This window comes from Apus apus, chromosome 7 (assembly GCF_020740795.1).
Source record: "Apus apus isolate bApuApu2 chromosome 7, bApuApu2.pri.cur, whole genome shotgun sequence".
Taxonomy (NCBI): domain Eukaryota; kingdom Metazoa; phylum Chordata; class Aves; order Apodiformes; family Apodidae; genus Apus; species Apus apus.
The window spans coordinates 28,201,167-29,212,500 of NC_067288.1; the positions used below are offsets into that span (position 1 = coordinate 28,201,167).

Below are 1,011,334 nucleotides of genomic sequence, written 5' to 3' on the forward strand. Positions count from 1 at the left end.
ACTTAAGCAAGGTGGTGAGAAAAAAAAAAATGAATTAATTATCTTTGCTGTGACTATATTCCTAACAAAAGCACACAGGAGTGTGCCTTTCTAAGCACTAATGCTTGATCACATAAACAGAAAAAAAATATCCTGGAAGTCATACAATTAATGGAATTTTTTTTCCAAAGAGACCCCGGTCTGGGCAGAGGCAGCATCTCCACAGAGGGTGCCATGTCCTGACCCACTTCCTCAGCCCCACACTATGGACACGCCTGCCAGGCACGGACACAAATATTTACCAGAAGTGGAAGGGAAGCAGGGGAGCTCGTGACTTCCCACCACAAAGCGTCCACGAGGCCGCCTCCTTCCTGAGGGCCAGTGACAGCTGCCTCAGGCATGACCCCTCCAACAAACTTGGCTGCTTCTCCGTTTTCTTTGGGCTTCAGCTAAACTGCTCCTGAGCAACCCCATGCAATTATTTTTTGCAACTTTTCTTTCCCATTGTGTGTTTTACTGCCACAAACCTCTTTTGGATAAACCTTTCCCACTGATACAATTGCAATATTGAATTTTACAGCCATTTGTGACCTTGAGGCATGGTTTCTCATGACAACCCACTTCAGTCAGCCTATGGTAGAAGCTGCTTCTACCACCCTGTAGCCTCCTAATTAAAACTGCCATATACACGAGATTTAAAACTCCCATATACATATGAGATTTAAAACTGCATGCTCTGCTGCAGGGATCTCTATTTCCATTGCAAAGCAGTAACATGGTAGTGTGAGGAATGCACATCAAGCCGAGGCTGAGGTCACCTGCACCTCAGGATTGGCCATGGCCACCTGGAAGTCCAAATGGCACTGTGGCATGAACCCAGAACTTTTATGTCCAATGCCAGCTGCCCCCACTCACCCGGGAGACCTCAGAAAACACAGTCCATGGCCATCTGAGTTGCTGCAGCACTGGAATTTACGGGTTGTTAACTGGTCTCTGGGTGGTGGACATATTCTCTCTGGAAGAGCCACTGTGGACCCAACTGCACCCACGGTTTTGCAGTTGGCAGGCATCTTCCTGAGAGGGGCTAATGGTGGAAATTCCATAATAAAGCTTTTAAAGTAATATATTTTGCCAGCTGATAGAGGGGAGCAGGACAGAGGTGAAGGGTAGAGCCCCAAGGCTTGTCTTTGTTGCAGTGTGCAGGATGGGGCCCTCATGTCTTCCCCACTGCCACCTGCATGTTTGTGGGTGGTAGATGTCTGTGGCCCAACTTTCCAGTCAAAAACTTGTGGTGTGGATGGGAGCAGGGACACTTTGTGGCTTGTGGAGAGCTGAGGGGGCACGGCCCCAGGCCAGCCTCAATCACGGGGCAGCGCCTGGATCTGGAAGGGCTTGGGGCAGCGAGTGAGGCTGAGTGTGAAGGCGAAGGTCAGCGTGGCAGCTGATGGTGCCTGGAAGGTGAACTTCTGCAGGAGGGCTGTGAAGAAGATGAAGAGCTCTGTCCTGGCGAGCTGCTCCCCGGGACAAGCCCGTTTGCCTGGAGAAGGAGGAAAAATAACCCCAGCGAGTCCCAAGCGAGCTTCAGCCACTGCTCAGGCTCCGCTCGCCCGCACCGCGCTGCACAGGCTGCGGGAGCTTTTCTTCCTTGAAAGGTTAGGTGGCAATGTTCACCCACACATTCTGCAGAAACCTTCCCCAGAAGTTGACTGCTGAGCAAACTGCCATGGCTGTTCGGATACAGATGTAAGAGGGGGAAAACTCAGCAAACACGGCCCCCCCCACCCCCCACCCCCGCTCCCCCATTTACTCAGCTTGTGCAAGAGGAAGAAGCCTTATTTTTTTCATCCTGCCATAACAAACTGATTTCCCTCCTGCCCTGAGCAGCCAGTATTAACTGTTACTGAGATTTTCACTGTGGGAATGGGCTGAAAAGCAGGACAAGGAGCAGTACCCTCTGGACAGGGTGTCTTGGGGAAATAAAAAAGCACTGCAAAAAGGAAAACCATCTCCTCATCCATCATCCCACCTGCAGAGAAGGGCAGGAAAGCCTCCCGCCTCCTGTACTGGCCGTTTTCCAGGAAATGTTCAGGATTAAAGGTGTCTGGAGTCTCCCACACGTTTTTGTCGAACATTATCGAAGTCAGGCTGGTCATCAGGGTGGTGCCCTGCAAGAGGGGGAGAAAACGGGTTGATTACGTGATGGAGAAGAGCTGAAGTGTTGTCAGACTAGTTTATTATTAGCTCTGCTCCACACATAATGTGAACTACTTTTTTTTTTTAAGGGCAAAGTGTTTTTTTCCTAAGCTATATAATTACGTGAGGGTGAAAGCCTACAGGATTGTTCACTTCTGTGCTCCTCTATGTATCACCATAGTGTTGATCCCTACCTTGTGCTGCTGTCACTGGGGATAATATAAACCATGTTTACATTGATAACACGGTGTTCCCATAGGAATTCGAGGCAATTTAACCAAATTATAGTCAATTGATCCGCTTTACTGTCATTTTTTTAAAAAAAACAACTCCCTGATCTGGTTTATCTCCACATCCTCCATCAGAAAAAGGAAAATATTTTCATCCATGTGGAGCAAAATGCCCAATTTTTTTTGTAATTTTCCTTGATGCAACCAATCATTTACATGGAAGAGACTAAAGCTCATACTTGTTTTCATAATGCAGTGCATATGCATCAACACCTATTGCCTGGCTTTTATCAAGTGTCACTTTTAATAGTTTATTTTTAATACTCTGTGGAATTAACAAAGCCAAACTGCTCTTCTATGTTTCTTGGCCCTCTACTCCCATAATGCCTGGCAGGTGTCTTGTATAAAACTTAAGGGATAAAACCTGTAAAACTGAAAATTATGACCAACACTGTAGGATCTCACAATTCTCCTCCGTAAGTAGGTGAGACCCATTAGAGCCCTACAGTGTTCATCAAGAGGGCTTTAATTCGCTTTATAAGTGTGTTATCTCCATAAGGTTCTGCAGATTGGTTCCTGTCCAGATGAGATTTGGGACTTGGGCCATGAAGGCTTGGCTGTGCTGGGGCAATGGGAGGGCTGATGGTGATGGTCTCCACGTACTTTGGGCAGGTGGAAGCCAGCCAGGGTGGTGTCACTGGTGGCCATCCTGGGCACCCCCAGGGGCACGACGTTGCCCACCCGCAGGACCTCGCTCAGCACGGCGCTGGTGTAGGGCATGTTCTCCTTGTCAGCCATGGTGGGCTGGCGGGACGGCCCCACCACCGTGTCGATTTCCAGCTGCACTTTCTCTACAGGAAGAGAGGAAAAAAGAAGACCTGTGCCCATACGGTTCCTGGTAAGAAACGTGGTGAACAGGCATGTCTGACATGGTAGAGTTGGAAATTACTTTGTTTTCTGAGTGTCACTGGTTTGGGGTTAAACAAAGGACCCATCAGTGACCCTACCCTGAATGTGGGGGTATGCGGCCATGTAGAGCAGAGCCCAGCGGATGGCGGTCGCTGTTGTCTCAGTCCCAGTTAAGAAGAGGTCCAGGGTGGAGCACAGCAGGTTTTCCTCATGGAAATATGAGCTGGTGTCACTTTTAAACTTGAGAAAAGAACAGAAATGAAAACTCTTATGAGGTAAGAGATGCTTTGAAGAACTCAACCCAAAACCATCCATCCATAAGTCAACTCCTGCTGCTATTTTATTGTCCACCACCCCTGGACTTGGAAATTTCTATCCTGTACTTTCAATGAATTACAAGTCCTGTGGAATGCTTTGAAAGGCACCCTGTTTGCTGTAGAGAGACTTTTGAAAGCAGGTACTGTGTTTAAATGTGAAGTTTCACAACAGCAAACACAGGCCTGCAAGCTCTCACAGAAACGTGAACACATGCCCTGAGAGTCCTCCTACGCTGCATGACAGAATGAAAAGTGCAAGAAGACAAAGTGTAAATACTTTCAAATGAAAGAAAAATAAAAATCTGTGTGTTTTCAAAGTGATCAGGCTCCTGCTGTTGTGAAAGTTTGTTGTGGAAGAGGTAGGGAGAAGAAAGCAATGCAGGAGGCTCAGACTCCTGTGGCAGAACAGGCTTGAGTCTCATCTGCTCATTTCTTAGGTTAAGCTGTAGGTATTTCCCTCTTACCTTTTCTATTTCCCTCAGGTAACAGTCAATATAATCTCCTGCCTCAGACTGGTCCAAATCCTCCTTGTGCTTTGCAATCACTCCCTTGACAAATGATTGAAGCTTCTCCCAGTGCCTGAAGATTTTCCTAAAGGGTCCTGGTAACCACCTCATGACCAAAGGAAAAGCATTATACAGCTGGTGAGACATCAAACAGAGAAAAAGAGCATTTCTTGAGTTAAAAAAAATAAAAATAAAAATAAAATAAAGAAGCAGGCATCACCGTTGAGATGACAGTAGAAGTTATTAGCTCCCTTTGCTACCAGGAGAAAAATGAGTTTTGCTATAAAGGTGAATTTAGATACACAGACATAAACAAGTAGAAATGAGGCAAGAACTGGCCAGATGTTTTCTGCTGGCAAAATTCACTACTATTGGGTGGCCAAAGCTGTCACCTACTGTGAAGGACAAGTCTGAGGTGGCCACAGGAGTCATAAATCCGTGTGGATGCAGAAGAGCCCCTCTGCATCCCTTAATGGGGGGGTCTGTGGAGGGCAGAGAGATCAGACCTGGACCATGGTGTGCAACTGTGCAGAAGATAAGTGCAGCCTGTCCCCAAATCCACCTACCTGGGTTATAAACCTGAACTCTCAAATTGCTTTGTCATAAGTAAAAGTTAGTTGAGAAGCTGCTTGGGAAAGGGGTGAGGGAAAAGGAGGGAATTTTCACTGAAAGTGCTACTAACTGACTATTCTTTTTGTGGAAACAGATATTTTTAAGGTTTGTCCAGTGCTCTCCAGTTATGTCAGACATCAGGTTGGTTTTACAATCCTGCAGCACTTTTTCTCCATGTGCCTCCATAATTTAACTTGCTTCCTTGATGGACACTGTGTACAAGCCCAGACTAATGCAAAGCAATACTGTGGTCATTTCCATTGTAAAATACTCTTTTTCTACAGGAAAAAGGAGGTACATCAGAGCCGCAGAAACTCCAGTTTGTGAGCTCTTATATGCAGCTGAAGCTAGAAAAGCATCCGACCGGCTTTACCTGGCCCCAGAAGCTTCCGATGAGCAGCAGCGTCTCAGCCAGTGAGTGCAGCAGTTCCTGGAAACCGTTGTCATGGTAGTCGAAGCGGCTCCCAAAAGTTATGGAACAGATGATGTTTGAAACAGCACTATTGATTTTGTAATGAGGGTCAAATGGTTGTCCTGGAGGACATGAAATGAAAAGACAGCTTTCCTTTTTTTTTTAATTTAAAGCCTCAGTCAAAACCACAATCTCTACCAGATCAGGGGTTGGGAGGTTGGGGTGAGACCTCATCTACTTTTCACCTATGGTGATGCTAAGGCTTCACTCTGTGTCCCGGGGTCCCTGCCACCCTCATCACCTCCAGCATCCCACTGGAGGTTGGACATGTGTGCCATGACATCCTTTCTCCAAGGACATCCCTCCCTGTTTCCAGCCCAGGCTGCTGGCACACACCGAGGTTAGCACAGAGCTGCCCAGAAGGTTTTGAACTGCTTTCCAGGGAAAACAGCTGGGAGCATGCCACACTATGGCTCTTGGGTTTGCTTGCACCAACATGGATTTGGTGCCAATTTTAAATACCAGGAGAGGGTCCCTCAAAGGCAGGGAGCTCAGGATTAACCACACTGCAAAAATGCCATTGCACTGGCCTTTGACTGTCCACCACAGAGAAACCAAGTGAGATGAAGGAGAGTGAGAGGGGCGGGGGGGGGGGAGAGGATTGCAAGTCTCTGCAGCCACCTGTAAGATCCAGAATTAGCTCATACAGCCCACAGATGTGCTGCACACCTGCATTCCTTGGGAGAGCTATCAAGCAGAGACCATCATCTCCTAGGGCACATTCAGGCAGGCTGGAGAGCCACTAGCCATGGTAGGAGAGACTGATCTCAGCAACGACTCCAGCCCAGCCCTGAGCTGCTGCCGCTCTGCTGGGGAGCATCATTTGAAATGCAAGGCACACTCTGCAGGACTGCTGCTCCCTCCACTCTTCAAGAAAGTAATTAAACTGAGCTGGTGCTCAGATATTAGAGTGATGGACATGATCACTATTTGTCATTACTAATGGGAAGAAAGGCTCAAACCAGCAGCTTAATTAGTTTATTGATTAAGACTATAAAGGACTATAATCAATTGGCAACATGAAGTATTTGGCCTGTTCAGTGCAACAGCAATTAAAATGGAGCAAGATCAGTATATAATTTCACAATTCCTATTTAGATCTTTCTTGTTTACTATATATAGCTCCATAGAACTAGCTAAACCCATCTGCTTCTATTTAAAGCTGAAGTGCAACATCACCCATGTACCAACATATAAATTATTCTTACTAAGACCCCTCTGGCAGTTCTTAAAAGCTGGACCATAAAAGAGCAAGGCACATGCTTCATCTGTGCATGATACAAAAGGAAAGCCTGACTAAACAAGTTTTAAAATACTTTGCAAAGCCAAGGACAAGCAGAGGTTAACTAAGCCTCTGGGTGTATGGGCTTCTAGCAGGAGAGCTGCATTTGTTCCTTCACAGATGATGGGACTTTCTTACCATACAAATATGCATGTTTTTATAAACACCTACTCTATATTTGCTTAATATTAATAAGGAAGAACTAAAATAGTAGGCCTGAGGTCTAACAGAAGTGCCGAAAGGTGCAGTCTGTAAGTAGAGATTTGAGCTACTGAAGAAATGTTTTGCAAGTCAGGAGCTGTGTTGGAGCAAGAATTTTACTTCTCCTTATTCATTTAGCTGGCAGCTTTGGGCACGGTGCTGTACCTCAACCACCCACCTTTCTCCTCCTCGATCACCTCCACGAGGTACCGGCTCTCCTCCTGCACCTTCTCCTCAAAGCTCACAGCAATGCTTTTCAGTGTGGCTGCAGCAAACTTCCTCTGTTGCCTCCATATGTGCCCATTCGATGAGATGAGCCCTGTGGGTGGGAAAAAACCAAGAGAACAAACCTCATTCCAGGTCACACATGAGTGACAGGCTTCAGAAACTCAGAATCAAACAGAACCCATAGACATCAAAAACTATAGTTTTGCCTGGGAATTAAAATTCAAGAGTGATTGGCTTATGCTAAAGATCTAGCTTTATGGATTGGCTTTAATCTGCTACTTTGTCACTTTGCGTGGGAAAAAAAGGTGTAAGCCAAAATACTCTAAGTACTATCAGGCTGTTGGCAGAGCTGGAGGCAGGAGCACCATTCCCCATCTCTGGAGCTATATGCAATGGGGGGGGGGGGAAAGAAGGAGGAATTAAAACCAGGGGGGAAAACTCTTCAAGTACATCGACTGCTGAGCAGCTTGCATTTATTTCTCCTCTTTCATCAAGACCTGACTTTGATCCCATCATCCCTAAATCCCAGAGAGATTAAAATGCACACTTCTGAGATTATCAGACTGAATTCTGTTCTTGTGTGGAAGCTTTTACAGGTATAGTTACCAAGGGCTGAATTCAGTCTCTTTCTTTCACTCAGATTTTTATCATTGTAAATAGATGAAAAAAAATGTACCGAAGCCCTAGCAGTTGTGCTTACCAAAGCCTCTAAATATTTCTTGGAGAAGTGGAATATTTGGCCGATCTGCAAATATTTCAGCCTGCTGGACAAGAGCTTCTCTCACCATCTGGTACCCACTGACTACCACAAAAGTCAGACTTCCAAACTGCACGCTGAAGATGTTTCCGTACCGACCTGTGAGCTGAAAGAGAGATCATCACCCTCTGAGAGCAAGAAGATGGAGATTTTAAAAACTCACCTGGACAAGACCTTGAGAAATGGCATCTAACCTTGAACTTAGTCCTGTTTGAAGCAAGGGATCCTAAGAAAAACCCAAACCCAAGTCCGCAGATCCCATCCAACCTAAACTATTCCGTGAATGCTGGAGACTGCATAAAAATGCTAGAGAGCAGTAGTGTGGGAGAGATGGTTTGCTTATATTTGGTAGCAAGTATGACCTGGGTTTCACCAGGTGGTTGCACCAATTTAACTTGTAACAAGAACATAACTTGTTTTTTAACTGGTAGGCATCTACTCCATCCTTCTTCTTCACAGAGGAGGTGAAGGCACCACCTGGATCACCAGGTCTACGTGAAAGGACACACAAAGTTACCCTGAACTGCTGGTGGTGAATCGTGAACCCAGCCTAGGGCCAAAAGGGTTGGCTGAAACCCATGGTAGCAAGGCTGGCATTGGCCTGCTACTTAAAATGAAGAGATGAATAGTCACCAGAAAGGCTATCTGTAACCAGCAAGTCAGAACTTTTCCTTCCACTTTTTCAGAGAAGTATACTCTGCATGTATAAGGTACCTCTCATTGCCTTTGGTGGAAGACAAAGCCCTGGAAGGAAACCTTTCCAAAGCAATCACTGCCTCTTTCTGCAACACAGAAGCCACCACAGAGATGGTTAACTCAGGATCTTAAATGTGTCTTTCACATTTAATGGTGCAAATCATTGGCCTCTGAGCAAAGACAGCAACAAGACAATTTCCAGAGCTGATCTTCAAGGTCTGAACAGTTCAATACTCACACAGGACTTGACATCTGTACCAACCCCACGCGCCCCGAACCCTTCCTGGGCTCCAGCAGAAAATGGTCAGGGTCAGATGGGAATAAATAAGAGGCACCTATAGGTCTTCATCCATTACATGTTTCTTTCCCCTTGGACCTTCCTACTCCCATGGAAGAAGGTGACAGTGAGGGATAAAACCAAGGAAGTTTGTCTATCATACATAGTTGTTATATAGCTAGTTCTTCAGAGGCTGTCCTTGCTTTGCAGGTTTGGGGATTAAAGTCACTGGATGAGGCAAAATATTGTTAGTAGGAGGAACGTCCACAGACCTCTTACCTTCTGCAGTGCAAGATGGAGGGGCTGCCTGAAGTCCACAAAGGTTCCCATGAGAGGAAAGAGCTGTGGCCCTGGAGGGAAATTCCTGGGTCGTCTCTTTTTCACAAGGTCAATAATCAAAACAAACACGACCAAAACCACAAAGAACATCCAACAGTTCAGCCTTTCCAAGAGCGAAACCAAATCAGGCCAAAACTGAAGCTCCATCTTGGCTGATGAACTCACGGATTTTCATCCCAGGAAGGGACTTAATGCTGGTGCTACTTTTGCTAAAACAGGTGTAAGAAAGGACTGGAAAGTAAACAAAGCAAGCTAAGATGCAGATAGCTTGCTGCGGACAGGCCTGCCATAGGTCAGCTGCTTTCTCGGGTCCAGCTACTGCCAGACCACCTGGTGAATAAGTTTAAACACTAGGATCTCCAAAATCAACCCCAAAGACTCAACACATTGGGCCAAACCAAAGCACTCTTGCAAACCTTTAGCTTACATCTCTCTCAACTCCCTAACTTTCTTATGGAAGACTATTCCTCCCTTCTGCCCATAACAAGGAGCTCCTTTATACAGACACTTCACTGGGATTACAAGCATTAGAAATGGTTGAGGTTAGGTAAAAGCAGCTTACTTGGCTGATTATATAGAGTGGGTGTTGCATAATTTAAATAACAGCAAGGCATCTGAGGTGATGGACACCATAACATGGACTGAGGGGCTGATCCTGTTAAGTCCTAAGCCTTGTCTATAAAGGGTTGGATGCCTTCAGTGCCCACCAAAGCCTGCCTGGCTCTGCTGGAGGCATCAGGTGAAGTTCAGACAAGGGAATCACTGCAGGAGCCCAGGGGTCTGCCCAGCAACTTAAAGGAGAGTTAAAGGAGCTTAATTTCAAGAGTGAGAACATAGGCTCTTATGCTTGCCAGCTGAAGGAGAGATTGGAACTTATGCATTTAAATCTCCTGGGTTTTCTGAAAATCTCCTTTGAAAGCATCAGGCAGTCCCAGGAGAAGGCTGCAATGGACTGACAGTGACTCCTGTGACCATGAATCAACCTCCCCATGCCTGCCAGTATCTTAGCTACAACTTGTTCCCAACTTGTTCTCTTTCTTCCTCTGCCTTTTAAAAGCTTTGCTTTGCAAACAATCTAAATTTATACCAAAGCAAAACTGTCAATCATGATTTTTTAAATTATTTGCTTAGAAGTCATGGTGAGAAAGAAGTTCAGAAGAATGGCAAATTTTTATCGTCTTCAATATTTTCTAGAAAGATTTAATTTTTCAGGAAAAAAAAATGCAAATTTTCATGAGAAATTATTTTTGGGAGAAAAATAATTTACATTTCCCTAGTCTTTCAGCTTTGCTGTCCATGTCTTTCATTACCTTGGTGGCTGCAGTGCCAGCAGAGCACATGCAGGCTGTGACAGATCTGCACCTTCGTTATTGCAGGAGTCCCTTTTAAGGGCAATACCCAAGACTTCTTGGTTTGAAATATTATTTGCATGTTTCTGGACGACATTAGGCCCCAAATGGGAAGCAGTAATGGGAGAAACATCTCACATCACTAGTCTATAACCTGTATTTTACATGTCCCCACAGCACAGCTGTGAGCAGCAGCGGCTGGACATGCTTTGCTTGTCCCCATGCCACTGCACCCATGATGCTCCCATACCCACATCACACACCTATTCCACCCTTCCTGGTATGGCAAGCCTTGCTTCCCAGAGGCTAAATCAGGATAGTGGGCTCATGTGCTTCATCCTAGCATCAGGGAGATGACTCGGTTGGTGGAGGTGTCAGCCTACGGCACGCTCAAAGGGACTGTGATGATAAGGCGTCAACTTCTGCTAGCCCAGTTTCACTCCTCTGTTCTTCGCTGTGCCATATGAGTTGTCAGCAAGCACAGAGTGCAGATCCCTCTACCACTTGTGGCTGCTGTGAATCGGGCTACGTGCAAAGCCAAGGTGCTAATGTGTTCTTCTGGGTGGTGGTGTGGGGGTGGATGCATCGTGGTTGACAGGAGAAATGTTATTTTTAGCAGGAGGAGCACATTTTGCATGTACTCACATGTGTCTTGTCAGTCAGAAACCTCCAGCCTATTACTTTGCCTCGAAGCTTCACATGGCCAAATGCATCTCTTCACAAAGTCCTCAACACACCAGATCTGCTAAAAATCAGGGAAGGGCCTTCCAGTATGACCAGGGCTCTCCTAACCTTGGTAGACAGTAACACCAGCATGTTACCAAACTCCATTGTGACGATGCTGGTTTGGATCCCAGGATTTAATCAAATCAGTTCCCAGCACGTGCTGCTGTGCAGATTCCCAAAGCACCCAGGAAGTCACGTCGCTGTGGCACATGGGCAGTACAGAAGTGTTGGAGAATTCCTACTTTTGCAATCTCAATGAGACCCTTAGCTGTAAGATCCTGGTCACCTGGAAGACGAACCCCTGCCTCTGGCCAACACCACAAACACAGGAACATTTGCCTTCTATGCTCCCAATAGCAAAAATGTGAATTAATAGGAGCTCAGGATGCACATCCACACATCTAATAAGGATCTAAACCCACTTTTTCTGATTCCTCCTCAAATACCTCTCTTGACCCCAGCACACAGCTTTTTGACCACCTTACCTGAGCTCACAGACACCGAGCAGATAAATTGTGCCATATTGCATGGACAGGCACACATCACCACTTGAATATTAAGGCATCTTGAACAGCCAACAGCCAGAAATTGGCCCATATGCTTTGTACCTTCTTCCCTGGCTAGATGTCTAACTGTGTGCAGAAGGTTTTGAAACACAAAGAGAAACATTCTGTTAAAAACGCAATTACCATTTGTTTTTCAAGATATAGTATCCCATTATTTTTTCCAGAGAAGTGAAATTCAATAAGGTTACAACAGAATGTAGTCCAACAGTTATCGTACTTTCAGAGTATTATTTAAGCTACAGAATTTCTTAATGATTAGAAACATATGTAGGAAAAATCACACGCAAAATTAGAGTGACTGGAGACAATTCCCCCCCCACCACCACTTTTTTTTTCAGGCAAGTAACAGCTCATCCACCACCGTGGTTCCATCTACCACGTTGGAGGTATGAGATCCCCACCCACTGGGAAGCCACGTGCTCAGGTCACCTCCAGCCAAGTCCAGGGACCCATCCTTATTTACACCAAGGAGTATTTTGCTGCTTCTTTCCTCCTTATGTCAGACCTAAAGGAGTGATGCCATTTTCACCACAGACAAGCCGATGAATGGCAGAGACCACCCTGATGTGTGTTAAAGCCATGTCCCAGGGGGCTTTCACACAGGTGTAGCTGCCATTTCACAAGCCAGCCCAGATGGTATCAAATGGCCTCAGAGGCAATGGCAGCTCTGGACACTAACTTCCTTTCATGATTTGCTAGATGAAATCTACAGATTGCAGAAGGAGAAGAAGAGAGTGCTGGGACACCCAAACCTCTGCTGCAAGCTCAGGAAAAACATGTCTGAACCCAGTCCTTAAGCTGGAGTTCCTGCTTGGAGTAATTTCACAGGGACATAAGTGATCCTGCGAGAGCCCAGGGCTCAAATATCTCTGAGACTCTGACTCCCAAGCCCCAAAATCTGGAGCCAAGTCTGTATTTACTACTGTGCATGAGCAGCAAGTATTAAACTGCCTCCAATTTTGTAGCTTCTCTGTTTCCTACTTAAGACTAGATGCAAATATTCTCAAGATTCTCCTGGGACTCAAACAGGTCTCACCTACAGCCTCGTGGTCGCAACATTCCCAGCACTAATTAAAGCTATAGGGCAGGCAACTGTCACCATGAACGGGTAAACTGAGGCATTATGAGCCTAAGCGGAGTGGTGTGATTAGACCTACACTGTGTCCCACCATGCAATCCAGGAGGGATCCCAGATGAGATGCTCTGTGACCTTCTGCAACAGGCCAAAACACCCCTCTTCTGCTGTAGCAGACCACTGTGTTGAAGGGCTTGCATTCAGATTCATCAGCCAGACAAGCAAACTAGGACACAGCAAGCCCTGCAGGGAGCACACCCTGTGCCTCCTGACTCTGGATCACCCCTTGACTTTTTTGGTCTTTGCCCAAGATTTTATTCCCTTCACAGCCAAGGCCTGCAGCACCTTTGTCACCTGCCTGACAGATCCCAGAGGGACGCATTGCCTCAACCTGGGGGGTGCCGGGTGCTTCCCCCCGCGGGGCCGGGCCGGCAGCAGCAGCTCCCCCTGCCCCTGTTCCCAGCTCATCCCCCGCCTCTCCATCAACCTCTAACACACTCTCCTTCCTCAGACGCACCTTTTCAGTATTCACAGAGAAGAGCAGAGTCACATATTCCTCTCAAAGCCACAAGGACTCGACTAGAGCGAAAATGTCATTTATGTACGTATCACAAGCGTTTTTCTAGGCACAGATGTCTTTCTGGTGCCAATATGCTGTTTATGTACTTATCTGTCACAAGCACATGTCTCCATACATATGCCCTGCTGGCAGAGGCACAGAGCATTTTGAAACTCTTATTAGGCTGCTAATGAATAATACGCATACAAAGGAGAAAACAGAAGGTGGATCTATCAGGAACAGCCTCTTTCTTAACTACCTTTTAATTGTAGGAGAGGAAAAAAAAAAAAAAAGAGATTAATTTTGATATGTCGGCATCTGTGAAGGCCTCACTTAGCAGCAGCAAACGCCACCAGTTTAAAAGCGGATTTTTCACAGGTTTGGGTATTTTGATGGGGGGGGGGGGGATTTTTTTTTTCCCCCTTAAAAAAAAAAACAAAACACCCACAAAATTTTTGACACCGAGAGTATTGCAAATCCTGGTGCCAATGATGTACGATGGTGTGATTGTCACCACGGAATGCTGAAAAGCCCGAGCAGCTGTTTGGCATATTGACAGTGCGAATTCGGAGCGTTTTAAATGCAAATGACAGTATTCAATTGATCGCAGGAAAACAATGGGTCATAGCCTTACCTTTCCTTGGCTAGGCTCTGAATAATCAGCCTGCAAATCCATGCACAATAGGGATATTGTACACGTTCCTGGGGATTTTGTTCCCTGTGTACATGGGGGTCCATCCGATGCTTCTTCTGAGTAGAGCTGAAAAAGAGGAGCCACCACATCATCCTGGGCACTGGGCTGGGGTGAGGTGGAGAAAGGGGCATAATTTGCTCCAAATCCACCACGTCCTAAGTGTCAGCCTGTTTTTCCTCACTCCTCTCAATTTCTGCTTGCTCTTTAATCATTCCCAAGGGTGGCTGGCTTTCTGCCTGACTTGTCTCCATTATACCCTGCTGCAATCAATATGGCAAGCAGAAACCAGCAGGAGAAGGCATGTTCTGCTCTCGCTGAGAGCTGGTGGGAGGGAAGGAGATCAGGCCAGCCAGCTGCAACCCCAGCCCAGCAGGAAAACCCAAATCCAGCTGAAAAAGCCACCATCAGACACCTGGGTCCTGTTTCCTTCATGGTGTCCCCCGCCTGGCAGCAAGCAGCAGGTAAAAATCTTCCTCCCTCTTCCAGTCCAGGGATAGCAGGCAGGAAAACATGGCCACAGTAGAATTTCCACTGGAAGCAGCTTTATTTTTTTTGCAGTGGTGAAAAGAAAAAGAAGAGTTCTTCCAAAGCAGAAAACTCCAGGATCAGAGGACCCAAACTTTCACCCTGTGCAGGACTGTTACAGATGGGACCTGCTGAGTGCTTGGTGGTACTCACACTGCTTCTGGTCTCCATAGCTGGCCTTGCTAAGTTAAAGCTGAGTATCTCTAGTCATAGCTTTTTGTTTTCAATACCCAGATTTATTTTAAAATAAGTTTAAAAAACATGTAGGAGTGCTGTGGGTGAGGACATCACCCAGACAGTGCTGTCCGCCCCTGGCTTTACCTTACAGCATTACCCTGTGACATCTCCCTCCAAGAATTCTAACTTGGTGAATTTCTTGCCTTATTTTGTAAGCCTAGAAGACCTTTTCAGGGCTCCCATTCCTGCAGTGCCCCGATTGCAGCTAAATTGTGCCAGTGAGCAGGACTTTTCTGTCTTCTGCTATTCCATCCACCATTCTGGTATTTCAGTCGTAAGCATTTTGAGTCAAGCATTGGTTTTTGCATCTCCTTGATCCATTGGTCTGGTCTGAGACAATTCTCAGTGCTTCTGCAGTGCAACCAATGTACAAACAGCATCACACGTGCCAGAGCAGCTGCCGAGATGTCTGTGAGATGCCCATACTCAGATTCACACCTGGGATCACAAGGTTAAATTGACCATCACAAATGGCTGATGTTCTTGAGCTGTTTCAACATGGGGTCTATGTGGTGGGCTACCTGCACCAGAAGTGGGACTTGGCCAATTAGAAAATATTTTATTTTAAATGGGGAGGTTCATGAGCAGTTGGAGGCTGGAGATCACGTGGCCAATGTCATCCATTTATGGAGTCCTGTTAGGAGGTTCCACAATTTTCTCAGGCTTTCCAAGCTTTTCCAGCAATTCTGTGTGGGTATGAAAATCAAGTGACTACTCTGTACAGCTAAATTACACCTGTTCCAGCATTCAGCTTCTCAGTCTCTGAAGGAAGGCAATGAAAAACCACCAGCATAATTATTACCTTTGTCTTCCTAAGATAAATCTGTTTACCTGTAAAACAAACGCATTAAAAACCAATCAGCCAACAGAAATAATTAGTTACAACATAGGCGTGTGATTTGCTCAGCCTCTGGAACAGGGCAGTGTCTTGCTTAGCTTGAACTCATTGCTGATGGATGCTTGGTGAAAGGTTTTGGAGACTCTGTACTCAGCTAAATGCTGGGAAGACAGAAAATTATTACTTCAGTGAGACACTGCTCAAGTCAGCTCTGCAAGAAATTCATCACCAGCAGAACTGGCACCAGATGAGCAGCAGCATGTGGAAACTGAACTGTAAAAAGTAACTAAATTAGTGATCTAAGGGAATATTGTAAATCATGAGGGAAAATGCGTCGTTACCCAAAGGGAGAAATGTTCTTATTTAGTGAGTTTTTGTTTAGCTAAAGGAAATGCTCGGGTAGGGGATTCAGCTGTGAACACAGAGCCTTTGTTTGTGGGGAACAAAGGGACCTAAACCAACATACGTTGGTGATGGAGAAAAACTTTCAGTCAAACTACAGTGAGCTGGAAGATAAAGCCTTGAGCTTGCTATCAAACAGGCAGGACTGGCTTCCTGTGCCTCAAGTCACAGGACCCAAAGAGTTGCCCTGGGGAGTAAATTTATAGCTCATTTCTGCTTAGCTCCAAGGGGCCAGAAGGCCACCCTGGAATTGAGCCACCATCAAGGCCTAGAGGAGAGGCTGCTGCAAAAGGCTGATCCTCTGCATCATGCACATGTCTTAGCAAGGTGCTCCTGTTAAGTATAAACCTGTAAAAGAAGTACATGTTGCATTTAAGACTGGAAGGTCAGTGCTTGGTCTTAGTCCTTCTGGGGAAGCCCTCCTGCACAGAAACCAGAAATTAGGGTATCCTTTGCCCCCAAAACTTCCTATGACCCCTTTTACCTGAAAGTTGGAGCAGAGCAGTCATGAAAGGCTCATGCACATGCAATGAAGTGTTTGAGTTCACGTTGAATATAAAAAAAAGCTTATATTTTTTACATCTGGAATGAAAGAAGATGCCTTGTCTTCAGCTTAAGAGAGGATCTGATCTCATTCTACCAGGAGGAGAAGGGTAACAATAAACCACACAACAACTGTCCCTTGTGATGACAGGACCAGTAGATCCAATCTTACTCCAGATTCCAATCTTACTCCTGCTGGCAAACAGTATAAGGCAAAAGTCTTATGGAGACAGAAGGAATAAACACAAAATCTCTTGCAGAAGGCTACAGAACCTTCCCAAAGCATTTTTCTTTAAATGTAACCACATGATTTACAAGCTTATTATTAGGTTTTCCCCCCCTTGCATGAAAAGATAAATTTAAAAAGTGTAGATTAACGCATTCTTGGGTATCTTCCAAGTTCTCAATTCCTCTCCATAAAGGATTATTTTGAAAAATCCAAGATCACTTTTTGGGTGGCCTGGAAAACAAATTTGTGCTTTCTTTGCAGCAGAAATGATAGCTTCTCCAAGGGCCCTTACTTATATCTCTCAGACAATTACAGAGATTAATCCAGTCCAGCTTCTGATCTAACTAATAAAATATTGGCTGGTGATTTCTTAGAATTTTTTCCAGATTGGTCAAACAGGGGCTGGGGATTGCCTTGGGTACCATGATCTCTATCTAGTATCTCCTCAGAAACTACCAGCGGTTCTTCCGTGAAGGGAACCCTTGGAAAGTGCTGCAAGTCCATCTTCAGTGGTGGCCTCTACTGAGAAGAAATTACTTGGTGGTAATTTATTCTGTATTTTAAATTTATCTGCTTGTGTTTCTGGATTGCATGACAACTCTTTTTTAAACATCTGGGACACACTAGATGAGTGCAGACAATGCCCCTGAGCAGGTGACTGATGGCATTGTGGTGGAGACCACATATTGAGGCAGAGAGCAAGAGCTGGGTTGTCTACTAGACTGCTTTTTCTGATAGCAGCAAGCCCTGTTTTGGTGTAACAAAAAAACCCCAAACATGTCCAGATTGACTCAACCCATTGCCCAAGAGCAGCAGTACTGGCAACGCCCTGGTGTCACCTACCTTTGTGGTACCCAGGTAGACACATCCACAGAATACGATGGGCTCCTCAGTGGGAACTGGCTGCAGGTCATGGTCTAGCCCTGCCACGGGGATCACCATTTGTTGGGCAAGAACTCCTCATGGCCTTAAAGAGTATGGTCACATCAATGGATTAAAGCATGTCTTGGAAAGGTAAAGCAGGTCAGCAGAAAAAGTACCTGGAGAAATTCAGAGAGACAGTTTAGAGCAAATCAAACCACTATGAAAGCAGCAATCATCCTGGAACAGGAAAAAATATTAATATATATATATATCCACTTAAAGGCAATCTTCATAAACAGGTTGAACAAGACTGAGGATAGAGGAACAGATGGGAAAGTGGAACAAACAGATGGAAAAACTCTATTTCTGAAAAAAATAAAAATCTATTTGTAAAGCTATAGCTACTTTGAATGAAAGCTTCAATGTAGGGAGCTGAGGCATCAGAAAATCCGTACAAGGCCATAAATACATGCATCTGAGATCAGTAGAATGGCAGGTCTTTTGGGCAGGTGAATAAGGTGCTTCTCAAACAGCCATGTGCATTGTTTATCTACATATAATGCCTCCATCCGCACGGATACTTTGGTGCCCACATAGGCAATATCCTTCTCACTACACAGTTGAAAAATATCCTTCAGCTGTTCATTAGCCATCACTGGCTAATATATTAAAATAAAAGGAACACCCATCTTGTTTTCTGTCATCTAATCACTGGAAAGAAATGGGCCTGATTTCCCCAACACCATTAAAAAAGTCCTACAGACAAGAAGCGGAGGAGTGAGCCCTGAAGCTCCATCCACCAACCTGATGGGGAAGCAAAGGCACCTCCATTAAATGCCTCCTATCCATCCAGCTGTTCTTGGTCATCTCTCTGTGTGGGGAAGATCAAGAGAAAAAGAGGGAGACAAGGTCTAGTACTACACCAGCTTCAGGAGGACACCTCACTTGCAGCAACCAAGCTGCAATGCATGAGATGAGACGCAGGCTCGCAGGAGAAGGTGGGTCTTGTGCTTTAGTCAAAGAACCACTACCCTGCAGAAACAAACCCAGCTCATGCTTTGCACAGTGCTCTCCAGTGAAGGTGGGTGAGATACTTCCAGCAAAAATTTCCAGCCCTGGACCAGGTATTCAGAAACTCTCCCTGGAGTACATAACTTCAGTGACCTCTGAGCAGTGACTCACATTAGCAACAACAAAACCACATCACACAAAGTGTAACTTACTCCAAGGGCTCTGGAGATTGGTGGTTTGAGCTGGGCAGGCATCTTAATAGGTGCTGGTTCATGGTCTTGACTTTAATCCCTCTGAATCACAGCTGTGAGAAGGGACAGTAGAAGTGCTCCAGCTCCCTGGGGAGACCCCCAGACAGAATTTTTAACAGTGCCTTCAGCAGGATGAGAGTGAAAAAGGACATTTACTTTCAGCGCAGGGACTGGGCTGGGGACACAGCAGCAGGGACCCACCTGCCAGCTGTGTTTTGCCCTCTTCCTTATTTCAGGTCATTTCCTTTAAGTCAGTGCTGGGCTTTTTAAGGACCGTGTCCCATATCTGGGTCTTAGGAGATTTGCCCACATATTTTCCTGTGCTTGTTCCTGGGACTCAAAAGCATCTTTAGCGCTCAAGTGAGTTCTCCTTTAAGGAGGGACTGTCAAAGACAGGCACTAATGTCATTAGCAGGTTACAAGGGGGAAACAAGAGAGAACTTGCTACAGATCCTCATTTCCATAATCTTGCCTCGACATCCTCGTTTGTCAGTTCTTAACCTCAATTCCTTAACCTCCAAATCTGTGGAGTCGTTGACCTTGGGGATTTGTCTTCAAACTGATTTTGAGTTTTAGGCAATCTAAATTAGGCTCCCTGTGACAGAAGACGAAACTTGGTCTTTGCACCCAAATGTGAAAGACAGGCCCAGAGTGCAAGCAAAAATCTTGCAATCATTTTTTCAAACCATCTGCCCATCTGCAGTCCCAGAACAATATCAGATCGGTGCTGCCTTCCCCCTCTCTCTCTTTCTCTCTCCCAGGAATAAAGAAATTACCATAAACAAAGCAGATCAAGGGTCTATTTAAGCCAAATGCAGGCAAGACACATTGCTTCAGAAAGGAGCAGGAGGAAAGAACAAAAGAAGATCTACAGGGGAAGTTTCTTCTTACTTCCCATTAACTCCGGTTTGGCCAGTGATGCTGGACACAACAGAGTAATTTGGAGTGGATGGTGCTGTGTCCCTCTCCATGGACACCCCGTTTCCAGGGTATTTCTGCAGCAAACAAAAGTGATCACCACAAAGCCTCCTGGCCAAAAAAAGAAAAAAAAAGGAGAGAAAAAAAGACTGCAGAACTGCTCCCTAACTGTGCAGAGGAGGGAGAATACAACAAAATAGGAAAATTAGGCTGGACACAAAGAGCCTTTTGGTCTCTCAGAGCATTTCTGTGCTGCACATGGCAGTCAAACCCATGCCTGAATCACACTCTTTATTTCAGGGTGTGAAACCATTGTGAAAAGATGCATTATTTCCAAGAGTGTGCTCTGAGTTTGAGAGTCTGTAGCAAGCTGGCAGGGGCAGCTTGGCACGAGGATTTTCTGGAGCAGCAGGTAGAGATGAACAACGGGAGCTGGACCAGTCCCCATATGAGAAGGAGACAGAGGAGGCAGAGAGACTAAATAATTCAGTGTCTCTGTTGATGTGATGCATGGAAAAATACCACCAGAAGTCATGAAGCTGAATGCTTGGGTATCTCTTCAAGGAGTGGGAGAGCAGGTTTTGGGGGTAAAGAGAGGGAAATGGGTACACTGGTGCTGGGGAGCAGCTTGTGCAGCCGTGGTGTGAGCAGCACAGTGAGGCTGCCCCCGAGGTGCCAAGAGGGGGAAGGAGATGTGAGGGAGCCTCAGCCTCATTATTTTTATGTTCAGCTGCCTAATTACTACGTGTCAGCTGTCTGTTGGAAGGAACGAGGTACTGCAGCCTCTTGCTTGGGAATTTATGGTGATTAATGGGCCTGGAGGGAATGACTAATGAGGAAATGTTTGAATTAGTAAATATGCATCACCGTGCAATGAGTAAAGCAGGGGATGTGACAAATGAGCCCAAGTATGTGAAGGATGTAAAGGCCACAGAGGGACAGCCTGAGGGAGGCCTTGGGGACCCACAGACACAGAGAGAACATGAGGATGGAGCAACAGAGGTGTGATTCCATGAGTTTACAACAAAGCAAGTGAGAAGGATCCTCCAAAGCCTTTCAGACAGTCCTAGGGGAACGAACTCACCCCAACACGGTGTTGCAGTGGGACTGCAATCCCATTTCCCAGTCACACTGTTGTCTCCTACGGAGCCCAGCAACATGTGACAGCCTCATGTTGGGTGACCACAGCGATCAGTTCTACATCAGGACCTGGGTTTTCAAAGATACTTAGTTACTGTAAGACATAAACCACTTACTTTACCTATTTAATGTGAAAAAAAGTGCTCTCAATTTGTCTTTCAAATAACAGCTTTGCCACATGCCCCCTTCCAGTACTTGAAGGTGCTACAAGAAAGCTGGGAAGGGACTTTTTACAAGGGCTTGTAGTGACAGGACCCAAACCATTCTGTGATCCTATGCCAGAGACCTGTAGCTGGTCCAACAGCCATGGTAAGTAGAACCTGCAGGTCCAGTCTTACCGCAAGGACAACAGGAGACAGCATCATGAAGGATCCTGAATTTTGGGGCTACTTTCCTGTACATTACCATGTAAGAGAGAATTACAGCCTGCAGGTGTTCTTGAATGTCTGGTGCTTTAAAGCTTTACCTCTTGGAAAAACCCTACCCATTCCAGTAAATTCTATTAGAAGTTGTAAAATCACTCAAATGAACAGAGTTAAGAGAGAAAAGCAGCTCTCTTCCTCTCTTAATCTAAAATCTCATTGATATAATCTGGCAGTCACTGGTCTGCTACATTCATCCATCACCAGCATCTTCTGGTGACACCATTCCCTGAACAGTCTGCTATAAACTTGTGTGTCAAAGCTGCTGTCTTCATAAGATGTCACAGTTTTAGCCAATAACCAGGTGACAGATACTCTCTGTTATCTCCCCATCACCCTCCAGGGGAAGATAAAAAGGAGAATAAGGGAGAGAGACTTCAAGGTTGGAAAAAAACCACCAAAACTAGAATAGGTTTAATGAAATAATAAATAATGATGATGATGAATCACAGATAAATGTATAAAAATGTGTAAATACAGCACCTACAGTTCTCAGTTGGTAATTACTTCCCAACCAGACTGAAAGATTCTTGAGTTTTGGGTCATGGAAAATCTAGCTGAAGTGCGGCCTCCTTGCAGCTCCCAGATGAAGCCCCTCGCTCCCCGCGGCGTTCCCAGTTTATTTCAAGCACAGCAACGTTATTCTAATTTCACCCCATTGAAAGATGCAGCTGTTTCTATTTCTGGTGCAGCCCTGTCAGTGAATAGGAAACAAGCAACAATCCTGCCCTGTGCTTGGTGATCAGCGATATTCTGCCTGAAAGGTATTTTTTCACCCAGTGGAAACAGGAATCAGGGAAGCAAGAGCTGAGGTGCTTCTGCCCTTTAAATACTGCAGAACAGCTGTTTTGGTATGTTTTCTTTACAACACACATTTCTGAAAGTTGAGGCAATTTTCAGAGGACATAACTATAGTTATAGATAATTTTCCTTCTCCAGCATGCCTAGATGCAAAAAAAAAAGTTATTTCTAGGAAAAAGACCCATCGAAACAAATATCCCCCTCCCTCCGACAAATCAACTAATCTCCTTTGTGACAATTAAATTTCTAACTCATTCTTGCCCTGGCTAGTGTACAGTGGCTGAATCCCAGCAAATGGAAGGTAAGAAAGGAGAAAAACAATCTCTGATAATATATTGTCATTCAGCCTGTGTATTAGCACATACTCAGCACACACTCTGATTTGCCAAAAAACCAAGATTAGACCATCAAGGAAGAAGAGAGCTCTGATCCTGTGGTTTTAGGAACCATGTATACACCCAGCTACATAAACCTGGTCTAACCAGCTCCAAACCAATCCATTCTCAGGACATGAGCTTCAATGCCCACACCTTGGCTGCACAGGTTAGCTGCTCACTAGCTGGTCTGGAGGACTATGAAGCCAAATGAAAGACTTAGATGGGTTAAAGGAGGAAACTGAATGTACAAACACAATAAATGGAGACGGAGTTAATTTGACCATGGTCATGCAGAAAAATCACCACAGAGTTGGGAGGACAAACCATATTTCTTGTCTTTCAGGATCATGCTTTACCCACAGCACTATGACTTAACTTTCAAAGAACCTCTCCAGTGAAGTTCATAGGGTGTCTTGTCTGGGAAAGTGCAACTGAGGTAAAAAATGGTAGATCTAATTCCCAGCCCTTACACCAAGTCAGCAGACCCCCAGTATAGCCTGTTAGTTTTACTTTACTTCTATGGGTTTTTTTAAGTGTTGCATAAATCAAGCGTTCTCTCCAGCTTTCTGTGTCAGGGTCTCCTGGTGCCCCACTCATCAGTCTGACTAAAGTACAGCTAGAGTTACTTCACTTTCTCTCCCTCCTGGCCACATCATTTTGCACTTGAAGCTTCATGAGCAGGAATCTTCTGCTCTCTCGCCACAAAGGAAATGACTGAGATGTGCAACAGGAATGACAACACACTAATCATTTTTAGGAAAATCAGGAGAGGAGAACTGACCAGAGGATGACTGTGAAATCCTACGGCCAATAACAAGATCACTCTTGTTCAAAAGCACTTTAGAGCTTTGAAAGCCAAACCCACCAGTGCTGTCCACCTCTACATGCAGACTGCAGAGCAAGAAATTCTAGATCTATTTTTTTAAAAGAACAAGTACATGCCTCTCTTGTTTGTAAAAATTAATACAAATTGAGACCAGCCACAAACCAATGACCTTCTTCATTGGCTGCTTAACTCCATCCCCTCCATTGACACCCCCCCCCCCCCCCCCCGCCCCAGTTGTCACCAAAGTCACTGCAGAGCCCTTACTTGGTCTTTCCTAAAGCAGAAAGAGCCATAGGAAGGCCCCTGCAACCACTTCCCTCCAAAAAAAAAGTCACAAAGGCAAAATTTGGCAAACTCAAGATCTTTCCCAGTGCTCCCTGCAGGTGATGGGAAGTACCTAATGGACCCAAACATACTTCAGTAGCAGCCCAGGACTGCCCTTTTCTCTTGGAGCAACAATGTAAACCATTAAATTTCAGTCTCAAAATCAAGACATTCCCCTTTTCCATAGGTCTATGGCCTCAGCCAAATCCCATCTCCCATCACTCACACCGGTGTGACGACCACCAGGGACCGTGTGAAGGGAAAGGTCACCTCCCATGAGAAAGCATAGGGTTGAACCATGACTCTTACGCTCCCTGGTTTCACCACCAGGCAGAAACAGTTCAGCACTTGGTTGAAACAATGAAAAATAAAACATTTATATGAAACATTAGATATATACCCCAATTACAATCAATACATCCCCAAATGAAATACTTCTTTTCCATTTTCCCAACAAAGGCTTTATCTGGGGGCTGTGCATACAGGGGGAGAGGACTTCTAGTTTTCAACAGCACAACTTGATGTTTTTGAACCTACTTCTTTTTTTTTTTTTCTGTTGGAAAATGACAGGATGGAAAATCCACAGCTATCTCTCCCTATAACACATCACGGTTAGGTGTGTGTGCACAGCACTTCACACAGCATAAACCAGAACATAGCACATAACACATCCAGGTGGGTGTGCAGATGGCACGGGCGCAAAAAGTAAGTTCTAGAGACAAAGTTTGAGGACACAGAAACTATTGGAAAAGGAGGGTTAAAGAGCCCTTGGATCAGACAGCACAAAGAAAGCTGGATTCCTGTAATCTCAGGGAAGGTTTGCATAAAAAAGCCACTTTGTGGGTAACACTGAAAACACTCGGATGTCCCTTTGTTTATTATTGGGTACAGAGAGACCCGGTGCAAGAAAGGAAATAAAATACAAAGTAATTTGTGCTGGGGAAACAACACCCATCCCTCAGTAGAGGTAAAGTAAAACCCAGTTGATGTTTCCAAGGTGGAAGCAAATGCAACTGGTCAAACATGCCACACGCCTTCCCCTCCACCATCTGAAAATGACACTTCTTCAAAACTTTCTGGGAGCACAAAGATCTTAACAACAACAGCAACAACAGAGTTTCCCATATGCCGTGTTGTTTATTTTTTGAGGGGAATTGTGGACTGATTTTCATCTTGCCACATGTGAGATAAAACACTCTACTATCCTTTTATCTGAGAAAATCTTTTAATATTCCAAGTTTCTCGCTTGATTCAGAAGGGAACTGTTTCTAAATGCCAATCCTGCCTGCTGGGGGGTGGAAAATGCTGGTCTCTGGCTTGGTTTAGCAGCCGGCTGTTGGCAGATTGGCCTTTCCAAAGCAAGGTGCCTCAGGCAGAGACAGCAAGAGGTGCCCAACCCTGGGCCAAAATAGACCTAAATATCACCCAACAAAACCAGGGGAGGAAATTTTTTTAACAGCTCACCTAAAAAAGGCAAAATTATTTGCCCAATGTTCCAGCAATATCCCAGTTAATGCAGACACGCGGGAATGGCCTGGAGTGGGTCAGTCCTTGTCCTGGGTACCTCTGGCCAAGTCTGACCTCTCCACCTAACACCTGGGTGCCATTTACTGCAGCCCAGGGAAATCAAAGCTGAGGCAGCCGCTGCCTCCGAAGATCTCCAATGGGGAGATCTCAGCTGTGGTTACCAGCTGGGCTCCGCAAGTGTCATTTTCCAAAAAACCCATCTGCCACACTGAGGTTCCAGTAGCCAAGAATCTGCTACTTACCACCACAAAACTGCTCCAGATTTTCACAGAGGTAACTACTAGCATTTACATTTTGGGAGGGACAGAGAAGGTGGATTTTAAAAACTGTTACTTTCAGTGTTGAAAGGAAATTTTCATTTTCCTCCACTGGTCCAACCCAGTCTTTTTCTCTGCTGCTCTCTTGTTTTGCTGCTTCTTTTTTAGAAGCCTCCCAGGACTATGGGCCATCTCTAAGCTTTTATTTTTCTCAACATTTTGCATCTGCTTTATGTCTCTTACTGCTGCCTTTGCCTTCAGCCTGGCTTCCCTTTTCTCACATTCAAGCTCAGAGGCAGCGACAACCCAGCTGAGATTCATGTCTCTGTGGATGTTAGATGTCTCTGGGGCTGATGTGCACATTGGAGCTAGTGGTCTAGATTCCCTGTGGCATCAGTGGAGAGAAATGAATGACTTAAGCACGATTCATCTGACCTACTTGAGGCATCTGAACTTAGCAGGAGGTAATTCCTGCATCGCCAGCATCTCTTTCGCTCAATTAGCAGCCGATGGAGAAGTCAATGTCAGGAGAGATGACTCCTCTCTTCTATCACACAAATCAGTTTTAAAAATACTCTGTATTTGCCTTCCCTTTGGGAGTATCCAGTCCCTTCACAGGTGCCTCTCTACACCCCTCAGCTCAAATCATGCACAGGCACCTGCCTTCCCAGGTAACTCCACTGTGGTGCATGTACCTGGTGGTGGGTTTCTGCAAGGTCTGGCAGCTCTACCCACCATTATTGCCATGGAGTCTGGTGTGACTTTCCTCCAAGAGGCCATGTGAAACCTAAACAACCATCAACAACCCTATTTGAAGAGTACTGTCATTTACAGCCAGGGAGGTAAGCTGCAGAATGAAGGTTTGTTGGTAGAAAAGGGGATTTATCATGATGGATGAAGGACGTTTTTAGTTCAGGAGGCAGCTGGTTTCCATGCGGCCAGATGGCCACAGGGTCCAGGCCAAACTTCACATCTTGACCATGTTCCAGTGTCATGATCACGACTGAGTGAACTCAGAGTTTGGCCACCATGCCAGTATTAAACACCCCAGACTGATTCCTAGAGATTATTAGATCAGTGTAGTGCCCAGCTCGACATCTCACCATTCAGCTTGGAAATATGGGAAGCAGAAATCAGTAGCTTTAAAACAAAGGCGATGGTAAGAAGCGCTCTCTGAGAACGAAACACTAAGCCATTCCAACTGGACCAGGATGGAGATGCTGGAGTCCACCTAAAATACAAGAAGCTTTTAAAATGTACCAAGTCTGAGCTCAGATCTGGGTTCTGATTTTACAGAAGTGCATTTTATCAATAAAAGTATTTTATCAAAAGAATCTCTAGACCTCTTGGTTCTCCAAATTTAGCATGGTACTGAAATTCTGATGTTTGAGCCACCTCTATTAATAACTTAAAGAGGTGGTATATGGTTGTCCAGAATTACATCCAAAACCATGGCCATAAAATTCAACTTCAGTTCCCCTTATGCTAAACATCTCCAAAACAGATGTTTGAACACCTGTCAGCTGCAGCCATCTTTAGGTTACTTTAGTAAGACTGCTGAGTGTGGTGGCATCTTGGGAACTTGCTGTCAAGTAAATCCCTGCTCTGGGGAAAGGCAGGAGGAAAGGGGTAACCAGGTCTACCCAGAGGGCCAGGACGAAGGTCTGGTACTTATTTGCTCTGGTTGTCTGCAGCCAGGTGTTTGTCTGTCAAAGCTCCTAAAATCTCTGGGTATCCTAGAGGCAGCTGAGAGAGATAGTGCAGGAAAAGGAAGCTGGCTCTGAAAATCTGATCCCATACAGATGATACAGCCCAAGCACCCAGAAACCATAGCAAACTGCTCACCTTCCTGCAAAAAGCAAGACCTTACACCCATGATAATAGCTATTTTAAAAAGGACCTGATGGTCCCTTAAGCAACCTGATCTAGTGGGAGGTGTCCCTGCCCATGGTAGGGGGTTAGAACAAGATGATCTTTAAGGTCCCTTACAACCCAAACGATCCTATGCACCATGCTGGCACAGAAAAGAAGGAGAAAATAGGAAGATAAATAAAGATAAAACTCAGCTGAATGAATTGTGCTGAGGTGGTAAGCTACAAGGGTGACTGAGGTATATAAAACCTCTCAGGAACTGAGAAGTCCCTGTTTAACTACTCAGGCCCACAACTCCTGAAACTGCCTGCCTCACATTGCACAACACAGTTCCTCAATGCATCCCAGCCCGGGGTTCATCCATGAAGGGAAGATCCTCCTCAGAGCATCTGCACTTGGTTAGTAGTTTGTAGACTGGTAAATGAGCAACAGACCCCAGCATGAATACGCATTGTCTAAGCCCGGCTGATCACACTGTGTGATAAAAGGGAGTGTTAAAAAAAACTGCTGTTCTTTAGTAAACATTGGAAAAGAAGACTGAAGATTAATTCAAACAGCTTGGAAAACTGAAACAAGCAAAACGAGCTGCATATTTCCAAATATGGGCCACCTTATTCCAGCATCAAGCCAGGAGAACCTTGGGGCATGCGAGCCAACTCAGCTGCAACTCCCTGGATAATGAGGCCTTAATTAAAAGCTAAATTGCATGTACATAAAAAAAAACACAGGGCTCACTTCAGCCACAGAGGTCATGAAATCACAGGCAATCATATGACAAACATTAATCCAAAAGGGCCCAGGGAACAACCGCTCTGCACACACTCACTCAACACAAGCCACAAAAACACTTTGCAAGAATGCTGTAATGAGCTTAAGGCTTTTAGAACAAATAAATAAAGCCACAAATAGCAACACCAGAGGAAGAGAGAAAAGGAATCACTAAGGGCTCTGGTGTTCTGTAGTGACAATTTGTTCAATGACAATGGCAAATTAATTCCTAAGAGAGAGATTACATCCAGTGCCCCCCACCCGCACCCCAACTTCTCGCTTCCCCGCTTCACTCCCCCAACAGCTCCTGCTAATCTGATCTGGAGGAAAACATCTTCCCCTCTCTAAATCTGGCACTCATTTTACTCTCACATGCAATCAAAACATGCCAGCCAGCACTTGAGATGTTTTTCTTTAATACCATTAGGAGCAATAACACACCATGTTCAACATCCTGTCTCCAGCTGCTTTGGAGAAAAGCAAAAAACCCCAACTCAGACACTAAACTATGCACGAGGGGTACAGGGAGAGGAATAATTAGCTGATTTATGTAATTCACACGTTCTGCTCTGGGTTTTGTTTCCACAGCACTGACCAGCACCCTGTGTTGGATGGTCCTGCTCCAGGCACCATGGGAGGCAGATCTCCCCACACGTGCCATAGTACTGAGGATGAGTGCAGATGGTCCCGCCTGGCCGTTGGCTCCAGGAGGTCAGAGCAGGGTGATTTATCTCCTGGAGCATAGCAGACCCTGGAGCTCAGATGGTGTAATTTGGGGGCAACCCAGCTACTGCCATGGACATCTGCTGAGGATCATCTCCTCTGTTTCTGTACTATTTTTCCCATTAAAGACCAGCAGCTTGTAAGAGTAGCAATACTAAAACCTGCAAGAGAGAGGACATTTATAAAGGGCTCACCAGGTGTGTTGTCCCCATTGGTGCCCACTGTCTTTTAATGAGAAGTAATATTCCCATGTTGGCAGTGCTGACCCACCAATAGCATGCTGAGATGCACAACCTGCCCTCGCTGACTCTGGTCTGCTAATTTGGACCCAAGAAGACTATTTAATGAATTTTCTTTTTTCATTACAGCTGGAGTCTTGCAAAGCCCTTTTGTTTGGAAGAAACACCAACCCAAAGCTCAGCGTGGTGCTTGGGGATGGTGGTTGCCTGTAGTAGGGCTCCTTTTGGCAGAAGGCTCCTTCTGCCTCCAGGTTCTTTGCCCTGGAGCAAAGCCTTCCCTGATGGCTCACTACATCTCCCAGGTGTGATATGGGTGACAAGCTCTTATCCAAGGGCAAACAAAGAGTCTCATGGGAACGTGTGGTCTGGAGCAACTCCATGTACAACTGCTATCTGCAGGAGGGAACATCTCAGGGTTGTACAAAAAAGGGGGGAAAAAATGAATTAGATCTTGCTCAAACATCCTGAGCTTCGCTGGGTGAAAGGCCAGAGCCTTCCCAGGAGCAGGAAACAAACATTTGGATGTACTCTTGAAATAAACAATGTCCTCTTGAATAGGCCACAAAACAATACAATTCAACAGTCTGCCAGCAGGAATGAACTTAGGACAATTCTTCCCAAGCTTCCCTTTTTTGCCCACCACTGTGTGAATGTTGTGGATGTGGGTATTTTGTTCAGGTTACTTTCTCAGGAAGCAGCCCCAGCAGCAGCCCTGGTAGGGCTGGATGTGGAGGCAGCACCAAGCAATACAGCTGGGTTTTCCTCCAAGGGTCCAGCCAGTGGGGATGTGGTCCCACAGCTGCAAGTGAAGAAGCTGCAGCTATAAATGAGTGTTGTTCTCTATCTCCTGACGTCAAGGGAAGCTGTGCTGTAGAGCCCTGCCAAGCACCGAGCTCTGGAGAAGCTCTGCCACCCCCTGCCAGCCCCCACGCACCCAACGTGAGATCGCAGCCGTCTCCCTCCCAGTGGGTGCTGGCACAACTCCCCCCAGGCCCCGAGCTGCTGGGGAGGGGGGGATGCTGCCAAAAGCCACTTGCCCAAAAAGCCACTTTCCATCAGCAGCACCTCGTGCCAGACCTCAAAGAGATGCAGCAGGGGGTGGTGGGTGTCCAGGGGACCCTGGAGTGTTGTGAGTCACCCTGACCCATGGCCAAGTGATGGAGAGAAACCATCTCACCACCAGCTTTACCATTTAAGCTTTTCAGTCAATACTTGGTTTTGAGTTGCTGCTGTTGCTGCCTATTTCTCTCACTGATAGAGGATATGACACTGCATCTCTCCCATTCACAGGGGAGAAGCAATCTCTGTGTCTTTTCCCTTAAAAAAGAAGAAAAAAAAAATCTTAGAGGTATTTCCTTCTGCAAATAGTCAGGACTGAGCTGGAGAGAAGGTGACACCAAGAGAAGCAGGTAACCCTCCTGCAGCTGAGATGCAGGGTTAAAAAAATGCCATTCCTACATATCCTTAAATAAACCCATGAGAGAAGCCAACGCCACCCCAAAGTTTCCCCTTCAGCCTGTAATTTTCAGACAACAAACCAATCCTTTCACTTTTCCAAAGGAGCAAAGAGAAAGGCAGAGAACTAGAAAAACCCTTTATAGAAATATCAGCTGTTCCTCCTCATTCCCACCCCCAGTTCTGTTTTTTGACAAGTTAAAGTGAGGCCATAACTTATTCTGCTTTGTTCGACAGGGCTAATCACACGTGACTCTAATCACTCATGATGTTTTATTGATTTTAAGCACATTTAATCAGAAATTGGCTCTGAGTTAGATTCCTGCTAATTACTGAGAAGCAGCATTTTGAATGACTTCACAATTGGACTGCAGATTAGAATGGACAATATGTACTAAAATAATGATTCATGCATTCAGCTCCCTGGATTTATTTTGTTTATATTGGATTTTTTAATCTTTAAAGACATAATTTTGCATATGGGCAGGCAACATTTAAACCCCTTAACAAAATGGGTTTAATTTAACAGGCCAGGCTTTAGCCAGAGATGGGAGATGTGGGGAACAGTTTATCCCCTGCAAATGTAGTTCTTTATCTGAGGTCACCAGAGGTGCCTTGCCCATGGTGACACCATGCATGGGTGGTCATGGCACCATCAGGAACCACACACCTTCCCAGAAAGGCAAATGGCTTGTTAAGACAAGGGGACCCCAGCTTCAAGAGGTGGCCAGGGTGAGGAGAACCATGCCAGCTGAATTCAGCCCCCAACCACATCGTCCTTGCTGAACAAATTTTTCAACAACAGGGTTCATCTTTCCATATTTCTCAACCTAAAAAACACCTTCTCATTGAACATCAGATAATTACCTATCAAAGCCTGGTAACTGATTTATGTTTTTCAGTAGCCCTGGGTGTCTGGTCTCCATCAGTGCCTGGGCTGGAGATCTGGAGAGGCTGTACTGAGGTGAGGGTTGGCCTGTTCTCCCAAGTAACAAATGATACAACAAGAGGAAAAGGCCTCAAGTTGTGCCAGGGGAGGTTTAGATAGGATAGGATATTAGGAACAATTTTTTCATTGAAAGGGTTGTCAGGCCCTGACACAGGCTGCCCAAGGCAGTGGTGGAGTCCCCATCCCTGGAGGGATTTAAAAGCTGTATAGATGTGGTGCTGAGGGACATGGGTCAGTGGTGGTCCTGGCAGCCCTGGGTGAATGGTTGGACTTGCTTATTATAAGAGTCTTTTCCAACCAAAACGATTCTATGATTCTTTAAAGTGAATTCAAATACTCCAGTGACTTGGTCCATCCTCAGAACCAGCTGTGACCCAGCACAGACTGCTTCTCACCTCTGCAAAGCTCCCACTGCCTCCTGGGAAACACTGATCCTGAGCAACAGGAAGCCAAAGGCCAGCAGACAGGCCAGGCTAGAGACTACCAGCTATCTATACTGCTAGGAGACTTTCCTTCTAAATGAAAACAGAAGCTTTCCATTTCCATCATTGCTATTTTATTTTGGTTGGAAAACTAGAGGCCACATCAGGGAAGTCTCCTGCAGTTTACAGCCAAAATTTTCAAGTTTTGAGTTATAAAGTAAAAATTTTCCATGAAAAAAGGCACTTCCCCCCCCCTCCTCCCCCAGCACAGCTCTACTAGGAACACTTACAGCCAATTGCTTTCATACAAAAACAAGCCCAAAACGCATAATGATGCACAGAATACTTTGCTATAACCAGAGCCTAAAAAGCAACAGCTCTGAAGTCTCCTGTGCCACTCCCACTCCTCTCTACAGGTCCCCAACACTACAATTCCGTGGGTGGAATGTGCTCAAAAATGATGTGAAACCTCAGTTTCACAGAAAGCTGGGAAATTCACCCCAAAACCACCACTGGCCTCCCAATTCTGTGTTAATTAATCAATCAGTGAGAAGTGGTGGAGGTTTTTAGTCTTTAAGCATTGTTGCACTCCTTGGATATAATACAGCAAGACTCTCCCCTTCATTGTAGGACTCAGATAATGGCAAATCCAGCATGTAATCCTGGCTCCTTCATGGTTCCCTACATCCCCACAATCCTCCCCATTCCCTACTGTGCCATATTATTATCACCACAGAACAGGATTTAGAGGCAAAGAGAACTCTCACCTTGGTGTAACTTCACAGTCTATGAAATGGAAGCATCTCTTCAAGTTGGGCCCCTTTATTTTTTTTCCTTTTTTGTTCTTTTTCATTTGTTCATTCATTCTTTGATTTCTTCTTTTGTTCTTTCAGTTGTCTTTGATTTTTTCTTTCCTTTCCTTTCCATTAAAATGCAGATGTTCTGCAAAAGCAAGAGTGTCTGCCTTATCCACATTGCTTGGCATGTCCTTCTCTGTAGCAGCACTGAGGGTTGCAGAGGTGCTATGTGTGATGATGTGGTCAGGCCCTGTCCTGGCCGTGTCACTTTGTACCTCTCAAAACTGAGTGAATCCCTGAGGAATCCTCTGCTTCTTTCTGAGAAGTCAAGGTCAGCTTTTCTATTTTCAGTTCCTCCCTATATCCTTTCAAAATTGGCTTCAAGATCTTCACTTTCAGCAGACAAAGACCTTGAAAGGTGCAGCACAGGTAACACCAGTTCACCTTACCTTGAGAAGAGCTGCAGAGAGGCAGCCACTGGTCCCAGGCTGGACAATCTCAACATACCAGTTCCAGAGACCCTGAGATCCCTGTCCTAAGCCCTGGCTTTCACTTACTGTCATTGCTCCCAGGCACCATGCCATGCTGCCCGGGCAGCAGGACATGGCTAACAAGAGGAAAGACCCCTTTGGTCTGATGTTCAGTTGGTCTTGCCTCACCTACAAGGATGATGGTGTTATGGTGCACTGTGGTGAACATGCATCAGGACTGGGAAGATCCAAACATGCAATGAGGGCACGCACCTCCCTCTACCAACTACAGAGACAGTGCTTGGAAAAGCTTCTCTGAGCTGCAGTCAGTCCTTAGGAGAGCTCCAACAGAGATGTGACCTCTCTGCCCCTCCCTGTTGTATTTCTGCAGCAGAAATCCCTGGAGTAGAAGCCAGCTCTGGTGTTACTGTGTGGAAGTAACTCTGCCCTCAATATGCCAGGACAAACCTACTCCTGATGTGAGCTCCGGAATGCAGAGGAAGGTCACCAAGTAATACAGCAAGAAGACAAATAAGGAACAGAAGATTGGTCCTCTGAAACATTTTTCCTTCTGAAAAAGCTGCAAAGGGGATTCTGCATCAGCTGTAAAACTCACCCCATCGAGCATTACCAGTGTAGGTGTTCACAGCCTGGAGACGTGTTGCTTTAGTCGTTTTCTGAATGGGTATGAGTGACACAAAATCAAATCTGTGTTCTTCTACTTACTGGTTGACTCCACCTTCAGAGTCTGCAGTGAAAAGTACAGACTTGAAATTACTCTGAAGTTATGGCACCTAGAAGACTTTTACCAGATGGAAACCTGAAAAAAGATTACTTCTCAGATGCGCTGCTCTTTTGTTCAGAGTAATTAGTGGATGTAAATCCAAAAATAGACCCTTTTCCTTTGCTCCTCTGCAGTTGGATGCCGTGCTTGATGACCCAGAGCACATGTCTCCATATTCTGCATGGAAACTACTGCAGTTCTCATTCAAAACCCAAACAGCATTTCACCTCACCTACCAAAATGCAAATGAAGATAAGCCCCATCAAAAGACACCGGTGAGCATCAACCTGTCCCAACCCCTCACATTTTGCATTCTCCTGGGGGAAAGAAAGCACAGCTAGGCTCACTTTAAAAATGTAAAGTGTCTCAGTGATGAGCCTGCACTGTTATTCTCTGGGTATTTCATAATCTATTAAAAATCCACCCTGAAGTGAGCAGCAAAGGTCCTTGAAGGCTCCTGAAGTCAATGGCAGTTCTTCTTTTGACATCACTAGCTTTGGGATTAGCCCTTTATATCTAGCCCAGGGTAAGGGGTGATGAAGAAGAGTGGTTTCCAGTAGATGTGGATGAAGAGTGGAACAGACAGGGCCAGGGAAGAGTTTGGCAGCAGGAGCTCGGGGGCTACCAAGGATGGGTATGACAGGAGTGCTACCAAAATGACCTGATAGATGTGGGCACCTGTGTCTTAACTGGTAGCCCTAAAAAAACAGATGATGCTCTTCAGAGCAAAGCTGGCTGAGCACATTCATGCTGGCCATCCTGCATGAACACTTCTGAGCCAGAGCTGCCTCATTCCTCTCAAAGCAGCTCAGGCAGCTTGACGTGGGCACCTACTTCCCACGGAAGTGCTGGGAGGTGGGAGACAGCGCCTGAAGTCTTCTCTGCAGGTTTTCTGGCAAGGTTAAATTAAAGGAAGACTGTGTGAAGCCATTTCCCACCAATGCCTGGAAAGCCTGGTCCTCCTTGGATGGCTTTGCTCTCCTTCAATGGGTACTGCAGTATCCAGGGCTGGACAGGCTTCAAGGCCAGGACCACAACAGAGGATAGGAAAGCTGGGACTCACTCTGCTGTACAACTCTCTTGGCTTGTAGCAAAGCTTCATCACAAAAATACAGTCCCAAACACAACCAGCAGCAAATATTTCACCTACCCGAGCATGGCGAGAATGGTCAGCAGATGGCAGAGCTGCTCACGCCAGGCTGGTGGGGTCATGGTCCTGTTTCCAGCTGTATGTTTAACAAGGCTCGTTCTTTATGCTGAGCATTAGCAATTATATCTTGCATTAGAGATTAGGGTAATACTGTACATTATTTCCAGCAAGGGATTAATTAATTCTCAACATTTCTGAGAGGCAACTTGTATAAAGGAAGCCATTCATTTCAATGAGATCCAAATTAACAAGTTCCTCATTTGCTTCTAAACTTCCTCCATGGTGGAGTGAAATGTATGCTGGGAACTGCCTCTTGTAAATGCTCTAAAATTCCTAAACATCACACAGATGAGCTACCTCCAAAGATGTTACGTGCAAAACTAGGACTTGGTCATATGCCTATGACTATGGAGAAACCTGGGGATCTCTGTCCCGTTCACCACGATGTGGCATTTTCCATGGTTTCTTGGCTTTTTCCAGGACAGCTCGAACAGCCAGGGCTGCCCACAGCTGTGCACTCTGCTTTCTCAAAATCTGCTGCTTCTTGTTTGGGCTTGTTTAAACTCCCTGTCTTCCTGTTTGCCTTTATTCTGCTTTTCGTCATCAAAGCCCTGATTGGGCCATGAGGGCTTTTGAGACCTGGAGGGTTTCCACAGGTCTGGCTTGTATTAAAAGGGGGCAATTTCCCAACCACCAGCTGGGTTTCAACATTCCCACTTTCCTTGCCTTGCTGAGAAAAACCAGGGGCACACAGGCAGCCTCCTGCAAGGACTTACCCCATTTTCAGCAGGATGAAACCACGGTGGGGAAATTCTGACCAGAGCAACAAAGCAGCCTGGACTGCCGAGCGGTTGCTGGCATGCATGGAGTTGAGATTTTCAGCCTGATGATCAATGCTACAACTGATCCCCCAGCACACTGCTTCCCCAGCCAGAGAAGGTGCTGCAACTGGAAGAGAGGTGCTGTTGGGGTCCCTCTGGTTTGAGGCAGCTTACCCAGCCCCCAGGGAGCCACTGGGTGGGATACAAAGAGCACCCTGGGCAGATGTGGCAGTGCTCACAGCCTTGCAACCATCCCTCCTTGCAATCACAACACCATGTTTGCAACCTTGTCAACATCCCTCTTCGCAAATACAGTCCTGTGTTCACAATCTTACAGCCACCCCTGTGTTTGCAACCTTGCAACCATCCTTCCTTGAAATCACAGCCCCATGCTCACCATTCTCACAAGGACCCCTATGCCATCACTGCCCTGTGCTCCTAACCTCTGGACAATTTCTCCTTGGAGTCCTAGCCCTGGGCTTTGCAACATCACACCCCTCCCTCCTTGCAACCACGAGGAACATCCATAGGAGTAAGTATCACTGTAGCCTGCACAAAAGCTGCACCTTTGCGTAAACAGAAGCAGCAGTGGAGGTCGAAGCAAGTGACCGTTCCCAAACCAGTACCAGGGCCACAACAACAAAGTAATAAACATCATAAATCTGGGTTCTGCCCTTCACAGTTTCAGTGCACCTCAAACTAATCCAAGTAGTAAAACGACGTGAAAAGCAATCAAATGTACAAAAAAAGACTTGCCTAGGCATAAGCATGCTGTATATCCTTCAATGTATGACAGCCCTGGTGTCTTTCATCATTTGGAGGAGTTTGCTCCTGGTCCTCCCCACAGATCAGGACCTGGCCCACCCTCGCCTTTGCATTTGCAAAAGTAAAACCCACTGAGCAACGATCTCCAGGGCTCCCAAGCCTGTGCAGTGCAGGAGAGAGTGGAAGGTGGCCCTGGGCAAGGGCACCCAGACAGGGACAGCAATGCCAACCCCGTGCCCGCACAAATCCCAGCTGAGCTGCCCCCGCCCCCTCCCCAGCTCCACTGCCACGGGCCCGGCTCTGCCCCAGGCGTTGCAGTTACCCAGGTACCTCTCGCCCTGTGGGTGTTACCTTTTAATCGGTGCCCCGGGGCAATGAAGCATTTGCAGGACCAGGCGGGCATTCTGCAGCACCCGCAATTTCTGCAGAAAACCACGAGATGGCGATGCAATAGAAAGTTCCACCGAGAGGAAAAGCACTTTTGGGGTTATAGAGGAAGGCCTGAACCCCCCCGGGCTGCTGAGCCCACCACCAGAGAGCACAAAGCATGTACAGAGGGGTGGAAGTTTTGCATTATTTTCTTTCTTTTTGGAGGGGTGTGCATATGCTTGTTCTGCATGTACCGTGTATTTGTAAGGATCTGAAGCACAGCACAGTCTGCATTTCTTGCTTAGAGTTGCTGCCTTGAAATCTCAAGCAGCAGCTTGATCCTGGCCATGACCAAGCAACTCTGCACAACAGGGTAAAAAACCGTGGCCCTTCAGAGTTTGCTGCATAGCAGTAATTTATAAAAAAATTACCTTTCCTTTCTCCAGCAAACTGCCCCATTTCCCAATAGATACGTCCATCATTGACAGTTGTGCAGAAAAACTTTGACACAACGTGAAAAATTAATTAAGATTTTTAATTAAAATACAGGGAGGCATGGCAAATGGAAAGCTGGCTGATGCTGTAGTTGCAATCCCTTTCCCCTCTAAGCTCACCCCTTCCCCCGGGATGGTCTGACTGGGATGTGTAAGATGGGATGAATAAGTGTGACTTGAATGTACAAGTTGGATGTCAAGACATTGAATATTGCTACCTTAAAATAATCCTGCTTCATCACCTTATTTTTCTTATAGTCTTTCCCCATTACTGGGAACACCTATCCATAGGCAGAGGTGCAGTCCTCTTTTATTTAACAAATGAATATTCAATGTTGCTGTGGTCAGGTTTCACGGTGTTGTGTGGTGCTCCCCTGCCCTTAAGGTCCCCTGCTCCCCTGCAACTGAGCAGCTGATGGTCCTCCTGGCTGTCCTGTTGGGGACCGGGGCTCAAATAGGAACCATGGAGCTTGGAAACCTTCTTCCCACCTGTCCTGCCATACAACAAGCTCCCGTGGTAATTCTTGTGATTACTCTTAGCATCCATAAGTAATATCAACAGTTTTGCACATGGGGAATGAAAACAACAAATATTGAGCTCTTTTCAACTGTTTACATGACAAAAGACAAACGCTCAAGATCTCCATCCTCCTTCTAAAAGCCTTCAGCAAATGAATACACAAACCCCAAAGCCACCAACCAACAGTGGATTTGTTTTTTTTTCCTGGGATTTTTAAGCACAATCTCATACAAAACACTGCCCAATTCTTCTCTGCTCCCTGCAGCTCCCACAGAGCAGGACACGGCTCTGGGTGACACTATTATGAAGGCGGTGGGCACACGCTACCAGCCAGCCCTTCCAATTTCCCTTCTTTGCCCTCAAAAGCAATCTTGACCTGCTCAAAGACCAACACCCATTTCCCACCAAGCCCTTTGGCACTACACAGGGACAGGGCAGCAGCTTTCACCTTCCTTCTCCAGGGGAGCAATATTTCTACCACCAACCTCAAATCTGGGGATGGGTGGCTACGCAGGGCTGCTTCCTCTCTGGTTTATGGCCCCCGTTGAGCTGGATGAGGATAAAGCACCAAATTTTGAGCCCACAATTCAATTAGGATTTGCACAAATGCAGCTTCAAAGTGCCTTCATGAAAATTTGCCATGAAAATTAAAACTCCCCTTCGCAAATCTGCCCTTTAAGTTCCTGCTTGAAAAGGGGATGGGAGACAATTTGCGGAGATTCATTTTTCCTCTAGTTTATATATAACTTGCTAAGCTTTTTATTTTTTTAAATGAGCTTACTATGTCCAATTTAAGTCAAAATTTAATGATCCCTGCAGTAATTCATTTAAGGATACAGCTTCAATAAATGCCGTGGCATAAGTCAGGGAATAACTGTCCTTGTCTGCAGCACAATGATTAATCAACTTTATGAAAATTAGGATTGGCTGAGGAGATTTGCATAATATAAGAAGACTCAGAGCCTTCTCCAGGACTAAAATGGACCTGAGACCAAAATCAGGACGAAAAATGTTCCTGAGACCCCAGACTTTGGGGATTTCCTCCCTACTTTACCAGTGGGAGCATCCAAGCCCAGTGCATGGTTCAGCTCACATGTGGAGGTGGATGGGATGATATTGTCCTAAAAAGTGTTCAAAACCAGCAATAATCCTTAGCACAGACAAGCAGGTAGCAACGCACCCTGGGCAGGAAAGAATGGGAAACATCTTTTAGTTTTGGTAATTTAAGAGGTGTTTGCCAGCGCTTTGGTGCAGGGATGCTTTCTGGATGAGGCATTAATAAGAGCAACCACCTGGAGTTATCTAATGTTATTTTATATTATGGTATATTATTTTATATTATTTTATGTTGGTTTATATTATGTAGCATTGTATTATTTTTTAATATTATGTTATTTTATATTATTTCTTGTTATTTTATGTCCTCTTCTCCCCCCTTAGCTGGGTAGGGCCCTGGATGCCCCACTCTCTGGTGCCAGCCCACATGGATGCTCAGAGGAGCATTTCCCCTCAGCAGCCAAGGAAGGCACACGCAGCCTGGGCTGCTTGGGGCAGCTCTGCACCCCTGGCTCTGGAGAGCAGCACCCCAGCATGGCCCTGGGCCACCACGCCAGCAGGGCCCCTTGCCACCAGGCTGCCAAGTCGGGCAGACCAAGCCCCCACAGACCCCATTGTTACCGCTGCTATGACCCTACATGTAACACCAGCCAACCATGAGGGACCAATTAGATTTCTGGATCCAATTAGCAGCAGATGTGATTTGTGTGCATCCCCTCCCTGCATATGGCTACGCTGAACTTTCCCTCCGTTTCAAATGTCGCCGCAAAGCGCAGGCGAAACGGGAGGAAGGACCATTTGTCTGGGGATTTTTTGAGAGCCTTTATGATGATGGACGAGGAACCTTCTACATCATTCACCAAGTTGCAAACAAATTAGCTACCTTCATCACCTTCCCCTGATAGCAGAGCTGGCAAGCGACGGCCCGAAGAGCTTTCGGGGAGCAGGTAATGGGTGTGGGGGGTGTACAAGTGTTTCAGTGGACATGACCAACTAACTTTGCTGGAAATAAAATATAAGTGAAGTCAGATGCTGAGGGCTTAAGTGTCTATGCATTAACCAAGATGGTTTCCATCTCATGAAGCAATTTGGGCTCCGGCCATTTGGGGCGGGACAGGAATTGTTACTCATTTTAATGGATGCTGGGCATGCAAATCCTTTTGGTAGGACTGAAAAATCTCATCCCTAATTTCTATGTGCATCAGTCCCTCACATGCAGCCAACTCTCAAAGGGTGCTCTGGGAAGGCTGATAGAAGCGTTACTGGTATTATCTGTAACGATCTTCCATTTCCTTAAAGAGAGCAGAGTAGGAAGAAGAGAAAGAAAGGTCCAAGGCCTGTTGACAAAATGACAGGCAGATGAATAGAGCTGGCTCCTTCTTTTGGGTTTCAGCCCAGAAACAGCAGATCCCACCAACTGCAGCCCACCAGAAGCCACGTGCTCAGGACCGTGCACGCAATGAGGTCACAGCACTGATGGCAGCAGAAGGGGACAATGCAACTTAGTACAGGTCCCACCACTAATGATCCTGGGGATGCTGCAAGCAGGTGGAAGCAAGGCAAAAAAACGGCCAAGAGTTAATGGCAAGGTGTCCTGCAGCACTGCCTGAGGGGTCAGCTCCTTTCTTCTCCATCCCTGGGGCTTTTACCAACAGATTCTTGGCAGGAGGTGGTGATGGTGGAGTGGATCACCAGCTCCAGCACAAGGGAGAAGATAAAACAACTTTACAGGGTGCTTTAAAAACCAATTTAGCTGGAAAGTATCTGTTAAAAATAAAGAAGTATGGGAGGAGAGACCCTGTACACATGCAGAGCCTTGACAAATTTCTCTCAGGGTAGGAGGCACTAGAAATGGGGCCCTGGATCATTTCATTGCTCCACTGCCTGCAATGTTTGGAAATGAGCCCTTGTGCACAGCAGCTTTCCAGCAGCCGGCTCCTGGGATAAGCACTGGGCAGGATTGTGTGTAAATTAGGAGAGGAGGAAAGGGGCTGAATGTTGCATGACATTGCTCCAGATTATGGATGGTTTCTTCCTTTTGGGAGAGAAAAAAAAGAAAAAGGTTTCTCCTTTTTTGGCTGAAAAGTGAAGGGGTCAGACCTGGCGGTGACAACTCCCAACCCTACTCCTACGGCTGGTAGAACCTGTGTTTCTTTGGTGGGGAGCAGGTAAAGTCAGGCAATGTTATCTGTAGATCTGGGTGATATTTTACATGGAAATGGAAAATTCATCGGAAGTAAATGTGATCCTTGGGTGAAGACAAACATGTCTGAAAACCCATCCCAAATGCTGGAGTTACAGTAGCTGATCCACAGAGAGGAAGAATGGTTTTGTGGTTAAGGCATTTCACTGTGATCTGAAAAATCTGGGTTCAATTCCATTACCCACAACCTCCCTGCACGCTCTTGGACAAATCACTTCCGATCTTTCTGCCCAGCACACTATATAAACTCTTCCTTATCAGACAGATGAAGAGTTTGCCATCACAGCACACTGTGGATTGAAGCAACAAGTTTCGGGAGCACGTCACCTTGATAACAGTGGCAACATTTGGATCTCCTTCATGGAGGGAGCTGAAGTCCCTGCTTGAAAGCAGAACATTATATCCACAATCCACTCTGTGGGTGAGGATTTGAAACTGATTTCTGTATTTTAAAAAATGAGTTGCAGCACAAAACCAGCTTAATTAGCTGTGTAGCCAGGCAGTGTGAGTACAGAATACCCCGAGTGAGGGTCCTCTCCAGCCAAATGTCATCCTTTAGGGAACTTGGCATTCCTTCCAGGCTGTGTGTCAAGGAGACTGAGCAACTTTACATCAACACAACATGGATTTTCCTTCTACCAAACCACTCTGCAATCTGTAATTTTTAACCTCACAAGTTTGAGACTGTACCTTAACATTTGCAGGAAGCAGATGGCTTCTGCATATTGCCAACCTGTTGTTACAAAAGCATCTTCCAAGAATTGTTTTCTACCCACAGTCGCTAACCATAATTAACCTTTCATATGATTTAATAAACAGGAAAAAATATTTGCCATCTCATATTAATAAAGAGAGCTCTTCAGGACATTTTTCCCCCCCTTCTAGAACACAGAAGCTGCATTAATTTTTTTTTGTGCGCTTATTTTATTGCCTTTCAGACTATTTTAGGATGCTGCTTACCCATGCAGATTAAAGCTGTGAAGGACAGCATCATCATGGATGCAGAGAGCACCTTCTGGCATGGCACAAAATGACCTCTTATTGGAGGGGGAAAAAAAAAAAAGCAAGACCAAGAGAAGAATCACTGCAAAACCTGGGGCAGAGATGGACAGCAGAGCTCACCAACAGCCCCAGCGATACCAAGGGAGCCAGCTACATTTTACACCTTTCCCACACTCATGATTTTAATGCTTCACAGAGTTTTAAGTGATACTAATAGATTCCTGCAGTGCCTTGACCTTCTTAGTATTTGGATGCTTTACTGACTGGTCATTTTTGGAATGGAGGGCTCTAGATGTTCACACAGCCCATAGTGACAGACACCTCCAAAGTGCCTTGGAGAGAGCTAAGTGCAAAGTGCTCTTATTACCATGATGTCACTAATGAAGGAGAATGAAGATGTTGGCAGACTTTCCCCTTTATTAGGGGGGAAATTAAATGACAGACGTAAGTAAAATGCTGGTATGGGAGACCAAAGTACATCTCTCAGTTCCTGATGGGTAGTTGCTTTGGCTTAGGACATCAAAGGCTTTCTGAGGAGCTCAAACAATAAAGGAAATATTCTCCTGGCTTAACCAATTTCCATAATGGGGATTAGGGAACACTCTCTCTGCTAGGACAGGAAAACTTCTGTTTTAATTAATGTTCCTTGTAACTGTTGAGTGGTCCATTGAGTGCACCCTTGAAATCACAAATACAAATTAAGGTGGTAACTGCTGCACAATTAAAAAATAAATAAATAAAACCATATAAATACAAAGACTGACCTGCAGCCCAGGAGCTGATTCCAGAAGATGATCCCAGGTTTCCTCCTGTGTCCATGGCTTTGCTGGAGTTTGTCAAATGGCGCTTCATTCCCATTTGCCATCGATACGCTGCCAAAATTGAAATGGATCATCTTCAATTAAGATGGATGCACATCAAATTAATGGAAGCCTAAGGAGACTGGCTTTGTAGCTGAAATCCAAAAAAATCACAAATCACTAAAAAAAACCCCAAAACAATTTTCTTTTCTGAGAGTGGGAATTAAACAAGCAAAACCAAATGTCTTGAAGACACAAGTCTTCGTTTTTGCTTAGGATAAAAACTGTCTTCATGTATATAATATTCACCTGGAAACTGCCAAGGAGTTGCAGTGTTTTCTCTGCATTCTATCCACATCTTATCATTGACTGATTTGCCTGCCTAAAACACAGGAGAAAATAATAATTCTGTTAAAGCTGCCATTTCTTTAATTATTTTCAATAATTAATTCTTCACTTATAGCAGACTGTGCATGCAATCTTTACTCTGGTTTCTTTTGTGATAATTTTGTTCTCGTCCTGGTTTAGACAAATTTTCATTTAGTATTGTCAGATTTTCTCTAGATTAGGACAGCATTTAAAAAAATATTCTCATTTTAAAAAAATATATAATTATGTTCCTCCAGCAATTGTGATCACAAAATTTGCATTATGATATCAATCAAAGTTTTAAAAAAGGAAATATGGCTTTAACTATTGTGGATTTCAGTGAGTTACAGTGTAGAAAAGATACAAAATCAGTAATATTTGTACAACACCTTATCTTCTCGAGGTGCCCCCACCAGCTCTGAAGATTCAGTTTAATGAGGGCACTTTCCTTTTTTAAGCCTCAAGCCCAGTTTAAAAAGGTCTGACCAATTGATTTTCATTTCCTTTCCAATTCACTTTAAGATGCAGGCTGAGGTTCAGCCTTTAACCTTCTGAATTTCCTTTTTCCTGACCAGTGTTTCAATATCACTATTATTTTCATATAAAAGGGTTGGTTTTTTTTTCTGTTGCTTCTTGATTTGTTTAGTTCCTTTTTTTTCCCCTACAGGACAGGTTTAAAACAGTTGTTCCAAGCACTTTTTGGCTTCGTTGGATCTAGTCCAAATCCATGGGACAAACATTTTGCTGCCCCAAGAGCCCCAGGATCTGTAATCTGCGGCTCCTTTCACTACCCCGGCAGCCGTTTAAAGTCAGGGCATGTTTGATGGGGTTTTTTGGAGGAGAACACATTTTCATTCAAGAGATCTTACAGTAAAATTTGAGCGAGGTCTGTGACGGTTTGTGTCTAAAGGCAACAAAGCTGCTTTCTCCTCGATTTGGGTTTCTTTTCAACACTTACCAACTTTGTCTCACAACACCCTTGAGGAGGCAAATCTGCTTTTTGTTCCTTTATTAACAGGCCAGGGAACTGGGACATTCAAATCCCAGTTTTGCAGCAGGAGATGCCCCATGGGGCAAAGCAGGGATTTGGGTGGGACACCCCAGGTACCCCTCAACCCACCTTATCCACCCTAACCTCTCTCATTAATTTATTACCCCAAAAATGGAGAGCCGCAAAGCTGTGGGAGCGCTGTCTCAGTGGGAAGGATTTATCTGTCATTAACATCGTTGGGGAATTGTTTTTTGTTCCTCTCCAGCCTGCACATGGCCCTGCCATCACCACTGCCCCTCACCAGTTTTAAGGCATTTACTTCTACAGATCCCTGTGGAGGAAATGGGCTCTTTTCATCCCATCCTGCTGACGGCAGCTACAAGAGAAGATTTATGTGTCTTGCCCAAGTTCATCCTGGAAGTCTTTGGCAGAGATTTGCACCCCGGTCTCCAACCTCGTGCTACAATTGGTGACCACTACTCCTGTCTGCCCCTGGCTGTGCTTCAGCCCCTGTTCTCTCCAAGCAGCAATAAGGACCATCTTTACTATTTTATCACCATTTATCACAGTATCTAATGATATTGTACTGTTTTTTAAAAAAAAAAATTCCTTGTCTCTGAAGTGGTTTGAGGCTGTGCAAAACTCCGCTTCCATTAACAGGAAAATTAAGTTACGGACAAAAGGGTCTAGGAGAAAGACTAGAAACTGAAATGCTAACAGAAACAACCTGACATTCTCTAAAAAATGTGCTGCTTGGAGGGTCATCCCGTGATTTACATGGAGTGACTCATGATTTTCCAGCACAGTTGCTGGGCAGACCTTAAAGATCGCTGCCTATGTGGGCATACTGATTTTAAAAAGCCTTCAGCTCCTCATCAGATGTTGAGAAGCACGGCGCGTTTTCATTTTTCCTGCACATTAGCCAAATTAAATCAAAATAAATATCAATGAAAATATTGCACAGGACATAAAGCCACATCCATTTGTGCTCTATCCATATGCTGCTTTATGAGACGCTGGGTTTCACTCACCCTGCTCTGGCTCTCCGCTGGCAGCCTCGAGAGCACAGCACGGCGCCGAGTCCCCAATGTGCTTTAGGCATTCATCCCTCCAACAGCACACCCCGGGGCCTGCCTGCATTTTTGTTCTCACCATACATCTTTGCCAGGCTTATTCCTGCTTGCAGGCAGCAGCCGTGGCCGGGATAACGCCTGCCAGCCCAGCTCCAGCCCCTGCCACCAGCTCCGCTGCCGGATCAGCCGTACGGTGCATTTCTGCCAGCAAAAAGCACAGTTGCTAAAAGGTGCTTTGTTATTAATTATCTGAGGGGGGTTTGGACAAAGCAAACAGTGATGTGCCAGGGAAGCTGCTTCCTAGGGATGCGGGGGGATTCATACCAGGGTCCCTCACTGTACAGCTGCATCGTGGACACTGCTGCTCCCAGCGTGGTGCAAACTGCCTGCAAAGCAAAGCACCAAACACCCACTGAGGAAACAGTAACGCAGAGCTCAGGAGTGAAAAAATGCAACAAATTTTCATCATCTCAGGGGCAAGAATAGCAATTTCTGCTTTTAAAACCAGTGCAGTGTAGGGTAATGTGATTAGAGATTCAACACTTTCCCCTCTCATTATTATTTAGCTGCCTCATTTGAATGCTCAGGTTTGAGGGAAGGGGGATTGCTTGGAAATTACACAGGCAGCCAAATTTCTTCCTTCCCCTTTGACAGGGCAGCACTGATGGTTATTGTTCTTTTCTAGCTGCATTACGCTGTCCTTGATTTTTGTTTCAAGCAGTCTAATGGCATGATGTCAAATCTTGCTAATTGGTTTAGGATTAAAATGCAGGGCCACATCACTCTCTTGATTAACCAGCAGCAAAACTGCTTTTGTCTAACGATCGTTTCAGAGGAGAAAGAAAATAAAGCATATAAAGGAAGCTTCAGGCTTTTGTCAGTAAAAATACATAGGAAACTGCTTTTTTTTTTTTACTTTTTTAGGAAAAAAAAAATTGTCACCACTAGGCCTGCTAAGTTTTGACTTGTATCAGTTAAAAAACAGCCCCGCGGGGAAAGATTGCTTCCTAAGGAGCAGAGACTGTGCTTTTATCCAGCATCCAGCCCCTCACTGCACTGCTCTGGAGCATCCATGGCTGAACCTTCTCATATTTAATAAACCAGCAGAAAAAAAATCAATGGGATTGTCTCAGCCCCATTTCTGGCCTCCCTGACATCCAAACAGCTCCATGAGTTTGCACCAGGAGAAATAACCTGGGACTGAGGAAAGGCTGGTGCAGCACCAGGGAGGTGCTGGGAGCTGTGGGCACTGGCAGGGATCTGAGTGGGCTGTGGGATGCCCATGGCTGTGGGCAGGGGGTTTGCATCCCCAGCACCCCCCTTTGCTGACCCCACAGCCACAGAAATCAATTCTGCAGCCCAAGACAGGGCTGTGCTTGCTGGGACCAAGCAACCTGTCGGGTGATTAGCACAGAGCTGGAACAAGTAGTTTTTCCCCCATGGCAGCAATGATTTGGGATTACTGGGGGGGGGATGCATGGTTCAAATTAAAATGGGGACGGAAGCAACACGAAACCACTACTTTGTTACCCCTCTGCTAAAAAAAACCTCAACAAACCCACAAGAAACACTCCCCCCATCAACCCACAAAGATTCTCCCTGCTGCACTGTTTAATCCGTTTGGCTCCTGTTTTCCCTGACCAGCTGAGGGATTTAATTTCCAGGGAATTAGACATCCAATTCAGGGTATTGTTTTGGGAGCTGTGCACACGATTTGCCACACACAGGCCTGAAAGTCACCGGCGGACCAAGCGCTCCCAGCACGCTCCCAGTCCGGGCCTGCTCTGCCGACAGGAGAAAGGGACTTTATTGGGAAGGTTTTGATGCATTTGACATGTCTTTGAACCTGGCTCCCCCGAAGGGAGAGAATGAACTCAGGCGGAGAAAGAAAAAGGAAATAAAAGGGCCCTTCCCATCTGCCCGGTTGCATTCAAGGGGGAGCTTTTTAAAAGGTATAATAGAGGTTTGTGTGTTCCTGCTGAGATTTGTTCCGGTCAACTTCTCCGGGGCGCTCAGACGGGGCGGCATGGTCTGCCTGCCCTCCCCTTCCCTCAGAAGGAAATTATGGTGGGGCTTTTGGAGCTTTTTTTTTTTTTTTTGGTAATTATTTTTTTCTGCTGCAAAAAGTGTGCGCCCTGCACACACGTTCTTCTCACACAAAAGCAACTCGAGCCAGCCCCGCCGAAAAGAAAAGTGGGTTTTTCTCTGGGTTTTCACCACCAGCATGGTTAAGCCCAGTCTTCCCAAGTGTGACATCGAGGCAGCCAACCCCAGACATCTCCCCCCAGGATCTAGCCCAGGTCTTCCTAGGGAAGATCTCTGGGACAATGGGGATGGGGAGCTCAGCCCAGTTTTACAGCATCCTGCCCTGGAGATAAATCACCAGCAACAGTGGCTGTACTCCAGAAGTTGTCCTGCTCTGCAACTCATTGGTGCAATTCTAAAAAGCCAGGTCAAATGCAAAGCTGATTTTTAAAAATGTGATCCTGGCACAGTCAAGATGACATTTAACAACAATAAACACTCCGAAAGGGGCCCTGTGTCAGCACCCAACAGGTACAAAAAAGCCTGAGAAGTTCTTGGCTGTCAGGAACAGCTTTCTGCTCTGCAAACTATGATAGGAAGAGCGGAAATATGTTTTGTCTGCTTTTCTCTGACTCTGGGACTCCAAAGCAGGAAGATGAGAACATCCTGCACACATGTTAATTAGTCATTCCTTAAAACCAAATGTCACAGCACTCATATTTAATTCTAAGAACAGACTGATGAATATGTACATATAGTTGTATTTCATTTACATACTCTGGGATTTGTTAAGAGACGCCTAATAAAACCATCTAAAATGAATTAGGTCTTCTCCTACCAACATTTATTTTGAATACACATATATCAGAGGAACATTCCCAATACTGTAATAGGAGATTTTCACAGAAACAAACTACATAATTCATAAATGGAGATAGTGAGCTAAAGCAGCCACCCTCTAAACGGGATTTGATGCAGCAAACACACAAAAAAAGGGGCTTGAGATTTGGGAGGGAGGCAGCAGTTTGGTTTATAGGAGCCCAAAGAGGCTGAAGCTCAGCACCCAGAAGGGTGAAGGAAAGTGTCTACGTAAAGGAGATGTTAAAGAAACTGAATTATCTTCTCAAAGCCAGCAGGAAAAGAAAATCCCTTTGAGACTTTTGCATCCTCTTATTATCAGTTTCCCAGTTCTGCATCTAGTGCCACTTTTTAAAATATATTTTTGCCTTGGCTTGGAGCCCCCACCCTTGCAGTGGAGTGGCATCCAGGTAGCTGCACTCAAAAAAGCCCTTCCAGCCTGAGAGGTTTGGTTTTTTTTTTTCTTTTCCAAACAATCCAGTTTATAGGAACAACACTATGGTTTTGGTTTGCTGTTGTTTTTTTTCAACCCTTCCTCTAAGTGCCCTGCACCCTGTAACCCCTCATGGGGCATGAAAGCATGGCTGGAGGTGGCTGCTGGTCCTGGTGAGGACATCATCCCTCCGACAGGTCCTGCCGCAGGAATTCAGCTCACACTCCTGCTGATGTGTGAGTCTGGAACCAATCTGACTCACTCGCCCCACGTTGGCTGGCCTCTGTGGGGCTAAGAGGAGTGGAAAGCAGTAAAATCTCCTTTCAGTCTATAAAAATCTGCAGAGATATTTGGAATGTGCAGAGGGAGCAGATCTCCTGAGTAAACCAGAGCAATGATTAAAATAGTCACTTTTCTAACCGTAACCACAATTTAAATACTGCGGCTTTTGTTTGCAGAATAGCTATGGTTTATATTCTAGTGACAGTCACACAACTCCAGAGGTTGTTTTCAGAGTTAGTGGCAAAAACATGTGGTTTGAATTTAAAGTCTAAAAGTTAGAGGATCAACGTTACTCCAGCAAAGATATTGCCAGTGTCTCTGCGAGTCGTAATTTTAAATCATCAGGAACCTGAACACTCCTCATTAAATGATTAAAGGGAACAATAATGAAAAAGCTAAAAGAAAGGATAAATATGCAGCCATATAAGCTGGAACATCTATTTTCAAAGCAGAAAAAAATACTGCCATCCTGACAAAGGGCAATAAACATATCAAACTAACTCACTTTTTTTTTTTTTTTTTTTCCAGCCAAGAACGTAATCTTAATAAAGCATCATTTTAGATGGGAGGGTAAGATTACAGCTCTTCTAGGCTAGGACTAGAGTTTTCCCATTAACAGGTTATTGCTACAGGTTCCGGTCACAATTACCTCTGTATTTATGTCCCAGTTGTTCCCTGAGATGAAGCGCTTTAAAGGTGAAGTTTTCCCCGTTTCGCTACTGTGAGCTCTGTGTTCACATTATCTCAGTAACAACATTCTCAACTCAGCCCTCCCAGACCTGAGCCTTTTCCCTTCTCCTCTCCCAAAACCAGACAGTGGGACATGCAGACTGGAGCTGGGCTGGGTTTTGCAGGACATCATCAGTATACAGGGAAGAGGAGTAAAGATTCCTTCCTTCCCAGCCCTGATTGCACTGCTCTTGTCACCCATTTGCCCTCTCTCAGTGTTAGAACATACCTCAGCTAAGCTGCTTTTCCTTCCTCAAAGATCAAGGGCTGCCCAGCACTCCAGAGCCATTCTGACCAGTGTCAGTAAGTCCTGAAATGGATGGATCACAGTTACCAAAGGCATCACTAGTCCTTGGTACGTTGTGTTTACAGCAATCACATTGTGTGACTTGCAGTTTTGGTCTTTCAGTGCCTGTTTATGAGGAAAAAAAAGTGAAAAAAATTTAAAATAAATAAAATATGGGTAAATATACTGACTGAGGCATTATGTTGTATATATAAATATAATCATAAACCCATGAGGCTTGCTGCAGGAGGGAGAGCCTGACTGTATCAATGCATTGGCAAGAATGCCAGGGTTATACTTGAAATGTAGAAAATAATCTGGTGAGTCAGATTCCACACACTTTGGCTTGGAATCCTCTCTCATTTTTGTTGTGACCCAGGAGGGCACAGCAATCAGGCTGCAAATAGGCAGCAGGATGACGTGGCGTGGCTGCAGAGCGCAGGGAAGTGCACCCATCCCATCCACAGGCATTCCTAGGGGATGCTCAGAAAGAAAAGGTCTGGAAAACGCTGCAGTCATAGGCTTGTCATGCTGTTTTTTAAACTGTATTCCACCACAGAGAAATAAGGAGATTAGAAGAATACCCCCCCAAGCAATAGTAACTACAACAATAATAATACTGATGGCACATAAAAATGCAACATCCAGAGTCACAGTGTTTCTAGTCCAAGGGTAAAGCAGCTGTGTGTTACCTTGGATTACAAACTGAATCAAGAATAAAATCAGCACAAGAAATTGGAGGCCCATGCATTAAAAACAGAAATGAAATTTGAGATTCTAACATTTGCAAATGTAAAAGAAGATGGTCAGCCTCAGGCTCAGTAACAGATGACCTGTCCATGGCATCTTGTCCAAAATGAATCAGTTACTAGAATCCCAGACTGGCTTGGGTTGTAAGGGACCTTAAAGATCATCTCATTCCAAGCCTCTTGCAGGGGGGACACCTCCCACTAGATGAGATTGCTCCAAGCCTCATCCAGCCTGGCCTTGGATACTTCCAGGGATGGGGCAGCCACTACTTCCCTGGGCTACCTGTTCCAGTGTCTCACTGCTCTCACAGGAAAGAATTTCTTCCTAATGTCTAACCTAAATTCACCCTCTTTCAGTTTAAAACCTTTACCTTTCGTCACTACACACATATATATGTACATACAGACAGACAAGATTGTAAGCAAAAGTTGCCTAAACACCCATTACACTAAAAAGCATTCCTCATCATCCTGAGGAATTCCTCATCAGCATTTCACATCTATGCACCCAAGGCATGACCTGGACAGAGGATTTTAATGAGCACTAAACACGTGGTCTATATAATGGTAATTTTCCCTTCATCCCACCAGTCTCCAGTCCTTACCCAAGCTTGATGACCTCATATAAGCCATAGGCCTCTTTGTGAACTACCAACACACTACGTTCGTATTTAGGGTATCATTTATACTTTTTATCCAGTTTATGGTCCCCTGTGTGTTATTAGACCTAAAGCATCCATACGTTGGGCCTTAATGACACAGCTGGCTGGCTGGGGCATGGTTGGCAAAGCAAGCTTTCTCCCCCAGCCTGCCCTCTCTCATCTCACCAGCTTTCATTTTGCTTCGTGGGTTTTTCTATCAAAAGGAGCAGGCATTTAAAAAAAAAATCAAAAAAAAATCTTAACACCTATATATTAAGATACATTTTTTTGCACACTGGAATGAGTTATCTCAGAGATGCATCAAATCTGGCTGTTTCTTAATTTATCTTCTCAGTCCAACCATGGGTCAGAACCACACGAGGGCCACCATGACCTGAGGGTTCGGTCTCAGACTCAAGCTTTACGTAAAATGTTTCCTTTTCACTCTGCATCCACATGCACATGAATTGTACATATAATATAGATGCACATTAAATAGTAGCAAGGGCTTCAGCACAACATTCACTGAAGGGGTTGTTTATTAATAATTCTTCCCCTTCAGTGTGCTACCACACTCCTTCCCTTGCACAATTTGTATTTCAGAGATGCTAAAAGAAGGCAATACATTTCAAGCGGTTGATTAGAGGAATATTGTTCAGATAGGCAAAATGTAACATCTTTTATCCCATCCTTGTTTCATTTTTAAGAAAAATAAATGATCTCTGTATCTTGGCACATGCCTCATGTTGAAATGGAGCCATTACTCTGGACAGCTTTTTCACAATGGCTCGGATAATACGGTATGAAAATCATGTACAGCTCCTGCGTTTGTATCTCGGAAGGAAAATAAAAGGCAGTTAAATTATAATGCAAGAACGAAGCTATGAATGGATGTTACACTCAAGGAGACTAATGCTTAAGAGGGGGAAATGGCAAGATTTATTTTTTTTCCATTCTAGATATTTTATCCTTGCAACAAGCTCAACTGTCAAATGTTTTGAGAGAGGTCAAAACTAGTCTATCTGTCTTTTTTATGCGAGTTTGTGAAAGGAATCTCTCCTCATGGAGTTGTACAGGAATTGACACGATAAACCTAAATGGCTCCTCTACAACTGTTAGGGTTTTCTGTAAACACATGCTGTCCTGCCAGCCAACCAGCTTCAAACCCGGGTGCTGAGCACAGCAGATGGTCTATCCTGCCGATACACATGCTACTAATTCATATTTCAATACACAGCTTTGCTGCCTAAAAGCCACTGCATCTTACAAAGTTTTAAAACTTCCAATAACTGGTATTTTTTTGGGGAGGGTAAATGTGATGGGAGGGGAAGGCTGCAATGAGAAGGTGACCAGCTCTAATAGGAAGGGACATTTTGGAGGCAGTTGTTGCTCTGTGATGTGTTGTAAACACAAGTCCTGCCATGCAGTGCCTCTTGCCAAAGGGAAACCATAGCACGGCTGTGCTGTATTAACAGAAGGATAAATAAAAACAAAGAACCCAGCCTTGTACCACCCACAAGCAAGGTGGGCAGAACAGAAAAAGTGGTAACAAAAAATAAAGCTACCTGCAGCAATTGTGGTCATAACATCTTGCCATCAGTGGGGCCACGTCAGATGATCAGGGTTTTCATGGGGAGGCAGGTTTTTGGGAGGGATGCAGGACAGTGCAGTAACTCAAACAGCTGCCTCAACCCATCCCTGCACCAGCTCTGCTACTGCTGCTGTGTGCAAGAATACATTTGGCATCAACAATTCCTTATAAAAAACAACCTTCCTCAGCTAAATCAGATCCTAACCTTCTCATCTTCAGCAGTGTCCAGTTATTGCCTAACATGTTTGGGTAAGATAGTGCAGGACAAGATCATTGTCTTTCCACTGGACTGCCAAGCAGGACGTTAGGGGAAAATTGTTATGACTCCTTGAAAAAGAAAACAACAGGAAAAAAGATTAGACTCTTGGTTTTGTTCAGACTTTGTGAGCCAGGGAACGCAGGGTAGCAGGGTAACAATGCTGAAGGTACCACAAACATCAAAGTGTGCAGACCCTGGGCATGTCAGCGTGGGGCTCACCACTGCTTTGCCAAACCTGCCTGGAGCCAGCTGTGCCATCCCCATGTCCTGCAGCCAGGGTGCTCTGGTGTCACCAACTGGTCAGTGCTGGGGTCCTGCCAGGCAAGAACATGGAGACATGTGGCTGCATCCTAAACAACTTCACAAATGCCTCAAGACCAAGATACCTCATGCATTTGGCCCAAAGTCCCCACACTGCTGTAGTAACTTCTCCTCCACCACTGACAACTGCTTACACCAGAAAGACAAAATAAAAACAGCTAACAAACAGAAGGAGCAGAGATCCTCTGCATGAATAACCCCCTCCTTCTGAGGGGACTGCTTCTTCAATTCCTCTTGTTACAGTCTTATCGAATGTTGAGCCTCCTCCTCTGAGCTATGGTAAGTTGGGCAACTTCATCAAATTCAACACTAAGCAGGAGCAAAACCTCCTTCTTAAATTCATTAAATCCTTCTCCCAAAGGAGAAACTCAAATTAATATTCACTTTCTCTTTTTATTTCAATTTACTTACTTTCTCTTCCACAGACTAAGCTACAGAGATATTTCCAAATCCACAGTTTATTTCTCGAGCCATAATAGAGACTGAACAGTTCTGATAAATTTGTCAGAGGGAAAAATATACCAAAGTGGCCCTAAGAGAGGGAGAGTAGGCCTTGTTTTTATACACTATTTTGGCTTTCCTTGGTTAGAATCTCAGATGTGTAGTTGGGTTTATTCTTTAGAAAAAAAACCCCACAAACCAAAAAACCCCCAAAATGTACTGTGTATTATTAAAGGACAGAAAACTAAAATCAGGAATTGCTGTAGAAGTGACTGGCACTGTAGCTAAAAAGAACATAAATCAGCAGAGAGACTTGTAACAGAGCCTTACAGCTTAATCACTAAATAAAAAATACTAGCATTCAATTAAGGAGTGTCCTTTGATAAGCAAGCTGTAGTACAGGAATTGGCTCTAGGCAAACACATACACAGCATTGCAGTAATACAGTATTTTTATATCCTGGGCATAAATGCACAGCATGTGTGTATTATATGGATGCAGGGTAATGCACAGGACTCTGTGTGTTGCCATTTCAAAGGAAAAATCTACTTACTGTAAATCAGATAACTCCGTTCCATTTAGATGTAAAGCTTCTCCCTAGCACACCTGCTGCCAAGCAGGGGGGGAAAGGCACAAGGGAGCATTCCCAGAGGGAAAAGGGGAAGCTAATGAGAAACAGCCATGTATCCATGCCTTTTCCCTGGCCTGGCTGCTGTGGGGCAGGGATCTGCATCACGTGTGGTCCACGGGATAGGACATGTTGCAAAGAGCAGGGGCACCATTTCATATGGATCAGGGTGTCTTGCCATTCAGACCTTCTTTTGGTCACCTAATCCACTTTGCAAGGGTGTTAAATGAGACTTACTCTCATGTCACACAGGCAATTGCAAACCAAATTCTGCCATTTGCAGCTCGACAAGCATTTCCCCCCATCCAACTGCTCCTCTCCATGCCCACAACTGGAAGCAGTCACTGGCAAACGCAGCTTTACTCACAGTTTGGGTTACTGTGGCCACGCTACTCAACACCAGAGATGCCAGGAACCACATTGCTGAAGAACACCTAGAGCACAGCAGGTGAATGGTAATAAGATGCATTGACCAGACAGAAGCTGAATGGCAAAGCAATACAAGCTCATCACACAACTCCTCACAGCTTGTCTCGCTTGTCCTGTAGCCAGGGTGTTTAGCACAGGAATACATTTTCTGAAATTCTCCTCCTTTCTTACCTTCTAAAAAAAATCCTCCCAGAAAGTCTTGGCTCCCTGCAAGCCCCTGGGGGGGTCCTGGGGTGCTGCTCGGGTGGACAAGTGGCTGAGCTCCCGCCTGGAGGCAGGAACCACAGCAGCAAGAAAACAGATTTCACGGGAAGATCAGAGGAGGGGGATGAACAAAAAAACTGGAAACGTGTTAGTTAACTTTGTGTGGTTGTTCGAGCCACTTCCTGACACCCGAGCGAGTCATCTGAATTTAACACATTCTCTTTTGCATTTTGCAGCTCACCTTTAAGAGAGCACAAGGCGGAGGAGGTGGGAATATATGGACTTCAGCCCTTCCCATCAGCTTCCCCCTGTTACTTTCAAAGATTTTCTATTTAGAAAGGAAGGCTTTTTTTTTTTTTTCCTGCTGTTCATACATTACACATACTTCCCAGCCAAAATATCTTGCTTGTATATTTTTTTAATTTAGCCTACATTACTCAAAATTGCTCTAAGAATAATTAAACAGAATCACTTTCCCTGTCTCTTTCATTTACCTGACTTTTTATTTCTGAAGAGTGTTTTAAGAAATAACCATTGAAAAAAAGAGATCAACAATTAAAGAAAAAAAAAAAAAAAGCCTGAAATCCTCCTCCTTGTCTGAATCTTATGAAAATGTTTAAACTGCATGGATATTTATCTTTATGAAAAACATATGAACAAAACAAAACTCCCCCATATTCTGGTGAGATTCTGTAAACAGGACAAATCGTTAACTGCGGAAATTTATCATTTAAGACCTTTATTTCCTTCTAGCTCTTTCCAGGCACCAAACGAGCTTTGCATGCAGATTTCATTTCAGCTGGGTGGAATCATTCTCATAACTATGCTCCAAAGCCCGAGCTCTGAGGTCAGCCCTATTCCTTCTGCAATGGGATAAATATTAACAAGTGTGACTAACCCATTCCTTGCACCCTTCTTAAATTTTCCAGAGTGTGTCAGAAAGCATGAAAGGCAGAGATCAAAAACCACGAGGGTTTTACTGTTGGAACCGGGTGAGAAGAAGGATGCAATACAGGCAAAGTCCCAGCACCTTGGAGAAGCTGGTCTATAACACCACCAAAAAAAAATGAGGGAATTACTGGACTGCAAGAAAATTATCTTGCCCTCCTGCTCAAAAATGAGTAAATTTTCACTTGCTCCCTATGATAACATTTTACAAGTGCTGGACCAGTGTCCCAGGAGCAAGCTTGGACTTTCACTGTAGGTCCTTTGGGACCCAGGAGGGGACACAGGTGGTGAGGAAAGTGTGATAGAGCTTGGTGCCTCCTGGGCAGAGGCTATGGGGCTGCCATGGCCTTGAGGGCCCATTCTTGCTCCTTTTTTCTCTTCACAGCTGCAGCTTATGAGGTTTCTTGGTGTCCTGGATAACCCTCCCATGCAATGCATCCTTCTGTGAACCAAGCTGGAGCTTGCAAGAAGACCAACACAGGTTTGGTTGCATCACCCAGGTATTTCTAGGGAGAAAAGTCTCAGTCCAACAAATCTGGTATTAACTAAAGCACCTGAAGATTCTCATCACAATTGCAGCTTGATAACTGTGCAGCAGCAGCAATGCAGAGCCCAGTTTGGAGAGGCATTAGGATACATCTATCCAAATTCAGCATCTATCACATAGCTTTCCAAAACTGGACCAGTTCCGTGGACAACAGGAGAGAAAGGGGCCTCCATACACCCTGCTTCTACCAAAAAGTTTGTCAAAACCAGGTTATAGCCTTGAGAATATTTCTAACCAAGGTCAGGTGTAGTTCTGCTGAAGCCAAGGAAAATTCAAAGCAAACTGAAAAAAACCTAGAAATTGCAAACAGAAGTATTTAAGCTTGAAAGACGCTTTATTCTTGTGATCAACCAAAACTTGGGTGCTTGTGATTCAAAGCTGTTCACTCATAATGCACAGGCCTCCTACTTTCCAGAATGTGTTTAATTCTCCTACACATTCTCTCAAATGAAAGGTATGGCCCAGATTTCAGCACCTCCGTTGTGTCTACTCCACTGACCCCAAAAGAAATCATCTCACTCAGTTTGTTTCCACACCTGGCTTTCTTTTCCTGCAGGGTGTCAAACAGCAGAGCAGCATATACCCAAGAACACGTACTTTTCTCCCTTCATCTTATAAAGCACTTTAGCTCTGAACCTAAGAAACAAGTGTGCATTTCTTTGGTCCCTGGGTTTACAGATTGTAAGAGATGAAACAGAAGATACATGAATTGTGGTCCTAACCTACACAGTTCCTGTTCCACAGCCTTGTTCTACCCTGGCACAGTGATCACCAGAGCTTCTGAAAGCATGAAGGGAACTTGGGAAGAAAAGAAAGAAGGAGGAAGAAGCAGCATTTACTGAGCCCTTCCTTTGTGGCTTATAGCCTGTGACATCTGCCATGACTCACTAAATGATGTGCAAAACACCCTGTCAGCTTCTGCACAGCAGAGATGGACTTGTTCAGAGATGGTATTTATGAAAACTAGTCTCATGCCCCAAATCCAAACCTAAAGCCCTTACGTTTTTCCAGCCTAGGAAACATTCAGATTTGGATTCACTCAGTAGCTCCCAATCTCCTAAGAATTCCTATGTGTAGATGCCAGATACCCACCTGAGCCCATGGAGAGTCAAGGAGACACAAGCAAACCCATGTTAAGTGCTCTCCAGAGCTCATCATCTCCATTGCACAGTAGTGAGAGTCCCAGCAGCAATCCAAAAGGAACTGTGCGGGAGAGGCTGCAAGGAAAAGTCCCAGGAAACCTCTTGTAACTTGCATAATTTTTAAACTTTGCTCAGTTAAACTGTGGTTCCATTAAACTTTCCTTTGGCTGGCAAAGGACTGACTGAGTTATTATGGAGAACAGCTCCGAGCAATTAAAAGCAAGAGCAACATTACAAATCTAAAATTCAGTAGACAAAAATCTCTTGCACAAGACACAGCCCTTTGGAGTTATAGCCTACCCAAATGGGGAGAACAAAATTAAATGAAAAAAACATATTGTATATTATCTTAATTTATATATGAGATTTTAGACAGTTCCAGATTTCTGGATTAAATACAATACCATGTGGCTCCATTAAGCCTCACTGGCCTTTTAGAATATTACTGAAAGAAATAATATATAACAGTTTGAAAGGTTTTTGGATGCTTGGTGGCATCATTATGCAATTTATTAATATGTGGGCAGAGTGACTAATGCCTCTGAGGATATATTTTTAGTTTCAAAAAAATAAATACAAAAAAGAAAAGTGTGCTGAAGGGGCCAAGAAGGAAAACCAGCTACAAATGGGTTGTGCTAGCAATGGCATGGATCATTCTGTCTGCCCCTTTGAGAGCCCAGGGCCCAGAATAGAGCACTTCTCCTTTCACTTACAGCATTTCCCAAGGGGTCCAGAGGCCCCAGCAATTGCAGTTTGGTAGAACTGAGGTATCTCACTCCTCTTCTGGCATCTTTCCTCCAATTTTAAGGCTGAAAGGGACAATTCAGATCATCCAGTTTAACACTCAATATGAATCCCCAACAAAATACTGTCACACTTTCACTCGTTAATGGAACCTACTACTACATGTTTCACCAAAGTCATCTGGGCTGGCCTCCAGTTCTGATTTCAAGATCCAAAAGGATGACAAATCCCCTGCCCCCTTCAACAGCCTGTCCCAGCAGTCAGCCCCCTCTCCCTTCCCAGTCTATTTTGCCTGTCTTAGATTTCCAGCCATTGCATCTCGTTATGTTTTCCTCCATTAGACTATAAAGCCCTTTTGTATGTGGTATTTTTGACTCCAAAGGCATTTACTGCAGAGTAGGGTTTGCTGCATGATCTGCTTTTTTGCTACGTTCACCGAACTGAGCTCCTTAAGCCTCTCTCCACAAGATTTCCTTTTCCAACCCTCAAATCGTCCTTGTAAAACCAAACCATAGGCTGAGAGTTTACAGCCTCTATCATGAATTCAAGTCCCTGGATCTCAGATTAATAAAGTCTCCATTTTTTAATAAGGCTTCTGTGAAATGACTAGGAATAGTCCCGCAGGATGTGTTATTTGGAAGTAACTATTTCCACATGGGCTGGAGGTGCAGCTCTGTGAGCAGAGCACCAGGAGAGCAGTGGGAGGGCTCCTCCCTCCTCTCCTTTTCTGCAGCCTTTTTTAGCGCTCTCCCAAGTAGCATTTCAAAAAATGGTATTTTTCTTGGAGGGTCCATCCCAGTGGACACTTCCTACACTTCCAGGAAGCAGCAACATGATTTCAGCTCCCTGTGCACATGAAGAAACCAGCTCCCAAGGAAATCGCTTCCCCCAGCACAAAACCTGCCCTGCACACGCCAGGGCCAGGAGCCCCAGCTCCAGTGGAAGCAGAGGCACTGACAGGGTCTGGGCACGTCTTGCTCAGCAAACCACTCCTTCCCCCCATCCCAAAGAGATATCTATAAAATCTTTCAAAGCTCACTAGAGCCTCTCTCCGTCCTCCCAGATTAATAGGATTTAAAAAAAAACCTGGGGTTTTTCTACCCCATCCTTTTCCAGCAGCAGTGTCCACACTTTGGAGCTGTTTCTTGTACATAATTGGTTTATTTACTGTTTGTTAAATGACAGTGGAAGTTCACAGGAGGCTTGGCTCTAGATCTTTGAGGAAAACACCCTGATATTGCCAAGAATTCAGAAAAATGACAAGACATGGTGAGTTCTAGACAGTCTCCTCAGGCACTGGAGCTATGGTTCACTGCTCCACAGCTTGTGGATGGGATATCCTGCCTTTTCATCAATTGTGTTTGATTGGTATGTGAGACTACACACCAAATGAGGAGTTTAAAAGATATACCAGCTCAGTATCCATTCAGTCTGGCCTTTACATATCCCAGAGGGACAAACTAGCTGTCCCAAACTAAAACCAAACATTTCAGAGGCAATCGTGACTGATAAATTAGTTGAGAGAATGACATCATCACCATCCCCAGCCACTTTTAAACTTTCCTCATTTAATTTGTTTGAGTTTCTGCTGTTCAGCTTTGCTCTCAACACTTGTGATTCAAAGCTCAATATGCATCATTCACTTCCCTTCAGGCCACTTTCCATCACCCAAAGAAGCCTACACATGTTGGGAAGCCCTCCTATGACATAAGAGCTCCCTTAACCTAACTTCACAAGTTAGCTTCAAAAAACTCTTTCCCTCCCTGATGAAAGATCATAATGAAAGCATGAATAGGTGATACAATTAAGGTAACTACCTAATGAAGTGACCCTCTTTTCTATCTCTAAGTGGTCCACAAAGAACATACAGAATGTATGGATTATGAAAACTTGCCATTGGTTAATGACTTGGCATCCCAGTACTGGCTTTACACCCAAAAGATAGATTAGCGTAAGTAGCCTGCAAAGTCTATCAGATAAATAGGGAATTTTGAAGTCAGGTGTAAAATTTAAAATTTCCACATGGCAAGCACAATTACTCTAGAATTCTTAAAAATACCCCTGCTAGGCAAAGCCTAAGAGATTAGTTCTTTGGTGGAAACAGGCACGAAAGGGTAAAACACGCAAATACATTTGTATGGAAAGCAAATAAAAATAATAATTGAAGGGAAAGAATATTAGTGAATGTTTCCTAATGGTCACCATTCACCCTGTTCATTCTTTGCACACCACTTGCCAAAGGCATAAGGTTTTAATTTTGTTCATGATCAATGTAATGTTTAGAGTTTCATCTACTTCTACGATTCTTTGGGGATCAGTTGCAATAGCTACATTTTGGGTTGAAATTGCTTTTATTTTTTTTTAAACTACAACTGAATCTTACCAAGGAGTGAAACTGGGAAGGATAAAATTAGATTCCTGAACCTTCATCCCTTTTTAGAACCAGACACGAAAAAACAGCATCCAGTTTTGTTAAATATTTTTTCCACATCTGGTGTTTAGTCAAAACCATAAGAAAAGTGCTGGAAATCTCACAAGAAGTCTCATACTCTTCTGATTTCCAGTCCAATTTTTGCAGCCACAGGAGATCTGTATAGTTCAGATAAGAATCTGAAGCAGAAGCCAAACCCAAACTGTGAACCTCCTGAGGCTCACCCCACCCACAACAGCTTATGTCTTTACCCATCATTTGCAGCAGATGTTCTCCCAAATTCTCCAGTGAGATAAATTCCACTAAAAGTTTCAGGAGAAAGATTATAAGATACATACAATACAAAATAAAAGCATCCAGAGCAACTCATTGTGGCCCATTAAGCTATTGTTAAAGATCTTCATACAGCAGCATCTATTGATTAGAGAGGTTTGCTTCTCCTTACTACTCATTTTTCCATGCTGGGCTTTGGGGGCTTTTTGATCTAAAGGCCACTGACGTCAATGAGAGTGTTTCCATTGTCTTCAGTGGGCTTCAGATCAAGCCCTTGACAACTGGTTGTCCCATAGGTCAGTCTGCAGAGTGTGGATTTCTGCCAGCAGATTGTCCCTAGAACATTTCACTCTAGATTTACAGTCTTTATAAAATCTTTAAATGAAGTTCTATAGTTAGATTCATATGGTATATCATAAATTACAGCAGATTCTGCAAGCTTGGGTTTGAGGGTTGGTTGGTTGTTGGTTTTTTTCATTTGGCTCTCAGGGAATGTATAGTTTTTTTCCATAGGAACTTTTCTCCAAATGCTAATTTTACCTGCTTTCTGCTATTTTGCAACAGCACATGTGCACTTCTCATGGCCAAAGTTCTCCACAGAAGGATGTGTCTGTGACAGCGGTGGCGGGAACTTGTCATCCGTCGTCTTGATGCCAGTTGGTGGGACAGGCTGTGATTTTGGGCTCTCTTTGGTACCAGTCAGACTAGTCAAAAAGAAAAGCAAACCAGAAGTTTCAGATTACTTTTCTCCCTTAATGTGCATTTAAAGCTGGAAGTTGATTTTTGCCTATCAGAGGAGTATCTTATGTCCAAGTCTGCCATCAAGCCCTTGAAGGATGAAAACCTGGGGCTGGGGCAGATGATCCTTGTGAAGAGCCTTGCATACACCAAGACCAGTCTTAACTGGCACCAATATGGTCTCAACACCTCCTACGGTAGCCAGGCAGTGTGACAGCAGGAGACAAGGGACAGCCCCCAGACACCCAAGTCCCAATTCAGATCCCCTGTTGCCAGAGCCTAAATTTAAGAATTCAAGCAGCATTACCCTGCCCATCTGCAAAGTGGGAGCAATAATCCCACAATACCTTCTCAGAAATGTTGCAAGGCCATGAACTCTGTCTGCACAGAGTAGTACTGTTCAGTAGTAAATGAAATCTGTTTTCACTTCTAAGGCTATGGCATAAATTACTATAGGCAGAAATCCAGCTTAGCAGGCAGTGAACTGGATGGGGCCCACTCAGTTCTTTCCATCTTCAGCTTTGATTTTCATTGTTCTGTTTCATTAACAGAATTTCCATGTCTTCCTTTCCCAGCCCCCCACACCCCATTGTAATTTTTCTAAGCTGTTAATTTGCCAGCAGAGAGAAAGGCTTCATAATTGTGTACCAGCTCCTCCAAAGCACCCACAAGAATCTGAATGGTTTTTAGCAGACTCAGCATTTCCTTCTTTAGTTCTCAGCCCTTGTATATGCAGAAAAAGAGGCTGAAGAAAGTCTGTTGCTGCGTTCCCACTGGAGGACCATAATCTGGCCACTTGCTCTCTGCTCAAAATGAGCGGATACTGTCCTTAAAATCAGCACAAGTTCCCCCAAGTCAATGGGGCTGTGGCAATTGGTTTTGTAGGGCATAAACACCCCAAACCAGGCATCAGCTGAGAACGCCCCGGTTCACTCTCTTCTCTCTCTTGTTACTTTTTTATTTTTAAGGAAGGACATTGATTCTGCTCAGGTCACCTCTGCATGAAGGAGAATGGAGGAGATGCTCAGGAAAACCCTAAAGGATAGGAAAATGGTTCGGGTGACTTTTCCAGCTTCCCCTTTGCTTCCTTCTGTTCCCAGATCCTATAATCCCTACCCCTGAACACCGGTGTCAGAAGCTGCTGTTAAACTGCAAACGAAAAGACCTTTTGCCACCACTAGCTGCCCCCTCTGATTCATGATACACTTGAAAGAAATTAACAGCAATGAACTTGATTCAAACTCTTTTTTTCCCCCTGTAGCACAGTTTGTGACTGTGTATGAGTGCTCCCACCGGAAAGAGAACTGGAAAGATAAAAAGAGATGAGATCAGTAAGAGAAATACAGGACAAAGTGATGGCCACTTACCAGATTCACTGGCAAAAGCTGATGAAGTCTCTGCCGATTTTGCGGTTTAGCAGAATCTGCTCCATAATTTGTGTTCAGCCAATGTCTCTTGGAAGTAACACCTGACCACCTAGTATTTCCCTGGGGCCCTGGAAGAGAGGACATTCAACGTGAACCTCTGCGGGAATGGCACCATACAAGTTTGACCAGGGCACTACGGTCTGTAGGGGAGGAGGACCCAGGTTTTTGGGAATAAGGTGAGAAGAGTGGCATGAAAACCAGCACCTAATGCATCCCCTGCCTTACCTGCCTCCTCCTAGATGTCATTAAATTCTAACCCAGGATGTTCGTCTGGAGAATTAGGGAAGGGCACACAGCAGGACACAATTTGTCCATATCTAAACTCAGGATTTCCACTGCGGTTTGGCTTTGTCCATCATGAAGACCCTATTTAATCTCCCCTTTTGAGATACAATCAGGCACAGAAAGGTTAAGAAACCGGCCTGAGACCCAGAGCCAGAAATAAAGCTCATTAGTCCTTGATCCACAGGGAGCCCTTTGCTTCCGTCTCATCCGAACTGTCATACGACAAGTGCTGTCAAAGGCATCTCAGAAGAGAAGATCAATTTTATAGTGGTTTTACCCTTTGAAAGCACAAACAGGTTCTCCATTAGGAGCTATAATTTACCTGACTGTGACCACTGACTACAGGTCTATGAAATATATCTAAATGGATTGCACAGAGCCAGAAAATTCAACCCAAGTATAAATGGCATGCACATAACAAAGCTCTGCACATCTGAAAAATGCAGAGTAGCAGCAAGTGCTCTGGTTTTCCGGACTGATTTGGGAGGTAGGCAGGCTTAGCTGAAGGCTGTGGTTTCTAAATTGGACATGGTTACCTAAAACTATTGGAAATTTGAATTGCATGTCAGTTGTCTGGAATAAATGGACTCAAGAGACATAAGAAAAAACATGTGGCCCAGTATTTTTCTCTTTTTTAATGTCTTTTAGAAACTGTTTAGATCTCATCTGGGGCTTGTATAGTTTCTTTGTTTAGTAATTCTGAATTGAAATTCTTTTTAAAGCTTTGTTAATTAAAAGGTAAAAACTTGATTGTTGCACAAGGAGCCCTTCATCCTGAAAGATGCCTGTGCACTTTCCAAAAGCATATTCAACTTTCCAAAAGCATATTCTACTTTCCAAAAAGGCAAACGATCCTATGAAAACTAGGCAGCACAGTTATTTTATTTACCTCCAATCGACTAAATTTAAATTCCAAAATCAACCATTACGGCCTGACCCTGTTTCTAACCCTGCCAATAGTTTTTGTAGCTGAGATGTTGCACAGCAAGTGGCAAAGCTCCCCCTGAGCCCTTGGTGCCAGGCTGACTTGGGGCTGCACATCTTCAGCAAGACCATCCAGCACAGTGATGAAGATTACAAGCAATAAATCTCCTGTGAACTGCAGGCATCTCTGGGGTGAAATACATAACCTGCTCCACGGCACAGAGCTGTATCATCCCACTGTGCAGTAGGACCAAAAGTGACACTCAAAGGCACCTTTCTGTGGGCAGAGGAGCCTAATCTGAACTGAGGAGGCAGGAATTGAGATTAAATGTTTCCCTTGTAAAAGAGAAGAGGGCATTTTCCAACTCTGCCACATCTTGAAGTTGGCACACAGCTACCTGTGTTTACACTGGGGTCTCTAACCCCTCTCTTCCACAGCACAGTAGCATTGCCACAACCTTTGTGTGCTTGCTGAAGTCAACTCAATCAACAACCAACCTACTCTTCAGCCACCAGCGCCTTCTTGCCCCACACTCTCTACCTGGTGGTCTTCCAACTTCTGCTATTCACTGGGAAGTTCCCAGAATAATATGTATTTTTTGAAGTTTTTTGGTAGGTCATGAATATGATTGGAAAAATACTGTCCCTCTCCACAATTTTTTTGTTCTGCACAATCCCAGAGACTGGATAGAGAAACCTGATCTCTTTCGTTTCATCTGACAAGGATGCTCAGGCCTAGATTGTTGGAAATGGCATAAGGGTATAGACACCTCTTCCAGATTTTTCATGCAGTGGAAAAGGCAGAGAATCTTGGTGGGCTGTTCAGGCAAACCCTGCAGCTCCTCTCAGCAAAAACATATGGTAGTTGGTGCAGCTGAAGTTTTCTGAAAGCCTTAAACTATACTAGTTAAAGCAGAGTTAATGGTGGCATATAAATGTCATTGGAAAAAAATACTGCCTTTATGTTTGTTTCTTTTGTGGGTATTAAGGAATCTCCATCCAGTCTCTTTGAATATATGTGTATGTATATATATATGTGTGTGTGTGTGTATATATATATAGGTCTGTGCAGGCTTGGCAGGGTTAAACTGCTGGGGCTAAGAAAGGACATAAACTCTTGGAAGGATTTTGATACCCCCTCTTCTTTCCCACTCCCAGCACTCAGGCTTGCCAAAACGTTATGGTTTCTTTCAGACCCGCATAATTAAATGAGTGATGAGGAATTTCTCACCAATATAAAACTGAATTATTTGTTGTTTAAAATAGAGCTGTACCCTCTGCAGGATGTCAGCTGGTGTCAATCAGCCTGTTCTGGGACACCAGATTTTGCTCCTTGGGAATAACACCAAGAGCATGAGGACAGCACAGCGCAACCCCAACAGGTCCGAGATGGGGAAGGGACCATCAATGACCAGAAGAGAAGCAGTCGTTACGGGTTTTTTTAAAAGGATTTTCCTGTTCATGCAGAAAAAGCCACCCCGAGGGGCGGCTTGGGGAGCTGCAGAGAACTAGGGAGGGCGTGGGGGTGGCTGCGGGGAAGCCCCCGCAGTTTCTCTCCCGGTTTAACAGACAGTCTGGGCTCGTACTTGCCAAATTTTGCGAGCAGGCGGTAGATTTACGAGCCCCGGGAGCGCACCCGGCTCCAGCTGATGAGCTGCGCGGCGGAGGAGCCGGGCTGAGCCGAGCCGGGCAGGACGGCGGACGGAGCTGAGCTGCCCGGATGAAACCAAGCATAAAAAAAGGGGGGGGGGAGTTTGGGGCACCTCTCCTCAGCCCCTCACTTTTAAGGGATGAGAAACGCTGGTCCCTGTGCACCGCGGGGCACCCTCTGCGCCAGGCGGGGGCTGGAGGAGGCTGTGGAAGGAAAAAGGGGAGGGGGGGGGTGGGGAGAGAGGGATAAAACCAGAGGCGGAAAAAAAAAAATCAACAGCAGCAGAGAAATCCTGGAGGAGTTAGGAAAAGAGTAACTTGTCCACAGGGTGTCACTCTTGACCCATGTTTGGGCCAGCACCCAGCCTGGTCTGTGGCAGCAGGAAATTGGGAGATTTTTAGTTTCCTTACAAGCCTCGAAAAAAGCAGAAGCCCCATCCAAAAGGCAGACTGGCACCCCTGCGTGTGCCGGCCTGGGCATCCAACCGCCTGGCTGCTCCTGGCCCCACTTGCCCACCCAGCTGTCTTCATTGTCCTATGTTGCACCTTGCCAGACCCTGTCTGGAGGATGGGGTTTGCCCCGGGGGTCCTCCTCAGGCCCAGCTTACAGCACAGCACGGAAAAAGGGATGGAGACTGGAAGAAAACGCTCTTCCTCCACAGTCAGTCTCTTTCTCATCATTCTGCCCCAAGCTTCTGCCATCCCCCCTCAATATTTCAAAAGTATTTTCGTTTGCTGTGAAATTCCCCTATCATCTCATACCATAAGCATTTCCCTTCCCTCTGGGAAACCTCCTGCATCCCAGGCACTGCCTCATGGAAGGTGCTAAATTACATCTTGGTTTCAAGTCCTGAAACAGGTTAAATTAAGTGCTGATAATCCTTTGCTTTTGATAGCTGTTGCTCTGCAGAGATTGGAGGGTTCTTCTGCTGAGGAGCAGCTTTATGAATGACCACCTTGTTTTCTGCATCAAGCTGTAGGCTTCTGCAGTCGGGAGGGAAAAGCTGGGTTCAAGCCAGTCTGGGTGTAACCTGAAAACAGGAAGAGCCCTGACCTTTTATCTGATACTGTGCTGAGCCCAGGCAAGGCAGCACTGCCTGCCTGCACTGCCTGTGCCAGCCACAGGGCTAGCTGACACATTAGCCTTCCCAGGATAGGTAGAGGGGGATGCAGGCAGCCACCAGGCTTGGAGGGGCTCGTGGGTGACATGGATGCTGGGGTCAGCAGCACAGCAGCCAAGGTACAGGCTGCAACTTTTATAAAGCATCAGCAGAGCATGAATTATGGTGTGTCCTCCTGGCAAGGTTCCTGGAGCAGAGGACACACCGTCAAGAATGCTATCTCCTCTTCCAGGGCTGGTTGGGACAGGATTTGTGTGTAGTGTGTACAGGACATAACTCATCAGGCTATCATTCACATAGCATGAGCTCAGCACTGCAGCACTCTCTGGCATTTTGAAATACTCTGCTAGGGGCATGGTGGCTTACTGGGAGCACTGCACAAGACGCAACCTGAAAGAGATGCTGTGCCCTCGCATGACTAGACCCTCCGCTTGGAGGAGATGCTCCCAAAGAGCCTGCATCCATCAGTCTTACCTGTCTGTGACTTGATTCTGCAGCAACTTCACTCCTTTGCCCCAGGACAGTGTTTTTAGGTGTGCTCAGTATAATTATGAACACTTGGTTGTTTTTTTTCAGGCCATCCTCCTTAGTGGCTATCCCAAGCTTTTATGGAAACACCTGCAATATGTAAATGCAAATGTATAAATCTCCGTAATGTGAAAAACCAGCTTCATGAAGCCATACAAGAATGCAGCCATATGACTGCAAAACTTCATTTACAAGTATCTAAATATAGACCAGAGCAAGCAGCAAACCCAGACTTCAATTTTAAAAGCGAGGGCATAGGGGAGAGTGCAGAGTCAGCACTTCTTAAATAAGAAGTTCTTGTACTAATTCATTTACGGCAGCATCTTCCTTTGACACAGCAAATTTGCATCCCCAAATCCTGATGGCAGAGACATAAAGATTTTTATGGGAGTTGGAAATAGCCTCCATGCAGGCGCTGCCGTGGAAGCGCTGCACCACCGCCGACCTCTGCACCCAGACAAGGGCACGCTGCAGTTTGCACCACATCAGCTGCACAGGCTCTGCTCCTCCGTGTGCTTTTATCACATCCCACTGTAATTCTCCAGCTCCAGTTTGCCCAAGTTGCTTCCCAGTACCATGGTCTCAGGGAGCACGACAGGCTGCTAAACACCGCGCGAAGGGTGAATACTGGATGTATCCTTCATTCCACCTGCAGCTCAACTGTTTAGGATGCTGGAGATATCCCATGCCCCACTGAATGTCTGTCTATTGCCATTATCCTGGCTGCCATTAAGTAGTACATTAAACTTTCTTAAATAATTCTTCTAGCCTCACAGTTTCCATAGAAATACATTTTAAATTTAGGAAAAGTCAACTTTGAAAAATCACTGCAACACTGCAGAGAGACAGGTGCAAGTGTCTGGCCCAATGTACCCTGCTCAAATGGTAGGGCAGTTCTATGGGAACCAGCAATACTCCAGATTTGCACAAGGAGTAAACTCACATTAGGCAGCTACAAACCCACCAGCCTGGATTTGAGTAGAGAGCAGAAGAGAGGAACCCAGACTTTAAAAGGCAAAACTCTAATAGCCTGAAATCAGCCTTCTTCTGGGTTAATGGGAACCACCACCTAAGCTATGAGGGCTGGGCCCAACTGAAAGCCAAGACTGGATCCAGCTGCAGGGAACAGGAGATAACTGGGAAAAGTACTCCCTCCTCCTGGCCATCCATCCCACTGCAGGACAAGTGGTGAGACAGGCTGGATAAGAACTTAACAGAGAGGCACTCACCCAACCTCAATCCTCACCTGGGAAAGCACTGCTACTTAGGAAGGGGATTTAGATCTTACAGCAAAAATTGGACCTAAGCAGATGTTCAAGTGAATTCCTAAATCAAAAGCCACCATGGATACTGCTCTGCAAACACCCTAACATCTTCCACTGAAATATTCAGAAGTTCACACTTGTTTTAAATAATTGGCTAGTTGCTTGAATTTCAAAACTTGGGGCAAAGATCTATGTTATTACTAACAAAATCCCAAATTTATAGAGAGTATTTCTCACACTTTCATTCTTATTCACTCATTTCCTATTTAATAGCCATAAAGAACATTAACTAGTGTGTATTTTCAGACAAATACTGAAATACTGCTTTTCAAATTATTTTTTTTACAGAAGAAAAATCAAGTCACAACTGCTTATGTTTGATGGGAGATGTGACATGTAACAGAGCACCATGCTGCTCTCAGATCAGGGCATTCAGCTGAGGCTGTTGGACTTCGGCACATCAGTGTGACTCCAGACCAACCCAGAACACAGCATTTTGATTGCCCCCATTAGATCTTCCAGTAGCAAACCTGAGATTTTAATGTGGAAAAGGTAAATTTGCACAGAAATTACCTTTTCCTTCAATAACTCCTCCTCCCCAATCTGCTCTACTCTCATGCAAAATGCAGAAGAGTCTGCACAAGACCAAAGACAACCTACTGCATCCAGTCTGCAGTTCCTCTTTAAAAAACACTGCTGTATTAACAACAGTTTTCTGTGCTTAGACCATCTTCCCCAATGCTGCCTGATGTGTGAGGAGCACTTTCTGCCACAGTGTTTGGCTAAAATCCCTGCAGGACAACCAGAGATACTTCAGCCACACATACAACAGGCTGCTCAGAGAGATTGTGGAGTCTCCTTCTCTGGAAACTTTCAAGACATGTCTGGATGCATTTCTGTGTGACCTGCTCTAGGTGGTCCTGCTTTGGCAGGTGGGTTGGACTCGATCTCCAGAGATCCCTTCCAACCCCTAATATTCTATGATATATGGGGCAGGAAATAAGCAAAATTGACATCAGATGGCAGGAGGTGACCAAGACATGCCAAGAACTGGGCAGAGCACCATGGCCAAAAGGCAGGTGACAAAGCAATGCTTCCTCCCAACTGAGAAGGATGAGCAGAGGCTTTTGCCCTTCCTAAAACATCAGAAACATAAGAAACTGCAGCTACTTCATGCTCCAAAGCCTGGCTTCTCCCAGCCACCCAACAGCAACATGTTAATTATACATATATATAGATACAAGAATGACCTGGTAACTGTAAAAAAAAGTAACTACATAATTATACTTTACTACTGCTTTTGTTGGACTTGCTCTGTAATTTCAAGTAGTTGCTAAGGAAAACCAACCTGTTGTTTTTTCTATGAGCAATTAATGCAGGTTACCAACATGATGGTTATGCAGGGCCAATGCTAACATTGGCACCCAACTGTGTTATTCATCTATTGGTTGTGGCTCCCCAGTAATGAGTGCTCTGCCTCATGTTACACATCCACAAGCACAAGAAACAAATTGCACCAAAACCCCAACTGTGCTACTGAAAGGAAAGCCCGAGGAGCATCATGTGTTCTGGTTCCTTTCCCTTGATCTCTGTTTTTGCCAGGGGGCAGAGCTGGCTCTCCTCTTGCTCTGCAGGGCAAGTTTCTGGATGGGTACCTCTGTTATCCATTGGTCTCATGTACATCCTACTTTCCCCATCCCATGGATAGGGTTTTCTTATCACTGTTTCTGTCTGGCCACCACTTGACCACAGCACTGCAATGATCCCAGGTACCACAAGAGCTGGAGCAAGAGTCCACTGACAACAGTAAGATCTTTGGTATTATTTTCTAAGCAGCAGTATTTCATCCATAGCACATTTTCCTTTAGACCACAGAGCCCAGCTTTCATTTCTGCAGGAGGTTTCTCTTCTACCATGGCTCAAGGGCTTAGGAATAGGAGCAATATTTGCATTGTATCTCTTACTCTGGGTTTTAAAAGCTCAACTAATTACTCTAAAATCGCTTCTTAAAATTACTGCCTTCATGGTGCTAATGTTAGGGGTGGTTGTCCACCATCATTGCCTGGAAAAGGGACTGATCTCCCCTGCCTCCTCCTGCTTTCTCCATGCTGAGAGATGCACCTGTCTGGATAGGGATATCTAGGTCCCCAGGGATCTGCAGCCTTGGAAATGTTCATGGAGAAGAGCCTTCCACTGGCCCAACTCACATACAGGGGCACAGGATATACAGATCTTGCCTCTGAACTGTATTCAGGATGTCTTTTTAAAATGATGGCTGCAAGAACCACCATGAAATTGAGTAAAATAATTGTAATACCAGGATCAACCTGCACTAAACTAGCCCTGTAGGTGAACCACAGCCAGCTCTAGCTGAAACTTCTTGGCCCTTAAAAACAAAGCAAGAATATCAGTCTAAATTACATGCATCAACCAGACATTTAGGCTTCATATAATTAAGATCTGCTAATGGCAGCCTGCAGGCATCCACCACCCAAACCTCTTCATACCTTACCTTGATGCTGCTGTGACTGATGGCTCCACACTCTTGCCCATCCTTGCCATCTGTGCCAACATCTACATGAGCATGATAGAAGTTCTGTGCTATTCAGTTCTCAACTGTTTTATTTCAAGTCTGAAAGAAAAAAAACAACAACAAAGGGATCTTCATATATTAAAAGAACATGTTTTTGCTTTGTTGAGGCCATCACAGCCTTCTGCCATCCCATCCTCTCAGCCACCATGCAAGAAGGCACCTACCCCACAGCTGCAGGAGTGCACCAAAGCCATGAGCCTCTATTTCAGGGTAGAATTATGGATTTAACTGTATCTCATCATTTACTATACTTGATTCTTCAACATCCAATCTTTTCCTTATTTTCAGCACCCCCACATTTCTCATTTTCTTTCCCCATTGCACATTCACTGGATGCTGTACAAACAAGTTTAGATTTAAAGTGGCCCCATAACCTTTTATTTATTCTGTGACTTAATAATAAAAAGAGCACTGAATAGAAAGGCTAGAGTTCAATTTCTGGGCTCTACTGCCATTTGCAAGCTGCACTCTCCCACAGCTCCTCTCTTGAAATACAGCCACCCATTCAGCTTTACACTAGCTCTGGAGCAATAAAACTGCACTTTGCTTGAGGAATTTTAAATTGTCCTACACCAGTGCACAGATCTTTAAAAAACAAATTTAAGAAAAGTCAAAAGTGAGGGTCAAAGTGAAACTTTTGGATTTTACCAAGTGGGTCTGCAAATTCTTCATCCTTACAAAGAAAATTTTCATTTGCCCTCAGAAGTGAAAGGGGTCATTTTTTTGGATGAAGACTTCTATGTAATTTGCCTAGAGGCCCCAGAAATATAAAACTTGGTAAAGGAGATTTTTTTTTTTTAAATAAGCTTTTAGTGGAAAGCTCCATCATATTGGTGCATTTTAGGATTTAGACTATGGGAATCTATAACCAGCTGCTGTTCCTGGGGCTGGGTCCATGCAGGATGGCTGGGCAGCTCTCGAGAGCACTCACGGTGGCTGATGGGCAGCAGGATGGGACCCTCTACTCCACACCAAGGGGAGCAACATCAGGTCTGTGCACCACATGGTGAAGAAGGCTTGTTATTTGAAAGGTGTCACAGTGCAGCGAGCAGGGCTCAGAGGGGGAATCTCCCACGTCCTGTTGCGTGTGGCTTGTCACTTCTCCACCAAGTACCTGTTTTCCTCTGTGTTTTCTTTGTCTACCTTGGATTGAGACTCCCTGGAGAAGAGCCCACTTCTGCACAGTGCAAAGCTCCCGAGGCCTGGCTGCACCTGGGTTTCTAGGAGCAAATTAAGCAATTACAAATTGTTGCTCTCATTTTTTGGCAATTTTATGCCAAAGTTCTGTTTTTCTTCAAAGCTAAAGGTCAACAATTCATTCAAAACTTAGATTTCCCAAAAAATTACAGGCTGGGGAAATAATGCAGAGGCAGTGAGCCCAATTCCACCCTCTGCTATACCTTTGTAAACCTGAAATAGCTCACTCTGGTTACACCAGGTCTCTGCCTTCTGATTTCTTCTGGCCTTTTCCAAGATGGTTACCATACAGATTTTAGTAGAGTACAGATTTTACAATCTGTTACAGTCATCGCTGTGTTTTTATTATCAATGTGTCTTGAAAAATAAGATGTTTAGCTAAGCTTACTAATTCCTTGAAACTCAAATCACTTAAGCTGTTTAACCTTGTTCAGGATAATTATTTCTATCCATTATCCATCATGCTAAAAAATGACAGCTCTGGGACAAGGAGGCTTTTCAAGCAAATGTTTTAAGACAGTGTTTTAGGTTGCAGGCACTGGCAAATGTTAATTAAATTAGATAAACAATGACTCAGAGTAGCTGTGCTATACTGGAGAGAAAGATGGGAGGTAATGGGGGAAGGAATTTGGCAGCTCAAAGGTCAAAGCAGCTTTTTTGAAACCAGGAATCTGTCCCTTCAACAAGTACTTTGCCTGAATCCAACAGGATTAAAAGAACTGGTGTCCTTTTGCTTTTACACCTCCAGACAGCATTTGTGTGGGTTGGCCAAGTGCATTTCTGCCAGGACACATGGTGTGCACTACCTGTCCAAGGCATCCTCCAAGCCCCATCCACCACCCTTGGCCACACAATTGCAGGAAGACCCTTGCTCTCCATCAGCATCCCCTTCCTTGGGTAAAGCCAGTCCTGAAACTGCTGATCCAGGCTGAACATTCAGTCGTCACTGAACTGACTTTTTCCATCTACTCCAGGAGAAAAGGCTGAGGATGAGATTCTTAATTTTGCTGTGAAAGCACAAGACTTGCCAGTGTGAAGGGGTTCCTGGTGTCCCACGTAGTCCCTCTCTCAGGTCCTGCAGGTTGGTGGGAGGAGGAGTTTTGGAGAGGATTTGTTTTGCTGCTGCACCTATGGAGTTTATAAAGGGAGACAAACCTCCATGAGTGCAGCAGGGGTGAACCTGTGAATGGGTAGGGTGAAGGGAAGAGAGAAAAAAGTCATGCAGCACTCTTAAAACAATTTACAGTGTGTTAAAGAAGCATCTGGGCCACCTATAGAAGGCTGTTAGTGTTAGTCTTTTACATCTTTTAATTCAGAACTGAGGCTCTTATGTTTGTTCCAGAGATCTGAGGGCCCCTTACTGCTGCCTTCTGTCCTCAGCTGCAGCAGGAGCTAATGGACCATCAGCTCTACTGGCTCAGTGACCAATCTATGATGGTAGGCTTGTCTGCTGTCTACAGGGAATAACCAACACCGACTCTTGCAGTGGCTTTGGGAGTGAGTACCAAGCCATCAGTAAGCAAGCCAGGCAGCTACAGCTCTCCAAGTGAAACCTAGGAACTGCTCAACTATTCTAATTCCTGCACATCTCAGGTTGTGCTCCTTCAAGCATTCAGCTGACTCACCTTTCCTTCTGGAGACAGCAGCACTGCAACCCCTTGCCACGAACGGTCCCTGGCAGAGGACGGACCTGTGCTGCCCTGACCCTCGGCATCCCTGTGATTCAGCCAAGTTTTGGATTTTATCTACAGAGGTCTGTCCAAACTTTCTTCACCTGCTCTGATCATTTCAGCTCCTTGGGGACACACACCTCCATGCCACTGTCCAATTAATTAGTTGCTTCACTGGCTGCATTCTGCAGCTCTTCAGTGACAGGTCCCCATCTGACATCTTATGACAACTGATTAGTAAAGTAGGCCACAAGTTTAAGAAATGTATCATTTGGGCACCACTAAATATTAACTGTTTGCATGCTCTTACTATGTGGTGGGTTTTAAAAAAAAAATAAATTCTTACCCTTCAATGTAAATATCAAAGGATGAGAAAAAGTTTATGAACTGGCAATTTTACAAAGCAAGATGCAGTAAATCTCAAGATCCCTTCAATAACAAGCCCTGAAGAGGCAATAAGGGGACATGTGTCCTTACTACAACAGCATATATTACAGAATATATTATGTATTACAGAATTCTAGATACTGAGGCAACATCCAAAATTGCTAGTCTTGGGTCAGAACCATATGTAAGCTGATTAATTAATTAGAATTAAGTCAAAACAACCTCTTTTCACCCCAAGTTCCCCCTGCCAACAGAGCAGAAAAGAAACAATAAATAAAACTTGAAGGTTTAAATGTAATGAACACTCCACTCCAGTTAAAAGGATGTCAGCAAGCTACAGCACCACAGTGGTTAAATGTTGCTGAGGATTTCACTGCCTTTGGTCTGGGATTTGCTCTCGCTTGAGAGCTGGTCAAACCAATCTTTCCAAAACACTGACTTCTGAACTTTTGCCAGAGGTGCCTCTCTCCAGTGACCAGGCAGGCGACATGTTAAACCTGTCAGTTCAGAATAAGCAGAAAAGTGTGCACCCACCATGGGGAGGGTGTTTAAAGGTGCAGGGTTTCCTTTAGCGGGTGAAAGAGAGGGTTTGAATACATACCAGGAGGGTTAAGAACATCTGGGGAGAGTGGTGGGACTCCATTGCCAGCAGGCTGGTAGGCATTCCACTGGGGTGGAAAGACCTACCCTGCTTTTAAAATCCATCCTTTCTAAAAGAGGGAGATCTGCTCTTGCAGGATGATGCACCATCTGGTTTCAGGGAAATCTGAAAGATAAAGTAGGAGACTAACTAAGCTGCTACTGAAAGGAAACGAGAGACAAAACCTTTCAGGTTCTGTGTTCATACACAAGCTATGGCTGCATATGAGATCCTGGTGAAGGAACCCAGGTAATTTCTGATCTAAGCCACTCTTGACCATATGTTCAGCCTTCCTGCTAATTTTGAGGACACTGCAACCACTGGTAACACAGGCTGTGATCAGGTTATTGCAGTGGCCTCTTCAGAGTTTGATGAGAGATCAGCAGTTAACAGTAGCCACCAACAATCTTGATTTTAACACCATGGTTTGGAGGGAGAGTCACAAACAACTGATGCTTCTCTTGACACAAACAGCTATGGTGTAATACAGCAAAGGGGTGCTACTTTGTTCCTTCACACAGACAACAGTACAACCACCTCTAAGGAAGTCCCCTCTATATATATATCAGTAAAATTATGTTCACCATGAACCTCTGAGGTCTGATCAGGATAATTAGACTACCCTAACTGTGAAGCTGAATGGTCGCTTCACTGTGACCCATGGTCTAGCCTAGTGCAAACTGGACTCATAGCAGAATCAGAGCTGATTATCAGAGGAAGATGACCTACTCTCATCCTTCTGGGTCACTCAGAATTTATACACCACCACTTACAATGGACACTGTCATCTCACCTGAAAGAAGCTACATGAGTCCAGAGCAAAGTCTGAGCCTGTATCTTTACCCTGGGGTATCAAATCAGCCAAGACATATCTCCAGCTCTTTCAATATTTATATACAACCGAGGCTAAGTGGTCTCAGTGCTGGGAAGGCACAGAAAACAAACATCTTTATTTTTCACCATACACGGTCATGCCAATACCAGGATGATGTCCCAATGCTGAGTCAAAATAACCTGAGAGATACACCACAGGTAGGGGAAGTTGAACCGAAGTGAGACAGGAGATGTCAGTATGCAGAGGAGAGAATTTGGAAGAGCTTGTGGTTGAAGAACACATAATTCACCATTGAGCTCCTATTTAAAAAATAGAAGAATCCACAAATACATTCAGCTCAGTCATAGCAGCAATTATCACTTCCAACCGTCCCCAGCTGGCTGGGAGACTGCATCCCATCCTGGCAGATACTGACCTGGCCTTAATTTTTCACACCTTGGTCACTTGGCTGTGTTACAGCATACCGATATACCTGGGCATGAAGCCTGCAACACTTGGGAAACTCCAAATAGTACAAAATGTTACAGAAAACCTCTTCAGTGACATGCACTGCCACAGATACATCACATCAATCCTCAACTGTCTACAATAACTTCACAATTTTTATTTGGAGACATGTTCAAGTTTTGGACCCTTTTTTCTTTCTGATGCTCCTTGGCCTGCAGCGCAGATAACTGAAAAACTGTGTGAAACTATTGGATAAAAACCATGGTATAGAAACATGCTTCTCTGGTGCAGAAGAAGTCTTTGCAACAGGACTAAAGCTTGTATTTGTGGGAGACAGAACTTTTGCATGTGCATGGTAGGAACCTGCTTAATCACAGATGATTGTGTGTGCTGTAAACAGGAGTCATCCCCCTCCCTCCACCAAGAGCACTGGTAATTGCTTGATGAATATGTAGTATAAAAATGAATACATCAGAAAAGCTTTGGAGGAAGCCACTGAGCTCTCCTCCAGTGAAAATGTTGGTTGCATCCTCATGTTGGCATTCATGGCTCATGCAGACCCCTCTTCACTCAAAACAGATGCAAGGAAGCAAGAGTTGCAAGCTGAGAAAGACAGTCAGCAAGATGCAGTCAAAGTGTCTTCCCAAATGATCTGTTTTCTGCATCTCCCATTTGTAACCAGTCAAATTTTTTTTTGTAACAAGTCAATTTTTAGTTTCTTCAGATGAACAACGAGACCACTGCAATTGTTCAAACCCACTCATCTCACCAAAGGCAGATCTCTTTCCTCTCAGATTGGAGGATTTTGAGCAAAGATCAGACAATCCTGTGTGTAATGCCAGGAAAACTACAGATACTAGAGCTGTAGGTGAATCATAAAAAACCTTTGTGTTTACACTTGAAGTCTTGATTTGTCTGAATAATGCCAGGAAAAAAAAGTGAAGCCTTTATCTTAGATTTCCAACACCTGGCTGACAAAAAGAGCTGGTGAATACTTTTTCTGATAAGTTTGGCAGACTCATAAAAGACAGCTCCCTTGGAGATACCATGAAGTGCAATTTTTCAAATAAATTTATTTTTGTGATCTATAAATGTGTGTTTGGTCAGAGTTTTGGCAAACAATACAAGCTAGTTTTTGTCTGATGTAAGCCTTTTACGTCATGACCTAGAAACAACAACAGCTGTTAATTATTTATCAACTGATGAACATTGGCCTGTTAATTGCAAAACATTATAAAATAGATTAGGCAGCACAACTCAATATGTATGCAAGCAGGGTTTTATGCTCTGTTTTGTGTGTGACTTGATTAAACAAGCAATTTTTGGTCTATGCTTCGCTTACAGGGACTGTCTTCACCAGTGATTTGATCTCAGAAACGCTAAAAGACTCACAATCTTTAGATAAGTTTGCTAAAAATTGGAAGAGTTTTCAGACTCCAAGCTTTTTGAGCCCCTATCATAACTGTTATCTCTCATGAAGATGAGCTCCCTAGTATCACCAGTGTATCATGTTTTGAACCAGAATGACTAGAGCTTCTTTGGAGGGGGAAGTCCCAATGAGCAAGGACAAGACTGTAAGATTCAAGAGATTGCTTTCTCCAACCTTTTTCCTGCTAAGTCTTAGCTTTTACATAAAACATTATATTCTTAGCATTCAACACTCTTTGGTGGTACATCAGAAGACCCCTGTAGAGAGTTACTGACTCCTCTGCATTTCAGGTCCTACTGGTTCCTTTCTTGGTCTGTTGACAAGAAAATCATCCTTGATTGACTCTGTATCAATGAAATCAAATTCTATGATTCTATGAAATAAAAGTTTCCAAATTTTCTAGCATCATCCTTGTGTACTCCCTTGGAGTATTTTCATCCCATTAAACTGATCCCATGTACAGCAGTCTCTTTCACACAAATCATGGCAAGGAAAAAATACACACATAATGCTTTCCAAAAGGCTGTGCAGGGCTACCTCATGAAAGACCCATGTCGTGCTCCACCATGCAGGCATTTTGAGATATATGAGCATGGGTGGTCTGTTATCAGCATTGGAATAACCTGCTTCATTTGCCCATGTATATCTGCTAGCCTATTACCCACCATGTTGGTCCCGGTCCCAGTCTCTTGTTGGCCTTCTACCATCATTGATTTGAGAGCTGTTCAGGAGAATCTTGCTCTCACACTCTGACATGTGATGCATGGCCTCGTTTGTTTTTTAAGAAAGCAGATAATTTTTCATGTCAAATTCAGACATCCCAAGAGGCCAGTGCTCATCGACCAACACACAGTGAGGGGGATCTTCAACTGGTGCACATTTGAGTAGGTTGATTGAATTAAATGGCGCCTCGCTGATTCACACCAGCTGAGAACAGCACTAGAAGAAGAGATTTCAGAGGATTTAGGAGCTGTCCCAACCACAAATCCCTTTAAAGTTTGATTCACAAACCTGCACAGCAGAGAACAGACCTGGCAGTATGTGCATGCAGATCAAAAACAGTCCTAAAGGTGATGAGACACTTCCATCAGGACCTTGTCTTATATGCTGAACTCGCTGGGCCAGTTAAAAAATCACTGCATATTCCAGCACTCAAACAGCTGGAAAGGGCACAAGTCCACAGAGCCTGACCAGCCTCCTGCAGCACTCACTGTAGCACCTTCTCTCAATTCCATTGCATTTTGGTACTGCAATGCTTTGAGCCAGCAACCTCCAAAGAAAAACCTTTAAGCACTTCAGAAAGTCATACAAAGTCATACCCATCCCCAAAGGAAACAAGAAAAACCCAAAACAGATGCATGCAAGCATGGTTTTAAGAAACAGGGAAGGGTGGGACCAGTGTGCTTGTCGCTGTTCACTCTACATAGCACTAGGAAGCCCTATAGTTCCTGAATTAAAAAGGAAATAAACTTTCAGTGCAGTCTGTAGGCCCAACAGTTTATACACTAACACAACATGCACATTTAACAATTCGAAAATGAGACAGCTCTGCACTGCACAGCCAGCCACACAGAAAATAAAACCCTTGGAGCAAGCCTCCTGGAAGGTTTAGGCTCCAATTCAGAGCAACAGTTGAGTGTAGGATGAAGGTGGGACTGCAGGGAGGCTGGTGGTCTTCCAGCTGGGACCCAGGGGCCGGGTAAGAGGGGCCAGGCCCAGACCTCTCCCCATCAAGCCAAGGTCAGCCTTGCCTGAGTGAAGGTTGCTGGACGGTGGCCATTATTCCCAACATAATTTAAATGGTTAAATGGGCTACACATGTGGCATGGTGCTCCTAGAGTGATGAATTTAGAGTGCTGTATTGTGTTTAAATACTAAATGCTGGGGTTTAATTTTTTTTTTTTTTTTTTTTTTTTTTTTTTTTTACAGGGCTTATACAGCCCTGTAAAGTGTCTTCAACTATAGAAAATCCCCAATTGCTCTAAATCTACAATCATCCTGACCACTGGGCTTTGGCCATCTAAACCAGAGCAGAACTGGGGTAAAAATGAAAGCATATTTCTAAAAATATGCACCATGTGAGAGACCTCTAAACTGTTTCCTAACAGCATCTGATCTAAGAGGGGCTTGAACTCCAGTTTTCATAGGTACTGCTTAGGTACTCTGAATGCTCCTCATGTTCTTAATCACGTCTGCTCCAGAGATGAGGCTATGAATAATTAACTATGCCTCCAACATTACAGTCATAGATTATGGTGGTGGTGACTTGTGGACTGCCATGCGCAGCATAAACCATTTAGGAAACTCTGTTATCCACTTTCCCTTTATATTTGTCTTGCAATCACTTACCGCTTAAAAGGGTAAATCTTTCATAGCTTTAATTAAAGCATTTAAAATAATTTACACTGAAATTGTATGTGCTTGGGTCTGTCAAAATTGATGCTTTAATAACATGTCATCCCTTTTTTCGATTGCCCTGAAATCTGTTAAAATTACCACTAATCTAATTGGGAACAAAGTTGTCAAATGCATGCAGCTCTGACAGTTTGTCTTTCTGCAAACTGCCGACAGATTGCAAGTTACGCATGTGTTGAGCAGATGGGTAAGTTAAAAGGAACACAAAAAAAAGCAATTTATTAAATCACCTGGAACCAGCAGCTCCATTCCAAAAATAGTGAGAATGAAATATAGCAAGAGCTAGGAGAGTTGGCACTGGAATATGCCAGAAGGTACCAGTTACAAAACAAGATAAACATTTTGAGAAGCCTCAGCTGTGTTGCAGAATAATGAGGCGTTATTTAACCCGATATAGATTACCAGCAGAAATTAATTTAGGGTGCAGGGTTTTGTGAGAGAGTGTGTGTGTGAGTGTGTTGGGGTTGTTTTTTTTTAAGGATTTTTTTTTTTTTTTAATTCCTGTGTTTTAACTCCTTCATGTCTGAAAGACAAGTCATGCATTTCTCTCCCTCAACCCCAGCCCTTCCCACAGAGCTGCTGGACCCACTTGGCTCCCCCGTGGCAGAGGCAGCCAGCGGGTGCACCCTCTCCTTCAGCTTCCTCCTACATAATCCTTCTACAGGCATCTCCTTCGTACTTGATAGTGGCCAAGGTTGTATGTTCCTCTGAGACAATTTGATCACTGACATCCTTGGGCCAGGCAGTCCCATACTTTTTTTTGGATCCCTTTGCAATCCCTTTCTTGGACCTCCAGCCCACTCCCCATGGGCTCTGCTGCTGCTTCTCTGCTCCCTGTCCATCCTCCACGTCCCCCATCTCTCATTTTCCACAAGCAGCAGGAACCAGAGATGAGTTCTGGGGCCATCGCATGCGTCTATCCTCCCCGCACATGTCCATCTGCCCCGGGGACACCTACTCGGCTGTGCTTATACAGTGCTCAGGAAAAAACAGGCTTCACTCTTGGTTGCTCTGTAAGCACTACTCTGCTCAGCAGCATTTATTATTAAAGAGCAAGACCAAGATTAAAAAACAGTGCAGAAGCACTAGATAAGCACCATTCACCCGCTGAGGCCACCACAAAGGACACTGGGCTGAAGATGCTCCTGTATTTAGCCTCGTTCAATGCCACATTGGAGGGACGGATGAAGGCATGAGGCTTCACCAGTTCATTTCTGGAGGAGCCCCTGATGTCCTAGATCTCCCCAACGCTTAGGGGTGTTGTGGGCAGGGAGCAAGTGCTGTGCCTTGTGGCCCTTTGACCTCACACATAGCTTTGCCAAAAGATCTGCACCAAATTCTACTCAAAGCAGCCAGATGGGCAAAGAAGAGGGAGGACAAACAGGTTCTGAAACACCACAGCACCTTGAATCAGTGGGATACATCCTGGTGCCACAAAGAAAAACACCAAACAAACAAAAAAAACACCAAAAAAACAAGAGATGAGCTCCCATGGCCACAAAGTAGTTAGAAAGAGGCCCTCTCAGCAACTTTATGAACTAACTTTATAAGCCACAGAGCCAGTTTAAATGGCTACAGCATTGCCTCAGCAAATGCAGATACACTGATTTAAACCAGCTGACAATCCCTGGCCCATAACACAAGGTAATAGGTACCCCTGCCCAGCTCCCAGGGAGCCTGTGCCATTTCATACATGTGTGCAGGGAAGGGGAAAGATCATAAAAAGAATTGCAAATGGGAGGTTACAAGCAGATTTGCTTCTCTCTTAATTTTTTTTTCTTTTACCTAAGGAATAAGCATTTTGACCCCTTCTTTTCCATAGAAAACTTGAGGAGGAAAGTCTGCCTAATTTGCTGCAGTTGAGAGATGCCTTTATATACTGGTGCAAACATGGATGAGCCACTCTCCTGCAAAAGAGATGGCATTCCTTGTGTAAAATATAGATTTATAAGCCTCAGGGAACAAGAAAGATGAAAATCTAGCCCTGAGTAGCATTACTGCACTCAGCATGCCATCAGACAAAGTATGATCCTTTTAATGCAAGATTAAAAGGATATAACATAAACCAGCTAAGAAGCATGGTGGGCCTGATTCTGAAATTGTCTCCAAGCAGTTAAAATTGTGACTAACCCCATGAAAGCTAACGAAAAAAAATAAAAAAATCAAAGCACAGTGAAAACATTTCAGATATTTCGAGCAAGGTCAGGTCAGCCCTTGCATTCCTGAGCGTGGAGGATGGAGGCAGAAGGTGCTATTAAACAACATTTATGCCTCCACATCAAGAAGCCAGTGCTTTTCTGATCTCTGCTTGGCTGCCTCCCCACTGCTGGGCTGTAGCAACCACCGCAGGGAAGCCACACCTCTCCTCTTGGCCTTGTCTTGCGGACCTTTCCCAAAGCTCCTTCCCTCTCCCACATCCCTCTCCTTTTGTGGCTTCAGGGGGCCTCAGAGGGTGGCCCACACTTTACTTTTTTCTTTCACCACAATTTAAATCGAAGTTTTTTTCACCCCCCACCACATCCAAGCAGGTCATCATTTAGAGTCTGTGATTTATTCAATGGTGGTTTTAACCCCACTTAGAAATAGGCTGCTTTCATGATTTATTGGTTCTTTCTTCCCCTTGTTAATTTGACTCAGTTCTTAGGAAATTATTCATAGTTAATCATGGTAAGAATAAAATTAGTTATAGTGCCCACTTTGCTGCAAAGGGAGCGTAAATAACTTTTAAAGCAAATGGGAAAGAAAAACATGTTAAAGCAAAAAAAAATAAATCCGGAAGAATATATATGAAAGGATGATAATCCAAAGGGGCAGTAAATTAAGCCTCTCCACTGTTACTGGTTAGAGGAAGGCACAAATTTACATTCCACAGGAGTGTGGCTTTTACAGCAGGCTCTCGTCAATCGAATTTGCAGTATCTTCTGGGAAACACACCATTTGGAAGATAAAATCTCCCACCACTCCACCACCACTGCCACCATTCAGAAGATTAAAAAATCCCGCCAACTCTGTTGTGTGCCTTTTGTGCCCACTAGAGGAATGTAAAACCATTATATTTAAGTATCATAATGGCCAACATATGCTTTTTCTTAGAAATGACACCACCATCTGGATTAAGTTCTCCTGATCATTTCAGACAATGTTACCATTTTTTTTTTTTTTTTCCCCCTTCAGGAGAATGAACTGCCCAGAAAGCAACAACAACCACAGATGTGGAATTTTTGCTTTTCTTTTTCCACCGCTGGCAACCGTGAAAAACACGGTAAACTCTTTGTATGTACCTAAATCATTTGATTTCACTTGCTAATTGATCATGCAAGCCTACGTGGGTACACCTCAATATTAAGCCTGCAAGAATCCTCTTGCCTTTGGCCATACAACTTCACTACTACAGTTAATAAAGTAAGTAATTGCTGTAATGATATAATTACATCATGGTACCATTTGCAGCAGTCTCATCCCCACAACAGTGTCAGTTGTCAAATGTTGCACCGACTGGCGCAAGGGGAGAAGGAGATGCAAGCTTAACTCCTTCACTGGCTGGGGGCTTTTCAGCATGTCAGTGCACAAAGGGGAGGTCTTCTCACCTGAGTGACTCCTTGTCGGCCCCATGGCTGTTGTCATGGACGTAGGAGACCTTCTGGGCCACCACATCCAACTGGCGGTAACTGGAAATGGGTACGCCGGGATAATTGATGTGCTCAATCTGACCATGCACAGGTGGCAGGGAGACGGCGTACAGCAGCTTCTCGGGTTTGCTAGTGCCATCTGTTGCCGCAGGAACATCTGTCGTCAAGGTCACCCTGTCACCCTCTGTTAAAGTTACAGGTTTGGCGAGTAGAACAATGTCACCTAAAAAACAAAATATGAAATGAGTCAAGGGGAAAATCAATGGGAATGAAATTAAAATGGGGAATATTCCTTATTAGATCCCAGATCAGAAGGAAAGAAAAGGATAAAAGCCAGCCCTTCAGGGGAAGGAGAAGAATTTTATCAAAATAGCTTGGGAAAATATTCTTGTTTTACTTTTTGGAGATGAACAGAACATTTACAACAGAAGAAGCTGCAGAGCTATCTTGTCTGCTTTCAAATATGCCCCATGGTGAGTCTCACTTCAAGGCCAATGCTAGGTGGGATCACAACATTTTTATCTAATCCCAGCCTGGGTGAGTTTATAAAGGAGCACTTGCATTTGTCTGGCTGCATGATTTGTCCAAAATACTGAAGCCAGCTTTGATTTTCTGTTCAGGGAGTGAGAATGACCCAGTTGTTTAGAAAGAACAATTATGTTAATAGATCCAAACCAGCCAATGGACAGAATGTGTTAATGAACTCAGCATTAAGCACCAACACTGTGTTTTAAGCCGATAGTGATGCTGTAGCCTCAGCAACAGAGGTTCTGGCTCCATTACATTTATTTTTGAAGCTCCACAGTACTGCTCAAGGGCCAGTGGAATTTTCACATTATGAAAGGAGTAGCCCCAGAAAATTAAGGCTGCTGGAAAATTGAACAACTGGTCGAGAGGAGTAGCCAGGATTTACTCTGTCATAACCACTTCATCCTTTCTATAATAACCCTCCTTGTTTCTAAAGACACACCTGAATCAGAGTGGCAGCACAAGGTTTGACCTGCCAAAGGCAGAAGCAAAGACAACTTTAATCCAAGGATGTTGCAAAAGCAAGAGAAAAATATTCATCAGCTTCCATTGCTACCCATCAACCTGCTGATGACAATATTCAATAATGGCATATCTAGTCTGGACTCTGCAGGAGTTGTTTTTTTTCTGTTTCTTGCCTTCTTGTTATGTTGCCAACTGACTTTCAGAAACAACAGGTTTTGATTAAATGGAGAAGGCTGCCAGCAACATCTGAGAATAGTGGTTGTCAGGGCTTGGGGGTTTAAAAAATTTATTTCCACAACAAAATCTGCACCCATTTCCATGCTTTCCACTCCATTTGATGGCTCACCTGTGCTATTAACCCTTTAAACACCACCCTTCCACTGCAGCTACCATGGCAAATGAAAACACTGAATGAGAACATTCAAGAACTGACTACTATCTGAGGAAATTAGTCCAAGGACATCATAGTAACTAAAAACAGAAATACAATTAGTTAACTTGCTTTCACATAGCAAAAAATTTTAATTGTGGTTGGAAGAAAAAAAAAAAAAAAAAAGGAAAACTACCATCCCCTTCCCCAGTGCAATGAGCAATAACGAAACTCACCAGTCTTACAGTATCTGGCATCAGACAAATAATTTGTGCAGGGTTGAAGAAGCTGTTAAGTGCTCTCACTTTTTGGTTGCATCTCTGAAGGAGACTAAGTAAGATCTCACTGAGAGGAGCTCCTTTTCAGACTTTTACCAAAAGTGGTCTGAGATCAAGCAGGAGAGCAGAAGACAGAGGACCTAGAAAGGTAAAAGATGGGACAACATTGCAAGAAGCAGCCAGGGATGCAGGACTTCAGCCTGCTGCACACTTTGCTGAGGGGTTACAAAAGTCCACAGTCAAGTTCAAGCTGATTAAGTAGATGCAGTAGGTTCCTTTCTCTACATGAAGTCCAAACAAATAAGATTAAATAAGGAGGCAGCAGTGAAACAGGCAAGTGCAGTTAACCCAACTTTATTATTGCCCATGTGTAACAAAGGGCCAGGTTTCCCATGGCAGCTTGGAATTCTTTTGGTACCCCCCTTTTTAGAAACTCAGCAGGGGACAGTGATGGTTACCCAGGTTATCCTTTCAGAAAAGCTTTCTGTTACTGTCTGCCACCCTGCTGCGTAGGAGTCTGTCAAAGTTAAAACCACTGAGTCTTTCAAGAACTAGTGCCTGACCTTTGCTAACCCCATCAGATCTGCTGCAGAGAGATGCAATGATGGGAGATTGCCCCAAAACCCATGACATGTAGACAACCCTCCTAATTACTCCCTTGAGCAGCAGGTTGCCCACTCCCATTGCTTAACGCCGAGGGAAAAACCAGGAAACCAGGCTCCTTATGTCCCTAATTATGAGCACAACGATGAAGCTTTCAAGCCCATACTTACCCTGCTGAACTGGGATGTCAACCATCAACTGGTTTGGTTACCAAGAAGCAGGTATTGGTTAAAATAACCTGCCTAAAAAAGTCTCTGGGTTTATATTGATAATCAAAAGAATAAATACATCTGATTCACTACATTCTATTTCCTTTTTCTCAGCCTGATACCCACTGTGGTCAGGGTACACAGTGCTACACAGATGCAACATACGACAAGACAACATGTACATCTGAAGTTGTTCATCTAGCTGCAACATTTGGCCTTAATATATTCATATTTTTTTAGATTCTAGGGGGAAAAAAAACAAAACAAACACAACAAACAAAACCAACAACTAACAAACTAACCACTTTCAGATTTAAAGGAAAAAACAAGACTCCGACTGCTAGGATGAGTGAAGCCACAGGACCAGCTGCACCCCCGCGCACTCCTCGGGGCCGTGCTGGTTCCCTGCCTGGTGAGGCCGCTCGGATTTTTGAATTCACTTGCTTAAATGTCGTGGGCTTGGAAGTTTGACTTGAAATATAACATTAGTGGGTTTGTGGTAAAAGCAGCAGAGAGGATGGGATGACAGGGGGGGCAGAGGGGACTGATTGAAAGCAGGTGTGGAGGAGGAGGATGGGAGGAGGAGAAAGAGGAAAACATGACTAAGTAAACTCAACGTTATTATACATATTGAAAAAGAGCACCCATATATAGAGCACCCACCTGTACTTGCTTCTTTTTAACATTGTTTTTTAATATATAACAAGAGATAGGCTTTAAATTGGACCTATCAAAACAAGGCAAAGTAGGCTACATGCTGCTCCCCCAGAGGTGGCCATGGAAGCACAGTAGAGGACAGATGTTCTCCAGTGTTTAACTCACCACTGGGGTCCTATGGGAAGGGATGGAGGGATGGTCCTCTCCTACAGGAGAGGATGGAGGTGTGAGAGCCCTTCTAGACTTCAAGGTGGGAAAATTTTGTATCTATATCTGTATGCACACATGCCGAAAGAATAAAATACAGTGGAGACCAGTGTTTCACTTAGTTTGGTCTGTTGGGGATCCTCACCAAGTTCACTTGACTCCTGCACAGAGTACAGCCTTCTTCACTTAACTGGTAAAATACATCCTCAAGCAAAAAAGCATTCCCCCTTCTAAGGGAAGGAAATGCCCAGGGAGGTAAGTGAAAAAATCATGGAACTTTATTGACTGTATAAGGCTGTGTTAGGAAGGCTGGTGATAGGAAGGCTGATGAACTGCTGCCTCCCTCCACACATCCACACACCTTCACACCATCCCCATTCCATACAGCTTCGCCTGTTTTTTTTACTACATTTTTACTTGATTGTACATATTATTGTCTCATTAACTGCTAAGCTTTCCAGGGCACTGAAAGGGAGGGAGCATTAAAATACACTGAAAAGTCCTGGAGCTCAATTAACACACACCAGGGGGTTCAAGAGGAGGGAAAGGGGGGGAAATTCAGCTCCAATTATAAAAGGCAAACTTATCTTCTTTTTCTTTTTTTTTTTGTAATATCAGCTAATTAAGACTTTGACAACCAATTAGCAGATTTTTAGCTTTGCTGAGAATCAAGTTAACGCAGAGAAAGGAGGAGGCAAGTAAACCAAACACACAAAATGCTCCTCTTATACCACAGACAGGTTGTCCCTAAAAAAAAATATCCACGGGGCCAGATCCTGCTCCAGGATTTATAGCCCTTTCAGCAGCCTGCCACGCCACTTACTCACAGGTGTAAATTGAGCGTAGGACTTGGCCTGCAAACTTAAGCTCACCCTAACTCATGCAAACCTTCTGTGGAGAAGCCTCTGCAGCCTCCTCACAAGGTTACATTTTAACTTTTAATAACCTTTTTTGCTATTTTTTTTTTCCCTATCAACCATGAAGTACCCAGATGATTATTTAGGATTAATGGATTATCAAAAGTGCCAGTTGGCACACTCCTAGTAAAGCAGGGGGGGGGGAAAGGGAAAAAAAGTGTAACAAATGCAGCTGTTTACTAATAAATAAAGCCTCAGCTGTAACAGAAATAAATTAGATGCATTTAATTGGTCGACTGCAAACCTCCTCTCTTTATTACAATGCTGCTTCTTGTTATTTTATGATGTCAGGGTAGATGGCAGACTGACAGAGTGTTTATGAATCACAGTTTGCAGATGGCACTCCTGGTTTTTCGGCAGTTATGAGCACAAGTAGCATGAGGACTCAATAGAGGGTTTTTGCCAGGGAGGACCCCCTGAGAATTAGCCGCCTTCATTTCTCTGGTGCCAATCTCCCCCTGACAGGAGCACTATTTCACAAAACCTACATTCAATAAATTACACCCGCCTGGCAAGAACTTGGAAATTTTTAACACTCGGAGGACACCAGTGTCTCAATTTGATTTCTATTCATTTCCAGGCACTACTTGGAACAGCCCTTGCTTGTGTGCATGCACTTGTGTTTTCAACTCTGCTAAAAAAAATAAAATATAATAATGGTCTCTGCAGCCAGGAATATCTCGCCCTGCCTTGAAAATGACTTCAGGTCTCCTGAGGACAGTTTACGGTCTCGTGCCCTGGTCCTCCCGAGTTGCCCTGCCTAATGACAGCTTTGTAATCCAGTTGGGAAATAATCTCACATGGCTGCACTCGGAGCTTGTGAGCTGTAAAACTTGGGGATTGAACTCCTTCGCCTGGTCACTTCAGTGAGCTACAAGCACGTGCAATGAGGGATGTGGTCATAATTGTCAACAGATTTGTAAATTTGTGTCATTAGTTATGCGCATAATGGATTTTATTCTAATGAGCTTGTTCATAAGAATGCCAGGAGGACTTGGCCCCTTTGGAGGAAATAAACTACAAACTTTGCCCATGCATTTTAAAACACATCAGTGCCACATAAAAGGGGAAAAAAAAAAAAGTTTCCTTTCAGTGCACTGCAGTTTTCACTTAGGTGAACCTGATGCCATAACCTACGGCTCCTTTTACTGCTGTAAACTCATTCCCTACCTTTGCTGGGATTTTTCCCAAATATATATAGACATTTTCAGATGGAGACATGTTTTTTCATCCATCAGGTAAAACTGGAAACTATCATGGCTCGTTGGGCTCAAGATACCGGTGTGGAAATACCAATGGCAGCTCTTCTCCTAACCTCCCAACCAGAATTTATTTCAGGACACAACACTGTCAAAGCTGCCACAGCCTGAAAACCAGAGAACTCCCTGCTCCAAATCCAGGTAGGAACCCTGTGGTGCTCAGGGGGTCAGTCAGCAGGACCTGGCTCACGTGGAAGAACAATAAAACTAGTTTTATTAAATCAGGGTTTTATTGTATCTATTACTATTAAATGTATTCTTATTAAATCTAGTTATAGCATTAGGTTTGTTCTCCAGAGACAAAGAATGAGGCTTCTCAGCCTGCTCTTTGGGGAAATCTACTCCTGTTTTTCTTAGAAACAACCTGGATATTTTTATTGAATGCATGAGCTGAGCAAAGAAGCAGACAAGCCCGTGGAAACCTACTGGCACCTTTGCCAAAATGATGTTCTCCGCATGCCCAGCGGAGCCCCCTTCCCCTGCTCTCCCTCCTCTCTCTCTCTCTCTCTCTCTGATCCTGCTTTTCAGCCAACCACATATAAAAATCTTTGGCATGTGCCAAGTACTACAGATGGGTCCATTGTAGCACACCCTAATGTTCATAGCTGACACCCAGGTGTTACAGTTTGTACTTGCTCCCTAGCCAGACGGTGGCTTTATGCCAAGGGGAAGGCACAAAGCACTCAGATACCGTGCACAAAAGCTATATAAGAGAGACTTTAAGAGACAGAAGAGCAGGTAAGAAGCTATGCAAACACAAGAGGAGACTGGTCCACCAGTAACCACCTCCCTCTGTCACCCATCCTCACAAAGCTTTGATTTATTATCAGATTACATCCAAGCATCTTCATTCCCCTGACCATATCCCCAATTATACTGGCTTGTTTCAAACCTATTGCTGATCTGAAAGTTATTTCAGGTCTGGCTACCAATAAGGTGACTTAGAAAGCAGGGGGAGAGGGAGGACAGGCTGCCTGTTTCTGATGTGCCATCATGCCTGGGCTACAAGCATTGCCTGTGCAGGGTCTGAGCATGCGAGGAGCAGAGCTCCTGACATCACACCAACTCACTATATACGTGTACTTAAGTGGCACTGAGAGCATTTAAGAGCCCTTCCTCTTTAAGCAGTTGGAAAGGGTTAACACCAGTATCCTATTTTCTCTTCCATTTTCCCCTCCCAGGAGCCTACTCCCCTTCCAGCCTAATTTCCTTCAGTTTAATTAATTTTCAGTAATCACAAGTCTAGACACCACAAGCAGCAGCTTCACAGCCCAGGTGACACGGTAACATTCAGAGCGGCTGGGCAAAGGGACACAAGCGTGGCTTCACGCACCAGCCCCACCGCGCTGAGCCGCCCACGTCTCAGCTAAACCCTTTTTGGAGAACAAACCAGTTTTTGGAGAACAAATGCTTTTAAGGATTCAGGTGCAGGGGAGCTTTTCGACCATCTGGCTGGCGGGGGCTTCCCAGCTGTCTGCAGCGGGTGCGTTCGGAGCAGCACGTACGAGCAGGGTCCAGTGCTTCGGAGATGTGCCAAACCTACAGCACATGTGGGGAGCAACTGTGCAGCACCAGCTCCCTCCAGAAAGCCTGGATTGGCAGCACGTGAGCTATAAGCCATGCACCATATATATGCTATGGCCCATGCAAGATTTCTAGAGTTTTGGCAGCACTTGCTGACATTATCCAAGGTGCTGGCCCCACATGAGCCTGCTACGTGGTTTCATACCTTGCCAGTCTGGATAAATCCAGAAGCTCCCACTTCCTGGACAAAATTTCAGAAAAGAAAAGGGCAAGAGCAGCTCTCGTGGCCCTCAGCAAGTCACCCTTCATTGAACATTTTTATTTGCCACCCACAGCAAGGTAAGAAAATTGAGATATCAGGAAGGCAAGTTAGAAAGTAGTAGTGATCTCTTGGAAATACATAAAGAGGGAACACGTGAGCCATGTGCTGGGAAAGTAAGACTGCAGTACCCCAAGGAGAACATGAGCTTGGTGTTGTCAACAGAGCATAGAGAAACTGAAGTTGGCAGGATCCTGCTTAGCGCATGAAAAACTGCAGCTTTTCCAACCCAGAATTACTTATAACCCAGGAGGCTGAAGCACCTTTTAGGGCTCCCACTGTATCTATGGTTTTTTGGATACGTACTTCCATGCATTAATATTGATTATTTCCCATCCTGACACTAGCTGTCGCTGATGGCTCTTGCACTCTTCCCTGATTGTCACCACTGACGAGCTCCGGAAAAGCTCAGCAGTGTTTGAGGGACTTGCACGTATTTGGGATGAATACCCCACAGCACAGGAGATTCAACTGGGGATCCAAAGAGAGACCTAACAGCCACCACCCCGAGTAACTGCTGCTTATACAGAGGCTCTAGACCAATTTCTAGCCCTATAAAAAGCACACATTTTTAAACACATAAAATTGGACCAACTGATAGCCAGCCAACTTTCAGTATAATCTCTCTTTCAGTCTAACTCCAGTACAGAAAGAAAAAGAATACTAATGAAGGCACTTGACAGAAAGGACAGTTAGTTCATGCATGCATTAGGGAACAGTTATGGTGTGTGAAAAAAAAAAAAAAAAGGCAAAAAAAAAGCCTTCCTCTCCTTTGGTTGCAGAATATCACTGCTAAAATATTTCCCCCCACCTCACCCCAGTCTCAGGTTTAGTACTGGTATTTACTGAGCGCAGTCTGCAGGGCCCCCTCTCCCCACCCCATTTTGAAGTTCTCCCACCTTCATTAGCACAATAGCAGGTGGAAAAGCCAATCAGCCATTGCCTACAGGGCTTGGCTTTCTGTGTTAAGCCTGGTCCTTATACAGATTATTGCTCAGGGACATGTTTGCTTACAGCAGGGAGGCAGTCTGCTGTGTCCCCAGCCCTCACAGCTCGTATTTAACTCGTACACAACCTGTGTATTCAGGTCAGTTGCAAAAAGCCTCCCTTACAGAATTGTTTCCTTCCTCTTCCAAAATGAATGACTCCACAGATATATTGGTTGGGCACTCACTTTCCTACAGTGAGAAAGTTAATATTTAGTGTCAGAAATATGTCACCCTGTTTTTGAAGACTGAGAATAATACTGTGGGCTTCACCAAGCTGGGATCAGCAGCATCTGAGACACTTGCAGCACTGTATCACAACCCAGGATGAATAATGCCATCTTCACCCACCCCATAATATTTTCCAGTTTCTGATCATTATGTTGTATTTACTGAAACAAGACCATCTGACTCCTGAAAGGTTTTGTGTGTGTGTTCCCAGCAAGTGAAGTAAAACAAAATAAATTAAATCTACAGGACAGAGCACACTGAAGTCTATTTGGAAGTTACGAGCTAGATTTCCTAATGCACTCAGGATGCCCCAAAAAAATGGAAGCTCAGTTTTACAGTGGCCTTTCTCCTCCTCTCCCCCCTCCCCTTTGCTTCAGTAGATTATGTGAGACTCGTTACTTTTTATAGCTCTGAACAAAAAACATAATCTTACTGTTTCTTACTAATATTAGGCAATGACATAATGCCATTTGCAGAGGTGTTGCGCAAAGAGCCTGACTTTTACTGGCTTCTGATGGCAGGGCTCTCCACTTTATATTCTGTTTTATGTGAGCCTCCTCAGAATTTATTGACCTCAAAGGATTTCTCAAGTTGCTTAATTATAAAAGGAAGAAGACAGCACAGTGGCATAGCAAACCAATATAAAAGTCAGCTAAAGTGTGTCATTACAGAGCGGGATGTTGGAGGGAGATGTATAGCAAGAAGTAGTTTCTAGAGCTCAAGAGGCAAAGCTTTTCCCCTGAGTTATTCCCTGGCTGGGCTGGGATGCTGCAGGGTGAGGCCAGAGGATGACTCCTAGTTTGTCCTGGTGTTACATATGTGTGGTGTGTTAGCTCCGGACAGGACAGGGGCAGACACTATGGGCATCTCAAGAAATGGTAAGGAAAAATTGAGAAAGAAATCTTGCAGATCTACCAGAGCCATCTGAACACAGGTGAAAGTTTCAAATAAAAACCTGTGTTTGGTTTTTCTGCATACCCTATCACCCAAGCCAAGTCATGAACTAAACCATTTCCAGAGCAAGCCTGCTGCTGCAGGAGCTGGCTGGGGACTTCACCTATCCCCAGGAAAACAAATAAATAGAAGCTGTAAAGCCACCACTACCTTCAGCTGCAGATCTGGGCACATGGGAACAGTTTGGCCAGGCTCATCCCCTGGAGCATCTTTGGTGTCTGCTTCTGACCCAGCTCTGGAAATGGCTTTTCTCAGCTGCTTCATCTTCCAAACCTATGTTCCTGGGGAGGAAAAAGAAGCAAAAATAGAAATGGGAATGGAGACACTGGTGAAAAAACAGACCAGCAGCAGTTGCTACCTATTTATGCACGGGCAAGTTAATGACTTGAGCCAGACTTCCTCAAGCTCAGCATGTCTCCACGTTGCACAGAGATTACTCACTTCACACACATTCTTGTCCAAACCTAAAGCATAAGTTATGTCCCAACACCTCCAGCATCACCTTTGCTCCTCAGGATGGAAGCTGAAGTGGCTGAGAACCAAGAGACTTCTCCAGGCCAGTGCTGGAAAAGCAACAAGAGGCTGGGCAAAAAATAGCTAAGAATAGCACTAAAAAAGCTGGGTAAGAATAATTAAAAGACATGCATGTGTGCAAGAAAGAACACTGGCTTTTCTGCATGACCTGCAGCAGGAACAGCACTGATGTGTTGGTACAGCACGTGGCGATGGGGAGTACCTTTCTCCTGAGGCTCCTTTTTTCCTAGTTACTTCTAATTTTGAAGTGGTGGAAGAGGGAGCTCAGATTGTTTAAAGATGTTATTTTGGTCTCTCTTACACCACTTGGTAAGTGGCCCGTGATCATGTCCAAAAGAGGCAGATCTGGCTGGAAAGACTGAATGCTGCTTAGTATTTTCCCTATTATATTCTCACATCTTGGGGAAAGCTGTGGTAGCAAGGGATCCATACCTAAGCTTTTCTAATTCATGTGACCATCACTTACTCGGCATGACACCACAGGTCTCACTTCTCTTGGCAGCAGTACAGGGCTCATGCTTTCATGTGGATGAAGTAGTTTTGAGCAATTTCTCCAACTTATTAAGCATGAACAGGCTCCTCTTAGCATTGAGTAGATACAATTCTTTAAAAACATTTCAACAAATCTGTTCCTGTGGGACTGAGACAGAAAGTTTTGCCACGTACGTGCACACAATTTTTCTTACATTGGCCTCAGCCTCATGGCTTCTGACGAACCTATAAGCTGGATTCATGGCTCTGTGCAGAAGACAAGCACATTCCCAGCTCCATGGCTTGGTGGAAAATGGATTAAATAAGGGGAGTCTCCATGGGGTTGCTCACACTAGGAAGGGGTGAACATACGGATCCAGCAAAGCCAATTCACATGCATAGAAACAGAAAAAGCAGCAAGGATAGATTGACAACAAGAGGGAAACAGCAAGAAATGGTGGAAAGTAAGGAAAGGTGTGCAGCATAAGAAAACAGACCAAGGGAACAGGCAGAGCAGAGTAGGACAAAGGAGAAGACAAGGCAGCAGACCCAAGCCTTGCAAGGGCCTGGCTGGAGAGGGAAGGGAGAGGCAGGCAGTGTTCCCCTCAAGCTAAGGGGCTCAATGGCTTATTACCCACAGGCTCTTAAGGAAAAGCTGGTAGGCAGCAGAGACACGTGTCCATTTTGTAACTTGTCATTGTTTACTACTTCTATGAAATGTTTCAAAACACACAGGCAATGCTCTGGGAACTGAGCCAAAACTGTTTGGAGCAGTGATGCCCCCCTGTGCACACCACAGACTGTTGGTCCCCTCCAGAGAGGGGCAACTGCACTGGATTATTCTGCTTTCCCCAGCAAAGGGGCCCCAGCCACCCAGGCAGAGCAATGGGTGATTTCATATGTGCACTTATTTATGCCTCCAAAAGAAAGTCTGTACCTATCTTTGCAACTAAGAGTTCAGCAGGTGATCAAACAGGTTTCTTGTGCCCTGAAAATGGGGACTAAAACCCTGCTAGTAGGAAGAGCTGGATCTAGATATAAGTTTGTCCTTGATTTTTTACTTTTTGAGACAAAAGTTTTATTTTTTAAGCACCAAAAGTTCTTGTGGGATGAGAAATTATTTTTAGCTCAACAAACTATCTTTCTGTTTCAAGGAAATGTTATTACCATCACCAGGCAGAGAGGGCACTGAAGTATTAGCCTTGCTGATGCTTTTTCCCTTGTGGGCCATGGAGATCTTTTAAAGGGTCTACATAAGGAAAGAAGCAAAAATCAGTGTTTTAAACTTATTTTTTTAGACTGGATCTGGCATTTCTGGAAGGATGCAGCAGATCCACAGGATTTTTTTTTTTTTTTCAACTTCAACTTTTTCAATTTCTCAAGAGTAGAAATCCTAATTAAGCCCAAAACACATTACAGTCATTAAGTGAGTGAAATCACATCTCCTACATCCCTGTCTCACAACATGCCACCAGGACAGGTTTCTTCCGGTATGTTCCCCAAACCAATACACTAAAGCTTATACCTGTATGCTCATGACAGGGTTTAGACTTGCCATGCCATTAAAAAAAATTATGGTGTACTATTTTATGGTGAAAGGATGTCAGAAGGACTTCACTGCTCATGAAGAGAGACAATTAATTAATATTACTCTCCATGAAGCTCCTTCCTCTTTGTTTGAAGCCTTATTCCCAGAGATGGCACTCTCTCTCTCTTGAAAGGAACACTACCTTCATCTGGCTTTGGACCTTAAATATTAAAAAAACCCCACACCATGTTCTTCCCAAAACGATTCACTTTTAAAAATAGATTAAAAGGAATGGAGAAAACATACAGAAGGGAATAAAGAAAGCGGGATAGAGTCCTAGAGTGTGAAAAAGGAGAATCTCTGGCCTAATTGAAGGCAACCAGAATTCTGCCACTAACTTAAATGTGAACAAGCCTCTACCCAGAGACCACAAACCAACTATTTCTGTGTGACTGGTTTTTGCTGGATGGTATTGTGTGGCTTGTCAGACTCCTGCACCAGGTAGCAGCATGCACAGCCTTGCTACAAAACAGCTTTCAGGGATAACACAGGCAATGAAAGGTAGATCTCTGTGCTATGGGTGGGCTTGGGGAGATGGGCTGCTTCTATTTTAATTTTTTTTTTTCTAAGTCTTTATGCACTGAACGTCACTTAGATAGCTAACCTGGAAAGACGAGGGATTTCATTGTTGACTGACATGATGTAGATGTAAAGTGTCCCTTGGACTGTGCGCTTGCCATCTGTCAACTGCACAGTAAAACTATCCTCTAGGCTTTCTGTGTCATCATGCATGTACAGCAGCATCAGTCCTATAGGAAAGAGGGGAAAATAAAATGAAAACCATGGATTCTCTAAGAACTTAGAACACATCAATTGTATACTTTTTTTTCCCCAAAAAACATCAACCCACCCCCCTGTAATCTGAGACATTAGCTATCACCTTTAAACACAACAGCTTTGGTGTCTCAGAGAGCCCCACCCTGTTCCCACTGAAAGAGATCCCAGCTGCTGCTGTGATGCCAATGCCCAGTCCTGCAGTGGGACCTGCCTGGCAAGGTCCCACATGCAAACCCATACAACTTGCAGCCCAACACCAGCAGAGAAACTGGGTGCTGCCCCTCAGACAGCATCCCCCCCTGATGCTCTCTCCCACAGCTGAACATTCCTGGGGAGAGGGTTTAGATATTTCTCTTCTGTGGTCTCCCACCTTGCAGTCACTTGCAGCCCGGATCCCTCCCAAGGGGTTAAGTCTGCATTTAGCAGCCCTTGGTGGATCCTTTATTCTTGCTGCGATTCCTGCAAATGCAAGAGCAGAAGCAGCACAGCAGGGCTCTGGAAGTCATTCCCTGGCTAACTTATGGAGCAGAGAGCAAGCCAAGCTCGGGATGCTTTGGAGCAGTCCCCATGGGAGGCCTGGATCTCTAGTGAGATACTGGCAATTTCTTCAGTAAATTTTGGAGGCGCTTAAAAGAGACTTGTACACAATGTATTCTTCAACACGTCTGCTTTGCAGGGCTAGAGCTCTCCCTAAATGTCATGCACCCTGGGCACAAACACAGACCTTGTCACCACGGCATCCAAGCGCTTCACACTCGGTCGGTGGCCCTGCCTTGCCAAACTCTCGATGCGGTAGGAAAACACAGGCGGGCACAAGCCAAATTTAACAAGTAACCTAGAAAGTCAGTGACCGCAGGAAGATCTGAAACAATGCTCCTGGAGACTGGTGCAGCTTCCTACCCACACACAGATCTTCAGTCCATTTTGGGGCCAGGTAATGGGGAAGTAGGAGATCAAGCTGCTCATGGAAGGGGCTTAACTGGCACGGAGGTAGTCACCAGTTTGAGTGCATGCAGGTAAATGCATCCAGAATTTGCTAAACTTCAGGTACTTTGAAGGCACTGAGCAAAAAAAAATTATTTGGATGGCTTTTGAATTGCAAAGATTGCATTAAAAGAAAAAAACATTCCTTGAAATGATTAGCTAAATCCACTATAAGTCACCCCGGGCAACTAACAAGACAGATTAACAAAATCTTTACCACTTTCTTGTTCTTCAAAGATTTTTAAGTTGCGATGTAAAAGCAGTCTGCTCCACAGTTTAGATTTCTTTCCGCAAAAGCAAACTGCCAGTGGCAGGCACCTTCATCTACTGAAGCCACCAGTCATCCACCAGTTTGGGAAGAGCTTAAGCCAAGTCAAGTCCCCCAAGTCTCACTCATTGCTTCGCTATTCCCCAGCACACAGACTTCACAGTGAACAGAAAACAAACAACAAACACATCCAGCCATGCCTGCAAAGGAGCTCCAAGTCACAGTCCAGAAGCTGAATAAACTCTGGCCCTTCAGACAAGGAACAACGCATTTGTCTTCATGGCCTTGGTGCAAAAAATTCCTCTCAGATTTGAGGGCACAGGGAAGTTTTTCTCTTAATAAGTCAATAGCAGAGAGACAATTCCTATTTCATTCAAATTTTGAAAAATTGAAAAACACATCCTGTCCCAATCCTGCTGCCCTCTAGAGAGCAGAGAGTGCATGTGGGATACAGAAATGCCCTGCAAAACCATCTTGGGAGCACCCACAGAGGCATGGCAGACTTGGACACCCACATTCAGATTTGACCCAGGCCGCTGCCAGCCCAAACACCTCCATGACCTGACCAAGAGGAGGTCCCTACACACCAGTCCCCACAAGTGTTTTTAGGGGGCTTCTGCTGCAAAATAAGTATTTAAGGCAAAGTACATTTCTATCACTGAAAAAATACATTCAGTTTTTAAGTCTTTGTCGGGAAGAGGTGATCAAGGTAACTGACAGTAAACTTTGCAGAGGCTTCTAACACCTGCTTTACATCTTGCTTCAAGCAGCTTGTACAAGCTTGAACACTGTATGCTCAAGTAGGTTGCCACCTCTACAAGCTGGCCATAGCTGCTGATCAGTCCTAGGACAGCGTCAACGCCTCCCAAAACAGATGAGAGGCAGGGGCTTCTCCACAACAGCAGCCCACAAAACCTGTTTGTGGAAAGGCCTCCTCCAGCAGGAGAACTTTGACTCTACTGAAGTCATCCTGCAGAACTGGCCGGCTGGCCATTTTAAAAATCTCAACACAGGCATTTTCAAATTTCAGAAAAGCAGATATTTACATTGGCAAGCGTTGCTTGCTTCTCAGCTCAAACCCAAGCCCTTCGTGGGCTGTCAGGGTGCCCAGCCGCCCCCAGCCTGCCGCCGCTCCCTCTTCCCCTGCCCCTGCCCTGCTTGGCACGGGTGCCACGCAGATGCCGAACTGCAGATGGGATATTTTTTTCTTTTTCTTTTCTTTTTTTTTTTTTTTCCAATTTTGTTTTTTTCCCCCTTCCCTGCTGCATCTGGTTCCTTAGCGCAGTCTTCAGGCAGCTGCGCTGGCAGATGCCTTCGGGCTGCCGCCTCCCTCCGACTAGGCCGCGGTGGCGAAGGCCCGTGGAGACGAGAACCTCTGCGTGAGGGGAAATAAGGTGAAAGCGGCGGGGTGTGAGGAAAATGAGGCTCTGCACAACCCACCTCGCAAGCCCCGGCCGCCCCTCTCCCTCCTGGAGGCAGCCCCGGCCGGGGGCTGCAGTGACGGCGGCTCCCGGCAGAGGCCATCCGCGGCCCGCCCAACCGCCCGGCCCGGCCGCGGCCGTGCCCGGCCCGAGCCGCCGGCAGCCCGCTGCCCTCCTCCGCCTGCCCCCCAGCCCTGAGGCAGCAAAAAGCCGCTGAAGAAGAAAAGGCGGCGGAGGAAAGCCAAAGGGCCATTCCTCTGACCGTGCTCGAGCTCAAGCCTGGGGAAGAAGCCGTGAACCCGAGGGCACGACGGGGTCTTCGGGGTTGGGCCCCTCACGAGAAGGACATGGAGGGGCTGCAGGGTGTCCGGAGAAGGGCAAGGGAGGTGGGGATGGTTCTGGAACACAGGTCTCACCAGCTGAGGAAAGGAGGCTGAGGGGAGAGCTCCTTGCTCTCCACAACCACCTGAGAGGAGGTTGCAGGGAGAGGGGGGTCCCTCTCCTCCCAAGTAGCAAGCAACAGGAGGAAGTGGCCTCGAGTTGTGCCAGGGGAGATTTATATTGGGTATTGGGAAAAATTTCTTGACCACAAGGGTTTTCAGGCACTGGAACAGGCTACCCAGGAAGCAGTGGAGTCACATCCACGGAGGTGTTCTAAAGATGTGCAGATAATGGCACTTAAGGACATGGTTTAGTGGTGGACCTGCCAGTGCTGGGTTAATGGTTGGACTTGATGATCTTAAAGATCTTTTCTGACCAAAATGATTCTGAGATGCTCAGCACACCTGCAAGGATGGCAGTCTTCAGATTTAACATGGTCAGCCCCATTAAACCTTCCCCTAGCTGTTCCAAGGAACAAGTCAGGGGCGAGGAAACACAGCCAGGCCAACTGTCAACATTTCTGGAAAAGTTCAAGAACAACTTTTAAAACCAGAAAGATGTGTACATGGGAGGCATCTGGCCAAAAATATTTTCCAGCAGGCCCTGTGCCTCCCTGACAGAAATACCAAAACTTCCAGTGGAAGTGAGTACTCGCCTGTTCTTTGCAAAAACTGGTTTCTGGAGGCCAGATGCACTGGGCTCTTTCTGCCTCCAAACTGCCTGAGCCTGGCAAACACACTATGTTTACAGAGTCCTGGGGGGAGGCTAAGGGGGAAGAGCAGATCCTATTGTTGCCTACATCCCTGCACAAGGCTCTTCCTCACAGGTACAAGCCTGCAAAGTCTACAGGTGCTCCCAGATTTGCCTCCTTTTCCTTCACCCGGGTACTGCCGTGTATCATCACTAATGAAACCTCCGTTTACATTATATGGTCTTTTCCCACTCGCAACATATGCTCAGTGGAAAAAAAAATTACTGCTTGTAGCCCCATTGCAGGATCTTTTTTTTGCACTTCAGACTAGTTTATAATATATGATAGAGCGCCAACGCTTTCATTGACATATAGCTTGTTCACTTGGATGTCATGAGATAGCAAACAAATTAATCTCAACAACACAGCGAGCTAGTTATATGGCTAATCTTGTGGGTTGCTTTGATTTCATAAATAAATTAGTTTAGTCTCTTGAACATGGAGAGAAACATGAACCAGTGATCTCAACAGCACTGCTGCCCTTCATTACTAAGAGGGCCTTGCTCAATTAGAAATGCCATTTGTTTTGATTACAGGGTTTTATGTGAGTAGAACCAAATTCTACCCAAATACGTTGAGTGACTAAGGACGCATTTAAAGAACCACAGCCAGAGATGTTTTCCAGTTGAAATACTGAACTCAGGCTACATGTTAGGGGGTGTAGGTAAGACCAGCGACCCCCAAGGGTGTCCTGCGTGCAGGCTGTGTTACTATTAATTACTAATACCTACTGGCCAGTGATGGCCAGGATGTTTTTCCCTGCTTTCTGGGTAGAAACAGCTCATTAAATATTTGAATTTCCAATTAAAGTGTAACTTTAGAAAAAACCCCAAAAGTTAATAGTCATCCTTTTAACATGTAGCAGCTTCAGAGCAGCCATGCTCTTCACACACATCAGAACCAGAGCTTGGACATCAACAGAAACTGTTTAAACTGCATCTGATCTGCAGGGAAGGAGGAAAGAGAGGGAAAAAGAGAGGGAAAAAGGGAGGGAAAATTGCTTTAATCAGATTAAATACAAATCCCCCCCAAAATTATAAAAGTAGCATGTGATATAGCAGTATTATTATTTTTAAGTGTGTTTAAAATAAATTATTTTAACTATTTCAGGTATTATTTGGAATCATATTAAACTAAAAGCTTCATAAAATAATGAGGCAAGATAGCTAATTAAATATTTAGATTTCACAGATTTTTGCCTTTGACTTCAGTTAGCCGGAGTGTGACGAAAGATCTGCAGTCTGTCTTTACAAAAGCCCCCTCAAATGTTCCACTGTTGTCACACAGCCCATTTGCTCTTTTGCAGAAGGATTAGCTAGTGATAAGCCCAGTGCTTTGAAATTTTTATTTCAGTGTACTTCTCCTGAGCAAGCTCACACAAGACATAAACCTCTTAGCATCCCAGTTCTTTCTCTGAATAGAGGTGGCAGTGCTTCTCTTCTTACCACCTACTGGGAGGACAAGTGAAGACTCTAGTGCAAAGATAGCAGGATCACACAGGCTTTTTAGACAGACCAACGCAGCCCCATGAGCTGGTTTTATGGTCCCACTCTCTGTGGAACAGAAACTGCAACATGAACCACTCTGTGCATGGGCAGATTAAAACTGGAGGAGTTTTGCTGCACATTTTTTGTGGAGCTGGGCTGACAGATGCACTAGTGGCAGACCCTTCCTCTTTGGGTAAGTCATTTGCTTGGGTCATAATGTTCCTATTTATGGAACCTATTTTAGCACTTCTTAAAACATTGCCTACAATTAATGCGGCTAAAACTGCATGTTCAGCAGGAGGAAAAGCCATGCCTCGACACAGCTTGGGAGAACTAGCCTCAGCTGAAGGAAGTATCATCTCACCTTGAACTTTAGGCAAAACAAAGACATTTCTTCTAGTAACAGAAAATTTCATTGGAAAAATCTGATAAAAGTAGCAGAGAGATGGGTGGACTTGTTAGCAGGGACAAGTGTACTTTGAAGCATGGAAGATTTTTAAGATCTGTCAGCAAAGATAGTCAGACCCCAGCATAGACATGAAATACAGAATTTCTCCTGATCATTGCTCTGTTGAACCTCTTACCCTGTATTTCACCAAAGCATTTCTTCAAGTAAAACATCCAATCCTGACATGGAACATTGCAAATAAAATATAATTCAACACACACTGCTTCTATGGCATTCCATACTGGCAATTTTGGTGGATAAAACTGTACCTTATTTGGCCCAATTCATGTATGGTGTGTTTAAAGGAACATGACATCCCTGCTCATATTTTTTAATGATCCCTCAAGCACAACTGAAGAGCAACTTAGTCTAAAATAGCCAGATTCTGCACTCTGCATTCAGGATATTGAGAGCATGATCTCACAGCACCAAAGTCATCTTATTTTATGGCACTGGCATCAGTGTAAGCAGAAGCAGGCATTAATCTGTGTCACTCAAGTACTAATCAGGGAAGAGCTGTTTCAGTCTGTAAAAAATAATAATGGATTTTTGTAGGCATTTGGAATACAATGCAATGGAAAAAGAGGTACCTAGGCTATATACACTTGCTGCAAAGGAAAGGTGATTGAGGATCTGGACACAAGAAGGTGAGCAGGTATCTCTCAGTAAGATTCACTGAGTATTTGGTTGAATTTTTTAAAAAAACTTAGCAGAGTTTTATTATATGGACAACTGCATGGAGGGACCAATTTCAGGCATCCTTTTTCTAGTGTCATCCCTATCAAAGTCAGGGTGCCCTGCCCACATATCTGCTTTAGTTATGTTATAGCATGTCTGACATGCCAGTGGGAACATTCACCCAAAGTTTTGGCCAAGATGACTAAAAGAGTTGGACAATGGACAGAGCGTGCTCTTTATAGTAATGAACCACTTGTCCCCAGAAGCAGCCTATAAACAAAACTGGTGTGGGTACAGAGGAGAGAGAAACAGTCACATTTATCTGTGTTCTTATGCAAATGGCAGTAGCAGCCAGGTGGCTGGGACAGGGGGGCATGCCAGAGTGGAGCTACAGTCACAGAGTAGATACTCTGGCCTGAAGCTTGCAAGTTTTACTTACCTTCTGCTCTTGCTGCTTTGTCTGAGTCCCAGGGGCTCCCTCCAGCCCTGCTGTGGAGTATGAGGCAGGAGCTATCCATTGAGGGAAAGGAAACAACCATTTAGTGTGTGCAACAAATCAACATGGAAAACAGTTTAAATTTTGATCATAATGCAATGAACATTTGCTATAGCCCATGACTAAACTATAGATTTTATACATTAAAAAAAAAAACAACAAACAGCAAACCTTGCCAAATCAGTTCAAAGAAGAGTTGAGAGTTTCTGGCTCCTGGCTCCATTCTTGGTCCACTACCCCAGTCCCAGTCATCCCTGCGATAAATACAAGTAAACTGTTACAGAAATAACATCAGGCTTAAAAAAATCTCAGTCAAGTTCCCTCACTATGTTGCAGCAAGGTCGAATCTGTGGGTGTAACATATTTTCATTACCTCTTTTGCTGGTACCCTCTGTTGTGGCAAAGCATTCCAACATTCTTCCAAATGCCGAGTGCTGGCGCTTCAAAGGACACAGCTTGTTCGGGATCAAAATACATAGCAGTTGTTGCCCTTTCTATTTAGGCCTTAAGCCTTGAATCAACAGTAAGAATCCTGGACATGGGAAAATACAGTGCTGACAAATAGGAAATTCAATTAAATAGGCTGACATTGTTTAAGCAGTAGCCCTTTCCTCTGATCCATCTCTTTCAGAACTCTTTGTCTTAATTTTATGGCATACTTGAAACACTTGAGCTCATGAATGGATTAAAGAGGGTTTCATGTGTTTTATTTATTATTTTTACTGCTTTGCTTGGCTTTTTGCAAACAGGGGAGGCACAGCCCTCATTTAGAATTCACTGTGACATGCACATTCTTCCCTCCTTCTCCATCAAAAGGAGAAGGAGGAAAAAACCAACAACAAGAAGATTACAACTGTTTCAAAAGTATCAAAACTCTTGGGTAATTCACCATCAATGTTGACTGATTAACAGAAGTGGCTTTAGAGCACAATCATTTCAAAACCTGAATAGGATATACATTTACTGCAACAGTAAGTTGCCTGATTTTTAAATAAGAGGGAAGTATTTATCCAATTTTTGTTCAAATCTATGCGAGAGAGCCAACATTGCATACTTGCCTGTTTAGCTTGCTTTCTACTTAAATTCAGTCTTTGATTTTAACGAGCAAGTCCTTGCACTCTCCCAAATGTGATCTCAGTCTTGTACTACCTCACTGTGATAGTTGTGTATCCCTTGAAATGCATCAGTGATGCATTATATCAACAAGGACTCAAGCTTCCATTTATCTTCAAATACTTCACAACCCACTGCAGTATATTCTCAGTTGCAATTTTTGCTTTCAAGTTTGGCCACCATGTGTGTAGCATTAATTTCTCTGTTCCCATGTAATTCATTCAGGGACTTACACCAGCTGAGAACCACATATGGAGGCCCAGATTTGCAGAGCTTTTATTTTGTGCCATGGAAGCCTACAAGAAACAATTCTCTATTTGAATATTGAGTGTTTATAGAGGTCTTGTTGTTCACTAGAGACAGCGGATTATGAAATCATATTCTGCAAGAATCCTATCCAAAAAAACCTGACTGTAACATGTATTAACTCCTTTTTGTTCAAGTGCCTGCTGGGTTCTTCCAGGGCAACTGAACATTGCCTCTCCTCTCTCAGGGTTTGTTGCTCATTATATTTATTTACTGCTCTTTAAAATGGGAACTTCAGCCCAGTTTCTGTTGTGTCTGCCATTACAGCTTAGAGTGACCAAGGCATGGCAGCAGAGATCTGAGTGGGACATGGGCAAGAAATTTCATGAGGGGGATTCATACCTTACTACTCACTAAGGTCCCCAGTGCGTCTACCTGTACCAGGCAACTGATATTTGAGGCTGAGAACATGCCTCCCTTTTATCACATTTGAGCCAGCTCCAAATGCGGATCTCTGAGACCTAACGTGGTGCTCATTTAGGCTTGTTTTGAGAAAATAATGGCACATATTGAGAGACTAATTTCCCACATAATTAATCCTGTAGCTCCTTATTTATCAAGATTTCAAGGGGAATGGAGCATTTTGATAGAAAGCAAGAAATGTGAAGTTAAACCTGACACTGACAAGAATCCTTGAAGAGATGCTTCAGGGTTAAGTCTACCTGTGCTGGAGACCTGGAGGAGACACTGCATGCTCTGGCCATTTGGGAGGAGAGCTGGAGTGGAGGCCAAGCATCCCCAGACTCCCACAGGCTTCTCCCACCATGCCCTGAGGTCACTGCACCATTACCAGAGGTAGCAGAGGCTGCATGGACATGGGGTCTGGTCGTGGGCAGCCCTGACAGCCTCCCTGTTGAAGGACAGAAAGTGTGAATTGCCTTTAATTAGGGATCACTCACATGGCCTCTGATGTATCAGTTTAAATCAAACATTAGCAACTGTCAATTTCTTCTTTCACCCAAGACCCAAATCCTGTAAACACCAGGACCGTAACAAATCCCTGAAGCAGGCTTTAGTGCACATATATGGGAAACATGCTAAACTATAAATACTGTATACCATATGGCATTGCAATTATCTAATTTCACTTCGTAACTGGTGATAAAATGACCAATCAACTGACGTTCAAAATGAAATACCAAGCCAAGAACTCAGCTAGCCTTAAGATGTTTCATTGTATCCCATTGCATCCCTGAAAAAAGCACATGCCTATTTCACTGACATGAGAGTTTGGACACAATGGGACCCCCTGTGCAAGACTAGGTTAGCCAGCAAAGCCAAAATTTGTCCTCATTTCTCTGCAAGCACATTAAAGAGGAGGAAGCTAAATTAGGAGCACACCAAGAGGAGAAACTTTGAACTTTCCAACTATTTATTTATAAGAAAAAGGTATTTTGGGCAGGTATCCCTTGTTCCTCAGCTTTTGCTGAGAGCAGAGGTTCACCACAAAGGTTCCTAAGCTCTGGTGTGATACCAACAACAGAAAGTCTTCATTGTGTACTCATTGCTACCACACCTTCATCCAGTTTTTGAGTTACTAATAAAATCACTGCATCGTTGCACAGACCACAGCCCTGCTGTTCTGCTGTCTATAATTGTAGAGGCTCCCTAACCCCAAAAGTGAGGTATCAACCCTCAGAAACAAAATATCAGTATTTTGAAGACCAAGATGGAAGTTACTGTTACAGAGCTGATTTGAAGAAGAAGGATTTCATAATTAGCTGAATTCATGGTGACAAGGAGAGGAACCACCTTTGGAGGAGCTGTTGAAGGTTGTCTCTAATAGAAATGACAAAGCAACCTGCCATGGTACCTGAACATGCATCCTTGGAAAGAATATGGTAGATATAACCTACATGGAGGCACTGGAAGTAGAATGTTGCGGCAATGAAAAGCACACAGAGCTTTAAAAATCAATTTAAATCCAAAATCAGGTTAATTCAAAGTTAAACAACAACGTCATCAGCTCTGATTTTGTGAGGGGTTTAGTCCCAGAAGCAGAGAGATCGATCCGTTCACCGATCCATTTCCCAGGACAGTGCTGGGAAACAGCTTTGCTGGCTCATTTAAAATTAGCCTGGGTACTGCAGTTATGAATATACTGCACAGAAAATTGTGCACTGAATGATAAACAAATAGGTTGCTATGATTAGATGCTATTTTAATAGCTGGTGATTAACCAAATGAATGCCATTTGGTCTGGCCTGATTTGCCAAATGGTTCCCTTCTCCCACCATCCAGGCAGTTGGAAATAGCACCTCATGCACAGGTACCATGTTAGACTCCAATAAAATAATTTTTAGAGGAATAGTAGCATATAATAGGATGTATACTCACCTGTATCAATCCCAGCATTGATCTTCTCATAGACAGCTGATGGAAGAGCATTTTCTAGCAAGCTGTACTGAAGGTTTGTCTTTGACATGAAGTTAAGGTCCTTGGGGTCTTCTTCATCAGCACTGAGATGGCTCTGTGCTTGAGATCCACCACAAACACATCTACTGAGAAAAATACAGATTTACATGACTCTTGCTAGTCTGGAAAAAACGCCTCCTTGCCTCACTTACCAAGACCAGGTCAGCTGGTGAAGCCAAGACCTTGTCATAGTCCCATAACAGCTTGATTTTCTATGCAGTGGTTTTCAGGACTGCTGAGTGTTTGATGATTTTTATCACTGAATTAACTGAGACTAAAAGGCTGCAAAGGCCAATGCACTACTAATATTAAACAAGAAGCAGAACAGGAATCAAATAAATTCCTGGTTTCTTTTCCAGTCTGAAGAAGGTTTATTTTGTGTCCATCAACAATGCAGACAGAGATCCTTTCCCAGATACCTCTATGCTAGCCACAGGGAGGATGGCCCTGAGATGTTCATCCTTGCTCTCTACTGGAGATTGCCCCAAGATAATGGTATGAGTTCTGTCAGCTCTCAGCCCAGGCAGGGTGATGGAGGTTAGCAGAGATGCTCCTGCCCAGGTCAGGAACAAAGCTTCTGCATTTAAATACCAGCAGCTGCAGCAGAGATTGTCCTGCCCTGTATTCATGGACTAGAGAGATGCATTACTGACTCCACTTTATTATTTTAAGTCTAAATCTTATTTTATCTATATTACTTGGAATTTTGCCTCTGTTTTTTTAACATGGGTTATTTTTATGAGAGAATGCTCTAATTGGCACCTTGGCACTAACAAAAGTATGTCTCAGGTGTCCAGGACCAGTGCCTTGTTGTGTCCCCTCAGGGTGCATTAATTAGCACTGCTGCTCTGGCTCAAATCACTGCTTGGTTTTAGCTAATGCCAGAGGTTAAACTGTCCCCTGACTGTGTCACCAATTTAAACTCTGACTAGCTCTTCATATACATAATGCACCTTAGTATTGCTCTTACCAGGTGCTGAAACTGAACAAATTAACTTAAGAGACATCTCAAAGGTTTGCTTATTATAGAATATTAACACAATGTAAAAATTCTCACTTCCTTGAAAAATGGATTGAAAAAAAAAAGGAAAAAAAGGATGGTAAAAAGAGTTTCTTACTCAGCAAATTTAACGATCTTCACTTAAACTTCTCCAGGTCCTTTAAAAAATACTCAGACCCAATGTTATAAAATGCTTTAGCATATATATTGCTCTGTGCAGACAGTTAGGATCTTGTATACTTATAGAAAAAAAGTGCAGGTTAAAATACTTTGCTGAATTGCACAAAACAGAAGAGTAATTTTTGTCCCTCTACTATGAAAGATGAAATGGGGACATTGGAGGTTTTAATGTCAATGTTATCAGAAGACTCCACAAACTGTGGTTTCTTCCACCTTTTGGGAATGACTGTCAGAAGCATCAGGCAACACCACCTTCTTCTGCTCCTGTGGCCAGACAATGCTTCCTTCTTCCCCAGACAAGCACCATTCCTGTCTTATCGAAGAGATTTGCATGTTACATGAGATAGTCAGTTGTGTGGCTGCACAAAGAGGGGCTTTGTCTCCTAACCAAAGGCAGGCAAATAACTAGCTATTGAAATTTAAAAGGAAAGGAATAATGTGACAAAATGCCACGTTGCTGGAATGCTGCTACTCACGAGTGTGCCTGCACAGATGGAGCAGAGCCTTGTCACCAGTGACCTTGTTCGCTCTTCCGCACCAGTTGCATTTTTTAAGTTCCTTACTCCTACTGCAGCTCTGGACCTTCCCTTCTTTGTGGTATTGCAACTTGCCAGCACACATCTCCAAAAGGGAAGTCTAGAGCAAATCCTTTACATGGAAAAAAGAAAAATCACTCAGGAATATTGTATCACATTGATGTGCCAAATCAGGCTATCGCTGTGTTGTTGGAGGGTGATTGTATCACCTGCCCTTCAATGACTGGCAGTTTCAGGCTGCCTTATCACCACAGACAGATGCTCCAGCTACCAAGCCACAATACTGAATCACCTGGTCCTATCCAGCAGTTCCAAGTCAGCCATTTGCAACAGGATTTTTGAAAATGCAATTTCTGCAAGAAATTGGGATAACTATTTGCAATTTCTGAATCATTAAATACAGTCAATGTGAATCCTAAGGACAAGCCAGATCAAAAGACACCCATAATGTTGGGAGTTTATTGGCAACTCCCAGAAGTTCAGGAGCAGCAGCTAAAGGAGCACTGGCAGCAGAAACAAAGCAGCATGAGCTAGCAAAGGTGTAAGACCACTGAGGAGCTCCTGATATATTTTCTACTTGTTCACAGAACTGGTGCCCATGCTGCCTCAGAGTTATCAGTGGTGGCATCTGCAACTATGCTCACCTCACACTAGTATGACACGTTTGCAGTGACAAATCCATTTTGTCCATTTCTATTCTCATTTATGCTTTCTCCCTTCTCTTCCATCCTGCTCAGTGTCTGGGATCTGTGTTTGGCAATGACAGTAAGCCAAGATTGCATTTCTTCTCGTAGGATTGCAGCAGGGAAGGGTGAGATGCCATCAGAGGGGTTTGTGACAAATCCTCTGTTCTGAGCGTATTGTGCAGTGGACAGGGGTGCAGTCAGATTAAAAAGCATTGAACCAGGAGAATGGTTCTCAGACATTGAGCCCAGTCTTAACCAGGTAAACACCTTCAGCCTGCAGCGTAAGCAAAGACCACGGGATCACACAAATTGTAATTAACTTCCTAAAGTAGGTCAGCACTGTGTGTATTGCAATGCAGGGGCAGAGCAGCTTAATGATTTCAAATATTTTGAGAAGTAAACTGAAAACACTTAGTCAAATTAAGTGTTTTCTTTAAGCTGTCAGCATTGCAAGCATTGCCAAGATGAACAGGATAAATTGGATTAGATGCAGTCTATACACTTCAAATCCTAATAGCAAAGGATCCAAAATGTAAAGCAGTGAGCAAAGGCAAAGCAAATAATATACATTGTCTGTAAAGCAGCAGATCTCAGTTTACTGATTGTTTGAAATAGCATGACTCATCTCTGGAGCAGCAGGGTGCTGCTGCTGGCTCCTGTGCAACCCAGCTTGTGACAGTGCAACAGCCTCTGTCTGCTAGATGATGGGTTTCACAACTGGGGAAACTGCCTGGTTCTGATTCCAGCCAGGGTACGTTCTGCCACTGCAGCCTGGCCCAAAACAATGTGGGCCTGAATACAGACTGTAGGTTGAATATGGAAGTGAAATCATGTTATACAAGGTATCCACATGAATTTTGGGCCACTGGTTATCAATAGGCAGGGATGTAGCATTTCAGATTATAAATTAGAAGAGCAACATGAGTTGATAGAGATGATTGAAGAGCTTCAAACTGTCATCTAGTCACTGCACTTGTCCCTCCTTCAGAGACAGAGTGAAGGTGCCTGCAGGAGGATGATGTCCTAGAGAGGAACAGAGAGCACCGGTCCAGAAATCACACTCAGAAGGAAAACACAAACCAAATCACAAGGTGAGAACAGAGTTAGAAACCTAGGAAGTGGGGGGTTCACTGTGGTGGGAAGGATAATCACAGCTAAAGCTTTGAAGGGAGCATCCAGAGATCTGACTGTCACTTTCTGCCCCCTTCAGTCATCAATAACTTTCATAGATGGACTATGTATGTTCCAGTTTTGAAATTTCTTGCCTCCATTTGAGAGCTGCTTGTATAGAAACCAGCCTTTAACCACTAGCCGGAATTTTATCATGGCATAGTAAGTCTACCTGGTTTTGTGCCAATATTGCCTATGAGCCCAAACAGTTCAGGGTTTCCACCCACCCCCCCCCCCCCCCTCAAGATACTTGGAGATAACTCCATCTGCCTCTCAGGCTTTGTGTTTTGCTGAGTTCAATAAGCCAAAATCTTAATTCTCCCTTATGATAGACCCTCCATCCTTCTGATCAAGCTGTTAGTTTTTCTCTATGCTTGTTTTGGTTTGACTTTGTCTTTCTGGATCTTGCACTGGATGATGCCTGCCCAGTGTTGTGCAACAGCTAATCCTTAATTCATGCTGGACATGCATGACTGAATTGAGATATGAGTCTTAAGCAGCTCAGGGTTAAGGCTAAGGGGTCTCCCAGTTGCCTTGCTCACTCCCCCCCTTTACCCTCATCCCCAGCTCCCAAAACAAAGCATGGAAAATTGACCGATTAAAGTTAATGGCAAAACCAGGAATAAACTCCAAATAAGCCATTTACTTCAGCCACACGAATACAAATACCAAACAAGAGTCTCTAAAACATCAACAAATGATGATAAGTAGCTAAAACACAGAAGTTGTCATCACCATGTCTGGACAGGATTTTGACAAGTCCTCAGATAAATCTTCTCCATCTCCTTTCTCCACAGAAAGTTGATACTTTGAACAGAAATTCTCAAGTCAAAAGATACACATCAATTTTTAGTTCTAGTAAAAAAAAAAGGCAACAAAAAAACTCCACATACAAAGCAGATGCTTTTTGCTGAAGCTTTTTTACATAAGAAGCTATTCTTCCAACATGAAGTTGGTTCAAAAATGTTCTGAACAGTTCTCAACAGTGGTGGTAGATACGGTTCCCAGTGGAGACAGACTACAGGTGCATGTTAGCATCTGTTCATCTGACAGAGCACAAATCCTTTAAAAATAATAAAAAGCTTCTGTTTAGTTAGGAAGTGCCACCAAGCACTAGAGAGGGATCAGCTTCAAAGTTCAGCTTTAAAAATGTACTGTAGTAAAATAAGAAATACCAGTTATGTAAGGAAAGAAGTTTGCATGTAGCATTTTCAAAGAATCATAGACCAGGTTTCTCAGAGACCCATCCAACCTGCCCTTGAACACTTCCAGGCACTGGGTATCCACAACTTCCCTGGGCAACCTGTTCCAGTGTCTCACCACCCTCACACTAATGAATTTCCTCCAAACATCTAACCTAAATCTCTCCTCTGCCAGTTTTGATGCTTTACCCCTTGTCCTCTCACTGCAAGTCCCTGTAAAAAGTCCATCCCCAGCTTTCCTGAAGGCAGCTATGAGGTCTCCCCAGACCCATCTCTTCTCCAGGCTGAACAGCCCCAACCTCTCTCAGCCTGTCCTCATAGGAGAGGTGCTCCAGCCCTTGGATCAACTTTGTGGCCCTTCTCTGGACTTTTAATCCTATCAATTCAGCAGGTGTCAATGCTGTACCAAAGTGACTTTTTGTCATGCCCAAAATCAACTGCATCTTTAATAAAAAGTAAACTCCAACTCTAAGGAAACCAAAGGGATTCTCATGGAATATATTTTAGGGGATCCAAGAGGCAAAGACCCAACTTCCACAACTGCTCGATGCTGCTGATCTCAAGGCAGATATGTATTATTTAACAGTAACTAGGGGGCATCTACTCACCAAAGTGTTCAGATGGACAACAGGACACTGGCAGTGATTAGGAAGTTCACTCTGCCTATGGGAGGAGTCATTGTGCTGCTGGGAGAAAGAACAGAGCAACAGGGAAAGCTCTTTCCTGTATCAGAAGGTGCTGCCATGGTAGCTGGGGAAAAAAACCTAAAAAAAGGCAGAGAACATGAGAAGCAGGTTTTGAACTTGAAAGAAAGATTCATGTGTTGAAGTAGAGCTCTTCTCCATGCCAATGGCTTGAAAAATAATTGTAGTTTGATAATAAGCTTGATATCTGTACTACAGTTGAGTGGTTGCTGTGGTAGAGAACTGAATGTCCAGGTCTGGACAAGACATCTCCAAAATACCAAGAAACAAGTTGTTTCTTTTTTTCTGCCCTGTATAACAAATGCATTTTGCAAGATGATTGTCTTTTAATGCTCTTTCATGTCTCCAAGCATCCATGAGAAGAGGAGAAGGGAGAAGTTGTGTAATGTTCCCAGGTTGTTTAAGCACAGTTTCAAAGTAAAGTCAGGAAAGCTGCCCAGCAAAGAAATCACCCAGAAAAACACAACATCCAAATAACAGCTCCATTTAAGATAACAAGGATAAAAGGGCAACAGGAGTTGAAGGAATTTATTCCAGGTAATTTGGTGCAGCAGCCAGAGGGGTGTAGGGTGCAGTCCTGGAATCCTTCCTGAACTGACTATTTAGTATTTGTCTAGGATGTCTGTGCATTAATTTACATTGGGATGTTGTTGCACAGCTGTGCATGCAAAGCCAGCAAGGCCAAGGAGAATAAATGGAACCCTCTGAGCCACAGACAGGAGCATTTCTGCAATGCAAACTGCTGAGCTTCAAGACTTAAAAAATACTTATCATATTTTTAAATTGCTACTAAATGCTGTGTTTGTGATCATGAAAAAGGAAGAAATAGGAGAATAATTTCTTTGAAGTAGCTTGACCTCAGATTTTCCTTTCTAAACGTCTGCCAAAAGTCACAACTGAAGTTAAGAAAATCTTTCATTAAACTTACTTCAATAAATCTAAAAACATAATATTAAAGGAATACCTTTAGGCCAAACTTTTCAAGAAAAGTCCAGCTATTTAATAGAATTATATGACCCAAAATTCTTGTCTCTGAAGGGATAAAAATCAGCTTTTTACAACTATAGCTGCTTCTGCAGCTGCAGGAAGAACATTTCCTTCATGTCAATTTATATTTCATTTCCTTCAGTTTAATAGCTGATTCATTCAAGTTCAGACACTGATGAGGAGCTGAGACACAGGAATGTTTGTTTTCTCTCTCCCAAAGGATGAGAGCAGACCAGCATTAAAGCATGATCCACTACTTCCAAATTCTCAAGGGACAAATGGTGACAAAACCATCCGACTGATTAACTCTAGGTATTTTTCCCTTGTCAATAATTTATCAAGTTTTAAAATACAAGATATTTACCTTTGTTTTGTGATACATCTAGCAAATATCACACAGCTTGAGCTCTCAAATAAAATGCCTTCATAAAGCTAATGGTTTGTGATTTTACTTGAATTACAATTTCCATCCAAAAGCACTTTGTCACCAATCACAAAGGAAAAAAATCATCCCAGTAATTGGAAAGATCAAGCAGCATATCTCAAGATCATGCAGGGCAAAGGGGGACAGGTAGAAGTCCTGATGTCAGTGCTGAGACCACAGAGGCTCTGCAGCTTTCACAGGTCCCAGTGATTGAAGTTACACTCCCTTATTCAATCTCCTTTGGTTGAGCTGGAGTTTAAGCCTTTTAGAGCAAAGTAAGAGATTATTTATTAGAGGGGATCTATCTTCTGAATGTGCATTAAGTTACATTATGATGTGTATATGCAACTTGTTACCTACCTATTCTGCACAAACAATACCAAACATCCTGTCCTGCTGGTGAACAGTGAGACTGAGCCTCTCCCAGGCAACATAACTCCATGCTGCCAATACAGAGTAAGTTTTAAAACATACAATTTAAAGAAAAACTAAAAGGCTTGACAATTTGAATCACTTTTGTTTCAATTAATTCTCATAAATAAGGGAAAAAAAAAAAAAAAGAGAAGGTTCAAATGTTGCCAGAAAGATGAAAAGTCTGTCCTACTAGTATGCACATAGGAGCTGGATCTCCAGATTGCATCCAGCTGGGAAAATTGATCCACCATGACCCCTCATCCTTGTATCAGTCCATGTGCTGGAGCCTGGGAAGCCCCATACACCAGCTGTGTGCCAAAACCCTCAGATTCCATTGCTTGGAGCTGCTCAAAGGTGGTCCTGGCTGACCCTCCCTCCAGACACCCATCCCTGCCTGCAGTCCCTGCTGCAGCTCTGGGGATTGCTGCTCACTCCCATCATCTGGACAGAATAGAAGGGAGATAAAAGAGAGATTATTTCCAAGCAAAAGTGAAAAATAAGCAAGAATATTTGTCTTCACATTCCAGCAACACACTGGCCCCTCCCCATAACAGCAATGTGGGAACCTGTGTTACAGACAAGTCCTCTTGACTGGTACCATTAAAGAAATACCAGATTTGGAGTAATTTATACTGACAGGCTTTTATTTGCTTACCATGGTCAATCAATCAGTACCTGTTTGTGTGTGTCTGGCTTACAAATGCCTGTCAAAGTCAACAACACACTGATTTGCCTCTTTGGGCATGTTAACCCATGGTTTCTAGTCAGGCTTAATTTTATTTCCAGTCTTGCCAAATTTTACTGCCTGATATTTTTTTTCAGCAGCCAAGATAAAGATATTGTACCACCAAGTGAGAGTCAACTTTCCAGGCAGAATTCTGACTTTTTCATTATTTTCAGGGTCCATAATAGCTAGAAAGCTAAATACTTCAGCAAAAGACCAAAGCATTTAGTGAAACTATTTAATGGGACTTATAATTTATGTATTGATATGTTATGATGTTGTTTACAAGCCTGAACATTCCATAGTCATCATGGCATGTCATGACTATGGGCTCCCACCAGGGAAAAGAAAGCTCCTAAGGAATCAATGGAGATGCAGCTTTACCAGATGACTACCCAGAGAAGAATATGAACACAAACCATCCACAGTAAGATATTCAAAGCACTAATGTTTCTGTTTTCATCCAAAATCACATTTTATGTTCCTGCTGTAAAAGAGATGAAGATGTTCCCTGTGTGAGTTGGAATTGTGCCCTGCAGCACTCCCCACGTCTCCAGGTGGCAAACCAGAGCATGGACCACTTTCTGATCCTACAAATGAAATCCTAGTTATAAATAGCATTAAAGAATCCTAGTCATGCTATGCAACCAGGCATCACTGATTACCCTGGTCCTGCACAGCCTGCTCAGAGCAAAAAGCCCCCATAATTACCCAGCCTTTGGATACAACCTCTAGGACAAGGCACATTTAAAAGAACAAGAAGATGCCAGGGTTTATGATAGTAGCAGCAGACATTGCTCTGCATGCAGGTAATTTTGACAGGTCTGTACTACAATAAAATAATAAAGAATGGCAAAAAAACCCCAGCCTGTCCCAGTTTTGTCTACATGCTAACTCCCAGTCCTGCAAAGGCTCATGGTTCTCTGCTAGAAATGGGGCTTTTCAAATTGCCTGCATTCTGCCCCAAATCCTGCAGCCAGTTGCTCCTGTTGGCAGGTTTCCAGCAGCCCCCAAGTTCAGAGGGGTGTCTCAGTTTTCCTACTGACAAGTCACCAGCTGAAACTTAGGCCATACGAATGGGGCCCCATCTGACAGCCTTATTAACACAAATGATTTTTATTCTGCATGCCTGGGCAAGCCATGGGCACATGCCTGCAAGATCAAGGCCTTAGTCATTAATAACTCTGGGAATTGTTTCACCTAGAAGCCACACTCTGTCTACACAGAAATCTTTCCGGGAATCTGGTAAAAGATTGATGAAAATTAAACATCTACTTAGTGAAGCTGAAGTAACCAATATATGATTAATACTTTCCAATTATATTTCAGTACAGTACATTGCTGAGTTTGTTATTACCTGCACTCTTAACACTCCATCTGCAGTGTTAAATCCATCTGTTGCTGAAAATATGACTATATCTTCAAGGGTTTCTGAATCATCATGCTGGTACCTTTTAACATAATTATAATGAAGAGCGATATTCATTATCCAGCGGAAATTAGAAACCTATAAATATGAGGGGAGGGGAGTGAGGGAAGAACTGAGGTCCAGTATTGCCTGCTGTCTCAATTGATCACGTTGGCTGCTCCCTCTTAAACATTACTCTAGACTCTGGATTTAGCATCAGTTGCACTGGTTTTACTGGTTTTTTGCTAATGTCCATCACCAGGATGTGATCCCTCCACTTTATTCTGCCAGAGAGAGGTGGGCAAGAGAAGTGGCTTCATGAGCAGCATCCACAGGAGGGTATGGAGACAGCAAAAACCTCAGGAGTGTACACCAGAGTTTTTGGTGGGGCAGGACATCAAATCTTGGGAAGTCCTCACCCGTAGGAGGAGGAGTGGCTGTGCTGATCCAGGTGTCCTTACCACGTGGGTTGTCACCCAGCTAAGATGGCAAGAGAAAAGCTCCAGCCATTTCTACAGTTGAGAAGTATTTAAGTAGAGGGTGCTGTTTCTAAATGCTTGATTAAATTGCAGAATAAATGTCTCATATTTTTGTGCATATGTATGTTAAAAAACCCAAATCTCTTTAATACAGCAACAGCTGGCTCATATGTGCCTGCAGGTAGCAGAAGGGAAAGCTTATGCCACAGTCCTCCCTGGTCTCTCCTCCCCTCCACCTCCTTCCCTCTGCCCTGTTAGGATTCCTCCTCACAGAATCAGAAGGCTCCTTTTTGAAACAGTTCTTTTAAAAAAATATGAATTATAAGACACCATCACACAGTTATGGATAAGATATTGGCTTCACTTTCCTCCCAAATCCCACAGAGTGTCTGTTTTGAAACTTGGGGTTGTAATCAGTGATCAGGAGATTTTTTTAAAAGGATGAACCCAAATTCAGCATCTGGTTTAAAAGCCTGCAAACAAAGCTCCTTCTTGTCATGACAAGTCCAAGCAGATATTTAGAGAGAGGAGATTTCTTAATTACAAAAAACTTCCAGATCCTCAGAGGGGCATGAAGCAAGGTCTTACTTTGATGTAGACCCAACCAGGATCTGACTGCTCCACCACTGAACCAGCCTGCTGCCTGGGGCTGGAAGAGGTCCTCTGATGCTAAGCAAGTGTGCTGAGCTTTTGGAATACAAGGAAACTCCCCCGGGTTCCATTCTACAGATTTAAAAGCTTGAAACATGTCACCAGATCCAAAGGCTCTGCAAATCCCAATTTTAGAGCTTAATAGGATTCCCTGGAGTCTAACTGGCACAGGTAACCATTTCCAGTCCTCTGATGAGAAGCTTGTACTTAGAAGGATGCAGAGTCCAACTTGCAAGACTAAAATTTGGTGAAAGATCATTCAAACTACCAGGTGAGCCATAACATTTTTGACCTGCCACCATGAATCAAAGCAGGGAGCAGAAAACCACTTAATCTATTTCTTCCCCACCCTACTGCTGATAAAACACAGCCCACTCCATTGAGTATAAATGTAAGTGGATAACATGCTGTTCAGTTCATCTCTCGGCCTCTAACTTCAGTGGGAATGAAAAGCTTCCTTAATCTGCCTAGCCCAGAAAGGTTTTATGTCTCCACATCCCTGCACTGCCCTCCTCCATCAGATAACAAGGGTAGTGTTGGGTCCATAGGAAACCACATACTAGGCATAAGCTTATGGAGAATGTTATGTCTTTGAAGATCCCTTAGTTCTGTCACTTGGCTCGAAAAAGGGACCATGAAAAACCAAGGAGGAAAAGGCTACCTGCCTCTGTCCAAGGCTGCTGAGTCAGAAGTGAAGCTGCTGTGACTTCTTAACAGTACAAGAGCACAAAGATGCTTTTCTCTTTGATGTTAGAAGCAGGGGGTGAGAGGGATGTTACCCCACTGTGGTGATTTTTTGAGGCTTACAGATTACTGGAAACAAGCTTTCTCATATAAAAAAAGAAATCCACATGGTTAATAGCCAGAGATGCACAGCTAAAGTGTGACTTTGCGAAGGACAAGAACAAGACCAAACAAAAAAAATACAACACTGTAGATGAATTGCAAGATGAATTGCAATACTTCTGCAGAAGAGAAAATGGGCTCAGAGTTTAAAAAAAAACATCCAAAAAAAGCATAGCAATTAAAGTTACTGAGCTCACTAAAGAAGCTTCAGTATTGCTTTCTTCCAACCAAGCTTTTATTGTTATTCTTTGGAATATAATTGGTGATCATTTTCTCCTTGAAGTCTGACTTACAAGTTACTAGAGCTACTTGAAAAAAACAACAAATAGGTTTAGCTTAATTTCTCCCCATAAACAATTTGCTATTGGAAGCAATGAAGTCTCTTGGATGCCTCCAAGGCTTAAATTGCCTATTGTAATTTCCCAAATAATCTTTTCATTTATTTGTATGCTCTGTACTCTCACTTTTTTCCTACTGCCCTGGACAAATTGTTCTCAGGGCACAGTTTAACCACTTAGCTGAAGAATATAGCCTGAAGCATTATAGTCTTTACACAGCATACTTGAAATTCACTCTCCACCAATATTCTTTTAATACTGGCATGGATTTTTCTGATCCCCTTCACATACCTGGGATTTTAGTACCTGCAAAAACACTTAGCAAAGAACACATGCACACATACAAACCCCAGACAGAATAAATTTGATATATATATTTTATATAATTTGTATACAAAATGCTTGCCTGGATACTTTGAAAGAATACAAGCACCCTAAACAAGCTTTATGCTCCAACTGTGGCAGGGACTTGCTTACCAAATAGTATAATGCAAGAACATTTCAAAACTATAGGAAAAAGTCAAGCAATAAATGTGTGGAACAAGCTGCATAGCTTATTAAACAGCAAAGGAATTGGCAAACCTGGATGTTTCAAGCAACATCATGAAAAGATCTCACTAAGGTAGAAAACACTTCATACAGTCAACTTTCCTGCCAGCTGTGTCAAGGTGCTGGCAGGGAACAGAAACAACAGCATCATGTACAGCTCACCCTTTTCACTTTCTAGTGAATGATGGGAGATGTGGGGCTTGACTGGCTTGGCACAGAAACTGCAAATTTTTTGCTCTGCAGAGAGTCAGGAGTGAGAACAACTGTCACTGTCTGCAGTGGTGAACGTGCCCCCAGAAGCTTGTCTTTGAAATCTATTTAGCTTGTACATTATCATGCAGAAGCTTTCATTGATGGAAAGCACTGGCATCCACACAGAACAAATTTCAGTAAAACACCAAGAAAATCAGTGATTTTGGCCTCCTCTTGCAAGGATAACAGAGAAGGTCTCAGGTATATGCAGCCTGCAGTGAAGCTGCACAATATTCCACTCCCCCTTAAAACAGTCTGAGGTAGGATTGAGAAGGTGATGCCAGACTTCTGCCCAGGCCTAAATTTCTATTTTTGTGCTCATTTGGTGCACTTTAGTGTAAAAATTTAGATTCCAATAAGCATAATTTGTTCTTATGCCACTCCCAACATTGGTTTATGAAAGCAGAGATTTATAACAAGTAGTAATAACAACTGCAAATTATGGCAGATGCTGGTCTTGTTTACCTGCAAGATGTCAGTTCAGAAGTAGTAGGACTTGGTTTGGTTGGTTGGTTTTAAAAATGGAAAAATTCGCTTCTCCACACTGTAAAAATCTGTAAAAGGGAGAAATAGGTGTTAGATTATTTTTTTTCCCCTATCATCCTATGAAGCTCAATAGTTTCATACATAGCCAGAAGAGTGAGAGAAACTAAGTATTGACAGCACACGGAAGTTAATTGTCTGGAGGGTGTCTGGAAAGTAGAGGTGATGCCTTGTGATGGTGCAAGTTTCTGTGACAAAAAGTGGTGCATTTCCAGGCTCACCCAACATGAGGCATCAGTCTCAGAGCTGGCTGAAAAATGTGGAGATCCAGCACGTGGTGTCTGACCACTGACTGATCCCATTCTACTGCTACCAGCTCAGCTCCTAGCTCATCAATTCATAAAAATTATCTTTCAGTGTTGTTTGTTTGTTCTGTTTTGTTTTCCCCAGGGTCTTGACATGTCTATTCATTTTCTATATTTAAGTGTTCCAAAGAAACAAATCAAATCAGCATACTTGAGAAAAGAAGATTTTAGAAGTCAATTTGTTTTCTTCCTTTTACTCTTACCTGTTTCAATACTGCTGAAAATCCAGAGCAACTCTGTTGATTTTAATCAACTAATTAATGTAAAACAGCAACTGGATATACAAAGAAGTATCATGTTATTTTTATTACTGATGAGTAGCTTCAGCCACCTTATTCCTGCACAATTTCCTGCTATGCAACATCCATCTGCATGGCCTTCAAATCTTTCTGAATATTTATCTTAAAAAAAAAAAGCACAAAAAACCCCCTTATTCACTTGAGCAAAGATGAGGATGTTCTTGACTATCAGATAAAATGAACTCAATTGAGTCCTGAAAATTCCCCTCTCCAAAATGATTATGGTAAACAAGGCTGTAGAAGAGATCCCTTTGCCAGCACAGTGACAGCACATTGAGGGATAACTCAAAAAAACATCACAGATAATTTTAGGTAATAATTTTCTGTTTTTCTCTTAGTCCTCCCTTCATTCCTGCCCCAGGAATTAACATCATCACACCATGGGGGCAGTAGCTGTGATGCACTGTTAGCTGGTGTAGACAGCTCCAGCACTCCCAGATGTTACAGTCACTCCATTGTTGAGCAGCACCAAGAGATTGTCAACTCCACAGACTGCAACATCCTGCCTGGCCCATCTGCAAGGGATTCCTTGATAACCAAGCCAACAAGTGCCAAAGAGGTTACTTTAGAGAGAGTGTAATCATCATTGAATCAAAACCAGAAAACTTCAACATAGGTGTTTTCAGTAAGGTCTTCAGTAAGAACCGTCTTCCATTCTGCAAGCTTGAAAATGACACTGCTCACCAGGCATGGTAAGCTGTCAGCTTTGGGTGGGATGCTAACAGGAAACCAGTGCCTAAAGCTTTGACTTCCATCAAATATTCTCAGAACATCCCTGGTTGTGGCACTGTCATCATGCTGGAAACAGGCAATTGCATCCTTGATGGTTTTGAACCGTGCATTTGAAGCTTTTGCCTCCTGCTACAGAAATGCAAGAAGAAAGTTACCATGTGCTCCTTCTATCAACCCAAATTACCAATAACATTTTCACATTTAAGCAGATGAGACACACGTCTTCTGTTCACTGTGTAAACGCAGGATCCACATAAAACCAACAAGAGCATTTGCATTCACTTAGTGAACTTTAGATCACATTCCAAAGAAGTGACACAGCTATGTTTTCACCCTCAGATATACATGGGGCTGTTCTTAGCAACCAGCCTGAAGTCAGCACACTCTTGCTGTAGAAATTACAAAACACATACATCTTTTGCTTTTCTAAGGAGCTGGAATTTCTTCTAAAACATTTCCTTTTCTAGAATATATGCAAAAGAATCAAATGTTACTTAGGAAAATCATGAGGACAAGTTTTACAAGATAAATTTTGTATATATCTTGTAGGCATTGCACTGCATCCCATAGCTCAACTCATATCTCATACAACGTACTCCACACTGTGACCCATCCATCCTGGGGCTCTTCTATTACCAAGAGCTGAACAGCAGCTGGGTTATCATTATCAGCAGTCTGTAGTGTAGCCTACAAAATAGGACACTGCCACCCTTCCACAAAGCCTAGCCCTATGAGATACAGATTACAATTTAAAAGGATTATAATTATAAGGATTTACATCTTTACAGAGGTACTGAGCAAAATACAAGGCACTAAACCCTCCCTTACATCCAATTTAAGCAGCTGGTTTGGGGATGAGAGGTTTTATAAAGTTTATTTGAGCCTTGAGGAACTATCCTGTTGCCCCACTAATCAATGTTGAGTCTAATACCACAACACTTGCCTGTACCAAGGGAATTCTCACAGTACCTGTGTCTGCAGCAGGTGAGGAAAAGTCTGAGCTTTCCCTGCTCACTGCATGCCAGGTCTGCACCAGCCTTGGGTCCTTCCAGGCCACTGTGTTAACCAGGGGATTGATCTTTAGAGTTGAAACATAACTCAAAACCAGAAAGAAACAAAACTATGTACAACCAGCCCCAAACCTGGAGAATTTAAAAACCATGTATATTTTTTCATTCCTACCTTTTTAATCATCTTCTTTGTGACTAGAAAAAGGTGAAAGATTAAGACAACAGTATAGAAGGAAACAGTTTTTAAAATTACAAGGCGGAAAACACACAAGTACAGAACTATTCCCCTTCCCTCCCCACTCCAAACCTTATGCAAGTAAACTTCCACCTCAAGTTTCAGAAGAAGGAATATATTTTCATCAAACAACACAATTAAAAATATATATATACTGCAGTGTGTACTGCACATGAAACATCCACTAGATTTGTATTATCCCAACACCCTAAAAGATCATATTATTGTAGCAGACTGACTGATTTTAGACTACACAGGCAGAACCTGAGATCTCAGTGCATCCTTCTGTTTTCACCCCAGATCTGACAGTCTCTTGACTTGGGGAAATTTTGCTACATTTTCTTTTGCAAGCCAACAAATAGCAGTGGGTGTCTTCAAAACCACCAAAATCCAGAAAAGTACCTATTTAGAAGTCCCACACACCTGGGAGGCTCCAGAATTATACTTGAATTTTTCACATCCTACAAGGTACATGGGTATCTAAATTCCTTTTTGCCTGGAAGAACTGAATATATAAATCCTTTGAAGGATGCAGCTTTTAAGTGCCTGTGAGAGCTAACTACATTGATGCAGCTGGACAGAGCAGCAACACCGCAGGTACAAGTAGGAATGGACTGGATGCACTATCATCTACCTCCTGAAATTCCAGGCACTTCAAGACTTAAAAGACTGTGAGCATGAAGTATTTATATAATCTTCAGAAGCCTTCAGAGTTTATCCTTCAGCAGTTTGAAGGTTTGACTATTATGAAGTGAAGAAATGTACATCTCATTTGCAGTGAGGTAGCCCCACTAGCAGAATCAGTGCCAACATGGAATGACCACGTCCAAAGTGTATTTTTAAAAACACTCATCAGACTTCAAAGAGTCATAACTCCAGTGTCCCAAATGTACCTGCACAGACATATTAACATGCACTCAAAAGCACGTAAGCTTACATATTGAAGCAAGATCATATATAACCCTTCAAATCCATGTTCCACCCAACCTTAGGAGCGCTGGTCTTCATGATTCTTTTCGAAAAATAGACTGCAACAGAACTGCACCTGAACACATTATCAGCTGCTTGAAACTCAGCCCAGCCAACAAAGCAAAACAAGCACTCCACAAAAAAGTAATGCAGCAGTTGCTGACTGGCAAGCTTGCTTTGGATGTTGTACAGCAGTCCTGCCTGCAGACAGCCAGGCTCCATTACTTCATAGACCTGTCTCCCAGCATGAGGCATGTCAGGTGGCAGGTAGCAACTGTCATATCATGCAAACCCTGCTGAGTGAAGGAAGTAATGGTCTACATATGTTTCTTCAAACAAGTGAACCATCCCTGTAGCGGGGAGTTAGCAACATGGAACATTACTTTGTCCTTCAGCATGTCTGCAACATCAGCGTCTTGAAGCACAGCTGTCAGTGCTCAAGGATGAACTGATCAGCTTCCAAGAGGAACACAGACATAAATGCAGCTTCATGTTGCATTTGTAATAGCTCCCTTTATCAGGACAGAAGTCCAGACACTGAATCTTTTGCATATGTATTAGCAGGAGCATGTGAATTCCCAAAGGCAAGCGTATGCATGTATGGGTGTGTATAGATAACCAAGGAACTCTGAGCAACAAGTTACTGGGGTAATGCTATAGAATTAACAGTTAAACCCCACACTTCTCTTCTAAGCTTTGCCTCAGTTAATAATCTTGTCCCTGTTGATGCTGCTGGCAAAATTCCCATTCAAAAGGGCAGGATTCTCTGTTAACCTCTTGAGCAACTGCACAAAGAAGGGTGATACACATGTTAACACTGATGCACAGAGCAGTCCCATCACTAACTTTCCACATTTTGGCACTTGTTGCTTATTAATTATGTCAGTTAAGTGTAGGAAGGCATGGCATAAATGATAAGCCCTTGAAAATTTCAATAGCCTGGTTTGCGCTGTTCATCCAGACAACCTGAATTCTGAAGGGGAAAGATGCATCCACCAACCCCAGGGCTGACAACCCAGGGGCTTTTCACATTCACAAAAGTGATCTTGTTTATGTGCACAAGTGGCCATAGCTACCTCTGATAAAGATGCAACTAGCAGGCAAAAAAACCCAACATGCTAACAAGCTACACCCCCCTACTTTCTGTAAGTAACAAGTTCAGTTTAGATAGATAATGTCAGGTACTTTGTATGGCTGAAAATGGACAGGGATTGTGAGAGATGATTTCCTTTTTGTGTCATTCAGGCCTGGCAAGGCACCTTCAACTGCTGATCATACAAAGATGTGACAAGTTCAGGTATCACAAAGCCACAACATCCCAGTTCACACCCAGCAGCACAACACTGGGCAATAAATCAGTACAGCTTAGGTGCAGCTGGGAAAACCTTACTGCTTTTGTAGAGAATCACTAAATAGATGTAAAAAAGACAGTATCTGCTCTCACCAACTTTAACTGACTGGTTTTGATCTCTGATTTCTAACTGAATGGGGTTGTCATCCATCTCTGGTGAGGGGGGCTTTGGTACTGGTATCACAGACTCATCACCAGGAAATCTTGACTGTTAGTTCTTTATACTGCATAATTCTTTTGCTTCTGGATGGCAGGCCCTGTTCCTAGGACAATGTAGTTTGGCTAACTACATGAAACAATTCACATATAAAGAAATTGTATCTCAGCTAGTGCTAAGGCAACTTGTGATGGACAGTTCCGATTTGAACCTCTGGTCCAGAAATTTAGCAGCTCTGGATAACCCTCCCCAACAAAAGGAGAGGTAATATATCTGTAAATACGAACTGAAGTATGGAATTAAGTTTAGGTATCCATGTCCTACAGAGAGTCTTTGGGAGTGTGGGTGTGTACCTTCAGGCACATGTTCAGGGTTCCTGGCAAATCTTCCCAGTATCAGCATAAAGTGAGTGATTCTACAGGGAAAATAAAAAATTAAAATAAAAAAATAAAAAAAATTGAAGTTAAAATCTTTTTTACTGAAAGAAAAGTATGTCTCTTTGGAAATATTGCCTCACAAGACTGTATTTTCCTCCTGTCACTGCTTCTCTACCCTTTGCAAAGAAGATATGCATCATGGGAGTCCTTGCTGAAGATGGTTTTGATCTGAAAAATTTCAGCCCATACACCATGGGGACCATCCACAGTGATGTACATGAAATAAGCAAATCCCACTCCTACAGTATTTTGAAGTATTCACTTTGAGATCAGATTTGAGCACTTCCAGTCCCATGAATCAGTGCTGAACATTACTGAAGATAAGATTAACATCCTCTTAAGAAACCTAGAAACGGTGAAAAAGTTCTGATCTTGACTTTCACTGTTATTCTTCCTGGTACAGTTTTCTCTAATATCTTCAGGTTGTAAGCAACCTTAGAAAATGTTGCTTTAAAACTATTCTTACATAACTACTTGAATAGCTGGCAAAAAGGCTCTTCTAAGGAGAATTCTGTACTACTTACACAATCCAAAGACCCTTTCATATCAGTTTTTTTCTAAGGATTTACCACTGTTCTGTAAAGAAATCTGCAAGATGAAAAATAAAACTAGGTGAAATGCAAACTAAGACAATCCCTTATTAAAAATTTAGGCAATGTTTCTGTAACAAATGGTTTGAAATAAAAAAAATATCCCAACACATACTGGTTGTTTTCAAGTCACTTTTCCTTCTGCTTGCCTTTTTCAGATAGTCAGGTAAATGCCACCTCTCCTCTGCCATTATTTGACCTACAGCAGTAAGCAATGTCTCCAAAGACATGATCCATGCAGGCAGTCCATACCCAGCTCAACTCCACAGTAAAGGAAGGCAGGGATGCTTTTGTCCACTGTCAGACATGCCAAGCAGTTCATAGACTTTCAGAGTTTATCTGATGTAATACTTGACTCCAGCTTCCTGATCTGTACGTGAGGAACAAGTACTTCTATGATAGTCTCCAGTTCAGTAAACCTGAAAGCAGAGGATTTATTACATGCAAGATCAAGAAGCCTCTGCTTTGATCATTTATACAGTGGCCTATGAATGAATGCATTCAGAGCCCAGCTTCAGCACACTCCCAAATATTCATGGATGCAGCCAAGAACAATACACTGAATGCTCATTAGATCCTCTGCTGAGGTACCTCACAAGGCGACTTTGTTGATTTCAGTGGGAAAACAACAGTTTACACAAACTAAGAATTTAACCTTTTTGCACACTGCACTCTTCTTTGTAAACACTATTTTAATACACATCTGTGAGCCAGATAATAAACACTTCAGATAAACCATAGGAAGGTTTAGAGAGCTCTACACACTCTCACCAGCTTTCAGTTGTAGAGCAGAGGCCAGAAGTCAGTGCTGATTACATCTCAGTAGCAACTAACCATTATAAAAATCCAAGTCACACACATTTGGACAATTTCATTAAGCTCTCTGCTGTATTTCTGAAGAGCTCTCTTAAGACGTCTGCATATTTTATCCTGTGGTACTGGGATGAATGCTCACACCACATGTTTGAGTAGGGCTGGATATACCCACTGAGGCTTGAAACGTCAAGCAGGACTGCCAGAACATTTCCTCCTCCTGTAAATCAAACAGACAGCTACACGATGCTGCTTCCCCACAGGAAGGTTTCCCCTCTCATCCTACCCCTCATTCAGACATGCCTTGCTCCAGAACTATGACAGTACCTGCAAGTAATTGACACTTTGAAAGGAACCATTCATAAAGCCAAAGCGCTTCTGGTTTGAAGCTGTATGAAAGTCCCAGTGAACTGGAGCTACCCAAGCACATCAATGTTTATCAGGGAGTTTTCTTTGACTGTTGGCTAAGGTGTAGTTCTGGAGTGCTCTTCTCATAATAGCTACCACAGTTAACAGCTGAGATTTTCCATAAGGACATAAACAATGAGGCAGTGAACAACTTCCAAGAGAGGCAAGTCTTTGAAAACCTTAGGTGACAACAAAGGCAAGGACAATAATCACCTCCAACTCAGTATTAAAACACTAAAAGAGGCACTTCCTTAAAAAATGATTTTTCATTGATCCAACATAACTTACTGGGCTTAAATTATAAGTCACATTATCACAACTGAGATCCCACCTGTAGGTTCTCAGCCTCACACTGTCTTCTTCCAAAAACAGCCATTGTCAGTATAGTTAACTTTGCCAAACAAGAAGTGGCAATCAAACTTTTGTTAAGATAAATGGTACTAACAAGTTACTAAAGAAAAAACCATCATTATTTTACCAGCCAAATCCTACAGTGTTGACTCAAAGGGCACCTGAAATTTTGGTTACATAAGTACTGTAGGCTTGAGCTCATGCTGAGACCACCTCAACAACATTTCAAGTTTTAATATAATAACTTTCCTGTTGTCAATTTATTCAGTCATTTACACAGTAAAAATTTAAGACAGGGAATAAAGAGGAAAAAAACTGCTTTTGTACAAGTTATTCTATTAAGGTCTGGAATATTAATGTTATTTGGTACATGAAACCCTGTGCAACCATGGAAACCATTGCATAGAATCCATTCAGTCTCCAAATCTGAGAGGTGGCCTATGGTTGCTATGAGAGGATATAGCACACACCCCTCAGCAGTTCTATTAGAAAGTGGTATTTAGGTTCTATTGTGTGTTTGTCTACACTTCAGTTCAGAATAAAGCTATTTGTGGAATGGAGGTTAAGGAGAGGTTTTTGAAATCTTCAAGCTTACCTTTCAGATTAATCAAGATAATCAGATGCTGCTTCTCAACAGTTTAGGGTTGATCTGTGACACTTCAAATGATGTCTTCCCTTGTTCTGAAATGATTAAAAAAAGGTATCGTGAATCCAACTTGGAGAAGTTAGGGATTAATTTAAATTCCAGGAGCATGTAAGTATCCTTTCCGAGCTCTTCCTCAGCTCAGACTGGCTGCAGGCACCCTACAAAAATCTATGATAAAGAAACACTTTGCTTAGATTCTGAGTTAAAAAAAAATAATCTTTAAAATTGCAAGTTTTGAAGGAAAAATATTAATGTAAATCTTCTGCAACCCAGTAAACTCAAAAGTGTAACTACCATTTAATCTAGCTTCCCTTCTAATTGCAAAAATAATTACACTAGGAAAAATTACATGGCAAATAAAAACATCTCAATATACCATAATAAAGCCTGAAAATTAAAAAAAAGTCTTCTGGTTTATGAACTCTCACCATTCAGAAAATGTCATCCACTAGCAAGGTTGGTTGGGAAAAACCTTCCCTGTGAAAAAAAACATGGAACTTACCTAGACCAACACTTGCACTTTTGTCTAAAATGGCTTATTAAGTCTTCAAAACAGGCGATGATCTCCAATAGCTCCCCATTAATCTGCTGGAGTTGAGCCCTCCAGACAAGAGTTCTCCCTACACTGAGTTCCCATGGACAAGGTACTGCTCTCAGGAGCCTGGCAGGACAGACAACCAATTCGTTCCTCTCCACATCAGAATGAACTTGTACCCAAAGCATTAGTTTTCCATCTTTCTGTGCTTATTTAAAACTGCACCTGCCTTGCAGGAACCACTCTCTTTGGGAACACCAAACTGTGGTTTGGTTTCAGTAATGTACACCATCTGTCCCCTCTTCCTGCTGATGCCTCTATTCCCTAGGACAAGTTTTTCTGCTTCTACATATTCAAGTTGCACCAGAAATACCAGAACATCCAACTTGAGAAACCTGAGGAGAGCTTCAGTCTGTTGAGCGCAGGTGCCTCCTTTAATGTGGTTAAAGTGTTCAGTGGATGACAGGGTAATGTATCCATGTTCATTTCTGGGAATTAACAGTCAAAAGCAGCCTTTCTGCTTAAGAAAGGCTTGAAATTACTTCCAGGTTCACTGCTATCAGAAAGAGTTTTGGTTCATATCTTATTTTAAAGTCTATAAAAAAGCGACCCAGTTTCGTCCCAGCTGTCGTGGGTGCATCTTGCTCCGTGTCACTGAGCGGCCCGGTGGCCACGCTTGAGCAGCTCGCAGGTGTTGCAGGGTGTTAGATCAGTGTAGGTCAGTAGTTCATCTGACAAGTGTTCAACAGATGGAGATCACTCCCCTGCAGACAGACTAAGGTTGCTCTGCGTGGAGGGGAACATTCTACACAGAAACAATACAACAAAATCAGAGGATTAATAAGTTGTTTACCTGAAGATTTGCAAAACCATTCATGCAACACCAAAAATGCTTGTTCAGGTGTGGCAGTAACCAAAAACCACAGAACCTCATAAATTACTAACTCACATAGTAGATGGCAGAGCATCCTTTTTCCTCACGTTTACTGAACAGACCATTATTTTGTAAGATCCAAGCTCCATGCTCCAAGGACAGTGTCCTGCTCTGTGCAGCATTCATATGTCCTGCACAAGAGGCTAAAGTGGTTCAAATCTCCTCTGCACCACAGAGGACTTTACATCAAGCCTGATTCACTACAAGGAAAATGTTTTCTAAAATTCCTCAGTGCCTCCTTTTCCACGTCTGATTTTTCCAGTTGTGATTGTGATGCCCACAACCTACTCCTGCATCATGCTTTGCTCTTACCAAGTGAAGCTAACAGTGCCTAAATGTTTTCATAGAAATACATTTGGAAAAGCCTGCGTGAGAAGTACCAGGTAAATGCTCAGCTCCTGATTTACAAATGGTAGCAAGCCCCTCAGCCTGGGCACTTGCCTTTAATTAACAAAATAAACCACCTTAGGAAGAGCAGAAGTTGTGAATGTGCAGAAGGCAGGACATGGTCAAGGTTGGTACCCTGGTTCAAACATCAATACAATCATGAAGCACTGGAGAAACCACAAGCCCTATTTTGGGTGCATCTCTCTGCTGTCATCTTGAAGGACCCAGATCAAAGGGCTGCCAGGAATGATGAGTCCAGCTGGTTCATCAGATCTTTCAGCTTTGGCATAATACACACCACAAACATCGCTTGAAGCCAAACACAGGAACAGGCAGAAATCTCGTGGACAATAAGAACCACCAAGGATGACTCTGCTTATGCAGGACTGATGCTATTTAAGAGACAGCTGAGCTGAAGCTGCTGTGCAGCACGTGACCAGATAGAGCCTTAAGGTTTCAGAGGGTGAATGACTATGGTGACACGCTGAAGCAGAGAGGAATGGCTGTGACCTGCAAGCTACTCTTTCTAAGTATGTTAACCCATTCACACTCACAGCCATGCACATTTCTCATAGCTGCCATCACACCACACAGGTGACTAGGTGCCCTGCTCTAAGTCTTTGAAATTTTAGCCCATTGAGACAAAGAAAAAAACTTTCAAGCTGTAAAATTGAAAATTAAACTAAAGCTATTTTAAATAGTCAAGTATTTTTTTCTAATATCTTCTTTCTTATCTTCTAACCCAAATCAGACAAAACTGAGCAGCTTTCAGAAACTGCATTTATCTACATTGCACTACACATATTTCCACCAATATGACACCAGCAAACAAAAAAATAAAAATTGACAAAGAAACCCCCATGCTTAGAGGCATTACAAGCCTTAACACTTCAATCTTAGTGCTTAAGCAATATGGGGACCTTTCTTGGCTTTCTGATTTTACCACTAAAAATCAGCAGAGTTGCTCACAGCATTACGTAAATCTCCATTCTGGATGGCAAGATCTCTGACCTACTGAAGTCAAAGTAACTTTCCCCACTAGATACAAATGGAATGAGGATTTCACTTTCTTCCAGCATTTAGCTCTTGGGTCTAGCTGGGATTTTATATTACTTTTATATTTTTATGTCTAAATCCTACATGTTCCAAACTTCAAACCAATCTGTAGGTATTGCAAATGCTCTATCAGACTCAGGTTCAGGGAGCCCAAACTCTTATGCCTATTATATCCTATGCATACCCATAGGCCCTCAGAGCAATGTAGGTAATATGAGATGTTAGTCACAGTAACTTAGAATTTAGGCCAACACAACCTTGGCCTATAGAGCATCTTATAAATGTGATATATTTACATGTGATAGATTGTTGTAATATATAAAAGGCATTAGCTCTTACTGTATTTAACAAATGCTGAAAGCTACCATTATCAAGATGGATTTATCATGTTCTCCATCCTTTGTTTTACCGGTGATAATCAAAAAAGACTGCTTGATTTAGATCACTTAAATGACTTTTTTGTTCATTTTGCAGTTAATGTATCTTTTAGTATATTTTTTTCTACTTTTCACACAATTGTAAAGGTGCAGACACACACAAATCACAAAGTTGCCTCGCTGCTTATTGCATCTTTTTAGTAACGTGTTGGTGTATCTCTATTCTGGAGAACATTTCACAGTTCAGTGATGGAAAAGAGTTTGCACTTCATTTCTGCATGTACTAATTTTAGATTAAACAGGACCACATAAATCCTGCTGAAAAATGATGCAATTAAGCCAGACCTATTTGTAAAAAGGACAACATGTGGCTGTAATTATAATGGCTAAGCATTTGGTAACACATTGACTTATTAGTGCGCTAAGAGGAGTTTGTGCATCATGCTGAGTAAGTCTTTACAGGAATAAATCTTCATATTCCCCCAAAAGCCATTAAAAACAAACCTCCGTTGCATTTCTATCAACTTCCACAGTGATCTGCTTTTTCAAAAGGGTCACTTTTTTTGTAAATGTAGCACTAAGTGTGCTCTGTACCTACTGCTATGGTGTGTAGTAGCTGTGGTTACTCAACTGGCTTTCTTTCCGAGAAAAACTACTGTCCAAGAATGACTGAATAACTGGCATATGCACCAAAGCCCTCAAGTATACATGGTTCAAGTGACCAATAATCTGTAAAGATTTACAGTGCTCATGCTTCACCATGCCATTAGAGTTTATTTGAGGATTTAGATTCCTCAGCACATTTCTAAACCCTTGGCAGCCCCACAAGAACTACCATGGCCTTCACCAAAACAACCTGTGCTAACAGTTGCCACCACACATGCATTCCTGTCTACCTATCCATGACCACAAAGACGAAGTCCACATGGTATGGACCAGCAGTGACGCAAGCTCTAACTTTCACATTCAGCACAAGCCACTGCAAACTCAGCTCCACAAAGTGTGGGCAGAAGGTGATTTGGGGCTCAAATACAAGATCAGGTCCATATTGAAATTTCAATACATACACACAGAATTCCCTGTACAGGGAAGACAGTAGGCCTTCAATCATCTCCTTCATATTCAGATGTTCATGAGTGGTGTGTATAAAAGGAGATGAGAGAACCTCAGGACCTGATACCATCAGGTAGACCAGTGACATTAAGGCTCTTTACAGCACCCACCACAGAAGTCTGGCTGCCACATAAAAGAAGGATTTGATTTATCATTATTCTTTCACTCTCAAATTTTTCTTAAGGATGCTGTGGATGGTAATCTGGGACAGTGACACAGAACTGCCAATCACCTATGGAGCATTGAAAGGTAAAAATAAAGCCCTAAATGTCAATTAGTAATTTTTTTTTGGCTTTCAACCCCAAAAATCTGATTTGCTGCTTTGTTCTCCAACACAACAGGAAAAAACTCATTTTCATAGTTGCATACCTTCCGCTGAACTAGATCAGAAAATCCCTCTCATCTCCAAAGGGCTCATTTCCTTCAGAATTAAGACACTGAGTCAGTTGTTTCTCCGGTCCCAGTGACCCTTCTTCCCCTACTAGCTAAGGGGCTTGTTTTTTTCACAGGAGAACATGTAATATAAACACAATCAGCCATTTCACATCATGGAGCTCTTCGATTCAACAGGAGCTTCCTTAACTTTGAGATTATTTTTTTTTATACACTCCCAGTAAACTAAGATCAATCCATGGGAAGGAAAAAAAAAAGAAATTAAATGCTAACAGACATTCAAACACCACTAGAAGTGCACCTGTGTCTTGTCATTTCAAAATTAATATCAGGTGAGGTATGTGATCCCTTTTGCTAATTAACACAGCCCTTTCCCATTCCCCTTTCCCCTCATGCTAATTAGCACAGGAAAAACCTCACGCAGACAAACAGACAAAATAGCCACAGGACTCCCTTGTTGAGCAAAGCACTTGTAGGGGGTGAAGGGGCAAAGCTCTGCCTCAGTAATTTTAAACACCTGAATGCCTGAAGCATGCAGGTGTGGGAGAAATGTTGCCGAAGTGATGCAAACCTTTAAAAATGCCACCACAGTTTGTCTGCAAATTCAAAATCCTCATTAGTCCAATGAATAATTTATCAGCCAGCCCAGAAGGAGGGGAAAGGACACTTTTGTTGTCTACTTGACTAGTAATGAGGTCGGTTACCAGCAAAAAGGGGAGGGAGGAGCATGAAGTTTCTGAAAAATGGAAATGTAGTCTCAAAGTCTGGTCATTTCTTGCCAGAACTTTTACAGAGATATCATAAAGGGACCAGTCATGGAGGCACAGGATACTCCTTCCAAGGGAGGGAAAGAACTGCTCAAAGCTGTCAATGCACTTTCAAGAATCACACTGACTTTAATCCACCTCTTACTTGGTTTAAATAACAGGTACCATGTGTGCAAAATTAAAGAAAAAAAATAATCCAGTATTAGTAGTTAAAACATTCTCTAAAATGGATTTTAAATTAACTTGAGGAAGTTTGAAAGTACTGTAAGGAATAAACGTTGCTTTTAATCTTTCAAAGCACAAACTGTAGCATTAGTGTTATCTTCTCCTGCCAAGTGCAAGAAGCGTCCTGGTCTTCAGGCACCCAGTGGTGTTTCTTGGAAGGGCAATGAAAGAGTGGATGGCAAGAGCCTGCCAAAAGGAAAATTGAAGCCATACCTGCAAGGTGCAGTTCTAGGAATCCCTTCAGACTTTTCCTTTTCATGTGTGTGAAACTGAAACTTTTCAAAATGCTCTTCTGGTTCCTTAAAAATTTTTACTTCTTAAACCCAAACAACATGGAGGGAAGGGATACAGGAAGAAAGGGGAAGAAAAGATGGGGTTAAAAACTAAAAAAAAAAAAAAGCATAGAATAAAAAGGAAAGAAGCAGCATTAAATGCAACTGGATTGTCCAAAGCAGTCTCTTCAGTGGAAAAGAGCCTTAAAATGCAGGAAATCTGTCTAAACCTCTAACTATTCCCACTCAAGCTGCCCTGCAGTCACAGATGTTACTGATTCAGTTAGATAGCAATTCCAAGCTCCCAAAACAGATTCCAAGTGAGAAAATAGGAAAAGCCCTTGGTTGCTATTAGATACTCACTCTGAAATAAAAAGAAGTATGGGCAGGGAAGAATTTGTGGCCTGGATTAGAGGTTCCACAGTAATTAAAGAGCAATGACAAACGGCGTCTCAGCTGACCTATTGAACATGAAGCCACAAGGTTGGGAGCTCAGGCTGCAGTGAAGATTTCCAGGGAAATGTGTCAGGTCTTTTTTCCTGCTGTGATTTACTGATGCATTTAAGAGGAATGAAACCCATGCAGATCTCTGCAAATGTAACGATGGCCTACAGAGATTAGATGGAAAACTGGGGAATTTAGCAGGGCATGCTAAAAGCCTTGTAAATGATGTATTTAACTGTGCAATTAAATTCTAAGGTGAGGTAATAATTTATTCCATCATTGCTAAAAAGCTGGAGGGAAGTTATCACTTCCTAAGAGACCAAGTAGGACAAATCCCTCAGACATGCCCAGCAACTTTCAAATGTCTAACAATTGTACTAGCAGTGTGGGAAGAAAAAAAGGCACCACCTAGAACCTGCAAGTCCCTCAAGAAAGTTAATTATTAGGTCCCTGGGTTGATGATGCACCAGTTGATGCAAAACTTTCTTGTGCTGGCCACAAGAAATGGTCCCCCCCAGCTCATCCGCCAGAGAGCAGGTGGACAAGGAGGAGATGCAGAACAACCAGACCAGGCAGACTGGGTGTTGGAAGAGCTGATGACAAAATCTGGGACCCCAGCATCCAGTCCTGGGCCTTACCCTGCTGGGTTGCATTGTGGGGAAAAGCTCTGCTTCAGGACGTGCTGCACAGAATCCTTCTGGTTGGAAAAGACCTCTAAGATCATCAAGTCCAACCATGACCTAACTCTACCAACCATTAGCCTAACCCTACCAAGTTCAGTGCTTGACATGAGGGACATGGTTTCATGTCCCTCAGCACCAGATCTATACATCTTTTAAACACCTTCAGGGATGGGGATTCAACCACCTCCCTGGATTCCAGGGACTGTACAAACAACCCCAGTCTGTGCTAAATTCCTGTTCCACTTTGTGGTTTCCAATCAATAGCTAAACGGGGTTGTTTTGCAAGATGCTTCATGTTGTTTTGTACATTTAGGTTAAGTTTCTGTTTTGTTTTCATCAAAGGTTATTCACAAGCTCTGGGTGCCCTGGCAATTAGCTAGATTCGCAGTCCAATTGGAACAAACACCTGGCAACATAATGATCTTCCTGCACCACAAAGCAAATTAATCTGGCCAGCCAATAAATCAAGTGGAAGAATATACCCCCTTCCACCCAGCTCCAAATCCCATGCCATCAGGCCTCCTCCAAAGCTGTTGCATACAGATGGGTTTTTACATCATGCCCAGAAGGGCCAGTAATATTTGGGCTGTTTCACACCACTGGGGCTGGGGACAGGCTCCAGAGCCAGTAGGCATCCACAAAACGTGCTGTTGGCAGCTCCTGCCCTTCTCCCTCACCCTTCAGTGAGGAGCTTTTAACTGGAGTCAACCCAGTCCTGCAGCACCACACTTGCAGCTCATTCAAAGCAATGGAGAGTGGCTCCATAAAAGTTGGAGACATATGAGTATGCATCCACAAGCCCACAGAGTCTTCCAACTTCAGTACCTCTTGAGCCATTTTTAAGATGGTTTTAACTTTATTTAATTATTTCTCAGGTGTATCTGAAACAGAAAATCAAAATCTTTGGTACAAATAGTTCCCTGAGTGCCAAAACCAGTTACATTTCACTCTCTGTCAAGCATGGAGCTTGAAACTGGCCATGATTTTTGGCCTTTTTTTCAAAAATAAATAGGCTGGTTCAATTCACAAGTCAGACATTGTTAATTCAAGGAACATCACTGGATTAATATTATATCCATTTAATAACTTATTAATAACTACTGGGTGACCTGTCAGAAATTAGTTAGCACTGCCCAGAAGATGGTTTGGGATGTACAGGGTGATTTACATAACAGATCATGTCATGTCATGTCTCTGTCTTCTCTGCTTCTTTTCATTTATTCATGTGTAGATCCAGGCAGATAACAGAAAAAAATAATTAACAGATTTGGCTTGAAAAATGTTTTTATATTAGTGTATATTTTACTAATACAAACTATTTGTCCAACTCCAGGAGCTGGATGAATAATGGGCAGAAAATACTTCACTTACTGGAGATATAACATGAAATTTATTGCATCCATCTTCTGACTGATACCTTTTAGCCAATTTGAGCAAGGTGGGTAAACCAAACAAAATACAGAAGTAAGAGAAGTAAGGCAGTCATGCCTGGCTACTTGCTCTCATAAAAAGACCAGACTGTTACTGGAAAGCCAAATTCTCAGCTGGAGAATGATCCCTGGCCGGGAACCAGGTCAGCCACACAGATATGCATAAAACAAGAGACATAGCAAAGTTGGCTGAAGTTCCCTTATGGCAGCAGTGATTTACCTGTGGTCCTGCAGGTATCAGGGACAGCCCGAGGCACCAATTCCATGCACACTTGTCCAGGCATCAGCAGGGAGAGCTGGCAGGGCTTGTGCCTTTCCAACCAGGTAATTTTTTCCTGTGTCACAAATAGATTCAGAATACAGTATGAGAGAAAGAATAAGAAACTGCCACCAGTAGTGGTTATTTAGTATCTATTTACTAGCAGGTAATGGCTGACCTGCAGGCTATACTGAAGAAATACTCAGCAAACTCCTAAATTACCAAGTTTCGACTCGTGCTACTGAGCTTCAGAAGTCTCCACCTTGCTTCAGTCAGTCTGGCAGCCAGATGAGCTGCTTTGCTGCTGCTGGGGAAATCACAGCATTGGATGGGAAGGAGGAGAAACACAGATGATCTGAGGGCTGGAGCACCTCTCCTATGAGGATAGGCTGAGAAATTTGGGGATGTTCAGCCTGAAGAAGAGAAGGCTCCGTGGAGACCTCATAGCAGACTTCCAGTGCCTGAAGGGGCTACACGAAAGCTGTTGAGGGGCTTTTTACAAGAGCTTGTAGTGAGAGAACAAGGGGAAATGGACTAAAACTGGAGGAGATTTAGGTTAGACATTAGGAGGAAATTCTTCAGTGTGAGGGTGGTGAGACACTGGAACAGGTTGCTCAGGGAAACTGCAGAAGCAACCCCATCCCTGAAAGTGTTGAAGGCCAGGTTGGATGGGGCTTGGAGCAACCTGATCTAGTGAGAGGTGTCCCTGCCCATGCAGGAGGGTTGGAACTAGATGATGTTTAAGGTCCCTTCCAACCCAAACCAGTCTATGATTCTATGAGTTATGAAATCAGAAAGTGTATCAATAGTGTATGACAATGAAGACTGCCTGAGCACCTCGAGTGCCTAACATCATGTAGCTGGAGTTCAGGTACTCAAGTACAAAAAAGACACACTCTTATTCCAGAATAATACTTGGAAAGAAGCAAATAAACTATCATCTGACAACTTCATAAGAATGCAAAAAATCCAGTAGTCTTCAAATAGCCCCAGGTGGGCTTGCAGCTGATGGCAAATGTTCCTGCTCAGAAACATTTTGGTTTTTAATTGCAACCTGATGAAAGGGCTGCTGAGGTGCACCAAGTCCTGGTTACATCCCCTTCACTCTAGCCTCCTCTTGACTGCTAACCCTCTTCTTCCCCCTGCCATACCAAAACTGGCTTTCTCCAAGAAAATCTGTGGGATTTGAGGCCACAGACTTTTTCAGACTTTTTCCTGGCCTGCCACTGCATCCTAAGCTGAACAGAAAGCACAGGAGAGCTCAGTTTATGTATACCAGAGTAGAGGGGGATGTGACAAAACAAGCAGGACAAGAGGCAGACTGAAACCAAAGCAAATAAAATAACATACATAGCTGCATAATTGAGCTGGTCCCTGTTTCCAAATCTTATCAAGGGTCTTACTTTCAAATGCAATTACAGCAAATTATAGCTCATGATGCCAGCCTACACAGCACTGCCTATAGGCACAGTAGAAACTTGGTCTTGGAGAGCCTCCTGGAAAAGAAGTGGCTAGAGGATTTCTGGAAATACAGAGAACCCAGGCTTCAAAGTGCCCCATGAATCCTGTATCTGGCTTAATAACTAACACAGAGGTGGATTAGGTCTGCAGGGGAATCCACAGGATTCCAGCTGTCAGGAAGAAAGACCTTTTGATAAAGTCCAGAACTCAGCCATCCCACAAACTCTTCAGTTCCTAGCTTTTTGGCAGTTTTGCTTCCCAGCTTGTGCATATTCTAATACAGATGCTATTCAGGGAGGAAGAAGGGAGGAAGTGGTCTGCAGGTATCTTCTCCACTCAAAAGCCCAGTAGATGAACCCTGGAAAGAATATCTACACAGACAGGACGAGACAAATATGGCTGATAAACGATTCACAAAAAATAATAGGGCTGTTTTTCATTATAACACAGGCTGTATGTGAGGGAAAGTGTCTTTTGAGATCTGTTGCAGAAGTTCACAGAGCAACTTATCTGTTCTTATTGGAGTGATTCTATTTTGTTGCAGTGTGTCGCTGCTTCAAGGCCAGAACTTTGCTAACCCCAAGTGTTGTATGATTAATCACCTCTTACTCCAACAAATTGCTTGTTGTACTCTTCAACAAACCCCTCCTCTTAGCAAAACTTGCTCTAATGTTTACTGCAGAGCTTCACATTGTATGTAGGATTCTGCTTCAGGGAAACCAGGTTTCCAGTTTCTGTATCATTTCAATGCAGCCGTAAGAGAAAATCTGATTTTCTTTTAATTCAAGGGAATCACATTTCAAGTATCACCGAGAAAGAAATGTCCTGTAACTCACTTTGTGATTTATGACTACCCCTTTCAGAACAATTCCTATTTATACATTCATTCATCGTGTCTCTTGGTGTCATATTTTTGGCGAAGTCCCTGGACAATGCAGTGTGTCCCAGTTCTCCCTCCATCAGAAAACATTGAGCAGAACTGCCTTTTAATAACGATACTGCCTTTTAATTTTCCAAAATGAGAATGGGGACTGTACCATTTTATTCAGCTTTTCCTTTGATTAATGGGAACGCATTTCTGCATACAACAAATGAGGCTGCCTGAAACAATTCCAATATAAAGTTTCAAGTATAACAAAAAAAACACCAACAAAAAACAGAGGGAACTTGGAATGTATTGTTTTAAGGTAAATTCAGGGTGAATTGAAAGATAAGACAGTGGAAAGGTGGAGGAAGAAATTCTGGTGGAAACAAGGCTGTTTACAAGAACCAAGTCAGGACGTATGTATTGCTTGGATAAGAAGAGAAGAAGAAAAGAAACACTCTGCTGATAATGATAACAGATGATTCTGCTTCGCTGCTGTTTTCCATCATAAACAAGTGGCAGAGGCCAACACTTAAACATCATCTATTTTAATTAGTATTTAAAGCATTTAGTTATCTATGTACTGAGTAACTGCAACAAAACTTTGTCAGGCTGGAATGCAAAAGGGGGAGTTTTGCAAGGAAAAGCAACCTGATCTCTGCTCAGTGTTGTTGTGGCCTCCCTTTAGATACCTGAACACTTATGTGCTAAATTCCAGTGGACATTTCAAAAGAAAAAAATGGAGAACAAAACCAATGAATACAAAGAAACTAACTCTTTGGTCCTCAGCTTTTCAGTGACACATAAATGGGCCAAACAGACCTGCACACATTGGCACAAAGGCCATCACTACACAACTGCTCTGGTCAAGCAATGCATGAATTGATTGCTAAATGTTTATCAACTTCTCCAGCATGCCCATTATTCAAAGTATGAGCTATTAGGCACTTCTATTTCTTAAACTGTTCTCTACTTGTAAACTATTTGCTGAAGTCCTCAGTATCCAGTACTCCAGTTAGAATTTCTTTTTGAAGTGGTATAGGATTATGCTGACCTCTTGCTGGATAAGCTTAACTTTGCCACAAATGTTTCTAATGCCATATCTGATGCTGATGAATCACACTGCTGTGACGTAAGCCCTGCTTGACAGGGATATAACTGTCAATCCACTATAGTTTAAGATTAATAGGGAGGTGGCTTTTAGCCCAAAAAGTGCCCTTTATGATTTAGAAAGTGAACCCAACATACTGCATGGTGGTGGGAGCTCTTTTCCACATGTTGATGGTAAAGACCGTAAGATCACTGCTTCCTGGAAACTGCACCAATAACCTTCAGAACTGAGACTTTCGATTAGCAACTGAACTGGAAGGTCAGCCTGACTCTGTGGAGATAAAATGAAGTTTTAGTAGAACTGAAGCCAAGAGGGAGCTCACCAGTTGCGACCGCTGGTGTCGGGGTCATCTCCACAGGCTGGCTAAGGAAAGTGATCCAATGGCATTTATAGTCCCCTTATCCTCAGTCCCCCTGGGATCCAGGCAAACAACTGTGTTCACAGCTCAGAGGAGTAAATAGGAACAGGGTCCTGTGGCATTTCCTATGGAAATAAATAAATAAATAAATAAATAAATAAGATTGGAGGGATTTTTGCTTTCCAAAAGCCAAAACATGGCAATTAATGATATAATTAATGTGATTTCCTCCATTTTAGATTAGGACAAGAAAACATACCTGGGGGTTAAGGATACCCATTTTGCTGTCTGTTCTGGGGGAGCACATATGGTCCTCTTTCTAGGGGCAAGACATGCTAAGGAGGAAGGTGGTTCAGGGACACTCAGCTGTGCCATTGCCCTGTTATAATTCAAGCACTGGTTCCATTGTACCTTCTGGGGAATGCACGGGAACAACAGCCAAGCACCAACCCCATCTTTCCCCTCATCCAAGCTCCCCCAGAGCAGGCACGCCCTTGTTCTTGAAGAGAACACTTCCCAAATGCTCACACTAGCTACAAGAAGGGAGGTGGTCAATGTGCTTTCAGGAACCAGTGTCCTCTTCCTCACATGCACTGCTGTGGGTCAGGATGTGCTTCCTTGTGCCTGGGACTCCAATGGGATGGTAAAGGTGCTCCCAGCACTATCCCCTGGCTCTGGCAGTCCCAGCAGGACAGCTGTGGGGAATCTCCTTTATGGATCGATGACTCAATTTTGACCAGATTGCTGAACTCTGCTTTTCATGGTGAGCTTCCCTAACTAATGGCCATGTTTTCAACGAGCCTGGAAAAAGCCTGAACTACACTTCTGAGTGTAAACCTGCTCTGAACAGCTTGCCCAGTAGTAGAGTTACTGAAAATGTTTACACATGTAATTTTATTGCAAGAATAGACACAACTGTGTCTTTATTGATTGCTTTCTTGGTTACGGAAGTGTTTCACTGAGTTAAACCCCACAGCTCACCCTGCAGCCTCCCCAGCTCCATCAGGCACCATTTAATGCTGTTCTAATATTAACAAACCTTTGTTTCCACAACCTGGATTTTCCATATTTTCGTCCACGTGACCAGCAGCAAAACTCATCGCCAAATAACAATGAGCTCATCTCAAATGCTTATGCAGCCAGTGCCAGGTGAACAAATTATCTATTATTAGACTTTTTCATGCACCAAGAGCTTTTGTTCCCTCCTTGCCTGTCTTAGCACCTGCTGCTGCAATGTACATCAACTTTCAAAACATCATGCACAGTAACAACAGAATATAAAATGTATTAGGGGTTTGCTCCTACAGAAAGTGATTAAGTTTTGCAAAGGGAGCTTTGTCAAGGAAAAAGGAAAAAATAAGGCATGTGGTGATGGGACCAGAGTAATTATGAATATAAATAAAAAATCTTCACTGAATCAACACAACAAAAAGTTAGACATTCAACTGCAGTAAATTCATTCAGCAGCATTCAGGAAAATACTAATAGTTGTGAGAAATGAATTTGTATTAGTAGTAGTAGTAATAGGGATTTTTTTCCTTCAGTGAGTTTCACACAAATATAGAGTGTTTGACTGGTGTGTGAAAGCGTTGATGGGATTGTGTGGGTTGGGCATATGGAAAAGGTGTAACCCAAACCCAGCAGCTTAAAAAACACATATATAGATATTTAAAAATATTTAGTAGTGTGATACAAGTGTTAGAGAAGGAAATTATAATTAACAGGTTATAAGGTATGTTATGAGGAGGTCTGGCTTTTATTGGAACACGAACAGTCATGGCTTGTGGCATAGAAGTGGACTACTGTTCTTATGTGAGATGGCTTTTTTTTTTGCTTTTTACATTTTCTTCTGTTCAGAAAACCATACATAAGCAGGTAAGTTACTTTTACAGCCATGAAACAGAGAGCTGGGGAGAGCAGTGTGACTTGTGAGCAGAGGCTCGGCAACAACTTAGAGTGGGCAAAATTCCCACCTACAGCTGAATCACTTCCCCCTCTCACCAATTCACATGTCCATCTATGATACAAGAAAATTCCCTGCTATCCACTTCTAACCTTCCAAATCTATTTGGATTACAAACATTTCAGGCCAGGAACTGTCTCTCACCGTGTCTTCATACAATACATGGCATGTAGGGACTCCATGCTCAATCCAGCTGTCACAGGAGTGTACAGCACACAGTCAACAACAGAGACACCCATGAGCAGTGAAACCCAAAAGTGTTTGTTCCCTCTCTACTGTGCAATAGATTCTAGTCTTCGTTTAGTATCATTATCAGGAAGCTCTAGAAGATCAGTTCCTAGAAAGCCAGAGTCCAGGTGTTGGATTAGTTATGAAATATTCAAATAGCCTGTAAACTTTCCTTACAAATAACCCAAAAACAACTCTTATAAATAAATCAGTTTTTCTAACAAACCTTAATCTATTCTTCTTTCCCAAATAACAATATGAGGAAATACAGGTGTGGCACCTCCTTCTGCACAGGACAAAATTACAGAAAGTTGTACAGGAAGTCTTCTGTAGTTCTGGCTGCATTTGGATTTTATCATTCTTAAATCAGAATTGAGGGAAGAATGGATTAATTATTGACCTTCCTTGATGCTTATTTTAAAACATGACCTGGCCCCAGCAGTCAAAAATTATGAAAAAAAATATGACAAGAAGGAAGAAGACACAGAACAGTCTCTGCTTAACAAGGGATTACTCTGCAGAAGTAGTTAGTCCAAATGCATCTGCTAAAACAGGAAAAAAACAGCAACAAAGTTACTTAAACATGAACAGCACATTTAAATTAAAGGGAAAAAAAGTTATTTTTTGACTGTAACTCTGGAAAGAGTAGATTAGAGACTCTGCTACACTTCTAACAATAAATAAGAAATATGAAGATAGAAAGTCAAGTGTTCATCAGAAGTGTTTAAACTTACACTCTTGTTACCTCCAGCCATCGCTGGGCATGGGGCTTGGCTGCCCCTCCTGTCCCTAGCCAGAGCTCTGGTACCACAGCAGGAGAGGCAGGTCCACTCTGTTTCAAGTTTTTAAGGTGCCTTTACAACAACTTTGTCCTGTCAAGAAATAACAATCATGAGTTTGAGGGGGTGATAGGCCCAAACCAACCTCTTCAGAAATGAGCAAAGATTAAATCCACAAACAAATCATCAGCTCAGACACTGCTCTGCTCAACATTCACAAAAGTCCACACAAAATTGCTCTATGTTAACTAGGATAAAGAGGCCCCTCTTTTCACCAGGAGTGGCCACAGATCTTAAAGGCACACCTTAAAACACAAAAAAGACCTCAATTAATGGAAAAGCAAAATACTAACAAGCCAAATAAAAAGTAGAGCTCAAACAGGGGAAAAGCAAAAGGAAAAGGCTTCACATAGGTGGCCCAAGGTCTTCCTGAGCTACAATGCTTGAGTGTTCACAAAATATGAAAAAGGTTGGAAAAAAACAAGCACCCATACAAAAATCTGGTAAGTGACACGAAATCTTGCTGTTAGACAGAATAATCCCTAGTTCACGTGTGAGATTTATTCCAAGAATTTGCTATTACACCTCTGAACATAAACATAAAACACATATGAAAGCTAACAGGCAGGACAATTCACTCATATAGATCATCCCAAACAGATCTGACATGGTCCCGTGTATCAGATGGCCAAGCACATCTTTCTTGTAAGATCTTTTAACACCCCGTATATCCCTCAGCAGAAAGGAGACGTTTCTGCCCCTGGTGTTGCACGCTGGTATCACATGGCCGCTGTAAAATAGGTTCAAGGGGCTCATGAATCTGCCTTAGCCACCAAAGATAAACAAATCTGGAACTCATTAGTCTTCACACGGCAGTGTTTTGGCACACAGAGGAAAAGGAGTTATCAAGACTAAATTCAGAAAGGTTGATATATGTATCTACATCTCAAAATGTCTGTTAAACTGCCAACATGCTTCACATAGTCCCTGTGAGGTTTGTATTTTTTCCTGCATTGTTTAAGCTGTCAAATGTTAATGTGTTTCTGGCTTAATTTATTACACTGATATGACAAGTTATGAGCAAATGTATTCTTGTTTACTACTGTTAATATTTTGGTTATACTCATTAAGAGCAGTTTTAAGATTAGTCTTTTTTGTTATTTTGCATAGTGGAAAAGAAGCAAAAGTCTTCAGCAAGGACTGCATCCACTTCACTTGCAGCACAGGCTTTCAAAATGGACTTGTCCAATTAACTATTAAAGCATCACCACAGATCAGGACAAAACCAGTGAAGGGGTGTCCTGAAGTCTGCCTGGTAGATGAACTGTCCTGCTGCTTGTGGGACCTCACCTGGATGTGAGAGGTGGATGCTTCCACTAAGTGAAAACTCAGACTCTGCTCCTAAACAAGTAGAGTGGCTTTCTTCACTAGCAGGAAGCTGACATGCATATAATTTACTTTAATGCTACCAAAGCCACCCTCTCCAACCTCAGGGATGGCACAAAGTATTTCCCAGCAATCCCTCTGCAGGGTCCAGTAGCTTTGTCATATTTAGACATCTTTAGTCCCTTGGGCCTCCTAACAGAGAGCCCATTTCTTTGGAAAGGCAACGGAGGAGTCACCCTGCAAATGCCACACTCTGGCCCAAGAGTACATGTACATGGCACTGTAGCATGGTCAATTTATTCCCCAGGAACACCTGTAGATGTTCATGCAGCTCACCACAGTGTCTTGTAACCCCTGCCTTAATTTCAAATGAGCCTCTTTGTCATTTTCTATAAACCCATAGTCAAAGGTAATCAGCAGCTCTTTAACAGCCCATTTCAACCGCCATTATGTCAGAGATGCCCAGGGTGGAGCTGACAGCACCTACCAGCACAGATGTCTTCAGGAAGATGTTTGTGTGGATGAGGCATACCAGCCCTCAAAGTAAAAACACACCATGATCACCATCAGATTTTAGCCCTTACAAGCTCCACAACAATACAGTAGGCTGATGAAGAATAAATTCACTGCCTTGCCCCTACTACTGCTTCTGCAGTTTAGCAAATACACATTTTCCCAAATAACCGTGCCTGTTGGCAGAACTTTGAACATCTTTACAGACATGGCACTGTGATGAGCACTTCTAATGTCAGGCTGTCATTCACACAGCATGATGCAGCATGACACAGCTCAGTCACACAACTCTATTGTGACACAATTTAAAAGTAGAGTTGGATGAAGATCCGCAACTCTGGCACAGGAATTATTTTAATAGTCTGAAGTTTGTTTTCATTGTGATTTGGAAGAAAAATAAGGTAATCTAGAAGATTTGAAAAATTATCAAACAATTTGGATAAGAGTCTAATAAAAATTCATCTTGGTTGCACAATATGAAGACAGGAACTTGGAAGACCCAGATGAAGGGGAGTCTTGGGCTCAGGAGCCAATGCCCCTTAGGCTCCTGGCTTCCCACACGTACATAAAGCCCAGAGCTTCAGCGACCTGCCTGACAGGCTGTCAAGCTGCCTGTCAGCTTCGACTCTTACAACTCTTCCACTCTACTTTCAATCAGCTGCTGAGCCTGCTCAGATCCTTGAAAGCAAGGCATTTAAGTAACTTTGGGAAATCAACATCTATCTGGGCAGGAGCAAGTCTTTTGACACATATGACCTCCTTAACTTGTGGGCATCCCTGTGTACGTCCAGAAACAGTTACACAGTTCTGTGATATTCATGGGAGTGATCCAAGTATGCCCAAGACAATGGGAGAATTCCTGTTACCTTCTGTTGCCTTCAGACCAGCAGTCTACAGCTACAACACCTTGCAGTATTTACTACATATTGCAAAGTTAATTGTAATAGCCATAAATTGCCTACAAAGCCTTAGCTCAGAAGTATTTACTTATCTGGCAGGGTTTCTTAGTAGTCAAGTTGAGGGTTTTTTCCTCTTCCAGTAGCTGAATGAGGCATTTCTTTTGATTCAGTGTGGCTACAGAAAGAGCCAAGGCAATTCTGGGGCCATGTGTGCAAAACCTTCCCACCAGGGCTCAAGACCAGAGTCCCTCTCCCCCTGCTCTAACACTCAACAGCTGTGTCTGCTTGAAGAGCATTGACAAAATGATGGAGAATGTAGCAAAAAACAAACACCAACCAATTATTGGAATGACTTCTGCAGAAGCAGGTCACCTGAATGTAAGGGCCTGGTAGGCTCTTTGCAGTTCATTAGGGCACAAGGGAGTGTTTTTGATAACTTGGCCTCTTATCTGTTCCTTTGCATTATCAGGAATGTGGTTTTTGTGTGAAATGCATTATGGTCATGGCCCTCCAACCACCTCCTGAGTGTACTTATTCCAAGGACACCAAGAAAGGCAGGTAATGGTAAAGACACAGAAAGCCTTTTTTACAGTGCTTCCTCATGTAAAGAACAGCAGGTGAACTTCAGGTCTTGCTTCTGTCTATATGTGACACAGGAATAACGAGGATCTAGTTTTGATTGAAGGTGCTTATTTTTCCACAGGCTATGGTTCCCTTTTGGAAATACACGAGCAAGAACTCCACTCTTACCTATCACTAGGCTACTGCATTTTCCAGTGAGTATGTCAGCACTGCCTATATATTTCACATAGATCAGCAAGCCTAGATGTACACTTCCAACCACCTCTCAGATCCATATATCTATATATACAAATATATAGATAGATATAATTCTCTAGCATGCAATCTGAAACAGGACCAAATCCCTTGTGCTACAAGCCAGTTCAGCCACCCTGAGACAAAGAGCCAATTCACTGAAGTCAGTTATGTGTAGTTTGTCACAGATATACAAATTTGATCTGGTTTGGTTATTTTTGCCTGTAAGCACAGAATCATAGACTGGTTTGGGTTGGAAGGGACCATAAAGATCATCTAGATCCAACCCCCTGCATGGGCAAGGACACCTCCCACTAGATCAGGTTGCTCAGAGCTCCACCTAACCTGCCCTGGAACACTTCTAGGGATGGGCAAGCCGAGATATCCCAACATCCAGGTAACCAAGATTTCCAGATTATGATGAGGATGCCACTAGGCTACAGACCTTTGCTTGTTTAACTATGAGAGGCACCACTCTCTTCTCAACTGCTTAATTATGGGTGCAGCTTTGTCATGGTTTTTCACTTCACCTCCATTGTATGAACTGACCTACAAAGCTGACATTCCTTCTGCCTGAACATGCTTTGGCCTTTTATTTTTGTTGTTAAGCTTCCTGCCATTTTTATATTCTGGGTCACACCCCACTCCACTGCATATTTTGAGCAAGGTGATAAAAACCCTTACATAAAACCCCTGCAAGAAATGGACCCGTTGATTTAATCTATGAGCTCTACCCACTTTTGATTGTTCTGTTCTGAATAGCTGGAATATGTTTTAAGGCATTAAAAGCACATTGTTTCATATGCTGAGGAAAGTTGGTGATGATGGGTAGATCTCAGCCTGCGTTGGAAACACAGCACCTCTCTAACAAGTTGTCAATCTCAATTAAGACATCAACATGTCAAATTAAGAAGGTAAGGCTGCACAGCCTATTGTTGAACCGCATGTCAGGTGAAATAAGCACTAATTATACACTTACCAAATATGTCTATTCAATATTACTTCAAAACTAAGGTCACTGAGTTATTGTGAAGTGGTAGTTTACACTATTTTGGATCCCACCAAATGGCAGGTGGCCATACAAATATGCAACTCAGCATGTTCTGCTTGGTCCCCACAGCTGTGCTGCCAATCAGTTAAGGATGGCTGCAAGTAAATGCTAATTAGCTTCTGTTGATCTGCATATTCCAGCAGCCTCCCAGGATTCCCATTTTGATATGCAAGATTGCCAGTTGGGTATGTGATTGAATTAAGAACCAGAAAAGATTTTATCTTCCATGCAGGAAAATGTGGGTCTGAATCCCCAGCAGAGGCTGTTATTGCTCTGATTTATGTCTGGCAGTGCCTGCCATTGGAGTGGTAGCAAAGGCTCAGTGCTAGAGGGTGCTACCTCCCTTCTTTTGAAGGAGAAAGAGCCTCCTTGTTCACAGCACACACTCACCATCTGGGGTCCAACCCACTCCTGGCTTTTATCTTTGCAAGGCTTCCACGTCCGCTTCCCCACTCAGGGTCCAGCAGATGTTCTTCTGTAGGTTGACTGGTCCTCAAGAAACAAAACATGAGCAAAGAAATAAAACAGAGAGAAAGAAAATTAAATAGCAGAAACATTTGGAGTTGTCAGGGCTTGTGTGGGGTTTTTTTTTTGCATTGGTAGGGTTGCAGGAAGCAAGAAAAGAAATAGACTTATCAAGGTTGTCCATAGGCCATTAATAGTTGGCTGGTTAAGTTTGCAAGGACTGCCTAAGAAAGAAATGGCTGGAAAGTTGCACTTCTGGGAGCAGAATGTTTAGGTTTTGCACCTGTACTTCATAAGGGGGGGGGAAAAATGATCTCATTATGTAAACATTCCAATAACAATTTTCAGAAATTTTGCTTGGCTCTGCTATTAGTGAGCACTGGTTCCCTGCAGTGAGGAAATTATATTTCTCAGAAACTGTTCACTATGTATAACTGCAAAATAAAATTTGTCTCATCTTTGGGATTTTACTCTTCCCAGCCAGCTCGATCAGACATCGGAAGAAAAACGATTATTTAATTATCATGCCAAGTTTCTGTAGGTTCTGATCATATTGTTTCTTGAAAAGAAGTCAAAAAAAGGCTGGCTTCAGACTGATGGAACATTGTGTGCTGCCTTAAAAATGCTGGGAAACTGTTCTTCCTTTGGGAATTCAAGTTATTTTCTTTTTCAAATGATGCCAGTCTCCCATTCATAAAGCTTGTCAGCACTCTGAGACACCCAAGTACATGAGCAACAGTGCAGTTCAGTAGAGTTTATAACAGAAGTTAATAGGTAAGATCTCACTACAAAATTCAGGAGCATATTCAAGGCACAAAAGCCTGAGAACAGGATTACAATCAGTATTTTAAAGGGTACTTGTGTACTTAAACACAGTTGAAGCTGAAAACATCATCATTTTCTAAAGGACATCAGAAATAAATAGATGGATTAAGAGCCAACATGATGTTTCTGAAATATTTTCAGATTTGCTCTATTTATGCAGATGTAATGAATAAAATGAAAAAATGGAGGGAATGTATTCAAAAGAAATGACTGCTCAAAATTCTAAGTCAAACAAGATTTGCTATCCTTTCTATTCCACATACAATTATGAATTCAAAAGGTGTCTGGAGTGTAATTGTGGCAGTAAACCACAAATATATTTGTATATTTATAAATATACATATATATATTCTCTCCATATATATGTACTTGTGGGATGAAAATCAAGCTTCTGTAAGGGAAGAAATAATCTTATGTATGATTCCACCAGCTGAGAATTTATCCTAAGGACAAAAAAAATTATGCTTTTGTGTGTTAAAGGGACACTTTTAAGAAAGAGGAATTGTTTATAAATGAAACTGAGCACTGCTAAAGCCTTGTCAGCCCATGCTGGGAGGTGTCTCATTTTAACTTTTTGCTATGACATTGTCTCAGAAGTCAAGAGGAGGATTAAATTTTGCCCTGCAGATGCTGAAGGCCAGAGATGCTCTGTGCTGTCCTGGGAGCATCAGACTTTCTGGAAAGGGGGTTACTTCAGCACCAATACTGGAGTGTGGTAGCACACTGGAGCAGCATGCTTGAAACCAAACCCATGAAAGCACATACTCAGCTCACAGAGTACTCAAAATGTGTATCTCTGTCCCCAAATACATTTGGGCAAGACTACCTTCATGCCCTAACATATTGCACAAGCTAACACAGAACGTATAAGCCAGAAAATGTCACTAAAAATGCAACTTAATCTAGTTTTATAGTTGTATTATCATTTTACCATTGACATGCTTCATAAAGTTTTGAAGTGCTCTGTTTGTCAGATCTCATAGAGCTAGTCTACTTGTCTAAGCTTGGCCAAAACAGACAAGGACTTTCCAGTCTGGAATGGAGACTGGGCTAGAGGAATAAGTATTGCTCTGTATAAAATCTAAATCAATGAAAAATAAGGAAAAAAGTGCCAAACACTGTTTGTATTTCTCACAAGACTGCAGCTAAAGACACCTAAAGAAGTTATCAGGCAGGTAGTTTAAAATAAATGAAAATGCCCCTTTTTTGTAATATACATGTGATAGATGAGGTAGAGGTGATTGAAGATAATAGAAAGTATTTGGGGTGGACATGCTGTGAAACTCATGATAGTTCTTTGTTATTAACACTGCATCTATGTACAAAAAGAACTGACAAACTTAGGCTATTATATTTTGGAATAAATTATCTATTAATCCATTCTTTTATATCAAGTGAGCTCCTAAAATAGTGGTGAATACTGTGTTGCAGAATGACTACACAGAGAAAAGATCCATTTGAAGAATATAGCAATGTATCATTCCTTACATCAAAATAATAAAAGTTGTTTGCCCACATACCTCTAACACTCACACTTCAGTTTTGTCTATAATGGGTGGATTAACCTAACAAATTAGATTCTGATTTTCTCTCTTGTTAACTAACTCTACAAAAACAAAACCCAGAAAGTGCCAGTTAGGGTAAATATCAAGAAAAAAATTCCCTATAGTAAGAATTATTTACCCTTGGAGCTGTCTTCCGTAGGAAATAACAGCTTCTTTTTCTGAGCTTTCACAGTGCTGTTAGTTGTAGGTCAAAGTCTTGCCTCAGAAGTTAGGATTGAACTGAGGACACAGACTCCTGTGTATGAAAAGTCTTTGTGAAACACTGACAATTGAAAACAGAACAACAACTCGAATGGAAAAGTCTTAAAATGGCAGCATAAATCTGAATCACCTCAACCAAACCATATCCAAGCTCAGAATATATTCAAATTAATTTCTCAGAAGGTTGGAACAGACAACCTTCAAGCAGGAACCTGCTTTGTTTGATGAATATGAAGTAATGATTCATTTTCTCAATTCCAGGGTGACTGAACTAAAAGATCCTGCTCCAAAGCCATTGGGACACCCTTTCTGAGGTAACATTAGTATCTCAAGAGCTCCACACAGGCAACATGACATTTGCTCTTGTCAAAGTGACCAGAAATGGGCATTTGATAGCAAGTCAAACAACTATGCCCTGCTTTGCACCCAAATATATGTTGCATTCTAACTTTTTTTATTTTGTTTTACTGTTTTCATGGGCACTGGCCCTTAAAACTGACCAGTTGAGACCTGAACTTCTTTGAACCTTGAAACCTTGAGTTTGGGTTGGCTCCATCTGCGAGGAATCTTAGCCATGCAGAGATCCTCAGTGAGATTCTTTGTGTCCCACCTGGTCTCACTAGTCCACCTTTTTTTCTCATGGGGAAATGTCTTCTAGGGGCTAAAAGGCAAACCCAGAGAAAGTCTGATTGTGCCTTTCAGGACTCTCTGTACTGAGTTAGTTTGGTTTTGAAACTGGATGTGCACATAAACAGCGTCTGTATGGAAACCTGTGGAAAGAGAATTACCATGGAGTCTCTTAGAGAAAACAGCTCTTCTCTGGGTGAGTTTTCCTTCAAAGGAGTTATGTCCGTGAAAGAGGGAGGATGCAAATATGCAAGTCTAGGCCATCCACATTAAACACCCAAGAGGGGGAAACAAACCCCCTCATTTTCTTGCAGGAGTAGACATGAGTAAGAGATGTCAGTGCAGTTATGACATCTGTTTACATGGGGATTTTATGCACCTGTTCACTAGGCAATAACAAATGCTTACCATGGTGGTAGCTGTATCACACGGTACATATGCTGCTTCTGACATACATAACACCTCTTTAAGGAAACACATGGCCCCATATGTCATGAGAACTTGTTTACATTCTACAATACAGTAATGGAAAATATGTTTCATAATAAATGTTTTCATCATTTTTGTGTTTAAGGAAAGAATGGGAGTTTTACGCCCTAGCTGTCAAGCTGAGTGTCCTCCCTCATTGTTCTCATCAAGTGATGTGTGGCTGTGGCTAAACTTAGAATCATAGAAATATTCAGGTTGAAAAAGACCTTTGCGATCACTGAGTCCAACCATCATCCCTACTCTGCAAAGTCCTCCCCTAAACCATATCCACCAACACCACATCCAAATGACCCTTAAACACATCCAGGGATGGTGACTCAACCACCTCCCTGGGCAGCCTATTCCAGTGTCTGACCACTCTTGCTGTGAAAAAATTTCTCCTAATGTCCAGTCTGACTGTCCCCTGTTGCAGCTTGAAGCCACTCCCTCGTGTTCTGTCACTAATTACCTGTGAAAACAAATATCATGGGCAATTCAAGTGTAGCCCATTAGAAAAATTCAAAAGATATGGAAAGTGGGAAGATGTCTGACCACCACTCTTCAATGTATCCATGTGCAAGGTGATGCTCACAGGTGGACTAGTGAGACCAGGTGGGACACAAAGAATCTCACTGAGAATCTCTGCATGGTCATGATTCCCTGCAGATGAAGCCAACCCAAACTCACTCTGCTCACTTGAGAAAATTGTCTTTCCCCACTAAAGATCTTGTAGTTCCTGCTAGTCCCAGTGCTGCTAGATTTACATCACTTTCAGAGTCCAACTCTTAGTTATCAGGTTGCCTTGGCAAGAATGACACACAACTTGTGTAACTGTTTCTACTAATTCCCTGAACTCTTTAAAAGACCCCTGAGCCCCATAAGGAGTAAATATAAATATGGCATTTCCTGTTCTCACACCTATGCATTCAAATCAAGCAAAAAGTCTCCAAAGCTGGTACAGCCTCATGCAAACATGTAGGAGCTTGTGTGGCAGATCTGGCTCCTTCCTTCTCTCACTCCTTCTTTTAAACAGAGATATTTGCCAGGACTTCTCAATGTAAGCCAAGGCTGTGGCTCTCTGTGCTCAGACGTGGTCAGATTTGTGCTTGTCCTTGCCTGGTGTATATTAAAATAATAATTTTTCCTCCCTTTCACCCTTCAAGAGCAAAGTAGGCTGTTTTTGCTCACATACTAAATTTTTAATGCATTTTTCATTTTAAATTCCTTTAGCACAGTTTCTGCGGTTCTTCTTGCCTTCCTTTTTTCCCCACTCCCCTTAGCTATGGTTTGTTGCACAAAAGAAAAAGCCATTCTCAAAATTATGAAAAAAAAACCCCAGTATATTATGATCATTAATCTGGGCCTGATCCAAAGCCACTGGAGACAAGGCTGTTCTTTGCCTTTATTTCAACAGGCTTTGGATCAGTCACTCCCTCAACAGAAGTCTCTCAGCATATATAGAGTCACAGAATAATTTTGGTTGGAAAAGACCTTTAAGATTGAGTCCAACTGTTAACCCAGCACTGCCAAGGCCACCACTAACCCATGGCCCTATGTGCCATATCTACACATTTTTTAAATACTTCCAGGGATGGTGACTCGACCACTTCTCTGGGCAACTTGTCCCAATGCTTGAAATATTTATCCTAATTTCCAATCTAAACCTCCCCTGGCACAACTTGAGGATGTTCTCATTCTATTCTATGAGGAATCTCATTCTATCGCTGTAACTTGGGAGAACAGACCAACCCCCACCTTGCTACAACCTCCTTTCAGGTAGTTACAGAGAGTGAAAAGGTCATGGCAGGCTTCTTTCCACTGAAATCCAGTATGGGTAACACCAGCTAACCCTCAGCAAAAACACCACAAGAAATGTTTATGGGAAATCTGAGCATGCTCAGTCCTGATTTACGGCAATTTCTGATAATGCAGCCAGGATAAATGATGTCCAGAAATTCTGGACAGAGGATGTGGACCTGGCCTGCAAGAGCTGGTGGGTGCATCAGAAACAGAACAGGTGTATGACATGTCCCCATTCAGATGTGCTGGCTGGCTGAGAACATACAACTTTTTAGCTTCCTTAGGATTTCTATGGATTAGTAATAACCATCCTCAGTGGAGCAGGAGCTTGACCTTTTTAAGAACATGTCCTGTGAGCCCCATCCTGCCAGCAGGGATGAGGTGATGTAGTGAAGACAGCGGAGCACAAGTCAGGTAAATATGCAGAGAACCACCTGGAAAAAGTGGGCTGAGAGGGGGAACCTGTCCTTCCATGAAGAGACACACAAATAGAAAGGAAGGAAAAAAAAGAGGGAGTCTGGATGTAACTGGAGGGGGGGGGACTGAAAGAGCTCCCTTTATCCAGAAAGAAGGATGTATCTTGCCTCACTTTTTGAGCAAAACCACCCGAGGCTACTACAAATTCCAGCCAAAATGCTCATGTCTGAAACAAGGAACATCTGAGACTCAAGGTAGGTCAGAGCACCAAAGAGCAAACTTCCCTGATGCTTTCCACAGCACCTGTAGAAGGCATCAAAATTTAATCAACTCAGCCACATGCTGAGAGATGCCAGGAATTAACAAGTTGCTTCATGCCAGTGCAGAGGCATTAACTGACGGCACAAGCATGAGCATCCCACACCCCATCATCTGCAGATATCTTGGTGGGGTTCTGTAATGCACCTGTAAGGGCAAGAGGCTGCTCTCAGCTCGGTGCTTAAACTGTGCTAAGGTGGGGCAGGGGATGATGGCACTTCAGCCAGGCACAGACTTAAGGCTTTTCAGAAGTCCTCTCACCTCTACCCAGTCCTACATCTCCTACATTAACACTGCTCAGGCAACCACATCAGCCAGCTCAGAGCACTCCCAGCTCTCCAGGCAAGTGGGAGAAAATCCTCCCTTTTTCATTTTATGCTTGTATACAGTCACAGTGGGGGAAAAAAAAAAAAAAAAAAAAATTAATTCATGAAAGCTGAATAGAAGGGAATCAACACATAGACCAGAAGACTGCCCTTTTCAGAGCAGTACCTCAGGACATGGAAGATACTTTCATCTCCTTGCACTACTAGAAATCTTCTTACCTCGTCCTGCTCAAGGCATTTCATCACACCAGTCCCAACCTGTAAGTGCTTTGATTGCAGGTGTGGAGCTAAAGGTGGCAGAAACTCTTCCCTGGCCAGGGGCCTTGATCCAGCCTCAGCCAACTAGGAACATCTCTCTGCCAAGGGCTGACCTAATCTGACACTGCTGAGCTGGAGATGAGGAGATCACAGCCTAGGGCCAGTGGTACTGCTGCAGGCTGTAGCAGGATCCACAGTACACCCTGGAACTGGGGAAACCTCCTCCTTTCTCCCCTGTTTCCTTGTGTTGCCTTTCCAACACACTAAGCACTGCTGTGGCAGAAAAAACACAGTCTGCTGGGTTACAATCATATTTACATTTCAATTATTTAAGTCCTACTAAGAGATGCTCTACAGCCATTTCCCAAGGAAGTCTTTCATGGTCTTTATTTCCAAGCAAAGAAGCAAATTACTTTTCAAGTCTGACCCCAAATGAGAAAAATAACCATCATATCCATATAGTCCCATTTTTCTCCCCATTCCATGATCACTTCATTAAGTCTGAACAAAACCACCTTTAACTGATACCATGCCAAGTTTATACCAGAGTCTTTTAAGAGAGTACTTTCAAGATTCATATCAAACCTGAATGCAATATCTGAAATTAATATTAAGATTTCCCATCTGTGCTACCTCTTTGAATTTGCATATCCTTCCTGAGCTGTCTTAGTCTCTCTGGGAAAATTTTCATTGTGAAAAAGATTCCTCCATTTTCCTTTGTGGCAGGAAAAGTTTGGAAAAATCAGTGGCTGGAACAAATGAAAGGATTAGTCTCAAGATCAGTTCTGCTTTTCATCCCTCCTCTCAGCCAGTTAAGAGCAGCAGGGTCAGGACAGGTGGATACAGAGAATGAGGGGACTAAGCTACTAAGGCAGCACAGAGGAGAGAAGACTTTATTTTGGCGAGGAGTGAAATAACTTCATGTCACAGGAGTGACTCAGTTTTTCCACTTTAAGACAAGGATAATGTAATTGCAAACTTCTGTTAAGAGTTATTAAAGAAAAATGGCTACATGGATGATAGGCATCTTGAAATTTGGATCCTAAAATAGGAAGGTTTAGGACAGGGATTTTGTCTGAATTACTTACATGTATTTCTGATCATTCCTTATGATCTTTAGGCAAGGTACAATAAAACTAATAGCAAAAAAAAAAGCTTAACCAGAAAGCAGACAATTTGCAAACTATTTTGCCATCATAAAGCAAAAATTAAGTGGGGTAAATACTAGAATGCTTTCATTCTGTAAAGTTCATAATCTGCAGATTATCGTGGAAGATGGAAGGATGGAAAAATCAAATACTCCCGTTATTTGAGAGTTGGCTTTATAGGGGGTTGAAAGTCTTATGCTAAGATATGTTGTATCACCCAAGGTATATTAAAATGTAGTTCTGGGGACCGGATTTTATCTTCCATCATTGCTGGTGTTTGTTTTCATAGAGCCTTGGCTTGCTACATAATGCCACTACTGATCAGGGTCCCTGAAGAAACTTGATTCCTCCTTTATTTTTATCATTTTCTCTGGTGATTAATTTCAGAAAACATATTTCAACCTTTCAGTTTGTAGCACATATTACATTTCACATGGCATGGGAAGCAAAAAAGTATTCCTGTGGGGGTAAGGGGGCTTACTTCCCCTCCCCCTCACCTCCCATATCTGACTAAATCACATCTTTTCCAGCCAAGCAGTGTTACAGTGAGGTTTGCTGTGTCGCCACAGCTTCTGGCCTGGTGAGGCTGAGACCACAGGCCAGACTGCTAACAGCTTCACCCACCGCAACAGGACCTCACCAGGCTGCTCCCAAACAAGGAATGATCCAGTCTCCTGATATTTCACAGCACCTGTGTTACTCACTTAGCCTCAACAGGGGTACCTCGACGGAAAACCGAGAAAGCAAGTTCTGCCTTGAATTCGGAGGTGGTTGATTCGCACCCCCTGCTGCGCTGAAGTGCTGGGTGCTGAGATGCATCAAACCAAACAGCACAGAGGTACAGCTACATGACAGCTTCCAAAAAAAAAAAAAAGGAGGAGAAATAAAAGAGAAACAAGTAATCCTTCATTTCCAAGGACTTCAGTGTCTTATCTCTCCGGAAGATTGCTACAGCAAGCTCAATTATTACTTCCCTGGGATGTCTTGTTTGTTTCCACCAGACGGAAGTAATATAAAATTATGTAAATCAGCTTTCTTGAAGTAAAGAATCATGGACCAGTCAATAATGTTTATGCATTAAGAAAGGGCAGCTCCTCCTGGAAGAAATAACACAGGGAGCCGATCATAAGTAAACATTTCTAAACAGACAAAGGGCTGGTCCCTGCAGCACAATATATTATCATATTTCCACATAATTAGTTTGTTTTCCACTTGAAATCAGAAAACGACTCGACATTGCATTCTGTGCCTCAGGATGGTGCATACAGTACAATTCTCATGTGCAGGTTCATATGTTGAATAATTAGTAAGAATTAATCTGTTGAAATTAAAGTTTGGAATATTATAGAACTCATGAATAGTGCATGTAACAATCAAGTAAATTAAACCAGAAACAGAATTTAAGAAGCCAGACAATAGCAGATGACTGCTGGCAATCTGTTTTTTAATCAGTGAGTTACAAGCCAGAGGGATGAATATTGTTACTGGCTTTGGAAAATAGTGTAAAATGTTAGCAGGCACAATAAAGAAGACCTACTAAGTAAGCACATTATGTTATATTTGTTAAAAGAGGATACTTCAAATGGACCTGCTAACTTAGAAGTATACCTGCTCTCCAGGATGCTCAGATGGGAAAAGACTGGCCTGAGGAAAGGTCCTGTACTTCTCAGCTGCACTGCAGGTGCAATAAGGACTCCCGAGAGCTCCATCACAGTCCATTTTAAAGTTGTATTTGCCTACCTGGAGCCAAAAATGTGTAAGCTTCTTTTTAAGTTTATTTAAAAGTAATGATTGAGTTCCTATACATCTCAGCATATGTCCAGTATAGTGATTCCTCATTTTAAGAGTCCAAACAGTTATCCCTTAGTTCAATTTTCTTTTAAATCCACCTTATAATTATAAAGATTTTATTTTTTTGCTTGCTTTACTGTGAAGAAAACACTGGACATGCCTTTTAAAAAATTAAGAGCAGTGAGAAATCCTGTGAAGACTAGGTTGATTCATGCTGAAATCTATATATATTCTTTCCCTTGAAGAGCTTGAAATCTACATGCACACTTGACTTTTTCTGTTGTGTGTGATCCTGTTAAATTGGAAGAAGTTTCCAAATCTATTTGAAAAATGGCCACTACAGTTAGCTGAAACTTCAATCTTGAAAATGAATGAATGGAGCTGGTCCAGTACATTGGCTCTGGACCAGTCTTTAAAATACAGCAGAACAATGAATAACTGAATTCACAGCCAGCTGGTATCATAGTTGGGCAGTGAAAGTGTCAAAATATTAGTGACTTTTTACATTTGTCAAAATCATTGCCAATATGGGAAGCATGGGCAGCTTGCAAATGTGAATCTTACACCAAAATAGTTTTTAAATCTTGCCTTAAGAATGTGAGTGCAGCTCCTGGTTTTACATCACCCATCAGGGAAAGGCGGAAGAGAATAAAATATCTTTTACTTAGAAGATAAAAGCTATTATTGATTTATCATCAAACATCAACTACTAATGTGGTTGAGGGGTGCTATATGCCCTGCAGTAATAATGGATTAACCAGCACTTCTATGCCTTATTTTCTGGAGTCTAAGAAGTCCATTCAGTCATTTCTAGAATGTGGGATGTAAGGTCTCCATATAGTAAGAACAGTATAAGTATAAAACTTTTCTCTGTGTGTACCTACACACACACAATATAAAGGAGAAGCAACCAGAGTTTGGCCATGTTTCAGCTACAGGAGAAAAGAAAAAATAAACATATGCTTGTGGTGTCTGACACATCTTTCTGCTCCAATAATTCAAAAAAATGTTTATTTTTAAAACAAATTTTTGCTGGCATTCACTGGATGCTGCAGTTGAGATACTTGCATTATTTTTGAAAGAAAAAACCCTACATGACTAAGTCCCTCCACCCCAGCAGAAGAGAAAGTCACTGCGCTTGTGCATGGAGTTTATTCTCCAGCAAAATGCTCTCTGTGAGTTGTGTACTTCCTTACTCTCACTGACACTGATCTACTTGGGTATCAGGACTTCATCATCCTTCACCTGAAGATGTACATGGCAGCCTAGGACGACACAAACCAAGACACCCACCTGTCATTAAACACAACAGATTTTCATAGAGACCTGAATCCACTGACAATTTATTGATGATCTGTCTTCAAAGGCCTGTTGTGTAAAATGTGTGAATAATTAACTCTTGTGATCAGTTATATTAGCATCAGTGGAAGCAATCACTGAGCTAACGAATTTATGAACGGCACTGCTCCAGCACAGGCAGATAAATTTGTAGCAGGACAGTGCAAAACTCCCTCTGACACACCCTAATTACAAAACAAACCCCAACTTTGAAAAGAACAGGACAGACCTCTGGTTTTCTTGTCATTAAAAAAGAGAAAGACTCATTTCGCTGGAGACATTCAAAACCCGCCTGGACGCCTTCCTGTGTGATGTACTCTAGGTGACCCTGCTCTGGCAGGGGGGTTGGACTAGATGATCTTTCGAGGTCCCTTCCAACCCCTAGGATTCTATGATTCTATGATTCTATGATTCTATTTCAAAACCAAGCACATCTGTATGTGGGTGTATACTTTTTATAGGCAAATTCATTGCAGAGATCAAGAGGAGCTCTTTGCTCTCTGCACCCAAATACCTAACCAAGTCCTGTCTTACTTTTTCCTTTGGAATTCATTAGTTAATACTCTATGTTCCTTTATTATTTTTGTACTGGAAAAACAGGAACCTCTGCTATTTTCCCCTGCTCCTCTGCAATCTTCTTGTTTCAGCAAAGTAAGGTTTGAGCTGGAAAGTTTCCCTGAGAAGATTTTCATTTCTCATCTTGTCTGATGCAAAGTAAAGAGTATGCCAAGTGCCACTGACCTTAACTCTCCTGAATCAAAAATATCTGATGTGATATATAGAAAACTTTGATGTGTAGATATGCTAATCAGCAGAGAAATGTCAAATTTGCATACATTTCAAGTGACCCAACAATATTTACCTTAGAGCTAAGTTTCATATTTTTCTGACAATTGCAGCATTGAACAAGTGACTCATTTAGCATATCTGAGCAGCATTATGTCACAGGGATTTACCTCAGAGTTGTTTGAAAGCATCAAAAAGATGAACATCACTGTCTGAAATTAACAACAAGCCTAATTTGATTTGACAAATGATGTTGATTTAGATAGGGTCACTAGCTATTGAAGATGCGGAGGACAAATAGTGCCTTGAAGCCTTGATAAAACTGAATATTTAAGCAGTTCATTATGCAAATTTGCCCTCTACCTGTCAGTAGTGACTAAAGTATAGGGTTAGAGTGCTGGAGAGGCTCCGTGCTAAGGAGACAACTAGTATACATGTACCTGGCTCTTCTTAAAAAAACAACCCCTTAGACATTTACAATGCTTATCAGCATTGTCCTCCCCAGGTCTGACAGTGACAAAATAGACAAGGGCTTGATTCTGAAAGCAAGTGATACAGAGTACTTAAAAGCATATTCTTTCTTGTTTTGCTATATATACACACACTATGGTTTTAGGCATTTAGTGGACTAGTATACTTCAGTTTACCAGCACACTGAAAGACCAAGGGTCAGCAGCTTTTAAGATAGCACCTAGTACAGTACATCTGCTTATGTTATAATTTACAAGGTAACTTTTTGTAAGATACTTTCCACCATGTTCTTCTCAGAGCTCAGAAAAGCCCATGGGTGTAAGCCAGGCTGAATTTTGATGCAGTGTATTTAGAGAAGTGTATGGAAATGACAGTTCAAGTATTGGCAAGTAGACAATATTGCAACAGCAGAGAGAAGCTATTTCATTAAAGTTTGGGAGAACAACAACAATGCAGAGAGCAGATATATGCATATCTAGTCAAACTAGATCCCAGGAAAGCCTTGCACGTAGTGAGCTCTGCCACCCACAGGACAGGGTGCCTGTGCAGCACATCAGCTAGGCCATCACCACAGAGGGGGCTGCACCCACAAGCCCTGGTGACATGAGGGCAGAGGCCAACCAAGGCTGACCTAACTCAGGAGCTGCACTGCTCTTGCTCACAGCCCTGTGCCTGATCAGAGGCCCCACTGAGAAACAGGATTTAGGGCTGTGGAACCAGGGTGATGTTTATACCACATGTGGTAGACTCAGGCTAAGGTATATCACAGCACACTGTGTAGACTTCCCAGCTCAGAAGCTCAATAGCACCCATGAATCTAAGCCAAAAGCATCCTAAACCTTGTCCATTTTCTGCCTTTATCACACAATCTTATGGACTCATTTACATGTGTTTTGTAGTATCTGTGTTTTCTTTATCCAGGTTATCCCATCTCCCCCTCCCTGGTCAGACTAATTGAAAGATGACTGTATTTACCATTTCACCGGATCTGAGAAAACAAGCCTTGTGAGCAACCTTGATTTGTTTATAAACTACTTCCCTAACTCTGCTGAGCTTGTAAGTTCTTGGCTAATTGCTCTCATGTCTGTGAAACAGGAGAAACCCAAGTCCGAAATACATGGAAACAATTAGGGCAATGAAGAAAAAAAAAAAAAAAGGCTTCCCCTGTAAACAGATGTCCATGCCAAGATATCCTACCTAGAGCAACTGGCACGTGGTATGTTTGCAGATGGTTCCACAGTAGGATCTAGCCACTTATATTTAGCATGCAGTGTTATTTGTTTTAGCTAGCCAGCTAGCAATAGGCAGGAGCTGGAAAGGGAACCCATCATTTTTGCACAGAAGTATCAACACCCCTCTTGTACCAATCACAGACCTTAACTCTTAATTGTTACTACAATTCAGCAGCTGTTACAAGAATATGCCCCTTTTTCCTTCAATTAGAGACACAGGGAAAACTTTCTTCAAAGAGCACAGGTAATATAATTTGTAACAGGCCATCACGTTACATAGGTCACCTGATGTTTTCTTCAGAAGTGGAAAAATAAAAAGAACTACAGCAAAGTTGCAGCCTGTTCATTATGTTGGTAATTATCACTGCACACATTTACTGTAAACCATGGTTAACATGCATGAAGTCATTCAGCAGCCTGAAGGCCAGGAGGGATCATTTGTGCATCTAGTGAGATCCTCCTCCATGACCGATGTCATAGAAGTGCCCTGTTAGTCCACTATCTGCACTCATGCCTTCTTACTGAGCTGAAATGATCCCAAATCTTGACTTGAGTCCTAGCAGTGATGAGAAAAATCTCTTTCCAGACCTAGATAAGCTGTTCAGAGATCAAAATTAGTCAATGTACTTCCTATTTTTTCCCCATTCAACTGCATCAATTACAAAATCAGTATTGCCTTTGGACTGGACATAATTGTAAAATGAAGTCTTTTTTTTTTGAGAAGAAAAAGCACCTGAAGGGAGTAGGAGCACTGAAACAGACTAGATCTTCAGGCTTACATCCAAAATAATGGCTAAATTTCTGTGACTCAGAAAGCAGTGCTAGATGACTATATTGACCCTTTCTGCCCTAAAATAGCCCGCAAGTTTACAAGATAACACCTTGAAATTGTTCCTTGAACAAGGTGTTATTCAATGTCACAGAGGTACAAGTATTTGATCCCTGCCAGTTTGTATATGAGAGCCTTAATATTAAGTTTTCTTTCTTACACAAAGACATTCCAAACACCAATGATCTCCAATGTATTTTTGTCTCTATAAAACCAAAAGTCAAAAAACCTTTTTCCATAGCAGGGTGGCAATTGAAGCGACTATTGTGATGGAAAAGCTAAAAGTCTAGTCAGTTATTTATATATTTGGATGCAGAATTCATCTTCGTGTCCTGCTGAACAAGCACCTCTGCAATCTTTGTATGAAAATGCTACTTTAAAACATTGCAAGATTCTAAGTCATTGCAAATGCCATAATCCAGCAATCAATAACTGAAACAACTTCAAGAAGTGCACATTTTGTGAAGGCCAAACTCTCTTTTTCCAAGCATTGTTATTCAAATGTCATTAATTTTATGACTGAAAGTTATTGTATGGGTTTATTTTTGTAAAGCCTAATATCTTCAAATGAGATGGATCCTTTTGGACTCCTCTTTTGCCATAGGCCAGATTCTCCACATTCTGAATACTGGGTAAGTCTGGGATGAGTGCACATACTACCTTTAACTTATTTCTGATCTTTCAGGGTACCTTACATTGCTCTAATAACTTGGTGTTACATTTCCTACAATCATCGAATGGTTTGGGTTGGAAGGAACCTTAAAGATCATCTAGTTCCAACCACCCTGCCTGGGCAGGGACACCTCCCACTAGACCAGGTTTCTCAGACTCCCACCTAACCTGCCCTTGAACACTTCCAGGCACTGGGTATCCACAACTTCCCTGGGCAACCTGTTCCAGTATCTCACCACTCTGACACTAATGAATTTCCTCCAAACATCTAACCTAAATCTCCTCTCTGCCAGTTTTGATCCATTACCCCTTGTTCTCTCATCACAAGCCCCTGTAAAAAGCCCCTCCCCAGCTTTCCTGAAGGCAGGTATAAGGTCTCCCCAGAGCCTTCTCTTCTTCAGGCTGAACAGCCCCAACTCTCAGCCTGTCCTCACAAGAGAGGTGCTCCAGCCCTTGGATCATCTTTGTGGCCTCCTCTGGACTTTCTTCAGGAGCTCCATGTCCTTCTTATGTTGGGGGCTCTAGAAATGGACACAGTACTCCAGGTGGGGTCTCAAGAGAGCTGAGTAAAGGGGGACAATCATCTCTCTTGACCTGCTGGCCACTCTTCTTTTGATGCAGCCTAGTTCATCAGGCTTCAGTAACATAAAAAAAATATGATCCTTTGTCATTCCTAGAGCTCTCCACATTTCTGTATAGAAATTCAAGTAGCAGTAACTCATCTGAGTATTTCATAAGGTGTGAAGATTGAAATACAATCACACTCTGATGTTACAGCCTACTTGGACCTTGTTTTGTGAATTTTAAAGAACTGCAATGACTTGTGAATAAATACAGGTAAATAGCTTTTATCATGAGAATTTAGGTCTTGTTACTAGAACAAGCTGAAAGCACATACAATTTTTAAATAAATAAAAAAGAAAATGTCTCAATTGTAAAGAGAAGAACAAGAAAGTGAAGAATACCAGGAGGATGAACAGCAAGAAGTGGCCTTAAAAAATATTCCTGGAATGAATATCATTCTAGTGACTGGATTGCTGCCAAGACTTTTTATTCTGTTTTTAAAAAATGCATAGACTAGGAGAGTCATAAAAGAATGTTTTGTCTATGGAATATGCTGGAACAAAAGCCAGATATGATTAGACTTTGACATGGACATTCATCATGTCCCAGACTGAACCAGTTATTAATTCTGAAAGCATTAAATATAGAATGGGTTGAGTGTCTAACAAGTCAGCAATATTATTCAATTATAACTAAAATGTTAGACTGACTGAATTTTCAGAAACATCCTCCTGTATATTAAGTTGTGTGAACTCAACCAAGCAGCAACTTCAGTCCAAGTCTTACAGAAAAACTCCATGGGAACCTCCAGCACTTCTGTCCAACAAGATGTAGCAGAAGTGCCAGGATGATTTTCATGGGCATGGAAAGGACTTCCACACACAGAAAATAAGATCTACATAAAATTCATAGACACTTCTCTTTTCAGAAGCTTGATATGCACAGGCTCCTGCTTCCTTGGAAAATTGATACCATCCTTTGAAGACTGGTGTAGTCAGATGGCTGGAACGTTGTCACAAGGGTTCAACACATCCTCCATCTTTTTCTCTCTGATCTAGAGGCAGGAGGATAAAGTTTTTCCTCTCTGGTCCTTCAGACCACCTTTGGGGCTCACGCATGCAATTATTTCTGCCATTTAGTTATATTATTCAGCATCTCCCTGCAGGAAGTTTCTAGCTCCCATGTGCTGACTCACATAGACACTAGCATTATTACATTTTACACTTAAAAACCTGCCAATATTTGTTGCAATGACAGTGCAAGCATCCATGTTATGAAATTTAGAAGTTCTAGCACCAAGACACTCCCAAAAATTATGTCTCCAAGTGCCATGTCAATTTTCATTGCAACGTTTCCACATAATTAAAGAGAAAAGTGGGAAAAGTTTCCTTCAGTTGCTCATTAACACCATTGCTTATCACCTAGAGGAGCTTCTGGGGAGAAAGGCTACAGCTATAGCTCATGAAGTACAAGAATTCTTAAGGATATTCACCTCAGGATATCCTAGCACAAGACTAAGGTTTTTTACTCTTAAACTAAGATAAAGCCTCACATTCTGGAGGAAAACACACTTTTATAGGTTAAAAAATTGTTAAATCTGGATTCCTGCACACCAATTTTCAACATGAATGTATATCCCACAAAAAAGGTTCCTAGGCATACAGCTGTCTGTTCTGTTTTCTTAAATGTCTACCTTAGATCATCTTCAGAAATGGAAAACAGAAAAAACCACAAATCAGGTTGGGTCTTATTTAAAAGTTGATTTAGAGGCTCTCAGAACCTTCTTCTCCATTTTCTAACCAACTTAAGAGATTACAGTAACTGTAGTAATAAGTACTAATACAACTGGTGAGAAAAGTCACTAGAGGAACCCATTGCACCTGCACTACAGGAGTGGAGAAAAGACAGCTCTTGTGCAGAACTTCCACTCCAAAGCCTCAACTAAGCAAAGGGATTGCAAAGCATGTAAAGCAAAAAGAAATCTGGTGAAGTGCCCAGTCCACCATCCTGTGGACATCCCAGGATCTGACTTGATTTTTAAAGGAGTCTTGCTTTGATGACATTACACAGCCTCTTGTACTGCTTCATATTCCTTACTTGTAGGGAAAATCTCCACACTAGAGAAATGTTCTCCTCCTTCCTGACATGTTTTCTCAGAACGGTAAAATCCATAAATATTAACACCACCTCAGACTCCACTACCAGAGGAAAGTGCCTTTTGAACCATGAATTCCTGATACTGAAGATAATCCATTGGAAAAAGCCTTCAGCGTTACCTCTGACATTCAAAGCTTTTGTTTATTTCAGTAAGCATGCACGTAATTTTTAACTCACAGAGAAGACAAATGCAATGAAGAAGATGGGAGAGGATAAAAGGTTATTTGTGCTGTTCTGTGTCACACTGAGCTGCAAGGTTCTACTATTTTCTCTCAGTTTTAACACCATGATCGTAATAACATAACTGGAGTCTCAGCATTTCTCCTGTCTTCAATATGAGACTGTGGCTGTGCAAAACCCACAGCCTTTTAGCTACAGTTTCTGTGCACAATCCACAGCCTTTTAGCTGCAGTCATGTTCAAAACCACTTTGACCAAATACTCACTGGTTGTCTGCACTGCCCCTCCTTTGTATGATGAAAAGCCTGTTTCATTTAACTCAGTAGATACCAGATCTGGCCAGCACAGGGGATGCTATGCACCAAGAGCAAATCCTTACAGAGTTTCTGCATAGCCTCTAGTTTTTTTTCAAAGTCAAAATAGGCTGAAACAAGTCACCCTCAAGTCAGATATGAGTATGTATATACAAATAAGCAATACTCTAACCAAACTAGGTTACAACCACATTATCAAATCAGCACAAGTTTGCTTCTAGGCAATGGCTACTAAAATTTGTTTTAAACAGCCTTTTAATACTTTTGGGCTAGCAGCTCACACACCCACTGTGTGGCTAATATTAATGACAGAGCTGCAAATCCCTCACAAGGGACTTTGTGGAAATGCTGATATACCCAATACCACCACAGGAAAGTGCTGCTGGGCTCTTCTGTAATTACAGCTTCTTCAAAGGAAAAGCACATAATTTGTTCTGCACAGAGCACCAGTGAAAGCCAACATGAGAGCAGACTGGCTGATTTGTCAGTCCTGGTGCCAAGGGCATGAGTATGTTGGCACCCAGACATCCTCACCCAGGTCCCACAGCAGCAGAGTAATTACACCTTCTACTTTCTCCACCACTTTCCTGCTTCTCTTCCTTATTTGTTCCACTCACTTGTTTTGTAACCCATGTTTCCCCAACACCCATCAACACAACAGTAATGCCTTCCCTCTATATAGCATTTCCATCTGTAACTCTCAAAGCATTTTGCAACAAGCAATAAACAAGCTGCTTCCTCTGTCCAAGGTGATCTATAAGATCAGTGTTGAGTCCAGAAATTGAACTCAGCCTCTGAAGACCTCACCAAGTATGGGACATGCTGTACCACTCACAGCCACCTGTTAGAAAATGCTACAGCCCAAGTATTATCCAAGCTCTTACAGGGTTCTTGACACTACTCTAAATCAAGTAAAAATAATGAAAACTATTTTCTGTCCACTTGAGGCACTTGCAAATTACCATTCACTGTCATATCTAAGTGCCAAATGCTATCAGACATACTGACAGGCTTTGAAGGCTTCCAAGATGAGGTGGTATTAATACAAGCCTGCCTCAGTACAGTACTGCAAGAATTATACAGTGGATACTCGAACCTTGGAGCCTGTAAGTACAATCTGATTCCTTGCAATCAGCAATAACAAAGCCTTGGTATGAAGTAAGACAGCTGGGAAAGGGTCATTCAGCTCAGCACCATCATCCTTGTATGACCATCAAACAAGAGCAGAACATAAGGATCCTGTGCTCACATCCCACAACTCAAGGGCTGTGAGTGGCACAAAATTCCCAGGAGCAGGTAACTAATCCTGAATAAGCATCCAGCTTTCTGCTGACATTATGTTCAGCTGGATCTTGGCTACAGTGAAGGCTTTGTTATAGAGATGCTAAAAAAAGTGTTCTTGGCCTATCTACTTCTGCTCTTGTCTCTGCATTCCAAATAACCAGGGAAGAAAAGCTACCCGATTCACATGCATGGAGAAATGGTCTCCTACAGCCCTGTTCAGTGCCCCAGAGTACCAGGATTCACCAAAATACATGAAGTCTCTAACTCTGCAGGCAGATGTCAAGGGGCACTCAATACCAGAAGATGAGACCTCGGGACCTGCAATGGCTGTACTTATCACTCCTGCATGATGGCATTTGAAAGATACTCACACTTGTGCACAGCCAAGGAGAATCCTTTATTTTGAGAGAGGCTTTAGTATGAAAGAAAAAGCTACTTTTTGCCATCTTGACTCTTACTCAGGTCCTTAACCCATGTTCATGTAGTACTTAGCCTGAAGAGGATTCAAGGAGACTGGACTCCTTGTGAACAATGAACACTTATTTTCATGCAAGACTTTGAACATTTTCCCCTCCATCTCAGACATCACCAGCTACTGTTGGAAGAGAACTGCCTTGGACCAGAATACAGGAGTAAGAAATGCTTTTTCAGTTTCTGATCACAATAAAGTGAGCAAAATTCAGGTTAAAAGTAGGGTGATGCCTTTGCATTTTTTACTGACTCGTTAGCTGGATAAATTCAATGATTCCCTGCTCAAAGGGTGTATGATTCTTTGTCTAGTTTGTTAGCAAGGAAGCAGAGGCAAAAATCTTCTAGACAATGCCAGTTATGACATACAGCCCTGTGACTGGTGGAGAGATGACATACCACACATCAGAAAGGCCTCTTAATGAAAGCTGAACTTTTGTGTGATACAATTTAAACGTAAGCAAATACTTCTCAAAGAATAAAGTGAATTTTTTTTTTTTTTTTACCACCAGACTGAAATCATTACAAGACTTGTTCTATGTCAAGGAGAAATCTGACCAACACTTTATTACCAACAGAGCCACAAGGGGAGATACCATGCTTTGTGAAGGATTTAATTATTTGTTTCATTTCTTCAGAATAAAAGCTAAGCCCCAAAATTTGGGTTCTCCAAGAAAAACACTTTCAAAATTTGATCAAAATATTGTGAGGTTGTTCCATTTGCATTTTGACTTAAGGTTCATTGTATAAGCAACTCAAAATTGAAACCCTGAGTTTCCAGATGTTCAAATGAACCATTTAGACATTGCTAGAATATATTCCTTCTTCCTTCACAAAAGAGAATACACAAATGAGTGAAACTCCACTAGTCAGCTTGCTTTCAGGAATTTTTCAGTTTGACAGAACTGTATTTTCTAAGGAAAAATAATTTTAAAAAAAAATCAGTTACACAGTGGTTTTTTTCCCCTCCAACATCTGATCAGACATCCTACTCAACTGCATCTGTAACATTTCTAATTCTCTTTCCATTTTCAAAGACATGGATCAGAAACCCTTCTTGAAGCAGCATAGGTCTAAAAAGCATAAATCTCTGCCTAAAAAACATACAGAGTAGGTGAGAAACAGCATTAACACAGTATTTTGGATAAGTTCCTATGCACAGGATCAGCACACTCCCTCCTACCTGACTCAGATCTTAATTAAAATGAGAAAGTGTTATTTGGGGGTTTGACTTTGGGTTTTTTGTGGTTTTCTTTTTTCCTTTCATTTAATCCAGAGAGCCATCTTCCCATACAGACATGGTCATATTAATATTTTAGGATACATAATATCTAATGAATTCAAACAGGAGAATTAACAATGAATTTCCACTCAGTCCTTAGTGGACACCTCTGTCCAAGACCAGCATCACTATTTGCACCACTTAACAATTCAGGCAAGTTATGTAAGGATAGGACAGAATGGCACACCTCCACACTACAAGAAACACTCCTGGGACTGGGCTTAAGTCTCTAGTACTGGTTGTGGCCCCTTTCATCTTCTGCCTACAAGCCTGGGCCAGGGGATTGTAGCCTTCTGGGTTTTAGAGACTAATAGCAAAGCATGCCCAGATTGGGCAGTTGCAACTGACTGTGTGGCTGTTCCTGAAGATTCCTCACAAGCTTCAGTTTGCCAATGCTTTGACAGAGTGGAGCAGCATGAGTAAGTTACTTCTAATGGTCAGCAAGGTGACCTGCTGTTTGCTGCTGGGCATCAGTCTATCAATAAAGCCAGAGTAGAGCTCTGTTATGGGTCACTTCTATCCCCACACACCACCACAAAACTCAGGCTCTGAATTAAACACATCTGCTGGCAATCCACCAGCTGCACGTTCATGGAATGAAGGCTGATGCTTTAAGCAGAGGGTCACCAGATGGTTAGTCCTTGCTGGCAGACTAGCTTAGCTCAACCTTCAGAGAGCACTGTGGTATCCTAGGCAGCACAGCACTTCTGAGCTCCAAGGCAGAGTGTAAGATGCATTATTAGGTCAAACCCTCACTTGGCTGAAGACCATTGTGCAACTATTTGTTATGGTCAATTGGTGCAGATTGTGGTGGGCAGGAACATACTATAATAAGCACATTAACGCTAAGTGTCACATGCCAAAATCTGACAATGAGGGGTGAAGAACATCAGTTAATACTTCACTCATCTGTTTTTCCTGTGTAACTGCACAAGAGGCTTAGAGAGCTTCTGCCCATACAACATCCAACATCTGCTGGAAATCAGAAACTTCAATTCCCAGGCCAAAACACTAGCCAAATCCACCCAATCTGATTCAGCGGCAGTCAGAAGAAAATCCTGACTGAACTATATAGGGTTAAGCACTGGCCAAAATACCCGCAGAAGCAGGAGGCTTGGGTGCTTTGAAACTCTGTTCAACATATGTCTGAAGGATTTTTGGGACTGCACAAAACTGTAGTAGGAGAAAAGATTGGCAAGGCAGATGTTCGTTGTTTACTGACCCCTGATGAAACCTGCCCTTTCCTTTACCCGTTTGAGATGTTCAATAGATACGTTGGTGCTGATTTCTAAACCATGTGCTGCCAAAAATCTGGTGTATTTTTACGTCCCTGAGAGTTTGAAAACAAGAAGTACACTAGACTAGTGTGAAAACACACTTCCTTATGGCAGGTTTATAAGCTGATCACTGGAAAAGAATTTCTTGCAAAGTAACATGTTGAAAACCATGACAGGCTCATTGACAACAAGCAAAGCCCTCACATTTCTATCTCAGGAAGAGGGTCAGTTTGCAGAGCAGGCACCAAGCGATTGTTTATTGGAGCTTCTGCAGGAAAAAAAATGAAATTTTGCCTTCCGGGTATTTATGTGGAAAAAGCCGATACTGTCACAAACACAAATAACACAAGAACAGGACTGTGAGAACTCCCAACTACACTCAAGCTTTCCTTTCCACGTCATTTTTCTATATGGCTAACATGGCAACATTAGAGCCCCAGCCAACTTGGTAACATTTCCGTCTTTGGAAGAAGCCAACATTTTACTTGTTGTTTTTTTTTCTTTTTTCCCCACCTGTCAGCATGTCTTGTCCAAGAATATTTCCCAAGCAGCTAAAGAGATGGAGGTGCAGACATGACAAACACAAAACATGAAGACACTTTCTAGAGCAGCTTCTTAGAATTGCTGGGGCAGCAGCTAGCAATAACCCTCAGGACTCTCATACATGGGAAGCCACCACCATGGCAGTTCCAGATGGAGTAACTCAGCTTTCACCAAGTCACAGGCACTATTTCTATTACATATTCAGTCCCTGCTTCTAGACTTACACTTAGCTTCCACTTCATAAATTCCCAGGATTTGTCACTGCAAGAAAATAAACCCCCACACAGGTAGTGTTTTAGAGCTATAGTAAAGGGGGCACAACCTAAGAGCTAAAACCTTAAAGAGCCAAATGGTATTAAGTAGCATCCTGGCATCCCAATAGGGAAACCACCAACATCCCATGCAACCTGTGACCAATCTCTGAATACACACAAGTATCTCTGGGCTTGCATTACAGGATGCACAAGATCTTTGATTTCAGTTTACAGATAAGTCTCCAAGTAGCATATCAAGCTCCACAGAGGACAACCAGTATTGCTAAACATGACACACAGTGCTCAATTTTAAGCTCTGCGAGGTGCAGACAGATTAGCTTTCTTTAATAATACTAACTAGATTAAATGAACCATCATTCCATACATTAAGGAACAACAGAAATTGATGAAGAGTGGCTTTGGAAATTCAGGCTGGCTTATTTTACTTCCAATAAACTCTTCAGGGGAAGATGACTCTTCTCCAGACACCCGAATGGCCAGCACAGGGAGAGGCTGAACATACGGACAGCAACCACTGGGCACTGTCCTGGCTTGCAAGGACCAGGATAAAGATTGCCCACGGCCATACTGACCTGAGGTGTTCCAGGCCCCCTCAACAGCTCCAGGTTCAACTCCAGTCTGTGGCAGATGCAGTGAGGAGGAGCAGCTGGACCTACGAGGAGGAGGAGGACTGGACCAATCACAGTGCTCCTGCCCATGGGGCTCAGTATAAAATGGCTCCTCAGAGGACCCTGCTCCAGCTGCTCTCCTGGAGTTTGTTTGGCTGTCTTCTCTCTGCTGTATCTACATTGTGATTTCTTGCTAGAAAAGAACATTGCTCATCAAGGCAGGTTGCCTTCTCCTGCCTCCCTGAATAGGCCCAACTAAACAACTCCAAGGCTGTCACTGGGACCCTTGACTCAGGTACACCCTTCTGCTACTGAGTCCAGCTTGGGACTCTTCTGGTTGGGAAGTAATTACTCAAGGTGGCCCATTTCTTTCTGGATCACAACCTCCAGCAAGTTTTTCTTTCCCAAGAGTCACACAAACACAGGCAGGTTGCAGACACTCCAAGATCCTGAACATAGACTTTGGAGACCACCAAATGCATCAGGCAAGCCTGTCACTGGGATGGTTGTCACAGGCAAGGACCCCACACAAGGCAGCAGACTCATCTCACAATACCAGAGACACCAAAATAACACAGGAGTGAAGAAAATAAAAAATCTACACAAACATTAACACTTCTAGTAGTCCCATCTTAAATACAGCAAGCACAACTCCAAGTTTTGAACAACAGTGGGGAGCACTAGGGAGTCCATTCCCTATTCCAATCTCAAGAGGTTTACCCTTCACACAAGCAGGGGAGCTACCTGGTTTTCCATGGCTTAGCAGACAGCTACAATATCCATCCCACTGCTGTCACATACAGGAAGCTTAATTACACACATGAAACATCTAGGGATCTGCCATTTGGCTCATGCTCTTTCTTGCACTTTCTATTCTACAGGTAAAGCTAATGAGTATGCCATTAAGCAACTGAGAAACAGATCACTGACACAGTCCACAGCAGACCTGTTGGAGAATGACACAGGCAAATCTGGGGAATATTCCCTATTCTCTTACATCATCTTTCCATCTCTTCAACAGATACGAAGGAAACAAGCTACCAAACAATTTAAGCTGCTGTTCTCAAGCTTTATTAATGTATTCCTGCTGCCATTTTCAGCTCCTAGTCAACATCTTTGATAGCTGACACATCGTTTCTATTACATCTTATTTTGCTGAAGGCATTTTCTATCTCCCTTAAGCCTTTCCACTCCCAGCTCCAGTGCACATTTTTGTGCTAATATTAATTTAAATGACCTTTTTTTTCCCTAGACCTGCTTTTTAAATTTAATGAGATCCCAGGATTATACCTGTACTTACCAAAACCCACAGAGATAAACAGTTCCCCCTGGAGAAACTGTAAAGGCTGAAGTAAATAAGGAAAGATGTCTTACAAGCACAAGACTGTATGGATGCCAAACTTCTGCCTCCTCTCCAGCAGCTTCCTGCAAGTTCTAGCTCCTTGTTTATATTTTGTCTCTCTGGCACAGCTGGGGGTGGAGATAAAAAGGAATTTACTGAGGTTAAATCCTTAACTATGCTATCTTTTTTTTTTTTCTAAATAATACATCTGCAGCACATTCACAGCAAACAATAGCATAAATGTACACAAAAGAGAGTAGAAAGAATGGGATTATTGAAAAGCAAGAGTCCCATGATAAGAGTGATACTTGTGTCACATTTGAGTTCCTTCTTTTAATGAAACTTATCTTTTGGTGTTGGAGAGGTGATACTCAGCAGCTTTCATTCTGTTTTCACTCAGGGCAGGAAGATAGTTATGAAGTCCCTCTCAAGCCTATTCACCTTTCTTCAGTCCCTATGGTAGCACTTAACATCACACTCACTCCAGAAACCTGAAAGATCATACATCCAACAGCAACACCAAATACACAGAGCTTCCAAACCTTCTCATCAAGCTTCCAAGCCAGCATGGAACAAGCAAGGGACAGAGTCTTCCTACCCCTCCCAGCACCATCAGCCCTCCTTGGCAGGCAAGCCTCCTACAGCTTGCTTCTCCAACACCTCACCACCTACTACTCCTATTCCTGCTGGGCTGCAGCCTTTTATAGCAGCTGGTTTTTGATTGGCACTTTTTCACAGATGGGGGAGGCAAACAGGTCCTTCATTAACCCTTTTCAGGTTGCTGCCAATTGTGTGGGGAGGTTATATGTCATTTTTGTTAATGAAGTGCCTTCTGGAATTGAACCTTGAGCTTCTTTTCCATAGCTGAACCGTGTAGTTCAGCACATCTAACTGGAAAGTAGAAACGATATATATTCTTAATCTTACTTAACATCAGTAAGTAGGCAGTGAAGTGGCTGGATGAAAAGGCAGTATTCTGAACAGTTTCCTTTATCCAAGGCAAAATTTAAAGATTAGATTACTTTGGAAAACAACGTAAGTATTTTGTCTTCATAGTTCTCTTTGTTTGATTATTTGTTTGGTAATTGAGGCCTAGAGATCAATTTGAGGTTTATTAAAATAAAAAGCTCTCAGCCCCACTGGGGGCTGTTTGGAATGTTGCTGTTTGTGAAAGATGAATCAGGTTATAGAGAGAAGTCTTCAAAAGTGAGATTTATGTTATTTAAACCAGAAGCCTCTAATTTATTTATTAATCAGTATTTACTCAGTCTTCCTATTTTCTGTGGTTGCAACTAACCAGGGATGAGTAATCTGCATACTCACCACTTCCCAGAACTCAGATCTTTTCTTCTACATTCCTCTTTCCAGTGTAGGGTTATGGACAAAGCCAGGTAAGAAAAGGGGTGGGAACAAAACAACATACTCTAACTGCTGCTTTTGACAGTGAAAGGTGGAGGAGAAATTGTTAACAGTGGCTACAAAAACCTTCTACCTCTTTTCAGGACCCACCTGAAAAGAGGCTCTGCAACCATGTGAAAGGGCAGATGACTTAATCTACACCTTGAACCAGCTCATCTTCTAAAGGGGTACTTGCTTAGCACTCCATGTTCAAAACTTTGCCTACCATCATAATATTTTCTGCTTTAAGTGCCACTGCTCAATGGAAGTGTAAGTTACAAACAGAAGTACCAAGCTGCTGTAGGTGCTCATGTAAGTCATTAACACAGTTAGTCCGTTCCACCCAGTTCTGAAGGGAAAACATAGCTAATAGTTTAACAATTTGGCAAAAGCATCTGATAAAATGTATTTGATGTCTTCTGCATGATGACATAATACATCAAAAATCTGATTTTAAACTTTCTGACAAATTGCCCCAGGCTTTATATCAAAATTAGTCTTGTGCTGCTGAAAGGAAGGAGGAGGGGAGACACTGGAATACCATGCATTAAGGAAATAAGCAACTGTATAAAAAAGCTGCTCAAAGTGGAAGTGGCCCCAGTGCTCCAGTGGTTCCAGGGACTTACATGTCATAGTGTGAACAGACAACAGCCCAATCTGTCTACTTTCCTAAGCGGTCAAAGCCTTGTGGTTACCATCATGCCAAACCTGAATGGAAAAGCCCTGCCAGTGACTGAAAAGATGAACTTGGGCTTGGTGCTGTGTTGATGCAGCCACATGGAATTTGGACAAACTGGAACACAGACAGTGTGAGGCTGTGTTTGATGATGATGATAGTGTACTGGCAGATGAACTCTGTGTTCATCCATAAGAACAAACAAAGGTTTTTTTTCTGAACCATGTTATGAAGGACAACATGCAAGACACAATTTCCAAATTTCACCATAAAACTGACTGGACAGGCTAGAGCTCCCTGCAAGAAAGGATACAAGGAATGCACATCTGCACAGGCTTCTAAAGGGCCAAACTTACACTTTTCCAGCCTGTATTTAGTGTATTTAGAGACATCTAGAGCTTTGCACCTTAAAGGTGAAATTACAGCAGCAGGCCCCAGTGCTGGCATTCTAGATGATCACTGAAAATGTAGCAGCTGCACAGAAGGCCAGGGCTTAGAAACCAGTACTGGTTCCCTCTTCATTTTGTTTACATTTGTGTTTGAAGTCCTGCTTGGGCTGCTGCCTTATGCAGAATAATGAAAGAGCCACTAACAAGAGGAATGAATATTCTTTCTCAGTTACATCGCTCACTTGCACTACCAAACCTGTGAACTGGTAGGGCTGAGTTTTTTCTTAAGCTCTGCATGCTGGGACTGGGAGAAGCACTCACTTCTTCAAGAACCTGAATCAGGACACTTGTGAAGTATCAAGTGGCTTGGTATCTTTCCCTTGGTTTCATTCATCTCCCCATTGTAATGTCAAATTTCTTGTTTTCAATCAAGAATAGAAGCATATAAGCTGAATCAGTATTTAGAAATTCTTATTTTTTGTAAAATCAGAAACAAGAGGTATCAAACATCTTGTGAGACGGCTTGTTCTCCTCAGGCTGCTCGACCTCAGCTTAGTTTATTCAAATGGTTTTGAATAAACATCTTGAATAGCTGAGTGCTTTGTCCCATCTTAGCATTTGACATCCATCTCTAATAGTAGAGTGGACCATAGTGGAATTAGATCCAGAAGGAATTTATCTGCATTCATGAGTGCTGTGTGCAGTGAAACTTCACATCCACAGACAAAATCCACAAATTGTCACAGTGCCCAGACAAGTTACTTGTCATGATGACGATCTGCACGGCATCCATAGGAAGAAATCATTTTGACTGAGCTTCCTTCCTCAAGGACAACGCCAAGGTTAATTTATTTGTGTTTCACTGTGAGTCGGGGGTGGACAGTCCCTAGAAGAGTAGTAGTGTTTGCCAAATGTGTTTCTGGGAGTATTTGCTCACCAGCTATGCTTATATTCCACACCTTCCCAAACATCTCCAGGAACGTAGGCTGTGTTCATAAGCTGTTGGTTCTCAAGGTTTCACTCCACTCAAGTGGCCCCTGGCTGAATTTTCCAGGATTTGTGATAGTGAAAATTGGAATAGCTAAATGTCAGGGACCTGTAATGCTAGAAAGACACTAGGAAATGGAAGATACCATGTTAGTGAGAAATGCTAACCACAGAGAAAAAGAAAAGTAAACACTAAAACCAAAACAGGCCCATTTTGTTCAGAATGTAGAACCCTTCAAGAACTGCTCTCAGTGATACAGGCAAAATATTTTGTCTTCCTCCATGGCATCTGCTGGATGTAGCTCACTGTTTGAGAGTCTGCATAGATACTGGTGAAATTCCCTGAGGTCCCCTCATCTTTCAGGGCCTTTCTAAACTTCCTATTTGATACAATCTCAAGGCCCCATATTGTAACTTGTAGACTCTTCTATGATCCAATTCTGTCTTACCTGACAAGAGGTTCCAAGACTCACTACTTTGTATTCTAAGTAACTCTCCATTATATATTTTCTTTAGCTTCCATGGGTCAAAGATGTGTTCATGACCATGGAACAGGCAGCTGCAACCATGCCTTTGGAAGCAAGCTTTTTAGAAATATTTGGCTCTCGGTAACACCATCGTGAATAACCTCAGCTCCAACAATTTCCAAAACAGAGAAGAAAAGTGCATATTATAAAGCCACACTTACTTAAGGAACTTACACTGTAGAAACACTGACTGCACTTTGAACACACTGTGTATTTCATGGCAAAATAAAAAGCAAAGGCCTCTATTGGTAAAATTCTCTGTTCTGGGGCTGCAGTTTGGAAATTAGAGACTATTTAGTGTCTGGGGTTTTTATGGCCTTCCAGTCCTCATAAAAGGAAAACATAGTTCAGATATTAGACCAGAGATAAACCTACAGTGGCAGAAGAAGAAAACCTCAAAATTAAGAGTATGCAACACAAGTTGAGCACAAATACAAATTATCTTGTAAAAAACCCAAGATATTTGATACAAGTTTGATCAAACGGAATTTGGTATTTTTACTGGGAAATTTAGCTTGTAGTCCAAACTAACAACATCAAAACTCAGCCCCACATGAGGTATCCATGCCCCATACATTTGAAGAAACGTGGACCTGGACCTAAACTCTCCTTAAAATTACAGATGTTTGTTTAGTAGTAAAATGACTTTTTATTGAGAATGTGTGTCATATCCATTTACATTCTGGCCAGCCCTCCAGTATTGAAAACCATATGGCAGTTGTTTTAAACAAGCTGAACTCTTTTCAAAATCCATTACAGAAAGTGTGCTAAACACACTGTTTCTGAAATGAATTGAGGGTTTGTTTTGCCCCATCTACCTCAGGAGTTACACATGTATCATGAACTAGTGGCTGCTGAGGAAAGCCAAACTTGCTCATCAATAACAGGATATTTTGTTGGACCACAACAGGCATATTTAATACCCTAAGAATGTGGAGAATTCAGACTGAAGTGGAAACTTTTCACTGTGTGTCCATTTATTAAACATGAGGAAGATGCAAAGGGAAACACAGTGTTAGGATGATGTTGTGATCCTAAGCTACAGAACTGGACTTGGAAGGAAAATGCATCCCTTTGCTTGGTAAAATATTTCCAGAGTTGTTAATTTCATCATGGCTTGTGCCTGCATTTTCCCATTGAGCAGCAATGATCATTATTATAGTTAGCTTTTATAATAAAACACAGACAGCTAACAGTCTCCCTACCCCATGCATGCTTTCTGTGCTGAGAGTCATACATCTTCCCAGGATACCTGAGTGGGAATACAGCATCTCACAGCCTTGCCTGACCATTCACTAGTACCCTTCTAGCTTCACACATTCCTGTTTAACTCCTGCAGAGTGACTCTCTCCAAGCCACTACTCCCAGTGTATTATCACTGGCTAGAATAATCTTGAAAATGTTCATGAAACACTGCATCTCTCAGAGAAATTACAGTACTCTGGGTATTCTGCTTGCTCCTGAGGAGATCCAAGATAGGACTGACAGAATTCCTGCAATTGTTTTGCTTAGGATAAGTGCAGAATCTGTCCAATATTAATTATTACACCATGTAAATGGCAAGGTGATTGTTTTTGAACTGTCAGCATCTGGCCAGGTCACTCAGCTATTTTATTTAGTAACATCCTTCTGCAGTTAATTACAAATTGTTGGCCCCAAATCACAACCACAGAAGGAAACAAGCAGCGCAGACACAAAGACGGAAAAACCCTTTTCACGAGGCTCCCAAAGATCTAGAAACTGAAGTTGGTTGTCTCCAAATATTCACAGGGATAAAGAAGAAAATAGACTTGTGCAAACAAGGGAACAATGCACCTTGGGGAAGCCCTGACTTCTTGCACTGTGTTACTTTGTGCAATACGTTAATGTTAACCTGACACAGCACATAACTGCAGAACTCAAGTTAAATAAATGAAATCAGCTGTCTGACTTCTTTAAGATAAATGATGTTATTACAGCATAATTGTATAACCCCATATAGCTTACAGCAGCAAAAGGATGTGTATTTCACATGCCCTACTATAATTACATTCCCATTATAATTTTGCAGTTAGTTGCTATGAGCTCTGGTCATGAAAACATGCCAATTTTGTATGGGATTGAAGTCTGCCTAATTTTAGCAAATTGAGAGCTGCACAAAAGAAAAGAGATAAATACTATGTTGTTATTTTTCATTAGAGAATTGCTATATTAAGAGGCTGTGATCCAGCTGTGTTTGTTTAAATAAAAGTGTGATTTGAATACCTCCTACAGCTATGTTCCTGCCAATGAATAAAAGATAAAATGCGGCTCTCGTTGGATGTTAGTCTCCGAGTTCTAGCTGACTCAGAGATTTATTGTTTAACATAAGGAAGTGAAAAGCATGTAGAGCAGACCACACACAGGGCTCTTTTGTGTATTGTTTCAAGCCATACCACTAATAGATTTGTTCCACCAAGGCTTGCAGCAATTCAGCTGTGCTAAAATGCTCCACTTAACTGTGAAAAAAATAATAATAAAATAGTAATTATGTCTAGATGGCAAATGCAGCTTAGACCAACACCATGAATAAACAGGAACTAATACCATTCAAAGCTGTATGTTATCATCATTATGATAATGAAATTAAGCTTTTATTTCCAAAAAACAACCCCTTTAACATACTACTCATTGTCTGTATAAACACTCTTGACTTCCTCTCATAGCCTGGTATGACTCTGAAGTTGCTGAGCTAATATCCTTCTAACAGTATATACATACATATCTAAATACATGTACAAAAGCTACAGTGCACTCCAGTAGCCAGCCTGAAACTTATCACAGACAACTTGGAACTCACTGTGTCTTGAAAAAGCCTTTTACAATGCAAATAAAATGATGCACATAAACAGCTCTCACTTTGTGTCTTCCTGTTTTGTAGGTTCCTTCATGGTAATCTTAGACCAAGGCACATCATTCTGAGGGAGCTGATATGTTTGAATGGATTTAATTATGGGCAAGTGCAGAAGTGAGTGGCTGAGTGCCAGTCAGAACCAACTACTGAAGGGCTTAGGTTGTCAAAAGACTGACTTGGGCTGTCTGGGTTCATTTAGATAACACAAGCATCTCCAGTTTGGGGAAAAGAAAGGGGGAAAAAAATTACATATATAAAAAATAGGGAAAGAAAGGAAAGGAAAGGAAGTCTTTTTCCACTATGACCTTCACATTGGATTTACAACTAGAATGGATTGAGAGTGTACATTATATATGTATGTCTTAGTTCAGTTCTGGGCAACTATATTCCAGACTTGGAATACCTAGCTGACACAGAGGTTGTAATTTCCTTAAATAAAAGTGGCCAGAAATTGGAGTATCCATAGCCAAAAGGACTAGGGATAGTCAGTTTGAGACTTGAGCTACACTTACGGTGAAAAATCTTGCAGCTCTAGCCAAGCAAGCCACATCTTGCATTTTATAACTGAAAATGGAGCTTTGTGCTCAATCTTTACCTATTCAGGGGTGAGGAGAAAGATGAGAAACCTGAGTGCCTCTGCTGCTCTCTAGGCAAACAGCAAAGTCAGCATGTGTACAGGAGAAGCAGCAGCTCTTCGTGCAGTGCAAGCAAATGATCCATTCTCACCTTCTCTCCTTGCAGCACTGAAGATGCAGATGATGAACTACAATCCAGTCCCAAGCTGGAGTCACTGAGTCCCTGGGGCAGAGCGACTGACACGCTGCTCTTTGCTCAAGCCAGTGCCAAAAGAACAGCCTGGAGCCTATGAGTACACTGAAGCTGTAGTATGTGTGTTTTGAAGATACAATCTCAGCTCATTCTACAGGACTTCATGCTTCAAACTCTCAAGAGTCTTAATAACAATATCCTGTCTGCTTTTTATGTAGCACCTGTCAACCCGGAGGGACCAAAAAACACTTCAAAAACTCTGTGGCTGTTGCTGTGAAAAAACTCAGGAATCACTGCTTGAGTTGCCTGCAGGAGGCTGAAATGTAGGATATTTAGCATTAAAGAAGAGCAAATAATTAGCTATGAATAATTTATCCCCTCAAATCAGCTTCTTTTTGACTTTATTGAACATCTGCGAATAGGTCTCAGCCTCACTCTTGGCTTTGATGGTTTCATTTCACTTTTTTTTTTTACATTACTGCATACTTTTATGAACCATCATCTACTTAAAAACACTGAAGAGAGTAGAGCAAAGATGAGCAAAGCTTAAATACCTGGCTATAAACATGACAAAAGCCGCTAATATGTAAGAAGGCAAGATAGAATTTTTTAAATAAAATGATGGACAAAAGAAACATTGAGTTAAGGGTTGGAAAAGAGATAAACAAGACATGGAGGAGGGTGAATTATCTAGGGAACAGCTGGACAGAGATGTTTTATGGAGGCATTTTAAAGCAGTAGCATTTTGGAGCTTTAGGCTGAAGGAGAGAGAGAGAGGATCTGTGAGAAACTGGAGTAATTGGGGTTGTTTGGATATGCATGTCTTGGAGTAGACATCCCAAGGGAAGCTCTAATCACCAGGATGAAAGGAAAGGAAGGTATGAGTAAAATTTGGGAGGGAGACATCAAACCTGTGGCATGACAGAAGCTGTTTCTGAAGCTATGATTAATTCACAGCTTAAAATGGATGAATTTAGACTTTCTCCCTCCTGCTCAGACCTTGTCTATCAACATACTTTGTTTATTTGAAATTGTTGAAAATTTTTCTGAAAATCCATTTCAGTTTGAGGCTGATGATCAGATATTTGGTTTCACATGTTTTCAATTAGACAGTGTCTATGGTATGTGATGGGATGCCCCGACCATGTGATACTGATGCTTTCCTAAGCAGGAGGAGGGAAATCACAGCTTGCTCTGCAAGCACTTTCTACAGCACATGAGCAGCACTGGAATGAAATTCTACCTATATATATGCAGGATAAGTGCAGTGAGGAATCTGCTGGATCTTTTTTAAATTAGTGCATCTAAGTCTTTCTCATAGGATTAAACTCAGGATAATTATTCAAGACAAGGAGAGGCTGATTTAGAATGATAACCTTAATAAATGATCTGAGGAGAGAAATGGAAGAAAGAATTGCTCTTGACTTCTCTGAATTTCTAGCAAAAGCCTTCCTGCACCTTCCTGGGAATTGCTTTCAATGAGTTCTGTCCCAGGGTCCAAATAGCTTTCTTAGATTTGCTATTCCTGGCTGTTTAACATGATCAATTTTGCTCTTTGCTGGTTTGCTAGGGATCTGCTACCAGCACAGCAATGCTGACATTTCATTATTTTCTAGGCTTTACTGTTTCAACCCTTCACCTTTTCCCCTCTTTCTTACTGCTGGCAAGGTTTATTTGCAGTTGCAAAAATACTGAGGAGCTGATTTTCTAACTGTGACTGAACTTAAATAAACTGAAAGAAGCAGAACTATTGTAGGATTAAAGCAGTTCAACAGTTTACAATATGAAATGATTTAAGTTTTGACACTTATTTCCTCAGCTATCTTTCCTTATCGAAATATACCACAAATAACAGCTCAGTGAGCTGGTGCTGACAGCAGTGCTACTGCCTGCTGGAGGTTACAGCACCCTGAGCAGGGATCCCATGAGCCAAGCACAGCCTGACTGCCTTTGCACACGGGCAGGAGGTGGCTGGCAAAAGGTGATGGGAGCTGCTGGGAAAAAAAGCTACAGTATAAGCAGAACATCGAGGTGCTGGAGAGGGTGCAGAGAAGGACAACTAAGCTAATTAGGGGTCTTGAGAACTGGCCTTATGAGGAGAGGTTGAGGGAGCTGGGGCTGTTCTGCCTGGTGAAAAGGAGGCTGAGGGAAGACCTCATTGCTCTCTACAACTACCTGAGAGGAGGTTATGGTGAGGTGGGTGTTGGCCTCATCTCCCTAGTGACTAGCAATAGGACAAGAGGAAATGGGGTCAAGTTATGACAGGGAAGGTTCAGATTGAATATCAGGAAAAATATCTTCACAGAAAGAGTGGTGAGGCCTTGGAACAGGCTGCCCAGGGAGATGCTAGAGGCATTGTCCCTGAAGGTGTTCAAAAAACAGGTAGACATAGTGTTTCGGGAGACATTCTAGTGGTTAGGGGGTGTAGGGCGGATGGCTGGACTTGATGATCTTGAAGATCTTTTCCAACCTTGATGATGATTCTATGATTCTATGAAATGCAGCCATGCCTCTGAGCCCCTGCAGCAGAGGATAACCCCAGCAAGTGGCTGAAGCCACAACAAACAACAGGTCACCCATCTCAAAGGCAGGTTGGATGGGACTCTGAGCAGCCTGTTCTAGTGGGAGGTGTCCCTGCCCACGAAGGGGAGTTGAAACTCAATCATCTTTCTAAGGCCCCTTCCAACTCAAAAAATTCTGTGATTCTGTGATTCTCACGTGACACAAAATGCCTCCTGAAGACCACAAGCAAGTTTTGTGCCTTTACTGCGAAAGAATGAAAAGCTGTCTACCACTGAATGGGAGCAGGAGGAAGCAGGACTGACTCCAGATCCTGTGTGAGGAGCATATGCAGCTAAATCACTCATGTCAACCTCAGCAATTAAGATGCACCACTACGAACAGGAAAACTTCTTTAGATTCTCTAGATACTAAATCTAGTCTACTGCATACTACATCTTCTCTCTAGCCAGTTTCTGGTGCTCCTGAGTGAAAGTAAAAGTCCTAAAGCATGGAATTAGTTAAATGCCACACAAATACACCACAACTCATGTTTACTGATGAAATGTCATCACCACCCTTTTGTGGATAACGAATCAACAAATCAAACACCCCTAGCTTTGTGATCAAACACAGTAAAACAAAAAGGTTTCAAGATTGCTGTTATCCTTGCTCACCATCTCTTTCATTAAGTCATAAAGTTGTTCTTGAAACACTATCTCTTTGGTGAGGCCATTCCAGAACTTCTGGCAACCACAAACTGTCTTCTAATTCCTAGCCTAAAAATATTGAGGACAGTATATATTCATTTGATATGGTACCAGCTTCATGTTACATCTCTTTAGGAGGCTAAATAAAACATTCTAATGCTTCAACATAGTGCTAGGGAACACTCATCTGTTACAGCTGCTCCTCAGCAGCATTTATGGTAATTTAGCAGAATGGGACTTCATTGTGTTTGGTGCTTTGGAAATACATAGAAAGAAACAGCTCTTGCCATTGAGAACAAAAATCATACACAAAACTTGGGAGGGGAGGCAATATAATGGTGTATGCATTTTTAATGTACTTCTAAAATACGGATCTTATTAATCTTCCCCGCCTCTCCAGGTCTATTGTACTGACTGATTTTATTTTGTTACTATCATTGTGGTGAAACTGGAGAACCAAAAGGAGACAGTGGCACTCAGTCCACCATGCATGGTGAGAAATAATATAAAGAGTAGAGCTGTTCAGGTGAGACACTGGTCCATCAGAAACTTTTCCAGGTACTGTGGTGGATCAGGGGTGATGTGTACTACAGTGAAAGACACACATGCATAGTAGGGCTTAAAGTAAGGAAGGATCCAAAAGATTAGAGGAAATAGTGTGGACAATGAGGTAAAATAGGATGAGTAATTAAAATAATTGGGAGAATAGGAATGGACAAGGAAAATAGTCTTTACTGGTGTCATTCCTTTGGACCAGATGGATGAGAAGTCCATGAGATGGAAAGGAATTAATTCCTTGTTTTCTGGGCCAAAGACTGGAATGAATCAAACCTGATCATCCCAGGCTGCAGATCTGAGCTGCAAGGGAGGAGTGATACAGCCAAGGATCATAAAGAACAAGCAGGATGAGAGAAATATTAAGGATATGTCAGGAGTTAACTTTTGCCTATAAAGCATTTCAGTTGTAAAAAAATAGCCAGGAAGACATGTCCATGCTCTGATATGGATGACTGGAAACAGTTCAGAAGGAGAAGGTCAGAGGATAGTGGGTGTAAAGATGGCCAGTGAATATGCTGAATGGCTGGATTAAAAAATGGCCAAAGGGTATGAAAAGCAAGAGGACAATTAGAAGAGCCCTGGAGCACCCTTACTTGGAGCAAGAAAGAAAGGAGAAGGCACAAGAAGGAGATGAAAAATAAACAAAACCAAGACTGAAAGAATAAAAGAAAGAAATCCAGAATGTTTCCTGTTAGAAAAGAAATGCTAACCCAAGTTTGCACTCCATTGTTCTAGCTTAATTTTTCACATGGATAAAAATGTTCCCTGCATTTATTTTTTTTTTTTTTTTTTCTAAATTTGGTTTTATAACGTTACCTGCTATACCCCAGGTAAGTGATGGATGTTTTTCAAAAAGGCCTACTGTACTATATACATCAGTTGATTAAATGCATGAATGTTAGGGATGAGAGATACCACTCAATAAATATCTATTATTAATGTTCTTGGATCATCAATGCAGAACACAAGAGTCATTTTAATTTTAAGGTTTTATCTCTCCTCACCTTCCACAGAAATGGTAAGGTTTCTCACAGGCAAGAGCCACAAAGCAGGTTCAAGACAGAGCGTGACTGGAGGTACCTATGGATTTTGGATACAGTTTTGTTATGCCTTACTTCAGCAGAATATCCAAGGCAACAAAGAGAAAGGAAATGTGAAACCATCCAAAGCACTGGCTGAGCTGAAGCGCCAGGGGGGGAAGAAAGCGCAGAGAGACAGAGAATGCCTGAAATGTCTGCAAAATGTAACTCAATTATCAGAGATCAGCCATAACAAGGAAAAAATCACATAAGGCTGTAAGAGCTATAAGTATCAAATAGTTACGTTTACTGCATTTATAAACAGATATCTTTTGGCAGGAGACTCAAAGAGGCCTCCACAAGGCACGAGAATCTGGGCTTGAATCCATTCACTCTGTGAATTAATTGACTTGGTTTGAACTCTACTGTTTTCAGTTGGAGAATTCACTGTGAACATGTTGTACATATCTCAGATATCAAATAGCAAATGTACTGAAGCCAGATACTGAACTGGAGCCAGAAATTTTTCATTAATCAGTATTGTATGCTTTCTGTGAATAGGAAATAGAACAACAACAAAAAGCAGACAAGAATGGGGAAAATATTTTTCTCTCTCTCCCTGTTTCTACACCCCCACATATGCTATTATTATTACTCAGTATTTACATTACAGTCACACCCAGTGGTTCCAACTGAGGCAGGAGCCCCACGGTGCTAGGTACTGTACAAAATAAATACACTTTAAGAGACAATGGCTGCTCTCAGAGCTTAAAGTCCAAACAGATGGGATGGATGAGATTGTGGCGTAGAAAGATGACCGAGTTGGCCAGAGGTCAGACAGTGGGTCTGTGGAAAAGCTGAGAATCCTTTTCTGGGGGGGAAATCCTGAAACCATTGTAAAGCCCCACACTTTTTAGGGGAGAAAACCGTTCAGTCCACAACACCAGCAACCCAGGCTTGTGCCGAATCCACCAGCCTCCAGCAGTTCCCTAGTGTTGCAGATAAAAAATCACTTCCAGGCAGAATGGGTAGCTGAAAATAACAGTAACAGATTATAATATCACACTCACATGCCTTTGTGAAAGGGCAGATTTAGCAGGGAACTGAGAGTATGGTAGCCCTCACCACCATCTGACACAGAAGAGGCTGCCCCCCTTTTTGTGCTCATTGTAACCCATTAATTTGTTCCTGATTTACACCACTAAGAGGTCAGATGAAATGACTTCACAACCCAGGAAAGAATGAGACGTTGGATTTCGGTTTCTTTGCAATTCCTCTTGGCAAAGCATAAATAGAGGAGAAGCACCTCACAACTGGGATTGGTCACAAAGAAATGCAACCACTCTATTTTAGCAACAAGGCAGAAGCCATATATATGTGGAGAGTCCTGTTTTTGCAAAGCACCTTTTTTTGCTTGACAAACCCAGTCATTCCCCATCCCTGCAGTTACTATGCATTGTGTTCCCTTGCTTTGGCCTCATGTCCTGACCTGTCCTGAATAAAGCTTCATTAGTGTGTGTTTAGATTGTGATATGCCATGGTCAAAAGCATTTCTGGAAAAGACGAAAAAGTCTGCAGAAATATAGCCTAAATACATGAAGAATCTGCTGGAATTTCATGATGGCTTCTTTGTCTTGTCTCAGCTTTTTAAGCTACCTATTTGCAAGCCAAATATATACATAAAAGAGAAAGCAAATTACGCAGTTGCCGGAGGGAAGGATATTTCTACTTATACAAATGAGCAAGGGGAAATGGAGACAGAGAGAAGAAGACCATAACCAGGAAAATAAATGAGCAGATGGAGAAAACAACAAATGAGGAAATAACACCAGGCAGAGTCATGGCTGTGATTCCAGACGGCCCACCTGCAAATGTTTTACGGTGAGCATGCATAAGAAGAATATTTCCATTGGCCATCTCAGTGTTTGCCTCCCATTACTGGCATATCCTACTTGCCCTAAATCCTGACAAACGCTGGAAAGAACACAGAAGCAAGCAAAAATAACAACACAAAGGATTTATTAATGTCTCTGTGACTTACGAGGCTGCTGCCAGCAAACTGGGGAAGTCTCTGAGGGAAGCTACTGACCTGAACCTCTCCTCACTTCCTTCCCCCCATATTCTCACCCTGAGCATCCCATTATTCTCATATTCAGCTCTTCTGGAAATCAGGGAAAACTCACAAAATAATTCTACTCCCTAAACCACCTATTCCATTCCTATCTTACAGGCTCAGTCCAGAGTAGACTGATTTGAACAGAAATATGCACACTGTATCTTTAGCCCAAGAATCAGTACCATAATGCAGTACATACAGATTCAATTCATGGTATCTAGATAAGGGCCTTCTAGGAATTAGCTCTTATTAACCTCAAATAGATAATGCAAGTTAAAATACAACTGCTAAAATACAACAACAGGATTTTAACATGGTTTATCTCGGGCTGGCTTCAAAACCACACCTTTTTCCTCATCTAGATACACGCAGCATTTGGGCAATTGTTAGGACAACTGTGCCCATCCTGTTGTGCAGAGCTCATTGCTTGAGATTAAAGGCTCGTGATTCTAATTCATCTGGTCAGGAAGCAAGGTTTGCTTTTGACTTCTGAATGTTCCTGGTTTATATAGAGTGCTCAGAACAGTTACAGCCATGTGCACTCCAACTTCCTGTGCAAGAAAATATGTCAGCTCCCAGTCCTCCTGCCCAGTAGCCTATTTTACAGATTTAGGAGAAAAGAACACCAAGAAAACAGAGAGAAAAATACCTTGAATATTATTCCTCCTACCCCAGCCCTGTATTTGCACATTTGACTGGACCAGGTAGGAAGGAAAACACCTTTTTTCCAAATGTTCAAAGCAGAATCCCTAATTCCCACAGTTGAAATTCACTCCTGCTCCAAGGTTAGGAAGCTCCTGTTTCTGATTAATAATGAAAATTATGTACAAACAAAAATGTGCCGCTAGTACGTAATAATAGAAGGTAAAGGTTTTGGTTACTTCGATGAGAAGGCTTTTATTTTAGTACTCTTTTTTTACTGTGTTGTTTTTTTTTTTCAAATGGCCCCCAAAATTACCAAGCTTCCTCAGGCAAAAGAAATACAACTCACTAAGAATTAAACTTCAAAAATGGTACGAGACTCTGACATAGCTATCTGTGCTCATAAAGTATGCAAACTGTATTCTTCCTTTCAGCACCCATTTAGTCTGTTCCAGAAATAAAGATACTTGCTTGTAGCAAAGTCTGAAGAAAGTACCGTCTAAATAGACAGATGTGTTATATGTTTGGGAAAGAGAGTCCATTTCCTTTCCTCCTCACCTCCCATTTCTGGTAGTTGTCTGCTTTAAATAAAGTATGACTAAAATCCCTTATTTGGCATGGGGAGATTGCCAGCTGTTGAATCCAAAGCAGTTTAATTTAATCTAGACGACCACTGTCTGGTTCAAATGAAATATGAATATTTATTGTTACTAAATACATGAATTATTTACATTATTTATATTAGCCAGAAAGAGTTGCAAGCATCTTTAGAAGAAGAGATTTGCTGCTAACTGTAAAGAGAAAGAAATATGAAACTTTTCTCAAAATATGTTATCGTGGATTGAACATGCATAATTTGCATAACAATCTAATATTGGAAATATATATGTATACTTATCTATAAATAAATAGGCCTAGAAGAACTGAGAGAAGGGCAATGTTTTTGATCCTGAGGGATCAGAATGCTGCAGGATACAAGCCAGGCAAAGTATGAAACAGGCAAATGATTGTAAGCAAGAAACTGGGACTAGAGAAGAGTCTGTGGTGTAACGTGTCCAAAAGACACTGAAAGGAGTGGGAGAAAAGGGAGAATTTAACAGAACTTTAAGGGAGAAGTAATAGACCATGGAAAGGAGCACAGGGTAATTCACTTGAGTACAGTTAAGGAAGAAACATGGAAGAAATCTGAAGCTGAGAAATTTGTTATAGGTGGTGATCCTGAGAAAGGTGAGCCTTTCCATTTGGTCTACATAGCAGGCAGACAACTGCTGATAACAGCCTGTCTAGAATTTGAAGGGAGCAGCAGGGTTTGCACGAGTGAAGGCACCCAAGGATTCAGCCTGAATGAGAATGGCTGGAGAGCCGACTGCAGTCACAGCACAGTGCTAACCAGCACTCCTAGTAACAAACACATTTACTTCTGGAAATGTGGAGCCTTCTTGTGCTATTATGCAGCTTGCTGCATGTAGGGAAGTGTCTGGGGTCAGCCTTGTGGCACTCATGGCACAGAGGGGAGTGATGCCACAGGAAAAAACAGCAGAGTAAATAGGCAGTGCTCTGATGACTTGGAAGAAGCAGAGGAAAAGGGTTTGTCTGCATCTTCACCCATTTACTTCGACATTTGGAGAGTATTTTGCTGCAGAGATACGTAGTACCAGAACTGCTTCAGCTAATACCTGGAAATGTCTAATGTGGATGACACATTTTTCCACACATCCTTCCGAGCTTGCTCACAGAGAGCACCTCTAAGAATTCACAGGCTTTAAGAGATGTGCAGACAGCACATGCCAGTTTGACTGTAAAGACCTGCACATGACTTAAACCAGAGAATGGGATTTTGCTTTGGATTCTTTTCTATTTCCTGAAAAAAAAAAAAAAAAGTATTTCTCACCTCTGCTGGGCATCAAAGTGCTAACATTAAACAAATGAACAAGGAGAAACTGAGGCACAAGTTGTGTTGTTATGCCAATATGAAGAACAGCTGCTGCTAAACAGTGCAGCAAAGATTCAGGATATTTTTTAAATCTTAGAAAAGGCCAATCACTTATAGTTGGGAAGAATGCCTATGAAGAGAACATTCCTTAAAAGCCCATTACAGAGTTCCTTGATTTTGTTTTAGGACTTGTCTGAACTTAAAGTTAATTTAACCCAGAATTGATGTGAATTTTGAAAGCAAAAGCTATTTTTGAGTAATTCCATGCTAGGCAAGCCATAGACACATACTTATATAGCCCCCACTATCTTATCACATGTCATGTTAGATGACGGACAAACAATGTGTCCTAATGGTGCCTGCTTAAGGGGAGTGACTAGCACAGGACTGGGACTGTCTTGCTGAAACCATCCAATATCCTGTTGTAACTCTTTTCTCCACTTTCTGATGCTGGTCAGTAGTCTGGTGTTCCTCACTGAAAACATGTAGCCCACAGAAGAGGCACTATGCACAGTCCTGACCTACCAGGGCGTGGGGGGGGGGGGGGCGGTTTGGCGAGGAAGATGGGGTTGTTCTTCCTCCCTGTCATGAATCTGTGAGATGCTGAGAACAGGCCCAGCTAATCCTTCTCTTAGGAATTGTGTGACCTGTTTGGTGAAAACACACAACACATTATGTCACTGCTATTAGTAACAAAACTACCTCAGAAACGAAAAAGGTCAGATTAATATTAATTATCTTATAGGTATTGAGTTATATGCCATATATATTTCTACTAAAGGTCAGTATAGCATTCCTTCATTTTATATCCATCTGCTTCATTAGGTAAGGAAAAGTAAGCTAGATATAATGGATTTTTTGGTAGTTTTAATCAACAATTTAATCAAAAGCACATTTTTCACCTGTGATAACAACATAATGAAAAACTAGATCAATACATTAATTATATCCACTGCTTTCTAAACTCTTTTTTAAAATGAATTATGGTAAGTGTTGTTGTGGAAATTGAAAAGGAAAAAAACTATACATCTAAAAGATATTACCTTTCAGCGTCAGGCAAATGGGCTCAAAAATATGTCTGCCTCTTTTTATTTTTCAAATACTTTTGTTCTTACGCAATTTAAAAGACCAGAAATTAGGATATCACCAAATGTAATGTCCATACAATAGCAAATAGGAGTGTTACTGGTTTTACTAGCATATTACATGGAGTAGGATGAAGTAACAGACTGCTACATGACAGAAATAGCAAGCATATTATTCATCTGAGGAAAAGCCAAAATCTTTATTTCATGGGATCTTCTCCTGAAGATGAATATCCTCATCCATCTTAGGTTCTATGACCATCACAAAGAGAGAGGTGAGGCAGCTGCCAGAGGGGAAGGGAAGCATCTCTACAGCTGGGATGTTTTATTGTTAGGAAGACAGTTTCCATACTGAAAGGCTAATTTTGTCTCCCAGGATGTTGAGTTCTATAAGCCTAGTAAGTGGAAAAGAGCTACAAATCAACTGAGATTTCTCTGCAGACCTTACAGGGTTTGAAAAACATTTGGTCTCCAGGGAAAGTGGAAGCTGCAGTTCTCCCCAGTTTGCTAGCCTTGCTATCTCCCCTAGTAACACACCATCTCCAGTCACAGCTTCTCAGATGTCTTGTATGTGCTTCATTGTACACTCGATCACAGTGCAAAGAGCCCCAAGCAAGCACCAGCTTGGGCCAGTAAGTCTCCACATAGTCCTTACACAAAACAGATCCAGAAGCAGCTCTGCCTTGGGGATAGAGCTGATTAATTTGGATGCAAAAGTGCACAACTATAGCTGTACAGATTCAGATCCAGCTCAGAGACAGAGGTAGCAGTGTCTTTACCTTCTGCCTCAGTGATTCTAGTTCTGGCGTTAGCTGGAACATCTCTAATCTGCAATCTAAGTAAATTTACACAGGTACTATGAACTACTCTCTGTTCTCTTTCAGTTTCCTTACCCAAAAAGACCCCTCTTTTGCCTGGTTGTTTTCCAGGTCTGGACAGTATTGGTAAGTCTGAAGACATACCAAGAGACAGATTCAGCTAAAAAGGAACAAGATAATCCAAGCTGGTAACCCTTCCATACCAAGGTCCATTCAGCATCATGCCTTGCAACTGCATCCATCTTTGATCGTTTCTCCCAGTAACAAAAATCACACCTTTAAGATTTATTTTTTAATATGTTCACACATTTTAATTGTGTGTTTTAAAAGGAAACCTGAGCCCTGCCTTCTTCTCTTCTCCTTGCAGGGCTCACTGGTTAAATCCCGAAGACATCTTGCTTCCAGGCATTCCCTGAAGCTTTCTGATGCAGAAGTCTACACCATTTGGGGAGCTTTAATTTCATAGACTAGTATCACACGATCCTGAGCCTCTGACCCAAATGACAGGTCAAATCTGAAAACACCTGGGACTAGATTCTCTTCTGGTTGTGGGGAAACAGGAGAATTCATTCTAATCTTTTGCCTGAGGAGCAAGGGGGGCCCTCTGCAAGTATGAATCAAACAGTTGTGTGAGCAGTGGAATGAACGAAACCTGGTTTCTTACAAATCTGAGGGGCATAAAAGTGTGACCTTGGACTGAAGCTTTTCTGTATAGCGGTGTTACTTCCTGCAGCTCTCACCTCCATGGATTCTCTGGAGCCTTGTAAGATTTAAGTTCATGCTGCAGCCTTCCCTCAGCTGGGTAACATCAAATATTTTAGTTCATATATCTGGGCTGATTATTTTCATGCAATGTATCAGAACCCAGTTACTTTGAAACGTCTGTCATTTTGTCACACTTGGTTGGAAAAGGCCACTAGATTAAAAAATTATTAGGGGGTACACAAGGACAGACAGATACATGCACAGAGACAGCCTGATCACAGATGCCTTGTTTCCATAGGAAACCAAACTAAAAATAGTCAGTTTCCTAAGTGTTAAAGATGGAATTTTTATTTGTTTTTTGCAGTTGGAAACCAAACAGACCCACTATTCACATGGCTCTAGCACATGAGAAATTGGAATGAAAAGTCATCTTCATTTTTCTGATAGATGCCACAATACATGTAATAGAGCGACCAGTGACACAACAGCCAAGTGTCAAAAAGCTGCAATCTGCTGAGCAGGTTGTCTGTATGGCAGTATCTAAGAGATTATAAATTTGCTTTTTAGCAATATCTCTAAAATAATTTGGTAAGCACAAGAGAACTCATTTGCTAGAAATGCAACACATGATGACATCAGTCTGTGTGAAGTTCATTGTTTTGAATGATCCAGGCACAAATAAGGTCTCTATTTGTTTTTTCACTCATCAAAAAATGGTAAAACAGATATTGGCAATTAATTTTCCCCCCACCCCCCTTCAGTTGCTCAGTATCAACCTGAACATGGTATGCAGCAGCAAATGATAGGTAGGCATGCCACAGCTTAGAAAGCACAGATTTCTTTTGTAATCAGAATAATATCATAGAATCATAGAATGGTTTGGGTTGGAAGGAACCTTAAAGATCACCTAGATCCAGCCCACCTGCACGGGCAGGGACACCTCCCACTAGATCAAGTTGCTCAGAGCCCCATCCAACCTGCCCCTGAACACTTCCAGGGATGGGGCAGCCACAGCTTCCCTGGGCAACCTGTTCCAGTGTTTCACCACCCTCACACTAAAGAATTTCCTCCTAATGTCTAACCTAAATTTCCCCTCTTCCATTCTTAATCCATTACCCCTTGTCCTCTCACTACAACTCCTTGGAAAAAGTCCCTCCCCAGCTTTCCTGTAGGCCCTTCAGATACTGGAAGGCCAGGCTGAACAACCCAAACTCTCTCAGCCTGTCTTCTTAAGAGAGGTGCTCCAGCCCTCTGATCATTTTCCTGGCCTCCTCTGGACTTGCTCCAAGAACTCCAAGAGCTCCATGTCCTTCTTTTGCTGGCCACTCTTCCAGAACTGGACCTATGGTCATTGCTGCACGCATATGAGGTGCGCGGTGCAACCTTTGGCTGCAACCTCATAGAAGCTGACATTTTACATGCAGATATCTTTAATATATTTGAAGTGTTTGATCTGAATCACTTTGGCATATTATATAAAGAATCATACAGAAGTGAGGTGAGCCTCTCAAGCGATGGATAGGAGAGATGGAGAGAGTGATTGACAACTCAGGCTATCTGTGTATCATCCAGCTAAACACATAGGGATCTTAGGACCACAAGAACTGTATAAATACAGATAATCTGAGAACAGTGAAGGGTCTCAAAACAGAATACTATTTTTAAGGTGTAGTAACAATTCAAAAATAATAACTTCCACAGCATCTTATATGGCAGTATGTGAGATCATTACAGGAAAAAAACCTTCTAAACCCACTTTTCTTGGGACTGAAGCTGCAGTTGGTAAAGGCTGGTTGTGCTTATTGCTACCACTGCACTTTAGATGAGATCTAATGGCCAATAATTTGTGACAAGGCAGAGCAAGACCTTACAGTTGTATGGAGACAGGGATGTCTTGCAGTGGACGCAGCTGGAAATTTTACAGGAAGCAGTGTCTTGTCACTCATTCATATACCTTCATGCAACAACAATGCAGCAACGTTAGATGGGAGTGTCCTGAGAATCACACTTGTGGCTTTTAATGACGGGAGCTGCTTTTGAGCTTACCCAGTGTGACAGCCCCATCCCTGCCCAGCAGCCACAGCACCCACAGCACCCACAGCACCCAGCCTCCTGAGGCGGCTTCCTCCTCCCGCAGGGAGCGGGCACCAGCAGCCCGACACTGCAGCTGCCAGACCCGCTGCGCGCTACCCTTACACAGCTGTGTAATCACCCTTCAGAAATAACTAACAGCCCTGTGGGAAAGGGGTGCTCAGGGCCCCCCCGGGGGGTGGACTTACCGCAGGGGAGGCCATGTTGTCACGATGCTCCTCATCTTCCTGCCCCAGGCCTAGGGGAAAGAAACACACCCTGAGGGGGGAAAAAAAGCGGGAACCTGAGGTGAGCGTGAGACCCCCGGCTTGGGTGTGTGAGGAGCTGGGAGGGCAGCGCTGCCGGCAGGTGAGGAGCTGGGAGGGCAGCGCTGCCGGCCGGCGGGGCGGGAGCGGGCAGCCAGGCCGCGCAGGGAGGCGGTCGCCATGGCGGCGGGCGGGCCCAGGCCGGGCCCAGGCCGCTGCTGGCGATAAGTTGGAAGTCCTGTTTGAAAACTTCCTTCTTTTTTTTTTTTTTTTTTTTTTGTGCCGCAGTTTGGAGGCTGGGTAGAGAAAAGGTTAGGAAGTGCTAGCTCAAACCCAGGATGGAGTTTTTCAAGGATAGGTTGTTACACACAGATTGATGCCACGCTGTTGTCAACATGCCAGGGGTAGTTTTAGCTGTCAGCTCTGTCAGAGTCTGCCAACCAACTTTAACTTGTTTTCTGACTTTTCCAAATGTTTTCCAAGTTTTTGCTTGCTGTGCTGAGGATAAATTGTCCCTCAGTTTCTGTAAAACCACATTTGTTTACTTGTTTCCTCTTGGTTTCAATCTCTTTCTGTGGTTTCCCCTTTTTTTGGGAAGGAAAAGCATAAACTCTGCACCTTGGCCCAGCCATAACATAAAGGCAGTTCCCTGAAGCTGTCTCATAAACCCTAAGGTTTTCCTTCTCTGCCCGTGGTCACTCTTGTGCAATGCACACTTGCCTCCCTCTTGAGCTGGAAGCCTCCACCATGGCCCTACCCAAGGTTATGGACTGAACAGCACATGCAGCTGCTTGGGAATAAACTTATTACAGCAGCTCTTCTGTGTGATTTCCTCCAAGTGAAAGCCTCTTTCTTCTAGAATGAACATTTTAGAGGAAAAATCTTCCAGTTTGGTTAGAATTATCTGCCACTCATGCAAGACATTTGAACAGGTGAGCTACAATCCCTCAGCTTTTCTCTCTTTCCCAAAGCCTCTCTCTCCTTCCCACAGCCTCTCTCTTCCTGCTCCTGTCTGATAGTGAATAACTCCATTTGAGCAAACAAATCTCTCCTTCCAAACACAGTAATTACAGTGAGATATCATTTGAGGAATGTTAAAAGGACAGGGGACTTCAAAGACTGAAACATTAGAAAGCTGAAATTAAGATTGCGAAACTTCTGTGTGTGCTTTATGCTACATTTACTTGACTGCATGGTTTTTTGTTCACATACAAGCTAGATGGTATAGGCATACTTCTGTTTTTCTTCACAGTTCAATGTGTGGTCCCAGGCCTTGTTTGCTGCCCAGAGTTATTAATTTCCTCTTCAGGTCTTTTACAGCACTTCTTACTGTAACATTTATATATATGACAAACAAGATTTATTTTGTTTTTGTTACACCACCAGAAGCGGAAGGGAAATGAGGTACAGAACAAAAACAAAAAAAAAAAAAAAAAAGCATCCCAATATGAATTTATAATTATTTTAGAATACTTACCATTGTGTCTTCATTTTAATACACTAATTTGGGGTTAGCTACTGAAAATGGTTCTTGTGACCATTACCTTCTTAAAATGCAGCAAGGTAAAAATGTGGAGCAATTGAATCACCTGAGTGTCATTAGTCAGTTACTGAAGTAAGTCATTTGCTCTTTGGAATCCATGGAGGTAACAGTAATAACATGTAAAAAGGGAATTTTAGATTCTGTCTGCTTTCTATTTTTAGTGTATCTGAAACAATATATCTTTTTTACATACTCACAGTTGATACTGTTTTTTTACTGATACTTGAGTGTATTATAAATATTTTATGGCAATACGCAAGTCAAACTTTAGGTGTTCTAGCATGGCCCTCTTTTGTCCTCAGCTTCAGCTAGTCCAGCACTTCAGCGTATCTAAACCTTGAGTATCATTTGGGCCTCCTGAAAATGAGGTACATGTAAGTGACCATATATCACTGACTGTGTAATTTGCCCATCACCACATGATTTAATTAATGGCACTTAGAGAATCCAGATCTCAATCTTAAATGGATTTAACTTTCCTGTCACTTCCAGGAAACTCCACCTCATTTATTACCTCGAGTTTCTCAGTATGTGGAGATCCAGAAGAGTCTACTTCATTATACAAGCTTGATTCTTCCCAAAGGAGGTCAGAACTACACCAAGAGGCTTGTAGAAAAAAAACAGCACGCGATTGCATTATTAAGGATATAAAGCATGTGAAAAGGGAGAGGTCAATTTCAACTGAAGGAGTAACATTGCTTCTGTAATCTCTTTTCCCATGAGTCATCAGCATTGAAATATGTGTAATTGTAGTATAGTTCCTGCCTGTCATCTTTCTAAAAGGCTCGTAATTAAAATGGATAACAGATCTTGCATCACACTGGCATCCCTGTGGGTCAGTCCTGCATCTGGGATCTTTTGTACCATAGCATGGACTTACCTATCTGAGCTAACAGAGCAGTTAGGAGCAGTGGCAGTTTTACACATGCTTTCCCCATTGGCTTCCAATTGTAGTTTGCTCCATTTACATCCTTTCCACAGGCAGCCTTTTCTTTCCACCTAGTGTTGTTTCCTTCTGTGTTAGGTCCCAGACCCTCCCTCAGTCTGCCTGCTCTCTCTACCAGAGCTCAGTCTTTTTTGGTCTTTGACTCCAGTTATCATCTCTGTATTCAGTGTCCCCACACTCAGTTTCATTCTTTCACCCACCAATCTGCAGCTCTAAGCTACGAGTCTCTCAGGCTCTTTGCCCATTACTTTACGTGAGACAGACTCACGTATTTGTCTGTACTTTGAGCTCAGACATGAGGCCTTTCTCAAAAGGGAAAGTTGTTAGGCAAGAGAGATGAATGAATGAATGAGCATTCTAAACTTTCTCTTCCATTTAATCCTTTTTATTAAAAGGCACAGAAAGATTTACCCTTGAAATGCCTTCTTCTAATTGTCTGCATCACCCTCAGTACAAACAGCTCCAGTAATTTTTCCCTTGCTAACTTGTCAGACCTGTTTTTATCTAACCTGAGTGCCTCTGAGTTGGGGTTTGTTCAGTGAGAGACTAGAAACAAGATCTACAAAAGGCTGCTGAACCCTTCCCTCTCCCCCAGTATGGAAAGCTAGGCTTGTCCTCTCAGGTATGTCTTGGAAAATTAATCAGGAGGAATTTTGAAAATGGATTAGTGTAAAGGTAGTGATGGAGGATAGAGGCATATAAACAAAACATTCCTGTATAGGCTTGAGCATGGAGTTGGTGGACATGAGCTGCTCTACAGTAGTTGCCTGTGTGCTTGTTCTTACTTCAATGTAATTGAAATATAACAGTCCTGTGTGAACAAAACTATTTCACATTTGCCTCTACAGACTTGCTTGCATACCAGTGTTAATTATAGTTAATATCCTGTAAAGTCACAATCAAGCTTAGGTCATTGTCATGTATTTTAGGCTTATATGAGAATGAAGTGGCCCTACTTTGTATGTGTTGCACTTTGCAGGTAAGGTCATTGGCATTCTTTGTCCTCAAGTGTTTTACCAAGGATAACAGATCCACTGTAAATTCACATTTCTAGTTAACTCAGACTTCTTTTCATAAACATTGCCAAGTAAACAAACTCTTTTCCACCTTTTTAGAGTCATCATCCTTGGAGGAAGTTGTCATGTTGAGATCCAGACCCACGAGTGGACCTGTCTTTGATGGCAGTGGTAAGACTAAGACAGAACTATCAGTGTTGTCTCACTCCAAGTCATATAAAACATAATAGTAAAACATGCAAGAGGAGGCTATACATGATATATCACAAAATGTGGTTTGGCACCAAGCACAGTAACAGTTTAGGGAACAGGCTGTTCTTTAAATAATATGCTTTTGTTTTCATGTTTTAATTCTTCATGCTGCTGATTTACAGCAAAGGCTTTTTTCTTCAAAAAATGCAGACCCACGTCTAATGCATCAGAACAATGCAATATGTGGTTTCTTTGTCAAACATTTCAGTAAATCATTCAGCTTTCTCAGGGGTATTTGTGGAATTCACATTGGAATAGGGTTGTGGTTCTTTTTTTTTTTTTTTTTCCTTTGAACCATGGGCTGCATTTTCAAGTGTGCAGATGTACATGCACAAATTCACGTGCCTGACTTTGAAAATCTGGTCTCACAGCAGGTGAGTGAATGATGTGGGAGACTGAAGGGAAACTTTAGCATGCACCTAAAAATACCAAAAGAACTGGGACCTCAGAGGTGCCCATCACCAAGATTTAGCAGAGGTCAAGGGGGTGGCTGGTAATTGGTACCTTTTGGATTTGATGTTATGTAGCTAAACACATGCCCAGTAGCTAATCCTAAAAAAAAATGTTTACAGGTTCCAAGCTTCACTTAATATTTTTGCCTGTTTTTCTGTCGCTCTTTCCTTTCATATGAAGTTTATTTTCTGTCTTAAAAGGTGTTTATGCTGAAGACACTGCAGTAACTACCAAGCAATGCTGATATTACATTTAAAGTCAGTAGTGGCATAATAGGTAATCAATCAGCTTAGTGTATGCTGAGAATACCTTGGGTGGGGATGTTTGATCTTGCCACTGTAGTCAGCTCTCAGGCTTTCTGTTTGCCATATGTTGCAAGAAAGAGCTGAGTGATCAATGGATTTTTCAATACCATCACAAACTAAAAATTAAAAAGTAAAATTAAAACTAATTTGCTCTGAATCATCCCTGAATTGATCAAATTTAAATGAATTTTTCTGTTTCCTTTTTATATCACTTTACATTTCTAGAGATTCTTGTCTTCTTGCAGGTCCAATTTTAAATGAAAAATCCTTGTTTCTGAGGGACAATTCTAAAATATTCTTAACCAAAAAGGTATCAGCATTGCTGAAATTAGATATTTTTATTTTTAAAAGGACCAGAAAAACTTTTTTTTTTTCATTTACAATATTTTTTGCATTTTTTTTACCAAATTATCAACTGGATCTCTTCTACTAACATGCAATTTTGGTTTCTTCAATGCTGTCAAAAAAAAAAAAAAAGGCCTGGTTCTGTTTTGCATATTTCATTTGTGAGGGGAAAAAAAACAGAACAAATTTATATTTTAAAACAAGCAAGTAGAAGAGAGAGAAGGCAAAAAGTAAAATGTATTTCCACAAGATGGACTATTTGAAACCAACTTCTCATCTGCCTTTGATGAATTAACTTCTTTTTCACTAAAATGTGGTGAAATGTGGTAGGGCCAAGCTATCTGGTCTTCAGCAATGCATGGGATATTACTAGGTAAATGTGCAAAAATGAGGCAATAAAAGCCACTTGGGCTACATTGTATTGGATTTAATGCAACTTGAGGCATCAACCCTCAGATGAGTTCCCTCTGAAGCCACTCACATTGGTAGTCACTGCTCATAAAATTCCATCATGATAATGCTAACCATTGTACATGTTGAGGGCAAGGGTGAAATCCTGGCTCTGTTGACATCACTAACAGCTCTGCCATTGATCTGAACCGGGTCAGGATCAGCCCAAATGAAAGCAGTAGCCTTGTTGACAAAAGACCACTAGTCAAAGGGAGGCCCAGTCATTGAGTTTGTCAATCCCATGTGTTCTATTCAACAAAGGTCAGTAAGATGGAAGGTCTCAGATTTAGATCTCCAGGAAGATAAGCATGCTAGGCTGCAACAAGACTCCAGAGAAATGAAGGAACAGCATTATTTGAATATTTGCTGTATGGCTTGTTTCAGAATTCTTAAAATGTTCTTTCTCCATTTTCAAACCCTGTATAAACTGAAGTAGAATATGAACTCTGTGGGAGGAGATCATGGAAACAATATCTGTGCACCTGCCTACAGCTCTATGCAAGCATTTTCAAAACAGGTATTTTGGAAACAGCTATTGCTTATCTATTATTGTTTCCATGCAGATTTTTATATAAATACTCTTCTTATAAAATGCAACATACCCTGCTTAGCTTTGAATATAGGCAGAAGCAGCACAACTTTCAGCCTGTGGAAATAAAATTTAAAACTTCAGTGCTTTAGGAATCTGGACTTAATAGTGGCAACTGTATTAGAAGTATTTATTAATTCTAGCATCATTAATTGAAAAGGATGTGTGTCCCTAACTTTTATCCTGACTCTTAAACATTTTCTGCTTGATTGCATTTCCTTTAAGAAAATCTAAAGCTGCAGTCTTAATAGTAGCCACAAACCTTTCCTATCAATCAACTATATCTGTTAATTTAAGATAGAATCACTTGAACACGGTTTGATAATGCATGCTGGAAAGCTGCGTGTATGCGAGTGCACACGCATGTGTTTATCCCTGCTTCTCTCTTTAATTTTCTTCCTGAGACAAGCACTCTTTAGAATGATATTTTAATTTATTATTGTGAAAGGAATGGCAACTGGTTTTTAATGGTTACAGAATGGTGACTCACAACACTGTCCCAGATGCTGTCACCGTCGCTATGAGAGCAGATTTGCAACATCTTGTCACAGGCACACATCAGTGCTCATGCCTGCTGCCTTCATCCCAGAGGACAGCCTAACACCTGCTGCTGGCAGCGTGCCGGCCCTTCGGGGAACAAATGTTCCATTGCTGCTGGGTGATAGGACAGGACAGACTTGAGATTTCAAGTGAACTGGCTAAAGGCACCCTAGGGCTCAGTGCACCCACCCCAGCACCCAGATGGCTGCCATATCTGTAGGAATATTAGAGATTGAGTGGTATGCCTATAGCTGTTTCCTATAAATAAAGAACAAGAGAAAAATTAGCAGTACCCTGGCTGGTGAAATTTCTGACATTAGCTGTAGTTCCTTATTAATAAAACTGCACATTTTTCTAGTCAATATTATACTGCTGGAGTAGTATGTGTCTACTCTGAATTTATTCACACTAGGAACTTAGAAGAGTTTGTTAAAGATTTTTGGACGTCAGAATGTAAATGCCAATACACTTCTGGAAAGATAATGTGCTTCTCTCCTGCAGAATATCTTTACAATTTACAAATCCTAGACAAAATATACATACTTTTGTTTTTCACATAGTGTTCAGCTGCCATACCTTAATGTTGCCAGATGTGCTATGTTAAGGAGAAAAACAACAACAAAAAAGTAGGTAAATAAGTTTTGCAAGTGTTTATTTTAAATGTATTTTTCAGTACACCTCTCCCAGAGTTTTAAAATAAGGAGTCCTGTGCAAAGCTCTGGAGAGCCCATGTTTCTCACTGAGGTCAAGGAGAGCTACAAGGACTCATGGCTTGGAATGAGCAGTTCAGAGCAGCTTAGGATCAGGTCTCTCAGATAGCATGCAGTGTTTCTTTCCATTTAGTAGCACTCCACATACAGTGGGGTGATAACAGAAGTGTTATGATGTCTTCACTTCATGTACATTGAATAGCAGGCTCATAAAGATGAGGGTGGTGATTTTTTCAGCTGTTATCCTCAAATTTCAAATAAGACAATTTTTTATTCTTTGCTTTTAAGAAGGCTTTTTATCCACATTATTCTCCAAAGCTTAGATCAAAAATGTTTCTGAGAGAGGCGCAATCCAGAATGCAGTGCATTTCAGCTGCTGCAATACCCTTTTGATCCACTTTTGCATTTCAGTCTTTACATAGGAATTTGCTCCTAGGAAAGTGGGATCCCTTAAAAATAAAAAGATTGATCATGTGTTTGTAGGAGGGTGGCTTGATCGAAAGCATCTAGATTGTTGCAGTTTAATTCAATGTGCTTTAAATCAACTGTGCAGTGGAGCAAAACCAAGGTGATATGTCACTTGCACTGCAGCAGGCTGCACTTCTCTGCGACAAATCGATCCAATCTATGTGACAATACACTGAGCGACACCCAGAATGCTGGCCGACTTTCACCAGCTAAAAAATCCCCTCTTTTTCTCATGTTGGAAAGGTTAATGGCTGGGGTATATCCCTGTAAATTCTTAGGAAAGAACAGAATCACGCAAACAGCATCAGCTCTCTTTGTGGTTCTTTGAACACGTTCCTGTGTTATTCTTTCTGATGGTCTCTAAACAAAGTTTCCAGGTAATGCCAATTTATAATAGTCTCTCTGCTAGTGATCCCACAGTTGGCCCTGGGCAAATCACTTTTTTTTCCTTTGTCCCCTAACTGTTTCTCCAAAATGACGCTACTATTACCCACAACAGAGAGATGCTGGGTGAACTCGTGTGCCTGCAGAGGACTTTGAAGATGAAAAGGCTTATTTAAATGTTACATATTGCCACTATTATTATTAAAGATTAAGAGTCCATTCTGCCCGCAGATGGACACATCCAGCTGCTGCTCTTCCTATTGTCTGTGTTTGCAGAAATAACTGGGCAGGGGTGCAGTGATGTACGAATCTAGAGACTGTGAGTTCAGTAACCCAGCTTTGCTGGAGCTCAGACAAGGTTTTTATGTGCAGATGGCAGGCATGCAAATTTGGTATGGTCACAATTTAAAGGTGTCTGTAAAGCATTTGCACTGAATGAACTCTTTTCAGCATCTATTTCTATGATGGTATTTACTACAAAAAGAAGAACTGGAATGAAAGAGCAGGAAAAATATTTCTCCCAAACCTTTGGATAAATCTCCTTATCGAAAGTGGTCAGAGCAAGGGCAGTCCTGGTGACAGAGACCAAGACACAATTCAGAGGTCAGGCTGAGCTCTCATGTGACATTTGGGTCACGCTGTATGAATCTTTGCTTTCGCAAGAGAAGATTCCTTGTAAACTGTGGAGTATCCTGGGTCCTGATGTAGGAAAAGAACCCCAAATGTTTGATGAACCTTAAAGGGCACTTCTAGTCTGGAATTTCTATTCAAGCTGGAAAAAATGATGGAACCCTGTTACTGCTCAAATGTTGCCTTCTATTTTGACACTGTTAAAAATAGTTTTTCACTGTCCTGCATCTAGTCTTTACAGAGAATTTACAAGCTCATCTTTCTGACTGTGCCATGTCACTCCTGTGAAATTCAATTGCAGTTCTGTAGTAACACTGCCTTTGATTAGCTTGCCAGGTGTAACAACAGTAAAATTTGGTCTAATGAGTAGAAGCTTAGCCTTGTAATCAAATAAAAATCAAAAGGAGGGCCACCCTAAATAGATTGACATCTTCCTCTTTTCAGTATTGACTGCTCTGTTTTAATTCCCTTTTTTTGATGGAATCAGTACATTGATCATCTGAATTTATGTTCCATGAAAAATGCCCCTTGGTTGTTGTTTTAAAGATAATGTTGGCAAATAGCAGAGATGCTTCTTTAACCAGTGAAAGCTGCATTTATTGCTTTATATTCAGAACATTCTGTGAAGCGAGCACAGATGAGGCTGATCCATGCAAGAACCTGAGTTTCAGAAGTCAGAGAAATAAACAAGTTACCGCAGTTAATGCTACCTTCCAATGTATTTTTTAAGGCCAAGACTAAGTAAATCAGCAGGAGGAGATACAGGCATCTTCAAAATCCAGCCACCCAGACCTGCTATTTTTTTTTAATAAAAGGATCAAAAGTGGCTTATGGTCTGAGAACTCAACATTACTACTGAAGTGCTTGGCATTAAGATAAGGGAAGCAAGAGAGTATGGGCCAAGTTGACGGACAGGGCAAACTAATGTCTGAGCAGCTGCATAAGTGTTCAAAGGGCTCTACCTGCCTTTTAAAGTTTAAGACAAAAACAAGGAAAAAAACAAATCTTTCATTAAGGCTCTGTTGCTCTGGATAACCAAGGACACCTTCTGGGTGGTCCCCGTAAAGTTTCTTTTTAACTTGATAGCCAGACTCATGGGTACTTTTCCAACAGTTGTAGGGGATGAAATGGCACTGAATTAATTCCTTTTTTTAAAAAAATAAAAGGCATGAAAAGGACAGCCAGATCTCTAGACAGCCGTCTTGAAATCATCACTGTTGGGCTTGTCTGATTGTTCTATGCAGTATTATGCTATTTGCATGGGCTGTCTTTGGCCCTCCTTGGGGCTAAACAGCTGATCATGGTAACTTCAGATGCCTCACTTGAGCACTGCAGATCATTTGAGCTTGCTAGTGTCCAGGAAGGTCACAGCTAAATGCAAAAATTATTTAACAGTGGTGAAATATGTGACCTGCTCTCCTGGCTTCCTGGAAAGTGTCACCTACAAGTCATGTTCTCCTGCACTGTAGGAACCACATACATAGGATATAAAACTGTAAGTGACAATTGCTAAAACCATTTGTTGAATTGGCTACTTTATGTAAAGGTCACCAAACAAGCTAAATACTAGACAAAGCTGTAGACAGGAAATCTTCAGAATCAAGATGGGATTTTTGCCTGCTGTTCCTTCAAAATATTACTTATGTATTTTATAGCCCTTGCTTTCTTCGAAAAGCTATTTCTTACCGAGGAAAACTTTGGTTTCATGACTGCTCAAGTTCTGAGCTTGTTCTTGTCTCCACTTCATTATATAGCTGTACCACCTGTTATGGTCAGCTGCCCTGCACTGCCCCCCACTACTCAATATTCATGCCTTCAGTTATCATTTCCTTCCCTTTTCAAGACCTGTTTTGGAATTCCTTTGTGGAATTGTCTACTTGAGACAAAATGAGCTGGATGGTTGATCTTCAGATGAACCCACCACCACCTTTGGACCACTGTAGCTAAGGCAGGTCTCCCAGGAGAAGCCAAAACTCCAGTCAGAAGCAAGAGAAAGATGGCAGAAGTGGGCTGCAGGAGTCAGGCTGTGGCTTCCTTTACCCCAGGGTCTACTGAAAGAGACTTTGTGAAGAGGGAACACTGTGGTGGTGTGTTCATGCTCTCGGTACCCACGATGAGAAGCAGGTGATGTAACAGCAGGGAAATAAAACCAACATTCTACTGCAGAGATTATATTAAAGTAAATAAACAGAAAGCACAATTACTAGCTTTTTATTTTTTTACAGTGGACAGTGAAACACGAGAAACATGCACTTACTTTAATGGCTTTCATCCATGCCTCTCTGTGATTGGGTCCAGACAAACAAACAGTCCTCTGGCATGTCTGCATTGTGCACAGCCTGCATGGTGCATATTCTTTTAACTGCTTGAAAAATTATGTCACTTCTATCAGTTTCTTTTCTTGAATGAAAACAAATTTAGTAACACTCAGGGCTGATACAATCCTCCGCCTCTTCAAAGCATCCTGCTGCACAATTGGCTTAGTTATCTGTTACTTCACAGTGTCCTTTCCATTGTGCAAAACAGGACACACACAAAAACCTCCATGAGGCTCTAGAGCAAATGGCTACAATGACAACAGTGAGCACTAATCTCCTGAAAGGCAGTTGAAGCTTATGTCCCAGTCACCTGTACACAACTAGAGTCAAGACACTTGTAAACAGGGAGAGCCAAATTCTGATGTTACCATCTTTATTTTGCCATTACACAAATACATATAAAAACATAGTCTTATCAGGAAACTCAATCTCAGATAAGTGGAAAGGTGAAAACTATTATTGACAGGGCAAATAAACATAGGCAAGAAAATATGTAAATGTGTTTCTTGGAACTTGTTCATTTGACGTTTCAGTTAAGAAATAGTTGTATTTATAAGTATTACAGTACTTTGGATAAGGGGCATTCTCAGAAAATAGTCTTAATTTGGAAACTGTATGTAAGGAAACAATTTATATTCTCTTGCAATCAAATTTCCAATTGCCCAGATTCTGGGTTGCATTTTCCAGATGCTCCTTCTTTAGTTGTCAAAGGAGTAAAGTAAATTTCTGTAGTTTGCAGGTGTTTATTTTGTGATAAGTTGCAGGCAGAGAACTTTCATTTTCAAAGAGAAAAATTCATTAAGAAGAAATAAGAGTTTTGGAAGTTAAATGTAGCCTTGTGTCTGTTTTTTGCATTCCTAGTACTTCTTTGTTACTTAATATATATTAATAGCATTAATAATCAAGGACTAGCTCTGAGGTAGCTTTGAGATTAAAAGGCTTTCAGTCCTCACTCGCTGAATCAAACCCTGCCAGTTTTAACCATCTCAAAGCTCTTAAATTATCTCCATGATAAACAAGAATTGTCTTAATTTAGTTCCTTAGGTGTTTCACTGCTGCTCTGTGTGGCTAGGAGGGTGTCACATCTGAAGATAAAAGTGAAAATTTCATAGGTTGTTATGGCTCTTCAGCTATTTAGCTGACTTCAGTTTTCCTCAGGTTGTGTCCATTCCTTTGTGTGCAATGGAGTTTTCTTAGAGTAATGGGTGCCCAAAATAAAATTTCTAACAAGAATTGCAGATGTAGCCAAGAAAAAAAATACTACTTGGACAGAACTTGGATTCTGCATTGACCTGCACTGACATGAAAAACCTCAGTGTGGCCAACAATGACTGTGCCACAACCTGAGATAGTTCAAGGACACTTTCATGGGCACTTGAATGTCTTGAGTAAACAGCTAGAAAAAATATTGCCATTGTAAAGACTTATTTCTTGTAATTTCTTTGCCTTTCTAGTAGCAAACAGTCCTTGGGAAATTCTGGTTATCTATGTTCGTAAGAACGTAAGATAAGCCTTTCTGAATGTCTGATCCATCTAACATAGCATCCTCCCTACTAAAGGGGTCAGAAAATGTATAAAAGCAGCACCAGAGTAACCTTTCCATTCTAGAATCATTCTGGTTTTAAGTACTCAAGGCTGCAGCTGGATCATCCTGTCTATCAGTAGTTATATTATCCACGAATGTGGATTTTTTTGTATCATCATATTTATTATTCTTCTGAACACTGATGGGGTATAGGACTGGATCATTGCAAAAGCCCACTATATGTTATTTATATTCAAAATATTTAATATCTCCCTCAACAAAATAGCTTTACTTGTTTTAAGATTATATATGATATTAATATTCCTGGTTGAGAAAATGTACACTTACTAGTTAACAAAAATAACATCTTAACTGCTTGAGTGCAATTTTCCAGTGATCCATAAGATACTGTTCTAGGCTCTCTGCAGTCTTCAGCTCAGCATGAATTTAACCTCCACCCATGGGTCCACAAATACAGCAGCCAGAGAACAACAGAAGAACTTACCTAAAAGCAGAGAGCATAAAACTCCAGCATAATTTTAAATGACTGCATGGTAAATGCAAAAATTTGCTGGACATTTTTAAAACACAGGTGGCTGAAACAAGAGCTGAGAATGACAGAGAGAGCAGGTAATGACACCCTTAGTAAAAGATGTACAACAAAGGCATTTGCTATATGTTCTCATGGAAAGCCTTCTAGACAAATTAATTAAGCAATAAGACATGACAGGGTGTGAATCACTTGGTAATGATTTACGCCTATTGTGTTGTTAGGCAGAAGGCCAAAGGCCGAGTGCTGTCAAATCACCTAGGTGTAAATTATCATTTGATAATTTGAGCCCTGGAGTGCGTTATTGTAATTAGAAGGTGTTCTATCTTAGAAGTTTGCTACTTGGTTCCATTTCTTTCCATTCTCTGCTACATTTTGATACCTAGAATTCTACCATTAAAACCTGAACTTTATTTTGTTTTTTATTTCATACAACTAGTATCCTGGGAGGCTTTGGATAACAAACCCAGTCATATACTACAATGCATAACAAAGAAGTCAGTGCAGGCATGTAATCACTGCGATTTAATCACTGCACCTTCATTCGTGAAGGCAGTTACAAAGGGAGGTATTAGGGTTATAGGGGAACGAGCAATTTAAAATGGGTTGGAAGTCAGATGCTGAGCTGATGAACAGGGATGAGGCAGCTGCAGATGACTGTCACTTTTCACATTAAATAGCACAAAAAAGGAAAGGATGTAGAAGCATGAACCATTCCAAGTTGCAGCATCCAGACAGCTGTGGAGACCACAAGGAAAAGGGAATTAAACAATGGATTCTTTAAATTGAGAAAAGCAAAGTCCAGTGAGGACAGTTCATCCAAAGGATGTGAACACCATCTCTGGCTTTGGAAATTCGTACAGTGCAGGTTGTCAGAACCTGGGAGAAAGTATCACTGTCTACCTGTCTGCTTGTTCTGTTCTTATATGCTTCTTTCAGCTGCTCATTGCTATTGGAGATTGGATGTTAAAACAGCAGGGTCTCCAGTTTGGTTCAGTTTGCCATTCTTAGGTACTTACAGTCATTAGTCACATTACATGCACCGAGCAGAAGAAAGGTCCTTTTCAAGTCTGGCATAGAAATGGATGTCATGACAACCTCTTTTTCCCCTCTTGTCTCATCTATGGCCCCAGCATAGTTAAGGAAAACTGTATTACCAAGTTCAGCTATCACTTCCTCAGCATGAACCAAGGTTACACTCATATGCAATAGAACATTCTTAATGTACTAGCATGACTAGATGACAACAGCCTTCACTGCAGAATTCCTAACATTAAAATGATTGCCAGCTGATAAAAAAGCAGTTTCAGGATGCAAGTATCCAGGGTAAAACATCGACATCAAGAGAACATCTTTCCAAACATTAGACATACTTTAGAAAAACAGAATTATACCAAGCTGCTACCTCATTGGTCAGCCATGATTTTAAAACAAGCAAGAAATCATGTGGTAAGTGATGTAACTGTAAAAACAGAATGTCTCAAATCTGTTCTGATAAACTACTGGTCCTAAAATTATTTTTTTGGAGTTTACTTTTAATGTTTGCTTATTGATAACATATGCTCCTTTTTTGTTGTGATTCTCTTTGCATCTATTTTTTTTCCCCTTCATTTCGTGTTGTCACAAAAGCTGCCACACATCCTATTGCACTTACTTAATCAGAAGCATCCAGATAGTGTGATAGTTGGTTTTACCATCCGTTTAGCATACTATTAGTAGGTTAGGGTTTGGAAAACTGACAGGGAAACAGATGTTGGGATTATTTTATGTAGCTTGAATACTGTAATGATATACAGTTGTCAGAAGCTTCTATTTTCTTATTTTAGGAAGATGATAATTTGATGGAGGAAATGGCTCAACTTTTTACAAGGCAGAGAGAAGAGAAAAATAAAATGAAAGACCTGAGGAAAAAATTTATGGAAGGAGGATTGAATGTTTAGTCTGTGCCTAGAAGTCTGTGCAGAACACATGCAATTTATGAAATTGTTCTATGGGAATAATCCCGGCTGTGTCTGTTTCCCTCACAAATACATATTTAATGAAATAAGGGGAAATAAATCTGTAGTCTCGTGATTTGCATATCCTCAGTCTGCTGTCAAGTGTGACAGGAAGAAGGCACCAGTTTTGTTAGTTGCAGCTTAATAATGTAATGTGTAGAGGTTTCTCCCTTTCTAGGAAGGAAGAGGTAAGCTTGCAGATAAAGAACCTGGATGTGCCTGGCATGTCTTCATACCCTTTTAGCTGTGCTTATCAGTCACAGTAGGAAAAAAAGATCTGGTTGATGTCCAAAGGACAAAGGTCAAAAAATCTTTATTTCCGTTTTTTCCCACATCTAGTGTCTTACTATTGGACTTTTAGAGGTGAAATAATGAGATCAAAGGGAGTTGTAATTGCTTGTGAGGTTGCTTGCTTTGTTTTCTTGCCACCCACTCAAATTACGTTTTAGGAAGAAACTGAGAGATGGGAAAATACTGTGAAAGGGACATACACTACTCAGTGTTTCGATGCATACCTCTATTCATTCCTATGTTTCTTTAATTCCTCTTTTTCCTGCATATTTCATGACTGCATGTTACTGCCAGATGTGAATAAGAATTCAATATCTGGTAAGGCAATTATTTCACTAAATTTCACTAAAATTTAAGCCTAAATAGCTCAGGCACTCAGTTCCTTCTACAGGTGAAATAGGTCTCAAAAATTAGTTCTTTGAGCAGTGGAGAAGTCATTATCTTGGTATCTTTTCATCCAACATTCATAATCAGATTATCTATGATGCACATGCAAGCATACACCCACAAAGAGACAGGTTATTGTCCAAATTCAGATCAATCCAGGACATTGAAGTATTTACAATCTGAGTCTTAACTTTTTAACTATGGTTCATGTTAGTAACTGTGACTTAATAACCTCCAATTGCTGCTGAAAATGACAGACATTGAAATGCTAGTAGAGTCCTTCAAAGTTTGTCAGGAAAGCTTCTAGGATTTACAAATCATTATAATAGACAAACTAGAAATAGTGAACATTTAAAATAATTGAAAAGTGTTAGTGTGGTTTTATGTGATTAAACTACACTCAAAGAAATGAGAAAGAATTAGCTGTCAAAGACAGCAGAGATGGAGCAAGGCTACAGAGGAGTGAGCTGGGATCACTTCAAACAGGTGATTTTATCCTTGAGATAGATGTGTAGGAGAACTGGATCCTGAGATTATTATTTTCCTTGGAGAATTTACCAGAATAACGTGGCAGTCTTACAACATTCAGTTTAACATCACCAGGAATGGTAGTTTAGCATTCTTAAATATTGAACAGATCTGTGCTGGGGAACACCAAAGACAGCAATCAGCAGGATACAAGTTGTTCTGTATCTTTGACCTACAAGTACATTTTATAGCTGAACTGGTGTCAGGATTTGTTTGGCTGCTGCACTGGCCTCAAAATACAGCCCAGCTCCCTTGCACTACTTGCAATTTTGGGGATTGTAAATGAGCAACATCTATTCCCAGGGTAAGACAAGACTATTTCACAAGTTACTTTATGGACCATATGGTTATACTTGGTTACATTCAGTCACATAATATCACATAAAGCAACTTATTCCAGTATATTCAGATACCATGCAATGCAAATGGAGCATCATTTCCAAGCTTCTTGTCTTTTCCCCTGGGGAATGTGGTGTAGACTGTAGTTTTAAGTCAAACTTCCCATAAACTTTTAACACTCCAGTCTTTCAAAAAAAGCATGTCAGGCTCCAACTTAGTGTGATGCAACTTATTATCTGTATGTCTGAATATAAAAACGACACTCTGGTGTTCTTCTACAAGTATGCTGAAAATAGAAAGCAAAATTGCAACTAGTAAAGAGGAGAAGTCAGAATTGCTTTCTGTTTTTATTATGGTCCTTGCCAAAACCAGCAAAGCATCCCTGAGGCCTCCTTATCTGGTGTGCAGAGCTGCAGCCTTCTGGAAACAGCAGGCTCTGCTAAGGCAGGCTCTCTTTTAGATAATTTCAAGGCTTATAACTAGGACATTTTAGTACTATACAGGGAAATAGTTCTCAGCCTCAAATATGGCAGATATTGGATATAATTACGGGGTGACCAAGACAAGAAAACATTGCTCAAGAGGCAAGGAAGGAGTTAAGTGTTATGCACTGAAAGGTAGGAGTCAATCCCAGGCTAACAGCCTCCAACACAACTTGCCATTGTTCACAGGACTGGTAAGCTGCTGGGGTAAAGTACTTTTCTGGCTGTTGATGTCAGGAATACTAGCACTTTTGTGATCTAATTTGGTTTTCTGTGTAATTACATCCTGGCAAAAGCATATTTCTAATAGCACAGCTAGAATTTTCTGTTTCAAATGCATTGTTGACTTTAGGCAGGAATGCTGTATTTGGTTACATTCCACCCCATTATAGAGCTCTCTGTACATCCCAGAGCACAATAGCGTTATTATGCACTACCTTGGCCTCCAGGTCATGAACTACAATTTTCTCTCTTCATGGCAACAATCTTTATAACCTGGAAACTACTCCCAGGGACAACATTATAAAGAAGGATTGGCATATGCATAAATAAAGATGAATAGATATTGGCACTCCTCAAGAGTTTTTGCCATTGATTATGGGATGTTGATTAATGCCATAATCACAACCTCCCCTCGTAAGCGATAGCGGCATTTTGTGCTGGCTTCACTTTTCTGTCTTCACATCTGCTGCTTTCCCTCCAGTCCCTGGCTCTTGTCACCCATCTGATTCATCCTCATAGCATGATGACAAAAGTCACAATGTTTGGTTGCCAGCGAGAAAATTTCAGAGGAACAATTTTGAATCTGATTGTTCTCGACTAACATGCTGCTCCAACGGATTATAGCACTTTTATATGCGGTTGCTTTTTGCTAGGTCCATCTGTCTGCTCTCCAAGCTGTGCTCCTAAGATTTGACATTTCAGGCAGTTCTGATTCTGTTTTCTCTCATTCGGTTTCAGTTTTTAAGAACAAAAATCTTGTCAGGAAGGTTATTTGGGAAGCAGTAAGCAAATAGTATGATTGTTATTAGCCCTCTTTCAAGCTAGTAACCACAATGCTTTGTATTTCTATGCAATTACCTAAAAAAAAATATTATCTACAACTCATCTACAAGGTGGGTGATTAAATAGCACCTGCACTGCATGTAAGTAACTTGAATCCACGAGTCAGACATTCAGTAATCCACATAAAGAGCTTATGAACCCTATCAGCTACTCCCGAAGCACTGATTGCTACAATATTTCCCATCCTCTTTCGATCAATTATTTGAAAGTTCATCTTTCCTTCACATAGGTTGCTTACCTGCATTTACAGGTAATTAATTAGTCCTGAAATGCAGCTGCACGTTAACAGACGTGGCCACACAGACTTCACAGAGCATGATCAGAATTGCTTTGCAGAAAGGGAGCTGTGCTAAAAATGTATGTCACAGTAAAATAATTAATTTACATGCATTGTCATTTTATGCAACATATGTTCAGTTTTTAAATACTTGCCTTGCCAGAAGCTAAGGAACCAGCCATAAAGATAAACTAAACCAGACAATGTCTGGTAAAGTTTAGAGTAAAAATTGCTCCAAGTCGTACTTCACTGTTCTAGTTGTTCTCCAGTACCATTTAAAATATATAGTCACATTAAGTTGATTAGGTTATTCCAGACATGCTAGATGAAAATTATTTGGTATTGGTATCAGGGAATTCTTCTGATTGCTTGAGAAATAAATGCTTGAGGGGCATTTGTTAGCCAACACCAGTGTAGTTTTTGTCTGTATGAATGTCCAGTGAAGCTTATGTATGTCGACATATTTTGTGTATCTGGGACAAACAGAAAAAATGGACTTTGTCCTTTTGATCCCTCTGCTGTGGGCAAGGTTTCCAAAAAACTGCGTTATCCAAAAATGCCACCAGTTGTCTTTTGCAATAGTGTAGCTAAGAGCAGGAGGAGAGTAAAATGAACATATGAGAGGTGTAAAAATATGTCAAAGCCAGAAGATGAACCTGAAAGTTTTGTCAATTGTAGAGAAAGCAGAGGAGAGAAAGCTGGACTCTAAAACTATAATTGCTCAAGTAATAAGAATATTTAAAGAACAGTATTTTATTTTCTACATCAAAAGATTAAACTTAAAAAAAAAAAAAAAGGCATGCATCAGATACATAATAGCAAGTTAATAAAAGATTTTATGAAACCTTGCAGCCACAGAAGTAGAGGTTGTACAGATATTGTTCTTTCCCTTTTATGCAGGAGCTGGCAGAAGGGAGAAAACAGTTAGCAAATCAGCAGTTTTGCTTCTCTGAAGATCTCTCAATGCAGGGTTGTTATTCTTGCAGTTTTTGTGTCCTAGCACAGCAATGCAGCCTGTGGATAATGAACCCAGCCATTGAATCTTCTTTTTCCAGAAGGCCTCTAGACCCACGTCAACGTGCTGGCTGTATGAAGTGGTCCATTACTGTGAGCCCCCACAGCATTCCAGCCAGTTTCTTTCTAAAGTGGGAATCGACCCTCCTTGAGACTTTCCCAAAGCTTTGGCTGTGTGCAGATATAGGGGAAAGAAGCAAGCAAAAATCCTCAGGGTGTGTTTAAGTATGTGTTAGCCCCGGAAACCAGTCACACTGAGAAAAACTCCCATAGGGTGGGTATAGAGCAAATCCCTTCACCAATTGCTGCCAGCAATCCAGAGGGGTCAGTGAACAAGTGTGTCCCCTCCATGGTAAATGAGATCAGCAGAATGGAATGGCAGCTAATATCCTCCTTTCTGTGCAAAGTGTGCATCGGAGCAGAGTAACTGCCTTGAAGGGTTCCTCAAAATTCTTAAAATAATGATCAGCTTAATTGGATAGATGAAACAGGTGAAATGTAGAAAAGGAATAGCACAGTAGGAAAAACAAGTGTGTCTTGTACGGTAGGGAGCATGATAGGCTCCCAGCAATTGACAAATGAGCCAGGAGCTGCTGTGTCCTCCTACCTTTCCATTTTTATAACTGCATGCCCTCAGTGGATACAGTTTTATGTAGAAGGAACTGCCTCTGAAAGACACAAAATTAACAGTAGCATATTACCTGCTCCTACGCTGATTTACACACAAGAGAAACTACAGTTCCCAGTAAGGTCTGCTGTCCCTTTAAATAATTCAGGTTTAATGCCTGAACTTTAGGGATTCTCTATCTGGTGAACGATCTTCACTGAAAAAACAACATCTGAACTAAGCTGACTTGAACACAGTTATGTCCGAAGAGAATCAGGAATTCCTCCCCTGTTCCCTCTATTCCTGGATAAAAGCAGAAAATAATTGCATCCCTGTTTTTACAGGATGCCTATTATGGACAAATACCACTTAAAAGGGAGTCCAGAATAATACCATTCAGCCTAGTGACAGGCTAGGTAGGTTAGTTAGATCTGAACTTATCCCTGCCTGTCTTTGAGGCAGCAGAGGTGACAAGAGAATCCCATTTGCAGTAAGGCAGCCAAAGAGCAGTGACAGCAGGGATGATGGTAGTTGCAAAGTGCCAGCAGACTCAGCTTTGGAACAGATTTGCCAAGGCTGCTGCACCATGTGATGACACAGATTCCATGCTGAATGCACAGTGACATGGAAAATGTCTCCTAGTGGTGTCCAGGCTTTACTCGTTAACTCCTCTAATAGCTACTCTGCCCTGACTTTGTGCTGTTTCACCAGCTGTTGTGCATCTCCTGTTCAGAAAGAGACACTAGCAAAGTGGAAGCATCATTAGGGAAAAGCAACAACATATGTTGTTGAAGGGGGTGTTGAAAATAATGAGCATGCGTGTGTCTGTATTCAGTACATACCCAGGAAGCATCATCCTAGTTACTTGAGCTTGATTTGCCATTTGTATTGTTCTGTACCAAGGAGCACTTGGAAGCACAGAGCATTCTAGAGGACACAAGAACAAATGCACCAAGCACAAGGTCAGTTCCACTTGTCAATACAAAGAAACTCTAGGGTGGAGAAAATTCCAGTTTAGTGAAGAGTCAGCTCAGTAATCCAGCCTTACACTTCACTCCTGGTTGTCTTCCGTGGCTGAAGACATTCATCTGATGCCATCAGGATCTATGACTGCTGAGGAATTGTTTATTGCATCTAGCTAGAACAGACTTTGGGTAGCCTCAAGACCAGACAGTTGAAGGAACACATTCTATGGGAATTAAAGCTCATGAAGACTGGACTTCTCTATGAATTTATGTCTTGGGGTAGCTGTCTTTGGCAATAAAGCTTAAACTGAGGGTTTTGGGATGCTAAGAGGGAGTGATCCTCTGAAGATTCTCTGACATGTAATACTGCCAGCTTGTGCAATAAATGCTTCCTTAGGGTATGTACAGGTTCACTCAGTGGGTCTTTCTTTTCTAAAGAAATACTGGTTCTTACCCAACCTGGAAAAGCTTAGCTGTCCTTAAGACTTGTTCAAAATTTGAAAAATGCTAAAGGACACAGAAAGATAGTACGCCCCACCTAAAACCTGTTCCTCAGGAGCCTGTTTCTGCAGGTCTTGCTTCTATATAAAGGGTAGTTAAAAGTCAGATAAGCATATTTTTGCCCTTTGCTGCCTGGTTTTGCCCAGTTGGTAGGTGGCGTTGCTGTAGCATATGAATCTGGTGGTCATGAAACCCTCAGGAAGATACTGTGGTAATGAAGACTGCCAAATTAATTGTACTGTCTTTTGCCTTTCCTAGAGCCTGTGGTATGTTCAGTGTCTCCAGGCTGTCATGGACACAAATTCATAAGAGTTTTTGAGGTTTTATGATCTCTTAAGTTCACATTCAAAGGGCACACAATTTCTTTGGACCACACTAAATTAAAACCTTTTAACAGTTTATTAGCATTTCTCCCAAGCCTTCAGTTTAGAACTGAGATAGGGATGTATTCCTACATTCTGCCTCACACCTGCCTATTATGTGTTTCATTATTAAAAGCTTTCATTCGTACAACCCCCTGAGATGCATACCTTAGAGAATAAGAGAAATCAGGCAGTCATAACCTATCCAATTTAATGTTTCTGAAGAAGGAAGCTTTAGGATTCCAGCTGGTATAGTAAAAAATCACCAGGTACATCATCCTAACAATGCATTGAAGAAAAGAATCATTAAACAATGTTAATAAGGCTAGCATCTTACACTAGGTTTCTCAGGAGTTCCTATACTATCCTTAGCAACATGACAGGATTGGGGAGCAATCACTGCAAGTTGGCAGAATGGTGGGGTTTCTCCTTTTAGTCTAAGTGCTTTCATCTAACATCCTCAATCAGGTTTAGAAGCAAACACACAAGTACACTCACCCGCCTTGTGTCAGTAGGTCTCTGTGAGTGCAAGTTCCAAGTCCAGCAGGTAGGGAGGACTTGCCACCTCTGTCTGATGGGTGCCACTCACTGGGGTGCATCTCACTACTGAGAAGTGCCAAAGTTTAGAGGTGAGACACACTGTGGCATGGAGCCCTGAGTAATAAGATTTCTTATCCTGATGGTTCTTCATTGTCGTGGCCAGAAGGGAGAATACAAGAGATGCAGCAAAGCTGATTTGGTCATCTGAAACAGGAGTTTAAGATATGGTGAGTGTAGTATAGATTCCTCTGCCTGCATATTTGTTGACGGTTTGTTTGTGTTGGACTTAATCTGTATTTAGGTCAGGACATGAATTCAAAGGGCAGCAGATCTGATTTTCTGTCACCTGGCACTTCATTTTACTTTTACCTCTTCTGTAAAGGAAAACTTAATGTAAAATACTGCTCAGAATATGGACTTGCTGTTGACCTCACACTAATTTGGTAGAAATACCTGTAATCTTACATTTTTCCTGAGTTACCCTTGCGTGGCAGCAGCTGAATTATGTGACCCCCTCTTTTGTTCTTGCTCTACTTATATGTAGCTTATGTTCTCATCAAAATGACCCCAAACCTCTTCCCTGCCTGTAACTGCAGGTCAAAACATCAATTTTGGCAGTTCAGCTGCCCACTCTGCCATTTGGAAGGAGCAAGGTGGAGACAGCTGGCAGTTAGGGGAGCACTAGGAAGCATATGGTAGCTCTGTGCAGTGTTGCCCAAGAGCTTGCAGGACAATCATTTGCTTGCTTCACTGATTTCTAAAATGCACATCTCTTTTTTGGTCTTTTCTCATAAGCCCCCAGGATAGACATTGCTTCAGCAAGTGTCATCTTAGAAGAAACTCCATATTTTGCGGTTCTTTCCATGAGAGAAAATCTACTTTGAAATTATCTGCTCCCATAAATGACTACAGAGAAAACAGGGTGACTGCTAAATATAGGTAACTGTTCAGGAACAATTTTTCAGAGATGAATTGTCACAATAAAATGCTAGAATAGAGCATCTTAAATTTCAAGAATCATGTAGCTAGGCATTAGCAACTTGTCTTTTTAACATGGCAGCTGGTTGGAGGGTTAAGAAAATATGTGGCCATGCAACTTTGGCTGAGATCCTGCCTGATCTTGAGAGTTAAACACAGCCAAGCCCTGTAGTGTTGGATGGGAAACTGCCAAGGAAAATCCAGTGATTCAGTAAGTGGCATTCTTCCTGCACGATCACAGCAGCCTGAGTGCCAGCATGGTGCTAGGGGATAGTTTTGTTGGTGGCAGTGATGTTTTAATGTGAGATGTAAACTTGTCTGAAGATCTCGTGATGATTTGCACGGAAGTAAGAAAGTTTCAGTAAATTAGGTATTGTAATTCCACCTTCTGCTTTCTGTTGTATGGGGCATGCTTCTTGATTTATTCCCTTGACTGATGGTCGTCATCACTACAATAAAACTAATGGATTCCCTCACATTCCTGCAGTAAATTCTGTTTATATACACTGCCCAGAAAATATCTACAGCATTTGATGAAGTGTATAATCAGCAGTTTGCACCTGCGTAAAGACATTTCAAATACTCTCTAGCCAGAGACAGCAATTTGAGAAGCTCATGTGAAGAACGGTACAGTTCTGTGATACAATTTCTCTCTTTTCTCTACTTCAGTCATTCATGCCAGCCCCTGAGCTGCAATACATGACTGTGATATTTTTGTTGATGCAGCTGTTTGGGCTGCTTTATCAATCTGCTTTTCTGGACTAGAAAATCCTCCAAAAGAGGATATTTTATAAGTCAGATAAGTTCTGATCGAGTTTGAGGTGCAACCGTGCAACCAGTTTCAGAAGCACAACTGTGGAAGCAGTAAACCCCAACATGGGCCTAGGTGTGGGGGAGCTAAGAGGCAGGAACCCCTTCAAGTAGTCTTTACATGAGAAGAAACAGTCTGCCACACATTTTTACCACTATCCAAAGAGTAATGGCTATTCTGAATTTTGAAGTTTAACTACTAAACATGAATCTCCTTTCTTTGTGTACCTAAATTTCCACTCTGTAATTAGGAGTTTTGAGTTAATAGGGGACATACAAAATGCTTTTGGATCCTTGAATTATAATTGTCTCCTCTGATATTCTACATAATGCACAAACAGAAATGCATACATGAACATTTTTACAGAGGTCAAACTGTAATTTTTGTTATTTCACTTCACGGTTTCCATTTGAAATAAGATTCCATGACACACCCAAATAATTATACACAAGAGTCTCTTCTATATAGTTGGCTCATAAAAAATAACAAAACCAAACGATAACTGTCTCCTGACCCATAGATGTATTTACAGTAGGAGTACTTTAATAAAGGTTGCTACATCCTCTAGATCCCCAGACCTTTATTTGAACTCTGCTGCAGCATAATTGACGGACAGAATTAGAGTGTATATTAAGACCTGGAACTGAACTTTTTCAGTAGGCTCAGCTTCACTAACATCACTCACAATATTAGAAGGAATCTGTGACAATCATATTAAAATGATGCCACCCTGACATAGATTAACAGAGTATGCAATTATATTTAAATGCTGTAATTGGAACTTGCTGTTAAGTGCCTACTGTCACTTCTCAATTCCCCTCAAGGCAAGTAAACCACTTCTTCTTTTGCTCTATAATTTTAATGCCATATTCTGCACACAGAAAGAGCTGGTATTTCATCAAGAGCATTTTGTTTGCCTCAAATGCTGTGAAAACACAGGCCTTGTAAACACTGCAGGATAAAAATCCATCCTGGAAAATGACTCTGTTAAAAAAAAAAAAGAAGGCATTTTGCCATTTCATGCTTATGGGAACAACCTGAGCCTCTGCATTTGATTAGTTTCTTAACCTGAAAGCTGTTTTGAGCTCAATCTTTTGTAGACAGCGTTATTAAGAATAAAGGTCCTGCAGGTGAAGGCAGGGCCTGGTGAACCTAATGAGGCCCAGGTGCACCTTTTTAAGGCCCCTGGATACACCTGGGTGTCCATAATGGCTTCACTTTGGTAGCAGAAGAGCTTTTGCTTCTGGTGGTGTGTGACAAAGGAGAGCTCTGTGTTGCTTTCTCAGCAGATGCAAGACTGCAGATGGAGTAGGTAGGAAAGAAGTATTGTTGTTTATGTTTCTAAAGGAAGGTTTGATGGGAAACTTGAAAGAAAATGGCAATGGAAGTTTCTTACTTGTTTTTCAGGAAGGACTTTTCCTCCGAGTGTCTCAGCAGCTTTCTGTGAAGCTGTTGGCTGTTAAGTTACTTACACATTGTATTAATCAGTCATATGTATCCCAAGTTGTGATATGATTGCTTGTCTTGCTGGGTTGTGTTAATATGAGTTAGCATCTAATATGCCTAACAGTGTGTAATGAATAGCAAAGTATTAATTAACATCTGGACAAGAGTCTTGCTCTTCCTGTGGATTGAGACTGACTGAAGCTAGGCTTCTTTTTTCCTTCTATTTTTCCAGCACAGCCATGATCAGCACTGCTTTTCCTTCATGCCCATTGCCAAAATGAGCTAGACTTGAACTCTGAAGAATGGGAAAGTGCTTTTGTGTTGTCTCTGTACTTGAGCAATCCCAGAGATCTTGGCTAGTGGGTGTGATAGCCACTGAGTTTTACCTGGTCATGCATAAATCTGCCATGTTGACTCTTGCTCACTGGAAACTTAAGTTACAGTAACTAAGTCCTTTCATGCTCAAAACCAGCAGTTAAATAGCATTAATTTGGAGGTGCTTTGTAAAAGGCTGACTACAAAGGGGATAGGAAGGAAAAGGTAGGATTTTCTAATAATTATGACTAACTATAACTTTATGGTGAAAATTGGTGTTATACAGGCTGGGATGCCATTAAATACACATTCTCAGTGGTGTTGCTTTTCTACATACTGTACTTGCATTAATTCTACATGTTGTCTACAGGCCTATGGATGTTTTGAAAACAGTGACTATGAGCTATACATTGATGACTTTGATAAATACATAGAACACCAAAAGCTGGGACTAGGCATTGCTCTGTATTGTACAAAAATCTTTCTATTAATCCCTTTCAATTTTCTGTCTTGAAACCATGTATTTTTCTCTGAGCGATGACATAGAAACTAGCACACCCAGATGCTATGAAGGACCCTTGGCTCCTCCATAAACTTGGTCTTAAATAATGTTTTTGCAGTGTGGCAAGTGCTGGAACCCCACATGGTGACCTACATGGCTTTGGCTAGAGCTTTGCTTGTGAATATAATCCAACAGAAGCAGCTGTCTCTACACTAGTAGAGCTGCAAAAGCACTAACATTTTAGCACTGTGGCTACTCTTCAGGGTGCATGATAGTAAATGTGAATGTTTCTAATGGAATACAATATTATCATCAAAATTCCAGCATGCAGGTTTTCCTGTAAAATTCTGTTTTCTCATTCTGTTTTGTTCTGACACAATATATACTACATATACACTCTGGCTGGCTATGATCACCCTCTTTGTTAATGGCTTCATTAGAGAACACTTAAGCAATACAATGCAAACAGTTATATGAATACATACAGCTCTTTTTGAGTCCAAATCATGTGTGCTCTCCCTTTGCCACTGTGTCAAAGCAAGAATTCAACTCCCAGGGATTCTCAAGAGTGTCACCCTTCAGGTTATCCTGTGTAAAAGCTTTGCTTTACTTTCTTGGAGTCCAGTAGTATTGTTAACTGCGGGCTTCTTCCACGGACTTTGAACATTGTCCTGCAACAAGGAATCACTGTTAGTTTATCAGAGTTCACAGCATTGGCTGCTGCTTTCTCAGCCACTATGAGAAGATTATGTAAATTTAAGTCCTGTCCTAAGTTATCTAAGTCACTACCTCCATTATTGAGACAATTGAGGGTATTTTAAGGCTGGTTTTGTTTCATTGCACTTGATAATCTAGTTTGTTAATTAAATTTGTTCTCTCAGGATTCCCTGTAGATTATGTAGAGTGAAATTCTGGCCCCAGTGAAATCAGTGGCAAAACTCCCATTGTTTTCAAGAGTCTGAGACTTCACCAGTAAAATCCAAAAGGAAGAGGTGCAGGCCAAAGGGCTACAAAAATACTAAGAGTAATTTTCAATCCATTGCCATGACTGAGGCTTGTACTTTGGAAGTGAGAAGCTAAATCCCAATAGGAGGCGACAATTTATCTCTCCAAGGAACTAGTGAAAGTGCGGGTGAGGCTTAGAGGTTGTGACAGGCCTGCTGTCCTAATTAATGACTTGTCAATCTCAGGATGGAGTTAGGCTATTTCATCCATGCAGGACTCCAAACCTGGGGATACACAAAGGCGGGGTTAATTGAAGCTGTGCGCTAGCTTAAAATATCACAAAGTTTGGGGGGGATTGAAGCATCTGACAGAAACTTCATTAACTTCAGGATGTATTTCTACCAAACATCATAGAAGTACAAATGAAACTGGAGTTTCAGAATTCCCTCACACCCCAAAGATGTGCTGAAAGGAACAGTTATATCTTAAAGTATTTTGTATCTAGGAGAAGGAAAAATCTTTTAGGGTTTTAGTGGTTAGGGGAATAAAGGGGTAGATTTCCTAAAAACTCTGTAGTGTTGGGAAAGGTATTGGTGATAATAAATGGAAGAAGCAAGACAATGTAAAGTATGTACTTGACTTCTGGGGAAAATGTGTATGAAAACCAAGTTTGAATACAGTGAGAATCAAGATACTACAGGAACTGGCTGAATTTTGCCTCAAAGTTTTGTTCAAACACTGTAGTGGTGAGACCCCAACTACCTCGCAGACAATTTTTTCATGCCTTTCTAAGGAGGCCTTGCTACACATTGATACACAACAGGGAATGGAAGCACAAAAAAGATGTGACAAAGACTGTAGCATGCACCATGACTTTGTGCATGTGACCTGCAATTCCTATGTCCTATGCCAGCCTTCTAAAAAGTAAATACAACTGTGTAAATGCTTCAGTAACTTTCGCTCTGGGCATCAGAGAAAGAAGTATTTTGTCATTAACTTACAAAAAGTCTTTTAAAACCCACTAGTTTGCAACATACATGCTGTTTCAGAGTGCTGAAACTCATGTTTCAGTACTATACCATTCTTTTGTCCCTAAAATACACTGAAAATGAAAACCAGCCTTGTCCTTCCATTCACAGTTTGAAAACCTCAGGAGCTGAAATCTGTGACTTAAATATCTGTTGCTGAGGTGCAGTTCAGACTTTTCCAGTTGTTGAGATAAGTAACTACCTGCTCCCAGAATTGTACTAGCAGTCCTAGGAAAGTTCAGATCTCAGAAAGCACCTTCTAACTCATGTTCATCCCTAGCGTATGCTCCAAGTAGTCATTTAGATAAATGTAGATTGTTACACACTCATCATCCTTCCTTGAAGATTTTGCTTATCTGGACAGAATCTGTCAGCCGTTTGGAAGAATGAGGAGAATGAAAGTAGAGTCTATGGAGTATCACCTGCAAGTGGTGCAGAAATCATCTCCTTGTTTTAGCCATCCTAAGTCCACCATCCCTGGTAGCTGCTGGGTCCGTTGGGGAAGCAAGCTTAGATTTAGTACATCATTCTAGCATCTAGCCAGAAGGGGGAGACGACAGCCAGGTTGTTTAAAACTTGAGGGCCAAATAACTCCACTTAATCACACCTAGCAAGGACAGATAGCTTTTGCTGCCTATTGCTTGGGAAAAAAACTAGATGTAACCAGCAGAAGTGAAGTATGGGTGGAAATAAGGAAAGAGGACACTTGAAAACATTGGGAGGCCACAAAGAAGTTGATTCTGGGCAAACCTAAGTTCTGCCTGCCCCCAAGGGAAGGTGGGAAAGGTGGCTAGATGGATGAGTTTGAATTAAAGCACTGTGTAAACAGATCATACTGGGTCCACTTAGTTATGGGTAATTGTCAAGTCTAATGGTTGTGATATGATCTGTACCCCTGTGAAAATAAATTATTTTTTCCATCCAGGATACTAGGTGCCATTTCTGTTTTCAGCAAGGTGTAATGTAATCCATTAAAGCTAGGTGTGAGAACCTGTGCAGTTCAGTGAAAATACTGTATACACATTAAGTGTCTTGTGCCTGGCAAGTGCTGTTTCCTCTTCCTGCTGACATTTTGCATTATTTGTTGACTATTTTAGAACTCGTTCTTTTTCAGCTGAGATTTTCTGTGTTACTCTGATAAAAACATTCTGTTCAGTAATGAAGTTGGGAAGGAACAGTAACGTAACATGGGACTTATCTAATGCTGAAAGCAGTTATTTGTAAACAGATGCTGCTACTAAGTGCTTAAATTAGATAATAAATGGTACCTATCTCGTGAATGCCTTTCACTCCATTTAGTGTGTTGTGCAGTCTGGGATTTTTTTCCCCTGCTTTTAGGATGTTTTAGGGATGCAATTTGCTTGTGAATCTTGCACAACTGTCACTGATTCAATACAGACTTAAAGGGATTTGTTCTTTTCTAGAAGGTCCCAGGTGGATTTTTTATTAACCTTTTGGGTAATAAACATTTATCTCATTTTTACAGCAGCGTTTAACACTATCTATTTATGGCCAAATATCTGTAAATCCATTACACAGGCTGAAAATGCACCTGCTTTGGAAAAAAAAGGCTCTCTGGAGAACCCACAGCAGGCACTGATAATTGTAAACAAAACAAAACAAGAGACCATAAAATAAAAATAAAAGTATTACCTTGAGTGTCATGACTTACAGAATGATTGCGCTGAACAAAAACCCAATTATTATCATAGCATGTCTACCTAAAAAAAAAAAAAATGGGAAAGAGAGAGGAGGATGATTGAGTTAGTGTGAAACTGAGGTGGATGCTCCTGTGCCTAAACCACAGTGACTGCATCTGGGACACTACATGTCTATCAATGGAGAGTGTGATGTTGTGCTATTACTATATACACTGTAATCTATCAGACCATAATCTGCTTTGTTGCTTAGGAATTTATAGCCCCCAAAACCACTTTGAATGCTCTGTATGAAGAAATAACACAGGCCAGTGGTGGAAGCAGCCCCAGTAAATCCCATACCTGCTGTAGTATTTGCTTCCTAAGAAATGAGAGAATCATTGGAGGTTTTCAAAGAGTAAGGGTGACAAATGACTGGAGGAAAATGGGCCAGAACACTACCTGCCATCTGAAGAACATCTCCTTGTGCTGTGTTGTGAGTACAGCTAACCCAGAACAGAGAGGGAGCCCACCAGAAATTGGCAATAGGTTTTTCAGGGGGAGCATATTTTAAGTATATATTTTCATTGTCATCTTAGTTTCTTAAAGGTTAGTATATACTGAAGGCCTTTGAGGACTCGAAGTCATAGTGCCAGAAGTAGCTGTTGCCATTAAAAAAAATGTGTGTGTTTTTTTTTAAGAGTGATTGAATCTCAGGGAACAACAGCATTCTTCTTGCAGGTCTGATGAACCTTTCTTGTTCTTTAAACTTTTAAGATGATGCTAGCTTCAAGTTTGGGCAAAAGTTTGGATTTAATCAGAGCAGAGTTAACTGCTGATATGTCATGTGTAAATCACCTTTCCCTGAAAGGTGATATTTTCATCTTATGGAGCACTACAGTTTATCATACTTTCTATGTTATCCAAAAGTTACATAAATTTGGTTGCCTGAAAAGATATTTAACTAGAGCAACATGACAGGAGGTGTACAATGCATTTCACATTGAGCCAACTTGAAATATTGCCTTTTTAGAAATAAATACACATTTTTCACCTGCTGAAGTAATAATCCTGGCAATATACCTGCTGACCATGCAACATTCCCTTTTCTAACTGTGTGAATCTCTTGCATCTAAAAGGTAGAAATAGGGGTCAAAGAAATTGCATTATTGCAGCATAATAGAAAAAAGCACTCCTTTTCACTGGGCTGATCAAATTAATTATGCTAAATAGCTGAAAACAGAGGGAAATGAAACAGAATTAGCCCTTCAAATGATGCTTAAGGCAAAGCCAGAAATGAACCCACTTCAGAGTGGTCCAGTGATATTTACAAATCAGGATCTCTTGCTGTTCCCTCTGGCTCTGCCTGACACTGGTTTCAGTTATTGGTTGGGGTTTCTGTTGCAGAACTGCACCATACGGGAGCAGAGGGGGAGAGCTGTGAAGTTCTGGGATGCCATGACCACTAAACATGCAGGTTGTTAGAGACTTTTCAGCAATTACTAATGCTGAATTTTGATTTGGCATTTACATAACGTGATTTTTCTCTTGCTGTAAGTGGAAGCTGAGAGCTTCCCCAGAAGTCTTGTATTTGGATGGATTAGATAAAAGTGCTCAAAATAAACTTCTGTAGCATGTACACCTGTGCAGCCCAGGGGAAGCAACTGAATCAAACAAATGCAATGGAGGAGCAGGGAGGGGACTGTTGTGAGTCTTCATTTATATAGAAATAATTAACTTTGCGTCATTTCAACACTGAATCCATTCACAAGGTGATTTTAACTTAATGAGGAGTCTTCCTGGTGCTGCAATGCTCTGAAAATTAACAATAGTGTTCGTTTTCCAATGTAAAAGGCATTCGATGCTACTCTTAATTTAATGTACATATATTTGGGATAAATTGCTTGTCCTGATAACATCAAAAGTTCTCTCTTTTCTTACCAGAGTAAACATACACAGTCAAGGAACTAGATGTGCCCGTGTTTAGCAGAAAGTCTTTTCTTAGTATTCACAACTTTTTACATAATCTCAAGCAAAAATAGAAGACAAGGTACTGCCAAGGAACAGATCAAGAGCATTTATTTGTTTGGGGTTTGGGGTAGTGTTTCGCTTTGCTCTTTTGATTAATACAAGGCACAACTTTCTTTAGCAGAAGTCAGTAGTCTATCTTCCCCATGACAGCAGTGGACTTAAGTCTTTCCCTCCTGTCTTTATCAGTCAGGAAACACATGAGTAAGAAGTAGAGACTTGAAGCATAAAGTGTTCCCAATAGCTCTCATAATTCAGTGAAGGTCACTGGTTTTGTACTCAACCAGAAAAGACTTAACATGAGAAATTAAACAATGACTGCACTGAAGGTTAAACTCTTTTGTACTAGAAATTAATCCAGTATATATGGAATAATGTGTATAAGGTTTGTAAGACCCTTTTAATCTAAAATCCCATCTATTTCTTAACATTTACATATGGATTATTATTTCCACTTTCAAAATGGAGCCTTAGGCTCAGACATACTGTTTCATTTGGTTAGATCGTGTAGTAGTGTCTCTGCAGAATGAAGAATACAAAACTTGTGCTTCCTGAATTAGACTGTACATTAGCCAATACACAAGACTGGGTAAATAAAAGGCTCATGAAAGAGTATGATGAGGCCTTAAAAGCTCTTTCTATGGTGGGAATTTACTCCTTTGATAGAAAAGAGTAGAAAACAACTCTTGAAGGGTTGCTGATAATGGAACTCTTGTTGAAGTAGACAGCAAGAAAGTCACTACAGTACCTTTATTAGGAAGTGTTATTTCATTTCATCTCAGTGTTCCTCTGGGTGGAACTGCTTAGTCAACAAGGTTGTTAGGATGGCATGATGGTAGAGGTTCTTCCCTCAATACTATATATATATATATATATATATATATATGAAGATTTGTGTATTACTTAGCAGACTATTCTGTATACTGGAAATGAGAACTGCAGGAAAGACTAAAACTGGGGAGGGCTGTCAGGATTAGTGGGACTTAAATTAAGCATCTTCCAGCCAAATAAAAAAACCTTTAGGAGAAGATGTTACTTGCTGATGGTCTGAAGCATCTAATTTAAATTGTAATGGCTTGGAATAGTCTAGAAACATGAGTGGCTTATCCAATCCAACATTGAAAAAAACAAAACATGAAGTAATGAGATTGAGGGGTAGGTAATCAAGAAAAAGGGTTTACTGATGGCTTTTTTTATGTTGTGGGGACATGAACTAAAGAAAGATGTGGTGGTGATTTGCAGTAAGCCCTCTGAATAATTTTAAAGAGCAGCAGCAAAACCTTAGGAACAAGTAAAATTCTCATGTTAGCGACCTCATTTATTAAACCAAGAAATGCTGTAGTAAACAAATGGATGGGGCAAAAGGTTATTCCTCTGGGGGCATTCTGTGATACATTAACACTATAGATCCAGGCCTCAGAGAAGAAAAGCTCCTGAGCTCTGTAACAGAGTACACAGTACATGTGACTTCAAAATTAAACTGTGTCCAAAATAGGAAAAATAAAACATGGAAACAGAGCTTGTTACCAGAGTTTCTCTTGTCTATAAATATTTTTGTTGTCTATAAATATTTTTCTTTGTTAAGAAATATTTCAGATAAGTTTGTATTTTGGGATTGTCGGTTGTATTCTCTGGTATTCTAGCAAAATGAATTAGAAAAGGACTCATCACAGAGAATGTGCATGAACAGAATCATTCAAGGATGGGACATCAGGCAAAGAACCACAGAATAAAATGATCATGCACTGCAGTTATTTGAAGTTTAGCAGATGAAGAATTGGAAATATTCAATAGCCTACTACTAATTTTCCTTCAAGAATACACCTTCAGAGCTTCTTCAGTATTATTTGGTCACTACAGTATAACTGGTAAAGGAACTTAACTTTCCAAAATGTGAAAGGGAAATATAAGGTCTTTTCTTGGGTTCATAACTAGTAAAGAAAGAGCAAGCAAACAAAAAATCACAAAACTGAGTGAATGGATGACTAAATAGCACCTGGAAATGTTGGTTCATAATTGCAAAGTAATGCACATTGAGGGGAAACTGGGCTGCTACACAGAATTATTTGATCTGTTTTCCCTATTATCACTCTGAAATGGGATTTCTTTGGAAGAGCTGTAGATACTTCTGTGTATCTGGTCACTTTGGTGGTGCAAATAGGCAAAAAGAAAACATTGCAAGAAACTGAGGACAAAGCAAGGAATGTGTTTTTCTTGTGCCTGGTGCAGGCCCTAGTCTGAATGCACAGAACTGTGCTCTGATCCAAACACTTTGGCATTTTTGAGGACAGGGCTCTTAAAAGCTTCAGTGCAGTTAATAAGAGCTGGTTTAACGTGGTGCCAGAGTGTAGCAGGCAGAGGTGTTCACTTACAGCCATTCCACTGCCATTGCAATCACTGCCAAATCCTTGCAAAAATGCAAATAACTAAGTACTTGTAAAATTGTTTTAATCGAACATGAGCAGAACCAGCAGCTTGACCTGGGAGTGAGAAGAAATAGCCTTTATCTCTTCCAAGAGTTAGAGATGCTGCTACAGTAGTTCTAATTTGCTACAGCATTTCCAGAACTAGTACTGTTCTGTGTGGCAGTGGCAAAAGTAAGTAAAATGGTTCTGGGGGAGGTTTTTTCTATTGCAGTTTTGGTCTACCTAGGAGCCACACAAAAAAAGCAGTTTCTCATTGTGTTTGTGTTATTTTATGTATTCCTTCTTGGATGTTTGGTCAAACTAACCTTCTGAACTGCTTCAGCTTTTGCCCACCTTTAGAGATGTCAAATCCCAATTGAAAGATGGAGGAGCACTCATTTTTCTTTTTCCTATTCATGGCTGCCAAGCTGCTGTGTTTTAGCACCTGCACAAATTAGCACACTGCTCCAGCTGAGTACTGACTCCTGGACATCTCTAAAGCTCCTATTATGGACTAAACCAGAAATTATTCTTGGCTTCAGAAATGCCAGCTCTTCATGTAGTATGTGGATTTGCTTTGTGTCTCATCCAACCAGAGCAAGGATGTATTCTTAGCTGGTGAAAACTCATTTGGATACACAAAAGCTACTGATGCTTTGCTGACTTACGCCTAATAAGGATTTAATCTGTCTTTGAGCCATTCACAGGCCTGTGTAGTTTGCTTTCTTCCAAATCATGTATCTGTTTTTACAGTAAGGTCAGGTGAGCTTTTTGCAAGCTATAACTTATGTAGTGTGTATGTGTTGAATGTATAGGAAGCACCTGGCATTTCCATCAGTACAGAGGATCATTTGCTTCTGCCAGTGGGCACAGTTCAGATCAAGTTCACCTTTGCAGAGCCAGTTTAAGCCTCCTTAGGCAAGCCAAATGTTATGCAGAACATCCTTCTTGGCCCAGCCCCTCTACAGTAAGCAGTCACTAGTTATCTCCTTGGTTTAAGTTTTGGCAAATACCAACCTGTGTGGCTGCTGTTGTGGTAAATTAGTGCACAGGAATAAATCCTAACTCTCAATTCTCCTAGCAAGTCTCTTGCTTCTATAGCCTTACACACAAGTAGTTGAAAGCCCAGTTAAATTAGTGAGAGCAGGCATAGACCAAACCTCTCACACTTTGGCTGTAAAAAAAGAAAGACCAGAAAATCATTTGCTTAATTTGAAGAGTGTTTACATAAGTATACTTTGCAAAGAAACCTTTCTCACAGTTTTGCATGGTGCTTTGAGTAATTTTGTAGCATACTTCAGGTGGCAAAGTAACAGCATTTAGCTGCCTACATTTCTATTGCAAGTACTGTGGTTTATATGGGCTCTTGTCTGATTTCAGTGCCAACAAACTGAGCCTCTGCCCCTGCTAATGTACCAATGCATCAGCAAGACCATTAACCTCTCCTTTTACATGTTCAGCCCTGAAGTGGTTATTATTTATCAAGCAAAGCACACTGCCAATATGCTCAATGGGTTCTCTAGTTCTCTTTTATTTTTTTTTGCTGAGGAGGTATGGTGTATTGTCTTGTAGAGAGAAGTAAATAACAATATTTTGCAAAAAAGTGAAATAGTTGTTTAAAGATGGGAAAATAGTAGTATAAGCTAATGTTAGAATCCTGAGTGATTTTTTTTTTTAAGTTGTAATATTATTTTCCTGAAGGTAGCTAGAAAAAATTGTGCACCTGATAGAGTAGAAAGTAATTTATTTCCCTGGTTTTTGAGAAAATTATGTTGTCTTTATTTCATAGGATTTTCATAAATTTTATTGTTGAGAAAAATCCTTTTTGCCCACAAAAATGCTGATTGAAATATTTTTCATTATAAAAAGTATCTTTGTATCATTTCTAACAGTTGCAAAGACCTAAGTACATTGTGAGTATGTTGTGAAATTGTGTGGTACTGTTCTGATTTCCCAGAATTTGCCATGAAGGGCATGCCATATTTTTTGTGTGCTTCTATATTCAGCCATATCATAGAATACCTTGAAAAATATATGCACAGAGGATGTCCCAGGCATTATTTGAAGCATTTCTAATTAGAGTGGAAGGAAGCAGCAGAAGCACAATGTGAAGAGGGGTGGGGATGAGGCTGCCCTGTTTTGCTTGATGAGACAAGGTGGCAAATTCAACACAGGAAAAACTGGGAGTCAAAGCCAACTTCTCCCTGCCATGGGGCACAAGGCTGCTCCCGTTGGAAGCAGTGCTGCTTTTTTCAAGGCTACCAGAGCCTGGGGGAATGGTTCTTGGTCTTCCACTAGACCACATCTCCCTTTTCTCTGCCAGCAGCCCTGGCCCTACTCCCATTTCAGTCATGGCACTGTGAGCGGGTCTGTAACCTTGGTGGAGAAGCAGGAAAGTGGTGTTAATAATAAAAGTGCTAATTGTCACGCTACACCCATCAGTCTTGGAAATGACAGAGTTCAGAGAGACTGTCCTTACATAAAGCAAGTAGTTCTCCAGGAAGCATGCAGCTGTATGTCCAGGAAATGGCAGGGTGTAGGAAAGGGCTTATGCAGGGGAGTATCTGTAGAGTCTATCAGTTTGCATGGTAAGAGATGCTCATACAGCTCTGGGTCTAAAAAATTCAGCAGGTACCTAACAAAGGCATCTTCTTTCCATTTATTTATTTTTCTTGGAGGCATTGATACAGCAGTCATAGGAGTTGATAGAGCTGAAGGGTTTCACAATGGAGAGGGAGAAATTGCTTCAAATGTTGTCCAAGTGCAGGTCCTCACAAGGCAGGAGATTCCCTTTGTCTAGAACTCCTTTCTGTGTAATAAAGTTTATATTAGGAGACACTTTCCACCTGCACCGTGTCTCTGTAATATCCATGATCTCAGGACTGTGAGAGGGGGACTGGGATGTAAATCTGCTAGAGTTATCTCCCTGTGCCCTCACACACACCCTCCATTTTTGATCTTCCAACATCAGACACAATGCATGTGATTCTGATGTCATCTATAGTTCTACAAAACAGATTAATTCCATCTAAATCACACAACCAAGTCAAGTTTTGGAACTTACCTTTAAGAAGCATATGGCAGAACACAAATATATTAAAGTAAACAATATTTATGGAGCAGGTAAAATGCATTTTAGACAGGCTAGATGCCATCTGTCCAAATAATCTGCATTCCAGCTTGCTATCCAAAATGATGAAGACTAATTCTGCAGCCAGCTCCTCAAGTTAGGTTAAAAGATAGTATATTCCTCTGCTAACAAAAGTGAGGTTATCACACAAATGAGTATGAAAGGATATTCTTATATATTGAGTCACTGTCAATTCCAGACTTGTATCAAAAATCTCAGACTCTGACAACATCATAGAGTAGCCCCTGAGCACAACTTTGTCAAAGTCAAAGTGATTTTGTCCTTCAGACCAGAGTGCTAATTGTTCAGAAGTAGTCTGGGCCCGAAGTAAATTAACTAGTGCCTCAGTATTCCATTTCCTAAATCACCCATGTAAGAGTGGACCATGTAAGCACTTTGGAAGAAGAGATTATCTTTAGGTAAGGAACAGTCTGAAGTTTTCCCCTTTCTAGATTAATTCCAGGAAGTAGTGGGATTTAAATATTTATGGTTTAATCCTGCATCAGCTTATGTTAATAAAACTGCCATTAAACCCAGAGGAAGAAATTTCAGAACCTCAAAGGTAAATTTGTTTTAATCCTGTTACACAGAGATGTTTAATGGTCTCCACAGAAATCCCTAAAATAAGGCAAAAATTACTTGGGTTTTTTGTGTGGTTTTTTTTGTTTGGTTGTTTGGTTTTGGTTTGATTTTTTTGGGGGGTTATTTCACATACACCAACCTGAAGCTCTGATCATGTTTGCCAGTTTGGCTAGAATTCTGACTAAGCTTAGGAAAAAACAAACTGAAGTTATATCAGGGGTTTCATGTGGTTTACAGTTTCAAACCAAATAACTTTAAGATTATTTGGCTTTATTCAGAGTAAAATAAAGCAAACAGTAACTTGATGGAATGGGGGACCTGAATGGTGGTGCAGCACAGAGTAGAGGGAGGCTCTTCCTCTAGTCATTATCAGGGGTACGTGCTAAAGTCCCCCTTTTCAATGCTAAAAAAGTCTTTATCTCAGCACACATAAGGAGTAGAAAAGCATTTTAAATTCTATTGGCTCAGACATTGTCAGCTGCTGGTTTTTTTCCCCCCTCATTCTTAAAGTGTAGACATTTTCCATATATTTAGAAAAGTTTTTATATGTCAGGAAACGAGTGACACATTCAGTAACCAAGGGACACTTCATTAGGAAAGCTGTTATTAAGCAACTCGCAGCCAAAGCCTCCTGAAATCAAAGGGAAAGTTTCCATTTGCACCTTGAACCAGGCTTTTAAATACAAGCCAGGTAGTAGAAAATCAGACATGATTATTACATTTATTTCTTATGAAATGTTTATGTCCTTTGCTATGTTATTAAATGCAGACTGCTTGATCAAGGGTATGTTTTTCCCTCAAATTGACTCCCTGAGTTTATTCTATGTCATGGCAAATATCTACAAAATGTTTCTTTTGCTGATTAATGCCTTCATTAAATGCTATTTAAATTTTAAAGATGGAAGCAACAAGTTAGTGTTAATTTTTCCTGCTTCTGGCTCCCTGCTTCTTCAACGATGTGAAAGAGTAGTTTGTTCTTGGCTACACAAAAGAACTTGCAACCTTTTAATTTTTACTCAAAGCCTCTGTCTCCTTCACAGGGTACTACATAGGGGTATGAAGTGTACTGAGGTTTCTTTGTTTTCTCACCTTCAAAAAGTGTTTATGGAATAGTAGAAGATGACACAACTTGATATTCCAGCTCATAGGTGGCAGGGGAAAATAAAGAGTAAGGTCACTGAAAGTGGAGACTATTTGTTCTGTAGAAGTAGAGGTTTGTTTTGCTTTTTGATTCTTCAAGTTAAGCCCTTCCTGTGAAGTGCTCTCAAGTATGCTGCTTCAGTAAGAATTGATATTGCTGAGCTCCCTCTATAACCCAGACCCAGTATAAAAATGTTCAAGGCAGAGTAAGTCTAATTTAATCTATTACATGATTGTGTAAAATTGCTTAACCGCATCAAAGCAGCAGGGGCATCTACTCTGGGAAAGACCTTTTCAAAGAGCTTTCAAATGCAAAATGCAATCTTACAGGTGATTTAGTCATGGGAATGCATTGCTGAATGTATACTTCACTTATGCCTCTAAAATCAAAACAATGGAACCATTATCAGAGAAAGAAATATTAGAACCATTTTCCTTATTAACTTTTCCTGTTAGATGATATTTAGCTGTCTATTCATCTTTCCTTTTTCTTCATTTAATCAAAGCATTTTTTAAAAGGATCCTTATTAAATATAAAGCATCTTCCAAGGGTCAGAAGATGGTTTAAGGGTTTTCTCAAAATAATTCAGGTATTGGTTGAACAGCTGGAGGTGTCTAAGGAAAGACTGGATGTGGCACTTAGTGCCATGGTCTAGCTGATGTGGTGGTGTTAGGTCATAGGCTGGACTTGATGATCTCAGAGGTCTTTTCCAGCCTCAATAATTCTGTGATTCTGTGCTTTAAGGGTTTTTTTGTGATTTGGAAATTCCTGCTTCAGGGAAACACAACCATGAAAATGACCATACTTCAATTAAACTCTACCCCATTTTTCATTATTTGTTTAGTCTGATATTGCTGCTTTAGCACAGGATTGGAATAGCTGACACAAACCTGAGGAGAAGGGCTCTAAGATACCTGAGCTTTGCTGCTAATTGCAGGCCTTTGAATTTTGGGGCCATTTACACTGACTGTCAGAGCACAAAGGGGACGTTATCAAAACAGAAGACCTGGTAGAACCCTGGCCATCAGAGTGACTGCACAGAGCTCTTCCTCTCCCCTGCCTCTGATCATCCTCTGGAACAGATTGATACAGTCATGATACCAGGCTCATTTCAGATACCAGAAATCTAGATGAGCAATCAATTACTGAGGATCCAGCTTGCTGACATCCGTCCCACACCATCCAAATTGCCTGGATCCTCCTCTGAATCTTCAGAGGAGAGCTGAAGCATAGCCAGCCCCCCCAGGTTGACAATGAGTGAGTGGGGAGAAGTGCCCAGGAGCAGGGAATTACCCTCTGCAGCATTGGGAGTGCCTCTGCACCAGCTGGTCCTCACCCTGCACCTCCCACCTTGCTCCCAACCACAGAGCATTAAAAAGATAAACTGAGACTGGTGAGGGAAGCAAAGATTGATGTTAGCTGCAGAGGGTGTTGCCCACAGTCCAGCTCCTGTACATGATAGTGGCAGGAAGGAGGCAGGCAGAGCCCAGATGTATTTTCCTGCAGCATTTAACTTTTGCTCAGGGCACGGAAAAGTCTATATGTGCCCCCCTCCCACTCTCTCTCCCCAGTAAAGGAGTAGCTGGATAAAACAAGAGTGTTTAAAACAGGATCTCTGTGACATTCATAGACTCTTGCTCTATGAGGGATGTTTGGAGGCAGAGACATGCTGATTCCAAGGTCTTGCAAATGTTGAAATAGACAGCCAGGATGCTAATGGATTGCACACAGGCTTGCAAGTATGAAGCAGTGGCAGAGCCTTAAAGCATTTTGACTGTGAGATGTTTGGGGCTTCTGTTAACAGCCTTCTCATTCCTTCATTAGATCCAGAACCTGACAAGCTACTTAATTTAGTTATTTTTAAATAATAATGTCAATAAAAGTCTAGAGTGACCTCTTACTTGTGATTAGCATGTGACACAGCTTGTATCTTCTGAGAACCACATAAAGTTTTGCAATAGTTAGATGCTTAAAAGTATAGTTATATGCTTGAATGTGAAGGTGTTCCTGGTTTTCATGCAGACAAACTGGATACCTCCAAAAGCCAGCATCACTGAGGAGTGAATTTCTTCATCCAAGTCAATGTGATGCCCTGGAAAAAAAAAAAGCTTATACAGAAGTGCTGCTGCAATGTTAGGTATGGCAGCAGAACACTTGCACTGCTGCAACAGATTCAGTTGTGCTTTTGCCAAAAATACCTTGACAATCTCCTTTGGCCAGTGCAATCAACTTTTAGCTCCAGTGTGCTGTAGCTCAGTTGAACAAATGACTTTAGCAAAGGTGTCATGGTTGCTCTGCACTGAGCAATACAGCAAACAAGTTGCCTGCATTTCTCAGTAGATGAAGCTGGTATAATGTTGTCCATATTGATTTGTACTTGAATGCACAGAAATCCTTTCTCATTCTGTGGTAATTGGAGGAAGCTGACTATGGATGCCAAAACCACAGTAGTCAAATGCCAATAATTTAAAGCTAAAAGTAACTGAAGAAACAGGCATACTAACCTGTTAGAAAAATTGGGTAGAAGGTTGTTAGTGCTTTCCAATTCTATTTTAAGCCATATAAAATTATTACTTCATTAAAATCCCTGAAGCATCAGCTTCAGGGGCTAAATTTTGCTTGTAGCAGTGTTAATCCAAACCACCTCTCATAAGGATAATTTTATATAGGTATACCCGAAGTCTAATTTGTCGTCTTTTAAAAATGCAACCCTGTATCCATAGAGATGGAAGTAGAATGGTGACTTCAGCCTTTTAGCAAAGTTGTTCCATTTGTGGTTGTGTGGAAGGCCACCTATCTACCTTAATGGAGAGAGGCAATGCACAGAAAAGAGGAAAAAGGAGTTTGTGGGGAGCCTGACTCTGAAGAGAAAGTGTTGACAAGTATTAGTAAATACTGTCCTCAGTAAGCTTCTGAACCAAAGCTGTGGCATCTGGAGTACTCTGCAGCATGGAGTCCCACCACTTGCATGCTCAAGCAGTTTTATTTGCTGCCCGGAATTCTCCTCTTTCTTTAAACTTCATGATCTAAGTGCTGGTGAAACACCCTGGCACAGCATACTCAAAGCTGAGATGTTTCCTCTTCCCAGACATTGGTTAGTCTGGACCTTCGGTCTTTGGCACATAAGAATTCCTGCTGGAAAATAAGTACAAATGCAGATTGTGAACAGTCTCTCTACTCTTGTAAGAGCAGACTGTGGTTCCCGCTATCACCCACAAAAGCACATAGAAGTATTGTATCTTCCTTATGTTCTTTCTGGTGATCCTCCAAGGATTTTGAGATTTTTTTACATAGACCCTTGTTCAGAGTTGGAATTTAAAAGCCTCAGTTTAGCTGGTATGTTTAATGGCAAGTAACCATTGTTCTGTGTATTTTGAACTGTCTTGTGGGATCTTAAGCATTAACTTGCTAGTAGATAATAGTTTGGAAAACCTGTGAGAGAATGTGGGTCTCCAGTTCTTTTCTGTCTTTAGATATTTCTGGTGTAATTCTGTTTTCAGAATTGTAATCTAGAGTTTTTTTCCGCAAAGAATTAAAGTTCCAGAAACAGCAATTGTGCTGGAAATATTCTCTGGCTGATTGGTACTGCCAAAAAGCTATTAGTAGAAAATTTGACAAGCATGCGCTTAAAGGATTTACACAGAATCTTCTGCTTTTTTAATAGATTACACATTATCACTGAGGAAAAAACTCCTGGGTACAAGGTATGCACGTGGAGTACCTTGCTTATGTGTGAAAGCTTTGAAAAATCAGTGCATGGGGTAGTCTGAGGAACAGGAGGACTGCAGGAGATGGTGCAGAATCCCCAGCACTTGCTTCCTAGAGCATATGGTGTTTCTGGTCTCCAGGACGCTATTTGTGTCCATAAGAATTGAGCTACAAAATGTAGTCAGTCATTCTGCATATGCTGGTGCTTATAAATCCTTCGAGTGGTTAGAGATGGTAGAATTAGCTACAGGGGAGCATAACTTTCTGCCTCATACAGAAAGAAAAAGATCCTTTGTGCTTAGCAGCTTTAAATCTTTTCTTTTGAGTTATAGCTGCTACGTTACCAGAGTGTATGGAGCCACTAAACCATAGAGAACACACCGAGTGAATTATTTGGTGTGGGGAAAACATGGGAAGATGTGGTCTTCAAGCTCCAAACTCACATATTTCTGTTGCCCAGAGCCTGTCAATTACAGTAAAATGTCTGACAAATGAGAAAGCTTTTATCAGTATTTGTGTAGCGTGGGAACCAAACAAACCAATTTTGCAATTTGTGACTGCTTAATTATGTGTTTGGAGGCCAGGCCTGTTGCAGATAGCAAAACAAGTTTAATTATGTCCCCCAGTAAAAGGTTTTAAAGTATTTTAAAAGGTTTTACAGCATTAAAAATGCACTTAATATTTTGTTTATTGCTGGACACAAGAAGTTACACCCAGTCTGCTTTGTGTATCTTCTCAACCAGCAAACTTTTGGATTGTTTGTGGGATACCTGGGGAGAGGAAAGGATCTGTCCCAGTTGCCTCCAGTTCATTTCATAGCTTCTTGTCCAAGAGCACAACCATGTCTTCTGTAGCTAGTGGAAGTAATTTTTTTCACCTTCTGGCTTCATTTGAAGCTGCTGGACTGTTGGTAATCTGTAGCAGTAAGGCTGCCAGGGGATTTTGGAGGGGGACAGGGGGAAGCAGGAGGCAGTGACTTTGCTTAGGCCACTGCACTGAGCAGAGAGGGGAATCAAAAAGTACCATCTCAGAGGGGATTCTCCATCTAATTTCCCTCCAGAGTCAGTTGACAGGCAGTCACTATTCCCTTCCCCTCCTCCTTTGTATTCCAGGGAGGAAAGAAAGGTGGAAAAGGAGCAGGAGGTGGCAAGCTGAGTAATTAAAGAAGGATGTCCCTGCAGAGGACACATCTTGTCATTGTGCATGGCCTCTGCCTTCAGCAGCCTCAGCTGGCTCCACTACACCCACATATCTGCTGATGCTGTGGCAGATGTGCAGAGCTCCAGCCCCATTAAAATCCAAGTCTCTCCCCACTCTAACTTCCCACAGACAGGTCCCATCTCGGGTAATCTCTGTCAGGAAATAACAAAGGAAAAAATACACAGAAGTGGCCATGGAACTAAGTATTTGGTGGTAAGCCTTCCTCCACTGAGCATGTCATATCTGGAAAGCCAGTCAGCTTGATTTACATCTGCTTTAGTCTGTTTCAGTCTTCTTTTTGGACTATTTCTTACCCTTTTTAAGTGAGGAAACACTTGACCTTGCTACCAAGACCATTTGTCCAGTGTTGGCATCTCCACTTGCTGCAACCAACTGAAAACAAGGCCAATCTGTGGAAGTGTAGTTCTGTCTCTTCCCCTATTTTGGTTGCTTCTATGCACAGGAATAGATGCCTGAGTTTCAGATCGGTGCAGTAGAGATTACAGATAGAAGTAGGCAGCAAAAAACAGATTAACTTGCTGTGAGCCATGACCCAGAGGTTGAAACATGCTGCTTTGTGGAACAGTTTTCTCTAGATGATGATCTTACTTTACATGAATAGCAGTTGTCTGTTCCTTTGGCAGAAGAATAACAAAAATTGCTGGTCAAGGTTTGTCTGTTACGATGGAGTTGTTAGCTATGCTGTGAATTAATCTCTGATTCTCCCATGAATTATTTTAAATATATCAGAGGTCAGGCTGGAGAAATCAGCCTAGGGGTTGATGTTGTTCAGTGTGTAGGAGAGGTGAGCTGCTTCCTTGTGGATCCCTACAGAAAAGGAGCAAAGTTTGGTGAAGTTTACAGGGAAGAATAGAAATGATGCAGGCAAAGTTGTTAGCATCTGCTGACCTAAATGGCCACTGTAACAAAAGGATGCAAACACTTATTAGAGAGCAATCACTACCTATGATGCAATCCAATTAACTCTCTAATCTCTTGTACCAACTAGAGGTTGGGTAGGATGCTAGGGGCATGAGATCTTTTTCCCTCGTGTTACTGTTTCTTTTACAGAGTTGCAATACTTGAGGAGAGAAAGTGATTACATCAAATATAGTCCCACAGCTAATGCAGATTGCAGGTTGTATACAGAAATGTAACACATTATGAATGCTGTGTTCAAGCAATATGCTGACTAAAGCATAAGGATCACTCCTAGATGTGACACACGGCACGTACCAAGGGTGAAATGTTCTAATAATGGTCTGCAGAAATATGATTTTAAGATACAAAAAAAGAAAAAAATCTTATCAGTCTTGAAACTGAAGGAACCTTTCTATCAATAACCACCAAGAGATAGTTCCTACACTGCAGTTAGGGAAAAAAAAATAACAGAGTCTGCCAATTTATAAATTCAGGGGCTCTGGATATTGTCTCCTTCACCAAGCTGGCTTCCAGCTCTGGACTGCCAAGCCAGAGTAAACACGGAGCCTCCAGTTCACCTTCCCCGGTGATGGCGTCTGCCCCGCACTGCTCCCAGCCCCGAGCCCTGAGCCAGTACAAACAGCCTTTGCCTTCTAGTCACTGTCCAAGTCAGGATCAGGCAGCTGCCAAGGGGAATTCTTAGAATAATCATCACTGAGTCGCTGCAGCGATATCGGTGGGATCAAGGGACCTCCCCCAGGCTACTGTTACCTTGTTTTCATCACGTTTCACAACTTATGCTTTTGGCATTTTGGAAGCATATTTTGAGAAAAGACCCTACTGTCCTCCCTAAGGAGCAAGTACCTCCAAGTACTTCCCTTGCTGGCAGCTATAGTTTACTAGAAAATGCTCGACTATTTTTACAGAGCCTGGGCACAGTGGAATTGAGGAATAATTAGGAGTAGGACAGATGACCTGCCTTTGAACTTATTGGTTCCTTTAAATTTTGATTAAAACTTATCTTCGACCTTTATCTCTAATTCCTCCCTTGTAGAGGGGCTCAAGTTTTGTGCTGCTTTTAAATTTTTTTTAAACCCAAGTCATTCCTTGCTGAGAGAGAAAGTACAAAATTGACAGAGAAAGGAATTCTATTCTGCAGCTTTTAAAGAGGGCAAGGGCATTGCAAGCAATGGGGATTTTAAAAAGAGAAACTATAAAGAAGTACTTGACAGTGTCTCATCTGCACTTATTGGAATGCGCTGCTCAAACTGAAAGAGAGGGCAAGAGGTAATATTTGCTCTGCTATTTGCTTTTAATGTGAGCATGTTTTTGACTCACATTACATCTAATGCTGCTTGTATCATTCAAAAACACACCTCATTATCTCATGTTAAATTTTGAGCTGCTGGAAAACCAATTGCAGTGTATGTCTCTGAGGTCATGATATGCAGGAGAGATGTGAGCTCAGAATGTACTTGCGGTCAGTGACAATACTGCCTGTTAATGTGTTATTACACTATTTGTCTTGTTCTTAGTCATAAATATTTTGTTTCTTAAGCTTAAAGGCAGCTCATCTTGGGAGGATTAGTTTTGCATAACTGGTTTAGCTGGTGTTGCTCTGACTTTATCTCAGATGCACTAACTTGTCTGTAGTGTGCAAAATCAATAAACAAAACATGTAAACTTAGCTGGAGATCAGTAGGTGTCTGAAGTTTTCTTCATGTGATAAGTATAGGGCTAATTTGAAAATCATGCCCCTAATTTGAACAAGGGTGAGGGAGAAACCAGGTTTCACTCCCTGAGCCTTGTTTTCAGGGACTGAAAAGCAAGGTCCAGGTTCAATGCAGCATTCTTGAAGCACTGAATAAAATCGGTCTTTGTTCTTCAGTGAAACTTATCTGCAGAGGAGCTGCATTACTTCCTGTGAAATACAGCCCCGCAGATGTGCTTTGCTAGTCATCACTCTGCTTTTGCTTCCTCTGGTCAAGCAATCAAGAATAGACACTTTGTGCTGGAGTGAAAATGATGCTGCCTCGTTTGCCCTCTGCTGAGCTGGAGCCCTGCTCAATGAAGGGGCATGACTTCCTGCCAGTTCCTCTGCTGTTTGTTTATTTGTAAAGTGTCATGAGATATCACTCCTTGAAACCAAAGTCCCCCTCCTTCAAGCCTCAGAAAAAAGACAGCAGGTTCTCAAGCAACTGCAAACAACCTGACCTGATCCTGTAAATGCATAAATGTAGGCAATAAGCAAGTGGAGACAGTGGATGTGGTAGACAATAATTAAGTAGTTTAGCCCTAAGAAGCACATGATCAGAGTTCAGGAGGTAGCTGGTCCCACTTTTAATGAGTCAGACTATGAGAAAGTGAATTGTAGCAAATTAAGACTTTAAGTGGTTGGGTTATAAACCAGAAGAGAAATTGATTTTTATAATAGTCTTCCATACTCCAAATATCCTTAAGTGCTTTATGTTTTAAATAGAGTAAATGCATAGCAAAATGAATTGCCTGCTATGCACCAAATAGTACATTTGTTATTAAATCTTAGAACAGGACAGATTTTACCAGTACCTTTTCTGTAGGTATTTACTTAGCATAACATTTATTTTATAGTACAAAATAGTGCAGCAAGCAAATCAGGTGTTAGGTGCAATATAAGTAGAGTTTATAAGATTCCTACCCCAAATAATGTGTTGGTAGCAGGCAAAAAGCACAGAGGATGATGAAAACATCCAGTTTTCTATATTTGTCTCTCTTTGTATTGTGTTCTCCCAATTAAGTGGGACAAATCGAGCACTTCCTGACTTGCAGATTGCCACAGAAAGGGGTTTGCAAGCTGAGGCTATAAGTGACTTTTCTGCTCTGGATGGAGCAGGAGGGAACCACAGTCTAAGGCCTGGGGTGAATTACTGAGTTCTCAAAGGCTCTTGTTTTATATAAACTCGGAGTGTCTCTTTCATGGAATTACATCCCTGGATTCAGCAGCAGTGGCTTTTTCCAAATATTTCCATTCTTCCCCTTTGGGAGCAGGCTTGGAAGTGACACATGGAGAAAGCCCACTGGTTTGAATTGGGGGTCACATGAGCTAAGACAGGGGAGGACTAGAGGGGAGGCAGGGCAAGGGAGTAACAGAATGAAATGCTGGGGAAAAGAAAACAGAAATATATTGAGAAGGCAAAGAGGCCAGAATTGTGGACTACAGGAGGTTTGAACAGAAGCTTGGATGTGTGGAGAGATGGGAATACCTATGGGATAAGTTTGCGTTGCTACTGAGTGCAGCTAAGACTGCTGAGCAAGGTGATTGGGAGTTAGGGAAACTGATTACTACAGGCCTGAGAAATAAAGAGGTGCAGAAAGTGTAGGACAAGGGGGTGCATGGAGGTGAGAGGCTGGGACTTGAAAAATGCCCCATCCCTTCATCCCAGGGAAGATGGCAGTCTGCTGCTGCTGTCAGGGAGATATTGGCAGAGATATGAGTGGAGAATATCAGAGTCTGAACTCACTGAGGTCGTGGGGAGCTGTCAATATAATGCAATCTGTTGAGACCCTGGAGGGAGGACAGGGTTTGGTTTTCTTAATTTTTTTTACTTGGTTTAATTTAATCCATAGACAGTTATAGCAGCATGTGTTCACAGACTGTCCAAGTGTTTTGCATTGTTCAATACCTAATGCTTTCCCATTTTCCCTAATTTTACATTGGTCCAGGCAGCTTTCCCAATAACATACTCTTGGCTCATATTTGCAGTGTGACATTTTTGATAAGTATTGTCTGGATTAATCCATTGTGGAAATCTTTTGGATTATCCACTGAGGCCCTGGTCTTCCAGTACAAACACAAACTCTAGTTAATGCTGTTTCCCTTTAGGAAGGTGATCACTATATTCTCAGGTTAAACCATTACAAGAAAGAACCTGATTGTTTGTTTATTTTAAAGACAAAAGTTGCTCTAGGCAAAATAATATATTTTCCTGACTGAGAGTGTCTGTGTGCATAAAGGTGCTGCTCTACTTTTCTACAAAGAATGAAGGGCAAAATAATTCATTCTGCCTTGTTTGGAACATGTTTAGGTCCTGTAGGTTTGGAAGGCTGACTCAGTGTAAGGTTTATGTAAAGTTCTGAATAAAGTCCATGGATGTGTGTCTGCATGTTTACATGTGAAAACAAACAACGTGTTCCATGTATCAGTGACATGCTTGTGACAGCGTGGCCTTAGAAGACATCAAGATCTTATCGCAATACTTGCAACAAGCTTCTCTTTATAAAACGTAATTTTTATTTTAGTTACATCAGAGAAACCCATGAACTTGCACTAGTTTGCTGAACCTTAAAAACAGTTTGTGAAGATGAAAAAATCTTATTTGCTTTTTCCCATCCTCTGATAAACTAATTCTCCTTCTGCTCCCTGTGGTGACTGTTTCAAGAATCAGGATATGGCCTGTTACAAGCTACTCTTGGTAAGCTTAGCCTGTATGCTAAGTGTAGGATGTGAAATATGCTCTTACCTACTACATGTTGCATTATCTCATGCAAAGAAGAACTTTTGTCTTCTGCTTCTTATTGATCCCTGTAGGTGACTTATACAGAAAGAAGAAACACCTGATTTATTAGTCATTAATCCCCTTTCCTGAGGACTCAGCATCTAAAATAAATTGAATGGGGTTAAGAAAGTACTTAGATCCAGACACAACTGTTTGTGTATCTTGTCTTTACAATAAGCAAAAAAAAAACTCTGAAGGAAATTCAAAGTGTCATTAGGGTCCTGCTATAAATAAACATAATGCTACACAGATAAGAGAGAAGCACATTTGAATTTGGGAAATAGTTTGCAAGCCATTAGGTGCAGGATAAGATACAGAGCCACAGATTTAGAAAGGGAAAGTAAAGATTAGTGCTGAGGAGCAGAAGGAAAAAGCAGTCTCTAACCATGATGTCCAGATTTTTCACCCCAAGATGAAGCTACTCTTTCTAGAAACATGAGGAGACATCAGTATTATTGGGCAAGATGTTGTGCCTTGTGTCCCTGCCTTTGAAAATCAGTCTCAAGGAATCAGAAGCTGACCTGCTGAAGCTTCTCCCATGATAGGAGAGCCCCAGTGGCAAATCTGGGTTCTCTCTTCACGAAGCCTCAAGCAGTAGTGAGGTGTCAGGAGGCAGGATGGGGAAGGAGTAGAGCATCCTGCATTCAGTACATCATGTGGACCAATGCATAATATCTATGGAGATAGCTAGTATAACTAAAGACATGCTCCTTCTTCATCTCAAGAGTTAGGGAGGTGTAATAGATTCTTTCTATGGTTTTTTGAGGGTTTTTTTGTTCTGTTTTGGGGTTTTTTTGTTGTGTTTTTTGGGCTGCACAAGTCAGTCAAACCAACTTGCTGTCTTTGGGATGTCTGCAGCCCAATAGGTGAGAGCAAACACCTCCCATAGTGAAGGGGACTCATTCCAGCCATTTGGTTTGAGTTGAATGGTAGATCTCAGAAAACATGTTTTCCATTCATAAAAAGAAAAAAAAAAGCTGCTTTCAGTACTTTCCAATGTCATTCTCTGGAGCCTTGAGGGCCATGTGTCACACCCCCTTACTTTCTAGGTCTTGCTTTTATAGTCTGTTTTTCACTCCCAGAGATTTATTGTCCCAGTGAAGAAACAGTCTGTGTATGCCTCTGCAGTGGAAATGTAGCCATGTCTTTGCTAAGAACAAGCTTGTGGTTTACCAGAATACTTCTGTTTCCTTCTGAGGTTTCCAGCTAATGAAGGGGAATTTATCCAGTACATTTATTGACATTAAAATAAGAGTTGCAGTCCATAAATAATCCCACTGTTGTTTTAGTTTGCAGTTTAAAACATTTTGTCAGCAGCATTGTCATCTACTGTGACTCAGCTTGTGTTTTTGCTCACAGTATCAGAGCAGCTTGCTGGTAACACAGACATACATTCCAGCTGTTCCTACCAAGTAGGCTTCAAAGTACATTTTGAAAGCATTCCTGAGCTTTTCAGCACTGAGCATGTCTGATCCTGACCATGAAGACATGTATTCCTTTCTTGACATCTATGAAGCTTAGCACCTGGAGTGATTTCTGGGTTCATACAAACTCCTACTAATGCAGAGCTGGAAGAAAGCCTCTGGGGGCCAGTGATGTGGCAGCACAAGGGCCACCACTTCTGTCTTACCCACAGGCATTCAAAATGTCAACGTGCAAGTCAATAGTGCTGTCTAGGGAGGAGTCATGATTAGGCTGAATATAGGCTGCAAGTTATTCCGTAGCAACTTCCAGAAATGTTCCTGGCTGTGGCCCCCTCCCAAGGAGCCTTCATAGGCAGAACTTGTCATCTTCTTCATAGTGGATCTCTGTGTCAGGAGAAGACTGCAATGCTTTTAGGCACTCTCTGTTAGCTCTTTGTAATCTGCATCCAGGCACACCAATTGGTGCTTTTTTTGTCTGTCAGGGTTATCCTTTGCAAAAAGGCCCATAGCACAAGGAAGAAGACAGGTCTCCAGAATTAAGGCAATAAAGAATTAAGTTTGTAATGGATATATTGTGTTGTTTTAATGGAAATGTCCAGTGAATTCAAGAAAAAATATAAAAGTTAGAATTTCTATATGACCTCCTCTTAGATTTTCAAAAGTCTAGCACTAGTGAAAATCTATTACTTCAAACTCATGAAAGATTTTTACACTTGATTAGTTGAAACTTTTTTCCTTTCTTGGTGAGTTGGATTCTTTGATCAGTTAAGATTCCTGTGGATTCTTAAAACCACTTTTGAAAAATAAGAGGAACCACACAAGGAGATGGTGCTACAGTTGTCATCTCCAAAGTTCCTCTGGCTGTATGAGCAGTTAACTGAAGAGAGGATGTTTATAGTGGTGTTTTGAATCAACTACATTCAGAGATTGCTCTTCCATGATGTGACATCCAGTGGCATGGATTACACAAGAGTATAAATATATCTTATGGTCACCAAACTGTTCTCCTAAAACGCTTAATAATCCACAGCCACTTCTAATGGATTATACCAGACTTGTTTGTAAAATTTGCTTGCATGCAGCTCAGCCCTTCCCAAAGCACTTCTCTAGGTATTTACATACAGTGTTCAGCCTGCTGACTGCCATTCAGCTGATATTATCAAGAGGACAAGTTTGACACTCAAGAGATGAAGCACAGAAATAGGCAGGTATTTAAACATGTATATGAGCCAGCAAACAGGAGTGGTTTTAATATTAGTAGCATTTTAATCTTGTTCTCTAAGCAAAAGAGGATTTACTTATTCATGGCTCAAGAATGACAAATTAATGTGTGGAACTGGACTTAGTACTGAGAGCACTGGTAGAAATTCATATGATTCAGTGTATTTATTGTTTTAGTTGTTCATATTTCCTTTGCTTTGAGGGATTTGGTCTTTGAGATTAATATGATGGTCACTGCCACATCTGTCTTGGATTCCTTATTCCTCAAGAACAGCCCTAAGCAGGAAGTGTTACAGAAGTCTCTCATTAGGAAGGAGTAGTCAGTCTTTTACGTAGCTGTAGATGATAAAAGGCATCAATTTAGCATTGCTGCCTGAGAGTTCACCAGCACTGTTGGGCTCTCTAGGTCCTATTCAAGAAAACCTTTGGGCACTTTACCTTGCTGATGAATAGAGTAAAATCTTTCTTTTTCTTATTATGAGCCACTTGCAGCAAATCCTTATCAGAAACTGAAGGAATAAGTAAAACATCAAAAGCCTAGATTTAGAGATTAGTTTCCTACACTGCAATCTTTGAATCCAAAATCGGGCCATGGTTCTGTGGCATTACCTGCAACCCCAAAAGGAGGAGAGATGTGAGCCTTGCCTGTATGAATAAATAGTCTTCCCTGGCTGTGTTTTATATAGTAAGCACCAGAATTCAGCCTCCAATGTCTGACCAAGCAACAACAGCCAGTGTCCTTTGCACCTCTGAAGACAATGAGAAAAGCTAAAGCCGCAAGAAAGGGGCTAATCTGGTAATTAGGTTTCAGGTGACTCAACAGTTATTGTTCATTTGTTGTATCGACCACTCACAGTATTTTCAGATCTGTAAAAATAGATTGAAAGGGACTAAGACAACTAATGAACACCCATTATGTGTTTTCTTTTATGCTAGCATTACTTTTGAAAGAAGAAATAATTTGGGGATAGGATGGTGAATGATTATGGCTGCATTCAGCAACTGTGCCCTCCTTGAGCAAAAGCTTAAATATTGACTCTCCTCTGCTATGTTAGGAATCAGTTTCATGATGATAATTTACTTCATTATTTGCAATTGATTTGCATAAGAGTCATATTGAGATTATTGTATGACATGAAAACTGTCAAACATTGTTAATTTAAACAAGTTTTTAAATCAGCCAATCTTAAATCAACTGTATATTATATAGAATTCAATATCAAAACAAAAATTTGGTCCTTCTGAAAAAGATTTTTTCAATTGGCTGGCACAGGGAACGAGTTTGTCTTATATATGCCAATTTACAAATATGTCCAATAATAGCAGAGGGAGCAACTGTTCCACAGCTCTGCCAGTGTTCATCAGACACAGTGACAGTAGCCACATCATTAATCTCATGGTATATTAGAAATAAAGTCACTGGAATGGAATGGTGTCAAAGGATAAATGTTTCCCCTTTTGAAAATAAACTTCTCAGTTTCACCTCATTGTGTTGCCTTCCCCCCCCCCTTTTCCACCCTCCCTTCTATAAATCCTTTGGTTTCACCTGGCATTTAGGTAACAGTAGGAGACCAATATCCTATGTCAGAGCTCATTCTACAGTTATCAGTTTATCATACCCTTAAATCCCCACAATTGCTGTGCCAAGACCAATCCTTTCTCTGAGAGGTTAAACATATGCATTACATATTGAAACAACGTAAGTAGCATGTAATTAGCGTTGCTTATGCATTCGCACTTTAAATTATACTTTCCAACCTATGATGTTTTCCAAGGCGCTTAATGTTAGAGAGACATAAATGAGCATTCATCTTGTCATTTTTAACTTTATTCATAAATAACACTCCAAATATATTTGAATGGTTTATTCCATTAGAACTGACATACACATTCTTCCCTTGGAGGATACAGTTCTTAATAAAACAACCTTTAAAATTATAAAACCAGTGAACATGACAATTAAATTTACAAGCACTGCCCTCCACAAGTTTAACAAAAGATGTTTGAATGGGGAGGGTGTTGGGGGACTTCCACCCTCCCCCCCCACCCCCGCTTCTTTTTTTCCTTTTTAAAGTCTTGTTCCATAAGGATTATAGCTCCCCCGCTGTTTGGAAAAGATAATTTCACTTGTAACACTAATAACTTGAGCAGGGAGAAGGCTGGCTGGGTGAATGGAATGCACTTCACTGCACATCTTGGCTTCGCTAGAAATCGGAAACAGATGGTCCTTGCGGCTGGCTTCCCACTCGGGCCCGCTCAGTGCCAGCCTGTGGTCGTTGGCTGGTTGCTGCTGGCACTGTGTGACTTGAACATAGTAGGACAGTGGCAAAAGAAATCAAATCTTTTTCATTGAGCAGCAAACTGTAATGAAATTTGACAGATCTGACATTCTATACCCAACATCTAGTTAGAATATATTAACCTTTTAGTTTTCTTGAGCTCCTCTCCTACTAGTTAGGAATCTCCTTATTAGAGTGTTGCAGAGGCTCTGGAGATGGCAGGAAAGCAGTATCTGCTGGGTGTCCTCTAATGTTAGAGCTAAAATAAGTATTTAAAGTAGTAAAGGAAATATGGGGCTTCTAACTCCTCCCAAATTCTTATACAAAAAAAGCTAGTAATAGAAATAATGGTTAGACACTTTTGTAAGTATTTCATTCCAGGAAGAAAAAAGAAAATAACATTCAGGTAATATTCCACCCCCATTTATTCAGTCGGAATATTATCTGTTTGTGCTGTATCCCCATCTCAGTGGGTTAATGCTGCCTTTGATCCAGCTGCATAAAAAACAAGTTTGCAGTTTTGATGAATACTTTTATTTTTTCATTCTGTGAAATGAATTTGCATTTACTCAAATGTTTGAGATTGGTCTAGGGCAGGAGTCCTTCTTCCCCTCTGAAGGCTTCTCCATAGTATTAGCATGACATTAGCCTTTTTTCCAACTTAGACCCTGTTTAGTCCCTCTCAAGAGGTTGAGCTGGCTGTCACATGAGCTTTGAGCCAGCAAAGCGCATGCTCCTAGGGGACAGGTAACCACTCCCAGATAAAAAATGTGTTGAAATGTTGTGCAGAGTTATGGTCACAGATTAGAAATAGTTTAAATTTAGACTTAAAAATAAATCTGGTTTATGTTCTGTTACATTTTGGGTTGATAGAGAAGAATTTTTACTTACTAAAAAATGTTTGTATGTGCCATTCCTTCCCATTCCCTCCTTTCATCTGTTCGTCCTGCTTCTTTCAGACATGAAGTCACAGCACTGTCTGTGATGTCAGTGTGTTTCCATATTGCCAGACTGTTCTGTCAGAAACAAGATCTTGATGCCTGTTTCAGATGAGGCAAAAGGGGAATGCAGATAGCAAGAAGAGAATCGGAAGACTGAGAGAGGAGCAGGGGGAAATACACCCAGCGGAGCTACAGGGGAAAGTGCAGGGTCCAAAGATTACTTCCCTGTGGAGGGGAGAGGATTTCTTGCCTTGGGTTCAGCAAGATCATTTGAAATGTGTGTCACCTTTAGTATGTTGTGGAAGTTTTACTGTTGCACTCATTTTGGCTCAGAAGTCCTTGAAGGTGCAGGAGCAGTGGTCACATGCTGCTTCTCTCCTTGTTTATGCCTTCAGCAACAGCAGATCCTCTTGATTGAAGCCAGGATTATAAGATTTCCAAAAACTAGAACACACATTCGTTGTCAGCAACTTTGCATAAGTTCAAAGGCTGTCCAAAAATCAACTGCCTGCTCTCACATGGCACTTGAACTAATTGTTGCTATTTGAGATAAGGAAATCCTCTTCGTAACTCATCTTAAGTTCAGGCTTCCTGAGGAAAACGCCTCCCAAATTAGGAACAGATCGGAAATCACACTGTTGCAATCAGCTGAAAAGATTCTGAGCAATTGCAACCGAAGAAATAGAGGGAAGAAAAGGGAGTAAAGAAAGGGTTAATGAGCAGTAGGAAATATGCAATTAATAGATAATCTAGTAAAGAGTACTGAGATCCTAAAGATGTGTCTAGCACTGGGAGCTTCGCACAGTTCTGCCGCGTTTCTTTTACCGACGTGAATAGTAGGAGCCAACATTTGGAACAACCACCCGCTATGCCAACATTTCTAATGCTCTCATGCATTCAGTTTCCAGTAGACTGTAAAATGCCAGCTTGATATAGTCATCTGAATTAATATACTTTATTAGCCTTTTTTAGCATTCATTCCTGGTTCTGTGCACTTGGTCGCAACGATGACCTCATCTGAATGTGCTGCTGAGGGAAGATAGAGAGGGACACCCTCGTGCCCGTTGTGCTGTGGCAGGTAACTCTGCTCAACAGTTCAGCACGTTACTTGTAGGTAATTGGCCACTTCTCCGGGAGGAAGTCAGAAAGCAATTGGCAAGTACTTCAGTCCATTGCTTGAGGCCTAAAGCTGTCGGAAAACAACTCTCTTCTCCTGAAGCCTACAAATACATGCACCTATTTCCTACTTGAAATATCACCAGTATCTTGCACACATCTTAATTTTGCAGCTGTGTCTGCACAAATGTCTATGCCTCATGAAGGCTGTTTCTTCAGAACAGTCTGATTTAGAAGCAAACATCTTTGTGGCATATTAGTGTTTGGAAAGCATCGTTTTGTCCCAGTACTATTCACAGGGAGTGTTGTGCAGAATGCTGATTGACAAGAGTTAAATTCAAAACATGTAGCCATTTTCTGGTGTGTGGGTTTTTTTTCCTGATTGAAGGAAAGCTACTTAGATGTTTGTTTCCAAAACGGCATCTGTCAGCAATCAAAGGGGAAAAATTGCATAAAACAAATGCAATTGTTTGGAGTAGCATTTCCTGGATCATGTTAAATGCTTGATTTGCTCCCCATTATGCTCACCAAATAATTTTATTTTCCACAATAATTGCAATATTTAACATGTTGTATTTAATCTTGTTTTAATGCTATTAACAACAGCCGCTCATGAAAGGAATAATTGCTCTACGGGTAAGAACCCACCATCCCCAGCATCAGAAAGAACAATGGCAAAGTTAACTGCATCTAATTGTTGTGAATTTAAAACGCTGTTAACCAGCAGCATTCCTCATTACTTTGCACATAACTACCATACTGTCAGGAAGGAAATGGTTTCATGCTTTTGTCATTCATAAGCTGAATAGTGTATACTCTTCCCAAAAAAACATTTAATTCGGTGTGTTTTAAGGTAATATTGGGAAGTAAAGTCCTATATTGGCATGGGAAGACCTAAGCCCTCTCAAAGCAGTGGTTAATACAGCAATCAAGAGAAAGTTTGTCAGCAGATCTATAACTATGTCAGGTGATGGAAAACCACATAGACCAAAGAGAGATTTATCAGTACTTGACTGGAAGGACATGCAGCACAACTGGGTATGAAGTACTAAATAAATAATAAGCAGGGTGGGGAAGTTGTTTAGTTTCAGAGGTAGGAGCAACGACAACAGCATAAAATTGAATCTGACACCAGTTCAAAGGCATTACTGAAGCATATTACTCTATTTTTGTGATTGTTTGGAGGGTGCATTTTTCAATAAGGTGCAAACCGCAGAAAGGACAGGTAGCACTAACGAACCTGCAGTAACAGAGGTGGATAAATGCTTTGGCCAGCCAGAGCAAGGACAGTTCCTGGCACAGTGTCCATCTTTTTTTTTTTTCTTTTTTTTTTCTGGACTCAAACTAAAACTTAACACTTCCCATGCTAGTCAGACCCTTTCCTGTAAAATCATGGTGGGATTGTACCTGCTATCTGGAGCAAAAAAGCAAACTAGGATGCTCAGTAGTTGCATAGATCATGCACTACTGTATTTTTGTGCAGTTCAGATTATTAAGGCAGGGGTAAAAACAAAGACTAACCCTTGCATGTTACATTAGCAGTTTGTGTTTACCCTTAATCATTTGCTTATCATCTTGCACATCACAGAAGTCTGAAGGTATTATTGAAGCTCAATGAAAGTTAGTTCTGTCCTCCACTGAATGACAGTTTTGTAATCTCTGCAGCCCGGAATTATAATTTTGCTGTAGCCAAATAATTAAACAATAGTTAATACACAAAACAATCAAATGAAGAATTGTGCACCCACGAGTTCCCTTTTTTGATACAAACAGAAATGGATATTGTTTAAAATAGAGTGGATATTTTAAATACATTTTCCTCTTGTGTCCAAACTGCAAAAAGATTTGCAGAGTGTAGCTGTTTCTGCGTGAGCAAGTTCTCTCAGCCATAGCTCTGCAGACCTAAGAAGTACTCCTGGCGAGAGTCCGTTTGCCAGTTCAGAAGTTTGTTTTCTCGAGTGCTGGAGGAAAGGCACGAGTGTGGAGTGAAGTGCCCTGTTAGTGGTGGTGGTCAGAGCCCAGCAACTGTCGCGCTCTCTGATCCAACGGGCTGGTTTAAATGGAAAGCATTCCCTGCCCGTTTCATGGTCAGCTGTCAGAAAAGTAATAATTTTGTTGGTTTTACGGTGCGCCAGAAGAAGTTGGCAAGAGATGGGAAAAAGATGTTATTATCTTTTACTTTGTTTTCCAGGAAAGGATTTTGGTATTGGACAATACCAGCATGTCATAACTTTTCAAAACTGTTTGTCTTGGAGTTGCCTTTTCCAAGTTACCTGTCAATTCCTCATGTAAATTTTGAATGTTGCAGAGAAGTTTTGAGCGAGGGAGAAACAAACCTCTGTGTGGCTTTGGTGGTTATCACCTGATAATATTAGGAAGTGTAACTTTAAAAACCAGTTTTTAAAAAAATGGTAGCAAAACTATATTAAAAAAAAATATAAAAAGGGAATTGTTCAGTTTTTAGAGAGCACTTTAGCCATTTGAACCTTCATATGAAAAGTCATTCATTTAAACAATAAGATCTGGTATCTAAAATCAAGAAGGAGCAAAGAGCCAAAACTTTAACATTTGAAAAAAAAAAAATAATAATGAAAGAGCATTTGATTCCTTCAGAGAGCTTCTGTCACTGAATTGAAAAATAAACTTCAGCAGCTTATACTTCTGCCTCTCACTGCTTAAATTATTATATGCACAATTATGAAAGAAAGAAAGAAAAAAGAATGACTCAATCTTTTTCTTTTTTTGCTCAGTCTTCGTTTTTTTTCCCCCCCCGGTCACGTACATGAGAAAAGTAGCTGCGATAAACAGATATTGAATCAGACTGAAAGTCTTTAAAAAAAAAAACTAAAAAAAACCCAAAAAACAACACCCAAAACATTGCATGATAGTCTCTAAGCAGTTCCATCTGTCAAGCAGAAATTTTAGGCTAATAGCCTGTGGCGATCTCCCTCCGCAGTCCACTACCTGCCTTTGTCCTATTAAATCTCTTTATTCTTCTTGAAAAAGAGGAAAGGAAAGAAAAATCTTGCAGACTAAAATCATCTGAGTGATGAAGCCCTAATTTTGACCGCCTCTCTTTGATGTTGAGCAGTGGGTTCTTATTTAAAAAAAAAAAAAGAGTGAGAGAGGGAGAGGGGGAGAGAGAGGGAGAGAGAGAGAGGAGAAGACAGTGCTAGGAGCAGATGACTTTTCATCTCCACTTCACCTTGCCACTGGGTCTGTGAGAGATTGGTTCATTGTCAAGGAGATTTTTTTTTTTTACCCATGATTCCATATGGTATGGACCGGGCTACATGTTGCCCAACATGCCAGTGCAAATGTTTTCTCAATTAGGTGTCTTATCTCCCGTGAGTTAGCATCAGATGAAGCTTGCTGACAGCATAATGGCAGGGAAAACCTCCGACGGCTCCATCAAATGGCAGCTCTGCTACGACATCTCGGCCAGAACTTGGTGGATGGTGAGTTGGCAGCAGGGCTGCTTTTTTTTTTCTCCCTTTTCTACTTTCCCTCCCTCTTTGACAAAATGTCCCAGACCTCACATTTATCAAATTAACATTTGATTTTTTTCACACTCTTCAGTAGAGCAGCCTCACACTTGTCCCACTTGTGTGCTTTCCCCTGTGTAACAGGAGACCGTTAATGTGCACTGCAGTTTCCAGAGGGGAGCTTTTTCAATTCTCCTTGAGGAAAAAAAAAAGGGGGGGAAAAAAAAAGTATGCAAAGAAGTAGTTTGAAAAAGCCTTGTGCAGAGTAACTTGTCTCAGTCGGCTGCCTAACGCTCAGTTTGTTTTACTTTATCTGCTGCTTTCAAGCGTTCGTGTGCATGTGCATTTTTTCCCAGGCGATATTTTGTAAAGAGGGGAGGTGGAAAGTTCAGCCCGTTACAAAGCAAGTCGATTACTGTAGGAGCCCGGAACGGTGCGGTTGTGTCGTGGTGCAAAATCATCACGTGTGAGGGGAGCGTGTTTTGCGAGGTGCTGCCTTTCATCGGAGCCCCCAATCTAACTTTTCCATCCGCTTGTTTACGTTAGAACAGGTTACGGGGCTGTGCTGACCTGGAGCCATGTGTTACAGATCCCACATAGTCTGGCTCTAGCTGCTTTTGGGTGCAATTAAAGTTTCAATAAAGTCCCAACGTGCTCCGTAGAACGAGTTAACTAGCATGTCATGGTCAGCCGGGCCAGACAACCTTTGACATCTTGAATCTATAAGAGGTATAGTGAGTTAGGAGGATGCACAATAGCCCATTGTGGCAGAAGATGCAAGTCCTGTTGTGAGGAAGAGAGTCCTCAAATCATTACTGCCCTCGTTAGCGTGTTGTCCGTTAGGGATTAATTCGTTAGCAGCGCATTTTTAGTTTTCTGTAATTATTATTCTTGTGGCAAGCGTGAATTCTTCCAGTGAGAGGAAAAGTTTGCTGCCAGGACAATGAATGTATTATCCGCTCCTAACTGGACCGTGAACCTCAGCTCATTTCACATAGATATCAGTTAAAAAAGGACTGGCGAGTGGAATTACAAAACAAGGCATGATCACTTTCATTGTATGATACGCTGAAACAAGTCGGGGGCTTTCCCTCCCCCTCGCTGCCCCGGACCAATTTTGGTATCATTTGGAAAGTTTAAGACCTCTGAGGACTTGAAAGACTTTTAAAAGTGAGATCCGGAAGGTTTTTATTCTGCAGCTTGGTGGTGGCCATTGTGTCTATCATGTGGCTTGTATTTAAAGGTGTTTGGGCTCGGGTTTTTCCGTTTTGTTTTGTCTAAACTCTTAATTTTTTAACCGGCTATTAGAGGTTTGCCAGCGGTTGCCAGTGAAATGCAACATGCAGCTTTTGGTTAATGGGAATAGGGAAGGCAAACCACTCTACTTATAGGACTGATTTTCCAATTAGAGTTTCTGCCAGGGGAAGTTGGAGGGGGAAGGGGTATTTGCATGCACATAAACTGTTGACTATTCATGTGACTTTCTTTTTTTCTTCTTTTTTTTTTTTTAGCCTGTTAAACCCCTCTAAATAAGTCTATTGATTCTTAGTTATCATTTTCAAAGCAAAGTTTTCAAGTGCCTGTTTTAACTACACGATTTGTGTCATGCTGTGATTTTGCCTTATTCTAAGCCATTTGTATATTTTATTACCACTCCTCTTTTATTGTCTGTCGGCTGCTTGTATGATGAGGTACATCAATGTTTATTATTTAATAAGTATCCTCAAATCTTATTAGGCAGCTATTATCACCCTATAGAAAGTGTCCGAGGAAGTTTCATTTCAGGCACATTTATTTCACAGATGTTTTAGTACTGTGAATATAATATGTAAAAATGCTGGAAACATTTAGTAATGCACTTGCCTAAAAATAAACAGTTTTATAACCACACATGCTGTTGTTTAGATTAAACATTGCAGAAAGTTCTCCTTAAACTTGAACATCACACCACTTATTTTCTAAGAGAACAAAAAAAATCACTGAAATAGCCTTTTTTTGTAGAAGTTGTGCTAGATGAAAGAGACGTTATTTTTATCTGAAATGAATAATTCAAGATCCTTACAATAGATGTGTTAATTGCAAATAATTTTCGTACAAAGTTTCAATTATTGATGGAGTAATAAGCAGTTTTTCATACAGTCTATGAATCTAAAACATACAACATAAAGTAGAGATCTACTATTATTATTTTTTTTTTACCCCCAAACCTCAGCGCATTTACCACATTCTTTTAATCAGAAGTAAGCTAGAGAGCAGATTTTAATGTTTTAAAGACAAATAAAGCTTTTAAAATTACCTCATGCATCATCTGGCTGCACAAAATCTCAGCTGCACAGTGCTAAACTTCGGTTTGGTACTGCCAGCATACAAAGAGATGAGTGAATACCCCTTGCACCCATATGGACTCAGCTGCCAGCACTGTGATATGCAATTTTGCTTTTTAATGAATCGTAAACAATTTGTGTGTCAAACAAGGGAGTTTGTTTTCTTTCTGGAGCAGGTTCTAAATCCGTTTGAAGCTATAGCTGTGTACTGTACTGGAGTATTATGCCCAAATTTAAAGGTTCTGTGTCATTTTGATGAAAAGACCTGTTATAATGAAAGAAACGGCTTTATAAAAAGCTGGGTGTAGTAATCTCCCTCTCTCCCTCTCTCTCTCCCTCTCTCTCTCTCTCTCTCTCTTTTTTTTTCCTTTCTGTCTCTCAACCTCACACTCTCCCTCTTTCACTCCAGTCTATAGCATGTTTATAGCTAGCTAGCTGGAGATAATGGAGATTGGTTGATTGCATGATTAGTAAAATGAATGGATTTTAGCATTGGGCAAAGCAGCTTGCATTTTTGAAAGGTGGCTTTAAAATGCAGAGTTCTAATTTTGACCTTATTTTCTTTCATAGATAATCTTTATTAATGCTCCTTTAATTCATTTTCCCTCCTCGCACCTAGTTTTTCTCTCCAGCCGTCTGATGGAATGGCTAATATATTTTATCTTACTTGCCAAAATAGCAAGAGGTCAAAGTAAAAGGAAAATATTATTTTTCCATCTTGTAGACAGTTATAAATGTTTCAAACTATTTTGATAGAACCCAGAGGATTTGTACAGGTTAGTGATAATTGCATTTATCACCACTGTTTTAAGGCAATCTTTAGACACCTAATCTTTTTTTTTTTGTATGCTTTAATCAAGTAAATGCAGAAACAGTTATTTTGGCTCTATTGTAATGTAACATTTTAGCAGAAAATTTTCTCCAAAACTCTGTGCATTCTTGTAAGGAGGAGTTATATATATTTTAATATATATGTAATAGCAAATACTGTAGCTGGTGAAGCAGCCTGAAGATAAGAGATTAATTAGTTTGTTGGAAAAATGATAATTACTTTGTAATAATCAGCAGGTTTTATTTAAATTTGATACTGTCACAAGGATACTAAAGGGTTAGTCATAGAAAAGTTTCAGTACTCTGTCTTGCATTTGTAACAAATATGTGCAGCTGTGCTACTTTTATAAACATTTATTTCAAGCTGATTATTTTTTTAAATCATTTGCTCTTAGCAAGCCAATACGATGTGACTATTCTATATGTTTAACAAGGGATTGTCTTCAAAATTGCTTTACACGGGGTTGTTGTGATACACATGCAGCAAAGATACCTGCCAGAGGAAGATTCTCAGTGATGATACAAAACTAAAGACCCTGGGCCACATTCTGCTCAGGGTTTGCATTGCCCTCAGCCTGGAGTTGCTGCATTAAGTGGAGTGGAGCCACTCCAGGTTTACTCACCTGAGTGACTGAGAGCCAATTTGGACCCATCCTTTGAGTTATCTTGGTCCAAACAGTTTCAAACCCCAAACTGTTCTCCTTTGTGAATTATCTGAGGGGGAAAAAAAAAGCCTCATTAATAAATAAAAAGCCATTTGAAATGACTCCATGTATGAGTTAGCGTGCAAACTGCTGTGACTGAATGTGACAGCTAAAGTACATCTTCCAGTCATTTTCCCAAGTAATTATTTTGCTGGACCTATTATCCAGCCATCGATTTGTAGTTTGGTGTATTTGCCTTTATTTACTTCAGATGCCATAAGTTAAAAAAATTTAATTTATTAAAGATAGTAGGACTGGACTTGAAATGGTCATTTTGTCACTTCAAATGTTCTTTTTAACTCAACATCATTATTTCACTGGAGCTCTTGGTAAATACTTTTCTTTCACACCTCTGTTTTGTTTGTTTGTTTTTTCTGGTTTCTTTTTTTGGGATTGTTTTTTTTGAGGAATAGCTGAAACTTGTTCAGGTAATTTATACAGTAAAAAAAATATAGATGAAAATTTTAAAACGTTCCTAGCATTTCCATCAATTAAGAATTAATAGAATCATCACTATAAACCTCGTTGCACATAAGATTTAAAATAATGGGTCGTTTTATCATATGGAAAGCTAACTGTTACTACCAAAGCTAAAAAAGTCCAGAAGCATGAAACACTCAAAAGTAGCATTTCTTGTTTAAATCACTGACTGTTTCTATACATACTCTCATCTAAGTTTGTCATGGTAATCCCCACATGCTGTTGAACCATACGTGGCTTTGCTGATTTGTGCTTCCTACTTAGATTTTACAATATATCAAAAAGCATACATGTATTGATAATTATCCTGATCTCATCTCTATAAAAATAGCATAGTGTGAACAAGGTGTAACATTGCAGCATGGATTTTCTTTGTTTTATACAGCAACTTTGGTATGTCCATACCCTGCTCAGCTGCTGTGTAAATGCTTTTAATAAAAGTATTCCTTCTGTTGGATTTGCTAAATTCCATATATAACTTAAACACATGTATTCCGTGCATAATTTTACAGACTTTATGGTATCTTCATTTTCTAGACTTGGCCTCCTTTTGCCTACAAGTACTTTCCCTAGTTGTTTTCTACTTTTTCCTTCACCTGTCCTGAATATTGCCATGAATGTTTCTAATTTAAAGCCAGAGGAGTCAGTGGCTGATTAGAAGACAGGAAATTGGAGGATTAAACTGTCTGGTTGAACTTCCTTTACTTATCAGTACTGTGTAACTTACACTGGATTATAAACTCATTGGGACTATTTCAACAGTGTATCAGTACTTCTGTTTTCTTAGTCTTTATTTTTCTGGAAAAAAACCAGCAAACAAGGAAAACGGGTAGTTTGTGGCTAAAACCCAATACATTTTTGTGACGCTGAAGCACTGTAGGTTTAAATTAAATTTGTGTAAATGTCTTCAGATATGAGAATTCATTCAGTTTTAAATCATGCAGGTCTATAATATATATTTTTAAATTAACTTTAGTATGTAAACAACCAAGCAACATACTTTCGGGGAGGGGGAGGGAAATGACATCATTTTAGTAACTGAAGAATGCACCATGTTAACCCTTGTTCAACCCTCTTCCCCTCAGAAACCTTCACATTTGTTTTAACACAGTGATGTAGCCATAGGGACAACCTGAGGAATGGTGAGAGAGAGAGAAGCCAGGTTATCCAAAAAACTTTATCTGCTCTCCCAGTGCTGTCCTCTGAGCCAGGAGCTGGAAGGCTGATGTCCTTGCCTGGTGTTCACCAGAGGAGGACAGTGTGTGTGTAGCTGTCTAACCAGGAAGAGAATGAAGAGCACACCTTGGTACCCTTACAGACCAGCTCATTCTTGCTGTTGATGCTCAGGTATTGTTTCCAAAGCTCTTCTTAGCCCCTGGTTATGAAAATCATTGTGATAGTTGGGAAAAGCAAGTAATAGTAGGATCAGGAGGGCCTATCTTGCGGAGGGATAAATAGGAGGACTTCTAACCTCAGTCTATGCTGTGCCAAAGGTGTCTCTGTGCTGCCACTCACCATTCACCATCATTTAATTGTACACCCTGAATTGAGATCTGAAGGTGTCAAAACTGTAGTGACCACCAGAGCATGAGAGAAAACAAAAAAAAGAGACATGGCCTGAAAGGTCTGAATCCTTTGATCTGAATCCAAAGGCTGCAAGACTGATTGTGTGATCCACTTTAAATTCTGGGATTGGGTTTTTTAATTGATTGGGATGCTTGTGATGGTTTCTAGCAGTCTGATCCTGCTACATTAGTCAAACCCTCCACTAATACTGGGATTAATTGAAAATGGAGTTGAAAATAAAAGAATATTCCAATTTTTTGTTGGTGAAATCCCATTAGTTTCCATACAAACAAAGATCCAATCTGAAACTTTTTGTAAGTAAGGCAGTAAATATTTGCTTTCCCTACCTTTATAGGAAAGGAAAAAGGTAAAGTTTTTGGTTTATAAAAATGTTCCCTGTGCTTTAATCCCAGTGTGAAAAGAGCCTCACTGTGCTGCTAGAAGTGTGCTTCACTCCTCTCCCTCAGATGTGGTTACAAAGACTCATTAATATTTAAATATTATTTTAGGATTAATCAAGTTGTTGCTCTGTTAATATTTGAAGACAAATATGCTTGTTCATAATAGCATGTTTTGGATTGATAACATCTTTGTTATACCCATTAGTGTCTCTTGGAACTTCTTTTTCACAAGCACTGCAGGTAATAACTACAGAAATCATTGCAAATGCTGGAGCTCTTTGTACATGCACACACTATCCTCCCACAGGAAAACAGAGGCCCTGCCACACTCCCAAGAACTCAAACTGATCTTGGATCAGCAGGAGCCAATCTGATGGAGATGCCTTTGGAGCAGGTGCTGTATGAGCCTGCAAGAGCTCCTTTGCACAAAGGTTTTAGAACTTACATTCACTGTGATGATCTGTTTTCCAGAGAGTAGCTTATTGAGGAGTAGTTCTCAATAAGATAAAAATCATTAGAACAGATGAAATAGATGTGTTGCCTAATGGAGTGAGATTCAAAATATTTTGCCTGTATAAGCATGTCTGTTGTTCTTGGTGGTTTGTTTTTCTTCTTTTTTTTTTTTTTTTCAGTGGCTGTGAAACACAAAGTTAGCAATACAACTAGATATGGGTGGAAGTGTTGGATAGTACAGATGGCACTATAAGCTTGTAGGCTTTTACTACCAGTAATTGCAATGCCCTTGCTTTCAGAGGAGTGCAGGTTGCCCTTGATGTACACAAACAGCCATATTAATTTCACAACCTGATCAGAGTCGCATGCACCAATTGAGGTTGTCAATAGGAACAGTGTGGAAATGAAGAAAGAACACAAATAGTGCTCTCAAATAGGCCCTTCTGCTTTAAAAGTGACAAACTTGAAAGACACAGGGTGTATGTGGTCACTAACAGAGTGCTTCCAGGACTTGAGGGAGTTTGAGTAAATGAGAGGGGAGCTTTTCCATATCTTTTTTTAAAATCCATAATTTAATTAGGATGGAGAAAACAGACCTGATTCTTCATGGAAATATGCTGATATTCATAACTAGTCATCTTTACTTTTAAAGAAAATGGAAATGGAAAGTAGAGCACAGCTTCTTGGTTTATATCAAGGAAATATAAGGAGTATTCCAAAGTGACACAAATTAACCCTTTATATTCAAGAAGAGAAGAGAAAAACTGTCCTATTTGCTTCTTCATTCAGTCAGCATTTCTGTTGGAAACAAACAGAAACAACATGCCTGTGCGCTTCTGTTTGCCAGTATGTTTTTTTACTATAAATTTTCTTTTGTGATGCTATTTGGATGAATAGGTGAAGAAGAGTAGGTTAAACATGGGTTATTTAGGGCTGTGACTGAAGGGGGAATGACCAAGGTTTTTGCCACAGTGCAAACAGAAGAAGTTTCTAAGGATTATAAACCAACACAAGTAAAACTCAAATTTACTCTTGATCTGCTGCTAATGAGGACTTGCAGTTTAGACAAAGTGCAGTGCATTGCATTAGGACTTGTTGCTTCCTCTCCTTTTATCTTGATTTCCTAGGGAAATGAGGCTTAAAAGATCAGCTGTCTGTCTGCCATGCACAATGGAGGAAACTGTAGCATAAGACATGATTTAACACACCCAAGGAACTCCCTAATGTTAAAAAATCGATTTAATAATTCTCGAACAATTTAAAGGAAAATAATGGCTTTCTTACACATTATAACTATCTTACCTGATTTTATAGGGTACAACTTTTTCACTATGGAGATAGGTAGAGTGGTTGAAATTTATTACATTTCTATGGACACCCATTCTTTTCATTCTTAATGAAGTTTTTTAAGTGTCTTCTGCAGAGAAAGGGAGGAAAATACTTTCCGCAGAAGTATGTGGGCATGTAGAAGGAGAGGACATAGGCCTAAAATGGTGGGAAATCCTTGGTGAAGGACTAACTCCCATCAAGTAATGACATTTGCTTAATTTGCTAAGTTTGTGTCAAGAAAACAACATCTAAAGAACAGACAGAACTGATGGAAGTGTGGCTATTCAGCACAAGCACTGGAAAGGAGAGAGAAGAGAATGTTTTCTGGCTTTATGAAGAGTAGTGGCCATTAGATCATACCTGAGTAGAGGCAGTGAATCACCAGATTTCTCTCTCTCCTCCAAATCTCTCTTTCAAGTAGTTTTTTTTCCTTACTTAAAATCCCATTCAGTAACATATGGGCTACCAACTGTTCTGATCTTCCAGTCACTGGACCACTGCACAGACAAACAACTTTGTGGCTTTATGTTCCTCTCTTCATGTGCAGAGGCATGGTTTGAATTGCAGATGAGTCGCTCATTCGCCCAAACTCTTCTGCACTGAGGCAGCTCCATAGCAGGAAGCCAAAGAGCCAGAGGACAACAGCAGTGGCTGAACAAAACAAGGCTCTGTGCCAGCTCCACGAGATGTCCCCCATGATCAGCAGTGTAGCCACTTTTGATGGCATCTGCTCAATTCTAGAATTTCAGGGATATTTTAGGGGACTTTGTTGTCAACTCTGGTGAAAAATGAGAAAAGGAAAATGAGAAAAAGGAAAAAAATAGTGAAGACCAGGCTGACAAAGTGCCCTTGTGGCACTGGATTCAGAAAAGTCTGATACTCCACTGTTCATCGTGAACCACAGCCCTGCATCCTGGTGTGTCCCACTTGCAGCTTGTCAAGGTTTGTGGTTTCACAGCACGTTAACCTTGGAAGCCACGTGCTCTTATGGAACCAGTTGTTCCCATCTTTGAGTGGTGCCATCCACCTTCCTGTTACTTGTCCTACCACATCTGTTTTCAGATCTGCTCCATGATCATGGAACTGATCCTGTATAAAGAACAAGATCTTCACAATACTGATATGCGGAAACATGGGGGAGGAGCACAAAACCTCAAGTAAAAAAAATGTTTTTGTGGTCAAAAAGTAAATGATTGACTGTCTAAGAACAGGAAGATTGATGGGCTGGGAATCATTCATTTCCTTTTCATCAGAATGAGGGGCTGGAGACAATGAGTGGAAGTTGTACCCTGAAACATAGTGTGAGAAGGCCTTCTGGAAAATGAGAAATAAACAGACCGATAAGGGTGGAGTGGCAAAGCTGTAGAGTTTTGAGGATGGTGACAATTTCAGTTTGATGCAAACATCTCTTCATGTGCTTTGGATTGAAATAATCGAACACCTGCACTTCCATGTCCCTGTTCATGCTTGCAGATTTCTTTGTTCTAACCAGATTTCCTGGGTGCACACTCCAGGACGGGTGTGCACAAGCATGGTGTGGAATTATCTGTATGCTGTAGGTGTCTGCACCTGCAGAATGCAGGTGTCTGCACAAATGTGTGTTCCTGCAAGCAGATATGCAAGGTGTTCCCCTTGCAGAGGTCTGCCAAATTATCGCTTTTATTTCTTTGTCTTTCCTTCCCCATCTAAAGAGTAAAATACTACAACTCGCCTTAAAAAGGGTGTTTGAAGTTAATTAATGGCTTTCCAGTATTATCTGGAGACAGGTGCGATGATGGAAGTACATAATTTTATTTAAAGTACATAATATTTTATTTAAAAGTGACTTATGAATATAAGCTTTTGCAGAATTAGGGAAGCTAAAGACAGGAAAGACCAACTAGGCTGTGAAGTCTCTCTATCTACCAGCAGTCTGTTTTTTACTGTTTATTTATTGCTGACTTTTATTTTGCCTTTAAGCCAAACACTATGGGTTACTCGTATAGCATATGCTTCCTCACTCTGCACACAAGTAAAAGCAGTGATCTCAAAATCAAGATAATATTCTAATAAAACTTGACTAAGGATGCCTGAAGTGGTACGTATGCTCACACTGTGGAAGACATAGAGATCTCTGTGCATGCCACTGTTTCATATTAAGTAGGAGCTTAGTAAATTGAGTGGATTACTGGGATTTCATTAAAAATTAAATGTACAATTATTTAGATGAATTTTTCACATATGCTTGTGGGCAAACAATTTTTGATTAGTTGTTGACATACAGTACACACAGTGTGTGTGTGTGTGCGTGTGCACATGTATATTTACATGCACGATATATAAATAAAATACAGACAGTAATGTAGTGTTAGTAAAGTCCACTGGTAGTCATTAATTTGACAAGTTTTACACTGGGTAGAAAGAAGGATCTTCCTCAGACTGAAAAATTGTTTTGGGTACATCACATTAAGACTTATTTATCCAATAAGCAGTGTTAAAACCATGCATGGTTCCTCCCACCTCTCTGCTTATTTTATCTAAGACTTGGAAGAAGTTTCTCTTCCAAGAGATGCCATGGAAGGGAAGCCAGGCAATGCCTCTTTCAGGAGCACCTGTCACTGGCCTGGGGTTGTGGGATTTACACCAGTGGAAGGAACTTTCTCAGTTTGATTTTAATTGGAAATCAGGTAGTAAAGCTGGGGAAAAGATTTGTAAAGATCTGAAGTGTCTGAAGAGGAGCGGCTTGAATAACACTGTATTAGTCATGAGGCAAGGAAGGAAGAATGTTGTCATGATTTGAAAGTAACATTGTTCAGTAAACGAAGATGTGTGAAGCACTTGCTAAACGAAATTAGTTCCGAGGTTTGGTGCACATTTGTGCAATTCTGTTCATTGAAGCTTTAAACAATTGTGAAGGGAAAAAACAAACACATCTATTAAGAAAAAAAAAATGCTTGAATTGCTTTCTGGTGGTGTTTATCTGCAGCAATTCAGCTGCCATTTTTCATATTTCAGGCAGAATAATTAATCAGCACAAATAAACAAATACAAATAACACTGTAATTCCAGTCTAAATTTTATTTTGCAGTGCTGATATAATGGAGACGTTGCTTTCCCTGACACAAACAAAAGTTGTAGAGAAGTTTTAGGACCTTGTGTCTCCTAAATTTTCTACCAAGGCTGTTCATCAATAGATGACCTTTCTCTAATGCATGGATTTGGTGTGCAGAAAGGGTAAATCTTGTGGTTTGAGTGTTCCCTGTAGAATATCATTGAATAAGTGTAGCAATATACTTTTTATTCTATTACCTTGTGATTAATTTTTCTAATTTCTCTTCATGGGGAGGGGGAATGCTCTGTGCACTCTTAGGTCATGTTCTCAACTTCTTTAATGCATCTCTGACATTTACCCATCTATTGGGGATCTTTACCTTTGTGCAATTATACTTGTTGCTGTCTTACTCAGTTAAGAAGTACAAATAGCCCCAGCATTGCCAGCTGCAGTCCCAGGCTGGATCATTACTCCAGATTTGAGGTTAATCAACTGCAAATTCCATTAGCTTCATACAGAGTGAAAATAAAGAACAGACGGTCTCGCATGTGAGCCAGAAGTCAGGTGCAGCACAATACGGCCAGCCTTCAGGTAGAGGGATTTTTTTCCCCTCAGCTAACATCTCTGAGGTGTAAGACCAAAGGACCAGATCAAAAAGGTTTTCATTAAAGTTTTATAGACTCCTATCCTTGTATTTTTTTCCACTTTTCTCTTTACTTCCAGTTGCAAAGGTTAGTTCTTTGTTTGATTCTGGTGAGAGTTTTGCCCCTTTTTCTCCTGAACTCTGTTCTCAGACATCTCATGCTCTTTACTTACTTGTTGACTGTGACAGAAACTTGCTTCACCACTCAAGGAAATGCTGTGTGAAGTTTGGGGGTGGATATGGGAGGCAGTTTGCTATTGAAGATAAGATCCCAAACTAGCTACTGCTGACATACAAATGCACCTCCTGAGCTCTGCCATGGATTTCAATAGGACTCACAATATCAAAGCTAGACACACAGGGGAGCAGTAGCAGGAACCAGGCCCAGACGCTTCCCTGCTGCTTTTATTCTGTGCACTGTCTCCCCCCCAAACCCCTCAGATCGTGGTTTTGGCTTGTCATGGGTGGTTTTCTCATGAGTCCATTTAACATCTGTTTAATGTTCCTCTTCTTTTTGCACGTGCTACAAGCAGTCAATATTTCTAGAATTATTTTTTTTTAAGTAATCTGAAGTTGTCTGAAAATAATGCCTCTGATATATATCAATTCTCTAAACCAGAAGCTTTCCTGACAACTGGGAGGAGCTGTAGGAAAGTCAGGTCTGTGGCCAGAAGCTGAGCTACTGCTGCACATGGAGTGCACTGAACTTCCCAGACTAGGATCTGGAAATTTACATTAGTACCGTGTTTGCCAAACGCCATGAGCTGTGTGTGCTGCAGCTCTTCCTTTTTCTTTGCATCTTTCTCTCTTCCCATACTTTTGGTGGGGAAGGGAGGTGTGTGTGTGTGTGTGTCTCCCTATATACATATGTTAGATTATCACTGGCATTCCATTACAAAAGGTTAGGGAAAATATTGCTGCCAACAGAAGTAAAGATTAAATAATCCAATCTCTGGGAACTGTAAACTAACAATCACTATCACAAATGGGCCCTTTCTAATCATAGTTTGTGGTGGAATGAAAGATGCAATTGTCTGGAATTGATGAATATGGGATCCATGCTGGCTTTGGGGTCAAAGGTGACTTCATGCAAAGGTCCCTTTCTCTCTGGCACTGCTGCCTTTGTATAGCATAGCTTGGCAGCTATCTCTTTGCACTTCGGCTACCTGCCAATGCAGCTGGTACTGTGCAACTGTCTGGTACAGACTACAAAGCATCACTCAGCAACCAGCAGCTCCGCATGGGGCCCCTTTTCTAGGATGACAAAGAAAGATGGGCTATACATTCTGCCATCTATGCCCATTAAAAAGACTCTTAAATTGCATTGCTACAAGTTATTGTTAATTATGTAGTAGTCACTGGATCTGTATGATCCTTCTAGGGGTAGATAATCTTCACTGTATGCTGGCAGTATGAGTAATCAAGAGGGAAAAATCAGTATTTTGATGAGTAAAGAGTAAGTACTAATGTGGTAACTTGCTCATGCAGAGCCATATGAATGAAACCTTCATTTGGATTATGTTTGCCACAGGTTTGAGGCATTTGCAGGGAAGAAACTGATCCAACAGACAAATTACTCATGAAGTTGTGTCCTTATAATTTCAATATAAGCTTGGGAAGTGTTTTTGTTGGTAAGCATTTATCCTGAAAGCTTGCTGCTTGTTAAAATGTGCCTAGAGCTGCAATTGAGAAGAAAGTAGTTCTGGGTGCATTCTAAACTGAAATTCTGAATTTTAAAGGATGAAACTAACTAGTGTTTAAATGATGGGATTCTGACTAGGATAGTGGCATCCCCACTGACAGGATGCTGATTATCTTGAGTACTTTTTTCCCTTAGTAGTGCATTTTCTTCCTGTTCTTAAGAAATTGTTTGTAGTGTGTCCAACAACAGGAAAATCTTTGTCCTTCCTAAAGCTGAGGTCCTAGTTGTCTCCTGAGGACTGTCCAAGCTACTTCTGTTCTTCAGTTTGGGTATGATTAATTGTATTGCAACTAAATCTGCAGGCCTGATTCCATTGGATATTTTCTAGCTCCTTTAAGTCCATCAGTGTTAACAGAAAACTGGAATAGCTAGTCTGGGGCAATGTAATGGTGTAATTACATTTGGTTTTACACTTTTGCTTTGAACTTGACATTTGGTTAAGATGTATAGATGGCTTCCTGCATAGACCCAAGTTACTTCAACTTAAATATATTGGGCCAAATGCTTTGCTCCTGTCAACTGGCATAACTCCACTGAAGTTAATGGAGATGGAGTAATTTACCCTTCCTGAATGTTCTGGGCCTTGTTTTTCCCAAGATTTCAAGTCTGTAAAGAAAATGGTGGGCCTTGTTTACTCATGGCTGGGTTTGTTTTCCCCCTTTTATTTTTTCCTGCTTTCTCTGCACTATTTATGATCTTGCACTTGCATTCTGTAGAGCTGGCAGGTGTCCTAAGATGTACACCAAGTTCTGGGAAGGAAACAACACCATTCCTGTATAGTAACACTGTGAGGACTAGTCTGCTGAACCACTTTTATTTCCTCTTTTGTTCAAATTACACAAAAATCTGAGAGACACAAGATACAACAGGAGGAGACGAGAACCTTCAGTCTTCGGTTTCTCTTTTTCCTCCTTGCATCTAATATTCCTCTCCTTGCCTTGTTCTGATATCAGCTATTTGAAATAGTTATATATAATTTAACATTATACAAAAGTATTGTCATATCAAACATAGTGAAATGGATTCCAAAAACACCATCTGGTATTTGGGAATGCACTGTGAGTTGGGAACGTGAGAAGAGATATTCTTTGCCACTTTGCTTGGGACCCAGCCATTAGCAGTGTAATTGCCAAGAAAAGGTGACAGGCTTCAGGCTTAGTGCAAGTGGTGTTTTTTTTTACCCTCTCTCTCTTCCCCAGCCTGTTAACTCTATGAGTCCTAAACTAAATGCAAAAGGTATTGTAAGGGCAAGGGAATAGCACAAAAAGCAATAGGCTCCCTTAAATTAAAAGGCAGGGCAGAAAATGAAAATAGTCGCTGGGCTCCTATAAGAGGACAAGAATAAGTGAAAGCAAAATGAGCTTGTTGAGAGCAGGAAAGAAAACAAGACATGTATGCTTTGAAGCTGCAGTGTGCTACATGGAATTGTTCTCTTAAGTAGAGATTTGTAATGATTAGAATTTCCCAAGCTTTATCCAAAAGCTCATTTCAAAGCCATCATTAGTTTCCTCTAATCCACCCAAAATTGCAAAATGCATCTTGTGAAGGTCATCCGTGACCATTCTAAACCTGGTTTATTTGATATTATCTCACTTCTTCCTCTGTATCTCCATCTATCCCTTTAAGGAGAGGGGATAAGGGAGAGGGTTTAATAAATTAAAATCTCAGATTGATTTCTATGGGAATATTATTCTGATGTGTAAGGACCCAAAGGGTATTCATAGTACAGTTTCCATCATTTCATGTTGCTTGCCTGTGTGCTACCATTGGCAGGTGTAATTCTAACAAGTTTTGCCAATATTTCTCACCTGAGAACCAGATCAAACATGAGGGAAGTAAAAAATCAGAGATATTTGAACAAGGATCAAAGCTTCTGTATTACATGCAGAAAGGCAAATAAACTTTGCAGCAGAGGATGAAAACGAATGAGTGACACGGAAAGGTTTTAATCTTCATTGATTTCTATCTAACATTTGAAATACAGCCTTATATTAATTCTGAACTTAAAAAAAGGCCACATTGATTTGCTTTGGTATGTCAGAAACTGCGATGCCACGATAGATCTGCTATTAAATTACACAAAATAAAATGATTTCTGGTGGGTGTATCTAATGCTTGCCAAATTAGATGAAATGAAAGCTAACCCTCTTAGTCTAGCTGTTGTTTTTAAATATTTATGTCTTTAACAGACATTTGTGTGTGCCATGAGGGGGACTAGAAACTCCTTTGCTATCAGTCAGTTTATGTAGACATGCAAAATTCTTACAATCTCAGTCCCAGACTCACACAAAATATTTGTCACCGCAAGTTCTTTCCATTTATTTGAAATGATCCTGCCGATTCACCGCGCTGCCATTTTGGCTCCCGTTGCTTATTTATTTACTGCGATTGCATTTCGCTGCAGATGAGTTCTGTCTGCACCACGTAGCCTACAAGGTGTAGCCCAGATTTCCAGTAAGGAGCCCAGCCCTTCGGTGCAGGAAAGGTGGTGGCAGTCCCATGGGTGCCAGATTGCTGGAGGGACTGAGGGAGAAGCTTCGAGCCCAGAGCTCACCCGCTCTGCCAGCAGCCAGCCAGCAGGAGACTTTGCCCTGGAACCAGCAGTGCAGAGCTGGGCCTCACCACACATCTGAGTGGGAAAGTAAGTTAAATGTTGCAAAAAGATCTTTTTGCTCTTTATGAGAGTTTGGGATTGGGGTGCAATTTTACCCCAGCTGACCTGACCTTCAGGGCTGTTTGCTTTCTACCCAGCAGCGATGGCTGCCGATTCGTCTCTCATTTAGCACCAGGTTTCTTGCTTTGAAGCGTGTTGATCCAGGCAGTCCCCAGTGTGCTCAGTATCCCAAACCCAGCCCAGAAGAAAGATAAAGTGCTGATTCTTATCTTATAGAAACAAACACTCATTTAAGACAATCACTCCCCGATAGAGTGTTGTGTTCTGAGTCTTGTTGGGCAGCTGCTGCTCCAGCAGCGCTGGCCTGGGCAGCACGGCTCTGCCAGGGATGGGATGGTGAGGGACACACCTGGAGTGCAGGAAGGAGCATAGAGGTTTGGTGTGTGCAGAAACCCAGGCCACTCCATCAGCTCAGCAACAGAGGGACAGACCACATGTGGGATTCCCAATTCCCAGTCAGAGATTCAAGAAACACAAACAAAATTGTTCTGCAATTTAATTCTGAAGGGTCGTATTCACCTATGAAAACTTTCATACAAGAGATAAAGACCTTCAATAAAAATGAAATGTGATAATACTTTCTGCATTACAATTCTTCCTGTAAGATAAATTGTGCAGATTATCTCCTTTTTGACTTCGCTTTTCTTTGACCTTTTCTCATTGAATAAGCAAATGTTCCCAGAATTTGTGTTTTATTTAATTATTTTAATCAACAACTACAGCTTCTTCATTCAGGAGGTTGATATTAAAAAAGCATTTTAAGTCTCTGTTGAGCAGCCACAGCCTCTATGAACCAAAACCTGCTGTTATGATTAATAGCAGCAATACTTTGATTCAGCACAATTAATTCCCCATTTATCCCCACTGCACAGCACAGGGCACCCTGGGGACACCCTGGGTGCAAGCTGGAGCATCCTGTGCCCAACTTCATCCCAGGGCCCTGCCACCATCAGCCAGGGATTTGGGTTGAGGCACATGGACACTTTCTTGGGTGGTAAACTGCCAGCTCCACCAGCTTATAGCTTTTTATCACCTCAACAGATATGTGCCACCCACAGCAGTGCGGAATTATTAGATCTTTCTCATCGCTTTTTTCCTTCTGCATAGAGGGCCTTGCCTGTTTTTCCCTTCCCAGCCTATGCCAAGCTGGGGTTTTGTTTTGCTCTCCGGTGACACGATGACAAACTGCAAATGAATAATCAGAAGTACTTAGAATTAAAATGGCAAAAATATTATTAGTCGCTGCCCCCCCGCCCCTGCTCCTGCACCCCTCTCCCGGTTTCCCCTCCCTCGCCTTTTGACGGCAGGCAGAGAATGCAGATGCCAAGGCAGCGGAAGATATTTTTAAGCAGGAGCATCTGGCTCCTTGGCAGACTCCACAGGCAGTTGGTTTGGTTGTTTTGGAGTTGCCTCTGGGTCTGTCACATGTTTTGGCATCTGACTGATTGTCTGGGCTGCCTCTTCTTACTGGACATATTTTTTCTTTGACTCACCTTTGATTCTGAATTATCTCTTTATTTTCATTTGCCAGTGAGCAGCAACTTTAGCTGATCCTTGGCTTGTTTATATAAAAATAGTCCCCATCACTCCCTGCCGGTGGCTCACAGGAGACTCCTCCCTGCCTGCTCCGTGCTGCTGAAGGTGCTGTGAATTCTGCTTCCTTGGGATTTGGGTCAGGCTCTGAGCACTCTGGAGCACACAAGGAAGGAAATTATTCTGAGAAGGAGAACTTTCCCGCATCCAAATATTTGACCAAAAGTACAGAGACATTACTCCCAATATGTGCTGTTTATGTGTATGTTTTCTTTTAAAATATATCTACTATTATATTGGGGGGAGGGTTTGTCTTTCAAAAGATTAGGCTTTTTTAATAGATTTTTAAATATGTCTTTTTAAAACTACTCGCAATGATTGGTCTGCTCCCTGCCTGGATGCCCGCTGTTTGGAAAAAAGTTAGACACTTGGCAGGATTTGTTTCTCTCATTTCTTAGCACAGTAAATCTTGGGAAAAGCTGTTTTTTCACTCCAAAAAACGTTTCCCCCAAACCTGGTGGCTCGGCAGGCTGGAAGCTTGTCCCTGTGACCTGCCCCAGCCTGCGGAGCCGACTCAGGGGTTTTCCGACTGCTGGCGCGGCGAGGCCAGCAGAAACAGGTGGGCTCACAGCAGGAAGCAGCAGCCAAAGCCCCACCACAAGTTCTGCTGGGATTTTTTTAGGTGGCTAAACTAAATCTAATTAAACCAGAGCATGTTTAAATGAGCTTTGTTTAACGTGTGCTTTGTATGGCTCTTCTATTAATAACGGCGGCTCTTGGGTTTAGTATTAGTGCTATCGTTTTTCTGTCTTTCCTGATATTCCCAGGGTTTGAATGGATTATTTCTCAGAAGGGCTGAGGTTGGTTTTATATTTCTAAAATGCTGTTTTGGAGCTGTCCTGTGAACTAGTCCTTGCTGTGCTCAGGAGGCACTGCGGAGACTCCGCGATGAGACGTAAATCTGTGCTTTCAAGCTAAAAGGACAGCATATTCCATAGAGAGAGCATTTTTCTTTTAAGGAGAAGACAAATAGAAGGCAGGGAAAAAAGCAAGTTTTTTGAAGGTAACCTGGTAAAAAAGCAGTTTTCCACTAATCTGACATAAAGAAGGCATCATGTAACAAATATGTGGTGTGGAATTTTTTCTTAATTACACCAAATAAAAGTAAACTCATCCAGGAAAAGGGCAGGGAAAAACATAACATGACATTTTAAACCAAAAGATGCCAGTATGTGTTTTTCATTGGAGTTACAGAATTGCTTAGAAAGGAGAGCTTGTCTCTGACCTATTGTTTTTGCGTTAGACAGGTATGTGTTTAGAAGCCTCCTGTATGTTATCCCTCTAAATAGTCAGGCTGTCAGAGGCTGTGGAATTGGCAGATGTGAAACAAAGCTATTTATTCCCAGGACAGGACATTTTGGGCAAACAGGCTACAAGCTTTTGTCTTCCTCCGACCTGTCTGTAAGCAGGGAAGTGCAGAGTAGCTCCAGTGAGTCTCCAGGTGCTTGCAGTTCACTACGGAAGATTTTTAAATAAACAGAGAAATCATACTTGCAGTTCTTTTTTTGTGTGTAGAAAAGAAAAAGTATTTTCATACTGATTTTAATGACTAAACTAGTGACTGAAGGAGCAGGCAGAAAAAAAGAACATGTATGTGAGCACACAGACTTGCAGCACACACACTACATAAAATTACTTTTACCATCTGATCCTGAGTCCTGGTATGACTGATTCCAGGAAAAGTCCTGGGCCTCAGATCAGTACAAGAATATTTGTAAACATTTGCGCTGAACACAGTGTTGCATACAAATTAAAGTGAGTTTCCAGCTTTTGTGTTTGCAAAAGGAAGTCTGTGAGTAAAGTAAATGCCTGAGTTCTGAAAAAGAAAATGACAAAACAAGCAAAACCTTCTATCTACAATGTGGTTTTAAAGTCATTTTGGTATTCTAGGGAATGTGCATCATAAATTTTGAATAGATGGGATTAGCAATATCATGAAGGAGAATCCCAAAGGACCTATCTCCAACTAGGAAGGAATCTTGTAAAAGACACAATAAATCCTTTCACAGGCCTTGGCACTTGGACATAACTCCATAGGTTCCCTGTTAGGTTTGCCTATGAGGGGAAAAAAGCAGGTCCTTTTGGGCTTTTGATTCTGTGAGTCTGTTTTGTGATTGGAAAGCACCATACGGGTGCTTTCACCTTTGTTTTTCAGCACCTGCAGCATTTGGCAGACCCAGGGCAAAGCAGGAGCAGCAGCACAAAACACGATATTGCTGAGAGAGGGAGACATGATTCTGAACTATATCTCCTCTTGGGGCAAGCAAATAGCAGCAAGCAGCTACAGTGCTGTGCCAGGCTAGTCCTGTGGGACTATGTGGTTACAATAACTAATTTTTAGAATAGCCTTGTTCATGCCACTCTCAGTCTTTGCAGCCTCGACCAAAAATAGACTCAGTTTTCAAGGGCACAGGTCTAAGAGTCTGAGATTTAAATCTTTGTACAAGGGTTACAGCCTGTGCACATGTTGCAGTTAAAGTGAGGGAGCTTTTCTGTCCTGCTGGTGAGCAGTTAATAGAATGATAGGTAAGTCTTTAGGAGCAGAGTGATACTCTTTTAAATCACTTGGATCTTTTAATACTGTGGAGGGCATGCAGTCACTGCAGCTGGAGAGACCTGCTTCTCAAGGAAGCAGAGACACCTTAAACACTTCTGACTTGCTCTCTTGCCTTCTGGTGAGTCAAGTCAACACATATTTCACACCAAGGTAACTGACTCTATTTCTCATTGTTAAAAAAAAATCCTCAGTCAAAAGCAAGGAGTTCCAACAAATTCTTACTTATCTAGTTGTCAGTGTTGCATTTTTTTTTAGACTTCAGGAGCCCTTCAGAACAGGTCTGTCTGTCTTGTTGTGTCCTTTTCTGTGGTCTGTTTTACAGCAACAGTGGACTTTGGGTCTCTGCAAGACTGAATGAGGGAAGATTTCCAAATATATTGGGAAAAATACTGAAGTGAGCCACTTCTGCCTGGCAGGGAACAGCAGTCTTCAGTTTAGCTATAGAGAAAAAAGGGTGAATTGTTTTGTTCAGTATCAAACACCAGCCTGTACAAGGCCAAGACTCACTCCATCACCACACCAACCCTTCTGTAGACCCTTAAGCGTTTGCAAATACATTGTAAAAGATGAATGATGACCTTTCTTCCTGCTTTGCCAAGATCCTCCATGTCATGAATGTCAGTGATTTACAAAAGGTGGTGCTTCTCTCTTTGTGCCTGAACTGGGAAACAGATTCACCTGGTTTCTCTCAACTCAAACTGTAGCAAGGAAAAATATAAAGCCATTTAGAAATAATTTCTCATCAGGTCACAACGAGCTGGCTAAGGTCAGAACTAGGACTGAACATTATCTCCTATTTTCCCTGGAAGCTGTGGCCAGTTATGTTGGTCTCACCAAGGCTCTGAGCAGCTTGGAGTCCTGAGAGAAACATGAAAATCAGCAAGTAGGGAGTCTGAGATGTGTAAACCTTTTTTCCACTTCAAATTGAAAGGTGCTGCTGTTCCCAAACAGACTTTCCAGAACAAGGACATGGCTTGGCCACAGTTGAGATGGATTTAGTCTCCCAGAAAAGTTGTTTTCTCCGCTGCCATCTGACACAGGTGGAGCCAGTGCCAACGTAGTGAGCACAAATTACAGCCAACGTGATGCGGAATATCTTGTGCACAGACCTGTGTAGCTGTGTAATTGCTTGGCATGTCTTTGGCCCTTCACTTGTCCCAAGTGATAGGTGTGTGAATGGGTTTATAGGAATAATAATTCTCAAACTTACAGCCAACTCTTTTCCTCCCTCCATTACCCTGCTGGAAAAGATTTCACAGCCGTTTGCGTTGGTTGCAGAAGCCCGCAAAGGAGGTGAAGTTAATCAGAACTTTGGCTGTCACTCCACTCCTAGCAGAGGTTTTCTGAAGCTGTGTTTCTGCATTCAGAGCAATAAAGCTCAGCTCAATTTTTAAAACAAAGTGGGAGAAGTGTTGACCTGTGACAAAGAGAAAATAATCACTTCAGATCTGGATCATCTGGAACCTAATCTGATTCACGGAAACAAATCCACATATCACCAAAAAAAAAAAAAAAAAAAAAAAAAAAAGAAAGAAAATTGAAATCACACACGAACTAGGAATCGTTCTCCCACCTCTTAAAGTTCACACAGAAATGTGAAAATGAAAGGGCAAACCCTGGTATAAATTTCACTTGCCTGTTGTGGCGCTGAGCTCAGTGATACGCTGAGGTTATGGAAATGAATCCTGGGGATTCACTGCAGAGGACAGCAAGAAATATCAGGTGCTTCGTGCAATAAGGTTATAAATATAACTCTGGAATACAAAAAGAAGTTTAAGTGTAAAATGTGAGAATGAGTGAGAGCACCACACACTTGCTTCCAGAGCATTTCTTCATTAAATAGATGGTATTTTGCTCTCCTGTTCAGTCTTTTGATAAAAGATTTGGGCCTTGGTATCCTCCCCCAAGTACCAGAGCCACTCGTAGCAAGAGGAGAGTACTGTGCTCCTTTTGCCTTTGCCCTGGGACAAGTCAAACAAGGTGGAGGGGGTCATGGGCTCTGCAAGCCTAAAGGCTGCTCCATGGGTTTGGTTTTGTGGGCTTGTGTCTAATCTATGAATTTTGCATCACTTAAGTGTACATTCTCCCTGTGGTTTAGTGTTAGCAGCCAAAGGTTGAATCTATACTGCGTTCTCACAGGTGAAACTTTGCTGACTTGTGCCAAGCAATATGTTCTGCATGTTCCCAGTTTACATATTAAAACTATGGGGTAGAAGTGGGCAAAAAGTAGGAAATCTCATATTACTTACACACAGTGAGAAATAACATTTGATGGGTGGATACAGTTTCTTACGGAAATGAGCTGTCTCTCCTTTGAAGAAACATTTTAATAGAAAGGAATAGTTCAAAACATAAACTGAAGCAGAAAAATTCATTTCCCACTTTATTCCAGAAAATATCACTGACATTCCCCAGATAGAACATGAATATGTTATCATTGAGTTAAAATCATTTGCACACATGGATTTTGACCTTGCTGGGGTGCAGACTCTACGGTGAACCATTTGTTCGCAGAGGCTGAAGAAAGTAATTGAGGCTTTTTTTAGGGTGGGGAAAATGCTTTGTAAGCAACCAAGAAGTGAGTTTTGAAAGATGAAGGTGAGAATGGGCAGGGAGTTGTCAGTATTGGGATACCATAGTGTAATATAAAAATAACATTTCTATTGCAGCTCGTTGCCATTTGATATGTGAAAAGATACTCAGTTTTGAATTTTGCAGTGTTTCAGTGCAGAGTTTTCTCCCTCCTCAGAATTATTAATGTCAGGGACTACTCTTTGTTTCAACAGCACCCCTTATCGCAGTAGGCTTCTGCTCCTTTCCTAAGGCTCCCAAATGCTGTTGCAGTAAATATATCACTAAATTTCAGCATCAGTTGTAGAAGTATTTCCTCTTGTTGAGAACTTGTATGGATTTAAAGAACCAAGATTTTATTTCCAGAAAGCAAACCAAGTGGAAATGACAGTCTGCTTCTGGAGAATCCTGTTGACATGTAAGACTGTAGTCAGATAATTTTTGGCATAAAGTGAAATACCTTTCATTGTTAGTGTGCTGGTGTTCCAAACAGCAGCCAAAAATGAATGCTTGGGGACTAGCTAGGAAGTTAGAAGTGTAAAACCTTCTCTTTAATGAACACCTTCCTTGGGAATTTTGAGTGAAAATGAAAGGAGGGCAAACTGAGGAGATGGATTTTTTTTACCACTGCTCTGGTTCATGTGAGTTCAGTTCTTGCCTTTCACAACAACCTGGGGGACTCATGTAGTCCGTCTGTTCCTCACTTTACCCACATTTAAAACATCAGAGACAGCACGTGGCTGCTCCACAAGGATGCTATGAAGGTAAAAGCAGTGGGAAGAGCAGCAGATAAATACAGTGGTGTGAGCAGTTTCACCCCTGGCTGGGGTGCCTTGGTTTGTGTTACAGCAGTGTGCAGATGTGGAGTGCTGTGAGGTTCTGGGGGTGATGACCCTTTTGGTGTATTTCCATAATTCAGTTAAATTGAGAGTGTCAATAAATGGTATAGCTGCTGTGTAGTGCATTAGTGAGATCAGCTAAAATGCAGCTCAGCAGCTGCAAGAGAACATTAAGATTTTCCCATTTTCTTTGCATGAGGGGAGTCACAAAGGACTTAAGAGACTTGAGTCAGACAAGGCTGAAAAGATTGTCCTTTGAAATGGGCTGTCCTAAAATCATGTTATCCCATAACAGGATTATCCATGGATAGACAGAGAATTGATACCTTCATCCTATAAAACAACGGCCTTAAAATACCTCCTCTTGTTTGGTTGCCAGCCACCTTTGGGGCAAAGAAGCCATGAGTCAGCTACTTCACCAATTTCTGTGGCTATGTAGGAAGCAGCACATGCAAGATCTGGTGTGATGAGTTAAAACACACCTTTGTCATGCTAGAATGGTTCTAATAGTTAGTTCAAAGGCACGAGAGCTCAAGCAGCCCAGCCCACCAGTGCTACAGCAAGGACTGTCACTCTAGCTATGCTGTGCCTGCAGCCTCTGCTCCTGTGATTGGTGGATCCTTGAGATGCACTGTGACCTTGCTCTTCATATCAATGGGCATCCTGTAGGAAAAGAAACCCCAGGGCTTCTGTCATGCTGACACCCTCACAAGCCCATCACAAGTTCCATGCTGCAAGTACTTCTCATTGGGGCTGCAATTCCTCTTTATCTAGCCTTCCCCAAGTACAGTTGTTTTGTCCACCTCCTACATTGCATCAGCAGATACATCCCTCTGCAACCTTTGTTGTTAGCACACCACCAGGCAGTGGAACAACAGGGCGTTGAAAATCAGCAACTGTGTTTCTGGTCTCTTTGCTCTGTTGTTCTCTTTCTGGTCTTGATTATTACAAATTTCTCTTCACTCCCAGCCTCCCTCCAGAATCATGGTAGTAATAATACCAGGTTTAGGGAAGCAGGCGATTCACTTCCAGCATTTCTAGCCTGAACTCTGGACACGGGACACTGTGTCTTGGTGCAGTAAACATGGAGCATAATAGAGAGTCCAGGAGAGAGCAGAAGGAAGGGGAGCTGGTGTCTTACACACAGACTGAGAATTAGAGCTGTAAAGTAGGTTGTGCCACCAGAAACTATGGAGAGAAAGCAAAGCTGGAGTAGAGTAAGTAGTGTCAGAAACAAGGAATTATTTCTGCTTGGGCCTGCTGGGGCTCCTGATGTACACAGACACACTGTGGGCACTGACCTAGGATTCCCAGGACACCTTGCCAGTGACTCCAGAGCTTTCCCTTTGCCCTTCCCAGTCTCTGTCCCGGCTTAATTTCTCCCCTCCGTTGGCAGAAATCCAGGTGAAATTGTGCATTCCTTCCTCTCACAACTGATAAATGCAGAGAAGCATTTTATTTCTTTTAATTTTTTAATGGTTTCAACACAAGGAATGGTACCAATAAAACAATGAAGGTCCTACCTACTATGACATAATGATTCTTTGAGGTCACATCATTTCCTTCCTAGATAGCAGAGCTGTGCTGGGGCTGCCAACACACTAGTCAGAGAGGTTTGTCATGATAACCAGAAAAAGTCAGTCCTAGCTCAGTGAGAAATCCTTTCCTCTTCAAAAAGCAAAGCTTTCTATCTCTTATGTGCCCTGAGCCTCAAGAGGAGGTGACTGAAGCCAGAGCAGTTCCTACAAATAGAAATCTTTATCACTGTAAATCAACTTTGTGAGTAGCAATTGACTTCTCTGTCTCTAGAGACATTTAATAAAGTACCCTGCAACCTCTTTGTCATCCGTTAGTCACCAGATATTGGACATCCCATTTTTAAAGCACCATTTCTTTTTTAAAATGTATAGCCTGTGGATGGTCTATATTTTACCCCTTTTTGGATGGACACATTAAAAGGATATTCTTACTTCCCACTCTGGACAGAAAGTGCTAAGAAATTCCTGTTGTATATGAAGAAAATATAAGAGCGGTTTCTTGGTTTTAGCTGATTCGCCACAAACTTCTGGTTCTGCCTGTGTAGCAGGCAAGTGCTCAGTGTCACAGACTTTGCTCCTCAAAAGCAAGAACTGCCTAAGGTTGAACATGCCACTAACCTGAGCTTTAGCACAAAGTAAAACACAATCCAGCTCTTCATGGAGACAGAGCAAAGCTTGAAAATCCAAACTCTAAAAAGCCCAAAAAAGTAATTTAACAAATACGAAGGACATGTGTTCAGTTGCTTCTGTTGATTCTCCTGATCCTCTAGTCAATGTCATGGTTTTTGTGGGGTCTGACTCATGGTTTTTGGCATTGGGAACACTGCAGTGCTCACAACAGGGCACTGTTCAAATGGGCACTTCATTGTAGGACATCTTGTATCGCGGTGTAACTGGACCCCAGCTCCCTGGGAAACTTTCCATTTTTAGCTGTTCCATCCGTAGGCTGATGACAGCAGCATTTTCCTTCTGGACCAACTTCTTTCCGATTCCTTACTCTGCATCCCCGAGTAAAACTTCAAAGATGTGCTTCCACGGCAGGGCAGGCAGAGACCTTGCTGACACTTTGCAATCCATGGTTTTAGCTGCAGTTACTAATTTTGTGAAACAGGGAGTGTAGACAGGACTGAACTGAGTGTCAGCGTGCTGAGGAATGCCTTAGTTGATATTTGCAATTTTCAGTAAATAGCTTGATATTTGCTGTGACAGAGGTTCATTCCTCTGGAGTGCTTTATTACATGTCTTTTATTGGCTTTTTGAGTTCAAATTCTGTGACTGGTATATTAATTTTATTTTTCTATTATATTTCCTCCTTTTACGTTCTGCAATTACATTAACTCAGCCTTTCCCGATCAATAATAGCTGCAAACAATTTGCCTTTCACTGCACATACAAAATCTGTAATACTGGTCTTCAAGTCTTTATAGTTTCTTTAGTGGTGTTAAATTTATTATACCTTATTAGCATAGAAAAAAGGATCAGCAAATGACCTGCAGAAGGCAAGCAGCAGACCTAGCATCCACTTCTTGAAAAAAGAACGTGGGGAAAAAAAAACTAAACTTTTTTTTTTTTTTTTTTTTCCCCAGAAATTTGTAGCAGGGCTACAATTATCAGCATAAATTCTCCATAGCAGCTTTTAAAATCTGAGCAAGCTCTTTTAAATTTCTTCAGCACGTTCTCGGTTTCTCAGTCCCTTTCAGTAATGGATGAGGTCAAACTGGATTATCATAATGATCCTTTCTGGCCTTCAAAATCAAAGCCAATGCTGGAAGGGCTTGACTGACCCCAGTCCTGACTTGACCATGCAGAAAGGTGAAGTGTGGTAAGCTGCTGACCTGCTGCTCCTCTGCCCTCTGGTCTTTGGCCCTGGTGCAGGAGTAGGTGGAGGATCCTGGTTCTGCCTCCTTCATCCAGTAAAGCAACTGGGAAAGGGCAGAGACCCTGGTGTGATGGGGCACAGAGACAGGTGGCTGGGAATGGCCACAAAGCCCTGCAGCACCAGCATGATGGTGCTGCATGGAGAGCTGGGATGAGGGCACCTGGTACCCCGGGTGAAGGCACCCAGTGCTTGGGATGGAAGCACCCAGTACTCAGGATGAGAACACCTGGGCACCCACTCAGGGCAGCAGGCATGGTGGATCCTGCCCCACAGGCTGTGTGGGGACAGGTCATGCCAAGGAATGCTTGGCTTCTCCTCCTCAGGGAGAAGAAAGATTGTTCGTATTATTTTCTGTAGACTTCAGGCTAAGTCTTGCTCATTTTATTTACAGAAACTGTTTCCAGCCATTGATTTGAGCAACACTACTCATATGGGGAAAGGAAAGAAGAATTTGGCCTCATGACAATTTTAAAGTCCTAGGATTTATGTTCCTTGCATCCCTCAGATATGTTTGCAAATGTTGACGCATACTCCTAGATTTTCACTCATAAAAATGCTGCTTGTGTTTTGGGGTTTCTTAGAAAAATATTTTTAAATCACTTTCCACCCTTAAGGGCCGTTTGAAATTCACACTCCCAAGGCAGTAAAACAACACTGCAGGCTTGGATTGAACCGGGAAAAGGCAGGAAGCTGTGCTTTAGTACCACTGCTCTCTGAACAGGAGGTGATTTTCAAGACAGTTTTGGTGTCAGCTCTGAATATCCCAACTTGTACTGGTCCAAGCAAGACTTAATGTTTTTTGCTTTCTTTTCACTTTGGCTTTCCAACATTTAATTTTATTAGCTAGGGGGAAAAAAAAAAAAAAAAGTGGACATAAACTTTTAATGGAAGTGTATGAGAATGGACGTGTCAGGAGCAATTACAAACACATGCCATAAAACATCCATCTGCAGGCACTCTTTACAAACTGGAGGCTTTGGCTCTGTGCAGTTTAATGGACTCAAACACTCTTTGTCTGCAAGTGAAAAAAAACAAACATTTTGTCTTCAGTGTGATGTGTACCTAGAAAATATGGATTTTTTTTTTAGTGTGACTCTTTTTGAATAGGGATTGCACCCAGCACCTTCCATGAAAAGCATGACCTTCCTCTTTGAACCTCATGGTTGCTGGCTGGTCCCCTGAAGGTCCCTGCTCCAGGGCTCTCATGAAGTGCTCCATCATGCCAGGCTCCAGCAGGAGCAAAGCTCCAGCATGGCTCTTCTGGGGAGGGAGGAGGTCGGTCCATGCTCCCAACCAGCTCAGTGTGGGCTCCTGAGGGAAGGGTCAAGCTGGAGCCCATGACAAGGCTAATGCTGCTTTGAGTCAGAAGTCAAGGAGATGGTTTGTTTGCTTCCACATACTTTTGCCAGTACTTGTGCTGACCACTGCTGTTATAAGTAGTACTAATTAAGATGACTGTGATTGCAATGAAGCCTGATTCGGAGAGCACACACTGCCATATGTTACCAGGGATTAGGTGCTGGGGCTGTCACAGCTTTGCTAACCCCAGCACCCTGAGTGGGGTCTCAGCCCTCTGATGCTGTGGAAGATGATGTGAATATGAGCCAGGCAGGTATCTTGGTCTTAACTTCCTTTGTAGAAGAGGAGGGAAGGGATTGGGCTGGGCTGGGTGGGGAAGGAAAGGGAAAGGGAAAGGAGTTTCCCAGCACCATGACCACCAGCCTGCACTGCTTCTTTCAGCACAGGGTGAAGGCTTAGCTTCCCACAGAGAGAAGGTCAGATGGGAAACAAGGAATTAACAAACCTCTGCTCCACATGCTCCCACCCCCACAGCTCCCTGGTACCACCCTTGGAGCCTCTGTGGTATCATGACACTTTCCACATGCTGCTATCATGAAGGATTCGATGGGTTGTTCCAGGCATGTTCTGTTATAACAGACATTGTTGTTACTTCCCAAGGTGAAGTGTCTCTGCCATTTTGCAGACACCTCTTGAGTGGCAATCACAGTCTTGTCAGCCAAGGAGAGTCTCTCAATTCCATGTTTTTTGTCCTGTAAAGCAGCTATTAAGCAAGACAAAATGGTGAACATCATATTGTGCAGCTTCTGTTTTAGCCACAGCTGACAACAGGACTGGGAGTTTGATCCTGATTTCCTATAGGATGGAGCAGCGTTGCTGTAGCCCTTCTGAGCTCAGGGATGTAATTACAAAATGGGTCTATAAACAAAAATTCACCATTATGGAGCAAATAAAACCAAAGGGTAGTTAATCCAGGGATATATCACACATCAAATTAAATCTCACTTTGCCTGCAGTAATAACAGAAATAATTCATTAAGATAAACCTCTAGATTATGCACAGCATCTGGAGATAGAATTAAGACCTTAGCAGTGAGTGCATGTGCATGCAAACTCCCTTCCTCCCCCCTCCAAAAAAATGATGCCAGCATAAAAGGCAGTTTAGAGTTGACTGCAGGAGCTTTTCACATCCGTTTCTTTCTGGCACTTACAGAGAAAACAAATGCAATTTCCAAAGAGAGCTGTCTCTGGAAGGGTAAAAAATTCCCACATCCTTTTTTCTGCAGAGGAATGTAACATGATGTAGGGGCCCCTCGCAGAACCAGGACCACTCAGAAAAATGTTGATGTGCAGCCTTGGAACTTGATCCAACTGCTTCTGAAGTCAGAGTGAGTTTTTCTGTGTATTTCAACAGAAGCTGAAAGAGGTCCTTCCATCCTCCCTGTCTCACCTGTACAGCGGAAATAATACTGGGAGTGAAGAGGTTGGTGGGCTGGTTTGAAATGTGTATTATCTTAATGCTAACCATGAGATGACAAGTTTCATCTATAGCTGGGCATGACATTAGAGTGAGAACTGAGTCTGAATCCACATTCAGTCTGAAGGTATCTGTGTTAGCCCAGAATCACACTAAGCTGGCAGACATGATCCCATCACAAGGTAGGGCAGGGCATTACTCTGCAGCCCACATTTAGCAATTTTCAATAAAATCTGCCATTGTGAAGCACTTCCTTCCTATAATCCTGAATAATATTTAAGATTAACAAACTAATTTGGGTTAAATAAAATCAAATCAGAAAGCCTAAAAAAACATCAAGCTGAAATAGAGACAAAACTTGCTTATCATTACCATTTCTGTAAGCACTTTAGGACAGAAATTCTCTCTTCCACATCTGTTTTCAGAAGTCTGGTGCAGATCCAATCTTACTATTCTGCACCAACTCTTACGACTATCAGGAATGTGCCACTGGAAACTCTCAGATACTTCCTTACTGCTGCTTCTTTTCTTGTTTCAGTCCTTGCTGTCATATCTTTCATTCAGAAAAAAAAAACAACCTGCTTAGGACATGCCCAGGATGCTGTTACAGAGCATGCTAAAGAACGCAGTAGACAAACCTCTGCCAGGAACAAGCCTGTTTTTGGACAGAGGATCTCACAGGGGATTCCTCAGGGTCCAGACCAGCCCTGTTTTCATTAACTCATCAGCAAACCGTATGTTAAAAATTCTTATTGGCAAGAATTATAATGGTATAATTGGTGCAGAGGAGATAAATCAGCCCTCATCCATTTCTGAAGGCACTCTATTACATTCAGACAGTTCAATCACACTCATTTTCTTCTGAACCTCTCCAGAACTGGCCTGCCACCTTGTTTCCCATCCCTGCCCTGCAACAGCTGTTAGAGCAAATGGATTTTTCTACCACTTGTCCTGAGTAATGGTGGGCTATAAATTAGTGCATGCTTGGGAGCTCCCAAGGAATAGTGGCCATCATCTAATTACATTTCTAATTAAGGTTACAGGGAGACTAAAAATGGGAAAGAAGAAATGTGTGGACTTCCAGCAAAATATGTATTTGGAGAAGACCATCAGGGCTGCCCCAAATATGTTAGGGAGCTCGAGACAAATTGAGATGGTAGGAAGCCCTCAATGAAAGGTGGCTGTGGATACAAAGGATCTGACAGTAACCCCATGGGAAAGGACAGTGATGAGTCTGAGATGCAGGCAGGAATCCAAACAAGAGAAAAGGCCTCACAATGGGTGCCTAGAAGTGCAGATCAAGAAGGCAGGATCAGAGGGAGTGGGAAAGCTGCAACAAAAACCAAGGCTGAGAAGTGCCAGATCATAGTAGCTGCTGCAACAGGGTTAAAACATCTCCAGGGACTGGGAATAGGGACCAGCTACTGTTATGCAAGGCACCCTTGAATAGGCTTACATAATTTTTTTGCCCTCAGAAAAGATTCCTGAAAGGGTCCTCTACTCAGCTTGGCAGGAAATGTCGCAGGATTCTAGCTTTGGGTGAAAAAAGTTCTTCTGGATTTGCCATTAATTTTGTTGGAAAGAAGCCCAAGAGGTCACCTAGTACATCCAGTATCCAAAAGCATGGTCAGCTTTCTGATGGTGTCGAGACCTCCAGTGATGAATAATCTTAGACCTCTCAAGACAACCAATTTCAGTGCTGTACAGAGGATGCTCAAGCCCCAGAGTCTCTCCTGCAGCTCCAATTGGTTCTCATTAGACACTAGGATCTAGAGGTGTTCTTCAGGAAACTGGGGAAAAGCCTGCAAGTATGAAACAAAGAAGCTACAGACAGGAAAGAAATAAATCCTTCTCCTGTCCATAACCATTTCACATTATCTACCACTCCAGTCATTCTTGGTTTTCCCTGACATATCTTGTATTAATCTATATCATCCCTCAAATTATGGTCCCCAGAACACATTCCTCAGAAGGTAATGCTGCAAAAATAGATTTTTACCACTTTAGTTGTCTTGGAAGAGGAATCTGAAAGGGATGCTCAAACATAAGAAGTTCAGGGATGACTTGTTGGCATGAAAGGATTAAAAGATGTGGTGTGTGGTGTATGGTGTATGGGTGCTGTGGACAGAGATTTGAAATGGAGCTGTTTGGCTGAAACAAACTGAAAAACAGGCTCAACTTGCACACAGCCAAATTCTTGCAAGCTTTGCTGTAGCTGACAACAACAGAAACCTGGTGAGAGCCACTGCTCTGAAAGGGTTCTGCTGGTCTAAACTGCTGCCAGGCTGGACCTTAACAATGCATCTCTAATTTCACTCAAACATAAAATCAAATCTTCATAAATAAGGCTGATTCTTGTAGTTTAAACAGAGAAACACTCACAGGAGGTGAATTCTAGATATGACTCTGTTGGCTTTCAGGTGTGGAATATGGAACAAGCTGCAGGATCTCATTCAAGCTGACACACATCAAGTCACTTAAGCCTGGAAACCATATAAAAAACTGTTCCAGAGGCTTTTCACTCAGGCCCCTGTTTGTTAGCTTTTTACTGCATCTAGGACAGAAAAGCCCATACATAACCAGCTTTTTCCAATAATATTTTTTGCCTCAGTTTTAGTTTGTATGCACAATAATCAAGTGCAAAAGCATGAGGAACTGCAATAAAAAAGCAAACAGGATTGGGTTGGTTCTAGCTTGACACGTGCTTGCCTCATTCCAAGTGTCAGCATGTGGCAGGAAGGAACAGAGCCAAATGAAATGTCCATCTAGGGCTGGGGAGGGATAAATCTTTGGAAAAGGAGGGAGTTAATGGGAGTGTTGTCACTTGGAAGGTAAAATGGGGAGAGATCACATGGACTTCTTGTGTTTCTGGTCAGGCTTTCAGGTTCGGCTTTGCCCTCCATGTTTTCCAGTATGTTTATTTAGTGGAGCCTTTTGTACCCTGCCCACAGAGCATGTCCCATGGACCATGAGTCGTTAGCAGGCCCACAGAGTGAAGAGTGACCTGTACACAAAGATTTCTCTTCTAAGGCCCTAATCAGAAATATTAGTGATTTGCCTCTTCCCTCAACGAGGCCTTATAATATTTGAGGTACCCCTGCATCCCAGCCCTGGATTGAATTCAAGAAGAGGCATTTGTTCATTGCCTTCTGCATATTCATACTCCTTCCTCTTTCTTTCATTATTTTTTTTCCAGTTTCCTGTCACTGCTGAAGCATTCAGATACCAGATTATTCCTCAGACATTCCTTGTTTGTTTATTTGTCCATTTCTATGACTGACGTGTCTCTCTCAGACTGTTCTGACAGTACCTTTCCGCGTGATTATTCCTTCTGCAACGATGCCAGCTCCAGGGTACTGGTCCTTAAGCCTCTTGTCCTCCACAAGGTAACTGAGCTTCCACACTGAGCACTGACACTTGGAGTTTTGAAACTATCACTTGCTTAATAAACTCTACATCCGTCATTCTTGGATGAAATCCATGGCAAACAGAATGTGAGAAAGTGAAAACTAATGAGCGTCTTCAAGAAAGGATAGGGAGCTTCTGTTATTTCATTTAGTCCTAGGAGTTTAACTTCTGGCACCTCCATCACATTTCCAAATGGTAACTAAAGGTTGTTACTTTTTCAAGTTGTGCTGTGTAGCACATTTCATCAATTAAAATGCACCCTCAATGTAAAATCACAACAGGGCCAGGCTGGCATGAAGGATGCTATCATGTCACTTTTTTTCTTTTTTTAAAGGATACTTTTGTTTCAAATTGCTGAGATCTTTATAGAGCAAATTTAAATTAAAGAAAACAGAGATTTAAATAGAACCATGAAAAGAATACAACATGCCTTCATCTTGGAGTACTATGCAATTTACACTCCAAGTGGAGCTGCTTTGTGTGCTCTCCTTTCATGATGTTTCTAATGGTGATTATTAACTTCCTTTGTACTGAAAGGACATAAATATCTCCTTTATTATGTGGTGATTTATGCTAGGACCCCATATGAGTCCAAAGTTTTCACAGCAGTGTTATCAGATTGCACTTTGGAGACAGCTGAGGAATTTTGAAGGTGAAAGACTCAGTGTTGCGCAGCAGTCAGAGGAGGAGGGTGAGAATTAGAGCAGCCAGGGTCTAGTCCCAGCTCTGTTCTGACTTCCTGCCTCTGGTCACTCGTGCAGTCCTCTGCTTTACTGCCCTTAGCTACTGCTACCAAGTTACTGGCTGTTTCCAACCCTCTTTCGTTTACCTGGGATTCATGTTTGTGGGTAAATGTCTTGTGGAAGTGCATCAGTGTTCTCACTCATTGTCTGTTTTTATGGCTGCAGCTGCCCAGCAGGCCAGCTGGGCAGCATTTGAAGCTGTTCAGCAAATCCAAACCCCTTTCTCTCATCTGTCTTCCTTGGTTGTGATTCTGCCCCCTGTACCTCTGTCAGTGATAGCTGGAGAAGGGCAGGACTGGGGAAGGATGAAAGCAGTGAAGCACAATCCAGCCTGTGAGTGACTAAACTCACCAAAACTTCAGTCAGGCAACAAAAAATTCAAAGTGTAAGAGTTCCAGTTCAGGCATTTTTACCAGTGGACTGAAAATAAAACTGAGCTATTTCTCTGCTACAAGACAGCACCTGGTCTCTTAGCAGTTCCCCGTTAATTGGACATTGCCTACCAAATCCTAACTTGAATGGAAATGAAGCCAGGCACCTTGCTCCACACACAACCAGCACTCCCTGTTTCCCCTCTCATTTGCTCAGGGTGAGCTTTGGACATTTTTGTTGCAGTTGGTATCAGGTAACAAACTCTCATAAAAGTCTGCACCTAATGCAAATGATCCAGCAAACATCCACCTGGCAGAGAAGGAAAGTGTATTACCCAAATTAGACTAGTTTGAGTCAGGCATCAAAAGAGGTAGAAGCTGAGGCAACCCCTGCCCCTTCACAAGGGTACATCTTCAATCAATCCTGCTCTTGTGCTGGCTCAGCTGTCTCACCCATAAGTGACATTAGAGCCAAGGGCACCAATAGAGAAGAATTCCCCACACTATCCAAAGGAAGCCTTCCCTGTGCTAGAGCAGGAATCCAAAGCTGAAATTGCTTTCAGATCCCCCAAAATTCACAGCTCAGAGATTTCCTAAAAGTGTGCTGAAACCAAACTGCAGCACGACCCCTGGTTTTGCTATATTTAAAGTTGTTGTCATTTAATTTGTTTTCTTTTTACATCAGACAAAACTATATTGTGAGGATTTCAGCTGCAGAAATGATCGATAGGAGAGGTGGGTCAGCCAGCTCAATAAGTGCAAGCCTTGCTGATCTACATGGTAATTGTCATATAGCTGATGTGCACCAGCTTGTGCTAGCTAAGAACATGGCCTTTCATTTCTATTTTAGTAAAATTTGGGGAAGTTTCAGTACTAGTTTTTGTGCCGAGTTTTACCATCTCTTTGAGTGCAGGGTAATCCTCCACAGTAATCTGAAGCTGTTCCAAAGCTGATTTACACAAAAAGTGCATTGATTTTGCTAAAGGAACAATTCTGCACGACCTCAAAGTCCCTGAAGTTCCCAAGTGCACTGGGCTCAAGTACATACGTAACTCGGACTCCTCCTGAGCCTATCAGCAACGCCTGGAATCATTTGTATTCACAGCAGTCTTCCAGACTGAATGCAGGACCAGGATTTAGGTCTGATGGAACGAGGTAGGGACAAAAGTAGGTCAGGCTTGGAATCCTGCTTTACCACCCCTCGGGACAAGCACAGATCCCAAACGTCTGCAGGACTAGTGATGATTTCTGTCTGAATCACTACTGAAGATTTCATCAGCAAAACGGTGCCCTGATTCTATTTTCACAAGTCTGCTCAAGTGCTTGTGAGATAGGTTTTTGCTTTTATCTACATGCCCTCCTTACTGCAAATACTGTGTGCTTGGAAAGAGAAAGAGCAATTTTTTTCTATTGATCAAGCGAGTGAACAGCCATTCATCTCGCAGAGTATCTGTGTGTTCTGTACAATTCAAATGCTGCCTATTCAGCTTGTCAAGTATCTTTGTTCTATGTCCAAGTAGGCATTTATTCATCACTACATAGCTCTGCAATTCAAAGGCTCAGATGTTTAAAGATATATATATAGGCAATATTCAACTTGCACTGGCAGGCCTAAATGACTTGGGCAGCTAAGTGCCATTGGACATCTAAGTCCTCTTGTGAAAGGGAAACAAACGTAGCTTCTGATAGGTACCTGTCAGGCACCCCATCACCTCAGCTGTGTCTTCTGGATGTTTAAAGGATCTCTTTTCTGTGACCATAATGAGCATATGTAGCATAGACAGATGTGTGCATATCAAGTTAAGGGATGGGCCTGTCCCGTGACCTGTTCTGCATTCTGAAATTTGCTGGTATAGAATCAGAGTGCTTACTTAATCTGTACACACAAGAATTTGACCAGGGAACTACAGTTGGCTGCTGCAGTTGATGCTTATTAAACACATCATCATTTCAATCTTACTCTGTGCTTCCCCATCTGTTTGTATCTGCTCAGTATCTCCTCATCCCGTCAGACAGGAGCTCTTTGGGGCAGGGACTGTTCTTTCACTGAGCTGATACAGTCCCAAGTACAACACAGCTCCAAACCTGCCCCTCAACAAATTGATGATGGCCCTCGCTGTGGAAACTTTCCACGTTGTAGAAGGGGATTATTTTAAATACTTCCACGTGATTGATTTACTTGGAGAGTTACTTGGAAAATGTTTTTGTTAGGTGTTTAAGGCCAGAGCTTTTGATCATCTAGTCTGACGTCCTGTATGCCACAAGCTGTAGACATTCATCCTTTTATTCCCAAGTGGAGGAGAGTGATGCATGTTTGACCAGAGGATAAATTCTGGAAAGGCATCCAGTCTTGCTGAGATGAGATCAAAGAATAAAAGGAAGAGATGTTCTTCTTGTCTCTGCAACAGTTTGTCCCAGTTGCCATCACAGCTGAATGTCTTGTGCCTTGTCCCTAATTCTGGTGAACTCCTATGGATGTGTGCCTCTTCCAGACACTTATATCTTCCAGAAATTGAATAACAGGAGTAAGAGTAATGAATAAGCACCTTGTAATCATGTACATGGTGTCTGCATCCAGTGAGGCAGCGTTCCAAGTGACACAGGTGCTGATGTCAAATTGAGAGGGGCTCAATCTCTCTTGGCAATAATAAAGAAGCTGCCAGTCTTCCTGCTTCACCAACAGCTACTGTAACCTCCAGAAAACTGTGTGTTTCCTTTGCTTTACTTTGGTTTCCAAACAAGCAAACAGAAAAGACATCAAGCTTTCCTAGTCCTGCCTCGTGTGACACCTCTAAAAGCAGGATGACTTGAGACACAACTTCCAGTTTTAACTGAGGATTTAGTTTTCTCTTATTATTTCCTGAGTTTGTTCAGAGCAGGGTTTTAAAGCATCTCAAGAGCAGCTCCCTTCTCATGGAGCACCTTGTAGACAACACAGAGTGCTGTGCTCACGGAGTCTGCCAGCAGAGCAGATCAGCACTGAGGACACTTGACCTTCTGGCCCTCCCTTCCCTCCTACAAGGTGGCAGCTTTGCCTGAAGAAGGTGCAAGAATCACAGACACATGTCATGGTACTACCTTCAACTTGCTTTTGTGCGTGTGTGGTTTTTTGGAACCAACTCAACATATGTGAAGGAGAGTTTAACCAGAAAAGGAAATATAAGCAAAGTGGTTGCATCCTTTTGCAATCAACTGTTTCCAAGGCTGGCCATCATGTGCTTAATGAGAAGACTTTTTCCAGTTACCAATGAATAGTTTTATTTTACATAATTGCAACCATTTCAGTATGGCAATTAAGATAGAATGTTACCTTTGGGATGGGATCAATTTAAGGTTTGAAAATTGAATTTGGGATCATGATTAGTCTCTTTTACATCGCTTTACTATTCTAAAATATATAATTATATGATTCAACCCTTTTTCATACATATAGTAAATACAACCTTTCAGGGTTTCTTTTTAAGCAGAAACAGATTTTTAGAGGCCTACTGGTAACTAAAACCACAGCATAATAGGGGGAAAAAGGGTTTCCCTATTTGATTAGAGAAGATTTTAAACTTATAGTACATGAAAATGTTGAATTTAGTCTAATTGGTTGGTGGATTTCTTCAGAATTGAAATCATTATGCCCTGGCCACGTTCCAAGACATCCTTTCTTTATTTCATTCTCTCTCTCTCTCTTTTTTTTTTTTTTTAAGTTACAATTCCAAACACTGTGGAACAGGCTATAATGTTGTAGTTGGTCATGTAGTGTCACCGAAGCTGACTTCTGAATATAGACAAAGGACTTCATGTACTGGAGTGCTCCACCAGTGGAAAATTGATAGCAGCATGAGATATGCTATTACAGGCTTTTTGTTCTACCTCCAAATTTCTGCTGACTAAAGTGCTTTTGTGCCTGCACAGGGGAAAAAAAAAATCTGTCTAGAGGAGGCTGGAAGCTTAAAACAAATGCAACACGGAGGGCATAGATTCTTAAGCAGGGCTGTGTGAATTTAGCTGGAGCTCAGTAAATAACAACCAAAGTGCTTTATTTTTATCAGCTACTATTTCCTGAAAGGACATGAATCACAGGGAAAATGATCAAGCAGCAAAGGATAAAATTCTCTCCAAGACAAAAAAGTAAAATGAAATAGAAGAATTAAGCAGTGTTTCCTAACTCTTGTCAGTCCAGCTTGGAGTTATTGCCAGGTTTGTACACACCACAATCTATTCAAGCATTACTGAGAGATAGGAACCAGAGATGCAGTTTGAATGCAAATTAAGCCTGCACTTTCTTCCAGAGCAGCTTGAAAAAGTCAGCGTGACCATGGATATACGCCCCCTTCCTCCACCCTCCTTCCTAACATAAATAACCAAACGGCACCATCGCCGCTGCCCCCACACCCAAACTGGAGAGAAAAGGCCAAAATAAACTTTGTTCATCATGAACAATTCATCTTACTTTATGTTAGTGACACTGGTGGAGTGTCACAGGGACAAGGCAATGTACAGCTAATGCCTTTTGCTAGTGCGTGTGTTTTGGGTGACTTTGCAGATCTCACTGGATGGTGAGATTGCCCTTGGAAAACCATGATGGTTGTGATCCTTCATTTACTCCAAATAATTTATTTTTGGAATTTGGGGAATGAAATCTGGGCCCTTTTCTGTTCCCAACTCAAGCCAGCACGGGCAGGCAGCCCCGAGGAACTGGCCTTTCCTTGCAAGACCAGGTGCAGGATTGTGATGCCTCTGCCTTCGGTGCTCTGCTCTGTGTGGCATTTTCTCCTCTTCCTGGCCCTTTCCAATGGTCATACACTCATTTTCCTTCCCACTTCAAATTAAATGTCTTCCCTCTCCATTCATTTTCCCGTTAGCCCAGGGCACCCTGCATTCTGTGTCCCTGAACAGTACTCAGCCCCAGCACTGCCTTAACAAGCAGATCTCCTTTTTCTTGAGCACAAGGCTGGGTTCTCCCTCTGACCTGGCAGAGTTTTGCTTTGCATTTTCCTGAGCATGGCAAGGTGCAAGGTTAGCTGGTCACAGACAAGGTCACTTCCATTCACAGCAGAGGCAGTGGGAGTGAGTAACCTCCTAACCATCCGCAGCGCTTGGGCAGATTCATCCATAGTTTTATTGGAGAATCCATTCACCTCCACCCAGATAAATTGAGCTGACATCCTGAGAGGTAACTAAATGGCAGTTACAAAACAAATGGACCAATAGTCTATTTAGCCTAGTCAGTGTGATCAGAATATATCCTTCAAAATAAAATACAACTTGATGGGGTATGGGAGTCCTCCAGATGGCCAAGTGGATAGCTTTCTAAGGTCAGCATGAATATTTAAACAGTGTTTTTTACAGTGCAGTCATTAAAGGCACAAAGTTGGAGTTGCTCATGGTATCCATGGAACCCAGAGCATGAGCAAGGATACCCCTTTACTAAAGAACAGCCAGCTCTATGTGATCATTGAAGTATATTTGAATTACATTTATTTATGTATGTATTTTAAGCATGCAGGTTTTTCAGCTGTGGGGTTTCTTGGTTCTGGCTTTGTGCTAATTAGCAACAGCACCAGAGGCTCACCACATTTGGAATAGGTGCTGGGGACACATCAATGGTAGCCAACTGTTAAAATCATGGATTACTGATGGTTACAGTGGCTCCAAGAAATGGCAGTACCTTTTGGAGTGGCTGCACTGGGCTGTGCAATAGCTTTTGCAGACTCCTCAGTCACCACCACATTTAGCTGACCCTGCTCAGCAGAGATACGCAGTACCCAGGGGCATCACCAGTAGGGATGTTGTGCCAAACAAGGCATTTCCCAGGGTGTTTCCTACCATGCAAAGGTTTACACTCATTTCTCCCCCAGAAAGAGGTATGTGCAGAGCTAGTCCTGAAGTTCGGGGCCATGTAATAGCAAATTTATTCCCTGTACTTTATACCCAGGTCATTATACTCTTCTTTCACAAACAAGCAATGGTTTTCACTTAGACGAGCTCCATGTCTTTCCTGTCAGGATGTTATTCCTGAATCCCCTGGGATCCTGACCATGTGTCCCCACTCCCAACAACCAGCAAGCAGGTACTTGCTATCACCCAAAGAACTCTTCTGCTAAGTTTTGTGCTTCCATTAGTTCCACCCTTGAAAGAAAAAGATAGTAAAAAATTAGTTAATGCTATTGTGAATCAAATAACCACACACCCATCCTAAAATTATACAGCCATGGTTTACAGTCTCTGGGATGAAAGCTCCCAAGGCTTCACAGACTGTTCTGAACAAGTCCATGAAAGACCATAATAAAGCACACCTGCTCTCATGGGCTTAAATTCCCTAGGCATGGATCTCCACCTCCAATGAAAATTCTGAAAGTAAGAAAAAAATGAAATCAATTTTCCAGCTCTCTCTGTGTTCTGAATCCAAGCTGGATTATTCAAACCAGAATGGATGGGGCTTGGAGCAACCTGGTCTAACAGGAAGTGTCCCTGCCCACGCAGGAGGGTTAGAACTAGATGATCTTTAAGGTCCCTTCCAACCTAAACCAGTCTGGGATTCTATGATTCTATGACATAAATACACAGCCTCATTCTAAAGGCCTGCAGTGCAGCTCTGGGTTTTGTGGTTGTTAATCTGCATTTTGTGGTGAAATCGTGGCCACATCCCAGCCCTGGCATCCCAAGGCTTTGAGATGTTCTGAGTCCAGGTCAAATGTTTTGCAGTGTAAGCTACAAATCAACAGGGTTCTGGTTCCTTTATGCACCTTGTTGGTAAGATGTTACCAAGTGATTTGAACAATTTGACTTCAACTTTCTTAAAAAGCAGGTGACTAGAATGAGATAAGGGGGAGCTGCCAGCCCAGGTTTCTTACAGCATGTTCAGCACTATTTACAAAACAAAAAAAACCTAGTTTGTTATCTAACAATGATCCCTACAATCTACATGTTGTTTCTTTGATCTTTCAAATATTGCTTTACTGAACAGACCTCTGGTGATTTTTTTTTTTTCCCCATCTGTCTTGCTCAGACTAAAACCCCTGAAGTGTGTGCATTTTTTCAGTAAACAAAGTGTTTTCTGTAGTGTGAGATTTATTCCAGATCTTAGTGCCCAGAGGTACTGCAAGATAACCAGGAAAGCAATCCCTCCTTGCTTCCTTGCTTGCTTTCCCACCTTCTCTCCTACCTCATAACTGTAGCAAAGACAGGACAAATACGGTGAATTTAGAGGAGAGGTTTTTTTAAGCCAATTTCAGAAGCTTCCCATAGGAATTCCTACATAAGATCCTTTCTGTTTCCTCTCACCTGCTGGCTTGCGCTCTCATTTGTCAGTTTTCCCATCAATGATCAGGAGAACCAGGAGAACTAAGCTTCAGTGAGTTTAATTTTTGTGGCCTAATTCCTGGATGTGTAGCTGCCTGCATGGCTGTCACCGCCAGCATTGGCGATACCCCCTCAGACACACCCCTGCCTCCTTGTTTTGGGATGGAGGAGATGACAAGGCAGGGGATTGCACTGAGTTATTCTGGGCTGTGTCAGCAGGGTGACACTGGGCCAGCTCAGCCCAGGGTACTGTGTCCATCCACTGCCTGTCCTGCGGAGGGAGGGCCACCACATACCCAACCCCGGGCACAGAGACCCCCATTAAGAGACTGTGCACTAAGTAAAAGATTTTCTTCCTCCCCGTGAGCCCCTGCTATTACTTCTATCAGCTCTGCTCCTTTGCCAACAAAACAAGAGGCCAGCAGGATTTGCTTTCAAAGCTCCATCCTTTCCCTGATCCCGCACTGCCCAGCTACAGTCCCAGGAGATTTCCTCTGGCTGGGGGCTAGGCTAACAGTATCTCTCCAGCCCACGGACATCCCTTTGCTTCCTGAGCCAGCCTTGGGTGCTACTCTGTGATTGGGACCATCTCTCCTGTTCCAGACACCAGTGAGCTACATCTGGGTTAGATTTAAACCTTCCGCTTGGCCAAAGTCTTTCCTGACTCAGTTATTTGAAACAACTGTTTCCATCCCAGACTCCTGCACATCTTCCCCTCCTGTCTGTGACAGAAAATAAAAATAGAAACAGCACTAAAAAACATTGCCTAAAAGTTTTCAGAGGGGGATAACATTACTTGTGGGAATTGCTCCTTCAAAGCCAAATCAGCAAGAGGAAGGGCCTGAAATCTTCTGCCTGGTGCTCAGCTGATGAGTACCTCAGTCAAGTCAGTGACCCCCTTTACAGTCCATGGCAAAAGACAAGCCCATAAAGTCAATTACATTCAAGATGGGCACATTTTTCTCCACTGGCTAGCAAGGGATATCACTATGAGTACAATCCTCATGCAGGTGCCTTGCTGAAGTAACTACTCCTAGGTAGGATGGCTGAGCCAAGCCAAAAGCCTGGCAGGTAGGGCCTAGCACATGGTACCAGGGTAAGCTCTGCTAGACCTACTGAAACATGATTGCTAAACCAGTTGCTATGGCGGGCTTTGTTTTTTCACCTGGGGTGGTATCACCAGTCAAAGACCAATGCTGACATTAAACCAAGTCGTGTTAAGTTTCTGAAGCAGAGGCATGTCTGGCCTGGCTGTGCTGCAGCTGGCAACATCGGAGCCAGAAGTGTGGTGGCAAGTCCTCTGTTCCAAGCAGGAAAAATGATTAAATGAGTGTTCACCTGAGGCTCTGAAAAAGTGGAGACAGATGATGTTGCATCATATTAGGCAGTCACTTGCTGATGAGCAGGAGCTTGCATGGAAGGATCCTAGCAGGAGGGACACTTGCTTCCCTTCATATTGCAGGAGTAGCCAGCTGGAATCACCATACACCAGAGTCTCTATAAAAGTAACATATGTTAAATGTTTTGGAGTGGCTACTTCTAACAATCAGGAGGGAGCAGTTGCCTTCCTGCATAAGGCACCTTCTGACCTACTTCTTAACAGGAGCTGAAACCAAAGACCCTTATGCTGCTGAAAGTCTTAAACTGAGAAGCCGTTCCAGCAAGTAAGAAGTCCTGAGGCTCTTCTTGTCCCTTACATGTTCTTTCTAGCCTTTGGCTACTCATGGAAAGAAATGCCTTTCTACTTAAACATAGTTTGACTAATTAATCTATTCCATCTGTTCCTTCCTCCCAAAATGTAACCATGACACAGAAGTTTCCGAAACAGATTTGGTTCTCATATTGATAAACAGGTCACAGAAAAACAGGAGTGCAGGGAAAGGGATGAAGGGAAATGCTGGGATTTTAGCTATAATTTCATCCCAACCAGCTTCTGACACTTTTACGCAGAGGGCTGATTTACCCAGTATGCTGCATACCTGAGGGCTGTCAGCAAACACATCTGAGATCATCCATGCAACTAGATCAGAAAAGCTACTCAGTGTTTGCAGAGAGGCCTCAGAAAGTGCGATGTGTTAAAATGGGGTTTTGTACGAATTTCAGTAGAATGAAGTAATCCTTTTGATACGTCAGGTAACCTGTGATTTTCCTCTTGAAACAACTAGCAAGAATCTGCTCATCGCCAATGCAGACTTGTAAATAGGAGTGTAGTTTGATGATTTTCTTAAAAAGTAATAAAGAGCCAAATGGGTTAATTTTTAAAAGTTCAAAGTGCACCTGAGGTTCTTTGCTCACACTCACCAGTTTGCAGGTGCTGCAGAGCTGAGTTTGCTCCTCACAAGTTAGCCCTGCTATGGTAGATCAAACGCCCTTTATCTGAACTGACAGCAGGTAACTGATCAAATATTACTGAGTTTGCCTTTAAATTTTAACCCGCAGAAGTTATACTGCATCCTGTTGGATTTTATGTTTCGTGACACAGAATGCCAGAACCAGGCACTGCAGCGCAGCGTAATGCGACGTGACAGCTAAATTCAAAGGAAAAGACAGTTCTCCTGCAACAATTAACCACTCTTCATACTCTGAGGGGCCACACAAATCCAGAGCTTTGTGCTTACAGCAGCCGCCAAGGTGCGCTTGCAGCAGCCACGTCAACCACAGAAATGCCCATTGTCTGAACACACAAAGCCAAACTGATGGTGCAGGTTTCCCAAACTTCACTGTGTTTCCACAGCGGGATATGACAACTTTGAAAGCAGGTTTTCTTCTTCTTTATTTTTTTTTTTCTTCCCTAAATTCTGTTTAGTTCTGGGGTTTTTTTTGCATTACAGTTTTGTCCTCCTTACTGCCTCATTGCAAAATTATATTGTTGATTATTTCCAAACTTTGAAGAGAACATAGGAAAAAAAAATATTCTCTAGCAGGATAACTGTGCTCAGTCCAGACTGCCTGTAATCTGGGTAACCTTGACAAATAACCCAATAAACAGTGCCATGATTTTAAGTGAGGATGAGCTAGCATGTTAAAATCTCCCTGCCAAATCTAATAGAAGTGCCAAGCCTTCCAGGTGTTTCATTGTGTTATCACACAGAACTAACATAATTTTTTCTTTCAGTTCTGAAGAGGTGGTCCAAAATGTTTAAACTACAGTAGTTGCAACATGTCAAAGAGGGAATTTATTATCTCAGCCCCAATAGGTCTTAATAAGCCTTACACAACTGTTTAGGCATTTATTCTATTAACGGCTGTTCATTCCAGTGGCTTCACCTGAATATTCATGATCTTACTATTCCCAGTGCTTCAGTGTAGCAGCTGTTTGAAATCCACAGCAAATGTTCAAGAGAGTTCCACAAATATAAACACCCTCACAGCTGAATGTTTGGGGCCTGTGCATCGCAGAGGAGAAACATGAAACATTTATGTGGAGTGATTTTTGGAGGACAGCATTTACAAAGCTTAAATAGTCCTCACACATTTGGGAGCACTTCAGCATGATTGGGACATTACCATGGAGGACAAAGAGTCTGGAAGAGCCTACGTCTCACAAAGATGTTACACTCGCCTCTGTGCGATAATTCAGCGTAACAGAGGATTCCTGCTAAAAATTCCAGATCCTGAATCAAGCCTAGGCAACTGTCATCAACACTGGGTTGGTTTGTTGTTTTTTTTCCTTGCCTTACTGGCAGGGATTTGAATGAGGATGGGAATGACACGCACAGAAAGGAGGTACCATGAAAGTAAAAAGCAGCAATGTGTCAAATTAAATTAGTCAAACTAAATGCAGAAGGAAACAGGTCATTATACAATAAGTCCTTAAAATGTTGAAATCACCCTGGCTTGTGTAGGAACCGGGTGTCTAACTCAGGACTCCACTTACATAAACCATTTGTCTCATATTAAGTAGAAAACAGGTTCTGATGGAGTCTAAACAGATAAGACACTTTAATTAGCAGGCACATGGAGGACATAAAGAATTCAAGCTCTCTCAGAGGAGCGGGGATGGGAAGCGAGTGCTCTACCTGCCGTTCCATCTGTTCTGCTGCTGTCCGTGCTGCTGGCATCTAGAAGTTGTCACTGGCTCAGGATTATTGGTGGTCCTTGCTAAAATTAATGGATGGATTTAGACCACTTTGCAGGGGACAGGTGCTCTCCTGCAGGAAAATGCTATGAGGGCACGAGAGGATGGTTTGCTCTGAGAAGATGGAGCCAGATGTGCAGGCAGTGGGATCAGAGTTTGCAACTTCTGCTGTCTGCATCACAGAGTCAGAGGCAGGAGGAGGAGGAATAGTCGTGCAGCTGGGGGCACTGTCCTGGGATCTGCAAGATCAAGATTTCTGCCCCATTTCACAGATTTTTGCAGTCATGAGATTTCTGGTGCTGGGGGTGGTTTTCACCATAAAAATCAGCAAATGGGGCAGAAAACATGAGAGCAGGGCTGTTTCCTAATACTGACTTGAAAACATTCCCTTTTCAGATCATGATCTGGGTCTGCATTTTCTTTCCAGACACTTTACTGGTTCTCACATTGAGATCCACATGTGGACAGATGCACTTCCAATGGAAGAGGAGGAACAGAAAAAATAGAAACTGGGAACACAACAGCCAAAATTGTTTCTCATTGTCTGAAGCATTCAAAAAGGAAATTTTAGAGTGACTCAGGCTGGTCATTTTTCACTGAACTTCTTTTAATATAGTTTTGACATACCAGCAGCATTAAATTACAGTTAATTAAATAGTTAGAATATAGTCAAAGGCCACTAAATGTTAGCCTAGACACTGGAAATAGACATATACACATAGATATCTATGTTGTATACACAAACATGCTAATAATAGGATTAACACCTGTTAAGATCTTCCATAAACTATTGAAAAATGACCATATCTAGGTTTTGTGTAATTCAGAGAAAAAGAATGTCCTTTCAGAGACTATGCGACCACACTGATCTCACCAAAAAATAGAGTTCTAGTGTTTAAAGGAAACCTTACAACAGCCACGGGATTTTCAGTCATATACTGGGGAAGGCATTGTTCATATACAGACTGGATCTCTGTGAACAGCAACGGTTCCAGGCTAATAATGAAATAATCCATTTTTACTAGATGAAAGAAGGGAGATCAGAAAAGTAACCCAATCCGTGGGTAATAATGGTGCCAAAAGCTTATAATGGAAAATATCTGAAGAATCCGAGACTCTCTTTGAGAGATATGAATGATTTCTTTTTTCTTGCGAAAAGTGTATGAAGAACTTGAGAAGAAGTGCCTGAGTGAATTTTATGAGAACAAGCTCTGTTTGGGGGAGAAAGGGGCAGTGTCAGGTTGCAGCCCAAACATGGCCCAGCCTTACGTAAGAGGAGGCACAGCTGAAAGATGCTCCGACGCCCACACTTGATGCACTTGCACTTGGACTTTCTTTTTTTCTTTCTCCATCTCCTCTCCTTTTTTCTTCTCCCAGAGTTTATAAATTAGCAGGAAAAAGTCCCTGTGTCCAGTTTTCCATCTATTAACACGCTTCATAATTCATACTGTAATGATCTTTCAGCAGTAAGAAAACAGAGGGTAAAAATCACTCAAGTCAACTGGAGACTTTCTGTTTATTTCAACATAGTCAGGGTTTTGCCATTCCTGTCCAAATACTTTGATTGGGCAGTCAAACTAAATTTCATACCAAAATATCACCAGAGTGCAATGCTTGGCTTAGCTCACTTGTGCAAACAATCCTTACCCAGACAACCATCCCCAATAACATCTCAGGAGCTTCTCAGCTGAGAAAGGCTTTCATGAGCAACCTCTCCCATCTGTCGAAGTTTTTAAACTGCATTTCTGATTGTTGCTGTCTTGCAGCTCTTTTCCTTGACTTCTCCACACACAAAGCAGGTTCAGGATGAATCAAAGTAAAATCAAGAGAGATTAAAGTATTTTTATATTTAGGCTCTCCAAGTAGAGGCACGTAAGGGAGGCTGCGAACACGGTTCCCTCAGCTCTGGATGTGCAATTATCCAGAGCACAGAAGTAATGCTCTTAGTTAACAATTTTCTCAGAAGATTTTATGAAGGAAAACAGCCTAACAATCTCCATTTTAACAGCTGGGGAAGATGAGGCACTGAGAGGCAAAAGTTGCCCAGTATTAGGTAGCAGAGCTGTACTCACCCAGCTCACAGCACAGTGTGCTCTCAGCAGTGCCGTGCTGTCTGCCTGGATGAGGCAGAAATGGGAAAGAGAAGGAAAAATCAGGAAGAAGGGGTTAGGACAGGTATAATGCACCTCTTGGCCATTCCCTCCAGTAAAATCCCTTTCTTTTCTGCAGTTCCATCCTTTGCGTTCCAGGCACCAGTATATCATCTAATTCCCCCTCAGCCATCTCAGGCATGGTTGTACTGGTTACTAGGAAGCAAATAATAATAAAATTGGGGGTATGGCTCTGGCACAATAATTTAAACTGTATTGTGAAATTTAGCCTTTCTCTCTCTCTCTCTTTTGTACACACATAAAACCTCCCCGCTCCGTAAGTGTGTGTGTGAGTGCATGTGTAATGCAGATAAATCATTGGATTTCAATGACTACTGGGCTGAGATTGAAATAAGAAATAGCTTGTTGATTACTAAGGCGATTAAAAGGATCATCTTATTGATTCCCACCCAGCCAGGCACAGACCTCAGTAATGAACATCGACTGGTTTAATAAGGGAAAAGGCAAGATTTACTGGACGCATGTGCTTTTCATTAGAGTGAGCTGAAAGGAAATAAAAAATGCTGACCTACCCAGTCATGGGCCACTGTGCCTCTTACACTTACAAGCACAGCTAGTACAGGAAAGTGGGTAATAGAAAGCAGTGTGTGACTGCACAGGGGCAATGACTAATAAAATTACTGAAACTAAACTAACAGAAATTAAATTCTCTTCTTCCGTCTTTCCCTCTTTTTGTACTGACACTCGTTCCCCTTGCTTAGAGTACAAGCATTTGGATGTCCATTAAAAATAAAGCTGGCTGTGTATTTAAAAATCAGAGGCAAGGACTCCTTCCCTCATAGATCTGTTGGGAGATATGAGATGCCTACAAGTAGCTCATCTATCTAGGTTGATACTAGGAGCAAATGATTCTCTAAAATACATGCTTGAGGTTAAAAAGGCAGGCATGTGGACATGTGTGTTGTAAAGGAGTTCAGACATTGGTCCTATTTGTTCTTGTAACAATCAATAGCTCTGCAGTTGTCTCCTTCAGACTTTCTCAGTCTGAATCAGGTACACGTGATGGCCAAGATGTACTTCTTAACCATCAGCAGCACTAGCTGATTTTACAACACAAATAACTGTATCTTTATATGTGTAAGTCATACCTCAGATAATTTACACCCCTGTCAGAGGACTTGTACTTGAACCTAACTCTTTAGGTAACATACATCTCACCTACACCCGTGGGTAACCTCTAAATCCAAGGCAGGGAGGCTGGCACACTACAGGAACCAGGCTATGCAGGAAAGACCTTGTCTTTCCTGGGAGAGAGGAAGCAGGTTGCTGAGGATTAGGGATGATGTGGGCTGCTAAGGGAGACAAGGCTTTCAAATACACATCCCTTCTCATAGCCCACAGTGCTCTGAATCACAGGGATTTTTACAAACAATCAAATACCTTGCATATCATACATGTGAAACACAATGTTCTTACTTGGTAGCCCCGAAGAGAGTATTCCTTTCTAAAGAGGCACAATGTGTGTTTTCTTTGCCTGCTTACACAGTGAATGATGAGGAAATGATGAAATTTAGTATTGTGCCTACTTTTTTTTTCTGCGTGAGGAGTGTGAGTTTCCTGAAGCATTTAAAACCAGAGGGGCCAAAGTCTGCTTAGATTTGCAAAGTCTGCAAATCCAAAGTACCTCCATTAACCCTAATGGGGTTACATTTTTTTAGTAAGCAAATTCTACTTTAACCTGAGGAATTGGTACAGTATTCATAGAGACATCTATCTGTGCCTTCTGCGAGGGGCTCCCTGTCACTGCATCCTTTTGACATCATAGGAACTTGGTTGATCTTCTTTCAGTGCCCATGGTCCTGGTAATGACTCTGAGAGGGTACCAAGGCCGCTTCATTAACATAAAGTCCCTTCCTGCCTGTACTTCTACTAGAGTAGTTTGCTCTGCTCTGTTGTCTTGTCTATGCATCTTGTGAGCTCCATTATTACCTCCAGAGAGCACAAGCAGAGTCCCGGGCTGGTTTATGTTACTGGACTTGGTGGCTCAGGAATCAGTAGTCCTTTAGGAATGTAGTGCAAAGAATTTCATTCTTCCTCAGATGAGAGTCTTTGGGTAAGAGCTCAGCAGGAATTTGGAGAATCAGCCTCCTAAAGAACCAAGATGCCAATAAGCAATATCCTGCCTCCAGGCAGATGCTCCCAGGAGCTGCTGAGCTCCAAATTCAGCAAGAACCAGTGACACTGACATGGCATTCAGGTGAAAGGCCACCACTGAGGGCATGAAATATGCCTCATAAGTGGTATCTCATAGGGAGGTGAGAGCCCTTGCCCTAGTAGGGACACGTGTCTCTGGCCATCCTGGTGCCTGGCCTGGAGCCAGCCCTGCCACGTGCCATTCAAGTTGGGGAACATCCAGCCCCACTGCCATGTCCTGCAGCTCTGAAGGCAGCACCTCCAAATGCTGCTTCCCTCCCAGTTCCACTGTGTCCCCACTTCTGCCCAAGACAGATTGATGGCTGGTTTGGATAAATGGCTATAGCACAGCATCAGCCAGTGACAGGGGTTGTTTCAGGAGCTATGAAACACAGCACAGATAGCCTCTGAGGTGCTCATATAAAACCAAGTGCTACAAAGCCCTTCATGAGCACCTTTCTTTCCACTCCGGAGCGCCCTATTTAAATCAAGCTCAAAATGGGCAAGTCAGAAAGGAAACGCAGCTGAAGAGCTCCAGAAGCACTGGAAAGGATTTCAGCCCAGAAGAAATGGCTGGGCTTCCAATCACACCAACCATCTGTCTGGTACCACTGGCCAAAACCTACCAGAGCCCTGCCAAAAGGGACAGAGGTCTCTCACTTTGATTGCTACCACCTTCATCCCTTTCCCAGAAACCAAAGATGGCATTTCCAGTCTTGGACACAAACTAGTGATTTAAGAAATGTTGGATATTATGCTGTAGGCTGGAAAAAGCCCCACATTGTCCAGGCAATTTTTTCCCAGAGCTAATCTCCCTCCTCTGACTGCTTGCACCCAAGAGGTACCAGCAGTCGGAGCTTCCCCTTCCAAAGCTGGCATTGCCAGCTTCCAGCTGAGGTCAGAGTTAAGGTTTGTTCCTCTTGCCAGAGGAATTTGGGCATGTGTTACATTTCTTGGATGCTGGAAATGCAAAGGAGTTTCTTGTGGAGGCTGTTTCTCAGTGTGATTGCTTGCTATAATGTGTGGGCACAAAGGGGTGTCCAAAAGCTCTCCTTAGCCAAATATTTCCCTGCATTTTAAGATCTGCATGGGTGGGTTTTGTACTTAAGCAACCTTTAATGTATACAAAAAAAGGTTTGGTTGGTGGCTTACATAATAGTGTTGAATCTGACCCAGACGTGTTGTCACAGCACTGCTGTCAGAAAGAGAGTGAGCTGTCAGGTTGAAATATTCACTAGTAATCTAGGTTATTGGGCCCCTTCCTTCCAAAGTGCACCCAGCAGAAAAGGAGTAGTGATAGGAGCTGGAATTACAAAATTCTGCAATGAGATTAAATCTTCTCCAATCACTGCCTGAGAAAGGGGAAATTTCCAGGTGAAAACTATGTTCTGTTTCAGGACCAGCTTCCAGCTGATTTCTTTTTTCACTGTTCTCCCTGGGCTGGGTCATGGTTAGAGGTCATAACTTCAGCTAGAGGTCAAAGATTTCTGAGTATTTACTAGAAATATGCCCAAGCAGGAGGTAAAAGGATTTAAGGACGTAGGTTGTCTGCAGCCTTAACAACACTTGGAGCATTGCACCATCAGGCACCCTTGTTACATAGTTGATCTCTAATTAAAACCTTAAATTTTTGAGCTGGCTTTTTCCACTGAGAAAAGACTAATTGTTCTTTTTTGCTAAAGAGATGTGAGGTATCTTTAAAGATGTAATCTTGCCCATTCCAGGACACTTTTTTAGAAAGGTTCTGCTATAGCCACTGATAGGAGAAGCAATTAGCTGTAATAAACATTTTATAATATATAATGGCACTTGTGTACATTTGAAAACATTTTACTGCAGCTTTATTAGTTTTTGAAGCTTGACTTTTCATTATGCACTATCTCCCTTTTTAAATCAGTTTGGGTATTAGAGACCAAAAATGCCAAGATTGTCTTGGAGAGTGTTACTTCTCAAAGGATGTGATGACTTTTCATGGATGAATCTTGCCACTTGCCATGTGCAGCCTTTATTCCATAGCACGGTGACCCGAGAGTGTTGTGACTGCTTGACACAATATATCACATAATTTAACTGCTATCCGTCCTCATTACAGGGGGAGAGACAAGGGAGATTGGAAAGTGAGAGCAGAACTGGTCAGATCAAAGGGAAAATGGTGAGAAGTAAAAAAAGACTATGTGGAAAACCCATCTTATCAGGACCTTGAATCCTCCCCAGATTCAAGTGACACAGGGAGAGAGACAACAGTCTTTTGATCAGAGCAGAGGTTAGAAAGGGAAGTTAGGGAGACAAGGCATCTGTAGAAGATATCAGTCTGAACCAAAACATGTTTGTATCCTAGTCTGGAGCACTCTCTCCAGTCCCCATTCCCAGGCCAGGGCTGAGGTCAGTGCTCCCCAGCTGTTCCTGCTCCACTGCCTGTTCTTTGCACCAACTTCCAGGCAGCTCCTGTCTTGTGTGGAGAGGCTCGGGGCTCCCTCCCCTTGCACACATCACAAACACTGGCTGTTTTCAACCGTTTAGCTAAGCCAAAACTCTTCATCTGAAGCTTTATCTTCAGGGAGGGCTTAGACAGTTCCACCAAAGGCAGAGAAAGGGTTTGAAGCCTCCCAGCACCAGTGTGTTGTAAGGACTTTGGAAGGTTCCTGGTAGCCATCACTTCTGTTTTGTGTTTGTATGTACACATCTGCCTGAGCTTTGTTTTGGTTTGGTACTACTTCTATTTATGATATATGGGGAATCTAACTCCACCTAACTCCACCTTTGTGTTGGTTTTGCTTGCGCACAACTGAATTCATAGGAATTAGGCACATGCTCTAATACCTCCTTCTTCAGAAGGAATAAAAGAAATTTTGCCTGAGCCATTCAACAACTTCTCTCTTCGCTGTGTTTTCTTGGTTGCCTTCAGCCTGGGTCCCACCAAGGCTCATTTTGCTGACCCAGCTGTACAATTTGACTTACAGGATGGAGATGAGGCACCAGCTTCAGACCAGTTCTGTTCTCTGAAGTTGCCCCAGCTCACACCAGTCAGTTCATTTTTACTCAACACCTCACTCTTAGGAAATCTGCCTTGAATTAGTCCAGGCCATATGAGCTGATACTGGTCCTCGCTTAGTAAATTCAAACTCAATCTTTAAATTAAATACTGCAGGGCTGAACTGATTATAAATGCTTGAGGCAACTTTCATCCCATAATTGGATGGGAACTAGAACAGTCTCTCCTAGGACTCATCTCCCTGAGCAGTGGCATGTTCTGTCATGAAAAGAAACCTTTCCTAAAGCCCAATTTCAGAGCCGTTTGCACAGCCAGGAGGTGGAATTGTCCATACCCCAGTGTGGACCAGGTATCCTGCCCTGGGATGGGAAATGGGCAGTGTCTGAGCATGGAAGATTCTTGTTGAAGATGCAGCAGGCTGGAGTATCTGCCACCAGCTGCAATGCTAGTAACAGTGCAGGGAAGATGGCTGTGAATAACAGAAGTGTATTCACTATTTCACAACATTACTAAATGACCAAAAAACATTTCCAAGAGAAAAAAAAAAGAAAAAAGAGAGGCTATAAATCCCCTAAACTGGGAAAGATAAATGTGCATGAAAAGTCATGAGGAACCTGACAGGAAAGAGTTACTTTATGCCATTTTTGCAGCAAGGAAAAATAGCCTTAGGTTTTCTATTGTCTGCAGGTTTTTCTCCGTGAGAACAGAAGGTTGGGCACAAGGTGAACTGTCAGGAGGAAAAATCGAGGGAATCATAGAGAAGATGGGCCTTGTACATAATTGATCTGACAGAGTGCTGCCCACTCCATCATTGTGGCTGAAATATGCTTGGCCTCCTGTGCAATAATGCATGCAAGTTTAGCAGCGCAAGACTTGGTCTATTAGGGAGTTTGTTTAATCAGGAATGCTCCTGTCCCTGCCAAACGCTGCTTGCAAAACACAAAATCTGCTCTCTGACTGGAAGAGAAAATTCTGCCGTGCTAAACACTTTCAACTGCAGACATAAATGCAGAAAGTGACTTTGAGTAGAACTGGGGGCTATTGAAAGTAAGAGCAACATCTCCAGGGCCTTCAAAAAGGCCAGCGCTGTGCTTGGTTCCCTGAATAATTCCCGTGCTCTTTCTTCCCATCAGGTTTCTTTATCCTTTTTCGATCCTTTCAGGGGAAGATGTTACCATCTCATTGAATTGTGTCACAACTGAGCCAGCAAGATGGAAACCAAGCAGCTCTGTGGTCTTTATAAGTAGTTGTAGGTGCCTTCTGTAGGAGGGGCAAAAGATCTCTGAGGATTGGGGATTTCAAACGTGGGGTGTTATTACAGTCACTAAGTATCATGGCTTTTGCTACTCTAAGGTAAAGAGGTAAAGCTTAAAGATGAAGGTACACCACAGCTTGTGTAAGTTCTCATAGAAGCTGGTGATTGTGTTTTGAAGACTCCAGGGTGGTCCAAGCCTGCAGACTTTTTTGAGAAGCCTCTGTCCTGCCTTGCTTTGGGCAGAACTTCAACAAGTAGGAAAACGCTGCAAATTGCCAGCAGTTCTCAGTGAGGTGCTGAGAGCTCCTGGACCCCGAGGAGGTCAGTAGGACTGAGCTGCCCACTGGCTCAGGCCACACAGGAGACACAGATCCCACCTGCTGTTCTCAAAAAGAAAGAGCTGTGGAGGGAGGGACCGCACTATCTTCCCCTGCATCACAACCTGTGCCACCTTCTGCTGAGGTGACAGAGCAAGTGTTACACGTTATCACTGACGGTCCCTCTCATAGTGGACAAATCAAGCCAGCAACATTGCAGCAGGATCACCACAAGCAATTTTCTAAAAACCATGCTGACATCACCAGAAATTTTACTTAAATCCTTGCTATTTCCAGCTAAAAAATCCATCATCATTATGAAAATGACTTGTATCAGACCCCAGAATAATCTTTTCAGAAATGATCGCGCCTGATGTTTAAACCGCTTGCGATTTATCTCTTAAACTTTCCCTCTGGCTAATGTTGGAGAGAGCTGTGATCACCAGCTCCAAACTCTGTCATTTTGCCTAGAAACATTTGACAAAAAAAGGGTTAACGATTTCCATGCAGGGTAAAGCTATAAGGAATTAGTGCTCCGGAGTGTAGAACATTCACTTTTACAGTAGGTGGTGTTCTTGTTACACTTTCATACATGCCAGGCTAATTAACTGTCTTAAAGACCACATCATTAAATTATTTCCCCTGCTTAAAACACTGCAATGTTTAATGTACCCCAGCAATTCAATTACGTTTAAAACAATATCCTAAGGATGAACTACTGTGGAGTAGCATTTAGAGGAAGTTTCATGCTTTACCTCAAACGCAGGTAAAACAGAAGAGCAAAAATAGAACAAAAAAATCTTCCACAAAAACTTGTAAAATAAGCTAGTTATTGTAGTTTGAATGACTGATTTTGCCTTTCCTCTCTTTTGTAAAAATTCATTCAAAGACTTTAAAGAGTTTTATTTTTCCCTCAATACTTGTTAAAACCTGCCCATTACATCTTATGAAATATTTCTTTATTTTTTTCCTGCTTTACCTTCTGCAACTTTTCTGTTGCAGTTTCCCTGTTTTAAGGAGAAAAAAAAAAGAAAAAAGAAAAAAAAAAAAAGGTGAGGTTTAATTAACATCTTGGAAGGGAGGGGGTGAAGTCATCCTGATGGTATATTTCAGTCATTGTGTTAGGGAGTAAATACACAGAGGTCTCTGCTACACACCCAATCAAAACCTCTCATGTTAATTTATTTGAGGAGAAGTGGGCTGTGTTCTGACTCCATCACTTTCCACACCAACATCATTTCCAGGCACCAGCTGTGGATCTCTGTGTGGCAGGATGAGTGCAAGGCTGGCAGAGCTCTGCACAAAGGACCAGCAGTTGCTCAAGTCTTGCTCCTTGTCAGCAGGAGCTGCAGAGGATCTTCTCTGTGTGCTGCGGACATGGAAGCACACTGCCCTGCTACCAAGGGTAGGAGCAGCTTCAGCCACAGAAGCTTGTGTCATTTTGGACCTTTACAGGGCTAAAAGGGACCAGAGCCTCTCCTCTACCATCTTTGTGTGATGTTTAAGAAATACTGATCCCTGATGCTTCTCCTTGATATTTGGTGCAGAAAGCTATGTTCTACAACAGGTTCTTTTACACAAACTAGTCAAATTATTGCTTAAAAACTTACTAGGCACCCTTCAGGTCAGGGTACAGAGTTTACTGTTAGAGATGGGATAGGACCCAGCTAAAATGCAAATCATCAGCCCAACAATTTGGGTGAAGCTCATCTTCAGCTCCTTTCATTTCAAAAGAAATGCCAGTCATCTGTATGGCTTTGGTACCACTCCATACATGGGAGCTGCTGCTTCCTCCTCAAAACCCCAACAATCTCATTTCCTAAGGCATTGTGCCAAGTTACCTGAGAGTAAACATGATCTCAGAGACAAAACCTGCTGAAGCCTAATTCACGTAGCAAACCACAAGAACGTGTTGCAACGATACCCACACAGAGAAGCCACAAGTCAGAGTAAAAACAGGATTGTGTGCAGCATCACAAAGGCATCACCTATTGCTAAATATGGTAGCACACAGAAGAGGATCATTATTACTCAACCATCTTTTAGAGAAGAACAAGACAAGATAGCTCTTCTTTTGGCTGGGGCAGGCAGAGGGGTTGCTCATGATGGCACTAGAGGGCCATACAGCTCCTGCCTCTTAAAGTTGACCAAAGCTGGAGCTGTCATTTGACTAAAATGCTTATACTCAGCATAACGTGGCAGTTGTCCTTTGGAATGAGTGAGTAGACTTAGGTGAAGTGACCATATATAATTTCTACTTGCTGCCATGTCATCAGTGACATAGCAGAAAATGCAGTTGGCGTCTGCATGTACAATCCCACTTTCCTGTGATACCATTTTATGGGTAGAGGCATTATTGTCATGGAATGGAGAGAGACTCCACTGTGGTCTGTGGTGGACACTTCGGGTGATGTAAGGTGGGAAGATCACTTGCACTCAGGAAAAATGGCATGTGTAAACAAGCTGGTGCCACCAAAAATGACCTGATTCTTCTCAAACTTTATGACCCTTCCTGGTGGGCTGAATCCAGCCTTTAGGGGATAACCTGACTATTCCTGACCTAAGGGAAATGAACTGCGGTGTCTATAGGAGACTTTGGGGTTAGGATTTTAGGGTGGAAGTATGCTGTTCCTAATGCAACTGACAATCTCCTATTGCAGTGTATAATCTCACCAGTGAGAAAACCTATTCTGATTTTGTATGTCTAGAATTAGAAGGTATTTAGCATCAGGATTTTAGTTTATTTCAATTATAAAGAATTCTCTTATCATGAGGGAAGAGCATGAGCACAGGCAATTTCTACCAAGCAGTGGCTGCAGATCCCACAGGGACTTCCTCATAGGGCTTATACTCTCAGAGAGAGCTGCTGCTTCAGCAGCTTGGTGGTGGGTGAAGTGTTCTCCTTATGCAGGTCTGTGAGGAGGTCCATAACCCAACCAAATATTGGAATCTGGATGCTGCTTAAATATTTTCAGACTGCAGTTCCTTGTAATTCCGGAGAAGTTGACCAGAGGAGGAGCCCTGTCCTCTTTCCCCCAGTCCCTCTACCCACTCAGGTCCTGTGTTGCTGTCACTCCCCCTCACAGACATCCAGGGAACCCAGCCAAGAAAATGGCCTGTCAGAAGACCAGGCATTTCTTTTTTAAACCAGGTCACTTTTCACTGAGCTCTGTTTTCTGATCTCTCATTGCATGGTCAGAGAAACACCTGTGCTGGCACAGGGGGATGGAGCACGAACAACCATCTGGAGAGCACGGGGGGACAAGAAACCCATTTTGGTTGCAGAACAGGCTTCTGCCAGCTTAACTAGGCATGGAGCGGTGGCGTTAATCAAGACCTTGAAACCAGCCTCAAGGCAAATGTAGCATGGCTTCCAAGGGGTTGACCACAGGATGAAATACACTGCTGACCATACGATGACCCAGAAATCCTGAAAACATATACTTCTAAATGGAGACACCTACAATGCCAGGCTGATGATGACATCAGTTAGATAGGGAGCTGAAGGAGAAATTCTGATTATGCAACAGTTGGAAATAAGGAGGTCTTAGACATGTTCATTCACAATAATGAAGACAGAGCATAAATACACACTCAGAACATCAATAAGTACCTGTGCGGCTTCTATAACACATAGAGTGTAATCCTTCTGTTCCCTGCTTAAAACTGTGCAAAAGGTTTGAGATTAGGTCCTTGCCCTGGTGAGTTCTGCAGTGAAGTACAGATACATGTAACCATCTTCACTGAGCTTACAGCCCAGGCGTGTGCTCGCTCTGTATTGTGTTGCCTGCTCCTGCATTTGCTTTCTCCTTTGGAATTATTCTTCACAGTCTTACATTGGTTTTAATGTATTTATTTTCCATATACATCCCTATTTTTTATTTAGTATTTTATTCCCATTTTATGCCATCACATACTTAGACAATTTCTTATTATTTTTACCTTCAGTTTCTGTATCTGTTTTACAAATAAATTGTTGTCACCGTTTGACTCAGGTCCGACAACAATGAAGGCAAAAAAAATCAGTGAAAAGAAAAATTGGCTTAATCCTGGCTCAAACCAGGACAGTTGCGAATGTCAAGATAATTCCCCTTCTCTAGTGTTTCCTACACCCTAACCAGATCAACAAGTTGCATGTAACATAAAGCATACAGCATGAACTTAAAACATAGGTATGTCTATAATAATCTCTCTTTTTTCCTAATGCAGTTATGCTTATTTAACGCATTGATTCCCTTGAAGCAGTCAATAAAATACTTCAGGTAGTAAAATATACCCTGACAGTAATATTTTCCATTCAATACTCCTCCCTTTCCTTCCTGAAGGCTCCAGTCATTAGAAAAGTGGAGATTGTGATTGTAATATATGTTTAAATGGTATTTCAAGAGCTCAGTTAGGCTCTGGTCTGCTCTTGACCCAGGTATTAAAGATCTGGGCCCTGAGTGTGTGCCCGTAATATAGATATTACTTGGAATGACTCATACACAGTTTTAGGAAAGAGATTTTGTTGCACTCATTTTAAACCCTTGTTTTTACAACTTGGCTGAACATCCAAAAGGAGATTTTAGAACTTCAAGAAGCAGTCTCTTAAAAAGGCTGCAGTGAAATACCTTTAAACAAGAACAAAGCTCACTGAGTTCTGGAAAATATCTCCAGAAAGAAATTACTACCTGTATGGGAAGGCTGGCTCAGTAGATCTCACCATATATCCACCAAAAAACCTGCTGTTACCAGAGGTCTTCATAGCAGCAAAATTATTAATAAAATAGAAAGCCTGCAAGCCTGCAACAGAAAGCCACTAGCAAGCATAACCATGACTCACCCAGTTCAGTGAAGTTTGGCTTGCATGCTTCTGCTGTTGTCCCCTTAAAACTGGCACACCAGTCCCTGGGAAACACTTGTCTGAACCAAACATCCATAGAGGGCAATGGAAAAATGTCCATCAATTTGAGTGGGCATCACCCTGAATGTCCTCCTCTCTCAGGACTAGTGTCACCATCAGGAGGAGCTGAGGACATGGCACTCCACAGGACAAAATGCTGGGTAACAAAACCTTGGTGAGAATAAGATCAGCCATGCTTTATTTAAGTTGTACATTTATTTAAAGTTGCTACAAATACTCTGGACTGTTTAGTGCAGAAAACAGGCTTGCTGGTGTTAGAAAATGGGCAGTGAAGCCAACATACAGTGTTTGCACTGAACGGAATGAGCGTCTTCGTTTTAATTCTGACCTATAACAGAAGGTTACAACAGTGTTGCAATGCTGATTTTATTTTAGATGTACATGAGAGAGATGTAAGGAGGTGCTAGAACACCCCCGTTCCTAATTTGCAGTTATAATTAATTTGTAATAAACATAGTTCTGCAAAGAAGCCTTTGAGTGATGGAGCTAGAGACCAGAATTTCTCTTCTTTATATATATTAAAGGTGTTTGTAGAGACAGCAGGGATCCCACACTGACCCTGTCAGTCTTCACCTCATACCTGCCAGAAAGACACCCATGCTGCAAGGGGCTCATCCTCTGCAGGATCCATTTAGTCTTTGCCTTCCTCTCTGTCACTTCCAGATAGGACCAGAATTACAGCTTTGAAACAGAGGCAAGAATGTCCTTAGAGCCCCGAGTCTTTCCTTGCTCTTCTTTAAAGTGCCATCAGCTGGGAAAAATTCATCCCTAATAACCTATGCCAACTTTCCTCTGGAATCAGTGAGGTAAAAGGTCACACACCCCATCAGAAGTACACTGGCTTTTGCAATAGTCCTTTGCATTTCTAGCAGTAGATCTCTATAGCTAAATTCAAATTAAGAACTGTCAATGCTCTAGGTGGGTATTTTACTAGTTTTACTGATTGGTAAACTCATATGTGGAATAAATAACAGACTCAATCAGAAAACAAACCCTGAAATCTTATTTCCTCCCTCCTCCTCTTCTGTTAGCCATCACTTTCCTGCCATGTGCTGCCCCCTCTTTTCCAAAGGGAAGATCATAATCATAGTCTCAACCTTTCTAAGAACAGGGAAGATTTTCTTTGCTATCAAAGTGATGCCCACTGCATGAACGTGCCACACAAGTTACACAGCCCTGTCACTTACAGAGCTCAGTAAACTCATGTTCTCTTAATGATCCTGTCTTAGCCAATTCATGCAGCATCATCCAGAGGGTTCAGCTGCCACTTTTCATTGCTTCCCTGAGAGGAAGGAACTGAGACAACTGCTATTGAGGATCTGAGTCCAATTTGACACTGTGTTACTCCAGTTTTAAATGTCTGTTGACTTCTTCAGAAGATTCTTCTTCAGAGAATTAAAATATCTCTATAACCTTACATGACTGAAAAGCTGAAGTAAGAGTCCTGCTGTACCATGGGGCACAGTGTTACACTGGAGTTTAGACTCTTTGTCCAGGGAAACTTCACATGGGCAAACTGCTCAGCAACTCCACATCTGAACATGCTGAGCACTATGAGAATCTTCATGCTGTACAATTGACTGGGCATGCAGGTTTCATCTTAATTTACTTCCCATCACTTATACCACTTTCTGGAAACTCTAGCTAGGACAGAAGGTCTGTTTGGGTAATAACACTTGTCCCTTGCATCTTACTGAGAGCAAATTTATGCACGAGTCATTATGAGGAATAAAATAAGCAGGTATATGTATCCACACGCATATTTTGCTCCAAAGCCTCAACTACCATAAACTTCTACAAATCCCAACTACTGCAAAATATGGTCAGAATACTGTGTGTTAAACTATCCTGACATTTATTTCAAGGACTGGTCACTTGTCACTGGGTGTATTGAGCACATCCAAGGGAGTCAGGGCACTGCTTGAAAATGTTTGGGAGACAAACTCCTACGAGCTCTTGAACCCTTTGCAGCTCCTTTGCAAGCCAATTCAATGCACTCTGTGCCACAGAACCCTGAAGCTGTGCTCTGGCAGTGCCAGCAGACTGTTTTACCCTGCCTGACTGTACAGAAATCACACACTTCTCTCTGCCTGCAGTCCCAGAGGTCACAGCTAAGGTCCAGAGAGAACAAAAACAATGCTCTGTGATCCAGCAGTCAGACACGTATCAACTCATAAATCTTGGTCAGACTGAAATGACAAAGCATGGGACTTTGCTGTCCCATACACACAGAGATGGCTTCAGGAAAATAAGGCAAAGCTCTGCGTAAGGCAAAGACAACTGTATTTAGCCCATGGAAAACCAGACATGCCTGTTTCAACTATTTGTATTTTTCTGGTTTCCACTCCTCATTTTCCACATTTCTAGGTAGGAAAAGGAGACTGTGTCACCACTTTGAAATATTGATAGCAGTTAGCTGAGGAGTAATGATCATAAGCAGAATCGCTTAAAGAACAACACTGAAATGTTTTTTCATACTGAAAATAAATTACTCCTTTCTTTGTCTTTGGCAGCTTGAAATGGGACCTCTTTCCTTAATGACATTCCTGCTTTGCAGTGTGCTTATATTCATTTATTGTTGTTCATTTGTTCATAGTACCAGTAATACTTGGCATTTACAGTATGTGATGTCTTTGAATTCAAAGACTTTATGAACAGATTAATTAAACTGGATGGTATCCTTAGGAGGTTAGTGTTTATACCTGTTTTTCAAACCTCATTTCAGCAAACTGAGAGGGGTTAAGTTTCTTGCAAAACTAAACTAAACTAAACTAAACTAAACTAAACTAAACTAAACTAAACTAAACTAACAAAAAAGCCCAGCTGCAAGTCACAGGTGAATTCCAAAATTCAGAAGGGTTTTGTTCCCCCTGCTCAGTCATCAGGACTGAGATCAGCATCTCGTGTACTCTGCAAGATTTCTGCCACATGATACCAACCTGGTTAACAAAGAAACATTGGGAATTCTGGCCCTGGTCTGAGTTTGCACCTGCATCCTAAAATTAATCTGGCTCCAGGTCCTTGCCTGCTTCTTCATCTCATGTGAGCATGATGTTTAAGCATCTGAGGTTGTAGCTGCTCTGCTGGACAATCCTTCTTCATATGTAACATCTGGATCCATATGTGCTTCTCTCAAGCTCTTCCCCAACTAGCTACTGCAGCCACTGGGAACTTTCTGGCCTTGCATTCATTTAACTGCCTAGTTAGGCAATTTGATTTCTTCTCTTCTAATCAGTTCTCTTACACTGATGAAAGGTAATAGCAAGGTGAGGACATCACTGAATCAAACCCACTGTACTGAGAAACTCCTATTAAACTTGCAAAGTAGCTTCTGTCTCTCTGGAAGAATCTGGAGCAGAAATGTTTCCCTGAGAGTTTTCTCTTGCCTCCTTTTGCAGAGTCCTTCACACTCATTCTTAGAGGGATGTATCAGTTTGGGGGTAATTCAGTCAACAACTGTCAGATCTTTCCAACTGCTTTATAGCTTGTCCTCCCCAAGCATTCTTTCAGTAATCCCTATACCAAAGCTGAACCAAATGTGTGTTTATGTAAAACAGCCCATGCTATATGCAGCCTGTGCTTTTTGCATGACCTTTAGTGTAAAATGCAATATGTCTGGTCTCAGTTATGTTATTCTGTCAACATGTTCCAGTTTGGGCTAAGCTGGAAGCAGCGCTCCGCACATCTGGCTCAGGAAGAGAGGACATCTGTGCAACTAGTCTAATAAACCAGAGCGATTCAATGAAATATTGTTCTAGTGTTAGGGAATGAAAAGAATTTTTGCATTGCAAAACACAACAAATGCTGACTTCTACCAATAAGAGTGACCTCCAGAAGTCTGGGAGATAAATCAGCACAGGAGAAAGGCGAAGAGATGTTAAACGATGCTCTTATTTCAAATATAAACATCATTCAAACACATAAATTGTCCCATTTGATTTAAAGTTATTTAGTTCACACGGAGTTAGGTAATGTCCTCCTTTTAAAGATATCACTTTGGAAATTTATGGATGGAAAGTGCTAATTATGTATTTTTAAATGCATTTTATAATTTCATTGTATGAATCCCTTTAGGACATAATGCTATCTATAAATCCTTCCCCTCTTCTACGCAGGATTTTGTGAAGAACACAATTGCTAATGCAGTCTAAATTAGACAAAGGCATTTGGTGAGGTCAGAATACTATTGCCTGGAGGTTCCCATTTTATTTTCTTTGGCCATTTTTAAAAGGGTAGCACCTTGCACTTACTCTAATAACAGCATGCAACTCTGAAGTAATTCATTCTGCAATTGCTTTTAGCTGCTTTAGAGCCTTTATCAGCCATATTTGTCCTTTTTTTTTCCAAGTACTCTCAAATAGTGAAAAAGTCCAAAGTAAAGCAAGCTCTTGCCATTTTTTTTTTAAGTAATAACTCCACTTCTAAAAGATACTGGAGGTCACTGACAACTGATAAAAATCCCATTTTGCTCTAACTGAGTTTCATATTTTGCCTGACTTAGGGTGAAAAGAGCACGAGAGTGTCAGATTTCTCATGCTGTATTTCACATTCATCTCCACTTAATATAATTATTGATCTTCCTCCTGGAGTTCCTCTACAAATCTCACTGTCCATTCTGCCTGCGCATACCTTGTTGTCTGCCTAGTGACAAAATCCCAAGGGGATAATATTGTTCATTTACTTCAGAATTTGATACAAGAGTCCATCAGGCTGTTTTCCAGCTCTCCTACAGTTTGCTGTCAGTAAACTTTCCTGCTCCACAGCCACCTCGCTTGGTCTCCACCTCATATATCACCAGAAAAGCCCACATAGAGCTGAGTTCACCCTATTCATTACCTTTTGTAAAACTTCCATCTGTCCCACTCCCACTGATAACCTTTTTTCAAGGTGGGTGAAGAGGAAAGCCCAGCTTGGTGAGCATGATCTCCAGAGATCAGCAACAGGCTCTGCAGGGGTTGCTTACAGTGTGCACTGAGTAGAAAATATCAAGTGAGAATTCAAGAAAAACAAACACAGTCAGTGGCAAGAAAACTGCAAACACACTAATATTTTCAGAATCTCTTTTAACAGAGACTAAAAGGCTCTTAAAGTTTCCTTCAGGCAACTTGATTTTTGTCCAAGGGCTTTGAAGAAGACAAACCTGTTCATATATCTTGATGCATTCTTGAATGTCCCAGGATATACTTCTGACCCCAGGAAGCGTATCAGTCAGGGACAAGGCAACATCAGCTCTGGATCTCTGACAACATGTATTATGTTTGTGTGCAGGAATTTAGGAAAGGGGGGTGGTGGTGTTATATCATACAGCCCTAGTGGATAATTGATTACTGTATTAAGCAGAAGCAATAATGGTCCAGCACACTAGGCATTTGATGGGGTATCCAGTGCTCCTCCTTTGAGCCCCTCCACATACCAGAGATGGGATCCTGAGAAATCATTTTGTACATCTGTACATCCTTTTCCCAAAATATGCTTTGTTCTAAATTGTCTGCCAGGACAGGGACCCTGTGCATGTTTCCTAATGTACAACAGTCCAGGACTTAATGGTTTGGATGCTGAAGACCAAAGGGTTTCTTTACAGAAGATCCCGTAAGTCTCATAAGGAGACAAATAACTTGTCTTCTTTCCTTCAAAGGGAAAAAAAAAAAAAAATCAGCTATAGAAGTACAAAAAGTATCCAACTGAAAAAAATGTAGGCAGTTTTTCCACACTGAAAAGTACTGGGTTTAAGTTTATATTTGTATTGGTTTTATTAATAACATCCAGATGAGTCTTTGAACTTTAAAATTAATTTTAGAGTGAATTATATTGCCTGCCCTGGAAGTCCCTCAGAAAAGCTCTAATGGAAGTAAAGACAAGGCCAAGCTCCCTCCAATTTTCTTAAATTCCAGGGAAATGTATATCTGAGCCTACACTTCCCACTCCAGAACCACTTCCTCTCCTGGCTCCAGAGAAAGGCCAGGGCTTAAACATATCTGAACTTTGGCAGCATCTACAGGCAAAATGCTGCTTTGTTACTAGTAGTGAATGTCACTGCATGTTTCAAAAGCAGCCAGAAAGCCACAACTACTGCTGAGCATTTCATTCCAAATTATTTACCATGAATGGGTCTGACTGCACTGTACCCAAGTTAGTACCATGGCAATAAAGTCCAGAAATGACATGATAAGACAGTATGATGCTGGTATTGTACTTTAGCTGTAAGAACTCCAGAAACACTCTCACATGGAAATGGAGGCACATCATGGTCTACTTAAAAATCCTGAAAGCCTGCGTAAACTCTGATCCTGTTACTTTTCAAGCCGTTGCTAAATGCAAGGCAATGCAAACCGGTCTCCAGGTTCTTCAGGATTTTTACATGGATGTCTCTCCTGCAGCACTGAGGCCCAGAAGCCTTCTTACCTCAGATTTCCCCTGATAAAATCTTCCACTTCCTTAAAATTGCTCAAAACAATCGCGCTTTAGCATCATCTACTGGGAGAGATGGGCAACTGACTGGGAGGCTCGAGCGGCGCGGAAACGCTCCGCATGGCATCTGCGAGCCTGCTCCTGTTGCAGTGCCCCAGCAGCAGAGGGAAAACAGGCTGTTTTCCTCTGCAGAAGCTGCTTTTTAAGGAACACAGCAATTTTTTCAGTGCTTGTGGAATAGAGACCAGAATATCTACCCTCCACCTTGATGCTGTGCCCTTACCAAGGCCTGAGTGGCAGCACCAGAAGTCGGTATGAAGCCAGGGGGGAGGGAGCAGCTGATCCCACAGAGCAGTTTGTGCTGTGAATTTGGTGTCAGAAATCTGAGGTTGGCTGCAGCGGTGGGGCCCGGGGGCTGTGCTGGCTGCAGCACCATGTGCAAGACAATCTGAAATTCATGACGAGTTTGCATTTTTCACCGGCAGCGTCAGCCACCCAAAGAGCTCAACGTGCTGCAGACAGTAATCCTGCCTGGCAGGTAGGTATGAGCCCTGTGTAGCAAGCAAGGACACGGAGACAGGGATATAAGTGCAAGAATCCCCCAGATGCCTGACTATTACTGACTACAAACTGGGCAAACAAGTTGAAACCAACAGGATTTTGTACCTTAACATCTCTAAAAATCCTGCCTGGGTCATTTTTCCAAAGTTCATAGGATGAGGGTGTGACAGAGGCAGCATCCAGATCCTAAGAGTTGCCATCCCTTTGATTATTGGTCTGTGCTTCAACTTAATTTCTAAATCTCCATAAAGGTCTTGAAATGAAACATACCACAGCTACCAAAAGTAGCAGGTCTCATATCTGGGCATGAAAGGTGGATTCACTTCAGTTACATTTGCTGCCTAAATCCTAGATGTCTACTCTCTAAAAAAGTATTTAAGCTGCCTTGGCAGTCAGGGAAGAGAGGGGCACTTCCAGAACTCAATTAATCTTGCCCATTGGAGGATCACTCCCTTGGCATTATCTTGTCTTCTTCCAAGGATTGAAGTAATCTGTTTAGAACAGGTGCAGCATTTATCATCATCATCATTATAATGTATTTATTATTAGTAGTAGTATTATTATTACTACTACTACTACTACTACTACTACACCACCTACATTTTGTCTGCAGACATCCATTGCTATCTTTCACACCCAATTGCACCATCCCTGGTGGCTCAGACCCAGCACTGCTGGGCCCTCAGAGAGATCTTCCTCCACAAACAGCAGAGCCTAGACTTGGCTCTGCTGCAGGCCTGCAGCTCCAAGCAGCTCCAACCAGGCAGCCAGCTGCAAAACCCCAGCCCCCGCAGATTGTTACAGCATTACAATTGATGCTATTCAGGAGAGCAGAGTAATAGTTATGGCAATACTCTGTGTGTATCTGAAAAAAAGAAAATAGCATGTGATTTTTGGAATTCAGTTGAGTGACCTTTTGACAAGATCTATGTGGACTCATCCATAACGAAGGCCAGGTCTTTTAGATGTGAGGTTTAAAAGCTCCTGTAGGTACTAAAATACCTGGCTGTACTTTTCAAATTCCTTATGATAATTTTTAAAATTCGAATTAAAATACCTTTAAAAACTGGTTTTGCTCAAATTTAAAAGCAGCTTCTTTGCAGAGTTCCTGGGTACCTTGTTTTCCTCTGTCCTGCCATCTGCCCTTTTGGTGTCTGTATATGCACCTTCCCCTAGAAGAATCAGAAGCCAGATAGCAAAACCATCATAAATTATTTACTGATGTTTTAAAAAGTGGATTAAAAAATAAATGCTTAATATTTGAGAAAACACAACTCGTTTACTTTGGAAAGCCTGTAATCCTGCTTCTTAAAATCAGCTGTAGCGACGGGATATTAGGTACACATCTCACTTTGAATACAGAAAAGGTTGCTTTTACCCTCAGCCACAAATTTCCCCTGAACTGTGTTACTAGCACAGTATAAAATCCTAGAGCCTGCAGCTGCAAAACTCTGAGTCAGGATTTTCTTCACTACTAATGCTCCCAACCTACAACTGCCTTCAGCTCTTGACTCTGTAGGAAGTGGGTTCAGTTATCACGCCTGGAAATGCCACACCTTGAAAAATAAAGAAGTCTATGGTTGAGATCACCCATAGATTGGCTTTTCCAAGGCAAGAGAGAAGTTTCTTTGTCCAGCTTCACACTTTGCCAGGAGTAAAGACAGTCCCAATGCCACCAACCCTGCAAGCCACAGAGCAGCCCCAGTCCTGCTGGGACAGGATGGCTGTGCATGGAGAGGTGGCTCTGGGTGTGATGGCTGCTCTGAGGGTGCACGGGCAGAGCAGAGCCTGCCCCTCTGCCCACACAGCTATGCACACAGACTCCTCTCCCAAGATACTTCGGATTTTTTTGAGGAAGATGTAAGGAATACTGCCCAGGTGCACACTGGTTTGCATTGAAGGATACAGCCAACATTTCTCAGCTGTCAGTGGCTTGTGTGAACTGTGGTGGTGGGATTCCCACCTCACAAAGCCCCACCACAGCTCTCCAAGGGACCCAAAAATGAAGAGGCACTAGGACTGACCCATCCTCCTCCATGCAGAAGGCATCTCTAGAGACCTACTCCCTGTATAGATTGAATGGATTTGTCCTCCCACTGACTCTGCTGTCTATATATTTGCCAATAGGATTTAAGCACCTTTCATTAGTTGGTGGGTGCTTCAGCTATCCCTCTGCAAAGGAACTTCAGCATCCCCAATAGGTCAGAAACACTAAGTAAACAGACATGAACCTCATTCAAATTGCCACTTAGTACCTAAAATTATGTGTATAATTCAGCATGGAAATTGAGAATGGCAATGAACAGCTCACCCCACTTGCTGTCCCTGCACCCTCAAGACTTTGGCTCCTGAGGCAGCACATGGAAAGGGGGGTTGTCTCAGGGGAAGACAAGATAAGGAATAGGCCCACTTAGGCAAATCTAAAATCTCTCCATTAACAGATGTCATGCATCAGCTTGGCTCCGTAAGTCTTCTCTGTTCTTCATTAATCTGCCTCTGGCCTTGGGGGTTAGTGAGGACAAGTGTGGTCTAACTGTTCTGCGCCTGTTCTTGGAGGGCAGAAAACTGAAGCCTTCCCAGTGATGAGCTGCTACCTTGATCGCATTAAAGGCCTCAGTTGTATTTTGGTTATATCCAGTATTTAAGCACCTCAGCCAGCCTTATCCCTGGAATGCCTCAAACCCTTGGAGGTTTATCTTCTAGCCTCTCCACCAGTTTCCTTTTTTGCAGTGTCTAATCAATGCTCTGGCAACTTTAGGGGAACCAAAGGCCAACACTGGAAAAAACGAACAAGGAAGCAAGACTGAGTGCATGAGCAGACTCTCAAACTACTTCTTCTCTCATGTTTTTTACTAACTTTAACTCTGTGTGTAAGTTTTTCCATCTGTAGAAAAGTTTCCTGTTGCAAAGCTCTGCAGAGATCTCTATTCTTAGTGCTGTTATGCTAATAAGTAATTGATTTGCCTAATTCTGCTGTACTGTTCTGGAATACTTGGAGCTTAAAATGTATACTTTTTTGTGACTTGGTTAAAGAGAAAAACAAGATAAAAATAAGGGATCTTTGGATGCTAACTTATTCCCCAAGTTATCAATATGTTAGATTTCATATGCACTACTGAAGATAAAATACATACCTGAGTGCAAAGATGCCAGAACGTGGCTTACCCAACAGCTGATAAAAGAAAGGGTGACATGGCCAATGACAATTTAAATAGTTCTGACAAAGGTGTGAGACCTGATTTGTTGCTTCCTGAACATGGATAGTAATTTTTGCTATGTGCATTGGCTGGGTTTGTACATTCTCCTTTACTTGACACCCCATGCTAGCACAGCAAAGATGGTGAGTCATGTCACTTGCAAGTCATTGTAGATGTCGCCACTACGAAGGGGCCAAACCATGCTCATGAGGCTCACAGCATCCTCCTCAGCGTGCAAGAGCTGCAGTGCTCATCAGGAGGGCCCAGCCTGCTGCTCTCTGTGGGCACAGCCAGCTCCTCAAAACCCCAGCCAACCTCTACTTAAGTCAACAGAGACACTCCCATGGACTTGGAGCTGGATTAGGCCATCCATTAGGAACACGGCCAGACCCGCTGGCTCAGACACGCAGGCAGCAACGATGGCAGCACGTGAGGTAGATGGAAAGAGCAGAATACAGCTTCTTAACAAACATTTCAAATAATGAACCCATGGTTCAGAGGCACCGTGTCTACTCAGGGATAATGCTGGGCTAATGCTGGTTAGGAGATGTGAACCCTGGAATGCAAAGAACTCTGGCCTCTTTCCCAGCACTGAGGAGCCACAAATCCTCATCTTGTTGTCGATCGGCTCCCAGTTCCTGCTCAGCAGTGAACCCCACCTGCTGGGGTCCTCATCAGAGCTCTTTAAAGCTCAACCCATAAAAAGTCACATAACACCCTATTTTTTTAATCATGTTGTGAAAAAAAGTCAGTTTGGCCCTGACCAGTCCAGTCTTCAAAGCAAGTCCCTTCCCAGGTCTTGCTACCATGCTAGTTGCCATGTGCTGCTGTGACTTAACTACAAGGACTGAGCCAGTGGTTGCTCTTGACACTTAAGGTTCCAGGCCTTCAATGAGCTGGCACACAAGTTAACTGGAAGTTTTAAGCCCTCCAGCCTTCATCTCTCCCTGTCATTGTTCTGTATCAATCTTTAAGAAGAAGTGGCAGCACCTCATCTGGGGCACCTGCCCCTGCAAGTCTTACCTGGAGGAAACAAATTCCTCTCCCCCAGCCACCACAGGAGGTACCTTCTCTTCTAGCCTCTCCCACCAGCCTGTGCCACCAAGTTCAAAGTGTTAATGGTTTTACTGTTCCCCTGAGAGGCAAGGAAGAGGACACCTCTTCTCCTACAACCCACAAGAACTGGAAATAACACCTGTACCTGAAATAGTTGTGGGTAGAAAAATAGTGCATGGTTTTACAGAGTGTGTTCAGTGCCCAGTATTAGCCAAGAGTGCTGAGGAGGGGCAGATGCTGCCCCATGCCCTGGCACAACGCCTGGAACATTCCACCTGTGGTGGAACAACAGGTTTATGTGTTCTCCAAGGTTACTAGGTCACAGGAAACTATTGCCTAAGCTGATGTTTCAGGCATTGCATGTACTGTAACCGTTTGCCAGTGGTAAAAAAAATAGATAGGAAGCTCAGGCTTGGCTTCAGTACTTTGGTCACATTCCCAAATACAAGCCTAACTAAATCTACTAATTCATTTTCAGCCAGTCATGAAAACAGCTCTCAGAAGTGCACCCACTTTCTGTCACTTCAGCTTGGGAGAGAGGCTGTACCCCTCTACCAGCTCCAGGACCCACTTCTTATCATCCAAAGAAATTTTATTCTGTATAACTACATTTTATGGTAAATAAACCAAATAATCACTACTACAAAACCAAATGAAATTGTTTCAGCAGCTACTCTCTACTTCATGCCTATGGCAAATTAGAAAAATGTACATGGGTGCGCACATACATACATGTGAGGTTTCATGGGAAGTCTGGCCTTTGGAAGTTGGAGTTTACTTTATGTAAGTGCCATATACACAAACCCCATTTCAGAAGATGCCAGTACTCTTGCTATCTTGATCCACATCTTGTTTGCCTAAAATCTGCACAGCATTTTTATGTAGGTTATACATAGAAGGAGTTGTACCAAAATGGATAAAATGAAAACAGCATCCAATTCAAAGTGATTGTAGCACACTTGAGCTTCAGGAAGAAATGGGACATTTTTCTCCCCCTTTACTTTAGAAGTCTGCCCTTCTTAACCCAAAGAAGGTCTGGAGATGTGGAAGGCATTTTAAAATAAGCTTTTGAATTTATTCTTTATATAGACTTGATGAAGTACTCCTGAAGAACAGGTCTTATTTCTTGTCATTACTATTTTTGTTGTATCTCCAGCATGACAAGAAAACACTTGCCCAAAATACCAAAAAAGAAAAACCTCTTGAGACAGCTTGTTATTGCAAGATTTCCATCCCCATATTTACAGGCCCAGGAGGTCCAGATAAGCTTTGAATATGCATCAAAGCTCCTGGTCAGTTATCCAAACCAAGCACAAGCCTTGAACCTTTTGAAGTTTGTCCATCACTAGTTATCACATCCAATTCCCCTTTCATGACAAGAATTATAGGCTGTTTTGAGGAAGTTCTTACGCTCAGTGACTTGATTTTCCACAGAGGGACATGTAGAATTTCACTAATATCTACACCAGGCTCCCCAAAGAAGTCATACACCTATTATTTTCCAAGCATTTAAGTGTGTTTTTCTTATTTAAAACTTGAAACACAAAGTGAATTTGTAATTCCACCTTAACAAAGAATCTGCAGCTCCCCTCAACACAGAGTCAAGAGTCTGTAGGCTCAGCAGGGTACAGAGGTGGCCTTTCACCACTGGGACCAAGTTCATCCTGCACTCTCAAGTGAAATACAGTCAGCAGTTTGTGTTCAGTCCCTGGTGAACAGTAGCTCACACAATAAACCCATCATACCTAATTCAGCACAACTGTGAAGCTTTTGAGAGAAAACCCTTGCGTGCAGGCTGATTTATGGGTTAACCCAGCAGAAGATACTCCCTATAGGTCAGGTGTGATGAGGTCATCGGCAGGGCAATAGTGATGAAGTTTTTGACTGTAAATTCCCTATATTTCTAAAGCAAAAACAGACATAGTATAAGCACTTCTGATAAGGTTTTTCCATAGCACAAGAAAAATACTCTTGCTGTATGTACCGCATAAGGGATTGCCAGTATCTTTTATTTTCTTTTCCCTACTTTATGTATAAATTAAAGCTACCAGGAGAAATTTATTCTCCATGTTGACAGAAGTTAGAGACTATCTTCTTAGTACTTTCAAGTTAATTTACAAAATTCAGTGGAGATTGCTTCAATTAGGGTCATCTGATCATGTATCCCTTGATCCTTTGATCACCAAAGCAGAAATACCATGTTGGTAATCTCTGGGCTACCATTTGGGTTAATGAATCGGCTTGACTTTAATTCTAGCCCAGATGTAATCTTTTATAGCTTAATGATTTGTTCTAACATGAACTCCAATTGAATGCAAACAGTTTCTTTATTTAGAGCAAAATTTCTTTTTTATAACTTGTTTCTCTTCCTAATTAATTCTAGAGCAATTAAATCAAACGTTGATCTTGTGGCAATCAAGATTAAATCATAGTATAGGTTAGGCTGCTAATATCGTCTTTGAGTTCATTATTATCAAGGCTAACAGTAATCAGCAAAGGAGGGAGAAACTGATGTAGTGAGGGTTACAGATCTGAGGAGTTGTTCTTGTTTTTAATAGCTGATCTGATTTAATGTATGATAATACTTGCACTTATTTAGGAACTGTTTTCCAAGGAGCTCAACATACTCTCCCAAAGTTAATTTATTCTCACTACACTGATGCGCAGGAGGTAAATATTATCTCTCAGGAACACAGAGAAGTTTTGGGGCATCAAAAAGTGGAAGCTGTGTGAAAAGTCACAGTTTGGGGCCCAGATCTTAATTCCATTAACAAAGCAGTGGCTGGGGAGTCTTACCCTGAAGTCTAGTCAAGATAAGGGAGGAACAGAACCTCACCCATAAGCACTCACGAAGCATCCTGCTTAAAATGGATTTGTTGGCTGTTGCATCCAAGCAACCCTGAGAGCTAAAAGCTGCCTGTGCTGTTAGCTGACTGCCTCAGTAGATCTCCCTCCATCACACCTCCTTGAGAGCACTTGCCACAGAGCTCTACCCTGTAGTTGCCAAGGGGGATTTGCATTCCCAGAGGTAAAGAAAATTCAGTTGTAAGCTGTTAACAAGATGGAGGCTGATGAATTTGACAGATATTGTAGTCCTTAGCCATGCCTAAATAGTCTGACCTGTCCACATTACCACATACCTTCTTTTCAAATCAAATCTAGCTTTAAAGCAGAATGAAAGGGACACTTCACAGCCCTGACTGTCTTCAAAGCAAGGCACTGATGTTCCAGACAAGCCTCAGCTGAACCAGTTCTCTGCCTGGATCTCTGTACGTAATTATATTATCCCATGCTGTGGCAGATTAATTCTGACTGTGCAGGAAACTCCTGCCCATTTGGGTCATCTCTGTGTGGTGCAGCAATTGTGTGGAAAGGACCAGATCACCCCAGTTCAACTCCAAACAAGGAAAACACAAGAAAGCATCACAATGTTGTTTGTGCTCCTAGTTTTATATTAGCTTGAAAAAAATTAGAGCAGTGCCATTTTCAATTCAGTGTTATGCTGGAAAGGTTGCAAATTAATTAGAATTATGCCTTCTTTGTGCCAAGTGATAATTTACTGCAATTAATTATCAAAAGATCTACTGCTGTCAATTACGGTACTTGCTCTTTGGGGGGGGAGAAGCTATTTATGTATAGCTAAATTCTGTAACAAAGTTCCATTTTACTTTTATTGTTTTCAATTAAACCATCATCATTTGCTTTCCCTCTGCCAAACACAATAAAGACTTGTTAAGGACTAATCATGCTACTGTGACCTTTTTTTTAATCCAAACACTAGCTAGACCTGCGTTGAGTCAACACTCCTATTGTTACACCTGCAAATTGTAGGTAGAGAGGAGCATACTTCAGAATTAATGAGCACAGCTGTGGTCTCTCTTACATTCAACACTTGTAAAATAGACCTCTTTAAAGTGCCATTATCACAATATTGATAGAGTTATTTATAGTACTGCAAACGTTTCCAGTCATAACAGAGTCCTTGTTATCCCCCACAGCAGCTCATGTTGTTGCCATCTCCTGGACTCATTCCACAGTTTGTGATAAGGCACCAGGTGGACAATCCTTCACAGATTAACTATAAAAGGCATTAGGAAAACTTCTACATAAGCAAGTTTTATAGCTGGGAATAGGTAAAGCTGTCAAGACCCAGCCTGCATAAGACTCATCATGTTCTTCTGCCATGCACCCATTTCCTGGGTAGGATGTGAAAGGAAATCACAGGCAGTACAAGCTGAAAATGATCTTGGATGGTACTGTCCAAATTGGAGCTGCTTTTTGCAGTTACTAATACTGTTTTACCATCATTCAGTGAAACAGATGTAAGTTCAAACTCTCGGTGTCAGTTTCTGAAAACAAATATCACAGGTGCCAACTTTGGTTGCTAAGGGAATACAAGCTTCTTGGGCATCACAGTAATTACGCAAACAGCTAGAGATTGTCCAAGGCAGAGGTTCTGCTGTCAGCAGGAAGGTATTTGCCTTTTTCAGGTGTCTTGCTACTCAGCTTGGTCTCCCCATCACAGCCAATGTGGCCAAAATGAAGTCAGTAGAAGTCTTAATCAAGGCAGGTTTCCCCAATCTCATAACTGCAACGCCGAGCATGTATTTGTGATATTATTGTAACATTTCATATTACTTTACAGTTAAGTTTTGTCACATTTGAGTCTGTATCCCACTAGAGATCTGAATACACCTTTTGTGGGGGAACGTTTGTGGGATGCCACCAGCACTTTTACTCCTTCTTTCTGGTAGCAATGCTTTACTTCTCTTGTTATAGGGCAGGAAATAACTTTGCTTCTGATCTACTGTCCCTTATCTTAGGCAAATCATTTTACTGAAATTCAGCCTTGATTTTGGAAAGAACTACAAAAAAACCCTCAGGTCCTCAAAGAGTAAAAATTGAACAAACACTTGGCTACTTACAATTTTTTTTCCCAGATCCATATTTCATATCTTAAGTGCTTTATGGCTGAAAGGTCAGATCTAAAATAACCTAGTATTCTATTTTCACCCTGCATTCAAGAGAATACTTTCATTGTGCAGGACGGCTGGGAGAACCAGCTGAGCAATGTTTATCTCACAGGTGTTGCTGGTTCAAATCTCCTGCAGGCAAGTAGACTTGTGTAGTGATTCCCAGCTGATGGCTGTTTGGCTTATGTGAAGTTCTTTGTCAGCTGCTCCTGCATCCCTGGGGAAGGGAAGAGGTGAACTTCTGCTCCCTCTGAGGTAGTGGGGGGTTGGGGTAGGTGCTTCAGCACAGATTTTTAAATCCATAAATTTGAACTAGTTGGCATGTGTCAAGCTGGGCTTCCTTGTGAGGATTTGAATATAGACATACTTAGTTGTAAGAGTTCTTGCAATATCTGACTGTTACAAAGAAAAAAACAACAAAACTACTCTCTACAAGCGTCTGACTTCTTAATTGTTGGGTTTTTTTTACTTCTGAAAGATTTCTATTTTCAAGTTTCTTTATGTCTGTGGCTTGTACTGTGCATTCTCACAGTACTCTGGAGCACCTCTGATTTTGTTAGTGTATTTATTGCCAGTTATATCAGTACAGTAGGAAAAAAAGCTCAAGGGGGGGTGGGGGGAACTGAAAACCTTTTAGTTACTTTGAGAGTTGGAAGAGCTTTTACATTGTGAGTAGATTTCCAGGATTCTGGCAATATTTTTATTCCTCACCAAGAAGAAAGGAAAAGCCTGTGTAGTTATAGGGATGAGGATTTTTGTGGAAGTGAAGGAGAAAGACAGAAGCCTGGTAACTAGGGTCATGCAGACTGTGCTCTGCCATGCTCTTCTGAATGAGTGACCTTGTTAATAAGAAAATGGCTCTTCTAGAGCAGTGCTTTTCTCTAAAGAAAAGCCAAAGCTGGGCTGAAGTGAAAGGCAGGGAGGAGTATGTTGGTTTTTGTTTCCATAAACTTACCAAGGAATGGCACGCAACTTTGGAGCACATGTGATTAAACTAATCTAGTTAAAATCAGAAAAGGATTTCTCATAATTCAATTGGAGTTGTTTTTAATGTTTGGACTTTGGTCAAGGACAGCTTTATTGATTGAATTTAATTGCATATATTTTCCTGTCCATTTATTGAAGCCCATTTTTCAAGTCACTTGAGAGGCTGCTAACATTTCAGAAAGGGGATATGCCAAAGCATTGCTTTAATTCATTATCTTTTGGACATACAGTAGTTGCTACTTGGCCTGAATTAAATCCGTTAGAGAATGTGATAGCATAATTACTTACAGGTATCCAAAACTGCTTTTAACTGAATTCTCTAGGAGGTTATGCATAAGACTTGTCCTGCCCTTATGTTGGATGCAAATGTCTGGGATTTCAATGATAAATATTTCATCAACTGAGGACAGATTTTTCTTGTTTCCATATGTTGCTGGGGGACTAAAATTCTTGTGAGGTCTTTATTTTTCCTTAATGTATAAAATTCTTTTACAAATTAGTTCAGTAACTCTTTCAAAATGTGTAAACACAGTGACCCTGGAGGTAAGGAGGAAACTGTGACTCTGACTTGCTTTTTTTTTTTTTCTTTCAAAATCTGCTCAACCCTCAAAGATTCTAGACATAGCTGCACATTAGCTAGATTGCCTCGCACTGTGTTCCAATGATAAAGTCTGTGATTCTCCAAAAGTTACGTCAGCCTGGTCTCAAATGTAGCAAAGGGCTAGATGTTCCCAGCCTGGAAAGACCTATGGGCTGGAAAATGCTGTAGGAAAAGCAGCAGCCACGTTCTGCTGCAGCCCCCTGTGCCACAGCCCTACCACTTGGCTGAGCCAGAGCTGGGGGGGGGGGGGGAATGCTGCTGCTGTAAGCTCCCTCCCTGCTTTCCTTGGCTATTTTTTGTGATCTGTTGCTGCCAATCACCGCTTCATGCCTTCAGTAAGTTCTCGGTCTAGCAAAGACACTTTGTATGTGCGTGTCTTTCAGGATGTAGGAGCTTCTGCTGACAGTTGTGGACCAGTCTGCATGTTGGGCTGAGCTCTCTGGCTCTGTACTGAAAGTAACTGGCATAATTTTGTTTATGAAAACTACAAGGAGCAATAGTTGCAGCTGTTAAGATTGTATTTATTAATAATAGGCCTAAGCACAAAATGTTAATCTACCTGTAAAAGCTCTGGCATGCAGTGCTTTTCAGGTACCTGACTATTTTGTAGGGAGGTGCATAGGGCAAAGACTAGCTTAAAAAAACTGCAAATCAACACAATCCAGACTTTGATTCTTTCTTATGTAAGAAACCCCTCCTCTGAATGAGGGAAGGTTCTCACAAAGGTTCAGTCCTCTCCTTACACCAGCTCTGGGGTTAACAAATGCAAGCTGAAATACCTGATGTCTGTAATACCTTCCTTCAAAACTTCTGACACATAAATGTTGTGTGATTCACAAAAGTTTTGCTCAGGAATCCAGTGATTGTACCTGATAAAAGGCATGAGGAATCCCTTTCCCAAGGAACTGAACCACAGCTGGTTACATGATTTGAGGGCCACTGAACATCCACAGTTTTACCAACTGAATCAGAATTACAGAAACACCTGCATGACTGCATCTGCAGACTCAGCTAAATTATGCTCCCGTCCAGCCACATGGTAGCTAATGTGTAATTCTTCTGCATTTTAATCAAATGCATTGTAGTGTCAGTGCAAAATTTCAATATGAATGCACCTTAATGTGGGAGTAACTAATAGCTGCCATCCATTAGTACCAGTTAAGAGACATATTTCCTACTAGGCAACAGGGGCATGATTATTTTAACTCATTACCTGCTTTGTAAATTACATTTAATTGTACATCAAGAGGGGATGTTAACAGGACACTGCTGGGAATGCAAGAGCAAGCACCCAAAAGTTAGCAAATGTTTGAAATAAGATTGTAGAGTAGCATTCATGAACCCCCTGCATGGTGTGACAGGCTTTGTGCTCTCTGCCCCAATGGTGCCTGTTCTTTATAAAACCTGTGCTGACTTCAGCAGCTAAATGCTAGAAAACTTTTACTCAGTGTGTGCAAACTCTGACTTTGTGAAGGCTTTTCAGATTTGACAAATCTTTGAGGCTACTGTAAAGCATTTCTTAAGAAACAGATGGTGTAGGCCAATCTCCTAGCAGTTACCTTTGAATCACGACGTTATCAGGGTTTTTGAAGGACAAACTACCAGAATGGTAACACTGAAACATTTTGCTTCTACCACCCTTCTTAATCATAGATTAATTAGCCTGGATAAAAATTTTCCTGAAAGAAATCAGTCTGACAAAAGCATGAAGTTTGGAAGATGCCCTCTAATGGCTAATACCTGGCAAAGTTGTGGTCACTGAAAATCAACTTGTAAAACAGGAAGTGCTGGTCAACCTCAGGTGATGGATAACACTGTGAGTTGATGCTTGCTGAAATAATTGGATTTGGCTTTGTCCTGAGATGTGCCTCTGGTTTAGTCTTCAGAAGTGAGCCTCAGTGTCCACAGGACTGAATTCAAGACTTCTGCCCTGATATGAGGTTCTGCCCATAATGCAGGTGGTGGCATTGTGGCCAGATTTTCCTGAAAACAGACGGTGTTGTATCATGGTGCTCTGCTATCATCTTGTTCATGCTTCTAGTACCATAGAGAAAGCCTAAAAGCATGGGGTGAGCTAGAAAGTGAAGATTTAAACTAAGTAAACTCATTCCTGAGCGGCTGGGCATTGAAACACGGTGCTTCCTGCCCATGTTTGACTTTACTTTAGTTCATTGGTCCCTCGTGAACCAGAATTATAGCTCAGCAAACTTCTCCAAGGATTGCACATTTTTTAAAAAAACAACCTCTAAAATCTCCAAGTGCAGCTTAAAGGCAGAAAGCCTCCTAGCAGGAAAGAGATTGAGAGAACACATCTTGGCTTGGGCATTTCCCCTTTCAGATGTGCACACGTGTTCATTACAAATTACACTGAAATCAGTAATTATTTTCATATGGTTAGTAAATAATAATGATTCAACATTTGCTTGTCCCTGAACTGCAGTGGAGTAAGATTACAGATGGTACAAGATGCATCACTTTCACAAAACATATTGAAGACTTCAACTTCATGACTGAAAGTGTTCTGTCATCACTTAACTTATATGCACATGAATACCAGCATAGTGGGGAGTCCACAGTTATGAGAACCACTAATGATGCTAAAACCAGGTAAAACAGACACAAAATGTAAACATTCAAAGCTCCTTTAGCTTTCTGTTTTGTTTTGAATGTTAAAGCTCTAATTGTTCTGCCCAGGTGGAGTCACGGATAGAACCCAAACATCTATGGCCCAATTTATGCCTTAAAAAACCTGCCCTTTCTTCAGTGGAGAGGCTTTCCTGTATGTTGTTGCATGGCAAACAGAAGGGAATACATCAGATAATGCTACTTCATGCAATAACCTTGGAATCCAGCGTGTCTATGAAGTATTTACCCTGACCCTGCAAAACCCACTGAGCAGCTCCCATATGGAAGAATGAGAAGGAAAGGGAGGTTGAATTCAGTGGTCTCAGTAAGTGCAGTGATTTCTACAAACAGCAATGTTTGCTCTGAGTGATATGGATCAACATTAAAAAAAGCCACAACATCTAGTCAAGCATCCAGGCAGAGGCCTATTCTCATGTCCCTGCTCATATGTTAAGACCCGTGGAGCAGCATTAGTGGGAGCTGCACGCACATGGATCTGTGAACAGCCCCAGTGGGAGCTGCATCAAGTAGTGTTCAACTATACAGAGATCACCTCAGTCACCAAGATAAAATAATCTAGGGGGAGAAGCCTTCCAGAATGCTGTGAATAAATGAAATAATTTAGAGAAATTGACAAGTAGTGGAGGTTTAAAATGAAACAACAAAATAAAAACAGCATGAGGATCTATTCTTTGAACTAAATAGCAAATGTGAATTAGCTTTTAGAAATAAGTCCTGGCCATAATTTACAAAAATGGCTCATAACTCTGAGTTCTCTAATTTTTAGAGTTTCTTTGTCCAACTACATTCTAACTAGACATGGGGGACACAACAAAATAATCTTACTGACAAGACATGAGTTCAGGAAAGCACTGAGAAGTATTGCCCTGCTGGAGAACATGCTACATGGAACAGCAGCAGCTCTGCAATAGGTCAGTGATAGTGATGATGCTCCTGAGGTTATGCAGCACTGACAGCCACCCTATAAAGGTCAAAGCCTTGCAGAAACCCTCTGAGAGAGGTTTCCTGCTACCTGCGAAGCCTCCAGCAGCCAGTCTGCTGGACCACAAAGATTTCTACAGTTTGTTCTCTTTCTGCAGGCAATCTTCAGGGTTTTTTTTCCCTGAAGCCACTGCCTAGTTCAGTTGGAGATTTGGAGAACTGTTCTCCCATACACTTGCATAGCTGAAACAACAAAACTTCTCCTGACAGCTACATAGAAACAGGTGCAATGAACAATGAAATCATCAATTAACAGAGCAGATAACAATCACTGCTGACGAGATTTAAGACAGTGATAGGTGCCCATATTAAGAACCTAAATTAGTGGGATATGGAGTGGATAAGTAAATAACATGTATAAACTGAGTCTAATTGTGATCAAGATCGCAGGTTTCCTTTCCTTGTTCTGGTGCCTGTAGTGGAATTGAACCACCTGAATTGCAAGTTCTTGCAGAGTTCTGTATGTCTACGTGTGTCTCACTGTCTTCAGACCTGGGTCCTAACTGTTCCAGAATCACTGCTTTGGAACATCCAAGGTGAAGCAATCCATATCACTGACAATGGAAGCTCTTATCTTACAAGATATCCTTTTCCAGTGGTCATTTAGACCAACAGCCAAGCTATTAATCACTGTAAACCAAAGCTTGTTGGGTCTCTGCTGGCCAAAGCACTTGAGAAGACAAAAGACACCATGTTCCAGCTGACACCTGCAAGTAATTACATATGGGGATAGGGGGGTGTGAAAGAACAATTTGAGAACTGATGCTAAGAAGAGATGTATTTGTGGTTTTTTATAGAACAAACTGCTTTCTGATCTCTAAGTGCCTTAGGGTCTTAGAAATCAAAGGTGAATTAGGCAAGATAAAGAAAACCAGTTGCCAGGTGTTCATCTGGAAAAGTGATAAATCTCCAGTGATTTTCACCAGTTCTGGGAGATGATTCCCCTTTCCAGGTGATATTGTATTTTATAAGGCTAATTATAGATATAGTGGCAGAGGCCAGCTGTTCCACAGGGAACAGAATCTGGAGGCCTGTTCTTCCCCCACTGTCCTCTCTACCTACCAACAGATCTTTCAGTCTGTCTCTGATGGTTTTGGATACCAGAACAATTAACGATGCATAGCAAAGACAGGCACACAGTTTTAGGAGAAGAGAATGTGGCAGCTGACCTTTTCCTGAAAACCCCCTGGAGAAAAGGGAAGATGAGAAGATGGCTCCTCCTCTGAAGAGTACCAGATGACCACAGTCAGGTAGGAGAACTCTGATTTATGTTCATGTTTAGGGAATATGCATTAAATTTGCACTATTTTGATGTTCCTAAATGCTGGTTAGAAAGGGACTGATGAAGACCAACTCCATTTAAGCAGTATTTATTATTTAAACTCAAAATTAATGCCACATTTTCAGTACTGAATTCTGTTTTGATAAAATGATCAGAATTTTTTTTACTCTACATGTGCATTGATACAGTAAGCATCTAGAAATCCTAAGCAGAACATAATGTTGCAAACAGCAGATATGACAATATATTTTTGTCTTGTTTTCTAGATTTCCACTTCTGGAAGATAACCCACCCCCATCAGACTTCTTCCTATTGAAAGAAAAGAGGAAGACCAGTTTATGTTCACAGATTGAGAAATAAGACACCTTCACATCATAGCGCCACATCCTGGATCTCTCAGTTATTTTGAAGAGAAAGAAGTTCCTCAGATTACATCCTTCCCAGAAAATAATTTCAGCTTGTGTTCATTTTAAGCTGCTGAGTCAATAAGTGGAACAATTTCCTACTTAGAGGTGATTACCAGCATCCCTGCAAGCCCAAAAGGCAGGTCATCAGCTACTGGATCAATCTCTGCCTAAGTCCCTGAGACTTTCTGGCTGTCCAGGCTTTGCCATCACTGACAATTTCAGTGTCCTCCAAAATTTTTGGCATTTGAGCTATCAGTTAATAATGCTGCTCAGTGTTGTTTTTTGCTTTGGCTGGTTTTTGAATTATCAGTGTCCCTTGTATGGACAAGTTGTAGTAGTTTTGGTGCAGATACATAGACAGAGATACCATCAGTGATATTTTTCACATATATATAGCAAATAAATAAAATGCATACATTTCACAGAGGTTTGTGCTGAAATTGATCTAAAGAACAGTGCTCTTGGGGAAACCACGAGGATCACCTTAGAGGCACATTTACCTTGCAGCTGGTGGAGTGTGTGAGGGAGGACCAGACCCTACATGCCAGTGCTGCTCCCACAGAGGAAGAGGGCTGCCCATCCACAGCAGGGATGGCTGGAAAGGCTGCTGGAAATGCTAGAGGAGACCTGAGCTTAAAAATATTTTGTATCAGATCTGGATACATCCATCTGTAAAATTAGTAACAACACAGATTTCTGGCAGTTAGGTCTCATGGGCTAATAAAAACGTTTAAGGGCAGAAGGGATTGTGCTGAGCCTTTATTCTGACCTCCTGCACAGAATCAATCTATGCTATTTGATTTTATGAGAGTTTAGCTCCCAGCTTTGATTGGGGCCTAACAGGTCATTAGAGTAGGCTGAACTGTGCTTTGTCCAAACTTAGGTGGGAGAGCCCTGAGACCTGAGCTAGAGCTGGAGGAACTGGGATGAGGCCCCTGTTTTCTCTTCCTCTGCATTACACTGAGCTGTAACTAGAGGTACAGCATGGTGGTATTGTGGAGTCTTGGAAGGGTTTGTGTCTGTTTGTTCATGGTTTTGACAGGTGTTGAACATTTTGGAGGTGTAGGGGAGGAACAGGTTTGTAGGATGTAAACAACATGTAGGATACATGTCTGAGCACTGCTGTGGTGGGGCTCTGTGGCCACACAAGCAGGAAGCTGTGTGAGCAGCAGGACAAGTGACTGTCAGCATTTCCTATGGGAATCAACTGCTGAGGCTGGACTGCTTCAGGCTTGGGCTGAAGTTTCAGCCTAATATTCTGCCTACGACCCATTCTGATCCAGAACTGTCTTATTCACACTGTGACTAAAACAGACTTCCAGGCAGAAGATGCCTGGAAACAGGGTCACTGCTTCTCTACTGACAGGTCCACTGGTCAGTGTCTGCCTTTGATGGCTTTCGTGTAGCTCCATCAACACATAAACTCAGTCTCTATCTTTTAAAATAATGTTATTAGAGATACGTGAATGTGTGATACTTAGACACCTGGCCTGGGCAGCCCATGAAATATGTGAGGCTTGTTATTACTTGATTATTCCTTTGCACAGGTGTACACAGCTTCTCCTAAATGCTTAAGAAATGTCTCTGCTGATGTGTAAAGACTCACAGGGTTGAAGGCTAGAGAAAGCCCCTTGATATACTGCAACTCATCATGTGCCATTATTAAACTACATTAAATGCACTGACTTCTTTTTTGGTTGCAGCAGGTCTTATGGTCTTGCTTTGGAAATACCAAAAAAAGACAGTATCCACTTTGTGCCTTGAAAGTTAGCCTTCAGCCACTCTTGCTATTAGAAACAACCACCTAAATTCTCACTTGAATTTGTTTGACATCAGTTTGTAGATACCCATTTTTCTCTGAAAGATTAAAGATGTCATCAATATCCAGCACATAATTCCAGACAGATCTCATAGATACTTAAATATTCATTCATTATACTCATGTCACGTCTCAGTCTTCTTTCCAGTAAGCTAGGCAGATTGAGTGCTTTAAGTCTTTCACCATTAAGCACTTTCTTCAGCCCTGAAATCCTCTCTCTGGCTGTTTTCTGCACCGTCTCCAGTTTCCCAATGATCTTTTAAAAGTGCGAGCACCAGAAACTGCATAATCTTATATTGTCTGTATTAAAACCAATTGTGTTTGGATGGGCTCAGCTCATCAAGCAACTGAGATCACTTGGAGTGTCACTCTCATCATTGTCTGTCACTCCACCAATGTTCTTGTCATCCTCAAATTTATCAGCTGTGAATTTTACAGTGTTTACATTCAAATCATTGAAAAAAACATTTGACTAGTGTCTGACCTGATGCTGATCCTGGTAAAACTCTCCTGTTTGATAACGCTTCCTGATTCATAGCTACTTTTTAACAGGCTGTTAGCCAATTCCTAATCTAATTAGTGCACGCTCTGTTGCTATTTCTAATGTTTTTGATCAGAATATCATACAGTGTTAATTCTAATCTCCATAAAAAATATCACATCTCTTCATTGACCTTTATCATTTAGGTTTTACCTTCATCATATTATTTGATGCGCCTCATCAAAGAAAGAAATTGGGTTTGTCTGATAAGGCTTATTTCTCCTAAAACTGTATTTACCATCATTAATTATATTTCCATTCTTCATCGTTGCAGTCCCACGGCAGCTTTTCCAATATACAGCAACAGCTGATGATGTGTTGGAGGCCTGTCTTTGAGGTCAGTCTGTGTGTAATCAGCCCAACTAAATCAATTCAATTCTTAAACCCACTCTTTGAAAGGTGATGCATTTCGTGGTAGTGGCTCCTTGTTGATTTACATCTATATACCATCAGGTGATTAAAAACTACTACTTGCCATGCTGCTTTAAGTGTAAGCTGAAAAAAACCTGCAGCAGTATGTATGTTCACTCCTAGTGCTGGCCACTGTTTTCCAAGTGTTTCCCAGTGACCACTGGTGTAGAAATCATTGCAACCTCAGACTTCCAGGGAGAGCTACGTGTTTCCTGAAGGATGCCTTAGAGGGAACACCATGAAAGGGATGATGATGAAATAACAGCTATCATGTAACCATCTATAAATGTTAGATTTCTACAAAGTGATTCCACTGAATTGTAATTAAGGGTTTGAAAGTGGAATGATTTTAAGTGCTAGTTTTAATTACCGCTTGGTGAACTTTAGTGTTGTAGAATTGTCACAACTTTCCTTTGGAATTAGTGTCAAGCCAGGCAATACAGTGGGAAATTATTAACTCATACTTTGGTTCAGCAATTATCTGCATTACAAGGTTTATGCAATTAGCTGTTTAAGATGTCATTATATTTTGCCATCTGGTACACAGGAGTTTATGCATATGAACAGGCACGTGTTGAAGTGATTTTCACTATATGACTCTTGATCTCAACCCAAATCATCACTATAATGAGTGGAAGACACAGTGTACAGTACATTAGTGGCAGGTGCATACTATAAACTTCATTTTAATAGAAGACTTTCATGTTTCCATTTTTAAAGTATTCTGCACAAGTGCTGAAAAATTAATTGCTCGTTTGCAATTTAGCAAAAACTGAGGACATGTTATTACTAAATGCTAAGGAACATCAGCTTTCAGAAAAGTGGCCACTAATTTACATTCTTTCCATCTGTGACTTCAGGCCAATTTCTGCTGCAGTCAATAAGAAAGTCCCACTGAAGTTCAGCTTAAAATGTTAACCTTTCATAGTCTCACAGCACTCAAAGCCTCTGGAAGCTACTGCAGAGCAAGCTACAAGGATGCCTTAAAACCCACCTGTGGTGTGGTCCATGTGCAACAACCTACAGTATCACAGGTCTCTGCCAGTGCTCGTGGTGCTGTGATCCACACCCTTGGTCTTACCTCAGTCTGTCTGATGTCAGTTTTGCTTGCTGTATCCCGTTTGACAAGCAGATTTTTAAATCTGGGAAGAAAAGAAATTGCTGTCAGCAGCCTACCACAAAGAAATCCTAGCTTCCAGGCAGTACCAAATGTAAATATCAATAATGACAGCACTGTGTACTTAGCTAATACCTGGTATTTCTGACGCATACTGTGTCTGGTGTTCTAAAAATACTCTCAATCTTTAATTAATTAAAGTGCATGTGGCTATTAACCTCATTTGACACAAGGAAGCCGGTCTCTGGAACTGTAAGAGACCTCCTCCTTGGTCACAGGAAGGCTGTGCAGACTGGGAGTCTCTCAGTGGGGACAGTCTTCACTGCAGTGCAGACTTCTGCAGCCCGGCTGCAACTGCAGCACTGCCCTGGCTGTAAAGGTGGGTGCAATGGTTTGGGGCAGGACAAGGCCTTGGCAGCAGGGAATGGGCAGGGTATCTCATACCACCTTCTCCTCCCAGCTGGACTGAGTGCTAAATGCGGGGCCACTGGCAACACAATGTGCCCATCAGCTAGCAAATCACATTTCTTGGGGATATTTGTTGGTTTGGGTTCTGGAATTGCACTCTGGATACTCTCCGTGTCTGTGGGAAGTGGTGGTTGTCTCAGAAGGTCGGAAGATGCCATTCTCAGGGCTGCTTCCAGTCACAGCCCTGGCTCGGAGCAGGGGACCCTGCTGCGCCTGCATGTGCAGCCGCTGCAAGTTCATTATTGAATTACATTAACAGGCCGCCCTCTAGTGTCATATTTTATTACATGGGTAAAAAAAAGTAAATGGGCTGGGCAGGTAAACATTTGTATTTTCACTTAGCAAACACTAGCAGGTGAGTCACCCACAGAAGCAGCCACAAAACGTTTATATGGCTCCTGTTGGGAAGTCCTCTGGCACGTTAGAATCCCTAAAATTGGGTGTAAAAGGAGATTTCTGCTGAGGTTCAGGAAACAGATTCCAGAAGGCCCAAGGAAAACAGCATTCAAATCTGTGCATGGACATGCTGAGGTGCAGTATGTCCCTGCTCTCTAACATCAGGATCAGCATTGATGTGGTTAGACCAATGTGCTGGCATGTCCATGTGTCTGTACCTCTAAGGTGAAGTGTTTCATCCTCTTGTACGTGCATCAGTGTCATTTGGGGAAATACCAGGACATGTCCTTCACAGCAGCAACACTCCTAGTGCACAGGGATCCTTTTCCTCAAGCTAAAACCAAGAAAGTGATAGACATAAGGTAACAGGCAGTGACTACTTAGGAGGTTGCAAGGTTTTATAGCTAAAACTAGGAAAGACTAATGCCAAACAGCCAGATAAAGACTTTTTTTTTTTTCTGCTGTGAAACCCTTGCCAGCGTTAGCAGTCATGCTCAATAAATTGATCAGGGCTGGAAGGGGGAAGCAGGACAAAACAAACCACGTCTGGGGCCATGGGCAGGCCAGGCCCAGCCAGCAGCTGCTGCAGATGAGCAGGTGAAGGCAGCGCAGACGCCTTCCCTCCCGTCAGCTGTGTGAGGGCCTGTCCTCAGCTGCGCTGATGCTCCCTAACGCCGAAGCCACCTGCCCATCTCCTGCTCTGCGGAGCACGTTCTGCCTCCGGTGGGAGATGCGCCGGGCGGCGGGAAAAGCCTCTTCCCGCCGGGTAGCGAGGGCAGGGCCGGCGCTGACCGCGCGCGGGGGGAACGCGCCCCGGGGCTGCCTCGGGGGGCCCCGCGCCGGCCTCCTCGCTCCTCTTCAGGAAACTCCCTGGGGTGCATGGAGGTGGCCGGGAGGCCGCAGCAAGGAGCGGGGAACACCCGGCGTTCTCCTTCCCACACACAGGGGGCAGGACAGGGAAGGCCGGGCGCTGCTAAGGTAGGACCCCGCACACCGTCGCTGACAGGAGCGGCGGCTGAAGCCGCCCAGAGTCCCGTTTGACGCTGCGATTTTAATCTGGACCGTCTTCCCCGGTTGGGCTGGCTCTGGAAGCACCGGGCGGCCTCATCTCCGCGGCCGCCACAGGCCCCAAGGCAAGGCGGGGGGGCCGGGCAGCCGCCTCGGGCCGCCCCACCCGCCGGGAGGGGGCGCTGCTGCGCCCGCGGGGACGGCGGGAGGGAGGGAGGGAGAGCGCCTGCAGGGGGCGCTGGCGGCGGCGCCCACGCACCCACCCGCGCCCGCGCCCCCGGAGACACACGAGCACGCGGGTGTCTGTCTGCGCGGGTGCGCACGCATCCAGTCCCATTCATCTCTCCGTGCACAGGCCCGGTGCGCGCAGAGCGTGCCCGCGCACAGCCCGCGGAGGTGCTGCGCCCCCCGCCAGCCTCTCCCGGTTTGCTCCGGGGACGGGTGGTAACCGGGGCAGGTTTTCCAGCTCTGCGGGGGGCTGAGGAGCCCGGAGGTCGCTGGTCTAAGAAACCTCTTCCGCAAAGTTGTTTGGTTCTGTCAGTCCCAACACCCTGGTCCGTATTTTTGCAACCCTGCAGTAACGCAACTGGAGTTATTTATTGTTGTTCCTTCTTATTAATTTAATTAAGGCTTGTTGGTGTAGCGTTTCCCCCCGACCCCCCATATTAAAGGAAATGAAGTCAACATCATTAAAAGGAGTGGAATAGGCGTGTGCCAAAGGTTTTGTAAGAGCACGTTAAAAATATTCTAATATGAATCCCAGCTGTCTCACGGGCCGCTGGTAACTTTTCCTGAGAAGCCAGTGCTGCTGCAGCCCCGCCGTCCGTGCGCCCAGTGCAAATGTGTCACAACGAGGGGAAGCCACCTTCATTGTTCCCTACCATCACACTTTTTAAACATCGTTAGCTCGTAATTTATAACGGCCTTTGGCGTTGCCTTTGGGGTAATTCTCGTGGCGTTTGTAATGAAAAGCAAATTGCACCGACCTTGTTTCCTGGGGAGAATGGCAGAACTGCTGGTGAACCCAGTGTGGTGCTTGGTGGGGCAGTGGCAAGGCTGGAGGGTCCTGCCCCTGGTGATGGGGTACCTGGGTGCTGGGGGTTGTATTTTGGGGTATCTGTGTGCAGGGGTACTGGTGTGCAAATGTAGTGGTGTACTTGGTGCCTGAGTCCTAGGCTACCTGTGTGGCAGAATACCTGTGTAATGGGGTACCTGTGTGCAGGTGTAGTGCTGAAGTGGGATACCTAAATATTGAGATACCTGTATGCCAGGGCACTTGTATAATGGGGTACCTGTGTAACAAGGTACCTGTGAGCAGGTGTAGCATTGTACTGGGTTACCTGTGTGCAAGTGTAGTGCTGTAATGGAGTACCTGTGTGCTGAAGTAACCTGGCCCCCCACTGCCCCAGCTTCTGCAGAAACTTCCAAGCTGCCTTAAAGCCATCTGTCGGGATGAGGGGAAAAGTGGGGGCCCAGGCAAGAACTGCCCTGTGAGGGGGAATGGTGTCTCAGTGTCTCTGCTGCTCCTTCACAGTCCCGTGGCCAGAGGGCACTGAGCACACCAGAGCTGGTGTGTTTGCCCATGGGAACAGGCTCCTTCCTGCCTAGTGTCCCATCCAGGTGTCTCAAACACTCTGGGAAGAGTAGCACTGCTGCAAAGAGGGAAAAGCAGCTTCATTGGAGTCTGCATCAGGAAGGGGAGGCAGTCAGCCATGACTGCTCTCCCCACCCACTCAGTTGTCCAGTGTCCTCCTCTGCTCTGTATGTTTCTCCTGCACTTACCCTTTTCCAAGCCGTGGGCAAGAGGCAGGTTTTTCTAGGGAGAGTCAGTGTTTTCTCCATGTTGCACATGACGGAAGCCTGCCTGCAGCGTCCCTTTGCCAAGCAGGGCAGAAGTCACTTGCACCAAAGTTTGGAGCTCAGCAATACTGGATATCTGGAAGTATTTCTTGAATTGAACAAGTGTGGACAAAAAAAATATTCAGTTTGTTGCTGTGGTTGGTGCAACTGCAGGAAACAGTTCCAGCCTCCTGCCCTGTGTGCTGCACGTTGCTGGGGGGCTTATCCTGGGTTCCTGGGTTTTACAAGCCGTGTAAGCATCTCAGAGTGTCCTGCACACAGTGTCAGGCTCTCAGAAGTGCCTCCTGCCTTGCCCAGAAGTCTCAATGACTTGCAGATGCATCTGAGGGGCTGAAGTGATACAGGCATCCCTGAAACTTCTCCCCCTGCAACCATATCCTGACCCTGGCTGCAGCCAAGGGGACCCAGCAGAACCCACAGTAAGAAAATCCTCAGGGATGGTGTCACCATCTGAATTACAGCAGTGCCACCAGCACTTCTGATGCCGATTTGCCTTTTCCCCCCCCCCCCTCTACCATTAAAGGATGCAATGGGAAGGAACAGGCAAACCGAATGGGGCTGGTGATGGGCTGAGCTGCAGCTCCTTGTCTGGGGTGCCCAAGTGCCCCGGCTCAGGGGACCGATGTGACTGGTGGGCAGAGGGAGCAGCCCGGGGACACAAGGGGTGCTGTGGTAACTGCACCTGATGGGCACAGCCCACGGGGCTGGGAGCGCTCCGGTCCCAGGGTCTGCATCCCGCTGCTGCCGGGGGGGATGCCAGCGGCTCCGGGGCCACGCTCCAGAGCACCTAACCCCCCGCTGTAGGCGCATATATAAAATACACGTGGGTATGCAATACATAGGTGGATATGACCGTATATATGCGTAGATGTGCACCTAGACATGCAGATACGCACCGGCGGTGCGTGCAGCTGCTGGCAGGCAGGGAGGGCTGTGCGGGAGGGCTCGGCGGGGCCCCCAGCCCCGGGAGGCACCGCGGGGAGCGGCGGGGGCGGGCGTGGGAGGGCGGCGGCTGCCAGGTTCCCCCGTCCCTCCCAACCTCCCTCCTCCCTTCTCTCTCTCCATCCCTCGCTCCCTCCATCCTTCCATCCCTCCTCCATCCCCCCATCCCTCCCTCCTTCCCTCCGCGCCGCCTCGCTCCGCGGTCCCGGCCGCCCCCGCCACTTTTGTTGAGACTTTATTTTGCGTCGGGGGGCGCCGGCTCTCCCCTGGATTGCTCCCCACACACACACCTTTTTTTTTTTTTTTAATTAATTTTTGTATTATTAATCTTTTTTTTTTTTTTTTTTTTTTTTTTTTTTTTGGGGGGGGGCTGGCTCAGAGCTGGCCAGAAACTCCCCGCTCTCCGCATGTGCGTGATTCAGAATGACATAATTGCGCGCCGGGGCTGGAGCGGCGATAAATCAGCCCCTCGCCGCCGCGGTGCTGCCGGGACTCGCCCCAGCGCCGGACGGAGACTGCGGCAAAAGGGGGTGGGGGGGGGGAGAAAGAAAGAATGAAAGATTTAAAAAAAAAAAAAAAAAAAAATGGGGTGGGGGGGAAAGGAAGGGAAAAAAACCGGCAGCCCGCGGGGCGGCGGAGCGAGCCGCGGGGGTTGCGCGGGTGCGGAGCAGCTGGAGCGGCGGCGGCCCCGACCCGCGCCGCTCCTGGGGTTTTGTGTGTGTGTGTGGGGGTGTTATTTTTTCCGTTCTTGGCTTTTTTCTTTCCTTTTTCTGTCCTTTTCCTGTACCTTAGATGAAAATGGCTACCACTGACTTGGGCGAGCGTTTGAGAAGGCAGAGATGGCAGGTTGCGAGATTTATTTATTTATTCCCCCTCCCCGAAAAGAGAACAACAAAGCAACAAAGCAAACAAAAACAACAAAACAAACCCCCAGACCCGAAAACCAGACCAAACTCCAACCGCAAACTTTAAAGGCTTTTCTTCTCATCCCCCCCCAAACCCCCCGCCTTATTTTCTATCCCCCCCCTCCCCGGGCGATGCGGTGCCGGAGGGAGGGCAGCCGCGACGCCCATCACCGCCGCCCAGACCGGGTAACCTCCGCTCGGAGAGCGGGCAGGAATCGGGCAAAACCGGGCAGAAACCGCCGGGCTGCGAACTCCCTTTGGCGAGTAAAAATGGTGCCGCGGAGCAGAGGGATGCTGCGGCGGACACTGCGCTCCCGCGTAGGGATTATTCACCTTTTTTTTTTTTTTTTACCTTTTTTTTTTTTTTTCTTTTTGAATTGTCATGCCGCAAAGCTACAACTGTACGTGCAAATAAAAGCGAGAAATCACGGATACCGCTTTCCTTACCAGCGAGGACTGAGTAGTTAATCCAATAAGTATCTGTATTGTTTGGGGCGGTGTATGGGGGGTGGGGGGGAGGCAGTTAATCATGTATCGCAATGTATGGCTAATATATGTGGATATTAAGGTGACGTGGGGAAACAGCCTCGCTGAGGGGGCTCCTTCTGGGGAGAGGACAAAGGAGAAAGTGGAAACAATCTTTTAAAATATTTTCCATTCATAAAAATGGCAGAGGGCTTATACACCAGTCTATTTCTGCGTCTGACTGAACAGTTAATATGTTATTGCCAGCTTCAAAAGATAATTGTAGTGTCGGTAGAGACCTAATAATACAGTAGCACATGTAATTTTAAACAACACCTCATTGTTTATTGGGATGTAACTTTCCCAAAGTTTATTTGTAGCATTAAGAGATTTTTAAGTGCAGAACAAATTGCAAATGAGCAGCTGCAGGGCGATGCGCGTTTTGTGTGGCTACAAGAGTTTCTATATTTAGTGGCAATCTGAATCTGAAGAGGATTTAAAAACTAAATAAATTGAATATCTGTAAGGAAATGCTTATTTCCTCCTGGAGGAAGGGGGAGCTGAGCTGAGAGATCTTGGATTTTCAGTTTTCTGAGAGAGAAATAATGCAGTCTGTGACTGACTCCGTGAGCTTAGTGACCATACGTACACCTGCTCCATAGGTTCAGGGATAACCTTCTCATCCAAGAAGTTAACGAAGGGGTCGGGCATACGTACGTGAGGTGGTGCTGTGATTTATGGTTTTTCCAGGAATCCAAAAAAAAATGTAGCTGAGCATATCTCTTTGTAAGGGCCACCTGTGCCTCGCGCCTGGCTGTTCCGGGGGCTACCCTGTGGAAATCATCCCAGCCCAATATAGAAGTTAACACACCAGTCGGGTGAGCAGGGGATGGTCTCACCTTCTCCCTGCTGCTAAGAGAGGAGAGCAGTGATTGTGACAGCCAGCCCACACGGATTACACTTCTGGTTTTGGTGTTGATTTTTTTTTTTTTTTTTAAGAAAAACTTATCTTCTGCAAAATAAAAACCACAACAAAGCAGCCTCTCCAGAGAGATCCAGTAGCAGCACAGGGTGCCCATCCCAGGGATCTATATTGCCAGGGCTTACAATGCGGCAGGTCAGTGAATTACAGTAATAAAGACTTAAAAAAAAATAAAAATAATTAAAAATCCAGGTGCTGAGGCCAACACATTTCCCAAGGAGCTGTAGGCACTGGGAAAGGCAGAGCAAGCAAAACGGAGCGGGTGCAATTCACTCGCTGATTTTTTACAACATCTTTTAGGCAGAAGTGTTGGCTCTCATGCAGATTCGGGTTCTTGCAACCAACCTTTGCACGTGATACAGATGGCTTTTACGACTCTCCTTGCTCGTTATGAAGTTGCCTGTAAAATTACAAAAGGGGGGGAAGTGAAAAGTTACTAATCATGGTGGAAGAGTATACTTTTTATTCCCCCAAGTTTCATTTAGTTCAAAGTTTATAGGAAAAAAAAAGGTTTTCTAAAGTAGCTGTGCCTGTCTTTCCTATCATGAATAGAAACCTCACCACGTTTTACAGAATACCTAAAGTTTTCAATAGCAGAAATGAGAGTTAGCAAAACTTGTGATAGAAACTTTACCGCTCCGTATCCATGAAGCAAGCAATCAGACCTCATGTGTGCTCTGGGTCAGCAGGGCTTCAGCAATTTTGAAAAAATACTTGGGGAGAAGATCTGCAGATGAATTATCTGCAACACACAGAGCCAGAAAAGCTGTACTAAACCTGCACCCCTTACCATGCTCTCCTTGCCACTCCCTGACCAAGGTACAAAGCTGTTCAAGTTTCTGTCTAAAAAGGCCACTCAGATTTTTTTTTTTTTTTTCTTCCCAGAACTTTAACATAGATGAGAAATGTAAAAAATTGCTTAGTATTTCAACAGATTGCTATTTGGATTTGTATTTCTTTAGGGAAACAATGTGCAGTTCATTTTAAAAGTTACAGAGCACAGAGACAAGCATGCAGCAAGGGGCAGGGGGGATTGCATGTTAATCAGGGCTAAAATACTGCAGCTACTTGTAAGCAGTGCAGGTGAAGTGGTTGGTATTTTTGCATTATATTCCAGTTTTCTCTTAGACATAACTTTTCTTTGTACCGTGCCTCAGTTTGCGTTTACCTGACTCTTACAAAGTCCATTTATCAATTTTTAAGCTTTATTTTTCACACTACATCTTGAATCTCAGCTTTCACATTATAAACAAACCCTGAATATGTAATGGTTTCATATGAAAACTAGCCTCAAAATACATTATTTCCTTTTGAAAAATGTATTGCATAAATATGACAATGTATAGATACATAATACACCCAAATAATTTTCATGTGTGTGTGGGCACACGGACATGATTTGCCACACCACGTTCATACCACCCTTGCGCAAACTTTATTCAAGCAAAACTTTCACTAAGGCGTGCAAGATTAGGTCCAAAGTGTTTATGCCAAGCTGCCTGATAAAACCTTGGATTTTGGGCGACAGCGGTATCAGGACCGTTGGCTGTAATCGCTCAGTATCGCTGCAGGATGGTTTCGTACCCTTGTGAGAAGCGTCCAGCAGCGATAACACCGCAGCACTGTGTACAAATAAAATATATTTGAGGGCAACTCAACGTATCCGCGTCCTTTCCCGATTGTGAGCAGGGGGTTTATCCAGCTGGATGGCGGCACGGATGTGGTGGGTAGGGACTCCGAGGTGCAGGCTGGCACACGGCGAAGCCTGGCTCTGCTGCAGGGCTGGGCCAGCGGGTGTTGCTCAAGCTGGTCAGTAAATCACAGCTGGCTTGTGAAACTGGGTTCACTTTCTCAGTGAACTTTCACTTTGCAGTATTTCAACTAAATTCTGCTTGTGAAGCAGCTTTTATGCTAAAATAGTGCTCCCATGTATTATGCTCCCCATTAGAAGATCTGCAGCAAAACAAAAGGGAAAACGCTGCTTATCCCGCCTCTCTTCGTTCTGTTTGCTTCCTTGTCGTAGTCTGTGCACTTTTGCTAGGAAGTTATTTCTCACAATAGACTCAAGACCCTGTGGAAAGGCATTACAAGTCCACAGGCATCTCTGCGGTACGCTGGGCTCTGGAGCCAGCACCCCACGAGCGGCTGTGCCAGGCAGCAGTGCCTCCGGGAGCTCACGGTTAGAGTAGGAGACCTCACAGAGAATTGGACTGTCCAATTTTTATTGCAGTTATTCCCACTTGCCCTTGGCATAGCTACTTCTAATTCCCATTCCCACATGTGCATGGCTTTGGGGGTGCACTTATGGTCCAGACCCCAAAATCTGGTGCAGCAGCCCGCATCTATCAGATGGGGACCTCAGAACAGCTTCATCCTCCCTGCTTTCCCGCTGGGAATCATGGTGACTGGCAGAAACTGCTGCATGCAAAACCATTGTTACTGACATGCACTTAGTGGTGTGAGGTGAGAACTTTCATCAGATGCGTTAGTCTGCTTATCAAAGCTACTCCCTGAAATTTGGAGCCTGGAGATTGAAGCTTCTGCTTACCTGCCCTCCCGTTGAAGGGTGACACATTGTTTGCACAACTGTGGTGTTTATTTATGTTGCATCAGGGTTTGGAGCTTTCAGAGTGAGCAGGAAAGCCCCGTTAATGCTCAGTTCCCTCTGTACTCATGGAATGATGGAGCAATCTCTGGAGAGAGTCTTGCAGACTACTCTCATTTTTAGTGTCTTCAGAATGTAAGTTTCTCGAACGATGGGGGGACTGTGGCTCCTCCATGACATTTCTGCTGGGGTTTAGAGCTAATTCCATCCTGTCATGGGATGAGATAGAAACATCTAAGCATTGATTTCCACCAACCATAAGGGGATTTAAGTCTCAAAATAGTTCTGGAGACGTGGGTCAGAGCAAAGTGTGGCTCTAAGGTCTTGATGGAAAGAGAGTCAGGACTGAGCCCTTGGTGATTTCAGGGGGCTTCTGGCCCTCGGTGGGGCACAGCTGCCCAAGGGCAGGCGAGCAGCCACGGTGGCTCACGCAGAAGCCACTAAGATGGCTCAGGGCCCTGAAGAGCCCCGTTGTCAGGATCAGGCCTTTAATGATTGCTGCTGGATGTTAACAGGCCATACCACATATAGACCGGCTATTGTCAGCGCTGATCCTTGTCCAACTGACGGGCTATTCAAAGCGCTTCTCAAGCCTCTCCAAAATCCCAGCTTGTTCTACCCCGATGACAGCCATCCCTCCCATTCGGAGTTTTCTTTGTACGCTTGATAACATGGTGGAAATCCCTTATTATGCTTCTTTTAATAATGCTTTCACATGGCAAGGGGACATGATGTTTTAATTTATGCAGCACACATCATCCTTCGACAGTTTGCTAAGAGGAACCCTCGCAAACCTCAGCCTGCACCGAAAAACAGAAGTTTATGCAAAACCAGTGGTTTCCAACCTGTGGTCTCCAGACCGCTGGGAATCAGCGGGCTCCTTCAGAGGGGTCACCAGGAGGTAACCGAGAAGGCAGAGCTGCTGCCGGGAGGTCACAGCGCGCCGGGTACGGAGCCGCGCCGTCACCGCCGCAGGTCACAAGCTCCCAAACTTGAACCTGAAAATCACCATCCCAGGGCGTTTTTCTTTTTAGCCCCCTTATTTTCCCACCTCTGCCCAGTACGGTTTGCTGGGGCTGCAGCCCTCTGTGTCTTTCACTACCTGCCTGAGTCAATTAAATGCAAGAAATTCAGAGGGATAACCATGCCACTCGTTAAGTGACGAGATAAGTTGGGTGACTGAAAGTCTGGCTTTGTTGTAAAAAAGAAAAAAAAAAAAAAAAAGTCATTAACCTTCAGATCCACTTGCTTCCCCCCCAAATTAATTTTGCAGTATTATCACGCATCTTGAGGTTTCCAGTTTTAAGAATATAATGCTTGTGCTGTTAATGAAGCGGCTGTCCATGATCAAGGGGAGCTGAGAGCTACAGACAATTGTTTGTTTGCCTTTATTTCTCACGCCCTTTGAAGGTTTTTCTGTTTTTCTTTATTTATTTTTTTTATTAAGTGACTTTAGCAGATTGTACCCTCGGAGCTGTGAATAATAGGGTTATTCTACAAAAAATGGCCAAGGCTAGTTAAGGCACACAAAGCCAGGAAATCCTTTCAGGGATGAAATCAGGACTATTTTAGGGGTGCCGTGTAAGTTCGAGACTTTGCAGCTCGGCTCCGAGCTGCTGCATTGCTGCCAGGCGCTGCTGGAAGGAAAGTTCCTCCCCCGCCGAGGGCTTGCCCGGAGCCCGGGGGGGAGAACCGCAGCCGCACCGCACCCCGGCGGGGTGTGCAAAGCTGGGGGGGTGGAGTGTGCAAAGCACTGAGCGGGTGCAAAGCCGGGCTGGTGGCCGTGCAAAGGGGGCGGGTGGGGGGGCTGTGCTAGTGCCAGGTGGATTTAGCCGTGCGGCAAGGGAGGTTTGCAGCGAGACGGGGGTTCCCCGCGCCAGGGAGGGTTGCCCATGCGGGGGGGGGGGGGCGTGCATGCGGGGTGCGTGTATCTGTGCAAGTGGGGGCGTGATCCGTGAAAAGTAACGGCGTTACCCCGTGCGAAGGGGGAGTTGTCCTTGCAGGGGAGGGGTTACCCGTGCAAAGGGCGGCGGGGGTTATCCTTGCAGGGCAGTTGTTCTCCGTGCAAAGGGGGGGTTACCCGTGCAGGGGAGGGGGCTACCGCAGCCCCCTCCCCGCAGAGCAGCCCTGCGGAGGAACCTCCGGGAGTGGCAGGGGGTGCGGGGGGCCCGCAGAGGGGGTCTCCCGGTGGTGAAGGGGGCGGTAGGGGATGTCCATGAGCACCGGCGCCCCCCTCCCCCCCGGTGCGGGGCTCCTATGCAAATCGCGGCGATTGCGGAAATAACCGGGGGAGCGGGGGGGGGGGAGGGGGCGCGGGGGGAGGAGGAGGAGGAGGAGGAGGGAAGGGGAGGAGGGAGGCGGGCGCCTGCCAAATCGTTCGCAACTTCTGCAAAGTCCCAGGCGCGGGGAGCGGCAGCCCCAGCCCCGCTGCGCAGCCTCCTCGGGGCGGGGGGCACCACAAAAAAAAAAAACAACAAACCCTCACCCCAAAACACCCCAAGACCAACCCGAAAAAACCCAAGGAAAAAGAACCAACAAAAAAACCCAACACCTCACGGCAGGCAGCAATTGGCTGCGGCGTTTATTCTCTTCCGGGTTCCCAACGGCTGCAAGTTTATTTTGGCTATTAAAAAAAATTGTATATATCTGTATTGCGGGGAGGGGGGGGGGGGCGGGGGAAAGTGTCACCAACCGGAGCCAATCGACTGAGCCCCGCCAAGTTTCTCACGTACTCTTATACCTGTCCATGGTACGTGGCGCCGCTTAAACTTCGCTTTTTTTGTTGGTTTTTAACCCGATTTCCATGCGTTACCAGCGGGCAGCAGCTATTGTCTGGGCGGGAGCTGCGCGGGCGCGGAGAGAGCGCGGGGGTCTGCACCGGAGTTGCCTTTTTATTTTTTCTTGCTTAAATTCGTTTTTTCCAGGGATTTGAGAAAACCGCTGAGCTTGACAGATTCCCCCCCCCCCCCCCCGCCTCTCCTCCCCTCCCCTCCCCCCTGCGGGACCGCCCGTACGTGCGCGCCGGCTCCGTGCGCGCCGTCTGGAGCGCCCGCGGCCGCGCACAAAGAGACGCGGCCGGGCGCGGGGGGTGACGGACCGCGGCGGGGGCCAATCGGCGGGGCGGGGCCGTGTGACGTTGCCGAGCGCCAGCCAATCAGCGGCGGGGGCGGGTGTTGCGACGTTTGAACTCCCCCGGGGGGAGGGGCGCGCCGCTTTTTTTCCCCCTTTTTTTTTTTTTTTTTCTTTTTTTCGGGATTTTTTTTTTTTTTTTGCCTTTTCCGCCGAAGTTGGCGGCGCCCCGCGGGGACGGGGCCGCTGGCGGGGACAGAGCCGTAGAAACCACCGGATTTAGCACCCAAAAAAATAAAGGGGGGGGGGGGGGGAGGTGGGTGTATGTGACTGAGTTAAAAAAAAAAAAAAAAGCTTTTTTTTTTTTTAAAAAAAAGCAAACCGACAAGCCTTTAAACATTATTTATTTCTTAAAGCGTGCTTAGCAAAACGCTGAGTTGGGAAAAAAATAACTTGTGCGCCCACCCCGTTTAGCGGTGAAGAACAGCGCGGGTGCGGTGAGGGGGGAAGGTGCCTTTTGCTTTTATTTTTCTAGGGGGGAAGGGGATGTCCGCGGCTGCGGAGGGGCTGCGCTTGACCGCGGCCCTTGCCTAGAGGGCGCAAACCAGCCGTCCCGCGGCCAAAAGTCTCCCGAAGGGCGCCAAAAGTTACTTAGAGATAATGCTGCAAACCGCAAAAGCCTGGGAGCGGTGCAGCGGGGAGGGCGGGGGAGGGGGTTGCTCCGCGCTCCCCTCCGCCCGCGCGCAGCCCACTCCCCCGCCACCTCTCCAACAAACTGCCTGGGAGGTTTTTTTTTCCCCGTGTCCCCCCCATGGATTTTTTTTGTCCCCCGGTGCCCCCCAGCGCGCAGGGACGCGGGGGTCACCCAAACCGCCTCCAGCATCATGGGAACCGCTCTTCCCGAGGAAGGGGGGGGGAGACACAGGGAATACACGGGACACCCTGCGAGTCCCCATGAGCGGGCTGGAGAGCATCCAAACCCCAAACCCAAACGTTTGCCGGTGCCAAAACAATGCGCTCCAGAAGTGCCAGGAGGCGCGGGTGTAATGTTTCTTTTTTTTTTTTCTTTAATTTTAAGCTTTTCACTTTTAAAGAGTGATTTTATTAGTAAGGAGGGGGTGGGGGTGTTGTGCGACATGTAGATGGATTGATGTGCGGCTATTTATTTAAAAAAAATAATATTATTTTGAGTGGAATAAGCACCCCTGACCATCGAGCCCTTGATTTAAAATGACAAGTGCCAAAGGGGATGGGGAAAGTTGTGAACGCAGCGTCGCTCCCCCCGCCTCCCCTTCCCCCCCCACCAGTTCCCGGCCAAAGGGCCGAGCGGAGCCGCAGCCGTGGGGAAAAGCAAAGCAAAAAAACCCCAACAAACCAAAACAAAACCAAACCAAAAACGCAAAAAAAAAAAAACCCAAACCACCCAACCCCAAAACCACAACAGAACACACAGAGAAACCCCAAAAAGAAGCAAACTTTGAGCCCACCACCGCTCGCCGCTCCGCGGCTGCCCGCGCTGCGGGGCGGCGGGGCGGAGGGAGGCGGCGGCGCCGCAGCCCCCTCCCCGCCCCTCCCCGCCCCCGCGGGCGGGCGGGCGGGCAGGCGCGGAGCGGAGCGCGGAGCGGGCGGGCGCGGCGCAGAGCGGGCGCGGCGCGGAGGGGCCGCGGAGCGGCGGCGGACGGGGGCGCGCAGCGGTGCGCTATGCCTTTAACGGCGCGCAGGGCAGGCATGCCGAGCGCGTAGTGCGGGAAAGTCGAGGCGGGGTTAAAGTTCAGCTCATGGAGCGGCTCCGCGCTGGCTGCAGTTTGGCAGAGTTGGAAATGTGAAAGCAAGAAGCAGGCTCGGGGCTCCCCCTCCTCTCCTCTCCTCTCTCTCTCTCTCTCTTTTTTTCCCCTCCTCTCTCTCCCTCTCTCCCCCTCTCTCTCTCTCTCTCTCTCCCTCTCTCCCCGCACACGCACACCTCCAAACCGCAGCCCCCCGCAGCAGTCATGTATTCTCCGCTCTGTCTCACCCAGGTAAGCGCAGCCGGGGCGCGATGGGGCCGGCGCTGCGGGGGGTGCCGGTGCCTGCGCGCCGGGGAAGGGGCACCCGCGCAGCTCGCCGAAACTAACTTTGTTGCCTTTTCGCTTTGCATCCCCCCCCACCCCCCTTCCCGCACGGCCATTTGTGTCGGCACATGGCTAATGGCGCCTACTTATTAATGGTTTAATTAATAAGGGGGGGGGAACGACACTGGCGCGGTGCTGCGGGACGCCCCGCACGGCCCCGCCGTGCTTGGTCATCCGCGATCGATGCCGCCGCCGCCCGCGCCCCGCTCCGCGGCTCCGCTCCGCGCCCCCGGACTCCGCTCCTCAGCCCCGGGCACGTCTCGGCCCGCACCCCCCGGGCTCCCAGCTTGGGGTTACGCGGTGTGTGGCGGGGGGGACGCAGGCGGGATCGTCTCCGCGCTCTCTTCCCCCTCCTTCCTCATCAAGCGCGGAGACGAAGCGTGCCCCGCACCTGGGTTACGCTCCCGCGGTGCAGCCGCCCCCTGTTCGGAGTACCCCCCGCACCCACGGAGGTCGCCCCAGCCGGGGAGCGGATTGGGGAGGAGCTGGGGGGGGACACCCGCGAACTTGTCCCGCGTGTGTCACCCCCTCCCTCCCGCCACCCCCCGCCCGCGGATCGGGCCCCCAGCGGCACTCGGCGCAACTTCGCGGTGGGACGGGGCTGCGCGGGGGCGGGAAGGGTGGAGGGGGGGGATCGCCCTGCGGTGCCCCCAAGTTGCGCGGCCGCGGAGCACCGCCCGCTCCCCCCTTCTTCCCCCCCCCCCCCGCCTTTTCCCCGCATGCTTCTGCAGGACGCTAAATTACACACCTTCAATTAGCAGGATATAATGGTTTAACGAGGAAATGCTTTGTGGTGGACTCAAACCCCAGATTATTTCCTCCTGCAGGAGATTTTGACTACATTATTCTTATTAATTTAATTTGAATATTTTTTTTCTCCCGGTGAGAAAGCCTCTCCAGGCTCTTTCCGTCGAGAAAAAAAAAAAGCGAGGAAATGCAGCGAGAGGGGCAGCAGCCTGGAAAGCTGCAAAAGTTTCGTCCCCTTCTCTCGCCGTGTTCCCCCCCCGCCCCTTTCCCCAGCCTCCCCCAAATTTCTGGGTGTCTGCTGAGGAGAAGCCAGGCCGGGCAAGGGCACGAAACTCCAGCGGGCTTAAAAAACCCATCCACTTGATTAAAGGCAGGAGGGAAACGCTAGTGGAGGGAGTTTGCAGAGGACAGGGGATGCCAACTCGGTTATTCTGCCCGGCTGAAGTTTGTGCCTCGAATTCAACTTGTGAAAAATACCTGTTTTTTGTCAGCTGTGCTCCTGCAGGAGGGACAGCAGTAACGCTCCTTGCAGGGCCAGCGACAAACCGCATCGCTTTGCATCTGCACGTGGAGCTCCTTGGGCTTGGTAGGCCCGGTTTCCACGTTAAAGAGAGAAAATAAATCCATGGGCCGGTTGCTCCCTGTCCTGGTGTCCATGACCCCCCCTGCTCCCCCCCACCTCCCCCCCTCCTTTTTTTTTTTTTAAATTAAAAAAAAAAAAGCCAGGCACTGTGCTTTTGCTCAGTTGTGAAAACCTCGTATTCTTGTTGCATGTTTGGAAAAGTAATACAAGGATTAGAGGCCTCCTGACAAACTCTTCCCTCCGAAGGATCAATTAGGTGATTCTGTCATTTTCCATAGAAAAAGGGAGCGAGCCCATAGCAATTACAAGCAATTTTCTATTTTTCACTTCAGGAGCTTTTTTTGATACGATCTTTGGGACAGAGATTTTTTTATTATTATTATTTTATTTTTATTTTTTTTTATCTCTGAGTTTTGGTTCAGATTTAAAGGGAAGCTTTCAAAAGTGGGTTAGAAAAGGAAAACAAACAAAAATCCTAGTTATGAGCATATTTATCCAAGCACTAGAACTGAAATGGCACGAGCATTTTGTATCATCTGTCAGGAAAAATCTAAACATCGTTCCATTTACATATGTGCTGAAGATCTAGGAAATAGTTGGGGAACATATGCACATCTCCTAATAGATTTACAAGCAAATGGATTGTAAAAATATTAACAAGGGTGGCTGTAGCTGGCTTAAATTCAACAGGATCAGCAGAAATATATTGTTTCAAAAGACTCCTTTGCAGTGTTACATGATTGCGGGCGCCTTTGGGCTGGGTTTTGGGGCTCTTTTGTCGTACGTTGGTGGTTTGTTTTGTTGTGTTGTGGGTTTGGTTTTTTTTTTTTCACCTTTCTCAAGACCAGAGAAGAATTTCAGTTTAAGCCATACAAAACTGTGTGGCCCAAATTTTAGGTGCTGCTTAGAAACAGGCTGTTCTCGGATGAGCTGTATCCTCAAACTTTGGAGAGTAGTGCAATGAAAAAAAAAAAAACAACAACCAACTTTTTATTCTCGTTCTCCCAGCTTTCTGGTGCCTTTTATTTTTAGGTGGCCCATCAAACACTGAGGGGGGCAAGCAAATGTCTTTATCAAATGTTTGGGAAGCTTCCCTTCAAGCTAACTTGGGGAAAGGCAAAGATCATCTCCTTTTCCATCAGCTACTACAAATCTTGATATTTTCAAGCGAGGCTGCAGACAGGTCTGCACATCTGGTAGCACACTTGCATTGACACCTTTCCAAAACTTTTTAATTTTTTTTGGTGGGGGACTATAATAACCCTGTAACAAATGATCGTGCCATGCAGAAACTGCTCCCTGCCCCCCCCATCGCCGCTTCCAGCCCAATTTTGTTTGATCAATCCCGAGTGCTTTTATTTCCACTTTGACTTTGCTAATACCTCTCTGCCGAGATTGAAGCAGTGTGATTTGACGGAGCAGCATGTTTACCAAGACAGTTTGAAAGTTGCTCTGTTTATGAGTCATTAACCTTTTCTCCTCATACACCAGTTTAAAAAGACACATTGGAGTCTAATGGGGACATGCACACCTCGCGCGCCGAGCAGCGGTGCTTTTTATTTACTTCAGCTGTGCACCCTGACTTTACGCCAAAAAGCACCTTTATTTTATTTTATTTTTTTTTCCTTCCCCTTGAAGTCTTCTAAAGTAGTTCTGGTTTCAGGGGGGGAGGTTTTGGGGGTGTTGTTTTTACCTCCCCTTTCAGGTTCACATCGTAGAAATCAGCTTTAGCGCAGGTTAAAGCCACTCTCTCTTGGACAGTATCCAGCGTCGAGCCAAAAAAGTCCCGAGCACATGAGATCAGGCAGGACAAAGCGCTGCTTAAAGCAGAAAAGTTGCAATATTTCAGGATGTACCAAGACGTGTAGAGAAGCGAGGAGCTGGGAGCACTGCCCTGGCTGGCCGTGGGGCTGGCGAGCCCTGGCTCTGTGCACCTTCGCAGAGAAACTTCCACTTGACAAAAGGGCCTTTTTGCCTTCGCTCTCCCTGTGTGGGGAAGGACAGGAGGGATCAGAAGGGAGGGTTTGTTATTTTTAATAACTTGCAGGGATCTGTAGGTTTTGGTTTTTTTTTAATTATTATTTTTTTTTCTCCCCCCCCCCCCCCAAGAGCTGCTTCTGGTGGGTGAGAGTAGCTCCATGTGCTGGGATTGTGCCTCCTTGCACTTTTTGAATCTGCCGACTGCAAACTCGCAGCAATCCTTTTTCTGAAAAAACTTTGTTGAAATTTGAAACTATGATTTTTTTTTTTTTTGGGGGGGAGCAAAAAAAAAAAAGAGGAATGTCCTAATCATTGGAGTGATTTATTTTATTTTACCTGCTTATATTTTAATAATTGTTGATAGTACTTGCGATTACTGCCGCGCTTCTGTGCTATAATGAAATATATTGTGCTGGTTTTGGTGCTTTTTAGTAATCTGTGTGTAAAATAAAAAACAAATGCTGTGGTATTACCTATAGATGTAAGTATTTACAATTCAGGGGCCACTCAGAGTAAGTGCAATGGAAGCTTTTGGGAAGTCAGCAGAAGGTCTTGAATTACGACAGGATTTTGCTGATAGATATTTCACCTATTGATTTCTCAGTTTTTCCACATTTTTGAAAAGAAAATACAACTTAAGGTGTTGAAAGGATGTAAGATGTCAGTTTTAATAACAATATTTGTATGACCTGAAATAATTTGGGTAGGAAACATACTCCATGGGATAATTTAAAAAAAAAAAAAAAAGTTAGTTAATCTGAAAAATCCCCAATGTTGCCTTGCAAGGGTAGGCAGCGGGTGGCTTTTACCATGCTGTGGGAAATGTTGCACAGATTACTTCATTATTTCCCCCCACCCCACCCCTGGAGGGCCCAATCCTGAGAGAAGGAGGAACTCGGTCCCTGGCAGCAAGGACGTCCCCAGCGCACTGGGCTGGATCAGGCCCCCACGGGCTATATAGGTTTTTATGTGCAGCTTGGAGTTTGGTCATTCATTTGTTGAGAGAAAAGCATGAAGCGTGGCCCAAATATATTATATTTTGATCTCTCTGACTTATTTATGTACTACTTTTTGAAAATATATATTTATTTTATTTAATTATTATTTTTTTAAAATTTTTTTTTACAAAATTGAGGGATGTTTCTTGTGGGTTTTTAATTGTCAGCATAATTTTAATCGTGATTATTTTTGTGGCAAGGCAGAGGGGTGATCTTTAACTCGTCATCCCACGAAGCGAGCAGTGTCTCCGGATGGCCAAACTAACTTTCCAAGTAGGGCATTTCTTTGAAAATAGCTGAAAATATGACACGATGGATAAATTTAAAAATAAATAATTTGCTGCTTATCTGCGCAAGTTATGCTGAGTTTTTTTCTTACCACATTTTTCAATTTTCCCTGTTTCTTTTTATTTTCTAGAAAGGTTCAGAGTTTGGTTTGTCCTGTTATGCCTCAATAGCAGATTTTTTTTTTTTTTATGAAATAAAAGCTAAACTTAATAAATAAATAAAATTTGAGCCTAGGTTTTTCTAGGATTTTAGTGTAGGTTATTGTTGTGCACTCAGGAAAAATCGGCCACTTTACTTTCTGCTCTCTTCACTGCTTCGGAACCTGCGAGAAAACCATCTTTCATTGTATTTGTATACGCAGGCTTTATTGGCATTTTACTATACTGCCTGCTACTATTTCCAAATATATCTTGGGGAAAGTTTTACTATACTTTAGGCTTCCCCATACAAACATAGATTGGCATCCAAATGTTTAGGATTTGCCAAATTGGCGGGCAAACGCTGGCGACGCCGCAAGCCGCGGGGTCAGGGAGAGAGCAAAGGGAGATACCCGGCTCTACGAGTGGACTTGCAGAGGGGTTTTTTGCTTTTAACTCCTTCTGCCTTTTTTTATGTGTTTTATTTTGAAAAGAGATTTAAGGATTGGGGAAAGGGCGCTGTCCTTGCACCGTATCCGACTGTGAAGTCGGACCCTGTTTTTGGAGGGAGTGGAGGTTTTGGGGTCGGTCTGAGGTGAAGCGGGGATGCAGCAGGGCTGGGGCCTGTCAGTGGGGGTTATGAGTCCTGCATCCTGTAAAACATAGAATCACCCTCCTAATCCTCAAGCCTTGGTACCTCACACAAAAGCCCGGTTTCTGAAGGGTTTTTGTTGATGGTTTTGGTGACATAGACCCTTCTCTGTAACTTTTTCAGGATGAATTTCATCCCTTCATCGAAGCACTTCTGCCTCACGTCCGAGCGTTTGCGTACACGTGGTTCAACCTGCAAGCCCGAAAAAGAAAATACTTCAAAAAACATGAAAAACGCATGTCAAAAGAGGAAGAGAGAGCCGTGAAGGACGAACTGCTAAGTGAAAAACCCGAGGTAAAGCAAAAATGGGCATCCAGACTTCTGGCAAAGCTCCGGAAAGATATCAGGCCTGAATTTCGGGAGGATTTTGTTCTCACAGTCACAGGAAAAAAGCCTCCGTGTTGCGTTCTTTCCAATCCAGACCAGAAGGGCAAGATGAGAAGAATTGACTGCCTTCGCCAGGCAGATAAGGTCTGGAGGTTGGACCTTGTTATGGTGATTTTATTTAAAGGTATTCCGCTCGAAAGTACTGATGGCGAGCGCCTTGTAAAGTCCCCACAGTGCTCTAACCCCGGGCTGTGCGTACAGCCCCACCATATAGGAGTTTCTGTTAAGGAACTCGATTTATATTTGGCATACTTTGTGCACGCAGCAGGTAAGTGCCTTTTTATATATCACATTCTACAACGTTTTTGGTTTATGTCTGTGCTGGGTGCGGTACCGCGGTGGCAGCGGCTGCATGAGCTGGGGAGGGAGTGGGGGATGCCTGTGATTGCCCTCTCAGGGTAGCAAGGGGAGTGCCAAAACAGCCCCCCTTTTTTCTTTCTCTTTTTTTTTTCTTTTTTTTTTTTTTATTTGGGTTTTTAAAGTGCACCCGTGTAAGAGCGGCTCTTGTTTTCCTGGGGTTAACAGCGTTTTTTGGGCATTCTTCACAGGTGTTATCCTAAATGTTGTCCTAGGAGGGATTGCAGCCAGACATGGCTTCCTTGATCCTGATTTTTGGGGGAAAGCAGATACATTTTAATTCAAAAAAATTAAAAATAATTTTAAAAGTTTGTATGTGTTGTGCACAAAGTAGTCTGAGAAGGCCAGAGATCCCCAAGGCCCATGGGTCTGGGTCCCACAGGGGTGGGAGTGTAAGTCCTGTAGGATTTGGCTCAGAGGGAAAGGAGAAGACAGTTTCTCGATAGCGAACCCAGCCATCAGGTCTGAGTGGCCACGAAACAAGCCTCTGAAAAATCCTGTGGGGAAAACAAGGCTTTAAAGCCCCCCAAATATCGTAGTTTATACACCCATGAGCTGAGCAAGTCTTGAAACAAATTCCTGGTTGGATAATACTGTGCTTATGGGGGGACCCTGAGATGCTTTTGCATGTAATGAAAATAAAAACCTGGGGATCTCTGACTCCAGCACAAAGTACATCCTGCCCACAGAGTGACTCGATGGGCTCAGAGGATGGGTAGTATGTTGACTGGATAAAATAATATGCTGTTGTAGTTCTCCTGAGTGGTTGTATTGCAGAAGAATGTGCGTGCATTAAGGGCTGGGCCCCTGTTTTTGCGTATGGGATGCATAGGTCCCCCTGGGTTCCAGCCTGACTTGCAAGCTGGGGGGCTGGACAGGCTGGGAAAAAAAAGAGGGGCAGAAGCAAGAGGAATCAGTTTAGTAGAAACCAATTCTATATAAATATATATTGGTAAAGAAAACTGAGCAACTTAGAGCCGCGGGAGCCTACATTCCCAATGCCACCTTCTGTTGAAGGAGCTCACAGAAAGTTTTGGCTACCCCAAAGTTTTTCTTCTCTGAGTGCCTGCAGAGGTTGTTGCAATAGGGTACAATTTACGGGTACAATCCCTGTTTGGAATTAACTTCTGAGTAGTCTCACAGCGTTTCCTGCAGTTAAACTGCAAAATTCACTTTGCGCTTCGGTGCGATGTGGTAAATCCCGTTGTGTGTTTCTGGCAAAGGGGAGGTAGGCAAATATTGTGGAAAATTATTTACTTACTCTGTGATTTATTATGGGACAGGGTGAAGGAAGGATTACCAATTAATGGTTAATCAAAGGGAGACTGGGGCTGGGGCAGCCCCGCTCCATCACTGGCCCTGAGGAGACCAGGGACTCGCATCCCTTTTGCCTGCCTCAGTTTCTGTCCCCGCACAACGAAGTGGGATGATGGTCTTAAAGTGCTTTGAGAGGTACGACTGAAAACCACTATGTCCTGCTGTACAGCACACAGGGTTTTATTATTTAGACTTTTATGTTGTGCTGTACTGGTAAATACTGGTCTGTGTTGTGTTTCCGAAGTGAAAAGCAGCCTTCTGCAGAGTGCTGAAGTTGTTAATAGAAACGAAGGATCTTGTTTTAGCCTGCATGTAGGGTCCTAAAAATGTAGGATGGGGAGAAAAGGACCAAACCCAGGGGTGTAAGTACTTCGGAGAGCTTGAAGGGCTCCTCTCCCTGTTACAACAGTCAGGCAATAGACATTATGAAAGTTCAGTATTGTGATTAAGGATATACCATCTTATCAGCAGGCTGTTGGCAAACAGTAGCCTTGATAGCGAGCTCTTATTTATTTCTGCCTTCATCCTCAATGGGCAGCAATAGCACTAATTGTCCTTCGGACTGGATGTTTGCTGTGGAACCTCGGCGTGCAGCTTAGGCTCGATTTTTTTTGGGGTGGGATTGGCGGTTTTTGTGTCAGCAGCAAGGCTCTGGTGGAGCCCGCACCGCTTCATGTTTGCGGCCGTTGTTTGCTGCTTGCGCGCATCGCATTGTGCTCGTAACGCAGGAGTCTTCCTGGCTCAACCTCACCAGGGAGGGGGGCAAAATGATTTTTAGGACACACCACACACAGCATGGTCGCCATCTATATCACTTCACAGCAGTGTAATGAAAGCCTTGCATATAGGCCACCTTTTTTTTTTTTCTTTTTTTTCCTCCCCTTTTTTCCCTGTTTTTTCCCCCCTCTGATGTATCCCAGCAGTCTTTGTTACACCTGAACATTGGCCAAGTTGACAGCCATTGGTTCCTGCAGACCCGCAGTAATGGCAGCTTGTACCGGGTGCGCAACAGGAAAATTACAAAAGAAAAAAAATAAATTATTAAGGGTCCTTTGTCTCAAACTCCATCAGACCTCACTCCCCAAATGTATGGCCCGCTTATTTAGAAGGAGGAAGTCACCAGCCCAAACGTTAGGTAGGCTGGTCAACTTATATATAGTGGATTTGACAAGCATCTGCTATAGTACAGAAGATTTGTAAACACTAAACAATGTTTTTACCTCCTTAAAAGTTTTGAGAAGTTGCCAGTATTGGCAGGAGGCACAGACTCTGAAACGTGCTTGATGATACGTGCCAAAACCATTGTGACCTTTTCACCCATAGTGCTCGCTTCTCTTTTTCTTGGTTTTTGTTTTCCACTCTTCTTCATCTTTTTTTTGGGGGGAGTATTCTCTTCTACGATGCTCTTATTTGAGATGACTTCAGCAGCGAGATGTCCCTTTCCTTCTAAACATGTCCAATAATTACTGCTTTGAATCCACTCTTTTTCTTCAGTAGGCACTATCATCTGTAAGGGAACACATGTGCGCAGATTTAAATAGTGCTTCTTACAAAGCTACTGAAATCAATTATTCTCTTTAAGAACTGGCTAGAAAGAGAAAGCAAAAATATGCAAATAGGCAAACTGCATGTCATTTTTTTGTTAAAAAAATAAAAATAAAAAAGGAAAGATCGGTGTTTTGTGAATTAGAGGTTGACCAGAAAGTGTATTGAAATCTAGAGTATTGCTCTCAGTTTGCAGTTTCTAATCTGCTTAACTAAAAGCAGGCAGCATTTTCATACCCTGAACTTGGGTTTGCTTTTTAGTTTTCACTTTTTTTCTGTGCTTGTATCGGATGACAAGTTGGAAACCATTGTGGCAAACCGTTTTCTTTGTGGGAGTCAAACAGTAAAGCTAATTTATGACCGGTCCTTTACCAGATGATCTGTATCAGAATCTACAATATACTAGGCACGTGGCAAGGTCACAATTTAAGTTGTTAAGGTCACAACCTTAGCCACCAGGCATTTGACCTTTTAGATAAAGTTAACCTTTGTTCATTAGTAGGCACTCAACCGAGAACTTTCTGGAGTTTTTTACTGCTTTGGAGTTCCTTCTACTAATGTGATCAGATTGGGGAGTAGATTCACGGTAGAAGTAGTTAGATTTTGTGAGAGGTCACAGTTTTTAGAGACTTTTCCAGTGGACAAAGCTGGATGGCAGGCCAGTAGGCGATGCTGCAATGCCCGGTTTATTTTTTTGGGCTGCCATCATTACGCGCTTCGGGCGAGAATTAAGCTAGCGAGGTATTTGTGGCAGAGAAAATCTTTTAATCTTTCTGAAGGACATTTTAAAAATCCCAATTTTCAGAAAAATCTGTGGATAGGTTTTTATGTACGTGAGCTCATTTTTCTGTTCACGTTTAGAGTAGAAGCCAGCGAAGATGCAGGAAGTCAGCCTGATTTGTGTGGCTGTGAAGATATACTTTAGCATCTAAATATGCTCTGTTGCTAATTGCCTGGACAACAGTAAATAGCTCATGACCTTGAACTTTAAGCAGACCCATTCTACGTTCCCATCAGCTGATTTAAAATATTTCTACTTGGATCGCTGCGAAGAGGCATTGATGGGAATAACCCAAAGACTTGTTAATGTTGAAAATTGACTTCCAGGTAGCCAGAGTACCCATGGAGGTATCGGGGAGCCTGAAAGGTACATGAGGCTCTGTGCCGTAATCCTTTAGTACAATTGATATTGATTTTTGCTGCATTAATCCTGTTAATAGCCACAGTCAGTTGGGTGTGTTGCAGGGATGTGAGAGGTGTCCTGACAATCCTGTACATCACCAACAGAGCTGTCGCAGCATCTCCAGCTCCTGAGGGCTGCTGTGCAAAAGTGGAGCTTTCAATGGTGGAAACTATTGCCGGCTCATATAGGAACCTGCACCATATTGTTTACTTAATTACGCCATAGAGAAGGCTCATTTTTAATTATTTAGCTGAGTTTCTCCCTTTGCTGTGATGCTGCATTTATTATTTAATTTAAAATGAAAAGGGCTGCGCTCCTGTTAGTTTCTGATGCATTTTACTTTTGTTTTGGCTACGTTATTGTCATTCCATCGTACAGTAATCCAGATAGCCATGATATGCAGATTGGCCAGATGGTCATGTTAACAGATTGAGAACCCACTTCCCACTGCTAAAGAGCAGGTGTAAGATCAGTGGGCTTTTTTTTTTTTTTTTTCTTCCCCCTCCTTTCCTCCCAAGTTTCAACCAAAATGCTCTTTAGACAGCTCATAATGGTAGTTAAGAAGGGGCACATTTCAAATGGTATTTGTTCTGTGGTGATAACATGTAATATATATGTCAGTTTTACACATATCTGAAGACTTTTAAAGCATCCATGACATTTCCTCCGTATATAAAGTTTTTGAAAACCTACTTCCAGCCCTTGGCTGTTCTGGAAAAACAGTCCTTCAAGTTTTGTTTGTGATGGTAATAGTCTCTATGCATGTCTACAGACAGATTACATTTACTCTTACCAAAAAATACTCATCCAGCTTTGCAGCACATATCTCCCACGCTTTCCTGATACAAGGTTCCCTGCACGTGCCCAGGAGAACCTGAACACTTCAGGGTTCAGCTGAGATTGTAACGTTCGGGGGCTCATAGGGTTGTTATTGTTTGGTTTGGTTTTTTTTCTCCTCCATTATTTTTTACCACTGTCAGACAGTTACAGTTTTAAAGAAAAACATCAGGGCATTTTGCAGTATTTCTGCCCTCAAGGAATACCAGAAGGCAGATTTTGCATTGCTTTAGCCTTACAGAAGATGCCTGTAAAAAGTCAGTGGTGGGAGTGTGGATCTGTATCTCAGTCAGGAGAAGTGGGGAGAGGACAGCTATGGGTCCTCAACACCCCGAATTTGATGCACCCACCTCTCATGGATGCACACAGAGCGCAGCGACGTGCGACCTGCGTGCCACGGGGAGAGATCTTCATCTCTTGCTGCTCTCTGCTTTGGGGCTGGGCAGTCACGAGCAGGGCAGTAGCTGACAGAAGCAGGATTTAGGTGGGACAACTGCTCTCCCCGTGCCGTGGTAACTGAGCCGGTGAGTATCCGTGATAATTCAGATACTAACTGGTGCGGCACTTGGGACGGTCTGCTCTATCACGAACCCCTGGCAGGGGTTCAGTCATGTGGTTTAGCTTTCCCCTTTCTCCAACAACAACAACAACAAATAAACATGGGATAAAGGCGTATTTTGTATGCCTGGGATGTTTTCCAGGTGATGGGTTCGGCCAGTATAAGGGCGCATTATTTCCATACCTCTTAGAGGTGCAGAAGCAGGAGAAGTCTTTGAATGGTAAGAAAGTTGCCCAATGCTGCTGGCTTGTCTACAAGCAACTGCACTTTTATATTTCCCTTCTTTTCCACCCAATGATGAATAGCATTAATTTAGATCTATTTAAGGCGAGTGTGGGAGAAACCACAATCTTTGTTGTGGTCACTGCTGTACACAGCGGGGCTGAATGTTTCTCTTGGTTGAGGCCTCAAAGCTGAATCTGGAGAACCCAAAACATCGTGTCAGCTTTTCAAACCCGTCAAAGAGACAGTAGAATCCTAATTGTTCATAAAACCCACTATTTATTATTACAATTATGTATTTTTTCCCTATTCAGATGTAAAGGAAAGGGCATCCCTGGCTTTCCGTGCCTGGAGCTTCTTCACAGCTCCTCCTCCCCTCGATGCTTCAGATCCAGGCACTGACCCAGGCTTTCACAACCAGCAAACAAACCCCAGCCTGCTGCTCCCTAAACCCTCAACCCTTCCCCAGAACCTTGCACTTCACCACACACCCCCTGAAGTTGGACCCTTTGAGGTTTGGGCACTGTCCCCAGCAGGGTCACTTTTGGGGCATCCTCATTGGGAGCCATGGATCCGGCTCTGCCCCTGCTCCCTTCCCTGCAGGCAAAGGCTGGAGCTGCTGATTAAATTACAGGCTGTAAATTCAGGGCAAATTATTTTAGCCTCCTAACAGCAGTCGACCCTGAAGGTTTCCTCATGACAGTGAGGGTTTTCGGTAGATAAGAGTTGTTGTTGGACTAAAATTCATTTTAGTCACTTTGTTTTTTCCATTCTTGTGATGCTCTTCATTCATTTCATCTGTGGTGTTTGTTAATTATCACCTGCATTATGGTGGCCACCAAAAGGCCCAGCTGGGACCAGCGGGGCAGGTTTACCCCAACAACTTTGGGGGAGTTGCAGCATTTTATGTTCAGTTGCAAGGGCAGCACCCTGGCTGATCCCCTTGTCACAGTGTAATTAATTTTGAAGAGCTAACAGTGTATTTATGTATTTTTCTAAAGTGTTTCTCGCTAGTGTGGCTCCATGTCCCCACCCAGGGGATGGATGTGGGCACACAAGCTCAGCCCCACACATGGCATCACCATGGCTCGGCGTGCCGCAGGAGGACGTGGCCCCATCATTTTGGGCAGATTTGGGCTGGATTTGCAGCCGCTGTCTGTGAAACACACGAGGGCCTCCATTTTGTGTGCCAGGCTCTTGCGTGCGAGCACAAAATGGAGAGCTGCGCTCTTGAGTTTTGCCGATCGCGCAGGCTGTGGGCACACGTTGCCTGTGGTCCCTGCACCATCATGGTGCATGCAGACCCACGGCGAGGCCCGGGAGGGGGTATCCTGAGCTTACACATCCATCATGTTCCTCCTAAGGGTGTCTCGATCTCTTCTTCAGGCCCTTAATATACACCCTTCTGGTCCAAGTGTTATCCCGGTGTCACAATGAGCTGGCACGTTGGCTCTCAGTCCAGTGTGAAGAGCCCTGGGGACTCATTCCTCCTTCCCCGTGGGTTTCGGCACACATCAGTGCCATTAAATAAAATGCAAGATAAAATAAAAATGGGTTTAATGATGCACAGTTCTGAAAGTTTCCTGGACTTTATTGTTCATAACTTGGACTTGAGTTGGGTTATTTACACATAAAGATTAAAAAGCTGCAAACAACTGTGTGATTTTTAGGGGCTGAAAGCAATTAGCCTATGTGGCTAGGAGGATACACTGCATGTCTGTGTCCCTTTAAAATATAAATCACAGTTATTTAATTATGTTTTGAGAGGGCAGATTTAAGGATATACTGCAAAATGCATTACCTATTATACCAACACGATAATCTTATTAACCTTGCTTTCTACTTTTTAATTTTATTGTGCACCCTGTACAACTCTTATGATATCAAAAATAATTACTCGGAGAATACATGATGTCAGAGGTCTGATATGACATTTATCTTCACAAGTGAGGAGATGGCTACCTTGTGCATTGCATAGCAGCACGGGAGGCATCAGGCAGGTCCACACTGGGGAAAGGAATACAAGATAGGTGCCATCAGATGCTTTTTAACATATAGAAGGTGGTGGTTGCAGATTTGTTTTGTAGCTGAGGGCTGGCTTGACCAAACTTGATGAAATTCAGCATCCCCAGGCCTCCCACAGTAAAACAGCTGAATGTTTTACTTGCACGTGCCATACAGCTCCCATAGGTGAGCCAGTATTTCAGGGTGCATCCAGCCGCAATCCCAGTTGGATCTCCCATTCTCCATCCCATCCCTCCTCAGGCCAACACCTCTCTCTTTTTTTTTTTTTTTTTTAATGCCATCTCTCCTAATGTTTGACGTGTTGATATTTCCCCTTTTATTTTGCAAGGGAATGGGTGAGGGGAATGGGTGAGGGTAATGGGTAAGGGGAAACAAATGCCATAATAATATCCCTTTTCAGAAGAATATAGTTTAATTTTGTGTGTGCGTGCAGCAGCTGCCATTGGCAAGCTGTCGTCTTTGTTGCCATGGGCTTTTTTTTTTTTTTGCATGTGTGCCAGAACATGATTGGATGTTTCAGCATGTTCATGTTTTGGGGTGAGATACATCTTTAGTGAAGCACAAAATTACCCTGGGGTTGGTGGGTGTCCAAGGCAGGGTAATGGGGCCAGGTGAGCTGGTTGTGCTGGAGAGGGTGGTGCCAGCATGGTGCTTGGTGGTTGGTTCGTTGATGAGATGAAAGTCACTGGTGCTCTGGATTTTTCAATGATGTAATATGGTCATTTAAAAACATCCCAGGAGGATGGACCACTGAGGTCTCCTCCAGCAGAGCACCCATGGGGCACAGCAGGAAGCCCCTGGTGCTATCTGGGGAGGACCAATCAGTGGGTTTCTCCTGCCCATCTCAACTCGCCTGGTGCACACACTCCATGGGAGGTCATGTCTATCCTCAGCTCTTGCTGATGCCCATAGGGAGCTGGATGATGGCACTGTTAGTTTGTGCTGCCTGAGACCCCAGCCAGTGATACCCGGGCAGGGCTTGTGATGCATGTGGGAATGGAGCACATCTTCCATGTAATGTAAAATTAACATGGCATTGCCCACAAGAACTGCAGGTGACGGCAGCTTCTCCCAACTGGCCACTGTGGCACCTAGCCCTGGCCACAGAGGTATAGCTAGTGTTTCTCCTGCTCCTGTTCCATCCATTTGTCATATTCACAATATTCTTATAGAATCAGTGACTAAAAAAGGTCTAAACCTGCTCTGCACTGTCCTGTGTGTCACACATTTATCTTCTTGTCCCAGTCACTGTTGCCCCACAATAAGTACCTTTTGGACTCAATGATCTTAAAAGTCTCTCTCAACCGAAGTAATTCAAAGTAACACACGACGGGAGAGAAGGAACGCTCTTCAGAAACTCAGTGTGATGCTGTGGGGGTCATCACTAGGTGCAGAATTTGCAGACTCAGACTAAATATTTCATAGGGAGGGATCTCCATACATGGCTCTTAGGCTTGGACTGGTCCTTAACCAGGCAAGGGGAAATTTGCAGGGCAAGCGCCGGCACCGTGCATACTCCGCTGAAGGCTTCAGGAAAAAGAAAGGACAAAGAACTAAATGCAAAGTGTTGACAGCCCCATTCATGTTGTATTTTTCAACGTTTACAGATTTAGTTCGGTGTATGAGGTGTAGATACTCACTACATTGTGAGCATTGTGTCTGGTTTAATTCCTATTTTTGTGTTTAAAGCTACTTGGAGCATTACAAAATACCTCATAGCACACTGAAAGAACAAGGATCGAGCCCTGGAAAGGTATCAAAGACAAGTTAGATAATTGCTACATTTCCTGTAAAGGTGAACACTTACTGGACATTTTAATGCAGAAATACATGGTAAATCAGATTTCATCCTACGGGTTTTCGCTGGAAATTTTGTCCTTTTTACCCAATATGGTTTTAATTTGATACGGAAAAAAATTGCTAAACCCCTGAATGATGCTGGAGACAGGGTAAACTTTAAATAAGTTTTGAGTTGGGTTTTTTTGGCTTTTCTTTTAAGGTAAAGTAGTTTCAAGTAACTCAGAAGAAAGAATTCTTTGTATCAGGATGTTTTTCTAAATCCCAACTATTGTTGGGATCTCTTTTCAGGAGGACAGCCGCTGCAATGCTTGCATTGTTTGATGGTGAGGACTTTTCCTGATGTGGTGAGGACTTCATTAAAAATAGCCAACAAACCTACGTACAGTTGTTTCTGTGTTAAAAAGTAAAAAGTAGGTGTTGCTCAGCCAGGAAGTAAATCCCAGATCATTTTGTTTGAAAGCTTCACAACCAGCTTGCCTGGCTGTGGGAGGATCAGCCTCAATAGTGGCTGAACCCTTGCAAGTGTAAGTTGGATATTGCTGGAAAAGCTGGAAAAAAAACAGGGCAGTCAGGTAAAAAGAGGGATTTTTGTGGTCATGATTTTTTCAATTATTTTTATTTTTTCCTGTAGAGAAGGACATCAGCTTAATCAGCTTTGCTTTGGGTTCTTCTGAAGCAGGTGCAGTAGCAAACACCCAGCCAGGGCACTCAGTGCTGCCTGGGGATGCATGCTTGTGTCTCAGAAGTGCATCCTCAGACACATGCATGTGTTATGTAGGCAAAACAATATGCCCAGAGCCCACTTTAATCATGGACATTGTTTCTTTTTCTGGAGTAAAAATTGTGATGGGAATTGACAGAGCAGACCAGGTTTTTTCCACGTGCACTGTCTTTAGTAATCAACTTTTCTATAAAAAATGTTGTGTCTCAGCAGTGAGCAATCCCAGGGCATGAAGTTATTTTTCTGTGGGACAAGGATGGTACAAACAGGGTCCCTGTCCCATCATGGAGCTTGGTTATCTGCTGTGGCCCTGTACAATGTGGAGCCAAGGACTGTTTGTGTGCCACAGGGTCGGTTGTGCACCTCTCCCTGCAGCATGTGGAAGGATGCTGTGGGAATGACCCTGGAAAAAACAAGTATATAGGCTTTCATTCCTGAAAGTCTTGTTGGTAGGGAAGGTTTTCCATGTGATGGATTACTGAGAAAATCCCACTTTTCTCCCTGTTCTCAGCTGGATCTCTCCCCATTGTTGCCCTTTGCAGGCAGCTCCGTTTGCCCAGGGCTTGAGGCTGAGTGATCCTCAGCTTCTTGGTGCCTTCACCCTCACTATGGGACAGAGCTCATGTGGTCCAGCCTGGCTTGGGGTCCCATCAATGCCAGGATGGGCATAGGGGTGGCACGATACAAAGTCAGGACACATGGGGCCTTTGGAAAAACTTTGCAAAGAAAACAGGATCTTTATGGCCAGGTGTTTCTGAAATACAGGGATGCAGCATTTTTGAGTTGATAAATGTGCTTTGAAAGCCTCAAAAAACTTTCTCTGATTGCAGAACCAGTATCTAATATTAATAATATTTCCTCAAGAAAAGGGATGAAGGATTTCTCAGTCAGTCTTGCTCATGTATGTTGTTTTTTGAACAAGCTTCATCTACTTCAGCAACTTCTCTGGGGAACTTCCCAGCTCTGCACCAGGCCTGCTGGTGCAGCTCAAGGACGGGTCAGTGGCTGGGAAGGCAGTGACCATTTTAATTGCCTTCCCACACCAATTGCTGAGATGACCTGTTTGTTTCGATTATATATATTTTTCATATTAAAAAAAAAAGGAAGAAAAAAAAGAAAACAAAGGAAGTACAGTGCTGTGCACAGAACAGTTATTAAAAACAGTTGGGAAGCATATAAAAGGTACTGTTTGTGTGAGAAACGGGACAGCTGTGATGGTCTATTGGGAAAGTGTGTACAGATGGTGGTAGGGAGGGGAATGATGACTACATGGCTGATAAATGAAATACAAAAAGCATTAAATTGGTGATCTTTTTAAAGAGTACAGTTTTGGTTAGCATTTTTAGGTGCATCATTAGGGCTCTTTGTCTGCCTCTTATTTAGCCAGGAAGTGTGACTGTCTTCACACATTCGTGGCTCTGATTTTGTTTACAAATACGGAGTCTGTTTAATAAATCACATACCATGCCATTATTAAAGAAGATAATTAAGTGCACGGTTTTCCCTACATTGGGAATGGCACGGGATCATCCTAAAGAACTGACAATACCACAAATGCAGTTGGTCTTGAATTAGTTACGGTAACATGTGAGATTTCCTGGAGCCTAAACACGTTTCTTTGTTTTGCAAGAAGTGGGACTGGCGACAGGAGCTGGGCTTGGGGACAGAGGCTTCATCATTTCAAAACCATGGAAGGCAAATCCTTGGAATTTTGCCTTTATTTTAAATGAGTTTATGGTCCCAAAGGTGATGGCATCTAGTGACTGGTGCCTGGCTGCAGTTTCTGGGTGTCTTGGGGCTTCTCTGACCCCACCAGAGCATTTTTCAGAGGAAGCAATGAAGGAAAGACTGAGGGAGAGCTGGAGATAATTTTTTTCCCTGTAGCCATAGGACAGGAATCTTCCCATTCTTAAGCTTCATCACATCCCTTATCTTGGAGCTCATTTATCGGGGGCTAATGGAAATTAAGGCAAAACCAGTGCATTTCTGCACACTGCCATAAAGTAGAGATGGTCACTCAAATGCTGCAAAACTCAGCACTCAGAGTTTTGAAACAAATAGGCAAATGACTCTCCATCCTCCCGGCTTTTCATCCAGTTTCCAGCTGAAATGATTCCTGGTTTCCCTTTGCTTTCCCTCTCACCCACCCATTGCTTCGTGTTCCTGCTCATTGTTTCTGATGTGCCATCAGTAAATGAAAGCATTTTCCTTAATAATAAATAGCCTTTGGTAATGCCACGCTTTTCCATGAACCAGCCTAGTGTCCGGCCACCCCACCAGCCCCAGCCATGTCATTGTCCCTCCTTTGGGGGGGACAGACCACCAGCAACCTCAGCACCCCCTTTCAGGGGTGGCTTCAGGTGCTACAAAAAGGGAGTTCAGCAAACTTCTGTAAGAAGAACCGGCCCAGAGGGGATTTTTCAGGAGCCCTGTTGGTTGCAGATTTATTGATGCTCAGAATTTTGTTGACTTAAAAACTTTCCAAAAGTTTAACATGCCACTTTGGGGATTATTTGCTCTCCTGATACAGTATCACAAACTCTTCTTGTCACCAGACTTGATGAACGGCATGTTTCACTGTGGCATTTTTGGGGCCCAAGTAAATTTTCTTCTGCGTTTTCTTGAAATGTAGAAAAAGGAGAAGGATTTTTGAAAAGGTGTAATTGAAGAAGTGTATGACAACTTTATAGATTGCTTGGGACTTCAGTGCAACAATTGTACAAAGTAAGTTTAGGTTGCAATTTTTTTTTTTTTTACGGATGTGATGTATTGAAAAGAGAGAAAGAGACAGCACGAGGATGGGGAGTCCACCTCAACAAATTTGTTCTGAATTTCAATTATTAAATACCATTAAAACATATTTAATGTAGTAACACTGTACGTTTTCTTGGCTGATCAGATGTTGAGTCATTTGTGGGTTTTTCTAAACCTTGTCTGTAAATGTGTGTCACCTCTTGCAGAGAAAATGGTTCATTTCATTTGCAGGTTGTGGTTAACAGGCAATTTAGCAATACCTGGGTATGTATGAAATGCCTCAATTTGAAGATAAATCCTTCTAAGAAATGTTTTGGGTTTTTTTTTATCAGTATAAATGTGTGCTCTCCTATAGTTCCGCTAAGTAGACAACCCCAAGAGATTTTCTAAGAGCTGCCCTGGAGGATAACCCAGGGGCAGCAGAAACAGGCAGCTCTTTGAGATGCTGCTGTGGTACCTCTGGGTGATACCGTCCAGCTTCAGTCCTGGCCTTGCAAACGGCCACCAACAACACATCAGCTGGAGACACAAACAAGGATACATTTTAGAAATGGGGAGATCTTCCTATTCCTTTTCCACAGTGCACAAGGCATCCTCTTACCAGCCCCAGTGACAGGAAGCCAGATTTCTCTGCTGGCTTGCACAAAAGTGGTTTTACCCACTGTCCCTGAGAGCAGAATTAGCCTCTGAGTTGCTGGGGCTGGGTCCATGGATCTCCTCCAGAGCCACAGCGGGTGCAGCGTCCACCCCCTGCTATTCAGCCTCTATTTCGGTCTCTCCTTTGGGATGTGGTGCCATCTGTGAGGGAGGGGTCAGCAACAAAATATAGGGGGTCTCTGGTTACTGCCCTGAGCTTTGAAAGAAAAGGTTAATTCTTTCTGAAGCAGTGGTTTGTGTCTTCGATTAGTTACTAATTTTATTTACATTTGCAAAAATAATCCTCTGATGGTTGCAGTTGACAGGAGAGCCCATCCGTGTTGTATGGCTGTGATTCACAATTTGTGTTTCCAAACTTCTATATTAAATGTTGGGGGATTTTTTGTTGTAGGGGACTTGGTTCTGTCCAGAACAGAGGACCCTCAGCTTCATTTGAGATTGGGTATTGCCCAGCCCCTCAGTCAAAGCCCCATCCCCAGCAGGGGCTGGGCAGAGCAGTGCTGCTCCCACCAGCAGACGACAGGAAGGCAACTATTAAAAGTGGAAAGCTATTAAGCAGTCAGATTTTTTATTATGCTTTAGTGTTTTGTTTAAGTCTGTTCTTAATTGGTTGATTAATGTAAGCAAAGTCCTTTTCTCCCCCCACCATCTCTACAGATGGCAAATGGTAGGTCCCAACTGTCATTGTGCGCAAAAAAGGTTATGGTTCAAAGTCAAAGATACAGAGATACCACTATAATCAATCATAGGAACTTGTCTCGCTGTGCCCGGCCAGGCAAAAGTTAGGCTTGGTAGTAATATTCCCTCCAAACCCATCCGGAAGAATTTCTCTGCACTTTATTTCAGGGGGGGATGAGCTGCTGCAAAGTTCTCTCTGCTGGATCTGGGGCGTTCCAATAAATCCAGACAGAGCCACGAGCGGCCGCGGCGCTGGTTAGTGTGGCCGGGGCTTTTCTTCTCCTCGGCATCGTTCTCCTGGCAGGGTCTGTATGAAAACAGGAGGTTCAGCCTGTGAACCTCGCTGCTAAAAAAAATTGCCCAGAAGAAACAGGAGCATTGTGTCTGCTTTAGAAAAATCTCTTCAAATACAGATCTTTTAAACTTTTTTTTTTTTTTTTTTTTTAATCTAGGAGGATGATTTATTAAGGCTAACTTCCTTCTCAGGATGAAGCATAGAATTATGTTTCTGGTATTGATCCATAAAGAGGATTTGCATTTTATTCATACTATAAAAGTGCTTTTAATGGAGACATCGCGGTAATTGAATTTATACTGTGTGTAACTATCGAAGTATCTTTTTAATTATTTTATGTTATGTAATACAATAACTAAATCTAAAGCCTGTGAAAGGGGATGGCTGTACTCTGTCCTTAGGAGTAACATATATAGCTTTTAATATTCTAACGGTGGAATGCAGTTAAGGACATTCTTTATTTGAGAGGAAAAAAAAAAAAGAGGGGAGGGAGAGAGAGGAGAAAGATTTCATTACATTCAGCACAGTATGAGACTAAGTCAAAGTAGTTTTGCTAATTAAATTCAATTGCTATCCATTAGACCAATGGAATGAGATGAATCTACCATATAGCTGACACAGCACAGGTATGCAATTTGGCTAAATGGCCATTTCTGAGCTGCAGCACGCCTTCCGCCGCCCGCTCCCTCTTCCAGGCTCACAATTCCTGAGTGGAGAGAACTTGAGCAGCCTCCTCTTGGGGAACCTGGACATGGATTTGGGTAGGCAGGATCACCAGGGCACAAGCTGCTTATCAACTCAAAATGCACTGGAGTGAGCTTGTAAAGTCCGAAGGCAATGGGGAGAATGGTGGAAGCTTTTTTTGAATTTTTTATTTATTTTTTTTTTTCTGGGTTTCTTCATGGCTATTTTTCTTTCTCTGCCCATCAGGCTGCCTGCAACGGTCTCCTCATGTCACAGACAGCATGAGAGTGAGTCTGAGTTACCAAAATGGCTTAAAATGCAGTGAGCAGGGTGCATTTGCTGGCTTTTTGGCATAACGTACTACTTGTGGGAAGATTTTAGATGTCAGACAGAGAAGTCTCCTAGCCTGGTGGAATGACAAGAATACCTCTCAAGCATTGGCGGAGGCAAAATTTTGACAGCCAGCAAGCCTGCGATGCTGCTGAGCGCACAGATTTACACTTCCTGCCAAGATTAAAATGGGCTAAACCCAAAAAGGGTATCGGGGATTGTCACTGTAAGAAGAAATAACACCTTAGTGTAATGCACGGAGGCAAGGGCTGCCATCGGCCTCCAAATGCTTTTATTTCCTGGGATCTCAGAAGCTCGTACTTAATGGTCAGTGTTGTCGAGTCAGGACAGGAAAATAAAAAATAAACTTACAAGGCAGCCAGGATGAAAAATTTTGCACCTCCCCTGCTTTGATGCTGGAGCTCAAGTTCCAGTTTTGCCTTTCAGAGCAAATCTCGTCAAAGTCTGGGGAGTTTGGTGTGAAGGAAGCCCCTGAACTTCACTGTCTGCTTCTGATTAAACGCTGCAGTGTGTTTTCCTTCAAGCTATACTTAGTGAAAGGAAAAAAAAAACCAACACCAAGTTGGGCTGAAAAAAGGCCCGGCAGAAACTGGTCATTTAAGCCTCGCTTTGCTATATGGTAGCCTTAAATTTCCTTCCGAGTGCAAATGGTGATGCTTTTTATGATCAATCTTTGGGGTCAGGGTATTTGCTCAATAGAATCCAGACAAATACATGTGAAGAAAAGCATCCTGCTTTAAAAGAAGGAAACAATTAAACCTCCTACTTTGTTATTTACAGTAACTACCTTTTTTAACAATTGTAGAAGTTCGAATGAAAGTAGCAGTGTAAAGAGGGAAATGTGGGAACTTTCATTTGTCGAGACTTTGCATTTCTTCTGCTTTATAGCCATCAGAAAAAGAGATTGTTGTGCATTCTATTAAATACTGCCAGTATGATTAATTTAAAGGGTTACATTTTATTGAACCCTGGTGTAGATGTTCTTTGTCAACTCACATTCACTGCTAGTTAGAGTGTGTGTCGCATTTATCAAAACTTTCTGGAGCCCCTCTCACCTCATTAGCATGTGAATCTCTATTGAGCAGTTAATGTCCGTTACAGCGAGAGTGCTCAATTCTTGTTTTCAATAAGCCAGTTGTAAAATGTCAGACTGTCACTTACAATATAAAAAAGCAAAAATGATGGTATTTGTAAAAATGTTATCACCTCATAAAAACAAATTGTAAAGACATGAAAGTGATCTTGGTATGCTTTGCTTTCAGAAGTGAGTTAGTACAGCTGCTTTAAATACCAGTTGTCTGGATTCCCACACTTTCCTACCAATGGAGAGGTTTACACAAGCATAATTTAAGTTACAATTACCCTAATTAACATCTCATTTGCATAAATTGTTGAAGTCAAAACAACAAAGAATTGCTTAAGAAGCTTAACCCTATTTGTCCAAAATAAAGAGATGAGTTTTCACTTTGCAATCAAAATTGGCAGGTTCATTATGTCGGAGCTAGAATACAAACTGAAGTTATACTATTAATTAATACTTTATATTTTTGTGGTCAGGCTGTGCTTCTCCTATTTACAAGGTGCTATATTTCAAAACATCCTGCTCTTGCCATCGGAGGTGCAGAGCTGTCAGGTGGGGAGTCCATGGAGTATTTCTGGGATTGGTAAAACCCACCTTTGTGCCTCTCATCCCTCTCCTTTGCACACACTGGCAAACCTTGGCTTATTCTGCTCCATCTGGGATGGGGCCTGGCGAGTGAGATTGCATCCAATATGGGCTGAAAGTTCTCATCCAGGGAGGAAGGGCTTGTAAAATGGTGTGAAGAGGCCAAATGACAGCAGTGACGATAGTGATGACGGGCAGAGAGACCCCTTGTCCTTCCATGGCAGAGCTGGCAGGTCCACCTGAGTTCTCCAAGAGTTTCCAAACTTTCTGAGGCCACTCCAAATTTTAACCCTTATCTCAGATTGCAGAAACAGAGAAAAAGAACTGTGAAATAAAGTATTGATATTATATTTTTTTTAGTAAAACATAGTTAGTCTTCCAGTTACAGCTTTGGGGTGTTGGTTTAGTGGAGCTTCAGTGCTTGTGGGAGTGCACGTGCAATTGTGCACCCTGATCCGTCACCTGTGAACATCTGACTCCTGGTCACTGCTGCAAAGAGGATTGTCAGGGCTTAGGTCAAAGCTGCTGAAGGCAAGGGGAGTTTTTCCCGTGGACACTTACTGCCCTGGGTAGATTAAAACTGTTCCACCGGTCAGTCCTGTGTTTCTGTACCTGTTAACTGTTTGCCACAAACTATGTCACTGATGTGCCTTTGCTGCTCTGTGTACCCAAAGCAATGCACAGCTAATTGATATGGGTGGTACAGGTAGCAATGCTGGGGGTTTTTAGCAGGGATGGAAGGAGGCACAGCGTCTTGATTGGCTCTCAGGTGCCAGGGCTAGTGAAAGTGTTCCCAGTCGCCAGGGCCATATTTTTCTTTCCTGGATTATCTTGTTGCAGCTGCATTAGTGAAGTCAGAGTAAATGTACGTTAGTGTAGTGAAACTCTTCCCTGATCCCTGTGATCTCACATCTCCTCCCACCAGTGCCCTCAGGTTGAGGATTATCCGCCAGCGCCTGCAAGTAGGTGCCGAGCGATTGAACCGCGCTGGACTGAATCGGGACGGGGGTTGAGCTTGGTTTTAACCTGGGGTTGAGCCTGCACTGAACAGCTTTGCAAAGTGAAGATCACAGTGAACTTTTAATCGTAAACCAGCTGAACCAAAGATGAATCTTGCCTCCCAGTTTTGCATCTTCTTTTTTTAAAGGTTGCATTATAATGGAGTGGTTGACTTTCGCGCTGTGCTCTGTTTCATGAGCGGGTGATTACAGCGTATATGGTGCTTACGCTCTGAACGTGAATGAATCTGCCAGTTCTACTACAGTTACTCTTTATAAAATAACAAGGCTTACCAGGTGGCAAGAATTGCATAATTGAATTGGACTGAATCCTGGTTTTCCCAACCCAGAGCAGTTACACTTGGAAGTAAATTACAATTAAAAGAGACAGAATGTTTCCATTGTATTAAGAATCCTTAATAGCAAACTTTTCATCCATAAGGCTCTGTTCTCTTCGTGAAGCGTGAGAGAAATTGCTCGATGTGTCTAACTACCATTAACACTAATGGGAGCAACGTACATAAATCCCCACACGGCGATGGCAGAGCAGACCCCAGATGCCTTTAAAGAGGAAAGTGCTTGTAGGGGATGAATAGAGGCACACGAGTCTGTTGGTCTCTGTAACATCTGCTCTGGAAACGTGTAAGGGCTCAATATGAGGTGTGGGTTTTTGGAAAGTCTTTGTGAGTTTTATGAAGAGTTGCGTTGTGAGACCAGCCCTCTGCTCCTTTGGCTGGGCTCTTCCTCCAGGGCACTGGAGATCCCTAAGGCAGATAGGAAGATGCCACGGACAGATTTGGATGCCACTAAAACCACTATTCATTTTAGTCCTTCAGACAGTTAAAAAAAAAACACAAAACCAAAACAACCCTGCTCCGTTTGCCGAGTACCCAGGCTCCTCAAGTTGAGCTCACCACTTCCTACCCTTCAGAGCTGGGGAATTTTGAGAACATCTGTGTCCCAATATGATGAGAAGATGGATAGTCCACTTCCTTCCCTCTTTTCCAGAAGACCTTTGGGTTTCCCTGCCTCTTCATTTTCTCATTCCCTTTCTCCCTGGATGCCTGTCAACAGCAATCCTCATCCAGCTGTGGAGGTCAGGCAGCACAAGGAGCAATTCCTTGAGCTATCCTTAAGGGCAGGGACTAGCCCTACCATCTCTGCCATGCCCCAGCCATTTGGCATGGAGTAATCACCTCGGGTTGCTCCAGGGGAGGTTTAGATTGAATGTAAGGAGAAACTTCTTCTGAAATTTCTGAAAACCCTTCTGGAAAGGTTATCAGGCATTGGAACAGGCTGTCGAGGGCAATGGTGGAGTCACCATCCCTGGAGGTATTTCAGAGTCGTACAGGTGTAGCTCTTAGGAATATGGTTTAGTTAAAGACTTCTCAGTGTTAGGTTAACAGTTGGACTTGGTTATCTTTAAGGTGTTTTCCATCCAAGGTGATTCTGTGATTCACTCAAAGAGGAGGTGATGCAGATAGAAAATCTCATTTTTATTCCAAACCCGGTTCTTCATGAACTTCCCAGTCTGCTCTTCTTGATGGTGATACGATGCACTGTCACCTTGCCATTAGGGCTGGGTAATTAATAGCAGCCTAATAGAAGGGAATGTAGTTGCTCAGCAAAATGAATGATGTGCTCTACAAGGGAAAGCACTAGAAAGTGAAGCAGAGCTGGAAAGTGTTTGGTGAAGGGAAATTTCTTCTTGCCCTTCATTAGGAGAAGCTCCAAAGAAACGTAAAGCGTGATCACATTAATCAGAAGAACTGACATCATACAACGTTCTTCTTTGTTACTTGGAATAAATTGCATGGCATTAAACAATTTAAATTATGCATATACCTGCCTTTTTTTTTTTTTTTTTTCTGATGCTTACTGAATACTGTGAGTTGTGTTTGAGGGTTTATCTTTGAGTGTCTGAACGTATGGGCCAGTGAAGGCTGAGAGCAGCCCCTTTTCTGGCTGATGCAATCAGTTCTCATGGATGGGGAGAAGAGAGCAAGTTTTGAGCAAGTTTGTTGCAATCAAGGCTTTTCAAAAGCAAAATGCATGATGGGTCTTTTTTTTCTTTCCCTATTTTTTCTTTGTTTTCTTTTGCTTGTAGCCTTTCATAGGCCCTGCATTTGTTTAATCCATCAACAGTGGTGTGATCACTACAATGCCAGTGCAGGTGCTTGCCTCCCACACCCATCCCTTCCTCATGCTTTTCTCCTAGCTGATTTTTTTTGAAGATGAGCCTGATCTGTGAGGAGCAAGTCAGCTCTTATGCACCTCTGCTGTGACAGATTTTAACCACTGTTGCAGTCATGAAATGGCCATAAAATATCTGTGACTAGTCAAAGACCAGCTGTGTTTGTGTAAGGTCTACTTTGAACAAGTTGCAGTCATTTTTTTCTGGCTCTTTAGAAGTCCTGACTGACATGAGCACATATAACATCAGGAATACCTTTATATGATTTTTTCCATCCTGGAACTGTGGTGTAATTAGCAGGTTCAGACTTGCTCGTGCTCTTTTCAAATGCAGTTCTTCTTGGGGAAAGAAATTAAACCAAGGGATGATGTAGCTTTTCCCAGCCACTCAGATGAAAGTAAGTGGTGGTTACAATTATTCAAAAGTACTTAGAAAAGTATTGAATATGGTAATCTGTGCTAGGAGAAAGCACTGGACGGGTTGAAGCACGTGCCTGGAAATGTGCAGAGGTTGGGTCCCTTTCCAGCTCTGCCACAGCCTTTCTTTGTGGCCTTGGGCAAACTTCTTTAGCTGGTTCTGTAATAGTACAGTTTGTCAGGAATGAAAGTGGAAGGCCTGCTGTCTCTTTTGTTCTTTCTATTTTGTCTACTTAAGATTTTAAAGTTTCCAGAGCATGACCTAGTGGATTTGTGCAGTAACCAGTGCAGCCGCAGCACAGATACTGGTGTTTTTGCCACTGACATCGTTCTGGGCTTGTGGAAGACACTTAGCAGTCGAGGTCAGACTATGTATCAGTGATGTAGGAACTTACTGTAACATAGCAAACTATAAAACTGTCTGGCGTATTAAAAAATGAAAGTAGATGACACCCACTCCCCCACTGCCCATCTGCTCAGACGGACGTTGTGCCCCGGATAATGCTGTCCTTGTTCTCCTGAACACGGCAGGGCTTTCTCTCATGGACAGGGCTGGGGCCATTCCTGCCCACGCCTCCACATGCACCTGCACAAAACCCAGAGATTTCCAGTGCCTTTTGTAACCAATACAACCCTTTAGAGAGGGAGCCTATTATCAAAAGTAACGCAAGAAGGATAATTTTTGAGAAGGGAGTGGTAGGACCCAACCCTGTTGAAGGGTCCTAGAAGCACTCTGAGATTTGCTCTCCCTTGGTACACACATAGAAACACCATGTGCCTTTTTAATGAGAAATGTTGGCTTTAGACAACCCAGTGCTCTTCTTGAGCTTTGAAAAGTTAAAAAATAAAAACAGAGATAAGGGCCAATATCTTTTGTTTAAGCCCATGTGCTTGCCGTGTCTTTTTTCAAAATCAGACACAGCACACAACCAGGGCTTGCTCTTGGGCCTGTACCCCATGACTGCTTAAGGGTCTTCTATAAGATTTGAATGGCAAAATGATAGAGGCAAATAAAACCTGTAACTAATTTATCATACATACTGGGAAGAGGGGACTCATACACAGCATTGGGCATCATCAAGATAACAGTGCTCAGGATTTGTTCTCCCCAAAATAGGGGCATGAGCTAGTCATGGGCATGATATGGTGCAAGAAAGAAACTCAACAAAGAAGGTCCCTGGTGGAACAGTCCTTGGGATCTCAGTGGGGTGGGATCAGCTGCTCTTTCTCGACTGCCATTCTGGTGTCTGAGTTTCAGTAGTGCTGCAGACACCCTCATTTTGCTGTGGGTACTGTCCCCACAGCATCATTGGAGAGGTTATAGCTTTAACAGAGAAGAAAAGCAAATTGCTATAGGATATCTGAAGGGACTAGCCTCTTAGGAACCTTGCAAAAAAGGCAAGGGGAGCAAGAGGGAAGTAGCCATCAAATAGATACCTAGCTTGAGATTTTGTTGAGTTTATTCAAAGTGAAAATTAAGAGAGGTCTTGTGTTTTAGAACCATATTCACGTCTTTATTAACACTTACCAACAGCGAGCACCACATGGTAGGAAGAACATACCCATCACCATAACATTGTTCTCACAAGCCAAAGAATCTGCATGTCCAAAAGGGGTGTGTATCATAAGTAGACTGTTTGCAGTAGACTTAAATTATATGATGAGCCATATAACATCAGTGAATATTTCATATCAGAAGCCCCTGCCAACCATGTGTGACTACTATTTGCTTCTCCTCAGGCGGTAAACAAAGTTTTCAGCTGACCTACTGTTTAGCAGAAGTGCACTGAAACACAGATAAGCAGTGCCACTTGTAACGCTGTAGTGGAATAGAATCTGGCATAAATTTGCCTAGAAAGCAGAAGGAATGCATGAAATATTATTTCTTAGTTCACATACAACTTTTCTGCCAGCACGCCATGTAATATTGCATTGCTAATAAAAGGGGGTTTATTCCTGCTTCTGGAAGAGTTCATATTTCAATCAGGCTGTCAAGGCAACATATATCATATGAACATCAAATTCTTTAAGCATGAATTAAATACTCGAAATTAATGACCTCTGGAACACAGAAAGTGCATGAAGTGCCCCGTATCATATTGAAATGCCCTTGAGGTTCCCACTGAATTCAGCAGGACTTGGAGCAAGCCCTTCTGACCTCAGGATGAATGCTTTAACGTGACGTGGGGAAGGCACATCTGGGTTCCCAGGACAGATCGAGACTTCACCTGTGCTTGAAAAAGGGTTGTTTGGAGCTCTGCAGATTTGTATAACACACTTTGGACTCATTTTCCAGTGCCTAATGGGAACGTTGTGCATCGCAGCCGGTTGTTTGTTTGTCTGCCTGCTCCTAGCCTCCCTCTTACCCTATTTATATACACACACATGCAAAAAATATGAGCCTTAAAAAAAATGTCAACCATATGTAACATACATGGAGATTAGTGACAGTAACAGTGAATTCATTGTGGTTTTGGCAGTCAGGACACCATCCAGGCCGTATTTTAGAGTTTTAGACAAATCCACATGTATTCCAGAGATTGCTGTGGATTTTCAATATGTGTGGCTCATTAGATACGCAATCTGCCTGCCATTCTCTCCTGTCACACAAAGCTGGTGGCAGCAAACTGGCATCTTGGAGACGTTGGTAGCACTACAGATTTCAGCATTAACACCAGCCTTGGGCATCCTGGAGCTCTGTGCCCTCCTGTGGTTTGTGCTCGGAGCGAGGGGTGCCCATGTCCCACAGTTGGGAGATTAGGGACAAGCAAGCAAGAGAGGGCTGGGGTTGGGCTGGTTACTATTCAGCTTTCAAGCAAAATACAATGGTTAAAATCCAGCTTGCATCCGATCACCGTCCTTAAAGAAGGAAAAGGTAAAAAATCTTTCCAGCTCTCAATTCAGGTTTTGCTTTTCTGAGTCAGTCACTCAAGCACAGTGACCAAGCTACAGCTTTTGTGCCTTGTTTTTCTTTTAAACGTTAAATTTATTTTAAGGATTAAATACTTTTTGTGAGAGCAATAAGTAAGCATAAGTATCCTCTCAGATTCCCAGTTTTTTCAGATTCATAAATTCTTCTCAGATTCATAATCTTTTCTTTACATCTTAGCAGCTCCATACTCCTGTCAATATGTCTGTGTAGAGCTGTTGCTACCAGTGCAAGCCTAGTGAACATGTCTACATGTGCAGAATACAAAAGCATGGGTTCAAATCATACAAAAGTGCTAAACTCTTGCCTAAACCCGCCTGAGTTCAGGCGAGGCTATGTCTGACATGGGGCTGAGTGCTTAAATATAGGTGAAGGCAACTCTGGTCTGCTAATTTCAGCAGAATGTTTCAAACAAAGTGTTACTGTTTAATCTGGGCACATGACGGGTGAATGAATGTTTGAATGAAATGACATAATTGTTGGTTAGCCTGTGTAATTTGGAGAGTGTTCGCACAAGTTTAACTCTCTCTGGAGGCAGGAGAGCCTGGATGCACAAAGGGAAGCACCTTTCCTAAAGGCAGGTCCCGGCTGGATCCCGTCTCCCTTTGCATGTCACAACCGTCCGAGTGATGGGCTGAGACTGGCTTAGGATGGCACTTTGGTTCCAGAGTCTTATCCTTAACCCTTCTTCTTGCATCGTGTATGATATTTAATGCGTCATCTTTGTTTTAAACAAACAATACACAAGCTGTTGCTGGCAGTGGTGGGAAGCTGGTGGTCCATCTGGAAAGCAGGGAGATAGATGAGGGGGAAAAAGAGAAATAAAACTGTTTAGGGGTGTATTTGCATGTGTAAAACCCTGGGATGGGAGCAGGGTATTTAATAGCTTTTTAAAAAGCAGTTTGCAGACCGGGGAGATTCTTTCTCTGTAAAGGAGTAAATCAATAATGGACACTATTTGTGTAATAAAATCATGAGGTTTCAGCAAAGCAAAGCAAACTTGTGAGCCCATACCTTTAAAAAAGTTGTTTATTTGTTCTTTCTGCTGCATCAAATCCATTCACTCTAAAATTAACCATTTTTCCTTGACAAAAGTACAGAACAGTATAAAATTAACCAATAATATAGCTTATTAATTAAACCAGTGGCAAAATAGCTATTTCAGCGTAACAGGCTCGGCGGGACGGTTCCAAGTCGGGTTTCTGGCTGATTGCTTCTGTCATTCCCAAAGACAGAGCACCCCACCTCAGCTTACCACTGCCCAGCGTGCATGCAATATGCCATTTAAAACCTTGATTATAACCAGAGGAAAGTTCATTGAAACCAGAATAAGTTACAAAAGAATTAATCTTTCCTGCCATCTTGGATTCTCTCTCTCTCCAGAATCCAGCCAGATGTTTTGCAGTCGCTGCGATCCTATTTACACATTTTTCCTCCATCCTTAGTTGCTCTTAGCTCCAAAATTACACATTTTGCCTTTTCTTTGGGGATTCTCCGTCACTGTTAAGGGCTTCCTGGAGAACAGGAATAAGCATATTTGCAAATTAAACTCTTTTATGCGTGCAGCAGTTTTGCTGCTGTCCTTGGGGACCTGGGGGTGGGGCTGAGGGTTTTGGGGAGAAGTTCCCCTCAGGAACGCTAAGCATCGCCGCCGTGTCAGTCTTGCCAGGATGATGTATGGAGCAGGTGTTTGCAATTTAGGGTTCGCTGCTGTTCCTGGGGAAATGGGTGGAAAAAGGAGGGTTGGGAAGAGAGTGAAAAGGCAGTGGGAACAAGGCTGGCATTATCCACGCTGCTCCCAGCCCGAGCCTGCGCCCTGCACGGCTTAGAATGCTGCATCTTCCACTGTTAAAAAGGACCTTGGTGAATGGACAGGGAAGAGACCTGAGCAAGGAAGGTTTGTTGGGTTTTTTAAAATAAAAATACAAAAAACCTAACTGGGGCTCACTGAGCAATTGACATGGCTGCAAATCCTGCTCAGAAATATATGTGTTCTGCTTTAATGACAGCACATAGAGTACTGCTGAGATAGTGGAAAATTTTACAGCAAGTTTTGCTTAAGGAATGGCTTTAACTCAAGTTACCTGTAGAGTACAGTGTCATATGGAAACACTTAGGGAGCTGTGGAAAACTTTCTGAAATACAGTGGAATTTATCTAGCGAAGCGTTTCGCGTAGGGAGGAGGAATATGGATTACAATGGAGTCAGGAAGGAGAGGGCTATTGAGTGCTTGGAAACGGCCACTTGCAGCCGTCCTACCACAGATGAAAAGTACATTTGTAACCGGGGGGGGAGCATTCCAAAACGGCCGCGTCTGGGATACATTTATACTATTTGCCATGCACGTAACCTTGTTATATAAAACAGAGTCCAATAACCTTAAAAAGATGAACGGTTAAGGAAAAAAAAGAAGAAAGGTGCAAGGAAGCAGATCTGCTTCCAGATTTGCACGCCCGGGGCCTGTGGTGGGGGTAGGAACAGCAAAATGTTTGTGGAGCTGAGGGGTGGAGGGGGCCCCTGCTGTCGGAAGCCTGTGTTCGCCACGGGGATGGCTCCAGTGGAGCTGGAGCTCTGAGGTGGGAGGACATGGGACAGCCCTGGACCTCTCCAGTGGGATCATGGGCTGCCCAGCACTGGTGTTTGCTGCTGTGGGGTGCTCCAGCAGGCAGGGAGGAGACGGACAGGGAGGGAGCCGAGATGTTTTCAAGTGCATTTCATTATATATTTGCTCCCTAAATGCTTATGGCACTGGTCGCCAGAGCATCTGGGCACTTCACAATAATTAAAACTGACAAATCCATAAACAGTAAACAACAGGCTACCCACTCGGGCAGCCAAAAACCCACTACTGCATAAGCTCAATAGCTGCACCCATCTGCCAAATAAAATCCTCTCCACTGCCTCTTCTTGTCTGCAAAGGCCAGGGCAGAGCCAGTCCCTTCCCTGCTATCACCCCACAGCCGGGCACAGCCCGACCTCCTCGCTCTCCCCTGGGTGTCCCCAGGGCTTCACCCTGGCTTTGGGAGCGGCAAGAGCTTATTTTTTTTATTTTCAATTTTTTCTCCCCCACCGCAAAGTGGCAACAAGTCTTGCCACCCTTCTGCTTCTGACTTCTTGGCCCGCTAACCCTTTCGCAACACAATGGGAAGGCAACCGCTCACACCCAGGGGAGGGGATTTAATGACTAGAAAATAAAGAGAGGGAATTTACTTGGAAAAACTGTGGAATTAAAAGTTCTGGACAAAACACGCATCACTGATGCGTAACATTTTTGTTAATTGGGTCTTAACAGGTCTGTGACTCAGGCTGTAATTATTTTAGAAATGGGTCACACTAGGCAGTGCCAGCCGCGCGTCCTGCCGCTGCAGGAACTTTCGCCTACTTGTAAAACTCCATCTAGACGCGTGTTTCCTCCACTCCAGCGCAGATCCTGGGCTTCGGAGGAGCGACGGCAGCCTGCCGAGCCCGGCAGCCTCTGGGCTGGCCGCCGGGATGCTCCCAGCAGAGCCCTCCTGGCGTGGGAGGGCCGGGGCAGCCGTGTCCCGCTCCCTTTGCCATCGAGACGCGTCTCATCACGTGCCAAACGCGCTCCCCCGTCTCTCGCTCTATTGTTTTTAGTTCTGATTTTTTCACGTGTTTTCCTGACCTGCCAGAGGCACTAAATCTTCCTAATGCCTCCCTGCCCTCTAATTGCAGAACGGGCTGCGGGAAGTTTTTTTCCTCCCTCTCTCTTTTTTTTTTTTTTTTTTGACTAAAGCAAGATTAATTAAAATATAAAAACTGCACCCAACTGTGGTAAATAATTTCTTCTCTTTGCAAAACCATTGCTCTCCACTCAATCCACCTCTGCTTTCCACTGCAGAAGTATCTCCATGCAAGCAAAAGTCTTCTAACGCTCGTAAAGCAACTGAGATATTATCTCTCTAATTAGCAGCTGGAAAAAAAAAAAAAAAAAAAAAGAGAGATCAATTAATACTATAATTAAAAACAGTGCCTTTAGATGTGTTGTTTGTGGTGAACGAATGCTTATGCTGACAAGAGCTATTTTGGGGGGGATTCTCCCAAAAAAAGTTGGTGCAGGAGTCCCCCCTCCACCCACGGCCAGGGGAGCCCCAAGATGTTGGTGGGGACAGAGCCCACCCCTGGGTGCTGAGGGCCTCAGAGGGGCTGCTACGGCCACCTACCACCTCCCCACATTGGAGGATGGTGTTTGCCCCCGGCTCTGGCCAGCTCTGGGGAGGTGATAGAGTCTCATGGTGGGGTTTAAGGGCGGGCGGGGGGGGGGGGGAGAGAGGGCTGCAGCTCTCGCTTGGCCCTTCCCTGCTTGGGGGTAAGCTGTTTTTCATATATTGTAGCCTGGGAAAGCTGTGTTACTGTTAAAAGAGTAACCATATCCCTTTCTGAGCTGTTGCCAAGCAGATGTAGGGTTTTGGAAAGTTCCCAACAAACTTCCACAGCTGATACTTTACCGACTTGTTCCTTCTCCCATCCCTCTGCTTGCACCTATTTAAATAACCAAAGGACCTAATTTGGGGGAGGGAGAGTTGATCTGCATCTTCTGCTTGTTAATTATAATTGATTGAGAGTGACCCGTTAGGCAATTACAATGTGTGGCTTCAAAAAGAAACACAGAAATACCAAATATTAATGTTTTCCCAAAAAAGCTCCCTGTTTTGCACTAAAGGCAAAACTGACTGGGTAATGAAGAAAATTGAGCCCTTTGGCCCTTTGTGCATGATGGGGCTGCTTCTGCCCCTCGTGAGGGCCAATTTTTCATTTACTTTCTTAACAGCAGTTTGTGGGGTGGCTGCTGGAGGAGGGAGAAGAAGAAATGAAGAGTTCTGAAGGCTGGCGTGGGTACAGAACTCAGTGTGGATGCAGATCCTGCTTGTGTGTGCTTCGGTGGGGGGAGACACAACATGACATGACACACAAGGCACTGGAAATGTGGAAAGCTCTCACAAATCATATCTCACAGGAAAGGTTTATGGGAGTTCGGAGTCTAGCAGAGGGGATGGATGTCAGGTTTTCCTACACAATAGAGGGTCTTTTGTTTCCGCGCTGCCTCTTGGCAGCAGCCCCTGTGCCACTGCTGGTAATTTCCTGTCCATCCTTCGCCGAGCGGCGGGGCTGGAGCAGGGGAGTAGTCCCACGTTTTCTGTTTAGACTGTGTTTTTTTCATGCTGAGCCTTGTCCTAAGCAGGATATCCCTGTGTATGTTTGGAGTTCCTGAACTTCTCTGGAGAAAATTATCCTTAAAAAGCCCCTTCCATAGCGCCGAGTTTCTAACTTTGCTCTTAAAAAACAAAAAGCCCTCGTTTAATTGCATTTGCTTGTGAGAGCTTGTACCTTGCGGCTTAATCCGCCCGCGTCTCAAACATCCGTTGGCGTTTTCCTTCCCCCCGGGGGCTGAGGAGCAAAACCAAAACACGGCGGCGATTTGGCTGGCAGTTTTACTTTTGGCAGCTGGAGAAAGTTTCGGCAGGATCTGGACCCCACAAAGTGGGACGACGTCCCTCAGGCTCCGCGTGTGCCAAGGGCTGGAGTTCATCCGTGTTTTCCAAAGCTCTTTACACAGGGGTGTTTTGCAGTCGATGCAGCTCGAGGGCCTGGCCCATGGTGTTTGGCTGCTCACTGGGGCTGTAGGTTTCTCAGAAACTCTCCAAACTTATGGACCAGCACCAATTTTTTAGAATTTTTATTTTATTTTTTTTTTCCTGGGCTCTCTCAAACAATCTCCTTGGATGGCCATGTCTGCATTTGTTGAAAAGAGTAAAATAGTAAATCAAAGTAAAGCTAAAAGCAGGGAGCACAGTGGTTTGCTTGCATGGAGTAAGGCGGATGAGCTTTCAGCTGCAGACTCTTCAGAGTAAAATAAGAAAAATATACCCAATAAAAAAATAAAAAAAATAAAAATAGGCACTGCTGTAATGAGCCTCAGTGATGGGACAGCCCTTTGGATTTGAAAAACACCACTGCATTTTCTGTAAAACTCCCATTGCCTGGATAATCAGCCCAGAGGAAGGTAGGGCAGGGTCACTGACCCTGCATGGCACCTGCTCCATCGGGAATGTGGCCCTCACAGCCATCAGCTGTAGTTTATGTTTAGAAACCCATCCAGATGAACATGGTGTGTGTTCCAGGGCTGTGGTGGCTGTCTCCACACTGCTGGCTGGGTAGACCCAGTCCTGCACCCAGCAGGCACTGGGACACTTTCTGAGGATCCAGAGTGGAGCGGCCAGCTTGCTCCCAGGAAGCCCCACACAGGTTAAGCTGCAGTGGGAATGGTGCTGTACCATGCTGTATGATGCTACTTGGTGCTGTATGGTGCTGTGTGATGCTATACTGTGCTGTACAGTGCTGCGTGGTGCTGTGCAGTGCTTTACTCTGCTGTATAGTGCTGTATGGTGCTATACCGTGCTGTACAGTGCTCTGTGTGCTCCCCCAGCTCTGGCATTCTTCTGGGTAACTTGATCTCACTTCTGTCTGCTTTTAACAGATAGGCGAGGTGAAGTTATGTTAAACATGTCGCAGTAAGTTTGATTCGCGCCGCTTCAGTCTGGTTTTCTTCCTTGATTAGCTTTAATCAAACCCTCCACGTTTACATGACCCTAATAAAGCTATATTTCCTGACAAGCAGAAGACTGTCTTAACAAGCAAAGCTCATCTGGCCTGAAACTAAAGCCAAGTCAAGATGGTGTTTTAGGTCCTCATTAAAGTCCACAGCATGAAGCAGGAGGGGAAACGATGAAATGGTGCTCCACCAAACCATCTCCCCTTTATATTTAATTAGAGGAATTATACGCAACCCAGTAGCTGCCTTGGGAAGGTGGTCACTTTTGGGTGGGTACAGAGCCTGTTGGTATAAAGGGGGCCAGCTGAGGCCTTAGGATAGGCTAAATTAACACCAGGAGCTGGGTGGACTTCGGGATCAACAGGGGAAAAAAAAAAAAAATCATATAGTGTTAATATGAACAGAGCTCTGGAGGCTCCCGGCCCTACTCCAGAGCTCACGTGGGCAGCGTACAGCGACCCTGGAAGGCTTCGGAGGGAAAGTTTCCAGGCGACTGGCGTGTTTGTGCTCCCTTCAGTCCATTCCTTCGGTTAGTGCTGACTCACGCAGGTTGGGTGAAATTCTGAGGGCGGCCGAGGCGAGGAGGTGAAGGAAAAGCCCCGGCACAGCAGGGAGCGATGCCACGGGGCTTGGCAGTGGGTGAGGAAATCAGCCACATGCAGACAAAATGCGGTCAAGCAGCTGCCCCACACAGAGGATGTCCCTCACACTCATTAGCATTGTGTTTGTAGCGGAGCTTATCAAAAAACAGCCAACAGACATAATCTGTGGTTTACGCTTTCTTTCGTTCCCTTTTTTTTTTCTCCCATGTTTTCCCTTTTTTTTTCTTTTTCTTTTTTTTTTTTTTTTTTTTTTTTTTTTCCTGAGAGTTTCCAAAGGGATGTAATCCACTCTGGTTTTATTGCTGTTGCCTCTGGACGTGCTGCAGTTCCATCCAGCAGTTTTTCCCAGCCTCCCTGCGAAAGTCTGTGCTGCTGAGGGCTTGACTGCTACTAAATTGTAAACCGCACGGCTGCCTTAACCCCTCGCCTTCTGCCCAGCTCCCCACCTCCCGGGTGTTCCAGGGAAAATCGCTGCCAAAGGGCAGTGGGAGCTCGGTGCTGAGGGCTTTCCTTGGAAAGGCAGCACAAAACCTCGGCTCCAGCAGCCTGCTGGGATGCAGGGACCCTTCCCAAACCTGAATCCCTCAGGTTTTTCTCCCACCAAAATAGATTTTAGTGCTTTGGTGGCCCTTCCCTGCACATCTGAGGGATTAGGGGTCTGCAGGTTGAGAGGAGAAGCCCTGCTGCGTTGTGCCATCCCAGTGATTCCCTTGCAGCTCTCCCAGTGGTCTCTGCAGATGCCCCAAGTCCATCAACTTTGCCTCTTTTTGCTGTGGAGGAGGCCTGTGGGTGCAGCCTCATGTGGCCAAGGGGTCTGGAGGCTGCACCGCCATCCCACCTGGCAGCTTTGGAGGGGTTAGAGAAGGTCTCTCCAGCCCTCAGGGCCAGTGTCACTATGACTTTTAAGGGGTCTGGTAGGCCTGAAGGGGCCTGCAGGAAAGCTGGGGAGGGACTTTTTAGAAGGCCATGTAGTAACAGGACAAGGCGGAATGGTTTCAAACTGAAAGAGGGGAGATTTAGATGAGATATTAGAAGGAAATTACTTCCTGTTAGCCTGGAGAGACAGTGGAACAGGTTGCCCAGGGAAGTTGTGGTTGCCCCATCCCAGGAAATGTTCAAGGCTGGGTTGGATGGGGCTTGGAGTAACCTGGTCTGGTGGAAGGTGTCCCCACCCATGGCAGGGGGATTGGAACTAGATGATCTTTAAGGTCCCTTCCCACCCAAATCAGGCAGTGATTCTGTGAGTGTGTGACTTTTGAACCTGTGATCTCCATGCTGCTACTACAGACGTCTCCCCCAGCACCCGCCATTTTCCTCATCTCCACTATTTCATCCTTAAACTCCACGTTTGCTTTCTGGGCACAGAAGCACCTTGTTACGATACGCTCAGAGGCACTTTGGGCACACAGTTGTGTTTGCGAAGTGCTTTCCTGGCCCTGCCTGTCCCTCCCTTTCTCTCCTCCACATCTCCCCAAATGCAGGGATAAGCCAGGGATGTTTGTCCTCCCACCTGCTGTGAGCTGATAGGAGAGTGCTGTCCTTCCCTGCCCCAGTCCCACCGAAAATCAATTCTTTGCTCTCTTGTCCAAGAGGATATTTGCAAATAATTTCCTAAAAAGGCAATCTAAAAATGTCCCTGTTGTTACCCATATTTGTACACAGGCTCATGAGGGACGGGATTCCTCGGGCTTGTCTACATGGGGACAATTGAAATGGATGTGAAATAACTTTAAAGTGGATTAGCTAAACTGCATTACATCCTTGTGTAGACACTGTCATTTAGAAATGAAACAGCCTTAATTTGGTTTAGTTGAATTTTGCTTTAGCAATTTAATAAAGACACTTGAAAGTCTGAGCGAGGAGTTTACACAGGGGTTTATTGCAGTTTAATTAATCCACTTTAAATTCACAATTTTAATTAATTAGGATGAACCTTCCTGAAGTGTTCCCCTGTTGAGATAGTGGTGCAGCATTTCCAGCCACCTGATACCATGACCTAATGATTTGTGACATGGAAGAGCCATTGCAATGATGCACAACCAGTCCAGTCCCCAGAGCTGGGTATGTAAAGTCATTTAAAAGTCCTTCTGATCTGGCCAAGCCTGGGAAGTCCTTCTCTGCAGTAAATTACCTCTAGAGAACCAAAGTTCCTGATGTAATGACCCACCATCCTCTCAAGTGCTTTAGGTTCTTGTGTTGCCCACAAAACCATAAGCAGAAGCATCTGACTGATGTGAAAGGGGTTTGGAAAAATGTGGCCTAAAATGGAGAAGGACACAAGAGCCTCCTTCAGCTCTGCCAGCACCGTGCTGACCACTGAAGGGGTTTCAGTTTCTCACCTGGCTTACTAGATAGTTTCGCAATGTTGGCAAACCCACAAAAAAAAATTCTGTGTACAAGTCCTGTGAAGCTGATTGCACCTGGGTTGGGGATGGCCAGGGCTGCAGAGCTTCTGGGGTCCATATTTTCATATTGCTTGTAGAAGTTCCCTCTGCTCATCATGCAGATGACCTCTCCTCGAGACGCCAGCCTTGTCATGGGCTCAAATCACTAGCCTTTTTACAAAGGGATTTGCACAGAAGTTTCTTTCCATGAACTGGAAGATCTCCTTGCTTGGGTCTTCAAGGCCCCTTCAATCTTCTCCCAGCCCTACATCTCTTTTGGGGTTTGCTTTCCATGGGACATTTGGGTGTCCAGTTCTGGACATCTACCTTATATTCTCTTGCCCAAGCCCCACAGCCATCTCCATCCTTGTTAAGTCCTCCAGCAGCATAAGGTCTAACCATGGCTGTGGCTTTTTGGGCTGTGATCTTCTATGTCCCTCTGTTACTGAGTAGAGGAATGTTTCTCTCAGACTTCAGCCCCCCACTTACAGCAGGTTGTAGGGAATACCTGGTGTGTGAGTGCTTGGAGCATCTTATGGCTTATTCAGAGCTTAAAAAAATACCAAAATGGTGAAATGTGATCCCTGTGTGCTGCTTCCTGGTGGCCAGTCAGTAAATGATAGTCAAAGACAGGTCTGTGCTTAGTTTCTGAGGTCCGGCTTAGAGGGGAGGGTTGCAGGGAGAAGTAAGGGACAATCGGTTGCAATTTGCCTTTATGAGGATAACAAGTCAACGTGGGAGGTCACTGAGGTCCCTGTTTGCTGCTGTAGTGGCACATTGCTGTCGTTCCCAAAGACCAGGGAGAGTAAATTTTAATTAAAAACTTCTCTTTTGCCATGGGTGGGGTTTACCCACAGCTAAAAGGAGGTGGGGAAGAGTGGTCCTTGGCTTTTGCACTTGGATGTCTCCAGGGTAAAGAAAGTAGGAGGAGTTTTCTGTTGTTAAATGCCTGATAATCATCTGTTTGTCCTAAATTTAGGGCTAGTCCATTTTCTTTGTCATGTGGGGGGACAAGGGAGTTAAAACCAAATCGATGTCAAGCATCTGGATAGAGAACGGTCTTCCCAACAGCCATAAAAAGATTGCCTTTGATAGGGATTTTGTTATTTCACTGTGGAAGTCATTATAAGGGAAGATCTCATATCACTATAAAGTTAGCCACTAGATTAGCTATTCATATATTTTATTGGTGAAAAATATGACAGGGGATTATTGTGTGAGAACTTTGTGGAAAATAAAAGAGATAAAAGCAGTTTAACTGTCAGTACATTAAGGCTGTGGTTAGCTCTGCATAGTGTTACTGGATGGAAGGAGACCAGCTCTCTGAGGACTATTGTTTTTCAGTTTTGATGGGCATGGACCACGCTAGGGGTTGGTGAGAGTAATGAGCCCAGGTAGCTGAAAGAGGAAAAGTTAAAAATAGAAAAGAGGTTGGTTTGGCCAATGTGATGGGGACACTGAGGGAAGTCAGCCTTGATGCAGGGGCTGAACATAGCTTGTTCCCATGTCCATGCAGAGGGCGAGTCGTCATCCAGCTATGCAAGCACTCTTAGCCACGAATGAGGAAGGTGATGGCAATCACAGCTTTCCTTGCACATGGATCCTGTTTTTTTTTCACCTCCCATTTTTTCCCCGTTTGTCCACGTTTTTGGCTGCAGACATTCAGAAGACCTGGACAAATGGCTGCGGTAAACATACAAATTGGTTGCACAGCGAGCGTGCAGGGAGCACGCACGGGGCTCGCCGCAGCACTCTGGTCCATCTGCACAGCACATGTGTGCTGGGGCTGAGGCACCAAGCTGGCTTCTCGGGTGGGAGAGGGAGCCCAGCCTCTCCTCTGGAGCAGGTTGAAATGTGACCAGTGATTGTCACATGAAGATCCTTTTCTGGAGGGGTCCTGGGTTAGAGGTGGGGAAGGCGCCAGGAAGATAGGCCACAGTGACAGGAAGGTTGGTGGGCTGCAGAAGTTTCCAGGATGTAGGCCATTCTTTATGTCTAGCTCGGTTGGAGTGCATGAGAATGGGTAACGTGATTTAGGAGAGCACTTGGATTGGAAAGTTTGAGAGGCATGCTTGGGTCTGTGCTCTTCAGCAAGGTGCTTAAGCCAGGATGTTACAGAAGATAGAGAAATGCTGTACTGAACAGATGCCTTCATCACTATCACTGGCTCTACCCAAATAGAAATCTACGTTGTCATTGTCACCAGTGGTGCAGGATTGTATTCTTAATATATAGCTTTACATGAAATCAAACTGTTCAGCACCTAAGGCTAATACTGTGTGTTGTTTAGAGTCCAGCCTTGCCATGTTGCCATCCTTTTGTGCTCCTCGTAAGTGCAACTACAAAGTCCTGCTGTGTTTCATGGGTTGAGCTGCTCACAGTTTGCAGGTTTGGACACTTCAGTGTCTTGATCGGTCCTGCTTTGCATGCCAAAGTGTTTTCATTAGCACAGCATTCATGCATGTGAGATTGTTGCTAACTGATATAATTAACCAGGATGTCAAAGGCTATTTGTTTATTGCACATGCAACGGCTTTTCTGGAGTAAGAAACACTTCCTGCTGACACTGTGCGAATGGGAACACGCTAAAGTGGAGGAGTAGCCCTGAGCTGGAGGTGGAAGTTAGGAACAATGATTGTCTGGTGATCTTTAAGGTCCCTTCCAACCTTAACCATTCTATGATTCTGTGATTCTACTTAAAAAAAGCAAAAATAATGACACAGATTTGAATGGGTTTGAGTAAAGATGATCAGTGTGTGAAGAAAGGAAGACAGGGATGATGAAAAAAGAGTTTTTCAGATAATTCCCCTCTATTGTTGTTGTTGTTGTTGTTGTTGTTGTTGTTGTTATTATTATTATTATTATTATTATTATTATTACATGAGAAGGTTATTCAGAAACATGAGTGTCTTCTATATCAGCTGCCTTGACTGTGAACTTTGGTCCTACTGTATATCATCTCACTTTGCCATCATATTGGACATCTGTGCAGCTTTTCAGAAATATTTTCAGGAAATCTTTATTTTTACTTATTTATAAATAAATACTGCTGGGGTGGTTCTCACAGCAGGACCCAGCAATTCCTACACTGCGAAAAGCAAACCATAGTGTCTATGTGTTAAGTATTAAAACATGTAGTTTGTAATTTAAAATGAGGAGTCACATTTGTGAAGGTCTGAAGAAGTTATAAGGGTTGACATTGCGGATTACTGCTTCAGAGAAGCCCAAATATTTTGCCATAGCTAACTCAGTAAATGTCAAAACTGCTCATCCCCTGGTGTTGGAGGCATCCCAAAATTCCCACTGGGGCTCCCTCCTCTACACCTTCTTTCAAATCAGTTGGTTCTGCCCCCATGGCATGAGCTCCTGTCATGCCCAGTCCATTGCTCCTGTCCCCCTCTGCCTCCCTCCATCAGCCCCTTTCCATAGCTACTTCTACAGAAGCAGTTAAACCATCAGCATTATTTATCACCATCAAAAGTGACTTTCCTGCTTCCTCCTCTTCCCATTGCCACCTCTTCTCCTTCCCCTGGTTGCTGGAACCACTGCCAATCGATGGCCAGAACCTGGGCTCCATCTTCAACTTCTTGTTCCACAAATGTGCAAACAATTTGTACCTCCCTGTCCCTCTCTTGCCTTGCCCATCCCTCAACATCCGATTGCTCTTTTTTGCTAGCCCCAGCTGCTGCAAAGCTGTAAATTCTGTGGCCTGGATTTTCTCAAGCTCTTCTGTCTACATCATCTCATGTTGATGTTTGGTTTTATCCCTGGCCTTTGACCCTGGCTGTGCCATCCTGTGAAGCATCTTCACTGACTCCCCACCATTCTCTCCCTTAGCACTTGCATGTCTATTTGCTGTTCTCCTTTTCTCTGCCCCTTCTTTCTTCCCTCTTCTTTGCCCTTCCTTGCCCCTTGATTAAGAAGCCACCTCTGTGTCTTCCTCACCCATCACCTCCCCTGACCTCACCTGGTCCTTTCCATCGTAGGTGCATCCCCATGTCCCTCATCTCCCATGTGTCTTGGGGCCACAAGGGTGGACAATAACACTGCACCTCATAAAGAAAAATCACATACGTTGCTTGTCTGTGCATCCCTCCCCTTGTTAACTTTTCACCTGCTCCCTCTTAGCACTTTGTTGTTGTCTTTGGCTTATCTTGCATGGTTATCTCTTCAGGGCGCAGTGGTCTGTGTGTCCCTGTAATTCATCTCATGCCTGGTGCAATGCAGCCTTTTAGCTGTCAGGTACATGGGAACATTTCTAAGGCAAACAAGTGATAGCTAGGAAGGGAGTTAAAAAATTAGAAAGGACTCCAAACCCATGTCACATATTCTCTTGCAAGGAATGGGGAAAAAAATTGTTTATTCTGGCCCCAAATTTTAATCACCCAAGGGCTGTTAAGATAAAAATAGTCAGTTCTGCCTTCTGTTTATGGTATACTTGGTTGAGTGCAAGCCAATTTTGAAGCTGAACATACTGTCTGCTATTTTTGCTTGATTTTAGATTCCACATTTTAAATAGTTTCTTTAACAAGAAGCATATTTTCACTGATACAAACTTAGCTTGAGGAGAAGCATCCTGAAGTTCCAGCCATATTGAAGATCAGTGAAATGTAGTAAACTCTGGTTTTAAGGGTTTTGTTTTCTCCAAGAGCTGAAATGAAGAGTGTGTTCTGGCAACAAGTGCTGGCACGTTGTTCATTAAAAGCTCTCTTCCGAGCCTTGGTTCCCACACACATGTGCCCTCATTCTTCAGCGGAGCTTCCAGGCAAGGGCATTGGCAGTGCTCTAGTCTGATCTTCAGCCATTCAATTTGTCTTAATTGTCTACTAGCATCTAGGCAAGACTTAGCTCACGGGTGGCCACAGCAAGGGGCCACATGCAAACCGATGAGCTTCTTAATGTGGCCTGCCCGGCAATCGGATGATTTAATTATCTGTGCCCGTCGTAGGCTGCCTGGCTGCTCCCCATCCTGCCTGCCCTCAGGCACGGCGGGCTTAACCACATGCAGCCATGGGGGCAGCTGCATTTGATCTTCCTCGCCAACGCGAGGGTCCAGCCCTGACAACAGCCTCTCTGTTCGGCGCTTTCTTTCCCCTTCTTTCTTTTTCCGCTTCGTTTGGCACCGTGCCCCCAGCGTCATTTGTGTGTAGGGGAGGATGGGAGAGCTGGATGGCAAAAAAACTTAGAACATGGAGTTGGGTGTTGACAATCCCAATGATTAATTGATCCTCCGAGGACCCAAGATGATTTGCTGAAGCATCAATAATAGAAATCCTGTCGTTATACACTATTTACTTGGTCTTTCTGTGGGAAGACATCCTGTCTCACTCGGTGTCTGCGTCGTGCATCTCACACAGGGCCAGCCTGCCCTTCCTGGGGCATGAAGGACCAGGCTGTCACCCACAAACTTTCTTCCATCCCATGGCACTCTCATGTGTGGTAGAAAAACAGAGTGTGTCCAAGGCATTGATTAATTAAAAAAGTTGGCTCAGCACAGCCCTTCACTCTTGATGCTTTTGGAAAGTAACTCAGTCCCCATTAACTAGCATGGAGCACTGGGGCTGGCTGGGGCTGGGTGGGATGTGGAAGGCAGAGGGACCACAGTCTGGTGCCAGGGGTGCTTCACTGCTCTTTGGACACTTGTGACACAGTTGCCTGTAGTGTCTCCTGCTCCTGCATGTCAAGTAAGGGCAGGAGACTGTATGAGAGAAGTAGTAGAATCAGGATGACCCTGTGCCCGGGGCAGAGATCAGGGATATCTCCAAGGATGACCTCTTATCATCCTGATCTCATCTTATCTGCCCAGGTTGAAAGGCAGCTACTCATCTGTCTCACTCCTACCTGTGAAGGTGGCTTTGTTGCCTGTTTGCAAGGAAAGGGCAGCAGGTGACAGCCTGGCAGGATGGTCCTGATCCGCACAGCATCAGGGGCTTCCCCCGCATCACTGCAGGTGCACTCTTTGGCCTGGGCGAGCTGAAGAAAGGAAAACTCCTTCTGACTGTCTCACTTTTGTGCAGGGAGGTGTCTGCCCGAGTGCATGTAGAGTAAGTGTGCTAATTACAGTGTCAGAAAGTGCTGTGGGTTGGTAACATTCTTCATGTGAGCATCTCAGAGGCTTTGGGGAACCTTGAATAATCCTTCCGACTTCTAGTCTCCAGCATGGCTAGGGTCTCGCCGCCCTCCTGGCTCTGAAACTTTCCAAACATATTTTTTATCTGTACTACAAGTGGGGGAGCCAGATGCTTTCAGGTGTTGTAAGTCTCCAATGCTGGGCCACAAAAGACTGTCCGTTGGGTAGTTCATACATCTCAGATATGCTGGTAGTATATGAAGTCATAAACATTATTAATGCTTTAGCAGACACCTCAGGAAGCTTTTATACTCCTCTCTGTGTTTTGCAATGATGCCTGGAATGAAAGTATTTCAGGGAGTTAAGAAAAAGACAGCAAAAGGTAGGTGGTTCTGCCAGGCACTGAGAATATTTTATTCTTTCACTGGTGTGAATCAAGCTCAGCTCCTGGATCCTGCTCGCTGGGTTGTGCGCATGGGTTTCTGAAAATACTGGTGGTTGGTTTTGAGTCATCACCAGATTGGGGGATGCCCCACCAGTGCCTCTGCACCTGTGACATGCCTCTGGAAATCCTCTTTGCAGAGATCCTCCCTGTGCCAGCCAGGCCTGTGCCCGAGGAGGAGGTGGCTCCATGTGCCCAGCCCACTGCTTTCTGCTTGGGTCTGGGAGAAGCTGGCTCCCAGGCTGCTGCTCTCTGCTCAGGTCCTGGCTGCAGCCACCTCTGCCACAGCTCCAAACTTACTCCTCTGCAGGGCGTGCGAGGCACAAGCAAACCTGCAATAGCAAGATAGGGTGGCAGGATGGGACAGCTGATTTCAATTATTTTATATATAAATAACTTTCAGATAGTTTGCAAGTTTGGCAATAGCTGCCAGCGTAGCAATGTGACCTTGTTACTCTTACCCCATTCCTCTGAGTGTTTGTCTCACTCACTTGTTTTTCCGTATCTTAAATTAGATTGCAAGCGGTCGGGGAAGGGGCTGGGGCTGCCTCTGCCCCTTCTCGGCCCTGCAGGGCCCTCCCACAGCAATAATAAATAGCGATAAAACATGGGTGTGGGATCCATCAAGTCCGTGAGGGTACGAAAGCCCCAAGTGTTGTTGTTTTTCCCTGGGGTGATGGGGTTGGTCCCTGTCCTCCAGCTCTCCGTGGTTTGCCTGGCCACAGGGCACAAAGCAGGGGCCACGGCATCGCCCAGCCCACCTTCAAGGGGGGACAGAGGGATGGAGAGGAGACACACACACACACACACACACACACACACACGGGTGTCCTGGATTTTAGCACTTTGGGGAGTTTATTAGTGTTGACAGTGTGTGAACTTGACATCCTTTGTAATAATGCGGTTTTAAAATCTGCATTATTCATGCGGGCTTTTTGAATACAGGCCCACTGTGGAAGCTGGGAAGGAAAATTAATTAAATAAATGTCAGTATCCTTGAAGAGCGCGTGAGATTTCACATTGCAGGGTAACAACTCCGGCTGCTTTAACCACCAAGGGGAGTAAAGGGTGGGAAGAGGAAGGACTGCACTTAGGTGTGTATCTTTCCCTCACCCTTCACTCAATTCCTGATGGGAACCAAAAAGATGAGTTAGAGAAAAATGAGTCCAGCCACAGAGATCAATAATCTTTCATATTTTTTGTTCATAATTGCAGTTTGTTCCCCTGTTCTTTATTTATGGCACAAATAAATATGTACTGGATGGTTCTGAATGAATTTATCATGGGAAACACCCTTTTACTCTTAGGTTAACGTTTAAAATTAAACCGTAGAGCAGATGGCTGAGGATGCACTGGCTGGATAAGCCAGACAACTGCACCAGTGGGTTGAAATGTAATTACACCCATGAATATTATTTGCAAGAGTAACCGATAGTGATAAAAGTTGTGTTTCTTCTGAAGCACAGAGCAAAGCCAAAGTGTGGTGGGACAAATAGTGCCAGGAGGGCTGAATACAAAGGGGAATTTATTTATTTTTTAAGTGAAACATGTAGTTCTTCCTCAGGAGGAGGATTGTCCTTAGTTCTCTAGCTGGAGGCTGCAGCCTGTCAGGCTGGAGTAATGGCAGGACTGGCCAGGGATGCTTCTTCTGTGGTGTCAATAGCTGGAAAGAGGGAGTAGGTATTGTGAGAGAAAATTCTTTGTAATTAAAAAGTATGCAACAAAATAAAAAACTCCTTGTTGGGTCAAATTAACACTTTATTACAGTTACTCTAGTTGTTTTTAAAAGTCCTTGCTGAAGGAAGGAAGGTGTCCATTCGGGTGACGGAGATCACTGAGCTTATGGTCCAAGCACTTGACAGTCTTGGTGCCTGGTGTTTATGTGATCCTCCAAGTTATTGAGGCGCCGTCTTTAATTTAATATGTCGGTGCAGGGCCTTCAAAGTGAGGTGTGTTTGTGTAGGATGGTAGAAGCCTTTCTTCCAAAGGAAAGCAGGGAAGGGCAGGACCCAAGTAACTCATATCTGTGTTGGTGTGAGGATGAGGAGCTGCTCGTCAGGTGGGTGCAGCGGGTGGCTGGGAAGGTCTGTACTGCCATTCACATGTAGAATAAAATGGAAAAAAGGGACTTGGGAGCACAGCAGTGATTTTGCACATGTCTACATTGCATGTGCTCACTCACAAAGTCAAGTGTACGTACAGTCCTTGCAGCACTCCAGTGATTTTGAATTGCTTGACGTTGTGGGAGCACTCCAGTCGCAGTCTCTTTGAAGTTCAAGAGCCTCCATCATATCTGAAGCATGGATTCGTTTGGAAACCCAAGCAAACAGCATCTTTGTCTCCTGGTTTCCAATGCAGGGATGTGTTGTTACACACCCTTGTGCACACAGTTAATGCACGGGGAGGAGGGAGAGGCAGGAATTGGTGCAGGCAGCAGAGCCCAGCAGCCCTGAGTGTGCTTTCCCACTAACGCTGAGAAGCAGCAAAATAAGATTGCAGCCCATGAATGTCCCCTCATTGAGAAAGGGGAGTTTAGAAATAGCCCCAAAGATAAAGGAGGGCATTTATCCCCACAATTGTTTGGCAGAAAAAGCGATTTACATAGTCTGCTGATGGTCAATCAGGAACATGCTGCAAGGGGCCTGCTGGTTGTCTCGGACGGAGCCGACGGTTTTACTGGTTGAGTTTTGTTTCAACTTAATGAAGTAAGTTCTGTGCCTGCGTCCAGACGCTGATGGGGAAGGTTTGTAAACTCCTTGCCTTTGTTGGGGTGACTGAAGTATTTTTTTCTTCCTTTTAACCAGCCATTTCTGTTTTTTCTCGAATTGGTTGCTATAGACAAAGGGAACGTTTACTGTAAAAAAAAAAAAGAAAAAAAGAAAAAAAAAGAAAAGAAAAAAAAAGGCTGTAAACTTGGTTTGAATCTTGAGTCCTGAAAAGACCATTTTTTATGCAGAGGAAGAGGAGAGCCTTAGAAAAGGCAGGAGGCAGGGAGGGAGGGCGAGGGGGTGGGGAGCTGGAGATTTATGGCCCTTTGAGGGCGAATGTTTCAGCCAAGCATCCTGCCCGGGTGTGGTGGCAGCAGCTGGACCGGGGCTGGGACCAGCACCTGGCAGAGAACCCGATCCAATGGGAGCAAGGTGGGATGTGCAGGTCCTGCCTGATTCCTCACAACGGTGTGGTTTCAGAGCCACAGACCCAGACCTCCTGGTGTCGTTGAGATTATAGCCACCTCAGCTGATGGGGATGTGTAGCTTGAAATCATCACATGCTCTGAGGTTTTTGGGGTTGAGGTTTTTTAAATTATTTTTTTTCTTGATGTGGAAACGGCTGCTGCTGTTTGATATCAGTCTACTTTGGATCACAACAGCCTGCCCATGCTCAGAGGGGCACATTAGCTGCCCAAATCCTGCCCAGCTATACAATAATAATTGAAGATATTTAAAAATGTATGTGTCTTCCATCTTTCCCATATGGGCTCCTTAGGCAACATGACCTTATGTGGCCATTATCTGACCTCTCTTCCGCTTGGATTACTCGGTACAAAGCAAATTTATGGTTGTTTATTCTCTCCTCCTATCAGCTATTAGTGCCTAATCATATGGTCTATCGATCAAGTGATTAATCGCCTGCCTAAAGAGGCAGCAGGTCCCGGGGAATGCTGCACTGCACCAGCCTGAACTTCAACCTCTTATACAAACCAGGAGAGTAAAGGCATTAGTCACTGCCTGGAGCTCGGGGTTGGTTTGCCGCGGGAACGCCGGGAGGTAAAACCCCGGCTTTCTTCAGCAGCCGACTTTGTATTTCCCTTTCTTAATGGATAAAACTCCACCTAGCTGAGCGGGCACACAGTTCTAAATGGGATGATTTCCAATGCATCCTACAAATAATGATCAAAGAGGAAAATATGTGGGCCTTATTACAACAGTGCCTGCTAGTGCTGCTATAATTAAGGGTCTGTCAGCATTTCTATTATAAACCCTTATTTTCAAGGGTTTATAACTCGGCCATAAAATTTTGCTCTGGCTGAGACTTGGCATAGAGCGTCCCAGCGTGTGACCAGTTTTTCTTGTTACCAAATTGTTAAAAAACTAGCGATCAGCCCCGTTTTAGTTATAACAACATCCATGCCCCTTTGTGTTTCAGAACCACTTTTACGTCTTAAACAAGCAGCTCACTATTAAAACAAAATTAGCATTCAAAAGTTGAAAGTGTGCACTGAGCCCCTCTGCTCTTTATTTTAGCCAGCTTTAAAAGCATTAAGGGAACATGTTATTCCCTTCATATGTTGTTGAGTTGATGGTACCCACTCTGTTGCCACAAGCATAAGGTGGCCAATATCTTGCAAGGGTCTTCCAGGGGTGCAGGGCTTGAGATTGGTCCTGGCCCTCCCTGGCTTTGCTAGTTCCCTGGCAGGTACACGCTCAAAGCAGCAATTATTAAAACCAGTGGGTTGATTTTGGCCATCAGTGATTCTGTAGAAATCCAGAACAACTGGACATGGATGCCTAGTATGCTTTGGTTTAGCCAGAGTGTCTTAAGTAGCTACATTCATCTCTCCATGATCCATGCATGTTAACTCCTGCTAATCAAAATTACAGCTTTGTCGAAGTGGGGAATCCAGAGTTCAGTTTAGAGTGAAACTGAGGGAATTTCACTCTAAAAACACATTAAATTTTAAAAACGTAAGGTTGCCATACCTGTACCTTTCTGGTTTCAACGGGAAAATGTTGTGTTTCCAGAATCATGTCCTTGATGTGTTAGCAAAGGACAGCGAGTTGGCTCAAAAAGATGCAGCCACTTAAAAACATTGATTCTCCTGGGACAACACGCCAAAATGCAAAAATAAATTAAACATAAGCAGATGCTGTGCCTCCTTTCCATTTTTGGCTAGCACATCCCATTATGGGACTACTATGGGACAACTGAGAATGACTGACATTTACTCAAACTTAAGGCCTTATTGGACTGCCCTGGCAGAAGTGATAAAGATTCAGGTTTATGCTAGTATTAAATCTGAGTGTTTCACTGCCTTGTTAAGGCATGCATTGCATCAATATAGTTTTTTCTTCTGTGCCAGTTTTATACCTTTTCTCTTTTTTAAAAGGACCTGATCCAGTTTGTTAACATTGTCTTGGATTTTCAAAGGAGCACGAGGAAAATAGGGACCCAGCTCCTATTGAAAATCCCAACCTCAGAAAAAAACCTACCCTGGCAGGGATCCCACAGCTAAGCTCTTTCCATTTCCAGAAAAATCATTGAGCTGAGGCTAAGAACGCTCATCTGGTGCCTGTCGAATGTATTGTCTGAATATAAACACAATGATTCTGGAGCAGGGAAAGAGCCCACGACTTAAATGGATTTGCACTGGCTAAGAACCTGGCCTTCTACACTCAACTTCTGACATTACTTGAAAGTAAACATTGAGCTGAACTTTGTGGTGATTTAAACGGTGGTTTAAGATGTGTGCGCTTACCAGGCAGTTGCTCTTACAGTGAATCTCACAAGGCTTGATGCTTTCCTTAAGGTTCCAGGTACTCAAAGATTTCCATGTGCATCTCAGCTGGCATTAAAAAAAGAAACCGAATAAAAAAGAGAAAAGCTGGAGTTTCTGACTCTTGAGAAGAGCATGAAAATGTTCCTTGTCTGCACTTTAATGGATCAGAAAGCAGAAGGCAAAGAGAAAAAAAAAAAAAAAAAAAAAATTTTTAAAATGCCATGATTTTTGAGATGTGACATATGCTTTTGCTGTGCTCTGGGTTGGCAGGAGGAGTTTCATGGTAGATGCAGCCCCGCCAGAAAGCAGGTGCAGGAGCCCAAACGGGCTCTGCTTCCTCCCTTTCAGTGGAATTGGATCCATCCAGTCGCTATTCCTTACTCCTGTGCCTCGTCGTGCAGCAGATTGCTGCCGGTTGTCTGCAGGAGATATAATAAACTGGTGTGTGTGTGTGCCCTAAAATTATCGTGTTGCTTGAACATTGGTTCAGATGCAGGCCCTGAGGCTACTGAAAGGCTAATGCTCTTATCCTGCGTTGACAAGTCGTACGTACGGTTGCATGTGGTAGAGCTGCAGGAGGGGCAAAAAATCCCGGGACAGAAATAAACACATCTGCTGGGAAACCCAGAATGCTCAGTTTTATGTATTGTGGGCCAGAAAGTATGGGTGAGCACTTTCCAGGATGATGGTGGTGGCCAAAGTGCTTCTCCAGCATGGCACAGCATGAATTTAGATGGGAATGTGGGTTTCCAGGGGACCCCAAATGGGCTTTGGTCCCATTCCTCCAGGTCTTCTGCAGGAATGCAAAATTTTGGGCGTCTGTTGCATCCATCTGGGGTCATCAAAAGCCATTCCTGCTGGAGGACCAAGCAGGATGTCCTCTTCGTCCCCCTCCTTGCCTCTGAGAGTGTTACTTATTTAACTTAAGATGAGGGAAGGCTCTTCTGCACTGCACATTTTTTGGCTGGATGGTGGAGAAGAGCTAACATCCTCATCCATGTGGGCTTGTGCAAACGGAGCGCCGAGGGCAGAGTCTCAGCGGGTGCAAATTGCTCTTGCAAAGTCATCAGGGGAGTTTTGTGGATTTATACCAGATTGGGAATTCCCCCACACCCCCCCCTGCCCCAAGTCCTGGAAATGCTCTTCTCACTGTGCAAAAAGTCTCCCCAGAGAGCTGCAGATTTTATGAATATTGCATCTGGCCCCTTAAATATGATAATTTTAAAAGTTCAGCAAAAATCCAGGGGGTGAGGGATGGGGGGGTTGGTGTTCCTTATCGGGTGGAAGAGTGGTGGGTTAGCAGCAATTTCTTGGTTGCAGTTAGTCTGGGTACCATTGGAAGCAGAATTTGTCAGTTCTGAAGTGCACAGATTAGAAAGGAATGTGGAATTTGGAAACGTGGCAGCTTGTAGCACTGTATGGTTTAAATTAAACCTTTTTTTGGAAAGCAGAATCGCTGTAGGCCACATTTAGGGGGAAAGCAACAGCAGAGAGGGCTGGCTGTGGTTTTTGCTTTGCTGTGTAACTGGTCCACTTTCTCTTGTTTTAACACAGATTTTTTTGTTGGTTTTTTTGTGTGTTTTGTTTTGTTTTTTGGGTGTTTTTTTTTTTCTAAAGAGGGGGAAAAAAAATATGCCTTTGGACTCCTTCCACCCAACCACACAGCTTCTCTGCTGACCACAAAGAGGAAGCTTGGGGTAGCAGTCAGAGGATTAATAGCCGCTGTCTTTTAACCCCAGAGAGTGTGAAAACATTTTATAAAAAAATTTATTTTTTCCCCCCCTTTTCAGATTGATGATGTGGCTGGGATTTAGACATCTTGAGGCAAGCACATGGTTGCTTTGCATTGTGTTCTTTGGGGGGGGGGGGGGGTGTTGTGTTTCTAAATCGCCCAGGCCAGATCTGTTGTTTAAAATCTGTTTACACCAATCTCCAGAGCTTTCGCCTTGCAAATCACCACCAACTTTGTTCATCTCACTGAAATGACAGGAAATATAAAAATGCTTCTACTGTGAGGGCTGCATGGTGTAGATCTTGATCAGCTGGAATATAATTGTTCTTAATGAAATGGAGACAACTAGCTCTTAACTGAACAGCCTTTTCTTCTTTAGAAATAATAAGATTAAGATTATGGATTCTATTAATCATTTGATCAGCTTTATTCATTCATCTTATTTCCTTTACATGCAAAAAAGCCCTGCTCTCTACATGCCTTTATCTTTTAAGATGATGACATTTACATATTTCCCGGCACTGGAATGTCCCAGTCCTAATATACAGATTGCTCTGCTCTGATATTGTAAACTGACTATTTCCATGTGCTAAGTGCTCTTGGTGATGAAGATCTCAGTAATGTAATTAACTAAAACTGTGTCTTTATGCTTTTCCTTGTGCCTCCCTTCCCTGCCACGGCCTCCAGGCTGGCTGGCTTTACCACAAATGGCATCAGCTGCCAGGACATGCCCATGTTTTGTGACCCCCATGACAAGGAGGTGTCACATAGCACAGAGCAGAGAGGTTGGTGCACGTCGGAGTCAAAGGGTGATTGAGATGACCTGTGCATTAAGGGAATCTGCTTTCCTGGCGTTATGTGGGAAAGATGCTGAAAGGAGGAGTTTTGAAATGTTGAAGGAATTATTAGAAAGGAATTTTGTTCCTCCGCAGCGTAGCGACAGCATTGTTATTTCGTGCTTGGATGTGCTGTTGGGAAGGTTTTATTTTGTTGTCATTAGAGAAATCTCTCTGTTGTTATAACGCTTTCTATGTGTGAAGAAATACAGACATAATGTGTATCTAGTCCATTAAAACACTCTTTTGGAGCCTCCACCTGTGGCACAGCCTCTCTGCACTGCCAATATTTTGCTGAGTACTGTTGGTAATTCCTCTCCTTCTGCATTACACGGATTAGTAGTTACAGAGAGGTTAAAAAAAAGCCCCAAACTAGTAACAGGTTCTCTGTAACTTCTGTTAGTTGAACAGGAGAAGTTGCATTGCGTCTTGATCTTTTTCATCTTGGTAGAATTATACTGTAACTAATTGAATCCATTGATCACTGTCTTGTTTTTTTCCATCTTCTTCTCAGAGGATTCATTTCATAGTGTTCCGTACATCAGTCAAGAAAATGGCTGCGGTGGAATTACCAGGGTTGATAATAAAGGTAATTTAGCCCAGTTGAAATTATTTTTTATGTATCTAAGTAGGGTAAAGCATTCACACATGCTGCCTTAAATCTAGTGATGAAATACCTGCATGATCTAGGCTGTAGGATCCTGAAATAGCTCTTCTCAGCTACCACTGAAAGTAAGAGTAGCCAACCAAAGGACCTTTTGCAGCCTGTTAGAGACTGGACAATAATCAGCAAGTTAATTTGATCCAGGAACTAGAGCAGAGCAGGATAAATAACCTCTGTTTTGTGCACTCCATGGGATAGGGAGTATTTTTGGATTAAATAGCAACTGCTTAACAAGCAGTAAGTGTTGGGAGGAGCCGTGTGTGTAGCTGGTGGTTAGAAGTCCCCGATGGTTCGGGTTAGAAACAGGAGCCAAATCTGGCCTCAGCCAGGAGGGTTTTACCATGGATGTCTGCTGGTGGCATTTAGCCCTTAGTAAGTAATGGTTTGGGAAAGGATTCTTCTACTAGATTAGGGTTGGTCTTGTCAGTAATACACAAGACAGGATGTCAGGAGATCTGAGCTGAGGTCTGCCACAGATTTCCAGTACGATTTAGGTCAAGTTACCTAATCTTGCCTGCTGATGACACGGTTTCACCCCCAGACAAGGTGACAGGGGAGTCTGTAAAACGTTTACTTAACAAAGAGGCATTTTTACTCTCTCGTTCTCACCCAGATCAGGGCCTGAGAGCAGGAGTACAGGCATCTTGTGCTTGCAAAGCCACAGGCGTGCTTCTTGCTCCTTCTCTCACCCCCATGAATTTGTCCCTCCCAGCACTGGTGGCCAGCGTGGCCACATCCAGCCCTCCGAGATGACCAAGTCTCTTGGCTAGAGGAGTTCAGTCCCAAGAGGAGGGAGCCCTGCTCATAGTCTCTCCCAGGCAGCAGAGCAGCAGCTCCTGGAGCTGCTGGGCTGCCTACAAGCATGTGCCCTTTGCCTAGGTCAGCACTTTTTTGGACAGTGTATAGTATTTGCAAATGGGAACTGACAATGGAAGAAATACAGCAGAGTGAAGGGTTTAATATAAAATATTTATACAGTAAAGATCTTTCATCTTTTGTCAGTCACAGGGTAGGGAAGTGAGGAATGTATTGGGAGTACATTACCAAGAGTATGTTATAAATTAAAATCTCAAATTGAATAACACTGGCTGCTAATGTGCGCAGCGTTGGAAATGAGTCACTTCTGAATCAATGTAATTTACTGTGCCAGCTGAAAGATATTTACAAAAGAAGGTATCTTCTTCTTGTTTTTTAACCTAGATTTTATTCAACACTTATAGATAGCCTCTGCTGTCAACACCAACTAATTTGTTGTGGAGAGAAAGTCACATTAATACAGAGCTGTTTCAAAAGCATTTTGGAAAGGAGAAAAGTGGGCTTTGGACCACATGACTGGTCAAACAGTTCATACTCATGGAAATGTCTGTCCTGGTCCGAGCTATTTCAGATTTTCATTCCACTTCAGTTTTGCCACAGGCTCTGTGATGCAGACAAATATTTTGTGCTTATGATCTCCTCACCTGAGTTGATCTGTCTAAAACTTGAGTGCTCAAACTAATGCGGTTGTCTAGGCTGGTTCTTTTGTTTGGTGAAATGGGAGGGGCACTCCCCGAGGGCATTTCAGCCCAGCAAAATCCTTGCGCAACCACCTGGCTCTCCCTGTTGACTCCAGAAGGAGCAGAGACACCTCACTTTGAGGTGTGCCCAACCATTAGACAGCCACATTTAGGTGAGACAAATCTTGGCTTCAGTCTCTCTGCCCTTTAGTGGTTTATCAGTGCAATGCAAATAGTTTCATATAGAGATGGTGAGAATAAGTTGGGAGAATATCCAAAAGGAGAGGGATGCTGGCAGTAGCTTTTATAAAACTGATGAAACTTTCCTCTCCCTCTGCTCACTGAAGATAATGTAAAGTGTAGACACTACCAAGTTAGTAGTAACTGTGGAGATGCAGATGATCTTCTGATGGATTCATAATAAAATATGTATTAAGGTCATATTCTATCAGTGCAGTAGGGAAACTGGAGTATTCTTATGCCATACTTTTTGGTAGGAATGCTTCTGCTGGGTTGCATCACTGTCTGTAAATTTTATTGATTATAATTAAGTCAGTCTGCATTGTCTCTAAGAACCTACATGGGTTTAAAAATCAATACTCCTTATATTCATCAAGGGAACCAGTTTGAAAGGGATTATAGTGGGAATAAGCAATGCCTTTATAGCTCTGAATTTGTGTTTACAAACCATTAAATGCTGGTCTTCTCGACAGTCCTCATTTAGGGGTCAGAAATTTTTTTTTCCCTTGTTTTTTATCCCATGAACAATTATGAAAATCCCCCCATCATGGGTACCTGCCCTGGGCTACACCCACTAGCTGAAGCTCTGCTGTCTCAGTGACCTCCAGGGGTATGGAGACAGTCTTGGTCAAGTAGGAACATGAGCAAATGTACTAAAACTGACAGTCTATCTGCTGCAATCTTCTCAAAGGGGTCACTTCTATGGCAGCATTCTGTTTTCTTAACGGGGTTCATCAGTTTTCTCACTTGGCTTGTTCCAGAAAAGACTGAATTTGCAGTTATTGGAAGCTTTAACGATCATACTCACGGGAAGTCAGATCAAAGAGAAATTGCAGAGGGTATCTGGTATTATTGATTTATGGATGAAGATTAAGGCCAGATTGCCCTGTCCTTACTTCTTTAACAACCTGGTCTGTAGATAGACTTGCTCTAAGTCAATGGGTTCCTTATGCATGTGCTATTTATTGTGGATAATGTTATCACAGTCTGGTGCACTAAATATGTATAGCTCACCTTAGGGAGAAGATGTGAAAGATCTTTGATGATATGAAGGGTGTGAACACTAAGGAGAATGAAGGATAATTTAGATTGGGACTTGGGAGTACAGCTAAAAAACATATCATCAAAGAAATGTAGAAGATGTGGTATACTTCCCAAGGGGTAAAATTAAATGCCCTTCAGTTTGAGTAGTTCGAAAGCAGGAGAAAGGACTAAAAAGGTCTTTGTGGGGATCATTCTGCAGCCACAGAGGTGGGCTGGGTGATCTTATTGAGCTTTTTTACCTTGTGTTTTGTGCAGTGCTTTGATTCATGCTCGATTCGGCTGATAAATGATCTACATAATGCATAAAATATTGCCTCTGTGATCCTGTTCTAAGATTTCCACATTGTGCATACTACTGTGGACTTCACTGGATTTGATTAAATTTATTGTATCAATGATTACAGTTTTAATGGCTCTCCAGCATGGTAATGAAATGGCACAAAACAAGGCATACTTTGAGCTCATGAAACCTTGCAGGATCCAAGGGGAACGAGATGTGTGCATGGCTCCTAACTGCTTTTGAGAAGCTGTTGGTTGGAACGTGTAGACATCTGTCCAGATCCCCAAAATAACCATAGCAAAACTGGCATTTAAGTGACAGTATGAAAAGACCACAAAGGAAAGACCAAGGGAAGCTGGGCTTAAGTGGGAGTCAGAGTGGTTTTGAGATTAAATGGCAAACCAGTTTTCTCATCCCAGACACTGCTTTTGTACATCATCAACATTTTGATTGTGTGTTAATGCAGGGAAGCTTGAAAAGTAACTGCCTGAGCTTTGGGTTTTGTGCAGAGCCATCTGATACTGCTCATTGCTAAATAGACACATATGCATCCATACATTAAATAAAAGGATCTCGGTGTTGCTGAAGAGACCAAAAGAATCCCATGCAAGGTAGTAGAGCTTTCTTTTTTTAATGCTGGTTTACACTCCAGGCAGCTGGAAAGGTCTGGTCAGAGCTGGCTTTGGGCAATGGCAAAACCTGCAGGCTCTAAAAAGCACACGAGGAGTTGTGAGAAATGTTCTTCAGCTGCAATTCTTTCAGGCTGTCACTGAGTTAGAAACCACTTCCCCAAGCTTGGATGCCCTGAAAATTTCTCGGGAAGATTCAAAGGGACCTGAATAACCAAGTTTACCTCAGGCTACTGACAATTGAAGGTCTGGTGGTGTCTGCTGTGACAATATTTTTCAGTGTGTGCATTTAGCTGTAATGATTCATTAGAAAAGAAGTTAATTTGTGGCTAGTAGTTGAGAATATTTCTTGGTACTCGCTTATCGGTGTTTTCTGTTTGCAGCAGGACTCGGCTTGTTTGTTAATATGAAGTTCTCCATTTATTTGGAAAACAAGGTTTGACTTATCATAGTGTTTGGCAGGAGAGAAGAAAGCCAAAATGCAACCCCCCCTAAAGCCGAAGTGCAAGTAAAAGGAAAAGTTAACTTTCAGGGAAAGTTGCTCAGTCAGTGGGAGCTGGCACAGCTGAAGTAGGCAAGTGAGTGTCCAGACCTCATCTGCATGTGCAAGATGATGGTGCAGATGCCAAAATCCAACCAGTAATTCAGGTAGATGCAACTGTTTTAGTCCTCAGAAGTGTTTTCAAAACCAAAACTAGTATGCTTGGATACTTGGATCACAGTCTTGCCCAATGTCAAAAATAAGATACAAGTAATTTTTCTCAAACTAGAGATCATAAAGTTCACAAGCTGCTGTGCAACTTTGGTTCAGTTGTACTGCCCGATGTAGTACCAAGTAATACCACTGAATTACTGAAATTGCTGAATTGTTCATGTGACTCGTAGTTTTAAAAGCATACAACACTTAGAATTTTCCAAAAACGATCCACTACCACGTGAGGTGGTGTTATTCACATTTTGCCTGTGAAGAAAAGGGCAAGGATAGTTGGAACCTGCATCGTGCACAAAGCTGATGCTAGAACCCGCATCACCTTAATCATAAACGATTCACTTTTAAAGTCTTCCTATTTACCTTAGTAGGGCCAAAATTTGATTCCAAGTGTTTGTTCTTCATTCCAAGCTCAAAGATGCGTATTTTTAATCTGAATTTGAATATATCTTTCATGGCTTTTTCATGCTCGGAAATACTTTTTGGCAGAGTCACCTAGACTGAGCAGAATGAGAAGCTTCTTTTAATGCAGAAATATTAAACAATGTGTGCTGGAGCACAGAAAGCTATTTGGACAGAGGAAAGCTTTATAAACATAGATTTGATTGTGATTGAACCAAAAATAGTGGTATTAAATTAAGGTCTGTTTAAGGCACTACAAAAAAATCTGCGTTTTCCAAACTGCTAAGGAGAAAATCAATCTGCAGGAGTATTTTAAGTTTGTAATAAAAATATCATTGAGAAAGTGAAGTGAAAATAATAAAGTGTGTTTAAAATTACTTGGAGGTCCTCTTGAAAATTTATGACCTCTTCCAATTTAAGCTCGTTTAGCAGAAAAAGCCATTTAAGAGTCTGGAAGTTGATAGACATTTTTGTGCCTTACAAGAAAGGAGCTACAGGGCAAATGTTCTCGTTTGTTCAGAAACACAGGTCCCTTTGATTAGACAGAACCTGTTGGGTTTCATTGTTACACATGAGCTGCAGTAATATAGTGTTTTTATTTTCTTAGTGCAAAAATGGCCATGATCAACCTCACTAGTGTCACAGGGCAATGAACAGTTTGAGATGCACAGGGTCTGCCCATACCAACATGTGGTCTGATCCACATCATTCCCCTCCTATGCCCCCTGCTGCCAGCAAGTCTTTCTTGAGGAACATCACGTCAAGAATACTTTTGCTTGTGTTCCTCTTCCCAACACCAAGTGAGAGGCAAGCTGCAGTGGTCAGGAACAACCACAGGCTAGTTCAGACCTCAGAATCGAGTTTTTTGGCCAACAGGAACTTAAACTGATACCAAGACCTTGGGCTGTCAGTATTTTCCATTACCATCACTGCTGCTTCACAATGTCTAGTTGATACAAGGAGAGTGTGTGATTGAGGCCATGTTCATCTCTTTGCAAGAGGAAGAATTATGGCATTCACAGATTGGAAGAGAGTGGGTGATAAATAAAACTGAGGCTATCCAGAAAGCCCCAGGGAGCTTCCTCTCTGCAGAAAGAATGAGAAATTTATAGATGTCTAGAAATTACTGTTGAGCTTTTTGCCTTTTCTTTTTTTTTTCTTGTTAGCCTCTTTCAGTCATATGACTGGAGTTCAATTATCAGCACAATAAATATTCCTGTGAATTGGAGCCGTGTGTTGGCAGCAAATTTGTGCTTCTTAGAAAGGAAGGAACATTTAGAACTTATTAAAAATAATAGTTTACCACCAAACTTGATTCCTAAAGTCAGAAAGCAGCAAAGCCCAAAGTATGTGTGTGAAAGGGGAGTGTGTTCTGGAGTGTGTTCTGGAGGAGTCGCATGCATTTTTGAAGTAAGATTTTTAATATATGAACTATTCACACTAAAACAATACCAGGCATCTGCATTGTTTTCAAAACAAAGCAAAATTGTTACTAAGAGGCTCTTTTTGCTGCTTTTAGCAAGAGGCTGCACAGTAGAAGTATTACCTGCAAATCAATTTAATAGATCAGTCATTATGCTAGGAAATACCACTGGTGATCAGAATGTCTATCACTGAAGTTGGTTGTGTTTGCCAGATGGGAAATGAGAAAGATTGTAGATTTTTTTTTCCCATCTTGACCCTTTTGGACTGGTTATTGAACTTGTTTGGAGTATTCCCTGGAAGCTCTCATTGCTCCTCCAGTAAAGCACCAACTGGCTGGGGCTGGGCTTCAGCTCTGCTCCATCCTGGGCAAGAGACGAAGTGTGGTGACAAAGTTCCAAGATAATTTGGAATCCTGGAATGTGTTTTATTATTTTCTCAACTGCTTAGGCTTGGCAAATACTAGAAGTTCAAGTCTTCCCCAGTGTAGTCCATTGACTGACCCATATTGACTTATTTTCAGCACTGCTCCTTTTTGGCATTAAATTTCTCGCTCTGTAAGCAGTTTCTCTTGATTTAAGAGAGACATGACCATTCTGGGCTCAAGAAGGTCTGACAAGAGGGGGCAGAAGTCATCCCGACTGTACACCTTTGGCCAAGGGGACTGTAATTCTTGGACCCAGCTAACACAAGCTATTTTAAGAGAACGACTTGGCCTCTTTACAGTAAACTTCTCAGGGGGAGAGTTCGTTGCACCTAGCAGGCCTCAGCCAGCCTGGATCAGCGTCTGACATTTGAACTCGATGCTGCTCTTAATGCGTTTGTCAGCTGCACAGGTTCACGGAGAGACACTGAATGCTTTGGTGGCCTCACATTTTCATGCAACTGATTCGTGGTTAGCTTTTGAATTAGGCCCCCAAATAGTTGTGTTTTATCAATATTTCAGTGGCGCTGCAAGCATTGGGTGTTGCAGGAACACAACTGCAGTAGCAGCACAGTCACGAGAGCAGCTACTGAAGTTACAGGCACCCGCTGCAACAGTCTGGGGAGTATCGGAGTGGAATTTTACAAATGACAGTTTAAAGAGTTATGGTTGCATAAAGAACAAGGCTGGAAATCTTGCAAAGATCTGTTTTCAATTATTGGGGGTTTTTTTTGTTGTGTTTTGGTTTTTTTTTTTTTGTTCAGCTTTTAATTCCTCCAGAGGAATTTCAGTGCGGTACCTTACTTGTTCCTTTGTAATCCTGCATTCCTGTTGCTTTATTAAATACCTGGAGTTATAATCTTGTTTATGAAATTGTTATTATCTCTCCAGTTGCAAATTGCAGCATTACGTAGAGGAGTGATTATGGCACGAGGCACGGAAAAATCGGATATGCAAATGGAGCAAGTTAAGCGTGATGATGGTTCAGTCCCATAACAGGTGAAAAAAACACCACTTTGCTTTTCAGTTTGAAGTATTGTGATTTATACCAACTTGCAAACTGACCCCATCTTTTTTATATAAATGCTTCGACTGGCTGAAACAAAACAAACAAAAGAAAAGAAAACAAACTGTCCCAGAAAATATATTATAAAAATAGATTTACTCCTATAAATAGAATACTTCTTCTGTGGTTTCAGAGCAGAGAACTGCATCTTTAGAAACCATAGATGCAGTGGTCTGAGCACTTTTGTTACACATTGTGGAAAGGAAGATTTATTTATTAGGTTTTTTTAAGCCATCCACTTCTGCTGTGAGTGTGCAGCATTAAATAATAAGAGAAACCTAACACACATACCAACTTGTTTTTGGTTGAGATTACTTTGGAGAAGTAAAAACTTAAAAAATTAAAGATTAGGCTGTCAAAACTCCTATCTAAAATGTTTGATCTGTTGGGGTACCTGCCTTGCTGCACTACAGATTGCTGCCCTCTCATGTTCACACTCGGCTGCCGTGCGGTCAAGCTGGCCTTCTCCCCAAATCTCTCTGCCAGCCCTGCACACATTCCCCTCTAATCCAAGTCATGGGCAACCTCATTTTCAGACAGTCTTTTTTCCCCTGCTGTGTTTTTAAGTGTAGTTTTAATGACACTTTGGACTCATTTATGTCTAAAGGGGGAATAGGGGAATATAAACACTAAATGAATCTTATTTTCTTACTAGCATCTTTCCCAGCCATGGTGTTAAGTCTGTGGCTTGTGTTCCCCAGCATTAAGAGGATTGTTGACCAGCTTTCAGAGTTGACAAGGTCACTTTAGGTACTGTGACAGGGCATTTAGGTACAGTAGCTGATCCTGTGTAAGTTAACCCAGAAAGCTGGGGAGAAATTGGGATGATCTTTCTCCTGATTTTTCTTGCCTAATTAAAGGTGTAGAAAAAGCAGACATTGCAACATCACAAAATGTAATTACAGAGATGTTGCCTGGCATGTGTCCACTAAGCGATTGCACATCCCCTCCTTTTTAAAATAAATATATTTTAGTGGCTTTTTGCGCAGTTTAAACCTTTGGACAACTCCACTGCTCATGCATGGATCAGGGAGGATCCAGCTGCATGTGCCAGGGAAGATGTGCAGAGTTTACATGCTGGCTTGCCCGGGATTTCGGCGCTGTGCGGAGTTCCCTCCGTCACTCTCTGGTGCCAGGATCCAGAAATATCAAGCAGGTTGGGCCAAGAGGAAGTCACAGCTGCCCTGCTGAGGGAAGGAGATGTCTGGAATTCCTATTCCACCATTCACAGCCCTAAAAAGGGAGATTTTTCTTTTTTCTTTTCTTTTTTTTTTCTCTTCTTTTCTTTCTAATGGTGTTCTGTCCTGTGTTTTTGTTCTGTCACCTGAGGGAGGGCCAAGGAAGTGTGTTTGGGGGAAGTCAGTGGGGCCAGCAGATCCAGATGATGTTGGATGCTGACACGGAAGCAGCTGTGGCACTTGGTGCACTCACAGAACAACCATAGCTGTTAATTCGATAAAATAGCTTTTCCAATTGAGATATCCATCCTGGGACAGCTGATCTTTTGTGCTGTGCAGCCCAATCATGTCTTTAAAGCAGCAGCAGCACCAGAACGTCCTGGAGGGTGCCTGCACTTCACTGAACAGTTTGGCAGCTACAGCACAGGCCTGAGGGATACTTTCAGATTTCCCTGTAATTAATGAGCACCTCTGCACTTATGGCAAATTACAGTGTCTGATGTAGAATGTTGACCTACAGCTGCCCCATGCCAACTAGCCTATTTAGACCTATTTATTTCTAAATAGAGCCTGTAAATGATAATAGGAAACTTAGCTATTGATTCATTTACTCCTAAATGCTCCCGCTTTCAGGTATTGAGGTTGAAATAATTTTCCATGATCCTTCAATTTATTATATATTTATTACGTGAAGATTCTCAAGCTATTTTACATTCCTGTAAAACCAAAGAAATTAGAGGTGGAGGGGGCTTGTTTGATCTTGTCTTGTCGGTACGTAGCCTTTCTTATAGAGCACTGATTATCTACTTTATTTCTGAATGTCCCAAGTAATGGAAAACCTTCCACTTCTCTAAAATGTGGAACTGCCAGAAGTTTCACTGGCTTTTGCTGCTGCCATGCAACATTACAAGCTCTTGTATAATCATCTCTTTGCTGTCACTGATACGCTTATTTTGACATTGCGTTTCCTCGTTTGTCTCAGTCCCCGTAATTATTTGGTTTTCTTATTGTGTTTGTCCATTTTTCTGAAACTAAATTCATTTTGTGCTCAGGCTGCTTCCAAATTTCTAGCACCTTTCTTTGTTTCTCTGTTCTTCTGGAAGTATATCAAACATCTGTTTCGTGGCTGTGCACGATTTTCGTTCCCTTCCTATTTTTCTTTTCACAAAGATTTTTACACGAGGTGGGGCTCTCCTGACTATCTTCTTTCCCTGGAGTACTTCACTAAATGAGCAGGTTCAGCTCAGGAGGTGATTTTTGTACAGTACTCTTAAGTTTTCAATCCATAAAATAACTTCAGGACCAAGTCAAAATAATGCTGCACATGCAGAATTTTATGAGAGTTTGCACTAAGTACTTTGCCAGAATCTAGAAATACATCTTCTGTTGTTCTATTAATACTCAATTCTACTTAATACACACCATAGATGTATCTAGTTCGTCAAAAAATATCCACACTAAAGCAGTAATACTAATAGGTTCAGGCAGCTCAGTTGTCTCCCTTATGCGCTTTCATTTTGTTCTGTTAATTTTTTTTACTCTGTAAACATTAGTTTGGACTGTTACTGCCAGGATTACCCTTCTTTCTGGAAGATTTCTATCACATTTCTATTTTTTCCAGTATTCTGATCTCTTGCCATTTCTCCATGAATTTTTAGAAATCATTATTCATGTTTTGGAAGGCTTGTTAGATAATTCAGTAAGAGTTTTTGTACAATTAAGGATGGTGGGTTGTGGATAATAATTTTAAGCTTGATCAAAAGCCCATGGAAGCCAAGTCTTCTAAGGCTTAAACTACTGTATTAATTTTACGGAGATCTGACTCTCTTCCTTGGCTGCTGTTTTTTTGTCTCACCTTTCACATAGGGCAGGTCACCTTTAACCTGGGATCACAGGTTAAAATAGTGTAAGGCAGCATAGGTCCGCTGAAGCCTCTTGTGCCTTTTGAGGAACTATCCCCTTAGGGTTAGGTGGCTTCCTTTCCCAAAAATGCTTTTGGGATAAGACCTACTTCCTCACAGGAGTGTTCAAAGCTTAATTTTTTATAGCATATAAAGTGCTCAGAGATGTTCAGATGAGGGGTGTTGTGAAAATGCAAAATAGTATTATTGTTGATAAATTATTTAAAATATTGTGGTCCATTGAGAAAATTCTAGTTTGTAGGCAGTGAAGTGGTTAATACGATTGCATCTCTTACAGGTTTCACCAGATACACTCACTCACTTACAATGGATAATTGTTAGCTCTTGTTGTGCAGATGCTGTTGCAGATGGAGCCCTGTACCTGCATGCATAGCAAATGAATTAGACTGGCAATCCCCTTTATAAAGCATAAATATGTAATTTGTTCAGCTGTTGTAATTAAATATGTATGTGTGAAACAGCCACCATTCAGGTCATTAATGATGCGCCATGCCAAATTAGAGCTTACAGACAGTAATGTACATTGTTGTGCAATGAGGGAATTGCAAATAACATAGCTAAGCCTTTCCTAGTAAAGTGATGGATTCAGTGGCTTTAAAAGGAATATTTGTATTTCCAGCATTTTGATTGCTTCAGTCTATATTTACATTGATGCTCAATGAAAAAGATACAATTGGATGAAATTTTTTTCTGTATTTGTTTTATACTCTTTGAACATGATGGAATACCCATTAGGTACGTGTCACACAGCATTTATTGGGTGTAACTTTTCATACCCATTGGTAATATGCTGAATATGTTGCTATGATTATTCTTAAATACATAGTCAATTAAGATCTGGTAAGTACCTTTTCTTCTGCATAATGTAGACAAACACCATATCAAAGCACTTGGACAATTTTATTGCTTTTAGTGTATCTGCTTTTTAATCTTTGGACTTCAAAGATAAGACTGGTAAAGGAATCTTCACTGTGGTAAACAATGTATATATTTCTGTAGAAATCCACCTGATAGAATAATTGTTTTAATGAATTAAACTTGCCATTTTATTGGCATGTTTTATTTTTAAATGCATGATGACTTAGACATCAGGCTTTCTTTATTCTGTCCACACTCTTTGTTTCTGTCTTTATACTCACCAGAAAAAAAGTAATTGCACTTCAAAAAACCTCCTTGAATCTTCTAGAAATAACAAAATGTTAACAGGCAGCTGTTGTTACAGAACGAAAAATCATAACTCACAACACCTTAAACGCATCTTAAACGATCCTTCCTAAATGTGTCTTCCTGTCTGTTTAAAATAGAAGAAGCTTTAGCATACGTTTTGTTTTGACGGTGGGTTTGGAGTACATGAGAGCTAATCATCTTGACCTCTCGGACAAACAGGGCAGCAGAAGGAAGCATCTCAGAGTTAATTCTGTCTGTTCGCAGTGGGAACAGAACATTCCTCTGTGATCCTCTTTCACATGATTCGCTCAGGCCTCCTGGAAGCCCGTCCTGATACTATTAGTGCTGGGCTGCTTAGGTCTAAAGGCGATCGACAGCGCTGACATCACCCACGGCTTGCAGGCTGCCAGTGGGTTGGACAGGGCCAGCAGACTTGTTAAGGTTCATATTAAGTAAGGAAATACCATAAGAAATTTTCAGTGTTACTTATTACAATTCAAATTTTCATCAAATTATCTTTATTAACTCACTCATGTTAAGTAAGGAAAGGGAGCAGAAAATGAGATTGGTTGCTAGAATATTTCTAGGGGTTTACAGTGAATGTTCAGTTTCTTAAGCCTAGACTAAGAGAGTAATTAGGAGTAAAGATTTTTTCCCACTTTAAAACTATAGCAAACTACATAACTTGCTGCATAGCACCTCTTGTAGTAGATATTCTCTGCAGTGGAAGTCAAATATTTGAGTGGCTTAAATGTGTATATTCAAGGCAACAGCAGAATAATTATTCATGTAATTGTCTTCACATTTTAGTTAAATTACAATATGAAGGTCTGCTCGCTTTTTTTTTTTTTTTTTTTTTTTTGTTCGTTTAAAGTCCTTTATTTCTTCCTTCCTTAGTAACTCCACATTCTTTCTTTTTTGGAGACCTTTTCCAAAAATACGGTTTTTCCTGTTTGTTCATAGTCAAGTCTGCTTCATTTATGACACGAACGAGTCAGATGTGCAGGGTCTTGGTGTGTTCCCTTACTGCATTTTAACACCATGATTACGGGTGAATTGGGACACTGTTTCAAGGATGACCACAATGATAACAGCCCTGATTACAGCCAGGCCTCCTGCAGGGCTCCCTTAGATATTATTTTTCCCCCTTTCCTTACCTTTATCTAGTGATTTTAGGAATATCTGAAGCTGTTGATTCATGAGTTGAATTACTTGTGTTTAGCTACCCTTATTTGGTGAAGACTCTGTGTAATGTTAGGCTTGGAGGGTGGGAGAGGGGTGAGAAAATTTATTTTTGTATCCCTTACACAGCATTTCATCACCAGCCAGCACCATATATTTCAAAATCTATTAATTTTTGCTGCCGAAAGACATCCCATATGCGACTGCTTTTGTGTTGTATCTCCCCAGCCTGCGCCAGCAGTTGGCTCTGCAGAGGAGTAGCTGTCTGCAGGCTCTGCTGTGTCTGCCCGTGCCCTTCACGTCCAAGATAATGGCTCAACTCTGGGAACAGGGCTGGGCAGGAAGCGCCTGGACTCGCTGGTGGCATTCGTGACGTTCACTTAACAAAGGGTTAACGCCTTGGGAGAGACATCTCCCGCCACCACAGACCCCACATGCCAGGCCTTGGGTGCAGTTGAGGGCAAAGGGGCGCGCTAAATTAATTAACCGTTTCCTGGGAAGGGCGGCAGGCGTGGGGTGGCGGCCGGCCAGGTACTGGGTGATAAGCGCCCGCGGGCCGGGCCGAGGCAGGCGGCTTGCTCTTGCTCGCTGGCAGTCACTGCTTTGGCCAGTGCTGCAGTAAACACTTTCCCTTGGATGTTGGTTTTCTGTTGTGTCTGGCAGCCACAGAGGGCTGCTTGAACTTTAGCCAGAGGCAAATATTTATACATCAGAGCAGGCAGTGTTCAACGGGTCCGGCCTGCGAGGCGCGCGGCAGCGTGCGTCGCCAGAGAGGAGGCGTCCCTCTTGATTGCGCCCGCGACGCGGCTGAGCGGGACCGTCTTTGGGGGTCGCGGCGGCTTTTGCGGTGGCCGGAGCTCTGGAAACCGGTGGGAACGTTGCCTTCCTCCCCACGCTTGGCGGAGGGGACATCCTGACGGGAGCCGTGTGTGCCTTCAATTCCTGTTGGAAAGTTTACAGTTAATATTTTCCCTGGAACGCTGTCAAGCTTTTGACAGTGCCTGAGTGTATGCTGAGCTGTGAAACCGAGACGCAGCGCAAGTTGTGAGAAATCTGTTTCTACTCAAATCTGCAAAGGTTTATAAAAACTTCAGCAGAGGGGAAAGGAGGGGGGAAATGAAAAAAAAAAAAAAAGAAGAAGAAGAAGAAGAAGAAAAAATAAATCGGGGGGGGGGAATGCAACAAAAAAAGAGCAAGCCCTGGGGCTGGGGCTGGGCTCGCCTCGCCGGGCGCGCGGCAGGTCCGCCATTTTAAGAATGCAGTGAGGGGCGAAGCTCTCCGCTCCTTACATGGCGGCTGCCTCGGCTGCGGGGCCGGCCAATGGGGCGGGCGGTGCCAAGTCACGTGACGTGCCACGACGGCACTGACAGCCATTTCCTCGTTGTCTGAAAAACTTTGGTACCTCCACGGGAGCGCTTTACCTCGGGGGTGTTCTTGTGTGTGTGTGTTGTGTTGTGTCGTCGTTGTTGGGTTGTTGTGTTTTTTGTTGTGTGGTGTTTTGTTTTGGTTTTTTTTTTTTTTGTTTTTTGGTGCCAAATGTTCTCTGCCGCGTGTGCCTCGCAGACTGGCATTTGTCCATAAAGTTATTTTAGTAGGTAAAAAAGTCTCCTGAGCGCGCGGGCTCTGTGCATTCTTTATGTAAAATGGATTTCCCTTGCTGGCCCGGGGCCAGGAGCACGGAGCGCGCGCTGGGCGAGGGGAGCACTTCTCTGCAGAGGAACTGGTGGACTGACACACTCTAATTTTTTGGCTCCTGACCAGACAAGCTAGATGGATGCCAAAATTCAACAAAATAACACATTATTGTGTAATAGGAACAGTGCTCAAAGTGAGCAAGAGCTCGCAGGAACTGAATACCACCACTTTTTTTCCTTTCTTTCTTTCTTTTTTTTTGTTCTTTCTTCCTTTCATTCCCCTTGCACAGCAGAAGCTCGGAACTGGCACTTTTAATATACAGCTTCAGTGGAATGAGGAATAAATATCACTGCAATGTAAAGAATGAGGAATAATGTACAACCGGGAAGACAACGGGGGGAAGAAGACAGGGAGGAGAAAGCAAGGGAGGGAGAGAGCGAGACGGAGAGAGTTAAAATTACTTTTGTGAGACTTCCTTCAAACATGCTCCATAGTGCTCAGGGCTGGTTTAACCCTGTCTTCCCTGCAGCAGATCTCCAACCTGCCTCGTGTGTCCTGGTTTCTCCTTTAATTCCTCTTCCCTCAGAAAACAAACGAACACGCGTTAAAGGCAGCGCCCAGAGCTGCACGCTGCTGAGCTGGGGCCATCTGAGGGGTTGGAGTCAGTGCAAAAAATGTCTTTCTAGAAAAAACCTTTTGTTTTTTTTCAAGGCATGTCTCTGAAAGAAGGAGAACCTACATGAAACACTGGTTTTCCTCGTCAAATAACCATCATTACTTGGGTTTGTCATTACTGATCTTACACCATACTAGCACCTTCTAGCACCAAACCAATTTTACGGTAGTATATTAATTAAGCTTCCCTGAGGAGGTAAGTGGCATTCCGTAGCTTCATCTGCAAAATGCAGGTGTCTCTCGGCTGCACATGGCAACTCTTGGGAAGTGTAAAGCAACACAATAGGGAGGGAAAGCTAACACAGCCTATGGAAACTGCTAGGGGTCGTTGGGTCAGCGGCATGTAATTACAAGAGTTGGAAGCCAGCCAGGACAAGTATGGCCATCGTGTTGGAGAAGCACCATGTGTCTACACATATTGAGAACTTGCTGGTTTCAAAACAGTCCTTTAACATCTCCTGGTCCTCCTGCCGGTGGGGTAACCAGGAGAGGAGAGTGTTGCTGGAGGAACCCTGCAGGGTGGGAGGGCAGAGTACACTCCCAGGGGTACTGTGCAAGCCAGGGCCCTGCTCCCTTTCCCTGCCAAGCAGCGCTGGACGTGCTTGCAAAGAGTGAGAAATGACCTTCCTCAGCACTGAGACTGCCTAAAGCACAGACTAGTGGGCATAAACCTTTTCTACCTATATTTTTTTTTCCTGCCTTCTACATCTTACAGGGACAGCTTGATTTCCCCCCCAAACGGATCAAAATCCACTGGAGCATAGGCCGATTACTATCCTCTTAGTACTCCCGTTGGATTTATCCCTCTTATCAACCCTGTATGTTCCTAAGACAGATACTGTTGCCGTAGATAAACACCAAGATCTAAACCAGAGACCTGTCTGGGATTGCGTCTTGAAATCTTTATAAAGAGGGCAAGTACAATAAGAGCATTCATGGTTCTCATGCTGTATCTCAGATTGGACCTGACAAAGAAAAATAAAGGGCCCGTGTCTTCTTGTTACTTTATTTAAAAAGCCTACCATTATTTTGTTTTGAGGAATAGATTTTTTGCATGAGGGATGCAAGTAGCCACAGTAAATGCCATTCTGGGTTGAATCCTGGTTGTGCTGCACTCCACTCCTTCATATTGTCCCTGCTCTGAATTGCTTACAGGCAAGAATAAACCAAGGGTAAACAAACTGGTTTGGTGTGTTTGTGCCCTTAGGGAAAATAAACCGTATTAGTGATATGTTGTATTATTTAATTTGGATTTTTAATGCCTTATCAAGTACAGAATAGAAAATGCAAAATAAATAGTAAATAAAAAATAATGATATGGGACTTAAAGTCATCCTGGTACAGTAACATTAAGTGTGGCAGAAATTATGGTTTGGACTTTTCCTGTAAAAAGCAGATTGTTTTCCTCATAATTGGTTTTATATCCTTCTGGAACAAAGTAAAAAAAAACTTATGGCAGTTTTTTAATTGAGGTTTTGTAGCTTTAATGGTCTAATGCTATAAAGAAGTCAACCCTTCTGCCAGTTTTTTAAGGCCAGATAAGGGTCTGACATCATGTTAAATGTGTGTATTTCTCTTTGTACTTGTATCCACACACTCCCTTTCTCTTTCTCTTTCCCTCTCTCTCTCTGGTAGAGGGAACTGGAGACCTTCAGAGCAAATATTATTACAGGATTCAGAAATGTAAAATAAGTTGTTCTTCCCTCGGTGTATTTGGATTGTTTCTCTCTGTGGAGCTGGCTGGGTATACCTGTGGTGCGAGAAAAGTGAACTAAAATGCTAAGAGAACATTTCTGAGAACCTGTTTATGCAGATCATAGTTACCCTGTATGTGACTGAACTTCTCCACTTCCACAGATAACTACAGAGGGTCCGTGGCCACCCCACGGTTGCCTTTTTAGAGCAAACTCTTTCCCCAGCAAGCAGGGAAATGCCCAGGACTCTGCATGTCTGCTCTGGAGCTGTGGCTTTACGGTCAGGAGAGCGTTAGAAATTAATACAAATTACAGGAGCTTTACACCCAGGGACCTCACTTGCCTTGGGTTACCATTTTGGCACATAGGGTTCAGGGAACTTCCAACTTTGCAATGTATCCTCTCTGTCCAGTGTCCAGCTTTGCAGTTCATCCCTCTGCCTGGTGTGCCTGGAAGGACTTGGCTTTCAGTACCTTAAAAAAGAAAGAAAGAAAAAAAAGCGATGAAAAAATGCAAAAAAACCAAAACTCCAATACAACAAAAAGCAGTAAATAAGCTGTGAGAAAAAATTACTTGTAGGGAAATACAGGACTATAGGTGTTGTGCCCTGCAATAACCTGGCACACTCAAAGCTGTTGCACAGTGTGGATGTCACAGGAGTATCATCAGACCAGTGTAACTCCATCATCTGCAGGGAATAGTTTGCATGGATGTGACAGGAGACTCTTGTGTTACTTCTTGCTGTTTTTTAGCTGTTAATGTATTCTTTTTCTACTTAAAAAAACCCCCACAACACTTTAAGAACTGGGAAAAAAAGCGCCCATGTGCAGTAACAATAGCTGATCCCAAACAAACAGTAATTTGCTCTTGCCACTCTGCAAAGATAAAGCATGTCATGTACATTAGCAAAAGATAACTGACATTAACACAGTAGGCAAGGTGATTACGTAGCACACTATTGACTCTGTGTGATCATTATTGCTATTTGGTGGGTTGCTTAAGTGGGTACCTGAAGGTTAAGTAATAACTGTAGTAAGAATGAGAGGGAAGCAAAGAGAATGAGAGAAAGGAAAGAGAAGATAGAAAACATTGACACAAGGTTAAAATGGAGGAAAGTGGATAAGTGGGGGTGTGGATGGCTGAGGAGAAAGGTGGGATACCTTGATATGTAAGGACTGGTGGCTGAGTAAATCACAAATCCAGTTCTGTTTTCCTTGAGATTTTTAGGTTTGTAAAGTAACAGAAGTAAAACCAACTTTGGAGTAAACCTGTGATTGTTAAAGCCAAAAGAGCATCATATCCACTTTCTCAGTTTTCCAAGAGATGCTCTCTCTTCCCAGCTCAAAACAAAATCTGAGAGAGTGCAAGGTGGGGATGGAGAGGTTTGCTTAAACCTTCTTTTAACTCACTGAAATTTTTGTGTGAGCCTTTGAAAATGCTTTGTTTGTTTTCATACTTTGAATGTGCACGACCAAAGAATTCACGAGTCTTACCCAGCTGGGATCCAGGGCACTGGTGGAAGTCCAGGGCACCGCTCTCACGGCCTGCAGTGAAGGTTCCTTGCAGAGCCATTGACAGCAGCTCTTTGGGGTGGTGAGCATCTTCCTCTGCATGTGGACTCTGTAACACTCTGGGGCATTAGTGCTTTATGGGGAAACACTACCTGTGCTCTGGAATTGATGATTAATGCCAGCTTTTCCTCTGGAATGCAGTTCTGACATTATAATATCATGCCACAGAATCAAGTTTAATTTCAAATTGTATTAACCTATTTACAATACATATCAAGGGGACATTTTTCAAGGGAATAGTTCCCTTCTTTATATAGATGGAGAAATAAAATACTTCTTTTAATATTGCGTTCTCCAGGCACTAGGGCTAACTATTTCACTGAATTTAATACCTAAAAGGCAGTCATTGCAAATTTTATATTGACATGCAGAACGTAACGTTATGGCTTTTTAGGGTGGATATGCACAAAATATGTATGTGAGTTCCAAACTAGCTAATAGTTTTGCAACTGGTGAACATAAATTTTAGTATCTATACTTCCCAGCTTGCAGCAGTGTTGTCTGAAGTCTGGGATGACTGATGTTAATCTCCAGCTTGTTTGTGGCTTTCCAAAAATGAACTTGAAGTAGAATAAAATGGGATGTATTTCTTATTCATGTTTAAATTTATAATAGAAAGTGCTGTGTGGGATCTGTCCTATATAATACTGCTTAACAAAACTTTAAAATACAGCTGTATTCTTGCATTGCAAAAGGAGGACTGTGCACATGCATTAGCTGTTACTTGCATTGCCGTTTTCAGGGCTTGCACTTAGATGCCTTCCATATCATAAACGTATCCTCTTGTGCTCTGAAGTTTGGAGTTGTCAAACGTTAAGCAAAAGAAGAGAAAGGTGGAGGTAATGGTGATGGTGCCATCTCAGTTTCTTCTTGGGGAGCAGCATTTGCTAAGACACATGTGAGAACTCTAGAATTTAATTTTTACTGTTTCTCTGGAGTTAGACTGAAATTGCACAAGCGTTGGAGTTGAGAATTTTATAGGTAATCCCTTTGAAGACAGAGGATGAAAGCCTGGCTTTACTGAAGGAAGGAGGAATTTCTGTTGTTGATCTCAAGTTGGCTCACGAGTCGCTTCCTTGATCTGTCCACAGAGCAAGACATTAGGCAGCGCAATGCTTCCCGGTAGATCCAAACCCATGGCTTTTGTTAGGCATGGGCATGCTTCATGGCAACATAATGAATTGGAGCCAAATTTCAGAGATGCTGAGTTCCCTTCCTCTCCCCCCCACAACTTGCATTCAGGTCAGTGAAGCCGAGAGTTGAACCCTTCCAAGCGAGTGGCGTATCAGATGTGAGTGAGGCAACGGCTCAGGGTGGGCAGGAGTTCATTGGGTGTCTCTCTTGCCATGTGGTTTTAGCCATGAGCCCTGGATTCGTTTGAGAGCAAAGAGAGGCACACTAATTGATGAGAGTGTTATGCAAATAAAAAAAGACGAATGGGATGGGTAAAATAAAGGAACTGTAGAACACTTTATTATGGCTGGAAAGCCAAGCTAATCCCAGAGGAATTCTGGTAGGATAAAATGTTAGCTGCTTTGACATTTTAAGCCTTTAAGAGTTGTCTTGGAATTTTCTTTTTCGTTTGCTTTTGTTACTTCGTTAGATCAGTCTGCAGAAACGTGGCTTACATTTTTGTCCCTCCCTCCTTTGCTTCCCCCCATGGCAGAAGATAACTCAGCACATGCTTGGCTTGCAGTGGAAATGAAGTGGTTAAGTGAGTTGAACCTCAGGTGCTTTGTTCTTGTGCTGGATGCCTGCTGCTCCGGTGGCAGGCAGAAACTCCTGCACTGAACTGCAGTGCCCCTGCCGAGCCAGCTGAAGACATTGCTTATCCTACAAGACCACAGAACTGAGTGGCTGCAGTCGAGTAACCTGAGTATGCTGCAGAGGCTGAAGCAGGGCAGAAAGTGGGTGCAAAGGCTCAACTCCCTTTTTGACCTTTTCTCTTGCTTTTTCTTCCACCTTCCATGGACTTGATCCCTCTTTCACCTCAGATGGGTAGGCAGGCAGGCTGCTTTAATGAAAGCAATACTGTGTCAAGAGGGATTGCTGGCAGAACCCTTCCCAGCCAGTCTGACCTAGCACCTCAGCAATGTTCTTGGCTTTGGCCAGCAACAGCTTGAAAACCCAGGTCTGTTTCTGAATCCAGATGGTGGTGCGTTGCCATATGTCAACAACACATGTCATCCTGATTAAAATTTTAACCACATCCATTCTGCTATCCCCATAAACCATCCTTGGCCCACTGCGTGGCAAAGGCTCCTTCCACAGCGATCCTGTTCCTCTAGCAGAACCATGCTCTTGGCACCAGTGCAGGCAAAGCCATTTCTTCTGTGGTGATATCTGCCTTCCCATCCAGTGCGTTGCCTGCGAGCTCCACCTGAGAGGGTGTGTTGTCCTTATCAGCACTGCCGGGGAAAGGTCTTTGCTTCAACTGACTCCAGAGTGCAGGCTTTAAATGTTGGAACAGAAGAGGAGAAAAAAAAAAAATACCCCCCAAACCTAACTTATTTAATCACTTGTTAGGGCCTGTTGAGTTGTCTGTTAGGAAATGTCCTGCCCAGCCTTGGAGAGAGAGATAGCATATTCCTGTTGAAACACAACCTTGTCAGGTTGCCACTGAAAGACATTTTGAAGTTGCCGATGTGTTGAAGACCAGCCCTCGCGGTTCTGTACTTGGGGTGAATGCAGTTCCTTCATTTCTAAGCTCTGAGGTGTAACCCTTTCCCTAATCTGTGAACATGAATTCCCACATCTCCTGGGGCAGGGAAACGTCCTTCAAAAGATTTGCATAGAAAAACTTGTGTGCTCTTCCCTTTGTTTGAAGAGTCTGGTACTGGTGGGCTGCAGGGACAGGGCATGCTACAGGCTGCTAAATTCAGCCCCAGGGTTTCACTCCAGTCAGTTGTTTGGGATTGGGATAATTTGTGAAGTGGAAGTGGTTTCCCCAGCTGTGCCTCTCGCTTCTTTCATATTTTAGCTTGGTTTCTGCAACAGCTTCCCCTCTGTCTGTAGGTAATGCTCACATAACTTTTATCCCCTTGGCTAATTTCATTCCAGTATGACAGACAGATAAAAGTTCTCAAAGGCACCGAGTTTCTACTTTTTTATATTTTTTTTTTTTCATTGAAAATGGTGCCTGAGCCGGGAAGAGACAACCCCATCCATATCCTCCCAGGAGGAACGTTGGCAGGGTGAGCTTCACCTTTGTCTGTCCGGCGCGTCCATCAGCAGGCGCAGAGCTTGGAAGCAGCCACACGCAAACTGCCTCTCGCTCCTCCAGATGTGAGGGCCAGAGGTCGGGAAGGGAGGAATTGCAGGGAAGGGGAAGATGAATCATAAAGGAGTTGGGGGAGAAGTGCAGGATGTTGTCCTGGGAGGATTGAAGACATGCAATGCAAATCCTCAGGAAACAAGGCTTTGTTTGCTCTGATGGTTGTGGAACAACTCATCTTTCTGAGAAGAAGGGTGACAGAAATGGGGAAAGAAGCTGAAATATGTTCTGATTGTTAAATATTTTCCTATTTTTTCCCACCTCTTGTAGCATGGTGGATCTGATAAGGCATGCAAATGTGGTATTAAAGTGTCTCATCTAGAGCTTGTAGAAACTGGGGATATGGGGGGTAGGCATCAGTTGTCCATATCTGAACTTGCTTGCAGACTTCGTGGCTTGGAACAGTGGTTTTAAAAAACACATTGCTCCTGTCCCCAAGGTGAACCTGGGGTGTCACCTTCTAAACAGAAGCATGGGTTCTGTGAGCAATCTCCTAAATCACTGCAAGGTAGTTAAAGGTTTTATTATGAATCTTGTAAGAATGAACCTTCTAATTCCCTAGGAGGGAAGAAGAAAAAGATGTTTTGGAAGCCAAGGCCTGCTCTGAGGCCTGGGAGCATGTGAAGCACTCGCTTCCAAGCTTGGGTCTCTCCATCAGAGAAACAAAAGCAGTACCTTTGCTCCAAAGAGGAGCCCAGAGGCAGTGCTTGGGCTGGAGGTGGGATTTGGGACAAGAATTTGTAGGGAATTAACTTGGTCCCCTACCTGCTCTTGCCAGTTGGGTTACATTTCTAGAACAGGTACATTATTCTAGAGGTACAGCATTCTCATTTTCACATGACAAGTCCTAGAGCTCTAAGATACACCCCACAGACTTGGTTGCACCTACTCACAGATCTGATGAGGTACCCAAGAGAAAAAACCCAAACAGACAGAACTTCTCTAGCACGTTGTGCATGACTGTCTGCACAAGGAAGGGGATGTATTTGGATCTCGTTTTTCTGGGCAGTCACATTTTTTCAAGACAAGGCCAAAGTGTGCTTTCAGTCCTCCTTCAGTGACTGGGTGCTGGTGGGTCGTGTGCCAAGTGTAGGGAGATGCTATTTATGCAGCAGAGCTTGCTCCTGTTTTTTTAGTATATATTTGTACCAGCCATTGAGTTTGATTCCTGGCTAGTGTAACACAACACAGCTCCGTTGGCTCCTGTGATTTCCATAGTTCAGTCTGGCATATGTTTTATTTTCAATGTATATTGACTGTCCAGCCTGTTAAAACTCCTGCCACTAAACCTACGCTGTTGTGTAATACCCTGCTGACTTTTTGCAGGGCTGCTATGAATAGCAATGGAGGAAATTAAGTAGCTGTTAGGATGACTTTTCTTACACTTTATAAATTCTGCTCTAATTTAATACAAATACAAAATGTAAATGCCTTTCATAAAGCTAGATGTGGAGTCTACAGCTAGTGGAGAAGTCCATTTTTAGGAAGTCCAGTCCCAGTTTTGCCTTTGACCTGCTTGGGGGTTTGGGGACTGGCCTGTGTTTCAGTTTCCTCTTCCGTGAAATGGCAATAATGTGTGAGGATTAATTAGTCAGTGGATGTCAAACCCTGGATTTTTTGTAAATGCTGGTGTTACTGTTTGAAAAACTTGCCTCTCTGGGTTAAAAGGAAACAAATCTAAGGATTATTGAAGTCTTAAGCAATGTTGTTGGATGTTTTTACAGTGACGCAAATGCAGATCTCGTTTTTAAAAGGATCAAAATGGACGTTGATGGTAAATAAAATTGCAGGCCAATAGCTTGCAGCAGTGAAAACAAATTTGATTAAGCATTAACTGCAGAAGAACCTTCTTACAGACAAGTACACTGTAACCCTTGACTTACGGCTTGTCTGTTCTTCCAATATATGCATATATTCACCAGCCTCTGAATAGCATGCTGCTGGGGTGGATCCCTTCAGAGTTTGATGCGCATCTGAGGTGAGCTCAGGGGGATCCTGTTCCTTGTGTTCCAGACCAGGACACCTGAGTATATGGAAGTCCTGGTCTAATTAAACAAGTGAGGAATGTTCCCATTTGCAGTGCAAGCACCAAGTGGCTCTGGAGATGTTGGTCACAGATGATTGTGCCCTGTGAGACTGCTGCTTGGCAGGGCACGTGTCCTCGGGTAGGTTATTGCTGGCTGGGGAGAAAGACTTCCAGGAGGAGTAAATGTGGCATGGATGTGGCTTTCAGCCACAAACTGGTTTGAAGGCTCACTTCCTCATGATAAACCTCCAGAAATGGTGTATAAATAATACCCATTGTCCTACTTAAACTCATAAAATGTTGTAAAGCTGAAGGAAAGGCCACCCCGCCCTCAAGCTAACCCTGGGGGACCTGTTTTTTGCATGTGTGCACCAATGGGTGAAAAATGTGCATAATTTGTACCACCTGCTTGTATTGGACTATTGCACTTGCAGTCCTGAGACCAGGTTTTGGAGCCTACGTCCAAAATTCCTGCCTTTCTGCAGCCTTTAGGCTCCTTTCTTGTTTTCTCAGTGATGGTATCTGTGGTTTCATTCTTACCAAATTGTTTTCTTTAACTTAATGAGATTTATCCTCCAGGTTTGAAAGGGAAATCCTCCTTTGGTTTTTGCCGAGTTAGGTGTTTAGTTGCAACAAGTCACATACATGTGTTTTTCACTAGTGGAGAGACACGGATGCAGCTGGAGAAGACAGCTCCAACCCGTGCTTGGGGCTGTGTTTGGGATGGGAAGGCTGTTGGTCTGCTCTCTGTCCACTGGTGTCCTGGGAAAGCTCAGGGATCTGGCTTGGACCGAGTGCCTTGCTTTCATGTAAGTAAAGCTGGGTTAGGGACATCAGTACAGGCCATACAGGAGGCAGAGCTGTTGTACCTATCATACGTGCAGGTTATGATATGAAGGAGTTAAGTTTCCCAATCTGACACCAAGGGTAGCACCCTGTTATTTGCTTAGCAAAGATTTTTGTGTCTGCGTCTTTCTAATCCAGTGTGTTTTAAATTCACTGCAAATAATTCTTTCAGCTGTTTCCTAGACATCCTGTCACGCAAATGGATAAAACAATATAGCCAGCTCAGTGGAAAAAACAATAAATTATACAATAAAAATGTATACAGTGTACTCTTTGTGTTAGGGCCTGATTCATCACAGTGTGACTCCAGTTTTACACCATCAAAACTTGGGAGTTTGCACAGTTGAAGAGTGGGGTGAGACACTGGTGCAGACCAGGAGGTTGCTGAAGTTTTAAAAACCCTTAAGAACAAAGTACTCATGAAATCATGTATACGAAGTTCATTACTTACTGGTAATAGTGACTTTAGTAATATTAACATTTATGAAAATATTTCTTCTTAGAAGATTTTCATATGCATATTTAAAAACTGGAAATCCACTGTTTGCACAGCAATGCCGTTAACCTCGTAAATCAAACTGCACCGTTACAGAACATACAAAAAACTGGAGGAAGTAAGAGAAACAGTCTGGTTTTTAACCAAGAAATCAGGCATATATTTTATTACTTCTGCAAGCCGTGAGCAGCACGTACCTCTGTACAGGCAACAAATTTGGGTGCTCTTATTTCTCTGTGGAGGTACTTTCCCCTCTCCCGTGGTTACATTTGGTATTGAGACTCCTAAAAGCAGGTGTGAGGCCAGGCACCCAGTGGAGCTCCAGGTAAAGGATAATTAAGTAAGTAAGATGAAATCCTGACAATTTTTATGGAGAGTGACATTCCAATGAATGCTGGAAGTGGATGTTCTCCTCATGGGATAAGGCTTTGACTCCTGCAGCAGAGAGGTACGTGTGAAGGACTGTATCAGGTTAACTTATGGCAGGTCATGATTTACAGACCCCAAGAACAGGGCATGCACCATGGTGCTTTAAAAGATCTTTGTCCCTGTTCCAGTTTAATTTCCTCCCAACCCTCCATCTACACACACAACCCCTCTCCCAGGTGATCCCTCTGTACAGAGAGGTGGATGATGTGTGTATGGATTGCTGAGGATGCTGCAGGGCCAGCCCAGTGGCATTAAGGAGGTGTTGCAACGTGCCCCCTGAGGCATTTCTCCAGGCTGTTGCAGGTAGCTGGTGGGAGAGGTGACTTTCCAGGCTGAGCCGGGGCTCGGATCTGTGCAGAAACAGCCCACGAGGTACTTGACTGTGATAATTCTGGAGGTGAATATGGGTTGTGCAACCTCCCCAACATGCTCAGGTCTTCAAGTACCCAACTTCTTTCATAGGAACGACGGAGCAGCCACCGAGCACTCATTTGGTGTCAATCTGCTTGTGTTTAAGCACTGATCTGCGCGGGGAGTGGGGGATCGGTGGCCCGGCGCCAGACCTGGGCTGCCAGAAGAGCTCAGAAGTTTCCTGATCCCGCTCCCCACCTCCCGTCTCTGAAGGGAGCTGCCGCCTCTTTCCCATGACAGCTTTGTCACCCGTCCAAAACACAGGCATTTGTCAGGATGTTCTCTCCTTTCCTGCCATGGAAGAGACTCGGTTTCTGACTTGTGGTGGGGAAGGAGTTGGGCTTTCATGGTCTTCCCATGCACGGACCAGTTATTTTAGGGAGCAGCCAGCAGCACAGCTGTGCTTGGGCTGATTTTTGGTGTTTTCTCAAACTCAGTGTTTAATCCCAAAACCCCAACTGCACTTTTACTCTGCTCCACACTTGCCATTTTAACAGAAGCCCACTCAGCTTCACACAGGATAAAGAGGAATGTCTGCTTGCACTGCATAAAAGTAGACATGTCAGTCTGTGTCAGTATAAACTGAAAACAGCAAAAAAAAAAAAAAAAAGTGTTTAATTTTCCAACCAGAGATCCTAGAAATCTGTTTAATGATAATCTCAGTGCCAGGGTGGGTATCCCTTGCTCACACCAGGAGCAAATAACAGCCCCAGTGCACAGTGCACAGTCAGGCCCTCATTTACTAAATTATGTAGTTCTCACTAATGTTACCCAGGTCAGTGGGTGAAGCAGCTGTGGGTTAGGACACTACAAATCTGACAAGAATTAATGCATTAGTAATTCTTTTTTAAGCCTGTAATGTATCCACAGCTTCCAGGGGAGTTATTTTCAGATAAGAAAGGTAGAAGTTGGTTGTTATATTAAGCTGGTTCTCGTTAATGGGAGCCTTTCTTACCGTTGTTTCCGATTGCATTAGTGGCATATTCTGCTCTTTTAAAGATTAATGGTCTGAGCATGATGAAGAGTGGAAACGTGGCCTGGTGGTAGAGGCAGTGACTGGGGACACCAGTAAGTTGGCTTTAGATCATGCCCTGGTTGCAGACATCCTGGGCACGTTGCTCAGGGAGGATCTCAGTGCTTGGACTGATGTTACATGGCATGGGTGGGTGTGGGCGGGCTCCAGGTGCTTGGAAAGCTCCTCTCACAGTGACCAGGGCTGGGCCTGATCCCAAGTGTGGATGCCTCAGTTTCCCTTCCTGTAATCTGGGACAGTAGTAGAAGACAGTAGAAGACAGTAGTCTTCTGCAGAATGGTCTTGAGCACTTAAATTAGTTTCTGATATGAGCTGTCCATGTTTGATACTGGTTATACTGGTAAGAGTGTGTATATGCATATGACATATCCTTCCCTTTGATTTCTGAGATCTGAAAATTCTTTTAGCAAGATCACTGTGGCCAAGTGGTGTCTCCAAGAGCCATATGGTAATGAGCAGCACGTTAACTGGTGTCCCAGGACTTACAGACTTGTACGTTTTGGGGAGGAATGAGCACATGGCTGGAGCAGGGAGACTCCTTCAAGATTTTAAGTGGTTCACTGGCTGCAGAGATATTAATGGTTCAAAATTATGTGCTGTCGTTGAACGATGAGTATTGTCTCCCAAAAAAGCCAGTGAATACCAAGTATACTTTTCAAACAGGCTATAGAAAACTGCAGGAGGTCCCACAATTCTGTTGTAAACAAATTTATTCTCCTCTAACACGCCTCTGTAAGCAAGGTGCTGTCAAGTGCAAGGTATCTAGGCAAAGCTGCATGTGCAAGCTCTTGCTCCAGCCTGCAGAAGGGCTCTCTAGGTGTTCCCAGATGGTGCTGTTACAAATCCCTCTTCAAGTAAGTGAAATTTTTGCACTACTAACTTTTAATGTCTCGCTTGCCTGTCCTTTGTATCAGAGTCCCTGTCTGGTTTTGGAGGTTCCCTTTTTACTCCATCGCCCATCACAGCATTGTTTTCCTATATATGTTGAGTAATAAAAAGCCTATTCACCCCCCCAAATCATTAAGCTAAGAACTCTCATTAGAAATGTATACCTAGAAGGGTCAGGGAAGTAGCAATGGGAAAATGTGTCAGTGCCACACATTTCTCATTGTGTTTTAAGTGCAGTCGTGCCCTGACTTCTTACAAATACAGTGTTTTTGTAGTACTGAATTTTCATTAATTTGCTGCCTTTGTTCAGACACAGGCAGATGCAGGAGATGGAGCTGCTGACTCTTGGGCTCCTCTGCCTGTTGTCTGCAGGAGCCTTCAAGTTTGGCCAACTTAATTTTGCCTGTTTTCTGTCCCCTTTCCCCCAGAGCACTGGTGTAAGAGGGCAGTAACCTGACTGAAATGGGTCTTAGGAACTTCAGTTGCATAATACCTAAGAGAAGGAAGCAGGGTTTGGTGGTAAAAGTGACTTAGATGCATTGCTCCGTGGTCAGCAGTTGTGTTTCACTCAATGTGTCAGAGCCCAAGCCAGGCATCCTTGGCTTCGCCCCGTTCCTCCTGGTCTCTTCTTCACCTTCCCTTTCCTCCTAATAAAATTAATTCAGTGTTCAGCTACTGTGTCCTCCACTGGGCTCTGCAAAGTGAAACTCCTCCAGATCTGACGTGGCCTGGCAAGTGCTGCCATCCTGGGGAACTTCTGACTTGTGAAATAGCCACACGTGGGACTGGTGAGGGCCGAGGGTGCCCGGAGGAGCTGTGTGGCTGGGCTGGCCTGGCCCTGGAGAATTTTGTGCAAGACGGGGATGAGTTTGTAACGAGACTGCTCTGCGGGCTGCCAGCCCTTCCCATGGGATGGTTTGGCAGCCCAGCCGTGCCAGGACCCTGGGACCTTCTCTCTGTGCCCACTGTCCCCTGGCCAGTGGAGGAGGTGGTGGCCGTATGCCACGCCGGGATTCCCTTTCCTCAGGGCTGTCAGGTTAAAGCAGCTTAGTTCCACTGAAGCAGAAAGTAGTGGTGAAGAACTGGGGCCTTTCGGTGCATAACTAACTAGCACTGCATGTGGGTTTGATTTTCTGCACTGAGGTTTTGTGTGAGGTTTTTTTAATTCACTACTCCAGACCCAAGCCTGGGTATGAGGCTGTCCCTCCACCGGCGAAACGAAATATTTTCACCCTTTTATCTGTGTGCAAATTAAATGAGTTAATATGGTATTTTAAAAAAAAGAAAAAAAAAGAAAAAAAAGCGCATTTGTTTACAGTGTTGTCCTCCTCTAGGGTAACGATCTACAAATTAATCTAAAAAGATTGTATTTGCTTCAGGGAAAAAAAGAAAATTGTATTAAGCCACAATCACACTAATTATTGACCAGGGGGAGCTGAGCTCTGGGTATCACTGAGATTATAATAATTACATGGAGCTCATTTTTAAAAGCAGTATCCTATGTGGCTCTGAGCACTGAATTAAGCTGGAAGTTTTGTAACAGACTTCATCTCAGTTGTGAGTTATAATGTCTGGGTGAAAAAGAAACAATGAAGTAATAAAAGATAAAAAAGATAAATCCCAAGGAGAAGTAAAGTAAGCATAGTCTTTGAAATTAGCATTTAATCTGAACCACGGCTCCAGCAGAAACTTTACTACAAGTAATAACATTATGTATTACTTCTAAATTTGTCATTTTGTGTACAGCATTTGTGTACTGGCAAAAGGCTTAGTGTTAAAGGCATTTCTGTCAAAACAACCCGTTGCTTTGGGGGACCTAGTATGAACTTTATTGGCAAAAGCATTTTTTATTTTTATAAGGTACAGTTACAGTAGTGCAGTTTGCCAGCAGAGCCGTACGAGGAATTTCTTTGCCAGGCTGCCCGAGCCCATAGACTTCTTCAAAGGGATTGGTTGTACGTCGGGTTTGCTTTGCTCCTGTTAACAGCAGAGTTCCTTGTGTTTGCAGAGAGCACAGGGTTATTCCCTCCTTATTGTACTTTATCCGTGGAGAGGCAACAATGCCAAAGCATTCGGTTGTGATCCTCTGCTCCTGCTTTGCCAGAGCCCTGCTGGTGAAGGCAGCCAAAGGCTCTTCCCTCCGGCCAGTGCACCATCAAAAACCTGGAAAGAGTAAAAAAAAAGAATAGTTCATAGTGTTGTTTAAGAACACAGACAGGACAAGGATCATACATGGAGGCATCATGTTTCCCTAAACTGACTGGTCTAATGGGGAAAATGAGACAATCTTCCAGGGACACAAACTCAATTAAGCAGATCTTTATATATCTCACTTCAGCCATTAAAACTTAGCCAACTATTGCACTTCTTAATGTGGAACAGTGTCACACATCCATCGCATTCAAACATGCAAGCAGTGTTTTCACTGATATGGGTAAGTAACCCAATACTTTCTATAGCTGAAAGATCAGTCGAACAAAGTATCCATCTAATTAAATCTAATCAGTCAGTGCACAAGCTTACATTGTGGTCATCGCCTTGGTATGTATGGGAGGTTTTGAAGCAGTGAAGCAAGGGCCATGAGATTGAATAAGTGTTAGATGATGAAAGGCAAGGGTTAAAAACTTTCAAACTACAGTGTTAACATTTCTTCCCTGTCATCAGCTATCTGATATTTTGGTATTTCGGGGGGGGGGGGGGGAAGGGAGGGGGGGGGGAGAGAGAAGAAAAGAAAGAACAAACGAACTATGCATGGCATCTAGATCCTGGGTACAATGCAGCCAGTGCTCGGGAAGCTGCAGAGTCTCTGAGTTGTGTCTGTATGCAGAGTTAGTTGCATCCTGGTGGTTACAGTAGAACCTTCCCTGCAGTATGATGATAAGACTGCTTTAATGATGGAAAGTAACACTTTTTAAACTTTTCAGACTTTTAGTGACAAACTCTGGATGTCTCAGGCAGAATGGTCGTTGTTCTCTTTCAAGACAGTTTTAGGAAAAAAAGGTTAAAATTTGGTGTTAGGAGCTACAGCACACATAGCTGCATCTGATGTGAATAATAAATACTGCTGATTTCATCCTTTATATCCAGATAAGCCCTCTTCGTGGCAGAATAGTGACAGGCCCTTGCTAATAATCTTCCTAAATGTCTTTTGGTTTTTGAGACTGCTACTAAAAACTCACCCTGAGCTTCAGCAGCACGAGGACAGGCCAAGCCAAGGGCAATTTTTTTGCTATTATGCAAGTGGGCAAAACGGTGCTTCAGGGCAGACTTTGGCCATAAACTTGTCGCTTCTATGAACTCTGACCATGTGGCCAAAACAAACCTAAATAAGGTTCGAGAGGTTGGGACAGGTTCTTGGTGCAAATCGATCCAGCTCTGGGGAGACAAACAGCCTTGTGCTGATGATTGATGCTGTGGGGAGGCTTATCCCCTGGTCACATCCCTGCTGAGATCCCAGGGAGGTTCACCCTGATCTCTTCCCTGCAGATCTCTTTCATTAACTTCTTCCTCCTCAGCTCCGCGTTAAACGAGCCGGGGCAGCCTGATCCCGTGGTGTGGCACAGGAGATGTCGCAAGGCTTCTTTTTGCTCCACGTCATAAGTGCTGTTTGCTGTTGTACCTCTCTGGGTCATCCTGCTCCAGACAGGTAAATAGAAACATGGGACTAATGCCATTCCACGGATCCAAAAGGAATGGTGTGTGTTTAGTCCTGTCTGTATCATTCTACCTGTGCTGGAGATATTTTTCTTACTGCTGGGTAAGCCCAGATGTACACCATCTGCTTGTCTTATGATCTTTGACATGATTGAGAGGCCACCAAAAATACCCAGTGATTGCATACTTTTCAACTGACTGGTATAAAAGGGGAAGATGTTAATAATCAAGCGAATAATACTTGCAATTTTGGGGGCCCCCTGAAGTTCTTGTGAGATATATTCTGAAAGTAGATGCTAAACATTGTGTGTGCATAAGCCTTTGCATATCTCTTCCCTTAGCCATATGTTTGAATACACACAGTTTTAGACAAAATATAGCAGAGTCTATTTTAGGGGTGTTTGAAAAATTCAATAGGCTCAGCTTGGCTGCCGTAGCCTCCTCTCATCAGCCATTTGATTTCTGACTTTCTATGGAGTCGCAAGGTCTCGAGTCCAAATATCTGAAATACGCCTTACACCTCTTGGGTAAAAATAAAATTATCCTTCCCTGTGAACTTGGAAGCAAAATACTTCATCCATTACTGTTCGGAAAGAGCTTGTCTCTGCGAGGCTGGAGTGCCTGCTGCCAGCACAGAGATCAATGGGAGCCCGAGTCCCGCAGCATCTTGCCAGAGCCCCACTCCAGATGTCCGATAAAACTCCACGGGGCTCGTGCTTTGAAAGGAGCGTGGGCTATGTGAATCGCTGTTGCAGTCATAAAATTGCACCTATTCCAGATCTTGTCTTCTCTGTCCAATTAGAAGAGCATGTTTTCTGCTCATGGTTTTTAAAAGTTGGCTGACCAGCTGGGTTTCATTCCTTTCTCCTTTTTTTTTTTTTTTCTTTTTATTCAGCATTTTTTCCTCCCTTTTTTTAATATATAACATTCGAATCGATGTTCTGTGCCGTTCTCTTTGATAGTTCATATTCTGGTTTATGAGCATGGCAAAAACAAAAAAGGTCAGTTAAAGGTTAAGAAAGACAGTTATTAGGCCTGTATAAGTGAGGTAGTTTTAAGGCTCTGCTAATTGGCAGCACAGTTAAGGCATCATTCATAAAATAGTGTGCATTAAAATGACCATAGCCATTTTTAAGAGTATGGAGATTATTCCTTTGCCAAAAGGATTAACTCCACCTTCTCATCACTGCCTTTATACCAGGGTGTTTTTCCATGGGAGAGAATAATTTTGGGCATTTTGCCTACAGTTTCCAGGCTTATGCCCCTTGCTATTTAGCTGTTACAGCTGGGAAAATCTGGGACTGAAAATGTAGCCATGTAATACGGCAACAGCCAGAACAATAAGACAGGCAAATCTTTTAAATCTGTACTTTATAAAACATCTGTTAAAGAATATTAAGTCAGAAGTTCTGTTCACATATTTTCTGTGTTTTGCTTATTAAACTCAAACATTACAGCTTGCCTTATTTTTCTTAATAGAATTACTGGTCAGGCTTAGTGGAAAGATTTGGAAAAAAAAAATAATCCTGGTTTTTTAGTCTTCTCTGAAGCCTCTGGAGTAATGAACACGCACATACTAGCCCAAAACCCCAGCAGATTTTACAAGGGCCGCTGGTTATATTCACCTGGTTTGGAGGGAAAAATAACAGATTTTTCCCCTGTTCTGTTTGCCCGCGCGCTGAAACTCTGCCATAAACCCTCCGCGGTTTGTGTACAGCCTGTGCTCCAGCCTGCGCTCATTTTTCTTTTGTCTCAACCATCTCTTGTTCTGGGTCAGCAAATTCTGTTTTTCTGGAGAACTTTAGTGTCCAAATCAACATCTCAAATCCAAACTAAAACATCTGCGGGGTCTTATGTGCCAACTCGACTCACAGAAACTATAAAACGGAGAGAGGACAGTCCCAATTTAACCCAAATTTTCCTAAATGTTTGCAGTGTGTTGTGTCAAACCATGAGAAAAGACTGCAGTCATTCCTCCAAGTAAGTTCTTTACCAACCACGGCCATAATGGGAAATGCCCTGGTTAGAGACCCAGAGAGCCACATCAGGTCTCCAACCACAAATCCCATGTGACAGTGGGTTGGAAGGGCCCCTGTGCCTTCATTTGGCATGTGGGAGATATGCCCTCCTGCCGTGCGCTGGGAAACAGGTTGGCAAGCCATGGGACTCAAGGCTCAGTCCTACTCCCTAACCCAGGTTGTTGGATGCTTTCCTGATGGATAGTGTACAAATTCTTACAGGAGATAGGAATAAAAATGGATAATCCAAAAAAGGCTGTTGTTAACTTTTCTAGCACTAATTTATAATAATTACTTGAGTGTCAATGCAAACAAATGCTTATAATGTTTAAGATACACACACCTCCTGTGTCTTGCCACCTTTTCATGTAAGCTGACAGCTTACAAATGTCTTATTGAACTCTCTTACTTAAAATTAGGCAGATACTCCTGGGAAACAAATTTCTACCTTTGATCAGTCTTGCAAAAAATACTGTAGGCATTTGTAGTGCTGGTATATTCATATTATAAATAGATAGTCTATGTAAGAATTTTACTATACTTTATTTTGTCTGAGGAATTTGTGTTTTTTTTTTCACCTGGGCACATTGAGGGATGACTAGCTGTTTTATTCTGAAGCATTTAAATAACACATATAGACTTTACTAGATGCTTTACTAATTTACTGTGGCAGTGTGGTATTTAGACCACTGTTTAAGTGAAGTTTGCCAGTACAGTTAAAAGAAATTAGAGACACCATCATTGCTAAATCACTTTACCATTCATAGAAGACATGTAAACATATGCATTCATTTAATTATAATAGTACCAATTATAAGAGAAATTGTAATGCGAGAGTAGTAGCTTTTATGTGATCATAATAATGGCATATATTTATCTTGGTTTGGCAAGTTAGGTCTTTCTTTAATAGTTGGCTTTGCTTAAATAGAATGTGGTTTGTTAAAACCCACACTAACCCCCACACCCTTCCATTTGTTATTGCCCAAATAATGAACAATAATCATGTGGTATAAATGATTAATGTATACATGGCTTAGCTGGTATCTTTGAGGTTTAGAAAGTGTTTTTATTTTCATTCCTGTGCTGGACCAAGCTATAGACCAACTGCATGTTACTCTTTCGTATGGGCTAGAAAACCTTTTTTGCTTTGGTAGAAGTGATAGGAACTTCAAGCCCGAGTCTACTCTCTTTGAAGTCGATCGGAATTTCAGTGCCAGCCTCCGGAGAAGCGAGCCCATTGTTTCTGGGGCAGTTTGCTTTGTGCCTGTTATCTGCTAAATCACAATTTAATGTCACATTTCAAAACAGCCGGCGTAGGAGAGCCAAAGCCCCGCATTCCGTGCCTGAGCAATTAATACAGTCCATGCGAGGAGCACTGTGTAGATGTAGATGGGAGAACTCTTCCAGTTATCCTCTCCAGCTAAAACCATCTCTCTCGGCAACGCGTTCGGCAGGATCTTTTAACGTGCGTCTGCAACTTCTAGCAAGTTTTGTATCTCGGTTTTATTTACATCTTGATTCCTTTGGAGCCTAATCGGTCCCAGTGATAAACCCAACAAACCAAACAAGCAAACTCTTCCCTTTCAAGATTAATTTTTAAAGTGTCAGCTGAACACGACCATTTTCAACAAGATTACCCCACGCAAATGAAGGGTGCTTTATCTTGTGCGCCACAGCGAGCGGCACAATGTTGTCACCGCGCCACAGACAATGCCACCCATTTATAAGAGGATTCAAAGAGTTAAAAAACCCGCATTACTTGAAACTTGATATAAAACCTGTGGCCAGAGCGGGCTATGGGCTGGAGCACTTGATTATTCTTTTATCAATAAATAAGAGTGGCATACAGTTAATTTCAGCACTGTAATTGAGCGGTGCATTCTGGGAAGCTGCAAAGCACTGTAAGATGAGGAAATGTTTTAGAGACTAATCATGAGAAGAAAGGAGCCTTTCATAGCCCTTATGATGCTGTTGTCAGAGCTAAAGGCAGATAATGATTCAGTAATAATGGCACATTGTGAATATTTAAGCTGAAAAGATTGGGACAAAATGAGCAGACATTGTTGGTTTGCTAAACCGAACAGTTGGTCTTTGGAGTCCAAAACTACAACTCAAATTTGGGGCTCAGAAGTTGGAAAAATTAAAAAAGAAGGATGTTTCCAGGATGCTGGGCTGGCACAGGGGCTGTGCGTCGAGCCTGCACAGGGCCTCTTCACTTACTTTTGAAATCTGAAATTGATAGTCAAGATTTTTTTCACGACTCTCTGAACTGACGGAGTACAATATGCTGCAGACTCTGTAAATCTCCCTCCATTTAGGTGCCAGAAGAAATCACTTCTGAAGAAAATCAGTTTTAGTAATGACCTAAAATATTAAATATAAAACGGAGAGTGTCATATTGCAAATAAGTAGACTCATTTGCATTTTGTCTCCGGGGCATTGGTAGCGCTATAAAGAGACACGCAGCTGAATTTATGTACATTGTCTTTTTTCCTCATTACTACATTCTGGATCTGTTAGTTGTCTTTCTTTAAACATCTGTTAAATGCAGTTTCATGAAGCCGTACGTTCCCATATGTTTGGGAACGGTATCAAAGCATAAAGCTTTTTGGCCTCCTTTACAACCTTTTGTCTCAGAGAAAAAGGTGGATGAGCTCTGGGGCCAGATTCTGCTGGAGCCGAGGGCCAGAAGCACTGTTGCTTTCAGTAAGAGCCAGAGGAGTTTTCTAAAAATGTGAAGACCAGCACCAGGGGGGACAAAAAAGTATTTCAGCCCTGGACATCAGTATGTTTATTTTAATTTTTTTTTTTTTTTTCCAAGAAAGAGTGCGAAATTAAAAACCCAGACCAACCAAACACTAAAGTTCTGCAGCAAGTTTTACTCTCCATAATTTTCTACATGATAAATCTCAGAGAATTCAGAAAGTTTGCCTGCGTGAGGACAGGCAGGAGAAACTGTCTCCTGCACTTTTACAGGCACAGTGAGCACTAATTTATTATTATCTTTACAATGACATAAACTATTCCAGCTCTTGTGTTTCTTTTATAGAAACACTTCTCATGCGTACTTTCACACAAAGGAGAAGAAGAAGCAAACTCCTGCATTTCTACATCTGTTTTTCCTTGAGGAAAAGCAATTACTTACAATAAACAGCTTCAAAACTTTAATCAAAATACAGTAAGAAAAAGTTTATCTTTTTGCAAAATTCTTTTAAAAAAAACATGCTTTGTGTTTATAGTAACACTCGTTTATATCCATATGCTTTAAATCTGTGTATTTACTTAGCTAGGCAATAGTTTTAACCTTTTGTTTTTTTCCAAGTCTTTATTTTTGAGGAAAAGTTTCTTACAAGTCATTTAGATATTAAGAAAATTTCAAATCCCAGGACCAGGTCTTCCTCTGGGGAAAAGAAGCGTTGCTGCAATAGTCCACAGGCTCTGCAGTTGTCTGCCATAAAAAAGAGAAACCCAGTTTCTCCATGGTTTCTAGGGCCCCAATCCTGCATACTTACGCACTTACTTCACTTAACTACTGGAAATGAGATCACCCGCAGCTCTTGTGTGTGCCTCTGCCGTGCCGGGAAGGGCGGCTGCACGGTGGGATGGCTTCTGCTACCAAAGCCAGCTCTGGCAGAGCCTGCCCTGAGCCTCTTGTGCCGTTTGCCAGGTAGACAAGCCCTTAGTGGCCTCATTTTGCAGCACCTCGCTGTGTGCTCCGTGTGTCGCAGCACTGGTGTCTCGGTGTTTCTGGAGCAGGGGGCTGAGGTGCAGGCAGTGCCTGTGCTTGGGCAACTCTTTCATTCTGATTTTTATGGTGTTGCCCCCTTCCCATTTCACTCTGACTTGTCAGTTTTGTTACAATTCCCCAGGTAAAAAGCCACTTTTAGTCTGAGGCACTGATTCGATTCAGGGTACTTGGGTTACAGCTAAGGACTGGGAACTCAGCTCTCTCCTTAAAGGCTTTCTTTCATTTGCCATGCAATCCTCAGCAGTCTCCCTCGTCTCGCACAACGTGCATCATCATCAGACCTCAGCCAGCTCAGGCGCCGGGGTAGTGGCATTCAGAGACCTGATTTGCCCCAGTAGCGAGGTCTGAATCATTAAGTGAAGTAGCACTGCTAAATTCAGTGAAGATCTGGCCCACAGATCCTTTGCCAAGTGTAGTCAGATCTGGATGCGGAATTTCAATGTCCCCAGTGTTTGGGTTGCTTTTGATCTTTCTTACCCAAGTGATAAAGAGACAAGAAGAGCATATTAGCGTTGGTCCATCTGAACAGTTAGGAGCCGCGTTGCAGCTCCAGTACAAATTGCAGCGGCACGTATAATCCCTGCTAATGGCACGCTGCAGCAGGGGATTCAAGGCACAAATTTCCTCTCTGCTGCCGTCATCAGAGCCTCTAGTTCACGCCGTCAAGAGAAAATCATAATTGTCAAGTGCTCAGGCGACAAAGTCCACGCAGGACAAACAACAATCCCTGATCTGTTTGTTCCGCCCTCTGTCTTCCTCCATCCAGGCCATCCGAGTTGTCTGAGAGCACTTCACATGTTGCCCTTGGCCGAGGACGGCTCTGCCTGGATCATGTCCAACTTGGCGTGGAGACGTTCTAATAAAGCTCAAAATGATGCTCGTTGCCAGTGAGGAGGGGGATGAGGAAGGTGAAGGAAAAGATGGCGCCAAGGTCATCATGTTTCGGCCTTAGAGCAACGTGCTTTTGCAGAAAGACACGTTTCCCACCCACTTTTACTCTGGAACACTGCTCTTAACAATGGTGATGATAATTTCATCAGTGGCACTGATACTTGATATTTCTCATTTACATTGCATGTTTCATCTTCAGGGCTCTTGAAGTAATGAGCTAATCCTCACAACATCCCTGTAAATATTATTCCCCCCTTAAAGAAACTCAAGCAAGGAAGTTAAGTAAATAATGTACGCTATTTATATTATGATGGCTTATAGGGGTTCTGGTGAAGGTCAGGTCCTCCTTGTACATAGACATTATATAAACAAGAATCTATATAAGTAAATTACTCCTTGACCTGATGATTTCATACTTCAAACATACAAAACAAGCAAAGAATAGAGGAAAGGGATCCCTATCAAAAACCAAAATGACAAGGATTAAATGGTTGAGTGGAGGTAAAGCCTGGAGACTTTGTCTGAAGTCAGCTCTGAATCCCTATCTGCTGTGTCTGTTTGTCCTTTCAGAGATGAAGATTGTAAAACCTGGTTTATTAGAACTTGCTTTTACTAGCAGGTGACACGCTTGCCTTTAAAATGTTAACAAGACCTCAATTTTAATTAAAACATACTAGTATCAAGGTTTATATTCATTGGGGATGCAGAATTACCTGTGGGCGACACAAGAATGGTAACTCACTCTCAGCTCTTAAACTGCCTTTGGGAAAGTTCTTGGCTTTCGCTTTTTGGGCATTTTTTAACTGCTGAGGAACTCTAGTTAAGAGTCCATTAAAATGAAACTTTGGTTATTGTCTTAATTTACCTCACAGCACTTGAAACTTCAGCGTCCTGTTTGTGAAACAGAAGGGGGTTTCAGTGGGATGGGGGTGAGCAGGCACATTTTTTTCTGGAGCTGTGGAGAATTATTTCTCGGTTCTCATTAACTGAGGCTTCAGTTCAACAGAACACTTAAGCATTTACTGAGCTTTCAACAGAAGTCCCGTTGCTTTTAATTTAGAAGATTGTACCTTTGTCACAACCTCTGTTTAGAGTCAGTGGCATGGAAGCACCAGCTTAGAGTTTGGCATGTGTTAATTGTTTAAATATGTTTAGCTCTTTCCCCAAAGCTGTTGTGAATGTTTAATGCAGTATTTACACTAGCCTTAGCACAAGGACTTGTGCTGTAGGATTGATGCTTAAACATATACTTGCTCTGGAGTATGTGTCAAGTGCTTCACTTGAATTATCTGAATTTTAAAATTTCTATTTGGGCTTGACTTAAGTTTTTCAGAGGAAGGACTTTGTGAAATTAAAATGTCAATTAACTTTTGATAAAGGCAACTATCTGCCTAAGCTGCAGATAGTTGGAACTGGGGGAAGCCCTGAACATCTGCCGGAGCTTCTCCAGCATTACGGGGCTTCTCCCTGCAGATACTAGTAGTGGCGAGGTAGGGGCTTAAACACTGTAATGAGTACTTACCCCTCAAAAGGAGTATGTGTGGAAAAAAATGGTGTATTTGGTACTTCAGGAGTTAACAAAAGTAAGGGCAGATCCACTTGGAGAAAGGCCGGGGGGGGAGGAGTGTCACTTTTATGTAAAAATTCATTTAAAAATGTAATTAGTTTATTTTCATGTAGTTATCTCTTTATTATTTAAAGGAAAAGGTTACATGCAGTATATTTGGGGGAAGATTTTATTTAACACTTGGATGCCTTTTGCTCTAAAATGAATGCTTGCTCAAGAGTCTAAGAAGGCTTCATGGGAAGAGCAAAGCAATCGAAGCCATATGTATTGGGCAGTTTGCCAGTTGTTTGCCAATATGCCCAGGCCACCTGGCTATATATGCAGCCAAGTATGCCATTCTGACTAGCCAGCTTTAACCTTCAGGCTGCTTCTTTTTCAGCTCTTCGGAAAAGTCAGAAGCCCTGGGAAGCACGTTGTGTCTGCCCCCCATGCCGGGGGTCTGTGCACGGGGACGCGGGCGCGCTGACCAGGCAGCTTGTGGCACCCATTCTCAATGAGTTTGTCTTTTGTCTAGAGTGTAGTTCAGGCGTGTTGAACCCGGGCCATAAGATGAGTCTGGAGATAGCAGACTGAAACCTTTACCCATATGCCATAGTTAGACACTTTGACTGACAAGACACAGTTTTTGTTCCCGATACTGTAGAGACACTGTTTTATGGGTGTGGTTGAGGCAGGATTGTGTTTAATGTAGTTCACCATTATAATTTATTTTCCCCAGTATTTGCATGAATTGTAAGACAAGTGAAGCATTTAGCATAACTCAGGCATTAATGGCATATTGTTTCATTATTGGAGTAATTTATTTAAATGTTTATTCATTAAATTTCACTTGCAGCCAAAAATATCTCAGCATTCTATTAATCTTTAGTTACGTTTTGGGTTGTGGGCAAAGCCTAAAACAAGTACAGTATCCATGGCAGCAATTTAACATTTAGTAGATACCAGATATTATTAAGCTATTCTAAATATTGAAATTAAGGTAGGAAGACAAAAAAAAAAGAGAAAAAGATTATATTCAATTCAGTAAACACAGCATGGGAAGTTTTGGTGTAGCAGCCAGCAAAATCTTTAACTGCATCCAAAGTACAGGGCGTGCAGTCTGCTGTAATTGTCTTGTGTTTTAATAGAAAGCAGTTTGGGGACAGTAGAACATGGGGACTTTCCCTCACTTTATAGCTCTTAATAAATAGCTGCATTTGCAGGCTGGGGAAGGCAGGGGTGCTTTTTGGAGACATGTGCCCTATGTCTGCTTGGCTTTGCAGAGGCACGGGTATTTTTCAGCAAGCACACTTGTGCTTACAAAAACTTTCTGTGCTCTGCTGTGGAAGTGGAGCCTGCGGTTCAGATCAGGAAAGCTCTGGGCAGAACTCACTCAAAATGGCCACGGCTTCCTCTGTTCGCACAGCGAAGCCATAAATCTGACACAGCTTCATTTCAAAAGACCCGTGAACCTGAGGGCCTGATATTTGAAACTCAACTTCTCCATTTGCAGGTGGGATTATTTGTGGAAGTGAGCGAGAGCGTGCAGGCATCTCGCTGCCTGGCCGATCCCCTGCTCAGGTGGCAGCAGGACTTTTTATGCAGCTTGCAAAGGCGGGTATGAAAAAACCGATCCCCCCCCCCACACACACACACCTTATTTTTTAGGTACAAAACTGAAGATTAAACAAAGGAAGGGAGGTTAAGGCTTTTGAAAGAATCAGCCCCCGAGGGAAACTTTTGCCAAGTTTCTCATGAAGCCTGAAACAAGCAACTTTACGAGGAAAGTTTTGCCGCGCTCGGCTCGCAGCACATTGTTCCTATCGCCCTGCAAGCCTGGCTGCTCCCACACCCCCACCTGTGCCCGCTCTGCTTCCCAACCCAGGGGTACTGGGATCAAATGTGGAGCCCACTGGTGCTGCAATTTAATCCAGCAGGGTTTGCTGTTGAGTTGCATTGAGGTATTCTTTGTCCCGGCGGGTGTGCTGCCTTTGGGGAGCCAGGCATATTGAATTGCTTTAAATCAGAACCCACGCTGACATGTTCCAGGTATACTTTTTTGGGGAGGCCCATCTTGGGTTTCCTTCGTTGAGGAACACGTTGCGGATCTGCGAGTTATTCGCGATGCGTCGTAGCCGCAGCCGGGCGGCATCGGTGACACGTTCGATAAAGGCCCAGGGAAAGGCGCTGTTGCAAATACACAAAGACAGACATAAAGGGAGTGGGAAAGTGTCCCGGTGGGTTTTGCAGTCTGGCAGGTGAGATGCAGCTGCAGCCGCCCCATCTGTGCTGCCTTGGCCTGCTATGGCTGTCAGTGTAGGTAACTCGGGCTATGATGGGAGAAGCAGAGCAGAAATTGAGACAGAGAATAAAAATTAAGGTTAAAAGGGAGAATAATGTTCTACGGGCATTTTGGGGATACTAACAGGTCACAAATTTTCACTGTAAATGTTCACTGGGTCCCATTTTGTGTATTGCACTAATACATGGCTGGACAAATATACCCACTACAGTTTGTATCGTTTGTTTACTCAGCCTTGTATCAATCTGTGGCAATTTCCATATAATATTTAATTTAAGTAATGGGCTCCGGGCACTGTATTAATGGTATCTTGCCTATCACACACTTCACTATTGTAAATCTGTTTATTGTTTTTCTGTGTGGGTGCGTGCCGCGCACACACGCATTCTTTCTACATTGTTACCCTGTTATTGTCCTTTTATTTATTTGGACTAATTTTTGCTTTCAGATAAAAAGATTAGCCATAAATAGCAGCTTTGTCATCCAAGAATTTCCAAGCACTTAAAATTTCGAAAGGTTGTTCATGAAAAGTTGTTTAAATGGGAGCATGATACCACCATGTAATACTTACAATATTAAGTATCTGCAGTTTAGTTGGATTGTTCCTCACCAAAGCTTTTCTGCAAAAAGGACTGAGAAAAATGAGGACTGTGTATGCTTCATAGCAGTACTAGTAGCCTCTAAGGACCAGATTTTTTCTTCCATCATTTCTCGCTGTCTTCTTCTTCCAACAAACCTTCCTCCCATCCCAACCACATACTGTATTGCAAATATGCAAAAACACTAAAGGCTTAGTTCCCCTCTGCTTGTAAACACAGCACTCCCATTAGTGGTGAGGCTGCCCGTGCCTTTCGGGGGAAAATGGACTCTGAAATGCTTGGGAGAAACAGCAAAGCTCACATTCATGTGGCTTGGGTTGAAAAATTGAACCCACTCTGCTTAGCACCTCCATGCCAAAAAAAAAAAAGTGCTGGTGTGCTGGTCACAACTGCAGATGAAGCAAACAAATACGGATTTCCGTGGTCTAATAACAAGCAGGGATGTTCGGACACTGTTGCCAATTCTGCGTGATTGACTGTTAAGTCCAGAGAGACAACCCTGTCCCATTGAAATCAATAGGATTTTTGCCATTGGCTTTCCTGGGACAGAGATTTCATTTCCAATAATCCACCACCTGATTTTAGGCATGTCGTTTAGTGGCTGTTTCGCTGCCAATTTACAGGAGAAACTTCCCATACTGAAGAATATGCTCTCCTTGTTTTTCTTTGCTCTTCACGCCCCCCCCCCCCCAATTTTTTTTTTTTTTCCACTGGCTTTACATTTAGTAATCATTCTTTCACAAGAGGTATCTACTTTCCTTTAGGTTTGTTTTGTTTTGTTTTGTTCCATTGGGCTTTTTTTGTTGTTGTTTTTGTATTTTGCTACATACCATAACATGGGAAATGGTCCCTCCAGGCATGACTGTTTCAGACAAGGATGTGGTAAGTTGAGGATATATGTTGTTGTGTTGAATTTCATCACGCCTCTGCACATCCTTAAAGCACTGTGACATGCACTGACTTGGAACAGCTAATCCACACCTGGTGACAGGCTACATCACCATGGCTCAAAATTTCAACCTCTTCCCTCGTGTATGGGGAGAGGTCATGTTCCCCTTGCCTGCTACAGGATGTGAACAGATATAATAGTCAGGACAGGGAAACAGAAGGATCTGTTAAAGGGAGTTGTCGTGATAAACAGGTGTGATATTCAGGTTGCTACTTCAGGGAATCTCAGGAAAGGAGGCTGGTTAGCTGAACCCCAAGCAGATGGTAGCATTTGTCATTGCAGAAGGCACAGCCTGAAACAAATTTTGACTTGGTTAAACTGAGGCAAAACCAGGGTTGACTTCATGGAGAAGAGCACAAGCTCCGTAATTTGTTAGAATTCTATGTTTAAATGTTATGTCAGTATAAAGCTGATCACCTTTGAATGCATGCAAATGACTGCAGCCTGTTAGACAGCCCTCTTTTGGGTGCTGAGGTTCTCCACCTACCACAGTCCCAGGCCTTGGCTTGCTGCCTGGGCTCCAGGTTAGCAGTATGGGACTGCTCACACAGATCTGTGCGTAGGCTGGTAGATACTTTGAGTTTGGGATTCAGATGTGAATATAAAACTGTGGAGGTTCTGGCCATGAAAAACTTTTCAGTCAGTAACTTAAACAATACTTAAAAAAAGAGCAATGAAAAAGTTTTTCAGGGTATAAATTAAGGCAAAACATTAAATTAAGAATAATTTAAGGCAGAATTATGTAGTGTGTTAAAAGAATAATTTTGTGCACTTACACAATGTGTATTAATTTCCAGTTGCATTTCTGGAGGCAGTATTTCTGTTCTCGCTCTTGGTTACTTCAGTATAGGAAAATGTCGATTTCCACTAAAATTCTGTCAGCATTGATATCACAGCTTTTATCACAGTTATTTATAACCCGTGCACCAACCTGAATGTAATTAACTGTATATAATTTGTAGGGCTTGCCAAATAGCGAACAGTTATTTGCGACCCAAAGTATTTGTGTAATTAAAAAAATGTCAGCTAGCGTATTAGAAACGTTTCATACAGCTGGCTAAATAGTTCAGAATGTATTGGTGAATAATATATTAATTCACTGATGTATTACATATTGAATAAACTATTTTAATAAGTTAAATTGCATTTGACCCATTAGAGCTGACTCCAGCTCTGCAAAGTATTGAGTACCACCTTGAGTCAAAGGGAGCCGAGGGTACTACAGAGGAGGCTTTATCAGGTTGGTAAATATTAGGGCTTGTGAGTATGGCGGTTAGATGTGTGCTTAGGAGCTACTGAATGAAGAATACAGTTCTCCAAGACACTGTTCTCCCAAGGTCTTTCAAATGTGGTAACTAGAACCTTTCTTAGGCATAAAAGTACTTTTGTACTTTCGCGTTTGCAAAATCAATATGGTGCCGTTAATGGGAAGTTCGCTTTTCCAGTCTGTAATTGCTAAGGTCAATATTGTACAGTCATTATTAAATAAAAAAAAAAAAAACTTCCCACCCTGTATCTAACCAAATTTCAGGTCCTGCATTCTGTAAGTCCATGTTACAGCTTTGCCATATTAATGAGGAGTTTGTGCAGCAGCCCTGGCGAAGCTGTGCAGCTATTTTATGTAAGTGCTTTCCCATATGGTGAGCCTTGTCTGCCGCAGCATATAGCACTTTTGTCTGGTGTAATGCTCTCCTTCCCCCAGGTTTTATGTGCCTAGTTCAATACCAAGAAAAGTCTGGTAAAGGGGAAATCTAGCCCCTGCCTGGTGGCTGCTGTCCTTTACCTGGGAATGTCTTATGGCAAGATGAGTTTTGGTGGATGTTTTAGGTCAGTATTAATTCCATGAGATGCGGAAGTGGTTTTGTGGCTTTCTGTTGTGCTTTTACACTGAATTCAGAGCAGGGAAGCAGTAAATTCAGAGCAATAATAAAATGGGTTTCTGTGTTCTCAGTGTTTTTAATAAAACTCGGTAATGGGCGTATTATAAAGTCATAAAAGGGTATAATTTTTACTGCAGGGAATGTCCATGTGAAGAAGGCTGCTGGATTGCAGCAGTGATAAGCAGGCAGTGCTGTCTGTTGGGTTCCTTATCCACAGCACCAGGATTGCCTGTCGTTCAGATGTGTGAGCTCCGGCCTCGGTTTCCGTTCACGGTTGCCGTGTATCATCGCAAGAGTGATGATAACGCCTCTTCAAGGTGGCATTATAGTGACAGTTTAACATGGCAAACTTCTGCTTGGCAAACAGACAGTGACTGTTAGCCAATATTGGCTGAGACTCGCTGATGATACCATGTAGTGTATCCTTAAAGAGGATAGTTCTTTGGACTTGATCCCGCTCCGTTTTCTGTCATGTGCCTCTCCATCCAAGGAGAAAAAAGAGCAAATAAATAGATCCACCCTGCGTTTTATAGGTGTGTTCACCCTCCTTTTTTAACAGGTATGCTGAGGAATGGTTTCCTGACAAAAGCTTTTTACTTTCTTTCCTTCTAGGAAATGGTCCGGGGTTTGCAGAGTTACAAAGCATGCTTCTTACGTGCTAAAAAAGAGGTTTAGCATAATGCTTATTGTGATCACAGGGAGCTGCTTCCTATTTGTGAGGGACTCAGAGAGTGTGTCCCAGCGAACCCTCTGAGGCAGGATAGAAATCTGCCTTCCATGGGTTTTTTTGGCTAACTGACTGAGGGTAATCTCTGGCCTGGGCTCAGTAACTCAACCCTGAAACTCCGCAGCTGGAGACATTGAACATTAAGATTCCTCTGTCCAAACATGCTGTTGTATCTTCCTTTGCCACTAGAGCACAAAATCAAACAATCCATGTGTGCTGACTGTTTCTTAGTCTATACTGTTAACTTCTATTAAATAATGCATTTAATGTAACTTAAAATAGTTGCTTTGATACCAATGTGGCTTCCTTACAGTGCTCTCAGAAAGCCTCTCTGTCAGTAAAATACCAGCAAATGTTAACAGGCACACTTTCAATATGCTGCTTTTATGTATAAATGTAAGCTAACATCTTACCAGGAATTTCATTTTAGTATCTATCGTAATATTTTGATGATCCCTTCTGATACCTTCTGTGTACTAAGAATCTCATACCTCAAATAACACTGTATTGTTACAAGCTTATTCTTATTTTACAACCTCATTTTGTGGTGATAGGGCTGGGTGTGTAGGGACCCTGTTTCAGACAGTAGCCACTATGATGGCACCTGTAACTTAGGTCCTCAAAGAAACAGGGCGATGCAAAACTGTAGACATAGTTTGCTAGTTGTACTGAGGCCACTTTGAAATTTCTGCACCATTTTTCTTTCTTGATCAAAGGTTTTGAGCTCCCTTTTGGCAGCCGGAGTACTCAGTACATGCATTTTCAAGTGCTTTGGTTGCAGGCCTCTGGGCATGTGCAGAGGTTACTACGTGGGTGGAAGTGGAGTTGCATCTTGCTCAGTTCACAAAAACATTGCTTCAGAGAAACTTTGTCTTGGTTTGTTTTGGAAGGAACCCTCACCCATCTTGGCTTGAGGCAAAGCTGTTAGGGGTGAGGGTCATGACAGGCTGTACGATAGGTGACGAGACGGCATGAAAGCCTGGGTCATGAGCCAGAAACAGTGCTGGGCTGAAGCTGAGTAGATTTGTTTTATCCCCACTGCAGCTCAAGTCAGATTGCCTTCTCCACAGCTTCCACAGGAATTTGCCATCCCTTCTTACATGTTAGCCCCTGACATCTCAGGAAGATGCATCTTGCCACGTGCCCTGTGCCAGCAGGAATGAGCAGGGACTTTTCTCTTTTCCAGAAATACATTGTAAATTGTTGGGCCAAAATAGAATGTGTAAGTAAAGCTTAGAGGTAATCTCTTCTTAAGTATTGACCACGGGCCTTAGATTTATAAGCTTATTCCTGCTGTTCCACCATATAGCTAAAATACCCACTCCAACATGCAGTATTTACATAATAGTTGGATGTAGCTTTCTAAATGTACACACTCGTATTTTCTCCTTGCTGGGGGGGGGAAAGAAAAAAAAAAAAAAAAGTCCTGAGGACTTGATCCAGCCTGGCTGTTCTAGTGCAGTGCAATTTGAGCCCTGTATCTCAGAAGGTGGATTCATCGCCTGGGGAGGGTCACATCACTTTCTTGGGAATGCCATGAAGAAAGCAGCTGTTAAGTGTCTGCAGGGCTGCCCAGTGAGCAGCTGCCTCCTGGGTGTCCTGGCTGTGGCCTCACTGCAGCCCCTGCAGCTCTACCTCCTCTTCCTCCAGGGAGGAAGCTGGGGGTGCCTCACACTTCGGGAGCATCCCCTCGGGGCAGGATGGCTGCTGCTGGGTGTCAGCACCCCAATTTCTGTCCTTCTAGAACCTGGAGATGAGAATAAGCCTCTAAAGTTAGGAGGGAATAAACAGCTGCAAAGTGAGTTTTGCAATAAAAAATGTAAAATATGTAGTATATAAAAAAGAAAGTTATTAAAAACTGAAGATAAGATCAAAACATTCCAGACGTTATGGTCTGTGTTCCTGCAGAGCTGTGTAAAAAATGCTGGAGCTTTACAAAGGGGAGCAGCAGAAGAGTTCATATATGTCAAATACTTTGGACCTTGCAGCCCATTAATGTAACAAATTAAAAATAACATATGATGGTCTTACTCTAATACTGTGAAGACAGTCATATTTTTAAAGGCATCAAAGGTTTCTGAACTTTTGCAACAAACTCAACAGGTTTTTGCAGGAGATGTTCAGAGGTTTCTTGAGTGCTTTGCGAGCATTGTGACTTTCAGTATAAAATATGCACTAGGATTTACACCCTAGCCATACACTTTATAATTGGAAAAGGGTGTTCCCGTGGCTGAGATTCAGCTGCAAAATCCATGGGATTCAGAACCAAGCTTTCATTTTTAACTGAGGCCATGCAATTTCCAAATTAAGCATGAAAATACTAGCTAAAATATGACTATAATGATTGAAACAGATGATCTGCAGCAAACATGGGATATTTCCTTTTAAATTATGAATGATCAAAATCACACCTATAGTTATTATTTTCCCAGTCTTCACATAAGGTCAAAAGTGCCTTCAGCTACACTGATGCAAATCTGAAATACCTTCGGCAGAGTTCCTGAAACACACAGCAGACTGATTTTGTTGATGAAGAGATGGAAAATATATGTTCTTTTTAACACCTTCTTTCCATACTGTGAATTATTTTAAGGTTTATTTAATCCTTACTATATTTCACATTGGCTGCAAGAGAGATTTTGAAAATAATCTCTTTTAAACCTGTTGCAGTATATGATCAAATGTTTTAAAGGTCAGTGTTGGGACTTGCCAGTTGCAAAAAGCGCCGCTCTTAATTGCCGGAGTATGAAAGTCAGATGTCCTCACATACCATCTGAAAAGATAACCATATTTATTTTTTTCAGCTGCGCTGTAGCCTCCATATCATACTGTCAAGAAGCTTCTTTTGGGACCGAGACAGGTCATGTTGGAAGTCAGTGGCTAATCAGCTCCCACTGCACATTGTCTGCTTTCAGCTTGAATTATCTTAGGCAGACATCCTGGCTAGCTGCAACACAAACCTCTGATGGCTTAAGCCTGAGAGGACCTGAGTTTGGCAGCCACTAAGTTAGCAATGAGGAGAGGAAAAGAAATCCTATCTCTTCTGGTGCTTTTCCCGTCTTGGTTTCCCCACTAGGAATCAATAGGATGGTCGATAGTTGGTTTTGGGTTGTTCACTACATGCTGGAGTTTTCTGATGTAAACCTTGGGTGTCTGGGTTTCAGACGCTCTAATGTGTCAGAGGAGGTTTGATAGCTGCCACAGCCATCCCAAGTTACACTTTATTTCCAGTGACAGCCTTTGTAACATGAGAAGGGAACGAATTCAACAGTTATAAGTACAGATCAATCTTATACACTTACTGCTTTGGGGGAGGGGACACGTTAAAATTTTTAGATAAATTGATTATGGTCTTTTTTAAAGTACAGACTGAAAAAATGCTGTATGAGATAGGGCTGCATTTTGGCAACATCTTTTCCCCCCCCCACAGATATTTCTGGCTTAATTCAAAACTCCAGGAGTATTGGGTTTTTTTGCTCACCTTTATGTAGAAATTGTTCAGTATGAAAGTACAATAGACTGGCTGAAAAAAGTTTTTTATTTATTAAAAAGCACCTGTTCCCACTTCTTTTGTTAGCACTTCCATAACCAGAACAGCTAAAATAGTAAGAATATTGCATCTATGGTGTTACACAATGGATTTTCTCTGTTCACATGAAGGACATGTATCCATGAGGGAAACCTGAGCTGAGAGAAATGTGCAGGTCTTCTCTGCATTTAATGAGACAGTCTTATCAGCGTTGGTACAAGAGTTGTCTCTTGTGCATCTCTGTAATGCGGCTTTTTCTTCTGTGACAGTAGTTGGACATCACTGCCTCACCTGCTCTCATCTTTTGTCACATCTCCTTGGCCAGAATACAGTTGCTGTCTTGCTTTTTGAGGTTACCTGGTTATTTATCCCTAAAGCACTCGGGTTAGAGTGAATTGCCTTCAGAGAAATGCTCTAAGAAGTTTTAAAGGAGGATTATTACTTGTATGATTGACTATCTAGAAGTACAATAAGTGATACTAACAGAATATTGGAAGAGGGTTTTGGGAAATCCATGCAGGTTGCTGCTGTCTTTCTTCTACTGCTGGCAGATATGGAGAAAGGTTAGATGGCTGTGCACCATGTAGCAGTTCCTCTGCAACAATAAGACATTACAGACTCTTCTTTTCCTGTCTTCTGCTTACTCTGTAGTCACACCTATGGCCTCACTAGATGTTTGTAGGACTGGACATAACCAGTCAGAAGGATGTTCTGTGCTTGTGTCTACACCTGGACCTCATCAGTTGACTTCAGTAAGAGTTGACTTCAGTGGAGAGCAGCTGGAAGCTGAACAGAGACCATATATATTTGAAAAGCATAATGCAGTCCTCCTGGCCTCTCTCCCAGTGTACGTGTTGGTAGCCTCACGAGGGACTTCAGTGAGGGTGCCTGATTGTTTAAGTGAAGTCCATAGATTTCAAGGAAAGTGTGTAAGTTGACCTGCCTTACATGACTATTAATTGCAAGTGTGATCTTTAGATCTAAGGAAATCAAAATGCTTAAAGCAGGCCTAGAAAAGTCTTTGAAAATTGTGACGATACATCTTTCATATTACCAAAATGACACTGTTATTTAAAGCACTGAAACTGCTCTTTGAATTCTATTTCAATATTTAACCAATAACATTTAAAGATGTGCACATGAAGCAAGTATCTTACCCCAGTACACTTTTAGATATCAATCATGCTGTATTAATTGAAAGGATTTGGTCTAATCTCATAAAGAAACAGGCAAACTCTTGGCTTTTCTCTAAAGTAAAAATATATCACTCATGTCATCCATTACTGTGCTATAATTATGGTAAGTGAAGCAGAACAGAATCGATGGAGCAATTTATCAATGCATTCCCAACTATTCCAGCACAGCTGACGTCATGTGGCTGCAGATACTGTCCTTCAGTATAAAAGATATCCAGCAGTGTCAAGACTTTATTCTGATCTACTCCAGCATAATATTTTCATATTTAATATTGTCATTTCAATTACAGTTTAATTAATTTATTTCATTCACTATGAAATTACACTTAATTAGTTGGCTTTTAATTTTTTCCCCCCAAAATTAAAATTTCAAAAGGGCAAAAAAAAAGAGGGAGAATAAAAATCCAAGACATTATTTAATTCAGACGTCAAGGTCAAAAAACCCTTATAGTTTTAACTTTATGCTAATAGAGCATAAACTTGATCTTTTCTGTTCCACTCTAAATTATTTCAAGATAAGAAGCAGAATATAATGTGTGTAGTAAGCATTTCCAATAGACATTTGTCTTCAGATATTAAATACTTCCCCAAAATGTCATTTTAATACTCGGATACTGTTTAGTGCTTTCAAATATTTGCCTTTTTACACACTCCGTTTTCCAAGTGTTGAATTTTACCCCTATATTATCTTTTAAGTTTTATTCAAATAGTCTGGCGGAGTTAGAGCTCATGTAGACTAAACTTTAGCGAAGCAATCCTGGAGATAGCACTGTTTGTTCTGTAAAAACGCTCACCCCGCATTCCTCCTGAAGTTATTGGATGTGTTTACACTACATTAAATATGAAAAATTAACTTCTTCGGCGGAGGGATTGTTTAAAATACTGGGAGAAATATGGCTGGGATACCTTGCCGCACCCGCCGGCCTGGAGCGTCTATCTGCCAGTGGCTTTTCCTACTCCTGGGCCAAAGTGGTTTCTAACAACCGTGCCTTTCTTCAACTGGCACAAAGTCCTCCTTGGGATTTTGGCACTGGCAGAGTGAAAATCGCTTGGTCCAAAAAACACGCCGGTCTTGTGGGGTGGGGAGAAGAAGGGAAGTGTTTGTTTACAACTCGCACCGGCATTGGGCTCTCTTCACAAGCCAGGCTTCCTTAAGATGTCTGGCTGCTGGGGTGGCTTCTTTTTCTCCTCAAACTTTTCTTCTCTCTTTTTGTCTCTGGGAGAGGAGCACATGGAAAAGTTCATCAGGAAACTGAAGCTGTGAAAGGAGTTTTTCCTCACACAACAGCTGTGGGTTTGCGTGTTGTTGTGTGTAGCCTCCCTGTCATCCCCAGACACGGCATTTCCTTCTCCAGAGGGGCCTTTGCTCCCCGGTGGGGCTTCTGGGGCCTCGTTGAACAGCTACAAAGGTGGCACGTCTTCTGCATCCCGCTGTCCACCGTCTCCCTGTTTCACTGCCGGCCCTGAGGGCAGCGTTCCCTCTGCCAGGGCTTTGCGGGGCTCTTGGTGCTGGGGGGCCCTGGCCTGCTTCACCAGCACCACCCCCGGGAAAGGGTTAAGGTGCCCGGGCGGCCTCAAAGGAAAGCACAATGTCCCTCGCTCTTTAAAGATGTACTCCTAAACCTTTGTGCCGGGTGGATTTATGAAGGGTGAGTTTACCTGATATTACATGGTATTGTTTAATTTGGACTATATTTAACCAGCGCTGTGTTGAAACAGTGTCGGCGAGCTCTGAGAGCTTGCCAGGCACATTCTCAAAATGGTTGCCAAGCTGTAAGATGGCTGCCAAGGTCTGACTGCTCTGAACAGGTCCAAAATGGTGACCAACTTCTCAGAATTTTCCTGCCGAATTTTTTTTTTTTTCTTTTTTTTTCCCTTCCCAAAAATAAGGAAGATGCCGGACTTGGCACCAGCCTCTTGGCACCACGATTTATAGTGTCATCCAGAGATTCAAGTAGTTACTGTGTTCTTGTTTCACAGCACTTGGCAGAAAGCTGTGGAGGGGAGGACGTGAGGTGAAATAGCCGGTGTAAAATAACATGAGCGTTTTCCTTCCTTGGCTTAAAAGTACCAAACATGTTGGGGGGGGAAGTTTTTTTTTAAAAAAATAAAAAAGTTGAAGGTAGGATATTTGAAAAGAAATCAGCAGAGAGCAGCTTCGACCAAAGCTTCAGACTTTCCTTTTGGGCTGCGTGTCTAAAGTGGTGCAAACTTTATCTCCAACAGGTTTAAGATAATTTTTTTTCTTTTAATTTTTTTTTTTTTTCCCCCTTGCATTTGTTTACTGGAGTTTATAGCAGTTTCTTTCTGGCAGTTGTGCTACTTAGCAGATTGAAATAAAATCATAAGGGTGAATTAAAACACACTGCTGTTAGTGCTGATTAGAATTTTAGCTTAGTGTAAATACCGGATGCAGTGTCCAACTTTTCAGGGACTTGGCACAGAGTCAACAGGGATCTCCAGGCTGCACAGGAGACAGTGTGTGCTTGCAAGCTTTTTAAGTACTTGGATAGGTGAAACTTGCTGCTTCTGCTGGCGTGCTAGTTAATTTGGTGTCTGTATAATGCATTATGCAGTCCAAGGTGGCTGGAAAAAAAAAAAAAAAAAAAGGAAAATAGCAAAGGATAAGATTAAAAGGCAAATGGTTTCATCTAAAAACTTTAAATGTATGGATTTTATTTACATTCTGGCCATCCTGTGCTAAATGCTTGCCCGTGGATGCAAGTAGTAAATACAGTCCTAGCTAATTCTTGGATTGCACTTGAAGATAAACAGATTGCCCAAGGACAAGTAATTTTCAAAAGATGAAATGGTCCTTCATGCAGCTGGAAAATATTTGTAGTTACAGTAAGAGAATGGTAGAGTCTTTCTTTTGATGCAAATACCTTTATTCAGGTGGATTGTATTAGTAAAAGCTCCCATTTCTCATAGCCTCACTCTCAGCTCACAACTTGTCAATTTTCATCTGTTCAGAGTTTTCAGTGTCTCGAATTACCTCTGTATATTTTCAGCCTTTAAAGAAACAACAGAAAATCAAGCATTATCACCCAGGGGGGATGAGACAGCTTCCCTCAGTCAGTCATTTGGAAGGTATTAAACCAGCAACACGATCGACACCTTAGTCCATATACTTCATCTCTCCCATTCGCAGATCCTCAGTAGGATACTCAATGGGCCACATCATTTCTTCTGCAGGAATGGCAAGGACCCTGAAATATACTTTGGCCTTATCCATTCGCTTGAGGAAATGAAAAAATATTTGCTGTTTATATCCAAGTTTCTCCCATAACCTACACCTTTATGTCTTTGTAGAGGTTACAAACATCCCTTTAGTTCAGGTTCACCCTCTTTCAGTGACATAGTACGTCTGTAGAATAGGGCATTATTTTTACTGATGTAATTTGAACTCTTCTGTGGTGCAAAGATGAGATTAAGAGACAGCCTCTTAAAAAAAGTATTTGGTACTGGTCTCTGGGCACGTGGTGTTTAATTGAGCCAGATGCATTTATTGAGTTATATACTAAATTCTCTGAAGCTTGTTTTCAGGACATTGTAATATTATGCATTACCAAAATCTAAAGCAGTTCAAAGTCAAGGAAAAAAAAAATTAAGAAAGTCTTCCTTATCAATGTCACAAATTAAAAAAATCACTGTGGAAACTGGAAGTGAACACTGCTGTCCTTAGTGAAGACTTTTAAAGAAAGATTAGAGCAGAATCTTGCTGTCATGTTCTCCATTTCATCTCTCTTTCTGGCACTTTAATCATAAACTATGGATTTAAAGGACAATGTTTCCTCTGCTTTAAATAAAAAAGTGCAGTGTGTAGGAAATTGTAAACCTAGCTACAGCGTACGCACAGGCAGAAAAATTGTGCATCACCACTTTTTTGATTGAATCCAGGAGTTTATTCTGCTGTATGATTCTTGCCTTTGTGTTTGAGGTCAAGGTAGACAAACCCTCATCATCTGCTGCACATCTAGTTATAAATTACTGAAGTTGGCCATTTGTTTATTTACATAAATATTGAAACATGCCTAGTTTATGAAAACTAAGCATAACCTTTGAATGTGAAAAATTTGGGAGTCATTAGGGCACTTCTGTGTTCTAGCTTGCACTAAATTATCTCTGGGCCATTTTATCCTCTCGTGAGCACGACCTGCATGTAAAGTTTTTCTTCTGATTTACACGCCAGTAAGTAGCTGCAGAATTAAGTCTCTGGTACTTTGCTTTAAGTAGCCATTATTAGTTCTAGATTCTGATGTTGATGTACTCTATAAATGGAAAGAAGTCTATTGAAACTAAGGAAAATGTGGAGTGAATATTGTGAAACCGGTAGGAATGAGAAGAGGAGCAGGTCTTTAGTTTACAACTTTTCAGACCTGTGAATTTATCTCCCACGAACAGAAATGAAAACCTTCAGAAGCTTTTGGCACTTATGCTTGTTTGTATATTCTTCCTGTACACATCATGTGCATCTGTGTGTGTCTGTGTGTATGTATATATGATATGTGTAAAAGTACTTTTTATATAGTAACTTTCTGCATAGGGCAACCCAAACAGCTGTTATTCCTTTTTATAGCTTCTTTAATCTATGTGCCAACAAGTCAGTTTACAAAATCTGTTTTGTTGATGACTGCTGCGATAATAATTGTGGTGTTTTGTGGCTTGGCAAAAGCCTGGGGTCTCCTCCGAGGACTCTTGCCAAAGCCTTTGAAGGGGTTGAGGTGGATTCACTGCCAAAATGAGTCACCACTCTCTATTTTATTTAGTGTCCTTCTGCCAAGGCCTTAGACACTTTCTGTTTTCATTCTTTTGTAGGCTTTCCTTCCCACATTGTGGTTTCCTTCACAGCCAGAGTAATGTGTTTGCCAGCATAGGTGAGAGAGTGTGGCTGACTCTCCAAATGCCACTGCTAGACTATGCTTAAGGGTTAGTGGTTTAGCTATTGTGCTTTCACAAAATGAATGTGCAAGATTTAATTATATGCCTATGAATTATAAATAAAAAAAAAGACTCCTGCATCTGATAGAGTACAGTGCAATAACCTAGAGTAAGGTCAAGGGATTTCAGAGGTCTGTCAGTGTTTATTTCTCCAAGGCTCAGCAGTTCTGCATCCTTTCGGTTATTTTACTTGTGATTGTGCTGGTCAAATCAGAGATTGGCTCCACTGGAGTAAATCTTTTCCTTTTTTTTTTTGTCTGAGGCTGGCCTCTCCACTAACTTTCCTCTCCATCCGGAAGCAGATAATCATTCTGTTCACAGCAGAATAACAGATGCATGGTAGTTATCATAACACTTTGCATGTCCCACCCAGATGTCTCAAAAAACTTGAGAAACCAAGATGAATGGATCTGACATTCTGACATCCTTCGTACAGATGTAAAAACTGAGGCACAGAGAAGTGAAGTGATTCAGTCGAAATCACATAGGAAGTCTGCGTGAGGCCTGGAAACAGAACCCACATCATCTGACTCATTGGCCTTTGCTTTAACCACAAAAACTTGCCTTTTCCCGCTATACTGAAAGTGATATGTTTTGGCCTTACTCTAGATAAAATGTTAGATGTCAAGATGGCCTAGATATCCTTACAGTAAAATGTGTAATTCCTACTCGGGTGATGCTGGATGATATGAGTCATGACTTATTACAGTATCTGTGGTTTTCTTGGTGCTGTGAGGTTTTGGTATGAATGAAGAAAGCAGAGTGGGGATTTCAGTTAACTGTTAAGTAAAATTAGAATGGAAAAAACACATGGTACTCTAAAGAGTAATGGCAGTATTGGCTTTTTAAACAGACTTTTGTGTTCCTCATCAATGAGGTGCTACGCTACAAGGTAGGCAGCTGGGTAGTTCAGTACTGATGCACGTACCTTGGTTTTCAAGGGCCTAAAGGAGTCACTGCAGTCCCCAAAATCATGCCCTCGGGTGACTTTATATACACAGAGGTGCATACAGAGGTGACCCTGCAGGAATTTGAATGTCACACCTATTTCTCCAGTGAGGATCTACATGGGAGCTTACAGTTGCTCCTCAGTATTGCCTCTCTTTTGCTACCAAGCAATATTATGCTACGTGTGTATTTTTGAACATGAAAAAACCACAAATGTTACCAGGCAGCAGAGTCCTTTGTATAGTCATGGAGAGGAGCTAAATGAGGAGAAGTGTTTTCATCCATCCTTTCAGTCTCTTTTGCTGTGTGTTTCACTCTTCTGTGATCGCCCTCTCCCTGGATTTGGAGATCAACATAAAGGTGGTGCAGCCCTCAGTCCTGTTGAAGCCTGAGAAGTATGTTCAGGAAATACGCACTGTTCTTGACTTAGGTAACAATTCAACTTTATAGGGAGTCTGGCTGATTGTGACTGAATTAAATTTTAAATAAAAGTTAAAAGGTGATTTGCATAGTGCAGCAGCAGCTTGCCCAGGTTATCTGTGTGCCGTGGGTTATGGAATTTGCTCCACCAGTGACAGCATTAACAATGCAGGCTTTATTTACCAGAGGTTTATAGTGATACCACAAATGATAAAAATCTCTGTAGTTTCACTGGTTTTAATGGAATTACTCCAGATCTATCTGTGGATCTGATCTGCTGCAACACAGCACTCCACATTTTAATTTACCACTGCCGTTTAGGAGAGTTTAGGTAAACTCTGGGATTCTGCATAGTTATCACTGGGAGTACCTATTATAATTAAGAGGGAAACCCCCACTTTAACATAGAATTAAATGAGGATTTTTCATTCACTGATCTGTATTTGTTAGCAGCAGCTAGACTGAGTCAGCCAGACCAGGGAGGATGCAGAGACACCATTTATATTTATTCCCTTTTCCCCTGGTATTGTTTTCAATCATTTGCTGAGTACTGTAGCTCTAATTCTAAAGTAAAGATGTTAGGAGACAGGAACATTTTAAGCCCATGTGGTGTATTCTCCATCCTGTAACCCCACCAGTTACAGAAATGATTGCTTTACCCCCAGATAAGGAGCAATATGAGTGCAACAGGAAGCAAACTTTAAATTCAGTAAGAACTTCCAAAAGACAATACAGAGCCTGCACTATATCATCTTAGAGAATATATTGCTTACCTCACGGAAGAAGATTGAGGATATTCATGACCACTGGTGAATTCCCTTGTGTGTAGTAATCTCTGATTATTTGCACCTGAAATTCTTCACCAGTGTAATGTTCTGTAGCCAAGGCTTATATAAAGTTCAGTTTTTATTAATTCAGCTGTATAAGTACAGTACTTGTTTCACATTCATGATTGCAATTATTTATTTAAGTAGAAAGAGATATCTAAAAAACATTTTGTGGATTATTCCAAATCTCAGAGGGCTCGTTTATATACAGTATTTAATGAGCAATCTACTTTGAGAAATAACTAGATTTATTGTGGGCAGCTCCTTTACCCAGTGATGTGGTATAAATAAAGTGGAAGCCACTTTTTAAACTATTATAATAATAGGACCACTGGAAGAAATAAAAAAAGAAAAGTTTTTTTTTTGGTATGGCAAGTCATAAAACGTACAATGGTGCAGCAGAATGAATGAGTGCCTGTTCAGAAGGGAAACTTTCTGTGCACCAGAAGGCTAACTACTGAAATAATGAAGCCATTCACAAATATATTTTTTTGAGTAGCAAGTAATAAAATAGTTGGACAATGAAGTCTCCTCAAGTGCACAATAGATACAGAAATTAACCGCAAAAAAAAAAAAAAGGGGGGGGGGGGGGAATTTCATCTTTGACATCATGGTTGGATCAATTAGAAAACATTTGTAAAGGCTGATCCTTTGTCAGTAAGTCTGTGTGTGCTAAAGCCTGCTGATGCTCACAGGACAGACAGTTTTCCAGGCTAAATCTTTCAGGAGGCTGAGCCCCAAGGACTGGTACACCCTCCGATCTGCATGGCCCATCGCAGCTCCAGGGTTGTCCTTTCTGTTCATGAGTGGAGCTCTGACCCCTCGGGAAACCCACTCATGGCAGGGAGGGATGATGACCTGCCCCAGGGGCTGCAGCCAGTGTGGGGAGGGCAGCTTTGGCCAGGAGTGCAAAAGTGAGATTTCTGGCTGAGGGTGACACAGCTTGTTAGCATCCCAGGCCTGACCCAAACTGCGTGAGCATCAGGGAGACTCTGTAAAGAGGGAAGGCTTAATCAAGGCATGAGTTTCGACCCAGTCAGTCCTGAGTACATAAATACCCAGCCAGCAATTATTCTTCTTGCTGTTCTTCACAGTCAGCATTAGTTTTAGGCACTTTGTAGATGGGTTCCATTATCTATGCTTAAAACAGGGGGCCAATAAACTACATGTCTTATCATACTGTGTTATTGACACTGTAGTTAGAGCTGAGACAATATTTTAAGTCTAACACGTATCTTTCTGTGGTTTATATATTTATTAAAGGACTTAGATGCATATAATATATTCTTTCCTTCATGGGTTTGAAATGAAACAAAGTGAACAGAATTACTTTATACTTTTCCCATTTTTATTTCTGATGGGCTGGAGCCAGAGCTGTGGAGATTTACACTTGGCAGCAGAGTAAGATGCTGTGCTTGTCCTGCTCTCCTGGTAGGCCCAGTAAATCGTAAGCTCTTGGAGGCAAGGGCCTCTTTGTTCTTCGCTTATACAGCACTTTGCAAAATGACGATCTTCAGGATGACGATCCTAGGTGCAGTCCTGATGATAATTAGTGATACTTGGACTTGGTAGTGAGGTCCCTGTACAGGGCTAAAGGGTAAAAGCCCTTTTCTAGATCATGTGGAGCAGGGGCAGTCTGTAGGTGTTTCGACAGCCTCAGATGCAGGAAGAATTTCTGCTCTGATTATGGTACCTGTGTAAGGTTGATAAACCTGCAAAGTCAGATATTTGGTGCATTCACCCCTCCAGTGACCTTGCTTCTTGATCTCAACAGCACACAGGAAATCATCCTGGAATACATACTGGGTATTGCTCTGGAATAAGGAGTACAGAAGAGTCAGGAAAGGATTTTGCCTAGTGGGGGAGGATAAGAGAGTCATAATTTATTGCAGACTTGCTTGTCATAATTAATGGATTCAGCCCCTATTAACTGAGCTGTGACACTGAAACTGACTATTTTTCTTCAGCTTCTTCCCTCAATTTGGACCAAACTGCATACCTAGCAAGAAAGACATTCTTCTTTTCTCCAGAGGCGATTTTTGGTGTGAAATGAAGGGGAACTTTGGGGACAAAGTTCACAGCCACACACGTGATGCCGTAGTTGGTTTTCATGGCACCATCACTTCTGCCCAGAACTTTGAGTTTCAGGGCTCATATATAAAAACACAACTGCATAAACCTCAGTAATATTTCTGGCTGCCTTCCCTCTGCCACCCTTCCCCATTCTCCCGTTTATTTAGCCTGCTGTAATAAAATTAGTGTCTCACAGAGATTAGACAAACAAGAGCTCTGCAATCATGTGCTGCCTTCGGACTGCAGACACCTTGGTTAGCGAGTAGGATGAGCACTCCCACCTTACTCGCTGGGATAGGCATTGTGCATCCATAATGCCTTAGTGATACCAAAATAAAGGCTGAGAGAAGTTAGGAGATATTTAGAAGAAGGATCTGTACTTGAGCATGGATTAATTGTATCACAGAGATTATGTTCATAGCTTCTTCAGGATGAGAAAATTGTAGAAGGATGGACCAGATTTCTGTGGTCACTGAGTGTTGAGGATGCAATGAGGAATTAGATTTTATAACTAACTTTTTTTTTCAGTTTTAGATGCTTATTTTTAGATGTTGGTTTGCTAAACAGAGAAAATCCTCTTTTGGAACTAGCATGAAATACCTGATTTCCGAGCATGTTCACAAAACTGTTTGCTTTTCGTAGGAAGTTTTAAGGGAACAAAAAAGCAGACTATTTTAAAGTCTTACATACACTTTTCTAAGTAGATCATGGGCTACATAGTAATTTTAAGAAGGGAATGCAGATCACATTTGAGGAGTAAGTAAAAAAAACCTGAGTTTGAAATTCATAGGAGGAAAGAGACTTTCCTGCTTTATTCTTATGGTTTGGCATCAAACCAGTCATATGCAAATTTTAAATTGTGCTGCTAAATAGTTAAATAAGCAGATATAAAGGGTGTAAGGTTCCCTGATCCTTTGTAATATCCACACATAGCTCATTTTATATCTTCTACCAATACATTTTGAATCAGTTTTCTGATTTTATTGAAGCAAATGTCTGGAATTTTGATAGGAAGGACTTGAAAAAGATAGTTGAATCTGGATAAAATATTCATAGATATAAGAACTTCTAGTACCCAGAAAAGGCTGCTGGGTGCCTTCATGACTGTTCTTCTAATTTTCTAATTTCTGTTTTCAATGTTTTCTGTGCTGTGTGTTTAAATAAACTCTTATGGTTCTGTCTTTCACACATCATTGCTTTTTGCTTCAAAGGCTTCTTTTAATAACTTATTCTTTGGCTTAATTTTCTTTTGAACATGAATTGGGCTTCACCAAACACTCTGTACACAGCTCACACCCACAAATTCTGAGAGAGGGGTTGATTCAGTCTACATGTAGTTTTGTGGATGGAGCTTACTCTTTTCTGCACTGGCTGATGGAGTTAAGTTTTTAAAATAGTTTCCACCGTTGCTCCTTCTCTTACCAATCCCATGGTGGGGGCTGCAACTTTTCCCCCTCATCTTTGTGGAAAACAGACCACATTCCAGGTTTGCACAGAATCTCTTCCACCATATTTTTTTAGTAATTGTATAGTAGGGAAAAAAATGCTTTTTCCTTGTCAGACATTTCTAGCAACACTTTTTTTTGTGAAGGGCTTCATCAGAAGTGGCTGAAATTGGACACTATTCATAGAAATAGTCCTTAGAGAAGGTGAATTTTGGGAAAGAAAATAGAAAATATGGTTAAAGTGTGACTGAAAAATCACTTCTGAGCTTTTTTGTAGAGGCCTTGTCTTATACCAGGAGCACTCTTTGTTTTTGTGGCACTGAGGAGCAGTCCGAGGGCTCGGCTGGACAAGGGGGATGCTGTGTGCTGGCTCTGTCAGGACAGCTTTCCAGAGGCTGCTGTTTATTAGACACCATGATAGAAACTTTGCTTTGCACCAGGTTATTATTCTGCTGTTGCACCTGTGCCCTTAGTGGGCCATGGCTCTGTTGTCTGCTGCAAGGAGGTGAATCATACGGCACTTTATGTGGCTCCCTCAGTATATTTCCCTACTTTTAATTTGCTTTTAAGCTTTAATTTTTTTAAACCTTGTATGCAAGTAAATGTATCTCTCTCCCTGCTATTCCTCATTTCTCACACTGGACAGACTTCTGCTGGTGGCAACTTCATGGTAGGGAAGAAAGAAGAAAAATACCTCATAAAAAAAATATGATAAGGCACTCAGTGGGCAGAGGCAAATAGGAGCATAAAGAGGAGGCAGGGGGAAATCAAATGCTTATTTACCTTTTGGGATGAGTTGCTCACATTGTAGATAATCTCATTAGAGTAAGAACACTCCTTGTGGATGGTGAGGTCTGTGCAGCACATACCGCCTTGGGACCAGGTTACTGATGCATCTGGGTGGTAATGGGAATTAGTAATAGTCTTAATATCATTAATAATTTCCATGTTCCAGAGGGTTTATAGATACGGGAAGAAGTGATTAAGTAAAAGGTAGTGTGGGTTCTTTGCAGTCTTCCCATGGTCTATAATGGGACCAGCATGAGGCCCTATAAATAGCTTTGAACATTTTCATCTGTAACATTTGGTGTAAATTGTAACTTTCAGAAACTTATCTTTTATGTGGTGCAGTTTGCTTTTATGTCCCTACTGTCTAATCTTATCTTCCCATGTGCTGAAATATAAAAATTCATTGCAATTATCTTTCCTGTAGTAAGATACCAAGGAGTTGGTACCTTGTAAGGGGACTGGGTTGGAGAACAATCAACATGCTTTTTTTGGATCTAAAAATATCAGTGCTTCAAAGGTCAGCTAAATGATAAATCCTGTTCTAAGTGTATATATAATGCATACGAATGCACACTATAAATTTGTTTTATAGATTTTCATTGAAGGGCTTCACAGTCTGATGATAATTTCAGAACGTTTCGAGTTTATCTGAGGTCGCCGATACAGCGAGAGAGGAGGGAGAGGCGGCGGGGAAAGGCGGCAGGAGGAGGTTGCCTCCCTTTTGGCCAAGGAGAAGGGAGCGGCTCGCCAGCCTTCGCCTGTTGAATATGGTGGAAACCCATCGGGTCTTTTCTCTCAGAAGTCATTTGGACAGCAGCAGCCTTCTCCTGTGGCCAAAGTCACTGCTGTTGATTTAGATAGGAATCGGCCCCATTGACTTCTCCTTTGTTTCTCCGAGAGCGCGCAGGGTGAATGTGTGCGGAGCGCAGCTGCTGGAGGTTGGGCTGCCACCGGGAAGCTGGAACACTGTCCTGTGTGGACAGTGTGACCCACAGTCATGAGCCCACCAGTTAACAGTGTTTCTAACAGAGACAATGTAGAAATTCTTCTAGAAGTACTCCCGCAGCGCACGTCCCCTCTCGTGCTCTTTTTCTTTCCATGGGAAAATATGGATTCAACCAAGGCATTGTAAATAATATAATTGACTGGAGGCATTTTTAGATGCACGAATGCTAAAATGGATTTTCTCTAACAAATAAGGAGAGGAGTCTTTTTTTCCTCTCCGGATGGTATAATTTATTTAAGTTTGGTGGTTTCAATATGTCTTTATTAGGAGCAAGAGTAACAGTTAAAAAAGAGGTAGTGGTCAGGGAAACTGAAGGACTCTCATCTCTTTCTCAAAATAATAAGTATTTTTAAGTAGACCCAATGTTTCTTGTACCAGCCTAAATAAAGCATTCCGGAATAAAACAAACACGTCTTCCCATTTAAGCTTTCATTGCACAAGTCCTGTTGAAAGCCATAGTAAGAGGGCTTGAGAATTTCCTTCCCATCGCCCATCCCAGCGTCCGGCTTTGTGTCCAGCCCGCTCCGCTCTCGGGGACAAACACAGCTGGGTGCTCAGGTTTGCGCTCACGGGAAGAGCTGCTGGTGGTAGGAGCTCATCAAATGGAAACGTCTCACGTGCGTCGTTGGCGTGACTGAGAGAAGCAAGTCTAGTTTCAACTGCGCTTTCTGAAGTGTTACAGGCAATACAGTTGCTCTTTTCACTGGGTAGTGCTTACTTTTCTTCGGGATCACAAATATTTGAATACAATTATTCAGTCAGCTGGACATCTTTTTCCTCCCATTTCTGCTCGAACAGTAGTAGAATTTAGTGTTGATTTAAAAGACTGTCTGCCTTAAAGCAGATTGCGGAGTTTGCACACTGTGAATTGTAATTAAAGTGTAAGGGGTGCTTATTATGTCAACAACTGGCATGAGAACCCCCGAGCAGCAGGTGACCCCAAACATGTGACGTTTGTGACAGCTAGGATCCTTCTTTCACTGGTTTAGCAATCTGAAAGACCAAATTGAAAGAAGCCCAGAGGCTGTATATTTCATTAAGTCCCAAGGGAAGTGTGGGATACAGCTTCCTTCTGCTTTGCTGGGACGTAGCCAAAAACTTTCTAGAGGCTCTGTTTTTGACAGAGGCTTGCTGAAGGGGGGGGGGGGAACCTTCCACCAATCACCCATAGGACCATAAATTTGACATTTCCCACAGTTTCTTTGAGGCACTGATGTTGCTGTGTCAGCAGTATGTCCCAAATCTTGTGTTGTATTGTTTGAAAAGGAACAGCCAAACTTTAAGGGGAGCTGAAATGTTTTTCTTCATTGTCCAAGGGTTCTTCTGCTGCAAAATCATGAAGGATTGTAAAACACACCTCTCAAAAAGAGGGGCTGCTTGTATCAAAAGTAGGTCCCATGCACATTCACAGAGCGTTCATCATGCTCTGAGGAGGCACAACACAGACGATAACATTTCATCCGTGTTACAAAGCAGGCAGGAAATATCATTTAGAGACACATACTGCCTGATTGCAGGAATGATAAGAAAAGGAGCCTTACGAAAATACTGCGCTAAATTTATCCCCAGTGTAATTCCAGTTGGCTGATGTCAAGAGTAAGCTTGGCCCAAATTCTGAATTATATGGTTTGTAACACAGCTGTAATTTATTTTTAAATAATCATTTAGTGTTAAATTCTTAGACCTCAGACCTTGTCCTGTACCCCACCGATCTTTTTGTGGGTGACCCGTGGAGCACCCAGAGTGAACTGTTGTGTTTTCTGAGCTCAGGGCATCAGCCCTGTGCAACTCCAGCAGGCAGCCCTACTCCCTGCCAGCCTTCCCCTTTCTCCCTGCGCCGTGCATTTTCCAGTGGGGAGACTTTTCATCTTCGTGAAGAAAGTTTGACTTAGTTTTTTCCAAAAGGTTTTGAAAATAGCTCATTCTCTTCACATATAATTTTTTGCCCTCACACACTCTGTCCATCTGTCCTACATCACGACACCATTTCCTTCCATAAAACAGTTGTTTTATGCCCTTACTAATCCCAGATACTTCCCTTATTTTGGTGGCACCTCAGTCCCATGACAGTAGAGGAGGTTTTTTTGTCCTCCTTAAATTGTTTTGCATATGTTTTTAATTAGCCCGGGAAGGAGAAAGGGTTTAGGATTCTTGACTCCTGAACATGATCCTTGTCAGTTCTGCCACTGATCTAGTAAGTATTTCTAGTCAAGTTACTTAACCTGTAGAGTCATGCTCCACCTAGAGATACTACAGTAACTAGCATTTTGTAAAGAAAATAGATCAAGTTAGATAAATATAAAATAAGTTTCATAGTACTTCTATTTCAAGGAGTATTTTGAGAATTAATGTTGATAAAGTTCTTTGATCTTGGATGAAAGATGCTTTAGAACTGTAAAACATCTTTGTTATTTGTCATCTCTGTGGCTGTGAAATTTTTCTCAGAAACTGAATTTTTGAAAACACATTCAAAAGGTTTTCGTGTAGGCCCTGATTGCTTAGGTTTCTTAGTACACTTTCAGAAAAAGTGACTGGGTTGTTTGTGATTACACATAGCACAATATGTCAGTGTAGGTGCAAGTAATCTGGAGTAGTTAATGCAACTTCCCATGTTGTTCCTTATTTTGATGTCATATTTTAGTGCTATGAAAAAAGTAATACAAATTCTAAAAGGATGAGATTTTGAAAGTAGTTTCTGAGCCCTTCCTGCCTATTTTACCTGATACAAAAATGTGTGTAGAGAGCATGCTGGCAGGATTGCATCTCCATTTCTAGCCCTGCATGCAGAGTGAGTAGGACTCTGCAAGCTAGACAAAATTAGGTCCTAAGAAGTGCTTGAACAGAATCTTTGCCGTCTCTCAGCTCTGGCCCACGGCAGTGGTGGACTTGATGTCTTTGCATTTTATTTCAGTGCAGTATGATAAAGACCTGCAAACATCCTCTGCCCTGCCAGCAAGTAAGTGGGTGAAAATACTGTTAAAAATGGCCAAAGAAGTAGTCTTAACTGAATGAAGTGGTTACATTTGGTCTATTTTTAATTTTTGGTCAACTGTTTTATTTCTTTTGGAAAGTCAGCTTCTAAGTGAACCATTTTCCAAATGTAATGCTTTACCTTCAGCTTTTTTGAAAGGGCTGTTTCTGGAAAAAAAAAATACATTAGTAATATTTTTATCTGGGAAATGTTAGGGGGTTTGCTTCAACTTAAGTTTTCAGCCTCTGTAACATGCTGCTTGCTAAAAGGCTCACTCTACAATGCATTAAGTACAACAGAATATTCCTTTGCGGGATTCCCTTTGTTGCAGACATTACTTATGACATTTTAGTCAATATTTGCATGGCAGACTGTCCAAAATTATTTTGTTTTAGGCACATCACTGATAACTGGACCCATACTCTATCATTCTTTTACATTCATTAGTCACTCTGTAGTGTTTTTAACATTTTAAAACACTCATGCAATTCAAAGGAAAATAGATTTCAGCCAAAACGCCTTCAAAATTATCTTTTTTCCTTTGAGTTATTCAGCGATTTTTAACACTTCGTATGTTTGATGTTTTTTTCTTTAGTCTCAGCAAGGCAAAGTTTTTGCAGGCTCTGACTACACTAAAGATAGGATTTGGGTAGAAAAAATGCGAGGTAAACTGAGCTTAATGTGAAAATGTTATCAGACGTGGTGTAAGGTGTAGCCAGCCAAAAAACCTGGCTATTTGCCTTCTGTGTAAAAGGTAATTTAAAAAAATAAAAATAAAAATATGACAAAACTAATTAGCAGATATTCTAATGCAAGAAAATGTTGCTGTTAGTAAAGTTTCTTCAATATGCCAGAAAGCAGATGGTGGCAATGGAATAGCGTTTTCTTTTGCCAGCTTTTCTATATGCTTTCTAAACCTGCAAGAGCTTTTGCTATTCAGTATTCAAATTTCTGACACTCTATGATCTTTTTCATCTTAAAACAGAAATAGAAACTGAAACTTAAAAATGTAATCAAGTCAAGCTGTCTGTTCATCAGATCATAACCATAGCTTTAAAAGTTTGATTAAAATTGAGTCTACACAGTGTGGTGATGGGTTTTGAGAACTCTGGATTTTTCTGATTTTAATTTTCTTCCTCAAAATTTAGTTTTGCAGCGCTGGACCAAGTGAAAATAGATTTTAGGTTGTATTTTCAGAGTCAACACATTAAGCTTAATATTTTTCAATGTGTGTGTGTGTCTGAGAAGGAATCCTACCTTGTATATATATGCCCAAGTCTTTAGTGTATTTGTAATGATCCACTGTAGATACAGTGCCATTTCTCCATTATTTGTGGCCATGGTACCTTCGATTTTGCTGTAACTCGGTGTGGTGGCTCTGTACCGAGCCTGCAGGATGTTCATCTCGTTGAGTTTTAACTTTATCTTCCACTTGCGTGGCTTACAAACACAGCAAAAACACAGAACAAGTAGGCTGCCTACCAAAAGGCTGCTTTTTTTCTGCCCGACTCTATGTTGTTGATGCCAACACGATACTGATGCAACAAAACACGTCCCGATTTTTATGGTAATTCTCTGTTCTTCTTCGCAGTCTGCAATATTGTGAGAGTAGAAACAGACCCAATCAGTGGCAATTCTTTGTGGGCAAATGCTCTTGACTTTTGCGTTTGAGAAAGGCTTTGGGTTGATGGCAGTATTTCTGCCATTGTTTTCAGAGAGAGAGGCAAGGAGAGTAAGGTAGGGGTGGAGGAATGGGAACCATTGAGCAGTTTTTTCTGCTGTAAAATTGTATACATCTAGGTATTGTCAGCAGTTTCATTTTGCAGAAAGGTTAAGAAAACCTGAAATGGAGAAAATTTTCACAAATCACATTGAGCTCCTCAGAGTGCACAGAACAGGGAAAAGATGTCTGCCAAAAAATACAATTTAAAAATTTTAAAAATGGCTACTAGAACCAAGCATGTACTTAACAGGGGCTGAAATGGAAAGGTGTCAGGCACATCAAAATGAAAAGTTATGAAAAAAGGGCTGCTACTTTAGATCCATAACAAAAAATTAGTACCTAAACTTGGGTCATATTGCCCCATCTGTAACTTGATATTAATGTATTATTGAAAAAAACACCATGGAATATTAGTTCTCCTTTTCTTTGTTCTTTAATAACACATGTTTTTATTATCAACATAATTTTTCCCTGCATGAAATAGAATAGTCCTTAATAGGGAAAATGGACCCATTCTTTAAGATACCAGTTCTTTTTAAGTATTCTGTATTCTCTTTGATGTGTGGATTCCTACTTGAATTTTTGGTTAACCACAGGAAAATTTTACACCTGTCCTTGAGGAGAAAGAGAAGTGGGAGAGGTTGAAAAAGGAGGAGGAGGTCAGGGATTTTTTCCCAGTTTGTTGATGTGGGGAGGGTTTTCCTTTGTTTTTGCTGGCTGACAAAGTCTTGAACAACTCTGGCTGCAGAGACAACTTAGCAAGAGGCACAGACTGAAATATATGAGCTCTCTGATGGTCTCCAGAAACAGCTCAGTTATTCACGTGATGTTAGAGGCGAGCTTTGGAAAGCAGCGTAAGAAGGCTGTGCTCATTGTCAAGGCGTGGGTTTTATTTGGCTTTTTGATGGAGGGCAGGTTTGAAAAATTCTTTATTCCTGTCTGCTGTGGAAAATGTAGAGAGCTCCTTGGTGGTGACCTTGTAGCACTGTGCACCTTGGCCGGAGGAGAGGTACCAGTCTGCCAGCTACTGCTCGGGCAGTGGGGATAAAGAATGAGGATGGGCACTGATGAGAATAGCCTGGGAATACGCAGCTCCCTGCCTTGGATCCCATAAGGATGAGTTTGTCACAATAAATAAATAACAAGGGGATGGTGGGGGATAGAGATTAATTGGGTGACTGTACTACCGCCAATGGAGTCTCACCATATGGTGGACATAATCCTGCTTTGCTGATGTTGGTTTACTCACCAGTGTAAAACTGCATAGAAGCAGACCTGGAGACTTTCACCAAAGCTACCAGAAAGTGCTCATCGCAGTTTTATCTTCACTTGCCTCTATACATGAAGTCAGGCATTGCAAAGCCAGCTACTTAGTCACCCTAAATACTGTTGTTGTTATTGTTAAATTGAGTTAGAAAATATTCCAGAGAGAAATGTAAAAATTATTTCTTATTTTTCAAAATACGTAGTAAGAAAAAAAAAAAATAAAAGCAAGTGAAACAGAAGCGGAGAGGACTGGAAATATCCCTTCTAGGTGACTTTGGATCCTCTCTAACTAGTAATTTTCTAGGTAATGTAGTTCAAGGCTTCCTAAGCGGTCAGTGCCGTTGCCTTTGTAATGGCTGCATTGGTGGGAATGATACTTTATTATCCAGAGCAGCAGCTTGAGAGCTCAGCCCCATGCTTTTTTACTCCTTTTAGTAACTGTGCCTCTGCAGGCAAATCACTTAACCTCTATGTGCCTCCTTCATCCCGCGTAAAGTGGGCGTAGTTATGCTCACCTTTCCCACAGAGGTATTGTAAAGCTAAGTTTAATGTTAATAAGATGTTTTAATTTCCAGGATAAAGGGATGTTCTATAAATATACATTAGGAGTAATAATAGTTTTAATGTACACCATTATTTTGTAACAGTGCTTTTCTAGCTTTAGAAATTTTTTAGTGGTTTGAAATTATTAGAGAATCTGGTTTTGTTAATTACAGATTGACATTCGGGCAGAATTTGTTGAATTGTTCTATAAATTCAGATCCGTGTGCACTGAGCATGCCCAGAGCCGTGCTCACCTCCACTTTGGGATCATCAGTGCGGCCCTTTGGCTTTTAAAACAACTCTTTGATGCATGTGCTCAGAAGTTTGATGGCTTCTAAATAGAATAGTTCAAATATTTCAAAGCACTTGAGATTCGTATAGTGTGAAGCAATTTAAAATTATTGTACTGCAATTAATTTTAAATAACTGAGCACTGCATATGTCTAGAAACCCATACAGATCCAAATGGAAGCTCTCTAAAAATTGAAATGATTCAATAAATTTAAATCACTCTGAAGAAATGGATGTAAGTACTGTAAATCATTTTGTGAGGGGGATAAGCAAATTTTCTAGAAGTGAATCTGAGGGTAGAGACTCTAATTAGATTTTTTATTTTGGGGTTTATGATGATGAAATGTAGGTTAATTTATATTTCCCAGGGATATGAGGGCAGCTCTTGTTGATCCATATGGTTTCTTGTAGCTCTTACATAGGCTGCTTTTTTTTTTATTTCCCAAGATTACAGAAACTTAGCAATCCAACTTTGCACATATTTTTTTTCCATTACAAATATCTTTCCCTCCAAATCTGTATAAAAAGACATGAGAAGAATATTGGTCCACAGCTAGAAATGCCAAGTGTATTTTTAAATGCAGCTAAAAAAAATATTGCAGAATTAAACATTGTGCAGCATTGGAGGCTAACGTTTTGTGGAGCTGGGCTGCTCCATGAGTATGAATTTTTATTTATGCCTAAATCACTGATTCAGGTACAACCTGTATCTGTAGGTACCAAAGTGGATCGCCGTCTGAGAGCAGTTGGTTGGCTTAAAGTATGTGCTCTGTCCTTTACTTACAGATGTATTAGAAAGACACTATCTGATGTAGGAAGGTTGGTAAAAATACTGATGTGAGACCTATCAGGAAGTATTGTTGTTGCCATTGGCTTCAGCTCAGCTCCAGGAAAACCCGCGTGTCGGTTCCTCCTCCTGCCGCAGCAACGCGCGGTTGCGTGTGGCTCCCTGCGCCGAGCTCCAGGATTGCAATTCCTCTCGAGTATCAGAGCCAGAATTTGTGCTACCACTGTCACTTGCCTGACCGTTCCGTTTCACCATTTCCCTAAGAGCCATGGAAAAAATAGGACAGCGGGGTCCCTCTTGGTGCGCGCTCGGCGCTCGCAGTTGGCACGGCTGCTTCCTCCGGAGACGTTGGCACCCCTCAGCAAACGGCTGGCGAGGGCCCGGCCACCCTCCCGCGCCAGCAACGAGGTGTCCAGCTCCTTGGGGTGGGACCGAGCCCTTGGCAGCCTGTGGTGCTGCTCCACCTGGAGCTTGTCCTTGTGGTTTGGGGAGAAAATGAATTTTTGAATTTGCTTCATGTCTGGTCTGGTGGGCTCTTCCCAGGTGGAGGAACCGTGGAAAGCAAGAGGGGCCCCGCTGCAGGGTCTTCCTTAAGGCCTTACCTTACTTTTAGACAGTTGTCATTATCTTTGTCTAAAGGTCATGGCTAAATTGAATAAAAGGAAAGCTGTGTGTTCCTGTCGATGCACAATGGCAGTATTGACTTTCCTAATCCAGTTTGCTGAGGGGTGAGAGAATTAAATTAGATATCTAAGCACAGAAATTGAGAGCCTTTGAAAACAAAGATAAGGAGACAGCCTGTATTTTCCTTTTCCTGGGAGCTCTGGGCTCAAGATTTTGCAGGTGTGTCATCTGATCCATGGCTTGCATCGATCAAAACTGTGCCAATGCATATTTAATTAGCAAGGGGACCCTGGATGCATTATGGCCATCATCCCTATATTGAATGGACTGTCAGACTTTCTGAATGCTTCCCCACCCCCCCGCTTCGTTGTTTGGGGAGCTTCTGCATTTTGTCTGAGCAGCTAAAAGTTTCTTTGTTTTTAGCTGGTGATGCATACAGCACCACTGAGGAGAATACAAACAAGTAAAGTCCTAAAGTGTTTATTTTGTCTACGAAAAAGGGCTGAACCAATTTGAATCCTTTGGGTAAAGGATTTTTGTATCTCTTGGAATTAAAAAAACACAGTCGCATGATGTTTACTTTAAGAATATTTCATTGTAACAAATAAAATCTGTGCTGTGGGATTTCTTAAGGAAGCCTTTGATGACAATTTGAATTAAGTCAAAATTAACGTTTGCTACTGCAAAGGAATAAATAGAAAACGTTCCAGAATCAGTAAGCAGGAATCAAAGGCTGTAAACTGTTTTAAAAACAAACATTTAGAAGTGAATCAAATACTTGTTTGTAATATAAATGAGCAAATATGGGAATACACAGATTCCCCACATTCTAGGCTATCACACGATAGCAGTAAATCATTTATGGGCTTGTGAGAACAAAGAAAGTTGATTTAAAATGAAACCATTTTGATACAGCTTTAGGGTCTCGCAGCCTCACGGTGAAGTTTCATGTCCCTATTTCCTACAAGGAGTAAAGTCGTCGGGGAATTTCAGCCTCCAAAAAAAAGTTCACCAGGGAGTTGTGGAGATCTTTGTTTGCATCTACCTTGGTACAAAGCCGCCCCAGCAGACAGAGTGTTGCCTGATAAACAGATGTAATACACAAAGTCTGCTTACAATACCGAGCAACAGACTGTGGGCACATGTTTTGGTCTCATTCAAACTCATCAGCATAGTCTAGCTAGCTGTTTTGTTGCTAGTCTACTTACAGGGTAGCTTAGGAGCGTCTTACTGGTGAAGTAACAAGGAGGGTTTTTGCCACAAAAGTTTTGTGGCAAGGGCTCATGGGAAAGTCATTTGCATACATCTTGTTACAAAGGCTGACTACTTCCTGGCTTAGACAAAGTGTTGCCTGATAAACAGACTTAACACACAAATGTCTGTCTGGAATAAACAACAGCAAGCTTTGATTTACATTTCCATTATCAAAGATAATCTCTTTCCCAGTGTACAGGAATTAAGAGTCCTCGCCTTATTAAAAAAAAAAAAAAACCAACACAAAAACACAACAAAAAAACCCAGGCTGGCACCACAGGGATTTTACCACTGCAGAACCTCATTTGAGAGCTGCAGGGATGAGGTGTACTGTGTAGGGGGGTAAGGAATAAAAGTGGAAATCTGGTATGGATACACACACGTGTGAGGGTGAGGTGTATGATAATGAAGCACTTTGAACTGCCTGTAAAAGTTGACTTGAAAGCGATGGCTGGAGTGAAACAGGGAGCCAGGCCTTCCTTAAAAGAAACAGTAGTAGCCACCAAAATAGCCGTAAATAATAATTGTTGCATATATGGAGCAATCCCTGTGTGTTTATATTATAATGTATAATGAAGGGAAAGTGAGTGTAAAAAAGCCTTAGTCCTGGTGCATTTTTCTGTTTGTAAATCCCTTAAGCTCACCATGTAAGATTGTATATAAAGGAGCATGATTTAGATTATTTTTTTTTTAAGTATATAAATCTTTGGTAGAATCCATGCCCAAAATTATAGATGAAAAATTTATTGCATGAACACAACCCAGCCATATAAATTTTTTATTACAAATAGGACTCTGAAACTTGAATAAAATATGTCAGTTTATTATACAATATTTCCACCCCCTAAACATGATATGAATGGAAAATTTAACTTCTGCACTTCGGCGGTGCCTCTGCGAGGGGCTGGGCTGGCAGCGGAGGAGAGGAGCCCACTCTATTTAGCTGCAGAGCAGCTCAGCATGGGCAGTGGCAGCACAGCCTGGATCATCTGGCATCACCCGTCATTTGTTTCCTCCACCATGTGGGGATCACCTTTACTGTTTAGAGGATAGATGCATCGACACCTGAGTTAGCAACACGGCTGCTCGCGAGGGCTCAGTTGTGGGTGGGGGCTGGCTCCGTGTTGGTAAAAAAGTAATCTTGACACCCGTGAGTTCCCTTTGTACACACCAGCAGACAATAAGGCTGGCCCCTGCAGGTCACTGCCACCCCAGGCTGGATTCAGCATGCCCTGGGGAAGTACGAGTGCCCCAGAAAGTGTCCCGTTTCTCCAAAGTCAGGTAGCCATGATGTGATTTCACACTGGGAATTGCCATGACACTCGAAGAGGGCTCTTTTTGGTGGAGGAGCATAACAACTTTTCACTGTCTGAGTCACGGTCTGCAAAAAAGAACAGCATTGTCAGTCTGTTGACATTGGTCCTGTCCACGGGCCAGACTTTCCTGGGAAGGTTTTATTCTTTCCAAACAATGGAGTGCGCCCTTCCAGTGCCGTGAGCCCTGCTTCCACGCAGCCATCGTGCAGCCCGGCTGGAGCTGTGCTCCTGCTGCAGCTGAAAAGGAGAATCACATATCCTGGAGCTGAAGGTTCCTGCCTGTTTTACAGCTTGAGATCAGGCAGACCTGGATCTCAGACGTAACCACCTCATTTGCACTGGGGTAGCATTTGCTTCAGGAACAGATTCGAAGGAGCAGAGACGTAGTAGGAAATGCTATTTGGAAAAAACTAGCCCGTTTTGTCATTGTTGTTTTATTCTTCATCCCTCAATCATAGTTGATACTTGGAAGTAGAGAGTAAAATACCTTTGACATGCTTTTTATCCTGTTTCCCTATGATTACAGCTCGTACCAGATCCCCTTGAGCATCTCTTCTCCAGTAACCTTGACTCCAGTGTACATACTCATGCTAACTCCAGCTAGTTAAGGGTTAAAAATTCCAACCACTAACTTTCCTTTAACTAAAAAAGCCCCCAAATAAAACTCATTGTGCTATTCAAGGTTGAGCTTCCTTAAATATTAAACTAGATCCCTTGGTGATTTTCTTTTTTTTTTTTTTTTTTAAATCAGCAATCTTAATAGTGGCTCCTCGCTATAATATTTCCAACTCCATCTGAAATCATTTAAATCCTCCCCTTAATAACATGCACTTTATTGTAATATACAGATTCTTTGGCTTTCTACCAGCCTTAGCTTAAGGCACCAATGAAACTCGTTGCTGCAGGGGGCCGTGGATTCAAGAGGGGCTCCCATCTACTGTATATTTTGTTTTGTATGTTTTCCAATGGCTCTAATTATTGCAGGTGGTAGAATTTAACTGGCAGTGTTGTTGCTAAAGAAAATAGGCATAAAGTGTATACTGTTTTGCAGAGTGGCTATCAAATATATAGAAAAGAGAAAATCAAATGAATTGTTAAACTGCTCTATAGTAAGTGATTTTATTGATTTAATGCAAATGCTTATGAAAACGATCTTCCATTTATATCAATTATGTATGGGCAAAAATTAATTTATTCCTCCGGTCACCTGTTTGGCTAACTGACTCAGCAGGACAGACATTCCCCCTCCCATTGTAGCCAAGCCTGCAAAACACTAAACATTCAGAAAACTGGAATTTTAAAGTTTCCATGTGCAAAACAACAAAAAAGCCCCGACAGGAGTTACTGCCAACTGCTGAAAAAGCAGAGAGCGAGCGGTGGAGGCTGAGCAAGACTCTCTCGTCCTAGGCAAGACTGTAAAATACAACGGCTCTGATTTTGCCAATCCCTTAGCCATGTGGCGGCACATTTATATGTACCGGATCATCTGCAGCATCTGAATAAAATCAGGGAAGCAAAATTCTGCATATAAACATTTTGGCTAAGTGCCTTAACTCAGTCTTCTTATCTGGGGTTTCCACAAGATGCCACCTTGCATAACAATGCTGAGCATATGCTTGCCCAGGACATGTTTTCGGTAGCCTCCCATGATCTCGACCGCAGTATAGATTGGTTTTAATTCTGCCTTCTGCTGCTTTTTATTGCCCCGTGCTTCTCCACAACGAATAGTGCTTAAAGCTCTTTTTGTCTTTTAAAACAAATTAGTATTTTATTTCAGCAGAAGGGGGTGGGTTAAAGGGGAGCAGAATTGGGAAAAACGTTATTGCGGTAGCCGGGGTAATAAAAGAAGAAAGTTAAGATTCAGTGTGCAAACAAATGTCCTACGGCCAGTAGAGTCTCTCTTGTGCCACTAGCTTTGGTGTTGGAAAAACAGCCCTCAACACAAACAAAAGTACTTTGTTTCTCAAAATCCAGGAGCAGCTCCTGCTCTGTGAGCTGCCCACCGGCCGCGGGGCTGTGCTGGGGGGCAAGGTGCCAGCCTGGGGGCTGCCAGTGAGCCCAGCTCCTGCAGCTGCCACTGAGCCCTTGTCCCTCTCTCCGCTTTGTCGGATTGTTGAAAATTCTGAAAGGAAAACGTGCTTCCAGTCCCATGTTTCTGCAGTAACTTTTTCCAATATAGAAATTTCTATGGAATTCTGACCCTACTTGAAACGTAAAGCCCAGATGCTGATTGAGCCATGGCTTGCTGGAGGAAAAGAAAAACCTAAAAAATAAGCAGAAGCCTAATGCCCGCCCTGCAAAATTAAATCCGTTGAATGTTGACTTTAAATGTTAACTAAATATTTTACATTCCTAATATTTTACTTTTGTTTCTACCTTTGTGGTGTTGGAAACATGAAACTTTTTGCCAAAATCTAGTGTCCAGAATATAGCAGTTCTGTGCATATTGCCCGGACATCTCTCTGCTGTCACTGATTTCAGCTTCAGTTAAAGATAACTCAAAAGATCAGTATTTAAAATAAAATTTTAGAACTCAGAATGATTTTTTTTCCCTGAGCTTCATTGGAAAAATTATTAAAAATAATAAATACAAAAGAGAGGAAATTGATTCTGGACACACTGGGAAACATTCTGCTTTTTAGGATAATTTAATTGATTTTAAATAGAAAAGTATCAGGACTGAAGCTTATTTTGCTAAATATTCTGAATATTTATATTCTGAAATTTATCCAAATTTGTTTTGTGAGCACTTTTTTTTACTTGTGGTTTTTAATTTATACCAGATTGTCCTCTAAGCTTCTGAATGATACCTAATGCATACAGTCAGCAGGTAAAAAAAAAATACATTTGAATATTTAAAATAGGCATTTTCTTTATAGTGCTCTGCAGTAATTAGAATCTTCATTTGCTTAAAAGCAAGGAACCTTTTTAAAGCAATAAATTAGCATTGCTTGACCCAAGGTCACTAGTAGTACTGCTTCTTCCAGCGCTATTAATACCTCAAAGAAAAAGAAGGGGTGGTGTTATCACTCGGTGGCAATAGAAGTAAGATTTTCAATTTAATCACAGTTAAGTGTCACGACCTTTTGATCTTGCATTGACTTCTCACTGAAATGTGGTCAGATTTCAGACAGCTAATTCTAAGCTCTGCAAAGTCAAGGTGGAGTCACAAAAGAGGTTTGCCACGATTGGGGGTGGTTTGGATGCAGTAGCAAGTGGTTTCATTTCCTAAGTTTTGTTTCACAGCAAAAAACTTTTGTCATGGGATCAACAAAGTACAGAACAATTTCAGGGGTGAGGAGGGGGAATCTTTTTTCTGTTTGTATCAATAGCAAAAATAGTAGTTTGAGGGACTTTCTAAAAAACATTTTTTTCACACAGGCGAAGGGACCTTTTTTCCCAATTCATAGTGATAGAAATAATTAAGAAGAAAAATGCAAGTTGACTAAAGCTTCTCCTAAGAACAATTTTTTAACCAAAGAGCAATCATCTTCACATAAAATAGAGCTAATAATGTTAAAAAAATGCAGAACACTCATATTTACACATATCCTTTTATAGGTCATTTTATTATTTTAGGCAAATCAATTGAGTTTGTTGGACAGTGTTAGCTGGGAGTTTGTGGGACCCATTATTTGCACAAGTTCTATAGCAGTTCATCCAGGATCTGGTCTCATTTATGCTCCTGCAAATCAGGGGCAACACTGTACATTTCAGTCATGCCGTAGTACTGTAACCCCTGCCAAAGGATGAGGAGAATCAGCTCTTCTATCAGCTTTGCAGATTTTGTTCCAGAAATGTGTAGACAACAATCTCCACAACTTCATAGTGTTGCTTAGTTACCTTTACATGCCCACTTGAAAATATGTTTTGAGACTTTACTATGTGTTGGATTAAGGCTCTGGGTTGTATACAACATCGAGGCTGCATTATAAAAAACATGTAGGAGAGCAGTTTAAATATGCCTTCTTTAAAAAGAAGGATTCTCAAAGCTTAATTTATGCTAATACACACTCCCCAAGCACTCTGTGTAGTGCTGTAAACAAGATTCCCCCCCCTTTTTTTTTTTCCTAGCAAAATTATTACCTAGGCACGGGACTTTTCCATTATCATGTCCTAGTGCAACACTCCTGTCCTTAGTTTGTACTCTCAGCCTTTTGAGGAAGTCTGGCGCCTCTGATCTATTTTCCACAGCAGACCCTGTAATTTTTGGCTGTATTTTATGTTTTTCAGATTCAAGTCAATCTGAAAGTCCCAGCCAGCCAAGTGAAGCTGATATTAAGGACCAGCCAGAAAATGGTAAGTTCTTACCTGCTGCTCCTGCTTTGGGATATTAAAACAGCCCATACTTATAAATATTTTTTTCCCTGTGTCTAAAAAGATTATTCAGAATAATTGACATGGGATAGCTACAAATAGCTTGTGTGCTCTCCTCATAGTTAAAATGCTACTGTTTCACTAATCGAAGGTAGCATTTGTTTCTCCAGTCCTGGAGTGAGACCTTTTTTTTTTTCTTTAAAAATAATTTTAATTAGGGAGATGCTATTAAAGAGCCTACTGTATGCAACCATCATCCTTATTCCTCCATAGCAAAGGCTTTCATTCCCTTGACCATGAGTCATGACCCCCTAGGGGTGTGTGCTTCATCACTTCCATTTATACCAGTGTGCTTGTAACACATTTTGTTTATGGATGCTCTTACACGACACACTGAAGTACCTGACTTTTGGGAGGTGGGCAGCCATCCTCTAGGATCTCAGCTAGTCCCGTGGAACAAAATGGTTGCTTTGAAATGCCCTCCTGCAGACCCGTTCCCTACTGCAAACATCTAAACAAAACGAAGCAGCAACACTCCTAAATACTGCAGGTTCAGGGCAGGACTGCACACCTATAAATTCCTATAAATAGCCCCCAGGCAGGTGCTGATCCAGGTGCTACCGGCGTTGTCTATATTCCTTTACCAGCGTGCTTTAAGGGTTGTGGATACATGGGTAAGCAGGGCAGGGAGGCTCAACTGGAGGTGGTTGCTCCTTCTTTTCCATATGTTTGGAGTACTGTTGTTTCAGGTGGCAGTGGCTTGGGCTTATTTGGAAGTAGCAGCTGGACTGTGACTTTTGGGAACACTATTGCGTATTGAACTGGGACAGTTTTAAAGTAGAAGCAATGGCTTCTACTGAATCAATGGCTTGAATTATAAAGCAGCCTGAAAAAAAACAATTCAATAATAGGGAATTTCTGTAGGGACTGAATGTGAAAGGATAAGTATGTGTGTAAGGAAACAGTTTCTCTTCCTTTTTATGTTTAAATAAGGTAGACCTCAGCAATTTTCGTTGGCCCGTCGGCAACTGAGTTTTGTTTTACTACTTATATTTAAAACTTAGTATCTCCCAAAGTGAAAGTGATTTTTATTAATAGTTTTTATTGACTTATCCATAACTGGACTTTTCAAAAAAGATCTAAATGTAGCTGGGGGATCCTCTGTACTGGGGTCTACTGTGCATACAGGGAATAGAATTTGTGTGAAGGGTCTGCGCCTCTAGAGCCTGTCACCATTGTTGGTAGATTTACATCCGTCTCATGTTGAAATACTGTATTTGTAATAATACAACTGTGATTGCCCTTTCACAGAGAAACTAGCTGGTTTTGTCTTTGCAGTGCATCCTTACAAGTCTGTGTTATGTTCAGTGTGTGATTTGGGAAACTATTAGCAACCAAACAAGCTGCAAGTGGGAGCGAGGTTGAACGGCTGCATCCACATGCGGACTCCATTTGGATCAGGGTTTAAAAGGCAGATAGAATTAAGGGAAGAGGAAGAGGTTTAGGTACATACAAAACTTTAAAATACCAGCGTATATCATAGAACGTAGAACATAGAGCTCAGGGGGTTGTTAACATTTTGGCTTTTGGAGCTCCTGTATTCTCCTCCCATTGAAATATGAAGGGTTTCATATTTGGATAGATTTTGTGCTGCTCATCTGTAAACATACCATCTTAAAACATTTCTGTTGTTTTTGGAAGATGGTGCCTAATTTCCCTTATCAATCCTGTTCACAGAAATTCTAATTTGTAGCCAAAGGACTGCAAGGTTAAGAGAAGAACTGACTAAACTGTGATTTTTGTTCTGCCAGTTCTGGTTTGGTTTAGTTTTTGTGGTTTTGTTTTGTTTTTTTTCTTTCTTTCTGTGTGGAATATGTTGCCTATGTTTATTAAAATGTATTTTAATTTAGAATATATTAGGCACCAAGCTTGTTATTATTTCATGTTTAGATAATATTGTTCTGGAGCTGTTAAACCCCCCCAGTTCTTCTTACCCTGCAGTCCTGAGAAAGCCTGTTACTCAAAACCATCCCGAAAAGCAGCAATATCAGTGTTAAATAATGTACAATGTGCAGGAGCCTAGTGAAATGAAATATCTCTGATTTGGAGCCTGAGTCTTCCTTGTAAAACAACCTTTTAGTGAATTCTTGGAACTTTACTGGTGACCTGCTAAAGGTACTTTTTAAAAATATATATAAACAGGAAAAGGATTTTGCTTTTTCTCAGTTTTACTAAAGGGTATTTTTCCCCACCACAGCAGAAGCCTCCTAACTGATTCTGCACCTTTTGCAGTGCCTGTGTGGGAGATTTTCTTTACAAAGGAGTCCAAGGCAGCCCGTGGGCCCTAGAGGGGTTTTCTTCCCTCTGGGCAGACGCTGGGCTTGTTCTCAGCACACACAGCCCCCAGCTTGGGGTGCACCCAGTCTGTAGATCAACACAGATCTGCAGTTCTTATCTGCTGAACGTGAGGATGAAAGCAAAACTGCAGCCTTTAGAAAATGAAAAACTGCACGCACAGAAACGGACACAATAAATCATATTAACTGCGTTGTTCCACACTTGCTGTAGACCCACTTCCACAGGGCCTGATCCAAATCCCTCCGGAGTCAATGGGAGTCTTGTAATTGATTTTACTGAGAGTGGGAATGAGCCCACACAGAGAGAAATATTTTTTTAAAATCTAAGGAAAATAGTATTTTGAATAATCTTATTCCCACTGACGTTAACAGCAGTATGACCAGATTGAGGGTGGCTTTGGAATCATTTTGCATGTGTTTCTGGAAAGCACAAAGAAGTGTATCGATTAAGTACTACCTTTTACATGCATGCATTCCTTCATTTAAAAAAAATAAATCTTTAAAGGCCTTGTGAGGGTTATACAGCCTCTCTACTTGCCTGTTAATATCCTTTCTGTTCCACTTCATAAATTCTAGAGCTATTTATTATACACATATATTTTGCATACCTTGAGTAATGTAGGTTCAAAAGGGTCAACTATACAGCCCTGAAAAAGAAGGCCTCCTACTACAGATTTTAATTCATCATTTTAAATTGTATGTGTTATTTTGAAAAGCCTGTATGTCTAACCTTCATTAAAGTGAAGTTCATGGGAAGAAAATATTTTCTTTTTTACAGCCACTGCTTTTTTTCTAGTGGGCTTTACAGTTCTATTTTCTGGAGCAGAGTCAGCACAAACAGAGAAGATGGTGACATCTTCTGCTCTCAGTGGTGGCTTTAACACTGGCTCAGTCTCCATTAAACCAAAATAGTTTTCAGGCAGTCACTTTCCCAATCCCTACTGCTAAAATCTATGGATATATTATGCATTTTACTTTTTCTAGAGAGAGAGAGATCCAGCATGATGGTCATGAAAAGCAAACACGCAGGAGAGACAGGCCTCATTTGTGCATGTATAGTCCAAATGTCTTGTCCTGGAACCAGGGCTAAAACCACCACGTAACTGAATTTTGTGCACAGTGCTGCTGTCTCTCGGGTCCTTTAGCATGGAAAAGAGCTGCTTGGGGAGAGGAAGAACCCCCAGAATTTGTCTGTTTGACATGTGGATGAGGACATTTGCAGGTGGGATCATGAAAGGGACCAGCAACTTCATTTGAAAGGCAGGAGCATGTTCTGATGTCCTGATATTTTGTTCAAATAAGGGTTTTTTTTTCTGACCAGTTGGGTGGAACACCCGTGTGGAAAATTCCCCACTTTTGTAGTTGCCTAATGGTATGTAAAAGCTTCATTTCAGTTGGCACCACAAAGGGATTTTGCAATTCACCCAATAAAAAAAAAAAAAAAAAAAGTTACTGATTTTAAAAGCTTGGTAAATGCACTGGTTTGGGGTTGTATTTTATAAACAAACTACTTTTCAGTGAACTGAGGATGACAAAATGGCTAGTCTGGTGTAGTGAAGTGACTGCATGCCTGGGGATCAGCAACAACTGAATTCCCAGCTCAGCACTGCCGTGGACTCTCTCTAGGGCTTTTATGCTCTCAGTCACTGAAAAAGCTATCGGATAGGTTTTCTTTTTGCAAGCAGGATTATTTTAAACTTTTGTAGGAGAACTTTTCAGTCTTTTTGTCTGCAAAGTGGGGGATATTTGTGAGTCAAGCTTTCAGAGACTCACAGAATATTAAAAGTCAAATCCTGCTCTTGCTCTAACAGGAGATGAGCTCTGGAGAGAGGCGAGGAGGGTGCAGCACAAGCTGGTTAATAATTGTGGTGCAGCTCTGTGTTGCTTCTGTCAGTAAATGGATGTCAGACATCCACCAGGCAGTATTTGAGTTTGATGTGGTAGCACTGGTGAATTAGTAACTGCAGCGTAAAGGTACACACACAGTGTGCTGTGTAAAGCAGAGGAATGCTGTGTCATTTTCTCCAGACAACTGGTGTCTCTGGAGCATGTGGTGGTGTGATTTGGTAACTCCAGGTCGGTAGCACACCACTTTACTCGTAGATTAGCAAATTCTTTTTAAAAGAAGTTGGTAAATTCTCCCGTTTCAAGTGAGCAAGAAGGCACTCATTATTACAGCTGATCACAAACGTGTGCCAAATTCATTGTTCAAGCAATTTCTGCAGGGGGAGAGGCATTTATCTCAAAAATAAAAATGTTTAAACCAAACGCTTTTTTAGTTTTAATGTGTTCTTGCTGCTTTGAGCTACAAGTACCTTAACAGCACTGCAGGAAATGAAAGGCACATTGTTCTTTGTAACATTAAAAAGAAAAAAAGAAAAACAATGATGTACCGTAACTCACAGAACTCGTTTTTCAGCCCTGCAGTAATTACACTGGACTTGTAAATATCATGTGTGAATTCTTTGCTTAAGTAGGGCTGGACTTGAGTATTAAACCTTAAAAACATGTGCAAGTATATGCTTACTTTTCCATGCCTAAAAAGAATAAAGAAGAAATTCTGGTCCTCAGGTTGGGGAAAGAGAAGGCCATAGTGGGAACACATCCGAGGAGAAGTTTCCTTTTCTTCTTCTCTAGGCAAGGCTGGTTGTGGCAGGCGTAGCACAGCTTTGGCTGCAGGAAAGGAGGGGATTATGTGCAACCTGGTAAAATGCAAAAGCAGCTTGTGGAACAACCTCTCTGCCTTAACTAACAGGCTGCAAAGCCCAGTTCCTTTCTGTATGCTTTCTTTCTGGTCCCAAAGCCTGGCAGTCTTGTTTTGTGGAGTGGGTTAGCTTCAGCCATGGAAGAGGTGTCTGCCTGGCCTGAGGGTTAGACACTGCTCTTGGATGCAGAGTTTGCTGTTCAAACCCTCCTCTCAGGCTGATACAGGCAGAAGGTATAACTGTTCTTTGTGGTTGTCCCCACCACTCAACTACACTGCAAGTTACGTGGTAGCTGAGAGACCTCCAGTTCCTTTGACAGCCAAATTTTTAACTAGTATAACAAGACTGTCTTCCAAGGCCATCCCTTCTTCTCAGGCCAGCACAGCCTCCCATCTACACTACTTTAGGTTGAGTTCTGCTCCCTCCTGAGCTCTTTTGGCAGTGACTGAGTTTAATGCCAACCAGCTTTACGCTTACTCACCAAGAAGATGCTGCAAGTGCAGCAGGACTTGGTGGTGTCTGGAGGGTCCACGCTGTCCGTGGATGGGCCCCTTAATTCCCACCCCAGGAGTGCACGGCTGCAAGCAGTTCTCTGAATACACAATGCAGAAACTGGTGCTGTTAGAAAGTCCGTCCTCTCAGATGACTAACATTCCTGAAACACCTCATTTGCAGCAGATAACCGAGCCTTGCAGAGAAAGTTTTCTATCAGCTACAGCTGCAAACAGGGTAACAGAGTAATGGCAGCTTTTATTAGTGCTCTTGTTCATGGGATCATTTGCATCAGAATTTATAAATGCAAGAAGACGCTCCTCTCTTGTTTACAGAGCAAGATTGAGGAGTTATCACAGCCTGAGGGACTAATCTAAAATTAACTTTGCTTCAGAAAAAAGCTTTAAAAAAAAAAAAAAAAAAGAAAAAAAAGAAAAAAAAGAGCCCTTAGCTTTTTCAATAAGGAATCTCATAGCTGGGACTGAAGTCAAAGCTCCTGACGATGTCAGCTTGTTTGCACCTTTGGAACTTGCCAGGACCAAATTCTGAACGGATTTGCACCCGTACGCATCACGTTGTCTGCCGGGAACAGCAATGGGGAACTTTGTCCAGGCTGAACAGGGGAGCCCTGGTCCCTTCTGCCTTCCTCTGGGTTGAGCAGAATCTGCTATTGACTCTAACCCTGATGAAGGTCTGATGAGGTCCAACCTGTGTTTCATCAACCTCTGAGAGGGAGTGCATGTAGGCAGTTCTGAGAGCCAGCATTTCCCAAGGAAACAAAAGCAGAAATGTCTGGTTATAAGTATAACTTAGATGTGATTTAGTCATGCTTTTTTTTTCTTATTTTGTTACAGATAGATTCCAACAAGAACTAGAAAGACAGTGTTTTAATCATAACAGTCCAGAACTGAAACTTTTCAGCATCCAGCTGTATTCCCCTGCCAGTTTCATGACTGTCATGAAGTGTCTGAATAATTAGGAAAGAAAACACCATTTTCCCCTATATTTTCATTGAGATTAGCACTCTAAGTCAAATGATTTTGTGGTCCAGATTGTGAGGCACAGTTACACCATTTCCATTTAGTAGGTCCTCTGCTAGGCTCAGGGTTTCACCTGCTTAGCAGTAGCTGGCACTCTCTTGAGGGGACCCTGTGATGGCAACAGTGAAGGGTGTTGACTGTCAGTCGGGTGAGATATGTGCTCGTCAGTCAGGGTCAGTTCTGCAGCCTCTGCCAGGGCTGAGTGGAGTGACCTGTGGGGCTTGAGACTTGAGGATTGACAGAGGACTTCAGTTTTCATTGCTGCTAACCATTAACCTTCACAAGCAAAGCATTCCCACAAAAAATTCATCCAAGGCAAGTATGACGGGAAATATTCAAAGCATGAAATGAATGCTTATAGCATGACAAAGCAATGCTTGAAAGACATGAAATGTTCATTACACTTGGAGTGGCTGAATGCTGCAAAGGAAAGGAGAAATAAAAGTGTGGCTAGAGTATATATTTTTATTTCTCCATGTGGGTGTACAGGAAAAAGGCAGTGAACCTTTCCAGTGGATAAGGTGCATAAATACAGCTGCGATTATTCTAAGTCATTTCAAAATACGTTTCTATTCTGTTGCTCTGTTCCATTCCCTTCTGTGTATATTTATCCACAAGATAACAGCAAGGGCCATCTAGAGGGCAGCTTGGAAACGGGCTGGCCAGGAGCCCCCTCCTAGGAAGCTCCCGTGCCCCGACCAGGCGAGTTTCCCTCCGGTCCTTCTGGAGTCCTGGGACAGGCAGCTGGAGCTCTGAGCAATCTCCACTTTTCTCTACAACAGTTTATTATTTTTTTTTTCACATGTTTTCTTGAGAGACTTGCTGTTTAATTAACAGCTGAGAGTTGGGTTGCATCAGAGTAATTGCTACTGCCTGAGCGGACCACAGGCTGAAGGATGCTTTGGAATACCATGCTTGCCCACCAAGAAGCTGGGCACTTTGGGAAAGAAAATTATTTGTGGTATGGGTATCGTTTTAATTTTCTGTCCAGCAGAGAGTTTATTAGTGGGAAGATAACGTGATGCCAAAGCCTAACTTGCAAACCAAACCCCCAAACCTATCTATTTGCCTTTCGGTGTAAGAATTTCCTAATGCCTGTAATGTAAGACAAAGGGAAAATTTTACTTGCAGGAAAATTGCCTTCCACAATAACCAAGAAAAACAACACAGAACGCCCACACCAGAGCAGCATGATCCAAAATGTGAACTTTTTACGCCTCCCCAACCTTCTAGGTTAGGCTTCCAACCAAGTGATCTTTTATTATCAACATGATATACCCTTGACATAATTGGGCGCAGTAAAGCTTCTTCTGCTGAACTCGTGATTTCATTTACTAGATCTGATGAAAGTTCTGTGAACCACAGTAAAATGTGATAATTAGTAGTTTAATTCTTTTAGGGTGTGCGTATTAATTGAAAAGGCTTGAACTATAAATACAGGGACTGTGGATAAAAGCACACTCTGAAATCAGTCTCTTATCCGAAGCATTCATTACTTCGCATCTGTCTAGGTAGTGTCTCCTGCTGAAGTGAGTGGGAGCCCTGCACTCCGAGGTCCCTGCACCAAAATCCAGCCTGACTCTCTGCAGGGATCAGGAGCACTCTCCTGCCAAAGTTTTGCCCTCTGTGGTCAAACCACTGGAAGTTCAAAATGTGTGCTGGGAGCTGAGCTCTGTGGATGAGCTGGAGGAGTGCTGGCTCTCACTGGGTGAGCTGCAGAGAGAGGAGGGGTGAAGGCAGCATTTGCTGGCTGGCAGCAGAATCCTCCTCTCCTGCTCGAGGTGGAGGTGGTGCTCAGGGACATGGTTTAGTGGTGAGCTTGCGGTGTTAGGTCTAAGGCTGGACTGGATGATCTTGGAGGTCTCTTCCAGCCAAAGACATTTCTGTGATTCTGTGATTCTGAGGTGGTGGGTGGCAGACTGCCTATCTCTGGCAAACCATCTTTCTGCTGCGCAGCAAGTCCACCCAGAGCATCAGAGGTCCCCCACGATTCAAGTCCCAGCCAACCTGGCACTTTATGACAAACCATATTTTTCCTCCTACTTATGCACTTGTCCTTCACCCTATTTGGGACCATCAGCACCCAAACCTCTGCTGCCTCAAGCAGAGCTTGGTCCATTTGGCCATGAATGTCAGAGCATAGCACGGGGCCACCACCAAGAGCTGTGATAAGGGATCGTGCTTTCTTGCTCGTTCTCCTCTGTTCTTTTGTTCCGACTTCCTGGCCAACACAGGAGGTATTCTGTTGACTCTAGGCCTTTCCAAATACACATACATGCTATGAAAATGTATGTTGTTATTTCACACCTTCCTCTGGTTTCAGTTTGTGGTGCAATGCCTGATGAATCATACCTGGTTTTACAGGTACAAGGTGATTTTCACTGGATTCCAACCTTCATACGTATTTTGGGTTTGTACACTCAGGAAAAAATCTAAATATCTGCGATTGCTGCAGATTCATGGGTTAATCAGGTGCTTTCCAAGTAGCCTTAATTTTGTAAATCTGAAGCTGTGTAGACAAACAAAGAGCTGCACACGAACAGCAATGCACAGCTCCTGAAAGCTGTGTGCTGGACTGCTGCTGTTGTCAAGGGAGGGCACTTTGGTGAGACCAGGCTTCCAGAAAAAGCCTCATCACTTCTATAGCTAATCAGATACCATTTTTTAATTGCAGATACTACTGTGTAATTGCAAAAGTTGAAAGGTAGGAAATGGAAAGAAAGTTTAGTGGGACTGTCACAGAGCTGAGAGAATAAAATCCCCTCCAAAGTCTGGCCATAGTGTGAATGAAATGGAAAAGTACCAGATCCGTTTCTTGGAAAGTGAGAAGGAGACTTTTATTTGCAATAGTTCACAAATATTTTCCCAGGAGCGACGTAGCGAGTGTGGCAAAAGGGGGGCAGGAGGCAGGTGAGGCGAGCAAGCCACCCTTGTAAACATACTCCTTTAACTCTGCTATTGTTATCTTGCACACAAAGGGCGCCGCAAGTTGTTTACAGCAGTTCATGTTGTTCATTTCTGCTCCTTTTTCTCCCGTCAGTGCCCTATCTTCAGTTAATACAACTTTTTTTTTTTTTTTCTTTTTTTTTTTTCTGGGTTGTAATAGTGTCCGGGTAGTTTCTGGTGCTGGGGTGGTAGAAAGGTGCCAGTTGATTAAATGTGCCTTTTACGGTGTGCATTTCATGTCTGCTGTCTTAACAATTTTTTGTTAACCACTGCTGCAGCTGAAGAAAATGCTGAAATTTGACAGTTGGGAGTTAGTGCTGAGTATGTGCTGTAAACTATATCATCCCTCTGCCTTCTCCCTTTCTCCCCCTCCTGCTGAAATAAAATGATTTATAAAATGCCTTCACATTCTTGAGTGAGTTCACACTATCACCTCCAGGCACTGCACTGAGGAGTCTTAGGAGTGGATGGGAAACACAGATCTGATAGCTGGTAGTTTTCTCTGAAAGGGAAAAAAAAAAAAAGAAAGAAAAAAAAAAAGGCTGATTAAAATTAAAGGAGAAAAGTTTCCTGCTGTGCCCCAGAGTAAATCTGTAGTCAGTGAAGGACTTTCTAGTAAACAAGAGATGTACGTGGTTATAGTGGGGTTTTATTATTACACACTGCCATTGTTTTCCATTTTCGTAAGATTCAATTAATGCAATCATTTAGAGTGTCTCTAATCATTACCTCCCACCCTTGCTCACTGGTACTTGAAGCAAGGGGATCTGCTGCAAGCCACACTGGGATGAGAAGCCAGCACCAGGCTCCTCTCCCTGACAAAAGGAGGCACAGGGAAAAGACAGGGCTGCTACAGGGGATCCAAATATCTTCCCTTTCTCTCTCTGGCCTTTGCGGAAGTCATGGCCAGGTCCCCAGCCCCTGGGTGTGCCAGCCCGTGGGCTCAGTGCCGTGTCCCCCCTGCCCAGCCTGCTGTGGCTGGGTGGCAGAGGGAGCTTTGGTGGTGCAGTGTCTCAGGAGGTGAGCCAGGGCACGCTCCAGCAGGTTCCTACCAGCTCTTAGCCAGGGACAAGGGTGTCTTTCATCTGTCAGACCACAGTGGGCCAAAGCCTTTGCTGGCATTTCTTCTCCCTGTATCATAAGGAAGGAATACTTCTTATATAGCTGATAGCACTCATTCACAGAGAATTTAGACCTCTGTCCCTGTTTTTTTTTCTCCTTCTGTTCTTTGCTCTTAAAATCGTATCTGTAACAGAAGGCTCTTTGACAGCTGCATCCCCATCTGAAAACCTGCTGATGTTTGGGGGGTGTCCCCACCTGACCAGCTTTGCAGTGCAGACCACCTGTGATTTTCCCACATGTTATACCTGAAAGTCCTTAAAAATCAGGGAATTCGCTTTCAGGAAATTTCCAAGAGCAGAATGCAGAGCTGGCCATGTCCCCCCTGCAGTACAGAGGGGAGCCAATTTTATTGTACAGCAGAGCATGCCACAGCCTGAGCTGCAGGAGGAAGGGAAGAGGTGAGAAGCAGGAGAGGTTGGACAGCAGCTTGGTGGACTGAGGGAGCTGTGGGTTTTGAGGCAGGAGGGGAACCCCATGGATTTTTGTGAGGGAAGGCTTAGGGCAGTGGTGTGGTAGTGGGCAACAGCTCAATTTAAAGCAATAATATAAGGGGCTGGAAAGAATATGACAACTTGAGCAAACAGCTGAGGAATGAGGCAGCCCAGAACTAGTGAATCCAGATTTCTGTCTGTCACAGCCATGAAGGATGTATTTGCAGTAGGACAGGGAGGTGTCCACTGTTAGAAGGAGGGAGAAGTAAAGATCATCCCGTGCACAATATAAATGTAAGTTGTTATTACTACTATTGCTATGTCAGCCATAAACTGTTCCCACGAGAACAGAGATGCAACATCATTGAAGAAGAATGTCTTACTGTGAAATGGGCAGCAGAAACACTGTGGCATTATCTGCCGGGTAATGAATTTACCTTGGTGACAGATCATTATTCCCTCCTGCAAATGAACCAGATGAAGGACAGGAACACAAGGATAACTCAGCAATACTTGTATTTTACAGTCTTCTGAATTTCAAAAAAACCCAAACAAATAAACAACTCAAACAAACCAATAACAAACAAAACAACAAGTAGCCAGATATAAGTGAAAGGTTAGAGGAGTATGTCAGTGATATTGCCTGTAGCAAGAGACAGGGAAGAAAGGAGATTTTCTGTCAGGTCTCTGCTGACATGACTTCTAAGGCTTGGATTTCATCCCACCCAACATTAGGCATTAAAATGAGGCACAAGCTATGAACCTAAAATCCTCACTCTCCTCTATAATCAGTGAAGATACTAGGCCTTCTGGGAGTTCATCTCTCTCTCTGTTGAACCCCAGGGAGGTTTAAAACTGAGATGTTTCAGCTTAATGCTTAATTGCTCTGGACCTGAGATTGTGCTGCTCAAGGAAGTCACCCACCCCTCTCCTGCTCATCCTGAAAAGCCAGAGTAGACAAAGAGAGAGTTTGCTGGAAAGGTAGATCGAGCAGGACACGTTGACTTGATTGAATTATTTCTTTGGGGTAGAAGAGCGGAAGCTGTATCAACTGCCCACGTGTACATTCTTCCCTTTCTGTTTTTGACTTGAATTCTGCAGAATGGGAGTTTCTTAGATAAATTATCATTTTAGAGAGGTGTTTATGTGCTCTGAGGAAGAATGTATCTAGGGATGGGCATACTGGCAGCAAGAACTTCCTCCTTAGCTCTTCCAGTGAAGTTTTATTCTGAGCTGCCCAAATGAAGCCATTATTCAAAAGTTAAAATGTTATGTTCTGTTTCTTGTTTTCATTCTTTTATGCATCTGGGGACTAAACTGCTATGAAAAAGAGCCCATTCTCACAGGATGTCTTGCCTAATTTTGCAGACAAGAGAGGTTCAGCTATTCCAATTATGATGAGATAAGAATCTGAAATGTTGGAATCACATCCATCCTGAGTTGAACTCTGAGTCTTCCAAAATCCATCCATCATTATTTTTTTCCTTAATTTCTGTATTTCAGTAATGCAGGCAGAGAAGGAACAGAGAAGAAATGGATGTTTATGCATTATAAACCATAATGGATGGGTTTCCTTTTTACCTGAGTTGCTTTAGTTTAATGTAAAATTCTCTGTGAGTGGAATTCCTTTTCCATTTTCATTCTTTCTGCCTGCTCCACCGCTGCTCATCAGCAAGATGTCTGCTTTTCATGTCATGTCAGTCACGGTGCAAAGTTTACATGCAGATTTGTGTTAGAACAAGCCTGGTGGCTGACACAGGGCAGATGAGCCAGGCTGCTGTGCATGGTCCAAATTTGAAGTCCTAGTCCCTGTGTTGTCTTCAGATTGTCCCAAATACATATGGATAGAGCATTGGACATAGGAACTCCACCCCGCTGCCACATTCCTGCATCCTGGTGTATCCCACCTTGCTACGTAAGACTGACTGATGGGGAGGAGAGTAGGAGGGTATAGAGAGACAAGCCTTCTGCTGTGGGAAGAGGACAGCACAAGCTCAGCTGACCAGCCTACCCTCTACAACAAATTCATCCCAGGTTCTCTATACTAGGAGTGTGTCTAAGTTGCTGGAGGCAGCCTTCTGGGGTGAGACGTCCTACCCCTGTCATCTCAATTCCTTGAGACAACTCCCCTTCAGCCACCATATCTGCCACACATGGGATGAGCACATGAGTTTAGATAAGCACTAAGAAGGTCCCTTTCTGCCCCTTCTGTTTACTTTGTTAATCTTGAATCCCTCCCAATTAGTGAACTTGGAGGCTCTCTTTGGGCTACAGTCTGAGCAGATTACACAGAGAAAATAAATCCAGTCTGTGTTCTGGCCTGACCTTGGCCTGAACCTGAGAAAGTGAATGCCCCTGTCACACCAACATGTGTCTGTAGAAGTACAATAAACACAAACGGGGGTCACTGGCCCTCTCTGTTGTACAGGCCCAGGCCAGGAGTCTAGAGTTTTGGGCTGTCCGCCCAAGTACTTGTTAATAAATGTCCATTCTCTGTCTGTAAAGGAATGTAGACAGGGCATCCTGCCCTACAAAACACAAACTTAGAATAAAACAGAGTCTCAGTCACAACGTAGAGCTCTGCTGCTGGTCTCCACATCCAGCAGTCTCTTCCCACTGGACTTAGGCTGCTGGTTTGGGACTTGGCTGGGGGAATTGTCCACGAATACACTGTGAGTTCTCCACCACCATCTCTAAACATAGTTGCCGGCCTAACCCCAAGTGCAACAGTCCTTGGAAGGTCACTCAATAAGTCTGTGGGGCTTCCTCATCAATACTTGGAGGAGGCAGAGACCCAGCACAGCCTGAGCAGAGCCTGGGTCATCCAGAAGAGGGGTTGTGTTGTTTCTAAGGGACATTATGAGGGGTGACATGTTCCTTGTGGACACGCATTGATTGGTGCCTTTGCTAGTCATTCCATGTTTTTGTTCTTCTCCGGAGATGTCCTGCATAACTCAGATGAAGTTGGTGCAGACCTTGGTGGCCACCCAGTGATTCCATGCTTGGTGAAAGCACTTTGCTGTTCACAAGCTGGCAATGAGGACAACTCCTCTAAGTTCCCAGCCCTCAGTCTGTAGGGCCTCTATGGAGAGGGTGACACTGCACTGGACGTCACTCTGCTCTCTGGACAGGAGTTGCAAGCCCATGCATGTTAGGCATGTTTCTCTGCAGTGCCCTAATCTGCAGCCATAATCACCAGGTTTTGTTCAAGCTTGTGTGCTTCCAGACCCATCCCTTTCTGTCTTTGCCACCAGTATATCAGAGCTTTATTCCAGAGACTTATGTTGGTACTCTGCTCTCTAAGGTGAGACAGCCCGGGTGCTGCTGGAGAAAAGCTTGTGAAGTTCCCCCGATCTTCCACGCAGGGATCTCTCAGGATGGCTCCAACTGACCTTCCTGAGCCTGGTAATATGGGCAGTCAAGAACAGACTGTATGTGTGTTGTCATGCCATGACTAGTGGCAAGTCTCTTTCCTCCCCAGCCACAAGGATAACTAACATGGAAACCTAGTGCAAGGACTTGGGTCTGGAAGTTATTGAAGTTAGGAGGTTATTGTTCTCTACAGAGACTAGAGGATTAATAACCTTCTGGAGAGAAAACTCCAACTGATGCAATGGAAAGGACACTAGGTAAATAGAGTAACATGATTTGCACAGGGTTTATTATAAATTAAAGTTTGCTCACTGGTGGTATCAGTGGAGGAGGTGTAAGAAGCAACAGAGAGTAAAGGCCATGGGGGAGAGTGGCTGATCCTTGTGACTTCGCTTCCATGCCCAGCATCCTGATTTTCACGTCACATTTTATACTATCTAATCCTGAGCATGTATTTCTACAGCTTCCACTATCATGGTGTCCAGCCACAGACTTTTTAAAGTGCTTTGGTGTGAAGAGAGAGGGGGTGCCAGGAAGGGAGGATGAGAGGAAACAGCTGCTGAAGCTGCTGGGTTTTGTGTCCATATCACCCAGCAAAGTGGGGCAGGAAAGCTGCCCAGCCTCACCTGTCCCTGGCCCCACCAGCTCCTCTGGATGCTGGGCTTTTCTAGAGAATTCTGCCATATGCTCTGAATACCTGGATTGTTCTAGGACTATAAACTAATGTGTAAATTAAGGAAAAAAACTTCTCTCTTTTTATAGCCCCCTAGTTCTCGGTCCACAGGGCTTCAGACTCCCTGGGTTCAGCTCCAAGCGTGTCTGCAGAATAACCCTGGAGGGTGCACTCAGCTGCTGCCAGCCAAGGGAGGCTTTTGCAGATCCTAAAATAACTACAGCATAGCTGAGTCTAGTTGTATCATTTCTTGGCAATATTCTAATTAAAACTAGATATTTACACACAACACTTACTTAAACTTAAAGACTTCTTAAAAAGAACCCGCACATTTATAATAACTGTATATCATGGCTTTATTGAGGACCATGTTTTTCATGCAGATTGAATTCTTGAGTGCTGTTACCAACATAAATGAGCACACAGCTTTATGTTCAGGACTGAATACTTCCAGAGCATCTGAATCATCCTGGTATTTCATTTCACCATTTAAAATTATTTTTTAAATACTGCTTTTATTTTTTTTTTAACTTGCTGTATTGTGGCAATTAGAAATCATTCTGTGTTTACTAGGAACAGAGAGTCCAGCAGAGCTGAGTGTTTAATGTGACGAATGGTTTTAGGAGCTCAAAGGAAAGTCAGATGCACGTCGACACTTATCAAAGCTGTTCTGCTGCTCAGAATGACTGTTCGTGATACTCGTTTCATGATAAACTTCCTCAGAACATGATGTTACTGGAAAAAAAGTGATCCGCTCTGAGAAATACGCAGGTGACACAGTTGAGTCAGCAGCTTGCAACAGTGACACAGGCTTACGTTTATGAAAATCCCCACTGAACTTTTGTCTTGGGTGTGCGTGTATCATAGCCTTAAAATCTGTCGCCGCAGAAGCTTCCCGCTTCTTGTGTTCACTTGGTAGCTGTTTAGACTAACAAAAATCTTCCCACCAGCCTGAGGAAGAGGTGGATTCCTGGGCTTAGAAGTCTAAATAGTCACAAAACTTTCCTCTTTCGTAAGTAATTCCCCGTATAAATGTTAGTATCTCCAGTGACCACTGATACCTCTGGGGAAACAATAAATGTGGAAAAATAACCAACCACTGTGGCAACCAGAAAATCCTCCCTCCCATATGAGAGGGTTTAATTACTGAAGTTGCAGGCATTTCCCCGTGCACAAGCATCTCAGCATTCATAGGTGGAAAGTACCTCATGCTGTGCTTGAAATATCAACTGGATTTAAAAGAAGGCTTTGTGCTTCACCACGGACCTTTCTTAGCCTCCTGCAGATGGTCCCTATTGCTGAAAAGAAACATGACTTGTGAGACGGGGAGACCTCCGCGCCGTTTTTCCATGCTGCTCTAATCCTGCTTTACACCCATCAAGGACTTCAGTCCTTAAGCCCTTACCCTCTTTCTCCCAAATATTAAAATTATTTTCCTGAGTGTCATACGGTATTAAAGCAGAATGAAAATGGGTTTAACAATTGCTGGCATGGGCCTCCTGTACAGCATGTGTGTCACAAATCATGTCACTTTTCAGCAATAGGGCTGCTGCCAGCGGGAGGCTCAGAAATGCTCATGTTAATCAAAAATTTTAATTTCAAATCAAATTGACAGTTTACACATGGTGAGAAATGCTTCTCACCATGTGATATTTCAGTATGCTACACTGGGCAAAATGGGTGCACTTTCCTGTTAAGAATTTTGACTGCAGTATCTGCAAATTTATGGGTTTCAGTGTATTGGGTATGGTGAGTAGTTGATCTAAGGGAGCCCCTTGGAGAATAGGAGACAGAAGGGTTTTCATGCAGCCTGGCACTGGTGAGCTGCTGTTGGCACATGCTGCTGGAGAGATGACAGGTATTCAATAAACATCACTATGGTTAAGAGGAAGATTTAAAGGAGGGAGGGGCTGCAGTGCTATAACCAGGATTTGAAACAAATGTGCTTATTTCAGTCCGTGATTAGTCTGAATACCTAAGTATTCCACACCGGTTTTTAAAAAAACCTTGCATTTATTTTCACACTGATGTTCTTCACACAGTATCAACAATAATATTTATGGCATTAATACTGTAGCTAAATTCTAATTTGAAGTAGTGTAAACCCAAGTAAACTCTGCGGGGACCGAGGCGCGCTCTGTCGGTGTGAAGGCCAGAATGTGGCTCCATGTGGTGCTTGCAGCATGCAGCCCCAGCATCGGCCCCTACAAGCCCTTACCTCTGCCAGCAGCTTCTTACAAGTCAGTGGACAAAATTCAGGAGGCAAAATTTTAGATAATGCTTGATGAGGAGTAAGAGGAGCTAGGACAGCTGATGGATCATGTGCGATTGGCCCCAGACAAACCAGTTCTGGAAACCAGTGTCTTGTAGCTGTACCAGAAATATGATGCTGACATCAAAAAATGACCAGCCGAGAAGAAATTATCCTTACACTGCGCTCCTTAGGAGGCTTTTCAGTTCTTGAGGGGTCCTGAGGTTCATGCAGTGCCTGGCTGATGACTTTGGAGCTTTCATTTTACAAGGGTCTTGCAGGGGGAAAGGAACAGTAACAGCAGTACCCACCTTCTCATATGTCCCCCTCCAGTGCCCATATTCATCATTCTTCTGCATGGGTGGGTGGGTGCCCGTCTGTCAGCCCGGGGAGCACCCTGCAGCAGCACATGCCAGCAGCATCCCTGGGGAGCTCAGGGAACCTGGGTGGTTTCTCTGGGCTCATTTGGACATTGAGTCATGCTTCAAACTGCGATGCAGAACTTGGAGATCACAGCTGTCGTTGCTCTTGTAACCAGGGTTGATAGGAAAATATTAAGATAAATAACTCCTTCAGATCATTATTTTCAGCGAGGCAGGCTTTTCTTTTTATTACTCTTTTTTATTGTTGAATACCATAAATATTCCAAAATTATTAGCCCAGGGTAGGTTTCATCTCGTTTACGTTGAAAGGCTTTTGAGGAGTGCATTATTTTATAAGTTTCCAAATTAGTATGACCGTTTAGAATTATTTTTCTTCTTCTCCTTTTTTTTTTAATATTTGCTTTTTGGATGGGGGACCTGAAACAGAAATATGCTAATCTAAGGCATCTGTTGTTTTTCAAGCTATAGGCCACTATTGGTATTAATGCAGTTAGTTTATTTATCTAATTTGGTGTAGGGTAGAGAGGGAGATTCTTACTTTTTATCATTATATCAGAAAACAGTGTTTAACTGATTTCTCACCCATCTGAGTGCCAAAAAGTACCCTACAACGTTAGGAGTGATCAGAAATGAAAAACCACACCAGATATCTTAGATCTTGGAAAGGTTTCCATTGCACAAGGTCCTTAATGTGAACTTGAAGGGCCTTCAGTGTTTCAAGAAGACTTTTGTCTTCAAGAGAAAGGAACTATCCTTGTGCCCTACACTTGGACAAAACCTGACATGATTGATTCCGATGTATTATTGGTTCATTAACGGTAATAAGTTGCCATTAATTCCACTATCTGCACTTAAATACAAAATGAGCTGAATTTTCTAAGAGATGAAGCTGCTGTGGATCGGTGGCAGGATCAGGCTGTTGGTGACACAGCCAGCCTGATGCCACATTTGCTCTGGTCCGCATTTACTAATTTGCAACCCAGGCTCTGGAGCCCAATATGACCCATATTGAAATCATAATTAGGCATTGTTAGTATTAGAGATTCTAAAATGCTGTGAGTATGAAAGGCGATGTGCCCTGAGATGTTAGATGCGCATTTCTGTTCTGATTCACATCTGGAGAATGCCCGTTCTGATGGGTTGGGTGGATTCCCTGGTGAAGGTGTGAGTCCATGGCCACCAAGAGTATACAAACTGTGTGGGCACAGAGCTAAACTTGAGTGCTGGTTTCAGAAGTGTCCACAGGAAAACTAGCAGTGCTTCACGGTTGTACTGTCTGCTGGCTACAGACTTTTCAGCTAAAACCCAAAAAGGCAAATCATTTACCAATGGTTTTTGCATATTGTGAAGGGTTAACAAAACTTCCATTATCACACTCTATTAAGCCAGGACCAGGAAACAATTTCTAATCAACACTCAGATCTGGGCAGGGATTGTGCAGTCTTTTGTAGGAGGCCTCAGATCTGTGTTCTCTATTCTCACATGCTCACTTCCAGCTGTTGTCATTGAAATCCCACATAATCTCCCCGGGTCAAAGGGCAGTCATCCATGACTGCCGCTGTTAGGAGGTTATGCTGATTTCTGTTGTCAAATATTGGCCCTTTTCTCTTTCAATCACTCCCATTCTACTTTTTTTAACAAGAAAGATCCAGCCTAGAATTGTATTACATGACTTTAAAGTCTTAAAAATGTTCCTCTATTGTACTAACACGACATGCCCTGGATGGTCTAATCCATCCTGCTATGGGCCACAAAGAAAGTTCTGGTGCTTCTGAAAACCTCAGCCAAAGGCAGGTAGACAAGCCAGAGAATATAATGGTGTCTGTGACATGTGGCCCAGCAGTTATTTCATAAGAAAATGTGTAGTTTGTCCAATATGAGCTATTGCTGCGGCATTAAAATTAAATTGGAAATAACAACTCAGAATAGAAATGGGAGCATTTGTCAGGGAACAAGAGAGGTTTCTGTATCACCTTTATTGTGTAATATCTTGCTTAACTCATCTATAAAAAGTCCATGAATTAAAAGTGCTGTATAATTTACCGTTAAAGGTTTATGACTTAAAAACTTGAGGAATGCATTTTGTACAAAGCCATTAAAATGAGGCTGTTGTGCAGCTCTGGAGATGGGTATTTGGGATCTGTTGGTAAATGCAGATTTTGTTACAGTTTGTGCAATATTCAGGCCTGTGTTCAGCTCCCTTGTGCTCTCTTCCATCTGAAGAGGAACAACGTTCACTTGGACAGAGCATTGCAGCAGGAATAGATGGTCTCTTCCATCTCCACATTTTTTTTTAGATGCCAAATTAGTGGATGCAGTTTGGCCCCATGGATCTAGCTTTCCATTTCCAGCAAATATCTCTTGGTAAAGTTCACTGCTGTTGCCCTGGGCAGGGTGAGCAGGTGGAAGTGCTCAGGCAGGTGCTGGTCTCACCCATGCTTGCCCGGATGTGCACGTCCTCCCTCTGCGAGGACATGGCACGAGACCACCAGGCTGGACTGCCTGCAGGAGCTTGGGCACAGGGGCTTCTGGAGGGGATGTGATGGGGTTGCCATGGCTGGGTCAGACCAGGCTTAATAAACTCAGGCAGAGTGTAAATATTATTAAGGTCTTGACTGAAGCAGACATATTCTGTCCTTTCCTTTCTCCTGGAGAGCACAGGTTAAGTGTAACTCCATCCCTCCCAGCCTCCTCAGCCAGTGCAGCCCTGGAAGAGCTAACCTTTTGGGAGTCCTCGGGGTGATCTGGGTTCCCTCTGATAACCCCTCCTCTCTCAAGGCCTGCATGTGCTGTGTGATACAGACATTAATTTTCTAATCAATATTATTGCTCCATATTGTTTGTGAAACGTGGGATTATCTAGATAGAGGATAAAACCAAAAGGAATTTAGTTGCACTTTGAGCAGAGAGGGCTTTTCTTTTAATCAGGCATTTGGTTAAGGTAATAGGCTTGAGACCCTAATTGATTATTACTACTTTAAGGTTTTAAGATGGCTATGTATAGTGAGATGCTGAACATGAAAGAAAAAAAAAAAAAAAAAAAGCTTTAGAAATGGTCTCAGTGCTAGTTTGGGGACTTGTATAATTTCAAAACACTGAAAAGGAGTCAAAGTCCCCCAAAAAGCTGTTCACTAAAGCTTAATACATTGTCACTCAGACTGCAGTGGAGGAGAAATCACTGGACTTAGACTTTTTCATCTTCAGAGGAGTAAGTTTTTTCACATTTTTATTTGAGCTTGGATTTCGGGATACCAGCTGTAGCTGTGTTTAGAAAATACCTTCTATATTTATGGTGCAATCTAACTATTTTATACTAAGAATAGTACTGTTGGATTACACAAGGAAGCCTGCTAATTAAATAACAATAACACCTTGAGCACCTTGAAAACATCTTCTGATATTCAATTAAGGAACAATAACCCAATGAACTTTAACCTGTAGACCATATTCAGACTTTCTACATAAAAGTAATTGCATCAGTCATGATTTTCTCAAGCTACAACACAAGCTTTTGATTGGTAGCTCAACGTCTGAGACTCCTTTTACAGCATTAATTGGGAAACCAGACAATACTGTCCCTGTAAACTAGATTTTGGGACGAAGGTTAGTTGCCTTTGTACACGTTTACTCATTGAAATAGGAATGTTTGCTTAATAATTCAAAACAAACAGCATTAGACAACAAGTCCTAATCCTGATTTCTCCTCTGCCAGTGTAAATTAGGAGAAAATTAGGTGAAACTCTATTTGATCAGTATAGAAAGACTTGTTTAAAACTTCTTTGAGATCAGAATTAGGCTCCAGCAATTTAAGCCTTTTCTTCTGGCTTCTTTACTGAGATCCAAAAGAAGAATATGTAAATTGCATTATGAATTTTTTCCCCAATTAAAGCAGTCCTCAATATGTGGAAAGATGTTTTTCATGCAGTACTTGTAATGACAGTGCTGCATCCCAGCACCAAAGTTGTGATTGGCTAATGACATAGTATTGATTAGTTAGTATCCTGATCTGCTTTATTCAATTTGGCCTTATTAGCCTGGGTTTTTTTCCCCCTTGGGGGAAAATTGATCATCCTCGTGAGCCAAAGTGAGGTCTTGTGTGACGAGCTAACTCCTAGCTAGACCTACACTTGGGTTGAAGGCAAAGATTCAACAGTACATTTAAATACCTGCTTAACTTTGTCAGCCCATCTTTATTTGGCAGAGCAAATAAGCATGTGCTTTAGTCAAGCATGTGATTAGAAGTAAGCACGTGCTCTAACTGCTATGCTGAGTCAGGGCCTGCCTTGGCTATGCAGGTGTCTTAATTTATATCCAGAGTGAATGAGCTCAGTTAGGTTTTTTAAAAGTGAGTAAAAATTCCATCATACTCATTTTGAACACCTGCTTTACTACCAAAACGTGACAATCACACAAAGCTGCAGAGACAACCTGATCTTACGCAGCCATTTCCAGGTCCTATCTTTGGGATATTTAGCAAAGGTCTCACAGTGTCACCTTTTCCACTGAAGTGCCATATGAAGAGTAAATCTTGCAAGCTTTTGAGATGTTTAATCATCTTTTCAGTGGAAGAGCTCATTAATGGTAACATCTGCAAAGGTAATTGCTTGAATTTACCTTTTTTTTTTAAATTATTCATAGGTAAATGCAACAGCCAAATTGATACATTTTTGCATTTTGACCCCTGTTAGGAGGTGCAAAATATTTACTTCACAGATTGGGTCAATGCTGCTATTTCCCAGTGATTTTTCTTTCACACATCTAGCTGTTTTGTCCTGTTTTTCTCATTTCCTTGTTGCACTGCTTTCTCAGCTCAGCAGAAGCTACAGTCTTAGGCCTGGATTTTGCAACCTGAGCTGTCCAGGCAAAGCTTTAAACCTTCATGGGGTTCTGCTGAACTGTGAATCCACAGAGCAACTGTGCGTCGAAACGAGTTCAAGATACAACTCGAAGCCAAGGGCACTGCTTTTATGGGCATCAAGATATTATTAATGATTGCCGAGACGAGCCCCCTGATTTCCTAATGTTTATAAGTAAATAACAAATTGGAGAATTGTGAAATTCACCTTTCATTTGTGAAATGTTTATTTTCAGTATTGAAGGATGAAAATCTAATCACTCTCATTGCGTCCTGTTGTTTAATCATTACTATTACATGCAGACACATAAGAAATGCTCCTACAGAAGTGGACATTTCGGGTACACCCAGCAAAATAACACTATAGCAATAATGAAGTTAGCAGGCCCAAGATTAGTTAACAACTTGTCTCGTGCCCTGTGGGACCCTGAGAACTAGAATGTATTTAAAACCACTTGATGGCATTTTAATTTCTGGTTTTGCCTGTGTTTGTTAGGTTAAGGTAATGTTAGCCGTGCTACAACTGTGGTTTTATTGCATGATTGCAAAGGGCTCTAGACTTTCCCTTAAAAAATCAGCCAAATATCCTACCATAGCTGTGATTTGGTTTTTACTTCCATATTTAAATTTCACCTTCACTCTTAGTGCCATAGGAACCTGGCTGAGAAAGGCAGGTGTAGGTGGACACCAGAGCAGGGCCAGTATGGTGCAGTGTGAAAAAAACCACACGTGACAGATGTTTGTAGCATTGCTGAATGCACTTCTGGAAGTTGGTCAGATAGTGCCATGATGAGCACAGTATGAGAAGTTACATAGCATGGACTGGCTTCCCTGCAAAGGGCTCTGCGGAGCAGTAAGGATCCTGGCCGCGATCCAGCAAGGCACTTAAGCATATGCTTAATTTTAGGCACATGAGTGGTTTCAGTGAAGACCTAGGAGAATTATTTTTAATTCACAGATCATTTAATTCAATAGGCAGGTCTGCTGCAGCATATGAAAAGTAGATCTTCATATTAAAAATACTTGGGAAATTGTCAACGAACAAACGTTGTGTATGGCCAGCAACCATCTCTAAAGAGCAAAATCATGTAGTCATCACCTTTGTTATGGTAAAATATAAAGGACATCAGGCAAAAGCATTTACAATTATCTGAGAGCCATTTCCAAGTTGAAAATAAGGAAAAATAAAAGCTTGTAAGAACATTTTTTTCATTTGAAGTAGATAAAATTTATTCTCTTGGTGTAAATAAAAACCTTGTTTGCAGATTGAGGAATTTGTTTCTGTTGAATTTCAGCATCCATTTCAATATTTTATAGTACATTTATCTACAGCTGGAGCATGACAGATTTGTGTATATTTATATGTTTGTGTACATAATACATATGTATACACACATACACAAGGATGCCCAAAGATATACATATACACAGTTTGAAAAATCATTATTGCTGAAGTATAAAAACATGCCTGATGCAGAAACTTGTCTCAAGTCTGGTAGCTTAGTGACTGCATTCATCTGGCACTGTAGGATCCTCGCAGAAACAGGGACATTCTCCCATGCAGAAGCAGAATTCCCTAAGATTTTGGCTGGGGATGAATGCTGACCTCCCTCCAGATCTCTCCAAAACCTTTTCCTGGCATGCCACCCTCTGTAGTCCTGCACATTTATTTTACTTCCCATTCTGCAGGTAGGAAGGGCAGTGGGGTGTGTTGGGATTTTTAAACAAGCCCAAAGGAAAGCCAGGAGAGCAAATCAGGACATGCTGTAGTGGGCATGGTGTTTTTTTCTGGGTTGGTAGTTGGACTGGGTGATCTTAGAGGTCCTTCCCAACTGTGACGATTCTGTGCTTCTGTGGAATGTGCAGTTTGCACTAGTCCTACTGCTCTGATCACTGGAAGTCAAGGCACGTGGGTATTGCTGGGATGAGCTCAGGGTACAGGAAAATATCCTGACCATGGGGACATCGTACCAAATCTGGCAAACAATTAACAACAGAGCAGATGGTGCCCCTGCAAAACATTCAATAATATATGTGTGCGTGCACTGGAATCAGTGACTCTAAGTAGGACAACCTAAAAAGGTATGCCACTTATCCTGTGGACAAGCAGGACTTTACAGTTCTTTTAATAATCTCTTTATCCTGAGATTTCTCCTTCGACCCTGATTTCAGAAGCAGGAGGTCAGTCTGGCTGACTAACTGCAGACCTTTAATTGCAGGCCAGATCTGGCCCTTGGTGGACTGCTGTGTCCCCCTCTGCACATTTCCACTGGGTTGGAGCCTGAAAGCTGCTCCTTTTGTAATTGATCATACCCGTGAAAATTAAATGAATGTTTGGTGGTAGGCATGTTTTCAGAGAAGAAGGAAAATACTGTTATGTAAAGTGTAATAACATTTTGATACCGAGCGTAGAGACATTCCTTGCATGAGGGAGGCAAGTGTGGAAGTGTACACTCTGGTTCCTAAAGACAGTCCAGAGTTCAAAGTTAATACTTTTCTTATGCAGAGATTTATTTTTCTTCTTAAAAACTAGTTTTAACTGTTGGATTTTTTTTTCTGTGGTGAAGGCATTAGTTTAATTTCTTTTAACTGGCCTCTATTTTAAGATTTCCCTAGTGTAACCTGAGAAAAATGAAGACTACATCTTTAAATCTTGTTTTGTTTGAATGAATGGATAGATAATCCTGATCAGATGTTTCTTTAGAGAATAATGTTTAAAACGATTATGGAACTTAGCTGTCCTGTCTGTTTCCTAGGTACAGTATTTTCATTTCAATTGTGAAGTCATTAGGGGTCATCCAAGGTAACCGTTTATTAAAATAGTCCTCTTTTGTTTCAGATTTCCTGTTGAGATGCTTTAACATGTAAAAATCTCCCTGCTGATGTGTCATGCTAGCTTTCCTAACCTCTAGATAGAAACCACAAAGCAGCCTACATAGCTGTATGACTAGTTACCCACCTACATAAACAATAATTACTGCTAAGTGGGAAATTAGATGTCACATTTTAAGTCTAAATGAAAGTAAAGTATTTGAGAATACTGTCATTAAATGCTTAAAGCTAATCGTGGTTCTCTGACTCTGTTTGTTTTGTAGGACATTTGGGCTTCCAGGACAGTTTTGTCACATCAGGTGTTTTCAGTGTGACTGAGCTAGTAAGAGTCTCACAAAGTAAGTATCATTTTGTGGCCGATTTATGTGGTTTCTGCAATCCCAGTTTTTTTTCTTTGATCCTTATCGTGCCCATTCCCAAATTCAGAAACAGTGTCTTAAAAAACTCAGAGTTTCTTCTCCCTGCTTCTCACTAGTGGACAGTGTCTATGTGGCACATCTTTTAATGTGGGAAAATAAAATAGCACATTTTTTAAAGTATATTTTTAAATCTACATTCTGCAAACTTGCATGTGCAAGTTGGTAAGTTCATCTGGTACCCAGCTGAAAATGGGCAGACTCTGTGTCAGAAGACAGATAAATGCCTACAGAGATCAGCTTACCTGGTGGATCCCTTGCAGGATCCAAGGACTATTTTTTATCCAGACTTCTAGAAATGTGCACATAAGCCTGGAAATTTCCTTCTGCTGCTTTTGCACGTTGTGTTCATCCATGCTGTGAGTGCTTATATTTGTACACCTCTAAATTGATAAACTTGTTAATAATGCCAACAACTGCACCAGCTTCAGCTCTGAGCTAAGCTGTGCAGAGGGGTACATCTTGACTTCACCAGACCTGCACTTTCCATTAACTATATGGAATTCTGTCTTCTAGAAGGATTTGCGTTTTGACCTTTAAAGAATGCTAATGCCCCCAGCATGAATGACACGTTGCAGCATGATCATTACTGGCTTGTCAATACCCACTAACAACAGTGAATTAAGAGTACCTGTCACCACCCTGTTCATTGATCAAAGTTGCATTGATTGTATTTTGTCATGACGTAAGCCAGATAGTCCAAGGAGAGCATATGGACAGTCTCTTCCACAGAGACTTCTGGTCAGCCAGGGCTGTAGGTACTAATCCTGTGGAGATCTCTGCCACGAGTGTAGAGCTGTGCAATAACATCACTTTGTCACCAGTGACCACTGTTCCAGGTGAACCACTCAACTACTTGCCTCTTTGAAACCTTTGTTGGTAACCAATCTCTTTAGCACAGCCAGTGATTACATTGGTTCTCCTAGACAGCAGGAACATTTGTTTATGTATTGGCTCTGAGCATGTAGTTTAAGTCCTTTTGGGGCTGGAATCTGACTGGCACAAACCTAGCAGAGAATCTGTGGTTTTGAGTAAGAACACAGATTTTCTGTAAGGATTTTTCTGGTTTATTTCCTCTTTTGGAAAGCCTTGCTCTAGCTAGTAAATTGGCTTCATACTGAAAAACAGGATGCTACAAGAAAAGCATGAAGAGTAGAAGATACATGATTATCAGAGAACAGAGAGAAAAAAAGTTTGAGGCAGACATTTCTCCTGAGTTTTCTTCCCTGAGAACTGGAGGGAATTTTGTGAGAAGGACAAAGTTAAGAGAACTCAGAAGTCAAGAGGAGCTGCCAAGTGCTCAGCACATTTGCATATCAGTTCCCCCACTGAAGGACTTAAATAGGGACTTTGACATCTAACTCCCTGCACTGTGTACATGAACTTGCTGGTACCTGCAGCCGTGGTGGTCAAAACCAAGTTATCACCAGTCTTTGAACATCTCCGTGTTATATCACTTTATTTCAGTGTGACAGTGTAAGGCTTTTGAAGGCCAGAGGATTCACCCTCCCCCTCAGCAAGGCATCCCACTTCACCACAATCTTATCTTCACTGTAGGAGCCCTACACAGCAGAACTGCCTCTGGACTCTGTCAGTCATGCTTCATGTGTGCGCAGGACAGGGCTGCTAAAAAAGTGCCCACGCTCAGGACCTGAGCCTTCACAGCCAGCCCGACTCCCAGCTTCCCTGGGAGTTTGGCACTGACCTCATGAGCATCATGTTTCATGCCTTTTAATCTTCCATTATATTTTATTGTAACTAAACTAAAACATCATTTTAGTTTGCATCCTATAAAAAATCTTAGCATTCAGCACGTTTTCCAAACTATGAACTGTGTCTGAGATGTTCCTTCTGCTGCTGTGTGAAGTACTTTAGGGCACCTCCGGGCAGGAAGAGCAGGACAGGCATGAACTTTATCAGAAATTCAGGAAGGAGGTGTTGGGAGGCAAAATAAAAAGACTCATCTTTTTTCTGTTCCAGACATGGGGGTTTGCACTCTTTTTCATGGGCTCTTTAATAATCCTGGGAGGTCAAGACCTCAGTTTTATATCCTGTCTACAAGCCAGCACCTCTACCAAAAATAGTGTCCCCAAAGCATATCGGGATATCACTTCAGAACTGACTCAGAGGGAAGAGTGCCAGCAACTGATTTAGCTACACTGCTTTTGATAGCACCCTGGATTTTCCTTGGAGATGCCCCAGACATGTACTGACCAGCCATAACCTTGTTTATTTTGTGAGGTCTGAGAAGCCCACAGCCTGACATACCGTGGCTACCCAGCAGGATATGTTTAGTGTAGAGTCTAGCAACAAATTCCCAGCTAAGCCAGTATGAATTGGCATGCTCATATTCAAGGAATTGTTTAACATAACAGAGCAACAAAGTAATTGCTGTGTATTTGCCTAAATTGGCAGGCAAGATCTTTTAAAGTGCTTTTCAGTATTGCCCTTGCTGGTTTTCTGTGTATTCCTATGTCTTGATTGGAGATCAGTCCATGGGTTGCCTTCATTCTGGGGAGCTCACCTTGTGAACACCCATCATCTAGGCTCACCAGCAGAGATTAACAGTCTGCAGCCTGAGTAATCAAAATGTCCTCAGTCCATTCTCTTGTCTTTACTTTCTAACAAGTAATTTCTCCTTCAGAAGCCACCATGGCTAAGGGAGGAACAAGCCTTCTTGTCCATAGTGGGCCCTCAAGTTTAGTCACTGCTGTCTTCCTGAGTGTGCTCTGTCTTTGCTTTACAAAGAGGTCATCTTTGTGTATGCCTATTGTAATTTGTCATTCCATGCTTGCTATTGATAATACGAGGATAGAATAAGTAATTTCCCACAGTTTTAACTGGCCTGTGGTTTGCTGCTTTTATCTAAAATTACTCATACGAAATATTGTTGGTAGCAATTATGTGCAAGGTTTATTTAGTAAAGTTCCCAGAGGTCCGCATGACAAGGAGCCTCAAGTAATAGGCAGTTGTCTCCATCATGCAAATTTGGGGAATGAATTAATCAAGCGAAAGGTCAGCTATTGCCATTATCTGTCTTGCCTATCCACGCTGATGATCGCAGTTTCTGTGAGCTATCAAACAAGTCTAGACAGTTTTGGTAACAGAAACTTGCTTTCTTCAGTCCCGTAGATGCAGATTTTCTTTCAAAACAGTACCCAGCTGCTGAATCTTGCAGAGCCTAGTAAAACAGAGAAATTAGATCATAAATGTTTATCTGAAAAACAAGTACTGCTCTCTCCACCCCATCTGATGTGGATGTGGCAGACCATGCTCTCAGTTCTACAATATTAGCTAGCAAGGGCTGTGAGCTGCTTTCTTAAGTGTTGTCTGCCACCCCAGATACTGGGGAGACCCGTTCAGATAACAAAGACTTCATTCTTCCATCTCAAGAGAGGTTTGGGCTGACAGCAGAAGGCTCAGAAGCAGAAGCATTGGAGATGTACACATCTTCTGGACTGACAGCCAGCTCTTGGCCAAGCAAAACCTTCTCCCTCTCTACCCTTGTTAGGAAAATATATCACTCACTGTAGGCAGCTATCTGCAGGGCACTGGAGGATACCTACTGCAGAAGGTGGTGGTGGAGAGGTGGCTGTGGTGCCAAGCCACTGCCAAGTGCACAGTCCTGCTGGCTTGGCAGAGGCTGGGAGGCCATGGCAGGCTGGAGCAGGGAGAGAGGCACCGGGAATGCTGTTCCCCTCTTGGCTTTGAATCCACACCATGTGCTCTTGTGCAGAGAGCTGCTGGGAAGATCTCCTCCCTTGGAGGTCCTTCAAGCAGCCAGATAAACTGCACTGCCCAGGATGTGAAGAAAGATTTAGGATTTATGAACATTCACTAGAGCCAAATCAAACATATTTGTTTTGTGCTGTGTTATTTGTCAAAATGACATCATTCTTCATGCTGATAAACAAGGGAATTCTGACTGCGCCCTGGACTGAAAATGCCACACTTTGAGTTCTAAGACATTAGCTGTGAGCAGGAAGGAGATGCATGGAGCAAGTGGGGTGACTTTTAATCCTTCTAATGAGCCAGGGAACCCACAAGCACGCATGTAGTTGCTTACCACTCCTGTACAAACACAGGCACAGTCCAGCTAATTATCCCCAAGGCAGCCGCACTAATTCCACAGGTAAGAGGTGCTTTTGTGGCCAAGGCATTTTGAAAAGCTCAGGATCTTGCAACATGGAGGCTGCTGGATGGGGCGGGTGCCAGGCTTAGTTAGCAGCGGCGGACGCAGGGGCTGAAGCTGTTGAGTGCTAGAAATGAAAGTAATTGTCACTGCTCCAGGCACGGAGCATGAGTGCCACGGAGGAAGCACAGCTTCCTCATGCCTTGACAGCCAGTGGCCAGGTACAGCCAAGAACAAACTGCAGGGAGAGTCCTGCCAGCCCCAGCACCCACTGGATGCCTGTGGGAAGGTGTGAGGTGCCCTGGCTCCTCTGGTGGGTCTGGGACAGGGCTGGGAGTATGGTGCTGCCTTCCTGTAGCCCAGCAAGGGAGAAGAAACTCTCCTCCACCCAGAGCATGTGTGTGAGAGCTGGGGTGTAATAAAGCAGCTCTCTGTAAACAGCAGCCTGTATGTTTTCTGCTATACTAAGCATTACAGTAGTGAAGGTAGTTAAAGTCAGCAGCATGAAAATTAACATTTAAAAAGATACTTGGTGTTCCTTAGCAAAGCACTGCTATCCAAAACACACTGTTTGGGCTTGGGTATGAGTGGAAGAAAAAAAAAAAGATTATAATAAAAAATAGACTGCAGGCATAGAGTGAACAGTTGCCGTGACCTTGCCTTTTGTATGCCATTACACAATTCAATGGCAGTCCACTCAAACCTTGCTCTCGATCAATATCCTATTAAAGCAGCACAAAAAGTCTCTATAAACTTAGTGGTTAGCTATGTTTATAAATGGAACTCAGCATAATTAGATGGTCAATAGCAGGCTGTACTTGTAATTTTAAAATGAACATCACACATTTCATATCTGTTGTATTTGGCAAATCCTCTTTGAATCCAATGATACAGTGTGTAGGAAACAAAGGCTGTGCAAAAAAAAAATAAAAAAACCCCACAGCCCAGCTCCCCTTTCCTCTCGGCAGCAGCAGCACAGTGTGTTTCCCTTTGTTTATGGAGTCACAACACAGGAAAAAGTTTATTAGTCAAATGTCATGTTTCACCCGTTTAACCTTAAACGCATTATCACTTCGCTGCAGTGTTACACATGTAATGATCTTAGTCACATCCCAGTCCCTTTGTACAAATAAATACATAAAGATGGAAAAAAGAGAAACTAAATATTAACATGAACAGAAGAGAGAGCTGTATTCCAAGGAAGACAAATGCCAGCCTGGCTGGTTTTATATGGTGGGTTTCCTCTGCTATAATTCAATAAATTTTTCAAAAGAAATATTCCAATTGGGTTAAGTCAGAGGGCTTTTTGTTAATTTCTCTGTGATTTTTCTGGACACTTGTGGCAAGGACCTGAGCTAACAAGCTGGCAGCAGCAGCGCCCTGGTGCTCAGGCAGAGGCGCCCGCCTCCCTCCTCCTCCTCCTGGGCAAACTAGCTCCTTCTGCCCCTTGGGGCGAGGGAAACGTGTCCCACGCGCACAGGGTTGTTTTTTTTAGTGTGATGCCAGCAGCTGAGAGCAGGGCAGAGCTGCCTGGGAAGCCCGGGCACGCTGTGCGGGTGAGGGAAAGGGGTCCCTTGTCCTCACGCCAGGCCGGAGCCCTGGCTCGGATGACACCTCGATGCCGGCACAGCACGTAGGTGGAGACTATTGTTTTGACTCGCAACTGCAATTTCTGACATCCTTTCCTGTTTGGGAGATGTTCCTGAGCTATCAGAAGGTCACTTTGCTGCAGAGCGTTTCTTCAGGGAGGGAAATGGCCTGTTTTCCACGTCGGGGGCCTGGAGTTTCTGCAGGCTGCCCAGAGCTGGCTGAGCTGGCGTGGAGCTTCCCGGGAACGCTGTGCCTTCGTGAGGGGCCAGGGCTGTTCCTGGGTTGTAGGGAGGTTTTATGGTGGAGCTGTCAGATGCTAGAGTGATAAAGTTTCGTTTAGACAGAGTTTTACCACAGCTTGCAGCACTTCGATCCCTTTGCTCCATCTGTGGAGCTGCAGCCTTTGCAGGCAATGCTGCAGATAATGCAAGCATTCCCCTCGGCTTTTTGAGGCCCGTGCAAGGTGGACAGGCCACAAAGGCAGTGTGGAAAGCCATATGGAGCAGGCTCGGATGCCTCCTGGCACGAGGGTGGCTAGAGGAGGCAGATGCCAGGCAGCAGCTCCCTGCAACCACATTCCAGCCGGGCAGAGGAAGCCACCTTCCCGCCAAGCAGCTGAGAAACATTAACCTCTTCCTGACAGGCCCTACAGCCGGCTTGTTGCTGTGTTTCGTGATGGTAAGTGGGGCAACTGCTAGCAAAGGTACAAACACCCTTTGTGGAAAGACAGGCAGGCAGGGAAGGGAGTTCAGGACAGCTCATCCCTGTGGAACGTCTCCCACAGCACTTGAGGGCCACAGCCTTGGGCTGGCTGTGGCAGGATGGTGGCTCCCGCGTGAGGGCTGCCAAGGGGTTTCAGGTGCTTGCACCACAGGAACCTCTGCTGCTTAGATCTGCTGGTGTGTATCTGAGGTGGGTTTTGGTTTTTAACCCTCAGGTTGCAAATGGGCTCCGAAGTGTGACAAGGTGGTTTGGCCTGTGACAAACAAATAATCCCTCACGTTTCCTACCCGGGTGAAAATTGCTGTGTGATTAGTCCTTTCTGCTTTGTGCTGAGTTTGCACAGCATTAGCAGTATGTTGTTCCTTCCCCACCCCTGCTCTGGAGATACATTTCATTTTCCTATAGGGCCAGTTCAAGGGTTGAAACAGAAATGTCCAGGATTTGGGGAGACAGCAATAAACAGGGGGAAGTGAGAGAAAGAAGAGAAAGGCTATCCACAGTTTTTATTCCATATCTTTTTGGAGTAAAAATGTTTAATAAATCTTGCAATGGCTAGGAAATCCATAATGCCTCAGAAAGAAAGGGCGCTTTAATTTTAGTGCTTGCCTTTTAATGTTCCTGTTTGGGAAATAGTGTGCTTAACCTGTGAGTTAGGCTTCGGCAGGTAGAGGGTGCGAAGGAACTGATCAACAAAGGGTTTACAGAGCACAAATCTGTTTGGCAAGAAAGTTGCTGAAAACTGTGGAGTAGATGCTGCAGAGAGTACCTTTATGATTGATTTCCATTCAAGTCAGACTGACTGCAGTGTGGTCATTTTTCTAACCCATAACTGCTCACACTGCAGCAGTCTGCTATCTGCAGGGTGTCTGAATTATAGCAGTCCATGTCCGTGTTACCTTTTACACAAATTACTTACACCGGTTTCTTTTTCCATGCAAATTCATCAGTTTTACAGCCTCTTGTAGCTGCTGTCAGGAAACTGTTGCAGAAAGCACAAATTGATAAAATGAGTTAATTTTACTGTGCTTAATTTTTCTTTCTTTCTGTTAACACATCCTCTCATATACCCAGTGTGCAGGAAGCGTATGATAGTTAAGAGAAGATAACAAAGGATTTGAGTGTTCTTGTCATAAATTACTTCCCAACTTAATTCCTTTTAATGATCATTCCAGATTTTCTCGAGTTTTAATGGTGTTGTGTATTTTCCGTCCCATGCTTTTAGAAGTCCGTCACTATCCAGGCTGTTCCCTTTCTGTGTCAATGACATTCTTAGAAGATCCTTGCCAAACAACAACTAATTGTCTTGTGGGGATGATGAGGCAGCTGCAATGCTACATTATTCCTCGGTCAAATCTGACAGTGTGAGCTCCTTAAGACTTGGGGTGAAAAACTGGCCCTGTTACAGTCAGTGGCAGCACTCCCAGAAGCCTGTGTTTCAGTCCAGACATGTTTGCTGGGTGATAGGAGCCATCCCATCTTCGTTTCCTCACTCCTGCTCTGTCGGAGTGGAAGATTTTTTCATGTTTGAAAATGGGCCAGATTCTCAGACCAAAGATTAAACTTGGCTCAGCATCCATGTGTGGCATTGAGACTGCTTTGCCTTTGTTGCTGTGAATCAGGGCTCTCAGACAATACATTTCAGGCCAAGCTTGTGTGTTTTGTTGTGCAGTACATCCTTTTTCAGATGTGTCTGGGATGTGAGAGAAAATCATGATCTGTAGTTGTCAGCTCCCAAAGTTGTGTTGTCCTTTAAATAGCACTGGAGCAGCAGCAGTGGACATGGGACCCAGTGCGGTGTAGTCACATTTCTTCATGAAATGCATAATCTGTTGACTTTTAACATTAAACTGCTCTCTTCCTTTTCTGTTCCCAGAAGGATATGGCACGTGGGGTTCATAAGCTTGTGCCTGCAAACTTCAGGGTGTGTAGGATTTCATTATGTCTTAGTGTAAAACCAAGGCTCTAGGACAGGGAAATGAAAGGTTTTCATATCCCTTAGAATAAAATTTGGGTGCTGGATAAGGTAATGAGAGGTGAACAGTGGAAAGCTAGCTGCTGGATGAAAGTTTCTGAGAGTAATGTCTCAAGCTCTGGTTCAGCTGGAGGAGAGGCCAGAGGAAAACTCAGATGTTCACAAGCAGGTTTTCTCATCTGCTTTTCTGCTTTCTCCAAGGAGCATTTATAACCTCTGTGCTTATGGATGTACCTCACATATATCTCAAAGGTCCTGAGGTGTATTTCCCTGCCTATGCTGCTTATAGTTTATGCCAAGCACACTAGAGGGATGATACAGCCTGTTTGTAACTATGCCAATAGATGCAATGTTGTCCTAAAAGCAAAAGCAGCAAGTTTCAGTAGCCATTAGAATTATATCAATATAAAAGCAATGCTTAAAGAGGAAGTCTTGCCACAATTGTTTACTTTTTTTAAAGAAACTAATACCTTTGGAGGAATGTAAGAAAAAGTCTGTCATGGAACATTGCATTCTTGATGAAATTGACATTTTCTTGATTGCCATGCCAGTTACCATTAGTACTTCCTTATTTCCACGTCCCACTTGTTCTCATCATGAGACTAAACACAGTCATGAGGAAGCACAAAGTAATTTTCAGGTGCAATACATACCTTATTCACATGACTTACTGCAATCTCTTTTGTTTCCCCAGCACCGATAGCTGCAGGAACAGGCCCTAATTTCTCCCTCTCAGATTTGGAAAGTTCTTCATACTACAGCATGAGCCCAGGAGCAATGAGGAGGTCTTTACCTAGCACATCCTCTACCAGGTAATTTAATCTCTGCCTACTACTGGGTTACTTGGAAACCCAGGCCAGCGTCATTACTCATCTGGGAAAGTAACCATTAAATTTTTTGACAAGCTGTTTGGGGGCCTCAAGATGTGGAGCTGTTTCAGATTCACAGAGCTGAAAGTTCGACTGAATTGCTGTTTATGTTCTTTTTATACATACAAGTTTCAAAGAAAAACTGCTGCATTAACCTGTATAACTTCTGGCTTGTGTCTCGGTGTATCAGGAGAAGTTCCACTGGAATTATTGGAGTTTCACTTATGGCAGAAGAGTTTGGAGCATATTGAGATGTGCCACTTTGTCCTAGCAGGAAAGTCTTAAGCTAGACTTATATGCATTCTTTTTTGTAAGAATTAGTATCTGTGAGACTAACAGCATTTTAGGACCTAGGCCCATCATGCACTCTAGTTTTCATACAGCATTTAGAAATTTGTGACACAGCCTTTGGAAAACTGAATTGTTAATGCAAGTGACTGCCCAGTCTGATTTAGATTTTGGCTTAAATGCCAACTATCAAACAAGGATATTTTTTATTTTTTGCCTTCCATCCATGAGACATCCAGTCACTCTAGTAGTCTTGAACACTATTAAGGAACCAGATTTATTATTTTTTTTCCCCCCACAACCAAAATAGATCAGTTATTTCAAAGACATGAGAAGAAAGTCTTACTTCAGCCCAGGGTTCTTTCACATTTTTGTTTTAGTCTGTAGTGCCACCAGCTTTGAAGTAAGCAAGTACACACATGAAAAGTTTCTGTGGCTTGCATATAGCTCCTGTTTTAATTTTAAAAACAAAAGAATATTTAAAGAGAGGCTCTTTACAATAGCTTATTACAGTTTGCAGTGATTGGAAGAATTTTCTACATCTTGCCCTTAGTGTGCATGTTATAAAGGTCAGTGACTACAACTCCCATTACACATAAATTAAAAACTTTGTGCTCCTTCTTTTTTGTCTGTAAACTGCCTACTCTACGGTGCTCATCATAAGCACCATTTTCAGGTAGAATTTACTTGTGACTCCAGAAGAAAAAAAAGTGAGGTTATTAATGTTACTTAAGAGCTCAGTTGTTGTTCTTCTATTCTTCTGCAAATAGCTACCACTGATAAGGAGCTAATTATAAACAGCATGGGTAGTTAATAACTTGGTAATATGTTTGTTTTCCTCTCATTAGGCTGTTCCCAGTCAGACAAAAAAATTTCCTTAAATACACAGACTCAGCAGAATTATTAGGTGGTAATTATATTGTATGCACACAGTTTCCCCTATTGACACATAACAACTCTCTAAATTAAGGAATGGCCAAACCTGCATTCCACACATTCCTCAAGACTTATTCTTCATGTTTCTCACCAACTGATTTTGCATACCCACCAGCTCCTACCTGTGCAGAGCTTCGGGTGGGGAGCGGCGGAGAGCCTGCAAGTTTTAAGCCAATAGAAATTGCAGTGGAATATTTTATGTCTGTGAAATATGTTCCCCCTACACAGAGGAGCCTGTTCTTGAATGCCTTGAGTCTTAATAGAATACAGATTTGGTGAAAAAAGTGAGCTGGCCCAGCCTTGGAAAGTACTTAGAAGAGAAATTCTCGGTAACGTCCCCACGCAGTCTGTACAACTCATTATAGAAAATGGAGCCAAGCTGAGAGTCTTTGGCTTTGGGATCCTCTCCCTGCAGAACTACTAGAGTCTGAGTCAGTGGCCACCAGAGACCACTGAAAGGGTCTTTTGTCTCCTGAGCCTTTTGTGAGGGAGATGTGATAGATCACAAGGGAAGCCTTTAGTACTGGCACTGGCCAGAGATACCTGCTGGGGGCTTTTTATGCTTGGTGGCATACAGTTGCAGAGTAAAGTGACTATACTTGTAGGATAATGTGAATATTTGAACCAAAAATTGATTCTTGTATCATTCACATGTCTCCTCTTCTTCTTATGGGACTGAAGTCTGGGTTAATTTAATGTCTACAGTTAAAAGATTGAAGATATAAGTTTGATCTGGTAAACAATTTGTCTTTCCGAATGAGCTGTGGAAAAATCTGACAGTTAAAATAAGTCTTGGGTGTCATTACCATATTCATTCAAAGTCAAAATTCACACAATAGAGATTAAATTCTTGCCTTTTTATTGACTGCTGTGCACTTTGAAAAATGTCCTAGAGGCTAAACCATCCTCTAGTTAAACTAACGCATGTGTAAGGGTTCAGTCTGGACTCTGTGAGAGGTTGTTTTGTATCTTGTGGAAGCTTAGAGACTGGCAATGAAGCAAATCAGAAACAAAACATGGTTGCTGAGAGGTTGGGCGGGCAGGATGGCTGTGCAGAACTGTCACCTTCCCCTTCTCAGGGCCGTAAAAACTGTTATAGCTCCCATGACCAAGTTGGTCTCAAGCAGGGCTAACAAGATAAATCCCAACAGAAGTGCCTTTGTTATTCTCCATACAGATATGGCATTTGTTGTATGTTTTTACTTTGTCAGCTCTACAAAACGTCTCAAGTCTGTGGAGGATGAGATGGACAGTCCTGGTGAGGAGCCATTTTATACAAGCCAAGGGCGCTCTCCAGGAAGTGGCAGCCAGTCAAGTGGATGGCATGAAGTGGAGCCAGGTAAGCCATGGCTTTCAGAGCCCAAAAACATCATCTCCAGATGCTCTGTTTTGTTATCAGAAAACACTGAATGCTGTGTAGAAAGGTGATCAATTCTGAACATCTTGTAACTTCTTCTGAGGTCAGTCTAATGACAATATGGTAGTGGTTTTATTGCTCCTGCAGCTGTGAATGTTTTTGTAGTGTGTCACTTCTGTATTTTGGCCAAATATCTGAAGTATTTAAATAACGCAGCAAAAGATAGGCGGTCTTTTTCTATTCAAAACGTCCAGATTCAGCTCTGGGGTAGCGGTGATAACTGCCTAGCAAAAAGCAGTACCTGTCTGGTCTGTGCCCTACAGTTATACTGTTTAAATAAATATCCCCAAGCTTATATAAGGTAGAAGGACTTTTCAAGCGTTATACAACACTTGAGCTCACTTAGTAATGACTTTTAAGAGTCTTACAGAAGGAGTTGTTATATTAATCTGCAACACTATGAAGTGTGATTGGAGGCTTCATATCAAATTAGATATCACTGGGCGTTATACTTCATAAGGTTTGGGAAGCAGCTCTTCTGCCTCTTCTCAGTTAATTTTTGTGTGTGATCCTCCTTGTTGATCATCTTTTGGGTTATGTTATGTTGCATACTTAACTGTCCATTGATCACTTATCCTGAGATCATCTGGGTGCTTAATACTATTGGAAATATTTTTCTGGGTCAGTGCATGCAGAGGTGAAGTTAATCCCGCAGTTTTGCTTACAGCGAAATAATCAGGTATTTGTTGCCAGTAAAAATACCAGAAGTCTTATTTGTTAGATGAAGGCAAGCAGTGCTTTCATCTTCAGACTCCCAGTGCTTGAGAAGGCCCTCTAAGCAGCCCGAAGGGTCTTTCGCAATATGTATTTTTTTTTCTTTCTTGTTTGTTTGGATTTAAAATAATACGGTTTGTGTTTGTTTTGAAACAACACATGCCTGTCCAGGGCGTAGTGTATGATGAACTATACAGCACAAAAAAGTAAATTCAACCTGAACAGCATTAAAATCAGTTGTGTGGGCATTTGGCCAGCCACCTATATCCTTCATCATGTAGGAAACATACTCACATCTTTCTCTGGAGACCCTGTCAAACAGCTGTCCTTTACAGCATGCCCAGAAAGTCACCAAATTTGGGCTATTCCAGACTGGGAGTGGACTGATTCCCGTGCCTCAGAGCCCTTGGAGGATCCCCTGCCAGCTGCCCTCTCTCCTCTAATGAGGAGGAGCCAGCTTGTGGGCCCTTATTGACTGCAGATGTGGCACTTTGGCAGGAGGAGAGGGTGGACCTGCAGGCAGACAAGTGCCAGGCTCCCCATGACTGCCTTGCTGCCGCCATCCCCAGGGCTCTGGTGTTTTCTACTGCTCAGGAGACACTAGGGGCTGTTTCCTCCATCAGCTCCAGGCTCCAGATGATGTGAGGCAGAGCTTCACCTTGTACTAAACTAGTCTGCTCATGGAGCGGCAAAAACACAAACAAAAGCTCGGTGCCCATTGAAAGGGAGAGATCACAACCTCCTCTGCAGGCACAGATGGCTAAAAGCTGACTGGGTCACTGCTTCTACATCATTGTCAGACTGGGGGCTAACTCCCCCCAAAGTTTGGGGTACTCTCTGTTAATGACAAATGTTCTCCATTTGTGCAACAGCCAGAGGTTGGCTATTAATTCTGTTGTCACCTCTGGTGGTTTTCTCCACATGTGGTCATCCCCTCTGTCTCATCCAAGTCCTGGCTAGGTGGTGGCACTGAGCTGCTGAGGTGGAACAAAGAAGTACCTAAACCCTTACCCCTCCAAAGCACCTCCACCACTCTTGGCACCACTGAGTGCCCATCATCAAGAAGCACAACTGCCGTATTAAACTTCCTGAGGTGCCTGGAGAGGTAAGAACAAATCAGAGAAGAGAAAGTCCTTCCTTCCTCATAACCTTCCTTACATGCTACAGAAGAATTCCAGGTTCTGCTTAGTCTTGCCTGTAAAATGGCAGAAAATCACCTTGCAACATCAGGGACTCAAGCCAGGTACCAACTAGATATAGCTCAGATTCACCAAGCCATCTATCACTGTCACAGCTGTGAAGGAAAAGAGCTTTCTCCTGCCTGCGTGGGATTCACTTTCAAACCATCTTTATGCTATATCCATGCAGCCCCACCCCAATAGTTCTGCTGTGGCTTTCCAGCAGCCTCTCCTCTGAATTCCTTGCCTCAGCTTCTCTGTAAAACAGGGTCACTATGAGAGCATGGCTGGCAGAGAGATCACCTAAAGAGCCACAGCTCATCAGTGATGAAGGACAAATCAGTACTGAAGTGTCCTTCCATGCCAGGGTGACATGGTACATGGTGCTTCCTGCTGAGGGACACATCCTGCTGTGGTGCTGGGCACAGTGCCCTGCATTACCCTGGAAATCAGACGTGGGTCTGATATTAAAGTCTGACCCTCTGAATTTGACATGGGTGCTTTATCTCCAGAAGTGTTAAATGTTTTACGAGTCTTCAATGGGGAGAAAATATATTGATCACCTGAAAGCCATACAAATTATGTTAACATCCTGTATTACCTGGTGATGTTCTGCAGTTCCTCTCTGAGAGGGGAGCTTTGGAGCCTGGACCTCTTTCCTATCTGTTCTTTCCAAAGTCTCTCTTGTCCAGAAAAAGGCCTTGCCATTTATTTAATTTGCAGTCAAAATGATGGCACAGTTTTAACACAGAATAATCTCCAAGCTTCAGTGTTTTGTGTTTTTTTTTTTCTCAGTGAAATTCACAGTAGAAGTTTAAAGACTAAAACCATCTTTTTGTTTGACTTGGCATTTCTTCCATGTGGTTCATTTTATGCTGCGTGGGATAATGCAGGTATCAGCAGTGCAGAATGGTGCTGGTTCAGAAGGCAGGCTGAAGTTTTATCCTGTGCTGGCAGAGCAGCATAAGCCAGGTTTCCAAACTCCATAATTAAAGCCTGTCCTTTGGGTTACTGGCCAAACAATGGGAGGAGGAAATCAAACCAAGGAAAGGAAGCTTAGACTTGTCTGTGGAATGGCTGCTCTGGCTGGGAAGGAAAGTTCAGAGAGGAGCCAGCAGCCAGCCTCCCAGCCCAGTAGGATCCGCACCAAAGATAACAATATATCCTTTGGCTTTATTGCCTTTGAGTAGATTGCTTCCTTGCAGGAGATTTAGATTTATGCAGAGATAGCTTCTTGGCCTATATGCCTTGACAGGTTTATGGGGGTGAGAGGATGAATATTCTGTCTGTGTGTGTTGCATTTGCTTAATTCTGAGGTGTGCACATGAGAAAAAAGGGGGGACTCTTAACGCAGGAGCAGGTGTGAAGCACCCGTATGCTTGTGCACATGTAGAGACAGAGGGAAGTGCTCATGGCACAGAGACTATGAGAGGGTTGAAGTGAAAGATGTTGCCTGGAACAGTGCAGGGAAATTAGGTCTGTGTGAGCGGGTGGTTGGAGAAATGTCACAATTGAAGAGAGAGCACAATGTAAAAGAGAAAAGGAAAATGAAAAGACAATTTTAGACCATGCAGAAGGGAAAAAGTGTACAAGGGGAAAAAAAAAAAAAAAGAACAAATGCCAGGAAAGCAAAGATTTTACTTCCTAGAAAGGAAGTATGAAATGGAATATGCAAACTCCTCTTAGAGAAAGAGAGCACTCCAGGCAGAGGGTTATTTACCGCCAGCCGTGACTAGTCGCTCTACATCTGTCTCCATTTTTTTCTCTTGAACAAATTCCCTTTTTGGATACTTTCTTCCTGCTTTGCTTCCCTGTGATTGCCCCTGTAAGTGGTCTTTGGAGGGCAGGCTGTATACTCAGAACATATGTGCAAACTGGCAGGAGAACAGAAGAGGACAAAACCACTCTGTGTGCTATTTAGATTAGGCAGTGGATGCTTCCCCTGTGCCTACTCTCAGGCTCTCCGCTGCGTGCAGAACACAGGCTGCACCTATTGTCCATCCACATCCTTCCTCTCTGCTTTTACATCCCAGGGCCCTGGGACTCAGAGCACCCTGACGTCTGTCTCACGTGGAGACTTCCCTGGGCATAGATCCTACATGCTTCTCCCACCAGCAACATGACCTTTCCATTGCTGGCATCTCTGACCCATCATAATGAGCAGAGGACTCAGCCTTGTGTTGCTTACATCTTGACACTTCTTGCAAGCAAGGATAGCACTCTCCTTATACGTCAGATGTGACAGCCAAAGCAAAACCCAACATTAATTCCATGTTCCTTGTACTGTACTCCTTGAGACTTGCATCCATTTACCTGCACTCGAAAGCTCCTGGGGAGCTCTCAGGCCTAAAAATGCTGGAGTCTGCCAGAAAAGATGAATTTCCTTTCACAACAGGAAGGCTTAGGAAGTAAAACACAGCAGACATATAGTAAATTACTTCTGCTTTTCAAATACCTTTTGCGGTATCCTCCTTACCATTACTTTATCTCAGCACTTTCAGCCCATAACTCTTGTTAACTGAGAAGAAGGGCAAGAGAGGATAAAGATGATGTTAGTAAGAAAATAAGGCAACACCACACTGGCTTTGAACTTATGTACAAAGCTGGCCTGTGTTCAGTTCTGTGGCAGCTCTGCTTGTCATAGAGGTAACCCTAATTACAGGTAGAAGTTTTTTAATTCCATAATAGGAGAATATTGACTTAATGCATATCAGTATTACACTTAAGCATTTTTTAATGCATTCTTTTGATTCATTTCAGGAGAAATATTCACATTGTGCTCTGTCAGTCATAGCATATGGATGGTATTTGCCAATTTCACTTCCATTGTATTTCTACAGTGTAGCATAGAAAGATATTTGAGATGCAAATTCAGATTATCCTATTAATTTCTTTACTTAGATCTTCCTAGTACTTGTGTTTCCACAAGTTAGTTTGGTCCCTAGAAGAGGGTAATCCCAGAAAAGGTACATGTTTGTACTCCTTGCACTTGTTGAGATATCTGAAAGGACAATTAGCTCTGCTGTATTTGTGGTCTTGGCCCCACACTGCACCTGTTTGCAACATGGGTAGAGCTCTGTGCTCCTTCTTCCACAGAAAGACTGATGGGGCTTTTCATAGCATGGCAACCACCTTCCCTTCCCCAACTCCACCCCAGCTGCTCTGCTGCCAGTCACGCTGTGCTAGGTTCTTACATGTCTTCCCCTTGAAAGCTCCAGGAACCAAATGAGACTTTCAGTGCAAAAACCTTAAGGAACTGGTAATAACACTTGCAGTACATGACTGAAAGACATATTGACAGTTCCAGGGGCTCATGAAGTTGATAGTATTATATGAACCTGCAGCAAAGCAGAGAGCTCCCTGTTAGACTGCTGGACATGTCTTTGGTAGTTAAGATGCTATTAAAGTCAGCCTCATGATTGCTCACTACACCACTCAGGCTAGTGCTTCTTATTCTCATGTCACCATCTATGGGACTGTCTGAAAATAATTTCTGAGCAGTTTCTATGCAGCTGAGGAGCTGCAGTCCTGTCTCAAGAGTATTTCCTGCAGTGACAGTGACCTCTAACTTACGGTACCTCGTCTCTCCCCATTGCTGGTTATGGAACAACCACATGCAGGCAACCAGTCCAAACTCTTGTTTCAATAACCCTTTTTTAAAATCTGGCATAGGCTTTCTTTTTAGCAGATTCTCTGCACTGAAGAAAACTCTAAGAAACTTTTATTTATTCCTTACACAACAGAAAGACTCATTCAGGCATAGAACAGATGACCACAAGAGTTTGTTTTCGAAGTCTGTTCAGAATTATATCTTGGAAATGCCAGAGAAAGTGGTGTAAGGGAGATCCTAGATTGTGTTCTTTATTCATTCTTTATGCCCTGAACATGGTTGTTGCCTGGCACTAACTAGAAGATAAAATATGTGTAGTATGTTCTGGCATCAGGGATGCAGAGTGCATCTGATCTGTCCTCAGGCAAAAGGTCTGTGGGCTCATCAAAAGACTTGAAGCCACACACTAACTCAGGATTCAGAGAAGTTTCCAATGACTGTGCTACATTACTGCCAATGATTCAAGGGACTGACTGTAGAAAATATGATTAAAAACATGAGAACCATGTATTATAGAAAATAGGGAATAGAAGAATAATCCCTTTTTACTGGGAAAACGTTCAACTTCAGACCTGGAGTATTCAATATCAAATAATTCTCTGGCACTAATTTTCAGTGACTTGCTGTAGTGGGCAGTTTTCACTGGATCATAACTAAACACAGGAATTTCATGATCTTTATTCATTTCCTTAAGCTGAACTGTTTGGATACTCACAGACCTATTTAAGAAAGTAAAAAACAAGGAGACGTTTCTTTTCCTTAGACCGGAGGAGGTCTTTGTCCAGGATCCCTGCCAATTATATTTACTCGGTATTTCCCAGATGTGACATTGTCCTGCCCTCCAGTTCTCAGTGTGCAAAGAAAGGTCAGACAGCACACTCACACATCCACTAGGATTGTCCCTGCCTGTACAGCAGCTTCTTTCCATACCTGGACACATCTCTCAGCAGGCACCAGTGCCATATTTTCCTCCATTGAACTTCATATCTGAAGACGATGGGAACATTTCGCAACCAGGCAAACCTCCAGCCCTCGGCATAGTTTGGCTCTTCGCATGGGAGGTCAGAAACAGATCATGTTTCTCTTGTGGCCAGAACATTTTGGTTTACAACAGAAAAAATTTCATCAGGCTAATTTGTGCCATTAAGCTGATGAAGAGATGCCGCGAGCAGTCCGGCAGACAGAACCTGTTGCCTCCCATGTTCATGCACTGTTCATTTTCTTTGAAAAAACTTATTCTCTTTGTTAAACTGTATGCTGTGACTAGATCTCCTGCCCATTTCTCCATTCCCAATCAGACCCATGCTTCTCCTCATCTACAAGGCTTTATACACAGTTTCCAACATTTCTCCCCACTTTACAGAGTCTTCCAACATCCTAGTTCTGCCACAACCAAGAGTGTGCTTGGGCCTGTGCTACCTTTCATGCTTCCATTACTGGTACATGGAATCAAACATGTCCTCATGTGCATGCTGCTGCCTAAAAAGTTAGGTTTAAGTGAACAAGATGCCACAAGCCAAGTGTAGGATGGGAGCACACCTCAAGGAACTGCAGCTACTGCAGAATACAGAGCTTTTCTTAAATGTCGTTTTGCTTTCACAGAGTCAGTGTGTTCCCTTATCCCCGCTCTCTGCTTTACAGTAACCCATCAAAACACAAGCTGCCCAGTGGTTTTCAAGAACATAAAATGTTTCTTTTCTTCTAACAGCAATAACACTTATCAACTTTTACTGAAATACCATATCAGCTCCTTGTCACTGGCAGTCTACAGTTCCTGCCACTAAAAGTTTAATGCATTTACAGGAGCACTTAGGCATCAAGACTTTGATATCACAATCTGTTAGTCACAGGTGCTACATGATAGGTTTGTGTTAGCACATTATAGATCTTTTATCAGATCCTGCACAAAATGTGTGTTTCTCTGCCAGGCAATCAGAATCAGGCTGCTGCATAGTTGATGAGTCACTCACCGATAGAAGTTGTTGTTTATTTTAAACAGATCTTTTCCAGAACTGCACCTTAATGGATAACTTCAACTCTAAAGGGAGTCAAGGCCAGCAAAAATTAAGAACTTCAAGTGAGCCAGGAAAAATGCAGCAGGTCAATAGTGATGCTTTGAGCGTTGTCCATCTTTTCAAAAGCATTCATCAAGTCGAATGATTAACACCACTCATTTGCTACAACAGACATAGTCATTTTGACAGCAGATTACCACTGGATCAATAGCTCAGCTTTTCTTTGGCGATTCTCCTCATAGCATGAGACCTGTGACAACATGCCATGCTGCTGGCATTCCTGTCTCAAAATCATGGAAGTTAGAGGTGTGGAAAGAGCTACTGATGGAAAAGTCAGATCAGATTGAAAACTCCTAGATGTTTTCACACCTCTCAAAGGCTCCTGTTTTTCCATAAACTGGAGAACGAAACAAACTTGAGCCTGACATTCAGCCTAAACTATACTTTCAATTTTTAATACCATTAATAATCCCATGCAAGTGTTAGAGCACATGTCTCAGCTGTGCTGTAATCTCTTGAGGAAAACTATCCCTCCAGGATTGTCCTGGAGAAGTCATTCAGTCAATGTTGTGGCTCTGCTTCTTGCATCTAATTCCACATGTCAGGAGATGCATCATTTTACAATGAGTATGGAGCTTTAGGAGTTCTGAGTTACAGAATGCAGAGAGTGTTTCACTTCAGATACCAGATTAAAATTGTGGTTTTGACTGGCCTGGTGCTACCATCATCTAGACATAGTGTTTTCACTGACTCTACTGTCCAAGTTTAAAGCAGATCATCTGTGTGCTGGGACAGCCGTAAGACCACCTTAACACTTACAAATAATGCAAAGACAGTGATATGGTTCATGTCTCACTTCTGACACCAAGTGAAAACTAGAAGCTTCCCTGGCACTAGGACAAGAGCAGACACCTTCTTACATCTTCTCCAAGGTGAGCTCTGAAGGACAGAAGCCCCCTCTGAATATGGCCCTGCATTTCTTGCTGAATTGGAGTCTGTCAAACGTGAATCTTTGTGAGCTCCAGACAGGTCTCCTCTGATGCAGTTATCCTTGAAAATCATCTGATAGTGCAGCATGGGACTGTGTAATTGCAAAATGGGATTAAAGACATTGGAAGTATTGTACCTGTCTTCCTAAAGTTGAACTAGTTTTCGTGTTTGCTTCTGGGACCAATTCAGGATGTTGACTTGGATCTATAAACTCTTCTATAGATTAGATCTTGGTTAGGAAATGGACTGCATTCCTTTCATGTGCTGTCTTAGCAGTTGAGATCAGCAGACTTGCTTTTTCTAATGTGTTTGGGAAGTAGAAGCAATATTTTATCTCCTGTGGTATGTGGCTGGTACAAAAATGTTCAGGCTTATTAATTCTTCAGGATACAGGAAAAGTCTTCATCACCTATGAAGGCAGTCATGGGAGAGGACCCACTGCAAAGACTGCATTGAACTCTTATTTCTTTTTTTTCTCTTTTTTTTGAGGCAGCTGGAAAATATTAGTAGTCTTCAGAGCCAATATACAGTACATATTGAGAGCCAGTAAATGATGCATATTATTGCAAATTCCTGTGCACTTCTGCATTTTATAAAGCAGATAACTAAAATACTCACCTAACCAGATCAGTTCCCCAAGGGATGCACTTTTCCAAGTAGAGGACAAACCAAAAATACAGAGCAGAACACAAATTAGCCAAATAGAATGGCTAAGTGGTGGAAACAAATGGCTTTAGGATCACTGAGTAAGGACCATGACCTCCTTTTGCATCAGTCAAGGCAACTGTGAAACTTTGTGAAAGAAGCTCACCACGAAACAGATGCTGGGCTATCTTAGGTAAATAAATTACCAAAAAATAATAATAAAAAGGTCCCCTCCACATTTTACAAAGCACAGCTGTGTAAATATTGCATGAGACAGGGGAGAGGGGGAGAGATGTAACATACACCCCTTTTTATGCAGAAGTTCTGCTCTCGGCACTGTTTATTAACATTCCCAGTACAACCATCACTCCGCTGCGGAGCACACAGTGCAGCTACTGTGCTCCCTGCACACGTTTTGATCTTTGCTTCAGAGGAGAAAACAGCCTTTCTTTTAAAGGCAACATTTTCACCCGAAATGTGCAATGTGTGGCATTAGGGGACAGAGAGAAGATGGTACAGGAACGGGAACAGGAAGCAAACTCAAACATCTCTCTTTTTCGTTTCCTTTCCCACACTGTGTCTGCTTCAACTGACTCTAGATGTTCCCCTGGCTGTGCACAAAGTGAGGAGCAGTCCTGAGATCTTGATTTCATTGAGCTGGATACCTACTGCAATCTTCCTGTTTCTCAGCTGCTAGGTACAGCATATTCCAGCCTTAAAAAAAATGTGGATCTGTCCACAGAGAGGGAAAAATGGCTTTCTCAACTAGCCTGAAGGCTCACCTAGCCCAGTATAACACCTCTGACATGAGCTGGTATTGGGCACTTAAGGAAAGAATACAACAGCAGGACAGGCATCAAGTGATGCTTTTAAGAGTAGTCTCACAGGTCTTGACAGCAAACACCTTGGTTTCATGGGCCCGAGGCTCTGTTCACATCCTTGTGTTTGACAGCCTTTAGTGGACTTTTCTTTTGGAGATGTATTTGGTTGGTTTTAACCCATTCTTTATTTCGGCACAACATCCCATGGCAATGAGTGCCAGTTTTGCTGGGAGCTGTGTAAGCAAGAACCACTTCTCTGCTGCCTGATCATTTTGCTTGATGCTCCATAGTGGGTTTTTTTTACTGCCAGAAGTAGTGAATAAATCATTCCCTGGTTACTTTCTCTCAAGTTAAGTGCTGCCCCAACACTTTGACCGCAGCCGTCAGAGAGCATAAGAAAGCAGAGAAATCTGTCTAGCAGCCTGTTAGCTCAGGTAACAATTTAGCTGAGTGGCTGCAGAGCCATCCTATACCTCCAGGAATGTATATGTTCTGTGGTAACAGCTGTGTTGTTCCCCCAAAGTGGCTAGTCTGTAACCTTGACTCATAACCATATGGCATGAATGCAGGGCTCCCCCAAACAGCCCTGCCCCACAGCAGTGACTGTAATGAGGACACTGCAGCTTCCGGGAGGGATGCTTCTTAAATACTTGATTTTCTTTGTTTTCCAGCTCCATAAAAATTTCAGATTCAACAATGTCTTCATCTAGTGTGCTGCAGTTTTACTCTGATTTTGTTGGTGTCTTGCTCAAGGGAGAGCAGGTAACCCACATCATCCTCCACCTCTGCTTGGCCAGTGCAGCCCTGGTGAGATCATCCTCTCTGCTGTTCTCTTACATCCATGGTTCCTGCTTTTTCTAGTGTGATATACACCAAAAAGCATAACATAAGAAATCCTGCTGCTAAAGTTAGCTAGAAAATTATAGGCTGTTTTACTGGTTTGTGCACAGTCTTCATTTGTCTTACTGGGATTTGCAGGCAGATCTTTGAACCCCCAAAAGCCAACAAAGTGAGATGGCACCTGCAGTCCTCATGTCCAAGAGCAGTACTCTTGAAAAGAACAGGACTATTTTATATCAGCAATGGCTGGAAACAAAGTCTTTGGTTCTACCTATAGAAGGGAAATACATCTGATTTTAAAAGTAAGGATTTACAGGCAGAGAGATTAGAAATATATAAATGTATAGATTATCTTTCTTTGTGCTTAGAGTAATGTCCCGTTTTATTACAGAAGCCCACGTTTGTCTCCATGAGTATTAGCTGTGATGCAGCACACTAATGCACTACCTTGCTCCAAACAGGAGAAAGCACTTTGGATCTAGTCCAGATTTAACCCTGTCACAGGGCTTGCCTTTACTGTTAACTGAAATAACAGCAAACAAAAGTAAAGCATCATCCTACACTCTTCCTCTGAACTCAGCCAGTCCTAGTTGGGAGGTGCATCTTTGAAGCAAAGGGTCATTCCCACTTTTCCATGACTCCTGTGCCTCACTCTGCCCTTTTCATCCTTACAGCCTACAACTCTTTTCCATTCCTTGAGTGAAAACTGCTTGGCCACACCTAATGTAAACGGGTTGTACAAGGAACTGCTTCCCAGTGTCACAGCAAAGGCTGAACATCTGACACCAAAATGATTCCTTCCAAGTCCAGTCATCCAAGTGAAATTGCTAGTTCTGGCCATTTTGAGATTTTAAAAATCAAAATATCCCCAAACCAGCTGTAATTCTTGCTCAAATCTGTAGCCAAATGCCATTAAATAAATAAATTTCCTGCCCTCTGTTAAAAAATTCTTTATCTATAAACCAAATAATTTGGGGAGGACAGGTTTTAATGCGGCAAAGCAGTCTTACAAACAGCGTTTTGCCCATGTCCTGAGCACTGTTGTACTGTTGTCATTTTACAGTGCTGTTTCTCTACTTCTGCAGGATTTTTCTCTTTAAGGTTATGTGGAAAACCCTGAACAAAAACTAGCACATAATTCAGAGTAAACAGTGGCAGTGACTGAATAGAAACCTGATGTCAAACATACAACCACCCTGGGAGGTGGAAATCCCTCGCTTTCCTCTTCCAGTTGTTGACTTTTTAAGTGTATGATTCATAAAATTACTGACTTAAAAATGCATAGAAATATTATTTTCTATATTCATAGTGTCACCTTAAAAAAAATGGTTAAAAATCGATTTGCTGGCCTCTTGGGGAAATGCTGTAATGTTTTTGGCTGTCTCCTACTTTCTGCTGCCAGCTAAAAGTACCATCTGGCTTGTTTAGGGCCCTTTTCCATATCAGGTGCTTCCAAAATTCTCCCCAACCAGAGGATTGTTTCATTGGGTTGCTTTGCCTGCTGAGGCATGTGTCCTGGGCTGGGAATCCTACTGCTTCTGTTCCCTGCCATCTTGCTGACGGTGGTGTGTGTATGTTTGGGCACAGATCTTGCTGCCTCTCTCCCGAGGACATTTGCATCATTGTCAGCTGCACATATTAAATTGATATGCAGGGCTCAGAAACACGTATCCCCTCTTTTGTCCCTTTGTTTGTGCAATTGTTGTGGTTTTAATTCTTCTTTGACACCTGGAATATCACAAAGCTGCTTGATAATCTGTTGGCTACTAAGGGAAATGACATTGATAGAAGGATAATGTGTGTCAGACTTATATCTAGATAATTGCAGGCACATCCCGAACCCTCGCAGCTCAGGGAATGAATATCCTAAATCCATTATTAATTTGGAGAGTCATGTGGCAGTTGGCTGCGGTGTCATCCTCTCGCTACAAGAGTCACTTGCAAGGGATTTTAAGGACCATTTTGGTTGATTCTGCGTTGCTCTGCCGAGTTATACCTAATACTCCTGGTTTCCTCAGCTTTGGTATGTTCTTGCTGCCATTTTGTGTCAGCGTGTGGAGCCATAACAAAATGGGGTTGATGTCCTGACTCCTCACTAAAAGGAGCTTCCCGTGTGCCCTCTCTGGCACAGGCAGGAGATACCAGGAAGACAAGCCCTGATGCACTCCACATGGTGCCAGTTGATAGTGACACCTCCGCCTCAGGAGTCTTTATTTTTCAAATTTGCTGTTTTACTTAGGAATAGAAGTCTACCCCTCAAAGGATTTATCAGTGGAGTTGAAGTATTGTAGCTGCTAAGTATAGACTTTTGATGTGATTATATGGAAAGATGGAGCATGTTTTGAAACAGGTACTGCCGGGAGCTGTCTCGTCCTATTTCTGAAATGATCTGTGCCATACGCTCCTGACTTTCCCTGTCCATCCATTAAAAAGTGAATTATGAAGAGTGCTGAGACAAACAGATAGTAGTTTAACCTTGTTAGTAAATATCAGGTAGCTGATACATACTGCTAGAATGTTACATCACAGCCTTCCTCTTCAATATAGGTTTATGAAATTATCTTGTTACTATATAAACTGCCTTGGCTGTGTACATTCTTCCAGAGGTTTATTGTTCTTTGTGTGTTGGCACAGTAGCATGACTCTGAAGAGTCACTTCACAATGTGGTGAATTTTAAAGACTTGGGAGATGGCCATGTCTATTTTTCAGCAAAGGAATGAAAGCTTTTCTTTTTCCTTTTCTTTTTTTTTCCTAATGTATTAAAAGTTTCAAAAGATGTGCCGAAATGAAAAGGAAATAATAGCTAAAGACTGGATGAGAAGTAGTGCCTCAGAGAACTGACTCTGTTTGTTTGCTTGTTTCCCCCACAATCTTAATATTTTAACTCCAAAAAAACCTGTTTTGGGAACTAGTAAGATACTTGAACTCTATCACACATTATTCATTTATTTTTGTGTGAGTGCAATAAAAATTTTATGAGCTGTAATCTTGTTCTTTTAATAGAGAGAAAACTATGCAGAATATGTTGCTTAGAGTATTAGATAAGCTGCAGTGTGTTAATCAAATATTTTCATGATATGAGGGCAGTTGAGAAAACAGTACAATTTTTGCTAATGGCACTGGTAAGTAAACGGATCTATCATTACATTGTCATGAAAAGTGACATTGAGCAGAAACACCCTGCCAATCCCTAGAAGATAAGTATTTAATGTAATTAGACAGACACTGTCTCCTTTGTTGAACGTAGCATTAATCACCCAGAGAAGTCCAACTTTATATGAAATGGCTTTTTTTTCCTGATACGTCTTTGTATTAGAAAGCTTCTTATGTGATTTTGTCATGATGATATATTTGAAGAAATCACTGCTCTGGCTAGTCGGGTTTCCTCATGACATATCTTGCTGTTCTGTGTTTCGTAATATTTGTTTATTTTTATTAGTATTTTTATTTAGCAATGTTACATTATATAGCCATGACTTGTTTCTAAGACTAGAAACCCACACGCATTCCGAGCTGAACCTCTTTGAGACAGTTAATGCATTCAACTTATGAAATATAAAAGAAATACAAATAGCTTCCTTTATGTCCTTCAGTTCTCCCTATGTGGTGTTAGCACAGGTTCATTGCTCAGGAATAAGCAAAATGTTTCTTGCCTGCAAATGCTAGTTCATAATATCACACACACAAAAAAAACTTCTTTCTATGAAAATCTCATTGTTAAATTGATGAAAAATGTTGCCCCCTTCCAGAATTCATTGGCACTACATTTTTATATATTTTTATTATTATTTTTTTTTCCCTCTGTTGCTTGTAATTTGTACTGTGAAATGCTGTCTGGTGATGACCGGGTATCAACTTGAATGAGTGCACAGCTGTGTCTTCCCACCTTCTCACTGGTGCCGAGGGCTTTGAAGGGGAAGAAAAGGTTTTAGTCAAAGATGACAGCAGACTTCACTGAGTAACAGGTTGAGGTCAAGTCGGTTTATTTGTTGGGATGAACAGAGAGCAGAGATGAAAAATCTTTCCCATAATAAGGTTTAGGAAGAAAATGCTGACTAGTCTAAGCTTTGATTCCAGCCGACAGATCCTTTTCTAGTGTTCATTACTTGATTTCACAGTTCAGGCAATTTGAAGAGGCTTAAAATTATATTTCTGCTCTCCTCTATAAAACTTCTTGATCACTTCCTAATTTTTTGCTTTTAGTAAAGTTATAGGAACTCCTTAATGTATCACTCCTGCCTTTAGACTCTTACAAAGTCAAGATGCCATCAAAACTGTAAGGATAAGCATATATTTTTTAGACCCCTACTTTTGCTGATTCTTTTTATAAATTAAGTATAGATTTCATACGTAGGCACCGACTTGATTTAAAAAAATTAAAACTTCAGAAAAAAAATTCTCCCCTGACCAGTGGATGGTAAACTAAGCCTGGTGGTTAAGTAGTTACTGTTCCTCTCTGGGCATACAAGATTTTTATGTTCCTGGTAGCAGCATTAATGAAGCTTCTGCAGCCCAGCGTGCTCAGAGGCAGTCCTCAAGTGCTGGTGAGCTGTGCTCCTGAAAGAGAGTCACAGCAAGGCCCCAGATAATCAGAGCAGAACGTCCTGACATGGTGTGGCAGCGCTGGGGCTGCGCTGACCTGTCAGCAGCGTCGGGTATTGGTGCAGCCTCACAAAGGGGCTGCAGAGGGCTGAGCTGCCAGCTTGTGGGGCTCTCCCAGCTGCACCTCCTGCCCTTCCCTGTGCCAGCTGCTGGGAGGGGAAGGTAGGCACTTCTCCTTTCCCACCCTTTTTCTTCCACCACCACCACCTGCTTCCTAACCTGCTGGAGTGGGCAGAGTAGGAGTATCTTTAGCCATTTGCTAAAATCTTCCCCCTCAGACTTTCTATTACTTCTGCATTCATTCTTTGCAGGAAGAGGAAACTCACTGGTCAAACCCTTGGACACCAGAATAGTTGCATGCAGTTTCCCAGGGAGCCAGATAGCTCTAAAGCTTCCCAGTGAGTGACAGTTTCTCTCTTCTATTCTTCTGAAACATGTGTTTTACACATATACTGAAAAATGTTAATATCAATTTACAGCCAGGTTCTTGCTTTTTAAAAAAAAAAAAAAAAAAGAAATATATCTATATAAAATCTCCCAAAGTATATACACTTAGAGCACCTCAGCACACATGTCACTTTTTTTACGTAGGAAAAATGTGTTGGATGCTCTTATACACATAACATTATTGGGCTTGAAAGCTGTTAGCTCATTCAGAGTTAGTGGCAAGAGCACTGGACTTGCCAGCACCAAACTGTGAAACCTTTTTTGTGTGACTAGTGGAAATCTCATGGGGGTGGCAATCCAAAAAAGGGGGAGGAGGGAGGAGGGGGTGTAAATCTGTGCATTTGGATTCGAGTACCTTGAATACCATGTTATCAACTTTGTCCTAGAAGTCCTTGAATCACAAATCATTGGAGGCTGGGAGAGTATTTTGGAGAATTATCACCGTATGCTTTCCCTGGTCTTTTACTCCTTTCTAGGCATCCATTAGTTACCACTGTCAGAGAGAGGATACTGGGCTAGGTGGATCCCTGTAATCTGATTTGGCATGGCTATTTTTCTGTGTTCCTAAGCTCATGAGATCAAGTTATGTAGGATTATTTCATAATGCCAGAGCAGCAGTTTCTGAGGTTCGACAAAGCTATCTAGCAAAGTGTCTTAATAAAAGAAAAATCCTGTCCCATACTGTAGCTTTCTTGGTCCAGTGAAGCAGCATCCTCCCGCATACAAATCTTGTAAAGTTGCTTCTGATAGCTCCCTCTGTCCCTGCATTTTTGTAAGCTAAAGTGCCATTTTCCTTTTTACAGCTTAATTGAACCTAAACGCACCCATTTTCTGCAATGTGGTATTCTCGTAATTTTACTATTTGCTCGTAAGGTTTCCCTTAAGCAAACTGAAAGCTTCCCCTTTATCACTTCACTGGGCCAAGATTTCACACAGTATCCTGCTTGCTACATAATATGATAGTGTTCTCTCTCACCTTGTTTCTTTTTTCTTCTTTTACTTTCTTTTATAAAATCAGGATATCTAAGAAACCCCGAACACCGCGGAGCACTACATGGTGGGTGTGCTTATTCAAACAAATGCTCTTGTTCTCGGTGCACAGACATTTTGTGTTGGTTGGGGGGATGTCGCAGGTGTCCCTCTCCTGTGGGTTCTCCAGTGCCTAGTAAAAGAGAGGGCTCATGCCAAGCACTTTGCCAGAGTGGAGGGAGCACTTACATGTTACCTCTGCCCTTCCCGTGTCTGTTTTCATGAAACTTGCTGGGAATTTTTCCCTGGGAGCTCTCTGCCTCTCCGTCAGATGTGTTTGAAACTCAGCAGATGAGAGAGACATTGGGCAGGTCACACAAACCAACCTGCAGGCAACATGGTCCTACCCAGCTCCTCTGGAAATGACCCCCAAAGCCAAACCGCTGTGCTCTGCCTTCCCTGCAGCAGGACACGTCATTTTTTCCAGAGGGATTTTTTGTTCCTCCCAGAATCCTAGAGCTATTGGGAATGCAGAAAAATGAGGCTGACTTCACCTATCTGATATCACCCACCTGAGAGCCGATCTGTCAGAAAGTGGTTTCAGTGCCTGGGAGCTGCCAAGCCTTCCCCAGGAGGGAAGTGCCATTCCAGCAGGGACTCACCAGCCTACAGCTGGCCACAGACACTGTCCCATAAAAGAGTACAGCACCTGTAGGTCAGCTACAAAGTATTTTCTGTGTTATGGAGAAATGAGATGACTGCTCAGTCCCGTGGCTGTCAGACCTGGGCAGGCACACAGTGCAAATCCCAAGGACCACTGGAGAGCAGTACATAACAGTTCCATGAGTACACTCTTGACCTGTCAAATAAATCCATTTCAGCTGGGTACGATGCACATGGATTCAGTTTGCAACTCTTTCTTTCTTTGGAATAACATCTAAGCACCTCAAATTGTGCAGAAATCAGGTGACTTTACCGTACATGGTAAATTACCTGAGCTGTTTTCAGTCCTAAGCACAGCTCTTTTATTTATTAAAACATATGTTCAATGGCAGTGTATACTGATTAAGTCTTCAAAACAGATATTAACGCCAAACTTAGTCTTGTCATCATAGAAGTCATTTAAAAACATTGCCATGCAGTAACTGAAGTCACAGGTCGAAAAAATCTGCATATTTACCCATCTCCATCTCATGCCTTTGGCATTTAGCAGCCATCGTTGTTGTGTATAGCCTGGGTAGCCAATGATCTTTTGATGACACGCAAATAATGAGGAAATGATTTTTGAGAAAATAAAAAAACTCCAGAAAATTTGACTCCATCCTCTTCAGTTACTAAAATTCCCTTTAGTATCACTTGCAATTTAGCATCCATATGCATCTCAGCAAGATATAGTTGAAACATAAATCTATTCTGGGTCTTTTACTTGCAAAAATATCATACCTCAGCTATAATCATATGCAAAGACTTTTTAGAGGGCTTTGTAAATGCCATCCAAATTTATGAAGGCATTTTTTGCCTTACAGCTATAGATGTTCCATCCCCAAATCACCCACATAAAGGTATATTCTCCTATGGATGGCTGCAGTTTGTCCCTGCTGCTATATCTAATCTGCCAAGTATGCTGAAAAACTCTCAAATAACATTTGAAATGAAACAAATGTAGTCATGAATTTTAAATGATGAGATGTTTAAAGATGTCATTAGAATTTTGTTTTAATTCTTATTACAATATATATTTATACAATGCAAAATAGGACTGAAACAAAAATTAAATCAAAGGAAAACTGAACTGTTATCTCGCTGCTTATTACATTTCTCATTAGAGTTTTTAAATAGAAAACTCGTGAAATTATATTTTGGAAAGATTGGTAATCTGTTGAGTGCCAGTTTATTAGTTACTGAAAGAACCACTTGGGTGACAAAGCAGGAATGAAGGCTAATGTAAGAGATCTAAAACAATCCAGATGACGCTGTAAACAGAGATAAAAACACATAAGGTAATACACCCTGTGGGAACATCGCAACAAACAATTTAAAGTGGATTTTAATGGGGTGGGGTTTTAAAATAATGGTGAAAATTGTAGCACTCAGTCTGAAAATCAAGATTTTCCATCAGTATAAACTGATATTTCTCCTTTGGAAATGGAGCAGCACTCATTTACAAAGGAGAAATTTCAACCATCTATTTCCTAAGTGACATCAGAATTTTTATTCTAACTTGAATTATAATTTTTGGCCAAAAATTGCTGAGGGGTCCAAAAGCATTTAAAACCTAAAGCCATTGAATCCATTTAATGCGCCTTTGGCACCTCTCTCTCTCTCTCTCTCTCAGTCCTTTTTGAACATTCTGGTCCTCATTTTAATCAATCTCTTTTTATTAAGTTCTTTGGCTCATTTACTTGTACGTGCATTTGCTTTATTTTATTTGGAACATTTCTTTTGTAGTGTCTTGGAAAAGAGTTGTGACATTTCTTTTGGATAGCTTCTTAAGTATCTGGCAGTCACCTATGATGCAATGTTGATGGGTACGGATAGATTAGCTCTGTTTTCCTGATGATCTGTCAGATGTCGAGTTCTGAGGAAACTGGTTGTGTGTGTTGGTGATGCATATGCAGCAGTTTGATAAGTGGATAGAGGGGGAGCTTTCATTTTTCTTCTGTAAAGTCACTGTTTATTAAGCTGGATTTGGTCTTGTGAAGCAGGGTGCTCACTGGCAGGTAGTTAATCAGTGATCATGGTAACTCAGGCTGCGAGCAGGGGAGCAAGTATCCATTCAGATGGTAGAAGCTAAAGAGCACTTCATTAGGATGAGTGAATTTCCATCTGCGTTGTATTTTGTGTACACTGGAGCAACTAATACAGTAAACTGATGGATGGCAGTTAGTGTGATCATATCTCAGCTGATGACAAATAAAGTTTGCTCAGCACTAAGTAGAACAGATTCACTGTGACTGACAGTAGTGTAGCCATCAAGATGTCAAGAAGCTTGAAATTACGAATTCCCCAGAAAAGAAAAGAAAAAAAAAAGAACAAAAAACAGCTGATCAGCGTTTCTGTTGGTACTGATCTCAGTGAAACTGCTGGAATAATTTGCACAGAAGGATGAAAATTACTTTAAAAACTCTTCCCATATATCAGTTTTTCCTTCAACAGCCAGCTTGTTTTTCTGCATCATCTGTTTGTTCTGCATGTTGTTCAGTTCATGGTCCACCTGGTAATACCTGAGCTTCCATGATTCCTTTTCATAGTGTCCCTTGAAAATGAAGATCTAGACCATATTCCATTCATAGATTTTGTTACCAAGTTTCCACCAAGAGTCTAGTGGCAGAGAGCTACTGGGAATATTGGGGTAATTATCCAAAAGTCATCTTTGGAGATGAACATTGGCTGGTCTACCAATGTGGCTAACTTGAGATGGAGTTCAGAAAAATGTTAGTAATTAATCAAGTGAAACTGGATAGAAATACAAATACAGACAACAGGTACAGCTGTAGGTTTGGAGAGAAGGGGGATTGTTCTCCTCATACACTCTGTGACTCCATTCACTCCATCAGTTATCCCTAATTTCAATACCTAGGTGCATAGGTATCTGGAAAGTAGGTTCAGAGATGTTTATTTGTTCTGGGAAGGATTTGTGCATTCAATTCTCACGCATCATTTTCTGGTCCATTTAAATATATATCAGCCTTATACATGAAAATTTGAAGATCTTTAGCTGTACTCAAGGAAGACTCTTATGTGGTGCATTTCTAGTACTGGCAAACATAAGGAGGTAGAGGAAATAAAACCATCACAATGCTCCAGTGCCCCTTAGAAGATGAGGAACATCAAGTATTCCTGTGCATTCACTGATTAAAACTTGGGCTGGAGGTTTGCGAAGTGCAGAGTTTTGGAAGGTCTTACTGCGGGACTTCAACATCCGTGCAATGGCTCCAGTAACCAGAGTCTCCCAAGGACAAGGATCCCATTTTACGCTTGCATTATGCATTGAGCAGAAGGGTGTGATGCATGATGTGGAATGAACAAAATAACTCGTGTGTTTAGGGAAATGCCAAATTAATGAAAATTCAGAAAGCTCTAATGTTGAAAAGGCACAGAGATTCCTTGATAGAAATGTAATGCTGCTAACAGTTTCAAGATTATTGTTGTCTGAATTTTCTGCTTATTGTGTACTGCAATTAAATGTCTTTTCAACTGAAAAAACAATGTCAAATTAAGATTTCCTTTTGGAAAAAAATACGAAAGTACACATCTTCTTCCATTTAGCACCATCATGGTCTTTGATCTGGTTCCCTCTGTCCAGTGAAAAAAATGGATTTGTGTTAAATGGAACAGGCTAAGACCATATATGTTTGGCACACATATACTTGCAGAATCACATGAACACAAGTACAGTAAGTTAAAGCAACACACCCACTCAGACTTCCATCTGTGTTTTATGCCACAAATTCCTTTCTTTTCTTTTTTATTTAGCAATTAACTTTTCCATTTATTCTGTAGTTAAAAGCTGCCATAAGATGAAAATAGACTAAGTCTGATTTTCTTCTCTTGCACTGTAAATAACACTCAGAGGAGACTCAGACCTGAATTATGAAATCCTCAAAGTGCCAGGTGTGACTGTGATTTGGACAACAGTCCTATACAAAGAATAGTAAGAAAGACTTCTAAGCCCCACCTGGGTTACCCAGCCATTGTGTTCTGGCTGTTCTTGTTTATTCCTTGCTTGGAGCAGATGGATGGAAAGAGGCAGGGAATGGGGAGGATCCTTGGCTCCATTCCCTATTCACCGGCCAGCACAGCTGAGAAGGGTTAGGGGGATATTGTAATTTGTTGCTGCCCTGCACCAGAGAGGAGACAGGAGAGCTGGGACTCAGAGGTGTCCTTAGGAGTTCGCACTACCCTGTCCTTGAGGAAATCTCCAGTGCTACAGCCCCCAGTATTCACTGGCTGTGGGGAGCAGTGCTTGAGGAAAACCAAGCAAGGCAGCAGCATCTCCCTGGGCTCTGCCCGGGGTAGCTTCACTTTTAACTTTTTAATTTCCTGCATCCCTGAGCAGCACAGGAGGGGAGGCTGTGGACCAGGGACCACTAAATGTGTTAAAACTCATTAGGTATGAAACAGAAGACCTTTAAAACTATCCAAGAGTCTCAAACATGGGTGCCAAAAATTAAACACCTAATTCCGTATTTAGTCATTTATCTTAGTTCCTGCCTCACAGTTGTTAATAGTCACCATGCTATCTCAGAGGTGGCCTGATTTTCATAGTCACCAGGCACCTACAACCCTAACTCAAGTGCTGAGACATCTTACCTAAAAGTGAGACCTGTAGTATCAGATTTCAGTTCTTCTGGGTGATTAAATCTGAGTCCCGCTCTTGCTCTCCGCTCCCAAAAGGAGCTTTGGTAGAATGACCAGCACTGTAACATATGGCTCCGCAAAGGGGGAAAAAAGAAAGTGAGTATTAGAAATGGATGGACTAAAGAATACGCAGGATATATCAGGCACATTAACCAAACATATGGTGCTAAATGAGATATTTTTTTAAAATTGCAAAAAAATTGACATTCCTGGCAGTCTCAAGGATAATGTGACATGGCTGTGATAAATTTAGAAGAATGGGACATATTTTGGCTTGTTCTTGGAAACCTTTTTCTTGCATGCCGACTGTGTTTCTTCTTTTATTAACCCATTCAAAGAATGTTTGAATTTTGCTGCTAGAACACCATGCTAGTGCAACATAAAATGTGAATGATGCTAATTGCTTTGCACTGCCTAACTTTCTGTCATACCCTCCCCTCTTAAAGGACAAAACATGCTTTGGAAATGAGCTGGCAAGCTCATCTCATTCTTTCTCTTGGTCAATATTAAGTGATGTAATTAAGCTCCTGTTTACATATTCTTCTGAACTAGGAAGCAGCCATTTTTTTTTCTTGAGTTCTGATGGATATGATCACTCAAAATAAAATGTGTCATTACAAACTTCAAACAAAATAAAAACATGGTAGAGTTGGACTGTTCCAAACCAATACATTTCAAAATACCCTGAAATAAATAAAAAAACACGAACAGAGTAGTGATAATGATGGCAGTCACAACGATGATAACAAACATAACCAAAACAGGAACCAATTATCAGTGCTTCCGTTTGCCTTTCTACTCAATTTTACAAGATAATGTTACATTAAAATCTGTATTCTCGCATGAAAACAGCTGCCCCGACCTTACAAAATCCATCTCTATATGAACTTGACACTGCTCAGCATTGCCACGGGGCAAGGTCATTCATCAGCTTTGTTGTAGCTCCTCAAGTCCCAGTGTTTGGACATAGTCACACAAACTTGCTACAGCTTTAAACCATATTCCACTGCTCTCTCTGCCCCTTCCCCCCCTACCACGGTTTAGATGAGTCAAGCAGGGGTTTTAGCACAGGGATAAAATAATAGCTTGTTCACTTGCTCTGAAGCTTTCTTCTCTGTCCCACAACCCTGAAGAGAATATGCATCTAGAGGATGTGGGGAGAGCAGGGAGTTCACGAGCCAGCTGAACCATTCTGTGCAAGAGACTTAGAGAACTTACTCCTCCCATGACCTCGGCTGCTTGCCCGGGGTGCAGGTAGTCCTGTCCCCTCCTGGGTGTCTGCTCACAAGCAGGTGTATTTTACTGTGATAATCCCTGTGCATAAATAGTTGCTTCTTCTGTCCATGAGACTTTGGGTTGGAGCCTGCTAGGTTAAACCTCTCCTGGGGCAATTCTGGCCCCTTCCACAGCCCAGCACAGAGGAGATGTACCCCTGGCCTTGCTCCCAGCAACGTTAGTTCCTCTACCCCTCCCCAAGCACAAATACTGCCCTTGACCTTTGACTTGGTGTTTAGGGCTGGAGTTGACACTCATTTGGTGCTTCCATCCCCAGTTGCTCTATCATAAAGAAATCTGTGTCAGCAGCACCTTTACTTAACTTTTGAGTATCCTTTGTCCCAAATATGGACACTCAGACGCAGAGCATCAACTAAGTTACATCCCAACATGCCGTTTAAGCAGAAATCCAGCAGGCTGCAGTGCAATATTCCAGTCTCCTCTTACCCCTGACCTGAACCAACTCCTTTTGCTTTTGTCCCTACTCCAATGTCTTAAGACCAATATGAAAAAAAAAAAAAAAAAAAAAAGAAAACCCAGTATCTTTCTTGCACAATCACCTGTCAATTCAGATCTTTTATTTTAAAAAAAGATTTACTATGTAACCTTTCTTGATATCAGAAAAAGCCACCATAACAGCAAATCCTTGTAGCAAACAGTTTTGAGACAGAAAGCTGCAAGTACAACCCTGGAATTCTAACCACTCCCTTACTTTATTTAACTTTCTGAAATACAAACTGCAAAACCTCACTGAAACCATTAAGACCCCAGCAGTGCAGCATATAAAGTACAATAAGGCTCCTGCATATTGCAATCAACATCCCAGGGACTATAAAACTAGTCTTATTAAACATAAAGTTAATAATATTGTCCAGAGATAATATTGTCCAGGCCTCTCTTTACTTTTTAACAATTAAATTCTATAAAATACAGAGCTGGAAAGAAGGTTGAATGACTTTGCGAGTGGAAGTTCCAACATTTTGCCTTTTTGCACCTGAAACCTCAACAATTTTGCACCTTTGTTTTGCTGTGTCCCTACGGAGATGCAAAATGTCTGATCTACTGGGTATGTGCAGATAACCAGAACACCCCTAAGCCTCCAGAACTACAAAAATACAGAGAATAATACAGCCACGCATACATATTCTTCACCTCTATGCTGTAATATTATTTTATCCAAGCATAAAGTATATGCAGAAAAGGCTTGGATTTTAAGAGCCTATTGTAATGGATTCATTCCACTGATTTCTGTGGTGCCACAGGCCTGATATGATATCACTGGAGTTATTCTTACAGAGTTCCACAAACTGGTCATGTTAGATTCCACCATTTCTGCCTGTCCACGGGAGAGGTTTCACCCGATGGCAACTGAATTCTGATTTTCATTGGAAGCCTTTGATATAGTTCAAGGGCATAATAACAACTCTGAAATAATTCCAGTGTGGCTTCTAATATCAAGACACAAATACCATTCACCCTTTAAAAAAAAATTTGAAAGCAAAAGGGAACCACATAAATATATTACTTCCAAATACCTTTGAAGTCAAGGGAGTAAGGAGAGGGAGAGTTTGAACTCAGAAAACTTCATTCTCTAGTTGTGCCTTGAGTCGTGCAGCACATTTAAAAGATCCATTTGCAATAATCTACTAAAACAGTGAGTGAAAGACAGAACTCATAAAAAGCCTGTAAAAATCCAAATGCTCCAGCTATTACAGATTTCTAAAAATAAAGCAGAGTAGGTTTCAGTAGCAATAATAAGCTGCATCTTCTTCATATTTCAGAATTTAAAGAAAAACATGGCTGCCTTTTAGTACTCATTGCTCAGAGCAAACCATGGCTGCTTCTGCCTCAAAACAAAAGACCACAAACAAAAGTGAGCTTTCCGCTCGCTGCTGTATTCCGTTTCATTTGTCCTTTAAGTTTATCTAGCTGCTTCTGCACCCACTTTCACAATGCATAGGCTGTCGTTCCATGACCTAGCATTATTAAATTGCACTTATCAATCATTCTTGCCAGGAATGCCATCGCCAACTACATTAAAGAAGTCAGAGAAGTCTGGTTTCAGCAGTCCCTCGCCTTCGCAGACCTCCTCCCTTGGAACGGCTTTCACACAGCACCATCGACCTGTCATTACAGGACCCAGAGGTGAGGCTTAACCCAAGAGCCCCCAGGCAGCTTAAAGGTTGACCACGGCACCCTTGCCACGGACAGTCATCACCACGTGTCAGCCACCCAGTGAGAGGCTGGTCGTGCTTCAGAAGCTTGATAACCTGGAGGTTTTAGGTGCCAAGACCTGCGTTAGGTTGGGCTGTTTGGTAAAGCTCCTGATGACCGTTCAACAGCGCCTAAGGTGGAAACGCTGGTTTCTGGGGGCTTGGGGTTTCGTTTGAAGAGGGTGGGGAAAGGGACAGAAAGCGTTAGAGAGGGTGTCTTCTGCTTGTGTCCATTCAGAACACAGGTTCAGTCTAACTGCTGGAGATAGGGACCCATCACTCACTTCAGATCCAGGCCTGTCTTCCAGTTTGTTTCTGCCAGTCACATAGTGCTGGTGCTCTTGGTATCAGTGTGCTGAAGAACCACCTCGTTAGGGGACTCCGTTGGAGTTGATTCCTGCAGTGCTTTGGCTGGTTTTCTTCACAGTACTCTTCTGGCTGACTTTCCAAGTAAAAGAGATGTCCTCTGGGTCTAGATGTGCTTAGACATTTTTGTTAGAAAGATGCATTTGCATTTAGCCTAGAAAACTACCTGCAATACTCTGTTCACATTGGAAAAGGAACTCACTTGGGCATCATAATATACACAAATGAATGAATCTTCTTACAAACCTCTTTGGAAGATAGAAAAATAGCAATGAATGGCTGTGACATGTCTCTTTCTGCTCTGAATTTTTGTCTCATTTAGGGAAGATTATAAAGGAATTGGTGGAATGGTGAAGCATAAAACGACATATTAGCAATTCATGCTAGAAATTATTTTGCAATGTCTTTTTGGCATTAGTGTGGTTTTACTGAGGGCAGCATAAACCAGGAGGAGCCTCTTTGTCTGCACACTCCAGGTGATGTGGTGTGAAGCAGTGGAATTGCACTAAGTTGAAATGAGGTCAGAATTGCACTTCATGGGTTTCTGTGCTTTGTTAAATCTACTTATTGTGGTTTGATTTGTTGTGGTTAATCCCATAACAATTATTTACTACCCTTAGATGCACACCTATATTCTCAGAAGGTATTTAGGCATCTAAGTTCTATACAGATTTCCCATTAAAATTGAATATGAGTTATCTGGCAAATATATCTTCTTTTAAAAGCCTTGATAATTGGTGGTATAAGTCTGAATAATACCAGTGTCCCATTAACATTGTATTCATTGCGTATCAGCTGACTCTGAATTCCTATCTTTTAGATGTTCAGGCTTTTAGATTTGAGTTGTTGATTTATTAGTTAATAGGCCTTTATTTTGCTATGTTTTACCCCACTTTTTTTTTTTAAGATCATTGAATGCCTTTGTCTGCCCCTGTTTAGACCCCCTGTATTTTGGATTTTTGTGTGGTTAAGAGAGGAAATGTAGCACTGGTGAGGTCTTGTTCAAATCTCATCTGCAGTCTGTTCTCACAAGACTTCTGTGCACTGGGCAATATCCATCAGCTATGTGAGGAGATCATTCAAGGACAGCCAGAATTTGAAAGAGAGAGCAAATACAATTATTACAGTTCCCAAATTTTGTTTGTTTGGAAGGAGATGTCTTGACTAACGCCATAAAGAAGTAACACAGTTTCTAATAATTGTGGCTCCTAACAGGTTAACCAAAACTGTTCTTCTGCAACATCATTTAGAAGCATCTTTTGTTTTATGCTTATTCACAAAGTCTTACAGATTTTCAGGGAAAAAATCCTTCTGAATCCATCCATGGATTCTTTTAAGTGTCATCATCCTGGAAAAATCTTGTTCCAGACTTAGTTCTTTGTTCTTTTTGGACATTGCTCTTCAGTATTCTTCTTCCACAGCACACTGGCTGTGTTTCTGTCTCTTCAGCAACAATCATTCTGTTACTGAAGGGTAATATATTGAGATGGATTATTTCCTGTAAATCCAGCTTTGTTCTATATCCCATTGCCTCCATTTTACTTTAGGACAGTAAGCAGAATAGAGAAGCTTTTCAGGTATCAAAAGTGGCAACATAAAGAGTATAATGCAAGCAAATCAGAGGCTATAATCTTCCAGCAATTCATACCGACCCTTAGTTACTGGTTGTACCTTCCTGCAGGAATGATGGGTGCCATACAGTACCCAGATGGTGCATTCTCTGTGGGTACATCTGCATTATGTAAAGGACCAATGGCAGGGCATTCTGAGGGGTCTTCAGAAAAGTAAGAGCAGGATTTCATCTTCAGTCTGCAGAGATACTTCAGAGCAAGAAAAGTCAGGAGTAAGTAGGTCACCATCAGAGTGAGCTCCTCAGCCAACTGAATGATTACAAGAAGGTTCGATCTCCTTCTGATGTTCATATGTGCAAGTTTATCACTTGGATGTGTGTATGAGATGCATTTGTAAAGCATGATCAAAATAGACAGCAGAGAAGAAGCTCCAGGCTATTCATGGCAGGTGTTGTCATTGACAACCAGTGATTTATAACTTCTCAGGAATATTCCCGAATCTTTCACGTGCTTCCAAACATTCCTTAGAACACAGTGCCCGTCTTATGCCAGGGTATCCCAGGATACCGAGTGCCCTTCCCAGTGATCCCTACAGTGAGTCATTTGGGAAAGAAAACTTGCTTGGAGGAGTAGATCCTTAAGAGGATTTCTCAGCTATAAGGTGCTCCATTCGATGAACCTGTTGGAACACCTGTGTTCTCATGGAATTGCCTGTACCACACCATGTTGTGGAAGGCTGTGCACTCCTTTCCTGTCTGCGTTGGTGCTGCTGCCAGTACTCAACCCTGCTGGGCAGTAGCCAGCGGAGAGGATCTGAGCTGGCTGACCAAAGGACCAGATGTGCAGTGAGTGCTGGCACATGGATGCCAGTGCTTCAGTGACTCCTCAGTAGTTCCAACAGATGGTGGTAAGATCCAAGTTTCTTTGGTGATAAGCTAGCAAAGTGATTCATGGAGCCTCACTTGATGATGGCAGTTTTTTGGGCATGACTCTATGAATGCACCATATGTCTTCTCTGGACCAGCGTGGTTAGGATTCAGTCTCTGGCAGATGGTAAATTGATCACCTATAGGGTGGCTTTATCATCACTATCAGTTTTAGAATTCATTTCAAAGCACGGAAAACACAAGCACTTGCATCTCCTACGCAGCACACTTTTGTTACCTGCAAGTTAGATCATTTGGTGGTCAGCAGAGCTCACCACAGTGCTCCAGTATTACAAAGCCATCACATCTTGCTGGCAACTGACAAAGTTTCCCAGACATTAGCCCACTTGAACTCTTTACCAGACAGTGAAGGATTTAAATACCATGGGCAACAGCAGTATTTACATAAGTGGCTCTAGGTTTCCATGTATTGCTACTAACACTCCAGTGACTTTGTATCTGGAGCTGGCTGAGGTGTTAAATTGACCACGATCTTGTGAACCTGGCTCATACAGCAGCCTGTGCCATAGAGCATTCAAGCATTTCCACAGAACATGACAGCACAGACCCTGCAAGCCAAAGAGCAAGGAAGAAAAGGCAAGGAAAGAAAAAAAAAAAAAACCCACAAGAATGTGGTAATATGTTAGGGAGATAAATTAAGGAGAAACAATTACAAGAAACAAGAAATACAGCACTAAGTACTGTATAAAGTACATGGCCAAGGAAGTGGGTGTGTGAGCAGAAAGAGAAGAAGGGATGAAAGTCAACTAGTGGAGTGATTCCCATTATATTAATTACCTCCATAATAAGCATTGCCATTGAGATTTTTATCAGGATAAGGCCTACCAGGGAAACTCTGCAGGATACTACTCTCTGTTCCTGCCAAAGTGGCAAAAACTTCCTGTCACATATCTGGGAAGATACTGTGCCGTCCTCTATCAAAATTCCCCACAGGGTCACCAAAATACCAGTGCCTGTTTGCTGTCCTGTCAGCCAGCCTCAAGCAAATCAAAGTGACAGTGCCTGCTAACGCACTGTGGAGCTCCACGGTGTAAAAGGACACTCTGAAATAGCCTGTTCCATGCAACCATCCTGGGCTGCTCCTTGGGGCTGGCAGCTGCCAGACTAGTGGGACCTTCTACTTCCCTTTGAATTTTGACAAAAACAATGCAGTGCCAGTTTATCCTGATACAGTCACCTCAGATCAGAGAGGATGGTACTGTGAGTCAGCCAAAATAGGGGAGAGCAACACCACAAGGGTAAGAAAGTCAAGTAAAAACAATAAATAACGCCACTGATCACCAGATCAGGAATGCTCCAGTTTGCAGTGTCAGGGTAGCTGCCTGCGTGGGTGAAGATTTTGATTTTCTCCACTCACTTTGAAATAATCTGATGCTGAAGGAAAAACAGTTTCCTAACAGATGGCCTCAAGGTCAGGGTTTAGTAATTACTAGATACCCTGCCCAAACTGCCATCTACTCCCACATCCCAGGCAGAGGAGGGCAGAGAGGAAGGCTTGCAAACGGTTAAGGCTTCAGCTAAACAAAAGTCAGGAACCGTGTAATTAAAACTCTACCTTTGTTGTATTGTAAAGAGTTAGCCTGTGACATAGGAAATATTTAAAGGAGCAGGCTGTTCAGCTAATTTGTGTGTGAGTGAACTGCTTAGACAGTCCTATCCTAAATTAACTGTAAGGCCACCCACTGAGATTGCCTCATAAAGGCCCATGATTGCTCAGCTTCGTTTTGTATAACCGTTCAATAATTACTAGATAAATGCATAACTAAAAGCTCTATTAGACTAATAATTTGTACTGAGATAGATGTGTGGGACACCATGCTGGGTTAATTTGTCATCCTTGCAGCAAACTTCTAAAGAGGGCTCTTCTGCAGAGGAATTGTGTTAATATGTTGCTCCAGTGAGGACATGTTAGAGCAACAAGATGACTTGGTCGCTTAATCTCGTAAAGAGGCAAAATGCCTGGAGGGTAAAGTGCCAGAAAGAAGAATGGGGGGTGATTAACACAGTGGACCCAGATTTAAACTCATCCTGACAAAAGGAGCTGATCTAACTGAGCAAAAGAATGAAAAAAGGGGTGTTAAAAATACTAAGAGGATTTCATGCATCCCTAAAAAATAATACAAAAATAAAGTGCTGCAGGAGCAAAGTATTTCACCCACCCATTACGCTGATTCTGTGTTCAGATTCTTTGCTCTCTTTGATGCAGCTGTGAAGTTAAACTGTAAGCTTTAAACAGTGCAGTGAACTATAATATTTTTATCTCTGCTTTATGCTAAATTCTTCTAGCTCCAGACACACACAAAAAGTACATTATTGCTTTAAATATGGAACCCATGTTTAAGCATCAGAGCTCTGGATTTTCAACCTCCTCTATTGACAGAACCATAAATCATGTTAAAGTTAAGTGAATTACTGTAGCGTGGAACTATAGCTTTAACAATGTTTATGTAGTATCAGCTTACCATCAACAGAATGAAAGGGGGAAAAAACACTGATATTAGAAATGGGAATGTGGAGTCCTATTAACTTAACAGCAATATATCACTCCAAAGTCACAGATTCCATTACCATGCCCTTTTTAGTATCAAAGCAGAATTATATCATCACACACATAAAGATTGTGGTTTTTAAGAGAATTTACATTTCTATTGTAAACTTATCAACTGCATTTCATTATAAGAAAGACATGATATATTCTCCTACCAGTAGTTTTTAATCTTATTTATGGGAATGCATCATGTGTATTACAAACAACAACAATATGCAAAAGTTGCCAGCATTTGATGTGAAGTGGGAATTGTACAAATAGGTTAAATTAGGGGGTTTTTTAACCTCTGGCTATGGTTTTGGAAGGGAGGAGTGCTTCCTATAGGTATGGGTTTTATTTCTATACCTATACCTATGTAATTGGTTATATAGTATTCTGATCTTCCAAAGGCAGAAGAATTTTGACATGTTTTAAAACAATCTGCTCAAAATAGCTAACTTAACTGGCCCCCTGCCTGTGCCAGAGTCTGGAAGCAGTGATCAGTTCAGCTCTGCAGGTTTTCAAAAGCAGCCTGCAATACTCACTATCCAGAGTACACCATCAAACCCTCTGTCCAAACACAGCTCTACATCTATTTCCTCTTTGCTGGGAGCGCCGTGGGCCTTGGCAAAAAGTCCTTCTGCCTCCCACTTGCTGCTGCTGCTGCAAAATCTCTTACAGAAGGAATATTTCTGAACAAAGGGTCCAGGTGCCTTATACCACTCTTCAGAATAGGAGAAGGGGCTGATAGTCAGCCCTGACTAGGAGATACCAAGGGTCTGTTTTTTCAGCAGTGCTTAGCCAACCACCTGCACTTGTCTTCTGGAGCTGAGAGGTGGACATTCTGCAGTTCAGTCCTTCTGGATGTTCATGAGCAGGAACAGATCCTCCATCTATCATATTTAGGGTATTTGTATATCTGTTGCATTGGTCAGCTATTTATATCATATTTTGAATTTTCATCTATCTTTGCCTATATCCTGTGGAAGTAGGTATCAGTGATACCTACATTTTACCTGTACCAAGAGGGCAAGGCCTGTTTTTTTTCTCCTGCCCCATGATTTGCCTTGTCAGTGCAGATGGTTGTGCAAGACAGGATCACTTTGAATTTGGTAACAGCCATGTTACCAAAAAGCCCCACTATGGGACTTCACCAATTTACTTAAGTTTTCCACTGACCTGAATTCTCTTCAAAGGGTTGGTCCTAGGACTGGTCAGTCCTACCCTCAGCAGCTCAGTATCTAAGAAGAGGCAAGTCTTTGCTAACCTGCATAAGAGATTGCTTTTCGTTTAGCACCCTGAAGTCCATTCCTGACAGGCAGTAAGAAAAATGAGGACTTTCAGAAACCTTTGTAAGAGTTACCAGGATGCAGCTCCCATTGAAATTCACAAGCAGTTAATGAATTCCCTCAGGACCTCTGCAAATCCCATCCCAAGTTTCTTAATTATTTTTTTTTTCCTTGTTTGGGTAACTGCTTTCATCACAAAAATCCATGGGCTTAAAGCTATTGTTTTAGGCTTCCATTCTTTACCTCTTGTATTGTATTATACACAGAAGTGTAAGTTCCTTTCAGCAAATCTGGATTATTGCCAGATCTCCTTATTAAAAAGTCACTCTTCATATTTCCGATAAACACAGCTGTTTCATGGTGTTTGAAAGCATTTCACATCAGCCAGCATGGTGGCTCAGCCAATTAGTACTCTAATATGGTCCATTTTCAGAATAAGTACCTTTGGGGTTCAAAGGGTGGGGTACATCTTGCAGAAGTTGAACTGGCACTGGCATCACTGAAATGCTAGGAGAAAGCTTACAGCACACAGGGAGTTAAAGCAACTTAGAAACCCAAAGTGGAAATATCTAGCAGAACAAACTGTTCTATAACATTTCCAGGGAAATTACTTTAAAAAAAATACTTTCTTAATTGTAATGAAGCCAATTATAATGGCCTCAAAAACAAGCTGATAAAAATGATCCTGTTTCATTATGATTACAATGTTACTATTTCTAGGAAGATTGATCAATGTTTAATGAGCTATTAGTAAACTTAATTATCACTTTATAGTGGAGGTTTCTGAGCACTGTGCCTCAGTGAAGCCAATCCACTGTTGGCCTGGTCTGATGGACCAGTCCTTGTGCCTGTGAAGGTAGAATGGGTTTGATTCTCCAGACTATGACTTCTTTGAACAGACGAGGAGGGCAGGGTGACAGCAGGCTTTTCCTGAGCAGGAGAAGAGCAACACTAAATGATCCTTTCAAAGACTGCAAACAGCTTTAGGAAGAAAGGAATTTCATCCAGTCATCTGGACTTGAAGGGGTTGGCAGGGCATTTTGGAAGAGGAGATGGAAGGTGGATGGATCAATATGTCTCCCCCATATGTTGGGTTCTGCTGTTGGAGAAATCTGTCCGAGCACTGCAGGTGTGACCATGCAGTCCCTCTACATCAGTGAGGGCTCCCAGAGAGAAGGGATCCCATGTGTCTTTGTTAGGACTGCTCCTTTCTTCCAGTAGAAGAGCCTCAGAAGGGTACGAAATATCTGAAGAAAACTACAACCTGTTTCAAATTAACTGATTCTTTAGTATCTGATCACTCAGTTGACTAGAATTCACAATTTTGACCCTTCCTCATTTGCCCAAGACATCTGAAGTGCTTTACCTAATCAACGAATGCAACTTACTTTGTTAGTCACATAGTTTGCTGTTGGCTACTACAAACTGAGAAGGCAAAAGGCAAGGCTGGCCTGCATGATCAGATGTTTGAATTCAGCATTCTGAAAAATCCTCTTAATCATGTGCTGCACAGCACCACAAACCCATAAAACACTAAAAAATCCAGTATAGAACACAACAGCTGTACTGCATAATTACTTGGCCCTATAGCAGGAGTTTGAAGATACTGGTATATCTGTTGCAGGCCACCATATATTATCATCTCATTTTCAATAAAAAGTCTGGGATGTTTTAGATGAGCTTCAATGGAATTAGAATCATGTGTGCTCTGAAACATTTATGCTTGCGTTGAGATGGAAGGGTAATTCCTGCCTCCAACCCCCCTCCCCCCCAAATAATAGATTTAATAACTCCAGATAGTCCAACTATCTATTTCTGCCTCCAGCAGGTAGAACTGAAGTTCTGATCTGGAATGCACACATTTTCATAGGTTGTAGAACTTATATTTTATGTCATTTAGTGAGGTCAATAATAAAATATAAATGTCACCGGCTGAAAGACGCCAAGAGAAATATGGTTTGGCAGCGTGGAGCTGCTTAGGGATACATAAATAATAAGTCAATAAGTAAATAAATAATAGACAAATGCCTGTTTTATCTTCCATTTGAAGACTCAAAGAATTTACAATCACTGATTCAGACTTGTAATATCCCATCAGAAGCACCTAAGTAGTAATAGCTCCTTCATAAACAGAGGAACACTTGCATAACTCTAGGCATGGGTTTCAGAAGCAAGGAATTAATAATTGTTATTAAGCATTGTTGAAAATCATTACTCGAGGGGCTTGTCCATGGTCACTTGCCCCTTTTAGAGGCAAGCAGCAACCTGCTCCACTACCTCACATCCTTTAACTGATGAAAAATGTTTGTGAGGATCCATGTATGTTCTGCACTCAGAAGTTGTTTGAAAGGCCATTTTTGCATACACCAGAGTTGGTGACCACAACACAGGTCTCAGAGAAATGGGTTTGCATCCAAAGTTTGCAGACTTTAGCTCTTCATTCTCCCTCTCTGGTAGAAGGCAGGCACACTTTTAGTGTTGATCAGTTTACTAGTAGTAGATTCTTCTGACGAAACAGCCTTTTCTTTTGCCACTTGAGAAATTTGGGATTTCCGAGTGAGAGAGTGTGGAAACAAACCTTTTGGAGATCCTTACTAAATTTGGTACTTCCTCTGCTAATCCATCTACTCTGAGAAAATGGACCCTACGTGTCAGTGTCTGGCACAGACTGAGGACTGATGCCTATTTGGTCTTGTTCCGTTCCCCCAGTCTTTCCCAGGATCCGCAGAAAGCCCTTAGAGGCTGTGCTGAGGAGTTGGCCAAGACTCTGAAGAGGAACCTCTTTCTCCTTCTTGAAGCACTTTATCTTCCTGAATTATTGTTGATCATATCTGCATTCATTTTTCTTCTCTCTCTCTTTGGGAAGATCACCAACAAATGCTTCCCACTTTGTTTTCTACCCTGACATGCTGAGGCAGTCGAGGCTACAGAGGAAGACCCAATCCTTACATGCCTATGAGTATTTCTGGTAACCATAACATGTCTTTCATAAAGCAAATCAAATGACTAAATGAAGAGCTATGTCTTGGAAAAGCTAAACACAGTCTGGTCTCAGGCCTAGCTTTTAATTTCCACATGTTCCCTCAGTACAATATTTTTTATTCCTTCTTGTTTGATTGAAATAGCATTTCTGTCTCCTTTTCACCCAGTAGAAGAAAGGGAATGAATTTGTTCCCAGATGTGTACAAAGGGACAGTGCAGTTGCATAACAATGTCAAATAGTATTAGCAGAGCTGATTTTTTTCTTAATAAATGTTTTCTAAAATCCCGACCTCTTTTTTAGTTAATTAGATGTTTACCACATAAAATTTCATTTCTCACTTTTATCTTCATCCTTCATCTTTGGTTTGGCATGCAAGGGAAGGGGGAACTATAAAAGGAGATATGAAGGAAGAGAGGAAGAACATGTTTTTTGTCAAAACAAGGACAGAACTGTTGTATGCTAAGGAAAATTTTGTTGTAGTTGGCAAAACGATCACCACCAACTTTTGTTGAACAAATATTCATGGCAAAATATTTTGACAAGCTCTGAAATGACTGTTGCTTCCAGAAGAAGGTGATGATACGTTCATACCTGTAAAGTGGCTATGACGTAAGTGTCATTAAAGCAGTTACACCTCAGGGGCTGGTGTCAGTGAGATCAGAGGCTGACACTTTGGGTGGAATTTGCATGGAGAGACTGGAAGTATCTGCCTCAGGGCTAGTACAGGTGGGGTCCCTTCACTTCCCCTGGTGGTCAGTGAAGTCAAAGGTAGTCTAGTTTTGGATGAGAGGAACGTCTCCTTAGACACAATTAGTACTGTTTGGTTCTCCATTGATTCTAAGATAATGATTTCCATGGTAGACACCCACATTTACTGAGGTGAATCCCACATTATCTCTGCCTTTGGTAGCACACTTCAAAGTTACAGGCTCTCCCAGGAGTCTGGGGACAGGAAAATAGCCTGCATTTCTTCCTTTGAAAATCTGGGTTCTTTATCTAAAGAGTTTTCAAATATCCTGTAATTTAAGATGCAAACTCAGAGCAAAACTATTTGTCTTAAAAGCAACTAAGAAATAATTAACTAGGTTTATAAAAAAATAAGAGATAAGGCCAGATGTGCAGACAGGTTGAGCAGGCTGGGCACACAGGTGTTTGCCTTGGCCATGGAATAACTGTCAGCATTTCCATAACATGGAGTGTGGGATTTGCTGCTGCTTGTCTCCTACTCCCAAGAGCAGCATTGCAGAGCAGGCAGAGCGGTGGGAAGATGCCCACGTGCCATGGAATCTGGCTGTTGTGAGAGAGGCATAGCCTGTGCTGTTAGAAGAGATTCCATGGATATACAGCTGCTTTGATCAGGGATAGGTGAAGGCTGCATGCTGCCTTCTGGTTCTTCACTTCCATGGTGCTTTTCAGTGGTTTTGTCCCATTCAGTACCAGAAGTTGAGCCTGTGTTTCTCTTTCTGTTGTGAATATTTTGAACAGCTTTAAGAGGAGCAGACTGGGAGGACTTGTGGGGTTCACAGAGTTAGTGGAGGGGCTTTTCATGGCAAGGATGAGGGCCTCACTGTTGCCCAGGGAAGTTGTGGATGCCCCCTCGCTGGAAGTGTTGAAGGGCAGGTTGGATGGGGCTTGGAGCAACTTGGGCTGGTGAGAGATGTCCCTGCCCATGCAGGGGAGTTGAAACTAAGGACCCTTCCACCCCAAACCATTGTGTGATTCTGTGATTCATATTCATCCCATATTAGCACCCCACACAAGTGCAGCTCTTCTTTGTGGAGGTGTCAAAGCAGTAATTCCTCTCCAGTTGTTGAGAAAGAAGTCGTGGAGAAGTGCTGCCCAGCCAACCCTTCAGCAGTGTTTGTAGGGTGATCCTGTTGGTTTCCTTGCTGCTATCTCTGAGTACTTGTTTTATCCATATCTTCAAGCTCTGAGTTTGCTAATGTTTTAATAATGCTTAACAAAAAAAAATATTAACAAAGTGTCATATTCTTAAACTGGTGATGATGAAGACTTAAGAAGCAGATTCTAGGGTTTTTTTAGTGAGGCTTTTTCATAACATTCATCATTAAATGAGTGCTCATTTGTACTTGATTTTAGTTAACTTTCCTGCATCTCTCCAATTTTTCCAAAAGTGCCAAAGGCTTTTTTTTTTCCCTCCTGTGTATTTCACTTACTTCAAAGCCAACACATGAGTTTCTATAGGGTGTTACCTCCCTTGCACAGCCTTCATCTAATCGCTTTTGTGTGGTGTACAAGGGCAGTATGTGCACATGGACACCCCTGAAAGATGAGTAGGGTGGCATAAGGGGAGCAACAGGGATGTAGTTATGACTATTTGGTGAGAAATAAGCAATGGTTTACCCATGAGCTTCTGCTCAACCAGATTCATCGGCCATTCTAAAGGAAAAGTGAATTTTTGTTTTAGAGGGGAAAGGGAGAATTCATAGCAGTATGACTGGCAGCAGCTACTACCTCATGGTGGCAACTAAAGTGGAGAGCACTGTTAAGCTAGCAAGGGTCCGTCCTGATGCATCTTGAAGGCCAAGGAACTGGACAGAGTTGTCACCTAACACAGGAGAGCCTAAGGCTCTTCAGCTGCACTTGTAGTTCTGCTGAAATCAGCTGAGGGTAAAATCCGTCATTGCCAATGGGCTTGTGTACATTACACCTTTACACCTTCACTGTAGTACATTTTCCAGCCGGCTTGTTGGCCCATAAATTCACCAAATTAAACTTCATCCCTGAATGCAAGCTGGGGGCTTGCTGAAGGTTTGAGCCTCACAGTATTCAGGAGAAATGGAAATGTAATTTTCAGAACGATCTTGCTACTTTGTGCATGTTCATTAGATGAAAACACGTTACTTAAAATAAATGTTCCTAAGCTGAGGTGAAAAAAAACCCCCAACAACAGGAAGTGTTAGACCATCTTTAAATTATCAGCCATTTATAGTGCAATATAAAATGGATTCATATGTGCAAATCCAAGTGATATGAAGTGTCAGTTAGATCAACCCTAATCTCCCAAATACATTTTTTATCGCCCAATTGATGTTCTTAAGGTGATGAACAGTTTTCATTTTGACAAAGGGACTGCTGATTCCTTTATACATGTCCACTAAAAACACAGAAATTCCTTTAAAATGTCTGGCTCCGCTTGTTTTCAGGATCTGGATGAAGTGAGTGTAGGACACAATGTGGTCTAGTATATCAATTGTGAAGATCAGATGTATAAACAACACTGTACATTTGGGAAAAAAAAAAAAGATGAAAAGTAAAACTACAGTAGATTTAAACTGTTTGATTTTGCAAAGGCAAAACTCTCTGTAACTTCTTTGTTTTCTTTCCTATAGCAAGTCCACATGCAACACCATCGACTCTTCATTTTCCAACATCACCCATTATTCAACAGCCTGGGCCATACTTCTCACACCCAGCAATCCGCTATCATCCTCAGGAGACTCTGAAAGAGTTTGTCCAACTTGTCTGCCCCGACGCTGGTCAGCAGGCTGGACAGGTGGGGTTCCTAAATGTAAGGAAGCCGTTTTTATTTCTTCAGAAGTGTTTGTCCTATGTCAAATTAACCATGGGATTCTGGGGTTACTTTAACAGCATGTTGGATACAGGAGCACACACCTTGAATAGTCGTTGGAAGAAAAAACAAACAAACAAACATACAAAACCAAAAACTGCTGCTACTGCAAAAGTATTTTCAAAAACCAACAAAAAACCTCCCCAAAAAACCACTCAACCACATTGTGGTGAAATTAACTTAAACTGTCAGGGAAGCTGATGATACAGTGACCTTTTGGGTCCCTCCACAAATGACTTTGCTATATGCATCAGAACCCTAGTGGAACCAGGGTTAACAAAATATGAAGGCAGAATAATTTTTATTAATTATTTTTGAAGTTCAGGGGAGAGTGGGGGGGAAGGAGCAGGAAAAGGGAGGGTGAGAAACAGATGTTTCAGATCAGCTAGGTTCATTAAAAAAAAAAAATACTGCCTTATAGCACTTTAGATCAAGTTGACCAGTACTTGAACTCAAGATGTTAAAAGTACAGTTTATTATGGTTTGTTATTTCTGTAAGCAGTTATCTTTTCCCCTTATCTCTATGAAAAATTAAGCAGAGTTCCAAAGCTTCAAATAACCATTTTACTTTTTTTTAATCAAATAAAGTGAATCATTTTGCTATTATTGAAATAGCATACCAGTCAAATACAGAATTTATAAATTTTAAGTAAATCAAATCTAAAATAATGCTCTGAATATTTCATGAAATGTAATACATGTAACTTTTTCTAGCCAATGAAGTAATAACTGGCAAAATTACTGTTTTACTCCTGACATACATGCAATTGAAAGTGTTAATGAGAATTAGTTTAATTATTAACATTTAATTTATTACACTTACTTAATAAGCTATATTGTTCTTGGTGCTTTCCTTTCCCTAGCAGAAAACCTGACTCTATTTATTCCAGCCTGTACTGGCTTTGAATAATGTCTGCAATATGTTAGCAGATAGATACATTTATGTCTAGACAACAAATCAATATAGTGCTTTTCTTTTTCCTTGAGTATTCATTTGCTTAATTTATCCCAAACCATTCAGCATTATGAACTGTTAGCACACTCACAATGAACGTACAGCAGGGGTCTTCTTGGCAGGAAAGGGACCTAATTGTGAGACAAGATAGTGTTTGAGAGATGTCACTAACATATTAGTTTATTACAAGTACTGGGTGTTGGAAAAATAAATATCCCTGAAGGGTTGCTTCTTACTGCAAACACTGGTAACTGCAGTCTTTGAAGTCAATGGGAGTGCTGTTAAGGTAAATGCAGATGAATTTGAGACTTATTTATGCCCTGAATCATTTTTGCTCTTAGCACACGTATGATTTGCACCTACACGACTTTCAGGCCTTTTTGTCAGTGCCAAAGCAAGTGAAATGAAAATAAGGTACCAAGCTCTTGCCAGTATGAGTATTTTGTCCCCAGTAATTCAGGCTAATGGAAACCCTAACAGGAATTAAAATATTATTTTCTTTAGCAGTACTCAGAGTATGGATCTGTGTTTAAAGCTGAGCTTTTATCATCAATGGAAAAGCCAATGCTCAGTGCCAGAAGAACTGCAGTGAGATCAATTTGTAGAGTGCTGTCGAAAGTGATCTCATCATTTTTGTCACTAAAATGGAACACCTGATTCACAGGCTGTCCTACTTTCTCTGGATAATGGCATTTGGCATCTGTCTGTATGGTTTTCAAGTGTCCAGGCCATCTTACATTTAAAACGTAAACTTAACAATCTGGGGGAAGGGGTGGCTTTATTTATTTATTTATTATTTTTTATGCCTGCTTCTTGTTTTTGTGATACTTGAAAACACTTTCATTTATGGATAGGTTCTTCTGGTGATGAATTGAAAGACCACACTTGTATAGCTGGGCCCACTCTGCCTGTGACTGACCACATCCCAGACTAAATGGAGGGTGTGTTTTTTTTCCTAATATGTAAATCAAAGCAGTTCTAAGTTCACTTGTTGGTCCATGTAACAGCTACTAAACTGTGAGCTACACTGCTGCTAACTCAAAAGGGATGTGGGAGAGCAGTTACTTTAATATATACTCATTCATTTTCCTGTAATAAGATATCAGCATGACTTTTAAGACCACCAAAAATGCTTGTTTTTCCTCTTAGTGAGCAATATCTTTAAGAAATTTACATGCAAGTCCAAGGCCTTGATATCCTAAGGGTATAAGAGAGGCACAGAACTGGGGGATTTAAGGGGTCAAAAATACTGCTTCAGCTCTCACTGAGTGTGACTTACTGGCTGCAGGAAATGTAAAGAGTAGTAGAACTTAATCCAGGGCAGCTCAGACCAGTTGCTAATAGGACAGATGTTTACAAGTGAGAATTTCCGTAGTTACACAAGGTTCACAGAGTTTGAGACAAAGTCTCTGAAGTCACTGGAGAATTTGACACAGAACGTTCTTTGCCACCTCTCAAGTAATTGTAAATGTATCACACGTAGCTTTCAACTAGATTGTTATTGCTGGAGGTTCCTAATAGCTGATTTTTAGTATAATTTTTGTCTGTTTCCTTGTTTTTTCGGCAGCCCAATGGTAGCAGCCAAGGCAAGGTGCACAATCCATTCCTTCCTACCCCAATGTTGCCACCACCACCTCCGCCACCAATGGCTAGGCCTGTGCCTCTGCCAGTGCCAGACACAAAACCTCCAACTACATCAACAGAAGGAGGGGCCACCTCTCCCACTTCTCCAAGTAAGTATAGACGCAGCGGGAGCCGAGAGCTCAGGGCAGCGCACTCCGTGCTGCCAGTGCCGGGTGTCGGCTGCTCAGTGAGGAGGGCTGGACCAGCTCTGGGGAAGGAGGGGAGCTCTCTGCTCTCTCTATGATGGACAAAGTTCTGAGCTGGCTTTAGATTAAAGAAGAGAGAGTTAGCTTAAGAGTTAGCTTCTGACTTGGTTGGCGTTTCACATAACCACGTGTGAGGCCAGTAGCTAGGCTCTGACACAGACCCGGGACCTTTGGGATCATGGCATGAGGAGGCAGTTTGGTAGCTCAGGTCGGGCTTCAGGGGATAGATGCTATGTGGAAGTCAGGCAGCCTCATTGAAAACACTGCTGCCTATACGTAGTGGGCTAAACTAACAGCTCTTTTGAGTTCACTTCATTTATAGTTCTTTTGGGAATAAGTCTTCCTAGATTAACCCAGACATCTTTTGCTTCTGACTTGGTTCCCGAGCCCTGCATCCTGGGCAAGAAGCTATGGTATTTCTTAGGTCCAGGGAGAAAGCTTTAATCCTTTCTCCACCACCCACACAGCTCCCATATGTATTTTGTGTAGCCACAAGTCAAATATACAAATTCCTGGTTACACACTTGGGGATACCACTTTGGACTCACTCTGCTGGGAAACAAATGTGATTCAGCTGGGTTTGATGCTTTAAAAAAGTCTGGATGTTCAGGGAGTTAATTGTTAAATGATTTAATGAAGCTATGCTCAAACTGACATTTAAAAACAAAAGGGAAGCTTTCAGTGCTTTAATGGCAACTGTAGGGGACTTGTTCCACGGTGAAGGGAGTCCAAATAACATCCACAAACAAAAATCAATCTAATCGAAAGAGCAAATCCCTTTGTGTGCTTTTCAAGCTTATTATTTAAATGCTATATGCAACCACTGCTTGATGTGCAGAGAGGTATTCGCTAGTCAGACCATGTGCAGCCTTAATTTTTAAAGCTTTATACCCTGTTCAGGAGATTTGCACAGATTCCAGGGGGCATTTTTAAGATCTGGCAGTTGTCAGAGTTTTGCATGCGGCCTTCTGCTGTGCGGTGGTGCACAACTGCAAACTCAGCAAGATGCTCTGACTCTCCTTGAAGTTAGAATGGTTTTAGTATGAGACAGTCTGGTAAGATTGTTAACATGATCTTCTAGAATCAGGACTTCTAGAATTGATCAGCAGAATGTTGTTGAGCTAAGAAGTTGATTCATTTCCCTCCCATCCACTCCTCTTTCTGCCCTGAGACCAACATTTGTGCTATCAGGAAGTTTTGATGCTCTCTGATGGGAGATACCATCTTTTAAGTCCCATCAAGAAGGTTCAGCGGTGGAATATAAAAGGTTACTGTTTAGTCATAGTTATCACTGAGTAGAGTCAGCAGTGCCTTACTATTTCCTTGTCTTCAGAACCAGGAAAAATGAAACTAGGTCAGTGTACATTTGTCATGACGGTCATGACTCAGTTTACTGGCAGCGTGTGGTGTCTAAAACAAAAACAAAAAAAACCCAACATCATTTTAGCAGCAATCTTAATACTTAATTTTCGTGATACTGTGATCCTGGTAAACAAGCTAAATGAGTGGCTGGCCTGATTCTCAGCTGGCAGAAAAACTGGCATTTGTCCGACGCAGTTCGGTGTCGGCTGGGGCTGGTCACTGTGGCTCAGTGTTGAGCAGGCAGCTGCCACCTTAATTGGGAGCTGAGGTTTTCTCCAGAGCAGCCAGCCAATGGTATTTAAACAAAAGATTAGGAACATAATTACTGTTTGTTAATTAGCTATGCTGATGTCTAAACATATAGTTCTGTACATAGTCAGGCATGCATCTTCCCTTTTGGTCAGGGTTTTGAATAATAGTGACTGGAGATGAAAAGAAGCATATAATTCAATTTAGGGACAAATTTTACAGAAAAGTAGATTATAGGGAATATTTGCTGAGAAAAACTATTACATATATAGCAAAGCCAGTGGAAGTGGCTGGCCACATAAAGAGTAAAACAAACCCAAGTTCCTAGCCTGGCAGTGAGACTTTACCAGAGGGCCCACTGGACTCCATTTAGCATGTCAATCAGTACCAACCCTCCATTTTCATTGGTGTTTATTTTTTCCTTAACTAAATATTAGCCCTCAAATAGCAAGTGCAGATTCACCAGAGTTGCACAAAAGCTGCACAAAAAGGTGTTTTCCATGGTTACAAACTGCTTGAGTGCACTGGTGCTGGGAGTGTCGCTGGGCTATGGCTCAGTGCCCTGCGGAGCTTTAGGATATTGGAAAGTCACTTATGCAACAAAGGCAGGAATGATGTTAGGTTTTGGCCAGACTCTCTCCTTAGCTGTGTGGAGGAGAATGAAGCCCCCCACCCCCCCTCAAGGAAATGGAGTGAAAGGGGTTGGCATTTGCTCCATTCTCCTTCCCTTTTTTGGTCTAGCAGAAAGCCTTCTGCAGAAACAAAATGCAGCTACGGCCCTACCAAAAATTGGAATATGGCCCTCCTGAGGGGTGCAGGAGCCAGGAGCAGCTGTTCAATACAGCCTGGCCTCCTGGGAATGAGAGCTAAAAATCACAACAAGGTGGTTAATGATTCTCAGAGCAATAGTGAAACTCTCCAGCTGTGACATTAACCAAAACATGAACATTAGTGCTGTCCAAGGAAGGAAGAGTGCCTGGAGATGCGCACTAGGGATTTGCTGCTACTAGGTGGCCAGGCATGCTCTGGGAGATGAAAATTTCAGCTGCCAATCCCATCCCTTTGGAAAGCCAGCATTTTCCTCAGTGAGATGATACAATGGAGATAGGATTCATGAAGTTTGGGAGGGTTCATTTTTCCTCATGAAAAGCCTTTTCAATAGAACACATCCGTGATATCAGCAGCAGTCCCAAAATTATCTTATCTCAGATCTCTTCTCAATTTTGTTTGGTTGGTAACCCATAACAAACACAACACAACATTTTCTTGAACTTGACAGTTTCTGGATTTGTTATCTCATGGCTCTAAGAAAACACCACCTCCACTAAATGCCAGTTGGACTTTATCACTATCATAACTGAATCTGAGTGTTAAGAGTCTGCAGCCCTCATTCCAGTGCAGTCTAAAATACTGCCATCCTCTACACCATGATTTTTAAAGAGCATTTTTAAACTAAATCTTATTTTCTGAGGTTCACAACTCTACATGGGGAGAGAGTTAGCTGTTTTCCCTTGTTGGGCAAGATTGTTATCACTTAATGTCCCTTTGCACAAAGGAGTTTCTGTGTTAAACAGCATTTGTGTCAGGATGAGAAGAATGATCTTGTAGCTATAGTACTGGATTCATAATCAGATTGGATTTCTCTCCCTTTCTCTGCTATGCATTGACTGAGCACCCTCTGGGCAAGCCATTTTAGCTTTCTGTTCACTCCTTTCCCCATCCATAAAAAAGAGGGTGATGACTGTATCGTTTAATTTGTTAGAATTTGCAGTTCCCTCTCAGACACTCAGCTGCAGCAGGCGTTGTGGTAGGAATTGCTGTATTGCACCACATTCCTCCAGTTAATTTTCTCACCACAACTCAACAACTACAGGGACTCCTAGTCCTTTGTGGAACAGCACAGCTCTTCATAACAAGCATATGTACCTGTCGTCTTGGTCTGTAAAAGGGAAACCTGGTGGTACATTGGGTTATCACCCCCCCAGTTATCTTTACCAACCAAAAGTTTGTCTTTTTAATCCAGAACAACACACTCCTACACTTACTAGAAGTTATTTCAGGAAAGTATATTTTAAATTAACATTATTCTACTGCAGGCAACTTTAAACTACATGACATTCCCAAAACGGTTTGTTTGTCTTGTCTTTCATACGATTTCTTGCCATTTTGGCTAAATATCTAAGCTGTTTGTGTGAGCAAATGTTCCTTCTCTGCCAGTTCCTGCTTTGCTTGTTGCTGAAGTGTAGCATCATAGCAAATTTGTGGCACCACACTCATTTCCTTGGCTACGGGCTGTGAGGTTGCAAACCATCCTTAGTGAATTCCAGTAGCAGAAAGACTAGGCTGGTCAGGAAGATGTTTCTGTTCAAGCCCTATGGGCCAGCTGTCAGCTAGTGTAATCTAGTGTGGGTCTTTGCCATTCCCATGGAGCAAAACTGCTAGTGTGTGTTCCGTGTCAACTTAATATTCTGAGCCAAATGGCCCCTTACAAGCTGCAAACATCTCATGACATTTTACAGTGAAGTGGGACTAGCACCTCAGGAGAGTCCAGTGTAAAGCTTGCTCTGCATATGTGTCATTGTGGTGCTCTGCACTTCTTGTCTCTAGTAATATCATGATATGACCTTAAGGAAATACCAAGCTGACATCTGAGTATTTTCAGGAAGCAAGTTAAACATAGTTTGGAGCGTTACAGAAGAAAGGTACACATAGTAACTCACCCAGCAAGGTTTGAGGGGACTGTTGTGCATATTGTACAGGTTTCAAATGCTTCAGAATTTTTGCTTGCACAGAGAAGCCATTGAAGACAGGGTGCTGATGGTTTCCCTTTGATTTTCTACCAAGTATCACAGCAAAATTATCTGCCAACAGGGAACTGTAAACAAGATCTTGAGTTCCTTCCCTTCTGAGTGGAACTTACCTGCTTCAAGGGATTAAATGGCCTCTCCACTCATTCTGCTTCCCTAAAAGTAGACCCAAAGAACCAAACAACAGATGCTTGATTTTTAAGCTTTAAGTTAATTTTCCCTTCTGCAGAAGGAATTTTTAGTCTTGCACAACACAGAGTTCAGCAGTTAGTTAAAAATAATACCTCATCATGAAGCAGTACAGAAGAATCTTAATACATGGCACTAGCAAGAGAGATTTACCCTTTGCAAATCTGTGGCTTCTTGGAATTATTAAGCAAATGAACATGGTAAAAAGGCAAAGAGAACATCTCAGCAAATCTGCTCAGTGCCTTTTCTTCCTAGATTTGCAGATACGTATAACAACCACTATACCTGCTTGTACCCTAATATGCAAGCTGCACTGCAATTTGCAAAATCAGCTTGGAAAGATGACTTAGTGCACTTAAAATGTCTTTAAAACTTTGTGAAGGAAAGGTGCTCCTTGCTTGATTTTTGCAAGTCCTAGCAAAGTGTTGGGTTTTTGGAGAGAAAAGCTCACCTCACCAGAAACAACCGGGAGAGAATGAATTCTTAGAAGTCAGGAGTGCCTTATCTCCTCTGGGATCAGAGAGAAAGGAAGATAAGCAGTTCCTGGGGTGATCTCAGGGGAATGATCTTGGAGCAAGTGAAGGTGTCTGGTATAATTGTAAGGATTAGAAGGCATCATGAGATGTCTGTGAGACTTGGGTAGAGAGGGAAGGAAGTGGGTCTGCATGCTCACAGTTGTGGGAACTCCTCACCAAAGGGTTTTGTGGGATACAACACATTTGCATGGCCTCAAGGGCAGGTTGGGTGTTCATCAGTGAGAAGTCCCTTGTGGGCCATTAAATATAGGGAGTCCCCAAGCTGAAAATAATCAGAGGGTTGGAAGGAACATGAGAGAGTAGATAGGTGACCTGCTTTGGCTCTTCCCTGTGCACCTGCTTATGATCCCTGTGATAAAGAGAGGACAGTGGAGAAGGTGGAGCATTGGTTTGGTTCAGTGCGGTCTTAAGCCAAAGGCTCCTCCAATGTAATGCATCTTTTGCAGACAACTCAGTGGCTTCTCCAGCTCTTAACTGGCTTTATTTTTCTGTAATGTTGAGGCCTGATCATTATATTTAGCCTGACTGGAATTTGGCAAGTAACTTTCCTTTTAACATTGTTTTTTGTCTCTTCATCGGATAGTTGGATTGTCTGGGGATTTTGTTCAGCAGAATGCATTCCTATAAATATATTTAAAAGAGACAGAATCATTGTTTGTATTAAGGCGTCTATTTAGGTAATTTGAATTTAGATCTGAACAGGCAAAAAACTGAACAAGGGAGAAGATTGCATGGGGGGTTTTCAAATGAGAGGAAGACTGAAAATGCATTGAAAGCTTTTGGATGTGGAAGTACGTGGCATTGTGGACAGTTGCAGTGGAGAATATAATGCAACAATAAAATCATTAAAGTACTTCAAGTTTGGAAGTAATCTGGGTTCTTGGCTTGCATTGCATTTAATAGCTTTACATTTATGGGAGCCATTCCAGTTTTTAAAGGCAGCTTCAGCCTTCAGACTGATTGCACTTACCACCCCACTGAAACTGCAACCCATTAATTTTTTACCGAAAGGATCTGCCTAGTTTGTCAGACACATCAAGTGAACATTTTAGAGAGTGCAGACCACAGCACTATGAAGACCAAAACTTTATCTCAAGAGAGAATGCTGGATTAGCATGAAATAAGGGTCTCATTCTGTTAATAAGCACTTTAGTAAATTCGCTGTATATACAAATCTCTGTTAAAACCAGAGATACCACATATTTGAGTGAAAACAGTCGGGCAACACCAGGACCTACCAAAGTCTCTTGTGTTATCCCAGTATGGAAGGGCCTGCAGTGGTTTTCCTCTGGGATGGAGGTGACCCAGCAGCCTCTCCCCAGGCACCCGCTGTTGCCACCCTGCCTGGCCGGGACCTCTCCTGTCCCAGCAGCCTGGTCCCCTCCGTGTTGACGTCCCCATCACTAAGACCCAAACCTTTCCAGTGTCTAAAACCAAACTCTCGCTCTCTAAAACGTTTGCACATTTCTATGTTAAAACATCTGCTTGGGTGGCTCTGAGACAGTGTGTTTTGGTGTTGTTCGTGTGCAATCTAGTGCCGCTTCCTCAACGCATGTGTCCCTTCCCTTCACAGCCTACTCGACACCCAGCACCTCCCCCGCAAACCGGTTCGTCAGTGTTGGACCACGGGATCCAAGCTTTGTAAATATCCCTCAACAGACTCAGGTGGGCCGCTTTCACTTCTCTGTATGCCTGCAGCCTCTTCTTCTTCAGTGTACTCTAACATGTCCCCCCGGAGCCAGCTGCATTGCTGCTGTCACTTCACCCACATGGTCTCAGTAACTACAGTGAAATGTCACTTGCAGTTTGTTTGTCTGTTGTGTTTTTTTGGGCTTATGTAGTAATAACGCTGCTTTTGTAACTGGAAAGATCTCTTGCTTTCTAAGATACTGGCTTCTAGTGCACAGGGTTGGGTTTTTCCCCCATGGCTGAGACTTTTGCTCCAACCTGTTCCCCGGGCAGTGCAATTAATGTAATTTCAAAAGGGGCTCAGAGAGACCCATCAGGTAACAGTGCACCTTAGTCCCCCAGCAGAGACTACGGGAGACTTCTCCAATGACTTCCATGTAAAAAAACTTGGACTTGAATTCCTGGTTGGCCATTTGCAGGGTGGGCTTTGAGTGAGCAGGAGATTTTGTAATTGTGAGCACATCTGTTTCCTTACACAAAGAGAAAAAAGTCCAGTTGAGGCAGGCCTATAAAGCTGAGTTAACTGAATTCATAGTCCTGCTATGGTCAAATCAGAAGCTCAAGTAAACATTTGTATTTCTTTAGGAGAAGGACGAGGTTTAAATGTGCTTTTTCCAAGCTGTATCAAATTCCCAGGGTCGATTAAGAAAATAGTTGTTGGCAGTTTTGTTAGCAGCTAATTTGAGCCAGATGTTGAAAAAATTAAGTCTGTGCTTAATATCACGTTATCATGGGGGTGAAGGTATAAAAAAGTGAGCAGAGCTAGTGCTTTAGGACAACTGTAGTTTGTAGTTTTAAGTGATTGCTTGACTACATTACAATTCTTTTAAAGGTCAGCAGCAATAAATATTTTTCATTTTGTTTGAGCTGGTTGTGATGACTAAAGAGTAAGAATTCAGATACCTAGCAGATTGGGGAGTGCTCGCTTAGCTCTTGTAAGCTCTACCAAATCATTACTGTGCATCTGAATAATTTGTGTACAGATTAATGGCCATCACATGGCACAGTCCAGTGTATGCATGAAGACAGACTCCTCGTGGCAATGGCTTCAGCACCTCCACTGGCAGTGAAACACAAGTCCCTCCTCACAGATGATTTTCAGTTTACTGGGCTGCAACCAGATGCCTGTGAACACAGTGTGTTTTCTCTGTGTATCTGCTCTTTGTGTACAATTTCTTAGGGGCTTTAGTTTATAGCTCTGTTGACAGCACAGGTTAAACTGCATCGAATCTCAAACCTTCTCTACATTAAATAGGGTCACAGAAAGTCCACCAGCAGTGCAGAGCAGGGCTTTAACCCATCGGGTTCTCATCTTTTCTTCATGCCTTCACAAAACCCAGCCTGCACCCCACTTTTCAGGCCCCTTCCTTTAGTCAGTTCATGCACGTGACAAGTTTTCATGCGCATCCCCATGTAAATCTTACTTCTCCAGTCGTTTTGGAAACAACTGGAATACAAAGAAATAGCTGAATCTGAGAAACAGGAATGTTAAGGTTTACTGTTAAAGTCCTTAAGCATTTGGTCTTTTCCTTCATGGCTCAGGAAAACTTGAAACCCTTTGGAGAATGCTACTTACCTTTTCCAGAAGACTTGAAAAACTGCTAGTTGGTAAATTGATTATGTAGTAAGACACAACAATATTAAGTCTCCAAAATATTTTAAACTTATTTGCATCCTGCAGCCTAGGTTTCCCAGACAAGTTTGTCGACTGTAAACTTTTATCCTTCTTATTTATGACTTAAATCATTTTAAAGTGCTCTAGCTTTACTTTAAGTGCTTCTATGTAATGCAGTGTAGTGAATAACAATGCTGTACAGTGAAAACAATACTCAAGCACAGCTTTCAATTAAAGTCAAGCATGCTGCAGTGGGTAAGGAGACTGACTTCCAGTCTCTGACTCCAGCTGCATCTCTGTGCTTCTATACATCATTATACCACCACAACCCACTTGATACTAAATATATAATTTATCAGCAAAACTCACTACTTATTCATGAAACAACTCTGAAGTTGACTCTGTTCTAAATCAGAGAAGTGAGGTAGAAAAACTAACAGCTATGGTTTGGGCTTTACTTAGCATTCCTCTAAACAAAGACATGCTTTTGTACTCTTTTTCCTGGGCATTAGTGTATAGGACAATCACTTAGGATATTTTCAAAATGAAAATATAAAAGCACATAGGCCTGTGTTATTAAAAACAGCTGGGGTGGCTTCTTTCCATCAGGTTTCTTTTGGTACATTTAGAGTCAGCCTAAGATACAGGTTCTGAGGACCAATGACTGCCAGGACACACAGCTTCCTTAGATAAGAGGAAGCAACGAACACTCAAAGGCCTCTGAAAGTCAAGCTTAAATATAAGGGTTAAGCAACTTTCTACTGCTGGAACAACAAAATAGAAATTAAGACAGTATCTGAGTGTCTGTTTTTTTAAAAAATTACAGTCCCCCTACAAGCTATAAGAGATCATTATGGTCAGCTTTTTGGTGGCTCTGATTGTCTTTTCCAGACCTAGTGGCAGGTCATTTGACTACGGGCACTAGTTACACATCATTGTTATTAGTGTTAAAGGGCTGCAGAAGTGGGTCTGTGCACAGGGATGGGGCAGCACCATGCAGCACAAGTCACATTTCCCATACATGGGCATTCATGGGCTTTTGCAGAACATTGGAATAAAATCACAGACAAATGCACAACAGCATGGCTGGGTTTGAGTAGGGATCAGGCTGTCCTGAGCTGTTTTTAAACAACCGAACCCAGTACATGCCTTTCTTCATGGGCATTATAAAAGTTAGCAGTAGATATTTCCATTAGCAGCATGTCCTGATTTATGTCAGATTGCTTCAAATATAATCCCTTAAAGGAATTTTATAGCATTTATATACTATTTTATTTAGAAAAAGGCCATCTTCCTGTGTCAGCAAAGGTTGAGGCAGGATGACAACTCGGTGATGTTAGAGACCAGGAAATAAACTGATTTAATTCAGTAGTTCTGATTCAGTAACGAAAGCCCCAAAAGGGTTGTTGGCTTCATCTGGTTTTAGCAGCTTCAAAACTTTTCACTTGGTTTGTTTTTTCAGACACTGCCTCTGCTTGCCCCATCCATCACTCTGCCACTCCAGTGGCTCACCACTTAATTGTCCTATCTGGGGGGGTTATTTAAATCTAAAGTTCTGTTGGAGCTATTAGAAGAAACACTTGACTTGGCATTCTCTGTATATGTTGACAAAAAGGCACAGGTGTTGTAACCTTTGCTTGATAAATCATTTACTTTTGCTACTTGACTCTCAAGCAATATGGGGGCATCAGCTTTTTAACTGCCTTTTCCATATGCAAATCAGAAATACAGTATGCCTGGGGTACACAGTCTTTAGTTTCAAAAGCAAGCTGGTCTAGATACCTCATGACTAAGTAATAGATACGTCTCTCATATTGCCAAGGACTTGTAATAAGGAGAGTGGTATCAAAATGGGAAAGTACCATCACATTAATTAGGCTCTGGCCTATCAGTAGCAACAACAACATTAATAAAGGGTTCTGAGCTTTTCGGTTGTTTTTTTTCCTCACCAAGTGATAAAGTAATTGTGAAACACAGGCTGTATGCTCAGAGTATGTGCAGCTGGGAACTCTAAACTAGCAACCTGCTTTTTGTGGCTGGAGTTTGTGTTGCCACTTGCTGCTTGAAGTGGCGTTTGCTGATCGCTAATGCCCTCGCTTTGCTCTACAGGACAGAATTCCTCTAGGGATCGTTAGGTATGCAGTGTGCTGCAGCTCCACCTCACACTAAACACTGTTTACTAGGCTGACTCCTGTTTACCACCTACTTACCCTACATCTTCCTGGAAATTCTACTTTGGATGCTAAAAACAGCTCCTGAGCAGCACATGCCTGCTCCATCTAATCCCTCCTACCTGCCAGCAGACCCTGTGCCTTACTCAGTAAGGTGACAGGGATGCACAGAGCAGAAACTACCTCCCACTGCAGGCAACCAGGCAGAGGATCAACTGCTTTACCACCCACGAGAAACTAAATGGTTTTCTTTGCTGCTTAAGAGAGAAAGTGTATCCTGCACCCTCTTGGCCAGCTGTTACAGGAAAAATCCCTCTCTAATGTAAACATGCCTTATATCAGATCCATCCCAGTTAGTTTCTAGGACTTAGTTAAGTGCAAAACCAAGTATTTATTCCCTCATGGTTCTCTAGGAAAAGGTAAAACTATTTGCTAGAAGAAGTTCTTCCTGCTTCCTCCTCTGCCTGATCCCAAAGTTAGGGCCAGGTCATGGATAGCAAGCCAAGGTCTTGTCTTTTCACCCTGTCCCTGTTGAGGCCCTGGAGCCACCCAGCTACAGCTCTTGTTCTCTGCCCTCCCTGCACTAGACAGTGGGATCTTTGTAGCTGCTTCTTTTAGGCTTTTAATCTCTAAAAAAACACCTTATGCCTCAGGTCCATATACAAACCTAATTGTACAATTACTTTCTTTTCGAGAGGCAAAGGAGAGGCTCTTCTGCTTCCCCATGATCCTTTTAGAAAGCAAACAGCAACCTGCAGTTTTTCACTGGCAGCTCTCTAAAACAAAGGTCACAAGAGAAAAAATGAGCTTTATGCTGTGTCCTGTGGGTTAGCAGATGTGAGCGCTGTCAGACAAGGGAGGGAGGCACATTCCGGAGTAGATGGTCCTTCTGTGATAACAGCCAGGCACTGCTGCCCAGACACTGAATCCAGAGGAATGTGGTGCAGGTGAAGCCCCTCACTGCGGCGGGGGCAGGGGGGGCAGGGGAGCAGCCTCGCAGGTGACAGGGCCTGAGAGTGCAGAGGATTCATAGATCAAAGTCAGCACCTTGGGCAGGAAACCAGCGCGGCTCCTCCAGAGCTACTGCTCCTGCAGCTGAAGCTGCCGAGCTGCTGTGTGCCCAGGTTCCATTGCCACCCTATGGAAGAACGAAACCAGTGCACACATTTTTCTTTAGACAAATGAAATGTGTGCCTCTGTCACAGCCTCACGGGGGTTTTCCATGTGTTCCTTCTCTCAGAACCCCTGCCACGGTGCCCTGCCCTTTGCACTGTTGGGAAGGGACGCAGAGCTGCCAGGCTCCCACACGGCTCATGTCCATGTGCTTTATTCATGAGAAACACAAGCTGCCTGTCCTCTGCAGCCTCTGCTTCCTTCTCCCTCCTTTCCCAGCACCCAGGCATTGCCGAGGTGGGACAGGCAGCACCTGCCAGCCCTCAGGGAGCAAGGGGAAGGTCAGGATCTCCTGGTATTGCTGCAGTGAGCTCACGGCTGAGCTTCCACTTCGGAGCAGTTCATGTTCAGGGGAAGCATCAGGGGTGCCTGTGGCTCCAGCATCGCTGCGGACGTGCAGAGAACATGAGAGGCTGCAGGAACAAAATCAGGCCTCTTATTTTGAGGGTTCTAAACAGAATTATTTATGAGCCAGGTCAGTGCTACTTGTTGTTTGTTCCTACCCAGGACAGGGATACTTATCCTCCAGGCTAAATGCACCACTTGTGTTTGATCATGAATGAAGGTGAAGAACACTAATTTGGAAGCATTTGTTCAGATCAGTCCAGCCCCCTGAGAACTACATATTCCATAAAGCAACCTCCCAAGGCCAGTACACATGGCTTTGGGAGAAACTTAAGCTGCAAAGCACTTTTAAGCAGAGACTGAAAGTTTTGATCTCTGAGCAAAAAAGTGTTTTGCTGCAGAACCGGTGGTACAAAGCTACTGATATGTGACCTGAACATTGGTGCTGTCTTTCATCTTCCACCCAGGGAGCAGCTGTACTGGTCTGATCTTGAGGGTGGCCTGGAAATGGCTCTAAAAATGTAATATAAGCTTAGAGAGAGTGTGCATAGAAAATGCAGTGTCAGTCTATCAAGCATCAGCAGGTCTTGGACCCTGGGAAGCTGAAAGAAGATCTCAGATCCTGCCTTTGCTTTGTGGTTGGCCATATTACACTTGCTTTTCTCTTTTGTGGAAATCAGTCAAGAAAACGTTGGCTGAACCCTTTGCTGAGCTAAAATTGAGATGGTTCCATCGTGATGGGAGCAAAGAGCCCACATGTGGTCGTGGTGCTCTTGATGTGCCCCTGATCACATAATAACTCAGTGCAGCGTGAGTGTGAATGTGCTGCTCTGATCACAGTTGCTAATGACAGTCCAGAGTGGGTTCCACAGAGAGGAGATACAAAGGTAGCCAGAAATCAGGGTCACTCCCCAACTCCCATTCCCTTCACTGTCTGTTCAGCTCAGTGCAGTGCACAAAACCCCTTTAATTGAGCTTTCATACAGAGGGGCAGGCTGAAGTTTTGCTCTCAGATCAGTTTTTAAAAAGCAGCAGTGAATGGTGTACCTCCAGAAGAAAGCACACGTTGCACTATAAAGGTGAAGATTCCTTTTTCCTGGGCTTTTTCTTCTTCCTCCTCCTTGCAGGCTCTGGTGAGCAGTTCAGGCTTTTTTTTTTAAACCAGCACTAAGCATCCTATTTCCAATAGATACAGCAGAGAGTTATTTACAATGGACACAGACGAATTTCCCAAACGAAGCAATTAAACTTACTGCTTATTTTTCCCCCTCCTTACAATAAACAGGAAGCCTGTGCGTAAGGCACCCTTTCTGTGGGTTTTATGGCCATTACTTATGCTCCACAGTAGGGGAGAGGAGAGAGAAGAAGTAAGCGTGGGCCTGGTGGGAAGAGTTGGCAAATGCAGAAATATGATGAATGAGCTGGAGAGATTTAATTTCTTACTAAATTCTCTACAAGCTGTGTAACCTTTCTTTAGCTAAACAATTACTCTAAAAGGCAATGATTTTCTGCGTTTTCATTGAAAAGTCTTCATAATAACAATGGCCTGTGTTCTCCTTCTTGAAGAACTTCTGCCAAAAACCAGTTTTCTTTTTTCCATTCAGCAGGAAACTTTCTTTTATTTTTCTTTTTTCAATCTCATGTTCCCCGCTAACATGTATTTACAAGGCCTGCCACTTACTGCATGGGGCTGGGAAGAAGCTTCCCCTCAGGCCAAGTCATTTTGGTCTGTCTCCTTTATAGGGATTCTTGCATCTTCCTCCCAAGAGGAGTGCAGCCAGTCAGAAACATAATACCAGACCCAAGTGACCATTTAATCTGACAAAACGTGACAGTTCCTATGCTCACGGGTACAGAGACACAGAAGGGGACTCCTACATTTGTTTTTCACTGGACAAGCAGCAGCTCTTCCTGCTGTTGTGGTGAATGCAGCTGAGAGGGAGAGCAGATACTGAGTTTGGAGGGGGGGGAGGAGAGTCATCAGATTTTAAAATCCAGTGCCCAGATGATTAAATCCACGCTGCCGAGATGTTTAAAGCAGAGTGGGTGCTGATGCTGGCTGAACCACAGGGCCCTGTGACCAGCTGGAACATGGTAAGAACTTTGGATATGGTAAGCACTGTGGAGATGCAGGATGGGCAGAGGGCTCAAGTTTGTTCAGGATACAGACATGCAGGCATACACAGACAGATCAAGCAAACAAGTGTAAGACAAGGTTATAGTTGGGTGCCTTGTGCAGCTTTTCCTTGGCTTGGCCCATTTCCTGGGCACCCCAGGCCCGCCCCAGCCCCACTGCAGATAATGCTGTATTGGATTAGTCTGCCTCTCTGCTGCATCAGGTCCCAGATCGATTTATTGACTCTGTCAGAGTGGCTAGTACAGTAATTGTTACAAGAGCAGAATAGAAAGCAAGAATGTGTCCACATAAAATATAAAAATGACGTTTTGTTCATTCTTTCCTCTTTTGCCCTATAGATCTTGATGTGTTTACACAGTGGAGAGCACTTTACTTAAGTTAATCAGCTCCTTCTACATTATTAATTGCGACAGTTAGGGTGCTACATGGAGGCACAGGGCTTATTGAAAACATTGATCTCACGCTCACGGTGTGGATCTGAGGAGGTTTTGTATTCCTTCCCTTCTTCTGCAGCTGCTTCAGGGCGCTACCAACTCGCATTTCCCTGACTGACAATACACCATCAATAGCATTGATTTGTGAGAGGGGCAGAGAGGGACACACAGGAGGCAGAAAGGAGTGCACAGAGGTTCTTGTGCACTGTGGGCTTGGAGAGGGGCCGCTGGAAGTTGGTGATCACAGTCATTACATGCCTGGCCTGATTTTGCTCTGTTTTGTAAAGAGTAATAATTTAAGAGCTGAAGTTTCCAAAGTGTTGAAGACTTGCAGAGACTGCACGATGAGACCTTTTAAAATGCATGTAGAATGTAGACCCTTAAGAAAAAAAAAAAAAAGGACGTTCTGACTTTTTACAAGGGTTTTGGAAGTGCCTTTGAAAGACATTTCACCAAAGTTCAGCTTTCGCAGCTGATACCTATATGAGCTCCATAAATCCCACACAGCCTGACAAACTCCAGTCGGTGTCACAGGTGACCTGGATGGAAAAGGTCAGCAACTGAATTTATGGCTTTTGCATTTACTGGAACATTAAAATTTTTGCCAACTGCCATATATACTTTTTAACAATTCTGCAATCAGAGGATTAGGACCACAGTCTACAATGAAGGTCAAAAATGAAAGGCCACAATCCCTACGTCCTTCCCAATGGACAGGCATTAAGTTACCTCTGTTCTAAGAACCACCTTTGCTTAATGGCCTTAACACAGAGGTCAAGGAATAAATAAGCTCCAGAGATGAACATCATGCAAAATAGGCTGTTTTGCTCTGAAATTAATACTAAATCCCATAAGAAGGGACCAAAAGATGAGAAGCCATTTCTTATGGGAGACTTTCCAGTTTGCAGCAAATTGCATGTTGCTGAGACACTGGGCATCATCTCCCCTAATGCTGGACTATCCTAGACAAATGTGCACAGGGCAAGGATTTGCACTTCAAAAGAAATACAGCAAAAGGATTACCCTTTGTTAAAACCTGGTTTTGTTTTAAACTAACCACAGCTCTCTGTTATTAGTAAGGACTACTAACAACATGCCTAGTTGTAGCTTTCAAACTTTACCTGGTTTTAGTGCAGAACAACAAAAGGTATCATCTTGGTTTAGGCATTTGTTTTTATAGTATATCCCACTTGAACAGAGGTAGAACTGGAAAAGCATAATCCAAACCCAGGATACTTTTAAAAATAAAATCTAATAAATCTAGAGGCTAAATATGAACATAACCTTGTCAGCTTGACTATGTGGCCTTTAGTTACTTTGGTTACTAATATTAAATTTTTAAAACAGTACTGACACCCTAATCTTAATATTTTCAGTCATATTCACTTGCATGATCCAACTCTTGCATCACCTACACAAATACCAGTTATTACACCTGAAAAGATGCAGCTAAATACATTTCAGAGGCTAATAAAATGTGATTTTAATCATGAGATATGAGTAACAAAAATCACTTCCAATAAAATGCAGTCACCTTTGAGGCTGAACAAAATAATTTCTACATTGCTTGGAGAAGATTATTTTTTGTGTGTGCTTTTGCTATAAGTGCATCTTTTAAAATATGACAGCAGAAAAGGTATCAATTTTTTAAAAGGGGATAAAGTTAGACAGAAAATTTGCATGTGGGGTTGGGTTTTTGCATCCTTGCATGTGGTAAGCAATGAGATTTGAGCTTTTGCAGGAACACTTTTACACATAATGGTCCTTGTTTGGCTCTCCTCTTTTTTTCTTTTTTTCTTTTTTTCTTTTTTTTTAATGAACATTCTTATAGTCTTTTTGGTCTGTCAAATCTGTGGTACTGGCCCCAACTGTACATTCATTGAAGTTGATGAGAGTAGGAGATGGAAAATTTGTTCCTGGCAGGAGTTTGTTTTAGAAATACAGTAATATTTTTGTTTAATTATGCTTGTAATTTGCTTATAGCTATGCCCAGTAGAAAAAATCTAATCTTTTTTCAAATAAGACAAAGGTTTAAATTCACATTTTCTATATGAGGAGGGCTTGCAGTGCAGTCATCATCTGTCTCTAGAGTTTTTATTTTGTGGCTACAGGTACTATCTGTCAGTGACTCCAAAGCAATCTTTCTTGTTGCTGAGACGGGTTTAATTTTGGAGTTTTCCCAGTTTGCTGGTCTTGTAGGCTGCATCTGGAAGACTAGGCCAGGTTATGTTCCATCTGGTTCATTCCCAGCAATGGAGGCTCCATGGGGACTTGTCTTCTTCCTCATAGTAGTAACGAGGGCAGAATTTGTCCCAGTAATGGTAGCTGCTCTGTCAGTCCTGTTGATGTTGCGTGAGTCAAAACAGAGCTCAGATTCTTCTCCTGGAGGCTTTTTAGGAATACAAGGAGTAAAAGTAGTAACACTTAGGAAAAAAAAAAGGGGGGGGGAGAGCTGTACTTCTCCATACAATGGAGCAGCTTACTTACTGAGTACAAAGAGCCACTTCTGTGCAGTCTGTTTTCAGAGAAAAGCCTCACATTCAGTGACTCATAAAAGCAAAGAGGCACCTTTTGATTTTAAGTTCAAGATTTACATTGGTAACCCTGTCTGTTTTCCCTGTTAGTATTAATTATATTGAGATAGTTTAATTAGTATTACTAAATTTGATAATTAGTAGTAATTCATCCTGCCTGCCATACTGCACAAATATGATGAGGCAAAAATAACTGAATTGTTTAATTTCATCTCATTTAATGACTTTATACTCCACCAGGACTTTCATTGGCATCTCACAATATGTGTGGAGATCACTCCCCACTAGGCCAAGGCCCAACTCCCTTTAGCCAACCATGTCTAATATGTCCCTCCTCATCCAAAGGCAGATGATGTTCTGTGAAGGCTGGCTACCTGCAAAAGCTGGGGTGGCTCTTCCTTACCCCAGTCACCTAGCTCCTGTATCATCCTGGCCCTGATGGCCATGACAGCTGAACAGGACTCATTGGACACCACATCTCTGGCCAGGGGCTTCCTGGCACTGAGCACAGGTGTGGTAGGTGGCTTTCCACTCTTCTTGAGCAGTTCATTCAGTTTAGGAGGGTACAGAGCATCAGGAGAAATGCAGACATCCAAAGTTCTCATGTTCAGGAGGAGTTTTTTGTTCAGCTCAATGCCCTCTTGGCTTTCTTTCTTTAAGGGGGGATTTGGGGAGGGGAAATTTGAATTGATTCCTTATTCCTCCAGCTCACTGTCTACTTTAAGGTCAATGTGGCAAGAACACAGGAGTTGCTTCCATGCCCCTATTCCTATCTGTGCTGGTTTGAAGACCTGTTTTGATCTCCTTGTCCAGTACACTTAGGACTTGCCAAAACCCCAAAGCCTCTTCCCTTTCTGCAGTTGCTGAATCTCAACGGTCCTCTGCCCACTCCTGCAGACATGCCATTGTCTTGGCACCCCCACCCCAGAGCCCCCAGCTCCCATGCTGTCCCTCCATCCACCTGCCTTGCCTGGTGCTGTTTCTGCTGTCCACAGCCCGACACCTCATCTGTGTGTCCTGTCCCCCCCTGGTTTTTGCCCTGCTTTTATCAGCCCTTTGCTGCCCCAGGGGGATTTCAGAGGGAGCGCTGACTTTCCCCTCCAACTCAAGTTATTATCTCTCCTCACTTTCCTCTTGTGCTGTGGACTCTACAGTTCTCTCAAGGCAGTCAAGAAAAGCAGATGAAAACTGCATTTTGTGCCCCAAGCCCTGCAAAGAGTCTCTGCAGCCCCTTGCCAGCCTGGCCTGCTGGGACCTCTCAGGCACCTCACGTAGCTCCAGTCACTCTGTTGCTTCCCACTGGTATGCAACAAGGAAGGAGAGTCCTGGGGACAAACCCACGAGTGTCTGTGTGTGTCTGTGTCTCTGTGTGTGCTCAGGCTGTCTTGCTGCAAATGGAGCTTGGGAGGCACAGACTGGGGGTTGATTTTCTTTGGATGACTTTTCCTGATTGTCTAAAACAATAAAAGTAAAGAAACTTTAGAGGAAAACAGTGGTTGCAGGGAGATTATTTTTTCAGTCCTGGAGCAGGCGAAACTCCTGAGGCTTCAGGGGAGTTTTGCTTGCCTGAGGACTGCAGGAACTGGCTTAAATTGAATAAAACTGTAAGTACAGTATAGGGGACTGGGTAACAAGGAGTTATGCAAAAGCAACAAAACCAGAGAGCACAATGAAGAATAGAGCGGGTTACGCTGCGGTAAAAGTATGTACTGGTTGTTATAACACCGTGCCTCTAGCATAAATTATGTCCCTTTAAAAAGTAATACTTTAACTGTGGAGCTATATAGAGACAATTAAGACGATATTGTTCTCCTCATTTCCCTCCCTCCCCCCCCTTTCCTCCCTCTCTCTGCAGTAGCTCTGTGGAAACTTTTAATGCTGCAGCTTGAAACTTGGGCCTCTGGGTCTAAAATGCCTGAGAAAGCACTGCGGGCTCTAACTGTAAAACATTCCTTCGGCGGGCCCTGGAAACAGGGCGCGCTGGCGCAGGAGAAGTTCAGAGGGATCACATGTAAATGAGGGCTGGCTGCAGACTCCCGATGAGCATTTTATTTCACTTAAACCTGAACTTGAACTTGCAAACTGGCTGCTGGAGCCTGGGATGGGCAGAGAGTGGCTGCAAGGGGCTGGGAGCCAAGCGGCTGCCGCCGGCCCCGCGCACCCACCGTCAGGGATGGGGGGTCCCTTTGCACCCACCGGCTTAAGTGCCGTGCCCAGGGGCACAGGGCATGTGGGCACCATAGTTTCAGGAGCAGGCTCACAGCAATTCCCAATGGGCTGGCTTTTTCCCTAGGAAAGTCCTGTCCCAGTAGCGTGCCTGCCATCGCAGCTCCTGGCATGAAGTTCTAAGCAGATCCAAGTCCCGATGCACACTTTATTTCATAAAAGGAAATAAATTAGATTTAGCATAAGAAATATTAAAGTGTTGTGCTCTCTAGCACAGGTAGCTGTGTTTCCAGCAGAGGAAAACGTGGGGCTGTCGAAAAAATGAGGCACAAAGTGCCAAGTTTAAAAACCCCTTTGCAGCAGATTTACTTTTAAATCGTAACAGTTGATCTAAACTGTGAAGCAGGTTTTGAAGTTGTCTTTTTTGCTGCTTTACTAAAATGCATTCTGCTGATTTCTTTTTCCCTTGCAAAAGGCAAGGTATGTACCTGGGGAGCAGGAGAGGTGCTGATGTTGGTGCGTGTCACCCAGGTGTGGTGGCAGAGGTGGCTGGGCCGCAGGCCTGTGGGCAGTTCCTTCCCCCAGCTGTACTTGGTTGGTGGGTCATATTTTGGTCATTTCTGATGACTCCTGAACAATTTTGGCTATGTTTATAGCAAAACTTTGAAAGGATGAATGGGGAAAAAAAAAATCCTCTTTGGCAGTAACTCAGGAAATATCTACAAAGATATCCTTTCTGGAGCAAGATATTATTTCAGGGTTTGTGTTAGGATCATTTTTATTCTGTGACAGCGCATAAAGAGACTGGGACAGAGCAATGAGGTCTGGCATGGCTAAAATCCCTTCTGTGTGTGTGAGGTTATATAGTTTATCAATGCAGAAACCACCATGGGCTTTGAAAAGTAAACAGCTGGCTTGGGTCTGTGAGCTGCGCTTCAGAGTTGTCTGTGAGATTTAAAAGGCTGGCCTGTGACTTTTGGAGTGGGGCAAATACATGTCATTTTTCTTTTAAACATGTCAAAAGGTTTTTTGCAGCCATTTGTTTTCTTAGTTCCTTTATTTGTTACATTTTTCCTTTCTGTTTCATTTTGGTTTATTTTGCTTTTACAAACGTCTTCCCTGCCACCAGCGACTCTCCAAATAAATAATAAAAAAAAGGAGAAGTTTCTTATCCCAGTCAGAAAACCTTATGGCAGCGACAGATATCAGAGAAAGCCATCGTCCCTCTCAAAGATTTCATCTCACCATCCACTTAATCCGCTTGCTGTACCTCAGATCTCAAGTAACTTTCATACTGTGGGCTCACTTTAATGGATAGAATCTATTTTTCATGAAAAAAGCAGGAAATAAGCTGTCTTTCGTACAAAGATTTACAAAATGTAATCATTGTTGAAATATTCTCTTTGAACTGCCTTGTCCGCAGGGGTGTCTGGCTCCCAATACCCCCGTTTCTTTAGAACACCCTTACAAGTTCTTCTGGTAGATCAGGTACACTGGTGGTTCTGGTCTTTGATGTCTTGAATGAATGAAAGAAAAGCATAATAAAAGAGAGCTGTTGATCAAGCATAAAATACTCTTTAAGCTGACAGAATGGCAGAGTTAACACATTCTAAGCTGCTTTTAGGTTTTTCCTTTTTTCCTCACATTTTCCTGTGCTTTGTGTACAGTGGGGGTTTTTATTTTTTGAAAAGTCTCTGATCTATGTAGTATGCCGTCCTCTAACAAAAACCAAAATGGGATTGTTTCTCTCTCTTTCTCCCTTTCTTTTTCCTCTCTCTCTTTCACTCCACTATCTTTTTTTTTTTTTTTTTTTTCTCAAGCAGCAAGGTTCAGCATTGCTGCAGTCGGCTTTTGGCAAACCAGGCAAAGTTTAGAAGTTGTTTTGCAGATTTCAAAGTCAATTTACTAACAAATAAACCAACTTGTTCCTTTCACTGAAAACCAAAGGAAAACTGTAACTCACAAAATGTTCCCGAAGTAAAAGGAAGACCCTCTGGTTAAAAAGCAAGCTTGTAAACTGAAAGACAGGCAAAAAAAATGACCTCATTGTGAGAGAACTTCTTTTAGAGTCAGAGAAAAGGGAAAGTTTTCTTCCTGTAGATCTAATTTAGATCTTAAGTTCCCATACATTATTTATACATCATATTCCAAGTGCCAGCCTCCTCTGCTTGCCGGTTTACATTTCAAACATTTGCCATTGATAAGTCTTTGCTGTATTATATTCAGGCTAAATGTGAGTATGTCATAGCACAGTCAATCGTTAATCCGCTGAGCTTCAGGTTGGGGCAGCAGGGGGTCCAATGCTTAGAGCATTGCTTTATACTTAGGAAACATCTGGGGCCAGCTGGGACACTTTACTGGAACATTCAGATGTCTGGAACAACAGCAGGAGTTACTGTATGAGTGTGTTTTCATAGGTTTGGGAGGGTTGGGGGTGACTTAGTTAAAAACACTAGCTGTTCCTAACTTGAGGTTTGAACCCAAGCAGAAATCTTGCCTGAAGTGAGTTTGTTGGTCTCAGGAGAGAAGTGGTTTGGACTACTATACGTTTTTAATAGTCAGCAGGCAGAGGTCCGTATTACAAAATTATTGCATGTAATTTAATGCAGTTTGCCACAACTGGCATTCTCGCAAAAGCATCTATTGGATGCAGAGCTACTGTACACATCGCCTGGAGACTGGTGTCCCTCCTGGGACAGGTTTTATCTTCCTCAAGACAGGATAAATATGCTTGTAGCAGGGCGTGCGACTCTCCTGGGTGGGGATGTTGGACAACCAGAAGATTCACTCACTGTTTTATGTCCCTTTGGGGATGACCAACATGCTACTTATGTCCCTTTCAGTATTTCATTTTGGAAAATATAATTACTAAATAATTAATCCCAGCTCTAAGAAAATAACTTCCATAGGCACAAAGGTGACCTTGTCTTTAATATTCACCTTTCGGTTTACGCAGTAGGATCAAATTTAATGCCTGGAGAAACCAATAGAAAAGTGGGATGAATTCAGACCTGGGGTAAAGTAAAGGCAGTTGCTCTGTCTGCAGGAGCCCTCTGGCCACAAGCTGAATCCCCACTGCCTGCACTCACCCTGGCAGCCCTTCTGAACTCCATCAAAGCCCCAGTTTTGGCCCCTTGCTTTCAAAGGACCCACAATGGTCAAAGCCTTCCCAGGACGTCTCACAAGGTGATGTCTAAAGGACCACTTTCCTGCCTCCCTGTTCATATTCTCATTTTATCTTTGCAACCAGAACTCCTTACCCTGATTCACCTTTGTGGGGTTAATGTTTTTGATTGCCTTGAAGCTCTTTAGATGACTAAACTGTCATCCCCAAACAGAACAACTGAACTGATGCGCTGTGATGACTCCCCACAGGTGCCCAGCGGTCGTGGCTCAGGTTCAGCTCGGCTGCTCAAACACCCGCTTTGCCGACGAGCTCTAAAGCTCAAAGTTGTTGTGTTCTTTTTTAATTTAGGCTCTTATCAAAGGTGGATTTTCCCGCCCGGGCCCGTGCAGTGATAGCTTCCTGCAAGCGCAGCCGTGCCCGGGGCAGCAACGGCCGCGGCACCGCCTTTGAAGTCCTGATGGCACCAACCCGTCCCGCTGCCAGGCAGCCCAGCTGGGCTGGAACCTAAAGCAAATGGCTAGTGCAGACAAGGCCTTGGCCCTGAGTGGACGAGGCAAAGCAAAAGCTCCTAAGTGTGGCGTTTGTCAGGGTTTCAAACGCGTGAATGTCCTTAAATAACCCACATTGCCAGGAGAAATAAGCCAACTGTCACACCCAGTTCTGGATTCCACATTAACAACCTCCTTCCGCAGCGTTAAACTTTGCCCTTGAGGACTTTTGTTTAACTTTTTAATTTGAAAAACAGATAGGGCGGCTTTACAACCCTCACTTTTTGTGTGAGCTGAAAGGTCTCATTGTTAGGGCAGGAGATGTGCAGGTAAGAAGTAAATTTAACAAGTTTGCATCTGATTCTCTTTTGGGTGTAAAACACGTGAGGGTGCTCACGGTTAGGCTTGGAAGTCAGGGGTGAAACGTGCTGTGCAGCAAGGCTGGTTTAAAAAGATTTTAATAAACTCTGGGCCTGTTTCTGGGTTCGTGACACAGGCAGAAACTGCTACCAGAGTCCAAGAGGCACTTTCAGCTTTTTTCCTTTTAAATATCCTCAATCACAAAGTGTTTCCTTGCTGTTCTTCCCATACAAAGGCCCCAATTGTCACAAGTGGCTTGTGGATTTCTGTGTGTCTCTGCTATCTTCACAAGAGCGTAAGAAACAAATAGACTTGAGCTATCAAAGAAACGTAATTGCCATTTCAGACTTCCTGTTTAGGATTCAGTCAAGTAGATATTGTTTATGGTTCATAAAACCTTACTACAGAGAGGATTCTCAGATACTGGCAGCAGAGTTTCAACTTTCACGGTGCTGTAAATTGGGGGGGGTTTGGGGGGGGGGGGGCAGGGAATTGTGATAATACTCCTGAGAACAGTAAAATAGAGCTCTGCAATGGTTAAATGGAATTTTATAAGCACATTCGGTGTGGAACTGTTTTGCATTACATGAGTTGAATACCTTAGAGATGACACACATCTGCAGGCACTTTATTAAATCCTTAGTCAGCACTTTTCAACCTGATGAGATTACTTCTTCATTTGACTGGAGAAAGGGAAGCAAAGATCTCGTACTGGACTGCAGAATTCTTTCTGATGTTTCACCTTGAGCGTTGGAGAAGGACAGTGAGATGCTCAGCAGGACAATACAGACCCGTAGTGGCACCAACAACTGTGTGGCAGTAATTTTACTGAGTAGGACCTTTAGATCCAGTAGATTCATTTAGCTCTAAACTTGCTGGGAGAAAGGTACTGCAAAGTAAACAGAGGGGAAATAAAATACTGACTCTCTTACAAAAATGTGCAGGGATACCAACCTGACCGTATTGTGATAGTGCACATGATTTAAATGGAGATTTTAAATCAAGAAAGGCAATACACTGCTCCCTGTCCAGGGGCGGTTGGATAGGTTACAGACCATGAGGGGATAAAGTGGCTAACGTGGTTAGACACCAGGGCCCAGCCTGCAGCACGGGGAGCAGCACTCGGAAAGAAGGCAAAGAAATACTTCAGCCATCCAGACATAGGGATGCAGCCTTCTTTTTTCCCACTCCGAGCCCCCTAATCATGCAAAAAAACTTGAGAGATCCCAACTATCAGGGCTCCAAAAGCATAATACTCTTCCTAGACTGTTTCATTTGACGCACAGAGGTCTCTGCTTCCCTCACAGAGAAGTTTCACAGGTGCTTCAGGAGGACAATAGTGCTCTTCAGACCTAATCCGGGAAGACTTAGATGTGTATAGGAGGCTTGAGGGGGATATGAGATCTTAATATTAAAATGATTAGTAGAAAAGGAGGATCATCCTGTGTGCGCGTTTCAGCTGTAAGACGCTGTAAATTAAAAGGGTATCCTGAGAGTGAGGCTGGTGGGCTCCGATGGGTAAATGCGTGCTCTGTCGCGCTTCTGCTGCCTCAGCCCATAAAACATCTCATCAGAGTGGGGCTGCAGGAGCAGGCGAAGCGGGATGCAGCTGTTTGCGAGGTGCTCGGAGCTGGGATCCCATAAAAGCAGCTTTTCAGTCAAGACAATCTAGAGCCCCAACACGGAAGTTTAAAAAACAACCATGTGGTTTGGGTTGATCCTGTAAGGGTTAATTAAGTTTTTCATTGGTATTAAGGCCGAGCGGTGTCTGCAGGAGTCATATTGACACCCTGGTGCATGGTAACTCTACTCCTTTATTGACATGTTGCTAGTCAGGAGCACAATAGCACTCTGTGTCTGCAAATCATTGCTAAAATCATCTCAAGGAAAAAAAAAAAAAGTTTGAAAGCCCAACGCCAGACAAAGGCCCCAGAGCTGCACTGCGCCGCCAAAAACTCCGGAGTCAGCAACTTCTATTGATTAAAAACTAACCTTTAAAGTAACTCGCAGAGTGTGTGGTTAGCATTTAAATTTAAACATGTCATGAGTTGATTTGTGTTACTGAATACCAACTCAGAAGGAGTTACATTCACATCAGATTTTTTTTTTTTTTTTTTCCTAATTCCCTTAAGCAGCTAAAGTATTTCATGAAATGTCAATAGGGCAGGAGAGAAAAAAAAAGGTGTTTTGGAGGGAGGGGACTCGCACCCAGCCTCGACGGTTTTTTTCCCATGCAAATAGTCACCCCAAAAAGAAAAGTGTGGGGAGCGACACACAATAATTAGACCTTTGTCTAACTTTCCCAAGTGCCAGAGAAAGACAGATTAATTAAATATACAACAGTGTTGGTTTTTGGAGTGGGGGTCTCTCTTGCTGTGGAGGTCATAAATTAGGCAGAATAAATACTTCAATGTGTTTGCAGCGGGGCTGCTACGTCAGAGCGGCTGGCGGGCGGTGGGAGGGCGCAGCGCGGCTCTTGCTAATGATAGTCACGTCTGGGGCTGTCTGGTTGCCCCTAGCAACGAGACATGATGTAACACCAGGATGAACTTGAACTTGGGGGACTTGAAAAGGGAACAATAGACCAGAGCAATCAATAAAGCCTATTTCAGTGAAGGATTACAGAGCCGCTCTGGGGTAACCTTGTCTGCAAGGCGCAGGCTGAATAGCAAGATGCGTGATGGAGCGCGGTGCCGCGGGGGGACGGACGGACCGACCAGCCCAGGGACGGATGGACAGACGGACAGAGGGAGGGTGGGCGCGGGAGCCCGGCAGGGCCTCTGAGCACAGCCCCACCTCTGCCACCGCAGCTCGTGCGCTTTTTTTGCCTCCTTTTTTTTTTTCTTTTTCCTCTGCTTTTTTTCTTAAAAAAAGAGCTCAGCTTTAGGAGCTCAGGAGGAGCAACGAGGCCAGCGCCGCTCCCGCCATCCCGGCCTGTGGGCCCTTTGGCCAGGCCAGTGGCCATGGGAGCAACCCGGACATCTGCAATAGAGATTTGAACCATCGGCTCTGATTTTTTAACCCCTCTGCTCCCTGCAGGGGACTTCCACAGTTCCCAGCCAGGCCAAAGACTGTCATGCTCAAATGACAAACGTAAGGGACAACCCTGCAAAGTTGGGAAGAGTTGGCAGCCCGCGGCAGCCAGAGGTGCCTCCGGCACGGCCGCGCTCCACTTCCCAGCACCCGCCTAAAATCAGTAGGGCCCTGCCACCCGGGAAGGGAGTGGGACTTGGCACCGCTTCACAAATCCTGCCAGAACTTTTCTCTGTTTATGAACTTTACATATGAGAACTATTTCGTTTAATTGCAGCCTGCGTAAGTCTAAATATAAAATCTGGACGCAATAGATGGAGCCGATATGGGAACGGTGTGTTTGTATTCAGAAGGGTGAGCGGAGGAAGAGTTAGTTAATGAGGTGTATTGGAAGCAGGACAACTTCTCCGATCGTGCTATTTATTTTACTCGTTCCTACCTCCATGGCAAGACCACATAATCTCCAAGTCCCACATGAAACTTGCCTCAGAGTCTTCTGTAAATGTTCATAAATCCTCCCTGGGTTGATTATGCTATCAATCATGTCAGATGCTGAAAAGGAACGGAGGAAAAAGTTGGTAAAACTTGTCGTCAGTTTATACAAGCACACCTATGCACCTCGTATATTACGGGAGCCAAAGTCAAAACGTGGGGCATCAGCTCTTTAATACCTGAATCTTTCTGGTTGTGTGACTTTACTTCAGGCTAAATAGTTGCCACTTGTTGGTGTATTCCCACATCAATATGTCATTGCCAAGGAGCATCCCCCCACGCATACGATCCCAGGGCCTAACACTGCTCTTATTCATCCCGGGTTCAGGTTGGGCTGACCCCGCCGGGGCCGAGTCGGGTCTTCCTGGTGCGGTGGCACTGCCCTGGCTCTGGCAGAGCCCACCCCAGCTTCCCAAGTGTTTATTTTCCTAGCAAAGAGTGAAATTGCTTTCTGTGCTCTGGGCATCGGAGCAGTTGGGTTAAGGACAGCATTGTTGTGGAGCTGAAATCCCAGGGAATTCCATGCCTTTGGGGGGAGGAAGGGGGGAAAAAAAAATAGTATTTTCCCAAAGAAAAGCTCTTAGTTGAGGTCTGCGTTTTGTTTTGAAACACAAGTATGGCCAGAGATACGGGACATTTTTGCTGATCCACTTCCCCCCCGCCCCCCCAGATTTGCTTTATCCTGGCTTTTCTCTAGCGATCCACATTTCTCCTAAGAAAACAGCCCTGTTGTTGAATTTCTGTGCATCTGTTCCAGCGAGACAGTTGAAGCAGGGCAGTATAAAGCAACAGATGCTTATGCTGGCACATGCCTAAATACCCAAGAAAACCCCGACTGCAGGGTGATAAATGGCACAGGGAGGTGAATGTGTATCGCCTTTTCAGGGGATTAGACAAAAGTGAACTGGAGGGATCTTCAAGCCATAATCTATTAAAAAGATTGATAACTTGTAATGTGACATGACCCCTGCGTTCATCTGTTGCTATGTCCAGCCACTGTCTGCGAAAAAAAAATATATTGATTTGTACAGTATTTTTAATTAAGCTTTGTAATTAGGTCAATTCGTCACGGTCTCAATTAGCCCCCCTCTTGGCAGAGAAGGCTGGCGGCGATGCCCGGAGCCCTGGGGGAAGCAGGGAAAGCGGGCGGTGGGGCTGATGCTTCTCCTCTCTCTTTTGCAGTCCTGGTACCTGGGATAAAAGTCTCCGCTTCCCACCACCCACCGGACAGACCACCAGACCCCTTCCCACCTCTGTAACACGGAAGCAGCAGCAACGCAGCGCAGCGACTTCACATCGGCGGAAGGGGAGGCGAGCAGACACCGACAGCAAACTAGTACATGGAAATGGCAAACGTTATGGTTGAATGGCAAAGGCCGTAACTTTCTCGAGATTTTCTTTGAATTATTTTTTTTTTTAGACAACTTAGGACTGTTGTAACTTCTCATATGGTGCTGGAAATGGTTGGGCTTCATAACTTTTGAAGTGTTTCATTGGTAGTGTAAGCGTTAGGTGACACTGAGTAGAACTAGCCTCTGCTGCTGCTTACCAACTCGCTGTTGTAACACACTTCCCATATGGAGCCTAACTGTTTTACAGTATCCTCATCGATTTTTCCCATACAGGTGTGAGACTTCTTGAGAAATCATGAAACACACTTAAAACTATAACTTTTGTAGTAGCTGAATTCTGCAATATATAACTTACCGGACAGACATAGAGCATGTTTTTCTGTAACATATCGGGGAAAAAAAAAAAATTGCAGGTTTCTTTTTTTTTTTTTTTTTTGTTCTTGTTGTTGGGGTTTTGTTTCTGTTTTGGTTTGGTTGGTTTTTTTTTTTTTACAGTTGGCACTTAGATACGTAACATGAACCATAAGAGCATTGTCAACAATTTTTTTCCACTCGATTGCAGAGCGATTTAAAACATCCAACTACTACTATTCACTTAGAAAAAAAAAAAAAAGAAAAAAAAGAAAAAAAGTTTGAAATGCTGCACTTACATTTTAAAAAAAAAAAAAACACCAACATTTTTCAACAATTTTCAACAATTACACAAAAATTCACACAGAAATGGGGAAGTTGGTCTGTTTTGACAGAAACTGACAGGAATCAATCAAAACAATCGAATTTTGAATTGAGTAAAGTGCAATTTCATTGGATAGCTAAATATCTTTGTAAGATAGAGATTGTTGAAAATTCTATTTTTGTTTTCCAAGTCCTTCCACCCCAGGACTCTAAATTATTGGGGTAAAAAACAGCCTTGCAAGAAAAAGGGGAGCTATTTTTGCTTTTTATGTTTTTTATTGTTGAACTTGTATCCCTTTAAAACTGAAGGAAAATTTAAAAAAAAAAAAAAAAAAACAAATCTAATGGTGCTTTTACCACAATATGTTAACTACATTAAATGCTAATTAATCATTTTCTGTTATCAAAGCACATAACTAAAATGAAATCATAATATCTGTTAATTTTATAAGCTAAAAGTCACTATAATGGATTATGCCAATTCTGACAAATTTTACGTGTTTCCGGCAATATAGGGTTTATCAGTTCTCAAACACCTTGGGAATAAGAGAGAACGGTCCAGAAAGTCAAACACCTTCGTGTCCCTGAACTGGTACATTTTTCTGGACTGTGAAGAAAAACATGACAGAAACGAACGATGCTTATGTTACAACTTATGCCAGTTCAAAGCAAGGGCACTTGCTGAAGAAGAAAAAAAAGAAAAAGGAACAAAAAAAAAAAAGTTTGGACCCCAAACGTCCTGTATCTTATGTACAAAAAAAAAAAAGGAAAAAAAAAAGAAAAAAAAAAAGAGTGCAAGTGATTTTTTCTATCAGACAGCGGAGCACCCCTTTGCTTCACATGCAACTTTAAGAAGGTTTCCTATACTATACATATATATACGTTCTGGTTGGCGTGTCCAGCTAATCAGAGAAAGTCTCTGCATGTTCTAGTGTTAGTAACTAATTTTTATATAGTTAATGTAGGGTAAAGTAGAGTGCATTAAGACACAATATTGTAATCCCTATTCCAGGCACTTGCCTTTAAACTATGTTTGTTCAACCCTTCAGAAGGGTTTCTACTACTGTCCTATACAATCAAGTAACTGAAATTCTTGGGAAGACACTTTGCTCCTCATCTTTTCCCTGAAACAATGTTTTGTTTTGTTTTCTTAATTTGCACGAAACAAAAAAGAAAAAGAAAAAAAAAATTCCATATCAATGTGCCTTGCCCTGGATAGCGATTATTTGTGGAATTGTTGCACATGTTCCTATATTGAAAGGGGTTTTGCCCTAGTCAAGCATTTGGAGACACTTTTTGTAAATGTGACTTTTATGTCAGCCATTGTCAGTTTCAACATCTAGAATTAAATAGGATGTTAGTTGTTCCGCAGATAGGAGTAGTGTTTATTGTCCTGTATGGTCAGTGGCAGTGCTATTCTGAGATCTGTAGATGCTAGATTATCAGTATTTTTGGATGTTGCTGCATTTTACAGTTTATTTGGAGTCTTCCTTTTTTTTTTTTTTTTGTTTTGTTTTGTTTTCTCCCAGATATATGAAAATATGCAATACCTGCTTATATCATGTAGAAAAGCTTAGCAATTATTAATTTTTCTTTTAATTTTTTTTTATTTGACCAAAGTTGGTGCTGCACTTGACGCAGTGTGTTTTAGGTGTTTGTCTTTGTACTTTTGTGATTTTGAATGCACATGCAGGAAGGGCTCTTCTTAGAGAAGCAGTCAAACTGTGAAGCACTAAGCTGAACCCTGCTTCAAGCAATTTTTGTTTTACAACTGTTCCTTTCACAAGCAAGCCTTAAAAAAAAAAAAAAACAACTTCCTTTTTCTTCAGATCCCACACCCATTTTTATTAGCAGACTGCAATCAATCCACATTCAATAAAAGTATATAATGCCCATTTTTATATGCACGTTTTTAAACTTCCAAGTTCTGAAAATTGTTTACTGGTTATTCTCTATTTAAGGAAAAAATAAAATGTTTTGGATTTTCATATGTGTCTGATAAGTGGTTGAGTAGTCATTTTGCTCTATTGTATTGTGTGATTGTTAGTATATGGTATCACATCCTCTAGCCAGCATCCTTTGCCTTCCCTATAGCACTTAGCTGGGCATTACTTTATTAAGACATATGTGCACTAAAAAAAAAAAATAGCAGCTTTCAGTGCTTCACAGTGAAGGGAAAAAAGCCTAGACAAACATTTTGTCAGAACCTTGCTATGAGACAAGGTATTACCAGTAAATTGGTTGTATATACAATAAAATTGCACCCTTTTTTAAACAAAACAAACTAAGCAATAGTTTGGGCAGTTAGTTGTTTTTAGTGAGCATGTTGTAGTCATGGCTGCAAAGAGAGAGAATTAAACTGCCCACTCAGAAGATATGTAATTTGTATGTTGTATAGTTTTATTGATTACACTGATTTATTCTACCCTATTTTATAATGCAGGACTTTTGTAATGTTGTTTAAATGAGGAAAAATTTCTGTCAAATTAGCTTAGTGGAATTTCTGATTGTTCGTTATAAAGGCAGCGTTCATAGAATTGCTTTTTTTTGTTTGTTTTTATTTGTTGTTTTGTTTTTTTTTTCCTTTGGGAACTGGATTTAAGTTAAAAACTTTCCCGTTTCCTTTTTTTTGTATGTATTTAAATACAGTTATTTTTCTTCTCTCAATGGTATAGCATATTCCTATGCTTGAGAAGTATAGGCTACTGAAGAACCATTGTAAATGGACATTACAGGTATGCTGTATTTTTGAAGGTATTTTGTCATATTGAGTTTGATGACGCTAAAGTTAGGGAACTCTGAGCAGAATTGCGAGAAAAAAAAATGTTTTAAAGGCTTTAAAACATTAGGTAGGCGGTCAAGGGTGTTTAACCAACAGGGGTTGTAAAGTATTACACACTAAATTAAATTTTCGTTCACCTTCCTCTCCCGCAGAAAACCCAGCAGTTCCGTTCTGTGCAGGTGTAGAGAACAAGCAGTGTTTGAGTCCTCCGAGGCAGGGCAGGAGGGGCGTCCCGCCCGGGGTGTGCCGGCTGCAGGCAGGGGCGGGCAGGGGCAGAAAGGAGCGGGCAGGGGCAGGCAGGAGCGGAGCCGGCGGCCGGAGCTCCCGCCCCAGGTGACAGTCCCTCTCCCCTCCCGGTCGCTCCGGTATTTTAAGTCCCGCGAACAACTTTGAGGTTTGTTTGGTTTTTTTTCCTCCCCGATTCCTTCTCTCCAGAAACCGTCAGACGCACAAACACTCTGACCTGTATGTACCCAGCTCCCCCATCCAAATTTAAAGCCCTAGAAATGGCTGAGCGCGAATTGACTTTTTTCTCGAGTTAATTCCTTCCTTTTATTCCTCTTTTGTTTTTTTTTTGGTTTTTTGTTTGTTTTTTTTTTCCGAGCGAGGGCACTTGCTTGTATCATGCCGCACACCCCAGCAATGCCATCATTATTTATTCTTCCTTTATCATAAAAAAACTTTCGGGCTTCAAGTTTAGGCAGCCATGGTACACTTTGTCTCTGTTGCTTGTTCCCCCTCCCCTTGAGGTCGAAGGGGAAAAGAAACACCAAGTTTTCTCAACTCCACAGTATTCAGTCAGCCCACAGGAATATGCAAAATCCCTCTAACATTTTTTTTTTCTTTCTCTAGTTCTCTTTGTTCCATATATTTGCAGCTTTGTAGTAACAGTGTTATAAAATATTTACTGTACAAAAATACAAAAAAAACCCAGATACAGAGCCTAAAACAGGTTGTTTTTTTTTCCTTGTGGTGAATTACTTTTTTTAAGAATGTCAGTTAACATTGTACTTTGCATTGTGTCTCTGGAAATATCTTTTTTTTGTTGTTGTTATTTTTGGGGTGGTTTTTTTTTTTTTGGTAGAAGGCCTCCATCGAACAAAATTCAAACCATAACCGGCATGACAATGTAAGGAGAGCTTCAATGGCACCTAAACAATAAATAACTAGCAAAATCAACCTCATGAGGTCTGTCGGAGAGGCAGGTCTTGTGAAGTTAACACTGCCTGCTAGGCAGGATTTTCATTAAATCAAGCTTACAATGCCAATTTTGTCTTGAAGTCAATGCATGTGTTACTGTTTGACAGTAAACCCAGCTATGCCATCATCAAGTCCAAGGCTGCGCAATAGTCTAATTAGTATCGAGTACATTTTCCTTTTATTTTTTCCAATAAAAAAGCAGTGGGATGAAAATTGCTTTGATATATAGCAGGTAACATTGAAGCTATTCCATAGCACTTAACTGTAGTGAATACTGTGTCACCAATTCTGAAATCAATTTAATGTTTAATGCAAATCCATTACATGGTGCTATTACAGGCTGGCAAAATGATTTACAAAAATGTGACAACTTGGGCTCAATTCACTCTGCTTTCCAACAATGTAAATGCATAGCAGTGTTTATCTGCATGAAAACTATGCACTAATCTATCTGAAAAAGAAAAAAAAAAGAAAAGAATATATCGACTTTGGTATCTACTTTCCGTTTACTTCGATCCTTGCCTTTTCGGTCATTGTTATAATGCCAGCTTTAGGACAGAAAGAATTATAAGAAAACCAGCATAATACCTGATATATTAAAATGTAGTGCCTGTGAAATCTGTATTATATTGCTCTTCTGAAGTAAGATTTTTCTACACCGGTAGCCTTCGCTGTCTGTCAGAACCTTCTGATATAGGTGATGTAAAATAACCGTACAATATTAATGCATGCTATTCCATAATGCTTAGTAGCTGTATGAATATTACTCAAAGTTATGTTAGTCTTTTTTTCTGACTTGGTTCTTGTCAGATAGGTTTAAAGATATTTCACTGAGAACGCAAATTCTGTCTTTTCTTGATTTGGGGTGTTTTCAGTATTTTGGAGGTATACATTTACTTAAATTCAGTATTACTTGTGTTTTGGGTTTTTTTTTCTTTTTTTTCTTCTTTTTTTTCCTTTTTTTTTCCCCCCTTTTTTTTTTTTTTCTCCTTAGAGGGCAGGACATGGTGTTTGAGACCAGAAATCCGTGCCTGGTAAGATTTTTGTCTTGAAAAGCTACCCTAAGAATTCAGAGGGCTTGCTCTGAAGAACAGATGCATAAAGTTCAAATTTAAGGGACAGTCCTTTAAAACCCACAAACGAGATCGAGCTCACGTTGCGAGAGATTTCTTAATGGGCAGCGGTTCACCAGGTACCCATGCTTGACCCTTCTTCACACCAGACTTCCTCATATAGAAAGAAAAAAAACCCTTTAAAAAAAAGAAAAAAAAAGAAAAAAAAAAGAAAAAAGAAAAAAAAAACCTCATGTGGTTGTTTAGTTTCATGCACAGTTGCAATATTTTTCTTCAGACAAACTCTGTACAAACTTTGGGCCCGATTCATAAAAGCTCCTTTGCTATTAACACGGGAGACTGGTGGGCATTTCTCCTCCAAATTGAGGACGGCTCTTTCCCAGCGCACGCTTTGGCGAGCCCGGGCACGCGTGCCCGCTGGCCTTCCTCTCCCTCCCTGCCCCTCTCCGCCGCCCCGAAGCCGACAGGTGGGAAGGGGCGGCAGAGCCGAGAGAGGCGAGGACCATGCTCTGACACCCCAGAGGCACAGGCTGGCAGGAGAGAGGGGGAGACAGGGGAGAGGAGGACTCCGTGCCGAGGCCGGGGCTGCGGGACACGGTGGTACGAGGCTGCTCGATTACAAAAGAGATCTTGTCCGTACCAGAACAAACCGCGCTAGATCGCTACCTCTGAGCTCTAGAGAAAACCTTCGCAGAGGCGAACGCTTGTACACAATGTGAACTTTTGTACTTTCTATGCCTTTTTTTTCTTTCTTTTTTTTTTTTTTTAGGGAAGACTATTTTCCACTTAGTTAATCTTCTATACTCGAGCATGAACAAGAACAATTGTGTTGGGTGAAATTCCCCCTTTTATCTCTATCCACAAATTAATATGAGGGGAAAAAAAAAGCAACAAAAAAGATGAGTTTCTACATGGAGCATGGTAGGCAGAGAGTGCCCAGCTTGGCATCCACTGCCTGCTCTCGCTGCCGGCGCCCGGCTGTGACCGCTGCCTTGGGGAAAGGTCTGTGAAAATTCTTTGCTTTGGAAATACAATCAAGGAGAAACCTCCCTTTTGGGAGAGCTAAGCCCTGACCTAGCCCTGCCCCACTGCCTGAGGCTGGCCCAGCCAAGTCCCTCAGCGTCAAATTGAAATTTGGGGCGCTAAAATTTCCACCGGCCGTGTGAAAGATGTGCTGCAAATTCACTTGACACCCGTGTTAATACCATGTCGTGTTCATTTTTTTTTTTTATGAGTCAGGCCCCTCGTGCCTCTAGTATACTTGTATTGACTCTCATAGTTACCATTTTAGTTTTACTGTGTTCTGTGAAAAAAATTGTAATTGGTTGAGAATCACTGTGGGCATCCATTCTTATTCAACTAAGTCTCCGCAGGTTTTTTGAGCTGGTGTGGATTAGTTTAACTCTTGTATTCAACCATTAGTGCTACCACCTTCTCACATTACAATACAATTACTGGAAGCAAGTACTGCATTTCCTATGCAACAAAAAAGGAAAATAAAAAATTGCTAATGCTAACAGGCTGTGTTGTTATTTACTTTCACCTGGGCACTGGGTGGGGGGATGTGGCTGTAGGGCCACAGGCATCAACGTCAGTCATGGCATTGACCTCTCAGGGACTGGGGCCAGAGCTGGCCCCTCAACCTGGGCCGGTTTGGGGGTTCCTAGGCAGTGGCCCAAATCAGGGGATGTTTGGTTAGACTGAGTCACTGCCGTCACATCGACCCCACTTTGCCGAGCTGTCAGCATCCCAGCAACACAAAATCGTTCATCGGGCGATAAGGGATTAATCTTCAGCAAACCTCTGCATATTAAATCATCCAGAGGGAAGACACGAAGCACATCTAGTAAAGACTGGGATCAATTAATTCTGCAAATGCTACAATATATCTTTAAATACAGATAAACTTTCATGCTGCCTTTCCAAAGAGCCCAAGTACCAGCTGTCAGCCGCAGAGCTGCCCTGCTCAGCCCCGGGTGCCCTCCGGCTCTCTGCAAGGTTCCTGCAGGTGATGAACAGGAAAAAAAACAAACACGGAGGTTCCTTTGCAACCTTTACAGTTTTTCTTTAAAGTTTTTCACTGTGCTACACCTTTTCCTTAAAAGCTGTGTGCAGAAAGGTAGCTGCAGAAAGGAATTTTTTCGTGTTTGAGCCATTCTGCCTGTTTTCTACCTCAAAGCCAGCATGAGGCTGATGAGAGGCAAGGGCTGGTGCAGCTCTGCTGTGTGGCCTTGATGGACAGAAGACAGAGACCCTCACATCCCCCTGGGCAGCACCAGCTGCAATACCAGCCCTTCCATTTGATTTGGGAGGAAATTAGTGGTTTCTAACAAAGAGTTGCCCAACACTCATAAACCGCTGGTATTTCCTCTCTCACACTTCCATGTAATTTCAATTTAGGCTACAAGACCAAGATGGGAGGTTTCGGGTGGGCACTGTTCTAATGTCACCATTCTCGGGGATGACAGGTTCAAAGGAGCTTTTTTTTCTCATAAAAGGGACCAAAAGGTTAAGGAAAAGCCAAATCTGTCCTCATAGAACTCCCAGTGCCCTGAGTCAGGGACCACCAGCATCACTTGCCCCCTTTTTACCCTGTGAGCCCCAGGATGAGCTGGGGAGGGAGAAGAACTGGGAGGGGATTTTGAGCAGAAAACTGTTCTGCAGAGACAAGCCCAAATGGTGGCAGTGCCCCTTTGCCTTGGAAAGGAGCCCAGGAGTTGGCCAGCTTGCCCTGCTGGAGCTGGATCCTTCCTCCAAGCAGGGGGTGCAGGGATGGGAGGGAGGGACAGGGACCCACCCGTGCACATGACTGCACATATCACACACAAAATGAAATTATACCTTAAAAAAAAGTTCACTTACACCACACAGGGTAGGTTTCTCCCCATCACCCTGCCTGCAGCCAGCGTGGCTGACGGCTCCTTAATGCTGCCCCTTCCTAGCACTCAGTCCCTGGGCTCTCATCCATCACGCCCTCCCACTTCAAAGATCATTTACTATCCTTTATTTACACCTTTTATTATTGAGGCTGTTGGCTGAGGCTGCCCTAGGTTTGGGTGCTGTGGAGGAGCCAGGAGGGGCTCCAGGAGGGTAGCTGGACCCTGTCCCGTGTAGGGTGAATTGCAGGGCCAGGAGCTGGCACCCATGGGGCCACAGCCAGGGCTTGTGCACCAGCTGGTGCTTTCTCATTCCTTTTATTCCACTCTTTCTTTCTCTCTTTCTTCCTGTGGAAGAAAAGGTGTCCATCAGCATCTAAGGCAATAAATCCCATTTATTATTTATTGCTATCAAAATGTGTCAGCTTGCCACAGGACACAAGAAGAATACACAACAGCCAGCTAACAGGAAATAAACAACTTTGGGTAGAAAAAGTACCGGGTGGTGCTTAGGCAGAGAAAGTTGGGCACTCTGCTGCTCTGCCTTGGAAGGAGAAGCCACGGGATGTGCTCACAGGGAGATTCCTAGGGCATGAAGCCCATTGAAAGGTGTGCAGAAGGGTGAGAAGCCAACCCAGCTCTGCCTTTTATAGTGAGGTTTTTATTGATCATCATTTGATTCTTCATCAGTGGGAGAAACACAGGCTGAAAATCCTGCTCTGGCACTAAACACCCAGGTCAACCTTTGAGTCTTGTTTTCCCTCAAAAGGATGCTCCATGGCCTGGCAGGTGGTGAAGCTGCAGTGGAGGCTCAGAGGCTTCATGGCCTGGATGATGGTCACAAAGTTTTTAAACTGAATTTAGACATATTTTGCCTTTCTTACCCCAAACACAAACTGTCAAACTGCTGTTGTACTGCTGAGATAGAATCTCCAGAAATTTACAATCTTCTCTCACTGTTATTGCACAGATATCCTGACAGGTTTCCTCACATGTCACAAAACAATGGCCTTTTGGGCCTGTTTCTGGTGGATCTGGCTACTTAATCTCTTGCTTAAATGCAAATGTTCCTGTTGGTGAAATAAGAAAATGATTCGGGGAGTATTACTGAGGAGGTGGGTTTGTCCAATGTCTTTTCTCTGCCAAAGACAAGCCAAGACTAGAAATATTTATTGGTTCAGTACTTCAGCAACATGGTATTAATTGCCTCCGTGTGTTTTGATAGGTAGTTAGCACAAGCGTATTAATGAAAATAGCACCACTTCATTTTAAAATTAACTGCTTGGCCATTCAGCAACATGAGCTGATAAATTATGGCAATAAATTTGCAAGGGAGATTTATGCCACCATAACTCGTGCTTGGGCCTGCGGGCATGTTCTGGCAGGGGTGGGGGGTACACAGGGGACATGACCAGCCTCCCCCCCCCGCCCCCCCATTACCCATAGCCAACTCGCTGGGTTTTTTTTAATACTTCCAGAAAATTTGATTTTTAGGACTTTTTGGGGCAGTTTTGGTGCTCCTTTGAAATAAATTCTGCTCATGGGTTGAAGGGACCCTCCTTGCCACAGCAGCTGGAGGCACAGCCAGGTCCTCCAGTGGCAAAGGCCACCCTGAGCCATGTCCTACTCCTCCAGACAGGCAGAAAAGGAGCCAAGCATCTACTATTGACCACTGGAGAGGGGCCACCTGATAAAACATGCAATTGTCCCTGTTTCACCAAAAAAAGTTTGATATGGGGGTCAAGCTGCTGGTACTGCAAACTGACCTAACACCATTATGAGCCAGTGAACGGCCTCTCATTTACCAGCACTGGACCCAGCATGTATTTATTTCACACCCACTCTTCCCAGGTTGGACCCAAACCCACTCCATTCTCTGGGCTGTGTTTTGGGTGGTTTTTTGCATTCTTCTCTCAGGACAGGAGATAACACCAAGCAGGGGCCACAGCCCACCCCCTGCCCACGAAATACTCATCTGTGGAGGAGGAACAGCAGCTCCCTGCCTCAGGCAGCAGAGAAACTGGAAAATGTTCCTAGAGATGTGATTCACACAATGTAACACCTGCCTGCACATTATCTAAACCTATTAGGGTGAAGACACAGCCAAGTAATTTGGTAGATGGGGTTTAATTTTTTCCCCCACATTGTTCATTATTTCCCCATGGAAACTTCATAACCCAGCACCTTTTTTTTATTCCTTCCAAAGCTGAAGAAACAAACACACTTCTTCCAAAATGCTACATTTTGTTATTGGGTGGAAGAGGTACAACTTTCTGAGCAACTCCAGCTGAATTTTGCATTTATAAATAAATGTGACAAATTTAATAGGGTAGGATAGGTATTTGAATTATTGATTGTTAAATATTTAAGCTCCAAGTCCCCATCCATCAGCATATGTGAGAAAGCTCAGGGCAGATTTATGATGCTGGAGTTTTCCTGGTTAGCTGGCACTTGGCATTTCAATTAATTATAGCCCACACATTCAGGGGTTTTCAGGATTTGTTAGAAGTATTTATAAAAGATGTCCCTATTATACCATTTAAATATTGTTTGTGCAACTGGAACATGTTTTGTATCGGGGATTAATACTCTGTTTGATTTAAGGGAAAATTAAATTAGAAGGTGCAAGTCCCAGGAGACAGATGCTTTATTTGAAAAGGGTTTTCACCACTGGAAAGCACAGTTTTTCTTTTATGTATAAATATTTTGCTCTGGGTGTTTCCTGGGGTCTGTGGGCAGGTGGGAACTCTCAAAAGTGCCCTCAGCAATGGGGAGCAGGAGATGAGATACCCAAGAGGATGAAATTACCTTCTATACATTAAAATTAGGGGATTCAGGGCCTCCCCATCTATTGATTTCCTCAGGAAGGACACAAGCCCCATGGCTGTGCCCAAGGCCCCAGGGCAGGACAGGTCTGTGCAAGGGGAAGAAACCACCTAGGTCAGTAACACATCTCAGAAAAAAAAAACCCACCACCCAAAAGATGTAGCCATATATGATAGATTGTAATTGCTCAAGGAGAGCCATTACAGCCCCTTAGGTCAATACTCTGCATTTTCAAAGTGCTTTAATTAATACATATTTACATCAGGTAATAGCAGGGATTTCTCTTAGATATTATATTAGGCCAAAAAAGGCTCCTAACTTTCAAAACTTGGGGGGGGGACCACACATGAGTGTAGTCTCTTAGTGCTTTATTGCTCCTTATAAAAATGCATTTTGATGTCAAGAGGAACAAGAAAAATCTCTCTCCGGTGAGAGCACTGCAGCATTCCATGCCTGGGACAGCAACTCAGGGGGTCCTGCATGGGGACAGCAATGTCCCCAGAGCTTTTCCAACTCACCCACCACAACCTCCTTCTGCTCCCAGTTGTGCTTTTGAAGTTACCAACAAGACAAATCACTCCTGCTGCAGCAGCCAGGCTGCCTGGGGATGAAGGGCTGGGGAAAGCACCCAGAACCCCCAATTATTTTGGGAGGTGACTCACATCCTCCAAAGCATCTTGAAGCGAGAATTTCTGCTTCCAAACATCAAGTCACCAATCCTGCTCATGGGGACCACACAGCTCAGCCACCTCCCCATGTCACCCATGCTTCTCCTGGGCCTTGCTGCACATGCAATTGAATAGATGCCCTCAAACTGCTGCAGTTTTGTGTCTGCTCAGGGCTCAGCCTGGTGTGGTGAAACTCACAGGACACACTTCCCTGCTACAGGAATCCCAGGCATGGGCCTCCATGTCAGAGCCAAAGGTGTCTCATCTCTCCCACTTCTGAGGCTCAGCCCCTGGGTGAGCAATGAGGGACAGGACCAGCAGGTTATCAGTGCCCAGGAACTCAAATATAAACGCTGTAACTTTATGGATTTTTTTTTTAAATTTCCCCCTCACAACCACAAATTAGAACCAGCACTGCTAAAAATCACTGGTCTATCCACAAATTTTAATTAAAACCTAAATAAATCATTTTTGTCCCTGCACTTGCATGTAAACAATGAGGGAGATGGCACACGTACAGCAGCTTGTCAGCGTCGGGTGACTAATGAGTCGCTGTGAAAATACACTCTGAAGGGCCAGAATTAGAAGCAGATTCCCCAGCTAACGAAGGGCACACGCGACCCCGCCGCGGCCATCGCGGCAGAAGGCACCAAAACCACCTCTCAGTGGTGGGGGGTAGGAAAAATGTTGTTAAGGCTGGCAGGACCAATCTTTATTAAATAAAGCGCAGCGCTGTAACGCGATATTGCAGCTGCAGCCTTTTCGCCACGTTACGGAGTCGTGTTTTCCCCTGTCCTTGCAGTAAACAATAACCACATGCTGGATTTGTTACCAAATGAGTTTTTATTTCTTCATTAGTACACAACGAGGACTCAGAAAGAGAGGTTTCATTGCTCCAAGCACTTGGGAAGAGCTTTTAACCCAGGTGTCAGACTGGTTTGGGTTGGAAGGCACCTTAAATATCTCCTAGTCCCAACCCCCCCTGCATGGGCAGGGACACCTCCCACCAGCCCAGGCTGCTCCAAGCCCCATCCAACCTGCCCTTCAACGCTGTCAGGGATGGGGCAGCCACAGCACCCCTGGGCAACCCGGGCCAGTGTCTCACAGTGAAGAATTTCTTCTTAATAATACCTAATTCATGTAGCTGTATCTCTCAAAAAGCCTCTGAATTAAAAGCTAGTTTTAAAAAATAACCTTCCCCTTCTAAAAGTGAAGGCCTGTGCTCAGAGGGTCTGGAGGAGCCCATGGGACACTGCAAATGCCTTCAGGGACCATCTCCAGGTTGTGCTCCTCAGGGGGAGGAGCTGTCACTGCACCAATGGTGCAATGGACTTGGGCATGGCTCTGCTCCACAAGAGAGCTGCAGCCCTGCGTGGACCTCTCCACTCCATTTGGATCCTCCTGCCTGCACAGACCTCATCTTTCTACCATGGACCACCTCCTCACTGCATGGAACCCATGCTTGCTGCATGGACCAGCAACACCCTCTATGGGACAGCGTCCTCCCAAGGTCAGCATTCATGTTTCAACATTTCCACCAATGCTTTCAGTGCAACAAAACACCACATTCTTAGGGAACGTTTTCCCCACCAAACATTTCGGGCCAACCTAAGTGTCAAAGTTTGGGATTTTCTCCCCCAAGAGACTGAGAGAGTTTCCAGGCTACAGCTGCATACCCCCACACACACAGGCATCTTGGAGCTGCAGTTCCTCAACAGCACAACACTCACCACAGCCCCTCAGGCCAAGGCAAACTATTTCCAGTGAAGAACAAAGCATTATCTTGCTCCCAAAATACTCAAGAATGATGCCATTCCCACCAAGAATTATACTCTTTCCACAAGAATAATGCTATTTCCACCAAGAATAATGCTCTTTCTTTTTGGAGGTGACAGTAACTCAGCCCAGAGCATCCCAAGCAAGGAAATGCCAGGAAACAGAAGCTGGGCTGCCTCACTCACCTGCCCTTTGTTGTTTTTTTTTTTTCCCTTTTCTAAAGCAGCCTCATGAAAAGAAAGAAAAAAATATTCTGTTATGTGTGTTGCTTCTGCAATTCAAAACCCAGTCTTAACAAGGGGAAAAGAAAAAAAAATAAAAAGTCAGACCACTCCCCACTGCAGCATAGGCTCATGGAAACAAGATGTGGCACACATGGGGCTGTCCCAGGGAGAAAGTTTGCTAAAAATAACATATGCAGATTATGTACATAAAATGTCAGCACATAAAACCACGTGGTCATTCAGGCTGTTGCAATTACAGCTCAAACGTGCCAAGGACACAGCCTTTGGTGTGTCTTGAGGGGTGGGAGCCCAGTGAGGGGCCAGCTCCTTGCTCTGGCCATCACTGGATGCAGGAGGGACCACAGCCCATCTCACCATGCAGAGCTAAGAACCCCTGAAAAAATGCCTGGAGACAGGGCTTATTTTTCTCTGGTTGAGGATGGGACAGCCCTTGGGTTGTCTCTAAAGGCCTGGTGCCTGCAGGAGGTCTATTCTCAGCAGCTGTGTTGAGGGTTGCTCCACCAGCAGGAAAGAACTGGTCACAGCTGTGGCAGAGCTGCCATTAACATCCAGAGTGGAAGATTTTCACTTCTTGAAGCTCATCATGGAATCACAGAGCAATCTGGGTAGCAAGGAACCTTAAAGATCATCAGGTTCCAACCCCCCTGCATGGGCAGGCACACCTCCCACCAGCCCAGGCTGCTCCAAACCCCATCCAACCTGCCCTTCAACACTTCAGGATGGGGCAGCCACAGCTTCTCCAGGCAACCTGTTCTAGTGTTTCACCACCCTCACAGAAAAGAGCTTCTTCCTAATATCCAGTATAAATCAACCTTTCTCAATTTCAGCCAATAACCAGGGGACAGATGCTGCTACTTCCCCACTACCTTGGCCAGAGGAAAATAAAAAGGGAAATAAGGGAGAAAGACTAAGGTTGGGGAAAAAAAACCAGAACAGGTTTAATGAAGTAGCAATAATGATGGTGAGTTACAAATACATACAAATACGGGGCCCACACTTCTCAGTTGGTAGTTACTTCCCAACCAGAAAAGGCCTAAACTGGCCTCAACAGCAGAGGGAGGTACCTGAGTCCAGGGTCCTGGTAACAGCCCACAACAGCCTTGAAGCAGCCAAGCTGGTCCTCCTCAGGATGGCAGGCGGCGGTGACGCGTCTTAGTGACCAGCACTGCTCCCCAGCAAGGACACGGGGCGCGGAGACGACGACGCCAAAGGGAACCCGGCCCCGCTGGGCCCCGAGGCGCCATTTTGTGTCGGGCCGCGTGGGCAGGAGCGCTGCGATTGGCTCGCGGGGGTCACCTGACCCGCCCTCCCCGCGGCTGCGGCCCCGGCGCTGATGGCGGCTCCGGGCAGGGCCGGGCCGGGCCGGGCCCCCCGAGCCCCTTCAGGCTGGCGGGACGACGAGGCACCTGACATGTTCTGCACTCCCTCCTCCCTTAGTCTCCGGCCTGCAACATGAATTTTCCGTCGCGTTCTGCTTTTCTCTGCGTGCACCCCGCGCGCGGCTCGGTTTCTCCGCGCAGGGGAATGCGTTTTCCTTAGGAAAAAATGACCGGAGGGACAATAGATAGACCTACACTTGAACCTTCCTCAGGGTCCCCTCAGCCCCTTACAGAAGAGCCCTCCCACAACCCGCCTGGCTGAAGGAAAAGCCATTTTCCTGGCCTTTTTCCAGCATTTTCTCCGCTGGGATGCTGCTCCCCTGGCGAGCCCGTCTCTGGGCTGTGATCCCCCACCTTTACAGCAACCGAGTTGGGAGTTTTCTTAAGTCTAAATAATATTTTGGCACCACTGGGGAGGTGTTTAGGGCGGGTTTTTTTTGTGTTTTTTTTTCCAAAGGAAGGTAGGAAGAGGCGTTGCTGGCAGGGCTGGTGAGCACAGCTGAATGGCAACATCCAAGGGAATGCCCGATGTTCCTGGAGAGAAAGGGCATTTTCCCGCTGAGATTTTGAAGGAGCCACCCTGGACATGGGGCAGGGAAGCTTGAAAGGTCTCCCATTCGCTGTAGTACAGGGAGGAGAGGGAAGGGCTGAAATTATTTCAGTTACTGTCTGATGTGAAGGAGGAGAAAACAGTGCAGGGCAAGTCTGTAAAAGGCAAGGGGTGAGCGGTGGAGAACGCTTAAGGAAGGGAAATGTCTCATCGTTTCAGCTGTAGAAGCACGGCTTGAAAATGCACACTCTGGAGCCGCAAGATGAAGGAAAATCAGATGAAATATACTTCTGAAGAGGATTTTGAGGTGAGACTCATGACTTTTTAATGGACCAGATTGATTTAACTCCCTTTGTGTTGCTGCCGGCTGGTGCAGCTCCGGCTTCTTGCTGTCTGGTCAAACCCAGGGTCCTTCCCTGCTGCCACAGGACAATGCCCCAGCCAAACTCCTGTGATTTGGCCACAGGGAAGGGTAAGGGACTCATCTGGACACGCCAAGCACCATATAGTGCAGTCAGGAATGTGTGTGAACTCCTGAGGTCAGCAGTTCAACATCGTGCTGTTTCAGCCATCTCAGGTATTTCATTCCCTTTCTAAGCCCTCATCATGAGACAGAGCAGTGGAGGCACGGCTGGTTCTTGATTTGGGGGATTTCTTCTTGGATGGTACACTGGAAAGGGACTTTAAAGGCTGCCACATCACTGCACTGGAAGAAGACTGTGGGGCATGAGCAACCTGGAACAGGTTGGTTTGGTCATCCAGCTCCAAAACCAGGGCGGGAGTGACAGCAGGGCTTGTATCCTTGCTGTATGGAAGTGAGAATGTGAACTGAGCTCACAAAAGCAGCAATCTAAGTCACCTTAGATTGCACACCCCTTCAAAACCAGTATCTTCAAATAAACACCACTCTGGGAAAACAGCTGGTTGAGATAACCAGAAGGTTTGGGTGCTGGAGGTGCTTGGCCTTCATCTCCCTGCAGGCCCCAAGCGGATCCTTATCTTCCATCCACTCCATACTTTGTTCCCTGCCATCAGCACAGTAGCTTTTAAGCACAGTCTCATCTTTGTTCACCTAGGAGAAAGTAATTGGTCAAATTTAATTCAAAGAGAGATCAATTAGCAAAGGTTGTGATAGACAGATGGGTCACCAGCAACTCCTATAAATTGTGGGTAGAGTTTCCTCCTTCACCATGTACCAGTTTGATGTAGGAAATGGCTCATTTGCAAGCTAAAGGTTTAATTAGGAGAAACAAAGTTCAGAGATCAGATGTGAATTGCAAAGTGCTAAAGAAGTTTACTGCAGTATTTATTGAGAGCCATGCTATAGATCTGCTCCTGCTCTGCCCAGAATGCTAATAGGAGCCCTTTGAATTCTTCCTATCAACAGAAAAATCATCGATAATACATGGGATGCTTAAAAACTGTTTGGCACCTGCTTTCTTTTTATGATAATCAAAGAGCTGTGCTAAGACCCAGAGACTCCCTTATCCATCTCGTTAATTGTGGATCTTTCTTTCCAGGTCAGGTTTCCAGAATGTGACACCCTTCAGGTCACTGCTTCCTCTCCCATCCATTGCAATATGAGCTTTGCAGAGGGTATTTATTGCTCCTCCTCATCATGGACATAGTGATGATGTAAATTGTGCCAGAAATACCAATATGATGAAAATTCATGGTGTTTCTTCCTCACCTCACTGTATTTCGGATGTTTTTTCTAGGTGTGCAAACTGCAGAAATGAAGAGTTCATACAAGCTCTCAGAAAAGCAATGGGAACAACAGTAATGTGATTACAGGAGGTTTTAGCTCATTGGCAAGAGAGCTGAGCTGGCCCAAGGCAGCAGAGCCTCAAGTCAAGCCACAGCATCCATCTCAGCTCCCAGGTCACCACAAGAAGAGCTTGTTTCAATGGCCTTTGGGTTCCAGGGGAGGTTCAGTTGCTTCAGACACTGGGATGTAGCAGACTGATAATATGTTCTGACATGCTGCTGCTCCTGTGGACAAGGTGGGAAGCACCATTACTTCATCTGCATCTCCAGGAGCTCCATGAAGGATCCTTCCTGCTGCCCGCTGTTCCTTGTGTCCCTGGGGGTGTCCCACCGGTGGGAATTGGCATCGGTGCTCTTGGCGTGGGTGCCTTTCCCTGGGACCTTGCAAGTGGGCACATATGTGGCTTCCAGCCTGATCTGTGCTCCAGCTGGGGCTGGGAAGGGTTCAAGGAGTACTGCTTCTTGGCCAGACTCACCAGGGCTCCAGGCATCCTGAACTGTCTCCAAGATCATCATGGTGTCATATTTAACTAATGACTCTGCAATAATGTGTGGCAGGATGAATGCTGCAGAGGTCCAGAGATAACCACCAAGGTGGAGAGAAATCAACATGGCAGCTGGACCTGGCTGGGAGAACAAGAGCAATTTTTCCAGTCACTTCCATTTGTTCCAGTATCACTCAGCCCCACACCCCGTTTGACGAGAAGCTGCAATTTCTCTTTAAGCAACACTACGTGAGAAAGGACAGATAGCGGCTCAGGCTGCAAACTGATGTAATTAAACAGGCAATGTTAATTCCCAGCACCTGAGACTCAAGCCCTCCGTGCAGTGTTGGTAGCACTGATTCCAGTCATTTCGGCAAAGCGAACTGTAGGAACAATAGGCAGAGGACAGAAAAGGCTCTTCACTCTTCTGGAGGATCAGAAACTCGCTGCAATTATCAGCCAACAGTTCCAGCTGCCTAGCGAACTGTTAAGACTCAAGCAAACACATCAGGGCTCTGAGGCTGCAAACAGAAGAGCCCTAATTATTTTGAAGTTTAACTGTTGCCCCCATCTCCAGACACAGAAGCGACGCAGACCCTGATGCACCCAGCTTCCCACACAGCCTTGTGCAGAAGTTCAAGTGTGCTTCTAGGGTGCTTAAGATTCAGGTGCAACGTGTATCAGGCATTAACCATTTCCTTCCTCCCCCATTACCTTGGGCAAGCCACGTTCCTATTAAAAAATCAGCTCCTGCCAGTCTCCTGAGAGAAGCAAGAGATTCCCTGAGCATGTGTGGGAAATACAGCTGTTCTGACAACTAGATCATGTTTGATATCATCCAAGCTGACTCAATAGAGATGTCAAATGGGAGAAGATAGCAGAAGTCTGCCTCGCAGCTTAATTGGCTTACACTTTTGTAGATCCTGTTTTAAAAGTAAGGCCTTCAAAATGCGATTTGGACAAGGGAGTTTGCGTGGGGCTTTACCCTGGGCGGTCTCACAGCTTCCTCAGGAACAAAACCAGTATGGCTCTGAATAGGGGCTGCATATACGGTTGGATTTATGGAGTAGGCATTAATTTAAATAGCACTTATTGACTTAGGGTCAAATATCTTTTTTGAACATTTTTTTTTAATTTAAGGAAAGAGCCCGTATGTCACAATCTCATGCCCCATCTAATTGGATAAGTGTTTCCTTTGTCCTTGAAACTGAAAAGTAGACTGTGTATCCAGGAGCTACAGAATGAAAAAGCATCTGCCTTTGGTATTTGGCATGCCTCAATTAAAAAACCCACTGCCTGGGCTATCATTTTTTTTGTTTGAATTCTGACCAGAGCACTTCTGCTCAGATTCAAGCAGACAGTTCTGAAGGTTGAGCTAGGAGTGTGTAAAAACCCAAACCAACAAATCTTTTGGAACAATATATGGAACATTCATGTTTTACATAGAGCAGAAAAGAGGCCCGGATCCAGCACGGCCAAGTTGGGAGTCATGCTGGAAGCACGGGAATGACTCGTGTTCTCCCTCCTCTCTGAGTGTTTCTGTGAGCTCCTGCTGGAGTGGAGCTCAGGTCCACTCTCAAGATGAGACTCCCCTCCCTCCCAGTCCCACAAATCTAGTGCTCAATATGCACAAAACGCTGCCATCTTTAAAAAATAATTGAAAAGGTGCACCCTGAAGTTCACTGGATCGATCCCTCTGAATTATTGTATTTAGAAGACACTTCATTGTGTCAAAGATTTAATGGAGAGGTTACCATGCCCAGCCTTCAGAATGTCAACGCATTAAAACAGCGTGGCAGGGAAAGTTAAAATCCCCAGGAACGTATGCCCAAGCAAAACTGCCAGATTTATAAAATATGAAAATTCTAATACAGAGTTTAGATAAGACATGGGCTGCTGGGGAAAAGCACTATTGAAGCCAGAATCCTGTGTGTGTGTCCTACAAGTAGTGGAATGAAATTTAGCAGCTTCACTATGGACATTTTTGCCTTTCCCTTACATCCCCTCGAGCAGTCGCTCCCCAGGCTGCATCTTCAGAAATGCATGTATTTTTATGTGAGCAGTATTTCCCGGCAGGCTTGATGAAATACCTTCTCTTGTTATTTATTGCCCATTAAACAACATATCTTCTGCACATACCTTCGCTGGACAAAAGATCTTTGCTATCAAATGCTGACCTCAGCATGTCTGAGGCCAGAGCAGTTTACTGCAATGATCTCTACATGGGGCTACAGTGGAGAAGCATTTAGACCAGTCCAGCAGCACAGATCAGGGTTCTCTGCTTATTTCTGGTACCTGAGAATTACCCTGCTTGGCTGTAAGTTACTCTTCTTGGTGCACACAGTAAGGTTGTAACACAGATGTCCAAAGTTTTTTTTCTCCCTGGGGAATGTCTGTCTTTGGGTGCTGCAGGAACAACTGCCATCCACCCAAGTACTGCTGGGCTGCAACATTTCCAGTGAAACGGAAGGGCTGGGGGAGGGAATGACAAGTCCTTTTTACTGAAATTCTCTCCCCAAATGGATTTGGCAGAGCCCGGCTGTGCTGATCTTAAGGCAAGGTTTATCATGTGTGCAGACTGCTGCCTGAAGGGGGAAAAGATCTTTGAAGTTGCTGGATGATGGAAGGATCTCCACCCCCTCCTCTCCCTCACACACATCTTTTAAGGGTGGAGACTGAGAGATGCTCAACTGCCCTGAGTCAGAAAATTACATGACACATTAAACAATTATGTGTTTTAGTGCTGAGCATCTATTTAGACATTTAGCATCAAACATTTAGCATGAATTCCATGGGCATTTACACTTTTCCCAGCCACCTGTAATTCTACACAGCATTATTTTACTGCATGTCAAGAGGTCCCCCGATCCAGTATCTACACCTTGAAGAGATTTCTTTATCATTTAACTTTATTACAGAAGGCACTGCCTGGACACTGTTGGAGTGACAAGGACTATTTCCTTAATTACTGTACATTGATAATAGCATTTACTCTGGCAGCTCCAGTGCTATTCAATCAAGCAAGATTCAATACAAAAAAGCTGATTTGCCAAAAAAGAGATTAGCATAAGTGCCTACAGTCACATTCTATTTTTGAAGGTAAAGCTACTGTGTCTGGGAGCTTTCTTGTGGGAACTTTATAAAGACAGATTAATCTAGTTTATCTCCTTCAAAAGATATTTGGGGAAATCGCGGCAAGTCACTCTTTAGACTCTTGTGATAATCATTTTCTGTAAACATGTAAAATAAAGAACTGCACAGAAACTGCTAACCAGCAGCAGGAAGGTCTATTTTTTCTTCTTACATGGACGTAGCCATTTGTTGGGAAAAACTCTGCATTCCCCAGTTTGCTATTGCTGTTCTTTGTCATTTAATCAAGTGGTGACTGTAGCTGTTGCACTTTAAAATTAAATGCTATTATTTATGGTAGAACTTGTTCTAGTTAAAAATGCAGACCTCAGCACTGTGTACGTCTGTAAGCAGAAGGTTAAGCAGGACATTTTAAATGGTAAAGCAAAGGGCTTAATCAAGGCTGAAGAACAAAATGCAGTGGGGTAACAGATATAGTAAATAGGCATTAATCACCATACAGGCTTAATCCAGGTATTAGGCAGTCTTGGGGTTAATACGAAGACTCTCTTATGTAAGGACTCATTCTACCAACTCTGAAGTACGCGAACAACTTTACTCTTGGGAGAAATTTCACCAATGTTAAAGGCCCTTGCAAGATCAGCCCTACATTATGTCTGTGTAAAATGGTCTTCATACAATTATTCTGCCTGGGGGGGATTTCTGAGTTAGGAGGCACGTGGGGGTGTGGTTCAAGAAAGATAAAAATTAAATTGCCAGAGCCTAAGGAGCCACTTTTCCAGGTTGTTTGTTTGTTGTTTTTTGTTGTTTTTTCTCCCTTGACACTGTCTATTACTGTGACATCAAAATCCGAGCTAAGTACTCCTTGTCAAAGATGGACCAGATAAAATCACGAAGCCAGTATCGTCTCATGGGAGACAGCTCACTGTCTTAGTGACAAATTTAGTGACTACAAATCCAGGCTTAGAACGTAGTCCTTCCCTAGTCATAATCCAGCTCTTACACACTGGATTTGCCTTTAACTACTGATGAACTACAATTTCGGTTTCAAGAAGATAACAGCACATCCATAGGTACCAAAGTCACAATAGAAAAGTTCTTTTATTAGATGCTTAGAAAGATTAAAGTGCTGCCATCTTTAAATTAACATAAAAAATTCCAAATCTTTATACAAATGGACATGTCCTGGGCACTGACACACCAGAGCACAAACCCCAGCCTCCAGCCTGGGGTGGATTTTGGCATCCTGGTCAAGCTTGCCTTACCCAGCCCTGAAACACAACAGGCAGACTCACAGTAAGCACACCACTACCTAACCTGAGGAGAAAGGAAGGAGATGGGAATGGGAAATGGGGTAGGTGGCCACGGTTTCTCTGTTCAAGGACTACCAAGATGAAAAATAATCCACAAACCTTTAATTGTGAATGTAGGAGAAGGACAGTGATGTAACTGTTCCCAGGGAACACTATTCTTATTTTGTAGAGGGAGGTGAGCCAAGATACTTAAGCTCTAGAGAACCTTTAACACAGGAAGCTATTTATCATAACAAGCTTGGTTGATACTGCTCCCATACTGAACCAATTAGATTAGCCTATTTCGTCATACTTCATAACTTGGGATGATAGGTTTCCAAGCATGGTACAGTGCAGTAATTGAATTTTGATCAAACACACATGGCCCATAACCCAGTATGTGAAACTTTCAGAACAGTTCACAGCTTTTAAATATCCAGTCAACATGTTGCCAAAAGTACAGGATGTACTTGATGCAAGTGGGAGAGGAGGGAGGGAGCACGAGTCCACGAAGTAACTTGGTACAGCTGTAAAACAAACATTTTTTTGTTCCAATGCTGTTCCTACTTTAGCAAAGGAGCTGGGAGGAAGACAGTGAATGTCAAATAAGTTGTTTTTCTCCCCAGCCCCCACGCCCCCCAGGCACACGTTTCCCTTTTAACATTCTTAGATTCTTCACAACCTTTTTAATTCACTATACTGTACTTTCATACTGTATTAGACACACCACCAATTATGTTTGTTAGCATGACACATCCATTGCTTACACTTAGTTAACAAAATAACTTAAAAGTCACATGCATCATCCTCTTAATGGGGTTATAATCAATGGGGCCATGGAATGAAAGCCCTAAAAATTACCCCCCACCTCTGCATTCCCCAGGCTTCTGCCTCTGCCAACACAATCCATATGGTGGGCAGTCTCGTCAGGCTCAAGGTGAACGCTCCGTCAGTTCTCCTCTTACATGTTCTTGCCGTGTTTTCCCCATGGTAAATCCAAGGAACTTTGAAGAAGACTCTGTGTAAAGGAAACAGAATACATGAATAAATTCATTCCTCCGGCTCTGCTGACTGGGGGGCAAAGCACCCACCACAGAACAGCTTCATGGCATGGAAAATGCTGCGCCAGACTTTCTTTTGAGCAAGTACTGGCTATCCATATCAAAGCTGCTCTCTGGCCTACAGCTAAGACTCTGGCATGCTCGAGCAATGGAGCAGGATAACACCAACCTCTGCACAGGGTGCTGCCAACTTCCTTCTCAGCTTTGAATGCTTTGACCTGAAAGGCAGCTGGAGGCAGCTCCAGGCATCTCAGCTGCCCGAAAGGGAAGCACCAGGGCAGCCAACATCTTTGCCTTCATCAAGGCAGTGCCAATGACATAAAAGGTGGGAATTGCTGCTGGAGCCCTCCAAAGCCTGTAGGATCTGGTGGTCTAGCCAAGTGCTGTGAGGTGCACGTCATGGATCGGCTGCCTCCGAGCTGCCTCACACACCTACTCTGCAGTGCAGCTGTGGAAGAGAAGCAGCCACAGGTTCCAAGGGGAGAAATGGTGCTTCTCAGAGGCAACAAAATGTACATCTCACTTAAACATTTTGCTTTTGGTTGGGAACAGGCATATTGCCCAGTTACAGCCACCAGACTGTCAGAGACAGAGCACAGAGGACACGCTGGATCATCTCCCTCCCCACCCCATTCCTCACTAAGTTATGATGCTGCAGAGAAGGGGAAAAAAAAAAAAGAGGAAAAAGAATTTGGTGTTCAACTTATCATACTTGGACCAAGCCTCAGCTCAAACCCAAGGTTAAATAGGCCTGTTCTAAGCCTCTTAAAAATAGGATTTATATAGTAATTACAGTAATGGAAACTGATCTTTACATTTTTTTACTGCCTAAAATTCTGCTGTGTCATATGCATCTGCAGAGCCTGAGAACTGTGCTTCTCGGAGAGAGCACTGCAGTCTTGAAAGCAGCCATTCAAATATATAATGGAGAATTATCCGAGCATGAGTATGTTCCAGATTATAATGAAGCACGAAGGGCAAGACTCAGAAATCCTGGGAAAAGCAAGGAGTTTGTATTTGAGACAAATAGTATTTTTTAAACACTTTCTTTTGTTGGGAGTTTATGGAACGTCATCCCACGCAGTGCAAGCAGCATTGAGGCTGCCCTTTTTATTCCATGATTTCCTTTCTTTTCCTTTGCTCCAGCCTTAGGTCTAGAGAGTCAGTCTAGTGCAAAATGCCTCCTGGCCAGACAGAATCCTCACATCCACTTCCCAGTTTTCTCTGTCGTGCAAGGAAAAATACCGGAGTGCTAAGTCTTTGCATTATGATAAAGAAAAACTTCAGAAGATTTGGGGATCTGATAGGGGGTTTGGCTCCACCTTCAGGAAGCAAAAGGCAAAGAGACAGCAAGGGTTTAAGTTTCAGACATACTTTCTGCAGGAACTGAAGCTCACAACCCCCTCTTCTTGACATCTCCTGCTCCCCGATGAGTCCTTGCTTCATACATATAAAATATTCCCTGCTCTGATGCTGTGACGTACTTGATTAAGCCCAACTCCTCCTTAGAGGTACTTGAGAACTTGTCCAAAGAGAGAGAGAGAGAGAATGTCCAAAGGTAGCTGATACATGAACAATCAGAGCTGGTGTATCAACAGTAAATGAAAAGCAGCTTTGAGGTGAAAAAATAAAAAGAAGTTGTGCCACACAGGAAGTCATAGAGCTCTATCAGATATTACCAGCCATTTACACTGCCACTGCTAAGGTCTCTATACAGAAAAGTTTTCTTCTAATTCACATAGAAAGGTTCTCTGGGTAACATGGATTGAGAGGAACAAAGTGGGAAGAGTCTTGATCAAATTTCAGTCTAGCAGAACACTTACTTAAGCATATTCCTGAAGTTAAGCTATTTTTTCTCCTCAGCTCTAGGCAGAAGATGCAAAGAGAATAATCCCTTGTATTTCACCTCTTGGCAGACTCTGAAGCAGGTCAACCCCAGAACATAGTAGCTGGTTAAAAAGCACAATTTAAATGAATTAAAATGATGCATTTTTTAAAGAAGCCATATAGTGACCATTTATAATAATGAAAAAGGCAAAGTAGTCAGGGATGAGACTGCAATGAGTTTGAAAGACTGTATGATGTATTAGTGAAATAATAGGCAATCACACAATTAAGTGACAGTCCTTTGAGGCAATGGAAACGTATGGTTGCTTGCAAAATCCTGCCTTTGGCATTTCCCCAACTGGATCTTTAAGCACCCAACCTTTTTGTATTCAACATAATTTTCTGGAGGAAACAGGTTTGAAAACTGCAGAGCAAGCAACAGGAACGGCTCTTGGTGCAGAAACGGACTGAACACCTAATGAATCTAAAAAGAAAAAAAGCCCAGAACACTGAGAAGAGATGCAAGAAGACTGAATAGACATCGCTGTGTAAGCAAATATAACTAAATATACTCTTGAGGAACAAAGGAAACAATTCTTGATGGGGTGACAACAGATGTTCTCCAAAAAAATTGTAATGGAGCATTTCAAACACAAAGACCTTCCTGTGGAGCTGAGAAGTTTTACTGGCAGACATACAGTAACACATCTTTGGAAACATAATAAAACCTAACATTTAAGGTGTTATCAGGTCCTGAAAGCAAAAGTGATATCTTCTTGTAAAAAGTGGTGGGTGGTGGTGGAGAGGGAAACAGTCAGGATAACAAATTACTGCCACAGGAAGCTGCCATAGCATAGTTGAGATTTCAACTTCAGAAGAGTTAATTAGTCAGAGAGTTTGCTCTAAAATACCTAGTTGAAGATGTCCTTGGTCACTGCAGGACTAGATGACCTTCAAAGGTCCCTTCCAACCCAAACCATTCTGCGATTCTAAGATTCTATCTCTAAACCCACTATTTTGGAAAATGAGCTCTAAACACAAGTGAAAGATCCAGAGGTTGCCCTCAGTGAACAAAGAGAAGCCAGAGTAATTTGTTCATATAGTAATCACACCGAACTACAACCACTGCTGCACTGTGTGAATGAATGCAAAGTGCCCAAAGCTGCATGTTTCTACCAGCTACTGCTCTTTCAGATTATGGTTAAGGACATTGCAGAAAATCCTCAAATGGACATTTTAAAAAAAAAAAGAAGATGACAGGTTTATGGAGTCATTTTTGCAATGACTGAACTGTACGGGTACTTAGGGCAGATTTGGGTTTAACTCCTGGCACGGGTCTGCAGCATCTTCAGTGAAAAGTTTTATGCAGGTTTTTAAAGGCTAGGCACTTCAAATTCTTTTTTTAAACTCTGGCCTCTACTTTTTATGTTCTTTATTTTTACAGATACAGAGTAATACTTCTCTGTCTTGTTGGAATGTGGAAAGGATTCCTGAATATCTGCAAGGCCAGCAGATATCACTGTATCTGAGAATGAGGCAGAAGGATGACACAGTACATTGTCTAACTATTTTTATTGCTTTGCAACTGTTTTTGGGAAAACAATCCAGAGAGAAGATTATCCCAGTGCAGTTAGAGCCATCAGAAGTACAGAAACATGAGGATGGACAATTTGATTGACAGGAGAAAGCTAAAGCAGGCGGCAACACAGAAAATCATCCTAGGACAGACATTCTGATAAATATTACTGCAGCCAATTTATTATTAACACAGTGGGACAGCTTTACATCTTGCATCACACTTTTCACAGCCCTTATGGTAAACATGCTGGATCTGACAATTACAAGAGGAAAACAAAGACCTCACTAACTCTCTCCTGGCCCTGCAGTACTATCTGCTTCTTCAGTTAACCCTCTCTAAACTACAGCTCAGCAACTGAACAAACATATAGAAAGGCAGAGATGAGTGTTCAGGTACAGAACATATTTCCAACAGCATACAAGTTCCAAAGGTTATCCCATCTGTGGCACTAATTCCTAAAAGGCTTTACAGACAAAGGAAGGGTTGAGAAAGAAGTGGGAAGTTGTTAGTATAAGATGGAGGATCAAGTGGAAAACCATCTAAAGGAAAGATAAATTTTTGCTAGGGCTTGAAATATTGCCCTGTCTGGTCACCTGTGGCTCCACCCTGACTGCTGTGACAAAGCAGTGTAGCCCTGACACGAGCATGCACTGGGACCACAAACCAGGGAGAACCAGGATGAATGAATCCCACAGCAGTTTTAATTTCCTCAATAGGGTGACACACATCTTCTGTTTCTACAGAAACACTGTAACTTGCAATACAAATCTTTCTCTCTGCTGGCTACTTGTTTTCCAGGATTAACAAACTACCTGATGGATCTTAGAACTAATCATATTTTTATTTGAGTCACACAAAAAAGCTCCTGTACTCTTTTATGGATAATGAAGCACGAGATGGATTGTTCAAGATGGTTTGCCCAAGATGGATTAAGTCAAGCCCTCTGCTACTTGTACACATGGTGGCACATTTTAGAAAGAAATCTAGTGTGATGAGTTGCCCAAGTCTGTCTTTTTATTATAATGTCCATGGTATCTTCCTCTTCTTCAAAGCCATATTATCAGCTTCAGGGTTAAAAAACAAAAACCAGGCAAGTCCACAGGATGATCTTAGCCATGGGATTTTATTTGATTCAAACATTTATTTTCCATCCACTTCCTCTCTGTTTTTGAGAGTATTTCAGGAAACAAAACTGACATGCACAAAGAGCATTCAGTGAAAGGGAGACAAAAGGGAGAGGCAACAAGTATCAGGCAAGTGAAAGAAGCTAACAGTGTTCTTCTCTCTGTGAACCCACGTAAACCAAGTAAAACACACCTTAACAAGTGTTCCAAAACGATGCCATGCTTGTGTGAAGGAAAGAACTAATGTTAAGCACAAAATATTCCTTATGGTTTGTTCTCATTAAGTGACATGACAGGTTACACTGATTTGGAAAAAAAACAGGACCTCTTTTCTGTGCACCAGTCAACGTACGTTTAAAAGAGACTAAAACCCACAAACTACACTTTTGAAAATCCATTCAGGAATCCCGTTTTTCTGTCATTCCCTTAAATATACCATTTGTTGACACATTAATAACCTTCTGAAAGTTTCATCTGAAAAGCAAAATAGTAGCCCAAATTTTTGAAAAAAAATCTACACTAAAGTTTGTATCACATGAGTTTCTCACTCAGTTACTGCTGGTTTTCATTAGAAGGTGAAGGGAATGTTTAAAATTGGTCAAATAACATGAAGATTCTGTTGACATGTTTTCTGCCTCTGTGTGTATATGCTGCTCTTTAAAGGAACATTTTCATAGATCTTGGTTGTCCTAAAGGTTGCAGCCAAATAACTTTGAAGGACACAGAATTTATTTCACTGAAGCACAACTGATTTAAAATAAGAACCTTTCAAGGGCCTTATTAGTACAAATTCACTTTTTGGACATTCTGTAGCTGTAAAACACACACACACCAATTTCGTTTCAGAAAAAGAAGGAATTTATTTCACTAGGGATGGTTGCAAGGAAGGGAAAAAGAAAAAGCAATATAAGCAGGATGATTATTTCCCAATCTAATCTCAGGGTACCCCAACATCTACCCTCCTTTTTTGTGATGTGTCATCTCCAGATCTATTTTTTTATACATCCATAATTCTAGAGTTGATCAGCACTGACCAGATTTTGTAACTTGCCCAAAATTTGTCTTAAAGCTTTATAGAAATAATGATTTTAATTGATAGAATTTCACAGGATACACCAGCACAAGATTTAGGGCCACCTGCATTTTAACTGACTGGAAAGAAAGGCAGTTTCTGTGGTTTGGGATATTGAAGTTCCTTTCCAAACTGTCATGTGTAGTCCTGTCCCACACATGCTAAAACTCTTTATCAGTTTCAGTGGAGTAAAGACCAGCATAGTTGTTCTGAACAACCCTTTCTCCACCTCTCTATAACCTCCTAAATTATACTGACAGATGCAAAACAACACCAGTGCAAATTGCAGAAGTCTGCACATTTCACAAATGTCCAACTTAGCAACAAACTGCGCTCACAGAGCGGTCACAAAGAAACCTGGTACCTTCAAGGTAAACTCACTTGATGAATTTTCGTATTTGATCATCTTTGTTCAACCTACATTTAACGTTTCATTCTGATGAAGTGTAATTAATAAGTCATCAGCAATTTCAGTAGACAACTGGCTCTGTCTGTAAAAATAAAATGCACCTATGCATTTGTGACACTTACTGCCAGGGTTAAGGGTAGGTCTGCATTTTCCTGAAGGTTGCATTGGTAATAGTAAGCCGGGTCAGCCTTGCTCCATAGTAATCTATGATGTAGCTGGAGCCATCGGAAGGTCCGACGATCTACGTGGGGGAAAGAATCAAGGCTTTTCAACATGAAGTGAAATACACACTTTGTGCATATGTCTCAATTACTACTAATTTTCCCATCATAAAATTAGTCATGCTTAATTAGTCAAACAGAAACTAGATTTATTTTGAAGTTATGCTATAGTTTAACTATTGTAGCAAGCGCTGTCTCAGAAGGTACATTTCCCTGGGGCTTCTAATCAACCAAATTGCAGAGCCAGGCGCTGGTGCTGGGTTAAGCTGAAAAAGATTTGAGGCACAAAATCAGGCTAACAAATGAGTGGGCTCCAAACCACTCTTCTTCAACAAAGGAGGGTAGGCAGGAGAGAATTAGCTTGATGACAAATACCTTTGAAATAGTGCGCAGGTAAAGGAGTGGAGAGAAGGAGAGAAGACCATGGCTTTTTTGTTCTGGAAATGCTAAATTGATGTGGGGTCACCAGGGAGATGAAAAAGGAGACATGAAAGATACTCTCAACTGTGTCTGTAAGTGATCTGAGGCAAGACGACTTAAACAGCGTAGAAAGGAATTTGAGAATGCATATGCTTTAAAAGATGTATACACAAAGATGGTATTTTTCTATAAACCCATATAAATTATTTCCATATCCACAGTGTGCTTTAAGTTCATCATTGGCCATTTGTAATTCATGCTAAATGGCTGCACTGTAGAATAAGACAATTTGGCAGTTTCATGATGTCACAAGATGCCACCCCAGCTGGGGATTTAGCCATCATGAATCCTACAGCCACAGCTCTCAGGTGACACAGGACTTGTATTTGGAGGAGAAAAGGAAGAAAAGAAGTGGCAATGTCTCCTCTCCTGCACACTGCATGGACAGCCCAGGTGATGGGTTCCACTAGCATAAAGCAAATGCAGAACTTCAGGATTCTGGGAACACCAGGACATCTCATGCAAATTCCCATAAAGAGCTCACAGGTTCTGACAAAGTGAATTTATGGTGTTATTGCTTCCAAGCTATTAATTACATGTATTTATAGATGGCTATTAGAATTTTTAATTCAAACAACCAATATATTGATCTTTCATATAAATATTTACAACATCAATCTACAGAGCTAAAATAAAGGCCTTCTTTTTTCAATGCATAAATGCTCTCAAGTCTAGAATGCTAACAAAGAATTAGCAATCAAATCAAAGCTTTGGCAAACAGAGTTGTATCTTGTTTTGAAATTGACTTACCTGCATTGAAATAAGTATGAAATCAATTAGGCTACCAATTCCACAAAATCCTACAGTGCAGAATTTTAACAAACCTAAAAAAGGAAAATAAAATTTAATTGTAGCTTTAAGCCAGTCACTATGAAGTTCATGGGTTTCTGGTGGCAATCACATCCCAACTCTCTCCACACCTCACAATATACACACACACACACACAGAAACAGACACATAGAAACAACCCTAAAGTTAAAGAACTTCATTTATCAGGGATTATTAATATTTCTAACATCCTGAATACACTTCAAATATGCTAAGCATTAACAATTTTTTTTTTTAACAAATATTCTTAAACAAGGAAAGGCAAAAGTTGATAATCAAGTAACTGGAAATTATTCTCTCTCTGATTGAGGCACATAGAGAAAAAATCCCAGCTGGGGCTGCAAAATTTACTTATGAATAGAAACAGACTTTCTACCACTTTCTGAGTTGCAGCACATACTGATTTGATTTTTAGAACACATTACTTTGGAGAACCATCCTTTGTACCATTTTTCTATTTTTGCTGAAACAGGAATTTATTTTCAATATACACATACATATATATAAAAACACTTTTTAACTGGTATGCAAAAATGTTGGGTTTTGTATGAATAAATGAAAGATTAATAGAAAATCTATGGGAATAGCAACTAACAGATAAATGTTTCATTGGAAGTTGCCATGTAAGACAGACTTCGTTTGGAAAATGTCTTCAGAAGAAGGAGGCTGTGCTAAAATTTTTATATATTTTTTAATACCAGTAGTTTCTTGAACAGTGAATATAATGCAATGAGTATTATCTATATTGTAACACTTCAGCTGAGCTAGATGAACATCTAGGTTATTTTGAGAATGAGATACTCCTTGTGAAGACTTTTGTGCCTTTACGCAGGCATAAGACAGGATGAAGAAGAAAGTGTATCTGTTCCATCTAAGTAAGTTGTAGGTTATGCTGTACAGGGAAAACAGTTCTCTGCTAAAAAACATATCCTTACTGTGCTTACAGGGGCCAGCATGCTTCTGAGGCAAGAGAGCAGCAGGTTGGTGACATTAGCCAGTGTGGCATCCCAGAGCAGCTCTTCCCCACAAGTCGAGCTGTGCTGTACAAAACCTGCCAGTAAAACCAGGCAGCCGCTTCCCAAATGACGAGTCTGCACTCGGCCAAACACCTGATGCTCTCCTGTCCTTCACCTCCTCCTTTGTGCTCCCCACCTCCCTCAGAAACAGTGACCTGTCCCACATACTACCTGCTCTCCCCCACGCCCTGTTCAGGAGGCTGCACATGGAGGAGAGCAGGGGAGGAAGTGCCTGCAGCTGCAGGGAGAGCAGCCCACTGTCTGGATATAGCTCCCACAGCTGACAAGATGAAACTAGCCTGATTTATAAACTCCAGGGAAACAGTTTATAATCTCTCCATGGAACATCACAGTAGTCAGAGAGAACAGGGAAAAACACCTAACAACCAAGAAGATGAAAGAGTAGTAGCAGGATGGTCATTCAGCTTATCAGAAGAAAAGCCAATGTGCATATCACAACTAAAGTGGTGCCACTTACATGTGCAAAAAACAAGTATATCATTGTTTAAAACAACTTGTTCCCAGTGGCTGAGACTTGCAGCAGCCAGACACAAGCCTGGCTAACAGTACTGGCAGTAGTGTAACAAAACGTAAGGGGAACAGACAGCTAAAGAAATGCCAGTCTTGGGAAACAACAGCTAAGATGATTAAATTATGTCAGACTCTGGTGAACAGTCTGCTTTGTTATTACCTGCACAGAGTTTAGTCACCATATTTATTTGGTGATATTTATTTGGGATGCACCTCATACCATCTCCTCTCAAGCTCTGGTCCTGAACCTCACTGCCAGATGGCATTTCAGGAACCCAGCTGTTCCCTTCCCATTGCTGGTTCCAGCAGCAGCTCCTTGAGGAACTGGCTGCACCATTAAGCTACTGGATGTAGAAAAACTGTTCCTGTACCTGGCATACATTTCTGGAGTGCAGCATAAAGTTCATTTTTTTTCTTCCTCCTCACTTCCCTCCCCTCAAGCAGATCATACTGAGAAAATAAACTGCTCTAAATCATGGAGGGAAAAACCAGTGCTCTTACACCATAATCACTGATGGTTTAGCTCACAGTGTGAAGAAGAGGAAGAGGTTGCCTTCCCGATTCCTTCATATTCAATAGCTTGTTTGTATTTTTGTGCTCTTTAAGCAACAGAGAAGGAAAAAAAGTAAACCAAAGAGCATTTGCAGGCTTCATTATGCTTGCACAACAGATTTCAATGCTATTACCTTTCTTATCCATTTTTTGCCAAGGTATGGATGACCTTGAAAAACCCCAATCAAGCACTGTCCAAGAATCCAAAGCATTGATTGTATTGATTTTTATTTTTTTCTTTTCTACTCTTACCTATTTGCCTTTGTCTTCTTTACCTTTCAAAATCTTGAAAACTTTAATTTAAGATTTTTATTTTAAGTCTAATTAGCCTTGGTTACTGGCTATAGTATATTCCAGCAGGGTTAACAAGCATGAGCTATAAAAAATTCCTAGATAAGAATGGAGGATTTATAAATCTATATTACTACAATATAATACAAAATAATTACTGCAAATTATTATTCCAAATCCAATAGTATAACAAAAAAATGCACATTATTGGCCACTTCCAAAAATGTACCTTTTTGTGAAACAGACAAAGTAAAGTGCTAATAATAGAATCTCAGGGGGAAAAAAGACACAGAAGTTAATACCAAATTATCAAGGAAAAGATGTTATTAGAAAAAAAAAAGGGGTTGCATTTAATGGGCAGAAACTCAGAGTTCCCAGCTGAAGTGAGAGTAACATATATAGCTTTTTCCAATTCATTGTTCCATGCTATCTAGACTTAAATTAACTCTATTTGTCCAGCTCAGAAACAAAGCCAGTAAAAGCACTCCTAACATACTCAAGTATTTCCATTATTTAAAAGCCTGTGACACCATCGCCCTGGGAATCAGGTCCTAAAAACACTAACCAGAGGTAGGTGTTATTAAACGTCTTAGCTTTTGCAGAACGGTTTTAATACTATGAGCTATCTTGAAGGTATGCATTTGCCAGAATAAATTCCATATCCCAAAACACTAAGTTTAATGTAAACTTTGTCCACTATTTTCCTGGTAAAATTAAGTATCATTTAAGTAGCTGGCAAACAAGTCAAAGCCACTTCAGTTTCAGTGCCTCAAAAAGAATGCTGGGGTAAACATCAAGTTGTCACCACTCCAACAGAATAGCAGGATTTTATCTTACTTGACAATAATTCTAGTTGGGAATATTAGAACTGTGACTGTCAGCCTTCATTACTCAAAATATAAGTATATACATACAGCTCAGTCCTAACAATAAGCTTTACCTCAAATTAAAAGAAATAAACTTACCTAAAGCAGGATAGCCTAGATAAAATCTATCTGCTCCCAACCATCCAAGAAATAAGGACAGCGCTACTGCCACTTTGTAGGAGTATCCATTTCTGACAAAAGAAAGAAGTAATGTAGACAATGACTGCAAAAAAAAAAATCACTCATACTTTTAAGAATTAAAGTAGTGACTCATTTGCCTGATGATTTGGTTTTAAAATAAAACCCACAGACTTGTTATTTATCTTGAATTATGGACACAGAATTGATAATGTTAAGCTTTCAAAGTGGGTAGGCACCCTCTAAAAGCAAACTCAGCTGTTGCAACTCAAGTATACTCTTGCAGAATGCATATTATTCTGAAACTAAATCATTTATCATCAAGAGAGACACAATTCAGTTGCTGATACATCCCCAGTTTTACAGAGCACTTCCTAAGAGTTCAGCCCTACTAAGACAGCCGTAGAAAGCTAAGAGGTGTGTGCACACTGTCTGTGTGCATTAGTCTCACACACAGCCAAATTGAGAGGAACAGGATAGACAGGTGAGATGCCAACAGAGACAGTAACTGCAATGAGATCTGAAAGAGAAATGAACCATGGCCACTGGTTGAAGAAGCTGCAGGAAGGATTCAGCAAAAAGGGTAAGTCATGTATCCATTTCCTACACTCTAAAGGCACAAACTCACACATGAAAAGAACTGTTGATGGTAGAAAGATGCACAGTGGTAGAGAGGTACCTGAAAGTTAAGTATCCCACAGTCATACAAAATACACAGGTACCACAGACTTTTGCAGATTTACACTAATTGGCACCATTCTTTGCAGAATCACATAATCATTCTGGTTGGAAAAGACCTTCAAGATCATCGAGTCCAACCATAACATAACTCTATCATTAACCCAGCTCGACAAAGTCCAGTGCTTAAACCATGTCCCTCCCCACCACATCTATACATCTTTTAAACACCTCCAAGGATGATGATTCAACCACCTCCTTGGGCAGCTGTGCCAGCATTTAATTATCCTTTCTGACAAGTGCTGGCACCTCTTGCCAACAGCTGGACTGATGTGGCCACACAAGCCACCTGTAACTTTAAGTCATTGCTCATGTGAACTTTACACTAATAAGGAAGCTAGAAACATACAGCGATCAATCCTGGGACCTGCTGCATCCTCTGCTGCATCAGCCAGCAGCTAGCTGCTGAACAGAAAAGCAAACCTAAATGGAATTAGAACTGAAAAAATATTAAATAATTCACTGATTTGCTATGTACACTAACTACTATGTGCCAGCAATTACTTAATAAGCCCAAATTAAACTCTTGGTTGACAGTTGAATAAAACATAAGTTTCATAAAGAGAGTAGCTAAGAAAGGTCCAATCACCTTTATTAAGCACTTTCAATGCCAAATAAAGATCTACCTTTTTGCTTATCATCTAGATTTACTGATTTTAAAACTTAATGGCAACATTAACTGATTAAATCATGACTTTTACCTCAATATTTGTTACTTAGCATCTATTAGCAACACAGAACATACTGGGCTTTCCTGAAACCTAATGTAACATAAATTATCATCTTTAGAACTGTCTTTTTTTCCACTGTAAAGAACAACAATGGTTTTATTTAAAAGTTGAAGTAAACTGTTGGAAATTGTGTATCAACTACAAAGTGCCAGCAACCCTCCAAGGACACTAAAGCATAAAAAGAGCTCTTACATAAAATGTGGGAACACAATTCAGTTTGAGAACAAAAGCAGGAACAAACTAAGCATGGGCCTATGCATCGAGATGCTTTTAAAAGCAGAGCACTCTGTGACCTAATCAGCATCAAACTGACAGGCAGAAGAAATCCAAGAGGAAATGGAAACATGTCAACATTGCAACAAGGCTGCATCCACTCTGGTGTTTCCTTTGCCTTACTCACTCTTAGAGACAAATATATACACTGAAGACTCAACCGACATAATAATGCATCCCAGACACCTAAAGGAGTTTCTACAAATGGATAAAAGTTGTAGTTTCTTTTCAGCTGCTCTTCTGAATTTTTCTTGCTTCTCAGCCTCATCTAATACGTTTTTTACCTGCATACATCTCTGCTAGCTGCCATGTGAAAAACAACTTCTTCCCACTCTCCCACACCAGCTGATAACAAGCAGGTACTGCTGCAGGTCACAGTGCTTTCTGTGCTCTTTCAGAGTTTCCTAGCACTGCTCAAAGACCTGTCCACGCTGAACTTCACAGGCTACCATCTGATGGACTCCTTGCCTGGAATGGAAATACCTGAGCAATGGTTATGTCAAGTCTTCAGAATCAGGGCCCACACATATTAAGAAAAACACATGGCAGAGTGTAAACTTGGGGAATTCTGGAATTTGGCTAAAAAACCTACCTCCAGATCATCAACTTAAAGCCAAACCAAAGCAATCCTGACTCCTAGGAGTTCTTTGCTGGACCAACCTTATCAGCACTTACCAGCTTTTCCCTAAACTTGAACACATCCACTTATCCAAACATACAACATCTCCTGGTCTTGCTCTAAAATAACTGGATCCCAGAACTGTTACCTGGACTGTTATTAAATTATAGTTTTGGCTAAGGACAACTTGCTGATTTGCCCCTCCCAAAAGCTAGGGATTTAGATTAACCTGCTGTCCCTAAAATAGGACAATCCTGGTACAAGAAGACTCCTTCTCAAACCAATTTTCTGGTTAAATAATGTGCAGTTATTTCTGCCAAAAGACAGTTACATTTTCCATCAAAACTCAGATAAAATGCTGGAAAATCTCCAAAAAGCAGTAGCAGTAGAAAGGGCAGGCTCTTGCCGTAATATCAAGCTAAAGATTCCTGCTTAAAATCATCTAACATGTAGATAACATTCAAAATGCCTCATAAAAGGCTGATATAATGATTAGTGATTAGACCACTTTTTAAATAAGTGTACATATGAAGGATGGTAATATTAATATTGCTGCCATTTTTAACTGGCTTTGGGGCTTTATCAAGGGCAGGCTTGCATAACTCTTTCCACATTCACTGTTGTATTTTACTGGCGTTTTCAGCAAGCGCACAAAGGGTCCTCTACCCTTTCTGCCTTACTAGCAGTCATGGACTGGAAAAGCCCCAGCAAGTCCTTTTGATAGCATAACCATTGATTATTTCATCATAAATAATAGTCAAAATCAAGTAACACATCCTAAAAAGGATAACATTCTTCTGCCTATATAGATTTGGTTTTGTTATTCATAAATGTAAAGAAACACTACATTTAAAAAAACATTTCCAGAAAATACATTACACCAAAAATACACATACACAAAAAACTCCAAACATAAGAATTACTGTCTACTCCAAAGAGGAAACAATTTGATTAAGCTAGTATAGCTCATCTTATTCTCAGTCCCCACCACAGATGGGACTGAAACACAATTGTTTCTGGACAAAAATGTGACTGAAGTCTAGTTTGCTAGCATTTAAATTTGATTAGATGTAATAATATGTTTTCTTCAATTTGCTGAGCTTTGACTGTTGAGAAGACTAAATACAGAGAAAATATTTATGAAACTAAGAGGCAGAGCTGTACTTCTGAGTTAGGCAAATTATTGAGCAGTAAGTATCAGATCAGAGTTATTTGCCCACTAGTGTGATAAGGAATACCCAGGGAATATTACTGGTGCTTTAATTTCTAAAGACTCCAGTAGGACAAAAGAAAAATGCTCCTGCATGAATCCCACAAAAAGGAGAAACAAATGGTACTGACAGGTGTTCACTGATCATTAGCACTGGCCAGTTGGAACATTTATTGGTATCCAGAGCTCTCCATTGCTCACAATGTGCTTTAGAAAAACTAGGTCCATCATTTTCATGTTTCAGAAATGGGCTCTTAAAAGACACAGAGGACTTGATTAAATACAAACAGTGTTTAAAAATAGACAGTGGTTCCTCTAAAAGAGATTTCTTTGAACTGGAAAGAGGCTTAAACTCCCCCACTATTCATGCATAGTACAACTTTAGCTGCAGCTACTCTTTAAAGTGCCATGAACCAGCACTGCCACAGAACAGAGCAGCGCAGCTCTCCTTTCTCCACTCTCTCTTCTCCTTGAGCTGCCCTCCTCCTTGTGCTGGCACAAGCACCTCAAGTGACTGTTCTGTGACTCAAACTGGGGAGCTGGGCCAAGTTAGTTCAAGCCCAGCTCAGTCCCCTGTATACAGCAGGGAATGTCAGGGGAAAAATGGGAGAGGTGTCCCCAGACAGTTCCTCTAGGAGCTGTGCAGATTTCAAGCATATGTGAAATGTAGCCTTGGCATTTGGGGCAAATTTTTGCCAGGGCAAAGTACTTTAAGTAAAGCAAAGGGAAAATACGAAGGGAAAGCAAAGACACCAACATAACAAAGAAAAATGTGCCCATGGCAGAGACAGATATACTTATAAACATGCACATTTTAGAGGATTAAGTACTGGGCAACAAGTATGATTCTACCTTACTTCTCCTTTTCCTCTGTCAACACGACACAATTTTAGAAAAAAATTGTATGTGGAAAACAAAGACAAATTATGCCAAAAAAAGGCGTGTACTTACACATTGCGACATGCAATAGGCTTGTAAAATCCCACTTCATGTCCTGTAAAGACTTTTTCTATGCCAAGGTGATCTTTGCAAGTTATATTTGGTGCTGGCAGACATTGAACTGAGGAGAAAAAATTATCTGAAATTAAGCAGTCACCAACAGGGTACTGCAGCATTTTTCTGACAAGACACATGTGAAATAAACCAATTAAGTTCTCCTGGGCAACAGTCTTGATACAAAGCACAGTACCCACTTTTTAAAATGTAGTTTTTAAGCCAGTCCTGTGACTACTTTGTCTTTTCCCATGACCCATATTAAGTAAAATATACAAACACTAACCCTGTTTTAATTTCCATCCTGGCTCCATTATGAGTCAATAGGAAATCCGAACCTGACATACAGAAAACATTTTCATCTTGGGAACAGCCAAATATTGGAACAAGATGCCCAAAGAGGTGGTGCCATCACCATGCTTGAAGGTTTTCGAGATCTGACTGCACTAAAGCCTGAGCAACCTGGTCTGAACTCAGTGACAATGCTGCTTTGAGCAGGAGGTTGGACTATATGATATCCTGAGGTCTCTTTCAACCCAAATTATTATTTTATTCTAAACTGAAGCTTGACTCTTAGGAGAACCAAAGTGGAAATCACAGCAAGAAGTGATATCTACTTAAAGTCTGAAATGTATTACCAGAATATTAGTCACTCTCTAATGAGAAGGCTGTTGTTTTAAGGGAAAAATTCTAGTCCTTTACTACTTTCTATCAGTTTTCAGTATTTGTTGAGTCCTGTTGGTTGGGTCCAACTAAACAGCAAGCTGGGTTCAACATTTCTTTCAGATTTCCCAATCATTCTGACAGGCAAGAAGACTGGGACTTGGATTATTTAATATCAATCCAAGATACCAAACCAAACCAAAAATTCAGACCATTAGTATCCATAATATCAGTAACAGCCAAAACATATGAGCTATGTCTGGAGTTACTCATCACTGTGCCTAATCTAAGACAACTAGAAAAAAATACAGGTTTTTCTTGCAAAAAATACTAAGCAAAGCAAGCAGTGCTTTATTTGATTTAGAAGAAACCCACAGCAGTTTAAATATATTGATATAGGAAAGGCCATAGGTTTCCTGTCAATGTCATGCCAGTAAGACTTGAAATCTGCTACTCAATGACACTACTTGGATGCTTTCAATTAAACTCCAATTTGTTTGGGTGTTGGATCCCAGAAAGATGTTTAAAAATGGCTGTGCTTCAAGCATGATCCAGAAGATTCAACTTTTGTACTTAGATAATACTGAAATAGGAAGTGACTCAAATAGTGAGGCAACAATCTAAAAATTGCAATGTGTGTAAAATATTCAATATAGGCACAGAAAACAACATTAATTAATTTAGCAACTTTCGCCTCTCTGAAGCTTATGTTCTGTTCAAATATATAGTGTATTAAATACCATCACCTGGTAACTGTTAGACAACTAACAATTTGAGTTGTGATCAATCCCAAACTCCAGAATATTCTTTTTGCTCACTGACTGGACATTCATAATCAGGGAGATGATGTCATAAATTATGTAAAGGACTAAATAACTTCAAAAATAATCCATTTTGGACAGTACTTTCATCTAGCTGCTGAAGTACTTGGAAAACCTTCACTATCCCCAAGCACCGCAGCGAAGAAAATTATTCAACACTTATGGAAAACAAAATAAGAAAGACAAGAAGCACTCACATGTATTTTACACATGACTGCAGAGAAAGCAAAACCGTTGTGCTATTGGCTAGCACAGAGGCTATTTATTTCAATGTCTGAAAACATCAGAAAAGCTAAACATATGTAGTTAACCAAGTGATCAATTTTAGCATTTTTCTGTTGTGCTTCAAAGTACATCAGAACTTCACTTTGAAATAAGGGCTTTCAAACCAGAACCTCATGGCCCCAAAAACTCCTGATGATGGAAGGAACCATGCCTCCTTAATTTTTTTTTTTTAAATAGAAGATCTTGAAGGCTGTTCTGTCACATGTCAATTCTGCTAATAATTATATGTAAAGTCAGCAAGACAGGAATTGTTTGTTTTAATCACAGTAGCACAGGACAGAGCCTGGAAGATATAACATACATGGAAGAGATTTACCAGAGGCCTCACTGTACCAATCAGAGACAATGTGTTTATTAATTTTTAGTAAAGCATCCAATCCACACAAGTGTTTTAGGGTTTCATACTAATTATACTGTTAATCCCATGTTTTATAAAGCTCATCTAGCAGATACACAAAAGCATAAATTGAACACTTCCTTGAAAAATGTAGCTACTGTCAATATCTGTTAAGAGTCAGAAATCCTTACCATATGCTGTGTGATTTGTACAATTCATTGGTTCTTGTGTACTATTGTCTATTTTGGGCTCATCGCACATATATGTTCAGGTAATTGAGGAAAACATTTTTTCATTTGAAACACTACAAAAGGTTTAACAGTCATTTATTCCACCCTCTCTAAACCCCGAGGACTTAAGATGCACCTTGATGTCACTTTTACTTCCTACCCATCCCCCAAAATAGGAAGAGCACATTACCATACAGAAAAACTCATAATCCGATTTAATACACCAATATATCACATAAGCTCTATGTTTAATTAGAGCTGCAGTCAGCACTACCTAAAGGAACGACCATATTTATCAGTCACGGCCTCTGTATTTGAAGGCAACAAGGTAGCACACCTGATCTAGCCGTCTTATTTCAGTTTCCAGAGTAACTTTAAATTGAGGCATTTGGTTGACAAGATTAAATCTACAGTAACACACAAAATTCAAAGAACACCTCAAAATGAACATCTGGAACTTCAGGACTCTCAACTTGAAAAAAAACCTGAGCAGGAACCTATTTCCAGAGGTCTGAACTTCCACAGCCAAGCAGAAGAGTTAACTTTCTAAGATTTGCTTTCTTGACACTTCTGATCTGCAGCTCCATCGATACCTGCCAGCTACCATCAACACATAATTCCTGGGGAAGGCCCGAGGCGCCTTGGGAGAGGCAGGAGCCTCACGACTGGCGCCTGCAGCACCTGCGCCCTGCTCCTTCGGACCGCTGGGAGCAGGACCCGGTATTTCGCAGAGCCACCGCGTCTCCCTCGGCTGTCTTGCCAAAAACAAGAAGGTGGAGGGCTGGGGGAGAGGGGTTTCTCGTCCCGTGGGGTTTTCTCTTTGAAAGGGACCCCGCAAACCAGCACCCACACCGCACCACCCCCAAAAGAAGCCCACGCTGCTGCAGACGTTCCCTCTCCCGCTCCTTCCAGCCGAGACCCCCCCGGGGCTCCTGACCTGAGGCTTTCCCTGACACCCGAGGGACCGCTCCCTGGCAGGTACCTCACGCCCTCCGCTCCCCATCCCCTCCACCCGAGGGGCCTGGGCAAGCCCCTGTCAGGCAAACCGAGCCCGGGCCGACCCGCCGCCGGCCCCTCAGCCTCCCGGGCCCCATCGCCATGGCAACCCAGCCCCCCCTGCCCGCCCCGGCCCCGGCCGCGCTCAGGATATTGCCCCAGCCTCAGCTCGTCGCACTTGAGCGGCGGCTCCGAGCCCGCCGCTCCCTGCACGGCTGCACCCGCGAACCAGAGGAGAAGCAGGATCCGGGCCTCCGCCGCGCTCCTCCGCCTGCCCCGCTGCGCCGGCAGCCGCCCCGGCCGGGCGGCCATGACGGGAACGGCCGCTGCCGTCAGCGGACACCGCGGCCCGGCGGCGCCGCGAGGAGGAGCGGCCCCCCCCCGCCGCCGCCGCCAGGGAGCCCGCCCGGCCTGCGGGTCCCGCCAGTTGTTCGCGGGCGGTTGAGGGGCCTGGTTTGGGATTTTTGCTGCGCAGGGGCTTGGCCTCGGCAAACCATCCGCGCCGAGCAGCGCGTGCCCCTGCTCAAGATGGCCCCCGCGCAGCCCCGGCGGGGCGCCCGCCGGCGCGTGCCCTGAGTTAAGATGGCGGCGCCCACCCGCAGCACCTGCCGGGCGGCGCCGAGCGGCCCCTGCTCAAGATGGCGGCCGTGAGGAGCCCGGGCTCGGGGCGGGCCGCGGCGGTGCGGGCGGGACGCTGCGTGGCCTCCCGGCGGCGGCCGAAGGGCGGTGGGGTCGCTGTGGGATGTCGGGCAGGCGATTCACCCGCAGCAGGAAGGGCCGGGTGAGGGCATCTCCTCAGGAGAGGGGTGAGCCCGCTCTGATCCTCCCAACAGGAAGCTGTAACTTTGGCTCACCAGGTGAAATGGTTCACCGTGGCTGTCCCTAGTGTTTGCTTAAAATAAATAGTTTGAAATGGTTATTCTGGTTTCCCATACAACTGGGATTGTGTTGTTAAAACAGCTTTTTATTTCGTTGTTTAAAATGAAAACTAAAAGCTTGGAGCAGGAAAGCTTTCATCTTCATCAGTGTTTGCTCTTTGTAAGGCATTTTGTGGTGATTACCAAGCCTTTCTCACTTCCTTGAAGGTTATTTCATGTTTTTCTAGTGTTGGAAGGTGTCAGTTTTCAGTTATGACCTGCTGGGAATCCTGGACTGTTATTAGGAGATGAAGAATCCAGGATAAACATACCCAGGAAAGGCAGCACTGCTGCTGAGAGTTTACATTTGCCCTTGAAGCATTTCCTGAAAAAGTAGTTGGGACCTAGAACCTGAAAAAGTCTGAAAGCAAATACAGGGTAGTATTGAAGAGGACATTGTCGCTACCCAGCCCTTCTGGAAGTCTTTTGGGTTTATTGATTATTATTTTGGTGAATGAATGGTGACTTACATATGAGTCTGTCAGTACCAACGTAAGGTTTGTCACAGTCCCAGATACTCAAAGAATCTGAAAGAATACGTGGATGGCTTACAAAGCGCTCAGGCAGTGAATGTAAACTTTTGCCATCTAACAGCTTTTTGGGAGATTGGTGTAAATTAAATTGGCAGTCTAGAGTTCAGCAAAGTATGCAAATGAAAATTGATAACTCATTTCAGCAACTGGAAGTGAAAGGCCAGGGCCAGAGTGTGCTCTGTAATGAACTCAGCCCTTGGAGATCAAGACTGAGGTGCACTGATGAGAAAAGCGCCTGGCTCTGTTGTCTGCCGTGCATCTCTCGGGTGGATAAATACACGACTTGCTGTTCATCACTGTCAGAAAAACTGTCACTTCTCACGAGCGCTACATTAATTAAAATGGAGAGTAAGGACTGGCAAGTTAGGCATTTGGAATCTGAATTTTTAAAGGAAGAGGATGAAATATGTTACTAGCATGTTGCATGCTCCAGTGCAACCGCTATTGCTTAGTAAAGCAAAACGGGCACGAGGGGAAATCAATCCTAAATTACGAGGTAAAATTCCAAACTTTTTGTAGCCCTTATCCTATGCAACTACCAGGGCTGTGTAAGATCTTCTGCACATGACCCAGTGGGACAGTGTAGCAAAATACAAATTATTTTTGAGAGTTTATAGTTTTATCTACATACATATCTAAAAAGTGTGAAAGCAGACCAACATACAGGTTTTGGAGATAGAAAGCACCTACAGTTCCTGCAATTAACTTCCACTAAAATTATTTATGTTCACTATTTTGCAACTAGCAATAGGAAAACTGCTTTTATTCCTTTCTCTTGAGCTGCCTCTGCAGGGGACTCAGCCACTGCCCCCTCATACACCAGCCGTCCCAGGCAACAGTGCCGTGTCTCTGGGACCCTGCAGGCAGGGCGGTGTGTTCCAGGACTGCTGTTGGGAGCAGCGAAGCTGTGATAAACTCTTCTGCGTTGCCAGTTTAGTGCTCGGGGGGAATCACTGCAGTCCATCCAAATCCTGGTCCTCTTCTGGCTTTTGCTGTTGCCTCCTTTGGAAGTGGTAGGAGCAGGGCTGCTGAGGCTTCTCCGGGAATTTGAGCTGAAAAGGGCTCTATGTTCATGTTTGATGAGTATGAATAAAGATTTCCTCTGAAGTCCACATCTACGTTTTGCCCTCACTGGGGATTCGGTGGCCATCTTGATATGTATGTCTTTTGGGCCTGCGGTTGGCAAGTACAAGCCAAGATGGTCTGAAAGCTGACCTGGCTTGTTAAGCTACCCCGGGTCCCCGTGCCCTGACTGAACGTCCTGCTCACCAGCTTCAGCCCCGGCTGCGGGACAAAACTCCTACACCACCTGCCCTTCCCCGAGCCTCCGGACGGACATACTTCCCCACAGCACCTGAGGGCTCGTCCCGCTCAGCTGGAGCTGCGGGCATCCCGGAGCCGAGAAGGGGGGGGGGGGCTGCCGGCAGCGCTGCCGCTTCCCCCGCCGCCCGTGCCCGCCGGGCCGCTCCCGCCCCCGCAGCAGGGCCCGGCCCGGCCCGGCCGTCCCCCGGGAGGCGGCTCTCCCGCCGCGCCGCCCCGGCTTCCTGCGCCGCAGGTGAGGGGAGCTCCCTCCCGCTTCCGCCCAGGTGCAGCCGGCGGCCATCGCGCCGCGCCGACCGCCGCCTCAGCCCGCCCGCAGGTACCGCGCGGCGGGACCCCGGCCCCGCACCGGCACTGTGCCCCCGCAACGCTGAGGGGAGCCCGGCGCTGCTCCGCTCCTCCCGCCCCGGCTCGGCCCCGCAACCCCGGCCCCGGCGGCCTGGGCGGGACTCCCGGTAGCGAAGGCGCTGGGGCCAGGAAGGCGGAGGGGCTGGCGGCCGCGCCTCCGAGGGGAGCCCGCAGGTGCGGGGCCTGGGAGGGGGCGGCTCTCCCGGCAGGTGGAGTCAGGTTGTTAGGAGGGCTCTTTTGGGGAAGTTTTGGTGCCTCCGTCGGACACGGAGGCTCTGCCTGGCACTAGCGCTTTTTGTGGTATAAATCCTCCGGAGAAACCTTTCCTAGCACCTCGTTCGCTCAGCTCCTGGCCCGTGCGGCGGTGTGAGCACCGCACGGTGAGGACACCGGCCTGCGCTTGGCCGGAGACTCGCACCTCGAAGCCCTTCAGGTTCGGGGCCTTGGTGGCTCCTTGACACCCCTGGAGAAGGCTGGGGGGGGGCTGTGCGGCTCCTGGCGGCGGGGGAAAGCCCTCCGGGGCGCGGGAGTCACCTCGGAGCCGCCATGTCGCGGGGCAGCTTCCACCCCTGCAGAGCTGCTGTGCTGAGGAGGCGCCCGGGACGGAGCAAACCGTTTGCAATCCTGCCAGTCGGTTCAGAAATTCTGAACAAAGCAGGTTGTTTTGTTGTTGGGTGTTTTTTTTTTTCCTTTATTTAGGGGTTGGTTAATAGGAAAACCGTTCTTTCACGTTGCTTGTCAGCTTTTGGAGCTTAGAAATTCAGGATGGTTCCAGGTCGAACAACTCTTCTCCCCCATGAAGTGATTTGTTAATCAGCTACACGGTGATCTTAGTAATTCTAGGATTTATAGACTAATTTCACTAGAACACGAAAATACCTAGGTGTCAGAAGCAAGTTTTCCTCAAGCTTTGTGAGAACAGGTTTCTGAGACCATGTTATTGCTCCACAGAGAATGGCTTTGACATGAGCTCACCCTTCTATTACACATCAGAGAACCCACACAGACACTTCCCTCGAGGAGCTTGGAGGAATTCAGGTTCTGCTTGTTAAAAGTTAGCATGCCTTGGGAGTGGGTAAGGCTCCTCTTCATCTCCATGGAGACTGGTAATCACAGATGCAGGATTTTAGGTTTGTTGCTTTCCTTGTCTTGTGGACAGGACAGGTTTGCCCATGGAGTAGGTTTTTTTAAACTATTTAGGTTTGACCTGCTTTACCCTTCATAAATGCTGCAGCGTTACACAGAGCAGCAGGTTTTGCTGGTTTCATCTGAAAGGTGTGTGTGTGCAGGCTAAGCCTGGACTGAATTCTTCTCTACGTTACCAGGATGGAAAACTGAGCATAACTTGTAGGACAGCAAAATATGTGTTCGAATAATGTGTTTTTCACAGTCCATAATCACTTGATGGGGTGTAAACTCTGTAATTTTTAATATCTGAAGTTACAGGTGATGCTGTGTTAGGTCAATTTAGGATTGAGATCACACTAGCAAATGCTTTCTCCCATTTCTTAGGCCTTTATCAAATTTGAAACTGTTTGGGCTGAAATTTTTCATGTTGGAGATCTCTCTGCTGAGGATGATAAAAAGGCCAGAAAATATTGCAACTGTATTAGTGCAGAAAGGTGACTTTGGATTGGGATGTACCCTTGGCTGTTTTTGTGGCAGGCTGCTCAGACAAGGCCATGTTAGGAGGCTTTGAAAGCAGTTTGCCTTTGCAGCAAAAACACTTTGCAGAAAGCCTTAGCAGCAGTTAGCACTTGTGCATTAAGGACTGTGGCATTTTATGTCCCAGAAGGTTACACCCATCCTGAGCAGAGAGCCTGCCATGAGGCAGGACTTTCCCTGCAGGCCATCTCCTGGAAGGACACAGATTGTTGGAGGCCAAGTTGAAGGGCAGAAGTGGTTGTAGTTGTTAGATGAGTGGGGATAAATGGGCAGAAGCGTCTCTGTTGGCTGAACCGTGTCCTACTCCAGAGGCCAGCAGGAAACTCATTTTTTTCTTTCAGCAGCCCTTTGTGGAGGGCAGGTCTTTGTCAAGGCCACTGCCAGGGGTGTTCCTTTCTGCCTCTGGGATGTGCCAGGGTTGAGCACCCGGGCTTGAGCACCCGTGTCTCTGTTCAAGTGGCAGGCATCTGGCAGGGGGGTGATGGCAATGGAAGACTTAAACCTTTCAGCTCTTATGTGATGACCTCTGCTGGCATCAGCATGGAGGAATTCCTTTTTTCTTAGTCTGCTTTTGAAGAAGATCCAAGCCTTAGGATTTCATACAAAACCTTATGAAGCTTTCCCGCTCCCTACGATGCGTTGAGTTCAGCTCTCAAAAGTGAAGACAGTAGAAACCCAGATGTACGCTGTCCTGGAGTGTGTTTGTTTTTTTTTGTCTGGTGTCAGAAAACACTAAAGGTCTTGAAATTCATTATTTTCTCAATGATTTTACAATTATATTGGGAGTTGCGACATAAATTTTGAACTGAAGGGTTGCAGTTTTGTCTACCAATAAGATAAATAAGTGGCTGTAGAAATTGGAGAATGGAGCTAAGGAAGTTGCATGCAAAATGGGTGACCTGATTTTAACAAAATAAGCTAGTGGTTTGGATCATTCTTCAAACTTACTGCCTAGGAATGGACCTCCTAATTTAGCAACTGTCTGTTGGCACCCTGCTCAGACTGGGTGTTTGGAAATTGTTTAATCATAGCTTTTTGGGCCCCTAAACATAAACAGCTCAATAGTGCATGGAGTTGTGTTTTTCTCTGGTGCCCAAAAGCCAGTCTTAGAGACCCGGTCTTAATTACACATCACTTGAAAACTTTAATTTATATTTTCAGGGATCCCCTCACGCCAGAAGGGCTGTTTACTTTAAAATATAACCCTTTTTCTTCTTCCCCGCTCTCTTTTTATGAAAGAAAAGAGAACAAAGAAATACTGAGGGCGGTTTTAACATATTGCACACACACACAAAAAATCATTAAAATCCATTGCAGGCTGGCTGGAGACCAGCTTTGATCACGAGGAATCCCAAAGTGCTGTGTAAACTTGAAACGAAGTGTACCTGAGGTCCACTTTGGCATCCACCGGCACAGAGTGGTCTGCAGTGGCTCTTAGCAATGCTTTGGAGCAGCTCAAGCAGGAAGCTGAAACTTTCTTTCATCTTTCCCCTCCCCCCCCCCCCCTTCTTTTGCACCTCCTTCTCCTAGAGGACTAGATGGAGCCTAGTCCTCTTACCTATGTTTTTCTGCTGAAATTTTTCTTTCTTGGATCTGTCCCCGGCGTCATAATTGCTATTGTTACACCCGCTGTAATGGAAAAAAGATTAATCTTGGAGACTGTCAGCGCGGCACTTTGAGGCTGGTTTTGAATGACGCAGGCTATTTCTCATGGTTCTTTTTGCCAGTGCAGCTGAGATGCTGCCATCACTTGCTGCTGCTGCAAGGTGTGGTCCCCCTTCCCCAGGACTCCTCCTCGCCCCCCTCCTGCGTGCCTGCCCTGGCAGTTGAGAGCTAACTGGGCAAAAGCTCACCCTATCAAAACGGGAAGGTTTTTTTTTTCCTGCGTTTTTAGCTCCCTGTTCCAGCTCACTATGGGATCAGGTGAATGAGTGCAAGCGTAGATGGAAAGGGAAGAACAAAATGCATGAAAGAGGGCTGGAGAGCTGGACCAGCCTCTTGGCTTCAGCTATTAAATGGGCATGTTGTTGTCAAGTCAATATTGTTTCCTACCATGCTGCATTTCTTTTCTGCATTTAATCTTTTCTTCACCCTACTGCTGGTTTAAAGGTGTTTCAAGCCACTTTTGCTCATAGGAGTTGTTTTGCATCCCTTTCTGATGCTGTTTTTTTTTGCTTTGGTGTTGCTTTTTTTTTCCCTCTTCTAACTGCTGATGTGAGGTAGAAAAACAGATGAAGAAAGTGAATGGAAGGAAGTTAAATGGGGAATAAAGAACAAATTTCCATATTCTTTGTCCTGTTTTGTTAAAATTCATGCAATATATTTAGCCAAGGAAGTTAAGCTTTGTCTTTTTGGTTTAGATGAAGTCTCAGGAATGTATAAGGAAATGGTATTTTCATCTGTTCTTCAGAATCAGATCTCAGCACAGAATAAAAGGCTGCTGTGCTCTTAGAAGTGTTTTTTTTCAAATGGAAAAGAAAATAAAGCTGCAGCACTTAGGAAAGTTCAGATGCATTCCTGAAAATCTTTCAGGTTTGCTGCCTCAACTCTTGCTATGAGTTTGATTTAAAATGACCTCCTAAATCTGTTAATAGTCTTTCAAAGCGACTCATTTTGCTTGGCCTTGGGTGCAAACCACACAAACCCACCAAGTTCTGCAGAAATTCCTCCAGGAGCCAAAGCTACTCAGATAGAGTTAAAGGGGGCATAAATCTGAAGTCGTGGTTTGTGACACACCTCTGATTGCCTTTTTTTTTTTTTTTTTTTAATTAGGTAATTCAGTTTAATCTGACTCTTGAGGAGAAGAGAAGCTATTCACCTGCATAGTTAATATTTCCTTAAATATGACAGTGTCCTTCCAGAACTCAAGATGTTTTCAGTGTGAGCGCAGATAGTCTCAGAGACAGAGCTGAAAGGATCAGAGGTTCTGCTGGTAGGGAGCCCCCCCCACCCCGGGTTATGCTTACCCTGGGTTAAGCATCACATTCAGATGCGTATGGCCCTTTCTACTCTTGAATTTCAAGACTGAAAAAGTAAATACAGATTTTTTTATATATATATATGTGTGTATATATATGTATGGCTATTTTGGTTCCAAAATAATTCCAAATACCTTCTTTTGAAATTGCACAGTTATATACTGGGTAGGGTTAAAATTATGTAAATTGAGCTATTAAATGGCTGCCTTTTTTCAGAGGATCTTGTACTAAGTGAAGAAACCTTGTTTCTCCTGTATGTTTTGGTACAACTGCCTTGATAGAATGACAGGCTCCACATCAACTTAATAACATGCAAGTAAGGGTACGAATTTATCATCGCTGCTAATTGCAAGTCTGTTGTTTTTGTTCTGCCAACTAGGCCTCGGCCCCAGTTGGAGACCTGTTCTGTTTGGCACTGTAGAGGAGCGTGATAAAGGATATTCTGTTCCTTCAAAGCTTGTCATGTGCATAGCAAAGTGAAAGGCAAGCTCACAGAGCAGGGAATGAGCTTCTTTCACCTGTTCCACACCCAGGCTGTGATTTGAGCTGACCTCCCATAGGAATGTGTTGGACTGGGGACTGATTTGGCCAATTTTGGGCTGTAAAGCTGTGCTGTCTCATGAGTGGAGGGAACCTTGTTGTTTTCTAGGAAGATGCAGATTTTCACCTATAATGCCAAGTGGCAGGGCAGAGCTATCGTGATAAGAATACTGTCTAAAATAGTTGGAGTAATCAAGAGGAAAGTACCTTCTAAATAATAGGAAGATGTTAATAGTTTGTAGAAAAGATCACAACTTTTATGTCCATATTAAAAATAATTTGGTTGATTGTAACTGACTCTGTTTTCTTGGCCAATGTTTGTTTTTATGACTTGTGTTTTTACTCATATTTGAAAGAGTTGTTCATATTCCTTCCTGTGTGTGAAAGGAAAAGCACACAGAACAAGGAAAGAGTTTTGAATGTGCTGAAGCTGAAGTGCAACTAACCATACTGAGAACTTTGCTGAATATTTGGGGTAAAAAACAGGGGTTAGTAGCATTTCTTTATTAAATTTTTTATACTTAGTTTAGAATATTTTTATTGAATTTGTTAACTGTGTATCTGTTAGCATTCTTCTTGGATATCTAAGTTGTTAATTTGATTTTGGTTTTAAACCTCACCTAGGTTTCATTATTCTGAGGAATTCCAAAAATACCCATCAACATGCCTGAAAATCCTGCTGCAGGTATGTAGGCTGAAAGTGATTACTTCTGTTAAGCAGTGAGAAATGAAGCTCTACTCCTGACTTGTCCTGCTTTTTTGTGCAGATAAACAGCAGGTGCTGCAGATACTTGATCGTCTGCAAGCAAAACTGCATGAGAAAAGAGATTCCCAACATTATGAAAACCTGACTGTTCTGCAGAACACCCTCAGGAGCCCTTTGTTTAACCAGATCCTGACCCTCCAGCAATCCATCAAGCAACTGAAGGAACAAGTGAGTGTACAATTACAGTTGTTGGGGAGAAGATAACTATAGTAAACTTGGAACTTAAAACAGGGTACGTAGGTGTGTGTTAATGAGGAAGCTCTCATTAATAAGCTGTAAGTTGGTGTGAGTGAATATTGGACCTTTTTTTTGGTCAAGCTAGTACCTACATAGTCAGTGTTGCAATGGGAAGGGGAATGGCAACAAACGGGTCACGGAGTAATGTGCTTTGAAAGGGATGTGGAAGAGGCAGGGATGGGAACCACATCAGTCACAGAAAAGCATCTGCAAAAGACATCAGCTCTAGTACTTTGAGTTCTGAGCACAGCTGGAACCATGACCCTTTGTTTTTCACAGAAGCTAAATACTGTTTATCTGCTACCTGGCAGGATCTTTTCTCCTTAAAAGACACCATCACTTAGTTTCTGCTGACATGTGCAAGAATGATTAACCTTCTTTTGGGAAGTATAATCTAGAAACCCACCCCTGACGATTGGCCAAGCTCTGATGCAGATGTAGGAACTTCTGTGGGTTGGTTTATAACACCATCTGACACTTAGCTCTTGTGGAGCTGGGCATCAATGTCACATCTGCATGAGCAGGTCTCACCATGCAGTTACCAGAGTTTGACATGCAAACTTAAAATCAGGGCCTACCTTGGCAAACCCTGAGCAGCAGCCATCCCTGTCTCTGCTGTTGCTGCACCTGCCCAGCTGCAGATCCAGTGGGGTGGGTGTCATGGGGATGAGGCCACCTTGCTGGCATTGCCAAAGGTATTGCACGTGTTCCTGCCTGGGTGGCATGGTGGTGGTTGTGCCATTCATTCTCCCTTCTCCCCATGTTCACAAAGGTGCTGTTCCTTTCTTCCAAAAGAAGGAACCTTCCAAAGGCACTCCTGTTCCCTCCTTCCAAGGCTTGGATGCATGTCTGCAAGCTATTGAAAAAGTATGAAAATGCGAATATATCTAACTGTAGCATGATGGATTTTATATCCAGAATGTTCAGAATTATAATATCTAGAAGATTTTATTATTCTTGAAATTCTTTTTATGCATATCCCTCATGAACAGTTTCACTTAGAATGGAATTTTTCAGTTTAGTATGTCTGCATTTCTTCATTATTTACCGGGACTAGAGATTGAACTGCAGGTTCTAGTAATGATAACATGTTCAGTGGTAGTTATTTTGTACCCTGGGTCCTCTCTGGAGAGGAGATAATACGGACCAGGCCTTTGAGTGACTAAGTGATTCTTAAAAAAAAATTAAGATTCTTATGCCAAAATTGTCTAGGTTTGCATGACAGTTGCAACAGTGCTTGAGGGCTTCTTTGATGTTGCTGCTTTTGCATGTGTTGTTTCTGGAATATCGGGGTGAAAAGAGGATAATGGGCACGGGCAGGGAAGCAGAGTGAAAGAAACTGAGAAAGTGAGTGAAGTAGAAACACAGCTAAAATATTCAGGGAACTTTTCCTTCCAAAAACCAGTTCAAACTTGATATGATTATAGCTTATATATCGACAGTGCCTAATTTAAACAGGTGAATAGGCATATATGAACATATGTATGCTTACTTCTTTGGCAGTCTTCACACAAGATTGATATGTGTGGAAATGTTTTGGTTTTGATAGTTTTTCTACATCTTTGTTCACTTTCAACAGCTCAATTATATGCCTCCTGATCGTTCAGTAGATTTTGATTTTACAAAGAGAGGGCTACTAGTGTTTGCTGACAGATCAGTTGCTGCTGGGAGTGCATACACACCTTGCAGTTCACCTGAACCCAGAGCATCTACCTTCACTCCAAACCTGGGAGTCAATGACTTTAATGCAATCATCCAGCAGATGGCAAAGGTAAGGCTCTTGGGTTTAGTGAACCAAACTTATTTTCCTTTAATGTCCAACCTTTTCTTGCAGGTTTTCACAGTGCATTTTCAAACACACTCTTTTGTTGTGTACCTGGGGGCAGTGTGGTGCCTTCTGGCCAGTAAAAGAGTAGAAATACTGAGGATAACTTGTCCTGTTAAAGATAATTTTGGAAGTAGAGGTTTGTTAGTGTTTTGGCTTTTGGTTTTTTTCCTTTCTCAGTTTTTCTGTCTTATTCTCTACCAAGCACACCAACGTAGAAAAGAAATTTCCATTGCCAGAAAACTTTTTTTGGTATTTGATGACACTTAATAGAAAATGAAAATTATCTGCAAAAACTTGTTTTGATGGAGAGACTTGTTTTATCAAGTACATTTTAAATTGGAAATGTACCAACTTTGTTAATATATGAACAGTGCAAATGATTAAAAGAAGTGGCATGTAATATTTTATTTAACTCTTCATTTAGTATGTCTCAACTTTGCCAGACAGATGCTGTGATGTAGCATGTACCAGATGCTTATGGAAGCTGTACAGGTGCAGACATCCACCCATGTGGGACTGGCATTTATACCACAAATGCATTGTTCTGTGCTACTTTGAACCATTAATTTAATTGGTTAGTCATGCCTTTCTATACTAAGTAACTGTTGCTAATTGACTACCTTAATGTAGCTGTAATATTTTGAGCATAACTCTGCTCATTAGTGTGTCATTAACTCATCAGATAAAAAATCAAACAGTAAAGACTGCACGTTATTTTGGATAAAACAGTTGTTATAGCAGTGCAATTCTCTAAGTAATATTTCCCAGTAAACAACCCCTGAAATCTTGTATTGGAACTGAGAAGCAGACAGTGCAAACTTTTTTTAGCATGAAGTGTGAAGTTGCAGGGAGGGGAAGGAAATTAATCTCTTTGTTTAAAAGCTGCAATCTTTTGAACGCACACCTAAGAATCAGCATTAAAAGCAAGGGGAGCCAAAAGACAAGTCATTTAGTTTAACTATGCAGCATTTCCAGAAATGCCCAATATATTGCTCTCGACAGCACTTTGGTCATAGTTTCATCCAGTTTGGAATTCATCTTATAATGTGAATGAAGTGTGAAAGCAGCTCTTAAATTCCCTGAGGTTTCAGAGCCTCAAAGTGCTTGCATATCCAATACTCTGCTATATTAAAAATAATAAATGGGGGAGCTTTTATAGAAATAACATATTCAGTATTTTGCCTTTGTTTAGTCTTAGGAGGAGAATAATTCTTCCAGTGTTTCTAAATTTTAAACTAGCTCATTCTATTGCATTAAAAATTAGTAAATAAATTTTTGTTTTCTGTTTTACTAGGGGAGACAAATAGAATCAATAACGATTGAAAAGCCTTCTGTTGGAGGTCTTGGATTTAGTGTGGTTGCCCTTAAAAATCACAGCTTGGGAGAAGTTGGTATCTTTGTCAAGGAAGTCCAGCAGGGAAGCATAGCTGACAGGTGAGATCTTTATAATTGGATTGGAAAATTGCAGTGTTTCCATGAAGGAAAAAGTCACAAGTTCCGTGTTGAAAGCTCTGTCATACTAAAGTGTTTGTTCTGGTGGGGTGTTTTGGTGGTATCTTGAATTCTGGCTTTTCAACTAAATGGTCTGATATTTTGAGGATCAGATTTTCAGATGAGTTTTAAATATCCAAGCTGTTCATAAATGGAATTTCCAGAAATCATGACTCACTTCAGAGAATCTTGAATACTGATTAAAAAACAAAAGAAAACTCAGAAAAGAATACAAGGGGGGGAAAATTAGCCTCTCTTTGAATTTTTATGTATTGTGTCCCTGAAAGATTTCTCTTTTCCCCCCTCCTGGTGTCTTTATTTATGTGCCTATGACAATACCCTATTTATAGTTGTTTTTACTGTTTGTTTCCTGTGTAAATTTAGATCCAGTCCTCCCAAAAGATCCCTTCACAGATGTCATCATAGAGTCAGGGCTCCAGGCAGTTTCTCCCTGTATTGTCTGTGGGTTTTCACCCAACAACAAAAGACAGAGCAATCCTTTAAAAATAAAATGTGATTGTAAAACCACAAGAGTTGGCATGAGACAAATGCAGCGCTTGGAATTATGTTTCAAGAAAATGTGTCTAAGATTTCAAGTCATTGGTGTCACTTTTTAAATAACACATGTCAGGAAGTGCCAACACAGGATGACAAAAAGAGCAGGGAGAGGTTGGAATGATAATGGCTATGGGCCCACAGAGAACACACCAGAGAACACTTAAAGAAAAGCATATTAGGCTCTTTCAAAGTGGAGACAGATGGACTGATCCGGATGTCAAAGGAGGGTGAATGTCTCACTTTAGGATTTGATGACCTGCTGCTCACTTTCTTTGATGAGAGAATCTAAAATATGGTTAGTGCTAGAAGAAAGTGATTTCTGGGAAACATCTTAAACATCGCGTGATAAAAAGGAAGTTTAAAATGCCTTAGTTAAGATGTGCAGTTATATTGTTTCAGAGGTTTTATAAATTTCCCCAGTGTGCTTCCCATTTTGCTCCTGAGACAAGATCTCTTGGAGACTTTTTTTGGATTCCTACAGAGCTTTGAAGGCAGTGTCTGTCTATGTAACAGTTTGGTCTCGTGCTCAGAATGAATATTTAACAAAGGAGATGAGTGATGGTTTCTCTCCTGTCACAAATCTAAATTCATCACTAGGGTGAATTAACTGTGAAATTTGTTATCTTAAGGGAGTTGAACTGTGGATTGCTTGAAGAAAGTTTCTTGTCTAAAGTTTGATACTGTAAATTTTGAGTAAAATATAATTATGCAGCTCCTTGATCTTTAGATTAAATAAGGGTATAAAACAATATCATAGCCTGAGTTGTGGTTATTTACAGATAGTAGCACATAGTGCTAAACATAATGGGAAGTAGGTCCTAGTGTATTGTGCAAGTACAAAAATAACTTTTGTCTGCCCTGTAATTTGATATCATCAAGAAAGTATGAGGGAATTTAATTGGATTTTCAATAGAAGCAAAGGAAAAAATGGAGCCAATTGCTGTACCATGATAAAGTTGGAACAAAGTCTGGCTGGGCAGTTCAGGACAGTGTGGATTACGTGAGGTTCATATGTTAGTGAAGGCAGTCTAATAAGCAGATTTTTTTTTTTTTAATATATAAACATTTAACCTTGCATAACTGTATTTGGCATGTTTGTATTTAAATGACACAAGCCTGATGTGAAGTCACCATGCTGCATCTTAAAATTTCTTTTAATGTTTTGTGAAGGGATCAAAGACTAAAGGAAAATGACCACATACTGGCCATTAATTGCACCCCATTGGATCAGAACATTTCCCATCAGCACGCTATTGCCCTCCTCCAGCAATCCACGGGATCTCTACATCTGGTTGTTGCTAGGGAGCCAGTTCAAGGAAACAGCAGAACTTCGACTGTCTTATTAAGTGATATAAATCCACCTGAGACTGTGAGTTGTTGTGATACTGGATTATTTTTCTTTCATGATTGTGTTTGTGTTAGCAAGCTTCACACATTGGGATTTTTTTCTTTAATCAGATTTGAGATGTGATGACATTTCACTTAGACTGATCATGCAGTAAGTGTAAGGCTTCCATTGCAAAGCTTCATGAAGTTGTTATAAAAGAGATCCTGGGTTTTTATGGGCTGGCAGAAGCTTTGGTAGATCAACATATTCTTAGCATCAAGGTCTGTTCAGCATAGGCTGGGTAAAGCATTTTGTGAGTATATCCAGTTGATACCTACTTGTGCTCAGCAATTAAAGATGCTCTGATTACGTCTTACAAGAGTGTGAACATAACTTATCATGAGCACTGCTTGACATATCCCAACCAATTTAAACTGCCTAAACCAAAAAGCCTTGTCTTTGTTTTAAAAACAAACAAAAAGTATCTGTTGAAGAACCTCTCAATCCCTGTTTATTTGTCAGATTTTTTTCTTAATCTGCAAATTTAATTGGTTGTGAACCCTCTTGTTTTCTTGAACAAGGAGACATTGTCACTGGGACGTGTAGTAAGCTAGAGCTGAACTTCTCTCTGTGTTAAAACCCTGTGGTCCAGGTGGCTTCACTGAATTTGGTCAAACTGCACTTCTAAAATCCAGGGTTTGCAATATTGGAATCTTAATTTATTATGGTAGTAGGTTTTGATGAAAATCTGGTTAAGAGCAGTGCTTTGCCTTAGTCTCAGTAATTATTTCCCTCATGATTATTACAGAGCTAGTGAAATCTGAAGGTTTTAGTGGATAATCAATATTGTTTATTGCACTGAAAATTTTAAAGAATTAAACTTTAACTGCTTTTTCATTGAAAGATCTGCACTGAACAGACTAACAAAATAAAATACAAATATATATCTCTACAGGGGGTCTTTAAACTTCTTTTATGATATTTAACTGGCTTTGGCAAAGATTTTCAGTATGCTAATAAATCCTTTATTCACAGAAGACTTAAATCTGCCCACTTTGCTCCATTTTGGTTTCTATGAGATATTAATCTGACAGAAACATTGGCTGGGTTTGGGTTGCTTAACAGCTTTGTTATTTTCAGATTGTCTTGTAGAACATAAGGTCATGTACAGTGTAGCTTAGAAACATGCTTCCAATTCAGTATGGCAAAATATTGTACTGTGCTATTAATTCAGCATGTACTTGTGGTGTTTGGAGTAAGTGAAATAACAGAAGTAAGAATTTAGGCACTGCTAAGTGAAAAGTAGGCCAGTGCAGGCACCCTCCCTCTGCTTGTCTCTGTTGTTTTCAGTATCCTTGTTTTATGAAAAACTAAGAAGATAGTTTTCTTTTTGGCAAGAAATCTCAACATTGCTTTTTCTCAGTCAAGCTTTTTCCTAGTATCCTGTTATCCTGAAAGTGAAGGACAAAATGTATGTTTAAAAACAGGTGAGAGATCCCACCGTGTGTTTACAAGGAAGTCTAAGTTGATGGAACAAAATCCAACGGATCTCCAGTATGTGGGGTAGAGAGAAAAAAATTGCTCTGATTAATTGTCAGCATTCCTGGTACATGTGAAAGTGGGAAACATTGAAGATTGACCGAAATTAAAATCTCCTCTTTTTATTAATTGCAGATTCACTGGGGCCACGTTGAAGATGTTGAGCTGATTAACGATGGTTCAGGATTAGGCTTTGGAATTGTAGGAGGAAAGTCGAGTGGAGTAGTTGTAAGAACAATTGTTCCTGGGGGACTAGCAGATCGGGTAATTTGTTATATTATGTCACTTCTTGTTTGATTGTTAAGTATAATTAACTGGTTTTGACAGTCTTAAAATAAACTAATATGCTGAAACAAAAGGAAGCTGATAGCATCAAAGTCTGAATGCCAACATATACTTTATAAGTAAATATGGTGAAGGTATGATTAAGGAAAAAGTCAGTGCCTGATATAAATTAAGTTGGTTTTCAGACATGTCTTGGCTTTTATAACATTGTTGAACATGCAGAAATTTTGAAAATATGTCAAGCGTCCTGATATTTTGAATACTTTTGATATTTTCTGCCTTTGATCAGTCTGGGGGAGGACAAATACTCTTGCTGGGTTTGCACATCCTCTGTAGAATTTGGCACGTTTGGCAACATCAATAGGGACAAACTCTAAACGAATTGTCAGGCAAGAGAATCTGCCCTGTTGAAGTAATTGCATTACAAGATTCAGTTTATAGATTGAAGATGTCCTATTTTTAGTGGATTTTATTTAAAGGGATTTGATTCCTGCCTTGTGGTGTGTTTGGTTCAAGGAGACCCTTAGGATTGACACAAAACCTTTTCTGACCCAGGCAGAGACTATCCAGTAACACAGAAAAGAGATAGTCTAAGGTGCTTCCTCTACTGTAAGATGGAAATGAAAATTGGAGATTCAGAGACGTTTACTGGCAAATGTTGGCTTTTGCATGACTGCCTCCCTCCAAACCTGTCATGTATAAATGAGTATTTTTTAATTATTGGGTAACACCTGTTTTGCTGTAAGGAAGAAAATGTTTTGGCTACAAATGAAGCATGTAAGTTAAGAACTCGCCACATCATTCTCAGCTGAATGAGACATCATTAAGAACATGTGAAATAATGAGCACATATACATGTTAAAATTGGATGAGTTTATAAATGAGTTTGAGTTAGTCCTGGGAATGCCTCTGCCTTGATTGCTGTATAAATCAATGTACCTAAGGTGGTGGAGCTCTGCTGATCAATACCAGCTGAGGATTTGGTCCTATGAATGATTGCTTATAATAGAAATTATGATGTAGGACATGAATCATAATTATCGTGTAAAAAAATGGTTTGTGTGGAGTCTTGTTACTTTCAGTGGATTTACTTGCTGGGGTTGGATTAGTCATGAGGAAAGAGTTGCCAGCTTAATACAGTATTAGGAAAAGCTTTAAAAAGTCCTAAATCAAAATGTTATGCTTTTTATTCTAACCTCTGTCTGATGAGGAGTATCCTGTGAAACAGCAACACATAAGAGCCTGTGAGATTATAGAATGTTGTGTTTTCTCCTAAATGAGAAAAGCAACCAATTTGTTAGGACTACTGGTATTCAACTTGTGTATCTTACTCAGTTTTGGAAAGGCTAATTTACCACTATTAAGTACTGTGGAAAAAAACAGTGCATAATTGTACAAACTCTTCCTTGAATTATTGAGTATATTGCCATTCGTTTTGTGGCAGTTACCTCTCATGGCCAGGAAGATGCCTGTACACAGTTTCCATTTTGTGATGGAAAAGATATTTTATGTGTAGACTGGAAACATTTTTTACAATTTGATTTGTGTTTGAAGGATGGGAGGCTCCGGACAGGAGATCACATCTTACAGATTGGAGGGACTAATGTGCAAGGAATGACCAGTGAGCAAGTGGCCCAAGTCCTGAGAAACTGTGGAAATTCTGTTAAGATGATTGTTGCAAGAGACCCGAAGTGTGAAATCATGGAGACTCCACCAGCTCCCATGAGCTGGCCAGTCAGTACATTGCCTTCCTTTCAAAATGGAAATGTAAGTATCTGGTGTTAACTTATGACATTTTTAAGTATGTTTGTGGCTTGCAATCAAAAAGGAGGAGGAGAACAGAGTGTTCTTGAAACCTAAAGTGCTTCTCTCCTTTTGAGCTTCCAGATATCATATGCGTGTATTTAAGTGGTCATTATTATAGCTCTGCCTTCTATAATTTTTCCCTTTTCCCTGTGTGTTATTAATTCCTATAATCTCAGATCAGAATGACCAGCTTTACAGAATTTATTTCAGAGTGGGTAATTTAATTACCAAGACCATAAACATTATCGATAAATGGTACTTTTAGTTCTCCTCCTTAGCTCATTACATTTTTGCTAATCAATCACTTGTAAGTGGATTTAAAACTGGAATGTGAATTTCTCTAGCCTGAAATCCAGAGTACCACGGCCACACCAGAATTATTCAGCACAATCATCTTTTTATGAAACATAAGTGTAATGTTTTCATAGTCTACGCTACTGTCTGTGATAGGAAATATATCTAAAAATTTTGAAACTTGTTTTAGCAAATCTTATCATGGTCATATCAAAGTCTCTTGTTTTTGAAGTCATCCTTTTCAGTTTTGAGTAATTAAAATCAACAAATGCTACACTAAGTGTACAGTAGGTCTCGAAACATAAACAAAGCTGTGCTTGTGTACCATCTGCTACTACTGTGCTGCTTAGATTTAGGTGTAGAATCTGAGTAGCCTTTTCTTTCTTGTCTATTTTCTTGAATATGAGTGAAGAGAGCTCTTTTTTTTTTTTTAAGCACCATTTTTAAAGGGCAGACTCGAAGTTACTGCTACAAAGTCACCTTCTCACTCACTGGGCATAGTGACTGCAAAGGCAGCCATTAGCTTAGTGCCTTGCATCTCTCTGAAAGACTGAAGCTGTCGGGGAAGTATCTTGGGTCCTTCTCAAGCTCCTCATCTCAGAAGAGGGATTGGTGTTGTAGGAAACATGAGTTGCAGACAGGTGGGAAGGGGTGATCTTTCTACACAAGGTTGGAGTCTTAAAATTGGGCCTAATACTCTGAAAAAAGACTCCCAGAGAATCAGCTCAGTTATGAAACACTTATTTCTGCCTATATCCTATTTTCCAAGGCCTTTACATGGTCCTAGTTTTGTTTCTTCTACAAAGTATAATTTTTCTTTCTTCCCCACCTCAAAGGCAGGCCTGTTTGTCACATTGCACATCCTGCAGCCTTTCTGAAATGTTCTTCCTTCTTGTTTCTTTTTAGTGTCCTCCTTATTCCTGCCGTGTAGTTGAGAGGGGAAAAAGAGTGTTGCAATTTCATCTATTTCTTTCTGAATGTCATCTATTGTTTTCTGAACTGAATAGTGCCTTCATATTTAGATTTGAAGAAACTCCTCTTTCTGGTGTTTAGAGATTTGCTGAAGTCAAGAATAGTGGCTAACTGAATGTATTTATTAATTTAATGATGATTTTAATGGTCCACCTTTCAGTTTGTGTCTGATTTACAACAAAACTTTTTCCTATAATTTCTCTCTGGTTTCTGTGTACTGTCACTAACTGTGAGCTTTGGCATAGAAATTATCCTTTTTCTTTTGTTTTGCAAACCAGCAGAAAGGCAGTTTTAATATATGGTTAGCTTTTTTTCAGTCTTATATTAATATTTGGTTTCCTTTGAATTTTCTGTAGTAGAGAATAACTGAAACTATGTATAACTGTGCATGAGTTCCTATATTTAGGACTCTCTACTTTGATTTTTCCAGACTCCATTTTTGGATTCTACTAGTAACTACTTAGAGAAAATTTCTCTAGAGCCAGAGCACTTACTATGAGAGGCTTTTGATTGCAAAAGAGGAGGACTGTCAAGGCCATAGCTCCATTTCAGATGTTGCTATAGGCTTCTTTATTGTTTTATTTCCCTCTCCTAAAGATAAGTGACAGAGCATCAAAGCTTGTCTTCAACTCTGTCAGTGTCTTATAAAGCAGGAGGGTTGGAAAGCATTTAATGAGCATAATGAGTTGGCCAGTGGAGGGAGGTGTGTGTGATAAGAGGTAACTTTCCATGGATCTCTTGGTGAAAAGTGAAATAGGTACAGCTGTAACTTGGGCCTGCTTTTAATACAGGTCTTTCCAGAGCTGATACTTGGCAAGTGTGTGATTAAACTTTGCTTTTGTTTGCTCTCTTAAGAGATGTTATGCAACATCCTGATCCATTTTTTGCTGTTGGCAGGGACACTATCCCTCTTCATTTCATCACTTTAACAGACCCTGCTCTGATCATCTCCTGATTTTTTTATCCCATTGGGCCGTGTCTGCTTACTGAAAACAAACAGCTTTAGGTATTTTAACTTATCCCTTGAGGATCTGTGAGCTTAACTGGTTTTCTCCTTGGTAGTACCAATATCTTTATGGTGTCCTGTTTGAATTCTGTCTTTCACTTTTAATTTTTACTTGTCAGAGTAGAGTGGTTGGACAGTGGGACATACTGACGCCAGCTTTGTGGGGACTTTCTTCCATGTACTTCTGCAGTGTAGGATCAGATCACATTGTAATCTTAGCTAGTGGCTTTTATGGTTGGTTTTTTGTTTTGTTTTGTGGGGGCTTTTTTGCAATTGTAGTAAGTGGAGGGTTTAGAGAAGAAGTATTTCTTGTTATGGTAAGTTGTCTTATCAATTCAACGATAAAGCCTTTGCAAATTGATAATCTTCCTTTCTCTGTTACGTCTTAGAAGTAATTTCCGTTGAATGCAAACTAATGTCGTTGCCCAGTGCCTTAGACAACCTGTAGGCTTCCAGTGCTCTTTGCACTTCAGAGGTGTTCAAGTCTGAAGAGGATCATATCAAACTTGTTAACTTGATGTGTGTAAGATTGACTTTTGGAATGGTTTTGTGGCTTGGGATGCAGCATAAAACCATGCAATAAGCTTGAACACCTACCTAGTCTCCCATAGTTGCATTCAAGTAGGCAACTGCTTCTGGAATAGAGATGTTCCTGCTGCGTATATACATGGGTTCTTTCAGGGCATCCAACCTGTTTCTGTTTTGAGATCCCTTTCTTGCTGCCCCTCACTTCCTCCTTTCCTAGTAGGTGATAGCAAGGAGAGAGAAGTATCGTTTATTTCTGACAGAAATGTGTGATGTCATAACACTGTGTATTTATACCAGGGTTTTTTTGCTGCTTAACTGTCCAGTAGAAAGAGCTCAACAAACGGATTCATGATGCAGTTTATCAGGAATGACATATGAAAGGGAGAGAAGAACTTCTGAAGGCAGTCAGAGTTTCTCTTGTATTGTGAGACTGACTGGGACATCTATTGTTATCAAGTGGCAGTGGAACCAAAAGGGAAACTCCTGAGCAGTCTAACACAAACCTTTGTTTTCCATAAAGTGTTATACCTCTGACAGGGATGTGAAGGGAATATTAGGAAAGAACTTAAAAAGCAACTAATGACTTTGGGTGTCACCTTATTTTCAGCAAACTTCTTTTGCAAATCTGATCCTTCCTAAAACAAGAAAATCAAAATCACTGCTTACTTCTGAAGACCCTAGCCTGCAATATTGTAATGGTACTGGGAAATTGAGATTTATTATTTTTTTTTACTGTCTTTTGCTTTATTTATAGGATAATACCAACCTTTTTGAGACCTATGATGTTGAACTTATAAAAAAGAATGGTCAAAGCCTGGGCATAACAATTGTTGGTTATGCTGGCACATCTGACATAGGTGAGTTTTACAGGATTTTACTAAGACTTAGGACAGGGGCTTCTCAAGTGCCCTTTATTTGCTATGAGGAAAATAGGCAGCACTTCTTTGAAACAGTGTAACCTAAAAACTAGGAAGATAGTGGAGAATTTGCCACTAAGTGAAATTCAACCACAACATTCTTACAACATGGTAACTAGCTTAAAAAAGTAGTACCTACTTTATTGGCTGGACTGTGAATTTCACATGCTGGTGTTGTGACAGTGCAAAACATGAAACTGCAACAGACAATTCCTGCATGTACAGACTCTGACACAGTCAGGTTCCTGTCCACACTGTTCCTTGCTTTGCCCCTGGGGTGCATATATAGCACAATTAATTTAACATATCTTAAGAAGATGAGGCAGGAGATGAGCTGTGTGTGGTGGACCATCACAAGGTGATGTCCTTGTCTTTGGCAGATGGCTGTTTCAGAGTTTAAACACTGACAGAAATGAAAATATCTGTGCTAGGATATAGGGACATGGAATAATTATTTTTTTCCTCTAAATCCCCTTTAAATTAGAGCTGTTAACTGGCCTTTCAATTATTGGTTCCACAAATAATATCTTTAAAATTGACTTTCCTGAATATGTGGTTTTACTCAAAGGGGGAGTGTTTTTTCTCCCCTATTCTTCCTCATGGGACTCAAGAAAGTATTCTGGTGATGTGGTGGAGGTAGGAGTTGCTCTCCAGCGCTCTTAATTCCCAGGATATCCTCTTATGTTGCTGGTCCAGAATCCCAGGCTAGTGCAGTGGGAACTGGGCTGAGGAGGAGCAGTGTCAGGCAATGGGAAAAGGTGGGTTTGAAGCACCAGCAGGGGAGCTCTGCTGAGCATGGACAAACCATGTTGGGCAGGTGTCTTAGTTCAGAATAGAATGGATGAAGTGTCAAGATTGACTAGAATTAAAAATCAGCATCTTGTGTTTTGTGGCACTTTGTGGAAGGGAAGGGTTCCTGTTTCAACTGGTAACTGGGGTTTTTTTACTGCTTTTTTGTTTGTTTGTTTGTTTTAATTTTCTTGTTCTAATTAGAAGTAAGAATTAATAACCAAACATCAAACATGACAAAGGATAGCTTTCCATGTTTCTCTTTTTTTTAAGAAAAATCCTTTTTTGTTAAGATTTAGAGTACTAAAGTCTTTAGCTGTAGAAAGATGATTGAAGTCCTGATCAAAGTACTTAAGCACATACTTTTAGCTTAGGTAGTCCTGTTAAAATCAAACACAGCATGGATTTAAGTGGTGGTGGTTTAAAGCCTGGGTGAGCACAAGGATGAATCCATGGAGGAGGTGGCCTTTTGTGAGCCATTTGAAGGAAAAAATGTAGAAGGCTGTGTACAGGTGGTTGTGTCGGTGCTGTTTTTTCCATTAGAGATCCTCACTTGTTGTAACTCCAGCTTTGTGAGGGGTAAGATGCAAACGTTGGTGGTTCACAGAATCATAACTTTACAGACTGAAGTGTGTAAAAGATATTAAATGTCTAATTAAATGAGTAATTTAAAAATCTCAAAATAAACAAATTAGGTTAACGTAGTGACTTGTTTCTTTCCTCCCCTCACTATGCCAACAGAAACTTCAGGGATTTTTGTGAAAAATATAATACCTGGTAGTGCTGCTGACCACAATGGCCAAATTCATGTTCATGACAAAATTGTTGCTGTAAGTAAAATAGTCTGCTTATATATTGTTGTAGAACTAATACTTAATTGCACCTCTCAGTCTTAAAAGAACATCATAGTAAAGACTACCTAAAATTAATTCAACCTTCTCCACTTTGCAGAGGAAATAATTCAGTGGTTCATATTTGTTTAGGTAGATTTGTAACAGAAATGAGCTTTGGCTTTCTGTGGTTAAAGTATTATTTTATATTCAAATAAGTAGTAAATAGTAGTTAACTATGAAAGAGGCAGGCATTTGGATTAAAATGGTTCAGAGTGGAGAATCTTGGCTTTGGGCCTGAAGATGAGCAGCATTAGTTTCTATTTGAATTGAATGGGATTTGAGGATGGTTAAGATTTTGCAAGATGTGTTTTTGGTCTTTAATGACTGTGTAGCAAGATGTGGATATAATAAAAATGTTAATTGTGGCAATTTTGGTTTAAAAACCCAAGCTTCATGTGTAGAAAAATGAAAATCATTGGGTAGCTGTGAATTGAATAATAGCCAATTTTGCATTCACATTACAAGGAGGAATGAATTACACAGTCTTTTTGTTTTAAGAGGTAATATTTATAGAGTTATGATTTTAAGTTATTTTTAAAATGTGTGCTATGCCAGACCTTCCAAACTCAGCTTCTCCTTTGTGAGAGGAAAAATTGATATGACCTTGTGCTTTTATCTGCAGTTTTGCAGAAGCTCCTATTGATGTATGATCTAACAGTGAGGTGGACAGAGTATTCTGGGTGTAAATTTAAACATCTGAATGAGTGTAAGAATTGGGCTGTTGAGAGTGGATTATACAAAGAGTTCTGTGTGGGGCATATTAGAAATTCTTGAGAAAACTGACAGTGATAATGAACTGAACAGAGTTCTAGAGTGGCTGCTCTTGCTGGGAGCTTAATCCACAATACTCCTTAAGCTGTTTTTAGTAAGCAAAAAAATTGTATGGGGAAATCAGTGCATACTTAGATTAGTAAATCCTGGCTTGTGGTTGTCCCATGACGTCAGAAGAAATTACTGTTGTGTTTCCTTTTAAAATGCGTTTTGAAAATATTACCTAATTAGTGAAATATAACTGATTTAATGAGACTGGTTTGCAAATACAATCTTAGGTGAAATAACTCAATAATTTCTGAACAAATGAATGTGGATGTTGCTTACAGGTTACAGCCTAAGTATGTAATGTGATTGCTATTACATTATACGATTTTCTTCTTTTAGGTTGATGGAGTTAATATACAGGATTATAGCAACCAAGAAGTGGTAGAGGCCTTGCGTAGCACAGGGCAGACTGTGCGCCTTACCTTACTGAGGAGGAAACCTTCTTCTACTATTTCTTCAGAAAGACCTTCAGACAGAGGTAATCCTTTTTGGTTTTTTGTTTTGGTTTGGTTTTTTTGTGTGTGTTTTTTTTTTTTTTTTTTTTTTAGCAACTGATTTGATTTTTCAGTGCCATATGATTGTAGGTTTTGGCAGGACACACTGTAGGAAATGAGATCCTTAAGGAGGAATGGAAAGAAACATAAATGAGGATTCAGGAAAACTAAGTACAAAACTCCTGTGTATCAAAAAAAAAAAAAAAAAAAAAAAAAGGAAAAAGAGCAGTTAGTGAGGTGATGTTACTACTTCATATGGTTTATAGCAAACGGTTTATTTGTTTTCATCTGTTTTCACAGTGCAGCCAACTGTTCCAACCCCTAGAGCTGTAGGGACTGAAACTAGTGTGGACAGTAAGAATGAGAAAAAGCAAGAACAGGAGGATAATCTTCAAAAGAAAAAGAAGCAGAGTCTGCATATAGCAGGTGGATAGGTTATCACTGATCATTGTCTTTAATCCATTTTCCATACTGATGGGCTGTCATTCCTTCCTCCATCTTTAGCTTGTGCTTTGTGATGCTTTTTATTCAGGTCCCTCTAAATTAAAGCTCTACCTGTTGAGTCAGTTATTTGGCAAATATATGGTAACTGTTCCTGATTTACCACCTTGCCATTCATATCTTTGGAAATGGATTCCACAGGGAAGTATCTCATTATCTCTCCAGGGCCAAAGGTGAGACTGGCCTATAATTCTCTGGATATTCTTCCTTGCATAAAATTCGCCCTTTTTCAGTCATTGATGATCCCCCTTTGATTGCCATTGTCATGATTAGCTGATTGCCATGTTTTGTTTTGGGACGTTTTTTGGAAATTATAGAGAAAGGAGGTGCAGCCCTTTCAGAACTCTGGGATGAATCTTCATAAGCTCTACAGAGCTGAATGCCTCCAGCTCACTGATTCCTCTTTCTAGCCCTGATCCTACTTTGATGACCTGAGGTGTCTGCTTCCAGTCTTCTCTTGACAGAGATTTGTTCATCCTCCTCTGCTGCCAGGGCCCTGAACCAGATTGACAGCTGAATAGCATCAGGAGATGGAACTCTTGGGAGTTCACATTTGCTTCCTGATCCAGAGTTACCTCAGTCATATCTATCTTATTGCCCTCACAAGCCTTAGGCTCCTGTGTCTGCAGAGTCTTTTCAAAATTTGGTTTCCTGTACATCATCTCTGATGCCCATTTGTTAGAGTTTGGTCTTTTGGTACTGCAGTAGCTTCATTAGAACCTCTTCCAAGCTACTCAGCTTTGCCTCTTACAGCCTGGGACCTGAGCTGCAGCATCCTCCCTCAGGAATTTTGAGAGAGTAAGACTTGCTGAAAGACCAGAGGTGGCTGGCAGCAGCAGGGACAGGGGATCATGTCTTGTGATAAGTCTCCACTTATAGGTCGTTTTTCACAAAAATGAGATACCATCTCCATGAACATCTGTCTGTCCTGTGTGCCACATGCTATGTAACTGTCTTGCTCTTGTTTGCTTGTCCTGCTTATAGTGCTCCTGGTCACTGACATTTCCTGGAATGCCAGAGAAGCAGAAAGCTTAGCACAGGTCATGTCCACCTCCTGTGAGATTCTCCACTCAGCAATGAACCTCTCATTGCTACCTGCTGGTTCCCAGACCCACTTAATTTACCTTGTGGTACTCACACTGCTTCTTCCCATGCTGCTGTTGGAAATGAGAGCTCAGTTGCTACACATGCAATTTCATAGAATCACAGAATGGTGAAGGTTGGAAGGGACCTTAAAGATCATCAGGTTCCAACCTCCCTGCATGGGCAGGGACACCCCACACCAGACCAGGCTGCACAAGCCTCATCCAGCCTGGCCTTGAACACCTCCAGGGACGGGGCTTTCACAGCCTCCCTGGGCAAATTTCTGGCTTGCTTGTCCTGAGCTTGCTAGTGGAAGCTGTTGACTGCCCACCTGTGCAGACAGATGAGAACCTCTGGTCTGGCAAGGCGTAAAGACCTGATAGCTGGAATCAGAAGCTGGATAGAAGTTCCAATTAGGCATGAGCTTTTAGCAGGAAACAAAATTGTACATAGGGGCAGATCACAAAGGTATGGATTACTTTTGGTTTTTAGCTGTCTTGTGAATCCAGGTTGGAGGCCTTTCCAAAAGGCATGCTTCAACTACCCTTCAGATTTCTGGGCTCTTCTACAAGAACTTCTTGGTGAATTTCTACAGCTTGTGTTAAAGGCAGCATAAATTATCCTTATGCCTTGTAGTTTCTAAGATATGTAGATGTAATAGAGGATTCTAAATTATGGCTGTCAATGAATAACAATTTTGCTGTGATTGTGGAAGACCTGTCAGTATTAAAGACAACCTGGAAACAAGAGAAATGTAGCAGTTCCTGTCTTCCGTGCTGTTTTACTTTTCTGTCCAAGCCTTGTAACCAGACATCCTTTGTTGTGACTTTTGCATGTTTCTAGAAATAGGAAGCCAAAATAGAGGTGGTTGAGTAGCTTGGATGTGAGGTTACCAAAGCATCGTTTTAGCTGTGGGAATGGAAAAGTATATATTGATTTGTAGTTACAATGGACAAATAACTTGAGGACTTAGCAGTAGGATGTATCATGGGGCAGAAGAGGCAGAAGGACTTACACTCACTTTGACAGAGGCTAGAAAAGAGCAACACACACTGTCCTGTATCTCTTACCCAGTCTTTTCTTGCTGTGGAACTTTTCATGCATCAAGTATTTTCTTTCTCTACTGAAGCAAGCAGTATCTCTGGAGTCAGTTCCTGACTACTCATGATTGGGTTATCTAGTGCCACGAGTGCAGACGTCTGCCCTGATGCGAAGAGAACTTTCTGAGAAATTTGCTACCTAATACCTAGTGCTGTGAAATTATGGTGTAGCAAGGCCAGGATCAGTTTCTGCTGAGAACTGACGTTGCTTTCACCTGGCTTGAAGTTGACAAACTGTTAGCCTCAAGGTGTGTTATTTAGATGTGCCTCAGTGATCCCTGCTCTGCTGATAATCACTTTGGATCAAACTGTATTTTTCAGCCCTTCTCATAGCAGACCCAAACTCCTTCGTTGTGGATCCACTGCCTCTCCATAAATACTCCAAAGCCCCCTTAGTTTCAAAAGGAGTTTGTAACCAAGCTGCATGTGTATGAGTTGCTCCTCTAGGATTGTGCAGAGCTTATCTCCTTCCTTGGAGCTCTGTGGAGTATTGGTGCAGCTGCATCTGAGTCTGGCTACAATCACTGCCTACAGTCCATAGCTGCTGGATGGACCCATTTGATTCCTGGCAGGGGCAGCATGGTTTATCTGACCTGCTTTCCCCAGTGCATCAGGTAGCAAGTGTACTACCAGATATTCCTGTTCTCCATTGTATCCAGACTCCCCTTACCTGGGAGAATACAGGACACTGTGTTTGTATGCACAGTGTGTCTTGGGATAGCAAAATTTAAACAGTGAAGGAACTGTTTGTTTGCAGTTGAATACTGCCCTTGGTACCATCTAGCGGTGCTGGTTCTCTTCGGGCCAGCAGGATGCTGCAGTGAGCACAGCTTTGAAACTGAGTAATGAATCAGGAGCTTTTCATGCAATGGTAAGCAAGTATCACTGCTTCATTAAACCAGGTTTTTTCACAGTGAAAACCCACTTTCAGTTACAAGGTTCTGCAAAAGCTTTATGCAACTATAAAATGCATGTGTATCTCTGTTAAAAGGTGAAATACTTAGTTGCAAATTTGACTCCTAGTGAAATATGATGTATAACACTTCAACTTGGAATGGAATTTAATGGGCAGTTTTAAATTCCAAAGATAGGTGCTTATTTTGGACGTGGTGATGGGCACTTCATTATAATGGTGCTAAAGTAAATACTGCTAATTTAAGGCTCTGACTAAACTCTGGAAGTGCTTTTAGAAGTTTAATGTAGAAGGCATGTTTTATAAAATATGTATTACTTCCCTTTAAGCCCAGTTGTGTGAAATTCTTAACTAAATTGTGTTTCCTGGAGAGGTATTAAAAGGTAGTTCTGGCCAGGCAAAACTGTGCTTTAGCAGTTCTGTTACAAAGGCAACATGGTTTAGGATGCAGCGTGCAGGAGGCCTGAAACTTTCTGTTAGCAGCCTAGAGGCGATTAACTTCACAGCTGCATCTGCAAGACTGCAGACTGGGCAGAACTGCTTTCTTTTTTCCTTGCAGCAGTACTCAAAACCCAAAGACATGATGCTTAAGAACAGCTGGGAAAAAAATACCCACCAGTAGAGCAGACAAAGGTAGTGCATTAATGATGTGCACTAGAGCACAGTGCACATCCTTGTATAGGAAGATTGCAAAACCAGGAGAAAATTACAAGAAAAAATGACCCCAATTTTTGACAAGGAAAAATAATTTTTGCAATACACTTGTGATTGATTCTTGATGCTTGCTCATTAGAAGTGAAAAACCATAGGGAAGTGCATGCAGAAGGACAGACTAAATATGCTAAAAGTTGTTGCTGATGAAAGCTGTCCCTGGGAAGTATTTTTATTTCTGAGGTCTTGCACATTTTAGATGTGCTACCTTTCTCAGGTCATGAGAAATCCAGCTGGATGAGAGATTAGGAAGAAACTTCCTACTAGCTCCCATGTAGAAAAAGCTGTTTGAGAAAAAAAGGAGCATTTTAAGTGAATTGGGTGATATGACTGGAATTGGACAAATTTATTCCAAACCCCTCCAGCCAACATTTCCACAGTTCTGAGGGAGTTACAAGCAAAGACTTGAAAATACTTGAAAGAAAGAAAGGGGGAAACTTCAAATGAAGACACGCATCAGCACCTGCTCTGAACAACTCATAGATTTTGGTAATGTGTTTTAGAAGTGACAAAAAATCTGTATTCAGCCAAGTGAGCACAGCTTACAGTTACTGAAATGAACTTTGAGCTTGACCCTAGGATTCATTACTCTTGGTAAACCTTAAAATCTGTATTTAGCTGCACAGGGTGTTGCAGGTGCTTAGATCCTCTCTGTTCGTGCTGTAACTGCTATAACATGCTATAATAGCAAAAAAAAAAAATATACTAAAGAATTTCTGTCCCTATGTATTTCTGCAATTAGAAGGAGCAGAAAAATACATTGCTATTCTGTTTCTGCTACAGTTGAGAAGAAAAGATAGTGATGAGCCTGTGCTTGATATCAAGGCTCACAAAGCCTACTTCTCCTTAGAAACTTCAATTAAATTTCAATGGAAGAAAAAACCCTTAACTCACAGCTGAGAATTTCAGGACAATTTGTGTATCCCTCCCCCTTTTTGTTTTTTTAAGGACATGATTTATTTCAGAGCTGTGTGCTGTATTTACAAACCCAAGTTTTTATCCTTGGTGGGGTTTCTTTTTGGTTACAGAAAGTAGTTATCTGAATTGCTGGAATCCTTGGGTATCTGTATCTCCTTGAGCCTAGAGGTTAAAGACGCTTTGGATATTTCCAAGTGAAATCTGAGTTGTAAGCTCTGCAGAGTTTGGTTTCTCAGTGCATATCAGGCAGAATTTGCCTATCTGGCATGACAGAGAGTGAGTGGAAGAGATACAGTGTTGGGTTATACTGTTGTGCACATTAACTTAAATATTTGTTTTTAATGAGCAGAAAACTTCAAAGTTCTAAAATGATGTAATGAGGGTTGCATTGCAAAGCTCGTGTTCTATCTTTGCAGTCTGCAAAGGTGTTGAAAGCAGAGGCAGGTTGACATCCCATTTGTGTTGGCTTCTGCTAGTAGGTAGGCTCTGAGCTGCTCTTGGTATCTTCTAAATCCCCCGAGAGGTATTTTACTGGTGAGCTTGTGTGCAAAATGCAAGGTTGTGATTTACATTCTAAATTTCAGTACAACACATCAACCATACTAAGAGGTCTGTGCCTTGTCTAGACATCTGACAAACTATTACAGTCAGTCAGGGGGGAAAAAACCCCACATCCAGCTTTCGGTAATTCAGCCCCCAGTTGCTGCTGCTGTAGCTGCTAGATGGAATTTGCTTTCGAGCTTGATTCCTACCAGTTAAACATTGCTTCAGCTTGGAACTTTATACGTGCACTGAGCTTCTGGATGAGGTCAAATGCAGGGCAGCCAGTCATTTTATGCTGTCTAGCTCTGTCAAATTGTCTTACATGAATGTAATACTGCCTTGGTTGCATAAGTAAGAAAGCTGAAAAGATATAAATGTCAAGATAGCCCAGTTCCCACGGAAGACTGGTTTAGAACTGGAGCTTATATTAAAGCTCATGTTACTTAGTGGTCTAATTAAACTAGACAAGCCTTTATACCTGCCAAATGTATAAATAAAGTCTGTGACTGCATTGTGCTGACACAGCCCCTTGATAACGGCAATATCTTGTCAGGTGTTTTACTTCTTAAGGGAGTTCATTTTGGTGGGAGATAGTGCTTCCCTGGAGTGGCAAGCATTTTTATAGCAACAAATTATGAAGTCATGTGAAATTTGTTTTGCAGCCTGAAAGAATGATTTATTTACAGTACTATGTGGTACAGAACTCTCATCTCATCAATGCAAGCATCACCTCTTCTGCTTCTCAGTTGAATAAATCACACGTTAGTAGTAGCTGACATTTTGCATTGTTTTCCTAAGAAAGACGTTTTTGATTTGCACTGCTTGATAGACTGAGCTTAATGCACTTTCCTTTTTGGGATTATGCCCTCTAATCTTTTATTTACACTGAATTTTTATTGAAGTATTTAGAAGTAAATGTGTTTCTCAGTGTGCAATATGCTTGTAAATCTAATACTCGCTTTCATATTTAGGAAGAGTCCCACTTCCTCCAGCACATGAGCTGAAATCCAAGTGGGAAAACCTGCTGGGACCTGAATACGAAGTTATGGTATGTTATCTTTCAATAAACTATACTCATGTATGTTATTTCTTGAAATTACAGATCTGTGAGCTGAGCATTACAGGCTGTTTATAGAACAGTTTAGTGTTAGGAACAGATCGGTAACATCAAATTTTGTTTCCCATAACATCAAGGCTGAAATATAGGAGTGTTATAATAAGGTGTTTAGTTTTTTTTCATTCTGTTTATATAGAACCTATTGTTTTACAGGTACTAGAAAGGAACAGTGATTTAAGAAAATAAACTGTCCTTTTAAATCTACATCACAGCAGCTAATTAAAATAGGTGGCATTTTTATGATTTCATTTATTATCTGTTTGTTTTACTGTGCGCTGGGAGAAAAAAGACTTGGGGTAGAGATCCTGTGTTTCATGAAAAATCTTACAATTTGGTTAAAAGAATGAAAGAATTATTTTCAAACGTGCTGGGAGAATAGGATGTAATTCATGGCAGTATAACTTTGTGGTGCTGGTGTCTATTAGATATTTCTTCACCTCCTATTAAATAATTGCCAAGCAAAAGATGGTTTTGATGAATTGTCATAAGGAGCTGACTGAAATTGTAATTCACTGCTGCTTTTCTGTGCTGTGTTAGCCACTGAGTCTAGATAAAAGACTCCAGCCAACGTTCTTTCCAAAGATTTAAAAAATTCTCACCACCACCACCAAGAAAATGCCCTGTTTGTCTTTGCAACGCTTGTCCAGTTGATTTAGAGACACTTATTTTTACTACTTGGAGTAGCCATCGTTTCAGTCGCTCTCTGGAAGATTTAAAGTAGCTTTAAGAATTGCCTTGAGAAACTCACTTCTCTTCTTTCCATTAGCACTCCTTTAAGATCTGGAGTTCGTGTAAGATTATGTACATGATGCAATAAATCTGTTTGGCTGCCCACTTCAGTTGCTTGGTATTCCCATCCTTACATTTCAAGAGTCTGATATTACCTCCCTTAGTGCTATCGTGCTTCCCACAGAGGATGAAAACCTGCTTAGTTTGTGAAACTGTTTCTAATTCTTCTTCAACTGCCGCCAGTAAAATGGCAGGAGTGAAAACGTTAATGATTGCTCTTTTCAAATAATAGAAGGAAACTATTGTGGCATCCCATTTTTAAAGTATTTTTTTGGTTCTTCCAGCTCTTGTTGTCTGTACCTACCTCTAGTCTTCCTTGGCTGTGATGATTAACAACATTTAGTTTGGTTCAGCCTGGTAAGACAGTCCTTGTTTCACACTCTCCTCACCTCCTACACTTAGGTCCCAGGAAGTCACCCTGAGGTGCCTGTGGGATTGAGTATTATTTCCTCTGAAGTATCTCTCTTCAGAGGAAATAACTGTTTGAAGATTTGGTGTCACTCATGGCTTCTGTGTTTCTGATCCTTTGTGGTAGCAATGGAAGGAGCTGAGATCCTGCTGAAACAGAAAGAGATCCTGTAATTCTGTACAGGGATGTATGACTCTGTGGTATTTGGTGTCAGGTACCTGAGCATGAGCAGTCAAGCTGAGGAATTATCAGTCATAGATTCATTTAGTTACAACTGAACAGACATGAAATGAATTCTCTCTGTCAGGAAAAATACCCTAAGACCTGGAAAACAAGATGCTGGAAGCCCTATTTAAAATCAAGTCAAAAGAATAAGCTGGGGCTTAGTATTGTTTTGTAGACACTTTGTTAAACTAGACATTTTCAAAGGAGCTTGAAGTTACCTGATTTTTTGCAAGGCTTTATATTTTCCAAATCCAACAAATGTAGCAATCCTCCCAAACAATTTCAGCTTCAGTGTCTCAAACTCCAACCCTGGGCCATAGATCACCACAAATGTCATCTGATTACGTTTCAAATTGGAATAAATAACCTTCCAAGATTACAGTTAAATTATGTTAAGCAAGAACACTACAAGAAAACCTGTGGTGAATATAGTTGTTTTATTAATATAAAAAAATGAAGATACACTGAAGAGTTTTCTTGTCACTCTTAAATAATGCACTTTGCATGGAAATTTGGTAATTAAACTCATGTATTTCAAGCCATGTTAGAAACATGCTGCAGAAGATGGTGGCTTAGTCTACATGTTAGATGGCTGTACTTTAGCCTGAAGTAATAACTTAAGCTATCATACTTTTCCAGTTCTGTTTGGCAAGTCAGTTTGGGTATTTGTGTCAAACATAATGGCATTTTGTGCTTATACAGGATTATTAAACTTGACTAAAATTGGCACTCGGGCTTCGGGAATAGGATAATGCTGGAGTCTGCTAATACTGCCTAATCACCACGTTCCTAGTTGTAAATGTTCTATGTCAGAAAGATATTTGTTTTAAATTATTTTGCATCAATGTGACTTTGTTTTAGTACAGTTTATTTGGCTCATCAGGTTTTTTCCTGCCAGAATTCATCATTCTAGTAAAGGCTTTATTGTCATGCTATTGAAAAGTGTTCTGATGTACAATTTTTAGGTTGTGAATGTGGATACGCCCATTACAGATGATGCGGAGCTCCAGAAGTACTCAAAGGTATGTTAATATTGTGCAAGAGGTGAAACATCTATATACTTGTGAGGATGTCTCAGTGAAGAAAGGCCATAAACTCATCAGTTATGGGTGTGAGGGGATGTTGAGGATCAGTGGGTTGCTCCTTTTACTTGAATATCCATAATTAATGGGGAACCAGAAGGGCAGTCAGTGTTTCAGCTTCAGTAATAAAAAGCCAGAAAATGGCCAAAGTGAAGGAGCAGAAACTGCTGGTCATCTCTTCTCCCTAGGCTGCCATAACTTCTGCTTTCTTGTCTGGGTAGTGAATCAATTTTGTGCTACCAGACCTAAGAAACTCATAGTTGGAGCCCCCCTAGAGAAAAATTCCAAATTAAGGAGGCCCATTGGGAAAGGGTAACAGAAAATCAGTTATTTCACCTTGCAGAAACAAGGTTGCCAGTATTATTAGCTATTCTCAGAGGACACTTCATGAATGTTTTCCATACCTCAAAGTATTGTAGCTCCTAAAGGAATGAGACAGCTGATCTTGTGATGAGTTTTTATGGTCATCACGAGACCATATTTCATTCACTTTTGTTGAAAACACACCTTTTGCGTAGGATAGACTTTAGGTGGTACTTTCCTCTGCATTTTTTCCAATATGGTGAACTTAAAATAGAGTTGAAATTGCCTTTTCCCCCAAAGGGCAGGTTGGTTGTTTTTATTTGTGCAAACACTTTGTATATGGACACTTGTGCTTTAATGCAGATGATGTCAGTATGAAGACTTAATCATACTGTGTGCTTAGTTTAATTTGGTGAGCTACTGAGTCCTAAACATGTTTGTATTGTGGTAGATAGAGATATCTACATTCTCATTCTTATCTTTTGGCAGCTGTTACCCATCCACACTTTGAGACTGGGAGTTGAGCTTGACACATTTGATGGGCATCACTATATATCATCAATTGCTTCAGATGGTCCAGCTGCAACACTTGGTCTTCTGCAACTGGAGGATGAACTTCTGGAGGTAAAACCATAACAACCCACCCAGAATAGATATATTTCCTGTTTGCTTAGCCTTCTCAAATGCTTCTATTAAATTCTAGCTTGGCTGCAGTGTGTGCAGGAGTAATCTTCCCAACTTGGTTGTAAGGGCAGAGTAGTGCTTTGGAAGTCACATTCATTTTCTTCACTCTTTCATTCCTCCTTTGAGGAGGAAATGACAAAATGTCAAATTCTTGTGACCTCTTAGTGGCTTCATGGGGTTTCTTTGTGAAATGTTTTGAGTTACAAGGGCACAGATAATAATTGTGTTGAAAGTGTTTGTATCTGCTGTCCTTATATTTAGCTCAGTCTTTTGAGCAGTTTGACTTTAGCTTTTGTGGTGGATAATCTTTCTTAATATTTGTCACTTTTAAAAAATTTACAATAGTCTCAGGAATAGTGGTTCCTGTTACACATTTTTAACTTGCTTGTTGAGTGTTGAAAGACATTCATGTGTACGAGCAAGTATATCAGTTTGTTTAAATAGGTATAAAGTGGTTGGTACTGGGTCAGCTTCGAAGTTACTGGAATTGGACCAGATCTATTTGCTCCAGAAAAATATTTATTTGATATTATTAAAATAATATCTGTTTTGTTTGTATGTGTATCTGTGAGAATCTCAGCCTGCAAGTGAAAAAACATTAATTTCCTATGGAATACCTGCTCTTTGTGGAGTATTTTGAATTTGAACGTGGATGGAAAGAACATTTAATTGACATAAATGGGAACAGAATTATGCCTTCTGAAAGATTAATTTGTTGGGTGTACAGCTCTCTTGCTTTTACTTGTTGTTCATCCTTTAACATCAAAAATTCATACTGTATCACTAAGACCTGAAACATTTTCTTCAGTTACTCCTTAATGGAGGAAGTCTTGATTCCGAAAGAAAGAGATTAATGGAATACTGGAAGTGTTGTTTAAATTCTTCAGTCACTAAACAAAAAAATGTATACAAAAAGCAATAATGTAGTGCTACAGAGTAACTTAGGAAACTTTAATTGCATATATTTAACAGTTTTACTTATTACTGTGTACTTACAATTAAGTTCAGGTATGTCCAGACCTAGTGAGCATAAATTTTTTTTCTACTCTGTAGCTAGAAAAAAATCCTCAACAAAATAAAAATGTGTTCTGGGGCTAAAGCTCTACATGCCAGGTTTAGCCCAGGGTATGTTCTTGCAGCCAAGTTATAAATCCCCTTGAGTAGGGGTTTACAGTGGAAAAAGTGACAGCCCCTTCCCCCAAACAAGTTGCCCCACCTCAACCTGATACAGTTGGGATTAAAATGTGATCAGCAAGGAAATTTTTTTTTTAATATATAGTGAGGTTGAACGTGAATTATTTTTAATGACGTGTTTGAATTGTGATAGAAAGCATGGCATTTTCTCACCCTCCAATTTTAGCTAATTTCATTGTGCTCTTTTTTAGGAGTAAATTGCTTCCTTGTGTCCTTCTAGTTTTGTTATAAAATTTCACTCACTCCTGTTTGGTGGCTCAACTAACTTGGAGTGGTGTGGTGAGTGAAGGGGGTGGAGTGTACCTCGTGTGGTTAGAGGCTGGTGTCTGGCAGCTGCAGAAGAAGAAATGGGAGTCCCTAGGTCTGCTTGGGAGTGTGTGGTAGCTCTTCTCCATCAATCACAGTTTGCTGAGAAGTGCTGGTAACGTTCCACCACGCTGCCACTCTCAATCCATTAAAAAATCCTTACGCGTAGATCCTTCTGCTTAAATAATTAACTAATGGATTAGCCTGATAGCTCAGCAGTTGTTGTAATTCTTATAGAAAAAGCCTGTAGCAGTTTGTGTTGCCACGTTGGAGGCCAGTTGCACCACTCTGAATTTTTCTCCTCGGCTGAGAGGGACTCTGTGTTTCCCAGCAGTTTTAGCTATATTTACTCTGTAAAAAGCACAAAAGAAAAAAGCTGGGGAAAAATAGAAGAGATCAGGAAGAAAACGGTGGCTGAAGTGAGATTGCTGTGTAGTCTTGCACAAGATTGAGTCCCTGTAAGGAGCAGGGAGATCTGGGATGTGGTGAGGAACTGTCTCAAGTACACATGTTCAGAGGTGTGCACATGTATGTTGTGCATTTGTGTGCTGTGTTTTCTAGGATCAAATGTGGGTTCATCCACATGAGCATTGCAGTATGGGTATGGAGTGAAGTAATGAAGAGAATCTTCAGTTATCCCCACTTTGCTTTGGTTCATGTTGAGGAGTAGACTTGGATGATGTGTACCAGATTCCCAAACCAGTGGTTGCACTCCAGAGACTTTGGACGTTGAAACAGCTTGAAAGGAATCCCTGAAACACAAGAGATGTTAAAATTGAGTCCATAGCACTAATTGGGTTAAACCCTTGCTCTCTGGGGGCTGCACTGCTCATCAGCATAGATGATGGTCACATCCATGATGCCTTCTGATGTTCTGCTTTCCTCATACTTAAGGAGACTGCTATGGTGCAAATAGAATCATGTCACAGAATTAAAGATCATCTAGATCCAAACCCTTTGCATGAGCAGGGACATCTCCCACTGGATCAGGTTGCTCTGAGCCCCATCCAGCTCGCTCTTGAACACTACTGAGCGTGGGGCTTCCTCAACTTCCCTGGGCAACCTGCTCCAGTGTCTCACCAACCTCATAGTGAAGAATTTCCACCCTCATGACATTGCAGGTATTAAAACACACAGAAGAGGATGAATCACTGTAGTTTTATTTTCCTGAGGAAGTACAACTGCAGTATCCCATTTTTAAAGCAACATTATTACCTATCTAGCTATGTATCTATCTACCTATCATGTTTTTTTTCTTAATCTGTGGTTTAAAACATCCAGTAACAATGGCCTTATGGTCCTCTGTTGTCACTTGGGATGGTAAGCTTTGACCTTTGTCAGGGTTTTCTGATTAATTGCTTACTGTCGTTTTTTTCTTCACTACATAAACATTCCTGCATGTTTTCTGTAGGATCTAGTTTAGTTTCAACCATTTAGTTTCATTTTAAACAACTGACAAAGTCATGCTACTTCTGACTTCAAGCGTTTGGTTAGAGCTCAAGCCCTGTATTTTATTAAAATATTTGGGAAAATTAGGTTTTTATCTTTTTGAAGTTGAACCCATAAGCCTAATGCTAAAGAAAATCCCCAACAAAGAAATGGGTGGAAATGAAAAAACAATGGTAGGGAAGATTTAGGCTAGGAAAAGTAGTGAGCAGAGTACAGGTGAGAGGAAGCTGAAGAGAGCAGAGCCAGGATGAAGAATTGCAGATGAAGTTCAAGTCCTACAGTAATGCCTGCAGGTTTTGCCAGGATCTTGAGGCCACATCTGGAATATTGTGTCCAGTTCTGGGCCCCTCAGTTCAAGAAGGACAGGGAAGTGCTTGAAAGAGTCCAGCGCAGAGCCACAAGGATGATTAAGGGAGTGGAACATCTCCCTTATGAGGAAAGGCTGAGGGAGCTGGGTCTCTTTAGTTTGGAGAAAAGGAGACTGAGGGGTGACCTCATCAATGTTTACAAATATGTAAAGGGTGAGTGTCAAGACGATGGAGTTAAGCTTTTTTCAGTGAAGACCAGTGATAGGACAAGGGGTAATGGATACAAGTTGGAGCATAGGAGGTTTAAGATGAATATCAGGAAAAATTTTTTTACTGTAAGAGTGACAGAGCACTGGAACAGGCTGCCCAGAGAGGTTGTGGAGTCTCCTTCGCTGGAGACATTCAAAACCCGCCTGGACGCCTTCCTGTGTGATGTGCTCTAGGTGACCCTGCTCTGGCAGGGGGGTTGGACTAGATGATCTTTCGAGGTCCCTTCCAACCCCTAGGATTCTATGATTCTATGATTCTATGATCCCTAAGGTAAAACTAGACTGTTACATTCAGCTGGGGAAAGACACGTAGGCAAAAAATGAAAACCTGGATGGTCTCTTTTAAATGAATCTTAGTGTGGACCTGTGTTTCTGCTTCTGTGCAGGTAAATGGGGTTCAGCTGTACGGAAGGTCCCGCCGAGAGGCAGTCACGTTTCTGAAGGAAGTGCCACCCCCCTTTACACTGGTTTGCTGCCGACGGCTTCTTGATGATGGCAGTGAGTCTCTTGTGGATGAGCCCACCATGGGAGTTCCCCCTCCTGAACAAAAGGTAGACCTCTTCTCATGTCATTCAGTTGTGTAAAAGGACGACTCTGAAAAAGTGAACGTATTTCTGAGAAACTTCCGAAGGGCAGTGTTTCTGTTTTCCTTTTGCTGTTTGAGTCAGACCACTTTTCAGTCTTTAACATTTCCTAAAAAACTAGTTATAGGAGGTAGTTTTGTGTTACATTGTCATATAAAGCTGCCTTTGCCATTCACTTTGGGCTTGTAAGGGACAGCTGGTGTTTCAGTGAAAGATACTTCATGTTTGCAACACTGGTACTCGTCCTACAGTTTATACAGGTTGGTCATGAGAAATTTGGTTGTACTATAAATACCAGGAAGGTAAATCACCAAGCTCGCATGCTGACTGTGTACATCCCATTCATCACCGGTACACTTAATAGGCGAGTGAGAGCTCTGAATGTTACTAAATCACATCCTTGCCACCATTAGCTGATTACTTCCATGTTCTGAGTAGGTTTTTATAGAACTGGAAAAAAATGAAACTTAATGTTTCTTTCCATTTAAAGCTTTAAAGTCTTAACTGAAGCTTGGCACTTGTAATGGTTGTTCCTATTTAGAAAAAGTCTTGACTCTCACCTTTTCTGATATTTTCTGATCTGTTTTCCTCTAAGGCAGAGATTTAAACAAGAAATATGGATATTTTGTGGAAGAATAAGGTGTACAGCATTGCACTTTTTTATGAAAGACCCTTTCTGTTGCAACAGAACTTGTTCCACTATGTTTTTTGATGTTGCATTTTACTGAACATTTTCTATGTGCATCCAGTCAGTTGCACATCTTTGCCATAGATACTGAGTGAACAGAAGTTGTCTTCTCCCTAAAGCAGTCTCACAATATTTCTGCTTTCTTTTCTTAAAAGTATCAAGGAAGAGTGTGTGGAAGAAAAATGTTTTCCTTTTGCCTACAGTGCTCTGTGTAATAGGCATATTTGTCCAAAGAAATAAAGTTAAAGCAGTGTGAAGTTAATGGTGCAAGATTGTAATGTTTTTCTTGGGACACTATGCATTGGTATTTTGTAAAGATTATATTGATAAAATAGCAGTAATGTTAAACCACACATTTTAAGTTAGACAGCATAAGATGAAGATAACTTTTTGGAAGATGTATTTATGAAGCTGTACTTACCCAAGAAAATAGCATAACTGTAGGTCTTTCTTTCATACCTTAGCACAAAAATTAGGAAAGAAACTGCTTTTTCAAATTAGATACTATTTATATAGTTACAATATAAGGAATTTTTGTATGCATATTTAATGCCACAAGTATCTGATGTGCCTGATCATTGGTTCTTTCTATTAGCTGTCTGTGGTTAAGACTTTTATGCTAAGATATTTATTTTTCCTTTATGCATCTAATGGGACAGCTGAAGTTCATCAGCATGTAACAGGTGAGTAATATTGTAACAACTAATTTGTCTAATATGTGGTTATTTGTATACCAGGTTGGGCTCTGATGCTCAAAACATGTAGGCCTGGTCTCAGGAGAGTATCCAAGGCAGCAAGCTGGAGAAAACTGGATTGTTAATGTTCACTGAAGTCGTAATTCCATAAAAGGTCATATTTTAGGGCATGTATGAGCCATTAATAATCAAGATATTGAAGGAACAGTGTTTGTAAAGAGCTGAAAGAACAGTATTTGAACTAGAGCTTTTATTTTCCAGGTGAAACCAGAGGAAGACATTAATCCTAAGGAGGAAGAAGGGGAGTTAGCATTATGGTCTCCTGATGTGAAGGTTATTCAACTGGAGAAAGACAAAAATGGTTTAGGATTCAGCATTTTAGACTATCAGGTATACTTTTCTGTATAACTAAATACTAAAAATCCTTTTGATCCTTTGTCTGGTATAGTGCCTTAAAATGTTTTGTGTTGTTGATTCCTGAGTAATTGACTTGGCACTCAGGCCTAGAACTGTTTAGGGAAAAGTAATTTATTTTGAGGCCAACTGTCTAAAGTATAGAGTAGAGCTTGTTCTAAACCAGTCTGATTATCAGATGTGATAAAGTGCAAAATCTTTTATCAAACTCCACCTCATAACTCTTGAGTTTAGTGGCTAAATGTTGGGGGAGGTTGTTTTTTTGTTAATTTTGTTGTAACTTGGAATGACTTTTCAACTAAAAGAGTGTCAAGTGTCTGTAAATGCAAATTTGCTTTAATACACGTATTGAATTTATTAGTATAAGAAAAGAGTTTGAAGAACCTGATTAATAATTTTTCAGTTAAGCTTTTGTGCTTAAACTCGTAGACCAGCATGCCAGAGATATGGGTAGAATTTTTGGGGTGAGGGAGAAGGGGACAGGGAACCTGACTTTCAGAAGTCATTCATAGCTTAAAACCTTTCCTCTCCAAGAAGAACCATCTTGGGGGTGGTTTTATACTTATTTGTTAAACTTGGATATCCACAGACAAGTCTTTAATTGGGGGAAAATTCTAGTAACATTAATCTTTCTTTCAAAAATATTTGCTTCAATTAAAGATATAGAAACTCTTGAAATCTGCAGTCAGGATGAAATGTTATTTATGTTTCTAGTCACTGTGATATATTTTTAAACCTCTAGTGATCGTATTTATAAGGAAATAAAATAGCTGGATCACTCTTCCTAATAATATACACATCACAGCTGAATGCTGCCTAAACATTGTACTTCAATAAAATGTGTTCAACTGTTGTGCAGAAATGTCAAGTGATACAAAATTCTCTTTGTGATACAATAAGACATGAATTGGGAACAAATTAGAATAAAAAATATTTGAAGTATTATGCAAAACCATTAATTCTGTATTTTACCAGTGTGAGTTAAGATTACTGAAAATAGATCCTGTTAGTCGTTTTCGCTGACACATGTTGTGTTGCAGTGCCAGCTTTACTGCAGAGTTGCTAGGAGTCTTTGCAGAGCAGTATACACAGATTTGCTTTTAAGTTCTCATATAATCAGAATTAATGAAGGCTTTAATAACAGGCTTTTTATTTACTTATTCGCAGATGCAAATACATGAGCAATGTTGTGGTACTTTCAGCTAAATTTAAATACATTCTAATCAATTCTAAATGAGTGGTAAACCACTTAATCTCAGATCTTTATAATTTCAAGATCTTTATGTATAAAGTATGCTCTTTTGTTTGGGATTTGCCTCTTAGATCTTTTGCACTTTTCATCATCTGCAGATTAATTTTTATAGAGAGATATTTGTGACTGTGTGTTTATGTAAATACATCCATCACATCTTGAGTGCAGGGCAAAGAAAATAAATAATTGTCCATGCTAGATTGAAGGCAGGGGAAAAAAAGTATGTGGTTCCCAGGAGACTGTTCAGAATTCCTCAAGCAGATTTGCTGAGAAGGACAAAATTACAGTGAAGTGTTTAATTGTGGCTTAAAGGACCTGGAGACCTAATTGTGTTTTCTATATTTCTTTTTGCAGTTTTACCCTTCATGAAAAAAATGAAAGTAGTTTGGGTTTGTTTTTTTTTAGATACACAACTTTATGTATTTACATGGAGATGCATCAGTGGAAGGACCAACCTTTCTAGGCTCCCTTAGTGTTGATGGAGGCAGGGTGAGAAGGAAAAACTTTAGAAGAGGTGATTCTGAGGAGAAGGCCTGTTTGTGGTGCTCGGAATTATACTTCCAAGGACTGACTCTCTGGCTGTTACTGAAATTCAAGGAAACTTTAGCATTGTGTACCCAAGTTGGGCGTGCTGTGACTGTATTCTGGGTTTTAAAGAGAGAATTATTTCTGTAGCTATTGCTTGAAATGGCACTATAGAAATATCGGTAGGACTTCAGGGAGATCAGCTAGAATAGTAAACTAACATTAGAGAAGAAACAGCGACAAATCACTATTACTCCATTTTACTTCCCCCACACACACACCAAGTTTTGATAACACCCTGGAAATGCTACTGCAGTACCAGTGTATACCAGCCCATTTCAGTTGCTTCCTCTGAGGGGCTGGTGGCTGTTATCTGTAGTGTTTAAGAACCCCTGAAATCCTGCTCATCCAGATGTGCTCACTCATGACAGTGAGCAATGCCAGATGCACTGCAGAAGTGGAAGAATGCAAAGCAATTAGAGACCAGGCTGCTTACAGCACTGTGGAAGTTTCTTCCTACCACTTTCAATTCGTGTTTGGTGTTTGTTTTGAAGCACGAGGCTTTTTACCTTTTGATGATAGAATTAGACGTGGTGCTGACTATGCTCATGGTATAGAATTTATTATATTTGTTGCTTTGTTTTCTCAAAACTGACCACGTACTTGGCAGAAAGGGTGTTGTGCCTCAGTTGTCTGAAATGCTGCACTTCCAAAGTGATGCTCTGAAAAACAGTATTAATAAAAGTGCTTGAGGAAGAATAGGAATCTGAGTATGTAGAAAACTGAATGCTGAGATTGAGAAATTATTACTCTGGTATATTAATTTTTAATGGGATGTCTTTCTAATAATGTTTCATCTGTCAAGTAAATGATAAGCATATCCCAAGTGACTTGCAGGATATTCCCAGAAATGTACAAGCATAATTCCAATGCCTATATATTTTAGTGAACTAATTACAAATTAATTATACCAATTATGCATAATCAATAGTATTTCTACTTTGTCCTGTGTTTTCTCTTGTCTGTCTTTAGGGATTTAAATGCTTAAAACAGAGCTTTCTTTTTTTTTAAACAAGGTCCTCTTGGAAGGACTGTTCACATGCTCCTAAACTTTGGGATGCCATTACTGAGTAGGCTGACCCTTTTTGATGTGACAGGACTGTGTTTATATAGGATACTTTTCAGCTTCACACAATCACTATGCATGAAAAAATACCTTTTTTCCCCTTTGTTGAATGTCCTGATTTGTAATTATGCAGTAGGAAATCTGAAATCTTTGAGACTGCTGCTTTGTGAGCAAGGTCAATACTTGGTGAGAGGGGAGATGGCTGGGGAGACTGATCCCGAGTATTCTTGAAATTATCAGTTCCACTGGGTTTTTTTCTCCCAGCACGATGGCTTACTTAAATAAGGAACATTGAAGAGGTCTTAAAATGAAATCTTTGCTGTGTTTTTCTCTTGTCACCACTGTGTTGGGATCTTGTCAAAGCTCTTAGGCTAGGCTTTGCTTTCTCTTGGTAAAGCTGAGATGAAAAGCCTGCAGAAGGAGCAGCAGCAGCCGTGCCAGCAGGCTGGGTGTGCCAGGGGCTCCCCTCAGCTGATAACACAGGGTGCTCAGCAGAGATCTGAGGAGCTACATGCTCTGCTGGCGGATCTGTCTTGAGCAGGGACCCTGCCCCCCTTTTGGCCATTAAAAAGGTGTGCTGTTTGGTCTGCTGGCCAACTTCTCCGTGAAGTAATATACTCTACCTCCCTTAATTTCCTTGTAATTTCACTTGGAGAAGTTGTTCTCTGTTTCACCTCCTAACTAAGTTTTATGTAGTGTTGCTGGCACAGTTAGCGGCAAGTGTGTTTTGATGGTGGGTGAGGGACCCAGTGCACTGTTTGTAGAGTGCTTTGGGATCATCTAGGATACAAGAGGCCAGGGCAAGCCTATTTATTGTTCTTTGTCAACAGACATTAAAGTATCCAGTTTAGCAGTAACTGTCTAGCCTGAAGCTAAACCTCCTAGCCAGCAAGTCAAGACCTAAGCCATTGTTATTGAGACCAATCCTTTTTCTTAGAAAGCAGTGGGAAGGGAAGAGGGCATGGTATGTCACCAGGTTAAAACAGAGCAATGCTGTATAAAAATTACTGTGATCCTTGGGCCATAGAGGAAGAGGAAAGAAAAATCCCACAAAATGAAGACTTACAGAGAAAAAAAATAAATCACAATAGAATAAAAGATACATTGATGGCCTTGAAATGGTGTTTACCAAAGGCCTGATGCATGCAGGCACACAGACTGTCAGTAATGTTTTACAGAAATATTGGAAAAACCACAGGTAGCTGAATTGCAGATTTCTTGAGGCAGTATTGACCAGAAGGTAACTTGAATGGTCTGATGAGCTTTTATCAAATTAAACAAAAAGCTGAATGGACTATGCGGAGCTTAATTTACTGTGCTTTGAAGTCAGAGTATTTTAAAGCAACTGTTTTAAAGTACGTGAAACTGGAGGGGGAGAGAGTTGGAATTGGGTGGGTTGACATTTTACATAGCCCTTAGGAACATGTTTCTCTCCATCTGTGCTTGAAAGGTAAGACCCCAGAGTCAGGGTGCTTTTGTATAGTACCTGTCTGCCCTATAGACCTGTGGGGCTTTAGGAGCTCTTGGGCTCACGTGCTCCAAGTAGACAACATGGGTGTAAATACCTACCCATGCATGGAAGGAGTAACAGGCATTTTAGAACTGTTGGGAGTTCAGGTTCCCCAGCCCTAAACCAGCATGAAGTGTGCTGGCCTTCATCAGCCTGGACCAGCACCCAAGGGGTTCTCTAGCAATAGGAATTCCACAGACACCTTACTCCTGGGCTTATTTTTATTATAATTAGCCATTTTTTTTCTTGCTGTTGAACTGAAGTCTTTTTTTTTTTTTTTGCTGTGGGGAGCGCAGGGAACAATTGTTTTCTTTTTTATAACAAAATCACTGCATAGTTGCTCACAGCAGGAAGTGAAACAATTTAAGTGTCTCCAAATATCTTTCCTCTTTATACCCCCAAAAAACAGGCTCCAGATGTAGAGTTAGAAAAAAAGCAAACTAACTTCTGAATTGTAGGAGTATTCAACTAGATATTTTTTTTCCTTGCTTGAACTGTCCAACTGAGATGCAGGCTGGTATGCTTTGACATGTTGCTGGCTAAACTTTTGCCTACTTGTGATAATTTGAGCTTTGTCTGTCCTGGGATAGGTTTGCTATGAACAAAGAAGCACATTCAGGTCCTTGTTAAGCACGTTTTCACCTGATCATGTGATGGAAACCTGTGGCTTACTGGCAAAATCTGCACAGCTGTATTAAAGAGCAATTTTACAATGGCTATCAGCTTGGTTCTGGGAAAACTGATAAAGGCAGCTTTTCTCCCATCTCTTTGACCCATCCATATTCATTAACATCAAAGTTCTCTAAGCTTCAGTACCAACTGTGTTGGTACTCATCTCACAGAGGATTTGCTTCTCTCCCCCTATGGGAAAGTTCTGCATCCTTTAAATCATATTAAGCTGCTTCATTTTTAATAGTGTGTCATGAATTGAATTCAGTGTAGCTTTTTGAAAAATTCTCTTGGAGTTCAGCTTAAATACTACTTTTCAGGACCAAAGAGCAGGTGAATGCAATTGAGCACATTCCTGGTCAAGTTTCTAGGGTGTTCATGGTCAGTGGTTTCCAAAACCTCAGTACTAAAAGCATTGGGAGGCCAGAAACCACTTTTATTAAGAAATCAAAGAGAACATGTATCTCAGCATGAGATACATATACACAGGAATAGCTTGCTGAGGTGGAGAAGCTGGAGAACTTGGATGCAGGAAGTTACATTAGGGCTTGGGTATGCCCTGATGCTGGGGGTTTTTTTGGAGTGGTCATCAGTCTGATTCTTTAAGTGAGAAGTTAGGAAGGAATGTCATGTACAAAGAGGAGTGGGATATCCTAGGGGTGGCCTCTTGTAAGCTGCAACAGCCGTGGCTTTGGACAATACTTGGGTTTGCAGAGAAACTGGAGCACTACTGAAAACATCTGTTTATCTTTGATTTGTCTCATATCCTTGAAATAAATACTAAGCAGTATTATTATTATTATTATTGTTGTTGTTGTTGTTGTTATTATTATTATTATTATTATTATTATTAACCTTTAGAAATGTTTTCCCTATTCCCCCCCAAATTCTACCAATCTGGTTATTCTTTTTCATTTCCTGGTAGGAAGAATAGCTTTTAATAAAAACAAAAAAACCCAAACCAAAGAAATTCATTATTATTCCACAGATGTCTTCTGTCTGCAAGAAAAGATGAGAATTTAAAGGGCCAAAACTGTAGCTAAATTTTCTGTTCAACACTTGGCAAATCTCAGCAAGGGTAAGTTAATGTAGGTTAGACTAGAGGAAGCTGTGCAACTGAGTGCTGCTTATCTAAAAGCTGTGCTAGTCTCAATGAGCATGTGGAGACTAGGGAGCAATGGGCATGTAAAAGCTCAACCCAGGCAATTCCAAATCTGTTGTTCTGAGCCAATGAAATTTGAGGATAAGCATGGAGAATTCTGAAATTCTGAACTTCTCATGGAAGTTCTGAGGTACGTTGTTTCCTTAAAATCTTGCCCTTCTCAAAGATGCTGCTCCTCAAATCCAAGTAGTGCTGTTGTACTCAGATTTTTTCTATCTGTTCTCACTGTGTTTTGCGGTAGCCTTAAAATTCTCAACAGCCTTTTTCTCTGCCCTTCTGTCTTCTCCACCATCCATACCTTTGCAATTAATCTGTTTGCAGATCCTTGTTGGAAAAAAAAACCCAAACCCAACCTGTTCTACCTCCCCACTCTTCTTTTGCAGCCTTTTCTGTAGCAAGACTTCTGTAATTCGTGCTGTTTATGATCAAGCTCTCCACGCAGAAGAGAGCTCTGGTTTGTTTGCAGGCACACACTGCACCACTTCCACAGACTCATAACTGCATTGAGGTCCACACTTAACTGGTGGAAGTGCTTCCTGGGCTGTCTTGGTGGATTTTTTAGTTCAGGAATTACTTGAATTTCAAAACTCATCAAACACAGAATGTGAATTGAGACCACTGAGCATAGATTTTGTAGGTTATACCATTTATACTTTTTCCCGTGGCTCACTGGTATTCTTTTTTCTTTATTCCCACACATCTCTATCCCTTCTTTATCTCATCACACAGTGGCTTTCCTCCATTTCCTTACGAGTTCAGGGTTTTTTTTCTTATCTCTGTGGCTTTTTCCTGTAGTCAGCATTCAGCGTGTTTTTCCTGGAGCTGGGAAGTCTGAAAGTTTACGATACTAAGAGAGTCTAATGAATGGAACCCCTGTGACTTCAGCTGTGTAGAGAGCAAATACGAAAGGCAGGTGAAACCTCAGGTTGATAGAGAAGTTTGATAAATTAGAAGACGGTGACATGCACCTGAGTCCACCGCACAGTGACACTTTCAAACCCACCATAGTCAGTGGCTATCTTTGATCTTTTTTATTTGAGAACATTAGTAATGTGTAAGGTCTTTTGATCATCCCCTGTTGGCACTTGGTCCCAACTGTCTGCTGCATATCCCTCTTCTGCAGCAGATGAACACTGACTGTGCAGCCCTTGCCAGCTCTGCCAGACCTACGTGGGTTTGAGTAATTGCAGGCCACCGTGTTCATTCTTGCTGGAGAAGACTGATATGATTTCAAATTGTAGATGATGAAAGCCCAGTGTGGGAAACCCAGTGTGCCACCTACTCTTCTTTTGCTGTTCTCTCACCTCATTTGGGTGTGGCTCTGTGTGTTTTGTTTGTTTTCTTCTTTCTCTGTGAATTCCTGTTTCTTTGCTGACATTTCCCACAACAGAAGTTATGATTAAATGCTGGCTGCACACTAGAGCTTCCGAAATTCATTGCTTGATTCCCTCACTGCAGATCAATAAATACTTATGTTTTATTTGCAGTGCTTTGCCTTACATCACAGAAAAGTTCAGCATTCTCCTTGAATACTGCTCGGTATTTAAGTTTATATTACTTCAGCACATCAGGCTGTAGTTTATTCCTCTGGTGCAGCGAGAGGCTGTGCCTTGTGTAGTCTTCTTCCTAAGCAGTCCTGCTGGCTGCAACCTAATATGAGTGGAAGAGGCAGAAGAAAGTCTCAAGCACTTTGAATTTCAGTCTGATTGCCCTTGCAGTGGATCTAACAAAAAATGGTCAAGCTCTTTTTCTCAGGGATGTTTTTTCAGGCTTTAGAGTACCTTTGGCAATTCCTACAGCCAACTCCTGTTAATACGTTGGAGTGAATGAACAGAAGGTTGGACCTTGAGTCTCAATCCTAAATTAAGGCCAACCTAAGGAGGGAGTTGGACCTCACTCACAGCTGGCTGTTCCTCTCTTCTCCTGTCTGGAAGCACTTAGTGCCTGTGAAAAGGTTGCAGGTTGTTTATTGTTCTTGATTCTTGCATCCCAGTTGGCATTGTTGGTGTGTATGTGCAGGGTGGTTCTGCAAAGGAAACGAGTGGCACTTCTCAGAATGAGAGCACAGATGGGTATTTTGAGCATCCAGGTAAATGACTCAATGTGCAGCTCTGTCTCTGTTCTACCTAATAGTAAGAAGGACAAAAAATACATTTGGTTCTTCTCATGGCTGACAGGCGTGTTCCTTGCACAGTATGCTACAGTGCTGTGTTTAAGGGTCTGTAGTCTGGTGTCTTACCCACTTGCAAACTGAAGAGTTTTAAATATGGATATGTATGTTAGGCCTGGAAGTGGTCCCATGCAAAATGTACTGAAGCTGGGCTGCTCTGACCTCTGAGCTCTAACACGTGTTTGTTTTGGCTCTCTGGCAGAAACCTGCAGTATAGAAATTGGCACTTGTAAAATTTTTCAGATAAATCAAAATTGGTACAGGAAAAAAAAAGTTTCAAACTATTTCTTTTGGGATCCTTGGCCATGCTATTTTTGATGTGTTTTCAGAGGATTGCTTTTGTGGCAGCAGGCAGTTTGTTGCTTGAAGAAAGCTAAAATATTCTAGGAAGTCAGGCTGGCTGAATTTAGATCTTAAGTGATGCCAAAACTAATATAGCCTGTAACTAAGTGAGAGTGACTTTGTACAGTAAATGTCAGTCCCCCGCAGCTTTGTCTTACATTTTCATATAAGCCTTTAAAAAAGGAAAACACAAACAAAACCCCAGAAAACGTGGTAGCTGCTGACATCCAATCGAGTTCTAGCTACAGCCTATTGCAAAGGGGAGAGAAAGAGGAGCCGCTCCTCAGCCCTGGCACGGCGGGCAGGTGGGACCGGCTTGTCAGGGCATGAAGCGGCGGCGGGAGCGCCGGGCTGGGCTGGCCTGGAGTGCCCTCTCTTGGCTGCTGCAGAAACCTCTGCTCGGTCAGGAAGGGGAGAGAGGAAGGGGAGAGTCAGTTTTTGAATTTTGCAGTGTGAGGGACAGAGTTAAGCTGGTTTGGTTGTTTCCAGATTTCCTTCCTAAGGACCTATGATAAACGTAGGGAGTGCGAATCTTTTCAAGCTCGAATCCCTCACCTGAAGCCACAATAAAGTTTGGCAGCATTGCACCTAGGACTCTCTTAACTTGGAGCTCCTGAGACTCTTAACATTTTAGCAGAGCTCAGGTTTTTAAGAGACCTCATACTGCTGCGAATCCAGGGATCCCAGAGGCAGCAACTGCAGTGGCCCCTGCATGACTCTTTGCACTGCTAAATGAACACAGAACAAATGAGGCTCTGAAAATAAGAAGAAAAATTTGACACCTGGACTCCAGGAAACATTTGTGGATTTTGATGAGGAGCAGTAGGGAGGGAGGGAGGGAAAACCTATGGTTCAACATAGTTAAATATATAGTGTGCTAAGTATTAATAAATTGTGACTATTTTAAACGAGTTTATATGTTCTGTGGCTGGCTCAAGCACAAAGGAAAAGACAACAGCTACAACATACTAGTTCCTCAAAGGGTTACCTGGAGATCAGCATCCTGAGCTGCTGCTGGTGTGTGGCAGTGATCAACTTTCATCCTTTGTACAAGTGGCAATTTTTTAAACATGTAATTCTCTATCAAAAAAACCCAACAAAACACAACGGAATTTGTGGCAGTGCTTCTGAGTTAAGAGGTTTTGTCTCCTAATAGCCTTACTTTGCAGTCCAATTCCTTTTCTCATTGTTCATAAATTATTCATTTGTGTAAAGGAATCCTTCAGTAAACTGAAGTTAAAAGTTTCTCTTTAAATGTACCAAGCCCCACTGGTGCTCATTTTAAGATGACCAAATTGCCTAGGGCTGTCCAGTGCTCCCTCCTCTGTAATGCAAAGTCATGTAATAATTTCTTTAACTACTGAATTTGAGTCACTTCTGCATTCCAGCTGAGTACCATTACAGCAGTGTCTTAGCTCTGGGTTTGGGGAGGTTTCTTCCCAGCCTGTAAACCCCATCCAAGTAAATGAGCCTCTCACTTTAAAACACAGACTGAAATCTGGTCCTGACTGCTAGTGACTAAAAATCACTATTATCTAGATTCATGTGAGCCAAGTAAAAGAATCAAGAGCCTCAGGGTGGGTGTGCAGTTGCAGTTTGTGCTGGTTTTCCACCTCAAATGGCACTAGCTGGTCTGTTAACATGAAGGTGGCCCTGAAGCTCATCAGGGCACTGATGGAGTGAACTTGATTCTTGCTGTGAGTACAAAACATAAGAATCTAGTTTTCAGCCTGCTGTGAGCACTGCTTGCTTTATAAAAGAAGGCAACAACCCACGCAGTCCAGTTGTGTGCTCCATTTACAATCTGTGGGTGTCATCAGTGTTTGCTGCCCTGTTTTAGCAGGTGATGTTCTCTAGGGTGCATTTGGGGCTGGAGTGTAAATCATAAGGCAAGGTTTACAAAAAACATGGTTGTTTTGGTAAGGCAAGCATGGTGCAGCCCACTGTTGCAATCACCTTTATCTGAAATTAGAAAGAATATGTATTAATGATTGCACCTTGAAATTCGGTAGGTTTTTGTCTTCTCATGTGGCTTTTGTTGCATTCCTCATGGCAAATCGCATTGCGAGTCACAGTTCCTGGTAACAGCACTCGGGGTTCTTAAACCACTGCTCCCGGTGCTGGCTCAGCTCTGTCACTGTGGAGTTCGTATCGCTCTTCTCTTCCTGTACAATAGCTCCCTCTGCTTGAAAACAGCAGAGTAATTATAACCCCTGTTTTGCATTTGCCTGATCTACGGGTTTTCATGTGGGCCCCTTTTTTTTAGGATTGCTGCTGCTCATGAAGCATTTTTAGTACACAGCTTGTGCTTGTACATGTTGAAAAGCAGCAGCGATAACTGTTGTTCTTGAAACTTTACTATATAGGAGCTGCATGTGTTTGCAGGAGCTCGGTCTGCATTGAAGTTAGAGCTGGTTGGAACAATTTCAGCTAAATTCAAAACATGATTATTTGCTAAAGCCAAAATGTTTTTATTTCAGTGAAAACTTAAGTTGAAACAGGACTGTTTCTCATCAGAAATGTGGTAGTTAGGCCACTGACCTTTAATATCTGCATAGAAGCTGCTAATGGTGAGATTCTCATATCCTACTGAAGTAGTTCTGATCTGGAACCCAAAAAAGATCAGCTTTGGATCAGACAGAGCAGCAATTTGAACCTGGTTCTCCCACATTCTCAGCAAGCACCATAATTAGTGGGCCAGTCATTCACATGCAAAATTTTGCTGGCTTATCTGCATGAGTAAGGATGAGTGCTGGTTTTGTTTTGTTCATTTTTTTATCGATATAGCTAAGCCAGCAAAAGTCATATTATAAAAGCTGTCGGGTCAGCAAAGGTGTAGTTTTGCTGAGAGAGCGTTCAACCATTTAGGGAACTAGCATAAACCCTGCTTGCCATGGCAAGATGAGCCCACGATAGGAAAACTTGCTGGTTTAGTTCTATTAGCAAAGCCTTCCTGATGCGGACGGTGCCTTCCTTGCTCAGAAACAGCTGCCTCAACACGATCCTGCTTTTGCCAAGAGGTCCAGAAGGTTATTTTTATTTTGCATTGGAGCAAGCCCAAAAATTAGAAACATCTCAAAAGTCTGTGTCAAACAGACTGTTTGTTCTGTGGTCAGCTGTCATCAGGGTGGTTAAGGCGCACGGTTTTGTCAGCAAGAGCAGGCAGAGCAGACTCTCTACACAAAGGGCAGCAGTAACTACATTTTCAAAATTCAACACTTAAAGCATATCCTCGTTCTGTTTGGGGTTTTTGGGGGGTTTTTTAATAGTCTTGGAATCCTTTGGATTCTTCTTCTTCTGGACTTGCTGCATTTGGGTTTGTTTTGTTTCTAAAAATTTCTGAAGGGTTGGCACGGGCTCAGGAGGCACAACAGCCTTGTGCAGCACAGGGAGATTGCTGGGCTCCGTTATCAAGACATAATGCTCACAAAGAAGCTTCTTCCATAAAATATGGATACCCAATGTTTGGGAAGATTATAAAATGGTAGGGTTAAGCAGCAGAAAAAGAGAGAAATATTAGTAATATGTATTTACTTGAATTCAGGTTCTTTGTGGCTCTTCCTGCTGAGCTCTAATTTCAGCCATTTACAGATATTACATTCATTGCCTCATATGTTTGCACATGCTTGGAAAAAAAAAGAAAACAAAACACGTTTCCTTGGAAGGCAATGTATAGTTATATAAAAATCAAGAGTTAAAAAGCATTCCTGTTTTCAAATTAACACTGAGGTGCTGAATTGATGGTGGTCCATGTGATTTGGATTTTGTCCCATTCTGTCCCTCCTGTGCCCTGAATAAGATGCAAGTCCTAAGGGAAAAATAGTACATGATTATGCATGTGAAGACTCAGTGCATATGGGGAGCAATTCTGAACTTCAGGAGCCCTTATCACAGGAGAGAGAGAGAAATTCTAAGTTTAGAAAAAACAAACAAGAAAACAAACAAAAAAACCCCTATACGTTTGTTTTGAGTCTCTTTCTGGCAGTATATAATAACTTATGATCATTTGATTGGATTGAGGACGAATTTTTAAGTGGCTGAATGCACAACAGAAATTGTACATGACACAATGCAAAGGCTAATACTGGGGGAAAAAATCATTAAGTGATACGAATTTCTTTGCGTTAGTTTTCAGTCTCTCCAACCTGCATTTTTTCTGCTTCACAGTCCTCTGTATTCACCACCACAGTGTTTATTGTCTTCAGCAATAATCTTAGTTACTCTTCTGTTGCTGTCCCCTGTATTGCCTGTTAAGGAAGCTTTGTGGGTGGAGAAAATGTCCTTTATTAGTTGTCATGCAGATACTGCAGTAATATAGCACATGTATACTGCTGTTTCTTGAATGGCTTGGGTTTGATTTTTTATTTTAATTTAATCTCACTTTTAATTAAAATTTCTAATCTTGCAATGGTTTCTTTTAACAGCACTTTTCCTGCTGTGAAGCTCTTGAATGGTCTGCAGAATGGTTATTTTATGTCACGTTAGCACGTAACAGACTGGATGGAGGCTCATGGAAAAGTGCCAGTGTTGTTGTTCTATCTGCGGGTCGGCCTGGCTCTTTATGTAAGCAGAGGGCAGGCAGGGTATCAGTCAGCTTTCAGATCTTAACATTTCTTAATGGATTAAGCAAGTGATGGAATATCTTCCTACTGCAAACCTTTCTTTTTGTAAAGTGTAAGCCTTGGCAGTGTTAGTAGACAGCCCTTTTGGACGTCTCAGCTTCAGGTCTGTAGCATTAGATGATGAACGTGTTTAAGTGTCCTTAGATAGTCAAAATAAGGATAATCTTTCTGAGGTCTTTGACTGTTGTTGTTTTTTTTTCTTTTTTTTTCTTTTTCTTCTTTTTCTTTTTTTTTTCCCCAGGATCCCTTGGATCCAACAAGAACAGCCATTGTGATCAGCTCATTGGTGGCAGGGGGAGTCGCTGAGCGTGGGGGCGAGCTGCTACCGGGTGACCGCTTGGTGTTCGTGAATGAGAAATATTTGGATAGTGCAACTTTGGCAGAGGCAGTGGAGGTGTTGAAATCTGTGCCCCCAGGTACAGTTTCTCTTGGAATCTGCAAGCCTTTGGTGGTAAGGACTGTTTTCAGCTTTTATTTGATTCTATGACATCTGTAGCCTGGGTTGCTCTATTTGGGGTTGGGATGAAATTCAGGGTAGAAGTATGTATGCGTGGGGAAAGCAACTAATTTGCTATGTATGCACATCAACATGTCCAGAAAGCCTGGATAGCTGGTGAATTGGCAGCTCCATGTCCAAAATGTCTGACTGGAAAACCAGTGTTCTCAAGTTCCTCCTGAAAGAACATCCACATGGAATCCGAAGACATGCCTGGACAAACATATGCACGCTGGGCCTTATGCATAGGTATAATGTGGTTCAAGCAATTCAGCAAATCATTTAAATATGTGGTGAAGTCCATTTCACTCTAAGACACTGCTAAGTGCTTGCTTGAGCTGCACTGACATCAAAGAAACTTAATCTGTTTGAAGTCAAGACTGTAAATTCAAGTAGAATTTCCTTTTTCTAGAACCAGGGCTTTGGAACAGACAGTAGTTGACTTGAGAACACTGAAGTATTGTTCATCAAGGGCACCCAGGCAAAATTAATTAAAGTAAAGCACCATCTAATAGAAAGTGCTTGTAATTCAAACTGGTAGAGGAGTGGTGCAACAGGAATGTGAGAAGGCTGTTAAATATATTGTTTCCTTTTCTAAAAAGTGATCTCTCATTACTAATATCCTTGTATTTCTCCTTATTTCCTACATATCTATTTTTTACTGTATCTGTACTATATCTTAAAAGAATAAAAGCTATTGTCTTTGTCTCCTCCATTTATGACCTCTTTTTTATAATTCTGAAAGTTTTCCCCATCTCTTTTCTAATGGCTTGTTCTCCCTCTCCCTTTTGCTTTATTGAAAACTATGGGATTATTTTGTTTTGTTTTCCTGTATTTTTTTTTATTGCCTCTCTTAGGGAGAAAGCAAAGAGGAGGAGACCATGCACATTGTGGATTCCAGCAACATTAAAACCAGCCCTGGGTCTCCAGAACCAACAGATAATACTAATTTCTCAATAATACTTGAAGCGCCACAGGTATTTGGTTACTCTTTTGCTTCAGCTTAAGTGTACACAGACAGGAAACATTTTAAAGTAAAAAAAAACCACAGTATGTCCTTCAAATAAGACTTTAGTTTCAGACTCCGGGCTGGATTTCCTCTGAAAAAGACTCTTAACTGTATACTAGTTTATTGTGAACACTTAAGCATATGCATAGCACTTACCAATGCAGTTCCCAGACTGCCTTATCAAATTTATTATGCCATTAAAATACCTTGGGTTACCTTGGATATGAAATAGGAATGCTGTGTTGTTAGTCATAAGTAGCTGGTTCAGCTTTGCAAAGAAGTAAGGAATGGAAGCAGAACACTTTTTATTATAATGAAGCAAAACAAAGCAGTCTGGTATGTAAGGCAAGCTTGGAATCTCTTCTTCTTCTTAGATTTCCTATGTGGTCTTGAGTGATTTCTTTACTCTTTTCCTCAGTTCTCCTCTTTCTTAGTTTCTAAGAAATAATTCTGTTTATTGTGGGAAGATGAGTCACCAAAGATGGTGAGAAATTCAGATACCAGGGTAATGGGCAATAATATTTCAGCAATGACCTGTGTAGAATGAGGGAGATGTGGATATTTTTGAATTTTCATCTGCTCTCAAGTGCTTTGCAAAATTTCTATTAATTTACATTGCTAAATGCATTTTTTTAGATCAGAAGTGACAATACGTAAAGGATCATCCAGAACTGCAACACAGTAATAAAACTAAGCTCTAGATTTTCTTGTTGCCAAACATGTCAACCTGTCTTTGGATGCAAACGTATCTTTAGTGCTGAAATGGTATATTAGAACCTCCAAAAGCAGCAATATTACAGGGTAGATGTAGGTGTGCTAAGTAGAAATCAGCTTGGACATGATATTTGCTGATTTTCATGCTGTAAAATGGAGTTTGTTGTTTTCTGGGTGCTTAGGGAGTGTTCTGGCAGAGAATTAAGTCTTCTGCCAGCTCAGATTGGTTCTCTGCTTCCTAAATAATACTAATGTTGCTAAGATTTTTAAATAAGTATTTACTTTAAATAAAGCATCTTATCTTAAAGTTCCTGCTGAATATAGAAACCAGAGTGATGAATTTGTACAAAATACACAGGTATTTGCTTGTATTTTGTTCTACCTTCTGTATGACAGCACTGAGAGTAGCTTAGAGCAATTTCCATCAATTTATTATCTTACCTGCTCATATGAGAGCCAAGAGTGGTGTGTCAGGATGGCTTCCACCCTTCTGCACTAGCATAGTGCTGACAAAGCTGGCTTTAAAATAAAATAAATAAGGGAATGTGAAGATTTGATATGCCAGGACAGTAGACTTTACTGTCAGGTCTGCAGTATTCCCTGTTCCATTGGTAGCAGCTACTGCTGCAGTGCAGCAGCCAGTGATGTTACACATAAGTGCTAGATCAGGAGATGGCCCCACAAATGGCTGTGTGGTCCTGAGCTACGTCAGCTCTTGTATCCAATGGTGCAGTTGGTGCCTCTCACAGAAGTGTTTGGAGAATGATGCTGCAGCAGTGAAGGGAAGTGAAGTAAAGATGGAGAGAATTAGAATCTCTTCAGACTGGGTATTTTTTGAGATTGAGGTACACAGGTCAAATAGGTGAAAGGAATGTTTAATGCTTATGAAAAATGTGCTAATTTCTAGATTGCTAATGTTCTGCTCTCATGCCAGCTACTATTACTGCATTGTTTCCTTATGCTCTTGTTTTCTTTTCTGCCTCTCATTTGAACAACACAAACATTTTTGGCAGCCTCTGGGTTGTTGTTTTGGTTTTTTTATTTCTGCATTTATACAAACTTAACAGGATTCTGACTCTAAAGGTCAGAAATGGTGAAGTACCTTGGGGAGCCTGGGAAGGGGCGGGAAGCAGAAAGAAAAACATTTCTATTGAGGACTCCTGAATCTGTAGATTGCTTTTAGTGTTTGGGGTTTCAGTGCCTTGAAGATGGGGTTTGGGCATTTGTACTTGGTGGCCTGAAGAAGAGAGAGGAAAAGCTTTCTGTGTGTGGGAAGCAGGGCAAGGTGTTGAATTTCAGGTACCTTTGCAGACCCTGAGCCAGTGAATTGCATTCCATTCAATTTAGGAGAAACACAGAGCACTGGAAATTGTGGAGGCATGTCACAAATCCCAGGAAAACAGTTGAGCGAGATCTTTCAGAGTGGGTTTTAATACCTTTCTTCTTGTTTGGTTAGTTTTTTGGCTTGTTGCTCTGTGGTTTGAATTCAGTAGAAAGTTCTCTTTAAAACAATATGGGTATTAGATAATGAGCAGTCAATTGTGTCTTTTTTTTCTTTTGAGGCTATGGGTTGTCCCATTTCCCCTCTCTCCAAGCTAAAATATTGCATGGCATAACTAAGGGAGGGACAAATGAGAGGCTTTTGTTTTGGTTTTCTTTTATTTCTGATATTATTGCATAAGCAACTCTCAGGCTGTTTTTTATTTAACTGATGGTATTGTAAGAAATGTACATGCATTCATAAAGCAACAGCAAATAAGTCTGGAGCACAGAGATACTTTAGCTGCATTTATATATACCTTTTCCTCTCGTTTTTTCAGTGCTATTTAATAATTCTGACTCCCTAACTTCAGTCCAAGTTACCAGAGTGGTTTTTGTAATGACTGCAGTGCCTTAAATGTCTTTATGTTAAAAAAAAAAACCTGCAGTATCTACTTTTGGTGTTAAAATCATGTCAGAGAGTGCATTTTCTTTCAGAAAATGCAAAAGGTAGAAGATCTTCAGTTTAAAAATCAGGATGTGCTTTTAATATGGGCCTAACGTAAAACATAGTGGAAAATCATAGAGTTAGCAAGAAACATAATGTAACAATCTGTATTCCTGTAATATTTTGTGCAGGGTTTCAGAGATGAAACACCTTTTAAAGAAGAATTTGTTGATGAACCAATTTTGGGCTTGGGAAGATCATTTCAGCTTGCTCAAAATGACAATGAGTATGAGAAGGAGTCCTGGGAGATGCATGAATTTCTGAAACCCAGAACAGAAGATCTGGATGAAGAACGGGAAATGTTGGTGGATGATGAGTACGAAGAAGATCCAGACTTGTTTAAATATAATGCATCAGGTGGACAGAAGGCACCTTCAGAGAGGAACCTCAATATAGAACGATGGGCAATGCAAGTTGAGACTAGTGAAATACAAGGCTTAAGATCCAGTGGGAACTTAAGTCCAAAGCAGTCCCTGGAATATCCATTCAAAAATAATCAAATGGTAAGGAATGTTGGGTTGGTCTCAGTGCTGTACCCTAACCAGGGGACTCGTATCTCAAGGCAAATTCCAGACCTCAACTCTGTAAGGAGTCTTTCTAGTGTTTTAATTACCAGATGAGATCTGGGTATCTCTAGCGAGCACCAGTCTGTCCTTTTGTACATTTCAGAAGTTTCTCTTGGTTCTCTAGTGTCTGTGTATTTAACTGCTCGAATGAAACACATGCACTGGTTGGTGGATTTACAGGCGTCCTGTACTTGAGTCTTTTTTCCTGTCTCTGACTTGTGGGCTTGGTTCTTTTTTGCAAGCTCTACTCTTATGGTGCATGTCAGTAAGAGCAGAATGGTTCATGGTTTTACTAGTCCAGGGGCTTCAGCAGCAATGTCAGTGGAAGAATCTTTCTCTTTTCCTCATTTTTAATGCAAATCACTTTAGCCAGGTGATAGTGCAGTTGAGTGACAAATGATATGGTGGAACCAATTGAAACAAGCAGACTGGTGGATGAAGAGTAAAAGGAGACAGAGATTCATGTAAATTGTGAAACTGATTTGTGTGTCCTCCTCAAGTATTCTGAGAATTTTTTATCCTTCTGAGTCTTTGTTCACTCACTGGCTTCTGAGATGTGTGCTTTTATACGAAAAAACTGAAGTGGAAAAGGATGTAATATCACAGCCACAGAGAACTTCAGGCTTCATTTGGCTTCTCCCCTTATGTGCTATGTACATAAAAAGACTAAAATGCAGCTTCTAGTGACAACTTGTATAGCAGAGTGCACAGTATTACATTTATACATTTGTCACTTAAAAACCACAAATGAGCAGGAGTAAAGAACTTGTCTGAATTACAGGCAGGTAGATAGATACAGCTGCTTTATATTGCAATTGCACATAACACTTTTCACACTTCTTAATATAGTGCATAAATGAGCAGTTAGTATTTCATAGTTACCTGAATAAATATGTCATTGAGAAAATGTTAATATTTGCTGTAAAAATCAATTTTCCTGTCACATACCTCTGTATGAGTTGATACCATTGCTTTCTAATTTTAATTACTTTTGTTTTTTCCCTCTATGAAGTGTGAAGAAAATGCTAGTGTAAGTTCCCTGTCTTCTGGAACCACAGCACACAGTGGCTACCAAAAAGACATATTTGATATTGAAACTACCCTGTCAAAAAGCAACCTGGATTTAGGTTTGTAAGAGGTTTTTTTCTTTACCTTATATTTATAAATTTAAGTTTTATACTGAAACACAAATTATTTCAAATTATAAAATATTCAAATGAAAATTTCTCCAGGCTCAAAACAGTTGATCTTAGTTGAGCTAAGGGGTTTATATCTGATGATAACTGGTAGTAGGTACAGGGACAGGAAGCAGTTTACATCCACACCTTTTCTTCTTCAGGTACAAAGCTTCAGAGTGACTCTAAAGAACGTGAACTTGCTGTTGATCTGGAAGCTCCTGAAAAGGAAGAACTAAAAAGAGAGGATTATGTTTTTTCCAAGAACGAGGAATCTGGGAGAGTTACCACCTTAACTCAGTCTAGAACAGCATTATACAGGTATAGAGAAAAAAATCAATTTTCACATGATTTTCAGTTGATGCTCTTAATTTTCCTTCTTGCTTTACTTAGCTGGCTAATCATCACAAGCTGTGTGAAACAGCAGGATGTACATAGATGGCCAGTTCTGTGCCTTCTGCCTAAGGAACTGAATTTTGCCTTACAACCTTATGGAATCCTCACTTCCTATTTTTCCTCTCCTCAGCACTGGGACAGGAAAGTGCAAATGGCTCTGCCACATACCTCACTTACTCCACAGTGAGGGGAGGATGGATGTAGCCTGGAGGAGAGGGACATAGCCTTTACCAGCAGCACTGATCATGGAGCTCTCCCCTTGGCTCCTTATCACAGCTTTGTCCTCTTTTTCCCTTTGTTCTTCCCATTGGGAAGAGTAGTTCAGCAAGGCCTGTGCAGGGAATTTTAGTCTTGTCTAGTGCTGCTGAGGAGCCTTGAGCTAGCACTGGTTGGTATTTGTCACAGCTGTCAAGTGTCCTCTACTTCCCCCACCAGATCTGGGTGAGTGGTTAGTGGATCTGCTTTTGGGGCCCGTTGATTCAAACTCTCAGCACTTCCCTAATTCATCTGTAACCTGCCCTCACAGGGAAAGCAGCTCAACAGTAAGGTCAGGGGATTATTTCTCCAGCATCCTATTCATTTTTGCAGTTTGAGAGTAGCATTTACAGCTCTCATGATCCACAGAAAATGTGTGCAAGGATGTATTGTTTCAACCTTCCTGTGTGGGCATGCAATTGCATGCTTCCATTCCTCTTCTGTGAATAGATGAGTCATGTATAGTATAAAAGTTTAATTAACACTCTATTCTAGGGTCTTTAATGGAATACACTGGATTTGTTCTCCCAGTTCCATCATGATCTGCTTTCTGGTCAGCTAGACTGGTTTTATCATGTTTATATCCCTCTATAAGAATCACAGCACATATATCAGAATGTAAATGTTAATTGCTTAAATATTCTTTTCAAATGAGTAAATGCAGCACAGATTTGTGTATCACAGAGCAGCTTATAAATTTGCTCTGCCCATCATGTTTATTTCTGGAGCATTCCTCAAGTACATTTAAACCTAAATACAAAAATTCCTGTCTAGTCTGTTGACTCTACACATTTGGTTTAAACTGGACAGAGTGAGAAGGCATTGCTGTCTCACTGCCAGACACAAAACATGCAAGGAATTGTGACCTGGCATGGGTGATGCCTTCTTTATTTTTTATACCTCCTCTCTCTCTGCCTCCAATTAGTGAATTACCTGAGAGAGAAGAAGGAGAAGGAGAAGAAACACCAAACTTCAGCCACTGGGGACCACCACGGACGTACGTTCATCTGATTACATATTTCTTCCTATTTACCTTATGTCTTTTTTTCTATGAGCCAAATTAGTTCTCGTGGGATTTTTTTTCCTCTCCCTTCCTCTGCCAGTAACTTTAAGGTCCTTGTCTACCCTGAGCTTTCTTAAATACAGTGAGTTTTTAACAGATGTTCAACAGAACCACGTCTTCTATTTATACAGCTGACTTGGGAAAGCTTGGTGGGTTCACGTTGTGGATGACCTACCAGTTCTTGCTCATTTAATAACTATTAGGTGTGAACAATGCACATAGTGCTGCTGTCTCCTTTTCCATGGGTTCTCTGCTAAACTTAATGGCAGAATTCCAGATTGCCCAGCCAAGTTTTAGCCACATCCTCATTGTATTGTTAACATTTTTAGGTGAATTGTTTTTATGGTCCTACATAAAATATGATCAGAAAAGTTGCTTAAGCTGATTAGTAGGCATCTCTGACACACTAAAGTCAGTGTTCAGAAAGTTGTATGAAAGGCTTTGAATTACTGTTTGTCCAGCGTGCCTCTTGCAATATTTGCCATTTCCCAGCAATTTCCTCAAACTGAAAGAGGATGAGTGCTTACTTGAAGACCTGCCTGTTTTACCCTGACTTTCTCTGAAATAAAAGCCTATTGGAAGGGCTGGGGTGGGCAGCAGGATTTTGTTCTTTTTGTTGGGTGAAGTCTACTCAGGGTAAAAGCCACCTCTGTTGAGACCATTCTTAGGCTTCTGGCCTTATCCCCTTATTAAATCTTCTTCAAAGACCAGAAATTTACAGTTATTTAAGGCTTTGCCTTTATAATTTAAAAAAAAACCACAAACACCCTGTTTCAAGCTGTGAAACTATCTGTACTTTTTCAGTGTTGAGATCTTTAGAGACCCTCATGTGTCTCTTGGAATCAGTATTGTTGGTGGACAAACTGTCATAAAGCGCCTGAGGAATGGAGAAGAACTTAAAGGGATCTTTATCAAACAAGTTTTGGAAGACAGCCCAGCAGGAAGAACAAGGGCTTTAAAAACTGGAGATAAAATCCTTGAGGTAAATGCAGATAAACCCACATTTTTATTGTAAGAAATAAAGATTAACTCAGGTTTTGGAGAAGGGAGAGACAAAATACCACCACCTCTTCATGAAGTATTGATGACAATGTGTTTGGAAAACCAAAGAAACCCTTGGTGTTGCTTTTTCTTAAATATAGAGGAGAAAGTTAAAAAAGCTCCATGGTCAGACCTTAAAAAAAGATAGGTCCTGTTAACTGTTGGGGAAATGAAAAAAATGAGTGCCCTCTTGCCATATGAGTGAGTAATAAGTTATACCATACCTTTATAAGCATAAGTTACAATATATAGAACAACAGGCTCTTCATACTGAAATTTGGTCTGTTACTTTGTGTGTATTAATTTGGAATAGTCAACAGTCTGATTAACTACTGTTTGGGGAAATCCCTTGATTCTGGCAGGTTCTGTAGGGGAGGAAGCCGTTCCTGGCTCTAGTCTCTGGCTCTGTGCTGGTTTTTTTACTAATTTTTCACCAAATGAATGCTGCAGAATGTGGGTTCCCAAGCTGATAGTGCTGTTCTTGTTTGTGCTTTAGAGTTGTGTGTGAAGCTTGGGAAAATTATTTCAAATCAGGTTTAGTTCACAAACAGGTAAAATCTGAAAAGTTGTATTTTACCTACTATTATATCTAGTGTTCTCTGGACAATCTTATCCCTATATCTTTATCTAGAAGGATTGCTTTGGGAAACATATGGCCATCTTGTAATTATTAATACTAATTAATACACTTTTCCTTAAACAATCATGGAAATATACTTTTAAAATAATTTCTCTTGACTGCTTTTAAAATCATAGAAAGGTGAAGGTTGGAAAGGACCTTAAAGATCATCAGATTCCAACCTCCCTGCTATGACCAGGGACACCTCCCACCAGACCAGGCTGCACAAGTCTCATCCAACCTGGCCTTGAACACTTCCAGGGACGGGGCAGCCACAACCTCCCTGGGCAACCTATTCGGGCACCTTCCTACCCTCATGGTGAAGAATTGCTTCCTGATGTCTAACCTAAATCTTCCCTCTTTCAGTTTAAAACCATGACCCCTTGTCCTATCACTGCCCTCTCTGGTGAAAAGCCCCTCCCCAGCTTTCCTGGAGCCCCTTCAGGCACTGGAAGGTGCTCTCAGGTCTCCCCGGAGCCTTCTCTTCTCCAGGCTGAACAGCCCCAGCTCTCTCAGCCTGTCTCCAGAGCAGAGATATGGTACCTTCCTCAGATATGCTAAATGTTCTGCAAATGTGTGTGATCACTTGAAAGGACTCTGTGCCAAAACCAAACTACCTAATAAAAATAAACCTTGCTTTTTAGGTTTCTGGGGTAGACCTCCAAAATGCCACACACGAGGAAGCGGTAGAAGCCATCAAGAATGCGGGAAATCCTGTCGTGTTTGTGGTTCAGGGTTTGTCTAACGTACCAAGAGTAAGTTTATTTCTCTTTTGATTCCAAAACTTAATAAATGTGTAATATCTTATTTTAAGCTTGGCTGAATTTCTTTCAGCAAGTTCCATCAATTTTTGTGTCCATCCTTTCTGTCAGTGTTTCTGCTTATGATTGATTACTTGTCTGGCCTGATTTGAAACCTTGTTTCTCTGGTGTAAATCTGCTGGCTAGGTGTTAAGTCAGTTCTCCACCTGTGTAATTAAGTCTGGGTCTGTGTGTTTTAATTTGTTCATATTTCACAATCTAAAACTACTCTCAGTTATCCAAATGAACAAAACTGTAATTAAAATTAGCCAGATTCACACTAGCAACTCTGTGTAAAAGTATGTCATCAAAGGGACCTGAAGTAGTTATTTGGGAAGAAGTTAAATTTCAAGAAGTTTAGACCTCTCCTCATCTGCAAGGCCAAGGCAAGAAGCCTTTTAATGTCTTAGTAAAAAAAGGCTTACAACTCTGTCTGCCTCAAAGTACACACACAACTCCCAAGACTTCTATGTACTTTTAGTGTAATCTGACAATGGTGGATTAGTAGACCTGAGGAGACCTATTTGACAACTGTAGAAAAATCTGGCACAACTGTATCCATTATTTTTCCAGTGCTCCAAGGACTCTTTCAAGATCTATTAAGACTTTCACCAGCTATACTGGGAAGATGCTCAAGCAGTGAAGGCAAAAATCGCAGTGATGATAACTGAGCTGGCTCCTTTTCTCTATCAGCCTTTTCACAGAAAAGATCCAAAAAGACTGTCAGAACAATCACGTATTCAGCTGCAGCTCTGACCATTACTTTCCTGGCCAATCTAGAGAGATCAAGGGAAAGAGGGACAACTTGAAATTTGAGTTGTTTTGCTTTGAACTGTAAGCTGTAGGAAACTGGACATCCACAGCCTTTCAGCAGTGCTGCACAGGCCCAGCTCCCATTCACCAAAATAAGGTGCTGCCAGAGGAGTGGGAATAGATCACATCTTGAAAGAATAAAGAACAGCAAAGAGGAATATTATGTGGAAGCTAGACATGTTCTCTTTCATAAGGTGTATGTGTGCATGGACAGTGGTCTCTATCTGAATAATTAAGAACTGACACTTCAGGAGTCCCTGCTGAGCTCAGTGTCAAGGATGTACATTCCTATTGGTGACTTCAGAGTGATGTTTAATTGAATGAAGAGATGGGGCTAAATATCAAACAGTGAGCCTAAAAAAAGTAGAGAATATTTATAAAGTCATTTAAAGACTGCAATGCAATGAATACCCTTCTACGTGGAGCAAAATGAAGAGTGCACTGAGTAGCTTTATTGTTGTCAATCCCTAATTTTTGGATGTTTGTTTGTTTTGTGGCTATAATGCTCTTTTTAATGTGTGCAATATATATTATTTTCAGGTGGTTTCTGCCATACAGCCTAAAGGAATCAAAGTCAGCAATGATCAGGAAGCAGACAAAGAAAAGAAGAGTGAAAAGAGTGAAAAGGTATTTATTCCATTCAGTGCTATACTCGAGTTTTACTACATCAAATGGTATAATAGCATGCATTTTAACTCTATAATAAGCCCCCCCCCCCCCCTAAAGTCTGAAATGAAATTTGAAGTGTTTTTGTTGAATTATCTTTGATTCAAGTAATTTTTGCCATATTTCTGCCAAGCACAAGGCAGGTTTCTGACAAATGTTCTGTGGGTCTCCCCTGGGTGCAGAAACCCTGTATTTATTGCAGCTCTTCCCTAGTGTCTTTCTGGAAGTACCTGCTTTGCTCCATGTGGAGGCAAATTGATTCCCTTTGTTCAGTAGAAACAGAGAAATAATAACATGTACACAAATGATATCCTTAATGTGAGGCTGTCTGAAATTCAGTAAAATCATATTATAGGATAATTAAATCCACCAAGTCTCCTATGTTTCCCGTTCCTGTGTCAAACAAGGAAATGACCGAGTGATCTGTCCAGCTAATTGTGAAGCAATTACTGCTCAGGAGCTTTTAAGCAACTTCACAGCAGATTTAAAAGAGAAAAAAATGTTTGGTCTAAACCAGTGGATTTGTTTCAAATCACTCCAATAAGGGAAAAAATTAATTTCTCCTTCCCAGCCAGGTTACTCTGATGGCCAAGGTGTTTTTCTGTGGGAACTGTGCTGGCTGGTGAGTGCAGGTCAGGTGCTTTGAGAGTCAGAACTGGAGGAGCAGAGACAGAAGTAGTGCAGACAACAACTTCTGCCTGGTGCAGTTTAACATGCCAACAGTAGGATGAACTTTTCATTTGATCCTACTCTGTTGTCTGGTGTGTGGTGGGTAACTGAGAAGGCCCTCTTGCCTCCAAAAGCTTTTGTGAGGCTCTTTTCAGATCCTGCCAGATACAGAAGCTATGAGGCTCAGTTATTCAAAAAAATCAAGAAAGGTGTTGAAGTCCTGCTTTTATGCCAGTGGATAATACTTATAATGAAGCAGTTACAATCCCCTTTTCTTGGTTTTGTTATCTATATTTCTAATCTCAAAAGCACTCATCCTCTTGCAGTGTGCTGCCTTTCATCTCCAGGACTCCAGCGTGTTGCGTTCTATAGCATTCAGAGGTGAAAGAGGGAGCATAATCTTTTTCAAACCTTTTTCATCTACTGGAGCTGTAAACTGATGGGTGGAATATAGAAGAGCTTCAGTGCATAAATATGTAGCTCCCTTTTAGCTTTGAACGTTGATTCACAAAGCAGTCCTACTGTGCTACAGTAGGGGCATCTCTGAGTTGGAAAGAGTTGCTGTTAGTGGATTACTAGGCTGCGTCCCTGTGGGGAATCAATGATATTTCTAGTCCAGTTTTCAAGGTGTCACAAAAGAGTTTGGTTTGAAAGCAGCCACATCCAGCTGGAAAATCTGCCTGTCCCTGTATGATGAATTGTCTTTTCAACACTGCAGGTTTTCTCTGATTTGTTGGTGTTTATTCTCCTCTATTGATCTATTTGTTTAAAAATGATGAAGTGATTTATATAAAACACTTAAAACAATTGAGCTGCTTCTGGACAAGCCAAATATTGACATTATTTTGCTGGCTGGCTATGTAAACTGGGCTTTTGCCTGTGTGCTGGGAAGAGCTGTGTTAATACAAAACCATGGTGTAAAGGGGTACCCTGACACAATTTACTCATCTGGCTTTTCAGCAGATCTCCTGGGATGAGGAGACAAGCTTGTCCTTCTGAGCCATGGCAAACTGCTGGATAAACTTAGGTGTCTTGTATAATTTCACACAGACTTTCTAACAGATGTTTAATGTCTTAAAAAGCCAAAAGGTCAACACTTGTATGTGAGTTATTACTAAATTATATTGATACTACTGATTTGTCGTAGGCAGCTGCAAGTGGGGCTGCAGATTTTCCATCTTTACCTGATCAGTAATGTAGAACATGGGTCTTCTTTCCAAGTGCTCTTATTATATACTCTTGCCACTATTGGACTGAATTAATTTATTCTTGTTATGCTGTCCTCAATACAGCACTTTTCCTGTAATGTCTTTTTAAATGGATGGGATGATCTTTAACTTATCTCACAAAATTTACTACCTAGCTTGCATTGCAGTTTACTAGTTATCCAAATTTAGGCTCAGGATTTTAGAAATCCATGTGCAGGTTCAGCTTTCATTGTACACAGTGAAAAATTTGTTCTGAGTTTGATGTTTGGGTGTTGAGTTGTATTTCCCAGCTATAGAAGAAATTAATTACAGGCATTCTGGTTGCTCTAATGGTTTTTCGTACTCAGTGTTCCCTTGCTAAAGTGCATCTTGCTATTATTAGTGGGGTTGCATGGGATACAGTGGAAGGTAATTCAGTGAAATCATACAATAAAGTAAGGCATGATCCAGTTACTTTGGAGCTATAAAAACAGCTGCTTGGAGGGACAAGTGCCTGTTTTCATTGGAGCTGGATCGTATTCTTCATGCTGGCCATGCGCCGCTATATGCATCATTATAGGAGCTGCCTGTATCTATGTGAGGTAAAGGAATTTTATTGTAAGTTATAATTGAAAATATTTTTTAAAAATTATGCCAAAATAGCAATGAACTGTTATGTTCTAATATTCATAGATGCACTAAGAAGACTGGGTTTTTATTTTATATTTAAAAGTTTTACTTTTATCGGTACCAGGCAGGTTAGATGTTGAGTCTGTAATGAGGGAGGAGGTATAATTTAATGTTTATTTTTGAGCCTTGATTAAGTGTTTGTGATGATACACAAGTACTTTGTCAACAAGTAAATGTGCATGCACAATTGTATTTTCTTTCTTGGATGTTCAGTGTCACTTCTTGTTCTGTTTCCTTGTGTAAAATCCTATGCTGCAGAACGTAGCATTGCAGTGAAGTGCTGTGTGTGTACACATGCAGTGCAGTAGACGATGGGATTTTTGTCTTGTGCATGGAGGTTACAAAGCATGTACCTATTTGTCTTTGAATCCCTTAGAGAAAATATGGGGCTCCACCTCCAATGAAATTGCCACCTCCTTACAGAGCGCTTGAAAGACTGCATGCAGAGGAAGCTAGTGTGGATGAAGAGGAGGATGAGGATGCTTGTACAGAGGGTGAGTAGTGCCACAGTCATTACATCAGATGACACTGAGAAGACACAATCAGGTTGTGATAAATGTATCTGCTTTTTCTTGCCTGTGTTATGGGAAGCAGTGCTCAGCGTGACAATAGCATCTTCTCCTCAGCCTTGGTCTTACCAAGGGCTGCTGAGTTGCAACTTGGTCTTTTGTTCCCAGCCAGGCTCCCATAGCTCAGCTCTTCTGAAGAGGTACAGGAAGAGCTCTGTTTATTTTCAGTCTAAAAATGTCTAAGCAATGTCTAGAGGACTGGCTTTGGCAGGGATGTCAGCAGGGAAGGGCAGATGTTGTGCTTCACTGTTGTTGCAGTGGTAGTTGAGCGGGCGAAGGCTGTGACCCACTGGTGTGCAGTCCTTGTCCAGAAAAGCTGCAGCTGATTTCAGACAGTGCTGTTCAAGCAAAATATTTTCCTTTAAAAACAAACACCTGCTGGTTTATTGCTTCAGTACTCTAGTGGAAAAAAAGGATACCCTTTTTTTGAAGCACCTTTTCTGGGAAAGCTTCTGCAATTTTTCAGTTCTGGGTTTTGCAGTGAATTGTGATAATACTGTGGAAGAGTAGAGACCTGAAGAGTAGGATGCACTGCAACTTAAGAGCTTATGGCAGTGGGACTTAGATTCCAGCATACAGCTTTTTTAATTACAACTTTGGATAAACAGAATAGTATTATCCATAGCTTATCTTCCCATAAAATATTTAGGAATACAAAAAGAGCAGTCTTAAATTATTTCCTAAAATTGGTTACTTTTTATTTTTGCCTCTATACTCTCTGTACCAAATCAGCATACATCTGGGCTTTTGTTCAGATTTGGTTTGGGTTGTTGTTGTTGTTTTTTTTCTGCAGTGATTTTTCTCATAATCTGTCTTGGAGTGGTTTTTGTTTGCACTAGTTCTGGGTAAGTCAAAGCAGAGATGCCGTTGTAGCTTTTGACCTTGAAGCAGCCATGGCTCCCATTCAGAGTGGAAGCTCCTAATTTGGGGCCTGCTGGTGGGAAAGCTTTTCCAGCTGCTCTTGCTGATTTCCTTGGCAATGGTGTGCCATTGAAGCCGAGATAATTAATGAGTTTGGTTGGTTTGTCACTTTTAGGGCTGCTTTGGTGGAGATGAGAAGGATTTTGGAAGGTTGTTCTCATGGAAACAATACTGGGGGCACAGAAGCAGGGTGTTCAGCTCTGCCTCTGTTGCTTTAAGGAGAAGTTGTGAGTTCTTGAACAAAATGAGATTTTTCCAGAACTCCCCCTTACTGAGTTTTTCATCTCATCTGTTTGGAGTACAACACACAGTTACCTCAAAAAGGTTTTTCAGTGTTTCTGTGGGAGAGTGGTAGTGAGGAGGAGCATTTGACTGCAGACTCTGTGCATGTTGGATTGAATATATCATGAGCTTTCAAACCAACTCTGTAAACCTCCAATTGTAGCAGACTGATTTCAGCTTGTTATTAAAGTTATAATTCCCAGTTAAGTAGCCTGACACCTGAGGTATCTAATTAGGATGTGCCTCAATCTCAGTGCTTGCTAAACCTAAGTTAATATTTTGCACAGAAATAATACCTTATTGATGGGCTTGGTCATTTCTCAGCAGCTCAGCCATCCCTAATGATATTGCAGGCTGAGACTAATAGCTGAAAAGGTAAAGCTCCTTCTGATATTAAATTCATCAATCCTACTGGATTTGGCAGCAGCAAACAGAGCTATTCAGATAAATCTCCTTCTCTCCACCCTTTTTATGAACTGCAGTTGAATGTTTTGCAATAGCCATCATTGCCATGAATCTTGGAAAACCAAGATCTGCATTTTCCATTTCATTCTTCCCCACTTAATTCTGTTTCTTTAAAATAAAAAAACAGCTAAGGAAGCTTAAACTAAGTTTGTACCTCAACCCTTGAAGTAAAAAGCAGGTTAGAAATGATCTAGCTGCACTTAAGGATATTAAGCATCTTGGCAGCTGTGAAACAGGCTTTTCCAGAGTCTCTCTTCTGCGATCACTTGCAAAACAAAGTGTTCTCTGTAAATTCCAGGACAATATTGCTTTATGAACTACTTGGTATTCATAACTTCTGTTCTGATTCTTGAGAACCTTTCCCAGAAATCTCCAGGCCAGTACTTGCCTTTTAAGACTGTTGATTTGCATACTGATCAATTCCTTACTCCTCCTACTAATTCTACTGTTTTTGTAAACTTAACTAATAATTTTCTGAGCTTCACTGAACATGTGAACTAGATTTCTTATCTTCCTTATTTAGAAGATCAGGTACTTGAAAGGAAGTGGTGTCAGCTCAGGTAAACTCACACTTTATCCTCTCATTTACTCCCTGTAGTTTTCAATCTGTGCCAGTGGCATGGAAGGCTTTAGTTGGCATTTTGAAGGGGGCAGCTGTTAAATCTGTCCTCTGGTTGTGCTCCTGATGGATTTTTATTTTACTTTTTAACATTCTTATTAATACAGCTGCACTGTCATGAACCTACTAATCAATCTTTTTCAATACTCCAGAAATACTTCACTTTCTCCACTTGACATTTTTACTCCTTGTTTGCCTCTTCTTTCGACCCAAGCTTTCATCTTCTGTCTCTGTGTCCTGCAGCATTCCCCATACTGAAAATGAAAACAAAGCACTGTTAGTATCCCTATCATTTTTAGAAAATTTTTCTTTCTTTCTGTCCCATCCATACTGCTTCACAGTCTCCATGTTTTGTCTCTTTGCCCCTTAAAGTGGCTGAATAACCTTTTGGCATTCATTTAATTTCCCCTGTGGCATCTAAATCCACTTGCCTTTTGGCAATTCTCCCTTTCTTTTCAGCTTTTCCACCACTGAAACGGTAACTTCCATTGCTGAGTTGTAACAAACAGTCATTTTGTGTAGATGTTCTGCCTTTTCTTTCCAGAAGTAGTTCTTGATCCAAATAGAGTTAATCCTTGTTGGGGATAGAACGACTGGGCAGCTCTTGGTTTAGAGAAACTCCAGGCATCCTCTATATTTCTGTTGTTTAAGAAGTTTAAAGCAGTTCCAGGTGTTTTTTTCCAAATGTGTCTTCTTGCACCCAAGTCCCTTAGTTTCAGACCTGCTTCCTCTTTATATTTCAGTTTCATTTGGACCACCATTACTTCCAATATTATTTTCTAAGTTCTTAGGTGCTAGACTTTGAAGGCAGGTTGAAAATAGTATTTCCTCTTGGTTTCTTTCCTTTTAGTGATACTGTCAAATCTTTATCACTATTCAGCTCTAACCCTGGGTAATGTGACTTTTGTTTACTCTTTGCTTTGACTTTCCTGGTTTTAGCCTTTCAGTTTACACTTTCAAATAGTTTTTTAATAAACTTGCAGCCTGTGCATTCTGCTGCAAAAGGAGCCTTCAAAATGCTTCATCTTACAGACCCAAAAATGTTCCAACACGGGTTTGGAGTTTTACCTCCCCACGTAGGGGTTATTTTGGAGGAGGTCACTCTCCATGAAAAGGATATTTTTTTTTTAGGCTTCCCAAACCTTAAAAAGTCAGCTTTTGAATAGGATTTATTTATTATTTTTGTAATCAAAACAAGTAAAAGGAGGGGAGAGCCTACAAAGGAGCTATTTTGTACTCCAAGCAGCTGTGCTACAGGCTGCATCAATGGGCATTGGTGTGTTTCCCTTTAGTGGTGGATGGCTGTAGGTGTGCATTAAGAAGCTGCTAATAGACTAATGTGCACCCTATTGTGGCTTATTGCTATAATGAGGGGTTAGCAGTAAAAAGAAGCAGAGGAAATGGATGGGCAGAGTAGTTTGTAATGGAATGTTTGGTGAGGTTTCCCTCAGGGCATTCATAACTGTGCAATTCAGATAGAGTTTTGTGATTGAGTTGAAGCAATGAGAGGCTAAGTAGGAAAGCCCTTAAAAACATTCTATGAAAAGTAAAAAGGCAACTGTTGAAAGAGTTTGGAATCCTTAATTTCAGTTTATATTATATTTTTCAGTAAATTCTTGTGTCTAGTTAGTTGACTGAGATTGATCTGGGTGGTTTCAAATAAGTTTAAAATAACAAAAATAGATAATGATGAAAAAATTGTGAAAAGTGGCTAAGATAATGGACTAGACGCTGCTGGGTTCAGACTTCCTGTCTGCAGGGATGTTAAACTTTATCTAATAAGGGGATAATAATGTCCCTTCCTTTTATTTTGTTTCTAGATAATGTAGAAATCAATGAAGCTGTAAGAAAGCACAATGATTTGTCTTCTTAAAATGCTTTTTGAGGAATGGTGGTTTCTCTACCAGTGCAAGAGATTTTAAAACTTCTCTAGCGTTTCGACTTTGCGTTCCCCAGTGGGATAAATCTGTGGCTGCAAAGGGTGCTAGAGGAGTTCACTGTGTGTGTGTGTGTACATGTGAAGGTTGGTTCAGACAAGCCCACATTGCCTGTTGCCTCAGTAGGGTTGGGGCTAGGAAGCTCTTGGGCACGTCAGCAGTGTCCCCATCACACCAAAGGCTTTTAGCAGCTTCCATGGCTCAGTAATATCCACGAGAGCATGGTGGCTTTCACTGAAAACAAAGGAGGAAAGGAAGGAATGGAGTTCAGGGGAGGCTTTGTGGAAGGTGTGGTCAAGAGTGTGGGGTGTGCAAAGATGTGGCCTCAGGATGTGTCTCTGCAGTGCTGGGGGTGAAGGTGGGAAAACCATCATCGGCATTGTGCAAGAATGCCAGGATTATTAAAAGCAAAACCACTGATAAATCAGTATAGTTCTTGGCAATGTAACTGCTTAGAATCTGTTTCATGCAAAGCTGTGCAAAAATAAAGGAAAAGCAGTTCTTAATTTTATTCTAACTTTTTTGGGGTGTACACCCAAAACCCGTCATGATCTTCAGGTGAGGCAGCTTGTGCAGCCAAACGCTGCCTCTCCAATAGATGTCACTGCAATCAACAGCAAATAGGGATGATGTTCAGAGTCAGATGTAGCTCAAAAAAATGCTTCAAGCTTTATGATAATAAAATGTTGAAGAAAAAAATATAGTCATTGCAATAATTAATTGCCTTAAATATAGTAACAAGTGCATTTAGTACAGTGGATTTTCAAAGATCATGCAGGAGCCAGGATTAGATGAATGGAGCAGTGACTTTTCATTTTTTTTTACTCAGTGTTAATCTCCATTTAATATGACTCTATACTGCTAATCTTCTTTTCCTATTCTTGTTCTGACCCATAATTAGCTAAAATATGTAAGTTTTGTAACCAGCCCTAATATTGGATCCAGAAGGGCTGTACATACTGGGCAGACTCACAAGCTGTTGTACCACATGAGGATAGATTACAATTTTGGTGTCATTTTAGTTTGAGGTTGTGGTTTAGTCTGGGTTTTTGTTATTAAGCTGGCTTTTTTTTTTTTTTTACTCTCTTTGTGAATCACATGCACAGCTCTCATCATCTGTTGAAGTATTGCAAAAGGAAATTACATTTTTGATGAATTAATAGTAAAATTACAGCTGGGACTTCTCATATTTTTTTACTGTGTGCTTGCACATAATGCACTGAACAGATGGCTTTGTATGTGCTGTGATACATATTCTAAAGAAAGGACAATGAACTTTAAAAATGAACAAATTAATGGCATTAACAAAATAACAGAGTATTTTGAGTTGTATTAAATGCAGCATTTTGGAAGAATTAGTGAGGACTTCCCAAAATGACTAAGTATGTTTATAAATTCACAGAGACATTCTCATCTTTGCTTTTTTTAATTGCTAAATGAAGGATTTTGAATCTCTTCAATGTGTCACTTCAGCCCTCATTGCAGTAAAACTAACACTGCTTGTTCAGAGTTACAGTCAAATACAAGTTATGATGAAGTTTGAGTCTTAGAATCACAGATTGGATTTGTTTGGTGACACTAAAAAAAAACCCCGACCCAAACCCTATGAACCTGTATCAGTGCTGGGAAACTGCAGGCTTTGCAGCATTAGGACATAATGCATCTTATGAAGCTGTTTCATGAAGAGAAATCAATTTTTAACCCCTGTAGTTTGCCTGAAAAAGGATGCTTAGAGAAATAACTCCAGTTAACTGCTCCTCTGCCGTGCAGCAGGTCAGTCAGCAGGAGGTACCTGCAGCTCCCAGGGATCTAAAGCACCCTCTGAGGTGAGTCGGGGCTGGGGATGGAGATGTCAGTTGAATGCCAGCAGGGTAAGGCAGTGCACAAACAGCAGCATCGGTGGGTCAGATGGGGGAAACCAGAGATCTGCTGCTCCCTGCACACTTTCCTAGGCAGCTTTCATCTGCTGGCAGATGTAACTGCGAGCTTGTGGGTAGCTTGAAATTAATGTAATTGATGGCATCTCGTAATAGAAACAGACAGACGGTTTGCCCTTAAGGAGAGAAAAAGCTCAGAAAAATAGGCCCAAGGTCGTCAGAAGAAAGACAAGCTCTGAGTCTGTGTATGATGAGGATTTGAGCTGCTTACAGCCCTGAATGTTTGTCAGGAATGCAGATATCTTGAAGTACATGCTGGTACAGCAATGGTACAAGGGGGTTTCCCAGGTAAGGATTTGGATCTATCTCTATATTGTGTTTGTTTCCAGCAAGTCATTTTAAGAATTTTTAGGGATAATTCAGAACTAGTGAGGGGTTGGGGGATAGGAAAATAATAGCACAGAGCATTATTTTTTTTCTCAGTTTGAAGCGTGGTCATATAGCATGATTGGAATATTGAATGCATCTAATACCTTTAAAATATTTCGTCATGTGCTGGCTTATAAATCATTGTTTCTGTGTTCATTGGTGTTCAGCATTCTTGTATACAAAACTGACATGAGCATGCAGTGCTTAAACTATAAGAATTCCTAGCATTAAATTTCTTGCTATATAGAATAATCTACTCCTTCATAACTGTTATTGTAATGTAGAGACAGATGGCTGAATTTTCTTCACTTTGCTTGTTAAGAATGTGTTAGGTAAATGTTTTTAGACTAAAATAAAAAGCTGCTGGGGAATCTAAACTGAATATTCAGCATTTTCATGGTAAAAGGAGGCAATACAAGAATAAAGCAATGTGCTAGTAAACAAATGAGCTATTTGCAATGAAGGATAATCTAATCTTTAAATATTGCCTTAAATTGCATTTGTTCTTAGGTATGATATTTTCTTCCAACACAAGCCAGGTATCCAGAGAACAGCATTAAAAAGCTAGGCATGAAATATACTGATTTGATGCTTTAAGGTTATTACATTGTCTAAGGCATGGTGCAGGTGGCTGCTGTTGTTTGTGATCTTTGATCTTGCTCAAGTGTTACAGATAGGTAATTTCATGTAACTTAGAAGATAATGTCTGTGGTATAAATCTACACACACAGGTATCCCTGTCCCAACTTGCTAAGAGGATAATGCAAGTAGATCTTGATATTGCTGTCACTGAAGAACACTTAATATCACTGCAATGACTTGCACCTAAAAATATGTTAAAAGGATGTAAATATTTAATGTAAATCATTAAATACATAAATGAAAGACAAATACTAGCCCATAAAAGGCAGTTGTGTTTATATTCCTCAGTGTCTGATTTTTAGATAGGAAGGTATCTCTCATCATTACATTGTAAATGATGTTGCTCCACAGCACACACAGGGAAAGAATATTAAAAAGAAACTCTACTGTGCATCTTGTCTTGTCCAGACTAGCAAAGCATTGCTTTTAGTTAGAATACAGAATGGATTATTTGCATAATAGCTCTGTTCCAAAATGGTCTGCTTGGTTTAAACAGTAGCTGCTCCAAATATGTAGTGAAAGTAAACCTCCAACAGAAGGGCAAGTAAAAATGTTAAATTACAATAATTTTATTCTTTACAGATGTGTCCTAGTTTTCCACAATATTCCAGGAATGGAGACAGCTGGCCAGAATAACTTCTTGCACTGTTTGAGAAAGTTGAAGTTACGTTTTGCTCCTCAATCTTAAGACTTGATTCTCCCTTATTCAGTGTAGTGGCTTAGGGGCTAGTCATCCACTTACCTTCTGCTTGGAGCAGGTATGTAATTGCTCTTTGTCAGGATAGCTGGCATTTAAAGAGCAATCCAGAATATTTTATCTGTAGCTATGCTAGCTGTGATGCACTGTGACAGACTATTAATAATTTGCTTTATGCCTTGTAGGGGCCACATGTGTATTGAAAACTACTTTCAAGTTTATGACCCTAGGAAGATGATCTATATACCCATATGCATATATATGTGTGTGTATAAAAGGCTGCTGTCTGCATCAGATGAACATCTCTATTTTATCAGCAAATTCAAAATCGTTTTGCCATATTGAGAGTAGAGGAGATGCTGTGACAACTGGCTAAAGGACAGATAGTTCTTTCTGCTACCCCAGAAGTAATAATGAGCCTTTTATTGTTAGTGTAATGATAGGCATGTCTGTTTGCTTCATCACTGCTTAGAGATCAGGGCTTTTGCTTTCCTGTCTCTGCTTCCGACAAAAGTTATTAGAGGAAATGTTAAAGCATTGAGCTTTTGGGGATTGTTAAGGAAACAGCAAATTTCTGCTGCTGTGAATGTAAAAAGTGCAGGTGTGTGTGTACGTGTGCTGGGCAGGGATGGAGTGGAGGTCTGAGGAGCACAGCCCTCCAAAGCTGAGGGCCCTGGGCTGTGCTGGTGTTCCTCTGCAGAGTCCACAGCCATTGCCCTCCACGTGCTCCCCTGAGACAAGGGCTGAGCACCTCCATCAACACACCCATGAATCTAGGTTGCCTTGGCAAATGGGACAGTGTTCCCTACAGGCAGGTGGCAAGTAAGGGACCACTGACTGGTGGCATCTTGGTCCTGTGTGCTCCCAACCCTCTCCTCACCCTGCTCACCACCAGTGCTGCAGGAACCAGTCACTCTCGGGTTCCACAGCTGTAATTCAAGATCCAGGAGCAGGGCTGATATTGGTGTCATATTCTGGGGTCATTTTGAGAAGGTGAGGGAAAAGGGAAGCAGAGTGGAATATTGTGGTTTGTGAGTGCAACAGGAGAGTAGGACAGTTAAGGGAACTGGTTGGGGTTTTGGTCTGGAGGAGGACCCTACTCTTCTGTATGTCTTTGGGCAGACAGGCCAGCACAGAGTCAGGAGCCACCACCAGCCCAACAGCAGGAGCTGAGTGAGCCAAATCTGTTCAGGTCATGGATGTACTGCCAGGGCACAGAGCTACAGGTGAATCATGGACATTGTCTAAAGCTAGCACTGATAAACTTTGACTTCATCATACCATTTTGTGATTGTTCAGTAGATACCAATGCTTTAACAGTTATTTTTAGGTTGCTGTTTGGTTTTTTTTAATGCTTTATGTAGTTTCAGAGGTTTTTGTATCCCTTAACTTGAAAACCAAGTGCATTGGCTATCACACATTTATAACTACATATGTATTTTATCTGCGATTTCAGAACTGTAAGCTTAAGTAGCATTTTTTGCTTTTAAGTAGCCCTTTTGTTTAACATCCGTTATGTTAAACTTACATAGTACACTGAAACAGCTCCTCCATAAAATGAGGTAATAATTTATCATTTCCACGGTGAGATGGTCCTGAGAATATTCTGAGATACTGAACATAAGTTCTCATACTTGTAATGTGCTATTACTTAGAATTGAACCACATAATTAAATTGGGAAGCATTTGGATGGAAATGCCAGAGTATGAAGGCACAAGGCATTTGTTGGTGTGTACACATACCTGTGGAGCTAAGTTAGGGCTCTTGATGCAGTGCTTATGAAAGCAGAGAGAATGACACCAGCCAAATGGTTCTTAAAGGTGTTACTCTGGGAGTAAACAGCAAGCAGCAGCATTTGCTATACCTTAAAACAACACCAAAGGGTAGCTTGTACTACTACAGGGTGAAATGGTCCTGAAATTGCGTGGTCTGGTAGAGCCAGGACTGTTCTGTAATGCAGCCATCAGGGATGCTCTGCACAGATCAGCTGGATGCCCAGGGAAGGAGGAGGGACAAGATTCCCTTGGTGCTGGACCCTCTTGCTCCCTGTGCCAGGCTTGTCTGCAACTCAAACATTCAAGTCTGGACATTTCTCTGCACTGAACTGTAAACCATAATGCAAACTGTGTTCTGAACCAGAAACTATATTTCCTGCAAGTGTTTGGCAAAAAAAAAAAAATATCTATTTTAACCCCCTAAAGTTTGGCTGTACTCTCCTCCATTTTGTTACCTATAGCTGTCATAGGGACATGACAGGTTATTTTGAGTGTCATTTTGTTGTGCATCATTAACATATTTAAATAGGCAATGCAGTAATTTTACAGCAAGAGCTCATTTCAGGATTGAGCTGTGAAAAGTACAGAAGATACGATTTTTGGAATAGTGTTTCTCAAGGGAAGAAAGCCTCTAAGTGAACAGCCTGACAGCATGGCATATAGTGAGGTGTCACTTGAAGGGCTGGGAGAAGAGTGGAAGAGGAAAAAATGAGATGAGACTGGGATGTGATGGACGAGGGAGTAAGTAGAGCTGTATGCACGGATGAGCACGGGCAGCTTATGAGCCAGGGCGAAGAAAGAGGTTTAAAGGGATTCTGTGAGGACCAGGGAGTTCAGCGAAGCCTTTCAGGGACAGAATGATGTGGTCATTCTTCTGTGTGTGCAGGAGGCATATTGTGGTGGTGTCAGTGAGTGGTGCTTGCACAGTGACACGCATCAGGGAAGGCGCGGGCTGGGGAGGGCAGAGCCAGCGCAGCAGCCGCCGGCAGCATGAGCAGGTGGCTCTTGGCACCCGAGCAAACCCACGGGTTGACCCTCTCCGTGTCCCTGGATGGCTCTGTATGGCAGCCAGTTAGTACATCTGCTCTGGCCTGTCCTCCCTGTCCCTTGATAGCCGTGTGTTGGCAGACCTTCCCTTTTCCTTTTTGGCTGATTCCTGGGTTCTGCTTGGAGAGACGCAGCAGTGATGTTTGAAGGGGAGGGCGGAGGTGCTGGGTGGGTGCTCTTTGCCCTGCCTTCAGCCAGGGCCTGAGTGCAGAGTTGTGAAGAGTTTAATGAGTGCTTCTGTGAGTACTGCAGCTAATGAGGTTGGATTCCTACAGATTTGTGTCTCCCTTTTGACTGACTTTGGGTGTCAAGGAAGGTGTGAGCTCCGATTTAAGCTTTTCCTGTGGCTGGAGCATTTCTGAGGGCTTTTTCTCATGTGAATTCTTTGACGCTTTAATAACGTGTGATCTTGCACCAAAGCCTTTCCCCCAGTCAGGGTATTTATCAGGTTTCTCTCCTCTGCACAACTGCCTATTTTCATGGGCCTTTTATAGTACCTTTGAGACCCCCTAGTCCACCATCAGATTTGTTTCAAACTGGCAAGCAGGTTCAAAGGTTCTGGGGCAGGAGCTTGGCTTGCACAGGGTATGATCACATAAGCTTTGTTCCTGAGGGAAAACAGAATAAAATTATTTACCATATAAAAGTTAAGCTTAATTTATATTAAGAGATTAAAATATAAATAATAAACACTAGAGCGTAACCCCCAGACTGCAGTTTAGAAGACCTGGCATCTCTTCTGGCTTGGTTACCGTCTGTTGGATGCCTTGGTTGGCCATCTGTTGCAAGATACACAAAGCATCTTGAGCATTCTGGTGCTCCATACCACCATTTCTAGGGGTTAGATGGCCGTTTACATTTAAAAATAAATAAAAAACAGGATCCATAGAGTTCCAGCTTGCCCACAAGACAGTGTATATTCCTGAAGAACAAGTCCTGGATGCATCTGTCTCATCCCTTTTGAAGGCTACATTCCATAAGAGAAAAAAAAAACATTTGAATGTCAACCCAAAAGAATTACAGTAGAAACTTCCATACCCTGCTCTTATTTTTCCCCTCAAGCATTTGTTTTTTAACTTTCTTTAGTTGATTTCCTCTTCCAGTCAGAGTGGAAAAAGTAAGTCTATTTAATATAGTGAAGTTTATCCATTTAGCTCTTCCTCTTGGAGAAATCCTTGGAGATGGACTTCTTTTGCCAGAGGAAAAGAAAGAGCCCTTGACATATTGAAAGTCTCCGTTCACATACATCATCAATTTCCTGATTATAATTGTGTTCACATTTAAAAAATGCCCAAAGCTTAATGCATTAATATCTTTATTTCATTAAATACATTAAAGAGAAGCTATTTGTTACCTAATAACATATTTCTGTACTAAAAATACCTGTTAAAGTACTCTGACACTTGTTTATGGTTATATTTTTTCTGCAGAGAAACTAATGCCTTGCTTATCAGCTCTTATTTGAAATGTGGTGTAAGCAAAGGTATCTGACCCTAATCTTTGTATTTTACTTGTTGTGGAAGAGAAGACAGGTCTCCCAAACTCTGTCCTTTGGAGAGATTAAAACCAATCAGAACAGAATTTTTGATACAAAATATTGTCTTACTTAATCAAATGTCTTAAGTTTTATGATGTCATAAGTGCAGCATAAACCTGATTAACTTCTCAAATAGACTCTCAAGACAGCTGATTAGATAAGATGTGTGGGGAGGAATTGTTATCCATTCCTCTGCCCAGATCCCCCCACCTCACCTGATGGAAAGGGAAAATGGCAGTTGGCTGTGAAAGCTTCAGGCTGAAGTTTCACAACATGAGACCATCTCTCTGTGAGTTGAAAGGGCGACCACCACCTGCCTGTCCCCGCTCCCACCTTCCCCAGTTGTTTACGGTACATGGGTGCTTGTTGCTCTTCCCTTCCTCATCCTGTTGAACTCACTCAGCAGAAAACTGCCCCACATTAAAGAGGAATGGTTTTCTAGTGAGTTAGTGACCTGCAGAAGGTCACAGAGGAGTCTGAGGGGCATGAGAGCTGGCTTGAACAGAGGAGGGAGGACATTCTCCTTTAGCTCTGCTTTACGTGGGACTTCTCATGGGCTAAACCCATGATCTGATGAGTGCTCTACTGTGGGTCCCTTTCTTTCATCTTCTGCTCCATAAGGCTTGAAAAGGTCTTCACTTGGGCATACAGCTTGAGCTGAGGTGTGCAGCCTGAGTGCAGAGCAAGTGATGAGAAGGCGTGGGCTTTGCAAATACTGCTCCACACAACACTGTGCCAGCTGGACCAGGCTGATGAGAATCCAGAGCCCATGAAGGGGAGCTGCAGTTTTCTTCTGCTGAAGCAGGAGGGGAAGGTGGGATCCTGTTAAAGACAGGAGCACAGCAGCACACCAGCGCTTGATCTTGGCTGAGACTTGTAGTCCAGTGGCTGGCCTGGGAGAGGAATCCTGTGGATTAATGTTACCAGAGGTTGTCAGTAACACTCTCTTAGCCATGGGAGAGCCAAGCTGTGTATGAGAATCCTTGTTTGGAGATGTGGGTGTAGGTCTCTGTCTCCTGAGTTGCAGGTCTTTCTTGGATGAGAAGGCAACAGTTGCCCAATGGTGGCTAAAGATAGGTAAAAATATAGCAAAATAATTATTATTGGGGTTTTATTAATAGGAGAGACTTAAAAGTGAAATTATAGGTATGTGTTTTGTTCTCAGGCATAGCAATTGGCAGTCTGCAACATTGCCAGGTGTTGCAGTTATTTTTCATTTTCATTTTAGCTCAGCAATCAAAGGCAAGCCATGACATTGGGAAACTCAGGTTTATGTTTAAAGAAACAGAGCCTCCAAGCATTGCTTGATGTTGTAAGAAGCATGAAAAGTGCTCAAGTGCAATTGTTAACTCAAAAAACTAGGACCTAGAACCAACCCAGATTTACTCCTTGTGAAATTTCTTGCCTCTGTAGGAGCTTTGCAGAATGGGGGAAGATATGGGGGGGAGGTGTTTTGCACCCTCCCTGGAGGTGTTCAAAGCTAGGTTGGATGGAGCTCTGTGCAGCCTTGTCTAGTAGAAGGTGTCCCTGCCTTTGCAGAGGAGTTGGAACTAGATGATCTTCTAGGTCTCTTCCAACCCAAACCGTTCTATGATTATATGTGGTAGGCTGGCCCTGTTCTGTTTATCTAATATTTTGTTTCTTGGCTTCATATCCAGAAGTGTGTGGTGATGAGGTGGGTATGTAGCACACCCAACACAGTGCAGGGTTGGTCTTCAGGTAGCTGACAGACTTCTCAGCAGCACTGGGGAGTTAGAGGGAGTGACTTCAGTGTCCTGTGCAAAAGCACGGAGGATCCTAGAAGTTGACAGATAGTTTGTGTTTGAGGAGCTGTAATCAGTTTGATGAAAGACTGGCCAGGTGTGGACCTAGCAAAATACTGATTCTGTGTGGCTGCATATTTATCTATTAAAAATAAATAAATTAGCTAACATATACCGAACAGTGTTGTGGGGCTGGTCAGATCTGTTCTGCAAGTGGAGTACACTCTGTCACCTTATGTCCTTTAATAGCTGGATATGCATATTTTAATGTTAAGCAGCTTTCTAATTTAAATTGGATTTGCTCTTAATTTAAATCAAACCTTTTCTGCTTTAAAGATGCATTGTAAGTTTTAAATGGCAACCTACCTAAAGATCTGAGCATACTCTAACCTACTGGCATAATTTAAGTGAAAAAGCTATTCAGGAAAAGTATGTGTGCACCCAGAGAATTGAGAGAAATCTGGATACAGATCTGCCTGTAGTAAAAAGCCAGCTTTGGCTTTTTATTTAGGTGCCTGAAACAAAGACCTATTCTCTCCTCAGCTTATTCAACTAATTCAGTGGGAATTAAAATAGCTTATCAAACTTAAACAAGTTATTAGGAGCTGAAAAATGATATTTTTCTTTTCTGGTCAGTGAATAAAAACTAGGAGTGTGAAGTTGAGAGTTGTCAGGTGGAAAATGATGGAAGTGTTTGTGGCCATGGTGTGATGGCAGAACCTCCTCCGAGGTCACTGCACAGTGTGTTGTTAACTAGGTGCTCATGAAGGCCCAAAGGCAGACCAAAGGAAGTCTTTGACAAAGTGGAAATTAGGCCATCTAAAATGGTTTTGATCACAACGGAACCTCTGTTATCTCCTGTGAAAATAACAATGCTCTTGTTTTATAACCCAGTTCTAAATGAAAACATTTCAGTACAACCAGTTTGCTTCTGTTAATCACAATTGGCATATTTCTGTGCAATATTTTTCATTACAAAGCTGTTGCTTGTGTTTTGATTGCATTTGGATTTCTGACCAAATACAAACAGTATATATTGTTAGGAAAAATATACAGTATAGAAGAAATGTTAAGATAAATCTTGAGCATTTCAGCAGCTGTACAGTAAATGTTGTATTTGCTTAAATGATTGTATAATGTGTTATCCCTATAGTTGTTAGTCTGGGCCATTCTTTCTGCCATCTCCTCTCCACCGTCTCTTATCCCAGCTGCAGAGTATCATTTCATCCTCTTTGCCTGCTCTTTCACAACCAGATCCTCAGTCTGTTTTTATGGCTTGTTGGTGCAACTGTTTTGGGCTTTTTTTGACGCTTTATAGTCTTTTTGCCTGCGTTTCACAAATGGTGGCAATTCCCCTGGAGACCACCCTTTAAGAGTTTTCTGTAGATCTTTGAGCTTTTCAGAACAGGTTATGTTTCCTGGTCAAAAAGTCTTTATTATTAAGTCCATAAGTCTCCCCATTGTCTCCTCCCATTCCCCTCTAGATGGAGGAGGTTCAGACTCTCATCACAGGTTCTTAAATTAAGAAGGAGTCCTTGTGTGAGAAACGTCCCATCACCTTAGTTTCTGAGAGATGTCCTCTCAGCTGCCTGTCACAATGACTTACGACTGGGGAAGCTGGTGCTCAGACCCATAAAAGCCTTTGTTAGGTAACAAACTTTCCATTCTTGACAAGAGTCTGGTGCCACTCTTTTTAATTAGACTCAGTGCAGAAAGATTCCAAGATAATGACTGTGCCAGTTGCTTTGTGGGAACGTCATTATTTAAAGATGAAAGTGTCAGATCAAGTTACACTGTATTACTGTCCAGGGAGAAGAAATTTAAATGTTCACAATATTCATTTGTTCGTGTTGAGACCAAGCAGAAGAGCAATGGATTGATTAGAGTTCCCTAATATTCTTTGGTGGGGCTCAGACACACTTGCTCTTCTATCAAATGAAGGAGCAGCTTTCAAATAAAGATGTAGGGCTTGGATTATAGATCCCAGCAGAGCAATTGGAGCAGGAGCAAACCAGAAAACGTGCTCCTACCAGGAAGAGTAGCTTAGAAAAGAAATTTCTATCCATATTGAGAGATATTTTTCCCCCAAGCTGCATTGTAAAATGGGTCATTAAAAACATAATCATCTATTAAAGCCTCTGGGAATCTCTGTGCACATCGTGCATCCTTACAGATCACCGACACCTGGTGGGCTCCTTAATGCCATGGGATGGCCACCATGCAGCAGGCGAGAAGTGCAAGCCATGTGTGTTTAGAGCTATTTCAAATTTCCTTGAGACTTTGCAGGTGGAAATGAGCATTTTTTAACATTCTGGTACTGTTTAAATATCCTGGCTTCCTGGAGAACTATGTCAGGCAAGCCTCAGCAGAGCAGGAGCAAGGCTGCTTTCCTCTCAGGAGGTGCGTGGGCCTGGTGGCTGTGATAACTGAGCCTTATCTCTGGGCTGCTCAGTGCCACCACCACTGAGTGGGCTGGGGAGCTCTAAAGATTGCAGTGTTCTGGTCTTAGATGGCTTAAACTGTATGGTACAGTATCATATACTGCAATATTATAAAGTAGGGCAATTTTAAAGGGATTTTTCTCAATTACCTTTTCAACAGCTTAAAAATAGGGTCTACAGCAGCTGTCTTTTGAGTTTACTGCACATTTTTAAGATGTAATTAGTTCAAAATGCCTTCAGTTCAGTCTTTTGTGGGCCCAAACATCATAGAATCATAGAATAGCTAGGGTTGGAAGGGATCTTAATCAGTTCCAACTCCTCTGCCATGGGCAGGGACACTTCCCACTAGATCAGGTTGCTCAGAGCCCCATCCAACCTGGACTTGAACACTTCCAGGGATGGGGCTTCCACAGCTTCCCTGGGCAACCGTTTGCAGTGTCTTACCATCCTCATAGTGAAGATTTTCTTCCTAATGTCTCACCTAAATCTCCCCTCTTCTAGTTTTGATCCATTACCCTTGTTCTCTACAAGCCCTTGTAGAAAGCCCCTCCCCAGCTTTCCTGCAGCCCCTTTAGGCACTGGAAGGCCACTATTAAGGTCTCCCTGAAGCCTTCTCCTCTCCTGGTGGAGCAGCCCCAGCTCTCTCAGCCTGTCTTAGCAGCTGCTCCAGCCATCAGATCATCTTTGTGGCTTCCTCTGGACTTGCTTCAGGAGCTCCGAGCCCTCATTATGTTGGGGCTCCAGAACTGGACACATCAACCATGATGTGATTATTTTTGCACATAACTCTTTTTGTCCTCATAGAGGATTTTATAAGAATAAAAACTTGTTGCTATTTGTATTTAATCAACTAGCAACAGTGTGATGCTCCAAAAGCCAAACCATTTGGAGTATCTCCCACTTACAGCAAACAACCAGTTTCTCCATCCCAGGGCAGTGAGCAAGAAATACATGGATGGCTGTTGCCAGTCCTCTCCTCCACAGACTGTTAGATGGTGGGATTGTGAGCTGGTGAGGAGACACTCTGAGCTCAGTGTCAGCACCCCACCAGAGTGACTGATGGCAAGGTCACAGCAGCCAGAGGAGGTCACTGCTGAGGAAACCCAAGTGCTTGGATGAGCGTTAATGCATCATTTGAAAGGCAAATGAGCAGATGAGTTGTGTGCAGGGGAGGGCAGATTCCCTTATAATCAGCAGTTATTAGCATCAGGATGCTCTGCTTGCCGCACTTTCAACTCAGTCTCCTCTTAAAAGTGTTACAGATCTCAGATAAAGCTCAGGATTAATAGACTCATCATGTTCTTGTCATCTAATTAAAAAAGAGAAACTTACAATATCCCTTCCTCAGAAAACTTAAATGTTGTGTAACAAAACTGCAGCTTTAGAATGAAGCTTTGGGCCTGAAATAAGGAAGAAATTCCTGACAACAGGTGCATTTGTTCAAAATGTTGAGGTGAGATGGTGCAAGCATTGCAAATGCTCCCTGATGTTACAGGCTGCAGTTATCCTGTTTTTCAGCCAGGGTTAAATGCCACTTTTCTCTCTGCTTGTTGCCTGACGATTCCTTGATTGTAGGAAGAAAAAAACTAGTTATAACTGTTCCTAAATGTCACCTGCTCACAGAAACAGAATGAAATAGTACGTGAAGTGGATTGTGGAGACTCTCATTTATACCCTTCTTCCTGGATTAGTTAAAAATCATGAGCAGAAATTTTTACCTTCTGTTGCAGACAGGATGACGTGAGGGATAAATAGGATTTAAGGAAAAGCGTTGGAGGAGAAGGAAAGTTTTCTTGTGTGAGCTGAGGAGCTGCTACAAGGGTTTGCATGGCATGAGAGGAGCAAAATGGAATGGAAGCCTGAGCTGAAGGGAGCAGGTAGAAGAGAAGAAACTCAGAGATCCCAAATAATAGCTCAAATCCTTCACACAAAAGACAGAAAGACAGTCTTCAAGTTAGGGTAAGAATATTGTTTCAGGAGAGTTGAACGCACACTTGTTTTTCACTTGAACTTGGGTGGGTTGTATTTGTAAGAGCATGAAAGTCCACACTTCAGCTAGAGAGGTTTTGTCTGTGTGGCACCCTGTGCACCTGCTCTCCCCTGTGTTATAGGTAATGTATAATGTTTTGACTGTCAGTGTTTTGGGGAGAGATACAGACAGAGAGCTCTTTGGGTTTTTTTCTTCCTTGTATATGACAGACTTGGGCTTGGCATGGGAGCATTAAAGTGTCCTAAAGAATAGTAGAAATGCTGGGGTTTATTTCTCTCTGAAAATCATTTCTTCGCTTTTGGCAAATGACTTCCAAATGGTGTACCTGAAACAGTGCTGCCCAAGGTATGGTGTTGCTGTCAAAGGGAGATGGCAGAGGATGCTGGATCAGATGGGGAGCCCATAGTTGCCCCATCCCACTGCAGGGATGCTCCCTGCCCACAGGTTTGGGGGTAACAGCCTTTCCAGAGGTGTGAGTCCCAGCAGACTCTGTCCTTGCATCTCACCACCTGAGGGAGGGTGACTGGTCATAACGTGATCTCTGGCTTTTGCATTTAGATTTGCCAGTTTTGAATACAACTGCCCTGTTTTTCTCATGCATGCTGATCTCTTTGAGAAGAACTGGAATGACTTTATGGAATTTAAGAAAGCATGACAGAAATTTTCTTTATTTTTTCCATTTCAAGCTTATGAAAGCAGACGAGTACATTGCTTTAGAGATAAGGTTTGAAGAACTGTCTGCCTCCTTGGAGCTGAATAGAGGGCTAGTTGGAAGATTAAAACAATAAGCTTATTATATTATTAGTAGTGGGAGAATTCTAAACCCCATTTGTTCAATTATGGTCCTTTCAATATGCTTATTTAGGTTCTTGTAAATTGTGATCAGTAAATTAGACGTGCTGCCCTCACAGCTCTAGGGTTAGCTTTCAAGGGACTTCCTCCTCTTTCTTTTTTAATGTTTATAGTGAAATCAAGAAGGGAATTAGTTGTTTGCTATGCAAGGTTGGCTCTGCATGGTGAATGCTGGCTGCATTCTGATATCTGTCATTACTGACTGAAAAACTGGTTTTGAGGCTGCAGCACTGCTGTCTGAGCAGAGCAATCTCAGAAAAGGCTAAAGCTGTTCCCGTGTTATGTGCTCGGTGATAAAAATGGTAGCTAAAACCATTACCGTGAGCACAGGCTGATAAATGAGAGCACTGCAGTCTCCAAAAACCCACGTCTGTTGCTAATAGTTATCGGAGGTAACGCAAGAAGGGTGTAAAATCCTCAGCATCACCTTCAATTTACAAATATCATCTGTCATCTCTTTTTTGTGGTGTTTTTCCCCTTTTCTCTGCATTTTTGCCTTGACAGTTTTAATATTGAGCATTTGGTACTAAACCAAATCACCCAGCTGAGTCATCCAGTGCTTTTCCTTTCCTCTTTTTACCTTAGCTAGATTGACTTTAGTTTGCATCAGGCAGGGACACCATTTTCAAAAGAAACACCTCTTCCCTTTCAGCTCAGTTAACTGGATATTTCAGCAGGTTTGGGAAAAAGGCTCCTCAGCCCTTTGCAAGTGCTTTCTATATCTTGGTAGTTTAAAGAGCCTTTTGCCTTCCTGAGAAGTGGTGTCTGCTTTTTTCTGTGCAGATAAATTGTGTATTTGTTGCAATACTAGACCATGCAAACTCCCAATATCCTGACCATATTGTCCCCATTTATTTCTTTCATCTCTCTGTTTAATATAATAGGAATAGTGGCTGAAGCAGGGAAACATGTGCAGCAGCATAATAGTATATTGTTTGAAAGCAGTTGTCTTCCATTTCCAGGGTTTCTCTTTGAAATGTAATTGTCTGCTAATATAACTGGGAAATATTATTGCAGGAGCGATCACTAAAGCATGTACTTGTGCTTTTAGTTCGCTTTACATCTGTGTAGGATTTAAAAAAAAAACCTGGGTGCTACCTTAGCTAGTTAAATATCATTGGTGAGGTATGTTTGCAGCAGTTGTGATAGGCATATTGTCACCGAGTGTGGAAACAACTGCATGTGGTGCCAAAACAAGAGCCGCATCCCATGTGTAATGCAGCAACAACAGAATTACAATTGCCTTGTGTAAAGTATCTGGTAATGAAGGCAGATAATGGAATTCTTTCCAAAAGCAGATGCTAACTGGCTCCCCAATGCTAGGCAGAGAACTGAAAAGTGATACCAGCTGGAGAGGAGAAAAAGCAGCTGAAAAAGGCATTAAAAAGAAGATGCCTTAGATGCACGTTTGTTTAAGCGGTAAATAATTGTTTAAAATAATCTTATGAGATTCTTATTAAGAGGCAAACTGAGAATACGATTACAGTGTTATAGGAAGTCAGCTGGATGCCCACAGGATATTTGTATGCAGATTGGATGAGTAACGCAACGAGACCGCTGGGAATAGCGCGGTACCATTTACACCGCAAGGCTGGCTGGTGAGGACAGCCCTTGGAAGTGTTTAATTGCAGGAGGTGGGGCTTGTGAGAGCCAGAACCTTCTGTTGTGCAGGGAGGAGGCCGCACACCCTGCTAAGGGAGCCTTGATTTTAGAAGCAGGGGTATCTCTGCTTGTCCCTGCATGCATGAACACAGACAAGCTGGGCAACGCTGCCCTCCTGCCGGGCTGGAAGCGGCACTCGGCACGAAACATCTTCTCTGGCTCCTCTCTAGCCTCCCACTGTTTCACCAGCCCAGTCACCTGAGCCGTTTCAGACAGTTGCTTCATAAATGAATGTGATCATTGAAGGAAGCGCTTAGTCCACACAGAGCTTTTCTCCTGTTGTAAGCATGGATTTTGGGTTCTTTTTTTATCCCAGGTACATTTTTCTTTACCCAAAGAATTGTTCCCACAGTGGAGGGTTACTGGTGCAGCTGGAGTGCTGAGCTGGGCATGGGCTCACCAGGCTCCCAAGTCCTGGTCCAGTCCAGGTAGACCAGAAACCTGAATGGGGCTCTGCCTCATCCCACGCAATTGCCCTAACTGCTGGTTTTTGGAGGACTAAAACCTAGTTTTAGCCCAGCAGGGAACAGGAATGTACACGTACTTCTGAACAACTAACACTTCTCCCATGTGAGAAATCATATTATGTGCTGCTGCAGCAGGAGGAAACACTGCAGAGCCTACAGACACCCTGGCACTGGTAGCCTCAGAGAGCTCTTGTCTGCAGGCAGAGGCTGGAGCGATGTGCCCGTGTGCAGTGTCACAGCTGCTGCTGCTGCATCAGTCTCTGATTGGGAATTTCAGGGGGCTTTACTGACAAGAAAGAAATGAGTTTTGAAGCAGACTCTGAAGATGTGCAGCATGATCCATACGGCGTTTCAGCGTGTGTTCTCCTTGCCCCTTCACCTCTTTTCTGTGTGTCCAACTGTGAGTTGCTAAAAACACGCTTTAGAGATGTGCTTTGCTCCTAGCAACTGGAAGTGAGATGTCTTGTCCATGTAAAACAAGCAATGGAAGGAACCATGGCAGAGCAGTGGTTGGTCAGCAGCCTCCCTCCAGAGCACCCATTCTTTGCTTTATCCACAAAAGTGCAGGATTCTGTGATTCAGTAAGAAATCCCCTTGCTGCTGCTGACCTGTTCTTAACATTCTCACTGCTGAGATATTCTGCAGCTACTTGCTGTGCTGTAATGAGTTGTTTGTCTAATTGTGGTGGGCAGAAAATGTCTTAGTGCTCTTCAGATCTGGACTCCTCTTAATGGGAAAAGGACATTAGAGCTGGGCAGTGTGGATAAATCAGGTGTGGCTGCATGTGTGCTGGTATCTGCTGTACTTTGACAGCACCATTTTCGAGACCTTTCCTCACTTGCTTTTCAGCAGGAGGCATCCTGCATACTAAACAGAAAAAAACCCACTTCCCAAATTCAAGTAGCAAATCACACCTCTAATTAAGTTTTTGACCCCATTAGTTGAGAGATACATGAAAGAACTGCACAGCTACATGGATCACCATTTAATCCAGTTATGTGAAACTTTGGTATATAATTGATAGTAACAAGTGAGGTTTCTAATTTTTTATGATATTCTGATTTTGTGCAGACCTCTGTAGGGCTTTAAAGCTTTCCATGGATAACATCTTGCCCTTAATAGATGCCCCCAGGATTTTAGACTCAGGCTTCAGGCTACCAGGGATTTTGAGTGTGGCAGGAAAATGCCAGCCTGTAAATACAGTGACAGGGGAGCTGGTTCTTATCTATGCTGCTCTGAGTGTAGGTAATGCTCTTGGGTGCATCTGGTGTTGGAGACAGGAGACTGCCCCTCCTGTTCCAGTGGCCCCTGCTGAAGCCCCAGGGCTGCTGCAGCTGCTAGAACTGCTGCAGAAGGACTCTCAGAGAGGAGAGATGCTAGGGTGGACCCAGGTTTGGCTGAATCACCCTGGCAACCTGCACAGGGGCTGTGGAAAGAACACCTCTACTTCATTGTCTTTCTTCTCAGCATTTTTTATTCACTTTTAGTTGCTTCCTTCTCACCTTCCCCTGCTCTTTCCCCTCTTCCTTGTCTTGGGAACATTCAGTATAGTGGTTAAATCATACTAGTAAAATACGCTTCCCCAGTAGAATGGTAATAGCTAATATTGATCTAGCAGCTGCTGCTGCTGACTCAGAGATATAGTTGAGCATATAATATCTCTTATTTCTCTTCATAATGCATAATGCAGCAGTTTCTTTCACCTTGGGCTCTGTACTGAAGGTGACATCCAGCCACAGCAAAATCCTTTGACTTGCCTTTTTTAATGTGTGGCCCAGCTCTGGAGCATTGGATGCAGGTGGTTTTATGAAGCTGGCTTTAAAATCTGCAAATGACAATTAGGGGGAAAAAAAAGTCACCCTGACTGTGATTGACCCTCACAAGCAATAGTTATAGATGTCTGCATGCCAATGGTAAAAAGACATTCAGATTAAACTGTCAGCATCTGTAGACATGCAGTGTGCTCCAAACAACTTTGTAAGTGTATTTCTGTCACAGAAATGGTTGAAATGTAGATGAAAGACAAATAACTATCTTAATATCAAGTGAGGCTGCATTTAAAAATGTAATCAATCATATACATCGTCACTGACATCTGCTCTGAGTAATCATCTCCACAGTAGCACATAATGTTAAGCAGAGCATGGTGAGCATATTCCTGAGTCACCAGAAAGAAGCAGAAGTAAAAGATTCTACCTGGATATGTGAGTTTGGAGCATGTTTGCAATCTAAGCATTTCAGTTGCCCACAGTGGTTAATTAACAAGCTTTAATTTTATGAGTTTCCTGAAATTAACAGTTTTGGTAAGGTAAGATTGAGGGGCCTCTGGAATTCCCTTGTTTCCTTCCTTTAAAAAAAAATTGATTTAGAACCAGACTGTTGTACAAATAATTAAAGTAGTGCAGTTTCATGTGAATAGTATTTGCAGCTGATGCTGTATTTTGAGTGATATGAGCACAGCAAATGGTACTTCAGAGTCTATGCTGGAAAGACCTCTCTTACCAAAGAATAAATGCTGAGAAGCCGTCTCTGAGCCTGGAGAAGAGAAGGCTCTGGGGAGACCTCATAGCACCTTCCAGTACCTGAAAGGGCTACAGCAAAGCTGTGGAGGGGCTTTGGACAAGGGCTTGTAGAGAGGACAAAGGATAATGGATTGGAACTGGAAGAGGGGAGATTTAGATTAGACATTAAGAGGAAACTCTTCACTATGAGGGTGGTGAGACCCTGGCCCAGGTTGCCTAGGGAAGCTGTGGCTGCCCCATCCCTGGCAGTGTTGAAAGGCAGGTTGGATTGGGCTTGGAGCAACCTGGTCTAATGGGAGGCATCCCTGCTCATGCAAGGGGGTTGGAACTAGATGATCTTTTAAGGTCCCTTCCAACCCAAACCATTCAAGGATTCTGTGAATTTCTAGCTTATCTGTGTGTGTTCTGCATGCAAGTTATTTTATGTTATAACTCATTTTTATCTTTCTAGAAAAGATCAGGCAAAGATATGCCGAACTACCAGGAGAGTTGCACATAATTGAGCTGGAGAAGGACAAAAATGGGCTGGGGCTGAGTCTGGCAGGCAACAAGGACCGCTCTCGTATGAGCATCTTTGTAGTTGGTATCAATCCAGATGGACCTGCAGGACGAGATGGAAGGATGCATATTGGTGATGAACTTCTAGAGGTGAGTGTTTCCTCTCAGTCCTGAGCAGGGTTCACGTGGAGAGAGTGAGAGGCATATGTGAAGCTATCACTTGAACCTTAACTAAAGGCTGCAAATGGAACTAGGTGGCTGAGGAAAGGAGCTGCCCTGATTTATGCCAACTGAGAACTTGGCCTTTGGCAGGTAAATGCGTTCTCAGTGAAACAAAAATCATTGGCCTGTGAAAACTAATCTCTTGTCTGTGAGGTCTGTGCTCTCAGCATGTCCACACACTGCTTAGGGAGGGACTGTTGAAGGCAGGAAGGGGATAGTAAATCTATCCTGATAGTGCCTGTGTGGTTTCAGAGGGAAATTCACACCTTCCATTAAAAAAACAAAACCCCCTCAAAGTTACCATATGTGTTTTTACAGATGACAGGGATATTCCCCACCCTGAAAATGAAATTTTGTGCTGTAATCTGTTTTGATCTCATGTAACTTAAAATACTTATTTTCTTTACTCGTGTCTGGCACAAGTTCACCCAGAAGGCAGAGAGCTCATTAGCAAGTACAGTATTTTTGTCTTCCCTTTTTCTTCCATCTTCTTTCTTCACCTTCAGGTTGAAAATGCAGATTTCGTAGCTTTCATCTGATTTTTGGCTGTTGCAAAATGGCATTTTCCTGTGGTACCTGCAGTGGTTCCCCACAACATGATTACTTCAGTGGTTTAAAAAAATCAGCCATCCCTGGGGATCTTTACTTTAGAGAGAAGCTTTCACTGAAGAGCAGTTATATGCTGACCTACTGCTCTCTGTGGGTGGTGATTTTTTGATCTTTCAGCAGCTCTCTGTGCCATTAGAGAACCACCTATTTTCTCAAGTTTCTTGACTTGAGAAAGAGCAATTTGGCTGCCTGGGGATACCTTGGGAGTACTCAGAATTGTCTAAACATTTGTCATTGTCTTAACAGTTCTGTAATTATGGGTTTTCAATACACAAAGTGCAAGACTTGTTTTGCTACAATAACAACACCATCTGAAGTTGATTATTTTCTTTTGAAGTGTTATAAATGGTATGAAGGTCTATGCCATACTGGGGAAGGGTGGGAAAATTACTTTCTCCCTCAAATTCGTTATTTCTGTCCCTGGCACCAAATTCTCATGGTAAAAAAAATAGAATTGTCCAATTGCCAGTTGAAAGGATTCATGGTATTGTTTTCCTCTGTGCATATCATAGACCAGGTAGTTCTACAAGTAAGCTAGAGCCTTTTATATTGATACTTTTTCACAAAAAAAGGATCCACTGCAGTTTTCTTACATCTCACTGAGTCATTCCTTGCAGTGTTTGTTTGATCTAATGTGAAGTCTTGCTATCAGTACTTGAAAGGTGCACTATCACATATATCTTGAGGCTCAGGATTTACATGCATGAGCCATGTAAATCCCAAAGTAGCATTTTCCAAAGTGGTAGTGGTGCCCTAATTCCTCTCCCTGTCAAGTTGGATACAAAACAGGTTGTTTTTTTCTTCAGTGGAAGGAAAGTGATGTTCACCATCTCAGAAGTGCCAAATTTCAAATAAACTGAAGCTTAAAGAGACTTCAGTGACTACCTGTCTTGTGTACCTTTGCAATCAAATGTAAGGTGTGTCACCAGTGGGCCACAGTGTGGTTACTTATATGAAAGGATGTAGTGATCTCAGTCTGGTCCCCTGGGAGTGTGTATCCAGTGTCAAAACATCCTGGATTACAAAGGCATGGGTTGTGCATGACTCATCTACAGACCTCTCATGTTTGCCCCAGTGTTCAATTATTCACTGCTCTGTTTTTTTGTCTTTTAAAAGCATTTCACTGTTATGTGAATAACATTGAAATGGAACCAATGGGCATTTTCATTGACAAGGTTTGTTGGGTTTTTTTCAATAACCCTTAGATTCTGTAACTAAGTAGTATCAGTAACTTTTAGGAATCCTCATCCCTGACAAGGATACAGGTCACCAAGGTAGTAAAATCACAGAGGGGTTGGGCCTGGAAGGGACCTCTAGAGGTCATCTGGTCTAACCCCCTTGCTCCAGAAAACAGCAGAAAACAGCTTTTTAGGGCAGAAGGTCCTTTCATCCAACTTTCATATGTGGAGGAAAATTACTTGAGTCAGAATTTGGTCCCCGTGCAAGAAGAATGTATCTTTTACATGACACAAGATCTGCTTTTTAATTCTTTTAACAAAAAAGCGAGAAGCCATCTGTGGTGCTCCTGCCTCGTGCCCTTGCTGTTTTGGTGCAGGTGTCTGCACTGCTTTGTGTCATATTAGTTTGGGCTTGGTCCCTGGGCTGATTGTGCCCAGCGTGGTCCCCAGCACCTTCACGTGGGGCTGTACCTGTGCTGTTAAAGCCTGCTGCTCATGAACTCTGCATGGGGCTGTCCTTTTGGTAGGTTTTAGTCACAATGAATCATCCACCCTTTATTGTTGTTGTTGTTATTATTTTTAAACCACACTAAATGTGGTTTTGTTGCTATTTTTTTTTAAGAGTCTTAAATAAATATGTTATGCTGCAATAATACAATAGCTACATCAGTATTTTATCCAAGTAAATGAACTACCCAGCCAAATTAATGATGCCACTTCTCCTCTAGGATGTGGGGGACTGGCGTTTTATTCTCTGTTTATTTGTTGTGGGATTGTTATTTTTATGCTGTTTTAAGATAGTTTCTTTGGAGTAGGCAAGTGACACTATCCCTCAAGAGGGACAGTAACTGGAATATAGAAAGATAATGGGGTTTTTGCAGTAGAACAGATTGGATTTTTCAAGAGTATTCTTAAATTATTAACTCCAGTGGTGATACATTTTTTAAAGTCCTATTTAAACACAATAATAACTTCTGTTCTTGTTTTCATATTCCTTTACTGAACGGAATGTTGAGGGGTTGTGTCCTTCTGGTCTTTCCAAAGGAGGATACAAATATTTTTTCATGTACTTTGTATGCAGGTTGCCAGTTCATAGGATCATAGAATCCCAGACTGGTTTGGGTTGGAAGGTGCCTTAAAGATCACCTTGTTCCAACCCCCCTGCATAGGCAGGGACATCTCCCACTAGATCAGGTTGCTCCAAGCCCCATCCAACCTGTGCTGGGCAAGGATTTTAGTGAGGAAGGAAGAATTTACATTCTAACTATTTTTTCCTTCTGGTGTTTCCTTCTTGCCTAGGGGATTGGTCTGTTTTAATGGACTTCAGTCTATATAAATTGACTGATCAAAAAGTTTTTTGAAAGTTTTCCTGTTGTTTCAGAGAGTCTGGGTATCTTGAAATGCCAGAGTTCCTGTGATTAGAAGGAACCTAATGCATTGTTACAAAGAAATAAATATTATAGAAAGCTAAGCCAGTTCTTTCACTAGCTTTGGGGTATAATTTAACTTGATTTTCATAAAAATCAGATTATACTAATTTTATGGATTTCCATTACTGACATATAATAAAAACAGGACTTGGGGTTTTTTATATCAAAATATCTAATGTTTCTCTTCTGCAAATTAAACTTCAACAAGCAAACAATCCTTTAGTGTTTTTTTTCTCCTAAGTTAAGAGTTCAGATTTCAGTGAGTTTGTACTTTCTGCTACTTTAGGGTATGCAGCTGCAAAGCAAGACTTTTGTAGGTGAAGGTAACAGTACAGTTGGGATATGTGATAAAATCTTCAATAAAGCAGTGTAGGGTTATATTAAAGATCAAACTTCAGTGTGCTGCCCTGACTTCATACCTGTAGCATGTTTTTATCTTTCTCTGTTCTCTCCTGTCTTTCCAAAAACTTATGTAAAGACATTTTTAAAGAAAAGTTGAGGTTGATTTACAACAGTTTATTTCTTTTGCTTAGTCAAAGCTTTGTTTTTCTTTCCTAATCTCTAATGAAAAAAGTGAAGCAGAGGTTTGTAGGTTTTGACTCCCTGAGTACTCTTTGGTTAATCTGATGTGCTACTTTATTTAATTTGAAAGATTTAAAAGGGTGTTCCTTATGAAAACCTAGATGTTCTCTTTTTTATTCTGTTGAAGTAGGCTTTTGTTCTTTGTTCATCACTGTGGTATCTGAAGCTAAGAGAACATTAATTTACTTTGCAAAATAATGTGACCTTTTTTTAAAAAAAAAAAAAAAATTAATACTGACTGTAATAACTATGTGGGACAGTCTAAAACCTTATGGTGATATATTACTTTGATTATCCTTTCATTTTGGTATAATTAAATAATTATAACATACAGACCCAGCTCACAACTAATTACATTTTGAACAATTTGATACATCTGCTGAATAGGATTAATTTACCCAGAGTAAAGACTATAAATTTTAACCTAAGAAGTCTGCTGTTTAGGAAAATTGATGGTAATTTAACTAAAACCAAACAATTTGTAAAGTATACAGTATTCCCAGTGAATAAGTTATTTTTGAACTTGGATAAATTAAATCAACAAACTCGCTGAAAGTTTCACGTCTGGCTTGAAGCCAGAATGCAACTGAGCATTCATTTTTGCTACTGGATGTTTTAAAGTTATCTTTGATGAACAAAGCATGGCCTGGGATGTTGCCTCTCACAGCCGTGGCAGTTGCAGATAGGACCTTATCAAACCCTAATGAATGTTGGCACAATGATGTTTCCTCAGGGCTGAGCTCAGACTCTCTCGTAGACCTTCCATGGTTCTCTCTTTGAATAAGCAACTCAGTAGGTAAATGGTTTGCATGGTGATTCTCCCCCTCTACACTGCTCTTGTGTGACCCCTTCTGGAGTATTGTGTCCTGTTCTGGAGTCCCCAAAATAAGAAGGAGCTTGGAGCTCCTGGAGTCCAGAGGAGGCCACGGAGATGATGGGAGGGCTGGAGCACCTCTCCTATGAAGGCAGGCTGAGAGAGTTGGGGCTCTTCAGCCTGGAGAAGAGAAGGCTCCAGAGAGGCCTTAGAGCACCTTCCAGTGCCTGAAGGGGCTCCAGGAAAGCTGTGGAGGGAATTTTGACAAGAGCTTGTAGGGAGATGACAAAGGGTGATGGATTAAAACTGGAAGAGGGGATATTTTTTGTTTTCCAAAAACTGGGAACAATACTCAAAATCCTTTTTATGGATATGTGAAAAAGAGAAAAAGATTTTCTCATTTGTGGCTTCTAGTAAGACTGAATTAGCACTGCATTGGTTCCTCATTTATATTGATTGAGAGTAAAGCTTGGAATGTTTTGCTATTAGTTCAGTATTTTTCTTTGATAATTTGGAGTCTAAGATGCTGAAAATGTAATATTTTAACATCAGTTTTAAGGTAGGCTGTTATGGAATCAGTATAAGAAGGAAGATGTTCTTAAAATCCAATGAGGGTTTATTCTTCTGAAAGGAATGATAAGAAAGCTGATGAGAAATGGTTGAAATGTTGCTACTGAGATGCAGGCTACCCCCATCCTCCTCCAGTAGCTGGTTGAGGGAAGAAGTGACAGCCCTGGGTGCCATTTTCATCCTATGTGCTTATCATATGAAGTGCTCCTGCAGCATAGCAGAAAGTGCCTGAAAGAGGCTCTTAGTGTATCAGCTCTGGTGTTTCTTTCTGCCTCCACAAGACTGTACAGACAGGTATATCTGTCATTGCAACATTGATATTCCTGTCTGTCAAAAGTTAGCCAAGTTATATTTTGCAGTCTACATTTTTATTTGAGACTTACCTCTTTATCCCACAGCAACTTTGGAAGTCTTGGTGAAATACATTAAAACAAGGCATGCTTCCCCACTTACATGAAAACCTTCATTTTCTTTTAACAGATAAACAATCAGATATTGTATGGAAGAAGTCATCAGAATGCTTCTGCAATCATTAAGACTGCCCCATCAAAGGTCAAGCTGGTTTTCATACGGTAAGAACAGTTCTCATCAAAACAACTGGTTGTACTTCAGCCCTGTTACATTACCTGCTTACATATTTAGCCTGTTTTGAAAATGCTGAATTCCCTCAGTTCTCTTTGAAGTGAAAGAAATATTTTCCTTGACTATTTATCTCAGGGCTGCTGAAGAGTTCTCCTTAATAATGTAAAACAAATAAGATCTTATGTAATTGAATTACTTTTTTAGGGGTGTCTGCTGCCCTTGAGCTGTCACCCTTGGGCTTGAGAGCACCCTGATAAAGCTTTTTCCCACAGAACTTAGAAAAGTGCTTTAGGTTGGTTTTGCCAGCACAGAGGTGGAGTGGGCAGCTTCCTTCACCCAGACTGCCAGAAGGGACTGGAAATGGTGCAGAGGCTTGGGGCTAGAGAAGGAGCTGCTGTGGGGAGCAAGTAAGTGTGGATGGAGTACTTGGAGCATGGGCTCCGTGGCTCTGTAAAGAATAGCTTTGTATAGGCATCAAAAGAGGATTTAAATTGTGATCTAGGGCTTATTTGTACAGGTGTGGAGACAAGGAGCACTGGGATGGCTTCTGTAGGAGGAAATATGCCAAAACAACCTTTCATCTGCATAAGAATTACATGTGGGCATCTTTTCCTTTACTCCAAGCATGAAACATTTTCCTCTTTGTATGTGAATTTAGGACCTCTCCATGCAGTCAATCCATAGTTTAGGAAGTGTTACTCTAATGACGCTGGGGGGGAGGTTTGGGAGGAAGCTGCCTCTTTCTGAGAACTCATATATGCTTTAGTATACTGGAATTTCATAAATGTATCTATTCCAGCTGTGACTTTCATTGGACACTTTTCCCCATGCCATTGTATAATGTACCCACCAACCCATACATCATACTTGATAGTGGTTTATATTAGTCACTCACAGCTTACCTGTGAACAACCTAATAATCTGTGGGTGAATGCATATAAATGTGTACATTTGCTGGCACAGCTCTGTCTGGTACAGCATGCACAGAAATGATGGAAGAGCAGCATTAGCACAGTGAGGAATGAATTGCTACACTTGGCAGCACCAAGAATCTGGAGGAGATTAATGATCGTGCCTGCAGCTCCTGTGTTACTTTTCCCAGCTATTGAAAATTAAACGTCATGTACAACAACTCACTCACCATTACTTAATTGCATGTGTCTGGTTGGATGCTCCAGAGGCAGAATCACAACTTAGGAAACCAAAACCTGGGGCTGGGTTTAGTGTTGTCAGGCAGCACAGAGAGCTTCAGCTTGTTTGTGGTTTGGTTCTTCTGGTATTGCAGCAGCTGGTGAGTTTATGCAGGAGGTGCCTTCCTTTCTCCTTGGTAACCTCTGTGGTCAGGCTGTTGGGCACTGCTGATTGAGACCTAGCGACAAGAAAGCTGGGGATGGACTTTGTGTTAGAGCATGTAACCATAGGACAAGGGGTAATGGTTTTATACTGAAGAGGAGAGATCTAGATTAGACATTAGGAAGAAATTATTTAGCACGAGGGTGGTGAGACATGGGCACAGGTTGCCCATGGAGGTTGTGGATGCCCCATCCCTTGCAGTGTTCAAGGACAGGCTGAATGGGGCTTGAAGCAACCTGGTCTAGTGGGAGGTGTCCCTGACCATGGCAGGAGGGTTGGAACTAGGTGATCTTTAAGGTCCCTTCCAACCCAAACCATTCTGTTTCCATGTTTCCCTGCTGCAGTGGGCACTGCTGCTGGCTGCAGAGCACTGCACAGCAAAGGCTGCGTGTTGGCTCCAGTCACCCACAGGCTGGAAATCCTTGGTGCAAATTTTTATCCTGTTTAAGACATAAAGACCATGTAAGTTCTTAGTCATAATTCCCCTTTTCAGATTGTCTGGATAGAAGAGGATTTCAAAGCAAAAAGTTGTCTTAATGATCATAACTAGGAGACGCTGGAAATACCATTGGATAAATCTTCTTGCTAGAGCTTTAAAAAAAAATGTTTCCATTTTTAAATGCTGCTGCTGAGGTTGTAAGTGTACATCTTCACACTTCCCAAGGGCACACATCTTGTCACTGCTCCCGGCCTTGCATTAGAGTACACTGACAACTGATGGCTCTCTTTGCTTGACCTGAGCAGCCGTTTGAGCAGCAATGAAAAGAAATTCTCCCACTGAGAGGGTGTCATTAGTAACTGGAGCACTGGCTGGAATAGAGAGAAAACTAATGTTGCCTTTTTTTTTTTTTGATACATGGTCACCTTCCCACAGTAACAGGAGTGTCTGTCTGAAAGGTGAATTTTGGGGAGAAAGAAGAATAGTATTTTTGTCTCATGCAAAAAATATTCCATGAGACCACTCTGTGCTTCCAGTTCCTATACAGAAAACCACAGAACCAGTGGATGTGATGGATGGAAAACAGAAACCACAGAGGTCTTTCTGTGGTGCAGTTGGGTAGGAAAAGCTTTTGCTTGCTTTATCAATTTGTTTCAAAATTAGAGTATAAAATGGAGGTATTGAAATGCCACTGCTTAATGCAGAGTGGTGCCAGCTGTGGTAAATAAGAGCAGCAACAAGAATCTGGAATCTCCATCCATCTCTCATCTGTGCATGGGCAATAGCTTTTCCAGCTGAGAAGAAAATGCTGAGTGTAGCAGACTCAGCCCTCCTGGTAGCTTTGCTGCTTGTTTGGTTTCAGATATGTTCCTCTAGGCTCTAATGATGCAGAAAGAGCAGGATACCATTACATTTGTTATGCTTTGAAAATGAGGAGGAGCCTGTTGCAATAGAAATACTAGTTTCCTCCTCCTGAGCACTGTTACCCGTGCAACTTCATTTAAAGGTAGAAGACCTGTAGCAGAACGTGGCTAAAACACATCCTGAAGAACAAAGAAGAGGCCACAGCTCACCATAGGAAAATAGCGTGTCCTGCAGGAGTTGTGAGAGAAATGGCTTTGGTCTTCATGTGCCTGAGGATACTAATGTTCTAATTTCACCAGTGGAAGGCCAGGGTAGGTTATAGTTTTCCAGAAAGACATCATTCTGCAGCATAAATAGTTCCATCATGCCTGCCTGAGCTGACCTAGGACATAAAAGCAAAACTGGTAGGACTCCTGGACTATTATGAAAAAGTTCCCTTCTTGGTATCCTGAAGCCTTATTTTCCTCAGATGAAGGATGCTCAGTGACAAGCCTGCTGCTTTTCACTTTGAAGAAGGAAACAACATCAAGGTTTTCCTATTTCTGGTCTTTTGGTTCATGTGCAGGGCAGGGGGATGTTTCCACAAACACTTTTATCAGTTTACTAAAGAAGCTCAGAAATTCCTGGGCACAGAAAAGCTTTTCTGTGAGAACTGGAATAACTATCATTAAATAATTTGGACTCTGTTGCACCCACAGTTTTTCCTAGGAAAAAATAAAGAACAGAAGGTATCCTCAGCCTTTTTGAATTTTGCTAAAATCCTTAACTTACCGTTCACACTTTTTTTATACCCAGGTAGTGTTACAATTGCATTCCCACCCTTTCCTGCAATTCTTGCTGATGAGACACAGTGCAGTAAGTGCTGTGGGAATCATAGACATCCCCTTATATGTGAAGGCTTCTCACTCTGGTTTATAAGCATCTTTGCCTCAATTAAGTTGACAATGATTATTTAAAACAGTTGATTTTGGCCAGATTCCAAAATATAGGTCTTAACACACCACAGTTTCCCAGTGGTCTCATTAATTACATGAGCTTGTAATAGCATCTACAAGATTTGCAGTTATAGTGTCACTTTTTTTTTTTTTTTAGATCTTGTGCTTTGCAGCCTTCTACAGTAACAAATCTGAGGGCCTTTAACCTGCTCACCCAGTTAAACAAACAAACAAACCAATTGCCCAAGCATGGCAAGATTTTCCCCAGATGAAATGGCTTGGTCTTTTAATTAGTGTCCACTCATGTTTTATCTGACCTCAAAGCTGCTGCATCAACTTGCAAGCTACTGTAGCAAATGCAGGTTGTCTTCTTGATTTCTCAATAACAGAAATAGGTAATAATTTGACTACAGCTTTCCAAGGCATATGAAGGAGTTTTGCTATGGAAACACTAGTGCAAGCCAGGGGCCATGCGGCATGTAAAGGTCTTAGCTCCCTTTTGAAATTCTTGGTCTGAGTCTCCAACAATAGGAATGAGCCAGGTAGCTATATGAAAAAGGGCCTCTCTTCTTGTAGGAGTCTGTTCTTTTTTCTAAAATAAAATGGGGTTTGTGTCCATCATGGGTTTTGTTCATGTGTCAAAAGTCCATTCTTTTAAGATGCATAATAAAGCAGTAGAATTAGGTGTTGCATCTGTTGCAGGAAATCCAGTTTACATCAGAATGCTCTTTTACAGTAAGAATGTTATGATTCAGCAAATTCAGTGTTTTTCCATGCTCAATTAGCTGCCTTTAATCTGTTTTGGTGCTTCACTGTTGGTATAATAAGCAGATCAAATAAAGTTTGAATGCTTGAATCAAAGCAAATGCCACTGATTTCAAGCCGGCGGCCCATCGTGTTTGGTTCTGTGATTCACTTTGTTATACCTTTCTTCCTTAAAAGAGAATTGTCTTGTGCTGTAATGAAACACGAGCAGTGCTTGGAGTAACATACTGCAGGATTTTGCTTATTTAAATACCATCTGTTTGCTGTCCAGAGTCATCCTCCCACACTGTGCTCGTTCGTCCTGTTATGGCTTTCTGAAGATGGGATTGTAGCTTCTCAGTGAAGCCCTCAAATCTCTGCCACCCAACCCCTCCTTCCATTTCCAGGTGCAGTTGTAAAGACTAATCTCTTGGGTTTTTATGGTAACATGCAAAGGAGAAAGATTCTTATGCTCTGAGGGCTGGCAAAGCAAGGGCAGTGGCTGGGTGAGCCAGTTCTTGGTGCTGTTTAACACTCTCCATTGCTGTGGCTTCATCACTGAATTTTCGCTCTTCTTTTAGAGCCTCTGAAAGAATCATGTTAATTATATGCCCGAGTCTCAAATACTGTCATGCTTTAGGACTTATTTTTGCTTTAAGTTTTTTCTAACTTACATAATTGGTTGTATTTTAATATCATAAACTCTGTTTTTACTTGCTTTGATTGTTTAGGTTCTTTCATGTGGGAAAGCTTTAAAAATAAGCTCTTGCCAGACACCGTGCGTGCAAGTTGGAACTTTTCCTGTTTCCTTCAGAGCTGTTTCCTCCTTGCTGTCATACTCGTGTGAGAACAAGTGCACTGTTGAGGAAGTTAAATAATTTGGGCCCTTTCAAACCTTTGATGACCTAAGCTGCAGTTTATATGAACATTAGTTGTTCATTTGCAATATCTGTTTGCATTTGGCTCTCATGTAGTTAGGAGTGGATGGGGGGGAAACAGAGAACAAGACCGGTCTTGCTGTTAGTAGGAGAGGTATTTTAAGAAGATGAACTATGCAAAGGTCTTGCCTTGACCCAGCTGAAAAGAAAACCCATCGTGCCTTTTCAGTGTACCACTGCCCTGCAGCTCCACTTTTCCAAAGGAATTTCTAGGGGGAAAACAAAGGAGAAAATTCAAGATCCTGACCTGATTCCATTGTTGTTGTTAACAAGCAGGATGTGAACAATATAATTTTTCAGTAGACTACAGAACTTTATGCCCTGGTGTCACAACCAGTTAGAGTCCTAAGAGTTACTGGTCAAAGGCTGTTCATTGACTTGGTCTGCAGATATGTTCCAACCAAGATGTCATGCAACTGCTTAGAAGCTATTGGGTTTTTCTCCTGAGTCCTGATGGATGTAGTATTCCCCAAAAGCATCCACAATCCCTTAACAAAGCTGTTATAAAATGATCTTTCAGTATTGATGAACTGCGTAGTCGCAGATAGTTTGGCAGGAGGTTCATCTCCCTTATTTAGACATCTAGAAGTCATCTGGATTTTTAGTGAACAATTGTCAGGAACCTCCAAAGAGCAATTCAGTTAATCCTGTCCTAAATTAAGGCATTTAGGTGCTGGGATGAATTGCCCTGCTGAGTGGAACTGGTTTGGGATTTGTCTTGATTTTGCACTGAGCACAGAGTAAGTTTGGACACTATTTTAGGCAAGGTGCTCTACTTTGGACCTCATTCACCTGCACCTCATTCAGCATGCTCGGCGAGGGTTTTCTTAGCATGACATGTCAGCAAGCTTGAGCTTGTACCACCACAAACCTGAGAGACTGTTGTGGCTTGGGTCTAACACAACAAAGAACCAGCCCCCTGGCTGCTCACTCACCCACACACACACTGTGGGACGGGGAGGACAAAGGCCAACTTAGAAACTTGTGGGTTGAGACGAGGACAAGGAGGGTTCACTCACCAATAATGGTCATGGGCAAAACAGACTCAACTTGGGGAAAAAAATAATTATTTAATTTATCACGGATCAAACGCATAGGGACAGAGACAACACAAAAAGCAGTGCTTAAATACTTCACCCCACCCCTCCTCTGTCCCGGGCTCAAATTACTTTGTTCCCCATTTCTCTCCCTCCTTCCCCCCCAGAGGGACAAGGGATGGGGTTTAGGATCATTTCACAGTCTGTTGTTTCCTGCTGCTCCTTCCTCCTCAGCGAGAAGGATTCCTCACAGTCTTCTGTTTCCCCACGGGCTTGTTCCCACGGGAGAGAGTCCTTCCCAAACCAATCCGCCATGAGTCCTTCCCCCAGGAGGTGCAGGAGCCGCTCCCAGTCACGGGCTGCTTCGGGAGCCACCCCCTCCCCTCGCCGAGGCTCTTCCCGGGCTGCACCCCCAGCCCACGGGCTGCAGCTCCGCGTCCGCCCCTCCTGCCGCCTCCAGGGCTGCTCCGGGCCCGGGGCGCAGCGGGGCGGCCGCCGTTTGCCGAGGGCTGCAGGGACTTCTGCGCTCGGGACTTTCGGCAGATCTTTCGTATGGTAATGACAGAGGCGCGTGGGTTGTCCCTCTCAGGGCTCTGGCCTTGGCCACCTGAGCTGGGGAAGCTTTTAGTGGCTTCGTACCGGAGCCACCCCTGGGGCCCCTCCCCCGCTAACCAAAACCCGCCAAACCAGCACCGAGGCGTGGGAGGAAGAAGAAAGGGAAACCCAAAAGCTCCTCAAAGGAAGGCAGATGAGGTTGATGACCCTGAATTTGGCTGAGGCTGTGGCTTCTGGTTACTGTCTCTAGACGATAACTTCCTGGATGCTTCATGGACCATTCCAGCTGTGTGTGCCATTCCTCGGAAGTGCCAGGCACAGCCTTCTGCCAGGCACAGCCTTCTGCCAGGCACAGCCTTCTGACAGGCACAGCCTTCTGACAGGCACAGCTTTCTGACAGGCACAGCCTTCTGCCAGGCACAGCAGGGCCTTGCAGGGCAGCCTGGCTGAGGCCCTGCAGCAGCACACAACTGGAGCTCCCCTTCAGGCCTACTTGCTGCAGCCTGGAATCCGTAATCCCTTTGTGTTTATAGTTGCATATTGCTCCCTTTAGGCTTCTTTTGTGCCAAGCGTTCACGGTGGTTAATTATTAGCCAATAATAACTACTTGTCTTTGCTTAAGCTGCACATCTCCCCCTTCATCAGAGGTGATGTTGTGTTAAATGGAGCAAACCGTCAGAAGTTCAGTAAGAAAGGACAGGGAATGTCTTCGTGTCCTGTTTAATCTAGAAAGGAAGTAAAATGGAGTATTGTATGGCAATCTAATCAAATAAATCTGAAAGGGTATGAGCTTTTCTAAAGCCTCAAGAGTCATCCTCTGCCACTTACATACTGCTTTGATCTTACTTCTGACCCCTTGGGATGAGGAAAGCTTTTTGTTTCTTCAGTGTGGAGTTGTAGTTCGGGAGGTTGGCACTAGCATTCTAACCTCCGAGTGGATCTAATTCCTGTTTTCTCTCAGAAACTCATCCTGAGAGGTTAGAAGCAATAAAAGTATTTGTGGGAGGAGTGATGAATTCCTTCCCTGTTCGGTTTATATGAAACTGATGAAACATAAACAGCTCTCTGGTGCAGCAGCTCAGCGAGGAGGTAGGCTGCTATCCCAGTGTCTTACAGAAGGCAGGCTGAGAGCTGGAGCAGGAGTGGTGGATGTTTATCATTTCTGCAGATAATGGGGGGGGAGCTTCTGAGCCTCCCTGCTGTATAAATTGCATGGTACGTTGCTTTGACCCTGTGAGTAGGAAGCTGTGTCTTGACTGTGAAGGGTTTAGACATCTTAACCTCGAGCAATATTGAGCACTGGTAACTGAGAGCAGCTTTCTTGGAGGTGGTTATGTAGCAGCTATTGGCAGATACGTTGAATGCTCTTTTGCAGTCACTGTAATTTGAATATGATGTTCAGACTTCTAAGCTGTCTGCTCTGGCATCAAAAGAAAACGATTGCTCCTTTTAGTTGTAAATAAATTCATGTTTCAGTTGAGGACTCTTATGGAAGTGGAGAGCAGAAAGAACAATTTATTATTAGATCTGTCACTTTAAAATATGTTCCCGCTTTGATTCTGCTTTGAAGCATTCTCGTTTGAAGCAGCATTAAAGTATTTAAATATGTACGAGTCCTAGCAGGGGGAGATTACAAGTTGTGACACTTTTTAACTTTGGGTTGTTTATGGTTTGCAGGGTTTTTTTCCAGGGAATTATTTTAAGTGGGGTTTTTTACTGCTTGGAATAAAAATGACCATCCATTTAAAACTGCATAAAAATATTTGGCCAGTGACTGGGAAGAAAGCATTTTGTGTTTATATGTGAAGTAGAAACTACTTTGTATAATTCATTATGCACTTTATGCGGTTCATGAAGCTTCTGTTTAGCAATTTTTAGAATGATCTTTCTTACAAAAGTACATTATTATTATTTTCAGGTTTGCTCCTGATTGCAAGGTATGCAGAAGTGGTGTTAGTTTTTATGTTGGTGGTGTTTCACGTAAACTATTGTCAGAAAAATCTCTACAGAGAAGTAAAAATTGTTGGGAGTATCAGACACCTTAAATTCATGGATTTATTCTTATAGATTAGAAAAGAAACATAATTAGATTGATGTCTCATGAAGATAACAGGAGCAAAAAGGTTGCCTAATATGCCTTACAGGGTAAAATGCACATGGAAATTGTGAAAAGCTTATGAAATTCATGGACTTGATTCTGTTTGTTCCTCAAACTTCTGACTTGGCCCCGTGCACCTGTGTTTTTGCATCGCTCTGGTTCTGATCTTTGGGTGGTTTCTGAGTCGTGCAAAGCTTTGAGCAGAGCCAAGAGGAGAAGCTGGGAGTACAAGAATGGAGCAGCACGGGACCAATTCCTTTGAAAAGTGTGGCTGTTTGGTTGAAGATAAGTAAATGAATTCACCAACCTTTCCCTGCAGGATTTATCATTTCAAATGCCTGTGACTAAATTTCCAATATGCTGCTCTGGTGAGAACTATGGATTTGCAGTGTTGTCTTTCAGTGATCAGGACATGCTGGCTTCATGTGTTTAACTCTTGAGGGATAAAAGTGGTTTGTTTTCTTTCAGGCATTTTTATAAAATGGTTTAAAACACATAGTAGTCTAATATTTTAATCCAGAAATTAAAGAGGAAAAAATTTGCTTGTTTTATGGTGACCTGGAAGGTAGCTAGGACCAGAAACCAAAGCCAGAAGACCCATTACATAAGATGTCATTTCCTTTAATCTCAAGTTCCATATCTACAGAGTTGTGGTGTTGCTGATTCTCATCTCAGTGAGTCGAGGCTGTGGAGAAACACTGAGTCTTTAGGAAAATGGGGTTTGCATCATAATTCTGGCTGTTCTGCAAGAGTTGTTCACTCTGAAAATACAGAGGTGCATCTACAGTTTTTGAAGCAACATTTGGAGTCTTCATACTTCTCAGATTTGCCTTTAACAATATAACTTATTTTACTTGTTCCCAAGAAAGGATCAGGAAGAAATTTTTCACCACGAGGGCAGTAAGGTGCTGGAACGAGTTGCTCAGGGAGGTTGTGGATGCCCCCTCCCTGGACGTGTTGAAGGGCAGGTTGGATGAGGCTTGTGCAGCCTGGTCTGGTGGGAGGTGTCCCTGCCCATGCAGGGGATTGGAACCTGATGATCTTTACGGTCCCTTCCAACCTTCACCATCCTATGATTCTGTGATGTTATCTGTTTGGAAGCCAAGAATACAAGTGCAGATGAAACGCTTTTGTAAGCTCTAACTTCTGCTAAGAAACAGTTCTTTTTTTTGTGTTAATAAGAATATTTTCTTAATGGGCAAAGCCAAATTTGGCCATTATGGTTAAGTGTGTAATATGTTGTTGTTTGTTTTACAGAAGTGAAGATGCAGTCAATCAGATGGCTGTTACTCCTTTCCCATTACCTTCCAGCTCCCACTCTTCTATTGAGGTGAGGTTTGTGGGTTGTTGTTTTTTCTTTAGGAATTGCTAAATTAGATAGATTAATCAGAGTTAGCAGTTCATTGTAAATTAGAGTACCTTGTCTAATTAAACCCTGAATCATAAAATGCATTGGATAGGAGCTTGACCTAATAGGCATATTTTCCCATCTCTTCTATTGATCTCATTGTTACTGAGAGGGCTGGCATGGCATTAATGACAGGTATTAAGCAGATTATTGCTGTACAGGATGAGGAAAAGTCTCCCAGTGACAACCTGGCTATCTCCTGTCCTGCTCCTTTTTTAGCTGGTTGGAGTAGTCCATGCCTGGAACATGGATATCCTTCTACAGAAGAGAAATGAGCATTTTTAAGGGGAAAGCTCCCACTTCCAAAGTTCTTTTTTCCTCCAGAATACCCTCTCATAAACATCCTTAAAAACAAATAGGGATAACCGTGTACATGATTTGCGTTACAAGAGTCCCTTGAGACAGTCCAGCCTCACTGAGAGCCCTGGTCCTGTGCCCCAACCTTGAGCGCTCTCATTCCCGCTCGTTTTCTTCCCGGAGGAACAGACGAGGGCTGTTTAAGCTCTAGTACATGGTGTTGTAGCATACAATCTTCCAATGCAAAAACTTCCTTTACGTCATCTCGCCAGTGTTTTTCTTCATTATAGTTGCTCTCTCAGCCCCAGTGTAGACTGATTGCTCTCTTGAGCACCATGAATCCCTGCAGTGTCACCACATTGTTACCATTTTGACATCTTGGTCTGGTGTAACTAAATTATCTAGATAAAGTACATGGTTAGCCTTGCTGTTGCTTTTTAATTCTATTTCTATTTGAGCTAATAAAGCAAAAAGATGTTTTGTAATTCAATTGGGATTTGGTCTAGCCTTGAATTGATGAATTCACATGCACTGAACTCCTGGTATTTCAATGAGCATTACTGTGATCCCACGGTAGGTAACGCTGGATGATTCTCCTCTTTGCATGCTTGCTGTTGCTTTCCAGATCATAATATCACTGGTGGCTACTTCTGTACAGGCACAGTGCTCTACAGTGCAAGAGCTGCTTAGTTCTTGTTTGGATCTGAACCGTTTTTGGATAGTGCTTTGGCATGTCCTCTCCTCCATAAAAGCAGCACGTCCCAGGTGCAGCTGGTGGATTGCAAAGCACTACAATTTACAGAGCCCAAGGTTGTTTTGGTTTTGTTTACTCTTTAATACCTGCATTTGTTCCCAGCTTTGTTTAATATTTGTGTCTTCAGGGTGAACCAGGAAGCTTTGTTTAGGCACATTCTGTGCTGTGGTCAAATGGCTGTAATTGAATTCTACCAGCACCTGGAAACCAAAGATCTCAACCTCACGTGCAGGGTTTGCCTTCAGCGGCAGATGCCTGTGAATTGAGTTTCATGCACTCATGACAGGCTCTTACTATTTATCCTGTGTCTGTTTTATTAGTAAATGCAGGTTTTTTACATTTAGAATCATAGAAAGCTTAAGGTTGGAAGGGACCTTAAAGATCATCAGGTTCCAAACCCCCTGCCATTAGCAGAGACACCTCCCACCAGACCAGGCTGCACAAAGTCTCATCCAACCTGAATTTGAACACCTCCAGGGAGGGGGTTTCCACAACCTCCCTGGGCAACCCAGTCCAGCACCTTCCTACCCTCATGGTGAAGAATTTCTTCCTGATGTCTAACCTAAATCTCCCCTCTTTCAATTTAAAACCACTAACCCTTGTGCTATCACTGCCACGTATGGTGAAAAGCCCCCCCCCCCGCAGCTTTCCTGTAGCCCCTTCAGGTACTGGAAGGTGCTCTAAGTTCTCCCCAGAGCTGAACAGCCCCAACTCACTCAGTCTGTCTTCCTAGCAGAGGTGCTCCAGCCCTTTGATCATCTTCGTGGCCCTTCTCTGGACCCTCTCCAACAGCTCCATGTCTTTCCTGTGCTGAGGGCTCCAGAGGAGTACACAGTACTCCAGGATTCTGCCTCACCAGAGCAGATTGAGGGGCAGAATCACCTCCCTCTCCCTAGTATATTTTTATTATATAAAATAATGTAACCAAAAGATACTGCTGCTGTATAGAAACGTACATTACATTACTTTGTCAGCTCTTCCTGTCTTTAAAGAAAGCAAAACAAAACTGACTGTGCATTATATCTTGAAATTATATATTCAAATATCAAATATTTAACATTGTGTGTTACACACACTGGACATAAAACTTGTCAGCTCACATTAAATAGCCTAACACAGTGCAACAGAACACCAGGGTGCCATAGTTACCATGTACTACTGTGTTAATTTTCTTCATCTTACCTTTTTCTCTTCATTAACGTGTTTTAATACGGAAAGTGATAAATGGTAAACATGCCTTAAAACAGGGCCTCACTTCATCACATGGAGTTACAGGATAGATAAGACTATGTTGTGCTGTACTACTGTGGGCAAGCCACCAGAATAAAAGTATATTAAATATTAATTACTGTAAAATGTCAGGTTTTAAAAAGTTGCATCAGAAATAAGATGTTTTGTTGCAATACTGAACAGAGTGAGCCTTGCAGGAGGGCAGAGGTACTTTACCCACTTAAGTGGCAGTTAAAACATTTGCATAATTCTCATTGTGCACTTAAATATGAAATGTCTAATGAATATTCAGAACTAATTTTGCTTCTAGGGCTGAAGATCTTGAAATTGTATTTGTTGCACAGAGTCCATTTTGCTTTACAAAAGAGCTCCAAATTTGGATCAAATCCTTAAATGTGTTAAAACTATTTTAAAATAAATCAAAATAATAGATAAAAAATAATTTTAGATTCAGGATCTGTTTGGTATAAAAAAGGGAAGGAGCATTAACACAATAAATTTTATATGTAACTAAATTATTGATACTCTAACCATTAAATGTTAACATTTTCCCTGAGAAGATGCAATTTCCTATCTATCTTATTTTTAATTTTCAGTATTGGAAGGACATGATTTTTCTTGCAAGCATGTGCTTCTTAAATATATACTAGTTAGTATCTAGAGAAAATACCAGAAAGTCTTGATCAAACAAGCTTTTCTACTTGGTATGGTGCTGTTCTTCGTTTCAAGGGCCATTCTTGTTTGGAATCTTCTACAGAAATAGGAAAACTTCATGCAGGAAACAGTTCTGGAGAACATCTTGGTGAAAATACTTACATCTTCTGGGCCATTACCTTCGTTTGCTGGCTCCTCAGTAGCTGTCAGTGAACCTCATTTGCAGTATTCCCACTGTAATATGCAGGAGAACCTGAATTCTGAGGCTACATTTGCACTTCAAGTTGAGGCTTGTGCTCTAGTGCTGGCTTTAAGCCTTCTGAGCTTGGTGGCCATGTGCGCCAACCAGAAGGAAGAGCATCAGCTTTACTGTTTTCTCCAGGATGGAGCACTTAGTCCTGCTTCTTCCAACCTGTTCAGATTGTATAAAGGAAACTGGGCATTCTTTAAGGTGCTGAACATGCCTGAGACTCTCCCTCCCAACAGAAATCTGGAGAAGGCTTCTTGGTACAAGCTCAGCAGCTTTCACAGTTGATAGGGATTAGTCTGGCCTTGTAAGTTGGCCCAGACCTGCCCCCAAGTGCTAGTATAGGACTACCTCATGATACTTCAGGCCAACCAAATGGTGACCAATGTCTGTCTTTTAAAACTTGTATCATTTACTTGTCTCCTGACAATTGTGGATCTTTACTTTTCCATGTTGCTACTTGTTTAGAAAAAGACAAAAGAAAAGCTATCTCTGTCTAATTTATTTTTTCTTTAGCTATTATGGGGGTTCACAGCTCTGTTTAAAAACTGTTATAATTCCTTTCTACCAGGACCATGGTGGCACTGAACCCACAAGCAATGAAGAAGACCCAAGTTTGGAAGTTGTCATGAAAAGCTTGACTGATGAAGAATCCAACAAAGCTGTAAGTGATTTAAAGTGATACTTAATGATGATCAGAGCTTAAAAACTGATTTGTTTTTTCAGTGCCTTTGTGTTGGAGTATTACAGCACACTTTGGTCAAATAATATCCAGCACATGTGAGAGCAGAATCAAGCTCTTAGCTTTACATTCATAGACTGTTTTCCTGAACTAAGCAGTCAGTATAATTTGTTAAAATATTGAGATAAAAGGTTTGATGTAGCAGTTTGACCCTCTCTTGAGTTCTTTCTCGATGAGGGGATTGAGTTTCCACTCTTGCCATCCATGTATGACAAACTTCAGAAAAAAACATGATCATTAAATCATATTCTTATTTATATTCATAGCTTCATAAATTCTAAGGCCAAAATGTCTATTATCATAATCTAGTCTTGCCTTCTGAATAGCACAGCTATAGAGTTACTCTCAGTAATTTTTACATCAAGCCAATAACTTCTGGTTTAATGTGGTGCTGTCAGTGTGCACTGTAATAAATACTGAACTTCTCATTGAAACAGATGGAGTTTTTTGTTGTTTAATATGTCAGGACTGTGTATTATCAGAAATCTGAAAGTCCTTCAGGGCACAACTCTAATCTCCTTTTTTTTTTTTTTGGACTCTATGTTAAAAGTTTAAAATGGAAAGCTACTAGACATGCTGAGAAGTGACTAACCTGGAGGTACATAAAATGTGCTGAAACAGGCTTTTTGTCCAACAGCCCACTCCTTTTTCAAGGAGTGCATGGGCTGAGACTTGCTGTGCATGCACAGTTTGTGTGAGCTGTCCTCAGCGAAGGAAACCTGATTTTGCTGGATTTTTTTCCTTAGATGTCATCTTCCTGCTCCATCATATCTTTTGCAAAGACTGTCCTCAGTTTTGCAAATATGAATTGAATATACATAATGTTCTATAGCTTGTAAGTATTTAATGAGCCAGTCTATGAACTCCCAAGAGTTCAATAGTGTTCAAGCATCAGAATTAACCACCCATGTAAAATGGAATGGTTTGTATTTCTAATGGATTACAAAACAGTTGGTCTGTTTGTATTTGGTAGCCTTGTGCAGAATCCTTCTTGGATGCACAGGAATATAAATGAATCAGAGTTTTGTTGTATGTATTTACAGGTGTAATTCACCTGGCTTTATTGCTGTTCGTGCTCAGCTTGACAAGAAACCTGAGGGATTACAAGGCAGTATGAAAAACTGCTCTGAGACTGAAGTGGATAAAAAGACTGTACAAAAATTAACTCTTGGTGTGTAGGATATTTGCTGTGCAGCTTTTTGAAACCTATTAGGGGGAACATGAGTTTAATGGAGTAAAAAATCTGCAGCAATCCAAGATGAGTGTGGAGGGAAGATGCCACTGGAAAAACAGGGAACCCAGAAATATTTTAGCAGTTTCTGTTCAAGCTTGAAGCAAGAAAGAAGGGAACTGTAGAGCTGAAGAGCAGAGGTTACAGTATTTTAGACTGAAAAGTGAAAAAAGTGTTGGTGGTAAGAGTTGTCCAGAACAGGACAATGGCAGGAAGGTGAGAGAAGACAAAGGCATGGATTTGTTGAGAGCCTGGAGGTGAGGAGCACATCAGAACAGCACTTGGCTTTTCTTTCCCACTGTTCATACCAAGTTATCTCATCTTTCCACTTCAGTTGTTCATGTAACAGCAACTGGCTGCTACAGTTTACTTTTTGTCTTGGGAATTCAAAAACACTTTATCCAACAGGCCAGTGTTATTATCCCTGCTGCAGCACAGAGGGGAAGCAACGTGCCCAGGGTCACTGGTGAGACCAGGAGGCGGTGAATGTGTCACTCTTCTGGCTGCTGTGTAGCCCTGCTTCGTTCAGCAGACACTTGCTCAGAGGTCACTCTCTGATTTTTCCATTAGATAAAGAGATGCTGAAAAGTTGAGGGCTAGGAGGTGGATTTAGAAAAATGCCTGTAGATCCACAGCAAAGTGCCTAGAGATGCAATTGCTCGTTCCATAATGCCTTCAGTTGGGCCAGGCCTTGGTCTAGAGGTGTAAATGGATGAAAAAGCAGGAAAAGCCATTTTCTTTGTCTGTTCAGAGTTTTCTTTCAATCAGGATTTTAAAACTAGATAGAAAAAATTTCTAAGTGGATCTTAATTTTGTAACTGCTGCTGGTTGTGATCAGTCCGCTCTGACCAGGAGGAAGTGGGTTTGAATTCATATGGGCATTATTAAGACTTGGACACTGCAGGGCAGCACAAGACAGGTCGTTATTTGAAGAAACGAGATTTCTCTTGCAGTCTTTTTAGTGACTGTTGAGGCAAAAGAAAACAGTGCCTTGTTTTTCATTGCGTGATGGTTGCTACTAGAGTCTCATGCTGCTTCACAATTGTTACTGAACTTCTCTGTCATATATAAGGAGAAATTAGGAAGGTGAAAGTTAACAAGTAAGATCAAGTTCACCGAGTAAATAAAAAGTATGTGCTTATCAGCAGAGATCTTCCACAAGTATGTACAGCTCAAAGCACAGGCAGAATGTCTCACTAAGTGGCAGCTGCAATAAATTAAAAAAATAAATCAAAATTTCACAAAATTCTCTTCTCATTTGTTGCTGGTAAGTTTGTCAGTCTCTACCAAAATACTTTCTGCTGTCACTTCATCACTTTAGAAAGTATAAAGTTATATAATAGACATCATTGCAGATTGGATGATAAGGGGTTGGGGGGAGAAAACTTTATTTCTGCAGTGGAGCCAGTGGAATTGTTAGGCAAAGTCTATGTGCTTATTAGCTGAGGTTTCAGGTGGCTTGATAGGAGGCTGTGGTTTTCTGGGGACTGTAATTTTCTTGCTTTTTCCATAAGGTGTAATTGGAAAATAATTGATATATGGGGCTTTGGGATGTTCTCAAAACTTCTAACTTTAGAAAGGTGAAAATGGCTTGAGCAGTTGCTGTGTGTGCTCTGGAGCACTTTGCATCCTTGGTGTCCTGGTAGAGCTTGGTTTTAATTCAGTGTTCTGTAGGTGGGATAATTAAACTAATGTTTGGTGTGTGAGAATGGATTAATTTTCCTTAAAAGATTTGAACTGGGAACGATAATCTGTCTTTACCATGAACAGAAAACAAGTCCGTGAAACATTGGTGAAGAAGGTCATAATAAAAATGCTTTTGGATGCATTTGAGGGAATTGAATTAAATTAAACCTGTTGGGTCACAGGCTTATGACAAATTCAATGCCTGAGGGACTGGGAATCATCCTTTGTTCAGGTACCTTAGCATAGTCTGAGTTAAATACAAAAAAGACTAGAGAGATTTGAAAGTGATGCTTGGTACTGGCTTGATGTGCAAGATGAAGTTTGAGATTTTAGTCACATATCAGAATGAAGAAAGGAAGTATGAAACAATTTTTCATTGCTCATTAAAGCAGTCTCTCATAAAATGACAAAGCAGTCTTCCCATTTCTCCCCTGACACCTCTGATAATACAGTGAGATCACCACTCTGTCTTCTTTCTTGTTATCCATTTGGCTAATAGCTACAGTTGGATCATTACAGCAGGCTCAGAGACAAATGCAGGAAAAAAATGCTGGGGAAAAAAAAAAGCCTGTGGGGCTTGGTATGAGTTAACATAATAAAACTCCAGGAAACAAGGCCAGTATTTTCAAGCTTGGTTACCTAAAATTTTATTTACGTATTTTTTAAAATATGTATGAATTGTCATCTGAATTAGAAGTTATTTTGAGATGCAGAATGTCTCTGTTGTCTTTTGAAGTTGATACTCGGCTTTTCTGAGTTTTTTTAACATGGAGTGAGATAGCTAATACTGTGATCAAAGTGGCCTAAGTTTGGCCAAGAGCTGACATGGAGAGGACACTGGAGCTGCCTGGAAGCAGTTGTAGAAGTAGGACACATCACTGTGTTTACCTACAATTATCAGTTTGAGTTTTGGAGGGCATTTTATTTAAGCTATTGTGACATTTTCTTTCTGTTTTGACTGTTTAGGATGTGAAATGTAAAGCTGACAAACCAGTGCTGGTGGATCAGCAGGAAGTGGAGGAGCAGCTCCCAGAAAATGTAAGTGTGGTTATGTTAACCCATTTTGGAGGGGTTCTGGGGGCTTGATCTAGTTGAAGATGGAGCGACTTATGGGGGCAAGGTTATTAACTGGGGAGATGTAAAAATCATTTTCCTGGGGGGGAAACTTAAAAAATTACTTGCTTCTCTTTAATTATATGGAAATAGTCACACGGGCTAATGTTCTTTGCTGTTTAAAAGTGGAAAAAAAAACCAAAACAAACAAAAACAAACAACCCACATTATTTGGTAAAAGAGGTACAACTAAGAAAGGTGAAGTCCTGTCCCTACTTCCTTCATGAGCCTTTATGGAAGCACAGTTACCCACTCATCCTGATTTTCAATTTATTTCTGAAGAGAATGTTTTCAGATCATCTGTGCTTATTACTTGTTTCCCTTCTATTGACCCAGTGGATTTAATAAGGTACAGTAATACTGATGATGTCCACATAACATGCCTTTTTGCTACTGATCTGTTTTGCTTCTGCTTTGCTTTTAGGTCCTCAACCAGATCAAACAATCCAAAACTGCAACAAAAGTACCAGTCAACTTACAGGACATACCCATGGTGTCAGCACCTACTTATCTTTCACCAGAGGCAGGAGTCACCAGCCGTAGTATGAACCAGTTATTTTTTCCACCAATATAATATATATTTACTACCCTAACCCAATTTTGATCTTTTTTTTTTTTTCTCCAGATAGCTTTTACTGAGATTTTTTCTTTGAACATCAAATGGCCTGTTCAAGTTATTTTATAGTATTTGTGTTTTTCTCTCATTTTGTGAATCTTGAGAGCTTGAAAATGTCTCTGCTTGTTTTTCTTGACTTTTACATACAAAGGCATTGTTCCTCCTTTTAATTAAAATAAAAACAGAAGGAAAGGCAATCTGGGACATCCTATCCATTCCACAATGCTGGGACGTGGCCTTTATTGTCCTCAGTGGAATAACACACCTTGCTATCATGATCTGGACTGTATAACTGAATTAAATGTCCTCCCAGTCATTTGCTCTGAACCTTCACTCCCAGACCTCTGAAGTTGTTCTGATTTAGAGACTTCAGAATTGACTTGGAGTCATAGTTCAATTTAGATTTGTAAAGGTGAAGAACAAAATACAGGAGCTTAAGTAGTTGCTCTGATGTGATTCCTTTGGTGGTTTTAATTTTCTCATTGAATTATTTACTTTTTCATGTTCTTAGGCATCTTTCCACCTGCATTGCCTGTGGATCCAGCGACATGTCCTATAGTTCCAGGGCAGGAGATGACTATAGAGATATCTAAAGGTCGGTCAGGTCTGGGACTCAGCATCGTTGGGGGGAAGGACACTCCACTGGTGAGTTTCTGTTAAGCTAATATTTACTGTCTCTGTTTGAGAATAAGAGACAAAGAAAATGTAGAAACTAATAAGGCTATTAATCTATGTTTGCTCTAATTAATTATGCAGTACAGGGAGCAGACACCAGCAACTACAGTCTCCAATCACAAATTAATAATTTTGCCTTGTATCAGATCAGTTAGTTTCTGTTCCTCAGTTGTGTTTCCACAGTGCTGTCTGCTATGCTCAGAGTTTACAAATATGTATTCTTTTTCTGACTATTGTGAATTCAGCAAGTAAGTTACCAGAATGGTTGAACTGGAAATTTATGTCCCAGAGGTAGAGCTACTTCAGCAAGCTGAACAATTCTGTCTTGAGAGCATAAATGCTTAGTAGCTGTTCAAACAAACTGAGTTACCTCCCTGCCAGCAAAAGCCCTTGCTGAGCAGATGTAAACCAAAGTGAGGGGTTTTTTTTTCTGTGTCTTTTTGCTTAATCTTGCACTTGGCTATGCTGTTTATTAAGAAAAAATATCTTCAGCTAAATTAAAATATATCAGCTAAAGCGTAAACTCAGCAAGTTAGTTAAGCTAAACCCTTCTCTGTCCCTGCAGCTGTGGTTCCCACTCCACTTTCCGTTTAAGAGATGAGATGTTAAAGCATAACAGAATGTCAGAGTGTTTCTTTTAAATGTCACGTTCAGTTCTTTCAGTAAACAAGTCTGCTGCAGAGGTGTCTTTACTGGCTTCTCCTGAATCCCCTGCTGCAGAGACACGCAAAGCAATAGAGCTGCTCTGTTACATGCAGTTGTTCCCAAAAATCTCATGGTGGTGCCTCATTAAGCAGTGAAGTGCTGTGAGAGGCAGCAGCCTCAGGAAGCTGCTGTGTAGTAATCCTTTTCCAGACCAAGAAAAAAGAAGGAGAAAAAAAAGAAAGAGAAGGAAGTTGAAAGGAAAAAGAAAACTTTGTTTTGCAAAGTGTAGGCTATATATTTTACAGTATTAAAGCTGAAATTGGAAAAGGTTCAGCTTTTGATCCCATTTATCCAAGTCTCTGGTTATGTAGAGTTTGGATGAAGTGCTCTGTTTAACATGGAGATTGACCTGAGTTATGCTGAAGGCTTAAATCAGCCTGTGTGGCTCTCACTCTGCCAGCCATGCCCTGGTTTGTACCCAGGCCCTTTTTTGTCAAGCTCCTCAGTGCTGAGGAAATTCAAATAGGAAGTTCAGCATTAGTCATCCCTCTGCTTTTTCATTTAGCTGGAATTTGGAAATAATACGTGGCAGTCTGTCAGACACAATCTGGTACATGTCTTTCAGGAGATTTTAATATAAATAAATGAAAATTATAAATATCTGCTTTGCAGAGCAGAGAAGAAAAATGCAGAGGATTTGGTTCTTTAAATTCAGTAAATGGTTTTGGTTAAGTATTATACTTTCATTAGTTTATTCAATAAAGTGTCCTTCTAGGAATTTATTTTTAAAATCTATGTGGTTGATTGCAGCGACTGAAACCCATGAAGGAGAGAGGTCCAACTTCCCACATTTCTGATCCTCACATTGCAGGGCTTACCAAAATGAATCCCTGTTTCTTTTCATATGCCTGAATCTGCTCGTTCAAAGGCAAGCAATGTAGTTTCAGAGGAAACGAGTTGGTTTTGTGGGACCACAGCCTAATCTGATCATCTGCCATGTGCAGAAACTCTCTCTGGGATTCTTCATATCTTGCTTATCCAAAACAATGCGTGCAAACCCTTCTCAAAGCCAGTAGCCAGGGTTGTCTCTCTAGCTGTTGGGATCATCATCACTCTTGACTACTTTGCACTACTGACCTCCAAATCATTTTTATGCCTTCCTTTTTTTCTATGAACAAAATGAAGAGGGGTAAAAGAAAATACTACTCAGGACTGTAGGGAAGTTTGTCTTTCTGGATTTTTTGGGCTAGAGAGGAATATAACAAAATTAGGTACATGGAGCTGAGTGATGGATCTTGTCTTGCTCTTCATAATTTGTTTTTAATTTGGGGATGTACGTGGATATCTTTTGTATTTTTCAGAAAGACAAAATAGATTGACTTGCAGCTTCACTGCTTATGTATTGTGCATAAAAGTTCATCACTTCTGAAGATCTTGTGTGACAGGAATTGTGTATCCAAGACCTCTGCAGTGCAGAGAAATTAAGATGAAGCTATAATTGACTTAAGCAGTTCAGGCTTGGATTTTTAGCTGTTTTTTAAATGGGAATTGTCAGATCAAAGTCAGAAAGAATGTGAGTAGCACCATCTGTAGACATCTCTGCAGGCATGAAAAAGGGATGCTGTCCTCATACTCTTCTAGTTCAGATGCTGCACACAGATGACAGAGGTGAGATGTCCCAGTGGGGCCATGGAAATGTGCTCCATCAGGGACAAGAAAAAGGAAGGCAGGGTAGGGGTGGATCTGCAGGAGCAGTGGCCGTGTGTGCCACAAACAGCTGCAGAGACTTGTTCTTTTACCTTTTTGTCCTCTGAGAAAAGACAGCATGAACACATATTTATTCCTCCCTTTTCTATCTTTATTTTATACGTGCATGTGTGTGTAAGTGCCTACGAAACAATGCAGGTTATCAACCCCAGTTCCTCGGATCTCAGAAGTAATTTATTGGTACAGGGAGCAGAGAGAAACTGTGCCTTGAAAGAACTTGTCAAATCTAAGGGAGCTAAGGTAAGAGTATAAGGGACTCATCTCTGTGGTATTTAAATGCATTTGGTGTAAAAATGTTTGACGGAGTGCTAGTAGGCAGCACTGGTGCCCAGCAGCAGCTCATGTGTGATAGGAAAAGGTCACTTTGGAATGTTTTGGATCTTTATTAAAGATATGATGTGCAGTTCTAGCTTTTGGAATAATCTGGCAGCCTGCTAGAGGGATGCAGTGCTTCAAAATGAAATACAGAGTGCAACTTTTAAGTCATAACCTTAGGAATCTCATCAGAAATTACTAAGTAAAGACTTGAAAAATACAGCCTGTGAGTTGGGAGGTTAATTTGTTTGGGAGGTTGGAAAGTGATGTCTTAACCCTTGTGAAATGTTTTTTTGTTGGGAAGATGACCATGCCATGAAGCTGGCAAAAGCCTTCACATGGCCTGTGCTATCAACAAGGCCTGTGGCTGTGTGCTTAGGGGAGCAGGAGAGCATCAGCTGGGAAGATGTACTTCTAGAAAAGGCACAGGGATGGAAGCATTGTCCATGAGAGTTCTCTTCATGTCATTGAACTTTAGGCTGCTAAAGCCTTGAAGCAGTCCTGTTTTATGTTCTTCTAAGGGTTAATATTTATTTTTTTTCTTTGCTGTCTTTCATTTCACCTTCCCATGTGCCCCTGAGAGAACACAACACATGGCCTCTGCTTTAAAGCAATTAAACTGCAGAGTGGAGCTGGCTGAAATACAGGGCTTCCCATTTGCAAGATATTTTTTTTGTTGTTGCTGTAGTCCAATCAAACTTGTAAAAGTAACCTCAGAGTGGTGGGTTTTTTTAAGAAAAAACAACCCTGTTTTCAGAAACATGCCCAAATGAGGTTTGAGGCTCAGACTCAGCTCCCCAGGACACACAGCCCTCCCCTGGGTGCTGAATTGAGTATAAATGCTTGTCAGCTCCACCAGTGCTAAGAGCAGCCATGAACCTGAGAGGGGTGTCGTTGTCACCTAGCAGCTGCCGGTGCTCCCAGGGCACCAGGACTGCTCCAGCCATGGGATGCCTGGAATTCCTGGATGCTGAGACCTGTTCGGACACCACCTGGGGTGCAGCTCAAGTTGATGCTGGAGCTGCCAGCTCCTAGCCTGGATGAACTGTGACTCTTGGGGAGATGAACAATAATGAGCCAGCCTTGTCATGGCCAGCTGGGACTGTGTGGGGCCAGGAGGGGCAACCAGCTCTGCAGGATACAGACTGGCAGCACCAGATAGTCCAGTTGCTCACCATAAATTTAGGAAACATTCCTCGATTATTCTGCTTTTATCACTGCATTCTGCTTAAGTTGCTTCAAGACAAATAATTTAGTTTTAGGTAATGGGCTTTTCCCTCTGTTTTGCCAGAAAATTTCTATGAGATTTTCTTCTTAAATTGTCTGAGAAAAAGGCATCAAGGAATTGTTTAAGAAAAGGTGTTCTGGTTCTCCTCCAGATGGCACATGGGGTTATATCAGCCAAACCTCATCATCACCCCAGAGCAGGTGAATGCTGTGATGTCTTGTCCAGTTAGCAACGTGCAGTGAGCCATTTTTGAGTGGTGGACTCACCATCCCTGCAGATATTTAAAAGACACGTAGATATGGTGCTGAGGGACGTGGTTTAGTGGTGGACTTGGCAATGCTGGATTAACAGTTGAATTTTAAGGTCTTTTCCAATCGAAACAATTCTATGAATTTCTGTAAAACAGGATTATCAATTTATAGAGATTTTATTCTTGGGAGAACATGGAAAAAGCATCACTCTAAAGTACCAATATTTTCTTAATAGGTGGGAATACTCTTGATTCCAGCTGAATAATTTAGTATTGGTTGAGTTGATTACTCATAGTTATTGACTGTGTATTTGCTGATAATTTGGTGATGAAGATGCCCAGATATACCAGGGAGGACTCAGCAGTTTCAAGGCTGGTACAGGGATATTCACCCCAGGTAGAGTTAGAAAACCCTGGGAGGGGAGGAGAGCCCAGATTCTCTGGAAATCCCAGTGAAGTACTGAAGAAGCACCAACAATATAAAATTAAAAAAGGATTGCTGGAGTGGTGACATAGGGGCTCTTTGGAGTTGGAGTACCTGGGAGTTGGTCAGTAGCTGAACCTGATAGAGAAAGGAGAAACAGCCTATTTTGTCCTGTGTCTTTTATATGGAAACCAACAGGAAACTATTATGCAGAGTTTTCATACTGAATTGTCTACTTTGAATTTCGTTAATTTTTTTCCCCTTTTGCTTTCAGCTGACTTTAAGAAAAAACTTTTTTTAAGGCAATTAGCAAACTTTAAGGTACTCCATCTGTAAAATACAGTGATCCACAAAGCCAGGAAATGGAGCATTTTAGCAATGCTCCAAAAAATAACAGAATATGCCTGCAGTCAGCTAACACTATTTGGTGTGAGAGTTGGTAACCCTGGAGTGGGAGAGGAAAAAGCTTTTCAAATAGCCCAGAAGGCTTTCAGGCTTGTTGCAGAGCAGGGGGAGCTTTGTGGTAGTGGTGGGGATGCAGTTTGACAGAAGAATATTCGGATTCATTCTGTCAGTCCAGGTGAGTCATGCCTTGCATAAACCCCATCTGTTAGGGAAGGGCAAGGGAATAATCAGGAAAACTGTGACTTTAAATTGCAGAAGTTCAAGACCTGATGTTTGCCCCTGGAGCTGTGAGGGCTAATTACCCAGCCAGGATCTGTGTGCTGCCAAGAGCAGGCTGTTGCTAATGCCAAAGCCAAGTCAGATATCTGTTTTGTGCTGTGCTGCAGTCAGCAGTGGGGACCTACCTAAACACGAGGATTGATGTGATTTCTGTGTTACTAAACAAACAGGTTCTCCCTTGGTTGAGCTTTCTTCCCTCCCTCTCACCTCAGTTATATTTAGATCCAGGCAAAAATAACTTCATCAGTTATAGACAGCTGAGATCTGAGGGACTCTGTAGGCAATCATCAAGTGCTGCTAGGACTGAAACTGTTCTGGTGGAATACACTTACCTTGTAACTACAAATGAAAAGCAGAATATTGGCCTCAGGAGGGTTTCAGCAATATATGCCATAGATACTGTTGCTGTTAAGTCTGTCACACAATGAATGGAACAATAGAATGAGGAATCCTAATAGAAGTCCTCAGTTTTTAGTCATGGCTTGGGTATAGTAGAGGAAAGATTTGGAGCTGGGAGGGGAAAAAAATGCAATCACTTCTTCACCATCACCCACATTTATAAAACAGAAGGCAATTTAATGACAGAGTGGTAAATGCATTTAGCTTAATTGTGAGGAACTGCTTTGACTCTTGGTTGGATGATGTTAAAATGAAGTTGGTGGATTCATCATCATTCCAGAAGGAAGTTAGCTTACAACTGCATGAAAAAAACAAACTGCTTTGTACAGCAGTTCTCACAAACGGGAATTAGAGTCGTAAGTTTTGCAAATCCTGTATTTGAGGGGTTTTTGGCAAGGGTTTAGTTGGCTGTACAGCTAACTCGTGTAGCAGTGCCTTGCTTGAAGAAGTTGGTGTCTTCCAGGAGCGTAAATCAACCATAAAATTTAAGCTAACAATATACAAAAGCAGTAGGACATGTCAGAGTGGACTTCAGGAGTATCTTGCTTGCTGCTGGTTGAAACCACTGGCTTTTGGCTTCCTGTGCCATGTGCATTCAGGTTCTCATGCATTCTTTATAACCTGTGTTGTGCACTGTAACTTTTCATATTTTTTGATTTAATAAAATAATGAGAGTGAGAGAGTTAACATTTTAATATGTACTTCTGTGTTTTATTATTCCCTCTAAAATGAGCATGTATACTTTTTGAAAAACTTCGGTTTGCTTTGGCATGTGAGTCACAGAAACATGGCCCTTTCTATCATTCTGACTTAAGTCATATATTTTTACACTAAACATCTTATTACCTTAGTTTTATTATTTCAGAATCAAAGGAGAGCTTGCAAATGTCTATGACTGCAGACCAAAGGAATGTTAATGAATAGTGCCATTGAATTTTCAGGTTTTAGCTTTTCTGATCTTAGAGAATATAAGTGTAAGCAAAAATATTATGCAAGCTGAATAAAATTTAAATAAATAAGGACCAGATGTAACTATAGGGGCCTATAAAATGTAATACAAATATTATCCACTTCCTTAAAATAAATCTGTATTTTAGTATGAAAAATTATATTCATATTGATGTTGTGGATTAATCTTTTTTATGAAAGTTGGCAAGTGAACACCATCTCTTGCAAGGGCTTGTTCTTAAATGGGAAACAGACCTTTTGTTTTGACCTTGAGTAGAGAAGTTTTCCAGTATCATGCAATGTAAAGCATTTCTACATTAACACAGTAATACATTTTTACAGTATATAGCCTGGTTTATTGCAGTAGTGTTTGGCTTAGGGTTTTTGGTGCCTGGTAATGGTTTGTGAATGCAATTGCAACACATTTGAGTGTTAGGAGGAGGTACGAGCAGCACAATGCATTAGATAAACCCCTTCAAGAAGTTAAGTGATTTGCGTGGGGTTGACCTTCAGCTTTTGTTGCTGAACTGTTACCTCTTTGATTCCATTTAGATCTACGCATGGGAGATCATAGATCATAACATAACTGTTGTAATTTCCTCTGCCTACAAGTAACCAGCACCTGGATTTATTTTAACTACTGAGAGATTCTTACATGGGGCTAACTCTTCAGAGAAGCACACTATGCAACTAGTTGATTTCCAGTTTATCTGTGAACCACCCTGTAAAAATGAAATGACAATTTTACTGCTCTGGACAAAGTATTACAAAAGTTGGAAAAGAAATAACTGATGACATTGTACTTGCCCCAGGAAAGAGATAAGTTTGTAATCCTGCAGTCAGCAAAAAACCTTGTAGCTTTGTTATCTTTAATAATGCTAATTTAATATAGCATTTGTAACGCTGTAGGAAATTTGTTGGAAATGTGTAATATTAGCTTAGGAAAACTTGTCAACTAAATCAAAAAACATCCTTTCCTGAATGTTGGTTTATATGTAATGTACTTTTTTGTTTCCTCAGGAGGGTACTGTACTTCATGCAGAAAGCTTCATTGCTTGCACTTAATACATAATTATGATTAGTGGCAAGATTCTTTCACCTAACTGCCGACCAAACTGAAATACAGGCATGTAAAATTAATGTAATTCCAGCAGTTTGCTCTGCCTCCTTTCTAGCACTGCCCCAACATGTAGGTTCCCTAAAATGTGGTGTCTCTGTATTGACCTGGACTTTCAGCATCGTTGTCTTATGTGTGTTCAGAAGTGTCTGGCAGACAGGTCCCTTTTCCCCATAAAATGCTCCCTTGGTCCAAGACAAATGGCTGGCAATGCTCTGGTGGTAGGGAGATGGATCTGGTTTCTACTTCTTGGGGATTGTTTTGTCTGATGATAACCGCCTTAAAATGCATGTCTTGGAAAACATGGCTTGGGATTTTCAAACAACTAATTTCTAACTGAGTATCTTACCCAGTGTCATTCTGTTCTGTTGATTATTGCAGTCCTCAATGTGTAGTGGTTCACCTTACTGCTGTGAAACACCTTTGATCCTACCAAAATAATGGCTTGTAGGCTGAAAGAGCACAGCCAAGATAAACTCAAAACAAAGTTAATGTTAGCTCAGTTAAAGCAACAGCTGCTTGTGAATGATCTGCAGTAGATAAGGACTATTCAGTACTATGCAAGAAGCCTCTTTCCCAAAATTCAGACCTTTTTCCATGTCTAATCCAGCCCACACCAGATAGGTAGGGATTTCTCTGCTCTATTTCTTGTGAGATTTTCCCTCTTGCACACTGATCCACCTTTTCTCACATGGTAGAACTTCATCAAAATATCCACAATACTTAATGTTTGAACCTCCTCCGGGTGTTGTGTCCTTTTACTCCTTTGCCCTCTACTCCCTGCATTTGCAAATAACAGTCTGGGGGCTGCTTTTCAGTGTCAAAGGGCACCTGCCTTGAAAGCTGCTGCTTGTCCTTCTGAAGAACAGCTGCACAGAAGAAAAGAAACACTAGGGAAACTGGCTCAGGAGCTATAAATTTGCGGAAAACATGTGAGCAGTCCAAGCCTAAAGCCAAACAGCCTGTGAGACTTTCTCACCACTGTTTATGGTCCTGCAGGCTTTTAAGGTTTGCTTGGTCAGTGATTTTCCTGAGTAGAAAGCTGACTTTACCACCTTTCTTCTGAAGGCTCCATCAAGACGGTGCTATGTGGTCATTGCCTGAGGTCTCTGCCATACCAGTTCTTGACATTTAAGATACAGAGATTAAGCTGTCACTCTTACTGAATTTAATTCTTAACACGAGCATTTCTATTTGTACTCTTTGCTGCTGGGTGAGTTGATTTCGTTCCCCTCCCAGGTCTCTGAAGTTGTTATAAACCAAGCAGAAAAGGTATCCATAGCTGGGGAAGGCGGGAGGGAGGAACTGTGAGTTGAGTGCTATTCCCCTCCCTCAGACAGAAGGCAATGCAATATAGATCATGCTGTGTACTTTTTTCAAGTTGTGCTTTTCATAAATGAGTTTCAGACTGGGTGTTAATTTGTGTATTTGCTGTTCAGGAGCCATCTCTCTGTACCAGTGTTGTTCTTCAAGGTGTCCACCAAGAGATTCCATGAACTTTTCTGCTTGTCTGCCTTTTCTTCCACAGCCAAAACCTTTTTTCTCAGTCAGTGTGAGAATTGTCACTCATGTTGCTCAAGAAGACTGTGCAATGACTGTGGTATTCTGCTGGCAAAGTGAGATTAAGGAGTGTGTAGCTGTCCCACACCTCAAATCTGAACCTTACCAAATGCCATCTAATGTGCTGTGTTGCAGGCTCAGTACACATTACCACTTGTTAACAGTTTTGGTGCAGATCCTGTACCAAACATGTATGTTCTTGCATGTTTGGGAACTAATCTGGCTTGTAGGTGATTTTTTTAGCCATGCAGTACAGATAATGTCATTGCAGTCAGCTTCATCTCACTGGGCTGCAGGCCTTTTAGTAGCCTTCAGGAGAAGCATTGTTCAGCCAACAATGCTTGACAGCCTCAGCAGTAGCAGACAACTTTCCTCCTATACTTTGTCTTTCAGTCTTTTCATGGTCGGAGAGTCAAGGTTTACGCCTGCAAGCATGGACTTTGTTTGGCATGTTGAAGTGCTGTTTATGTGCCCTGGCTTGTATTCTGCATCCTCCTCTCCCATACAAGAAAAGTTCAACGTTGCATTAACTCCTGAGATATATAGAACAGTCTCAGACTAACAGAGCATTCTTTGACAAAATATACAAAGATTAAAGCTCCAGGTTTTTTAGTGTATTTGTAAACCTTACACAGCATGTGCTTTCAGCAGCTGGATATCTTTCTTTAAACAACCGTGTTCTTGATATATGAGAGTGTTTTCCTTTCCCCCTTCTGCACAGACAGTTTTTGCACCTCTGCCAAGCTACATTGTGCAGTGCCGTGATCTATATGAAACTGGCAGTGAAAGGAGGTGGGGAGGGATGGGAGTGAAAATCTGTCCAGAGCCACAATGAATTCACGGCCTCTAGATGAGCCTGGACACCACTTGCCCTTCCTCCCTCTCAACTGTTTGATTTTGAACTATTTAGGCCTTGACTTCTAGAGGAACTTAAAGCATTCAACTGAATTCCAGGCCAGTGAACAGGAGCTGCAGACATCCAGTAACCAAAACCCATCCTTTAAATGAATGCTGTCTATTGTTTTAGTCATGATAGATCCTAATTTTCTTCTGAGGCACTGAAGGGATGTTACAGTTCAAGTCTGTTGCATGCCAGTACAGACCAGGGTTTGCTTAGATGGTTGGAATGTGGCATTACATGTTAAAATGTTGATATAATTTAAAATGTCCAATAACATCAATAGTTTGTTTCTAGAGATTTGTCATGGATGATCAAAACTAGCAGAGTCTTATCCAGATCCCACTAGATCCAGTGGAATAAGATTTCTGGTTTAAATGCACTTTCAGCTGATCCTGGAAGTAGCAGAGGAAAGATATCTGTTTATCATAGTTTATAAGCTAAGGAAGGTAAGACTATCCTGTTTATGCTTATGATCTGTTTAAAAATCCTAACAGTACATTGTGGACACATTGCTTCACTCTGTTTTTAGTTGATTTGATAAGCCTGATTCAACTACACTATTGAAAAAAAAATAGTTAAGAAAAGCAGTGGTTTGGCAGGCCAGTGAGATGTTTCCTTTGTTGGGGTAGGCACAGACGAAACAGGAGAGTACCTTCTCATGCCATATGTATTTTTAGTGCTAGATCTGGCTTCTAACACATGCAGGAACCTCAGTGTAATACTGAATTGTTGCCTTTTCAAATAGATGATGCAGATTGTTCAAACTGATAACATGTGGTGGTTCCTGAATCTGCACTTGTAGGTATGTGTTTAGTAATGCAGCACTGGGAAGGGCTGGTAACTTCAGTTTGTTGACCATTTTTAAGGCAACCGCAGCTGAAAAACAAACTTAAAGAAATGTGAGTGGAAGCTCCTTGCTCAGAAATTAGGAAATATCAGATTAACTGCAGTCAGAAATTGTTTGATCTGCCCATCTTTTGTACGTGCCCAGTCTGCTGTTACATGGTCACGTTGCCATTTTTCTGCCGAACCTCTTGTTCTTCCCCTGCCCTACTGTGTCCTAGGTGAACGATGCTGTCTTAACATGCTGCTTGGTATTTTGTGTAATCTCACTGGCCCCTTCTGAATGCCTTCCTTTGTTAAGTGTTTTTAAAAAGTAAAAGTGAAGTGTGCTAGGGAAGTTCTAAACCACAGACTTTTTCTCAAAGTTACCCGCCATCAGCCTCAGGTGAAAAACTATACATCACTGTCACCCTCCTGGCTTTCACCCAGGCAGAAGTCTCTTCTGTTGACTTGATTATTTTTAAAACAAAGGTAACCCCCCCAAAAAAAAAGACCCCAGTACCAACCAAACAGAAAACCACAACAACCAAAATCCCACAACTGAGAGAAGATCTAAGACACGTATCAGAGCTGAGATGGATGTGCACGTGTTACTCTGTCCCACTGGTAATGGCTGTTTCCATTATTTCCAGAAAACCCTGCAGTTGCCAGTGGTGTGTATATATATACACTTTATTTTTTTTTAATCAAACCATTCTTTTGATTTTCTTAATTACCTTGGTACACAGCTCGTAGTATTTTGCCTTGGTTTATGTGGATTGCAATCTTGTTTCCCCCATCTGGGACGCTTGTATCAGCTGTAATCCATTTGTGATTAAAATCCTTCAGGCTTTTTTCAGTGCCTGGCGTACATGTATCAAAGAGGAAGCTTGTGAGAGTGGTGCTGTGCTCCAGCAGCAGTGGAGCGGCTGTAGCTACAAGTCCACATCATTAAATAAGGTGTAGTGGGAATGAAAGACAATAATGATCTCAATGTTGTCTGATCAGAGCATTAGCTTAAGGGCATTTGAGTTTTCTTTCAGTTCAAAATGCACCATGTGCCCTGGGAAAGGATCACAAGGCAACACTGGAAGGGGGGGAAGTTAACTCGGTGATGAGAGATGTAGTATCTAGCAGTGTTTTCCAAACACGAAGGTACTTTGTTCTACCCAAGCAGCTTTTTCCTGCTCCAGGAAGGCAGTGCACAGCGGGGCTCACACGCTGGAACCTTGTTGCTTTTTGTTGCAAACGCTGCGGAAAGTCTCTTTGACGTGTACCTCAAAGTGGTGAAGGAACTTCACAACCGTAGCAGTTTGCGTGGGGGGATGTGTCTGAGAACGGGTTATCTGATACCTACGTATCTAATTGAAATCACCAGAGCCATTTTAATGTTTGTAGTGAAGCCGTTTCTGGGTCTTTGCTGGTGACACTGAGGAGAGGAGCACATTTGGCAGAGTGAAGTGACCCATCCTTCTAGCTGTCAGGCCCCGCAGCTCACGCCTTGTGGCAGGATGTTCACCTATTTTTTTTAAGGGGGGGGGGGGTGTTGGGTGGGGAAAGAAAGAAAGAAACAAACCAGAACAATGCAAAGGGAAAGCACCAGCAAGAGAACAGTATGTTCTTTGTAATGCTTTTTCTTTGGGGACATCTATTGCTGGCAATAAGATTAAATCACTGAAACCTTCCCTGAAGCTACATCTGCCACTGCCTACATTTTCCAACCTCAGTAATAAACTAACATTTGCCATTGTTCATTTCTTCTGGATTTCATTTCTTGCAGATTTAACCAGCCCTATTTACCACAAGGCATTCAGTTCTTGCTTAAACCTGAGATCAATGCCAAGTCCCTAAAAATATTCATAGCTCCAAAAAATCTGGTTTTAAATAATGTCATAAAAAGTAGGCGATATTAATACAGCAGTTCACACTGAGTTCATGTACTGCTGATGCCAATGCATAGAAGTGATGGAAGCCTAAGAAGCTCCAGACAAGACTGGTGGTGAAGAAAGTCCTTTTTTACCTTTTTACTAGTTACCTGTATTTTCATAATTTTGTGGTTTATATTGTATTTTGGGGTCTGTGGGGTGGGTCCTGGCTGCCAGTTTTGGAGGGAGGATTCACACCACCCCCTTCTTCCCACAGGATGCCATAGTGATCCATGAAGTGTATGAAGAAGGGGCAGCAGCCCGAGATGGCAGGCTTTGGGCTGGCGATCAGATTCTGGAGGTAAATGAGTCTCTCCATGAATATACTTGCTTGTATCTTGGTCACATACGGTTTTATTCAGTACAGTGCAGGTTTCTTGCAGGGGAAAGAGGGATCAGTGGGTTGGATCTGTACTTGAAGCTTTTTTTGTTACTGAGAACGTCCTGACAAATTCATATTTCCTTATATATTCATATAAACTGAAGGTACAAATTGAGAATATATTAAATTTAATTGAGCAAGGAAGTTCTCGAGTTACATAGTTCAGTTGTCATGTCCAATAGCTCAGGATTATTCCTCTGTTTAATTTTTCATTTGGAGGCCTGTGCTGCCACTTCCTCTGCAAACGAACCAGTGAGCTGGGGCGGGAGGGCAAGGGTGGCCACAGCTTGGGAAACCCGGGAACACACGGAATTGTTTCTGCCAATAAATGTCATGTTTTTCCCCTGCAGACAAGCATGGAAACCAAGGAAGGAAAGGGTTAAGAGAGAAGTGTTGGGCTGCAAATGAAACTTTGGTCAGGCAGGGGTTCAGCAGCTGCTTCCAGCCTCTCGCTGTCAGATCAGGACAAATTCCCAGCATGGCCATTAAGGCTTCGGTGTGTAGGGTTAGAAAAATAGCAAGGGATACTTGGGGAGTTGTCTTTACAGCTCTTGCACGGAAAATATTTTTTTTAGCTTTCAGGCTGAGTGTTGTTTTTGTTTTATAAATAACCGTGTATTAACAGAGCACAATAATTAGGGGATAAAAATGGGGAAGGTTAATTAATTCTTCTCTGGCCAAACAGGAAAGTGCTCATGTTTCTGTGCCATAATATTGTTGTTATTTCAGTTTTTAAAAGCCGTACTAATGAATCAAAAAGATGACTCAGAATTCGTTTCAGATTAGTATGATAAAGCACACACAGATGCCTATGTCAAGAAAAGAATACCAGTGCAAAATATAAATGTGTGCAGAATTAGTACAAAAGAATATAATTACTATAGATTAGGCTTAATTATCTTAATGTAAAATTAAGTATGATTATAACTTTGCATGTCTAGAAATACTGAGAAGCATTTTCATTGCCTTAAAACTTACCATGTTATATAAGTGGATTAACCTTGTATTGTTATTAATTTATCGTTCCTGCTGCTTCCTAAGGAGACTTCTAAAATTTTTAAGCATCAGTATTTTTTTTTTAATTAAGAAATAAAAGATGGCTTTTGTCAACAGAATATTGGCAAAGACCTTAAAGGGCATCTGTGGATCAGACTTGGCAAAATTAGGAGATTAAGTTTCAAGTTGCAAATAGTTTTTTTAAAATACTTGAGCATTCAATCAGAACTTCTTGTCCTATCTGATATTACTAAAATGCTAAAATATTTCCAGGTTATTATAAGAGAAATGTAACTGAGTGCTCCAGGAGTGGTCTTGTGTGCCATCTATTGGAACAATGCAAAATAACCATTTACCATGTCTTGCCTGGGCTTCACCATTGCCATCTGCTCGTGTGTCTGATTCCTCCTGTCTTCAGCTGGGCAACGTGGTTCAGAGAAGGAATCTGAGCAGTAAGAGTTTAGGAAGCTCAAAGAAGCACATCCCACTTTGTCTAGTCATGAGAAAGAAGCATTGCTTGAAGTTTCAGCTGTTGAAAAGCAGGGAAGAACACCCACAAAACTTGCAGACCAAAACGTTTTGATTACTGTGGTTTACTCCAGGCAGCGGCACAAAAGACTGAACTCACTCAGCAGGAGATCCAGGAGCTCAGCCTTCTGGAAATGGGATCACTAAATTAGAGTGCCAAAGGGTGTCAATTTGAGAGATTTTCCCTGTCACACAAGGGTAGGGTGTGATGAAAAGATCATTTATACATGTCATTTGGAAAGAAAACACTGATTATTTCAGGTGAACGGGATCGATCTGCGGAGTGCCAGCCATGAAGAAGCTATCACTGCCCTGAGACAGACACCCCAGAAGGTGCAGTTGGTTGTTTATAGAGATGAAGCACATTACAAAGATGAAGAAAACCTGGAGATTTTCTATGTAGATATACAAAAGAAAACGGGCCGAGGACTAGGGCTCAGCATAGCTGGAAAACGGTAAGAGCATCTCTGCTCAGACTGTGCTTTGGGTGAGGAGGAGTAGTTTGCTTTTTGCTGTATGAGCAACTGTAGCCCTTAAAGGCAATATGAAATAAAGGAAAAACTCTGCAAGGAACAGAGTTTTCTAAGCAACTTCAAGGATGCCCTGGGGCAGTGGTCCTGGCTCCTGTATCAGAACAAGCCTTGGCAAAGGCTACTGCTGCCCAGGAGGGCTCCCACCATGGGGCGAGTGTCCTGCTCAAGGGGAGTGGGGCCAAGTGGGCACATGCAGACCCAGGAGGTCAGTGTTCTGCTGGCCTCAGTGTAGCTGTGTCTCAGGGCTTGGAAGCCCTGGCCATGGCTTTTCTGATTTCAAAATGGGAAGAGAAACCTCCTTCTTTCCAAATAGCAGGACATGCCTTTGAAAATGGATTTGTGAGTTAGGTCTAGCTCCTGCTCTTGTTCAAAGGGACCAATGTCAGTGGAGGGTAAGAGGCTGAGTTAGACCCAAATCCTGAACCATATCAAAGTGACAGCACAACATTACAGACAGCAGCTTTGTGAGTGCAGAGCCTGAGATACAGTGGTAGGTAACAGCAGCTTAATAAAATGCGACTTTTTACTGATGTATTTCTAAACCATTGCTATTAGACCATTTGAACCAGGGCATTGCTAGATTTAATCTTTCATTGCTAGAAGAGATTTACAGCATGCCACTGGTGAGCACTCCTTCAGTGCTGGTGCACAAGAGTCATATGGTTGCTCTTCTGCATTGCCAAAGAAAATTTATTTTCTCAATTACAAATCATTGTGTCATTATCCTGGCTCTGTCTGGTCAGTAAAGTTTCTGCAGCAGTTTTTTACAAGAGTGGTAATGTTTAACCCAGGTGTTGTGAGCAGATTGTGGGTTGGGTAATTAATTTAGCTTATGTAAATTACCCTACAGATGGTAATCACAGTCTCCAGCCCTCCCATGTTTGCTTCTGTGCAAAACTTTCTCTACTATTGCTAAGTGGTTTCCTTGTGGGGTTTCCCATCTTAGAGGCAGCCCAGTTTCCCAAGTTGATCAAATGATACCCAGGTATAATTCAGGCTGTGGAGTGTTGTGTCCTTCAGGCTGCAGGACACCAAACTTTGGCACTGCAGCCACCACCCGTTCATGCCATAGTGATACCCAGGTCCTGTGGCCCAGGGAGGGGACTCCTCTGCAATAAATAAGCTAATAAATAAATACATTCCTCCCATCTGTGTGGCCTGCCACAACACTAGGTTTTCTGCTGAATAACTCATGTGCAAACTATAAAAGTATTTTCTGCAGATATCTCCCTGCTCTTATGTTGGGGGCCTGCAGGGTTCTAGGAAAAAAACTGAGCTGAACCTTTAGAAGAAATATATAAAAAAATAAAAATCTGAGGCTGAATAATTCATATCAGGCCCGTTAGGAGATAATATAGCTCAATCTTAGACTGATCCGTGGTGTTTTATTCCTACAGATGGTATTTTTCATTAGTCTGTATGGATCATACAGTTGGAACTAATGGTTCAAGGGGAAAGACAGTGTTAAATATAGCAAAACATGCCTTGGTTTTAGTACTCTTAGATTTTTTACACTCAGATGGTTGAATAGTGTAAAACTAGTTCTTCCTCTGCTCACAGGTTTCTTTTAATGTCTCTTAAATGCAAGTAATCTAAATTGGTCTCCCAAAGAATATTGGATTGTGTAATTAGCCATATGCTTCTTGCATTGTTAGAAATGGAAGTGGAGTGTTTATCTCTGACATTGTTAAAGGAGGAGCTGCAGACCTAGATGGAAGATTAATTCAAGGAGATCAGATTTTGTCTGTAAATGGAGAGGATATGAGAAATGCCTCACAAGAGACTGTTGCCACTATACTTAAGGTGAGTACGTAATACATTTTAAGATATTGAATTGCAATTACTGACACTAGGCAAGGTAATTGATGCTGAAGTGCTGTTTACACATATGCAGGACAGATCAAACTGATTATCAAGAGAGGAATTTCCTCTGAAATAACTTTGGGAGATTCATTTAAAATTACTTTTCCACACGTATTTACAAGTGGGATGATATGAAGTGGGAAAACAAAGACACATCTAGTATTTAGGCATTTATTTGTAAATGCAGCTGTGTATTTCATACGTTAGAAAAATATTTGGAAACCTGAGAGTCATACAAATCAGAATTGAAATCCAGTTCCTTTGAGAGGGCAGGGGATGGCCTGGCTGTGTGTGCCTGATGTTGGCTTCTCCATACAGCTCCCAGGCCCCACAGACTGCACCAAGGCTGAAAGGATGGTTGGGTATGATGCTGCAGACCCGTTTCTATTCCAAAATGCATCTGGAGACAAGAGCTTTTTCCCCTGCCATCAACACTGGTGTTTTTGCATATCATTTCTTCCATTCTTGAAGGGAAAGGCTAATCATTTCCTTGTTTATTCCATTCAGCTGGAACTTGGTTAGCCAAAAGTTTATCTATTTAAGAATTGGAAATAGGTGATAGGAGGGTATATTATTAAGTTGAATGTGTATGTGTTAAATTTGCCCCTTTTCCACAGTGTTTTTCCTCTGAATTGTTTTTTTCATAAGGATTGTTTTATGGGGGCTTTTTGTTTATTTTTCCTGAGTGTTTGGCCATCTACAGTTTCCCAGTAGGTGGATTTGTACTGACTTCACCAACCAGGATAAGTTTTCAGAATAAACCTAAATCCAGGGGTGGGTACTTTTCTTATTGTCTAAATCCAAATGTTAATGTTTTGAGCGTTCCTTGTGGTTTTCTTCACGGAGCTGTGGTGCTGAATATAAACATAGTTCTCTCCAGGAGAGCATGAAATATTATATGTCTACTTAAATGCTGTACATTGTGGTTTTCTTCCAAGTGTGCCCAAGGTCTAGTGCATCTTGAGCTTGGGAGACTGCGAGCTGGATCATGGCTGTCATCCCGGAAAGCCTCTGAAAACACTCAGGTTAGTGACAAATTCATATGAACAAAATGGAGCTGTGAAGGGCAGGGCCTGGGGATGGAGCACAGGCTCAGTCCTCCCATAGACACTTCTCACTGAGGATGTGGAACAGAATATTTTATTCCAACAATTTTCTGTGCTGAACTGCAAAGGAAGTGTCATGCTGAAATGCTGCTTCAGTAGAAGAGCTAGTTAATGTATTTTTTTGTTTAAGGAGTGTCTTCCTGAGACACACCAAAACCACAGAATATCTTTCTCAAATAATGATGCCCAGAAATTTTTCTAGACCTGCCAAAAATGCTGAATGTATTTTCTGCAGCTGTTTTGTCAATCAAAATGAGTTAATGAAACTGAACTGTATCTTTGCCTATCTTATGGCAGAACCACAGGAGAGCTGCTTTCTTCTAAAAGAAAACACAGAGCAATTTCCTGCTTCACTTGCTTTTTACCTGAAGCGAGGACAACAATTCATTTTTCAATCAGTGCAGGGCTTTTCCCCTCTCTCTGTGCCTCCCAGTCAGCTCAGACACCATTTTTGTTAAAGCCTGGGTACTGCAAGGGAAAAGAACACAGCAAAATGACTTAGAAAAACTTTTAAAAATGGATTTTCCTTCTGAAGATCAGCTGCTTTGCTGTGACATCAAAGTTGCCATTGTCCCTGAGAGAGACAAGCTGTGGTTCCCAGTAGGACTGTTGCTCCTAGAGTGTTTTGCCCCCTCTCTGCCCAGGGGCAGCTGTCAGGGACCCAGGAGACATAACCTGCACATCATCTTCCTCTCACACTGATGTGTGAGATGGCAGGAGAGGCTGCACACTGGTGGGATCCAGCCAAGCCACCACAGATGCTGAAAGGACTTAGTCTTGGAAATAGAGAAAGCTGTAGGTAGCTTAGGGGGGATGTAAGTTAAAGCAGGAATGCTTCTAAGGAGGCTTGTCCTTGATGTTGTGCATGAACAACCCAAAAAGGGTGTCAAAATCATTGTCATGTGGCATGATTTCTCAACTTCCCGAAGGCCAGCAGCAATCCAGCCTCCATTCTGGGTGGGTGAAGTGTCAGGGAGGACTGAAGCCATGTGGGAACAGCTGGGCTGAGCCCAGCTTTAAAAATAATCACTAAAAATCATTGGATAAACATCTGCACTGCATGCAGCAGTCAAGGAGAAATGAAATAACAGAGGAAGATTATACTGATGGCTTTGAGTAACAACAGCAGCCCTGAGTATTACCTTTTGGGGCTACTGGATCAACAGCTTGCCTAAGCAAGAGCAGTGTAATCAAATAGTGGTCAAAAATTCTCCACCCAGTTTTACTATATAAAACTCATAGCTGAAAGGGAAGGAAAATGCCATCATATCTAGCATGAGTCTAGGTAAAAAAATCAGATCAAGCCTCATCCCACTTTCTTTGTAGCATAAGAGGCTTTTTTAGGAACCTGGTCATTTCTGCATTTCTTTTAATACAAAGAAACTTAATTGCTCTTCCTAATGCAGAGCTGTTTGAGAGCCTTCATCTTCCTGCTCCTAAGTGACATGGTGATTTTTGAAAACTGAATAAATGTTTCTCAGCAAAACCATTCCAAAAGTTACAAAAATCTTGGCAGATAATGCAGAAAATCAGCTTGAATGATTTGCACAACTGTGAGCAATGTTTTAGAAGCTGCTGGCCAAGAGCATCCAGAACTTTTGTCCTCACTTGGCTTTTTTCTTGGTCCATTGCATACCTTTAATGATCAGAAATATCAGCCTGGTGGTGCAGGACAGTGACTTCTTTCACATGCGTTGCAAATTGCATTAACTGACCCATGAATTGGCAACTGGAGGTGGAAGTTGTGCTCTGCCTGTTGTTCCTCCCTGACAGCTGCACACTGGTCAGTCAGGACAAATGCTTTTGATTCACTGCCTCATGCATTTAGAGGGAGAGAGCTCTGCTGTGGATGGAGAAGTATAGACCAGACCTTTGTTTTGTATAAGGCAGCTTAGTGGAAAAGGTCTGGCCCTCCATAGGACCTGTTGTTCAGACACACTTCCTAAATTGATAATCGTGTTGCCTGCAGGGGCAGTCTCTGAAGATGAAGCCAGATATGGAGATAGGGAGAAGGAGGGCTGGAAATGGATGGCCAAGCATTGGTACCATGCAGGAGAAGCTATCCTTGGAGGCTCTCCCTTTGCTCACCTGGCATGTTATTCTGGAAATAAGAGTAGGTTCTTGGTCAAATAAAAGGAGCAGAGTCAATTACAGGACCTTGTAATCAGACAATATATTCAGCCAAAATTACAAAGCCTGTAGATTACAGCTGTGTAGCAAGATGTTGTGCTGTCCTTTGTCTTAGAACCATAGGACTGTTTTGGTTGGAAGAGACCTTTAAGATCATTGAGTCCAAGTGTTAACCCAGCACTGCCAAGGCCACCACTAAACCATGTCTCTCCAGGGATAGTGACTCCACCGCTGCCCCTGGCAGCCTGTTTCAGGGCTTGACAACCCTTTTGGTGAAGAAATTGTTTCCAATATCCAATCTAAACCTCCCTTGGCACAACTTGAGGCCATTTCCTCTTGTCCTATTCCTTTTTACTTGGGAGATCAACCCCAACCTTGCTCCAGCTCTCCTTTCAGGTAGTTGTAGAGAGTGAGAAAGCCTCCCCCCAGCCTCCTTTTCTCCAGACTATAAACACCCCCAGTTCCCTCAGCTGCTTCTCGTAAGACGTGTGCTCCAGCCCCTTCCCCAACTCTGTTGCCCTTTTCTGGACATGCTGAAGCCCCTCAATGTCCTTCTTGTAGTGAAGGGTCCAGAACTGACTCTAGGATTTGAGGCACAGTCTCACCAGTGCCACATGCAGGGGTAAAACTGGGAGAGGAGCTGTTACGTGTCCTGCTGGGTGCCTCATTGAGGGTGAAAGGCCTGTAGGGTGCACCATGGGGAAGATGCCCACAAGCTTCAAGGGCAACCATCATCTCCACTTCTCCTCAGGAATAAGCAGAGAATCTTGCTTCCTTATGCCCTCTGGAGCAGACCTCAACAAAGTATGCACTAGTAGTGCAGATAACAGGGTGCAGTTCTGTAGTACTGGGAGCAGCATAATGGGTGGGACCAACCTTGGTATGTTCCAAGGAAATGAGGTGGGAGGGGTTTGCATTTGCATGGCCAATGTGGTATTTCCAGTCTGGCTGGCCCAGAGCACAGCTGCACCCGTATGCTGCAGAAACTGGAGTAAACTCAACGACTGGATTTGACTCACAGGTTTTGGTTTATTTTTAACTTCAGGCAAGCCAGCAGAATGTCCATAGCCACTTCCACCCTGCGCTTGCTCCGGTCCTCTCTACCTTACAGAATTTTGTCAGCACAAAAAGATCTTCAGCGGATGTGTCTCAGAGAAACTCAGGTATAAGCTGGGCAGCTGTCAGAATAGCTGCGTGTTATTTGCTTTATATTTGTACTGGTTTAAAAGCAAAGCTGAATACTTGAATCTTGTTTTCCTACTCAGCCTCCCAGAAGACGTACCACTGATATTTTAAGACCCAAACACTTCCCAGCAGATGACATTATTTTTATATCTACCCGTAGAGCAATGGTTCCTCTATTTAAAGTGCAGAATTTCTGTGCCCAGCTATTCCCCAAAGTCCTCCTGGGAGGCTTAGCACAGGCAGGGTTCTCACATTAGAAGCAGTTTTCTCAGGGAATAAAGCTGCCACCACTTAATTTATATCTTTGTTGCTCTTGAGTGTATAAAAGGGGTGTTTTGTAGTGAGAAAGTCACAATGCTCAGTTTGCAGTTTGCAGATTTAGCAGGTGCTAAATCTACAGCCTGTGGTAGCTCGTGGAGAAGCTGTGCATTTGTGTGCTCTGACCTGTGTCAAGCTGGTAACCTTCATAGAATCACGGAATCACTGAAGTTGGAAAAGACCTCTAAGATCATGAAGTCCAACCATCAGCCAGCTAAACCATGCCCTGAAGCCTAGCTGACATGAGGGTGTTGGGTTGAGAATTGGACTTTTGACGGTCTTAGAGGTCTTTCCAACCGTCACTCATGTCTGACTGTGGACAGAAGTAGAAGACATTTCTTCTGCCAGTTTGCCTGCACTGGAGGAGACGTGGCTTTTCGGGCAGTCTACCTCGTGCTGTCTGGAGCGTCCCTGCAGCTTTGAGGACATGCCTGCACACCCTGATGCAGTGTCCCCGGGGCTGGGCTCTCCACCGCCGCAGCCCTCGCTGCGCCGTGGCCGTCTGCGCTCCCAGCAGATCCCACACGGGCAAGGGTGTGGCAGGCAGGAACAGCCAGATGTGGCATTAAGAATCTTTAACTTTTGAAAGGGACTAATTCTGAAAGGTTCTTCAAATAGTTTAATTAAAGATAGAATTCCAGGTTGGTATAGCAGAGCCCAGGATCTGACTACACCATCAGCTCCCTCGGCTGTTTAGTCCCAGTAGGAACGACCCCTTTGAAGTGTCCCTTATATTCATTTTTCTTTTAATATTTTGAGTACTTTTAAATGCCCTGTGGTTAGATATACACCAGCCAGATTTCCTGGCTGTCTGTTATTTACTAATGCAGCAAAAATGAGAAGAGGAAATCAATGAAGCCTCAGGCCAGCTGTGTGCCCTACCCTTTGTGGTAGGGACACCACGATTTATGAATAATAAGCCAATCTTTAATTGAGTGAAAAGCACAATAGGGCTTTTCTTCAGGCCAGCAGAGTGCTGCTATTCAATAGATTGGGTGAGCAGGGGCTGTGCCACAATGGGTGTCACAGTGGCATCCGTCAGCCGGAGCGATTCCATCCGTATTCATCTCGGGGTGAACAAGGGATCCCATCCTCCCCACGTGAGCGGCACTGCCTGCTTTGGCACAGGAAGGCTCAGCTTCTGCTCAGTGATAACTGACTAGGCAGCAAGGGACCATTGTCACCTGGCAGTGTTATCTCTTAATTATATTATCTCTTAATTACAGAAGCTAATTGTTTGTTTCTTTATTAGTAGGAGCAGATATGGGCCCAAGGACTGTGGAGATAATGAGGGTCAGTGAGTTATTTTCTATCAATTCAAAAAGCTGACGCCTTTAACTGAAATTGTTAATATTTGTAGCATATCTCAGAAGCAAATTTGCATTATTTACCTTTGCAAGAGATTATTGGATGAATGGCTGTGCAATGGAACCTACATGTGTGAGGATGTGTGTGCCTGTCAAGCCTATCTGTTTTCTCCCTCTTCCATAAATCAAATGAGCCAATTATTGCTGTACCCTGAGTATTGACCTCGACAAGTTGCTCCAATTGCAAGTGTTGGGTTTTTTTTGCTTTGTTTTAGGGACCAAATGATGCACTTGGTATCAGTATAGCAGGAGGAAAGGGAAGTCTGTTAGGAGATATTCCCATCTTCATTGCTATGATTCAAGCCACTGGTGTGGCTGCACGCACCCAAAGACTCAGGGTGAGTAGAGGGGTCCTCTCAATATTTCATATTTCCTCTGCTATGTGTGCCACAGAGAAGGAGTCACAAGCTCTCCTCTCTATGCCATCGCTGATAATTTTTCATAGACTGTGCTGTCTTAAAAAACAAAACAAAACCCAACAAAAAATAAACAGAAAAACCCCACAAACCCAAACCTGCCCTTCTCTTCATCTTGGGGTAATGACAATGGTTACCCTCATTATAAAGTTGTATTAGGAGAAAGAACAGAGATGCTTTTGTGGTGTCTTTGAATGTGTATGTTCATCCAGACCCATGGAGCATAGCAACATGCTCTCTGGAAATCACAGGAGTTTTGGGCACTGCAGCCTGGGTATCATTTAAAGCTGAAATCAGATCAGAAATTAGTTGTTTAGTCTTAAAGCCCTTAGAAAGAAATGCCAAAGTAAGGCACTTAAATCAGACCCACAGGGTATGGGGGTTTCTAGGAATGACCATGGTGAGCACTTTCAGTTTTGGAGAGTTTCAAGGAATCATTAGTATGGAAAAGAACTTACTGTGCAGCTGCACAGGATTGCTTTGGCCCCCGAGGTTCATTATTACACACTGCTACATTCACCTTATGTCTCTAATAGAATTACACAATAACACTAAGTGCCAGGGTCAAGATCTTTGTTATGTATAGAAGAAGAAGTTATCTAGGTTAATTAGATTAGTATCAGAACTGCCTGCTTTCCTATACTGCGTTCAGGACCTGCACAGTCTGTCATGTGAGCTTGTCTGCACATGTGGATACAAATGAATCCTTTCTGGATGGGAGGACTGCAGTGGAAATTTCTCTTCCTCTCTCTGTTTGCAAATGGTAATAGTAAAATACAGCCCATCTTTGTGTCTCTGATCACATTGTTACTTTTAAAAAACCCATCTTGTACTTGCTCTGAGGAATGGTGAGTGATCAGTAGCAATGCAGAAGTCTCACAAAAGGGATCCTGCAAAAGAGAAGCATGACTGCGCGGTGCCAAGTTCATGAGGAATTTTAAGCATTCTTAATTTTAATTTTCCCTAATGCTAGTAATTTTCCATTACTGTTGTGCTTTTAGGTTGGAGATCGGATTGTCAGTATTAATGGGCAACCTTTGGATGGGCTGTCTCATGCAGATGCAGTTAATCTACTAAAGAATGCTTATGGGAGCATTATCCTGCAGGTATGGTGATAAATTGAACATGCAGCTGCACGAGGGTAGATAAATGGCATTCAGGGAAAAAAAAAAACAACAAAACAAACCCTAAGCATCACTGGCACAAGGCATCACAGAATGGCAGGGTGCTTGCTGATGGGAATTACACAGAATGAAAGCAGGAAATCATTTTCATTCAAAAATTCTTTATTGCCACTCATACAGACTATGAGCGTGATTATATAAAAGCATAACAAAGAGAACAAAATAACTTGTTGCTACACATGATAAATCAGCAATCTTCCAAGTTGTTGTTTTTTTCAAATTTGAAGTTAACTAGAAACAAGAAATTACGTGTGTGTTTATGTGTGCATGCATGGAACTAGACTGTGACCAAACGGCCCACAGTGTTAATTTCCTTCTTCTTGAAAGGGGGAGAAGAAAGAAACACTGACTGCATTTAGGAAAATGTTAGCATCATCTTTAAGGCAGTGCTGCCTAGAACTGATTATTCTGCAGGTAATGAATAATAACACTGGAGAGAGAAAACAGTGTTACCACTGCCACATTTCCATGCTAGCTAAAAGGAAGACACATTCTGCCACTTTGGTTCTAATTGCTGCTTGTCAGTATATTCATGTTTAGTTTATTTTCATGTTTACATAAAGAAATGGGAAAAACACTTGCCAGAGAGAATTCAAAACACTGCTCGTTTGCAGATTATTGTAACAATTGCAAAACAAGCTTAAGATGTTCCACGAAAATCTTCTCTGATTTTCTTTAGCATCCCAGCATATTGGACCAGAATGCATCTTGAGAGATTTTTGCAAGCTTCTTGTGTGCATTTCAACACTAATGTGACTATAAAAAATGGGGGAAGAAGAAAAAAGAAGTAATACACTTAGGTTTAGACTTGCTTATTCTTTGTTTTGTCTGACTATGAACTGCTGACCTGTAAGTGATGAGCCAGTTCCAGAGCAGATGGTGTATTTGTGTAGTTCCACTGAAGTCGAAGGAAATACACAGATATCCACCAGCTGAGGATTTTCTGTTAAATTATAGTTATCATATTGTTACTCACATTGAGTAATTTCACTTTTCATGTCAGTGATATTCCCTGAATAGAAAATGAAAGCTTGCTGCAGAACCTCAAATTGCTCATCTTGAAAGCTGTGATGCAGAGTATTCCACCTCCTCCTGTATTTAACAATATTCCTGACGGAGCCCGTGGTCAGTTGGGCACCTGCATCAACAAAGAGGTTCTTCTAGAAATGTCTTGGAGTTTAGCACTTGATGGTTTTCCTTCCACAGTTTTTCCTGTCTAGCTTAAAATGGGCTTGATATTTTTACTAGTGAGACAGGTTTATTCAGATAGAATAGAGCCTGTTTTCCTCTGTTAAAAATCTGTTGTGCAAAGGTAGGATGTTCTATCCTTAACATTGTTGTGTCCAAGTCCTGCCATAAGCCTGGCAATATGGTCACCTTACATGCCAACCACAGGTCTTACTCAATCACCAGATTGCTTTTTAAAATTATTATTATTAAAACAATTGAAATGGACTAATCCTATCACTGTGATAATCATGACTGATGTGTCATTAAGTAATTCTGTTTATTATCAGGTTAGACCACTTCATGGCAAACTGCTTTGAAAGGTCAGATAATTGCATTCAGTAGTGTGGAAAGGCTTATTATCAGTATGTCCTGGGAAGGATGGTAAAGGAGTTTGCAAATGCTGTTTGCAAATGGGAGATTAAGGTCTCAGGGGAACAATCATCCCTTTTGGCTGTTTTGATGCTTTGGTTTAATTTAATTTCTTTTCTGCAGGTGTAGTAATGAGATAAGGGGAAGCTTTTTTACAAGGTTGTTGAACTCTGATATGGTCTTACTGCCAGCTGAAGATTTTTGAATGTAGATTTATTTTGCCCTCATTTTATTTAGCAACAAAATATGACAAATATTGGCTGGCACTCTTTTCTCTGCTGCAATGGGAAGGAAAACTTAATGGTGTCTTTGCTGGCTGAGCCAGGTGCAGCTGTCTTGTCTGCTGGACCTCTTCATGAGATCCTCAGTCCTGGGATGCAAATTTTGCAGGAGAACTAATCTTCCTTCCTAGAAAATGCTGTTACTGTCCTTGGCTCCAAGTGATTAGAAAATGGGAAATACTGTTGTGGAAGAGTTGTGAGCATTCATTTAAAATTGGGGATTTACAGAATGGATTTTTTATTTTGAAAAAAGGTACATTACCAGTAGGCCCTGTTCACAGCAAGGAGTGGGAAAAGTACCTGTTCATTTTGATAAAATAAGGCCACAGATAGCTAGAGGAAATATTGAATACACTTACTGATTATTACTCACTGTCTCTTAGCCAGACCCCTGTGCTGCACAGTAAACATCAAGCAGAGAACATCCCTTTAGAAGGAGATGGAGTTAGGGGATAGCCAGAGCATGTAGTTGTTAGGAAACTGCTGCCCTTTCAGCTGTGAATATTTAAAATCCTAAACACTTCATAGTGGTTTCCTTGACTTTTTTCCAGAAAATAAAGCAAAAAATAGAAAATTAGCATGCAATGAAAGTAAAAAAAAAGCTGCACTTGATGTTTAATAAATCCCACTGGGCCTGGAATCTAGGAGCTTTTATCCTTACATGGGTAAAACCTGGTGAACAACAAAACCCCAACCCTCAGCGTGCAAATAACTGTTTTCTTATAGTTGTATTTGTAATTAACCTTTACAACATTGATATGGTTCCTTTAAAAAGCCTGAGCAAGTTTACTTGTTGTGGTTTGATGGTTGTGGAAAGGCAAGAGAAAGCTTCAGAGCAAACCTCCAGAAAAGTGGCTACTGTTAACTCTATTATTTCAAAGTATTGAATTAGTAGGATAGCAAAGAGAGTAGGACTTGTGTTTTAATTTTTCTTGGGGAAAAAAAATAAAAACCAACGATTGCTTTTCCTAATGCATTGGCTGGTTTCTGCATAATTAGCCAAGATGTCTTTGGTATTAAGTGAACACACATCGTAGCTCATGGTGTCTTTCTCTTTAGGTTGTGGCTGATACCAACATCAGTGCCATTGCTACCCAGCTGGAGAACATGTCTGCAGGATGCAACCTCAACTCTTCTTCTGAGCATCCTTCAGAAGATCCTGAGTAAGTCTGTGCTTAGCCTGTGTAACTGAGGTGGATCTCCATGCCCCAAGCAAGGGAAAAGCCTAGACTGGTGAAGGGGGTCCCTCCCATTGCTTTTTCCTCTAATTTTCCATTACCTGCTGTCAGAAATTGGTTAAGTAAATAAGAACAAAATGTGTTTTCAAGCACTTGTTCTAGATATTTAAAAAAAATTAATAATCTCTCCTTTCCTTTCTAATGTGTTATGATCTTTCTGCCCTGGTTTGTTGGCTTCCTTGGCTCACAGCAATTTGGAATTGTCCCTGGCAGACTAAGGCAAGAGGTGTTAAAAAGATATCAGAGAGAAATACTGCAACATGTGTCCCAGAACTTTGTCTTTTAAATCTTTTTAGCTTTACAGTTTGAAAATCTCTGACCACTGTTCTACTTACAGCTCTTCTGTGTGGTGATGGAAGTTAGAGATCTAGCCCTCCCATGGTCATGCATCCTTCTCCACCATGTGCTTTTCAGGGCAATGTATAGCATTCCAGTTATCGTTTGGAAATTCATTTGATCTTAATTTTTGTTCATTAGCTTCATTATGTTCTTCATTTTCATTCTAGGAGTCATTATATTTCTTTTAAGAAGCTGAGATGCAAGTTGCTGCCCTACCTCAGGGGGTTTTTAGTACGAAAGTTAAGCTATTCATGCCACATACTCTAGTCTTACAATGTGAGATGCTGTTTTTATTGCTGCTCTCAAAGGAGAATTGCTTGCCTCTCCAAAGGATTTGTATTCTCTTTTCATATAAAAATAGTGAGGAAATTTGCATGTGAAAATACGAAGCAGAATTCGGTAGGTGGGGGCAATAGTTTTGTCCTAGAGAAACGGCTTAATATTGGTCACCACAGGCTACACCTTTGTATAGGTGGAATATGCCAAACAGCTGTCTACAATAATTCTATAGAAATGGCTTTTTTCAAATTTGAGGTATATATATATGAGTGTTCTGAATTCCACCAAAAATCTTCCCTTGCTCAGTGTAGACAATAAAAGCCCCTGAGGAGAGGTCAGGGCTCATAAGTGTTGCTCCCAGGAGCTGTGAGGCATGGGGATGTGGATCAAATGTAGGTGGTTAGAAGCAGCCTGAAGAGTCTGCAGGAGAGCTGAGACTACAAACACAAGTGTTCCTGGCTGCACCCTGTCTATTAGAGTCATTCCTCTGAAGTAATAAAATAGAATTGCTCTGTAAGGGAATAGTGGCTCTTGCCACTTATGTGGGCTAAAGACGACAGCTTGGCTGCTGAGAAAGCAAACTTGCCTTTCCATACGTGCAGTGACTGCAGATGAGGGGAGTCTCACTCTGCCTCAGAGAGAAGTGCTCTTGTAGAGCTCTTATTAAAAACAAGTATTTTCAGGGTGAGGAGCTGAAGTAGATGAAGCAGCATTTGAACTCAGGGCTGTGCAGGAGTGCATTCCAGTGCGAGGGCAAGAGTCATGTTTTGGACTGTATGAAAGACTTAATAGATAAATCTCTCTGTAAGTGTTCCTTCTGCATAAAGTCCCCAGAGACAGACACTGCTATTCTAAGTGATATTTATTGTGTTTTCAGAGCACCTCAGCCTAAGATTATTACTTTGGAGAAAGGCTCTGATGGACTGGGATTTAGTATTGTAGGGGGGTATGGAAGTCCCCATGGAGACCTGCCCATTTATGTCAAGACTATATTTGCCAAGGTATCTCTTTTTGTTTTGTTTTTCTGTATTATCTTTTAAAATAAACCTAAGATTTGGCTTGGATAATACATTATGTAGTAGAAAGCAAAATGTACTAAGTACATTGATGTGAGTGAGTGGGCCCAGAGCTCACAGCTGGCTTCTCAGTTTATATTTCATATTACTGATGGCTGAAACAAGATACTTTATCATAGCAAAATTGCTCTGTGTACTCAGGAAACTTGTTTTAATACATTAAAATATTTATAAGGCAGTTTTATATCTGTAAATCTCAAAAAGCCTTCCAAGAGATCTGGAGGCACCACTTTCCCCACTGTACCAGAGAGGAGGCAGTTGCAGAGATGCTGTTATCTTGGTGGCTGAGCTTCAACTGTAAAACCAGCAGTAAGCTCCTGGGCTCAGCTGGTCACCTCGATGAGAAAACACACCAAAAGGTGACAACACTGTGCCTGTGGCTTGGTGACAAGCTGGCTTACACATTGCTCCTGGCTTTAGCTGTTCTCCCTTGCTTCCAGCTTCCCTCTCATGCCTCTCCGTGAGCATGTGTGGCTTCTTAGCCCACCTAACACCCCAGCCCTGAGTGTCAGGGGGAAATGTGAGGGTTCCAGCCAGGTACTGGCTCTGGCCACCAAGGCTGAGGAAGAAGCACAGTGCAGCACAGCCTCGAGTCAAACAGCCCTAGAATGGCCACTGGTGTGGAGGGAGAAGTGCCCCCTTTCCCACCTATCCCTGTGGTGACAGTGTGCTCAGCAGGGGCCACAAAGATGTGCCAGGCATGGCCGTGTGAAGAGAGTTCTGGAAACGGGGGGTTGGGGGAAGAAAATCAGGAATTGGAAAAAAAATAGGAAAACTTTACATAAAGTATCTTTGGAGTCAGCCACACACAGCTTTTTTTGTCCTGTGCCTACTTGCTGTCACTTGTGCTAGCACCTTTGGCAGGGGAGGTGATATAATTAAGAAAACTTCATCTGAAGGTAGAGTAGAAGTCGTGTGTCTCCTTCTACTTCTGTGGTTCCAGGGCTCAAACCACAGATACCTGGGGTTTTTTACAATTTTAAATTATAAACAGGTAGATACTGTGTCTTCAAACTACTGCTTAGATTTAAAGTTTCTAGGTATGAGCACAGCTGAGAAACCTGAAATAGAAGATAAAACCCACCGCAGTCACTGGAGGGGTCATAGAGGAGAAATGGGCACCCTGAGCAGGCCTCTGGGCAGGGCAGGGTTCAGGATTTAGGTGAAAGAGCTGCACTGAGGCCTCTGGAGGAGAACAGCCATTGCTAAAGCTCTGTGGGAGCTTCTCAGGCTCTTCAGTGGTGCCCAGCTCCATCAAGGGCTTGGGGCAGTGTCCAGGCTGTTCTGCTGCACGAGCTCTGTGACCCTCTCCCTCCCCACCTTTTAACCCCTTTCTCAGCATTAGGTGTGGGGTACCTTCAAATGCTGCTTTAACAAAGTCTCTCCATAATCCTAAAAGCCAGGAGCAGCCTTTACACTGCAGTTTTTTCAGGGATGAGCCAATTCTCCTTCCCAGCATGTACCACCTGCCCACGCTGCCCCAGACCGTGCAGGGTTGGGTGGGCGACAGGCAATGGTTGAAGTCAGGGACACCTCAGCGCTGGCATTTCCCCTGTTCCCCACCCACTTGTGGTGGGATTTCCAAGGCTGCATCCCTCCTCATTCCATCCATCAGCATTCTGAGAGACAGGAGGGCTCCTCCATGCTGCCAGCCACTAACTTTGCCTCCTGTTTTTCCCTTTCCTTCCCTCTCCCTCCTTTGCAGGGAGCGGCTGCAGATGACGGCAGACTGAAGCGCGGCGACCAGATTTTAGCAGTGAACGGGGAAGCTTTGGAAGGTGTTACTCATGAGCAAGCTGTGGCCATCCTGAAGCGCCAGAAAGGAACTGTAACATTAGCAGTGTTATCATGAATGTTGTTGCACTCGTGGAGATCAATACAATTCTTTTAGAACATCAGTAGAGCTGTTATTAACACTTCAGCCCCAAGCAGGGTGTAAAGCAAACCCTGGCAAAAATGAATCAGTCTTCACCACCTTGCCAGAAAGGGCAGTGTGCATCTCCAGCTTCATTTAGCCTCCCACATTTATCAGCCTTTCTCCCCACCCTCCCCTGCTTCTGGTGGCTTTTGAGGTTTCTCTGGACAAGTTTAATTAAGAAACTTCAAAGAACAGTATCTGTTTTATTTATACATCAGTTTATCCACAGTAGTCTGAACCCCAGTTAAAACTGCTGAACCTGGAATCAGTTCGCACACAAAAGAGAGTTTAGATCATCAACTAATCTCATCTGATGAGCAGAAATAAATGCTGAGTGACTTGTCATCTCACTCATGATTTACTTATGCTAATTGTCCTTTCAAGTATGCCAGAAAACATTAGCAATGTAATTAAATTACCACTGTTCCAAATGATGAAATATCAAATTCTCCTCTGGGAAATTATTTGTGCTCGGCACAGTAAGTCTGATAGTTAAATGTGAACTCCTCATGTTTATCTCTTTGGGTAGGTCTCTGCAAGTTAGTCAGAGGTAATTACTGTGATGTGTCAATTTGCAGCCTTTAGCATGAAAAACAAACGAGGGGAGAGGGAAATTTATTTTTTTTAGGCTTTTAAGATGTTTGAGCCTTTTCAGGTATCTAGGCAGCATGAACAACTGCAGCGTATCTCGTTCTGTTCTAATTGTGTTTTTAAAGAAGAACCACCACACTGATAGATGCCAGGCGCGTTGCGTACAAAGGCAGTTGTCGTGCCAAGTTGCAGCATAATTGTTCATCCTGAAACTTTAATGAAGACAAAAGTTTACTTCAGCAGTATGATCCTGTAATGCTAATAATGATGGTGAGCAGTCCCTCTGCACCTTGTCTTTAGGGACAGATGAAGTCAATCCAAACCAGGAAACCGTTTTACGTTTCCAGGAGTCTCCCCAGGATCAGATAGTGCAGGAAGAGGCTTTCACGGATCGCAGAGGATGCTTCTCCCTGGGGGCTGCTGGAATTCAGGTTTGGATAATACCAAAGAACACCACGTGGGGGTGAGATGAGCACTGCAGAAGACTGCTGAGGCAGTTTGAGGTGAGGTCCATGCCCATACCCCCAGGACAGAGCATATGGAAGGGGGTTCCTCAGCCCACTTGGATGGCTCAGTTGAAGCTATTTTCTGTTCAAGCTAAGCCAGGTGAGAGCATTTTGAAGCCCACGAGGAGCCTTCCCAAGGCCTGCCCTGCTCTGTTTGGTGAAGGTAGGATGCAGGAACATTCAGCAACTTTGTTAGGTGTTGCAGCCATTCCTGCAGTCATTATATAACCATAGCATTCGTGATTTAGCAATTAATTTGGCAGGGAGATTAGTGGCAGTGCAAGTCATTGTGGTTTGATCTCCCTGTCCAGAGGAACAGCAGGGTTTAGAGGAGGCAGCCCAGTCTGATTTGAACTGTTTGGTATAATTTATAATGACAGTGTGGCTGGGAGAAATGAAAGAGGTCAGAACTGACTGCTCATTTTACATTAAAAATCCCTGGAATTCAATGGAAAGAAGACTCACAATCTGTAGTGTAATACCTGAATAGTGCAGGATTTGTATTCACAGTGCTGTTGGTCAGAATGTTTTAGCTGTGGCAAGAATTCCCCTGTTTTATTTAAAGGAACAGGTACTGAAGGGAGATGAACTCCTCTGAAACAAGCAAGCTGTAATTAGCTCTCATGGAAACTATTTTCCTTATTGCATTGAAAAGTTTTCCTTAACTTTAGGTGATCACAAAGTGCATTTAGCCTGCCAGGACCTTTAGTTGGGTATTTGGTTCATAGTGCCTGGAAGAGACTGCAGGTTTTCCATGGATTCCCACTGTACTGTTTTGATTTGTCAAGTGAAGTGTTAGTGATTGTGGATGCAGAAACGCATCCGGATGAAGGAAATTGGAGAGTTTTTAACAAACTGCCTTTGGTTGCAAAGGTATGCAGAAGTTAAAGGTGGGGAGGTGAAATGTGAAGAAGTGCCCTCAGAAATCGCATAGGGAATTGATGAACAAAATGTAGTGATTCTTCTGTCTGATCATGTTTTTATAACTGCTGCATTCCTACTTTGAGATGTTGCCACATTTAATCTATGAAGTTTTACGTGGCTGTTTATTAGCCTATTATGCACATCCTGTTCATACACATAAAGATCAGAATTTATGGGCTGAGATATTTTGCACTTCTCATTGCTCAGAATGAGAGAGAACATTTTCTGCTTCTTGTAATTTGCACTTTGCGTGTCGAGTATATTACTGCCAAAAATTATATTGCAACTAATTGATAAACCAGTGACCGTGCAGGGAAGCGTGTGCTCTGTGTACAGGACCAAGTCAGAGATTTAAATCTGCATTACACTGGTCTGGGTTGAGGTGCTCTGGTTTTAGAGCTTTATTTCTGTGCAAGGGAAAAGGCAATTAGACTTCCTCATTGTATGTTTATGTATATCAGTAAAATGAGACATTTTATGACTTTCAAAGATTCTAAATAAAGCTCCATTGCATAAGTAGTTGTGCATTTATTAATGGTTTTATTGAAGTTGCTGTTAAAATTCATTGCATGAGATGTCTTTGTTATTCCACGTAGCGCTGGTGATCGCCCTTCTCAGGGAGCTGGAGCAGCAGTTGCTGTAGGAGTGATGGAAGGCTGAGGTGGCAGCCAGCTGAGGTGACAGCCAGCTGAGGCTCTCTGTCCAGGTAGCAGGATGCTAGTGAGAGAGCCACAGGGAACCATCCCATGCATATTCCTCCAGACACTACAGCCACCCTTTGAGGTGGAGCCTGGTAAGTTGTTTGTCTTAAGAGGAACGCCCAAAAAAACCAGCTTGGTTGAGAAACCAAGGACTTGGTGCACAGGCTGCAAAACCAGGGGATGAAGACGAAGGTGCTGAGTGATCATTACTGTGCCAGGAGGAGTCAAAGTCAACACGAATGATGTTTGCAGGAGAAGCATCTTTACCATAGGCATCTTGCAACCCTCCAGAGGTGCCACTTATCATTTCAACTGATACACTGGTGGGAGGGGTCCTCCTGCCCTGGCTTGAGGACTCAGCTGTCAGAGCCTTTTCTTTTAGAAGGGCCATGTGCTGTTTGCAGTCCCTCCATCAGCTTCCTCACCTGGAGAGACAGGGAATAAGCCACAGTTTGCAGTGACACTGTCAAGGACATCCGTGACCTCACCAGGAGCCGACTTGGGGCTGTTGTATTTCTTGGCTAACTCTGCAAAGAGAAGGGCAAGTCACGCTGATGTTGGACTTCTTCCAAAGGTTGGGATTGAGATACTGTAAGTTCTTGTGTCCTCCCCACTACATGAGCTTGCGAGGGAACAAAGTCTGTCCAGGCATGATCCCTGCTGAGATGGTCAATGCTCAGGCAGCAGCATGAGCCATGGACAGCAGGTCAGCCTGGAGGGATGAGGGACTCTCTCACATTTTACTGCTGCATGAGGAATCACGGTAATACCTCTGAATTCCCTACAATTAATCAAATGGTGATTACCACCCTGGAAGTATGACATATAATGCCTGTTGAGGTAATATGATTATGCCAAGATGAAGCAGTTAATGTACCTTCACCTGAAAGAACTGGAATGAATTAATTTAACATTACACATGTATAAAACATTAGTTTTTACAGTTGTGCTGAGCATTGATATATAATTCCATTATCAACTTTCTCCACAGTTTCACACCTCTGCATCCATAATTCAGCTGTATTTACATTCTGGTTAAACACTGTCATGGTTATTGTTTTTCCTTTTAGCAGCAATGGACATTTTGTTCTCTAACACACACAGTCCTGAGATAATGGAACCTTTAAGGAAGGCAGAAGAAATCGGGTCCATGTTCTGGAGCCTCCAAAACAGAAGAGGAAGGAGGATCACCTAGACTTTGCCTCCAGCCTTGGCCAGGTGGACTCTAAGGTCTTTGCTGCTTTAGCAAGTGAGGTTGAAGCAGAGTTTATTCCCAATTCCTGCACAAAAAGGGAAATCCACAGTGGCAGCATATAAGCCCTCTTCATTCCTGATGGGTGTAGGTGCTGTGCTCTGTAACTGCTCAGTTAAAATTAAAAATCACATCCTAATCAAAGGAGCTGTGCCAATTAAAGCCCCGTTGAGGTGGGGTTGTTCTGCTGCACCTCAGGCCGGGATGCCTAGGACAGACCCTCTGAGCTCAGCTTTTTCCTTCCATCACTCCCAAGGAATCAGGTTTTCTCTCCAGAAATGACACGATGCTGCAGTCACTTTTACAAACTCACCAGGGAGCTGCCACAGAGGAGGAGGTAAGCCAAAAAAAAGGAGGTCCTCAAAGTTCTTGTTTTTTCTGAAGAAAATGGGCTTTTTTTGGGAGTGTTGCTTGTTTGCATTTTGAAGGGGAATGGTGTCTTCTGTCTCACAAAGCCGTTTGTTGGCGCTTTTTTTGTCTATTCTGTTTTTTTTAGCACTTTGGTGTGCAGGTATGAGGGGATATCTGTTGAAAATGAAGTGTAGATGATTAGTTTCTCCTGGCAGTCCAGGAGCTCGTTTGGTACAAGTTCTGGTTTATTTGTGTGCAGCAGAAAAGCAGGTGCAGATAATTTCCCCTCAAGAGCTGTGTGCTGCCCTTCCCTCCTGCCCCCTCTCTGCCAGGGGGGCTTGTTTACAGACTTAGTTCCTTTCGAGGAAAAAGGACACTCTGGAGGCTTGTGGATTTGTGCCTGGGGAACTTGAGGTGGTGAAAAGCGTGTGTGGGATTGTGCCTGTCAGAGATAGGTTTGTTTCTTGGTTTTCCTGTAGAGAAGCAGGAATTGGAGCACAATTCCTGGTGCTGATTAAACCTGTTGACTTGCTGAGTCGGGGGAAGCAGCAAAAACTGGACAAATTACTATTATGTTGGCAAACATTTTATTATATTGTGTTTTCTTACATCGGGGCAGGGGGTAGCAAAGGGGGAGGGTGTCTGTCCATGTCTGTATTAGCCTGTGCAGGGGGAGGCTGAGCTTTGCTTTCCTGGTGTTGTTTAACCCCCTCTGTGCCAGACATAACCCGTGCTGGGGTACCTGGGCCTGCATCTTTGGGTGACACCTGGGTCTCAGTGCCATGGTGGCAGCTGGTCCTCATGTCCTCCATGGCCAGAGCCCATGGTTTTGCCAGGGTTTTGAAATCAGCTTTTCTCATGCAGACCATAAACCTTGGCTGCATTTATCATATTTATCTCATCTTCCTCAAACTGGAACCAAAAACCCTTGCAGGACAATATCTGCCTTTCAAAACTAATATTCCCTGTGGGCAGTTTCAGATATTAAGAAATCACTTAGTGCTTTTGTTGCCCCCCTTTCCATCTCACCCAGCAGGACACGGGGATGGTAGCATGTTCCCAAGCCCCTTGTGCACAGCTGCCATGGGCTGATGGATCTCTCCAGTGCTGGACCAGGGCCAGGACTCGGTGGATCCTCACCGAAAGGCTACAGGCCCCAGCCGAGGTCGCTGCACCAGCTCCCAGTGTTGCATTCCTGCAGCTTTTTCTGCTGAAACGTCACTAGATGGAGCAATTGACAAAATATTGCATTTCGGCTGCCTTCAGCCTGGTGGCTCTGCCAGAGGGGCTCCGAAGATGCTCCATCCCCTCAGCCTCAACAGGGAAAGCCAAACTCCCAACCGCTGTGCTGGCTTTTCCCGGGCAAATGGGTGGGTGCTGAGCGAAGGATGAGACACTTGGGCACCACGAGAGATTTCTAGGAAATTAAATCTCACAACCCGTCTCATCCCTGCTGGTAACTGCTGGTAACTACTGGTAACTGCTGGTAACTGCCCTCCACCCCTGGCAAAAGTGGGGCCCAGTGGCCCCTCCACACTGAGCTGTGAGGACAAGATGGGGGCCAGGGGCCAGCTTGGCCCTGCAGACCCCCAAAGTGGTGCTGCTGCTGATGTGCCCCACGTGCTGCCCCTGCAGCAGCTCGTTTCCTGCAGCAAATAAATCTGCCTTTGCTGCCGAGACGTTTGTTTCTTCTAAGAATATTAAATTTTGCTGACAGTCACTGAGCTGACACCATCCAAGTTGCTGATGGGGCAGTTTCTGGGTGATAAACTAAGAAGTGTTGATTTTCTCTGCCACCCACATGGGCAAGACTGGGAACGAGAGTGCAGAATTTATTGTGTTTTGTGCCCTGAGCTGTGGCTTGGACCTGAGCAAGCTGCTGGGCGTTGGTTTTGCTTCTCCCCCAGTGTTCAGGCTCAAGAGGCAGGTCCCAGCACCCAGCCCCTCACCCCACATGGGGAGGCAGCTGTTGCAGATGTCTGAGGAGCTGAGCCAAGGCCTGGGAATGTCCTGGTAATTTAATTAAGGGTGGAGGTGGTGTTCACCAGTTGCACAGGGCTCTGTCTGCACCTCGGGCTCAAGATGGTCTGCTGTCTCCTTGCACTTTGAACACAGCCATGGCCCCATTTTGGAGGCTGATGACTGTTCCTTGCCATGTTCCCCACATTCCCTGTGCCCACCCCGGGCTCCTGGCCCCTGATCCTGGCCCCCTGGAGGGATCAGGGCCCTCCCCTGCACCACAGGCTGAGGATACCTGATATTTATAGTGCAGGAAATGAGTTAACATTTAACAAAAGCTAAATTAAACATTTAGAGAAGCCTGGACAACGTTAGTAAATGACTGCAGTTATTTCACCCCCCTTTGTGCACTGTGTGGTCTCGGGCAGATGCCGAGGAACCATCTCCCAGCTGAGGAGCCCGCTTTGCCGATCCTGCGGACACCCCTCCACCAGCCCCGGGGTGTTGTGTTTGCAGCACCCACAGCAGGCACGGAGCACAGGGCGGCCCTTTGTCCGGGCCTGCCGAGCACAGGGACCGCGTTTCACCGCGGAGCCGCCGCTTTCATTCCTTGCATTTCTTGTGGCTGATGTCAGGACACGGCGGGGGCGGCCGCAGGGGCCCTCCTGCTCTGGGGGGTGTGTGTGTGTGTGTGTGTCCCCTTCCCCAGATTTCTGTGTGTTGCCTTCCAACCCTGGTGTCCCCAGGGAGGCAGCGTTCTTGTGCCTTGGCAGCTCCCAAGGGGTGGGAGGAACAATCAGGATCATCATCTGGTTTTCAGCAGGGAAGGAGGAGGCCACGGAGGGGTTGTTGTGTGAGGTGCGGGTGTTGCGGGCATGGACAACCAACCATGCTCAGAGGGTGGCTGGTTGGGGCCAGGGGATCTCCATGTGGCTCTGGCCAGGGCACAGTTGGGGACAGAAGAAGGCCCAGGGGCCTGGGGGCTCTGGTTCCTCAGGGATCTGCCCCAGCGCAGAACCCCAAAACGCCGTGTTTGTGGGGTTGCTTAGAAGTCAGTGTTTGCTGTGGAGCTGGGGCCTGCAGGCCAGGGGTGAGGTCTCCAGGTGTGGGGCCTAGAGTCAGAGAATAGTTTGGGTTGGAAGGGACCTTTAAAGGTCATTTAGCCCAACCCCCTGCCATGGGCAGGGACATCTTCAACGTGACCAGGTTGTTCAGCACCCTGAATGTTTCTTTGAATGTTTCCAGGCATCCAGGGTCCCCTTCTGCCCAGGATGGACCATGGATGGTGTTGGTGGTTGTTCCTCTGGCATCTCCCCTGTGGTACCTCCATCCTCCCTCTTCTGCCGCCGACACGCTTGGTGCCCAGCATCGTGCTCAGGAGATCGTGCATCCCCAGGGATTCCCAACAGGCTCATGTGCAGGTGGGTCAGGGAACAACGTCTGGGTGGCAGAGGGCTGTCTCTGAAGGGTATCAGTAAATTAGAGGGGAAAAAAAAACAAGACTCACTAGAAGTCATGGCATTTTCAGTCCCAGTACAGATGCTGAGAGTGAGGTGGTTCCCCAGGACCATGGAGGTGCTTTGGATCAACTGTTCACATCCCTTGCTCCCATCCTTGCAGCAAAAGAAAGGGACAGACTAGAAATGGCCATAAGGAGAGTGGAAAAACCATGTTCAGCTGAATTTCTCGTCATTCTTTCCCTTCATAGCTAATGAGCTCCTGGCTGATGAGCCTGTAAAGATCATTAGATTAATTTCTTTCCTTGCTGTGACTTAATTGTCTCCATTTGTAGTGTGCAGCGCTTGCACTGGGGATGTATTTCTGCCTGCCTATATTTAGTTTGATCTCCACCATGATATCAAAATACATAAATTAAGGCTGCCTCTCAAGTTCTTTGTGCACCAAGATCCCACAAACGATTTCCATCCATTTTGTGCAATCCAGGACTTCAGCAGCAGGATGCTGGGCATGGGAGATGCCAAGGGCAGCATCAAACCATCCATGGTCCCTTGGGGTCCACATGAGAGGAGGAGGAGGAGCTGCTCTGGGGGTCACCTTGTGGGACCTGCTCCTCCCTGGGGAGATTATTTGAGGAGGAAAGAGGAAATAAGAGGCAAAGGAATGGGAAGAAACATTCTGGGGATGTAGTTAACCAGCCTGGGATGGAAACACAAGGAAAAGGGGCATGTGGAGGGAGGTAGAGGGAAAGCAGCAAAGTTTGTGCTACCTCACTGCTGAGCTGTGGCACGTCCCCAAAACAATGAGCCCTGTCCCCAAATTCCATTAGGTGATCTTGATATCCTACAAGCAGGAGGAGGCAGGCACTTCCCAAAGCCACCCTGATCCTGAGCAGAAAATCTCCTGCATTTATTATGGTGAAGCCAGAAAGTTCACCTCCCTCTAGGAACCAGCCAGTCAGTGAAATTCCTTTCCACAAGTGTAACTCCAGAGCTGCTGGGGAAAAAAAACATGGTGAAAATGGCAATGAAACAGTATTTTATGGGACCTGGAGGTGATGCAATGGGCGCTCATGCTGGCTCCAGGTGCAAAGCACCCAGCAGCACAAATCAGGGCAATTTCTGCCCAAAAAAACCCCACCCTGCCATGTCTGTGCAGTGATCCAGGGCCCCGGGACCACCTGGGCAGGTCACTGATCTGAAGAAACACCTCAGTAGCGACTGATGTACTGATGTGCAGGTCTGTGCAGTCACCACGGGCTGTTCTTCCCCACCCTGCTGCTTTTAGGGGCAGGTCTGTCTGAGCATCCCTGCCCCAGGGAAGCCCCATGGCCACGGGGACAGGAGCCAACACAGGTAACGGTTTAACTCGAGTTTATTTATACATAAAGAGGTAACTGCATTCTGAGTTAAAAAAAAGGCAGATAAACGATTGAGATGGTGAACGTGTCTGACTGAAACCATGAAGGAACAAAACTAGAGCAGATGGCAGAACTTAGTTGAAAACAGGGCTGGGGCTGTCCTGCCCTCCCTGCCAGGCAGACAGTGTTCCCAGCATGAGGAGAGGGGCTCTGGGCAAGGGCTCTACAGTTCAAGGGAAGGGGAAAAGGCAGCTCAGGAGAGACCTCATCATCACATGAACTGACTTGAAAGCAACCAAAGTAGTGCAGTGCTTAAAAGCAATGGGCTAACTAGGGAGATGGTTTTTAGTGATGGCAGGTAGAGCTGGGTTTGTGAGGTTGTACCAGCAGCTCAACTGGTGGGCATCCAGGCCCACCAAAGCCTATGGAGAGCATCAGGGTCTGATGCAGCACAGCCTCATGAAATGGTGTTTTCCACTACAGAGGAACTTAGTGTAAAGATGTTTGGAAAAGTGGGCCCTGTGCCCTCCCTCTTTGCCAGCAGCAGAGGGATTTAATTAATAAAAACAAACCTGCTCTATGTATGATTCCAGGTGACGGAGGCCCTGGCACCCGCTGAATCCAGCAGTTAAACCACAGCACAGCTTTATGTGGGAGCAGGTTGAGCATCTGAAAGTGCAGCATGAGGGAAAGCAGAGAGCAGGTGCTTGTTTCTGTCAGCACAGTTGTTCCACAAAACTCTTGGACTACATGAACACATCCTGGGATGGGAACCTGTTGTGATCTTGGGATAACCAGCTCCGCTCGGCTGCCCGAGCACTGTGTGTGTGGCTGGGCAGCCCCACGGGCTCTGCCTCCCCATGAGCTCCAACTTGATGAGGAAAAGTAAGAGCCACATGGTAAGTCCAAATAGAGGCAAAACTTGTCTGTGTGTTTGGGCCTGGTCTACTCAAACATTTTCCTACAGCATTAACTTTTAATTCTTAACTCAGACCCACAGAAGCAAACATAAATAGGATTTTACACTTTACATAAATCCGTCCAGCTTGTGTTTGTTGTTACATGTACTGAATAATCACTGCTGCTATGTATAGAAGAGCTAATAATAAATATAAGGACACAAACTTACAAGTTAAATGAGATACAGTTAAGTAGTTGATTAAAACCATCATCTAAGGTTACAGAAGACTAAGTATTGCTTCTCTAATGTGCTTTTTTCCTTGGTTTGAGTCGCTCACCTGCCAGATTTGTGCTGGGAGGAGTGCAGAGGAGAGCTCGGTGTGTGGCAGTGATGTGCATCCATGGGGGAAGCAGGAGCAGGGAGGGAAGGTGGACACAGGGAATGGAGGCAGATCAGTGGCAGGGTTCCTTGCCCCACACCCTATGGAAAGCCAGGATATTGGCCGCAGCTGCAGCAGGACCGTAGCAAGCAGAAGCTGTTTGTTCCCCACTCCCCATCCGGTGCCTTCTCCCCGCTGGTCAGGAGAGGGGCGGGCTCTGCTCGGTGTGCGCTCGCAGGAGCGCCGCGATGTCCCCGCGGGCCAAGGACAGGGCCGAGTTCCCGCCCTGCGGAGTGGGAGGAGGTGAAGACGTTACCACCGAATCCCTGCCCCCAGCTCCACCCTCGGCCACCTCCACTTCCTAGCCCCATTACTACCACAAGAGGCTGTTCCCAACCCCCTGACAAGTTTTTCCTCAGCTCTCCAGGGAGTGGTTGGCCAGGACAGCTTCACACCCAACTGTTCACCCCCAAAAACTTCCTTCCCTGCAGTTCTACTCTCGTTTAAAATGAGTGGCCATCCTGCAAGCCTCCCCACGGGCCTAACCTCAGCTGCCCAAAAGGCATCCTTGGCTGTGCCGTCTGGTCCTGGTGCCACCCCACACATCTTAGATAAAATTGCAGCTTCATTAGAAAATAGTTGCATAACCATTAACGCAGCCATGTGGCCCATCACCACAAGCCCATGGAGGGAGTTTCCACCAGACTGTCCTGTACATCTCCCCAGTCCATTCTCCAGGGAGAGTTACTTGCTGCTAATTTCTTGGAGCTGAAGCTCTGCTGAATCCACGTCTAGGATTTAATCTTTTTTTTCAGATTTACACCAGGTTGGGCTTTTCCCAGGGCTACAGCTGGGATGCAGGACGCTGCCACGGCCAGCCTGTCTACTGCACAACATGCACCAAAACCAGGGAACTCTCCAAAAAGTGGTCAAGATTAGAAAGTGGACCAAAACTCTACTTCTCTTACAAACCAGCACTCGGGGATGGGTGCCTGTAAAGCGTGATGCCCCAAGAGCTTTCCCTACCTGCTGGACAGGAGGTTGTGCTTGAGCCCGAGCGCGGTGCCGGAGCCTCACCTTGTCCGTCAGCGTGACCTGGCAGCCGGGCTGGGCCAGGAGGAGCCGGACCATGTCGGCGTTGCCCTGCCTGCAGGCCACCATCAGGGCTGTTGTCCCCTCCTCGTCCTGCAGGTTGACATCAGCCTGGCAGGTCAGGAGGGCTCTCACCATGTCATCCCGCTCGTGGCTGACCCCCAGCATCAGGGCAGTCTGGCCCCCCTGCAAGAGGAAAAGGCTGAACACCCCCTTGTCCACCAGCCTCTGCAGTTCAGACTGGTCTGTGCAATAATAACAATGAATATTATAATTGCATATAGATCATAACCTTGCATATTATAGAATCCCAGACTGGTTTGGGTTAGAAGGGACCTTAAAGTTTACCTAATTCCAACCTCCCTGCCATGGGCAGGGACACCTCCCACTAGAGCCAGTTGGCCCAAGTGCCAACCAACCTGCCCTTGAACGCTCCCATGATAAGACTGCATATGATCATTGCATAGTACATATATAATAATTCATATTGTTATTGCATAGTATTTCATATAATTATTATTTAATATTATTATTAATATTCTGGGGTTCTTCAGCAGGTATTGAAAGAGATATCTGCTCCCTTGCACCACAGCCACATGGAGAATCTTTGCAGCAGCATGGCCAAACAGCCCAGCTCCCAGCTGCTCCCAAACACTGCTCCCCCTGACCCTCCTGGGGATGTTAACTTAGGTCTGGACTAACTTCTACAGCAGTCTGGAAGAAAAGCTGGATGAGAGCACTGTCCTCTCTTGATACCAAAATGTGTGACCCCTCTGTTCACCACCAAACCTGGGGATCCTGTACCCCAGGGTCCACCCTGCACTGCTCCTCCCCTCTATCACTTCCTCAGACTTTTAACTTTTTAACTCCCACAAATTATTTTGGAAAACCTTCAGCTTTCCTTTTGCTGCTTCAGTTTATCCATCTCTCCCCTTGCAGGGAGCTGGTGGGTGGCCATGCTGCAATTTAGCTGACCTTGCTTTTGTAACTCTTGGGAAGCAGCAAACACAACCAAGTGTCCACTGCTGAGTCTCAGCCTGCACATGCAGGGTCAGGACCCCAACATTCTGTCCCTTCCCAACCCCAGAGCTCTATGGGGGACACAATGGTGCCAGAGCCTGGACTGGCATCACACAATAGTGGGTGTAAAGAGAAGGCTACGAACTCAGCAGGGGTCACTTTGCAGCTGATTTTACCAAACAAATGGGCTGTCCACCCTCCCACCCCACGGAAGGGCCCTGCAGGGTTTGCAAAGGACCATCCGTGCTGCAGAGACCTACCTGGGCAGCTCGCAGGTTGACGTCCCCCTCCTTCAGCAGCTTCATCACCACCTCCATGTCCTCGGCCGTCTCGGCGGCCGCCAGGGGGGTGAGCATCACGGCGGTGTAGCCGGCGCGGTTCTGCAGGTCCAGGCGGCACAGGCCTGGCGGGAGAGGGAGGATGCAGCCCCAGCAGGAATCGGCCGGAGGCAACCAGAAGAAAAGAGGGAGTTAGGAAGTGTGTGGCAGGTTCTAGTCCCAGCAACAGGTAACTCCATGATTATACTGGATTGAGATTGAGCTGTGTTAAGTATCTAGTCTTGTGAGCACATCATTAAAGGGTATTTGGTGCTACATATCGCTACAGTTAATTACAATTGCTGAGGTCAACTCAATTAATGTTGAAAACCATAACAACAACACAAAAAAGGGGGGGGAAGGGGGGGCGTGGCTAATGAATGCCCTGGAGCTTTGGGCTGTTTGTTCCCACTCCTGCAGCAAGGGAGCAGCATAAAGCTGGTCACCCCGGTGTGGGTGTGGGTGTGGGTGTGTAAGGAGGGGGTAAATCTGTCCAGGCCCTGTTTCAGCTCACTTTTCACCTCAAATAATGTATTTCCAACCCCACCATGAGGAATGAGCCACATGGCAGGGGTTAGGGCTTGGGTCCAGCCCTGCCCTGGGCACTCAGCAGCAGGAGGGGACAAACCACTGAGGCAACAATTGGGTTATAGATGTGTATGATAATCTGCCATTTACCAAACATTTAACGGATTGTCTGGCCCATGAGAAAAGGCCAAAGTGCCTTTTATTCTCTCGGAGAACATGTGGATTTCCCCACCCCCCCTAAGCTCAGCAGAGGTTTTTCTTTCTTTGCAACATGAGCTGAAAGTTCAATAGTTTAACATGGAGTTGTTCTGTGGTGCTGGGGGGGGGGGGGGGGCGGGGTTGTTACGCTTTCAAGGGTCTGAGTCTCCTGCTCCAACCCATGATGTGACATTTGCTGCTAAAAGAAGCTGGGGGAGCCACCCCATCCCACCCAAACTGGGGCCATGAGAGATACCCCCTGGCCACAGGGACCCTAAGCCATCCCCAAAATCACACTCCAAAGCCCTCAAGATGTGTCAGGGCCCTGAGCGCCCTTATGAGCCTCTGTGTCCCTGAGGAGCCTCAGTTGGGACCCACACCCATAGGCCCAGGGCCGCACTATGGAGGAGGATGCTGATCTTTAGACCAGCCATGTCTCCTGAGTTGTCCCTGGCCCCATATTAGTCTCCTGGATGGACTGTGGGCCCGTACTTGTCTACTGGATGGCTTCCCTGCACAGAGGTTGTAGTTGGGCCCCAACCCCACCTCTGTCCCGTCTCCTTCTGCACCTGAATTAACTCCCTGGGAGGACCCTAGACCTCCTTCACTGTTTGTCACACCTGGGAGTGTTGCTGGACCCTTGTTACCTGGCTCTGCACCATGGCCATCCCCCATGGGACAGTGCCCCAATGGCAAGAGTGACACAGAGTAACTTCCCGCCCCTACCCAACAAAAGCCACGGCTGAGCAGAGGGCCTGCTCCTACCTGTGTCCAGCAGGAGCTTTGCAATCGGGAAGTTGGAGTGGGAAACGCTGTAGTGAAGAGCCGTGTTGCCGTTCCTGTCAGCCAGGTTCACCAGCATGGCCAGCAGCTGGGGCTGGCTGGTCCCCAGCACCTCGAGATACCCTGCGACCACCTCTGGGCTGGAAGTCTTGTGGCTGGACACCCGGAACCACTCCTGGCAGACGCTGCTCAGGACGTGCCGCTGGAAACACCAAGGTCTCAGTGTTACTCCTGGAGTAGTCACCCTGCAAACAGATCACCCCCCAGCTCCTTGTCCCACGCCAGTTTCCCATGCTCTGCCATCACCCAGCCAGTATTTAGCCTGTGGTTTTGGGATTACTGCTGTAATTTAAGGAGGAAAGGAATTTCCTGTGGTAACTTGAATGAGTAAGCAAAGAAAGACTTCTTTTTTTTTTTTTTTTTTGGTCCCCTTTTCCTTTCTTTTTGGCTAGTTTAAAAGTGACTCAGAGGTCATCTGGTCCCCCTCCCACAGCTGTCCATGGCACATGACCACAATGCACTATCAGGACAATCTTGTTCATGAATTGTAACAGAGAGCGGGAACCGCGTCTGAAAGGGGATTGAAAACCTCTGTACCAGATGCTTGTCGCTTGTGGTCCTGATTTCCGAGAGGTGCTCGCTGAGGAGCTGGCAGGCAGCAAGGAAATCTTCAGAGGGTTTGCATCTAAAAGGAAAATACTTTTGTGAATCCATCATGGGACAGAACATGCAGGAGGTTTTGAAGGAGAATGTGCACGTTAGGTCAGAATTCAACACTTATTAAGGGCTTAACTTTATGGACACAAGTTGTCCCATTGACTTGGCACGGATTATAAGTACAATATTAAGCACTTAAAGAAGTGTTAAAATCCAGCTCTGTAAGGTCACCTTAATCTTTTACAAGAATTTTTCAAGTGGAAAAAAAAAAAATCATCTTATTAATGAATCTGCAAAGAACTTCACTTATTAACTTTACTTGGGAGGGGTGAAATGAGCTAACTCTGAGCAAATATGACTCATTCAGTCAAGTGCAGGGCCTGAATAATCCCCAATAGATACTGTAGTAACCCAGAAAAATATTTAGCTTTTCAAAGCCTTTTCCCATGTCTACAGAGGTCAGAGCACGTGAAGCACCAACCCCAGCCCTGCAGGAGCTACCAAACATAGCACTGCATGTCCCATGGCATCAGAAATGTGATGGGAAGCACAATCACTCTCTGGTTTTCTGGTTACCTGTCAGCCTCATGCTCAGTGCAAGGTGCTGCTTCTGCCGATGGCTCCTGTGGGTCATCATCGTCATGTCTCTCCTGTGAGGAGGTCCCTGACGAAGCCTCCTTGCTTTCACCTCCAGCCTTTCCCTGTGTGGGCTCCAAATCATCAGCTCTTCTCTCAGTCTCGCTCTCCACGTCCCCATCTGATGGGCTGTCTTCACAACTTGTGTCTTCGCTGGAAGTTGTCTCGTAGCTATTTGAGGACACCACACGTTACTCACTCCTTCCCCATCTGCAGGGCCTGACCAAGGCACATTGAAGACACGCACGGACTCCAATGGGCCTTGGGTGAAGCCCGGAGCGATGAGCAAGTTAGACGGTTAGAGCCACAGCCAAACTTGGGGTTAGTCTTTTTTTAGCTTCTTAAGCCAGCAGGAGCATGATGGAAGCAGTTAATTAGCAGCAGGCAAGGTTACTTCAGGGACTACTCTGTTAGTTTGGTGGGATGTCCATGGCACAAGCCCAGCATGGGCAGGCAAGGGCTGCGCAGATGGGGAGCTGCAAGAAACACTGACCCCGTGGTGAGGTGGGACAGGCAGCACTATGACAACCTTGAGGACCAACAGACAAAAACTATGTTTGCAGCTCCAGCATGGACTTGAGTCCATTAGAGCAGCTCTGCTAGAGAGAGAGAGAGAAACCTCTCGTTGTCCAAGAGTATTAATAACATCTTCCATGAGCCAGACCATTCCAACCCGAGGGATCCAAAAACTTCTCAAAACAATCACAATTCCTTTACTTGCTACTAGTTGTCCCCATTTCAGCAACTGTTGGTAGAAGCTCCACACAAGAATGAGCAACACCTGATGAACCCAACAGCAGTAGCCAGAGCTGGGAAGTCAGAGAAGCATTAGTCAGCAGAAACCAGCATCCAAACTAGCACACCCAGCTGTTTGCCCAGCAAAGGGACAGTGACATGTGACCTGCCCTCTTCATGCCAGCACACATACTCCTCAGTAGAAGATGTGCCAGTGCTGCTTGAGAGATACATCTACTAAACACACTGTTGTACTTAGTGATCTCAAAGGCCAAAGAGCCTTAGATACTGGATATAAAGGGAACTTGGTGTTGGAGCACAACCTAAACCACAGGTCTCCTTCACCCCGAGGTAACTATTGACTGAAATAGCCCTTTCTCAGTCCCTCAACCAGCTTCTGTTGGCCATCACCAGAGCGTGGAGGCCGGTTAGTGGCAGCATGCCCACCCAGACCATGCTGACCTCCTCCAAAACCCACCAAAGTTAGTGGGAATCTTCCCATGGACCCAGCTGGGTTTTGGATGAAGCCCCAGAAGATGGACGTGCAGAGAGTGTCAGTCCCCAGCGTGTCCCTCGCTGCGCTGGAGACACCAACACCTTTTCCTACAGGGTTACTTACAGGTTACCAGTGCTGGATTAAAGAAGGGAGAAAGAAGCTCCATTGCAAATGGCATTTTAGTTGAGAAGTTTGGAGGGGAAAAGAGGGAATAAAAAGAATGACTTCTTCAGTGATACAGAGAACATCACAAGTTAAAAGGCAGTTTCATCTCCTGAATAGATGCTTACCCACCATTTACCCCAACAAACTGCAGATTCTTTTTGGTCCCATTGCCTCCTGCATGGAAACCACAACCTTTCTTTTTCATGATAGATTTAAGACTTGTGGTTGGAGAGATTTCTAGCAAAATACAAAATAACAGATTAATTAAGCAGATGTGCCATAAGTATCAAAAATTAACACAGAATCATAGACTGGTTTGTGTTGGAAGGGACCTTAAAGATCATCTAGTTCCAACCCCCCCTGCATGGGTAGGGACACCTCCCCCTAGACCAGGTTGCTCCAAGCTGCATTACTCCCAACCTCTAGCAGCAAACTCCAAATCATAACCATAAGCATCTCACTTCACCTCATGGGATTCTTTTTATGCCTTGTAAAACTACAGATATACCTGACCACAGCCTGAACCTGCCTTGCCACCTTTAAAACATCCCCACATGACTGGGAATATAAAGAAAGTGACTGGGAATTAGATCTGTGTTCTATTAATATATTAATTTCTTTACTCTTACGTTTTTCAATAATAATGTCTTGGAAATCTCCTGTATGACTCTGCTATAATACTGTATGGGTGAGTCTTTCCATCAGGGTTTCAACAGTCTCACTATGTGAACAGGCAGCCTTTGGTTTTTGGACTCTTATCTTCCTATCGGCTAAAAGGATTTGAGATAAGGGGCTGTGAGTGGGGACTGGCCTTTCCCCAGCTGAGCTGCTCAGCTGGCTTGAATCAGTTTGGGTTCTGTTCACCTCCATGCTCATTAACCCCTGCTGAGCATCCGAGTCCCATATTCTTGCAAACTGTCCACTCCAGTTAAGAAATACAGTGATTTGATGGAATAGTCACTTTTGGAAGCCAATCCTGTGTATAGCTGAGCCAGCTTACCAGCCCCTACGTGATTTAGTTTGCTTTTTTTGTTACTGTTTTGAGATTATATAGCTTATGTTGTGCCTTTCTCATACATTTTTAGGAGGCTATTTCTGATCTGATGCTAATCATACCACAGAGTTTTGTTGTGTCACCCCTGCTCAACGCTTGAATAAAGGGGAAGAAACCTACGCCAATATTATTTACCCAACTGTTGATAGTGTGTGTTTGAGTTCTTCTTATCAGTTGGCCCTTGAGTGGAGTAGGCAGACAGCAACGAGTTTAAGGAATTAACTAGTTGGTTCTGGATGGAGCTGAGCTTGGAGGCCGGCTGCTTTATGGCGCTGGCTAACTCGGGGTAGCCGTGCTCCAGGCACAGCCACTGCTCCTGCAAAAGCTCCTGGATTTTTTTTACATATTGGCCAATGGGGTCAACAGCAGGGAGATCCTCGTGGTCATGCGGACTTTCCTCTTGCAGCCCTTCCCGAGGTTTATCTTCACCAAAGCCTGCTTCATTTTCTTCTGGATTTGAGCCAATTCTTGCTCCTTGACAGCTTTCTGCTGTCACTGCACCAGCAGTGAGACTCTGGCTGTTGTGGTTGTTCCTGTGATTTTGATTGTCATCGCTGCGGTGCTCATCAATCTTCAGCTGGGTGAAGCACGGTGTGTGAAGGCCAGCCTCAATGTCGGCTTCCCCAAAATGTCCAGCTCCTTCTCCACTGACACTGGTGTAAGTGTCTGCCAGTCCCTGATCTCTCTGAGCACCCCACTCCATGGCCTGGGCATTGTCTGCTCCACGGATGCTGCATCCTATGGATCTGGTGGAGACTGGGATATTTACGTTGATGCCTTTATCGTGGGCTTGCTTGGCTCCAGTTACCTGTGAGAGGTCGGTGTTGACCGCAGCATCAGCGCACTGCAGAGCCTCGCTGCTCCTCCTGGACGGTGGCTTGGACTCCTCAGTGTTTTCCTGGGACAGCTTCTCTTCCAGTTGAGCTTTGGATCTGGCCAGTAACTTAATGCTTTTCTCCTTCTCCTTGATCTCATGATCCTGCTGCTCCAACACTGCCTTGACCTGCTCCAGCTCTTCCTTCTTCTTGCTGAGCTGCTCCTCCAGAGCAGCAACCTGCTGCTTCAGAGCAATGATGCTGCTGGGCTCTCCTGTGTCCTGAAGCTGAGGACCACAGCTCTCCTTGTCCTCTCCATCCTGGACACTCCCATCCTCACATTTCTCTAGCACATTCAGAGCAATTTCACTCATGCTTAACTGTCCTTCCCCAGGGTTTGTGATCTCCTCTGCAAGCTGGAGGGCATCTGGTGGGGCTGGTTCACCCTCGGCCAAGGCAGAGCAACCACTGGCCTCAGTGGCATCACCCTCCTCACCTCCACTCTCCATCAGCACCTGCAGCTGCTGCGTGGTGGGATGTGGGCTGGGCCACGGAGAATGCACCTGCATCATCCCTGGGCTGCCACCCCCTGCATGCTCCTTCTGCCCCAAGGACACGTCTTGCTCTGAGCTCATCTGGGGAATGATGCCATCAGAGCTGGGTGAATGTGGCACGAGGTGAACCATGCCTTCGGAGCCACTCTGATGGTTGCAGGGCTGGGGGGGTGTCTGAAGGGGTGAGGGCAGCCGTGGGTGCCCTGGAGGGGGCTGGCCGGGGGGCAGAGCCTCAGGTAGGCTGGAGGCTCGAAGCAGCTGCGGCCGCCCCCACAGCTCCTCCTCCGGCCGCCCCAGCTCCGCCTGCCGCCACGTCTCCGCCAAAAGGGCTTTTCTCCGGTAACTCGGCTCCTCGGGAAGGGTCAGCTCGCTGGGCAGGAGGGGATGAGGGGCCTCCTCGGCCCCCAGGGACGCCTTTCGCTGGGGGAAGGAGCAGGTCGCTGTCCAGCTCTTGCTGGGAGCAGACGTGCATCCACGGCAGCCGTTCTCAGGCAGGCTGAAATTTCGGGGCAGGGTGCTGAATTTGGGCTGCTTGGCTTTCCGGTGGATGTGCACCCTTCTGATGGTGTTCCCTTTCTCGATGTCATCCACATACTTCAGGAAGTCCAGGTCCAAGTGAAAGCCATACGGCGTCTCCAGGGAGTAGGGGAGGCTGCGGGGCTGCTCCCTCTCCCCGTCAGGTTTGGCTGCCTGGCTGGCTGCTGAAACCACCCAAAAAGAGAGAAAAAAATTAAAAAGACAATTGAATTTTGAAGACACCACTAACAAAAAAAAATGTTTAGAGCAGGAGAAAAATGTTTTTTGCTTTTTTTGTTTTTTGCTTTTTTGTTTTAATCATCTCTGTTTCAGGCAGGTTCATGGTGAAGCTGCAGAGATGCAGGGACATGTGCAAAGGTCCGACCTGGTTTTGTGGAGGTGAATCAGATAACTGTTGTTCTAAAGAAGCTGAAAATTTGCTCTAATTGACAATTAAGCAAAGAGCAGGCTTTGCAGGCAGAGCTACATGTCTAAGTATAAAAAGCTGCCTGATGGACAATAAATCCAGCTCAAACCCAGAAGGTGGAACCAATCTGTGACAAATTTTTCACAGCTTTTGGTTTTAACTTTTCAGAGGCGTCAGGAGTGCCGTGCACACCGAACAGGAAGATCACTGGAGAGCTTCATCAGCAAACACCAGGTCACTAATTATTCCTGGGAAATGAGGAATACAGCAGTGGGCAGAGTCTGGAGCAAGACAGCGCCAGCCGGGGCTGCATCTCGTAGCTGCATCCATGTGAAACACCTCCCAAGGTGACCGGCTCTGGGTTGAGGAACAGCGCGTCTGCCCACACAGCACAGGCCAGGGGCTCGGCTCCAGCAGCGCCGCCACAGGCTCCTGCTTGATACAGCTTCGTTCCGACAGAACCAGCCTGCACAAAGTCACAGCCCCCACATTTCTTCCTTGAGGGTGTACACAGTTAGACCCCTGCATCACTGCTTGTGTTTCTTTATGTGGCAAGTCCCTGAAATCATGGAATCACAGAATCGTTTTGGTTGGAAAAGACCTTGAAGATCATCAAGCCATAGAATCACAGAATCCCAGACTGGTTTGGGTTGGAAAGGACCTTCAAGATCATCTAGTTCCAACCCCCCTGCATGGTCAGGGACACCTCCCACCAGCCCAGGTTGCTCCAAGCCCCATCCAACCTGCCCTTCAACACCTCCAGGGATGGGGCAGCCACAGATTCTCTGGGCAACCTGGGCCAGGGTCTCACCACCCTCACAGTGAAGAATGTCTAATCTCAATCTATTCAATCTCAATCTATTCTATTTCAGTTTGAAACTGTCCCACCTCACCCCATCACTCCAGGTACTGGAAGGTGCTCTAAGATCTCCCTGGAGTCTTTTCTTCTCCAGGCTGAACAACCCCAACTCTCTCAAGCAGTCTCCAGAGCAGAGCTGCTCCAGCCCTCTGAGCATCCATGTCCTTCTTGTGTTGAGGGCTCCAGGACTGGACGCAGCACTGCAGGGGTGGTCTCACCAGAGCAGAGAAGTCCACCCACTAACCCAGCATGCTGCAAAAACCACTGCTAACCCCTGTCCCTGACCAGGGTGGCTTGGGCTGCTTTGCACCCCTGAGTAAACCAGCCATGCTGTGAGGGCAAGGAGAAGCTGCTCTGTCTCCATCCTGGCACAGCAGCTGCACAGGGACTGGGAGACCTTGGGACAGCTTTCGGTGCCTCTCATCACAGAGCATCACTGAGATACAACTGCCCTGGTGCTGGGAAGCAGCACGTGAGAATCAGAGGAATGACAGGAAGGAGAACATCACGTAGGGTAATACAGCACAAGAACACAGCCCAGCTGGTGGGAGATCAGGGATCTGTCCTGCCAAAGCACCACAGAGAACAGGAGGACAACTAGAAGTTGTGATCACATTTTTGCTGTGGTTTAGGAAGCCTGCGTAATACACGAATGATGCACTTTTCATCCAGCCCTAGCAGGTATCTATAGGAAACTGGTTATTTACAGTATTTCTGGTAAGGAAATTTCTGGTTTGGGTATGTTTTGTTTTTTTTAATCAAGAAACAAATGAGCAAACAAACATCCCATAGCCCCCATACCGTCTGTCTTCTCCATGATGCAGTCTAGTGGGGCTGTCAGTTAAACATCCTCTGAGAAGCTAGGCCAGACAAGTTGCTTCACCCTTGAAAAAAAAGAAACAGATCCTTTTAATTTAAAAACAACAAGCTCAATCATTTGAACTTAATCTCTCCTTAAAGCCTTCCACCTCTTCACTGGCCAACCCCCTCTTAGTTCCTATATTCTGCAGCCCAACTGTGTCTGCTAAGCACTTTCAAGCTGCTCAGATCAATAACTCCTTTTCCTGTGGCAACAACTTGTGCTTCACAGACACATCCTGGGTAGTTTGTTCTTACAAAACATCCCCTGCATTACAGATGGTTTTGACTGCAAAAGGAGGGATGTTTAGGAGAATCCCTGCTGGGTTCGAAATGGATGGCACAGGGACTCTTCATTGACTCCTGTAAGCTGATACAGCCAACACAATGTAACACCTCCATTAACTGCAAGGGATATAAACTGTACACAGGAATAACTGCCTTCTCACCTCTCTTTTTTTTTTCTTCTTTTTTTTTTTTAATCCATAACAACCAAAAATTCAAAATTTAGGTTAAATCTTGCCCAAACTAAACCCATTATTTCACAGTACATCCATCCTGTTATAAAGAACCCTCACCAAGTGGCTTTCCTAACCGGGAAGATCTTCAAGTGGAGAACTACATTGCCTACATCCTGAACTTCACATCCAGCCTGGTCTGTATTGCCCTCCAGCTCTTCCCCATCCTGTGGACATGGATGAGACCCTCCTGGGGTGCAAGAAGAGCGACAACCTGGCAACAACCCAGGAAAGTCATGGGTGGAGCTTCTCTCCTCCACGCCCTTTAGCAAGATGCAGGAAGGAGGCGGGCAAGGGCCAAGGAGGTTGAGGTGGTTGGACATCACCACTGGAGGTTTCCTGACCTCCATGAGAAGGGCAACATTGCTGAGACTGACAAGGTCTGTCTTTTAATTCCTGCTACGAGGGGAAAAGTAGGAGTTTCTTGTTGAGTAGGTTGCTCGTTTAGGATTTTCCTTCAGGTATCTAATTTGGCTCCTGGCCAGAGATGGTCCCACAGCAGTTTATCTGGCAAGAGATCTGGATATGCTGTATAAAATAGGATATACAGAGTGTAAAGGTGCTGCTGCTGTTCTCCTCTAGAAGCACTGACATGACATGGCTTAACCACGACCAAGACCAGTGGGAAAACAATGCCAAATGCTGCTGTATTGTTACCATGGGACAGATACTTTGACAGACCAAAGTCTTTTCAAGAAGCAATTAGTTTTGCCATTCAGGTAGACAAGTTTATTGTCAACATAGAGCCCTGATGGAAAGCTAGGAGGGTCCCAACCCAAGGAGAACATTAAAAACTCTCAAAAGCATCTTCTGAAACACCCTGACCCGTGGCTTCCTCGTGCTCTCCAATTAACCACACTTTTTCCATAAAGGGCAAGTTCTGCTGTCTCCTCCTGCCAGTAAACAGCACATGCCAAAATGAACACTAACTGCTTTCTCAAATGTGTTTTAACATTTTTTCCAATTACAATCAATTATGGATCACTTACAGATCCAAACTACAGTCTGACCACCCATGCTTTGCTCTTCTAGAATGTCTGTTTAGAGGGGACGGGGAGAAAGCCAGTAAAGAGGACACTTTTTAATGTCTATATAATTGCATCAGATCAGCTCATTAATGAGCTGGCTGCATCCCAATTCCGCAGCACAAACTGATACTACGACTTCTCTCTTTTGACCAATCTGCTTCAAAATCACCTCATAAAAGGACGCTGAATATACCCTGCCATCTTGTTGATGTTCTCCCATTCCCTGCGGGGCAGCTCAGGCTTGGGGTGGATGGCTTTGAGCCAAACCCACAGCTCCTTGGACCCCAAGGGTGTTGTCCAATGCCTGTCCCTAATAAAAATGAGATTAAAAACCTGAACTGATCTGCCAGAACAAGCATAACCATGTGCCCAGGGAGCAGCCCTCCATTTGGTAAGGGTAGTACTTTTTGGTGGGTCTTCATCCTGCTCATACCTGTTACATTGACCTTCTGTCAGGTTATATATTTGTCGAGCTTTCCTCTATTGAATAAAATTAAAGAATACTTATTTTCCTCTCCAGGCAGGTGACATTGCCACAGCACAGCTCATTTTTACCTTGAATGAAATGACACTGCTCTTCTCAAGGCAGGAATTAATATATACAGGAATGGAAATCAAGAAGGCAAACTGCAAGGCAACAGCACAGAGCTAAGTGGTTTTATTCCCTGGGGCAGCCCATTTGCAGGGACAATGTACTGTCTTTTTAACTCTGCCTCAAACACTGGCTCTCTACAGGCACATTTAACCCTTCTTTTACTCCATCCCACTTGCAGGACGTTCCCCCATCCACCCAGCCAGCAGAAAGGAGAGCAGCATTACACCCCAGAAGATTTAAAGAACAAATTAACTCAACCACAAAGACAAATGTATGAATTTCATTCTCCAAGAGCACCTTGTGAGTAATTATAAATTGAAAACACTTAACCCTGTGCCTAAAAATAAGAAGATAATTCATCCCTGCTGAGCAGCCTGTTAGCACAGTCTCATTAGCTAAGGCACAACGTGGGGGTTTTTTTTGAGCTCTGCCTGTCGTGTTCTCCTGCACTGCAGCAACGGCTTTAGCACTTTGTGGTGAAAGGAAAAACTATCCTCAGAAAAGCACCTTGTCACGTTATTTCTTGTGCTCCCACCTACAAACCCATGGAGGAGCAGAAGCTCTTGCCTCCCTCAAAAGCATATTTTCCTATGCTGGGAATCAGTTGCAAAGGGTTTGGAACAGCAAATGTACCTTTTCCAGCTGTTAAAAAGTTAGGTCAGCTGAGCAGTGACCTTGCTTGGAAAGCAAATACAAGTTTAACACAAGACACAAAAAGGGGATTAATTTTCTAACAAAGCAGCCCATCGATCTCCTATGACCCTTTTGAGGACAGTTCAAGCCCTCTCTATAAAAGGAGTTACTTTTCACAGCGCAGTTATCTTCTCCATAAAACACAAAACGCCAAATGCTGCCCTGGCTATCACCGGGCTGCCTCCCTTATCAGGAAAGATAACTGAAAAGACAGACAACTATTAACGAGACGGTTCTTATTGTACCTGATGCTGCAGGCTGCAGCCGGAGCTCCCTCTCCGCATGCTGCACCTCCGGGCTGAAGGCATTAGCGATTCTGCTGAGCGCTTCTCCCGCGGAAACGCCAGCGGCTGCCGCGATTAAAAGGCGGCATCTTCCCGGGAAGCCGCAGAAGGTCCGTCATTAATGCTGCCGAAGCCCCGTTCCCAGGCGCGGAGCAGAAGCAGCCCCTCAGCTGTTCACCCTTCCCACCGCGCCGGCCCCTCACCTGGCGTCCATCCAGCTGCCGCCCCCGGGAGATGCTGAGCAGGACACGGGGGGACAGTGGAAACGCGGCCGTGCGTGACCGCAGCGCGGGCGGGGAACGCCTGACCCGCCGTGCCTTGCTGCAGGGAGGGAAAGGCTCTGGTGGGTGCTGGTGGGACTCTCCCAGTAAAGTGTTCCAGCCCTTTGCAGCAGGGTTATGAATGCGAACTTCAAGCTGCAGGCTGGAGACCACTCAGAGCGGGCACGGTGTCATTTTTGGGCAGGGGGTTTGTGGCACGTGGCTCAGTGATGGGCAGAGCGCCCCTCCCAAGGCCTTTCTGTCCCACATCCCAGTTTGCTGCCCCAGGAAAAAAATCCCTCAGTCTCTGCACTGAACTTGTAATAACTTTGTGCTTGCAAAGGCAGAGAGGTTCACTGTCCAGCTCCCTGCAGCAACCCTCTTCCAGGGCTGGGAAAATCCTGAGAAGCAGAGGCATCCCCCTGGGACCCAGGGGCTCCGTGAGGGCTTTTACCTAGGACTTGCAACACGGAGCAGCACCTTTCTCATCGCTTAACATGTAGCACAACCCAAACACGTTAGTAGGAAAAAGCACATTTCGTTGCCCCCTGTCCTGCAACTCATTACCCTCCGTCTGCAGGACGGAGCTGCCGGCGCTCCCACCGGATCACCGCGCTCCTGCAACTACGAAATGAAACTTTTACAGATTAAGTTTGATGAAAAGCAGAAAAGTTTTGCCTCTGCAGGAAGCAAAATAGCCTGGACATGAACAGAAACAGCCACAGTTCGTCTTGCAGGCACTCCCCGAGGGCACGGACGGGTTAACTTCTTACCCGAGGAATGAAAAATAACCTCCTCATTTCAACAGCTGCTTCAATGCCTCCTTTCCCACTAAATGCCGCCTTTCCCACGCGGCTCCAGCATCCCACACCACAGAGGGCCATGACTTGGTGTTGAGGGCTTTCTGCTTTCACAAGCAATTACTGAGCTCGGGCTTCAAAACCAACTTAAGAGCACACTGGGTTATTTTCTGTCCGATTCTTCTGGTTTAGCTATGCCTGTGCATCTTTTCCATGCATATTCTGTTGCTTGTGTCCTCTACAAAAAGCAGCACGATGGAAAAAAAAAAATACATGTTTCTATATGGTGCTGGTTTTAAAGTAAGCCTAAAAGGATTGTTTTGTTTTCCCACTGGACAATCCCAGCAGGAAGCTTGTCTTTGGAGCATTTCCTTACTGCAGTTACATTCATAAGACAAACAGTTTTTCCCAGATATAAATCCCTGTGGGCCTGAAGAAGGTCTTAAAGTTTGTGTCCCTCTAAATAAGCTTTTAATTAGGGCCTATGAATGGATGGAGCCAAAATATGCAAATTAATTAATTATGAGCTGGTGCTCGATGAAGCCACAAAGGGCTTCTGATAGCTTCACCTGACAGGGTCAACACAGGGTGGGAAAGAGGGAAGGGTTTCACCTGGGCATGGCCTGAGATCATTCCCCCAGGCATGAGGACTGAGGTCATGGCCTGAAATCGCTGCTGCCTGACATTACACACCACGGCTGTCAGGGGGGATTTTGCTTCCCAGGCTGCTCCCACAGATGATAGGAAACAGGCGGCCAGGAAATGGCTCAAAAGCCATCCCCTCAGTCCCTGCCCAGCCCCACCTCAGCCACTGCTGCCACTTGGATGCTCACAGGGCCAGTGGTGGGGCACAGCAGCTGCCCACCTTCCCCACCCCAAGCAGGATGGCTGCAGGGGGCAGGTTTGGGCTTCACCCATCATAACCCTGCTCCCCTCCACCCCACGGGCCCCCAGCACCCAAAGGGTTACACCCCAACCTGTTCCAGCCTGGCCCTCTGCTCATTGCACAACAACCAGCCCAACTATTATTGCAAGTGGATTTAGCAGGAATAAATATAGCCGCTCGGGGAGTATTTGTTGCACTGATTTTTCAATTCTATTTTCATTGCAAAGGAAGAAAAATAACCCATTTCCAGCCTGCCAGGGACATCCACAGGGTGGGATCACCATTCTGCAGCGGTGGGCTGTGATCAGCTGGCACAGGCATAAGAAGAAGTTTCCTTCCAGGAGGAAAAGAGGAGATTGAAAACTTTGTGGGATTAAATAAAGTAAGTAAGTAAACAAAAGCAGTTTAAAGCCCTGGTTTGCACTGCAAGAAGTTGTTATGAGGTGTTCCAGAGTCAGAGCAAACAGGGTTTCCACTGGAAGAGATCTGCATGCCAGGAGCCTGTCAGCCTTCCTGGGTGCATTTGGCATTTTGCAACCAGCACCTCACAGCACCCCTCAGAAATAGCAGCTGGGACCAGCAGGGGTGTGGGCATGTGCTGGGCTGTGTTGCCTGTTGTGGGGCAGAACACAGCTGAGCACACCCAAATGAATGTGGGGAGACCAGATGATGCAGGAGCCCCAGGGAGGGACCTTAAAGATAATCTAGTTCCAGCCCCCTGCCATGGGAAGGGACACCTCCCACTAGACCACGTTGCTCCAAACCCCATCCAACCTGGCCTTGAACACATTCAGGGATGGGGCAGCCACAGCTTCCCTGGGCAACCTGGGCCAGTGTCTGCTTAAATTCACCCAGGGCCAGTGGATGGCTTTGGCACATGGCTTATGGCAATGGGTACCCAGCAGTGCTGGCCCCAGTATCTTATCATACCCCAAGCTGAAGCTCCCTTGGCTGCCGCCTGCCTGAGGCTTCTTGAGAAAAGAGCTGGGAGCTGGAAGCAGTTTGTGGGTGTCCAAGATTGACGAACTCCCACTGCAACCCATCAGCTGGTGGTTGCACCAATGGAGAGGTTCAGGCTGGCCATCACCCTCCCTGCAAAATCACATACACGGAGTAGCAGAGTGGGCTGGATGGAGATGGAAATGGGGGGCTGCTCACATGGAAAACATCCTGGAGGTGTGTGGAGCCTCACTGGTGTTGGTGGGCTCACAAGAAATCTGAATAATTAAGCTGGTGCCTCTTAATAAAGCAGACGATCACTTTCAGCTCAGTGTGCAACCCGCAGCAGCCAGTGGTACTTAAACAACCATTTCAGGCATCTTTTCAAATGGCAGTAATAAAGCTGTGCAGATACTGACTTTATTAAAGCTGCTTATTGCTGTTTAATAAATGTCATGAGCTTTCTGCCAACATTTCCATTAGAGACGGGTCAGGACCAGACCTGGAGGTATCAGATATCCAAACTCTTGCCCTCTTTTATGGCTTGCTGGGAGGGGAAAATGATCACATTCATCCCCTCCTCTGATAACCTCTTCTCCAACTGACCTTCAGCTCATTCCCGACATGGCCTTATAAAAGCTTTGGTTGATTCTCACGATTTTATCCCGTGCCTTGAAAACTGTGGCCTTTTGCTTAAAGTCTCTTTTCCCAGTGCCAGGAAATCAGAAAAACCACCTGAAGCCACGGATCAAAAGTGCTCCATAGTCAAACGGCAGGCAAAAAGCTGGAGTGCCTCATTCCTAATCTTCACTCTTTTTGCCTCAATCCCACAAGTCTGAGGGAACAGGTCACATTCAGCTGCCATGATGCTGAATAACCTCCATGTGGTCAAAGAAGCTGGTAGCAACTTTATTACAATGGGATTGTCCTTGTCTTGGCCACGGCTTGGTGCATTCTTAGGGCTCCTGTGCTCATCTCACTCAAGGGCCAGAGCTTTGGCCTAAGATGGGTTGGAAATGTCTCCGTTTCCTAAGGAAAACAGGATCCTTAGGGTGTTTTCAGAAGCTGGGGGTGGGCATGAACCATCAAACCATGGTGCTTCTGCTTGCTGGGAAAGGCTCTTCCACCTCGCTCTTGCTCAGCCACTTGCTGAGATGCGAGGCAGAGGGGGCAGCACAAGGAAAGAAGGGTCCTGTGTTCTGTTCAGTCCCCTTGGTGCTTACTGAGAGATGGAACAATGGGATTTGTGGAACTGGAGAAACCCACCCTAACACACAAACAGGGCTTCCTAAACCCACCCCAACACACAAACCGGGTTTCCTAAACCCAGCAGCCTGAGAAATTGCCAAAAAAGTGCACTTTTGGTTGTTAAAGCCAACCAGAGATCCCGTCTCACCTCAGTAAAGGTCCCACCATCAAGGTCCTCTACCCAGGGAAGCAGGACTTCCAGGTGTTTTTAGAAAAGCCCTATTCTCCTTTTCCCTAAGCAATCACTGCAGCCCCCCATGGAGACACAGGGCCATTTTATACCAATGTCTGGCCTGAACTTTCTGGCTACCAGACTGTCCACTTTGGCAGTATACGATCATAATAATAACAACTGCTTTTTCATGTGCTGTTTAATCCTTGGGATGCACAGGACCTGAGGCTTTCCAAGGTACAGCACCAGAAATGTGAATTCCACCAAGGCCTAAAATAAATACGGCTGAAGAAGGAGCTCTCTGAAACTGGTTCCTCCCCTCACACCAGCAGTAGGGGCTTCTGCCCTGAGCCATGGGCTCCTTTGCACCCCTGAGCTGAGGTCAGGGCTTTACTGACCAAAACCTGCATCTCACTGCTCTTGAGCAAGGCAGAGTCACATAACCCCATCATAAAGGGCACCAAATTCTCTAGGAAGTGGGACCACATGCATCCCCAGTGCTGCTCCCAAAGCTTCCTTGAGAAGGCGCAAGATTTGATGTGTAACACTTGGTGATAAAAATGCGACTTTCTGAATATTTGGCAGTTGTAAAACCACAGGGGGAGGGACCTGAACTGGGAAAGAGCTTGTGAATGAGCTTGTAACCCTCTAACATGCAGAATCTCAAGACTGCTCCTGATGCAAAGGAGGTTTTGAGACCAAACCTCTCCTTCCTGAAACACACCCACACCAAGGACTCAGAGGCTGTTTGACGGGAAGCAACATCGCACTCCTGCTTGGCAGCAAATCAGTATATTGTGGGGGTTATTTAATTTAGCTGAGGATGAAGGGAGACTTTATGACATCCAAATGCATGGCTCCTGCAGGAATGGGACATCCCCAGCACTGCACAAGGGGTAAGATTTCTGCACCCAGGGGAAGATTTCGGGGGGGTTGGACTAGATGATCTTTCGAGGTCCCTTCCAACCCCTAAGATTCTGTGATAACCAGACTTCCCGTAAACCAGGGCCATGTTTAGCTCCTTTTCTGATTCACAAGTGTTTTGGAAACGGCACCAGGAGACTGACAGCACCCACAGCAGCAACAGGCTCTCCCCCTGTCTCCTCTTCCAGTTGCAGAATTATTTTAACAAGTCCACTCACTGATCCCTCCTCAACCCCAGATTCCCCAGCCAGGCAGCTGCCCATCAGGCTGGCTGTCATTTCAGCACATCTATTTATTTTTTAAATATTGCAGCTAAAGCAACAAATAATCACTCGTAAACCCAAGGTTATGGGCTCCCTCCTCTGATTTACCATTTCAGGAATCGTTTAAGAGATCAGCTTTTCCCATTAAGTCCATCCCAAGTTAAACAACGTTGGGAAGGCTGCAAAACAGGCATGAAGGCAAACGCTGATTATTTTTTATCCTTCTCTCTGCCCTTTGCTGCAGCCACTATCAGGACTAGCTGTCAGGAAAAGGAGATAATCCCATACAGTCCAGTCCTGCTTCCACCTCTGGATGGTGAGCATCACACCCAGACCATCCAGACCCTGACTGCCTCCATCCTGAACTTACTTGGACTTGCATTTGAGAATATTTAACTCACTTTCTGCCATCACTGATCTTCTCACAGACTTGTCTATCCAGCCTTATCTACACAGATCTTAGTGGATGGTCTACCCTGGGGCAGCTGCTCCCTGTTCACACTCACTCTGATTTCTCCTGGAGCGGAGTTCAGAGCCTGGCACGTCTTTGCCTTAGGCCTGCAAGAAATCCCAAGCTGAAGAGGGGAGCTGACGAAAGTGCTCGCACGGGGCACGCCTGGTCCCGGCAGAGTTGGGCTGCTCAGAAACGCCCTGGCAGCGGCCGCTGCCGAGGAAAGGAGAAGCTGCCTGCGAGGGAGCGGCACTGCCCATCCCTCCGCTCGCTGCCAAACACGCTGCTGGAGCAGCCCCTCTCCCGGCCTCCCCGAGGACGCAGAAACCCGGAGCCCATCCTGGCCCCGCTCTGCAGCTACAGCAGAGCCTTTCCGAGCCCCTCCCCGGACACCGGGCTCCCAGGACCGGAGCATGAACCTCACTAGAGGCAGAAATGAGTTACAGAGCCAAGAGCTTCTGTCTGGATGTCTGGAAAGCCGGCAAGGGAACAAGGAGAGGGGGGAGGCTGGCCATCGTGCTCGGCTGTGGAAGCTGGGCTGGGGCTTGTCTGAACCACATCTTCAGGCCTGGGGAGGGTTTTACTGTTGGGCTTGGAGGCTAAATGCAGCTCTGGCTGCTCTGGCATCCTAGTGGCTTTCACCACATCGCCTGGGGCCTCTTCCCAGCCCTCACACAGTGAGGACCAGGGGTCCTGTCAGGCTTGAAGCCTTCCTTCCCTCTCCCCACTGCCCAGCCAGGCTCTGTGCCTCTGTCCCACACTACAAACAAATAGCAGAGCCATTTCTGCTGGGTTTTTAAGGAATTATGCAGCAAGGCCTCCGTCCCGCAGTGAGCTGGAAACACTCCTGTCCCGAGTGAGCCAGGACTACTGCTGCTTCCCCAGGGCAGTGCCTCAAGGGGCCAGGCCCCCGGAGCACCCCTCAGAGTGCTCCCAGATATCCCCTTACAACCCAGAGCACACTACGGAGCACCTCTAGGAGCACCCTTCAGGGGGGACCCAGACACCCCTCGGCATCCCCGGAGCACGCTCTGGAGCATGCCTATGCACTTTCAAAGCACCCCCCTGAGCCTTCTCCAGCACAACCCCCGGGAGCACCCGCAATCACCTCCGGGCACTCCCGCAGAACCCCCGAGCACCCACTGCCGCACGTCCTCAACATCCCCGGAGCAACCCCCGCGGGGGGAGGAAGGGAGTACGACCGCGCTTTCAGCCGAGTCCCGGTGATCCCATCCCGGAGCGATCGTACCTGGGAGCAGCACAGCTCGGTGGGCACAAGGGGCCGGTACCCGCGGCCCCGCTGCCTCCTGCGGGGCGGGGAGGGGCGAGGCGGGGCACGGAACCTTGTCCCGCCCCGCCGCCGGGCTCCGGGAAAGCCAAGGGGAGCCAAAAGGAGGGGCCCGAAAACAAAAAATAAAATCCACTTTTAACAGTTGTTTTTATCCTTTCCTGATGACTGCGGTATTGTATCGGGCCGAGTCCGCCTCTCTAATGCTTTGTTTATACTTTTCGCCCTCATCCTGTTTGCACAGATGCAAATCAAGGCGAGGGTGGCGGGTGTTGGGGAAATCTGCGGGGCCGGGCCGCGGAATTTGGATCTGGGGCAGCTGTTCTGGGGCTCAGCCCTGTAGCGTGGTCCCGTTTGTGTCACTGCCTCCTACCTTCGTGTGACTGCGTGGAAAACGTCGAGAAAATGCAAAGAAAATGTGGCATTTTCGAGTTTGAGCCTCCCCATGAGATGTACATGCTCATCACTGGTAGAAATCAGTAGTTCAGTGACCTTCCATTTTAGGCAAAGCTTTTGATTCCCTTTTTTTTCGAAGATTTTGAGAAATGGAGGCAAATCCCAGCCTTGCTCCTGGCTGTTCTGGAGCATGGGAGAACAGGAGCTCTGGCAATGGCCTCCATCCATCTGAGCTCAGCATCCTCTGGGCTGGATGAGGCCAGCTGTGACCCCCTCTTCCTTCCAGAGGAGACCAAATACCTTTCAAATCTCTGTAAATCATAGCAGAGTCTCCAGGCTCCCGTGATCCCACTGATGCTGCAATTTGTGCCTCTTGGGTTTTCATCTCCAGGCTGAAAAACTTGGGGGGCTGTGAGTGGAGCAGCGGGGGCAGCAGAGCCTGGCTGAGGTGGGTTTGGGGATGGGCAGGGTGAGGGGGTTCCCACCATGGGAGTGTGAGGGGCTGGAGCAGGTGACCTGAGGGGAATGGGGTCACCTCTGGGCTCAGCCCTGGGGGATCCCACAGGATCAGAGGGTATCTGAGGGTTGGGGTCTGGCTGCTGCCCAGTAAGAGCAGAGCCCTCCTTGCAGTGCCCAGCCTCCCAGTCAAAGACAGAGGTATAAAATCTCACGTTACCCAGCTTGGGAGTGACCGGCTCAGCATGGACAAGCTTGGTGCCCTGCTCCATTTGCCCTCATTCCCCCCTGAGGGGCTCGGGTGTTGAGCTAGAGAAAGACAGTTGCTGATAATTTTAACAACACATCAAAGAACTAAGGAACAGCTGAGCCTTAGGGGAGCTTTTGGGCTTTGTGCCATGAGGATAACCCCTGCCCCTGTTGCTCAGGTTATTTTGGCAAGACCCAAGAGAGAGGCACCATGGTATCAGAAAGATTTGTTTTCTGGCATTGCTGGCTGCTGGAGGTGGGAGATGACTTTACTTTCTTCTCCTGTTCCTGAATAACAAACCTACTCTGATGTGCAGTTGTGGCTTTCAAGGCACAGCACTTCTGCTGCTCTTGGGATGGTGCAGCTAAACCATTATGATCCCTGAGCCTTAATGACAACAAGGAGGTTTTTGCAACAGAAACTTCAGGCACCTACAGGAAGCTCTTGTGGTCGCAGATATGCAGCTGATCTTGTGTTTTGTTCTGTTCTCCCTGGGGTTAGATTAAAGGGGTAAGAAGTGGGGGGCAAGGAGGCAAGAACTGGTGCCAGTTCACAGCACATATTTCTGCAAGTGTGCCCCAGGAAAGAAAGCAACAGCTACCAAAACCCCCACGTTTGAGGAAACAGAATCAAAATCACTTCTGCTTTCCAGTCACTGAGGTTTTACTTGCTTGATAAGCAGAAGACAAATAATCTCTCTTCTGTGAAATGTTAGGCACTCAGAAATGTAACATGTAGATGCATAAAACTTCTGTGACCCCTCTTTAATCTGAGAGAATAACAGCGCTTTCAAACAACTCGGATAAACGAGGCGTACTTTGCTGCCTGCATAAATGAAACATGATAAACTGTTTAAAAACAGATGAGGTGAATCTGTGGAGGAGAACTCTGAGGTGGCTGTTGCACACGAGGGTTGAAGAAGCCTCTGAGATGTGGCTTGCCAGGAGGGAAAGGCAGGAATGCAACCAGGGTGCAGCCACAGCCGCTCCCTTCCCCGCTCCCACTGTGTCCCGCAGCTCCAGGCTCGGGCAGTGTCAGAGGCCAGCTTTTCCGCTATGTATTTCGGTCTTGCAAAGTTCAGCTATTCTTAGGCGAGGTTCTGAGTCATTAGGTGCTTTCAGAATGTTTGTTTGTCAAGCCACAGGCACTTAAATTTACATCTGAAGCCAGACAACCCCCAGCTCGGAGGATTTCTTTCTGTGGCAGAAACTACTAGGTGAAATTCCATGGCAAGAGGTCAGCCCCGCTGCCTGAAGTGCTGCGCGTCGGATCCCGCCCAAGGCTGCCACCGCTTCGGGTTGGAAGTGGTCTCATTTCCAAGGGGTCAAGATAAGAGGGGAAAAGAACCACCAGAAGAATGTGGTTTCCTACAGTCTTTCACCACCTGATTTAGCTTTTCTTATGTATGTTTTTTTAAGACAGTGACCGGACCTTCCTGTGGGCTGTGGTTCCTCTGAGGGTGGCTGGTGGTTTGGATGGGGAAGGGATTCCTTGGGGAAGCAGGTTTCACTCCAGTGGTGGGATTAATTCCTCCTGGAGACACTGCCCTCACCTGCTCTGCATGGGGTTTCTCCCAGCAGCTCCCAAGACCATGGAGCAGCAGGGTGAGCTGGGAGGCAGGCAAAGTTGATGTCATGTTCAGAGCCTGTAGAGATGGGGCCAGGGGCTGATGTGGTTGAGCCCTTTTGGAAACGCAGTACAACATCACCATTGTTCTATACGATGTTATGCTGCTGCCAACATCCATTTTTGTAGATTCTCTGCAAACTGCTCCCCCTTTGCTGCACTCAGAGGAGCTGCCTTGTATGGTGTGTGAATGCTAAAATCCTGCCCTATCCACCCGTGAGTGACTGTGGTCTCCCATGGTCACTTGTTGGTCACTAGTGTGAATGAAGGCAAATGATTCTGCAAGTATCTGGGTGTGACAGGAATACAAACATCAACCTAATGAAGCAGCTCAATTTGGGAAGATTTTATGCCATGGTTAGCACAATACTTAAAAACCTGAGAAGAGGCTTTCACAAGCCAAACCAAGTGCTTGTGCTTCCCTACACACCCGAGCAAGCTGGATGCAGGCAAGAAAAAAATGTGGAGGGTAGATGTGACCTCTGTATCCTGGAGGAGAAGACAGAATCTCCAGGAACCAACCTCATACTCATTCAAAACCAGCCCCACACTGTCCTGGGCTGTGCACATCCAGCGATCCCCAAACAGGTACAGGAAAATGCTGTTTCCATCGACCACTCTTGCAGTGTTCACATCCACCCATTTGAGCCTGCCTGTCAAGTCAATTTGCTACAGTTGTGTTGCCTAAAAGAAATGGCTACATCTTTGCAAGGATCAACAAGAAACGCTATTGTTTACAGTGCAGCCAGAGCTGGAATTCAGACATCCCTTTCTAGACCCCAAATCTACTTACGGAAAGGGAAATTCTTATTTCAGTTAAACATATATTTTGAAAAGTACAATTATTTTTCCATAAATCTACTTTCATCGCTGTATTTTCCGTTCCTGTTTTCTATCAGTCATCCCAGTCTCTGACGCCTGCTTATCTATGAGGTTGTGATTGCATTTCATCTGTTTCCACAGCTTAAAGAGGGTGGAAGAAATACCCTGCCCAGGACCTGGATTTAGCAAGCACGGGGCTTGTGCAGGAACTGTCAGGACAAAGGGAATCTGCAGGGCAGCTGGGTGAGAGGCACAGTGAATTGTTCTGCATGGAGCTCCATTCCCATGTATCAACAGGCATCAAAGGAGAAGGTTACTCAAAGAGGACAGAGCTCTCTCTGGCACTGCCCCACACACAGGCTGTATATCCCACGCTGTACATACTGATCTGCACTCACATTATGATGTCTTTGACAGTAACAAAGCCCTGTGTTTAATTACAATATTAAGGCTCTGGGACGGGCATCATCCTGACAGGAATGATGGGTTCTGAGGAACCTGACAGGCTTCACTGCACCCCACTCTTCAGCTGAGTTTTCAGCAAGGAGTTGGGCAGTTTTGGAGGGAATGGCTCTGTGTTGGGGGACCTGGGACTGGCAGACCTGTGCACACTGAAGGCTCTGCCTTCAGAGAGTGATGAGACACTGACCACAAGCATCTGCAGGCAGCAGGCTATGGGGTGGAGGGGCCAGACCTCTTCTTTGGGTGCTCTGGCTCCTGCTGTCTGCAACAGCAGCTGGTGGAGGCTGGTCTGTCCTGCCCTGCAGGGACACAAACGGCTCTGCCATTCCCTTCTTGATGTGGCTACACTGGGGTCATGGAGGCCTTGCTATGTAATTCCTTAAAAACCTAGCAGAAATGGTTCTGCTATGGAGACCTGACTGACTGTAGCTTGGGTTTGTGTTTGTTTTGTTGTTTAATAAAAGAACAAGTTCTCACCTGAATCTTGAAGCTTTATAATGGTGGTCTTGTGTCTCTAGGTGTGGACATATCCATCCATGTCTGAGAGGAATTACAAGCCCTGTTCAAGGTGTGTCTGTCGACGGAGATGCTACCAGCAGATGGTGCAACAATGTGCAGGTCGAGTTTCCTCCTGTCTCTGCTTCCAGAAGAGTTAGCTCTGTACGATGTCATTCTGACCTAAGAACAGAGATAGGTAGAGATTTTATTTTTATTTTCTCTTAATTATGGCTTGCAATATAGGACCTGGCTTCTCATTTGAATTCCAGCACATAATGCAAAACTGCAGTGCCTCTGCTACCCATGAAGCTGAGGATCCATATGTTCTATTAAACTGAGCAGCGGGCTGTGAGTTGTGAGAGAAAATATGCAGAGACAGACAAAATATGGGGAAAACAGCCCTAACGATGCAACAAGACCACCTGCACAACAGCACTGTGTGTTTTCTGCAGTACAGAACTGAGCTTTCAAAGAGACTGGAGGAGGAAGGTTCTGTCACAGAACCATCTTGCCTTCGGCAGATTTTCATTGTACAGAACCACAAGTTTATATTGTTATGAACTCATGTGTTTTATCTCTACATTATGGCTGCAATTATAGTTCCTTTTTTAGGTATAATAGATGTATGCATGGCTCTAGAAGTTCACAGCCAACTGTGGTTGCTCCTGAGTTAAGAGAGAGACAAATGAGAGCTAAGGCTGCACACTGCCCGTGGTACCAGGAGCTGTACATCTTGATCTCAAAACTGATAAACTCCTCAAGAACAAAATATGTCCTGCTAAGGTGAACCATGGAGAGCCCAGGGCGAGGCAGAGACCTTCCTGCATGGAGGTGTCTGGGTGCTCCAAGTCTGCTGAAAGAGCACACTGTCTGCATACAATTTGCACCATGCTCACAACATTCACAGAATAATTCTGACAATGTGAGAACCCTGACAGGTTTATAGGCCCATTGCTGATATGGCTGCAGAGTTTTGAAGTCGCTGTAAATTCTGGAATTCAGCAGCAGCTAGAGGTTGTGGAGGTTTTTTCCCAGAGGGCATAGTGCTCTGTATTGGAGACTTCCTCCAAGAATCCAGAAATCCCATCTCTAGGGAATCTGCTCTTTCCAAGCATTTAATATGGTTATTTTTGGCTATGTCTGTGGAGATTTCTACTTTCCCAGTGCAGCTATTTTTATAACACAAGGCTGTGAAGTCTATAGTATTAGACATAATTTAATCTTGCATGTTTGAGTGTCTCAGGACTGTACATATGCAATTATTGCCTCTTGCACCTGCTCCCTTTTTGGGCTGTATTTGAAACACTCCTTCACTGTAAGAAGCTGAAGTTTTGGAGCCTTCTAGACAACAGTTCCTTTATTGAGCATGCTAAACCACCATAAATATTTAATTAGGTGTTGCTCTATTTTTGGAGAGATACAGAAAAAAAAATAATCCTCATTTCCTTACAGCTTAACAGAACATTTTGCTGCTGGAAAAATTTCTCTGCATTAACTAGTGACAGGGAGCTGTATTTTAAGAGGGTGCACAAAAATTTGAGAAGGTGAAAGGCTGGTGAAGAGGAGATTTCACTAAGCCAAGGGTTCTCTCCCATAATACTCAGAAAATCCATCTGATAACTTGGTCTGGGTGACACAACTCTGCCGTGTCCTCAATTTCTTGTCCTGTGGCTTCCCACCCAAACAACCTCATCTCCTGACCTCACCTCTCTTTCTATTCAAGAACTATCTGAAAATTCCCCTGTCCTTTTCAATGGTTTAAAAAACCCCACAACTTAGGACAAGATTAAGGGACCAAATTTTAAAATGCTGTAACTGCACTTACCTCAAAACCACTATTTGATGGCAAGGAATTAAAGTTAAGTACACTAAAATCAAATGCACCTATGCTTTAATAAATATAAAATTTAGTTTAAAAAAAAAACAATCCTGTGTATATTGTGAACAGTTTTCCATACACGACAGAGGGGAAACTTAAAGAACACTCATCCAGAATGTCTCTTATAATTACATTAACTTTGTCCTTATAAGCCAGAGAGAACTAGCTTAGAACTAGATAAAAAAGGAAACATGCATAGTTTGGTCAAAATAATGATGATGGGGAATTAGGAAGCAATTTGTGAGTATGTTAAGGGAGAGAAACTATACAGAGCAGGGTAAGGGTTGTAGGTAATCAGATGAAATTACCAGCAGGAAGAATAAAAGGCATTCAGGAAGAAGACCTGACACTGAGATGGACTGGTCTGCACAACAGACCCACCACAGGATGGCACAGAAGCTGCTCTGAAGGGAAGCACTTGGAAACCCACCCCACCCTGTGGGAAAAAGGGCAGGTGAAGTTTGTTCCAAATGCATGCTGACTAAATACCCTGAGAGGTACTTCACTGTCTTGGACCTACTTGATATATTGGTTGTGTGGCAGATGCACTTGTTGGTTTAAATAATCATTATACCTATTAAAACCGAGTAGAGGGCTTCATTAGCCAAATAAAATGCAAAACAGAAAACAAAGCCCCAGAACTACTGCAGAAGAACTGTGTACAGCTCTTGTCTCTGTCTTTGTCTCTGCAAAAATTCTCTCTGCTAATGTCTGCTTTCCCTCTTTCACTTAGTTATGACACCTGAAAGTTAAACCATGAGCTTGGAAATGTTCACAAGTCTAATTTCAAACCCAAAGCTGGGCCTTCTGAAGCCACCGATGGTGTTCCCAGGCACCAATACACCTGAAGCTTCCTAACACCTGTAGATGTGGAATTAGATTCTCAGCTGGTAAAATCCTTGGACATAAATAGTCTTTTCTCATGTTTATTAGAGCAGATTGAAATCCAGGTACTTTACAGGGCTGACTTTTATTGAAATGCAAGTAATAGATGAGTAAATAATGAACAGCGTTAGTCATGTCATGAGCTCCACCAGGATGTGCTGCCACATGGAACACCAGCCTACCTGGAGCAACTGGACTCCTGCCCTCCACGTTTATTCCAGCCCGTTACTGATTCAAGGTCCAAACACTCAGAGATTTCATCCTTCTCCCTCTGTTGCCACCACGGTCTTGACTGCCCAGCACCTTCCAGCTCTCAGTGACACACTCCTCAGCTGGCCCCTGGAACTGGCAGCATAAAGCAGGTTTAATGAAACACATGATGAAGCAGCCCAGCAGCTAACGTGGCTTCTGAGCACCACCCACCCAGATCAGGCCTCCTCACACGTGCCTGTTGTCTCACACAAAAGACCCTCTGTAGCCCTGAGTGTCAGTTAACTGCAGTGAGCTCAGAGCAACGTTTGTGGAGTGGAGCTACATGTGATGCTGCAGAACTCGGGTCAGGAAATCCAGTGCCTTTCAGTGGGAGCTGCAGGATCCAGCCAGCTCCGGAGCTCAAAATCCCACTAGGCAAGTAAATAAATCTTTAGGTCAATATATACCTTGGGAAGCTGAACCCTGGCAACTTGGGTGCTGGGCCTGGCCTGGCTGTGTGCAGGCACACCAGGATATTTTACCCTGTAAGAGAAAGCAAAATGTGTAGCAAGCAAGTCTGCATTTGCCAGCGTATACACAATTCCTGACATAATTCCAATGCATATACAGAGATATTGATCTACAGCAATAATTAATTCATGTAGTGATGTAAAAAAAACCATCCTAAAAGATTGCAAAGAACTTTTCCAAAGAAAATTGCTTTTAAAATGCTCTTTAGACTAAGTGCTTGGCTTCCAGTTTTGTTCTGCCACTAACAGATTTTACCCAGCATATTGCAAAGTTACCCATTGCTGTGCAGGAAATAAGAACAAAAAAAAAGGTGTACATGGGTCTTGAGGGGAGGAGTAAAACACCTATGGATGTGGATAGGACACTGTTGGTATAAATTCCTTTAAAAAATAGTGTAGCAGGCAGCAGGAGTTTGTCCTGGCTTCCTTCAGCTCTGAACGGAGTTCTCCAATTAGGGATAACTGCCCAAAGTGAAGGGATGCCAAAGCCAAGGCCTGGGCATGGCATAAAGTCAGTTTAGGAAACTAATCCTATAAAATATTTTACTGAATAACTCAGAAAACTTTGGTGGAGTCACAGATGCAATTGCAGTAGACAACTGTGTTCTGGCTTAACAGGCTTCTCTTTTAACATACCAGTTAATATCACTGCCACATTGAGTTCTTAGGTTCTCAAGATAAAAGATCTTTTCTAAGATTTCTGACCTTTTGGGGCAATATTAAATGACATGGCATCATAGTAAAGAGACTTCATGTAGCCAATTCCTATTTCCTACAGCAGCACTTCCATCGTGTCTCTCCCACCTCACGCTGCCTGAGCCCTGCCAGAGGAGAGCTGTGCAAAATACAACCTTATATGGAGTAAATTAAGAGCAGTTTTCAGATCCAGATGAATTTGTGAATGATGGAAGCCATTGTGATGGAAAGCCAATGATGGAAAGGCAAGACCTCGTAATTCACAGCCAGACACAAATGAACTATTTGAGGCCTTTCTCATCATCAACACAAACACTCTGTGTCCCACAGACGTTCACTTCGTGCCAGGACTGACAGTAGATTTAAAATATTTAATGATTTTTAAAATGGCAGTTCTTTAAGCAGAGCTGGTTCTGTTCACAGGCAGCACATGCTGATGGGAGTCAGAGTGGGCTGAAATTCACTTAGCAACGTTTCAAGGGGCAAGGAAACACATTCTACCATCTCTGAAGTTTCACAGATGAAGATCTTTCTTTAGAGCCCTGGCAGGGGACAGGAAAGTCTTATTTCTCATGTAGAAAAGGACTTTTATCAAGGGCGTGATGAATCTACAGCTACCACAGGTATGTGATAGACAAGAAACGAACTTACTCCCAGCCACTTGTTAGACTGAGCCACTCGCTGTTTATACATGGAAGGTTTTCTGCAGACCCTCTGGTCAGAAACCCTTCCCTGTCGGGGCCAGGTTAAAGAGCAGCACGGAGCAACCTCCAGTTACTTCCCCCACGTACCATCTCGGAGTGCAGCCGCAATTTCCCCGCCTTTACAGCCGCAAGGAAAACTGCCACTTGCCTAACTCTTCACAGCTGCGCTTTGCAGCACGGATCTCACACGAGCTACGCGGGTAAAATCCCCGCTTTAGGAGTGAAAAAGAAGAGCAGAAACCGCGAGGGGCGGCCTGAGGGGCGGCCTGAGGGGCGGCCTGAGGGGCGGCCTGAGGGGCGGCCTGAGGGGCGGCCTGAGGGGCGGCCTGAGGGGCGGCCTGAGGGGCGGCCTGAGGGGCGGCCTGAGGGGCGGCTGCGGCCCGCCCCGCCTCCCGCTCCTGCAGGCGGTGCCGCGCGGCTCCGGGGGGCGCTGGGGCGGCCGGGCGGGGCCCGGGGCCGGTCCCGGGGGGCTCGGGGCGGGTCCCGGGGGGCTCGGGGCGGGGCCCGGCCCCGCCGCTCCCCCCGGCTCCGCCGCCCCCTCAGGCGCCCGAGCGACGCCCCCGCCGCCCCGCGCGCGCCTGGCTCTGATTGGCGGAGCCGGCGGGGGGGGCGGGGCCAGGGCCGTACCAAGGCGCCGCGGCCGCGGGGGGGTCCGGGCGGGATGGTTCAGCCCGGCCGCCTCCCCTCGCCCGAGCCCTCGGCCCGCGCCGTTAGCAGCGCCCGCGCGCGGAGAGCGAGGACCCCCGCGGGCTGCCCGCCACGGTGCCTGGCGGCGGTGGCGGAGGCTCGGGGCCCGCGCTGCCCGGCGAGGGCCGTGCGGAGGCGTCGCTCGGCCGCCGCAAGCCGGTGGGGGACGGGCCGCCGGTGTTTATTATGGCCCTGCGGTTCTGGCGGGCGCCGGCAGCGCCTTCCGCTCCGGCGCTTCAGGCGGGCGGCCGCGAGTGCCGGGGCGCGAGGAGGGGTGAGGGCGAGGGTCCTGGCGGCGCGGAAAACGCGCCAAGTTTCCCGCGGCGGGGCGAGCGGCGCGGGGCGCCCCGCGGTCTCCATGGCAACGGGCGGGCGGCGGGCCGGGCCGGGTCGCGCCGTGGCGGTGAGCGGGGGGAGCGTCCCGCGCCGCTCCTCGGGCCGCCCCCGGGGCCGGCCGGGCCGGCGAGCGGCCTCCCGGGGCGGGCGGGAGCGGGGGGGCCGGGGCCGGGCGGGAGGCGCGGGCCGCGCTGCTGGGGGGGGGGGGGGAGGCGGCTGCGGGAGCCCGGGGCGGGAGGCCCGGGGCCGCGCGCCTTCCCGCGCTCCCGGTAAATGGCGCGGCGTGTTGGTGTCCGGCAGGTGTGAGCGGCGGGCGCAGCTCCGCGGGCGGGCCGGCCGCCCCCTCCCCGCCGCCGCCCGCCGGGAAAGATGCCCGGGGTCCTGCCGAGTGACAGCAGCGGGCCGGCCCGAGGGAGCCCCGCCAAGAAGAACAGGCTCTCGCTGAAGCTCTTCCAAAAGAAAGAAGCGAAAAGGGCGCTCGATTTCGCCGAGTCCCAGGAAAATGAGCAGAAGGGCTCGGAGTTTCGAGGGGCTGAAGTGTAGGTACCGTTTTGCTCCGGGCTGGCGTTTCTGGTGGCCCGGGAGCGGCACGAGGGTCAGGTTTGGTGCTGGGGAGGCACAGCCCTGCCCCAGCGCTCTGCGCGGGTGTGTTCCTGCATCAGGGTCCTCCCAAACACGTGCTGAAAAACCGCTCAAGCCAGGTCAATCAAACCCAACCATTCCCATGGGTTTTTATCACCATTTGCTTCCATAAAAACTTTGCTATGCTGTGGCAGTGCAGCTGGCTGGCAGACACTTCTTCATAACTTGAAAAAGTTGCCTTATTTGACCTTAACACAAGGTGGTGGCTCCAATGCTGGATTGTTTAAAAGTATATTTGAATATGGGGTTGTGCAAAGTGGATTGTAATTAAAAAGACTGAGTTTTAAAGGCTGTTTGTGCTGCAAGTAACAGAATGGATTGTGCTGCACAGTGATGTTCATGAGGCTGTTTCAAGCCCTGAGCAAACCCCCCAGCTGGTTCCATTGCAGCTAGTGAGGAAATGTAAATGGGAAATCAGTGTTTAATCATGGTTAGTTACAAACGTGTTGGAGACTTGAAACGTGTGATTGTGTCCTGTCAGTGTGGCACAGTATCACTGTGCATAGCAGGAGTTATTTTCAACAAGTGTTTCTTACCCCCGTTTCCTCTGTTCAGCAGTGATCAGGTGGTGCCTGCAGCACAGCCCCCTGTGCTCCTTAGCTGTGAGAAAAAAGACAAGATGTTGCCTTTTGTGGGCCTGAACAATCTGGGTAACACGTGTTACCTCAACAGTGTTCTCCAGGTAAGGTCGGGGGCCTCAGAAATGCAGTTTCCGTCTGGTTAAGATGAGATTCACCATTTGATATTCCATAGGAAGTGTCTGCATGAAGGGAATCTAATTAGAGTGGGGGTAAAACGAAGACATTGCAGGAAATGTGTGCACTGCAGGGTGCCTTGATTGGGTAACTTTTCAGTTTGCAGACTCTGGGCACCTCCCTGCTGTGAAGGGGCTCCAGGAAAGCTGGGGAGGGTCTTTTTTTACAAGGGCTTGTAGTGAGAGGACAAGGGGGAATGGATCAAAACTGGAAGAGGGGAGATATGGGTGAGACATTAGGAAGAAATTCTTAAGTGTGAGGGGGGGTGAGACCTTGGCCCAGGTTGCCCAGGGAAGCTGTGGCTGCCCCATCCCTGGCAGTGTTGAAGGGCAGGTTGGATGGGGCTTGGAGCAACCTGGGCTGGTGGGAGGTGTCCCTGCCCATGCAGGGGGGTTGGAACTAGATGATCTTCTAGGTCCCTTCCAACCCAAACCATTGTGTGATTCTATGATCTCCACATGCTGTGCAGCAGCCTTGGGAGATGAGGGCTGGTTTGACTGGAAATGCAGTCACGTACTCACAGTAACTTACTGTACCACTTATTTTCTTGTTTTAAACTGTTGCTTTCAGGTCTTATATTTTTGTCCTGGTTTTAAAACTGGAGTGAAACACTTATACAGTATCATTTCAAAGAAGAAAGAATCTTTGAAGGATGAAGGAGAGCAAAAAGCAGAGAAGGTAACAGGTCTCACTGCACCTTCCATCACTGTAACTGTGCAAGGCTGCATGTCAGGAGTGTGATGCAAATTTAACTGGGATTTGTTCTGGTTTTAAGAAGTTTTGCAGTATTATTTTCTACAGTGCTGTATCAGGGAAAGATAAATTATTATTTTTTAACTTGTGTTCCAGCTTGGGCATTCAGGGTATCTCTAAACTCATAAGCACAAGTCTTAGTTTAACAGAAGAAATTTGAGAAGGTGTCTTGCCATGTTTCTGACATGAAGTTAATGATGATCCAGTACTTTGGGTGAATGGAAGTTGGAGTTTGGGCAAAGATGGGTTGGGTTTTTTTAAAGAATGGATAATCTGGCTTCATATTTGTCTTCTGCTGGCAAAAGATTAATATATTGTCTGAAACACACGTGTTTCCCGTATCAGACAAAAAATATATGTCAGATCTCTCCTGGAAGACTGAGGGCAGGAGAGAAAAGGTCTTAACTTGTTGCAGACCAAACTTGCAAGTATTTTTCTTCTTTTTATATTCTTATTGCAGGGAAATTGTAAAGAAGATCCACTGGCAAGTTATGAACTCATCTGCAGTTTGCATTCCTTGATTCTTTCAGTGGAGCAGCTTCAAGCCAGCTTCCTCCTCAACCCAGAGAAATACACAGATGAACTTGCTACCCAGCCACGAAGGCTGCTGAACACCCTTAGGTACCAGTGGTCTTCAGCACTTTATCAGAGGTTTTTACCTGGAGTTTTGAGGTCACTGTACAGCACAGCTTTAGAGACTTGCAGGAGGAAGATGGTCTTAAATTTGGGGGTATCTTTAGAGGAAGTTTTTCGTATTGACAGTTAGTTTCATAAACTTGAAAGTAAATTTTCATTTGGTAAGAATTTAACTTAAATCCAGCTGTGGGTTTCAAGCAGTCCTTAGCCTTGGGGATGAAGGTGTTCTCATGGGCCTGGGTTGCATCTGGGTATGTGTTTAAATGGGTAAGGCAGTTTAATACCAGTATAGATCCTGATAAGGAACCTCCCCAGGGCTCTCTGTGTCAGAGAAGACTTTTCTTGAGGCCTGGGGAGGATCCTCCCCTGCTTTTACATCTGAACTCCCTCATTTAAATCTCAAGTCACATTAGCCAGTTAGCAAAGAATAACTGGTCTTCATTGCTTTGCTCATTTGCTTTTCCTAGAGAGCTGAACCCTATGTATGAAGGCTACTTGCAGCATGATGCCCAGGAGGTTCTGCAGTGCATCCTGGGGAACATTCAGGAAACCTGTCAGCTGCTGAAGAAGGAAGAACTGAACAAACTGCCCGTGGAAGAGCCTGCAGTGAAGGTGGAGGAAAAAATCCATCAGCATCCTGAGAGCAATGGAACTGCCAACCCTGCTGAGGAGGAGGAGGAGAACGTGCTAAGTGGCCAGGCTGGAGAAGGGGCTGAAGACAAGCTGCTCAAAGGGAACGGGAAGAGGAAAAGTGATGCTGAGGGTGGCAACGCAAAGAAAAAATCCAAAGTGTCAAAAGAGCAAATTGCAGCAGAGGAAAATCAAAGACAAACCAGGTCAAAGAGGAAAGCCACAGGAGAAAAGCTGGACAATGCAGTGGAAGCCATTGCCAAGTGTTCCAGTGAAAATGAGGGCACCAAGCCCACGCAGAAGAAGTCACGGATTAGGTTAAACTGGTTAAAAACTCCATGCAAACAGCCCAGTATTCTGTCTAAATTCTATAGTCTAGGAAAGTTAAGTACAAACTTGGGATCCAAAGACCCAGGGAAAGAATGTGGTGACTGTGAGCTTGAAGAGTCCTCTCTAAAATATGACAATGGTAACAATATTAAAGAAGAATATCGGGAACCAGCATCTCCTGTGGAAAGCCACCATGAAAAAGGAACTGGGAAAGAACCAAAAAAGGAAGGTTGGTGAACAAATTGATATAAGAAATTACAATGCATGGGAAGTCAGCCTCCAGACTGCAGAGCCAGCAGAGCACTAGGTCCAAAATTACATGTTGAGGAATGGAAAAATATTTTTATGAAAGAGTTTATTTTTATACATGTTTGTGATTATTTGTATAACTTGTTCTTTTTAGCTGAGATCTTAAAGGTTTTTCTCTAATATTATTGTAACCATTGTTCAATATCAAAAAAAGGCAGAATATTACCAGGTTTATATTATCACTAAGTTTTGCCATCCATGGAAATAGCAAGTGGATTCAAGATGTACAGGAAGATCACTGTCATGAGCAAACTGACTCATACCCTGTTGGCTATTGCTGTGTGTCCCAAGTCTTTACAAACAAAATCCTCTCCTTCCCTCCCTATTCCATAGTCCTTCCATATTTCCAACTTTCCCAAGAACTGGGAAAGACACTGGATGTATTTTATTTATATATGGATTTTGTTCATGTCAATGAGACAAGATTTCTCTGAGGGAAAGGCTTGGGTAGGAATTCAGGACTTACTCATTTGGAACTTGCTTTCTGATCCACCCACCAAGTTTTAGAAAAATCTGAAGGAATGCAGAAGCTTTTGAGATCTGTATTTCTTCAGCAGATTTGAGTAAAATTGTCCAACAAATTGAGAAAGTATTGGAGGGCTGAGAATAAATAGAAACCAGGCAAAACCCCAAGTATGGGGCTCCTTGAGGAGCCTTGACACCCTGTGCTGAGAAGGGTGACAAACACAGACTTTCCAGAATGTGACACTGTCACACTTCAAGCATAAAACAACCTAATCTTCAAAGAGAAATTAAAGTTTGAGGGCCAAGAGAAATGCAGTTTTCACATTTTTCTGTGTTAAGCAGCTCTTTTGTGTGTGTGGTTTTTTTGGTTTTTTATTCCTATCTGGAATCTCTAGAAAGCCATGTCCATAATCCTTTGGATTTCCAAGAAGGACAGCCAGGTCCTGAAGTGTCATTTGAATAAAATGCATCCTGATAAGTCATCTGGTTTATATTTTCTGTAGGTACAGAACTGGCTGTTTTTGAACTGGTGGAGAAGCTGTTCCAGGGCCAGTTAGTTCTGAGAACAAGATGCTTGGAGTGTGAGTGCTTTACTGAAAGGAGAGAAGATTTTCAGGACATCAGTGTCCCAGTGCAAGAAGATGAACTTTCTAAAACTGAAGAGAGTTCTGAAAGTAAGTAATTCTGCCAGTTGTGGTGGATGTGTCTCTGTTCAGCCAGCCATTGAGGAAGGACAGTGCTGTGGTTATCGAGGAACATGCTCCTGTTTGTGCTGGTGAAAATCAGAGGCTGTTCTGTTATCTCTTGTCCTGATTAACTTTAGACTTTGGAAACACAGCTCTGATCATGTTGACAGATCCAAACAGTATGAAAATTGTTTCAAGTCTTAACACACATAACACAGACTGCTTACAAGCCTTCACTTACATATGTTTCCCTTCCAATAAATGGGTATTTTTTGATTTGGGTCTTTTTCATGGCTAAGAAATCCTTTTTCTTCATTTTAGAAGAAATACCTGCATTTTTCCCCCTCAAAAATAAACACAAAACTAGCATTTTTAAAAAAATTTACTATAAAAACTATTTTTTCAGTATTTTAGACTGTCATTACCTTAACAATGTTTGTTTTGTATTTGTAAATATTAGTCCTCTGTGGTATCTTTCACAAATGTTAGTGATCTATACATAGTTTTTAGCTATTTTCAAAAGGAAGCATGGCATTGTAAAATGCTGAATTTTAAAGAAATTAAGAGTTCAAATAGACTTAATTTGGAGCAGCTTTTACTATCTTTGCCCTCCCCTTTTTTGCTGAGGGACTTTAGGGTAGTGTCTGTGGTGGTTTCCATATGGAAAATGCTTCCTAGAGGAGGTGATCCTGTCAGCAGTGGGAAGGTGTCAGGGGAGGCAAAATGTAGCAAGTGAAAGGGAACTTGGAGGTTACTTGGGAAGTTTGCCTTAATAAATTACATTCTGGTCTCAAATACATGTAATAATGTCTGGAAACTGGATGCATTGGATGATCTGAAGACAAGTTGTGGGAAAACTGTGGATGATTTTAAGTAGTAATACCCATTAGTGATATTTTCATCACTTCATGAAATGATGTAAAGATCTGAATACATTTTCTAGATACTGAATGTTCTTTACAGTGTTTCTGAACACGTCTTCACTGGGCATATTTTGTTTTGTTGTTACTCTGGTGGGATGCCTTGGAAATGTAAATAATTGCTTATCTGTGAACGTAATGATTCTCTTTTCTAGTTTCTCCAGAGCCAAAAACGGAAACAAAGACTCTTAAATGGGCAATTTCACAGTTTGCATCAGTGGAAAGGATTGTGGGAGAGGATAAATATTTCTGTGAGAACTGTCATCATTACACAGAAGCAGAACGCAGCCTTTTGTTCGATAAAATGCCTGAAGTGATAACAATTCACTTGAAGTGCTTTGCTGCTAGTGGCCTAGAGTGAGTATTGCAGATTGACCCTGTTATGAAACCATGTGCTGGTGGAAGGGACATCTTATCAGAAGAGATGGAAATGTTTTGTAACTTCTTCCAAAAACAGATTTCTAGATGGAAACGAACTGAAATCAGTGGGATGCAGCCCCTGGTTTCGTAAGAGCTTTTTGTTGTTACAGCTAGGGGCAGAAATTACCTCCAGGAAAATAGACTTTCAGGAGATTTCTCAACAAAAAAGGGTTCAGCTAGGGGCAGAAATTACCTCCAGGAAAATAGACTTTCAGGAGATTTCTCAACAAAAAAGGGATTTATCTGTATTCTTACAACAGCCTGATATGTCTTTAAATGTTGTTTACTTTTCATAGCACCTCTGACTTTAGAGGCAGGTTTAAGTGCTTTAGCAGACTAAGTAATGAGAACAAATCTGAATTTTCTGGTCATAGCTGGTAGTACTTTGGTTTCCAACTGAATAATAAGTACTAACATTCAGAAAATCAACAAACCAGGAGAGAAACACTTTGAAGAGCTAACACACATTACAGAAAAAAAAAACAAATCCTTTAAAAAGACAATAATATCCATGTCATTGGTGTTCAGCTGCTAAACAATCAGTTTGATATTATATACTGTAGAAATCCCTATTTTTTTTTTTTAAGAGATTCTTATCAGAGTGTTTTTTATCTTTTTTCATACTTAGGAATTTAGGGATTTTCTCTGGGAATGGAGGGAAAAAAAAGGGAAAAACTGGTCCCTACAGGACCTTACACAAATGACACAACACACTGACACTTTATGTGCAGCATTTTGCAGTAAACTGTTTCTGCACTGAGATGTAAATTATTCCAAATGACAGGAGAAACTTCTTAAAACTATTAAAATATTCCTCCAGATCCTTTAGGAAGGTGTCACACCATTAACTGCATTTTTGAGAGCAACTATACCATTTTAGTAACATTTCATAGAATGGTAGAATCCATTGTGTTGGAAGGGACCTTTAAAGGTCATCTAGTCCACCCCCCTGAAAATGATTTGTCAGAGGATGCTCTGTAAATGAGTGCTGATAACTGTGGTCAGTATCAATGAGATCTTAAAATAACTGTTGTCAATAATTCTATTAACATCCTTTTACAGGTAGTTTGCTGAGATTGTTGAAACTACAATTCTCACTGCACTAGTATCTGGTTTTTGGAGTGTCTGTTCCTGACAAAGTAGAAAGGAAACTTCCCCTGTCTTTGTAATGTCTGCTAACTTCATACAAGTCTAGGATCATAACATGCAAAATGGTCTTCTCACTGTTCTGAAAACATTTGACTGTCACAAGGCAGAGAAAAAGCTGCACACTTGTAAAAACTGTCTTGTTATTGTTGAGTAGCCCTTGATGTCAGATGGTATCCTGGTAGGATTATAGGCTGTTCTAAAAAATACAAACCCAACGTGTCCACCTGAAAGGAAACTTCAGTATTATCTTTGGTTTGCTCCTACATTTGCTACTTGATTCTGTGAGGAAGTGCTTGCTTACCTCTTCTGTCCTGGCAGTCTTCAGGTCCTTGATCCAAAATACATCTCTATCCACGTCAGGCTGAATCCACCCTCTAGTGGTGCTCCTTGTGTGTCCTCTGAATCATGACATACATTTTCTGCCAAGTGCTAGCAGCCACAGATTAAGGAATTCAGAGTGGAATAATCCAATGTAGAACTGGAGTCAGTGATGAAGCTGAAAGTGCTTAGAAGGTTGTTCCCCAGTTTTTGGGTTGGGCGTTTTATCTTGGACAAAGTCATGTCATTTCCAAACACCTTAATTTGGAGTAATAAAGCACAACTGCAGAGCAAGTGGGGAAGAGCTTAGGCTGGTAGCCCAAAGCACTGGCTTTCTCCATAGTATCTGGAGTTTCTCTTACAGTGGTTTTTGAACAATGAGCTTTGATGGAGCTTCCCCCAGTTGACTCCTGTAAACTTTTAACATTTATTGTAAAAAATACTCCATAGGTGACACTGCAATAGTTTACCCTAAAAGTAATAACTGATTTTTGCTGGCCTTAAGCTGAGGTTTTAAGAATCATGAGACAACTTCTTTTGGTTCCAATAAAAACTTTGAAACCTTGTCTGCTTCTCAGTTGTGCTCTACTGAGTTTTATGACTGAGTTTTAAATCGATGAAGAGAAATGAGGCAGGGAGGAAGGGTAATGTAAATATTTGCAGTTAGTAGGGATTTGCTTTATCTTTTCTAGATGCTGGCTTGCAAAGTGTTGTTTTAAATAAAGCAGCCAGTGTGAAAATGTACTTGCCTGGGATTCAGTAGTTCTCTGTGGCAAGTGGGTGGGGGGGGAAAACTGCTGGGCTGTGTGTGCTCAGACTGGGAAGCTATTAAGAAATGTGTAATTGGTAACATCTAATTAAGCATTTCCACTATTTAAATTTAACAGTTGGTGGGAAAATTAGGTTTTTGTCTTGAGATCTGATATCAGGTAAGAGCAGGTGATTTTTACTGTGTTTTATTTAAAATACTTCTAGTTTCTTAACAGTCATATTTGTTAATTAGTGAAAGCAGTGCTTAGGCAATCAGAAATCTTTCTTTGGAGTATTTCACATCTTTGTGTTACAAGCATTGCAGTAAAACACCTTAAGTCTCAAAGGGTCTATAATAACTTGAGGTATTTATTCAGTACAGTGGGTGAAGTTCCACTAAGGGCCTCAGAAGGTGCAGTTGCAGAAATCACACTTGTTGTCTATGAACATTCTGTGCATCAGTCAGAGGAGGCAGAGTACTTGGCTTGCAATTTTTCTGTCTTCAGATTCTTATTAAGAAGAACAAAAAGCTAATACGAAAAGATTTCCTCTCTTATTTCCTCCTCTCCAAATCTTTGTGATGCTGGATCTCATTCAGAAAAAAAAGGTAGAGCCTGGTTTTTTTAATGTTTTGTGTTAATATGGTTGTCTTAGTGTGCTTGAGTGGAACTGGATTTCTGATCTAGAGTATCAGCAAGCAGTTTGTTTCTTGACATTCTTCTGAATATCTCTATTTCTGGCTGCTAATAATAGGGATTTTCAGAAGATTTAAGCTTTATTATTTCTGATTATATGCTCTTTTGTGTTTCTTTTGGTGTAGTCCAATGTTTATGGTAAGTTTATGGAGATTTCAATTAATGAGGCTTGAGTGACTGAGGACATCTGTGTGTGAATGTATTGATGTTCATAAGGGCTTATGGCTGTGGAATGTTTGGAAGCACAGTGGAATCAAAACTAAACCCAGTAAAACAAAAGTAGTGATCTGTCACTGCAATTATGCTTATACTGCTGTGCCAGATCTACAGTGTCCTTGGATCAAAGGTAGATGTTCTTTCTTATGTGAAAGTTGAATGGAACTGAAAGTTTTACAGGGTTTGTATCTTTCCCTGCAACACCCAAACAGCTGAGCCAGGCTGACTCATCACTGAAACCTATCAGGACATCTTACCACATCATTAAATAAAGGGGTTAGACTGGGCTGATGCAGTATGTAAACCATGTAAGATCAGAGTCACTCAAGGAGGCTAATGTAATGTCAAAGTCCCAATACTTGTTTTCTTTGACTCTTGAGAAGATCCTTATTGTAATGAAAGAGCATGTAAATTTGTGCACTATGAACGAAACGCTAAATATTTATGGAACACGAGATGCTTTACCAAAGTATATCAGCTAGGTAATGGTTTGAAGAAATGAGTCACCTAGGACAGTTAATGAAGAATGCCTAGTAACAAGAAAGTGGTAGGAACTTAATCATCCTTAGGTAAGCCTTGTATCACAACTGGTAACACATGACCAATGCACCAAGGGGATCTGAGAAACATTCCTCAGTTTTTGAGTGACCTTAGAGCTATTTGAAAGTAAAACAGATTTGTATTCCTTTATTTAATAAATGACTCTTTCAAAGGTTTTGGAAAAGAAAGAAACAAACCAACCCTGCTTACTTCAACCCTGGATGCTTAAGTTTTTTGCTAAGGGTTGGTTTTTTTTCATCTGGAAAGCAGGATGGTGTCTGGGAAGCAGTGGAAGTATTCGTGAATAGAAGCAAGAGTGATAACTGAACGAGGTTAACTCCTCTGATTGTCACTATTTAAAAAGTAACTTCAGTCAATACTTCAGAAGAAGGGAGTCTCTTAAATAGCTAAAATACATAGTTATTAGGCTGTGAGATTTAACAATATACATAGTTGTAAACATGCTTTTACTGAACAGGGACACGCTCACAACGAGCAAATTGAGAAGTGTGCAGCTTCTCGTGTTCTGATCACCCGTGTCTTTTTAATAGAAGGAGAAGAATATAGACACAATATATGGGCCACTTAAAGCAGTATTTATTGTGAGCAGTCATGGCAAGAGGTCTAATTTTGTTTTTCTTCTAAAGGTTTGATTGCTATGGTGGACTGTCCAAGATAAACACTCCCTTACTGACGCCTCTCAAACTGTCCCTAGAAGAATGGAGCACGAAGCCGACCAATGACACCTACGGCCTGTTTGCGGTGGTCATGCACAGCGGCATCACCATCAGCAGTGGACACTACACAGCTTCTGTCAAAATCACAGATCTCAGTAGCCTGGAGCTAGATAGGGAAAACTTCATCACTGACCAAATGTGTGAAATGGTTAAACCAGAACCACTGAATGAGGAGGAGGCTCGAACTGTTGCTGAAGAATATGACGACGGCGAGGTCTCTTTTAGAGTCAACGGGAACGCGCAGCCGGGGAAAGTTCTGAACAAAAAGAACATGGAAGCTGTCGGACTCCTTGGGGGGCAGAAGAGCAAGCCTGACTGTGACCTGTACAACAACAAACCAGCCAACCCTGAGAAGTTTCTCAACGTGGTTCCTGAAAGCAGGAATCCCGAGGCCAGCAGCAGTGCCGGCAGCGCGGAGTGCGGCGCGGCCCCCAGGGAGCAGAGCGGGGTCACCTCCAGTGGACATGAAAACCAGGCCCTGTGCCTGCTGCAGAGCCTCAAGGAGTACGAAGGGAAGTGGCTGCTTTTTGATGATTCTGAAGTGAAGGTGACGGAAGAAAAGGACTTTCTGAATTCTCTTTCTCCCACATCCTCATCTACGTCAACTCCTTACCTACTGTTTTATAAGAAAATTGTAGAGTGATACTGTATTTTGGCTGTAAATATTAGGGATTTGCATACACCTCTTGTTCTGATCTGCATCAAAACTACCTGGAAGAAACAGCTGTTTGTTTTTGAAGCTACTGGATCATATTATTTCTGGTTGTTTAGTTTTGGGTTGTTTTTGTTTTTTTTTTTTGTTCAGTGTAAGGTGTCTCAACTTGAATGAACAAACCATGAACATGGAACTTAGTAACTTTTATGCTGGAGAACAGTGATACTGCCTTTTAGAAATACCAATTTGTATAGTTCCCAAATGATGCCTACAGTACACAGTAGTGGTTTTAACACAACTCTAGGTCTCAGACATGCCTATTGTATTATTAGCTTTTTTTTTTTTTTTAAATAAAGTTTATTTGTATTCATCTTCTGGAGTAAATGTATATTAACTAGCAAATTTCATCAGAAGTTGTGTATTTTTGTAACTTGGGAAGTAATGCTTCATATTTAGTCTTTGGGTAATTGATGTGGTTTATTCTCCTTATCCAGTTCTATACTGCTCGGTGCAACTTGAAGCACAAGAAAAGGGTCTTGTAACCTTGTTTAGTGTGTTTGGAAGGAAATGAACTTACTAGACATGTTTGAATGGTCTAATTTGTATCTTGTTGCATAGGTGTTAAATGGGGAAAGTGTAAATAGGTGTGACAAATACTTCAAAACAAGGGGGAGTGTGTAATGAAAATAATTTCGTACTTTCAAGAGTAAAGTCCTCTAACATACATATCTGTTTGGGTGGATTTGGAACTTAGCAGTGATCTTATAACAGTTCCTTTGTACTTGGAGCTCACTGACATGTGGGGAAAGGAAATCATTTGGCTTTGATGCTTTGTTAAGATTGTATATATGAAATAAAAAAAAAATAATGATACGCATCTGAGATGACTAGATCAGAGTTTTTGTGGTTGGAGAGGGAAAGGTGGAAAGTGAAAGTGGCTGGGCACTGTTAAAAAAGGTTGGGAAATTACCTGTCTTCCAGAGATAGAAAACTTACAGAGCTTTAAAAAATAACATTCTCTTTTTTTAACTGGTTCTTATACAGCATATCCTTATTTGAAGGCACTTGACTGGAGATAAGGTTCAGAGGCAAGGGGAAAGGGAAACTAAGATTGTAAAAATAAATTGTTTGGCACTAAATACTGAGAGATTAAAATCCTAAATAATCTTGTTAGATGCTAAAATGTTAAGGTGACTCCTATAAACTGCAAACAATTCAAGATTTTAAAAAGATGACACACAATTGGATGTGTTAACATCTGCTGCCCTAGGATGGATGGAATGACATGAAGATACACAGATGAGTGTGAGTATGCCTTTGTTTTCTGGATATATTTAAAAGTTTTCAAATACAAATTCAACTTTTTTACAGGAGAAGCCCTAGAAACCTCTGCCTAGTTTATTCTGCAATACTTTTTTACAATCTTTTATTATAATGTAATATGAACACTGAGGTAGCTCATGAAAAAGACCTTTATGGTATTTTCCATGTTATGGTGGCCCTCTGTTGATTTTGCAGTATATCCTAGATGATGATGTACTAATAAAATGTATTCCAGTCTAGAAAGCTTGGACTGTTCATAGAAAACAGTGTAATAGAGTTGCTTATAAACTCATGCTGAACAGATGCTTGTAGTCATTACCTTTCTACAAAGAAAAGTCTGGGATTACAAATACTAAGACTCTTCCAAAGCATTGTCACCATAATAAAAAATTTCATAGTCTAAACCAAGAAATAGCCATGTTAAAAAAAAAATTACTGATCTTACCTTGCAAGGGTAGCCAAGTCACATTACAGAATGCTATTATTTTTAACTGCCTGCAGTATGGGGCTTGCTGCATTTCAGCCTGCAAATTAAAGTTTATTTTTCCAGACTTGATCCAGGACTTATCTTTTTCATTCGATTGCAGGAGCAGGAAATGATCCAAGGAAACAAAATACTGTTATATTCAACAAAGTAGTGGCTAGACCCAGCTGTCTTCCATCATACTACACAGCTTAAAAGAAACCTTTGCAGGCAGCTGAACAGCAAAAACAATCAACTGGAATATGCTAAAGGAAAAAACACTCCTTTGGCATAAAGACAGAGACTGGGGGGTCGGTTTTTTTGAGATTTACTCAAGTAAAGCACTTGCCCCAGCTCCTAAGGGCCTGTATTGCACAGGGCTTGTAGTTTGCTGCAATGGAAAATAAAAGGTGGCTGCCCAATCTTTGCTTTCCATCTTACTGCACTTGGGTTTTACACAACTTTTGAGCCTTATCTACTGATAAACTGGTCAGATTTATGCTGACATGGGGCCATCCAATAACATCAAAGGATATTTGTTCAAAATACAGAATAAAATAGTTGCTCTCCTAGCTGAAGACACAATATACAAGGACTACTGGAAATTGAGGTTTCACTCTTTCATGGCTATGGGGATTTCTTTCCCCCTTTTTTACTCTGTAAATATTTTACACGCCTCTTAATATAAATCTCTTGCAAAGCTACCCTCTCCTTCCTTCATATTTTCCATTAGGAAGGTTCACAAATCCCACACAGCTTCCAAAGCCTTGTCAACTCCCTGGTGTAATTTGAATTCATTCAAAATTCAAAAATTCCATTCAAATTCATTCAACGTTCCCCCTTTGAACGGGTCAGGGAGCAGCACCAAGAAGAGCTCTGCGCTTATGGAAAAAGACTGGACCAAAACAGCACTGGAGAAGAAATAAAAATTGGCAGTGCTGCTCTCCATTCCCAAGGACACCCCTTGGCCAAGACAGCTTGCCCTGCAGCACCTTGCCCAGTGCCATCTGTCCCACTAGGTGCCAACCCACTGGGGCAGGACCTGCACCCACAGCCAGTGGTGACCACGGCACCTTCCAAACCCTGCTCAGCAGGAGTGCCCTCATCCTGCCACCAGCCAGCAATAACCTCAAGTAAGCATCAAGAATAAAAAAAGACCCACCCTCAACCCTCCCTGTTGATGCAGAAAGGGGGGGACACTTGCTGCAGCTACAGGTGCTAAAAAGAGAAGGGGGTAAAGCCCAAAGAAATACCCCCCACCCTCCAGCACCTTCTCACATGCAGGAAAGTGGATGTTTGTTAGAAGTGAAGGTTAAAATCTGTTCAGGTTTCAAAAGTCAAATGTTCACAAACTGGAAGTTATAATATATGGTTATTTGCTGTCTTAAAAGCTTGTGTATAACTTCTTTTTCTTTATATATATATTAAAAAGTACGTTTATAAAATTTGTTTTTATATATATATGTGTATGGAGGCACATTTAGGTATTTACAGAGAGAGAATAAGCTTGTGTTTAATCACCTACCACCTCTTCCAAGGGACCTTGTTGAATACAGAGAGAAAAAACGTAACAGACTAGATAAAGGAGTTTAGCACTCAGGTCCAGATCTGTTTCCTTCCAGTCCTGTGTTAGCCATCAAAATAACTGCTGAAAAACAGATGTTTTTCTTTAATATAAATAACAATGAAAAAAAAAAGCTATTTATGTAAGCTTTTGACTTAAACTGTGGTACCATTTGATGTTCTTTATCCCTGTGAAATCAGTTTTTAAATTGAAAAAGGGGCACAAAAAAGCAGTCTGCCTGCAGGGACACTGCTAAGCTGAACTGAAGGTCTGGTAACTGCTGTTTGGACTTCCCAGCTGGTGGGAATGACAAGTGTACACACAGCAGTCGTGCTCCAGCTCTGCTTCACTGGCACTGAAGGAGGTAAAGTGGTAAATTAAGGTGTGCCTCAACTCTTTTGCTGGCTACAGATGGAATTATTTTTCTCTGCAGCAATCTGCATTCAGAGTTACAAAGGAAAAAGGACAAGGATAGTAAAAAAATCACCACTTGGTTAAGAAGTGTCACTGTAAGACTTACCTTTCTCTGAACCTTTTTTCCCCAAGGACGGTGAGCTCTGAAGTCCAATGCACAGGGAATTAAAGTGTAAACATTCACATATTTAATAGTACCATCAAAATAACCATCATCACTACATTAAAAACTTCAAAAATGCATTTGCGTATGGTCCTAATATAAATTAAATATATGAACTAAAAGTAAATAAATTTAACATTAGGTAATGCTATAAATAAAGGTAAATGAGCTTAGTGTACCTTTGAGTCATAAAAATGCCTTAAAAAACAGGGAAGTTTACAGCTTATCACCAATACTCTGGATAGCACTGCCATGATTTCTTTTCAAACATTGAGAAGTCTACATTTGACAATTCAGAATGATTTTTGGCCACTGAACACTTTGATGGAGGAAGAGGTGTGTGGGATGTCCAGGATGAAGTCCAAGTTTTATTTCACAATAAAACTTCTTTGATTCCCAGCGCTGATAACAAGGCTCTTTCTTTTCAAAACCTTAATTTTAAGTGCTTTTTTGTTTGTTTGTTTTTAATTTTGGTTTTTTAACTTGTTTAGATATCCATTTTGCGAAGGCTCATCCTGCTGAAGGAGTCTCTGAGGGAGAGAAAATACAATGATGAGCTCATATTTTCCACAATGCAATAAGAAGCCTTGTCAGATGAATGATTCTGTACTTGATTTCCAGTATTTTCTACAGCTGGCTACTACAAACAATAAGTCCACCAAAATTAACTCAGTATTTTTCAAATGAATTGGTTCTGGGTCTGTATCTGGGATCATTGAACTGCCCAGAGTTTGCTGACATGAGAGCTGACAGAAGTTTAATTCCTGTGCGTGCAGAGCATCTTGGAATCATAGACTGGTTTGGGTTGGAAGGGACCTTAAAGATCATCTAGTTCCAACCCCCCTGCATGGGCAGGGACACCTCCCACCAGCCCAGGTTGCTCCAAGCCCCATCCAACCTGCCCTTCAACACTGCCAGGGATGGGGCAGCCACAGCTTCTCTGGGCAGCCTAGGCCAGGGTCTCACCCCCCCTCACACTAAAGAGTTTCTTCCTAATGTCTAACCTAAATCTTCCCTCTTCCAGTTTAAAACCACTACCCACTGTCCTCTCTCTACAAGCCCTTGTAACAAGCCCCTCCCCAGCTTTCCTGTAGGAAGGTGCTCTAAGGTCTCCTTGGAGCCTTCTCTTCTCCAGGCTGAACAGCCCCAACTTTCTCAGCACAAACCATCTGCACTACATCTTATTTAAGCCTTTAAATAAATCTCTAAGTGGGATTTGTCTGGGATACCTGTACTAGACTCCCTGCACTGGCTGAATTTCACAAGATTAGAAAATAATTACCCTGACTAAAGTGCTTTTGAGCACCCACCCAGGCAGGGAAGAAGCACTGGAACTTCCACCACCCCCAGCTAGTGAAAATCAACTCCAGCAGAGACACATGGTGAGGAGTCTGGGGAGAGCTTTAAACATCATGAACCTGGGTAATGAGGCAAAGCCACCTCCCCTGCAGCATTCAGCAGGCAGAAAAATACATCAAAACCAGCTATGGAACCATCTCTGAGCACAGCTGTGAACACTCACTGCCTCCTTCTCCTCACTCTTTTTATAATGTCATTTTGCAGAGTCTCTCTTTTCACAACATTTTTTTATGTTCCCCATTTCTATTTATCTCTGAACAACACTTACATGAGGAGATGTTCCAAACCAGGGCTGTTTTGTCCTAAACCAATAGCATGGACACAAAGCCCACATTCACACAAACCTCCTAAAGAATCTGTTGTTAAAAGCATGTTCCCAGTGGGGCTCCCATGTTCAGCCTCACTGCAGACAAAGAAAAAGCCCAGACTCCAGCTTAGCAGTCTTCCAGCATGGAAGACACTAACTCTTTTTCCACCCTGCCAGTCCCTGGAGCTCCTCATCCCAGTTTTATTGGGAACAAACAAGTGGCAAAGTCCTGCTATGCTGAGGGTGGTTTTGAATCTAAAAAGAATGGGATGTAGGATGAGAAAAAAAAAACCAACAGATCAGGAACAAACTGCAAACACCACCTACTCTAAGTGATGGGAAGGGGATGTGCTCTGAGTCAGGACAGAGGGGAAGGGGAGGGACTCAGCCAGAGTCATCATTGAAAAACAGGTGTCACGGGCTCAGCAGGAAGATCAGGCACCCCGGTCCCCAGTTTTACACCCTCCTTATCTCTGCTGAAAGAGGAAAATCAAATATCCACCTGTGGCAAGTGGCTGGCAGCACTGCCTTGTACAGCTGTGGGATCTTCCTGTTTATCAGAGGCTGGAGAGCTTCCTTGAGCCGGTGATAATTCCTTTCAAGCTCTCTCTGATACTCCTTCTGGTCTGGCCCAATCAGGCTCTTGTTCTTCCGCAGAGCATCTTCGCATCTAGAGTACAAAACCCGTGAACCTCGGAGACATAAAAAAGGACCTGCTTGCTACAGACTTGTTAATCTAACTGTACAAAAAATTCATTCTGTTCCTTTGGGATGACACATAATATCTTCCTCTGGCTTGTCTTGTGGGTAATAGACTCAGCCAGCTAAACTGCTCCATGTCCATGGGAAAGGAGCAGGTGTCGTATTTCCAATTTCCATTTCACTTCCAGAGTGACAACTCCTTTTTCATTTTAATTTGCTCTCCAGTTTATCCCCTCTGAAGAGAAATGAAAAACTGATCTCTGCACAGCCACTTCCAGTCCAAGAGGACTGAAAGATAGATAGATCTACTGCTCTCCCCAGGAAAGATTAATAAATAGCAGACTATGAGATGTTCATCAGGAACTCTTCCACTTGCAAAGATGTAATTTCAACAAAGAGTATGAAAAGAACTGTATCATAAGTGCTGTTTATTGCATATACACTGATATAGGTCTACTTGCTTGGAACATTTTTATTTCAAATTTTTTTTTATTATTTGTTTTTTTATTCCTTGTTGCTTGTAAACGTGCTGGACTGAGACTGTAGTTTGCATTGCTCAACAGGGAAGCTGAGCAGCCAGCACATTTCTTGAGAGAATTCTGCCAGCACACTCTCAGTGCGTCTGGAGAAATTCACTTCAGAAGGAAATTAAATCTCCTGGCCAGCTCAGCAGTTTCTCCTGACCTTGCCAAGCTGTGAGTTCATCTGTGCCAGCGTGGCCAGTTGTGTTTTCTGAAACAGGAACACTTGCTCACAGCTGAACTATGATCACTAATTCACTCCTGCTAAACAGCAAAGCCAAACGACTTCAGCCATTCGACCTGACTAAAGTCATGGACCTGCAGCACCAGAGAAACAGGGAACCAGCTGAGGAATAAGCTGCATATGGGAATGGGACAGATGGAGTTAGGACATGAATATCCTCTCTGGATACTCCCCGTGTTACTGCACATGCTCCTGTCTGATGTGGCAGCAATAACCACATCTGTCAGGCAGTTGAAGACAACTCTCCGTACCTCTTTGTGAAGTCCTTGAAACAGAGTCGCAGCTTGTTATGATGTCTGAAGAGCTTTGGATCATTGGGTATTTCAGACAAGAAAACCTGTGCAACTTCTAATGGTCCCTTTAGGAGCAGAAGAGCAAAAAGTAAGTTTCTCAGAACCATCTGCCACATCCAATCACTGGAGAAACTTCTTGCACACAGAAACATGCATAAAATGCAACAATTCCTTACAGAATGCATCCATCTTGAAGAATCATAAACCATGACAACTGAATCTCTTTTTTTTCTTTTTTTTTTTTTTTCTTTTTTTTAAACAAAACTCTGCTTTTGGAAAAGAGTATGAGAAAATACACATTCTACATTTGTTTTCTCATATAAGGACTCTTGACTAAGTTTGCTCAACTCAAAACTAAGACAAAGTTTAAACAATGCAGACGGAACCAATGAAGTGCTTGCCAGCACTGCAAACTCAACCCAGAACTTGAAACTCCAGCTGATTATTTTCCAGCTTCTGCATTAGTAGAGCTTTACTCATACTGCCTCAGTTTTTCCTCAGTTTTTCTCCATTCACTAGTTCTTCAAAAACCACTGCAGAACATAATTCTGCTTCCACCCACCAGAGCCTGGCTAACCAAAGGGAAAATAATACAACATTTTTTATTATTTTTAAGGGAGAAGGAGAAACAGGGAGAAACAACTAGGAATGCCAGGAAGGAGCAGGTAACTGGGAAAGGAGAGCTGTCTCTTCCCAGGCACTTTCCAGATCTAATTGTATTTTCAGGACTCTTGCTCAAATGGCAGAGTCACTTAGAGTAGCTGGTCTAGACCCACCAGTGACTTTACACACATCCCACAGATTAAACAGGGCAAAACTCCCAAGTTAATTCAGAAATGAGGCCCAACACTGAGCATCCACTGCACTGACAGGAACTACCCCAGTATCTCCAGATCAGATAGTGATCCTCACCTGATTCACTGTGGTACCTACTGATCCTTGCAGCACCATCTGCAGCATCTTTGGGTCCGCAGGGTCTTGGTGGGTTGCAAAAGCTAATTCCTGTGTTTTCTTCTGCATGTCCTCTATGGCAACTTCAATGGGTGTCAAAATGATCTAAGTAGCCAGAACAGAGGACACTTGTTATGACTGAGACTGCCAACCAGACACAGACTTTCAGAAACACCAAAATCACTTTGGTGGTGAAGGACACCAATAGGACTGAGAGTCTGGACAGAAGGGCTTTAACAACACATCCTGACAGTCTTGGTTTAGAAACATCATGAGCAAGTTCGATTTTTAAATGTGTTTCTACATCTGGGTACTCAAGAGAGATTGCTTTGGAGGAGTCAGACTCATGTCCCTTTGTGGTCACTGCAACCACCTACCCATGGTTACAGCCCTATGTCAGTCCCTAAACACCTGCAGGTTCCCTGCCTTACAGGAAAATGCATTTTTCATAGAAAGAAGAATGCATTTTTATATTGGAAATGTGGTTTTTTTTTTTTTTTTTTTTTTTTTTTTTTTCCCCCTCATAGGAACAGGAAAAAGTTCAATAGAAACAAAAAGTCAAAATCCAGGGGGCTCATGCACGGCCCCTGCAGTGGACAACCCTAGCAGCTCCTGCTGGTGCTGCCTCCTCATGCTCTCTGCTCAATGTCTGCACCTTTACCAGGGAGAGGAAAGGTGACAAGTGACAAGGAGGGTGCATCTGTCTTAATGTGATGGTGTGAGGGGACACGACTGTGCTATCAACCTACACACAGCAGCACATTATGCATGATGGGGAGAGACTTTTCACCAGAGAGGGCAGTGATAGAACAAGGGGTCATTGGGGTCATGGTTTTAAACTGAAAGACGGGAGATTTAGGTTAGACATCAGGAAGAAATTCTTCACCATGAGGGTAGGAAGGTGCTGGAATGGGTTGCCCAGGGAGGCTGTGGCTGCCCCATCCCTGGAAGTGTTCAAGGCCAGGTTGGATGAGGCTTGTGCAGCCTGGTCTGGTGTGGGGTGTCCCTGCTCATGGCAGGAGGGTTGGAACCTGATGATCTTCAAGGTCCCTTCCAACCTTCACCATTCTGTGATTCTACGAGTTTTGGCAACAACCCCTTCCCTCAGTCCTGCCTAATCCTTCCCTTCAAGCACAGGAAGCCCCCAAGGCCTCACCTCCTCTTTGTGGATGACATTGATCCTGGTTTTGATGTAAGGGAAAGCGTGGGACGTGGTGAGGATGGTTTTGCGCTTGAACTGCTCGTGCAGCTCCCCGTGGGCGCGGCCGTCCAGCGTGAAGGGCGTGCAGTACATGAAGCGCCGCAGGTTGTAGTTCTTGTCGAAGTAGGTGATCCTGTCCTTCATCTCATACGTGTCAAAGTAGGGCTCCACGTAGGTGATCTGGATGTAGGCCTGCAGGGAGGAACCCAGGGGTGCACAGTGAGGGCTCCAGAGAAAGGCAAAATGCAGCCAAGGCCTCTGCTTGTCCTCTTGCCTCCTTCCCACCAACCCCTGCAAGGGCAAGGATCAGAACCTTCCCCTTGCTGGGATGGTTTTCCCCAGCTCTCATCCTGAGCAGCCACAAGAAGCTCTGTACATGGACTTCATTGTCTGCTTGGTGAGATTCAGGGCAGGGTCTGTTCCACTGCCTTTGCATGCATTCAGGAGCAGTTCTTCTAAACCAGTACTTGGGCTCTTACCTTGTTAGGATCTAGTTTACATTTGTCCACTGGGTTTGAGTCCTTTATCACTTCAAGCACATCTTCACCAAACCGTTCTCCGTAAAATCCCTACAATCAAGCAAAGCATTGAAAGAAACCATCAGCCTGGAGAAGAGAAGGCTCCAGGGAGAGCACGTAACAGCCTTCCAGTACCTGAAGGGGCTCCAGGAAAGCTGGGGAGGGACTTTTTACAAGGGCTTGTAGTGAGAGGACAAGGGGTAAGGGATTAAAACTGGAAGAGGGGAGATTTAGATTAGACATTAGGAGACACCACACAATCAGTGTGGTGAGACACTGGAACAGCTTGTCCAGGGAAGTTGTGGAAGCCTCATCCCTGGAAGTGCTCAAGGCCAGGTTGGATGAGGCTCTGAGCAACCTGATCTAGTGGGAAATGTCCCTGCCCATGCAGAGGAGTTGGATCTAGATGATCTGTAAGCTCCCCTCCCATCCAAGCCATTCTATGATTGTATGAAATGCAGACACCAGAGATGGGGGTTGGAAGGACAAAGGCATATTCAGGGGAGGTGAAGCACCACGTGCCTCCAACAGTGGCTGTGCTGGGGCTGAATGGGATCTGCTGAACCCAGGAGGATTAAATCAGTCGCATACCAGGGACAACAGGAAAAAACAAGCCTAAGGCCCTGGAAGGCAGGAGAACTCGGGAGCCTTCCAACCACCACACGCTGCCTGGCTCTGAACAAGGCCTTTCAGCTCTCTGTGTGTCTGGGAGCTCAACTGAAAACCAGAGTCAACACGGGACCTGCCTGGAAATCAGGTGCCACATCCCAGTACAGCTTTGCTGGGCCCGCCGAATGGCTGGATTCTGAGCTCAGTTCCATGGGCTTAAACCTCAGACAAGGCCACAGCTTTCAGCAGCTGCATTGTTGTGAGCAACAACGTGATATCAGATCTGTTCTAGCAAATAGATCAGGGCCAGGTCTGCCCTCTGGCCCTACAAACAAGAAACCCGGGACAGCCCAGAGCCACGCTGCTCTTCTGTCCCACTGGGGATGGCTTTATCCACCCAGTGCTTACTGGGAATGGTCTCTGACCCCTGCTGTCCCCCAGACTGTGCTAAGGCATTATCTGGACACAGGTTAGCTGGCACACAACCAGGTCAGACTAACCATGACATGGTAGAGATGATTGCTGGGTGGAACCTGGAGCTGCATCCAAGCCCCAGTTAGATTAATCAAAGTTGCCTTTGCTTGTTCGTGGCTGAAACAAACTTCAGACCTGTCATGTCCCACTTGAGAGGCTTTGAAATTCAGCCACCTTAGGCTGTTCAGTCTCTAGGAGACAGGAACATGACATGAAGGCAACAAAATGACAACAAAACCAAATACTTTCTGGAATTCAGATCCTGACAGGCATTCCAACCATTTTTCAAGCCCAGGTCATCCCAGTGACACCAGGCAGCTGAAGAGAAACACAAACACAGCACAATGTGCCACAAACTCCTGCATGATCATAGCAGGCCACCAGGGGAAGACCAGGGAAAACCTGTGGGACTCCTCTCCCTGCATTCCTCCCACCTTCTGCAGAGGTGACACCACCAAGAGGACAGAAGACATCAGGTTCTGGGTCACTGCACAGGGCTCTGCAAACTCTTTAAGCCAAGCGAGTGTTTCTGCAAGCTCAGCCTTGCTGCAGGCTCCAAGAGACACAGCACTGGTTCTACCCAAGGATTTCCATTCCCACCACTTCCTCTAATTTGGCAACACAGCTCCTAAATACCCGATGCACAATAACTAAACTGCAACTCACAGACGGGGTTTGAGGTCCAGCCACAATTATCTCACCTCCAGCCTATGGGAAATTTCAGCTAACTTGGTTATGGCAGGTTCCTTGTAAACAAACTCTTGCTCATCCAGGTCTCCAAATTTAGTTCCATAAAAACCAACCCGGAAGTAGGTGCCAAACATCCTCTTTCCATCCTAGGTTTGGAGAAACAAAAGGTTATTTCAGTGTGGAGACGTGCACACCCTTGAGCATGGCTGCAGGCAGGCTCCTGAAGTTATGCAAAATAAGAAAGAAATTAAAAAACAAGGAATAAAAAAAAAAACAGAAAGAAAGAAGGGAAAGAAAAACACACCTGGAACTCAGCAAGAATGCATTTAGCATCAAACACCACAATGGAATTATAAATCAACATGAAATTATATGGTTCAGTTACGACCATTAGCCCAACCCTGCAATGACTTTTCCCACCCCGCAAGGAGTCCAGGGAGGGTTGGATGTCTCTGAGGAGCAGTCAAAGGCAAGTCTCTTCATTTGGGTAATTATTTCAGGCTCTTCAAGAGCTCTGCAGTTCCCTTAGCCTGGTCTGTAGCCTGTAGGCACAGGGAAGCCCAGCTGGTGAGAGCCTGCAGCACACAGGGAGGATGCTGCACACAGACACCCCTGAAAATTACCCACATAATCCACTCTCAAGTAATTGCAGGCTTGGGCTGAAGTCAATGTCCAGTTCACTCACACACACACACACGACTGCTTTTTAAATAGCATGTTGCCTGGAAGGTGTTAAGTTCTCTTCTAGTAACTAATGTCTAGTACAGAGGGCCAAAGTCACTCCTGGTGAAAGCAGATGCAATCCAGTCTATCATGTACCTGTTTCTATTTCAGCCAGTGGTGAATTTGGCCCAGAAATGCAATAGAAGTAGAGAAACAAGAAAGATTTTTGCTGGGAAAGTAACAAAGGAGATCTGGTTAAGAGAAAGAGAGAGAGAAGAAAAATGCTTTAAAAAGAAATCACACCTTTGGTTTTGTTAAAAAAAACTCAGGCTGCATGCACAAACCAGAAATGCCTTTCAGCAAGAAACTCTAAAATGTTCACCTTTACTCTCATGAGAAAGTGTGACGTAGTTTATAAGGCTCAGTGTTTCTGAATCTGGGCTAGTGTTTGGTTTCAACCAGCACCTACAGATGTCCTGGCTGCTGTGTAGTTATTTTTCAGTGTTTTGCTGTAGTAAACCTGATCTCTTGTGGTGATGGTCACCACGACCTATGGAAGGCAAAGGGATAAATAACCCAAACTAAAAGTAAAAAAACCTTTTGGGTAAACTCCAGAGAGTGGAAAGAGCACTGTCATGGCAAGCTACCACTTTCTCCTGGCCTGGAGGGAACTGGGGCATCCCATTGGAGCTGCCCAGGCATGGCTCAGCTTCAGAGGCACAGCCAGGATGCAGCGTTGCCTCCTTGGCTGCTGCTCACCCCAAGCGCCTTCAGGGGGGCAAAGCTCCCCAGTGCCCAGCTCTGGACTGGATGTGAAGCCTGAAGTGGCCAGCAGCAGCCTTGCTGAATACATGCAGGCCACATCTCAGCTTTGCTGTGGGACATGGACAGATACAAAAACTCATCAGCTCTGCTCTGGCAAGAGCGTAGTCACATTCTCCAACTTAAGAAAACATGGAGTCCCACCACACTGCTCATCTGTGGCACAGGCAGCTCCTTGGAGTCCTGCTCTGGCCCATCTCTCCAAGCATCCAACCTTCAGAGAGGAGCTTTTATCCAGCTCCACCCGCCAGCTCAGACAACAGGGTTTTGTCACACCACAGCCATCCCAGGGTGTGACCCCAGCTGCAAAGCTATTACTGGTTTCCTGGAAGTACCATCTGGCAACATCTGGTCTCCCCATCTTTCTTCTGTGTCCATCCCTTTGGACCCATACAGGAATGAGCAGCCTAATAAACCCTTAATTTACTCATGACCACCTTTTCAAAGCCACCACTTTGGATTATATCACCCATGCTGAAGTCCCTCAATACCCAGCATTTCCAGCTTCCTGTGCTCATGTTTTAAAACTTAATCTCAATGTTACAAGCAGAAGACTGTGATTCCAGGGCTCCTTTCTCTAAGCACTTCCCAAGGTAGCATCACATCTGCCCAAGGGGAACAGCCATATGAAACATCTCCCTAAACCTTACACAGGGCCTGGGCATACTCCACGTGGAAGATGGTGGGACCCTGCCTCAACCCACTGGCACAGAGCAGGTCCCTGAGATGGAGGAGCTCTTCTAATTCAAGTCTTGGCAAGTGACTTTCAGGGTATGAAGCATCTGCAGAACCTGGTCCCTACAAGGTATCTGCCACATGGACATCTGCCCAGACAGCTATTTGTTGCAGGCAACATTAATTTAGGTTGCTGTAAGAGTGAGGAGAAAATGCTGTCTGTTGATCAGCATCAACTAACAAGTTCTGGTGGGTTTTGCTAGATGTATAAAACAAGAATAATGGGGCACTGGGAAGCCCCAGGAGTGGTAGAAGCGGGAAAGCCTGGTGAGATTCAGAGCCCCCAACTTAGGTACTTGCTTCATCATGGAGACCAGCTGCACTGGCTGTTCCTCATAAATCCAACTGCTGAAACTCATCTATCTTAAGGATCCTCACATTCAGCAACCACCAGGCTCCCTGAGATCAGGACAACTCAATTGCTTGCCTGGCATTAAGAATAGGGAGTGGCTCTGTATGAGGCTCCTTGAATTGAAATTTAGACAATACCAAAGTCTACCTAATCAGAGTACTGAGAACAAATAAAAAAACACTTAAAAATACTCCATGGTCTTGTTTCTGAAAAGAGCTAAAAATGCAGATATGAGGGAGAAATTATTAAAAGCATTTTATCTCCTATTATTTTATGAAAAATAATAGGTCTTTGGGAGGAGAAGAGAATGAAGGTGAACACTGAATAGCCATTACAGAACTGGCAGAGCAGATAACAGCCATCATGATTTATGAAGGTTCATGATTTGTTATTATGCATGGTAAACACCTCTCAAAATTGCTGGGAATAAAGTTTTAGAGTTATCTCTTGCACACACACAAAAAGCTTTGCCAACAACATTGCAAAAATCAGACATGAGAGCAACTCTGCTTTCCTCACCAAGACCAACACAGCAGCAGGTGCCTGAAGGCCAAAGTACATAGGAATAAAAGTAACTCCTTGTGCAGAATGCAAAGCCCAACCATCTTTATCAAACTGAGCAATGTTATTTTTTTGCTCAGTTTTAACCCCTGGTCCTTTGCAGTGTTGCCAACTATTACAAGTCTTCCAATACTGATTTTTTTGAAAGTAGCAGCTCCTGGAGTCCTGCTATTCCATGGCAACCTCATCCTGCTTACTTCAAAAAGCATTTTTAAATTCTCATGGCATAGCATGAAAAAGATTTTTCCTAACAGCTTCCTTAACTGAGAGTAAACAAAAATAATTAATTTGACATTTATTTAATGAAGAAACATACAGGCCAAAAAACCCACCACTTGGAATGTTTAAGCAGGTCTCAGAGATGTGTTGGTGCCAGACTCAGGATACTTCAGAGCTTGCAGCTGGCAACACTGCTTTCCTTGGGACATGAGGGGGGGTCCTGCTGTTGGCATAGCTCTTTGGTAAAATGGAATTGGGGTTTCCACAGTGTAAAACAAAAAACAAAAAGGGAGGGGGGGAAGAAAGGGAGGGGGAAAAAAATTTCCACAAGTAGGAACTTACCACAACAGACAATAGTAAGAGTGGGGAGGAGGGTCAGCAACCAGGGCGACAGAGGAGAAAACAGAAAGTATTTAATTAGGGAAATTCCAAAAAACAAACAAGCAGCAAATTGGCAGCAAATAAATTTTAAAATAAAAAAGGGTGAGCATCAATTAAGGTATTTAAAATAAGGGAAAAGGGCAAAACATGCAACAAATTTGAAAGCTACAAAGCACAAGGGTCAGGAAAAGTGTGGCAATGAAGGAGCACGATGACAGACGAGAACAGAAACCATGGGTGTCTTTTACCATGCAGTAAAACATGACTGAGTGATGTTAGAACCATAACCAATGACAGGATTTTCTTCAGGGGTCGATTTAGGGGCAGACTATTCCAAATAGATGCTCACAGGCCTTTGTGTTTGTTGGCTTTTTAACACAGATCGTTTGCACTCCTACCACATGTGCTCTGTGCTGCCTCATCCGCCAGGACTTTTCACAGAACAAGCAAACCATTCACAGGGCCAGCCCTCCAGTGTCTGGGGTGACTTTTAAGATACTGAATTTTATTTCCTGCTAGGCTGGAATGAAAACTGACATTAAGACATCATCAGCCCAAATTCTTTGTGGCACACAATGCGAAAGAACTTGGTGTCTGGCCCCAGTTTGGGAAGTGTGGGGTTAAATGCTCTCCTGTGGTGGAAAGATGGAGTGAGATGGCCCACACTGAGCTGCCTGATTCACAGAAAAGCAGAGGTTAACTGGACAGCTGAAGACTAAGCAGGTAATGTCACATCATACTCCCAAAACATTTAAAATGTCTTCTGAGACTTCTCAAGGCTCATATACCCATTTTGTCTACTGGTCCAGGGCCTCAGTTACCCAACGCTCTGTGCTGTGTGTGACTGTGGATGAAGCCAACTGCTTTGCCTCTTTTTAATCCACACGTGTGGTTCTCATGGTGTATGTTGTAGAAATGTGAGCCAACAGCCTCTACACAAATGAAAGCAGCAAAACTGACTCCAGTTAACACAACCGATCTATTTTACTGCCAGATGAACAGCTACATAAAAAATTGATTGTTCTTAAATGGACAGAATGAAGCAGCCTATTCTCTGAGATATGTTCTGCACAGGCAGTAAACCAGGTTTGTGGTTCAGTACCTCTGAGCATTATTGCTTAAATCGACCCCTGTGGGTGGGGTGAAAATATGGTATGAAGGGATGATATTCCATGTCAATGCTGATGGAAAGAATAAACAAATTATAAAAACAAACTAGTGATGATACAGTGGCTCATTCACCAAAGAACCTCATTAGTGGAACACGTCAGCATCCATGCACTACCTACAGCTTCTTATGAAGAATTTCCTACTAGAACCACAATCAGTTTATTGGTATTTCTTTGGTTAATGAATTGTTTTAACAGCAGACAGCAACAGAAATACCCACAACTAGCACATGTGGGCAAGCATTGGCGTGAGTCATCTGAAAAAATCTATTAGTGTTCTTTACTAACTAAGATGGAGTTACCTACCTCCCAGCCAGTACTCTGTGTAATAAAAAGTAAAAATCGCATGTCACAGAAACCAAAAAAAAAAGTTTCACAGGCCAAAACATGACCATCAATGTAAGGTATCACAAACCTGAAGTGGTTTCAAGGATTGTATGTCATCATGCATCCAAACCAGTCTTCTCTGGCCCAGAATGTCACTCAATGATTGACCCCTACTGGGTAATTTAACCTCAGGAATCTGGCAAGGCCAGAACAGGGAGGAAACCACCAAACCCTCAGCTGGGTCCTATGGAATCGATGCACTTACCAACACCTCCAGAGGAGCTGATGGCAGCATAAGGGTGACCACACCAGGGAACAGATGATGTACCCAGCAGCCCATGACCAGAAAGCTGGTTGGGGGGCTCAGAGTAGCACTGGCATGTACTGGAGGAGGCTCTGCAGAGTGCCTGCCTCCCCTGACAGAAAGGCAGCAGCACCCAGCTGGCCTCTCCGAGGAGGTAACACGTGCTCTTAAGAGCTGCCAAGTGCTCTTTTCTTCTGCTTAGCTGAGGTTGGCTGAGCTTTGTGAGGGTTGGTAACTTCTCACGTCTCTTGTCAAATGCTCAGCACCTACACTGGTGGGTTCTGCACCGTCTACATACAGAAAGGCTCCTTCTAGTATTTATCCACCATATGAACAGGCAAATAAATCCCCAACATTTCCCAACGTTACCTACCAGGCTAAAGGCAAAATACAGTAGGTTTTCCCAGCATGCAGAACTCAAGTTAAAATAAGATCTTAAAGGATCATCAACTGACAGAGGATTGGAATTTTTAACTCTTGGATATTTCTGAAGTTACAATAAAACTCGGTATGTGATGTTATCTCATATTGAATACCCAGAGAGACCTGTTAGTGACCCTTGCATTTACTGTGGATCACCATCCCCCAATTCTTGTGTAATCTGATTTAAGTATTTTTTCCTTAACAGGTAGTTTCTATTTGCACTGAGCAGCTGAAGTTTCTTCACAATTCACATTGCAGCTGAAAATTCAAATCATTACCTGGTGAACAATCTTGCTGAATGCTTCTTGGAGTTTACCATGAATAGTAGACAGCTTCTTGGCATCTCTATTAGCTTCATGAATAGGAATAAGGACTTTGTAAACCTCATTAACTGCTTCATACATGCCAGCCTACAAAAATAAGGTCCATCAGATTTTGCTCTATCACATCAACAGCAAGAATGATACATACTACCAGCATTTACATTATAAACCTGCAAAACTAAAAGGTGGCACTGTGATAAAATCACCACCTTTTCTTAAAATATGCCCATACATCAATGCAATAAAATCCTCAGTCACCTCTGGAATCAAGAGCTTATTGCATTACACATTGCTACTAATAAATGAGATCATTAACAGAATCAAAACTGGGGTATTTTGGGTGGATATATGCACAAGAGCACAACAAATTAAAGAGATCCTAACCAAATCTATGGGAATGAAATCTGGAAGCTAAGGGCACCAGCTCGTTCTATTTAGTGTGTCTTCAAACTAAGTGATTTCTACATCCAACTCTTGGTCCCAGATCCTGTTCTCTGCAGTTTACTCCAGAGGGCAAACTGAGCTGTCTCAAACAACTAAAACCCTCAATGCTTCATGCAAACGAAGTGCTCACAACAGAATTATACAGTCTCATAGAGAAAACATTTTCCTTTATATTGCCCAGCAGAGTAAGATTGCTGAAGAAGATAGGTAATGAAATTGAAGTCTTCTACCATGGAGAAAGATGCTGCAGCCTGTTCCAGCAATCCCACCAGACCAGCTTCTGTAAAATACTTTCCAGAACAGATACCTTCTTCATCTGGTGATACAACATCATCAGAAACTGCTGATTCTTCCAAAACATTAGAAGATATGTTCTAAGGAGATACAATGTAGATAAAATATTTTTACTCAATTTAAATAACATTCAAAACTCCCAACACTTGGAAAGCCAGCTGATTTTCAATCAATTCCTGAAATTTTTAAAGAGGTAACTTTCACATGCAGTTTGTTTAATTCCCTTCTGAACCAGCAGAGTACTTCAGCATATGCTTAAACTAACTGGACTAGAGTACCTGCACATTCCAAACTAAGTATGTGCTTGTTTGCTCTACTCAGTGTTGCCCTGTGTAAGCTAGTAGTCACAGGAACCACTTTCATCAGCTTCACCCACTACAAAATGGTTAGATTGAAGAGGGTAAAACCCAGGAATTAAATGAAGAAATAAAAAGAGATGGATTTATAGATCATAGGATTGTTAAGGTTGGAAAAGACCTCTAAGATCAAGTCCAACTGTTACCCCAACACCACCATGCCAACTAAACCACGTCCTGAAGTGCCACGTCTACAGGTTTTCTGAACACCTCCAGGGATGGTGACTCCACCACTGCCCTGGGCAGCCTGTTCCAATGCTTGACTCCTCTTTCAATAAAGAAATTTTTCCTCATATCCAATATTCACTCAGTATTATGGATGTAAAGACTTTGGGAACCAAGCCAGTCTTCAATCACAATTAAGACTTTCAGAAGTTACTGTGATGCAAGAACAGAGAAGTGCAATGTGAGTAGGTGGGCACAGCAACACCTGGCACATGGAGACACTCGATATCACAGCAGCAGATGACAAAGCCCAAAAATACATCACAGAGGATAATCCCTACCTGAAATGTAACACACCCTACAGGGAGGTATTTTCTGTCTTCCAGCATGCTTAGATACTCAGCCACCAAGGCTGCAGAGTGGACCAGGCACTGGGCTGACTCGGCGTGATTGCTCCTCTCGGAGTGCTTCCCAGCCATGTTCTGCAGCCACGTCAGGCGCAGGTCAGGGGAATTCTGATAGCCCTTTGCAATCCTAATTGAAAAGAAAACCTCTCTGATTAGTACTTCACTTCTTCTGTTTAAATAACAACCGTCCTGAGTGTGAGGGTGTCCAGAGATAAGAAGCTATACATATATTGGATAGTTATCCAGCATTACTTTAAAGATTTCTGAGGCAGTTGGTGGTGGGCAAGCAACTGCAGCTACCCCCAGATGGCAGAAATATTCTATGGGTGACTGCTGAAGCTCTTGACCAAAGCTCATACTTCTCTTGGAGACCAGTAATAAGCCAAAGGTGTGGGATAATCAGAGCAGACAACCAGACCTGCCTGGTTCCTTATGACAAAATCTCTGCCACCTTCTAAGAAGCTTTCAGGACCATTTTTGCAGGCAACATCATAGAATTTGGTAGCTGAGATCTTAACATCTTTTGATTATGGAGACCATTATATGTACAACCAACAAGAAGCCTCTTGTGCAAGCTGGTCCTGGAAGATCCTTCAATTTTCCCTGATGCAAGCAGGGAGAGTTGTCTTTACTCAGGTGGAAGATGAGATTGTTAAGAGACTGCTGGGGAATGGAACCTACTTTTATCCAAGAGAAGCTAAATAAATGCCAAACAAAACCTATCAACACCACACTCAAAACACAATAGACAGGTACATATTGGTCCATGAGCACCAAGACCTGGAACTACTCCAAAAATGAGTCTGTAAGGGCTCAAATATGAAAAAATTTGAGTCCAAAATCAAACAGCATGTAGTTGTGTTTGGTTTAGGTGAAATTAGAATCCTGACAATCAGTTTAAAACAAGAATAAGCTCAAAACAAAGTAATTGCTAATAAAAACCAAGTAATCACAAGAATACAATACCTCATGCTCTAAACAGAGGAAGCACAGTGGTACAGAGCTTTGTTCTAACACCCTGTGGAGTACTGACACCTACTGTCCCTACAGTGCAATGGTGGTAAACTCTACCTGTACATCAGGTCAATCAGCATTTCTGGATCTTCCTGGTGCTCCTTCATTTTAACTGTGTCAGAGAGGATCATATGGAGGTTGAACACTAGATCCTGGACCTGTAAAAAATGCACTGTTGTAATAAACTGGCAATGGGAATCGAGCTGCACATTGCTGTGCTAGGCCCCCAGTTGCTCTGATCCTTTTTGTGTTTGCACCTCATTGCCAGAATTAATCAAGGACCTGGGGTTTCTGTACTTAGGTGATTTAAGACGATTTATCCCCTCCCTCAGGGAATGCATGCAAATTCCAGCTCTAGATGGAGGTTTAAGCACAGCCTGTTAATGAACTACACATTTCTTCTCTTGTGGTATTTCCTTTACCTGATCAGGAAACGTTGTCTCCCTAAGTTCCAGATCTTCTTCAGCGTATGTCAAAATAGTCTTCAGTGAACGTCGCAAAAATTCTTCATTGAAGTTTTGGGATGTTCCCACCAGGGATGAGAGAGACATGGTCACCTGCATTTTCACTCTGGCAAAGTTCTGCAACAGAGATATTGTTATTTCAGCAACCTGGAGATACAGCAACAGTCTGCTGCAACATCAGTGCCCTGATTATTGCACCCTCCTCCTGACAGACACCTGATACAAAAAAGAGAACACAGGTTATGTGAAAAGGACTGTCACTGAGCAGTGGTTACAATAAACCTCTGGTGCTGCTGACTTCATAACCTGATGACAGCATAATTTAGTTCCAGGCTACCCTGCAGAAGTTTCAGTTTTCATAGAACGGTGAAGGTTGGAAGGGACCTTAAAAATCATCAGGTTCCAACCCCCCTACTACGAGCAGGGACACCTCCCACTAGCCCCCATCCAACCTGGCCTTAAACACCTAGGGAGTGAGGTGTTTCTCTCCTTCTCCCTGCTCTCCTCTCAAGCACCCTGAAGAGGTTGATGCTCAACTCTCTCTCATGAACACAGCCTGAATTCTAAACACTTGCTTTTGGTTTGGTTTAGTTTAGTTTAAAAACTGGAGTCACTGGTAACTTGCTGCTCTCGTTCACTAATACCCCAGGCCGTGAACCAGTGGGTCCCTCACTTCTGCTACTTATCCTGGGGGACTGTAGCCAAAGCAGTGTAAACAGAGATGTCTGGAGGAGCACTTTGTAGCACACAGCTACACCTGCAAAATACCAACTTAAGGAGCTAAAGCTGGGAATTTTCTTGACAATTTGAAGTGCACATGGCTGAGTCAAACTAAAATGTAATTAGAGGCAAGTGAGAGCTGGATGAAAACAAAATTCCAGCACTGCTAACTCAATAACACAGCTGAGCCCCAGAAAGGGCTGTGTGGCTGCTTCTGCTCTTGCCTAGAGGTGTGCAAAAGCAAGGCAGAGGAGAGTTCCTCATGGAATTGTCATGATTGGAAGAGACCTCTAAGATAATTGAGTCCAACTGTCATCACAGAAAAACCCCACCGTGCCCACTAGAGCATGTCCTGAAGTGCCACATCTACACATCTTTTGAACACGTGCAGGGCTGGTGACTCCACCACCTCCCTGGGCAGCCTGTGCCAGTGCCTGACTACTCTTTCAGTAAAGGAATTCTTCCTAATGTCTAGTCTAAGCCTCCCCACGCACAACTTCAGGCCATTTCCACTCACTTGGGAGAAGAGGCAAATGCTCCTCGCAGTACAACCTCCTTTCAGGTAGTTGTAGAGGGCAATGAGGTCTCCCCTCAGCCTCCTCTTCTCCAAACTAAACAATCCCAGTTCCCTCAGCCTCTCCTCACAGGACTTTTCTCTAGACCCTCCACCTGCTTGGAAGCTCTCCTCTGGACACGCTCCAGCCCCTCCTGCAGTGAGGGGCCCAGAACTGCACACAGTGCTTAAGGTGCAGCCTCACCAGGGCCCAGCAGAGGGGACAGTCAGTTCCCTACTCCTGCTGGCCATGCTTACTCCTGATGCAGGCCAGGATGCTGCTGGCCTTCTTGGCCACCTGGGCACACTGCTGGCTCATGTTTAGCCAGCTGTCAACCAGCACCAGGAGGTCATTCTCTGCTGGGCAGCTTCCCAGCCCCTCTGCCCCAAGCCTGTGCCGTTGTGATTCTATGATTCTGTCCCCAGCCAGGTGACATGTAACAAAATCTAATCAAGCGCAGCAGGATACTCACGTTCCCAATCTCAAAGTTTTGCCTCATCAGAAGGTAAAGAGAGGCACTTGCATGTGACCGTATGGTGCTGATACTGCTGCTACAGTGTCTCAGGAGCCTCAGGCACAGATCTGCACACTGCTCAGTCTCCTCTTCGAACAGCAGCTCTGGGAACTGTAAAAACAGCACATGAGAAAATCAGTGCTTGGACAGACAGGAACAAGCACTCGGACACAAAGGCCAGGGCAATCCTCAGCAATGAGCAAGCACTGGCATTAGAGGAGTCCAATCCCTGCTGTTTCAAGGGGAATTATGCTAATTTGAATCACTTAACTTTTCCAGCAAGGCAAAAGCAGACTCATTGTCAGCACTGAAAGGCAACTCATTTTACCTACCCCCATAACTTGTCCCACTACACCCTTAGCTTGATTTACACCAGTTCCAAAAACTCAGGCTTAAAACTTTGAGCTTTTCCCAGTACACCTACTGAAACTGGGAAATCTTTTAAACTATTGGCCCAGTAAAACAAATCCATTTTAAGTGAATTTCATAACAGCTTAAATCCCACCTAAGCTTTGTGCTCCCTACTGTCTAGGTGCCTCTGGTTGCCTACACCAGCCAGCAGGAATCCACACCACACGGGCTGCGTGTATGTACCTTTGTCTGCAGCCCTCAAGCCCCAAGTGCATAAATACAGGTACTGACCATGAAAACCAGGCAGGTTTTATCCACCCCCAGACTGTGCTTCCTGAAAATTAATACTGCATGAAATGATAAATGTGACCCCAATACAAAGGGAAAAAAATAGCTCCCCCTCCCCATCAGTGCTGCTCGGGGTACAGGGTAGCATCTGCAGAGAATTCACCTTTGAAACCAAAGCCCTCTGTGTGGCAAAGCAGTGTTGGAGATAAAGTGCACTTTGGTTGCAGGCCATGCTGTGCAGAAGCACCTTCAGCACCCCGCCGAGGATACTCTCTTTGGACTCCGTCACAGAAACCGTCTGCAGTCAAAGGGAAACCAAGAACTGGATGAGCAAAATGAACCTCCTGTGTGTGTGTGAGGAGAGTAACTGCTGAAAAGCTTTTGCCATGGAGAAATTACCCACTTAGCTGGGCCTTCACAACAGTCACATTTCTGGATCAACCCTCAGGTCATGAAAACCTGACCCATGCAGTAATGCTGGGGCAATGATGGTGCTTCCCACCCGATGAGGCTCTGACCTTTTGGGACCTTGTTCTGCCAGAGGGGAAGTCTGTAGCTGGGCTCTAGGGGGGTTACTCAGGTGCAGGCCCTGGGATTCCTGGTCTCCCTGCAGGTCTGGTAAACCTGCTACTGCCTGCTTCCAGCCCAGGCCCAGGTTTCCCTTCTACAGAAAGCAGGGGACTAAACTGCCATGTGTTCACGCTCACCTGCCAGGGAGGAGCAAGGAAATTGCTGGGCTGTGCACACAGACCAAGGAGCCTGGAAGCTCTCCTGCACCATGCAAATTATCTATGGATACAGGAGGCTGACCTGGAACTTAATGACTTCAGGCAGAGCAGGGAAGAACCAGAGAAATCGGTTAGAATGGGGCAGTTTTGTTTAACAGACTGCTGCCTGGCCAGGTGACTGTAATGCATCTACATCTCTATTTTCTTATCATCCTTACCTGTACAACTATCTCTAGTGTATCCAAAATAATCAGATTCGCTTCTGTTGCAAGATTTCCATCAATAAGTGCCTCATGTTCTATCTCTGCCCTTGATCTAATCAGAGAAAAAAAAGGAGTAAAATTACTTTCTGTTGAAGAAGCAGACCTACCTGTTTTCCAGTCAAAGGTATTTTCCCATTAGCAGAAAACCCCCTGTCACAATGCATATATTTATTACTGGACAACACTACAAGGATATTTCAATGCACCCATTAAGAGGACAGGAAGAAAGACTTGGCTTTTTTTACATGTACAAACTTACACAGGATTTACATCCATCATGCTCAGGAGAGATCACACTCTCTCCGACACTTCGTTACTCTCCCAGGAACACAGCAACAGTTTAGAATCAAAGTCCAACTCAAAACTGGTTTAGTAGCAGTATTAGGCATGCAGCAGCACAACCAGGAACAGAACATATGGGTTTATGTTATAGACTATGGACACGAGGTGGTGCTACACGAGTGCATCTGCACTGTTGACCCAGGCAGCTAGACTGGTTGTAGCAGAGAGTGCACACTGTGAAGGTGCAATCTTTGCCTGTTTATGCTGAATTATAGTACAGTTCTTGAAGAATATCTTCCTCTTCAAGAAAAACTACACAATTTTGCTGTTATTTGCCAGGCACTCACTTTCCTGGAAAGGCTTACAAAGTTCACACACCCACTCACTCTAACGGCTTCAGGAATTCAGTGGTAAGCACTTCACTTCAGTGGCACCAGCTGCATTTGGCAAAGACCCAGCAGTGTATTTAAAGAACCCAACTACAACCTGTCCTACCACAGGTGCCATCTCCAACTCATGCCAGGCCAAACTATAGCAGGAGTGTGACCCATGCTAACTGACAAAATCCAAGCAAAATACACACCAAAGGAGACAGCAGGTGACTTGGCTCTGGGAGCTGAATTGCAGCAACCCCCCCTGCCACACTCTGCTTCCTCTGGGAGCTGGGTCATACACTCCTGATCTGCTCATCAGGCTCCAGATTGTGAAGGCTTGGGGCCTGGTCCTATATAAAATAGTACCACCTGTAACTAGCTGTGCACAATTCTTGGTGTGAAAAGCCTTGCTTCGTATGCTCCAGAGGGCCAGACTCTACCTACATATGAAGGACACACTTGAAGAGCCACAGAAGTGGAGTGCAAAGGACCCAGGTCACAATGAGCAAGTATGGGTTAAACAGCAGGTTTGGAAAGCTATCTAGGCAGATTATTTTGTGGGGTGAGATACCATCCTTTGACCATTCAGGTATTCCACAGCTGTTTAACATACATGTGAGGCACTCCTGGGAAGAGGAGAGAGCTCAGACCCAGTGCCAGCAGTGAAATTAATAGCTCTTCGGGCCAAATTTTAAAGTGGTGTAACTCTGTCCACAGCTCTGGAGTTGTGCCATGGTGGATTTTATATCTACCTCACTTCATTAGCACATTGAAACAGGCTGGACATTTGGCCTTCCCAATGCTTCAGTTGTCTGGAGTCTTAGAGAAAAAGCCACTACTTGACAAACGAGATTACATTCTTGTGTTGGACAAAGCAATTAGAAGCTGGGAAGATGCACTTTCTACTCCAGAAAGCGTCAGTGTTTTCAAGGGTAAAATTTGGCCTGATCTCCATCCAGGCTCTGAGGACCCCGTTCCTCAATTCTTCAGAGCTTCACTTGGGCTGAGATTGCTTTCCTAGGATTAGGAACCATTCTTTTTCTGGGAGGAGGGAGACTGCATGTTGCAACTTGAGGAAACAGAAAACGTGCACAGCAAAGCTCAAGCACAACTCCTGAGCCCTCTGGATTGAACCACACCAAGAGAGGGAATTTTAAAGGAAATGGGTGTAATAAGCAGAAAGAGCTCATTCCAATCAGTTGCACGCACACACCGAAAACTTCTGCCAAGCATCACAAATAATGCTGTGATGATTGAGTCTGCAGATGTACAAAATGGCAATTTATAAGAACTGCACACCAATGCTACAGTACCTGGCTGGTTTGTGGCTTCTAAAAGCACAGCACATGTGGAAAAACAACCAAAGTGATGGATTAGGACAGGAAAGGAAAGCGAGCTCTGACAACTCCAGAATGCTCTTATGGAATAAAGGAAATATGACATGAGATATATATGCTATCTATGAAAACTGATAATGGATCCTCTCTCTAAATTACATCTTACTACAGGGTTTTAATGGATTGTATCACTCTCTTTAAATCTCATTTTAAATTCTCAAAAAGCAGGGGACAGGGGAAAAGCAAGGAGTTAAGACAGGGCAGTGATGGACTAAAAGCTATTTCAACACTGCCAGCCCTGCTCCCATGGAGGGCTCAAAGCTGCTCACACCAGAGCCAAGGGGACTGCTGTCTTCAACCTGTGGGGACCCTGCCTTCTGATGGGCACTGTCACACTGTGAATGTAGAAGGATAAGGCGGAGTTACTTGTCAAGCTTTTCTGTGTTTTGGCGCCAGTGAGTCATATCCTTTCTCCATCTCAAATTCTCTTGACTTCCAAATGCACTCCCAGAAGGACTTCTCTCTGCAGGACAACATCAAAACAGCAGCAGTCACAGAATGCTCCCATAAATGAGAGGTGATCAAGTGTAGACAAGAGCAATCAAGTAACAAATAAACTGCCTGTAGGTGGAACCTGGGAAAAGTGTGGAGATTTTGCACACTGCAAACATCTTTTTCTAAGGGCCTCTTTGTCAAAAGGTCTCAATGGGAAGTATCCCCCACCACAGATGGCTGCAAGTAACTGCTGGGGATGGAAAAAGAGGACAGCACAGAAGACTTCCTTACTTACCTAGCTGACCTCTGCTTCTTCGGACCATTTCCTGCCTTGCTCCTATGCTTCCCAAAATAGCTTCTTCAAGCTTTGCTCTCATGTCTTTCGACTTCTTGAATGTCAGACTGTTCATTCTTTCAAATACTTTCTTGCCCTGAAAGTTTCAAATGAGACCATGAGGGAAGATTCTTTCAGTCTAGGGTATTTTCTAAGCATTAACAACTCAAAATATCTTTCCGGTCTAAAGACATACAGCAAGGAAGGAATACAGGTTTAGTTGTTAGCTAGAGAATCAACCTGGACTCCAGCACTGCTACAGAAAAGTCTCTTCTCATTGATAGTAAGCAAAATGACCAAGAGCTATCCCCTTTTCCTGCAGCAGTTCCCACATGAGTGGCAAGCAGCACAAACTGCTTAAGAAGAGAGGCAAGGCCCAGGCACTTGCATGGCTGAAAAGTAAACATGGAAAAAGGCCAGAGGCTGCACAGAGACGTGCTTAGCCCTGGGAGTATGAATACAGGAAATACTTAGGAGAGAGCATTTCGCAGGAAATGCCTTTCTGGAGTCGTGTAAAGGATGGGAGCGTAAAGTTCCTTGGCAAGCCCTAGAAGGAACTTCAGGAGGTTTAAACAATATAGCAGTACCTTGTATTCAAAGCAGGATACACAAAGGTAGAGCAAATCCAGCAGGCGATTGAGCTGCAGCACGGACAGGTCTGTGAACCACTTCTGCAGGACACTTTCGTCCGCGTTCTTCAGCACCCACAGGAGACAGATCAGAAGGCTGCGGCTGGATTCTGTGGAGAAGGTGGAGTGCTGCCTGCCACTCTAAAAGAGACAGGTCCAGGCATTTGTCACATGGTATTTCACATCCAAACACTTCTGTCATCACTAAAAGGATCTGCACCAGCTACCACCCGAGCCTCAATAGCTACCAAGAAGGAACAGAAAGTCAATGGACAATTTTTACTAACAACCAGGAGATACACATTTCCTCCACCCAACAGTCCCACTGACAGTCAAGCTACAGGAGTGAAGTGGCAGTTTGAACCATAATAATCACATGATATGAATGAGTTTCTGTTCAGGCAGCAGATACCCTGCCTGATACCCACTTCCCTCAAGATGCCTTTAATAGCCTCCGGCAGTTTAACAGTTAAGCAGAGGGGCTCCATTCATCATCTCCTGTGTGTATCAGTGTCTCACTGTGAGTGAATGTAAAACCCAATGAAATGGGGCTCTGACACAGAAATGAAGGGAGAAAGAGGGAGATATGGAAGGGCCTACTTGCTACAGGAGTAGCAAGCAGGAATCAGGAGTATGGAAAATGGCCCATTTATGTCTTCAGCTAGGTGGGATTTAGCTGTGATAGGAAATTTTGCTTAGGGCTTAGAGCTCATAGTGACCACAGCACTTCACAGGTTGTTTCAGAAACAGAAAACCTTTATCAAGAAAGAGAACTCTTGCATTTTCTCAGGTATCTTGCTTTTTATCCCTGCTTGGCATTTTCTTACACCCTCTCTGAGACAGGCACAGTGACATGCAAATGTGATTTGCTCCTCCTTGTCTTTCACCCTCTGCCTCCTGGTGTAACACCCAGCTGCAAACCCATCCACTCACTGATCAGCCCCACAGGACCTGCACGCGTAAATATTTGTTTGTTGACACAGACTGAGGGTCAAGGAATAGGGAGAGGTGGCTTTGTACCGATGAGGTGAGCAGAAAACTGCTGGGCCTGGTGAGCTGAGGGACCGATGTCCCTGCGATGGCCATGGCAACTGTCTGGCTTATCATGCTTCCCCCCTCGCTTTCGTAATCATCCACAGCGACGCAGCTCGGCCTCCCACGCTGGTTGTGACTCTCTGCCGAGAAACACATACACCCAGTCAAGGCCCAGATGCAAAGTTTCTCTTTGCTAGTTTCAGTGAACTGCTTGGGAATGCAAACTGAAAATCATCACACTCGTGGGGACTGTTATTTGAGGTCGTGTGAAGCCAAGAGAACAGTTTTCAAATGCAACCTAGGCAGCCTTGGTATTTTCAACCCTTCTAAAAACGGACCTTTTGTCCCCTTAATACTTCTCTCCAAATCCTTACTTGCAGCTTTATTGTGTCATTAAAGTTGAAGGATGTAGAAGATGGATGTAAACTCCAAACTGTTCCAGACTGGACTCTCTGCCCTGATTTCCAATAACCCACCTCTGCTGCTCCTCAGGAGCGGCCCTGGAACAAACTGCTGACAGAGCACACACCAAGAGGAGGAAGAGGAACTCTGCTTATCCTTGGGAATTGTTATGAGAATTGCAGGGTACGTGGGATGACATTTGAAGCAGGGAGGTTGGCTACACATATACAGTAGCCAGCCAGATGTAAACTAAAATGCATTGCTAGTTTTTTGCTTCATGCAAATGAGTGGGCAAATGCAGCATGTGAAAATGAGTTATAATTTAGAAATAGAAACTATCTCAAAGGTAGGTTGAATGGGGCTTGGAGCAACCTGGTCTCATGGGAGGTGTCCGTGCACGTGCAGGGGGCTTGGAAGTAGATGATTTTAAGGTCCCTTCCAACCCACACCATTCTATGATGCGATGATGATGATTTCAGAACCCAAACACTCAAGCCTCATGAGCAGATGAATGCATAGTCAAAACAGAGGAGATAAAATACCTGTGAAGTCATAAAGCTGAGGCACGGATTCCATGACCACACCAATCAGAGGTAGATACAGCATTGCCACCCGGGCCTTTACCTGCGGGTCGGCGTACCGCGGGTCTGAGTCGTGACTGGACAGCAAATTGTGTACCAGATTGATGACCTTCTTATGCAATCCAAACAAACTGTTAAAGAGAGTTGGGTCACCCAGATTAGTTAATATCTTCAAAGCAAACTACACTTTGTAACTAAGTAAAAAAAAAATAATTAAAAAAAAATATCAGGGGTTTTATTTTTAACTTCAGATAAACTGCCATAACACTTATATTTTCGATCCCTCATGTATGTGACCAATGGCATTGCTTTGCACAGTGCCATAGCAAATTTACAAAAGTACCTTGTGGAGGTGCACACCCAATATAATGTGAACACTCTACTACTTTCCATAAAAAAACCAAGCCCCAGCTACTGCTATGCTGAAGTACTGAGTCTACTGAAGGCCGTTAGGAGAACTTATGGAACATGGAAAACAGGGAGAGAATCTTGAGAGGACAGTGGGTTTAGTGAAACTATGAGTTGTGTTCTTTTTTTGTTTCTATTTAACATGATTGACAGGAAAAGCCCTCCTAAGACAGAACATTATTTTTACCAAATGATCAGGAAGTTTCTGCTTCAGTTCCCCGACCCCCCATGCAATTATTCAACCACACCAGCAGACTACAGATCCACAATTCTGAATATAAACTGTAAAAGAAATGGTGGGGTAGAAAGAAAAACAGTAAAACTTGGCCATCCTCATTATTAAGATGCAAACGTTGGCAGGGCCCAGGCACTACCCCCTTCTGCAGGGCACTGCTGCTCATGTCCTGAACACACAAAACTCCCCTGAATCTCAAGAACTCACTCTGCTCCTTTCAATTCCCTCAGCCACCACACAGAGGAGAAACTCTCTCAGAGCAAATAGCAGGTATCTCTGTAGCTATTTGCTTCTGTAGGCAAACCAGGCCAAGAAGACAACTTTACCCCATGCATGAAGCAGCCAAGGAAGCTCATACATTATGCATTAGCGAAACATAAGCTCCAATGTTCAGACCTGAGGTATAAAAACAAGTGCTGAATTTCAGGCAGTATCCATTTTACCTGAAAAGTAGAGTTGAGTTCTGGTTAAAAAAGATGAGAGGCTTTGACTGGATTGTTGGAGGTTTCAAACGATTAAAAAGACATCAGTGCAGGTCAGCAGGACATTATCTAGGTGTAGCTACATGTCTTTCCTGTGTTCTTTAATCAAGCCATAATGAGATCCTACAATTGCTTGTTTGTGTAATTAGTGAGATCCTTAACAACCAGAAAAGAAATGCTTATTTGACTGGTTCCTTCAGATCAAGGTTAAAGAAAGTCTTGCACTATCTTGAGGGAGTGGCACCTAAGCTGTATTTCTAACTGTTCAAAGGGAACTATCCTGCAGGCCACAGACCTGCATATAGGGAAAACACATCCAAACAATGCAACAGAATTCCAACTTCAGGATACATGGATTTCTTCTTCACTTTTCCAGAACTGAGCAGGTAGTGTGGTGGATTGATCCCCAGCAGCGAGGAGGAAATGCAGGCCTCTTATCTTTCTGGCTGATAATGCAATGAACTGACCTTGCTGCCCTCCAGCTGTCCCCTCTGCAATTTCAGTCTCAGCCCTGGCCTGAATTTGTGTGCACACCACACACTTTTAGGAAAGGGACTTCTGTCACTGAATACCAAGGGCCAAATTCCCATTGCCTCACTTCTGTCCTGTAGCATCACTCAATATGGGCAACAGTGGCACTACAAAACAAGCAATATGAGCTAATAACCAAAGCACCAGAGCTTCGTTTGCAGAGACAATAGCTTGGTCAGGGTCTAGCTGCCTGGACACACTCTCTCTTCTCCACTTCTGCAGCTCTCTGATTCAGATGGGTCGTTTCATCCATGTGTTGTCTCCTCTTTTAGACTGGAAGTGCTCTGGAGGAGAACTGTAATGTACCATGTTTCTGTACAGCACTTCTCTGAGAGGGACCCATCTAACACCAGGGCACTGTGGGCTTTTCTGTCCATCTCAATCCAAAGAGCTCTTATAAAATGGGTGAGCTCAATTCAAGATATTTTGCTAATGCAGCAAAAAGAGCAAGGACAGAACAAATTAAAGGCTCTGTATCAGCTACCAAGACCTAAAGCAAAGCTCTAACACAATAAGCAACTAGATGGACATCCCCTCTCCACTCGTGCTGCAGGATAACGCAACTGGGAGCAATTCTGAGGTTTTCCCAATGGTGGCCAAAACATTTTACTGGCAGACATGTCTGAGCCCTCTACTCATAAGCTGCTGCTGATACTCTTAAAAGTCCACACAGGCAAGGGAAGAACAGATCTGAACAGAGTGCTTTACTCTACATGGTGGATCTACCAGGACAAATGCAGAAGGCTTAAGCCTGAGAACAGATAATAAGCTGCAAACTACAAGTCATTCTGGAAAACAATAAAAACCAAATGCATAACTGGTATACAACTCCACCAAAACTGAGGAGATTTTATCAAAATGCATCTCCAGAACTGGTATCAGTGGGGTTTTTTCTGTCTAGACAAGGTCTAAGAGAGAAGCTGTCTCCCTAGTGGACACCAGCAAGATCATGGTGAGAGCTCCTCCATGCTGCTGGGCAGAGATTATCATCCTGGTCCAAGCTTAAGTGCTGAGAACAGCAAAGTGAGAGAGCTCAAGAGGCAGGTAGGAGAGAACAGCAAGTTTGAGAAGAACAAGGGCAAATACAGGCAGAGACAGGACTTGATTTCTAGCCAGTGAGCAGGATGTTCTTATGCTACAAAAAGGATTTCTGCAGACAGTGTATATGGGTAAAGATTTGCTGCTTTTTCCACTCCAGGCCAAACAAACAGACCTGCAGGGTGTTATGTACATATACACGAAAATACTCTAATTTATGGCATCGCTTTCTCCTCCAACAGGAAACAGAATGAGTGTTTAACTCCTGAGACCTCTTAGTAAAGGGGCAGAACGAACCATGAATCATCAGCATTTGTCGACTGGACTGATATATCTGAGTCCATCTTGAGAAAAATGCCTGTGAGAGAACTTAGGGCTCTGGAAGAAATCAATAATGTCCATTGAAACTCATTTTAAAGAGGCAAGGCAGAATATAGCCCTAAATAACACAAATAACAGACTGGATGTCAGGACTACAGGCTACACTCTCACTTCAGAAAATTATTTGCTGCACAAGCCAGGCAAGTCACTGACAAACTCTGCATGTCTGACTCTATTTGTCTATTTATGTAACTCATAGGAGCCTCATCAATGCATTATTTATGTTTTAAAAGAGCAGGGAGGGCCACAGGCAAAATACATTGTAACATTTAAAACCACCAGCAAAAGCGACTTCCTAAATGTTGAAAATTGATTTCTTGTTAAAACTGAGAAAAGCTGTTTTCCCCTTAAAGCTCCAGCAGTGCCCCTGTGGCAGCTGGGGGTTCCAGCAGGAACCTCTTTCCCTTCTTGTCAGATGGAAAAATGTGACTAAAACAATGTTTACAGAGGCAGAGCTAAGGCTGGAAGAAATACGAGGGGTGGGGAGAAAGAAAAGGGTTCCTAAAGAATTGGTTTCTTATCTTCTCAGCTCACAAATGTGCATCAGTTCTGGCCACACCAGAACCTGCTTTATATCCACCATTTGCTTGGACCCTTGGGAACTCTTGGGAAAAGAAAGAATTGTAAAGATTTACCCTTCTGCATCAGGATCTAAAATGACAGCCAGTTCTGTTAACACCAGCCCAGCCAAGTAATGCTGCTGGCGGAAAGGCACAGACAATTCAAACATATTTGCAATCTTCTGGTCTTGGACATTTGTGGAGAACCCAGAACTCTGTGAAAAAAGCAAGTTTCAGAAGTTGCATAAAGAGGCCACGTGGAACACAGCGTCAAAACTTACTACATACATTAGAAGCAGTTTTCAGAATTAAAAACAATGTCACAGAAACTACCTTTCCCTTTTTTGTTTGGATCTGGGCACATCTACTCACATCCAAGCTCACTAACTCTCCTATTAATTCTGTTTGCTGTTACTGCCTTCCCACCTACAGGGCAGCCCTTAGGGAAGTTAAGCCAAATAACCTTTAAAAGTGGATTAGTTAAACTTTCAGCTCAAGTATGGATGCTTTTATTCAGGCTTAAGACGCCTTTAATTTGATCTAGTTTATTTGGCTTTGCAGCTAATTAATCCACTTGAATGACACATTTGCTAATTCAAATACTTTTTCTAAGCAGGCTAGGACTAAGCTAAAGTGTGCTAGAAAGACCCTTGTTTTATAAGAAAAGTGGATCACTGGACAAAGCATCTTCTTTGATGGCTCATTTGTGTTCATGCATTTGTCCAACACAGGAGAGGACTAAGTATCTAAGGACAGAAATATGTGTGGTCACGAGGAGGACAGGGACATGGGCATTCTTTTTTCAATAATCAAGATCAAAAGAAGTAAAAAACCTATGTGGCATGAAAAACTAATTTATAAATAAATGCTTCAGTAAAATATTAGCAAGCAGAGACTGAAAATACAGGTGATACAACTGCCTTGTATGATTTAAGGCTCAGAACAAAGCTCAGCTTGAATTTCCACAAAGGATCCTTGTCACAGCGTACCTGGGAAGTTGCTGAAGACACAGATGGTGATGGAGATGCTGGTGGTGTGAGCAAACTGCAGGGTAAATTCAAGGTGACATAGTGTTCATGGCTGCAAATGATGCGAAGGAAGTCCAGCCTCAAAGATGCCAGGTTACTTGGATTTGTTAAGGAATACAGCTTTGAAGACACCTGGCAAGTTTAGCCAGTAAGATTGCAGTTAGCACCCAAAAGAGAGCAGAAATGCAGCACCAGCCCCCCTGTCCCACCACTGCTCCCTAAAAACACTTCTAAAGCAAGAACTGAAGAGCTTGGTATCAATGGTCACAGCCACATCACTTTGTGCTACAGATTAAATTTCTGATGTGCAGAAGCCATACACATCCCAGCCAGTCGCATGTACATCAATACAAGATGTATTTAACAGACATATTTTTATAAGCAAATGAAGAATTATGACCTTCCCATATGCTCGTCACATCCTATGGATTTCAGCAGGGAGCTGTGAGAAGCTGGACCACACAGGGTGATGCATTCACAGGCCAAAGATGCAGGTTGGCTGATACACAGTAGGCAACAAAGCTCAAATGTTACAGCTGCAGGAATCCTCCTGATGGGGGAGGAGACCTTGCATGCTTCAAAGCATGGAAGGGGAGCTTGGTGATCAATATGATCATACAGGGTCAATGTGTCCTCAAAAGACTCGCTGACAAACCATGATAGTCTGAGCTCCCTCACAAAACCTCCTACTAATTTTTGGTTCAATTACTCTCAATGTGGTGAGAAGAGGGAATAATTCTTCCTTCCTGCTGAGTTTCCATTTACTCAAGGAAGTTAGCCCCAATTCACATGTCAGGGTGTAATCAGAAGAGTGTAAACTCTAAATCACCACTGAGAATGCCTTGCTTGCTCTAAAAGGACCTGAACAGCAGAATTCATGTCCATACTTTACTGTCTCTCCAAAGAAGGTTTGAGTAATAGGCTACACTACAGTTCAGTTAAGTCATAATATTTATCTGCATTCACCTGTTTGTAGCAGGTCTTAATAAGAGAAAAAACAAATCCTCTGTCCATGATGGACAACAGGTCATTGAGGAAAAATGCAAGACTGGTGTTGAGCCTTTCAACCATTTCTGTGTCCTAGAGAGAAGGAAGAAAAACACGGAAAGAAAATGAAGAAGGGCACACTGTGTATTTTCAAAGCACAATTCCTGTCCTAGGCACCAGCAAGCAACACGCAGCAGGTCTGGTGCCTGAGCTCTGACTGGGGCTCAGTTTAATTGTTTGCCATTACCTTCTGAAACCGAGAGACTATATCACTGGCAATTGTGCTGACCAAGGCATTTACATCATCCATGAAACGCTCCGGGAAACGATTCTTTCTTGGCGCATCCAGTTTGTCAGCAAAATACAAATGATGCACCATGCTCTTCACCTATAGGAATATAAATTACAACAAAGTCACTTGCAGTTGTTAAACTACAAATTGTAAAGCAATAAGGAAGGTGTTCCCAGCTTGCTCACCATCAGCTCGAAGAAGAACCAGGCTTGCTGCAGGGCTGCCTCCCGCACGCTCCCGCTGCACACAACCCACTGCAAGGCCAGCTCCTCGTGAAAAAGCTGTACAGATGGAAACCCAGAGTTAGCCCCAGCCCTCCAGATCAGCTCCCAAAACATTCCACATGAGAAATGGTAGCAGGGTCCATGGCAGGTATGGCAAACCATGAAGTTAAGCAAAATAACTGGGAACATGACAGCAGTGGTGGCATCCCTTAAAGAAATCCCCAACTAACAATGAAGGATGATGTTATGGTATGTGAGGTGAGAAACGTTTCACAGCATCTTGCTCCAAAATTGAATTTCAAGTGTCAAAAGAATTTTCCACCCACCCAAAATAAAAATAAAAATAATAATAAAAAAAATTTGGTGCTCAAATTAGTTTAGTTGAAAAGTCTACCTTTCTGCCTGGTCTGATTTTTGCAGGAAAAAGGAGTAAAAAGTGGACATATAAAGTGATTTGTACAAAGATGTATATTTACTGTGAGAAAGGACTTAAAACAGTATGAAAGAAATCTGGGGCTAAGATATAGCTTTATAATTTCTTTCTCGGAAGGACCAACCCACAGGCTGGATATTGTCAGTGATCACATTTTCATCACACACCAGGTCAGGCATTTTGCCTTTTTGACGTGGTTGAGTAAGATCTCGTCTCCTCTAAGGGAGTGCACTTCCAAAGTCACTCCCATTCCCTTTCTGGAGTCACTTGGGATTAACACCTACAGAACTGGCATCTGCAGTGCCAGCCATCTAACACATCATCATTTTGCACACATATAATTTACATGTCTAGACGGTGATATCCATATTTTTTGAAAGCCAGTAATAAACTGGTTCCAACCAGTATGGACATTAAATCAGCCAGGCTACTCCTGATCATTTTATCCTTCCCAATGCAATTCTGTCAGAATGCTTCGTATTCATTCCAGCCTGGATATTCCGAGGTGCTAAGCAACAGCAGCTTTTAATGACCTCAGAAAAAAACAGGTTGTAAATACAAGAATAGATTGCATCACGTTTGCAGAACGACTTGACCTCCCTGCCCCACAATATCAATTGTCTTCACTGAAATCTACCTTTTTGGTTGGTAATCGTCCTGTTAATGTTTGTAAGAAACTTGACGTCTCAGTGTGCGAAGACATACGATTACAACTTCGATCCGTAGCCTACGGAGTGGAGATGAATGAATGATGACAGGACATTAAAGTTTGCTGTGGATGGGTTTTGCAGCTCAAGGACAAGGTACGTTTACAAAAATACTGTTCCAACTGTAGGCTTTGACTGCCTTTACGTCTTTTTTTAATCTCAAATTCTTTTTCATTTACAGATCTGGTTTAAACAAAATGACAGCACTTTTAATTGTTTTCAGACATACAGGCTGTTTAAATTGCTGTGTGTTCTTATGCACAAAGACACTTAATGCTGCAAAGCATGAAACTTTTTTTTATCAACATGCATACATCAAGGAGCTAATACTTGTAATTTCAGCCCATACCTCTCAATCTACCAGAGCCCAAGCTCGTGGGGATGTACCCCACACTGGTGTTGCTGCTGGCACAGGGAATGAGAAAATTAACAAAGTTCTGTTTCCAATGGAAATGATTTGCCATGAGTGCAAGTGAATTCAGACTAAATATTTCTGGAAGACTGATAAACTTGTAAAGGGTACAGTTGAGAGGTATGTTCAAGGCAACCATGCAGTGGAAAGCAGCAGGCAACAGGGCTAAATAACTTAACTCTTTCTGACTGAGGCTGCTGTAAAGTCTTCATACTTTGCAACACAGAACAGACACAACTGGCCCTAGCAAGCCACTGGTTCCAGCACTCAAATGTACATGTTTCAAGAGAGAATTTTACATCTGTAGTACCAATTTTGGTTTAACAATATTCCACTCAAACAGTCAATGAAGAATTACTTGATGATGAATACTAAATGCTTGATGAGAATGGCAACATGGTTCATGACATCAAAAGAAATGGCAAACATGGACAAAAACTATGAAGCTGTGATTAATGTTCCCACTTAGAAATGTGCTCCACCTGAAGCTGAAACTAGTGTTAGAGAGAGAGAGAAAAGAAAAGAAAAGCAGTCACAGCATTTACATTTCACAGACCAGCAACCACTGAAATGAAAGGAGGGGACATGTTCACGCATTTGAAGGATTTTCATGCAGTGTGGTGAGGTGGTGGGGGAGAAGATGCTAATTTATAAAATAAAACTCACATAGTTTTCAAGGAAAAAATAATAATTAAAAAAAATCCAAAACCACCAAAATTGGGAGTATACACTGAAAGGAAGATATTTTACAGGGAAACATCAGAGAAAACAAAGCCAGAAAAACCTCTACCGAAGACACCACCTGTGTTGACTCTGCACTTGGGCTGGGGTTGGATCCCCATGGGGCTGCTTTTGGACCACCAGTGTTTACCCAGGAATTGGAGCGGTCTAAACCCTGGGCATGTAACAGAAAGCAGTTGGGAAAGGAAAGAAATATTACATGTTGCATGCCATACAGTAGTCAAAGTTTAGTCCTTAAAAGCAATCAAACCGGGTACGCTGCAAACACATCACCAGTTCACACTGTCAAAGCAGCCTGAATTCTCAGGTGTCTGGGGAGACATTTTAGTCAGAGGATTATTTTATGTCTCATCACACACATCTCCTCCTCCTGAAAAAATCCCACTCTTGACTTTGATCACTTTAAACCCATCCACTTTGGTAGGTGGAGCCAGCCCAGATTTACACTGTGCTCGAGGAGATCTGGTGCACAGATGTGAGAACCACAAGGGAGCCTCTCTGAGGCTTCCAGCACTTTTAGGGTAGGCTGCTTGCTAGCCCACAGTTTATAAGCTCTAGAATTCTTGAAGAAATGCTGAGAAACTTTGAAAAGACTGTCAGCTCTCACAGTGTTTGCTAATTATGAAATAAAAATCCAGCACGGCTGGCTGAGTAACCTGTACCAGGATTCCACACAGACATTTGGGTACCTTCTCTGGGCAGTGTGGTGAAGAGAGGGAAGAGCACATACCTCTTCTGGGATGAACCTGCTTTGCCAAGCAAAATATTTGAGAAATCATCCTGCTTTTTAAAAGCCCAACCTATTTTGTACTGCAAATTCTACTCCTGCAATGGATCATGTGGGCAAAATGACTGTGGATTCCTCCACTCTCTCTCTGCTCCCTTCTTCTCTCAAGATGCTCAGAAAGAAGAAAAGGAAAATTTAAACTTGTGTTTGTCATCCAGGCTGCTCCCAAGACAGGAACATTCAGTGGGACGCAGTGGAACTTTCCTGGGCCCCAGGAACCAGCTCTAGTGGAGGCAATTTTGCAATGCCACAACTGAATAGCAGTCCTTTGCACATCCCGTGTGTCACTTTCAACCCTCACCTGAGCAAGAGCACTCATCCTAATTTCTGTGCCAACCTATGGCTTTTTCCCAATACATGAAGTAAAGTTGCAGCCCATTTCATCACAATGATTATCATCAACTGCAAAGTCCACCAAGCCTAACAATGTTTCTCTCAGAAAAATCCACCTCAAGGTTGAAGGCAGCATGAGAGCTGTAAGCTGGGATTCAAACCATTAATCCACTGAGCTGTCTCTATGCAGAGCACAGCAACGCTCTAATCTTGCTTAACATGTCCAATAAAAAATATACTGAATACACATAAGGAGAGTGTTTTAATCTCAATTACTTTTTGAAAGGAATAAATCAAAGCTCTCTGCCCTGCTCAGTCCCATAAACATGCTTTATTTTGCTCACAGTGAAGTAAAGTTGAAAGGGCTTTGCAGAATACTGAGCTGAGCTCTTGTTTTGTAAAATCAGCTCTAGTTATGGAAATGCCTTTATCACACCCACATTTCTGCTCACAAGCTTTCTAAGCATGTCACTCTGGTTCTGAGGATAGAGTTAAATATATACTGTGTTTGCAGATGCAGAAATAATTTTGTAAAAATCTGAAAAGGGAAAGTTTCTTCCCTCTCTGGAAAATAAGAGAGCGTAAGAGCTGCTTCTTGCTTGGAAGAGTCACTTCAAAGTGACACTCAAAACTGCTATTAAATTATTTTCTATCTCTGGGGTTCTACCTGCAGCTGGGTTTGTGCAAGAATTTAACACAGGTGTGAAAACCCACTGTCTGAGCAATGAAACTCCACAGTCTCTTCTGTTTGTTGCCAGCACATCTCCAACACTTTCAGGAACACTAAAAACATGAAATCTCATCACAGGTCTTTTTAGACAATAAATTTGCCTTGGAAGGGAACAAAGTTTACGTGGCCTCAATTCACAAATGAAGGCAAAATAAGTGACAGACCTAAACCCTCCTCTCTTATGCAAATGCACAGAAATCTTCCAAATCCTGCACAGGGGATGCCTATTTGAGTTTTCAGAATTAAGTAAAAAGCTGATATAGGGAAGATGTAAAGCATGTTTACCAAACCCATAAAATACCTTACACTACAATAAAAAACAATACAAGACTGGATGCTAGAAACTTCCATTAAACAACTAAACTATTGGGTTTTTTTAAAGCAGAAAGCCTCCCAGAAGACATCCTCATTTGAAGTGCAGGTTCCCTATTTGGGTGTAAGTGCTTAAGCTATTACTTGGGAGAAACAGAATAGGAAGTTTCACTTTCTTTTACCCGACTCAGGAAGTGCCTAATTCTCATCTATTGATATGAACAAGCAGAAATCATTATATTCAACCAAAATTCTGTATAGTCAGACTGAGTTTAATTTCTGATCCTCAGACTACCCTAAAGGAAACTTTTCCTTTAATAATTATTTACAGAATAAGTTTTTCTTTAAAGCCTGGAGTGCAAATTCAGAAGAAAATCTCTCTTAACTTTGTATTGTGACATTATTCACTAAGCCAGCACATATTAAATTTCTGATAGTCTGTGTCAATTCCATATGCACATGAGTGCCTATGGCATTTCACAGAAGGTCAGGGCTGTTTAATTAGCAAGATACTGAAGTGGTATTTAAAATATTTTAAGACTTCTAAGTCCAAACTTTGAAGAAAGAAATAATCATTTGCCTGCCCAGGCTTGTTCATCCTCTTATTTGGTAGGCAAATCGTTTTGCTATCAGATTTAAATTGGCAATCTCTTTCTGAAACAATGTTTTTTCTTGCTCTTACAAAACCCAGGACCAGCCACTGTCAAGCCCATCTGGTCAGGCTGATGGCTTTATTAACAAAGTTGCCCAGTGACAGGATCAAGCAGAACAGCTCTCTGAAAGGGCTCAGGCATTAATTTGTGTTGGAAGAGTGAAGGGTCGCAGGTGGGAGGGCATGTCATTTTGGTGTAAGTTACCACAGTTTGAAGATAAAGAAGAGAACCCCAAATGGGCTGAGGGACCTCTCTCAGGGAAGGAAATTACCAATCTAGCAGATTTGTCCTGACTCAGCCCTCCTATTTTAGGCACAAACCTGAAGTGCTCAAATAGGGACCACAGCAGTCCTATGTGCTTGGAAGTCTCCAGAGAGGGACAGGCCCTTCTGCAGCAGATGCAGAGGGCATAGGTCATACACTGAGCCCTTAAGAGCCAAAGTGAGATCATTCCAGATGCTCTGCACTAATGTGTCCACACTGGAAAGTCACTTTTAGGTGTGGGGAGTCAGTGGTGGGTGCAGAGTTAGCACACCACAAAGTCACCCTGCAGCTCAGCTGTCTGGACTATGGCTCACTCACCACCCAAAATCCTTCCTGGGACTAGGAATACTCCTGCTGTGTGCAAGGTACCAGCTCTGGATGAGAGTAGCACAGAAAGCATTTGAGCAGCCATTATTGCTGAATGCAGAGAAGAGAGAGAGTTTTGGTTTGGGAGGTAAGAGTGGGATCACAGGGTGGCAAGGTGGGGAGTGCAAGGTTTGGGGAGACATAACGGAGCTGGTCAGAGGATACAGCTGCTGGCCACGAGAAAAGTGAGCTAGTAAAACCATTCTTGTCCTACTACTCTTGGGGAGACAAGCCCAGAAGGACTCTTGCCCCTAGCCACCACACTTGTAGAATTAACACTGCCAGGATGGTCTCCAGCAAGTCAGAGGGATCAGCAGCTATTTCAAAGGAGAGGATTTTCAGTAGCATTACCAGCAACTGCCAGAGGAAGTCTGAGAAGGGGGGGTTAGTAAGGACGTCCTTTCATAGGAAAAAAAAAATAATCACAAAAACTTCCCTGTTCTTTCTTTCAGGATTAAACAAGAGATGCTGAAGGTCCTGTGAGGCCCCAGCAGTGCCGTGTACCTTGCTGCCGATGATGGAGCGCACTTCGTCGTCCGGCGAGGTGGGGGTCCCAGAAATGTCTGGGTTGCTGTTGCTGAGGCTCCGGGAGCGGTTCAGGTTGAGGCTGGCAGGTCGGACAGCAGATCGAGCCATGGTGGCATAATGCACTGAGCCCCCCAGGCCACCAGGACCTACAGTGGAGTATGAAGGGACAGCCTGCTAGACCATCACCCAGAGCACCTGGATCCCACACCACTCCCGCTGCAACACCCGATGCAGCCAACCCGCTGCATAACCAGCAGGTCTGGCCTGGCAGGACATCTTCCCTCTGCCTTCCCCTGCCTGCTTCTCCAAGGCAAGCAGCAGGGAGAGAGGGATGGGATTCAAAAGCTTTTTTATCCAGTGATCTGTGAGAAGTAAGAAGCTCCCTGTGGATTTAGGCAGTCAGTGTGACGAATGTCTTCAGCTAAAGGGGTATTTTCCAGACCTCAGGCTGGAAATCCACTGAAGGACTCGTCATGGCTTTAAGCACACAACTTTCCCAACACCCCTCAGAGGTTTCCACCCCATGCAAGAAGCAAGTGCTGTGCTCCACAGTCCTTCCAGAGCCTAGTTTTCTGTGGCTGTCATTCACACCATCTCTTCCCCCATGCAGAGATATCCCTCGTTCTCAGCAGGGGCGGAATTAATTTGTTTCCATCCTGTACCCAGACATGTGTTTTCAAGTATTTCACACTCCTTTGCCAGTGTTTTAACTGCTGCTGGAACTGGATAAAAGTACAAATGCACTAGTGAAGGAGACTTGGGAAACATGACAGGCCGGGAGTGTACCACATCTGTCTAACCCTAAAAAACCCCAATATTTTGCCATAATTTAGCCTCATGGTCTTTTAGCAGTGACATTGTTATTTAAGATCATCAAAGAGTTAAATCTCTGACATGGCTAATTGTAATTAAACCCATCTTGTAAATGGCTACACTGGAAAGTTAATAGCAGCACATTAATAACAGGGCTTGGCAGGGAACCAGCCATCCAGTTGGAGCTCAAGAGCACCTGCCAGCAAGCAATTCCTGCTGGCTTTTAACAAAGTGTGACTTGAAATAAAATGAAGAAAGAGCTACCTGGTGATGGTGAGTTGGGATAGGTATTTGGTAGGCGAAAAACATAATAAATATAGGAAGCAAGAAGGCTGTTTCTGCCATGCTGGTCCTGGTTCCCATCCAAGTTCTTGTGAAGTCTGTTTATGATTGATGCCATCGCTTCAAAGGATGCTTGGCCCAGGTTCACTGAAAGTAAAAAGTGAGGAGTTTGGTTTAGGCTGCAGCAGCATCCATGAGCAAATCCTAAATGTGCATTTTGTCCACCTTCTAAAGGAAAAATGGTGAAGCTTGTTCAGAGTATACAAAGCACTTCAGATGAAAAACTGAACCTGGTATTGGAACTAGGTCTAATAAACAGCTTGACAGGAAGACAGGTGTTGCAGTGATAAGCTTCCACTTTTATTAATAACAAATATAATGAATTAAGGCCTGATTTCTGGAATCAGCCCAGCTTCAGTCATCAACTACAATGGGAACAAGATCAAGTCTTTGTTTAGCTGATGGGTAATATCCTTTGGATATTTATCAAACTCTTCTCAATTAATTATTTCCTGCATTCAAGCCTTGGCCAAAATATAAACTGTATCAAAAAGAAGAACTCTGCTCATTTTTAAAACAGATTTTCTTTTGCAAAACAGAACAGAGAAATAAATCTACACATGGACTGAGGCTGATAATTCTAAACAAATTAGAGATGAAGCAGACAGCAGCTGAAGACTGTAAATCTTAGTTCTTTAAAAACTGGACACTAATGTCCTCATTGCTCCATACAGACAAACTAAACCAATACAGAACACTTACAGAGTAAAAGAGCTTTAAAATACAAAATAACAATTCAAGCAAAATTCTTCCCCAGAAAGATAACTTTTCTAAAATAAATCATTGCTGCTTTTAAAGCAGTCTTAGATATCAATATTCCATCATGTCCAAACTCCAGTTTCCTACCAAAAAAATAAAAAATGCTATTTTAACTACTAAGGATCTAATCCAGTTGAGATTTTTTAGTACTGCCAGAGCATAGCCCATGACAGGGAGCAAAAGCAGGGATTATTCATGCTGACAGTATCAGATCCACAACAGCTCCAGGAACATACAGCATCTGTATCTTCTTATCTTACCTACTTCAAGAGTTTCCAAGGTGATTAGTAAGGCTGAAATTCTTAGTTTCTGAATGTCAGTATGGAGACACCTTAACAGGCTCCAGCGCAAAGAAAATGCTGAGCATCCAACTTATGAAAGTCAGGCCCCCTCCTGGTGTCTCAACCTGGACACCAAATTACTCCTCATTCTTGAAAACCTCTGTATTATATATTGCTCCTGTGTGTATCACCACTGATCTGGATGCCAGCATGTTTTATTTTGAAGATACGTGGTGTATTAGTGGCACTAAAATACAGCATAAAAATGGACGTTTTATTTCTACATAAATATGATAACATTGGAAGTGTCAAACTTTAAGCTATGTAATTCTCTATAAAACTTAAATAGAATACCTATTTGGCCTGCAATGACAGGAGGTCTTACTACCAGAAGAATCAGTTTGTCAAGCAGGAGATGAAGAAATCGCACTACCGGCTCCAGTTGGGAGGAATTTAAAGCTGAAATGCTGCTCTTCAGTTCATTTTCCAAGTTGTTTTCCATAATTCTCATGTCTCCTATTCGCACAGGGAACATGTGCTCATCCAGAGCATGGACAAGTGCAAAGAACTTGTCAAGATAAGGATCCTACACACAAGTTATAACAAAGCAATAATCAGTAAGATGTTCCAAAAGTAACTTCACTTTATATGGATTTTTACCTCATGGGTGGATTTTTTCCCTCATTCCTCTATCTGATCATTTTATCTCCCAAATTTAGCAGAAACTCAACATCTTTGAGAGCTCTGCCCATATGTCTAATTCAACTGAAATCAGTTCAGAAGTTGTCAGGGCAAAACTAGAGGGCTCACAGATTGTGTATTCTTAGAAAAACAGACAAACATGCACTAAAACCATGTTAGTATTTACAGCACAGATAAAATACACAGAAAACATCAAAATTATATACTGGGAATTAAGAAAACAAAACTTGAAATGATTAGTCAGAATGATGGTCACCTTTCTTATCTGATCAAAGAAAGACAGATGAAGAACACATGGAGAAACAGAAGAGGCAGAGGGGAAAGGGAAAAACAAGTAAACATCATGTGCCTGAACTGTATTTTAGGTCTGTTGCATTGAACACAACAGTCTGAGGTCTGAAAACACTTTTGGCCATTCACCCCCTGTGAATAAAGGCCAAACTACTCCTCATTTTAAGCAGAAGTCCTCAAACATACTCAGAGCAGAATGTGGAATGACAGGTCTGCTGGCTCAGAACCGAAAATGGGATTGTAATTGCACTACAAGTAATTAATATACTCTTTACAGCTTCAACTTTGGCAGTATTTCAGCTGTCAAAAGACTACCAAGCTCTTTCTATTATAATGATTGCTCTTAAGTTTTACCTGGGTGTGGAGGGATGATACAGCAACAACTTCAACATTGAAAACCCCTTTGTGGTTATCCACCCACTTCATTCCAGGCAGTGGAACCTGCAGGTTAACAGAAAGATGGGTGAAGACATGACAGAAAGCAGAGGTAAGGCACCTCTTACCACAGTTCCCATTTCATTTCATTGTCAGAGCCCACACACACACCCACACACACACACCTGTCTAAACTTCCTGGTATTTAAGAAATAAAGAAGCTAAAAGTTAAACATTCACATGAATGCACACACATGCACTCATTTGTACACGTCCATTCTCTCACTTTTTATGAGAAGTATTCTCCTGTTGATTTTCAGCATGAATAACAACTCACCTCTGGAGAAAGGACTGAATAAGCCTGGGGTGGTTTTTCCAACGAAACAGGAAGGCAGAACTGACCAGTCTTTAACCGTCCATTTTGAAGCATCGGTATCCACTTTAAGGAGAAGGAATTTACAGAAGAAAAAAAAAACAACAAACACACTTCTTAAGGTTTTCTTGAACTTTGCAGGCTTGGCTGCCAAATTCTCAAATTCTGCAGTGTTGAGTGAGTTGACAGTGATGCCAAACAAACTGCAAACAAACACATTATCAAGGTATCCTGTGCTGAAAAACACAGACTGAAAGGCACTCACGGTGTATCCAACTGGAGTCTCCAGGGGAGTGTTTTGTTTTTGTTGGCAGCTGACATGGTAGAAGGTAAAAAGCAGGTGGTGGTGATCGGTTAAAGTGGCTGGAAGCTTAATCTTGATTTCCTCATGAAAATCAGGAGATCTGTGCAGAGATCAGACCCTCAACTGAGTCATCAATACAAACAGTGTGGCTTACTATGATGTGCTCAAGAGCAAAGCCTTTGAGTTAAGCTGTCTGGAGGGAAGGAAGTATATGGATGATCCCAAGGGATTAAAGCCCACAAGCAATAAAAGCAGCAGCCCCCTCCTCACACAAGCCCTCTGAACTGCACTGCTCCCCATGGGCAATGAACCCTTGTCTCAAGGTGGAGACTGCCACAGCCCCCAGCCTGCAGGGCAGGATCCTCACCCTGGTACATCTCTCCCTGGTACAGCTACAAAGACTAGCAAATGATAAGGCCAGGTCCAGCACTCCTTACCCCAGCTGTGATGAAATTACTTTCAAGATCAAGTACTTCCCATTTGAAATTCTAGCCTAAAAGCACAAGCTAATGTGAGTCTATAACATACATCTCCATGAGCACTAACTTGAAGCTTGTACTTCCAGCATCTGCTGAGCTGGGCTACGTGCTCAGGATGGCAGCCCCTAACACAATGCTCTTGGTTTGTACCAGAGCAAACAAAGGCTCCAGCTCCTAGTCACTGCAAAACTGACACTGCAGCAGTCGCAAGTGCTATGCAGGCAGTCAGTGTTAAATAATTAACACTGAGTCACTGGAGTTACTCCACTTTCACACTGGTAGAACTTCCTCGGGGTGGAATCATGCTATCCATGTGGGGCCACGTCATGTGTATTACCTGTTGTGATACACTACAGCTGTGTATGCTTCTTTGGAAAATTCAGGACAGCTAGATTTGCCAAAGATGACCTGCAAAAAAGAAAAAAAGCACAGAAATCTCCCTATAAAATTGCGCCAAGATTTTTTTCCATAATCCTGCAGAGACATTTACAGCTGCACTCACAAGTCTGTGCAGCTGGGCACAGCTACCTCTGCTTGTTACATGCCCCTCACTTCTCTGCAAGGTTTTACTGAGTCACTGAAGAGCTCACAGTTTTAATAATCCCCGTTACACATGCGCAGAGAAATGGCTGAAGAGCTGATGAGTGTAACCACCCTTACACAGACCTTCCCCAAGTGCTGACCACTTCTGGCCCTGAACACAAGTATAACTACGGCCTTCCATGTTTTGGCATGGAAGCAAACATCTGTTCCAAACACAAGGGTGTGTCCACTGCAAACATCCCAGGTGAGATACCAGCTACCACATCGTTACTTTGCAAACTCTAAGTACTCTTTGTCCTGAAATAGTGTAATTTTATGTTCCCCTGAACTTGTTATTTTGAAATTTATTTCAGTTTATTTTTAACACAGGGACTTCACTGCTACAAGGATCAGAGAGGGCTTTCCTCACCGGCATAGCATTGCTTGGGTCCTCTCCATACATGAACTGGACTTTCACAGTGATATTCCTGGCAGATCCTTGGCGGTTGGCGAAGTTAAGGCTCTGAGGATAGACATAAAGAAGATTCCTGCAACAGACAAAGGCATCAACTGAGCATCTCCATGACAGAATGAGAAGGTTCACACCCTTATTAACTAAAACAATTAGCTAAACCTCCAGGGAAACAGGCAGAGTAAAAATGAAGGGTTTGACATTTTCCATTGGCCAGATGGTCTTTTCCTCAACATACGTGCACACCCAGACAAACGATTTGATAACGACTCCTTATTTTAGACACCAAAAGTCACAAGTTTTTAAAATGCCACCACACTTGGAAATTCTTCCTATTTATAAGGGTGCTTGAAAAATACATCTAAATATTTATCAGTGATTGTTCAACCTAAGAATTTCAAGTTGAAAAAAACCATATGAATAGAAAAGCATGGAGAAGTATTTTTATGTTCAACACAGAGTGGCCGGTTCCTTTTAAACACCTTCCTTCTTGTGATGTCTTTTTTTTCCCTTTCTTTCCTTTTAAATCTCCTTACATCATGATGAATTCAGGCTACACATTTTTTCTGACAACGGATTAAACTAAATGTGCATCTGCAGCTTCAGCAGCTACACAATCTCTGCAATGACTCAGCTGGGATGGTGTCTCCAGTTCCACACCCGAACACCACATTTTCAACTAAAGCTCACAGCTGAGAAGCAAAACCAGTCAGGAGTTCTGGAAAACAGTGGGCATGGCCAGACTGAGCCAGGAGTGTTTCGTTCTGAGGGGATGGTTGGGACCACAGGTAATGAACTGCTGCAAAGACCCAAGTAATAAAGTGATCATCAGATCCACAGGGAATATGACAGGATGTAATGGGCTGAAATTGCAGTACAGGAGATTTAGGTTAAACAGGAGGGAAAATATCCTGAGTGCAAGGCTAGGTAAGCAGGAGAGAGAATTGCCTGGGGATGGAGTGAAGTTCCCCTTTTCTGGTGGCTTTTGAGGACAGGTGAGGCAAGCAGCTGTCCAAAACTGCTCATAGACAACCTCAACCTTCCCGGGGAGGGACACAAATTTTAGAGGAACCTTCCAGCTCTGTTTCTTCAAGTCTATGGTTACATTAAATGCAACAGTGACAAGATGCATAATTCTGCACTATTTTCCATTCTTTTAGCCCCGCTGAGTCCCTGCCAACAAAGTGCAAGTTGGATTCATGCATTAGCAAAACCCCCACCTGCTCTATGAGCAAGTGATTTATACCACCAAAAGTCCCCTGCATGTTCCTACAAAGATGAAAAAGACAACAGCCTGTGACCAATTCCACTCAACATAATTATTCAAAGGAAATGCACATTCTTCTGCCCCCAAACAAGGGATGGTTTATTAATTATTATACATCTTTAAAAAGTGAACTGGAAGTCCCCCACTCACCTCCCACACAGCCCTGCCCACCAGCCATGTCATTCCCTCTCGGACACCCTGGCTCCGACAGCTCCAACAAGAGGGATCAAGAAGTAGGAGGCAGGAGGTAGCAGAGGTCCCCTTCTCCTCTTCCCCCCTCCAGGAACTACTCAGTAAATCCCAACACTATTTGGAAGTATTTTCCAGGTGTTCTTGTCCCAGAGAGACATGAGATAACAGATGGGCACAGAAGACTGCAGTGAGGAGCAGAGCTGGACATTTTAAGCATAATAAAGCAGGCAACAGCAGATTGAAAGGAAAAAGACCCATTTTTGATTGCCAGCAGGGCAGTGATCTGGTTGCTCAGTGAAGATGCCATGGGTATCCAAACCACCTGCACTGAGCTAGCAGTGAGTCACTCTCCTGAATGACCTGCTGGAAAGGTGGGCTGCTCAAAATTGTGCTAAATGTCAGTATTTCAGCAATCCACCTGAGGACATGGTTCTGATGGCAACTCCATTTGCTCCCCAATACCCAGGGGTACTCCTACCTATACAGACACAGGTAATGCTGGTCATAAGGAATTCTCTAGGAGCCTCTGAAGAAAAAGGCACCTACTCTGGGCCAGCACCTATACAGAGCCCAGCTGTATAGCTCCAGAAGGCTACATGGGGCAGCCTTATGAAGTCTGGATCTCTTTCACCCCTCCAAGCAGAGGAATATGCTTAGTTGGCACATGGGAATTTCTTCTCTTCCAAGTCCTTTATGGTGAATTAATTTTTTGAATCCCATCCCCATCAGTTGCTTTGCCTAATCAATGCTCTCTTACTATTTCAGAGGGGTCCTGTGTCATTTTTGTGACTCTACTAAATTACTTTGTTCTGGCACGAATACATTTGCTCCTTGATGTTCTTTTTAACATGAAAATGGATATGAAAATTTACTCTAAAATGTACATTGCTCATAAAACTTTTATTAATATTATTAGTGCTTAAGAGAAGGATTTAATGTATTTGAGAAGCCAGGCTACAGGATCCCTATATTAAATGCAACACCTAGGATCAACTTATGCTGAAGAACAGAGATGGGCCTCAACCAAGGTTGGAGTTCTACCACCTCTTCTGCTAGGGCTTGGCCTGCTGGGAGCAGAGGAGACATTTCACCATTTCAATGTCATTCTAGAAAGAGGGTGCTAGAGACCTACACACAGACATAGCAGCAGATGATAAATGTCAGGCAGGGCTTTAGCTGCATTCACAACAACCAGCACTGGAAGAAATGTACAGGCTGATCCTCCATCCATTGCCTTCCAAGCCCTTGGCATGTGAAGGGCTGAGGACAGAGATCCTGCATTTCATTAGGAAGAAGCTCACGTTGCTTATGGAGAATTCAGATGCCCAGATCCCACGGCCAGACAGGGGAGAGCTCTGACAGCTACTCTCCAGAAGGTTTCCCATTACATGCACCATCCTTTTGTGGAGAATTTACATATGGAGAGGGGAAAAAAAGTCCCCAGCAACCTTCTGGTGGGCCAGACACTGTGGGGAAGTCTCCCACCGCAGCAGTCAGCTCTCTACAGACGAGATAAAGGGAGGAGAAGGGATTGACCATGAGAATCACACTGCAACACCACCACCAACAGGAAGCACACAAGGATTGAACAAAAGGACAACTAGTCCTCATGCTTCCAGGTGACAGCTACTTCTTGATGATACTACTCACAGGTTCCTATCAACAAAAGCTCCAGACAGAAGCAATCAACCTCAGGACTTGTGTCTGGAGCTTTTATTACACTGCTATGCAAAATGTATGCAAAGCCTCTGCTACTATCTCAAACAGATCTCAAAAGTACTTTTACCTGCACTAAATGAACAGCTCAAGTGCAAAGGTTTCCCAAGCCATGGCAGTAACAGCACCAGGCACTCCTCTAAATATTTATAGAATGTGATTGCAGCTATTTTGCAAAATCCTTCATAATGGTATCAAAACATGAAGGGCTGATCCTAACTCTTACAGGGAATGTCGAAGTATTATGAAAATTTCCCAGAGACCTTTTTCTTTGTTTTATTCCTCCTATAAAAATTAATAAGGATCACTCAGGTGCATGGAAGATCTTCAGGATCATGTTTGTTATATACATCTTTTCTTGACTGGGCTAACATCTCTCAGAGGCTGGATTTCCCTTCAGGGTTTCTACAGCTCCTCAGTCTTATGGTTTAAGCGGAACAGAATTCTTCCCCCAAAACAACTTAAAACAAAACTGAGAAAGATTCCTTGTGACTGAGAATTTGAAACGCTGTAAAACCAAAGCCACTCAAATACTTTGAAGTGGACTGTATTTTTTTTTTTTTTTTTAATTTTGCAACCAGTTCTTCAAATTTTGCAGCCCAAAATCCCAGCGTCCAATGCCAGTGGCTGGACTTTGCTCCCTACTATAGAGCAGTGTCGAGCTCAGATAAAAAAACTTACCTGAACTTCATCTACAAGTTTCTCTACAGAAAAGACAAATCCTTCAAAATCACATGCTTCTCTTACATTTTAAATACTGGAAGTATTTAAATAGGATTGATTATCAGGTGTTATGTATCTTGCTCTACCATTGAGAAGAAAAACCTTTCAGAAGTCTTCAGAACCCTAAGAATTTCCTACAAAGGTACCACACAAGAGCAGTCCACATCATGGACTACACGTGTTATGGGTTTTTATTTTACTCATTTGAGCAGCTCTTTACGAATTTCCACTGTACTATCAGTGGAAAATGCTGCAGGAATGATGACTCAATGCAAATCCTTCAGGCAGATCACTGCCCCCTGCATAACTGTTCTAACACTTCTTCCAACTTTTTGGTAGGGTTGAGTAAATACTGATTTGCTGAGTTTCTTTAGAAACTGATCTGAAGCAAATACAGAATTTAACAGGGCATGACAGTCCTCCTCTGATGTTCTCATAGACTAGAACATCGTGGACAACCCGTGTGAAAGCACTTAACCTGGTGAAAGCCAGATCTCTAGAATAAAGCCCTATGCCTTGCAAATCAGAGAATTAATCATTATAAACACTCATTATCACAATAAAATTAAGAATAAGAGTACTGTTATCATTGAAGCCCTACTTGCTAGATTTTTACATGTGGTGTTAAAATATAGTGTTGATAAAAAGGCAGAAGCAGAAAGATTAAACAGTGTTTCATTTTAGCAAAGGCGCCTGCTCAGGTCTGTATCTCTGTGTAGACTGAGCTTCCCAACAGCATCACTGCAGTATTTTTGCTTTTCCTGCCTGATGTCACCCACCCAGCCCCAGTGCAACATTGCTGAGAAGCACTTGACTCAAGGACACAGTGGACACCCCACTGGCCAAAGCCAATGTAATGCCTGCCCAGTGAATAAGCAGCACCAGCCATAATAAAACTGAATGTTGACTCCCAGCACACAGCAACACATGCAGGTCAGTGTATAACTGTCAACCTGTGAGAAGCTCCAGTGCAGTCACTGGTGGTCTGGAGTTGTGAACTGCTGTATCTCTAAGCATCAGAGAAGAAAGAAACACAGTCCTACCAACATCTCATTTCTCTGTACAAAACAACTTTGCACCCCCTGCTCATCTAGAGATCTAAGAGTGGCATGACCCTGTGATGGAGCAAGAAGTCTGAGCACTTTGCTCACCTCTTGGCTGCTTGTTGCCACCCTGAATGAGTGTCAGACCAGCTAGTCTCCGCTGGGTGACTTGTGTTACTTCAGAAATGAAGGAGCCATCATGTTATTATCAATGCACCCAATACTCGGCACCAAGGAATTGATCAGCAAGTGACTGGACATACAGGAGCAATAATGAACAGCCCAAAACCAAATTTCTTACTTGCCTATATCCTCCCAGGCTCAAATGAGTAATTAAGTAAATGACTCTTCTCTATCATCTGCCAACAGTGAGCAGATGTAGCCCAGTCTCAGCTGGCCAGACTCAGCTAACTGTTGCTTCACAAGGGTCATCAACAGAGAGCCAGACAGGCATGTAGCTGGCAAAGAGCCATTCTTCCTGCATCTTAACGCACCTGACCTGATTTAACACAAGCTGCAAAGAATTTAGCAGAACAAGGTGAGCACTGTGGTATCTGCACGGGCTTGCACTTATCTCAGGCATCCTCATAGCTCCTCAGTCCATCCTGGAAAGCAGTAGAGCTCTCCTTGCTCCCCCATTTCCTGATTCTCTACACGGTGCACCCAGAGCTTAGACCTCAAGCCAAAATCCTCAAAATGCTCAGTGTTCAGGGGTTTTTAAAATAATAATGACTCTGCTGCTTTGCTCAAGTGTTTCAAAATTATTCTTCCTGGTGCATAACAGTGACTCTTGTTTGTATTTAAGGACAATTCCTACAATTCTCTTTGAATTAATTCCCATTCTTCCCAGTGCCAGGCCTGATGATCTATATGCTCCTGCTGTTTTTCTCTACTTCATGCAGATACTCCAGTAACTCTCATACAAATCATACTAGTACAAAATATTCTCCACCAATAATTGGAGATCTAAAGTAATTTCATGTTCTTTAACTACAAGTGCATATTATATTTAACTACCTGTATATTAACAACTCTTCATCACACAGAAAGTTCAATGTGTGAGATAACTTTAAAATTATTTTTCTATTGATGCTTCATAAAATATGTGCAGATGTACATGAACAACAACAAGTCCAGGGGAAGAATTACTAAACATACACAAACTTAGGAAAAACCTGAAAACTCTTCAAAGTACAGACTCTATTATGCATGGATTGATTTGAACTTCTTGGATTGCTAGGAGTGATTTCAGAAAGAAAAATACTGCAATACTACTTGAAAAACACACATACTTCCATGCAGAGACCCACTGCAGAACAGGATATTTATTTCAGAGTACTTGTAGACTTGCTTTATGTAGTGTGCATCTTAAGCAGTGAGAGGAATGGTAAGGTGAGATATGTAAGCAAGGTATTATATATCTCACCCAGCTCTGGAAAACAGCTCTTAAAAAATAAGTTTTATATGGTGTAAATTACTGCACAAACCTTAACATAGTAGAATCACATCCAGGCAATCCCTGGAACTAATTCCCTCTTTCTCACTTAATCTGAACTAGATGACAAGTAAATCCACTGCAGCACAATGTGTTACCTCAGAAATGGTACAAAATGAGAAGCAAGTTGTGTGAATCATCTGGGAATATTCTGCCCTTCCATAATTTATCAAGGAGCTGCACAACCTGAAATACAGCACCCAGTGCTCTTAAGTATGGTACACCCTTCCATACTCCTGAGGCAATAAAAAGAATTGTACAACACAAACAAGAGGCAATTTAGACCCCCATCAAGATGACCCAAAATTAATCCATTAAAAAGCATTGTGTGAAAACCCTTATGTCATCAATAACATTTTATAAAAGAAGGTCTGACAGGTGGAAAAGTTCAGATCCAGTTTAATCAGCTACGTGTCCGTCTCTCAGTTTTATCTTCCCAGGTATCAACCTACATTTGAGAGGGGTTACATTTGTTCAAATACTCACAGCTTAATGATCAACTCGTTGGTCTGCCTCTTCTAAAATGAAGAGGAGTATAAATAGATCAAATTCTTCAACCCAGAACACTCACACCGCAAAAACTGTTGGTAGGAAAAGCCTCTGCATCCTGAACAACCTAAGAGTATCGGGAGCAGAAAACATGAAGATCATTCTAGTCTTTCTATTCATTGCCCCACTTGCTCTTTCAGCTGGAGCTGAGGAGAATTCCTCCTTGGATTCTGCAGCATCTCCTGAGACAAAATCAAGATTTGCCATGTTAGATGATGTACGAATCTTAGCCAACGGACTCCTCCAGCTTGGGCACGGTCTTAAAGACTTTGTCCACAAGACAAAGGGGCAGATGAATGACATCTTTCAAAAACTTTACATTTTTGATAGGTCCTTTTATGAGCTCTCACTGCAAACTAGTGAAATCAAAGAAGAAGAGGAACAGCTCAGACAAACCACAGCCAGACTGCAAATCAACAACGAAGAGATAAAGAATCTCTCACAGGAGATGAATTCGAAGATTGAAGACCTCATCCAAAACAAAATCCAGCTGCAAGAGCAAGTATGGGGACTGGAAGACAAAGTCACAAAGTTGGCCATTATCCAGCCTTCAACGCAAGAGACAGAGGAGATTTCTTCACTCAAAGTAAGTAAACTTGTGAAAGCCTCTGACACACAAAGCCAAAGTAAACTGCAGTGCTATTACTGGTAGTTATACAACTGATGCTCATGCTTTCCATTCCTTTTCACCCTAGTATTACGGTGTATTTTGAGAAATAAATCACTGCAATAATCTTAAAAGAATCAGTGTCTTAATCTGACATATTAGTTATTTTGCAGTCAAGTTTCCCAGTGAAATTAGGAAGAAAATTGTGAAATCATAAGTCTCTGCACCTTTTTCAGTATTTGTTTGAAAATCGGTTTAAAGAAAGTTTGTAATAATACTGACAGAAAATTTTTGTAATTAGGAAATAGATGTGATTGCCAAGCCCATAGGTTTGTAAATCATCAGCTCATTACAAATCAATGCACTAGGAACTGTCTGCTCAGTATAAAAACAGGAAAGTGAAACTTCTAAAGAGGGACATTTATAGCACCTGTATGACCTCCACGACCAAAGAACCTTGCAAGTGTTAACAGACTTAATGTCACACATGCAAGTATTTAGGTGGGTATAAGTCTTCCTATGGAAAGGGCAGTATTAACAGTATTTTGCAGAAGCATAAAAAGGGTAAGCAACTCATGTGAGAAAATACTGAATATTAGTTTCAAAGCAGAAAGACGAATCCAGCTCTCCCAAATCCCTAAATACTGGGAATCATTCCCTTTTTTGACTAGTGGCATACACTGAGTTTGAATTAAGGGCCAACTTCACCAAATGGAATTGTTCTGGACATTGAGATGGAAGGAAAATAACAACAAAAGGTTGTGAAAGTCTTCTGCTGATACTAACCACAACTCTCCTCCCTTCCAGGCTTTTGTGGAGCAGCAGGACAATGACATCAAGCAACTTCTCAAAATCGTAGAGGACCAGCACGTGGAACTTGACAAACAGCACAATCAAATCATGGAGCTGGAGGACAAGGTACAGGAACCATCTCTATTTCTCTTTTCAGAATGTGTTATCTCTCACAACACTGAAGGGAGTCAGTGGCCCTACCATTCACTTGGGTCAGCCACCCCTCTTGTTCACAGTTTGGGAGTATTAGAGGAAGGTATAAAAAATCTGGACCACAAACAGGTTCCTTTTTGGGTGAGAGACTGCTGTGCTGCCAGGCATGGGGCTATGGCCAGGACCCACCATGACCAAGAACACAGCTTTGGATTATGGTCTGTGAACACCAGGCTGCTGCTGTATTTTCTGACCATTAATTTTCTGTGGGGTTTTTTTTCCTCCTCTTATTATCTATCATATTCTTGCTCTTCCATTGGTCTTCTAAGTATCATTACTTTCTACCTTCTTTCTTCTTTTCCAATATTCACCTCAACAGGGAGCCATGTTCTGCAGTTCAACGTGTGTCACTGTAACACTGGGCATAACTGACATGCTCATATTTAATTTATTCCTAAGAGGAGGCTATAAAAGGAAAACACATTTCAACCTAAGGAACTGTGGGTTCTGTGCTCTTTAGATGTTGGTATTATTTGTCTAAGTGATGTCACCTGAGGAAATATGTTAAATCTGTTTGCCCATTAAGATGCAGCTCCTGAGAATGGGTCATTTACTCGCCTCATGAATCCTCCTTTGTTTGAGCTGGGGCACAGCTGACAATTCATGCAACTGAAATCCACCAGTGTGGTCCTGAAGTTATTTTTATGTTGCAAATTGGGTATTCTAAAGGATTACATTCAGAGAAAAATTATCCTCTGCATGACGTTGCTCAGCTTGAGACATGAATCTCATCATCTGAAGAGCCTTGGGAAATTAACAGTTGGTAATTACGGTTCTTTCAGCTCAACCACATAGAGCTCCAGGAACTCGCTGAGAATTCCTTCGTGGAGGAGCAAAAGGAACCAGAGGCCACCCCCTTTCTTGTGCGCAACGTCACCGCTGTGAGACATGGATCTGATGGTGAGACTTTACCTCTGAGCCCAGACTGCACCCTACGCTGCACTCGCTGGGTTCTCTGTGAGCTGCATGTCCTGCTTGGACAATGTCATCAACTGCTTAGCCCCACTATGTGGGTACTTGTCTCTGGGGTGACATACAGGAACAACATCCAATAATGCAGCAATCCTGTCCTCAGCCTTCACCCTCCACTCACCCCTTGTAAATTCATACTGTGACCGTCCTTTTACTGACACTTGTGGTGTCTCTCTTGGAGAGCATGAACAGAGAACTAATTTACCCTACCCTGGCTAATGATAAGATTTGGAACACCTTTCTCTAAAGTTGAGAGGCATTCTCAAACAGTGGCAATGGGAATGGTACTTATTTGGAACTTTACAAGGGATAGGAAAGTCCATTTGCCAGAGTCTAGTCTTAGGCCTTAAAACCTTCCAAAATTATTTAAATTTAAATCTTGTGTAACTTAAAAAACATAGGAGGTCCAACCTATGTAAAACTAGGCAGCTCTACTACCAAGCCTAAAGTTTGTCCATTTAAGGATATTTATTGTAAAATAACATTACCAAAAAGACTGTTCTGGTTCTTGTTTTGGCTCTATCCCATATAGAAACCCACGTTGCAAAGATGGATTAAAACTCACCACATCTAAACTAAGGCTTGTAACTGCCTCCTCTTTATTTTCTCAGGTGCTGCTCCTGACTGTACCGCTCTGTATAGCAGTGGCAAACACTCCAGTGGTGTTTACACCATTAAGCCCAATGGCTCAGAAGCTTTTGATGTCTACTGTGAAATGAAATTTGGTAAGACAGCTGTGCTAGCAACAGCCTCATTTTCACAGAATTAATTTCTTTTAAGCCACGAGTAGCTTTTCCAATAGAAGCAAGGAGCAAGTAGGAAACAATTTACTGAAGTTATGTTTCATTAACAATGTTTATTGCTTGAGACTTAGACACACCAAACCAACCCAGAGAGGTAAGTCCTGGAGACAGGACTCCTGTAGCATGTTTGGGTGAGTTAGTAGCCTACAACATATAGGTCCAGAATTGTCACAGAGCAGAAAGCACAGCACCTACCCAAGCTCTACCTTCTTAAGAAACCTGTTTGTCTGTTCCTTTTGCTACTATGCAGAGATCAGACATGGTTTGGCCAGTTCACCCTCCCCTGTTTTTTTTCAGGGCAGTGCTGCTCTGTGCATGCCCTGCCCAGCTGCCCCATGGGGTCCCCTGGCCGGGGTTACCCCGAGAGCTGGGCACACGCTGATGCAAGGTGGCTGGGCCATGCCATTTGTTTGGATGTGTAAACAGAACAGCATGGGGTTGCCCTGTGCAAAAAGCTTCTTTGCTTACATTTGCTGAAACTGGTAGAACAAGGGTGTCATGACCTGGTCAGGAGAAAGACCCCACTGCAGCCCTCATGTGGATACAGCCTCTAACTCTTCCTACCTTCTGAGGAGCTGCATTCAGGCACTATCAGTAGAGGGAGTCTGATAATCTGATCAAATGTCTGTGACATTTCCTGTCTCTTTTTTTCATCGTTTTCTATGTGTTTCTCAGCCCTTATAAATAAATGTAACCCAGCTAAGGCAGCTTAACTAAGCAAGTCTAGTGAGCTGAGTCACCCCACATGTGGCAGAGAACACTTGAACAGTCCTGTTCTGCTCAGCTGGGCTTCCTCAAATCCCTTACATAAAGATTTAGGCTAACTTGTATCTCAAACCTGGAGCACCCAAGAGCACACTCCTGGACAGTGAGAATCACAGAATCATCAAGGTTGGAAGAGACGTTCAAGATCATCAAGTCCAACCCTCCACTCTACAACCTCTAACCACTAAACCATCTGAGAGTTGAGCACCTACCCTCTGCTCAGCTGTACAGCTCAGTATATGTGCACTTGTGTTTACAGCAAAATTAAGAGTAAGTGGGACTCCTATGGAGCCGTCTTCAATGCAAACCCATGTTCTCTTCACTGTGGTAGAGAGCAATCTTGTGTAAGGGCAGCCAAAGCAGAGTAGCCTGAAGGTCGGGAGCTGATGGTCTCAGTTACTTTCCATCTTCTCTCTAGTGCTTTCAATGCTTAATCCAGGCTTGTGACTTATTTCCCCTTCACATTCACAGGCACTTCCTGGACTGTTATTCAGAAGAGAGTGGATGGATCACTGGATTTCAACCAAAGCTGGGATGCCTACACAAACGGTTTTGGTGACCTAAATGGTAAAAATGCCTTTTTTTGTGTATTGTCTCTGTATCAGTTGATTTGAGAAGCTGAATCTTCCTACAGAAAGTTGTTCACATGAGAACAGACAAAACCTGCAATCGAATGTGAACAGCTTACCTAATTAGTAGAGCACCAGAAACTGCTTACCTAAATCTACCAGAGGTTAGGTTAGATTTAGGTTACACAACAAGAAGAAATTCTTCACCATGAGGGTAGGAAGGTGCTGGAACGGGTTGCTCAGGGAGGTTGTGGCTGCCCCATCCCTGGAGGTGTTCAAGGCCAGGTTGGATGAGGCTTGTGCAGCCTGGTCTAGTGGCAGGTGTCCCTGCTCATAGCAGGGAGGTTGGAACCTGATGATCTTTAAGGTCCCTTCCAACCTTCACCATTCTATGTTTCTATGAAAATGTAACTCAGTAAAATTCTCAGACACACCTTCAAATGTGTGTTTAAAAACTTTTGCTGAAGCAAGGTCAGAATGCTATAAATCCTATTTTAATTATTGAGATTTTACTATTCCTAAAAGCCTTTAAAATACACACAAATGCAAAACCTCACCACGTTGCTGTCCCTACTTTCTCTCAAACTTTCTGCAATCCTCTTTCCCATAAAACCACCATTCCCATTTTCCAACCTTCCCTGCACAAACCCCTCTGGCTTCCTTGTGCGGTGGCCAATCCCCTCAGTGGCTGGATAGGGTGAGGAAACACCCACGTTCCCCTGTTAATCATCAACTCCAAAGAATTTGTAACACCAAGTGCTGCCCAACAGCTTCCTCATCCAGAATATTTTCCCTGGTTTTCCTGTACAATGAAAGGAGTTTATTTTTGTTTAGAAAATACTTTGACTTTCTAGGCACAGCACAGAGCAAACCCTCAGCAATGTGGGCAGCAATACTCACTTACTGCCACCTCTTTTATAATAAGGAGCTGCTGTACCTCAACTTTTGCCACATTTTGGGACAGTAGCTCACAACTGAGGTGGACTTTTACCTGGATAGTTTGTCTGATCCTATTGAATCCTATCATTGCTCCTCAATGGGTCTCCAATTCCCACATGCTACACCAACATAAACCTTTCAGTGTCAGGAAGACCCTGTCAAGGATCACAGAATCATTAAGGTTGGAAAAGACCTCTAAGGTCAGCAAGTGCAACCAACAATGGAACACTCACATCACTCTATGTCTCACTCAGTTCTGTGCTGCATATTCTAAGGTGATGAAACAACAACAGAAGCCACTGATGCTCTCCTGTAAATTGAGTATTTTACTCAACCATCTTGTCTTGTAATTGCTTTAAATGCCACCTGCATGCATGGCACACCCATTCAGCTGCACTATTGCTACATGTGGGAATTACTTACCGTGCACTGATACCAGTAGCACTGCTAATAAGCTACTCAATTAATATAATTTATGAAACTAATTAAACTAATTATCAAGAATTCCAGCAAAAGGAAAATGCTCAAGTTAAATTCACTTTGTACACAAGGGTATTGAAACTTCAGTTTCATTCTGCAGCTCTTTCCTTCAAAAATACAACTGCAATCAGGTTTTTATGTATGTCATTTGCTTCATCTGTCACACAGTTCCAATTATGCATGTTTTAAATGTCTTGAGCTCCCTCCCTCTCAGAGTTTCACAAGAGGTGAGAAAGTTAAGAGAGAAGCTCCAGTTCATTTATACTTCTTGCTTTTATTGATCACTGGTGTGCAATTAAGAAGAGGCAAACAAAAAGAATGTAGCAGGAGACCTCTGAAAAGATCAACAGTCCCCAAGACTCGTATTATTGATTTAATTAAAGCAATTATTAAATCCTTTTAAATACTGTATTTTCACACATACTACCTGCAGGTTATCTGTAAAACCAAATTCAATGGCAGCATGAGGGAGATGAGGGGAAGGTTATCACAGAACCCTCTCCCCACTAACTGTCTGCCCAGTGACTTCTGTCCCCTAATCCTCACCTCTGACATCTCTTGATTCTGCCATCCTGTGGTGTGTTTGAACACATCCTTTCACCTACTGCCATTCTGAAGGTGCATGAGCTACCTGAGGTAAGGGTTAGAGATCTGAAACACATGGGAAGTGTCTTTTTGCCTAGTTTCATATTAACAGCATCTATTTACTGCAATTCTGCAGAGGAATTCTGGCTGGGCCTGAACAAGACCTACTCCATTACCAAGCAAGGGGACTACATCTTAAGGATTGAGCTGCAGGACTGGAAGGACAACAGGCGGCACATCGAGTATGCCTTCAGCCTGGGGGGCCCTGAAACAGGCTACACCCTCCAGCTCGCACGGGTGTCCGGGAGCATCCCCAACGCCCTGCCGGAGCGGACGGACCTGCGCTTCTCAACTGCAGACCACGACCTGGACATAGCAAACGACTTCAACTGCCCAGAAAACTACCTAGGTATCAGTATGCTGGGGGTCATGGTATGGCAATGGAGTCAAACTCGAGCACAGGACGTTCCACCTCAGCATGAGGAAGAACTTCTTTACTGTGAGGGTTACAGAGCACTGGGACAGCCTCCCCAGAGTGGTTGTGGAGTCTCCTTCTCTGGAGACTTCCAAGACCTGTCTGGAAGCTTTTCTGAATGATTTGCCCTAGTTGGTGTTGTGTGTGTTTCTGGGGTTTTTTTTGTCCTGCTCTGGCAGGGGGGTTGGACTCGATGATCTTCGGAGGTCCCTTCCAACCCCTAATACTCTGTGACTCCGTAAGATGGGAGTTTCCTCATTACATGGAGGATGGCAGGATGCTTTAGTCGATAGTTACTGGTGTTAGGCTGGCTTCAAATGCAGGAAAGAGAGGGCAGCTGCATCTTTCCCCCTGCAGGGAAGAGCAGATGATGTTTTTTTGTTGGAAGATAGCAGGGTCCTACAATGTGCTATCACCTTTCTGGTTTATAGATAGGTAAAACTAAAGCATAGTGAGGCTGTGCAAACAACCAGCATAGAAACTAGCAGCACAAGTTGAAATAAATCCCTCAGATGAGATTCTGAGCTATTAAGTGAAGGGCAGTTCTTCCTCTGATGCCTGGTCTGGTGTGGTAGCCCTAGGTCAGACTGTTTAATCCCTCCTTGCAAAAAAAACACACAACACCAAACAACAGAAGACAAATTGACTCAACTCCATTTTAACTACTAACCAAAAGTTAAGAATGATGGTGAGTTCCCATTCAAATCTGCCATTCAAAGGCAGATTTTAGCTGTTTGTCAAGTATAAATGCTATATTCCCTCTCAAAAGATCAAGAGAGATGCAAGGTTGAAAATATTTCTCCCTAAAAATAATCTGCATAAAAGATTCCTAATTCTTTGATTCTCTGATGCTTTTATGTTTTGCCAGATAATCGCAAAAAGCAAACAATTGAAAAAGCAATTAATGATTTAAACCACAGGATGCAGAACTGCCCTCCAGACACCTGCTTCAAGCAACATTTTGTATGTCAGTCTAGGTTAGAAAACTGTCAATGCCTGAAACAATGCCCAGAGTGTGTGTTACTCAGCTCTAGTGAACATAAGGCAGATGGCCAACAACTTCCAACGTGCTCAGCTTTCATTTTCAGCAGGGAGTCACTGCCAGACCTTTGCAAGCAGAACTGGCCTTCAAATTAAGCTTGTGGTTAAGGACACCAGTCAATAAATCAGATAACTTGTTTGCTAAAAGCTCTTCAGCTTTCTGTAGATGGAGAGATTTAACTATTTGTACCTGAGAAAAGTATCAGCAGATCAGAAAGTCAGTTGTAGATGGGAAACCTGGAAGTGTGCAGCTAAATTTCTAAGTGTCCCCATTCATTTGGCTATACTGGGTAACTGTCACTTCTGCTGTAACTGGTCTAAAGAAGATTTATGTTGTGAAGAAGAGCTGTCTACTGAGAAGCTGAGCACAACATGTCAGAGTACACCTGACAGTAACTGATGGTACAATATTTTTCCCTAGGAGGCTGGTGGCACAGTGAATGTGAGGAAACCAATCTGAACGGGAAATATGTGGCACCAAGGTCAAGAGGAAGGCTGGAGAGAAGAAAAGGTGTGTACTGGAAGCCTAAGAAAGGAAGATACTACTTGCTCAAGTCAACCAAAATAATGATACACCCAACAGACTTAAAAAGTTATGAGTGAATGCTCAGCCTGGTGCATTTTAATTCAGAACATACAGACTGAACGTTACTACATATAACATGAACATCAAAGAAGTTCATGTTATATTTATTAACAGATGCATGTCTAAATCCATACACTGTATGGTACATCCTCCAATACATAAACCTGGGGCATTTGTGATCATCTTACAGTATGTTCGGTGAGTATTTTCATTCCCTCTAGCCCCAATGTCAATGTGCTGTAATTTTCATGGAGCTTTTACCTCCCAAGGATGAAACACTAATGCCTAGGGACTGCCTATTTGTATATTAGATAATATTGCTTGGGGGAATGGGTTTTCAGGCTGTTGCATTCCTTTCTGGGTTGTGTGGCAGGGAATGCAAAAAGTGTTGCAGCAAATGAAGGGCTGGCAAGATGCTACAGAAGACATTTAGGTATTAAGCTGTAGGAGAAAAAAAAGAAATTTTGTTTTGTAAAGTAACTAATTTGATGTTTGGTTCAGTTCACTGTTGTAGAATGTTGCTATGAGCAAATGAAAGGTGGGCAATTCCCCATTTGAGGGCATTGTGTATTTCCAGAGATTTTCAGCAGTGTGGCTGGCCCAGTCTCTGCTGAACCTCAGCACTCACACAGCCACAGGTGTGTACACACACAGCAACTCAGCCAGAGCACAGGCCTCATCTTTTAGATACCAGACTTTAAAGAATAACTTAAGAACTAAAATTTCTTACTGAAAGTTAAGAGCAAAGCTTCAAAGCTTGCTGAGATAAGTAAGAGATCTTTTCTCCTCATTTGAAACGGAATCAAGAGCCATCCCTTGGTGACCTTTCAGTAAAGAAATTAAAGACCAAGCAAGCACACAACAAAGCACCTTTCAAACAGAGAAGAGCTGTCCATGAGGCAACTCCAACTGAGTCAGTGGTACCAACCTACAAATCCTGTAGGCACAACCTATGTGCCAGTGTCAGCCCTGCTCCTGAAAACACATTCCCATTTATTCAACTTCAGCTGCAGAATTCTCTAAGGCAGAAGGACTACTGACACCCCTGTGGATGGCTGGCTGTGAAGTGCTGACTGACAAAGACCTCAATTCTGAGCTACATTGAGTCACATTGACTCCTCTGCCTTACCTAACCCTTGTACAGAGTGGATTTTTTTTTATCTCAACATTTGCAACTACACAGAAAATGGTTTTAAACTGTAATTTGTCAGAGTGAAACAACTGTGAACAGAATGTGCTAATTACTGAAAATCTGTGAAAAATACTCTTACATGTCATGGATTATTACAAAGAAGGAATCACAAGTGATGCTTATTTGTACTGGTGTCTTGTAATGTTTAATTACCTGTCCAACCTCTAAAAATAAATAAATAAATACAATTTTTGGAAATACAGGAGATACGAAACTCGACTCAACTCTTTCTTGTAAGTTTTAGTTTCTATTTATGTAATTTATCTACAACAAGAAGTAACAGCTTTGAGGAGAATGCTGGTGAAGTTACTCAGCTGAAGAAGACAATTCCTCTCAGATGTGCAACGTCTTCAAAGATACTGTGAAAAAACTTTAAATGAACAGTGGTACATAATTAAAAGAAATCATTCCCTGCCTGGGCCTAGTTATAGAAAGGTTACTGCTTTCTAAGAGACTTTAGAAAAATTTCTTATCCTCCAGATCTTCAGAAGATTTTTTTTCTCTAGCATTGTAAACAAGGAAATTGCTTTTAAATCAAAATGGAAATATGAACAAAGGGATTAGACACTGAAAGTGTCAGAAAGTAATAAAAACAGACAAAAAAAAAAGCTTCATAAAACTGAAAATAATTCAACTAGATTTCACTGTGAGTGTTGGGAACTGGAGAAACCTTTCTCATGGTCTTGTTCACAGCCAAGTTTCAGGCAAATATGTTTGACCCTTCACCACTGTGTATTTTCTCCAGTGTCAGTCTGGTCCCTTTTTGTGCCTCTGGCACAGCAGATCTACTGATACAGCAAGTTTTGCAACAAATCTGATGATAAGGTAGGAATTTCTGGACTTGCCAGGCTCAGGCCCTGAAATATATTTCAAAACTCTAACCTGTATGTGGTATTTGGAACGTAGACATCCCTGGCAGGAAACTCCAGGATTTCTCTTGTAGGTCTGACTCTGCTATCTGGGTAAAGTTTGACTTGCAGTAACTCTGGAGTTAGACAGTAATGGGGATTCTCTGGAGCTGGAGATATGTCTATCTTCAATTGAGCTGTAAGAAAAAAATGGTTTTATAACAATGAATAGAAGGTAATTTACATAAAAAAGATGATTCATGCTTTGTTTCTTTAGGTTAATATCCTATATATTTATTTCATAAATAAATAAGTTATAAATTACAGCCAATGTAGATTTGTTAAAAAAAAAATACCAGTGAATCAAACCAGGGCAACCAGATAATAAGAATCAACAGAAAAGATGAACTTAACTACTCCCAAATGCTGTTCTCATGGGCAAGTTGAGGAAATACAGCCTAGATAATTCTGCTGTGAGGCCCAACTATTGCTAATGACAATACTCAAAGTCTCATCAGAAATCTTGCCTATCAAACTGGAAGGACATATCAGGAGCTGCTGAGAGCTAATCTGCACCAAGACTCTTGAATACTTTCCCTAGCAAGGCAGCTGACAGAACTGACAGCACACTTATGGTGGGTGGATGGCACTGAGGTTGGCATGATTGTAAAAATTTGGACAGGAGAGTTGGAGAAATGGCATCAGATGATTAGGATGAAGCTTAAGAAAGCAAAGGACTTGCATTAAGGAGAAGCCAAGCATACAAACACTAAAAAATGCAATTGATATGGATCAATTCTGCAGAAAAGGGCTTGGTGACAGCAGTGATGATAAGCCAATGTCCAGACAAAAGCAACTACCATTCTAAGATCTATTAGGGCTGTGTCCTGTGAAAGACACTGGAGACAAATTTACCTACTTTCATAGAATGGTTTGGGTTGGGAGGGACCTTAAAGATCATCTAGTTCTAACCCCCCTGCATGGGCAGGGACACCTCCCACCAGCCCAGGTTGTTCCAAGCCCCATCCAACCTGCCCTTGAAAACTGCCAGGGATGGGGCAGCCACAGCTTCCCTGGGCAACCTGGGCCAGGGTCTCAGCACCCTCACAATAAAGAATTCCTTCCTAATGTTTAACCTAAATCTCCCCTCTTCCGTCTTAAAATCATTTCCCCTTCTCCTCTCACTGCAAACCCTTGTCCAAAACTCCTCCCCAGCTTTCCTGTAGCCCCTTCAGGCACTGGAAGGTGCTATGAGGCCTCCTTGGAGCCTTCTCCAGGCTGAACAGCCCCAGCTCTCTCAGCCTGTCTCCACAGTAGAGCTGCTCCAGCCCTCAGATCATTTTTGTGGCCTCCTCTGGATTTTCTCCTGGAGCTCCATGTCTTCCTTATGCTGAGGGCTCCAGAAATGGACACAGTTCTCCATGTGGGATCTCACAGGAGCTAAACAAAGTGGGAGAATCACCTCCCTGGCCCTGCTGGCCACACTTCTTTTGATGCAGCCCAGAACACAGTTTCTGGGCTGAAGACATCTTAGGAGGAGCATCACAACCAGCTCAGAGCACCATGCTTGAAGAAGAGCAGGGACCAACTAAAGAAACCCAAGCAGAGAGTTACAGGCAATTTTAAAATCGCAACCTTTGAGGAAAGGTTGGAAAAAACCTGAGATTGGTCAGGCCACAAAACAGAGGTGAATAAGAGTGAATTAGTAACAGTATTCAAGTACTCGAAAGGTGATGATAACTGCCCTGAGGGCATGACAGACCAGAAGCAGATTAATTTGCAGCAAGATAATTTTGCAAAGTTTTCTTAATACCTAACCTCACTGCAAGGACAGCTGAGTGCTGGGAGAGATGATCTTAGGAAGCTGTAGGAATGCTGCCACTGGAGATGTTCAAGAACAGGTTATGTAAATATTGTCAGAAACAGCACAGGTCAGGGACCAGTGATGTTTCACTGCTAGTTTGCCAACGATTTTACTTCACTTCCTCAAACAGAGGTGGAGTCTGTTCCTATTAACCAAGTGGGAGCCAGGAGAGAGATCTCTCCTCAGCTGGAGGTTGGTATTTTACCCAGGAAAACAGAGGCTCCTCAGGCTCCTCAGCCCCTGCTGGGCTCAGGACTCTGGGGTTTGCACCCTCTTCTCTCAAATCCTACTCTCAGTGTCAGGAGCTGTGTATGCATATGTGCCTGTGAAAAACCTGCCAAAACACCATCCTCAGTACTCACGATCTACCAGGGATCTACCAGGGTTTTTTTCATCTGGTCACTTACAAGAACTGGGTGGCTTCTGGGAAGAACTAGCCAATTACCTTACCACCTGTGTGAGCCAAAAAGCTCTGGAGCAATACCTGTGATGGGCCTCAACCTCCGCAGCACCGATGAGGGTCGCCTCATGTCAGCAACAAACTTGTACAAGTCTTCATCGCTCAGACGATCACCCTCCTGTTGGGTGGTGGGGAGAAAATGGTTATCTACACAACCTTCTGGATGTGAGAGAATGAAGAAACCATCTAGACTCTACAGCCTCTTTCCTCTGATGTCAAAATGTACCTTCTCAGAACAAGGTGTTAACATTAACATGCTAAATTACAGTTCATTTCTCCATCCTTTTTCCTTCCTTTTCTCCTTATTAATCATCATGACAGCTATAGGAACTTCTCATTGAAAACCTTTTCTCTCCCCATCAATATTATCTTTTTCCAAACTGAGAATGGCTGCTAAAAGATCTCACCCAAAATATCCAATTTTTAGCAAGTCTAATAGTTTGAAAAAGCATCCGTCATTCAGGTAGTGAACCTCCTTCCTTCTCCTCTGCCTTCTTCTCTTTGGTGTGAGTCTAAAAGAATCCTAATTTTCAGGAGAAGTGTTAAGAAACAGTGGAAAGTGGAAGGAGCCTGTTGTCAGCTTTCCTTGTGCCACATTCTGGTAGCTCAGAATTTCATCCATTTTGGAAACATTACAGAAAATGTGACTCTGCCACCCTCTAACCATCCAAAACCAGAAGATACCTGATAATAAAGTTAATAAATCACAATATGAAAAAAAGAAGCAAATGGAAGGAGAAAAACTCTGGGTAGCATCAATTAATTGTACTCAATGGGAGAAAAGAAAGGGAAGATAAAGAAACAGAAGAACTACAAACTTAAAGTATTAAATCAATAAATTAATAAAACAAGCTGCTTCAAAGTTGTCAAGTGAAAACAACCTTGAGAAAGTAAATAAATACATGCTTTTGTAAATCATTACTAACTTAATGAGTATTGCAAAGAGGGCTGCAGAACATGGCCAGTGGAATGGCTGCATTGGCAGTGCTGTAATACAATTTTGCTTACTTTCTCCATCGTGGGTGAATATGTTACAGAATTGGATTTTCTGTTAACACCCCAAGCAAAAGGAACTTCCTGTGCGGCTCTGTGTCACCGAGACCCCAGAGATATCATTCCCAGAGCTCAGTTTCAGTCACACTGAGTTTCAGGAAAGCTTGGAGCACCAGAGGCACGGGTGACCCTCTACCTTCCATGGATTGCACCACAGTAACTTCATGCCCTTAATGACATTTCTCCTTATTTACCCTACTGTATTTAACAGTAGACTTTGGATGGCTGCCCACAGTGAAAGTGGTACACAACCAAAACAATCAGAACAAAAAAAAGAGCTTAATCAACTTTCCCCATATAGTATCTAAAACTTTGCATTTCCAAGAATCCAGAAATCAGTCCAAAAAATACCTGGTTGCTCACTAGTAAATCTCTTTTTATCCACAAAGTTGACGTTCAATTAACAACTTTCCTGAACCAGACGTTCAGCGAATCTTAGCAAGTACTAATGAACTGAAGCAATTTTCTAAGCTTGACTAAAAAATTTATTCCATTTAATCATGTTTTCTACTGCTTCTCAGAAAGATCCCAAGCTCTGGCTAAGAAGAGTCCCAAGCCCTGGCTACGAAGAGTTGCCACTAAGTGAAGCAGCATCAGAAGTGAAATGCTTTGCTATCTCACACATCCCTGTTGTGTCCAGGGGACTGATGCCAACCTCAAATCTCATTGATGAACCTGGTTCTGAGCCTGCTGATGTTTCAATGGGATCCTCTATCACCCAACGAAAGCAACTCCTAGAGTAGGACAAATACTGGAATACTTTTTAGCACATACTAGCCCACCGAAGTTATCCTCAGGTTTTGTGAAGTTGCTTCTCTGAGCATTTTTCTGATGTTGGCCAGTGGTTTTTCCAATGCGTGTCAGAAAAATCTGGAGCTCAATAAACTGATGCTCTCCCAGTTCTGTTAGTTAGGTAAGTCACTTTACCATCCAGTAATTTCCAAAACATCATTATTCACAGTAAACTTATTGAAAGAACCCACCAATTGACTGTGGACTGATCCACTGCTGGTAGAATTAAGCAGACGAGATAAAAAACCCACTGCATGTTGTTTAAAGACATCCTGCAATGGGGGAACAGACATGACACACACTGACAGCATCACAAACTGATCATTCAGGTCTCAACTGACTTCTCATGATCAAATCATCCTGTACAGGGAGCAAGTCCTTAGTTAGCTAGCTTCATACAATACCTGTTTAAAGAAGTTTGTCACTGTCAGAGTAGCTGGCCTAAAGCTGGTTAGATTGCAAGCCTCATCCCCACTTGTGGTTCTCTCTAACGAACGCCTCCCAACAATACTGGAATTCCGCCTCTCCGACCACGATCCCTTACGTTCTTCATGAAAGAAAAAAAAGGGGAAGGCATTAAAAAAGAAAGAACAAAAACAATTGTCCAGGAGCCTACTTTTGTTCTAAACAGGATTTTTCCACACAAGATAGCTGCTGCTTTTGGAAATTATGCAATAAGTGTGATAGAAGAGGTGGTTATGCTAAGACAATCACACTCCTGAGGCATCAGGAGGCTGTGAAGCACAGCTGACTCCTCCTGCTCCTCTCACAGCAACCTCACCCCACTGCCTTACTGCTATTATAAAAGTCTTTATCCTGTGGAGATTTATGTATTTCTCTTGCTCTGAAAGATGATGAAGCTGGCAGTTTTGGGGATGCTGAAGAGCAGTTTCAAGATGAGCTGTGTGGTTCACAAAGATTAATCCACTCCTTTGGAAAATGTTCATCAGCCTGTAACGTGCTCTCAGTGTTGGAAGCCTGGTTTTAAATAATATAACAGATGGTTTGCTTGTAAAATCCTTGAAAGATAAATCCATTTGTTATCATGGACTTTTCTGTTTTATTTCAACCATGACCCAAGACTATCAGAGGGCAGGGGGAGGAAAGCAATAAAAGGAGCAGATACAGGGCATGAATCAAGACTTCAGTGAACTCTGGATTTGTCCACATTCCCTCATGCAGATGCCAGATACTCTACCTCCTGTGCCAACTTCTACTTCAGTGGAATCTCTTTCCAAACTTCCAGCACTGCTCACAATGTTCATTAAATGAATGGCTGTCCAGGCAAAAGGCATTCGATACTTGCCCAGTCTTTGGCAAAACTGTTCTGCCTGGGCTTTCAGTTTCTCCAACTTCTCCTTATTCTGTGAAGAAAATTGTCCACCCAAGAGATTAAAAGGAGAGGAATAGGACCAAAGTTCATTTAGTGCTTCAACAGCACCTTCTAGAGGAGGGATCACTAAATGCTAGAGAAGGAGACATCTGCTTCATGAAAGTGTCACCAGGCCAGCAGTACCAGACACAGGACAGCCTGCCAGAGCAGCTGGCTTCATGCTCTTAAGCCTCCTGACTAGCCTGTCAAATCCCAGTGAACTCATCTGCCTACAGCCCGTTCAAGAAAGAAAGGCTGAATTTCACTCTGTGAAGTCTAGAATGGCCATTCTCAATGTGATTGTATCACAGCCAGGGCTCAGGTCATCTGGATTGCATGGGAAACTGAAAACATTCCTCAAATAAGCAGCATCACACTCAGGAGACAGGCTGCATTTAAATGTGTGGGAAAGACAAAGGATCAGCCAAACTGGGGCAGGTCCATGCCATCCACTGCACTCGAGAGGACCATGCCCAAACTGCTGAAGAACAGAATTAACAGGACATTGTTAGTGGAAAAACCAAGCACTAAAACATAATATTTTACATCTGTGCTTACTGTAAGTACAAAGTGCAGCTTTATCCCGCTGTTGAGTGTGGCCCTTCTTTATGGTATCAGGAAAAAGAAAAATCAGCAGGAAATAACAGAAAAAAAAAAGAACCAGAAATGCACTGCAATTCAAAATCAGGCCTGATGGACAATCTCCTGGTAACATACTTCACCCACTTGATAAAGCTCCTAGAAGGCAGAGGTACTGTGATGGGGTTAAGCTGCAGAAAAGTGGAAATTTTGCAGCAAATTCACATCAAAAGCTGCCTATGCTTGGCCCAGCTATAAGCACACAGCTGATCCTCTGGGACAGGGAATCACAGCTGACTGAGCTTGATGGTAACCACACATCTCCCCTGTCAGCTGCAAAAACTGATGACCTTTAACTACTCTGCCCCAATAAGCCATCAAGATTCAAGGGTCTTTGACTCTTCTTTGGCCTTCAGAATTTGACTACATTATTAAGTAAAGACAGATCCTTTTGACAACAGGAAGAGTATCAATGGCTATGAAGTCCAAGGTAAAAGAAAATAAGGTATGCTTAATTTCTAATAAAATGCTTTAAAACAGTAGCTAAATTTAATCAAAACATCACAAAAATTCTTACCTTGGCTGCATCAGATTCTTTAAAAATCATATAAGGCTCTGCACATTCCCCAATATCTCCCTGCTGTAACACTTTTTCCAGCTGAGAAGGGAAAATGAACCATTATAAGGACACATATCCAGCAAGAACTGTTAAATTAAACAAACATTAGGAAGCAAAAACATCCTTTCAAAAGAGTTAAAGCTTGATTTCCCTTTGTGATTTGGGGAACAAGTGCTGCACTGAAGTTGTTACAGCCATTATGTTCCCAGATTTCCTGCTTAAACTGAATCACACATGTAAAATATAGGTTCAAAGGGAATGTACACCACTTCACTTTGGTTTGATCTGTACTAGAGCCACCTTCAGCTCATTTTTAAGGGCTTAAAGACAGCTTACACTGTCTTCTGCATCACCATTTTCAGAATGCTGTTACTTCTTTTCTCCATATTAAGGACCTGCTGCAGCAGCAAGAAAAGGTGGCTCAGATACACTCAGCTACAAGCAGCACTATTTCACATTAGTGTGTTTTAAAACCAAATAATGAAATAGTCAAATAATTAAAATTAGCCAAAGAGTTTGCTTCTGAAGTCTCCAAGTCAGTCAGTTGAACAAAAAACTGTTTAACACTCAGTTTCTAAAAGAAATATCTTGCCTATCATATGCATTGACAGTTTCTTTCAGAAGTATCCTGGCCCTCCCTCCCACACCCGCTCCTGTGCACAAGGGGATTAGAACATCTTTAAACTTCTCCCATGCTTATAAAGTGCCATTCACACTTGTCATCTACTAGAACTCCACAAGGCTACCGGAATATAAAGAACAAAATGACTTTCCATCAAATTTTGCACTCCCTGGTGAGTTTATGCTAGCAATACCAGCTCTCTGAAAAGTGATTTCCCACTAAGACCCATGTGAAAATTCACCCAGTAAGCCATGTTATGCACCTGCTTTATTTATCTCTGACTATATCCTTTTCATCATCAAATCAAAAAACCACTAAGCCACCTCTTGGATCACTGGTTTTACAAGCACTAATGTGCAGACACAAGCTCTTTCAGACAGACCCCGATCTCATAAAGATGAGGTTCTCTCTTCCTTGTGTCTTGTAAAAATCAGAAGACTGAATATGTGTGCACAGGCAGAACATTATTTTTAGAAGGAATTCAGAGAATCATACAAAAAATTTGGAGATCAGATGTTCTAACAATACTGAAAGCCTTATGCTCACCTGGGACTGTTCTGTCATGCCACAAAGCTTTGATTAATTTTCTAGAGCTTATTCCTCATTTAAGGAGCAATTTATTAAGAACTTGCACAAACCTCAGTCACCAGGGTTTTCAAAACACAGCACCCAGGCAGCAGGCACTGCAGCCACTGCCTGTGACCTGAAAGCATGTGCTGAACTCCCCTTTTTACAATAGCATGACTTTTATGCAGAGACCAGCCAACAAAACTGATTCAAATGCCAGCCTGAACTTGTAACATCTGTGCACTCATTGAATCAAATGAAAGAAAAGAAAATAACTTTTATCTTCGTATTCTTTATTCCAGGAGTGACCAAAGAGGCATTTTATTTCAGCTATGGATCTCACTCTTGTAGCAATTCAGATTCTTCTAGACATTTGAAAATCTGGCTTAAGGGCATATATAATTTTTAAAATGAGATTCAGATCAATATATATTTTTAGATTACTCACATATCTACCACCTTAAGGAGTCAGCACATTGTTTCATATGAAAACCAAGATCAAGCCCCAGAAAGCTGCTCTATCTCAAGCAAACCTTTGTTCTCTTCTCAGTTTTTTAGTAACACAACAATACACACCTTCACTGAACTGTTCCTGTTACAAAGGAACTTAATGTACTAAGTGAGAATATCTGAAATGAAACATTATTCTGTGGTGCCAGAGAATCTGAGAATAGAATTCTGCTCTCACATGTCAATATGAAGCCAACTGCTCAGCCAGACTTGCTTATATTTTATTTTAAGTAGAAAACAAGAGACAATAACAATTTCAATTTCTCTGGCATTTCTTACCTTTATTACCAGAAAGACATCTTGAGAGGGGTAAGTGATAGAAAAGATGGCAGATCTGGCCAGTGTGGATATAGCAGCAGGGGGGACATGTGGACGAAGCATTCCCTTCATTTGTTCCGAGTTTAAATCAAAGTAGAAATTTTCTGAAATCTAAGGAAGAAGTTGGGTAGCTTACAGCCTTAGTTATACTTCTTATTTTTGGTAAAAACTCTTCATAAGCACAGCAGACAATTTCAAAACATGAGGCAAAAAAAACAACCAACAGTGCCTTCTTTTAAACTATGTATATGAAAGAAAAACAAAAAGGTCTTTTTGTCAAGAAGTCTAGGCAGGAAACTGCCTCCAGAAAATTATCTTTAAGATTATTCATAGAAAAAGAAAAAAACAACAAAACTTGAAAGCCAGGCAGTGAGCTTTCTAGACCCAACACCAAATCCTCGACTGTATCAAGGCTGCAAAGTCAAAATGAATGTGAGCTGGTTGTCAACACCAGAGGTCACTAAAGAACTTAGAACAGTAGAGAGAAAAAATATGGAGTAATGGGATGATAAAATTGGCTTATGAAATGTGATTTAAATATTAAACAAAGTTCACATAATATTCCACATTCTCTCATCTACATAACTTAAAACTCAATGCATTAAATTCAAATCTTAGAGAGATAAATGTCAAAATGCATATTTTTAACATTTTTCTCTCTACTACTGCTAATATCTTGAATTAGGAAAACTAAGAGACTCTTCAAATATTAAATACAGAACATAAATACAAGAATAAGTGTATTTTCCTTTTCCTACAACTTAGATCTTGAAAAGACTCCTGAGTTTTGTTTTGGTTTTAGCAATTTTAGCATGTAGGACTTTCTTGTGCATTATTAAAATGTTACTTGGACACATTCCATGCTGAATCACAATAAAGAGGTTAAGAAAGTCATAAAAACTTAACCTAAATAAAAGGTTTCAGTTACTTAAGTTCTCTCTGGGAAGAGACTTTTGAAAGCCAAGACTGGACAATATAGATGTATTCTGATTCGAGGCACTCCTGTATTAGATAAACTTTTAGAAAAGTGGTTATACTTCAGCTGTTTTACTAAGTAGAACACCACCACACAAGATGGTTCATGAAATGCTTTCATCATTCTTCCAGCCCCTGGTGTCTCACTGCCTCTATAAAGGTTCACTTCCAAAATTAATTCCTCCTTTCTTTTTAATACAGGTTTGTAATGATTCAGTGGAAATGTCATCACTCCAGTAATTAAAGACCTACCTTTTTCTTTTCTTTAACATCATACAAAGCCAAACTTGCAAAAATGGGCTCAATTTCTATTTCAAATCTTGAAGGAAAGAAACATAAAATCAGTTGACTTGCATTTTGTAAGAAAGAATATCCTACCCCCCTCTCCAGATCCCTCCTGGCTGATGGCTGACCTCTGCTCACCCGAGATGTCAGAGCAGCTGGGCCAACCCAAGGGCTTGCTTCTGGCTCTAAAAGGATCTTGTTCCCCATTTTTCCCCCTACTCCTCTCCTGTCCTGCTTCCTCTCCATGGCCTCTGCTCCCTTCCACCAGGACATGCACGGGTGTTCCCTGGACCTTCTCAAAGCCATTTCAATACATTGACCCAACAGAAAGGTTGGGATTAGGGTGACAGCACATAAAGCCTACTTTTCTATAGATGCTTTTATCTGCTTCAACAGTTGTTTGGACGCTAAGCAAAGCAACCTAACAGCTTCCTTAAAGGGAGAGGAATTATTATAGCTTCCTTAATAATTCCCTAGGGGAATTATTAATTGGGACAGCTGGACCACTTAGCTCCTCTGATTACCTCGAGAAGTTGCCCTATGTGCCCATTTACTACCCTGACCTGTTGATATCCTAAATGGCCAACTGCTCCTCTCAAGCATTACTGACCAGAAAGCTCCTTCCTCTGCAGAATTGGGGACAGCTATTCTGGCAATTTTTAATGCTTAACTTTTGACAGAAAATACCAATATCTCAAAAAGTTTCTCAGAAAGGTGTCCGTTTTTCAGAGTAACTGTTACCAAGTAGCATTAAATGCTAACTGAAACGCTTCTGACAAAAAGACTAACATACCAAAAAAACCCTTATTGTTAAATCACCTGGGTGGGTTAAAGAAATTAAAAAACATTCGAAACCTGACCCTACACCAGAGTGAGCAGGGGCTGAAATGCCATTCTCCTGTCTGCACAGCCTCCCCCTGAAATAATGCCCAATCCATGGTGGGATACCCCCAGGCACCCCATCCTTGCCCAGAGCTCTCAGCTTGTCAGCCTGGAACTCTTTCTGCCAAGATGGAGAACAACACACAGGACTGCATCATCAAACAGGAATCTCCTCTAGTTTTGCAAAAAAAGTTGAGATTAACCTAAAAATGATCTTGCTTAGGTTATCTTTGCCTTCTCCCTGGGGAAGAGACTATGCTCTTCTTTTTGTGCCACTAAGACAGCACGATCTTGGATGCTCACAATCACAACTGCAAGTACAGTTTCAGACATTACAAACAAGCAAGTAGTTGGGCAGTTTTGCTATAAATTTACAGTCAGCAAGAGATGCTTAAATAGCAGAAATCATTAATTTCCAATATGTCATTTATTTATTCTAAAGATACCATCCTTTGGAGAGGAAGCTCCACTGCTACTGCATATTATGTTGTTCCAGTTCATAAAAGGCTGCAAAATCAGTTCATCTCTATGGCTATATTAGGTCCTGGAGCACTCTACGAGCAGGAGATATGTCCCACACATATATCTCTGTTATGAGCAGCCATGTAGTCTAACTGGAGCTCTCTAATAAGAAGGGTTGACCTAACTGAGGACACAGAAGATGAATACAGCAGTGTGGAAAATCAGTTTTGTACTTTATTTCTCCAAGGGAATAACAGTAAAATTTTACCTTGTGTTATTAGAGAAGAGTTACAGGCAATGAACCAGCTGCAGGTAACCCTATATTCAGGAGCTCCACTTCATTAAACTTGTTTAACAGGTTTCTATTCCTCCAGTTAATGCTTGCTAAGTATATAAAGTCTTCACTCTTAAAGGGACACAGTCAAGGTTGTTGAGCCTAAACTTTGGCAAATCTTTGGTTGTCTAATTTTTAAGGCTTAAGCATCTTTCATCTTTTTTTTGCCCCTCTCAAACATCTTTGTTCCAGAGCTGAACACCAATGACTGGCCAACTTCAAAGGCCTGAAGGAGCACAGAGTAGCATGCTTGCTGTTAACACAGGACAGGTATAGCTACAGACTGGCTGAAAAGCAGCACAGAGAAGGGCCAAGGAAGGTCACCACTTTCTGTATCACACCACTGTGCAAAGGCTTGAAGATAAAAATGTCTGATGCACAGTACTGAGTGATGTATTCTTTATAGAACTAATGTTTAAGCCTACGACCAACCAAGCAATGTTACATCCCTTCAAGGGCAACAAGCAAGGCAGCAGAGTTATTCCAGATGCACATGGATACAACAGCAGATGGAAATTCTCAGTTTCTGTCTGTTGGAGCAATACTTACTTAAGGGACAAACACTTCACCAGGAGTCTTTGGCCAAAGTGTTCTTTGGGTACTTCAGGGATGCTAAGTCTTTCTATAGGCTCCTCCTGAAATTCATCACAGGACCAGCAATTTAGAGACATGACACTTGCAATTTAGAGACATGACACTTGCAATTTAGAGACATGACACTTGCAATTTAGAGACATGACACTTGCACAAACATGAAGTAAACATACCTATCGCTTACCTTTTCTAAGACACTAGCATCAATTTCATTTGAGGCTTACCAGAATGTTGCATTCAGCAGCATAAATATGCTAAATGTAAGCCATTTAATGTTTCCAACATTACTGCATAATCCCAAAGGAAAACCAATCATCAGAAAGCAAATCTATGATAAGAAAATATGCTAAAACCCCATAAAATAACTAATTCCTCCTGGATATTAAACATAGGTGATCTTAACTCCTTTAAGTCTGTGGTGGACTGAGAATTTTCAGACTCCCATGCTTTTTAATCTGTCCCACATGTACATGAAAATACCTCATCTGGTGCTGGGTGTAGTGCAAAAAGTTCCTTGTGCCTGCTGGACTTCCTCTGATCTTCATTGTGGTGGTCGATCTCTTCATTTGGGGTTCGGTCCAGCAGGTTTGGGAGAAGAGCATCTGGGAGGGAGTTCTTCAGATCAAAAATACTGCACGCCCAGCTGCCCCGGGGAGTGTCATCAATCGACATTGAACGGCGCTTAAGGTCATCCTGAGATTCAACAAATTAAAAGCAACTTTACAGGGGAAGGGACTGCACTTTTAAAATGGGATCATAAATTAGGTTTTATGTAGCAAGGTTTTAAAGGTACATTACTTGTTCATCCTGGTAGCTGTTGCCATCTGGAGCTTCATCAGACTCAAAGATCTGCTTGGGGAGCCCCTTTTGCCTCTCCTTCTGATTGTCTAAGGTGTTGGGATTAAATCCAGTTCCCAGCTTGTGATATCTGAAAGCAAAGTATTTCAAATGGGTTCTTAACATCCCTTTTGACACAAAACCCAAAAGGAGAATTCAAAACAGACCGAGTACTATCAGTGTGGGTCCTCTCAAAGTATAAACTGCTCTCTGCAAACAGTACTGCCAGTCACCCTCCACTGTAGCTGGGTAATAATTCAACATCCAGTGTTCCAGTACTACAATGTGACTCTGTTCAACCATAAAGCAACCCTGGGGGATGTCAAAAGAAGTATTATCAGTGGCCAATTAAGGTCATCATAAAATGTATGCTTGTGATGCCAAGCTTAAAACAGGACAAGAACAAGGGGAAGGAAAGCCAGTGGTTCTGCTGGAGCAAGAACTGACTTGGAGCAGAAAGTACTAATACCTTTAAAACCAAAACACCAACTTCAGGTAGGACTGCATGGAGCACAGAAGTCCTCAGCACCTCTGGAAAACACATGCCTTTCCAACCCCAACTAAAAAGAGCATCTTTCTACAGCATCTTTATAAGCAGAATCAGGTCCTTCAGAGCTTTCCAGAGTCTAAAAGTGCTTGCTAGTAAACAGTCTGTCTACTGTGGCTGACAAGATCAGATCTCTTTGACTAACAAGCTTTTGGATAGCACATGGCACTACGTCTATATTTACAGACACATATGGCCAGAGCCACAGCCTCCTTACAGTACACACCCAGTTCCCAAAGTAGTACTGGGGACACAGCTAGAATTAATTAACTCTCTCTCAGGGTTCTTTCCGGTTGGGTTTGTTTGGGGTTTTTTTGTACGAGATTACAAAACACATTTTTATTAGGCCATCTTTGCACTGCAAAGCATATCTTCAGCATCCCCTGAAGTGGTTCTCAGTACAACATTAAACCAGTCAATTGTAGCAACTGCCACAAGGGCAGAGCTGTAAGTGTAGTCAAGTCATTTGTAGGTGATGCACATCACATGGATCACTTACTGCTTGACAGTAGCTCTTGAAGTCATCAGACTTTCAATCATTCAAGAGTGTATTTTCCAAGTCAAGCTACTCAGCAACCTTCCTGCTAATTTGCATAAATTAATCAATGCATGCACATTCTCTAAACTGTTACCTCATTAGGTAAATGTTGTGATAGTTCAAACATTAACAATTATTTGTGTCGATTACATCACTTCTCAAAGCCTCTTTGGGAACAAAAGAAAGCTGCAGAGGGCACCTTATCTATTATGTGGTTGTGACTGCACATAAATCTTAAATTGTTACAAAACTCACGCATTAGATCTTGAAAAAGAGCTAAAAACATATGGAACACAGAAAGAAATAAATGCTGAAAATTATTTTACTTGTTTGCATTCCCTAGTTTCTCTACCATTCTAAGGGACCAACTGTTGACTAAGATGGCCTAGATTTTCAAAAATGCCCCAAGGGATCTGATGTCTGAGATCTAATTTTCAAAACACAAAGCATCATTTCAGCTAAATACAAAGCATCAGTTCAGCTGAGCTGAGCAACTAAAAGCCAGGGCACATGGAATCAGTAGCCAGAACAACAGTTTTTGAGCTTCCTCATACCAGCTAGCCATCCTGCAAAAATTTGAATATGAAATAAAGCTGACAAATACCACAGGGGAACTCACTTTCTGTTCACAATTGCCCAGTCTTCCGTGTAACTTCTTACACAGTCCCTCACATGAGGGTCCATCTCACTGTTAAGAGAATAAAAAAAAAAACAACACTTTCAAAATCACAGGCATAATTATAGAATCATAGAATGGTTTGGCTTGGAAGGGACCTTAAAGATCACCCAGATCCAACCCCCTCTGTTGGCAGGGACTCCTCCCTCTAGACCAGGTTGCTCAGAGCCCCATCCAACCTGCCCCTGAACATTTGATCGTGACTTCTTGAACACACACACACACACACAGCCACTTAGGTGTGTATTTACGCTTTCAGCCTTTTACAGACACAATTTCCAGGCTTCAGCCCTGCAAACCCTCAAACCCAGAGCAATTAATTCCCTTGAGGGAGGTGTCACCCTGTCACCTCCTACCTCTCCTCCGGCACAGCCGACACAAGCGTCCGACACTCCCGGGGCGTGTACACCACCTCGATGTCATCAGCAGGAAACTCCAGCAGGTCCCTCAGGGGTCCTGACTCCCCTGCAATGGGGTGTGTATTAAGGTAGTCCTCCAACTCAACTGGCTCCACTGCTTCTGTGAGTGGCACCTGGGAAAAGACAAGCAATGGAAGGGTCTTAAAAGAAGGTGAAAGAGAAAATAAAAATCTCAGGCACATACTCCACTTTGCTTTTTAAACCAGCTCTTCTGCCTTGCTGATGAAACTTGATCTAACATCAAGTGATAATTAACCCTAATAGTGTTAACCTCAGCTAATAAAAATCAAACAAAGCTGTTTTTCATGTCATATCTTTTATCTGTTATTCCCCTGGGTATTTCTGACGCATGCCGTCATTATCCACAAAAATGCAAACTAAAAAAAAAAGGTATTCTCATCTATGTTCAATAAATTCATCAGTTTGTATTAAAAAAAATTAAATAAATTAAACGTTGTACTTTATTTGCCTTGTGTATGACTTTGGATTTGTTTCTACCATGCTCTGATCACAGCGGGAACCTTCACCCAGATCCAAGATGCAAGAAAGCCTTTCACCCTCAGGCACGGCCCCCAGACGGGAATCCAGAGCTGGGGCTGATTTACCAGGAACTCAGGAGGCCACAGAAATCTAAACCCTAACATCATTTTGAATCAAACCAATTCTCTGGGGAACACCAAAAGCAGTGTTTGTCCACCACAGGTACAAGTTTAACCACCTCTTCTCCCTGATATTAGGACCTTTAGTGCCACGATGACTCTACCCATGTCAGGAAGGGACAGTGCTCTAAATGAAATGGATGCTCAAAAAGCATCTTTGCTGGGCACAAACCTTGCACCAAAGCACAAGGAATGACCGAACAAACACACATGTAAGGAAAACTGCAGATTCCACTGCCAGCACTGACCTCACCATAATGAAAAATGAGCTTTCTTTAGGTACATGAAAAAAAATAATTGCATAAACTATACACATCCTCACATTGCATAACTGTGTGTTTTTACATATGTATATTATATAAATACATACATATATTCTGATATGAGATCATTATGCTATGAGGCTGTACATAAACATAAAGAAAATGTAACACTAGAAACAAGTTCTGAGGAACCTGCCTCTACAGCAACTGACAGATTTCCTAGAATTCCCTGGCACATCCTAGCGAGGCTGAGTGCTTTAATGAGAATCACAAAAAAACATCAAAATTCAGCATTTTTTCTCTACTACTTCCTCTTTCCTGTCATCCAGATGATTCCTGTAGGACAGGGAACTACCCTATAGCTTGTCTTCTGTTGGAGATGACAGTAAAAAGAACACTTATGACTTAAGTTATGTATGTACTTCTCAAAAAAATTGTTATGCCAATTCTAAATGCCAGTTTTTAAACTTCCATTGCCAAAAAGTTCTAAAATAAATCAACTTTTTACTCGAAGAAAAAGACTTGGCTAACACAGAGAATACTGACAGAATCTTTCCTGCCGCAGCCAACTTCAATGAATACTGCAATTTTCTGAAAATACAGAAGGCAAATCCTTCAGCAGAAAAATGGTGTGACTCCAGTGAAGGCAAGTGAGTTGGCCCAGATGACTTTATGCCAAAAATTTGGTCCACTAAAAAAACAGGCTATCCAGAAACTCATTATTTAGTTCTGCAATTTAAGTACAAGATAGAAATCAATTTCCATGCAAAGAAATGCACCACAGTCACCATCACCTATTTAACTCCAAGCCCACAACCTTTTTCCACTTCTGATCCTGAATTCTTGCAATGAACTAAAAATATGTGATTTGGAGAGCTTCTGAAAATACAAACCAGGTACTTTTAACTGTTGTCATAACTGCAAAACTCGTGATGAGCAGAATTTGTTGCTGGTCTTTCCCACATTGCAGTTAACATGTCATCACCTCACACGGTTTCTTACCTTCAGATAGACCAGCTCCATTTGGTACCAGGTAACTGACAAAACATGGAGCAGTTAAGTGGGACAGTTTATGATTGAGGATTTGCTAAAAGTACATGTTTTTTTCAGAAGAGCTGCTGCATAATACTGCTGCTACTCTGTGTGTGTGTGATCCTTTCCATGGATAAACCTCAAACTCCAAGAAGAATAAGAACCCAGAAATGGAGACTCCTTGCAAATGAAGATAAAAATAACAAAATTATTGTTATTAATTAATTGTTAATAATATTAAGGCTGGGAAAAAGCCTTCTCTCAGGTCCTCTCCTGGCCAGAGCCCCAACCACGCAGCCTTGGAGCTTCAGCTGGCCACTGAAAGCACCCTCACTGCTAGAAGGCCAGAGGGTTAAGGTAGCCTCAGAGTTAAAGCAGCTTAACTGACCTTATTTTTAAGCTCTAACATTTTAAGACTTACTTTTACACCTCCTGCTGACCTTCCTTCCCCACTGGCACCTCTGAAGCTGAGGCACCTTGCAGTGCACTTGCTCAGCAAAACTGAGCTGACCATGCAGGGGCTGTGCTTCAATCTGCACAAACTCATCTCCCTGTGCATCTCCCCATGTTAACAAAGAGGAACCCTTTCCTCTTTCCCTCTGATCTTTCTAATCCCTTCATCCTGATAAACAGAAAAAAAATTACAAATAGATGAGGAAGGAACTGTATTAATGCACAGTTGAGGGGGACATTCAGGACCAAGCAGACACAGGCCAGAAACTGCCACTGCCCCAAACGTACCATGTTTCCCCATTCCTGGCATTTTACATCTCAGATTTCACTTGTCCAACAAGCGCATTTTAACGTATTGGACAAAAGAGGAATGATCTGGCTATGCTAGTAAAACCCCAGTCGCAAAAGCCTGGCAGTGTATATGGGGATAATCAACACCAGGTCCTGAGGCTCCGCTCTGGGGGTTTCCAAGCCCCTTGTTCATCTCAGGATTAGGCCCAAGGTTGCACTTCACACTTTTCCAGTTTGTCTCTTCAGATAACTATTGTACCGTCAAGATGTAAACAAACATAAAAGTCAAACCCAGAAGCCTGTATTAGACTCGCCATCTGTGCAGTCAGAAATACTGTCTAGCACCTGAGTAAACAGGCCAAACATAAATTCATGGTTATGAAGAGGAACTACTTCATGTCAGACTACTGGCAGATAAAAGGCAAGGACATTATTTTAAGCTTCAGATATTTGTGGGGGAAGAAGTGATGAAAGAGGAGAGGGAAATAAGGATGAACAAATGCACCAAAAGGAAAAAGAACCCAAGTGGTGTCCCCATGCCTGAAATGAACCACAAGAGCTCCTCTTGTGGCTCTTACTGTTGATGGCTTAACCTTTCCTCCATCCTGCTTTACACTCCTGCATCCCTCTGAAGTTGTGGGTGAGACCACAAGCAGACACAGTACACAAGGGGCTACTCCTGTATTATCTGGCCAAAGCATCAGTCACCTGAGAATGTCATACAGACCCCTCAGATAGAATAACCATGCTGAAAGAGTCAGATGAATTCAGATAAAGACCAGGTTCACCCAGCCTCACTATCCCAGCCTCACCACTGACTGAGGAGAAGCAGAACCTGCTCTAGCATTTCACCTCTGAGTCTCCAGGCCCAGTTCACCTCCTGGTGGCACCAGGAAAAATAACGAGGCACCCAACAGCCAACTGACTCCCCTGGCCAATCAGGACTCTGATACTTCCTTAGTTTAGAGAACTTTCACCCTTATCCTTGTGCCCCACTTGACAAAGATCTCCAGATTATCACAAGAATAGCAAGTCCCACTTCTCGCTGCATATTAAAAAGTTTTGAAATCTGCTGCAGCAGAAATGGGGGAACAGCTGAGGAGCTTTAAAGCCGTTCTCTTCAATGCAACCTTCATCCCATATCCAGGAATGGCCTTTCCCACTCCTCCTGACAACTCCTAGGATGTGACAATAGGTGCCTCCTCCATGAACTGCAGCCAGTTTTTCTTCATCAGACTTCCAAAGGCACAGGGACAACTTCAGTCAAGTATTGGCAAACGTGCAGTCCATCTACCAACCAGCTTATAAACCTAACAGGGGGATACTGGAGCATTAGTAAGAAATCATTGAAAAGGTGTCCATTTCTTGCAGTAAGTTTATTAAGACCTTCTGGAAACAGTTGTATAGGAGCTCTGATCATCTTCCCATTCAGGACTCTGGAATAATCTAAAATACATGCCAAAAACATGCAAAGGAAAACCTGCTCCCAGAACCATAATTACTGCTCTTTTAAAACACACTCCTGGATTTTGTACAGCCTGTAATTACAGATCTAATTTTGGGCAACCTTTCAGACAATTCCTCAACACACTTTTCACTCAGTCTTTTTCCCAGGACCAGACACTGCCACCTCACTGAGGGCAAGCACCATTCTGGTGCTAATAAAAGAAATGGAACCACTCAGGGAGAAAGGGGCCACTGGGTATGAGTAAGAGGGGCATAACCTGCTGCCTGCCACCGTAAACACCAAACACAACCTACTAGTAAACTGAAGGTAGAGAAAAAAAATCAAACAAGACTCTCTCTATTTCAGACTCACACAGCCCAATCCCTCCAAATCAAACACATTGCTGGTAAATAACAGCTCTGCATAAGTCCTTAACCTGATCGTAGACACACACCCTGTCAGCTTAACTGAGACACCAGCCTGATTGATCTGGCTTATATGAACTATTTAACACACACACACATGTTCCATAGGTGCATCTGTGTTGTTGCGGTTATGGCTCTCAGAAGTTGCATTGTGAAACCCTATTTCAAAGGTTTACAGCTCTCCTGCAACAGGGACAGTCAAGCTTTCCTCTTTAAGGCTGTGTTATTCTTCACTGTTATATCCCCTTAAAAGCTTGAAAATAAAATTCCGTTTCCTATCGACTTTGTCTTTCCCTAGACAGCAAACATTGTATTTTGCTGTAGTTTTAGTGCACTGCTGGCCGAAACATGTCTCTGTCCTATTTATGTCCTCCTTTTGAGCACCTACCTGTATCATCATCATCAGTTACAGAAGAAGCATCTGCACAAACCTGGTGACAGGGGCAGGAGCCTCTGCTAGGGAATGCGGAAGAACTCCTTGGAGGACAACACAACACCCACTTTACTTCAGCCAAGCATCTCACCCAAGGGCTACAGGAGCAAAAGGCTGACATGGAGGGAAAGCTACACCCCAGGCACCAGGCTGGAAAGCTCATGGCTTATTCCATCCAACCGAGGAAGAAAAATAAAATGCAAAGGGCAGATCTGCCTTAGACCTGCTCTGCTCTGGTGTTCCTAGAACAGATGGGTGCAGCCAGCTCCCTCCTGCACAGAGCAGACCTCTCTGACAAGCAGGACTTCCCATCGGTCCCAGTGACCAGAGCTTTGCCAACCAGTGGTGTTAGCTGTGTGGAACTGACTGGGAAGGCAGCAGCAGCCATGCCCCAAGGGAGCTCAGCAGCCAGCAGTGTGCAGGGACAGGTGATTCAAAAGGCAGCAGGGATGCACAGAGGAAACGGGGATATTTGTCATAGATGCACTTTTCCATTATGCTCCAGAAATGACCAAAGTATTTAATTAGCATGCCATTTAATTAGCCGTTATGAAGTGCCCTGTCTGCACAGACTCCCCCTCCAGTTCGCTGCCTTATTGAACTAATTACACCTACACCAGGACCTGAGGACTAAAGGTTTGCTCTCCTGGGCACTGAGCAGAAGGTCAGTAAGGGATGACAGCAGCAACTAGGGCAGAACAAGGGACAGTTACTATCTCCACCTCACAGATAGTGATGGAAGCACAGAAGTCCTATGCAGATCGTTGACATGTGCTCTGACACCCACAGGCATTCAGATTTTTGCCTGAAGGACTTTAACCCAGACTTTTCCTGCACAGAGAGCTGGGCAGAAGGGATATTTCTAGATCCTGCTCCCGAAGTTTGTTGCCTAACTCACACGTGTTGCACTGAGCATCACGAGTAGTCTCGTGGGACACACTCTAAGCAACACACAGATCCCAGCTATGATTCTGAAGGCTCTTCCAGCCAGCGTGTCAACACAGCCATGAAAAGCACCCTGACCCTTGCATTTCCCTCTCCCTCCCTCACCTCTGCCCTCCCAAGATGCTTATTCTCACAGGGAGACACAATGGCATTTTAAATGGTTATGACGTGATGGCTTGGCAGGATGAATCTGGTAAAACAGGGATCTGAAACCAAGTTGCACATGGCCCAATCCAAGACCAATTTTTCTTTTATCTAAAATGAGATGAATAACCCCCAAGGGCAGAGGCCCAGTCTGAGACAATAACAGAACAATTTGGGACCCTGTCAAAATGACAATGGCAAGGACTGGAAGGTTATACCTCCTGCCTCCTGTGTGGGAGTAATATTCCCTGCAAGGATATGATAAGGGACCTTGAAAAATTAACCTTGCAGAGCTCCTCATCACAGGGAGGATCCTGACTACTATTTTTACTTGGCAGCTAGGCACTTCTTCAAAATCAGGCTGATGTTTCTTGCCCATTTTGAAAGCAGGACAAAGTTCTGTCTTAATTTCAATACCTCCTTAAATATTAAACCATTTATAAATGGTAACAGATTATAAAACTGTAACAGATTGCACCAAAGCTTCAAATTCTAAATTAATACCAACTTCCCACCCACTGCCACTCTGGGCAAAATCTTGGAAGGACAGAAGAAGCAGATTAACATTTCAAAGCTGAGCCCCAGCCTTCTCTTAGCTATCTGCTAGGTCTCCAGGGCAAACAGTCACTTCCCCTGTTGAGCATTCAGGAATGCAGATGGCCTGTTCTTGTGGCAAAATCCTGTCACCCTTAAAGGAATACTGGTATCTCAGGGAACTGCAACAGGAGTCAAACCTGAGAACATGGGAAATGTAACACACTAAAAGAAAAATAATAATACCATTTGTAGGCAAGTCAGGAAGGTAATGGTTTAAAGAAATGTATTTGAGAAACAGAGGCATCAGATTTTTTTTAAGTGTGAACTACAGACCACAGTCAACTCAAAGAGGCTTTTAAACATGAGCAGTGTAGTAGTAACCACTGACAATGCTAGAGTATTAAAAAACTTGTTTTCCTTGCATAAATTACATTTTCTTTCACTTTAAACACTTAGTCTGAAACTGGCCATCACTGGATCCAAATTCTAAGAGTCACATATTCATCTACTGCCATTACTGCATTTCAGAAAACCCATACCCCTCATTTCATATGCCTAATGACCGGTGAGTACAGCGCACTCCTGCGTTTAATTTTCTGGTTGCATTTATAATACATGGAAATATTCAAATGGAGTAAGGAGATTCTGAGGCAATCTCTGCTTTTCATCAACCCAGACAGCTACCAACCCTCAACTAGGACGACAACTCCCTAGCCATAAAGTGCAGTCATTACCTCCACATCCATGCGTACTGCCTCTGGAATGTAGTTCCATATCTCCTGCTTTGCTCAAGCTTTCATTATTTCTTTTGCATGGCATTTTGAAAGATGTAATTAGTATAGAGAGGAGCTGATAAAAGTCCCTCATTTCAAATTGCAAACGTGCCTCAAAAATTTCTGTAAGCATTCTCTGCTGCAGACAAAAATTGTTTCAGGAACCGTCTGAAGCCTCCATTTTTAAGAGGTGAGAAGATTTAGTATTAAGTTTTGGATTCTTTTTACAGACAAGCCTGATGTGTAATGTGTGTCAGATTCCTATAATATCACAATGCTTGAAATGGAAAAAGGCTCTAATGAAAGGCAGTATTTGTAAATACACCAACCTAAGGAGGGAAGTAACAGCCAGTCACAAAACAGTGAGATGTTTTATGTACAAATATTACTAGGTTATTTGCTATTATAACTGGCTGCTAATGTAAGAGGCCATTTGGGTATAAAAATATTAATATTAATCAGAGATTAATTAGTTATCTGGGAATACTAAAGTAATTTCTTACCAAACCCAGAAAGACACAAGTTATGCCTCCAAGGATGGGTAAGAAGAAAGACAGTATCTTCTTTGATGACTAAGAATTGTGTAATTTCACCAAGACAATAATATTTCAATGACACAAAGACTTTGATACAGAAAACCCAAGCGCTGGGGTTGATCTGAAAGTTACCCTCTGAAAAACTGCCAAAACAGAGAGCGCAGAGATTGAGACAGCTAAAACATCAAAGCTCCATTATTAAAGAAATGAAAAAGCTAAACAGCTTGACCAGAAACTTCAGAAAAAGACCAAACTTCCCACTTTTGGCAGAAACACTACACCACAGCAACAGAGATGGATCTTTCTGGATCCTTAGGGTTCACATGGGCACTGGCCACTGGTGCAAAATCTGGGCACATCCACCCAATCCTGCTCAGGTCCCTTGCTGGGCCTGGGGCAGCATTATTATTAGCATGACAGATTTCAAGCAGACTAACAGGGACCTGGACTGAGAAGTTTTACATTGCAATTTGACTCCAATCTTAAGAATTTTTTTGCAGTTTAGGGTATTAGCAGCATTTCCACTACACATCAGTTTCTTTAGGCATTTTATTCCTGAAAAAGATGTGTCACAATTCCCTTTGATAAACAAGGAGCATAATTTAATGGCATTTTTAGATTCTGAGTAATTACTGTCATGCATGCTTCATTTAAGTAACTGAATTTACTTCCTATAACAACATTTAGTTAAGGTTAGTTATCTCTGGTAACATATAAACCGTGCAGATAAATGAGTGGGTACCAGAATCACCAACTTAACATATAAAATGCTCATGATCTCTGCAACACGACTCATTACTGACTCCAGAAACAGTCTGTAGCTGTTTCAGTTTACTGAAGAAATTTGCTCTCCAGGAGAGAAGAGTTAACTGTAATTCCTAATGGGAGGAGGCAGGGAAGAGGATGTGGATGCCTCTCCCATCCTCCCCTGTCTGATGAGGATAGACCATTCAGCAAGGCAGGGCAAAACCTCCAGGAAATACATTTAATGGGAATCACTATTAAGCCTTAATCAGCTTTGAGAGAGCATTAAGACTTGGCTCATTTTCCTTTTCATTTTAGTGATTTTGGTGATAAAATCACTTGGCTCTGAACAGTTCAAAACGCCCTTTTCTATGCCACACAGGGCTCTGTCATGTTTTCCCTTCCACATGTTTTCCATTCATTTGCACAAATTACCTTTTCTTCTTCTTTTAAATGATGCTAAAATAAACAATGAAAATACACAAAGGAACCTATATTCTCTTATGGAATTAATCAGACACTAGTTTTGAACGCACAACCAAAGTCTGACATCCAATAAATCCAAGACAAAGCTTCAATTAGCCCAGATAATGCCCATAAACTCAGCAGCGCTTTACAAGGATATGCAAATGTCAGCACCTTTATTTTACAGAGAGAAAATGGAGTGCTCAGAGCAGACATGGTCAGATCACATCATGTCCAAGAATCCAGACCCCTTTATTCCCAGACTAATTAGCATCTCTTATAACAGGGCTCCTCTTACTAACATTCAACTATGTTGTAACACACACCACCAGGATAACATCACCAGGCAGATGTTATCCCTAATCCTTTGGAAACAGCTGTGATTCTTCTGTAAAACAACTGAGCATACATTAATTCTGCTTATTTCCAAGTTTTACGAAATCCTGCTCTTCTAATTAAAATATAAAAAAAAATAAAAATAAAGAAGATTTTCTTTTCTTAAGAAAAAATAATCAACCAATAAGATTTCAACGACTCTCTTTGGCACTCAGAAGTGAAGTATTCAGAAACCCAAGATTTTATAAGTCTTCATATATTTGAAAAATAGAAATAACATTAAGCACCAAAAGTTGCTGAATGTAGAACAAGACACAGAAACTGCTGGGCTACAACTAAAGAGAGGTCCAGATACTTAGTGATCTTTTTCTGTCCTTTGATAATATCATCTGCCCTCATAAAAGGAGAGCACACGCAGGGGAAAAAACAGAGTGCACATCTATTTGCAGACACAAACCAAAACTCTGCTCTTCCTACACCAAGGCAGCATAACATGCAGCCATTAAACAGCAAAACAAGGCTCACACAGATTTGGGTCACTGCAGCTGTAACTCGTGTTAATCTCTGACAACCCACAATCCACCTTCATCCAGGTAAAACTACTGCAGAAATCCAGAGGGGGGAAATCAGGCCTCTGCCACACTGCAGCATGCAACAAGGAGCAGGAATGATGGAAGCAACAGAAGGTGAGCAGGCTGAGTTAACAAGCATCATAGCACAAGGAGTTGCTCAACAGAAGAAATAAACTTGGAAAGAAAAGAAAGTGGTAAGTCACAAGGGATTATAATAGCCCATAGTAAACAGCTTGGATCATCAAATAAACACAGCAAATACCCAATCCTGCAGGACACTGGGGAATTCTTTGAAAGGAAGCGTGAGCAATTTCAGTGCATTCAGTTAGGGAGTTTGGTGGTGAGAAGCTCCAGTTCCCACAAGGGAATGCTGAACCTCCTGATGCACAGGAGATGAGCACAGCACCAGGCTTACAACCCAGAACAAGCAGCAAGGTGCAAATGCACACTCAATTTACCAGTGGATTTAGAGAGCAAAAGTAACTTCAAAAAACAAAATCTCCCTCATCTGACCCAAAGACCTCACCAGCTCCTATTTCTCATTAACAAATTGTCAGTGCTTTCTGTTCTGGATTTCAAAATCAAAAGCTCTGTGGTACAAGGACTGCACCCTGTGTGGAGTCCCAGTTCAGCACATTGGGTTATACAGGAAAAGCCTCTGAAGGCTTTGGACCTGTCTCTGTGGTTGGAGGAATGTGCAATTAAAATCAGCTGCTCCTAAAGCAGCAGAAGGGTGGAGGCTGACAATAATAAACCACAAGCTCCTGAACAGTCATTTGAAAACAGTGTCTTCTCCCCAGCTCTACCAGCTACTAAATTAGAAACAGTTCTGGTAGCACTTTGTCTGCTGCTCATGAAGGGAAAGGAAGGACACTCGCTAAAATTCAGCTGATGGGTTTTTGCATTCATCCCAGGTTCAACCACATGCAAGTCTGTTGAGTGTGAAAAGTCCCTGCACTGGCTTCAGCCAACAAGAAGCAAAAGGCCCAACCAAGCAGTGCTGAGGGCCCTTCATTCACAAAAGCATACATTTCTCCATAAAAATGTCCCCACTGGACTGTGTGTGATAACTATCAGATGAACTACACAAGCAGCTACGGTTGGCAACTATCAACAGGGAATCAGCCTTATCTGGATCATAGCTATCTATGGAAGTGCTCAACACAATGAGCAAGAAGCACTGGATAGGACAGACCACATCTGCATTATCAAAGCCCTCCAGTTCCATGCTGCACACTCATCAGTGCCACTTGCTGCCACTGTGGAGAGACTCACATGACATTAATAAAAGATCCATACATTATAGTATAAATTACATATTTAAACCCACACTCTGCACCCTACTCCAGGCTTTCAAACCAGTAGGGCTACACAAAACTGCCAGGCAGATTCAGGACCTTCTATTTCTTCTCCATGAAAGTGTAATGACACACAAACTTCTGAACTTTTCCAGAGTAAACAGCTAATGCCTTCCCTCTGCATAATGTTTCTTTTCAAATCAGGACAAGCAGGCACAACAGATCCTGACGGATGCCTAAGGGATTGAAATTAACCCAAAATTCAGTACAACCAAACCTCCGTCATATTATGCAGCCCAAGGGTAAAGACTCATGACTTAACTAAATATCCTTTTCCTACAGACTATCTCCTACAAACTACCACTCCATCATAATCATGCTTCTGAAGAGCATCTCTGCTCAGCACAGAATTCAATGCGACAAACTAGGAGCTCATCACATCAACCATCACGTGATGCAGTTTGGCAGGAAAGGCTCAGAGCCTGATTCCAGTTAGGATGACCTTTTCCAGGATTTTTACAGATTCTTGCATACATTTACCAGAAAACAAAACAGCAACAGGATAATGAGAGATACCAGAACTGAAGACAAGGCTGACAATACTGTGACCAATGAATCTGATCCTGCAGTAAGAATTACATGTGCAGACTGACAGGGCTGAAGCTCTGAGCATGCATTCTTTGATGACCACAGAATGGAACAACCTTAGAAATAGGAAGAAAAAGTGGAAGAGACAATTCAGAGCCAAAGAAGTTGATAGAAGGAAAAACCCATTATCAAAATCACGGCTGGCTGAGGAACAGCTTGGAGGAGTACATGGAAAAGATGGCACTTTATGAAAGCAATGGGGAGCAGAAAGGCAATTCAGCCAACTTGTTCCAAGATGAAACTATCACATGTGAGATAATTGAGGCACAGAAGCTTGTGGGATGGACACCCAATGGGTCCTTCAAAAGCAGGTGTATTCCTCAGCTATCCATTGCTGCAGGGAGGTGGATTCCATGTCCCTGAGTGCTCCATCCAGTGTCAATAACAGCAGGGGACCCTCCCTGTTACCTAACACTGGATTATGCAAAAGACCACACAGAACTGCCAAGTCAGGGCTTTGCATTATCATTCCACACCCCTACAGAGATTGCTTCCATAAAGCATTAGCCCTGGTCACACCACTCTCATTAACCCCTCCTCCTTCGTGCTCCCTCATCATTAAGGCTGGGCACACAGCTGGTAGAGCCACCCTTGTGGTCTCCTTGTACTCACACAGAGGATGAAGAGGGAAACAGGAATTTCAGCCCGCTTCGATTCCCAGTGACTCTGGCACAGCTAGATCTCCTTAAAGATGAACCTTCAGCCTGCAGCAAAGTCACTCTTCAATGCTAGGGGTCAACTTAGTCTTGGAGATCCCTTTTTTGAGATTATACTAATTCCAAGGACACATTTGTGCTTGGTATGAGAAAGCTTTAAGGCAGTACTTGGGACACAAAGCAGCACATGGACTGAGGAAACTCCACAGGACCCTACTCCAAAGCAAGGGCAGAACTCTTGTAACCTCAGAACACTTGTACAGGCTACCAAATTCAGGCACATTTCCAGTACTGCCTGACCTAATCAACCCTCTTTGAGGAAAACAAGATGCTCTAATATTTGGTTTTGAAGTTGTCTGCTGCAAAAGGAACTGCTATGACCCAAAACAACAAACAAAAAAGCAAGAGACACAAGAAAACAGCTATGTGAAGTGCATGAGCTTGCAAAGACCTCTTCATGCAGAGAAACACACATGCATGTGGAACTGAATGCCCAGTCCAGGCTGTCCTGGGAGAGAACAACTAAGATCTGGTCAAGGGAACCCCTTGTCCTACAAAAATTCTGCAGAAACAAATTCCCAGCCTTAGAGACCTCCAAAATCAGCACATTTGGCATGGAATTATTTTCCTCAGTGTCACCAGGGCCGCTTAGGCCAACAACCTGTCAGCACTGCAGTATCTTTTCAAAAGGTATATAATAACAAAAATATTATAAAATAACCACACACACTTTCTGCAGTCTTCTGTGCTCCAAGCATTACTTACAGTTGTATGATGAGAGACGCTGCCTCCAATATTGAGGTTTTTGAGAAGCTGGGGAGACCCTCCATACTGCCCCGAGATCTGCTTCCTGACTTCAGCAGCTACAGTTCTGAAATGAGACAAGAACACATTACATTTGTAATAGAATTACAATAATGATACATCAAACATTTTTTACACTGCTGTTGGAATGAAACCAAATACTTAGTACACTGGTTGGAAGAGTGTCACCAGCCAGTGAGAACAGACCTTGTACATTAAATGCCTGGAGAATCATAAAATTCTCGCAAGGCTGCATTATACACATTCTTAACAGCAATTACAGGGTGTTTTTTTTTTTCCTTTTGGGAACTGCTCTTTTGTGCACATCTGTGGCAATAAAATGCATGTGACACTGAGCACAAATAAACTTGTTCCCAGCAGGCTCTTTCCAGTTCCTACCAAGGAAAGCTCTCCTCCAGCACTCTCTGCACCCCTCAGCAGTTCCAAGCCTGGTCACACATCTGTGCTCTGCTCTTTCATTTTCATCTCTTGCCTATTTTTGATTCTTGCAGTCACAGAGAGGAAGACCGGGAAGCCCCTTCCACCCAGTACCCAGCCCCTTCAACACCCAGCTCAGGGGCAGAAAAGCAGTCCCACACAGTTGAAGTACCTAGGGAACAGCTCACAGGAAACAATTGACCAGGTCAGAACAAAAACCTGTTTCCCTTTCACACGGGAAAGGCAGTGGTGACACTCTTGGTGACTAGCAGAGGGGACACACAACATACTGGCAGGGCACAATGCCTTACGGCCTCTGCCAGACAGAAATCCCACCACTGGACAACTTAGCTAAGCAGCAAGGCAAAATACAGATCAGTCCTTCCCTGCCTGGAGGGTGAAATCCACACTGTGCCTCTCTAGGGTCTTCTCCCCAACAAGCCACGTTGTCACTGGTAAGCCTGAAAACACAACAGTTTGGTAAACCCACCATGGGAACATCTCAGCAAAGGAAGAGCAGACCAGAGGGGTAAATCTGCCAGTCATAGCCTGTCTTAATGAACAGCCATGGGTCAAGCCTGAACACTAACATCCACCATCTCCATCTTGTAATCCAGCAGTAAGCTGCAGCTCACCTTGGCAGTAGAGCTGGGACAGCCAAGTTTTGAGTATTGTGGAAATGGGTTTGTTTCAAAACCAAACTCCAGATTCTTTCAGAGAAAAAAAAAATTTGGCTAAAAAGCTGTTGACTGCCCCTGGTCTGCAAGGCCTCACCAACACAAGATCTCCTCTCCAAGAGTCAATGTCAAACCTCCTCCCAACTGTCAGTCAGTATACCACAGCACCATTCTGTCTCCTAGAACAAAGACCCAGCTCCAAACAGACAATGACCAGTACATAATACAGATGAGGAGGCTGGAAGGACACAAGTGATTTTTTTTTTCTGCCATATCAGCAATCTGTGCAGGAACAGCACCATGGCTAACAGACTGGCTCCTGATGTCACTCAGGGGAATGTGCTCTGGATCAGCACGGTGCATGAGCTGCTGCAATCCTGTCAAGGAAAGATGGTTAAACCTCTCCTGAGCAAAACCTTGACATCAGGGTGGGCTCCTGGCTTCAGGACTGCTGTGGCAGTGAAGACTGGTGGGCTGGAATGGGGCAGGCAGAGGGAACTGATGTCAGTGGAAGGGAAGGGAACTCTAAAAGGGAACTAGTTGGGACAACCGAGCCTACCATGGAGAGCAGATGTTTCCTCAGGTCAGAGGATGGGAGTAAGATTAGCTGGAAGAAGCATTATTGTGTCTTTTTAAAAAGTGGACTGCAGAAGGAAATTTAAAAAAAAAATGTTTTAAGCATTCTGGCTGCAAGAAGTAATTTGCTTCATGTTTGCCCTTATCCACAGGAGACTATGTTTTCACTTCTGGAGGGCGGCTTCTGAAAGGAGACCAAACAGCTCCTGCTGGGGCCAGACAACATTCGGACAACATCCAGGCTGTCTGATCACCCTCAGAAAAACCATCCTCCCCGCTCCCACCAGTCACACTCACAAACATGCACATATGAGAACAAACCATGTGTGCTGCAAGCATTTATAGGAAAATTTGGAATGTATTAAAATGGCTGCTTGGCATGGAAAACACTCTGCATCTGTGGCTGATGAGATTTAAAAGCTTGCCCTAGGTTGCAGACAGTCTCTGCTTTAAACCTGATCTCTTGCTGGGTGTGTGTTTTGTGTCATTCCTGATGGTACACAGAAGAGTCCTGCACGGCTGGCAGGAAAAATCAGAACCCACGTTTCCCCTTGCATCACAGCACAGGAAAACCTAAAAATCCTTCCCCGTTCTCAAGAGACAGTTTGCAGATGGAAAGTAAAGCCAGAGGAGGAAACCCAACCTCAGCTGTGAAACCACAGCCATGTTACTCAGCACTGCTGCTCCTCCTGCGTGCGGTGGCTCCTTATGAACCTGGGATGTGCTTTGTGATAGATTCCAGAGGGGTTCTCCATCCTTTCTTCTTCTGCCTGTTGGCCTCAGCTGGGCGGCTCTGCAGCAGCTGGGAGCTGTGCTGTGTTTGGAACACAGCCTGTCAATACACCCTTAACTCCAGCTGTGACTGTGCTTTACCCCAACTTGAAGCAGCAGCAAGCTTGGCTGCAATTATAGCATTGCTTAGGGGCACTGTGAGTTTGCACGGATGCCATTACACTGTCTGACATCATCCCTGCTGAAAAGGTCACTTGATGCAATAGGGGAAGAAACATGGTGAAAGAAAAGGGTGGCACTGATCAGCAGGGCTTCTGACCACGTGCTGTACATCCGTGTTAGTTGATAAATTCAATGGATATTCAAAAATGCCCCTGAAGCATGATCAGAGAAAGTCAGAACTAAACAACTTCCAGCTGACCAGGACAGTATCTTTGCTTTCAAGTCTTAAGTAGTCCTACCTCTTCAGCTTTCACAATTACCAATCAAACCTCCCCTTGCATGAAGTAACTGGCTACTGCCTAAACCTTGAAATTCCCAAGTGGAGTCTACAGGACTTATCATTACTTACTCCAAGCCTGCAGTCTAATCCACAGCTCTCGTTGGCTGCCTTTCTGTACCACAGGATTCACAAATCTATTGAGCACCATCTCCTCTACTGGAAAGAAAGCAGCATGCTTCTGCCATTTAGAAACCATCTTCCAATGTAATCCGATCACCAAATGTTATTTATGGGTAATCTATACCCATTTGGTTTATGCCAACACCATCTGTTAGTTTCAACAGCCCTCCTTCACACTCCTTCCTACTTGCAAGGTACTCCCAAAAATGAGCCCCATCCCCTCCCAGCCTCCCCTCTCTGCAAGGCTAGGCAAGGGCAGAAGCTGCATCAGGCTTTCTGCTCCCTTCAGCACCTCCATGGCTCTTCTCCACATTTGCTTCAGTTGGCAGTCATGCAATTTAACACACTGTGTTTCATCCTGATCACTCACTCCAGGTAAGGTCTGACCAGGGCTGTGTAGAACCAAATGAGTATTTTCCTATGAGAAAACCCCTCAGCTGACTACCTTTGGGACTGCTTCCTCACTGCTTCATCACAGAGGTTCAGAGTTTCCCTGAAACTGGTAATACAATCACCTTCTCCTCCTCCATTTCCAAGAGCTGTTTAAACACCCATGACAAATGCCATCTATTCATGCCTAGTAAGTTCATGTTATATTATAACCCTGAACACTACTAACTAGAAGCTATGCTTCCTAAACCAATTTAGGTTAAAAAGTGTATTACACCAAACCTAACCAGAAAAGAGAAATACATCTTAAAATAGCCTAAAAATTTGGAAGAAAATAAATCCATCTGGCAGAACAGAAGAGCCATTAAAGCTCTTGATAATTAAAGGGACAAATAAAAACTGCCTTAATAACTACCTTATATTCAACATGCAACCTGGGATCCTTAGACAAACATTCTAGTTAATTACAGCCCACAGCCTCATGAATGTCTGTTTAAAGTACATCTTCCCTAGACACTTCCTTTCTGACCCTCTTCACTAGTTAATTATTGTGTGTGCATGTGGTTCACACAGAAAAAAAAAATAAAAAAAAAAAGGAGAGGAAAAAAAATCCCCTGGCTTCTAAAGCAAAACAAAACTGGTCATTCTCAAAGTACGCTGAGCTGTAAATAACAAAATGAAACCATTTGTTTGCACTTCCACATTTCTTTATTACACACAAAAATAATTTCTGTTTCTTTGTGGCCTACCCAGTCAGAATTAGAAATTGTTCCTTTCTTTGGTTTTGTTGGGGTTTTTTTGTTGTGTTTTTTTTTTAGCTTAAGAAGCATATTGGAAATAACAGTTCTTCTTTTCACCTTCCCAAGAAAAGGCTCACCAAGACCTGTTCAGTTATGTCAAGCAAGATTATGGACTCTTCCCTGTCACAGAAAAGGGGGGTCAGGACACAGTCATCAGATCATCTGCTGCTGTGATTTGAGGAAGTCTCTCTTTTCCACAGCCCTCCCCAGTTTGAAAGAGCAATGTAAACTGTTTCTCCCCAACCCACTAGTGACAAAACAGTTATTCCTGCCTGTTCATCTTGTGTGTCACGTGCAGTGACTACATTCAGCCAGCCTCTGCCTCTTGAGAAAGCCTGGTACAGTGAGGCATCTGTGCCAATCCATAGCAAAGCTGCTTGTTCTCTCTCAGCAGGAGAAAAAACTGTACTTACATAGTTGATTTTTAAAGTGAAAGATCCCACTTTGTTCAGCCAGCTCACTTGGATACAGCTCTGTACATGGCTGGAGGAATCTAGCCTACTTCAGCCACTATGTGTGGAATTCCCAAAGCTGAATGACACTGGCAGGCCCTATCCATCTTGCCTGCAGTTGAGATGACCTGTTCCTCTGTCCCTCCCTGCTCTGCCTGGGCTTTCCTGCCTATGGAACAGACAGTGCCATCCAGGCTTGAACCACGGTGTGACTCGCCCGATATGCATTGTGGTGGATGAGGGAACCTGCTCAAGGGAGAGCTCTGGCCTTCAGCTACCCTGGCACTTCAGTCATGTTCCTGGTGCAGCCTTCCTCCTAAACCCGAGCTCGTGTTTCCTTCGGAGTGAACTCTTTCCCCTTTGAGTTCAATTAAAAGCTGAAGCTGAGGAAATACCCAGCCTGATCCCAACTGCTGCAGGCTAAGTGTGGGTTCTTAAATTAACACAGCAGATGAGCAACAACATGTTCCCTTTTTTCTTACCATTGATTAAAACAGAAAGCACCATACAACACTACCTGTGGTGCTCTTCCGGTAACATTATTAAGGCTGAAAGAGTCACCTCTAGGCTCCAGTGAAGGGAACGAGCTCCCAAGATACTTTACTGTGGAAATCACCACAGGACTGGATTCTTTAGGAGAGAACAGAGTCACATCTCACATTAAAAAAAACAACCATCAAACAAGGAAGCCTTGTACATAGAAGCAGCTTTGCAGCAGAGCCCAGAGATGAACTGTTCTGCCTTCCCGCTTGCTCTGAGCGGGCAGAAACGTTCCCAGAGCGCTGCCGATTCCCTCAAGAATCCTCCACAATGGCTGCACAGAGGCAGACAACGTGACTTTAGGAGAACGGGAAAAAGCTGCTCTGAAGCTCCTGTTAAAAATGCTTTCAATTATCCGTGATAGTCTTTTCACAAAGCAAATGGCATCTGCACGTGGGAAGACACTAAACTGCAAGGAATATCCTGCTGTGACCACTGTGTTTCTGGCCTGATTCCGTGCTGGTGGAAGCCAGTGACAGCTCTGCTATCGGTTTCAGTGGGTGCAGGTTTCACACCATCCCTGTTCACCCTGAGGCAGGGCAAAGGCAGCTGTCAGTCTCCCTGACACCTCGTTCAGGCAATGCAAAAGGGCTCTAAATTAACACAAATGTCAATTTAGTCTTCCCAAGTCACCTTTTACAGCACCCTGTCAGCATCAAGACAGCTTCAGCAGAAATAAGATGCTAGCTCTGAACATAGTGAACAGAAGTGTTTTCCCCTCAATTCCAACCCATAAAGACAACAAGCTGCAATCCCTCCACAAATCTGTCCATACACAATGCACGAGCCCTGGATGATGGGGAATTTCCAAGTCATAGAATGTCTGAGAACAGGGTCACCCCCTTTCAGCCAGGGCTCTGCCAAAGACCTCCCAGCCCCAGACAGCAGCACCTCATGGCAACATGAGGTTCCCATTTTCATGGAAGCACCTTGGAAGGGGCTGGATCCACAAGGGTGAATACAATTTTCTCCAGACTCCACTGAGAGCCAGAGACAAGAAAAGTGAAATTTCTCAGCAAGAGAATAAAGACTAGTGGTAAAAATCATACCCTGGTCTTTGTGCAAGGCTGAAATGCATAGCAAAGTAGAGGGTAAGGCAGGTATGTTATTTCAAGTCAGAAGGATCCTCTTTAACTGTGGGAGCAGTAAAGGAAGAGCAAAACTCTTTCCAAGGAAAGAGATCTTCAAAAAGGTGATGGGCTGACCAAAGAAGCAGTTCTGGATTCCCTGGAGAACCCAATCTCAGGATGGTCCAAGAGCAGTGATGAGGCACAGACACAGGGCTCATGTGAAAGGCCACATGAGTTTGCCTGAACCCTGTACAGTGGGTGATGTTTAAAGGGTGACTATTTCTTTTTCAGTATTTGAGCTCCAGAAAACCTGCAAGCCTTTTCCTCCGAATGCCTTGGGAAAGACTGGAGTGCTGGGATACAACACATCTCAATTACTGTGACATTCAGGAACTCAGAAGTGACCTTTTCAGTGGTGGGGCTTCCACTTCCCATTTCTCTGCCAACTGGCCTCATATCCAGAAAATGTACTGGGATAATACAACTGGGAATCTGAAGAGCACACAGAGGGGAGTGCACAGTGGGGACAGCACAGCACAGCACAACCCCAGAAGGCCCAGACAGGGCACTCAGCTTGATCGGTACCAAACGCCCAGTCCCTGCTGAGTGAACAGGCAGCTTAGCTGGTTCCTCCAGAATAACACAGTGACTGCTCGTTTTTTATCAAAACATCTTAATGAGTGAGCTTTATCTCTGCCCATGTGGATCCTGCCTTCTGCTAACTCTCCTCTAGTCCTGCAAACACCATATGAGCTGAAAAGAAGTACCAAGTAGAAGTACCTCTGTTCTTACACTGAGATGGAAAAAACAGCATATATGCATCTACAGAAGTATTATGATGTTGCAGAAGGACAATGTTCCAATACAGTTTAATTAAAAATGTATTACCGATACATTTCCAATTAAAAATGAACAATTTCAGGCAAGATTTCAGGTATTATTAACCCACTATAGTAAGTTTAACTCAGGAGTTTCTTCTGTTGGAGTCAAGAAGTAGTAACTACATGTGATGGCCAAAGTTCAGGCTAAAAATCTGTTCTGGTTTAAAGCCTTCCAATAAAAATGCAGCGTGACCTAATCAGAAAGATACCTTGTAACAGACAATCTTAAAAAGATATTTTGCAACTGCTGTAGCAGTCCCTGATAGCTGGAATCCCCAAGCTCTAGCAGCAATAAACAGCGTGGCACTGGAGCTCCATATGCACCCTTGGTGTGCACCGCACTGGTGGAGGAAAGCAAAGCATCAGGGCTGTGAACACCAGGGCTGTGGTCTTCCTAAGAAACACAACTGCCAATCTCACGCTTCCTCTTCTACCACTACTGTGATAACCAGCTTAGAAGCTTGCATCCATTTGGTAGGTAGGCCTCCAGGTCATTTACCCTTGTGGATTTGCATTACATCCCATTTGAGCGACACACTATTGGCCAAACCAAGAGCAGCAGGGCTGCTTCCTGAGAATAAGACAAATGCTACATCTGCCTCAACGAGTGAGCCAAACCGGAGGGCAGAGCGTGAAAATGCGAGGGATCTATTCTTCTTGACACAATGGAACTGGGGAGGGCTTCCAGCAGCCACCAACACAGCTCTTGGGACTTCCGTGTGCTGCTTGCTTGAACCCCTCATCCTCTGAAAGAGTAAAATTCAGAGCAGCACATCCTGTGCCAGCACGAGAAGGGCTACAGCTCAGCTGGGGCACCTCCGGGTGTGTCATCTCCCCTGCCCACCAGATTTTGCCTTCCTATGAATTGGATACGCAGCCCACGAACCAGGAACTTTAGACTTCTCAGCAGACAGCAGTACAATATGGGAAATCCCAGACAGAAATACAGCAGTCTTACAAATCAGTGTAAAAGAAAGAGCTGGAGATTCAACAGCCCTACTCCAGGAGGAGCTGACCTCATTGCAGCCCATCTGGGTCCCTCTGGAGGTACAGTCTTCACAAAGAGTAAACTGCACAACATATATCTGAGGCATGAAGAAGACCACCTCTGCCTGCACACACACACCAGGCTGTTTGGCTGGTGTGCACGGAGCAGATTAAAAGGTAGACAAAGGGGGCACATCTGTGCTGCTGCCCCATGAACTTACTGCACCGAGCTGGGGCCTGACGGGGGCAGAAACACTGGGAGCACTAACAGTGGTCACCCCAGGGCCATCTCCTTTAACTTCATGCCAGGGCTGTAAGGCTGTAAGGCTCTTACTTCTAGTACTTGACTTGCACGTGACTACTTCCATGACTACAATCAAGAACCAGGAAAAACGGGCTGGCAGCAAATACAGCTCCCTCTGCTCCTGAAGCCGTGATCTGTCACATTAACCCCTGGCTGGTGCACACCAAACTTTGCAGAGAGCCACTAGAGCAGAGCAATGTTTCCAACCCTGTCTTCAGATCTGGAGTGGGGTGGGATTGATGCCACTCCTCTACCTCTCACTTAACCTTTTCCTTTCACTTCCTTTTTCTTTGTCCATAACCCTCCTCCATCACAGCTTCTCTAACAGCAACTATTTGTACCTGGAGTTTTCTCACTCAATGGCATGAACACGATACTCCTTCCCTACTGTCCACAGCCTCCTAAACAGCACCAACCAAACCAGTGGTTCCCACTTGCACTCTGCTGTTCCTTACAGCTAGGAATTATCACAGTCACCAAAGGCTATCTGGTCAGACCTGCAAACAGAAAAATTGTGATTCCCACCTGGAATCACATGCCTAACTTGGAATACAGACCTGCAGAAACTTGATATTAGCAGGTAGTTTCCTATAAATACTCCTTTTAAAAACAAACCTCAACTTTTTTCAAATACAGGGATGTTTAACGCTTCAAGTACCAAATAGCTGTGCATGTCCAGAGAGCTGTGCTAACACTAACCAGCCGCTTATCACACACAAAAGGAAGGGGACTGTTTTTCTCCATTTTGCAGGCAACAAAGAAGCGGGCAGGCAGGTTCGCTGCTCCCAGGTGCAGGACAAGGCTCTGGCCGCCGTCCCCGCTGCAGGCAGCGGAGGCCAGCCCGGCGCAGGCAGCCGGGGCCGGGGGCAAGGGCCGAGGGGAGGTTCCGGCAGCCGCACCGGCAGGAAAACCCTCGCCGGGAGCGCCGGGCCGCCCATTGTGCAGCGAGAAGGGGCTGCACAATGCGCCCGGCCCGCCTTTGTTCGCAGGGAACTGAATTCACCAGCTCTTTTCCTCCCTTCCCTCCCGCCTACCCCCGGGAAGCGGCGCCGCGCTGGGCAGACAGACACGCTCGCATCCCCCCATCCCTTTGTTGGGCACGGGAGGAACCGCAGCCCCGCGGCTGCGAGCGGGGCGGACCCGGCCTGGGCGGACCCGGTGCGGGGCTGCTCACGGCAGGCCCAGCGCGATGGCCCGGCCCCGGCTCGGCGCCGCGGCCGCCCTGTCAGCAGCCCCCGGCCGGGACGGCGGTGGGTGCCCCCGGGTCGGGCCCGTCCGCCCCTCGGGGGCGCGGCGGAGGCCCCGGCGGCGGGCCCGGCCGGCGCGGAGCGGGGGGCTCCTCCAGCGCGCCCCTGGAGGGGATGCACGGGCCCGGCAGCCCGCCCCTCCCCACGCCGGGGCCGGGCGCGTACCCCCCGCGGCCGCCGCTACCTGCTGATCTTCTGCGCGAAGGCGCGGCGCTCGGCCATGGCCGCGCTGCGGGCTCCGCGCGGCCGCTCCTCGGCGCTGGCGGGGCCGGGCAGCCGGGGCCGGGCGCCGTAAAGCTCCGCCGAGGCGCGCACCGCGCGGCGCTGCCGGCCCCGCTCCCGCCCTCGGCGCCCGCCTCCTCCCCCTGGGCGGGCAGGGCCGCTCCTCGCAGACATACGGCGGGGCGGGCGGCGCGGCGGGGCGGGGCCGGCCCGGTACCCGGCCCTCGGGGCGGGCCGCGGCAGCCGCCCCGGGAGCCGCGATCCGGCCTCCATCCCCCGGGGCTCGGGCAGAGTGCGCCCAGCACGTCCGGTCAGCGCTGTGGGGCAGGCCCAGCGCGCCCTCGGTCCGGCTCGCCCTCGCTGCTGCCATGCCGCCTCATTCCCATTTAACAACGGAGCGGGTTAGGGTTGTTATTTGCAGTAATGACGATCCACTCGTGGTTTGGGAAAATGGCTCTTGACCTGGCTCACGCACCCCGGCACCTCCGCCCGGTGTCGAGCAAGACCTGCAGACTCCAGCCGGGCAGTGGCGGCCTCAGGCCAAAACCGGAGCCTGGCAGGGGTGAACCCCGGGGAGCCCCTGGCTGGACTCCACAGCTCCAGGCTGCCACGGGTCTGCACGGCACGGCCAGGTCGCTTGGCCACCCACGTCCCCACCAAACGTGGCACCAGGGGACACCATCCATTACAATGTTCCCATATGCTGGACATGCCTGCCAGGATGAGGCTGGGCTCTCAGTCTATCATAACTTGTATGGTACTTTCCCTTCAGAAAAGGATAAAAATCCTCCCTAAGGATGATCTAGAAGATGGCTGGAATAGTGTAACAAACACCTTTCCATTCAAACAGGCCATTACTTCCAGTCCCTCCATGAATGTCTTGCATACGAGATCGCCACCCTAACGGGAAGAGGGTGGAGGGTTAATAAAACCTATTTTGGGGCTTCAAGAAAAAGACTGAGCTTAGGACACATTCAGATAATTCAAAGTCAGTGTTACATGACATATGCTGTGCATTAATCTGAACCAGAGAACTATTAATAGTAAACCAGGAAGTGTCCCAAAGTAGCGAGTGTTAATTCATCCCATTCCATCTGTTTGCACCATGTGCGTGTTTCTAGCACGTCGCAAGCAGAGCACACCCATTTTTCCACTAGCAGAAGGCACTGATTTCCAGCTGCATATAATTACTCTGCTATTCTGTTTGTATGTGTTTACACAGGGAATGTCAGGCCCTGTAATCTGCAAATACATACAAATGTGGGTAATCCCACTGCAGTTCACTGGACTCTGTGCACACAGAAAGCGAATCCCATGTGGGGAAGAGTGTGGCCCACAACAGAAATGTGCTGTCAGGCATCACACAGATGCAGGCACACACATGCACACAGATGGAGACACTGCAAAGCAAAGACCTATTGTGTGTCACTGAGAAAGGGCTGCTCTTCTCCCAGGGGGAGGGCAGAAAATATCCCACAAACTGTCTGCTGAGACAAAGACGTTGGCTCTCGAATTCCTGCCTGCATGTAGAGCTGCACGCAGGGTAAGTCCCTCACACAGAGTGGACAGGATAAGCCAACAAGGTATTTCCCTTCATTCATCCACATAAGCTATAGATACCTCATCCCTGGAAGTGTTCAAGATGGCTTTGAGCAACCTGATCTAGTAATAGATGTCCCTGCCCCTGGCAGGGGGATGGACCAGGTGATCTTCCAAAGGTCCCTTCCAGACAAACCATTCTATGATTCTATGAATAAATTATCATACACAGTGTGTGTGTTTATAAGAACAGACCTCAGAATGAGGGACCACCAGAAATGCTTCTTCTTTCCTATCCCTCATCATGCATGGCATTTTCTTTCAAAATGGCATCAGTCTGAGATGCAGGAGGGCTAATTTAGTCCTGCCTTAAGGAAAAATGTCACTGCCTTTTTTATACTGAAACTGGAAATGCTGCATTTCTGAGAAGGGAAATTCTTTTTGCTGCCAGAAGGTGCAAAGAGCAGTCCAGCCACAGAAGCCCTGAAGAATGCAGTGTCTAAGGTCAAACAAGAGAACTTTTGAATTTTAAGTTTCATTTTCCCCTCTTATCAGGTACTGTAATTGACAGAACTTGATTAATTCATGGGACATGTAAAGTTGCTTCAGTGTAATCCCCAAAGCCACACACAGCTTATTTTAAAGCCTTCTACAACTGGTTTGTTAGCGTGGGCAGTTTAAAGACCAAGGGTACACTTTAAAATGCAGTTAATGACATGGGTGACTTGAGGTCTCTGTCTGACGAGCAGGAATGGCTTTGCTTGAAACAACCACCAACCACCTGCCTCACCCTGCACTGGTGTCCTAGCCATATGTCAGCTGCTTCCTACATCTCCTGAGTCTACCAGGACTTGCAGCTACTAGTTGCTGAGTTTTGATGTTGCCGTTGCTCATCAGTCAGTGCCCTGCTCTTCACTGACGTTTTCAGCAGCTTAGAGCTTGGCCAGATGAGCTCTGGCAGACTTGGTTCCAGCCTCCCACCCACCTCTGCATGGCAGGCAGCTGAGGGAAGGGCAGTGGGATGAGACATGCCTGCACCTCAGCCACGCCTGACAGATGTGCTCTGACACCTGAGATGCTGAGGAAAGACAGCCTGTGTGTGGATACCTGAGTTTGAAACTGCTAGCTGAGCTGGGGTCACACATCCTGCCCTGCCACCCCTGCCAAAGAGGCCACAGCCTTGCTGGAAGAGCAGGAAAACTGGGAGTAATTTGCCTTTAAACTACCACAATAATCTTTTCTTGCCAGTGAAGGGCTAAAATGGAGCAGGGGATGGGATCCCACCTCTTTATGAGTGATTTGTTATGCATCTTGTTGAGGCATGTAAATGTACAGAATTATCAACAGATAGAGATGAAAAATCCCATAACTCTGCTCTCTCATAGGTGGAACATCTAGGTACAAAAATAAAACACATGTATTTCCAATACAAATATATGAAATGGATATAAAATAAATTTCTGTCAAAGGCAGTATATATCATGTGCTCTCAATGGGAGGGTATTTCTTGGCAGATAAATAGGCTTTCTCCATATAGTTGGTCTAAATATGAACAAATCCCTCAACTCATTTAAAAGTAATATCATAGAATCATAGAATGGTTTGGGTTGGAAGGGACCTTAAAGCTCATCTAGTCAACATCAACGACAGAGTTTCCTCATTACCTTTCAGGTAGTAACAGCCCAGCAAAAGCCTACAAAGTCAGTGCCAATGACTAACTAGTAAGAGATCACTGAGGGTGATGGAAACATACACATGCCCTTGTAAAGGAGACCAAGAGCTGCTGTAGAATGACTAAATTTTGCAGTGCATGGAGCATTAACCAAAAGAAGTCAAGGGAAAAGTGAAGAAATGTGAAGAAGACAAATTCAGGCATTTACCATTATAAATCCAGCAATGCCAAATACTAAAATTCACTAAAATCAACAAGTCCTGCCTCCAGATGTGTGGCAGGTCAGTATGATTGATGTAGTGGGGTCACTGCATTATTTCCAGTACTAAGGTGAGGGCTGCCACTGTGACAGGCACTGTGAGTCACATAACCTTTCTGCCTCTTAGTTTTCTTATCTTAAAAGCGAAGAGATTTAATTGAAGGAAGTGTTTTGTCTGAAGAAACAAACTCATGCTTCGCAAAGAGGAAAATGTGACCAACTGTCACATGGAATTTCAGTCTGCAAAATACTTTTCTCCAGGCATCTGTTTGGGAACTAGCAGCTTCCTCTGATTCAAAAATAACTGTTGGGTGGTAAATCTTACCTGCAGTTGAAAACAGAACAGAATTTTCTTTAAAATTGGGGTGAAATTGTATGCAATTGATGAGACATTTGGAGAGTTAGGCTGCCTTAAGACAACGTAATTCCTCATAAAGTTTTAGAAAGCAAAGAAGGAACCTAGCTTGCTCTATACTGGATTCCAACACTAGAAATATCAGCCTTTGAGAGACATCACTGCCTCCAAAAAGAAGTTAGCCCATTTATGCAGCCATCATCAACAAGCATCTGCTGCTCTGGGTGAGTGATCTCTGAGAAACTGGGGAGTGATCCCCACTTATCTCAGGAGCATTAGTACTCCACCTGCTGCTGGGCATACACTGCATTGTCTCCACCACAGCAGCATTTCCTTCTAGTTACCTTGCTGACTTGGGGCCTGGGGGAAAATCCCAGCAATTTATCAGTACATGGAATGTTACATGTAAAGTCACCGTCTAGTCTTCTCTGATAAACCACATGACAAAAAGGTGAGGAATGAAGAGCTGAGTCCACACCTGGGAGCTGTATTTGGGCTAAGCACCTATCTAAAGTTCATGGCCTGCACACAGTGCTCTGGCAACACACACGTGCCCGAGGAACAACTGAAGGGCTGTGAACAAAGAAGCATTTCAATCCATTCATTAGAGTACCTGCTCATAAACCACATGCACCCTTTAAAACATGGGACTTAGATGTTTTTTTCCTTGAGAATTAATTTCACTCACTCATAATCAAATCTGGTAGTTGCACCCTGAGAACACAGATGTAACTCATTGAGCTGCATAATTTTAAGATGAGGTCCTGCACAAGGAAAACCTTTTGGATTGTAGCCACAAAACATTTTGCACACAGAGAAACGATCATGTGTCTTGTTTGTTAGCAGCCTATTTACTCAGTCCATTGCTTCCTTGTTCTTACGTAAACTTCCTCAAAGCAAACACACTGAGAACATTTTCCACTGAAAATGTGTCCAACATAATTTAACAAACAATGTAGTAAATAAGGGACTGCAAATTCCGAGAGCCATCTACTGGCAGCTAAGTGAAACAAATTAAAGTAATTACTGGCCAAATCTCTCTGCCTCTATCTGCAAATTTCTTCAAAGATAAAGAACTTGACGTGGGTAATGTCTAAACTGCACAAACATAATTATCTTCTCAAGACATGTATGGCAAGAGTAAAGATGCTGGTGTTCTCAGAGCAAGAAGGAACAGCCTCATTTGCCCAGTGCCCAGATCCTGCTGGGCTAATGAGAAACCAGGAGAGTAAAGGAGTGAGCAGTCCCTGAGTGCCTGCAGCCTTCACTACATCACTCACATCCATCTTATTTCTTTTGTAGATGGCTCAAGCCAGGCACAGCAACAGCTAACGGCAGCAGAGCTGGAAGCAGAACCAAGGTGCTCTGAGTTCAGCATTTCAAAGACCAGCTTCATAGGGAATGGTGTTCTTCATCTCAAACATCAGAAGATTACAAGGGATCCTCACAGCAAAGAAGGGAGATATTTTGTAGCTCTGGGTACCAAATCAAATCCTATTAAGTACTGCATATAGCAAAACAGCTGTGTGTAAAACATTCTGCCTAGAGCAAAATCTCCCAGCCTGTGAGCCTGACCAGCAGGAAGATCACACTTCCTCTCCTAGGGAGAAGCACAGCAGTTCCAGGCTACTGGTGCTCTTTGAAGATAGGGGAAGCAGCACTGGTGTCTGGTTCCTCTCTTTCTCTTGGACTTACCTCCAGTACTTTAGGTGGAGCATTTGGGTAGATCAGGAGACACTGTGCCAGGAATGGTGGCCAGACTCATCCTTCTACACCAGGAAAGTTCCTGTTGAGGGAGAAATGGCAATTTGAATCCTCAACTGTACTAGCCTTTCTGCTGCTGTCTTCACATGGCAGTATTTGGCACCTGCTTCGTTTTTGCTTTTAGTCTTTGTCTCCCATCATTATTCTTTCAGATTCCTCAATTTTGATAGATGGGTTCTTGAACTTGAATCTCCTCAGATAGAGACTTGCAGTCTAGCCAGCTGAGCTTCCATTAACTTCAGCTCATGTTTATCCTTTTTAGGTAGTTTATGTTTCTACCCTGAATACAGCTTTCAATCTCTACGAGTTTAATACTCTGTAAATGCCACTAACGTGCTCTTTATTTTATCTTCCAGATATTTAACTAAGCTCTTAAATTGGCACAGATTCTTACAAATATCCTAGTAGAGCCTCCTCTTCCCTAGCTTAATCCTAGGAGATTAAGAAAATCTGGTTTTGGATGGAATGAGTGGTAGGAGCAGAAGCGTGCTGGCTAAATCAGTGGAAACAAACACCTCAAAGCAATCAGCAATCCAGTCAGGGGGTTCACTCACTCTGTCCCTGTCATCCTGCATTACTGCTTGCAAGGATGGTGCACAGATTCCTGCCACAATGGCTTCCACTGGCAGACTGACACACCAGGCACATGTGAGCAGATTCACTTCACACATGGGTAGATCACAGAATCATAGAATCATCCTGGTTGGAAGGGACCCTGAAGATTATCAAGTCCAACCATAACCTAAATCCCTCTACCATAACCTAATTTATCTGTTCAATGCTTAAATCATGTCACTAAGCACTGTATCTATATTTCTTTTAGATAGATGGGTCTCTTCTGGAGAAGAACCTCTGGGCCACCCTCAGCAGACAGGGTAGTCAGAGCCTGTGCATGCAGGCGGGAACATCTCAAGAAGGAACCTGAGAGAATCCTTTGTTCCCTGGGAGAATCTCTCAAGTTTATGTGCTTTTTTGTTGCTTTACAGTGTGCATGCATTGGCTATCAGCCTAGAAGATCACAATTTCTTTGTGCAGCACATACTGTTCTGGAGTAAAGGGTTTACTTTAGAGACAAAGGAGTTGTCATAGCTTTCACAGAATCACAGAATTTTTTGAGTTGGAAGGGACCTTAAAGACCATCGAGTTTCAACTCCCTGCAAGGGCAGGGACACCTCCCACTAGAACAGGCTGCTCCAAGCCCTGTCCAACCTGCTCTTTAACACCTCCAGGGATGGAGCCCCCATAACATCCCTGGGCAGCCTGTTCCAGTGTCCCATCACCCTTAAGCTGAAGAATTTACGCCTGATCTCTAACCTAAATCTCTCTTCTTTCAGCTTAAAACCATTGCCCCTTGTCTTCTCACTGCAAGCCCCTGTAAAAAGACCCTCCCTGGCTTTCCTGCAGGCTCCCTTCAGGTACTGGAAGGCCACTATGAGGTCCCCCCAAAGCCTTCTCTTTTTCAGTTTTTCATCACTAATGCTTCAATCTTTACAAAGCTCTGTATCATTTATCTAGCCATTCTATTTCCAGTAGTGTTTTTAAGTGCAAGCAACCCTTCCACAAGCACATCTGAGGTTTTCTGTTCATAAATGGGTGGGAGCAACCTTGTTGTAACCTATTTTAACAAGTAGTTCTGTGAGCAGCAGAATTAAGACAGAATTCCAGTGTTCTCCCCTTAACCCATTCCAGGGTCTCTTTTCACCTGAGCACAAAAACTGGGGGGTTTGGTATCTCTGAGGCTCTGCAAACCTGATTAAATGGCAGAGCAGTTAAAAAACTTTCCAGAGGGAAACAGATCACAGATGGCTTACTTCCCTAGGAAATGAAACTAAAAATAAATGAGGAAAAATTCTCTTCCTATAAGCTCCTTGAACAAAGGTCTGCTCTGTTTAGACAACAGACACAGGGATGTTTTGGAAAGCTCATACTGTTGGTCAAATGTTTAACGGGCTTTTCTAAAAATATTGCAGATTATTGATGAGTGCTATTGATGAGTGTGATGACCTCCCAGAGGCGATTTAGTAGGAGAGCAGAAGCTTCATTCCCCTGACTGCCCAGCCATTCAGGGTTATCTTACCATTCTGCTGTATTTGGTGGGTACATGTTGTGCAATTGTGGTATCTCTAACATCCATAAAGCAGGGAGTATCTTCTCTAATTTTTAGACTTCTTGGAATTGCCACTTGTTGTTACCCGCTTGGCTTCCCTATTAAAAAAAGCAAAGACAAATGATATTTTCCATGAACACAGATTTTAAATATTTTCTTACTAGTACTATATTAATGTAGCACAAATGATGGCTTGCATGGCCTTTATGCCATGAAAATGTTAAAAATGTAACTGTGTGACATTTGTTAGAAGTTTGATGAAGGCAACATGTCTTCTCCCACCCCCTCTGCAAACCTCTCCTACTGAAACAGGGATTAGTGAAGAAAACTCTCTCTTTACAGATAGTTATTGATGATTGCCTGAGTAATTACTTTGTAATCAAAGCTTTCTTTTGCATGATCTGACTGATACAAAAGGTAGAAAATAAATAACTTCATTATCATAACCCAATTGCCCAAGGGACTGGCAAGGTATATCCAGGTGGCTTATTGTGTGGCCTGTTGACTCAGGGCACAGTTATTACATTCCAGAGCAGGAAGGTGCAGGTAACTCATTTCAGGCAAGGGAATTTTCAGTCATTTCATTTAATCAACTGAATAATTCTTGGTTCAACCTTTAGCCCAATCCAAGCCATGTTAGCTACTCTGCCCTCAATATTCAAGACCATACACAAACAGACAAGCAGATTGATTTTTGAGGGGAGAAAAAAAAAAAAAAAAAAGGAAGAAGAAACTTTAAAGAACTATTATTCCTATAACAGGTCATAACATTCTGAGACCTATTTCCTTCTGCACTGACAGATTACCCACTGTTGTGGGGCCACAGTCTTTCATGAGTTTAGTACAAACAGCAATATAGTTTTTAAATCTTGATCTTTGTTTGGAATATAAACACATATATGATGTCCATGCCACTTTCTGTGTATTATCTCTCCTTTCCAGTTTTAAAAAGGAACAGTAACTACATGTGACCATGCTTCAGGATTTTTAACATTTTATCACAGTAGAGTTATTACTGTAACTCTGTTATACAGAGATGCCTCATGCTAGAAGGATTCCTAGAAGAGATGAGGATTGTGATCACCAATTTAAAGCAACACAGAAGGGAACTGGTGTTAGCAGGGGCAAGCAATGTGCTGAAAGGCAGGGGAAGGATTAGAAAGGTGATCTCCTACATCCCCACTTCAAGCCAATAGCTGGACCTTTGAAACAAGATGTTGTCTGCACTGCACATTAATACCTACAATCCTCTCTACTGTCAACCCTACTACATGAAATAGAATCCATCCAGGAGATTACATAACAAAACCCAACGTGAAATACACAAAATATCTATTGTTGGTGCTTGTCCTGAAGTGTAATTTTTTGACCACATGCTCTAATTCTCTGCCAGTTATGAAAACTGAGCTCAGTTTGATGATCTTCAACCAGCAGAAGGCAGTCAAATCCCAAAATGGAAAAAACAACACTACCTTTCCTCATGAACCCAAACTTGTGCTGTTGAGTCCCAAGTACACGGAGAACGCAAACACTGTCCTGCTGTTGGATGTGAAGCAGTCATGCCAGCTCCAGACATCCATAAAATCCAAGTCCCATCCTTCCCAAATTCTGCATTTTTTTTTTAACCCGTTGCTCCTGTCACAGCCAATGATTATTGCCAAGCAGCAAGACACCCAGGTGAAGAACCTGCTTTACAAAAGACTAACCCCCCCCTCAGCATGTCTAGCCTAGGAGCGAGGGGAAACGCAGTTACTGTGAAGTCCTTTTAGGAAAGAAATGAAGACACGAATTGAGCTGCGGGCACCGGTGCCATGTGAACAAACGCCTTGGTCTAGGCTGGAGATGTGAGTACCTCGGGCCTCCAGAGAACCTGGGGACTTGGGAACCGTTTGTGGAGTCAAAAGACACAAATTATATGAAAAACAACCAAACAAACCCAAAAAGAATTAAACAAAACCAGCAGAACACCTGGAAACGACCCGCGAGAGGCGCTGTGAGGGGCTGAGGGCAGCGCCTGACGGCGGGGCCGCCCTTCCCGCCCAAACCCTCCGGGCCCCGCCCCGCGCCCGCCTTTCCGGGGGCCCGGCCCCAGCCCCGCCCGCCCCGCACAGCCCGGCCCGGCCCCGCACAGCCCGGCCCGGCCCAGCCCCGCACAGCCCGGCCCAGCCCCGCACAGCCCGGCCCGGCCCCCGCCTGCTCCTCCCCCCGCCCCCGCAGGCCGAACCCCCGCGGCGCTCCCTCCGGACTACAGCTCCCAGCATGCCCCGCGCGGGCTGCCCGCGCGCCCCCGCCCGCCCCCGCCGCGGCGCCCGCCGGGAGCTGTAGTCTGGCGCGGTTCCCTCACGGCCGGACCCCGGGAGGCCGCTCCCCGGCCGGCTGCGCCACGGATCTCACCGGGCGGGTAAGCGGCGGCCCCGCCGCCTTCTTCCCGGGGGTGGCGGCGGACTCGCAGCGGGTCGCCGCCCGAGCGGCTCTTCCGCCCCTTTACGGCGGCCGCGGAGGGCCGCGGCGATGGCGCGAGCGGGGACGCGTTGCCCGCCCGCCGCCCCGCACCGGCGGCGGCCCCGGCAGCGGGGAGCGGGGAGCGGCCGCGGAGGAACGCGGGGCTGCCCGGGAGCGGGGCTGCCGGGGAGCGGGGCCCGCGGCGCGGGAGGGTGAGTCGGCCCCGCGGTGGCGGCCCCGCCGGTCGCACCCGCAAGCGGCGGCCCCGCCGGTCGCACCCGCAAGCGGCGGCCCGGGCCCGCGGCTGCGCTCCCGACCGGCCCGTCTGTGGGTCCTCTAGGGTCGGGCCCGCGTTCGGGGCTCTCCCGCTTCCCCGAGTCCCTTCCTGGGGCGTGCGGCCGCGGTGGCGGTGGGGACCGCGGCGGGCTGGGAGCGAGCGGAGCCGCCAGGCAGCCCGGGCTGACCTCCCGTCCCGCCGGAACCCCCGTCCCGCCGGCTGCCTGCCCGCACAGCCCGCACAGCCCGCACAGCCCCGCTGGCCTGGTGCGGGGATACATAGACCCGCCTGCCCCGACTGTGGGGAGCCGGGGCGGTGACAGCCAGCAGCTCCTGCTGGGCCTTTGCCACAGGGTTTGTTTTAAAACGCTGTGTTTCTTCTCCTGCCCTTTACGAATTATTATTTCTGCCTGTCTTAATATGTGCTTACAGCTGAAAAAGAGTGACTCCTTAAAACTGACCTCCTGGCATGATTCTCTGTCAGGGACTTCAGTGCAGGTTTTGCTGACAGCCTTTGCTAGTTCTCTTTCTTTCCAGGTAGTGCAGGAATTCTTGATGATGATCTTAATTCTTGATGAATGAAGATAATCTCCTCACAGACTGGGGACTGGGGGCTCTGAGAGGACAGGACTTCATTTTTCACTCAGAGGGGTGTCCTGCTGCTTGGTGAAGTAACATCGTCCTAGTAACGTACACTCCAGATAACTTCTTTAATGAGACAACTGCAGTGTCAAACCATTCGCTTTAGATGTAATAATGGGGTTGCACTGTGCCCGTTGGGCTTTAATCTGTATCCCCTGTGACCTTCTGGTGCTGTGCCATTAATTTCAGAGGAGCTATTACTGATGCCTTCTTACATCGATGGGAAGAGTCTGCATTTTTCCAGTGGAATAAATGTGCCTGTTTTGTCTTAGCATCCTTCTCAAAAGTCCTTTTCACATCTTTAGCATAATGCTAGGGAAGAAATGTAACTGGATGAAAGAAAAATGTGCTGTGATGACCACTGTCTTTTAAAGGAAAATGAGCTGCTTTCTCATTTCAGTATTTTCCTTCAGGCCCTTTCAGAACAGCAGAGTTTGTTTCATTTCTAATTTTAGCCAGAGGGAGCTTTCACAGGTATTGGCTGTTAAGGCAGTCGGTGGCCTCTGCATAAATGAGTGTTGCTGATGGATCATGTGGGGACAGACTGGACCAAACACATCTCCTGAGGAAGTTGATCTGACCAGCTTTTTTTGTTTGTTTGTTTTTATTATTCCTAAAGAAAAAATAAGGGAAAAAAAGGCAGAAAATTAAACCCCAACCTTAACTTGTCTTTCCTTCCCCTGCAAAAGTCCAGCTTTAACACAGGGCTCATCATAGTAGTCTTGTAAGCATTTGTTATTTTCACTAGCAAGAAGATGTCAGCCTTCCCCCATACTGGTGAGCTTGCATTGCCTCTTGTTCTGTTAAAAATAACTTTTATTAAGTAATACAATGCAATAGTGGAAAAACATGCTAGGGATGGCTTGGGCAGTAGGCTGCTCCTTTCCTTGCCCTACCCAAAGACCCCAGAAAGTGCATCTGTGTGAGCACCCTCAGGCTCTGAAGGCATTGGCACCCCGACATCTTCATGCTCCCTTCAATTACACTATCAGTGCCTAGACTGTACTTAAAATATGCTCCCAGTGGAGAGAAGTAATTTGATCCCAATTCAATGGAGAGTAACACATGGAAAAGAAAATACAGTTCTAGATTCTCCTTTTAAAGCAAGAGGATTATGTATGGCATCAGTGATGGTATGTGCCTCTGATCCAAATGTGTTAATTAAATGAGAAAATTAACTTTTGTTCACATCATCTGATGTTATCAGAGTTTAGCTAAAATACAGCGAAGGTCGCAGTGATCGACTACTGATCAACTTCTGATGTCAAGCAAGACATCTCAATTTTTCTGCTATCTCTGCAAGGATTTGGGCTACCAAATATCATAAAGAAAACCTCTTTCTATCAGCCATTTTAAAGGGAACCACTGGCAGGATGCATGCAGTGAAGGAAGCTCTGCTAATTCATAGCAAAACCTCCTGTTACCAATGGTGCAGGTGGAGCATCTGACCCATTTTCTCAGGTTTTTTAGAAGCAGGGATAAAGGCAGTATATATATTCTTTCTGTATTATTACCAGTTTAGGGTGCTGTTAAGGTGAAGCCCATCTTGTCTTGCAGTTCAGAGTCAGTAAAAGTGCATTCCCTCCCACCACGTCCCCTTGGAAAATTTATAATCAGTTATTAAAAAATTTGTCTGCTCTGTAGTGGTTTTTACCACCATTTTACCACTTGTGATAGAGCTGGAGTACTGTAGACAGCACAATCAAATCAGAAGAGTGCCTTCTTTTGCACTGCAAGGAATAACTAGAAGAGAGGTAAAGTAAAAATGGATTTTAAGCCAGTATTCTACTCATCTTACTGTATTCCATTCAGCAGAAAAGAACAGCATCTTTTCTATTCAGTGAAATGGATCGTAGCTCTTCACTTCACTGGCAGTTAGAAGGTGTGTGCCAGCACAGGCTGTGTGCTCTACCTCAGGTTGTTGTGCAATAGAGAGCTGTTGGAGAACATTATCTTTTATTTACCTTTGTATAGGAATTTTATTGATGCGTATTTGGAATTAAATGTTTTTATTACTTATTCATGGAACATGCGAGTGCTTCTCACTCCCTGGCAGTGGAGGATTCTCCAAGTTTATTGCTGTTTCTGGTCACATTAGGCTTATGTACCAAAGTGGGCTGGTGGTTATGCCCTACCCTGTGTTCTCAGTGCCCAGGGATATCTTTATATTTTTGTTTTTACAGTAGCAGAATTGAACGTCTTACAAGACAGCGATGGCTTTTTCTCTAGAATTTGAATATGGAGGCCACAGGGACAGATGAAGTAGAAAAGATAAAATCAAAGTTTATGTCTGCTTGGCACAACATGAAATACAGTAAGTGAAACTGCATGGTGAAATCCTGTCTCCATTGAAATGAGTGGAGTGTTTCATGTTGACATGAGTGGGATCACGATTCAGAAGCTTAACTAATATCAATAATAAATGCAATATGGCCCTTGAAACCATTTTTAGTTTGCTACAATAAACAGCCTGATTAAACCAACTGGTTTAGCTTTTCATTTTTCAAATAAATTTGCATAATTTCCTTCAGAATTACTTATTTGGAAAAGAGTACCTACATTATGTAAATGGCACAGATTTTTAAACAGGGGTAACATGGAATCTTCTGTGCAAAGATTTTTCATTTTTACATGTACTTTTCTGGAAAAAAAAAAAAAAAGGTTGATGTATGAAACACAAACCCCACTGAAGAATCTACTTCACACACTTGAGTAACATTCTTTTCCACAGTTGAACATCAGTCATTTGTTTATAAGCAACCAAACTTCCAAGTTTGACTTTATTAATCTCTCCTGAACTTTAATTTTTCTTCCTTACCTCTAGGACTGAGGTTGCTCAGATTGACCACCAGGTTTCTGATAAAATTTGTTAAATCTCATAAATGAGCCTTGGAGGGGTCTGGCAAGATGAAAATATACTTTTCTTCTACATTTTTTAAGGCTACCACATGGCTGAAGGGGAATGGTAGTTGTTACACCCTGTATGTGGGAGGAAAAGTTCAAGAAACTTTATGGCCTTAGGATACAAACAACCACAGGATTTAGATTTCAGTGGAAAAGCTGCTGTCTGGGGCCATGGTCAACACCTCAAAACTGAATTCTGGTCCTTTGAATTTTTAGACCATATTATACTACCTTTTTTGTGTCTGAAATCTGCACTTTAATTTTGTGATGAGGTGTGCTTAATTCATCCTACAGGAAAAGCAGTACTCCGTGCATTTTCATTGGTCAGATGCATGTTCCCGTAGGAGTTGGAAAGCTCATAGAATCAAACTAAGCACTAATGAATTCATAATAGACACAAAGGAATTTAAGCAGTTTTTCTGTATCCTAACAATTTCTGCACAGTAGAACCATTGTATAAACTTTCATATCTGGGAAACATTGTTACTTTTAAACCAGAACTCTGTGTTCTGTAGAACTATTAAACTTTTTGTTACTTAGGAAAGCAAAACCCATTATCAGTACATGTTCTTTATATTCCCATTTGATGGGTTACCCTTGGCTTAACCAGATGCTATTAGAGATGCCTTTTCAGAATATTTCAGTCACAAATTTGTCATTTTTTTGCATCTATTTTAGGTTGGGTGTTGAAAACAAAAACTTACTTCAGTAGAAACTCTCCAGTCTTTCTGTTGGGAAAATGTTACCACTTCAAAACTGATGGTATGTACATAGGACTTAACTCATTCCAGTCTTCTTTGGCAGGAGCTCTGTGGACATATTTTTAATCTCCTAGAAAGACCCTCATTGACAGTTAGCAAATTAGAAATGTAAATATTGAAAAGCTAAGAAAATACTTCTTTAAATGCCCAGCACCACCAGTAATGTAACCCATCCCAACCTGCTTCGTTCAGATTTGACACTGAAGTCTTATTCTTTCTGTACATGTTAGTGCTGTGTACTTCATTTCCCTGTCAATTTGAGATGGTACTTTTAAAAACTCCTAGATGAAATAGTGCCAGTTCCTGGACTGACAGCCACTACACCAACACCCTCGTTACCATTTTCCTGTATGCAGTCTTCTAAGAATCTCTATTTGACCATTTACACTTGGGTGAATTAGGCAGTTACTTTCAAGTCAGTGATTCCACTGGCACAGGATTGTTGGCTGCACTGCTCTGTATTTTTTTCCAGCTGGCACATTTCTGTTGTGTTTGCTTTCCAGTTTTCCTGTCTTGTGGTTGAAATGCTTGTTACTTTTTGCAGGTTTGCCCCTTCTTTCTCATAGAATAGTTGGATGTTCTTACTTTCCTTCTGACAACACCAAGTTACAACTTCAGTTTGTGCTTTGCCTTACAGATTCTGGTGAACTCTCTACAGATGGGTCCAATTTTGATCAAATCAACACAGAGATTTCAGGAAATGTTGAGGAGTTTCGTAAGGATTTTATTTCTAGAATATGGCTGACATACAGAGAGGAATTTCCTCAGATTAAGGGGTCTGCATTAACAACAGACTGTGGTTGGGGCTGCACCCTGAGAACAGGTCAGATGCTGTTGGCTCAAGGTCTTACGCTTCATTTTCTTGGTCGAGGTAAGTTATGAGAGAAGATCTCTGTGTTTGGCACGAGAAGAATGGGTGCTCTGTAGGGAGTGGGATGGTCTTTATGTAACACAAAGCTGAAGTGTTGGTGGTTCTGCACTTTTCACTACTTTTGGAATTGTTACATTGCATCAGAGCAGTGATCTAGCTGTCCTACTCTAGCACCTCTGAAAAAGGGCATACCAAGGGGTGTCCAAGGAAGATACTGGAAACTTCACAGAAGCTAAATGTGAAGTAACATATCAAACCAATTGTGATCCCATACCTGGGTATTGTTACTATCCATGCAACATCCAGTTCTCTTCAGTCTTGCTAATCTCTTAGACTGAAGGTGTGGAACTGAATTACACAGCCCATAGCTGAGGGCTATGGAAAAAGTAATGTTCTTTTATCAGTTTCAAAGCTGTACCTTATTGGGTTATTCTAGTATTAATATATTGAGTTAACAGAAGGATTCTAATCTAACTTCAGTACATAATTTTTGTGTTGAAATTTTCACTATTGAATTTCCTCCATTCCTCCCCATGAACTTACAGAGGAATTTCCCTTTTTTCCTTGTCTGTCTCAAAATACTCTCTCAGTCACTTTCAAAGAAGTAGCTTTAGGAGCCTTGGGACACTTTCCACATTCAAAGGCTAAGTGTATGTGTCCTCCTCATTCTTCCAAACTGAGCCATGTCCTGTGTATAGTTATTTTTGGTTCTCACCACCTCTTCTTTTCATCCTTTTCTCATTGCTCTTTTCAAACAATTGGCCCTGTCCTCTGTCACCACTGCTTGCTGTCAGAATGGTCCAAGACATGGGCCTGTAGCCACCCAGGCATGTTAGCTAGAGAGAATACAGTCTGTTGTTTACTCAGCCATTTGTTGCCCCCTGGGAATACTTCAATAGAAGATAGTTCTGAAGGCCTCTTTTTGATAATACTTGCTGTGCAAATATGATGTAAGCTGTGAACATAGACCCAGACAAGCTGCATCACAAAGTCTTCTTTCTTGGCAGTGTCATGACCAAACTGTCAGATTGGCTTCCTGAATGTTCCTTTTGCTGTAGATACTTAGCTCATAAAACATTCATTATCCTTTTCAAACTGACTGCAGATAACAAAATGTATGAAAATACTTCTGCTGAGATCACAAATCCCTTGCATATAACTTTTGTTTTACATATATTTAAAGAAATAAAAGATACCAGACCAGAAGACTACCTACGAATTCTGAAGTAACCCCAAACAAAAAAGCCCCAAGTTTATATCTTTAAAATCCATGGTTCCATACAATTCCTTGCACTGTCCCCCATGTACCCTAAATTGGAAAGTGATTTGGTGATTCCAGAGTGCTCATGTTTCTGTGGCAATCCAAATGTGTAGAAAAATGGGGTATGTGTGGTCTTCCTGGGCTACTTTTCTCATCACCTAGTCTTCTGACAGCTGGTGAATTATCTTTTGAAAAGCTTTTTATGAGGCCTGGGTCGCTTTTGAAACATATTTAAGTGCTTACATGAAGTTTTTCATCGCTGTTTACTCTTTTCCCAGAGATGTTTTCATTATAGTTTAATGGTGTTGTTTCTGTTAGGAAGCAAAACTTGAACAGAGTTACTAGCTGGAATACTTACACTTCCACTGCTATGTAGAATGTTCCAGCTATTGCTGAATGATGTAAATGAGTTTTTATTTTAAATATTAAGGTACTGGTAAGTTTTACTTTGAAATGGTTTTCCTTAAGACACCAACTTAAATTGGAAGCTCACTGCACAGGAACAGCAAGGCCTGTGATGTTGTTACATTGAGCTCACTCCTGCATCTGCTTGGGTCGGCAGTGGAAAATTAACACGAGTTTCACTGAGGGGTCCTGCTTGTGGCAAGAGACATTGATGTGGGGTGGTCATCACACTATAGTAAGCACTGGTGACATGGATTCTGGCCATCACCAGCAATACTTGTGACATTACTGGAGCCCTAAGTTAGATTTTAGAATTAAAATATATTGCCTCTGTGCTTCTTCTTTGTTGCTCAAAGACTTCCACGTGGATACTTCAGTGAGAATTATGAGGAGGGCTGTGGTTCTTTCTCTCTGTCAGTATTAGTTTGAAAAGGTTCCTCAGCTGCTGTGGTGGCAGCTTTCTGAACCCCCAGGAGTTCACCCAGATCTGGCTCATGGAGCAAAAGCAGCCCAGCCACAGGTTTTGTAGGGTTTGTTCCTTGCTTGAACCTGCCAGCCCTCCCCATTGTCTTCTAGAGCCTTCAATGTAAGACCTTCAGGGTATGTCCTGATCTCAGAGCACATTCACTGTGTTCCAGAGGGTTCCTGTTCCTCACATGCTTTGTGTTGTAAGTAGCAGTTTGAACTAGTGGGAGAGCCCTGAAGTCACCTGGAGAGGGAAGTGTGACTGTTCTTTAGATGTGCTGAGCCACCATTATGCTATAAACAGGAATGCCAGGATGCACTGGTAGAGAGACCTCCTGCTAGAAATGCAGACTGCAGGTACTGTTCTGAACAGTGTTTATACAGGTTTGTCTTGTAATCTAGATAAAGAATTCACAAATTTAGTACATAAAGAATCTTGCCTATTTTTCTGCTGCTGTGTTGATGTTCTGGCAGGAAGAAATCTTTGTTTTTACAGGAATAATTCCTCAGGCTTGTCTGTTGGTTTTTTTTAATAACGTGACAAGCCAGAAGAATTAAAAACAACTTTTGAAACTTCTTATGTGGAAAAAGTTATTTAGGTGGTACTTAGTAGATAATTTTTGTATTTTTACATATTTGTGTCTTTTATATCTTAACTGACTGGAATCTGACCCACTACCTCAGGTAGCATAAATTGCTAACAAATGTCCTGCTAGCAGTATTTCATTTCACCCATCATTCAGCAGAAAAGAAAAGCAAATCACATTCCACAGGAATTCTTTGTTTGCATTTTAACACTGACATTTGCATCTCAGTATGTAAAGTACATATTACAGGTTTGGGGAGCAGGGGGTTGAAAGGGATACCACCAAGTGACTGCTAAGCCTGATATGCATCCTAAAATACCTTGTCTGCAGCCTGGGTCTGGCCAGATGCACTGGACATTGACAGTTCAGAGTCTGAATCCTGGACAGCCCATACAGTGAAAAAGCTGACAGCATCATTCGAGGCGTCGCTGACGGCAGAAAGAGAACCCAAGATCCTGCCCAATCATCATCGGGGATCACTGAAGAGAAACTGGGATGACAATGAAATGAGAAATGAGGTTTATCATAGGAAAATAATTTCTTGGTTTGGCGACTCTCCACGGGCAGCTTTTGGGTTACATCAGCTCATAGAATATGGAAAGAAGTCTGGAAAAATTGCGGGAGATTGGTACGGGCCTGCAGTGGTTGCACATATTTTAAGGTAAAAACACCTTTATTCTTTGTTGTTACTGTGCCTTACACATTACAGGAGAAGCATTTCAAAGTGTCATGAGATTACTTCAGCTTAATTGAGCCTCTAACTGTTCATTATTGGCTTTGTAAAATGTCCATATTAGCAGCAATTCCAGAGATTTTGCAGAGGCAGGAAGGGAAGTAGCAGTAGGAGCAGGGATTGAACTCTAAGGCTTTGTTCAGGCTTATTTTAGGAAAAAAACCCCAACATTTCAGTTTTCCTGTATTGTGGGCAGCCAAAGTCCCTGGTATCTCTCCCAAACCCAGGCTTTTTGTAGTGCTGTGTTTAATGAAATGTTCTAAAAACTAACCACTCTTTCAACCTTGGAACATGCATAACATTATAGATTTTTTTTTTACTGTAACCTGGGGGCTGTAATGTACTGATAGTGTAATGAAATGTCAGAGCTAAAATTGATGTTTTCAGCATTTCTTTGCACACATCAAATTCTTGTGAAACTGTAAATGTATGGGACTATTAATATTATAATTATATCATAGTAAAAGTAAAGGGTCTGTGACATTCAGTGTGGTTAAAAAAAAAAGTGGAAAGTCAAATTTCTCCATACTTTGTGCCTTTATATTCCATTTCTTGGAATATTACTCATTTTGTTTGGTTTGGTTTGGGTTTTTTTATAGCCTGATATGCTTATATTTTTAGTGTATTCCTGTTTACCTATAAACTGAATCACTGATAAGTCATTTTAAGCAGCAGAAGCCAAAGTTTCTAATTTTAGCTGTGTATATGTGAATAGAATCAGTTGGTATTTAGCATAAAAGGATGTTAATCTGAAGTGAATCTGTACTGAAGTAATCAGGTGGATATGTGTGCATACATGTAAATGCACACAGTGATGGCAGGGGTTAGCACTATTTATGTGCTGTCTTCTATCTTTTTTTCTGATGATAGAAACTGCCAGAATTCTTTTTGCTTGCCTGAAGTGGCAGTAGCCTGTTTTCCTAAAGGGAGGGGGGGAGGAATTTGGTCCAGAATTTCATCCAACACAACAAACCCACAGTGGTTTCCAGCACTGCAAAGGTTTCCAGGTTTCCTTTCCTAGCTCTCCTTTCTCACAGCAGCACTAACCATGTCGAGCTCTCTCATAACTGCAGAATGACTGTATTAAATGATTCCTCAAAATATATTGTGAAATAAAGGGATAGTGACCATTTAATACAAGCATGTATTGAAGTAAAAGCCTAACCTTCTATTTTGAACAGTTTAATTTCTTTAGAAATGTTGTCTTTGATTGATGATCATGCTTCAGACTATTGACATATATTTTCTTTTTAGTTTTTAGGTCCATTACTCTTACTCTTTTGAGGGTAGTCTAGTAGTGCAGTAATACTGTTGAAAGTTTTGGTGAAACCTTGCTGCTTTTTCATGTGCTAGCCTTTATTTCCATAGACACGAGGTGCTAATCTGGGGCTAGTTCTCTGAACTGAGGTCAACTGAAGAGATCTATTGAGTTGAAAAGAATATTTTTGCCAGCAGATTTATCATCCCAATAGACATGACAAAGATAATTATAAATTGAGAGAAATTAGGTAGTGAATGTGCATTTCATTGTAAGTTAATGTGTTTCTTAGGGTGCTTTTTTTGTTGGAGTATACCCTGGATGTTGGTATCCAGGGTTTCCAAATTAACAAACCCCACCTCCCCCCATCCCTGTTTGTCAGAAATGAAAGATGTCTTGAATTTAAACAAAACAAAAAAACAAAACAAATAATTAAACCAAACCTGTGTCAAAAAATCAAGTAATTTCTGTATATTTACTGTCAATTTCTTTAAAATCAGAGATGAGTTAAATAGTTTTGTGTTTGTACTTAGAAAAGCTGTTGAAGAAGCAAGAGACCCTGAGCTACAAGGAGTAACAGTCTATGTTGCTCAGGATTGTACAGGTAAATGTTGTGATTATGTAGATTTCTTGCAAATGTTTTTATAGATGCTTTTTATGCCTTTCTATAAGCATTTAGTAGTAGAGGTCTAAAGAAAAAAACAAACTCAAGAATGGATCCACAAAATTGTGATATGTAAACAAAGGGGTTCTTGGTATCTGCAGATGTTTGCTTTTTTGAGAAGCAGACATCACAACTTGAAAGCTTCTTAGATGGCTTGTTTGGTATCTTAGAGTGGAAGAGAGTGGAATTCCAAATCCAGCAAGATAACTTTCCTTTCAATCTGCCTATTGTAACTTTTTAATTTGGGTTTAAATCAGCAATCTGCTCTGGACTTTCTCCAATGCTGTTTTAGCCATAACATAGTAAGAACTTCCATATCTTAATAAAAATAACCCCAAAAATTCAACCAAACCATTGACAAATACTTCAATTAGATTTGTTAGTTGCATTTATCTTTTGCATCACAGGATTTCCTTGTACCCGTTTTTCTAGTGGAAAAAAATGACTGCACCAGTCTCTGAGAACAGTAAGGAGTCATTTTTGCTGGAGTTGAAAGATGTGAGCAGGACTGTGAACTAGTCAGTGGTGAGCTTTCTCCTGCTCCAGCCTGGCCTTTTGGACAATCAGTAACAGGCAGAGGAGCTTAGAGCTCTGGATGTTCAGGAGCCAAAAGTGATGACAAGAAAACCAAACATGTCGTGACACTGTACACAAATGTAAAGACAATAGTCTTTCAAATCTGAGCACAGTGTGTTTCTTCAGTAGCTGTGTTTAGCTGCCAGAAATTTTATTTATTGCATTAACTGATCCTGGGATAGGAAAGACAAGACCCACATCCCTGGGTAATCAATCAAACTGCTTTTAAAGAGACACTGTTTAACCATACTCTACAAACCAGTTTCACCTGACTTAGGAGGACAGTGGAACCTTAACATTCTATTAATTTTTCACTTCTTTGTTCTGGGGATGATTTTCACATCTCTCCTACTTTGGAGAGAATAAGCAATAATATTACATTTAGTTTTCCACTCCTTTTCAGTCACTGCATTGTGTTATCTTTAGACAGTGAACTTGATTATTTATTAAAAGCAATTATTGTTGTTGTTCCTTTAACATGTAGATGTTTCTGTTAGTTGTAGGCTCCTTTTAGAAGATGTTTCTATGAAGTGAATAAATATTTATTTGGCTTCTCCTAACCTACCCCCTCTGCATTTCCTTGGCAATGTGTCTTATCTCAGCAGCAGCAGATTACCATTCTCCAAAATGCTGCTGAAAATAGGGAGGCATAACTCTGTTCTTCATCAGAGTTGTTTTCACTGGGAGTTATATTTCAGGAGGACAGTCATATTTTGAAGAACTGCAGCAGCTTTAGTTTGTCAAACTAAGTGATGACATGTAGGTGTGTCTTTGTAAAAACTAGCTGATATATTTTAAATATTAATATTTCTGTGTGTCTCCTTCCAGTCTACAGTTCAGATGTTATTGACAGACAGTGTTCTTCCGTGGGTTCTGGAAAAGCAGACACAAAAGCTGTAATTATATTAGTTCCTGTGAGACTCGGTGGAGAGAGAACAAACATGGACTACTTAGAGTTTGTAAAGGTATGAAATGAGTTCAATCGTTTTTCAAATAGTAGCACTAGGTGATATGAAAAGCAACTTCATGATGGCAATCTTCTTCCTGTTAAATGTGTGGTGGTGATTTTACAGTGGAAGGTTGTAAAGTTTGACTTTACAGATTTTAAATTCCCCTATTACAAGATCAGACATAATTGCAGAGCACATGATGTCCCTTGGTAAAGCAGTGATGACTGTCCTACTCCTGAAGTAGCTACCTGCAAAGACAATGCATTGGCCCCAATTATAAATGGCAATTTAGTTACATATGCCATTGGAGTTAGGCTATATTAAGGATCAGTCAGCATTTAAAAATATAAATACACCAAATTACTTATTCTGTTTCTTAATTCCTTAAATGTCAAATGGGTTAAGGTTGTTCCATGTATCTTCTTCCCATTTTCTTTTGTCTTTTTCTTCCCCTTAAGACAGAGGATAAACACTACTTCAAGTGTTTCTTCACAATCTGGACATTAGGATGAATGTTTCTAAGGACAGTGATGCAGGGGTGGCAAGCAGTTACCACAGATAAAAAGGAACTGGAAAAAAGTAGAACTCAAGGAGAAAGCAGGAGGGAGGAAAGTCTATGCTGTCCTCTGTTTTTTCAGCAGAGGTTCTGCATATGTTTTTAACCCCTGAGGATGTTCTGTACCTCTTGAGCATAGAAATACTTCTTTTAGTGAGGAGATTGTTCTCATAGCTCTGCTGCTTCATCATTATCCATGCAGCTCTTTATCTGTCTTTAAATTCTTGGTTTAGTTTTTAAAATACCACAGTGTAGTGGCATGAATAAAACCTGAGTCTCTTACACCTTTTTTTTTTCGGGGGGTGCAGGGGATGAGACCGTCTGTCTATGTAGAATTGTAGGAAAACATTTGGCTTTGAATGGCCTGGGAAGACAAGAGTGATGAAGCCTTTTATTTAAGTGATGAACACTTAAATTGTTTGTTTGGTTTTTTTTTTATTTATTTCCTGATTCTTTTCCTTGTACTTTCAGACAGTTTGCTTTGGAAAAGTTTCAGTTCTTTTCTGATTCATTCTGACACAGCAAAGATCAGCCTGTGGTTGCAGACGTGATCTACAGTAACCTTTCCTTTCAGTGTTCACTGCAGAAAAGCCTTTGAATCAGTCAGGGCCAGGAAAACACACGGGGCCTTCATTTGTGAGCTCACAAACAGCTGCTTCTGCAACTTTCATAAGGCTTTCTCAGCGAAAGAAAAGTGACTCCAGCTCTTTAATGCTGTCTTTTCTTATTGACAGATACCTATGGCTACTTTTACCCTGCAGAGGCTTTCTCAATTTAGCTCTCAAAAACACTCCTTTGCCAGAGTAAAACATGTCTGGGTGGCAGAGTTTCACTGCACAGTCATGGCATCTGAGCTTGCCTTGTGCAGCAGCTTTACTGAGGTGATTTCTGCTACTCATTTACCAGGGCTGGTCCTGCGCTTTGCAGTCTGGGGTAATGGAGACTGTGATAAGAGGCCTTTCAATTGCATAGATTAGTCACTCCAATCTCTGTCTTGACTGCTCACAAGAAGTGACTACATTTCTTGGGCTCTGGATTTAAGTTAAAAATGCAGATTTTAGAATGTAGTACTAGAGGTAATTTTTACAAAGGATTTTATATTTATGGATGAAAATTGATAAATTTTTTATAATTCACTTTTACAGGAAAATTCCCATAGATTAAACTGTTATTCATTACTCTAAGTAGCTTTGCTCCCTTTCTTTCACCCACAGAGGATGTGTCCTCCTTTGCTGTTCTAGCCTTTGCCTCTGATCTGCCTCCATGTTCTGGAATGCTCAGCCATGCAGCAGCATTTTCTAAAAAAAGCTTTCTCATTCATATTTTAAATAAGCAACATATTCTCTTAAGCTGCAGAAAACCATGCTGGAGCTGACTTTGTTAGCCTGTCAGGTGAGGGGTACAGCACGTTTTGGTATGTTACACTGCTTTATTATTGTCTAAGCAGAGAAAAAATGATCTCACTGAGAAGCTTTGGTCTCACTAGTACATGAAATATCAATTATTTTTTGGAGAGATATTTTCCCTACTTCTACAGTGATAATGTAATGGTTATACTTTTAATGGTTGATCTCTTAGATGAGAGGATATAGATACGACTGCCAGCTCAGGGAGATTGCACTTCAGCTCAATAGATAGTCTTCTGGATTCCTGCCCCACTTTGGGCAAGTGTCCAAATTCTTGGACCAAATACTTCCCTAGTGCCACAGGAAAACCACAGTGATTTATAAACATTTAAAGGTTGTTCAGTTTTCCGAGTATTTAATGATCTTGGGCTTCAGTTGCATTAGAACAGTTGGGCTCAGTTTTCCAAAGTGCTCAGTGCTGGCAAAATTCAGCTCCCACTGGAGTTGGTGGGATAACTAATGGAGAACTGTGCTAAGCCAAGACTGAAGGCTCACAAAAATCTTAACGAGCCCTGTTAAGAAACAGAACCTCAGGAAGAGCAGAAATATGTTGAAGGGAGAGAAGGAGGAAACTCCTCCTTGCCTTCCTCCCTCCCTTTGCTCTGTACTTCTTTTAATAGAGAAATTAACAAGTTTGATTTCTTTGGTGTCCATGGCCTGTGCCTATGTCCAGAGCTTGTGGGTGATAGAGGAATTTCAGTCAATTATACTCCTGAAATGTTCTTACCTTGGCCAAACTGCGTCTGTAGAGGTAAATCCTTCTCCCCAGCACTAGAAGGTGTATCCATAAATGAACATTTCATGATGTAGTGTTAAGTCCTCTAGGTTTGTGTGCCAAGACAGACACATGGATTATAGAACCCAACTCTTTGCAGCCTGAATGAACAGCAGTACACTGCAGCACTGGTGTGACTGTGGCCCATGGCTCATGTCCCAGCTCTTTCTGTCCTTGGTGGCTGCAAGAGTGTATTTCTTCCTTTACACCTCCAGGCTGAAGAAATTCCTGTACTTCACCCCACATCCCTCTTTAAATCCTCTTAGGTCTGTTTGCAATGTCTCCTCAACATTGCTACATGCTGATGGCTGATTCCTCTACCCTGACAGTCAAAATCCAGTAAGATTTATGGAGCCTGTCTGTTGTGTGTCTCTCTCCTCCCATATTTTGGGCTGCTGTTTTTAGAGCTGTACCTGGTACAGACTCTTGCTTCAACTGGCATTTCTCCCTACAATGTACAACTTCATACCCTAGACAAACTTCTACCTTTGAAAGCAAAGAGAGCCCCCAGGGCTCATACATCCATGTAAATGTATGTGCACTCTGGAATTCTGAACACTTTTCTATCTTTTGACTATGCAAGCTGTGCTCAACTTGTCTGACAAAACATTTTGTCTCCTCCCCCAAAATAATCCTGCAATGTACGGGCATCTCATGAAAAAGGAACATCTGGTGATATGTTTTCACTTTGGTCACTTGTAAGCTTCTAAAAACTGAGTCAAGCCCCAGAAAATAATTAAATCACTCTTCTTAAAAACAACAAAAAAAGTATTTTGCCTAAAACCAGTAAAGAGCAAAGATTCAGTTTAATACTTACTTTGTTTAACACTGTCCTAATTATTGAATGTTCTGCTCATAGGGAATTTTAAGCCTTGAGTATTGTGTTGGTATTATTGGTGGCAAACCCAAGCAGTCATATTACTTCACTGGATTTCAAGGTTAGTGTTTTAATATGTTATGTCTCTTCAATATTTTTCGTTAAGAGTTAGGAAGTTAATATCAAACCCGTGGGAAATAGCATGATTAAAATAGCAAAATGAGTACCTTATTAATTCATCATATCTACCCAGTCCAGTCATTTGTCATTTACCCCATGGAGTAATTGGATTCTGTAAAATGTACATTTAATTTCTCTCGTTGCATAAACAAGGCATAATTTATCTGTTTCACCAAACTTCAGCAGCCTTTGCTGTTACTACCTGGCAGTTCTTATTTACGTATTTACTTTTTACTAGTTTAAGTGGTGTTAGTTGATGCTGCAATGACAAGCAATATATCCTTCCTGTCAGGATGAAGTAGCACAATACATTTTTCATATGCAAACTCCAGAATATAATTGTGTGTTTGTAAAAGTAATTTTATCACCAAAAATTAAATGACAGTCTCATCACTTTATAAAAATTCTGCTTATACAAGCATATTTGATTATGCAAAAGTTAATCTGGCCTGCAAAAACCTATGCTTCAGTCAATGAATATCAGCCTGGCAAGCAGTTACTTGCTTGCTTTTTTTTTTTTTCAGCTGTTCTGCATAGAAATTGGATTGTAAGCAGTGTAATAATAAGGTGTTTTTTGAATTACTTGTCTTCTGTTTTGTCCTTGTAGATGACAGTTTGATTTACATGGATCCTCATTACTGCCAATCTTTTGTAGATGTCAGCATAAAGGATTTCCCTCTTGAGGTAGTATGGATACAGACCTGGCACTGTTTTCTTCCCATATGAATCAAACACTAATTATTTAGAGATGTTCTAGCTAGCTGCATCTTTATGGTTTTACAGTTACATGTTATTTATCAAAGTTCTGCCCTTCTTTATAGGCCTATAATCAACAACAATGACCAGAGGTTAAAAACTCAAGATGAGGTTTTCATTTTTACTTCATTAATCTTTGTCTGTTTCTTTTTAATGATCAGAACACATAAAAAATAGATTATCAGTTCATTTAAGTAATTACCATCAAAGAAAACAGAAAATATTTGGAGATCTTAAACCTGAGTTATTTGGATTTGGTTTGGTTTATCTTTTTGGTAAATTTTTACTTTATGTTAAATTCAAGTTGCAATCAACATGATGGAGAGAATTACTGTAGTATTCTACAGTAGGAGCCTGCTCTCAATTTGGAAGCAGAGTTCCTATAGGTTTACTTGCTGTTTCTTTATCCAAGAATTAATATTTCTCTACTGGAGTAGGTGGTTATAATTTCAAATGTAACTTCTGCTCCTAACAACTTTGCAGGTCACTTTTTTAGCTTCATAGAAGTGGAAATTTTTGAGGCTTCTCTGAGCTGACTAGATGAATTTTACTTAAGTATTCTGAACTGTTTATTTTAAGAAGTTTTGTTTTTCTTTTTAATCAAGCTGGTTTTATGGAATAGTTTCCAGGAGACTGACAGGTCTGCAATGGCCATGCTGCATTTGTTCCTCCACTCTTTTCCACCCCTTTCTAGACAATGACTTTCTGGGTGTGTCTGGAGGTAGGGAATGCATCTTTTCAGGCCGTGTCTAGGTCTTAAATATCAGATTTGGTTTTTTTACTATGGTGTTTTCCCCTTTTTTTCTGTTAACCTCTTTCCAAATAACTTGCCTTTAAATTAGATAGAGCTAAAGGAGGTTATTGGAGAGCTTGGACTTACAAGTATCACGGGAAAACATTATCAGTTGGAGAAGTAAGTGTTCAATAGCCACAGTACTCACAGGAGAAGCAGTCAGTGCCATCCAAACTCCTCTGGATCTTGTGTCCAACTTCCAGTCCCCTCAGAGCAACTCTTCATTTGCTGCAGAAACAGTCTCTGGGTGCATCCACTGCTCATGAAATCATGAACTGCTCTAGAACAGAGTTGTTTATTAGTAGTGGTTCCTCATGCCACATTCTGCAGAGTTAACTATTCCTAAACCTAGAAACACAGCTTCAGAAAAAAACAGTGATGGTCCTTTGTGTTCTCATCAAAAGGAAGAGCTGCTAGTATATGCTGAAATTGATCACAGTACCTTAATCAAAATACCATCAACTAGTATTTAGGAAAAGTGCTTCTATATATCAAAGGACTTATACAGGCCTCTTGCTAAATCCTAGGACCAGCTTAAAGTGAACACTATGTATTTTTCCTTATTTATCCTTAATGAGGTGCTTTAATTTGCATGATGTGTAATACAGAAGATTCTCCAGAAAATAAGAGGGTTATGAATTAAAAAAGAACATAGCACCAATATGTATCAGAAAATATCCTAGACAGAAACTTATATTATTTTTAGAGATGCCTTTGATTTACCCTATTGAGATATTTGGAAGCAGAGTTGGTGAGTCCCAGCTCTACTTATTTGTGTTGTGGCAGCTGCCAGGGACTATAACCAAGATCCTTGCAGCTTTATGCTAATAACTGTAGTAAAACACAGTGCCTTCTCTGAAGATTTTACAGTTTAATTGTGTTAGCCAGACAAAAGGTGGGAAGGGCACGGAGATGCAGAGCTGAAGTGACTTCCTTAAGGTGACACTGTAGCTCAGTGGCCAAGCTACAAAAAATAAACATATTTTTGGTTTCTTTCCCATGACTAACCTTCCAGATTGTGCTGCAGGCTGGCATTAATATAAATTTCCAAATAATAATAATGTTTTAAAATGTATTTTGAAAGTACTGCCAGCTTGGCTTGATCACATCCTAGTGCTCTTCTGCAGACAGAAAATATATTGCAATTTAATGCTTAGTGCATTTAATAGTATTGTATCTTTGTCCAGAAATGTCAAAAGTAAACAGAAATTGCTTTCTTAGTGTGGATACTCACTTGTTAGATTTATCTTTAGGGAGTATTTTCAAAATTGACAAATTGTCCAGAATAAGTATGAAATCAATCCACTCCGTATTGGCTTCCAGAATCCATTTGTTTGCAGGAGTGGAAAAAAAGAAATGCATTCCTACTTCTCTTTGTTGTACAGTGATTTGTGGAGCATTAAGATGACTGCCCTGAACAGCAGAGCTGTAGCTCCATGGGGGTTGCTGAGTTGTGGGATGGAAGGAAGGGCTTCAGGGATGTCTTTGATGAGTCAGGAAGGAATATTCAAAATACAATTTCTGCATCTAAAATTTGAACAGAATTAGGAAAAAAACCAGCAGTGACTATCTTGTCTAAATATTGCTTCTTGTCTTTACCTCCGTTTTTTAGAAGGGCTTTAATAGAAATGCCCCTAAGGTTTGTACTCACAAGTATGTCAAACTGTGACACTGACTGATCTCTCAGATGAGGTAACTGCACTGGTGTTGTCTGTAGACTGACTTTTCTGACTGGCATAAAAAAGATCAAATGGGTTTCTAGTATAGAGACTGCTCCACACTCACTGTCAGGAGTGGCTGTTGCTACAGTCAAAGTAGATGGTGGCAGTTGTTAAGTTTTACCCTCTGCAGAGGAAACACGCTGGTGTTGATCCCCCTTGTTCCTCTGTCCTGGGGCTACTAAGCTGTCCTGCTCCTGTGCTGAGCAGCTCTGTGCCAGGAGAGCTGAGGGCTCTGCACAGCTCCCGGGTAAATGGGAAAGGAAATAGCAGGGAATATTTACTGGGGAACGTGGATCACTGGGGGAAGTTCCTGAGGAATAACATCCGTGTGTTCGTGCGGCGGTATCTCCGTTGCAGGGTGGTGCAGGCAGGGTGTGCTGGGATTGTTGCTGAGCTGCAGCAGGGATGCTTGTGCTTGAATAGAGGTGGGATGACAGGGTAGCCCTGCATTTAAAGGAGAATAAAGAGGCCACCTTTGAGACATGGTCAGTGGTGACAAAATAATTTCAGTTATTAGACAATGAGCTTCACCAAAACTACAGTTCCTGTAATAACCACACACATCACCAGGGCAGACAGAATATACTGATTTTTTTTCTCATAAACTGTGAATGAGGAGTGTGGGGAAGGGCTTTTTGTACTTGTTTTTCTTGTAGTATGGCTGCTGATAGCATCAGTTCACAGCACTGTCAGAGCATCATCTGTCCTTAAAAGAGATTTCATGTTAGGAAAAAAACCCCATCTCTAAAGCAGGATGTGTTTGGGTTTTTTCCTACTTGTGGGTTACTGTAATGTGATTCTGCTTCTGTGGGGTTTGTGGGTTTTTCAACCCGTTTCATTTACTAAAGGAAAAAGCATGGGGTGTGTTTATTGCATGATGTCTGTTTTATAGAGGCTGGGGGAGGGAAAGGGGCAATGGGCGGTGGCAATAAAGCAGTAATTGTAAGATAGTGCAAAAGCTGTTACAGATTCTATTTGCAGAAGAGCATTCACCTCCTCCACCTTGGGAATATCCATAAAGTACTGCTGGGAGCAGCAGCCCTTTGGCAGATTCCAAACTAACGTGGTGTTGTGTGCAAGTTTGGGGAATGCAGCATCAACAGCAGAAGGTTTTATACGTGTGGAGAAGAGCAGAATTACTTGAATGTTTGTGGGGGGTTGGAAGAAATAACTTTAATAATGTGTGCTGGGTTTAATACAAGTGATAGAGGGGATTGGATGTTAAAGCTGTTGGTGGAAAAAACAGTAAATGCACTGGTCTGTGCCATTCTCAACCTTAACCATGTATTTCATGTTTTTTAAACTTGCAACTTGCAGTCATTCCACTGTCCTTCTCCCAAAAAGATGTCATTCAAGAAAATGGATCCGAGCTGCACAATAGGATTTTACTGCAGCACTGTGCAGGACTTTGAGAAGGCTTCTGAAGAAATCACCAAGGTAGGTGTCCAAGCTACCGATGGGTTCCTTGGCCAGAACGTGTGTGTGCTGAGCATGGAGCAGGGGGGAACTGTCTGGGCTCTTTCAGACAGCATTCTTTGCTTGATATTTATTGCTGCTTTTATAACCATGAGAGATTGAGATTGTTTTTCATTCCCTCCGTTTTTACCAAGACGTTCCTTGGGTTGCGCTGGGAGAGGCGGGCGGCGCTGGCCCACGAGGTGGCACTCGTGAAATGGGAATGTTCTGCAGCGGGGATCGCCCCTGCCGAGGAGGAGTTTGGAACAGGCAGCCCGTCCCCGGGGAGGGATTTGGGTTTAAATGGAAGTATTTGATCAAGCCAAAATTGTGTATGATTTCTTGTTAGCGTAAGTGCTTTTTTCTGGTGGCATTTGAGTGTAAAGCAGCGTGTTGATGATCTGGTAGCAGTGAACTCTGCGGAGCTGGGATCACCCAACACATCTGTCTGATCGTGTCCTTCCACTTGAAAAGCCCTGGTATAGGTTCATGTAGGTCCAAGTAGTAATTGGCTTTTTTTTTTCCTTAATTATTACAGCATGTGAGTGGATGAAATAAAGCAGGGATAATACGCAGTGTTAGCTGTGGTTGGGAATAACTGTGCCTTGGGATTTTAAATAATAGACTCTGAGGGGATGCAGTGGCAGCAGAAGGTGGTCACAATATTAATATTCTAACCAGAGCAGTTATCACAGCAGCACAGACAATTACATTTGTACAGCATTTGGAACGCCCTGTTAAGTGGCATATTACGACCAAAAAATATATAAATTTACAACTTAAGGCTGTATATAATTTTTAGTAGATACTGATTGATGCTGAAGTTGTTTCTTTGATTCTCCCACAGAGGTAGAAAATAGATTTAAAGAAGCAGAAGTTCCTAAGCAATGGATATATGGAAAGTTTAAATACTGACGTTTCTTTTCATCCATGTTTTCCTGTCCTGTCATGTATGAGAAAGAATGGAATTACATGGTAAAAAAATCTAATTACAAAATCAGTTGCACTGGAAGTTCCCCTTCTCTCTTTTCCTTCTTTCTTTTAAGTACTTTTCTGAACATACCTTGTGAAAATCCTCATGGCTGATCTAAGTCTTCGAGTTATTATTTGGAATTTTACATTCTTTAGTTCTTTAATTTTATATCAATATATTTCAGGCACAGTAAGTTTGAAAATGGAGGAAAGTTTAGATACAAATACAATGTGAGGAACATTCTATCATCTTTCAATCCTTCCTTCACATCCTGTATTTTTTCCTGCTTGTCCATTCTTTTTCCCTTTGTTTGCCATTTGAGTGTGGTAACTCTTGAACTACAAGGCACAATGTACTCCCAGCGTGCCCTGTGTTGGCTAGACTAGTTCTCACTGTTTTTGTGGTCAATAAGAGGTGGGAGTAAAGACTTAGCTTTTATTACTTGAGGATAAACCTTATGAGCCATAGATTTAGAGAAAGAGATGAGAGCATTGAAATCACGAGCCCGAATGGAGTGACTGGGAAACTCCATTCAAATCACATCCAAGTTGCCTTTTGTTTTTGTACTCACTTGTTAGGCAAAAATTGTTAAGTACTTTAGTAATACCTGTAATTAAATAGCTGATAGATTAAGGACACCTAAAAGCACATACAGACTTGAGAGTGATGGATTTTACCAACCATCTGTGGTCCTACCTCTCTCTTGCCCATCCAGCACAAACACTGAGCAGGCAAAACAGCTTCAGTGGCTTCTCAACACCATGGAGCAGATCCAGGAGGTCAGCAAGAAGCTCTAGCCTTGCACAGCTCCTGGGACAGCTCTGCCTTTTCCTGGCCTTGTTACTTAACTGGTACCAGGATTGTCTTTCTGCTAACACAGTGAATTGTTTCCCTATCAAAACCATGACAGCAAATAAATAATCCACTTGGGCTACAGCTGCATTTGCCTGCTTGTAGCCCTGGTTCTTAGGAGAAATGAAAAATTCTCCTAAGAAGAACAGCAGGAATGCAGGAAGAATTCTTGCAGTGACAACAGTGGCAATAGAACACTGAAATACTAAAAAATATTGATGTTTATCAATAAACTTCTCTAGAAATCATCACTGGTATCTATTTTTTAGTTTCAAGTTATCTGTAATCCCTGAGTGAGAGGTAGTTTGATAATAATTGCAGTCATCTTAACCAAGATTACTCGACTCTTGTTCAGGCATTTGCCTGTCTGTCCAGCTCATGTTCTGTGTTTCATCACCCCTGTAATACCCAGAGAGAGGTGTAACACGTACCTGTGGAGATGGAAGTTTCAAGGAGAGCTGAACACAGCCAAGGGCAGTGGGACTGCAGGTGTGTTTCTGTCCTGCTGTGCAGGGACCACCTTTACAGGTGGGGTGGGTCAGTCCTCTGCATCCCCTCAGGTGCAGCAGTCAGATGAGTTTCCTGTTGCAAACTTGCCAGCAGGAGCTGGACTGAGTCCACAGGGCAGCAAACAGCCTTCATGTGGCTACCAAATTCTGTTCCTGCTGAGCCAGATTCTATTCAGCCCCTAGAGAGGAGAGGGTTTGCATCCAGTCATCTGGCCTTCTCAAGAAACAAAGCATTTGTAGGTCTTACAGACTTCCTTCTCAGGCTTATTTGTTACTCTTCTTTTGCTAACTACTGTGTGTATCTTTCCTGTATCTCCTGCTCTTTTACCCAGGTTTCTCATTATAGTAGCCAAATGCAATTAAACTAGGCAAGAATAAAGTGGAAAATTTCAAAATCACAGTGTAATTTATTTTTTTTTAAACACACCCATCAGCCCCAATCTTTTAAAAATAGTTCTTACTGCATAAAGGTCTATGTAGGTTTTTTACTGTTTTAGATTAAGAGCCCTTATGAAATGATGTTTAGTGATTTTAGTTCCACAGAGTGTATAGCTCTAGCTGTTTTATCAAAGCAGGTAAGAAATAAAATAAAATAAAATGAAAAAATAATCAGTTAACAAGGAAGTGTCCCAAATAGCCTGAAAGGCTGAAAAGTCTTGCAGTATTTGGCAGATTTTTATCTGCTATTAAAGGAATTTTGCTGATCTGTTTTAGTGTTTATCATTCTCCACCACCCACCTTCTACACTCTTAATTTTTCTTGTTTATAAATGTAGGTTTCTGGCACCCTTGTTGCCACAGCCTGTTATCATCATGAGTCTGGTTTTTAGCCATGCTCTTGATTGGCTATTTTACATAGGTTTACGTGTTTAAACTTTTAATAAAAACATTGATTATGGTACATGCTGATTCTACAATAAAAGCATCTCCCTGACATGCTGCAGGATTCATACCTGTGCTTGAGGGAAGCATTATGGCCATTAACTATTTTGTGGAGTTTTTTGTTTCCCTGCAAGAGCTCCAGTTTCACTGAAACAAACAGCACATCGAGGAGATCTGTATGGAACAAGATGCAGGGTTAGGCAAAAAATTAGCAGCTACCTGAAGAAGTGGAAGTAAAGGGTTATTTAATGGTAGAGGGGGGGGGGTTAGGTCATGCAATGTTTTGGTTTAATATGATGATAATCAAAATGAAACATGCATTTTTTACTTTCCAGTCATGATCAGGTAAGTAATCACTACTTGCTGTATTTTGTTACCAATTAACATTTTATCTGGTATGTGTTTTACATTGTAGATGCTGAAATCTTCATCTAAGGACAAATATCCCTTGTTTACTTTTGTAAAGGGTCATTCTAAAGACTATGACTTTGCTTCCAGTCCACTCCATGAAGAAAACGACCTTTTCTCTGAGGATGAAAAGAAAAGATTAAAAAGATTTAGTACAGAGGAGTTTGTCTTGCTTTAAGGACGTTTTACACAAGATTATTGGCAGCTGTCCAGGAGAACACTTGCTTTTTAAAAAACAAAAGATAAAAAATTGGATCTGTCCTCCTCCCCCAGGAAGGCAAGCTTGTGCTGAAACTGGTCTATTTTCATAAAGAAGATAATATTTTATATGTTAATAGTCTTTAAAATGTCATTTATAAATGTACTTACTAATTAATTTTGTTCTCTGCTAGTTGGATGAGTTGAATGTCACATTGTGCTAGTGAAAACAGAAGGAATGGTTGAGAGCCAGGTGTGCTGAAACATGCCTGCCTCCTGCTCTTGCCCTCTTAAGAAGCTTGGCCAGTCCCTAAAGCCCAGCTTGTGACCAGGAGAAATCCTGAGCAGAGGCTAACAGATCCATGGGGGTTTTATGGTGTGGGCACATGTCCATAGGTTTTGAGACCATGTTATTTCTGTTTGTAAGGAAAATGGGAGTTGAGGATTCGTGTGGTAAGGGTAGAACTCCCCTCTGTAAACCCAGCAGTAGTTCCTGCTGTAATGGTGGCACCCATCCTGAGCAGCACAGGGGGAGAGGGGGAGTTTGATCTGTCAGTAGGAATTGTCAGTTGCAATACTGATAGAATTATAGAGGCTGACTTGTGAGTTAAGATACTATTTAGCAGTATGATTTTATAATGGTTTCTCATTAAGCTTGCTTTGAAGCCTTAATATGAGGAGTGAAGATAAAGTATTACCTTTCCCCACAATTTTTAAAGGTTATACTATTAATATTAACTGCAACCAATCAAAGCAGCTAAAGACAATTATCAGAAGAGAGCAGTGTTTGTTTCCTGCTCAACTACTATAATGTTGAGGCTTCTCTCCTGTTAGTGCAGCTTTTAAATCAAAGCAAATGGAGGAGTGGGTGTTTAAATTCTGGGCTGTGATTTTTTTTTTATTATTATTATTTTGATACATGTTACTACTGCACAAATGATTACTTGATGGTGTGCATTCTCAGATTGCAAACAAATGTACAGGAATAGTTTCATGTTTTAACAAAGTAAATGCAATATTTAAAATCCATATTAGCACTGCTTGGAAAATAAAAAAGGTGTGAAAACATTAGATACATGTGCCTTTTATATTAATATTAGATCCTCTAAGAGTGAATATAATCCTGCATCTAAACCAATATTGTAAGGTGAGAATACTCTGTTTATTTGCAATAAAGGCAAATTTTATTGTTGTGTTGTAAACCAAATGTTAACCTGCTCTAAGTGCTGCTTAGGCACAGAAGGCACAAACGTTGCTGATCCAAATAATAAGCATCACGTGTAGTCATTAAAGCACCTTTTTTTCCTTTTATGAGAAAGAAGTGACTAATAGATTTCAGGCAGAACCAGCTCAAGTACATCTGTCTGTCAGGGCAGTGGGAACTGAGTTAATATTCCAAAAAGCCAAAAGGAAATTTTGTTCACTTGTTCTCAGGGAAAAAAATCCACCACTTGTCATTTGTCTAAATTAGTAACCTCTGCACTGTTGAATCCTACTAATAATTGGCATAATTTTACTTCTAGGTGGTGCATATATGTGAGGATGTTTGGCTTCATCTTACTTAATATTTTTCATTAATAGCCCAGAAGAGGGAGTAAACAACATCTTTATGGAATTTAGATGTCAAAATGAAGAGAATTGTGAATGTCAGGGAGAGGTAGAAAATGGGAGATTCCTGTTTAGTGAGGCACAATTTAATGTAGCTTTAGCAGAAATAATGCAAAACAGTTGAGTGGTTCTGTGTGGTAACAGGGGACAGGAAATTAGACATGAAGCTGTACTTTGCTTCCACATTTGGAAAAAAAAAAGCAATCCTATGCTGCATCATTAAAAGCTCCTGTCACAGAGCAGGGGGATGTAATTGGTATAAGCTGATTTCACTGATGCTCTCCTTTCTGCTTACCTTTCCACGAGGAAGACATTAACTAATTAAAGTGCACAGAAGAACAGCAAAAATGCTCAGGAGCCTGCGGGGCTGGATTTAAGGCAGATGAACTTGTAGAGCTGAGACTTTGTCAGGCTGGAGCTGAAGAGGGAGGACAGGGAGGGAGGGAAGCACCGATCCCAGGGTGTGTGCCCTGGGCAGGGGCAGAGGAGTGAGAGGGAATGGGGAGAGAACAAACATCTCTAGGAAAGGTGCTCCAGGGGGATCCTCCTGCAGGGGAACACAGGGCTGGCAGGTAGGGCTGTTGTAAACCAGCCTGGCCCAAAGGCTGATGAGTGCACTGCAAAGAGCAGTCTGCCTCCAGCAGGTTAGCTGAATCAATAATGTCTTTTCCATTTACAGCTTCTGTTGTTGTAGTCATAATAATAAAATGTAATAAGCTTTTGAGGCTTTAATGCCCAGGAATCCGCAGTATTTGTAATGAAGTGGTAAGTGGTGCTGAGTTATGTGAAACTAACAAAAACATACAGCTGCATGGGGGACTTTTGTCCCAGTTATGTAGTATTTTTGTTTTCTTTAAATGCAAGTTACTGTACAACACTGATCAGCCTCAAGTCATACAAAGACCCACAGCTCTTTTGAAAGGCTTTATCCATTCCACCCCACTGCAGACTTCAGGCTTTATATCATTACTGGGAAGAAGTCCAGGGAACCAGGGAAATTGGGGAAATGTCAAAAGGACCAACTCTTCCTGTGTTGCCCCCTAGTACACTTGCAGTGTGAAACAGGCTGAAAACAGATGGATGTGCTGGGAATTGGTGATTGCTTTTTGTCATCAGAATAAAACAAAACCTGAGGCCTGATAATTCTGCCAGTTTCCTACATCCAGGCCTTTGTATGCCCTGGTCCACAAGAGCACCACAGGCCACTCGTCCCACTGCAGTCCAGGAGCTTGATCTGAGCTGGGAACTAAAGGGGAAATTTTCCTTCCTGAATTCTGCTGGCTGAAGTTCAGGTACCTTAGAAAATCCCATGTGCACATACCCACCTGAGTTAGCTGTGGCTCCAGAAAGGAGCTACTATTCAGAAGGCCTTTGGTTTAGTATTCTTGTAATTGCAATGCTCAAATGGAAATACAAGAGCTATAGTACTAAAGTGTTAACAAGTAGTTCAGCCATCCCAGCAGCAGACTCCTCTGAAAGGATAAAATAGTTTCATTTGTTTCAGACTTTTTGCAACTTGTTGATAAAGACTCATAATGGGTAAAACACCTTTCTTGAGTTTATTGAGTGGATTTATTTTTTTTACCTTTTTGACTAAGGGGCAAGAAAGACTTTGGTGCTAGAACATCAGCTGGGTTTTGATCCTTCGATCCATTAGGAAATCCTTTCATTTACCACAGTGGTGTTTTATTTAAAGCCTGCTACAAAGAGTTGTTAAAAACTAACGGCTATTTTCAGATTATTTTCATGGGCTTAAGCAGAAACAAGCCCACAAGTTGCCCTGGTGCACTCGTGTACAGTGGTGACACAAGTTAAATTACAAAGTTACTGGAAATTAATGTTTTTTGGTAACTCCAGGGGACTTTAATTGGAAACTCTGTTAATCGCACAGTAATTCTCTTTACCTGGTCTGCATTATCTCCTGAAAACTCTGCAATTAATTTGTGTCATCACTGTTGCTGCTGCTGCCTTCAAACACAAACCAAATGAGCATTAGTTACTCACACACCCAGCAGTGGCCTCTTCCCTTAAAGGACTTCCACAAATCACTGGCTGATGACTCTCTTGCCTGCTGGAACCAGACTCCATGTACCACAGAAGGTGGTAAATAGGAGCTCCCTTCAAAGTCTGAGCTTTGAGTTGCCTCATAACCTTTTCCTTTTTGCAATTTCATTTTCCCTTAGAAGGAACATCTCTTTGTGTGTTTATAATATCTAATATTAGCTTGACACAATCTCAGGACTCTTAAGTAATCCTGGCCTCATTTTAAAAACTAATGAGAAACCAAAGGCAGAGTCTGCCACTGCCTGGCTATGCTAGAGAGGCCACAGCAGGCCCCAGTCTTGGTTCTTGCCCTTGCCTTACATGTTTTTTACTGTAAGGAAAGACTTTTGTGGTTGTTTTTTTTTTCATTAACTTACCCCTCCAGAAGCAGGTGAGCAGTTGTTGCGTGCAGTGCAGGCAGAGGAACACATCAGGGTGTTTGGGGAGGCCAGGAAGGGATCTCCTGTTTGCCAATAATTATAGTAAGAAAATGGACTTGTTCTGGAGACTGTTTTATTTCCAGAGTTATTGACAATCTCTGAAACTGGAACGATGGAATAAAAAGCAACCATCAGTGAGCTATGAAAGGTCAATAAAGCCACAAATTAATACAAACAGCATGGTTGAGATCCAGCCCACCCCACGTTCCGTTTATGCAACAATTCCATCCAAGGTGATGGGGCTTTTTGGGAGGCTGGAGCACCAGCTCTTCCTGTGCTCTCAGGAGCCTCCAGGAGGGCAGAGCATGCCAGGTTACTTCACAGTCCTTTACCCCACTGCTGTTGATTACTGTGAGACTATGGCTGCATTTCTTCTTCCCAGTGCATGGAGCACATCTCCCTAGCCCTGCACAGAAGGCGGGGGAGCAGAGTCAGGCACAACACTCGGCAGTATTTCAGCCCCATGCTCCTTCTGTGATCCAGAGCCTCTGTTAGCCTGGAGCTGCTTCCTGGCAGCACAAAGGTGTTCCAGCCTCCCACTGTTTGGTTAGGCCATGGCACCATTATCTAAAGGGGTCTTAAAATGCTGGTGACTGATTTGCATTGACCAAAACGTGCAAGAGGCATTCGAGGGAGCCAGGATTGAGCCCTGAGTAATCCTCATCTGCCCCTATGAGTTGGTCTCTTCATGAGATGGTTTCTGTTGCCTAATTGGATGAACTGAGCTTTATAAACAGTTCCCTTTCCTGTCTGTAAGCAGTTCACGGGCAGCTGTAATTGTCTGAATCCATGGTGTGAATAGTAAAAAGAGCTTTTACTTAATGACTGCAGAAGCCCTGCTCGTGTGAGAGCTCTTTATTCACACCAGAATTCACCACACTTCTGTTTTCTGTGAACGCTCCTGCAAAGAAAAACTTGCTCACTCTAATGTTTATGAATAAATGTGGTCGTAAATGCCATCAAAGCAAATCAGCAGGGTTTTATTTATGCAAGAAGATGTGCAAATAAATGTTTGCTGTTTTCACCTAGCTCTGGTGGGTGTTTAGGCAGATGTTAAACCCAAGGCTTTGTGGGCTCTCTGCTCAGCCTCACACATTATTCTTATTTTCCATCTCCTCCATTCCCACACTCTGATCCTGTCAGTGAATCCCTGTGTCCCAAGGGAACACTGTTAAAGTCAGTTTTAGGTATTTATCCACAGCCAGCAGCTTGCTGGGTCAGTGGATAAGGTCATGCAGGGTAGTGGGATCACTTGTAGGATGCCCAGGATTGGGGCCCTGTACTTATGTGGACCAGGAGCAAGGGGGATTGTCACTGCAGCCTCGGGCTGTTTCCTGTAGGCACATGAATACCCGTGACAAGATACTTCAGTGGAGCACAGAAACATGGGATTTGTCTTACGCTGAGGTGTGGGAGGTTATTGCCACCCTGTCTCAATCACTGCCCTAATTAAATATAGGAGAGGATTTGCTTTTTTAAATGTAAATGTCAAGCCTTGTTAAAGAAACTTCAAATGCACTGGAATTAATGTGATAGAAACTGTGGAGGTGCTTAAGCTAAAATATCTATATTTATTAAAAAGAGAACTAAAAAGGGAAGTATTTTCTGATCAGAGTTCTATCCTTAAACTGGGCCATTTTCAAGTTACTGAGAGAATATGAAGATGTTATGCAAGTTTATAAATTTCCCTTCAAATTCTGCAGTTAGGAACTGGTTCCAGGAGTGGATTCTACGTCCCAGCCTCTAAAAACTATAAAGGAATATAATCTGAGACCTTTTTTCAGAATTTATCTGTAAATCCTCTTCTCTTACCAAGATCATCTGGGATTTTGTGCTGGCCACACATTAAGGAGTTTGGACTTAAAGACTCAGGTCATTCTCTTCCATCCTCTTGTTGCCTTGAATTCAGCAGAGCACAAGAGTACAGAATTTCATAAATCTACATTCAGCACTATGATAATCCCCATTTACAAATAACACTATCTAAAGGCCTCTGACTACTTCAGCCCACAGAAAGCCTGAATCAGAAGTGTAAATCAGAACTTGCAACAGTCAAAACCAAAGTCCTAGACATGAATGTATTAGGATGGGAAGTTCAAAGAGAAAACTGATTTTTTTTTTCCAAGGGTTATAGAGAAGAGCTTCAGCTGATCACAGAGAGATGCTTCAGCTCTGAACCCTGATCTCAACCTGGCCAAGGTCGAAGTTTCAGTTCAGATGTGTTTGTGCCTCCCCTGAGCAGGTGAGAAGACGTGCTGGTTTGTGGCAGCATGGAAACACAAAATACAGTATTTGTGAAATGCAACAAGCTCATGTCTTTGCAAATATATGAAGTTCTTCGGCCTTCACAGTTCAACCAGTGGTTTGTTGTTTTCATGCTAATACAAATTCTTGGATTAATAGGAGCATGGCCTTGGGTTTCTCCATCCGTATGGGAAAAAGTTACTTGTCTGATGGTAAACAAAGAACAGAAGAATTGATTCACTGTCTTCACTTTTAAAAAGATGGTATGAAGCAATACTGAAGCAATTTTAATTGTGACTGTGTAACACTTGCCATCAGTAAGATCATTTGTGTTCTGTTTTTAGGAATTGGGGTACTCAAGAGTACATACAGCATTAGAAATGCAAAACATGACCGCATGTTCTCAGGATTTTGTCAGTGTTACATGAAAGAGCACTTGTGCTGGGATGCTCAGCTCTGAGGGTATTCTCTGTTCAGTGTGTATTTACAGAGATGTATGAATATTTGATTAATGAGTCATGGTCTCTGGAGAAATTTAATAACTGTACTGCTGTACAAAGCCAGCTCCTTAACTGTTAACACAGCTGCCAATAGTGTCACTGACACTGAAGCCCTTTCTGCATCTAATATATTCTGTGGAGTAAATTCCTTCGTTACAAGAGAATCCACAGGACACATTATTCAGGGATCTGTTTTGAACTGTTGCAGGCTCAATTTACAGACCCGGATTTGTAAAGGTTTTTCCAATGGAAACAAGCAGTGACACATGAGCCAGAAAGCAGCAGTTTCAGGAGGCTGTGTGGCTGCAAAAGTTGGTTGGAAGGTCAGTTCTAAAGAAGAGTTGCTTTAAAAACTCTTGCGTGATTGATAATAAAATAGGTGTTACCATTATCCCAATTGCTATTTTCATCAAATAATTTTCTAATGCACTGGAACAGCATATTCAATATGCTGCTGAAAGAAAAACTGTCAAAGCTACTGGTTATGCATGTGCCTTATATTTGTATAACCCAGTTTATAAAATGGAAAATGGATAAAAATATTTATGTTTCACAGATTGATCTGGCAAATTCTTACCACCTCAAAGACTGTATCCAGTGGGGCTACTTGAGTGAGGAAAGGTTGTTCCAGGGTATATGATTTTCAGGATGGGCAGAAGGTCTCTCTTCACCATGATGCCAGACCAGAAGTGTTCTTCCTCTTTTCTGAGCAGTTTCCCGAAAAGAATTCCCTGCTAATTGTATCATTTCTCCATTTCTATTCCTAATACCTGTGAAGAGATCAATTTTCACTTAGGAAGTGAGGTGTGTGTTTTAGTGGTATTACTCCAGTCCAACTGCTTTAAATACTAGGAGGAAAATGTCAAAAAAAAAAAAAAAAAAAGATAAATTTAGTGCAGAGGCTTTCACTAGAAGCTTTAACTGCAGGTTAGAATTATACATGCTATGCAGAATTTCCTGCAACACTTCTCCTTTGGGCCACAATGCATTACAGCAGACGTATAATGAAGCTGCTATAAAATCCGTGGTAATTAAGGGGGATTTGACAGTAATTGCAACAGTGAATCAACTTAATTATTACCTGCTTCAAAGAGAGCTAACCTGATGTTATAATCTAACCTTTCCTACTTCTAAAATGAGAGATTAAACAAGTATATGTAGCATTTAAGAATTAAATCTGTTGAGACAGAATTATATTAATATACTTTTCATATACATTTTATGTATGTGTGTGTGTGTAGAGGCACAAAGCAGCTGAAGGAGCAACACCATAAGCTGACAGACTGCAAACGTGCTGCCTGTCTGCATTCATAAAATAAACAGAACCCAGTCTGCATCCAAGGCCAGCCAGCTTCTCTGGTGCTTGCTGGAAGCACAGGGATCCATGGAAAGTCCTTGCTATAAACCACAACGACACAACACAAGCCTAGTTCCTTGAGCAGCCTCATAGAGGGGATGGTGATGAATATAGTGTCTTTCTGTGCTTAATTTTAAGCAAACTATTCTGAAATACATTTAAGGGAGGCTGTAAAGCTGAAGAAGTGAGAAGCTGCTTGAGGACTTCACAGCCACTGCGGTGGCCACTGCTGGGACCCCTGAATAATGAATATGCAGACTGGAGGTTCCAGTGTGACACAGCAGACAGGAGCATCTCCCTAGTCCAGAACTGGTTTGCTGGTTTGCAGTGGCACGAGACGTTGTTGAACTAAAAAGAAGCTTCTTAAAATGTCTTCAAATTGCCTTGAGGCTGGGACCTGGGCTAGAGAGCTCCATGGATTACAGAGCAGTGATGGCCAAACCTCCTGGTGCTTTCCTACACTGCCTTCAGAAAGTCCTCATGAATACCAGGAGAAAGTAGTTGAACACAATGTTGGTCTGATCAATTCTGGCATCATCAATCCAGCTCTTTCACCTGCTGCATGAGGTACACTGAACCCCAGACCACTCCCTCAGGGACCATAAATACAGGCATCCCTTTGACCTGTATTTTCAGGGCTTTTGAGATGTGTTACCTGAGCAGGAGGTTGTCCAAGGGTTGCTGATCCAAAACCTTCCCAGATCTTTTCCCCAGTGCCGTATGTGGCAGGGACACGCAGTGCCATGTCTGTGGCAGGGGGTTTCAGCAGCAGCCTTCTGGAAGATAGTAAAGCACTAACTTTGAGAAAGAGAGAAGTGGGCATTATCATCATCATAATCACAGCAAATTGCCACAGCAACTTTCATGTTAAGTTCATCTGCAAAACTGACAAAATTAGCTTCAACTCTGCTCTGAGGAGGGGCCTGACAGTCCAAGAGAGGCACCAAGGGACTGACACATGCATGCCCTTAAAATAAATTTCCCAATGTTTACTTCTTCTTGTTATGTTGTGAAACAATAAATTAGGAAGGCTTCTTGGGTTTTTTTTTTCCACGTTCTGGCCCATAACATGATGCTGTTCATAACTAATTTTTATTACCATAGGCCTGAGTTTTCAGGGAGTTATCAAGGTGACAATGTTGGATAAGACAAATCAGTGAAAGATGTCACCTGCCATGGATATGTCATTTAGCTGCATGGCACGAACAAAGTCTGAAACTGCATTAAGCTAAAACCATCTCATCTTTAGGACACACACTCTCAGAAGATTACAGCTGCTGAATCTGCCTTAAAGTAAACTTGAAAGTCTGCCAGGCTTTGAATAGTGTTGTACAGTAAAAAATGGTAGAAAAAGCCAATTCAGCTTGGCAGTCATAAAAAAATCTCCTCCTATTGCTGGCGTTGTGATTGTAAATTAAGAATAAACATCTGACTTGCAAGGGGAAAGCAGGCTGTGATTCCTCTTTAAGTACAGACAACATAATCTCTCCATCATTTACAGCAGTAAACTGGAGAAGCCTCCAACGTACCTGGTGACTCCTCCTGGGACCTGTGCCCTAATACACCTGTATCTGGGACCCAGCTGCCCCTTCCTGAAGCCCTAGAGAGATCCTCTTCTACATCTGTTACTCAGTAAACGAGAAGACACTTCAGGCTCAACCTCTTTTCATAACATACAAGCCAAAAACTTCTGACCTGCCCTCCACCATACATGTACTTCTCCTCTTCTTCATGAGCTGCTGCTTTGGGAAGTTGGGAACAACGTGCTTCTGGGAGGAGAATGCCCATGAACCAGCTGCTTATGATCATTAAACTGCTTTCAGCTGCCACAGACAGTTGACATTTAAATATCCAGCTGAAGAACAGGGCCTTCTCTTCAGAGTAATCCCTGAGCAAGGGGATCCTGCTGGGAAGAGCCTGCTGTGGGGACCCAGGGAGTTTTCTCCTAGAAATTAACTCCAGTGTTGTTCCAGTCTCTGCTAAGTAACTGCAAAGAAAACCACAATCCCTCCTGCAGTGAAATCCCACATTGATAGGAGACTGAGACACCTGAGAGCTCTCCACAGCTCCTCTCCAGGCAGGTGCAACCTGAAGCTCTGTTACTCTCAGGAGTGATGTGGGGGAGGCTGCAGTAGTCCCACAGTAAAGATGTGGGCCATGCTCACAGCCCCCTGCCTGTGCATCCCCCTCCCTGGAAGCTGCTGGAGCACAATGAGACCCAGAACATCTTACCAGGCACCAGGGCCTGTCATTCTGGTGGCAACCATGCCTCTCTGCTCATGTCTAAGTAGAGGAAATGGTAGACTTTAAATAACAAATTTTTGCTGGTGCCTTTTGCTATTTTTACAACGCATTCTAAAATAAATGAGAGATTAACATAGAAAAAAAGTACTTAAGGTACGTGCTCAGTAACTATTTTTTCGTAACATTTTAATGGATTCAGGGTTGAGCTCCACTAAAATCTGGATTTATTAGAAACGCTCCATGCATTTCAATGGAGTTTTTCTCATGAATCTAGATATTTCACATTATTTCAATAGAGCTGACCCTCTGATTCATTAGAAATGCTCCAATATAACCAATGGAGCATTTCTAATGACTCTGGTTTTACAGCAAATCCAAGGGTCAGCTGTACTGAAAACAATAGTGCTAACCTCTAGGTTTATTAGAAAAATGCTTTGTGTCTCAATGGAGCATTTCTAATAAATCAGATAAATAGGGATCTCCCACCAAAATGCTCTACTGGTGACAGAGACAAATGGATTTGTTGTGATTGAGATCTTTTAAAAACAAAGTTTGTTTAATAGACCGTTTTGGTGCTCCTTCTAGTGTAATGCTCTCCTATCTAGAGCTTAGGCCTTCATCACTAAATACTTAGTAAATATTCCTCATAATGTTTCTCAAACAGTGAAATATTTTTCACTGAAGAAGACCCCATGGCATGGCCAGCTTGCCTGCTGTAGGACCTGCAGTTGTCAGGTCAAGGTTCAGGGGTTTGGTGATGTGCCACTTGCTGGGATGGGCCCTTTCACACCCTGCTTACTGCTCCTGTGACAGAACTGGAGAGAAAGGACAAGTGTTAACACAGCTCAGCTCTGGGTATCACCACTGATCACTGTGGGGGCACATGAAGTTTAACTGCAGCAGGTGGCACTGGCATTTTTTAGACCTTTCAGCTAGCTTGTTTTTCAAATTTCTAATTTCACTAGAAAATTTGTCATGAAGTGCACAGGCCATTGTCTCAGGCCACAGAAAAGATAAAAACATGTAACTCATACATACCACCTCAACAGGCCTCTCTCCACTCACCAGAGTGCTGTGTCATGCAGAAATGACAGCTTTTTGGCTGAAGCTGCAGGGACCCATCACCATCTCTTTGGATCATCCTCCACTGGAACTGCTCTCCTCCTCCCTGTGTACAGTGGGTGCGTGTAGGTAGGGACACAGAGGATCTCTGGAGGGTTTTGGGAGTGCAGCCATGTCAGGAGAGCCTGGCTGTGTGCTGGCAGGCTGGGTGGCACCTTGCAGGAGCTGCAGTGGGAGCCTGACCCTGAGACCTCTCTGTATCAATGCTCCTTCTCAGCAGGAGGAGGTTCTGCATGGTGGTGCTGGCAGCAGCAGGAATCGCAGGCGTGCAGTGAGGAACTGGTGTTGATCCAGTCCAGGAGGAGCAAAGGCCTGTGCTGTGAAATGCAAAAAAAAAAAGCCTTGGTAAGCTGAGACAAAGCTTTCTGTTGAAGAGGAAAAGCCAATGAGATAATTTCAATGACTCAAGATTTGGTTAGAATGTTCCATATTTACTGAGTATGTTCTGTACTGTCCAGACATTTCCCTGTGATTCCCAGGCTGTACATAACCCCCTGTGCCTGCACTGGGCTGCTCTGCTCTCTCTCTGTGAATTGCAAATGCTCAGCTAAAGGCCAGAGAGTCCCAGTTTGAACAGTATTCCTGTCCTCTTCCTGCACTCCCCACAGCTTCAAGAAATCTGCTGACCAGTTTCTCTGAAAACCTGACAATAAAACATGCTGCACTGGTGACAAATCAAAAAACCCAGAAACTCCACTTTAAAAATGATTGATGTGTCTCAGTGGGTCCTTTTATTTTTCTCTCTCTTTTTCTTTCCTATTTTTTTTTTCTTACCAAGTTAGATGATTTTACCCAGCAGTGAAAACTGAGAAATTCACCATGGAGACAAACAAAAGGCATTTTACCTACAGGATGCTGGATGCCTGCCCATCTGCCTGGTGCTTGAATATAGGATTGTTTTGTTGTACAAGTGTGGGAAGATGCTGAAGTTACTGAGAGACCTTCACAAGGATGAGGTGTGTGTAACCACCACAGGTTTCCCTGTTCTGTGGTTTCTCCTGTATACAAGTTTGTACACAACAATAAGGTTGTCCTCTAAATGACAAGCAAGTTCTTTAGGAAAAATTGCAGGTCGGGGTGGGAGTCTGCTTGGTCAAGGGGATTATAGCCAAACCAGCAGTGGGATTTCAAGGCTTTTCCCACCCCAGAGGAACTGGCAATATCACCACCAGGCAACCTCCTCCCCCCCCCCACGCAAATGAGATCCAGCAGTTTGTCATGTCAAGCCTGGCTGCTGAGAGCTGTGTCTGGGGCCTCTGGCTGTCAGAGGCAGGATTTCATCTGGGGGTCCCTAAGGCCATCTAGAAAGCCTAAAATGTTCATTTATGTTTCTTATTGTCTGGCCAAATCTGTGTGTGCTTATAAAATATCCCAAAGTTTACAGGCTAATCCGCGATGTTGTTTAGAAAATTACTTGGTATTTTTTAAAGTTAAATACTTTTATTATTACTATAAACAGCAATACCTTTGTCAGCTCCTAATTATTCTGCATACACTGTTCAGATATGAAATCTTTCCTTCTGTGATGCTGTTTCCTGAGATCAGTCTCTCTCCTTACACTTTTGCAAAGCAGCTCCATTAAAGATAAATTTCACCACAGAGGTTTAATTCACAGAGATCTCTGTGAAGATCTATGTGTAGTGCAGGAGTCCTTATGCAGATGGGAATTTGTACCTTGGTTTATCAGAATTGAGATGCTTGTGCCTATATGCCTATAATAATCCATGTGGGCATGTGTTTATGGCATGTAGAGATTTATGTGCTTGATATGTATCAGTGTAGCCATAATTTAATCTGCTGTTCAGAATTTGTTTCAGCTTTCCGCTTGAGCTCTTTTGAACAATGCTAATTGTTTCAGAACCAAAACCATTGCTGATAACTCTTTTAGGAATTGTCATGTTGTCTATAAATATTTAGTATTTGCCAATGTATTCCTGTATTACAGATGAAAAGGTAGCATCTGCTGAAATTAAAGGTGGCCACATTTTCGCTGTAGCTTAATTAAATGCCAAAATTTATCTACATTAACAACAAAGTGGTGAAATTTATTGATCAATTCACATGATATAAGTTGACAAATGGCCCGAGCGCTTTCCATAATTTTCTACACGTGTTAAAATTTGGAATGAAAAAAGCATACTATATTAACATGAAATGGGAAATGAAAGGGAGATTTTGTCATGGGAGCGGGTGCCCTGGGGCAGTAACTGTGTTTTCCGTGCCCTGTCCAGGCAGAGGCTGTTGGAGCTGTGTACAGATGGGCCTTTGACAGTCCTACAGCTGTTCTCCTAATTGTCCATTAAGTGTTCTATTGATTCTCTGATTCAAAGTACATGTCTTTCAGCTCAAGCTATCGTGTGAAGTGGCAGACACATTCCTCCTAGAATGACAGAGCTGCTTGAAACCTAAAAATGTGGGCTGCCAGTTTCAATTGAGGAGCCCACGTTCAAAGGAGAAGGCTTGGTTAAAGGAGCTTTGTAATAGCTGGTTAGATTTGAGTTTCCAAACTTTTAGCATCAATCAATTAAAGCAGCAGCAGCATGAAAAGCTTTAATTCCTGGTTAAGCAGCAGGGATTGCACCTGGCTGATAAAGAGCTGCCTGAGGGTACTGAGTGACAATAATAAGGGTTAGATCATGTTTAGCTGTACACAGATATATTTTTCTTTCTCAGGCCCCCTGACATATGTAATGATATTCTTATCTGACTTGCAAGTTCACTTTTAGCATTTTTTTAAAGGAAGATCATCTGCAATTCCAGATTATGCCAGTCAGAAGCCTGTTTAAAATCATCTTCCTTTAATCTGAAGAGTGAGAGATGCATATCTGTTGCAAGGACCATAAATCTTCAAAGAAACAAATAGCCATAGATAAAACTGTAAAAGTTATTTAGTTCTCTCCAAAAGAGGCTTATTAATCTAAAATTTCCAGTCCATTGTGTCATGATTTGGTTATCACACTGCATCTCATTTCTTGCAATTGTCTAAGCCTTGTGTATCAAGCAAAGAGATGAGAGCCTCAGAGCTTAAACTTGATCAGTTGCATTCAGATATATCAGTAGAGCTAGGAATGAAAAATAATAATAAATTGAAACATAAAAAATAGCCAGCTGAGCAGAGAATTGGACTGTGCACGAATTTTTACTTGGAATGTTTTCTCTTACTGTACTGAGATGTGTATGGAGTGATTTTATTACTAAATTTAAATTGAATTTTAAATTCTTGTTTATCTTTTTAAAGCATAATTCCAGGTGGAAAGAGCACAAATAAACTGTTTATAGACTTACTACTAGGGACCCACCCACAGCACTTGTGCACAAAATGAGCTTTTCTCATATACCATCAGTTCTATTTGCCTTTATATTTTTCCTTTTAAAAATCCCCATCATTGCAATAAGACATGAAACTGCTTCCGATAAAGCTTAAAATAAGGAGAATTATTTCTCTTCAAGAAGATTTTTTTATCCTTCTTAGTTAATGAAAAACCACTCTCCTGTGAACATTTAAGATCTGCTTATTCTTTAAGCATCCCTCCTTGTACTGTTGCCCATGTTAGTTTTTGCATCACACCTACCTTTGTATGATTTTATTTCTGGTAACCTTTATCTCCAGATCCCTCTTGCTGGTGGTTCAGTAGTCAGAGTCACCAACATGGAGGCTACCAGATGACTTGGACTCATCAATCAAATTAGTTACAGTCTCTTAATTTAAACAAGAATCTTGCTGATTTGAACAGAATTAGATATTTTTTATTTATTTTTTTTAACCTTACCCTATTTGTCTTTGGGACATCACATTTAGAAGCACTGGCAATGTTTAATCCTTTGAAGCAAATGCATGAACTAGGTGGGGATTCCAAGAAGACAACATTTCTACTCATACATCAAAGGTAAACAAAGAAAAGGACCAAAAAAAGTAAAGAAAAAAAAAGAGCTAGTATGTAAGGGGAGGCATTTGACATTTTATAAGCAGAGTTTCTTACTCTATTCCATAAAAATGAGTATGTGTCAAATTAAAGAAGTAGTGTAGGAAGGTTCAGAATAGATTACAAGGCACCTTTTCTTATTTTAAGAACATAAGATTTTGGGTTTGAGGCACGGGCCAAAAGCAGTAAAAGCACTAAAAGCCCTTGGCATCAAGGGCACAGTAAGCCACCCATTTGTTTTCACCATCAAAAGAGGAAACTGAAGAGTCTATTATAATAAAGCAGGTATTGATACCTGCAAAACATTTTGTAAATCTACTTTGACTCCAGCACTTTCAATTACACCATTAGCCAGTTTTTTTAAAAAGATTTTTAGAAGCTTTCAACTGTAGACTTTTGTCTTGTTGAATGAACTTCAGCTACACTAAATTTTAAGTAAATTTGTGATGACTGAGCAATATACATTGGCTGAGCTGGAATCCAATAACCCACAGGACAAATTAATTTTCAACAAAAAGGGCAGAAACCTCAAGTGCCAAGAGTATATGGAATCTCAGTCTATCTCTCTGGAGCCATTTTTGCAAATCACTACAGCTATTCATAATCTAAATCAGTCTCCTTTAGCAGCAGAAAGATCTTTTTTCATGACAAAACAGAAGATGACATTCATTAGTGCCTAACTTGCATAAGCTACCTTAAATTTATTGGTGCTCTTATACTTATCTGGGTAAGAATTCCTTTGTCTACAGCTATAGGAAAATTCCGGACATACTACTTAAAAATATAAATTGTCACTTTTATCAGAACTTTTGGCAGTTTACTTTATTTTAGAAGTAAAACTGGTGGTTAAGGTTTTAAGGCTTCCAATGGGCGTTGTTTCAATCATGGTTAATATGCACCCAGGATAGCAATACCAAGAGAAGTGAGCAGTTGTACAAAAACCTAGAGACCTGTTGCTGCCTGGAGCACCAGGTGCTAACTTTTCCCTGCCTTTCAATGCAACTTATGGCAGTCCAGAAGAAATCTATCATCTATATGTGGATTCAGGGTGGAAAAATCAAACCCTTGGCTAGTGCAGTTAGTGAATTGCCACAGAACTGTCTAGACAGTGTCTCCCTCTTCTCTGATGGAGCCCTTCTTACATGGAAGGTCTACCAGGCCATCCCAATCCATCTCCAAATATCACATATCCTACAGCAACTGCAGAACCTGATTATTGTAAAAATGCACATTTGAGTCAGTATATAGGAAATAAAATATAAATGGATTTGCTTTAATGTGAATACTGATCTTCATCCACCTGTTTTATAAACTCCATTTCCTGTCTTGGGTACAGACTGTTAATTCTTAAATGCCTTTAGCTTGTTATCTCCTACTTGGGGATACAACTGTAAGGGAATATTGTGACCTAAAGATTGACATACATGTCATTTGTACAAGTGCTTTTTAGTTCTTCATGCAGAAAAAGTGGAATAATCATCTATGGCAGCACTTGTTAAAGCCAGGAAAAAGCTAAATGATCACAGAGTTACTCCAGCCTCAAAACACATGAACATGCTTTCAATTACAGTTCCTTTTATAGGGTGAAAGTGGACAGGGACATTTAAATGAGAAAGAAGAGATATAACATAATGAGAATGTCAGTGGCTATGCCTGCTGTTTCTTTTTGGGTGGAATGAGTTCTTGTGGTAGGTCCCACACCATCAGCAGAAGATGGTAAATCAACTTGAATGCAAGCAGCAGGCTTCAGAAAGTAAAGATGTGATCTTGGCCACCACTGCTATTAGAGAGCTCCAAGGAGTGAGTTTCAAATGGCCAAAGATCTACTGGGATGCTCAAAATTCTGGATTCTAATTCTCAATGTCTATTGCTGAGAACAACCCTGAAAAGTAACTACCCAACTACTTCCAGCCCAAGACTACAGAAGAAAGTTCCCAGTGCTGCAGAGACTGCTCTGATCCTTTTTTGTGCCAAGGAGGTTAGCTCCCAGCAGCTGGCTGGAAGCACATACAGCTGTATCTTTGTGACTTCAAAGGGATGGGTCACTACTGTTTAGGCCCCAAAAGGACTTGCAACATAAAACAGTTCAAAAGTCCTTTTCATTTATCCTCAGTTGTAGTCACAATCTTTTGTGATTGACTTGGGCTTTAACTAGGAAAATCCTAGGAGTATTGTTCATCATTTTGCATCTATTGCAGACTATTGTAATACATACATTAGACTAACATTTAGCTACAGAAAACGTATCAGAATCAACATTATCTTCATGTATCTATATGTTTAGGAAGCCAGGCTAATAGAAAAAAATACAATAAGATTACTTACCAAAGACCAGAACCATAACACCTGCTGTGTTCATTCATCAAGCACAGATCTTGTCTCAGGTGGAGGGAGAGCTTTCAGATTTAGGGCTGGAAAATTTAACAGATTTCTTGGTGTAGGTGGGAAAATTCTTCTTGTTTTGCACTTCCCCACCCCCCAAATTTGAGTAAAACTTCAGCTGAGCTCTTATTTTGGGTCTTCTTTAGAGACAAAGCACCTGTGTGTGATGTCTGTTTCCCCACCTGCATGCTATCCTGGCTCTGCCTCAGTGGATGGCCTTGGCTAGTCATTTCCTTTCCAGAAAGTGGCAACTGGGCTATTTACTCCCTTCCCACAGGTGCTAAAAAGCCTAAGTACTATCTGCTTTGAGATCCTCAAGTGTCACTATATGCTAAAAACAATATTTGTAGCTCTGAACATAGAAAAGGGACTATTAACTACCTGTCCCTTTGGAAGATGCTGTATGAAGAGGACAGGGTGAGTGCCTCTAGTCCTGAAAGCAGAGAGACCTTCCTGCAATAACCCTCCTGTATGACTCTCATCTCTGTAAAAGTTTTCCTATCCAAGCTCCAAACACTCTCTCAAATGACTCTTTTCTAGCCTGTTTTCTTCAGGAAACAGTGGAGCTCACTTGCAGTGGAAGATGAACATCACTTTATGGGCAGGAACACAACTTGTCTCATGAGATCTGGACATGGAACAGCAATCCTGTTGCAGGAGCTTCCCTGGTGCTCCTGTACACCTTGAATGTGCAATCTGCAGCTTTTAATCAAACCATATGATTTATGAAATATGGATGGCTACACACCGATGCCTCAGCTCAGCTTGGCTATGCTTTGTGGTTCCCTTACCTGAAGAATGGGGATGACACTCATGGCTAGTCAAGAGAAGCTGCCAAGCATCCTCTGATCTATAGCACAAAGATTGCAATGCACAGAACTTGTAAGAAGAACAAAATCAAGTTCTTGGCCTCCAGGCATTACCATGTATCTCAAACCAACCTTCAAAGAAAGTTATTACACTGGAGTGAGAGCAGATCACATCAGACTGTAATGTTTACACTGCAACCTATGCTATCTCTGAACAGTTTGTCCTTTGATTTGAAACTGATTGAGAGCACAACAAAACGGCTCAATTATAAAGTTACCACAGCTGGATCTCTTTAAAAGTGAGCCTAACTTCCTTGCAGCTCTGCCTCATTGTGAGGAAACCTCTGCTGTAATTTGGCAATCTTTTCATGGTGGTCCCGAGGGGGTAGCATTAAATAAGAAGGCAATTCCCTTCCTTCAGACTTCTGGGTTTGCAGCTTAAGCTGATGATATTGAAATGAAGGTGAGATTTATTAAAACCTCTTCTGGAGTGAAACAGCCATTTCCAGCTGCTGCCACATCTCAGTGTGGAGTGGCAGAAGGGAAGGAGATGGACTAGAGGTGCAGGTGGGATGAGATGATCCATACAAAAATTCACCATGTTCTCTTGGAGAATGATGAGATTCTCAAAAACTGAAATTAGAGTGGTTCAAACTGTCTTCTTTGGTGCAGATGAAAACCACATGCTTTAAAACAAAAACAACAATGAAAAACATGTCTAAGAGTGGAGGAGAGACGTTCCAAACTACTGTGCCACTGACTACTGGCCCTGTGGGTGCTCAGCAGTGTTGCTTTTATTACTCAAGATGCCCAGAGAGATTCCTGCTAGGAAAGGTAACAGAGGGGCAAGTAGGAAGCATGTAATTGTTAGAGAGGAGCTACTGCAATCAACACCTGAGAAGCCTGGCTTTGAGCCACCACACGTGGTGCTGGTTTGGTGGGTTTTTTGGTAGTTGGGGAAGGTCCCCAGGGGTGTCTCCGGTAAGAAGCTGAGAAGCTCCTCCAGCTCCAAAGTTAGCCAAGGAGCCGTCAGAGAGACAATGGATGCACCTCTGTGATTAACATACGAAAGAACAGATAAGAGCTGAGCTGGGGAGGCAGAGCAGTGCTGGGGTGAAGATCTTGAGGCTGGTGAGCAAGAAGGTAGGGGGGGGGAAGTCAAGTGAGCAGCCACGGGGCTGTTTCTTTGTTGTCATGTTAGGCCCAAACCATGACACATGTGCTTATCATACAACGATTGCAGCCTCTAGACAGGTGAGGTAGCCCACACAGCCCACTCACTCTCTTTTTCCAAGAGATTTGGGGAAGTGACTCAAAAGATTAGTTAAAAATTTAATAAAAGCATTAATAAAAAAATTAAAAATTAATCAAAGCATTAATAAAAGAAAGTTGTTTCATCTCCAACATTTATGTTAACCTACAACAGAGCTCAAGTATTTCCCAAACATGAAATACTTCAAATGCTGACACAGGAAAAGAAGGATTTAGCTTAGGAGGTGCTTGGTAGATAAACATAGTCTAGGAAAGAACTGAGGTAACTTTGTCTTGGGTGTTCCCAAATCAAGACTAATGAGCTTGGAGACTGAGTGGCTGTTTTGACCACCAAAGTAGTCCCTTTTGACTAAAGATGGGGCTTGTGAGGTGCAGAAGCTGGTGTTGGGCTGCCCAGCTAGTGGAATGACACGCTGGGGGCTGCACATCTGCTGCAGGATGGGGGGTAAAGTCTTTGGGGTCTGTGGTGCCAGTCAACCTTTCCAAGAGAAGCAATTATTTCCCTTGGAATCATCATGGTTTCAGGGGTTACCTTGCTTCCACCACACGCTGAAGTGGTAATTCTGTTGTCTACTGGTGCAATGGCAGTACCAGAGGGACAGGACTGCTCTGTTGTCATGCTGCTGGGTTGTCCACTGGGGTGTTGCTGGGCTGCTGCCCTCTCTGTGCTGGTACAGCCTTTTCCTGCCAAAGCTTTCTCTCTCTCACTGCTACAGCTGCTCATTTTCTCTCCCACTTTTTCCTAAGCCTTTTCCAAGCCTTCAGAATCTGGGGACTGAGTATTATGAATGAATAAAAAAAAGCCCAAAAAACCAAACAAACCACCTCACACAGCCAAAATCAAGCCATGAAAATGCAGTGCCCAGGTTCCTCTGTGCTGCATCTCACCAGAATTACACATGAGCAACTGCAGCTTAGTTCTGGGCATGGCTGAACTTTGACAGTTTAAAATAAAAATAAAGCCATAATAATAATAAATTTCCATTGGGACATTTTCCTAAGTATCATGGAGAGAAAAATATAAAGCCTGGAGTAAACCCCCTCCCCCCCAAAAAAAAAATATTAAAAATCAGACAATACCCACCTACAGGTACAGAGAAAGATTTTGAATGATGATGTGTGACCCAGTCTGTGTGTTACCAATGTACACACTTTACACTGCCATGTCATGGCATCTAGAACTTGACCTTAGAGGTAAACCAAATTTTTTGCAGAGAGGTGAATTTTTGCAAAAAGATAAATAATCCTTTTAACTTGTGACCATGGTTCAGATGCACATTTCCTTACACTTCACAAGTGGTGAATGAGAGGTCTGATTAAACATGATACAAAAAGAGCTTGCAAGTAGCACTGTTTACTAACATTTCAATTTCTATGCCTCATTTATTAGACTTAGAATAAAAAGGTTAGAGGGGTGTTTGGGATTGTCTTTAACCTTGATGATATTTCCACTGAAGCAGCATAATGGCTCTTAATTGCTTAAGTGAAGGGAACATGTTGACATGTCCTTCTTTGTGCTTAAAGCTCTGTGCCTAAACCATTATGCTAATTCAAGCATTATATACACCAAAGTATTTATGGGACTGACACAAGTGATGTTGCAGGTAAAGGGCTGTGAAATGGTCTGTAAACAGAGAGAATTGATTCCAGGCCCAAAGCAATGCTGTTAAAGTCACAGACATTGAACAGCCAGCCCTACAATTTCTATCCAGATTGTCAAACTGGGTCAGACAGTGTCAGCAGGGCTGCCATTATAGATCAGATGGGTGGCTTTAATAATATGTAAACCAACCACATAAACGCAAATTAACACGGAAGCAATAGGGACTTGACTCTGCCTTTTTTTTCGTTTTGTTTTTCCCCTGGGTGCAGCAGTTTTGGTCACAGAACACTCAGTTGTAACATTTGCTAAAACATTTAGGTGTTCAAAAGAAAAGAAAGAAGAGAAGACTATCAGCTGTACGACTGACAAGTGCATTATTCCTAGTGGAGACAGCAGCACTGCAATGTGAAGGGATCACAAAGAACATGCACATCATGTGAATTTCTGTACAAAAAAGAACAGTCCAGCTCAGGGGGTTTCATTTGCTCACCCAAAACATGAAGCTGGAGAGATTATTTGTATTTTCCTCCTAACACTGCAGGTTTATGTTATGCTGAAATAATTTATTGTCTTGCTTGTTTTATTAACTACTAACCCAGAGTTTTTTGGCACCAAACAGACATTTGAAAATAGTTTCCTTCTGCATCTAACTTATAGTTTGCATTTCACTAATTTTAGACAGCTAAATGAGTCTGATCAGCCTTTCTGTTTATTTTTATTTTTGGCTCTGGAGTTCTAGGACTTACACTTTTCTATTTAGCTTTAAAACGATGCAGGGTAATGTCTTAGTCTCTGTATCTTTCTTACACACTCAGAGCAGACATTTCACTGCTGTGAACGTGAGAACTGTCATGAGAACAGTATCATTCATCTTAGACCTTATAAAATGTAAACCTCAGAAGGAAGACCCATATTCACAGAAGTCTGTAAAACTTTATCATACTTTAGTGAGTATTTAAATGACAAAATAATTTAAATAAATACAAAATAATGGATTTCGTAGCAATTTTTTTAAATAAAAAAATAATGTTTACTTTGAATTCACCTGAGTGTCCCTTGAAGCTGGTCCTTCAATAGAGAAGAAATCTGAGATTCAACAGACCTGATTAGAGATAAAAATCTATAAAAATATGGAATAGTTGTACTTATTTCTTCATAACAGAAAAACTATGCATTTTCCAGGAAAGCACACCTTGGTCATGCATCAGCATTTACTCTTTTGTCCACCCTGGAATATTTTTTATTTAATGTCATTTTCTAGATTGTTGCATTGCTAAAAGAATTACACTGCAAAAACATTACCTGACCATGCTACTCAAAAAGATTTTGGAAGTGTGCATCTGAGATGAGCATGCCCATGGAGATTACCACTATATTCACTGTATTCTGACACTTCTTGGCTCAAATATATAATATCATAACAAAATATTTGATGAGTATGAAAAGATGTATTTTTTTAGTTTAGATGTTGAAACAGCAGAAGGTGCTGGGGCCATTTAACCCCAGGAATTC

At 42.7% G+C, this 1,011,334-nt stretch overlaps 9 protein-coding genes and 2 long non-coding RNA genes across 55 annotated transcripts; 6 read left to right on the forward strand and 5 right to left on the reverse strand.

Annotated features, from left to right (window-relative positions):
• Positions 1 to 1,286: 1,286 nt before the first annotated feature.
• LOC127387138 (cytochrome P450 2J2-like) lies at positions 1,287 to 9,651 on the reverse strand. The gene is made up of 9 exons (XM_051625124.1): positions 8,939 to 9,651; positions 7,630 to 7,792; positions 6,880 to 7,020; positions 5,120 to 5,280; positions 4,093 to 4,269; positions 3,410 to 3,551; positions 3,066 to 3,253; positions 2,006 to 2,144; positions 1,287 to 1,516 (listed from the first exon to the last, which is right to left on the reverse strand). The coding sequence occupies exons 1-9, from the start codon at positions 9,143 to 9,145 to the stop codon at positions 1,338 to 1,340; spliced, it is 1,497 nt and encodes a 498-aa protein (XP_051481084.1). The 5' UTR covers positions 9,146 to 9,651; the 3' UTR covers positions 1,287 to 1,337.
• Positions 9,652 to 209,183: 199,532 nt separating this feature from the next.
• LOC127387363 (uncharacterized) lies at positions 209,184 to 224,963 on the reverse strand. Its single transcript, XR_007890113.1, has 5 exons — positions 224,803 to 224,963; positions 220,224 to 220,469; positions 218,740 to 218,824; positions 217,898 to 217,958; positions 209,184 to 211,648 (listed from the first exon to the last, which is right to left on the reverse strand). It is a non-coding gene; the product is annotated as an uncharacterized LOC127387363 (long non-coding RNA).
• Positions 224,964 to 358,911: 133,948 nt separating this feature from the next.
• Positions 358,912 to 607,924, forward strand: NFIA (nuclear factor I A). 15 transcript variants are annotated; one of them, XM_051625236.1, is made up of 13 exons: positions 358,913 to 359,303; positions 364,905 to 365,436; positions 492,793 to 492,858; positions 518,599 to 518,673; positions 527,863 to 527,980; positions 530,473 to 530,600; positions 546,406 to 546,492; positions 547,560 to 547,598; positions 556,163 to 556,291; positions 569,396 to 569,559; positions 572,157 to 572,322; positions 579,135 to 579,226; positions 600,508 to 600,622. In XM_051625236.1, the coding sequence occupies exons 1-13, from the start codon at positions 359,277 to 359,279 to the stop codon at positions 600,523 to 600,525; spliced, it is 1,641 nt and encodes a 546-aa protein (XP_051481196.1). In that variant the 5' UTR covers positions 358,913 to 359,276; the 3' UTR covers positions 600,526 to 600,622. The 15 variants fall into 15 exon arrangements, with proteins under 15 accessions (XP_051481203.1, XP_051481209.1, XP_051481196.1 ...); XM_051625235.1 differs by having other exon boundaries at positions 358,914 to 359,303; positions 569,396 to 569,574; XM_051625243.1 differs by lacking the exon at positions 572,157 to 572,322 and having other exon boundaries at positions 358,912 to 359,303; positions 569,396 to 569,574; positions 600,508 to 600,604.
• A 7,787-nt stretch (positions 607,925 to 615,711) lies between these two features.
• TM2D1 (TM2 domain containing 1) lies at positions 615,712 to 643,971 on the reverse strand. 4 transcript variants are annotated; one of them, XR_007889991.1, is made up of 9 exons: positions 643,404 to 643,971; positions 642,219 to 642,288; positions 639,880 to 639,988; positions 635,319 to 635,410; positions 631,885 to 631,958; positions 630,556 to 630,674; positions 624,230 to 624,379; positions 618,971 to 619,121; positions 615,712 to 617,799 (listed from the first exon to the last, which is right to left on the reverse strand). XR_007889991.1 is itself a non-coding variant. In XM_051624414.1 (7 exons), the coding sequence occupies exons 1-6, from the start codon at positions 643,563 to 643,565 to the stop codon at positions 630,564 to 630,566; spliced, it is 618 nt and encodes a 205-aa protein (XP_051480374.1). In that variant the 5' UTR covers positions 643,566 to 643,971; the 3' UTR covers positions 623,152 to 624,379; positions 630,556 to 630,563. The 4 variants fall into 4 exon arrangements, 1 of the variants encoding a protein (XP_051480374.1); XR_007889990.1 differs by having other exon boundaries at positions 615,712 to 619,117; XR_007889989.1 differs by having other exon boundaries at positions 615,712 to 619,121.
• Positions 643,972 to 646,286: 2,315 nt separating this feature from the next.
• PATJ (PATJ crumbs cell polarity complex component) lies at positions 646,287 to 796,768 on the forward strand. 5 transcript variants are annotated; one of them, XM_051625060.1, is made up of 44 exons: positions 646,288 to 646,342; positions 652,179 to 652,239; positions 652,322 to 652,488; positions 654,137 to 654,328; positions 655,680 to 655,819; positions 657,605 to 657,803; positions 659,436 to 659,564; positions 661,140 to 661,352; positions 664,946 to 665,048; positions 666,639 to 666,727; positions 667,949 to 668,087; positions 674,844 to 674,920; positions 677,378 to 677,434; positions 678,287 to 678,421; positions 682,394 to 682,558; positions 684,236 to 684,364; positions 698,008 to 698,217; positions 699,120 to 699,239; positions 702,104 to 702,475; positions 703,551 to 703,665; positions 703,878 to 704,034; positions 705,290 to 705,361; positions 706,232 to 706,409; positions 707,732 to 707,842; positions 709,241 to 709,327; positions 712,289 to 712,406; positions 736,859 to 737,055; positions 742,791 to 742,882; positions 753,113 to 753,185; positions 757,017 to 757,109; positions 761,071 to 761,142; positions 761,642 to 761,759; positions 762,345 to 762,478; positions 775,711 to 775,794; positions 777,661 to 777,854; positions 779,588 to 779,735; positions 780,734 to 780,820; positions 784,077 to 784,194; positions 785,787 to 785,827; positions 786,117 to 786,239; positions 787,319 to 787,423; positions 790,441 to 790,544; positions 792,115 to 792,238; positions 794,019 to 796,768. In XM_051625060.1, the coding sequence occupies exons 2-44, from the start codon at positions 652,218 to 652,220 to the stop codon at positions 794,163 to 794,165; spliced, it is 5,550 nt and encodes a 1,849-aa protein (XP_051481020.1). In that variant the 5' UTR covers positions 646,288 to 646,342; positions 652,179 to 652,217; the 3' UTR covers positions 794,166 to 796,768. The 5 variants fall into 5 exon arrangements, with proteins under 5 accessions (XP_051481022.1, XP_051481024.1, XP_051481020.1 ...); XM_051625061.1 differs by having other exon boundaries at positions 785,790 to 785,827; XM_051625062.1 differs by lacking the exon at positions 786,117 to 786,239 and having other exon boundaries at positions 646,287 to 646,342.
• Positions 796,769 to 798,020: 1,252 nt separating this feature from the next.
• On the forward strand, positions 798,021 to 803,990 carry LOC127386854 (uncharacterized). Its single transcript, XR_007889996.1, has 3 exons — positions 798,021 to 798,542; positions 801,761 to 801,936; positions 803,927 to 803,990. It is a non-coding gene; the product is annotated as an uncharacterized LOC127386854 (long non-coding RNA).
• On the reverse strand, positions 803,330 to 836,489 carry KANK4 (KN motif and ankyrin repeat domains 4). Of its 4 annotated transcripts, none has more exons than XM_051624476.1 (13): positions 836,156 to 836,489; positions 834,606 to 834,681; positions 834,129 to 834,291; positions 831,162 to 831,362; positions 816,267 to 816,349; positions 812,430 to 814,361; positions 811,366 to 811,477; positions 809,785 to 810,015; positions 809,149 to 809,236; positions 808,534 to 808,753; positions 806,986 to 807,128; positions 805,691 to 805,891; positions 803,330 to 804,899 (listed from the first exon to the last, which is right to left on the reverse strand). In XM_051624476.1, the coding sequence occupies exons 5-13, from the start codon at positions 816,280 to 816,282 to the stop codon at positions 804,813 to 804,815; spliced, it is 3,030 nt and encodes a 1,009-aa protein (XP_051480436.1). In that variant the 5' UTR covers positions 816,283 to 816,349; positions 831,162 to 831,362; positions 834,129 to 834,291; positions 834,606 to 834,681; positions 836,156 to 836,489; the 3' UTR covers positions 803,330 to 804,812. The 4 variants fall into 4 exon arrangements, with proteins under 4 accessions (XP_051480436.1, XP_051480433.1, XP_051480435.1 ...); XM_051624473.1 differs by having other exon boundaries at positions 812,430 to 814,364; XM_051624475.1 differs by lacking the exons at positions 831,162 to 831,362; positions 834,129 to 834,291; positions 834,606 to 834,681; positions 836,156 to 836,489 and adding an exon at positions 826,634 to 826,716 and having other exon boundaries at positions 812,430 to 814,364.
• Positions 836,490 to 837,064: 575 nt separating this feature from the next.
• Positions 837,065 to 849,041, forward strand: USP1 (ubiquitin specific peptidase 1). 3 transcript variants are annotated; one of them, XM_051624495.1, is made up of 9 exons: positions 837,065 to 837,158; positions 837,392 to 837,630; positions 838,289 to 838,415; positions 839,059 to 839,166; positions 839,702 to 839,862; positions 840,345 to 841,066; positions 842,115 to 842,285; positions 843,373 to 843,574; positions 847,953 to 849,041. In XM_051624495.1, exons 2-9 carry the CDS (start codon positions 837,461 to 837,463, stop codon positions 848,683 to 848,685), a joined length of 2,394 nt encoding a protein of 797 aa, XP_051480455.1. In that variant the 5' UTR covers positions 837,065 to 837,158; positions 837,392 to 837,460; the 3' UTR covers positions 848,686 to 849,041. The 3 variants fall into 3 exon arrangements, with proteins under 3 accessions (XP_051480455.1, XP_051480459.1, XP_051480458.1); XM_051624499.1 differs by having other exon boundaries at positions 837,066 to 837,158; positions 838,292 to 838,415; XM_051624498.1 differs by lacking the exon at positions 837,065 to 837,158 and having other exon boundaries at positions 837,341 to 837,630.
• Positions 849,042 to 852,626: 3,585 nt separating this feature from the next.
• Positions 852,627 to 953,574, reverse strand: DOCK7 (dedicator of cytokinesis 7). 16 transcript variants are annotated; one of them, XM_051624479.1, is made up of 51 exons: positions 953,467 to 953,571; positions 943,528 to 943,633; positions 930,043 to 930,218; positions 929,630 to 929,698; positions 927,887 to 928,016; positions 927,569 to 927,781; positions 927,044 to 927,129; positions 924,784 to 924,850; positions 923,518 to 923,667; positions 921,498 to 921,578; positions 920,168 to 920,333; positions 919,374 to 919,516; positions 917,149 to 917,242; positions 914,835 to 914,997; positions 896,907 to 897,024; positions 896,292 to 896,362; positions 895,437 to 895,575; positions 895,136 to 895,237; positions 894,778 to 894,864; positions 893,785 to 894,016; positions 892,313 to 892,477; positions 891,212 to 891,381; positions 887,324 to 887,416; positions 886,040 to 886,129; positions 884,931 to 885,026; positions 884,701 to 884,841; positions 884,433 to 884,546; positions 883,428 to 883,598; positions 882,514 to 882,653; positions 878,765 to 878,934; positions 877,806 to 877,960; positions 876,744 to 876,926; positions 876,118 to 876,253; positions 875,754 to 875,850; positions 875,304 to 875,321; positions 873,290 to 873,386; positions 872,507 to 872,641; positions 871,663 to 871,815; positions 869,875 to 870,033; positions 869,510 to 869,610; positions 868,373 to 868,565; positions 867,447 to 867,590; positions 866,728 to 866,859; positions 865,702 to 865,716; positions 860,505 to 860,630; positions 858,682 to 858,771; positions 858,158 to 858,394; positions 856,963 to 857,106; positions 856,009 to 856,115; positions 854,793 to 854,960; positions 852,627 to 853,154 (listed from the first exon to the last, which is right to left on the reverse strand). In XM_051624479.1, the coding sequence occupies exons 1-51, from the start codon at positions 953,502 to 953,504 to the stop codon at positions 853,112 to 853,114; spliced, it is 6,414 nt and encodes a 2,137-aa protein (XP_051480439.1). In that variant the 5' UTR covers positions 953,505 to 953,571; the 3' UTR covers positions 852,627 to 853,111. The 16 variants fall into 16 exon arrangements, with proteins under 16 accessions (XP_051480439.1, XP_051480437.1, XP_051480446.1 ...); XM_051624477.1 differs by having other exon boundaries at positions 887,312 to 887,416; XM_051624486.1 differs by lacking the exon at positions 887,324 to 887,416.
• ANGPTL3 (angiopoietin like 3) lies at positions 903,959 to 914,166 on the forward strand. Of its 2 annotated transcripts, XM_051624508.1 has the most exons (8): positions 903,959 to 904,519; positions 905,348 to 905,458; positions 906,328 to 906,445; positions 907,129 to 907,242; positions 908,557 to 908,652; positions 910,795 to 911,067; positions 912,596 to 912,685; positions 913,768 to 914,166. In XM_051624508.1, exons 1-8 carry the CDS (start codon positions 904,025 to 904,027, stop codon positions 913,863 to 913,865), a joined length of 1,395 nt encoding a protein of 464 aa, XP_051480468.1. In that variant the 5' UTR covers positions 903,959 to 904,024; the 3' UTR covers positions 913,866 to 914,166. The 2 variants fall into 2 exon arrangements, with proteins under 2 accessions (XP_051480468.1, XP_051480469.1); XM_051624509.1 differs by lacking the exon at positions 913,768 to 914,166 and having other exon boundaries at positions 912,596 to 913,240.
• Positions 953,575 to 963,517: 9,943 nt separating the features above from the next.
• Positions 963,518 to 989,346, forward strand: ATG4C (autophagy related 4C cysteine peptidase). Of its 3 annotated transcripts, none has more exons than XM_051624511.1 (11): positions 963,518 to 963,601; positions 966,744 to 966,874; positions 968,143 to 968,226; positions 968,863 to 969,096; positions 972,145 to 972,475; positions 974,339 to 974,409; positions 975,874 to 976,010; positions 979,592 to 979,670; positions 980,337 to 980,413; positions 984,317 to 984,436; positions 988,085 to 989,346. In XM_051624511.1, the coding sequence occupies exons 2-11, from the start codon at positions 966,799 to 966,801 to the stop codon at positions 988,253 to 988,255; spliced, it is 1,380 nt and encodes a 459-aa protein (XP_051480471.1). In that variant the 5' UTR covers positions 963,518 to 963,601; positions 966,744 to 966,798; the 3' UTR covers positions 988,256 to 989,346. The 3 variants fall into 3 exon arrangements, with proteins under 3 accessions (XP_051480471.1, XP_051480470.1, XP_051480472.1); XM_051624510.1 differs by lacking the exon at positions 963,518 to 963,601 and adding an exon at positions 963,794 to 963,854; XM_051624512.1 differs by lacking the exons at positions 963,518 to 963,601; positions 988,085 to 989,346 and adding exons at positions 963,794 to 963,854; positions 984,610 to 988,078.
• Positions 989,347 to 1,011,334: the final 21,988 nt, after the last annotated feature.

What these genes read in the sequence shown, in the direction of transcription:
- ANGPTL3 (XM_051624508.1), top strand. Translation starts at nt 904,025, where the DNA reads ATGAAGATCATTCTAGTCTTTCTATTCATTGCCCCACTTGCTCTTTCA. An exon ending in TGTGAGACATGGATCTGATG is followed by an intron (nt 906,446 to 907,128) that starts GTGAGACTTTAC and finishes TTATTTTCTCAG; the next exon opens with GTGCTGCTCCTGACTGTACC. An exon ending in AAGGCTGGAGAGAAGAAAAG is followed by an intron (nt 912,686 to 913,767) that starts GTGTGTACTGGA and finishes ATTCAACTTCAG; the next exon opens with CTGCAGAATTCTCTAAGGCA.
- DOCK7 (XM_051624477.1), bottom strand. Translation starts at nt 953,504, where the DNA reads ATGGCCGAGCGCCGCGCCTTCGCGCAGAAGATCAGCAG. An exon ending in TGTCTTCAGCAACTTCCCAG is followed by an intron (nt 882,654 to 883,427) that starts GTACGCTGTGAC and finishes CTTTTTTCACAG; the next exon opens with AGTTCTGGGTTCTCCACAAA. An exon ending in AAGAAGCAGAGGTCAGCTAG is followed by an intron (nt 875,851 to 876,117) that starts GTAAGTAAGGAA and finishes GTTGTCCTGCAG; the next exon opens with AGAGAAGTCCTTCTGGGAGT.
- PATJ (XM_051625060.1), top strand. Translation starts at nt 652,218, where the DNA reads ATGCCTGAAAATCCTGCTGCAG. An exon ending in ATATAAATCCACCTGAGACT is followed by an intron (nt 657,804 to 659,435) that starts GTGAGTTGTTGT and finishes TATTAATTGCAG; the next exon opens with ATTCACTGGGGCCACGTTGA. An exon ending in AAGCCTCTGAAAACACTCAG is followed by an intron (nt 780,821 to 784,076) that starts GTTAGTGACAAA and finishes TTTTAACTTCAG; the next exon opens with GCAAGCCAGCAGAATGTCCA.
- KANK4 (XM_051624473.1), bottom strand. An exon ending in CACACACTATCAACAGTTGG is followed by an intron (nt 811,478 to 812,429) that starts GTAAATAATATT and finishes GTATTTTGCTAG; the next exon opens with AAATCTCTCCAACCACAAGT. An exon ending in TTTGTTGGGGTAAATGGTGG is followed by an intron (nt 810,016 to 811,365) that starts GTAAGCATCTAT and finishes GTCCTCAAATAG; the next exon opens with CTACGAGACAACTTCCAGCG.
- TM2D1 (XM_051624414.1), bottom strand. Translation starts at nt 643,565, where the DNA reads ATGGCCGCCCGGCCGGGGCGGCTGCCGGCGCAGCGGGGCAGGCGGAGG. An exon ending in AGCTGAGGCTGGGGCAATAT is followed by an intron (nt 642,289 to 643,403) that starts CCTGAGCGCGGC and finishes ACCTGAACATAT; the next exon opens with ATGTGCGATGAGCCCAAAAT. An exon ending in TACAAATCACACAGCATATG is followed by an intron (nt 639,989 to 642,218) that starts GTAAGGATTTCT and finishes TTTTCTCCTCAG; the next exon opens with TTCAATGTCTGCCAGCACCA.
- NFIA (XM_051625235.1), top strand. Translation starts at nt 359,277, where the DNA reads ATGTATTCTCCGCTCTGTCTCACCCAG. An exon ending in GATAGCTCTAAAGCTTCCCA is followed by an intron (nt 546,493 to 547,559) that starts GTGAGTGACAGT and finishes TTATAAAATCAG; the next exon opens with GATATCTAAGAAACCCCGAA. An exon ending in CACCTCTCCCACTTCTCCAA is followed by an intron (nt 572,323 to 579,134) that starts GTAAGTATAGAC and finishes TTCCCTTCACAG; the next exon opens with CCTACTCGACACCCAGCACC.
- USP1 (XM_051624495.1), top strand. Translation starts at nt 837,461, where the DNA reads ATGCCCGGGGTCCTGCCGAGTGACAGCAGCGGGCCGGCCCGAGGGAGC. An exon ending in ACCTCAACAGTGTTCTCCAG is followed by an intron (nt 838,416 to 839,058) that starts GTAAGGTCGGGG and finishes TGTTGCTTTCAG; the next exon opens with GTCTTATATTTTTGTCCTGG. An exon ending in TTTGCTGCTAGTGGCCTAGA is followed by an intron (nt 843,575 to 847,952) that starts GTGAGTATTGCA and finishes TTTCTTCTAAAG; the next exon opens with GTTTGATTGCTATGGTGGAC.
- ATG4C (XM_051624511.1), top strand. Translation starts at nt 966,799, where the DNA reads ATGGAGGCCACAGGGACAGATGAAGTAGAAAAGATAAAATCAAAGTTT. An exon ending in TTACCACTTCAAAACTGATG is followed by an intron (nt 968,227 to 968,862) that starts GTATGTACATAG and finishes TTTGCCTTACAG; the next exon opens with ATTCTGGTGAACTCTCTACA. An exon ending in CTTCTGAAGAAATCACCAAG is followed by an intron (nt 984,437 to 988,084) that starts GTAGGTGTCCAA and finishes TTTACATTGTAG; the next exon opens with ATGCTGAAATCTTCATCTAA.
- LOC127387138 (XM_051625124.1), bottom strand. Translation starts at nt 9,145, where the DNA reads ATGGAGCTTCAGTTTTGGCCTGATTTGGTTTCGCTCTTGGAAAGGCTG. An exon ending in TCCATCTTGCACTGCAGAAG is followed by an intron (nt 7,793 to 8,938) that starts GTAAGAGGTCTG and finishes TCTCTCTTTCAG; the next exon opens with CTCACAGGTCGGTACGGAAA. An exon ending in AGAAATATTTAGAGGCTTTG is followed by an intron (nt 7,021 to 7,629) that starts GTAAGCACAACT and finishes TCCCACCCACAG; the next exon opens with GGCTCATCTCATCGAATGGG.